This window comes from Anomaloglossus baeobatrachus, chromosome 7 (assembly GCF_048569485.1).
Source record: "Anomaloglossus baeobatrachus isolate aAnoBae1 chromosome 7, aAnoBae1.hap1, whole genome shotgun sequence".
Classification (NCBI taxonomy): Eukaryota; Metazoa; Chordata; class Amphibia; order Anura; family Aromobatidae; genus Anomaloglossus; species Anomaloglossus baeobatrachus.
The window spans coordinates 197,319,909-198,178,498 of NC_134359.1; the positions used below are offsets into that span (position 1 = coordinate 197,319,909).

The 858,590-nt window shown below is 45.1% G+C and overlaps 333 non-coding genes across 333 annotated transcripts; 93 read left to right on the forward strand and 240 right to left on the reverse strand.

Annotated features, from left to right (window-relative positions):
• Positions 1-57,514: 57,514 nt before the first annotated feature.
• Positions 57,515-57,624, reverse strand: LOC142246880 (U6 spliceosomal RNA). The gene has a single exon (XR_012724927.1). It is a non-coding gene; the product is annotated as a U6 spliceosomal RNA (small nuclear RNA).
• Positions 57,625-329,890: 272,266 nt separating this feature from the next.
• Positions 329,891-329,964, reverse strand: TRNAT-AGU (transfer RNA threonine (anticodon AGU)). Its single transcript has one exon. It is a non-coding gene; the product is annotated as a tRNA-Thr (tRNA).
• Positions 329,965-333,334: 3,370 nt separating this feature from the next.
• TRNAT-AGU (transfer RNA threonine (anticodon AGU)) lies at positions 333,335-333,408 on the reverse strand. The gene has a single exon. It is a non-coding gene; the product is annotated as a tRNA-Thr (tRNA).
• A 2,500-nt stretch (positions 333,409-335,908) lies between these two features.
• Positions 335,909-335,982, reverse strand: TRNAT-AGU (transfer RNA threonine (anticodon AGU)). Its single transcript has one exon. It is a non-coding gene; the product is annotated as a tRNA-Thr (tRNA).
• Positions 335,983-337,195: 1,213 nt separating this feature from the next.
• Positions 337,196-337,269, reverse strand: TRNAT-AGU (transfer RNA threonine (anticodon AGU)). Its single transcript has one exon. It is a non-coding gene; the product is annotated as a tRNA-Thr (tRNA).
• A 2,500-nt stretch (positions 337,270-339,769) lies between these two features.
• On the reverse strand, positions 339,770-339,843 carry TRNAT-AGU (transfer RNA threonine (anticodon AGU)). Its single transcript has one exon. It is a non-coding gene; the product is annotated as a tRNA-Thr (tRNA).
• A 2,500-nt stretch (positions 339,844-342,343) lies between these two features.
• TRNAT-AGU (transfer RNA threonine (anticodon AGU)) lies at positions 342,344-342,417 on the reverse strand. The gene has a single exon. It is a non-coding gene; the product is annotated as a tRNA-Thr (tRNA).
• Positions 342,418-343,630: 1,213 nt separating this feature from the next.
• On the reverse strand, positions 343,631-343,704 carry TRNAT-AGU (transfer RNA threonine (anticodon AGU)). The gene has a single exon. It is a non-coding gene; the product is annotated as a tRNA-Thr (tRNA).
• A 1,213-nt stretch (positions 343,705-344,917) lies between these two features.
• On the reverse strand, positions 344,918-344,991 carry TRNAT-AGU (transfer RNA threonine (anticodon AGU)). Its single transcript has one exon. It is a non-coding gene; the product is annotated as a tRNA-Thr (tRNA).
• A 1,213-nt stretch (positions 344,992-346,204) lies between these two features.
• TRNAT-AGU (transfer RNA threonine (anticodon AGU)) lies at positions 346,205-346,278 on the reverse strand. The gene has a single exon. It is a non-coding gene; the product is annotated as a tRNA-Thr (tRNA).
• A 1,213-nt stretch (positions 346,279-347,491) lies between these two features.
• On the reverse strand, positions 347,492-347,565 carry TRNAT-AGU (transfer RNA threonine (anticodon AGU)). The gene has a single exon. It is a non-coding gene; the product is annotated as a tRNA-Thr (tRNA).
• A 1,213-nt stretch (positions 347,566-348,778) lies between these two features.
• TRNAT-AGU (transfer RNA threonine (anticodon AGU)) lies at positions 348,779-348,852 on the reverse strand. Its single transcript has one exon. It is a non-coding gene; the product is annotated as a tRNA-Thr (tRNA).
• Positions 348,853-351,352: 2,500 nt separating this feature from the next.
• On the reverse strand, positions 351,353-351,426 carry TRNAT-AGU (transfer RNA threonine (anticodon AGU)). Its single transcript has one exon. It is a non-coding gene; the product is annotated as a tRNA-Thr (tRNA).
• A 1,213-nt stretch (positions 351,427-352,639) lies between these two features.
• TRNAT-AGU (transfer RNA threonine (anticodon AGU)) lies at positions 352,640-352,713 on the reverse strand. The gene has a single exon. It is a non-coding gene; the product is annotated as a tRNA-Thr (tRNA).
• A 1,212-nt stretch (positions 352,714-353,925) lies between these two features.
• TRNAT-AGU (transfer RNA threonine (anticodon AGU)) lies at positions 353,926-353,999 on the reverse strand. Its single transcript has one exon. It is a non-coding gene; the product is annotated as a tRNA-Thr (tRNA).
• Positions 354,000-356,498: 2,499 nt separating this feature from the next.
• On the reverse strand, positions 356,499-356,572 carry TRNAT-AGU (transfer RNA threonine (anticodon AGU)). The gene has a single exon. It is a non-coding gene; the product is annotated as a tRNA-Thr (tRNA).
• A 1,213-nt stretch (positions 356,573-357,785) lies between these two features.
• On the reverse strand, positions 357,786-357,859 carry TRNAT-AGU (transfer RNA threonine (anticodon AGU)). The gene has a single exon. It is a non-coding gene; the product is annotated as a tRNA-Thr (tRNA).
• A 1,213-nt stretch (positions 357,860-359,072) lies between these two features.
• TRNAT-AGU (transfer RNA threonine (anticodon AGU)) lies at positions 359,073-359,146 on the reverse strand. Its single transcript has one exon. It is a non-coding gene; the product is annotated as a tRNA-Thr (tRNA).
• Positions 359,147-360,359: 1,213 nt separating this feature from the next.
• On the reverse strand, positions 360,360-360,433 carry TRNAT-AGU (transfer RNA threonine (anticodon AGU)). Its single transcript has one exon. It is a non-coding gene; the product is annotated as a tRNA-Thr (tRNA).
• A 1,213-nt stretch (positions 360,434-361,646) lies between these two features.
• On the reverse strand, positions 361,647-361,720 carry TRNAT-AGU (transfer RNA threonine (anticodon AGU)). The gene has a single exon. It is a non-coding gene; the product is annotated as a tRNA-Thr (tRNA).
• Positions 361,721-362,933: 1,213 nt separating this feature from the next.
• Positions 362,934-363,007, reverse strand: TRNAT-AGU (transfer RNA threonine (anticodon AGU)). The gene has a single exon. It is a non-coding gene; the product is annotated as a tRNA-Thr (tRNA).
• Positions 363,008-364,220: 1,213 nt separating this feature from the next.
• Positions 364,221-364,294, reverse strand: TRNAT-AGU (transfer RNA threonine (anticodon AGU)). Its single transcript has one exon. It is a non-coding gene; the product is annotated as a tRNA-Thr (tRNA).
• Positions 364,295-365,507: 1,213 nt separating this feature from the next.
• On the reverse strand, positions 365,508-365,581 carry TRNAT-AGU (transfer RNA threonine (anticodon AGU)). Its single transcript has one exon. It is a non-coding gene; the product is annotated as a tRNA-Thr (tRNA).
• A 1,213-nt stretch (positions 365,582-366,794) lies between these two features.
• On the reverse strand, positions 366,795-366,868 carry TRNAT-AGU (transfer RNA threonine (anticodon AGU)). The gene has a single exon. It is a non-coding gene; the product is annotated as a tRNA-Thr (tRNA).
• A 1,214-nt stretch (positions 366,869-368,082) lies between these two features.
• On the reverse strand, positions 368,083-368,156 carry TRNAT-AGU (transfer RNA threonine (anticodon AGU)). The gene has a single exon. It is a non-coding gene; the product is annotated as a tRNA-Thr (tRNA).
• A 1,213-nt stretch (positions 368,157-369,369) lies between these two features.
• On the reverse strand, positions 369,370-369,443 carry TRNAT-AGU (transfer RNA threonine (anticodon AGU)). Its single transcript has one exon. It is a non-coding gene; the product is annotated as a tRNA-Thr (tRNA).
• A 1,213-nt stretch (positions 369,444-370,656) lies between these two features.
• TRNAT-AGU (transfer RNA threonine (anticodon AGU)) lies at positions 370,657-370,730 on the reverse strand. Its single transcript has one exon. It is a non-coding gene; the product is annotated as a tRNA-Thr (tRNA).
• A 1,213-nt stretch (positions 370,731-371,943) lies between these two features.
• Positions 371,944-372,017, reverse strand: TRNAT-AGU (transfer RNA threonine (anticodon AGU)). The gene has a single exon. It is a non-coding gene; the product is annotated as a tRNA-Thr (tRNA).
• A 1,213-nt stretch (positions 372,018-373,230) lies between these two features.
• On the reverse strand, positions 373,231-373,304 carry TRNAT-AGU (transfer RNA threonine (anticodon AGU)). The gene has a single exon. It is a non-coding gene; the product is annotated as a tRNA-Thr (tRNA).
• Positions 373,305-374,518: 1,214 nt separating this feature from the next.
• On the reverse strand, positions 374,519-374,592 carry TRNAT-AGU (transfer RNA threonine (anticodon AGU)). The gene has a single exon. It is a non-coding gene; the product is annotated as a tRNA-Thr (tRNA).
• A 1,213-nt stretch (positions 374,593-375,805) lies between these two features.
• TRNAT-AGU (transfer RNA threonine (anticodon AGU)) lies at positions 375,806-375,879 on the reverse strand. The gene has a single exon. It is a non-coding gene; the product is annotated as a tRNA-Thr (tRNA).
• A 3,463-nt stretch (positions 375,880-379,342) lies between these two features.
• On the reverse strand, positions 379,343-379,416 carry TRNAT-AGU (transfer RNA threonine (anticodon AGU)). Its single transcript has one exon. It is a non-coding gene; the product is annotated as a tRNA-Thr (tRNA).
• Positions 379,417-380,628: 1,212 nt separating this feature from the next.
• On the reverse strand, positions 380,629-380,702 carry TRNAT-AGU (transfer RNA threonine (anticodon AGU)). The gene has a single exon. It is a non-coding gene; the product is annotated as a tRNA-Thr (tRNA).
• Positions 380,703-381,915: 1,213 nt separating this feature from the next.
• On the reverse strand, positions 381,916-381,989 carry TRNAT-AGU (transfer RNA threonine (anticodon AGU)). Its single transcript has one exon. It is a non-coding gene; the product is annotated as a tRNA-Thr (tRNA).
• Positions 381,990-383,201: 1,212 nt separating this feature from the next.
• TRNAT-AGU (transfer RNA threonine (anticodon AGU)) lies at positions 383,202-383,275 on the reverse strand. Its single transcript has one exon. It is a non-coding gene; the product is annotated as a tRNA-Thr (tRNA).
• Positions 383,276-384,488: 1,213 nt separating this feature from the next.
• Positions 384,489-384,562, reverse strand: TRNAT-AGU (transfer RNA threonine (anticodon AGU)). The gene has a single exon. It is a non-coding gene; the product is annotated as a tRNA-Thr (tRNA).
• Positions 384,563-385,774: 1,212 nt separating this feature from the next.
• Positions 385,775-385,848, reverse strand: TRNAT-AGU (transfer RNA threonine (anticodon AGU)). Its single transcript has one exon. It is a non-coding gene; the product is annotated as a tRNA-Thr (tRNA).
• Positions 385,849-387,061: 1,213 nt separating this feature from the next.
• Positions 387,062-387,135, reverse strand: TRNAT-AGU (transfer RNA threonine (anticodon AGU)). The gene has a single exon. It is a non-coding gene; the product is annotated as a tRNA-Thr (tRNA).
• A 1,213-nt stretch (positions 387,136-388,348) lies between these two features.
• On the reverse strand, positions 388,349-388,422 carry TRNAT-AGU (transfer RNA threonine (anticodon AGU)). Its single transcript has one exon. It is a non-coding gene; the product is annotated as a tRNA-Thr (tRNA).
• A 1,212-nt stretch (positions 388,423-389,634) lies between these two features.
• Positions 389,635-389,708, reverse strand: TRNAT-AGU (transfer RNA threonine (anticodon AGU)). The gene has a single exon. It is a non-coding gene; the product is annotated as a tRNA-Thr (tRNA).
• A 1,212-nt stretch (positions 389,709-390,920) lies between these two features.
• TRNAT-AGU (transfer RNA threonine (anticodon AGU)) lies at positions 390,921-390,994 on the reverse strand. Its single transcript has one exon. It is a non-coding gene; the product is annotated as a tRNA-Thr (tRNA).
• Positions 390,995-392,207: 1,213 nt separating this feature from the next.
• Positions 392,208-392,281, reverse strand: TRNAT-AGU (transfer RNA threonine (anticodon AGU)). The gene has a single exon. It is a non-coding gene; the product is annotated as a tRNA-Thr (tRNA).
• Positions 392,282-394,781: 2,500 nt separating this feature from the next.
• TRNAT-AGU (transfer RNA threonine (anticodon AGU)) lies at positions 394,782-394,855 on the reverse strand. The gene has a single exon. It is a non-coding gene; the product is annotated as a tRNA-Thr (tRNA).
• A 1,213-nt stretch (positions 394,856-396,068) lies between these two features.
• Positions 396,069-396,142, reverse strand: TRNAT-AGU (transfer RNA threonine (anticodon AGU)). The gene has a single exon. It is a non-coding gene; the product is annotated as a tRNA-Thr (tRNA).
• A 1,213-nt stretch (positions 396,143-397,355) lies between these two features.
• TRNAT-AGU (transfer RNA threonine (anticodon AGU)) lies at positions 397,356-397,429 on the reverse strand. The gene has a single exon. It is a non-coding gene; the product is annotated as a tRNA-Thr (tRNA).
• A 1,213-nt stretch (positions 397,430-398,642) lies between these two features.
• TRNAT-AGU (transfer RNA threonine (anticodon AGU)) lies at positions 398,643-398,716 on the reverse strand. The gene has a single exon. It is a non-coding gene; the product is annotated as a tRNA-Thr (tRNA).
• A 1,213-nt stretch (positions 398,717-399,929) lies between these two features.
• TRNAT-AGU (transfer RNA threonine (anticodon AGU)) lies at positions 399,930-400,003 on the reverse strand. Its single transcript has one exon. It is a non-coding gene; the product is annotated as a tRNA-Thr (tRNA).
• A 1,213-nt stretch (positions 400,004-401,216) lies between these two features.
• Positions 401,217-401,290, reverse strand: TRNAT-AGU (transfer RNA threonine (anticodon AGU)). Its single transcript has one exon. It is a non-coding gene; the product is annotated as a tRNA-Thr (tRNA).
• A 1,213-nt stretch (positions 401,291-402,503) lies between these two features.
• Positions 402,504-402,577, reverse strand: TRNAT-AGU (transfer RNA threonine (anticodon AGU)). The gene has a single exon. It is a non-coding gene; the product is annotated as a tRNA-Thr (tRNA).
• Positions 402,578-403,790: 1,213 nt separating this feature from the next.
• TRNAT-AGU (transfer RNA threonine (anticodon AGU)) lies at positions 403,791-403,864 on the reverse strand. Its single transcript has one exon. It is a non-coding gene; the product is annotated as a tRNA-Thr (tRNA).
• Positions 403,865-404,951: 1,087 nt separating this feature from the next.
• Positions 404,952-405,025, reverse strand: TRNAT-AGU (transfer RNA threonine (anticodon AGU)). Its single transcript has one exon. It is a non-coding gene; the product is annotated as a tRNA-Thr (tRNA).
• Positions 405,026-406,238: 1,213 nt separating this feature from the next.
• Positions 406,239-406,312, reverse strand: TRNAT-AGU (transfer RNA threonine (anticodon AGU)). The gene has a single exon. It is a non-coding gene; the product is annotated as a tRNA-Thr (tRNA).
• Positions 406,313-407,399: 1,087 nt separating this feature from the next.
• TRNAT-AGU (transfer RNA threonine (anticodon AGU)) lies at positions 407,400-407,473 on the reverse strand. Its single transcript has one exon. It is a non-coding gene; the product is annotated as a tRNA-Thr (tRNA).
• A 1,087-nt stretch (positions 407,474-408,560) lies between these two features.
• Positions 408,561-408,634, reverse strand: TRNAT-AGU (transfer RNA threonine (anticodon AGU)). Its single transcript has one exon. It is a non-coding gene; the product is annotated as a tRNA-Thr (tRNA).
• A 1,087-nt stretch (positions 408,635-409,721) lies between these two features.
• On the reverse strand, positions 409,722-409,795 carry TRNAT-AGU (transfer RNA threonine (anticodon AGU)). The gene has a single exon. It is a non-coding gene; the product is annotated as a tRNA-Thr (tRNA).
• Positions 409,796-411,008: 1,213 nt separating this feature from the next.
• Positions 411,009-411,082, reverse strand: TRNAT-AGU (transfer RNA threonine (anticodon AGU)). Its single transcript has one exon. It is a non-coding gene; the product is annotated as a tRNA-Thr (tRNA).
• Positions 411,083-411,438: 356 nt separating this feature from the next.
• TRNAG-GCC (transfer RNA glycine (anticodon GCC)) lies at positions 411,439-411,521 on the forward strand. Its single transcript has one exon. It is a non-coding gene; the product is annotated as a tRNA-Gly (tRNA).
• Positions 411,522-412,296: 775 nt separating this feature from the next.
• TRNAT-AGU (transfer RNA threonine (anticodon AGU)) lies at positions 412,297-412,370 on the reverse strand. Its single transcript has one exon. It is a non-coding gene; the product is annotated as a tRNA-Thr (tRNA).
• Positions 412,371-413,583: 1,213 nt separating this feature from the next.
• Positions 413,584-413,657, reverse strand: TRNAT-AGU (transfer RNA threonine (anticodon AGU)). The gene has a single exon. It is a non-coding gene; the product is annotated as a tRNA-Thr (tRNA).
• Positions 413,658-414,870: 1,213 nt separating this feature from the next.
• On the reverse strand, positions 414,871-414,944 carry TRNAT-AGU (transfer RNA threonine (anticodon AGU)). The gene has a single exon. It is a non-coding gene; the product is annotated as a tRNA-Thr (tRNA).
• A 1,215-nt stretch (positions 414,945-416,159) lies between these two features.
• TRNAT-AGU (transfer RNA threonine (anticodon AGU)) lies at positions 416,160-416,233 on the reverse strand. The gene has a single exon. It is a non-coding gene; the product is annotated as a tRNA-Thr (tRNA).
• A 356-nt stretch (positions 416,234-416,589) lies between these two features.
• Positions 416,590-416,672, forward strand: TRNAG-GCC (transfer RNA glycine (anticodon GCC)). The gene has a single exon. It is a non-coding gene; the product is annotated as a tRNA-Gly (tRNA).
• Positions 416,673-417,447: 775 nt separating this feature from the next.
• Positions 417,448-417,521, reverse strand: TRNAT-AGU (transfer RNA threonine (anticodon AGU)). Its single transcript has one exon. It is a non-coding gene; the product is annotated as a tRNA-Thr (tRNA).
• Positions 417,522-418,734: 1,213 nt separating this feature from the next.
• Positions 418,735-418,808, reverse strand: TRNAT-AGU (transfer RNA threonine (anticodon AGU)). The gene has a single exon. It is a non-coding gene; the product is annotated as a tRNA-Thr (tRNA).
• Positions 418,809-420,021: 1,213 nt separating this feature from the next.
• On the reverse strand, positions 420,022-420,095 carry TRNAT-AGU (transfer RNA threonine (anticodon AGU)). The gene has a single exon. It is a non-coding gene; the product is annotated as a tRNA-Thr (tRNA).
• A 1,213-nt stretch (positions 420,096-421,308) lies between these two features.
• TRNAT-AGU (transfer RNA threonine (anticodon AGU)) lies at positions 421,309-421,382 on the reverse strand. The gene has a single exon. It is a non-coding gene; the product is annotated as a tRNA-Thr (tRNA).
• A 1,213-nt stretch (positions 421,383-422,595) lies between these two features.
• Positions 422,596-422,669, reverse strand: TRNAT-AGU (transfer RNA threonine (anticodon AGU)). The gene has a single exon. It is a non-coding gene; the product is annotated as a tRNA-Thr (tRNA).
• Positions 422,670-423,882: 1,213 nt separating this feature from the next.
• On the reverse strand, positions 423,883-423,956 carry TRNAT-AGU (transfer RNA threonine (anticodon AGU)). Its single transcript has one exon. It is a non-coding gene; the product is annotated as a tRNA-Thr (tRNA).
• Positions 423,957-425,169: 1,213 nt separating this feature from the next.
• TRNAT-AGU (transfer RNA threonine (anticodon AGU)) lies at positions 425,170-425,243 on the reverse strand. The gene has a single exon. It is a non-coding gene; the product is annotated as a tRNA-Thr (tRNA).
• Positions 425,244-426,456: 1,213 nt separating this feature from the next.
• On the reverse strand, positions 426,457-426,530 carry TRNAT-AGU (transfer RNA threonine (anticodon AGU)). Its single transcript has one exon. It is a non-coding gene; the product is annotated as a tRNA-Thr (tRNA).
• Positions 426,531-427,743: 1,213 nt separating this feature from the next.
• TRNAT-AGU (transfer RNA threonine (anticodon AGU)) lies at positions 427,744-427,817 on the reverse strand. The gene has a single exon. It is a non-coding gene; the product is annotated as a tRNA-Thr (tRNA).
• Positions 427,818-429,030: 1,213 nt separating this feature from the next.
• TRNAT-AGU (transfer RNA threonine (anticodon AGU)) lies at positions 429,031-429,104 on the reverse strand. Its single transcript has one exon. It is a non-coding gene; the product is annotated as a tRNA-Thr (tRNA).
• A 1,213-nt stretch (positions 429,105-430,317) lies between these two features.
• Positions 430,318-430,391, reverse strand: TRNAT-AGU (transfer RNA threonine (anticodon AGU)). Its single transcript has one exon. It is a non-coding gene; the product is annotated as a tRNA-Thr (tRNA).
• Positions 430,392-432,891: 2,500 nt separating this feature from the next.
• On the reverse strand, positions 432,892-432,965 carry TRNAT-AGU (transfer RNA threonine (anticodon AGU)). The gene has a single exon. It is a non-coding gene; the product is annotated as a tRNA-Thr (tRNA).
• Positions 432,966-435,465: 2,500 nt separating this feature from the next.
• TRNAT-AGU (transfer RNA threonine (anticodon AGU)) lies at positions 435,466-435,539 on the reverse strand. Its single transcript has one exon. It is a non-coding gene; the product is annotated as a tRNA-Thr (tRNA).
• A 1,213-nt stretch (positions 435,540-436,752) lies between these two features.
• On the reverse strand, positions 436,753-436,826 carry TRNAT-AGU (transfer RNA threonine (anticodon AGU)). Its single transcript has one exon. It is a non-coding gene; the product is annotated as a tRNA-Thr (tRNA).
• A 1,213-nt stretch (positions 436,827-438,039) lies between these two features.
• Positions 438,040-438,113, reverse strand: TRNAT-AGU (transfer RNA threonine (anticodon AGU)). The gene has a single exon. It is a non-coding gene; the product is annotated as a tRNA-Thr (tRNA).
• Positions 438,114-439,326: 1,213 nt separating this feature from the next.
• On the reverse strand, positions 439,327-439,400 carry TRNAT-AGU (transfer RNA threonine (anticodon AGU)). The gene has a single exon. It is a non-coding gene; the product is annotated as a tRNA-Thr (tRNA).
• Positions 439,401-440,613: 1,213 nt separating this feature from the next.
• On the reverse strand, positions 440,614-440,687 carry TRNAT-AGU (transfer RNA threonine (anticodon AGU)). Its single transcript has one exon. It is a non-coding gene; the product is annotated as a tRNA-Thr (tRNA).
• A 2,500-nt stretch (positions 440,688-443,187) lies between these two features.
• TRNAT-AGU (transfer RNA threonine (anticodon AGU)) lies at positions 443,188-443,261 on the reverse strand. The gene has a single exon. It is a non-coding gene; the product is annotated as a tRNA-Thr (tRNA).
• A 3,787-nt stretch (positions 443,262-447,048) lies between these two features.
• On the reverse strand, positions 447,049-447,122 carry TRNAT-AGU (transfer RNA threonine (anticodon AGU)). Its single transcript has one exon. It is a non-coding gene; the product is annotated as a tRNA-Thr (tRNA).
• Positions 447,123-450,909: 3,787 nt separating this feature from the next.
• On the reverse strand, positions 450,910-450,983 carry TRNAT-AGU (transfer RNA threonine (anticodon AGU)). The gene has a single exon. It is a non-coding gene; the product is annotated as a tRNA-Thr (tRNA).
• Positions 450,984-453,482: 2,499 nt separating this feature from the next.
• On the reverse strand, positions 453,483-453,556 carry TRNAT-AGU (transfer RNA threonine (anticodon AGU)). The gene has a single exon. It is a non-coding gene; the product is annotated as a tRNA-Thr (tRNA).
• A 1,213-nt stretch (positions 453,557-454,769) lies between these two features.
• Positions 454,770-454,843, reverse strand: TRNAT-AGU (transfer RNA threonine (anticodon AGU)). Its single transcript has one exon. It is a non-coding gene; the product is annotated as a tRNA-Thr (tRNA).
• A 1,213-nt stretch (positions 454,844-456,056) lies between these two features.
• On the reverse strand, positions 456,057-456,130 carry TRNAT-AGU (transfer RNA threonine (anticodon AGU)). The gene has a single exon. It is a non-coding gene; the product is annotated as a tRNA-Thr (tRNA).
• Positions 456,131-458,630: 2,500 nt separating this feature from the next.
• On the reverse strand, positions 458,631-458,704 carry TRNAT-AGU (transfer RNA threonine (anticodon AGU)). The gene has a single exon. It is a non-coding gene; the product is annotated as a tRNA-Thr (tRNA).
• A 1,213-nt stretch (positions 458,705-459,917) lies between these two features.
• TRNAT-AGU (transfer RNA threonine (anticodon AGU)) lies at positions 459,918-459,991 on the reverse strand. The gene has a single exon. It is a non-coding gene; the product is annotated as a tRNA-Thr (tRNA).
• A 1,213-nt stretch (positions 459,992-461,204) lies between these two features.
• On the reverse strand, positions 461,205-461,278 carry TRNAT-AGU (transfer RNA threonine (anticodon AGU)). Its single transcript has one exon. It is a non-coding gene; the product is annotated as a tRNA-Thr (tRNA).
• A 2,500-nt stretch (positions 461,279-463,778) lies between these two features.
• TRNAT-AGU (transfer RNA threonine (anticodon AGU)) lies at positions 463,779-463,852 on the reverse strand. The gene has a single exon. It is a non-coding gene; the product is annotated as a tRNA-Thr (tRNA).
• Positions 463,853-470,219: 6,367 nt separating this feature from the next.
• On the reverse strand, positions 470,220-470,293 carry TRNAT-AGU (transfer RNA threonine (anticodon AGU)). Its single transcript has one exon. It is a non-coding gene; the product is annotated as a tRNA-Thr (tRNA).
• Positions 470,294-477,949: 7,656 nt separating this feature from the next.
• Positions 477,950-478,023, reverse strand: TRNAT-AGU (transfer RNA threonine (anticodon AGU)). The gene has a single exon. It is a non-coding gene; the product is annotated as a tRNA-Thr (tRNA).
• A 1,213-nt stretch (positions 478,024-479,236) lies between these two features.
• TRNAT-AGU (transfer RNA threonine (anticodon AGU)) lies at positions 479,237-479,310 on the reverse strand. The gene has a single exon. It is a non-coding gene; the product is annotated as a tRNA-Thr (tRNA).
• Positions 479,311-480,525: 1,215 nt separating this feature from the next.
• Positions 480,526-480,599, reverse strand: TRNAT-AGU (transfer RNA threonine (anticodon AGU)). The gene has a single exon. It is a non-coding gene; the product is annotated as a tRNA-Thr (tRNA).
• Positions 480,600-483,091: 2,492 nt separating this feature from the next.
• Positions 483,092-483,165, reverse strand: TRNAT-AGU (transfer RNA threonine (anticodon AGU)). Its single transcript has one exon. It is a non-coding gene; the product is annotated as a tRNA-Thr (tRNA).
• Positions 483,166-484,368: 1,203 nt separating this feature from the next.
• Positions 484,369-484,442, reverse strand: TRNAT-AGU (transfer RNA threonine (anticodon AGU)). The gene has a single exon. It is a non-coding gene; the product is annotated as a tRNA-Thr (tRNA).
• A 2,500-nt stretch (positions 484,443-486,942) lies between these two features.
• TRNAT-AGU (transfer RNA threonine (anticodon AGU)) lies at positions 486,943-487,016 on the reverse strand. Its single transcript has one exon. It is a non-coding gene; the product is annotated as a tRNA-Thr (tRNA).
• Positions 487,017-488,229: 1,213 nt separating this feature from the next.
• Positions 488,230-488,303, reverse strand: TRNAT-AGU (transfer RNA threonine (anticodon AGU)). Its single transcript has one exon. It is a non-coding gene; the product is annotated as a tRNA-Thr (tRNA).
• A 1,213-nt stretch (positions 488,304-489,516) lies between these two features.
• Positions 489,517-489,590, reverse strand: TRNAT-AGU (transfer RNA threonine (anticodon AGU)). Its single transcript has one exon. It is a non-coding gene; the product is annotated as a tRNA-Thr (tRNA).
• A 1,213-nt stretch (positions 489,591-490,803) lies between these two features.
• On the reverse strand, positions 490,804-490,877 carry TRNAT-AGU (transfer RNA threonine (anticodon AGU)). The gene has a single exon. It is a non-coding gene; the product is annotated as a tRNA-Thr (tRNA).
• A 2,500-nt stretch (positions 490,878-493,377) lies between these two features.
• On the reverse strand, positions 493,378-493,451 carry TRNAT-AGU (transfer RNA threonine (anticodon AGU)). The gene has a single exon. It is a non-coding gene; the product is annotated as a tRNA-Thr (tRNA).
• Positions 493,452-494,664: 1,213 nt separating this feature from the next.
• Positions 494,665-494,738, reverse strand: TRNAT-AGU (transfer RNA threonine (anticodon AGU)). The gene has a single exon. It is a non-coding gene; the product is annotated as a tRNA-Thr (tRNA).
• A 2,490-nt stretch (positions 494,739-497,228) lies between these two features.
• Positions 497,229-497,302, reverse strand: TRNAT-AGU (transfer RNA threonine (anticodon AGU)). The gene has a single exon. It is a non-coding gene; the product is annotated as a tRNA-Thr (tRNA).
• A 2,490-nt stretch (positions 497,303-499,792) lies between these two features.
• Positions 499,793-499,866, reverse strand: TRNAT-AGU (transfer RNA threonine (anticodon AGU)). The gene has a single exon. It is a non-coding gene; the product is annotated as a tRNA-Thr (tRNA).
• Positions 499,867-503,656: 3,790 nt separating this feature from the next.
• Positions 503,657-503,730, reverse strand: TRNAT-AGU (transfer RNA threonine (anticodon AGU)). The gene has a single exon. It is a non-coding gene; the product is annotated as a tRNA-Thr (tRNA).
• Positions 503,731-504,943: 1,213 nt separating this feature from the next.
• TRNAT-AGU (transfer RNA threonine (anticodon AGU)) lies at positions 504,944-505,017 on the reverse strand. Its single transcript has one exon. It is a non-coding gene; the product is annotated as a tRNA-Thr (tRNA).
• A 1,213-nt stretch (positions 505,018-506,230) lies between these two features.
• On the reverse strand, positions 506,231-506,304 carry TRNAT-AGU (transfer RNA threonine (anticodon AGU)). The gene has a single exon. It is a non-coding gene; the product is annotated as a tRNA-Thr (tRNA).
• Positions 506,305-507,517: 1,213 nt separating this feature from the next.
• On the reverse strand, positions 507,518-507,591 carry TRNAT-AGU (transfer RNA threonine (anticodon AGU)). The gene has a single exon. It is a non-coding gene; the product is annotated as a tRNA-Thr (tRNA).
• A 1,213-nt stretch (positions 507,592-508,804) lies between these two features.
• TRNAT-AGU (transfer RNA threonine (anticodon AGU)) lies at positions 508,805-508,878 on the reverse strand. Its single transcript has one exon. It is a non-coding gene; the product is annotated as a tRNA-Thr (tRNA).
• A 1,213-nt stretch (positions 508,879-510,091) lies between these two features.
• TRNAT-AGU (transfer RNA threonine (anticodon AGU)) lies at positions 510,092-510,165 on the reverse strand. Its single transcript has one exon. It is a non-coding gene; the product is annotated as a tRNA-Thr (tRNA).
• A 1,213-nt stretch (positions 510,166-511,378) lies between these two features.
• TRNAT-AGU (transfer RNA threonine (anticodon AGU)) lies at positions 511,379-511,452 on the reverse strand. The gene has a single exon. It is a non-coding gene; the product is annotated as a tRNA-Thr (tRNA).
• A 1,213-nt stretch (positions 511,453-512,665) lies between these two features.
• TRNAT-AGU (transfer RNA threonine (anticodon AGU)) lies at positions 512,666-512,739 on the reverse strand. Its single transcript has one exon. It is a non-coding gene; the product is annotated as a tRNA-Thr (tRNA).
• A 1,213-nt stretch (positions 512,740-513,952) lies between these two features.
• Positions 513,953-514,026, reverse strand: TRNAT-AGU (transfer RNA threonine (anticodon AGU)). The gene has a single exon. It is a non-coding gene; the product is annotated as a tRNA-Thr (tRNA).
• Positions 514,027-515,239: 1,213 nt separating this feature from the next.
• TRNAT-AGU (transfer RNA threonine (anticodon AGU)) lies at positions 515,240-515,313 on the reverse strand. Its single transcript has one exon. It is a non-coding gene; the product is annotated as a tRNA-Thr (tRNA).
• A 1,213-nt stretch (positions 515,314-516,526) lies between these two features.
• TRNAT-AGU (transfer RNA threonine (anticodon AGU)) lies at positions 516,527-516,600 on the reverse strand. The gene has a single exon. It is a non-coding gene; the product is annotated as a tRNA-Thr (tRNA).
• A 1,213-nt stretch (positions 516,601-517,813) lies between these two features.
• TRNAT-AGU (transfer RNA threonine (anticodon AGU)) lies at positions 517,814-517,887 on the reverse strand. Its single transcript has one exon. It is a non-coding gene; the product is annotated as a tRNA-Thr (tRNA).
• Positions 517,888-519,100: 1,213 nt separating this feature from the next.
• On the reverse strand, positions 519,101-519,174 carry TRNAT-AGU (transfer RNA threonine (anticodon AGU)). The gene has a single exon. It is a non-coding gene; the product is annotated as a tRNA-Thr (tRNA).
• Positions 519,175-521,674: 2,500 nt separating this feature from the next.
• Positions 521,675-521,748, reverse strand: TRNAT-AGU (transfer RNA threonine (anticodon AGU)). The gene has a single exon. It is a non-coding gene; the product is annotated as a tRNA-Thr (tRNA).
• Positions 521,749-522,961: 1,213 nt separating this feature from the next.
• TRNAT-AGU (transfer RNA threonine (anticodon AGU)) lies at positions 522,962-523,035 on the reverse strand. Its single transcript has one exon. It is a non-coding gene; the product is annotated as a tRNA-Thr (tRNA).
• Positions 523,036-524,248: 1,213 nt separating this feature from the next.
• On the reverse strand, positions 524,249-524,322 carry TRNAT-AGU (transfer RNA threonine (anticodon AGU)). Its single transcript has one exon. It is a non-coding gene; the product is annotated as a tRNA-Thr (tRNA).
• A 2,500-nt stretch (positions 524,323-526,822) lies between these two features.
• Positions 526,823-526,896, reverse strand: TRNAT-AGU (transfer RNA threonine (anticodon AGU)). Its single transcript has one exon. It is a non-coding gene; the product is annotated as a tRNA-Thr (tRNA).
• Positions 526,897-528,109: 1,213 nt separating this feature from the next.
• TRNAT-AGU (transfer RNA threonine (anticodon AGU)) lies at positions 528,110-528,183 on the reverse strand. Its single transcript has one exon. It is a non-coding gene; the product is annotated as a tRNA-Thr (tRNA).
• A 1,213-nt stretch (positions 528,184-529,396) lies between these two features.
• Positions 529,397-529,470, reverse strand: TRNAT-AGU (transfer RNA threonine (anticodon AGU)). The gene has a single exon. It is a non-coding gene; the product is annotated as a tRNA-Thr (tRNA).
• A 2,500-nt stretch (positions 529,471-531,970) lies between these two features.
• TRNAT-AGU (transfer RNA threonine (anticodon AGU)) lies at positions 531,971-532,044 on the reverse strand. Its single transcript has one exon. It is a non-coding gene; the product is annotated as a tRNA-Thr (tRNA).
• A 1,213-nt stretch (positions 532,045-533,257) lies between these two features.
• On the reverse strand, positions 533,258-533,331 carry TRNAT-AGU (transfer RNA threonine (anticodon AGU)). The gene has a single exon. It is a non-coding gene; the product is annotated as a tRNA-Thr (tRNA).
• Positions 533,332-534,544: 1,213 nt separating this feature from the next.
• On the reverse strand, positions 534,545-534,618 carry TRNAT-AGU (transfer RNA threonine (anticodon AGU)). Its single transcript has one exon. It is a non-coding gene; the product is annotated as a tRNA-Thr (tRNA).
• Positions 534,619-535,831: 1,213 nt separating this feature from the next.
• On the reverse strand, positions 535,832-535,905 carry TRNAT-AGU (transfer RNA threonine (anticodon AGU)). Its single transcript has one exon. It is a non-coding gene; the product is annotated as a tRNA-Thr (tRNA).
• A 1,213-nt stretch (positions 535,906-537,118) lies between these two features.
• Positions 537,119-537,192, reverse strand: TRNAT-AGU (transfer RNA threonine (anticodon AGU)). Its single transcript has one exon. It is a non-coding gene; the product is annotated as a tRNA-Thr (tRNA).
• A 2,500-nt stretch (positions 537,193-539,692) lies between these two features.
• TRNAT-AGU (transfer RNA threonine (anticodon AGU)) lies at positions 539,693-539,766 on the reverse strand. Its single transcript has one exon. It is a non-coding gene; the product is annotated as a tRNA-Thr (tRNA).
• Positions 539,767-540,979: 1,213 nt separating this feature from the next.
• Positions 540,980-541,053, reverse strand: TRNAT-AGU (transfer RNA threonine (anticodon AGU)). Its single transcript has one exon. It is a non-coding gene; the product is annotated as a tRNA-Thr (tRNA).
• Positions 541,054-542,266: 1,213 nt separating this feature from the next.
• On the reverse strand, positions 542,267-542,340 carry TRNAT-AGU (transfer RNA threonine (anticodon AGU)). Its single transcript has one exon. It is a non-coding gene; the product is annotated as a tRNA-Thr (tRNA).
• A 1,213-nt stretch (positions 542,341-543,553) lies between these two features.
• Positions 543,554-543,627, reverse strand: TRNAT-AGU (transfer RNA threonine (anticodon AGU)). The gene has a single exon. It is a non-coding gene; the product is annotated as a tRNA-Thr (tRNA).
• A 1,213-nt stretch (positions 543,628-544,840) lies between these two features.
• On the reverse strand, positions 544,841-544,914 carry TRNAT-AGU (transfer RNA threonine (anticodon AGU)). The gene has a single exon. It is a non-coding gene; the product is annotated as a tRNA-Thr (tRNA).
• A 1,213-nt stretch (positions 544,915-546,127) lies between these two features.
• TRNAT-AGU (transfer RNA threonine (anticodon AGU)) lies at positions 546,128-546,201 on the reverse strand. Its single transcript has one exon. It is a non-coding gene; the product is annotated as a tRNA-Thr (tRNA).
• A 1,213-nt stretch (positions 546,202-547,414) lies between these two features.
• On the reverse strand, positions 547,415-547,488 carry TRNAT-AGU (transfer RNA threonine (anticodon AGU)). The gene has a single exon. It is a non-coding gene; the product is annotated as a tRNA-Thr (tRNA).
• A 356-nt stretch (positions 547,489-547,844) lies between these two features.
• TRNAN-GUU (transfer RNA asparagine (anticodon GUU)) lies at positions 547,845-547,926 on the forward strand. Its single transcript has one exon. It is a non-coding gene; the product is annotated as a tRNA-Asn (tRNA).
• A 775-nt stretch (positions 547,927-548,701) lies between these two features.
• TRNAT-AGU (transfer RNA threonine (anticodon AGU)) lies at positions 548,702-548,775 on the reverse strand. Its single transcript has one exon. It is a non-coding gene; the product is annotated as a tRNA-Thr (tRNA).
• A 1,213-nt stretch (positions 548,776-549,988) lies between these two features.
• TRNAT-AGU (transfer RNA threonine (anticodon AGU)) lies at positions 549,989-550,062 on the reverse strand. Its single transcript has one exon. It is a non-coding gene; the product is annotated as a tRNA-Thr (tRNA).
• A 1,213-nt stretch (positions 550,063-551,275) lies between these two features.
• Positions 551,276-551,349, reverse strand: TRNAT-AGU (transfer RNA threonine (anticodon AGU)). The gene has a single exon. It is a non-coding gene; the product is annotated as a tRNA-Thr (tRNA).
• Positions 551,350-552,562: 1,213 nt separating this feature from the next.
• Positions 552,563-552,636, reverse strand: TRNAT-AGU (transfer RNA threonine (anticodon AGU)). The gene has a single exon. It is a non-coding gene; the product is annotated as a tRNA-Thr (tRNA).
• A 1,213-nt stretch (positions 552,637-553,849) lies between these two features.
• On the reverse strand, positions 553,850-553,923 carry TRNAT-AGU (transfer RNA threonine (anticodon AGU)). The gene has a single exon. It is a non-coding gene; the product is annotated as a tRNA-Thr (tRNA).
• Positions 553,924-555,136: 1,213 nt separating this feature from the next.
• On the reverse strand, positions 555,137-555,210 carry TRNAT-AGU (transfer RNA threonine (anticodon AGU)). Its single transcript has one exon. It is a non-coding gene; the product is annotated as a tRNA-Thr (tRNA).
• Positions 555,211-556,423: 1,213 nt separating this feature from the next.
• TRNAT-AGU (transfer RNA threonine (anticodon AGU)) lies at positions 556,424-556,497 on the reverse strand. Its single transcript has one exon. It is a non-coding gene; the product is annotated as a tRNA-Thr (tRNA).
• A 1,213-nt stretch (positions 556,498-557,710) lies between these two features.
• Positions 557,711-557,784, reverse strand: TRNAT-AGU (transfer RNA threonine (anticodon AGU)). Its single transcript has one exon. It is a non-coding gene; the product is annotated as a tRNA-Thr (tRNA).
• Positions 557,785-558,997: 1,213 nt separating this feature from the next.
• TRNAT-AGU (transfer RNA threonine (anticodon AGU)) lies at positions 558,998-559,071 on the reverse strand. Its single transcript has one exon. It is a non-coding gene; the product is annotated as a tRNA-Thr (tRNA).
• A 1,213-nt stretch (positions 559,072-560,284) lies between these two features.
• On the reverse strand, positions 560,285-560,358 carry TRNAT-AGU (transfer RNA threonine (anticodon AGU)). The gene has a single exon. It is a non-coding gene; the product is annotated as a tRNA-Thr (tRNA).
• A 1,213-nt stretch (positions 560,359-561,571) lies between these two features.
• On the reverse strand, positions 561,572-561,645 carry TRNAT-AGU (transfer RNA threonine (anticodon AGU)). The gene has a single exon. It is a non-coding gene; the product is annotated as a tRNA-Thr (tRNA).
• Positions 561,646-562,858: 1,213 nt separating this feature from the next.
• Positions 562,859-562,932, reverse strand: TRNAT-AGU (transfer RNA threonine (anticodon AGU)). Its single transcript has one exon. It is a non-coding gene; the product is annotated as a tRNA-Thr (tRNA).
• A 1,213-nt stretch (positions 562,933-564,145) lies between these two features.
• TRNAT-AGU (transfer RNA threonine (anticodon AGU)) lies at positions 564,146-564,219 on the reverse strand. The gene has a single exon. It is a non-coding gene; the product is annotated as a tRNA-Thr (tRNA).
• A 1,213-nt stretch (positions 564,220-565,432) lies between these two features.
• TRNAT-AGU (transfer RNA threonine (anticodon AGU)) lies at positions 565,433-565,506 on the reverse strand. The gene has a single exon. It is a non-coding gene; the product is annotated as a tRNA-Thr (tRNA).
• A 1,213-nt stretch (positions 565,507-566,719) lies between these two features.
• TRNAT-AGU (transfer RNA threonine (anticodon AGU)) lies at positions 566,720-566,793 on the reverse strand. Its single transcript has one exon. It is a non-coding gene; the product is annotated as a tRNA-Thr (tRNA).
• A 1,213-nt stretch (positions 566,794-568,006) lies between these two features.
• On the reverse strand, positions 568,007-568,080 carry TRNAT-AGU (transfer RNA threonine (anticodon AGU)). The gene has a single exon. It is a non-coding gene; the product is annotated as a tRNA-Thr (tRNA).
• Positions 568,081-571,190: 3,110 nt separating this feature from the next.
• On the reverse strand, positions 571,191-571,264 carry TRNAT-AGU (transfer RNA threonine (anticodon AGU)). Its single transcript has one exon. It is a non-coding gene; the product is annotated as a tRNA-Thr (tRNA).
• Positions 571,265-572,477: 1,213 nt separating this feature from the next.
• Positions 572,478-572,551, reverse strand: TRNAT-AGU (transfer RNA threonine (anticodon AGU)). The gene has a single exon. It is a non-coding gene; the product is annotated as a tRNA-Thr (tRNA).
• A 1,213-nt stretch (positions 572,552-573,764) lies between these two features.
• On the reverse strand, positions 573,765-573,838 carry TRNAT-AGU (transfer RNA threonine (anticodon AGU)). The gene has a single exon. It is a non-coding gene; the product is annotated as a tRNA-Thr (tRNA).
• Positions 573,839-575,051: 1,213 nt separating this feature from the next.
• On the reverse strand, positions 575,052-575,125 carry TRNAT-AGU (transfer RNA threonine (anticodon AGU)). The gene has a single exon. It is a non-coding gene; the product is annotated as a tRNA-Thr (tRNA).
• Positions 575,126-576,328: 1,203 nt separating this feature from the next.
• Positions 576,329-576,402, reverse strand: TRNAT-AGU (transfer RNA threonine (anticodon AGU)). Its single transcript has one exon. It is a non-coding gene; the product is annotated as a tRNA-Thr (tRNA).
• Positions 576,403-577,615: 1,213 nt separating this feature from the next.
• On the reverse strand, positions 577,616-577,689 carry TRNAT-AGU (transfer RNA threonine (anticodon AGU)). The gene has a single exon. It is a non-coding gene; the product is annotated as a tRNA-Thr (tRNA).
• A 1,213-nt stretch (positions 577,690-578,902) lies between these two features.
• Positions 578,903-578,976, reverse strand: TRNAT-AGU (transfer RNA threonine (anticodon AGU)). The gene has a single exon. It is a non-coding gene; the product is annotated as a tRNA-Thr (tRNA).
• A 2,498-nt stretch (positions 578,977-581,474) lies between these two features.
• TRNAT-AGU (transfer RNA threonine (anticodon AGU)) lies at positions 581,475-581,548 on the reverse strand. Its single transcript has one exon. It is a non-coding gene; the product is annotated as a tRNA-Thr (tRNA).
• Positions 581,549-582,761: 1,213 nt separating this feature from the next.
• On the reverse strand, positions 582,762-582,835 carry TRNAT-AGU (transfer RNA threonine (anticodon AGU)). The gene has a single exon. It is a non-coding gene; the product is annotated as a tRNA-Thr (tRNA).
• A 1,213-nt stretch (positions 582,836-584,048) lies between these two features.
• TRNAT-AGU (transfer RNA threonine (anticodon AGU)) lies at positions 584,049-584,122 on the reverse strand. The gene has a single exon. It is a non-coding gene; the product is annotated as a tRNA-Thr (tRNA).
• Positions 584,123-585,335: 1,213 nt separating this feature from the next.
• On the reverse strand, positions 585,336-585,409 carry TRNAT-AGU (transfer RNA threonine (anticodon AGU)). Its single transcript has one exon. It is a non-coding gene; the product is annotated as a tRNA-Thr (tRNA).
• Positions 585,410-586,622: 1,213 nt separating this feature from the next.
• TRNAT-AGU (transfer RNA threonine (anticodon AGU)) lies at positions 586,623-586,696 on the reverse strand. The gene has a single exon. It is a non-coding gene; the product is annotated as a tRNA-Thr (tRNA).
• Positions 586,697-587,899: 1,203 nt separating this feature from the next.
• On the reverse strand, positions 587,900-587,973 carry TRNAT-AGU (transfer RNA threonine (anticodon AGU)). Its single transcript has one exon. It is a non-coding gene; the product is annotated as a tRNA-Thr (tRNA).
• A 1,213-nt stretch (positions 587,974-589,186) lies between these two features.
• Positions 589,187-589,260, reverse strand: TRNAT-AGU (transfer RNA threonine (anticodon AGU)). Its single transcript has one exon. It is a non-coding gene; the product is annotated as a tRNA-Thr (tRNA).
• A 1,213-nt stretch (positions 589,261-590,473) lies between these two features.
• Positions 590,474-590,547, reverse strand: TRNAT-AGU (transfer RNA threonine (anticodon AGU)). The gene has a single exon. It is a non-coding gene; the product is annotated as a tRNA-Thr (tRNA).
• A 1,203-nt stretch (positions 590,548-591,750) lies between these two features.
• Positions 591,751-591,824, reverse strand: TRNAT-AGU (transfer RNA threonine (anticodon AGU)). Its single transcript has one exon. It is a non-coding gene; the product is annotated as a tRNA-Thr (tRNA).
• A 1,213-nt stretch (positions 591,825-593,037) lies between these two features.
• On the reverse strand, positions 593,038-593,111 carry TRNAT-AGU (transfer RNA threonine (anticodon AGU)). Its single transcript has one exon. It is a non-coding gene; the product is annotated as a tRNA-Thr (tRNA).
• Positions 593,112-594,324: 1,213 nt separating this feature from the next.
• Positions 594,325-594,398, reverse strand: TRNAT-AGU (transfer RNA threonine (anticodon AGU)). The gene has a single exon. It is a non-coding gene; the product is annotated as a tRNA-Thr (tRNA).
• A 1,213-nt stretch (positions 594,399-595,611) lies between these two features.
• Positions 595,612-595,685, reverse strand: TRNAT-AGU (transfer RNA threonine (anticodon AGU)). Its single transcript has one exon. It is a non-coding gene; the product is annotated as a tRNA-Thr (tRNA).
• A 1,213-nt stretch (positions 595,686-596,898) lies between these two features.
• Positions 596,899-596,972, reverse strand: TRNAT-AGU (transfer RNA threonine (anticodon AGU)). Its single transcript has one exon. It is a non-coding gene; the product is annotated as a tRNA-Thr (tRNA).
• Positions 596,973-598,185: 1,213 nt separating this feature from the next.
• On the reverse strand, positions 598,186-598,259 carry TRNAT-AGU (transfer RNA threonine (anticodon AGU)). The gene has a single exon. It is a non-coding gene; the product is annotated as a tRNA-Thr (tRNA).
• Positions 598,260-599,472: 1,213 nt separating this feature from the next.
• On the reverse strand, positions 599,473-599,546 carry TRNAT-AGU (transfer RNA threonine (anticodon AGU)). Its single transcript has one exon. It is a non-coding gene; the product is annotated as a tRNA-Thr (tRNA).
• A 1,213-nt stretch (positions 599,547-600,759) lies between these two features.
• TRNAT-AGU (transfer RNA threonine (anticodon AGU)) lies at positions 600,760-600,833 on the reverse strand. Its single transcript has one exon. It is a non-coding gene; the product is annotated as a tRNA-Thr (tRNA).
• A 1,213-nt stretch (positions 600,834-602,046) lies between these two features.
• On the reverse strand, positions 602,047-602,120 carry TRNAT-AGU (transfer RNA threonine (anticodon AGU)). The gene has a single exon. It is a non-coding gene; the product is annotated as a tRNA-Thr (tRNA).
• Positions 602,121-603,333: 1,213 nt separating this feature from the next.
• Positions 603,334-603,407, reverse strand: TRNAT-AGU (transfer RNA threonine (anticodon AGU)). Its single transcript has one exon. It is a non-coding gene; the product is annotated as a tRNA-Thr (tRNA).
• Positions 603,408-604,620: 1,213 nt separating this feature from the next.
• TRNAT-AGU (transfer RNA threonine (anticodon AGU)) lies at positions 604,621-604,694 on the reverse strand. The gene has a single exon. It is a non-coding gene; the product is annotated as a tRNA-Thr (tRNA).
• A 356-nt stretch (positions 604,695-605,050) lies between these two features.
• On the forward strand, positions 605,051-605,132 carry TRNAN-GUU (transfer RNA asparagine (anticodon GUU)). Its single transcript has one exon. It is a non-coding gene; the product is annotated as a tRNA-Asn (tRNA).
• A 775-nt stretch (positions 605,133-605,907) lies between these two features.
• Positions 605,908-605,981, reverse strand: TRNAT-AGU (transfer RNA threonine (anticodon AGU)). The gene has a single exon. It is a non-coding gene; the product is annotated as a tRNA-Thr (tRNA).
• Positions 605,982-614,916: 8,935 nt separating this feature from the next.
• TRNAT-AGU (transfer RNA threonine (anticodon AGU)) lies at positions 614,917-614,990 on the reverse strand. The gene has a single exon. It is a non-coding gene; the product is annotated as a tRNA-Thr (tRNA).
• A 1,213-nt stretch (positions 614,991-616,203) lies between these two features.
• Positions 616,204-616,277, reverse strand: TRNAT-AGU (transfer RNA threonine (anticodon AGU)). Its single transcript has one exon. It is a non-coding gene; the product is annotated as a tRNA-Thr (tRNA).
• Positions 616,278-617,490: 1,213 nt separating this feature from the next.
• TRNAT-AGU (transfer RNA threonine (anticodon AGU)) lies at positions 617,491-617,564 on the reverse strand. The gene has a single exon. It is a non-coding gene; the product is annotated as a tRNA-Thr (tRNA).
• Positions 617,565-618,777: 1,213 nt separating this feature from the next.
• TRNAT-AGU (transfer RNA threonine (anticodon AGU)) lies at positions 618,778-618,851 on the reverse strand. The gene has a single exon. It is a non-coding gene; the product is annotated as a tRNA-Thr (tRNA).
• Positions 618,852-620,064: 1,213 nt separating this feature from the next.
• Positions 620,065-620,138, reverse strand: TRNAT-AGU (transfer RNA threonine (anticodon AGU)). Its single transcript has one exon. It is a non-coding gene; the product is annotated as a tRNA-Thr (tRNA).
• A 1,213-nt stretch (positions 620,139-621,351) lies between these two features.
• Positions 621,352-621,425, reverse strand: TRNAT-AGU (transfer RNA threonine (anticodon AGU)). The gene has a single exon. It is a non-coding gene; the product is annotated as a tRNA-Thr (tRNA).
• A 1,213-nt stretch (positions 621,426-622,638) lies between these two features.
• On the reverse strand, positions 622,639-622,712 carry TRNAT-AGU (transfer RNA threonine (anticodon AGU)). The gene has a single exon. It is a non-coding gene; the product is annotated as a tRNA-Thr (tRNA).
• A 1,213-nt stretch (positions 622,713-623,925) lies between these two features.
• On the reverse strand, positions 623,926-623,999 carry TRNAT-AGU (transfer RNA threonine (anticodon AGU)). The gene has a single exon. It is a non-coding gene; the product is annotated as a tRNA-Thr (tRNA).
• Positions 624,000-625,212: 1,213 nt separating this feature from the next.
• On the reverse strand, positions 625,213-625,286 carry TRNAT-AGU (transfer RNA threonine (anticodon AGU)). The gene has a single exon. It is a non-coding gene; the product is annotated as a tRNA-Thr (tRNA).
• A 1,213-nt stretch (positions 625,287-626,499) lies between these two features.
• Positions 626,500-626,573, reverse strand: TRNAT-AGU (transfer RNA threonine (anticodon AGU)). The gene has a single exon. It is a non-coding gene; the product is annotated as a tRNA-Thr (tRNA).
• Positions 626,574-627,786: 1,213 nt separating this feature from the next.
• Positions 627,787-627,860, reverse strand: TRNAT-AGU (transfer RNA threonine (anticodon AGU)). The gene has a single exon. It is a non-coding gene; the product is annotated as a tRNA-Thr (tRNA).
• Positions 627,861-629,073: 1,213 nt separating this feature from the next.
• On the reverse strand, positions 629,074-629,147 carry TRNAT-AGU (transfer RNA threonine (anticodon AGU)). The gene has a single exon. It is a non-coding gene; the product is annotated as a tRNA-Thr (tRNA).
• Positions 629,148-630,360: 1,213 nt separating this feature from the next.
• TRNAT-AGU (transfer RNA threonine (anticodon AGU)) lies at positions 630,361-630,434 on the reverse strand. Its single transcript has one exon. It is a non-coding gene; the product is annotated as a tRNA-Thr (tRNA).
• Positions 630,435-631,647: 1,213 nt separating this feature from the next.
• On the reverse strand, positions 631,648-631,721 carry TRNAT-AGU (transfer RNA threonine (anticodon AGU)). The gene has a single exon. It is a non-coding gene; the product is annotated as a tRNA-Thr (tRNA).
• Positions 631,722-632,934: 1,213 nt separating this feature from the next.
• On the reverse strand, positions 632,935-633,008 carry TRNAT-AGU (transfer RNA threonine (anticodon AGU)). Its single transcript has one exon. It is a non-coding gene; the product is annotated as a tRNA-Thr (tRNA).
• Positions 633,009-634,221: 1,213 nt separating this feature from the next.
• Positions 634,222-634,295, reverse strand: TRNAT-AGU (transfer RNA threonine (anticodon AGU)). Its single transcript has one exon. It is a non-coding gene; the product is annotated as a tRNA-Thr (tRNA).
• Positions 634,296-635,508: 1,213 nt separating this feature from the next.
• TRNAT-AGU (transfer RNA threonine (anticodon AGU)) lies at positions 635,509-635,582 on the reverse strand. The gene has a single exon. It is a non-coding gene; the product is annotated as a tRNA-Thr (tRNA).
• A 1,213-nt stretch (positions 635,583-636,795) lies between these two features.
• TRNAT-AGU (transfer RNA threonine (anticodon AGU)) lies at positions 636,796-636,869 on the reverse strand. The gene has a single exon. It is a non-coding gene; the product is annotated as a tRNA-Thr (tRNA).
• A 1,213-nt stretch (positions 636,870-638,082) lies between these two features.
• On the reverse strand, positions 638,083-638,156 carry TRNAT-AGU (transfer RNA threonine (anticodon AGU)). The gene has a single exon. It is a non-coding gene; the product is annotated as a tRNA-Thr (tRNA).
• Positions 638,157-639,369: 1,213 nt separating this feature from the next.
• Positions 639,370-639,443, reverse strand: TRNAT-AGU (transfer RNA threonine (anticodon AGU)). The gene has a single exon. It is a non-coding gene; the product is annotated as a tRNA-Thr (tRNA).
• Positions 639,444-640,656: 1,213 nt separating this feature from the next.
• TRNAT-AGU (transfer RNA threonine (anticodon AGU)) lies at positions 640,657-640,730 on the reverse strand. Its single transcript has one exon. It is a non-coding gene; the product is annotated as a tRNA-Thr (tRNA).
• Positions 640,731-641,943: 1,213 nt separating this feature from the next.
• TRNAT-AGU (transfer RNA threonine (anticodon AGU)) lies at positions 641,944-642,017 on the reverse strand. Its single transcript has one exon. It is a non-coding gene; the product is annotated as a tRNA-Thr (tRNA).
• A 1,213-nt stretch (positions 642,018-643,230) lies between these two features.
• Positions 643,231-643,304, reverse strand: TRNAT-AGU (transfer RNA threonine (anticodon AGU)). The gene has a single exon. It is a non-coding gene; the product is annotated as a tRNA-Thr (tRNA).
• Positions 643,305-644,517: 1,213 nt separating this feature from the next.
• On the reverse strand, positions 644,518-644,591 carry TRNAT-AGU (transfer RNA threonine (anticodon AGU)). The gene has a single exon. It is a non-coding gene; the product is annotated as a tRNA-Thr (tRNA).
• A 1,213-nt stretch (positions 644,592-645,804) lies between these two features.
• On the reverse strand, positions 645,805-645,878 carry TRNAT-AGU (transfer RNA threonine (anticodon AGU)). Its single transcript has one exon. It is a non-coding gene; the product is annotated as a tRNA-Thr (tRNA).
• Positions 645,879-647,091: 1,213 nt separating this feature from the next.
• TRNAT-AGU (transfer RNA threonine (anticodon AGU)) lies at positions 647,092-647,165 on the reverse strand. Its single transcript has one exon. It is a non-coding gene; the product is annotated as a tRNA-Thr (tRNA).
• A 1,213-nt stretch (positions 647,166-648,378) lies between these two features.
• TRNAT-AGU (transfer RNA threonine (anticodon AGU)) lies at positions 648,379-648,452 on the reverse strand. The gene has a single exon. It is a non-coding gene; the product is annotated as a tRNA-Thr (tRNA).
• Positions 648,453-649,665: 1,213 nt separating this feature from the next.
• On the reverse strand, positions 649,666-649,739 carry TRNAT-AGU (transfer RNA threonine (anticodon AGU)). Its single transcript has one exon. It is a non-coding gene; the product is annotated as a tRNA-Thr (tRNA).
• A 1,213-nt stretch (positions 649,740-650,952) lies between these two features.
• Positions 650,953-651,026, reverse strand: TRNAT-AGU (transfer RNA threonine (anticodon AGU)). Its single transcript has one exon. It is a non-coding gene; the product is annotated as a tRNA-Thr (tRNA).
• Positions 651,027-652,239: 1,213 nt separating this feature from the next.
• On the reverse strand, positions 652,240-652,313 carry TRNAT-AGU (transfer RNA threonine (anticodon AGU)). The gene has a single exon. It is a non-coding gene; the product is annotated as a tRNA-Thr (tRNA).
• Positions 652,314-653,526: 1,213 nt separating this feature from the next.
• Positions 653,527-653,600, reverse strand: TRNAT-AGU (transfer RNA threonine (anticodon AGU)). The gene has a single exon. It is a non-coding gene; the product is annotated as a tRNA-Thr (tRNA).
• A 1,213-nt stretch (positions 653,601-654,813) lies between these two features.
• Positions 654,814-654,887, reverse strand: TRNAT-AGU (transfer RNA threonine (anticodon AGU)). The gene has a single exon. It is a non-coding gene; the product is annotated as a tRNA-Thr (tRNA).
• Positions 654,888-656,100: 1,213 nt separating this feature from the next.
• On the reverse strand, positions 656,101-656,174 carry TRNAT-AGU (transfer RNA threonine (anticodon AGU)). Its single transcript has one exon. It is a non-coding gene; the product is annotated as a tRNA-Thr (tRNA).
• Positions 656,175-657,387: 1,213 nt separating this feature from the next.
• On the reverse strand, positions 657,388-657,461 carry TRNAT-AGU (transfer RNA threonine (anticodon AGU)). The gene has a single exon. It is a non-coding gene; the product is annotated as a tRNA-Thr (tRNA).
• Positions 657,462-658,674: 1,213 nt separating this feature from the next.
• On the reverse strand, positions 658,675-658,748 carry TRNAT-AGU (transfer RNA threonine (anticodon AGU)). The gene has a single exon. It is a non-coding gene; the product is annotated as a tRNA-Thr (tRNA).
• Positions 658,749-659,961: 1,213 nt separating this feature from the next.
• Positions 659,962-660,035, reverse strand: TRNAT-AGU (transfer RNA threonine (anticodon AGU)). Its single transcript has one exon. It is a non-coding gene; the product is annotated as a tRNA-Thr (tRNA).
• Positions 660,036-661,248: 1,213 nt separating this feature from the next.
• Positions 661,249-661,322, reverse strand: TRNAT-AGU (transfer RNA threonine (anticodon AGU)). Its single transcript has one exon. It is a non-coding gene; the product is annotated as a tRNA-Thr (tRNA).
• Positions 661,323-662,535: 1,213 nt separating this feature from the next.
• TRNAT-AGU (transfer RNA threonine (anticodon AGU)) lies at positions 662,536-662,609 on the reverse strand. The gene has a single exon. It is a non-coding gene; the product is annotated as a tRNA-Thr (tRNA).
• Positions 662,610-663,822: 1,213 nt separating this feature from the next.
• On the reverse strand, positions 663,823-663,896 carry TRNAT-AGU (transfer RNA threonine (anticodon AGU)). The gene has a single exon. It is a non-coding gene; the product is annotated as a tRNA-Thr (tRNA).
• A 1,213-nt stretch (positions 663,897-665,109) lies between these two features.
• TRNAT-AGU (transfer RNA threonine (anticodon AGU)) lies at positions 665,110-665,183 on the reverse strand. Its single transcript has one exon. It is a non-coding gene; the product is annotated as a tRNA-Thr (tRNA).
• Positions 665,184-666,396: 1,213 nt separating this feature from the next.
• On the reverse strand, positions 666,397-666,470 carry TRNAT-AGU (transfer RNA threonine (anticodon AGU)). Its single transcript has one exon. It is a non-coding gene; the product is annotated as a tRNA-Thr (tRNA).
• Positions 666,471-667,683: 1,213 nt separating this feature from the next.
• On the reverse strand, positions 667,684-667,757 carry TRNAT-AGU (transfer RNA threonine (anticodon AGU)). The gene has a single exon. It is a non-coding gene; the product is annotated as a tRNA-Thr (tRNA).
• A 1,213-nt stretch (positions 667,758-668,970) lies between these two features.
• TRNAT-AGU (transfer RNA threonine (anticodon AGU)) lies at positions 668,971-669,044 on the reverse strand. Its single transcript has one exon. It is a non-coding gene; the product is annotated as a tRNA-Thr (tRNA).
• Positions 669,045-670,257: 1,213 nt separating this feature from the next.
• On the reverse strand, positions 670,258-670,331 carry TRNAT-AGU (transfer RNA threonine (anticodon AGU)). Its single transcript has one exon. It is a non-coding gene; the product is annotated as a tRNA-Thr (tRNA).
• A 1,213-nt stretch (positions 670,332-671,544) lies between these two features.
• Positions 671,545-671,618, reverse strand: TRNAT-AGU (transfer RNA threonine (anticodon AGU)). Its single transcript has one exon. It is a non-coding gene; the product is annotated as a tRNA-Thr (tRNA).
• Positions 671,619-672,831: 1,213 nt separating this feature from the next.
• On the reverse strand, positions 672,832-672,905 carry TRNAT-AGU (transfer RNA threonine (anticodon AGU)). The gene has a single exon. It is a non-coding gene; the product is annotated as a tRNA-Thr (tRNA).
• A 1,213-nt stretch (positions 672,906-674,118) lies between these two features.
• On the reverse strand, positions 674,119-674,192 carry TRNAT-AGU (transfer RNA threonine (anticodon AGU)). Its single transcript has one exon. It is a non-coding gene; the product is annotated as a tRNA-Thr (tRNA).
• A 3,787-nt stretch (positions 674,193-677,979) lies between these two features.
• TRNAT-AGU (transfer RNA threonine (anticodon AGU)) lies at positions 677,980-678,053 on the reverse strand. The gene has a single exon. It is a non-coding gene; the product is annotated as a tRNA-Thr (tRNA).
• A 1,213-nt stretch (positions 678,054-679,266) lies between these two features.
• Positions 679,267-679,340, reverse strand: TRNAT-AGU (transfer RNA threonine (anticodon AGU)). Its single transcript has one exon. It is a non-coding gene; the product is annotated as a tRNA-Thr (tRNA).
• A 1,213-nt stretch (positions 679,341-680,553) lies between these two features.
• Positions 680,554-680,627, reverse strand: TRNAT-AGU (transfer RNA threonine (anticodon AGU)). Its single transcript has one exon. It is a non-coding gene; the product is annotated as a tRNA-Thr (tRNA).
• Positions 680,628-683,127: 2,500 nt separating this feature from the next.
• Positions 683,128-683,201, reverse strand: TRNAT-AGU (transfer RNA threonine (anticodon AGU)). The gene has a single exon. It is a non-coding gene; the product is annotated as a tRNA-Thr (tRNA).
• A 356-nt stretch (positions 683,202-683,557) lies between these two features.
• TRNAS-GCU (transfer RNA serine (anticodon GCU)) lies at positions 683,558-683,639 on the forward strand. Its single transcript has one exon. It is a non-coding gene; the product is annotated as a tRNA-Ser (tRNA).
• A 1,220-nt stretch (positions 683,640-684,859) lies between these two features.
• Positions 684,860-684,933, reverse strand: TRNAT-AGU (transfer RNA threonine (anticodon AGU)). Its single transcript has one exon. It is a non-coding gene; the product is annotated as a tRNA-Thr (tRNA).
• A 1,213-nt stretch (positions 684,934-686,146) lies between these two features.
• Positions 686,147-686,220, reverse strand: TRNAT-AGU (transfer RNA threonine (anticodon AGU)). Its single transcript has one exon. It is a non-coding gene; the product is annotated as a tRNA-Thr (tRNA).
• A 2,997-nt stretch (positions 686,221-689,217) lies between these two features.
• Positions 689,218-689,291, reverse strand: TRNAT-AGU (transfer RNA threonine (anticodon AGU)). Its single transcript has one exon. It is a non-coding gene; the product is annotated as a tRNA-Thr (tRNA).
• A 1,216-nt stretch (positions 689,292-690,507) lies between these two features.
• Positions 690,508-690,581, reverse strand: TRNAT-AGU (transfer RNA threonine (anticodon AGU)). The gene has a single exon. It is a non-coding gene; the product is annotated as a tRNA-Thr (tRNA).
• A 2,551-nt stretch (positions 690,582-693,132) lies between these two features.
• Positions 693,133-693,206, reverse strand: TRNAT-AGU (transfer RNA threonine (anticodon AGU)). The gene has a single exon. It is a non-coding gene; the product is annotated as a tRNA-Thr (tRNA).
• A 7,009-nt stretch (positions 693,207-700,215) lies between these two features.
• Positions 700,216-700,289, reverse strand: TRNAT-AGU (transfer RNA threonine (anticodon AGU)). The gene has a single exon. It is a non-coding gene; the product is annotated as a tRNA-Thr (tRNA).
• A 2,997-nt stretch (positions 700,290-703,286) lies between these two features.
• On the reverse strand, positions 703,287-703,360 carry TRNAT-AGU (transfer RNA threonine (anticodon AGU)). Its single transcript has one exon. It is a non-coding gene; the product is annotated as a tRNA-Thr (tRNA).
• A 1,216-nt stretch (positions 703,361-704,576) lies between these two features.
• TRNAT-AGU (transfer RNA threonine (anticodon AGU)) lies at positions 704,577-704,650 on the reverse strand. The gene has a single exon. It is a non-coding gene; the product is annotated as a tRNA-Thr (tRNA).
• A 2,500-nt stretch (positions 704,651-707,150) lies between these two features.
• Positions 707,151-707,224, reverse strand: TRNAT-AGU (transfer RNA threonine (anticodon AGU)). The gene has a single exon. It is a non-coding gene; the product is annotated as a tRNA-Thr (tRNA).
• A 1,213-nt stretch (positions 707,225-708,437) lies between these two features.
• On the reverse strand, positions 708,438-708,511 carry TRNAT-AGU (transfer RNA threonine (anticodon AGU)). The gene has a single exon. It is a non-coding gene; the product is annotated as a tRNA-Thr (tRNA).
• Positions 708,512-709,724: 1,213 nt separating this feature from the next.
• On the reverse strand, positions 709,725-709,798 carry TRNAT-AGU (transfer RNA threonine (anticodon AGU)). The gene has a single exon. It is a non-coding gene; the product is annotated as a tRNA-Thr (tRNA).
• A 1,213-nt stretch (positions 709,799-711,011) lies between these two features.
• On the reverse strand, positions 711,012-711,085 carry TRNAT-AGU (transfer RNA threonine (anticodon AGU)). The gene has a single exon. It is a non-coding gene; the product is annotated as a tRNA-Thr (tRNA).
• Positions 711,086-713,190: 2,105 nt separating this feature from the next.
• TRNAT-AGU (transfer RNA threonine (anticodon AGU)) lies at positions 713,191-713,264 on the reverse strand. Its single transcript has one exon. It is a non-coding gene; the product is annotated as a tRNA-Thr (tRNA).
• A 3,889-nt stretch (positions 713,265-717,153) lies between these two features.
• On the reverse strand, positions 717,154-717,227 carry TRNAT-AGU (transfer RNA threonine (anticodon AGU)). The gene has a single exon. It is a non-coding gene; the product is annotated as a tRNA-Thr (tRNA).
• Positions 717,228-729,210: 11,983 nt separating this feature from the next.
• TRNAS-GCU (transfer RNA serine (anticodon GCU)) lies at positions 729,211-729,292 on the forward strand. Its single transcript has one exon. It is a non-coding gene; the product is annotated as a tRNA-Ser (tRNA).
• Positions 729,293-730,496: 1,204 nt separating this feature from the next.
• Positions 730,497-730,578, forward strand: TRNAS-GCU (transfer RNA serine (anticodon GCU)). The gene has a single exon. It is a non-coding gene; the product is annotated as a tRNA-Ser (tRNA).
• A 1,204-nt stretch (positions 730,579-731,782) lies between these two features.
• TRNAS-GCU (transfer RNA serine (anticodon GCU)) lies at positions 731,783-731,864 on the forward strand. The gene has a single exon. It is a non-coding gene; the product is annotated as a tRNA-Ser (tRNA).
• Positions 731,865-733,068: 1,204 nt separating this feature from the next.
• Positions 733,069-733,150, forward strand: TRNAS-GCU (transfer RNA serine (anticodon GCU)). The gene has a single exon. It is a non-coding gene; the product is annotated as a tRNA-Ser (tRNA).
• Positions 733,151-734,354: 1,204 nt separating this feature from the next.
• TRNAS-GCU (transfer RNA serine (anticodon GCU)) lies at positions 734,355-734,436 on the forward strand. Its single transcript has one exon. It is a non-coding gene; the product is annotated as a tRNA-Ser (tRNA).
• A 1,204-nt stretch (positions 734,437-735,640) lies between these two features.
• TRNAS-GCU (transfer RNA serine (anticodon GCU)) lies at positions 735,641-735,722 on the forward strand. The gene has a single exon. It is a non-coding gene; the product is annotated as a tRNA-Ser (tRNA).
• Positions 735,723-736,926: 1,204 nt separating this feature from the next.
• TRNAS-GCU (transfer RNA serine (anticodon GCU)) lies at positions 736,927-737,008 on the forward strand. Its single transcript has one exon. It is a non-coding gene; the product is annotated as a tRNA-Ser (tRNA).
• Positions 737,009-738,212: 1,204 nt separating this feature from the next.
• On the forward strand, positions 738,213-738,294 carry TRNAS-GCU (transfer RNA serine (anticodon GCU)). Its single transcript has one exon. It is a non-coding gene; the product is annotated as a tRNA-Ser (tRNA).
• A 1,204-nt stretch (positions 738,295-739,498) lies between these two features.
• TRNAS-GCU (transfer RNA serine (anticodon GCU)) lies at positions 739,499-739,580 on the forward strand. The gene has a single exon. It is a non-coding gene; the product is annotated as a tRNA-Ser (tRNA).
• Positions 739,581-740,784: 1,204 nt separating this feature from the next.
• TRNAS-GCU (transfer RNA serine (anticodon GCU)) lies at positions 740,785-740,866 on the forward strand. Its single transcript has one exon. It is a non-coding gene; the product is annotated as a tRNA-Ser (tRNA).
• Positions 740,867-742,070: 1,204 nt separating this feature from the next.
• On the forward strand, positions 742,071-742,152 carry TRNAS-GCU (transfer RNA serine (anticodon GCU)). The gene has a single exon. It is a non-coding gene; the product is annotated as a tRNA-Ser (tRNA).
• Positions 742,153-743,356: 1,204 nt separating this feature from the next.
• Positions 743,357-743,438, forward strand: TRNAS-GCU (transfer RNA serine (anticodon GCU)). The gene has a single exon. It is a non-coding gene; the product is annotated as a tRNA-Ser (tRNA).
• Positions 743,439-744,642: 1,204 nt separating this feature from the next.
• TRNAS-GCU (transfer RNA serine (anticodon GCU)) lies at positions 744,643-744,724 on the forward strand. The gene has a single exon. It is a non-coding gene; the product is annotated as a tRNA-Ser (tRNA).
• Positions 744,725-745,928: 1,204 nt separating this feature from the next.
• Positions 745,929-746,010, forward strand: TRNAS-GCU (transfer RNA serine (anticodon GCU)). The gene has a single exon. It is a non-coding gene; the product is annotated as a tRNA-Ser (tRNA).
• A 1,204-nt stretch (positions 746,011-747,214) lies between these two features.
• Positions 747,215-747,296, forward strand: TRNAS-GCU (transfer RNA serine (anticodon GCU)). Its single transcript has one exon. It is a non-coding gene; the product is annotated as a tRNA-Ser (tRNA).
• Positions 747,297-748,500: 1,204 nt separating this feature from the next.
• TRNAS-GCU (transfer RNA serine (anticodon GCU)) lies at positions 748,501-748,582 on the forward strand. The gene has a single exon. It is a non-coding gene; the product is annotated as a tRNA-Ser (tRNA).
• A 1,204-nt stretch (positions 748,583-749,786) lies between these two features.
• On the forward strand, positions 749,787-749,868 carry TRNAS-GCU (transfer RNA serine (anticodon GCU)). The gene has a single exon. It is a non-coding gene; the product is annotated as a tRNA-Ser (tRNA).
• Positions 749,869-751,072: 1,204 nt separating this feature from the next.
• On the forward strand, positions 751,073-751,154 carry TRNAS-GCU (transfer RNA serine (anticodon GCU)). The gene has a single exon. It is a non-coding gene; the product is annotated as a tRNA-Ser (tRNA).
• A 1,204-nt stretch (positions 751,155-752,358) lies between these two features.
• Positions 752,359-752,440, forward strand: TRNAS-GCU (transfer RNA serine (anticodon GCU)). Its single transcript has one exon. It is a non-coding gene; the product is annotated as a tRNA-Ser (tRNA).
• Positions 752,441-753,644: 1,204 nt separating this feature from the next.
• On the forward strand, positions 753,645-753,726 carry TRNAS-GCU (transfer RNA serine (anticodon GCU)). Its single transcript has one exon. It is a non-coding gene; the product is annotated as a tRNA-Ser (tRNA).
• A 1,204-nt stretch (positions 753,727-754,930) lies between these two features.
• Positions 754,931-755,012, forward strand: TRNAS-GCU (transfer RNA serine (anticodon GCU)). Its single transcript has one exon. It is a non-coding gene; the product is annotated as a tRNA-Ser (tRNA).
• Positions 755,013-756,216: 1,204 nt separating this feature from the next.
• On the forward strand, positions 756,217-756,298 carry TRNAS-GCU (transfer RNA serine (anticodon GCU)). The gene has a single exon. It is a non-coding gene; the product is annotated as a tRNA-Ser (tRNA).
• A 1,204-nt stretch (positions 756,299-757,502) lies between these two features.
• TRNAS-GCU (transfer RNA serine (anticodon GCU)) lies at positions 757,503-757,584 on the forward strand. Its single transcript has one exon. It is a non-coding gene; the product is annotated as a tRNA-Ser (tRNA).
• Positions 757,585-758,788: 1,204 nt separating this feature from the next.
• On the forward strand, positions 758,789-758,870 carry TRNAS-GCU (transfer RNA serine (anticodon GCU)). Its single transcript has one exon. It is a non-coding gene; the product is annotated as a tRNA-Ser (tRNA).
• A 1,204-nt stretch (positions 758,871-760,074) lies between these two features.
• Positions 760,075-760,156, forward strand: TRNAS-GCU (transfer RNA serine (anticodon GCU)). Its single transcript has one exon. It is a non-coding gene; the product is annotated as a tRNA-Ser (tRNA).
• A 1,204-nt stretch (positions 760,157-761,360) lies between these two features.
• Positions 761,361-761,442, forward strand: TRNAS-GCU (transfer RNA serine (anticodon GCU)). The gene has a single exon. It is a non-coding gene; the product is annotated as a tRNA-Ser (tRNA).
• Positions 761,443-762,646: 1,204 nt separating this feature from the next.
• On the forward strand, positions 762,647-762,728 carry TRNAS-GCU (transfer RNA serine (anticodon GCU)). Its single transcript has one exon. It is a non-coding gene; the product is annotated as a tRNA-Ser (tRNA).
• Positions 762,729-763,932: 1,204 nt separating this feature from the next.
• On the forward strand, positions 763,933-764,014 carry TRNAS-GCU (transfer RNA serine (anticodon GCU)). The gene has a single exon. It is a non-coding gene; the product is annotated as a tRNA-Ser (tRNA).
• Positions 764,015-765,218: 1,204 nt separating this feature from the next.
• Positions 765,219-765,300, forward strand: TRNAS-GCU (transfer RNA serine (anticodon GCU)). Its single transcript has one exon. It is a non-coding gene; the product is annotated as a tRNA-Ser (tRNA).
• A 1,204-nt stretch (positions 765,301-766,504) lies between these two features.
• On the forward strand, positions 766,505-766,586 carry TRNAS-GCU (transfer RNA serine (anticodon GCU)). Its single transcript has one exon. It is a non-coding gene; the product is annotated as a tRNA-Ser (tRNA).
• Positions 766,587-767,790: 1,204 nt separating this feature from the next.
• On the forward strand, positions 767,791-767,872 carry TRNAS-GCU (transfer RNA serine (anticodon GCU)). The gene has a single exon. It is a non-coding gene; the product is annotated as a tRNA-Ser (tRNA).
• A 1,204-nt stretch (positions 767,873-769,076) lies between these two features.
• On the forward strand, positions 769,077-769,158 carry TRNAS-GCU (transfer RNA serine (anticodon GCU)). Its single transcript has one exon. It is a non-coding gene; the product is annotated as a tRNA-Ser (tRNA).
• A 1,204-nt stretch (positions 769,159-770,362) lies between these two features.
• Positions 770,363-770,444, forward strand: TRNAS-GCU (transfer RNA serine (anticodon GCU)). The gene has a single exon. It is a non-coding gene; the product is annotated as a tRNA-Ser (tRNA).
• Positions 770,445-771,648: 1,204 nt separating this feature from the next.
• On the forward strand, positions 771,649-771,730 carry TRNAS-GCU (transfer RNA serine (anticodon GCU)). The gene has a single exon. It is a non-coding gene; the product is annotated as a tRNA-Ser (tRNA).
• Positions 771,731-772,934: 1,204 nt separating this feature from the next.
• Positions 772,935-773,016, forward strand: TRNAS-GCU (transfer RNA serine (anticodon GCU)). Its single transcript has one exon. It is a non-coding gene; the product is annotated as a tRNA-Ser (tRNA).
• Positions 773,017-774,220: 1,204 nt separating this feature from the next.
• Positions 774,221-774,302, forward strand: TRNAS-GCU (transfer RNA serine (anticodon GCU)). Its single transcript has one exon. It is a non-coding gene; the product is annotated as a tRNA-Ser (tRNA).
• Positions 774,303-775,506: 1,204 nt separating this feature from the next.
• TRNAS-GCU (transfer RNA serine (anticodon GCU)) lies at positions 775,507-775,588 on the forward strand. Its single transcript has one exon. It is a non-coding gene; the product is annotated as a tRNA-Ser (tRNA).
• A 1,204-nt stretch (positions 775,589-776,792) lies between these two features.
• Positions 776,793-776,874, forward strand: TRNAS-GCU (transfer RNA serine (anticodon GCU)). Its single transcript has one exon. It is a non-coding gene; the product is annotated as a tRNA-Ser (tRNA).
• A 1,204-nt stretch (positions 776,875-778,078) lies between these two features.
• TRNAS-GCU (transfer RNA serine (anticodon GCU)) lies at positions 778,079-778,160 on the forward strand. The gene has a single exon. It is a non-coding gene; the product is annotated as a tRNA-Ser (tRNA).
• A 1,204-nt stretch (positions 778,161-779,364) lies between these two features.
• Positions 779,365-779,446, forward strand: TRNAS-GCU (transfer RNA serine (anticodon GCU)). Its single transcript has one exon. It is a non-coding gene; the product is annotated as a tRNA-Ser (tRNA).
• A 1,204-nt stretch (positions 779,447-780,650) lies between these two features.
• TRNAS-GCU (transfer RNA serine (anticodon GCU)) lies at positions 780,651-780,732 on the forward strand. The gene has a single exon. It is a non-coding gene; the product is annotated as a tRNA-Ser (tRNA).
• Positions 780,733-781,936: 1,204 nt separating this feature from the next.
• Positions 781,937-782,018, forward strand: TRNAS-GCU (transfer RNA serine (anticodon GCU)). The gene has a single exon. It is a non-coding gene; the product is annotated as a tRNA-Ser (tRNA).
• Positions 782,019-783,222: 1,204 nt separating this feature from the next.
• Positions 783,223-783,304, forward strand: TRNAS-GCU (transfer RNA serine (anticodon GCU)). The gene has a single exon. It is a non-coding gene; the product is annotated as a tRNA-Ser (tRNA).
• A 1,204-nt stretch (positions 783,305-784,508) lies between these two features.
• Positions 784,509-784,590, forward strand: TRNAS-GCU (transfer RNA serine (anticodon GCU)). Its single transcript has one exon. It is a non-coding gene; the product is annotated as a tRNA-Ser (tRNA).
• Positions 784,591-785,795: 1,205 nt separating this feature from the next.
• TRNAS-GCU (transfer RNA serine (anticodon GCU)) lies at positions 785,796-785,877 on the forward strand. The gene has a single exon. It is a non-coding gene; the product is annotated as a tRNA-Ser (tRNA).
• Positions 785,878-786,481: 604 nt separating this feature from the next.
• On the forward strand, positions 786,482-786,563 carry TRNAS-GCU (transfer RNA serine (anticodon GCU)). The gene has a single exon. It is a non-coding gene; the product is annotated as a tRNA-Ser (tRNA).
• A 1,205-nt stretch (positions 786,564-787,768) lies between these two features.
• On the forward strand, positions 787,769-787,850 carry TRNAS-GCU (transfer RNA serine (anticodon GCU)). The gene has a single exon. It is a non-coding gene; the product is annotated as a tRNA-Ser (tRNA).
• A 3,778-nt stretch (positions 787,851-791,628) lies between these two features.
• On the forward strand, positions 791,629-791,710 carry TRNAS-GCU (transfer RNA serine (anticodon GCU)). Its single transcript has one exon. It is a non-coding gene; the product is annotated as a tRNA-Ser (tRNA).
• Positions 791,711-792,915: 1,205 nt separating this feature from the next.
• Positions 792,916-792,997, forward strand: TRNAS-GCU (transfer RNA serine (anticodon GCU)). The gene has a single exon. It is a non-coding gene; the product is annotated as a tRNA-Ser (tRNA).
• A 2,490-nt stretch (positions 792,998-795,487) lies between these two features.
• Positions 795,488-795,569, forward strand: TRNAS-GCU (transfer RNA serine (anticodon GCU)). The gene has a single exon. It is a non-coding gene; the product is annotated as a tRNA-Ser (tRNA).
• A 1,204-nt stretch (positions 795,570-796,773) lies between these two features.
• On the forward strand, positions 796,774-796,855 carry TRNAS-GCU (transfer RNA serine (anticodon GCU)). Its single transcript has one exon. It is a non-coding gene; the product is annotated as a tRNA-Ser (tRNA).
• Positions 796,856-798,059: 1,204 nt separating this feature from the next.
• Positions 798,060-798,141, forward strand: TRNAS-GCU (transfer RNA serine (anticodon GCU)). Its single transcript has one exon. It is a non-coding gene; the product is annotated as a tRNA-Ser (tRNA).
• Positions 798,142-800,632: 2,491 nt separating this feature from the next.
• Positions 800,633-800,714, forward strand: TRNAS-GCU (transfer RNA serine (anticodon GCU)). Its single transcript has one exon. It is a non-coding gene; the product is annotated as a tRNA-Ser (tRNA).
• A 1,204-nt stretch (positions 800,715-801,918) lies between these two features.
• TRNAS-GCU (transfer RNA serine (anticodon GCU)) lies at positions 801,919-802,000 on the forward strand. The gene has a single exon. It is a non-coding gene; the product is annotated as a tRNA-Ser (tRNA).
• Positions 802,001-804,491: 2,491 nt separating this feature from the next.
• Positions 804,492-804,573, forward strand: TRNAS-GCU (transfer RNA serine (anticodon GCU)). Its single transcript has one exon. It is a non-coding gene; the product is annotated as a tRNA-Ser (tRNA).
• A 1,204-nt stretch (positions 804,574-805,777) lies between these two features.
• Positions 805,778-805,859, forward strand: TRNAS-GCU (transfer RNA serine (anticodon GCU)). Its single transcript has one exon. It is a non-coding gene; the product is annotated as a tRNA-Ser (tRNA).
• Positions 805,860-807,072: 1,213 nt separating this feature from the next.
• TRNAS-GCU (transfer RNA serine (anticodon GCU)) lies at positions 807,073-807,154 on the forward strand. The gene has a single exon. It is a non-coding gene; the product is annotated as a tRNA-Ser (tRNA).
• Positions 807,155-808,358: 1,204 nt separating this feature from the next.
• On the forward strand, positions 808,359-808,440 carry TRNAS-GCU (transfer RNA serine (anticodon GCU)). Its single transcript has one exon. It is a non-coding gene; the product is annotated as a tRNA-Ser (tRNA).
• A 1,204-nt stretch (positions 808,441-809,644) lies between these two features.
• Positions 809,645-809,726, forward strand: TRNAS-GCU (transfer RNA serine (anticodon GCU)). Its single transcript has one exon. It is a non-coding gene; the product is annotated as a tRNA-Ser (tRNA).
• Positions 809,727-810,930: 1,204 nt separating this feature from the next.
• Positions 810,931-811,012, forward strand: TRNAS-GCU (transfer RNA serine (anticodon GCU)). Its single transcript has one exon. It is a non-coding gene; the product is annotated as a tRNA-Ser (tRNA).
• A 1,204-nt stretch (positions 811,013-812,216) lies between these two features.
• On the forward strand, positions 812,217-812,298 carry TRNAS-GCU (transfer RNA serine (anticodon GCU)). The gene has a single exon. It is a non-coding gene; the product is annotated as a tRNA-Ser (tRNA).
• Positions 812,299-813,502: 1,204 nt separating this feature from the next.
• TRNAS-GCU (transfer RNA serine (anticodon GCU)) lies at positions 813,503-813,584 on the forward strand. Its single transcript has one exon. It is a non-coding gene; the product is annotated as a tRNA-Ser (tRNA).
• Positions 813,585-814,788: 1,204 nt separating this feature from the next.
• TRNAS-GCU (transfer RNA serine (anticodon GCU)) lies at positions 814,789-814,870 on the forward strand. Its single transcript has one exon. It is a non-coding gene; the product is annotated as a tRNA-Ser (tRNA).
• A 1,204-nt stretch (positions 814,871-816,074) lies between these two features.
• On the forward strand, positions 816,075-816,156 carry TRNAS-GCU (transfer RNA serine (anticodon GCU)). Its single transcript has one exon. It is a non-coding gene; the product is annotated as a tRNA-Ser (tRNA).
• Positions 816,157-817,361: 1,205 nt separating this feature from the next.
• On the forward strand, positions 817,362-817,443 carry TRNAS-GCU (transfer RNA serine (anticodon GCU)). Its single transcript has one exon. It is a non-coding gene; the product is annotated as a tRNA-Ser (tRNA).
• Positions 817,444-818,647: 1,204 nt separating this feature from the next.
• Positions 818,648-818,729, forward strand: TRNAS-GCU (transfer RNA serine (anticodon GCU)). Its single transcript has one exon. It is a non-coding gene; the product is annotated as a tRNA-Ser (tRNA).
• A 1,204-nt stretch (positions 818,730-819,933) lies between these two features.
• On the forward strand, positions 819,934-820,015 carry TRNAS-GCU (transfer RNA serine (anticodon GCU)). The gene has a single exon. It is a non-coding gene; the product is annotated as a tRNA-Ser (tRNA).
• A 1,204-nt stretch (positions 820,016-821,219) lies between these two features.
• On the forward strand, positions 821,220-821,301 carry TRNAS-GCU (transfer RNA serine (anticodon GCU)). Its single transcript has one exon. It is a non-coding gene; the product is annotated as a tRNA-Ser (tRNA).
• A 1,204-nt stretch (positions 821,302-822,505) lies between these two features.
• Positions 822,506-822,587, forward strand: TRNAS-GCU (transfer RNA serine (anticodon GCU)). Its single transcript has one exon. It is a non-coding gene; the product is annotated as a tRNA-Ser (tRNA).
• A 1,204-nt stretch (positions 822,588-823,791) lies between these two features.
• Positions 823,792-823,873, forward strand: TRNAS-GCU (transfer RNA serine (anticodon GCU)). Its single transcript has one exon. It is a non-coding gene; the product is annotated as a tRNA-Ser (tRNA).
• Positions 823,874-825,077: 1,204 nt separating this feature from the next.
• TRNAS-GCU (transfer RNA serine (anticodon GCU)) lies at positions 825,078-825,159 on the forward strand. Its single transcript has one exon. It is a non-coding gene; the product is annotated as a tRNA-Ser (tRNA).
• A 2,490-nt stretch (positions 825,160-827,649) lies between these two features.
• On the forward strand, positions 827,650-827,731 carry TRNAS-GCU (transfer RNA serine (anticodon GCU)). Its single transcript has one exon. It is a non-coding gene; the product is annotated as a tRNA-Ser (tRNA).
• A 1,205-nt stretch (positions 827,732-828,936) lies between these two features.
• TRNAS-GCU (transfer RNA serine (anticodon GCU)) lies at positions 828,937-829,018 on the forward strand. The gene has a single exon. It is a non-coding gene; the product is annotated as a tRNA-Ser (tRNA).
• Positions 829,019-830,223: 1,205 nt separating this feature from the next.
• TRNAS-GCU (transfer RNA serine (anticodon GCU)) lies at positions 830,224-830,305 on the forward strand. Its single transcript has one exon. It is a non-coding gene; the product is annotated as a tRNA-Ser (tRNA).
• Positions 830,306-831,510: 1,205 nt separating this feature from the next.
• TRNAS-GCU (transfer RNA serine (anticodon GCU)) lies at positions 831,511-831,592 on the forward strand. The gene has a single exon. It is a non-coding gene; the product is annotated as a tRNA-Ser (tRNA).
• A 1,205-nt stretch (positions 831,593-832,797) lies between these two features.
• Positions 832,798-832,879, forward strand: TRNAS-GCU (transfer RNA serine (anticodon GCU)). The gene has a single exon. It is a non-coding gene; the product is annotated as a tRNA-Ser (tRNA).
• Positions 832,880-834,084: 1,205 nt separating this feature from the next.
• On the forward strand, positions 834,085-834,166 carry TRNAS-GCU (transfer RNA serine (anticodon GCU)). Its single transcript has one exon. It is a non-coding gene; the product is annotated as a tRNA-Ser (tRNA).
• A 1,205-nt stretch (positions 834,167-835,371) lies between these two features.
• TRNAS-GCU (transfer RNA serine (anticodon GCU)) lies at positions 835,372-835,453 on the forward strand. Its single transcript has one exon. It is a non-coding gene; the product is annotated as a tRNA-Ser (tRNA).
• A 1,061-nt stretch (positions 835,454-836,514) lies between these two features.
• TRNAS-GCU (transfer RNA serine (anticodon GCU)) lies at positions 836,515-836,596 on the forward strand. The gene has a single exon. It is a non-coding gene; the product is annotated as a tRNA-Ser (tRNA).
• Positions 836,597-837,805: 1,209 nt separating this feature from the next.
• Positions 837,806-837,887, forward strand: TRNAS-GCU (transfer RNA serine (anticodon GCU)). The gene has a single exon. It is a non-coding gene; the product is annotated as a tRNA-Ser (tRNA).
• A 2,499-nt stretch (positions 837,888-840,386) lies between these two features.
• On the forward strand, positions 840,387-840,468 carry TRNAS-GCU (transfer RNA serine (anticodon GCU)). The gene has a single exon. It is a non-coding gene; the product is annotated as a tRNA-Ser (tRNA).
• A 1,209-nt stretch (positions 840,469-841,677) lies between these two features.
• Positions 841,678-841,759, forward strand: TRNAS-GCU (transfer RNA serine (anticodon GCU)). Its single transcript has one exon. It is a non-coding gene; the product is annotated as a tRNA-Ser (tRNA).
• Positions 841,760-842,964: 1,205 nt separating this feature from the next.
• Positions 842,965-843,046, forward strand: TRNAS-GCU (transfer RNA serine (anticodon GCU)). The gene has a single exon. It is a non-coding gene; the product is annotated as a tRNA-Ser (tRNA).
• A 1,205-nt stretch (positions 843,047-844,251) lies between these two features.
• Positions 844,252-844,333, forward strand: TRNAS-GCU (transfer RNA serine (anticodon GCU)). The gene has a single exon. It is a non-coding gene; the product is annotated as a tRNA-Ser (tRNA).
• A 1,205-nt stretch (positions 844,334-845,538) lies between these two features.
• On the forward strand, positions 845,539-845,620 carry TRNAS-GCU (transfer RNA serine (anticodon GCU)). The gene has a single exon. It is a non-coding gene; the product is annotated as a tRNA-Ser (tRNA).
• A 1,205-nt stretch (positions 845,621-846,825) lies between these two features.
• TRNAS-GCU (transfer RNA serine (anticodon GCU)) lies at positions 846,826-846,907 on the forward strand. The gene has a single exon. It is a non-coding gene; the product is annotated as a tRNA-Ser (tRNA).
• Positions 846,908-849,399: 2,492 nt separating this feature from the next.
• TRNAS-GCU (transfer RNA serine (anticodon GCU)) lies at positions 849,400-849,481 on the forward strand. Its single transcript has one exon. It is a non-coding gene; the product is annotated as a tRNA-Ser (tRNA).
• A 2,492-nt stretch (positions 849,482-851,973) lies between these two features.
• On the forward strand, positions 851,974-852,055 carry TRNAS-GCU (transfer RNA serine (anticodon GCU)). Its single transcript has one exon. It is a non-coding gene; the product is annotated as a tRNA-Ser (tRNA).
• The last annotated feature ends 6,535 nt before the right edge of the window (positions 852,056-858,590 follow it).

Genomic DNA, 858,590 nt, shown 5'->3' on the forward strand with positions numbered 1-858,590 from the left:
ACAGCTGCCGAGACCCAGGTTGCAGACCACTGCTCTACTTGAACACTTAGTGCACTTTTATTTATGGTAATGTGAAGAGTTGGATTTGTTGCATTTTTTTTTTATTTTTGTATTTCAGTACCTCAGTTTCCATATGATGTATGATATTGCCGAGTTATTATCAGGATACTGTATTGATGAATCTGGAGCAATATATAAAATTGTGATAAATTACCACACTGGACCAAATGGGATTTGCAGACACAATCTCTTCATAGCTTAAATTGTTTCCTTTTGGGATTTTGTAATGTTCCTATAAAAGTTGCAGAGTTAGGGGTGCATTCTGCTGGGGATTACAGGAGGTATTGGAACATGTTATACGTATCTATTCATTTATTTTGGTTAACTACACCCAAGTTTGTTTGAGAACAATGCTAAGAGTGGTAAATACTGTTGTATGCCATGTATGCTGTTTTTTCTCATAATGACATGTTATTAATAAACGTCATTTCTTTTTTTTTTAATGATGCTTGTCGGTTTTTATTTATTTTTTTTAAATTTTTAGTGGCTATGTATATGGAAACCCTTGCCATAGGTTTTTGTAATTTTAAAGATTGTCTATTTACATTTCTTCTCATAAAGGGAACCAGTCACCAGGATTTTCGTATATAACCTAAAGCCAGTGCTATACTGGCACTATCGGGCTGCTTCTCTACATACCTGTAGTGGTCAGCTCGGATGTATAGGTTTTGAAATCCAAGTAAGTAAAGTTTATCAAATTAGCTACTTGTTGAGTGACAGCAGCTGAGGAGCAGATAATATCTAGGGGGTATGCATAGTTATCTCCTCCCTGTTAGAATTATACAATCGACCTAGCAGGACCAGTGGTGAGGTTATACTCATGTGACCAGAAGTGATGGGGCCTCAGCCAACAAAGCTGGATACCAGGTCACATATATGACCTCACCACTGGTCCTGCTAGGTCGATTGTATCATACTTATGCTAATTCTAAGTATGATACATTCGACCTAGCAAGTAAGTAAAGTTCCAGCAATGCACTGCTATTTGATTGACAGGTGCAACAGGAAGGGAACATGAGGGTTGGGTCTTGCTATCTGTTCCCACCTCTGTCTGCGTGCCTGGCCTTAGTAGATGCTAGACTGTACGGGTTGCATTTTGAACACACCCCTATCATGTGACAGAAATAACTCATACCTGGAAGGAGCCTATACATTCTAGCATCTACCAAGGCACTGTAAACATTAATATGAGCATTCTCAGCAGTTCTAAGGCAGAGGTGTATCTGGGGGGGTGGCTGGCATGGCATCTGCTCCAGGCGCAGCTGTCAGGGGGGGCGCTGTTGAGCCGCCTTATGCGGCGGTCTGAGTCTCCTTGGCGGCTGTGTGTTGTTGTCGCCCCTGTAGTGGCCGCAGGCTATTCTGAGTCCCAGCTGTCACGTTAACAGCCGAGACTCAGAGGAAGTGCAGCGCTCGGCTCCCACTGATCAATTGTCCTTGTATCTGTCAGACGCGAGGACAATTGAGCAGTGCCCGCAGCCCTGACTTCCGGGTCAGAGAAATGTCTGTAATGTGATCAGGTCAGCTGATCACACTGCTGAAGCTGACCACACTGCTGACCCGGAAGTCAAGGCCGCAGCGCAAAGGCGGCAGAGAGCACTGCTAAGTGCTCCAGTGTGGAGCTGAAGACACCACCGAAGAGGAGCATTATGGGGTGAGGGGCGAGGTATCTATGGACACAGAATGGGGAGACAGAGGATGGGGAGAGGGCAGTATCTATATACACAGTATGGGGGAGAGAAGGTGGGGAAAGGGAACTATTTGTGGACACAGGGTGGGAACAGAGGATGGGGGAAGTATCTTTAGACAGTATAGGGAGAGAGAGGATGAGGGGTGATTTATTCAGACATAGTATAGGGGTAAGGGGTAATATACGGGGGAGAGAGAGAGTGAGAGGTGATGTATACAGACATGGTATAGGGAGTGAATGTATACAGATATTGTATGTGGAGCGATTGGGGTAATGTAGAGCAAACGGAAAAGAAATTTTGAGGACACAGAATTGTTATTATTATAGCGCCATGAATTCCATGGCGCTTTACATGTGAAAGGGGTATACATAATAGTTAAAAGTACAATAATCATAAACAATACAAGGCACAGACTGGTACAGGAGGATAGAGGTCCCTGCCCGCGAGGGCTCAGTCTACGAGGGATAGGTGAGGGTACAGTAGGTTAGGGTAGAACTGGTTGTGCGGCGCTATCAGACTAATGCCTGCTTTACACGAGTCGATCTATCGTGTGATAGCACGATCGATCGTACCCGCCCCCGTCGTTTCTGCGTCACGGGCAAATCGCTGCCCGTGACGCACAAACTCGTTTAACCCCGTCACACGTACTTACCTTACGGACGACCTCCCTGTGGGCGACGAACGTGCACTTCCTGGAGTGGGAGGGACGTTCGGCGTCACAGCGACGTCACACGGCAGCTGGCCAATAGAAGCGGAGGGGTGGAGATGAGCGGGATGTAAACATCCCGCCCACCTTCTTCCTTCCACATAGCCGGCGGGAGCCGCGGGACGCAGGTAAGCTGCTGTTCATCGTTCCCGTGGTGTCACACGGAGCAACGTGTGATGCCACGGAAACTATCAACAACCGCCGCCATTTTAATTAAACAATTTTATGAAACCTAGCGACGAGTACACGACTTACGATTTGTGAGCGATACTGCGTCGCTAGGAGGTGTTACACGAGACATCGTGTACGATGCCGGATGTGACTCACGAAAACCGTGACCCCCCGACGATGCATCGCACGATCAGTCGTCTCGTGTAAAGCCCGCATAAGGGTTAGGGCAGGTTGTCGGCTTGTCGGAAGGGGTGAGTCTTCAGGTTCTTTTGACGCTTGTCAAGGTAGGCGAGAGTCTGATGTGTTGTGGCAGAGCATTCCAGAGTATGGGGGAGACACGGGCGAAATCTTGGATGCGATGGTGGGAAAAGGAGATGAGAGGGAAGTAGAGAAGGAGATCTTGTGAGGATCGAAGGTTACGTGCAGGTAAGTATCGGGAGACTAGGTCACAGATGTAGGGAGGAGACAGGTTGTGGATGGCTTTATGTCATGGTTAGTGTTTTGAACTGGAGTCGTGCAATGGGGAGCCAGTGAAGGGATTGGCAGAGAGGAGAGGTCGGGGAGTAGCGGGGGGGGACAGGTGGATTAGCTGGGCAGCATAGTTTAGAATAGATTGTAGGGGTGCGAGACTGTTAGAAGGGAGGCCACAAAGCAGGAGGTTGCAATAATCCAGGCGGGAGATAAGGGCATGTAAGAATAAACAGCGACATGGTATGAGGAGTGAGGGGGGGAAAAGTATATGGGCGCAAAGGAGATAGTGAGGAGACCGTACGGGATGAGAAAAATGTAAGGGGGCACAGAATAGAGACTGGGTAATGGCGGGTGGAGCGGTATGGAGAGGGAATAGCCTGTGGGTACATAGTGAGGATGGGTGTGTGATGAGAGAGCACAGTATAAAGACTGGGCATTATGGGGGGACACAGTATAAAAGACAGTGTGAAGAGTGGGCTCGGTATGGAAAGGAGATGGAGTGTGGACGGCATGTATCATAAGATGGACACTGAGTGGATCATATTTTGTGCAGAGAACACAGTGAGGGGGCATTATTTATTCTGGGGCGCAGTGTGGGCAGATTTTTTTTTTTTAATTAGAAGTATAATCATTCTGCTATTTTTAGGGGATTCATGACGGGATGTGCTGTGGAAGACTGGAAAAGATGGAAATCTACAGAGATGAAATGTGAATATGAAAAGTCATCATGGCTCAGGACAAGATGAACAATAGAAAGAAATGACTCGGAGACAATATCATCTATAAGGTACCTGAATGTAAATGTGTATTTGTGATACTGACTATGTACCATCATTAGGCCTTGGTCCCACTTGCGCATTGCTTCTGATGTGAGCGCAATGGGACCCCCACTGATCAGCTGTTCTTGGTGCAGGTGGCCGGAATTGCTTATTTCTGAATCTACTCCATCCTCTGATAGTGTCCGCGGCCGGATACTGCACATCCGCCTCATTGATTTTAATAGGAGGCTGATCTGAAGATGGAGCAGATCCAGAACTAAGCACTTCTGGCCACCTGCCACCACCGACACAGCTCCTAGAACAGGTGATTGGTCGGGGTCCGGCACCTGGCACCCCAGCCAATCAGACATTGGTGACCTATCCTAAGGAAAGGCCATCAATGTTAAAGTAGTGGACAATCTCTTTAATAAAGCCTTGTGCCGTCTGACAAGTTAAGGGTTACTGTGTTTTTATTTATGTTGTTAAGCGCATTAAAGGGGTTGTCAAAGTTTATGATGAGCCTGCAGTCACTCTGTGTCACTGTGACTACAGACTTCTGAATTCTCACAGTGCGCACACTGCATGCTGTCAGAATTCTCTGGTGTTGGTGGTGAGAGTGGGAGGTTACGAAGCTGCAAGTATGTGATTTACATAGGTGTGATCACGTGCTGAACAGACATGCTCAATGAAAATTAATTGACTGAGGCCGGACATGTCAAATCAGAATGTTGCCAGAAGTATACAAATCTCATACTTGTGCTCACATGACCGTCCACTCTCTCCACTGGCACCGGAGAATCCTAAAAGTGTGCAGAGCATGCGTTGTAAGAATTCTGATGTCAGGAATAGTCACTGCAGACTTTCAGCTTAAACCTGGACAACCCCTTTAATTATGAAATTAAGCCGTGTAGTATCCTCAGTTCTAACAGCATGTAATATACTCAGTGTCGGGATTCAGCGCTGCTTGCTGGGTCCAGCAGTCAGCACATGGCTGCTCCACTCATATGTGATTTTTAATACTTGTATGTAACAGCTAGCTTTTCCTACGATTCTCAGTGAACATTGAGAGAATTATTAAGAGAAGCTTGTCATCACATGACTGTGTGTGAAAATCACATATGAGTGATTGGTCACATGATGACCACCCAAACTGCCCGGATGTAGGGGGGGGGGGGGGAAGGGCCAAACTGAATTCTTGCCCTGGGTGCTGGAAAGCCTAGATACACCTCCTGTCTAAGGGCTTGTCACCTTGTAAACCAGGCCTAGTGATTAAGGAAGTTTTATTTACTGTAGCTATTTTGTTCTAATACAAAATTAATCTAAATTTCAATTTATGTAAAAAATGTCATTATCGTGAACAATATCCATATTGAATGACCAGGTACTGAACAATAATATCAAGAAATATTGACCAGTCAGTAAACAAAGCTCACTGACCAGTATAGAAAAGTAAATCATTTTACCCAATAAACCAAATGTGCAGTATAAAACAGTATCATAACAATATTCCAGTAAAAATAAATTCAGATAATGGCAATGTCCATTATGCCATAGTTACCAGAAAGAACCGTTCAGAGTGCCTTATGCTTATGTCACCTTGGTGTGTTTCTCATCTTGCAATGTCCTCCCCTTGGTGTGGCCTATGTCTCAGGGACCAATACATTAAAACCAATATCCATCTCGAGACTCCTGAATGCCAACAAACTCTCTCCCCTCCGAGGTCCTCTCCCTGAAGGCGGATCCTTCCCCCTCAAATTTCCTTCATTTGTGAGTAGTAATGAGCACATAGTACAGAGTATATTTGTTACTTGCATGAATAGTACAGTATTCGAGATGTTACTCCTTGACAAATATTTTGGTCCTCGCCTAATGAGATTTGAGGTACCCGCCCCCATGTTTGGCGCTTGCTTTTCAGCTACTAAACATGCTTGGATTACTTGCAATCACAGTAATGTCATAACCATCTTTACTACTAGCATTACTCTGATTAGATGGAGTCGGCAGGTCTAATAGACACCTGATGACGCGGTCAAGCCACCCAAAGTGCATTTGATCCGGTGAGAGCAGCTGTTGGAGATTGGACAGTGTTAGTGTGTGCAAGGACCAGCTGGAAGATTAAACAAACAGCCCTTATTAGGGATAAATCAGAAGACCGCTGCTAGCTGAACACTATGCAGGGCAATTTTTTGGAACAGGGTACAGCGTGTTTCAAAAAGCATTTAGGCAGGGTTGATTGTGTAAAATGAACAACTGCAAGACCAAACAAAATGCCATTTTAAAGGGATAATGCTAAAACTGTTACTATTTGACTTTGTTCGTGCTGGCAAGTTCCTGGAGGAGGGTAGTGTTTCTAAAGGCATTTAGGCAGAGTGGATTGTATTAAAGTACCTACTGCTGCACCAAATGAACCGCCATTTTAAAGGGATAAGTCTAAGTTTATGGAGTAAGGTCGGTTTCACACATCCGGCTTTTCGCTGGTTTGCCGGATTCGGTCCACGCCAGTACAGTGTATATATAAATACAGTGGCAGCACCACAACATCCGGGTCACGTGCTCCGGTTACATGACAGCATGTGACCGGCGCTTGTTGCGCTGCCATTGTACTGTACACACTTTACTGGCGTGCGCCGAATCTGGCAAACCGGCGAAAAGCCGGATGTGTGAAACTAGCCACAGGGGTACTTTGCACATTACGACATCGCAGGCCGATTGCTGCGATGCCAAGCGCGATAGTCCCCGCCCCCATCGCAGCTGCAGTGAACATTATCGCTACGGCAGCTTCACATGCACTTACCTGCCCTCCGACGTCGCTCTGGCCGGCAAACTGCCTCCATCCTAAGGGGGCAGGTCGTGCGCATCACAGCGACGTCACACGGCAGGCGGCCAATAGAAGCAGAGGGGCAGAGATGAGCGGGACGTAAACATCCCGCCCACCTTCTTCTTCCTCATTGCAGCCGGGACGCCGGTAAGGCGATGTTTCTCGCTCATGCGGCTTCATACACAGGGATGTGTGCTGCCGCAGGAACGAGGAACAACATCGTATTGTCGCTGCAGGGAAATTATGGAAATGTCGGACACTACACCGATGATACGATTATGACGCTTTTGCGCTCGTTAATTGTATCAAAAAGGATTTCCACACTCCAATGTCGACAGCGACGCCGGATGTGCGCCACTTTCGATTTGACCCCACCGACATCGCACCTGCGATGTCGTAGTGTGCAAAGTACCCCTAAGGGTTAGAGTATTTAAAAAAAAAAAAAAAAAAAAAGCCATTTAGGCGGGGTTGTTTGCTTTAAATTCCCTACTGCTGGACCAAACAAACCACCATTTTAAAGGCATAATTCTAAAACCTCTGTTATTTGTCCTTGTAAGTGCAGAGAGAGATGTTTCTTGAATAGGGCGAGTGTGTTTCAAAAAAGCCATTTAAGCAGGGTTGATTGTGTTACATTACCTGTTCCAAAAATCAATCAGTCCCTTAAAGGGGTAATTCCAATACATTCTATTGTGTAATACAAGTTTACTTAGTTGCATATCTAATTAAACATGATCAATTCATGTGTTAAGGCATGAATAAGTGGACGTGACGTTGACATTGGTGCACGCACGCCATCGCCGTGTGACAGTCTTTCTGCAGAAGTACTCCAAACCTCATCTCTTCCTAGGTTCCTGGTCAAATTTTGTAGGGGGACGCAATACACCACTGTTGAAGCCAGGACAGTCCGAGCAAGTTGTGAACTCTGTGTATAATGCTTCCAGTCTGTTTATCAGCACCACCTTGTCTTCCACATGGCCCCGTCTCACCAGCTAAGAGGCTGGAACACATAACCCTCAACCTGATCCTTCCTGCCATGACAAGTCCCAGGAGACAAGTCAACCTACACTTGAACTCCCTGAAGAGCGCTTTACCTTTTCATTAATGGCTTATTTTGGTCTCTCATCGTGCATGTTTCAAGAGGAACATGAGGAAGTCGTGTGCGGTGATTCACAAATATTTGAGAAGCCATGGTCAGAAGAAGCCAATGGTGGGAAATGGCAATTACTGTTTTAAGAGATGGATGATGATGAGACAGTTACCATCAGGTCAGTTTAAGAGCGTAACTCAGGAGGAGGATAAGATTGAGAAACTGGAAGACGAGGTGGTGGATGATGAAGCCATTGACCCAACCTGGCAAGGTGGCATGCATAGTAGTGAGCACAGAAGGGGAGATATCCGTAGCACCGCAACAAGCAAGAAGAGTCAGTGGATTGACCAGAGGGAGAAGACTCCAGAGCATCCCCACCTGGCCAGATCATAGCCAAAGGGTTCAGTGTTCCACAGTCTGGTTATTATTTGCTAAAAGTCCTGAAGCTAAAAGGAAAATTATGTGCAGTTTCCAGCAGAGGCAAGAGCACTAACAACCTGAGTACCACCAGCATGCTCAAGCACATGTCAGTCAAATACCCCACTAGGTGGTCAGAAGGCCTGGGTAGAAAATCAGTGTCTGAAGGGGAAACCACTGCCACTTCCCCTGGGCTATGTGCTTCACAATCCACTGTCCATGGAGCAGGTGCAGATGTCTGCTCCACTTAACCTGTTTTTGCACATACACAACTAACTACAGCAAACACGTCCCCTTTCTTTCTTGTTCCAGTACAGCGTTCAGTTGTCCCTACTCCAGACTTTGGAATGGAAGCGGAAATAGTCAGCCACCCACCCACAGACCCAAACACTAAACGGCCACTTTGCCAGACTTCTTGCCTTCTTAGTTTTTCAGTTTCGGCTTGTGGAGACTGACACTTCACGTTGGCAAGGCTTAGTGAGCAGCAGAATGCAGTAATTCCTTACCTGCTCCAACATGCCTGTTGGACTTCCAATCAGCCTCTGCACATAACTGTGGAGGGGGATAGATATCTGACAGCTGTGAGGGTCTCTAAAATCTTGCGGACTCCAAAATGGTGAGTGATGATGATGCCATAATCACCCTAACCATGCCACTGCTGTGTCTACTGAATGCTCAGGGCTCGCTCTGAAAGAGGAAGCTTTGCATGCTAAGTAGGTGGCTATGGAGCAAGAATTTACACTCGATGATACTAACCAGCTCAGTATCATCCCATCTTCTCAGCCCAGATTGGGTGATCAGGAGGAGAATGCTGAGGAGCAAGAACAGGAGTTGCTTGTCTGTGCTACAGAGGAGACTACCAACACCAGCTTCTTGCCTCTTCAGCGTGGATGGCTTGAAGAGGAGGAGCACGTGGAGGAGAGGCAGGAGGAGGAGATGATGGCTAGTCGTTCGTTGTCCTGGTGGGGCCTCTGATAGGTTGCCTCTTGGTAGTCTGGCACACATGGCAGAGTTCATGTCCTACTGCATTTCCCAAGACCCTCGTGTTATACGCATTTTGACCACCACCAATTACTAGTTCTGCAACTTTCTCGACCCACGGTACATGGAGAAATTTCCATCTTTCCTTCCAGTGTCAGAAAGGGCTAATAAAATGCAACAATACCAGAATGCCATTGTTGAATAGTGGCTCAAAAAATTCTCCTCAGACAATGCTCACTTTTCTACCTCTATTAATTCCTCAGCGTTTTACAGATGTGATCTTCACTGTCTCAATAGGGGCTCAGAATATAAATTCCCTATCAGTATGTCTTTGCAGGAGAACATACCGTATTTTTCGGACTATAAGACGCACCGGACTATAAGACGCACCCTGGTTTTAGAGGAGGAAAATGGGAAAATAAAAACTTTAAGCAAAAAATGTGGTCATGACACACTGTTATGGGGCGAGGATCTGCTGCTGACACTGTTATGGGGGTAATGTCCCCAAATTCTCTACTAAGGTACCCCATCCTGGTAATGATCCTCCTGCCTTGTATATGATCCTGCTATAAACCCCCATCCAGCCTGTTCACATACCCCCCCCCCATCCAGCCTGTTCACATACCCCCCCCCCATCCAGCCTGTTCACATACCCCCCCCCCCATCCAGCCTGTTCACATACCCCCCCCCCCATCCAGCCTGTTCACATACCCCCCCCCATCCAGCCTGTTCACATACCCCCCCCATCCAGCCTGTTCACATACCCCCCCATCCAGCCTGTTCACATTCCCCCCCCCCCCATCCAGCCTGTTCACATACCCCCCCCCATCCAGCCTGTTCACATACCCCCCCCCCCATCCAGCCTGTTCACATACCCCCCCCCACATCCAGCCTGTTCACATACCCCCCCCCATCCAGCCTGTTCACATACCCCCCCCCCATCCAGCCTGTTCACATACCCCCCCCATCCAGCCTGTTCACATACCCCCCCCCATCCAGCCTGTTCACATACCCCCCCCCCCATCCAGCCTGTTCACATACCCCCCCCATCCAGCCTGTTCACATACCCCCCTCCCATCCAGCCTGTTCACATACCCCCCCCCATCCAGCCTGTTCACATACCCCCCCCATCCAGCCTGTTCACATACCCCCCCCCCATCCAGCCTGTTCACATACCCCCCCCCATCCAGCCTGTTCACATACCCCCCTCCCATCCAGCCTGTTCACATACCCCCCTCCCATCCAGCCTGTTCACATACCCCCCCCATCCAGCCTGTTCACATACCCCCCCCCATCCAGCCTGTTCACATACCCCCCCCATCCAGCCTGTTCACATACCCCCCCCCCATCCAGCCTGTTCACATACCCCCCCCCATCCAGCCTGTTCACATACCCCCCCCCATCCAGCCTGTTCACATACCCCCCCCCATCCAGCCTGTTCACATACCCCCCCATCCAGCCTGTTCACATACAGCCCCCCATCCAGCCTGTTCACATACCCCCCCCCATCCAGCCTGTTCACATACCCCCCCCCATCCAGCCTGTTCACATACCCCCCCCATCCAGCCTGTTCACATACCCCCCCCCATCCAGCCTGTTCACATACCCCCCCCCCATCCAGCCTGTTCACATACCCCCCCCCATCCCTCCTGCTCATATACTCCCATCCTGCTATATGCCCCCATCGTGCTCATATACCATCCTGGTATATGGCCTGTATCTTATAGCACAGAGAAAAAAATAAACGTTTATACTCACCTTTTCCTCACTCCCTGCAGCACCGATCACATCATTCTCTCTGGCACGCTGATCTGTGTGTGTGGAGCCATTCCCCTGCTGCATCACGATGTCTTCCTGTCTGTGCCGATCAGCTGACCAGCTCAGCACAGATCAGCTGACCGGCACAGACAGGAAGACATCGCGTGCAGCAGGGGGCGGCTCCACACACGGGGACGGGTGAGTGTACTGATTCACTGCACCCCGCGCTGGTAATGACGCGCGGGGGGCAGTGAATACAGCCGCACATGATCACTCCAGGCTGTAATTGCCAGGGGTGATCATGTGGACCGGCTCTTTACTATGCGCGCGTCCCCGCCCATCACCCCGCCCACCTGTCAGCGCCGGCTTCTGCGCTGAGAAATGGGCGGGAGGATGGGCGTGCATATGTAATGAGCGGGCCCACGTGGTCACGGCAGGCGCTGCTGCTGCCTGCTCGTGCCCCCGATGACCTGCAGCACCCTCATTCCCAGCCGCAGCCCTATAGTCAGACCATAAGACGCACCCCCAACTTTCCCCCAACATTTGGGGAAAAAAAAGTGCGTCTTATGGTCCGAAAAATACGGTATATACTTTTTGCAGATGTTATCCTTGGTGAAATTGGAACCCAGGACCCCAGCACTGCAAGACTGCAATAATAACCAGTCACCGTACTGCCCAACCAAAAATATGAGAGAGGGCTGCTTTATGGCCCTCCCCAAATTATGATTGCGGGCCACATGCCTCTTTGAATGTAGAGGAGGAGGAGGATGCCCCACAAAAAATAAGATCTGCAGATGCCATCTTGTGCACTCTGTGTCCAGAGACTGCAGTGCAAACCAATGAGCCACCGTGTTGCTCTCTTAAGTGTGTGAGTGAGGGCCTCCTTATGGCCCTCCAAAAATGATCGTTTAGGACCATATGACGACTCTGGATATGGTAGAGGTTTCCCATTAGACCCTATTATAGCTTCTCATACAGCCAGATCAGATCTCATACTTTGCACTGACGAGAGGCAATCACCCCGACACAGCGTGTCAGCAAATTGAGGTTCTGATCTGGTATAAATCCTAAGTCATTTGACAAGGCTTGTTGGAGAGTCACTTTTAACTTTTAGGATTGCTACTTCCAATTGCTGGCACTAGAGCAGAGGTCTCAAACACGCGGCCTACGGGATGCATGCAACCCCTGAGGCTGCTTTTTGCGGCCCGCAGACCCAGTGATGATCGCAGGTCTATGGGTTTTACTACAGTTAAATCATTTGCGGTGCCGCACAGTGGAGCTCTGAGCGCTTTACCAATGGATGACGCGGCCAATCAGATGCAAGGAGGTGATGTCGCTGTATGACGTCACCTCCTTGCATCTGATTGGCCGGCGGTAGCCATTGGTATAGCGCTCAGAGCTCCTCTGCGCGGCACCGCAAATGATTCAACTGTAGTAAAACCCTGCCTGCCGGCGCCGGCATAGAGCTGCGATCGTCAGTTGGTCTGCGGCCGGAAAAAGCAGGTATGTGCCCACGATCAGGACTTGCTGTGTCCTGGACGTGGCGAGTCCTTACTGTGGGGCCGCGAGTCTCCTCCTCATACATGAGACCGCAGCTGCTCACGATCTGGGTTCGGGCCGCTGCAGTCTCCTCGCTGTATTCTCAGTACGGAGGACACTTACGACTTTGAAAGCCGCACCGCAGGTCAGTGTTTGCTGCAGCCGCACACGCACAGTGGATGGGATTTCGGGAAATCCCATCCACTCTGCTTGTACTGTACAATCCAGCGCTCTGGACGCAGCTGAAACATGCTGCCTCCAAAACGCTGCAAACCCTGATCTGCATGCAGCCCTGACAAAACGGAGGAAATGTGAGAAGAATTTTATTTTTTTTTGCATTTGTGAAGAGCAGCATAATAGGGGACAAGAATGAGGGCACAAGGCAGAATACTATAAGGCACAAGGATGGGAACAGTACTACAGGGCACCAGGATGGGCACAATACTGCAAGGATGGGCACAATATTAGAAGGATGAGCACGATACTACAAGGATGGGCAAGAAATGGGTTAACATAATCAACAAACACGGACTGAGCCGTGCCATAATAAATATATGGAAATAGCCATATACAGAAGGTGCAAGGAAAAACAAAAAAACCTGTACAACGACTTTATCAGATAGATGGATGGATGGGCACGATACTACAAGGACGGGCACGATACTACAAGGACGGGCACAATGCTACAAGGACGGGCACAGTACTACAAGGTTGGGCACAGTACTACAAGGATGGGCACAGTACTACAAGGATGGGCACAATACTATAAGGATGGGCACAGTACTACAAGGATGGGCACAATACAAGGATGGGCACAATACTATAAGGATGGGCACAATACTACAAGGACGGGCACAGTACTACAAGGTTGGTCACAGTACTACAAGGATGGGCACAGTACTACAAGGACGGGCACAGTACTACAAGGTTGGGCACAGTACTACAAGGATGGGCACAATACTACAAGGATGGGCACAACACTACAAGGATAGGCACAATACTACAAGGTTGGGCACAATACTACACGGCACAAAGATGGGAGACATTACTACAGGGTACAAGGATGGGCACATTACTACAGGGCACAAAGATGGGCACATTACTATAGGCCACAAGGATGGGAGACATTACTACAGGGGACAAGGATGGGGACATTGCTACAGTACAGGGAACATGACTACAGGACACAAGGATGTGCATATTATACAGGACATAAGGGGGACATTACAACAAGATGTTGGCTAAGCTGACTGTATGATGCTGCCAATTGTAAAACAATGGCAGAAGGGGAAAAAATGTAAAAAAAAAATTCAAAATAAAGCATGGCTTTCACATTAAAAATGTTTTTATAATATATATATATATATATATATATATATATATATATATATATATTATATATAATATATTACACAGTACGGACCAAAGGTTTGGATACACATTCTCATTCAAAGAGTTTTCTTTATTTTCATGACTCTGAAAGTTGTAGATTCTCATTGAAGACATCAAAACTGTGAATTAACACATGTGGAATGAAATACTTAACAAAAAAGTGTGAAACAACAGAAAATATGTCTTATATTCTAGGTTCTTCAAAGTTCTTCACCTTTTGCTTTGATTACTGCTTTGCACACTCTTGATGAGATTCAAGACGTAGTCACCGGAAATGGTCTTCTAACAGTCTTGAAGGAGTTTCCAGAGATGCTTAGTACTTGTTAGCCCTTTTGCCTTCACTCTGCGGTCCAGCTCACCCCAAACCATCTCGATTGGGTTCAGGTCTGGCGACTGTGGAGACCAGGTCATCTGGCGTAGCACCCAATCACTCTCCTTCTTAGTCAAATAGCCCTTACACAGCCTGGAGGTGTGTTTGGGATCATTGTCCTTTTGAAAAATAAATTTTGGTCCAACTAAACACAAACCGGATGGAAAAGCATGCGCTGCAAGATGCTGTGGTAGCCATGCTGTTTCAGTATGCCTTCAATTTTGAATAAATCCCCAACAGTGTCACCAGCAAAGCACCCCCACACCATCACACCTCCTCCTCCATGCTTCACAGTGGGAACCAGGTACAGTACCGAACAAAAGTTTGGACACACCTTCTCATCTCTAGAACAACTGTTAAGAGGAGCCTTTGTGCAGCAGGCCTTCATGGTAAAGAAGGGAATTTTGTTACTTACCGTAAATTCCTTTTCTTCTAGCTCTTATTGGGAGACCCAGACGATTGGGGTATAGCTACTGCCCTCCGGAGGCCACACAAAGCACTACACCAAAAAGTGCAAGGCCCCTCCCCCTCTGGCTATACCCCCCCGTGGTATCACGGGTTCTCCAGTTTTAGTGCCAAAGCAAGAAGGAGGAAGCCAATAACTGGTTTAAACAAATTAACTCCGAATAACGTCGGAGAACTGAAAAACCGTTCAACATGAACAACATGTGTACCCGCAAACAACCAAGAAATCCCGAAGGACAACAGGGCGGGTGCTGGGTCTCCCAATAAGAGCTAGAAGAAAAGGAATTTACGGTAAGTAACAAAATTCCCTTCTTCTTCAGCGCTCTATTGGGAGACCCAGACGATTGGGACGTCCAAAAGCTGTCCCTGGGTGGGTAAAGAGATACCTCATGTTAGAGCTGCAAAACAGCCCTCCCCTACGGGGATGTCACTGCCGCCTGCAGGACTCTTCTACCTAAGCTGGCATCCGCCGAAGCATAGGTATGCACCTGATAATGTTTGGTGAAAGTGTGCAGACTCGACCAGGTAGCTGCCTGGCACACCTGTTGAGCCGAAGCCTGGTGTCGTAGCGCCCAGGACGCACTCACGGCTCTGGTTGAATGGGCTTTCAGCCCTGAAAGAACCGGAAGCCCTGCAAAACGGTAGGCTTCCAGAATTGGTTCTTTGATCCATCGAGCCAGGGTGGCTTTAGAAGCCTGCAACCTCTTGCGCGTACCAGCGACAAGGGCATCGGAACGGCGTACGGGCGCCGTGCGGGAAATGTAGATTCTGAGTGTTCTCACCAGATCTAGCAAACGTAAATCATTCTCATACCGGTGAACCGGATGAGTGCAAAAGGACGGTAAGGAGATATCCTGATTAAGATGAAACGAGGATACTACCTTAGGGAGAAACTCCGGAATGATGCGCAGCACTACCTTGTCCTGGTGAAACACCAGGAAGGGAGCCTTGGATGACAGAGCTGCCCGCTCAGACACTCGCCGAAGCGATGTGATCGCAACGAGAAACGCCACCTTCTGTGACAGGCGAGAAAAGGAAACTTCCTTCAGAGGCTCGAAAGGCGGCTTCTGGAGATCAACTAGAACCCTGTTCAGATCCCATGGATCCAACGGCCGCTTGTACGGGGGTACGATATGACAAACCCCCTGCGGGAACGTGCGCACCTTAGAAAGACGTGCTAGACGCTTCTGAAAAAACACGGATAGTGCTGAGACTTGCCCTTTGAGGGAGTCTAGCGACAAGCCCTTTTCTAACTCCTATTGTAGGAAGGAAAGAAAGATAGGCAATGCAAATGGCCAGGGAGACACTCCCTGAGTAGAGCACCAGATTAAGAAAATCTTCCACGTTCTGTGGTAGATCTTAGCAGACGTGGGCTTCCTAGCCTGTCTCATGGTGGCAACGACCCCTTGGGATAATCCTGAAGACGCTAGGATCCAGGACACACAAGCCACACAGTCAGGTTCAGGGCCGCAGAATTCCGATGGAGAAAACGGCCATTGAGACAGTAAGTCTGGTCGGTCTGGTAGTGACCCCGGTCGGCCGACCGTGAGATGCCACAGATCCGGGTACCACGATCTCCTCGGCCAGTCTGGTGCGACGAGTATGACGCGGCTGCAATCGGATCTGATTTTTGCGCAGTACTCTGGGCAAGAGTGCCAGAGGTGGAAACACATATGTGAGCCGGAACTGCGACCAATCTTGCACTAAGGCGTCTGCCGCCAGAGCTCTGTGATCGCGCGATCGTGCCATAAATGCCGGGACCTTGTTGGTGTGCCGAGACGCCATTAGGTCGACGTCCGGCCCCCCCCAGCGGCAACAGATTTCCTGAAACACGTCCGGGTGAAGGGACCATTCCCCCGCGTCCATGCCCTGGCGACTGAGGAAGTCTGCTTCCCAGTTTTCTACGCCCGGGATGTGAACTGCGGATATGGTGGATGCTGTGTCCTCCACCCACATGAGGATTCGCCGGACTTCCTGGAAGGCTTGCCGACTGCGTGTCCCTCCTTGGTGGTTGATGTATGCCACCGCTGCGGAGATGTCCGACTGGATTCGGATCTGCTCCCTTCTAGCCACTTTTGGAAAGCTAATAGGGTAAGATACCCTGCCCCGATTTCCAGCACATCGAACTGAAGGGTGGACTCCTGCTGAGTCCACGTCCCCTGAGCCATGTGGCGGAGACAAACTGCTCCCCACCCTGACAGACTCGTATCTGTCGTGACCACTGCCCAGGATGGGGGCTATGGCAATGAGGTGGGAATAAGCCACTATTGCAGAGAGTCCTCGGCCGTCAGGGAAAGGGAGACTTCCCGTCCAGGGAGGTTGACTGCCCATCCCATTGGCGGAGAATGTCCCATTGCCGTTGGCGCAGATGAAACTGCGCAAAGAGAACTGCCTCGATGGCTGCCACCATCTTCCTTAGGAAGTGCATGAGGCGCCTTAAGGGGTGCGACTGGCCTTGAAGGAGAGACTGCACCTCTGTCCGCAGTGAACGCTGCTGGTTCAGCGGAAGCTTCACTATGGCTGATAGAGTATGAAACTCCATGCCGAGATACGTTAGTGATTGAGTCGGAGACAGATTTGACCTTGCCCAATTGATGATCCACCCGAAAGTCTGGAGAGTCTCCAGCGTAACATTCAGGCTGCGTTGGCATGCCTCGAGGGAGGTTGCTTTGACGAGTAGATCGTCCAAGTACGGAATCACCGGGTGTCCGTGAGAGTGCAAGACTGCTACCACTGCTGCCATCTGAATGGCAGAGCTACGAACAGAAGATGTTCGTCTCCTATCACAAAACGTAGAAAACGTTGGTGCTCCGTAGCAATTGGCACGTGGAGATAGGCATCTTTGATGTCTGTTGAGGCAAGGAAGTCTCCTCGAGACATTGAGGCAATGACGGATCGGAGGGATCCCATCCGGAACCGCCTGGCGTTCGCATGCTCGTTGAGCAGTTTCAGAACCAGAACAGGACGGAAGGAACCGTCCATTTTTGGAGCCACAAAGAGATTGGAGTACAAACCCTCGCCCTCGTTCCTGAGGGGGGACAGGGATCACCACTCCTTCTGCTCTTAGAGCGTCCACCGCCTGCAGCAGGGCATCTGCTCGGTGGAGAGGTGGGGCCGTTCTGAAGAATGGAGTCGGAGGACGAGAACAGAACACTGTCCTGTGCACGTGAGCACAATGTCCGTCACCCACCGGTCTGTGACCTGTGGCAGCTAAATGTCGCCAAAGGCGGGGGAGTCTGCCATCAACCGCGGATGTGGAGAGAGAGAGAGAGCTGAGAGTCCTGAGGAGACCGCCTTGGTAGCGGTTCCTCCGACTGCCTTCCTTGGGCGAGATTGAGCCCGGCCGGAATCTGAGCCCGTCTGAGGTTTTGTAGCCCTTTTGCACGAGGACAATTGGGACCTGCCGGAGCTTGGGAAGGACCGAAACCTCGACTGTACTTTTAGGACAGTATTAACAGGGTAAGTCGCAGTGCAGACATTGCGGGGTTACGGACGCCTCTGCGGTACAGATGTCCCTGCTCAAGGTCAGCTGCGCAAGAACAGCAGAAAAGGTTAGGTTGCCAATACGGCTGTGGATGCCGGAGCAACCGACACGCCGATAGCCTCCTAGACAGATTTCAACCAGAGTCCATCTGTCTGTGAATGCATCTTGAAGTGAAGCCCCATCTCCAGTGCACCTATGGCTCCATATGCAAGCCTGGAGATTGGAGAATCCACCTTTGGACCCTGGGTCCAGCGCTGACCACGTCAGGGGAAAAAAGGGATAACGTGTATCCTAAAAACGTTTGGAGAAGACGCTTATCTGGTAAGCGTGGTGTTCCTGGACTGCTTCTCTGAAGTCAGCGTGGCCAGAAAAATACTCAATATCTGCGTGAGACACTGAAAAGGAACTTCTCCTGTTCGTCTCCTATCTCCACTGGGGGAGCTGAGGGAGAAAGATCCAACCTTCCATTGATGGACGGTATAGGATCATTCCGTATGGCGTTACCACCCGGTGTATCCGGATTGAGAGCGATGTCAGTATCAAAGCCCTGAAGAGCTGCCTTTTGGTCAAGTAGATTGCCCATGGGTGCAAGTCTCTATATTATGACTACTCCGTCCCTGTCCATGGACAGGGTTGACAGGAGGTTTCTTTGGCCACAACTAGTAGAGCCCCGGCAGACGAAGTGCTAGAGACCCCGGCAGACGACGCGCTACAGGGGAGCATGCACACAATGGGACGGTGTCATGAACAGCATCCCATGTAGTAAAAACAGCACTGAAATCTGTGTTGCTTTTTTGCCGCTGCCGACTAGCTATCTAGAAGTATATAGCCAAGATTGGTGACCGTACATTGCAATGTATAGCATACAGGCATAAAGTACAAATGACCACTGCAGCACAAGCAATACAAGCAGCATAGAAGCCTGTGCCCTGGCACCCCTGCTCTTCTGCTGCTGTATACTAGTCATCTAGGGGAATATAGCCCAGAAGAGTGACCCTACAGTGCAATGTATAGCATACAAGCACAAGTACAAATGAACACTGCAGCACATGCAATCCAAGCAGCATAGAAGCCTGTGCCCTGGCACCTCTGCTCTTCTGCTGCAGACTGGTCATCTAGGGGAATATAGCCCAGAAGAGTGACCATACAGTGCAATGTATAGCATACAAGCACAAGTACAAATGCACACTGCAGCCCATGCAATACAAGCAGCATAGAAAAAAACCTGTGCCCCAGCACCCTTGGTTTTCTGCTGCTGTAGTCTAGCCATTCCAGAAGAATATAGCTAAGACTAGCGACTGTACAGTGCAATGTATAGCACATAAGCATAAACACAAATGAACACCTCAGTCGTGCAAAACAAGCAGCCTAGAAAGCCTGTGCCTTAGCACACCTGCTTTCCTGCTGCTGATGTGTCGCTCCCCAAGCGGGCATATAGCGACCTATGTAGTTAAAAACAACACATGTATACACTGCAGTTATATGTGGACAGCACTATGTGTGCCTCTTACCGCCCGCCTATAAGCGGGTGTATGATCGCCACCGTCCTGCCTTGGAGCCGAAAGTCCGAGCTCTGCAGTAATGGCTGCCGGCTTCTTCCCCAGCTCGTGTGAGTAGGGGCGGGCCGTGGGCGTGCCCCCAAGGCAGAGCGGGAATCCGGCGTCCGACAGAGTGCAGTGAGAGGGCTGGAGCATGTAAAAAGGCTCCAGCCCTCGGCGCTGCTGATTGCTCAGCGCCTGTCCCCTTCCCTGAGTGACAGGGAGGGGGCGGGAACGAAGCGGCACTAGGCCGCAGAAGCCGGGGACTGGAGTTATAAGCGCCGCCGCCGTAAAAGCGCGGTCGGCGCCCAGTCCCCGGCGAACTACAAGTCCCAGCCGCGCCGCCGCTCCCGGAGCGTCCGGCGCGGTAGTTCCCAAAACACAAAGTCACTCAGCAAAGCTGCAGTGACTGTAACCCTTTACTGTCCCCGGCGCACTAGCACACCCAGCAAGTCTGGAGTGTGCTGTGCCTGTGTGTACGGGGACACAGAGTACCTGTAATGGTGCAGGGCCATGTCCCTGAACGGTACTCCAGCTCCGTATCCAGCAGGTTCAAATGGGTCTGTGGATGGAGCCCGGCGTCAGAGCTTTGAGGCCGGCAGGATCCCACTTCCTCAGAGCCCCTCAGGGGGATGTGGAAGGAAAGCAGCATGTGGGCTCCAGCCTCCGTACCAGCAATAGGTACCTCAACCTTACAACACCATCCAGGGGTGAGAAGGGAGCATGCTGGGAGCCCTATATGGGCCCTCTTTTCTTCCATCCGAAATAGTCAGCAGCTACTGCTGACTAAAATCTGTGGAGCTATGCGTGGATGTCTGACCTCCTTCGCACACAAAGCTAAAACTGGAGAACCCGTGATACCACGGGGGGGTATAGCCAGAGGGGGAGGGGCCTTGCACTTTTTGGTGTAGTGCTTTGTGTGGCCTCCGGAGGGCAGTAGCTATACCCCAATCGTCTGGGTCTCCCAATAGAGCGCTGAAGAAATAGCTGCTAGGAAACCACTTGTTTGGGCTAAAGAACACAAGGAATGGACATTAGACCAGTGGAAATATGTGCTTTGGTCTGATGAGTCCAAATTTGAGATCTTTGGATCCAACCACCGTGTCTTTGTGCGATGCAGAAAAGGTGAACGGATGGACTCTACATGCCTGGTTCCAACCGTGAAGCATGGAGGAGGTGTGATGGTGTGGGGGTGCTTTGATGGTGACATGGTTGGGGATTTATTCAAAATTGAAGGCATACTGAAACAGCATGGCTACCACAGTGTCTTGCAGCGGCATGCTATTCCATGCGGTTTGTGTTTAGTTGGACCATCATTTATTTTTCAACAGGACAATGACCCCAAACACACCTCCAGGCTGTGTAAGGGCTATTTGACTAAGGAGTACTTTGCACGCTGCGACCTCGCTAGCGATCTCGTTAGCGATGTGAAATGCTAGATCGCAAGTGCGATCTTTCGAGATTTCACATAGGTCATTTTACGCATGTGCGATCTTGAAAGATCGCACTTGCGATCTTGCATTTCACATCGCTAACGACATCGCTAGCGATGTCGCAACGTGTAAAGTACCCCTAAGAAGGAGAGTGATGGGATGCTACGCCAGAGGACCTGGCCTCCACAGTCACCAGACCTGAACCCAATCGAGATGGTTTGGGGTGAACTGGACCGCAGAGTGAAGGCAAAAGGGCCAACAAGTGCTAAGCATCTCTGGGAACTCCTTCGAGAATGCTGGAATACCATTTCCGGTGACTTCCTCTTGTGGAATTCTCTTGATGAGTTTCAAGTGTACAAAGCAGTAATCAAAGCAAAAGGTGGCTACTTTGAAGAACCTAGAATATAAGACATATCTTCAGTTGTTTCACACTTTTAAGTATTTCATTCCACATGTTTTCATTCATAGTTTTGATGTCTTCAATGTGAATCTACAATTTTTAGAGTCATGAAAATAAAGAAAACACTTTGAATGAGAAAGTGTGTCCAAACTTTTGTTCTGTACTAATATATATAATATATATATTTGTAAACGTTGCTTACCGCAACCCGGGTGTTTCACTCGCTTGCAGCGGTGCTAGGTAGCTTAGACAACATAGGTATCACCGTCTCTTATAAAACCCAGCAGTTTATTTATTAGACTCAACATAAACTGCTAAACAAAATGTAACAAAGCCTCTTCTGGCCTAAAGGAAAATATAACATTCACATACCGTGGGCTTCCAGTCCAATTAAATGTCCATAGTGGATTCTCCACACTCTGGCCCCTGCCAGCGAACACAAGTCACTGTGGTTGCTTCCTGCAGCCTCCAGCCCTCTCCAGCCAGGCTGCAGTATTTTCCCCAGTCCTCACCTGGACTGATTTCCAAACGTCTCTCTTCAGTCTTCACACAGACTGAGACCTCCAGCACACATCCTCCATGTGCAGCACTCTCAGGCTTCTCTCTGTTTCTAAAACTAACAGTCTCTTAAACCCAACTGGATACACCCACAGGTGGAGGTATGTGATTCTCCAGCTCTGTCCATCACACTGGTCACAGTTTAAAGGGAACCTAACCATTATTACAACCCAAGTTCTGTGGAACTACAGGTCCCACAGTCACACCTTCAGTTCAATATTGCAGGGGGATCCTTCACTGCGACCATCCACAACATTGGTGGTCGCTACCTCACATATCCCCCCCCCTCTGTTCAAACTTGTAGGGTTGAACATTTGATAACCCACAGGGGCCCTGAGACAGGGCATTAGTGTTACCTTGCCCTACAAGTCGAGAGGGCCCTCTCTGATAAATTTGAGCTTTAGCTCCTGACATAAAGTCGGTCATTGTCACCAGACTCGTCTCAGTCAACCCCCTTGTCAGATACGCCCCCCGGTCAGACCTATCTCTCCATGACTGTCTCCAACGGCTAGTGTAGTAGCGAAAGTCTCTTCCAGTCGAAACTACTGTCTGCTCTGACTCCGAGCTATCTAATCCACTAGAAGGGCTACTGTCTGGGCACCTCAGCACTGAGCGGATAGACGATCTGCTATATCTAGACCGTCTGCATTCTCTTTTTGCAGATTTACTATGGCTTGTTCTTCCATGGCGTCTTCTGTTGTCATCGCTCTGTTGGTGTGTTCTCTCAAGACCATCCTTCGCTGTAGATACATCACTCCCTTCATCCATTCCTTTGGAGTTTAGAGTAGAGGACTTGGACCATTCAGAGTCTATGCTATAGCCCAAAGTGTAGTTAGGTCTTCCATGACCTTGGTTCCTTGCATTATAGGACCTACTTTCTGTGCCAACTGAAGCAACACCTTTATCAGGTAGGCAACCTTTCTCCTGGCCCCAGCCTGAAAGCGGTCTCCACCTCATACCCACTTGATGTGTTGAGGAGAGCCATAAGATGAAATACTTAATTAACCTCTTGACAAGGCATTGTGGGAAATATGTCGATTTGCCTTACATAATTCAGGTTTCAGATCATATACATGACACAGATATAAAGATGGCCACCATTTCCTGTTATCCACACCTTGCTTGGAATGCAAGGAATGTCCAGATGAAAGAAGACCACCATATAAGGGAAGATCCCTGGTCAAGCTACAAGACATCACAGACCAAACCATCAGCATGGATGCACCAGATGACGTCCCTCCCATCGTCATGGTTTCATCCACTGGAGTCAGACCCGCCCATCAACAGCAACACGGATCTCCCCATTCGCTAGCCCATGAACTGTCCCACTAAATGGGCATATCTGAACTTGTGTACGCCCCTAGCCTATATCAGAGGACGCATGAGTCTCCTCAGTCTGTTTTGGTGCCATTTTCTACTGTGACCAAGAAGAGATTACACATCCGACTGTGTCTGGTGTGGATTCTTTTATGCATGCACTTGGCCCATATCAATTCGGCCAGGCAGTAGGCAACTAGGGATCTCTGGTTAAGAGTTCACCTTAACAGATGGAGTTGTTCTGCAATATTCTGCCTTTTTAGGTTCAACTGCCTTAGTTCTTCCAGGTAACCCAGGCGGTACTCTAGGAGGACTCGTACATTTTCGACACACTCCTTTGTTCCCACAATGACACATGGAACCATACCGACTTCACAGAGTATCTTGGCTTCATTATGAATATCAATTCTTACTCTCGTCACACCGGACTTGTCAACCATCTCCTGCATGACTCTTCCATTTCTTCCAATCAGCTTCTTAACCAGTTCTCTGGGCACTTGTGTGACCTCCTCCACAAACTCCAACAACCTTTGAGCTGTCTTGAGCTTCTGCAGTTTTCCCATAGATTCGGAATGTTCCACTGGTTTTTTTCCACTTCAATAGCTGTAATACCTGTAACCTTCCTGGCTTGCTGAATGTTACTTCTCAGCGCTCTTATTGCAAGCCCAATTAATGGTTTCTTCACAACCACCACTTCCTGAAACGCTGTGGTGAGCTGCTTCATATGCGCCAATCGTCTGGTGTCTTCTTCCATCTTTGTAGAGATGAGCCACTTTGAGCGAAGACACTGTAGGTGCATGCCACTCAGGATAGCCACCCGCTTCTTTGTGACATCACTTATAGAGCACACCACCAATCGACAAGACTCTGGGGCAAAGTACACTTTATAGGCTCCTACGGCCGTCTTGAATTTTTCATGTACCGCCTCACTGGCACAGGCTTTTCTCAAGTCTGCAGGGACTTCTACCATGCACGTAAAGACTGGCCGAATTTCTTTACCTGTCAGGCCATCGGAACGTTCCTTGGGTCTTCCACATCCATCCTCTTTTCTTATCTCAGGCTCCACCTTTGGAGTTGCATTCTCCTCAGGATTTTCCATAGCCTCGGAGCCTTTGAATTTTTCCTCATCTTTGACCTCCAGATTCTCAATCTTCTGAACCAAGTCCATCTTTATGGCCTTCATCTTGGTCTTACCAGTAAGTTCAGTTAAGCTCTCAGCTGCGGATGAGACTTCTGGACTAGATTTGCCTACTTTATAAGGGTTCTCTCAACTTCTGCAGCTTCAGCCATCTCTTGGGACTCTGCAGCATCTCCCTCAATTTCCTCTTGATTCTCTGCAACTTCAGAGGCTTTCTTGCACTCCATACCTTCAACCTCAGATTCTCTGGAGTCTACAGCAGCTTTTATGCTGTTGGCACCATTATTCACCCCAGCACTGGGTGGATCACTGGTCTGCTCACCATGACCTTTGTGGATTTTTCCTCCACCAACAGCCTCCAGGATTTCTTCTCCTATAGTGTTCTCACTCAACAGACCATCAGCTTCACACCAGGAAATCATAGGGGACATCACCACTACTGTTTTGGTCAGCTCCTTTTCTGCATTTTCACCCTGCTGATTTCTGTCATTACAATGTGTCAGTTCTAGCTCAGACTCCTCTTTCTTTTGCAGGATTTTGCTGTCCAACACTACATTAGCGGTTGCTATTGGCAACGTGCCTTTCTCAACCTTCTCTGCACACTCAGATTCTGGAAGGGAATCCACACTTTGGGCAGAAATATATGACACTGTCTCTACCTGGACCATATTTTCAGAGGTTGTAGCTTGCTCCGCCCCTCTGCGCCTCCGGCGACGGGAGGTTTTCCCCTCTTTGCTCATCAGAACGTCACTGTACTTGTTTGTCACTTTAGTAGAGTCAGTGTCTTTACTGGAGTCATCACTCGCCCTGGTGTCCTGGACTAACGTGTTCCCACCTAACCAGGTGTTGGCTCCCTTTTCTGGAGCTCCCCCGTCACTAACGGTCATATTGTCATTTATTTTCTTACCCATCATGTCACTAAGTTGGGCATGTCCACCTTTTTCTTTGCTCCCCCCTAACTTAGGACAGTCAACTTTAGGGGGTGCTATCTTCACCTTATCACACATAACCACCCCACAAGGACTCTTTTTAACCTCCCGCAGTGGTGGAGCTACCTTTGGACCGTTCCGGCTCTTACACAAGCACCCGGACACTTCCCCCTGCTTCCAAAAGTCCACAAATAATTTAGAGTCCCAACCTATAATAATTGGGTGCTGTAAATCTGAAACTACACCAACATCATGAGAACCAATGTCCCTGTCTGTCTTAATGACCACGCTGGACATTGGGTATTCTTTATCATTATTGTGGGTGCAGTTGGCGAGGAACTTCTTTCCAGGAATCAGGTAGACATTAGTTGTGGCCCTCACCAGGGTCACCAAACTCCGTGAGTCTACGAGTCCAGTTATGGATTCTCCATCCACTTCCACGGTACACAGACGTGGCCTATCGTCAGATGGGTGGTCTACACTGCAGACAGGACACCTGCAGCATGAACACCCTTGTGCTTGATTACTGTCCATCTGCGCCACTGTGCTCTTGTCTATGGGATGCTCCACCCCCTTTTGGGCAACCACCCCTTCATGGGATTCCACCCCCTTTTGGGCAACCCAGTCCCGAGAGGGTACATTACCTGGCCTTTCCATGGAGAACGCATGTCCCAAACCACACAGTACCTCGGTGCCCAAGGTATCCTGAGAACCCTGTGTGTGCACTGGCCCCACAAGGGACTGTACCCACTTGTCCAGTGCCACCAAGTCCAGACGCTCTGCCAGCGACTCCTGTCGCCGCTGCAGCTCATGCTGCTTTACCTCCTGGCGGCCAGTCTCCTGCAGTCGTTGCTCACTGACCCGCACCAGGTACTTTAACAGTATCTCATCCACACAAGCTGCTCCAGTCATGGTCGCTCAGCTCCCACGGACCTTCGTGGACCCGCCGATCCATCGCAAGCCGTTTGAGTGTGCCGTCAACTTTCGTGGACTCACCGATCCACTGCAAACCGCTTCGAAAATTGTTTTCGTGGACCCGCCGATCCACAGGCAACACTTCCTTGCAGTGTGTAGACAGTAGAGAAAAAAAGACCCCTTCATGAACCCGGCTGATCCACAGGAACAACACCTCTGCAGTTGCTAGATGTGCTGCCTGGATTGCTGCCCGCAGTCTAGCACCATATGTAAACGTTGCTTACCGCAACCCGGGGGTTTCACTCGCTTGCAGCGGTGCTAGGTAGCTTCGACAACATAGGTATCACCGTCTGTTATAAAACCCTTCAGTTTATTTATTAGACTCAACATAAACTGCTAAACAAAATGTAACAAAGCCTCTACTGGCTTAAAGGAAAATATAACATCAACATACTGTGGGCTTCCACTTCCAGTCCAATTAAATGTCCATAGTGGATTCTCCACACTCTGGCCCCTGCCAGCGAACACAAATCACTGTGGTTGCTTCCTGCAGCCTCCAGCCCTCTCCAACCAGGCTGCAGTATTTTCCCCAGTCCTCACCTGGACTGATTTTCAAATGTCTTCACGCAGACTGAGATCTCCAGCACTCTCAGGCTTCTCTCTGTTTCTAAAACTAACAGTCTCTTAAACCCAACCGGATACACCCACAGGTGGAGGTATGTGATTCTCCAGCTCTGTCCATCACACTGGTCACAGTTTAAAGGGAACCTAACCCTTATTACAACCCACGTTCTGTGGAACTACTTGTCCCACAGTCACACCTTCAGTTCAATATCGCAGGGGGATCCTTCTCCATTGCGACCATCCACAACATTGGTGGTCGCTACCTCACTATATATATATATATATATATATATATATATATACATACACACACACACTTTTTTTTTTTTTTACACAGTGTTTACATAATTTTGTATTGTTTTTTCCCCACACGTTCACAATAGGAACATATATGGAGAATAACAGCCAACACAGCTCCGCAATATATTGTACTAATATGTGGACTATAATGTAGTATATACTGTGAAGCTGTGTATATAGTATACACCTACATTGCACAGTAACACTTTTGTCCTGTATCCTGGATGTACTCTTTACTAAAAAGTGTACCTTATAGTCTGAAAAATACAGGAATCACATTCCAGCCAACTATTATATGGGCACCTATGAGACTACGGACGACTTCACATCCAGAAAGTTATTCTCCAACCTGCTCCAAAAATGCAGGATAGGGAAAGGCACTCATTGGAGGCAGTGCAAGAAGGACTCATATGGGAGATTTTGTTCAAGGAGTAATATAATACAAGACACAAGTCCAGACAATTATCATTCAAAACATTAGCTGGTATTGACAAAGAATATTACAAATCAGCAAAAGTATAAAATCACATTTAAAAAGTAAAAACATATAAGCTGCAGGGCCATCGCCTCTTGGACAGGTTGCTCGGCAGTCGGCGGCCATGCTTGTTCCTGGTCTTCCTCTACATGTGGATTCTGAAGTCCAGGAGGCTGCTGAGAGTCAGTCTTCCGGGCCTGTAGCTACTCTTCATTTGTAAAGAGATCAGAATGTCTTCAGTTCAGGAAAGCAAAAAGAAGAAAAAAAATGTGATGTACTAACAAGAGAACTAAAAGTCCTACATGAAATATCAAAGAACACTGCAAGCTGCAGAAAAAATGACCCACATTAAGTGCAGCATTAAAGAGCATGGAAAGCACATGACATAAAAACCTATTACAATGCTGCTCACCATTATTGGCACCCCTTCATCTTTTTCATAGATGGTATATCTTCAGAAATAAATGGAAATGTACCAAAGTTATATACTCAGGACTTATTAATTAGTGGTCCAAAGTAATACAATAATAAAACATTGTCTACTTGCATGTGGCAATTTCGAAGAAGACACCAAATAAACAGCATGTGCAGCAATAAAGACACCCCTAATTAATACTTGGGTGCACACCCTTTGGCATTGATGACAGCCTCCAAACATTTCTTGAAGCCATCTATAAGCTTCTTGCACTTCTCAGCTGGTATTTTCTCCCACTCTCCTTGCTGTTCAAGCTCTTGAATGTTTGCAGATTTTTTTTTCACAGTGGCAGATTTCAGCTCACCTGAAAGATTTTCAATGGGACTTATGTCAGGCCTCATTTCTGTCCATTTTAAAATAGTTCATATTTTCTTTAACCATTCCCGTGTACGTTTGAATGTGTGCTTTGGGTCATTGTCTTGCTTGAAGACCCATGATCTTCGACTCAAACCAAGTTTTCTTACACTGGGTAGGATATTTCGCTCTAAAATCTCTTGATAATTCTCTAATTTCATGATTCCTGTTATACAGGCAAGTCCTCCAGTACCAGACGCAGCAAAACAATCCCACAACATTATGGATCCTCCACCATGCTTAACTATTGGCAGGGTGTTCTTTTTCTTATAAGCTTCACGACACAGTCTGTAAACAAACTGATGCTTTGCATTGCCAAAAAGGTCTATTTTTGTTTCATCTTTCCACAGAACATTTTCCCAGGATTGTGGTTTTATCACAGCACTCTTTGGCAAAGATCAGTTCTTCCTTTTTATGTCTTTTCTTCAGCAATGGTTTTTCCTTGGCCTTTGCCCTCTGCTTGGTTTAGTGCACGGTGTATGGTACTTGTTGAAACCATGACCTCAGACTGTTCCAGGTTGGTCTACAGGTCTTTGGATGTTTTACAAAGTTTTGGGGGGTTTTTTTTACACCAAACTTCGAAGATATCTCTTGTCAATTTTTCTTATTCCCCCATGTCCAGGGAGTTTGACGGTTCCATGCTTGGCAGACTTCTTAACATTGTGCACTGTTGAAACTGGGATACCAAGGGGTCATTCCACATCAAGTGGACCAGTTTTAAAAATCGTCCCCACTCGACCTTCTCCGATTTTGTTGAAAATTTATAAGGATGTACATGTATGTTTGAAAAGAGGTTCTGTACATTTTTAGGGCCAGATCTCAAATACATTGGGCACTGTTGACCTTTCACTGGAGGTTCCACCAAGCCTGCGGCTTCAGCTAAGAGGATTTTGCAAACTTTGGCACATAGCCATTAGAGTTCTATACTGGCTATGATGCTGAAATTTGGCATACTAGCTCAACTTTTGCTGCTAAACACGATAAAATTATTACCGGCTAAGACAAAACAATATTTCGGCCGCAATTTTGTGTCAAAGTAGCTTGTAAAACGCCTCGCATAAAATTTATGCCTAACTTTGCCCATATATAACTCAAGACCAAAAACCAATAGTAACTGGTGCTTTGCTCTGTACACCAAACATCTACATGACTTTGCATTGCTGCAATATCACGGTCAAAGCATATGTATTTGTGGAAATATTCACACCCACATATGATGAAAACTTAAAAAACCCGAATTTTACCTATTTTTAGGTCAAATTTCTAAAAAAGGGTACCCCTAAAATATATTAATTCTGATATCATTAGAAAGAGCACATTTTTCTCTACAAGGATCATTGTTTTTTGGGGTTTTTTTGGAGTCTCTCAGTTTAAGAAAAGAAAAATGCCACTGAACATGGTGCTATTTATTAATACGCAATGAATGGTAACTGCACTATTCAAACCCTTGCGTTGGTCCATGGTGGTTATACCACAACCAATTTAATTCCCTAAGAATTGGTATTATAATCCTATTAAGAATTGTAATAATGCTGTCTTTCAAGAATTGGCAGCCCCATCGCCTAGGAGCCATGGCCGATAGCCGTGCAAGGCCAGTCGCGGGTGGTCTCTTTATCGCAGGTTCCGAAGCCTGAGGGTGGGTGTCTTTGCCTAGGATCCCAAGCCTAATATTGGGTATCTTTTGTTGGTTCCCAAGCCATAATGTTCAGTCTAAGTGGTCTGGAATTGATGCTGAATTTGCAACATAATCGGTTCAGAGAAGCTGTATGGTCGGCCCATTGCTGTTGCAGCTGGTGCTGGAATTATTGCAATGATTGACTGCTCGGAAATCCAGCATGTATCATTTCTCACAGGCCAGTGAAAGAAGCTAGCTGGTCCATGAGGATGCATAAAATTTATTAATGCATCATGGTCGTCGGCTGAAATTTCAGAAATATTTCCAATCCACCAGTTCCTATTGCAAATGCAGGCAATGTATTGCCCTGGCTGGAGGTTTGCAATTGGCACAAAAGGCATTTCTGATCTGACAGATCTATCTACATGGGCAATGAAAGATGATGGGTCATTTGAAACCCTTGAAATGCGAATCTTTTTGTCATCAATTGGCACAAACTGGTGATTTTCTCTTGTTCCAGCAATTGTATGTCCATCTTTGAACCTTTCCTCTTGAACTACCCGTATTTCGTCAATTTTTTCTTTTGGAACAAAAGAAAACTTGATTCCATGCAGTTGCTCGTTGCAAAAGTTGAATAAATCCACCAGGGTCAGTATTTGGTTTTCAGTTGGGCGTTGAAGACTGGCACGAGCTGCCAACCTCTTTGCTGTCCCTCCAATCCCATCACAGGGTGACTTTCCATGACTGGTAACAAAAAAAATTCCATTCAGCGCTGATATTGAAATCAGCATTGTGGTGGCACAAGTTGAGAACATTTTTGAAATTTTTGTACTGGGCTGGAGATCCATCGCTGAAGTAGTGGATATGACGAATCCCATAGATGAGAGTCTTGACATACTCCACAATTACTGTTAAGAAAGTGTGGACTGCAACTGTGTCATGTCGTGAGCAATCACTGATTAGTTATTATTAGTTATTCTTATTAGTCAATACCTTTTCAAAAATAAAAAGGTTTATAGGTTTTTGATTATAATAGACATTGCTAGCAACAATACAACTCTGTAACATGTGATAGAATCTGAAAATCAAACACAAAATCAATGCATTACGCGCATAAATAACACCATGTTCAGTGGCATTTTTCTTTTCTTAAACTGAGAGACTCCAAAAAAAAAAACAAACAATGATCCTTGTAGAGAAAAATGTGCTCTTTCTAATGATATCAGAATGAATATATTTTAGGGGTACCCTTTTTGAGAAATTTGACCTAAAAATAGGTAAAATTCATTTTTTTTAAGTTTTTCATCATATGTGGGTGTGGATATTTCCACAAATACATATGCTTTGACCGTGATATTGCAGCAATGCAAAGTCATGTAGATGTTTGGTGTACAGGGCAAAGCACCAGTTACTATTGGTTTTTGGTCTTGAGTTATATATGGGCAAAGTTAGGCATACATTTTATGCGACGCGTTTTACAAGCTACTTTGACACAAAATTGCGGCCGAAATATTGTTTTGTCATAGCCGGTAATAAAATTATCATGTTTAGCAGCAAAAGTTGAGCTAGTATGCCAAATTTCAGCATCATAGCCAGTATAGAACTCTAATGGCTATGTGCCAAAGTTTGCAAAATCCTCTTAGCTGAAGCCGCAGGCTTGGTGGAACCTCCAGTGAAAGGTCAACAGTGCCCAATGTATTTGAGATCTGGCCCTAAAAATTTACAGAACCTCTTTTCAAACATACATGTACATCCTTATAAATTTTCAGCAAAATCGGAGAAGGTCGAGTGGGGACCACTGGTCCACTTGACATGGAATGACCCCAAGGTCTTTGGAGATGGCCTTATACCCTTTGGAAGTCTTGTGTTTACCGATAAAAGCAGTTTTGATGTCCTCAGACAGCTCCTTGTCTTCGCCATTGTGACAAAAGGAACAGGGGCTACCATATGGCTTTTTAAAACTGTGAAGTTATCATTCATTTGCTAATTCATGTCCCATGGGCACCAACAATTTATCACAATTAATTCTCATTTGTGATTTACCACAAGCAAGTCAAAATGTGTTTCCATACTTATTTAATGTAAAGGGTGTAAATACCAGCCTCACAGCAGCTTTAGGTTATTCTATTTTTCCCTCCCATTGTTTTTTTTTTTTAAATTGTTGTTTATCATTTGCTCTTTTGTATTTCACACGAGTGCTCTATACAAAAAAGCTGTTTCCCTTGATTCATTTTTTCAAGAAATATTCCACATTATGTACTTAAACTTCATGGGTGCCAATAATGATGAGCAGGACTGTACTTGTTATCAATCTGTGATTTTTTACCTTGTCTAAAATTCAGAAAAAACCCCACAAGATTGAAAGGATCAGCAGTATTTAAGAACAGGTAAAACAAATTGTCAGATGTTAAAGGGGTGATCCGAAAACTAAAAGGTCATCTTCATCTTAAATATTTATTAAAAGGTAAAGGTGAGTTTTTTTCTGACAGGTGGGTTTTCTTATATGCCACTGGGCGCTCCATTTCTTACCTCCTTTCCCTTTGTGACGTCTCCTATTTGTACTAATTTTGCTGGGTTATCACTCTGCTCTTTTCAGTATTTCCTCTGGGGTAGAATGTGCTCTCGGGATCCGTTTTCAGTATTGTTACCACATTAGTCATTAAAAAATATTCTATCAATTTACCCATTAGATGTCAATATTCACTAGTTTATTATTCCAGGGTATTTAACATTTTTAGGTACTACTATTTTTAAAATTGTCTAATAAAATAAAATCACTATTATATAATTTGTTTTATCATTATTTGTTGTTTTTCTTGCATCTAGTGCATATTAGAATGTTATCTTATGCTCTTCACACAATTGTAGGTTTATTTCATTTAATAATCTAATTACTTTTCTATTATACTTTAATAATTCTCTACCAATTCCTTTCTACTGTATCTCATTGTGGGGTTTTTTCCACTTCTGATGACATTTCATTTGAGAATCCCCAATGCATGCTGGGATACTTAAAAGGAAAGTCATGTGGGGACAGTAGAGACCATCCAGACATGAACAGCTACCACTGATGACGCTTCACTTCAGGGGGGACCACAGCGGAGTCAGTGACAGCAGCCCCAGACACCTCAGGAAACTTTGTTTGAGAATCAGTGCAGACAGGAAGTTAAGGTACTGTCACACATAACGAGATCGCTAGCGAGATCGCAGCTGAGTCACCGTTTTGGTGACGCCGTAGCGATCCCGTTAGCGATCTTGTTATGTGTGACATCTACCAGCGATCAGGCCCCTGCTGTGAGATCTCTAGTCGTTGCAGAATGGTCCAGGCCATTTTCTTCAAAGGCGATGTCCTGATGGGCAGGACACATCGCTGTGTTTGGACACACTGTGTGACAGGGTCACAGTGACTGCTGAGATCGTTATACAGGTCGCTACTGAGACCTCTATTGTTCCTGCATCGCTGGTAAGATCTGAATGTGTGACATCTCACCTGCGACCTCCCAGCGACTTACCTGCGATCCCTATCAGGTCGCATCGTTTTCGGGATCGCTGGTAAGTCGTTGTGTGTGACTGGGCCTTTAGAGTAGAGGGAATAAGAGATTTTTTTTGTTTACTAAAGTATATTTGAAAAGTGATTAAATAATTATTTTAAATAAACATTTTGGATGAAAATTAACTTTGGCTTCAGACTACGTTGTTAAGTATTTCAGATGATAACCAGCTTTTTTTTTTCTTTTTTTTTTTTAAATTAAGAGTTTTCTGAAAGTCTTGTATTCGGCACATTGGGACCTACCCTGAGAGGAGTAAGGGTATGTTGCGGTTTTTTTTGCGTTTCCATAGCGTTTTCAACAGCAGCGTTTAAATGCAAAAATGCATGCGTTTTGATTTTCAAGCAAAGTCTATGGGAATTTGGGTTTTTGTGTGCGCACTTTGCTTTTCTAAACGCGTTTTTGTTGCACAAAATTTGTCAAAAACTCTGCGTTTGAAGAAGCAGCATGTCAATTGTTTTTGCCATTTTGGCTGCGTTTTGCTAACATTAGAGTCAACGAGAAATTTCAAAACGCAACCTAAATTAAAATTCCAGCGTTTTACATGCTTTTTTGGCAAAATAAATGCATGCGTTTTTGACTTTATAATAAGGGAATAATATGTCCATTTACACACACATAGTCCGACAATTAAATTAATGAAAATCCATAATTTAACATTATTCTATGCATGAATATTAAAATAGTTATAATTTTAATAAAAAAATATTTTGTGTATGATTTTCATCATGAATATTTGTAATAATTTTATTCCATTTTTTTTTCAAAGTGTTTGAATGTTTAAACTTTATTTAGTAGTGTATTTGTTTTCAAAACGAATCTGACTTTATGCAATGAAAAGTAGGATTTTTGTGTACTCACCGTAAAATCTCTTTCTCTGAGTCTTCATTGGGGGACACAGGACCATGGGTTATGCTGCTGTCACTAGGAGGCTGACACTAAGTAAACACAAAAAAGTTAGCTCCTCCCTAGCAGCATACACCCCGAGCCGGAGGCGGGCTCAGATCAGTTGGTGCACAAGCAGTAGGAGGAGTACCAGAATCACCATACATAAACACAAGTTGTAACTAAAACAATGCAGCCGTGCAAACAAGAGGTCTATGAACATAAGACCACTGAAAAAATAGCAGGCAAATGCAATTGAATCAACCAAAAAACCAAGCAGGGTGGGTGCTGTGTCCCCCAATGAAGACTCAGAGAAAGAGATTTTACGGTGAGTACACAAAAATCCTACTTTCTCTATCGTTTCATTGGGGGACACAGGACCATGGGACGTCCAAAAGCAGTCCCTGGGTGGGAATACCGAAAAACCCGCAGATAGGAAGAAAACAACAACCTCCCTCGGCGGGCTTGCACTATAATTGAATGCTGCCACCCTATTACAGGTGTGCAACTGCTGCCTGCAAGACCTTTCTCCCAAAAATAGCATCTGCCGATGCTTGGGTGTGAACTTGGTAGAACCTAGTAAAGGTGTGCAGGCTAGACCAGGTGGCGTCCTTGCAGACCTGGTCGGCCGACGCCTGATGCCTAATCGCCCAAGAGGCTCCCACTGCGCGGGTAGAGTGCGCCTTTACCCCCCGCGGCGGAGACTTGTCCCGAATCCGATAGGCCTCTGATATGGCGGAACGGATCCATCTGGCAATTGTGGCCTTGGATGCCGATTCACCCCTCTTGGGACCAGAAGGGAGAACAAACAGACCATCTGATTTACGGAACGGCGCGGTTCTGGAGACATAAATTCTAAGTGCACGCACTAGGTCCAGGGTGTGCAAGGACCTCTCCAAGCTGTGAGAGGGGCCAGGACAGAAGGATGGAAGAACGATTTCTTCGTTAAGATGGAACGGGGAGACCACCTTTGGGAGAAAAGCGGGATCTGGCCGGAGAACCGCTTTGTCCTGGTGAAAAATCAAAAAGGGGGAACGACAAGAGAGAGCTGCCAGCTCTGACGTCCTGCGAATAGAAGTGATGGCAACAAGAAACACCACCTTCCAAGACAGGTGAGAAAGGGAAGATTCACGCAAGGGCTCGAATGGGGAGCCTTGAAGTGACCCTAGGACTAGATTAAGGTCCCACGGTTCTAGAGGCCGACGGTACGGCGGTGCCAGGTGGGCCACTCCCTGGATGAAGGTCTTAACCTGTGGACGAGCGGCCAGTGGCTTCTGAAACAGGATTGATAACGCCGATATCTGGCCTTTTAGTGTTGCGAGCGAGAGACCCGCATCTAGGCCTGACTGCAAGAACGCCAGTAGGGAAGGAAGGGAGAAGGCGAGAGGAGAAGAAATATTCTGCTCTTCACACCACCTGAAGAAAACCTTCCACGTGCGGTGGTAAATCTTTGATGAAGATGTCTTCCTGGCCCTAATCATTGTCTGAATCACTTTTGAGGAAAAACCAGCCTTAGCTAGAACCCAGGATTCAATGGCCAGGCCGTCAAATTTAGGACCTGTGAGTTCTGATGGAAGAGAGGCCCCTGCTGCAGGAGATCTGGAAGACGCCACGGAGCGTCTGCGAGGAGCTGAGTTAGTTCCGCGAACCATGCTCGCCTGGGCCAATCTGGAGCCACTAGGATGACCGGTATCCCTTCCGCCTTGATCTTCTTGAGGACCCTCGGAATTAGAGGGAGCGGAGGGAAGATGTACGGGAGACTGAACTGGCTCCATGACAGGGTGAGAGCGTCGACTCCTAAAGCCAAGCGGTCGCGGCACCGCGCTACAAAGTGCGGAACCTGACGGTTGAACCGTGAGGCCATTAGGTCCACGTCCGGAACTCCCCATCTGTCGCAGATCTGGTTGAAGACTTCCCGGTTGAGGGACCATTCTCCGGAGGCGAGGCCTTCCCTGCTGAGGAAGTCCGCCGCCCAATTGTCCACGCCTGGGATGTGTACCGCTGAGATCAGGGAGTGATGACACTCGGCCCAGTGCAAGATCTTCTTGACTTCTCGCATCGCCCCGACACTTCTTGTGCCGCCTTGGTGGTTGATGTACGCCACCGCCGTCGCATTGTCCGACTGGATCCTGACCGGGCAACCCTGTACTAGGTGCCGAAACTGCTGCAAGGCTAGCCGGACGGCTCTTATCTCCAAAATGTTGATCTGGAGGCAACTCTCTCTCGGTGACCATCGGCCCTGCGCTGTGTGATGTCGAAACACTGCTCCCCAGCCCTGGAGACTGGCGTCGGTAGTCACTATCTTCCAGTGGAGCGGGAGGAAAGACCTTCCTGATGCGAGGTTGCGTTGATTGAGCCACCAACTGAGGGAGTGGCGGGTCTCCGGCGAAAGATGAAACCTGCGGTCCAGAGAAAAGGGAGATCTGTCCCACTTCTTCAGCAAGGCCAGCTGGAGGGGCCGGAGATGGAACTGTGCAAAGGGTACCGCTTCCATCGCCGCCACCATACGACCGAGGACTCGCATGCCGAACCTGATGGACACTTGGCGCTGACGCCGGAGAGCGCGGAGCCCTCGTTGAAGGGAGGAGATCTTCTCCTGAGTGAGGAAAACTCGTCCTTGGATGGTATCGAATACCATGCCTAAAAAGGTGATCCGACGGACCGGGATCAGAGAGGACTTCTTCCAATTTATCAGCCACCCTAACCGTGAAAGGGTGTCGATTGTGATCTGAACCCCAAGACGACAGTCCTCGAAGGAAGAGCCCTTTATCAACATATCGTCCAAGTACGGGATGACCATGACACCCCTGGCATGCAGGACGGACATGGCAGCAGCCATGATCTTCGTAAAGACCCTTGGCGCGGATGCGAGGCCGAATGGAAGAGCCGTGAACTGGAAGTGATCTTCCGCTATCGCAAAACGGAGGAACTGTTGGTGAGAGGTGGCTATCGGGACGTGAAGATAGGCGTCTTGAATATCCAGCGATGCCAGGAATTCGCCTACCTCCATGGACGCGATGACGGACCGGAGTGACTCCATTCGAAATGGCCGAGGTCTCACCGACCTGTTCAGAAGCTTTAGGTCGAGGACAGGACGGACAGAGCCGTCCTTTTTGGGGACCACGAAAAGGTTGGAATAGAACCCCTTGAAACGCTCTGCGGGAGGGACTGGTACCACGACTCCGGTTCGGAGGAGGGAGTCTATGGAGTGAAGGAACGCGCGAGCCCGCGCGGTAGACTCGGGAGGGCGAGATAGGAAAAAACGTCTCGGTGGCTTTGTTTCGAATTCTATTTAATAGCCTGATGTGATGATCTCTCTGACCCAGGCATCGGCGGTCAGGGGGATCCACACATGCTGAAAACGAGACAGACGCCCTCCCACAAGTCTGGCGCTGTTGCGCGCCGACCACGAGTCACTTGGAGGAACGTCGGCGGTAACCAGAAGAGGATCTCGTGGACTGGCGGGGGCGTGAACGCCAGGCGGGATTGGTCTTGAATGACGGGGTCTTCCTGTCTCTCGGAGGAGAGCGGCTTTTCCGCTGCTGGGGATTGGAGCTGAAGCTGCGAAAGGACCGGAAACGAGCGGTGGGGCGCCGATTCTGGAAGCGCTTGGGGCGCAATTGGGGGAGAGATGTACTCTTTCCTCCCGTTGCATCGGAGATCAGCTGGTCCAGCCTATCTCCGAAGAGACGCTCCCCTAGGAAGGGCAGGGAAGTTAGTGACTTCTTAGAGGCCGCATCCGCGTTCCAGGACCGGAGCCAAAGGGCTCGACGGATGGCCACATTGTTGCTGGCGGCCTGGGTCGCGCAACTTGCAGACGCCAGGGCTGCATTGAGCAAGTACTCACCCGCGAGGGAAATCTGCGAGGCGATGGGAACCAGGTCCGGATTGGCAGGCATGGCGCGGAGACCGCCGCGTAGCGTGTCCGCCCAGGACATCAGGGCCTTCGCAACCCAAACTGAGGCGAAGGCCGGAGAGAGGGATGAGCCCGCTGCCTCGAAGGCGGAACGGGCCAATCTGTCAATAGTACGGTCCGTAGGGTCTTTGAGAGACGTACCGTTAGTGAGTGGAAGGACTGTGTGAGAAGACAGGCGGGAGATTGGGGGGGTCGACCACAGGGGAACCTGCCCAATCCTTTCGAAGACCCTCAGGAAAGGGATAATGCAAATCAATGGACTTACCGCTGGTAAATACCTTGTCCGGCTGTTGTCTGTGGCTGCGCAGTAACTCAGCGAATTCTGGATGTCCGCTGCATGTGTTCTGGGCCCGCTTCACCCGCTTAAAGGAGACCTGGGTGCTCTGAGAGGAGACTGGGTCCACCTGTACCTTTAAGGTCTGGTTTACTGCTTCTATCAGGCTATTTACCATGCGCCGAATATCGGCCGCCTGCTCTGAGTCCTGCAGGGGTACCGCATCGGAATCATCCTCGGAGCAGTCAGAAGCCTCCCTGGAGGACTGACGGTCTGGACCTGGGGATGAAGGTGAAACCTGGGAAGAGTCTGAGGACGAGACCTGGCGGGTCCGTTTCTGAGCAGCAGAGGAGGACCCTGCAACGGGGCTCACCTGCTCCGGGGGCAATTGCGCCGGGTCTGCGGGAATCTGGGCGAGCGTCGGCAGCAGGCGTAGAGCTTGCGCGATGGTCCGAGAAGCCTCAGAGAGGGAATCTACGGACTGGGACAGGGACGCTAGCCAGTCGGGGGGAGGCGGGACGCAGTGCCCTGCAGCATATGGCGCTGTGGCGTCTGCGGTATCAGAAACGTCGGCCGCGGAGTCCTGCGGAGGCTGCGCGTCTGTAGAACAGACGGAGCATAGAGGGGCGTCCTGACCCTGGGAAAATTTGGAGCTGCAGGAGGAGCATGCAAAAAATAGTGCAAAGGGGGCCTGCTTGGCTTGGGTGGGCTTAGCCTTAGGCATGGTGCAAACAGGTACTCTCCCTGGTGGCTGCTAGGAAGGAGACAGGAGAGGGTTAACTCGTCCCTAAACTCAGAGAATGCTACCTAGTGAGGGCTACTCCTTAGGAGCAGAGCTTACCCAGGTCCTGCGTGCTGCCCACCAGTCCAGAAGTGGAGTCCAGGAATGAGCTGGTCAGAAACTCAGAAAACTCAGAACGCCGGCGCGCTGCAGCCTCAGGGGACCAGAGGCAGGCTAAAATGGCGAGGGGACGCTGGAGGAGGCTGGAGGAGGAGCAGGATTCCGGCGCGAAAAAACCGGAGGATTCAGAGCCCCCACCATCAGCCAGGAAGCAGAGCAGTGGGAGGAACAGAGGGAGACGACCGGCGGCCAATAGCGCTGCAGCGGGGGCGTGGCTAGGACGCAGGAGCGACTAGGCCGAAGCCGGGGACTAAATTTATGGAGAGGGCCGGGGGAAAGTGCAGGAAAGGTCGGTCCTACCTGCAATCGGCGGCGCCGGCCCAGCGATTCACTCTCTTGGATGCGGTGCAGGCAGGGCTCCCTGGCCCTGCCTGTGAACAGCGCTGCTCGTCCAGGAAGGCTCCGGGGGAGAGCGTGCTGCAGGCAGGGTAGTGGACATCATGATGGGGGTAGACAGCCCCCTTCAGGAGAATGCAGCGTGACAGGGCCCCATCTATCACACACGCTGCGGCAGTTCCATCCCTGCTGTACTCCCCTGTACGCCCTTTGGGGTGATACCTCAGGGCGAATCAGGGGTGCCCACAAAACAACCTGCCCACACGCGCACCCCCGGGAGTGGTACCACGGGGACGGGCGGGGGAGAGGGCCCCGAAGTCTCAAGCCCCTGCGACCCTGGGGAGCGGTACCCATGGGGCTGCGGAGGATGAGTGAAGCGAATACCTGCAGAGAAGAAGACGACAGGTATGAGAGTGATGAGCGGCGCCGAAATAAAAGAAAAAAGCGCAAAAAAATACATGGCTGAGGGGGGCCGAGACGGCCCACATCAGCCTCCTACGACACTAAGCTAAAAACTGATCTGAGCCCGCCTCCGGCTCGGGGTGTATGCTGCTAGGGAGGAGCTAACTTTTTTGTGTTTACTTAGTGTCAGCCTCCTAGTGACAGCAGCATAACCCATGGTCCTGTGTCCCCCAATGAAACGATAGAGAAACGCATGTAAATCGCCGTTAAAACGCAGTAAAAACGCAAGCGTATTTATAGCGCTCTTGTGGTCAAAACCAAATTTGACAAAGACAATTTCTGCCAGAGGATGCATTTAGAACTGCAACTACCTCGACGCAAAGTGTGCACATAGCCTTAGAGTGTAATAAAATCACTTAGGCTTTCACAGTGCAGCTCTGGCAGCGACACTGTACTGCAGTGATCAAGCATTGCACTACAGTGTATATGACATCATAGCACTGTAGGGTAATGACTCAATGAGGAAGTAAAAAAAAAAAAAAAAAAAAAAAGTATTTTCAATTAAAAAAAATAAATAAAACAATGAAAATCTGCTTACTAATAGAGCTCTCGGCTGGAGACAAAGAAACGCAGCTTAGAAGTATGAAACTTCTTTCCATCTCAGCTAAGAATATCTCATCTCAGTCCCGCATGGACCTCCATCGATTCTTGATATCCTGCACAAAGAAAAAAATGAAAAACAAATAGATAAAAAAAAAAATTGCATTCGAAAAAAAATTACAGATGCTATCTGTAGAGCACAATATTTTTTAATTTAATCCCTTCCCGACCCTTGGACGTAGTGGTACATTTTAGATTGGAGGTACCATATTTTTCGCTTTATAAGACGCACCTGATTATAAGACGCACCTAGGTTTTAGAGGAGGAAAACTAAAAAAAAAAAAAAAGAGCCAAATAGTGCACTAAATGATTTTAATAAAACTATAAACATTTTAACAATATAGACTTAACAGCAGCATTGTAACTAACATGAACCTTGTTTGTGAATAACATGAGGGGAAGCTTGTGGGATAATGGAGGATCTGTGGATGACACATGGTTATGGGGATCTGGGACTACCAGCCCCCCTCATGCTTAGGATTACACCGATGTACTGGGTGTATTTTGAAAGATGAGAGGGGTGGTAGTGACATTTACAACACTTTAGCAACTACATTACAGTCCCTCCCTGCAGTGTTTATACTAAATATGACTACAGCCCCCATCATCCTTCAGAATACACCGATTGATACAATACATTCTGAAGGCTGATGGGGGTTGTGTTCCCCTTCAGTGTATTTGCTCACCTATTAAGGACCCTTTATTCCACTAACAATTTTGTCAGGGTCAGATCACTGATTGATGAAGGCAGCTCTGCAGAAGTTGCCTCCACCAATCAGCATCCAGCCCTGCAAAGGAGGAGAAGAATCGCTCTTCTCATGCTCCTCTATCTTAAAATAGTCTCCACCTGCTGAGGAGAACTAAATCTGAGCCCTTTGCGATCTCTATCTGTACCCCTGTGCTGCCTTCGACGTAATGGACTTCAGGAAAATGGCTGCGTAGACTTCCGCATTCATTTTTCTGAAGTCCAAACCACAATTTTTGAGGGCACCCCAGATATCTAATGGGATGAAAACCAATTAACACACCAAAAATTGTACCAACAAGTAAGAAAAAGAAAGGCAATGTGTGAAAATAATTGGGATCACCAAAATTCAAAAGTAGCTCTTATTTAACATGGTTTTAAAGACAACAAACACAAGCAAATTAAAAATATTTAAAAGCTCAAAAAAGGGATTCATGTGCAATATGCATCTCAGAAAGAGATACATAATCCCCCAATATATACAACAATGGATGTGCATACATAAGATATATAGAAACAATTCCTCAAATAGAAAACAGGCTCAGATTTACAAACTGTTATAGTGGATCCAACATGACAAAAATCAAAAGCAAAAACAAAAAAACACAACAGGCAATAAGCCAACATCCTGCTATTACAGTATACAATCCGTGGCAAAAATTAGAGAATCACCTGGCTCTGAGGATGTTCATTCAGTGGTTTAGTTTAGTTTAAAAAAAGCAGATCACAGACATGGCACAAAACTAAAGTCATTTCAAATGGCAACTTTCTGGCTTTAAGAATCACTAAAAAAAAAAAATCATGAAAACAATGTACTAGCCAGTAATGGTTAATTTTCAAGACCAAACAGGGGAAGAAATTATGGAATCACTCAATTATGAGGAAAAAATTATAGAATCATCCTGTAAATTTTCATTCCCAAAACTAACATCTGCATCAAATTAGATCTGCATCTACAAAGGAGTGATCACACCTTGTAGAGCTGTTGCACCAAGTGGACTGACATGAATCATGGCTCCAACATGAGAGATGTCAATTGAAACAAAGTAGAGGATTCTCAAACTCTTAAAAGAGAGAAATTCATCACGAAATGTTGCAAAAGATGTTGGTTGCTCAAAGTCAGCTGTGTCTAAAATCTGGACCAAATATAAACAACATGGGAAGGTTGTTAAAGGCAAACATACTGGTAGCCCAAGGAAGACATCAAAGTGTCAAGACAGGAAACTTAACGCAATATGCCTCCAAAACAGGAAATACACAAGAAAACAAATGAGGAATGAAAGGGAGGAAACTGGAGTCAATGTCTGTGGCCGATCTGTAAGAAACGGTCTAAAAGGAAATGGGATTTACATACAGAAAAGCTAAACAATAAAAAGATGACTGTCTGAAGAGAACATGTAAATTTCCAAAGTCATTAATGATATGAGGCTGCATGTCAGGTAAAGGCACTGGGGAGATGGCTGTCATTAGATCTTCAATAAATGCCCAAATTTACATTGAAATTTTGGACACTTTTCTTATTTCATCAATTGAAAAGATGTTTGGGGATGATAAAATCATTTATCAAGATGATAATGCATTCTGCCGCAGAGCAAAAACTGTGAAAACATTCTTTGAAAGACACATAACGTCAATGACATGGCCTGCAAATAGTCCGGATCTTAAGCCAATTGAAAATCTTTGGTGGAAGTTGAAGAAAATGCTCCATGACAAGGCTCCAACCTGCAAAGCTGATCTGGCAAAAGCAAACAGAGAAAGTTGGAGCCAGATTGATGAAGAGTACTGTTTGTCACTCATTAAGTCCAGGCCTAAGAGACTGCAAGCTGTTATTGAAGCCAGAGGTGGTGCAACAAAATACTGGTGATGTATTGGAGTGTTTGTTTGGTTTTCATGATCCCATAATTTTTACCTCATAATTGAGTGATTCCATAATTTTTTCCCTGTTGGGTCTTGAAAAGTAACAGTTACTGTCTAGCACATTGTTTTCATGATTTTTTTTTAGTTTTTCTTTAAGCCAGAAAGTTGCCATTTGAAATGACTTTAGTTTTGTGCCATGTCTGTGATCTGCTTTTTTTAAACAAAAGTAAAAAACTGAATGAACATCCTCAGAGCCAGGTGAGTCCCAAATTTGTGCCAGGGGTTGTAAATTGCTTACTAATAGTGTTTAAAGAGTGGATGAGCCTGGGCACATGAATAAATGAGCAAGATAGCAAAGATAAAGGATCAAGAGCATGCCCAGGTAAACTATGTGCTACAGAGTCTATAATGTAGACATGCATTACCCTGATGAACCTCTTGTTTATACAGAGGAAAATTAGTGAAGTTGAAAGAATATCTCAAAGAACCGATTTCACGTGGAATAAGAAAGATGCACTCTCCCTGTGGTAACACATGCTGGTTTGACAAAAAATCAGCCAAGTGTTATCGAGGAGAGATGTATATATATTTACCCTCATAATGTGCATCACATAATAGAAAGAGAGGGAAGATGTCCGGTGGATGTGGGAAACCCCACGCGTATCACCACACACCTGTGGCTTTGTCAGGGATAGATGTTAGCACAAATGGTGTTTTGTGTCCTCTTAAATAACAAAGAATGAAGTCAAATCAATTACCCGTCATCTTGAAGTTTGAAGCAGCCAAAAGCCGTGGCGTCCGGAAGTATTGGAGTACGCATGTGTCAGCTGCACACTTTGAGTGGTGTGTCAATGCGCACACGCAGAATTTAGATTAAAAGATGAGATGCGGGGCCGCAAGGTTTTTACTGCTGTTGGAGCCATCATACAGCGCGCGGTGTGGATCTGTAGAAACAAGAGGTTCATCAGGGTAATGCATGTCTTCTACATTATAGACTCTGTAGCACATAGTTTACCTGGGCATGCTCTTGATCCTTTATCTTTGCTATCTTGCTCATTTATTCATGTGCCCAGGCTCATCCACTCTTTAAACACTATTTGTAAGCAATTTATACTGTAATAGCAGAATGTTGGCTTATTGGCTGTTGTGTTTTTGCTTTTTGTCATGTTGGATCCACTATAACCGTTTATATAAGTAATATATATATATATATATATATATATATATATATATATATATATATATATAAAAAATAATGTGTGTGTATACATATACACACACACACACACACACACACACACACACACAGAGTATATAGTCTGTTTTCTATTTCAGGAATTGTTTCTATATATCTTATGTATGCACATTCATTGTTGTATATATTGGGGGATTACGTATCTCTTTCTGAGATGCATATTGCACATGAATCCCTTTTTGGGCTTGTAAATGTTTTTAGATTGCTTGTGTTTGTTGTCCTTAAAACCATGTTAAATAAAAGCCATTTCTACTTATGAATTTGTGATCCCAATTATTTTCACACACCGTTTTTTTTCTCCGATAGAGATCTCGGTTCTCACACCTGTGGTGCCCGCCTCAACAGTTATTTGCCGGCAGATCCATGGCGCCCTCCTCAAGCCAGCCACCGTGATACTACAGCTATGGGCCCACAGCAATGCCACCATTGGTCCACAAATGCCACCGCTGCAGTAAGCCGGTGACAGTGGTGGCGCCAGCCTCCTGCGACTCTGCTCCACCGCTACAGCACTCCCCCCGGCGACAACAGCGGCCCCAGCCTCATGTTACTCTGCTCCACCGCTGCAGTGCTCCCCAGTAAACTAGATTCGTTTTTTAAGACACAGCCCTATTTTCCCCGCAATTTTGAGGAAAAAAAAAAAGTGCGTCTTACAAAGCTAAAACTACTTACTGACCTTGGACGTATATGTACAGTACAGACCAAAAGTTTGGACACACCTTCTCCTTCAAAGAGTTTTCTTTATTTTCACGACTCTGAAAAGTGTAGATTCACATTGAAGGCATCAAAACCATGAATTAAATACAAATAAATACAAGGTCAGCGCTAAACCCAATGTTTCAATTTGTTCTGCAGCTATTTTTTTTAGGCAAAAAAACCTTTATTGCCTGGGAAAAAATAAATTCATATGTATAATATAGAAAGGATAAATCCTATATATAAATTTGAGCTGAACCACAACAATGTAAACTTGGAAAAAAATAGTATTTTATTTTATTCTCCACTCACACAATAAAAAACAGGGGGTTTCACACAAACTCTATTATAATATACCACAAGTCAATAAAGCATATGGAGCCTCGGCCGACGACTACCATCTGCTAATATAGATTACAAAAATACAAGTACTTGTATACAATTTGGAACTGTGATAAAGTTACTAAATAAAAATATTAAATAAAAACCTCAGGGAAGGTTTTCTAATAGTTCACAGCTTGGAAATATTGAGCGGTAATACGCTAGATGTACTGACAATAATAATCCTGATAAAGGCAAGTGCGGCTTTTGTGGAGTGCACGAATTAAAGCAATATTTAAAGATCTTATGTTATTGTAGTACAGAAGACATCTATCCTTAAAACGGAGATTTGTTTTGTGCACATTGTGAACTATTAGAAAACCTTCCCTGAGGTTTTTATTTAATATTTTTATTTAGTTTAAACATTTTTATTTAGTCAAATAGCCCTTACACAGCCTGGAGGTGTGTTTGGGATCATTGTCCTGTTGAAAAATAAATGATGGTCCAACTAAAAGCAAATCGCATGGAATAGCACGCCGCTGCAAGATGCTGTGGTAGCCATGCTGGTTCAGTATGCCTTCAATTTTGAATTAATCCCAAACAGTGTCACCAGCAAAGCACCCCCACACCATCACACCTCCTCCTCCATGCTTCATGGTGGGAACCAGGCATGTAGAGTCCATCCGTTCACCTTTTCTGTGTCGCACAAAGACACAGTGGTTGGATCCAAAGATCTCAAATTTGGACTCATCAGACCAAAGCACAGATTTCCACTGGTCTAATGTCCATTCCTTGTGTTCTTTAGCCCAAAGAAGTCTCTTCTGCTTGTTGCCTGTCTTTCGCAGTGGTTTCCTAGCAGCTATTTTACCATGAAGGCCTGCTGCACAAAGTTGCATCTTAACAGTTGTTCTAGAGATGTGTCTGCTGCTAGAACTCTGTGTGGCATTGACCTGGTCTCTAATCTGAGCTGCTGTTAACCTGCGATTTCTGAGGCTGGTGACTGATAAACCTATCCTCCGCAGCAGAGGTGACTCTTGGTCTTCCTTTCCTGGGGCAGTCCTCATGTGAGACAGTTTCTTTGTAGCGTTTGATGGTTTTTGCCACTGCACTTGGGGACACTTTCAAAGTTTTCCCAATTTTTCGGACTGCTTGACCTTAATTTCTTAAAGTAATCATGGCCACTCGTTTTTCTTTACATAAAATTTGTATTATGGCAAGAAAAAAAGCAGCTAAGGGTATGTGCGCACGTTGCTTTTTACCTGCTTTTTACCTGCTTTTTTGCTGCTTTTTCTTCTGCGCTGTTTAATGCCAAAATGGATGTGTTCTTCTATTCAAGCAAAGTCTATGGGAATTTGGGTTTCTTGTTCACACTATGTTGTTCAAAATGCTGCCTTTTTGAGGCAGAACTTTGGTCAAAAACTCAGCTTTTCAAAGAAGCAACATGTTAATTGTTTTTGCCATTTGGGTTTTGCACTGCAAAGCTGAGTTTTTGACCAAAGTTCTGCCTCAAAAAGGCAGCATTTTGAACAACATAGTGTGAACAAGAAACCCAAATTCCCATAGACTTTGCTTGAATAGAAGAACACATCCATTTTGGCATTAAACAGCGCAGAAGAAAAAGCAGCAAAAAAGCAGGTAAAAAGCAGGTAAAAAGCAACGTGCGCACATACCCTAACAGTCTATTCAGTAGGACTATCAGCTGTGTTTCCACTAGACTTCTGCAAAACACAACTAATGGTCAAAACCCCATTTATAAAGCAAGAAATCCCACTTATTAAACCTGACAGGGCAGACCTGTGAAGTGAAAACCATTTCCGGTGACTACCTCTTGAAGCTCATCAAGAGAATGCCAAGAGTGTGCAAAGCAGTAATCAAAGCAAAAGGTGGCTACTTTGAAGAACCTAGAATATAAAACATATTTTCAGTTGTTTCACACTCTTTTATTAAGTATTTCATTCCACATGTGTTAATTCATAGTTTTGATGCCTTCAATGTGAACCTACAATTTTCAGAATCATAAAAACAAAGAAAACTCTTTGAATGAGGTGTGTCCAAACTTTTGGTCTATACTGTACATCTAGCAATTTTGTGGGGGAATTAGCGCTGTACCCAGCGTGATTGCCGCTGGGGACTCTGCTTTTCTGACAGCCGATCCCCCAACCCTCAAAGCCAGGGACGGTCTCCAAGCTGTCCCTGGCTGTTTAACCCTCTAAATGCTGCACTTGATATCAAATGCGGCCCTTAGGGATTTGGGAAAGAGATCGTGCTCCTCCCCTGCAAATGCATGGAGGGATTTGATCCCCCCATGAATGTAATTGCGAGGGTCCGATCATCATGGTGACCCGAAGTTGTCATAAGGACTTCCAGGTCACATGACTACAAGAAGCCTGAGGGATCATGACTCCAGAATGATTACTCAGGCTTTCACAGTGCAGCTCTGGAATCTACACTGTACTGCAGTCATCGAGCATTGCAGTACAGTGTATCGGCAATCAGAGCACTATAAGGTAATGTCTCATTGAGGGACTAAATTAAAATGTAAAAAAAAACAAAAAAACAAAAACAAAAAAAGTAAAATTGAGCAAAAAAATACATTCCAATAGTGATTTGTGTAAAAAAAATAAACAAAAAGTACACATATTTGGTATCGCCGAGTCCATAAGAAGCCAATTTATAAAACCATCACAGTAGTTAACCCCTTCCGTTAACACCATAAATAAATGAAAAAAAAACCAAAAACAGTAAAAACTCATTAAACTGCTGACAAAAATTGGAATAAAACACGATCAAAAAGTTATACATAAATAAAAATGTTACAGCTGAAAACGTCATCTTGTCCCACAAAAAACAAGCCGCCATACAGCTCCATGAGTGAAAAATTAAAAAAAAAAAAGTTACAGCTTTTAGAATACAGCAATGCAAAAACTTTTGTCTATAAAATAGTTTTTATGGTGAAAAAGCAGCAAAACATAAAAAAAACGGATTTTTGTTTACTCACCGTAAAATCGTTTTCTCTTAGCCATCATTGGGGGACACAGGACCATGGGGTGTTATGCTGCTTATCCATAGGAGGACACTAAGTAGATGCAAAGATGTTAGCTCCTCCCCTGCAGTATACACCCCCTGGCTCAGCCAGGCTACTTTAGTTTTAGTACACAAGCAGTAGGAGAACAAGTAACAAAACGTGAGTGAATACTCATAACAAAAAAGTAATGAGACAGAAAAAAGCTAAGGCCCAACAGGGCAAAAGGGAGGGTGCTGTGTTACGAGGGGGACCCGGGGAAGCGTGCCAAGATGGGAAATGGACAGCTTCCGCCGGTCAAGGTCCACTGTGCGGTGTAAGGGACCGCTGCTATGGTCAGGAAAGAGTGAGCGGGTTGCTACTAGTGATCGTCTGGAACGTCACAGACGATCTATGTACACCGGTCCGCCCTAACCCGTGAGGGTTGTATGGCTCGGGGCTTCTCGTACGGTGTACCTGTTGCACGGGGACGCACAGAGGTGCCTACGCACGTGTGCCAGCGGGAGTCACAGGATATGGCACGAGGGTAGCACAGAGGTGCCCACGCACGTGTGCTTTCAATAACCAGGTGAGTCCGGTGGAGACTCGAGGAGCTCACCTGGGACAGGAACACGGCCTGTTGAAGGAGATACTGCCGGAGCAGCAAGGCAGGAACACGGCCTGCAAACCAGGTGCTGCCTGAGCAGCAAGGGCAAAGCCCACGAAAGACAATGACGTCTGTACAGTGGCAGCACGCTGCCAGACATCCAAACATAGAAGGACGGTCGCGCACCGCCATGATGGCAGGGGGAGCTTTTAAGGAGGTGTAGCTCCACCCAAGGGCGGGCGCGAGACGGGCGTGACTCAATCAGGGTTCGTGACGTCCTGGCCCAGCCAGTCAGGATTCAGCACATCACCAGCCTCGTCATGGGGCCGTGTGATATCAGTGAGCGAATCAGAAGACGTCACGTGGAGCACATGCTCATCCTCCTGCCTCTGGGTCATAAAGGCGGGATCCCCGGTTTCACAATGTGCAGAGACATGGGAAGTCTTGCTGCTTCCCTGAGCATCTATTCTTTGCACACTGCGCAACTTCCCAGAGCCTCCATGATGCTGAGCAGGAGAGCTCGTGGCAGACAAGGGATGGGAGACCGCTCCATTCCCTGCAAGGGGAGAACCACTAGGTGTCACCCTTCTGCTGTGTCTCTGAGAAGGCAACTCCTGCAGACTGCACAGTCTCCCAGACCTTTGGTGCTGCTGAGCAGTAGGGCTCGTGGCTGACAAGGAATGGGGGACCACCTCATTCCTTGCAACAAGAGAGCCACGACGTGTAACATTACCCCCCCGTCTAGGGCCCCTCCCTCGCCTGCGCCTGAAGGCCGCCACCAAACCTGGGGCGTGGACATGCTCCTCCAATTCCCAGGACCTATGCTCCGGTCCACGACCGACCCACTCCACGAGGAAGTACCTCTTGCCCTGAACGATTTTTGTTTTAACCAACCTCGCTACTTCAGGGTTGTCGGACGAGGAGTCGGCCGTCGGCCACCAATCATGCCTGGCCTCTAGAACTCTGGTCCTTTTGGACCTGAAGAGGCCCACGACCTTGGAGGTATGGTCCCAGGAAAGTACATCGTTCCGTAACCTAGGGGGAACGAGGGTCTGGCCAGGTGGCACCAGGTCTAGGGGAGTGGGTGACCCGGTGGTCCCGAGGTGTTCTTTACATGACCCTGCCCAGGACGAGATCTCCCCTGTTGTCCAGTTGAGTATCGGAGCATGCCGTTTCAACCAGGGGAGTCCTAGTAGGATCTCATCCGTCCCTTCTGGAAGCACCAGAAAGGACACCTGCTCATGGTGGCCTGGTGGTACATCCATCCTGAGAGGGACAGTGATCTGGGTAATGGGTTTGGCAAGTAGGGACCCGTTGACTACCTGGACACTGATTGGTTTAGGCAACAGGACCAGGGGAACAGAGTACCTAGTTGCCAGGGAGGCTGAAATGAAATTGCCGTCAGCGCCAGTGTCTAAACAAGCCAGGGCAGGGAAGACAGTGGTGCCGAACTGCAACTGGGCGCTGAGGGTTAATTTAGAAGGAGAGGCAGCGTCTAGGGTTCCTCCTCTGATGGAAACCAGACTTTGTCTCTTTTCCGATGGTTTTGAACATCGGGTAGCTACATGTCCCCTCTGCCCACAGGCAAAGCAAACGACCGGCGGCCGAGAGCCTGTGGTAGAGGAGACCACCTTGGAGACTTCCATGGGCTCCACAGAGTCATCAACAGAACTGGCTGGGAGACTGGTCTGGTGGGGAAGGAGAGTCAGAGGCTCTGTAGGCCAGGTAGACGTGGGTGCTGAAGAGACCTCGAGCCTCCGCTCCGCGTGGCGGATGTCTATGCGAGAAGCCGTATCAAGGCCTCTAAGGTGGTCGGCACATCACGCGTGGCCAGTGCGTCTTTGACGAACCCTGCCAGACCCTCCCAGAACACAGGGACAAGGACTTTATCTGGCCAGTCCAGCTCTGCGGCGAGTGTCCTGAACTGCACCGCAAAGTCCCCGACTGAAGTGGACTTTTGCCGAAGGCGTAGGAGTCGCAGCGCGGAGTCGTGGGTGACTTGAGGCCCGAGGAACACCTTTCTCATGGCCTCAAGATAAACTGGAAGGTGATTCACCACCCGATCTCCGCGCTCCCACAACGGCGTGGACCATTTTAGCGCTCTCCCTGTGAGCAGGGACTGGACGAATGCTACTTTCGCCTTCTCAGTAGCAAAAAGAGTGGCGGACATCTCCAAGTAGGTGGTAACCTGGTTTATGAAACCATGGCACTCGGAGCTGTCCCCGTTGAAGCGCTCTGGGAGCGCAAGGCGAGGCGACTTTCCGCTCAATTCCACAGCCTGAGTAGCCGCTTGGGTGGCGACTGTTGCTAGAGCAGCCTTATTGAGGGAAGACCGCTCCACTGCTGCCAATCGTGACTCCAACTGCTGCACATAACGCAGCAACTGCTGCTGCTCTTCCGCCATAGCCAGACCTTTGGCGCGACCGTAATGTTACGAGGGGGACCCGGGGAAGCGTGCCAAGATGGGAAATGGACAGCTTCCGCCGGTCAAGGTCCACTGTGCGGTGTAAGGGACCGCTGCTATGGTCAGGAAAGAGTGAGCGGGTTGCTACTAGTGATCGTCTGGAACGTCACAGACGATCTATGTACACCGGTCCGCCCTAACCCGTGAGGGTTGTATGGCTCGGGGCTTCTCGTACGGTGTACCTGTTGCACGGGGACGCACAGAGGTGCCTACGCACGTGTGCCAGCGGGAGTCACAGGATATGGCACGAGGGTAGCACAGAGGTGCCCACGCACGTGTGCTTTCAATAACCAGGTGAGTCCGGTGGAGACTCGAGGAGCTCACCTGGGACAGGAACACGGCCTGTTGAAGGAGATACTGCCGGAGCAGCAAGGCAGGAACACGGCCTGCAAACCAGGTGCTGCCTGAGCAGCAAGGGCAAAGCCCACGAAAGACAATGACGTCTGTACAGTGGCGTGGCAGCACGCTGCCAGACATCCAAACATAGAAGGACGGTCGCGCACCGCCATGATGGCAGGGGGAGCTTTTAAGGAGGTGTAGCTCCACCCAAGGGCGGGCGCGAGACGGGCGTGACTCAATCAGGGTTCGTGACGTCCTGGCCCAGCCAGTCAGGATTCAGCACATCACCAGCCTCGTCATGGGGCCGTGTGATATCAGTGAGCGAATCAGAAGACGTCACGTGGAGCACATGCTCATCCTCCTGCCTCTGGGTCATAAAGGCGGGATCCCCGGTTTCACAATGTGCAGAGACATGGGAAGTCTTGCTGCTTCCCTGAGCATCTATTCTTTGCACACTGCGCAACTTCCCAGAGCCTCCATGATGCTGAGCAGGAGAGCTCGTGGCAGACAAGGGATGGGAGACCGCTCCATTCCCTACAAGGGGAGAACCACTAGGTGTCACCCTTCTGCTGTGTCTCTGAGAAGGCAACTCCTGCAGACTGCACAGTCTCCCAGACCTTTGGTGCTGCTGAGCAGTAGGGCTCGTGGCTGACAAGGAATGGGGGACCACCTCATTCCTTGCAACAAGAGAGCAACGACGTGTAACAGTGCTGTGTCCCTCAATGATGGCTAAGAGAAAACGATTTTACGGTGAGTAAACAAAAAGCCGTTTTTCTCTGACGCCTCATTGGGGGACACAGGACCATGGGACGTCCTAAAGCAGTCCATGGGTGGGTAAATAATAAACAACGCAACCCAAGGACTAAGAACCAGTCCCAGATAGCCAGGAGCGCCTACTGAGATAGGTGCTCCACTATAGTTTGCAGAATTTTCCTACCTAGTTTCGCCTCAGCCGAAGCCTGGGTATGGACTCAGTAATGCTTTGAAACAGTATGTAGGCAAGACCAGGTCGCAGCCTTACACCTCTGTTCCACTGAAGCCTGATGCCTAATGGCCCAAGAGGCACCAACTGCTCGCGTGGAATGAGCCCGCAGCCCACTAGGAATGGGCTTGAGTTGCAAGCGGTAGACCTCCTGGATCACAGAGCGAATCAAGCTCTGAAGCTGCTTCTCCTTTCTTAGGCCTTTCAAGAATGACGAACAAGGAGTCTATGTTCCTAAAGGGGCTGTCCTAGGTACGTAATATCTGAGAGCCCTCACAAGGTCTAGCGAATATAGAACCCTTTCCACCCCAAGGACTGGGTGTGGACAAAAGGAAGGCAGAACAATGTCCTCGTTCATATGAAACGGGGACGTAACCTTCGGAAAAAAATCCGGAAGGGGGCGTAGAACCACCTTGTTCTGATGAAAGATCAGAAAGGGTTCGCGGCAAGAGAGTGCTGCCAGTTCCGAAACTTGTCTGATGGACGTAATCGCCACTAAGAATGTTACCTTCCAGGAGAGAAGAGCAACAGAAGATTCCTTAAGAGGTTCAAAAGGGGACCTCTGGATACCGTCCAAAACGAGATTGAGGTCCCATGGGTTCAGCGACCGAAACTAGATGAGAAACACCCTTGAGGAAAGTCTTGACTTGTGGATTGCAAGCTAGGCGGTATTGATAGAATATTGAGAGAGATGAAACCTGCCCCTTAAGGGAGCTGAGGGCCAACCTCTTTTGCAACCTGACTGCAAAAAAAAAATCAAGAATTCTGGGGATCGCCAGAGACATAGGTTGGACATTAGATCCCTGCACTGGGAAAGGAAAGTTTTTCACGTACGGTGGTAAAAACGGGATGAAGGCCGGCTTTTGGGCACTGTACATGGTGGAGATGACCGCAGGAGAGAATCTCGCTCTTGTTAAAGTCCAGGTCTCAATGGCCAGACCGTCAGCTTCAGGGCTCTGGAGTTCTGATGGGAAATGGGCCCTTGGGTCAGCAGGTCTGGGATGCTTACGAGGCGCCATGAGCAATTGTACTAATTAAGCATACCAGGCGCACCTGGGCTAGTCCGGTGCTATTAGTATCACCGGGACTCCTGCCTTGATCTTCCTGATTACTCGCGGCAGCAGAGGCAGAGGTGAAAAACATGTAAGGCAGACTGAAACGACTTCAGGAGACTAGAGCATCCACGCCAATGGACTGTGGATCACGTGACCTGGCTAAGAACGCGGGTACCTTTGCGTTCAACCTTGAGGCCATTAGATCCACGTCTGGTGTACTCCAGTGAGTGCAGATGTGAGGGAACACTTCTGGGAGGAGAAAACCACTCTCCGGCAGCCAGTCCTTGGCGACTTAGAAGGTCCGCCGCCCAGTTCTCTACTCCCGGTATGTGTAACGCTGAAAACACAGACCCCCGTCAATTCGGCCCAGGTGAGGATCCTGAGGACCTCGAGATAAGCTGTCTTGCTGCTGGTACCTCCCTGCCGATTGACCTACGCCACAGCTGTTGCATTGTCCAATTGGACCCGAATCAAACGACCTGCAAGCAGAAGGGGGAAATGACCTAAGCGCGAGAAGATCGCGCTGATTTTCAGGATGATTTCTGGGAAGGGAAGACTCCTAGGGTGTCCAACGTCCCGAAGCAGTGTGGAGCCAGTACGCTGCTCCCCAGACTAAGAGTCTGACGTCCGTGGTCAGGAGTAGCAAGTCCACTTGGGGGAGAAAAACTCCTTCTCGATATGGAAGAGGACTGAAGCCACCAGCAAAGCGCATACCTGACTGAAGGTGTCAGATGAAAAGTTCGTCTAAGGAAAAGGGGCTCTTGTCCAAGGCAGCTAGAAGCGCAAGCTGCAGTGGGCGGTGGTGTGGCTAAGCGAGCAGCACTGCCTCTATAGCCGCCGCTATCCTACCTAGCACTCTCATACTGAATCGTATGGAGCGAGAGGAGTACGTAGAGGGCAGTGTACCGCTTGTTATAGAGCAGTCGCCTTGTCTTGAGGGGAAAATATCAAGCCCTGAAGAGTGTCCAGGGACATGGCCAGGCAGGTGACGGATTTTAACGGGACCGGGGATGATTTGACTGGAGTCAGAAGCCGCCCTAAGCGGGATAGGGTGCCCACAGAGATCTGCACGCTGGTTGAGCCCTTGGTGAGGAGGTCATCCAAGCAAGGCAGAACAGCCACTCTCCTGGCGTGAAGGGCACTCATGGCGGCCGCCATGACCTTAGTTAAGACCCTTGGTGCTGTGGCAGAGCCGAGGGTAGGGCCACAACTGGAGAAAAAAAAAAAAGAAGTCCTGAACCGCGAAGCGGAGGAACTTTTGGTGAGCTGGAGCGTTGGGTATGTGCAGGTACGCGTCCCTGATAGCTAGGGAGGCAAGGAATTCTCCTTCGACCATAAAAGTAATAATGGACCCTAGGAAGTCCATTCTGAATCTCCTTACGTGCACATGTTTACTCAGGTGTTAGAGGTCCAGGATGGGACGAACTGACCAGTCCTTTTTTGAGGACCACGAGAGGTTGGAATAGAAGGCCTTGAACCTCTCGCCGTCCGGAAAAGGTACCATCACCCCCGCCATTTGGAGGGAGTGGATTGCTGAGGAGAAAGGACTTGTGGTGTTTTGGAGCCTTTGGGGGGTGTTTTAGAAAAAAGACTGACCAGGGGATCGGTCCAGAATTCAATGTGGTAAGCGGAAGACACAAGGTATCACACCCATTTGTGGTCTGAGGCGGCGGCCCAGACGGAGGAGGACGAGACTCCTCGGTCTTTGTCTAGACTGCCAGGACGAGGTGGACTCGAGCAGGGCTGAGAAGGTCGGGCCCTGCGTGTCTAGTAAAAAACATCCTGGGCTAGAGTTGGGGGAGAGAGGTACTCTTTTCCTCCCGTGGCATCAGACAAAAAAAGAGCCTGTCCAGATGATCGGCAAACCATCGGTCTGGAAAGGAGTACTGTGAGAGGCTTCTTAGAGACACTCGCTCTCCATTATCGGAACCAGAGGGCCTTACGGATGGCTATGGTATTTGAGGCGGCAATAACTGCGCAGGTAGCAGCGCCGAGGGAGGCCTGCATGAGGTACTCTGCCGCCGCAGCAATGTGAACTGTTACATCTGTGAGGGTCTGAGGGAAACTGGTAGTCCTGGTGCCTGTGTGACCCACACGGAAGGGGAGAGGGACCCGCGGCCTCGAGGCAGAGCGATCGAGCTGCTCCACTTGTCTGTCGGGTCCTTGAAGGAGGATCCATCAAGTAAAAGGCAGGAGTGGGCAGGCAGAAGCCGGGTGAGGGTCCACCGAGGCCGGATCAGCCCAGCCCTTAGAGACAGTTAAGCCAAAGGGGTACCGGGACTCCATGAGCTTACGGATACCGAAGCGGCGTTAAAATCCCTTTTTTTTTTTTGAGGTTTCTTCACCCTTTGAAAAGGAGACCGCAGGGTCAGTAGTAGTGGATGGGAGATCTTCCACATGCAGAGTTTTGGTTGATTGCTGCAATAAGTCCATCGCAGCTTGATCGCTCGGGGAGGTTGAAACCAAGGAATCATCCCGGTACAAACATCATTCCCCTTCCTCCGGCTCCTCAGAGACCGCAGAACATGTGGGAGAACCCCATCTGTGTACCCCAGAGGGAGAACCATGGGGGTCATGCCCTTTTTCTGATCTGCAACCGGTGAAGCAGAGGGCTGATTCTTATCAGAAGGACCCTCTATAGAGGTGTCATCAGGCTGCTTTCTGTCCAGGGGCCCCGAGGGGTGTGAGGACGATGTTGAATAGTCAGTACCAGGTTCTGGGGGTGACTGGGAGCCGTAGGCTCTGGGCTGGCAGCGGTTGCTGCGGTGGTGGCGGGGGGGGGTAAGCTACAGGGGCACCAGACTCACAGAAGGAAGAGGTGCTATCATCCCCTAGTAGCTCAGCGTATTAAAGTTGTTGCTGTAGTTGTGCAGGGCATAAAACATGTGACTGCAGCCCCTGGCTGATGAGCCACAAACTGATTGTAATGAGGGAGCAGTGCTCTGCATAGCTAATATGCAAGTGAAGCTATAACTCACCCAGAACACTGACGACCACTCCCCCCCCCCTCCTCCTGTGTCACAGTTCCTGTGGGAAGGAGGATGTTGAATGTTTCACGAATTTCCATGTCATCCTTGGCCTGCTGTGCAGGGGCCATGTTAATCTTCTGTGTAGCTCTGCATTTGAGCATGTGCTGCCGAAGCTAGCACCCTGTGTGAGGGGGGGCGTGGCTTATCGAGTGTTGGAGGGGACAGGGCTTAGCTCTGACAAGAAGGCATGAGAAAATATAATAAACAAAAAAACAAAAAATGGTGGGAAGGGACTCCCCTTCGCTCCTCCAGCCCTGCACAACAATGGTGGACAGAAAAACCTCTATAAGGCTATGTGCCCACGCTGCGGAAAATGCGCGGATTTTGCCGCGGATTTCTCGCGGAAAAGCTGCGGATTTCCCGAAAATCTGCAGCACAGGTACTTCCCAGCCATTTCTATGGCATTTTGGAAATGCTGTACCCATGCTGCGGATATTTCCGCAGCGGATTTCGTGCGGATTTTGATCCGGAAAAATCTGCAACATGTCAATTATTGTTGCGGATTTTCATCCGGATTTTGCCTTTAAAATTGAAAGAAAAAAAAAAAACGCAAAATCCGCATCAAATCCGTGGTAAATCCGCACCTGCGGATTTTGCGGGAAAGCTGCGGATTTTGATGCAGAAAAATCCGCAGCTACATTCTCCCGTGGACACATAGCCTAAGTCTACCACAGCTGCGGCTGCACTAAGCCCAGGGAGCTCTCCCCTCCCCCCGCCACAAGTGGAATGCTATGTAGGAGTCTGCAATCACAGCCCATGTGCATCCAGTCAGTGTGACCTTTGCTCCAATTTCCTGTCAGGGAGCCAGTGTGCAGATTCTGACGCCTGCTGTGCCCGGTCACAGAACGTGTATCAACTCAGAGCCTGCCAGAGGGAGTGAGGAAGTTTTCCCTCTACTCTGGAAAAATCGGAATGATCTCACCTCAGCTCCTGTGGAGATGGCAGTCTGATGCCTGGTCACACTTGGTGCAGAACTTGTATCAACTCAGAGCCTGCAAGAGGGGCTGAGGAAGTTTTCATCTGCTCTGGGCTCTGGAAAATCAGTGCCATGAGACCTGTCGTCCAGTGAGTAACAGCCCAGGATCCAGCGTCGCAGGAGGGGGTACGGGGAGGCAATACTCCGCGTTCCCGCCTGTTGATGGTTTTGGGAAATCGGTCCCCGAAGGAACCGTTGCCCTCTAAAAACAAAAAATTCTTGCTGCAGTAGTCTGCAGGGATGTGCCTCCTATGGACACTAAGCTAAAACTGAAGTAGCCTGGCTGAGCCAGAGGGTGTATACTGCAGGGGAGGAGCTAACATCTTTGCATCTACTTAGTGTCCTCCTATGGATAAGCAGCATAACACCCCATGGTCCTGTGTCCCCCAATGAGGCGTCAGAAAAAACTCCACTAATTACATTAATTATATAAAAAACTGAAATATCACATGGTCATAAGTATTCAGACCCTTTGCCCAGACACTCATATTTAAGTCACATGCTGTCCATTTCCATGTGATACTCCTTGAGATGGTTCTCCTTCATTGGAGTCCAGCTATGTTTAATTAAACTGATAGGACTTGATTTGGAAAGGCACACACCTGTCTATATAAGACCTCACAGCTCACAGTGCATGTCAGACCAAATAAGAATCATGAGGTCAAAGGAACTCAGAGACAGAATTGTGGCAAGATACAGATCTGGCCAAGGTTACAAAAGAATTTCTGCAGTACTCAAGGTCCCACAATGGCCTCCATAATCCTTAAATGGAAGAAGTTTGGGACCACCAGAACTCTTCCTAGACCTGGCCGTCCAGCCAAATTGAGCAATCATGGGAGAAGAGCCTTAGTGAGAGAGGTAAAGAAGAACCCCAAGATCACTGTGGCTGAGCTCCAGAGATGAAGTAGGGAGATGGGAGAAAGTTGCACACAGTCAATCTCTGCAGCCCTCCAACAGTCGGGCCTTTATGGTAGAGTGGCTCAACGGAAGCCTCTCCTCAGTGCAAGACATATAAAAGCCTGCACAGAGTTTGCAAAAAAATACATGAAGCACTCCCAGACTATGAGAAATAAGATTCTCTGGTCTGATGAGACGAAGATAGAACTTTTTGGTGATAATTCTAAGCGGTATGTTTGGAGAATACCAGGTACCTCATCACAGTGAAAAATGGTAGTGGCAGCATCATGCCAGGTGGGTGTTTTTCAGCTACAGGGGCAGGACGACTGCTAGCAATTGAAGGAAAGATGAATGTGGCCAAGTACATAGATATCCTGGAAGAAAACCTCTTCCAGAGAGCTCTTGACCTCAGACTTTGCCGAAGGTTCACCTTCCAACAAGACAATGACCCTAAGCACACAACTAAAATAACAAAGGAGTGGCTTCAGAACAACTCTGTGACCATTCTTGCCCAGCCAGTGCCCTGACCTAAGCCCAATTGAGCATCTCTGGAGAGACCTGAAAATGGCTGTCCACCAATGTTCACCATCCAACCTGACGGAACTGGAGAGTATCTGCAAGGAAGACTGGCAGAGGATCCCCAAATACAGGTGTGAAAAACTTATTGCATCATTCCCAAAAAGACTCATGGTTGTACTAGCTCAAAAGGGTGCTTCTACTCAATACTAAGAAAAGGGTCTGAATACTTATGACCATGTGATTTCAGTTTTTCTTATTTAAAAATTTGCAAAAATTTCTACATTTCTGTTTTTTTTTCTGTCAAGATGGGACGCAAAGTGTACATTAATGAGAAAAAAAAATAACTTTTTTTAATACTGTCTTATCACTTTTACAACACTGAACGGCGTAAAAACAAAAAAACAATTCCTGACTATTTCTTCTTGATTCTGCCTCACAAACAGAATAGAACATGATCAAAATTATGTGGTCTAAAATGGTACCAATAAAAACTACAAATCATCCTGCAAAAAATAAGCCCTCACATGACTGTTGACAGAAAAATAAAAACAATATAGCCTTCAAAATTCAGTGATGCAAAAAAACATTTTGTAAAAGCTTTTTTTGTGTGATAGTAGCCAAACCTGCAAAAACCCCAAGAAACAAACAAAAAAAACTATATAAATCTAGTATTGCTGTAATCGTACTGACCAGTAGGATTAAAGCCGCCTAATCACTTATTCCGCTAAGTGAAAGGCGTAAAAAAATGCAATTTTTCACTTCCTCTTGATTTGTTCATTCTGCCTCCCGAAGACCACAGTATAGCGCGGCTCATTTATCCTGCGCTCTACTTTGAACGCTTACACCAGGGAATAAGTGTTAAATCTCTGAAAAATGAGATTCAGACATAATTTCCAATGAAAATTCACTGTAATGAGGCAGAAGGAGTCAGTTTAACCTTCCATCTGACTTGTGACACAGCAGTGTCCATCTTTTTAAGGATCTTTTCAGACACGCACAAAAGTGCGGTCATCTACAGTTTTGTGCACCTTTCAAAAGATGGACATCGCTGAACAGAGGACGAACGGAGTTCGGGGTAACTGTGTTGCCTCATTAGTGAATGATTCCAACAGAGGTTTCACCTGAAACATGTATTTCAGATTTTTTGGATTATAAGAAGAATTCAGACCCAGCCCTGGGCCCACAGCATTTCCCCACTCATGCAGCCGCCGACGTTCTTTAAATGTGACCCTGCCTCCTGTGACCCAGCTCCATCAATGTGCCCCCCTGTCCCGCCCTAGTAAGCAAAAGTTGGATAATAAAACGGATTCTAGGATTGTAGAATCGGATACCCTTTTTTATTAAAATTTTGTTTCCCTATTTTTTCCCTCTAAATTTCGCCTCATAATACGTAACATACGGTAGATGGAAACCCCAATGTAAGTGGTCAGCATAAAGCACAAGATAATTATGACATGATACAAAAGGTTCTGTACCCAAATTGCCACCAAACAGCATTCAATTCAACCAACAAAAACACATGTTCCCTCTCAGGTCCGTCATCTGTTAACGGAAATATTGGGGGCTTCCACATTCCTGGTAGCAGGAAGTTTCTGGAAGGGTGCTATGGCTCCCCCCTTAAATAAGAAAACCAGAAAAATCTGTATTCCCAAATTCAAATGCTTGCCTTTTTTCTGAGCACCACAGTGTGCCGAAACCACAATTAGCATCCACATGTATGGCATTTTAGTGAGAAAGCCCGCGTACTTTATGGGGTGCAGGTATCAAGAAGCACAAGCTGTACACAATTTACGGACACTACAATGTGCTGGGCATGACAATGACCTATTTGCAATTTTTAATTCTGGTACATTAACTGCTTTTGACACCATGGGTGTTTTCCAGTGTTGTTTTATAAAATAGGTTATCACAAAGTTAGATTTAGTTAGATTTCATGTTATAGTAATAGAAATCTAAAGCATGTTTGTTATTTGTGTGCAGAATGCTAACATAATTGCAAACAGCCCGTGTAACAGTTTTCTGCAAAAATAAAAATTAAGTTTTAGTTTCATTTTTCATTTGTTTATGATCAACCATGTTGACATACAGTTTAATAATGAAATAGGTATTCAAATAAAACACTTACAGTAGCAAAAAAAATCAATATTTTAATAGGTCGGGTCATATTGACCCGAAACAGTACAAGTGTATCATAAATGCGAACAGAACAGCAGGGTTAAAGTCACTTCAAATGTGTGGGGGTCCCAAAAAAATGGTTTTGTAAATTTTGTTGGAAGAAATTGCTGAAACTTTGAACCCTTCTTTATTTTCGTTTTAAAAATTGTGCTAATGTAGACACGTGGGAAACGTTATTTATTAACTATTTTGTGTGATATAATTTTTTGCTTTTCGATTAAAAGTTGAAAAATTTCTATTTTTCCACAAATGAGCGCAAAAATTATTATCCTAAATTTATCACTAACATGAAGTTTAATATGTCACAATAAAATAAACTCAGAATCACAGGGATTCGTTGAAGTGTTCTAGAGTTATAACCTCATTAAGTGACTGGTTGGAATAATAAAAAATGGCCTGGTCATAAAGGTTAAAACAAGCTAGGGGTTTAGGGGTTAAACTATATAAGTGGCCACTTGTGCAAAATCTTGTGCCACATTACTGCATCAGCATGGTTAAACAAAAAAAAAAAACAAAAAAACTTACAAATGCCTCAATGCTTGTCATTGTGTTGCATCATCTCTGGACATCTTCTCTCTCTCCTGAAGTTGCTCCATTCCTTCCATTCTGACTTGTATCTCCTCAAGATGCCTGATGCCATGGACTTCTCACCTGGAAGTTTTAGGGTATGTGCGCACATTGCTTTTTACCTGCTTTTTACCTGCTTTTTTGCTGCTTTTTCTTCTGCGCTGTTTAATGCCAAAATGGATGTGTTCTTCTATTCAAGCAAAGTCTATGGGAATTTGGGTTTCTTGTTCACACTATGTTGTTCAAAATGCTGCCTTTTTGTGGCAGAACTTTGGTCAAAAACTCAGCTTTGCAGTGCAAAACCCAAATGGCAAAAACAATTGACATGTTGCTTCTTTGAAAAGCTGAGTTTTTGACCAAAGTTCTGCCACAAAAAGGCAGCATTTTGAACAACATAGTGTGAACAAGAAACCCAAATTCCCATAGACTTTGCTTGAATAGAAGAACACAACCATTTTGGCATTAAACAGCGCAGAAGAAAAAGCAGCAAAAAAGCAGGTAAAAAGCAGGTAAAAAGCAACGTGCGCACATACCCTTAGAACCAAGTCAATGCCTGTGAAACATTAGTAGACTTCTCTTGCTTTTTCTATCAATAGGTACAATTAGTACAGCCATCATATTATTCACTGCTCCAACTAATATAGTCTATACAAAAAACACTGACTGACCTATTAGATCCTCTAAAAACAGAACTTTATTAAATATTAAAAATGTATCAATAGTCAAAACATCTAGACAAGACAGAAAACTGGGTGTTAGTCGCTAATTCTGAATAGACACCAACGGGCTGAACCTGAGGACGTTCATAAAAATCTTCTGTTTTCCAGGAAGGAAGGGTCATTCAGGGCTTGCTGCGGTTGAGCGGGGCCACTAAACAAATTAGGGTAATAACCTTCACTGTAAAAGCAGGGCACAGATGGAGCCTGAAATAAATGTTCCCCATCTCCTGATGCTGAAAATCCCTTTGACCTTGGGCCCTTCATTCTCCTATTTTTCCACCTTCAAGGCATTGGGTTGCTGATCATACACCTTTTGTTTGTCTTTTGTCTTGTCTGGATGTTTTCACTATTGACGGATTTTTAATGATCTTTAATAAAGTTATGATTTTATAGGATCTAATAGGTCAGTCACTTTTTTATACCTTTAAGACATTTATATTTTGATTTGGTTGTCTGTCCAAAAAACACCCAACTATTTTCCAATTTCTCTTTCCAAAGCTCAACTGCCACTACAATCTGGAATTCTACCAGTATAAATTTCTTCTGTTGCCCCTTTTTCTCCAACTCCATAGGTCCAACTCCATCTCTCTGCAGAAAAAAGGTATCAAAACCCACTGAACTCGAGGCATGCATGGATAAATTAGTGTACTAATTTTCCTCATACTGCAAAATTATAGAAAAATGTATAACCTCGATTTGTTGAAAAGTTTTCTTCACCCCTAACTCTGCTCAACTTCAGTTGCCTGAAGAAAATCTTCATTGGACTCAACGTGCAAAGTTCAGGAAACCTAACATCTTTGTACTGTGTTAACCCCTTCAAGACCTTGGACGGATCTATCCATCATGGAGCGTGTCACGTTAAGCCCCGCCCCGTGCGGCGGCGGTCGGCACACGTATCAGCTGTTTTCAACAGCTGACATGTGTGCCTGCATGTTGCGCGTGGAATCGCTTCCACTCGCAACATTTAACCCCTTAAATCTCGCTGCCAAAGTCTGGCAGCGAGATCTATATGCGCACGGCCATGAGTTTTACTTACCGCCGCCCCCACCGGAAGTCACGTGCGTGATCACGTGACTTTCGGTGGTTTCCATGGTAGCACAGGGTCATGTGATGAAGCCTGCAGCTATGACGTTTCCCTTCCGTTTTCACTCGGCCCGGAGGCTAGGGAAGCAGGAAGTGACTGTATCTGATGTTTACAGCTGTATAGCTGTGATCAACAGATAGACCAGAGCGATCAGATTGCTGATCGCTATAGCCCCCTAGGGGGACTAGTAAAATAATAAAAAGTAAAAAAAAAGTTTTAAAAAATAAAAAAAAACAAAAAACCTAAAAGTTCAAATCACCCCCTTTCACCCCATTGAAAATTAAAGGGTTAAAAAATAAATAAATATACACATATTTGGTATCGCCGCATTCAGAAATGCCCGATCTATCAAAATATAAAATCAATTAGACCGATTGGTAAACGGCGTAGTGGCAAAAAATGCCAAACGCCAAAATTACATTTTTTGGTCGCCGCATATTTTACACAAAATGCAACAACAGGCGATCAAAACGTAGCATCTGCGCAAAAATGGTACCATTAACCCCTTCACGACCGCGGGCAGTAAAATTACGTCCTATTTTAACGTGACTTAACGACCAGGGACGTAATTTTACTGCCTAAACTTCATTTGATTGCCGTGGCCATAGCAACGGCTTTCAAATGATGTCCCCTGCTGTTTCTTACAGCAGGGGACCTTTGCTTGACCCCAGGGGGGGTGGCATCGCCACCCCCCATAGGCGATCGATGTGATTGGCTGTTCAAATCGGAACCGCCAATCACATTGATCACGCTGTTTTCGGCAAAAAAAAATGCCAAAAATAGTGTGATCTTGTAAAATCCAGCTAGGACCGGGGCTACAGCAGCTCCGATCATTGGCTGGAAGCAAGCAGACACCGTGGCCCCCCCCTGCAGCACTGATTGGAGCGATCGTGCTATGACGCGCAATCGCTCCAATCAGTGTGCAGTGGGGCGGTCTGATCTGCCGGTGGCCGCCCTCCCCAGGCCTGTGCTGGTCTGGGGACCCTCCCCCAACATGTCTGCAGCGTGCAGCACTGGCTGGTACTAGTGGTACCACGCCACCGCTGCTGCTGCCGCTGCTGTCACGTCACATCGCAGGAGCAGGAGCGGTGAGTATTGTGCTCACCTTGCAGCCCCTGCGCGCTTCCGTAATGGCCCCTGCTCGTGCCCCCTGGGATCTGCCCCCCCCCGACATCCCGATCTGCCCCCCCCGACATCCCGATCTGCCCCCCGCCATCTCTATTCTGCAGCTCCTCCGGTATCCCTCCTCCTCTGCTCTCTTGCAGCCCCTGCGCGCTCTTGTGATTTGCTCCTGCACGCTCCCGTAATGGCCCCTGCCCGTGCCCCCTGCAATCTGCCCCCCCCGACATCCCGATCTGCCCCCCCCGACATCCCGATCTGCCCCCCCACATCCCGATCTGCCCTCCGACATCCCGATCTGCCCCCAGACATCCCGATCTGCCCCCAGACATCCCGGTCTGCCCCCAGACATCCCGGTCTGCCCCCCGACATCCCGGTCTGCCCCCCGACATCCCGGTCTGCCCCCCGACATCCCGGTCTGCCCCCCGACATCCCAATCTGCCGGCCTCCCCCGTGATCTCTATTCTGCAGCTCCTCCAGTATCTCCCCCTCTGCTGTCCCCGTCCCCCTCTGCTGTCCCCCCGACGTCCTCTTACCTGTCTTCACCGGCCGATCACATCTGCCTCCATCGCTGGGTCCTTCTTCCTGGGTCTTCTGCTGAGCTGTCCAACTTCCTGCCTGCTGCTGTAAAGCTGTTCCTTGCCTTCTGTTCCTCCTGCTAAACCTCTGGGCACTGTGAGTATAACTTTTTTTTTTTTCTTTTTTTTCCTCTATCCCCTTTCTATTTTTACACTCCATGCGTCCGTGCGTCCCGCCGAGCGCTGATCAGGGATGCAGATAACGTATCTGCATCCGTGGTCAGTTTTCGGCGGGACTTTTTTTCCCGTATTCCCGGCGCTTTTTGTATCGCATCCGTCCGTGCGTCCCGCCGAGCGCTGATCAGGGATGCACATAACGGATCGGCATCCCTGCTCAATTTTTGGCGTGACAAAAAGCATCGGGGATACGGAAAAAAAAGTCACGCCAAAAATTGAGCAGGGATGCCGATCCGTTATGTGCATCCCTGATCAGCGCTTGGCGGGACGCACGGACAGATGCGATACAAAAAGCGTCAGGGATACGGAAAAAAAAGTATCGCATCTGTCCGTGCGTCCCGCTGAGCGCGGATCAACATCCCTGCTCAATTTTTGGCGTGACTTTTTTTTTTTTTTTCCGTATCCCCAGCGCTTTTTGTATCTCATCCGACCGTGCCTCCTGCAGCGGCCGATCAGTGCACCGCGTCTGTGCGTTTGAAAAGTCAAATGGCGTTCCTTGTCTTCTGAGCCCCGCCATGCGCCCAAACAATTGATTTCCACCACATGTGAGGTATCTGCGTACTCGGGATAAATTGCACAATACGTTTTATGGTGCATTTTTTCCTGATACCGTTGTAAAAAGAAAAAAAAAAGCTACCTTGTTGCTGCAAAAATTAAAAAAAAAAAAAATAATAATTTTCACGGTTCAACGTTATCAACTTTCAGTGGAGCCCCTGGGGGTACAAGGGGCTCACTAAACATCTAGATAAATTCCTTGAGGGGTCTAGTTCCAAAATGGGGTAATTTGTGGGGGAGCTCCACTGTTTAGGCACCATGGGGGGGGGGTCTAAAAACGTGACATGGCGTCCGCTAATGATTCCAATCAATTTTGCTGTCAAATGGTGCCCTTCTCTTCTGAGCCCCGCCATGCGCCCAACAATTACTTTCCACCACATGTGAGGTATCTGCGTACTCAGGAGAAAATGGACAATACGTTTTATGGTGCATTTTTTCCTGATACCCTTGTGAAAAAAAAGCTACCTAGTTGAAGTAACAGTTTTGTGGTAAAAAAATTTTTTTTCCTTTTCACGGCTCAACGTTATAAACTTCTGTGAAGCCCCCAGGTGTTCAAAGTGCTCACCAAACATCTAGAAAAATTATTTGAGGGCTCTAGTTTCCAAAATGGGGTCACTTGTGGGGGAGCTCCATTGTTTAGGCACCTCAGGGGGTCTTCAAACCTGACATGGCGTCCGCTAATGAGTGCAGCTAATTTTGCATTCAAATGGCGCTCCTTGCCGTCCGAGCACTGCCGTGTGTCCAAACATTTGATTTCCACCACATATGAGGTATCTGCGTACTCAGGAGAAAATGGACAATACATTTTATGTTGCATTTTTTCCCGATACCCTTGTGAAAAAAAAAGCTACCTAGTTGAAGCAACAGTTTTGTGGTAAAAAAAAAAATTTTTCTTTTCACGGCTCAACGTTATAAACTTCTGTGAAGCCCCCAGGTGTTCAAAGTGCTCATCAAACATCTAGAAAAAATATTTGAGGGCTCTAGTTTCCAAAATGGGGTCACTTGTGGGGGAGCTCCATTGTTTAGGCACCTCAGGGGGTCTTCAAACCCGACATGGCGTCCGCTAATGAGTGCAGCTAATTTTGTGTTCAAAAATTCAAATGGCGCTCCTTGCCTTTCGACCTCTGCCGTGCACCCAAACAATTGATTTTTACCCCATATGGGGTATCAGCGTACTCAGGAGAAAATGCACAATAAATTGTAGGGTGCACTTTCTCTTTTCTCCCTTGTAAAAATGAAAATTTTATGGCTAAAGTAACATTTTTGTGTTAAAAAGTAAAATTTTCATTTTTTCCTTCCACATTGCTTTGGTTCCTGTGACGCACCTAAAGGGTTAATAAACTTCTTGGATGTGGTTTTGAGCAGTGTGAGGGGTGCAGTTTTTAGAATGGGGTCACTTTTGGGTATTTTCTGTCACCTCGGCCTCTCAAAGTCACTTCAAATGTGATGTGGTCCCTAAAAAAAATATTTTGTAAATTTTGTTGGAAAAATTAGAAATTGCTGATGAACTTAGACCCCTTCTAACTTCCTAACGAAAAAAAAAATTCTTTTGAAAATTGCGCTGATGTAAAGTTGACAAGTGGGAAATGTTATTTAGTAATTATTTTGTGTGACATATCTCTCAGATTTATGGGCATAAATTTTCAAAGTTTGAAAATTGCGAAATTTTCCAAATTTTCGCACAATTTCCTAAATTTTCACAAATAAACGCAAAAAGTATCGGCCTAAATTTACAACTGACATGAAGTACAATATGTCACGAAAAAACAATCTCAGAATCGCCAGGATCCGTTGAAGCGTTCCTGAGTTATAACCTGTCAAAGTGACACTGGTCAGAATTGCAAAAAATGGCCCGGTCATTAGGGTGTTTTAGTGGCCGGGGGTGAAGGGGTTAAAAATGTCAGCTCGAGGCGTAAAAAATAAGCCGTCACTGAGCCATAGATCCCGAAAAATGAGAACGCTACGTGTTTCGGAAAATGGCGCAAAACGTGCGCCACTTTTATTGGACAAACTTGTGAATTTTTTGCAACCCCTTGGATACAAGTAAACCTATACATGTTTGGTGTCTACAAACTCACACCGACCTGAGGCATCACATAGATACATCAGTTTTACCATATAGTGAACACGGTGAATAAAACGTCCCAAAAACGATTGTGCGATCCCACTTTTTTTGCAGTTTTTCCACACTTGGAATTTTTTTGCTGTTTTCCAGTACACTATATGGTAAAACCTATGGTTTCATTTAAAAGTACAACTCGTCCCGCAGAATACAAGCCCTCATATGGCAAGATTGACAAAAAAATAAAAAAGTTACGGCTCTCGGAAGAAAAGGAGCAAAAAACAAAAACGGAAAGTGCCCGGGGGCTGAGATAAAAAACATTGTTTAAAAGAACTAAGAATCCTCCGTGGTTGATACCTTTTAATGGCTAACTGAAAAGATGGTAATAATAGCAAGCTTTCAAGATTACTCAGGTCTCTTCATTAATCTGAAGTCACACATTTTATACATAACAGGACATAGAATGTAGTAGTAAATAAGACAAGGTATGTGAAGCAGAACAATCAGCATGGCAAGGGGACAATCAGTTGTGGCAGTAAATATTGCAGCAGTTCATAATAAGGAGTGGGATAGTTTTATTGACCTCTGATTGAGGTCTGGTCCAGAGTTGTGATGCCCCAAGTTGTGATGCCCATTTCTTAATTTATGTAAAAAAAAACCCTAAATCCATATGATACATTCATTCCTGCTCTGAATGTGTCAAAGGTCACCATAAGTTTGTATTCCAAGAGTCTGTCTCTCTGGGATTTGAAATTTGCTGTGGTCTGGGTTACAAAAATGTTTTGTCACAGGTAGGTCAATCCTTTTTTCTTTAATTGTGTGGCAATGAGAATTCATCCTTCTGAGCTGTTCTCCTGTCTCCCCTACATACAGTGCCCCAGTTGGACACTTGGTACATATCAAGTACACCACATTGGTTGTGGTGCAGCTTAAAGTACTTGAGATCTTGTAGTAGTGGAAACTACATATTTCTAATTGCCACCATTACAACCCTTCTTTAAAGAAGCATCACTTTGACTAGACTTGTATCAAGCCCACTTTTTTCCTTTCGATCTTACTGCTTCAATAATTTTTTCTTAAAAACTATTGGCAACCCCAAGTTTCATAGTTTGATAATCTCATTTGCTGACTTTAAATGTGGGGGGACAATGAACACACACATCTTAAAACGTTGATCACCAGAACGTTTCCTAATAACTCACTATTCTGAGCAATCCCCACTGTAGGAAACACCCTTTCATATTTTCCCCCCTCCATAGCTTTGAGACACTCAAGAGTATTAACATGTTAAACATTTCCTTTCTTACTGCATCCCTCTTCATCTGATAATACATCCCAATCTAAAGAATTACAAGACTTACCGGCTGCTGTGGTGCTTCTTGAATTGTTTTCTCTGACGTGGACTTGTGTCACCGTTTACCACCGCCTGCTGCTCAGTGCTAACATCTTGTTGTACTCTATTGCTGTTTTGAGCCCTGCAACAAGAGGCACTGTGCGAGTATGGGTTCACATGTATTATGGCCACAACTAAACTGAGAATGCAGTAGATTTTTGTCAGCTACATAAACAAATAGTCCCAATAATTCATATCAGGGTGCCTAATGACATGGCCCTCTTGGTATCCTCTAGAAACTCCAGGTGCTATGCACCTGACAACATAACTAGTGGCCAAAGCTGGAGACTCGTAACTGAAAATCTTATTTTGCAAAGTTGTTAGGGTGCCAATCTGTCCACAAATGTATTTGTGTACTAAAAAGGTTTCCCATTGGTGTGCCACTGGAGCACGCAATTTCCCGTTGGCCTTTCTGTAAACCATGGCGCAATCTTGGGTGTTTTTAGCCTGTCAGCTGGATGCATTCATTTGCCTTTTTGCTTGCACTGGGAAGTACTCTTGCTTTTTTACAACCATGTGATCTTGGATCATTGGCCAACCATTGGGCTGCACCCTTGGGCCTACCATTGGGCTGCACCCTTGCCCTTTTCTTGGGACAACCACCGGGCTGCACCCTTGGATTATTGGCCAACCAATGTGCTGCACCCTTAGGCCTACCATCGGGCTGCACCCTTGTGCCTCTCTTGGGCTATCCACAGCTACCGTTGGTGTGCCGCCGGAGCACACCTTTGCCCGTTGGTGTGCCGCCGGAGCACACCGTTGCCCGTTGGTGTGCCGCCGGAGAACACCGCTACCCGTTGGTGTACCGCCGGAGCACACCGCTACCCGTTGGCGTGCCGCCGGAGCACACCGCTACCCGCTGGCGTGCCGCCGGAGCACACCGCTACCCGTTGGCGTGCCGTCGGAGCACACCGCTACCCGTTGGCGTGCCGTCGGAGCACACCGCTACCCGTTGGCGTGCCGCCGGAGCACACCACTACCCGTTGGCGTGCCGCCTGTTTTCTTCTCTTGGGCTGACCATTGGGCTGCACCCTTGGATCATTGGCCAACCATTGGGCTGCACCCTTGGGCCTACCATCGGGCTGCACCCTTGTGCCTCTCTTGGGCTATCCACAGCTACCGTTGGTGTGCCGCCGGAGCACATCGTTGCCCGTTGGCGTGCCGCCGGAGCACACCGTTGCCCGTTGGTGTGCCGCCAGAGCACACTGCTACCCGTTGGCGTGCCGCAGGAGCACACCGCTACCCGTTTGCGTGCCGCCGGAGCACACCGCTACCCGTTGGCGTGCCGCCGGAGCACACCGTTACCCGTTGGCGTCCCGTCGGAGCACACAGATACCCGTTGGCGTGCCGTCGGAGCACACCGCTACCCGTTGGCGTGCCGCCGGAGCACACCGCTACCCATTGGCGTGCCGCCTGTTTTCTTCTCTTGGGCTGACCACCGGGCTGCACCCATGGATCATTGGCCAACCATTGGGCTGCACCCTTGGGCATACCATCGGGCTGCACCCTTGCCCTTTTCTTGGGAAGACCACCGGGCTGCACCCTTGGATTATTGGCCAACCAATGTGCTGCACCCTTAGGCCTACCATCGGGCTGCACCCTTGTGCCTCTCTTGGGCTATCCACAGCTACCGTTGGTGTGCCGCCGGAGCACACCGTTGCCTGTTGGTGTGCCGCCGGAGCACACCGTTGCCCGTTGGTGTGCCGCCGGAGCACACCGCTACCCGTTGGTGTGCCGCCGGAGAACACCGCTGCCCGTTGGCGTGCCGCCGGAGCACACCGCTACCCGTTGGCGTGCCGCCGGAGCACACCGCTACCCGTTGGCGTGCCGCCGGAGCACACCGCTACCCGTTGGTGTGCGACCGGAGCACACCGCTACCCGTTGGTTTGCCACCGGAGCACACCGCTACCCGTTGGCGTGCCGCATGTTTTTTTCTCTTGGGCTGACCACCGGGCTGCACCCTTGGATCATTGGCCAACCAATGTGCTGCACCCTTAGGCCTACCATCAAGCTCCACCCTTGTGCCTCTCTTGGGCTAACCACAGCTACCGTTGGCGTGCCGCCGGAGCACGCCGCTACCCGTTGTTGTGCCGCCGGAGCACACCGCTACCCGTTGGCGTGCCGCCGGAGCACACCGCTACCCGTTGGCGTGCCGCCGCCAGTGCACACCGCTACCCGTTGGTGTGCCGTCGGAGCACACTGCTACCCGTTGGCGTGCCGCCTGTTTTCTTCTCTTGGGCTGACCACCGGGCTGCACCCTTGGATCATTGGCCAACCATTGGGCTGCACCCTTGGGCCTACCATCGGGCTGCACCCATGCCCTTTTCTTGGGCCAACCACCGGGCTGCACCCTTGGATTATTGGCCAACCAATGTGCTGCACCCTTAGGCCTACCATCGGGCTGCACCCTTGTGCCTCTCTTGGGCTATCCACAGCTACCGTTGGCGTGCCGTGGGAGCACACCGTTGCCCGTTGGTGTGCCGCCGGAGCACACCGTTGCCCGTTGGTGTGCCGCCGGAGCACACCGCTACCCGTTGGTGTGCCGCCGGAGCACACCGCTACCCGTTGGCGTGCCGCCGGAGCACACCGCTTCCCGTTGGCGTGCCGCCGGAGCACACCGCTACCCGTTGGCGTGCCGCCGGAGCACACCGCTACCCGTTGGCGTGCCGCCGGAGCACACCGCTACACGTTGGCATGCCGCCGGAGCACACCGCTACCCGTTGGCGTGCCGTCGGAGCACACCGATACCCGTTGGCGTGCCGCCGGAGCACACAACTACCCGTTGGCGTGCCGCCGGAGCACACCGCTACCCGTTGGTGTGCCGCCGGAGCACACCGCTACCCGTTGGCGTGCCGTCGGAGCACACCGATACCCGTTGGCGTGCCGCCGGAGCACACAACTACCCGTTGGCGTGCCGCCGGAGCACACCGCTACCCGTTGGTGTGCCGCCGGAGCACACCGCTACCCGTTGGCGTGCCGCCGGAGCACACCGCTACCCGTTGGCGTGCCGCCGGAGCACACCGCTTCCCGTTGGCGTGCCGCCGGAGCACACCGCTACCCGTTGGCGTGCCGCCGGAGCACACCGCTACCAGTTGGCGTGCCGCCGGAGCACACCGCTACACGTTGGCATGCCGCCGGAGCACACCGCTACCCGTTGGCGTGCCGTCGGAGCACACCGATACCCGTTGGCGTGCCGCCGGAGCACACAACTACCCGTTGGCGTGCCGCCGGAGCACACCGCTACCCGTTGGTGTGCCGCCGGAGCACACCGCTACCCGTTGGCGTGCCGTCGGAGCACACCGATACTCGTTGGCGTGCCGCCGGAGCACACAACTACCCGTTGGCGTGCCGCCGGAGCACACCGCTACCCGTTGGTGTGCCGCCGGAGCACACCGCTACCCGTTGGCGTGCCGCCGGAGCACACCGCTACCCGTTTGCGTGCCGTCGGAGCACACCGCTACCCGTTGGCGTGCCGCCGGAGCACACCGCTACCCGTTGGCGTGCCGACTGTTTTCTTCTCTTGGGCTGACCACCGGGCTGCACCCTTGGATCATTGGCCAACCATTGGGCTGCACCCTTGGGCCTACCATCGGGCTGCACCCTTGTCCTTTTCTTGGGCCTACCATCGGGCTGCACCCTTGTGCTTCTCTTGGGTTATCCACAGCTACCGTTGGTGTGCCGCCGGAGCACACTGTTACCTGTTGGTGTGCTGCCGGAGCACACCGTTGCCCGTTGGCGTGCCGCCGGAGCACACCGCTACCCGTTGGCGTGCCGCCGCAGCACATCGCTACCCGTTGGCGTGCCGCCGGAGCACACCGCTACCCGTTGGTGTACTGCCGGAGCACACCGCTACCTGTTGGTGTGCCGCCGGAGCACACCGCTACCCGTTGGCGTGCCGCATGTTTTTTTCTCTTGGGCTGACCACCGGGCTGCACCCTTGGATCATTGGCCAACCATTGGGCTGCACCCTTGGGCCTACCATCGGGCTGCACCCTTGCCCTTTTCTTGGGCCAACCACCGGGCTGCACCCTTGGATTATTGGCCAACCAATGTGCTGCACCCTTAGGCCTACCATCGGGCTGCACCCTTGTGCCTCTCTTGGGCTATCCACAGCTACCGTTGGCATGCCGCCGGAGCACACCGTTGCCCGTTGGTGTGTCGCCAGAGCACACCGTTGCCCGTTGGTGTGCCGCCGGAGCACACCGCTACCCGTTGGTGTGCCGCCGGAGAACACCGCTGCCCGTTGGCGTGCCGCCGGAGCACACCGCTACCCGTTGGCGTGCCGCCGGAGCACACCGCTACCCGTTGGCGTGCCGCCGGAGCACACCGCTACCCGTTGGTGTGCGACCGGAGCACACCGCTACCCGTTGGTTTGCCACCGGAGCACACCGCTATCCGTTGGCGTGCCGCATGTTTTTTTCTCTTGGGCTGACCACCGGGCTGCACCCTTGGATCATTGGCCAACCAATGTGCTGCACCCTTAGGCCTACCATCAAGCTCCACCCTTGTGCCTCTCTTGGGCTAACCACAGCTACCGTTGGCGTGCCGCCGGAGCACACCGTTACCCGTTGGCGTGCCACCGGAGCACGCCGCTACCCGTTGTTGTGCCGCCAGAGCACACCGCTACCCGTTGGCGTGCCGCCGGAGCACACCGCTACCCGTTGGCGTGCCGCCGCCAGTGCACACCGCTACCCGTTGGTGTGCCGTCGGAGCACACTGCTACCCGTTGGCGTGCCGCCTGTTTTCTTCTCTTGGGCTGACCACCGGGCTGCACCCTTGGATCATTGGCCAACCATTGGGCTGCACCCTTGGGCCTACCATCGGGCTGCACCCATGCCCTTTTCTTGGGCCAACCACCGGGCTGCACCCTTGGATTATTGGCCAACCAATGTGCTGCACCCTTAGGCCTACCATCGGGCTGCACCCTTGTGCCTCTCTTGGGCTATCCACAGCTACCGTTGGCGTGCCGTGGGAGCACACCGTTGCCCGTTGGTGTGCCGCCGGAGCACACCGTTGCCCGTTGGTGTGCCGCCGGAGCACACCGCTACCCGTTGGTGTGCCGCCGGAGCACACCGCTACCCGTTGGCGTGCCGCCGGAGCACACCGCTTCCCGTTGGCGTGCCGCCGGAGCACACCGCTACCCGTTGGCGTGCCGCCGGAGCACACCGCTACCCGTTGGCGTGCCGCCGGAGCACACCGCTACACGTTGGCGTGCCGCCGGAGCACACCGCTACCCGTTGGCGTGCCGTCGGAGCACACCGATACCCGTTGGCGTGCCGCCGGAGCACACAGCTACCCGTTGGCGTGCCGCCGGAGCACACCGCTACCCGTTGGTGTGCCGCCGGAGCACACCGCTACCCGTTGGCGTGCCGCCGGAGCACACCGCTACCCGTTTGCGTGCCGTCGGAGCACACCGCTACCCGTTGGCGTGCCGCCGGAGCACACCGCTACCCGTTGGCGTGCCGACTGTTTTCTTCTCTTGGGCTGACCACCGGGCTGCACCCTTGGATCATTGGCCAACCATTGGGCTGCACCCTTGGGCCTACCATCGGGCTGCACCCTTGTCCTTTTCTTGGGCCTACCATCGGGCTGCACCCTTGTGCTTCTCTTGGGTTATCCACAGCTACCGTTGGTGTGCCGCCGGAGCACACTGTTACCTGTTGGTGTGCTGCCGGAGCACACCGTTGCCCGTTGGCGTGCCGCCGGAGCACACCGCTACCCGTTGGCGTGCCGCCGCAGCACATCGCTACCCGTTGGCGTGCCGCCGGAGCACACCGCTACCCGTTGGTGTACTGCCGGAGCACACCGCTACCTGTTGGTGTGCCGCCGGAGCACACCGCTACCCGTTGGCGTGCCGCATGTTTTTTTCTCTTGGGCTGACCACCGGGCTGCACCCTTGGATCATTGGCCAACCATTGGGCTGCACCCTTGGGCCTACCATCGGGCTGCACCCTTGCCCTTTTCTTGGGCCAACCACCGGGCTGCACCCTTGGATTATTGGCCAACCAATGTGCTGCACCCTTAGAGCTACCATCGGGCTGCACCCTTGTGCCTCTCTTGGGCTATCCACAGCTACCGTTGGCATGCCGCCGGAGCACACCGTTGCCCGTTGGTGTGTCGCCAGAGCACACCGTTGCCCGTTGGTGTGCCGCCGGAGCACACCGCTACCCGTTGGTGTGCCGCCGGAGAACACCGCTGCCCGTTGGCGTGCCGCCGGAGCACACCGCTACCCGTTGGCGTGCCGCCGGAGCACACCGCTACCCGTTGGCGTGCCGCCGGAGCACACCGCTACCCGTTGGTGTGCGACCGGAGCACACCGCTACCCGTTGGTTTGCCACCGGAGCACACCGCTATCCGTTGGCGTGCCGCATGTTTTTTTCTCTTGGGCTGACCACCGGGCTGCACCCTTGGATCATTGGCCAACCAATGTGCTGCACCCTTAGGCCTACCATCAAGCTCCACCCTTGTGCCTCTCTTGGGCTAACCACAGCTACCGTTGGCGTGCCGCCGGAGCACACCGTTACCCGTTGGCGTGCCACCGGAGCACGCCTCTACCCGTTGTTGTGCCGCCAGAGCACACCGCTACCCGTTGGCGTGCCGCCGGAGCACACCGCTACCCGTTGGTGTGCCGCCGCCAGTGCACACCGCTACCCGTTGGTGTGCCGTCGGAGCACACTGCTACCCGTTGGCGTGCCGCCTGTTTTCTTCTCTTGGGCTGACCACCGGGCTGCACCCTTGGATCATTGGCCAACCATTGGGCTGCACCCTTGGGCCTACCATCGGGCTGCACCCATGCCCTTTTCTTGGGCCAACCACCGGGCTGCACCCTTGGATTATTGGCCAACCAATGTGCTGCACCCTTAGGCCTACCATCGGGCTGCACCCTTGTGCCTCTTTTGGGCTATCCACAGCTACCGTTGGCGTGCCGTGGGAGCACACCGTTGCCCGTTGGTGTGCCGCCGGAGCACACCGTTGCCCGTTGGTGTGCCGCCGGAGCACACCGCTACCCGTTGGTGTGCCGCCGGAGCACACCGCTACCCGTTGGCGTGCCGCCGGAGCACACCGCTTCCCGTTGGCGTGCCGCCGGAGCACACCGCTACCCGTTGGCGTGCCGCCGGAGCACACCGCTACCCGTTGGCGTGCCGCCGGAGCACACCGCTACACGTTGGCGTGCCGCCGGAGCACACCGCTACCCGTTGGCGTGCCGTCGGAGCACACCGATACCCGTTGGCGTGCCGCCGGAGCACACAGCTACCCGTTGGCGTGCCGCCGGAGCACACCGCTACCCGTTGGTGTGCCGCCGGAGCACACCGCTACCCGTTGGCGTGCCGCCGGAGCACACCGCTACCCGTTTGCGTGCCGTCGGAGCACACCGCTACCCGTTGGCGTGCCGCCGGAGCACACCGCTACCCGTTGGCGTGCCGACTGTTTTCTTCTCTTGGGCTGACCACCGGGCTGCACCCTTGGATCATTGGCCAACCATTGGGCTGCACCCTTGGGCCTACCATCGGGCTGCACCCTTGTCCTTTTCTTGGGCCTACCATCGGGCTGCACCCTTGTGCTTCTCTTGGGTTATCCACAGCTACCGTTGGAGTGCCGCCGGAGCACACCGTTACCTGTTGGTGTGCCGCCGGAGCACACCGTTGCCCGTTGGCGTGCCGCCGGAGCACACCGCTACCCGTTGGCGTGCCGCCGCAGCACATCGCTACCCGTTGGCGTGCCGCCGGAGCACACCGCTACCCGTTGGTGTACTGCCGGAGCACACCGCTACCCGTTGGTGTGCCGCCGGAGCACACCGCTACCCGTTGGCGTGCCGCATGTTTTTTTCTCTTGGGCTGACCACCGGGCTGCACCCTTGGATCATTGGCCAACCATTGGGCTGCACCCTTGGGCCTACCATCGGGCTGCACCCTTGCCCTTTTCTTGGGCCAACCACCGGGCTGCACCCTTGGATTATTGGCCAACCAATGTGCTGCACCCTTAGGCCTACCATCGGGCTGCACCCTTGTTGCCTCTCTTGGGCTATCCACAGCTACCGTTGGCGTGCCGCCGGAGCACACCGTTGCCCGTTGGTGTGTCGCCGGAGCACACCGTTGCCCGTTGGTGTGCCGCCGGAGCACACCGCTACCCGTTGGTGTGCCGCCGGAGAACACCGCTGCCCGTTGGCATGCCGCCGGAGCACACCGCTACCCGTTGGCGTGCCGCCGGAGCACACCGCTACCCGTTGGCGTGCCGCCGGAGCACACCGCTACCCGTTGGTGTGCGACCGGAGCACACCGCTACCCGTTGGTTTGCCACCGGAGCACACCGCTACCCGTTGGCGTGCCGCATGTTTTTTTCTCTTGGGCTGACCACCGGGCTGCACCCTTGGATCATTGGCCAACCAATGTGCTGCACCCTTAGGCCTACCATCAAGCTCCACCCTTGTGCCTCTCTTGGGCTAACCACAGCTACCGTTGGCGTGCCGCCGGAGCACACCGTTACCCGTTGGCGTGCCACCGGAGCACGCCGCTACCCGTTGTTGTGCCGCCGGAGCACACCGCTACCCGTTAACGTGCCGCCGGAGCACACCGCTACCCGTTGGCGTGCCGCCGCCAGTGCACACCGCTACCCGTTGGTGTGCCGTCGGAGCACACTGCTACCCGTTGGCGTGCCGCCTGTTTTCTTCTCTTGGGCTGACCACCGGGCTGCACCCTTGGATCATTGGCCAACCATTGGGCTGCACCCTTGGGCCTACCATCGGGCTGCACCCATGCCCTTTTCTTGGGCCAACCACCGGGCTGCACCCTTGGATTATTGGCCAACCAATGTGCTGCACCCTTAGGCCTACCATCGGGCTGCACCCTTGTGCCTCTCTTGGGCTATCCACAGCTACCGTTGGCGTGCCGTGGGAGCACACCGTTGCCCGTTGGTGTGCCGCCGGAGCACACCGTTGCCCGTTGGTGTGCCGCCGGAGCACACCGCTACCCGTTGGCGTGCCGCCGGAGCACACCGCTACCCGTTGGCGTGCCGCCGGAGCACACCGCTACACGTTGGCGTGCCGCCGGAGCACACCGCTACCCGTTGGCGTGCCGCCGGAGCACACCGCTACCCGTTGGCGTGCCGCCGGAGCACACAGCTACCCGTTGGCGTACCGCCGGAGCACACCGCTACCCGTTGGTGTGCCGCCGGAGCACACCGCTACCCGTTGGCGTGCCGCCGGAGCACACCGCTACCCGTTTGCGTGCCGTCGGAGCACACCGCTACCCGTTGGCGTGCCGCCGGAGCACACCGCTACCCGTTGGCGTGCCGACTGGTTTCTTCTCTTGGGCTGACCACCGGGCTGCACCCTTGGATCATTGGCCAACCATTGGGCTGCACCCTTGGGCCTACCATCGGGCTGCACCCTTGTCCTTTTCTTGGGCCTACCATCGGGCTGCACCCTTGTGCTTCTCTTGGGTTATCCACAGCTACCGTTGGTGTGCCGCCGGAGCACACCGTTACCTGTTGGTGTGCCGCCGGAGCACACCGTTGCCCGTTGGCGTGCCGCCGGAGCACACCGCTACCCGTTGGCGTGCCGCCGCAGCACATCGCTACCCGTTGGCGTGGCGCCGGAGCACACCGCTACCCGTTGGTGTACTGCCGGAGCACACCGCTACCCGTTGGTGTGCCGCCGGAGCACACCGCTACCCGTTGGCGTGCCGCATGTTTTTTTCTCTTTGGCTGACCACCGGGCTGCACCCTTGGATCATTGGCCAACCATTGGGCTGCACCCTTGGGCCTACCATCGGGCTGCACCCTTGCCCTTTTCTTGGGCCAACCACCGGGCTGCACCCTTGGATTATTGGCCAACCAATGTGCTGCACCCTTAGGCCTACCATCGGGCTGCACCCTTGTTGCCTCTCTTGGGCTATCCACAGCTACCGTTGGCGTGCCGCCGGAGCACACCGTTGCCCGTTGGTGTGTCGCCGGAGCACACCGTTGCCCGTTGGTGTGCCGCCGGAGCACACCGCTGCCCGTTGGTTTGCCGCCGAAGCACACCGCTGCCCGTTGGCGTGCTGCCGGAGCACACCGCTACCCGTTGGCGTGCCGCCGCAGCACACCGCTACCCGTTGGCGTGCCGCCGGAGCACACCGCTACCCGTTGGTGTACCGCCGGAGCACACAGTTACCCGTTGGTGTGCCGCCGGAGCACACCGCTACCCGATGGCGTGCCGCATGTTTTTTTCTCTTGGGCTGACCACCGGGCTGCACCCTTGGATCATTGGCCAACCATTGGGCTGCACCCTTGGGCCTACCATCGGGCTGCACCCTTGCCCTTTTCTTGGGCCAACCACCGGGCTGCACCCTTGGATTATTGGCCAACCAATGTGCTGCACCCTTAGGCCTACCATCGGGCTGCACCCTTGTGCCTCTCTTGGGCTATCCACAGCTACCGTTGGCGTGCCGCCGGAGCACACCGTTGCCCGTTGGTGTGTCGCCGGAGCACACCGTTGCCCGTTGGTGTGCCGCCGGAGCACACCGCTACCCGTTGGTGTGCCGCCGGAGCACACCGCTTCCCGTTGGCGTGCCGCCGGAGCACACAGCTACCCGTTGGCGTGCCGCCGGAGCACACCGCTACCCGTTGGCGTGTCGTCGGAGCACACCGCTACCCGTTGGCGTGCCGCCGGAGCACACCGCTACCCGTTGGCGTGCCGCTGGAGCACACCGCTACCCGTTGGCGTGCCGCCGAAGCACACCGCTACCCGTTGGCGTGCCGCCGGAGCACACCGCTACCCGTTGGCGTGCCGCCGGAGCACACCGCTACCCGTTGGCGTGCCGCCGGAGCACACCGCTACCCGTTGGCGTGCCGCCTGTTTTCTTCTCTTGGGCTGACCACCGGGCTGCACCCTTGGATCATTGGCCAACCATTGGGCTGCACCCTTGGGCCTACCATCGGGCTGCACCCTTGCCTTTTTCTTGGGCCAACCACCGGGCTGCACCCTTGGATTATTGGCCAACCAATGTGCTGCACCCTTAGGCCTACCATCGGGCTGCACCCTTGTGCTTCTCTTGGGCTATCCACAGCTACCGTTGGTGTGCCGCCGGAGCACACCGTTGCCTGTTGGTGTGCCGCCGGAGCACACCGTTGCCCGTTGCTGTGCCGCCGGAGCACACCGCTACCCGTTGGTTTGCTGCCGGAGCACACCGCTGCCCGTTGGCGTGCCGCCGGAGCACACCGCTACCCGTTGGCGTGCCGCCGCAGCACACCGCTACCCGTTGGCGTGCCGCCGGAGCAAACCGCTACCCGTTGGTGTGCCGCCTGAGCACACCGCTACCCGTTGGCGTGCCGCATGTTTTTTTCTCTTGGGCTGACCACCGGGCTGCACCCTTGGATCATTGGCCAACCATTGGGCTGCACCCTTGGGCCTACCATCGGGCTGCACCCTTGCCCTTTTCTTGGGCCAACCACCGGGCTGCACCCTTGGATTATTGGCCAACCAATGTGCTGCACCCTTAGGCCTACCATCGGGCTGCACCCTTGTGCCTCTCTTGGGCTATCCACAGCTACCATTGGCGTGCCGCCGGAGCACACCGTTGCCCGTTGGTGTGTCGCCGGAGCACACCGTTGCCCGTTGGTGTGCCGCCGGAGCACACCGCTACCCGTTGGTGTGCCGCCGGAGCACACCGCTTCCCGTTGGCGTGCCGCCGGAGCACACCGCTACCCGTTGGCGTGCCGCCGGAGCACACCGCTACCCGTTGGCGTGCCGCCGCAGCACACCGCTACCCGTTGGCGTGCCGCCGGAGCACACCGCTACCCGTTGGCGTGCCGCCGGTGCACACCGCTACCCGTTGGTGTGCCGCCGAGGCACACCACTACCCGTTGGCGTGCCGCATGTTTTTTTCTCTTGGGCTGACCACCGGGCTGCACCCTTGGATCATTGGCCAACCATTGGGCTGCACCCTTGGGCCTACCATCGGGCTGCACCCTTGCCCTTTTCTTGGGCCAACCACCGGGCTGCACCCTTGGATTATTGGCCAACCAATGTGCTGCACCCTTAGGCCTACCATCGGGCTGCACCCTTGTGCCTCTCTTGGGCTATCCACAGCTACCGTTGGCGTGCCGCCGGAGCACATCGTTGCCCGTTGGTGTGTCGCCGGAGCACAGCGTTGCCCGTTTGTGTGCCGCCGCAGCACACCGCTACCCGTTGGCGTGCCGCCGGAGCAAACCGCTACCCGTTGGTGTGCCGCCGGAGCACACCGCTACCCGTTGGCGTGCCGCATGTTTTTTTCTCTTGGGCTGACCACCGGGCTGCACCCTTGGATCATTGGCCAACCATTGGGCTGCACCCTTGGGCCTACCATCGGGCTGCACCCTTGCCCTTTTCTTGGGCCAACCACCGGGCTGCACCCTTGGATTATTGGCCAAACAATGTGCTGCACCCTTAGGCCTACCATCGGGCTGCACCCTTGTGCCTCTCTTGGGCTATCCACAGCTACCGTTGGCGTGCCGCCGGACCACATCGTTGCCCGTTGGTGTGTAGCCGGAGCACAGCGTTGCCCGTTTGTGTGCCGCTGGAGCACACCGCTACCCGTTGGGGTGCCGCCGGAGCACACCGCTTCCCGTTGGCGTGCCGCCGGAGCACACCGCTACCCGTTGGCGTGCCGCCGGAGCACTCCGCTACCCGTTGGCGTGCCGCCGGAGCACACCGGTACCCGTTGGTGTGCCGCCGGAGCACACCGCTACCCGTTGGCGTGCCGCCGGAGCACACCGCTACCCGTTGGTGTGCCGCCGAGGCACACCGCTACCCGTTGGCGTGCCGCATGTTTTTTTCTCTTGGGCTGACCACCGGGCTGCACCCTTGGATCATTGGCCAACCATTGGGCTGCACCCTTGGGCCTACCATCGGGCTGCACCCTTGCCCTTTTCTTGGGCCAACCACCGGGCTGCACCCTTGGATTATTGGCCAACCAATGTGCTGCACCCTTAGGCCTACCATCGGGCTGCACCCTTGTGCTTCTCTTGGGCTATCCACAGCTACCGTTGGTGTGCCGCCGGAGCACACCGTTGCCTGTTGGTGTGCCGCCGGAGCACACCGTTGCCCGTTGCTGTGCCGCCGGAGCACACCGCTACCCGTTGGTTTGCCGCCGGAGCACACCGCTGCCCGTTGGCGTGCCGCCGGAGCACACCGCTACCCGTTGGCGTGCCGCCGCAGCACACCGCTACCCGTTGGCGTGCCGCCGGAGCACACCGCTACCCGTTGGTGTGCCGCCGGAGCACACCGCTACCCGTTGGCGTGCCGCATGTTTTTTTCTCTTGGGCTGACCACCGGGCTGCACCCTTGGATCATTGGCCAACCATTGGGCTGCACCCTTGGGCCTACCATCGGGCTGCACCCTTGCCCTTTTCTTGGGCCAACCACCGGGCTGCACCCTTGGATTATTGGCCAACCAATGTGCTGCACCCTTAGGCCTACCATCGGGCTGCACCCTTGTGCCTCTCTTGGGCTATCCACAGCTACCGTTGGTGTGCCGCCGGAGCACACCGTTGCCCGTTGGTGTGCCGCCGGAGCACACCGTTGCCCGTTGGTGTGCTGCCGGAGCACACCGTTGCCCGTTGGTGTGCCACCGGAGCACACCGCTACCCGTTGGCGTGCCGTCGGAGCACACCGATACCCGTTGGCGTGCTGCCGGAGCACACAGCTACCCGTTGGCGTGCCGCCGGAGCACATCGCTACCCGTTGGCGTGCCGCCGGAGCACACCGCTACCCGTTGGCGTGCCGTCGGAGCACACCGCTACCCGTTGGCGTGCCGCCGGAGCACACCGCTACCCGTTGGCGTGCCGACTGTTTTCTTCTCTTGGGCTGACCACCGGGCTGCACCCTTGGATCATTGGCCAACCATTGGGCTGCACCCTTGTCCTTTTCTTGGGCCTACCATCGGGCTGCACCCTTGTGCTTCTCTTGGGTTATCCACAGCTATCGTTGGTGTGCCGCCGGAGCACACCGTTACCTGTTGGTGTGCCGCCGGAGCACACCGTTGCCCGTTGGCGTGCCGACGGAGCACACCGCTACCCGTTGGCGTGCCGCCGCAGCACATCGCTACCCGTTGGCGTGCCGCCGGAGCACACCGCTACCCGTTGGTGTACTGCCGGAGCACACCGCTACCCGTAGGTGTGCCGCCGGAGCACACCGCTACCCGTTGGCGTGCCGCATGTTTTTTTCTCTTGGGCTGACCACCGGGCTGCACCCTTGGATCATTGGCCAACCGTTGGGCTGCACCCTTGGGCCTACCATCGGGCTGCACCCTTGCCCTTTTCTTGGGCCAACCACCGGGTTGCACCCTTGGATTATTGGCCAACCAATGTGCTGCACCCTTAGGCCTACCATCGGGCTGCACGCTTGTTGCCTCTCTTGGGCTATCCACAGCTACCGTTGGCGTTCCGCCGGAGCACACCGTTGCCCGTTGGTGTGTCGCCGGAGCACACCGTTGCCCGTTGGTGTGCCGCCGGAGCACACCGCTACCCGTTGGTGTGCCGCCGGAGCACACCGCTTCCCGTTGGGGTGCCGCCGGAACACACCGCTACCCGTTGGCGTGCCGCCGGAGCACACCGCTACCCGTTGGCGTGCCGCCGCAGCACACCGCTACCCGTTGGCGTGCCGCCGGAGCACACCGCTACCCGTTGGTGTACCGCCGGAGCACACCGCTACCCGTTGGTGTGCCGCCGGAGCACACCGCTACCCGTTGGCGTGCCGCATGTTTTTTTCTCTTGGGCTGACCACCGGGCTGCACCCTTGGATCATTGGCCAACCATTGGGCTGCACGTTTGGGCCTACCATCGGGCTGCACCCTTGCCCTTTTCTTGGGCCAACCACCGGGCTGCACCCTTGGATTATTGGCCAACCAATGTGCTGCACCCTTAGGCCTACCATCGGGCTGCACCCTTGTGCCTCTCTTGGGCTATCCACAGCTACCGTTGGCGTGCCGCCGGAGCACACCGTTGCCCGTTGGTGTGTCGCCGGAGCACACCGTTGCCCGTTGGTGTGCCGCCGGAGCACACCGCTACCCGTTGGTGTGCCGCCGGAGCACACCGCTTCCCGTTGGCGTGCCGCCGGAGCACACAGCTACCCGTTGGCGTGCCGCCGGAGCACACCGCTACCCGTTGGCGTGCCGTCGGAGCACACTGCTACCCGTTGGCGTGCCGCCGGAGCACACCGCTACCCGTTGGCGTGCCGCCGGAGCACACCGCTACCCGTTGGCGTGCCGCCGAAGCACACCGCTACCCGTTGGCGTGCCGCCAGAGCACACCGCTACCCGTTGGCGTGCCGCCAGAGCACACCGCTACCCGTTGGCGTGCCGCCGGAGCACACCGCTACCCGTTGGCGTGCCGCCTGTTTTCTTCTCTTGGGCTGACCATCGGGCTGCACCTTTGGATCATTGGCCAACCATTGGGCTGCACCCTTGGGCCTACCATCGGGCTGCACCCTTGCCCTTTTCTTGGGCCAACCACCGGGCTGCACCCTTGGATTATTGGCCAACCAATGTGCTGCACCCTTAGGCCTACCATCAGGCTGCACCCTTGTGCTTCTCTTGGGCTATCCACAGCTACCGTTGGTGTGCCGCCGGAGCACACCGTTGCCTGTTGGTGTGCCGCCGGAGCACACCGTTGCCCGTTGGCGTGCCGCCGGAGCACACCGCTACCCGTTGGCGTGCCGCCGCAGCACACCGCTACCCATTAACGTGCCGCCGGAGCACACCGCTACCCGTTGGTGTGCCGCCGGAGCACACCGCTACCCGTTGGCGTGCCGCATGTTTTTTTCTCTTGGGCTGACCACCGGGCTGCACCCTTGGATCATTGGCCAACCATTGGGCTGCACCCTTGGGCCTACCATCGGGCTGCACCCTTGCCCTTTTCTTGGGCCAACCACCGGGCTGCACCCTTGGATTATTGGCCAACCAATGTGCTGCACCCTTAGGCCTACCATCGGGCTGCACCCTTGTGCCTCTCTTGGGCTATCCACAGCTACCATTGGCGTGCCGCCGGAGCACACCGTTGCCCGTTGGTGTGTCGCCGGAGCACACCGTTGCCCGTTGGTGTGCTGCCGGAGCACACCGCTACCCGTTGGTGTGCCGCCAGAGCACACCGCTTCCCGTTGGCGTGCCGCCGGAGCACACCGCTACCCGTTGGCGTGCCGCCGGAGCACACCGCTACCCGTTGGCGTGCCGCCGCAGCACACCGCTACCCGTTGGCGTGCCGCCGGAGCACACCGCTACCCGTTGGCGTGCCGCCGGTGCACACCGCTACCCGTTGGTGTGCCGCCGAGGCACACCGCTACCCGTTGGCGTGCCGCATGTTTTTTTCTCTTGGGCTGACCACCGGGCTGCACCCTTGGATCATTGGCCAACCATTGGGCTGCACCCTTGGGCCTACCATCGGGCTGCACCCTTGCCCTTTTCTTGGGCCAACCACCGGGCTGCACCCTTGGATTATTGGCCAACCAATGTGCTGCACCCTTAGGCCTACCATCGGGCTGCACCCTTGTGCCTCTCTTGGGCTATCCACAGCTACCGTTGGTGTGCCGGCGGAGCACACCATTGCCCGTTGGTGTGCCGCCGGAGCACACCGTTGCCCGTTGGTGTGCTGCCGGAGCACACCGTTGCCCGTTGGTGTGCCGCCGGAGCACACCGCTACCCGTTGGCGTGCCGCCGGAGCACACCGCTACCCGTTGGCGTGCCGCTGGAGCACACCGCTACCCGTTGGCGTGCCGTCGGAGTACACCGCTACCTGTTGGTGTGCCGCCGGAGCACACCGCTACCCGTTGGTGTGCCGCATGTTTTCTCTTGGGCTGACCACCGGGCTGCACCCTTGGATCATTGGCCAACCATTGGGCTGCACCCTTGGGCCTACCATCAGGCTGCACCCTTGCCCTTTTCTTGGGCCAACCACCGGGCTGCACCCTTGGATTATTGGCCAACCAATGTGCTGCACCCTTAGGCCTACCATCGGGCTGCACCCTTGTGCCTCTCTTGGGCTATCCACAGCTACCGTTGGCGTGCCGCCGGAGCACATCGTTGCCCGTTGGTGTGTCGCCGGAGCACACCGTTGCCCGTTGGTGTGCCGCCGGAGCACACCGCTACCCGTTGGTGTGCCGCCGGAGCACACCGCTTCTCGTTGGCGTGCCGCCGGAGCACACCGCTACCCGTTGGCGTGCCGCCGGAGCACACCGCTACCCGTTGGCGTGCCGTCGGAGCACACCGCTACCCGTTGGCGTGCCGCCGGAGCACACCGCTACCCGTTGGCGTGCCGCCTGTTTTCTTCTCTTGGGCTGACCACCGGGCTGCACCCTTGGATCATTGGCCAACCATTGGGCTGCACCCTTGGGCCTACCATCGGGCTGCACCCTTGCCCTTTTCTTGGGCCAACCACCGGGCTGCACCCTTGGATTATTGGCCAACCAATGTGCTGCACCCTTAGGCCTACCATCGGGCTGCACCCTTGTGCCTCTCTTGGGCTATCCACAGCTACCGTTGGTGTGCCGCCGGAGCACACCGTTGCCCGTTGGTGTGCCGCCGGAGCACACCGTTGCCCGTTGGTGTGCTGCCGGAGCACACCGTTGCCCGTTGGTGTGCCGCCGGAGCACACCGCTACCCGTTGGCGTGCCACCTGGAGCACACCGCTACCCGTTGGCGTGCCGCCGGAGCACATCGCTACCCGTTGGCATGCCATCGGAGCACACCGCTACCCGTTGGTGTGCCGCCGGAGCACACCGCTACCCATTGGCGTGCCGCATGTTTTCTCTTGGGCTGACCACCGGGCTGCACCCTTGGATCATTGGCCAACCATTGGGCTGCACCCTTGGGCCTACTATCGGGCTGCACCCTTGCCCTTTTCTTGGGCCAACCACCGGTCTGCACCCTTGGATTATTGGCCAACCAATGTGCTGCACCCTTAGGCCTACCATCGGGCTGCACCCTTGTGCCTCTCTTGGGCTATCCACAGCTACCGTTGGTGTGCCGCCGGAGCACACCGTTGCCCGTTGGTGTGCCGCCGGAGCACACCGTTGCCCGTTGGTGTGCTGCCGGAGCACACCGTTGCCCGTTGGTGTGACGCCGGAGCACACCGTTACCCGTTGGCGTGCCGCCGGAGCACACCGCTACCCGTTGGCGTGCCGCCGGAGCACACCGCTACCCGTTGGCGTTCCGTCGGAGCACACCGCTACCCGTTGGCGTGCCGCCGGAGCACACCGCTACCCGTTGGCGTGCCGCATGTTTTTTTCTCTTGGGCTGACCACCGGGCTGCACCCTTGGATCATTGGCCAACCATTGGGCTGCACCCTTGGGCCTACCATCGGGCTGCACCCTTGCCCTTTTCTTGGGCCAACCACCGGGCTGCACCCTTGGATTATTGGCCAACCAATGTGCTGCACCCTTAGGCCTACCATCGGGCTGCACCCTTGTGCCTCTCTTGGACTATCCACAGCTACCGTTGGCGTGCCGCCGGAGCACACCGTTGCCCGTTGGTGTGTCGCCGGAGCACACCGTTGCCCGTTGGTGTGCCGCCGGAGCACACCGCTACCCGTTGGTGTGCCGCCGGAGCACACCGCTTCCCGTTGGCGTGCCGCCGGAACACACCGCTACCCGTTGGCGTGCCGCCGGAGCACACCGCTACCCGTTGGCGTGCCGTCGGAGCATACCGCTACCCGTTGACGTGCCGCCGGAGCACACCGCTACCCGTTGGCGTGCCGCCGGTGCACACCGCTACCCGTTGGCGTGCCGCCGGAGCACACCGCTACCCGTTGGCGTGCCGCCGGAGCACACCGCTACCCGTTGGCGTGCCGCCGGAGCACACCGCTACCCGTTCGCGTGCCGCCTGTTTTCTTCTCTTGGGCTGACCACCGGGCTGCACCTTTGGATCATTGGCCAACCATTGGGCTGCACCCTTGGGCCTACCATCGGGCTGCACCCTTGCCCTTTTCTTGGGCCAACCACCGGGCTGCACCCTTGGATTATTGGCCAACCAATGTGCTGCACCCTTAGGCCTACCATCGGGCTGCACCCTTGTGCTTCTCTTGGGCTATCCACAGCTACCGTTGGTGTGCCGCCGGAGCACACCGTTGCCTGTTGGTGTGCCGCCGGAGCACACCGTTGCCCGTTGGTGTGCCGCCGGAGCACACCGCTACCCGTTGGTTTGCCGCCGGAGCACACCGCTGCCCGTTGGCGTGCCGCAGGAGCACACCGCTACCCGTTAGCGTGCCGCCACAGCACACCGCTACCCGTTGGCGTGCCGCCGGAGCACACCGCTACCCGTTGGTGTGCCGCCGGAGCACACCGCTACCCGTTGGTGTGCCGCCGGAGCACACCGCTACCCGTTGGCGTGCCGCATGTTTTTTTCTCTTGGGCTGACCACCGGGCTGCACCCTTGGATCATTGGCCAACCATTGGGCTGCACCCTTGGGCCTACCATCGGGCTGCACCCTTGCCCTTTTCTTGGGCCAACCACCGGGCTGCACCCTTGGATTATTGGCCAACCAATGTGCTGCACCCTTAGGCCTACCATCGGGCTGCACCCTTGTGCCTCTCTTGGGCTATCCACAGCTACCATTGGCGTGCCGCCGGAGCACACCGTTGCCCGTTGGTGTGTCGCCGGAGCACACCGTTGCCCGATGGTGTGCCGCCGGAGCACACCGCTACCCGTTGGTGTGCCGCCGGAGCACACCGCTTCCCGTTGGCGTGCCGCCGGAGCACACCGCTACCCGTTGGCGTGCCGCCGGAGCACACCGCTACCCGTTGGCGTGCCGCCGCAGCACACCGCTACCCGTTGGCGTGCCGCCGGAGCACACCGCTACCCGTTGGCGTGCCGCCGGTGCACACCGCTACCCGTTGGTGTGCCGCCGAGGCACACCGCTACCCGTTGGCGTGCCGCATGTTTTTTTCTCTTGGGCTGACCACCGGGCTGCACCCTTGGATCATTGGCCAACCATTGGGCTGCACCCTTGGGCCTACCATCGGGCTGCACCCTTGCCCTTTTCTTGGGCCAACCACCGGGCTGCACCCTTGGATTATTGGCCAACCAATGTGCTGCACCCTTAGGCCTACCATCGGGCTGCACCCTTGTGCCTCTCTTGGGCTATCCACAGCTACCGTTGGTGTGCCGGCGGAGCACACCATTGCCCGTTGGTGTGCCGCCGGAGCACACCGTTGCCCGTTGGTGTGCTGCCGGAGCACACCGTTGCCCGTTGGTGTGCCGCCGGAGCACACCGCTACCCGTTGGCGTGCCGTCGGAGCACACCGCTACCAGTTGGCGTGCCGCTGGAGCACACCGCTACCCGTTGGCGTGCCGTCGGAGTACACCGCTACCTGTTGGTGTGCCGCCAGAGCACACCGCTACCCGTTGGTGTGCCGCATGTTTTCTCTTGGGCTGACCACCGGGCTGCACCCTTGGATCATTGGCCAACCATTGGGCTGCACCCTTGGGCCTACCATCGGGCTGCACCCTTGCCCTTTTCTTGGGCCAACCACTGGGCTGCACCCTTGGATTATTGGCCAACCAATGTGCTGCACCCTTAGGCCTACCATCGGACTGCACCCTTGTGCCTCTCTTGGGCTATCCACAGCTACCGTTGGCGTGCCGCCGGAGCACATCGTTGCCCGTTGGTGTGTCGCCGGAGCACACCGTTGCCCGTTGGTGTGCCGCCGGAGCACACCGCTTCCCGTTGGCGTGCCGCCGGAGCACACCGCTACCCGTTGGCGTGCCGCCGGAGCACACCGCTACCCGTTGGCGTGCCGCCGGAGCACACCGCTACCCGTTGGCGTGCCGTCGGAGCACACCGCTACCCGTTGGCGTGCCGCCGGAGCACACCGCTACCCGTTGGCGTGCCGCTGGAGCACACCGCTACCCGTTGGCGTGCCGCCGAAGCACACCGCTACCCGTTGGCGTGCCGCCGGAGCACTCCGCTACCCGTTGGCGTGCCGCCGGAGCACACCGCTACCCGTTGGCGTGCCGCCTGTTTTCTTCTCTTGGGCTGACCACCGGGCTGCACCCTTGGATCATTGGCCAACCATTGGGCTGCACCCTTGGGCCTACCATCGGGCTGCACCCTTGCCCTTTTCTTGGGCCAACCACCGGGCTGCACCCTTGGATTATTGGCCAACCAATGTGCTGCACCCTTAGGCCTACCATCGGGCTGCACCCTTGTGCTTCTCTTGGGCTATCCACAGCTACCGTTGGTGTGCCGCCGGAGCACACCGTTGCCTGTTGGTGTGCCGCCGGAGCACACCGTTGCCCGTTGGTGTGCCGCTGGAGCACACTGCTACCCGTTGGTTTGCCGCCGGAGCACACCGCTGCCCGTTGGCGTGCCGCCGGAGCACACCGGTACCCGTTGGCGTGCCGCCGCAGCACACCGCTGCCCGTTGGCGTGCCGCCGGAGCACACCGCTACCCGTTGGTGTGCCGCCGGAGCACACCGCTACCCGTTGGCGTGCCGCATGTTTTTTTCTCTTGGGCTGACCACCAGGCTGCACCCTTGGATCATTGGCCAACCATTGGGCTGCACCCTTGGGCCTACCATCGGGCTGCACCCTTGCCCTTTTCTTGAGCCAACCACCGGGCTGCACCCTTGGATTATTGGCCAACCAATGTGCTGCACCCTTAGGCCTACCATCGGGCTGCACCCTTGTGCCTCTCTTGGGCTATCCACAGCTACCATTGGCGTGCCGCCGGAGCACACCGTTGCCCGTTGGTGTGTCGCCGGAGCACACCGTTGCCCGTTGGTGTGCCGCCGGAGCACACCGCTACCCGTTGGTGTGCCGCCGGAGCACACCGCTTCCCGTTGGCGTGCCGCCGGAGCACACCGCTACCCGTTGGCGTGCCGCTGGAGCACACCGCTACCCGTTGGCGTGCCGCCGCAGCACACCGCTACCCGTTGGCGTGCCGCCGGAGCACACCGCTACCCGTTGGCGTGCCGCCGGTGCACACCGCTACCCGTTGGTGTGCCGCCGAGGCACACCGCTACCCGTTGGCGTGCCGCATGTTTTTTTCTCTTGGGCTGACCACCGGGCTGCACCCTTGGATCATTGGCCAACCATTGGGCTGCACCCTTGGGCCTACCATCGGGCTGCACCCTTGCCCTTTTCTTGGGCCAACCACCGGGCTGCACCCTTGGATTATTGGCCAACCAATGTGCTGCACCCTTAGGCCTACCATCGGGCTGCACCCTTGTGCCTCTCTTGGGCTATCCACAGCTACCGTTGGTGTGCCGGCGGAGCACACCATTGCCCGTTGGTGTGCCGCCGGAGCACACCGTTGCCCGTTGGTGTGCTGCCGGAGCACACCGTTGCCCGTTGGTGTGCCGCCGGAGCACACCGCTACCCGTTGGCGTGCCGCCGGAGCACACCGCTACCCGTTGGCGTGCCGCTGGAGCACACCGCTACCCGTTGGCGTGCCGTCGAAGTACACCGCTACCTGTTGGTGTGCCGCCGGAGCACACCGCTACCCGTAGGTGTGCCGCATGTTTTCTCTTGGGCTGACCACCGGGCTGCACCCTTGGATCATTGGCCAACCATTGGGCTGCACCCTTGGGCCTACCATCGGGCTGCACCCTTGCCCTTTTCTTGGGCCAACCACCGGGCTGCACCCTTGGATTATTGGCCAACCAATGTGCTGCACCCTTAGGCCTACCATCGGGCTGCACCCTTGTGCCTCTCTTGGGCTATCCACAGCTAGCGTTGGCGTGCCGCCGGAGCACATCGTTGCCCGTTGGTGTGTCGCCGGAGCACACAGTTGCCCGTTGGTGTGCCGCCGGAGCACACCGCTACCCGTTGGTGTGCCGCCGGAGCACACCGCTTCCCGTTGGCGTGCCGCCGGAGCACACCGCTACCCGTTGGCGTGCCGCCGGAGCACACCGCTACCCGTTGGCGTGCCGTCGGAGCACACCGCTACCCGTTGGCGTGCCGCCGGAGCACACCGCTACCCGTTGGCGTGCCGCCGGAGCACACCGCTACCCGTTGGCGTGCCGCCGAAGCACACCGCTACCCGTTGGCGTGCCGCCGGAGCACTCCGCTACCCGTTGGCGTGCCACCGGAGCACACCGCTACCCGTTGGCGTGCCGCCTGTTTTCTTCTCTTGGGCTGACCACCGGGCTGCACCCTTGGATCATTGGCCAACCATTGGGCTGCACCCTTGGGCCTACCATCGGGCTGCACCCTTGCCCTTTTCTTGGGCCAACCACCGGGCTGCACCCTTGGATTATTGGCCAACCAATGTGCTGCACCCTTAGGCCTACCATCGGGCTGCACCCTTGTGCCTCTCTTGGGCTATCCACAGCTACCGTTGGTGTGCCGCCGGAGCACACCGTTGCCCGTTGGTGTGCCGCCGGAGCACACCGTTGCCCGTTGGTGTTCCGCCGGAGCACACCGCTACCCGTTGGCGTGCCGCCGCAGCACACCGCTACCCGTTGGCGTGCCGCCGGAGCACACCGCTACCCGTTGGCGTGCCGCCGGTGCACACCGCTACCCGTTGGTGTGCCGCCGAGGCACACCGCTACCCGTTGGCGTGCCGCATGTTTTTTTCTCTTGGGCTGACCACCGGGCTGCACCCTTGGATCATTGGCCAACCATTGGGCTGCACCCTTGGGCCTACCATCGGGCTGCACCCTTGCCCTTTTCTTGGGCCAACCACCGGGCTGCACCCTTGGATTATTGGCCAACCAATGTGCTGCACCCTTAGGCCTACCATCGGGCTGCACCCTTGTGCCTCTCTTGGGCTATCCACAGCTACCGTTGGTGTGCCGGCGGATCACACCATTGCCCGTTGGTGTGCCGCCGGAGCACACCGTTGCCCGTTGGTGTGCTGCCGGAGCACACCGTTGCCCGTTGGTGTGCCGCCGGAGCACACCGCTACCCGTTGGCGTGCCGCTGGAGCACACCGCTACCAGTTGGCGTGCCGCTGGAGCACACCGCTACCCGTTGGCGTGCCGTCGGAGTACACCGCTACCTGTTGGTGTGCCGCCGGAGCACACCGCTACCCGTTGGTGTGCCGCATGTTTTCTCTTGGGCTGACCACCGGGCTGCACCCTTGGATCATTGGCCAACCATTGGGCTGCACCCTTGGGCCTACCATCGGGCTGCACCCTTGCCCTTTTCTTGGGCCAACCACTGGGCTGCACCCTTGGATTATTGGCCAACCAATGTGCTGCACCCTTAGGCCTACCATCGGACTGCACCCTTGTGCCTCTCTTGGGCTATCCACAGCTACCGTTGGCGTGCCGCCGGAGCACATCGTTGCCCGTTGGTGTGTCGCCGGAGCACACCGTTGCCCGTTGGTGTGCCGCCGGAGCACACCGCTTCCCGTTGGCGTGTCGCCGGAGCACACCGCTACCCGTTGGCGTGCCGCCGGAGCACACCGCTACCCGTTGGCGTGCCGCCGGAGCACACCGCTACCCGTTGGCGTGCCGTCGGAGCACACCGCTACCCGTTGGCGTGCCGCCGGAGCACACCGCTACCCGTTGGCGTGCCGCCGGAGCACACCGCTACCCGTTGGCGTGCCGCCGAAGCACACCGCTACCCGTTGGCGTGCCGCCGGAGCACTCCGCTACCCGTTGGCGTGCCGCCGGAGCACACCGCTACCCGTTGGCGTGCCGCCTGTTTTCTTCTCTTGGGCTGACCACCGGGCTGCACCCTTGGATCATTGGCCAACCATTGGGCTGCACCCTTGGGCCTACCATCGGGCTGCACCCTTGCCCTTTTCTTGGGCCAACCACCGGGCTGCACCCTTGGATTATTGGCCAACCAATGTGCTGCACCCTTAGGCCTACCATCGGGCTGCACCCTTGTGCTTCTCTTGGGCTATCCACAGCTACCGTTGGTGTGCCGCCGGAGCACACCGTTGCCTGTTGGTGTGCCGCCGGAGCACACCGTTGCCCGTTGGTGTGCCGCTGGAGCACACCGCTACCCGTTGGTTTGCCGCCGGAGCACACCGCTGCCCGTTGGCGTGCCGCCGGAGCACACCGGTACCCGTTGGCGTGCCGCCGCAGCACACCGCTGCCCGTTGGCGTGCCCCCGGAGCACACCGCTACCCGTTGGTGTGCCGCCGGAGCACACCGCTACCCGTTGGCGTGCCGCATGTTTTTTTCTCTTGGGCTGACCACCAGGCTGCACCCTTGGATCATTGGCCAACCATTGGGCTGCACCCTTGGGCCTACCATCGGGCTGCACCCTTGCCCTTTTCTTGGGCCAACCACCGGGCTGCACCCTTGGATTATTGGCCAACCAATGTGCTGCACCCTTAGGCCTACCATCGGGCTGCACCCTTGTGCCTCTCTTGGGCTATCCACAGCTACCATTGGCGTGCCGCCGGAGCACACCGTTGCCCGTTGGTGTGTCGCCGGAGCACACCGTTGCCCGTTGGTGTGCCGCCGGAGCACACCGCTACCCGTTGGTGTGCCGCCGGAGCACACCGCTTCCCGTTGGCGTGCCGCCGGAGCACACCGCTACCCGTTGGCGTGCCGCCGGAGCACACCGCTACCCGTTGGCGTGCCGCCGCAGCACACCGCTACCCGTTGGCGTGCCGCCGGAGCACACCGCTACCCGTTGGCGTGCCGCCGGTGCACACCGCTACCCGTTGGTGTGCCGCCGAGGCACACCGCTACCCGTTGGCGTGCCGCATGTTTTTTTCTCTTGGGCTGACCACCGGGCTGCACCCTTGGATCATTGGCCAACCATTGGGCTGCACCCTTGGGCCTACCATCGGGCTGCACCCTTGCCCTTTTCTTGGGCCAACCACCGGGCTGCACCCTTGGATTATTGGCCAACCAATGTGCTGCACCCTTAGGCCTACCATCGGGCTGCACCCTTGTGCCTCTCTTGGGCTATCCACAGCTACCGTTGGTGTGCCGGCGGAGCACACCATTGCCCGTTGGTGTGCCGCCGGAGCACACCGTTGCCCGTTGGTGTGCTGCCGGAGCACACCGTTGCCCGTTGGTGTGCCGCCGGAGCACACCGCTACCCGTTGGCGTGCCGCCGGAGCACACCGCTACCCGTTGGCGTGCCGCTGGAGCACACCGCTACCCGTTGGCGTGCCGTCGAAGTACACCGCTACCTGTTGGTGTGCCGCCGGAGCACACCGCTACCCGTTGGTGTGCCGCATGTTTTCTCTTGGGCTGACCACCGGGCTGCACCCTTGGATCATTGGCCAACCATTGGGCTGCACCCTTGGGCCTACCATCGGGCTGCACCCTTGCCCTTTTCTTGGGCCAACCACCGGGCTGCACCCTTGGATTATTGGCCAACCAATGTGCTGCACCCTTAGGCCTACCATCGGGCTGCACCCTTGTGCCTCTCTTGGGCTATCCACAGCTAGCGTTGGCGTGCCGCCGGAGCACATCGTTGCCCGTTGGTGTGTCGCCGGAGCACACAGTTGCCCGTTGGTGTGCCGCCGGAGCACACCGCTACCCGTTGGTGTGCCGCCGGAGCACACCGCTTCCCGTTGGCGTGCCGCCGGAGCACACCGCTACCCGTTGGCGTGCCGCCGGAGCACACCGCTACCCGTTGGCGTGCCGTCGGAGCACACCGCTACCCGTTGGCGTGCCGCCGGAGCACACCGCTACCCGTTGGCGTGCCGCCGGAGCACACCGCTACCCGTTGGCGTGCCGCCGAAGCACACCGCTACCCGTTGGCGTGCCGCCGGAGCACTCCGCTACCCGTTGGCGTGCCGCCGGAGCACACCGCTACCCGTTGGCGTGCCGCCTGTTTTCTTCTCTTGGGCTGACCACCGGGCTGCACCCTTGGATCATTGGCCAACCATTGGGCTGCACCCTTGGGCCTACCATCGGGCTGCACCCTTGCCCTTTTCTTGGGCCAACCACCGGGCTGCACCCTTGGATTATTGGCCAACCAATGTGCTGCACCCTTAGGCCTACCATCGGGCTGCACCCTTGTGCCTCTCTTGGGCTATCCACAGCTACCGTTGGTGTGCCGCCGGAGCACACCGTTGCCCGTTGGTGTGCCGCCGGAGCACACCGCTACCCGTTGGCGTGCCACCTGGAGCACACCGCTACCCGTTGGCGTGCCGCCGGAGCACACCGCTACCCGTTGGCATGCCGTCGGAGCACACCGCTACCCGTTGGTGTGCCGCCGGAGCACACCGCTACCCATTGGCGTGCCACATGTTTTCTCTTGGGCTGACCACCGGGCTGCACCCTTGGATCATTGGCCAACCATTGGGCTGCACCCTTGGGCCTACTATCGGGCTGCACCCTTGCCCTTTTCTTGGGCCAACCACCGGTCTGCACCCTTGGATTATTGGCCAACCAATGTGCTGCACCCTTAGGCCTACCATCGGGCTGCACCCTTGTGACTCTCTTGGGCTATCCACAGCTACCGTTGGTGTGCCGCCGGAGCACACCGTTGCCCGTTGGTGTGCCGCCGGAGCACACCGTTGCCCGTTGGTGTGCTGCCGGAGCACACCGTTGCCCGTTGGTGTGCCGCCGGAGCACACCGCTACCCGTTGGCGTGCCGCCGGAGCACACCGCTACCCGTTGGCGTGCCGCCGGAGCACACCGCTACCCGTTGGCGTTCCGTCGGAGCACACCGCTACCCGTTGGTGTGCCGCCGGAGCACACCGCTACCCGTTCGCGTGCCGCCTGTTTTCTTCTCTTGGGCTGACCACCGGGCTGCACCCTTGGATCATTGGCCAACCATTGGGCTGCACCCTTGGGCCTACCATCGGGCTGCACCCTTGCCCTTTTCTTGGGCCAACCACCGGGCTGCACCCTTGGATTATTGGCCAACCAATGTGCTGCACCCTTAGGCCTACCATCGGGCTGCACCCTTGTGAATCTCTTGGGCTATCCACAGCTACCGTTGGTGTGCCGGCGGAGCACACCGTTGCCCGTTGATGTGCCGCCGGAGCACACCGTTGCCCGTTGGTGTGCTGCCGGAGCACACCGTTGCCCGTTGGTGTGCCGCCGGAGCACACCGCTACCCGTTGGCGTGCCGCCGGAGCACACCGCTACCCGTTGGCGTGCCGCTGGAGCACACCGCTACCCGTTGGCGTGCCGTCGGAGCACACCGCTACCCGTTGGTGTGCCGCCGGAGCACACCGCTACCCGTTGGTGTGCCGCATGTTTTCTCTTGGGCTGACCACCGGGCTGCACCCTTGGATCATTGGCCAACCATTGGGCTGCACCCTTGGGCCTTCCATCGGGCTGCACCCTTGCCCTTTTCTTGGGCCAACCACCGGGCTGCACCCTTGGAACCAATGTGCTGCACCCTTAGGCCTACCATCGGGCTGCACCCTTGTGCCTCTCTTGGGCTATCCACAGCTACCGTTGGCGTGCCGCCGGAGAACACCGTTGCCCGTTGGTGTGCCGCCGGAGCACACCATTGCCCGTTGGTGTGCCGCATATTTTCTCTTGGGCTGACCACCGGGCTGCACCCTTGGATCATTGGCCAACCATTGGGCTGCACCCTTGGGCCTACCATCGGGCTGCACCCTTGCCCTTTTCTTGGGCCAACCACCGGGCTGCGCCCTTAGATTATTGGCCAACCAATGTGCTGCACCCTTAGGCCTACCATCGGGCTGCACCCTTGTGCCTCTCTTGGGCTATCCACAGCTACCGTTGGCGTGCCGCCGGAGAACACCGTTGCCCGTTGGTGTGCCGCCGGAGCACACCATTGCCCGTTGGTGTGCCGCATATTTTCTCTTGGGCTGACCACCGGGCTGCACCCTTGGATCATTGGCCAACCATTGGGCTGCACCCTTGGGCCTACCATCGGGCTGCACCCTTGCCCTTTTCTTGGGCCAACCACCGGGCTGCGCCCTTAGATTATTGGCCAACCAATGTGCTGCACCCTTAGGCCTACCATCGGGCTGTACCCTTGTGCCTCTCTTGGGCTATCCACAGCTACCGTTGGCTTGCCGCCGGAGCACACCGCTACCCGTTGGCGTGCCGCTGGAGCACACCGCTACCCGTTCGCGTGCCGCCTGTTTTCTTCTCTTGGGCTGACCACCGGGCTGCACCCTTGGATCATTGGCCAACCATTGGGCTGCACCCTTGGGCCTACCATCGGGCTGCACCCTTGCCCTTTTCTTGGGCCAACCACCGGGCTGCACCCTTGGATTATTGGCCAACCAATGTGCTGCACCCTTAGGCCTACCATCGGGCTGCACCCTTGTGCCTCTCTTGGGCTATCCACAGCTACCGTTGGTGTGCCGGGGCGGAGCACATCGTTGCCCGTTGGTGTGCCGCCGGAGCACACCGTTGCCCGTTGGTGTGCTGCCGGAGCACACCGTTGCCCGTTGGTGTGCCGCCGGAGCACACCGCTACCCATTGGCGTGCCGCCGGAGCACACCGCTACCCGTTGGCGTGCCGCTGGAGCACACCGCTACCCGTTGGCGTGCCGTCGGAGCACACCGCTACCCGTTGGTGTGCCGCATGTTTTCTCTTGGGCTGACCACCGGGCTGCACCCTTGGATCATTGGCCAACCATTGGGCTGCACCCTTGGGCCTACCATCGGGCTGCACCATTGCCCTTTTCTTGGGCCAACCACCGGGCTGCACCCTTGGATTATTGGCCAACCAATGTGCTGCACCCTTAGGCCTACCATCGGGCTGCACCCTTGTGCCTCTCTTGGGCTATCCACAGCTACCGTTGGCGTGCCGCCGGAGCACACCGTTGCCCGTTGGTGTGTCGCCGGAGCACACCGTTGCCCGTTGGTGTGCCGCCGGAGCACACCGCTACCCGTTGGTGTGCCGCATGTTTTCTCTTAGGCTGACCACCGGGCTGCACCCTTGGATCATTGGCCAACCATTGGGCTGCACCCTTGGGCCTACCATCAGGCTGCACCCCTGCCCTTTTCTTGGGCCAACCACCGGGCTGCACCCTTGGATTATTGGCCAACCAATGTGCTGCACCCTTAGGCCTACCATCGGGCAGCACCCTTGTGCCTCTCTTGGGCTATCCACAGCTACCGTTGGTGTGCCGGGGCGGAGCACACCGTTGCCCGTTGGTGTGCCGCCGGAGCACACCGTTGCCCGTTGGTGTGCCGCCGGAGCACACCGCTACCCGTTGGCGTGCCGCCGGAGCACACCGCTACCCGTTGGCGTGCCGCCGGAGCACACCGCTAACCGTTGGCGTGCCGTCGGAGCACACCGCTACCCGTTGGCGTGCCGCCGGAGCACACCGCTACCCGTTGGCGTGCCGCCGGTGCACACCGCTACCCGTTGGCGTGCCGCCGAAGCACACCGCTACCCGTTGGCGTGCCGCCGGAGCACACCGCTACCCGTTGGCGTGCCACCGGAGCACACCGCTACCCGTTCGCGTGCCGCCTGTTTTCTTCTCTTGGGCTGACCACCGGGCTGCACCCTTGGATCATTGGCCAACCATTGGGCTGCACCCTTGGGCCTACCATCGGGCTGCACCCTTGCCCTTTTCTTGGGCCAACCACCGGGCTGCACCCTTGGATTATTGGCCAACCAATGTGCTGCACCCTTAGGCCTACCATCGGGCTGCACCCTTGTGCCTCTCTTGGGCTATCCACAGCTACCGTTGGTGTGCCGGCGGAGCACACCGTTGCCCGTTGGTGTGCCGCCGGAGCACACCGTTGCCCGTTGGTGTGCTGCCGGAGCACACCGTTGCCCGTTGGTTTGCCGCCGGAGCACACCGCTACCCGTTGGCGTACCGCCGGAGCACACCGCTACCCGTTGGCGTGCCGCTGGAGCACACCGCTACCCGTTGGCGTGCCGTCGGAGCACACCGCTACCCGTTGGTGTGCCGCCGGAGCACACCGCTACCCGTTGGTGTGCCGCATGTTTTCTCTTGGGCTGACCACTGGGCTGCACCCTTGGATCATTGGCCAACCATTGGGCTGCACCCTTGGGCCTACCATCGAGCTGCACCCTTGCCCTTTTCTTGGGCCAACCACCGGGCTGCACCCTTGGATTATTGGCCAACCAATGTGCTGCACCCTTAGGCCTACCATCGGGCTGCACCCTTGTGCCTCTCTTGGGCTATCCACAGCTACCGTTGGTGTGCCGCCGGAGCACACCGTTGCCCGTTGGTGTGCTGCCGGAGCACACCGTTGCCGTGCCACCTGGAGCACACCGCTACCCGTTGGCGTGCCGCCGGAGCACACCGCTACCGGTTGGCATGCCGTCGGAGCACACCGCTACCCGTTGGTGTGCCGCCGGAGCACACCGCTACCCGTTGGCGTGCCGCATGTTTTCTCTTGGGCTGACCACCGGGCTGCACCCTTGGATCATTGGCCAACCATTGGGCTGCACCCTTGGGCCTACCATCGGGCTGCACCCTTGCCCTTTTCTTGGGCCAACCACCGGGCTGCACCCTTGGATTATTGGCCAACCAATGTGCTGCACCCTTAGGCCTACCATCGGGCTGCACCCTTGTGCCTCTCTTGGGCTATCCACAGCTACCGTTGGTGTGCCGCCGGAGCACACCGTTGCCCGTTGGTGTGCCGCCGGAGCACACCGTTGCCCGTTGGTGTGCTGCCGGAGCACACCGTTGCCCGTTGGTGTGCCGCCGGAGCACACCGCTACCCGTTGGCGTGCCGCCGTAGCACACCGCTACCCGTTGGCGTGCCGCCGTAGCACACCGCTACCCGTTGGCGTGCCGTCGGAGCACACCGCTACCCGTTGGCGTGCCGCATGTTTTCTCTTGGGCTGACCACCGGGCTGCACCCTTGGATCATTGGCCAACCATTGGGCTGCACCCTTGGGCCTACCATCGGGCTGCACCCTTGCCCTTTTCTTGGGCCAACCACCGGGCTGCACCCTTGGATTATTGGCCAACCAATGTGCTGCACCCTTAGGCCTACCATCGGGCTGCACCCTTGTGCCTCTCTTGGGCTATCCACAGCTACCGTTGGCGTGCCGCCGGAGCACACCGTTGCCCGTTGGTGTGTCGCCGGAGCACACCGTTGCCCGTTGGTGTGCCGCCGGAGCACACCGCTACCCGTTGGTGTGCCGCCGGAGCACACCGCTTCCCGTTGGCGTGCCGCCGGAGCACACCGCTACCCGTTGGCGTGCCGCCGTAGCACACCGCTACCCGTTGGCGTGCCGTCGGAGCACACCGCTACCCGTTGGCGTGCCGCATGTTTTCTCTTGGGCTGACCACCGGGCTGCACCCTTGGATCATTGGCCAACCATTGGGCTGCACCCTTGGGCCTACCATCGGGCTGCACCCTTGCCCTTTTCTTGGGCCAACCACCGGGCTGCACCCTTGGATTATTGGCCAACCAATGTGCTGCACCCTTAGGCCTACCATCGGGCTGCACCCTTGTGCCTCTCTTGGGCTATCCACAGCTACCGTTGGCGTGCCGCCGGAGCACACCGTTGCCCGTTGGTGTGTCGCCAGAGCACACCGTTGCCCGTTGGTGTGCCGCCGGAGCACACCGCTACCCGTTGGTGTGCCGCCGGAGCACACCGCTTCCCGTTGGCGTGCCGCCGGAACACACCGCTACCCGTTGGCGTGCCGCCGGAGCACACCGCTACCCGTTGGCGTGCCGTCGGAGCATACCGCTACCCGTTGGCGTGTCGCCGGAGCACACCGCTACCCGTTGGCGTGCCGCCGGTGCACACCGCTACCCGTTGGCGTGCCGCCGAAGCACACCGCTACCCGTTGGCGTGCCGCCGGAGCACACCGCTACCCGTTCGCGTGCCGCCTGTTTTCTTCTCTTGGGCTGACCACCGGGCTGCACCCTTGGATCATTGGCCAACCATTGGGCTGCACCCTTGGGCCTACCATCGGGCTGCACCCATGCCCTTTTCTTGGGCCAACCACCGGGCTGCACCCTTGGATTATTGGCCAACCAAAGTGCTGCACCCTTAGGCCTACCATCGGGCTGCACCCTTGTGCCTCTCTTGGGCTATCCACAGCTACCGTTGGTGTGCCGGCGGAGCACACCGTTGTCCGTTGGTGTGCCGCCGGAGCACACCGTTGCCCGTTGGTGTGCTGCCGGAGCACACCGTTGCCCGTTGGTGTGCCGCCGGAGCACACCGCTACCCGTTGGCGTGCCGTCGGAGCACACCGCTACCCGTTGGTGTGCCGCCGGAGCACACCGCTACCCGTTGGTGTGCCGCATGTTTTCTCTTGGGCTGACCACCGGGCTGCACCCTTGGATCATTGGCCAACCATTGGGCTGCACCCTTGGGCCTACCATCGGGCTGCACCCTTGCCCTTTTCTTGGGCCAACCACCGGGCTGCACCCTTGGATTATTGGCCAACCAATGTGCTGCAGCCTTAGGCCTACCACCGGGCTGCACCCTTGTGCCTCTCGTGGGCTATCCACAGCTACCGTTGGCGTGCCGCCGAAGCACACCGTTGCCCGTTGGTGTGTCGCCGGAGCACACCGTTGCCCGTTGGTGTGCCGCCGGAGCACACCGCTACCCGTTGGTGTGCCGCCGGAGCACACCGCTTCCCGTTGGCGTGCCGCCGGAGCACACCGCTACCCGTTGGCATGCCGCCGGAGCACATCGCTACCCGTTGGCGTGCCGTCAGAGCACACCGCTACCCGTTGGCGTGCCGCCGGAGCACACCGCTACCCGTTGGCGTGCCGCCGGAGCACACCGCTACCCGTTGGCGTGCCGCCGAAGAACACCGCTACCCGTTGGCGTGCCGCCAGAGCACACCGCTACCCGTTGGCGTGCCGCCTGTTTTCTTCTCTTGGGCTGACCACCGGGCTGCACCCTTGGATCATTGGCCAACCATTGGGCTGCACCCTTGGGCCTACCATCGGGCTGCACCCTTGCCCTTTTCTTGGGCCAACCACCGAGCTGCACCCGTGGATTATTGGCCAACCAATGTGCTGCACCCTTAGGCCTACCATCGGGCTGCACCCTTGTGCCTCTCTTGGGCTATCCACAGCTACCGTTGGCGTGCCGCCGGAGCACATCATTGCCCGTTGGTGTGTCGCCAGAGCACACCGTTGCCCGTTGGTGTGCCGCCGGAGCACAACGCTACCCGTTGGTGTGCCGCCAGAGCACACCGCTTCCCGTTGGCATGCCGCCGGAGCACACCGCTACCCGTTGGCGTGCCGCCGGAGCACACCGCTACCCGTTGGCGTGCCGTCGGAGCACACCGCTACCCGTTGGCGTGCCGCCGGAGCACACCGCTACCCGTTGGCGTGCCGCCGGAGCACACCGCTACCCGTTGGCGTGCCACCGAAGCACACCACTACCCGTTGGCGTGCCGCCGGAGCACACCGCTACCCGTTGGCGTGCCGCCGGAGCACAGCGCTACCCATTGGCGTGCCGCCTGTTTTCTTCTCTTGGGCTGACCACCGGGCTGCACCCTTGGATCATTGGCCAACTATTGGACTGCACCCTTGGGCCTACCATCGGGCTGCACCCTTGCCCTTTTCTTGGGCCAACCACCGGGCTGCACCCTTGGATTATTGGCCAACCAATGTGCTGCACCCTTAGGCCTACCATCGGGCTGCACCCTTGTGCCTCTCTTGCGCTATCCACAGCTACCGTTGGTGTGCCGCCGGAGCACACCGTTGCCCGTTGGTGTGCCGCCGGAGCACACCGTTGCCCGTTGGTGTGCCGCCGGAGCACACCGCTACCCGTTGGCGTGCCGCCTGGAGCACACCGCCACCCGCTGGCGTGCCGCCGGAGCACACCGCTACCTGTTGGCATGCCGTCGGAGCACACAGCTAACCGTTGGTGTGCCGCCGGAGCACACCGCCAGCCGTTGGCGTGCCGCATGTTTTCTCTTGGGCTGACCACCGGGCTGCACCCTTGGATCATTGGCCAACCATTGGGCTGCACCCTTGGGCCTACCATCGGGCTGCACCCTTGCCCTTTTCTTGGGCCAACCACCGGGCTGCACCCTTGGATTATTGGCCAACCAATGTGCTGCACCCTTAGGCCTACCATCGGGCTGCACCCTTGTGCCTCTCTTGGGCTATCCACAGCTACCGTTGGTGTGCCGCCGGAGCACACCGTTGCCCGTTGGTGTGCCGCCAGAGCACACCGTTGCCCGTTGGTGTGCCGCCAGAGCACACCGTTGCCCGTTGGTGTGCTGCCGGAGCACACCGTTGCCCGTTGGTGTGCCGCCGGAGCACACCGCTACCCGTTGGCGTGCCGCCGGAGCACACCGCTACCCGTTGGCGTGCCGCCGGAGCACACCGCTACCCGTTGGCGTGCCGTCGGAGCACACCGCTACCCGTTGGCGTGCCGCCGGAGCACACCGCTACCCGTTGGCGTGCCGCATGTTTTCTCTTGGGCTGACCACCGGGCTGCACCCTTGGATCATTGGCCAACCATTGGACTGTACCCTTGGGCCTACCATTGGGCTGCACCCTTGCCCTTTTCTTGGGCCAACCACCGGGCTGCACCCTTGGATTATTGGCCAACCAATGTGCTGCACCCTTAGGCCTACCTTCGGGCTGCACCCTTGTGCCTCTCTTGGGCTATCCACAACTACCGTTGGCGTGCCGCCGGAGCACCCCGTTGGTGTGCCACCGGAGCACACCGTTGCCCGTTGGTGTGCCGCCGGACCACACCGCTACCCGTTGGTGTGCCGTCGGAGCACACCGCTACCCGTTGGCGTGCCGCATCTTTTCTATTGGGCTGACCACCGGGCTGCACCCTTGGATCATTGGCCAACCATTGGGCTGCACCCTTGGGCCTACCATCGGGCTGCACCCTTGTCCTTTTCTTGGGCCAACCACCGGGCTGCACCCTTGGATTATTGGCCAACCAATGTGCTGCACCCTTAGGCCTACAATCGGGCTGCACCCTTGTGCCTCTCTTGGGCTATCCACAGCTACCGTTGGCGTGCCGCCGGAGCACACCGTTGCCCGTTGGTGTGCCACCGGAGCACACCGTTGCCCGTTGGTGTGCCGCCGGAGCACACCGCTACCTGTTGGTAGCGGTGTGCTCCGGCGGCACGCCAACGGGTAGCGGTGTGCTCTGGCGGCACGCCAACGGGTAGCGGTGTGCTTCGGCGGCACGCCACCGGGTAGCGGTGTGCTCCGGCGGCACGCCAACGGGTAGCGGTGTGTTCCGACGGCACGCCAACGGGTAGCGGTGTGCTCCGGCGGCACGCCAACGGGTAGCGGTGTGCTCCGGCGGCACGCCAACGGGTAGCGGTGTGCTCCGGCGGCACACCAACGGGAAGCGGTGTGCTCCGGCGGCACACCAACGGGTAGCGGTGTGCTCCGGCGGCACACCAACGAGCAACGGTCTGCTCCGGCGACACACCAACGGGCAACGGTGTGCTCAGGCGGCACGCCAACGGTAGTTGTGGATAGCCCAAGAGAGGCACAAGGGTGCAGCCCGATGGTAGGCCTAAGGGTGCAGCACATTGGTTGGCCAATAATCCAAGGGTGCAGCCCGGTGGTTGGCCCAAGAAAAGGGCAAGGGTGCAGCCCGATGGTAGGCCCAAGGGTGCAGCCCAATGGTTGGCCAATGATCCAAGGGTGCAGCCCGGTGGTCAGCCCAAGAGAAAACATGCGGCACACCAACGGGTAGCGGTGTGCTCCGGCGGCACACCAACGGGTAGCGGTGTGCTCCGACGGCACGCCAACGGGTAGCGGTGTGCTCCGGCGGCACGCAAACGGGTAGCGGTGTGCTCCGGCGGCACGCCAACGGGTAGCGGTGTGCTCCGGCGGCACACCAACGGGCAACGGTGTGCTCCGGCAGCACACCAATGGGCAACGGTGTGCTCCGGCGGCACACCAACGGGCAACGGTGTGCTCCGCCGGCACACCAACGGTAGCTGTGGATAGCCCAAGAGAGGCACAAGGGTGCAGCCCGATGGTAGGCCTAAGGGGCACTTTGCACACTGCGACATCGCAGGTGCGATGTCGGTGGGGTCAAATTGAAAATGACGCACTTCCGGCATCGCATGCGACATCGCAGTGTGTAAAGGCTGGATGATACGATTAACGAGCGCAAAAGCGTCGTAATCGTATCATCGGTGCAGCGTCGGCGTAATCCATGATTACGCTGACGCGACGGTCCGATGTTGTTCCTCGCTCCTGCGGCAGCACACATCGCTGTGTGTGAAGTCGCAGGAGCGAGGAACGTCTCCTACCGGCCTCACTGCGGCTTCCGTAGGATATGCGGAAGGAAGGAGGTGGGCAGGATGTTGACATCCTGCTCATCTCCGCCCCTCCGCTCTGATTGGCCGCCTGCCGTGTGACGTCGCAGTGACGCCGCACGACCCGCCCCCTTAACAAGGAGGCGGGTCGCCGGCCACAGGGACGTCGCACGGCAGGTGAGTGTGTGTGTGAAGCTGGCGTAGCGATAACTTTCGCTACGCCAGCTATCACCACATATCGCTGCTGCGACGGGGGCGGGGACTATCACACTCGGCATCGCAGCATCGGGCTGCGATGTCGCAGTGTGCAAAGTGCCCCTAAGGGTGCAGCACATTGGCAGCGGTGTGCTCCGACGGCACGCACACGGGTAGCGGTGTGCTCCGGCGGCACGACAACGGGTAGCGGTGTTCTCCGGCGGCACGACAACGGGTAGCGGTGTGCTCCGACGGCAATCCAACGGGAAGCGGTGTGCTCCGGCGGCACGCCAACGGGTAGCGGTGTGCTCCGGCGGCACGCCAACGGGAAGCGGTGTGCTCCGGTGGCACACCAACGGGTAGCGGTGTGCTCCGGCGGCACACCAACGGGCAACGGTGTGCTCCGGCGGCACGCCAACGGTAGCTGTAGATAGCCCAAGAGAGGTACAAGGGTGCAGCCCGATGGTAGGCCTAAGGGTGCAGCACATTGGTTGGCCAATAATCCAAGGGTGCAGCCCGGTGGTTGGCCCAAGAAAAGGGCAAGGGTGCAGCCCGTTGGTAGGCCCAAGGGTGCAGGCCAATGGTTGGCCAATGATCCAAGGGTGCAGCCCGGTGGTCAGCCCAAGAGAAGAAAACAGGCGGCACGCCAACGGGTAGCGGTGTGCTCCGACAGCACGCCAACGGGTAGCGGTGTGCTCCGACAGCACGCCAACGGGTAGCGGTGTCCTCCGGCGGCACGCCAACGGGTAGCGGTGTGCTCCGGCGACACGCCAACGGGTAGCAGTGTGCTCCGGCGACACGCCAACGGGTAGCAGTGTGCTCCGGCGGCACACCAACGGGTAGCGGTGTGCTCCGGCGGCACGCCAACGGGTAGCGGCGTGCTCCGGTGGCACGCCAACGGGTAGCGGAGTGCTCCGGCGGCACGCCAACTGGTAACGGTTTGCTCCGGCGGCACGCCAACGGTAGCTGTGGTTAGCCCAAGAGAGGCACAAGGGTGGAGCTTGATGGTAGGCCTAAGGGTGCAGCACATTGGTTGGCCAATAATCCAAGGGTGCAGCCCGGTGGTTGGCCCAAGAAAAAGGCAAGGGTACAGCCCGATGGTAGGCCCAAGGGTGCAGCCCAATGGTTGGCCAATGATCCAAGGGTGCAGCCCGGTGTTCAGCCCAAAAGAAGAAAACAGGCGGCACGCCAACGGGTAGCGGTGTGCTCCGACGGCACGCCAACGGGTAGCGGTGTGCTCCGGCGGCACGCCAACGGGTAGCGGTGTCCTCTGGCGGCACGCCAACGGGTAGCGGTGTGCTCCGGCGGCACGCCAACGGGTAGCGGAGTGCTCCGTCGGCACGCCAATGGGTAACGGTGTGCTTCTGCGGCACGCCAACGGTAGCTGTGGTTAGCCCAAGAGAGGCACAAGGGTGGAGCTTGATGGTAGGCCTAAGGGTGCAGCACATTGGTTGGCCAATAATCCAAGGGTGCAGCCCGGTGGTTGGCCCAAGAAAAGGGCAAGGGTACAGCCCGATGGTAGGCCCAAGGGTGCAGCCCAATGGTTGGCCAATGATCCAAGGGTGCAGCCCGGTGGTGAGCCCAAGAGAAAAAAACATGCGGCATGCCAACGGGTAGCGGTGTGCCCTGGCGGCACACCAACGGGTAACGGTGTGCTCCGGCGGCACGCCAACGGGTAGCGGCGTGCTCCGGTGGCACGCCAACGGGTAGCGGAGTGCTCCGGCGGCACGCCAACTGATAACGGTGTGCTCCGGCGGCACGCCAACGGTAGCTGTGGTTAGCCCAAGAGAGGCACAAGGGTGGAGCTTGATGGTAGGCCTAAGGGTGCAGCACATTGGTTGGCCAATAATCCAAGGGTGCAGCCCGGTGGTTGGCCCAAAAAAAGGGCAAGGGTACAGCCCGATGGTAGGCCCAAGGGTGCAGCCCAATGGTTGGCCAATGATCCAAGGGTGCAGCCCGGTGTTCAGCCCAAAAGAAGAAAACAGGCGGCACGCCAACGGGTAGCGGTGTGCTCCGACGGCACGCCAACGGGTAGCGGTGTGCTCCGGCGGCACGCCAACGGGTAGCGGTGTGCTCCGGCGGCACGCCAACGGGTAGCGGTGTGCTCCGGCGGCACACCAACGGGTAGCGGTGTGCTCCGGCGGCACACCAACGGGCAACAGTGTGCTCCGGCGGCACGCCAACGGTAGCTGTAGATAGCCCAAGAGAGGCACAAGGGTGCAGCCCGATGGTAGGCCTAAGGGTGCAGCACATTGGTTGGCCAATAATACAAGGGTGCAGCCCGGTGGTTGGCCCAAGAAAAGGGCAAGGGTGCAGCCCGTTGGTAGGCCCAAGGGTGCAGCCCAATGGTTGGCCAATGATCCAAGGGTGCAGCCCGGTGGTCAGCCCAAGAGAAGAAAACAGGCGGCACGCCAACGGGTAGCGGTGTGCTCCGACGGCACGCCAACGGGTAGCGGTGTGCTCCGTCGTCACGCCAACGGGTAGCGGTGTCCTCCGGCGGCACGCCAACGGGTAGCGGTGTGCTCCGGCGACACGCCAACGGGTAGCAGTGTGCTCCGGCGGCACGCCAACGGGTAGCGGTGTGCTCCGGCGGCACGCCAACGGGTAGCGGCGTGCTCCGGTGGCACGCCAACGGGTAGCAGAGTGCTCCGGCGGCACGCCAACTGGTAACGGTGTGCTCCGGCGGCACGCCAACGGTAGCTGTGGTTAGCCCAAGAGAGGCACAAGGGTGGAGCTTGATGGTAGGCCTAAGGGTGCAGCACATTGGTTGGCCAATAATCCAAGGGTGCAGCCCGGTGGTTGGCCCAAGAAAAAGGCAAGGGTACAGCCCGATGGTAGGCCCAAGGGTGCAGCCCAATGGTTGGCCAATGATCAAAGGGTGCAGCCCGGTGTTCAGCCCAAAAGAAGAAAACAGGCGGCACGCCAACGGGTAGCGGTGTGCTCCGACGGCACGCCAACGGGTAGCGGTGTCCTCTGGCGGCACGCCAACGGGTAGCGGTGTGCTCCGGCGGCACGCCAACGGGTAGCGGAGTGCTTCGTCGGCACGCCAATGGGTAACGGTGTGCTTCTGCGGCACGCCAACGGTAGCTGTGGTTAGCCCAAGAGAGGCACAAGGGTGGAGCTTGATGGTAGGCCTAAGGGTGCAGCACATTGGTTGGCCAATAATCCAAGGGTGCAGCCCGGTGGTTGGCCCAAGAAAAGGGCAAGGGTACAGCCCGATGGTAGGCCCAAGGGTGCAGCCCAATGGTTGGCCAATGATCCAATGGTGCAGCCCGGTGGTGAGCCCAAGAGAAAAAAACATGCGGCATGCCAACGGGTAGCGGTGTGCCCTGGCGGCACACCAACGGGTAACGGTGTGCTCCGGCAACACGCCAACGGGTAGCGGCGTGCTCCGGTGGCACGCCAACGGGTAGCGGAGTGCTCCGGCGGCACGCCAACTGATAACGGTGTGCTCCGGCGGCACGCCAACGGTAGCTGTGGTTAGCCCAAGAGAGGCACAAGGGTGGAGCTTGATGGTAGGCCTAAGGGTGCAGCACATTAGTTGGCCAATAATCCAAGGGTGCAGCCCGGTGGTTGGCCCAAGAAAAGGGCAAGGGTACAGCCCGATGGTAGGCCCAAGGGTGCAGCCCAATGGTTGGCCAATGATCCAAGGGTGCAGCCCGGTGTTCAGCCCAAAAGAAGAAAACAGGCGGCACGCCAACGGGTAGCGGTGTGCTCCGACGGCACGCCAACGGGTAGCGGTGTGCTCCGGCGGCACGCCAACGGGTAGCGGTGTGCTCCGGCGGCACGCCAACGGGTAGCGGTGTGCTCCGTTGCCCGTTGGTGTGTCGCCGGAGCACACCGTTGCCCGTTGGTGTGTCGCCGGAGCACACCGTTGCCCGTTGGTGTGCCGCCGGAGCACACCGCTACCCGTTGGTGTGCCGCCGGAGCACACCGCTTCCCGTTGGCGTGCCGCCGGAGCACAGCGCTACCCGTTGGCGTGCCGCCGGAGCACACCGCTACCCGTTGGCGTGCCAGCGGAGCACACCGCTACCCGTTGGCGTGCCGCCGGAGCACACCGCTACCCGTTGGCGTGCCGCCGGAGCACACCGCTACCCGTTGGCGTGCCGCCGGAGCACACCGCTACCCGTTGGCGTGCCGCCGAAGCACACCGCTACCCGTTGGCGTCCGCCAGAGCACACCGCTACCCGTTGGCGTGCCGCCGGAGCACACCGCTACCCGTTGGCGTGCCGTCGGAGCACACCGCTACCCGTTGGCGTGCCGCCGGAGCACACCGCTACCCGTTGGCGTGCCGCCGGAGCACACCGCTACCCGTTGGCGTGCCGCCGAAGCACACCGCTACCCGTTGGCGTGCCGCTGGAGCACACCGCTACCCGTTGGCGTGCCGCCGGAGGACACCGCTACCCGTTGGCGTGCCGCCTGTTTTCTTCTCTTGGGCTGACCACCGGGCTGCACCCTTGGATCATTGGCTAACCATTGGGCTGCACCCTTGGGCCTACCATCGGGCTGCACCCTTGCCCTTTTCTTGGGCCAACCACCGGGCTGCACCCTTGGATTATTGGCCAACCAATGTGCTGCACCCTTAGGCCTACCATCGGGCTGCACCCTTGTGCCTCTCTTGGGCTATCCACAGCTACCGTTGGTGTGCCGCCGGAGCACACCGTTGCCCGTTGGTGTGTCGCCGGAGCACACCGTTGCCCGTTGGTGTGCCGCCGGAGCACACCGCTACCCGTTGGTGTGCCGCCGGAGCACACCGCTTCCCGTTGGCGTGCCGCCGGAGCACACCGCTACCCGTTGGCCTGCCGCCGGAGCACACCGCTACCCGTTGGCGTGCCGTCGGAGCACACCGCTACCCGTTGGCGTGCCGTCGGAGCACACCGCTACCCGTTGGCGTGCCACCGGAGCACACCGCTACCCGTTGGCGTGCCGCCGGAGCACACCGCTACCCGTTGGCGTGCCGCCGGAGCACACCGCTACCCGTTGGCGTGCCGCCGGAGCACACCGCTACCCGTTGGCGTGCCGCCTGTTTTCTTCTCTTGGGCTGACCACCGGGCTGCACCCTTGGGCCTACCATCGAGCTGCACCCTTGCCCTTTTCTTGGGCCAACCACCGGGCTGCACCCTTGGATTATTGGCCAACCAATGTGCGGCACCCTTAGGCCTACCATCGGGCTTCACCTTTGTGCCTCTCTTGGGCTATCCACAGCTACCGTTGGTGTGCCGCCGGAGCACACCGCTACCCGTTGGCGTGCCGTCGGAGCACACCGCTACCCGTTGGCGTGCCAGCGGAGCACACCGCTACCCGTTGGTGTGCCGCCGGAGCACACCGCTACCCGTTGGTGTGCAGCCGGAGCACACGGCTGCCCGTTGGCGTGCCGCATGTTTTCTCTTGGGCTGACCACCGGGCTGCACCCTTGGATCATTGGCCAACCATTGGGCTGCACCCTTGGGCCTACCATCGGGCTGCACCCTTGCCCTTTTCTTGGGCCAACCACCGGGCTGCACCCTTGGATTATTGGCCAACCAATGTGCTGCACCCTTAGGCCTACCATCGGGCTGCACCTTTGTGCCTCTCTTGGGCTATCCACAGCTACCGTTGGTGTGCCGCCGGAGCACACCGTTGCCCGTTGGTGTGCCACGGGAGCACACCGTTGCCCGTTGGTGTGCTGCCGGAGCATACCGTTGCCCGTTGGTGTGCCGTCGGAGCACACCGCTACCCGTTGGCGTGCCGCCGGAGCACACCGCTACCCGTTGGCGTGCCGCCGGAGCACACCGCTACCCGTTGGCGTGCCGTCGGAGCACACCGCTACCCGTTGGTGTGCCGCCGGAGCACATCGCTACCCGTTGGCGTGCCGCATGTTTTCTCTTGGGCTGACCACCGGGCTGCACCCTTGGATCATTGGCCAACCATTGGGCTGCACCCTTGGGCCTACCATGGGGCTGCACCCTTGCCATTTTCTTGGGCCAACCACCGGGCTGCACCCTTGGATTATTGGCCAACCAATGTGCTGCACCCTTAGGCCTACCATCGGGCTGCACCCTTGTGCCTCTCTTGGGCTATCCACAGCTACCGTTAGCGTGCAGCCGGAGCACACCGTTGCCCGTTGGTGTGCCGCTGGAGCACACCGTTGCCCGTTGGTGTGCTGCCGGAGCACACCGTTGCCCGTTGGTGTGCCGCCGGAGCACACCGCTACCCGTTGGTGTGCCGCCGGAGCACACCGCTACACGTTGGCGTGCCGCCGGAGCACACCGCTACCCGTTTGCGTGCCGTCGGAGCACACCGCTACCCGTTGGCGTGCCGCCGGAGCACACCGCTACACGTTGGCGTGCCGACTGTTTTCTTCTCTTGGGCTGACCACCGGGCTGCACCCTTGGATCATTGGCCAACCATTGGGCTGCACCCTTGGGCCTACCATCGGGCTGCACCCTTGTCCTTTTCTTGGGCCTACCATCGGGCTGCACCCTTGTGCTTCTCTTGGGTTATCCACAGCTACCGTTGGTGTGCCGCCGGAGCACACCGTTGCCTGTTGGTGTGCCGCCGGAGCACACCGCTACCCGTTGGCGTGCCGCCGCAGCACATCGCTACCCGTTGGCGTGCCGCCGGAGAACACCGCTACCCGTTGGTGTACTGCCGGAGCACACCGCTACCCGTTGGTGTGCCGCCGGAGCACACCGCTACCCGTTGGCATGCCGCATGTTTTTTTCTCTTGGGCTGACCACCGGGCTGCACCCTTGGATCATTGGCCAACCATTGGGCTGCACCCTTGGGCCTACCATCGGGCTGCACCCTTGCCCTTTTTTTGGGCCAACCACCGGGCTGCACCCTTGGATTATTGGCCAACCAATGTGCTGCACCCTTAGGCCTACCATCGGGCTGCACCCTTGTGCCTCTCTTGGGCTATCCACAGCTACCGTTAGCGTGCAGCCGGAGCACACCGTTGCCCGTTGGTGTGCCGCTGGAGCACACCGTTGCCCGTTGGTGTGCTGCCGGAGCACACCGTTGCCCGTTGGTGTGCCGCCGGAGCACACCGCTACCCGTTGGTGTGCCGCCGGAGCACACCGCTACCCGTTGGCGTGCCGCCGGAGCACACCGCTACCCGTTGGCGTGCCGCCTGTTTTTTTCTCTTGGGCTGACCACCGGGCTGCACCCTTGGATCATTGGCCAACCATAGGGCTGCACCCTTGCCCTTTTCTTGGGAAGACCACCGGGCTGCACCCTTGGATTATTGGCCAACCAATGTGCTGCACCCTTAGGCCTACCATCGGGCTGCACCCTTGTGCCTCTCTTGGGCTATCCACAGCTACCGTTGGCGTGCCGCCGGAGCACACCGCTACCCGTTGGCGTGCCGCCGGAGCACACCGCTACCCGTTGGCGTGCCGCCGGAGCACACCGCTACCCGTTGGTGTGCGGCCGGAGCACACCGCTACCCGTTGGTTTGCCACCGGAGCACACCGCTACCCGTTGGCGTGCCGCATGTTTTTTTCTCTTGGGCTGACCACCAGGCTGCACCCTTGGATCATTGGCCAACCAATGTGCTGCACCCTTAGGCCTACCATCAAGCTCCACCCTTGTGCCTCTCTTGGGCTAACCACAGCTACCGTTGGCGTGCCGCCGGAGCACGCCGCTACCCGTTGTTGTGCCGCCGGAGCACACCGCTACCCGTTGGCGTGCCGCCGAAGCACACCGCTACCCGTTGGCGTGCCGCCGGAGCACACCGCTACCCGTTGGCGTGCCGCCTGTTTTTTTCTCTTGGGCTGACCACCGGGCTGCACCCTTGGATCATTGGCCAACCATTTGGCTGCACCCTTGGGCCTACCATCGGGCTGCACCCTTGTCCTTTTCTTGGGCCAACCACCGGGCTGCACCCTTGGATTATTGGCCAACCAATGTGCTGCACCCTTAGGCCTACCATCAAGCTCCACCCTTGTGCCTCTCTTGGGCTAACCACAGCTACCCTTGGCGTGCTGCCGGAGCACACCGCTACCCGTTGTTGTGCCGCCGGAGCACACCGCTACCCGTTGGTGTGCCACCGGAGCACACCGCTACCCGTTGGCGTGCCGCCGGAGCACACCGCTACCCGTTGGCGTGCCGCCACCGGAGCACACCGCTACCCGTTGGCGTGCCGCCGGAGCACACCGCTACCCGTTGGCGTGCCGCCTGTTTTCTTCTCTTGGGCCAACCACCGGGCTGCACCCTTGGATCATTGGCCAACCATTGGGCTGCACCCTTGCCCTTTTCTTGGGAAGACCACCGGGCTGCACCCTTGGATTATTGGCCAACCAATGTGCTGCACCCTTAGGCCTACCATCGGGCTGCACCCTTGTGCCTCTCTTGGGCTATCCACAGCTACCGTTGGTGTGCCGCCGGAGCACACCGTTGCCTGTTGGTGTGCCGCCGGAGCACACCGTTGCCCGTTGGTGTGCCGCCGGAGCACACCGCTACCCGTTGGTGTGCCGCCGGAGAACACCGCTGCCCGTTGGCGTGCCGCCGGAGCACACCGCTACCCGTTGGCGTGCCGCCGGAGCACACCGCTAACCGTTGGCGTGCCGCCGGAGCACACCGCTACCCGTTGGTGTGCGGCCGGAGCACACCGCTACCCGTTGGTGTGCGGCCGGAGCACACCGCTACCCGTTGGTTTGCCACCGGAGCACACCGCTACCCGTTGGCGTGCCGCATGTTTTTTTCTCTTGGGCTGACCACCAGGCTGCACCCTTGGATCATTGGCCAACCAATGTGCTGCACCCTTAGGCCTACCATCAAGCTCCACCCTTGTGCCTCTCTTGGGCTAACCACAGCTACCGTTGGCGTGCCGCCGGAGCACACCGTTACCCGTTGGCGTGCCACCGGAGCACGCCGCTACCCGTTGTTGTGCCGCCGGAGCACACCGCTACCCGTTGGCGTGCCGCCGGAGCACACCGCTACCCATTGGCGTGCCGCCGCCAGTGCACACCGCTACCTGTTGGTGTGCCGTCGGAGCACACTGCTACCCGTTGGCGTGCCGCCTGTTTTCTTCTCTTGGGCCAACCACCGGGCTGCACCCTTGGATCATTGGCCAACCATTGGGCTGCACCCTTGGGCCTACCATCGGGCTGCACCCATGCCCTTTTCTTGGGCCAACCACCGGGCTGCACCCTTGGATTATTGGCCAACCAATGTGCTGCACCCTTAGGCCTACCATCGGGCTGCACCCTTGTGCCTCTCTTGGGCTATCCACAGCTACCGTTGGCGTGCCGTGGGAGCACACCGTTGCCCGTTGGTGTGCCGCCGGAGCACACCGTTGCCCGTTGGTGTGCCGCCGGAGCACACCGCTACCCGTTGGTTTGCCGCCGGAGCACACCGCTGCCCGTTGGCGTGCCGCCGGAGCACACCGCTACTTGTTGGCGTGCCGCCGCAGCACACCGCTACCCGTTGGCGTGCCGCCGGAGCACACCGCTACCCGTTGGTGTACCGCCGGAGCACACCGCTACCCGTTGGTGTACCGCCGGAGCACACCGCTACCCGTTGGTGTGCCGCCGGAGCACACCGCTACCCGTTGGCGTGCCGCATTTTTTTTCTCTTGGGCTGACCACCGGGCTGCACCCTTGGATCATTGGCCAACCATTGGGCTGCACCCTTGGGCCTACCATCGGGCTGCACCCTTGCCCTTTTCTTGGGCCAACCACCGGGCTGCACCCTTGGATTATTGGCCAACCAATGTGCTGCACCCTTAGGCCTACCATCGGGCTGCACCCTTGTGCCTCTCTTGGGCTATCCACAGCTACCGTTGGCGTGCCGCCGTAGCACACCGTTGCCCGTTGGTGTGTCGCCGGAGCACACCGTTGCCCGTTGGTGTGCCGCCGGAGCACACCGCTACCCGTTGGCGTGCCGCCTGTTTTTTTCTCTTGGGCTGACCACCGGGCTGCACCCTTGGATCATTGGCCAACCATTGGGCTGCACCCTTGGGTCTACCATCGGGCTGCACCCTTGTCCTTTTCTTGGGACAACCACCGGGCTGCACCCTTGGATTATTGGCCAACCAATGTGCTGCACCCTTAGGCCTACCATCGGGCTGCACCCTTGTGCTTCTCTTGGGCTATCCACAGCTACAGTTGGTGTGCCGCCGGAGCACACCGTTGCCTTTTGGAGTGCCGCCGGAGCACACCGTTGCCCGTTGGTGTGCCGCCGGAGCACACCGCTACCCGTTGGTGTGCCGCCGGAGCACACCGCTGCCCGTTGGCGTGCCGCCGGAGCACACCGCTACTTGTTGGCGTGCCGCCGCAGCACACCGCTACCCGTTGGCGTGCCGCCGGAGCACACCGCTACCCGTTGGTGTACCGCCGGAGCACACCGCTACCCGTTGGTGTACCGCCGGAGCACACCGCTACCCGTTGGTGTGCCGCCGGAGCACACCGCTACCCGTTGGCGTGCCGCATGTTTTTTTCTCTTGGGCTGACCACCGGGCTGCACCCTTGGATCATTGGCCAACCATTGGGCTGCACCCTTGGGCCTACCATCGGGCTGCACCCTTGCCCTTTTCTTGGGCCAACCACCGGGCTGCACCCTTGGATTATTGGCCAACCAATGTGCTGCACCCTTAGGCCTACCATCGGGCTGCACCCTTGTTGCCTCTCTTGGGCTATCCACAGCTACCGTTGGCGTGCCGCCGGAGCACACCGTTGCCCGTTGGTGTGTCGCCGGAGCACACCGCTACCCGTTGGTGTGCCGCCGGAGCACACCGCTTCCCGTTGGCGTGCCACCGGAGCACACCGCTACCCGTTGGCGTGCCACCGGAGCACACCGCTACCCGTTGGCATGCCGTCGGAGCACACCGCTACCCGTTGGCGTGCCGCCGGAGCACACCGCTACCCGTTGGCGTGCCGCCGGAGCACACCGCTACCCGTTGGCGTGCCGCCGAAGCACACCGCTACCCGTTGGCGTGCCGCCGGAGCACACCGCTACCCGTTGGCGTGCCGCCTGTTTTTTTCTCTTGGGTTGACCACCGGGCTGCACCCTTGGATCATTGGCCAACCATTGGGCTGCACCCTTGGGCCTACCATCGGGCTGCACCCTTGTCCTTTTCTTGGGCCAACCACCGGGCTGCACCCTTGGATTATTGGCCAACCAATGTGCTGCACCCTTAGGCCTACCATCGGGCTGCACCCTTGTGCTTCTCTTGGGCTATCCACAGCTACCGTTGGTGTGCCGCCGGAGCACACCGTTGCCTGTTGGTGTGCCGCCGGAGCACACCGTTGCCCGTTGGTGTGCCGCCGGAGCACACCGCTACCCGTTGGTTTGCCGCCGGAGCACACCGCTGCCCGTTGGTGTGCCGCCGGAGCACACCGCTACCCGTTGGCGTGCCGCCGCAGCACACCGCTACCCGTTGGCGTGCCGCCGGAGCACACCGCTACCCGTTGGTGTACCGCCGGAGCACACCGCTACCCGTTGGTGTACCGCCGGAGCACACCGCTACCCGTTGGTGTGCCGCCGGAGCACACCGCTACCCGTTGGCGTGCCACATGTTTTTTTCTCTTGGGCTGACCACCGGGCTGCACCCTTGGATCATTGGCCAACCATTGGGCTGCACCCTTGGGCCTACCATCGGGCTGCACCCTTGCCCTTTTCTTGGGCCAACCACCGGGCTGCACCCTTGGATTATTGGCCAACCAATGTGCTGCACCCTTAGGCCTACCATCGGGCTGCACCCTTATGCCTCTCTTGGGCTATCCACAGCTACCGTTGGCGTGCCGCCGGAGCACACCGTTGCCCGTTGGTGTGTCGCCGGAGCACACCGTTACCCGTTGGTGTGCCGCCGGAGCACACCGTTACCCGTTGGTGTGCCGCCGGAGCACACCGCTTCCCGTTGGCGTGCCGCCGGAGCACACCGCTTCCCGTTGGCGTGCCGCCGGAGCACACAGCTACCCGTTGGCGTGCCGCCGGAGCACACCGCTACCCGTTGGCGTGCCGTCGGAGCACACCGCTACCCGTTGGCGTGCCGCCGGAGCACACCGCTACCCGTTGGCGTGCCGCCGGAGCACACCGCTACCCGTTGGCGTGCCGCCGAAGCACACCGCTACCCGTTGGCGTGCCGCCGGAGCACATCGTTGCCCGTTGGTGTGTCGCCGGAGCACACCGTTGCCCGTTGGTGTGCCGCCGGAGCACACCGCTACCCGTTGGTGTGCCGCCGGAGCACACTGCTTCCCGTTGGCGTGCCGCCGGAGCACACCGCTACCCGTTGGCGTGCCGTCGGAGCACACCGCTACCCGTTGGTGTGCCGCCGGAGCACACCGCTACCCGTTGGCGTGCCGCATGTTTTCTCTTGGGCTGACCACCGGGCTGCACCCTTGGATCATTGGCCAACCATTGGGCTGCACCCTTGGGCCTACCATCGGGCTGCACCCTTACCCTTTTCTTGGGCCAACCACCGGGCTGCACCCTTGGATTATTGGCCAACCAATGTGCTGCACCCTTAGGCCTACCATCGGGCTGCACCCTTGTGCCTCTCTTGGGCTATCCACAGCTACCGTTGGTGTGCCGCCGGAGCACACCGTTGCCCGTTGGTGTGCCGCCGGAGCACACCGTTGCCCGTTGGTGTGCTGCCGGAGTACACCGTTGCCCGTTGGTGTGCCGCCGGAGCACACCGCTACCCGTTGGCGTGCCGCCGGAGCACACCGCTACCCGTTGGTGTACCGCCGGAGCACACCGCTACCCGTTGGTGTACCGCCGGAGCACACCGCTACCCGTTGGTGTGCCGCCGGAGCACACCGCTACCCGTTGGCGTGCCGCATGTTTTTTTCTCTTGGGCTGACCACCGGGCTGCACCCTTGGATCATTGGCCAACCATTGGGCTGCACCCTTGGGCCTACCATCGGGCTGCACCCTTGCCCTTTTCTTGGGCCAACCACCGGGCTGCACCCTTGGATTATTGGCCAACCAATGTGCTGCACCCTTAGGCCTACCATCGGGCTGCACCCTTGTTGCCTCTCTTGGGCTATCCACAGCTACCGTTGGCGTGCCGCCGGAGCACACCGTTGCCCGTTGGTGTGTCGCCGGAGCACACCGCTACCCGTTGGTGTGCCGCCGGAGCACACCGCTTCCCGTTGGCGTGCCACCGGAGCACACCGCTACCCGTTGGCGTGCCACCGGAGCACACCGCTACCCGTTGGCGTGCCGTCGGAGCACACCGCTACCCGTTGGCGTGCCGCCGGAGCACACCGCTACCCGTTGGCGTGCCGCCGGAGCACACCGCTACCCGTTGGCGTGCCGCCGAAGCACACCGCTACCCGTTGGCGTGCCGCCGGAGCACACCGCTACCCGTTGGCGTGCCGCCTGTTTTTTTCTCTTGGGTTGACCACCGGGCTGCACCCTTGGATCATTGGCCAACCATTGGGCTGCACCCTTGGGCCTACCATCGGGCTGCACCCTTGTCCTTTTCTTGGGCCAACCACCGGGCTGCACCCTTGGATTATTGGCCAACCAATGTGCTGCACCCTTAGGCCTACCATCGGGCTGCACCCTTGTGCTTCTCTTGGGCTATCCACAGCTACCGTTGGTGTGCCGCCGGAGCACACCGTTGCCTGTTGGTGTGCCGCCGGAGCACACCGTTGCCCGTTGGTGTGCCGCCGGAGCACACCGCTACCCGTTGGTTTGCCGCCGGAGCACACCGCTGCCCGTTGGTGTGCCGCCGGAGCACACCGCTACCCGTTGGCGTGCCGCCGCAGCACACCGCTACCCGTTGGCGTGCCGCCGGAGCACACCGCTACCCGTTGGTGTACCGCCGGAGCACACCGCTACCCGTTGGTGTACCGCCGGAGCACACCGCTACCCGTTGGTGTGCCGCCGGAGCACACCGCTACCCGTTGGCGTGCCACATGTTTTTTTCTCTTGGGCTGACCACCGGGCTGCACCCTTGGATCATTGGCCAACCATTGGGCTGCACCCTTGGGCCTACCATCGGGCTGCACCCTTGCCCTTTTCTTGGGCCAACCACCGGGCTGCACCCTTGGATTATTGGCCAACCAATGTGCTGCACCCTTAGGCCTACCATCGGGCTGCACCCTTGTGCCTCTCTTGGGCTATCCACAGCTACCGTTGGCGTGCCGCCGGAGCACACCGTTGCCCGTTGGTGTGTCGCCGGAGCACACCGTTACCCGTTGGTGTGCCGCCGGAGCACACCGTTACCCGTTGGTGTGCCGCCGGAGCACACCGCTTCCCGTTGGCGTGCCGCCGGAGCACACCGCTTCCCGTTGGCGTGCCGCCGGAGCACACAGCTACCCGTTGGCGTGCCGCCGGAGCACACCGCTACCCGTTGGCGTGCCGTCGGAGCACACCGCTACCCGTTGGCGTGCCGCCGGAGCACACCGCTACCCGTTGGCGTGCCGCCGGAGCACACCGCTACCCGTTGGCGTGCCGCCGAAGCACACCGCTACCCGTTGGCGTGCCGCCGGAGCACATCGTTGCCCGTTGGTGTGTCGCCGGAGCACACCGTTGCCCGTTGGTGTGCCGCCGGAGCACACCGCTACCCGTTGGTGTGCCGCCGGAGCACACTGCTTCCCGTTGGCGTGCCGCCGGAGCACACCGCTACCCGTTGGCGTGCCGTCGGAGCACACCGCTACCCGTTGGTGTGCCGCCGGAGCACACCGCTACCCGTTGGCGTGCCGCATGTTTTCTCTTGGGCTGACCACCGGGCTGCACCCTTGGATCATTGGCCAACCATTGGGCTGCACCCTTGGGCCTACCATCGGGCTGCACCCTTACCCTTTTCTTGGGCCAACCACCGGGCTGCACCCTTGGATTATTGGCCAACCAATGTGCTGCACCCTTAGGCCTACCATCGGGCTGCACCCTTGTGCCTCTCTTGGGCTATCCACAGCTACCGTTGGTGTGCCGCCGGAGCAAACCGTTGCCCGTTGGTGTGCCGCCGGAGCACACCGTTGCCCGTTGGTGTGCTGCCGGAGTACACCGTTGCCCGTTGGTGTGCCGCCGGAGCACACCGCTACCCGTTGGCGTGCCGCCGGAGCACACCGCTACCCGTTGGTGTACCGCCGGAGCACACCGCTACCCGTTGGTGTACCGCCGGAGCACACCGCTACCCGTTGGTGTGCCGCCGGAGCACACCGGTACCCGTTGGCGTGCCGCATGTTTTTTTCTCTTGGGCTGACCACCGGGCTGCACCCTTGGATCATTGGCCAACCATTGGGCTGCACCCTTGGGCCTACCATCGGGCTGCACCCTTGCCCTTTTCTTGGGCCAACCACCGGGCTGCACCCTTGGATTATTGGCCAACCAATGTGCTGCACCCTTAGGCCTACCATCGGGCTGCACCCTTGTTGCCTCTCTTGGGCTATCCACAGCTACCGTTGGCGTGCCGCCGGAGCACACCGTTGCCCGTTGGTGTGTCGCCGGAGCACACCGCTACCCGTTGGTGTGCCGCCGGAGCACACCGCTTCCCGTTGGCGTGCCACCGGAGCACACCGCTACCCGTTGGCGTGCCACCGGAGCACACCGCTACCCGTTGGCGTGCCGTCGGAGCACACCGCTACCCGTTGGCGTGCCGCCGGAGCACACCGCTACCCGTTGGCGTGCCGCCGGAGCACACCGCTACCCGTTGGCGTGCCGCCGAAGCACACCGCTACCCGTTGGCGTGCCGCCGGAGCACACCGCTACCCGTTGGCGTGCCGCCTGTTTTTTTCTCTTGGGTTGACCACCGGGCTGCACCCTTGGATCATTGGCCAACCATTGGGCTGCACCCTTGGGCCTACCATCGGGCTGCACCCTTGTCCTTTTCTTGGGCCAACCACCGGGCTGCACCCTTGGATTATTGGCCAACCAATGTGCTGCACCCTTAGGCCTACCATCGGGCTGCACCCTTGTGCTTCTCTTGGGCTATCCACAGCTACCGTTGGTGTGCCGCCGGAGCACACCGTTGCCTGTTGGTGTGCCGCCGGAGCACACCGTTGCCCGTTGGTGTGCCGCCGGAGCACACCGCTACCCGTTGGTTTGCCGCCGGAGCACACCGCTGCCCGTTGGTGTGCCGCCGGAGCACACCGCTACCCGTTGGCGTGCCGCCGCAGCACACCGCTACCCGTTGGCGTGCCGCCGGAGCACACCGCTACCCGTTGGTGTACCGCCGGAGCACACCGCTACCCGTTGGTGTACCGCCGGAGCACACCGCTACCCGTTGGTGTGCCGCCGGAGCACACCGCTACCCGTTGGCGTGCCACATGTTTTTTTCTCTTGGGCTGACCACCGGGCTGCACCCTTGGATCATTGGCCAACCATTGGGCTGCACCCTTGGGCCTACCATCGGGCTGCACCCTTGCCCTTTTCTTGGGCCAACCACCGGGCTGCACCCTTGGATTATTGGCCAACCAATGTGCTGCACCCTTAGGCCTACCATCGGGCTGCACCCTTGTGCCTCTCTTGGGCTATCCACAGCTACCGTTGGCGTGCCGCCGGAGCACACCGTTGCCCGTTGGTGTGTCGCCGGAGCACACCGTTACCCGTTGGTGTGCCGCCGGAGCACACCGTTACCCGTTGGTGTGCCGCCGGAGCACACCGCTTCCCGTTGGCGTGCCGCCGGAGCACACCGCTTCCCGTTGGCGTGCCGCCGGAGCACACAGCTACCCGTTGGCGTGCCGCCGGAGCACACCGCTACCCGTTGGCGTGCCGTCGGAGCACACCGCTACCCGTTGGCGTGCCGCCGGAGCACACCGCTACCCGTTGGCGTGCCGCCGGAGCACACCGCTACCCGTTGGCGTGCCGCCGAAGCACACCGCTACCCGTTGGCGTGCCGCCGGAGCACATCGTTGCCCGTTGGTGTGTCGCCGGAGCACACCGTTGCCCGTTGGTGTGCCGCCGGAGCACACCGCTACCCGTTGGTGTGCCGCCGGAGCACACTGCTTCCCGTTGGCGTGCCGCCGGAGCACACCGCTACCCGTTGGCGTGCCGTCGGAGCACACCGCTACCCGTTGGTGTGCCGCCGGAGCACACCGCTACCCGTTGGCGTGCCGCATGTTTTCTCTTGGGCTGACCACCGGGCTGCACCCTTGGATCATTGGCCAACCATTGGGCTGCACCCTTGGGCCTACCATCGGGCTGCACCCTTACCCTTTTCTTGGGCCAACCACCGGGCTGCACCCTTGGATTATTGGCCAACCAATGTGCTGCACCCTTAGGCCTACCATCGGGCTGCACCCTTGTGCCTCTCTTGGGCTATCCACAGCTACCGTTGGTGTGCCGCCGGAGCACACCGTTGCCCGTTGGTGTGCCGCCGGAGCACACCGTTGCCCGTTGGTGTGCTGCCGGAGTACACCGTTGCCCGTTGGTGTGCCGCCGGAGCACACCGCTACCCGTTGGCGTGCCGCCGGAGCACACCGCTACCCGTTGGCGTGCCGCCGAAGCACACCGCTACCCGTTGGCGTGCCGCCGGAGCACACCGCTACCCGTTGGCGTGCCGCCGGAGCACACCGCTACCCGTTCGCGTGCCGCCTGTTTTCTTCTCTTGGGCTGACCACCGGGCTGCACCCTTGGATCATTGGCCAACCATTGGGTTGCACCCTTGGGCCTACCATCGGGCTGCACCCTTGCCCTTTTCTTGGGCCAACCACCGGGCTGCACCCTTGGATTATTGGCCAACCAATGTGCTGCACCCTTAGGCCTACCATCGGGCTGCACCCTTGTGCCTCTCTTGGGCTATCCACAGCTACCGTTGGTGTGCCGGCGGAGCACACCGTTGCCCGTTGGTGTGCCGCCGGAGCACACCGCTACCCGTTGGCGTGCCGCCAGAGCACACCGCTACCCGTTGGCGTGCCGCTGGAGCACATCGCTACCCGTTGGCGTGCCGTCGGAGCACACCGCTACCCGTTGGTGTGCCGCCGGAGCACACCGCTACCCGTTGGCGTGCCGCCGCCAGTGCACACCGCTACCTGTTGGTGTGCCGTCGGAGCACACTGCTACCCGTTGGCGTGCCGCCTGTTTTCTTCTCTTGGGCCAACCACCGGGCTGCACCCTTGGATCATTGGCCAACCATTGGGCTGCACCCTTGGGCCTACCATCGGGCTGCACCCATGCCCTTTTCTTGGGCCAACCACCGGGCTGCACCCTTGGATTATTGGCCAACCAATGTGCTGCACCCTGAGGCCTACCATCGGGCTGCACCCTTGTGCCTCTCTTGGGCTATCCACAGCTACCGTTGGCGTGCCGTGGGAGCACACCGTTGCCCGTTGGTGTGCCGCCGGAGCACACCGTTGCCCGTTGGTGTGCCGCCGGAGCACACCGTTACCCGTTGGTGTGCCGCCGGAGCACACCGCTTCCCGTTGGCGTGCCGCCGGAGCACACCGCTACACGTTGATGTGCCGCCGGAGCACACCGCTTCCCGTTGGCGTGCCGCCGGAGCACACCGCTACCCGTTGGCGTGCCGCCGGAGCACCCGCTACACGTTGGCGTGCCGCCGGAGCACACCGCTACCCGTTGGCGTGCCGTCGGAGCACACCGCTACCCGTTGGCGTGCCGCCGGAGCACACAGCTACCCGTTGGCGTGCCGCCGGAGCACACCACTACCCGTTGGTGTGCCGCCGGAGCACACCACTACCCGTTGGTGTGCCGCCGGAGCACACCGCTACCCGTTGGCGTGCCGCCGGAGCACACCGCTACCCGTTGGCGTGCCGACTGTTTTCTTCTCTTGGGCTGACCACCGGGCTGCACCCTTGGATCATTGGCCAACCATTGGGCTGCACCCTTGGGCCTACCATCGGGCTGCACCCTTGTCCTTTTCTTGGGCCTACCATCGGGCTGCACCCTTGTGCTTCTCTTGGGTTATCCACAGCTACCGTTGGTGTGCCGCCGGAGCACACCGTTGCCTGTTGGTGTGCCGCCAGAGCACACCGCTACCCGTTGGCGTGCCCCCGCAGCACATCGCTACCCGTTGGCGTGCCGCCGGAGCACACCGCTACCCGTTGGTGTACTGCCGGAGCACACCGCTACCCGTTGGTGTGCCGCCGGAGCACACCGCTACCCGTTGGCGTGCCGCATGTTTTTTTCTCTTGGGCTGACCACCGGGCTGCACCCTTGGATCATTGGCCAACCATTGGGCTGCACCCTTGGGCCTACCATCGGGCTGCACCCTTGCCCTTTTCTTGGGCCAACCACCGGGCTGCACCCTTGGATTATTGGCCAACCAATGTGCTGCACCCTTAGGCCTACCATCGGGCTGCACTTTTGTTGCCTCTCTTGGGCTATCCACAGCTACCGTTGGCGTGCCGCCGGAGCACACCGTTGCCCGTTGGTAAGTCGCCGGAGCACACCGCTACCCGTTGGTGTGCCGCCGGAGCACACCGCTTCCCGTTGGCGTGCCACCGGAGCACACCGCTACCCGTTGGCGTGCCACCGGAGAACACCGCTACCCGTTGGCGTGCCGTCGGAACACACCGCTACCCGTTGGCGTGCCGCCGGAGCACACCGCTACCCGTTGGCGTGCCGCCGGAGCACACCGCTACCCGTTGGCGTGCCGCCGAAGCACACCGCTACCCGTTGGCGTGCCGCCGGAGCACACCGCTACCCGTTGGCGTGCCGCCGGAGCACACCGTTGCCCGTTGGTGTGTCGCCGGAGCACACCGTTGCCCGTTGGTGTGCCGCCGGAGCACACCGCTACCCGTTGGCGTGCCGCCTGTTTTTTTCTCTTGGGCTGACCACCGGGCTGCACCCTTGGATCATTGGCCAACCATTGGGCTGCACCCTTGGGCCTACCATCGGGCTGCACCCTTGTCCTTTTCTTGGGACAACCACCGGGCTGCACCCTTGGATTATTGGCCAACCAATGTGCTGCACCCTTAGGCCTACCATCGGGCTGCACCCTTGTGCTTCTCTTGGGCTATCCACAGCTACAGTTGGTGTGCCGCCGGAGCACACCGTTGCCTTTTGGAGTGCCGCCGGAGCAAACCGTTGCCCGTTGGTGTGCCGCCGGAGCACACCGCTACCCGTTGGTTTGCCGCCGGAGCACACCGCTGCCCGTTGGCGTGCAGCCGGAGCACACCGCTACTTGTTGGCGTGCCGCCGCAGCACACCGCTACCCGTTGGCGTGCCGCCGGAGCACACTGCTACCCGTTGGTGTACCGCCGGAGCACACCGCTACCCGTTGGTGTACCGCCGGAGCACACCGCTACCCGTTGGTGTGCCGCCGGAGCACACCGCTACCCGTTGGCGTGCCGCATGTTTTTTTCTCTTGGGCTGACCACCGGGCTGCACCCTTGGATCATTGGCCAACCATTGGGCTGCACCCTTGGGCCTACCATCGGGCTGCACCCTTGCCCTTTTCTTGGGCCAACCACCGGGCTGCACCCTTGGATTATTGGCCAACCAATGTGCTGCACCCTTAGGCCTACCATCGGGCTGCACCCTTGTGCCTCTCTTGGGCTATCCACAGCTACCGTTGGCGTGCCGCCGGAGCACACCGTTGCCCGTTGGTGTGTCGCCGGAGCACACCGTTGCCCGTTGGTGTGCCGCCGGAGCACACCGCTACCCGTTGGTGTGCCGCCGGAGCACACCGCTTCCCGTTGGCGTGCCGCCGGAGCACACAGCTAACCGTTGGCGTGCCGCCGGAGCACACCGCTACCCGTTGGCGTGCCGTCGGAGCACACCGCTACCCGTTGGCGTGCCGCCGGAGCACACCGCTACCCGTTGGCGTGCCGCCGGAGCACACCGCTACCCGTTGGCGTGCCGCCGGAGCACACCGCTACCCGTTGGCGTGCCGCCGAAGCACACCGCTACCCGTTGGCGTGCCGCTGGAGCACATCGTTGCCCGTTGGTGTGTCGCCGGAGCACACCGCTACCCGTTGGTGTGCCGCCGGAGCACACTGCTTCCCATTGGCGTGCCGCCGGAGCACACCGCTACCCGTTGGCGTGCCGTCGGAGCACACCGCTACCCGTTGGTGTGCCGCCGGAGCACACCGCTACCCGTTGGCGTGCCGACTGTTTTCTTCTCTTGGGCTGACCACCGGGCTGCACCCTTGGATCATTGGCCAACCATTGGGCTGCACCCTTGGGCCTACCATCGGGCTGCACCCTTGTCCTTTTCTTGGGCCTACCATCGGGCTGCACCCTTGTGCTTCTCTTGGGTTATCCACAGCTACCGTTGGTGTGCCGCCGGAGCACACCGTTGCCTGTTGGTGTGCCGCCAGAGCACACCGCTACCCGTTGGCGTGCCCCCGCAGCACATCGCTACCCATTGGCGTGCCGCCGGAGCACACCGCTACCCGTTGGTGTACTGCCGGAGCACACCGCTACCCGTTGGTGTGCCGCCGGAGCACACCGCTACCCGTTGGCGTGCCGCATGTTTTTTTCTCTTGGGCTGACCACCGGGCTGCACCCTTGGATCATTGGCCAACCATTGGGCTGCACCCTTGGGCCTACCATCGGGCTGCACCCTTGCCCTTTTCTTGGGCCAACCACCGGGCTGCACCCTTGGATTATTGGCCAACCAATGTGCTGCACCCTTAGGCCTACCATCGGGCTGCACCCTTGTGCCTCTCTTGGGCTATCCACAGCTACCGTTGGTGTGCCGCCGGAGCACACCGTTGCCCGTTGGTGTGCCGCCGGAGCACACCGTTGCCCGTTGGTGTGCTGCCGGAGCACACCGTTGCCAGTTGGTGTGCCGCCGGAGCACACCGCTACCCGTTGGCGTGCCGCCGGAGCACACCGCTACCCGTTGGCGTGCCGCCGAAGCACACCGCTACCCGTTGGCGTGCCGCCGGAGCACACCGCTACCCGTTGGCGTGCCGCCGGAGCACACCGCTACCCGTTCGCGTGCCGCCTGTTTTCTTCTCTTGGGCTGACCACCGGGCTGCACCCTTGGATCATTGGCCAACCATTGGGCTGCACCCTTGGGCCTACCATCGGGCTGCACCCTTGCCCTTTTCTTGGGCCAACCACCGGGCTGCACCCTTGGATTATTGGCCAACCAATGTGCTGCACCCTTAGGCCTACCATCGGGCTGCACCCTTGTGCCTCTCTTGGGCTATCCACAGCTACCGTTGGTGTGCCGGAGGAGCACACCGTTGCCCGTTGGTGTGCCGCCGGAGCACACCGTTGCCCGTTGGTGTGCTGCCGGAGCACACCGTTGCCCGTTGGTGTGCCGCCGGAGCACACCGCTACCCGTTGGCGTGCCGCCTGAGCACACCGCTACCCGTTGGCGTGCCGCTGGAGCACACCGCTACCCGTTGGCGTGCCGTCGGAGCACACCGCTACCCGTTGGTGTGCCGCCGGAGCACACCGCTACCCGTTGGTGTGCCGCATGTTTTCTCTTGGGCTGACCACCGGGCTGCACCCTTGGATCATTGGCCAACCATTGGGCTGCACCCTTGGGCCTACCATCGGGCTGCACCCTTGCCCTTTTCTTGGGCCAACCACCGGGCTGCACCCTTGGATTATTGGCCAACCAATGTGCTGCACCCTTAGGCCTACCATCGGGCTGCACCCTTGTGCCTCTCTTGGGCTATCCACAGCTACCGTTGGTGTGCCGCCGGAGCACACCGTTGCCCGTTGGTGTGCTGCCCGAGCACACCGTTGCCCGTTGGTGTGCCGCCGGAGCACACCGCTGCCCGTTGGCGTGCCGCCTGGAGCACACCGCTACCCGTTGGCGTGCCGCCGGAGCACACCGCTACCCGTTGGCATGCCGTCGGAGCACACCGCTACCCGTTGGTGTGCCGCCGGAGCACACCGCTACCCGTTGGCGTGCCGCATGTTTTCTCTTGGGCTGACCACCGGGCTGCACCCTTGGATCATTGGCCAACCATTGGGCTGCACCCTTGGGCCTACCATCGGGCTGCACCCTTGCCCTTTTCTTGGGCCAACCACCGGGCTGCACCCTTGGATTATTGGCCAACCAATGTGCTGCACCCTTAGGCCTACCATCGGGCTGCACCCTTGTGCCTCTCTTGGGCTATCCACAGCTACCGTTGGTGTGCCGCCGGAGCACACCGTTGCCCGTTGGTGTGCCGCCGGAGCACACCGTTGCCCGTTGGTGTGCTGCCGGAGCACACCGTTGCCCGTTGGTGTGCCGCCGGAGCACACCGCTACCCGTTGGCGTGCCGCCGGAGCACACCGCTACCCGTTGGCGTGCCGCCGGAGCACACCGCTACCCGTTGGCGTGCCGTCGGAGCACACTGCTACCCGTTGGCGTGCCGCCGGAGCACACCACAACCCGTTGGTGTGCCGCATGTTTTCTCTTGGGCTGACCACCGGGCTGCACCCTTGGATCATTGGTCAACCATTGGGCTGCACCCTTGGGCCTACCATGGGGCTGCACCCTTGCCCTTTTCTTGGGCCAACCACCGGGCTGCACCCTTGGATTATTGGCCAACCAATGTGCTGCACCCTTAGGCCTACCATCGGGCTGCACCCTTGTGCTTCTCTTGGGCTATCCACAGCTACCGTTGGTGTGCCGCCGGAGCACACCGTTGCCTGTTGGTGTGCCGCCGGAGCACACCGTTGCCCGTTGGTGTGCCGCCGGAGCACACCGCTATCCGTTGGTTTGCCGCCGGAGCACACCGCTGCCCGTTGGCGTGCCGCCGGAGCACACCGCTACCCGTTGGCGTGCCGCCGCAGCACACCGCTACCCGTTGGCGTGCCGCCGGAGCACACCGCTACCCGTTGGTGTGCCGCCGGAGCACACCGCTACCCGTTGGCGTGCCGCATGTTTTCTCTTGGGCTGACCACCGGGCTGCACCCTTGGATCATTGGCCAACCATTGGGCTGCACCCTTGGGCCTACCATCGGGCTGCACCCTTGCCCTTTTCTTGGGCCAACCACCGGGCTGCACCCTTGGATTATTGGCCAACCAATGTGCTGCACCCTTAGGCCTACCATCGGGCTGCGCCCTTGTGCCTCTCTTGGGCTATCCACAGCTACCGTTGGTGTGCCGCCGGATAACACCGTTGCCCGTTGGTGTGCTGCCGGAGCACACCGTTGCCCGTTGGTGTGCCGCCGGAGCACACCGCTACCCGTTGGCGTGCCGCTTGGAGCACACCGCTACCCGTTGGCGTGCCGCCGGAGCACACCGCTACCCGTTGGCGTGCCGTCGGAGCACACCGCTACCCGTTGGCGTGCCGCGGGAGCACACCGCTACCCGTTGGTGTGCCGCCGGAGCACACCGCTACCCGTTGGCGTGCCGCATGTTTTCTCTTGGGCTGACCACCGGGCTGCACCCTTGGATCATTGGCCAACAATTGGGCTGCACCCTTGGGCCTACCATCGGGCTGCACCCTTGCCCTTTTCTTGGGCCAACCACCGGGCTGCACCCTTGGATTATTGGCCAACCAATGTGCTGCACCCTTAGGCCTACCATCGGGCTGCGCCCTTGTGCCTCTCTTGGGCTATCCACAGCTACCGTTGGTGTGCCGCCGGATAACACCGTTGCCCGTTGGTGTGCTGCCGGAGCACACCGTTGCCCGTTGGTGTGCCGCCGGAGCACACCGCTACCCGTTGGCGTGCCGCTTGGAGCACACCGCTACCCGTTGGCGTGCCGCCGGAGCACACCGCTACCCGTTGGCGTGCCGTCGGAGCACACCGCTACCCGTTGGCGTGCCGCATGTTTTTTTCTCTTGGGCTGACCACCGGGCTGCACCCTTGGATCATTGGCCAACCATTGGGCTGCACCCTTGGGCCTACCATCGGGCTGCACCCTTGCCCTTTTCTTGGGCCAACCACCGGGCTGCACCCTTGGATTATTGGCCAACCAATGTGCTGCACCCTTAGGCCTACCATCGGGCTGCACCCTTGTGCCTCTCTTGGGCTATCCACAGCTACCGTTGGTGTGCCGCCGGAGCACACCGTTGCCCGTTGGTGTGCTGCCCGAGCACACCGTTGCCCGTTGGTGTGCCGCCGGAGCACACCGCTGCCCGTTGGCGTGCCGCCTGGAGCACACCGCTACCCGTTGGCGTGCCGCCGGAGCACACCGCTACCCGTTGGCATGCCGTCGGAGCACACCGCTACCCGTTGGTGTGCCGCCGGAGCACACCGCTACCCGTTGGCGTGCCGCATGTTTTCTCTTGGGCTGACCACCGGGCTGCACCCTTGGATCATTGGCCAACCATTGGGCTGCACCCTTGGGCCTACCATCGGGCTGCACCCTTGCCCTTTTCTTGGGCCAACCACCGGGCTGCACCCTTGGATTATTGGCCAACCAATGTGCTGCACCCTTAGGCCTACCATCGGGCTGCACCCTTGTGCCTCTCTTGGGCTATCCACAGCTACCGTTGGTGTGCCGCCGGAGCACACCGTTGCCCGTTGGTGTGCCGCCGGAGCACACCGTTGCCTGTTGGTGTGCTGCCGGAGCACACCGTTGCCCGTTGGTGTGCCGCCGGAGCACACCGCTACCCGTTGGCGTGCCGCCGGAGCACACCGCTACCCGTTGGCGTGCCGCCGGAGCACACCGCTACCCGTTGGCGTTCCGTCGGAGCACACTGCTACCCGTTGGCGTGCCGCCGGAGCACACCACAACCCGTTGGTGTGCCGCATGTTTTCTCTTGGGCTGACCACCGGGCTGCACCCTTGGATCATTGGCCAACCATTGGGCTGCACCCTTGGGCCTACCATGGGGCTGCACCCTTGCCCTTTTCTTGGGCCAACCACCGGGCTGCACCCTTGGATTATTGGCCAACCAATGTGCTGCACCCTTAGGCCTACCATCGGGCTGCACCCTTGTGCTTCTCTTGGGCTATCCACAGCTACCGTTGGTGTGCCGCCGGAGCACACCGTTGCCTGTTGGTGTGCCGCCGGAGCACACCGTTGCCCGTTGGTGTGCCGCCGGAGCACACCGCTATCCGTTGGTTTGCCGCCGGAGCACACCGCTGCCCGTTGGCGTGCCGCCGGAGCACACCGCTACCCGTTGGCGTGCCGCCGCAGCACACCGCTACCCGTTGGCGTGCCGCCGGAGCACACCGCTACCCGTTGGTGTGCCGCCGGAGCACACCGCTACCCGTTGGCGTGCCGCATGTTTTCTCTTGGGCTGACCACCGGGCTGCACCCTTGGATCATTGGCCAACCATTGGGCTGCACCCTTGGGCCTACCATCGGGCTGCACCCTTGCCCTTTTCTTGGGTCAACCACCGGGCTGCACCCTTGGATTATTGGCCAACCAATGTGCTGCACCCTTAGGCCTACCATCGGGCTGCGCCCTTGTGCCTCTCTTGGGCTATCCACAGCTACCGTTGGTGTGCCGCCGGATAACACCGTTGCCCGTTGGTGTGCTGCCGGAGCACACCGTTGCCCGTTGGTGTGCCGCCGGAGCACACCGCTACCCGTTGGCGTGCCGCTTGGAGCACACCGCTACCCGTTGGCGTGCCGCCGGAGCACACCGCTACCCGTTGGCGTGCCGTCGGAGCACACCGCTACCCGTTGGCGTGCCGCATGTTTTTTTCTCTTGGGCTGCACCCTTGGATCATTGGCCAACCATTGGGCTGCACCCTTGGGCCTACCATCGGGCTGCACCCTTGCCCTTTTCTTGGGCCAACCACCGGGCTGCACCCTTGGATTATTGGCCAAGCAATGTGCTGCACCCTTAGGCCTACCATCGGGCTGCACCCTTGTGCCTCTCTTGGGCTATCCACAGCTACCGTTGGCGTGCCGCCGGAGCACACCGTTGCCCGTTGGTGTGCCGCCGGAGCACACCGCTACCCGTTGGTGTGCCGCCGGAGCACACCGCTACCCGTTGGTGTGCCGCCGGAGCACACCGCTACCCGTTGGTGTGCCGCCGGAGCACACCGCCTTCCGTTGGCGTGCCGCCGGAGCACACCGCTACCCGTTGGCGTGCCGCCGGAGCACACCGCTACCTGTTGGCGTGCCATCGGAGCATACCGCTACCCGTTGGCGTGCCTCCGGAGCACACCGCTACCCGTTGGCGTGCCGCCGGAGCACACCGCTACCCGTTGGCGTGCCGCCGGTGCACACCGCTACCCGTTGGCGTGCCGCCGAAGCACACCGCTACCCGTTGGCGTGCCGCCGGAGCACACCGCTACCCGTTGGCGTGCCGCCGGAGCACACCGCTACCCGTTGGCGTGCCGCCTGTTTTCTTCTCTTGGGCTGACCACCGGGCTGCACCCTTGGATCATTGGCCAACCATTGGGCTGCACCCTTGGGCCTACCATCGGGCTGCACCCTTGCCCTTTTCTTGGGCCAACCACCGGGCAGCACCCTTGGATTATTGGCCAACCAATGTGCTGCACCCTTAGGCCTACCATCGGGCTGCACCCTTGTGCCTCTCTTGGGCTATCCACAGCTACCGTTGGTGTGCCGCCGGAGCACACCGTTGCCCGTTGGCGTGCCGCCGGAGCACACCGCTACCCGTTGGTGTGCCGCCGGAGCACACCGCTACCCGTTGGCGTGCCGCATGTTTTCTCTTGGGCTGACCACCGGGCTGCACCCTTGGATCATTGGCCAACCATTGGGCTGCACCCTTGGGCCTACCATCGGGCTGCACCCTTGCCCTTTTCTTGGGCCAACCACCGGGCTGCACCCTTGGATTATTGGCCAAGCAATGTGCTGCACCCTTAGGCCTACCATCGGGCTGCACCCTTGTGCCTCTCTTGGGCTATCCACAGCTACCGTTGGCGTGCCGCCGGAGCACACCGTTGCCCGTTGGTGTGTCGCCGGAGCACACCGTTGCCCGTTGGTGTGCCGCCGGAGCACACCGCTACCCGTTGGTGTGCCGCCGGAGCACACCGCTACCCGTTGGTGTGCCGCCGGAGCACACCGCCTTCCGTTGGCGTGCCGCCGGAGCACACCGCTACCCGTTGGCGTGCCGCCGGAGCACACCGCTACCCGTTGGCGTGCCGTCGGAGCATACCGCTACCCGTTGGCGTGCCTCCGGAGCACACCGCTACCCGTTGGCGTGCCGCCGGAGCACACCGCTACCCGTTGGCGTGCCGCCGGTGCACACCGCTACCCGTTGGCGTGCCGCCGAAGCACACCGCTACCCGTTGGCGTGCCGCCGGAGCACACCGCTACCCGTTGGCGTGCCGCCGGAGCACACCGCTACCCGTTGGCGTGCCGCCTGTTTTCTTCTCTTGGGCTGACCACCGGGCTGCACCCTTGGATCATTGGCCAACCATTGGGCTGCACCCTTGGGCCTACCATCGGGCTGCACCCTTGCCCTTTTCTTGGGCCAACCACCGGGCAGCACCCTTGGATTATTGGCCAACCAATGTGCTGCACCCTTAGGCCTACCATCGGGCTGCACCCTTGTGCCTCTCTTGGGCTATCCACAGCTACCGTTGGTGTGCCGCCGGAGCACACCGTTGCCCGTTGGTGTGCCGCCGGAGCACACCGCTACCCGTTGGTTTGCCGCCGGAGCACACCGCTGCCCGTTGGCGTGCCGCCGGAGCACACCGCTACCCGTTGGCGTGCCGCCGCAGCACACCGCTACCCGTTGGCGTGCCGCCGGAGCACACCGCTACCCGTTGGTGTGCCGCCGGAGCACACCGCTACCCGTTGGCGTGCCGCATGTTTTCTCTTGGGCTGACCACCGGGCTGCACCCTTGGATCATTGGCCAACCATTGGGCTGCACCCTTGGGCCTACCATCGGGCTGCACCCTTGCCCTTTTCTTGGGCCAACCACCGGGCTGCACCCTTGGATTATTGGCCAACCAATGTGCTGCACCCTTAGACCTACCATCGGGCTGCACCCTTGTGCCTCTCTTGGGCTATCCACAGCTACCGTTGGTGTGCCGCCGGAGCACACCGTTGCCCGTTGGTGTGCTGCCGGAGCACACCGTTGCCCGTTGGTGTGCCGCCGGAGCACACCGCTACCCGTTGGCGTGCCGCTTGGAGCACACCGCTACCCGTTGGCGTGCCGCCGGAGGACACCGCTACCAGTTGGCATGCCGTCGGAGCACACCGCTACCCGTTGGTGTGCCGCCGGAGCACACAGCTACCCGTTGGTGTGCCGCCGGAGCACACAGCTACCCGTTGGCGTGCCGCATGTTTTCTCTTGGGCTGACCACCGGGCTGCACCCTTGGATCATTGGCCAACCATTGGGCTGCACCCTTGGGCCTACCATCGGGCTGCACCCTTGCCCTTTTCTTGGGCCAACCACCGGGCTGCACCCTTGGATTATTGGCCAACCAATGTGCTGCACCCTTAGGCCTACCATCGGGCTGCACCCTTGTGCCTCTCTTGGGCTATCCACAGCTACCGTTGGTGTGCCGGAGGAGCACACCGTTGCCCGTTGGTGTGCCGCCGGAGCACACCGTTGCCCGTTGGTGTGCTGCCGGAGCACACCGTTGCCCGTTGGTGTGCCGCCGGAGCACACCGCTACCCGTTGGCGTGCCGCCTGAGCACACCGCTACCCGTTGGCGTGCCGCTGGAGCACACCGCTACCCGTTGGCGTGCCGTCGGAGCACACCGCTACCCGTTGGTGTGCCGCCGGAGCACACCGCTACCCGTTGGTGTGCCGCATGTTTTCTCTTGGGCTGACCACCGGGCTGCACCCTTGGATCATTGGCCAACCATTGGGCTGCACCCTTGGGCCTACCATCGGGCTGCACCCTTGCCCTTTTCTTGGGCCAACCACCGGGCTGCACCCTTGGATTATTGGCCAACCAATGTGCTGCACCCTTAGGCCTACCATCGGGCTGCACCCTTGTGCCTCTCTTGGGCTATCCACAGCTACCGTTGGTGTGCCGCCGGAGCACACCGTTGCCCGTTGGTGTGCTGCCCGAGCACACCGTTGCCCGTTGGTGTGCCGCCGGAGCACACCGCTACCCGTTGGCGTGCCGCCTGGAGCACACCGCTACCCGTTGGCGTGCCGCCGGAGCACACCGCTACCCGTTGGCATGCCGTCGGAGCACACCGCTACCCGTTGGTGTGCCGCCGGAGCACACCGCTACCCGTTGGCGTGCCGCATGTTTTCTCTTGGGCTGACCACCGGGCTGCACCCTTGGATCATTGGCCAACCATTGGGCTGCACCCTTGGGCCTACCATCGGGCTGCACCCTTGCCCTTTTCTTGGGCCAACCACCGGGCTGCACCCTTGGATTATTGGCCAACCAATGTGCTGCACCCTTAGGCCTACCATCGGGCTGCACCCTTGTGCTTCTCTTGGGCTATCCACAGCTACCGTTGGTGTGCCGCCGGAGCACATCGTTGCCTGTTGGTGTGCCGCCGGAGCACACCGTTGCCCGTTGGTGTGCCGCCGGAGCACACCGTTGCCCGTTGGTTTGCCGCCGGAGCACACCGCTGCCCGTTGGCGTGCCGCCGGAGCACACCGCTACCCGTTGGCGTGCCGCCGCAGCACACCGCTACCCGTTGGCGTGCCGCCGGAGCACACCGCTACCCGTTGGCGTGCCGCATGTTTTCTCTTGGGCTGACCACCGGGCTGCACCCTTGGATCATTGGCCAACCATTGGGCTGCACCCTTGGGCCTACCATCGGGCTGCACCCTTGCCCTTTTCTTGGGCCAACCACCGGGCTGCACCCTTGGATTATTGGCCAACCAATGTGCTGCACCCTTAGGCCTACCATCGGGCTGCGCCCTTGTGCCTCTCTTGGGCTATCCACAGCTACCGTTGGTGTGCCGCCAGAGAACACCGTTGCCCGTTGGTGTGCTGCCGGAGCACACCGTTGCCCGTTTGTGTGCCGCCGGAGCACACCGCTACCCGTTGGCGTGCCGCTTGGAGCACACCGCTACCCGTTGGCGTGCCGCCGGAGCACACCGCTACCCGTTGGCGTGCCGTCGGAGCACACCGCTACCCGTTGGCGTGCCGCTGGAGCACACAGCTACCTGTTGGTGTGCCGCCGGAGCACACCGCTACCCGTTGGCGTGCCGCATGTTTTTTTCTCTTGGGCTGACCACCGGGCTGCACCCTTGGATCATTGGCCAACCATTGGGCTGCACCCTTGGGCCTACCATCGGGCTGCACCCTTGCCCTTTTCTTGGGCCAACCACCGGGCTGCACCCTTGGATTATTGGCCAAGCAATGTGCTGCACCCTTAGGCCTACCATCGGGCTGCACCCTTGTGCCTCTCTTGGGCTATCCACAGCTACCGTTGGCGTGCCGCCGGAGCACACCGTTGCCCGTTGGTGTGTCGCCGGAGCACACCGTTGCCCGTTGGTGTGCCGCCGGAGCACACCGCTACCCGTTGGTGTGCCGCCGGAGCACACCGCTACCCGTTGGTGTGCCGCCGGAGCACACCGCTACCCGTTGGTGTGCCGCCGGAGCACACCGCCTTCCGTTGGCGTGCCGCCGGAGCACACCGCTACCCGTTGGCGTGCCGCCGGAGCACACCGCTTCCCGTTGGCGTGCCGTCGGAGCATACCGCTACCCGTTGGCGTGCCTCCGGAGCACACCGCTACCCGTTGGCGTGCCGCCGGTGCACACCGCTACCCGTTGGCGTGCCGCCGGTGCACACCGCTACCCGTTGGCGTGCCGCCGAAGCACACCGCTACCCGTTGGCGTGCCGCCGGAGCACACCGCTACCCGTTGGCGTGCCGCCGGAGCACACCGCTACCCGTTGGCGTGCCGCCTGTTTTCTTCTCTTGGGCTGACCACCGGGCTGCACCCTTGGATCATTGGCCAACCATTGGGCTGCACCCTTGGGCCTACCATCGGGCTGCACCCTTGCCCTTTTCTTGGGCCAACCACCGGGCAGCACCCTTGGATTATTGGCCAACCAATGTGCTGCACCCTTAGGCCTACCATCGGGCTGCACCCTTGTGCCTCTCTTGGGCTATCCACAGCTACCGTTGGTGTGCCGCCGGAGCACACCGTTGCCCGTTGGTGTGCCGCCGGAGCACACCGTTGCCCGTTGGTGTGCTGCCGGAGCACACCGTTGCCCGTTGGTGTGCCGCCGGAGCACACCGCTACCCGTTGGCGTGCCGCCGGAGCACACCGCTACCCGTTGGCGTGCCGCTGGAGCACACCGCTACCCGTTGGCGTTCCGTCGGGAGCACACCGCTACCCGTTGGCGTGCCGCCGGAGCACACCGCTACCCGTTGGCGTGCCGCATGTTTTCTCTTGGGCTGACCACCGGGCTGCACCCTTGGATCATTGGCCAACCATTGGGCTGCACCCTTGGGCCTACCATCGGGCTGCACCCTTGCCCTTTTCTTGGGCCAACCACCGGGCTGCACCCTTGGATTATTGGCCAACCAATGTGCTGCACCCTTAGGCCTACCATCGGGCTGCACCCTTGTGCTTCTCTTGGGCTATCCACAGCTACCGTTGGTGTGCCGCCGGAGCACACCGTTGCCTGTTGGTGTGCCGCCGGAGCACACCGTTGCCCGTTGGTGTGCCGCCGGAGCACACCGCTACCCGCTGGTTTGCCGCCGGAGCACACCGCTGCCCGTTGGCGTGCCGCCGGAGCACACCGCTACCCGTTGGCGTGCCGCCGCAGCACACCGCTACCCGTTGGCGTGCCGCCGGAGCACACCGCTACCCGTTGGTGTGCCGCCGGAGCACACCGCTACCCGTTGGCGTGCCGCATGTTTTCTCTTGGGCTGACCACCGGGCTGCACCCTTGGATCATTGGCCAACCATTGGGCTGCACCCTTGGGCCTACCATCGGGCTGCACCCTTGCCCTTTTCTTGGGCCAACCACCGGGCTGCACCCTTGGATTATTGGCCAACCAATGTGCTGCACCCTTAGACCTACCATCGGGCTGCACCCTTGTGCCTCTCTTGGGCTATCCACAGCTACCGTTGGTGTGCCGCCGGAGCACACCGTTGCCCGTTGGTGTGCTGCCGGAGCACACCGTTGCCCGTTGGTGTGCCGCCGGAGCACACCGCTACCCGTTGGCGTGCCGCTTGGAGCACACCGCTACCCGTTGGCGTGCCGCCGGAGCACACCGCTACCCGTTGGCATGCCGTCGGAGCACACCGCTACCCGTTGGTGTGCCGCCGGAGCACACAGCTACCCGTTGGCGTGCCGCATGTTTTCTCTTGGGCTGACCACCGGGCTGCACCCTTGGATCATTGGCCAACCATTGGGCTGCACCCTTGGGCCTACCATCGGGCTGCACCCTTGCCCTTTTCTTGGGCCAACCACCGGGCTGCACCCTTGGATTATTGGCCAACCAATGTGCTGCACCCTTAGGCCTACCATCGGGCTGCACCCTTGTGCTTCTCTTGGGCTATCCACAGCTACCGTTGGTGTGCCGCCGGAGCACACCGTTGCCTGTTGGTGTGCCGCCGGAGCACACCGTTGCCCGTTGGTGTGCCGCCGGAGCACACCGCTACCCGTTGGTTTGCCGCCGGAGCACACCGCTGCCCGTTGGCGTGCCGCCGGAGCACCCGCTACCCGTTGGCGTGCCGCCGCAGCACACCGCTACCCGTTGGCGTGCCGCCGGAGCACCCCGTTGGTGTGCCACCGGAGCACACCGTTGCCCGTTTGTGTGCCGCCGGACCACACCGCTACCCGTTGGTGTGCCGTCGGAGCACACCGCTACCCGTTGGCGTGCCGCATGTTTTCTCTTGGGCTGACCACCGGGCTGCACCCTTGGATCATTGGCCAACCATTGGGCTGCACCCTTGCCCTTTTCTTGGGCCAACCACCGGGCTGCACCCTTGGATTATTGGCCAACCAATGTGCTGCACCCTTAGGCCTACAATCGGGCTGCACCCTTGTGCCTCTCTTGGGCTATCCACAGCTACCGTTGGCGTGCCGCCGGAGCACACCGTTGCCCGTTGGTGTGCCACCGGAGCACACCGTTGCCCGTTGGTGTGCCGCCGGAGCACACCGCTACCCGTTGGTAGCGGTGTGCTCCGGCGGCACGCCAACGGGTAGCGGTGTGCTCTGGAGGCACGCCAACGGGTAGCGGTGTGCTTCGGCGGCACGCCAACGGGTAGCGGTGTGCTTCGGCGGCACGCCAACGGGTAGCGGTGTGCTCCGGCGGCACACCAACGGGTAGCGGTGTGCTCCGGCGGCACACCAACGAGCAACGGTCTGCTCCGGCGACACACCAACGGGCAACGGTGTGCTCAGGCGGCACGCCAACGGTAGTTGTGGATAGCCCAAGAGAGGCACAAGGGTGCAGCCCGATGGTAGGCCTAAGGGTGCAGTACATTGGTTGGCCAATAATTCAAGGGTGCAGCCCGGTGGTTGGCCCAAGAGAAAACATGCGGCACACCAACGGGTAGCGGTGTGCTCCGGCGGCACACCAACGGGTAGCGGTGTGCTCCGATGGCACGCCAACGGGTAGTGGTGTGCTCCAGCGGCACGCAAACGGGTAGCGGTGTGCTCCGGCGGCACACCAACGGGCAACGGTGTGCTCCGGCAGCACACCAATGGGCAACGGTGTGCTCCGGCGGCACACCAACGGGCAACGGTGTGCTCCGGCGGCACACCAACGGTAGCTGTGGATAGCCCAAGAGAGGCACAAGGGTGCAGCCCGATGGTAGGCCTAAGGGTGCAGCACATTGGTAGCGGTGTGCTCCGACAGCACGCCAACGGGTAGCGGTGTGCTCCGGCGGCACGACAACGGGTAGCGGTGTGCTCCGGCGGCACGCCAACGGGTAGCGGTGTGCTCCGGCGGCACGCCAACGGGATGCGGTGTGCTCCGGCGGCACACCAACGGGTAGCGGTGTGCTCCGGCGGCACACCAACGGGCAACGGTGTGCTCCGGCGGCACACCAACGGGCAACGGTGTGCTCCGGCGGCACGCCAACGGTAGCTGTAGATAGCCCAAGAGAGGCACAAGGGTGCAGCCCGATGGTAGGCCTAAGGGTGCAGCACATTGGTTGGCCAATAATCCAAGGGTACAGCCCGGTGGTTGGCCCAAGAAAAGGGCAAGGGTGCAGCCCGTTGGTAGGCCCAAGGGTGCAGCCCAATGGTTGGCCAATGATCCAAGGGTGCAGCCCGGTGGTCAGCCCAAGAGAAGAAAACAGGCGGCACGCCAACGGGTAGCGGTGTGCTCCGTCGGCACGCCAACGGGTAGCGGTGTGCTCCGTCGTCACGCCAACGGGTAGCGGTGTCCTCCGGCGGCACGCCAACGGGTAGCGGTGTGCTCCGGCGACACGCCAACGGGTAGCAATGTGCTCCGGCGGCACACGAACGGGTAGCGGCGTGCTCCGGTGGCACGCCAACGGGTAGCGGAGTGCTCCGGCGGCACGCCAACTGGTAACGGTGTGCTCCGGCGGCACGCCAACGGTAGCTGTGCTTAGCCCAAGAGAGGCACAAGGGTGGAGCTTGATGGTAGGCCTAAGGGTGCAGCACATTGGTTGGCCAATAATCCAAGGGTGCAGCCCGGTGGTTGGCCCAAGAAAAAGGCAAGGGTACAGCCCGATGGTAGGCCCAAGGGTGTAGCCCAATGGTTGGCCAATGATCCAAGGGTGCAGCCCGGTGTTCAGCCCAAAAGAAGAAAACAGGCGGCACGCCAACGGGTAGCGGTGTGCTCCGACGGCACGCCAACGGGTAGCGGTGTGCTCCGGCGGCACGCCAACGGGTAGCGGTGTCCTCTGGCGGCACGCCAACGGGTAGCGGTGTGCTCCGGCGGCACGCCAACGGGTAGCGGAGTGCTCCGTCGGCACGCAAATGGGTAACGGTGTGCTTCCGCGGCACGCCAACGTTAGCTGTGGTTAGCCCAAGAGAGGCACAAGGGTGGAGCTTGATGGTAGGCCTAAGGGTGCAGCACATTGGTTGGCCAATAATCCAAGGGTGCAGCCCGGTGGTTGGCCCAAGAAAAGGGCAAGGGTACAGCCCGATGGTAGGCCCAAGGGTGCAGCCCAATGGTTGGCCAATGATCCAAGGGTGCAGCCCGGTGGTGAGCCCAAGAGAAAAAAACATGCGGCATGCCAACGGGTAGCGGTGTGCCCTGGCGGCACACCAACGGGTAACGGTGTGCTCCGGCGGCACGCCAACGGGTAGCGGCGTGCTCCGGTGGCACGCCAACGGGTAGCGGAGTGCTTCGGCGGCACGCCAACTGGTAACGGTGTGCTCTGGCGGCACGCCAACGGTAGCTGTGGTTAGCCCAAGAGAGGCACAAGGGTGGAGCTTGATGGTAGGCCTAAGGGTGCAGCACATTGGTTGGCCAATAATCCAAGGGTGCAGCCCGGTGGTTGGCCCAAGAAAAGGGCAAGGGTACAGCCCGATGGTAGGCCCAAGGTTGCAGCCCAATGGTTGGCCAATGATCCAAGGGTGCAGCCCGGTGTTCAGCCCAAAAGAAGAAAACAGGCGGCACGCCAACGGGTAGCGGTGTGCTCCGACGGCACGCCAACGCGTAGCGGTGTGCTCCGGCGGCATGCCAACGGGTAGCGGTGTCCTCTGGCGGCACGCCAACGGGTAGCGGTGTGCTCCGGCGGCACGCCAACGGGTAGCGGAGTGCTCCGTCGGCACGCCAATGGGTAACGGTGTGCTTCTGCGGCACGCCAACGGTAGCTGTGGTTAGCCCAAGAGAGGCACAAGGGTGGAGCTTGATGGTAGGCCTAAGGGTGCAGCACATTGGTTGGCCAATAATCCAAGGGTGCAGCCCGGGGGTTGGCCCAAGAAAAGGGCAAGGGTACAGCCCGATGGTAGGCCCAAGGGTGCAGCCCAATGGTTGGCCAATGATCCAAGGGTGCAGCCCGGTGGTGAGCCCAAGAGAAAAAAACACGCGGCACGCCAACGGGTAGCGGTGTGCTCCGGCGGCACACCAACGGGTAACGGTGTGCTGCGGCGGCACACCAACGGGTAGCGGTGTGCTCCGGCGGCACGCCAACGGGTAGCGGTGTGCTCCGGCGGCACGCCAACGGGTAGCCGTGTGCTCCGGCGGCACGCCAACGGGTAGCGGTGTGCTCCGTTGCCCGTTGGTGTGTCGCCGGAGCACACCGTTGCCCGTTGGTGTGTCGCCGGAGCACACCGTTGCCCGTTGGTGTGCCGCCGGAGCACACCGCTACCCGTTGGTGTTCCGCCGGAGCACACCGCTACCCGTTGGTGTTCCGCCGGAGCACACCGCTACCCGTTGGCGTGCCGCCGGAGCACACCGCTACCCGTTGGCGTGCCGCCGGAGCACACCGCTACCCGTTGGCGTGCCGCCGGAGCACACCGCTACCCGTTGGCGTGCCGCCGGAGCACACCGCTACCCGTTGGCGTGCCGCCGGAGCACACCGCTACCCGTTGGCGTGCCGCCAGAGCACACCGCTACCCGTTGGCGTGCCGCCAGAGCACACCGCTACCCGTTGGCGTGCCGCCGGAGGACACCGCTACCCGTTGGCGTGCCGCCTGTTTTCTTCTCTTGGGCTGACCACCGGGCTGCACCCTTGGATCATTGGCCAACCATTGGGCTGCACCCTTGGGCCTACCATCGAGCTGCACCCTTGCCCTTTTCTTGGGCCAACCACCGGGCTGCACCCTTGGATTATTGGCCAACCAATGTGCTGCACCCTTAGGCCTACCATCGGGCTTCACCTTTGTGCCTCTCTTGGGCTATCCACAGCTACCGTTGGTGTGCCGCCGGAGCACACCGTTGCCCGTTGGTGTGCCACGGGAGCACACCGTTGCCCGTTGGTGTGCTGCCGGAGCACACCGTTGCCCATTGGCGTGCCGCCGGAGCACACCGCTACCCGTTGCCGTGCCGCCGGAGCACACCGCTATCCGTTGGCGTGCCGCCGGAGCACACCGCTACCCGTTGGCGTGCCGTCGGAGCACACCGCTACCCGTTGGTGTGCCGCCGGAGCACACCGCTACCCGTTGGCGTGCCGCATGTTTTCTCTTGGGCTGACCACCGGGCTGCACCCTTGGATCATTGGCCAACCATTGGGCTGCACCCTTGGGCCTACCATCGGGCTGCACCCTTGCCCTTTTCTTGGGCCAACCACCGGGCTGCACCCTTGGATTATTGGCCAACCAATGTGCTGCACCCTTAGGCCTACCATCGGGCTGCACCCTTGTGCCTCTCTTGGGCTATCCACAGCTACCGTTGGTGTGCCGCCGGAGCACACCGTTGCCCGTTGGTGTGCCGCCGGAACGAACCGTTACCCATTGGCGTGCCGACGGAGCACTCCGCTACCTGTTGGCATGCCGCCGGAGCACACCGCTACCCGTTGGCGTGTCGCCGGAGCACACCGCTACCCGTTGGCGTGCCACCGGAGCACACCACTACCCGTTGGCGTGCCGCCGGAGCACACCGCTACCCGTTGGCGTGCCGTCGGAGCACACCGCTACCCGTTGGCGTGCCGCCGGAGCACACCGCTACCCGTTGGCGTGCCGCCGGAGCACACCGCTACCCGTTGGCGTGCCGCCGGAGCACACCGCTACCCGTTGGCGTGCCGTCAGAGCACACCGCTACCCGTTGGCGTGCCGCCTGTTTTCTTCTCTTAGGCTCACCACCGGGCTGCACCCTTGGATCATTGGCCAACCATTGGGCTGCACCCTTGGGCCTACCAACGGGCTGCACCCTTGCCCTTTTCTTGGGCCAACCACCGGGCTGCACCCTTGGATTATTGGCCAACCAATGTGCTGCACCCTTAGGCCTACCATCGGGCTGCACCCTTGTGCCTCTCTTGGGCTATCTACAGCTACCGTTGGCGTGCCGCCGGAGCACACCGTTGCCCGTTGGTGTGCCACCGGAGCACACCGTTGCCCGTTGGTGTGCCGCCGGAGCACACCGCTACCCGTTGGTGTGCCGCCGGAGCACACCGCTTCCCGTTGGTGTGCCGCCGGAGCACACCGTTACCCGTTGGTGTGCCACCGGAGCACACCGCTCCCCGTTGGCGTGCCGCATGTTTTCTTCTCTTGGGCTGACCACCGGGCTGCACCCTTGGATCATTGGCCAACCATTGGGCTGCACCCTTGGGCCTACCATCGGGCTGCACCCTTGCCCTTTTCTTGGGCCAACCACCGGGCTGCACCCTTGGATTATTGGCCAACCAATGTGCTACACCCTTAGGCCTACCATCGGGCTGCACCCTTGTGCCTCTCTTGGGCTATCCACAGCTACCGTTGGCGTGCCGCCGGAGCACACCGTTGCCCGTTGGTGTGCCGCCGGAGCACACCGTTGCCCGTTGGTGTGCCGCCGGAGCACACCGTTGCCCGTTGGTGTGCCACCGGATCATACCGCTACCCGTTGGCGTGCCGCCGGAGCACACCGCTACCCGTTGGCGTGCAGTCGGAGCACACCGCTACCCGTTGGTGTGCCGCCGGAGCACACCGCTACCCGTTGGCGTGCCGCAGAAGCACACCGCTACCCGTTGGCGTGCCGTCGGAGAACACCGCTACCCGTTGGCGTGCCGTCGGAGCACACCGCTACCCGTTGGCGTGCCGCCGGAGCACACCGCTACCCGTTGGCGTGCCGTCAAAGCACACCGCTGCCCGTTGGCGTGCCGTCAAAGCACACCACTGCCCGTTGGCGTGCCGCCGGAGCACACCGCTACCCGTTGGCGTGCCGCCTGTTTTCTTCTCTTGGGCTGACCACCGGGCTGCACCCTTGGATCATTGGCCAACCATTGGGCTGCACCCTTGGGCCTACCTTCGGGCTGCACCCTTGCCCTTTTCTTGCGACAACCACCGGGCTGCACCCTTGGATTATTGGCCAACCAATGTGCTGCACCCTTAGGCCTACCATCGGGCTGCACCCTTGTGCCTCTCTTGGGCTATCCACAGCTACCGTTGGCGTGCCGCCGGAGCACACAGTTGCCCGTTGGTGTGCCGCTGGAGCACACCGCTGCCCGTTGGTGTGCCGCCGGAGCACACCGTTACCCGTTGGCGTGCCGCCGGAGCACACCGCTACCCGTTGGCGTGCCGCCTGTTTTCTTCTCTTGGGCTGACCACCGGGCTGCACCCTTGGATCATTGGCCAACCATTGGGCTGCACCCTTGGGCCTACCTTCGGGCTGCACCCTTGCCCTTTTCTTGCGACAACCACCGGGCTGCACCCTTGGATTATTGGCCAACCAATGTGCTGCACCCTTAGGCCTACCATCGGGCTGCACCCTTGTGCCTCTCTTGGGCTATCCACAGCTACCGTTGGCGTGCCGCCGGAGCACACAGTTGCCCGTTGGTGTGCCGCTGGAGCACACCGCTGCCCGTTGGTGTGCCGCCGGAGCACACCGTTACCCGTTGGCGTGCCGCCGGAGCACGCCGCTACCCGTTGGCGTGCCGCCGGAGCACGCCGCTACCCGTTGGCGTGCCGCCGGAGCCCGCCGCTACCCGTTGGCGTGCCGCCGGAGCACACCGCTACCCGTTGGCGTGCCGCCGGAGCACACCGCTACCCGTTGGCGTGCCGCCGGAGCACACCGCTACCCGTTGGCGTGCCGCCGGAGCACACCGCTACCCGTTGGCGTGCCGCCGGAGCACACCGCTACCCGTTGGCGTGCCGCCGGCGCACACCGCTACCCGTTGGCGTGCCGCCGGAGCACACCGCTACCCGTTGGCGTGCCGCCGGAGCACACCGCTACCCGTTGGCGTGCCGCCGGAGCACACCGCTACCCGTTGGCGTGCCGCCTGTTTTTTTCTCTTGGGCTGACCACCGGTCTGCACCCTTGGATCATTGGCCAACCATTGGGCTGCACCCTTGGGCCTACCATCGGGCTGTACCCTTGCCCTTTTCTTGGGCCAACCACCTGGCTGCACCCTTGGATTATTGGCCAACCAATGTGCTGCACCCTTAGGCCTACCATCGGGCTGCACCCTTGTGCCTCTCTTGGGCTAACCACAGCTACCGTTGGCATGCCGCCGAAGCACACCGCTACCCGTTGGCGTGCCGCCGGAGCACACCGCTACCCGTTGGTGTGCCGCCGGAGCACACCATGTCGTTGATATGTATGCCTCTAGAGTGTATCCTTTACTGTTGGATTGCCACTGGAGCACATTTTGCCATTGGCGTGCTACCATCGCACACCCTTTGCTGTTTGCTTACTACTGCAGCACAAATTTTGCCATTTCCATGCCACCGGAGCAAACTGTTTACCTTTGGCTTTCCACCAAAACTCACCATTTCCGCTACTAAAGGATAAGATTTTTGCATGACACCAGAGAAAATTACCTTAACTCTTTTCAGGTACCATGGCATCAAGGTGACCCCATGCAGATTGGTAAAACTAGTGAATTTTTTCATGGTACCAGACAAGGGTTAAAGGTAATCAGCTACCACATCTGATTTTCCTAAATTATTAATATGGGCACACAGGTTATAGAATATCACATAATGTGTTGTTGTTAACATCTTATCAGTTTATGTAAATGAGCTCTACCAGGCAATGAGACGGATTTTGCCTGAAATAAAATTCTGCCTCAACAGTTTATTTAAAATAGCAGGGGCGTTAACAGTCTGATGTGTAACTGCTGCTCCCACTACAGAGCTTTATGATTATAAGTGACACATCTGCAGGTTCCTCTCAGGGATTCTGCCTCCATCTCACAGGCAGACAGTGCTGCAATATTGTTGCAAAACAGCACAGCTCAGAAAGCTGCAAAAAATGTTGGCAAATAATGAAGTTTTTGATTTTTACAAGTCCCTGGTCGAGTTGCTGGAATACTAACCAAGAGTTGTGAGAATTACATCCATTATACAGGACAAGGGAAGCGGCATTGTACAATATGTATACAAACTACTAGAGATATTGAGAATTACACCCAGTATAGAGGACAGGGGAAGGGTACTGTACAGTGTATGCATGCAAAATAATACGGATACTGAGAATGACACCCAGTATACAAGACAGGGGAAGGGTAGTGTGCAGTGTATATATACAGAATACTTCAAGTAGTAAAAATTTAACCCAGTATACAGGACAGGGGAAGGAGTACTGTGCAGTGTATAGCTACATACATAATTGACATTTGTGTCTGTCACCCTATACCGGCATGCACCAGGGCACTGTCAGACTGCACTCACCAAACTAACGTGTGAACAGGTGCATAACTGAACATGACATAAAATACAAAAAAAGACAGTTTGCACTCTGATAATGCTAAAGTATGGAAACCATGAATGTTTGAACATGGACTTGCATTACTGCTAAGGAAAATCTAAGAAAAAATAGATATTTAGCATATATAAATGGCCATTAAAACCCAGAGAGGCTTCAGCATAGTGTAGGTACCCAGTTACGAGATATGCCGTAACGTGGCAACTGGGCAGATATACAAATGGCCATTTATATATGCTAAATATCTCCTTTTTCTTAGATTTTCCTTAGCAGTAATGCAGGTCCATGTTCACACATTCATGGTTTCCATACTTTACATGCATTGCACTCTGATAATGCTATACACTGAACACACACACACACACACACACACACACACACACTGCTGGATACTCACCTGTCCCCAGCGATGCGGTCCCCGGCACTGATATCTCCGGCAATGCTCCGGCTTCCTGCTCTCCAGTGCAGTGAATATTCAGTGAGTATAATGAGTTGCTGTCAGCAGCAAAAGGCAGCAGAGCCGGAGACAGCATCGCTGGATACAGGTGAATATAGAAAGACTTTATTTAAAAGTCATGTTTTCCACGGGGGGAGGGGGATGGGGGAAAGCGAATACACACACGTACACATATGACACGTACACACAGCGCACAGCCATACACGCACATACACAGATGACAGGAACTATACCTGACAGCATGTCCATATTATATACTTACAGGGGGGAATTATAACTCCTAGCATGACCATGTTATATAACCACAGGAATGAACTACACCTCCAAGCATGCCAATGTTATATAATTAGAGGAGAGAACTACACCTCCCAGCATGTCCATGTTATAGAATTACAGGAGGGAACTACACCTCCCAGGATGTCCATGTTATATAACTACAGGAGGGAACTACACCTCCCAGCATGTCCATGTTATATAACTACAGGAATGAACTACTCCTCCCAGCATGTCAATGTTATATAATTAGAGGAGAGAACTACACCTCCCAGCATGTCCATGTTATAGAATTACAGGAGGGAACTACACCTCCAAGCATATCCATGTTATTTAACTACAGGAATGAACTACACATCCCAGCATGTCCATGTTATATAATTACAGGAGGAAACTACACCTCCCAGCATGTCCATGTTATATAACTACAGGAAGAAACTACACCTCCCAGCATGTCCATGTTATATAACTACTGGAGGAAACTACACCTCCCAGCATGTCCATGTTATATAACTACTGGAGGAAGCTACACCTCCCAGCATGTCTTTGTTATATAACAGGAATGAACTACACCTCCCAGCATGTCCATGTTATATAACTACTGGAGGAAACTACACCTCCCAGCATGTCCATGTTATATAACTACTGGAGGAAGCTACACCTCCCAGCATGTCTTTGTTATATAACAGGAATGAACTACACCTCCCAGCATGTCCATGTTATAGAATTAAAGGAGAGAACTACACCTCCCAGCATGTCGATGTTATACAATTACAGGAGAGAACTAACCTCCCAGCATGTCGATGTTATAGAATTACAGGAGGGAACTACACCTCCCAGCATGTCCATGTTATATACAGTGCCTACAAGTAGTCTTCAACCCCCTGCAGATTTAGCAGGTTTGATAAGATGCAAATAAGTTAGAGCCTGCAAACTTCAAACAAGAGCAGGATTTATTAACAGATGCATAAATCTTAGAAACCAACAAGTTATGTTGCTCAGTTAAATTTTAATAAATTTTCAACATAAAAGTGTGGGTCAATCATTATTCAACCCCTAGGTTTACTATTTTGTGGAATAACCCTTGTTTGCAATTACAGCTAATAATCGTCTTTTATAAGACCTGATCAGGCCGGCACAGGTCTCTGGAGTTATCTTGGCCCACTCCTCCATGCAGATCTTCTCCAAGTTATCTAGGTTCTTTGGGTGTCTCATGTGGACTTTAATCTTGAGCTCCTTCCACAAGTTTTCAATTGGGTTAAGGTAAGGAGACTGACTAGGCCACTGCAACACCTTCATTTTTTCCCTCTTGAACCAGGCCTTGGTTTTCTTGGCTGTGTGGTTTGGGTCGTTGTCTTGTTGGAAGATGAAATGACGACCCATCTTAAGATCCTTGATGGAGGAGCGGAGGTTCTTGGCCAAAATCTCCAGGTAGGCCGTGCTATCCATCTTCCCATGGATGCGGACCAGATGGCCAGGCCCCTTGGCTGAGAAACAGCCCCACAGCATGATGCTGCCACCACCATGCTTGACTGTAGGGATGGTATTCTTGGGGTCGTATGCAGTGCCATCCAGTCTCCAAACGTCACGTGTGTGGTTGGCACCAAAGATCTCGATCTTGGTCTCATCAGACCAGAGAACCTTGAACCAGTCTGTCTCAGAGTCCTCCAAGTGATCATGAGCAAACTGTAGACGAGCCTTGACATGACGCTTTGAAAGTAAAGGTACCTTACGGGCTCGTCTGGAACGGAGACCATTCCGGTGGAGTACGCTACTTATGGTATTGACTGAAACCAATGTCCCCACTGCCATGAGATCTTCCCGGAGCTCCTTCCTTGTTGTCCTTGGGTTAGCCTCTTCGGACAAGCTTGGCCTCGGCATGGGAGGAAACTTTCAAAGGCTGTCCAGGCCGTGGAAGGCTAACAGTGGTTCCATAAGCCTTCCACTTCCGGATGATGCTCCCAACAGTGGAGACAGGTAGGCCCAACTCCTTGGAAAGGGTTTTGTACCCCTTGCCAGCCTTGTGACCCTCCACGATCTTGTCTCTGATGGCCTTGGAATGCTCCTTTGTCTTTCCCATGTTGACCATGTATGAGTGCTGTTCACAAGTTTGGGGAGGGTCTTAATTAGTCAGAAAAGGCTGGAAAAAGAGATAATTAATCCAAACATGTGAAGCTCATTGTTCTTTATGCCTGAAATACTTCTTAATACTTTAGGGGAACCAAACAGAATTCTGGTGGTTTGAGAGGTTGAATAATAAATGACCCTCTGAATAAACTTTTCACAATTTAAAAACAAAGAAATAACATTCTTTTTTGCTGCAGTGCATTTCACACTTCCAGGCTGATCTACAGTCCAAATGTCACAATGCCAAGTTAATTCCGAATGTGTAAACCTGCTAAATCTGCAGGGGGTTGAAGACTACTTGTAGGCACTGTAACTACAGGAGAGAACTACACCTCCCAGCATGTTCATGTTATAAAACTACAGGAGGGAACTATACCTCCCAGCATGTCTATGTTATATAACTACAGGAATGAACTACACATCCCAGCATGTCCATGTTATATAATTACAGGAGGAAACTACACCTCCCAGCATGTCCATGTTAAAGAATTACAGGAGGGAACGACATCTCCCAGCATGTCCATGTTATAGAATTACAGCAGAGAACTACACCTCAAAGCATGTCCATGTTATACAATTACAGGAGAGAACTACACCTCCCAGCATGTCCATGTTCTAGAATTACAGGAAGGAACTACACCTCCCAGCATGTCTGTGTTATAGAATTACAGGAGGGAACTACACCTCCCAGCATGTCCATGTTATATAATTACAGGAGGGAACTACACCTTCCAGCATGTCCATGTTATATAATTACAGGAGGGAACTACACCTTCCAACATGTCCATGTTATATAACTACTGGAGGGAACTACACCTCACAGCATGTCCATGTTATATAATTACAGGAGGAAACTATACCTCCCAGCATGTCTATGTTATATAACTACAGGAGAAAACTACACCTCACAGCATGTCCATGTTATATAATTACAGGAGGAAACAACACCTCCCATCATGTCTATGTTATATAACTACAGGAGGAAACTACACCTCCCAGCATGTCCATGTTATATAACTACTGGAGGGAACTAAACCTCCCAGCATGTCTCTGTTATATAACAGGAATGAACTACACCTCCCAGCATGTCCATGTTATATAATTACAGGAGGGAACTACACCTCCGAGCATGTCGATGTTATAGAACTACAGGAGAGAACTAACCTCCCAGCATGTCCATGTTATACAACTACAGGAGAGAACTACACCTCCCAGCATGTTCATGTTATATAATTACACGGGGAAAATACAACTCCCAGCATGTCCATGTTATATAATTACAGGAGGGAACTACACCTCCCAGCATGTCCATGTTATAGCATTACAGGAAGGAACTACACCTCCCAGCATCTCCTTGTTATATAGCTACAGGAAGGAACTACATCTCCCAGCATGTCCATGTTATATAATTACAGGAGGGAACTACACCTCCCAGCATGCCCATGTTATATAATTAGAGGAAAGACTACACCTCCCAGCATGTCCATGTTATAGAATTACAGGAGGGAACTACACCTCCCAGCATGTCCATGTTATATAACTACAGGAATGAACTACACCTCCTAGCATGTCCTCCCAGCATGTCCAAGTTCTGGAATTACAGGAGAGAACTACACCTCCCAGCATGTCCATGTTATATAATTACAGGAGGAAACTACACCTCCCAGCATGTCCATGTTATATAACTACAAGAATGAACTACACCTCCCAGCATGTCCAAGTTCTAGAATTACAGGAGAGAACTACACCTCCCAGCATGTCCATGTTATAGAATTACAGAAGGGAACTACAACTCCCAGCATGTCCATGTTGTAGAATTATTGGAGGGAACTACACCTCCCAGCATGTCCATGTTATATAATTTCAGGCGGGAACTACACCTCCCAGCATGTCCATGTTATATAATTACAGGAAGGAACTACACTTCCCAGCATGTCCATGTTATATAATTACAGGAGGGAACTACACCTCCCAGCATGTCCATGTTATATACTTCAAGTAAAGGAAAAGTCCTGCACCGCCAGCCCTCAGGTTACCTTATAGCTTTCACACACGTGCAGGGGATGGGGTTACAGCGCTTGGTTAACTCCGGAGGCAGCGTGCACATCAGGAGAGAAAGTCAATCTCAATAGTCCATATAAGGAAAGAAGGAAACCTGACTGCATACAGCTGCTGTGCCGGAAAAGTTTATTCAGGAATTTTCTCCATCAGTGCAGGTAAAATGCACCATGTTCTAGAATTACACGACTCAGCCTGCTGCCATGACTAAATTTAACTAAGGTCACTCCAGGGCCTCCCCGCCCGCTGCCACAAAATCGGAAGAAAGTGATTGTTAAATCAAACTGCACAAAAAGTACTACCTCCAATTCTAGTCACAAAAGCTTACAATAGAAAAAATAGTGTAAACACACACACACACACACACACACACACACACACACACCACAGTGAACACAGCTCAATAAACACAACTCCAGATACCAATATACAGCACACAACAAGGAAGAGATAGTGCCCAGGGATTAAAGGTCAAGTGACGCAACACATACAATACACAAATGCGGAGGGATGACATACAACAGATATATTGGAAAGTGCAAACAGTGTGACAGATGTCCACTGCTCCTGTCACTAAGCATAGACAGATGTTTATTTCACCGCACTCCCGGTGCGATAGCATCAGGCCTATTTTTAGTATACCAAATAGAGAAACTGAAAATTTCACCCAGTGTAGAGGACAGGGGGAAGGGGGTACTGTACAGTGTGTATATATTATATATATATATATATATATATATATATATATATATATATATATATATATATATATATATATATATATATATATACAGAATAATACAGATACTGAGAATTACACCCAGAAAAAGGGCAGGCAATACAGAAACACGTCCAGTGATAAAACTAATTAATCCATACATTTAAAAAGGTCTAGTACTTGATAAAAATGAGTCCATGCCCCAGGGTAGGGATCGCTTATGCGTTTCCGACTATACAGTCCTTACTCATAGCCGGTATAGTCCGAAACAAGTAGACCTTTTTAAATGTGTGGATTAAAGAATTGTTTTTTTATCACTTGTTGCTGGATTACCTGCCCTTTTTCTGTGAATGCACTGGATTCCTGGTATCCATTGATCCCTGCACCGCCCGGGTTAATTGCACCTTCTGTGGATCTCTATAACACTTGCATGCAGAGTGAGCTGAAAATTACTTTTTTTCTTTATGAGAATTACACCCAGTATACAGGACAGGGGAAGGGGAATGGTACAAAATATATATACAGAATAATACAGATACTGAGAATTACACCCAGTATACAGGACAGGAGAAGTAGTAATGTGCAGTGTATATACAGAATAATACAAATATTGAGAATTACACCCAGTATACAGGACAGGAGAAGTAATGTGCAGTGTATATACAGATTATACAAATATTGAGAATTACACCCAGTATACAGGACAGGAGAAGTAATGTGCAGTGTATATACAGAATAATACAAATATTGAGAATTACACCCAGTATACAGGACAGGGGAAGGGGAATGGTACAATGTATATATACAGAATAATACAGATACTGAGAATTACACTCAGTATACAGGACAGGAAAAGTAGTAATGTGCAGTGTATATACAGAATAATACAAATATTGAGAATTACACCCAGTATACAGGACAGGAGAAGTAGTAATGTGCAGTGTATATACAGAATAATACAGATACTGAGTATTACACTCAAATAAAGAGGGAGATCCAGAACTGCTTGAGAGTGGCATGCAACAATTAAGTGTAAATTCACATTCATTCCAACTTTACTATAATACAAAATGAGATTTTTAGCAAACAATTGATCCATTTTTTGAGCCACCCCTGCCACGTGACGGCAAATCTCAATAGGGGTCCTACTCTATATTCTTTATTCTTATTGTGCAATGCGGCCTCCTAAATACAGTGCCTTGCAAACGTATTCGGTCTGCTTGAACGTTTCAACTTTTTCCCACACTTCAGGCTTCAAACATAAAGATAAAACATTTTCATTTTTTGTTGAAGAAACAACAAGTGGGACACAATTGTGAAGTAGAACAAAATGTATTGCTTATGCTTAACTTTTGCAAAAATAAAAAACTGAAAAGTGGGGTGTGCAATATTATTCATTCCCTTTACTTTCAGTACAGCAAAATCACTCCAGGAGTTCATTGATGATCTCTGAATGATCCAATGTTGTCCAAAATGACTGATGATGATAAATATAAGCCAACCCTGTGTAATCAAGTCTCCGTATATATGTACCTGCTCTGTGATAGTCTCAGTGTTCTGTTTAAAGCTCAGATAGCATCATGAAGACCAAGGAACACAACAGGCAGGTCCGTGATACTGTTGTGGAGAAGTTTAAAGCCAGATTTGGTTACAAAAAGACTTCCACAACTTTAAACATCCCAAGGAGCACTGTGCAAGCGATCGTATTGAAATGGAAGGAGTATCATACCACTGCAAATCTACCAAGACCCAGCTGTCCATCCAAACTTTCAACTAATCAGAGATGCAGCCAAGAGGCCCATGATCACTCTGGATGAACTGCAGAGATCTACACCTGAGGTGGACATGGGACAACAATCAGTCGTACACTGCAAAAATCTGGCCTTTATAGAAGAGTGGCAAGGAGAAAGCCATTTCTCAAAGATATCCATAAAAAGTGTTGTTTAAAGTTTGCCACAATCCACCTGGGAGACACACCAAACATGTAGAAGATGGTGCTCTGGTCAGATGAAACCAAAATTGAACTTTTTGGGCACAATGTCAAACGATATGTTTGGTGTAAAAGCAACACAGCTCATCACCCTGAACACAGCATCCCCACTGTCAAACATGGTGGTGGCAGCATCATGGTTTGGGCCTCCTTTTCTTCAACAGGGACAGGGACGATGGTTAAAATTGATGGGAAGATGGATGGAGCCAAATACAGGACCATTCTTGAAGAAAACCTGTTTGAGTCTGCAAAAGACCTGAGACTGGGACGGAGATTTGTCTTCCAACAAAACAATGATCCAAACATAAAGCAAAATCTACAATGGAATGGTTCATAAATGAACGTATCCAGGTGTTAGAATGGCCAAGTCAAAGTCCAGACCTGAATCCAATCGAGAATCTGTGGAAAGAGCTGAAAACTGCTGTTCACAAACGCTCTTCATCCAACCTCACTCAGCTCCAGCTGTTTGCAAAGGAAGAATGGGCAAGAATTTCAGTCTCTCGATGTGCAAAACTGATAGAGACATACCCCAAGCGACTTACAAAAAGTGGCGCTACAAAGTGTTAAGTTAAGAGGGCCAAATAATATTGTACGCCCCGCTTTTCAGTTTTTTATTTTTTACAAAAATTTAACATAAGCAATAAATATCGTTCACCTTCACTATTGTGTCCACTTGTTGTTGATTCTTCACCATAAAATTTAAATTATTTTTATCTTTATGTTTGAAGCCTGAAATGTGGGAAAAGGTTGAAAAATTCAAGGGGCCGAATATTTTTGCAAGGCACTGTACATTAAAAGCAGAACCATATTGAAGCAACACAGTATACAGGACAGGGGAAGGGATACTGTGCCGTGTATATATACAGAATACACATACGGAGTAGTAAAGTTAGTATACAGGACAAGTGAAGGGGTATTGTGCAGTGTATATATACAGAAAAATACAGATACTGAGAATTACACCCAGTATATAGGACAGGTGAAGTGGTACTGCAGTGTATATATACAGAACAATACACATACTAAGAATTACATTCAGTATACAGGACTGGGGAAGGGGTACTGCAGTGTATATATACAGAACAATACACATACTAAGAATTACATTCAGTATACAGGACTGGGGAAGGGGTACTGTGCAGTGCATATATTCAGAAAAATACAGATACTGAGAATTACACCCAGCATACAGGACATCAGAATTGGTACTGTGCAGTGTATATATACAGAATAACACGGATACTGAGTATTACACCCACTATACAGGGTGCCACTTTGCAATATTTTGGGATCATTGATCATCAATGCTGTTTTTGCTTTTGAGGGCCTATATATGAGTTTTACCGTATATACTGGCGTATAAGACGACTTTTTACCCCCTTAAAATAATGGCTACAGTGGGGGGTCGTCTTATACGCCGGATATATACCTGGGTGCTGTAGTGCGCCGCTCCACTCCGTTCCACGCTTGGATTCTGCCTCCATAGCGACGAGGGAGGAACTTCCTGTCACCGCTGCTGAATGGCAGAGCGCTGGCCAATCAGAGGCAAGCAGCTCTGCCTTGACGTCAGCGCTCTAGCAGGGAAGTTCCTGCCTCGTCGTTATGGAAACGCGATACACAGCCCGGCCCCGTACTGGTATATTATACAGCATATATACTGGTATATATACAGCGGATATATAGCGTATATATAGCAGGGGGCCGCACTGTGTGAGGTGTTTTTTTTTTCACTGTCCAGTATAACCAATAGGATTAGTGCAGTAACGCCAGATTCCCCTCGCATCCATGCAGGGACATTAATGAAGAGCTTACATGCTGGCCCCTGCACTAATCCTATTGGTTATACTGGACAGTAAAAAAAACACCTCCTCACACAGTGCGGCCCCCTGCTCTTAGCATACTGAAGCATACTGAACGGGGGTAGTCTTATACAGTGAGTATATCCCAAATTCTATATTTTTAGGGCAGAAGTTGGGGGTCGTCTTATACGCCCAGTCGTCTTATACGCCGGCATATACGGTACTTACATCTGCATTACCATAGGTCTATATTTTTTATCATTCCCATTCTGCTCCAGTATTACCATCTTACGTTTTCTAACTGTGTTTATGTCTCTGCACTTTAAATATTTGAGGAAAAATGTAATTTATTTCAACATTTTTGCTCAGGTTTCTCCTCTGGCACTGTACCGTGTATATATACAGATTAATACAGATACTGGAGATTACACCCAGAAGAAAGTCCAGCACTCGTGTCCAAAATTGTATAAAATCTTGCTTTTTTATTTAATTCATAATAAAATGGAAATGTATCATATCCATAAAGTATAAAAAATCCCCATACAGATGAGATGAGATGTCAGGGGGGTACGCGTTTCGAGCTACATGCTCTTAATCTCAATCCACATTCAATGTGGATTGAGATTAAGAGCATGTAGCTCGAAACGCGTACCCCCCTGACATCTCATCTCATCTGTATGGGGATTTTTTATACTCTATGGATATGATACATTTCCATTTTATTATGAATTAAATAAAAAAGCAAGATTTTATACAATTTTGGACACGAGTGCTGGACTTTCTTCTCCTTGGAGTTTCACAGCCGGGCCGGCTTTACCGTGCACCTGTCTTCTATGGGAGTCTCCATGATGTCTGGGTGAGCTGATTCTACCCCTTTGTTTCCTTGGAGATTACACCCAGTATACAGAACAGGAGAAGTCGTACTGAGCAGTGTATAGATACAAAATACGGAATGTGAGATTCACACCCAAAAAAAAAATCAGTTTTCCGCTCACCCGTCAGTGTCAATTCCAGGAAAGTCCAGAAGGTGCAAGGAGGGATGAATGTCAGTGATCCCGGAGTGTCCACAGCAGGTGAAGGGGAATCCCAGCAGCACGTCCTAATGAATACAAAAAAAGTTGATTGTCAAATCTTTAAAACATGGATTCAAGTAAAACTAAGTGGAAGGGGGCAGTCCTTCCTACCCCTTGGGGATCCGCATACACGTTTCCAACTCTGGGTTCTTCCTCATAGCATACCTTCACATTATTATTATTATTATTATTATTATTTATTATTATAGCGCCATTTATTCCATGGCGCTTTACAAGTGAAAGAGGGTATACGTACAACAATCATTAACAGTACAAGACAGACTGGTATAGGAGGAGAGAGGACCCTGCCCGCGAGGGCTCACAGTCTACAGGGAATGGGTGATGGTACAATAGGTGAGGACAGAGCTGGTTGCGCAGTGGTCTACTGGGCTGAGGGCTATTGTAGGTTGTAGGCTTGTTGGAAGAGGTGGGTCTTGAGGTTCCTCTTGAAGCTTTCCACGGTAGGGGAGAGTCTGATGTGCTGAGGTAGAGCGTTCCAGAGTATGGGGGATGCACGGGAGAAATCTTGTACACGATTGTGGGAAGAGGAGATAAGAGAGGAGCAGAGAAGGAGATCTTGTGAGGATCTAAGGTTGCGTGCAGGTAGGTACTGGGAGACTAGGTCACAGATGTAGGGAGGAGACAGGTTGTGCATGGCTTTGTATGTCATGGTTAATGTTTTGAACTGGAGTCGTTGGGCGATGGGAAGCCAGTGAAGGGATTGGCAGAGTGGCGAGGCTGGGGAGTAGCGAGGGGAGAGGTGGATTAAGCGGGCTGCAGAGTTTAGGATAGATTGGAGGGGTGCAAGAGTGTTGGAAGGGAGGCCAGAGAGCAGGAGGTTGCAGTAGTCGAGGCGGGAGATGATGAGGGCATGCACTAATGTTTTTGCAGATTCTTGGTTAAGAAAAGCACGGATCCGGGAGATATTTTTGAGTTGTAATCGGCATGAGGTGAAGAGGGCTTGGATGTGTGGCTTGAAGGATAGAGCAGAGTCGAGGGTCACTCCAAGGCAACGAGCTTGTGAGACTGGGGTGAGTTAGCAACCATCAAGTTTGATGGAAAGGCTTGTTGGAGGAGATGAGTGAGGAGGAGGAAAGACAATGAACTCTGTTTTGTCCATGTTAAGTTTTAGGAATCGTGCAGAGAAGAAGGATGAAATAGCAGACAAACATTGTGGTATTTTGGTTAGTAGAGAGGTAATGTCAGGTCCAGAGAGGTAGATCTGTGTGTCATCGGCATAGAGATGATACTGGAAGCCGTGGGACTCTATGAGCTGTCCCAAGCCGAAGGTGTAGATGGAGAACAGCAGGGGTCCAAGAACTGAGCCTTGAGGGACACCGACAGATAGGGGGCGAGATGAGGAAGTGGTGTGAGAATGGGAGACGCTGAAAGTTCGGTCGGTTAAGTATGAGGAGATCCAAGATAGGGCCAAGTCTGTGATGCCCAGAGATGAGAGAATCTGTAGTAGGAGGGAATGGTCTACTGTGTCGAAGGCAGAAGACAGGTCCAGGAGGAGGAGGATAGAGTAGTGTCGCTTGGCTTTGGCGGTTAGTAGATCATTGGTGACTTTGGTTAGGGCAGTTTCGGTAGAATGATGTGGTCGGAAGCCAGATTGAAGCCGGTCAAAGAGGGAGCAGGAGGAGAGGTATGAGGACAATTCAAGATGGACATGCTGTTCCAGTAGTTTTGAGGCGTAGGGGAGAAGGGATATGGTGCTGAGAATATATATACACGTAGTATACAGGACAGCGGAAGGGGTACTGTGCTGGATACAGTACTGGCCAAAAGTATTGGCACCCCTGCAATTCTGTCAGCTAATACTCAGTTTCTTCTTGAAAATGATTGCAATCACAAATTCTTTGGTATTATCTTCTTCATTTATTTTGCTTGCAATGAAAAAACACAAAAGAGAATGAAACAAAAATCAAATCATTGAACATTTCACACAAAACTCCAAAAATGGGCCAGACAAAAGTATTGGCACCCTTAGCCTAAAACTTGGTTGCACAACCTTTAGCCAAAATAACTGCGAACAACCGCTTCCGGTAACCATCAATGAGTTTCTTACAATGCTCTGCTGGAATTTTAGACCATTCTTCTTTGGCAAACTGCTCCAGGTCCCTGAGATTTGAAGGGTGCCTTCTCCAAACTGCCATTTTGAGATCTCTCCACAGGTGTTCTATGGGATTCAGGTCTGGACTCATTGCTGGCCACTTTAGTAGTCTCCAGTGCTTTCTCTCAAACCATTTTCTAGTGCTTTTTGAAGTGTGTTTTGGGTCATTGTCCTGCTGGAAGACCCATGACCTCTGAGGAAGACCCAGCTTTCTCACACTGGGCCCTACATTATGCTGCAAAATGTGTTGGTAGTCTTCAGACTTCATAATGCCATGCACATGGTCAAGCACTCCAGTGCCAAAGGCAGCAAAGCAACCCCAAAACATCAGGGAACCGCCGCCATGTTTGACTGTAGGGACCGTGTTCTTTTCTTTGAATGCCTCTCTTTTTTCCTGTAAACTCTATGTTGATGGCTTTTCCCAAACAGCTCTACTTTTGTCTCATCTGACCAGAGAACATTCTTCCAAAACGTTTTAGGCTTTCTCAGGTAAGTTTTGGCAAACTCCAGCCTGGCTTTTTTATGTCTCGGGGTAAGAAGTGGGGTCTTCCTGGGTATCCTACCATACAGTCCTTTTTCATTCAGACGCCGATGTATAGTACGGGTTGACACTGTTGTACCCTCGGACTGCAGGGCAGCTTGAACTTGTTTGGATGTTAGTTGAGGTTCTTTATCCACCATCCGCACAATCTTGCGTTGAAATCTCTCGTCAAATTTTCTTTTCCTTCCACATCTAGGGAGGTTAGCCACAGTGCCATGGGCTTTAAACGTCTTGATGACACTGCGCACCGTAGACACAGGAACTTTTAGGTCTTTGGAGATGGACTTGTAGCCTTGAGATTGCTCATGCTTCCTCACAATTTGGATTCTCAAGTCCTCAGACAGTTCTTTGGTCTTCTTTCTTTTCTCCATGCTCAATGTGGTACACACAAGGACACAGGACAGGGGTTGAGTCAACTTTAATCCATGTCAACTGGCTGCAAGTGTGATTTAGTTATTGCCAACACCTGTTAGGTGCCACAGGTAAGTTACAGGTGCTGTTAATTACACAAATTAGAGAAGCATCACATGATTTTTCAAACAGTGCCAATACTTTTGTCCACCCCCTTTTTTATGTTTGGTGTGGAATTATATCCAATTTGGCTTTATGACAATTTTTATTTTTTTTTTTTCATTGAAGACAAATTAAATGAAGATAATAATACCAAAGAATTTGTGATTGCAATTATTTTCAAGAAGAAACTGAGTATTATCTGACAGAATTGCAGGGGTGCCAATACTTTTGGCCAGCACTGTATATACAGAATAATCCACATACCGAGAAATACACCCAGAACAACAAAACAATCCTTTGTCCAGCTCACCTGTTTTTCATAGGAGACTGCTTATCCAGGACCGTGCAAGGAAAAGAAAGGTAGCAGAACTCATGACATAAATATCAAAGGAATTCCAGCAATCCAGTCCATGGAGAAAAAATTTCCATTAAAGAATTCACATTTTATTTATAAATCCATATTAAAAAAGTCCATAGCAAGGTTCAAACTGCCCCACAAGAGGACGCGTTTCGAACAACCAAGTTCTTAATCTGTCTCTAACCCTTCTGAGAAAAAAGGACTCATTAAAAAGGGGCTGAAACCCGGACATGGAAATCATTAACCAGAGAAAGGTGCGGTAAAAACCTCCCATTAACCCTCAATGTGTAGCACTTTGGAAAGCACTATGTTTAAATATCCAAAACATTTTTTTATATATATTTCAAAGATTTTAAAGAATTTTTCAAAGGATTTTTAAGATTTTAAAGAAATGTCTTTTTCTCTTTGGGAAAAAGAGACTGTAAAAACCATTACATGTAATATTCATAATCCTTCATATATATCCAACATGATGTGAAACAAAAGGAGGAAAAATATACATTCTTGAAAATTTACATTTGAAAACACATCCCTAATTCAATATGCATATAATACATCATTCCTCCTATTTAAGCCCATGGGGGATCTGGTCTCCATCAAAAAAATCCATTTGATCTCCCTGTGTAGCAACAGCCTTTTTAAATCACCCCCCTTTTAGGTAATTTGCTCTTTCTATTGCATTTACCTTCATATCCCTCAAATCTCCTGCATGTACATCCCGAAAGTGTTGAGACTCCAGACAAACTCCTGGTTGTCACATTATTTGCGTCATACGCATGCTCGGAGATTCTTTTCCTTAAGGGACGTGAAGTGCTACCAATATACTGAAGTCCGCAAGCTACACAGGAGATCAAATAGACCACATGATCCGTGCTACAGTTTATCATAGAATTTATCTCATAATTCTTTCCTTGGCTATAGGAAGAAAAACTTTTTGTATTCTGCACAAAACCGCACAAACCACATGATTTGCGTCCACACTTATACGATCCCTTTGTGGGCAACCAATTACCTGCAGTGTTCTCCACTCTATTCACACCAGATCTATTTGTACGATCACTAGGTAATAATAGCGCATTCAAAGCTGTATTTCGTTTAGACACAAACTTAACCCCTTCTTTCAAGATCTTAACCCCTTAACGACCCATGACGTACTAGATACGTCATGGATCGTGTTCCGGTAAGCCCCGCCCCCTGCCGCCGGCGGGCGGCGGCGATCGGCGCACATATCAGCTGTTATCAACTGCTGATATGTGTGCCTGCTAGCCGCGGGTGGAATCGCTTCCACCCGCGGCCATTAACCCCTTACATTTCGCTGCCAAAGTCTTGGCAGCGATATGTATATGGGCGCCGCCATTACAGTGACTTACCCCGCCCCCGCCGGAAGTCACGTGACATGATCACGTGACTTTCGGCGGTTGCCATGGTAGCACAGGGTCATGTGATGACACCTGTGGCTAACATGAGTCACTTCCTCTCAATGCCGGAATACAGCCGGCATTGAAAGTGAAGCAGCAAATCTGCAGTTCTCAGCTCTGTAGCTGAGATCTGCAGATTGTGCAAAGCGATCGGATTGCTGATCGCAATAGCCCCCTAGGGGGACTAGTAAAATAAAAAAAAAAAGTAAAAAAAAAAGTTTTAAAAAATTAAAAAAAAAATAAAAAAACCTAAAAGTTCAAATCACCCCCCTTTCACCCCATTGAAAATTAAAGGGTTAAAAAAATAAAAAATACACACATATTTGGTATCGTCGCGTTCAGAAATGCCCGATCTATCAAAATATAAAATCAATGAATCTGATAAGTAAACGGCGTAGCGGCAAAAAAATTCCAAACGCCAAAATTACGTTTTTTGGTCGCTGCAAATTTTGCGCAAAATGCAATAACAGGCGATCAAAACGTAGCATCTGCGCAAAAATGGTACCGTTAAGAACATCAGGTCAAGACGCAAAAAATAAGCCATCACTGAGTCTCAGATCCTGAAAAATGAGAACGCTACGGGTTTTGGAAAATGGCGCAAAACGTGCGCCACGTTTTTCGGACAAGCTTGTGAATTTTTTTTAACCCCTTAGATACAAGTAAACCTATACATGTTTGGTGTCTATAAACTCGCACCGACCTGAGGCATCATACCCACACATCAGTTTTACCATATAGTGAACACGGTGAATAAAATATCCCAAAAACTATTGTACAATCCCACTTTTTTTGCAATTTTTCCGCACTTGGAATTTTTTTGCCGTTTTCCAGTACACTATATGGTAAAACTTATGGTTTCATTTAAAAGTACAACTCGTCCCGCAAAAAACAAGCCCTCATATGGCAAGATTGATGGAAAAATAAAAAAGTTACGCCTCTCGGAAGAAGGGGAGCAAAAAACAAAAACGCAAAAACGGAAAGTGCCCGGGGGCTGAAGGGGTTAAAGGGAAGGTATCGTCAAAAAAAAAAAAAAAATTTCAATAACTGAAAAAATGTAAAGTAATAATGTTTCAATGTTTTGTTTAAATATTATTTGTTTTTAATTGAGCAAAATATAAAAAAAAAATTAAAAAAAGTTTGATATTTTCCACTGTTAAACACTAGGGGGAGCAGCTGCTGAAATCCTACAGAAATCCAACTGTATAAAAAGCTCACATTACAGCCTGCTGTAAAGTGGGCGGAGTCTGCTCTCCTGTGTGTGATGGCACGCCTCCCCCCTCCTAATCTGAGTGTTTACAACAGATAACAGAGAATGACATGTAGGGACATAGTGCACAGCCATTTTGTTGATGACCACAAATGTCTAAAGTGTCACCAAGGACAGCAGGAGTATCACACAGGATAGGATTAGATACACGGCTCTGCAGACAGTATCACACAGGATAGGATTAGATACACAGCTCAGCAGACAGTATCACACAGGATAGGATTAGATACACAGCTCAGCAGGAGTATCACACAGGATAGGATTAGATACCCGGCTCAGCAGACAGTATCACAAAACATAGGATTAGATACACAGCTCTGCAGACAGTATCACACAGGACAGGATTAGATACACGGCTCAGCAGACAGTATCACACAGGAGAGGATTAGATACACAGCCGTGCAGATAGTATCACACGATAGGATTAGATACACAGCTCAGCAGGAGTATCACACAGGATAGGATTAGATACACGGCTCTGCAGACAGTATCACACAGGATAGGATTAGATACACGGCTCAGCAGACAGTATCACACAGGAGATTAGATACACAGCTATGCAGACAGTATCACACAGGATAGGATTAGATACACAACCCTGCAGACAGTATCACCGGTACACACACAGGTACTCACATGCAGTGGCGCGCGCACACACACATACACACACACACACACACACACACACGCATCACCCCTGATGGGGACCTTGTGCCACACACACACAATCACCCCTGATGGGGACCTTGTGCGCCACACACACACACATCACCCCTGATGGAGACCTTGTGCCACAAACACACACACACACGCACATCACCCCTGATGGGGACCTTGTGCCACAAACACACACACACACACACACACACACACACACATCATCCCTGATGGGGACCTTGTGCGCCACACACACACACACACACACACACACACACACACACACACACACACATCACCCCTGATGGAGACCTTGTGCCACAAACACACACACACACACACATACACACATCACCCCTGATGGGGACCTTGTGCCACACACACACACACACACACACACACACACACATCACCCCTGATGGGGACCTTGTGCCACACACACACACACATCACCCCTGTTGGGGACCTTGTGCCACACACATCACCCCTGATGGGGACCTTGTGCCACACACACACACAAACACATCATCCCTGATGGGGACCTTGTGCCCCACACACACACACACACACACACACACACACACACACACACACAAGCAGCGGCGGCGGGCAGAGCGGGGAGAGCTGCAGCGGCGGGCAGAGCTGGAGGAACTGCGGCAGCGGGCAGAGCTGGAGGAGCTACGGCAGCGGGCAGAGCTGGGGGAGCTGTGGCAGCGGGCAGAACTGTGGAAGCTGCGGCAGCGGGCAGAACTGGGTGAGCTGCGGCAGCGGGCAGAGCGGGGAGAGCTGCAGCAGCGGGCAAAGCTGGGTTAGCTGCGGCGGCGGGCAGAGCTGGGTGAGCTGCGGCGGGCAGAGCTGGGGGAGCTGCGGCAGCGGGAAGAGAGGGGGCTAGGGAGAACGGAGGGAGGGGGGCGTCATTGGAGACGGTAACGGCGGGGGGGAGGGGCGGCGGCAGTAGCTGGGGCAGAGCAGGGGCTGGGGAGAACGGAGGGATGGGATGTCATCGGAGATGGTAACGGGGGGAGGAGAGGGGAGGGGAGGCGGCACCTACTCACACATCCCGGCGGTTGACAGGGGTAAAGTGGAGAAAACAGCATACGTTGTGAGTTCCACAATAATGGCGCTGATCTCCTCCCACTGCTGTGATCTGGACAGCCCAGGGGGCGCGTCCAGGTCACAGCAGACGCCCACTGTAACGTACTGCATGGGGTCAGATTCCGACTACTGTTCTCTATGCACAGGGGCTGCCATAAAGGAAGGAGTTACTGTCGTTACACACACAGCAAATCCAGCATGGCAGCCCCCAGTGCCTCCCATAAAATAAGACTTAAAAAAAACTAAATAAGCTGCGATTTTCATTTTGTATTAGAAATACTTGATTTCATAATCACTATTTTTAATACAAAAATAAAAAACCGCGACACCTTCCCTTTAAACAAAGTTTCATCAGTTGACAGTATCGGCAAATATTTTTTAATCACATATACCACCTCATGATAATTTTTACTGAACTTTGTGGAGAAGACCACAGGTAAATTGTTACTTAGCTTTTTATTCACTTCCTTCATTTCCAAATGTTGTGCCCTATTTTTCAAGTTTGTTTTCTTTTTTGCTCTTTCTAAATTATCTCAATGGTATCCTCTGGCTACAAATCTTTTATCAATAATATCGCATTCCAACTTATAGTCCTCCTCACTAGTACAACACCTCTCCGCTCGTATGTACTCACCTGTCGGGATGTTCTCAATCACATGCTTCGGATGACAACTCCCTGCATGAAGCAAAGAGTTTCCCGCTGCCGGTTTTCGGTACAATCTACACTCTATTATACTAGTGCTGGAATTACCGCATAATGTCATGTCCAAGAAATGTATTTTCTGTTCCTCATGCTGGTGGTAAAAAATAAATTGTGAGCATTGTTACTAATATAGGAAAAAAAATCCTTCACTCTATTTGATTCCCCTCGCCATATAATCAGTATATCATCTATATACCTAAGGTATATAGGAATATCTGGTGAGAAGGGATTAGAGTGATTAAAAATAAATTGCTCCTCCCACCAAAGCATGAAGATCCCAGCTAGAGATGGAGAGAACCTAGAACCTATGGAACATCCCTGTAGTTGAACATAACGATTACCCAAGAAGGAAAAATAGTTGTTTTTTAATAAAAAAAAACTCGTTACCTCCAGAATAAATTCTTGTTAGTCAGATGTGTAGCCAGAGTACCGTTCGAGCTGATTCTTCAGAGCCAAAATTGCCAAGTAGTGCGGGATTGACGTGTAGAGTGTCTGCACATCACATGTTAACCAACTATAGCCTTTTTTCCACTCTACATTTGACAAAATATTCAAAACATGTTTTCCACCCAATACAAAACTAGGAGATGCTTTTGCAAGTGCCTGTAGATGGTCATCAAGCCACTCAGATAAATGCCCTGTCATTGATCCAATGCCCGAAATTATAGGTCTAAAGCTGGGTGGAAATAAATTCTTATGAGATTTGGGGAGAGTATGTAGTAGTGATGTACGCGGACATGAGGGAATGAAATACTCTTTTTGTTTCACATTAATTAAACCCAGTTGTAAGCCCTCATCTGTCAATTTCTCCAGGGCATTCTTTATTTCCTTTGTAGGGTCATAATCTATGCTTTTATACGTATCACTGAGCAAATTCAGAATTTCTCTCTCATAAAGTCCTACGTCCACTACCACCGCTCCCCCCTTATCAGAATTCTTTATAATAATATTTGGATTATTCTGCAGCGTTTTTATGGCATCTTTTTCCTTTTTGGACAGATTTTGAACTATAGGTTTTTTACGATTATACAGATAAGTAAGCTGCTTCTCAACAATGTTTTGAAAATCTTTCATCTGATCTGACCTAGACGCAATCGGATAAAACTCCGGATTAGGTATTCTCTTTTTATTAACCATATCATCTGGACCCGTGAGTTTCAAAACGTCCATAGACAGATCCCGCAAATCCTGCAGCGCCAGCTGCTCACAAAATGACGAAAATCGTATTAGGCTGATGAAATTCCTCTATCTCCTTCTCCTGTTCACAGAAAAAGTGTCTCCTGACAGTCAGTTTCCGAATAAATGTATTCACATCAAGTATAGTCTCAAATAAGTTGAATCTTGCATTAGGCACAAAATTCAAGCCTTTCTCCAAGACCTTGATCTCATTTTCACTCAAGGTGCACGCTGACATATTACTGACTGTAATCTTCCTTTATTCATTTCTTCTTCCCCCTCGTAAAGTGTCCATGCTGATATTCGTTTCTTTCTATGCCTGCGACCGGCCCTCCTTGTTTTTTTCTTTGTTTTTTTCTGAAAAGGAAGTAGGTTTTTTGAATTTACCATAGAAGTGGATGGATTCTCTACATTACCGGCAGACGCATCGTAATTGTAGTCTGTGGATTCTAGATCCGTTGATTCAGGATCCGTCGAAGAGAAACTTACTCTATTCTGATTATTTTTACTCTTTGGCTTTAGAATAGATTTAGGACCATCCCGAAAATATCTCCGGTAACTATGCCAAGTATATACTCTGTTAAGCTGGGTTCACACTAAACGACAGCGACAACGACGTCGCTGTTACGTCACCATTTTCGGTGACGTAACAGCGACCTTGTAAGTCGCTGTTATGATCGCTGCTTAGCTGTCAAACACAGCAGAAGCAGCGATCATAACGTCGCTGTGTTACATGTTCAGAGAGCAGGGAGCCGCGCTTAGCGCTGGCTCCTTGCTCTCCTAGGTACAGTACACATCGGGTTAATTAACCCGATGTGTGCTGCAGCTACATGTCACAGTGCAGAGAGCAGGGAGCCGCGCGCACTGCTTAGCGCTGGCTCCTTGCTCTCTTTGCTACAGTATACATCGGGTTAATTACCCGATGCATACTGCAGCCACATGTCACAGTGCAGGAGCCGGCGCTGGCAGCAAGAGCGGAGGCTGGTAACCAGCGTAAACATCGGGTAACCAGGGAAAGGTCTTCCCTTGGTTACCCGATGTTTACGCTGGTTACAGCTTACCGCAGCTGCCAGTGCCGGCTCCTGCTCGCTTCATTTCGTCGCTCTCTCGCTGTCACACACAGCGATGTGTGTGTCACAGCGGGAGAGTGACGACGAAAAAATGAAGCTGGACATTCAGCAACGACCGGCGACCTCACAGCAGGGGCCAGGTCGTTGCTGGATGTCACACACAGCGACAGCGACGGGACGTCGCTGCAACGTCACAGAAAATGGTGACGTAGCAGCGACGTCGTTGTCGCTGTGTGTGACACCAGCTTTACTCTCGTAGTCTCTTGAGTCCCGAATAAACTTCTTTTCTTTAAAGGCTGTGATCTTGTCCTCCAGCGCAATAATTTTGGTATTAATCTGTTCCATCATGATCTTATAAGATTCCAGATTATTAAATTGAACCAACGAATTTTCAACTTCTTTATTTTACCTTCCAAATCCACTAACTTGCACTGCTCCTGTTCTATAAGCTGAATCAGCCTCCTTGAGTATTCCGACAGGATCAGATTCCATTTAGTTATGAATTCTTGATTGAACTCCGTGGTGGGTCTCTTATTTAGGCGCAGTCCCCTAGGGATCATATCTTTTTTAAGATATGCCTGCAAGGTCTTGCTATCCCACCATGTGCGAATTCTAGATGACATTATCTTCTCCAGATCCCACATGAGCTTGTTCAATTCCATGTGTGTTTCCATTGGGACATCATGTCTGTCTGTGGAAAAAAATGTTGCTGCTTTTTCCATTCTTCTCTGGTTATTAATATTAAAAAAATCATCTTGTATATTGTTATCATTTGCAACAGTCTCCATTCTGTAATATCGCACAATATTTATGATTTTAGTTCCAATAGTATGAGAGCCAATACTCGTACTTTCATACAAAAATGTAAAAATTCGTACAAAATATATAACAGGGAGCACGGACACACTCTGCCCACAGCTCCAGAACAACAAAACAATCCTTTGTCCAGCTCACCTGTTTTTCATAGGAGACTGCTTATCCAGGACCATGCAAGGAAAAGGAAGGTAGCAGAACTCATGACATAAATATCAAAGGAATTCCAGCAATCCAGTCCATGGAGAAAAATTTTCCATTAAAAAAATTCACATTTTATTTATAAATCCATATTAAAAAAGTCCATAGCAAGGTTCAAACTGCCCCACAAGAGGACGTGTCGCGGGCGGGAAGGAGGGTGTCAGCACACTACGCTCACCCCTTCTGCTCGGGTCCGGCGGTTGCTGCTCAGTGGTGGCTCGAGCTGTGGGCCGGATCCCGGGGGTTCTCGAGCGGCACTCCTCGCCCGTGAGTGAAAGGGGGTTTGTTGGGTGTGGGGATTGTTTATTGTCCGTGACGCCACCCACGTTTGTGGTGATTTCACCACCGCTGCTCATTATGGGGATCCCGGGGATGGTGATGCGGAGCAGCCAGGTGTTGTGTTGCCCCTCCGTGGGTAGGGGTTGGTGATCCCCGGGCCCGGTGATGGTGTGGAAGGTGCAGGGCCTGGTGGGCGCAGAGACGCGGGGGCAGCGCTGTGCCTTGCGGCACTGTGGTACTCACTCAGCCTGAGACGTTGACACAGTTTTACGGTAAACCACACGGCTGGAAAGACGGTTCCCACGGACGGCTGCACTTTCTCTCCCAGTAGGTGACGGTGATGTCCCTTTTCCTTGCACCTTTGTTTCTGTGTTGGTAGCGATGGGTTCCCACCGGTAACCCGCTCCCCGGTTTCAAGCTGGACCGGAGGAGCTCTACACTTTGCCCGCAGGCGCTGGCCCTGAGAAACTGGTGCCCTGGCGGTGGCGGTGTTTCTGCTACGATGGTTGGGCTGTTGCCTTCAATCGGGACTTGGTTGTTGGGGGGGGATCTACGTCCCCTTCACTGACGGATTCGGCAAATTATGGCGACTCCTAGCCTTGCCGGGGTCCGAGAGGCCCCTGCCCTGGTGCTGACTGTCCTTTGGTACACTGCTCCAGACCGCCGGGCCACTACCCATCAGCGGTCCTTCCAGGAACTTCCAAACGGTCCCCCTCCAGACAGTCACCGCCGTTCCTGACCTTGCTGACTCTGTCCTGCACACAGCTGGACTACTCTTCAGGCTTTCTTTCTGTCACCTTTCACCTTCCTTCAGTTTCTCCTACTCCTCCTTTACCACTTCCACTTCTACTTCCACTTTCACTTCCTTAGCTCATCTTAGTTGTTTACTCCTTCACTCCCCTAGCTTATCTTCACTCGAGCCCTGCCTGGGTTAATCTGCCTGGTTTCTCCCGCCTCCAGAGCTGTGTCCTCCTCGGTGGGCGGAGCCAACTGCCTGGCCCACCCCCTGGTGTGAACATCAGCCTCTGGAGGAAGGCAACAAGGATTTTTGGTTAGCTTTGATGTACCTAACTGGGGTGTAGGGTGTGTTGGTGCAATGACCTGTGACCCCTGGCTTGCCCAGGGCGTCACATTCCCCCTTAGCAAAATGCAGACCGTCCGCGGGCTGCCCGTCCAACACCGGTTTTATTTTTCTGTAAAGATATAACATGGTAAACGGTAACATAGATACATTTTTAATGAATCTTCCCATAACGGGAGGCACATTTCTTAAACGTTGCATAACGGTTTACGGTTACGGTTTCCGCTCTCTCCCACCCAAGCAACCTGGCCCTGATGCTGCCCCTAAAGCCCAGGCAGCACCCCTTGACCCACAGTCCAGCACACGGTACCCGAGCGGGATCTGTCCTTCCCCTCCAGAGGGTAGCCACCGGTTCCTTTGGTGGCTGGGCCCCAGCCTGCTCTGCTGAGGGCCCTCCCTCCAACCTGCCTCTCCGGAGGCGGCATTGCGGAAACGGTAACGGCAAACAACTTATTTACAAGCCACTTAACGTTTGTGGTTGCCCTGCAAGTTCACGGGCTTGTCCATGGATAGTTCCCATGCAAAACTTTTTAAACGGTCCCCACTGGGACAACGGTGCCGGCTCCGGCCGGTTGCAAATCAAGCAGACAATCAGGTAAAGTACTCGGTATCATCATTTTTCATCATTCTCTGCAAACTTTTCAAACTTTTAAACAAGAATTCACACAAACTTCGGTCCCAACGGGGACTGGACAACGGTGCTCCGCTGCCCTACTCCAGGCCTTCAACTTCATCCGAGGGAGGGGGTGCAGACCTCACTCTGCTCTCCTGGCTGCCCCGCAGTTTCACATCCAGGACAAACCACCCCCTCTCTCCGCAGTGTCGGGTATACTGAACGAGGTCTCCCGGCATTAGGTTGCAGCCGGGATGCTCCTCAGGCAGGTGGGCATTCACATCCCGCCGGGCCACAAACACTTCGGCCTCCAGGCCCGATTCATAGATAAACCCGTAGCCCCGGCGGACATCAAACCGCCTCACCTGCCCCTCGTACAACGGACCCTGGACACGGAACGTGGCCTGGCAGAGATTCTCCTTCTCCCGGATAGCTCGGGCCACCAGCTCGGCCTTCTTCCGTTCCCTCTCGGCGATCTCCAGGCCCAGCGGAACCGGCTCCCTATCCCAATACGGCGCTGCTGCGAGCGCCGGCGCACGGGTCGGGCCCCGCGGGACATTCTGGACGTTGCCCACTGTCAGGAATCTGGGCGGCGTGTCCCGCGGTGTCTTGGACTTGGGCGCTGCCTTACAGCAACAACCCGGCGCTACCTCAGCCGAGGTGTGGGGGATGGGCATAGGGGCTTTCCGCTGCTGGGCCTTCGGCTCGGAGCGGGTCATCGGCTCCGGCTCGGGGGACGTTTCAGGGGATGCCTCCGGTTCAACCTTTGGAATCTTCCACGGCAACACCTCCGGTTTACTGCGGGCTCCGGCTACAGGTTGGCCCGCCTGGGCGGGGACGCTGGGTGTTGCTACCGGTTGCGGTGGTAGCAGGCCTAATGGCGGGGTCACGGCCTCCGGGACGGGTGGCGAGGGAGGCAGCGGGGGGGAGAGGGCTTGGACCGGGTCCCTCAGCCGCAGCGACCGGTCCCTCGGGGACATAGGGGCGTGGGTCACTCACCCTCCCTTTCTCCGCTTCCTCCTCGCGTCTCCGCATGGTGGCTATGACATCCGCCATGTCGGCCTCCCACTCCTCCATGAGGAGCTGCATCTTCACCTGCAGCCGTTGGTAAAGCTGCCCGGTCCGGATTTCCACCCACGCCGCGGTTCCAGGCGCGGGGGCTACGGTGTCGCGGGACGGCATCCACATGGTGACTTCTTCTTCTTCCAGGAACGGTATGTCCGCAGAGTCCTGGCGTCCCTGCTTTTATAGCTGCAGCTACATGCAGCCAGCCGCCATCGCGTCCTCCTTAGCTATTTCCGGCCACTCCTCTCTCGGGGCGGGGTTTTGGCCTTCGCGCCTCTGCTACTTGAGAAGACGCTCGAGCGGGAACTTTTCGCGCCAAAGATGGCGACTTCTGAAATTTTTCAGCCGGATACCTCCGGCGGTAACAAGGCGCACCTCTACCAAACGGCAGAGCGGTAAGATCCTGTTCGTGACGCCAAGTTGTCGCGGGCGGGAAGGAGGGTGTCAGCACACTACGTTCACCCCTTCTGCTCGGGTCCGGCAGCTGCTGCTCAGTGGTGGCTCGAGCTGTGGGCCGGATCCCGGGGGTTCTCGAGCGGCACTCCTCGCCCGTGAGTGAAAGGGGGTTTGTTGGGTGTGGGGATTGTTTATTGTCCGTGACGCCACCCACGGTTGTGGTGATTTCACCACCGCTGCTCACTATGGGGATCCCGGGGATGGTGATGCGGAGCAGCCAGGTGTTGTGTTGCCCCTCCGTGGGTAGGGGTTGGTGATCCCGGGGCCCGGTGATGGTGTGGAAGGTGCAGGGCCTGGTGGGCTCAGGGACGCGGGGGCAGTGCTGTGCCTTGCGGCACTGTGGTACTCACTCAGCCTGAGACGTTGACACAGTTTTACGGTAAACCACACGGCTGGAAAGACGGTTCCCACGGACGGCTGCACTTGCTCTCCCAGTAGGTGACGGTGATGTCCCTTTTCCTTGCACCTTTGTTTCTGTGTTGGTAGCGATGGGTTCCCACCGGTAACCCGCTCCCCGGTTTCAAGCTGGACCGGAGGAGCTCTACACTTTGCCCGCAGGCGCTGGCCCTGAGAAACTGGTGCCTTGGCGGTGGCGGTGTTTCTGCTACAATGGTTGGGCTGTTGCCTTCAATCGGGACTTGGTTATTGGGGTATCTACGTCCCCTTCACTGACGGATTCGGCAAATTATGGCGACTCCTAGCCTTGCCGGGGTCCGAGAGGCCCCTGCCCTGGTGCTGACTGTCCTTTGGTACACTGCTCCAGACCGCCGGGCCACTACCCGTCCGCGGTCCTTCCAGGAACTTCCAAACGGTCCCCCTCCAGACAGTCACCGCCGTTGCTGACCTTGCTGACTCTGTCCTGCACACAGCTGGACTACTCTTCAGGCTTTCTTTCTGTCACCTTTCACCTTCCTTCAGTTTCTCCTACTCCTCCTTTACCACTTCCACTTCTACTTCCACTTTCACTTCCTTAGCTCATCTTAGCTGTTTACTCCTTCACTCCCCTAGCTTATCTTCACTCGAGCCCTGCCTGGGCTAATCTGCCTGGTTTCTCCCGCCTCCAGAGCTGTGTCCTCCTTGGTGGGCGGAGCCAACCGCCTGGCCCACCCCCTGGTGTGAACATCAGCCTCTGGAGGAAGGCAACAAGGATTTTTGGTTAGCTTTGATGTACCTAACTGGGGTGTAGGGTGTGTTGGTGCAATGACCTGTGACCCCTGGATTGCCCAGGGCGTCACATTCGCGTTTCGAACAACCAAGTTCTTAATCTGTCTCTAACCCTTCTGAGAAAAAAAGACTCATTAAAAGGGGCTGAAACCCGGACATGGAAATCATTAACCAGAGAAAGGTGCAGTAAAAACCTCCCATTAACCCTCAATGTGTTGCACTTTGGAAAGCACTATGTTTAAATATCCAAAACATTTTTTTATATTTATTTCAAAGATTTTAAAGAATTTTTCAAAGGATTTTTAAGATTTTAAAGAAATCCCTTTTTCTCTTTGGGAAAAAGAGACTGTAAAAACCATTACATGTAATATTCATAATCCTTCATACATATCCAACATGATGTGAAACAATAAGAGGAGTTTTTCTTCCTATAGCCAAGGAAAGAATTATGAAATAAATTCTATGATAAACTGTAGCACGGATCATGTGGTCTATTTGATCTCCTGTGTAGCTTGCGGACTTCAGTATATTGGTAGCACTTCACGTCCCTTAAGGAAAAGAATCTCCGAGCATGCGTATGACGCAAATAATGTGACAACCAGGAGTTTGTCTGGAGTCTCAACACTTTCGGGATGTACATGCAGGAGATTTGAGGGATATGAAGGTAAATGCAATAGAAAGAGCAAATTACCTAAAAGGGGGGTGATTTAAAAAGGCTGTTGCTACACAGGGAGATCAAATGGATTTTTTTGATGGAGAACAGATCCCCCATGGGCTTAAGTAGGAGGAATGATGTATTATATGCATATTGAATTAGGGATGTGTTTTCAAATGTAAATTTTCAAGAATGTATATTATTCCTCTTATTGTTTCACATCATGTTGGATATGTATGAAGGATTATGAATATTACATGTAATGGTTTTCACAGTCTCTTTTTTCCCAAAGAGAAAAAGAAATTTCTTTAAAATCTTAAAAATCCTTTGAAGAAGGGAATTTTGTTACTTACCGTAAATTCCTTTTCTTCTAGCTCCAATTGGGAGACCCAGACGATTGGGTGTATAGCTACTGCCTCCGGAGGCCACACAAAGCATTACACTAAAAAGTGTAAGGCCCCTCCCCTTCTGGCTATACACCCCCCGTGGGATCACGGCTGCTCAGTTTTAGTGCTAAAGCAAGAAGGAGCAAAGCCAATAACTGGTTTAAACAAATTCAATCCGAAGTAACATCGAAGAACTGAAACCGTTCAACATGAACAACATGTGTACCCGAAAAAAACAAAAATCCCGAAGGAAACAGGGCGGGTGCTGGGTCTCCCAATTGGAGCTAGAAGAAAAGGAATTTACGGTAAGTAACAAAATTCCCTTCTTCTTCGGCGCTCCATTGGGAGACCCAGACGATTGGGACGTCCAAAAGCAGTCCCTGGGTGGGTAAATTAATACCTCAAGTTAGAGCTGCAAAACAGCCCTCCCCTACGAGGAGGCAACCGCCGCCTGCAGGACTCTTCTACCTAGGCTGGCGTCCGCCGAAGCGTAGGTATGCACCTGATAATGTTTGGTGAAAGTGTGCAGACTCGACCAGGTAGCTGCCTGGCACACCTGTTGAGCCGTAGCCTGGTGTCGTAATGCCCAGGACGCACCCACGGCTCTGGTAGAATGGGCCTTCAGCCCTGATGGAACCGGCAGCCCAGCAGAACGGTAGGCTTCAAGAATTGGTTCCTTGATCCATCGAGCCAGGGTGGATTTGGAAGCCTGCGATCCTTTGCGCTTACCAGCGACAAGGACAAAGAGTGCATCCGAGCGGCGCAGGGGCGCCGTGCGGGAAATGTAGATTCTGAGTGCTCTCACGAGATCCAACAAATGCAAATCCTTTTCATACCGATGAACTGGATGAGGACAAAAGGAAGGTAAGGAGATATCCTGATTGAGATGAAAAGAGGATACCACCTTAGGGAGAAACTCCTGAATCGGGCGCAGCACTACCTTGTCCTGGTGAAAAACCAGGAAGGGAGCTTTGGATGACAGCGCTGCCAGCTCGGATACCCTCCGAAGAGACGTGACCGCTACCAGAAAGGCCACTTTCTGTGAGAGTCGAGAAAGTGAAACATCCCTCAGAGGCTCGAAGGGCGGCTTCTGGAGAGCAACCAGTACCCTGTTCAGATCCCATGGATCTAACGGCCGTTTGTACGGAGGGACGATGTGACAAACCCCCTGCAGGAACGTGCGTACCTGAGGAAGTCGTGCTAGACGCTTTTGAAAAAATACCGATAGCGCTGAGACTTGCCCTTTAAGGGAGCCGAGCGATAAGCCTTTTTCCAAACCAGATTGCAGGAAGGAAAGAAAAGTAGGCAATGCAAATGGCCAGGGGGACACTCCCTGTGCCGAGCACCAGGATAAGAAAATCTTCCACGTTCTGTGGTAGATCTTAGCAGACGTGGGCTTCCTAGCCTGTCTCATGGTGGCCACGACCCCTTGAGATAATCCTGAAGATGCTAGTATCCAGGACTCAATGGCCACACAGTCAGGTTCAGGGCCGTAGAATTCAGATGGAAAAACGGCCCTTGTGACAGTAAGTCTGGCCGGTCTGGTAGCGCCCACGGTTGGCCGACCGTGAGATGCCACAGATCCGGATACCACGACCTCCTCGGCCAGTCTGGGGCGACGAGCAGGACGCGGCGGCAATCGGACCTGATCTTGCGTAGCACTCTGGGCAAGAGTGCCAGAGGGGGAAACACATAGGGCAGCTGGAACTGCGACCAATCTTGCACTAAGGCGTCTGCCGCCAGAGCTCTGTGATCGCGAGACCGTGCCATGAAAGTTGGGACCTTGTTGTTGTGCCGGGACGCCATTAGGTCGACGTCCGGCCTTCCCCAGCGGCGACAGATTTCCTGAAACACGTCCGGGTGAAGGGACCATTCCCCTGCGTCCATACCCTGGCGACTGAGGAAGTCCGCTTCCCAGTTTTCTACGCCGGGGATGTGAACTGCGGATATGGTGGAGGCCGTGGCTTCCACCCACATCAGAATCCGCCGGACTTCCTGGAAGGCTTGCCGACTGCGTGTCCCGCCTTGGTGGTTGATGTATGCCACCGCTGTGGAGTTGTCCGACTGAATTCGGATCTGCTTTCCTTCCAGCCACTGCTGGAAGGCTTGTAGGGCAAGATACACTGCCCTGATTTCCAGAACATTGATCTGAAGGGTGGACTCCTGCTGAGTCCACGTACCCTGAGCCCTGTGGTGGAGAAAAACTGCTCCCCACCCTGACAGACTCGCGTCTGTCGTGACCACCGCCCAGGATGGGGGTAGGAAGGACCTTCCTTGTGATAATGAGGTGGGAAGAAGCCACCATTGAAGAGAGTCCTTGGCCGTCTGGGAAAGGGAGACAATCCTGTCTAAGGACGTCGACTTCCCGTCCCATTGGCGGAGAATGTCCCATTGAAGTGGGCGCAGATGAAACTGCGCAAACGGGACTGCCTCCATTGCTGCCACCATCTTCCCCAGGAAGTGCATGAGGCGTCTTAAGGGGTGCGACTGGCCTTGAAGGAGAGAGTGCACCCCTGTCTGTAGTGAACGCTGCTTGTCCATCGGAAGCTTCACTATCGCTGAGAGAGTATGAAACTCCATGCCAAGATATGTTAGTGATTGGGTCGGTGACAGATTTGACTTTGAAAAGTTGATGATCCACCCGAAAGTCTGGAGAGTCTCCAGCGCAACGTTCAGGCTGTGTTGGCATGCCTCTTGAGAGGGTGCCTTGACAAGTAGATCGTCCAAGTAAGGGATCACCGAGTGTCCCTGAGAGTGCAAGACTGCTACCCCTGCTGCCATGACCTTGGTGAAAACCCGTGGGGCTGTCGCCAGACCAAATGGCAGGGCTACGAACTGAAGGTGTTCGTCTCCTATAACGAAGCGTAGAAAACGCTGGTGCTCTGGAGCAATCGGCACGTGGAGATAAGCATCTTTGATGTCTATTGATGCTAGGAAATCTCCTTGAGACATCGAGGCAATGACGGAGCGGAGAGATTCCATCCGGAACCGCCTGGTTTTCACGTGCTTGTTGAGCAGTTTTAGGTCCAGAACAGGACGGAAAGAGCCGTCCTTTTTTGGCACCACAAACAGATTGGAGTAAAAACCTTGACCTCGTTCCTGAAGAGGAACAGGGATCACCACTCCTTCTGCCCTTAGAGAGCACACCGCCTGCCGAAGAGCATCGGCTCGGTCGGGATGTGGGGAAGTTCTGAAGAACCGAGGCGGAGGACGAGAACTGAACTCTATCCGGTACCCGTGAGACAAAATGTCTGTTACCCACCGGTCTTTGACCTGTGGCAGCCAAATGCCGCAAAAGCGGGAGAGCCTGCCACCGACCGAGGATGCGGAGAGAGGAGGCCGAAAGTCATGAGGCAGCCGGCTTGGAAGCGGTTCCTCCGGCTGCTTTCTTTGGGCGTGAATGAGTCCGCCAGGAATCTGAGCTCCTCTGCTCCTTCTGAGTCCTTTTGGACGAGGAGAATTGGGCCCTGCCCGAACCTCGAAAGGACCGAAACCTCGACTGTCCCCTCCACTGTTGAGGTTTGCTTGATCTGGGCTGGGGTAAGGAAGAGTCCTTACCCTTGGACTGTTTAATGATTTCCGCCAATTGCTCACCAAACAGTCTGTCTTGAGATAATGGCAAACTGGTTAAGCATTTTTTGGAAGCAGAATCTGCTTTCCATTCCTTTAACCATAATGCTCTGCGTAAAACCACAGAGTTGGCGGACGCCATTGACGTACGGCTGGTAGAGTCCAAGACCGCATTGATAGCGTAAGTTGCAAACGCAGACATTTGCGAGGTCAAGGACGCCACTTGCGGCACTGATGGACGTATGACAGAGTCCACCTGCGCCAGACCAGCTGAAATAGCTTGGAGTGCCCACACGGCTGCGAATGCTGGAGCAAACGACGCGCCGATAGCTTCATAGACAGATTTCAACCAAAGGTCCATCTGTCTGTCATTGGCATCTTTAAGTGAAGCCCCATCTTCCACTGCAACTATGGATCTAGCCGCAAGTCTGGAGATTGGGGGGTCCACCTTTGGACACTGAGTCCAGCGTTTGACCACGTCAGGGGGAAAGGGATAACGTGTATCCTTAAGACGTTTGGAGAAACGCTTATCTGGATAAGCATGGTGTTTCTGGACTGCTTCTCTGAAGTCAGCGTGGTCCAGGAAAGTACTCAATTTACGTTTGGGATACTTGAAATGGAATTTCTCCTGCTGTGCTGCTGCCTCCTCCGCTGGAGGAGAAATATCCAGCAGTCTATTGATGGCCGCTATAAGATCATTCACCATGGCGTCACCATCAGGGGTATCCAGGTTGAGAGCAGTCTCAGGATTAGACTCCTGATCACCTAGCTCTGTCTCATCATACAGAGAATCCTCTCGCTGAGACCCTGACCAGCGTGATGACGCCGAGGGTCTCTCCCAGCGAGCTCGCTTAGGCTGCCTGGGACTGTCGTCCGAGTCAGAGCCTTCAGCCTGTGATGCCTGGGACCCCCTTGGAGCACGGATTAGTTCCAACTGAGGGGGACCGGGGAACATTGAATCAGCAGTACCCATGGTCTGAGTGACCGGCCTGGACTGCAAAGTTTCTAGAATTTTTGTCATAGTCACAGACATCTTATCAGCAAAAACTGCAAACTCTGTCCCCGTCACCGGGGCAGGGTTCACAGGCGTCTCTGCCTGGGCCACTACTAGCATAGACTCCGGCTGATGAAGTGGCACAGGGACCGAACATTGCACACAATGGGGGTCAGTGGAACCTGCCGGTAGATCAGCCCCACATGCGGTACAGGCAGCATATGAAGCCCGTGCCTTGGCACCCTTGCTTTTTGCGGATGACATGCTGTTGTCTCCTCAGAGCAATATAGGGGTATAAGCCAAGAAGCGACCGTACAGTGCAATATATATAGGTACAGACAAAAGTACACTAAACAACACTGTGGCACTAGTGGGGCCAGCACCTAGGTGCTGCTTACCGCCCGCTTAACAGCGGGTGTGTGGTCGCCAGAATCCCTTGTCTGGGTCTCCCAGGGCTATGTCCGTTCTCCAGCTCAGACTGCGTGCAGGAATGGCTGCCGGCGTCCTGTGAAGAGGGGCGGGCCGTGGGCGTGCTGCAGACAAAGAGCGGGAAACTGGCGTCCCACTGTGCCCAGTGAGAGGGCTGGAGTATGTAAATAAGACTCCAGCCCTCGGCGCTGACTATTGTACAGCGTCTCTCCCCTTCCCTGACTGACAGGGCTGGGGGCGGGAACGAAACGTAACTAGGCCGCAGAAGCCGGGGACTAGATTTATAAGCGCTGCCGTCGTAAAAGCACGGTCGGCGCGAAGTCCCCGGCGCACCACAAGTCTCAGCCGCGCCGCAGTCTCCATGGCGGCCGGCGCGGTAGTTCCCCACACATAAACTCACTCAGCAAAGCTGCAGTGAGTATAACCCAAGCGCGCAGCGCTACTGTCCCCGGCGCACTAGAACACCCAGCAACGCTGGAGTGTGTCTGTGCCTGTCTGTACGGGGACACAGAGTACCTGAATGTTGCAGGGCCTTGTCCCTGACGGTACCCAGCTCCGTATCCAGCAGGATCTCCGGGTCTGTGGATGGAGCCCGGCCTCAGAGTCTGGAGGCCGGTAAGATCCCACTTCACCAGAGCCCTTCAGGGGGATGGGGAAGGAAAACAGCATGTGGGCTCCAGCCTCCGTACCCGCAATGGGTACCTCAACCTTAACAAACACCGCCAACAAGAGTGGGGTGAGAAGGGAGCATGCTGGGGGCCCTTTAGCATGGGCCCTCTTTTCTTCCATCCGATATAGTCAGCAGCTACTGCTGACTAAACAGTGGAGCTATGCGTGGATGTCTGACCTCCTTCGCACAAAGCTTGAAAACTGAGCAGCCGTGATCCCACGGGGGGTGTATAGCCAGAAGGGGAGGGGCCTTACACTTTTTAGTGTAATGCTTTGTGTGGCCTCCGGAGGCAGTAGCTATACACCCAATCGTCTGGGTCTCCCAATGGAGCGCCGAAGAAAAATTCTTTAAAATATATATAAAAAAATGTTTTGGATATTTAAACATAGTGCTACTCATTGAGGGTTAATGGGAGGTTTTTGCTGCACCTTTCTCTGGTTAATGATTTCCATGTCCGGGTTTCAGCCCCTTTTTAATGAGTCCTTTTTTCTCAGAAGGGTTAGAGACAGATTAAGAACTTGGTTGTTCGAAACGCGTCCTCTTTTGGGGCAGTTTGAACCTTGCTATGGACTTTTTTAATATGGATTTATAAATAAAATGTGAATTTTTTAATGGAAAACTTTTCTCCATGGACTGGATTGCTGGAATTCCTTTGATATTTATGTCATGAGAAATACATCTCCTATACAGGACAGGAGACGTGGAACTGTGCAGTGTATATAGAGAATACTACAGGTACCTGGAAATACACCCAGTATACCCGACAAAAGAAGTATACATCACATATACAGCTTTACAATATACTGTATGCTACAGTTATAAAAAAAAAAAAAACAGCTCCACACGATATATAGTGTCACACGATATATAGTATGTAAAGAAATATAGAGTGGAGCTGTGTATATACTACTTAGTGTAGAGATGCGCCAGTGTATATAGTGTGGATTCCACCCTATATGTACAGTATATATAGTACATCATACAGGAAACACCCCAGCTGCTGAATATATACATTGCGACTGCTATATACACATTACATAGGAGACCGACTGCTATATATACATATTATATAGGTGATACCGCGGCTGGTGTATACACATTACATAGGAGACAGACTGCTCTATATACATTTAGTTCCTGTAAAGTACCTAAAGTGTTTAACTTCTTGAATGTGGATTTGAGCAGTTTGGGGTGCAGTTTTTAGAATGGGGTCACTTTGGGGTATTTTGTCACCTAGGTCTGTCAGTCACTTCAAATGTGACAGTCACTAAAAAAATAGTTTTGTAAATTTTGTTGAAAAATGTGAAATTGCCGATAGGAAGTTAGAAGGGTTCAAAGTTTAACAAAAACGATTTTTGAATAACTGATGATAAGTAGATCTGTGGAAAGTGTACTTTACTATGTTGTGTGACATACATTTTTATGCCCTTAAACCAGTTAAGTATAAAAATTGCAAAATTTTCAACATTTTTGCCAAATTTTCAATTTCTTCACAAATAAAAGGCAAAAAACATGGTCCTACATTTCCCCCTAACATCAAGTTCAATAGGTCACAAAATCAATAAACAAATCTTGGAATAACTGGGATACGTTGAAGCTTTCCAGAGTTTTAACCTCAAACTGACACTGGTCAGAACTGAAAAAAATGGCAAAGAAATAAAGGTGGAAATAGGCCGGGTGGTAAAGGACTGGCGGCATCGAATGGCAAAGTGGCATGCTGGCCCTTTAAGACTCCGGCAGGCGTAGAGCCCTGTAAACTGACAGTCCACCAAGACGTGCATAGGGCTCGACTCCACAATCTTAAAGGGCTGATGGCAGGACGATGGGGCACTACTGCTGTGGAGGCCCACTTTGCATATGTACACTTTGGCCCACTGTGCCACATCAGTCCGGGTCTGCTTCCCACCCAATTTCCTTTGGCTATGTGATTCACCATGTAGATGCACAGCATATCAAACTCTTAACATATCAGCATGTCAGACCAGGGCCTCATCAGGGCATTACAACCATGACTGGTCTATCGGGCCCGGTGAAGGGGGGGGGGAGGGGCGGCCGAGCCTGGGGTAATTACTTAGCTTTATGAATCCTCGGCCCCCCTCTTTAACGGGCCCCAGTCACAGCAGGGGGGGGGGCGTTAGTGTCGCTTCAGTCACTGCACACAGGGCTAAATCGCATGTGAAGCCCTTCTAAGGCATTTAGCCCTTTTTCTGCACCCAAAACTGCAGGCAAAAGAAGAAGCACGATGCGCACAGCCTTTCTGAGTTCTCATAGACTTTGCTGGAGAAGGCAATGCATGCAGTGTTAAGCAACAAACTGCACCCAAAAACACTACAAAAATGCAGAAAAACCGCAGCGTGCGCACAGGGCCACACTTTGTAATGTCCCAAACTTTCAAAGATCATTTTAAATATAGCTTATCCATCTTAATCAATGGCAGGGATAGTGTAAATGACGACCATCCCTGATAACAAGCAACTCAAGAAATACATAAATATCAGGAGAAAAAGGAGTTCTTGGTTAAATAAATTTATTTAATATGTATATACATGAAAGTGCTAAGTGCTTACATGAAAATCATACACAAAAAGTACCATACAAAAACAGAGGAGGAACAGAGTAAAAGGTATCAGTTGCCTGGTGGACACCTAGGACTATGTGTAATAGTAATCATATGTGACAAATAAAACATGCACCAGCATTCAAGAATGATAATGTAAAACCAAAAGTGGTTTTGTCCACACAGTCACTATACAAGCTGCAGGGAGGAGAGTGTGAACCATGGAGTCACTATACAAGCTGCAGGGAAGAGATTGAACCATGGAGTCACTATACAAGCTGCAGGGAAGAGATTGAACCATGGAGTCACTATACAAGCTGCAGGGAGGAGAGTGTGAACCATGGAGTCACTATACAAGCTGCAGGGAGGAGAGTGTGAACCATGGAGTCATTATACAAGCTGCAGGGAAGAGATTGAACCATGGAGTCACTATACAAGCTGCAGGGAAGAGAGTGTGAACCACGGAGTCACTATACAAGCTGCAGGGAGGAGAGTGTGAACCATGGAGTCACTATACAAGCTGCAGGGAGGAGAGTGTGAACCATGGAGTCACTATACAAGCTGCAGGGAGGAGAGTGTGAACCATGGAGTCACTATACAAGCTGCAGGGAGGAGAGTGTGAACCATGGAGTCACTATACAAGCTGCAGGGAGGAGAGTGTGAACCATGGAGTCACTATACAAGCTGCAGGGAGGAGAGTGTGAACCATGGAGTCACTATACAAGCTGCAGGGAGGAGAGTGTGAACCATGGAGTCACTATACAAGCTGCAGGGAGGAGAGTGTGAACCATGGAGTCACTATACAAGCTGCAGGGAGGAGAGTGTGAACCATGGAGTCACTATACAAGCTGCAGGGAAGAGATTGAACCATGGAGTCACTATACAAGCTGCAGGGAGGAGAGTGTGAACCATGGAGTCACTATACAAGCTGCAGGGAGGAGAGTGAACCATGGAGTCACTATACAAGCTGCAGGGAGGAGAGTGTGAACCATGGAGTCACTATACAAGCTGCAGGGAGGAGAGTGTGAACCATGGAGTCACTATACAAGCTGCAGGGAGGAGAGTGTGAACCATGGAGTCACTATACAAGCTGCAGGGAGGAGAGTGTGAACCATGGAGTCACTATACAAGCTGCAGGGAGGAGAGTGTGAACCATGGAGTCACTATACAAGCTGCAGGGAAGAGATTGAACCATGGAGTCACTATACAAGCTGCAGGGAGGAGAGTGTGAACCATGGAGTCACTATACAAGCTGCAGGGAGGAGAGTGTGAACCATGGAGTCACTATACAAGCTGCAGGGAGGAGAGTGTGAACCATGTAGTCACTATACAAGCTGTAGGGAGGAGAGTGTGAACCATGGAGTCACTATACAAGCTGCAGGGAGGAGAGTGTGAACCATGGAGTCACTATACAAGCTGCAGGGGGAAGAGTGTGAACCATGGAGTCACTATACAAGCTGCAGGGAGGAGAGTGTGAACCATGGAGTCACTATACAAGCTGCAGGGGGAAGAGTGTGAACCATGGAGTCACTATACAAGCTGCAGGGAGGAGAGTGTGAACCATGGAGTCACTATACAAGCTGCAGGGAGGAGAGTGAACCATGGAGTCACTATACAAGCTGCAGGGAGGAGAGTGTGAACCATGGAGTCACTATACAAGCTGCAGGGAGGAGAGTGTGAACCATGGAGTCACTATACAAGCTGCGGGGGGAGAGTGTGAACCATGGAGTCACTATACAAGCTGCAGGGGGAAGAGTGTGAACCATGGAGTCACTATACAAGCTGCAGGGGGAAGAGTGTGAACCATGGAGTCACTATACAAGCTGCAGGGAGGAGAGTGTGAACCATGGAGTCACTATACAAGCTGCAAGGGGAGAGTGTGAACCATGGAGTCACTATACAAGCTGCAGGGGGGAGAGTGTGAACCATGGAGTCACTATACAAGCTGCAGGGAGGAGAGTGTGAACCATGGAGTCACTATACAAGCTGCAGGGGGGAGAGTGTGAACCATAGAGTCACTATACAAGCTGCAGGGAGGAGAGTGTGAACCATGGAGTCACTATACAAGCTGCAGGGGGCGCAAACCTACCTTTCGCAGGTATGCAAAACCAGTCATCTGCTTCTTGAGGGGGAAGAGAATGAAGAAGCAGGTCACTTATATACTCTACCTCCTGCAGTTGTATCATGCACAGGATGTCAAACATGTCCCACACCCCTGACTATTCTAAGCTGGCACCATTTAGTGATTTTTTTTGAAACCATAAGTTTTACCATATAGTGTACTGGAAAACGGCAAAAAAATTCCAAGTGCGGAAAAATTGCAAAAAAAGTGGGATTGTACAATAGTTTTTGGGATATTTTATTCACCGTGTTCACTATATGGTAAAACTGATGTGTGGGTATGATGCCTCAGGTCGGTGCGAGTTTGTATAAGCGAATATGTCTGGCTCACAATAGAGGTGTAGGTGCCCAGAAAAAATAGTAGACGATCAATATGATAATAATTCTGGCACACAAAAAAGAAAACTTATAGAACAACTCTTTGAATGCAAAATGTCGTTTATTTATGCAGTAAGTTGATGATAATACATCCGACGTTTCGACCGTCAAAAATGGTCTTTGTCAAGGATTGATTTATCTATAGACATAGGAAATATATACAGAAAAAAAGAAGAAGGAAATCAATACAGAGTATTTCATCAATTGATGCGATTACATACATCACATACAACATGCACATAGTCATGTGCTGCACACAATAAACTCAAGGATATGTGAACAGGGGTTATATGAGAAGTACAAAAACCTATTCAGTTTGGAACAATGCATGATGATAACAACATGAGTACAGCAAGCACCCACCTATATCAACACTGCGGTGGTACACATGCAATGACAGCTGGTCAATATCGGTGAGTATAATGGGATCAGACACTGTGATCCTGCATATCAATTGCAAAATAAAAGAAAACCACGTAAGTCATCAAGGAACAATGATTATGTATTGCATGACGTATCGGAAAAACGATTCACACAGAGCATGTGTACCTCACGTGTCTGTCTATCAACACTGAAATGGGTAAGAATACCAACCAGACTTGGGTTAACACGTGTCAAGGGTTTTAGCTAGATGAAAAGCAATGATAATATTATAATCAAGGTGTATACAGTGAGCATAAGAAAGTATCAACTGAGAGAAGCACACTACCTGGACTGACGAACAGTGCCTTCAAAAAGGAACCATACAGGTGGTTGAGAGCCCCTCACTGAGAGATTCTCAGTTGCCTCCAATAGGCTAAATGCTACAGAGTGAGAGATTTGCCAGAACGAGAACACTTATGAGATCATAACATCAGTATGAGATACAACGAGCAGGGAGTAATAAGGTTGAAAACTCCATATTACCTTATTCAAATGTGACTGGACATATATTTCAAAGGTGCTATTCCCATGGGGAAAGGTGCGTGCGTCCCTTTAAATTCTATGAGAAACCATATCACAAGTGTAACTAAATGTGCAGGGAGGCGAGGAAGCATTACTATGGACACATACCTGAGGTATATGGAACAACCTGCAGCAGGGTGCCCAGTGGGGATATAAGGAAATATCTGAGAGAGAGCATAGAATAACATAAGTGGAGATAATGGAGCGTGCCACTAAGCACGATCCATAGCGTGACACATACCTGTGAGGTCTGGCATAGGGTATAGGCCCTGTAAGGTGCTGGCTAGGAAATAGGCCCCTGGACGATGTGCAGCACACACCGGCCGAACCGCCTTATATGCTGTATGTAATCATGCCCATAAGTCCCACTTCCTGGATGTGGAACGCAGCGTGCAGCCCGTGGAACGCACGCCGCGCATGCGCAGTGCCGTTACCGGCACCGCGCATGCGCAGGGGGCGGACCACCGGGCAGCAAGCAGTGAGGGTGGTGAGAGGACGTAAGAGCCTAAGGGGGCGTGTGTATAGTAATATAGGCGTGGCTGAGTAGTGAACAGGCCTGTGAATTGCACGTAGCCCAAGCGCTGTGCCTGGCTATTAGCACAGCGCCTGAGCCGGGCACAGAACACAGGACTAGGTGTATGGCTTGTAACATAGTGGGGGAACAGGGTATATAACGCCTATGCAGTGCCAAGTGACAATTACCAGGTGAAGGAATAACTTTGCTGGTGCCGGTGGGTGAGGGATCAGGTGGAGGGAGCCTAAAGAAAAAGGGAAAAAGATGTATTAGAGCCAAATGAAGGTCAATGTTACTCATTATAATGTCTCTCATACTGAAGTTTCACAAACAGATAAAACAGATAATGAGGCAATATCACGTATCATACAAATTATGAAAAGACATACTGTAAGAATACCACAATACGGACAAAAGGATTACCTCCATCAGCCCTGAAGCATCCCAACAGGGTATAATGTCATGGAGTAAGTCACTATCATATGCACATGTCATGTTCCCTATTTAAGCCTTTGGGTTCCAATGTGTTCAAGGTAAAAATCCAATAAGATTCTCTTTCTTTAAGAGTGCGTATACGATTACCACCTCTTCTAGAGGGAGGAACGTGTTCCAGTACCTGAAACTTAAGTTGGGCAATAGTGTGACCTTGTGTAATGAAGTGATATGGGATTGGTAGAAGGGTCTGCTTGCACCGTATAGTAGATTTGTGTTTACTAATGCGGTCTCGGATATGTTGGGTAGTCTCCCCGACATATCCGAGACCGCACGGGCATTTGATTAAGTAGACCACAAAAGATGATTCACAGGTGAAGAAACCTCGTATAGAAAAAATGCGGCCCGACAGCGGATGAGTAAAGGTGCTACCCCTAGTTAGATTGTTGCACTGAACACAATGTAGACATGGAAAATTCCCATTTCTGGGAGTACCAAGAAATGTCTGTCTCTGTGCGGTTTTGCCAGGACCAATGTCCGCCCTGACGAGACTATCACGGAGATTGCGGGGTCTCTTGTTACAAAACAAAGGGGGAGAATGGAATTCCTTTATGTCAGGGTAGGCCTTTCCCAGGAGTGGCCAGTGTTTACATACTATGTTCTTAATCAAGGGAGAAAAAGGATGGTATGTACTTACATATGTCATGCGCGGAGCTGTTTGTGGACTGGTACACGTCCGGGGAGTTCTCCTGTCTGCTATATTATTAGGGTATCCCCTTTGTAGAAATTTGTTACTCATTTCTCGGGACCGGTTCTCTCGTTGAACGGGGTCTGACACTATGCGTTCAACGCGCCTGTGTTGGGAGATGGGGAGTCCCTGTTTTGTGTGACGGGGATGGCAACTGGTGTAATGCAACAGACTATTGCGGTCCGTAGGTTTCACATATAGGTCTGTGCTAAGGGAACCGTCAGATAGAAGTACCATGGTGTCAAGAAAATTAATTCTATGGCTATCATGATGAATGGTGAAAGAAAGCCCTTGCTTGGAGGAGTTCATATCCGTGTAGAATTGTGTAAGGGATGTAAGATCACCCCGCCAGATCATGAATATGTCGTCTATGTACCTTTTCCAACAGACTGAGTGTTCAAGCCATAGAATATGCTGATAGACAAAGGATTCCTCAAAATATTCCATAAAAATATTTGCATACGGAGGTGCTAAATTTGAACCCATCGCGGTACCCCGTCTCTGCAAATAAAATTGATCTTGGAACAGGAAGAAATTATGCTCCAAGACCAATTGGAGAAGATCAAGACAGAACTTATTCTGTAATGGAGAATGGGAACTATGCCTGCTCAAAAACCACTCTACAGATCGAATACCGTCACGATGTTGGATACTAGTATAGAGACTGTTAACGTCAAACGACACCAGAAGACAGTTGGATGGTAATGACCCAAGAGATTGCAAATGTAGCAAAAAGTCCGTGGTGTCCTTTAAATATGACTTAATGTTGGGTATGAGTGGAGTGAGAATTCTTTCAACGGTAATGGCCAGTGGGGACAAGACAGAATCAGTGGAGGCTACAATAGGGCGTCCCGGGGGTTGTTGCATGTTCTTATGAACTTTGGGCAATGTGTAAAAGACTGGTATTACCGGATGGGTTTTAATCAGGAATTCAGCCAGTTTCTGATCTATGGTGTTATTAGTGACATGAAAGTCGACGGTACGTTTAATGAGTCCCTGTATATCAGATGTAGGGTCTCGTGGAATCGGTAAATAGGTGTCAGAATCCCTGAGCTGGCCTAGAATCTCATCAGTGTAATATTTTTTGTCCAATACAACGATGGCACTTGTGATATGGTTTCTCATAGAATTTAAAGGGACGCACGCACCTTTCCCCATGGGAATAGCACCTTTGAAATATATGTCCAGTCACATTTGAATAAGGTAATATGGAGTTTTCAACCTTATTACTCCCTGCTCGTTGTATCTCATACTGATGTTATGATCTCATAAGTGTTCTCGTTCTGGCAAATCTCTCACTCTGTAGCATTTAGCCTATTGGAGGCAACTGAGAATCTCTCAGTGAGGGGCTCTCAACCACCTGTATGGTTCCTTTTTGAAGGCACTGTTCGTCAGTCCAGGTAGTGTGCTTCTCTCAGTTGATACTTTCTTATGCTCACTGTATACACCTTGATTATAATATTATCATTGCTTTTCATCTAGCTAAAACCCTTGACACGTGTTAACCCAAGTCTGGTTGGTATTCTTACCCATTTCAGTGTTGATAGACAGACACGTGAGGTACACATGCTCTTTGTGAATCGTTTTTCCGATACGTCATGCAATACATAATCATTGTTCCTTGATGACTTACGTGGTTTTCTTTTATTTTGCAATTGATATGCAGGATCACAGTGTCTGATCCCATTATACTCACCGATATTGACCAGCTGTCATTGCATGTGTACCACCGCAGTGTTGATATAGGTGGGTGCTTGCTGTACTCATGTTGTTATCATCATGCATTGTTCCAAACTGAATAGGTTTTTGTACTTCTCATATAACCCCTGTTCACATATCCTTGAGTTTATTGTGTGCAGCACATGACTATGTGCATGTTGTATGTGATGTATGTAATCGCATCAATTGATGAAATACTCTGTATTGATTTCCTTCTTCTTTTTTTCTGTATATATTTCCTATGTCTATAGATAAATCAATCCTTGACAAAGACCATTTTTGACGGTCGAAACGTCGGATGTATTATCATCAACTTACTGCATAAATAAACGACATTTTGCATTCAAAGAGTTGTTCTATAAGTTTTCTTTTTTGTGTGCCAGAATTATTATCATATTGATCGTCTACTATTTTTTCTGGGCACCTACACCTCTATTGTGAGCCAGACATATTCGCTTATACATTGACATTATTTTTGTTCTGAGCTCCAGTTTTTACCTTTGTTCCTGATGTCCTTCACTACTTTTTCGTACAACACAGATGAAGTCAGCATCATTTTGTCTAAAGTGACTATACCTAATACCTTTCTATCGGTTCCTACCGAAGAAGTTCGTTCCAGAGACTATGAGAAGGAATTGAGAAGGCACACTGCTCTGGAACTCCATTGTGCTACTCTGGCAGAGTACCACCGCGTGCAACGTATTCCCAGAGGCTTGCGGGTATCACTCAAACCAACTCTTTTTTCGGACAAACCGGACTACTGCACCAAATTTGAGAGCATCATTAACAAGTGTTCTATGGACTTAATAATACTTACCATCGAGTTCTTACACACAGAAATTGAGGATCTGAGTAAGAACATTCATTCTATTGAACAACAATTACAGAACACCATTCCTACTACTGAGTGGGAGAAAATTCATTCTAAGACAAAGGACCATATCACCGAGTTCAGAAAAATTCTTCAAGAACGTAAAAGGTCAAAGTTTATCCGAGACCAAGAGGATTACTCAAAAAACCGGGTCTATCGGTGGCAATTTACAGAGGATATCCCAAGACGTCCTACTTTCTACAACCGCTTCTCGTCATCTTCAGGATCCGACACTGACCAGTATAGCCCCCGGCAATCTCATTTTTTAGCTCAACGTTCCACCCAAAGAGGAAAACGAGGCGCAGTAAGAGGGGCCGCCGGACCTGCACCGATATACCGTGTACAAACACGGTCACAGGTACCAACCTAGTTTATAACATTTCATCTTATAATTTGTCTAATATTGAATCACAGGTGTTACAGCGAGGGTTGTCATTCTGTCCAACTCCCTCCCTTGATTCATTCAAACTTGATCAGGAGATAAGGAGATTTTTTAGGTCCTTACGGCTAAAAGCCCATTTCAGCACTGATAGATTCTCCCAACCTGATCCTGTACCTATTTGTCCTGACTCTGTTAACATGTTCCGGTTGAAACAACTGGACCTTAGGATTCCCAGCTCCTTTAATCCTCCCAAGACATATCATCCTATTGAAACCTTTGTTTCCATGGTTTCCAGGGACATTAGTCAGACATTACACTCGATTGACGCAGGACATTTTAGGATAAAGAGCAATCTGTCCATTGAGGAAAGTCGAGCCATACAAGAACTTAAGGACAACCCTACTATCATCATTAAGCCGGCCGATAAAGGCGGTGCCATCGTTGTATTGGACAAAAAATATTACACTGATGAGATTCTAGGCCAGCTCAGGGATTCTGACACCTATTTACCGATTCCACGAGACCCTACATCTGATATACAGGGACTCATTAAACGTACCGTCGACTTTCATGTCACTAATAACACCATAGATCAGAAACTGGCTGAATTCCTGATTAAAACCCATCCGGTAATACCAGTCTTTTACACATTGCCCAAAGTTCATAAGAACATGCAACAACCCCCGGGACGCCCTATTGTAGCCTCCACTGATTCTGTCTTGTCCCCACTGGCCATTACCGTTGAAAGAATTCTCACTCCACTCATACCCAACATTAAGTCATATTTAAAGGACACCACGGACTTTTTGCTACATTTGCAATCTCTTGGGTCATTACCATCCAACTGTCTTCTGGTGTCGTTTGACGTTAACAGTCTCTATACTAGTATCCAACATCGTGACGGTATTCGATCTGTAGAGTGGTTTTTGAGCAGGCATAGTTCCCATTCTCCATTACAGAATAAGTTCTGTCTTGATCTTCTCCAATTGGTCTTGGAGCATAATTTCTTCCTGTTCCAAGATCAATTTTATTTGCAGAGACGGGGTACCGCGATGGGTTCAAGTTTAGCACCTCCGTATGCAAATATTTTTATGGAATATTTTGAGGAATCCTTTGTCTATCAGCATATTCTATGGCTTGAACACTCAGTCTGTTGGAAAAGGTACATAGACGACATATTCATGATCTGGCGGGGTGATCTTACATCCCTTACACAATTCTACACGGATATGAACTCATCCAAGCAAGGGCTTTCTTTCACCATTCATCATGATAGCCATAGAATTAATTTTCTTGACACCATGGTACTTCTATCTGACGGTTCCCTTAGCACAGACCTATATGTGAAACCTACGGACCGCAATAGTCTGTTGCATTACACCAGTTGCCATCCCCGTCACACAAAACAGGGACTCCCCATCTCCCAACACAGGCGCGTTGAACGCATAGTGTCAGACCCCGTTCAACGAGAGAACCGGTCCCGAGAAATGAGTAACAAATTTCTACAAAGGGGATACCCTAATAATATAGCAGACAGGAGAACTCCCCGGACGTGTACCAGTCCACAAACAGCTCCGCGCATGACATATGTAAGTACATACCATCCTTTTTCTCCCTTGATTAAGAACATAGTATGTAAACACTGGCCACTCCTGGGAAAGGCCTACCCTGACATAAAGGAATTCCATTCTCCCCCTTTGTTTTGTAACAAGAGACCCCGCAATCTCCGTGATAGTCTCGTCAGGGCGGACATTGGTCCTGGCAAAACCGCACAGAGACAGACATTTCTTGGTACTCCCAGAAATGGGAATTTTCCATGTCTACATTGTGTTCAGTGCAACAATCTAACTAGGGGTAGCACCTTTACTCATCCGCTGTCGGGCCGCATTTTTTCTATACGAGGTTTCTTCACCTGTGAATCATCTTTTGTGGTCTACTTAATCAAATGCCCGTGCGGTCTCGGATATGTCGGGGAGACTACCCAACATATCCGAGACCGCATTAGTAAACACAAATCTACTATACGGTGCAAGCAGACCCTTCTACCAATCCCATATCACTTCATTACACAAGGTCACACTATTGCCCAACTTAAGTTTCAGGTACTGGAACACGTTCCTCCCTCTAGAAGAGGTGGTAATCGTATACGCACTCTTAAAGAAAGAGAATCTTATTGGATTTTTACCTTGAACACATTGGAACCCAAAGGCTTAAATAGGGAACATGACATGTGCATATGATAGTGACTTACTCCATGACATTATACCCTGTTGGGATGCTTCAGGGCTGATGGAGGTAATCCTTTTGTCCGTATTGTGGTATTCTTACAGTATGTCTTTTCATAATTTGTATGATACGTGATATTGCCTCATTATCTGTTTTATCTGTTTGTGAAACTTCAGTATGAGAGACATTATAATGAGTAACATTGACCTTCATTTGGCTCTAATACATCTTTTTCCCTTTTTCTTTAGGCTCCCTCCACCTGATCCCTCACCCACCGGCACCAGCAAAGTTATTCCTTCACCTGGTAATTGTCACTTGGCACTGCATAGGCGTTATATACCCTGTTCCCCCACTATGTTACAAGCCATACACCTAGTCCTGTGTTCTGTGCCCGGCTCAGGCGCTGTGCTAATAGCCAGGCACAGCGCTTGGGCTACGTGCAATTCACAGGCCTGTTCACTACTCAGCCACGCCTATATTACTATACACACGCCCCCTTAGGCTCTTACGTCCTCTCACCACCCTCACTGCTTGCTGCCCGGTGGTCCGCCCCCTGCGCATGCGCGGTGCCGGTGACGGCACTGCGCATGCGCGGCGTGCGTTCCACGGGCTGCACGCTGCGTTCCACATCCAGGAAGTGGGACTTATGGGCATGATTACATACAGCATATAAGGCGGTTCGGCCGGTGTGTGCTGCACATCGTCCAGGGGCCTATTTCCTAGCCAGCACCTTACAGGGCCTATACCCTATGCCAGACCTCACAGGTATGTGTCACGCTATGGATCGTGCTTAGTGGCACGCTCCATTATCTCCACTTATGTTATTCTATGCTCTCTCTCAGATATTTCCTTATATCCCCACTGGGCACCCTGCTGCAGGTTGTTCCATATACCTCAGGTATGTGTCCATAGTAATGCTTCCTCGCCTCCCTGCACATTTAGTTACACTTGTGATATGGTTTCTCATAGAATTTAAAGGGACGCACGCACCTTTCCCCATGGGAATAGCACCTTTGAAATATATGTCCAGTCACATTTGAATAAGGTAATATGGAGTTTTCAACCTTATTACTCCCTGCTCGTTGTATCTCATACTGATGTTATGATCTCATAAGTGTTCTCGTTCTGGCAAATCTCTCACTCTGTAGCATTTAGCCTATTGGAGGCAACTGAGAATCTCTCAGTGAGGGGCTCTCAACCACCTGTATGGTTCCTTTTTGAAGGCACTGTTCGTCAGTCCAGGTAGTGTGCTTCTCTCAGTTGATACTTTCTTATGCTCACTGTATACACCTTGATTATAATATTATCATTGCTTTTCATCTAGCTAAAACCCTTGACACGTGTTAACCCAAGTCTGGTTGGTATTCTTACCCATTTCAGTGTTGATAGACAGACACGTGAGGTACACATGCTCTTTGTGAATCGTTTTTCCGATACGTCATGCAATACATAATCATTGTTCCTTGATGACTTACGTGGTTTTCTTTTATTTTGCAATTGATATGCAGGATCACAGTGTCTGATCCCATTATACTCACCGATATTGACCAGCTGTCATTGCATGTGTACCACCGCAGTGTTGATATAGGTGGGTGCTTGCTGTACTCATGTTGTTATCATCATGCATTGTTCCAAACTGAATAGGTTTTTGTACTTCTCATATAACCCCTGTTCACATATCCTTGAGTTTATTGTGTGCAGCACATGACTATGTGCATGTTGTATGTGATGTATGTAATCGCATCAATTGATGAAATACTCTGTATTGATTTCCTTCTTCTTTTTTTCTGTATATATTTCCTATGTCTATAGATAAATCAATCCTTGACAAAGACCATTTTTGACGGTCGAAACGTCGGATGTATTATCATCAACTTACTGCATAAATAAACGACATTTTGCATTCAAAGAGTTGTTCTATAAGTTTTCTTTTTTGTGTGCCAGAATTATTATCATATTGGTGCGAGTTTGTAGACACCAAACATGTATAGGTTTACTTGTATCTAAGGGGTTAAAAAAAATTCACAAGCTTGTCCAAAAAACGTGGCGCACGTTTTGCGCCATTTTCCAAAACCCGTAGCGTTCTCATTTTTCAGGATCTGAGGCTCAGTGATGGCTTATTTTTTGCGTCTCGACCTGACGTTCTTAACGGTACCATTTTTGCGCAGATGCTACGTTTTGATCGCCTGTTATTGCATTTTGCGCAAAATTTGCGGCGACCAAAAAACGTAATTTTGGCGTTTGGAATTTTTTTGCCGCTACGCCGTTTACTGATCAGATTCATTGATTTTATATTTTGATAGATCGGGCATTTCTGAACGTGGCGATACCAAATATGTGTGTATTTTTTATTTTTTTAACCCTTTAATTTTCAATGGGGTGAAAGGGGGGTGATTTGAACTTTTAGGTTTTTTTATTTTTTTTTAATTTTTTAAAACTTTTTTTTTACTTTTTTTTTTACTAGTCCCCCTAGGGGGCTATTGCGATCAGCAATCCGATCGCTCTGCACTATCTGCAGATCTCAGCTACAGAGCTGAGAACTGCAGATTTGCTGCTTCACTTTCAATGCCGGCTGTATTCCGGCATTGAGTGGAAGTGACTCATGTTAGCTACAGGCGTCATCACATGACCCTGTGCTACCATGGCAACCGCCGAAAGTCACGTGATCATGTCACGTGACTTCCGGTGGGGGCGGGGTAAGTCACTGTCATGGCGGCGCCCATATACATATCGCTGCCAAGACTTTGGCAGCGAAATGTAAGGGGTTAATGGCCGCGGGTGGAAGCGATTCCACCCGCGGCTAGCAGGCACACATATCAGCTGTTGATAACAGCTGATATGTGCGCCGATCGCCGCCGCCTGCCGACGGCAGGGGGCGGGGCTTACCGGCACACGATCCATGACGTATCTAGTACGTCATGGGTCGTTAAGGGGTTAAATATTAATTTTACATTTGTTAATAATTAAAAGTACAAACAATCTTAGGCCTCCTGCAAGATCACCAGACCCCACTCACCTCCTCCAATGCTGAGATCTGCTGCTGAGCGCACACTGCAGATCTGGGCTGAGGAAGAGCTCAGTAGTGTCTGCTCACACATTAAGGCTAGGTTCACATTTCCGGCAATTTGTATCAGTCACAATCCGCGGCTCTGGTAAACAACGGAATCTGTTGTTCCCATAGACTTGTATGAGCGGCGGATTGTGACTGATGACGCTGTGTTGCATCCTCCGCCCGACTGATCAGTCGTGGAACGACTAACCGTCTGGAGGCAGGAACGCAGCATGTCGCGTTTTTTGAGCAACGGAATCCTTTTGATTACGCTGCGCATGCTCTCTCTCGGCAGTTGATCGATCAGCTGATCGCCCTTCTGTGAGCAATCAGCTGATCGCCCGGCGGCCGCCTTCTGTGAGCAATCAGCTGATCGCCCGGCTAATGAGAGCGATCAGCTGATCACCCGGTGTTCGGCTAATGAGAGCCGGGAGATCATCTGTTCGCTCTCAAAAGCCGCATATTGTGAACGATCAGCTGATCGCTCTCTCTCCCTCACGTTTTACAACAGAATCCGACAATGAATTCTATTCTTGTCATCCGTTGTACAACGCATCAGTCACAAGCATCAAGCAACGCATGTAACTGATGAAAAACAACAGAAATGTGAACCTAGCCTTACAGATACAGTGCGGCCTGCAGCCTATGAAGCGGCACACAGCTATCTATCCCTCCATCATTCTATTTATCTATCAGTCTATCTATAAATCATTCTAGCCATCTAATTTCCATCTATCTATATCAAATCAAATTAGTTTTGCCAAAGCAAGTGTACAATAGGGACTGGAACTGTAGGGATGATGAGTAATGACAGTGGGAAGGATGGATGGTGGCACATCCAGGGTGGGGGGACTGTGGGAAGGATGGATGGATGGGGGCACATCCAGGGTGGGGGGACTGTGGGAAGGATGGATGGGGCACATCCAGGGTGGGGGGACTGTGGGAAGGATGGATGGGTAGATGGATGGATGGGGGCACATCCAGGGTGGGGGGACTGTGGGAAGGATGATGGATGGGGGCACATCCAGGGTGGGGGGACTGTGGGAAGGATGATGGATGGGGGCACATCCAGGGTGGGGACTGTGGGAAGGATGGATGGGGGCACATCCAGGGTGGGGACTGTGGGAAGGATGGATGGGGGCACATCCAGGGTGGGGACTGTGGGAAGGATGGATGGATGGATGGGGGCACATCCAGGGTTGGGACTGTGGGAAGGATGGATGGATGGATGGGGGCACATCCAGGGTTGGGACTGTGGGAAGGATGGATGGATGGGGGCACATCCAGGGTGGGGACTGTGGGAAGGATGGATGGGGGCACATCCAGGGTGGGGGGACTGTGGGAAGGATGGATGGGGGCACATCCAGGGTGGGGGGACTGTGGGAAGGATGGATGGGGGCACATCCAGGGTGGGGACTGTGGGAAGGATGGATGGATGGGGGCACATCCAGGGTGGGGGGACTGTGGGAAGGATGGATGGGGCACATCCAGGGTGGGGGGACTGTGGGAAGGATGGATGGGTAGATGGATGGATGGGGGCACATCCAGGGTGGGGGGACTGTGGGAAGGATGGATGGATGGGGGCACATCCAGGGTGGGGGGACTGTGGGAAGGATAGATGGATGGATGGGGGCACATCCAGGGTGGGGGGACTGTGGGAAGGATGATGGATGGGGGCACATCCAGGGTGGGGACTGTGGGATGGATGATGGATGGGGGCACATCCAGGGTGGGGACTGTGGGATGGATGATGGATGGGGGCACATCCAGGGTGGGGACTGTGGGATGGATGATGGATGGGGGCACATCCAGGGTGGGGACTGTGGGATGGATGGATGGGGTCACATCCAGGGTGGGGACTGTGGGAAGGATGGATGGGGGCACATCCAGGGTGGGGGGACTGTGGGAAGGATGGATGGATGGATGGGGGCACATCCAGGGTGGGGGGACTGTGGGAAGGATGATGGATGGGGGCACATCCAGGGTGGGGACTGTGGGAAGGATGGATGGGGGCACATCCAGGGTTGGGACTGTGGGAAGGATGGGGGCACATCCAGGGTGGGGGGACTGTGGGAAGGATGGATGGGTAGATGGATGGATGGGGGCACATCCAGGGTGGGGACTGTGGGAAGGATGGATGGATAGATGGATGGGGGCACATCCAGGGTGGGGACTGTGGGAAGGATGGATGGATGGGGGCACATCCAGGGTGGGGACTGTGGGAAGGATGGATGGGTAGATGGATGGATGGGGGCACATCCAGGGTGGGGACTGTGGGAAGGATGGATGGATAGATGGATGGATGGGGGCACATCCAGGGTGGGGACTGTGGGAAGGATGGATGGATAGATGGATGGATGGGGGCACATCCAGGGCGGGGACTGTGGGAAGGATGATGGATGGGGGCACATCCAGGGTGGGGACTGTGGAAAGGATGGATGGATAGGGTACATCCAGGGTGGGGACTGTGGGAAGGATGGATGGGGGCAAATCCAGGGTTGGGACTGTGGGAAGGATGGGGGCACATCCAGGGTGGGGGGACTGTGGGAAGGATGGATGGGGGCATATCCAGGGTGGGGGGAGTGTGGGAAGGATGGATGGATGGGGGCACATCCAGGGTGGGGGGACTGTGGGAAGGATGGATGGGGGCACATCCAGGGTGGGGGGACTGTGGGAAGGATGGATGGGGGCACATCCAGGGTGGGGGGAGTGTGGGAAGGATGGATGGGGGCACATCCAGGGTGAGGGCTATGGAAGTCCATGGTTTATCTTCGTTCTCTCACATACCGCGCTGCTACATACATGTAACCTCACTTACAGTTAAAAAAACTTGCTCTGTATGGGAAGCAAAGGACCAAGCTATATATGTGAAATAAGACACACGGCTATGGGTGGGGCAGGGTTCACGTAGGTTAGGGACTCCAAAAATAGAGATTACCTTAGTGTTTGGATTTGGGGCTCCTTTGCATTGATCAATACAATGGCTAAACATCTCTCATTCCTATTATTCATAGCAGCTATGCACATACTATTTTCGGGTTTTTCCCTTTTTTCAGATAGTCCATTGTATTTTTCAGTCTAGTATTCCCATAGCAGTTCTGCTTTTCATTATTCCCCTATACATTGTGACTGGTGTGCAACTCTTTATCCTATTGTTTAGTTGTATATTTTTGAGTCTTGCACCTTGTTCACACCATGGTGTTCCAGACGTACATTCTTTAATTTTTTAAAGGAGAAACAAAATATGATCGGATAATTGATAGCCAGAATAGATAGAAAAAATAGAAATACATAGAAAGAACATAAAGAAATAACAGAATAGCTCGATAGATAGAGGGATAAGCTAGCTTGGCCAGATGTTTAAGTTATGTTTTTGGTGCTTTTTTGTCTTATTTCAAATAAAGGATTTTTGGGGTGTTTGTGTTTATTTACTTTCACTTAGATTAGTGATGGTGTCTCAGATGCCTGTGATCAGCAATCTAGGACTTAGTGTCAGTTATGGGCTGCTATTAACTCCTTATTACCGCGACTGCCTGCCACAGCACCAGGGCAATCAGGAAGAGCCTGGTAAAGTGCCGGGACTGTTGCATCTAATGGATGCAGCAATTCCGGGTGGCTGCAGGCTGATATTTTTAGGCTGGGGCAGCCTAAAAGGCAGCCTAAAAACCATAGGCCTCCCCAGTCAGAATACCAGTCCCCAGTTGTGAGGCTTTATCTTGGCTGGGTATCAAAATTGAGGGGACTGCACGCCATTTTATTTAAATAAAAATATTTGTTTTACTAAATGATATACACCCACCCACCGGCATCTGTAATTGACAGCTGTCTGACTGCAACAAATCACAGTCACTGGTGAGCGGGGGAAGCAGTGAATATGTATGAGACTAATGAGTGGCTCCAGAAGAATGAGAGTCAACGGGAGCAGTGTGACAGCCGCCTACCTTGGTGATCGGTGAGTATGGAACGCTTGCTCCTACCACTTGCTCCATAATAAAGATCAATAAGTTTTTAAAACCAAATAAAAAAAAAAACCAAACACTACACATTTGGCATCGCTGCATTCAGACATGCCTGATCAAAACATATCAATTAATCTGATTGGCAAAGGGCGTAGCGAGAGCCAAAAAAATAAATAACTAAACCGCCAAAAGAAGGGAATTTTGTTTACTTACCGTAAATTCCTTTTCTTCTAGCTCCAATTGGGAGACCCAGACAATTGGGGTGTATAGCTACTGCCTCCGGAGGCCACACAAAGTATTACACTTAAAAGTGTAAGGCCCCTCCCCTTCTGGCTATACACCCCCCCGTGGGATCACGGGCTCCTCAGTTTTAGTGCAAAAGCAAGAAGGAGGAAAGCCAATAACTGTTTTAAATACAAATTCAACCCGAGAAACAGCCTCGGAGAACTGAACTGTTCAACATGAACAACATGTGCACCCGAAAAAAACAAACTTCCTAAGAAAACAGGGCGGGTGCTGGGTCTCCCAATTGGAGCTAGAAGAAAAGGAATTTACGGTAAGTAAACAAAATTCCCTTCTTCTTTGTCGCTCCTAATTGGGAGACCCAGACAATTGGGACGTCCAAAAGCAGTCCCTGGGTGGGTAAAAGAATACCTCGTGATAGGGCCGTCAAACAGCCCTTTCCTACAGGTGAGCCACCGCCGCCTGAAGGACTTGTCTACCTAGGCCGGCATCCGCCGAAGCGTAGGTATGCACCTGATAATGCTTGGTAAAAGTGTGCAGACTCGACCAGGTAGCCGCCTGGCACACCTGCTGAGCCGTAGCCTGGTGCCGTAATGCCCAGGACGCACCAACGGCTCTGGTAGAATGGGCCTTCAGCCCTGATGGAATCGGAAGCCCAGCCGAACGGTAGGTGTGAAGAATTGGTTCCTTGATCCACCGCGCAAGGGTGGATTTGGAAGCTTGCGACCCTTTACGCTGACCAGCGACAAGGACAAAGAGTGCATCCGAGCGGCGCAGAGACGCCGTGCGGGAAATGTAGATCCTGAGTGCTCTCACCAGATCCAATAAATGCAAACCCTTTTCAAATTGGTGAACTGGATGCGGACACAAAGACGGTAAAGTGATATCTTGATTGAGATGAAAGGAAGATACCACCTTGGGAAGAAATTCTGGAATTGGACGCAGAACTACCTTGTCCTGGTGAAACACCAGGAATGGAGATCTGCATGATAACGCCGCCAGCTCGGACACTCTCCGAAGAGACGTGACCGCCACTAGAAAGGCCACTTTCTGTGAAAGACGAGAAAGGGAAACCTCCTTCATAGGCTCGAAAGGCGGCTTCTGGAGAGCAATTAGAACCTTGTTCAGGTCCCAGGGCTCCAACGGCCGCTTGTAAGGGGGGACGATATGACAAACCCCTTACAGGAACGTGCGTACCTGAGGAAGTCGCGCCAGGCGTTTCTGAAAAAATACGGATAGCGCGGAGACTTGACCTTTAAGGGAGCCGAGCGACAAACCTTTTTCCAACCCAGACTGCAGGAAGGAAAGAAAAGTAGGCAATGCAAAAGGCCAGGGAGAAACTCCCTGAGCAGAGCACCAAGATAGGAATATCCTCCACGTCCTGTGGTAGATCTTGGCGGAGGATGGCTTCCTAGCCTGTCTCATGGTGGCAACCACTTCATGAGATAAACCTGAGGCCGCTAGGATCCAGGACTCAATGGCCACACAGTCAGGTTCAGGGCCGCAGAATTCAGATGGAAAAACGGCCCTTGAGACAGCAAGTCTGGACGGTCTGGTAGTGCCCACGGATGGCCTACCGTGAGGTGCCACAGATCCGGGTACCACGACCTCCTTGGCCAGTCTGGAGCGACGAGAATGGCGCGGCGGCAGTCGGACCTGATTTTGCGGAGCACTCTGGGCAACAATGCCAGAGGTGGGAACACATACGGTAGCCGGAACTGCGACCAATCTTGAACTAAGGCGTCTGCCGCCAGAGCTCGGTGATCGTGAGACCGTGCCATGAAAACCGGGACTTTGTTGTTGTGCCGTGACGCCATCAGGTCGACGTCCGGCATCCCCCAGCGGCGACAGATCTCCTGAAACACGTCCGGGTGAAGGGACCATTCCCCTGCGTCCATGCCCTGGCGACTGAGAAAGTCTGCTTCCCAGTTTTCTACGCCTGGGATGTGGACTGCGGATATGGTGGATGCCGTGTCTTCCACCCACGTCAGAATCCGCCGGACTTCCTGGAAGGCTTGCTGACTGCGTGTTCCCCCTTGGTGGTTGATGTATGCCACCGCTGTGGAGTTGTCCGACTGAATTCGGATCTGCTTGCCTTCCAGCCACTGTTGGAAGGCTTGTAGGGCAAGATAGACTGCTCTGATTTCCAGAACATTGATCTGAAGGGTGGACTCTTTCCGAGTCCACGTACCTTGAGCCCTGTGGTGGAGAAACACTGCTCCCCACCCTGATAGACTCGCATCTGTCGTGACCACCGCCCAGGATGGGGGTAGGAACGACTTTCCTTTTGACAATGAGGTGGGAAGAAGCCACCACCGGAGAGATTCCTTGGCTGCCTGAGAGAGGGAGACCTCCCTGTCGAGGGACGTCGACTTCCCGTCCCATTGGCGGAGAATGTCCCATTGTAATGGACGCAGATGAAACTGCGCAAAAGGAACTGCTTCCATTGCTGCTACCATCTTCCCTAGGAAGTGCATGAGGCGCCTCAAGGGGTGCGACTGGCCCTGCAGGAGAGATTGCACCCCTGTCTGTAGCGAGCACTGTTTGTCCAGTGGAAGTTTCACTATCGCTGAGAGAGTATGAAACTCCATGCCAAGATATATTAGTGATTGGGTCGGGGTTAGATTTGACTTTGAAAAGTTGATGATCCACCCGAAACTCTGGAGAGTCTTCAGTGCCACGTTCAGGCTGTGTTGGCATGCCTCTTGAGAGGGTGCCTTGATAAGTAGATCGTCTAAATACGGGATCACAGAGTGACCTTGCGTGCAGGTGTTCGCTTCCTATAACGAAGCGTAGAAAACGCTGATGCTCTGGTGCAATCGGCACCTTGATGTCTATTGATGCTAGGAAATCTCCTTGAGACATTGAGGCGATAACGGAGCGGAGAGATTCCATCCGGAACCTCCTGGTTTTTACGTGTTTGTTGAGCAGCTTTAGATCCAGGACGGGACGGAACGACCCGTCTTTCTTTGGCACCACAAACAAATTGGAGTAAAAACCGTGGCCTTGTTCCTGAAGAGGAACGGAAGTCACCACTCCTTCCGCCTTTAGAGCGGACACCGCTTGCAGCAGAGCATCGGCTCGGTCGGGCGGTGGAGAAGTTCTGAAGAAACGAGTTGGAGGACGAGAGCTGAACTCTATCCTGTACCCGTGAGACAGAATGTCTCTCACCCAACGGTCTTTGACCTGTGACAGCCAAATGTCGCCAAAGCGGGAGAGCCTGCCACCGACCGAGGATGCGGAGAGAGGAGACTGAAAGTCATGAGGAAGCCGTCTTGGTAACGGTTCTTCCGGCTGGCTTTTTTGGGCGTGATTGAGTCCGCCAAGAATCTGAGCTCCTCTGATCCTTTTGGACGAGTAGAATTGGGACCTGCCTGAGCCTCGAAAGGACCGAAAACCAGACTGTCCCCTCCTCTGTTGGGGTTTGTTTTGTCTGGGTTGCGGTAAGGCTGAATCCTTACCCTTGGAGTGTTTAATGATTTCATCCAAACGCTCACCAAACAAATCGGTCACGAGAAAAAGGCAAACTGGTTAAGCACTTCTTGGAAGAAGAATCTGCCTTCCATTCTCTCAACCACAGGGCTCTGCGTAAAACCACGGAGTTGGCTGACGCCACCGCCGTACGGCTCGTAGAGTCTAGGACAGCATTAATCGCCTAAGACGCGAATGCAGACATTTGAGAGGTCAATGGTGCCACCTGCGGAGCAGATGTACGTGTGACCGTGTCGACCTGTGTAAGGCCAGCTGAAATAGCTTGGAGTGCCCATACGGCTGCGAATGCTGGCGCCAACGACGCTCCAATAGCTTCATAGATAGATTTTAACCAGAGCTCCATCTGTCTGTCAGTGGCATCTTTAAGTGCCGCCCCATCTTCCACTGCAACTAGAGATCTGGCTGCAAGCCTGGAGATTGGAGGGTCCACCTTGGGACACTGTGTCCAGCCCTTGACCACGTCAGGGGGAAAAGGATAGCGCGTATCTTTAAGCCGTTTGGAGAAACGCTTATCTGGATAAGCGTGGTGTTTCTGGATTGCGACTCTAAAGTCAGAGTGGTCCAGAAAAGTGCTTAATTTACGCTTGGGATACCTGAAATGGAATTTCTCCTGCTGTGAAGCTGCCTCCTCCGCAGGAGGAGCTTGTGGAGAAATATCTAACATCTTATTGATGGACGCTATAAGATCATTCACTATGGCGTCACCATCCGGGGTATCTAGATTGAGAGCGGCCCCAGTATCAGAATCTTGATCAGTTACATCCGCCTCATCACACAGAGAGTCGTCCCGCTGGGACCCTGACCAGTGTGATGAAGTTGAGGGTCGCTCATAGCGAGCCCGCTTAGGTTGTCTGGGACTGTCGTCCGAGTCAGAGCCGTCACCCTGGGGTGCATGTGACACCCCCGGAGCTAGGAAGTGTTCCAGCTGAGGGGGACCAGGGGGCAATGAACCAACAGTGCCCATGGTCTGAGTTACTGGTCTAGACTGCAATGTTTCAAGAATTTTAGACATAGTCATAGACAATCTGTCAGCAAAAGCTGCAAACTCCGTCCCTGTCACCTGGACAGCATTCACAGGTGGTTCTCCCTGGGTCACCTCTAGCAGAGGCCCCGGCTGAGCAATTGCCACAGGGGCCGAGCACTGCACACAATGGGGGTCAGTGGAACCTGCCGGTAGAGCAGCCCCACATGCGGTACAGGCAGCATATAAAGTCCGTGCCTTGGCACTTTTGCTTTTTGCGGACGACATGCTGTTGTCTCCTTGAGAAATCTAAGGAGGGTATATAGCAGAAAATCACCAGCGACCGTACAGTGTAAAGTATTGCCAGCACAAAATACAAAGTACACTATGACACAAGTGGGGGAGAGCCCTTGAGGGCTGCTTACCGCCCGCTGAAAAGCGGGTGTGAGGTCGTAGAATCCCTTGTCTGGGTCTCCCAGCCTCCCCTCTGCAGCTCAGCGTGCAGGCAGGAATGGCTGCCGGCGTCCTGTGAAGAGGGGCGGACCGTGGGCGTCCCAAACAAAAGAGCGGGAAGCTGCGTCCCCCTGTGCCTAGTGTGAGGGCTGGAGTATGTAAAACAGACTCCAGCTCTTAGCGCTGCTGGTCTGTACAGCGTCCCGCCCTCCTCCTGACTGGCAGGTCTGGGGGCGGGAACGATACGAACTAGGCCGCAAAAGCCGGGGACTGTAGTAATCTAGCGCGGCCGTCATATATGCACGGCCAGCGCGGAAGTCCCCGGCGCACCACAAATCCCAGCCGCGACGCAGTAAACACTGACCCCAGCGGCCGGATCGGCCGATCGTACTAAGTCTCCTCACTCAGCAGAGCTGTAGTGAGTAACGGCACAAGCGCAGCAGCGCTGTTTACCCCGGCGCACTAACACACCCAGCAATGCTGCAGTGTGCGTGCGGTAAGCACGGGGACACGGAGTACCTTAATGAAGCAGGGTCCTGTCCCTGAGGAAACTCCGCTCCGTATCCAGCAGATCCTCCAGGGGCTGTGGATGGAGCACGGTCTCAGTGCCCGGAGACCGGTCAAGTCCCACTTCACCCAGAGCCCTAATGGGGATGGGGAAGGAATCAGCATGTGGGCTCCAGCGTCCGTACCCGCAATGGGTACCTCAACCTTAACAAACACCGCCGACCGCAAGTGGGGTGAGAAGGGAGCATGCTGGGGGCCCCCGTATGGGCCCTCTTTTCTTCCATCCGACATAGTCAGCAGCTGCTGCTGACTAAACAGTGGAGCTATGCGTGCATGTCTGACCTCCTTCGCACAAAGCATAAAACTGAGGAGCCCGTGATCCCACGGGGGGGTGTATAGCCAGAAGGGGAGGGGCCTTACACTTTTAAGTGTAATACTTTGTGTGGCCTCCGGAGGCAGTAGCTATACACCCCAATTGTCTGGGTCTCCCAATTAGGAGCGACAAAGAAAATGACATTTTTGAGTACTCACCGTAAAATGTCTTCCTTGGAGCCTTTCATTGAAGGACACAGACAGCGGGTATTATGGTGTTTCCAGGGAGGCTTGACACTAGATTTGCAAAAGTGTTAGCTCCTCCCCCCACAGCATATACCCCAGCTAGGCAGGAAACTAGCTCAGTTTGGTGTAAAAGCAGTAGGAGAAGGACAACCAAAACCACAAGGGTGGGAGCTGTGTCCCCCAATGAAAGGCTCCAAGGAAGACATTTTACGGTGAGTACACAAAAATGTCATTTCCTTTCTCGCCTTTTCATTTCAACGACTGCAACTGCAGTGAACATATATCAAACACTGTCAACAAATCGAGCAGTGGCCACTTATAAATGGGCCACTGCCGCCTGAAGGACTTGTCTTCCAAGAGCAGCATCCGCGGAGGCATGCGTATGCACTCTGTAGAATTTTGTAAACGTGTGCACACTGGACCAGGTAGCGGCCTTGCAAAGTTGGGCCGCCGAAGCCTGATGGCGGATAGCCCAGGAGGCACCCACTGCTCGTGTAGAGTGCGCCTGCACAGATTGAGGGGGAACGACACCTCGTGCTTTGCAAGTTTCACAGATGGCAGCCGGATCCATCGAGAAATCGTGGATTTGGAAGCCCGGTCGCCCTTTTTGTGTCCTTCTGAGAGGACGAAAAGGGCATCGGACTTGAGCAACGGCGCTGTTCTGGAGATGTAGATCCGCAGAGCCCTGACAAGTTCGAGAGTGTGAAGGGCTTTCTCAAAGGAGTGGACCGGGGCCGGGCAGAATGACGGCAACACAATGTCCTCGTTCAGGTGGAAAGAGGATACGACCTTCGGAAGGAAGGCGGGGGAAGGCCGAAGGACCACCTTATCATGATGGAATATCAGGTAAGGTGAGCGACAGGACAGAGCTGCCAGTTCGGACACTCGCCTGATAGAGGTAATAGCGACTAAAAAGGCAACTTTCCAAGACAGCCGTTGAAGAGAGATTTCTCTCAAGGGTTCGAAAGGAGGAAGCTGAAGAGCTCCGAGAACAAAATTCAGATCCCAGGGATCTAAGGGGTGACGATAAGGGGGGACCAAATGCGCCACCCCTTGAAGAAAGGTAAGGACCTGAGGGCGAGAAGCCAGCTGCTTCTGGAAAAAAATTGACAAGGCAGAAACTTGTCCTTTAAGGCTATGTGCCCACGCTGCGGATTTACCGCGGATTTTGCCGCGGATTTGCCGCGGATTTCCCGAAAATCTGCAGCAGCGGCACTTCCAAGCCATTTCAATGGCATTTTGGAAATGCTGTGTCCATGCTGCGGATTTTTCCGCTGCGGATTTGCCGCGGATTTTGATGCGGAAAAATCTGCAGCATGTCAATTATTTGTTGCGGATTTTGGTGCAGATTTGGGTATAGAATGGGGGAAAAAAAAATCCGCATCAAAATCCGCGGCAAATCCGCGGGTGCGGATTTGCCGCGAAAGTCGCGGATTTTCATGCAGAAAAATCCGCAGGTACATTCTACCGTGGACACATAGCCGAAGGGTATTGAGAGCAAGACCCGAGTCCATACCATCTTGCAAAAAGGCAAGAACATTAGGGATTGAAAAGGTAAGGGGCGACCGATTATGACGGTCACACCAGGACAGATAGGTCTTCCAGGTCCTGTGATAAATGCTGGCGGAGGAAGGCTTGCGAGCATTAAGCATGGTATGAACTACCCTGGAAGAAAGACGCGATTTGGCTAGAATCAAGGATTCAAGCGCCACGCCGTCAAGTGCAGCTGTGCTGTATTCTGGTGGAATATTGGACCTTGCGACAGAAGATCCGGGCGGTCGGGAAGACGCCAGAGAGTGTCGCCGAGAAGGTGGAGGAGCTCTGGAAACCAGGCTCTTCTGGGCCAGTCCGAGGCCACGAGGATCACCGGGATTCCCTCCGCTTTGATTTTCTTGATTACTCTCGGAATGAGAGGGAACGGAAGTAAAACATATGGCAGGCGAAACTACGACCACGGGGGGACTAGAGCATCGGAGACGAGCGCTAGCGGGTCTCTCGACCGGGATACGAAGGGATGTACTTTGACGCTTAGCCGAGACGCCATGAGGTCCACATCTGGGAGCCTCCAACGAAGAGTGATCTGATGGAACACCTCGTCGTGGAGGGACCATTCCCCTGCCACTAGACCTTGCCTGCTGAGAAAGTCTGCGGCCCAGTTATCTATCCCCGGAATATGGACAGCTGAAATAATGGGAATGTGCATCTCTGCCCAAAGAAGAATCCTGGAGACTTCTTTCACCGCTGCCCTGCTGCGAGTTCCTCCCTGACGGTTGACGTAAGCCACAGCCGTGGCATTGTCTGACTGGATCCGAACCGGGAGGCCCAGAAGCAAGAGTTGAAAGGTCTGAAGGGCCAGAAATATGGCCCTGATCTCCAGAACGTTGATATGAAGGGATCGCTCGGGGTGAGAACAGCGTCCGTGAGCAGTGTGGTGGAGAAACACCGCCCCCCAGCCTAACAGGCTGGCATCTGTCGTGACTACGTGCCAGTGGACAGGGCGGAAGGACTTCCCCTGAGATAGGGATGAGACCTGAGTCCACCAGACGAGGGAGCTGAGGGCAGTCCGAGATAAGTGGACTGACCGGTCTAGAGAGGCTGGATTCTTGTCCCAAGAGGACAGAAGATCCAGTTGTAGAGGGCGCAAATGGAATTGGGCAAACGACACGGCTTCCATGAGTGCTACCATCTTGCCTAACACTCTCATCCCACTCCGGAGGGATGTGTAACGGCGGGAGCGGAGGGATTGGGCGGCCCGGATCAGGGAAGACCTCTTGTCTTCTGGAAGAAGAACCCTGGGCCTGAACCGTGTCTATCAGTATACCTAAAAAGGTGATGCGCTGATGAGGGATGAGGGATGACTTGTTGAAGTTGAGAAGCCACCCTAGCCTTGAGAGCGTGTCTGGGCATATTTGCACGCTTTCTGAGCAAACTTGAAGAGAGCTCCCTTTGATAAGTAGGTCGTCCAAATAGGAAACGACCAGGACGCCTCTGGAGTGTAAAATGGACATGACGGCTGCCATGACCTTTGTGAAGACCCGAGGCGCAGTAGCCAGTCCAAAGGGAAGGGCCCTGAATTGGAAATGACGGTGTCCTACGGCAAAACGAAGGAACCGTTGATGCGATACACATATGGGAATGTGTAAATAAGCATCTTGAATGTCTATGGAAGCTAGGAATTCTCCCGGTTCCATAGCAGCTAGTACTTCTCTCTATGACTCCATTCGGAAGGTCCGAATCCGTACGGACCTGTTTAGCCTTTTGAGGTCCAGGATAGGACGGACAGAGCCATCTTTTTTGGGGACGACAAAGAGGTTTGAAAAGAAACCTTTGCCGCACTGTTCCAGGGGCACTGGAATGATAACGTTTGCTTTTTGCACAGAGGCTATGGCCTGACATAAGGCCTGGCTTTGCGTTGTGGACTTTGGAAGCCGAGAACGCAGAAACCTGTTGGCCGGTAGGGAATGGAAATCGATCTTGTAACCTGAGGTGACAATTTCTCGAACCCAAGCATCGTGAGTATGGTCTAGCCAGATATCCCGAAAAAGCAGAAGCCGCCCTCCAACAGGAGTCGGCTCTGAGGGGTACCCGGCGTCATGCTGAAGGGGCCTTCGCGGGGCGAGGTCCCTTGGGTTTAGATTGCCTGGAGTGGGAACGCCAGGAAAAGTCCCTTGAGGGACCGGATCCCCGATCTGAGCGTTGCGACGAACCCTGTGATGGTTTTTGGGGGGCGGGCCGAAAGGACTGCCTGCGCCAAGAAGACTTTTTAAAATTTTTGGATACAGGCCACTTTTGTGGTAGAATGGTACTTTTACCACCCGTCATCTCAGATATAAGCTTGTCCAGGGATTCTCCAAACAGACGAAGACCCTGGAAGGGGAGTGTGGACAGGGATTTCTTGGAGGCACTGTCCGCGTTCCATATCTTTAGCCACAGGACTCTGTGGGCAAAAACAGCGTTGGCTGCCGTTAGGGCTGACAAACTAGCTGCATCTAAAGGAGCCGTGAAGCAAGTAATTAGAGGCTAGAGAGAACAAATTAAGGATCTCGAGAGCCTCTGAAGGAATATTGCAAGAGCGAAGCAACTTGCACAAGTTCCTACTCCACACACTCATAGCTCTCGCCACCCATGTCAAGGCAAACAGAAACAGGGGGCGCAGAGAGGAGCCTGAAGCCTGGAAAATAGATTTGACCGCAGCATCAACTGCGCGGTCGGACGAGTCCTTGAGAGACGCGGTGTCTGAGACAGACATAACCGTGTGTTTAGCCAGCCTGGATACTGGCAGATCCACATTGGGGGTACTGACCAGAGCTTAACCAGTTCTGATGGAAAGGGTTAAGCGAATGAAGAGGAGGATTTTTTATTAAACCTCCTATCAGGGTGATCCCACCGTTTAGATATGATTTGATGAAAAATCGGATCCTGGGCAAAGGACTTAAGGCTACTTTACACACTGCGATATCGGTCCCGATATCGCTAGTGTGGGTACCCGCCCCCATCTGTTGCGCGACACGGGCAAATCGCTGCCCGTGTCGCACAACAGCCGTCACACATACTTACCTGTCCGGCGACGTCGCTGTGACGGGCGAACCGCCTCCTTTCTAAGGGGGCGGTCCGTGCGGCGTCACAGCGACGTCACTGAAGCGTCACTGAACCGCCGCCCAATAGCAGCGGAGGGGCGGAGATGAGCGGGACGTAACATCCCGCCCACCTCCTTCCTTCCTCATAGCGGCCGGGAGGCAGGTAGGGAGAGCTTCCTCGCTCCTGCGGCGTCACACGCAGCGATGTGTGCTGCCGTAGGAACGAGGAACAACTTCGTTACTGCTGCAGTAACGATAATTGAGAATGGACCCCCGTGTCGCCGATTAGCGATTTTGCACGTTTTTGCAACGATGCAAAATCGCTTATCGGTGTCACACGCAACGGCATCGCTAATGCGGCCGGATGTGCGTCACAAAATCCGTGACCCCAACGACTCCGCATTAGCGATGTCGCAGCGTGTAAAGCCCGCTTTAGGAGGCTTCTTGGCCCGCTTGATTGCCGACTGAGAAGTCGGGTCCGAAGGCTGATCAGAAATCGACAGAGTGATTGACAGCCGAAATTAATGTGTCTTCCATATGTCTAGACTCAGAAGGGACATCTGAACCAGAGTCAGAGTCTTGGGAATCGTGACTACTAAAGGTCACGGAGCCTGAGTCAGACTGATCATCGTCCGAGTCGGACGAGACGTAACGGTCGCAATGGCGCCTTTGGAGACAGCCTTTTTACGTACTGGGAACGAGACTCCAGAGGAAGGCGGGCTCCCCTGGGGGAGCTGAGCCGGGGGGAGGCTGTGAGAGCCTGTGGAAGGCTGGGAGATCTGAGCGGCCAGGTCATCTAACCTCTTAGACATTAGAAGAGCCCAGGCAGGAATAACGTCATCAGACTGGGGTACTGCCTGGATAGTGGCCGCAGCCAAATCCACAGACTGCACAACCTCCTGGTCCGGCAGCGGAGGCTGTTGTGACACGGTAGTAGGGGCATCGCAGCCCCGGCATAGTGGATAGCTTCGGCCATTACAAAAACGAGCGTCCACAGGTGGTACAAGCATAGTACAGGTCCGTAGAGGACGCCTGGGAAGCTTTATCACCCTTGCGGTTACGCATGTCAGCAACAGTTCCACAATAAGTACAGTGAGCCTCTAGCAGTATTATAAAGGGACTGCTGTGGGTGAGGAGCTGCTAGCAGTATTATAAATGACTACTATGCAGAGCCGGTGTATACCGAGTAAAGTAGCACACCCTGTCAAACAGTCAGTATACACCTACAGGCACAGTTAGTATATACTGCTAAAAGCTGATATACACCGCCAGCCAGCAGACACACACACCGCTAGAAAGACAGCGATATACCACTGAGCAGAGCGGTATATAGTGCTGCAGAATCGCAGAGCCAAGGAGGCGATCTCACCCGTGTCTGCTCCCCACATGTAATGGTGTCCAGTGTTCTCTGGCAGCATGGAGGGGAGAGACGGCCCACTAGAGGGGGCGGCTTCTGGAGCAGTGGAGGGGGCGTTGCTAGAATGCAGGCCGACGCCGGGAGCTAAATTAATGATGCTTCCCCGAGATTACAGCCTGCATCGCCCCACCGGCGCCTTTTCAGGCGGCGGTTTGGATGCAGGGGACAGATGACTCATCGTCTCCCTACCTGCTCCTGGCTCCGTCTGAAGACGTGTCGGTCCTGGGATGCGGGGAGCTCGGGGACGCATCTTCGGCTCAAGGCTGAAGCAGGTCCTCTGCTCTGCTAGCCCTCTGGAGCTACCTTGGTGTGAGGTGCTTCCAGGGAGCCTGGAGGGGTACGCAGACCCGACCACTTGGGCGCGAGGGAAGACTGACGGCTTGTGCACGCCAGGTTTCCTCTGCCCGTACACGGGGGGAACGGGGGTGGCAAGGCACCCTGGTATTGCTCCTATCAAAAATAGAATGAATAAGAAAAGAAAAACAAAATAAAAAGTAAAAATAAGCTGGCCTGAGGCACCTCTGGTGGAGCTCAGTCCAGACATGTCAGCCTCCCTGCTGACACTAGGAAAAAACTGAGCTAGTTTCCTGCCTAGCTGGGGTATATGCTGTGGGGGGAGGAGCTAACACTTTTGCAAATCTAGTGTCAAGCCTCCCTGGAAACACCATAATACCCACTGTCTGTGTCCCCCAATGAAAAGGCGAGAAAGGAAGTGTTTTTTTTATTGCTGTAATAAAAGGAGCTATAGCTCCTATAGCTATAGCTATATGAGTAAAAAGCTGTGGAGAAGAAGCGCAATAGGGTTTTACCCCAATAACACACGGGGTAGAGACAGGGAGCAGTAATACTCACCAAGTGAAGTTGTGAAAGTCAAAACTACTATGCAGGCATGGAAAGTTTTGATCAAGGCAGCAGCAACCCAGACGGCAGATAACAGAGAACAATAGAGGAAAATAGGGTTTATTTGAGCCGCGCCAATGATCACTTCTCAGGTATTCAGATTAATGGATCTTTATTTTGCACAGGTCTACGCGTTTCTGGAGTCTCAGCTCCCTCCCTTGTATAGAAGCGCAGAGATCCACCAGCTCCCTGCACCGCAGTAGCTATAGTGGCCGCCGGCGTATTAGAGGCAAATTGGTGGCCACTATAGCTATTCCTATAGCTATAGCTATCAGAGAACAATAGAGGAAAATAGGGTTTATTTGAGCCGCGCCAATGATCACTTCTCAGGTATTCAGATTAATGGATCTTTATTTTGCACATTTCTACGCGTTTCTGGAGTCAAAAGCTCCCTTCCTCAGGACCATCAGGCATAAGAACACATCAAATCTACCATAATGGAGACTAACACAGTATAAATACATTTGATGACATCACAGGACCGCCCCTGACAAAAAAAAAAAAGGCGGGAAAGGGTGCATTGCAGTGAAGCATGATGCAATACAAGTAACTTCATGAAGGATGTGAAAAATAAAATCAATTATAGTGGCGATAACACATATCTCAGATCGTGAAATAATGAAATTACTCAAAACATAAAAATAATAGATCTTTTTCTTCTGCGCTGTTTAATGCCAAAATGGATGCGTTCTTCTATTCAAGCAAAGTCTATGGGAATTTGGGTTTCTTGTTCACACTATGTTGTTCAAAATGCTGCCTTTTTGTGGCAGAACTTTGGTCAAAAACTCAGCTTTTCAAAGAAGCAACATGTCAATTGTTTTTGCCATTTGGGTTTTGCACTGCAAAGCTGAGTTTTTGACCAAAGTTCTGCCACAAAAAGGCAGCATTTTGAACAACATAGTGTGAACAAGAAACCCAAATTCCCATAGACTTTGCTTGAATAGAAGAACGCATCCATTTTGGCATTAAACAGCGCAGAAGAAAAAGCAGCAAAAAAGCAGGTAAAAAGCAGGTAAAAAGCAACGTGCGCACATACCCTCAGGGCATTTTGACTGTTTCTTTTCTTCCATCACCCAGCAACAGTAATTGCCTTGTTGGCTGTGTGGTCTCATGCTCTCACTGATCTATCCTATATTCCCGGGTTTTCCAGCACTGACATGTCTAAGTGAGTTCTAGGCTCATTTCATGTCCTCCCTGCACATACATATGTATATTTTTTGAGAGATAATCATGATCACACATAGATCTATTATTTTTGGTGTTTTTATGTTTTGAGTAATTTCATTATTTCACGATCTGAGATATGTGTTATCGCCACTATAATTGATTTTATTTTTCACATCCTTCATGAAGTTACTTGTATTGCATCATGCTTCACTGCAATGCACCCTTTCCCGCTTTTTTTTTTTTTTTTTTTGTCAGGGGCGGTCCTGTGATGTCATCAAATGTATTTATACTGTGTTAGTCTCCATTATGGTAGATTTGATGTGTTCTTATGCCTGATGGTCCTGAGGAAGGGAGCTGAGACTCCAGAAACGCGTAGAAATGTGCAAAATAAAGATCCATTAATCTGAATACCTGAGAAGTGATCATTGGCGCGGCTCAAATAAACCCTATTTTCCTCTATTGTTCTCTGATAGCTATAGCTATAGGAATAGCTATAGTGGCCACCAATTTGCCTCTAATACGCCGGCGGCCACTATAGCTACTGCGGTGCAGGGAGCTGGTGGATCTCTGCGCTTCTATACATTTCAGCTGAATTCTTCTGAGGAAGCACATTCTCTGCAACCACAAACGTTACATCCCTGACCAAAATCATACTAAAGCCGGGGTCACCGTGACGTATGGCATCCGATGTGAGAGCTCTGCTACGAGCGTGACCCGAGTGTCATGGAGCTGTGAACCAATCTTGTCATTAGCTCACGGCTGTGGAGGAGTGATCTCGCCATCTCCTCCATGGTCAGCCTGTGCATATAGTGGACTACACTTGGATGTCATCAGAGTGCAGTCCGATATTTCTCTCGCACCCAGACTTTTATCCGAGACTCAGACAATTACAGCATTGTCTTATATGGAGCCGAGTGCAATGCGAGATTCTCACATTGCACTCATGTGAGTCGTACGCCAATGTGACTCTGCCCCGATAGGAAGAATCATGTTGCTGGGTCATTTTCACGACACATTGAAGGGATTGGCCACACACACACCCACGCACGCACGCACACACAACAGTTGGTCATTCCCACCAATATTGACAGGTTTCACTGTGTATGGAGGCCTTTAGTATAAAATGAATCCCTCCACCATACGTTTATGTGTGCTGCAGAGCAGACCATTATGATACGCTACAATAGACGCCATAATACATGTGTACTCTGACTATAACTATACTGTTCATTGCCTATGAGACTGCTGGAAATCAACAATAAAGTTATCTTCGCCAGTGCCATAGACAATGAATGGAGCAGGGTGTGCATGCTCAAATCTTTGTCCTCCAACCTTTGGACCTTCTCCTATTAGTAAGCTGTTTCCTATTTTGTGGCTTGGATGATAATAAGTTCCTTCCTTGGGAATCCACTTTAAAAAGGTTTTGTAGTTTCAGAGCACCTCCACTTCCCCAGATACAGAAGGTTTTACAACCACTAGCCATTTACCCACCCTCCCCTGGTCCAGCACTGAGTCTCTGCCTCTGGCTGCTGTTGTCTGCAGAGAGAAAAGAAGCTGAGCTTGATTGCGTGTCAATGTGATGTCAACGCTGCAAAAGCAGTGTCAGTGCTGGACCCAGGGAGAGTGAGCACAGAACAGTTTATTGTTTTAAGACAATCTACATCTGCAGACATGGGATTTTGAAACCTTTAGTCTCATAATAATCCAAGCTGTTTTCTAATATACTGGGCTTTAAAAATGTCCTACCGTTCTTCATCTAAACTGACAGCTACTTTTTTCCCCTTTCCCTTTTTTGCCTGATGATTCGTTTTAATATCACAGTGCATGCTGGGATACTCAAAGCATCATGGAGGGGATGGGGGGGCAGAGTCAGTGTCACCTCCACAGCCTCTGCCACTCCCTGAAGCAAAGCTTCCCCAGTGACCCTGCTTCAGGTGCGGGCGCTGTCACTGCTGTGTCCCTGAGTGTTTTCCTAGTGCAGCGTCTCCCCAGTGTGCTGAGCAAGGAGCGCAGTGACTTGTCAGCTTATTAATAGTAATAAGCCAGCGGCAGAGAGGTGTCACTATACCCAGCGATGCAGGAGATCAGCGCCACCACAGGTGACACCACTGGTTTCTGCCAGTCTGGACGCGCGCTCCTCACACAGAGAAGACAGCATAATGGGGGGATGACAGCACACAGGGGTGTGACAATGCACTAGGAAGACAGTGCGCTGGGGTGGGATGACTGCATAAGGAAGACAGCGCATGGTGGGGTGGGGGGCAGACACTGCACTAGTAAGACACAGCAGTCACTGCTGACACGTTTCCAGGGAAGAGTGTGGTGGAAGTGACCGCAACCTCTGCCTCCTGATGATGCTTTGTTTCAGTGTCCCAGCATGCACTGGGGTACTCAAATAATCAGACAGGAAATAAAAATTAAAAAACAAAATAAACAGAAACAGCAGCTGTCAATGTAGATCCAGAATGGTAGGGGAGCTTCACAGCAAGTATATTAGAAAACAGGTGAGATTATAGAGCTAAAGTAGGTTAAACAAGCTCCTTGCTAGGCGGCTCATGGAGAAAAGAGACCATGCTCTGGATCAGCAGCTGAAGAGGGGGGGTGGTGGGGAGTTTGGACCGATAACTGCTCTAGGTCAGAAAATGACGGAGGTGGGTGGATGATATGGAGAGAGGATGCTGGGATCAGGTTATGTTGGCAACAAGCTATAATCAATGATTCACAAGAGCTCTGATAGCAGGAGAGCGGCCAGAAAAGCCGGGGAATTGCCAACTGAGCCACACATTATTCAGCACAAATAACAAATGGAAAGTCACTCTGTGCAGATCTCACATTGTCAGGATTACATCATATAACTAGTCTCATCTGGCTTCTATCCAAAGAAGAGAATGGAGAGAAGCCAGATGAGACTAGTCAGCGTGTAACTGCACGAGGAGATGCTGACAGCGGTCACATCCTCACTCACTACAGCGAGTAACTATTATTCCGAGACCAGACAACCCCGATAACACAAACACAGTGGTCGCCATTTATTGACTTCTTACCTCCTTTCTGCTCTTGGCCTTTCTTCCAGGCATTTTCTCCGACCTTTAATTTCATGTTCATCACTAAAACAATTAAAGTGGACATAGATATTGATGAGATACAATCTTCACATTAGGTCTCACTTGTTCCCATTTTATATCGCCCAACCTGAAATTGCTGAGACACCGCAATATTGCATGTAAGGGCTCACGCCCCCGGATTAGCTGGACGAGTGCTAGTGGATTTGTTATTCAGAGGGACGCAACTGAGGCTCTTACTGACAACCTCTAGGTGATGCTGCAATTTGCCATTCAAATCAGATGAAACTCATTCAAGTCTATGGTGTGTGGAACACATTGGACTGCACTCCGGTGACATCCAAGCGCTCACATTTCCTTGCACTCATTTTGTTCTCCATTTTCTGCTCACAGTAATCGGATAATTACACCACACAAAAATAGCTCAGAAATAACATTTACATCCACTTTACATCAGCAGCAGTTCTGGAGCAATGCTTGTTAGTAATCTAGAAGGGTTTAAAGTTTCTTACTTTTAGTTTTTTAAAGGGAACCTGTTAGGGTACTTTCACACTTCCATTTTTTTCCTTCCGTCACAATCCGCCCTTTTGGAAAACAGCGGAATCCGTTAACGGATTCCGCTGTTTCCCATAGACTTGAATGGATGACGGATTGTGCCAAAAGGACCTGCATTGCTTCCGGTGGGCGACGCTCCGTTGCTTCCGCCCAGCGGGAGGAACGCAGCATGTAACGTTTTTTTGAGCAGCGGAATCCTCAGAATTTCACTGCGCATGCCCTCTCTGGCTCTATGCACCCGTAACCACGGTAAATATCGGGTAACCAAGCAAAATGCTTTGCCTAGTTATACCCGACCTGGCTACGTGTGCAGTGAGCCCGACACTTCCCCGCTTGACTCCGCCCCCTCCCGCACTCCACTCCGCATGTATACACACACACACACTCACCTGTCCTCAGCGCCATGGCCCCGCTCGGCTCCACCCACCCCGCACTCCGCCCCCGCACACATTCTCGGCAGCCGAGCGATCAGCTGATCACCCGGCTACTGGGAGCGATCAGCTGATCACCCGGCGGCCGGCTACTGGGAGCGATCAGCTGATCACCCGGCGGCCGGCTACTGGGAGCAATCAGCTGATCACCCGGCGGCCGGCTACTGGGAGCAATCAGCTGATCACCCGGCGGCCGGCTACTGGGAGCAAACAGCTGATCACCCGGCGGCCGGCTACTGGGAGCAATCAGCTGATCACCCGGCGGCCGGCTACTGGGAGCAATCAGCTGATCACCCGGCGGCCGGCTACTGGGAGCAATCAGCTGATCACCCGGCGGCCGGCTACTGGGAGCGATCAGCTGATCACCTGGCGACCGGCTGCTGTGAGTGATCGGCTGATCGTTAACAATAGTCTGCCGCCGGTAAACTGTAAAAAAAAATCAAAACGGATTCCGTTGTTTTGCAGCATCCGTTGTGCCCCTATATGCAACACATCCGTTGCATCCGTCACACAACGCAATACAACGGATACCGTTCAACGCAAGTGTGAAACTAGCCTTAGGTGCAATATGCACCCAGAACCACGAGCAGTTCTGGATACAAATTGCTAATCCCTGCCTAACTGTCCCTTTCTACGGTAGCATAAAGAGATTAGAAAAAGTATTTCTAAAGATGTTTTATCGTATGCTAATGTGCTCGGGGACTAGCCCCCTGGGTGTTAGTTCCCGTGGCTACTCGGCCCCATTAGCATGTTAGTACGTCCCTGTGGGTGTACTATCATGCTAATGAATGTGCAGCATCACAGGATGATCTCACTCACCTCTCCGCTGCCATCACGTTCAACGGGGGATTTCGGCTCAGTGCGCATGACCCCGGAGTTTGGGTCATGTGCACTATGAAGCCGGGTGTACGCGTTCTGGCTTCAAACTGTAGTAGTGCGCATGACTGGATGTCCAGGATCATACGCACTGAGCCGAAATCCAGCGTAGGGCGGCAAAGGCAAAGGACGCTGTGTATTCATTAGCATGATAGCACACCCACAGGGACGTACTAACATTCTAATGGGGGAGACTAGCCAGGGGAACTAATGCACATAGGACTACTCCCTGCGCTCATTAGCATACGATAAAAGATCTTTAGATATACGGTTTCTAAAGATTTCTTTATCTATGCTAGTGTATACAGGGACGGTTAGGCAGGGGTTAGCAATATGCACCCAGAACTGCTCATGGTTCTGGGTGTATATTGGACCCGACAGGTTCCCTTTAAGGGATCACATCACATCTGAAGTGCGTTTGAGGGGCCTATGACAAAATATACCCAAAACTGCACCCCTCAAAGTAGTCAAAACCCAAACCCAAGCTTATTAACCTTTTAGATGCTTGACAATTAAAGCAATTTTGAACAAAAAAAATTAATAATTTTTCAAACAAAATGTTGATTTAGCAAAAATATTGTTCAATTTCACAAAGGTTACAGAAGAAAAAAAATAGAGCGTAAAATTGTCCTATTTCTCCTGAGTATGTCGATACAGCATATTTAGTGGAAAACGTTGTTTGAGCGCACGGCGGGGCCTGGAAGGGATGGAGCGGAATTTGCCATGCTGCTTTGGAGAGCCCCTGATATCCAAACAGTGAAAACCCCCACGTGACCCCATTTTGGAAACTAAACCATTCAAGGAATTAATCTAGACATGTGGTGCGTATCTTAAACATACAGTCATATGAAAAAGTTTGGGCACTCCTATTAATGTTAACCTTTTTTCTTTATAACTATTTGGGTTTTTGCAACAGCTATTTTAGTTTCATATATCTAATAACTGATGGACTGAGTAATATTTCTGGATTGAAATGAGGTTTATTGTACTAACAGAAAATGTGCAATCCGCATTTAAACAAAATTTAACCACTGCAAAAGTATGTGCACCTCAACATAAAAGTGACATTAATATTTTGTAGATCCTCCGTTTGCAAAAATAACAGCCTCTAGTCGCTTGCTGTAGCTTTTAATGAGTTCCTGGATCCTGGATGAAGGTATATTTGACCATTTCTGTTTACAAAACTATTCCAGTTCAGTTAAGTTTGATGGTCGCCGAGCTTGGACAGCACGCTTCAAATCATCCCACAGATGCTCAATGATATTCAGGTCTGGGGACTGGGATGGCCATTCCAGAACATTGTAATTGTTCCTCTGCATGAATGCCTGAGTAGATTTGGAGCGGTGTTTTGGATCATTATCTTGCTGAAATATCCATCCCCTGTGTAACTTCAACTTCGTCACTGATTCTTGCACATTATTGTCAAGAATCTGCTGATACTGAGTTGAATCCATGCGACTCTCAACTTTAACAAGATTCCTGGTGCAGGCATTGGCCACACAGCCTCAAAGCATGATGGAACCTCCACCAAATTTTACTGTGGGTAGCAAGTGCTTTTCTTGGAATGCCGTGTTTTTTTGCCTCCATGCATAACGCCTTTATGTATGACCAAACAACTCAATCTTTGTTTCATCAGTCCACAGGACCTTCTTCCAAAATGTAACTGGCTTGTCCAAATGTGCTTTTGCATACCTCAGGAGACTCTGTTTGTGGCGTGCTTGCAGAAACGGCTTCTTTCGCATCACTCTCCCATACAGCTTCTCATTGTGCAATGTGCGCTGTATTGTTGACTGATGCACATTGACACCATCTGCAGCAAGATGATGCTGCAAGTCTTTGGAGGTGGTCTGTGGATTGTCCTTGACTGTTCTCACCATTCTTCTTCTCTACCTTTCTGATATTTTTCTTGGCCTGTCACTTCTGGGTTTAACAAGAACTGTACCTGTGCTCTTCCATTTCCTTACTATGTTCCTCTGTTCCTCACAGTGGAAACTGACAGTTTAAATCTCTGAGACAACTTTTTGTATCCTTCCCCTGAACAACTATGTTGAATAATCTTTGTTTTCAGATCTTTTGAGAGTTGTTTTGAGGAGCCCATGATGCCACTCTTCATAGGAGATTCAAATAGGAGAACAACTTGCAAGTGGCCACCTTAAATACCTTTTCTCAGGATTGGATACACCTGCCTATGAAGTTCAAAGCTCAATGAGGTTACAAAACCAATTGAGTGCTTTAGTAAGTCAGTAAAAAGTAGTTAGGAGTGTTCAAATCAAGAAATTGATAAGGGTGCCCATACTTTTGCACCGGTCAAATTTTGTTTAAATGCGGATTGCACATTTTCTCTTAGTACAATAAACCTCATTTCAATCCAGAAATATTACTGAGTCCATCAGTTATTAGATATATGAAACTGAAATAGCTGTTGCAAAAACCCAAATTGTTATAAAGAAAAAAGGTTAACATTAATAGGGGTGCCCAAACTTTTTCATATGACTGTAAAAATTTTGCTTTAGTCCCAATTTTCTCATTTCCACAAGGATAACGGAGAAAAATTACACAACACATTTTGGGTTCCATTTTTTTCTTCAGAGTACAGATACTCCTCAGGTGGAGGGCACACAGGACGGCTGATAATGGAGGGAGCACAATTTGCATTTTTGAGCGCCATTGTTGGTTGGAATAGGTTGCGGACATGTCACATTTGAAGAGCTTCTGACATGGCAAAACAGCAGAACCCCCACAAGTCACCGCATTATGGAAACTGCACCTCTAAGGGAATACATCTAGGGGAGTAGGGAACATTTTCAATGTTCAAGCGATTCACACAATTGTAGAATATTGGGCTGAGTAAATGAAAATGTAACTTTTTTCCTACTAAAATGTTGCTTTGGCCACAAGTTATTCATTTTCAAAAGGGGTTAATAAGAGAAAACGAATTGCCTCCATTTGTTGTGCAATTCTTCCAGAGTATGAGAAATGCCCCATATGTGGTGGAAACACAGTACAAATATCAGAAGGGAAGGAGCGCCATACTGGAGTGCAGGTTTAGGGTATGTGCGCACGTTGCGTTCTGTGCAGTGCGGAAAAGAACGCACCCTCTGGAAGACTGGACAACTGTAAACACTGCGTTTGTAAAAAAAAAAAAAAAAATGCATCCAAAACACATTTTGGATGCGTTTTGCATGCATTTTTAACAGTGCGGTCCCACGGCAATTCAGCTCTGCTACATGCCCGCTGACAGCAGACACAAACAGTTGCGCAATGAGAATGAACTCGGATGAACTTCACCCGACTTCATTGTCATCTCGCGGCTGTCTGTGTGTCGCGTCCTGATTAGCGGTCACCTGTGAAGGACTCACCGGTGACCGCAAATCCTGAGTGACTGAAGTGAGCAGCGTGCAATCAGCGGCGCCGTCAGTCAGGTTACCAGCGGCCAGCTGAAGTCCTCCACCCGAGATCGCAACTCACCTGATCGTTCAGCTCACTTCAGTCACTCGGGCGACTTGCTGTCACAGTTGGAGGATCCAGCGGCCGCGGGTAACCTGAGTGACATCATCGCGCAACTCACTTCAGTTGCTGCATGGAGCTGACAGAGCGGTCGTCGTCGTCTGTGGCCGCTCCTGTCAGCTTCATGTAGCAGAGCTGAAAGCATAGTGGGACATCGTATGGATTATGTTGGACCTGGAAGGGTATTTGGAGATTAATAAAGTGGTGAAAGAGGGTGTATTTTTTGTCTTTTATTACAAATAAAAGATTTTTGGATGTGTGTGTTTATTTTCTTTAACTTACAGGTTAATCATGGAAGGTATCTCGGGGAGACGCCTGCCATGATTAACCTAGGACTTAGTAGCAGCTATGGGCTGCCATTAACTTCTTATCTTATTGCCCTAATTGCTACCGCACCAGGGCAATTCGAGATGAGCAGGGTAGAGACTCGGGACTGTCACATCTAATAGATGCAGCAATTCCGGGCGGCTGCTGGCTGATATTGTTAGGCTGGGGGGCTCCCCATAACTTCGAGCTCCCCATCCTGAGAATACCAGCCTTTAGCCGAGTGGCATTACAATGGCTGGTATCAAAATTAGGGGGGGACCGCACGTCGTTTTTTGTTATTTATTTATATTACTGTGCGATATAGACCCGCCCACCAGCGGCTGTGATTGATTGCAGTGAGACAGCTGTCACTCAGCGTGGGTGTGTGTCTGACTGCAACCAATCATAGGCGCCAGTGGGCGGGGGAAGCAGGGAATATGAGATGGAAAAATGAACGGCTGGCATTTTCAAAAGAGGAAAAGCCGCCGGAGCTTTGTGACAGCCGTGCAGCGCCGCACCGGTGATTGGTGAGTAAGAGATTGACTGACATCACGACCGACAGACAGAGATTGACATTTACAGAGAGAGGAAGAAAGACCTGCGTTCAAAACGCAGCGTTAACGCAGGAAAAAACGCAATGTGCGCGCACAGCCTTAGGCTATGTGCCCACGGGGACAGTGTCCTGCGGTTATATCCCCAGGACATTCCGCAGGAGCTCCCAGAAAACCGCAGCACAACTTTGTCTGTTTCCATGCTCCGGTTAATTTGCGGAATGTCCTGCGGATATGCTGCGGGCATTCTGCATTGAGGATACAGTACCATGGCTTCGGCACTGCATCCTCAATGCAGGACAAGTGCTGCAGTGATCGGCTGTTCATACTTACCTCCATCATGCAGCACCTCGCTTTCCGGCGGCCGTGTCACTCTGTCATCGTCTGCTGCACTGTGCAGGAGAAGGTGAGCGGGCCTGAACTAGCTCCGGCTGTCACATGACCGGAGCTCGTGCAGGCCCCGCCCACCTCTTCCTTCCTGTACCTAGATCCACCGCGCTGCTGTACACCGGACGGAGAAAGTGACTCGGGTGTCTGCTATCAAGGCAGGTAAGTATATGGGACCCTGCGGAGAAATCCGCAGGAATAATTCACATGCTGCTGATTTTTCCGCAGGGAAATCCGCATTATTTCCGCTGCGTAAAAATCCGCAGCGTGGGCACAGCAATTCCCAAATGCCATAGAAATGGCTGAGGAGTAGCTGTGCTGCAGATTTTTGAAAAATCCGCGGAATTTCCGCGAAAAATCCGTGGCAAAGTCCGCGCATTTTCCGCAGCGTGGGCACATAGCCTTAGATGCAATGGTTTTTGGGTGCCATGTCACATTGGCAGAGCCCCGGATATGGCAGAAAAGCAAAGCCCCCCACCCCCGGAAGTAACTCCAGTTTACAAACTACCCCTTTCAATCAATCATCTAGGGGTGCAGTGATCACATTGACACTACAAATGTGTCACAGAATTTTAAGTTAGTTAATAAGCACGAGGAACTCACAGATAAATTGAAAAACGTGAAAATGTTTTTATTATTTCATATTCAGTGCAGTTAAACGTTTCGGTCAATGTTTGACCTTCGTCAGTAACTAGCACATGAAATTAGCAATGCGCAGGATAGCTGACTCTGGCTTCACAAGTCAGGGATAGCTGTTGGTATGCTAATGATTAAGCGTCATTTCTGGCCGTCTGTGATAAGTAGAGATGAGCGAACCGGTCGCGGTTCGGCTCGAGGTCGGTTCGCCGAACGGGGGTCCCGTTCGAGTTCGGTTCGTCGAACGTTCGACGAACCGAACTAGAACCAATAGGCTATAATGGGAGGCAATCACAAACACATAAAAATGCATGATAAATGTACACAAACAGTTAATAAACATTGCCATAACACTTACCGGTCCCCGCGATCCCTCCTGCACTCTGTCTCCTGTCACTATTCCATCCGATGATCGTTGAATCCTCCCGGTGACCGGCACTGCCAGCAGAGAAGCAGGACCTATCGTGACGTCAAAATAGCCATGTGACCAGTCACGTGGCTATTATCTCATTGGCTACAGACTGGTCACATGACTATGACGCGTCATGTAGGACCTGCGAGTGCATCTCTCCGGTACACGGTGCACATTTGTGTATCGCCGTGTACCGGCGATATGCTCTAGCACACGGTCGACTCCCCGTTCCGTTAGGGACCGGCTGACACAGCCGGTCATTAACGGAGATCACCGTTGCCATAGCAACGCAGTTAGCGGTGACGGGAGCACCATTGCTATGGTAACGCGTCTGTCAGCGTTACCGCTGTTACCGCTAGCAGCACTGATCACTCACGGAGTGAAGGCTGCACGCTGCTTCCCGATTGTAGTGAGGATTGTAGTGAGGATGAGGTTCCCCAGCCCATGATGGGCTGGTGCACCTCATCCTCACTACAATCGTCACTACTACTACACTAGTGAGGATTGTAGTGAGGATGAGGTGCCCCAGCCCATCAAGTAATGGGCTGGGGCACCTCATCCTCACTACAATCCTCACTACAATCCTGAAGTGCAGTTTCTTCAAATTCATTTAAAGGCACTTGGAACGCTGAAATTGCTGCTTATAATTTAAGCCTCTATTAAAAACCTCTTATCAGCGCTGGTTTATTGTGGATTTATTGGGCTGACAGGGGGTAATAAAGATGGAGTCTCTAATGTGTCTGTGTATTTATTTCTATTAAAGTATTTTTTCTCTGTGTGGTGTCTTTTTTTTAACCCTTTATTGGAGATTCTTAATGGCCGGGTCAAACGTGCCTGGCATTAAGAATCTCTGGCTTAATACTGGCTAGTAAAACAAAGCCAGTATTAACTCATGATTACCCAACAAGCCACCCGGCTCCAGGGCTGTTGGAAGAGTTGGATACAGCGCCAGATGATGGCGCTTCTATGAGAGCGCCATTTTCTGGGACAGCTGCGGACTGAAATTCGCAGCAGAGGCGCCCAGAAACCTCGGGCTAACCTGTGCTGCGGATTCCAATCCCCAGCTGCCTAGTTGTACCCGGCTGGACACAAAAATGGGGCGAAGCCCACGTCATTTGTTTTTTAATTATTTCATGAAATAAGTGAAATAATTAAAAAAAAAAAAAAAGGGCTTCCCTATATTTTTGGTTCCCAGCCGGGTACAAATAGGCAACTGGGGGTTGGAGGCAGCCCGTAGCTGCATGCTGTACCTGGCTAGCATACAAAAATATGGCGAAGCCCACGTCATTTTTTTGGTGGGCAAAAAACTTCTCCATACAGTCCTGGATGGAGTATGCTGAGCCTTGTAGTTCTGCAGCTGCCGTCTGCTCTTCTCCATACTTGCACACAGCAGCTGCAGAACTACAAGGCTCAGCATACTCAGCATACTCCATCCAGGACTGTATGCAGAAGTTTTTTGCTGAAAAAATTATGTGGGCTTCGCCATATTTTTGTATGCTAGCCAGGTACAGCAGGCAGATACGGCTGCCCCCAACCCCCAGTTGCCTATTTGTACCCGGCTGGGAACCAAAAATAAAGGGAAGCCCTTTTTTTATTATTTCATGAATTTCATGAAATAATTAGAAAACAAATGACGTAGGCTTCGCTCCATTTTTGTGTCCAGCCAGGTACATCTAGGCAGCTGGGGATTGGAATACGCAGCACAGGTTGACCTGAGCTTTCTGGGCCCCACTGCTGCGAATTGCAGTCTGCAGCCGCCTCAGAAAATGGCACTTTCATAGAAGCGCCATCTTCTGGCGCTGTATCCAACTCTTCCAGCACCTGCCTGCTATACCTGGCTAGCATACAAAAATATGGCGAAGCTCACGTCCTTTTTTTGTAGTTTTTTGGCCAAAAAATAAAAAAATGCTTCCCTGGATTTTCCATTGCCAGTGAAGGTAACACCAAGCAGTGGGGGTTAGCAGCCAGTAGCTGCTTGGATTACCCTTAGCTAGCAATACAAAAAATGCAGCGGGAGCCCATATATATTTTTTTCTAATTATTTATTTAAATAACTAAAAACAAAATGGGCTTCCCTGTATTTTGATTGCTGGACATCACAGTGCTGTAAAAATAAATCTTTAAAAAATGACGTAGGGGGGCGTGGCCTGGCAATGGAGGAGTGAGGACGCTAAAAAACCTTGCTCCCGCGCCTGAACTGCCCCTGAGCCCTATTAATCATACCCACCCAGCATTATAGACGTAAATGCCGGCTAAAAAGAAGGGGACCGGCGGGGGGACGCTGACAGACTCTCCTGTGCCTCCCTCAGAAAGCATTGCAAGGTTCCTAAGGAGCTCAGCGGGACAGGGCCTGACGCAGACTGACCCCTTCATGGCGGCCGCTGAAGTGTCTGGGGGTTCTTCCATGCCCCATCACTGTCAGATGGAACGTGCCCAGGGAACCTCCTGGAGAGATGGGAGCAACCACAAGCCGAACGGAACACAGCGAGCAGAGGAAGGAGCAGACGGGGGACTGCTGCATCAGGGTGCCCCCTCCTTACCTGGCATGGCGGCGGTCGCTCGTGGAAAGCATGCTCCCCACAGCAGCAGAGAGACGGAGGACATCGCAGACACGGCAGCTACTGAACCAGGAATGCAGGCAGAGGGTAAGAAGTGTCAGACATCCCCACAGCCGCAGCAGAGATTATCGGTAACAGCAGCGCCTGTAGCCCTCTCAGAAAATAGGCGGGAATTTCAACACCTCAGCCCCACTGATAACACACTCTCATATGCTGCTGTGTGTGCGCTCCCTAACAACCTGAACGCTGCTGGTCAACATGAGGCTGCAGACACTGTGACTCTTATGCCTGCTCCTGATAACTCCTCATTGTCCCTGAATAATCAGCTCCTCGAGCAGTCAGAGATAAGATCCCCCTCAGTACATATGTCAGTGTCAACATCAAAAAGCAGTGCACTGACAGTGGAGACTCCCTCCTCCCCAGAAAAAGGCTTGACCCCTGCTGTATTTAGATCTTCACCATCTGTCTCAGGGGATGGGGATATACAGGAGGGAACGCAAGAGGACTGTGTGTGGGATGACCTTAAAGCCAGAATAAGGACCATCCCCACTAGAGAGGAAATGGAAAACTACATCTCCAGACTAGAAGCCTCTTACAGAGCAGAATCGGCCTCAATCAGGGGGGAGGTGCAACAACTGTCAGAACGGGTGACGGCGTCTGAATCCTGCACTACATCTATCTCAATGCAACTGAAGGCACAGGCAACAGCATTATTTACACAAGCCCAACAGATAGAACATTTAACAGATCTGCTTGATGAGTTGGAAAACAGAGGAAGGCGAAATAACATTAGGGTAAGGGGCATCCCAGAAACCCTCGCCCCCCAAGATATAGATGAGTCACTGCGGCATCTTTTTAATTCTATATTGGGCCTTCCACGGGACTCCCGTTTGGAATTAGACAGGGCACACAGATCTCTGGGCCCTAAACCAGTTGAAGGTTCTAGTCCACGGGACATAATATGCAAAGTTCATAAATACAAGATAAAAGATGAAATCCTGAGAAAGGCACGGCAGAAAGATCCCATTTTATTCAAGAACACGCCGATTCATTTGCTGCAGGACCTATCTCGGCACACATTACAAAAGCGCAGGGTTCTAAGGCCTTTATTAGATGCCCTGAGACAGAGAAACATCCTCTACTCATGGGGTTTCCCCTTTAAATTGCAAGTCCGACATGGCGGTTCCTCACATGCGATACAGTCTCCAAGGGATATCCCGGATTTCTGTGTGGCCCTTGGGATACCCGTGGTGCATATCAATGCTTCAGAATGGCCATACGTCCACGGAGTTCCAGGAGTGGAGGCACAGGCTCCTCGGTCGCAGCGGGTCCGTAAGAGAGATCGGGGCCCGCGGCGGCGGAGTGGAGTAAAGACTGGAGCACCATCACCAAGTGGAGACTGAGAGTCCCTGGACTGCCTCAAATGGGATCCACTGAAATGTGGGGAGAGAATGATGGTTTTGCCATTTAGGGCACTTTGGTCTGTGCAGGCGTTGTCACCATTATTTCTAATGATGGGATTGATAATTTTGACTCCATATCTATATAGAGTTTATGGTGTTTTAGGATTGATGGGTTGGGTACATTAAAGTTCACATATATAATTGAGTTGGGCCGGGGGCCGGTCCGGCGGGGAGCATGCCTCCCTTGAAAGTTCACGTTCCCTTGGGGCTCTACACGCTGCAGGCAGGTGTAGAACACATTGGCCCCCAATTGTTCATGGTTAACCTTTGCTCACTCTAAGAGTAAAATTTCATAGACAAGTTATTTGTATAACTAGTCCTTTGTTTGGTATTGTGATTCCTCGAATCTTCTACATCTTCCCTTTTTCTCTTGTATTCCTGAAGTAACCCTTCCCCCTCTCTCACCCCCCCTTTTTTTTTTTTTTTTTTTTTTTCTCTCTCTTCTTTCTCTCTTCTTTTTCTTTTTCTTTTCCTCTCCTTCTTCTCTCTCCCCGTTCTCTCCTTCCCCTTTTTTATCTTTGCCCACTTCTCTCTGTCTCCCTTCCCCTATCTTTCCCGGATCCCGTCACGCTCTCTAAAGCCCCTGGACCAACATGACCACCCTCAACTTTAGCTCTATTAACATAAGGGGGTTTAATACCCCTCAAAAGCGTTCACAGGTCCTGTATTCTATGCACAAAAAAAAGGTTCAGATTCTTCTATTACAGGAGACGCATTTCAAGAAGGATCATGTACCCATACTACGAGATAGATTTTATCCAGTATGGTTTCACAGCGTTAACCCAGAGGCCAGATCTAAAGGAGTATCGATTGCACTTCATAAACACTTAGTGCACACCATAGTCGACTCCTGTATAGACGAGCAGGGTCGCTATATATTTCTTAAACTGAAGGTCGCAAATTCGATGTTTACAATCGCAAACTGGTACCTACCTAACACTAATCAGATTTCTACCTGTAGGGCCCTTCTGACGCAGCTATCTGATTTTGCAGAGGGGACATTGGTGGTTGGCGGTGACTTCAATTTTACTCTAGACCCAGCCATGGACTCCTCCTCTGGACGCAGCAGTGTCCGCACTAAGGAACTTAGTGCCCTAAAGCGGACTTTTCACGCCCTCCGACTGATTGATGTATGGAGAATCCTAAATCCCCAAGGTAAGGACTACACATATTATTCCCCACCACACAACTCATACAGCAGGATAGACCTTTTTCTGGTAAGCCACGGAGCGTTGGCTTGGCATCCCATTACAGAGATAGGGGAAATTTTTTGGTCCGACCATGCCCCAGTCTACCTCTCCCTTCAGGTACCCTCCCTCCCCCAGCGCTCATGGACCTGGAAGTTAAACAACAATTTACTTAAAGACAATCTCTGCCTAACGGAGTTGAGAGATTCAATTGACTCCTTCACGCAAGTCCATAGTTCTGACCCAACTTCTCAGCCTACCCAATGGGAGACCTTGAAGTGTGTCTTACGTGGAATACTGATTAAGCACGGCTCTAGGATCAAGAGGGAAAGAGCTGAAGAGATTGATAACTTGTTAACACAGATCCATGAGCTGGAAAATACACATAAACTGACACGTACCCCCACAGTTCTGGCTGACCTCGTCCTTAAACGAACTAACCTAAAAACCCTATTGGACCAGAAATTTCTCTATCATAGAGAGAGAGTCAAAAATTTTTATTATAATTCATCTGACAAATGTGGTCGTCCTTTGGCACGACTGCTGCACCCCCGGGCCAACACCTCATACATTCCATGTATCAACACCAAAGGAGACAAAACATATGATCCAACAGAGATCCTGGAGGTCTTTCGGTCCTACTACAAAGACCTATATAATATTAAAGGGCAATATGCGGAGCTCCCACCTGCTGACCTGGCAGATAGAATCGGGAGATATATACAAGAGACAGCCTTGCCTTCCCTAGATAGCAATGTTATAGAGATCCTGGAGGAGGATATATCAGAATCCGAAATCTGTAACGCAATTCAAATTACTCCCTCAGGTAAATCCCCTGGCCCCGATGGGTTCACCCCGGCTTTTTACAAATTGCTTAAGGATCAATTAGCCCCGATAATGGCCAAAACATTTAATTCTATTGATGAAGACACAAGGCTAACCCCTCAGTCTCTGGAAGCACACATTAGCGTGATCCCCAAACCGGGGAAAGACCCATTATTAGCTGCAAGCTATCGCCCTATCTCATTATTAAACGTGGACCTAAAACTCTACTCTAAGATTTTGGCTGATAGATTGTCCCCTTTCCTGCCCTCCGTTATTAACACAGACCAGGTGGGGTTTGTCAAAGGCCGTGAAGCAAGAGACAATACAATTAAAACCTTGTCTCTTATTGCTAAAGCTAAAAACAACTCAATCCCGCTGGGTCTCCTAGCCATCGATGCTGAGAAAGCCTTTGACAGAGTCCATTGGGGATTTCTGAGGGCAGCATTGGGTCAGTTGGGACTGGGACCCCGATTTATACAGAAAATTGGCGCTTTATATGACAACCCAACCGCTAAGGTCAGGGTTAACGGGGCTTTATCCTCCTCCTTTGCTGTACGAAACGGGACCAGACAAGGCTGCCCCTTATCTCCGCTTTTGTATGTAGTCATCATGGAACACTTAGCTAACGCTCTCAGGGGGAATAGTAATATCAAAGGACTCAAGATCGGGGATGCCCATCATAAAATTGCATTATATGCAGATGATCTCCTGTTATACATCTCTCAACCTCATATATCGATCCCGTCTATAATGAAGGAATTCGAACGATTTGGCCTCCTTAGTAACTTTAAAGTTAATCTATCAAAATCAGAAGCATTAAATATCTCTTTGACCCAAACTGAAGTTTCCCGGGCAATGTCTAACTTCCCATTCAAATGGAGACCTTCGGCCATTAAATATTTGGGTATTTCAATCCCAGCGGACCTCTCCAAACTATATACACTTAATCACTTACCACTACTAGAAGGTACAATAAAGAACTTAAAGTCTTACGGGGGACTGAAATTGTCTTGGATGGGCAGGATGAATGTAATTAAAATGGATATCCTGCCACGCTTTTTGTACTACTTTCAAACCATCCCCATTTCTCCTCCCAGTAGTTTTTTTCGTACCCTTCAATCTGCTATTATCCGATTCATATGGGGTAAAATTAAACCAAGAATCAACTTACGCACTCTTACCCTTCCAAGGGAGTGTGGAGGAGCAGGCCTTCCTAACTTCAGAGTCTACATGCAGGCTGCAGCCTTGACCCGTATATTAGACTGGCATTTCAACAGTGACTCTAAGCAATGGATACGGGTAGAGCAAGAAGGACTGGAGATCCCTCTTAAACACCTCCCTTGGATACCTCCTTCAGATCTTTCTAACGTGGGGATACTTTCAAATTTTATCAAAGAAACGCTCAAAGTTAGTCACATAGTATCCAAAAAAATGTCACCTCCACAGTCAGTTAGTCCCCTCGCTTCCTTATTCTATACTCCATCATTTCACCCTGGATATAAACAGAGAAGCTACTTCGGCTGGAGGGCGGAGGAAGACATCCGCTTGGGACACATACTGATTGATGGTAAATTACCCTCATTCCAAACCTTTCGGACACAGCTTCCGTCTAGAGGTTCACAATGGTTAGAGTTTCTCCAACTACGGGCATTTGTCTCTCCGGGGAGAACAGTGGATCGAGTCCGAGGCACTTGTAGTGCCTTTGAGGAACTGTTTACTAAAAACATCCCGCCTGAACACACAATCTCCCTTCTGTACGGTATTCTTATCAGAGTTGGGGTCTCAGGCAAACGAGGTTACCAATTAGCTTGGGAAAAGGAGCTGAAGCAACACTTCTCTCCCGATGAGTGGAAGAAATGTTTCTTATTTACTCATAAATTGTCAGTCACGTGCTCTGCAGGGGAGAAAAATTTTAAGATTTTGACACGTTGGTACCAGTTTCCGTCAAAACTACATATTATATTCCCTTCAGTATCTGCGATGTGCTGGAGATGTGGGCAAGATGTCGGTACCATGACACATATCTGGTGGGAGTGTGATGGATTGAAACGGTTTTGGGGAAAGGTTCTTGCTAATTATCAGCTTATAACTGGGAAAGCAGTGAATAACTGCCCCAAGATAGTCCTCCTCTCTATGTTACCACACTCAATCGCTTATCATAAGAGAGACATACTCCGCTTCTTCCTTAGCTGCGGCGCGCTCCGTCATACCTAGGTACTGGAAGTCCTCCACGATACCTCCCATCTCAGAGTGGTACTCTGAAATGGCAAACATATGTAGGATGGAGGAGCTCTCTGCCGACATTGCGGGCACTAGGGACAAATTTTGCAGGACCTGGGGAGAATGGATCTTATTTAAGGACTCTCCAGATTTTGTTTTGACGGAGCCATAACATCTTATTAGATCGGTGGAGTACAGCATGGTCAGGGATGAACCGGACAAGAATGTAGGACCACCTGATTCTCAGATGACAGTGAGCGCCTCTCCCCCACCCTGATCTAATCAAATCAAACTACCCACCATTTCCCTTTTGTGTCTGCCTTCGTCTTCCCAGCCTACTCACGCTGCTACCTACCTCTCCCCCACTTCCCCTTCTAATTCCCTCCCTTCTCCCCCCTTTCTTTCCTTTTTTTCTTCTCTCTCTCTCTTCTCTTCTCCTTCCCTTTTCCTGAGATCTCGTTGGAATCCAATTTGAAGAGGTCTATTGAGGACTATAGATGTAAAGTGTTCATTATCCGGTCAAATTGAGATCGAGACAGATTGAGAAAACATGATTTCTTTACTATGCAATTTATAAAAAGTTTGACATGTCAGTCATTCAGTTTTTCATGATGTATATGTATAATATGATATGTTTACAATAAAAATAGATTGAACATAAAAAAATGACGTAGCGCTCCGCGGTATTTTTGATTCTCAGCGCAGATAAAGCAGACAGCTATGGGTTGCCACCCCCATCTGCCTGTCGTTACCTTGGTTGGCAATCAAAATACAGGGAAGCCCATTAATTTTTTCTATTTAAAAAATAGTTAAAAAAAAAATGACGTTGGGTCCCCCCATTTTTGATAGCCAGCTAGGGTAAAGCAGACGTCTGTAGCCTGAAAACCACAGCTGGCAGCTTTACCGTGGTTGGGGATCCAATGTGGAGGTCCCCCCAGGCTTTTTTTTTTTATAATTATTTTATAAATATTAATAATTACACAAAAAAAGTAGGGTCCCCTCCAAATTGGATCACCAGCCAAGGTAAAGCGGACAGCTGTGGTCTGGTATTCTCAGGGTGGGAAGGTCCATAGTTATTGGGCCTTCACAGCCTAAAAATAGCAGGCCGCAGGCACCCCAGACGTGGCGCATCCACTAGATGCGCCAATCTTGGAGCTTCACACCAGCTCATCCCGTGCCCTGGTGCAGTGGCAAACAGGGTAATAAATCGGGTTGATACTAGCTGTAAAGTCACCTGAGATCAAGCCCAGCAGTTTGTGATGTCATGGCGTCTATTAGATACCCAACATCATAAACTGTCAGTACTAACAAAAACAAAAAAAATCGACAAAAGAAATTTATTTGAAAAAACAGTCCCCAAAACATTTCCTCTTTCACCAGTTTATTGTAAGAAAAAAAATAAAAGGGGTCCCACAACGACTCTGGACCGTCTAGAATATGGGGGGGAGACACTCACGGAACGTATCCCCCATTTTCTAGGATTGCGGACCCTTCATGTGAGGAGTGTGGGTGCAATGAATCTGCACTCACTCTCCCCAGGTCCACAGCAGCAGAGTCCATGTCGTAATGGTTGCTACCAAAGCTGCAATGCCCTGCTCATGAGGTAAGGGCATGCCTAATCAGGAGAACTACTGTAGAGGAAGCTCTGCTCACTGGTATATAGGTGCTCAGAGGTAATAATAGATAAAATTAGTGAGTAACCTCGGCACTCTAAATCTCCCAGACTAAGTCAGTAAGTCACAACGGATAGTAATGCAAAATCACTCTTTATTGGTCCGTATTAAGAAAATTTTTTTTTTCATAAGCATATATGTTTTTGTCCAAAACAAGTTACAAATGACGTTTCGGCCTGAGCCTTCATCAGATTGGACTTATCTGCATGTAATCATGAAAAATGACAATAATCAGTATCACATAAGAGTGAGAGAACAATAACATAAACTCGAACAATGTAGAGGTACAATTGGGATGCAGCAAAAAAAATTGCAACACAGCAAGAAATGAAACACATGATACAAATGTCATAATACAGTACAAGGACAATATAGTAATGACAAATATGGGGTCAGAGTAGGCTTAGAGAGCTCTGGTACGAAAGAGATGTCAATCATAAAGTAACATGTGCAGTAGGTGTAGAGCTACACTATGCATGGCAGAGCTAATGGGTAGACCAAAAAGACCGTGGAGAAAAAGTGGAGAAAAAGTGGAGAAAAAATGTAGAAAAAGTGGAGAAAAAAGTGGAGAAAAAAGTGGAGAAAAAAGTGGAGAAAAAAGTGGAGAAAAAAGTGGAGAAAAAAGTGGAGAAAAAAGTGGAGAAAAAAGTGGAGAAAAAATTGGAGAAAAAAGTGGAGAAAAAGTGGAGAAAAAGTGGAGAAAAAAGTGGAGAAAAAAGTGGAGAAAAAAGTGGAGAAAAAGTGGAGAAAAAGTGGAGAAAAAGTGGAGAAAAAAATGGAGAAAAAGTGGAGAAAAAGTGGAGAAAAAATGTAGAAAAAGTGGAGAAAAAATGTAGAAAAAGTGGAGAAAAAAGTGGAGAAAAAGTGGAGAAAAAGTGGAGAAAAAGTGGAGAAAAAAATGTAGAAAAAGTGGAGAAAAAGTGGAGAGAAAGTGGAGAAAAAGTGGAGAAAAAATGTAGAAAAAGTGGAGAAAAAGTGAAGTGGAGAAGGAGTGGAGAAGGAGTGGAGAAGTGTTTGTTCATGCCAGATGGGAGATAAATAATTTTTTACCGGCGCTGTCATTTACTGTAACGTGATAATCGGTATACACTGTATACCTGTGATCACGTGAGCGGGGACCGGAAAAACCGTCCTGAATCATGATCTCCAGGGTCTCAGCTAGCCCTGAAACCCCGGAGATTTTCTGACGCCGGGGGGCGCTATTCACTTATTTCTGCCTGCTGTTTATAAACGGCAGATCAGAATAAGGCTACATTAACACGACCGATCCATTTTTGTGGTCTGCAAAAAACAGTCCGTTTTTTTCACGGGTGCATCCGTGTGGCATCCGTTTCCGTTCCGTAGACGGTCCGTATGTCATCTGTTTGTCATCCGTGTGCCTTCCGTTTTTTTTGTGTACTGCAAAAAAACTGAATGAGGGTAAATGCATAAATTTACCCAGGATCCATAGCTTCATCCTACATGAGGCGGTCACATGTTCACTCCAGTGCCATTTTCTACTGCTTTTCACAGCGTAGAGCGCTCTGGTGATTTTCTTGTGCTTGTACACTTCATATCAGTCTTTTCTGTCATTATAATGGCAGAAAGACACATAATGTCCCACTCTCCTGCATTTTGTAATTTTGAACCCTTTGGTGCCTTTCATGTGGCACTAAGGGGTGCTTAGCTTTGTATTTAGCCAAAAAAATGAAAAAAAAAAATGACGTAGGGTTCCCCCTATTTTTGTAGCCAGCTAGGGTAAAGCAGACGGCTGCAGCCTGCAGGCCACAGCTGGCAACCTCACCTTGGCTGGTAATCCAAAACTGAGGGCACCCCACGCTGTTATTTTAAATTAAATAAATAATTTAAAAAAAAAAAACACGTAGGGGTCCCCTCAAAATTGGATCACCAGCCAAGGTAAAGCAGACAGCTGGGGTCTGATATTCTCAGACTAAGGAGGACCATGGTTATTGGACTCTCCCCAGCCTAAAAATAGCAGGCCGCAGCTGCTCCAGAAGTGGCGCATCCATTAGATGCGCCAATCCTGGTGCTTCGCCCCAGCTCATCCCGCGCCCTGGTGCGGTGGCAAACGGGGTAATATATGGGGTTAATACCAGATGTGTAATGTCACCTGGCATCAAGCCCTGGGGTTGGTGAGGTCAGGCGTCTATCAGATACCCGACATCACCAACCCAGTCAGTAATAAAAACAAACAGACGACAAACACATTTTTATTTGAAAAAACACTCCCCAAAACATTCCCTCTTTAACCAATTTATTAGAAAGAAAAACAAATCCAGGTCTGGTGTAATCCAAGGGGTTGCCATGACGATCCACACTGTCCCAGTCAATGAAGAGCAGGATGTTCCCCATTGGCTGGGAGAGCAGTGCAGTGACCTGAGCTAACATCAACGGGTCAGCCCAGGTCACTGCAGGGGATGACAAATGCTGCTGTCAGCGAGGTACATTACCTGTGCTGATCTCCAGCACACTGACAGCCCCTGTCACTGAGTTCAATGACCGGCGCCTTCACACCAAGTATCGCGAGAGGCCCGTGACGTCACCGCTAGTCAGTCTCGGGTCGGAAGCGAGAGGTGATGTGACAAGCGGCGGCCATGGAGGACAGTGACAGCGCTGAGGTCGGGATGGCGGGACTTCATCACCGCAGGTAAGCCGAGCGGGACCATATGTGTGTGTGTGTGTATGTATGTATATGTATGTATGTGTACATGCCGCGGGCAGGAGGGGGCGGAGCGAACTGAGCGGGGAAGTGTGGGCTTCCTGCACGTAACTAGGATAAACATCGGGTTACTAACCAAAGCGCTTTGGTTGGATACCCGATGTTTATCTTGGTTACCAGCTTCTGGCAGGCTGCCAGCGATGGCTCCTGCACACTGTAGCTGTAAAAAGCCCTGCTTTTTGCTGCTAGAACCGTTTGCAAAAAGCTCGAGTTCTAGTTCGATCTCGAACAGCCCCCAAAATCACTCGAGCCTAGAACTGGAGAACCTCGAACCGCGCTCAACTCTAGTGATAAGCGGTATCCGCCACTGTGTGTTAGGATTTGTTTTTTAACCCCTTAAAGTAAACCTATACATGTTTGGTGTCTACGAACTCGCACTGACCTGAGGCATCACACCCACCCATCCGTTTTACAATACAGTGAACACAGTGAATAAAATCTCAAAAACTAAAGTGCTACTGCACTTTTTTTGCAATTTTTCCGCATTTGGAATTTTGTTGCCGTTTTCCAGTACACTATATGGTAAAATTTAGAGATTCATTTAAAAGTACAGTTCATTTCGCAAAAAATGAACCCTCTCATGACCATATTGACTGAAAAATAAAAAAGGTACGTCTCTCGAAAGAATGGCGAAAAAAACGGAAAGCGAAAAATCGGCCGGTCATGAAGAGGTCAAGTGTTCCCTTTATTTTTTTTGAGCAATATATATATGTATATATAGAGAGATCTAGATAGAATAGAATATATATATCTTTCTCTACATATCTATAACTATCTATCTAAATAGATATCTGCTTGAAGTAACAATTTTTTGCTAAAAAAATAAAAAAAAAATAAAAAAAAAAATATATATTTTCACGGCTCAATGTTATAAGATTCTGAAATTCTGTGAAGCACCGGGGGGGCTTCAAGGTGCTCACCAAACATCTAGATAAATTCCTTGAGGGATCTACTTTCCAAAATAGGGACACGTGGGGAGGGGCTGGAGGTGGGGTGGGGGTTCTGCTATTTAGGTACCTTACAGGTCCTGCAAGTACACATGGTGCCTGCAATCTCTTTCAGACAAATTTCGGTTCCAAAATTCAAGTATTGCTCCTTCTGTTCCGGGTCCTCCCATTTGTCCATGTCAGCACACTCATGAAACTGGGTGACAAATTTTGGGGTCCATTTTGTTGGGTTATTTCGTCGAAAAGTGAAAAAAAATTCTACAGCAACATTTTTAGGTAATTTTTTTTTTTCATTCCTTATCGCTTAGTTCCTGTGACTCACCTGAACGGGTAAACTTCTTGCATGTGATTTTGAGTACTATGAGGGGTGCAGCTTTTAGGAAGGTTTCACTTTTGAGTATTTTCTGTCACCTATGCCTCTCAGTCACTTCAAATATGATGTGGTCCCTAAAAAATTGGTATTGTAAAAAAAAAATTTCCAACAGAAATGAGAAATTGCTTTTGAACTTTGAACCCTTCTAACGTCCTAACCCCAAGAAATTATATTCTATGGCACTCGCTGTGAGCGTCAGATGTAGCAGTGCTGGAAGCATTGTGGGACCTCGTGTGGATTACCTCGGACCTAGAGGGGTGTTTTGGGGGTTAAAGTGGTGAAAGAGGGGGCTTTTTTGTCGTTTATTTTAAATAAAGCATTTTTTCGGTGTTTGTGTTCTTATTAATTCCTTATTACCTAGATTGCCACCGCACCACGGAAACAGAAAGAGCTGGGTCAAGTGCCAAAATTGGCGCATCTTATGGATGCGCCACTTCCGGGAGGGGGGCTGGGGGCTGCTTTTGTTATGCTGGAAAGAGCCAAATAACTATGGCCCTTCCCACCCTAGATATCAGCAACCAGTTGTCTGCTGTACCTTGGCTGGTTTTAGAAAATTGGGGAGACCCCATGTCTTTTTTTATCAAGAAATCAAATTAAAAAAGCGTAGGATCCCCTCCTGCAGCTGCTGCTGTTCCTGTGCCGGATAAGAAAAATGAGGAGACCCACGTCATATTTTTTTTACCAAAAAAATAAATAAAAAAAAAACAACAGCTGGCCAAGCTAGCTATTGCTCTATCGAGTTATTTCTTTCTACCTATTCTGTTCTATTATTATATATTCTAACCTTTCTATTTTCTATCTATTCAAGCCAGCTATCAATTATCCTATCATTCTGTTTCTCCTTTAAAAAAATGCATTAACAAAAATGCGTCAAAAACGCAGCATTATTACAAGCGTTTTTTTTACATTTCCAGGCTCTCTGTGACAAGGTACAGTTTTGGTTGCAGCATGTGCATAAACTCTAAATTGGTTGTAGTAAGGGCTAGGGGGCTGCAAAAAGAAGGTAAGCCGGACAATTCTACATACTGTGCTTCCAGGAAGATAACAGGAGTCAGACTTTCTGGCCTGAAATATACAGATTGCAGCATACTCCTGGATCTTGAAATGCAGTGTTTCTTTAATAAAGTGAATACTTATATATACAATGCGTCAATTGCTTAAACCAGCGACCTTAAGTGTGAAGTTTTGTCCTTTTAGTGGTCTTACTAGTACAGTCGCTATTAGATGTGTATGATGATTTCTGGCATGCACAGATCAACTCCGGTGAAACACTAAAGGGTGCTTTACACCAGGGCTGTGGAGTCGGAGCTCATTTTGGTGCAGTCGGAGTCGGTATAAAATGCACGGACTCCTAAGTAATAAATTGGGGACAGTAGTGCAATGCAGAATGTGCTGAATATTTTACTAAATAATAACATTTAGTATAATGCTTATATTTAAATTAAAAATGTATTGTAGTGCAATGTGAACATCAGACATTTCATTATTTTTATGATACAATAATCAAGATATTTGGATTGAACATAAAATATCTTTATTGGAATACAACTTTAGAACACAAAAAACTAATAAATTGTAAATATGTAATATATATATATATATATGTATATATATATACACACACACACACACGATATATATGTAATCTACTGTATATTACATATTGCATTACATATTTACAATTTATTACAGTTTTTGTGTTCTAAAGTTGTATTCAAATAAATATATTTTATGTTCTATCCAAATATCTTGATTATTGTATCATAAAAATTATTAAATGTCTGATGTTCACATACACATGTTCATGTACTACAATGAATGTTTCACCTAACTATAAGCAATATATGTTGGAGTCGGAGCAAGAGAAATTGAGGAGTCGGAGTCAAAGGTTTAGTTTACCGACTCCACAGCCCTGCTTTACACACTGCGACATCGCTAGCGATGTAACACGCCAGATCGCACATACGATTTGCTGAGAACGCACATGTGACCGGCGCTACAAAAATGACCTATGTGCGATCTCGGCAAATCTTATCTGCGATCTGACGTGTCACATCGCTAACGAGATTGCTAGCGATGTCGCAGCGTGTAAAGCACCCTTAAGTCCGGAGTGACACTTGTGAGTGACTCAGGTGTAAAACGCGCAAGTCTTGCATCACATCACCCAGCACGGCCGGCTGCTCTCCTGACAGGAACGGGTAACATCACCCAGCACGGCTGGCTGCTCTCCTGACAGGAGCTGGTGTCATGATTCGCCTCCCTGTCCACATGGCTAGGGGGCGGAGCCTTCTCTCAGGCCTCACTTCCGGCCCCTGGATGCCTTAAAAGCTGACACTTCTAGTGAACCAGCGCCGGCTATAAGCTTAGCTCTGCTTTGCCTGTGATTGCTGGTCCTGTGAGTGATATCCTGATCTGTCTGTTCCTGTGCCCCCGTGCCCTTGTCTGTGTTCTGTCCCCTGGTCGTCCCTCCTGTCCTGTGTCCCCCCTCCTATTCCCCACTCTGTTGCTTCCTCCGGTACTGACCTTGGCCTGACTTTGACTCCGCTTTTGCTCGTCCCTCCGGTCCTGCTTCTGCCCGTACGGTGTTTGACCCAGCCTGTGTGACTATTCCTTGCATGCTCTGCAGCTCTGCTTCTCAGCTGTGCTGATTAGGCAGTGCATGAGAATGCTGTGCATTTCCTCCCTGGTTCTCATTGCTCTGCGTAGTGTCGTCTGCTGCAGAGCTCTGGCTCCCCCTGGTGGCATCATTACAGCTGGTCACATCACCCAGCACGGCTGGCTGCTCTCCTGACAGGAGCGGGTCACATCACCCAGCACGGCCGGCTGCTCTACTGACAGGAGCGGGTCACATCACCCAGCATGGCCGGCTGGTCTACTGACAGGAGCGGGTCCCATCACCCAGCACGGCCAGCTGCTCTCCTGACAGGAGCTGGTCACATCACCCAGCACGGCCGGCTGCTCTCCTGACAGGAGCGGGTCCCATCACCCAGCACGGCCGGCTGGTCTACTGACAGGAGCGGGTCCCATCACCCAGCACGGCCGGCTGCTTTCCTGACAGGAGCTGGTCACATCACCCAGCACGGCCGGCTGCTCTCCTGACAGGAGCGGGTCACATCACCCAGCATGGCCGGCTGCTCTACTGACAGGAGCGGGTCCCATCACCCAGCACGGCCGGCTGCTCTCCTGACAGGAGCTGGTCACATCACCCAGCACGGCTGGCTGCTCTCCTGACAGGAGCGGGTCACATCACCCAGCATGGCCGGCTGCTCTACTGACAGGAGCGGGTCCCATCACCCAGCACGGCCGGCTGCTCTCCTGACAGGAGCGGGTCCCATCACCCAGTACGGCCGGCTGCTCTCCTGACAGGAGCGGGTCGGCTGCAAGTGTGACTCCGGACTAATACTGGGGACCTAATGGAAATAAATCCTCTTCTAAGAGCCGCTGTGGAGTGTGTGGATTAGGTGGGGTCCGCTGGCCGCAGCACTAATCCACACGCTCCTCCACAGCGGCTCTTATTGCAGCTGGTATTTCCCCAGAGCAGTGGCGCTCAGATTCCAATGCTGGATCCCGTAAGAGGATTTCCATAATTGTCCTGTTTACATTAATTTTGCAGCCCCCTATCCCTTACTACAAACAATTTACAGTACACAAGTAGGGTCTCCATTGACTTATATGGAGTCCATGTGTTTTTTTTAATCAAGGCAAACCCAAACATCCACAGGTAGAGATGAGCGAACTGAACAGTAAGGCTATGTTCACACACTGCATTTTTACCTGCGGTTTTGGTCCGTTTTTGCTGCAGAAATTTCTTGAGAAATTCTTGTAACCTTTCTGCAGAGATTCCCCAGCAAAACCTATGGCAAAAAAAATTAGCTGTGCGCACACTGCGTTTTTTTCTTAAGAAAATTCTTTCAGTAGATTTTCTTAAGAAAAAGAATGAGCATGTCACTTCTTTTCTGCAGCTAATTGCGTTATTTGCCATAGATAATTGGCACAATAACGCAGGGAGCAACCAGCGGAAAAAACGCACCAAAAACGCACCGAAAACGCACCAAAAACGCACCGAAAACGCAGGTGCACGAATCCTTCACTCTTAAGAAATTTCTTAAGAAATTTCTTAAGAAAAATCATTTTTCTAGTGTGAACATAGCCTAAAGGTCAGTCAGGGAGCCAAACACAAATCTTGCAAAAAAAATAAAATAAAAATTTCCCCCAGTCCAAAACCTGTGTGCCGCCATTGTCTCTTAATGTAGACTTTCTGGCCTGCACATCAACCCCTTCACAAACTTGTAAGTAGTGGTACATCGGCCAGGTCTGTCCCTTTAATGCGGGCATCTTTCCATCAGCTAAAAGGAGATCTATGTGCAGGTAACACAATCCACCCGCACCTGTTAACTAGTTAACAATCCCCCCCCCAATTTAAATAAATACCTCCATTTTTGATAACCAGTGCAGATAATAGACATCTGGGGCCTGGTTTTTTCATGGAGGTCCATGGTGATTGTGCACATCACCTAATCTGGCATGGAGTTCATTGACTTCATTTGAGGTCGCAGCTGGGGTAACACACTAACCTCAGTTGTGACCATACTGAACTGAATGGCAGATTAAGCTATGTGCGCACATTGAGTGTTACAGACCTTTCTGCACCAAATCTGCATCATCTGGCAAAAAACTGCACCTAAAATGCATGTGTTTAATGCGGTGTGCCAGGAAATGCAGAAATGTCTGCAACCAAATCCTCCGTGTGCACATAGCCTAATTTGGCATTGAGGTCACAGCTGAGGTTCCCACAATATCCCAGTTGTGACCTCAGGTGAAGTCACTGAACTCAATGCCGGATTAGGCTACATGCACACATTTAGGGTATGTGCGCACGTTGCTTTTTACCTGCTTTTTTGCTGCTTTTTCTTCTGCGCTGTTTAATGCCAAAATGGATGTGTTCTTCTATTCAAGCAAAGTCTATGGGAATTTGGGTTTCTTGTTCACACTATGTTGTTCAAAATGCTGCCTTTTTGAGGCAGAACTTTGGTCAAAAACTCAGCTTTTCAAAGAAGCAACATGTCAATTGTTTTTGCCATTTGGGTTTTGCACTGCAAAGCTGAGTTTTTGACCAAAGTTCTGCCACAAAAAGGCAGCATTTTGAACAACATAGTGTGAACAAGAAACCCAAATTCCCATAGACTTTGCTTGAATAGAAAAACATCCATTTTGGCATTAAACAGTGCAGAAGAAAAAGCAGCAAAAAAGCAGGTAAAAAGCAGGTAAAAAGCAACGTGCGCACATACCCTAAGTATTTGGTTGCAGACATTTCTGCACCAAATCTGCATCACCTGGCAAAAAACGCACCAAAACTCAACCACATTTCGGTGCATTTATTTGCCAGGAAATGCAGAAATGTCTACAACCTAAGAGTCACCGTGCACACTAGTGTATTTCAGCAATCCAGCACTTTGTTCAATGAGTTCACTTTAGGTCAATTCCCCTGAGGTCACAGCCGGGGTACCATGGGAACCTCCAGCTGTGACCTCAGGTGAACTCACTGACATCACCTCTCACAGCTGCAGTTCAGTCAGTGTGTCCCTGACTGCCGCAGTGAGCGGCCACATTTTCTAAATGTGATCACGCACTGTGACTTCAGGATGTAGCAGAGCCGAGAGTCTTGGCACCTGATGTTGATTACATCGAACCTGCGGGGGTGTTTTTTTTTTCGGGGAGGGGGGGAGGTTAATAGATTGGTAAGAGGGCATTTTTGTTTTGTTTTAAGTAAAGGATTTTTCTGTTTTGTTATTTCTTTTTATTCACAGGGGTAATTATGGGGGGGGGGATGTCAGACCCCTCCTTATTACTAATCCAGGGCTTGACTACTGCTGTGATTTTTTTTTTTGACAAATCACAGCTGCCATTAACTAGTTATATTACACAAATTGCCACCGCTCCAGGGCAATCGGGATGAGCACCGGAAATCGAGCATGTAATGGATGCATCAATTCTGGGCTTCTACAAGCTGCTATTTTTTAGGCTGGGGAGGGCTCCATAACCATAACCTCCCCAGCCCGAGAATACCAGCTGTCTGCTTTATTTTGGCTGGGTATCAAAATTGGGGTGTGGAGGAAGGTGACTGCACGTTTTGTTTTTTTTTTACATTTTTTTAATTATTTATTAAACTAAATTTAAAAAAAAGTTGCATGGGGTCCCTCGTATTTTGATACACAGCTAAGATAAAGGACACCACTGCAGCTGTCTATCTGTGCTGGGTATCAATATACAGGGGACCCTACGACATTTTATTTATTTTTTTTTACAAGCCACTCAGGCAGCCAGACAGCTGCTATGAGGGTAACCAATCGGACACACTGGCAGTCTGACTGCAACCAATCACAGACGCTGTCACAGAGGGTGGGTGGGGTTAGCAGTGAATATGCATGAGCTCTAATGAGCGGACCTGGAAGCAGCGACAGCCATGCGGAGACTGGTAAGGCTATACCCACGCTACGTTTTTTTCCGCTCCACTTCTTCCGTTAGCCTTAACTTTTATTTTTAGTCAATCTTGACATATGAGGTCTTGTATTCTGCAGAACGAGTTGTACTTTTAACCCCTTCAGGCCCCGGGCATTTTGTGTTTTTCCGTTTTGTTTTTTTCCTCTCTTTCTTCCGAGAGCCGTAACTTTTTTATTTTTCTGTCAATCTTGCCATATGAGGGCTTGTTTTTTGCGGGACGAGTTGTACTTTTAAATGAAACCATAAGTTTCACCATATAGTATACTGGAAAACGGCAAAAAAATTCCAAGTGCGGAAAAATTGCAAAAAAAGTGTGATCGCACAATAGTTTTTGGGATATTTTATTCACCGTGTTCACTATATGGTAAAACTGATGTGTCATTGTGATGCCTGAGGTCAGTGCAAGTTTGTAGACACCAAACATGAATAGGTTTACATGTACTTAAGGGGTTAAAAAAATTCACAAGCTTGTCCAAAAAAAAGTGGCGCACCCACGCACCCTATGCAACCCATAGCGTTCTCATTTTTCGGGATCTGAGGCTTAGTGATGGCTTTTTTGTGCGTCTCGAGCTGACATTTTAAACAGTACCATTTTTGCGCAGATGCTACGTTTTGATCGCCTGTTATTGCATTTTGCGCAAAATTGGTGGCGACCAAAAAACGTAATTTTGGCGTTTGGAATTTTTTTGCCGCTACGCCGTTTAATAATCAGATTAATTGATTTTATATTTTGATAGATCAGGCATTTCTGAAAGCGGCGATACCAAATATGTGTGTATTTTTTATTTTTTTAACCCTTTAATTTTCAATGGGGTGAAAGGGTGATTTGAACTTTTAGGTTTTTTTATTTTTTAAAACTTTTTTTTAACTTTTTTTTTTTATTTTACTAGTCCCCCTAGGGGGCTATAGCGATCAGCAATCCGATCGCTCTGCCATATCTGTAGATCACAGCTACAGAACTGAGAACTGCAGATTTGGTGCTTTACTTTCAATACCGGCTGTATTCCGGCATTGAGAGGAAGTGACTCATGTTAGCTACAGGCGTCATCACATGACCCTGTGCTACCATGGCAACCACCGAAAGTGGGGGCGGGGTAAGTGACTGTCATGGTGGCGCGTATATACATCTCTCTGCCAGATTTTGGCAGTGAGATGTAAGGGGTTAATGGCCGCGGGTGGAAGAGATTCCACCCGCGACTAGCAGGCACACGTCAGCTGTTGAAAACAGCTGATATGTGGGCGGATCGCCGCAACCTGCCGGCAGGGGGCGGGGATTAACATCACACGATCCATGACGTACCCAGTACGTCATGGGTGGTTAAGGGGTTAAATTAAACCATAAGTTTTACCACAGTGTACTGGAAAACGATAAAAAAAATTCCAAATGCGGAAAAATTGTAAAAAAAAGTGCGATTGCACAATTGATTGAGATATTGTATTCACTGTGTTCACTGTATGGTAAAACTGATGTTTTATGTGTGATGCCTCAGGTTGGTGCAAGTTAAGACACCAAACATGTATAGGTTTGCTTTTCTCTAAGGGGTTAAAAAAAAGAATTTTGTCCAAAAAAAGTGGCGCTCATTTTGCGCTATTTCCCGCGACCCGTAGCTTTCTCATTTTTTGGGATCTTTGGCTCAGTGACAGTTTATTCTTTGTGTCTTGATCAGTCACTGTAGCGACCTAACGTCCGTCCACTAATAGTAAAAATTCACTGGCTGTGTGGACAGTATAATAAAATATAACCTTTATTGGTCTATCCTTAAAAACTTTAATCAACGATTAAACACACAGTTAAGACTAACCGGGTTCAGATACTAGGATAGCCGGTAGACTGGTAGTTGTAACCTCAGTCAAACCTGCTATAGTTTATTATAAAAAGAATGTCCAGACCTAAATGAGTAATTACTCTTATGCAGACATCTATACACCACTGCATTTCAATCAGGACACATCAATCTAAATTCTGTCCCCTTAACCCCTTCACGACCGCGGGCCGTAAAATTACGTCCTATTTTAACGTGACTTAACGACCAGGGACGTAATTTTACGGCCTAAACTTCATTTGATTGCCGTGGCCATAGCAACGGCTTTCAAATGATGTCCCCTGCTGTTTCTTACAGCAGGGGACCTTTGCTTGACCCCAGGGGGGGCGGCATCGCCACCCCCTATCGACGATCGATGTGATTGGCTGTTCAAATCTGAACCGCCAACCACATCGATCGCACTAATTTCGGCAAAAATAATGCCCGAATTAGTGCGATCCTGTGAGATCCAGCTATGAGATGCCGCAGATGCTGCAGCATATCATAGGTGGACCTCAAACATGCCGCCCCCAGCCCCTGCAGCACTGATTGGAGTGATCGTGCTATGACGCGCAATCACTCCAAACAGTGTGCAGTGGGGCGGTCTGATCTGGAGGTGGCCGCCCTCCCCAGGCCTGTGTTGGTTTGGGAAGCCCTCCCCCAGCATGTTTGCGGCGTGCACTGGCTGGTACTTGTAGTACCACACAACGCTGCTGCCGCCGCCCGATCGCCGCTCCTGCCCCACTTGAGTATTGCGCGCCTGATAGCCCCTGCGCGCTCCTGTGATGGCCCTGCCCCCTGCCGATGTGTCCCCCCGATCTGCTCCCCTGCTGCGATCTGCCCCCCTGCCACAATGTGCCCCCCTGCTGCAATCTGCTTCCTGCTGCGATCTGTCCTCTGCCATGATGTGCCCCACTGCTGCGATCTGCCTCCTGCCGCAATCTGCCCCCTGCTGCCATCTGCCTCCCTGCTGCGATATGCCCCCTGCCGCTGCGAGCCCTCCCCCAACATGTCTGCAGCGTGCAGTGGCTGGTACTTGTGGTACCACGCCACCGCCGCCGCTGCTGCCGCCGCCGCCGCTGCTGCTGCTGCACGTGAGTACTGTGCTCACTTTGCAGCCCGTGCGCGCTCCCGTGGTGCCCCTGCGCGCTGCCGTGATAGCCCCTGCCGTGCCCCCCCCCCGCGATCTGCTCCCCCCAACCCCCACCCCCCCTCTGACTGCCTCCCCCATTATCTCTGTTCTGCTTCTGCAGCTCCCTCTCCGGTCTCCCCCTCTGCTCTAGCCCCTCCCCCTCTGCTCCCCCCCCTCTGCTCTCAGCCCCCCCTCTGCTCTCACCCCCCCCTCTGCTCTTCCCCCCCCTGTCCCCCTCTGCTCTCCCCCGACGTCCTCTTACCTGTCTTCACCGGCCTGATCACATCTGCGTCCATCGCTGGGTCCTTCCTGGGCATTCTGCTGATCTGCCTGCTGCTCCTGTAAAGCTGTCCATCTCTCTGCCATCTGTTCCTCTGCAGCTCTTCTGGTCAGTGATCCTCCTGCTAGTCCTGTGGGTACTGTGAGTATAACTTTTTTTTTTTTTCCGTATCCCCTGTCCATTTTTACACCTCATCCGTCCGTGCGTCCCGCCAAGCACTGATCAGGGATGCAGATAACGGATCGGCATCCCTGCTCAATTTTTGGCGTGACTTTTTTTTCCGTATCCCCGAAGCTTTTTGTATCGCATCCGTCCGTGCGTCCCGCCAAGCGCTGATCAGGAATGCAGATAACGGATCGGCATCCCTGCTCAATTTTCGGCGTGACTTTTTTTTTCCGTATCCCCGACGCTTTTTGTATCGCATCCGTCCGTGCGTCCCGCCAAGCGCTGATCAGGGATGCACATAACGGATCGGCATCCATGGTCAATTTTTGGCGTGACTTTTTTCCGTATTCACGACGCTTTTTGTATCGCATCCGTCCGTGCGTCCCGCCGAGCGCTGATTAGGGATGCAGATAACGGATCGGCATCCCTGCTCAATTTTTGGCGTGACTTTTTTCCGTATTTGCGACGCTTTTTGAATCACATCCGTCCGTGCATCCCGCCAAGCGCTGATCAGGGATGCACATAACGTATCTGCATCCATGGTCAATTTTTGGCGTGACTTTTTTTTTTTTACGTATCCCCGACGCTTTTTTTATCGCATCCGACCGTGCGTCCTGCAGCGACCGATCAGTGCACTGCGTCTGTGCGTTTGAAAAGTCAAATGGCGCTCCTTCTCTTCTGAACCCCGCCATGCGCCCAAACAATTACTTTCCACCACATATGAGGTATCTGCGTACTCAGGAGAAAATGCACAATACATTTTATGGTGCATTTTTTCCTGATAGCCTTGTGAAAAAAAAGCTACCTAGTTGAAGCAACCGTTTTGTGGTAAAAAAAAAAAAAATTCTTTTCACGGCTCAACGCTATAAACTTCTGTGAAGCCCCCAGGTGTTCAAAGTGCTCACCAAACATCTAGAAAAATTATTTGAGGGCTCTAGTTTCCAAAATGGGGTGACTTGTGGGGGAGCTCCATTGTTTAGGCACCTCAGGGGGTCTTCATACCCCACATGGCGTCCGCTAATGAGTGCAGCTAATTTTGCACTCAAAAATTCAAATGGCGCTCCTTGCCTTCCGAGCACTGCCGTGTGTCCAAAGATTTGATTTCCACCACATATGAGGTATCTGCGTATTCAGGAGAAAATGCACAATACATTTTATGGTGCATTTTTTCCTGTTACCCTTGTGAAAAAAAAAGCTACCTAGTTGAAGCAACCGTTTTGTTGTAAAAAAAATTTTTTTTCTTTTCACGGCTCAACGCTATAAACTTCTGTGAAGCCCCCAGGTGTTCAAAGTGCTCACCAAACATCTAGAACAATTATTTGAGGGCTCTAGTTTCCAAAATGGGGTCACTTGTGGGGGAGCTCCATTGTTTAGGCACCTCAGGGGGTCTTCAAACCCGACATGGCGTCCGCTAATGAGTGCAGCTAATTTTGCGTTCAAAAATTCAAATGGCGCTCCTTCCCTTCCGAGCTCTGCCGTGCGCCCAAACAATTGATTTTTACCACATATGGGGTATCAGCGTACTCAGGAGAACATGCACAATAAATTGTATTGTGTACTTTCTCTTTTCTCCCTTGTAAAAATGAAAATGTTATGGCTAAAGTAACATTTTTGTGTTAAAAAGTAAAATTTTCATTTTTTCCTTCCACATTGCTTTGGTTCCTGTGAAGCACCTAAAGGGTTAATAAACTTATTGAATGTGGTTTTGAGCAGTGTGAGGGGTGTAGTTTTTAGAATGGGGTCACTTTTGGGTATTTTCTGTCACCTAGGCCTCTCAAAGTCACCTCAAATGTAATGTGGTCCCTAAAAAAAATTATTTTGTAAATTTTGTTGGAAAAATGAGAAATTGCTGATGACCTTTGACCCCTTCTAACTTCCTAACGGAAAAAAAATTTGTTTCGAAAATTGCGCTGATGTAAAGTACACAAGTGGGAAATGTTATTTAGTAACTATTTTGTGTGACATATCTCTCAGATTTATGGGCATAAATTTTCAAAGTTTGAAAATTGCGAAATTTTCAAAATTTTCGCCAAATTTCCTAAATTTTCACAAATAAACGCAAAAAATATCGGCCTAAATTTACAACTGACATGAAGTACAATATGTCACGAAAAAACAATCTCAGAATCGCCAGGATCCGTTGAAGCGTTCCAGAGTTATAACCTGTCAAAGTGACACTGGTCAGAATTGCAAAAAATGGCCCGGTCATTAGGGTGTTTTAGTGGCCGGGGGTGAAGGGGTTAATATAGGAAGAACCATATGTGCCCCCAATTACAGGCTACAGAAATCCTTACTGCCTGTTATACCTATTTGAAGGCTAATATATTAATGCTTAATATATCCCAGAGTGACAGGGAAAGGAGTCCAATTAGACTCTCACTCATTAAAGGGGTGGTTCACCCATTTTTTTTATTTTCTGTATGAGCTATACTTACCTTTCTAGGCGTCTTCTCCATTGGCTTCTGTTTCCAGTTCTGGCACTGAGCGGCGCTATGCTGCACGCTCAGTGCCAGTCACATGACCCCCTGGAGCTGTGGCCGCCGGCATCCTCTGACGTCCCGGCATTTCCGGGCTCTCAAACAAGACGGGTACGTCACAGGATGCCGGCGCCACTCAGATTGAGTGACAGGGCTGTGGGCGGTGACTACCATGTGATCACACTGTCCACCCGCCCGCTCTGCTGCGATGTCAGGAGAGCGGCCGGTGTCGGACAGTGTGATCATCTGCTCCTCCCAGCAGCAAGACACTGGCAGGCATGTCACCGCTGTGCTCTGCCATCTGTCCTGCTGCATGGGACCAACTGTCTGCACTCTGTCACCTGCACCACAAGTCACAGAGTGGAGACAGTTGGTGACAGAGCACCTCTGCCCCCCCCCCCTGTTCTTTCCCCACTCTCTTCTCCCCCTCCCCTCTTCCCCCTCTTCTCTGCCCCCCTCTTATCCCTCTCTCCCCTCTTATCCCTCTCTCCCCTCCCCTCTCTTTTCCCTCGCTCTCTTCCCCCCTCGCTCTCTTTTCCTCCCCCCTCGCTCTCTTTTCCTCCCCCCTCGCTCTCTTTTCCTCCCCCCGCGCTCTCTTTTCCTCACCCCTCGCTCTCTTTTCCTCACCCCTCGCTCTCTTTTCCTCCCCCCTCGCTCTCTTTTCCTCCCCCCTCGCTCTCTTTTCCTCCCCCCTCGCTCTCTTTTCCTCCCCCCTCGCTCTCTTTTCCTCACCCCTGCGCTCTCTTTTCCTCACCCCTGCGCTCTCTTTTCCTCACCCCTGCGCTCTCTTTTCCTCACCCCTCGCTCTCTTTTCCTCACCCCTGCGCTCTCTTTTCCTCCCCCCTCGCTCTCTTTTCCTCCCCCCTCGCTCTCTTTTCCTCCCCCCTCGCTCTCTTTTCCTCCCCCCTCGCTCTCTTTTCCTCCCCCCTCGCTCTCTTTTCCTCCCCCCTCGCTCTCTTTTCCTCCCCCCTCGCTCTCTTTTCCTCCCCCCTCGCTCTCTTTTCCTCCCCCCCTCGCTCTCTTCTCCCCCCCCTCGCTCTCTTCTCCCCCCCCGCTCGCTCTCTTCTCCCCCCCCCCCGCTCGCTCTCTTCTCCCCCCCCCGCTCGCTCTCTTTCCCCCCCTGCGCTCTCTTTTCCTCCCCCCTGCGCTCTTTTCCTCCCCCCTGCGCTCTTTTCCTCCCCCCTGCGCTCTTTTCCTCCCCCCTGCGCTCTTTTACTCCCCCTGCGCTCTTTTCCTCCCCCCTGCGCTCTCTTTTCCTCCCCCCTGCGCTCTCTTTTCCTCCCCCCTGCGCTCTCTTTTTTTCCTCCCGCGCTCTCTTTTTTTCCTCCCGCGCTCTCTTTTTTTCCTCCCGCGCTCTCTTTTTTTCCTCCCGCGCTCTCTTTTTTTTTCTCCCGCGCTCTTTTTTTCCTCCCGCGCTCTCTTTTTTTCCTCCCGCGCTCTCTTTTTTTCCTCCCGCGCTCTCTTTTTTTCCTCCCGCGCTCTCTTTTTTTCCTCCCCCCTCGCTCTCTTTTCCCCCCTCGCTCTCTTTTCCCCCCCTCGCTCTCTTTTCCTCCCCCCCTCGCTCTCTTTTCCTCCCCCCTCGCTCTCTTTTCCTCCCCCCTCGCTCTCTTTTCCTCCCCCCTCGCTCTCTTTTCCCCCCCGCTCGCTCTCTTTCCCCCCCCGCTCGCTCTCTTCCCCCCCCCCGCTCGCTTTCTTCCCCCCCCCCCCCCTCGCTCGCTCTCTTTTCCCTCGCTCTCTCCTGGCATGGTCAGTACAGAAATCTCTCCATCGTGGAGGGGTGAGAGGGAGTAATAAACATGGAGTCCCTACTGTGTCTGTGTATTTATTTCTAATAAAGTATTTTTCTCTGTGTGGTCTTTTTTTTTTTAACCCTTTATTGGAGATTCTTAATGGCCAGGTCAACCTTGGCCTGACATTTAAAATCTCGGGCTTTATACCAGCGGGTAAAACATAGCTGGTATTAACCCCTTATTACCCAGCGTGCCACCTGCCACCAGGGCCACTGGAAGAGTTGGATACAGCGCCAGAAGATGGCGCTTCTATAAAAGCGCCATTTTCTGGGGCGGCTGTGGACTGCAATTCGCAGCGGGGGACCCAGAAAGTTTGGGCACCCTTCACTGCGAATTCCAATCCCCAGCTGCCTAGTTGTACCTGGCTGGACTCAAAAATTCGGCGAAGCCCATGTCATTTTTTTTTTTAATTATTTCATGAAATTCATGAAATAAAAAAAAAAAAAGGGCTTCTCTATATTTTTGGTTCCCAGCCGGGTACAACTAGGCAGCTGGGGGTTGGGGGCAGCCCGTAGCTGCCTGCTGTACCTGGCTAGCATACAAAAATATGGCGAAGCCCACGTCATTTTCTTAAAAACGTTTTCAGGGAAAAACCTTTATAAAAAAAAAAAATGCTTCCCTGCATTTCTATTGCCAGTGAAAGTAACACCAAGCAGGGGGGCTAGCAGCCAGTAGCTGCTTTGGTTACCCTTAGCAACAGAAAATGCAGCGGGAGCCCACAAACAATGTGATTTTTTTATTTTTATTTTTAATTAATTTTTTTTTTTAAAAAAAACGGCATGGGCTTCGCCCATCGAGCACCAGAGCATTTTACTGCTCAATTCATCCCAAGTAATCAGATGACTCCAGTGTCGGCCGATTACTTGTTCTGTGTCCCCCTGCATCCATCGCAGCGTGTACGGGCTGTGAGGTCAGCGGAGTGGAGACAGTGACATGCTCTGCTCTGACACATAGTGTGCTGCATGTCACTATCTTTCTCCACTCTGGCACTTGTAGTGCAGGTGACCGGATGCTGCATGTCACGTTTTTGCCGCGATTTGGTGCCTTTTTTGCTGCGTTTTTGCTCACTGCGTTTTTAATCAGTGCACAATGCCATTAAAGATTGTTGATGAAAAAAATAAAAAAGGTCTGATGTCATTTCCTTATTCAAAATGTTCATTGTATGCAGGAGAGCAGACAGCAGCTGCAGAACTACAAGGCTCAGCATCCTCCATCCAGGACTGTATGCAGTTTTTTACCCAAAAAGAAAAAAAAAAATGACGTGGGCTTCGCCATATTTTTGTATGCTAGCCGGGTACAGCAGGCAGGTACGGGCTGCCCCCAACCCCCAGCTGCCTAGTTGTACTCGGCTGGGAACCAAAAATATAGAGAAGCCCTTTTTTTTTTAATTATTTCATGAATTTCATGAAATAATTTAAAAAAAAAAATGACGTGAGCTTCGCCTAATTTTGGTGTCCAGCCGGGTACAACTAGGCAGCTGGGGATTGGAATCCACAGTGAAGGGTGCCCATGCTTTCTGGGCACCCCCACTGCGAATTGCAGTCCGCAGCCACCCCAGAAAATGGCGCTTTCATAGAAGCGCCATCTTCTGGCGCTGTATCCAACTCTTCCAGCTGCCCTGATGCCGGGTGGCTAGCCGGGTAATAATGGAGTTAGGACTAGCTGTATATTATCAGCTAGCCCTAAGCCCGAAATTCATGGTGTCACGCCAATATTAGACATGGCCACCATGAATTTCTAGTAATGATAAGAAAAAAAAAAAAAAACACAACACACAGAAAAATATTTTTATTAGAAATAAAACACAACACAATTAGTGACTCCATCTTTATTGAAATAAACCCCCCTCCGCAGTAATCCTGGGTCAGGGTCCCGCGCCGTCCAATCCGGATCCAATATCATCTGATCGGTTTGCTGGAAGGAAGGCAAAGCGATCAGATGATGTGTCAGGATAAAGGATGTGAATCACATCATACATCAGCTGATTGTATAAAAGCCGATTATACAATCAGCAGATGCATCAGTGCAAAAAAAAAAATAAATAAATAAATACTCACGTCTGTGCTGATGACCGGCAGCTCCTGGAGCGGAGTCTGATCCTGGCCCATCACTGCAGCAGCTGCCGGTAATCAGCTGATGAAGTCCCCTGACGGCAGGATCAGCTGATAGCCGGCCGGGCAAGAAAAAGCCGGCGAGACTACGATCAGCTGATGCGTCAGGTGACTGCATCAGGTGATCCACGGCCAGGTCCTGCAAGCTTCGTGCATGCACCGGGGAGACTGCACACAGCCGAAGCGGCGGGACCGAGACAGGGGCTGGAAGCAGGCATGGCACCGGGACCCTGCAGACAGGTGAGTATGACATACACACTCACATACACACTCACTCACACACTGTATATATACACACATACACTGTATATACGCACACACACACTGTATATACACGCGCACACACTTTCTTCCCCTGGCTGTGCAGAGCTGCTGTATCTGTGATTTCTCTGAGTGCACATCCACTGGGAAGAGGCAGGGAGGAGGGTTTGGGTGGGAGCAGAGTGGGTGTATTAGACACAATGGGTGTGTTAGATAAGCCAGACACCGCCCTAAAGCCACAAAGAATTCTGGGACTTGTAGGAACTGAACACAGGAAGTCAGAGGAGAGATTAACCCCATCAGAGCTGGAGCCAGCAATGACCGTGTGCTGCTAGTGCACAATGAAAGGTAATTTTGCTGAAAAAACATAATAGATGTGTTGAGGGGCACATATTAGCAAGATTTATCAGAAAAAAAAAAATCAGTTTTGGTAACTGGACAACTTCTTTAATATACTAGATAAGGATATTATGTCCACTAAACTCAGATATCACTTCCCAGGTTCACAATTGTCCTCAATATCCTTTTTTATATTAAACCTTCTTAGGTGTATATAAAAAGGTATCAAGGATTACATTTTATAATGGTAATTCCCTATCAGGGTTAGATCAAATAACACATGAGGTAGATCTCATATTGTTCATCTCACCCCCATACCCAGTTATCCACGCTCAACCACTTGATTGCTGCTGGGATGTAGGGAGTGATATTCTCACCTACAGTATTGTCATTAGATAATTCTCTATTGAACAATCTTGGCAGTTCAGATTTTACTGCCTATTATGACTGTTCTTATTAGTAACCTCAATACCTCAACGCGTTTCTTCTCACCTATAATGGTGAGACTCATCAAGAGGTAGAACACCCAGTAACGAACTACCTCCTGATGAGTGAGAAAGCTCCTAATATTCAAGAAGCTAAGGAGAAACTAACTCTACATAAAACTTTAGAGTACTACTATGCCATAAAAAATAATACTCAAACAAAGTACCTCACCAAATGGGACCCATGGCCAGAGCCCAATCACCGACAGACTACATAGCCCAACTGACGTTAAGAAAACACTAACTATATTTAAATACAGAAATACAAGCTCACTAATAATTCCAGGCTTGAAGCTCTAGTCTTTGATACCTCCCTGATACCTACCCTCCCTGACACACTAGAATTATATGTTTCTGAACTCGCAAATTTGCTGGACTATCTACGGAATCCATGTCAGGAGGTTGTTAATTTTAGTTGTTGTTTAGTTATGTTTTGCAAAAAGTTAATTCATAAGCAATTGATTTGACCAACAAAATATACTGCTTGATGTATCAACACTAACAAACTGGAGGGTCAAAATATGTGCATTTTCTAAACCTGGTTATTACTATCTATATGTCCTTAAATTTTGTAACGCATGATTTCAAGATTTGTTAACTACAAAACCTAATAAAAATCATTGGAATAGAAGTCTGCATAAGAGTAATTACTCATTTAGGTCTGGACATTCTTTTTATAATAAACTGTAGCAGGTTTGACTGAGGTTACAACTACCAGTCTACCGGCTATCCTAGTATCTGAACCCGGTTAGTCTTAACTGTGTGTTTAATCGTTGATTAAAGTTTTTAAGGATAGACCAATAAAGGTTATATTTTATTATACTGTCCACACAGCCAGTGAATCTTTGTGTCTTGAGCTGACATTTTTGATCGCCTGTTAGTGCATTTTACGAAAAATTTGCAGCGACCAAAAAAACCCGTAATTTTGGTGTTTGCAATTTTTTTGCCGCTACGCTGTTTACCGATCAGATTAATTGATTTTTATATTTTAATAGATCGGGCATTTCTTAACTCTGGGATACCAAATGTGTGTATATTTTTTTAACTCTTTAATTTTCAATGGGGCGAAAGGGGGGTGATTTGAACCTTTAGCGGTTTTTTTTTTGGTTTTTTTTAATTCTTCAAAACTTTTTTTTATATTTTTTTTATTTTACTAGTCCCCCAGGGGCCTATAGGGATCAGCTGTCTGATCGCTCATTGTTTTCTCCCGAGCACCGCTCAGATCGGGAGAAATGCTGATCTCCTGTAACCTGCAGTACTCGGCTGCTTGTTACAGGACCTGAGTCATGTGAGCTACAGGAGTCATCACATGACCCTGTGTTATGAAGACAACCATTGGATCCACGTGATCACGTCACATGACTTCCGGTGGCGGCCGGTGAGTAAAGCTTTAACGCGATCGCCATTAAAATGGCGCTATCACATTTTGACAGCACCACTTATGTGGTTAACAAGTATGGCTTGATAGCAATTACACTCGCGCCTGCAAGGCACATGTCCGTCAGCTATACAAATCAGCTGACGTGTGCGGATCCCCACCGGCAGCAGCTGTTGGGGATTAACAAGGACATAACTTTACTGCCTGCGGTCATTAAGGGGTTGATCAATACTGCAAGGAAAAAACACATCCCAGCAAAGTTTATGAGAATCCTGAATTTCTGTGCATATGTGGCAGATTTTGGTGCAGAAAACATCTGCAGCATATAAATCATTTCTGTGTTTTTTGCTGCATCTGATCACTGAATCCAGAGCTCGATCACCGCAGTGGATATCAGTCCTGCACTCGCAGATCCCGCATGGTCTGTAAGACACTCCATAGCTCAGTAACCCAGGGTTGTCATGGTGATGACCCAAGGTTGCCATAGCAGTGGTCGGGTTGCTGTGATAGCATTACAGGGACTCGATCTCCAGGGAGAGGTTAGCAATTCCTCTACCTGCCTCCTGAATGCTGCAATCACGATTGATAGCAGCATTTAGGGGGTTAAACTGCTGGGAGTGGCGCGGGCACCGCACATGGCTGTGAGAGCTGGGTCTCAGCTGTAACATTAGCCAGAGACTGGGCGGCTAGCACGGGGTACAGCACAGAAACCCCCGAAATTGTTAATGCGTAAAAAAAATGTGAAAATGAGATAAAAAGTGCATTTTTTTCTGCCAAGATATGTAGTTGTGTGCAGAAAATCTGCTACATGGACAATTACCCTGAGTATGTCTTGTATTAATCACTTAACCCCCAGGCGATTTTGTATTTTTTCCTTCCCTTCTTTTATTTTTCCGTCATTATAGCCACACGAGGGCTTTCATTTTGTGGGACCAGTTGTAATTTTAAATGGCACCATTTATTCTGCCCCATCTTATACTGGATAAGGGGAAAACATTGTGCAGTGAAATTGCAAAAGCCTGCACAATGTTTTTTTTATTTACCGTGTTCACTGTATAGTGAGAGGATTCTCCAGGTCAGTACGAGTTCATAGATACCAAACATGTGTCGCTTTATTTTTATCTAAGTGGTGGGAAAAAAAAATAAAAAGATCAGATTTTTTTTTTTTTTAACACACAAATAAGTACTGCGCTTTTGTCGTCATTTTCTGGGACTTGTACCATTTTCGGGATCTGGGGATCAGTGATGGGGTAATTTGACATATTAGATTTTTTTTCTTCATATTTTTAAAAGCTTTTTTTACATTTTTTATTGATTTTACTAGTTCCTCTAGGGGACTTTACGCCTGCAATCGCTTCAGCATGGCCCTGATCAGCATTCACAGGAAGCACGTCATGACAGTGAGAGGGGGTCACCAGCTAACCCCACATTGTCATGGCAACCAATTGGCACCCCGTGATATCGCCAGAGCACGTTAGATGTCGCTGTTAGTTTGAAAGTGCGATCTAAGGGGTTAGCAAGCACGGGTGGATCTCTGATCCACCCGCGCCTGTTAGCTGCACGTCTGCTGATCAAATGAACAGGAATGTGTGAAGAGTAATGCGGGGCTCACTGTTCGAGCCCACATTAAAGGGATAATACGTATATTAAGACATTGGTCGTGAAGGGGTTAACTGTTTTATTTGGGTGGCCAAACACTAAGGCCATGTTCCCACCGGACAATGTAACTGCGGACTTTGCTGCAGGTTTCCCGCAGCTGCTCCCCGGAATCAGCAGCTATCCATTGCTGCGGGATTCGAGCATTTTTGTTGCGGAAATACCTGCGGAAGTCCCGGCCTCTATCTCTGTAGTGGAAAGGCGGGACATCCGCAAATATCTCCGCATGAATAATTGACATGCAGTTACATGTGGCTGTGGGAAATCTGCAGCATATTCAGCAGCCGCACATACCGCAGCATTGATACAGCACTCCCCAAATCCCATAGGATAACATGGGGAGTGTGTACTTTGCATAAACCTGTGGATTTATCCGTAAAATCCGTGGGTACATTGTCCCGTGGGCACATGGCCTAAGTCTACGTGCACACGCTGCAGACATCCTGCATCTACAGGCAGCAACACCGCTGTAGCAAAAAAGCGTGGTTTGTTGCTGTCAATTGTGAAAACACGTAAAAAAAAAAAAAACACAAAAGGAAATCCACATTTGTTATCTCCACGTTCAGAAATTCAATATATAAGAAAAAAAAAAGCCAGAATTACGTTTTTTTTATTGCATTAAAATGCAATAACAGGCAAAACATTATATCTACCCAGAAATAGAATTAGAAGTCAGCTAAAGACGCAGAAAATAAAACATCGCTCCGATCCTGAGAAATGAGCTCGCTGCGGAAAATGGCGGCAACAGCGCAATTCTACTGACAGATTTCTGGGGGTTTTTACCCTTTAGATGAAGTAAACGTCTTTGGTGTCTATGAACTCGCAGCGACCGGGGAATCAGAACGCCGGGACAGTTCACCATAGAGGCACACGGGAAATATAACAAATTATTCTGGAATTACTTTTTTTGCAATTTCCCTGCACTTGGAGTTTTTTCCATTTTCCAGTACAATATAAGGCAGAATGAATGGAGTCAAACAGCACAACTGGGCCCAGAAAAACAAGCCCCAATACGGCTATAGAGACGGAAAAAGTCATGGCTCTAAGAAGGGGAGGGAAAAAAAGGTACCTGAGGTGAAGGGGTTAATAGCTTAAGGAAAAATATTTACTTAACCATTAGGCCCTGTGCGCACTGGAAAACGGAATTTTCTTAAGAAAATTCTGCAGGGCCTGAAAGATTACCGCACACGCGGTAAAAAACCGTGGCAAACCGCACCCGAAAACCACATGAGGTTTGCTGCGGTTTTACCGCGGTATTGCCACAGTTTTGCCACGTGTGGGTTGGTACATGTCTTTTATTGCATTCAATGCAATAAAGCACATTGAAAAAAAAAAATAATAATTTCCTTCTGAGATAGATAGTAGATAGATAGATAGAGGGATAGATCACTGCATTTCTCCCGAGCGGTAGTGAGTTCACATTACCGGCCGTGGGAAATGCCCTGTGGTTACCTCTGCTGTCTCGCTGCAAGGCTGCATTCAGCGCTGTGTCAGTGTCCGCACGTTGCTTTTTACCTGCTTTTTTGCTGCTTTTTCAACTGCAGCGTTTAATGCCAAAATGGTTGTGTTCTGCTTTTCAAGCATAGTCTATGGGAATTTGGGTTTCTTGTCCGCACTATGCAGTTCAAAATGCTGCCTTTTTGTTGCAGAACTTTGGTCAAAAACTCAGCTTTGCAGTGCAAAACCCAAATGGCAAAAACAATTGACATGTCAGTTGTTTTTGCCATTTGGGTTTTGCACTGCAAAGCTGAGTTTTTGACCAAAGTTCTGCAACAAAAAGGCAGCATTTTGAACTGCATAGTGCGGACAAGAAACCCAAATTCCCATAGACTTTGCTTGAAAAGCAGAACACAACCATTTTGGCATTAAACGCTGCAGTTGAAAAAGCAGCAAAAAAGCAGGTAAAAAGCATCGTGCGGACATAGCCTCAGTCGCGGCTGGATGCAAGCATCGCAGGACGTGGATTATGCCGGAGCTGTGTGTTTCGGGGAGGTTAATAAAAGGGTGAACGAGGAGGCTTATTTGTGTTTTATTTAAAATAAAGGATTTTTCAGTGTGTGTGTGTTTTTTCACTTTACTTACTTACTTACGGGTTGATCATGTCAGCTGTCTCATAGACGCTGCCATGATCAAGCCTGGACTTAGTGGCGGCGATCCGCTGCCATTAACTCCTTATTACCCTGTCTGCCACCGCATCACGGCATTCTGGAAGAGCCGGGGACACTCCGGTACTGCCGCATAATGGATGCGACAGTCCCGGGGCAGCTGCGGGCTGATATTCTCGGCTGCGGGAGGGGGGGGGCATTAACCCTGGCCCTCCCCAGCCTGAGAATACCGGGCCGCCGCTGTGTGCTTACCTCGGCTGGATGGTAAAAATACGGTGAAGCCTGCGCGTTTTTTTTTTCTATATTTCCGTTTGCTTTCTATGTGTATTCTACATGTCTGTGTGTGAGTGTGATGTGTGTGTATTCTATGTCTGTGATGTGTGTGTATTCTATATGTCTGTGTCTGTGATGTGTGTGTGATCTGTGTGAGTTTACTCTCTGCTCAGCTTCCTCTTCCTGGCATAATGACATCACTTCCCTGCAAACCGCAGGCAGCGATGAACATTACCGCAGGTAAACTGCGAAATACCGGAGGGAATAACGCAGGAAAACGCAATAAAACGCACATAACTTGCTGCCTGCGTTATTCCCTGTGGGATTTCACGATTACATTACAGTCAAAGGAGTGAAATCCCGCAGCGATGTGCGGAAAAGAAGTGACATGCAATTGTTTTTGCTGCGGGAATCCCGCAGCAAAACATGCAGCTATCAAAATCCGCCTAGTGCGCATCGAATTTTTTTTTCTCATAGGTTTTGCTGGCGATTCACTGCAGAGATGTTATGAACATAACATGCAGCGAAACATGCAGCAAAACCGCAGGAAATCCGCGGCAAAAACTGGCAAGTGCACACAGGGCCTTAGGCCCTGTGCGCACTTGCCGTTTTTTGCCGCGGATTTCCTGCGGTTTTGCTGCATGTTTCGCTGCAGAAAATGTTGATAACATCTCTGCAGTGATTCACCAGCAAAACCTATGAGAAAAAAAAATCCTGTGCGCACTAGGCGGATTTTGACAGCTGCATGTTTTGCTGCGGGATTCCCGCAGCAAAAACAATTGCATGTCACTTCTTTTCCGCACGTAGCTGCGGGATTTCACTCCATTGACTGTAATGTAATCGTGAAATCCCGCAGGGAATAACGCAGGCAGCAAGTTATGTGTTTTATTGCGTTTTCCTGCGTTATTCCCTCCGGTATTTCGCAGTTTACCTGCGGTAATGTTCATCGCTGCCTGCGGTTTGCAGTGAAGTGATGTCCTTATGACAGGAAGAGGAAGCTGAGCAGAGAGTAAACTCACACAGATCACACACACATCACAGACACAGACATATAGAATACACACACATCACAGACATAGAATACACACACATCACACTCACACACAGACATGTAGAATACACATAGAAAGCAAACGGAAATATAGAAAAAAAAACCGCGCAGGCTCCACCGTATTTTTACCGTCCAGCCGAGGTAAGCACACAGCGGCGGCCTGGAATTCTCAGGCTGGGGAGGGCGAGGGCCAGGGTTAATGCCCCCCCCCCTCCCGCAGCCGAGAATATCAGCCCGCAGCTGCCCCGAGACTGTCGCATCCATTATGCGACAGTACCGGAGTGTCCCCAGCTCTTCCTGCTGCCGTGATGCAGTGGCAGTCAGGGTAATACCAGGAGTTAGGCTATGTGCGCACGTGTGTGCTCTGCACCGCACCTAAAAGGTGCGCTTCAGAGCGCAGCTGAAAAGCTTCGTTCTGAAGCGCATGGTGCCGGCAGAGAACGTGCGCTCTGCATGCTGCCTCTCCCTATAGACAGCATGCAGAACGCACGAAAGAAGTGACATGTCACTTCTTAGAACGCAGCGATTCGGGCAGCAGCCGCGCGCTGCGTTCTAATAGGCCACGTGCGCACGGCTCCTGCACAATCTCCATAGATTGTGCAGGGGACGCAGGACGCATGCAGTTACGCTGCGGTGCAGAACGCAGCGTAACTGCATGCAATACGCACACGTGCGCACATCCCCTTAGTGGTGGCGATCCGCCGCCATTAAGTCCAGGCTTGATCATGGTAGCGTCTATGTGACAGCTGAGATGATCAACCCGTAAGTAAAGTGAAAAAACACACACACCGAAAAATCCTTTATTTTAAATAGAACACAGATAAGCCTCATTCACCCATTTATTAACCCCTCCCGAAACAAAGCTCCGACGTAATCCACAGCTCCGGGGTAATCCACAGGTCCTGCACTGCTTACATCCAGCCGCGACTGACACAGCGCTGAATGCAGGCTCGCAGCGAGACAGCAGAGGTAACCACAGGGCATTTCCCACGGCCGGTAATGTGAACTCACTACCGCTCGGGAGAAATGCAGCGATCTGTCCTCTAGCTATCTATCCCTCTATCTATTCTTCTATCGGTCTATTTATCTACCTATCCCTCTATCTATCTCTAAAGAAAAGGATTTTTTTTTTTCAATGTGCTTTATTACATTGAATGCAATAAAGCACATGTACCAACCCGCCCTCGGCAAAACCACGGCAATACCGCGAACAATACCGCTGTAAAACCGCAGCAAACCGCGGCAAACTGCATGCGGTTTTCGGGTGTGGTTTGCTGCGTTTTTTTTACCGCGGGTGCGGTAATCTTTCAGTGCCTGCGGAATTTTCTTGAGAAAATTCCATTTTCCACTGCGCACAGGGCCTTAAAAAGGTATAAATGTGGGAGATTCTGAGAATGTAACATTAACCCTGTCAGTGCTGCCAGGAGCCTCCGCTCCACACAGGACTGCGCTCCCTCATGTGCTAAGCTATGGGGCAGCGTCTATCTGCGATTGTGTCTCACGCATCCATACAAGTCTATGGGAGCATGAGACATCGCACAGCACTGCATATCGTCCGATGTACACAGACAGAGGAGAGGGAGACAGTGCTCCCCCTCTATTCCGCCTGACCCCGGCTCACACTGGCAGATGGTCATTAGCATATCGCTTGCGATCTTCTCACATCGGAAGCTCTGCACTGGGGGTGGTGCTAAGGCCGACAATGAAGAGTCACGATCACATCTACTGACAGGACAGAGCAGACGACACAGAGGAGCTCTCACCATTCTCTCCAGCAGCAGACTCCAGCTCTTATACAGCCACCGGTCCCGGCCGATATCCATCTTAGCTGCAGGTTCTTCCTCAGCGGGGATCGGCTCCTGTGCGACCACGATCTGGTCCTCATCCACAGGTCGCACGACAAGACGGCTTCCCCTTCCTACAAAGGACTCCATCTTCAGCTAACGGCTCCGCTCAGGCACTGCGCCTCTCCGCTCCGCTACACTGCTCCCACAATGCTCTGCGCGGGGGGGAGGGCTCGGCCCTTCTACTGTATACTGTAGCGGCGCTTCCCGCCAATCTTGCGCTCCAATCAGAGCCTGGCGCTGGATTCTGCCCGGGACGTCATAGGCTAGACAACAGGTGCAGAAGAGGTCACTCAGAGTGCAGAGAATGATGGAGGCCGCGCTCTGCTGCACCCGCCACTCTCTGCTTTACAGACGCGGAAACATGAACTCAGACTAATCATTGTCCCCAGAAGATTCAGCAGCAAAAGTTTCTTAGTGTTCGAGTCTCCTCATGGCCCCTGTCAGGGAGCAGCAGGGTTTATTGTGCGGCCATCACACACAGGTGTAAGAAGATATATATCTGTGTGTCAGGGCCGGGTGAGCACCGGGACCGTGCACCGCCGGGGAGGGGGCGGGGCGGGCTGGGCACCATCTCTAGATTTACACCGAGCGCCCGCACTGTACGTCTAAACGGCCAGAGATATCCCGCCACATCACACATGGCCGACTCTGAGCGGGCAGCATCTGCCGATCTCACCAGCGCTGTGATCTGCTGTGTGTTATGTGCGGGGTATATCTATGATCTATCTGTCATTCTATCCCTCTATCTATTCCATACTGCTGTTACATCTTGTCTTATCCTCTAGTCACCACCAGAGCTGCAGTCACTATTCTGCTGTTACATCATGTCTTATGCTCCAGTCACATCCAGAGCTGCAGCCATTATTCCACTATTGCATCGTGTCTTATCATCCAGTCACTTCCAGAGCTAGAGTAACCATTGTTAACTATAAACTATGTTATATCTTAGGCTACTTTCACACTTGCGTCGTATGGCATCCGTCATAATGCGTTGTAAATAGTGTGATATAAAGGCAACGGATTCCTGTGAAATAACACGTTGCGTTAAGCCGAGAGAGAGCCCATCATCACTGCACACACCGGCACTACCGCACTCATCATCTCCGCACACACGAAGTCACTATTGCATTCATTATCACCGCACACACCGTCACTACCGCACTCATCATCACTGCACACACAGCAGAACTACAGTCCCCATCATTACCGCACACACCGGCACTACCGCCCCCTTCATCACCGCACACACCCCGGCACTACCGCCCTCATCATTATCACCGCACACACCAGCACTACCGCACTCATCATCACCGCACACACAGCGGCACTACTGCACCCATCATCACCGCACACACGCAGGCTCTAAAGCACTCATCATCACTGCACACACAGCGGCACTACCGCACCCATCATCTCCGCACACACGCAGGCACTACCGCACTCATCATCACTGCACACACAGTGGCACTACCGCACCCATCATCTCCGCACACACGTAGGCACAACCGCACCCATCATCAACGCACACACCGACACTATCGCACTTATCATCAACGCACACACCGGCACTACAGCACCCATCATCACCGCACACACACAGGCACTACCGCACTCATCATCACCGCACACACCGGCACTACCGCACCTATCATCACCGCACACACCAGCACTACCGCACTCATCATCACCGCACACACCGACACTACCGCACCTATCATCACCACACACACACCGGCACTACCGCACTCATCATCACCGCACACACAGCGGCACTACCGCACTCATCATCACTGCACACACACCGGCACTACCGCACCCATGATCACCGCACACATACAGGCACTACCGCACTCATCATCACCGCACACACTGCCTCAGTGACATCCCCGCTGACAGCGCGATTCACTTCAGTTGCTGCGTGGAGCTGACAGAGAGCGGCAGTGTTCTACAGCAGCTCGTGTCAGCTTCATGTAGCAGAGCTGAAAGCGTCATGGGACCTCGTGTGGATTACGCCGGACCTGGAGGGGTATTTGGGGATTAATGAAGTGGTGAAAGAAGGTGGTTTTTTTCGGGTGTATGTGTTTATTTACTTTCACTTACAGGTTAATCATTGGGGGTGTCTCATAGACGACTGCCATGATTAACCTAGGACTTAGTGGCAGCTATGGGCTGCCATTAACTCCTTATTACCTCGATTGCCACCGCACCAGGGCAATTCGGGATGAGCCGGGTAGAGTCCTGGGACTGTCGCATCTATTGGATGCGGCAATTCTGGGTGGCTGCTGGCTGATATTTTTAGGCTGGGGGGCTCCCCATAACTGGGGCTTCCCATCCTGAGAATACCAGCCTTCAGCCATGTGGCTTTACGTTGACTGGTATCAAAATTGGGGGGGGCACTGCACGCCATTTTTTTAAATTATTTATTGTACTGCACAATATAGACCCGCCCAACGGCGGCTGTGTCTGGTTGCAGTGAGACAGCTGTCACTCAACGTGGGGGCGTGTCTGACTGCAATCAATCATAGGTGCCAGTGGGCGGGGGAAGCAGGGAATACGAGATAGAATAATGAGCGGCCGGCATTTTCAAAAGAGAAGCCGCCAGAGCAGTGTGAACGCTGTGCAGCGTCGCGCCGGTGATCGGTGAGTATGAGAGAGGGGGTGAGAGGGAGAGACCGACAGAGAGAGATAGAGAGACCAGGAGTAATTTTAAACGATTTAGATCGTTCTGCTGGATATGCTGACCATGCTCAGTAGAACGTGACGGAATCCGTCAGCGGATTCCGCCGCTTAGCGAATAGCGGTGGAATCCGCCACCATAGACAAACATTAGACACCTTGGCGGATTCCAACGAATCCTCCAAGGTGTGTTGTTTTAACGACATCAAAAGTCACTTAGGCTCTCCACCTTGATAAAGCAAACACCTCGCGAAACGCGCGTTGGTTGTGATCCTGGGTGCTTCCTTGGGGCTTCACTTTGATTCTTGGACTGAGGTTTGAATTTTCCACACTAGGAGCATTCTTTGGGGAATCACCTACCTAGCACTTTGCACTTTAGGTAAGAAAACGTTACCCTATTTGCTCTTTTAATGTTGGTTGCTTGCAATCTGATATCTAAAAACCTCTGCTGATCTACATATATACCCTGCTATCTCAGCAATCCTCGTCACCATGGCTTCTCCCTACCTTGGTCGGAGAGACCATGACGATTTGAATCATTGATCCTTTTACCTCAGTCCTTTTTGCTATACTTCTCTTGGTTACACTTGTCCTAGGTGTATGTTCAATTTTTATTGTGACAGTAGCCATACTGATAGACTCCAAGTACTACATTTCTAGTTTAATACTGTGGGCTGTCATTTTTTCTCATTTCACCTGGACTCTTGTATCCTTCTCCCCATTTGATATGGTAGTACACCTCCATTTTATCTTTCCTGTTGTGTATGCCCTAATAAAGTTTGTAATTTTGCACAATTACTCTTGTCCTCCTGTCTATCATCTTACTTTTACATCATGTCTAAGGGGTACTTTGCACATTGCGACATCGCTACTGCGATCTCGTCGGGATCAAATCGAAAGTGACGCACATCCGGCGCCGGTAACGACGTTGCAACGTGTAAAGCCTAGATGCACCGATAAACGATCACAAAAGCGTCGTAAGTCAGTGATCTGTCTAGTGTCGGTCATTTCCATAATTTCGCTGCAGCGACAGGTACGATGTTGTTCCTCGTTCCTGCGGCAGCACACATCGCTGTGTATGAAGCCGCAGGAGCGAGGAACATCTCCTTACCTGCCTCCACCGGCTATGCGGAAGGCAGGAGGTGGGCGGGATGTTTACGTCCTGCTCATCTCCGCCCCTCCGATTCTATTGGCCGCCTGCCGTGTGATGTCGCTGTGACGCCGCACGACCCGCCCCCTTAGGAAGGAGGCGGTTCGCCGGCCAGAGCGACGACACAGGGCAGGTAAGTCCGTGTGAAGCTGCCGTAGCGATAATGTTCACTACGGCAGCTATCACAAGATATCGCATCTGCGACGGGGGCGGGGACTATAGCGCTCGGCATCGCTACAATCGGCTAGCGATGTCGCAACGTGCAAAGTACCCCTTAGACTTCTGTTACCTCCAGAGCTGCGGTCACCATTCTCTTGTTAAATCATATCTCATCCTCCAGTCACCTCTAAAGCTGCGATCATTATTCTGCTGTTAATGTGTTTTATCCTTCCTTCACCTCCAGAGGTACGCTCACTATTCTGCTTTTACATCATGCCTCATCATCCAGTCACCTCTAAAGCTTCGGTCACTATTCTACTGTTACATCCTCCAATCACCTCCAGAGCTGCAGTCACTATTCTACAGTTGTGTTATGTCTTCTCCTCCAGTCACCTCCAGAGCTGCAGCCACTATTCCACTGTTACATTAGGTTGTATCTTCCAGTCACCTCCAGAGCTCCAGTCACTATTCTGTTTTTACATTGTCTTTTATCCTCCTGTCACCTCCAGAGCTGAAGTCACTATTCTACTGCTACATCTTGTCTTATCCTCTAGTCACCTCCAGGGCTGAAGACACTATTGTGCTATTACATGATGTCTTATGCTCCAGTCACCTCCAGAGCTGCAGTAAATATTGTTAACTATAACTGTTATATCTTATCCTCCAGTCACCTCCAGAGCTGCAATCACTATTCTGCTGTTACATCAGGTCTTATCCTGCAGTCACTATTCTACAGTTGTTACGTCTAATCCTCCAGTCACCTCCAGAGCTGCAGTCACTATTCTGCTGTTATATCATGTCTTATGCTCCAGTCACATCTAGAGCTGCAGTCACTATTCTGTTTTTACATTGTTCAAACCCAAACAGAAGTCATGATGAACTCCCAGAAACAAAGCAGATGGTGTGATAATATAAAATCAATAATTTTATTAAATACAATTAAAAATTAATATCATAAAACATACTACAAATACAAGAAAAGGAGACCAATGTCACAAAAAGGTAAGGCGGAAAATATTCAAGAACATCCATATAAAGGGCAGCCTAGTGCTACTTAATAAATATCAAATGTAGTAGGAATACAATCCAATAAATACATCATTTAAAGGGCAAAAATTGGCAGTTTGATAGATAACAGTATAGGGATAAGCTGTGTAACCCTGCAATGTATAATGCCTGAGCCAAAAGAATAGTATAAGGGGCCCCCTGAGGAAGCAAACGGACATTGGGGTGTGAGGCCATCTGTCATCCTGTGTCAGACATCAGTGGATTTATTTCGAGGTAACATGGGCTGGTTCAGATGTTTGCCTCTTATGCATTATGGGATCTTTTTTCTCAGAGGTGCCTTTTAGGTTACGCTACTGGCACATTGGTTTCCCTGTGTAATTCAGTTAGCAATTAGTGTTGAGCGAGTATGCTTGTCACTACTCGGTACTCGCACGAGTATCACTGTACTCGGGCTACTCGGCGGGGACCGAGTAATCTCGCGATACTCGTGCTGTACTCGTGGTCTTCATCCGTGCATGTTGGCGCTCTTTTGAGAGCCAGCCCTCATGCAGGGATTGGCTGGCAGACCACTGCAATGCCACAGCCCTGTTAGTTGTGGAATTGCAGTGATTGGCCGGTCCGCACAGCGTGACCGAGCCTTTATACCGGCGGGCGCGCTGTGCTCTGCACACAGCCATCCAGACAGTCAGTGCAGGGAGAGTGTTGCTGCTTCAGGGAAAGGTTTGCGGCCCTTTATAGTTATTTCCGTAGCCGGGCTGCAAACAGTGTGACCAGAAGTCCTTCTCAGGACTATTGTAGTTGTATACAGGCAGGCAGGGTATAGCCAGGTCGGAGTACAGGAGCAGAGTCCTTCTCAGGACTATTGTTGCTGTATACAGGCAGGGCAGGCAGGGTATAGCCAGGTCGGAATACAGGCTAGTGACCAGAAGAGTCCTTCTCAGGACTATTGTAGCAGTATACAGGCAGGCAGGCAGGCAGGGTATATAGCCATTCCTAGTGGTGACCGTATACCAGCCTTCATCATATCTGGGGCTGGTGTACACAGTCTAAAACAGTCCTGATAGTGTCAGACTTCTCAGTAATTGTCGCTCCTAAAAAGCTGTTAGGTTCTTAGTGCGTCCGTGCGTGCATTTAAAAACCGCACGTGTGTGCCTGTCGGTGGCAGCGTACAGGTGCACGTTTTGCACAAACTAGTATATAACGCACAAGTCTAGTGAATAATACACGTCAGTCAGCAGTGTCTGATAGTGTCAAACTTCTCAGTAATTGTCGCTCCTAAAAACCTGTTAGGTTCTTAGTGCGTCCGTGCTTGCATTTAAAAACCGCACGTGTGTGCCTGTCGGTGGCAGCGTACAGGTGCACGTTTTGCACAAACTAGTATATAACGCACAAGTCTAGTGAATAATACACGTCAGTCAGCAGTGTCTGATAGTGTCAAACTTCTCAGTAATTGTCGCTCCTAAAAACCTGTTAGGTTCTTAGTGCGTCCGTGCTTGCATTTAAAAACCGCACGTGTGTGCCTGTCGGTGGCAGCGTACAGGTGCACGTTTTGCACAAACTAGTATATAACGCACAAGTCTAGTGAATAATACACGTCAGTCAGCAGTGTCTGATAGTGTCAAACTTCTCAGTAATTGTCGCTCCTAAAAACCTGTTAGGTTCTTAGTGCGTCCGTGCTTGCATTTAAAAACCGCACGTGTGTGCCTGTCGGTGGCAGCGTACAGGTGCACGTTTTGCACAAACTAGTATATAACGCACAAGTCTAGTGAATAATACACGTCAGTCAGCAGTGTCTGATAGTGTCAAACTTCTCAGTAATTGTCGATCCTAAAAACCTGTTAGGTTCTTAGTGCGTCCGTGCTTGCATTTAAAAACCGCACGTGTGTGCCTGTCGGTGGCAGCGTACAGGTGCACGTTTTGCACAAACTAGTATATAACGCACAAGTCTAGTGAATAATACACGTCAGTCAGCAGTGTCTGATAGTGTCAAACTTCTCAGTAATTGTCGCTCCTAAAAACCTGTTAGGTTCTTAGTGCGTCCGTGCTTGCATTTAAAAACCGCACGTGTGTGCCTGTCGGTGGCAGCGTACAGGTGCACGTTTTGCACAAACTAGTATATAACGCACAAGTCTAGTGAATAATACACGTCAGTCAGCAGTGTCTGATAGTGTCAAACTTCTCAGTAATTGTCGCTCCTAAAAACCTGTTAGGTTCTTAGTGCGTCCGTGCTTGCATTTAAAAACCGCACGTGTGTGCCTGTCGGTGGCAGCGTACAGGTGCACGTTTTGCACAAACTAGTATATAACGCACAAGTCTAGTGAATAATACACGTCAGTCAGCAGTGTCTGATAGTGTCAAACTTCTCAGTAATTGTCGCTCCTAAAAACCTGTTAGGTTCTTAGTGCATCCGTGCTTGCATTTAAAAACCGCACGTGTGTGCCTGTCGGTGGCAGCGTACAGGTGCACGTTTTGCACAAACTAGTATATAACGCACAAGTCTAGTGAATAATACCACGTCAGTCAGCAGTGTCTGATAGTGTCAAACTTCTCAGTAATTGTCGCTCCTAAAAACCTGTTAGGTTCTTTCTGCGTCCGTGCTTGCATTTAAAAACCGCACGTGTGTGCCTGTCGGTGGCAGCGTACAGGTGCACGTTTTGCACAAACTAGTATATAACGCACAAGTCTAGTGAATAATACACGTCAGTCAGCAGTGTCTGATAGTGTCAAACTTCTCAGTAATTGTCGCTCCTAAAAACCTGTTAGGTTCTTAGTGCGTCCGTGCTTGCATTTACAAACCGCACATGTGTGCCTGTCGGTGGCAGCGTACAGGTGCACTTGTGTGCGTTTTGCACAAACTTGGATATAACGCACAAGTCTAGTGAATACACGTCAGCACAGCATTGCAAAATGTGCAAGGGCGTTGGCAAGGAACAAGGAAGTGGACGTGATGGTGGTGCAGGCAGAGGCCGAGGTCGTGGGCAAGCTCTAATTTCGCCACAACAAAGGGCCACATCTACTCGCTCGCACGTCCTGTTCCAAATTCTTGGGGACCGCAGCAGTACACCGCTCTTGAACCAAGACCAGTGTCAACAGGTTGTTAGTTGGATAGCGGATAATGCTTCCAGTCAGATTGGCACCACCACAAACACTCTGTCTTCCACACGGTCAAGTGTCAGTAGCCGTGATACTGCACCGCACATTTCAGAACCTGATCCTCCTTCCTACCACCAGGCTGAGTACACGTCCTCCTCGGACATTACTGATCCCACACTTGGACACTCGGAAGAGCTGTTCACGTTTCCATTCGCACATTCTGGCCTCTCGCCAGCTCCTGTTGAAGTGGGTCATGAGGAGATCGTATGTACAGATGCCCAAATATTTGAGCAGCCACGTTCTCACGAAGTTGGCAACGTGTCTCAACAAGGGGTGGACGATGATAATACACAATTGTCAGGAAGTCAGGAGGAGGAGCAGGGCGCAGAAGAGGAAGACGACGTGGTGGATAATCCAGTAACTGACCCAACCTGGCAGGAGGTCAACCTTGTGGTTGACTCTTGTGCCCATAGAGTAATTTATGATCCCCGACACATGTGCACATGGAGGGATATATGCTGGTCCCTTATTTGATTGCAACTATGTGCTGGAGTGCCGATTAGACATCTGCTGTGATTCTACAGTGGATAACTCCCTTATGATATATTTCCATTATTATATACGTGCACGGTGATGTCTTATATGCATTCCACCATGTGTTATGGGAATTTTTTGTACGCACATTTGACATGTGATTGCTGGGTTCCTTTGATGGAGTAATTTAGTAATCCCTGACATATGCGATTTTTATGTTGCACTGGGATATATATCAACCTATTTGACCATAGAATAATGAATATTTCATGATATAGACATAGCTGTACTGAATTGGTATGAATATATGTGTATCATTGTCTACTCTTGTATGGTATGCACTATGTTAACCCTATGTTATTGATGTGACAATGACATGTTTATATGTTATATTTATCAAGTAAATCTAATTATGGTAATTTTTGGATGGTTTACACATTAACATGGGTTTAACATACATATTTTCTATGCACTGCTTGCCAGCTAATTTTTCATTATATATATAGTGTTACCTTGCATCTGTGGTGATGTAAATTCGCTTTCTGCCCTTTACCCCTTCACCTGTTTGCAATCATTGATAATAAAAACATTTTTTGTTCCAATTGATCGCCTTTTTCTCTTGCTTGTTCTGGCAGGAGGATATGCAGAGCGAGGACAGCAGTGCACAGGGGGAGGGAGGCGCAGCATCCCAACAGGCAGTAAGAAGCAGCGTGGTGGCCCCAGGCAGAAGTCAGGCAACCATTCCCCGGAACAACAACATGACACAAGGTGCCTGTACAAATGTTAGGTCTTCCCGAGTCTGGCAGTTTTTTAAGTTGGCTCCAGATGATTCTAAAAAGGCCATTTGCAACACCTGCCATGCCAGCATCAGCAGGGGTACCAAAACTAGCAGCCTGACCACCACCAGCATGATCAGGCACATGTCAGCCAAGCACCCGACTTTGTGGGATGTACAACAGAGTCGAGGAGCAGTGCTTGCTGATGTCACTGCTACGTCTTCGCTTGTTGTGCATGCGAGCCAATCCCCTGTCCATGCTGCCTGCGAACAAGCCTCCTCCGGCCCTGCACCTGCAGTTGCCTACGCAGAAATAATACCATCATCAAGCACGTCCTTGTCCCAGCGCAGCGTTCAGTTATCCATTCAGCAAACCTTTGAACGCAGGCGCAGATATACTGCCAACGCCCCACATGCCACAGTTCTAAATGCTAACATTTCGCGACTGCTTGCGCTGGAAATGTTGCCTTTTAGGCTGGTGGAGACAGAAGCATTCCGCGACCTGATGGCGGCAGCTGTCCCACGTTACTCGGTCCCCAGCCGCCACTATTTCTCCTGGTGTGCCGTCCCCGCATTGCATAACCACGTGTCACAAAACATCACACGTGCCCTGAACAACGCTGTTTCAGCCAAAGTCCACCTAACCACAGACACGTGGACAAGTGCTTGTGGGCAAGGCTGCTACATCTCGTTGACGGCACACTGGGTTAATATTGTGGAAGCTGGGACCCAGTCTGAGCGAGGGACGGAACACGTCCTTCCCACACCAAGGTTTGCAGGCCCTACCTCAGTCAGGGTTTCACCCACACTCTACAGCTCCGGAATGTCATGCTCCTCAGCCTCCTCCTCCTCCTGCGCATCCTCATCTACTTTACCCTCCACACCAGTCCCAAGCTGGAAGCACTGCAGCACTGCCTTGGCGAAGCGGCAACAGGCTGTGCTGAAGCTAATCTGCATAGGTGACAAACCCCACAATGCAGAAAAGGTGTGGACAGCTCTGAAACAGCAGTCAGATCACTGGCTCACACCTCTGAACCTAAAGCCAGGAAAGGTCGTGTGTGACAATGGCCGGAACCTGGTGGCGGCTTTGAGGCGAGGCCAGCTGACACATGTTCCATGCGTGGCCCATGTGCTCAACCTCGTGGTTCAGCGGTTTCTAAAGTCATACCCAGAGTTGTCTGATCTGCTGGTAAAAGTTCGCCGCCTGTCTGCACATTTTCGAAAGTCACCTACTGCTTCAGCCGGCCTTGCCGGCTTTCAGCGCCGTTTGCATCTTCCGGCTCACAGACTGGTGTGTGATGTCCCCACGCGTTGGAATTCAACTCTGCACATGTTGGTCAGGATATGTGAGCAGAAGAGGGCAGTTGTTGAGTACCTGTGTCGCGGGCGGAGGAGGGGACGCTGCGCTCTCCCACTGCTCGGGTCCGGCTGCCGCTGCTGCTGCGGCCTCTGCTGCTCGGTGGCTCGAGCTATGGGCCGGATCCCAGGGACTCGAGTGGCGCTCCTCGCCCGTGAGTGAAAAGGGGATTGGTGTTGGGGATTTATTGTCCGTGACGCCACCCACGGTTGTGGTGATTGTGTGGACACCACCGCTGCTCTGTATGGGGATCCCGGGAGCGGTGACAGGGAGCAGCTTTGTTGTTATTTCTCCCCTCCGTGGGTAGGGGGTCGGTTGTCCCGGGGCCCGGTGATGGGGTAGGGGTGGATGGCAGGCCGGGTGCGGGGCCTGGTGAGGTGCAGGGTCGCGGGGGCAGCGCTGTGCCGTACGGCACGGTGGTACTCACTCAGCCTGAGACGTTGACACAGTTCTCGGTAAAACACACGGCTGGAAAGACGGTTCCCACGGACGGCTGCTGTTGCTGTTCCCCGGTAGTTAACGGTGACTGTCTCTTTCCCTGCACCTAGTACTTCTGTTGGTTGCGATGGGTTCCCACCGGTAACCCGCTCCCCGACTTGGATATGGGCCGGAGGAGCCCCTCTTTGCCCGTAGGCGCTGGCCCTGAGAAACTGGTGCCTTGGCGGTGGCGGTGTCTCTCTCATACGGTTGGACTGTTGCCTTCAATCGGGACTTAGTTGTTTGGAGACCCGGAGGTCCCCTTCACTGACGGATTTGGCAAATTCACGGCGACTCCAAGCCTTGCCGGGATCCGAAAGGCCCCTGCCAATTGTGCTGGCTTCTCCTTGTGTACCGGTCCGGTACCGCCGGGCCACCACCCATCCACGGTCCTTACGGCACCTCCGATAGGCCACTCCTGCAGACAGTCACCGCCGTCTGCTAACCATGCTGTCTCTGTCCGGGGCGCACACCCGGACCAACTTCAGGCTCTGTTCCTGTCACTTTTCTTCTCTCACTTGCTCCTCTACCACTCCACTCCTCTCACTTCCCTAGCTTCACTCTAACTCCTCTGCCTGGTTTTTTCGCCTCCAGGACTGTGAACTCCTCGGTGGGCGGGACCAACCGCCTGGCCCACCCCCTGGTGTGGACATCAGCCCCTGGAGGAAGGCAACAAGTATTTTTGGGTCTAGCTTAGGTGTACCTAACCGGGGTGTAGGGTGTGGTGATGTCATTACCTGTGACCCCTGGCTTGCACAGGGCGTCACATTCCCCCTTAGCAAAATGCAGACCGTCCGCGGGCTGCCCGTCCAACACCGGTTTTATTTTTCTGAAAAAGATAAGACAACAATACAAGTAGAAGAACATCATCCCACAACGGGTGGCACTTTTCTTAAACGTTGCAAACAGTTTCAAACGGTTACGGCTTCCGCTCTCACCCACCCAAGTAACCTGGCCCTGATGCTGCCCGTAAGAAACAGACAGCACCCCTTGACCCCAGTCCAGCACCAAGTTACCCGAGCGGGATCTGTCCTTTCCAGGGGACCCACGTCCATGGGGAACCCCTGGAATCCCCAGAGGGTAGCCACCGGTTCCGGTGGTGGCTGGGCCCCAGCCTGCTCCACTGCGGGCCCTCCCTCCAATCTGCCTCTCCGGAGGCGGTAACGGTAAAGCCATAACAACATTTTTATTTACAAGCCACTAAGTTTGTGGTTGCCCTGCAAGTTCTCGGGCCTGTTCATAGACGTTTCTATGCAATACTATAGACGGTCCCCACGGGAACAACGGTGCCGGCAACGGCCGGTTCAATCACGGTTCAATCAGATGACTTCCTCAGTTGATCACTTATCATTTTCTCATAACTTCCAACTTTAAAACTTTTAACACACATGTTGGTCCCAACGGGGACTGTGATAACGGTGCCCCGCTGCCATCACTCAGAGCCCTCGACATCACCTGAGGGAGGGGGTGCGGCGCTCACACGGGCCTCCTGGCTGCCCCTTAACTTTGCATCCAGCGCAAACCACTTCCTCTCCCCACAGTGCCGGGTGTACTGAACCAAGTCGCCCGGCATCAGGTTACGACCGGGGTGCTCTTCTGGCAGGTGAGCATTAACATCCTGCCGGGCTATAAACACTTCGGCCTCCAGGCCCGGTTCATAGATGAATCCATAGCCCCGGCGGACATCAAACCGCCTCACCTGCCCCTCATACAGCAGGTCCCAGACACGGAAGGTCTCTTGTCTCAGGCTCTCCTTCTCCCGTATCGTACGGGCCACCATCTCCGCCTTCCTTCTTTCCCTCTCCTCGATCTCCAGGCCCAACGGTACCGGCTCCCTGTCCCAGTACGGCGCTGCTGCGAGCTCCGGCGCATGGGTCGGGCCCCGCGAGACCTGTTGGAGACTGCCCACTGCTGGTGATCTGGGCGGCAGGTCCCGCGGTGACTTGGCCTTGGACGCCGCCTTGCAGCGGCAACCCGGCGCAACCTCAGCTGAGGTGTGGGGGATGGGCACAGGGGCTTTCCTCTGCTGGGCCTTCGGCACGGAGCGGGCTATCGGCTCCGGCTCGGGGAATTTCTCGGGGAACGCCTCCGGTTCAGGCTTCGGGGCTTTCCACGGCAGCACCTCCGGTTGGCTACGGGCTCCGGCTACAGGTCGGCCCACCGGGGCGGGCATGCTGGGTATCGCTACCGGTTGCGATGGCAGCGGGCCTAGTGGCGGGGTCACGGCTTCCGGGACGGGTGGCGAGGGAGGTATCAGGGTGAGAGGGTTTAGACCGGGTCCCGCAGCCGTGATGACCGGCCCTTTAAGGGCATCGTGGTGTGGGTCACTCACCCTCTCTTCCACAGCTTCCTCCTCGCGTCTCCGCACGGCCGCTATGACCTCCGCCATGTCGGTCTCCCACTCCTCCATGAGGAGCTGCATCTTGACCTGCAGCCTCTGGTAGAGCTGCGCGGTCCGGATCTCCACCCACGCCGCGGTTCCAGGCGCGGGGGTTACGGTGCTTCGGGACGGCATCCACATGTTGCTGGCGGCTTCTCCCAGGAACAAGATTGGCTGCAGAGTCCTGGCGTCCCTGCCTTTATAGCCGCGGCTACATGCGACCAGCCGCCATTCCGTCCCCCTTAGCCTCTTTTCGGCTCCTCCTCTATCGGGGCGGGGTTTTGGCCTTCGCGCCTCCACTACTCGAGGAGACGCTCGAGCGGGAACTTTTCGCGCCAAAGATGGCGGCTTCTGAAATTTTCTGTCCGGACACCTCCGGCGGTAACAAGGCGCACCTCTACCAGACGGCAGAGCGGTAAGATCCTGTTCGTGATGCCAAGTTCTCACGGGCGGAGGAGGGGACGCTGCGCTCTCCCACTGCTCGGGTCCGGCTGCCGCTGCGGCCTCTGTTGCTCGGTGGCTCGAGCGATGGGCCGGATCCCGGGGATTCGAGCGGCGCTCCTCGCCCGTGAGTGAAAAGGGGATTGGTGTTGGGGATTTATTGTCCGTGACGCCACCCACGGTTGTGGTGATTGTATGGACACCACCGCTGCTCTGTATGGGGATCCCGGGAGCGGTGACAGGGAGCAGCTTTGTTGTTATTTCTCCCCTCTGTGGGTAGGGGGTTGGTTGTCCCGGGGCCCGGTGATGGGGTAGGGGTGGATGGCAGGCCGGGTGCGGGGCCTGGTGAGATGCAGGGTCGCGGGGGCAGCGCTGTGCCGTACGGCACAGTGGTATTCACTCAGCCTGAGACGTTGACACAGTTCTCGGTAAAACACACGGCTGGAAAGACGGTTCCCACGGACGGCTGCTGTTGCTGTTCCCCGGTAGTTAACGGTGACTGTCTCTTTCCCTGCACCTAGTACTTCTGTTGGTTGCGATGGGTTCCCACCGGTAACCCGCTCCCCGACTTGGATATGGGCCGGAGGACCCCCTCTTTGCCCGCAGGCGCTGGCCCTGAGAAACTGGTGCCTTCGCGGTGGCGGTGTCTCTCTCATACGGTTGGACTGTTGCCTTCAATCGGGACTTAGTTGTTTGGAGACCCGGAGGTCCCCTTCACTGACGGATTTGGCAAATTCACGGCGACTCCAAGCCTTGCCGGGATCCGAAAGGCCCCTGTCAATGGTGCTGGCTTCTCCTTGTGTACCGGTCCGGTACCGCCGGGCCACCACCCGTCCACGGACCTTACGGCACCTCCGATAGGCCACTCCTGCAGACGGTCACCGCCGTCTGCTAACCTTGCTGTCTCTGTCCGGGGCGCACACCCGGACCAACTTCAGGCTCTGTTCCTGTCACTTTTCTCCTCTCACTTGCTCCTCTACCATTCCACTCCTCTCACTTCCCTAGCTTCACTCTAACTCCTCTGCCTGATTTTTTCGCCTCCAGGACTGTGAACTCCTCGGTGGGCGGGACCAACCGCCTGGCCCACCCCCTGGTGTGGACATCAGCCCCTGGAGGAAGGCAACAAGGATTTTTGGATCTAGCTTAGGTGTACCTAACCAGGGTGTAGGGTGTGGTGATGTCATTACCTGTGACCCCTGGCTTGCCCAGGGCGTCACACCTGCATCACCTAAGCCGTCGGGAAATGGGTCAAACTCCACACATAACACCTGAGGAGTGGAGATGGATGTCCGATCTATGTACCATCCTCCAAAACTTTGAGGACTCCACCAAGATGGTGAGTGGTGATGACGCCATTATTAGCGTCACCATACCGCTTCTCTGCCTTCTAAAACGGTCTCTGCTCAAAAACAAACATGATGCATTGCAGGCGGAGCGCGATGAGTTGGAGCAAGAAACAGTAGTGGGTGTGAGTGATAACACACAGCTCAGCCTCGTCTCATCACAACGTGCAGTGGAGGACGAGGAGGAGGATGAAGACATGGAGCAACTCTCCGGCCAAATTGAGGATATGACATGCACACCAGTCATATCCTCGGTTCAGCGTGGCTGGCCAGAGGACAGGGTAGATGAGGAGGAGGAGGAGGAGGACAGCATGTTCAGTCATCGTGTTGGTCAGGATACTGAAGTACTGGCTGTTAAGAGTCTGGCGCACATGGCTGACTTTATGGTAAGCTGCCTGTCTCGTGACCCTCGCGTTAAGAACATCTTGGCCGACAATCATTACTGGTTGGTAACACTGTTAGACCCACGCTACAAGGAGAACTTTATGTCTCTTTTTCCCGAGGCGGAGAGGTCAGCCAAAATGCAGCAGTTCCGGAAGGCCATAGTCACGGAAGTAGGCAAAGCATTCCCATCACAAAACGCTAGCGGCATAGGTCAGGAATTAGTGGACAACCAAGGCGTACAGCCGAGAGGGGCACAAGTCCAATCCGCCAGAGGTAGGGGAACAGTCTTTAAGATGTGGGACAGTTTTCTCAGCCCCTCACGTACCACAGCCCCTGAGGTGCGGGGTAGTGCCACAAGAAATCCTAAGTTTGCCCAGATGCTCAAGGAGTACCTTGCAGATCGAACAACTGTACTCCGACATTCCTCTGTCCCTTACAATTATTGGGTATCCAAGCTGGACACGTGGCATGAATTGGCTCTCTACGCCTTGGAAGTCCTGGCCTGCCCTGCCGCTAGCGTTTTGTCAGAGCGTGTTTTTAGTGCCGCAGATGGAATCATTACAGATAATCGCACCCGCCTGTCAACTGAAAATGCTGACAGGCTGACTCTGATCAAGATCAACAAGGGTTGGATTGGGCCAGACTTCACCACACCACCAGCAAATGAGAGCGGAATTTAAAGTTTGTAACGGGAATTTGCCATGTACCTCCACTCACCCATGGGTACACACTTCTGGACTTTGGATAATCGCTGGACTGCTCCTCCTTCTCCTCATGCGCCACCATGATGACCGTTACAATAGTTAGGGCGTTGTTTCAGGTATACCCCCAGTGGTAAATTTTTTCGCCCATTCTTTCAGAATGGACATTACAACGACAGGAGACCCGCTCCTTTGCAATGGGAACAATGTTTTGAGGCCCTCATGCACATCTCTATCCAGGGACAATGTGGAGCCTCCCAATTTTTGGCTGCCCTGCCAAAGGGCTATACTACAATAGACCCACTTCCTTACAATGGGCACTTCAGGTTTACAGGCCCTCATGCACGTCTCTATCCAGGGACAATATGGAGCCTCCCAATTTTTGGCTGCCCTGCCAAAGGGCTATACTACAATAGACCCACTTCCTTACAATGGGCACTTCAGGTTTACAGTCCCTCATGCACGTCTCTATCCAGGGACAATGTGGAGCCTCCCAATTTTTGGCTGCCCTGCCAAAGGGCTTTACTACAATAGACCCACTTCCTTACAATGTTCACTTCAGGTTTACAGGCCCTCATGCACGTCTCTATCCAGGGACAATGTGGAGCCTCCCAATTTTTAGCTGCCCTGCCAAAGGGCTATACTACAATAGACCCACTTCCTTACAATGGGCACTTCAGGTTTACAGGCCCTCATGCACGTCTCTATCCAGGGACAATGTGGAGCCTCCCAATTTTTGGCTGCCCTGCCAAAGGGCTATACTACAATAGACCCACTTCCTTACAATGGGCACTTCAGGTTTACAGGCCCTCATGCACGTCTGTATGCAGGGGCATTGGTGAACCTCACAATTTTGGACTTCCCTGGCAAAGGAAAATACTGCAAAGACTCACTTCCTCAAAATGGGCACATTAGACTCAAGAGGCCTTCATGTACGTCTCTTCTCAGGGACATCGGAGTGCCACACAATGTTTTCACGTAAAATCTTTCATGTAATCTCAAAAAGTAACATACACCAGCTCTATCTCACTATTGGGTATGTGCCCTTAACATTTCCGCCATGAAAATTCATTTTGGTGTCATTTTGGAAGGTTTTCTGGTGAGTCCGTAAAAATGGCGTAAAACGCGGACAAAATTGTTCACAGCTGTGACTTTTGAGTGATAAATGCTTCAAGGGGTCTTCCCCATGCTGTTGCCATGTCATTTGAGCACTCTTCTGAGACTTTTGTGACATTTTTAGGGTTTCTACATGCTGCCGGGGGGTCATTTCATAAAAATACTCGGGTCTCCCATAGGATAACATTGGGCTCGGTGCTCGGGCCGAGTACACGAGTATCTTGCGATGCTCGGCCCGAGCCTCGAGCACCCGAGCTTTTTAGTACTCGCTCATCACTATTAGCAATGCTTTTTGTTAATCCACTGCCATCTTGTGGTGTTTTGGGGATATTACATTATTAATATTGATTAAAATTTGCCCCTTATATAATTTTGGCGGGTCAGGTGGTTTAATTTGTAAGGATATATACCGTAGAATATTTTGATACTGCTATCTTTCAGAACTACCATTTCTATATTCTAAAGACCCCGTCACACACAACGAGATCGCTAACGAGATCGCTAATGATCTCGTTAAGTGTGACACCTACCAGCGATCAGGCCCCTGCTGTGAGATCGCTAGTCGTTGCTGAAGGGTCTGGACCATTTTCTTCAAAGGTGATGTCCTGCTGGGCAGGACACATCGCTGTGTTTGACACCTAAAAATGGTCTCCTATACAGGTCGCTCATCGTTATACGGGTCTTCGTTGGTAAGACATCTCACCAGCGACCTCCCTGCGACTTACCAGCGATCCTTATCAGGTCGCATCATTTTCGGGATCGCTGGTGAGTCGTTAAATGTGACGGGGGCTTAATTGTTGCACCTGATTGCCATCTCGTGGTATTCTGGGGACACTACACTATAGACTTTGATATAATATTCTTCGCCCCTTATCGTATTCTTTTGGCTCAGGCATTATACATTGCAGGGTTACACAGCTTATCCTTATACTGTTATCTATCAAACTGCCATTTTTTTCACTTTAAATGATGTATTTATTGGATTGTATTCCTGCTACATATGATATTTATTAAGTAGCACTAGGCAGCACTTTATATGGATGTTCTTGAATATTTTCCTTCATACCTTTTTGTGACATTGGTCTCCTTTTCTTGTATTTGTAGTTTTTTTTATGTGTTTCGTGTTTCATCCTCCAGTCTCCTCCAGAGCTGCAGTCATTATTCTACTGCTACATCAGGTCTTATCCTTCAGTCACCTCTAAAGCTGTGATCACTATACTGCTGTTACATCGTTTTTTATCCTCCAATTACCTCCAGAGCTGCAGTCACTATTCTGCTGTTGCATCTTGTCTTATCCTCAAGTAACTTCCAGGGCTGAATCACTAATCTGCTGTTATATAATGACTTGCCTTCCAGTCACTTCCAGATCTGCAGTCACTATTCAGCTGTTACATCATGTCTTATCCTCCAGTCACCTCCAGAGCTGCAGTTACTATTCTGCTATTACATCGTGTCTTCTCCTACAGTCACCTCCACAGCTGCAGTCCCTATTCTGCTGTTACATCGTGTTTTATCCTTCAGTTACCTCCAGAGCTGCACTCACTATTCTGCTGTTACAATCATATCTTTTCCTCCAGTTACCTCCAGAGCTGCGGTCACTATTCTCCTGTTACAAGGTATCTTATCCTCCAGTTTCCTCCAGAGCAGCATGCATTGCTGAATGCGTTTATGTCTGTTTACATTGCTGAGTTCATTTCTATATGTGTTCATTCCTCAGTGTATTTCCACCATTTTGCATTGCTGAGTGCATTTCTGTCATAACCATAACCTGTCTGCCATAAACCAATGCTCAATCTGGCGAAATAAAACCCACCGTATTTATTTGGCATTCTTGATGCCATCCTACATCGGATGACGTCTTCTCTCTTTTATGCACTTAGGCTATGTGCGCACGTTGCGTATATACATGCAGTTACGCTGCACTTTGTAGCGCAGCGTAACTGCATGCGTCCTGCGTCCCCTGCACAGTCTATGGAGATTGTGCAGGGGACGTGCGCACGTGGCGTTTTAGAGCGCAGCGCTTCGGCTACTGCCGAAGCGCTGCGTAAAAAGAAGTGACATGTCACTTCTTCCGTGCGCTTTGCCGGCAGCTCCTGCTCTGTCTATGGGAGGAGCTGCAGGCAGAGCGCATGGAATCGGCTTCACTACGGACATTTCTGCAGCGATTTAAAGCGCACATGTGCTCTTCAGATCGCTGCAGAAAGTTCTGCAGTGAACTGTACGCAACGTGCGCACATAGCCTTAGACAGCACAGATTTATGATTCCTTCATTGCACTATCTCAGAGATTTGAGAAGGTCAAATATCCACCACCTGGGTTGAAAATGGAACTAAGCCTTTCAACACAGAAGAAGGAGATTAAACCGATGAGGATGGGATTCGAACCCATGCATGCAGAGCACAATGGATTAGCAGTCCATTGCCTTAACCACTCGGCCACCTCGTCTACATGAGATACCTGAAGTCAGGTGATATGATCTGATGAGGATTTTGACTAGTCTGTGCAATTGATCTAAAGATTGTGTATCGGCCTCTGGCAAAATGGACCTTATCACATCTCCTACACTGGATAATGTCAAGAGTTAAGGCCCTGTCACACACAGAGATAAATCTGTGGCAGATCTGTGGTTGCAGTGAAATTGTGGACAATCAGTGCCAGGTTTGTGGCGTGTATAAATGGAACAATATGTCCATGATTTCACTGCAATCTATTATTAGTTGGACTCCAGGTCCCGGGAATACTATGCTAACAGAGAAAATTGTTCATTTATTCCCATATAAAATATTTTTATTGGATATAAAATATCACACCTCCAGTGTATAATACACAATTAGTGACAAAGGGGGTCAATTCTGTATAAACAACAAGATATACAAGGAACATTGAGTAGATACAATACATAAAAATATATCATGTGGTTCACATACAGAGGATTACATCAATAGCCAAACTTAACTTAAGGACTGTAATTGATTGTTCAGGCAGCGCCATATATTAGAGAATTATTAGAATAGTGCAGTCAATAAAGGTCCAGGTGGCTATACTCTGGTACTATCCAGGTGTTCTTTTAGCAAAGTGAACCATCAGCCATCATAGATATCATATCAAGTCTCCACCTCGACGCGTTTCCCCACATAAAAACGTGGTTCATCAGGAGGCTATAAGGTAAATACAGTCTATCAGAGATCAAACAATAAATGTAGTACATACAAACAGTCCATAGTAAAAGCTACACCACATGTGGTATGAAGGTGAAAAGGAACAAAACAATATGAAGTACTTGCTCATGAAGGTATAATGTCAGATATGCAGGTCCATGGCGCCAACACCGTCAAGATCAGCAGTGGTGCAGACAATGCTGTGTAGATGAACACCACCACAGTCCACATGGGCGTCATGGAGCTGCATATCGGCGTGAGGTTTAAATAGCCCATATTCCTGTAATCAGCTGTGGGCCATTCAAACAATCACGCAGCGCCGTCAGCACCGCGGGCACGCATGCCCAATACACCGTAATCAGTGCGCACGCGCGGTACGGAGGCACAGCAGGGTCATGTAGAGAAATACAAAGGTAACAAGTCATACAGCGCATGCGCGAGATCTTGATGGATGCAACACTCATCGTTGAATGCAAGGATCACATGACATAGCAAAGGGGGCGTGATACAAAACATCCTATGCGTGCGGAATAGTACGCAAGCGGGACTTAGATTATTTCATCACTAACATCACATACGCGCTGATACGGTAAACATGTCACTTCTTACATAGGCACAATAGGTATAGCAACGCTATGGAACAATGGCGTTGCATCCAGAGATCTCACGCTTACAACGCTAATCATATCAAAGATCAACCAATCATTATATTTTTATAGAGATACAGAGTGGCATTGTATTGCAGTTCCAACACAAGCCAATATAATAGAGAATAAGTTATTGTGTAGGAATTATATAAACACAATACATGGTATCTCATAGATTCTCCACCGTCCTATTATTTATCCCCAAGGGTAAAGGAACAATACAAAGATAGCGCCCAGCAATATGGGCTATTCACTTAGGGGAGAATTTTCTTCCAAGGTAAGGCATAATGGAATTACAAAACAATAAGGGGTCCCTTATAAAGCTAAGTGGGGAGGAAGTGTGACGCTCTGGACTAGCCAGGTAGTCACAAACACAACATCACACACACCCCCTGCCCTGGATAGTTTACATCAGTCAAACAAAATCCTTGTTGCCTCCCTCCAGTGTCTGATATCCACACTAGGTGGGGCGGAGCCAGGTGGTTGGCCCCATCCACCGAGGAGTTCACAGGCCTGGAGGCGGGAAAAAGTAGTTAGTTAAGTTTGGAGTGGAAATTGAGAGGACAAACTGCTAGTGTCTGGTTAGGAGCCCAGGCACTGTCAGCAAGGTCGGCAGACGGTGGTGGCCGTCTGCAGGAGGTGGTACCAGTCAGCGGAACCGTAGGACCGGGGATGGGCAGCGGCCCGCCGGTACCGAACCGGGGAGCAGAGTTGTACCAAGCACACAAAGGCAGGGCCATCGGACCCCAACTAGGCTAGGAGCCACCGACAATGGTCAAATCCAAGAGTGACCGGAACCCCAGGGGTTCCCTAACACCCAAGACCCGACAGAAGGCAACCGTCCACACAGTGAGGATAAAAAGCCACCGCCAGAGGCTAGAGATCCATGGGCCAGCGCCTGCGGGCAAAACGGGCTCCTTCGGTACATACACGCCGGGGAGCGGACTACCGTTGGGAAACCATCGGAGTCAATACATACACAACGGTGCAGGGAAAGACAGCCACCATCAACCTGTCCGGGGAGAGCAAAGACACTGCAGCCGGCTGCAGGACCCGTCCATCCAGCCGTTTGGTTTACCAGAGACTCTGTGAATCTGTGCCTGAGTGAGTACAACAGTGCCATCCGGTACCACGCCGCGCTGCCCATGTGGCCCTGCACCCCAGCTGTCCTGCCTCCCCGTGCCGCCGCCGGGCCCCGGGATCACCAACCCCTACCCACGAAGGGGGAACCAACATCCTAGCTGCTCCCTGCCATCGCTCCCGGGATCCCCGTCACCAGCAGCGGTGGTGCCCAATATCACCACGACCCGTGGGAGGCGTCACGAACTATCTCCCCAAAGAAACCACCCCCTTTTCACTCGTGGGCGAGGAGCGCTGCTCGAGTCCCCGAGTCCGGCCTATCGCTTGAGCCACCGAGCAGCAGCAGCCCCGGACCCGAGCGTAGCGAGCGCGGCCCCTCCACCTGCGACAGAAGCAGTTAAAGGAGAGCTGCTCATTAAGCCCTCCCGGGGTCAAAGATCCCATTTTAAATATCCATGCTGATTCTTTCTGTAATAGTGCCCTATCAAAGTCCCCTCCCCTTGGGCTAGGCCTAACTAATTCCAACTCAGAGAAATGAATATGAGTGATGTCTCCACGATGCACCGTATTTACATGACGGGAAGTTGGAGTATCCTGTCCATTCCGGATATCAGAGAGATGCTCCCCCACCCACCTTCGGAGTTCTCTTAGGGTCTTGCCTACGTAATCCATAGGACACGTGCAAGTAGCCCTATAGACAACTCATGAGGTCTTACAGTTGCTGAAATCACGTAGGAAGAATGTTCTTCCCGTGGCTGCACGATTCACCTTCCTACATTGCTCCATGGAGTCACAATATCTACAATTACCGCAGCGAAACATCCCACAAATGCGTCTATCCAGCCAAGTCCCTACCGGTCGGGGTCCCTGATACATACTGTGCATAAGTCTATCCCCTATTGTGTGTCCCCGCCTATAGGTGATACATGGAGATTTTGTAATGTATTTCACCAAATCAGGTCAGCCCTCAGTATCCTCCAATGTTTTTTAATCACCGCAAAAACCCGTTCGGACTGCATATCATATGTGCCAATAATGCGTGTAATATTGGGATCACTCTCCCGTACCCTGGAGGTCATAAGTGTATGTCTAGATATTGTGACTCCATGGAGCAATGTAGGAAGGTGACTAGTGCAGCCACGGGAAGAACATTCTTCCTACGTGATTTCAGCAACTGTAAGACCTCAGGAGTTGTCTATAGGGCTACTTGCATGTGTCCTATGAATTACGTAGGCAAGACCCTAAGAGAACTCCGAAGGCGGGTGGGGGAGCATCTCTCTGACATCCGGAATGGACGGGATACTCCAATTTCCCGTCATGTAAATACGGTGCATCGTGGAGACATCACTCATATTCATTTCTCTGTGTTGGAATTAGTTAGGCCTAGCCCAAGGGGAGGGGACTTTGATAGGGCACTATTACAGAAAGAATCAGCATGGATATTTAAAATGGGATCTTTGACCCTGGGAGGGCTTAATGAGCATCTCTCCTTTAACTTCTTCCTCCCCACTTAGCTTTATAAGGGAACCCTTATTGTTTTGTAATTCCATTATGCCTTACCTTGGAAGAAAATTCTCCCCTAGGGGAATAGCCCATATTGCTGGGCGCTATCTTTGTATTGTTCCTTTACCCTTGGGGATAAATAATAGGACGGTGGAGAATCTATGAGATACCATGTATTGTGTTTATATAATTCTTTCACAATAACTTTTTCTCTATTATATTGGCTTGTGTTGGGACTGCAAGACAATGCCACTCTGTATCTCTATAAAAATATAATGTGAGCAAGGATGGTTGACCTTAGGGAGATCAACATCCACCACTGCGGATACACCATCACGTGTTTCTCAACACAGTGATTCTAGAGCAATGCCCCCATGGAAATATTCAAAGCAAGAAGGCCTGCGGAGACACCATCACATGTTTCTCAACGCTGGCAGGAAACTAGCCAGGTCTTTCACCGGGAAGGAACAACCACGGGAAGGGCAGTCTCCAGTCAAGGAGACCACCTATGCCAAACATGGTATCCATCCACAGACAGCCGTTTCAGGGTATTTGCCCCTCATCAGTGTGGAGTAGGAATCTGGCTAGTGGGACATTGCCTAGTAAAAGTCTATGTGAGCAAGGATGGTTGACCTTAGGGAGATCAACATTCACCACTGCGGAGACACCATCACGTGTTTCTCAACGCAGTGATTCTAGAGCAATGCCCCCTGGGAAATATTCAAAGCAAGAAGGCCTGCGGAGACACCTTCTTGCTTTGAATATTTCCCAGGGGGCATTGCTCTAGAATCACTGCGTTGAGAAACACGTGATGGTGTCTCCACAGTGGTGGATGTTGATCTCCCTAAGGTCAACCATCCTTGCTCACATAGTCTTTTACTAGGCAATGTCCCACTAGCCAGATTCCTACTCCACACTTATGAGGGGCAAATATCCCGAAACGGCTGTCTGTGGATGGATACCATGTTTGGCATAGGTGGTCTCCTTGACTGGAGACTGCTCTTCCCGTGGTTGTTCCTTCCCGGTGAAAGACCTGGCTAGTTTCCTGCCAGCGTTGAGAAACACGTGATGGTGTCTCCGCAGGCCTTCTTGCTTTGAATATTTCCCAGGAGGCATTGCTCTAGAATCACTGCGTTGAGAAACACGTGATGGTGTCTCCGCAGTGGTGGATGTTGATCTCCCTAAGGTCAACCATCCTTGCTCACATAGTCTTTTACTAGGCAATGTCCCACTAGCCAGATTCCTACTCCACACTGATGAGGGGCAAATACCCCGAAACGGCTGTCTGTGGATGGATACCATGTTTGGCATAGGTGGTCTCCTTGACTGGAGACTGCCCTTCCCGTGGTTGTTCCTTCCTGGTGAAAGACCTGGCTAGTTTCCTGCCAGCGTTGAGAAACATGTGATGGTGTCTCCGCAGGCCTTCTTGCTTTGAATATTTCCCAGGGGGCATTGGTCTAGAATCACTGTGTTGAGAAACACGTGATGGTGTCTCCGCAGTGGTGGATGTTGATCTCCCTAAGGTCAACCATCCTTGCTCACATAGTCTTTTACTAGGCAATGTCCCACTAGCCAGATTCCTACTCCACACTGATGAGGGGCAAATACCACGAAATGGCTGTCTGTGGATGGATACCATGTTTGGCATAGGTGGTCTCCTTGACTGGAGACTGCCCTTCCCGTGGTTGTTCCTTCCCGGTGAAAGACCTGGCTAGTTTCCTGCCAGCGTTGAGAAACATGTGATGGTGTCTCCGCAGGCCTTCTTGCTTTGAATATTTCCCAGGGGGCATTGCTCTAGAATCACTGCGTTGAGAAACACGTGATGGTGTCTCCGCAGTGGTGGATGTTGATCTCCCTAAGGTCAACCATCCTTGCTCACACAGTCTTTTACTAGGCAATGTCCCACTAGCCAGATTCCTACTCCACACTGATGAGGGGCAAATACCCCGAAACGGCTGTCTGTGGATGGATACCATGTTTGGCATAGGTGGTCTCCTTGACTGGAGACTGCCCTTCCCGTGGTTGTTCCTTCCCGGTGAAAGACCTGGCTAGTTTCCTGCCAGCGTTGAGAAACATGTGATGGTGTCTCCGCAGGCCTTCTTGCTTTGAATATTTCCCAGGGGGCATTGCTCTAGAATCACTGCGTTGAGAAACACGTGATGGTGTCTCCGCAGTGGTGGATGTTGATCTCCCTAAGGTCAACCATCCTTGCTCACATAGTCTTTTACTAGGCAATGTCCCACTAGCCAGATTCCTACTCCACACTGATGAGGGGCAAATACCCCGAAACGGCTGTCTGTGGATGGATACCATGTTTGGCATAGGTGGTCTCCTTGACTGGAGACTGCCCTTCCCGTGGTTGTTCCTTCCCGGTGAAAGACCTGGCTAGTTTCCTGCCAGCGTTGAGAAACATGTGATGGTGTCTCCGCAGGCCTTCTTGCTTTGAATATTTCCCAGGGGGCATTGCTCTAGAATCACTGCATTGAGAAACACGTGATGGTGTCTCCGCAGTGGTGGATGTTGATCTCCCTAAGGTCAACCATCCTTGCTCACATAGTCTTTTACTAGGCAATGTCCCACTAGCCAGATTCCTACTCCACACTGATGAGGGGCAAATACCCCGAAACGGCTGTCTGTGGATGGATACCATGTTTGGCATAGGTGGTCTCCTTGACTGGAGACTGCCCTTCCTGTGGTTGTTCCTTCCCGGTGAAAGACCTGGCTAGTTTCCTGCTAGTGTTGAGAAACATGTGATGGTGTCTCCGCAGGCCTTCTTGCTTTGAATATTTCCCAGGGGGCATTGCTCTAGAATCACTGCGTTGAGAAACACGTGACGGTGTCTCCGCAGTGGTGGATGTTGATCTCCCTAAGGTCAACCATCCTTGCTCACATAGTCTTTTACTAGGCAATGTCCCACTAGCCAGATTCCTACTCCACACTGATGAGGGGCAAATACCCCGAAACGGCTGTCTGTGGATGGATACCATGTTTGGCATAGGTGGTCTCCTTGACTGGAGACTGCCCTTGCCGTGGTTGTTCCTTCCCGGTGAAAGACCTGGCTAGTTTCCTGCCAGCGTTGAGAAACATGTGATGGTGTCTCCGCAGGCCTTCTTGCTTTGAATATTTCCCAGGGGGCATTGCTTTAGAATCACTGCGTTGAGAAACACGTGATAGTGTCTCCGCAGTGGTGGATGTTGATCTCCCTAATGTCAACCATCCTTGCTCACATAGTCTTTTACTAGGCAATGTCCCACTAGCCAGATTCCTACTCCACACTGATGAGGGGCAAATACCCCGAAACGGCTGTCTGTGGATGGATACCATGTTTGGCATAGGTGGTCTCCTTGACTGTAGACTGCCCTTGCCGTGGTTGTTCCTTCCCGGTGAAAGACCTGGCTAGTTTCCTGCCAGCGTTGAGAAACATGTGATGGTGTCTCCGCAGGCCTTCTTGCGTTGAATATTTCCCAGGGGGCATTGCTCTAGAATCCCTGCGTTGAAAAACACGTGATGGTGTCTCCGCAGTGGTGGATGTTGATCTTCCTAAGGTCAACCATCCTTGCTCACATAGTCTTTTACTAGGCAATGTCCCACTAGCCAGATTCCTACTCCACACTGATGAGGGGCAAATACCCCGAAACGGCTGTCTGTGGATGGATACCATGTTTGGCATAGGTGGTCTCCTTGACTGGAGACTGCCCTTCCCGTGGTTGTTCCTTCCCGGTGAAAGACCTGGCTAGTTTCCTGCCAGCGTTAAGAAACATGTGATGGTGTCTCCGCAGGCCTTCTTGCTTTGAATATTTCCCAGGGGGCATTGATCTAGAATCACTGCGTTGAGAAACACGTGATGGTGTCTCCGCAGTGGTGGATGTTGATCTCCCTAAGGTCAACCATCCTTGCTCACATAGTCTTTTACTAGGCAATGTCCCACTAGCCAGATTCCTACTCCACACTGATGAGGGGCAAATACCCCGAAACGGCTGTCTGTGGATGGATACCATGTTTGGCATAGGTGGTTTCCTTGACTGGAGACTGCCCTTCCCGTGGTTGTTCCTTCCCGGTGAAAGACCTGGCTAGTTTCCTGCCAGCGTTGAGAAACATGTGATGGTGTCTCTGCAGGCCTTCTTGCTTTGAATATTTCCCAGGGGGCATTGCTCTAGAATCACTGCGTTGAGAAACACGTGATGGTGTCTCCGCAGTGGTGGATGTTGATCTCCCTAAGGTCAACCATCCTTGCTCACATAGTCTTTTACTAGGCAATGTCCCACTAGCCAGATTCCTACTCCACACTGATGAGGAGCAAATACCCCGAAACGGCTGTCTGTGGATGGATACCATGTTTGGCATAGGTGGTCTCCTTGACTGGAGACTGCCCTTCCCGTGGTTGTTCCTTCCCGGTGAAAGACCTGGCTAGTTTCCTGCCAGCATTGAGAAACATGTGATGGTGTCTCCGCAGGCCTTCTTGCTTTGAATATTTCCCAGGGGGCATTGCTCTAGAATCACTGCGTTGAGAAACACGTGATGGTGTCTCCGCAGTGGTGGATGTTGATCTCCCTAAGGTCAACCATCCTTGCTCACATAGTCTTTTACTAGGCAATGTCCCACTAGCCAGATTCCTACTCCACACTGATGAGGGGCAAATACCCCGAAACGGCTGTCTGTGGATGGATACCATGTTTGGCATAGGTGGTCTCCTTGACTGGAGACTGCCCTTCCCGTGGTTGTTCCTTCCCGGTGAAAGACCTGGCTAGTTTCCTGCCAGCGTTGAGAAACATGTGATGGTGTCTCCGCAGGCCTTCTTGCTTTGAATATTTCCCAGGGGGCATTGCTCTAGAATCACTGCATTGAGAAACACGTGATGGTGTCTCCGCAGTGGTGGATGTTGATCTCCCTAAGGTCAACCATCCTTGCTCACATAGTCTTTTACTAGGCAATGTCCCACTAGCCAGATTCCTACTCCACACTGATGAGGGGCAAATACCCCGAAACGGCTGTCTGTGGATGGATACCATGTTTGGCATAGGTGGTCTCCTTGACTGGAGACTGCCCTTCCTGTGGTTGTTCCTTCCCGGTGAAAGACCTGGCTAGTTTCCTGCCAGTGTTGAGAAACATGTGATGGTGTCTCCGCAGGCCTTCTTGCTTTGAATATTTCCCAGGGGGCATTGCTCTAGAATCACTGCGTTGAGAAACACGTGATGGTGTCTCCGCAGTGGTGGATGTTGATCTCCCTAAGGTCAACCATCCTTGCTCACATAGTCTTTTACTAGGCAATGTCCCACTAGCCAGATTCCTACTCCACACTGATGAGGGGCAAATACCCCGAAACGGCTGTCTGTGGATGGATACCATGTTTGGCATAGGTGGTCTCCTTGACTGGAGACTGCCCTTGCCGTGGTTGTTCCTTCCCGGTGAAAGACCTGGCTAGTTTCCTGCCAGCGTTCAGAAACATGTGATGGTGTCTCCGCAGGCCTTCTTGCGTTGAATATTTCCCAGGGGGCATTGCTCTAGAATCACTGCGTTGACAAACACGTGATGGTGTCTCCGCAGTGGTGGATGTTGATCTTCCTAAGGTCAACCATCCTTGCTCACATAGTCTTTTACTAGGCAATGTCCCACTAGCCAGATTCCTACTCCACACTGATGAGGGGCAAATACCCCGAAACGGCTGTCTGTGGATGGATACCATGTTTGGCATAGGTGGTCTCCTTGACTGGAGACTGCCCTTCCCGTGGTTGTTCCTTCCCGGTGAAAGACCTGGCTAGTTTCCTGCCAGCGTTAAGAAACATGTGATGGTGTCTCCGCAGGCCTTCTTGCTTTGAATATTTCCCAGGGGGCATTGATCTAGAATCACTGCGTTGAGAAACACGTGATGGTGTCTCCGCAGTGGTGGATGTTGATCTCCCTAAGGTCAACCATCCTTGCTCACATAGTCTTTTACTAGGCAATGTCCCACTAGCCAGATTCCTACTCCACACTGATGAGGGGCAAATACCCCGAAACGGCTGTCTGTGGATGGATACCATGTTTGGCATAGGTGGTTTCCTTGACTGGAGACTGCCCTTCCCGTGGTTGTTCCTTCCCGGTGAAAGACCTGGCTAGTTTCCTGCCAGCGTTGAGAAACATGTGATGGTGTCTCCGCAGGCCTTCTTGCTTTGAATATTTCCCAGGGGGCATTGCTCTAGAATCACTGCGTTGAGAAACACGTGATGGTGTCTCCGCAGTGGTGGATGTTGATCTCCCTAAGGTCAACCATCCTTGCTCACATAGTCTTTTACTAGGCAATGTCCCACTAGCCAGATTCCTACTCCACACTGATGAGGAGCAAATACCCCGAAACGGCTGTCTGTGGATGGATACCATGTTTGGCATAGGTGGTCTCCTTGACTGGAGACTGCCCTTCCCGTGGTTGTTTCTTCCCGGTGAAAGACCTGGCTAGTTTCCTGCCAGCGTTGAGAAACATGTGATGGTGTCTCCGCAGACCTTCTTGCTTTGAATATTTCCCAGGGGGCATTGCTCTGTAATCACTGCGTTTGAGAAACACGTGATGGTGTCTCCGCAGTGGTGGATGTTGATCTCCCTAAGGTCAACCATCCTTGCTCACATAGTCTTTTACTAGGCAATGTCCCACTAGCCAGATTCCTACTCCACACTGATGAGGGGCAAATACCCCGAAACGGCTGTCTGTGGATGGATACCATGTTTGGCATAGGTGGTCTCCTTGACTGGAGACTGCCCTTCCCGTGGTTGTTGCTTCCCGGTGAAAGACCTGGCTAGTTTCCTGCCAGCGTTGAGAAACATGTCATGGTGTCTCCGCAGGCCTTCTTGCTTTGAATATTTCCCAGGGGGCATTGCTCTAGAATCACTGCGTTGAGAAACACGTGATGGTGTCTCCGCAGTGGTGGATGTTGATCTCCCTAAGGTCAACCATCCTTGCTCACATAGTCTTTTACTAGGCAATGTCCCACTAGCCAGATTCCTACTCCACACTGATGAGGGGCAAATACCCAGAAACGGCTGTCTGTGGATGGATACCATGTTTGGCATAGGTGGTCTCCTTGACTGGAGACTGCCCTTCCCGTGGTTGTTCCTTCCCGGTGAAAGACCTGGCTAGTTTCCTGCCAGCGTTGAGAAACATGTGATGGTGTCTCCGCAGGCCTTCTTGCGTTGAATATTTCCCAGGGGGCATTGCTCTAGAATCACTGCGTTGAGAAACACGTGATGGTGTCTCCGCAGTGGTGGATGTTGATCTCCCTAAGGTCAACCATCCTTGCTCACATAGTCTTTTACTAGGCAATGTCCCACTAGCCAGATTCCTACTCCACACTGATGAGGGGCAAATACCCCGAAACGGCTGTCTGTGGATGGATACCATGTTTGGCATAGGTGGTCTCCTTGACTGGAGACTGCCCTTCCCGTGGTTGTTCCTTCCCGGTGAAAGACCTGGCTAGTTTCCTGCCAGCGTTGAGAAACATGTGATGGTGTCTCCGCAGGCCTTCTTGCTTTGAATATTTCCCAGGGGGCATTGCTCTAGAATCACTGCGTTGAGAAACACGTGATGGTGTCTCCGCAGTGGTGGATGTTGATCTCCCTAAGGTCAACCATCCTTGCTCACATAGTCTTTTACTAGGCAATGTCCCACTAGCCAGATTCCTACTCCACACTGATGAGGGGCAAATACCCAGAAACGGCTGTCTGTGGATGGATACCATGTTTGGCATAGGTGGTCTCCTTGACTGGAGACTGCCCTTCCCGTGGTTGTTCCTTCCCGGTGAAAGACCTGGCTAGTTTCCTGCCAGCGTTGAGAAACATGTGATGGTGTCTCCGCAGGCCTTCTTGCGTTGAATATTTCCCAGGGGGCATTGCTCTAGAATCACTGCGTTGAGAAACACGTGATGGTGTCTCCGCAGTGGTGGATGTTGATCTTCCTAAGGTCAACCATCCTTGCTCACATAGTCTTTTACTAGGCAATGTCCCACTAGCCAGATTCCTACTCCACACTGATGAGGGGCAAATACCCCGAAACGGCTGTCTGTGGATGGATACCATGTTTGGCATAGGTGGTCTCCTTGACTGGAGACTGCCCTTCCCGTGGTTGTTCCTTCCCGGTGAAAGACCTGGCTAGTTTCCTGCCAGCGTTAAGAAACATGTGATGGTGTCTCCGCAGGCCTTCTTGCTTTGAATATTTCCCAGGGGGCATTGATCTAGAATCACTGCGTTGAGAAACACATGATGGTGTCTCCGCAGTGGTGGATGTTGATCTCCCTAAGGTCAACCATCCTTGCTCACATAGTCTTTTACTAGGCAATGTCCCACTAGCCAGATTCCTACTCCACACTGATGAGGGGCAAATACCCCGAAACGGCTGTCTGTGGATGGATACCATGTTTGGCATAGGTGGTCTCCTTGACTGGAGACTGCCCTTCCCGTGGTTGTTCCTTCCCGGTGAAAGACCTGGCTAGTTTCCTGCCAGCGTTGAGAAACATGTGATGGTGTCTCCGCAGGCCTTCTTGCTTTGAATATTTCCCAGGGGGCATTGCTCTAGAATCACTGCGTTGAGAAACACGTGATGGTGTCTCCGCAGTGGTGGATGTTGATCTCCCTAAGGTCAACCATCCTTGCTCACATAGTCTTTTACTAGGCAATGTCCCACTAGCCAGATTCCTACTCCACACTGATGAGGAGCAAATACCCCGAAACGGCTGTCTGTGGATGGATACCATGTTTGGCATAGGTGGTCTCCTTGACTGGAGACTGCCCTTCCCGTGGTTGTTTCTTCCCGGTGAAAGACCTGGCTAGTTTCCTGCCAGCGTTGAGAAACATGTGATGGTGTCTCCGCAGGCCTTCTTGCTTTGAATATTTCCCAGGGGGCATTGCTCTAGAATCACTGCGTTGAGAAACACGTGATGGTGTCTCCGCAGTGGTGGATGTTGATCTCCCTAAGGTCAACCATCCTTGCTCACATAGTCTTTTACTAGGCAATGTCCCACTAGCCAGATTCCTACTCCACACTGATGAGGGGCAAATACCCTGAAACGGCTGTCTGTGGATGGATACCATGTTTGGCATAGGTGGTCTCCTTGACTGGAGACTGCCCTTCCCGTGGTTGTTCCTTCCCGGTGAAAGACCTGGCTAGTTTCCTGCCAGCGTTGAGAAACATGTGATGGTGTCTCCGCAGGCCTTCTTGCTTTGAATATTTCCCAGGGGGCATTGCTCTAGAATCACTGCGTTGAGAAACACGTGATGGTGTCTCCGCAGTGGTGGATGTTGATCTCCCTAAGGTCAACCATCCTTGCTCACATAGTCTTTTACTAGGCAATGTCCCACTAGCCAGATTCCTACTCCACACTGATGAGGGGCAAATACCCCGAAACGGCTGTCTGTGGATGGATACCATGTTTGGCATAGGTGGTCTCCTTGACTGGAGACTGCTCTTCCCGTGGTTGTTCCTTCCCGGTGAAAGACCTGGCTAGTTTCCTGCCAGCGTTGAGAAACATGTGATGGTGTCTCCGCAGGCCTTCTTGCTTTGAATATTTCCCAGGGGGCATTGCTTTAGAATCACTGCGTTGAGAAACACGTGATGGTGTCTCCGCAGTGGTGGATGTTGATCTCCCTAAGGTCAACCATCCTTGCTCACATAGTCTTTTACTAGGCAATGTCCCACTAGCCAGATTCCTACTCCACACTGATGAGGGGCAAATACCCCGAAACGGCTGTCTGTGGATGGATACCATGTTTGGCGTAGGTGGTCTCCTTGACTGGAGACTGCCCTTCCCGTGGTTGTTCCTTCCCGGTGAAAGACCTGGCTAGTTTCCTGCCAGCGTTGAGAAACATGTGATGGTGTCTCCGCAGGCCTTCTTGCTTTGTATAAAAATATAATGATTGGTTGATCTTTGATATGATTAGCGTTGTAAGCGTGAGATCTCTGGATGCAACGCCATTGTTCCATAGCGCTGCTAAACCTATTGTGCCTATGTAAGAAGTGACATGTTTACCGTATCAGCGCGTATGTGATGTACGTGATGAAATAATCTAAGTCCCACTTGCGTACTATTGCGCACGCGTAGGATTTTTTGTATCACGCCCCCTTTGCCATGTCATGTGATCCTTGCATTCAACGATGAGTGTTGCATCCATCAAGATCTCGCACATGCGCTGTATTACTTGTTACCTTTGTATTTCTCTACATGACCCTGCTGTTCCTCCGTACCGCGCGTGCGCACTGATTAAGGTGTATTGGGCATTCGTGCCCGCGGTGCTGACAACGCTGCGTGATTGTTTGAATGGCCCACAGCTGATTACATGAATGTGGGCTATATAAACCTCACGCCGATATGCAGCTCCATAACGCCCCTGTGGACTGTGGTGGTGTTCATCTACACAGCATTGTCTGCACCACTGCTGATCTTGACGGTGTTGGCGCCATGGACCTGCATATCTGACATTATACCTTCATGGGCAAATACTTCATATTGTTTTGTTCCTTTTCACCTTCATACCACATGTGATGTAGATTTTACTATGGGCTGTTTGTATGTACTACATTTATTGTTTGATCTCTGATAGACTGTATTTACCTTATAGCCTCCTGATCAGGCCCGGACTGACAGGCGGGAGGGGCGGGACTTCTTCAGGTGGGCTGGCCGGTGGAGGGGTTGGGGGGCCGCCCCCCGCCTCTCCCGCACTGCCTGCTGTTTAAAATTATTTTGTGGCTGCCGCCACCTGCCGGCCGCCACTATAGCGGCGGGGTCCGGTGAGCGGCCCCCGCCGCCAATTTTCAATGCTGCTGGCCAGGGCCGGACTGGCCATAGGGCAATTCTGGCAAATGCCAGAAGTGCTGGTCCCTGTAGTGGGCTGCTCACTCTATAGTCACCGCCACTCTCCTCAGCAGTCTGCATGCTGGGCAACATTAATTTGCCTTGCGCGCAGTAGCATCACTGAAAGCAGCAGGAGGCAGCGCGCTGTGCTGTGCCGCCCCGGCCCTGCTGTTTAGTGAGATCCTGTGCCCAGCGTACTGCTGAGGAAAGCGCCGGTGACCACAGCTCCCTCCTTCCTGTTCAAATATGTTTGCGTTTCTCAGATGCAAATACATTTGATCAGTGACAGCGCCGGGCCTGGGGCTCCAGCGTGCAACAACGTGATGAGATCAGCAACTTGCTGACGTCATGACACTGCTGCGGGCGCTGCTGAGACACGTCGGACAGCAGTAAGAGCTCCGTGGAGAAGCCAAAGATGGAATGTGTACTCACTATGGGTGAGTGAGGAGGGGATTAGGGCACATAACGGGCTAACATTTGTGAAAGGGACACAGCTTTGCGAGAGGCGGGGGGAAGGGGAGTACTTAATCCAGAGGGGCAGTGTGTATGAGGGGGGGGTATTTTACATAATGGCAGTGTGTGTGTGTGTGTGTTTATAGGGGGGGTATAATATTTAGGAAAAGGGCAGTGTGTGTATATATGGGGGTATAATATTTTGGAGAGGGCCAGTGTGTGTGTGTGTGTGTGAGGTATAATATTTTGGAGAGGGGCAGTGTGTGTGTGTTGGGGGGTTATAATATTTAAAGGAGGGGCAGTGTGTGTGTAGGGGATAAAATATTTGGAGAGGGGCAGTGTGTGTGTGTGTGTGTGTGTATGTGTGTATAATATTTTGGAGAGGGGCAGTGTGTGTAGGGGTTATAATATTTTGAGAGGGGCAGTTTGTGTGTCTATGGGGGTATAATATTTTGGAGGGGGGCATTGTGTGTGTGAGGGTATAATATTTTGGAGAGGGGCATTGTGTGTTTTTGTGGGGGGTATAATATTTTGGAGAGGGGCAGTATGTGTGTGTGGGGGGGCTATAATATTTTGGAGAGGGGCAGTGTGTGTGTGTAGAGGAGTATAATATTTGGTGAGGAGCAGTGTGTGTGGGGGTATAATATTTTGGTGAGGAGCAGTGTGTGGGGGTATAATATTTTGAAGAGGGGCAGTGTTTGTATGGGGGTGATATTTTGTGAAGGAAACACAGCAAGTCTTTATTTAGTAGCACAGCATGGGAGATATTTATATATTTGGGGCAGTATACTGATACTTTTATTTTTAAAGGCATTGTGTCAGGAAGTGCTGCTGAAGAACAAAGAGGGAGGTCTTCAGAGTCTAGCTGTAGGTATGAAATCTCATCATGGTGTCTGTACTACGTGGAGACAAAAGGGACAGGAACAACTCATTCACGTTCTAGTGGTGGCTCTGGTGCTGCATTCATGTGCTGATGGTGGCTCTAGTGCTGCATTCATGTGCTAATGGTGATTCTGGCACTGCATTCATGTTCTGGTGGTGGTTCTGGTGCTGTATTTATGTGCTGATGATGGTTCTGGTGTGGCATTCATATACGGATTGTGGCACAGGTGCTGTATTCATGTGCTGATGGTGTCCCTGGTGCTGCATTCATGTGCTGCTGATGGTTCTGGTGCGGCATACATGTATTGATGGGGGTTCTGAACTTGAAAATCAAAAAAAGTTTCATGGCTATGTCAAAAAAAGCTTAAAAATAATCAAAACTTTGTTTTGACATTATGAGGAGAATTTGTCAAAATTCTGCTCAGTTTCTGCTCCAAAAACAGTGTAAATTAACATGTCTACACATTTTTTAAGAATAATGTCTCCAAATCCTCCTCAAATATTTGGTTCTAGTAATGTATTCATGTGAGTAGCTCTTGCATGACGCTGACTGCTGACATCCTCTTGATGTCTGATGCGTCCTTTTTGTTGTAAAAAATACAAACTGCTGTTGCGCCTTGAGTCTATAAGTGTCTGCATCTCTGACATCACTTCAGCAGCGCGGTAGCCAATCAGTTACTTGCTGAGCTCCATGATTGCTTGCAGCGCTGTCATTGTGATGTGACACCAGCGCTGCAGACAATACCAGACCTGGGGAGAGTGAATAAAACAAATAAACAATGCAGGGAATGGGTTTCCAAAACTGGAAAACCTAAGGTTATGTGCACACAAGGTGTTTTAAACTCAAGCAACACCGGCAACTTTTTTAACTAGATGTTGAAAACCGTGGCGTTTTTTTTCCTGACCCATCTGCTGTGTAGTTTTATAGTTTTTCTATGGTCTTGACCATCTTTGGCTTTTTTTGTGTTTTCTTATTGTTTTTGTCACTTCTTTTTTTTTACTGTGCTTTTTAAGAAAAAGTGATGGTAAAACGCAATAAAAGACATCCGAGCATCTTCCGAACCTTTCCATTGATCTGCGTCTACTGAGTGGAAAACACCAAAAGAATGAACTGGTCACTTCTTTTAACCACTTGGTGGTTTTAGAAACTTGAAGTGGTTAAAAGATGCTCAAAAGCCTGAACCTGCGCACAGTAATAGATGCAGATGGTCACTGATTGTGAGTATTTTTCATAGTGGTATCCATGGTGGGATCTGCCCCCAAAAATGTCATTGCACATTCCCTAAGTGGCATGCACCCAAAATTAGTGTCAGTGACAACGATAGCTTCCCTGATCACCTATCTGTAGAATAGGTCATCAATATTAGCTGAGGGGGATCTGATTTTGCTTCCCTGCCCATCAGTTATATGATGAAGCCTTAGCATTATATGGAGAGCAGCATTCTCTTCATTATCTGCGAGACCCAGCTCTGTAGGGAAAATAGCGGCTTCACCAGGTCCAGCAACTTAAGAGCAATAAACAGGACTGAGCTGTAATACTGGATGCAGCCGTGACTGCATGTTATATGGTCGTATTACACAATTTACAAGTGCACAAAGATATTACACATTCACCAAGTGACAAGTGGGCCTGTGTACCCCCCAAATGCCAGGGCTGAATTTTAGTCCCAGTCCGGCCCTGCTCCTGATGAACCACGTTTTTATGTGGGGAAACACGTCGGCGTGTAGACTTGATATGATATCTATGATGGCTGATGGTTCACTTTGCTAAAAGGACACCTGGATAGTACCAGAGTATAGCCACCTGAACCTTTATGGACTGCACTATTCTAATGATTCTCTAATATATGGCGCTGCCTGAACAATCAATTACAGTCCTTAAGTTATGTTTGGCTATTGATGTAATCAATGTGAACGACATGATATATTTTTATGTATTGTATCTACTCAATGTTCCTTGTATATCTTGTTGTTTATACAGAATTGACCCCCTTTGTCACTAATTGTGTATTATATACTGGTGGTGTGATATTTTATATCCAATAAAAATATTTTATATGGGAATAAATGAAAAATTTTCTCTGTTAACATAGTATTCCCGGGACCTGGAGTCCAACTAATAATAGATTATTGTCACATTTCTAAAGTATGGCAGGATTTTTAACAGGGCCTTTTAACACAGCTTCTTGGGCTGAGGAAGCTAGCCAAGTATTTTCCACTGGTGATTTCTCTGCAGGGAGTGCAGGATCCACACTTAAAGACTCCTTTAAGGAACTACTGACTAATTATAAAAATATCATACGTTCTTGGTGGGAGATTAAGGGGTTGGAGAATTATCTCAAACACCAGATAGTCCCGAGGGGATTGAGGATTAATATCCACCCATCCCCCAGAACGGCTTCGGATAGTTTCTTAAGCCTTGGGCATAAAGAGTCTGTGGCATCCTCCCTGAGGCTTATGAATCTATTGCTAGAGGAGGAGAAAAAACTCTTTGCAGAATCCACTGTTGTCTTAAATACAGGAATTGATAACATTCTGCGGTTTAAAAGTGACCCTGATTTCACTAGAAGAGAGGGGTTTTTACAGACCTCTATTGAACGGTTTCAGAATAATCTCAAAGAGAGAAAGCACTCTCAATTTGTAAGAGATTTAGCAGAATTTAAGGAGGACAAGGCATATCAACCTCCGAATAGACAACCATCAGTGGTGTCCTCCTCTGATCTGGACACATCTGACTCTGAAAGACCCGGGGTCAGTTTTAATTCCACTGAACCGATTAACCGCATTCCACATACATGGCCGGGCCCAAAAAACAGAGAAAAGGGAGGGAGGGTCATTTTGGTTATCATGGGCCCCCTCATTTACCTTCTGGTCCTTCTGGTTCTTTTTTGGAGCAGAGACACATGGGGGGTTAATATCCACATACAAGAGCACATCAGGCCAGGGGCGGATTCTAAATCTATCTGATTTCCCCCTTTCATGTGATGACTATGCGGTTCTATCTAAGGGTCTTGGTTTTATTCCCTCAAATAATTTTGACTGTTTTGGTTGGATCAGGGACTTGGAGTTGTTCGGCAGAAAGCTGAAATAGAAATTATTTTTTAACACAATACCCAGGAGCAGTGTAAGGCCTTGGGCATTCTAGAGGAGGACTATGAATGCTTCCAGTCCCTCGCTGATCTCTTGAGGGAGGGCACCAGAAGGAGGGGTGATGGTCCCTTCACTAACTTGAAGAGACCTAGTAAAAAATCCCTACCAGTTCATAGCTGCACAAGTTTTGATATTTTCCTGAGACTGGTGTGTCGCAGGCGGAGGAGGGGACGCCGCGCTCTCCCACTGCTTGGGTCCGGCTGGCACTGCGGCCTACTGCCGCTGCTCGGTGGCTCGAGCGATGGGCCGGATCCCGGGGACTCGAGCGGCGCTCCTCGCCCGTGAGTGAAAGGGGTTGTTTGGGTGTGGGAATTGTTTATTGTCCGTGACGCCACCCACGGTTGTGGTGATTTGTTGACACCACCGCTGCTCTGTATGGGGATCCCGGGAAGGATGGTATGGAGCAGCCAGTTGTTGTGTTGCCCCTCCGTGGGTAGGGGTTGGTGATCCCGGGGCCCAGTGATGAGGTGGGTGGTGCAGGGCTTGGTGGGTGCAGGGACGCGGGGGCAGCGCTGTGCCTGGCGGCACTGTGGTACTCACTCAGCCTGAGATGATGACACAGTTCTCGGTAAAACACACGGCTGGAAAGACGGTTCCCACGGACGGCTGCACTTGCTTTCCCCAGTAGGTGACGGTGACGGTCCCTCTGTCCTGCACCTATGATGATAATGGTTGCGATGGGTTCCCACCGGTAACCCACTCCCCGGCTTGGATATGGGCCGGAGGATCCCTACTTTACCCGCAGGCGCTGGCCCTGAGAAACAGGTGCCCTGGCGGTGGCGGTGTCTCTCCCTTATGGTTGGACTGTTGCCTTCAATCGGGACTTGGTTGTTAGGAGACAGACGTCCCCTTCACTGACGGATTTGGCAAATTATGGCGACTCCTAGCCTTGCCGGGATCCGAAAGGCCCCTGCCCTGGTGCTGACTGTTCTTCGTATACTGCTCCAGACCGCCGGGTCACCACCCGTCCGCGGTCCTTCCAGCAACCTCCGAGCAGCCCCCCTGCAGACTATCACCGCTGTCTGCTGACCTTGCTGTCACTGTCCGGGGCACACACCCGGACCAACTTCAGGCTTGCTTAACTGTCACTTTCTGTCACTTCAGCTTTTCTCCTAAGCTCCTCTACCACTTCACTTCCTTCTGCTTTCACTTCCTTTTCTTCACTCTTTACTCCTTCACTTCCCTAACTGCACTCTCTTCTTCACTCAAGCTCTGCCTGAGCTCAACTCTGTTCTGCCTGGTTCCTCCCGCCTCCAGGGCTGTGTACTCCTCGGTGGGCGGAGCCAACCGCCTGGCCCACTCCCTGGTGTGAACATCAGCCCCTGGAGGAAGGCAACAAGGATTTTGGTAGCCTAGGTGTTCCTAACTGGGGTGTAGGGTGTGGTGGTGTTGTGACCTGTGACCCCTGGCTTGCCCAGGGCGTGACAGGTGCAGGATGACCTTTTGAAAATTCCACAGTCTCTTTTTGGTCTTACTTCTAATCTCACCAAAGAGGAATTATTAGCACTTGATCGATTGTCCAAGGATGATAATCTTATAATCAAGCAGTCCGATAAGGGTGGAAACCTTGTGGTCCTGAATCACCCTAAATATCTAGATATGTGTCACTCCCTGCTTAAGGATAGGGATACCTATGAACGCCTATCTCATGATCCAACCAAAACCTACATTGACATTCTCCTCCCTATACTTGGTAGGGCCAAGCAAAATAATCTAATATCAGTGAATGAAGATGAGTTTTTGATGCCGCGATGATTCCTGTTTTCTATGCCCTTCCAAAGGTGCACAAGGCTCTTGAGCCCTTGTAGGGCAGGCCCATTGTGGCAGGAATCAGTTCTCTGTCCCAGAATATTGGTATCTATGTGGACAGAGTGCTGCGTCCATTTGTTACTTCCCTTCCTTCCTACGTTCGGGATACCCCTCATTGTTGTGAATGTTAGTTATGTCTTGGCTGCTGGGAGGCTCCCTCTGGTGGCCAGGAAGGGTTTGGACAGAGACCAGGTGGGTTGTGCAGTGGGTGTTTCCTTTCCTAATTCTCTGCTTATTTAAGTCCTGGTCTGATTGCAGGCTGTTGCTGGATGCCAGTTGTACTTTGTATTTTCAGCCTGCTTAATTCTGCTCTACACCACATCTTCCCCAGATAAGTGCTTGCTCTTTATTTATTGTCTGGTTCTTTTGTTTATCTGGGTTTGTCATTTGTTGTGGTTGGTTTCAGTTTATTTCCTTCCAGGGATTTTCCCCCTCAGTGGATTGTTGAGGAACTCCCTGCAGTTCTGTGTGGAGTATAGCTCCTTTGGGTCCATGTGTTTATGGCTTGTTGAATTTGTTATAATTCTTGTTTTCTGTTCATTGGTATGACAAGGGCACCTGGTATAGGACGGAGTTCAGATCGAGCGATCTGAGGGCCTTTTTGTACTATCAGGAAGCTGGTATTTTGTAGGGTTTTTCTCTGGCTACCATCAGTCCCTTTCCTGTCCTTTCCTATTTTAGTCAGCGGGGGGCTCACCTTTTGCTAATCCTGTCATCTACCTGTGTATTGTGTTTTTCCTATATCACCGCAGTCTTTGAATGTGGGGGGCTTGCTATTCTTGTCTATTTTCTGAGGCAGAGAGTTATTCATCTTTCCTACCTTTAGGATAGTTAGTTCTCCGGCTGGGTTCGCGGTGCACAGGATGTTAGTTCACCCCTCGGCTACTTCTAGTTGTGTTGGTTAGTAAGGGGATGGCGGCCAGATTAGTTGCCAAGGCTCTTGTCACCTTTTTGCCAATGATGTGTGGTGATCTTCCATGGTTCCGGATCATAACACCTCATCTTCTACAAATTCTAGAGGATATCAGTGTAGGTCCTGATACCATCTTGGCCTCTATTGATGTTGAGGCACTTTTTAGTTCTATCCCTCATGATCTAGGAATTCAGGCGGTTAATTTCTTCCTAAAGACAAGAGCTGTTGAGTGTGTCAGACACAGCGACTTTGTTGAAGAATTACTGTCCTTCATCCATCATCATAATTATTTTTTGTTTAACACCAAGTACTTCCACCAGCTCAGGGGTACAGCTATGGGGAGCCCATGTGCCCCCAGTTATGCTAATTTATTCCTGGGCTGGTGGGAGGAAACGGTGGTTTTTGGGGGGGGATGGGGAATTTCATCAATGTATTGGACTTTGGGTCCGATACATTGATGACAACCTCATTCTCTGGACAGGTTCTGTTTTTGATTTTGAACAATTTATTCGAGGTCTTAAGAACAACACATTGGGGTTAAGATTTACCTACACTTGTGATCGGAATTCTATCACCTTTCTGGACCTTGTGATATCAAAAGATGAAGAGGGTAAAATCCATACTCTTACACACTACAAACCGACAGCGACCAACTCTCTTTTGAAGTGGGATTGCCACCATCCCCTTCCCCTTAGAAAAGGCATCCCTAAGGGACAGTTTCTGCGGATACGCAGAAACTGTTCCATAGAGGAAGATTTTAGGACACAGGCGTCAGACCTGTTTGGTAGGTTTTTGGATCGTGGCTACCCCAAACAGGTCTTACAACGGTCTTATGCCTATGCTAAAAACATCAATAGACCTACACTTATGACCCCCAGGGTACGGGAGAGTGTTCCCAATATTACACGCATTATTGGCACATATGATATGCAGTCTTAACGGGTTGTTGCGGTGATTAAAAAACATTGGAGGATACTGAGGGCTGACCCTGATTTGGTGAAATACATTACAAAATCTCCATGTATCACCTATAGGCGGGGACACACAATAGGGGATAGACTTATGCACAGTATGTATCAGAGACCCTGACCGGTAGGGACTTGGCTGGACAGACTCAATTGTGGGATGTTTTGCTGTGGTAATTGTAGATATTGTGACTCCATGGAGCAATGTAGGAGGGTGACTAGTTCAGCCACGGGAAGAACATTCTTCCTACGTGATTTCAGCAACTGTAAGACCTCATGAGTTGTCTATAGGGCTACTTGCACGTGTCCTATGGATTATGTAGGCAAGACCCTAAGAGAACTCCGAAGGCGGGTGGGGGAGCATCTCTCTGACATCCGGAATGGACGGGATACTCCAATTTCCCGTCATGTAAATACGGTGCATCGTGGAGACATCACTCATATTCATTTCTCTGTGTTGGAATTAGTTAGGCCTAGCCCAAGGGGAGGGGACTTTGATAGGGCACTATTACAGAAAGAATCAGCATGGGTATTTAAAATGGGATCTTTGACCCCGGGAGGGCTTAATGAGTAGCTCTCCTTTAACTGCTTCCTCCCCACTTAGCTTTTTAAGGGACCCCTTATTGTTTTGTAATTCCATTATGCCTTACCTTGGAAGAAAATTCTCCCCTGGGGGAATAGCCCATATTGCTGGGCACTATCTGTGTATTGTTCCTTTGTCCTTGGGAATAAATAATAGCACGGTGGAGAATCTATGAGATACCATGTATTGTGTTTATATAATTCCTACACAATAACTTATTCTCTATTATATTGGCTTGTGTTGGGACTGCAATACAATGCCACTCTGTATCTCTATAAAAATATAATGATTGGTTGATCTTTGATATGATTAGCGTTGTAAGCGTGAGATCTCTGGATGCAACACCATTGTTCCATAGCGCTGCTATACCTTTTGTGCCTATGTAAGAAGTGGCATGTTTACCGTATCAGCGCATATGTGATTTACGTGATGAAATAATCTAAGTCCCGCTTGCGTACTATTGTGCACGTGTAGGATTTTTTGTATCCCGCCCATTTTGCCATGTCATGTGATCCTTGCATTCAACGATGAGTGTTGCATCCATCAAGATCTCGCACATGCGCTGTATTACTTGTTACCTTTGTATTTCTCTACATGACCCTGCTGTGCTTCCGTACCGTGCGTGCGCACTGATTACGATGTATTGGGCATGTGCGCCCATTGTGCTGACGGCGCTGCGTGATTGTTTGAATGGCCCACAGCTGATTACAGGAATGTGGGCTATTTAAACCTCACGCCGATATGCAGCTCCATGACGCCCCTGTGGACTGTGGTGGTGTTCATCTACACAGCATTGTCTGCACCACTGCTGATCTTGACGGTGTTGGCGCCATGGACCTGCATATCTGACATTATACCTTCATGGGCAAGTACTTCATATTGTTTTGTTCCTTTCACCTTCATACCACATGTGATATAGATTTTACTATGGACTGTTTGTATGTACTACATTTATTGTTTGATCTCTGATAGACTGTATTTACCTTATAGCCTCCTGATGAACAAGGTTTTTATGCGGGGAAACGCGTCGAGGTGGAGACTTGATATGATATCTTTGATGGCTGATGGTTCACTTTGCTAAAAGGACACCTGGATAGTACCAGAGTATAGCCACCTGGACCTTTATTGACTGCACTATTCTAATGATTCTCTAATATATGGCGCTGCCTGAACAATCAGTTACAGTCCTTAACTTAAGTTTGGCTATTGATGTGATCCTCTGTATGTGAACCACATGATATATTTTTATGTATTGTATCTACTCAATGTTCCTTGTATATCTTGTTGTTTATACAGAATTGACCCCCTTTGTCACTATTTGTGTATTATACACTGGAGGTGTGATATTTTATATCCAATAAAAATATTTTATATGGAAATAAATGAACATTTTTCCATGATTTCACTGCAACCACATATCTGCCAAAGATTTATCTCTGTGTGTGAAGGGGCCTTTAGGGTATGTGCACACGTTGCGTTCTGTGCAGTACAGAAAAGAACACACCCTGTGGCAGACTGGACAAATGTAAACATTGCGTTTGTAAAAAAAAAAATGCATCCAAAACGCATGCATTTTGGATGCATTTTCAATCGTTTTGCATGTATGTTGGATGCATTTTTGACAGTGCGTTTCCCCGTCAATTGAGCTCTGCTACATGCCCGCTGACAGCAGACACAGCCAGAGTCGTGCGATGAGAATGAACTCGGATGAAGTTCACCCGACTTCATTGTCATCCCCCGGCTCTGTCTGTGTTGCGTCCTGATTAGCAGTCACCCGTGAAGGACTCACAGGTGACCGCTAATCCCCTGAGTGACTGAAGTGAGCAGTGCGAATAGTGGTGCTGTCATTCAGGTTACCCGCGGCCAGCTGGAGTTCACCACCCGAGACCGCAACTCACCTGTGGCCTCATCGCTGATCACGCAGCTCACTTCAGTCACTCGGGCGACTTGCTGTTACAGTTGGAGGATCTAGCGGTGGCTGCGGGTAACCTGAGTGACATCATCACTGATCGTGGAGCTGAAAGAGAGCGGTCGTGGTCTGTGGCAGCTCCTGGCAGCTTCATGTAGCAGAGCTGGATGCGTCGTGGGACCTTGTGTGGATTACGTCGGACCTGGAGGGGTATTTGGGATTAATAAAGTGGTGAAAGAGGGTGTTTTTTTTGTCTTTTATTCCAAATAAAGGATATTTTTGGGTGCATGTGTTTATTTTCTTTAACTTGCAGGTTAATCATAGAAGGTATCTCGGGCAGACGCCTGGCATGATTAACATAGGACTTAGTGGCAGCTATGGACTGCCATTAACTCTTTATTACCCCAATTTCCACTGCACCAGGACAATTCGGGATGAGCCGGATAGAATCCCGGGACTGTCGCATCTAATAGATGCGGCAATTCTGGGCGGCTGCTGGCTGATATTGTTAGGCTGGGGGGCTCCTCAAAACATTAAGCTCTCCATCCTGAGAATACCAGTCTTCAGCCGTGTGGCTTTACCCTGGCTGGTATCAAAATTAGGGGGACCGCACGTTGTTTTTTTAAAATTTATTTATTTATTTATTTTACTGCACAATATAGACCCGCCCACTGGTGGCTGTGATTGGTTGCAGTGAGACAGCGTGGAGGCGGGTCTGCCTGCAACCAATCATAGGCGCCGGTGGGTGAGGAAAGCAGGGAATAGGAATAATGAGCAGCCGCCATTTTCAAAAGAGGAGAAGCCGTCGAAGCTTTGTGACAGACATGCAGCGCCGCGCCGGTGATCGGGGATTGGTGCGTATGAAAGAGAGAGGGGAGAGAGGGAGAGACTGACAGACAGACAGAGAGACAGACAGAGCGACCAACTGACAGAGAAAGAGACCGACCGACAGACAGAGACTGACCGACAGAGAGAGACTGAAAAGACCAGCGTTTTGTTTGTCAAAAAAGCATGCAGAAAGCAAAAAAAAGGAAGACCCAGTTCATTTTGGTTGTGTTTTGACCCACATCATTGATTTCAATGCGTGAAGAACGCAGCTACAACGCACAAAAAAAGTGACATGCTGCTTTTTTTTCCGCAGCGATTATCGGAATAAAAAACGCTGCATTTAAAAACGCAGCACGCGCATTGAATTTTAGGACTTCTCATAGACTTTACTGGGGAAGCAGAACGCATGCAATTTGGCACTGAAACGCTGCTGTTTAAATCACATAGTTCTTAATCCATGATATAGTTTGAGCTAGTCTAACTCTTGACATTATCCAGTGTAAAAGATGTGATAAGGTCTATTTTGCCAGAGGCCGATACACAATCTTTAGCTCAGTTGCACAGACTAGTCAAAATCCTCATCAGATCATATCACCTGATTTCAGGTTTCTCATGTAGACGACGTGACCGAGTGGTTAAGGCGATGGACTGCTAATCCATTGTGCTCTGCATGCATGGGTTCGCTCCTCGCCCGTGAGTGAAAAGGGGATTGGTTTTGGGGATTTATTGTCCGTGACGCCTCCCACGGTTGTGGTGATTGTGTGGACACCACCGCTGCTCTGTATGGGGATCCCGGGAGTGGTGACAGGGAGCAGCTTTGTTGTTATTTCTCCCCTCCGTGGGTAGGGGGTTGGTTTTCCCGGGGCCCGGTGATGGGGTAGGGATGGATGGCAGGCCGGGTGCAGGGCCTGGTGAGGTGCAGGGTCGCGGGGGCAGCGCTGTGCCGCACGGCACGGTGGTACTCACTCAGCCTGAGATGTTGACACAGTTCTCGGTAAAACACACGGCTGGAAAGACGGTTCCCACGGACGGCTGCTGTTGCTTTTCCCCGGTAGTTGACGGTGACAGTCTCTGTGCCTGCACCTAGTGAAATGTTGGTAGCGATGGGTTCCCACCGGTAACCCGCTCCCCGGCTTGGATATGGGCCGGAGGAGCCCTTCTTTGCCCACAGGCGCTGGCCCTGAGAAACTGGTGCCTTGGCGGTGGCGGTGTCTCTCTCCTACGGTTGACTGTTGCCTTCAATCGGGACTTAGTTGTTGGGAGACCCGGAGGTCCCCTTCACTGACGGATTTGGCAAATTCACGGTGACTCCTAGCCTTGCCGGGATCCGAAAGGCCCCTGCCAATGGTGCTGGCTTCTCCTTGTATACCGGTCCGGTACCGCCGGGCCACCACCCGTCCACGGTCCTTTCGGCAACCTCCAATCAGCCTCTCCTGCAGACGGTCACCGCCGTCTGCTAACCTTGCTATCTCAGTCTGGGGCACACACCCGGAACAACTTCAGGCTTTCCAAACTGTCACTTTCTCCTTCACTTCAACTCCTCTCCCTTGCTCCTCTACCACTTCACTCTGAAACTCATCTCTCACTGTTCTGCCTGGTTTTCCCACCTCCAGGACTGTGCACTCCTCGGTCGGTGGAGCCAACCGCCTGGCCCACCCCCTGGTGTGGACATCAGCCCCTGGAGGAAGGCAACAAGGGTTTCAGGTTTAGCTTTGGTGTACCTATCCGGGGTGTAGGGTGTGGTGGTGTCATTACCTGTGACCCCTGGCTTGCCCAGGGCGTCACATTGGAATCATAAATCTGTGCTGTCAAAGTGCATAAAAGAGAGAAGACGTCATCCGATGTAGGATGGCATCAAGAATGCCAAATAAAAACGGTGGGTTTTATTTTGCCAGATTGAGCATTGGTTTATGGCTGGTAAGGTTTGCATTAGTCCAACTCCAGACACCAGACAATGAAGGAGAAGTGATAAGGCCCACTCCGTTAGAGGCCAACTTAAAATCTTCAGTGAAAAAGCAAAGACTCATTAAAATGCTCTTCAGATCTTATGGTCTGGTTTCTACGTTTTTGGGCAGAGAAGTTGGCTGTAAAGTTCAGGTGAAGAATGGCCGGAGCACTGACCCCCCTCCTCCCCGGGCATGTGTGGAGGCCAGCATGACACTGATTGGAGTGGAGGTCATGGTGTCACGGGTGGGGGAGGGGGAGTGAGTCAGGGTACAGTTAAAAGGTGAAGCTGGGGGAGGAGCGGCACTTTTCCCGCTCTGGGACACCAGTGAGAGTCCCCATCCCTATCTGTGGATTAGCTCCTGGAGCATGAGAGCTGCTGCCGGCGACCATTCCCCTGGGTGGCTGCAGAACACTGTAGCGGGGATCACCGGTGGGAGTCTGGAGGGGGCAGGGACTGCATCCCTACAACAGCGGCGCCCCCGGAGGTCTGGACCGCCAGAGAGACTGTCACCTGACCTGACTCCCAGGGCCCAGCGTCGCCACAGAAGCCCCTCCGGGGACCCTCCAGGCCGGACACCGCGACCTGAGAGGTTCAGCAGGCCCAGGCCTTTGAGGAATTCTAACGGGCGGCTGGGCCCAGCGGCGGTTAGCAGGCCTGCGCTGGAGTTGGGGGCGGGGCCTGCTGCCGCCTTGTCTGCGAGTGACGTCAGCGGTGCGGCGGGGCGCTCTGGTGATGTACCTGCCGAGCGCCCTGAGACCCTCCTCCCTGCAGCGATAGTATGGATAGTACGGATGGATCACTGTGAGGTGGGCTTAGCCAGGCGGCTGCGGTCGGAAATACATCGGGCCTGGCATTCAGGGCCTGCGGCTAAAGAGGCCCTGTCTGGAAGAGGGGCCACATGGAGCGAGGCAGGGGGGGCCGTGCTTGGAGAGCCCTGAAGATAATGCGCAGATCCCTCTGTTGGTCGGCGCTACTGATCGTCAGGTCCAGGATATGCGGCCGGTGGGGTCCTCGGGCCGCGCGGCTACAAAAGCAATGGAGCAGAGTCAGATGGGAGGAGCCAAGTCATGCTAGATCGGCAGGAGGGATGTCAGGATGCAGGTGGTCCGGCTGGCGGGGTCTCTACCCTTGTGCAGCCTGGTGAGTATGATTCAATGTCTTGTTTGTCTTCACATGCTGGTCAGGTACACAGTAAGGGGGGTGACAGGTCAGCTGGGGTTAGGATTGGGAGTGCCAGCGGGTGTTGGGGGGAATGCATCCAGTGGGGAGTTGTCAGAATTTAAGTTGCGTTCGCCAGTTGCGGGCGCGGATTGGGGGTCAGGGAGAACCCCGGCGCCAGTGGCGGCTTGGGTTAATTCGTCCGTCATTGCGGCTAGTGAGTCCACGGTTGGGAGTATCTCTTCCCCAGTATTAGTGTCAGTTCAAACACAAAAGAGTAAGGAGGTGGCAAAATTTATTTTGACAAAGGGGAAAAGACGATAGCAAGAAGGAAGATGTGGAGAAGTGGCGATGGTGCTTGATTCCTCAGGCATATGCTAATTGGTTGCAGGCGTTGCAGTTTGGGCAAGAGTAATTGGCGAACAGGCGCCGGAGATTTGTTTTCATTTGTTTTGCTATATGGGCTCGATTGGTGAGGCCTATAGGGTTTATGGGGGGTAGACCTGGATCCGTTATGACGAGCAGTTTCATCAGGGAAAGGCTACCGTCCATCCATAAGATGGGATCAGAAGGATATAGGTTTGTGGTTGCGGGTGATGGCGGCAGCCAGATATGGGCAGTCAATGCAGGGCGGGGCCGAGTTCTCCGGCCAGTCAGGAAGCCAGGGTGCCAGTGGTCAGTACGGACAGACAGGGTCCTAGAAGTCAGGTTCGTGTTGGTAAGTTAATGAGGGGGAATGCAAGTTCGGTGCCACTTGCTGTTGTTTAAACACCTCTGCACCCATTGTAACGGAGCATCCCATGGGGCGTCCAAGGGCCAGTGGTCAGTACGGACAGACAGGGTCCTAGAAGTCAGGTTCGTGTTGGTAAGTTAATGAGGGGGAATGCAAGTTCGGTGCCACTTGCCGTTGTTTAAACACCTCTGCACCCATTGTAACGGAGCATCCCATGGGGCGTCCAAGGGCCAGACACCGGTGAGCTTAGTTGCGATGCTTCCGTACCTAAATAGGTATCCTGATAGGGACAAAGCTTAAGTTTTGAGGTTGGGTTTTGGGGAGAGTTTCAGGATTCCTTCCCCTGTTTTTGACGTACCAGGGACAACCAGGAATCTCCCTCGGTGTATCAACATGTGGCGGTGGTAGGTGGAAAGTTAGGTAAGGAGGTGGCGTTGGGGAGAATGGGGGGCAAGGTTAGTCACTCCCCCCCTTTTTTCTAATTTTGTGGTTTTGCCATTCGGGGTGGGGCCCAAGAAGGAGCTAGGTAATGTTCGGCTGATCCACCATTTGTCTCATCCCAGGGGTAGGTCAGCGAATGATGGTATACTGGCTGAGCTTCGTTAGGTGGTGTATACATCATTTGATGAGGCTACAAAGTAGGTAAAAAGTTGTGGGAGGGGTGCGTTGATGGCAATAGACAGATATTGAGGCAGCTTTCCGGCTCCTACCAGTTCATCCAAAATGTGTTTGGTTATTGGGTTGTTTTTGGGAGGGAGATTGTTTTGGAGACCGCTGCTTGCCAATGAGTTGTGCAGTATTGTGCACATTTGTTTAAACCTTTAGTTCTTTTTCCGTTTAATATTTCTTTATTATTTCAAAAGTTTTCATATAACAGAAGATAAGAAATGCATAAGGGTCTTTCATGTTACCCAATGTTACAGCATATAAAGATTATAAAATAACCTATGTCTTGAAGTCTCGTAAAACGTATGGTACTATGAAATGTATCGCAAATCATGTGGAAGGTAAAATCTGTATGACATCCTATAGAACATCTTAATTTTAACATGTACTAATCTTCTATCTTTATATTTATTCCGTGTAAAGTGTTAAAGGCAACTCCTTCTGTATAGTCTGGTTCAATAGGTATGAAAACATGACCCTATGTATATCAATTAGGTGAGAAAGAGATATAGAGAGAGGGAGAGAAAGATAGGTAGAGAAAAAGGGAAGGAGGGGAAGACATGGGGAAATGATGGGGGGGGGAGGAGAAGGTCTGTATTGTGATGCCGCGCCACTCCTGTGTCCGGGAGCCCATCCCGGCTTCTTGAATATTTATTGTGATAGAGCGCCTGTGAGTAACCAGGTTTGGAATTGCTGTGTTTCTCTATACTGAAGCCACGGGTACCAAACCGAGAAACACAAGGAGTCTTTCCCTTCGTCAAACGCTCTCAACTCCTCCAGACGCCGCAGGCTATCCATAGCCTCTACCCAGTCTGCTCTCCTCAATGTACAGGGGGATCTCCAATGCCTCGGTATGATTTGCCTCATTGAAATCATAAAGTACGAGAGCAAGCCTTTCTTCGCCTTGGAGACTGCCCCTGTATACATTGATAAGAGGGCCACTTCCGGTGAGGGTGTCACTTCCGTGTGATGTAAATGGTTATAGAGAGCAAAGACATCTTTCCAAAGACCCTGTATCCCTGGGCAGGTCCACCAGATATGTAGCATTGTGCCCACTGAGGTCTTGCACCTCCAACAGGCGTCAGATACCTCTGGGAACATTTTATGTAGTCTGGCGGGTGTCCTATACCACCGTGAGAGGATTTTATAATTGAGTTCCTGCATTCTACAAGAAATGGTGGATTTGTGTGTTAGGTTAAATGACTTACACCATTGTGCCTTGGGAAAAGTCTGGCACAATTCTGTTTGCCAATGTCTAACGTAGTCAGGCAAGTCGTCTCCTCCACCCCCCTCGGGCACTGCTATGTTGTAGATTATTGAGACTATGTGAGGGGGTGTTTCTCTAAGGAAGCATAGTTTTTCAAATGGAGTCAGATCCTTATGTATCTCAGATCCCGGAGCCAGAGAATCTATGAAACTACGTAGTTGTAGATATTGGAACCAGTAACCTGGTTCCCGTGGCCGGTCTCCAAGCAGGGATATCAGTGGTTTGCATCCCTGTTGGGTAATTACGTCTTTAACTCGTGGAATCCTTCCCATTGGCGTTGAAATCAGTCTGGGATGAGGTTCGTGAAACCAGCATTGAAACGCGGGGTTGCCCACCAGAGGCGTCATAGGACCCGGTTCTCCTGTCAATCTATATCGTCTATTGGCTGTCCTCCACGCTGTAGCCAGGGACAAGAGGATCGGGGAAACTCCCAGGGTCCCAAGGTTAGTTCTAGATGACAACCAGAAGATTCCGTGTGCCATATTCAGGCATAGGTCACATTCAATCTCCACCCACAATTTTCTGTCTTTACTGTGCAGGAGATCCAATATGCAACCACCCACCGCTGCTGCGTGATAAGCTTTAAGATCTGGGAGCCCCGCCCCTCCGTCCCAGCGAGATTTAGTCAGCATTGAGTATTTCAGTCGGGGTTTGGTGCCACGCCATATAAAATTGCTGATCATCTTCTTTAACTTGAGGAAGACATTTTCTCCTAGGTTCAGTGGGACAGTTTGAAACAGGTATAGTATTTTAGGTAGGACATCCATTTTAATTGTATTGACCCTGCCGAACCAGGAAATGGGGAGGTTATGCCATGCTATGAGGTCTTTGTGGATATTTTTTAAAAGGTCTGGGAAATTGTAATTATATAGATCTTGGTGGTTGGGAGAAACCCTGATCCCCAGATATTTAATGTAATTGCTGGCCCACTTAAAGGGGAAGGCGGGTTTGAGAGTATTCTCTTCTACGGATGGTAGCGATACATTTAAGATCTCTGTTTTTTGTAGGTTTACTTTAAAATTGGAGAGTCTGCCAAAGATCTCAAACTCCTGCAGTATGTTGGGCAAACTAGTCTTCGGCTGTGTCACATATATCAAGAGATCGTCCGCAAATAGTGCTAATTTATGAGATGTTTGTCCTATCTGTATCCCTTTTATCGAAGGGTTTTCCCTGAGTGCATTTGCTAAGGATTCCATTACCAGGATGTATAGGTATGGCGATAGGGGGCATCCCTGTCTGGTACCGTTTCTAATATTAAATGGAGCTGACAGGCGTCCGTTCACGCCCACTTGTGCCGTTGGTTCGTGATATAATGCTTTTATCCATTGTAGTAAGCGCGAACGGACGCCGATTGCCTGCATTGTGGCTTCTAAAAAAAACCAATGGACTCTGTCAAATGCCTTTTCGGCATCTACTGTCAAGAGGCACATTGGGATTTGACGCTGACGTGCCTGGGCCACTAGGGACAGGGTTCTAATAGTGTTGTCCCGTGCCTCCCTCCCTGGGACAAATCCCACCTGGTCTTTGTGGATTAGTTTGGGTATGAGGGGGCCTAGTCTCAGGGCTATCATTTTAGAGTACAATTTAATATCCACATTTATTAGTGAGATAGGTCTGTAATTAGAGCAGGTCAGTGGGTCCCTGCCAGGCTTGGGGATTACAGTTATTCGGGCTTGGAGTGTCTGTTTAGGGAACTGGCATGTGTTGGTTATGGAATTGAAGGCTTTCAGCATTATAGGGCTGCAGGCCCCTCCACATATTTTGTAAAACCGGGGGGTGAACCCATCAGGACCAGGGCTTTTACCCACTTTAAGGGTTTTAATGGCATCGCTTAGCTCTGTGTCTGAGAAATCCTCGTCTATGTCTTCAGCTACCGCATCTTCAAGGGGGTCTGGGGCATATTTGTTTAAGTATTCCCAAATGTCGCGATGTCTCGCATCAGGTGATGGGGTATGTGGGGATGGGATGTTATAAAGTTTTGTATAGTAGTTTCTGAATTCTTCTAATATGTCAGGGGTGGAATGTATCTGGGTACCTGTCTGTGAGTTTAACGCTAATATTGGGGTTTGTGCCTGTCTGGGGTGAAGGGTCCTGGCTAACAATCGTCCACTTTTATCTCCAAACTCAAAGATATTCCTACGAAATTTATCTCTGATACACAGTGATTTTTGGTCAAGGATAGATAATATTTGGTGGCGGATAGTAGAAATTTCCGTTTTAATGGTGTCACTGGATTTGGTTTTGTTTATCGTTTCTTTATGGCCTAGTTGTGCTAACAGTTCTTTTAGTTCCCTTGCACTTTCTTTTTTAATTCTTGATCCATGGGATATGCAGACCCCCCTGATCATACATTTCAACGCTTCCCATTTGACCGGGGCAGGTGTGGGATCTGCCATATGATCTATTTTGAAGTTTGCAATGGTTTTATGAATATCCTCCAGGCATTGCTCATTCTTGAGCAGGTTGTCGTTCAGTCTCCATGTGTGTCCCACCCCCCCATATCTCTCACCCCAATTTCCCCATATACTGGTGCGTGGTCCGACCAGAGAAAAACATCCATTGAACAACCCGGGGATTTGTCTAGCAGGTCGTGGGATATGAAAATGTGGTCTAGTCTGGTGTAGCTATTATGAACTGTGGAATGAAAACTGTAGTCTCTGATTCCGGGATGTAAGACCCTCCAAAGATCGACTAGTTTAAGGGATGTTAGTTCTCGTTTTAATCTGCGTAGTGCCGAGGAGGGGATTGCAGACCTACCAGAGGACGAATCCATGGCTGGATCCAGCACAAGGTTGAAGTCTCCTCCCAAGATGATACAGGTGCCACCCGCAAACTCTGCCAGCTTCTCCAGAGTCTCCACTCCAAAGGATACCTGGTCCTGATTTGGGAAATAGATGTTAGCGATTGTATAAGTATTATTCAGGAAAGATATTTTAAGAAATAGCCAGCGTCCCTCCGGGCTAGTGAGCGTGTCGAGAACTGTTGGCTGGAATGTCTTGTGAAAAGCAATGGAAACCCCACATGCCTTCTTGTTGGGGTGTGGGCCATGGAACCATGTCGGGTAATTCTTGGTTTTACAGTTGGGAGTGTTGGAGGCTATGAAGTGTGTCTCTTGAAATAGGGCTATTTTAACTCCCTTCCTGTGCAGGCGATATAGGATCTGACTTCTCTTTTCGGGTTTATTTAAGCCTTTAGTATTGTAAGTGCAAAAGGTGAGGTGCGACATCACAGAAAAGGGTAGGCAGGGTATAGGGAAAACCAAGGGGAGAAGAGAAAGAGCAGAGATAAGATAGTGGTGAAAGGTAAAATTAGATAAGCTAAGTAGGACTAGGGTGCCTACTGATCTTAGGTATCTACTGGTAGACTATTGTCTAATGTGGCACTCTGCCACGTCCCTAATAGAGGTGCGGGAAAGCCTACGGTCTTTCAGGAACTCCCTTCTGCGGCGAACGCCCACAAGTAATATAAATAACAATCAACGTATACAGTCTAGTAGTGATTAATCACTTTTCCATTCCCCTCCCCCACACCCCCAATTACTTGGTGTGTTTTGGGTATGGATCGCACATCGGGAGGAGAACACGAGGCTATCAACTCAATATAAAATGCCATTAAACCAGAGCTCAGTATCAGATCCAGATGTAAAGAATGAAAGGGGGAGCAACAGATTGAGTGAGACAATAAAAAAAAAAAAAAAAAAAAATAAATAAATATGAAGTGGTGTAGGGCAAATGACCAGGGGGGAGGACGTGGGGAGAAGTGGGAGGACGGAGTGTAGGAGGCGTATGGAGTGGTGTATGTAGAGAGCATGTCTAAGAGGGGGGGAGAGGAAGGAGGTAGAAATTAGTGTAGGGCATGTGTCCTTTGTAAGTATGTGTGCTGGGGAGGGAAGATGGGTTGAGTAGAGTTAGTTTGTAGGAAGTAGTGCGCTCATAGAAGGTGTGTGAAGAGGAAGACGCAAGGTGGGAATGATACGAAGGAAGAGGTATAAGGGGAGGGGAGAGGGGGCGAGTGGAGGGGAGTAGGGAGAGAGAGAAGGAAAGAGAAGAAAAGAAGAAGAAAAAAAAAAAAAAAAAGAGAAAGAAAAAAAAAAAAAAAGGGGGGGGGGACTAGGAAAGTAAGCGTGAGGAGAGAAGATACTGATACATGACGCTCTATGAACAGGTAAGCAGTCCAATACAATCAATTTATATCTCGCCTCCTGGTTTTCCAAGAAGTTTTTGTCCTTTTCTTTGGATGGTCAGCGATATTCAGCGGTGTATATCACGGGGGGATCCTCCACCCCTTCTCTTCTGGACTTGTCGCCAGTGCTCTCTTGGTGGTAAGGGTGCAGGGCCCCCCGGGGTTGGCCAATCTGGCAGGCTGATCATAGGCAGTTCAAAAGTCCCTAGGAAGTTGGGGAGGTCTCCCAAGGACCGGAAGACCGCCGACTTCCCATTTTTCTTTGCTGTGAGTTGGAACGGATATCCCCAGCGATAAGGAACATCCTTATCTTTGAGGGATTGGAGTAGTGGTCTTAAGGCCTTGCGTAGTTGCAGTGTCCTCCGTGCTAGGTCTGGTAGGACAATCAGAGGTGTCCCTTTATATGTACCTGCTCCTTTCTCTCTGCATCTTTGTAGTATGGCCTCCTTTTCTTTATAGAAGTGGACCCGACATATCACATCTCTTGGTCTGGCCGGATCAGGAGATTTGGGGCCTAGGGATCTGTGGATGCGGTCCAGTTCTATGCGTTGTTCTGGGTCGCGTTGGAGGAGACGGGTAAAGAATTTTTGTGCCCATTCATCCAGCTGTGGTGGTGCCACTGCTTCTGTGAGGCCTCTAATTCTTAAGTTATTACGGCGATGTCTGTTTTCAATATCGTCTAAGTGGGTCAGAATGTCCTGTATCTGGGCCGTGTGCTCTGATAGGACTTGTTGATGTGATTCTATATGGGAAAATACCTGTTCCTGCACCTCTTCTGTAGCTGCTACACGCTGGCCAATTTGTTTGATTTCTGATTGTATAGAGGCCATGTCTTGCTTATGGGATTCCCTCAGTTTCCCCAGCAAAGAGTCCATTTCCTGCCTGGTTGGAATTGATCTGATATGTGCTTTCCAATCCCAATCTTCTTCTTGCTCCTGTGTCTGGTCTGATTTATTCTTCTCTCCCTTGTTTCTGCGGGTGGAGGTGTTGGAGGGGGGGGATCTTTGTTCTTTAGGTGATGTGTGCTGTTGTTGTGGTATTACAGGCTCCTCTCCGGGTGTCACAGATCTGCTTCCCATGGCTGCTGGGGTCTGCTGTATCACAGAGCTGGGGCCCTGCTCTGCCTGCAGTTTATCTGGCAGTCGCTTTTGTGGCTGGGACAGGGGGTTTTCAACACTCCCTTCTGTAGTGTCCTGCTGTGCCTTATCTATGTTTATGGCTGAGCTGGCTGCTGTTATGTGAGGAGACAGTGAGGTCGCTCCTCTGCATGTTTGCTCAGCGTTATCTCCTGCCTCAGTGTCTGCCGGCGCCATGTTGGAGAGAGCAGAGGTATCAGGCTGGGAGGCTGAGGTCCCGAAAAAGCGGGTGATATCTGTACCTTCCCCCTCTGGAGTCTGTACACTCGTCCCCCGTCCTCTCCTGCGTGCCATTACTGATCCTGGACCCGGTGAGTGCCTTTGAAGTGTGAGAATTCACCGCTGGTATGTGGGAGCTCCTTCTTACAGCATCTCAGTGTGCCATCGGCTAGCTCCGCCCCCTCTTTAGTTCTTTTTTAGAATGGGTGGGGCGTGATGTTTCTGGTTTGGCATCACTGGTACCTTCTTACCGGGATGAATTTTTGGGGTGTGGGATTGGCTGATTCGTCACAGGCACCAGCATTCTAGCAGCAATGGAATGGGTAGCGAGAGGCTTTGGGGTGCCTTTGGCACTTGAAAAAATTGTTGGGCCAAATACCTGTATTTGTTTTCTGGGCATTGTAATTGACTCAGTGATTTGGGAGGTTCGGCTTCCTGACGATAGGTTGCCACGCTTAAGGTTGAGATAGCAAGGGCATGCCGGGTGAAGAAATTACAATTAAGGGAGGTTCAATCACTATTGGGGAAAACTTAATTTTGCGTGTCGGGTAATGTCAATGGGCCGAATTTTTCACGTCGACTAGCTTGCGCTACAGCTTGAGTGCGTGCTCCTCACCCCTACATACGTTTGTCGGTGGAACATAGAGTGGACTTGTCGGTTTGGGGAGAGTTTTTGGGGTGCAGGACAATGGTCGTTCGTTGCTAATGAATGAGGTAGTGGATAATTTCAAATTGGAATTGTTTACGGATGCTGCGGGTGACTCGAGTTTCGGGGCCTTTTTTCAGGGTCAGTGGTATGCGGATTGGTGGCCAGAAAGTTGGATGGCGGAGGGCGTGACAAGGAATGTGTCGCTATTGGAAATTTTTTCCAATGATGGTTGCACTTCATTTGGGGAGGGACCAGTTGTCGAATAAGTAGATTTGGTTCAACTGTGACAATATGGGGGTGGTGCTGGTGATTAATAACGGCTTGGCGTCTTCTCCCACAGTTGTTCTGGTGTTGCGGCAACTGATGTTTATTTGTTTGGAAATTAATATGTGTCACAGCAGCTCAGGTACCAGGTATAGAGAACCTAATAGTGAATTTCCTCTCTTGTTTTCAGTGAGATCGCTTCTGGGATTGTGCGGCGGAGGCGGACGGCAGCAGCTTGTAGTCCCCTGCGCAGCTTTGGAGCGTGGTCTTCAAGCAGCAAGACCACTGATTCGGGCTTGTTTGGCTGGTACCACGTGGGCGGCGTATCAGGCCACATGGTTTCTCTGGGAGTAGTGGTTGGGTGGTTGCATGCTGACTGAGGATTATCAGTTAGGAGTGTTCCTGGGAAAATTGGGGGAAGTGGCGATAACAGGTTGGTCTTCCACGAAGCTGAGTCATTTGATTGTAGGTTTGGCATTCGATTTCAGGTTGCGAGGTGTACAGGATTTGACAAAGAATTTTTGGGTAGTTCAGGCATTGAAGGGTTTGCATAGGGGCCATAGGCCGCGTGATGGTAGATGGCCTGTGTTATTCAGCTTATTGGAATGTTTGGGTAGGGAATTGCGAGTAGTTTGTACATCTGCATTGAGGTATCATTGTTCCGGTTGGCTTTTCGTTGGTGGGTTTTCGGGGCTTTGCGTATTGGCGAATTGGTATTTCCCAGTATGACATGCCCCGGGGGCTTGGGTAATAGTGACGTCCTAATATTGGAGCAAGGGGATCGAATTTTGGATCCAGAAATCAAAAACGGATCAAGTGGGGGCAGGCAGGCGGATTTTTTTAGGGAAGGTTATGGCATCGGGTATGTGCCATTTGCAGTGTGTTTTGAGTTTTGCAAGGGTCCACCCGAGTCAGGATGGCCCATTGTTATGTCGCGAGGACGGGTCTTTTTGTCCAGATATCAGTTCATTAGTGTTTTTTGGGCATGTTTGAGATCATTAGGGTTGGATTCGGCGATGTTTGCGTTGCATTCTTTTCGTATTGGGGCGGCGATGGAAGCCTCTATGTGTGGTCTCCCTGCTGAGACAGTTATACAGATTGGTTGATGGAAGTCTCAGCGTTGTAAGTCGTAGGTTCGCAATGGTTTTCATGGGCAATTGATCGGAAGACTGGTTCTGATAGAGTGGGCGTGGGGGGGTGTCATTCTTTGTGTTTGTATTGGAGCTACTTGGCATTTTTATTAGTGCTTTTTGTTTTTCAGACCACCCCCCTTTCTTGCCTGGTCTGGATCCTGGGCCATTCTAATGTGTACTGGGGAGCACAGAAAGCAGATACGAGAAGGAACAGGAGACAGCTAGTTTTTTCAGAGGGATAGGGCTCTTGTCGGATGGCTTGGGATCAGGGGTATGGTGTGCAATACGGTGTTGCAGGGGGGCATAACTATGCCCATTTGGGTAGGCCCCCTGACATTTTGGTTTTTCGCGTCGAGGAAATTATTTGGGTGAGCGGCTTTTTCGCATTTTGATAAAAGATATTAAGCATGACTTGTTGCGGTTATGGGTGTCTTTTCCAGGCTTGACAATTGTGTGGTTGGACATGGTTCCGAGAAGGGTTTTGGTGGAAAGCACGGTCAGTGGAGAAGCTGAATAAGGCGCGGGTGAAGGTTAATAGGGTTATATAAAAAATTTGTTGGCTGCAACGGGGGAGTTGCAGCTCGGCATTTTGAGCTGGAGCTGGAGGATGACGAATTTTGGTAGGCGGATGGGGTGCATTTGAATGCAGTAGGGATTGATTTGTGGGCCCTTTGATTGCAGGGAGGTATTGAGCGAGCTTTGCTATTGCGGGGGGTCTCAGGCACTTGAAGGTTATCAAGGTGCCCTCGTTGTGGCAGGTTTATTGGTGGGTCCTTGAAGTTGGTTTTAAATTGGTTCGGGGAACCCATCCGGGTATGGATCCCCTCATTGGCAGAATGGTTGGTCACCTGGTGATTTTTGGGGGATCCCGACGGGGTATGTCGGGGCCCCCGTGGGTGTTTTGGTGGTTAATGAAGGAATAACCCTTACATTTTGGTGCTCCTGAGCCAGTGTGGGTAACGGCTGGGAGCAATTTGGTTATATGGCTTGGTTATGTGAATAACCGGGGTTTTAGCTTCAAGGACCTTACCACAATGCAAATTTTTACATGTTATGTATTTGTTTAATAAATGGCTGCTATGGCCAAAATTATCCAAAAGTTAAATTGGTGTCTGAGTGGTTATTAGCGGATAAGGGGGAATTGAAAAAGGGGGTGTGTGTGCTTAATTTTGTCCGGAATCTACAATTCCAGGGTCAAGAATGGCCGGAGCACTGACCCCCCTCCCCCTGGGCATGTGTGGAGGCCAGCATGACACTGATTGGAGTGGAGGTCATGGTGTCACGGGTGGGGGAGGGGGAGTGAGTCAGGGTACAGTTAAAAGGTGAAGCTGGGGGAGGAGCGGCACTTTTCCCGCTCTGGGACACCAGTGAGAGTCCCACCCGCCTTCCCAAAACATTTTGAGTACACAATTGGCTGTAAGTTTTGTGGGAGGCGGTATGGAAGTTTATCGGGTCGTAGTGGCCTGGTGGCAGGTTTATTGGTGGGTCCTTGAAGTTGGTTTTAAATTGGTTCGGGGAACCCATCCGGGTATGGATCCCCTCATTGGCAGAATGGTTGGTCACTTGGTGATTTTTGGGGGATCCCGACGGGGTATGTCGGGACCCCCGTGGGTGTTTTGGTGGTTAATGAAGGAATAACCCTTACATTTTGGTGCTCCTGAGCCAGTGTGAGTAACGGCTGGGAGCAATTTGGTTATATGGCTTGGTTATGTGAATCACCAGGGTTTTTCCTTCAAGGACCTTACCACAATGCAAATTTTTACATGTTATGTATTTGTTTAATAAATGGCTGCTATGGCCAAAATTATCCAAAAGTTAAATTGGTGTCTGAGTGGTTATTAGCGGATAAGGGGGAATTGAAAAAGGGGGTGTGTGTGCTTAATTTTGGCCGGAATCTACAATTCCAGGGTCATGCATTAACAATACAGTCTATGGATTGAGCTGTTTAAAAGTGCATAAAAGAGAGAAGACGTCATCCGATGTAGGATGGCATCAAGAATGCCAAATAAAAATGGTGGGTTTTATTTTGCCAGATTGAGCATTGGTTTATGGCTGGTAAGGTTTGCCTTAGTCCAACTCCAGACACCAGACAATGAAGGAGAAGAGATAAGGCCCACTCCGTTAGAGGCCAACTTAAAATCTTCAGTGAAAAAGCAAAGACTCATCAAAATGCTCTTCAGATCTTATGGTCTGGTTTCTACGTTTTTGGGCAGAGAAGTTGGCTGTGAAGTTCAGGTGATGCATTAACAATACAGTCTATGGATTGAGCTGTTTATGCATGGTTTTGACTTCCATCTTTGTTCTTGTTGTTTTCTTGCCCTTTCACTGTTCAAGAAGACTGCTATCAAACTTTTCTAGCAGGGAGAGATGCGCATGGAAGCATTTCAATCTGGCAAAAGAAAACCACTGTTTTTATTTGGCATGCTTGGTGCCATCCTACATCGCATGACATCTTCTTCCTTCTGAGCACTTAGACAGCACATATTTATAATTCCTTCATTCAACTATCTCAGAGATGTGAGAAAGACAAATTTGACATTAGTCTCTCACTATGAAAGGTGCCCTTTAAAAATCGAAACTTCTATATCGGGACTTTGAAAAGAAGGCACTGCTGAGATTCGAACTCAGGATCTCCTGTTTACTAGACAGGCACTTTAACCAACTAAGCCACAGCACCTCTTTTCCTACTGACCGATAGTAAAGCAGCTTCTGGTAGAGTGGCCTTATCTGATCTTCAGTGTCATCTGATGTCTAGAGACAAACTAATGCAAATGCTATCTGGGATAAACCAATTTTCAGGGCTTCAATACAGACACGACATTCAATCTTCAGTAAAAATACTGTTATTAAAAACCCTGAGCATTAGCTCATTTCTGATATGGTTTGAGCTAGTCTACCTCTTGACATTATCCAGTGTAGGAGATGTGATAAGGTCCATTTTGCCAGAGGCCGATACACAATCTTTAGCTCAATTGCACAGACTAGTCAAAATCCTCATCAGATCATATCACCGGATTTAAGGATTGTCATGTATACGAGGTGGCCGAGTGGGTAAGGCGATGGACTGCTAATCCATTGTGCTCTGCATGCATGGGTTCGAATCCCATCTTCGTCGGTTTAATCTCCTTCTTCTGTGTTGAAAAGCTTAGTTTCCATTTAGAACCCAGGTGGTGGATATTTGACCTTCTCAAATCTCTGAGATAGTGCAATGAAGGAATCATAAATCTGTGCTGTCTAAGTGCATAAAAAAGAGAAGACGTGATCCGATGTAGGATGGCATAAGGCATGCCAAATGCAAACGGTGGGTTTTATTTTGCCAGATTGAGCATTGGTTTATGACTGGTAAGGATTGCCTTAGGGTACCTTCACACTTAGCGATGCAGCAGCGATCTGACCAGCGATCTGACCTGGTCAGGATCGCTGCTGCATCGCTACATGGTCGCTGGTGAGCTGTCAAACAGGCAGATCTCACCAGCGACCAGTGAACAGCCCCCAGCCAGCAGCGACGTGCAAGCGACGCTGCGCTTGCACGGAGCTGCCGTCTGGAAGCTGCGGAGACTGGTAACTAAGGTAAACATCGGGTATGGTTACCCGATGTTTACATTAGTTACCAGCGCACAGCTGTGTGTGCAGGGAGCAGGGAGCCGCGCACACTGAGCGCTGGCTCCTTGCTCTCATACCATAGCTACAGTACACATCGGGTTAATTAACCCGATGTGTAATGCAGCTACATGTGCAGAGAGTAGGGAGCCGCGCACACTGCTTAGCGCTGGCTCCTTGCTCTCCTAGCTGCTGTACACATCGGGTTAATTAACCCGATGTGTACAGCAGCTACATGTGCAGAGAGCCGGAGCCGGCAGCACAGGCAGCGTGAGAGCTGCAGATGCTGGTAACTAAGGTAAATATCGGGTAACCACCTTGGTTACCCGATGTTTATCTTGGATACAGCTTACCTCAGCTGTCAGATGCCGGCTCCTGCTCCCTGCTCGCTTCATTTGTCGCTCTCTTGCTGTCACACACAGCGATCTGTGTGTCACAGCAGGAGAGCGGCTTTGAAGAAAACGAACCAGGGCTGTGTGTAACGAGCAGCGATCTCGCAGCAGGGGCCAGATCGCTGCTCAGTGTCACACACAGCGAGATCGCTAATGAGGTCACTGCTGCGTCACAAAAACCGTGACTCAGCAGCGATCTCGGCAGCGAGCTCGCTGTGTGTGAAGCACCCCTTAGTCCAACTCCAGACACCAGACAATGAAGGAGAAGAGATAAGGCCCACTCCGTTAGAGGCCAACTTAAAATCTTCAGTGAAAAAGCAAAGACTCATCAAAATGCTCTTCAGATCTTATGGTCTGGTTTCTACGTTTTTGGGCAGAGAAGTTGACTGTGAAGTTCAGGTGATGCATTAACAATACAGTCTATGGATTGAGCTGTTTATGCATGGTTTTGACTTCCATCTTTGTTCTTGTTGTTTTCTTGCCCTTTCACTGTTCAAGAAGACTGCTATCAAACTTTTCTAGCAGGGAGAGATGCACATGGAAGCATTTCAATCTGGCAAAAGAAAACCACTGTTTTTATTTGGCATGCTTGGTGCCATCCTACATCGCATGACATCTTCTTCCTTCTGAGCACTTAGACAGCACATATTTATAATTCCTTCATTCAACTATCTCAGAGATGTGAGAAAGACAAATTTGACATTAGTCTCTCACTATGAAAGGTGCCCTTTAAAAATCAAAACTTCTATATCGGGACTATGAAAAGAAGGCACTGCTGAGATTCGAACTCAGGATCTCCTGTTTACTAGACAAGGCACTTTAACCAACTAAGCCACAGCACCTCTTTTCCTACTGACCGATAGTAAAGCAGCTTCTGGTAGAGTGGCCTTATTTGATCTTCAGTGTCATCTGATGTCTAGAGACAAACTAATGCAAATGCTATCTGGGATAAACCAATTTTCAGGGCTTCAATACAGACACGACATTCAATCTTTAGTAAAAATACTGTTATTAAAAACCCTGAGCATTAGCTCATTTCTGATATGGTTTGAGCTAGTCTAACTCTTGACATTATCCAGTGTAGGAGATGTGATAAGGTCCATTTTGCCAGAGGCCGATACACAATCTTTAGCTCAATTGCACAGACTTGTCAAAATCCTCATCAGATCATATCACCGGATTTCAGGTTTGTCATGTAGACGAGGTGGCCGAGTGGTTAAGGCGATGGACTGCTAATCCATTGTGCTCTGCATGCATGGGTTCGAATCCCATCCTCGTCGGTTTAATCTCCTTCTTCCGTGTTGAAAAGCTTAGTTTCCATTTAGAACCCAGGTGGTGGATATTTGACCTTCTCAAATCTCTGAGATAGTGCAATGAAGGATTCATAAATCTGTGCTGTCTAAGTGCATATAAAAGAGAAGACGTCATCCGATGTAGGATTGCATCAGGCATGCCAAATAAAAACGGTGGGTTTTATTTTGCCAGATTGAGCATTGGTTTATGACTGGTAAGGATTGCCTTAGTCCAACTCCAGACACCAGACAATGAAGGAGAAGAGATAAGGCCCACTCCGTTAGAGGCCAACTTAAAATCTTCAGTGAAAAAGCAAAGACTCATCAAAATGCTCTTCAGATCTTATGGTCTGGTTTCTACGTTTTTGGGCAGAGAAGTTGGCTGTGAAGTTCAGGTGATGCATTAACAATACAGTCTATGGATTGAGCTGTTTATGCATGGTTTTGACTTCCATCTTTGTTCTTGTTGTTTTCTTGCCCTTTCACTGTTCAAGAAGACTGCTATCAAACTTTTCTAGCAGGGAGAGATGCGCATGGAAGCATTTCAATCTGGCAAAAGAAAACCACTGTTTTTATTTGGCATGCTTGGTGCCATCCTACATCGCATGACATCTTCTTCCTTCTGAGCACTTAGACAGCACATATTTATAATTCCTTCATTCAACTATCTCAGAGATGTGAGAAAGACAAATTTGACATTAGTCTCTCACTATGAAAGGTGCCCTTTAAAAATCGAAACTTCTATATCGGGACTATGAAAAGAAGGCACTGCTGAGATTCGAACTCAGGATCTCCTGTTTACTAGACAGGCACTTTAACCAACTAAGCCACAGCACCTCTTTTCCTACTGACCGATAGTAAAGCAGCTTCTGGTAGAGTGGCCTTATTTGATCTTCAGTGTCATCTGATGTCTAGAGACAAACTAATGCAAATGCTATCTGGGATAAACCAATTTTCAGGGCTTCAATACAGACACGACATTCAATCTTTAGTAAAAATACTGTTATTAAAAACCCTGAGCATTAGCTCATTTCTGATATGGTTTGAGCTAGTCTAACTCTTGAGATTATCCAGTGTAGGAGATGTGATAAGGTCCATTTTGCCAGAGGCCGATACACAATCTTTAGCTCAATTGCACAGACTGGTCAAAATCCTCATCAGATCATATCACCTGATTTCAGGTTTGTCATGTAGACGAGGTGGCCGAGTGGTTAAGGCGATGGACTGCTAATCCATTGTGCTCTGCATGCATGGGTTCGAATCCCATCCTCGTCGGTTTAATCTCCTTCTTCCGTGTTGAAAAGCTTAGTTTCCATTTAGAACCCAGGTGGTGGATATTTGACCTTCTCAAATCTCTGAGATAGTGCAATGAAGGATTCATAAGTCTGTGCTGTCTAAGTGCATATAAAAGAGAAGACGTCATCCGATGTAGGATTGCATCAGGCATGCAAAATAAAAACGGTGGGTTTTATTTTGCGAGATTGAGCATTGGTTTATGACTGGTAAGGATTGCCTTAGTCCAACTCCAGACACCAGACAATGAAGGAGAAGAGATAAGGCCCACTCCGTTAGAGGCCAACTTAAAATCTTCAGTGAAAAAGCAAAGACTCATCAAAATGCTCTTCAGATCTTATGGTCTGGTTTCTACGTTTTTGGGCAGAGAAGTTGGCTGTGAAGTTCAGGTGATGCATTAACAATACAGTCTATGGATTGAGCTGTTTATGCATGGTTTTGACTTCCATCTTTGTTCTTGTTGTTTTCTTGCCCTTTCACTGTTCAAGAAGACTGCTATCAAACTTTTCTAGCAGGGAGAGATGCGCATGGAAGCATTTCAATCTGGCAAAAGAAAACCACTGTTTTTATTTGGCATGCTTGGTGCCATCCTACATCGCATGACATCTTCTTCCTTCTGAGCACTTAGACAGCACATATTTATAATTCCTTCATTCAACTATCTCAGAGATGTGAGAAAGACAAATTTGACATTAGTCTCTCACTATGAAAGGTGCCCTTTAAAAATCGAAACTTCTATATCGGGACTATGAAAAGAAGGCACTGCTGAGATTCGAACTTAGGATCTCCTGTTTACTAGACAGGCACTTTAACCAACTAAGCCACAGCAACTCTTTTCCTACTCACCGATAGTAAAGCAGCTTCTGGTAGAGTGGCCTTATTTGATCTTCAGTGTCATCTGATGTCTAGAGACAAACTAATGCAAATGCTATCTGGGATAAACCAATTTTCAGGGCTTCAATACAGACACGACATTCAATCTTTAGTAAAAATACTGTTATTAAAAACCCTGAGCATTAGCTCATTTCTGATATGGTTTGAGCTAGTCTAACTCTTGACATTATCCAGTGTAGGAGATGTGATAAGGTCCATTTTGCCAGAGGCCGATACACAATCTTTAGCTCAATTGCACAGACTTGTCAAAATCCTCATCAGATCATATCACCTGATTTCAGGTTTGTCATGTAGACGAGGTGGCCGAGTGGTTAAGGCGATGGACTGCTAATCCATTGTGCTCTGCATGCATGGGTTCGAATCCCATCCTCGTCGGTTTAATCTCCTTCTTCCGTGTTGAAAAGCTTAGTTTCCATTTAGAACCCAGGTGGTGGATATTTGACCTTCTCAAATCTCTGAGATAGTGCAATGAAGGATTCATAAGTCTGTGCTGTCTAAGTGCATATAAAAGAGAAGACGTCATCCGATGTAGGATTTTATCAGGCATGCCAAATAAAAACGGTCGGTTTTATTTTGCCAGATTGAGCATTGGTTTATGACTGGTAAGGATTGCCTTAGTCCAACTCCAGACACCAGACAATGAAGGAGAAGAGATAAGGCCCACTCCGTTAGAGGCCAACTTAAAATCTTCAGTGAAAAAGCAAAGACTCATCAAAATGCTCTTCAGATCTTATGGTCTGGTTTCTACGTTTTTGGGCAGAGAAGTTGGCTGTGAAGTTCAGGTGATGCATTAACAATACAGTCTATGGATTGAGCTGTTTATGCATGGTTTTGACTTCCATCTTTGTTCTTGTTGTTTTCTTGCCCTTTCACTGTTCAAGAAGACTGCTATCAAACTTTTCTAGCAGGGAGAGATGCGCATGGAAGCATTTCAATCTGGCAAAAGAAAACCACTGTTTTTATTTGGCATGCTTGGTGCCAACCTACATCGCATGACATCTTCTTCCTTCTGAGCACTTAGACAGCACATATTTATAATTCCTTCATTCAACTATCTCAGAGATGTGAGAAAGACAAATTTGACATTAGTCTCTCACTATGAAAGGTGCCCTTTAAAAATCGAAACTTCTATATCGGGACTATGAAAAGAAGGCACTGCTGAGATTCGAACTCAGGATCTCCTGTTTACTAGACAGGCACTTTAACCAACTAAGCCACAGCACCTCTTTTCCTACTCACTGATAGTAAAGCAGCTTCTGGTAGAGTGGCCTTATTTGATCTTCAGTGTCATCTGATGTCTAGAGACAAACTAATGGAAATGCTATCTGGGATAAACCAATTTTCAGGGCTTCAATACAGACACGACATTCAATCTTTAGTAAAAATACTGTTATTAAAAACCCTGAGCATTAGCTCATTTCTGATATGGTTTGAGCTAGTCTAACTCTTGACATTATCCAGTGTAGGAGATGTGATAAGGTCCATTTTGCCAGAGGCCGATACACAATCTTTAGCTCAATTGCACAGACTTGTCAAAATCCTCATCAGATCATATCACCGGATTTCAGGTTTGTCATGTAGACGAGGTGGCCGAGTGGTTAAGGCGATGGACTGCTAATCCATTGTGCTCTGCATGCATGGGTTCGAATCCCATCCTCGTCGGTTTAATCTCCTTCTTCCGTGTTGAAAAGCTTAGTTTCCATTTAGAACCCAGGTGGTGGATATTTGACCTTCTCAAATCTCTGAGATAGTGCAATGAAGGCTTCATAAGTCTGTGCTGTCTAAGTGCATATAAAAGAGAAGACGTCATCCGATGTAGGATTGCATCAGGCATGCCAAATAAAAACGGTGGGTTTTATTTTGCCAGATTGAGCATTGGTTTATGACTGGTAAGGATTGCCTTAGTCCAACTCCAGACACCAGACAATGAAGGAGAAGAGATAAGGCCCACTCCGTTAGAGGCCAACTTAAAATCTTCAGTGAAAAAGCAAAGACTCATCAAAATGCTCTTCAGATCTTATGGTCTGGTTTCTACGTTTTTGGGCAGAGAAGTTGGCTGTGAAGTTCAGGTGATGCATTAACAATACAGTCTATGGATTGAGCTGTTTATGCATGGTTTTGACTTCCATCTTTGTTCTTGTTGTTTTCTTGCCCTTTCACTGTTCAAGAAGACTGCTATCAAACTTTTCTAGCAGGGAGAGATGCGCATGGAAGCATTTCAATCTGGCAAAAGAAAACCACTGTTTTTATTTGGCATGCTTGGTGCCATCCTACATCGCATGACATCTTCTTCCTTCTGAGCACTTAGACAGCACATATTTATAATTCCTTCATTCAACTATCTCAGAGATGTGAGAAAGACAAATTTGACATTAGTCTCTCACTATGAAAGGTGCCCTTTAAAAATCGAAACTTCTATATCGGGACTATGAAAAGAAGGCACTGCTGAGATTCGAACTCAGGATCTCCTGTTTACTAGACAGGCACTTTAACCAACTAAGCCACAGCACCTCTTTTCCTACTCACTGATAGTAAAGCAGCTTCTGGTAGAGTGGCCTTATTTGATCTTCAGTGTCATCTGATGTCTAGAGACAAACTAATGGAAATGCTATCTGGGATAAACCAATTTTCAGGGCTTCAATACAGACACGACATTCAATCTTTAGTAAAAATACTGTTATTAAAAACCCTGAGCATTAGCTCATTTCTGATATGGTTTGAGCTAGTCTAACTCTTGACATTATCCAGTGTATGAGATGTGATAAGGTCCATTTTGCCAGAGGCCGATATACAATCTTTAGCTCAATTGCACAGACTTGTCAAAATCCTCATCAGATCATATCACCGGATTTCAGGTTTGTCATGTAGACGAGGTGGCCGAGTGGTTAAGGCGATGGACTGCTAATCCATTGTGCTCTGCATGCATGGGTTCGAATCCCATCCTCGTCGGTTTAATCTCCTTCTTCCGTGTTGAAAAGCTAAGTTTCCATTTAGAACCCAGGTGGTGGATATTTGACCTTCTCAAATCTCTGAGATAGTGCAATGAAGGATTCATAAATCTGTGCTGTCTAAGTGCATATAAAAGAGAAGACGTCATCCGATGTAGGATTGCATCAGGCATGCCAAATAAAAACGGTGGGTTTTATTTTGCCAGATTGAGCATTGGTTTATGACTGGTAAGGATTGCCTTAGTCCAACTCCAGACACCAGACAATGAAGGAGAAGAGATAAGGCCCACTCCGTTAGAGGCCAACTTAAAATCTTCAGTGAAAAAGCAAAGACTCATCAAAATGCTCTTCAGATCTTATGGTCTGGTTTCTACGTTTTTGGGCAGAGAAGTTGGCTGTGAAGTTCAGGTGATGCATTAACAATACAGTCTATGGATTGAGCTGTTTATGCATGGTTTTGACTTCCATCTTTGTTCTTGTTGTTTTCTTGCCCTTTCACTGTTCAAGAAGACTGCTATCAAACTTTTCTAGCAGGGAGAGATGCGCATGGAAGCATTTCAATCTGGCAAAAGAAAACCACTGTTTTTATTTGGCATGCTTGGTGCCATCCTACATCGCATGACATCTTCTTCCTTCTGAGCACTTAGACAGCACATATTTATAATTCCTTCATTCAACTATCTCAGAGATGTGAGAAAGACAAATTTGACATTAGTCTCTCACTATGAAAGGTGCCCTTTAAAAATCGAAACTTCTATATCGGGACTATGAAAAGAAGGCACTGCTGAGATTCGAACTTAGGATCTCCTGTTTACTAGACAGGCACTTTAACCAACTAAGCCACAGCAACTCTTTTCCTACTCACCGATAGTAAAGCAGCTTCTGGTAGAGTGGCCTTATTTGATCTTCAGTGTCATCTGATGTCTAGAGACAAACTAATGCAAATGCTATCTGGGATAAACCAATTTTCAGGGCTTCAATACAGACACGACATTCAATCTTTAGTAAAAATACTGTTATTAAAAACCCTGAGCATTAGCTCATTTCTGATATGGTTTGAGCTAGTCTAACTCTTGACATTATCCAGTGTAGGAGATGTGATAAGGTCCATTTTGCCAGAGGCCGATACACAATCTTTAGCTCAATTGCACAGACTTGTCAAAATCCTCATCAGATCATATCACCTGATTTCAGGTTTGTCATGTAGACGAGGTGGCCGAGTGGTTAAGGCGATGGACTGCTAATCCATTGTGCTCTGCATGCATGGGTTCGAATCCCATCCTCGTCGGTTTAATCTCCTTCTTCCGTGTTGAAAAGCTTAGTTTCCATTTAGAACCCAGGTGGTGGATATTTGACCTTCTCAAATCTCTGAGATAGTGCAATGAAGGATTCATAAGTCTGTGCTGTCTAAGTGCATATAAAAGAGAAGACGTCATCCGATGTAGGATTTTATCAGGCATGCCAAATAAAAACGGTCGGTTTTATTTTGCCAGATTGAGCATTGGTTTATGACTGGTAAGGATTGCCTTAGTCCAACTCCAGACACCAGACAATGAAGGAGAAGAGATAAGGCCCACTCCGTTAGAGGCCAACTTAAAATCTTCAGTGAAAAAGCAAAGACTCATCAAAATGCTCTTCAGATCTTATGGTCTGGTTTCTACGTTTTTGGGCAGAGAAGTTGGCTGTGAAGTTCAGGTGATGCATTAACAATACAGTCTATGGATTGAGCTGTTTATGCATGGTTTTGACTTCCATCTTTGTTCTTGTTGTTTTCTTGCCCTTTCACTGTTCAAGAAGACTGCTATCAAACTTTTCTAGCAGGGAGAGATGCGCATGGAAGCATTTCAATCTGGCAAAAGAAAACCACTGTTTTTATTTGGCATGCTTGGTGCCAACCTACATCGCATGACATCTTCTTCCTTCTGAGCACTTAGACAGCACATATTTATAATTCCTTCATTCAACTATCTCAGAGATGTGAGAAAGACAAATTTGACATTAGTCTCTCACTATGAAAGGTGCCCTTTAAAAATCGAAACTTCTATATCGGGACTATGAAAAGAAGGCACTGCTGAGATTCGAACTCAGGATCTCCTGTTTACTAGACAGGCACTTTAACCAACTAAGCCACAGCACCTCTTTTCCTACTCACTGATAGTAAAGCAGCTTCTGGTAGAGTGGCCTTATTTGATCTTCAGTGTCATCTGATGTCTAGAGACAAACTAATGGAAATGCTATCTGGGATAAACCAATTTTCAGGGCTTCAATACAGACACGACATTCAATCTTTAGTAAAAATACTGTTATTAAAAACCCTGAGCATTAGCTCATTTCTGATATGGTTTGAGCTAGTCTAACTCTTGACATTATCCAGTGTAGGAGATGTGATAAGGTCCATTTTGCCAGAGGCCGATACACAATCTTTAGCTCAATTGCACAGACTTGTCAAAATCCTCATCAGATCATATCACCGGATTTCAGGTTTGTCATGTAGACGAGGTGGCCGAGTGGTTAAGGCGATGGACTGCTAATCCATTGTGCTCTGCATGCATGGGTTCGAATCCCATCCTCGTCGGTTTAATCTCCTTCTTCCGTGTTGAAAAGCTTAGTTTCCATTTAGAACCCAGGTGGTGGATATTTGACCTTCTCAAATCTCTGAGATAGTGCAATGAAGGCTTCATAAGTCTGTGCTGTCTAAGTGCATATAAAAGAGAAGACGTCATCCGATGTAGGATTGCATCAGGCATGCCAAATAAAAACGGTGGGTTTTATTTTGCCAGATTGAGCATTGGTTTATGACTGGTAAGGATTGCCTTAGTCCAACTCCAGACACCAGACAATGAAGGAGAAGAGATAAGGCCCACTCCGTTAGAGGCCAACTTAAAATCTTCAGTGAAAAAGCAAAGACTCATCAAAATGCTCTTCAGATCTTATGGTCTGGTTTCTACGTTTTTGGGCAGAGAAGTTGGCTGTGAAGTTCAGGTGATGCATTAACAATACAGTCTATGGATTGAGCTGTTTATGCATGGTTTTGACTTCCATCTTTGTTCTTGTTGTTTTCTTGCCCTTTCACTGTTCAAGAAGACTGCTATCAAACTTTTCTAGCAGGGAGAGATGCGCATGGAAGCATTTCAATCTGGCAAAAGAAAACCACTGTTTTTATTTGGCATGCTTGGTGCCATCCTACATCGCATGACATCTTCTTCCTTCTGAGCACTTAGACAGCACATATTTATAATTCCTTCATTCAACTATCTCAGAGATGTGAGAAAGACAAATTTGACATTAGTCTCTCACTATGAAAGGTGCCCTTTAAAAATCGAAACTTCTATATCGGGACTATGAAAAGAAGGCACTGCTGAGATTCGAACTTAGGATCTCCTGTTTACTAGACAGGCACTTTAACCAACTAAGCCACAGCAACTCTTTTCCTACTCACCGATAGTAAAGCAGCTTCTGGTAGAGTGGCCTTATTTGATCTTCAGTGTCATCTGATGTCTAGAGACAAACTAATGCAAATGCTATCTGGGATAAACCAATTTTCAGGGCTTCAATACAGACACGACATTCAATCTTTAGTAAAAATACTGTTATTAAAAACCCTGAGCATTAGCTCATTTCTGATATGGTTTGAGCTAGTCTAACTCTTGACATTATCCAGTGTAGGAGATGTGATAAGGTCCATTTTGCCAGAGGCCGATACACAATCTTTAGCTCAATTGCACAGACTTGTCAAAATCCTCATCAGATCATATCACCTGATTTCAGGTTTGTCATGTAGACGAGGTGGCCGAGTGGTTAAGGCGATGGACTGCTAATCCATTGTGCTCTGCATGCATGGGTTCGAATCCCATCCTCGTCGGTTTAATCTCCTTCTTCCGTGTTGAAAAGCTTAGTTTCCATTTAGAACCCAGGTGGTGGATATTTGACCTTCTCAAATCTCTGAGATAGTGCAATGAAGGATTCATAAGTCTGTGCTGTCTAAGTGCATATAAAAGAGAAGACGTCATCCGATGTAGGATTTTATCAGGCATGCCAAATAAAAACGGTCGGTTTTATTTTGCCAGATTGAGCATTGGTTTATGACTGGTAAGGATTGCCTTAGTCCAACTCCAGACACCAGACAATGAAGGAGAAGAGATAAGGCCCACTCCGTTAGAGGCCAACTTAAAATCTTCAGTGAAAAAGCAAAGACTCATCAAAATGCTCTTCAGATCTTATGGTCTGGTTTCTACGTTTTTGGGCAGAGAAGTTGGCTGTGAAGTTCAGGTGATGCATTAACAATACAGTCTATGGATTGAGCTGTTTATGCATGGTTTTGACTTCCATCTTTGTTCTTGTTGTTTTCTTGCCCTTTCACTGTTCAAGAAGACTGCTATCAAACTTTTCTAGCAGGGAGAGATGCGCATGGAAGCATTTCAATCTGGCAAAAGAAAACCACTGTTTTTATTTGGCATGCTTGGTGCCAACCTACATCGCATGACATCTTCTTCCTTCTGAGCACTTAGACAGCACATATTTATAATTCCTTCATTCAACTATCTCAGAGATGTGAGAAAGACAAATTTGACATTAGTCTCTCACTATGAAAGGTGCCCTTTAAAAATCGAAACTTCTATATCGGGACTATGAAAAGAAGGCACTGCTGAGATTCGAACTCAGGATCTCCTGTTTACTAGACAGGCACTTTAACCAACTAAGCCACAGCACCTCTTTTCCTACTCACTGATAGTAAAGCAGCTTCTGGTAGAGTGGCCTTATTTGATCTTCAGTGTCATCTGATGTCTAGAGACAAACTAATGGAAATGCTATCTGGGATAAACCAATTTTCAGGGCTTCAATACAGACACGACATTCAATCTTTAGTAAAAATACTGTTATTAAAAACCCTGAGCATTAGCTCATTTCTGATATGGTTTGAGCTAGTCTAACTCTTGACATTATCCAGTGTAGGAGATGTGATAAGGTCCATTTTGCCAGAGGCCGATACACAATCTTTAGCTCAATTGCACAGACTTGTCAAAATCCTCATCAGATCATATCACCGGATTTCAGGTTTGTCATGTAGACGAGGTGGCCGAGTGGTTAAGGCGATGGACTGCTAATCCATTGTGCTCTGCATGCATGGGTTCGAATCCCATCCTCGTCGGTTTAATCTCCTTCTTCCGTGTTGAAAAGCTTAGTTTCCATTTAGAACCCAGGTGGTGGATATTTGACCTTCTCAAATCTCTGAGATAGTGCAATGAAGGCTTCATAAGTCTGTGCTGTCTAAGTGCATATAAAAGAGAAGACGTCATCCGATGTAGGATTGCATCAGGCATGCCAAATAAAAACGGTGGGTTTTATTTTGCCAGATTGAGCATTGGTTTATGACTGGTAAGGATTGCCTTAGTCCAACTCCAGACACCAGACAATGAAGGAGAAGAGATAAGGCCCACTCCGTTAGAGGCCAACTTAAAATCTTCAGTGAAAAAGCAAAGACTCATCAAAATGCTCTTCAGATCTTATGGTCTGGTTTCTACGTTTTTGGGCAGAGAAGTTGGCTGTGAAGTTCAGGTGATGCATTAACAATACAGTCTATGGATTGAGCTGTTTATGCATGGTTTTGACTTCCATCTTTGTTCTTGTTGTTTTCTTGCCCTTTCACTGTTCAAGAAGACTGCTATCAAACTTTTCTAGCAGGGAGAGATGCGCATGGAAGCATTTCAATCTGGCAAAAGAAAACCACTGTTTTTATTTGGCATGCTTGGTGCCATCCTACATCGCATGACATCTTCTTCCTTCTGAGCACTTAGACAGCACATATTTATAATTCCTTCATTCAACTATCTCAGAGATGTGAGAAAGACAAATTTGACATTAGTCTCTCACTATGAAAGGTGCCCTTTAAAAATCGAAACTTCTATATCGGGACTATGAAAAGAAGGCACTGCTGAGATTCGAACTCAGGATCTCCTGTTTACTAGACAGGCACTTTAACCAACTAAGCCACAGCACCTCTTTTCCTACTCACCGATAGTAAAGCAGCTTCTGGTAGAGTGGCCTTATTTGATCTTCAGTGTCATCTGATGTCTAGAGACAAACTAATGGAAATGCTATCTGGGATAAACCAATTTTCAGGGCTTCAATACAGACACGACATTCAATCTTTAGTAAAAATACTGTTATTAAAAACCCTGAGCATTAGCTCATTTCTGATATGGTTTGAGCTAGTCTAACTCTTGACATTATCCAGTGTATGAGATGTGATAAGGTCCATTTTGCCAGAGGCCGATATACAATCTTTAGCTCAATTGCACAGACTTGTCAAAATCCTCATCAGATCATATCACCGGATTTCAGGTTTGTCATGTAGACGAGGTGGCCGAGTGGTTAAGGCGATGGACTGCTAATCCATTGTGCTCTGCATGCATGGGTTCGAATCCCATCCTCGTCGGTTTAATCTCCTTCTTCCGTGTTGAAAAGCTTAGTTTCCATTTAGAACTCAGGTGGTGGATATTTGACCTTCTCAAATCTCTGAGATAGTGCAATGAAGGATTCATAAATCTGTGCTGTCTAAGTGCATATAAAAGAGAAGACGTCATCCGATGTAGGATTGCATCAGGCATGCCAAATAAAAACGGTGGGTTTTATTTTGCCAGATTGAGCATTGGTTTATGACTGGTAAGGATTGCCTTAGTCCAACTCCAGACACCAGACAATGAAGGAGAAGAGATAAGGCCCACTCCGTTAGAGGCCAACTTAAAATCTTCAGTGAAAAAGCAAAGACTCATCAAAATGCTCTTCAGATCTTATGGTCTGGTTTCTACGTTTTTGGGCAGAGAAGTTGGCTGTGAAGTTCAGGTGATGCATTAACAATACAGTCTATGGATTGAGCTGTTTATGCATGGTTTTGACTTCCATCTTTGTTCTTGTTGTTTTCTTGCCCTTTCACTGTTCAAGAAGACTGCTATCAAACTTTTCTAGCAGGGAGAGATGCGCATGGAAGCATTTCAATCTGGCAAAAGAAAACCACTGTTTTTATTTGGCATGCTTGGTGCCATCCTACATCGCATGACATCTTCTTCCTTCTGAGCACTTAGACAGCACATATTTATAATTCCTTCATTCAACTATCTCAGAGATGTGAGAAAGACAAATTTGACATTAGTCTCTCACTATGAAAGGTGCCCTTTAAAAATCGAAACTTCTATATCGGGACTATGAAAAGAAGGCACTGCTGAGATTCGAACTCAGGATCTCCTGTTTACTAGACAGGCACTTTAACCAACTAAGCCACAGCACCTCTTTTCCTACTGACCGATAGTAAAGCAGCTTCTGGTAGAGTGGCCTTATTTGATCTTCAGTGTCATCTGATGTCTAGAGACAAACTAATGCAAATGCTATCTGGGATAAACCAATTTTCAGGGCTTCAATACAGACACGACATTCAATCTTTAGTAAAAATACTGTTATTAAAAACCCTGAGCATTAGCTCATTTCTGATATGGTTTGAGCTAGTCTAACTCTTGAGATTATCCAGTGTAGGAGATGTGATAAGGTCCATTTTGCCAGAGGCCGATACACAATCTTTAGCTCAATTGCACAGACTGGTCAAAATCCTCATCAGATCATATCACCTGATTTCAGGTTTGTCATGTAGACGAGGTGGCCGAGTGGTTAAGGCGATGGACTGCTAATCCATTGTGCTCTGCATGCATGGGTTCGAATCCCATCCTCGTCGGTTTAATCTCCTTCTTCCGTGTTGAAAAGTTTAGTTTCCATTTAGAACCCAGGTGGTGGATATTTGACCTTCTCAAATCTCTGAGATAGTGCAATGAAGGATTCATAAGTCTGTGCTGTCTAAGTGCATATAAAAGAGAAGACGTCATCCGATGTAGGATTGCATCAGGCATGCCAAATAAAAACGGTCGGTTTTATTTTGCCAGATTGAGCATTGGTTTATGACTGGTAAGGATTGCCTTAGTCCAACTCCAGACACCAGACAATGAAGGAGAAGAGATAAGGCCCACTCCGTTAGAGGCCAACTTAAAATCTTCAGTGAAAAAGCAAAGACTCATCAAAATGCTCTTCAGATCTTATGGTCTGGTTTCTACGTTTTTGGGCAGAGAAGTTGGCTGTGAAGTTCAGGTGATGCATTAACAATACAGTCTATGGATTGAGCTGTTTATGCATGGTTTTGACTTCCATCTTTGTTCTTGTTGTTTTCTTGCCCTTTCACTGTTCAAGAAGACTGCTATCAAACTTTTCTAGCAGGGAGAGATGCGCATGGAAGCATTTCAATCTGGCAAAAGAAAACCACTGTTTTTATTTGGCATGCTTGGTGCCAACCTACATCGCATGACATCTTCTTCCTTCTGAGCACTTAGACAGCACATATTTATAATTCCTTCATTCAACTATCTCAGAGATGTGAGAAAGACAAATTTGACATTAGTCTCTCACTATGAAAGGTGCCCTTTAAAAATCGAAACTTCTATATCGGGACTATGAAAAGAAGGCACTGCTGAGATTCGAACTCAGGATCTCCTGTTTACTAGACAGGCACTTTAACCAACTAAGCCACAGCACCTCTTTTCCTACTCACTGATAGTAAAGCAGCTTCTGGTAGAGTGGCCTTATTTGATCTTCAGTGTCATCTGATGTCTAGAGACAAACTAATGGAAATGCTATCTGGGATAAACCAATTTTCAGGGCTTCAATACAGACACGACATTCAATCTTTAGTAAAAATACTGTTATTAAAAACCCTGAGCATTAGCTCATTTCTGATATGGTTTGAGCTAGTCTAACTCTTGACATTATCCAGTGTAGGAGATGTGATAAGGTCCATTTTGCCAGAGGCCGATACACAATCTTTAGCTCAATTGCACAGACTTGTCAAAATCCTCATCAGATCATATCACCGGATTTCAGGTTTGTCATGTAGACGAGGTGGCCGAGTGGTTAAGGCGATGGACTGCTAATCCATTGTGCTCTGCATGCATGGGTTCGAATCCCATCCTCGTCGGTTTAATCTCCTTCTTCCGTGTTGAAAAGCTTAGTTTCCATTTAGAACCCAGGTGGTGGATATTTGACCTTCTCAAATCTCTGAGATAGTGCAATGAAGGATTCATAAATCTGTGCTGTCTAAGTGCATATAAAAGAGAAGACGTCATCCGATGTAGGATTGCATCAGGCATGCCAAATAAAAACGGTGGGTTTTATTTTGCCAGATTGAGCATTGGTTTATGACTGGTAAGGATTGCCTTAGTCCAACTCCAGACACCAGACAATGAAGGAGAAGAGATAAGGCCCACTCCGTTAGAGGCCAACTTAAAATCTTCAGTGAAAAAGCAAAGACTCATCAAAATGCTCTTCAGATCTTATGGTCTGGTTTCTACGTTTTTGGGCAGAGAAGTTGGCTGTGAAGTTCAGGTGATGCATTAACAATACAGTCTATGGATTGAGCTGTTTATGCATGGTTTTGACTTCCATCTTTGTTCTTGTTGTTTTCTTGCCCTTTCACTGTTCAAGAAGACTGCTATCAAACTTTTCTAGCAGGGAGAGATGCGCATGGAAGCATTTCAATCTGGCAAAAGAAAACCACTGTTTTTATTTGGCATGCTTGGTGCCATCCTACATCGCATGACATCTTCTTCCTTCTGAGCACTTAGACAGCACATATTTATAATTCCTTCATTCAACTATCTCAGAGATGTGAGAAAGACAAATTTGACATTAGTCTCTCACTATGAAAGGTGCCCTTTAAAAATCGAAACTTCTATATCGGGACTATGAAAAGAAGGCACTGCTGAGATTCGAACTCAGGATCTCCTGTTTACTAGACAGGCACTTTAACCAACTAAGCCACAGCACCTCTTTTCCTACTCACCGATAGTAAAGCAGCTTCTGGTAGAGTGGCCTTATTTGATCTTCAGTGTCATCTGATGTCTAGAGACAAACTAATGGAAATGCTATCTGGGATAAACCAATTTTCAGGGCTTCAATACAGACACGACATTCAATCTTTAGTAAAAATACTGTTATTAAAAACCCTGAGCATTAGCTCATTTCTGATATGGTTTGAGCTAGTCTAACTCTTGACATTATCCAGTGTATGAGATGTGATAAGGTCCATTTTGCCAGAGGCCGATATACAATCTTTAGCTCAATTGCACAGACTTGTCAAAATCCTCATCAGATCATATCACCGGATTTCAGGTTTGTCATGTAGACGAGGTGGCCGAGTGGTTAAGGCGATGGACTGCTAATCCATTGTGCTCTGCATGCATGGGTTCGAATCCCATCCTCGTCGGTTTAATCTCCTTCTTCCGTGTTGAAAAGCTTAGTTTCCATTTAGAACCCAGGTGGTGGATATTTGACCTTCTCAAATCTCTGAGATAGTGCAATGAAGGATTCATAAATCTGTGCTGTCTAAGTGCATATAAAAGAGAAGATGTCATCCGATGTAGGATTGCATCAGGCATGCCAAATAAAAACGGTGGGTTTTATTTTGCCAGATTGAGCATTGGTTTATGACTGGTAAGGATTGCCTTAGTCCAACTCCAGACACCAGACAATGAAGGAGAAGAGATAAGGCCCACTCCGTTAGAGGCCAACTTAAAATCTTCAGTGAAAAAGCAAAGACTCATCAAAATGCTCTTCAGATCTTATGGTCTGGTTTCTACGTTTTTGGGCAGAGAAGTTGGCTGTGAAGTTCAGGTGATGCATTAACAATACAGTCTATGGATTGAGCTGTTTATGCATGGTTTTGACTTCCATCTTTGTTCTTGTTGTTTTCTTGCCCTTTCACTGTTCAAGAAGACTGCTATCAAACTTTTCTAGCAGGGAGAGATGCGCATGGAAGCATTTCAATCTGGCAAAAGAAAACCACTGTTTTTATTTGGCATGCTTGGTGCCATCCTACATCGCATGACATCTTCTTCCTTCTGAGCACTTAGACAGCACATATTTATAATTCCTTCATTCAACTATCTCAGAGATGTGAGAAAGACAAATTTGACATTAGTCTCTCACTATGAAAGGTGCCCTTTAAAAATCGAAACTTCTATATCGGGACTATGAAAAGAAGGCACTGCTGAGATTCGAACTCAGGATCTCCTGTTTACTAGACAGGCACTTTAACCAACTAAGCCACAGCACCTCTTTTCCTACTCACCGATAGTAAAGCAGCTTCTGGTAGAGTGGCCTTATTTGATCTTCAGTGTCATCTGATGTCTAGAGACAAACTAATGGAAATGCTATCTGGGATAAACCAATTTTCAGGGCTTCAATACAGACACGACATTCAATCTTTAGTAAAAATACTGTTATTAAAAACCCTGAGCATTAGCTCATTTCTGATATGGTTTGAGCTAGTCTAACTCTTGACATTATCCAGTGTATGAGATGTGATAAGGTCCATTTTGCCAGAGGCCGATATACAATCTTTAGCTCAATTGCACAGACTTGTCAAAATCCTCATCAGATCATATCACCGGATTTCAGGTTTGTCATGTAGACGAGGTGGCCGAGTGGTTAAGGCGATGGACTGCTAATCCATTGTGCTCTGCATGCATGGGTTCGAATCCCATCCTCGTCGGTTTAATCTCCTTCTTCCGTGTTGAAAAGCTTAGTTTCCATTTAGAACCCAGGTGGTGGATATTTGACCTTCTCAAATCTCTGAGATAGTGCAATGAAGGATTCATAAATCTGTGCTGTCTAAGTGCATATAAAAGAGAAGACGTCATCCGATGTAGGATTGCATCAGGCATGCCAAATAAAAACGGTGGGTTTTATTTTGCCAGATTGAGCATTGGTTTATGACTGGTAAGGATTGCCTTAGTCCAACTCCAGACACCAGACAATGAAGGAGAAGAGATAAGGCCCACTCCGTTAGAGGCCAACTTAAAATCTTCAGTGAAAAAGCAAAGACTCATCAAAATGCTCTTCAGATCTTATGGTCTGGTTTCTACGTTTTTGGGCAGAGAAGTTGGCTGTGAAGTTCAGGTGATGCATTAACAATACAGTCTATGGATTGAGCTGTTTATGCATGGTTTTGACTTCCATCTTTGTTCTTGTTGTTTTCTTGCCCTTTCACTGTTCAAGAAGACTGCTATCAAACTTTTCTAGCAGGGAGAGATGCGCATGGAAGCATTTCAATCTGGCAAAAGAAAACCACTGTTTTTATTTGGCATGCTTGGTGCCATCCTACATCGCATGACATCTTCTTCCTTCTGAGCACTTAGACAGCACATATTTATAATTCCTTCATTCAACTATCTCAGAGATGTGAGAAAGACAAATTTGACATTAGTCTCTCACTATGAAAGGTGCCCTTTAAAAATCGAAACTTCTATATCGGGACTATGAAAAGAAGGCACTGCTGAGATTTGAACTCAGGATCTCCTGTTTACTAGACAGGCACTTTAACCAACTAAGCCACAGCACCTCTTTTCCTACTCACCGATAGTAAAGCAGCTTCTGGTAGAGTGGCCTTATTTGATCTTCAGTGTCATCTGATGTCTAGAGACAAACTAATGGAAATGCTATCTGGGATAAACCAATTTTCAGGGCTTCAATACAGACACGACATTCAATCTTTAGTAAAAATACTGTTATTAAAAACCCTGAGCATTAGCTCATTTCTGATATGGTTTGAGCTAGTCTAACTCTTGACATTATCCAGTGTAGGAGATGTGATAAGGTCCATTTTGCCAGAGGCCGATATACAATCTTTAGCTCAATTGCACAGACTTGTCAAAATCCTCATCAGATCATATCACCGGATTTCAGGTTTGTCATGTAGACGAGGTGGCCGAGTGGTTAAGGCGATGGACTGCTAATCCATTGTGCTCTGCATGCATGGGTTCGAATCCCATCCTCGTCGGTTTAATCTCCTTCTTCCGTGTTGAAAAGTTTAGTTTCCATTTAGAACCCAGGTGGTGGATATTTGACCTTCTCAAATCTCTGAGATAGTGCAATGAAGGATTCATAAGTCTGTGCTGTCTAAGTGCATATAAAAGAGAAGACGTCATCCGATGTAGGATTGCATCAGGCATGCCAAATAAAAACGGTCGGTTTTATTTTGCCAGATTGAGCATTGGTTTATGACTGGTAAGGATTGCCTTAGTCCAACTCCAGACACCAGACAATGAAGGAGAAGAGATAAGGCCCACTCCGTTAGAGGCCAACTTAAAATCTTCAGTGAAAAAGCAAAGACTCATCAAAATGCTCTTCAGATCTTATGGTCTGGTTTCTACGTTTTTGGGCAGAGAAGTTGGCTGTGAAGTTCAGGTGATGCATTAACAATACAGTCTATGGATTGAGCTGTTTATGCATGGTTTTGACTTCCATCTTTGTTCTTGTTGTTTTCTTGCCCTTTCACTGTTCAAGAAGACTGCTATCAAACTTTTCTAGCAGGGAGAGATGCGCATGGAAGCATTTCAATCTGGCAAAAGAAAACCACTGTTTTTATTTGGCATGCTTGGTGCCAACCTACATCGCATGACATCTTCTTCCTTCTGAGCACTTAGACAGCACATATTTATAATTCCTTCATTCAACTATCTCAGAGATGTGAGAAAGACAAATTTGACATTAGTCTCTCACTATGAAAGGTGCCCTTTAAAAATCGAAACTTCTATATCGGGACTATGAAAAGAAGGCACTGCTGAGATTCGAACTCAGGATCTCCTGTTTACTAGACAGGCACTTTAACCAACTAAGCCACAGCACCTCTTTTCCTACTCACTGATAGTAAAGCAGCTTCTGGTAGAGTGGCCTTATTTGATCTTCAGTGTCATCTGATGTCTAGAGACAAACTAATGGAAATGCTATCTGGGATAAACCAATTTTCAGGGCTTCAATACAGACACGACATTCAATCTTTAGTAAAAATACTGTTATTAAAAACCCTGAGCATTAGCTCATTTCTGATATGGTTTGAGCTAGTCTAACTCTTGACATTATCCAGTGTAGGAGATGTGATAAGGTCCATTTTGCCAGAGGCCGATACACAATCTTTAGCTCAATTGCACAGACTTGTCAAAATCCTCATCAGATCATATCACCGGATTTCAGGTTTGTCATGTAGACGAGGTGGCCGAGTGGTTAAGGCGATGGACTGCTAATCCATTGTGCTCTGCATGCATGGGTTCGAATCCCATCCTCGTCGGTTTAATCTCCTTCTTCCGTGTTGAAAAGCTTAGTTTCCATTTAGAACCCAGGTGGTGGATATTTGACCTTCTCAAATCTCTGAGATAGTGCAATGAAGGATTCATAAATCTGTGCTGTCTAAGTGCATATAAAAGAGAAGACGTCATCCGATGTAGGATTGCATCAGGCATGCCAAATAAAAACGGTGGGTTTTATTTTGCCAGATTGAGCATTGGTTTATGACTGGTAAGGATTGCCTTAGTCCAACTCCAGACACCAGACAATGAAGGAGAAGAGATAAGGCCCACTCCGTTAGAGGCCAACTTAAAATCTTCAGTGAAAAAGCAAAGACTCATCAAAATGCTCTTCAGATCTTATGGTCTGGTTTCTACGTTTTTGGGCAGAGAAGTTGGCTGTGAAGTTCAGGTGATGCATTAACAATACAGTCTATGGATTGAGCTGTTTATGCATGGTTTTGACTTCCATCTTTGTTCTTGTTGTTTTCTTGCCCTTTCACTGTTCAAGAAGACTGCTATCAAACTTTTCTAGCAGGGAGAGATGCGCATGGAAGCATTTCAATCTGGCAAAAGAAAACCACTGTTTTTATTTGGCATGCTTGGTGCCATCCTACATCGCATGACATCTTCTTCCTTCTGAGCACTTAGACAGCACATATTTATAATTCCTTCATTCAACTATCTCAGAGATGTGAGAAAGACAAATTTGACATTAGTCTCTCACTATGAAAGGTGCCCTTTAAAAATCGAAACTTCTATATCGGGACTATGAAAAGAAGGCACTGCTGAGATTCGAACTCAGGATCTCCTGTTTACTAGACAGGCACTTTAACCAACTAAGCCACAGCACCTCTTTTCCTACTCACCGATAGTAAAGCAGCTTCTGGTAGAGTGGCCTTATTTGATCTTCAGTGTCATCTGATGTCTAGAGACAAACTAATGGAAATGCTATCTGGGATAAACCAATTTTCAGGGCTTCAATACAGACACGACATTCAATCTTTAGTAAAAATACTGTTATTAAAAACCCTGAGCATTAGCTCATTTCTGATATGGTTTGAGCTAGTCTAACTCTTGACATTATCCAGTGTATGAGATGTGATAAGGTCCATTTTGCCAGAGGCCGATATACAATCTTTAGCTCAATTGCACAGACTTGTCAAAATCCTCATCAGATCATATCACCGGATTTCAGGTTTGTCATGTAGACGAGGTGGCCGAGTGGTTAAGGCGATGGACTGCTAATCCATTGTGCTCTGCATGCATGGGTTCGAATCCCATCCTCGTCGGTTTAATCTCCTTCTTCCGTGTTGAAAAGCTTAGTTTCCATTTAGAACCCAGGTGGTGGATATTTGACCTTCTCAAATCTCTGAGATAGTGCAATGAAGGATTCATAAATCTGTGCTGTCTAAGTGCATATAAAAGAGAAGACGTCATCCGATGTAGGATTGCATCAGGCATGCCAAATAAAAACGGTGGGTTTTATTTTGCCAGATTGAGCATTGGTTTATGACTGGTAAGGATTGCCTTAGTCCAACTCCAGACACCAGACAATGAAGGAGAAGAGATAAGGCCCACTCCGTTAGAGGCCAACTTAAAATCTTCAGTGAAAAAGCAAAGACTCATCAAAATGCTCTTCAGATCTTATGGTCTGGTTTCTACGTTTTTGGGCAGAGAAGTTGGCTGTGAAGTTCAGGTGATGCATTAACAATACAGTCTATGGATTAGCTGTTTATGCATGGTTTTGACTTCCATCTTTGTTCTTGTTGTTTTCTTGCCCTTTCACTGTTCAAGAAGACTGCTATCAAACTTTTCTAGCAGGGAGAGATGCGCATGGAAGCATTTCAATCTGGCAAAAGAAAACCACTGTTTTTATTTGGCATGCTTGGTGCCATCCTACATCGCATGACATCTTCTTCCTTCTGAGCACTTAGACAGCACATATTTATAATTCCTTCATTCAACTATCTCAGAGATGTGAGAAAGACAAATTTGACATTAGTCTCTCACTATGAAAGGTGCCCTTTAAAAATCGAAACTTCTATATCGGGACTATGAAAAGAAGGCACTGCTGAGATTCGAACTCAGGATCTCCTGTTTACTAGACAGGCACTTTAACCAACTAAGCCACAGCACCTCTTTTCCTACTCACCGATAGTAAAGCAGCTTCTGGTAGAGTGGCCTTATTTGATCTTCAGTGTCATCTGATGTCTAGAGACAAACTAATGGAAATGCTATCTGGGATAAACCAATTTTCAGGGCTTCAATACAGACACGACATTCAATCTTTAGTAAAAATACTGTTATTAAAAACCCTGAGCATTAGCTCATTTCTGATATGGTTTGAGCTAGTCTAACTCTTGACATTATCCAGTGTATGAGATGTGATAAGGTCCATTTTGCCAGAGGCCGATATACAATCTTTAGCTCAATTGCACAGACTTGTCAAAATCCTCATCAGATCATATCACCGGATTTCAGGTTTGTCATGTAGACGAGGTGGCCGAGTGGTTAAGGCGATGGGACTGCTAATCCATTGTGCTCTGCATGCATGGGTTCGAATCCCATCCTCGTCGGTTTAATCTCCTTCTTCCGTGTTGAAAAGCTTAGTTTCCATTTAGAACCCAGGTGGTGGATATTTGACCTTCTCAAATCTCTGAGATAGTGCAATGAAGGATTCATAAATCTGTGCTGTCTAAGTGCATATAAAAGAGAAGACGTCATCCGATGTAGGATTGCATCAGGCATGCCAAATAAAAACGGTGGGTTTTATTTTGCCAGATTGAGCATTGGTTTATGACTGGTAAGGATTGCTTAGTCCAACTCCAGACACCAGACAATGAAGGAGAAGAGATAAGGCCCACTCCGTTAGAGGCCAACTTAAAATCTTCAGTGAAAAAGCAAAGGACTCATCAAAATGCTCTTCAGATCTTATGGTCTGGTTTCTACGTTTTTGGGCAGAGAAGTTGGCTGTGAAGTTCAGGTGATGCATTAACAATACAGTCTATGGATTGAGCTGTTTATGCATGGTTTTGACTTCCATCTTTGTTCTTGTTGTTTTCTTGCCCTTTCACTGTTCAAGAAGACTGCTATCAAACTTTTCTAGCAGGGAGAGATGCGCATGGAAGCATTTCAATCTGGCAAAAGAAAACCACTGTTTTTATTTGGCATGCTTGGTGCCATCCTACATCGCATGACATCTTCTTCCTTCTGAGCACTTAGACAGCACATATTTATAATTCCTTCATTCAACTATCTCAGAGATGTGAGAAAGACAAATTTGACATTAGTCTCTCACTATGAAAGGTGCCCTTTAAAATCGAAACTTCTATATCGGGACTATGAAAAGAAGGCACTGCTGAGATTTGAACTCAGGATCTCCTGTTTACTAGACAGGCACTTTAACCAACTAAGCCACAGCACCTCTTTTCCTACTCACCGATAGTAAAGCAGCTTCTGGTAGAGTGGCCTTATTTGATCTTCAGTGTCATCTGATGTCTAGAGACAAACTAATGGAAATGCTATCTGGGATAAACCAATTTTCAGGGCTTCAATACAGACACGACTTCAATCTTTAGTAAAAATACTGTTATTAAAAACCCTGAGCATTAGCTCATTTCTGATATGGTTTGAGCTAGTCTAACTCTTGACATTATCCAGTGTAGGAGATGTGATAAGGTCCATTTTGCCAGAGGCCGATATACAATCTTTAGCTCAATTGCACAGACTTGTCAAAATCCTCATCAGATCATATCACCGGATTTCAGGTTTGTCATGTAGACGAGGTGGCCGAGTGGTTAAGGCGATGGACTGCTAATCCATTGTGCTCTGCATGCATGGGTTCGAATCCCATCCTCGTCGGTTTAATCTCCTTCTTCCGTGTTGAAAAGCTTAGTTTCCATTTAGAACCCAGGTGGTGGATATTTGACCTTCTCAAATCTCTGAGATAGTGCAATGAAGGATTCATAAATCTGTGCTGTCTAAGTGCATATAAAAGAGAAGACGTCATCCGATGTAGGATTGCATCAGGCATGCCAAATAAAAACGGTGGGTTTTATTTTGCCAGATTGAGCATTGGTTTATGACTGGTAAGGATTGCCTTAGTCCAACTCCAGACACCAGACAATGAAGGAGAAGAGATAAGGCCCACTCCGTTAGAGGCCAACTTAAAATCTTCAGTGAAAAAGCAAAGACTCATCAAAATGCTCTTCAGATCTTATGGTCTGGTTTCTACGTTTTTGGGCAGAGAAGTTGGCTGTGAAGTTCAGGTGATGCATTAACAATACAGTCTATGGATTGAGCTGTTTATGCATGGTTTTGACTTCCATCTTTGTTCTTGTTGTTTTCTTGCCCTTTCACTGTTCAAGAAGACTGCTATCAAACTTTTCTAGCAGGGAGAGATGCGCATGGAAGCATTTCAATCTGGCAAAAGAAAACCACTGTTTTTATTTGGCATGCTTGGTGCCATCCTACATCGCATGACATCTTCTTCCTTCTGAGCACTTAGACAGCACATATTTATAATTCCTTCATTCAACTATCTCAGAGATGTGAGAAAGACAAATTTGACATTAGTCTCTCACTATGAAAGGTGCCCTTTAAAAATCGAAACTTCTATATCGGGACTATGAAAAGAAGGCACTGCTGAGATTCGAACTCAGGATCTCCTGTTTACTAGACAGGCACTTTAACCAACTAAGCCACAGCACCTCTTTTCCTACTCACCGATAGTAAAGCAGCTTCTGGTAGAGTGGCCTTATTTGATCTTCAGTGTCATCTGATGTCTAGAGACAAACTAATGCAAATGCTATCTGGGATAAACCAATTTTCAGGGCTTCAATACAGACACGACATTCAATCTTTAGTAAAAATACTGTTATTAAAAACCCTGAGCATTAGCTCATTTCTGATATGGTTTGAGCTAGTCTAACTCTTGACATTATCCAGTGTAGGAGATGTGATAAGGTCCATTTTGCCAGAGGCCGATACACAATCTTTAGCTCAATTGCACAGACTTGTCAAAATCCTCATCAGATCATATCACCTGATTTCAGGTTTATGATGTAGACGAGGTGGCCGAGTGGTTAAGGCGATGGACTGCTTATCCATTGTGCTCTGCATGCATGGGTTCGAATCCCATCCTCGTCGGTTTAATCTCCTTCTTCCGTGTTGAAAAGCTTAGTTTCCATTTAGAACCCAGGTGGTGGATATTTGACCTTCTCAAATCTCTGAGATAGTGCAATGAAGGATTCATAAATCTGTGCTGTCTAAGTGCATATAAAAGAGAAGACGTCATCCGATGTAGGATTGCATCAGGCATGCCAAGTAAAAACGGTGGGTTTTATTTTGCCAGATTGAGCATTGGTTTATGACTGGTAAGGATTGCCTTAGTCCAACTCCAGACACCAGACAATGAAGGAGAAGAGATAAGGCCCACTCCGTTAGAGGCCAACTTAAAATCTTCAGTGAAAAAGCAAAGACTCATCAAAATGCTCTTCAGATCTTATGGTCTGGTTTCTACGTTTTTGGGCAGAGAAGTTGGCTGTGAAGTTCAGGTGATGCATTAACAATACAGTCTATGGATTGAGCTGTTTATGCATGGTTTTGACTTCCATCTTTGTTCTTGTTGTTTTCTTGCCCTTTCACTGTTCAAGAAGACTGCTATCAAACTTTTCTAGCAGGGAGAGATGCGCATGGAAGCATTTCAATCTGGCAAAAGAAAACCACTGTTTTTATTTGGCATGCTTGGTGCCATCCTACATCGCATGACATCTTCTTCCTTCTGAGCACTTAGACAGCACATATTTATAATTCCTTCATTCAACTATCTCAGAGATGTGAGAAAGACAAATTTGACATTAGTCTCTCACTATGAAAGGTGCCCTTTAAAAATCGAAACTTCTATATCGGGACTATGAAAAGAAGGCACTGCTGAGATTCGAACTCAGGATCTCCTGTTTACTAGACAGGCACTTTAACCAACTAAGCCACAGCACCTCTTTTCCTACTGACCGATAGTAAAGCAGCTTCTGGTAGAGTGGCCTTATTTGATCTTCAGTGTCATCTGATGTCTAGAGACAAACTAATGCAAATGCTATCTGGGATAAACCAATTTTCAGGGCTTCAATACAGACACGACATTCAATCTTTAGTAAAAATACTGTTATTAAAAACCCTGAGCATTAGCTCATTTCTGATATGGTTTGAGCTAGTCTAACTCTTGACATTATCCAGTGTAGGAGATGTGATAAGGTCCATTTTGCCAGAGGCCGATACACAATCTTTAGCTCAATTGCACAGACTTGTCAAAATCCTCATCAGATCATATCACCGGATTTCAGGTTTGTCATGTAGACGAGGTGGCCGAGTGGTTAAGGCGATGGACTGCTAATCCATTGTGCTCTGCATGCATGGGTTCGAATCCCATCCTCGTCGGTTTAATCTCCTTCTTCTGTGTTGAAAAGCTTAGTTTCCATTTAGAACCCAGGTGGTGGATATTTGACCTTCTCCAATCTCTGAGATAGTGCAATGAAGGATTCATAAATCTGTGCTGTCTAAGTGCATATAAAAGAGAAGACGTCATCCGATGTAGGATTGCATCAGGCATGCCAAATAAAAACGGTGGGTTTTATTTTGCCAGATTGAGCATTGGTTTATGACTGGTAAGGATTGCCTTAGTCCAACTCCAGACACCAGACAATGAAGGAGAAGAGATAAGGCCCACTCCGTTAGAGGCCAACTTAAAATCTTCAGTGAAAAAGCAAAGACTCATCAAAATGCTCTTCAGATCTTATGGTCTGGTTTCTACGTTTTTGGGCAGAGAAGTTGGCTGTGAAGTTCAGGTGATGCATTAACAATACAGTCTATGGATTGAGCTGTTTATGCATGGTTTTGACTTCCATCTTTGTTCTTGTTGTTTTCTTGCCCTTTCACTGTTCAAGAAGACTGCTATCAAACTTTTCTAGCAGGGAGAGATGCGCATGGAAGCATTTCAATCTGGCAAAAGAAAACCACTGTTTTTATTTGGCATGCTTGGTGCCATCCTACATCGCATGACATCTTCTTCCTTCTGAGCACTTAGACAGCACATATTTATAATTCCTTCATTCAACTATCTCAGAGATGTGAGAAAGACAAATTTGACATTAGTCTCTCACTATGAAAGGTGCCCTTTAAAAATCGAAACTTCTATATCGGGACTATGAAAAGAAGGCACTGCTGAGATTCGAACTCAGGATCTCCTGTTTACTAGACAGGCACTTTAACCAACTAAGCCACAGCACCTCTTTTCCTACTGACCGATAGTAAAGCAGCTTCTGGTAGAGTGGCCTTATTTGATCTTCAGTGTCATCTGATGTCTAGAGACAAACTAATGCAAATGCTATCTGGGATAAACCAATTTTCAGGGCTTCAATACAGACACGACATTCAATCTTTAGTAAAAATACTGTTATTAAAAACCCTGAGCATTAGCTCATTTCTGATATGGTTTGAGCTAGTCTAACTCTTGACATTATCCAGTGTAGGAGATGTGATAAGGTCCATTTTGCCAGAGGCCGATACACAATCTTTAGCTCAATTGCACAGACTTGTCAAAATCCTCATCAGATCATATCACCGGATTTCAGGTTTGTCATGTAGACGAGGTGGCCGAGTGGTTAAGGCGATGGACTGCTAATCCATTGTGCTCTGCATGCATGGGTTCGAATCCCATCCTCGTCGGTTTAATCTCCTTCTTCTGTGTTGAAAAGCTTAGTTTCCATTTAGAACCCAGGTGGTGGATATTTGACCTTCTCCAATCTCTGAGATAGTGCAATGAAGGATTCATAAATCTGTGCTGTCTAAGTGCATATAAAAGAGAAGACGTCATCCGATGTAGGATTGCATCAGGCATGCCAAATAAAAACGGTGGGTTTTATTTTGCCAGATTGAGCATTGGTTTATGACTGGTAAGGATTGCCTTAGTCCAACTCCAGACACCAGACAATGAAGGAGAAGAGATAAGGCCCACTCCGTTAGAGGCCAACTTAAAATCTTCAGTGAAAAAGCAAAGACTCATCAAAATGCTCTTCAGATCTTATGGTCTGGTTTCTACGTTTTTGGGCAGAGAAGTTGGCTGTGAAGTTCAGGTGATGCATTAACAATACAGTCTATGGATTGAGCTGTTTATGCATGGTTTTGACTTCCATCTTTGTTCTTGTTGTTTTCTTGCCCTTTCACTGTTCAAGAAGACTGCTATCAAACTTTTCTAGCAGGGAGAGATGCGCATGGAAGCATTTCAATCTGGCAAAAGAAAACCACTGTTTTTATTTGGCATGCTTGGTGCCATCCTACATCGCATGACATCTTCTTCCTTCTGAGCACTTAGACAGCACATATTTATAATTCCTTCATTCAACTATCTCAGAGATGTGAGAAAGACAAATTTGACATTAGTCTCTCACTATGAAAGGTGCCCTTTAAAAATCGAAACTTCTATATCGGGACTATGAAAAGAAGGCACTGCTGAGATTCGAACTCAGGATCTCCTGTTTACTAGACAGGCACTTTAACCAACTAAGCCACAGCACCTCTTTTCCTACTGACCGATAGTAAAGCAGCTTCTGGTAGAGTGGCCTTATCTGATCTTCAGTGTCATCTGATGTCTAGAGACAAACTAATGCAAATGCTATCTGGGATAAACCAATTTTCAGGGCTTCAATACAGACACGACATTCAATCTTTAGTAAAAATACTGTTATTAAAAACCCTGAGCATTAGCTCATTTCTGATATGGTTTGAGCTAGTCTAACTCTTGACATTATCCAGTGTAGGAGATGTGATAAGGTCCATTTTGCCAGAGGCCGATACACAATCTTTAGCTCAATTGCACAGACTTGTCAAAATCCTCATCAGATCATATCACCTGATTTCAGGTTTGTGATGTAGACGAGGTGGCCGAGTGGTTAAGGCGATGGACTGCTAATCCATTGTGCTCTGCATGCATGGGTTCGAATCCCATCCTCGTCGGTTTAATCTCCTTCTTCCGTGTTGAAAAGCTTAGTTTCCATTTAGAACCCAGGTGGTGGATATTTGACCTTCTCAAATCTCTGAGATAGTGCAATGAAGGATTCATAAATCTGTGCTGTCTAAGTGCATATAAAAGAGAAGACGTCATCCGATGTAGGATTGCATCAGGCATGCCAAATAAAAACGGTGGGTTTTATTTTGCCAGATTGAGCATTGGTTTATGACTGGTAAGGATTGCCTTAGTCCAACTCCAGACACCAGACAATGAAGGAGAAGAGATAAGGCCCACTCCGTTAGAGGCCAACTTAAAATCTTCAGTGAAAAAGCAAAGACTCATCAAAATGCTCTTCAGATCTTATGGTCTGGTTTCTACGTTTTTGGGCAGAGAAGTTGGCTGTGAAGTTCAGGTGATGCATTAACAATACAGTCTATGGATTGAGCTGTTTATGCATGGTTTTGACTTCCATCTTTGTTCTTGTTGTTTTCTTGCCCTTTCACTGTTCAAGAAGACTGCTATCAAACTTTTCTAGCAGGGAGAGATGCGCATGGAAGCATTTCAATCTGGCAAAAGAAAACCACTGTTTTTATTTGGCATGCTTGGTGCCATCCTACATCGCATGACATCTTCTTCCTTCTGAGCACTTAGACAGCACATATTTATAATTCCTTCATTCAACTATCTCAGAGATGTGAGAAAGACAAATTTGACATTAGTCTCTCACTATGAAAGGTGCCCTTTAAAAATCGAAACTTCTATATCGGGACTATGAAAAGAAGGCACTGCTGAGATTCGAACTCAGGATCTCCTGTTTACTAGACAGGCACTTTAACCAACTAAGCCACAGCACCTCTTTCCTACTGACCGATAGTAAAGCAGCTTCTGGTAGAGTGGCCTTATTTGATCTTCAGTGTCATCTGATGTCTAGAGACAAACTAATGCAAATGCTATCTGGGATAAACCAATTTTCAGGGCTTCAATACAGACACGACATTCAATCTTTAGTAAAAATACTGTTATTAAAAACCCTGAGCATTAGCTCATTTCTGATATGGTTTGAGCTAGTCTAACTCTTGAGATTATCCAGTGTAGGAGATGTGATAAGGCCCATTTTGCCAGAGGCCGATACACAATCTTTAGCTCAATTGCACAGACTGGTCAAAATCCTCATCAGATCATATCACCTGATTTCAGGTTTGTCATGTAGACGAGGTGGCCGAGTGGTTAAGGCGATGGACTGCTAATCCATTGTGCTCTGCATGCATGGGTTCGAATCCCATCCTCGTCGGTTTAATCTCCTTCTTCCGTGTTGAAAAGCTTAGTTTCCATTTAGAAACCAAGTTGGTGGATATTTGACCTTCTCAAATCTCTGAGATAGTGCAATGAAGGATTCATAAGTCTGTGCTGTCTAAGTGCATATAAAAGAGAAGACGTCATCCGATGTAGGATTGCATCAGGCATGCCAAATAAAAACGGTGGGTTTTATTTTGCCAGATTGAGCATTGGTTTATGACTGGTAAGGATTGCCTTAGTCCAACTCCAGACACCAGACAATGAAGGAGAAGAGATAAGGCCCACTCCGTTAGAGGCCAACTTAAAATCTTCAGTGAAAAAGCAAAGACTCATCAAAATGCTCTTCAGATCTTATGGTCTGGTTTCTACGTTTTTGGGCAGAGAAGTTGGCTGTGAAGTTCAGGTGATGCATTAACAATACAGTCTATGGATTGAGCTGTTTATGCATGGTTTTGACTTCCATCTTTGTTCTTGTTGTTTTCTTGCCCTTTCACTGTTCAAGAAGACTGCTATCAAACTTTTCTAGCAGGGAGAGATGCGCATGGAAGCATTTCAATCTGGCAAAAGAAAACCACTGTTTTTATTTGGCATGCTTGGTGCCATCCTACATCGCATGACATCTTCTTCCTTCTGAGCACTTAGACAGCACATATTTATAATTCCTTCATTCAACTATCTCAGAGATGTGAGAAAGACAAATTTGACATTAGTCTCTCACTATGAAAGGTGCCCTTTAAAAATCGAAACTTCTATATCGGGACTATGAAAAGAAGGCACTGCTGAGATTCGAACTCAGGATCTCCTGTTTACTAGACAGGCACTTTAACCAACTAAGCCACAGCACCTCTTTTCCTACTCACCGATAGTAAAGCAGCTTCTGGTAGAGTGGCCTTATTTGATCTTCAGTGTCATCTGATGTCTAGAGACAAACTAATGCAAATGCTATCTGGGATAAACCAATTTTCAGGGCTTCAATACAGACACGACATTCAATCTTTAGTAAAAATACTGTTATTAAAAACCCTGAGCATTAGCTCATTTCTGATATGGTTTGAGCTAGTCTAACTCTTGACATTATCCAGTGTAGGAGATGTGATAAGGTCCATTTTGCCAGAGGCCGATACACAATCTTTAGCTCAATTGCACAGACTTGTCAAAATCCTCATCAGATCATATCACCTGATTTCAGGTTTATGATGTAGACGAGGTGGCCGAGTGGTTAAGGCGATGGACTGCTAATCCATTGTGCTCTGCATGCATGGGTTCGAATCCCATCCTCGTCGGTTTAATCTCCTTCTTCCGTGTTGAAAAGCTTAGTTTCCATTTAGAACCCAGGTGGTGGATATTTGACCTTCTCAAATCTCTGAGATAGTGCAATGAAGGATTCATAAGTCTGTGCTGTCTAAGTGCATATAAAAGAGAAGACGTCATCCGATGTAGGATTGCATCAGGCATGCCAAATAAAAACGGTGGGTTTTATTTTGCCAGATTGAGCATTGGTTTATGACTGGTAAGGATTGCCTTAGTCCAACTCCAGACACCAGACAATGAAGGAGAAGAGATAAGGCCCACTCCGTTAGAGGCCAACTTAAAATCTTCAGTGAAAAAGCAAAGACTCATCAAAATGCTCTTCAGATCTTATGGTCTGGTTTCTACGTTTTTGGGCAGAGAAGTTGGCTGTGAAGTTCAGGTGATGCATTAACAATACAGTCTATGGATTGAGCTGTTTATGCATGGTTTTGACTTCCATCTTTGTTCTTGTTGTTTTCTTGCCCTTTCACTGTTCAAGAAGACTGCTATCAAACTTTTCTAGCAGGGAGAGATGCGCATGGAAGCATTTCAATCTGGCAAAAGAAAACCACTGTTTTTATTTGGCATGCTTGGTGCCATCCTACATCGCATGACATCTTCTTCCTTCTGAGCACTTAGACAGCACATATTTATAATTCCTTCATTCAACTATCTCAGAGATGTGAGAAAGACAAATTTGACATTAGTCTCTCACTATGAAAGGTGCCCTTTAAAAATCGAAACTTCTATATCGGGACTATGAAAAGAAGGCACTGCTGAGATTCGAACTCAGGATCTCCTGTTTACTAGACAGGCACTTTAACCAACTAAGCCACAGCACCTCTTTTCCTACTCACCGATAGTAAAGCAGCTTCTGGTAGAGTGGCCTTATTTGATCTTCAGTGTCATCTGATGTCTAGAGACAAACTAATGCAAATGCTATCTGGGATAAACCAATTTTCAGGGCTTCAATACAGACACGACATTCAATCTTTAGTAAAAATACTGTTATTAAAAACCCTGAGCATTAGCTCATTTCTGATATGGTTTGAGCTAGTCTAACTCTTGACATTATCCAGTGTAGGAGATGTGATAAGGTCCATTTTGCCAGAGGCCGATACACAATCTTTAGCTCAATTGCACAGACTTGTCAAAATCCTCATCAGATCATATCACCTGATTTCAGGTTTATGATGTAGACGAGGTGGCCGAGTGGTTAAGGCGATGGACTGCTTATCCATTGTGCTCTGCATGCATGGGTTCGAATCCCATCCTCGTCGGTTTAATCTCCTTCTTCCGTGTTGAAAAGCTTAGTTTCCATTTAGAACCCAGGTGGTGGATATTTGACCTTCTCAAATCTCTGAGATAGTGCAATGAAGGATTCATAAATCTGTGCTGTCTAAGTGCATATAAAAGAGAAGACGTCATCCGATGTAGGATTGCATCAGGCATGCCAAGTAAAAACGGTGGGTTTTATTTTGCCAGATTGAGCATTGGTTTATGACTGGTAAGGATTGCCTTAGTCCAACTCCAGACACCAGACAATGAAGGAGAAGAGATAAGGCCCACTCCGTTAGAGGCCAACTTAAAATCTTCAGTGAAAAAGCAAAGACTCATCAAAATGCTCTTCAGATCTTATGGTCTGGTTTCTACGTTTTTGGGCAGAGAAGTTGGCTGTGAAGTTCAGGTGATGCATTAACAATACAGTCTATGGATTGAGCTGTTTATGCATGGTTTTGACTTCCATCTTTGTTCTTGTTGTTTTCTTGCCCTTTCACTGTTCAAGAAGACTGCTATCAAACTTTTCTAGCAGGGAGAGATGCGCATGGAAGCATTTCAATCTGGCAAAAGAAAACCACTGTTTTTATTTGGCATGCTTGGTGCCATCCTACATCGCATGACATCTTCTTCCTTCTGAGCACTTAGACAGCACATATTTATAATTCCTTCATTCAACTATCTCAGAGATGTGAGAAAGACAAATTTGACATTAGTCTCTCACTATGAAAGGTGCCCTTTAAAAATCGAAACTTCTATATCGGGACTATGAAAAGAAGGCACTGCTGAGATTCGAACTCAGGATCTCCTGTTTACTAGACAGGCACTTTAACCAACTAAGCCACAGCACCTCTTTTCCTACTGACCGATAGTAAAGCAGCTTCTGGTAGAGTGGCCTTATTTGATCTTCAGTGTCATCTGATGTCTAGAGACAAACTAATGCAAATGCTATCTGGGATAAACCAATTTTCAGGGCTTCAATACAGACACGACATTCAATCTTTAGTAAAAATACTGTTATTAAAAACCCTGAGCATTAGCTCATTTCTGATATGGTTTGAGCTAGTCTAACTCTTGACATTATCCAGTGTAGGAGATGTGATAAGGTCCATTTTGCCAGAGGCCGATACACAATCTTTAGCTCAATTGCACAGACTTGTCAAAATCCTCATCAGATCATATCACCGGATTTCAGGTTTGTCATGTAGACGAGGTGGCCGAGTGGTTAAGGCGATGGACTGCTAATCCATTGTGCTCTGCATGCATGGGTTCGAATCCCATCCTCGTCGGTTTAATCTCCTTCTTCTGTGTTGAAAAGCTTAGTTTCCATTTAGAACCCAGGTGGTGGATATTTGACCTTCTCCAATCTCTGAGATAGTGCAATGAAGGATTCATAAATCTGTGCTGTCTAAGTGCATATAAAAGAGAAGACGTCATCCGATGTAGGATTGCATCAGGCATGCCAAATAAAAACGGTGGGTTTTATTTTGCCAGATTGAGCATTGGTTTATGACTGGTAAGGATTGCCTTAGTCCAACTCCAGACACCAGACAATGAAGGAGAAGAGATAAGGCCCACTCCGTTAGAGGCCAACTTAAAATCTTCAGTGAAAAAGCAAAGACTCATCAAAATGCTCTTCAGATCTTATGGTCTGGTTTCTACGTTTTTGGGCAGAGAAGTTGGCTGTGAAGTTCAGGTGATGCATTAACAATACAGTCTATGGATTGAGCTGTTTATGCATGGTTTTGACTTCCATCTTTGTTCTTGTTGTTTTCTTGCCCTTTCACTGTTCAAGAAGACTGCTATCAAACTTTTCTAGCAGGGAGAGATGCGCATGGAAGCATTTCAATCTGGCAAAAGAAAACCACTGTTTTTATTTGGCATGCTTGGTGCCATCCTACATCGCATGACATCTTCTTCCTTCTGAGCACTTAGACAGCACATATTTATAATTCCTTCATTCAACTATCTCAGAGATGTGAGAAAGACAAATTTGACATTAGTCTCTCACTATGAAAGGTGCCCTTTAAAAATCGAAACTTCTATATCGGGACTATGAAAAGAAGGCACTGCTGAGATTCGAACTCAGGATCTCCTGTTTACTAGACAGGCACTTTAACCAACTAAGCCACAGCACCTCTTTTCCTACTGACCGATAGTAAAGCAGCTTCTGGTAGAGTGGCCTTATTTGATCTTCAGTGTCATCTGATGTCTAGAGACAAACTAATGCAAATGCTATCTGGGATAAACCAATTTTCAGGGCTTCAATACAGACACGACATTCAATCTTTAGTAAAAATACTGTTATTAAAAACCCTGAGCATTAGCTCATTTCTGATATGGTTTGAGCTAGTCTAACTCTTGAGATTATCCAGTGTAGGAGATGTGATAAGGCCCATTTTGCCAGAGGCCGATACACAATCTTTAGCTCAATTGCACAGACTGGTCAAAATCCTCATCAGATCATATCACCTGATTTCAGGTTTGTCATGTAGACGAGGTGGCCGAGTGGTTAAGGCGATGGACTGCTAATCCATTGTGCTCTGCATGCATGGGTTCGAATCCCATCCTCGTCGGTTTAATCTCCTTCTTCCGTGTTGAAAAGCTTAGTTTCCATTTAGAAACCAAGTTGGTGGATATTTGACCTTCTCAAATCTCTGAGATAGTGCAATGAAGGATTCATAAGTCTGTGCTGTCTAAGTGCATATAAAAGAGAAGACGTCATCCGATGTAGGATTGCATCAGGCATGCCAAATAAAAACGGTGGGTTTTATTTTGCCAGATTGAGCATTGGTTTATGACTGGTAAGGATTGCCTTAGTCCAACTCCAGACACCAGACAATGAAGGAGAAGAGATAAGGCCCACTCCGTTAGAGGCCAACTTAAAATCTTCAGTGAAAAAGCAAAGACTCATCAAAATGCTCTTCAGATCTTATGGTCTGGTTTCTACGTTTTTGGGCAGAGAAGTTGGCTGTGAAGTTCAGGTGATGCATTAACAATACAGTCTATGGATTGAGCTGTTTATGCATGGTTTTGACTTCCATCTTTGTTCTTGTTGTTTTCTTGCCCTTTCACTGTTCAAGAAGACTGCTATCAAACTTTTCTAGCAGGGAGAGATGCGCATGGAAGCATTTCAATCTGGCAAAAGAAAACCACTGTTTTTATTTGGCATGCTTGGTGCCATCCTACATCGCATGACATCTTCTTCCTTCTGAGCACTTAGACAGCACATATTTATAATTCCTTCATTCAACTATCTCAGAGATGTGAGAAAGACAAATTTGACATTAGTCTCTCACTATGAAAGGTGCCCTTTAAAAATCGAAACTTCTATATCGGGACTATGAAAAGAAGGCACTGCTGAGATTCGAACTCAGGATCTCCTGTTTACTAGACAGGCACTTTAACCAACTAAGCCACAGCACCTCTTTTCCTACTCACCGATAGTAAAGCAGCTTCTGGTAGAGTGGCCTTATTTGATCTTCAGTGTCATCTGATGTCTAGAGACAAACTAATGCAAATGCTATCTGGGATAAACCAATTTTCAGGGCTTCAATACAGACACGACATTCAATCTTTAGTAAAAATACTGTTATTAAAAACCCTGAGCATTAGCTCATTTCTGATATGGTTTGAGCTAGTCTAACTCTTGACATTATCCAGTGTAGGAGATGTGATAAGGTCCATTTTGCCAGAGGCCGATACACAATCTTTAGCTCAATTGCACAGACTTGTCAAAATCCTCATCAGATCATATCACCTGATTTCAGGTTTATGATGTAGACGAGGTGGCCGAGTGGTTAAGGCGATGGACTGCTTATCCATTGTGCTCTGCATGCATGGGTTCGAATCCCATCCTCGTCGGTTTAATCTCCTTCTTCCGTGTTGAAAAGCTTAGTTTCCATTTAGAACCCAGGTGGTGGATATTTGACCTTCTCAAATCTCTGAGATAGTGCAATGAAGGATTCATAAATCTGTGCTGTCTAAGTGCATATAAAAGAGAAGACGTCATCCGATGTAGGATTGCATCAGGCATGCCAAGTAAAAACGGTGGGTTTTATTTTGCCAGATTGAGCATTGGTTTATGACTGGTAAGGATTGCCTTAGTCCAACTCCAGACACCAGACAATGAAGGAGAAGAGATAAGGCCCACTCCGTTAGAGGCCAACTTAAAATCTTCAGTGAAAAAGCAAAGACTCATCAAAATGCTCTTCAGATCTTATGGTCTGGTTTCTACGTTTTTGGGCAGAGAAGTTGGCTGTGAAGTTCAGGTGATGCATTAACAATACAGTCTATGGATTGAGCTGTTTATGCATGGTTTTGACTTCCATCTTTGTTCTTGTTGTTTTCTTGCCCTTTCACTGTTCAAGAAGACTGCTATCAAACTTTTCTAGCAGGGAGAGATGCGCATGGAAGCATTTCAATCTGGCAAAAGAAAACCACTGTTTTTATTTGGCATGCTTGGTGCCATCCTACATCGCATGACATCTTCTTCCTTCTGAGCACTTAGACAGCACATATTTATAATTCCTTCATTCAACTATCTCAGAGATGTGAGAAAGACAAATTTGACATTAGTCTCTCACTATGAAAGGTGCCCTTTAAAAATCGAAACTTCTATATCGGGACTATGAAAAGAAGGCACTGCTGAGATTCGAACTCAGGATCTCCTGTTTACTAGACAGGCACTTTAACCAACTAAGCCACAGCACCTCTTTTCCTACTGACCGATAGTAAAGCAGCTTCTGGTAGAGTGGCCTTATTTGATCTTCAGTGTCATCTGATGTCTAGAGACAAACTAATGCAAATGCTATCTGGGATAAACCAATTTTCAGGGCTTCAATACAGACACGACATTCAATCTTTAGTAAAAATACTGTTATTAAAAACCCTGAGCATTAGCTCATTTCTGATATGGTTTGAGCTAGTCTAACTCTTGACATTATCCAGTGTAGGAGATGTGATAAGGTCCATTTTGCCAGAGGCCGATACACAATCTTTAGCTCAATTGCACAGACTTGTCAAAATCCTCATCAGATCATATCACCGGATTTCAGGTTTGTCATGTAGACGAGGTGGCCGAGTGGTTAAGGCGATGGACTGCTAATCCATTGTGCTCTGCATGCATGGGTTCGAATCCCATCCTCGTCGGTTTAATCTCCTTCTTCTGTGTTGAAAAGCTTAGTTTCCATTTAGAACCCAGGTGGTGGATATTTGACCTTCTCCAATCTCTGAGATAGTGCAATGAAGGATTCATAAATCTGTGCTGTCTAAGTGCATATAAAAGAGAAGACGTCATCCGATGTAGGATTGCATCAGGCATGCCAAATAAAAACGGTGGGTTTTATTTTGCCAGATTGAGCATTGGTTTATGACTGGTAAGGATTGCCTTAGTCCAACTCCAGACACCAGACAATGAAGGAGAAGAGATAAGGCCCACTCCGTTAGAGGCCAACTTAAAATCTTCAGTGAAAAAGCAAAGACTCATCAAAATGCTCTTCAGATCTTATGGTCTGGTTTCTACGTTTTTGGGCAGAGAAGTTGGCTGTGAAGTTCAGGTGATGCATTAACAATACAGTCTATGGATTGAGCTGTTTATGCATGGTTTTGACTTCCATCTTTGTTCTTGTTGTTTTCTTGCCCTTTCACTGTTCAAGAAGACTGCTATCAAACTTTTCTAGCAGGGAGAGATGCGCATGGAAGCATTTCAATCTGGCAAAAGAAAACCACTGTTTTTATTTGGCATGCTTGGTGCCATCCTACATCGCATGACATCTTCTTCCTTCTGAGCACTTAGACAGCACATATTTATAATTCCTTCATTCAACTATCTCAGAGATGTGAGAAAGACAAATTTGACATTAGTCTCTCACTATGAAAGGTGCCCTTTAAAAATCGAAACTTCTATATCGGGACTATGAAAAGAAGGCACTGCTGAGATTCGAACTCAGGATCTCCTGTTTACTAGACAGGCACTTTAACCAACTAAGCCACAGCACCTCTTTTCCTACTGACCGATAGTAAAGCAGCTTCTGGTAGAGTGGCCTTATTTGATCTTCAGTGTCATCTGATGTCTAGAGACAAACTAATGCAAATGCTATCTGGGATAAACCAATTTTCAGGGCTTCAATACAGACACGACATTCAATCTTTAGTAAAAATACTGTTATTAAAAACCCTGAGCATTAGCTCATTTCTGATATGGTTTGAGCTAGTCTAACTCTTGACATTATCCAGTGTAGGAGATGTGATAAGGTCCATTTTGCCAGAGGCCGATACACAATCTTTAGCTCAATTGCACAGACTTGTCAAAATCCTCATCAGATCATATCACCGGATTTCAGGTTTGTCATGTAGACGAGGTGGCCGAGTGGTTAAGGCGATGGACTGCTAATCCATTGTGCTCTGCATGCATGGGTTCGAATCCCATCCTCGTCGGTTTAATCTCCTTCTTCTGTGTTGAAAAGCTTAGTTTCCATTTAGAACCCAGGTGGTGGATATTTGACCTTCTCCAATCTCTGAGATAGTGCAATGAAGGATTCATAAATCTGTGCTGTCTAAGTGCATATAAAAGAGAAGACGTCATCCGATGTAGGATTGCATCAGGCATGCCAAATAAAAACGGTGGGTTTTATTTTGCCAGATTGAGCATTGGTTTATGACTGGTAAGGATTGCCTTAGTCCAACTCCAGACACCAGACAATGAAGGAGAAGAGATAAGGCCCACTCCGTTAGAGGCCAACTTAAAATCTTCAGTGAAAAAGCAAAGACTCATCAAAATGCTCTTCAGATCTTATGGTCTGGTTTCTACGTTTTTGGGCAGAGAAGTTGGCTGTGAAGTTCAGGTGATGCATTAACAATACAGTCTATGGATTGAGCTGTTTATGCATGGTTTTGACTTCCATCTTTGTTCTTGTTGTTTTCTTGCCCTTTCACTGTTCAAGAAGACTGCTATCAAACTTTTCTAGCAGGGAGAGATGCGCATGGAAGCATTTCAATCTGGCAAAAGAAAACCACTGTTTTTATTTGGCATGCTTGGTGCCATCCTACATCGCATGACATCTTCTTCCTTCTGAGCACTTAGACAGCACATATTTATAATTCCTTCATTCAACTATCTCAGAGATGTGAGAAAGACAAATTTGACATTAGTCTCTCACTATGAAAGGTGCCCTTTAAAAATCGAAACTTCTATATCGGGACTATGAAAAGAAGGCACTGCTGAGATTCGAACTCAGGATCTCCTGTTTACTAGACAGGCACTTTAACCAACTAAGCCACAGCACCTCTTTTCCTACTGACCGATAGTAAAGCAGCTTCTGGTAGAGTGGCCTTATCTGATCTTCAGTGTCATCTGATGTCTAGAGACAAACTAATGCAAATGCTATCTGGGATAAACCAATTTTCAGGGCTTCAATACAGACACGACATTCAATCTTTAGTAAAAATACTGTTATTAAAAACCCTGAGCATTAGCTCATTTCTGATATGGTTTGAGCTAGTCTAACTCTTGACATTATCCAGTGTAGGAGATGTGATAAGGTCCATTTTGCCAGAGGCCGATACACAATCTTTAGCTCAATTGCACAGACTTGTCAAAATCCTCATCAGATCATATCACCTGATTTCAGGTTTGTGATGTAGACGAGGTGGCCGAGTGGTTAAGGCGATGGACTGCTAATCCATTGTGCTCTGCATGCATGGGTTCGAATCCCATCCTCGTCGGTTTAATCTCCTTCTTCCGTGTTGAAAAGCTTAGTTTCCATTTAGAACCCAGGTGGTGGATATTTGACCTTCTCAAATCTCTGAGATAGTGCAATGAAGGATTCATAAATCTGTGCTGTCTAAGTGCATATAAAAGAGAAGACGTCATCCGATGTAGGATTGCATCAGGCATGCCAAATAAAAACGGTGGGTTTTATTTTGCCAGATTGAGCATTGGTTTATGACTGGTAAGGATTGCCTTAGTCCAACTCCAGACACCAGACAATGAAGGAGAAGAGATAAGGCCCACTCCGTTAGAGGCCAACTTAAAATCTTCAGTGAAAAAGCAAAGACTCATCAAAATGCTCTTCAGATCTTATGGTCTGGTTTCTACGTTTTTGGGCAGAGAAGTTGGCTGTGAAGTTCAGGTGATGCATTAACAATACAGTCTATGGATTGAGCTGTTTATGCATGGTTTTGACTTCCATCTTTGTTCTTGTTGTTTTCTTGCCCTTTCACTGTTCAAGAAGACTGCTATCAAACTTTTCTAGCAGGGAGAGATGCGCATGGAAGCATTTCAATCTGGCAAAAGAAAACCACTGTTTTTATTTGGCATGCTTGGTGCCATCCTACATCGCATGACATCTTCTTCCTTCTGAGCACTTAGACAGCACATATTTATAATTCCTTCATTCAACTATCTCAGAGATGTGAGAAAGACAAATTTGACATTAGTCTCTCACTATGAAAGGTGCCCTTTAAAAATCGAAACTTCTATATCGGGACTATGAAAAGAAGGCACTGCTGAGATTCGAACTCAGGATCTCCTGTTTACTAGACAGGCACTTTAACCAACTAAGCCACAGCACCTCTTTTCCTACTGACCGATAGTAAAGCAGCTTCTGGTAGAGTGGCCTTATTTGATCTTCAGTGTCATCTGATGTCTAGAGACAAACTAATGCAAATGCTATCTGGGATAAACCAATTTTCAGGGCTTCAATACAGACACGACATTCAATCTTTAGTAAAAATACTGTTATTAAAAACCCTGAGCATTAGCTCATTTCTGATATGGTTTGAGCTAGTCTAACTCTTGAGATTATCCAGTGTAGGAGATGTGATAAGGCCCATTTTGCCAGAGGCCGATACACAATCTTTAGCTCAATTGCACAGACTGGTCAAAATCCTCATCAGATCATATCACCTGATTTCAGGTTTGTCATGTAGACGAGGTGGCCGAGTGGTTAAGGCGATGGACTGCTAATCCATTGTGCTCTGCATGCATGGGTTCGAATCCCATCCTCGTCGGTTTAATCTCCTTCTTCCGTGTTGAAAAGCTTAGTTTCCATTTAGAAACCAAGTTGGTGGATATTTGACCTTCTCAAATCTCTGAGATAGTGCAATGAAGGATTCATAAGTCTGTGCTGTCTAAGTGCATATAAAAGAGAAGACGTCATCCGATGTAGGATTGCATCAGGCATGCCAAATAAAAACGGTGGGTTTTATTTTGCCAGATTGAGCATTGGTTTATGACTGGTAAGGATTGCCTTAGTCCAACTCCAGACACCAGACAATGAAGGAGAAGAGATAAGGCCCACTCCGTTAGAGGCCAACTTAAAATCTTCAGTGAAAAAGCAAAGACTCATCAAAATGCTCTTCAGATCTTATGGTCTGGTTTCTACGTTTTTGGGCAGAGAAGTTGGCTGTGAAGTTCAGGTGATGCATTAACAATACAGTCTATGGATTGAGCTGTTTATGCATGGTTTTGACTTCCATCTTTGTTCTTGTTGTTTTCTTGCCCTTTCACTGTTCAAGAAGACTGCTATCAAACTTTTCTAGCAGGGAGAGATGCGCATGGAAGCATTTCAATCTGGCAAAAGAAAACCACTGTTTTTATTTGGCATGCTTGGTGCCATCCTACATCGCATGACATCTTCTTCCTTCTGAGCACTTAGACAGCACATATTTATAATTCCTTCATTCAACTATCTCAGAGATGTGAGAAAGACAAATTTGACATTAGTCTCTCACTATGAAAGGTGCCCTTTAAAAATCGAAACTTCTATATCGGGACTATGAAAAGAAGGCACTGCTGAGATTCGAACTCAGGATCTCCTGTTTACTAGACAGGCACTTTAACCAACTAAGCCACAGCACCTCTTTTCCTACTGACCGATAGTAAAGCAGCTTCTGGTAGAGTGGCCTTATCTGATCTTCAGTGTCATCTGATGTCTAGAGACAAACTAATGCAAATGCTATCTGGGATAAACCAATTTTCAGGGCTTCAATACAGACACGACATTCAATCTTTAGTAAAAATACTGTTATTAAAAACCCTGAGCATTAGCTCATTTCTGATATGGTTTGAGCTAGTCTAACTCTTGACATTATCCAGTGTAGGAGATGTGATAAGGTCCATTTTGCCAGAGGCCGATACACAATCTTTAGCTCAATTGCACAGACTTGTCAAAATCCTCATCAGATCATATCACCTGATTTCAGGTTTGTGATGTAGACGAGGTGGCCGAGTGGTTAAGGCGATGGACTGCTAATCCATTGTGCTCTGCATGCATGGGTTCGAATCCCATCCTCGTCGGTTTAATCTCCTTCTTCCGTGTTGAAAAGCTTAGTTTCCATTTAGAACCCAGGTGGTGGATATTTGACCTTCTCAAATCTCTGAGATAGTGCAATGAAGGATTCATAAATCTGTGCTGTCTAAGTGCATATAAAAGAGAAGACGTCATCCGATGTAGGATTGCATCAGGCATGCCAAATAAAAACGGTGGGTTTTATTTTGCCAGATTGAGCATTGGTTTATGACTGGTAAGGATTGCCTTAGTCCAACTCCAGACACCAGACAATGAAGGAGAAGAGATAAGGCCCACTCCGTTAGAGGCCAACTTAAAATCTTCAGTGAAAAAGCAAAGACTCATCAAAATGCTCTTCAGATCTTATGGTCTGGTTTCTACGTTTTTGGGCAGAGAAGTTGGCTGTGAAGTTCAGGTGATGCATTAACAATACAGTCTATGGATTGAGCTGTTTATGCATGGTTTTGACTTCCATCTTTGTTCTTGTTGTTTTCTTGCCCTTTCACTGTTCAAGAAGACTGCTATCAAACTTTTCTAGCAGGGAGAGATGCGCATGGAAGCATTTCAATCTGGCAAAAGAAAACCACTGTTTTTATTTGGCATGCTTGGTGCCATCCTACATCGCATGACATCTTCTTCCTTCTGAGCACTTAGACAGCACATATTTATAATTCCTTCATTCAACTATCTCAGAGATGTGAGAAAGACAAATTTGACATTAGTCTCTCACTATGAAAGGTGCCCTTTAAAAATCGAAACTTCTATATCGGGACTATGAAAAGAAGGCACTGCTGAGATTCGAACTCAGGATCTCCTGTTTACTAGACAGGCACTTTAACCAACTAAGCCACAGCACCTCTTTTCCTACTGACCGATAGTAAAGCAGCTTCTGGTAGAGTGGCCTTATTTGATCTTCAGTGTCATCTGATGTCTAGAGACAAACTAATGCAAATGCTATCTGGGATAAACCAATTTTCAGGGCTTCAATACAGACACGACATTCAATCTTTAGTAAAAATACTGTTATTAAAAACCCTGAGCATTAGCTCATTTCTGATATGGTTTGAGCTAGTCTAACTCTTGAGATTATCCAGTGTAGGAGATGTGATAAGGCCCATTTTGCCAGAGGCCGATACACAATCTTTAGCTCAATTGCACAGACTGGTCAAAATCCTCATCAGATCATATCACCTGATTTCAGGTTTGTCATGTAGACGAGGTGGCCGAGTGGTTAAGGCGATGGACTGCTAATCCATTGTGCTCTGCATGCATGGGTTCGAATCCCATCCTCGTCGGTTTAATCTCCTTCTTCCGTGTTGAAAAGCTTAGTTTCCATTTAGAAACCAAGTTGGTGGATATTTGACCTTCTCAAATCTCTGAGATAGTGCAATGAAGGATTCATAAGTCTGTGCTGTCTAAGTGCATATAAAAGAGAAGACGTCATCCGATGTAGGATTGCATCAGGCATGCAAAATAAAAACGGTGGGTTTTATTTTGCCAGATTGAGCATTGGTTTATGACTGGTAAGGATTGCCTTAGTCCAACTCCAGACACCAGACAATGAAGGAGAAGAGATAAGGCCCACTCCGTTAGAGGCCAACTTAAAATCTTCAGTGAAAAAGCAAAGACTCATCAAAATGCTCTTCAGATCTTATGGTCTGGTTTCTACGTTTTTGGGCAGAGAAGTTGGCTGTGAAGTTCAGGTGATGCATTAACAATACAGTCTATGGATTGAGCTGTTTATGCATGGTTTTGACTTCCATCTTTGTTCTTGTTGTTTTCTTGCCCTTTCACTGTTCAAGAAGACTGCTATCAAACTTTTCTAGCAGGGAGAGATGCGCATGGAAGCATTTCAATCTGGCAAAAGAAAACCACTGTTTTTATTTGGCATGCTTGGTGCCATCCTACATCGCATGACATCTTCTTCCTTCTGAGCACTTAGACAGCACATATTTATAATTCCTTCATTCAACTATCTCAGAGATGTGAGAAAGACAAATTTGACATTAGTCTCTCACTATGAAAGGTGCCCTTTAAAAATCGAAACTTCTATATCGGGACTATGAAAAGAAGGCACTGCTGAGATTCGAACTCAGGATCTCCTGTTTACTAGACAGGCACTTTAACCAACTAAGCCACAGCAACTCTTTTCCTACTCACCGATAGTAAAGCAGCTTCTGGTAGAGTGGCCTTATTTGATCTTCAGTGTCATCTGATGTCTAGAGACAAACTAATGCAAATGCTATCTGGGATAAACCAATTTTCAGGGCTTCAATACAGACACGACATTCAATCTTTAGTAAAAATACTGTTATTAAAAACCCTGAGCATTAGCTCATTTCTGATATGGTTTGAGCTAGTCTAACTCTTGAGATTATCCAGTGTAGGAGATGTGATAAGGTCCATTTTGCCAGAGGCCGATACACAATCTTTAGCTTAATTGCACAGACTGGTCAAAATCCTCATCAGATCATATCACCTGATTTCAGGTTTGTCATGTAGACGAGGTGGCCAAGTGGTTAAGGCGATGGACTGCTAATCCATTGTGCTCTGCATGCATGGGTTCGAATCCCATCCTCGTCGGTTTAATCTCCTTCTTCCGTGTTGAAAAGCTTAGTTTCCATTTAGAACCCAGGTGGTGGATATTTGACCTTCTCAAATCTCTGAGGTAGTGCAATGAAGGATTCATAAGTCTGTGCTGTCTAAGTGCATATAAAAGAGAAGACGTCATCCGATGTAGGATTGCATCAGGCATGCAAAATAAAAACGGTGGGTTTTATTTTGCCAGATTGAGCATTGGTTTATGACTGGTAAGGATTGCCTTAGTCCAACTCCAGACACCAGACAATGAAGGAGAAGAGATAAGGCCCACTCCGTTAGAGGCCAACTTAAAATCTTCAGTGAAAAAGCAAAGACTCATCAAAATGCTCTTCAGATCTTATGGTCTGGTTTCTACGTTTTTGGGCAGAGAAGTTGGCTGTGAAGTTCAGGTGATGCATTAACAATACAGTCTATGGATTGAGCTGTTTATGCATGGTTTTGACTTCCATCTTTGTTCTTGTTGTTTTCTTGCCCTTTCACTGTTCAAGAAGACTGCTATCAAACTTTTCTAGCAGGGAGAGATGCGCATGGAAGCATTTCAATCTGGCAAAAGAAAACCACTGTTTTTATTTGGCATGCTTGGTGCCATCCTACATCGCATGACATCTTCTTCCTTCTGAGCACTTAGACAGCACATATTTATAATTCCTTCATTCAACTATCTCAGAGATGTGAGAAAGACAAATTTGACATTAGTCTCTCACTATGAAAGGTGCCCTTTAAAAATCGAAATCTGGGATAAACCAATTTTCAGGGCTTCAATACAGACACGACATTCAATCTTTAGTAAAAATACTGTTATTAAAAACCCTGAGCATTAGCTCATTTCTGATATGGTTTGAGCTAGTCTAACTCTTGAGATTATCCAGTGTAGGAGATGTGATAAGGTCCATTTTGCCAGAGGCCGATACACAATCTTTAGCTCAATTGCACAGACTGGTCAAAATCCTCATCAGATCATATCACCTGATTTCAGGTTTGTCATGTAGACGAGGTGGCCGAGTGGTTAAGGCGATGGACTGCTAATCCATTGTGCAATGAAGGATTCATAAGTCTGTGCTGTCTAAGTGCATATAAAAGAGAAGACGTCATCCGATGTAGGATTGCATCAGGCATGCAAAATAAAAACGGTGGGTTTTATTTTGCCAGATTGAGCATTGGTTTATGACTGGTAAGGATTGCCTTAGTCCAACTCCAGACACCAGACAATGAAGGAGAAGAGATAAGGCCCACTCCGTTAGAGGCCAACTTAAAATCTTCAGTGAAAAAGCAAAGACTCATCAAAATGCTCTTCAGATCTTATGGTCTGGTTTCTACGTTTTTGGGCAGAGAAGTTGGCTGTGAAGTTCAGGTGATGCATTAACAATACAGTCTATGGATTGAGCTGTTTATGCATGGTTTTGACTTCCATCTTTGTTCTTGTTGTTTTCTTGCCCTTTCACTGTTCAAGAAGACTGCTATCAAACTTTTCTAGCAGGGAGAGATGCGCATGGAAGCATTTCAATCTGGCAAAAGAAAACCACTGTTTTTATTTGGCATGCTTGGTGCCATCCTACATCGCATGACATCTTCTTCCTTCTGAGCACTTAGACAGCACATATTTATAATTCCTTCATTCAACTATCTCAGAGATGTGAGAAAGACAAATTTGACATTAGTCTCTCACTATGAAAGGTGCCCTTTAAAAATCGAAACTTCTATATCGGGACTATGAAAAGAAGGCACTGCTGAGATTCGAACTCAGGATCTCCTGTTTACTAGACAGGCACTTTAACCAACTAAGCCACAGCACCTCTTTTCCTACTGACCGATAGTAAAGCAGCTTCTGGTAGAGTGGCCTTATTTGATCTTCAGTGTCATCTGATGTCTAGAGACAAACTAATGCAAATGCTATCTGGGATAAACCAATTTTCAGGGCTTCAATACAGACACGACATTCAATCTTTAGTAAAAATACTGTTATTAAAAACCCTGAGCATTAGCTCATTTCTGATATGGTTTGAGCTAGTCTAACTCTTGACATTATCCAGTGTAGGAGATGTGATAAGGTCCATTTTGCCAGAGGCCGATACACAATCTTTAGCTCAATTGCACAGACTTGTCAAAATCCTCATCAGATCATATCACCGGATTTCAGGTTTGTCATGTAGACGAGGTGGCCGAGTGGTTAAGGCGATGGACTGCTAATCCATTGTGCTCTGCATGCATGGGTTCGAATCCCATCCTCGTCGGTTTAATCTCCTTCTTCCGTGTTGAAAAGCTTAGTTTCCATTTAGAACCCAGGTGGTGGATATTTGACCTTCTCAAATCTCTGAGATAGTGCAATGAAGGATTCATAAATCTGTGCTGTCTAAGTGCATATAAAAGAGAAGACGTCATCCGATGTAGGATTGCATCAGGCATGCCAAATAAAAACGGTGGGTTTTATTTTGCCAGATTGAGCATTGGTTTATGACTGGTAAGGATTGCCTTAGTCCAACTCCAGACACCAGACAATGAAGGAGAAGAGATAAGGCCCACTCCGTTAGAGGCCAACTTAAAATCTTCAGTGAAAAAGCAAAGACTCATCAAAATGCTCTTCAGATCTTATGGTCTGGTTTCTACGTTTTTGGGCAGAGAAGTTGGCGTGAAGTTCAGGTGATGCATTAACAATACAGTCTATGGATTGAGCTGTTTATGCATGGTTTTGACTTCCATCTTTGTTCTTGTTGTTTTCTTGCCCTTTCACTGTTCAAGAAGACTGCTATCAAACTTTTCTAGCAGGGAGAGATGCGCATGGAAGCATTTCAATCTGGCAAAAGAAAACCACTGTTTTTATTTGGCATGCTTGGTGCCATCCTACATCGCATGACATCTTCTTCCTTCTGAGCACTTAGACAGCACATATTTATAATTCCTTCATTCAACTATCTCAGAGATGTGAGAAAGACAAATTTGACATTAGTCTCTCACTATGAAAGGTGCCCTTTAAAAATCGAAACTTCTATATCGGGACTATGAAAAGAAGGCACTGCTGAGATTCGAACTCAGGATCTCCTGTTTACTAGACAGGCACTTTAACCAACTAAGCCACAGCACCTCTTTTCCTACTGACCGATAGTAAAGCAGCTTCTGGTAGAGTGGCCTTATTTGATCTTCAGTGTCATCTGATGTCTAGAGACAAACTAATGCAAATGCTATCTGGGATAAACCAATTTTCAGGGCTTCAATACAGACACGACATTCAATCTTTAGTAAAAATACTGTTATTAAAAACCCTGAGCATTAGCTCATTTCTGATATGGTTTGAGCTAGTCTAACTCTTGACATTATCCAGTGTAGGAGATGTGATAAGGTCCATTTTGCCAGAGGCCGATACACAATCTTTAGCTCAATTGCACAGACTTGTCAAAATCCTCATCAGATCATATCACCGGATTTCAGGTTTGTCATGTAGACGAGGTGGCCGAGTGGTTAAGGCGATGGACTGCTAATCCATTGTGCTCTGCATGCATGGGTTCGAATCCCATCCTCGTCGGTTTAATCTCCTTCTTCCGTGTTGAAAAGCTTAGTTTCCATTTAGAACCCAGGTGGTGGATATTTGACCTTCTCAAATCTCTGAGATAGTGCAATGAAGGATTCATAAATTTGTGCTGTCTAAGTGCATATAAAAGAGAAGACGTTATCCGATGTAGGATTGCATCAGGCATGCCAAATAAAAACGGTGGGTTTTATTTTGCCAGATTGAGCATTGGTTTATGACTGGTAAGGATTGCCTTAGTCCAACTCCAGACACCAGACAATGAAGGAGAAGAGATAAGGCCCACTCCATTAGAGGCCAACTTAAAATCTTCAGTGAAAAAGCAAAGACTCATCAAAATGCTCTTCAGATCTTATGGTCTGGTTTCTACGTTTTTGGGCAGAGAAGTTGGCTGTGAAGTTCAGGTGATGCATTAACAATACAGTCTATGGATTGAGCTGTTTATGCATGGTTTTGACTTCCATCTTTGTTCTTGTTGTTTTCTTGCCCTTTCACTGTTCAAGAAGACTGCTATCAAACTTTTCTAGCAGGGAGAGATGCGCATGGAAGCATTTCAATCTGGCAAAAGAAAACCACTGTTTTTATTTGGCATGCTTGGTGCCATCCTACATCGCATGACATCTTCTTCCTTCTGAGCACTTAGACAGCACATATTTATAATTCCTTCATTCAACTATCTCAGAGATGTGAGAAAGACAAATTTGACATTAGTCTCTCACTATGAAAGGTGCCCTTTAAAAATCGAAACTTCTATATCGGGACTATGAAAAGAAGGCACTGCTGAGATTCGAACTCAGGATCTCCTGTTTACTAGACAGGCACTTTAACCAACTAAGCCACAGCACCTCTTTTCCTACTGACCGATAGTAAAGCAGCTTCTGGTAGAGTGGCCTTATTTGATCTTCAGTGTCATCTGATGTCTAGAGACAAACTAATGCAAATGCTATCTGGGATAAACCAATTTTCAGGGCTTCAATACAGACACGACATTCAATCTTTAGTAAAAATACTGTTATTAAAAACCCTGAGCATTAGCTCATTTCTGATATGGTTTGAGCTAGTCTAACTCTTGAGATTATCCAGTGTAGGAGATGTGATAAGGTCCATTTTGCCAGAGGCCGATACACAATCTTTAGCTCAATTGCACAGACTGGTCAAAATCCTCATCAGATCATATCACCTGATTTCAGGTTTGTCATGTAGACGAGGTGGCCGAGTGGTTAAGGCGATGGACTGCTAATCCATTGTGCTCTGCATGCATGGGTTCGAATCCCATCCTCGTCGGTTTAATCTCCTTCTTCCGTGTTGAAAAGCTTAGTTTCCATTTAGAACCCAGGTGGTGGATATTTGACCTTCTCAAATCTCTGAGATAGTGCAATGAAGGATTCATAAATCTGTGCTGTCTAAGTGCATATAAAAGAGAAGACGTCATCCGATGTAGGATTGCATCAGGCATGCAAAATAAAAACGGTGGGTTTTATTTTGCCAGATTGAGCATTGGTTTATGACTGGTAAGGATTGCCTTAGTCCAACTCCAGACACCAGACAATGAAGGAGAAGAGATAAGGCCCACTCCGTTAGAGGCCAACTTAAAATCTTCAGTGAAAAAGCAAAGACTCATCAAAATGCTCTTCAGATCTTATGGTCTGGTTTCTACGTTTTTGGGCAGAGAAGTTGGCGTGAAGTTCAGGTGATGCATTAACAATACAGTCTATGGATTGAGCTGTTTATGCATGGTTTTGACTTCCATCTTTGTTCTTGTTGTTTTCTTGCCCTTTCACTGTTCAAGAAGACTGCTATCAAACTTTTCTAGCAGGGAGAGATGCGCATGGAAGCATTTCAATCTGGCAAAAGAAAACCACTGTTTTTATTTGGCATGCTTGGTGCCATCCTACATCGCATGACATCTTCTTCCTTCTGAGCACTTAGACAGCACATATTTATAATTCCTTCATTCAACTATCTCAGAGATGTGAGAAAGACAAATTTGACATTAGTCTCTCACTATGAAAGGTGCCCTTTAAAAATCGAAACTTCTATATCGGGACTATGAAAAGAAGGCACTGCTGAGATTCGAACTCAGGATCTCCTGTTTACTAGACAGGCACTTTAACCAACTAAGCCACAGCACCTCTTTTCCTACTGACCGATAGTAAAGCAGCTTCTGGTAGAGTGGCCTTATTTGATCTTCAGTGTCATCTGATGTCTAGAGACAAACTAATGCAAATGCTATCTGGGATAAACCAATTTTCAGGGCTTCAATACAGACACGACATTCAATCTTTAGTAAAAATACTGTTATTAAAAACCCTGAGCATTAGCTCATTTCTGATATGGTTTGAGCTAGTCTAACTCTTGACATTATCCAGTGTAGGAGATGTGATAAGGTCCATTTTGCCAGAGGCCGATACACAATCTTTAGCTCAATTGCACAGACTTGTCAAAATCCTCATCAGATCATATCACCGGATTTCAGGTTTGTCATGTAGACGAGGTGGCCGAGTGGTTAAGGCGATGGACTGCTAATCCATTGTGCTCTGCATGCATGGGTTCGAATCCCATCCTCGTCGGTTTAATCTCCTTCTTCCGTGTTGAAAAGCTTAGTTTCCATTTAGAACCCAGGTGGTGGATATTTGACCTTCTCAAATCTCTGAGATAGTGCAATGAAGGATTCATAAATTTGTGCTGTCTAAGTGCATATAAAAGAGAAGACGTTATCCGATGTAGGATTGCATCAGGCATGCCAAATAAAAACGGTGGGTTTTATTTTGCCAGATTGAGCATTGGTTTATGACTGGTAAGGATTGCCTTAGTCCAACTCCAGACACCAGACAATGAAGGAGAAGAGATAAGGCCCACTCCATTAGAGGCCAACTTAAAATCTTCAGTGAAAAAGCAAAGACTCATCAAAATGCTCTTCAGATCTTATGGTCTGGTTTCTACGTTTTTGGGCAGAGAAGTTGGCTGTGAAGTTCAGGTGATGCATTAACAATACAGTCTATGGATTGAGCTGTTTATGCATGGTTTTGACTTCCATCTTTGTTCTTGTTGTTTTCTTGCCCTTTCACTGTTCAAGAAGACTGCTATCAAACTTTTCTAGCAGGGAGAGATGCGCGTGGAAGCATTTCAATCTGGCAAAAGAAAACCACTGTTTTTATTTGGCATGCTTGGTGCCATCCTACATCGCATGACATCTTCTTCCTTCTGAGCACTTAGACAGCACATATTTATAATTCCTTCATTCAACTATCTCAGAGATGTGAGAAAGACAAATTTGACATTAGTCTCTCACTATGAAAGGTGCCCTTTAAAAATCGAAACTTCTATATCGGGACTATGAAAAGAAGGCACTGCTGAGATTCGAACTCAGGATCTCCTGTTTACTAGACAGGCACTTTAACCAACTAAGCCACAGCACCTCTTTTCCTACTGACCGATAGTAAAGCAGCTTCTGGTAGAGTGGCCTTATTTGATCTTCAGTGTCATCTGATGTCTAGAGACAAACTAATGCAAATGCTATCTGGGATAAACCAATTTTCAGGGCTTCAATACAGACACGACATTCAATCTTTAGTAAAAATACTGTTATTAAAAACCCTGAGCATTAGCTCATTTCTGATATGGTTTGAGCTAGTCTAACTCTTGAGATTATCCAGTGTAGGAGATGTGATAAGGTCCATTTTGCCAGAGGCCGATACACAATCTTTAGCTCAATTGCACAGACTGGTCAAAATCCTCATCAGATCATATCACCTGATCTCAGGTTTGTCATGTAGACGAGGTGGCCGAGTGGTTAAGGCGATGGACTGCTAATCCATTGTGCTCTGCATGCATGGGTTCGAATCCCATCCTCGTCGGTTTAATCTCCTTCTTCCGTGTTGAAAAGCTTAGTTTCCATTTAGAACCCAGGTGGTGGATATTTGACCTTCTCAAATCTCTGAGATAGTGCAATGAAGGCTTCATAAGTCTGTGCTGTCTAAGTGCATATAAAAGAGAAGACGTCATCCGATGTAGGATTGCATCAGGCATGCCAAATAAAAACGGTGGGTTTTATTTTGCCAGATTGAGCATTGGTTTATGACTGGTAAGGATTGCCTTAGTCCAACTCCAGACACCAGACAATGAAGGAGAAGAGATAAGGCCCACTCCGTTAGAGGCCAACTTAAAATCTTCAGTGAAAAAGCAAAGACTCATCAAAATGCTCTTCAGATCTTATGGTCTGGTTTCTACGTTTTTGGGCAGAGAAGTTGGCGTGAAGTTCAGGTGATGCATTAACAATACAGTCTATGGATTGAGCTGTTTATGCATGGTTTTGACTTCCATCTTTGTTCTTGTTGTTTTCTTGCCCTTTCACTGTTCAAGAAGACTGCTATCAAACTTTTCTAGCAGGGAGAGATGCGCATGGAAGCATTTCAATCTGGCAAAAGAAAACCACTGTTTTTATTTGGCATGCTTGGTGCCATCCTACATCGCATGACATCTTCTTCCTTCTGAGCACTTAGACAGCACATATTTATAATTCCTTCATTCAACTATCTCAGAGATGTGAGAAAGACAAATTTGACATTAGTCTCTCACTATGAAAGGTGCCCTTTAAAAATCGAAACTTCTATATCGGGACTATGAAAAGAAGGCACTGCTGAGATTCGAACTCAGGATCTCCTGTTTACTAGACAGGCACTTTAACCAACTAAGCCACAGCACCTCTTTTCCTACTGACCGATAGTAAAGCAGCTTCTGGTAGAGTGGCCTTATTTGATCTTCAGTGTCATCTGATGTCTAGAGACAAACTAATGCAAATGCTATCTGGGATAAACCAATTTTCAGGGCTTCAATACAGACACGACATTCAATCTTTAGTAAAAATACTGTTATTAAAAACCCTGAGCATTAGCTCATTTCTGATATGGTTTGAGCTAGTCTAACTCTTGACATTATCCAGTGTAGGAGATGTGATAAGGTCCATTTTGCCAGAGGCCGATACACAATCTTTAGCTCAATTGCACAGACTTGTCAAAATCCTCATCAGATCATATCACCGGATTTCAGGTTTGTCATGTAGACGAGGTGGCCGAGTGGTTAAGGCGATGGACTGCTAATCCATTGTGCTCTGCATGCATGGGTTTGAATCCCATCCTCGTCGGTTTAATCTCCTTCTTCCGTGTTGAAAAGCTTAGTTTCCATTTAGAACCCAGGTGGTGGATATTTGACCTTCTCAAATCTCTGAGATAGTGCAATGAAGGATTCATAAATTTGTGCTGTCTAAGTGCATATAAAAGAGAAGACGTTATCCGATGTAGGATTGCATCAGGCATGCCAAATAAAAACGGTGGGTTTTATTTTGCCAGATTGAGCATTGGTTTATGACTGGTAAGGATTGCCTTAGTCCAACTCCAGACACCAGACAATGAAGGAGAAGAGATAAGGCCCACTCCATTAGAGGCCAACTTAAAATCTTCAGTGAAAAAGCAAAGACTCATCAAAATGCTCTTCAGATCTTATGGTCTGGTTTCTACGTTTTTGGGCAGAGAAGTTGGCTGTGAAGTTCAGGTGATGCATTAACAATACAGTCTATGGATTGAGCTGTTTATGCATGGTTTTGACTTCCATCTTTGTTCTTGTTGTTTTCTTGCCCTTTCACTGTTCAAGAAGACTGCTATCAAACTTTTCTAGCAGGGAGAGATGCGCATGGAAGCATTTCAATCTGGCAAAAGAAAACCACTGTTTTTATTTGGCATGCTTGGTGCCATCCTACATCGCATGACATCTTCTTCCTTCTGAGCACTTAGACAGCACATATTTATAATTCCTTCATTCAACTATCTCAGAGATGTGAGAAAGACAAATTTGACATTAGTCTCTCACTATGAAAGGTGCCCTTTAAAAATCGAAACTTCTATATCGGGACTATGAAAAGAAGGCACTGCTGAGATTCGAACTCAGGATCTCCTGTTTACTAGACAGGCACTTTAACCAACTAAGCCACAGCACCTCTTTTCCTACTGACCGATAGTAAAGCAGCTTCTGGTAGAGTGGCCTTATTTGATCTTCAGTGTCATCTGATGTCTAGAGACAAACTAATGCAAATGCTATCTGGGATAAACCAATTTTCAGGGCTTCAATACAGACACGACATTCAATCTTTAGTAAAAATACTGTTATTAAAAACCCTGAGCATTAGCTCATTTCTGATATGGTTTGAGCTAGTCTAACTCTTGAGATTATCCAGTGTAGGAGATGTGATAAGGTCCATTTTGCCAGAGGCCGATACACAATCTTTAGCTCAATTGCACAGACTGGTCAAAATCCTCATCAGATCATATCACCTGATTTCAGGTTTGTCATGTAGACGAGGTGGCCGAGTGGTTAAGGCGATGGACTGCTAATCCATTGTGCTCTGCATGCATGGGTTCGAATCCCATCCTCGTCGGTTTAATCTCCTTCTTCCGTGTTGAAAAGCTTAGTTTCCATTTAGAACCCAGGTGGTGGATATTTGACCTTCTCAAATCTCTGAGATAGTGCAATGAAGGATTCATAAATCTGTGCTGTCTAAGTGCATATAAAAGAGAAGACGTCATCCGATGTAGGATTGCATCAGGCATGCAAAATAAAAACGGTGGGTTTTATTTTGCCAGATTGAGCATTGGTTTATGACTGGTAAGGATTGCCTTAGTCCAACTCCAGACACCAGACAATGAAGGAGAAGAGATAAGGCCCACTCCATTAGAGGCCAACTTAAAATCTTCAGTGAAAAAGCAAAGACTCATCAAAATGCTCTTCAGATCTTATGGTCTGGTTTCTACGTTTTTGGGCAGAGAAGTTGGCTGTGAAGTTCAGGTGATGCATTAACAATACAGTCTATGGATTGAGCTGTTTATGCATGGTTTTGACTTCCATCTTTGTTCTTGTTGTTTTCTTGCCCTTTCACTGTTCAAGAAGACTGCTATCAAACTTTTCTAGCAGGGAGAGATGCGCATGGAAGCATTTCAATCTGGCAAAAGAAAACCACTGTTTTTATTTGGCATGCTTGGTGCCATCCTACATCGCATGACATCTTCTTCCTTCTGAGCACTTAGACAGCACATATTTATAATTCCTTCATTCAACTATCTCAGAGATGTGAGAAAGACAAATTTGACATTAGTCTCTCACTATGAAAGGTGCCCTTTAAAAATCGAAACTTCTATATCGGGACTATGAAAAGAAGGCACTGCTGAGATTCGAACTCAGGATCTCCTGTTTACTAGACAGGCACTTTAACCAACTAAGCCACAGCACCTCTTTTCCTACTGACCGATAGTAAAGCAGCTTCTGGTAGAGTGGCCTTATTTGATCTTCAGTGTCATCTGATGTCTAGAGACAAACTAATGCAAATGCTATCTGGGATAAACCAATTTTCAGGGCTTCAATACAGACACGACATTCAATCTTTAGTAAAAATACTGTTATTAAAAACCCTGAGCATTAGCTCATTTCTGATATGGTTTGAGCTAGTCTAACTCTTGAGATTATCCAGTGTAGGAGATGTGATAAGGTCCATTTTGCCAGAGGCCGATACACAATCTTTAGCTCAATTGCACAGACTGGTCAAAATCCTCATCAGATCATATCACCTGATTTCAGGTTTGTCATGTAGACGAGGTGGCCGAGTGGTTAAGGCGATGGACTGCTAATCCATTGTGCTCTGCATGCATGGGTTCGAATCCCATCCTCGTCGGTTTAATCTCCTTCTTCCGTGTTGAAAAGCTTAGTTTCCATTTAGAACCCAGGTGGTGGATATTTGACCTTCTCAAATCTCTGAGATAGTGCAATGAAGGATTCATAAATCTGTGCTGTCTAAGTGCATATAAAAGAGAAGACGTCATCCGATGTAGGATTGCATCAGGCATGCAAAATAAAAACGGTGGGTTTTATTTTGCCAGATTGAGCATTGGTTTATGACTGGTAAGGATTGCCTTAGTCCAACTCCAGACACCAGACAATGAAGGAGAAGAGATAAGGCCCACTCCGTTAGAGGCCAACTTAAAATCTTCAGTGAAAAAGCAAAGACTCATCAAAATGCTCTTCAGATCTTATGGTCTGGTTTCTACGTTTTTGGGCAGAGAAGTTGGCGTGAAGTTCAGGTGATGCATTAACAATACAGTCTATGGATTGAGCTGTTTATGCATGGTTTTGACTTCCATCTTTGTTCTTGTTGTTTTCTTGCCCTTTCACTGTTCAAGAAGACTGCTATCAAACTTTTCTAGCAGGGAGAGATGCGCATGGAAGCATTTCAATCTGGCAAAAGAAAACCACTGTTTTTATTTGGCATGCTTGGTGCCATCCTACATCGCATGACATCTTCTTCCTTCTGAGCACTTAGACAGCACATATTTATAATTCCTTCATTCAACTATCTCAGAGATGTGAGAAAGACAAATTTGACATTAGTCTCTCACTATGAAAGGTGCCCTTTAAAAATCGAAACTTCTATATCGGGACTATGAAAAGAAGGCACTGCTGAGATTCGAACTCAGGATCTCCTGTTTACTAGACAGGCACTTTAACCAACTAAGCCACAGCACCTCTTTTCCTACTGACCGATAGTAAAGCAGCTTCTGGTAGAGTGGCCTTATTTGATCTTCAGTGTCATCTGATGTCTAGAGACAAACTAATGCAAATGCTATCTGGGATAAACCAATTTTCAGGGCTTCAATACAGACACGACATTCAATCTTTAGTAAAAATACTGTTATTAAAAACCCTGAGCATTAGCTCATTTCTGATATGGTTTGAGCTAGTCTAACTCTTGACATTATCCAGTGTAGGAGATGTGATAAGGTCCATTTTGCCAGAGGCCGATACACAATCTTTAGCTCAATTGCACAGACTTGTCAAAATCCTCATCAGATCATATCACCGGATTTCAGGTTTGTCATGTAGACGAGGTGGCCGAGTGGTTAAGGCGATGGACTGCTAATCCATTGTGCTCTGCATGCATGGGTTCGAATCCCATCCTCGTCGGTTTAATCTCCTTCTTCCGTGTTGAAAAGCTTAGTTTCCATTTAGAACCCAGGTGGTGGATATTTGACCTTCTCAAATCTCTGAGATAGTGCAATGAAGGATTCATAAATCTGTGCTGTCTAAGTGCATATAAAAGAGAAGACGTCATCCGATGTAGGATTGCATCAGGCATGCAAAATAAAAACGGTGGGTTTTATTTTGCCAGATTGAGCATTGGTTTATGACTGGTAAGGATTGCCTTAGTCCAACTCCAGACACCAGACAATGAAGGAGAAGAGATAAGGCCCACTCCGTTAGAGGCCAACTTAAAATCTTCAGTGAAAAAGCAAAGACTCATCAAAATGCTCTTCAGATCTTATGGTCTGGTTTCTACGTTTTTGGGCAGAGAAGTTGGCGTGAAGTTCAGGTGATGCATTAACAATACAGTCTATGGATTGAGCTGTTTATGCATGGTTTTGACTTCCATCTTTGTTCTTGTTGTTTTCTTGCCCTTTCACTGTTCAAGAAGACTGCTATCAAACTTTTCTAGCAGGGAGAGATGCGCATGGAAGCATTTCAATCTGGCAAAAGAAAACCACTGTTTTTATTTGGCATGCTTGGTGCCATCCTACATCGCATGACATCTTCTTCCTTCTGAGCACTTAGACAGCACATATTTATAATTCCTTCATTCAACTATCTCAGAGATGTGAGAAAGACAAATTTGACATTAGTCTCTCACTATGAAAGGTGCCCTTTAAAAATCGAAACTTCTATATCGGGACTATGAAAAGAAGGCACTGCTGAGATTCGAACTCAGGATCTCCTGTTTACTAGACAGGCACTTTAACCAACTAAGCCACAGCACCTCTTTTCCTACTGACCGATAGTAAAGCAGCTTCTGGTAGAGTGGCCTTATTTGATCTTCAGTGTCATCTGATGTCTAGAGACAAACTAATGCAAATGCTATCTGGGATAAACCAATTTTCAGGGCTTCAATACAGACACGACATTCAATCTTTAGTAAAAATACTGTTATTAAAAACCCTGAGCATTAGCTCATTTCTGATATGGTTTGAGCTAGTCTAACTCTTGACATTATCCAGTGTAGGAGATGTGATAAGGTCCATTTTGCCAGAGGCCGATACACAATCTTTAGCTCAATTGCACAGACTTGTCAAAATCCTCATCAGATCATATCACCGGATTTCAGGTTTGTCATGTAGACGAGGTGGCCGAGTGGTTAAGGCGATGGACTGCTAATCCATTGTGCTCTGCATGCATGGGTTCGAATCCCATCCTCGTCGGTTTAATCTCCTTCTTCCGTGTTGAAAAGCTTAGTTTCCATTTAGAACCCAGGTGGTGGATATTTGACCTTCTCAAATCTCTGAGATAGTGCAATGAAGGATTCATAAATTTGTGCTGTCTAAGTGCATATAAAAGAGAAGACGTTATCCGATGTAGGATTGCATCAGGCATGCCAAATAAAAACGGTGGGTTTTATTTTGCCAGATTGAGCATTGGTTTATGACTGGTAAGGATTGCCTTAGTCCAACTCCAGACACCAGACAATGAAGGAGAAGAGATAAGGCCCACTCCATTAGAGGCCAACTTAAAATCTTCAGTGAAAAAGCAAAGACTCATCAAAATGCTCTTCAGATCTTATGGTCTGGTTTCTACGTTTTTGGGCAGAGAAGTTGGCTGTGAAGTTCAGGTGATGCATTAACAATACAGTCTATGGATTGAGCTGTTTATGCATGGTTTTGACTTCCATCTTTGTTCTTGTTGTTTTCTTGCCCTTTCACTGTTCAAGAAGACTGCTATCAAACTTTTCTAGCAGGGAGAGATGCGCATGGAAGCATTTCAATCTGGCAAAAGAAAACCACTGTTTTTATTTGGCATGCTTGGTGCCATCCTACATCGCATGACATCTTCTTCCTTCTGAGCACTTAGACAGCACATATTTATAATTCCTTCATTCAACTATCTCAGAGATGTGAGAAAGACAAATTTGACATTAGTCTCTCACTATGAAAGGTGCCCTTTAAAAATCGAAACTTCTATATCGGGACTATGAAAAGAAGGCACTGCTGAGATTCGAACTCAGGATCTCCTGTTTACTAGACAGGCACTTTAACCAACTAAGCCACAGCACCTCTTTTCCTACTGACCGATAGTAAAGCAGCTTCTGGTAGAGTGGCCTTATTTGATCTTCAGTGTCATCTGATGTCTAGAGACAAACTAATGCAAATGCTATCTGGGATAAACCAATTTTCAGGGCTTCAATACAGACACGACATTCAATCTTTAGTAAAAATACTGTTATTAAAAACCCTGAGCATTAGCTCATTTCTGATATGGTTTGAGCTAGTCTAACTCTTGAGATTATCCAGTGTAGGAGATGTGATAAGGTCCATTTTGCCAGAGGCCGATACACAATCTTTAGCTCAATTGCACAGACTGGTCAAAATCCTCATCAGATCATATCACCTGATTTCAGGTTTGTCATGTAGACGAGGTGGCCGAGTGGTTAAGGCGATGGACTGCTAATCCATTGTGCTCTGCATGCATGGGTTCGAATCCCATCCTCGTCGGTTTAATCTCCTTCTTCCGTGTTGAAAAGCTTAGTTTCCATTTAGAACCCAGGTGGTGGATATTTGACCTTCTCAAATCTCTGAGATAGTGCAATGAAGGCTTCATAAGTCTGTGCTGTCTAAGTGCATATAAAAGAGAAGACGTCATCCGATGTAGGATTGCATCAGGCATGCCAAATAAAAACGGTGGGTTTTATTTTGCCAGATTGAGCATTGGTTTATGACTGGTAAGGATTGCCTTAGTCCAACTCCAGACACCAGACAATGAAGGAGAAGAGATAAGGCCCACTCCGTTAGAGGCCAACTTAAAATCTTCAGTGAAAAAGCAAAGACTCATCAAAATGCTCTTCAGATCTTATGGTCTGGTTTCTACGTTTTTGGGCAGAGAAGTTGGCTGTGAAGTTCAGGTGATGCATTAACAATACAGTCTATGGATTGAGCTGTTTATGCATGGTTTTGACTTCCATCTTTGTTCTTGTTGTTTTCTTGCCCTTTCACTGTTCAAGAAGACTGCTATCAAACTTTTCTAGCAGGGAGAGATGCGCATGGAAGCATTTCAATCTGGCAAAAGAAAACCACTGTTTTTATTTGGCATGCTTGGTGCCATCCTACATCGCATGACATCTTCTTCCTTCTGAGCACTTAGACAGCACATATTTATAATTCCTTCATTCAACTATCTCAGAGATGTGAGAAAGACAAATTTGACATTAGTCTCTCACTATGAAAGGTGCCCTTTAAAAATCGAAACTTCTATATCGGGACTATGAAAAGAAGGCACTGCTGAGATTCGAACTTAGGATCTCCTGTTTACTAGACAGGCACTTTAACCAACTAAGCCACAGCAACTCTTTTCCTACTCACCGATAGTAAAGCAGCTTCTGGTAGAGTGGCCTTATTTGATCTTCAGTGTCATCTGATGTCTAGAGACAAACTAATGCAAATGCTATCTGGGATAAACCAATTTTCAGGGCTTCAATACAGACACGACATTCAATCTTTAGTAAAAATACTGTTATTAAAAACCCTGAGCATTAGCTCATTTCTGATATGGTTTGAGCTAGTCTAACTCTTGACATTATCCAGTGTAGGAGATGTGATAAGGTCCATTTTGCCAGAGGCCGATACACAATCTTTAGCTCAATTGCACAGACTTGTCAAAATCCTCATCAGATCATATCACCTGATTTCAGGTTTATGATGTAGACGAGGTGGCCGAGTGGTTAAGGCGATGGACTGCTTATCCATTGTGCTCTGCATGCATGGGTTCGAATCCCATCCTCGTCGGTTTAATCTCCTTCTTCCGTGTTGAAAAGCTTAGTTTCCATTTAGAACCCAGGTGGTGGATATTTGACCTTCTCAAATCTCTGAGATAGTGCAATGAAGGATTCATAAATCTGTGCTGTCTAAGTGCATATAAAAGAGAAGACGTCATCCGATGTAGGATTGCATCAGGCATGCCAAATAAAAACGGTGGGTTTTATTTTGCCAGATTGAGCATTGGTTTATGACTGGTAAGGATTGCCTTAGTCCAACTCCAGACACCAGACAATGAAGGAGAAGAGATAAGGCCCACTCCGTTAGAGGCCAACTTAAAATCTTCAGTGAAAAAGCAAAGACTCATCAAAATGCTCTTCAGATCTTATGGTCTGGTTTCTACGTTTTTGGGCAGAGAAGTTGGCTGTGAAGTTCAGGTGATGCATTAACAATACAGTCTATGGATTGAGCTGTTTATGCATGGTTTTGACTTCCATCTTTGTTCTTGTTGTTTTCTTGCCCTTTCACTGTTCAAGAAGACTGCTATCAAACTTTTCTAGCAGGGAGAGATGCGCATGGAAGCATTTCAATCTGGCAAAAGAAAACCACTGTTTTTATTTGGCATGCTTGGTGCCATCCTACATCGCATGACATCTTCTTCCTTCTGAGCACTTAGACAGCACATATTTATAATTCCTTCATTCAACTATCTCAGAGATGTGAGAAAGACAAATTTGACATTAGTCTCTCACTATGAAAGGTGCCCTTTAAAAATCGAAACTTCTATATCGGGACTATGAAAAGAAGGCACTGCTGAGATTCGAACTCAGGATCTCCTGTTTACTAGACAGGCACTTTAACCAACTAAGCCACAGCACCTCTTTTCCTACTCACCGATAGTAAAGCAGCTTCTGGTAGAGTGGCCTTATTTGATCTTCAGTGTCATCTGATGTCTAGAGACAAACTAATGCAAATGCTATCTGGGATAAACCAATTTTCAGGGCTTCAATACAGACACGACATTCAATCTTTAGTAAAAATACTGTTATTAAAAACCCTGAGCATTAGCTCATTTCTGATATGGTTTGAGCTAGTCTAACTCTTGACATTATCCAGTGTAGGAGATGTGATAAGGTCCATTTTGCCAGAGGCCGATACACAATCTTTAGCTCAATTGCACAGACTTGTCAAAATCCTCATCAGATCATATCACCTGATTTCAGGTTTATGATGTAGACGAGGTGGCCGAGTGGTTAAGGCGATGGACTGCTTATCCATTGTGCTCTGCATGCATGGGTTCGAATCCCATCCTCGTCGGTTTAATCTCCTTCTTCCGTGTTGAAAAGCTTAGTTTCCATTTAGAACCCAGGTGGTGGATATTTGACCTTCTCAAATCTCTGAGATAGTGCAATGAAGGATTCATAAATCTGTGCTGTCTAAGTGCATATAAAAGAGAAGACGTCATCCGATGTAGGATTGCATCAGGCATGCCAAATAAAAACGGTGGGTTTTATTTTGCCAGATTGAGCATTGGTTTATGACTGGTAAGGATTGCCTTAGTCCAACTCCAGACACCAGACAATGAAGGAGAAGAGATAAGGCCCACTCCGTTAGAGGCCAACTTAAAATCTTCAGTGAAAAAGCAAAGACTCATCAAAATGCTCTTCAGATCTTATGGTCTGGTTTCTACGTTTTTGGGCAGAGAAGTTGGCTGTGAAGTTCAGGTGATGCATTAACAATACAGTCTATGGATTGAGCTGTTTATGCATGGTTTTGACTTCCATCTTTGTTCTTGTTGTTTTCTTGCCCTTTCACTGTTCAAGAAGACTGCTATCAAACTTTTCTAGCAGGGAGAGATGCGCATGGAAGCATTTCAATCTGGCAAAAGAAAACCACTGTTTTTATTTGGCATGCTTGGTGCCATCCTACATCGCATGACATCTTCTTCCTTCTGAGCACTTAGACAGCACATATTTATAATTCCTTCATTCAACTATCTCAGAGATGTGAGAAAGACAAATTTGACATTAGTCTCTCACTATGAAAGGTGCCCTTTAAAAATCGAAACTTCTATATCGGGACTATGAAAAGAAGGCACTGCTGAGATTCGAACTCAGGATCTCCTGTTTACTAGACAGGCACTTTAACCAACTAAGCCACAGCACCTCTTTTCCTACTGACCGATAGTAAAGCAGCTTCTGGTAGAGTGGCCTTATTTGATCTTCAGTGTCATCTGATGTCTAGAGACAAACTAATGCAAATGCTATCTGGGATAAACCAATTTTCAGGGCTTCAATACAGACACGACATTCAATCTTTAGTAAAAATACTGTTATTAAAAACCCTGAGCATTAGCTCATTTCTGATATGGTTTGAGCTAGTCTAACTCTTGACATTATCCAGTGTAGGAGATGTGATAAGGTCCATTTTGCCAGAGGCCGATACACAATCTTTAGCTCAATTGCACAGACTGGTCAAAATCCTCATCAGATCATATCACCTGATTTCAGGTTTGTCATGTAGACGAGGTGGCCGAGTGGTTAAGGCGATGGACTGCTAATCCATTGTGCTCTGCATGCATGGGTTCGAATCCCATCCTCGTCGGTTTAATCTCCTTCTTCCGTGTTGAAAAGCTTAGTTTCCATTTAGAACCCAGGTGGTGGATATTTGACCTTCTCAAATCTCTGAGATAGTGCAATGAAGGATTCATAAGTCTGTGCTGTCTAAGTGCATATAAAAGAGAAGACGTCATCCGATGTAGGATTGCATCAGGCATGCCAAATAAAAACGGTGGGTTTTATTTTGCCAGATTGAGCATTGGTTTATGACTGGTAAGGATTGCCTTAGTCCAACTCCAGACACCAGACAATGAAGGAGAAGAGATAAGGCCCACTCCGTTAGAGGCCAACTTAAAATCTTCAGTGAAAAAGCAAAGACTCATCAAAATGCTCTTCAGATCTTATGGTCTGGTTTCTACGTTTTTGGGCAGAGAAGTTGGCTGTGAAGTTCAGGTGATGCATTAACAATACAGTCTATGGATTGAGCTGTTTATGCATGGTTTTGACTTCCATCTTTGTTCTTGTTGTTTTCTTGCCCTTTCACTGTTCAAGAAGACTGCTATCAAACTTTTCTAGCAGGGAGAGATGCGCATGGAAGCATTTCAATCTGGCAAAAGAAAACCACTGTTTTTATTTGGCATGCTTGGTGCCATCCTACATCGCATGACATCTTCTTCCTTCTGAGCACTTAGACAGCACATATTTATAATTCCTTCATTCAACTATCTCAGAGATGTGAGAAAGACAAATTTGACATTAGTCTCTCACTATGAAAGGTGCCCTTTAAAAATCGAAACTTCTATATCGGGACTATGAAAAGAAGGCACTGCTGAGATTCGAACTCAGGATCTCCTGTTTACTAGACAGGCACTTTAACCAACTAAGCCACAGCACCTCTTTTCCTACTGACCGATAGTAAAGCAGCTTCTGGTAGAGTGGCCTTATTTGATCTTCAGTGTCATCTGATGTCTAGAGACAAACTAATGCAAATGCTATCTGGGATAAACCAATTTTCAGGGCTTCAATACAGACACGACATTCAATCTTTAGTAAAAATACTGTTATTAAAAACCCTGAGCATTAGCTCATTTCTGATATGGTTTGAGCTAGTCTAACTCTTGACATTATCCAGTGTAGGAGATGTGATAAGGTCCATTTTGCCAGAGGCCGATACACAATCTTTAGCTCAATTGCACAGACTGGTCAAAATCCTCATCAGATCATATCACCTGATTTCAGGTTTGTCATGTAGACGAGGTGGCCGAGTGGTTAAGGCGATGGACTGCTAATCCATTGTGCTCTGCATGCATGGGTTCGAATCCCATCCTCGTCGGTTTAATCTCCTTCTTCCGTGTTGAAAAGCTTAGTTTCCATTTAGAACCCAGGTGGTGGATATTTGACCTTCTCAAATCTCTGAGATAGTGCAATGAAGGATTCATAAGTCTGTGCTGTCTAAGTGCATATAAAAGAGAAGACGTCATCCGATGTAGGATTGCATCAGGCATGCCAAATAAAAACGGTGGGTTTTATTTTGCCAGATTGAGCATTGGTTTATGACTGGTAAGGATTGCCTTAGTCCAACTCCAGACACCAGACAATGAAGGAGAAGAGATAAGGCCCACTCCGTTAGAGGCCAACTTAAAATCTTCAGTGAAAAAGCAAAGACTCATCAAAATGCTCTTCAGATCTTATGGTCTGGTTTCTACGTTTTTGGGCAGAGAAGTTGGCTGTGAAGTTCAGGTGATGCATTAACAATACAGTCTATGGATTGAGCTGTTTATGCATGGTTTTGACTTCCATCTTTGTTCTTGTTGTTTTCTTGCCCTTTCACTGTTCAAGAAGACTGCTATCAAACTTTTCTAGCAGGGAGAGATGCGCATGGAAGCATTTCAATCTGGCAAAAGAAAACCACTGTTTTTATTTGGCATGCTTGGTGCCATCCTACATCGCATGACATCTTCTTCCTTCTGAGCACTTAGACAGCACATATTTATAATTCCTTCATTCAACTATCTCAGAGATGTGAGAAAGACAAATTTGACATTAGTCTCTCACTATGAAAGGTGCCCTTTAAAAATCGAAACTTCTATATCGGGACTATGAAAAGAAGGCACTGCTGAGATTCGAACTCAGGATCTCCTGTTTACTAGACAGGCACTTTAACCAACTAAGCCACAGCACCTCTTTTCCTACTGACCGATAGTAAAGCAGCTTCTGGTAGAGTGGCCTTATTTGATCTTCAGTGTCATCTGATGTCTAGAGACAAACTAATGCAAATGCTATCTGGGATAAACCAATTTTCAGGGCTTCAATACAGACACGACATTCAATCTTTAGTAAAAATACTGTTATTAAAAACCCTGAGCATTAGCTCATTTCTGATATGGTTTGAGCTAGTCTAACTCTTGACATTATCCAGTGTAGGAGATGTGATAAGGTCCATTTTGCCAGAGGCCGATACACAATCTTTAGCTCAATTGCACAGACTGGTCAAAATCCTCATCAGATCATATCACCTGATTTCAGGTTTGTCATGTAGACGAGGTGGCCGAGTGGTTAAGGCGATGGACTGCTAATCCATTGTGCTCTGCATGCATGGGTTCGAATCCCATCCTCGTCGGTTTAATCTCCTTCTTCCGTGTTGAAAAGCTTAGTTTCCATTTAGAACCCAGGTGGTGGATATTTGACCTTCTCAAATCTCTGAGATAGTGCAATGAAGGATTCATAAGTCTGTGCTGTCTAAGTGCATATAAAAGAGAAGACGTCATCCGATGTAGGATTGCATCAGGCATGCAAAATAAAAACGGTGGGTTTTATTTTGCCAGATTGAGCATTGGTTTATGACTGGTAAGGATTGCCTTAGTCCAACTCCAGACACCAGACAATGAAGGAGAAGAGATAAGGCCCACTCCGTTAGAGGCCAACTTAAAATCTTCAGTGAAAAAGCAAAGACTCATCAAAATGCTCTTCAGATCTTATGGTCTGGTTTCTACGTTTTTGGGCAGAGAAGTTGGCTGTGAAGTTCAGGTGATGCATTAACAATACAGTCTATGGATTGAGCTGTTTATGCATGGTTTTGACTTCCATCTTTGTTCTTGTTGTTTTCTTGCCCTTTCACTGTTCAAGAAGACTGCTATCAAACTTTTCTAGCAGGGAGAGATGCGCATGGAAGCATTTCAATCTGGCAAAAGAAAACCACTGTTTTTATTTGGCATGCTTGGTGCCATCCTACATCGCATGACATCTTCTTCCTTCTGAGCACTTAGACAGCACATATTTATAATTCCTTCATTCAACTATCTCAGAGATGTGAGAAAGACAAATTTGACATTAGTCTCTCACTATGAAAGGTGCCCTTTAAAAATCGAAACTTCTATATCGGGACTATGAAAAGAAGGCACTGCTGAGATTCGAACTCAGGATCTCCTGTTTACTAGACAGGCACTTTAACCAACTAAGCCACAGCACCTCTTTTCCTACTGACCGATAGTAAAGCAGCTTCTGGTAGAGTGGCCTTATTTGATCTTCAGTGTCATCTGATGTCTAGAGACAAACTAATGCAAATGCTATCTGGGATAAACCAATTTTCAGGGCTTCAATACAGACACGACATTCAATCTTTAGTAAAAATACTGTTATTAAAAACCCTGAGCATTAGCTCATTTCTGATATGGTTTGAGCTAGTCTAACTCTTGACATTATCCAGTGTAGGAGATGTGATAAGGTCCATTTTGCCAGAGGCCGATACACAATCTTTAGCTCAATTGCACAGACTTGTCAAAATCCTCATCAGATCATATCACCTGATTTCAGGTTTATGATGTAGACGAGGTGGCCGAGTGGTTAAGGCGATGGACTGCTTATCCATTGTGCTCTGCATGCATGGGTTCGAATCCCATCCTCGTCGGTTTAATCTCCTTCTTCCGTGTTGAAAAGCTAAGTTTCCATTTAGAACCCAGGTGGTGGATATTTGACCTTCTCAAATCTCTGAGATAGTGCAATGAAGGATTCATAAATCTGTGCTGTCTAAGTGCATATAAAAGAGAAGACGTCATCCGATGTAGGATTGCATCAGGCATGCCAAATAAAAACGGTGGGTTTTATTTTGCCAGATTGAGCATTGGTTTATGACTGGTAAGGATTGCCTTAGTCCAACTCCAGACACCAGACAATGAAGGAGAAGAGATAAGGCCCACTCCGTTAGAGGCCAACTTAAAATCTTCAGTGAAAAAGCAAAGACTCATCAAAATGCTCTTCAGATCTTATGGTCTGGTTTCTACGTTTTTGGGCAGAGAAGTTGGCTGTGAAGTTCAGGTGATGCATTAACAATACAGTCTATGGATTGAGCTGTTTATGCATGGTTTTGACTTCCATCTTTGTTCTTGTTGTTTTCTTGCCCTTTCACTGTTCAAGAAGACTGCTATCAAACTTTTCTAGCAGGGAGAGATGCGCATGGAAGCATTTCAATCTGGCAAAAGAAAACCACTGTTTTTATTTGGCATGCTTGGTGCCATCCTACATCGCATGACATCTTCTTCCTTCTGAGCACTTAGACAGCACATATTTATAATTCCTTCATTCAACTATCTCAGAGATGTGAGAAAGACAAATTTGACATTAGTCTCTCACTATGAAAGGTGCCCTTTAAAAATCGAAACTTCTATATCGGGACTATGAAAAGAAGGCACTGCTGAGATTCGAACTCAGGATCTCCTGTTTACTAGACAGGCACTTTAACCAACTAAGCCACAGCACCTCTTTTCCTACTGACCGATAGTAAAGCAGCTTCTGGTAGAGTGGCCTTATTTGATCTTCAGTGTCATCTGATGTCTAGAGACAAACTAATGCAAATGCTATCTGGGATAAACCAATTTTCAGGGCTTCAATACAGACACGACATTCAATCTTTAGTAAAAATACTGTTATTAAAAACCCTGAGCATTAGCTCATTTCTGATATGGTTTGAGCTAGTCTAACTCTTGACATTATCCAGTGTAGGAGATGTGATAAGGTCCATTTTGCCAGAGGCCGATACACAATCTTTAGCTCAATTGCACAGACTTGTCAAAATCCTCATCAGATCATATCACCTGATTTCAGGTTTATGATGTAGACGAGGTGGCCGAGTGGTTAAGGCGATGGACTGCTTATCCATTGTGCTCTGCATGCATGGGTTCGAATCCCATCCTCGTCGGTTTAATCTCCTTCTTCCGTGTTGAAAAGCTAAGTTTCCATTTAGAACCCAGGTGGTGGATATTTGACCTTCTCAAATCTCTGAGATAGTGCAATGAAGGATTCATAAATCTGTGCTGTCTAAGTGCATATAAAAGAGAAGACGTCATCCGATGTAGGATTGCATCAGGCATGCCAAATAAAAACGGTGGGTTTTATTTTGCCAGATTGAGCATTGGTTTATGACTGGTAAGGATTGCCTTAGTCCAACTCCAGACACCAGACAATGAAGGAGAAGAGATAAGGCCCACTCCGTTAGAGGCCAACTTAAAATCTTCAGTGAAAAAGCAAAGACTCATCAAAATGCTCTTCAGATCTTATGGTCTGGTTTCTACGTTTTTGGGCAGAGAAGTTGGCTGTGAAGTTCAGGTGATGCATTAACAATACAGTCTATGGATTGAGCTGTTTATGCATGGTTTTGACTTCCATCTTTGTTCTTGTTGTTTTCTTGCCCTTTCACTGTTCAAGAAGACTGCTATCAAACTTTTCTAGCAGGGAGAGATGCGCATGGAAGCATTTCAATCTGGCAAAAGAAAACCACTGTTTTTATTTGGCATGCTTGGTGCCATCCTACATCGCATGACATCTTCTTCCTTCTGAGCACTTAGACAGCACATATTTATAATTCCTTCATTCAACTATCTCAGAGATGTGAGAAAGACAAATTTGACATTAGTCTCTCACTATGAAAGGTGCCCTTTAAAAATCGAAACTTCTATATCGGGACTATGAAAAGAAGGCACTGCTGAGATTCGAACTCAGGATCTCCTGTTTACTAGACAGGCACTTTAACCAACTAAGCCACAGCACCTCTTTTCCTACTGACCGATAGTAAAGCAGCTTCTGGTAGAGTGGCCTTATTTGATCTTCAGTGTCATCTGATGTCTAGAGACAAACTAATGCAAATGCTATCTGGGATAAACCAATTTTCAGGGCTTCAATACAGACACGACATTCAATCTTTAGTAAAAATACTGTTATTAAAAACCCTGAGCATTAGCTCATTTCTGATATGGTTTGAGCTAGTCTAACTCTTGAGATTATCCAGTGTAGGAGATGTGATAAGGTCCATTTTGCCAGAGGCCGATACACAATCTTTAGCTCAATTGCACAGACTGGTCAAAATCCTCATCAGATCATATCACCTGATTTCAGGTTTGTCATGTAGACGAGGTGGCCGAGTGGTTAAGGCGATGGACTGCTAATCCATTGTGCTCTGCATGCATGGGTTCGAATCCCATCCTCGTCGGTTTAATCTCCTTCTTCCGTGTTGAAAAGCTTAGTTTCCATTTAGAACCCAGGTGGTGGATATTTGACCTTCTCAAATCTCTGAGATAGTGCAATGAAGGATTCATAAATCTGTGCTGTCTAAGTGCATATAAAAGAGAAGACGTCATCCGATGTAGGATTGCATCAGGCATGCAAAATAAAAACGGTGGGTTTTATTTTGCCAGATTGAGCATTGGTTTATGACTGGTAAGGATTGCCTTAGTCCAACTCCAGACACCAGACAATGAAGGAGAAGAGATAAGGCCCACTCCGTTAGAGGCCAACTTAAAATCTTCAGTGAAAAAGCAAAGACTCATCAAAATGCTCTTCAGATCTTATGGTCTGGTTTCTACGTTTTTGGGCAGAGAAGTTGGCTGTGAAGTTCAGGTGATGCATTAACAATACAGTCTATGGATTGAGCTGTTTATGCATGGTTTTGACTTCCATCTTTGTTCTTGTTGTTTTCTTGCCCTTTCACTGTTCAAGAAGACTGCTATCAAACTTTTCTAGCAGGGAGAGATGCGCATGGAAGCATTTCAATCTGGCAAAAGAAAACCACTGTTTTTATTTGGCATGCTTGGTGCCATCCTACATCGCATGACATCTTCTTCCTTCTGAGCACTTAGACAGCACATATTTATAATTCCTTCATTCAACTATCTCAGAGATGTGAGAAAGACAAATTTGACATTAGTCTCTCACTATGAAAGGTGCCCTTTAAAAATCGAAACTTCTATATCGGGACTATGAAAAGAAGGCACTGCTGAGATTCGAACTCAGGATCTCCTGTTTACTAGACAGGCACTTTAACCAACTAAGCCACAGCACCTCTTTTCCTACTGACCGATAGTAAAGCAGCTTCTGGTAGAGTGGCCTTATTTGATCTTCAGTGTCATCTGATGTCTAGAGACAAACTAATGCAAATGCTATCTGGGATAAACCAATTTTCAGGGCTTCAATACAGACACGACATTCAATCTTTAGTAAAAATACTGTTATTAAAAACCCTGAGCATTAGCTCATTTCTGATATGGTTTGAGCTAGTCTAACTCTTGAGATTATCCAGTGTAGGAGATGTGATAAGGTCCATTTTGCCAGAGGCCGATACACAATCTTTAGCTCAATTGCACAGACTGGTCAAAATCCTCATCAGATCATATCACCTGATTTCAGGTTTGTCATGTAGACGAGGTGGCCGAGTGGTTAAGGCGATGGACTGCTAATCCATTGTGCAATGAAGGATTCATAAGTCTGTGCTGTCTAAGTGCATATAAAAGAGAAGACGTCATCCGATGTAGGATTGCATCAGGCATGCAAAATAAAAACGGTGGGTTTTATTTTGCCAGATTGAGCATTGGTTTATGACTGGTAAGGATTGCCTTAGTCCAACTCCAGACACCAGACAATGAAGGAGAAGAGATAAGGCCCACTCCGTTAGAGGCCAACTTAAAATCTTCAGTGAAAAAGCAAAGACTCATCAAAATGCTCTTCAGATCTTATGGTCTGGTTTCTACGTTTTTGGGCAGAGAAGTTGGCTGTGAAGTTCAGGTGATGCATTAACAATACAGTCTATGGATTGAGCTGTTTATGCATGGTTTTGACTTCCATCTTTGTTCTTGTTGTTTTCTTGCCCTTTCACTGTTCAAGAAGACTGCTATCAAACTTTTCTAGCAGGGAGAGATGCGCATGGAAGCATTTCAATCTGGCAAAAGAAAACCACTGTTTTTATTTGGCATGCTTGGTGCCATCCTACATCGCATGACATCTTCTTCCTTCTGAGCACTTAGACAGCACATATTTATAATTCCTTCATTCAACTATCTCAGAGATGTGAGAAAGACAAATTTGACATTAGTCTCTCACTATGAAAGGTGCCCTTTAAAAATCGAAACTTCTATATCGGGACTATGAAAAGAAGGCACTGCTGAGATTCGAACTCAGGATCTCCTGTTTACTAGACAGGCACTTTAACCAACTAAGCCACAGCACCTCTTTTCCTACTGACCGATAGTAAAGCAGCTTCTGGTAGAGTGGCCTTATTTGATCTTCAGTGTCATCTGATGTCTAGAGACAAACTAATGCAAATGCTATCTGGGATAAACCAATTTTCAGGGCTTCAATACAGACACGACATTCAATCTTTAGTAAAAATACTGTTATTAAAAACCCTGAGCATTAGCTCATTTCTGATATGGTTTGAGCTAGTCTAACTCTTGAGATTATCCAGTGTAGGAGATGTGATAAGGTCCATTTTGCCAGAGGCCGATACACAATCTTTAGCTCAATTGCACAGACTGGTCAAAATCCTCATCAGATCATATCACCTGATTTCAGGTTTGTCATGTAGACGAGGTGGCCGAGTGGTTAAGGCGATGGACTGCTAATCCATTGTGCTCTGCATGCATGGGTTCGAATCCCATCCTCGTCGGTTTAATCTCCTTCTTCCGTGTTGAAAAGCTTAGTTTCCATTTAGAACCCAGGTGGTGGATATTTGACCTTCTCAAATCTCTGAGATAGTGCAATGAAGGATTCATAAGTCTGTGCTGTCTAAGTGCATATAAAAGAGAAGACGTCATCCGATGTAGGATTGCATCAGGCATGCAAAATAAAAACGGTGGGTTTTATTTTGCCAGATTGAGCATTGGTTTATGACTGGTAAGGATTGCCTTAGTCCAACTCCAGACACCAGACAATGAAGGAGAAGAGATAAGGCCCACTCCGTTAGAGGCCAACTTAAAATCTTCAGTGAAAAAGCAAAGACTCATCAAAATGCTCTTCAGATCTTATGGTCTGGTTTCTACGTTTTTGGGCAGAGAAGTTGGCTGTGAACTTCAGGTGATGCATTAACAATACAGTCTATGGATTGAGCTGTTTATGCATGGTTTTGACTTCCATCTTTGTTCTTGTTGTTTTCTTGCCCTTTCACTGTTCAAGAAGACTGCTATCAAACTTTTCTAGCAGGGAGAGATGCGCATGGAAGCATTTCAATCTGGCAAAAGAAAACCACTGTTTTTATTTGGCATGCTTGGTGCCATCCTACATCGCATGACATCTTCTTCCTTCTGAGCACTTAGACAGCACATATTTATAATTCCTTCATTCAACTATCTCAGAGATGTGAGAAAGACAAATTTGACATTAGTCTCTCACTATGAAAGGTGCCCTTTAAAAATCGAAACTTCTATATCGGGACTATGAAAAGAAGGCACTGCTGAGATTCGAACTCAGGATCTCCTGTTTACTAGACAGGCACTTTAACCAACTAAGCCACAGCACCTCTTTTCCTACTGACCGATAGTAAAGCAGCTTCTGGTAGAGTGGCCTTATTTGATCTTCAGTGTCATCTGATGTCTAGAGACAAACTAATGCAAATGCTATCTGGGATAAACCAATTTTCAGGGCTTCAATACAGACACGACATTCAATCTTTAGTAAAAATACTGTTATTAAAAACCCTGAGCATTAGCTCATTTCTGATATGGTTTGAGCTAGTCTAACTCTTGAGATTATCCAGTGTAGGAGATGTGATAAGGTCCATTTTGCCAGAGGCCGATACACAATCTTTAGCTCAATTGCACAGACTGGTCAAAATCCTCATCAGATCATATCACCTGATTTCAGGTTTGTCATGTAGACGAGGTGGCCGAGTGGTTAAGGCGATGGACTGCTAATCCATTGTGCAATGAAGGATTCATAAGTCTGTGCTGTCTAAGTGCATATAAAAGAGAAGACGTCATCCGATGTAGGATTGCATCAGGCATGCAAAATAAAAACGGTGGGTTTTATTTTGCCAGATTGAGCATTGGTTTATGACTGGTAAGGATTGCCTTAGTCCAACTCCAGACACCAGACAATGAAGGAGAAGAGATAAGGCCCACTCCGTTAGAGGCCAACTTAAAATCTTCAGTGAAAAAGCAAAGACTCATCAAAATGCTCTTCAGATCTTATGGTCTGGTTTCTACGTTTTTGGGCAGAGAAGTTGGCTGTGAACTTCAGGTGATGCATTAACAATACAGTCTATGGATTGAGCTGTTTATGCATGGTTTTGACTTCCATCTTTGTTCTTGTTGTTTTCTTGCCCTTTCACTGTTCAAGAAGACTGCTATCAAACTTTTCTAGCAGGGAGAGATGCGCATGGAAGCATTTCAATCTGGCAAAAGAAAACCACTGTTTTTATTTGGCATGCTTGGTGCCATCCTACATCGCATGACATCTTCTTCCTTCTGAGCACTTAGACAGCACATATTTATAATTCCTTCATTCAACTATCTCAGAGATGTGAGAAAGACAAATTTGACATTAGTCTCTCACTATGAAAGGTGCCCTTTAAAAATCGAAACTTCTATATCGGGACTATGAAAAGAAGGCACTGCTGAGATTCGAACTCAGGATCTCCTGTTTACTAGACAGGCACTTTAACCAACTAAGCCACAGCACCTCTTTTCCTACTGACCGATAGTAAAGCAGCTTCTGGTAGAGTGGCCTTATTTGATCTTCAGTGTCATCTGATGTCTAGAGACAAACTAATGCAAATGCTATCTGGGATAAACCAATTTTCAGGGCTTCAATACAGACACGACATTCAATCTTTAGTAAAAATACTGTTATTAAAAACCCTGAGCATTAGCTCATTTCTGATATGGTTTGAGCTAGTCTAACTCTTGAGATTATCCAGTGTAGGAGATGTGATAAGGTCCATTTTGCCAGAGGCCGATACACAATCTTTAGCTCAATTGCACAGACTGGTCAAAATCCTCATCAGATCATATCACCTGATTTCAGGTTTGTCATGTAGACGAGGTGGCCGAGTGGTTAAGGCGATGGACTGCTAATCCATTGTGCAATGAAGGATTCATAAGTCTGTGCTGTCTAAGTGCATATAAAAGAGAAGACGTCATCCGATGTAGGATTGCATCAGGCATGCAAAATAAAAACGGTGGGTTTTATTTTGCCAGATTGAGCATTGGTTTATGACTGGTAAGGATTGCCTTAGTCCAACTCCAGACACCAGACAATGAAGGAGAAGAGATAAGGCCCACTCCGTTAGAGGCCAACTTAAAATCTTCAGTGAAAAAGCAAAGACTCATCAAAATGCTCTTCAGATCTTATGGTCTGGTTTCTACGTTTTTGGGCAGAGAAGTTGGCTGTGAACTTCAGGTGATGCATTAACAATACAGTCTATGGATTGAGCTGTTTATGCATGGTTTTGACTTCCATCTTTGTTCTTGTTGTTTTCTTGCCCTTTCACTGTTCAAGAAGACTGCTATCAAACTTTTCTAGCAGGGAGAGATGCGCATGGAAGCATTTCAATCTGGCAAAAGAAAACCACTGTTTTTATTTGGCATGCTTGGTGCCATCCTACATCGCATGACATCTTCTTCCTTCTGAGCACTTAGACAGCACATATTTATAATTCCTTCATTCAACTATCTCAGAGATGTGAGAAAGACAAATTTGACATTAGTCTCTCACTATGAAAGGTGCCCTTTAAAAATCGAAACTTCTATATCGGGACTATGAAAAGAAGGCACTGCTGAGATTCGAACTCAGGATCTCCTGTTTACTAGACAGGCACTTTAACCAACTAAGCCACAGCACCTCTTTTCCTACTGACCGATAGTAAAGCAGCTTCTGGTAGAGTGGCCTTATTTGATCTTCAGTGTCATCTGATGTCTAGAGACAAACTAATGCAAATGCTATCTGGGATAAACCAATTTTCAGGGCTTCAATACAGACACGACATTCAATCTTTAGTAAAAATACTGTTATTAAAAACCCTGAGCATTAGCTCATTTCTGATATGGTTTGAGCTAGTCTAACTCTTGAGATTATCCAGTGTAGGAGATGTGATAAGGTCCATTTTGCCAGAGGCCGATACACAATCTTTAGCTCAATTGCACAGACTGGTCAAAATCCTCATCAGATCATATCACCTGATTTCAGGTTTGTCATGTAGACGAGGTGGCCGAGTGGTTAAGGCGATGGACTGCTAATCCATTGTGCAATGAAGGATTCATAAGTCTGTGCTGTCTAAGTGCATATAAAAGAGAAGACGTCATCCGATGTAGGATTGCATCAGGCATGCAAAATAAAAACGGTGGGTTTTATTTTGCCAGATTGAGCATTGGTTTATGACTGGTAAGGATTGCCTTAGTCCAACTCCAGACACCAGACAATGAAGGAGAAGAGATAAGGCCCACTCCGTTAGAGGCCAACTTAAAATCTTCAGTGAAAAAGCAAAGACTCATCAAAATGCTCTTCAGATCTTATGGTCTGGTTTCTACGTTTTTGGGCAGAGAAGTTGGCTGTGAAGTTCAGGTGATGCATTAACAATACAGTCTATGGATTGAGCTGTTTATGCATGGTTTTGACTTCCATCTTTGTTCTTGTTGTTTTCTTGCCCTTTCACTGTTCAAGAAGACTGCTATCAAACTTTTCTAGCAGGGAGAGATGCGCATGGAAGCATTTCAATCTGGCAAAAGAAAACCACTGTTTTTATTTGGCATGCTTGGTGCCATCCTACATCGCATGACATCTTCTTCCTTCTGAGCACTTAGACAGCACATATTTATAATTCCTTCATTCAACTATCTCAGAGATGTGAGAAAGACAAATTTGACATTAGTCTCTCACTATGAAAGGTGCCCTTTAAAAATCGAAACTTCTATATCGGGACTATGAAAAGAAGGCACTGCTGAGATTCGAACTCAGGATCTCCTGTTTACTAGACAGGCACTTTAACCAACTAAGCCACAGCACCTCTTTTCCTACTGACCGATAGTAAAGCAGCTTCTGGTAGAGTGGCCTTATTTGATCTTCAGTGTCATCTGATGTCTAGAGACAAACTAATGCAAATGCTATCTGGGATAAACCAATTTTCAGGGCTTCAATACAGACACGACATTCAATCTTTAGTAAAAATACTGTTATTAAAAACCCTGAGCATTAGCTCATTTCTGATATGGTTTGAGCTAGTCTAACTCTTGACATTATCCAGTGTAGGAGATGTGATAAGGTCCATTTTGCCAGAGGCCGATACACAATCTTTAGCTCAATTGCACAGACTTGTCAAAATCCTCATCAGATCATATCACCGGATTTCAGGTTTGTCATGTAGACGAGGTGGCCGAGTGGTTAAGGCGATGGACTGCTAATCCATTGTGCTCTGCATGCATGGGTTCGAATCCCATCCTCGTCGGTTTAATCTCCTTCTTCCGTGTTGAAAAGCTTAGTTTCCATTTAGAACCCAGGTGGTGGATATTTGACCTTCTCAAATCTCTGAGATAGTGCAATGAAGGATTCATAAATCTGTGCTGTCTAAGTGCATATAAAAGAGAAGACGTCATCCGATGTAGGATTGCATCAGGCATGCCAAATAAAAACGGTGGGTTTTATTTTGCCAGATTGAGCATTGGTTTATGACTGGTAAGGATTGCCTTAGTCCAACTCCAGACACCAGACAATGAAGGAGAAGAGATAAGGCCCACTCCGTTAGAGGCCAACTTAAAATCTTCAGTGAAAAAGCAAAGACTCATCAAAATGCTCTTCAGATCTTATGGTCTGGTTTCTACGTTTTTGGGCAGAGAAGTTGGCTGTGAAGTTCAGGTGATGCATTAACAATACAGTCTATGGATTGAGCTGTTTATGCATGGTTTTGACTTCCATCTTTGTTCTTGTTGTTTTCTTGCCCTTTCACTGTTCAAGAAGACTGCTATCAAACTTTTCTAGCAGGGAGAGATGCGCATGGAAGCATTTCAATCTGGCAAAAGAAAACCACTGTTTTTATTTGGCATGCTTGGTGCCATCCTACATCGCATGACATCTTCTTCCTTCTGAGCACTTAGACAGCACATATTTATAATTCCTTCATTCAACTATCTCAGAGATGTGAGAAAGACAAATTTGACATTAGTCTCTCACTATGAAAGGTGCCCTTTAAAAATCGAAACTTCTATATCGGGACTATGAAAAGAAGGCACTGCTGAGATTCGAACTCAGGATCTCCTGTTTACTAGACAGGCACTTTAACCAACTAAGCCACAGCACCTCTTTTCCTACTGACCGATAGTAAAGCAGCTTCTGGTAGAGTGGCCTTATTTGATCTTCAGTGTCATCTGATGTCTAGAGACAAACTAATGCAAATGCTATCTGGGATAAACCAATTTTCAGGGCTTCAATACAGACACGACATTCAATCTTTAGTAAAAATACTGTTATTAAAAACCCTGAGCATTAGCTCATTTCTGATATGGTTTGAGCTAGTCTAACTCTTGACATTATCCAGTGTAGGAGATGTGATAAGGTCCATTTTGCCAGAGGCCGATACACAATCTTTAGCTCAATTGCACAGACTTGTCAAAATCCTCATCAGATCATATCACCGGATTTCAGGTTTGTCATGTAGACGAGGTGGCCGAGTGGTTAAGGCGATGGACTGCCAATTCCATTGTGCTCTGCATGCATGGGTTCGAATCCCATCCTCGTCGGTTTAATCTCCTTCTTCCGTGTTGAAAAGCTTAGTTTCCATTTAGAACCCAGGTGGTGGATATTTGACCTTCTCAAATCTCTGAGATAGTGCAATGAAGGATTCATAAATCTGTGCTGTCTAAGTGCATATAAAAGAGAAGACGTCATCCGATGTAGGATTGCATCAGGCATGCCAAGTAAAAACGGTGGGTTTTATTTTGCCAGATTGAGCATTGGTTTATGACTGGTAAGGATTGCCTTAGTCCAACTCCAGACACCAGACAATGAAGGAGAAGAGATAAGGCCCACTCCGTTAGAGGCCAACTTAAAATCTTCAGTGAAAAAGCAAAGACTCATCAAAATGCTCTTCAGATCTTATGGTCTGGTTTCTACGTTTTTGGGCAGAGAAGTTGGCTGTGAAGTTCAGGTGATGCATTAACAATACAGTCTATGGATTGAGCTGTTTATGCATGGTTTTGACTTCCATCTTTGTTCTTGTTGTTTTCTTGCCCTTTCACTGTTCAAGAAGACTGCTATCAAACTTTTCTAGCAGGGAGAGATGCGCATGGAAGCATTTCAATCTGGCAAAAGAAAACCACTGTTTTTATTTGGCATGCTTGGTGCCATCCTACATCGCATGACATCTTCTTCCTTCTGAGCACTTAGACAGCACATATTTATAATTCCTTCATTCAACTATCTCAGAGATGTGAGAAAGACAAATTTGACATTAGTCTCTCACTATGAAAGGTGCCCTTTAAAAATCGAAACTTCTATATCGGGACTATGAAAAGAAGGCACTGCTGAGATTCGAACTCAGGATCTCCTGTTTACTAGACAGGCACTTTAACCAACTAAGCCACAGCACCTCTTTTCCTACTCACCGATAGTAAAGCAGCTTCTGGTAGAGTGGCCTTATTTGATCTTCAGTGTCATCTGATGTCTAGAGACAAACTAATGCAAATGCTATCTGGGATAAACCAATTTTCAGGGCTTCAATACAGACACGACATTCAATCTTTAGTAAAAATACTGTTATTAAAAACCCTGAGCATTAGCTCATTTCTGATATGGTTTGAGCTAGTCTAACTCTTGACATTATCCAGTGTAGGAGATGTGATAAGGTCCATTTTGCCAGAGGCCGATACACAATCTTTAGCTCAATTGCACAGACTGGTCAAAATCCTCATCAGATCATATCACCTGATTTCAGGTTTGTGATGTAGACGAGGTGGCCGAGTGGTTAAGGCGATGGACTGCTAATCCATTGTGCTCTGCATGCATGGGTTCGAATCCCATCCTCGTCGGTTTAATCTCCTTCTTCCGTGTTGAAAAGCTTAGTTTCCATTTAGAACCCAGGTGGTGGATATTTGACCTTCTCAAATCTCTGAGATAGTGCAATGAAGGATTCATAAATCTGTGCTGTCTAAGTGCATATAAAAGAGAAGACGTCATCCGATGTAGGATTGCATCAGGCATGCCAAATAAAAACGGTGGGTTTTATTTTGCCACATTGAGCATTGGTTTATGACTGGTAAGGATTGCCTTAGTCCAACTCCAGACACCAGACAATGAAGGAGAAGAGATAAGGCCCACTCCGTTAGAGGCCAACTTAAAATCTTCAGTGAAAAAGCAAAGACTCATCAAAATGCTCTTCAGATCTTATGGTCTGGTTTCTACGTTTTTGGGCAGAGAAGTTGGCTGTGAAGTTCAGGTGATGCATTAACAATACAGTCTATGGATTGAGCTGTTTATGCATGGTTTTGACTTCCATCTTTGTTCTTGTTGTTTTCTTGCCCTTTCACTGTTCAAGAAGACTGCTATCAAACTTTTCTAGCAGGGAGAGATGCGCATGGAAGCATTTCAATCTGGCAAAAGAAAACCACTGTTTTTATTTGGCATGCTTGGTGCCATCCTACATCGCATGACATCTTCTTCCTTCTGAGCACTTAGACAGCACATATTTATAATTCCTTCATTCAACTATCTCAGAGATGTGAGAAAGACAAATTTGACATTAGTCTCTCACTATGAAAGGTGCCCTTTAAAAATCGAAACTTCTATATCGGGACTATGAAAAGAAGGCACTGCTGAGATTCGAACTCAGGATCTCCTGTTTACTAGACAGGCACTTTAACCAACTAAGCCACAGCACCTCTTTTCCTACTGACCGATAGTAAAGCAGCTTCTGGTAGAGTGGCCTTATTTGATCTTCAGTGTCATCTGATGTCTAGAGACAAACTAATGCAAATGCTATCTGGGATAAACCAATTTTCAGGGCTTCAATACAGACACGACATTCAATCTTTAGTAAAAATATTGTTATTAAAAACCCTGAGCATTAGCTCATTTCTGATATGGTTTGAGCTAGTCTAACTCTTGACATTATCCAGTGTAGGAGATGTGATAAGGTCCATTTTGCCAGAGGCCGATACACAATCTTTAGCTCAATTGCACAGACTGGTCAAAATCCTCATCAGATCATATCACCTGATTTCAGGTTTGTGATGTAGACGAGGTGGCCGAGTGGTTAAGGCGATGGACTGCTAATCCATTGTGCTCTGCATGCATGGGTTCGAATCCCATCCTCGTCGGTTTAATCTCCTTCTTCCGTGTTGAAAAGCTTAGTTTCCATTTAGAACCCAGGTGGTGGATATTTGACCTTCTCAAATCTCTGAGATAGTGCAATGAAGGATTCATAAATCTGTGCTGTCTAAGTGCATATAAAAGAGAAGACGTCATCCGATGTAGGATTGCATCAGGCATGCCAAATAAAAACGGTGGGTTTTATTTTGCCACATTGAGCATTGGTTTATGACTGGTAAGGATTGCCTTAGTCCAACTCCAGACACCAGACAATGAAGGAGAAGAGATAAGGCCCACTCCGTTAGAGGCCAACTTAAAATCTTCAGTGAAAAAGCAAAGACTCATCAAAATGCTCTTCAGATCTTATGGTCTGGTTTCTACGTTTTTGGGCAGAGAAGTTGGCTGTGAAGTTCAGGTGATGCATTAACAATACAGTCTATGGATTGAGCTGTTTATGCATGGTTTTGACTTCCATCTTTGTTCTTCTTGTTTTCTTGCCCTTTCACTGTTCAAGAAGACTGCTATCAAACTTTTCTAGCAGGGAGAGATGCGCATGGAAGCATTTCAATCTGGCAAAAGAAAACCACTGTTTTTATTTGGCATGCTTGGTGCCATCCTACATCGCATGACATCTTCTTCCTTCTGAGCACTTAGACAGCACATATTTATAATTCCTTCATTCAACTATCTCAGAGATGTGAGAAAGACAAATTTGACATTAGTCTCTCACTATGAAAGGTGCCCTTTAAAAATCGAAACTTCTATATCGGGACTATGAAAAGAAGGCACTGCTGAGATTCGAACTCAGGATCTCCTGTTTACTAGACAGGCACTTTAACCAACTAAGCCACAGCACCTCTTTTCCTACTGACCGATAGTAAAGCAGCTTCTGGTAGAGTGGCCTTATTTGATCTTCAGTGTCATCTGATGTCTAGAGACAAACTAATGCAAATGCTATCTGGGATAAACCAATTTTCAGGGCTTCAATACAGACACGACATTCAATCTTTAGTAAAAATACTGTTATTAAAAACCCTGAGCATTAGCTCATTTCTGATATGGTTTGAGCTAGTCTAACTCTTGACATTATCCAGTGTAGGAGATGTGATAAGGTCCATTTTGCCAGAGGCCGATACACAATCTTTAGCTCAATTGCACAGACTGGTCAAAATCCTCATCAGATCATATCACCTGATTTCAGGTTTGTGATGTAGACGAGGTGGCCGAGTGGTTAAGGCGATGGACTGCTTATCCATTGTGCTCTGCATGCATGGGTTCGAATCCCATCCTCGTCGGTTTAATCTCCTTCTTCCGTGTTGAAAAGCTTAGTTTCCATTTAGAACCCAGGTGGTGGATATTTGACCTTCTCAAATCTCTGATAGATAGTGCAATGAAGGATTCATAAGTCTGTGCTGTCTAAGTGCATATAAAAGAGAAGACGTCATCCGATGTAGGATTGCATCAGGCATGCCAAATAAAAACGGTGGGTTTTATTTTGCCAGATTGAGCATTGGTTTATGACTGGTAAGGATTGCCTTAGTCCAACTCCAGACACCAGACAATGAAGGAGAAGAGATAAGGCCCACTCCGTTAGAGGCCAACTTAAAATCTTCAGTGAAAAAGCAAAGACTCATCAAAATGCTCTTCAGATCTTATGGTCTGGTTTCTACGTTTTTGGGCAGAGAAGTTGGCTGTGAAGTTCAGGTGATGCATTAACAATACAGTCTATGGATTGAGCTGTTTATGCATGGTTTTGACTTCCATCTTTGTTCTTGTTGTTTTCTTGCCCTTTCACTGTTCAAGAAGACTGCTATCAAACTTTTCTAGCAGGGAGAGATGCGCATGGAAGCATTTCAATCTGGCAAAAGAAAACCACTGTTTTTATTTGGCATGCTTGGTGCCATCCTACATCGCATGACATCTTCTTCCTTCTGAGCACTTAGACAGCACATATTTATAATTCCTTCATTCAACTATCTCAGAGATGTGAGAAAGACAAATTTGACATTAGTCTCTCACTATGAAAGGTGCCCTTTAAAAATCGAAACTTCTATATCGGGACTATGAAAAGAAGGCACTGCTGAGATTCGAACTCAGGATCTCCTGTTTACTAGACAGGCACTTTAACCAACTAAGCCACAGCACCTCTTTTCCTACTGACCGATAGTAAAGCAGCTTCTGGTAGAGTGGCCTTATTTGATCTTCAGTGTCATCTGATGTCTAGAGACAAACTAATGCAAATGCTATCTGGGATAAACCAATTTTCAGGGCTTCAATACAGACACGACATTCAATCTTTAGTAAAAATACTGTTATTAAAAACCCTGAGCATTAGCTCATTTCTGATATGGTTTGAGCTAGTCTAACTCTTGACATTATCCAGTGTAGGAGATGTGATAAGGTCCATTTTGCCAGAGGCCGATACACAATCTTTAGCTCAATTGCACAGACTTGTCAAAATCCTCATCAGATCATATCACCGGATTTCAGGTTTGTCATGTAGACGAGGTGGCCGAGTGGTTAAGGCGATGGACTGCCAATTCCATTGTGCTCTGCATGCATGGGTTCGAATCCCATCCTCGTCGGTTTAATCTCCTTCTTCCGTGTTGAAAAGCTTAGTTTCCATTTAGAACCCAGGTGGTGGATATTTGACCTTCTCAAATCTCTGAGATAGTGCAATGAAGGATTCATAAATCTGTGCTGTCTAAGTGCATATAAAAGAGAAGACGTCATCCGATGTAGGATTGCATCAGGCATGCCAAATAAAAACGGTGGGTTTTATTTTGCCAGATTGAGCATTGGTTTATGACTGGTAAGGATTGCCTTAGTCCAACTCCAGACACCAGACAATGAAGGAGAAGAGATAAGGCCCACTCCGTTAGAGGCCAACTTAAAATCTTCAGTGAAAAAGCAAAGACTCATCAAAATGCTCTTCAGATCTTATGGTCTGGTTTCTACGTTTTTGGGCAGAGAAGTTGGCTGTGAAGTTCAGGTGATGCATTAACAATACAGTCTATGGATTGAGCTGTTTATGCATGGTTTTGACTTCCATCTTTGTTCTTGTTGTTTTCTTGCCCTTTCACTGTTCAAGAAGACTGCTATCAAACTTTTCTAGCAGGGAGAGATGCGCATGGAAGCATTTCAATCTGGCAAAAGAAAACCACTGTTTTTATTTGGCATGCTTGGTGCCATCCTACATCGCATGACATCTTCTTCCTTCTGAGCACTTAGACAGCACATATTTATAATTCCTTCATTCAACTATCTCAGAGATGTGAGAAAGACAAATTTGACATTAGTCTCTCACTATGAAAGGTGCCCTTTAAAAATCGAAACTTCTATATCGGGACTATGAAAAGAAGGCACTGCTGAGATTCGAACTCAGGATCTCCTGTTTACTAGACAGGCACTTTAACCAACTAAGCCACAGCACCTCTTTTCCTACTGACCGATAGTAAAGCAGCTTCTGGTAGAGTGGCCTTATTTGATCTTCAGTGTCATCTGATGTCTAGAGACAAACTAATGCAAATGCTATCTGGGATAAACCAATTTTCAGGGCTTCAATACAGACACGACATTCAATCTTTAGTAAAAATACTGTTATTAAAAACCCTGAGCATTAGCTCATTTCTGATATGGTTTGAGCTAGTCTAACTCTTGAGATTATCCAGTGTAGGAGATGTGATAAGGTCCATTTTGCCAGAGGCCGATACACAATCTTTAGCTCAATTGCACAGACTTGTCAAAATCCTCATCAGATCATATCACCTGATTTCAGGTTTATGATGTAGACGAGGTGGCCGAGTGGTTAAGGCGATGGACTGCTTATCCATTGTGCTCTGCATGCATGGGTTCGAATCCCATCCTCGTCGGTTTAATCTCCTTCTTCCGTGTTGAAAAGCTTAGTTTCCATTTAGAACCCAGGTGGTGGATATTTGACCTTCTCAAATCTCTGAGATAGTGCAATGAAGGATTCATAAATCTGTGCTGTCTAAGTGCATATAAAAGAGAAGACGTCATCCGATGTAGGATTGCATCAGGCATGCCAAATAAAAACGGTGGGTTTTATTTTGCCAGATTGAGCATTGGTTTATGACTGGTAAGGATTGCCTTAGTCCAACTCCAGACACCAGACAATGAAGGAGAAGAGATAAGGCCCACTCCGTTAGAGGCCAACTTAAAATCTTCAGTGAAAAAGCAAAGACTCATCAAAATGCTCTTCAGATCTTATGGTCTGGTTTCTACGTTTTTGGGCAGAGAAGTTGGCTGTGAAGTTCAGGTGATGCATTAACAATACAGTCTATGGATTGAGCTGTTTATGCATGGTTTTGACTTCCATCTTTGTTCTTGTTGTTTTCTTGCCCTTTCACTGTTCAAGAAGACTGCTATCAAACTTTTCTAGCAGGGAGAGATGCGCATGGAAGCATTTCAATCTGGCAAAAGAAAACCACTGTTTTTATTTGGCATGCTTGGTGCCATCCTACATCGCATGACATCTTCTTCCTTCTGAGCACTTAGACAGCACATATTTATAATTCCTTCATTCAACTATCTCAGAGATGTGAGAAAGACAAATTTGACATTAGTCTCTCACTATGAAAGGTGCCCTTTAAAAATCGAAACTTCTATATCGGGACTATGAAAAGAAGGCACTGCTGAGATTCGAACTCAGGATCTCCTGTTTACTAGACAGGCACTTTAACCAACTAAGCCACAGCACCTCTTTTCCTACTGACCGATAGTAAAGCAGCTTCTGGTAGAGTGGCCTTATTTGATCTTCAGTGTCATCTGATGTCTAGAGACAAACTAATGCAAATGCTATCTGGGATAAACCAATTTTCAGGGCTTCAATACAGACACGACATTCAATCTTTAGTAAAAATACTGTTATTAAAAACCCTGAGCATTAGCTCATTTCTGATATGGTTTGAGCTAGTCTAACTCTTGAGATTATCCAGTGTAGGAGATGTGATAAGGTCCATTTTGCCAGAGGCCGATACACAATCTTTAGCTCAATTGCACAGACTGGTCAAAATCCTCATCAGATCATATCACCTGATTTCAGGTTTGTCATGTAGACGAGGTGGCCGAGTGGTTAAGGCGATGGACTGCTAATCCATTGTGCTCTGCATGCATGGGTTCGAATCCCATCCTCGTCGGTTTAATCTCCTTCTTCCGTGTTGAAAAGCTTAGTTTCCATTTAGAACCCAGGTGGTGGATATTTGACCTTCTCAAATCTCTGAGATAGTGCAATGAAGGATTCATAAGTCTGTGCTGTCTAAGTGCATATAAAAGAGAAGACGTCATCCGATGTAGGATTGCATCAGGCATGCAAAATAAAAACGGTGGGTTTTATTTTGCCAGATTGAGCATTGGTTTATGACTGGTAAGGATTGCCTTAGTCCAACTCCAGACACCAGACAATGAAGGAGAAGAGATAAGGCCCACTCCGTTAGAGGCCAACTTAAAATCTTCAGTGAAAAAGCAAAGACTCATCAAAATGCTCTTCAGATCTTATGGTCTGGTTTCTACGTTTTTGGGCAGAGAAGTTGGCTGTGAAGTTCAGGTGATGCATTAACAATACAGTCTATGGATTGAGCTGTTTATGCATGGTTTTGACTTCCATCTTTGTTCTTGTTGTTTTCTTGCCCTTTCACTGTTCAAGAAGACTGCTATCAAACTTTTCTAGCAGGGAGAGATGCGCATGGAAGCATTTCAATCTGGCAAAAGAAAACCACTGTTTTTATTTGGCATGCTTGGTGCCATCCTACATCGCATGACATCTTCTTCCTTCTGAGCACTTAGACAGCACATATTTATAATTCCTTCATTCAACTATCTCAGAGATGTGAGAAAGACAAATTTGACATTAGTCTCTCACTATGAAAGGTGCCCTTTAAAAATCGAAACTTCTATATCGGGACTATGAAAAGAAGGCACTGCTGAGATTCGAACTCAGGATCTCCTGTTTACTAGACAGGCACTTTAACCAACTAAGCCACAGCACCTCTTTTCCTACTGACCGATAGTAAAGCAGCTTCTGGTAGAGTGGCCTTATTTGATCTTCAGTGTCATCAGATGTCTAGAGACAAACTAATGCAAATGCTATCTGTGATAAACCAATTTTCAGGGCTTCAATACAGACACGACATTCAATCTTTAGTAAAAATACTGTTATTAAAAACCCTGAGCATTAGCTCATTTCTGATATGGTTTGAGCTAGTCTAACTCTTGAGATTATCCAGTGTAGGAGATGTGATAAGGTCCATTTTGCCAGAGGCCGATACACAATCTTTAGCTCAATTGCACAGACTGGTCAAAATCCTCATCAGATCATATCACCTGATTTCAGGTTTGTCATGTAGACGAGGTGGCCGAGTGGTTAAGGCGATGGACTGCTAATCCATTGTGCTCTGCATGCATGGGTTCGAATCCCATCCTCGTCGGTTTAATCTCCTTCTTCCGTGTTGAAAAGCTTAGTTTCCATTTAGAACCCAGGTGGTGGATATTTGACCTTCTCAAATCTCTGAGATAGTGCAATGAAGGATTCATAAGTCTGTGCTGTCTAAGTGCATATAAAAGAGAAGACGTCATCCGATGTAGGATTGCATCAGGCATGCAAAATAAAAACGGTGGGTTTTATTTTGCCAGATTGAGCATTGGTTTATGACTGGTAAGGATTGCCTTAGTCCAACTCCAGACACCAGACAATGAAGGAGAAGAGATAAGGCCCACTCCGTTAGAGGCCAACTTAAAATCTTCAGTGAAAAAGCAAAGACTCATCAAAATGCTCTTCAGATCTTATGGTCTGGTTTCTACGTTTTTGGGCAGAGAAGTTGGCTGTGAAGTTCAGGTGATGCATTAACAATACAGTCTATGGATTGAGCTGTTTATGCATGGTTTTGACTTCCATCTTTGTTCTTGTTGTTTTCTTGCCCTTTCACTGTTCAAGAAGACTGCTATCAAACTTTTCTAGCAGGGAGAGATGCGCATGGAAGCATTTCAATCTGGCAAAAGAAAACCACTGTTTTTATTTGGCATGCTTGGTGCCATCCTACATCGCATGACATCTTCTTCCTTCTGAGCACTTAGACAGCACATATTTATAATTCCTTCATTCAACTATCTCAGAGATGTGAGAAAGACAAATTTGACATTAGTCTCTCACTATGAAAGGTGCCCTTTAAAAATCGAAACTTCTATATCGGGACTATGAAAAGAAGGCACTGCTGAGATTCGAACTCAGGATCTCCTGTTTACTAGACAGGCACTTTAACCAACTAAGCCACAGCACCTCTTTTCCTACTGACCGATAGTAAAGCAGCTTCTGGTAGAGTGGCCTTATTTGATCTTCAGTGTCATCAGATGTCTAGAGACAAACTAATGCAAATGCTATCTGTGATAAACCAATTTTCAGGGCTTCAATACAGACACGACATTCAATCTTTAGTAAAAATACTGTTATTAAAAACCCTGAGCATTAGCTCATTTCTGATATGGTTTGAGCTAGTCTAACTCTTGAGATTATCCAGTGTAGGAGATGTGATAAGGTCCATTTTGCCAGAGGCCGATACACAATCTTTAGCTCAATTGCACAGACTGGTCAAAATCCTCATCAGATCATATCACCTGATTTCAGGTTTGTCATGTAGACGAGGTGGCCGAGTGGTTAAGGCGATGGACTGCTAATCCATTGTGCTCTGCATGCATGGGTTCGAATCCCATCCTCGTCGGTTTAATCTCCTTCTTCCGTGTTGAAAAGCTTAGTTTCCATTTAGAACCCAGGTGGTGGATATTTGACCTTCTCAAATCTCTGAGATAGTGCAATGAAGGATTCATAAGTCTGTGCTGTCTAAGTGCATATAAAAGAGAAGACGTCATCCGATGTAGGATTGCATCAGGCATGCAAAATAAAAACGGTGGGTTTTATTTTGCCAGATTGAGCATTGGTTTATGACTGGTAAGGATTGCCTTAGTCCAACTCCAGACACCAGACAATGAAGGAGAAGAGATAAGGCCCACTCCGTTAGAGGCCAACTTAAAATCTTCAGTGAAAAAGCAAAGACTCATCAAAATGCTCTTCAGATCTTATGGTCTGGTTTCTACGTTTTTGGGCAGAGAAGTTGGCTGTGAAGTTCAGGTGATGCATTAACAATACAGTCTATGGATTGAGCTGTTTATGCATGGTTTTGACTTCCATCTTTGTTCTTGTTGTTTTCTTGCCCTTTCACTGTTCAAGAAGACTGCTATCAAACTTTTCTAGCAGGGAGAGATGCGCATGGAAGCATTTCAATCTGGCAAAAGAAAACCACTGTTTTTATTTGGCATGCTTGGTGCCATCCTACATCGCATGACATCTTCTTCCTTCTGAGCACTTAGACAGCACATATTTATAATTCCTTCATTCAACTATCTCAGAGATGTGAGAAAGACAAATTTGACATTAGTCTCTCACTATGAAAGGTGCCCTTTAAAAATCGAAACTTCTATATCGGGACTATGAAAAGAAGGCACTGCTGAGATTCGAACTCAGGATCTCCTGTTTACTAGACAGGCACTTTAACCAACTAAGCCACAGCACCTCTTTTCCTACTGACCGATAGTAAAGCAGCTTCTGGTAGAGTGGCCTTATTTGATCTTCAGTGTCATCTGATGTCTAGAGACAAACTAATGCAAATGCTATCTGGGATAAACCAATTTTCAGGGCTTCAATACAGACACGACATTCAATCTTTAGTAAAAATACTGTTATTAAAAACCCTGAGCATTAGCTCATTTCTGATATGGTTTGAGCTAGTCTAACTCTTGAGATTATCCAGTGTAGGAGATGTGATAAGGTCCATTTTGCCAGAGGCCGATACACAATCTTTAGCTCAATTGCACAGACTGGTCAAAATCCTCATCAGATCATATCACCTGATTTCAGGTTTGTCATGTAGACGAGGTGGCCGAGTGGTTAAGGCGATGGACTGCTAATCCATTGTGCTCTGCATGCATGGGTTCGAATCCCATCCTCGTCGGTTTAATCTCCTTCTTCCGTGTTGAAAAGCTTAGTTTCCATTTAGAACCCAGGTGGTGGATATTTGACCTTCTCAAATCTCTGAGATAGTGCAATGAAGGATTCATAAGTCTGTGCTGTCTAAGTGCATATAAAAGAGAAGACGTCATCCGATGTAGGATTGCATCAGGCATGCAAAATAAAAACGGTGGGTTTTATTTTGCCAGATTGAGCATTGGTTTATGACTGGTAAGGATTGCCTTAGTCCAACTCCAGACACCAGACAATGAAGGAGAAGAGATAAGGCCCACTCCGTTAGAGGCCAACTTAAAATCTTCAGTGAAAAAGCAAAGACTCATCAAAATGCTCTTCAGATCTTATGGTCTGGTTTCTACGTTTTTGGGCAGAGAAGTTGGCTGTGAAGTTCAGGTGATGCATTAACAATACAGTCTATGGATTGAGCTGTTTATGCATGGTTTTGACTTCCATCTTTGTTCTTGTTGTTTTCTTGCCCTTTCACTGTTCAAGAAGACTGCTATCAAACTTTTCTAGCAGGGAGAGATGCGCATGGAAGCATTTCAATCTGGCAAAAGAAAACCACTGTTTTTATTTGGCATGCTTGGTGCCATCCTACATCGCATGACATCTTCTTCCTTCTGAGCACTTAGACAGCACATATTTATAATTCCTTCATTCAACTATCTCAGAGATGTGAGAAAGACAAATTTGACATTAGTCTCTCACTATGAAAGGTGCCCTTTAAAAATCGAAACTTCTATATCGGGACTATGAAAAGAAGGCACTGCTGAGATTCGAACTCAGGATCTCCTGTTTACTAGACAGGCACTTTAACCAACTAAGCCACAGCACCTCTTTTCCTACTGACCGATAGTAAAGCAGCTTCTGGTAGAGTGGCCTTATTTGATCTTCAGTGTCATCTGATGTCTAGAGACAAACTAATGCAAATGCTATCTGGGATAAACCAATTTTCAGGGCTTCAATACAGACACGACATTCAATCTTTAGTAAAAATACTGTTATTAAAAACCCTGAGCATTAGCTCATTTCTGATATGGTTTGAGCTAGTCTAACTCTTGAGATTATCCAGTGTAGGAGATGTGATAAGGTCCATTTTGCCAGAGGCCGATACACAATCTTTAGCTCAATTGCACAGACTGGTCAAAATCCTCATCAGATCATATCACCTGATTTCAGGTTTGTCATGTAGACGAGGTGGCCGAGTGGTTAAGGCGATGGACTGCTAATCCATTGTGCTCTGCATGCATGGGTTCGAATCCCATCCTCGTCGGTTTAATCTCCTTCTTCCGTGTTGAAAAGCTTAGTTTCCATTTAGAACCCAGGTGGTGGATATTTGACCTTCTCAAATCTCTGAGATAGTGCAATGAAGGATTCATAAGTCTGTGCTGTCTAAGTGCATATAAAAGAGAAGACGTCATCCGATGTAGGATTGCATCAGGCATGCAAAATAAAAACGGTGGGTTTTATTTTGCCAGATTGAGCATTGGTTTATGACTGGTAAGGATTGCCTTAGTCCAACTCCAGACACCAGACAATGAAGGAGAAGAGATAAGGCCCACTCCGTTAGAGGCCAACTTAAAATCTTCAGTGAAAAAGCAAAGACTCATCAAAATGCTCTTCAGATCTTATGGTCTGGTTTCTACGTTTTTGGGCAGAGAAGTTGGCTGTGAAGTTCAGGTGATGCATTAACAATACAGTCTATGGATTGAGCTGTTTATGCATGGTTTTGACTTCCATCTTTGTTCTTGTTGTTTTCTTGCCCTTTCACTGTTCAAGAAGACTGCTATCAAACTTTTCTAGCAGGGAGAGATGCGCATGGAAGCATTTCAATCTGGCAAAAGAAAACCACTGTTTTTATTTGGCATGCTTGGTGCCATCCTACATCGCATGACATCTTCTTCCTTCTGAGCACTTAGACAGCACATATTTATAATTCCTTCATTCAACTATCTCAGAGATGTGAGAAAGACAAATTTGACATTAGTCTCTCACTATGAAAGGTGCCCTTTAAAAATCGAAACTTCTATATCGGGACTATGAAAAGAAGGCACTGCTGAGATTCGAACTCAGGATCTCCTGTTTACTAGACAGGCACTTTAACCAACTAAGCCACAGCACCTCTTTTCCTACTGACCGATAGTAAAGCAGCTTCTGGTAGAGTGGCCTTATTTGATCTTCAGTGTCATCTGATGTCTAGAGACAAACTAATGCAAATGCTATCTGGGATAAACCAATTTTCAGGGCTTCAATACAGACACGACATTCAATCTTTAGTAAAAATACTGTTATTAAAAACCCTGAGCATTAGCTCATTTCTGATATGGTTTGAGCTAGTCTAACTCTTGAGATTATCCAGTGTAGGAGATGTGATAAGGTCCATTTTGCCAGAGGCCGATACACAATCTTTAGCTCAATTGCACAGACTGGTCAAAATCCTCATCAGATCATATCACCTGATTTCAGGTTTGTCATGTAGACGAGGTGGCCGAGTGGTTAAGGCGATGGACTGCTAATCCATTGTGCTCTGCAAGCATGGGTTCGAATCCCATCCTCGTCGGTTTAATCTCCTTCTTCCGTGTTGAAAAGCTTAGTTTCCATTTAGAACCCAGGTGGTGGATATTTGACCTTCTCAAATCTCTGAGATAGTGCAATGAAGGATTCATAAGTCTGTGCTGTCTAAGTGCATATAAAAGAGAAGACGTCATCCGATGTAGGATTGCATCAGGCATGCAAAATAAAAACGGTGGGTTTTATTTTGCCAGATTGAGCATTGGTTTATGACTGGTAAGGATTGCCTTAGTCCAACTCCAGACACCAGACAATGAAGGAGAAGAGATAAGGCCCACTCCGTTAGAGGCCAACTTAAAATCTTCAGTGAAAAAGCAAAGACTCATCAAAATGCTCTTCAGATCTTATGGTCTGGTTTCTACGTTTTTGGGCAGAGAAGTTGGCTGTGAAGTTCAGGTGATGCATTAACAATACAGTCTATGGATTGAGCTGTTTATGCATGGTTTTGACTTCCATCTTTGTTCTTGTTGTTTTCTTGCCCTTTCACTGTTCAAGAAGACTGCTATCAAACTTTTCTAGCAGGGAGAGATGCGCATGGAAGCATTTCAATCTGGCAAAAGAAAACCACTGTTTTTATTTGGCATGCTTGGTGCCATCCTACATCGCATGACATCTTCTTCCTTCTGAGCACTTAGACAGCACATATTTATAATTCCTTCATTCAACTATCTCAGAGATGTGAGAAAGACAAATTTGACATTAGTCTCTCACTATGAAAGGTGCCCTTTAAAAATCGAAACTTCTATATCGGGACTATGAAAAGAAGGCACTGCTGAGATTCGAACTCAGGATCTCCTGTTTACTAGACAGGCACTTTAACCAACTAAGCCACAGCACCTCTTTTCCTACTGACCGATAGTAAAGCAGCTTCTGGTAGAGTGGCCTTATTTGATCTTCAGTGTCATCTGATGTCTAGAGACAAACTAATGCAAATGCTATCTGGGATAAACCAATTTTCAGGGCTTCAATACAGACACGACATTCAATCTTTAGTAAAAATACTGTTATTAAAAACCCTGAGCATTAGCTCATTTCTGATATGGTTTGAGCTAGTCTAACTCTTGAGATTATCCAGTGTAGGAGATGTGATAAGGTCCATTTTGCCAGAGGCCGATACACAATCTTTAGCTCAATTGCACAGACTGGTCAAAATCCTCATCAGATCATATCACCTGATTTCAGGTTTGTCATGTAGACGAGGTGGCCGAGTGGTTAAGGCGATGGACTGCTAATCCATTGTGCTCTGCATGCATGGGTTCGAATCCCATCCTCGTCGGTTTAATCTCCTTCTTCCGTGTTGAAAAGCTTAGTTTCCATTTAGAACCCAGGTGGTGGATATTTGACCTTCTCAAATCTCTGAGATAGTGCAATGAAGGATTCATAAGTCTGTGCTGTCTAAGTGCATATAAAAGAGAAGACGTCATCCGATGTAGGATTGCATCAGGCATGCAAAATAAAAACGGTGGGTTTTATTTTGCCAGATTGAGCATTGGTTTATGACTGGTAAGGATTGCCTTAGTCCAACTCCAGACACCAGACAATGAAGGAGAAGAGATAAGGCCCACTCCGTTAGAGGCCAACTTAAAATCTTCAGTGAAAAAGCAAAGACTCATCAAAATGCTCTTCAGATCTTATGGTCTGGTTTCTACGTTTTTGGGCAGAGAAGTTGGCTGTGAAGTTCAGGTGATGCATTAACAATACAGTCTATGGATTGAGCTGTTTATGCATGGTTTTGACTTCCATCTTTGTTCTTGTTGTTTTCTTGCCCTTTCACTGTTCAAGAAGACTGCTATCAAACTTTTCTAGCAGGGAGAGATGCGCATGGAAGCATTTCAATCTGGCAAAAGAAAACCACTGTTTTTATTTGGCATGCTTGGTGCCATCCTACATCGCATGACATCTTCTTCCTTCTGAGCACTTAGACAGCACATATTTATAATTCCTTCATTCAACTATCTCAGAGATGTGAGAAAGACAAATTTGACATTAGTCTCTCACTATGAAAGGTGCCCTTTAAAAATCGAAACTTCTATATCGGGACTATGAAAAGAAGGCACTGCTGAGATTCGAACTCAGGATCTCCTGTTTACTAGACAGGCACTTTAACCAACTAAGCCACAGCACCTCTTTTCCTACTGACCGATAGTAAAGCAGCTTCTGGTAGAGTGGCCTTATTTGATCTTCAGTGTCATCTGATGTCTAGAGACAAACTAATGCAAATGCTATCTGGGATAAACCAATTTTCAGGGCTTCAATACAGACACGACATTCAATCTTTAGTAAAAATACTGTTATTAAAAACCCTGAGCATTAGCTCATTTCTGATATGGTTTGAGCTAGTCTAACTCTTGAGATTATCCAGTGTAGGAGATGTGATAAGGTCCATTTTGCCAGAGGCCGATACACAATCTTTAGCTCAATTGCACAGACTGGTCAAAATCCTCATCAGATCATATCACCTGATTTCAGGTTTGTCATGTAGACGAGGTGGCCGAGTGGTTAAGGCGATGGACTGCTAATCCATTGTGCTCTGCATGCATGGGTTCGAATCCCATCCTCGTCGGTTTAATCTCCTTCTTCCGTGTTGAAAAGCTTAGTTTCCATTTAGAACCCAGGTGGTGGATATTTGACCTTCTCAAATCTCTGAGATAGTGCAATGAAGGATTCATAAATCTGTGCTGTCTAAGTGCATATAAAAGAGAAGACGTCATCCGATGTAGGATTGCATCAGGCATGCCAAATAAAAACGGTGGGTTTTATTTTGCCAGATTGAGCATTGGTTTATGACTGGTAAGGATTGCCTTAGTCCAACTCCAGACACCAGACAATGAAGGAGAAGAGATAAGGCCCACTCCGTTAGAGGCCAACTTAAAATCTTCAGTGAAAAAGCAAAGACTCATCAAAATGCTCTTCAGATCTTATGGTCTGGTTTCTACGTTTTTGGGCAGAGAAGTTGGCTGTGAAGTTCAGGTGATGCATTAACAATACAGTCTATGGATTGAGCTGTTTATGCATGGTTTTGACTTCCATCTTTGTTCTTGTTGTTTTCTTGCCCTTTCACTGTTCAAGAAGACTGCTATCAAACTTTTCTAGCAGGGAGAGATGCGCATGGAAGCATTTCAATCTGGCAAAAGAAAACCACTGTTTTTATTTGGCATGCTTGGTGCCATCCTACATCGCATGACATCTTCTTCCTTCTGAGCACTTAGACAGCACATATTTATAATTCCTTCATTCAACTATCTCAGAGATGTGAGAAAGACAAATTTGACATTAGTCTCTCACTATGAAAGGTGCCCTTTAAAAATCGAAACTTCTATATCGGGACTATGAAAAGAAGGCACTGCTGAGATTCGAACTCAGGATCTCCTGTTTACTAGACAGGCACTTTAACCAACTAAGCCACAGCACCTCTTTTCCTACTGACCGATAGTAAAGCAGCTTCTGGTAGAGTGGCCTTATTTGATCTTCAGTGTCATCTGATGTCTAGAGACAAACTAATGCAAATGCTATCTGGGATAAACCAATTTTCAGGGCTTCAATACAGACACGACATTCAATCTTTAGTAAAAATACTGTTATTAAAAACCCTGAGCATTAGCTCATTTCTGATATGGTTTGAGCTAGTCTAACTCTTGAGATTATCCAGTGTAGGAGATGTGATAAGGTCCATTTTGCCAGAGGCCGATACACAATCTTTAGCTCAATTGCACAGACTGGTCAAAATCCTCATCAGATCATATCACCTGATTTCAGGTTTGTCATGTAGACGAGGTGGCCGAGTGGTTAAGGCGATGGACTGCTAATCCATTGTGCTCTGCATGCATGGGTTCGAATCCCATCCTCGTCGGTTTAATCTCCTTCTTCCGTGTTGAAAAGCTTAGTTTCCATTTAGAACCCAGGTGGTGGATATTTGACCTTCTCAAATCTCTGAGATAGTGCAATGAAGGATTCATAAGTCTGTGCTGTCTAAGTGCATATAAAAGAGAAGACGTCATCCGATGTAGGATTGCATCAGGCATGCAAAATAAAAACGGTGGGTTTTATTCTGCCAGATTGAGCATTGGTTTATGACTGGTAAGGATTGCCTTAGTCCAACTCCAGACACCAGACAATGAAGGAGAAGAGATAAGGCCCACTCCGTTAGAGGCCAACTTAAAATCTTCAGTGAAAAAGCAAAGACTCATCAAAATGCTCTTCAGATCTTATGGTCTGGTTTCTACGTTTTTGGGCAGAGAAGTTGGCTGTGAAGTTCAGGTGATGCATTAACAATACAGTCTATGGATTGAGCTGTTTATGCATGGTTTTGACTTCCATCTTTGTTCTTGTTGTTTTCTTGCCCTTTCACTGTTCAAGAAGACTGCTATCAAACTTTTCTAGCAGGGAGAGATGCGCATGGAAGCATTTCAATCTGGCAAAAGAAAACCACTGTTTTTATTTGGCATGCTTGGTGCCATCCTACATCGCATGACATCTTCTTCCTTCTGAGCACTTAGACAGCACATATTTATAATTCCTTCATTCAACTATCTCAGAGATGTGAGAAAGACAAATTTGACATTAGTCTCTCACTATGAAAGGTGCCCTTTAAAAATCGAAACTTCTATATCGGGACTATGAAAAGAAGGCACTGCTGAGATTCGAACTCAGGATCTCCTGTTTACTAGACAGGCACTTTAACCAACTAAGCCACAGCACCTCTTTTCCTACTGACCGATAGTAAAGCAGCTTCTGGTAGAGTGGCCTTATTTGATCTTCAGTGTCATCTGATGTCTAGAGACAAACTAATGCAAATGCTATCTGGGATAAACCAATTTTCAGGGCTTCAATACAGACACGACATTCAATCTTTAGTAAAAATACTGTTATTAAAAACCCTGAGCATTAGCTCATTTCTGATATGGTTTGAGCTAGTCTAACTCTTGAGATTATCCAGTGTAGGAGATGTGATAAGGTCCATTTTGCCAGAGGCCGATACACAATCTTTAGCTCAATTGCACAGACTGGTCAAAATCCTCATCAGATCATATCACCTGATTTCAGGTTTGTCATGTAGACGAGGTGGCCGAGTGGTTAAGGCGATGGACTGCTAATCCATTGTGCTCTGCATGCATGGGTTCGAATCCCATCCTCGTCGGTTTAATCTCCTTCTTCCGTGTTGAAAAGCTTAGTTTCCATTTAGAACCCAGGTGGTGGATATTTGACCTTCTCAAATCTCTGAGATAGTGCAATGAAGGATTCATAAGTCTGTGCTGTCTAAGTGCATATAAAAGAGAAGACGTCATCCGATGTAGGATTGCATCAGGCATGCAAAATAAAAACGGTGGGTTTTATTTTGCCAGATTGAGCATTGGTTTATGACTGGTAAGGATTGCCTTAGTCCAACTCCAGACACCAGACAATGAAGGAGAAGAGATAAGGCCCACTCCGTTAGAGGCCAACTTAAAATCTTCAGTGAAAAAGCAAAGACTCATCAAAATGCTCTTCAGATCTTATGGTCTGGTTTCTACGTTTTTGGGCAGAGAAGTTGGCTGTGAAGTTCAGGTGATGCATTAACAATACAGTCTATGGATTGAGCTGTTTATGCATGGTTTTGACTTCCATCTTTGTTCTTGTTGTTTTCTTGCCCTTTCACTGTTCAAGAAGACTGCTATCAAACTTTTCTAGCAGGGAGAGATGCGCATGGAAGCATTTCAATCTGGCAAAAGAAAACCACTGTTTTTATTTGGCATGCTTGGTGCCATCCTACATCGCATGACATCTTCTTCCTTCTGAGCACTTAGACAGCACATATTTATAATTCCTTCATTCAACTATCTCAGAGATGTGAGAAAGACAAATTTGACATTAGTCTCTCACTATGAAAGGTGCCCTTTAAAAATCGAAACTTCTATATCGGGACTATGAAAAGAAGGCACTGCTGAGATTCAAACTCAGGATCTCCTGTTTACTAGACAGGCACTTTAACCAACTAAGCCACAGCACCTCTTTTCCTACTGACCGATAGTAAAGCAGCTTCTGGTAGAGTGGCCTTATTTGATCTTCAGTGTCATCTGATGTCTAGAGACAAACTAATGCAAATGCTATCTGGGATAAACCAATTTTCAGGGCTTCAATACAGACACGACATTCAATCTTTAGTAAAAATACTGTTATTAAAAACCCTGAGCATTAGCTCATTTCTGATATGGTTTGAGCTAGTCTAACTCTTGAGATTATCCAGTGTAGGAGATGTGATAAGGTCCATTTTGCCAGAGGCCGATACACAATCTTTAGCTCAATTGCACAGACTGGTCAAAATCCTCATCAGATCATATCACCTGATTTCAGGTTTGTCATGTAGACGAGGTGGCCGAGTGGTTAAGGCGATGGACTGCTAATCCATTGTGCTCTGCATGCATGGGTTCGAATCCCATCCTCGTCGGTTTAATCTCCTTCTTCCGTGTTGAAAAGCTTAGTTTCCATTTAGAACCCAGGTGGTGGATATTTGACCTTCTCAAATCTCTGAGATAGTGCAATGAAGGATTCATAAGTCTGTGCTGTCTAAGTGCATATAAAAGAGAAGACGTCATCCGATGTAGGATTGCATCAGGCATGCAAAATAAAAACGGTGGGTTTTATTTTGCCAGATTGAGCATTGGTTTATGACTGGTAAGGATTGCCTTAGTCCAACTCCAGACACCAGACAATGAAGGAGAAGAGATAAGGCCCACTCCGTTAGAGGCCAACTTAAAATCTTCAGTGAAAAAGCAAAGACTCATCAAAATGCTCTTCAGATCTTATGGTCTGGTTTCTACGTTTTTGGGCAGAGAAGTTGGCTGTGAAGTTCAGGTGATGCATTAACAATACAGTCTATGGATTGAGCTGTTTATGCATGGTTTTGACTTCCATCTTTGTTCTTGTTGTTTTCTTGCCCTTTCACTGTTCAAGAAGACTGCTATCAAACTTTTCTAGCAGGGAGAGATGCGCATGGAAGCATTTCAATCTGGCAAAAGAAAACCACTGTTTTTATTTGGCATGCTTGGTGCCATCCTACATCGCATGACATCTTCTTCCTTCTGAGCACTTAGACAGCACATATTTATAATTCCTTCATTCAACTATCTCAGAGATGTGAGAAAGACAAATTTGACATTAGTCTCTCACTATGAAAGGTGCCCTTTAAAAATCGAAACTTCTATATCGGGACTATGAAAAGAAGGCACTGCTGAGATTCGAACTCAGGATCTCCTGTTTACTAGACAGGCACTTTAACCAACTAAGCCACAGCACCTCTTTTCCTACTGACCGATAGTAAAGCAGCTTCTGGTAGAGTGGCCTTATTTGATCTTCAGTGTCATCTGATGTCTAGAGACAAACTAATGCAAATGCTATCTGGGATAAACCAATTTTCAGGGCTTCAATACAGACACGACATTCAATCTTTAGTAAAAATACTGTTATTAAAAACCCTGAGCATTAGCTCATTTCTGATATGGTTTGAGCTAGTCTAACTCTTGAGATTATCCAGTGTAGGAGATGTGATAAGGTCCATTTTGCCAGAGGCCGATACACAATCTTTAGCTCAATTGCACAGACTGGTCAAAATCCTCATCAGATCATATCACCTGATTTCAGGTTTGTCATGTAGACGAGGTGGCCGAGTGGTTAAGGCGATGGACTGCTAATCCATTGTGCTCTGCATGCATGGGTTCGAATCCCATCCTCGTCGGTTTAATCTCCTTCTTCCGTGTTGAAAAGCTTAGTTTCCATTTAGAACCCAGGTGGTGGATATTTGACCTTCTCAAATCTCTGAGATAGTGCAATGAAGGATTCATAAATCTGTGCTGTCTAAGTGCATATAAAAGAGAAGACGTCATCCGATGTAGGATTGCATCAGGCATGCAAAATAAAAACGGTGGGTTTTATTTTGCCAGATTGAGCATTGGTTTATGACTGGTAAGGATTGCCTTAGTCCAACTCCAGACACCAGACAATGAAGGAGAAGAGATAAGGCCCACTCCGTTAGAGGCCAACTTAAAATCTTCAGTGAAAAAGCAAAGACTCATCAAAATGCTCTTCAGATCTTATGGTCTGGTTTCTACGTTTTTGGGCAGAGAAGTTGGCTGTGAAGTTCAGGTGATGCATTAACAATACAGTCTATGGATTGAGCTGTTTATGCATGGTTTTGACTTCCATCTTTGTTCTTGTTGTTTTCTTGCCCTTTCACTGTTCAAGAAGACTGCTATCAAACTTTTCTAGCAGGGAGAGATGCGCATGGAAGCATTTCAATCTGGCAAAAGAAAACCACTGTTTTTATTTGGCATGCTTGGTGCCATCCTACATCGCATGACATCTTCTTCCTTCTGAGCACTTAGACAGCACATATTTATAATTCCTTCATTCAACTATCTCAGAGATGTGAGAAAGACAAATTTGACATTAGTCTCTCACTATGAAAGGTGCCCTTTAAAAATCGAAACTTCTATATCGGGACTATGAAAAGAAGGCACTGCTGAGATTCGAACTTAGGATCTCCTGTTTACTAGACAGGCACTTTAACCAACTAAGCCACAGCACCTCTTTTCCTACTCACTGATAGTAAAGCAGCTTCTGGTAGAGTGGCCTTATTTGATCTTCAGTGTCATCTGATGTCTAGAGACAAACTAATGCAAATGCTATCTGGGATAAACCAATTTTCAGGGCTTCAATACAGACACGACATTCAATCTTTAGTAAAAATACTGTTATTAAAAACCCTGAGCATTAGCTCATTTCTGATATGGTTTGAGCTAGTCTAACTCTTGACATTATCCAGTGTAGGAGATGTGATAAGGTCCATTTTGCCAGAGGCCGATACACAATCTTTAGCTCAATTGCACAGACTTGTCAAAATCCTCATCAGATCATATCACCTGATTTCAGGTTTATGATGTAGACGAGGTGGCCGAGTGGTTAAGGCGATGGACTGCTTATCCATTGTGCTCTGCATGCATGGGTTCGAATCCCATCCTCGTCGGTTTAATCTCCTTCTTCCGTGTTGAAAAGCTAAGTTTCCATTTAGAACCCAGGTGGTGGATATTTGACCTTCTCAAATCTCTGAGATAGTGCAATGAAGGATTCATAAATCTGTGCTGTCTAAGTGCATATAAAAGAGAAGACGTCATCCGATGTAGGATTGCATCAGGCATGCCAAATAAAAACGGTGGGTTTTATTTTGCCAGATTGAGCATTGGTTTATGACTGGTAAGGATTGCCTTAGTCCAACTCCAGACACCAGACAATGAAGGAGAAGAGATAAGGCCCACTCCGTTAGAGGCCAACTTAAAATCTTCAGTGAAAAAGCAAAGACTCATCAAAATGCTCTTCAGATCTTATGGTCTGGTTTCTACGTTTTTGGGCAGAGAAGTTGGCTGTGAAGTTCAGGTGATGCATTAACAATACAGTCTATGGATTGAGCTGTTTATGCATGGTTTTGACTTCCATCTTTGTTCTTGTTGTTTTCTTGCCCTTTCACTGTTCAAGAAGACTGCTATCAAACTTTTCTAGCAGGGAGAGATGCGCATGGAAGCATTTCAATCTGGCAAAAGAAAACCACTGTTTTTATTTGGCATGCTTGGTGCCATCCTACATCGCATGACATCTTCTTCCTTCTGAGCACTTAGACAGCACATATTTATAATTCCTTCATTCAACTATCTCAGAGATGTGAGAAAGACAAATTTGACATTAGTCTCTCACTATGAAAGGTGCCCTTTAAAAATCGAAACTTCTATATCGGGACTATGAAAAGAAGGCACTGCTGAGATTCGAACTCAGGATCTCCTGTTTACTAGACAGGCACTTTAACCAACTAAGCCACAGCACCTCTTTTCCTACTGACCGATAGTAAAGCAGCTTCTGGTAGAGTGGCCTTATTTGATCTTCAGTGTCATCTGATGTCTAGAGACAAACTAATGCAAATGCTATCTGGGATAAACCAATTTTCAGGGCTTCAATACAGACACGACATTCAATCTTTAGTAAAAATACTGTTATTAAAAACCCTGAGCATTAGCTCATTTCTGATATGGTTTGAGCTAGTCTAACTCTTGAGATTATCCAGTGTAGGAGATGTGATAAGGTCCATTTTGCCAGAGGCCGATACACAATCTTTAGCTCAATTGCACAGACTGGTCAAAATCCTCATCAGATCATATCACCTGATTTCAGGTTTGTCATGTAGACGAGGTGGCCGAGTGGTTAAGGCGATGGACTGCTAATCCATTGTGCTCTGCATGCATGGGTTCGAATCCCATCCTCGTCGGTTTAATCTCCTTCTTCCGTGTTGAAAAGCTTAGTTTCCATTTAGAACCCAGGTGGTGGATATTTGACCTTCTCAAATCTCTGAGATAGTGCAATGAAGGATTCATAAATCTGTGCTGTCTAAGTGCATATAAAAGAGAAGACGTCATCTGATGTAGGATTGCATCAGGCATGCAAAATAAAAACGGTGGGTTTTATTTTGCCAGATTGAGCATTGGTTTATGACTGGTAAGGATTGCCTTAGTCCAACTCCAGACACCAGACAATGAAGGAGAAGAGATAAGGCCCACTCCGTTAGAGGCCAACTTAAAATCTTCAGTGAAAAAGCAAAGACTCATCAAAATGCTCTTCAGATCTTATGGTCTGGTTTCTACGTTTTTGGGCAGAGAAGTTGGCTGTGAAGTTCAGGTGATGCATTAACAATACAGTCTATGGATTGAGCTGTTTATGCATGGTTTTGACTTCCATCTTTGTTCTTGTTGTTTTCTTGCCCTTTCACTGTTCAAGAAGACTGCTATCAAACTTTTCTAGCAGGGAGAGATGCGCATGGAAGCATTTCAATCTGGCAAAAGAAAACCACTGTTTTTATTTGGCATGCTTGGTGCCATCCTACATCGCATGACATCTTCTTCCTTCTGAGCACTTAGACAGCACATATTTATAATTCCTTCATTCAACTATCTCAGAGATGTGAGAAAGACAAATTTGACATTAGTCTCTCACTATGAAAGGTGCCCTTTAAAAATCGAAACTTCTATATCGGGACTATGAAAAGAAGGCACTGCTGAGATTCGAACTCAGGATCTCCTGTTTACTAGACAGGCACTTTAACCAACTAAGCCACAGCACCTCTTTTCCTACTGACCGATAGTAAAGCAGCTTCTGGTAGAGTGGCCTTATTTGATCTTCAGTGTCATCTGATGTCTAGAGACAAACTAATGCAAATGCTATCTGGGATAAACCAATTTTCAGGGCTTCAATACAGACACGACATTCAATCTTTAGTAAAAATACTGTTATTAAAAACCCTGAGCATTAGCTCATTTCTGATATGGTTTGAGCTAGTCTAACTCTTGAGATTATCCAGTGTAGGAGATGTGATAAGGTCCATTTTGCCAGAGGCCGATACACAATCTTTAGCTCAATTGCACAGACTGGTCAAAATCCTCATCAGATCATATCACCTGATTTCAGGTTTGTCATGTAGACGAGGTGGCCGAGTGGTTAAGGCGATGGACTGCTAATCCATTGTGCTCTGCATGCATGGGTTCGAATCCCATCCTCGTCGGTTTAATCTCCTTCTTCCGTGTTGAAAAGCTTAGTTTCCATTTAGAACCCAGGTGGTGGATATTTGACCTTCTCAAATCTCTGAGATAGTGCAATGAAGGATTCATAAATCTGTGCTGTCTAAGTGCATATAAAAGAGAAGACGTCATCCGATGTAGGATTGCATCAGGCATGCAAAATAAAAACGGTGGGTTTTATTTTGCCAGATTGAGCATTGGTTTATGACTGGTAAGGATTGCCTTAGTCCAACTCCAGACACCAGACAATGAAGGAGAAGAGATAAGGCCCACTCCGTTAGAGGCCAACTTAAAATCTTCAGTGAAAAAGCAAAGACTCATCAAAATGCTCTTCAGATCTTATGGTCTGGTTTCTACGTTTTTGGGCAGAGAAGTTGGCTGTGAAGTTCAGGTGATGCATTAACAATACAGTCTATGGATTGAGCTGTTTATGCATGGTTTTGACTTCCATCTTTGTTCTTGTTGTTTTCTTGCCCTTTCACTGTTCAAGAAGACTGCTATCAAACTTTTCTAGCAGGGAGAGATGCGCATGGAAGCATTTCAATCTGGCAAAAGAAAACCACTGTTTTTATTTGGCATGCTTGGTGCCATCCTACATCGCATGACATCTTCTTCCTTCTGAGCACTTAGACAGCACATATTTATAATTCCTTCATTCAACTATCTCAGAGATGTGAGAAAGACAAATTTGACATTAGTCTCTCACTATGAAAGGTGCCCTTTAAAAATCGAAACTTCTATATCGGGACTATGAAAAGAAGGCACTGCTGAGATTCGAACTCAGGATCTCCTGTTTACTAGACAGGCACTTTAACCAACTAAGCCACAGCACCTCTTTTCCTACTGACCGATAGTAAAGCAGCTTCTGGTAGAGTGGCCTTATTTGATCTTCAGTGTCATCTGATGTCTAGAGACAAACTAATGCAAATGCTATCTGGGATAAACCAATTTTCAGGGCTTCAATACAGACACGACATTCAATCTTTAGTAAAAATACTGTTATTAAAAACCCTGAGCATTAGCTCATTTCTGATATGGTTTGAGCTAGTCTAACTCTTGAGATTATCCAGTGTAGGAGATGTGATAAGGTCCATTTTGCCAGAGGCCGATACACAATCTTTAGCTCAATTGCACAGACTGGTCAAAATCCTCATCAGATCATATCACCTGATTTCAGGTTTGTCATGTAGACGAGGTGGCCGAGTGGTTAAGGCGATGGACTGCTAATCCATTGTGCTCTGCATGCATGGGTTCGAATCCCATCCTCGTCGGTTTAATCTCCTTCTTCCGTGTTGAAAAGCTTAGTTTCCATTTAGAACCCAGGTGGTGGATATTTGACCTTCTCAAATCTCTGAGATAGTGCAATGAAGGATTCATAAGTCTGTGCTGTCTAAGTGCATATAAAAGAGAAGACGTCATCCGATGTAGGATTGCATCAGGCATGCAAAATAAAAACGGTGGGTTTTATTTTGCCAGATTGAGCATTGGTTTATGACTGGTAAGGATTGCCTTAGTCCAACTCCAGACACCAGACAATGAAGGAGAAGAGATAAGGCCCACTCCGTTAGAGGCCAACTTAAAATCTTCAGTGAAAAAGCAAAGACTCATCAAAATGCTCTTCAGATCTTATGGTCTGGTTTCTACGTTTTTGGGCAGAGAAGTTGGCTGTGAAGTTCAGGTGATGCATTAACAATACAGTCTATGGATTGAGCTGTTTATGCATGGTTTTGACTTCCATCTTTGTTCTTGTTGTTTTCTTGCCCTTTCACTGTTCAAGAAGACTGCTATCAAACTTTTCTAGCAGGGAGAGATGCGCATGGAAGCATTTCAATCTGGCAAAAGAAAACCACTGTTTTTATTTGGCATGCTTGGTGCCATCCTACATCGCATGACATCTTCTTCCTTCTGAGCACTTAGACAGCACATATTTATAATTCCTTCATTCAACTATCTCAGAGATGTGAGAAAGACAAATTTGACATTAGTCTCTCACTATGAAAGGTGCCCTTTAAAAATCGAAACTTCTATATCGGGACTATGAAAAGAAGGCACTGCTGAGATTCGAACTCAGGATCTCCTGTTTACTAGACAGGCACTTTAACCAACTAAGCCACAGCACCTCTTTTCCTACTGACCGATAGTAAAGCAGCTTCTGGTAGAGTGGCCTTATTTGATCTTCAGTGTCATCTGATGTCTAGAGACAAACTAATGCAAATGCTATCTGGGATAAACCAATTTTCAGGGCTTCAATACAGACACGACATTCAATCTTTAGTAAAAATACTGTTATTAAAAACCCTGAGCATTAGCTCATTTCTGATATGGTTTGAGCTAGTCTAACTCTTGAGATTATCCAGTGTAGGAGATGTGATAAGGTCCATTTTGCCAGAGGCCGATACACAATCTTTAGCTCAATTGCACAGACTGGTCAAAATCCTCATCAGATCATATCACCTGATTTCAGGTTTGTCATGTAGACGAGGTGGCCGAGTGGTTAAGGCGATGGACTGCTAATCCATTGTGCTCTGCATGCATGGGTTCGAATCCCATCCTCGTCGGTTTAATCTCCTTCTTCCGTGTTGAAAAGCTTAGTTTCCATTTAGAACCCAGGTGGTGGATATTTGACCTTCTCAAATCTCTGAGATAGTGCAATGAAGGATTCATAAATCTGTGCTGTCTAAGTGCATATAAAAGAGAAGACGTCATCCGATGTAGGATTGCATCAGGCATGCAAAATAAAAACGGTGGGTTTTATTTTGCCAGATTGAGCATTGGTTTATGACTGGTAAGGATTGCCTTAGTCCAACTCCAGACACCAGACAATGAAGGAGAAGAGATAAGGCCCACTCCGTTAGAGGCCAACTTAAAATCTTCAGTGAAAAAGCAAAGACTCATCAAAATGCTCTTCAGATCTTATGGTCTGGTTTCTACGTTTTTGGGCAGAGAAGTTGGCTGTGAAGTTCAGGTGATGCATTAACAATACAGTCTATGGATTGAGCTGTTTATGCATGGTTTTGACTTCCATCTTTGTTCTTGTTGTTTTCTTGCCCTTTCACTGTTCAAGAAGACTGCTATCAAACTTTTCTAGCAGGGAGAGATGCGCATGGAAGCATTTCAATCTGGCAAAAGAAAACCACTGTTTTTATTTGGCATGCTTGGTGCCATCCTACATCGCATGACATCTTCTTCCTTCTGAGCACTTAGACAGCACATATTTATAATTCCTTCATTCAACTATCTCAGAGATGTGAGAAAGACAAATTTGACATTAGTCTCTCACTATGAAAGGTGCCCTTTAAAAATCGAAACTTCTATATCGGGACTATGAAAAGAAGGCACTGCTGAGATTCGAACTCAGGATCTCCTGTTTACTAGACAGGCACTTTAACCAACTAAGCCACAGCACCTCTTTTCCTACTGACCGATAGTAAAGCAGCTTCTGGTAGAGTGGCCTTATTTGATCTTCAGTGTCATCTGATGTCTAGAGACAAACTAATGCAAATGCTATCTGGGATAAACCAATTTTCAGGGCTTCAATACAGACACGACATTCAATCTTTAGTAAAAATACTGTTATTAAAAACCCTGAGCATTAGCTCATTTCTGATATGGTTTGAGCTAGTCTAACTCTTGAGATTATCCAGTGTAGGAGATGTGATAAGGTCCATTTTGCCAGAGGCCGATACACAATCTTTAGCTCAATTGCACAGACTGGTCAAAATCCTCATCAGATCATATCACCTGATTTCAGGTTTGTCATGTAGACGAGGTGGCCGAGTGGTTAAGGCGATGGACTGCTAATCCATTGTGCTCTGCATGCATGGGTTCGAATCCCATCCTCGTCGGTTTAATCTCCTTCTTCCGTGTTGAAAAGCTTAGTTTCCATTTAGAACCCAGGTGGTGGATATTTGACCTTCTCAAATCTCTGAGATAGTGCAATGAAGGATTCATAAGTCTGTGCTGTCTAAGTGCATATAAAAGAGAAGACGTCATCTGATGTAGGATTGCATCAGGCATGCAAAATAAAAACGGTGGGTTTTATTTTGCCAGATTGAGCATTGGTTTATGACTGGTAAGGATTGCCTTAGTCCAACTCCAGACACCAGACAATGAAGGAGAAGAGATAAGGCCCACTCCGTTAGAGGCCAACTTAAAATCTTCAGTGAAAAAGCAAAGACTCATCAAAATGCTCTTCAGATCTTATGGTCTGGTTTCTACGTTTTTGGGCAGAGAAGTTGGCTGTGAAGTTCAGGTGATGCATTAACAATACAGTCTATGGATTGAGCTGTTTATGCATGGTTTTGACTTCCATCTTTGTTCTTGTTGTTTTCTTGCCCTTTCACTGTTCAAGAAGACTGCTATCAAACTTTTCTAGCAGGGAGAGATGCGCATGGAAGCATTTCAATCTGGCAAAAGAAAACCACTGTTTTTATTTGGCATGCTTGGTGCCATCCTACATCGCATGACATCTTCTTCCTTCTGAGCACTTAGACAGCACATATTTATAATTCCTTCATTCAACCATCTCAGAGATGTGAGAAAGACAAATTTGACATTAGTCTCTCACTATGAAAGGTGCCCTTTAAAAATCGAAACTTCTATATCGGGACTATGAAAAGAAGGCACTGCTGAGATTCGAACTTAGGATCTCCTGTTTACTAGACAGGCACTTTAACCAACTAAGCCACAGCACCTCTTTTCCTACTCACTGATAGTAAAGCAGCTTCTGGTAGAGTGGCCTTATTTGATCTTCAGTGTCATCTGATGTCTAGAGACAAACTAATGCAAATGCTATCTGGGATAAACCAATTTTCAGGGCTTCAATACAGACACGACATTCAATCTTTAGTAAAAATACTGTTATTAAAAACCCTGAGCATTAGCTCATTTCTGATATGGTTTGAGCTAGTCTAACTCTTGACATTATCCAGTGTAGGAGATGTGATAAGGTCCATTTTGCCAGAGGCCGATACACAATCTTTAGCTCAATTGCACAGACTTGTCAAAATCCTCATCAGATCATATCACCTGATTTCAGGTTTATGATGTAGACGAGGTGGCCGAGTGGTTAAGGCGATGGACTGCTTATCCATTGTGCTCTGCATGCATGGGTTCGAATCCCATCCTCGTCGGTTTAATCTCCTTCTTCCGTGTTGAAAAGCTAAGTTTCCATTTAGAACCCAGGTGGTGGATATTTGACCTTCTCAAATCTCTGAGATAGTGCAATGAAGGATTCATAAATCTGTGCTGTCTAAGTGCATATAAAAGAGAAGACGTCATCCGATGTAGGATTGCATCAGGCATGCCAAATAAAAACGGTGGGTTTTATTTTGCCAGATTGAGCATTGGTTTATGACTGGTAAGGATTGCCTTAGTCCAACTCCAGACACCAGACAATGAAGGAGAAGAGATAAGGCCCACTCCGTTAGAGGCCAACTTAAAATCTTCAGTGAAAAAGCAAAGACTCATCAAAATGCTCTTCAGATCTTATGGTCTGGTTTCTACGTTTTTGGGCAGAGAAGTTGGCTGTGAAGTTCAGGTGATGCATTAACAATACAGTCTATGGATTGAGCTGTTTATGCATGGTTTTGACTTCCATCTTTGTTCTTGTTGTTTTCTTGCCCTTTCACTGTTCAAGAAGACTGCTATCAAACTTTTCTAGCAGGGAGAGATGCGCATGGAAGCATTTCAATCTGGCAAAAGAAAACCACTGTTTTTATTTGGCATGCTTGGTGCCATCCTACATCGCATGACATCTTCTTCCTTCTGAGCACTTAGACAGCACATATTTATAATTCCTTCATTCAACTATCTCAGAGATGTGAGAAAGACAAATTTGACATTAGTCTCTCACTATGAAAGGTGCCCTTTAAAAATCGAAACTTCTATATCGGGACTATGAAAAGAAGGCACTGCTGAGATTCGAACTCAGGATCTCCTGTTTACTAGACAGGCACTTTAACCAACTAAGCCACAGCACCTCTTTTCCTACTGACCGATAGTAAAGCAGCTTCTGGTAGAGTGGCCTTATTTGATCTTCAGTGTCATCTGATGTCTAGAGACAAACTAATGCAAATGCTATCTGGGATAAACCAATTTTCAGGGCTTCAATACAGACACGACATTCAATCTTTAGTAAAAATACTGTTATTAAAAACCCTGAGCATTAGCTCATTTCTGATATGGTTTGAGCTAGTCTAACTCTTGAGATTATCCAGTGTAGGAGATGTGATAAGGTCCATTTTGCCAGAGGCCGATACACAATCTTTAGCTCAATTGCACAGACTGGTCAAAATCCTCATCAGATCATATCACCTGATTTCAGGTTTGTCATGTAGACGAGGTGGCCGAGTGGTTAAGGCGATGGACTGCTAATCCATTGTGCTCTGCATGCATGGGTTCGAATCCCATCCTCGTCGGTTTAATCTCCTTCTTCCGTGTTGAAAAGCTTAGTTTCCATTTAGAACCCAGGTGGTGGATATTTGACCTTCTCAAATCTCTGAGATAGTGCAATGAAGGATTCATAAGTCTGTGCTGTCTAAGTGCATATAAAAGAGAAGACGTCATCCGATGTAGGATTGCATCAGGCATGCAAAATAAAAACGGTGGGTTTTATTTTGCCAGATTGAGCATTGGTTTATGACTGGTAAGGATTGCCTTAGTCCAACTCCAGACACCAGACAATGAAGGAGAAGAGATAAGGCCCACTCCGTTAGAGGCCAACTTAAAATCTTCAGTGAAAAAGCAAAGACTCATCAAAATGCTCTTCAGATCTTATGGTCTGGTTTCTACGTTTTTGGGCAGAGAAGTTGGCTGTGAAGTTCAGGTGATGCATTAACAATACAGTCTATGGATTGAGCTGTTTATGCATGGTTTTGACTTCCATCTTTGTTCTTGTTGTTTTCTTGCCCTTTCACTGTTCAAGAAGACTGCTATCAAACTTTTCTAGCAGGGAGAGATGCGCATGGAAGCATTTCAATCTGGCAAAAGAAAACCACTGTTTTTATTTGGCATGCTTGGTGCCATCCTACATCGCATGACATCTTCTTCCTTCTGAGCACTTAGACAGCACATATTTATAATTCCTTCATTCAACCATCTCAGAGATGTGAGAAAGACAAATTTGACATTAGTCTCTCACTATGAAAGGTGCCCTTTAAAAATCGAAACTTCTATATCGGGACTATGAAAAGAAGGCACTGCTGAGATTCGAACTTAGGATCTCCTGTTTACTAGACAGGCACTTTAACCAACTAAGCCACAGCACCTCTTTTCCTACTCACCGATAGTAAAGCAGCTTCTGGTAGAGTGGCCTTATTTGATCTTCAGTGTCATCTGATGTCTAGAGACAAACTAATGCAAATGCTATCTGGGATAAACCAATTTTCAGGGCTTCAATACAGACACGACATTCAATCTTTAGTAAAAATACTGTTATTAAAAACCCTGAGCATTAGCTCATTTCTGATATGGTTTGAGCTAGTCTAACTCTTGAGATTATCCAGTGTAGGAGATGTGATAAGGTCCATTTTGCCAGAGGCCGATACACAATCTTTAGCTCAATTGCACAGACTGGTCAAAATCCTCATCAGATCATATCACCTGATTTCAGGTTTGTCATGTAGACGAGGTGGCCGAGTGGTTAAGGCGATGGACTGCTAATCCATTGTGCTCTGCATGCATGGGTTCGAATCCCATCCTCGTCGGTTTAATCTCCTTCTTCCGTGTTGAAAAGCTTAGTTTCCATTTAGAACCCAGGTGGTGGATATTTGACCTTCTCAAATCTCTGAGATAGTGCAATGAAGGATTCATAAGTCTGTGCTGTCTAAGTGCATATAAAAGAGAAGACGTCATCCGATGTAGGATTGCATCAGGCATGCAAAATAAAAACGGTGGGTTTTATTTTGCCAGATTGAGCATTGGTTTATGACTGGTAAGGATTGCCTTAGTCCAACTCCAGACACCAGACAATGAAGGAGAAGAGATAAGGCCCACTCCGTTAGAGGCCAACTTAAAATCTTCAGTGAAAAAGCAAAGACTCATCAAAATGCTCTTCAGATCTTATGGTCTGGTTTCTACGTTTTTGGGCAGAGAAGTTGGCTGTGAAGTTCAGGTGATGCATTAACAATACAGTCTATGGATTGAGCTGTTTATGCATGGTTTTGACTTCCATCTTTGTTCTTGTTGTTTTCTTGCCCTTTCACTGTTCAAGAAGACTGCTATCAAACTTTTCTAGCAGGGAGAGATGCGCATGGAAGCATTTCAATCTGGCAAAAGAAAACCACTGTTTTTATTTGGCATGCTTGGTGCCATCCTACATCGCATGACATCTTCTTCCTTCTGAGCACTTAGACAGCACATATTTATAATTCCTTCATTCAACTATCTCAGAGATGTGAGAAAGACAAATTTGACATTAGTCTCTCACTATGAAAGGTGCCCTTTAAAAATCGAAACTTCTATATCGGGACTATGAAAAGAAGGCACTGCTGAGATTCGAACTTAGGATCTCCTGTTTACTAGACAGGCACTTTAACCAACTAAGCCACAGCACCTCTTTTCCTACTCACCGATAGTAAAGCAGCTTCTGGTAGAGTGGCCTTATTTGATCTTCAGTGTCATCTTATGTCTAGAGACAAACTAATGCAAATGCTATCTGGGATAAACCAATTTTCAGGGCTTCAATACAGACACGACATTCAATCTTTAGTAAAAATACTGTTATTAAAAACCCTGAGCATTAGCTCATTTCTGATATGGTTTGAGCTAGTCTAACTCTTGACATTATCCAGTGTAGGAGATGTGATAAGGTCCATTTTGCCAGAGGCCGATACACAATCTTTAGCTCAATTGCACAGACTTGTCAAAATCCTCATCAGATCATATCACCTGATTTCAGGTTTATGATGTAGACGAGGTGGCCGAGTGGTTAAGGCGATGGACTGCTTATCCATTGTGCTCTGCATGCATGGGTTCGAATCCCATCCTCGTCGGTTTAATCTCCTTCTTCCGTGTTGAAAAGCTTAGTTTCCATTTAGAACCCAGGTGGTGGATATTTGACCTTCTCAAATCTCTGAGATAGTGCAATGAAGGATTCATAAATCTGTGCTGTCTAAGTGCATATAAAAGAGAAGACGTCATCCGATGTAGGATTGCATCAGGCATGCCAAATAAAAACGGTGGGTTTTATTTTGCCAGATTGAGCATTGGTTTATGACTGGTAAGGATTGCCTTAGTCCAACTCCAGACACCAGACAATGAAGGAGAAGAGATAAGGCCCACTCCGTTAGAGGCCAACTTAAAATCTTCAGTGAAAAAGCAAAGACTCATCAAAATGCTCTTCAGATCTTATGGTCTGGTTTCTACGTTTTTGGGCAGAGAAGTTGGCTGTGAAGTTCAGGTGATGCATTAACAATACAGTCTATGGATTGAGCTGTTTATGCATGGTTTTGACTTCCATCTTTGTTCTTGTTGTTTTCTTGCCCTTTCACTGTTCAAGAAGACTGCTATCAAACTTTTCTAGCAGGGAGAGATGCGCATGGAAGCATTTCAATCTGGCAAAAGAAAACCACTGTTTTTATTTGGCATGCTTGGTGCCATCCTACATCGCATGACATCTTCTTCCTTCTGAGCACTTAGACAGCACATATTTATAATTCCTTCATTCAACTATCTCAGAGATGTGAGAAAGACAAATTTGACATTAGTCTCTCACTATGAAAGGTGCCCTTTAAAAATCGAAACTTCTATATCGGGACTATGAAAAGAAGGCACTGCTGAGATTCGAACTCAGGATCTCCTGTTTACTAGACAGGCACTTTAACCAACTAAGCCACAGCACCTCTTTTCCTACTGACCGATAGTAAAGCAGCTTCTGGTAGAGTGGCCTTATTTGATCTTCAGTGTCATCTGATGTCTAGAGACAAACTAATGCAAATGCTATCTGGGATAAACCAATTTTCAGGGCTTCAATACAGACACGACATTCAATCTTTAGTAAAAATACTGTTATTAAAAACCCTGAGCATTAGCTCATTTCTGATATGGTTTGAGCTAGTCTAACTCTTGAGATTATCCAGTGTAGGAGATGTGATAAGGTCCATTTTGCCAGAGGCCGATACACAATCTTTAGCTCAATTGCACAGACTGGTCAAAATCCTCATCAGATCATATCACCTGATTTCAGGTTTGTCATGTAGACGAGGTGGCCGAGTGGTTAAGGCGATGGACTGCTAATCCATTGTGCTCTGCATGCATGGGTTCGAATCCCATCCTCGTCGGTTTAATCTCATTCTTCCGTGTTGAAAAGCTTAGTTTCCATTTAGAACCCAGGTGGTGGATATTTGACCTTCTCAAATCTCTGAGATAGTGCAATGAAGGATTCATAAGTCTGTGCTGTCTAAGTGCATATAAAAGAGAAGACGTCATCCGATGTAGGATTGCATCAGGCATGCAAAATAAAAACGGTGGGTTTTATTTTGCCAGATTGAGCATTGGTTTATGACTGGTAAGGATTGCCTTAGTCCAACTCCAGACACCAGACAATGAAGGAGAAGAGATAAGGCCCACTCCGTTAGAGGCCAACTTAAAATCTTCAGTGAAAAAGCAAAGACTCATCAAAATGCTCTTCAGATCTTATGGTCTGGTTTCTACGTTTTTGGGCAGAGAAGTTGGCTGTGAAGTTCAGGTGATGCATTAACAATACAGTCTATGGATTGAGCTGTTTATGCATGGTTTTGACTTCCATCTTTGTTCTTGTTGTTTTCTTGCCCTTTCACTGTTCAAGAAGACTGCTATCAAACTTTTCTAGCAGGGAGAGATGCGCATGGAAGCATTTCAATCTGGCAAAAGAAAACCACTGTTTTTATTTGGCATGCTTGGTGCCATCCTACATCGCATGACATCTTCTTCCTTCTGAGCACTTAGACAGCACATATTTATAATTCCTTCATTCAACCATCTCAGAGATGTGAGAAAGACAAATTTGACATTAGTCTCTCACTATGAAAGGTGCCCTTTAAAAATCGAAACTTCTATATCGGGACTATGAAAAGAAGGCACTGCTGAGATTCGAACTTAGGATCTCCTGTTTACTAGACAGGCACTTTAACCAACTAAGCCACAGCACCTCTTTTCCTACTCACCGATAGTAAAGCAGCTTCTGGTAGAGTGGCCTTATTTGATCTTCAGTGTCATCTGATGTCTAGAGACAAACTAATGCAAATGCTATCTGGGATAAACCAATTTTCAGGGCTTCAATACAGACACGACATTCAATCTTTAGTAAAAATACTGTTATTAAAAACCCTGAGCATTAGCTCATTTCTGATATGGTTTGAGCTAGTCTAACTCTTGAGATTATCCAGTGTAGGAGATGTGATAAGGTCCATTTTGCCAGAGGCCGATACACAATCTTTAGCTCAATTGCACAGACTGGTCAAAATCCTCATCAGATCATATCACCTGATTTCAGGTTTGTCATGTAGACGAGGTGGCCGAGTGGTTAAGGCGATGGACTGCTAATCCATTGTGCTCTGCATGCATGGGTTCGAATCCCATCCTCGTCGGTTTAATCTCCTTCTTCCGTGTTGAAAAGCTTAGTTTCCATTTAGAACCCAGGTGGTGGATATTTGACCTTCTCAAATCTCTGAGATAGTGCAATGAAGGATTCATAAGTCTGTGCTGTCTAAGTGCATATAAAAGAGAAGACGTCATCCGATGTAGGATTGCATCAGGCATGCAAAATAAAAACGGTGGGTTTTATTTTGCCAGATTGAGCATTGGTTTATGACTGGTAAGGATTGCCTTAGTCCAACTCCAGACACCAGACAATGAAGGAGAAGAGATAAGGCCCACTCCGTTAGAGGCCAACTTAAAATCTTCAGTGAAAAAGCAAAGACTCATCAAAATGCTCTTCAGATCTTATGGTCTGGTTTCTACGTTTTTGGGCAGAGAAGTTGGCTGTGAAGTTCAGGTGATGCATTAACAATACAGTCTATGGATTGAGCTGTTTATGCATGGTTTTGACTTCCATCTTTGTTCTTGTTGTTTTCTTGCCCTTTCACTGTTCAAGAAGACTGCTATCAAACTTTTCTAGCAGGGAGAGATGCGCATGGAAGCATTTCAATCTGGCAAAAGAAAACCACTGTTTTTATTTGGCATGCTTGGTGCCATCCTACATCGCATGACATCTTCTTCCTTCTGAGCACTTAGACAGCACATATTTATAATTCCTTCATTCAACTATCTCAGAGATGTGAGAAAGACAAATTTGACATTAGTCTCTCACTATGAAAGGTGCCCTTTAAAAATCGAAACTTCTATATCGGGACTATGAAAAGAAGGCACTGCTGAGATTCGAACTTAGGATCTCCTGTTTACTAGACAGGCACTTTAACCAACTAAGCCACAGCACCTCTTTTCCTACTCACCGATAGTAAAGCAGCTTCTGGTAGAGTGGCCTTATTTGATCTTCAGTGTCATCTTATGTCTAGAGACAAACTAATGCAAATGCTATCTGGGATAAACCAATTTTCAGGGCTTCAATACAGACACGACATTCAATCTTTAGTAAAAATACTGTTATTAAAAACCCTGAGCATTAGCTCATTTCTGATATGGTTTGAGCTAGTCTAACTCTTGACATTATCCAGTGTAGGAGATGTGATAAGGTCCATTTTGCCAGAGGCCGATACACAATCTTTAGCTCAATTGCACAGACTTGTCAAAATCCTCATCAGATCATATCACCTGATTTCAGGTTTATGATGTAGACGAGGTGGCCGAGTGGTTAAGGCGATGGACTGCTTATCCATTGTGCTCTGCATGCATGGGTTCGAATCCCATCCTCGTCGGTTTAATCTCCTTCTTCCGTGTTGAAAAGCTTAGTTTCCATTTAGAACCCAGGTGGTGGATATTTGACCTTCTCAAATCTCTGAGATAGTGCAATGAAGGATTCATAAATCTGTGCTGTCTAAGTGCATATAAAAGAGAAGACGTCATCCGATGTAGGATTGCATCAGGCATGCCAAATAAAAACGGTGGGTTTTATTTTGCCAGATTGAGCATTGGTTTATGACTGGTAAGGATTGCCTTAGTCCAACTCCAGACACCAGACAATGAAGGAGAAGAGATAAGGCCCACTCCGTTAGAGGCCAACTTAAAATCTTCAGTGAAAAAGCAAAGACTCATCAAAATGCTCTTCAGATCTTATGGTCTGGTTTCTACGTTTTTGGGCAGAGAAGTTGGCTGTGAAGTTCAGGTGATGCATTAACAATACAGTCTATGGATTGAGCTGTTTATGCATGGTTTTGACTTCCATCTTTGTTCTTGTTGTTTTCTTGCCCTTTCACTGTTCAAGAAGACTGCTATCAAACTTTTCTAGCAGGGAGAGATGCGCATGGAAGCATTTCAATCTGGCAAAAGAAAACCACTGTTTTTATTTGGCATGCTTGGTGCCATCCTACATCGCATGACATCTTCTTCCTTCTGAGCACTTAGACAGCACATATTTATAATTCCTTCATTCAACTATCTCAGAGATGTGAGAAAGACAAATTTGACATTAGTCTCTCACTATGAAAGGTGCCCTTTAAAAATCGAAACTTCTATATCGGGACTATGAAAAGAAGGCACTGCTGAGATTCGAACTCAGGATCTCCTGTTTACTAGACAGGCACTTTAACCAACTAAGCCACAGCACCTCTTTTCCTACTGACCGATAGTAAAGCAGCTTCTGGTAGAGTGGCCTTATTTGATCTTCAGTGTCATCTGATGTCTAGAGACAAACTAATGCAAATGCTATCTGGGATAAACCAATTTTCAGGGCTTCAATACAGACACGACATTCAATCTTTAGTAAAAATACTGTTATTAAAACCCTGAGCATTAGCTCATTTCTGATATGGTTTGAGCTAGTCTAACTCTTGAGATTATCCAGTGTAGGAGATGTGATAAGGTCCATTTTGCCAGAGGCCGATACACAATCTTTAGCTCAATTGCACAGACTGGTCAAAATCCTCATCAGATCATATCACCTGATTTCAGGTTTGTCATGTAGACGAGGTGGCCGAGTGGTTAAGGCGATGGACTGCTAATCCATTGTGCTCTGCATGCATGGGTTCGAATCCCATCCTCGTCGGTTTAATCTCATTCTTCCGTGTTGAAAAGCTTAGTTTCCATTTAGAACCCAGGTGGTGGATATTTGACCTTCTCAAATCTCTGAGATAGTGCAATGAAGGATTCATAAGTCTGTGCTGTCTAAGTGCATATAAAAGAGAAGACGTCATCCGATGTAGGATTGCATCAGGCATGCAAAATAAAAACGGTGGGTTTTATTTTGCCAGATTGAGCATTGGTTTATGACTGGTAAGGATTGCCTTAGTCCAACTCCAGACACCAGACAATGAAGGAGAAGAGATAAGGCCCACTCCGTTAGAGGCCAACTTAAAATCTTCAGTGAAAAAGCAAAGACTCATCAAAATGCTCTTCAGATCTTATGGTCTGGTTTCTACGTTTTTGGGCAGAGAAGTTGGCTGTGAAGTTCAGGTGATGCATTAACAATACAGTCTATGGATTGAGCTGTTTATGCATGGTTTTGACTTCCATCTTTGTTCTTGTTGTTTTCTTGCCCTTTCACTGTTCAAGAAGACTGCTATCAAACTTTTCTAGCAGGGAGAGATGCGCATGGAAGCATTTCAATCTGGCAAAAGAAAACCACTGTTTTTATTTGGCATGCTTGGTGCCATCCTACATCGCATGACATCTTCTTCCTTCTGAGCACTTAGACAGCACATATTTATAATTCCTTCATTCAACTATCTCAGAGATGTGAGAAAGACAAATTTGACATTAGTCTCTCACTATGAAAGGTGCCCTTTAAAAATCGAAACTTCTATATCGGGACTATGAAAAGAAGGCACTGCTGAGATTCGAACTTAGGATCTCCTGTTTACTAGACAGGCACTTTAACCAACTAAGCCACAGCACCTCTTTTCCTACTCACCGATAGTAAAGCAGCTTCTGGTAGAGTGGCCTTATTTGATCTTCAGTGTCATCTTATGTCTAGAGACAAACTAATGCAAATGCTATCTGGGATAAACCAATTTTCAGGGCTTCAATACAGACACGACATTCAATCTTTAGTAAAAATACTGTTATTAAAAACCCTGAGCATTAGCTCATTTCTGATATGGTTTGAGCTAGTCTAACTCTTGACATTATCCAGTGTAGGAGATGTGATAAGGTCCATTTTGCCAGAGGCCGATACACAATCTTTAGCTCAATTGCACAGACTTGTCAAAATCCTCATCAGATCATATCACCTGATTTCAGGTTTATGATGTAGACGAGGTGGCCGAGTGGTTAAGGCGATGGACTGCTTATCCATTGTGCTCTGCATGCATGGGTTCGAATCCCATCCTCGTCGGTTTAATCTCCTTCTTCCGTGTTGAAAAGCTTAGTTTCCATTTAGAACCCAGGTGGTGGATATTTGACCTTCTCAAATCTCTGAGATAGTGCAATGAAGGATTCATAAATCTGTGCTGTCTAAGTGCATATAAAAGAGAAGACGTCATCCGATGTAGGATTGCATCAGGCATGCCAAATAAAAACGGTGGGTTTTATTTTGCCAGATTGAGCATTGGTTTATGACTGGTAAGGATTGCCTTAGTCCAACTCCAGACACCAGACAATGAAGGAGAAGAGATAAGGCCCACTCCGTTAGAGGCCAACTTAAAATCTTCAGTGAAAAAGCAAAGACTCATCAAAATGCTCTTCAGATCTTATGGTCTGGTTTCTACGTTTTTGGGCAGAGAAGTTGGCTGTGAAGTTCAGGTGATGCATTAACAATACAGTCTATGGATTGAGCTGTTTATGCATGGTTTTGACTTCCATCTTTGTTCTTGTTGTTTTCTTGCCCTTTCACTGTTCAAGAAGACTGCTATCAAACTTTTCTAGCAGGGAGAGATGCGCATGGAAGCATTTCAATCTGGCAAAAGAAAACCACTGTTTTTATTTGGCATGCTTGGTGCCATCCTACATCGCATGACATCTTCTTCCTTCTGAGCACTTAGACAGCACATATTTATAATTCCTTCATTCAACTATCTCAGAGATGTGAGAAAGACAAATTTGACATTAGTCTCTCACTATGAAAGGTGCCCTTTAAAAATCGAAACTTCTATATCGGGACTATGAAAAGAAGGCACTGCTGAGATTCGAACTCAGGATCTCCTGTTTACTAGACAGGCACTTTAACCAACTAAGCCACAGCACCTCTTTTCCTACTGACCGATAGTAAAGCAGCTTCTGGTAGAGTGGCCTTATTTGATCTTTAGTGTCATCTGATGTCTAGAGACAAACTAATGCAAATGCTATCTGGGATAAACCAATTTTCAGGGCTTCAATACAGACACGACATTCAATCTTTAGTAAAAATACTGTTATTAAAAACCCTGAGCATTAGCTCATTTCTGATATGGTTTGAGCTAGTCTAACTCTTGAGATTATCCAGTGTAGGAGATGTGATAAGGTCCATTTTGCCAGAGGCCGATACACAATCTTTAGCTCAATTGCACAGACTGGTCAAAATCCTCATCAGATCATATCACCTGATTTCAGGTTTGTCATGTAGACGAGGTGGCCGAGTGGTTAAGGCGATGGACTGCTAATCCATTGTGCTCTGCATGCATGGGTTCGAATCCCATCCTCGTCGGTTTAATCTCATTCTTCCGTGTTGAAAAGCTTAGTTTCCATTTAGAACCCAGGTGGTGGATATTTGACCTTCTCAAATCTCTGAGATAGTGCAATGAAGGATTCATAAGTCTGTGCTGTCTAAGTGCATATAAAAGAGAAGACGTCATCCGATGTAGGATTGCATCAGGCATGCAAAATAAAAACGGTGGGTTTTATTTTGCCAGATTGAGCATTGGTTTATGACTGGTAAGGATTGCCTTAGTCCAACTCCAGACACCAGACAATGAAGGAGAAGAGATAAGGCCCACTCCGTTAGAGGCCAACTTAAAATCTTCAGTGAAAAAGCAAAGACTCATCAAAATGCTCTTCAGATCTTATGGTCTGGTTTCTACGTTTTTGGGCAGAGAAGTTGGCTGTGAAGTTCAGGTGATGCATTAACAATACAGTCTATGGATTGAGCTGTTTATGCATGGTTTTGACTTCCATCTTTGTTCTTGTTGTTTTCTTGCCCTTTCACTGTTCAAGAAGACTGCTATCAAACTTTTCTAGCAGGGAGAGATGCGCATGGAAGCATTTCAATCTGGCAAAAGAAAACCACTGTTTTTATTTGGCATGCTTGGTGCCATCCTACATCGCATGACATCTTCTTCCTTCTGAGCACTTAGACAGCACATATTTATAATTCCTTCATTCAACTATCTCAGAGATGTGAGAAAGACAAATTTGACATTAGTCTCTCACTATGAAAGGTGCCCTTTAAAAATCGAAACTTCTATATCGGGACTATGAAAAGAAGGCACTGCTGAGATTCGAACTCAGGATCTCCTGTTTACTAGACAGGCACTTTAACCAACTAAGCCACAGCACCTCTTTTCCTACTGACCGATAGTAAAGCAGCTTCTGGTAGAGTGGCCTTATTTGATCTTCAGTGTCATCTGATGTCTAGAGACAAACTAATGCAAATGCTATCTGGGATAAACCAATTTTCAGGGCTTCAATACAGACACGACATTCAATCTTTAGTAAAAATACTGTTATTAAAAACCCTGAGCATTAGCTCATTTCTGATATGGTTTGAGCTAGTCTAACTCTTGAGATTATCCAGTGTAGGAGATGTGATAAGGTCCATTTTGCCAGAGGCCGATACACAATCTTTAGCTCAATTGCACAGACTGGTCAAAATCCTCATCAGATCATATCACCTGATTTCAGGTTTGTCATGTAGACGAGGTGGCCGAGTGGTTAAGGCGATGGACTGCTAATCCATTGTGCTCTGCATGCATGGGTTCGAATCCCATCCTCGTCGGTTTAATCTCATTCTTCCGTGTTGAAAAGCTTAGTTTCCATTTAGAACCCAGGTGGTGGATATTTGACCTTCTCAAATCTCTGAGATAGTGCAATGAAGGATTCATAAGTCTGTGCTGTCTAAGTGCATATAAAAGAGAAGACGTCATCCGATGTAGGATTGCATCAGGCATGCAAAATAAAAACGGTGGGTTTTATTTTGCCAGATTGAGCATTGGTTTATGACTGGTAAGGATTGCCTTAGTCCAACTCCAGACACCAGACAATGAAGGAGAAGAGATAAGGCCCACTCCGTTAGAGGCCAACTTAAAATCTTCAGTGAAAAAGCAAAGACTCATCAAAATGCTCTTCAGATCTTATGGTCTGGTTTCTACGTTTTTGGGCAGAGAAGTTGGCTGTGAAGTTCAGGTGATGCATTAACAATACAGTCTATGGATTGAGCTGTTTATGCATGGTTTTGACTTCCATCTTTGTTCTTGTTGTTTTCTTGCCCTTTCACTGTTCAAGAAGACTGCTATCAAACTTTTCTAGCAGGGAGAGATGCGCATGGAAGCATTTCAATCTGGCAAAAGAAAACCACTGTTTTTATTTGGCATGCTTGGTGCCATCCTACATCGCATGACATCTTCTTCCTTCTGAGCACTTAGACAGCACATATTTATAATTCCTTCATTCAACTATCTCAGAGATGTGAGAAAGACAAATTTGACATTAGTCTCTCACTATGAAAGGTGCCCTTTAAAAATCGAAACTTCTATATCGGGACTATGAAAAGAAGGCACTGCTGAGATTCGAACTCAGGATCTCCTGTTTACTAGACAGGCACTTTAACCAACTAAGCCACAGCACCTCTTTTCCTACTGACCGATAGTAAAGCAGCTTCTGGTAGAGTGGCCTTATTTGATCTTCAGTGTCATCTGATGTCTAGAGACAAACTAATGCAAATGCTATCTGGGATAAACCAATTTTCAGGGCTTCAATACAGACACGACATTCAATCTTTAGTAAAAATACTGTTATTAAAAACCCTGAGCATTAGCTCATTTCTGATATGGTTTGAGCTAGTCTAACTCTTGAGATTATCCAGTGTAGGAGATGTGATAAGGTCCATTTTGCCAGAGGCCGATACACAATCTTTAGCTCAATTGCACAGACTGGTCAAAATCCTCATCAGATCATATCACCTGATTTCAGGTTTGTCATGTAGACGAGGTGGCCGAGTGGTTAAGGCGATGGACTGCTAATCCATTGTGCTCTGCATGCATGGGTTCGAATCCCATCCTCGTCGGTTTAATCTCATTCTTCCGTGTTGAAAAGCTTAGTTTCCATTTAGAACCCAGGTGGTGGATATTTGACCTTCTCAAATCTCTGAGATAGTGCAATGAAGGATTCATAAGTCTGTGCTGTCTAAGTGCATATAAAAGAGAAGACGTCATCCGATGTAGGATTGCATCAGGCATGCAAAATAAAAACGGTGGGTTTTATTTTGCCAGATTGAGCATTGGTTTATGACTGGTAAGGATTGCCTTAGTCCAACTCCAGACACCAGACAATGAAGGAGAAGAGATAAGGCCCACTCCGTTAGAGGCCAACTTAAAATCTTCAGTGAAAAAGCAAAGACTCATCAAAATGCTCTTCAGATCTTATGGTCTGGTTTCTACGTTTTTGGGCAGAGAAGTTGGCTGTGAAGTTCAGGTGATGCATTAACAATACAGTCTATGGATTGAGCTGTTTATGCATGGTTTTGACTTCCATCTTTGTTCTTGTTGTTTTCTTGCCCTTTCACTGTTCAAGAAGACTGCTATCAAACTTTTCTAGCAGGGAGAGATGCGCATGGAAGCATTTCAATCTGGCAAAAGAAAACCACTGTTTTTATTTGGCATGCTTGGTGCCATCCTACATCGCATGACATCTTCTTCCTTCTGAGCACTTAGACAGCACATATTTATAATTCCTTCATTCAACTATCTCAGAGATGTGAGAAAGACAAATTTGACATTAGTCTCTCACTATGAAAGGTGCCCTTTAAAAATCGAAACTTCTATATCGGGACTATGAAAAGAAGGCACTGCTGAGATTCGAACTTAGGATCTCCTGTTTACTAGACAGGCACTTTAACCAACTAAGCCACAGCACCTCTTTTCCTACTCACCGATAGTAAAGCAGCTTCTGGTAGAGTGGCCTTATTTGATCTTCAGTGTCATCTGATGTCTAGAGACAAACTAATGCAAATGCTATCTGGGATAAACCAATTTTCAGGGCTTCAATACAGACACGACATTCAATCTTTAGTAAAAATACTGTTATTAAAAACCCTGAGCATTAGCTCATTTCTGATATGGTTTGAGCTAGTCTAACTCTTGACATTATCCAGTGTAGGAGATGTGATAAGGTCCATTTTGCCAGAGGCCGATACACAATCTTTAGCTCAATTGCACAGACTTGTCAAAATCCTCATCAGATCATATCACCTGATTTCAGGCTTATGATGTAGACGAGGTGGCCGAGTGGTTAAGGCGATGGACTGCTTATCCATTGTGCTCTGCATGCATGGGTTCGAATCTCATCCTCGTCGGTTTAATCTCCTTCTTCCGTGTTGAAAAGCTTAGTTTCCATTTAGAACCCAGGTGGTGGATATTTGACCTTCTCAAATCTCTGAGATAGTGCAATGAAGGATTCATAAATCTGTGCTGTCTAAGTGCATATAAAAGAGAAGACGTCATCCGATGTAGGATTGCATCAGGCATGCCAAATAAAAACGGTGGGTTTTATTTTGCCAGATTGAGCATTGGTTTATGACTGGTAAGGATTGCCTTAGTCCAACTCCAGACACCAGACAATGAAGGAGAAGAGATAAGGCCCACTCCGTTAGAGGCCAACTTAAAATCTTCAGTGAAAAAGCAAAGACTCATCAAAATGCTCTTCAGATCTTATGGTCTGGTTTCTACGTTTTTGGGCAGAGAAGTTGGCTGTGAAGTTCAGGTGATGCATTAACAATACAGTCTATGGATTGAGCTGTTTATGCATGGTTTTGACATCCATCTTTGTTCTTGTTGTTTTCTTGCCCTTTCACTGTTCAAGAAGACTGCTATCAAACTTTTCTAGCAGGGAGAGATGCGCATGGAAGCATTTCAATCTGGCAAAAGAAAACCACTGTTTTTATTTGGCATGCTTGGTGCCATCCTACATCGCATGACATCTTCTTCCTTCTGAGCACTTAGACAGCACATATTTATAATTCCTTCATTCAACTATCTCAGAGATGTGAGAAAGACAAATTTGACATTAGTCTCTCACTATGAAAGGTGCCCTTTAAAAATCGAAACTTCTATATCGGGACTATGAAAAGAAGGCACTGCTGAGATTCGAACTCAGGATCTCCTGTTTACTAGACAGGCACTTTAACCAACTAAGCCACAGCACCTCTTTTCCTACTGACCGATAGTAAAGCAGCTTCTGGTAGAGTGGCCTTATTTGATCTTCAGTGTCATCTGATGTCTAGAGACAAACTAATGCAAATGCTATCTGGGATAAACCAATTTTCAGGGCTTCAATACAGACACGACATTCAATCTTTAGTAAAAATACTGTTATTAAAAACCCTGAGCATTAGCTCATTTCTGATATGGTTTGAGCTAGTCTAACTCTTGAGATTATCCAGTGTAGGAGATGTGATAAGGTCCATTTTGCCAGAGGCCGATACACAATCTTTAGCTCAATTGCACAGACTTGTCAAAATCCTCATCAGATCATATCACCTGATTTCAGGTTTATGATGTAGACGAGGTGGCCGAGTGGTTAAGGCGATGGACTGCTTATCCATTGTGCTCTGCATGCATGGGTTCGAATCCCATCCTCGTCGGTTTAATCTCCTTCTTCCGTGTTGAAAAGCTTAGTTTCCATTTAGAACCCAGGTGGTGGATATTTGACCTTCTCAAATCTCTGAGATAGTGCAATGAAGGATTCATAAATCTGTGCTGTCTAAGTGCATATAAAAGAGAAGACGTCATCCGATGTAGGATTGCATCAGGCATGCCAAATAAAAACGGTGGGTTTTATTTTGCCAGATTGAGCATTGGTTTATGACTGGTAAGGATTGCCTTAGTCCAACTCCAGACACCAGACAATGAAGGAGAAGAGATAAGGCCCACTCCGTTAGAGGCCAACTTAAAATCTTCAGTGAAAAAGCAAAGACTCATCAAAATGCTCTTCAGATCTTATGGTCTGGTTTCTACGTTTTTGGGCAGAGAAGTTGGCTGTGAAGTTCAGGTGATGCATTAACAATACAGTCTATGGATTGAGCTGTTTATGCATGGTTTTGACTTCGATCTTTGTTCTTGTTGTTTTCTTGCCCTTTCACTGTTCAAGAAGACTGCTATCAAACTTTTCTAGCAGGGAGAGATGCGCATGGAAGCATTTCAATCTGGCAAAAGAAAACCACTGTTTTTATTTGGCATGCTTGGTGCCATCCTACATCGCATGACATCTTCTTCCTTCTGAGCACTTAGACAGCACATATTTATAATTCCTTCATTCAACTATCTCAGAGATGTGAGAAAGACAAATTTGACATTAGTCTCTCACTATGAAAGGTGCCCTTTAAAAATCGAAACTTCTATATCGGGACTATGAAAAGAAGGCACTGCTGAGATTCGAACTCAGGATCTCCTGTTTACTAGACAGGCACTTTAACCAACTAAGCCACAGCACCTCTTTTCCTACTGACCGATAGTAAAGCAGCTTCTGGTAGAGTGGCCTTATTTGATCTTCAGTGTCATCTGATGTCTAGAGACAAACTAATGCAAATGCTATCTGGGATAAACCAATTTTCAGGGCTTCAATACAGACACGACATTCAATCTTTAGTAAAAATACTGTTATTAAAAACCCTGAGCATTAGCTCATTTCTGATATGGTTTGAGCTAGTCTAACTCTTGACATTATCCAGTGTAGGAGATGTGATAAGGTCCATTTTGCCAGAGGCCGATACACAATCTTTAGCTCAATTGCACAGACTTGTCAAAATCCTCATCAGATCATATCACCTGATTTCAGGCTTATGATGTAGACGAGGTGGCCGAGTGGTTAAGGCGATGGACTGCTTATCCATTGTGCTCTGCATGCATGGGTTCGAATCTCATCCTCGTCGGTTTAATCTCCTTCTTCCGTGTTGAAAAGCTTAGTTTCCATTTAGAACCCAGGTGGTGGATATTTGACCTTCTCAAATCTCTGAGATAGTGCAATGAAGGATTCATAAATCTGTGCTGTCTAAGTGCATATAAAAGAGAAGACGTCATCCGATGTAGGATTGCATCAGGCATGCCAAATAAAAACGGTGGGTTTTATTTTGCCAGATTGAGCATTGGTTTATGACTGGTAAGGATTGCCTTAGTCCAACTCCAGACACCAGACAATGAAGGAGAAGAGATAAGGCCCACTCCGTTAGAGGCCAACTTAAAATCTTCAGTGAAAAAGCAAAGACTCATCAAAATGCTCTTCAGATCTTATGGTCTGGTTTCTACGTTTTTGGGCAGAGAAGTTGGCTGTGAAGTTCAGGTGATGCATTAACAATACAGTCTATGGATTGAGCTGTTTATGCATGGTTTTGACATCCATCTTTGTTCTTGTTGTTTTCTTGCCCTTTCACTGTTCAAGAAGACTGCTATCAAACTTTTCTAGCAGGGAGAGATGCGCATGGAAGCATTTCAATCTGGCAAAAGAAAACCACTGTTTTTATTTGGCATGCTTGGTGCCATCCTACATCGCATGACATCTTCTTCCTTCTGAGCACTTAGACAGCACATATTTATAATTCCTTCATTCAACTATCTCAGAGATGTGAGAAAGACAAATTTGACATTAGTCTCTCACTATGAAAGGTGCCCTTTAAAAATCGAAACTTCTATATCGGGACTATGAAAAGAAGGCACTGCTGAGATTCGAACTCAGGATCTCCTGTTTACTAGACAGGCACTTTAACCAACTAAGCCACAGCACCTCTTTTCCTACTGACCGATAGTAAAGCAGCTTCTGGTAGAGTGGCCTTATTTGATCTTCAGTGTCATCTGATGTCTAGAGACAAACTAATGCAAATGCTATCTGGGATAAACCAATTTTCAGGGCTTCAATACAGACACGACATTCAATCTTTAGTAAAAATACTGTTATTAAAAACCCTGAGCATTAGCTCATTTCTGATATGGTTTGAGCTAGTCTAACTCTTGAGATTATCCAGTGTAGGAGATGTGATAAGGTCCATTTTGCCAGAGGCCGATACACAATCTTTAGCTCAATTGCACAGACTGGTCAAAATCCTCATCAGATCATATCACCTGATTTCAGGTTTGTCATGTAGACGAGGTGGCCGAGTGGTTAAGGCGATGGACTGCTAATCCATTGTGCTCTGCATGCATGGGTTCGAATCCCATCCTCGTCGGTTTAATCTCCTTCTTCCGTGTTGAAAAGCTTAGTTTCCATTTAGAACCCAGGTGGTGGATATTTGACCTTCTCAAATCTCTGAGATAGTGCAATGAAGGATTCATAAGTCTGTGCTGTCTAAGTGCATATAAAAGAGAAGACGTCATCCGATGTAGGATTGCATCAGGCATGCAAAATAAAAACGGTGGGTTTTATTTTGCCAGATTGAGCATTGGTTTATGACTGGTAAGGATTGCCTTAGTCCAACTCCAGACACCAGACAATGAAGGAGAAGAGATAAGGCCCACTCCGTTAGAGGCCAACTTAAAATCTTCAGTGAAAAAGCAAAGACTCATCAAAATGCTCTTCAGATCTTATGGTCTGGTTTCTACGTTTTTGGGCAGAGAAGTTGGCTGTGAAGTTCAGGTGATGCATTAACAATACAGTCTATGGATTGAGCTGTTTATGCATGGTTTTGACTTCCATCTTTGTTCTTGTTGTTTTCTTGCCCTTTCACTGTTCAAGAAGACTGCTATCAAACTTTTCTAGCAGGGAGAGATGCGCATGGAAGCATTTCAATCTGGCAAAAGAAAACCACTGTTTTTATTTGGCATGCTTGGTGCCATCCTACATCGCATGACATCTTCTTCCTTCTGAGCACTTAGACAGCACATATTTATAATTCCTTCATTCAACTATCTCAGAGATGTGAGAAAGACAAATTTGACATTAGTCTCTCACTATGAAAGGTGCCCTTTAAAAATCAAAACTTCTATATCGGGACTATGAAAAGAAGGCACTGCTGAGATTCGAACTTAGGATCTCCTGTTTACTAGACAGGCACTTTAACCAACTAAGCCACAGCACCTCTTTTCCTACTCACCGATAGTAAAGCAGCTTCTGGTAGAGTGGCCTTATTTGATCTTCAGTGTCATCTGATGTCTAGAGACAAACTAATGCAAATGCTATCTGGGATAAACCAATTTTCAGGGCTTCAATACAGACACGACATTCAATCTTTAGTAAAAATACTGTTATTAAAAACCCTGAGCATTAGCTCATTTCTGATATGGTTTGAGCTAGTCTAACTCTTGACATTATCCAGTGTAGGAGATGTGATAAGGTCCATTTTGCCAGAGGCCGATACACAATCTTTAGCTCAATTGCACAGACTTGTCAAAATCCTCATCAGATCATATCACCTGATTTCAGGTTTATGATGTAGACGAGGTGGCCGAGTGGTTAAGGCGATGGACTGCTTATCCATTGTGCTCTGCATGCATGGGTTCGAATCCCATCCTCGTCGGTTTAATCTCCTTCTTCCGTGTTGAAAAGCTTAGTTTCCATTTAGAACCCAGGTGGTGGATATTTGACCTTCTCAAATCTCTTAGATAGTGCAATGAAGGATTCATAAATCTGTGCTGTCTAAGTGCATATAAAAGAGAAGACGTCATCCGATGTAGGATTGCATCAGGCATGCCAAATAAAAACGGTGGGTTTTATTTTGCCAGATTGAGCATTGGTTTATGACTGGTAAGGATTGCCTTAGTCCAACTCCAGACACCAGACAATGAAGGAGAAGAGATAAGGCCCACTCCGTTAGAGGCCAACTTAAAATCTTCAGTGAAAAAGCAAAGACTCATCAAAATGCTCTTCAGATCTTATGGTCTGGTTTCTACGTTTTTGGGCAGAGAAGTTGGCTGTGAAGTTCAGGTGATGCATTAACAATACAGTCTATGGATTGAGCTGTTTATGCATGGTTTTGACTTCCATCTTTGTTCTTGTTGTTTTCTTGCCCTTTCACTGTTCAAGAAGACTGCTATCAAACTTTTCTAGCAGGGAGAGATGCGCATGGAAGCATTTCAATCTGGCAAAAGAAAACCACTGTTTTTATTTGGCATGCTTGGTGCCATCCTACATCGCATGACATCTTCTTCCTTCTGAGCACTTAGACAGCACATATTTATAATTCCTTCATTCAACTATCTCAGAGATGTGAGAAAGACAAATTTGACATTAGTCTCTCACTATGAAAGGTGCCCTTTAAAAATCGAAACTTCTATATCGGGACTATGAAAAGAAGGCACTGCTGAGATTCGAACTCAGGATCTCCTGTTTACTAGACAGGCACTTTAACCAACTAAGCCACAGCACCTCTTTTCCTACTGACCGATAGTAAAGCAGCTTCTGGTAGAGTGGCCTTATTTGATCTTCAGTGTCATCTGATGTCTAGAGACAAACTAATGCAAATGCTATCTGGGATAAACCAATTTTCAGGGCTTCAATACAGACACGACATTCAATCTTTAGTAAAAATACTGTTATTAAAAACCCTGAGCATTAGCTCATTTCTGATATGGTTTGAGCTAGTCTAACTCTTGAGATTATCCAGTGTAGGAGATGTGATAAGGTCCATTTTGCCAGAGGCCGATACACAATCTTTAGCTCAATTGCACAGACTGGTCAAAATCCTCATCAGATCATATCACCTGATTTCAGGTTTGTCATGTAGACGAGGTGGCCGAGTGGTTAAGGCGATGGACTGCTAATCCATTGTGCTCTGCATGCATGGGTTCGAATCCCATCCTCGTCGGTTTAATCTCCTTCTTCCGTGTTGAAAAGCTTAGTTTCCATTTAGAACCCAGGTGGTGGATATTTGACCTTCTCAAATCTCTGAGATAGTGCAATGAAGGATTCATAAGTCTGTGCTGTCTAAGTGCATATAAAAGAGAAGACGTCATCCGATGTAGGATTGCATCAGGCATGCAAAATAAAAACGGTGGGTTTTATTTTGCCAGATTGAGCATTGGTTTATGACTGGTAAGGATTGCCTTAGTCCAACTCCAGACACCAGACAATGAAGGAGAAGAGATAAGGCCCACTCCGTTAGAGGCCAACTTAAAATCTTCAGTGAAAAAGCAAAGACTCATCAAAATGCTCTTCAGATCTTATGGTCTGGTTTCTACGTTTTTGGGCAGAGAAGTTGGCTGTGAAGTTCAGGTGATGCATTAACAATACAGTCTATGGATTGAGCTGTTTATGCATGGTTTTGACTTCCATCTTTGTTCTTGTTGTTTTCTTGCCCTTTCACTGTTCAAGAAGACTGCTATCAAACTTTTCTAGCAGGGAGAGATGCGCATGGAAGCATTTCAATCTGGCAAAAGAAAACCACTGTTTTTATTTGGCATGCTTGGTGCCATCCTACATCGCATGACATCTTCTTCCTTCTGAGCACTTAGACAGCACATATTTATAATTCCTTCATTCAACTATCTCAGAGATGTGAGAAAGACAAATTTGACATTAGTCTCTCACTATGAAAGGTGCCCTTTAAAAATCGAAACTTCTATATCGGGACTATGAAAAGAAGGCACTGCTGAGATTCGAACTCAGGATCTCCTGTATACTAGACAGGCACTTTAACCAACTAAGCCACAGCACCTCTTTTCCTACTCACCGATAGTAAAGCAGCTTCTGGTAGAGTGGCCTTATTTGATCTTCAGTGTCATCTGATGTCTAGAGACAAACTAATGCAAATGCTATCTGGGATAAACCAATTTTCAGGGCTTCAATACAGACACGACATTCAATCTTTAGTAAAAATACTGTTATTAAAAACCCTGAGCATTAGCTCATTTCTGATATGGTTTGAGCTAGTCTAACTCTTGAGATTATCCAGTGTAGGAGATGTGATAAGGTCCATTTTGCCAGAGGCCGATACACAATCTTTAGCTCAATTGCACAGACTGGTCAAAATCCTCATCAGATCATATCACCTGATTTCAGGTTTGTCATGTAGACGAGGTGGCCGAGTGGTTAAGGCGATGGACTGCTAATCCATTGTGCTCTGCATGCATGGGTTCGAATCCCATCCTCGTCGGTTTAATCTCCTTCTTCCGTGTTGAAAAGCTTAGTTTCCATTTAGAACCCAGGTGGTGGATATTTGACCTTCTCAAATCTCTGATAGATAGTGCAATGAAGGATTCATAAGTCTGTGCTGTCTAAGTGCATATAAAAGAGAAGACGTCATCCGATGTAGGATTGCATCAGGCATGCCAAATAAAAACGGTGGGTTTTATTTTGCCAGATTGAGCATTGGTTTATGACTGGTAAGGATTGCCTTAGTCCAACTCCAGACACCAGACAATGAAGGAGAAGAGATAAGGCCCACTCCGTTAGAGGCCAACTTAAAATCTTCAGTGAAAAAGCAAAGACTCATCAAAATGCTCTTCAGATCTTATGGTCTGGTTTCTACGTTTTTGGGCAGAGAAGTTGGCTGTGAAGTTCAGGTGATGCATTAACAATACAGTCTATGGATTGAGCTGTTTATGCATGGTTTTGACTTCCATCTTTGTTCTTGTTGTTTTCTTGCCCTTTCACTGTTCAAGAAGACTGCTATCAAACTTTTCTAGCAGGGAGAGATGCGCATGGAAGCATTTCAATCTGGCAAAAGAAAACCACTGTTTTTATTTGGCATGCTTGGTGCCATCCTACATCGCATGACATCTTCTTCCTTCTGAGCACTTAGACAGCACATATTTATAATTCCTTCATTCAACTATCTCAGAGATGTGAGAAAGACAAATTTGACATTAGTCTCTCACTATGAAAGGTGCCCTTTAAAAATCGAAACTTCTATATCGGGACTATGAAAAGAAGGCACTGCTGAGATTCGAACTTAGGATCTCCTGTTTACTAGACAGGCACTTTAACCAACTAAGCCACAGCACCTCTTTTCCTACTCACCGATAGTAAAGCAGCTTCTGGTAGAGTGGCCTTATTTGATCTTCAGTGTCATCTGATGTCTAGAGACAAACTAATGCAAATGCTATCTGGGATAAACCAATTTTCAGGGCTTCAATACAGACACGACATTCAATCTTTAGTAAAAATACTGTTATTAAAAACCCTGAGCATTAGCTCATTTCTGATATGGTTTGAGCTAGTCTAACTCTTGACATTATCCAGTGTAGGAGATGTGATAAGGTCCATTTTGCCAGAGGCCGATACACAATCTTTAGCTCAATTGCACAGACTTGTCAAAATCCTCATCAGATCATATCACCTGATTTCAGGTTTATGATGTAGACGAGGTGGCCGAGTGGTTAAGGCGATGGACTGCTTATCCATTGTGCTCTGCATGCATGGGTTCGAATCCCATCCTCGTCGGTTTAATCTCCTTCTTCCGTGTTGAAAAGCTTAGTTTCCATTTAGAACCCAGGTGGTGGATATTTGACCTTCTCAAATCTCTTAGATAGTGCAATGAAGGATTCATAAATCTGTGCTGTCTAAGTGCATATAAAAGAGAAGACGTCATCCGATGTAGGATTGCATCAGGCATGCCAAATAAAAACGGTGGGTTTTATTTTGCCAGATTGAGCATTGGTTTATGACTGGTAAGGATTGCCTTAGTCCAACTCCAGACACCAGACAATGAAGGAGAAGAGATAAGGCCCACTCCGTTAGAGGCCAACTTAAAATCTTCAGTGAAAAAGCAAAGACTCATCAAAATGCTCTTCAGATCTTATGGTCTGGTTTCTACGTTTTTGGGCAGAGAAGTTGGCTGTGAAGTTCAGGTGATGCATTAACAATACAGTCTATGGATTGAGCTGTTTATGCATGGTTTTGACTTCCATCTTTGTTCTTGTTGTTTTCTTGCCCTTTCACTGTTCAAGAAGACTGCTATCAAACTTTTCTAGCAGGGAGAGATGCGCATGGAAGCATTTCAATCTGGCAAAAGAAAACCACTGTTTTTATTTGGCATGCTTGGTGCCATCCTACATCGCATGACATCTTCTTCCTTCTGAGCACTTAGACAGCACATATTTATAATTCCTTCATTCAACTATCTCAGAGATGTGAGAAAGACAAATTTGACATTAGTCTCTCACTATGAAAGGTGCCCTTTAAAAATCGAAACTTCTATATCGGGACTATGAAAAGAAGGCACTGCTGAGATTCGAACTCAGGATCTCCTGTATACTAGACAGGCACTTTAACCAACTAAGCCACAGCACCTCTTTTCCTACTCACCGATAGTAAAGCAGCTTCTGGTAGAGTGGCCTTATTTGATCTTCAGTGTCATCTGATGTCTAGAGACAAACTAATGCAAATGCTATCTGGGATAAACCAATTTTCAGGGCTTCAATACAGACACGACATTCAATCTTTAGTAAAAATACTGTTATTAAAAACCCTGAGCATTAGCTCATTTCTGATATGGTTTGAGCTAGTCTAACTCTTGAGATTATCCAGTGTAGGAGATGTGATAAGGTCCATTTTGCCAGAGGCCGATACACAATCTTTAGCTCAATTGCACAGACTGGTCAAAATCCTCATCAGATCATATCACCTGATTTCAGGTTTGTCATGTAGACGAGGTGGCCGAGTGGTTAAGGCGATGGACTGCTAATCCATTGTGCTCTGCATGCATGGGTTCGAATCCCATCCTCGTCGGTTTAATCTCCTTCTTCCGTGTTGAAAAGCTTAGTTTCCATTTAGAACCCAGGTGGTGGATATTTGACCTTCTCAAATCTCTGATAGATAGTGCAATGAAGGATTCATAAGTCTGTGCTGTCTAAGTGCATATAAAAGAGAAGACGTCATCCGATGTAGGATTGCATCAGGCATGCCAAATAAAAACGGTGGGTTTTATTTTGCCAGATTGAGCATTGGTTTATGACTGGTAAGGATTGCCTTAGTCCAACTCCAGACACCAGACAATGAAGGAGAAGAGATAAGGCCCACTCCGTTAGAGGCCAACTTAAAATCTTCAGTGAAAAAGCAAAGACTCATCAAAATGCTCTTCAGATCTTATGGTCTGGTTTCTACGTTTTTGGGCAGAGAAGTTGGCTGTGAAGTTCAGGTGATGCATTAACAATACAGTCTATGGATTGAGCTGTTTATGCATGGTTTTGACTTCCATCTTTGTTCTTGTTGTTTTCTTGCCCTTTCACTGTTCAAGAAGACTGCTATCAAACTTTTCTAGCAGGGAGAGATGCGCATGGAAGCATTTCAATCTGGCAAAAGAAAACCACTGTTTTTATTTGGCATGCTTGGTGCCATCCTACATCGCATGACATCTTCTTCCTTCTGAGCACTTAGACAGCACATATTTATAATTCCTTCATTCAACTATCTCAGAGATGTGAGAAAGACAAATTTGACATTAGTCTCTCACTATGAAAGGTGCCCTTTAAAAATCGAAACTTCTATATCGGGACTATGAAAAGAAGGCACTGCTGAGATTCGAACTTAGGATCTCCTGTTTACTAGACAGGCACTTTAACCAACTAAGCCACAGCACCTCTTTTCCTACTCACCGATAGTAAAGCAGCTTCTGGTAGAGTGGCCTTATTTGATCTTCAGTGTCATCTGATGTCTAGAGACAAACTAATGCAAATGCTATCTGGGATAAACCAATTTTCAGGGCTTCAATACAGACACGACATTCAATCTTTAGTAAAAATACTGTTATTAAAAACCCTGAGCATTAGCTCATTTCTGATATGGTTTGAGCTAGTCTAACTCTTGACATTATCCAGTGTAGGAGATGTGATAAGGTCCATTTTGCCAGAGGCCGATACACAATCTTTAGCTCAATTGCACAGACTTGTCAAAATCCTCATCAGATCATATCACCTGATTTCAGGTTTATGATGTAGACGAGGTGGCCGAGTGGTTAAGGCGATGGACTGCTTATCCATTGTGCTCTGCATGCATGGGTTCGAATCCCATCCTCGTCGGTTTAATCTCCTTCTTCCGTGTTGAAAAGCTTAGTTTCCATTTAGAACCCAGGTGGTGGATATTTGACCTTCTCAAATCTCTGATAGATAGTGCAATGAAGGATTCATAAGTCTGTGCTGTCTAAGTGCATATAAAAGAGAAGACGTCATCCGATGTAGGATTGCATCAGGCATGCCAAATAAAAACGGTGGGTTTTATTTTGCCAGATTGAGCATTGGTTTATGACTGGTAAGGATTGCCTTAGTCCAACTCCAGACACCAGACAATGAAGGAGAAGAGATAAGGCCCACTCCGTTAGAGGCCAACTTAAAATCTTCAGTGAAAAAGCAAAGACTCATCAAAATGCTCTTCAGATCTTATGGTCTGGTTTCTACGTTTTTGGGCAGAGAAGTTGGCTGTGAAGTTCAGGTGATGCATTAACAATACAGTCTATGGATTGAGCTGTTTATGCATGGTTTTGACTTCCATCTTTGTTCTTGTTGTTTTCTTGCCCTTTCACTGTTCAAGAAGACTGCTATCAAACTTTTCTAGCAGGGAGAGATGCGCATGGAAGCATTTCAATCTGGCAAAAGAAAACCACTGTTTTTATTTGGCATGCTTGGTGCCATCCTACATCGCATGACATCTTCTTCCTTCTGAGCACTTAGACAGCACATATTTATAATTCCTTCATTCAACTATCTCAGAGATGTGAGAAAGACAAATTTGACATTAGTCTCTCACTATGAAAGGTGCCCTTTAAAAATCGAAACTTCTATATCGGGACTATGAAAAGAAGGCACTGCTGAGATTCGAACTCAGGATCTCCTGTTTACTAGACAGGCACTTTAACCAACTAAGCCACAGCACCTCTTTTCCTACTCACCGATAGTAAAGCAGCTTCTGGTAGAGTGGCCTTATTTGATCTTCAGTGTCATCTGATGTCTAGAGACAAACTAATGCAAATGCTATCTGGGATAAACCAATTTTCAGGGCTTCAATACAGACACGACATTCAATCTTTAGTAAAAATACTGTTATTAAAAACCCTGAGCATTAGCTCATTTCTGATATGGTTTGAGCTAGTCTAACTCTTGAGATTATCCAGTGTAGGAGATGTGATAAGGTCCATTTTGCCAGAGGCCGATACACAATCTTTAGCTCAATTGCACAGACTGGTCAAAATCCTCATCAGATCATATCACCTGATTTCAGGTTTGTCATGTAGACGAGGTGGCCGAGTGGTTAAGGCGATGGACTGCTAATCCATTGTGCTCTGCATGCATGGGTTCGAATCCCATCCTCGTCGGTTTAATCTCCTTCTTCCGTGTTGAAAAGCTTAGTTTCCATTTAGAACCCAGGTGGTGGATATTTGACCTTCTCAAATCTCTGATAGATAGTGCAATGAAGGATTCATAAGTCTGTGCTGTCTAAGTGCATATAAAAGAGAAGACGTCATCCGATGTAGGATTGCATCAGGCATGCCAAATAAAAACGGTGGGTTTTATTTTGCCAGATTGAGCATTGGTTTATGACTGGTAAGGATTGCCTTAGTCCAACTCCAGACACCAGACAATGAAGGAGAAGAGATAAGGCCCACTCCGTTAGAGGCCAACTTAAAATCTTCAGTGAAAAAGCAAAGACTCATCAAAATGCTCTTCAGATCTTATGGTCTGGTTTCTACGTTTTTGGGCAGAGAAGTTGGCTGTGAAGTTCAGGTGATGCATTAACAATACAGTCTATGGATTGAGCTGTTTATGCATGGTTTTGACTTCCATCTTTGTTCTTGTTGTTTTCTTGCCCTTTCACTGTTCAAGAAGACTGCTATCAAACTTTTCTAGCAGGGAGAGATGCGCATGGAAGCATTTCAATCTGGCAAAAGAAAACCACTGTTTTTATTTGGCATGCTTGGTGCCATCCTACATCGCATGACATCTTCTTCCTTCTGAGCACTTAGACAGCACATATTTATAATTCCTTCATTCAACTATCTCAGAGATGTGAGAAAGACAAATTTGACATTAGTCTCTCACTATGAAAGGTGCCCTTTAAAAATCGAAACTTCTATATCGGGACTATGAAAAGAAGGCACTGCTGAGATTCGAACTTAGGATCTCCTGTTTACTAGACAGGCACTTTAACCAACTAAGCCACAGCACCTCTTTTCCTACTCACCGATAGTAAAGCAGCTTCTGGTAGAGTGGCCTTATTTGATCTTCAGTGTCATCTGATGTCTAGAGACAAACTAATGCAAATGCTATCTGGGATAAACCAATTTTCAGGGCTTCAATACAGACACGACATTCAATCTTTAGTAAAAATACTGTTATTAAAAACCCTGAGCATTAGCTCATTTCTGATATGGTTTGAGCTAGTCTAACTCTTGACATTATCCAGTGTAGGAGATGTGATAAGGTCCATTTTGCCAGAGGCCGATACACAATCTTTAGCTCAATTGCACAGACTTGTCAAAATCCTCATCAGATCATATCACCTGATTTCAGGTTTATGATGTAGACGAGGTGGCCGAGTGGTTAAGGCGATGGACTGCTTATCCATTGTGCTCTGCATGCATGGGTTCGAATCCCATCCTCGTCGGTTTAATCTCCTTCTTCCGTGTTGAAAAGCTTAGTTTCCATTTAGAACCCAGGTGGTGGATATTTGACCTTCTCAAATCTCTGATAGATAGTGCAATGAAGGATTCATAAGTCTGTGCTGTCTAAGTGCATATAAAAGAGAAGACGTCATCCGATGTAGGATTGCATCAGGCATGCCAAATAAAAACGGTGGGTTTTATTTTGCCAGATTGAGCATTGGTTTATGACTGGTAAGGATTGCCTTAGTCCAACTCCAGACACCAGACAATGAAGGAGAAGAGATAAGGCCCACTCCGTTAGAGGCCAACTTAAAATCTTCAGTGAAAAAGCAAAGACTCATCAAAATGCTCTTCAGATCTTATGGTCTGGTTTCTACGTTTTTGGGCAGAGAAGTTGGCTGTGAAGTTCAGGTGATGCATTAACAATACAGTCTATGGATTGAGCTGTTTATGCATGGTTTTGACTTCCATCTTTGTTCTTGTTGTTTTCTTGCCCTTTCACTGTTCAAGAAGACTGCTATCAAACTTTTCTAGCAGGGAGAGATGCGCATGGAAGCATTTCAATCTGGCAAAAGAAAACCACTGTTTTTATTTGGCATGCTTGGTGCCATCCTACATCGCATGACATCTTCTTCCTTCTGAGCACTTAGACAGCACATATTTATAATTCCTTCATTCAACTATCTCAGAGATGTGAGAAAGACAAATTTGACATTAGTCTCTCACTATGAAAGGTGCCCTTTAAAAATCGAAACTTCTATATCGGGACTATGAAAAGAAGGCACTGCTGAGATTCGAACTCAGGATCTCCTGTATACTAGACAGGCACTTTAACCAACTAAGCCACAGCACCTCTTTTCCTACTCACCGATAGTAAAGCAGCTTCTGGTAGAGTGGCCTTATTTGATCTTCAGTGTCATCTGATGTCTAGAGACAAACTAATGCAAATGCTATCTGGGATAAACCAATTTTCAGGGCTTCAATACAGACACGACATTCAATCTTTAGTAAAAATACTGTTATTAAAAACCCTGAGCATTAGCTCATTTCTGATATGGTTTGAGCTAGTCTAACTCTTGAGATTATCCAGTGTAGGAGATGTGATAAGGTCCATTTTGCCAGAGGCCGATACACAATCTTTAGCTCAATTGCACAGACTGGTCAAAATCCTCATCAGATCATATCACCTGATTTCAGGTTTGTCATGTAGACGAGGTGGCCGAGTGGTTAAGGCGATGGACTGCTAATCCATTGTGCTCTGCATGCATGGGTTCGAATCCCATCCTCGTCGGTTTAATCTCCTTCTTCCGTGTTGAAAAGCTTAGTTTCCATTTAGAACCCAGGTGGTGGATATTTGACCTTCTCAAATCTCTGATAGATAGTGCAATGAAGGATTCATAAGTCTGTGCTGTCTAAGTGCATATAAAAGAGAAGACGTCATCCGATGTAGGATTGCATCAGGCATGCCAAATAAAAACGGTGGGTTTTATTTTGCCAGATTGAGCATTGGTTTATGACTGGTAAGGATTGCCTTAGTCCAACTCCAGACACCAGACAATGAAGGAGAAGAGATAAGGCCCACTCCGTTAGAGGCCAACTTAAAATCTTCAGTGAAAAAGCAAAGACTCATCAAAATGCTCTTCAGATCTTATGGTCTGGTTTCTACGTTTTTGGGCAGAGAAGTTGGCTGTGAAGTTCAGGTGATGCATTAACAATACAGTCTATGGATTGAGCTGTTTATGCATGGTTTTGACTTCCATCTTTGTTCTTGTTGTTTTCTTGCCCTTTCACTGTTCAAGAAGACTGCTATCAAACTTTTCTAGCAGGGAGAGATGCGCATGGAAGCATTTCAATCTGGCAAAAGAAAACCACTGTTTTTATTTGGCATGCTTGGTGCCATCCTACATCGCATGACATCTTCTTCCTTCTGAGCACTTAGACAGCACATATTTATAATTCCTTCATTCAACTATCTCAGAGATGTGAGAAAGACAAATTTGACATTAGTCTCTCACTATGAAAGGTGCCCTTTAAAAATCGAAACTTCTATATCGGGACTATGAAAAGAAGGCACTGCTGAGATTCGAACTTAGGATCTCCTGTTTACTAGACAGGCACTTTAACCAACTAAGCCACAGCACCTCTTTTCCTACTCACCGATAGTAAAGCAGCTTCTGGTAGAGTGGCCTTATTTGATCTTCAGTGTCATCTGATGTCTAGAGACAAACTAATGCAAATGCTATCTGGGATAAACCAATTTTCAGGGCTTCAATACAGACACGACATTCAATCTTTAGTAAAAATACTGTTATTAAAAACCCTGAGCATTAGCTCATTTCTGATATGGTTTGAGCTAGTCTAACTCTTGACATTATCCAGTGTAGGAGATGTGATAAGGTCCATTTTGCCAGAGGCCGATACACAATCTTTAGCTCAATTGCACAGACTTGTCAAAATCCTCATCAGATCATATCACCTGATTTCAGGTTTATGATGTAGACGAGGTGGCCGAGTGGTTAAGGCGATGGACTGCTTATCCATTGTGCTCTGCATGCATGGGTTCGAATCCCATCCTCGTCGGTTTAATCTCCTTCTTCCGTGTTGAAAAGCTTAGTTTCCATTTAGAACCCAGGTGGTGGATATTTGACCTTCTCAAATCTCTTAGATAGTGCAATGAAGGATTCATAAATCTGTGCTGTCTAAGTGCATATAAAAGAGAAGACGTCATCCGATGTAGGATTGCATCAGGCATGCCAAATAAAAACGGTGGGTTTTATTTTGCCAGATTGAGCATTGGTTTATGACTGGTAAGGATTGCCTTAGTCCAACTCCAGACACCAGACAATGAAGGAGAAGAGATAAGGCCCACTCCGTTAGAGGCCAACTTAAAATCTTCAGTGAAAAAGCAAAGACTCATCAAAATGCTCTTCAGATCTTATGGTCTGGTTTCTACGTTTTTGGGCAGAGAAGTTGGCTGTGAAGTTCAGGTGATGCATTAACAATACAGTCTATGGATTGAGCTGTTTATGCATGGTTTTGACTTCCATCTTTGTTCTTGTTGTTTTCTTGCCCTTTCACTGTTCAAGAAGACTGCTATCAAACTTTTCTAGCAGGGAGAGATGCGCATGGAAGCATTTCAATCTGGCAAAAGAAAACCACTGTTTTTATTTGGCATGCTTGGTGCCATCCTACATCGCATGACATCTTCTTCCTTCTGAGCACTTAGACAGCACATATTTATAATTCCTTCATTCAACTATCTCAGAGATGTGAGAAAGACAAATTTGACATTAGTCTCTCACTATGAAAGGTGCCCTTTAAAAATCGAAACTTCTATATCGGGACTATGAAAAGAAGGCACTGCTGAGATTCGAACTCAGGATCTCCTGTATACTAGACAGGCACTTTAACCAACTAAGCCACAGCACCTCTTTTCCTACTCACCGATAGTAAAGCAGCTTCTGGTAGAGTGGCCTTATTTGATCTTCAGTGTCATCTGATGTCTAGAGACAAACTAATGCAAATGCTATCTGGGATAAACCAATTTTCAGGGCTTCAATACAGACACGACATTCAATCTTTAGTAAAAATACTGTTATTAAAAACCCTGAGCATTAGCTCATTTCTGATATGGTTTGAGCTAGTCTAACTCTTGACATTATCCAGTGTAGGAGATGTGATAAGGTCCATTTTGCCAGAGGCCGATACACAATCTTTAGCTCAATTGCACAGACTTGTCAAAATCCTCATCAGATCATATCACCTGATTTCAGGTTTATGATGTAGACGAGGTGGCCGAGTGGTTAAGGCGATGGACTGCTTATCCATTGTGCTCTGCATGCATGGGTTCGAATCCCATCCTCGTCGGTTTAATCTCCTTCTTCCGTGTTGAAAAGCTTAGTTTCCATTTAGAACCCAGGTGGTGGATATTTGACCTTCTCAAATCTCTGATAGATAGTGCAATGAAGGATTCATAAGTCTGTGCTGTCTAAGTGCATATAAAAGAGAAGACGTCATCCGATGTAGGATTGCATCAGGCATGCCAAATAAAAACGGTGGGTTTTATTTTGCCAGATTGAGCATTGGTTTATGACTGGTAAGGATTGCCTTAGTCCAACTCCAGACACCAGACAATGAAGGAGAAGAGATAAGGCCCACTCCGTTAGAGGCCAACTTAAAATCTTCAGTGAAAAAGCAAAGACTCATCAAAATGCTCTTCAGATCTTATGGTCTGGTTTCTACGTTTTTGGGCAGAGAAGTTGGCTGTGAAGTTCAGGTGATGCATTAACAATACAGTCTATGGATTGAGCTGTTTATGCATGGTTTTGACTTCCATCTTTGTTCTTGTTGTTTTCTTGCCCTTTCACTGTTCAAGAAGACTGCTATCAAACTTTTCTAGCAGGGAGAGATGCGCATGGAAGCATTTCAATCTGGCAAAAGAAAACCACTGTTTTTATTTGGCATGCTTGGTGCCATCCTACATCGCATGACATCTTCTTCCTTCTGAGCACTTAGACAGCACATATTTATAATTCCTTCATTCAACTATCTCAGAGATGTGAGAAAGACAAATTTGACATTAGTCTCTCACTATGAAAGGTGCCCTTTAAAAATCGAAACTTCTATATCGGGACTATGAAAAGAAGGCACTGCTGAGATTCGAACTTAGGATCTCCTGTTTACTAGACAGGCACTTTAACCAACTAAGCCACAGCACCTCTTTTCCTACTCACCGATAGTAAAGCAGCTTCTGGTAGAGTGGCCTTATTTGATCTTCAGTGTCATCTGATGTCTAGAGACAAACTAATGCAAATGCTATCTGGGATAAACCAATTTTCAGGGCTTCAATACAGACACGACATTCAATCTTTAGTAAAAATACTGTTATTAAAAACCCTGAGCATTAGCTCATTTCTGATATGGTTTGAGCTAGTCTAACTCTTGACATTATCCAGTGTAGGAGATGTGATAAGGTCCATTTTGCCAGAGGCCGATACACAATCTTTAGCTCAATTGCACAGACTTGTCAAAATCCTCATCAGATCATATCACCTGATTTCAGGTTTATGATGTAGACGAGGTGGCCGAGTGGTTAAGGCGATGGACTGCTTATCCATTGTGCTCTGCATGCATGGGTTCGAATCCCATCCTCGTCGGTTTAATCTCCTTCTTCCGTGTTGAAAAGCTTAGTTTCCATTTAGAACCCAGGTGGTGGATATTTGACCTTCTCAAATCTCTGAGATAGTGCAATGAAGGATTCATAAATCTGTGCTGTCTAAGTGCATATAAAAGAGAAGACGTCATCCGATGTAGGATTGCATCAGGCATGCCAAATAAAAACGGTGGGTTTTATTTTGCCAGATTGAGCATTGGTTTATGACTGGTAAGGATTGCCTTAGTCCAACTCCAGACACCAGACAATGAAGGAGAAGAGATAAGGCCCACTCCGTTAGAGGCCAACTTAAAATCTTCAGTGAAAAAGCAAAGACTCATCAAAATGCTCTTCAGATCTTATGGTCTGGTTTCTACGTTTTTGGGCAGAGAAGTTGGCTGTGAAGTTCAGGTGATGCATTAACAATACAGTCTATGGATTGAGCTGTTTATGCATGGTTTTGACTTCCATCTTTGTTCTTGTTGTTTTCTTGCCCTTTCACTGTTCAAGAAGACTGCTATCAAACTTTTCTAGCAGGGAGAGATGCGCATGGAAGCATTTCAATCTGGCAAAAGAAAACCACTGTTTTTATTTGGCATGCTTGGTGCCATCCTACATCGCATGACATCTTCTTCCTTCTGAGCACTTAGACAGCACATATTTATAATTCCTTCATTCAACTATCTCAGAGATGTGAGAAAGACAAATTTGACATTAGTCTCTCACTATGAAAGGTGCCCTTTAAAAATCGAAACTTCTATATCGGGACTATGAAAAGAAGGCACTGCTGAGATTCGAACTCAGGATCTCCTGTTTACTAGACAGGCACTTTAACCAACTAAGCCACAGCACCTCTTTTCCTACTGACCGATAGTAAAGCAGCTTCTGGTAGAGTGGCCTTATTTGATCTTCAGTGTCATCTGATGTCTAGAGACAAACTAGTGCAAATGCTATCTGGGATAAACCAATTTTCAGGGCTTCAATACAGACACGACATTCAATCTTTAGTAAAAATACTGTTATTAAAAACCCTGAGCATTAGCTCATTTCTGATATGGTTTGAGCTAGTCTAACTCTTGACATTATCCAGTGTAGGAGATGTGATAAGGTCCATTTTGCCAGAGGCCGATACACAATCTTTAGCTCAATTGCACAGACTTGTCAAAATCCTCATCAGATCATATCACCGGATTTCAGGTTTGTCATGTAGACGAGGTGGCCGAGTGGTTAAGGCGATGGACTGCTAATCCATTGTGCTCTGCATGCATGGGTTCGAATCCCATCCTCGTCGGTTTAATCTCCTTCTTCCGTGTTGAAAAGCTTAGTTTCCATTTAGAACCCAGGTGGTGGATATTTGACCTTCTCAAATCTCTGAGATAGTGCAATGAAGGATTCATAAATCTGTGCTGTCTAAGTGCATATAAAAGAGAAGACGTCATCCGATGTAGGATTGCATCAGGCATGCCAAATAAAAACGGTGGGTTTTATTTTGCCAGATTGAGCATTGGTTTATGACTGGTAAGGATTGCCTTAGTCCAACTCCAGACACCAGACAATGAAGGAGAAGAGATAAGGCCCACTCCGTTAGAGGCCAACTTAAAATCTTCAGTGAAAAAGCAAAGACTCATCAAAATGCTCTTCAGATCTTATGGTCTGGTTTCTACGTTTTTGGGCAGAGAAGTTGGCTGTGAAGTTCAGGTGATGCATTAACAATACAGTCTATGGATTGAGCTGTTTATGCATGGTTTTGACTTCCATCTTTGTTCTTGTTGTTTTCTTGCCCTTTCACTGTTCAAGAAGACTGCTATCAAACTTTTCTAGCAGGGAGAGATGCGCATGGAAGCATTTCAATCTGGCAAAAGAAAACCACTGTTTTTATTTGGCATGCTTGGTGCCATCCTACATCGCATGACATCTTCTTCCTTCTGAGCACTTAGACAGCACATATTTATAATTCCTTCATTCAACTATCTCAGAGATGTGAGAAAGACAAATTTGACATTAGTCTCTCACTATGAAAGGTGCCCTTTAAAAATCGAAACTTCTATATCGGGACTATGAAAAGAAGGCACTGCTGAGATTCGAACTCAGGATCTCCTGTTTACTAGACAGGCACTTTAACCAACTAAGCCACAGCACCTCTTTTCCTACTCACCGATAGTAAAGCAGCTTCTGGTAGAGTGGCCTTATTTGATCTTCAGTGTCATCTGATGTCTAGAGACAAACTAATGCAAATGCTATCTGGGATAAACCAATTTTCAGGGCTTCAATACAGACACGACATTCAATCTTTAGTAAAAATACTGTTATTAAAAACCCTGAGCATTAGCTCATTTCTGATATGGTTTGAGCTAGTCTAACTCTTGAGATTATCCAGTGTAGGAGATGTGATAAGGTCCATTTTGCCAGAGGCCGATACACAATCTTTAGCTCAATTGCACAGACTGGTCAAAATCCTCATCAGATCATATCACCTGATTTCAGGTTTGTCATGTAGACGAGGTGGCCGAGTGGTTAAGGCGATGGACTGCTAATCCATTGTGCTCTGCATGCATGGGTTCGAATCCCATCCTCGTCGGTTTAATCTCCTTCTTCCGTGTTGAAAAGCTTAGTTTCCATTTAGAACCCAGGTGGTGGATATTTGACCTTCTCAAATCTCTGATAGATAGTGCAATGAAGGATTCATAAATCTGTGCTGTCTAAGTGCATATAAAAGAGAAGACGTCATCCGATGTAGGATTGCATCAGGCATGCCAAATAAAAACGGTGGGTTTTATTTTGCCAGATTGAGCATTGGTTTATGACTGGTAAGGATTGCCTTAGTCCAACTCCAGACACCAGACAATGAAGGAGAAGAGATAAGGCCCACTCCGTTAGAGGCCAACTTAAAATCTTCAGTGAAAAAGCAAAGACTCATCAAAATGCTCTTCAGATCTTATGGTCTGGTTTCTACGTTTTTGGGCAGAGAAGTTGGCTGTGAAGTTCAGGTGATGCATTAACAATACAGTCTATGGATTGAGCTGTTTATGCATGGTTTTGACTTCCATCTTTGTTCTTGTTGTTTTCTTGCCCTTTCACTGTTCAAGAAGACTGCTATCAAACTTTTCTAGCAGGGAGAGATGCGCATGGAAGCATTTCAATCTGGCAAAAGAAAACCACTGTTTTTATTTGGCATGCTTGGTGCCATCCTACATCGCATGACATCTTCTTCCTTCTGAGCACTTAGACAGCACATATTTATAATTCCTTCATTCAACTATCTCAGAGATGTGAGAAAGACAAATTTGACATTAGTCTCTCACTATGAAAGGTGCCCTTTAAAAATCGAAACTTCTATATCGGGACTATGAAAAGAAGGCACTGCTGAGATTCGAACTCAGGATCTCCTGTTTACTAGACAGGCACTTTAACCAACTAAGCCACAGCACCTCTTTTCCTACTCACCGATAGTAAAGCAGCTTCTGGTAGAGTGGCCTTATTTGATCTTCAGTGTCATCTGATGTCTAGAGACAAACTAATGCAAATGCTATCTGGGATAAACCAATTTTCAGGGCTTCAATACAGACACGACATTCAATCTTTAGTAAAAATACTGTTATTAAAAACCCTGAGCATTAGCTCATTTCTGATATGGTTTGAGCTAGTCTAACTCTTGAGATTATCCAGTGTAGGAGATGTGATAAGGTCCATTTTGCCAGAGGCCGATACACAATCTTTAGCTCAATTGCACAGACTGGTCAAAATCCTCATCAGATCATATCACCTGATTTCAGGTTTGTCATGTAGACGAGGTGGCCGAGTGGTTAAGGCGATGGACTGCTAATCCATTGTGCTCTGCATGCATGGGTTCGAATCCCATCCTCGTCGGTTTAATCTCCTTCTTCCGTGTTGAAAAGCTTAGTTTCCATTTAGAACCCAGGTGGTGGATATTTGACCTTCTCAAATCTCTGATAGATAGTGCAATGAAGGATTCATAAGTCTGTGCTGTCTAAGTGCATATAAAAGAGAAGACGTCATCCGATGTAGGATTGCATCAGGCATGCCAAATAAAAACGGTGGGTTTTATTTTGCCAGATTGAGCATTGGTTTATGACTGGTAAGGATTGCCTTAGTCCAACTCCAGACACCAGACAATGAAGGAGAAGAGATAAGGCCCACTCCGTTAGAGGCCAACTTAAAATCTTCAGTGAAAAAGCAAAGACTCATCAAAATGCTCTTCAGATCTTATGGTCTGGTTTCTACGTTTTTGGGCAGAGAAGTTGGCTGTGAAGTTCAGGTGATGCATTAACAATACAGTCTATGGATTGAGCTGTTTATGCATGGTTTTGACTTCCATCTTTGTTCTTGTTGTTTTCTTGCCCTTTCACTGTTCAAGAAGACTGCTATCAAACTTTTCTAGCAGGGAGAGATGCGCATGGAAGCATTTCAATCTGGCAAAAGAAAACCACTGTTTTTATTTGGCATGCTTGGTGCCATCCTACATCGCATGACATCTTCTTCCTTCTGAGCACTTAGACAGCACATATTTATAATTCCTTCATTCAACTATCTCAGAGATGTGAGAAAGACAAATTTGACATTAGTCTCTCACTATGAAAGGTGCCCTTTAAAAATCGAAACTTCTATATCGGGACTATGAAAAGAAGGCACTGCTGAGATTCGAACTTAGGATCTCCTGTTTACTAGACAGGCACTTTAACCAACTAAGCCACAGCACCTCTTTTCCTACTCACCGATAGTAAAGCAGCTTCTGGTAGAGTGGCCTTATTTGATCTTCAGTGTCATCTGATGTCTAGAGACAAACTAATGCAAATGCTATCTGGGATAAACCAATTTTCAGGGCTTCAATACAGACACGACATTCAATCTTTAGTAAAAATACTGTTATTAAAAACCCTGAGCATTAGCTCATTTCTGATATGGTTTGAGCTAGTCTAACTCTTGACATTATCCAGTGTAGGAGATGTGATAAGGTCCATTTTGCCAGAGGCCGATACACAATCTTTAGCTCAATTGCACAGACTTGTCAAAATCCTCATCAGATCATATCACCTGATTTCAGGTTTATGATGTAGACGAGGTGGCCGAGTGGTTAAGGCGATGGACTGCTTATCCATTGTGCTCTGCATGCATGGGTTCGAATCCCATCCTCGTCGGTTTAATCTCCTTCTTCCGTGTTGAAAAGCTTAGTTTCCATTTAGAACCCAGGTGGTGGATATTTGACCTTCTCAAATCTCTGAGATAGTGCAATGAAGGATTCATAAATCTGTGCTGTCTAAGTGCATATAAAAGAGAAGACGTCATCCGATGTAGGATTGCATCAGGCATGCCAAATAAAAACGGTGGGTTTTATTTTGCCAGATTGAGCATTGGTTTATGACTGGTAAGGATTGCCTTAGTCCAACTCCAGACACCAGACAATGAAGGAGAAGAGATAAGGCCCACTCCGTTAGAGGCCAACTTAAAATCTTCAGTGAAAAAGCAAAGACTCATCAAAATGCTCTTCAGATCTTATGGTCTGGTTTCTACGTTTTTGGGCAGAGAAGTTGGCTGTGAAGTTCAGGTGATGCATTAACAATACAGTCTATGGATTGAGCTGTTTATGCATGGTTTTGACTTCCATCTTTGTTCTTGTTGTTTTCTTGCCCTTTCACTGTTCAAGAAGACTGCTATCAAACTTTTCTAGCAGGGAGAGATGCGCATGGAAGCATTTCAATCTGGCAAAAGAAAACCACTGTTTTTATTTGGCATGCTTGGTGCCATCCTACATCTTCTTCCTTCTGAGCACTTAGACAGCACATATTTATAATTCCTTCATTCAACTATCTCAGAGATGTGAGAAAGACAAATTTGACATTAGTCTCTCACTATGAAAGGTGCCCTTTAAAAATCGAAACTTCTATATCGGGACTATGAAAAGAAGGCACTGCTGAGATTCGAACTCAGGATCTCCTGTTTACTAGACAGGCACTTTAACCAACTAAGCCACAGCACCTCTTTTCCTACTGACCGATAGTAAAGCAGCTTCTGGTAGAGTGGCCTTATTTGATCTTCAGTGTCATCTGATGTCTAGAGACAAACTAATGCAAATGCTATCTGGGATAAACCAATTTTCAGGGCTTCAATACAGACACGACATTCAATCTTTAGTAAAAATACTGTTATTAAAAACCCTGAGCATTAGCTCATTTCTGATATGGTTTGAGCTAGTCTAACTCTTGAGATTATCCAGTGTAGGAGATGTGATAAGGTCCATTTTGCCAGAGGCCGATACACAATCTTTAGCTCAATTGCACAGACTGGTCAAAATCCTCATCAGATCATATCACCTGATTTCAGGTTTGTCATGTAGACGAGGTGGCCGAGTGGTTAAGGCGATGGACTGCTAATCCATTGTGCTCTGCATGCATGGGTTCGAATCCCATCCTCGTCGGTTTAATCTCCTTCTTCCGTGTTGAAAAGCTTAGTTTCCATTTAGAACCCAGGTGGTGGATATTTGACCTTCTCAAATCTCTGAGATAGTGCAATGAAGGATTCATAAGTCTGTGCTGTCTAAGTGCATATAAAAGAGAAGACGTCATCCGATGTAGGATTGCATCAGGCATGCAAAATAAAAACGGTGGGTTTTATTTTGCCAGATTGAGCATTGGTTTATGACTGGTAAGGATTGCCTTAGTCCAACTCCAGACACCAGACAATGAAGGAGAAGAGATAAGGCCCACTCCGTTAGAGGCCAACTTAAAATCTTCAGTGAAAAAGCAAAGACTCATCAAAATGCTCTTCAGATCTTATGGTCTGGTTTCTACGTTTTTGGGCAGAGAAGTTGGCTGTGAAGTTCAGGTGATGCATTAACAATACAGTCTATGGATTGAGCTGTTTATGCATGGTTTTGACTTCCATCTTTGTTCTTGTTGTTTTCTTGCCCTTTCACTGTTCAAGAAGACTGCTATCAAACTTTTCTAGCAGGGAGAGATGCGCATGGAAGCATTTCAATCTGGCAAAAGAAAACCACTGTTTTTATTTGGCATGCTTGGTGCCATCCTACATCTTCTTCCTTCTGAGCACTTAGACAGCACATATTTATAATTCCTTCATTCAACTATCTCAGAGATGTGAGAAAGACAAATTTGACATTAGTCTCTCACTATGAAAGGTGCCCTTTAAAAATCGAAACTTCTATATCGGGACTATGAAAAGAAGGCACTGCTGAGATTCGAACTCAGGATCTCCTGTTTACTAGACAGGCACTTTAACCAACTAAGCCACAGCACCTCTTTTCCTACTGACCGATAGTAAAGCAGCTTCTGGTAGAGTGGCCTTATTTGATCTTCAGTGTCATCTGATGTCTAGAGACAAACTAATGCAAATGCTATCTGGGATAAACCAATTTTCAGGGCTTCAATACAGACACGACATTCAATCTTTAGTAAAAATACTGTTATTAAAAACCCTGAGCATTAGCTCATTTCTGATATGGTTTGAGCTAGTCTAACTCTTGAGATTATCCAGTGTAGGAGATGTGATAAGGTCCATTTTGCCAGAGGCCGATACACAATCTTTAGCTCAATTGCACAGACTGGTCAAAATCCTCATCAGATCATATCACCTGATTTCAGGTTTGTCATGTAGACGAGGTGGCCGAGTGGTTAAGGCGATGGACTGCTAATCCATTGTGCTCTGCATGCATGGGTTCGAATCCCATCCTCGTCGGTTTAATCTCCTTCTTCCGTGTTGAAAAGCTTAGTTTCCATTTAGAACCCAGGTGGTGGATATTTGACCTTCTCAAATCTCTGAGATAGTGCAATGAAGGATTCATAAGTCTGTGCTGTCTAAGTGCATATAAAAGAGAAGACGTCATCCGATGTAGGATTGCATCAGGCATGCAAAATAAAAACGGTGGGTTTTATTTTGCCAGATTGAGCATTGGTTTATGACTGGTAAGGATTGCCTTAGTCCAACTCCAGACACCAGACAATGAAGGAGAAGAGATAAGGCCCACTCCGTTAGAGGCCAACTTAAAATCTTCAGTGAAAAAGCAAAGACTCATCAAAATGCTCTTCAGATCTTATGGTCTGGTTTCTACGTTTTTGGGCAGAGAAGTTGGCTGTGAAGTTCAGGTGATGCATTAACAATACAGTCTATGGATTGAGCTGTTTATGCATGGTTTTGACTTCCATCTTTGTTCTTGTTGTTTTCTTGCCCTTTCACTGTTCAAGAAGACTGCTATCAAACTTTTCTAGCAGGGAGAGATGCGCATGGAAGCATTTCAATCTGGCAAAAGAAAACCACTGTTTTTATTTGGCATGCTTGGTGCCATCCTACATCGCATGACATCTTCTTCCTTCTGAGCACTTAGACAGCACATATTTATAATTCCTTCATTCAACTATCTCAGAGATGTGAGAAAGACAAATTTGACATTAGTCTCTCACTATGAAAGGTGCCCTTTAAAAATCGAAACTTCTATATCGGGACTATGAAAAGAAGGCACTGCTGAGATTCGAACTTAGGATCTCCTGTTTACTAGACAGGCACTTTAACCAACTAAGCCACAGCACCTCTTTTCCTACTCACCGATAGTAAAGCAGCTTCTGGTAGAGTGGCCTTATTTGATCTTCAGTGTCATCTGATGTCTAGAGACAAACTAATGCAAATGCTATCTGGGATAAACCAATTTTCAGGGCTTCAATACAGACACGACATTCAATCTTTAGTAAAAATACTGTTATTAAAAACCCTGAGCATTAGCTCATTTCTGATATGGTTTGAGCTAGTCTAACTCTTGAGATTATCCAGTGTAGGAGATGTGATAAGGTCCATTTTGCCAGAGGCCGATACACAATCTTTAGCTCAATTGCACAGACTGGTCAAAATCCTCATCAGATCATATCACCTGACTTCAGGTTTGTCATGTAGACGAGGTGGCCGAGTGGTTAAGGCGATGGACTGCTAATCCATTGTGCTCTGCATGCATGGGTTCGAATCCCATCCTCGTCGGTTTAATCTCCTTCTTCCGTGTTGAAAAGCTTAGTTTCCATTTAGAACCCAGGTGGTGGATATTTGACCTTCTCAAATCTCTGAGATAGTGCAATGAAGGATTCATAAGTCTGTGCTGTCTAAGTGCATATAAAAGAGAAGACGTCATCCGATGTAGGATTGCATCAGGCATGCAAAATAAAAACGGTGGGTTTTATTTTGCCAGATTGAGCATTGGTTTATGACTGGTAAGGATTGCCTTAGTCCAACTCCAGACACCAGACAATGAAGGAGAAGAGATAAGGCCCACTCCGTTAGAGGCCAACTTAAAATCTTCAGTGAAAAAGCAAAGACTCATCAAAATGCTCTTCAGATCTTATGGTCTGGTTTCTACGTTTTTGGGCAGAGAAGTTGGCTGTGAAGTTCAGGTGATGCATTAACAATACAGTCTATGGATTGAGCTGTTTATGCATGGTTTTGACTTCCATCTTTGTTCTTGTTGTTTTCTTGCCCTTTCACTGTTCAAGAAGACTGCTATCAAACTTTTCTAGCAGGGAGAGATGCGCATGGAAGCATTTCAATCTGGCAAAAGAAAACCACTGTTTTTATTTGGCATGCTTGGTGCCACCCTACATCGCATGACATCTTCTTCCTTCTGAGCACTTAGACAGCACATATTTATAATTCCTTCATTCAACTATCTCAGAGATGTGAGAAAGACAAATTTGACATTAGTCTCTCACTATGAAAGGTGCCCTTTAAAAATCGAAACTTCTATATCGGGACTATGAAAAGAAGGCACTGCTGAGATTCGAACTCAGGATCTCCTGTTTACTAGACAGGCACTTTAACCAACTAAGCCACAGCACCTCTTTTCCTACTGACCGATAGTAAAGCAGCTTCTGGTAGAGTGGCCTTATTTGATCTTCAGTGTCATCTGATGTCTAGAGACAAACTAGTGCAAATGCTATCTGGGATAAACCAATTTTCAGGGCTTCAATACAGACACGACATTCAATCTTTAGTAAAAATACTGTTATTAAAAACCCTGAGCATTAGCTCATTTCTGATATGGTTTGAGCTAGTCTAACTCTTGACATTATCCAGTGTAGGAGATGTGATAAGGTCCATTTTGCCAGAGGCCGATACACAATCTTTAGCTCAATTGCACAGACTTGTCAAAATCCTCATCAGATCATATCACCGGATTTCAGGTTTGTCATGTAGACGAGGTGGCCGAGTGGTTAAGGCGATGGACTGCTAATCCATTGTGCTCTGCATGCATGGGTTCGAATCCCATCCTCGTCGGTTTAATCTCCTTCTTCCGTGTTGAAAAGCTTAGTTTCCATTTAGAACCCAGGTGGTGGATATTTGACCTTCTCAAATCTCTGAGATAGTGCAATGAAGGATTCATAAATCTGTGCTGTCTAAGTGCATATAAAAGAGAAGACGTCATCCGATGTAGGATTGCATCAGGCATGCCAAATAAAAACGGTGGGTTTTATTTTGCCAGATTGAGCATTGGTTTATGACTGGTAAGGATTGCCTTAGTCCAACTCCAGACACCAGACAATGAAGGAGAAGAGATAAGGCCCACTCCGTTAGAGGCCAACTTAAAATCTTCAGTGAAAAAGCAAAGACTCATCAAAATGCTCTTCAGATCTTATGGTCTGGTTTCTACGTTTTTGGGCAGAGAAGATGGCTGTGAAGTTCAGGTGATGCATTAACAATACAGTCTATGGATTGAGCTGTTTATGCATGGTTTTGACTTCCATCTTTGTTCTTGTTGTTTTCTTGCCCTTTCACTGTTCAAGAAGACTGCTATCAAACTTTTCTAGCAGGGAGAGATGCGCATGAAAGCATTTCAATCTGGCAAAAGAAAACCACTGTTTTTATTTGGCATGCTTGGTGCCATCCTACATCGCATGACATCTTCTTCCTTCTGAGCACTTAGACAGCACATATTTATAATTCCTTCATTCAACTATCTCAGAGATGTGAGAAAGACAAATTTGACATTAGTCTCTCACTATGAAAGGTGCCCTTTAAAAATCGAAACTTCTATATCGGGACTATGAAAAGAAGGCACTGCTGAGATTCGAACTCAGGATCTCCTGTTTACTAGACAGGCACTTTAACCAACTAAGCCACAGCACCTCTTTTCCTACTGACCGATAGTAAAGCAGCTTCTGGTAGAGTGGCCTTATTTGATCTTCAGTGTCATCTGATGTCTAGAGACAAACTAATGCAAATGCTATCTGGGATAAACCAATTTTCAGGCCTTCAATACAGACACGACATTCAATCTTTAGTAAAAATACTGTTATTAAAAACCCTGAGCATTAGCTCATTTCTGATATGGTTTGAGCTAGTCTAACTCTTGACATTATCCAGTGTAGGAGATGTGATAAGGTCCATTTTGCCAGAGGCCGATACACAATCTTTAGCTCAATTGCACAGACTTGTCAAAATCCTCATCAGATCATATCACCTGATTTCAGGTTTGTGATGTAGACGAGGTGGCCGAGTGGTTAAGGCGATGGACTGCTAATCCATTGTGCTCTGCATGCATGGGTTCGAATCCCATCCTTGTCGGTTTAATCTCCTTCTTCCGTGTTGAAAAGCTTAGTTTCCATTTAGAACCCAGGTGGTGGATATTTGACCTTCTCAAATCTCTGAGATAGTGCAATGAAGGATTCATAAATCTGTGCTGTCTAAGTGCATATAAAAGAGAAGACGTCATCCGATGTAGGATTGCATCAGGCATGCCAAATAAAAACGGTGGGTTTTATTTTGCCAGATTGAGCATTGGTTTATGACTGGTAAGGATTGCCTTAGTCCAACTCCAGACACCAGACAATGAAGGAGAAGAGATAAGGCCCACTCCGTTAGAGGCCAACTTAAAATCTTCAGTGAAAAAGCAAAGACTCATCAAAATGCTCTTCAGATCTTATGGTCTGGTTTCTACGTTTTTGGGCAGAGAAGTTGGCTGTGAAGTTCAGGTGATGCATTAACAATACAGTCTATGGATTGAGCTGTTTATGCATGGTTTTGACTTCCATCTTTGTTCTTGTTGTTTTCTTGCCCTTTCACTGTTCAAGAAGACTGCTATCAAACTTTTCTAGCAGGGAGAGATGCGCATGGAAGCATTTCAATCTGGCAAAAGAAAACCACTGTTTTTATTTGGCATGCTTGGTGCCATCCTACATCGCATGACATCTTCTTCCTTCTGAGCACTTAGACAGCACATATTTATAATTCCTTCATTCAACTATCTCAGAGATGTGAGAAAGACAAATTTGACATTAGTCTCTCACTATGAAAGGTGCCCTTTAAAAATCGAAACTTCTATATCGGGACTATGAAAAGAAGGCACTGCTGAGATTCGAACTCAGGATCTCCTGTTTACTAGACAGGCACTTTAACCAACTAAGCCACAGCACCTCTTTTCCTACTCACCGATAGTAAAGCAGCTTCTGGTAGAGTGGCCTTATTTGATCTTCAGTGTCATCTGATGTCTAGAGACAAACTAATGCAAATGCTATCTGGGATAAACCAATTTTCAGGGCTTCAATACAGACACGACATTCAATCTTTAGTAAAAATACTGTTATTAAAAACCCTGAGCATTAGCTCATTTCTGATATGGTTTGAGCTAGTCTAACTCTTGAGATTATCCAGTGTAGGAGATGTGATAAGGTCCATTTTGCCAGAGGCCGATACACAATCTTTAGCTCAATTGCACAGACTGGTCAAAATCCTCATCAGATCATATCACCTGATTTCAGGTTTGTCATGTAGACGAGGTGGCCGAGTGGTTAAGGCGATGGACTGCTAATCCATTGTGCTCTGCATGCATGGGTTCGAATCCCATCCTCGTCGGTTTAATCTCCTTCTTCCGTGTTGAAAAGCTTAGTTTCCATTTAGAACCCAGGTGGTGGATATTTGACCTTCTCAAATCTCTGAGATAGTGCAATGAAGGATTCATAAGTCTGTGCTGTCTAAGTGCATATAAAAGAGAAGACGTCATCCGATGTAGGATTGCATCAGGCATGCAAAATAAAAACGGTGGGTTTTATTTTGCCAGATTGAGCATTGGTTTATGACTGGTAAGGATTGCCTTAGTCCAACTCCAGACACCAGACAATGAAGGAGAAGAGATAAGGCCCACTCCATTAGAGGCCAACTTAAAATCTTCAGTGAAAAAGCAAAGACTCATCAAAATGCTCTTCAGATCTTATGGTCTGGTTTCTACGTTTTTGGGCAGAGAAGTTGGCTGTGAAGTTCAGGTGATGCATTAACAATACAGTCTATGGATTGAGCTGTTTATGCATGGTTTTGACTTCCATCTTTGTTCTTGTTGTTTTCTTGCCCTTTCACTGTTCAAGAAGACTGCTATCAAACTTTTCTAGCAGGGAGAGATGCGCATGGAAGCATTTCAATCTGGCAAAAGAAAACCACTGTTTTTATTTGGCATGCTTGGTGCCATCCTACATCGCATGACATCTTCTTCCTTCTGAGCACTTAGACAGCACATATTTATAATTCCTTCATTCAACTATCTCAGAGATGTGAGAAAGACAAATTTGACATTAGTCTCTCACTATGAAAGGTGCCCTTTAAAAATCGAAACTTCTATATCGGGACTATGAAAAGAAGGCACTGCTGAGATTCGAACTCAGGATCTCCTGTTTACTAGACAGGCACTTTAACCAACTAAGCCACAGCACCTCTTTTCCTACTCACCGATAGTAAAGCAGCTTCTGGTAGAGTGGCCTTATTTGATCTTCAGTGTCATCTGATGTCTAGAGACAAACTAATGCAAATGCTATCTGGGATAAACCAATTTTCAGGGCTTCAATACAGACACGACATTCAATCTTTAGTAAAAATACTGTTATTAAAAACCCTGAGCATTAGCTCATTTCTGATATGGTTTGAGCTAGTCTAACTCTTGAGATTATCCAGTGTAGGAGATGTGATAAGGTCCATTTTGCCAGAGGCCGATACACAATCTTTAGCTCAATTGCACAGACTGGTCAAAATCCTCATCAGATCATATCACCTGATTTCAGGTTTGTCATGTAGACGAGGTGGCCGAGTGGTTAAGGCGATGGACTGCTAATCCATTGTGCTCTGCATGCATGGGTTCGAATCCCATCCTCGTCGGTTTAATCTCCTTCTTCCGTGTTGAAAAGCTTAGTTTCCATTTAGAACCCAGGTGGTGGATATTTGACCTTCTCAAATCTCTGAGATAGTGCAATGAAGGATTCATAAGTCTGTGCTGTCTAAGTGCATATAAAAGAGAAGACGTCATCCGATGTAGGATTGCATCAGGCATGCAAAATAAAAACGGTGGGTTTTATTTTGCCAGATTGAGCATTGGTTTATGACTGGTAAGGATTGCCTTAGTCCAACTCCAGACACCAGACAATGAAGGAGAAGAGATAAGGCCCACTCCATTAGAGGCCAACTTAAAATCTTCAGTGAAAAAGCAAAGACTCATCAAAATGCTCTTCAGATCTTATGGTCTGGTTTCTACGTTTTTGGGCAGAGAAGTTGGCTGTGAAGTTCAGGTGATGCATTAACAATACAGTCTATGGATTGAGCTGTTTATGCATGGTTTTGACTTCCATCTTTGTTCTTGTTGTTTTCTTGCCCTTTCACTGTTCAAGAAGACTGCTATCAAACTTTTCTAGCAGGGAGAGATGCGCATGGAAGCATTTCAATCTGGCAAAAGAAAACCACTGTTTTTATTTGGCATGCTTGGTGCCATCCTACATCGCATGACATCTTCTTCCTTCTGAGCACTTAGACAGCACATATTTATAATTCCTTCATTCAACTATCTCAGAGATGTGAGAAAGACAAATTTGACATTAGTCTCTCACTATGAAAGGTGCCCTTTAAAAATTGAAACTTCTATATCGGGACTATGAAAAGAAGGCACTGCTGAGATTCGAACTTAGGATCTCCTGTTTACTAGACAGGCACTTTAACCAACTAAGCCACAGCACCTCTTTTCCTACTCACCGATAGTAAAGCAGCTTCTGGTAGAGTGGCCTTATTTGATCTTCAGTGTCATCTGATGTCTAGAGACAAACTAATGCAAATGCTATCTGGGATAAACCAATTTTCAGGGCTTCAATACAGACACGACATTCAATCTTTAGTAAAAATACTGTTATTAAAAACCCTGAGCATTAGCTCATTTCTGATATGGTTTGAGCTAGTCTAACTCTTGACATTATCCAGTGTAGGAGATGTGATAAGGTCCATTTTGCCAGAGGCCGATACACAATCTTTAGCTCAATTGCACAGACTTGTCAAAATCCTCATCAGATCATATCACCTGATTTCAGGTTTATGATGTAGACGAGGTGGCCGAGTGGTTAAGGCGATGGACTGCTTATCCATTGTGCTCTGCATGCATGGGTTCGAATCCCATCCTCGTCGGTTTAATCTCCTTCTTCCGTGTTGAAAAGCTTAGTTTCCATTTAGAACCCAGGTGGTGGATATTTGACCTTCTCAAATCTCTGAGATAGTGCAATGAAGGATTCATAAATCTGTGCTGTCTAAGTGCATATAAAAGAGAAGACGTCATCCGATGTAGGATTGCATCAGGCATGCCAAATAAAAACGGTGGGTTTTATTTTGCCAGATTGAGCATTGGTTTATGACTGGTAAGGATTGCCTTAGTCCAACTCCAGACACCAGACAATGAAGGAGAAGAGATAAGGCCCACTCCGTTAGAGGCCAACTTAAAATCTTCAGTGAAAAAGCAAAGACTCATCAAAATGCTCTTCAGATCTTATGGTCTGGTTTCTACGTTTTTGGGCAGAGAAGTTGGCTGTGAAGTTCAGGTGATGCATTAACAATACAGTCTATGGATTGAGCTGTTTATGCATGGTTTTGACTTCCATCTTTGTTCTTGTTGTTTTCTTGCCCTTTCACTGTTCAAGAAGACTGCTATCAAACTTTTCTAGCAGGGAGAGATGCGCATGGAAGCATTTCAATCTGGCAAAAGAAAACCACTGTTTTTATTTGGCATGCTTGGTGCCATCCTACATCGCATGACATCTTCTTCCTTCTGAGCACTTAGACAGCACATATTTATAATTCCTTCATTCAACTATCTCAGAGATGTGAGAAAGACAAATTTGACATTAGTCTCTCACTATGAAAGGTGCCCTTTAAAAATCGAAACTTCTATATCGGGACTATGAAAAGAAGGCACTGCTGAGATTCGAACTCAGGATCTCCTGTTTACTAGACAGGCACTTTAACCAACTAAGCCACAGCACCTCTTTTCCTACTCACCGATAGTAAAGCAGCTTCTGGTAGAGTGGCCTTATTTGATCTTCAGTGTCATCTGATGTCTAGAGACAAACTAATGCAAATGCTATCTGGGATAAACCAATTTTCAGGGCTTCAATACAGACACGACATTCAATCTTTAGTAAAAATACTGTTATTAAAAACCCTGAGCATTAGCTCATTTCTGATATGGTTTGAGCTAGTCTAACTCTTGAGATTATCCAGTGTAGGAGATGTGATAAGGTCCATTTTGCCAGAGGCCGATACACAATCTTTAGCTCAATTGCACAGACTGGTCAAAATCCTCATCAGATCATATCACCTGATTTCAGGTTTGTCATGTAGACGAGGTGGCCGAGTGGTTAAGGCGATGGACTGCTAATCCATTGTGCTCTGCATGCATGGGTTCGAATCCCATCCTCGTCGGTTTAATCTCCTTCTTCCGTGTTGAAAAGCTTAGTTTCCATTTAGAACCCAGGTGGTGGATATTTGACCTTCTCAAATCTCTGAGATAGTGCAATGAAGGATTCATAAGTCTGTGCTGTCTAAGTGCATATAAAAGAGAAGACGTCATCCGATGTAGGATTGCATCAGGCATGCAAAATAAAAACGGTGGGTTTTATTTTGCCAGATTGAGCATTGGTTTATGACTGGTAAGGATTGCCTTAGTCCAACTCCAGACACCAGACAATGAAGGAGAAGAGATAAGGCCCACTCCATTAGAGGCCAACTTAAAATCTTCAGTGAAAAAGCAAAGACTCATCAAAATGCTCTTCAGATCTTATGGTCTGGTTTCTACGTTTTTGGGCAGAGAAGTTGGCTGTGAAGTTCAGGTGATGCATTAACAATACAGTCTATGGATTGAGCTGTTTATGCATGGTTTTGACTTCCATCTTTGTTCTTGTTGTTTTCTTGCCCTTTCACTGTTCAAGAAGACTGCTATCAAACTTTTCTAGCAGGGAGAGATGCGCATGGAAGCATTTCAATCTGGCAAAAGAAAACCACTGTTTTTATTTGGCATGCTTGGTGCCATCCTACATCGCATGACATCTTCTTCCTTCTGAGCACTTAGACAGCACATATTTATAATTCCTTCATTCAACTATCTCAGAGATGTGAGAAAGACAAATTTGACATTAGTCTCTCACTATGAAAGGTGCCCTTTAAAAATCGAAACTTCTATATCGGGACTATGAAAAGAAGGCACTGCTGAGATTCGAACTCAGGATCTCCTGTTTACTAGACAGGCACTTTAACCAACTAAGCCACAGCACCTCTTTTCCTACTCACCGATAGTAAAGCAGCTTCTGGTAGAGTGGCCTTATTTGATCTTCAGTGTCATCTGATGTCTAGAGACAAACTAATGCAAATGCTATCTGGGATAAACCAATTTTCAGGGCTTCAATACAGACACGACATTCAATCTTTAGTAAAAATACTGTTATTAAAAACCCTGAGCATTAGCTCATTTCTGATATGGTTTGAGCTAGTCTAACTCTTGAGATTATCCAGTGTAGGAGATGTGATAAGGTCCATTTTGCCAGAGGCCGATACACAATCTTTAGCTCAATTGCACAGACTGGTCAAAATCCTCATCAGATCATATCACCTGATTTCAGGTTTGTCATGTAGACGAGGTGGCCGAGTGGTTAAGGCGATGGACTGCTAATCCATTGTGCTCTGCATGCATGGGTTCGAATCCCATCCTCGTCGGTTTAATCTCCTTCTTCCGTGTTGAAAAGCTTAGTTTCCATTTAGAACCCAGGTGGTGGATATTTGACCTTCTCAAATCTCTGAGATAGTGCAATGAAGGATTCATAAGTCTGTGCTGTCTAAGTGCATATAAAAGAGAAGACGTCATCCGATGTAGGATTGCATCAGGCATGCAAAATAAAAACGGTGGGTTTTATTTTGCCAGATTGAGCATTGGTTTATGACTGGTAAGGATTGCCTTAGTCCAACTCCAGACACCAGACAATGAAGGAGAAGAGATAAGGCCCACTCCATTAGAGGCCAACTTAAAATCTTCAGTGAAAAAGCAAAGACTCATCAAAATGCTCTTCAGATCTTATGGTCTGGTTTCTACGTTTTTGGGCAGAGAAGTTGGCTGTGAAGTTCAGGTGATGCATTAACAATACAGTCTATGGATTGAGCTGTTTATGCATGGTTTTGACTTCCATCTTTGTTCTTGTTGTTTTCTTGCCCTTTCACTGTTCAAGAAGACTGCTATCAAACTTTTCTAGCAGGGAGAGATGCGCATGGAAGCATTTCAATCTGGCAAAAGAAAACCACTGTTTTTATTTGGCATGCTTGGTGCCATCCTACATCGCATGACATCTTCTTCCTTCTGAGCACTTAGACAGCACATATTTATAATTCCTTCATTCAACTATCTCAGAGATGTGAGAAAGACAAATTTGACATTAGTCTCTCACTATGAAAGGTGCCCTTTAAAAATTGAAACTTCTATATCGGGACTATGAAAAGAAGGCACTGCTGAGATTCGAACTTAGGATCTCCTGTTTACTAGACAGGCACTTTAACCAACTAAGCCACAGCACCTCTTTTCCTACTCACCGATAGTAAAGCAGCTTCTGGTAGAGTGGCCTTATTTGATCTTCAGTGTCATCTGATGTCTAGAGACAAACTAATGCAAATGCTATCTGGGATAAACCAATTTTCAGGGCTTCAATACAGACACGACATTCAATCTTTAGTAAAAATACTGTTATTAAAAACCCTGAGCATTAGCTCATTTCTGATATGGTTTGAGCTAGTCTAACTCTTGACATTATCCAGTGTAGGAGATGTGATAAGGTCCATTTTGCCAGAGGCCGATACACAATCTTTAGCTCAATTGCACAGACTTGTCAAAATCCTCATCAGATCATATCACCTGATTTCAGGTTTATGATGTAGACGAGGTGGCCGAGTGGTTAAGGCGATGGACTGCTTATCCATTGTGCTCTGCATGCATGGGTTCGAATCCCATCCTCGTCGGTTTAATCTCCTTCTTCCGTGTTGAAAAGCTTAGTTTCCATTTAGAACCCAGGTGGTGGATATTTGACCTTCTCAAATCTCTGAGATAGTGCAATGAAGGATTCATAAATCTGTGCTGTCTAAGTGCATATAAAAGAGAAGACGTCATCCGATGTAGGATTGCATCAGGCATGCCAAATAAAAACGGTGGGTTTTATTTTGCCAGATTGAGCATTGGTTTATGACTGGTAAGGATTGCCTTAGTCCAACTCCAGACACCAGACAATGAAGGAGAAGAGATAAGGCCCACTCCGTTAGAGGCCAACTTAAAATCTTCAGTGAAAAAGCAAAGACTCATCAAAATGCTCTTCAGATCTTATGGTCTGGTTTCTACGTTTTTGGGCAGAGAAGTTGGCTGTGAAGTTCAGGTGATGCATTAACAATACAGTCTATGGATTGAGCTGTTTATGCATGGTTTTGACTTCCATCTTTGTTCTTGTTGTTTTCTTGCCCTTTCACTGTTCAAGAAGACTGCTATCAAACTTTTCTAGCAGGGAGAGATGCGCATGGAAGCATTTCAATCTGGCAAAAGAAAACCACTGTTTTTATTTGGCATGCTTGGTGCCATCCTACATCTTCTTCCTTCTGAGCACTTAGACAGCACATATTTATAATTCCTTCATTCAACTATCTCAGAGATGTGAGAAAGACAAATTTGACATTAGTCTCTCACTATGAAAGGTGCCCTTTAAAAATCGAAACTTCTATATCGGGACTATGAAAAGAAGGCACTGCTGAGATTCGAACTCAGGATCTCCTGTTTACTAGACAGGCACTTTAACCAACTAAGCCACAGCACCTCTTTTCCTACTGTCCGATAGTAAAGCAGCTTCTGGTAGAGTGGCCTTATTTGATCTTCAGTGTCATCTGATGTCTAGAGACAAACTAATGCAAATGCTATCTGGGATAAACCAATTTTCAGGGCTTCAATACAGACACGACATTCAATCTTTAGTAAAAATACTGTTATTAAAAACCCTGAGCATTAGCTCATTTCTGATATGGTTTGAGCTAGTCTAACTCTTGAGATTATCCAGTGTAGGAGATGTGATAAGGTCCATTTTGCCAGAGGCCGATACACAATCTTTAGCTCAATTGCACAGACTGGTCAAAATCCTCATCAGATCATATCACCTGATTTCAGGTTTGTCATGTAGACGAGGTGGCCGAGTGGTTAAGGCGATGGACTGCTAATCCATTGTGCTCTGCATGCATGGGTTCGAATCCCATCCTCGTCGGTTTAATCTCCTTCTTCCGTGTTGAAAAGCTTAGTTTCCATTTAGAACCCAGGTGGTGGATATTTGACCTTCTCAAATCTCTGAGATAGTGCAATGAAGGATTCATAAGTCTGTGCTGTCTAAGTGCATATAAAAGAGAAGACGTCATCCGATGTAGGATTGCATCAGGCATGCAAAATAAAAACGGTGGGTTTTATTTTGCCAGATTGAGCATTGGTTTATGACTGGTAAGGATTGCCTTAGTCCAACTCCAGACACCAGACAATGAAGGAGAAGAGATAAGGCCCACTCCGTTAGAGGCCAACTTAAAATCTTCAGTGAAAAAGCAAAGACTCATCAAAATGCTCTTCAGATCTTATGGTCTGGTTTCTACGTTTTTGGGCAGAGAAGTTGGCTGTGAAGTTCAGGTGATGCATTAACAATACAGTCTATGGATTGAGCTGTTTATGCATGGTTTTGACTTCCATCTTTGTTCTTGTTGTTTTCTTGCCCTTTCACTGTTCAAGAAGACTGCTATCAAACTTTTCTAGCAGGGAGAGATGCGCATGGAAGCATTTCAATCTGGCAAAAGAAAACCACTGTTTTTATTTGGCATGCTTGGTGCCATCCTACATCGCATGACATCTTCTTCCTTCTGAGCACTTAGACAGCACATATTTATAATTCCTTCATTCAACTATCTCAGAGATGTGAGAAAGACAAATTTGACATTAGTCTCTCACTATGAAAGGTGCCCTTTAAAAATCGAAACTTCTATATCGGGACTATGAAAAGAAGGCACTGCTGAGATTCGAACTTAGGATCTCCTGTTTACTAGACAGGCACTTTAACCAACTAAGCCACAGCACCTCTTTTCCTACTCACCGATAGTAAAGCAGCTTCTGGTAGAGTGGCCTTATTTGATCTTCAGTGTCATCTGATGTCTAGAGACAAACTAATGCAAATGCTATCTGGGATAAACCAATTTTCAGGGCTTCAATACAGACACGACATTCAATCTTTAGTAAAAATACTGTTATTAAAAACCCTGAGCATTAGCTCATTTCTGATATGGTTTGAGCTAGTCTAACTCTTGACATTATCCAGTGTAGGAGATGTGATAAGGTCCATTTTGCCAGAGGCCGATACACAATCTTTAGCTCAATTGCACAGACTTGTCAAAATCCTCATCAGATCATATCACCTGATTTCAGGTTTATGATGTAGACGAGGTGGCCGAGTGGTTAAGGCGATGGACTGCTTATCCATTGTGCTCTGCATGCATGGGTTCGAATCCCATCCTCGTCGGTTTAATCTCCTTCTTCCGTGTTGAAAAGCTTAGTTTCCATTTAGAACCCAGGTGGTGGATATTTGACCTTCTCAAATCTCTGAGATAGTGCAATGAAGGATTCATAAATCTGTGCTGTCTAAGTGCATATAAAAGAGAAGACGTCATCCGATGTAGGATTGCATCAGGCATGCCAAATAAAAACGGTGGGTTTTATTTTGCCAGATTGAGCATTGGTTTATGACTGGTAAGGATTGCCTTAGTCCAACTCCAGACACCAGACAATGAAGGAGAAGAGATAAGGCCCACTCCGTTAGAGGCCAACTTAAAATCTTCAGTGAAAAAGCAAAGACTCATCAAAATGCTCTTCAGATCTTATGGTCTGGTTTCTACGTTTTTGGGCAGAGAAGTTGGCTGTGAAGTTCAGGTGATGCATTAACAATACAGTCTATGGATTGAGCTGTTTATGCATGGTTTTGACTTCCATCTTTGTTCTTGTTGTTTTCTTGCCCTTTCACTGTTCAAGAAGACTGCTATCAAACTTTTCTAGCAGGGAGAGATGCGCATGGAAGCATTTCAATCTGGCAAAAGAAAACCACTGTTTTTATTTGGCATGCTTGGTGCCATCCTACATCTTCTTCCTTCTGAGCACTTAGACAGCACATATTTATAATTCCTTCATTCAACTATCTCAGAGATGTGAGAAAGACAAATTTGACATTAGTCTCTCACTATGAAAGGTGCCCTTTAAAAATCGAAACTTCTATATCGGGACTATGAAAAGAAGGCACTGCTGAGATTCGAACTCAGGATCTCCTGTTTACTAGACAGGCACTTTAACCAACTAAGCCACAGCACCTCTTTTCCTACTGACCGATAGTAAAGCAGCTTCTGGTAGAGTGGCCTTATTTGATCTTCAGTGTCATCTGATGTCTAGAGACAAACTAATGCAAATGCTATCTGGGATAAACCAATTTTCAGGGCTTCAATACAGACACGACATTCAATCTTTAGTAAAAATACTGTTATTAAAAACCCTGAGCATTAGCTCATTTCTGATATGGTTTGAGCTAGTCTAACTCTTGAGATTATCCAGTGTAGGAGATGTGATAAGGTCCATTTTGCCAGAGGCCGATCCACAATCTTTAGCTCAATTGCACAGACTGGTCAAAATCCTCATCAGATCATATCACCTGATTTCAGGTTTGTCATGTAGACGAGGTGGCCGAGTGGTTAAGGCGATGGACTGCTAATCCATTGTGCTCTGCATGCATGGGTTCGAATCCCATCCTCGTCGGTTTAATCTCCTTCTTCCGTGTTGAAAAGCTTAGTTTCCATTTAGAACCCAGGTGGTGGATATTTGACCTTCTCAAATCTCTGAGATAGTGCAATGAAGGATTCATAAATCTGTGCTGTCTAAGTGCATATAAAAGAGAAGACGTCATCCGATGTAGGATTGCATCAGGCATGCAAAATAAAAACGGTGGGTTTTATTTTGCCAGATTGAGCATTGGTTTATGACTGGTAAGGATTGCCTTAGTCCAACTCCAGACACCAGACAATGAAGGAGAAGAGATAAGGCCCACTCCGTTAGAGGCCAACTTAAAATCTTCAGTGAAAAAGCAAAGACTCATCAAAATGCTCTTCAGATCTTATGGTCTGGTTTCTACGTTTTTGGGCAGAGAAGTTGGCTGTGAAGTTCAGGTGATGCATTAACAATACAGTCTATGGATTGAGCTGTTTATGCATGGTTTTGACTTCCATCTTTGTTCTTGTTGTTTTCTTGCCCTTTCACTGTTCAAGAAGACTGCTATCAAACTTTTCTAGCAGGGAGAGATGCGCATGGAAGCATTTCAATCTGGCAAAAGAAAACCACTGTTTTTATTTGGCATGCTTGGTGCCATCCTACATCGCATGACATCTTCTTCCTTCTGAGCACTTAGACAGCACATATTTATAATTCCTTCATTCAACTATCTCAGAGATGTGAGAAAGACAAATTTGACATTAGTCTCTCACTATGAAAGGTGCCCTTTAAAAATCGAAACTTCTATATCGGGACTATGAAAAGAAGGCACTGCTGAGATTCGAACTTAGGATCTCCTGTTTACTAGACAGGCACTTTAACCAACTAAGCCACAGCACCTCTTTTCCTACTCACCGATAGTAAAGCAGCTTCTGGTAGAGTGGCCTTATTTGATCTTCAGTGTCATCTGATGTCTAGAGACAAACTAATGCAAATGCTATCTGGGATAAACCAATTTTCAGGGCTTCAATACAGACACGACATTCAATCTTTAGTAAAAATACTGTTATTAAAAACCCTGAGCATTAGCTCATTTCTGATATGGTTTGAGCTAGTCTAACTCTTGACATTATCCAGTGTAGGAGATGTGATAAGGTCCATTTTGCCAGAGGCCGATACACAATCTTTAGCTCAATTGCACAGACTTGTCAAAATCCTCATCAGATCATATCACCTGATTTCAGGTTTATGATGTAGACGAGGTGGCCGAGTGGTTAAGGCGATGGACTGCTTATCCATTGTGCTCTGCATGCATGGGTTCGAATCCCATCCTCGTCGGTTTAATCTCCTTCTTCCGTGTTGAAAAGCTTAGTTTCCATTTAGAACCCAGGTGGTGGATATTTGACCTTCTCAAATCTCTGAGATAGTGCAATGAAGGATTCATAAGTCTGTGCTGTCTAAGTGCATATAAAAGAGAAGACGTCATCCGATGTAGGATTGCATCAGGCATGCAAAATAAAAACGGTGGGTTTTATTTTGCCAGATTGAGCATTGGTTTATGACTGGTAAGGATTGCCTTAGTCCAACTCCAGACACCAGACAATGAAGGAGAAGAGATAAGGCCCACTCCGTTAGAGGCCAACTTAAAATCTTCAGTGAAAAAGCAAAGACTCATCAAAATGCTCTTCAGATCTTATGGTCTGGTTTCTACGTTTTTGGGCAGAGAAGTTGGCTGTGAAGTTCAGGTGATGCATTAACAATACAGTCTATGGATTGAGCTGTTTATGCATGGTTTTGACTTCCATCTTTGTTCTTGTTGTTTTCTTGCCCTTTCACTGTTCAAGAAGACTGCTATCAAACTTTTCTAGCAGGGAGAGATGCGCATGGAAGCATTTCAATCTGGCAAAAGAAAACCACTGTTTTTATTTGGCATGCTTGGTGCCATCCTACATCGCATGACATCTTCTTCCTTCTGAGCACTTAGACAGCACATATTTATAATTCCTTCATTCAACTATCTCAGAGATGTGAGAAAGACAAATTTGACATTAGTCTCTCACTATGAAAGGTGCCCTTTAAAAATCGAAACTTCTATATCGGGACTATGAAAAGAAGGCACTGCTGAGATTCGAACTTAGGATCTCCTGTTTACTAGACAGGCACTTTAACCAACTAAGCCACAGCACCTCTTTTCCTACTCACCGATAGTAAAGCAGCTTCTGGTAGAGTGGCCTTATTTGATCTTCAGTGTCATCTGATGTCTAGAGACAAACTAATGCAAATGCTATCTGGGATAAACCAATTTTCAGGGCTTCAATACAGACACGACATTCAATCTTTAGTAAAAATACTGTTATTAAAAACCCTGAGCATTAGCTCATTTCTGATATGGTTTGAGCTAGTCTAACTCTTGACATTATCCAGTGTAGGAGATGTGATAAGGTCCATTTTGCCAGAGGCCGATACACAATCTTTAGCTCAATTGCACAGACTTGTCAAAATCCTCATCAGATCATATCACCTGATTTCAGGTTTATGATGTAGACGAGGTGGCCGAGTGGTTAAGGCGATGGACTGCTTATCCATTGTGCTCTGCATGCATGGGTTCGAATCCCATCCTCGTCGGTTTAATCTCCTTCTTCCGTGTTGAAAAGCTTAGTTTCCATTTAGAACCCAGGTGGTGGATATTTGACCTTCTCAAATCTCTGAGATAGTGCAATGAAGGATTCATAAATCTGTGCTGTCTAAGTGCATATAAAAGAGAAGACGTCATCCGATGTAGGATTGCATCAGGCATGCCAAATAAAAACGGTGGGTTTTATTTTGCCAGATTGAGCATTGGTTTATGACTGGTAAGGATTGCCTTAGTCCAACTCCAGACACCAGACAATGAAGGAGAAGAGATAAGGCCCACTCCGTTAGAGGCCAACTTAAAATCTTCAGTGAAAAAGCAAAGACTCATCAAAATGCTCTTCAGATCTTATGGTCTGGTTTCTACGTTTTTGGGCAGAGAAGTTGGCTGTGAAGTTCAGGTGATGCATTAACAATACAGTCTATGGATTGAGCTGTTTATGCATGGTTTTGACTTCCATCTTTGTTCTTGTTGTTTTCTTGCCCTTTCACTGTTCAAGAAGACTGCTATCAAACTTTTCTAGCAGGGAGAGATGCGCATGGAAGCATTTCAATCTGGCAAAAGAAAACCACTGTTTTTATTTGGCATGCTTGGTGCCATCCTACATCGCATGACATCTTCTTCCTTCTGAGCACTTAGACAGCACATATTTATAATTCCTTCATTCAACTATCTCAGAGATGTGAGAAAGACAAATTTGACATTAGTCTCTCACTATGAAAGGTGCCCTTTAAAAATCGAAACTTCTATAATATCGGGACTATGAAAAGAAGGCACTGCTGAGATTCGAACTCAGGATCTCCTGTTTACTAGACAGGCACTTTAACCAACTAAGCCACAGCACCTCTTTTCCTACTGACCGATAGTAAAGCAGCTTCTGGTAGAGTGGCCTTATTTGATCTTCAGTGTCATCTGATGTCTAGAGACAAACTAGTGCAAATGCTATCTGGGATAAACCAATTTTCAGGGCTTCAATACAGACACGACATTCAATCTTTAGTAAAAATACTGTTATTAAAAACCCTGAGCATTAGCTCATTTCTGATATGGTTTGAGCTAGTCTAACTCTTGACATTATCCAGTGTAGGAGATGTGATAAGGTCCATTTTGCCAGAGGCCGATACACAATCTTTAGCTCAATTGCACAGACTTGTCAAAATCCTCATCAGATCATATCACCTGATTTCAGGTTTGTGATGTAGACGAGGTGGCCGAGTGGTTAAGGCGATGGACTGCTAATCCATTGTGCTCTGCATGCATGGGTTCGAATCCCATCCTTGTCGGTTTAATCTCCTTCTTCCGTGTTGAAAAGCTTAGTTTCCATTTAGAACCCAGGTGGTGGATATTTGACCTTCTCAAATCTCTGAGATAGTGCAATGAAGGATTCATAAATCTGTGCTGTCTAAGTGCATATAAAAGAGAAGACGTCATCCGATGTAGGATTGCATCAGGCATGCCAAATAAAAACGGTGGGTTTTATTTTGCCAGATTGAGCATTGGTTTATGACTGGTAAGGATTGCCTTAGTCCAACTCCAGACACCAGACAATGAAGGAGAAGAGATAAGGCCCACTCCGTTAGAGGCCAACTTAAAATCTTCAGTGAAAAAGCAAAGACTCATCAAAATGCTCTTCAGATCTTATGGTCTGGTTTCTACGTTTTTGGGCAGAGAAGTTGGCTGTGAAGTTCAGGTGATGCATTAACAATACAGTCTATGGATTGAGCTGTTTATGCATGGTTTTGACTTCCATCTTTGTTCTTGTTGTTTTCTTGCCCTTTCACTGTTCAAGAAGACTGCTATCAAACTTTTCTAGCAGGGAGAGATGCGCATGGAAGCATTTCAATCTGGCAAAAGAAAACCACTGTTTTTATTTGGCATGCTTGGTGCCATCCTACATCGCATGACATCTTCTTCCTTCTGAGCACTTAGACAGCACATATTTATAATTCCTTCATTCAACTATCTCAGAGATGTGAGAAAGACAAATTTGACATTAGTCTCTCACTATGAAAGGTGCCCTTTAAAAATCGAAACTTCTATATCGGGACTATGAAAAGAAGGCACTGCTGAGATTCGAACTCAGGATCTCCTGTTTACTAGACAGGCACTTTAACCAACTAAGCCACAGCACCTCTTTTCCTACTCACCGATAGTAAAGCAGCTTCTGGTAGAGTGGCCTTATTTGATCTTCAGTGTCATCTGATGTCTAGAGACAAACTAATGCAAATGCTATCTGGGATAAACCAATTTTCAGGGCTTCAATACAGACACGACATTCAATCTTTAGTAAAAATACTGTTATTAAAAACCCTGAGCATTAGCTCATTTCTGATATGGTTTGAGCTAGTCTAACTCTTGACATTATCCAGTGTAGGAGATGTGATAAGGTCCATTTTGCCAGAGGCCGATACACAATCTTTAGCTCAATTGCACAGACTTGTCAAAATCCTCATCAGATCATATCACCTGATTTCAGGTTTATGATGTAGACGAGGTGGCCGAGTGGTTAAGGCGATGGACTGCTTATCCATTGTGCTCTGCATGCATGGGTTAGAATCCCATCCTCGTCGGTTTAATCTCCTTCTTCCGTGTTGAAAAGCTTAGTTTCCATTTAGAACCCAGGTGGTGGATATTTGACCTTCTCAAATCTCTGAGATAGTGCAATGAAGGATTCATAAATCTGTGCTGTCTAAGTGCATATAAAAGAGAAGACGTCATCCGATGTAGGATTGCATCAGGCATGCCAAATAAAAACGGTGGGTTTTATTTTGCCAGATTGAGCATTGGTTTATGACTGGTAAGGATTGCCTTAGTCCAACTCCAGACACCAGACAATGAAGGAGAAGAGATAAGGCCCACTCCGTTAGAGGCCAACTTAAAATCTTCAGTGAAAAAGCAAAGACTCATCAAAATGCTCTTCAGATCTTATGGTCTGGTTTCTACGTTTTTGGGCAGAGAAGTTGGCTGTGAAGTTCAGGTGATGCATTAACAATACAGTCTATGGATTGAGCTGTTTATGCATGGTTTTGACTTCCATCTTTGTTCTTGTTGTTTTCTTGCCCTTTCACTGTTCAAGAAGACTGCTATCAAACTTTTCTAGCAGGGAGAGATGCGCATGGAAGCATTTCAATCTGGCAAAAGAAAACCACTGTTTTTATTTGGCATGCTTGGTGCCATCCTACATCGCATGACATCTTCTTCCTTCTGAGCACTTAGACAGCACATATTTATAATTCCTTCATTCAACTATCTCAGAGATGTGAGAAAGACAAATTTGACATTAGTCTCTCACTATGAAAGGTGCCCTTTAAAAATCGAAACTTCTATATCGGGACTATGAAAAGAAGGCACTGCTGAGATTCGAACTCAGGATCTCCTGTTTACTAGACAGGCACTTTAACCAACTAAGCCACAGCACCTCTTTTCCTACTGACCGATAGTAAAGCAGCTTCTGGTAGAGTGGCCTTATTTGATCTTCAGTGTCATCTGATGTCTAGAGACAAACTAGTGCAAATGCTATCTGGGATAAACCAATTTTCAGGGCTTCAATACAGACACGACATTCAATCTTTAGTAAAAATACTGTTATTAAAAACCCTGAGCATTAGCTCATTTCTGATATGGTTTGAGCCAGTCTAACTCTTGACATTATCCAGTGTAGGAGATGTGATAAGGTCCATTTTGCCAGAGGCCGATACACAATCTTTAGCTCAATTGCACAGACTTGTCAAAATCCTCATCAGATCATATCACCGGATTTCAGGTTTGTCATGTAGACGAGGTGGCCGAGTGGTTAAGGCGATGGACTGCTAATCCATTGTGCTCTGCATGCATGGGTTCGAATCCCATCCTCGTCGGTTTAATCTCCTTCTTCCGTGTTGAAAAGCTTAGTTTCCATTTAGAACCCAGGTGGTGGATATTTGACCTTCTCAAATCTCTGAGATAGTGCAATGAAGGATTCATAAATCTGTGCTGTCTAAGTGCATATAAAAGAGAAGACGTCATCCGATGTAGGATTGCATCAGGCATGCCAAATAAAAACGGTGGGTTTTATTTTGCCAGATTGAGCATTGGTTTATGACTGGTAAGGATTGCCTTAGTCCAACTCCAGACACCAGACAATGAAGGAGAAGAGATAAGGCCCACTCCGTTAGAGGCCAACTTAAAATCTTCAGTGAAAAAGCAAAGACTCATCAAAATGCTCTTCAGATCTTATGGTCTGGTTTCTACGTTTTTGGGCAGAGAAGTTGGCTGTGAAGTTCAGGTGATGCATTAACAATACAGTCTATGGATTGAGCTGTTTATGCATGGTTTTGACTTCCATCTTTGTTCTTGTTGTTTTCTTGCCCTTTCACTGTTCAAGAAGACTGCTATCAAACTTTTCTAGCAGGGAGAGATGCGCATGGAAGCATTTCAATCTGGCAAAAGAAAACCACTGTTTTTATTTGGCATGCTTGGTGCCATCCTACATCGCATGACATCTTCTTCCTTCTGAGCACTTAGACAGCACATATTTATAATTCCTTCATTCAACTATCTCAGAGATGTGAGAAAGACAAATTTGACATTAGTCTCTCACTATGAAAGGTGCCCTTTAAAAATCGAAACTTCTATATCGGGACTATGAAAAGAAGGCACTGCTGAGATTCGAACTCAGGATCTCCTGTTTACTAGACAGGCACTTTCACCAACTAAGCCACAGCACCTCTTTTCCTACTGACCGATAGTAAAGCAGCTTCTGGTAGAGTGGCCTTATTTGATCTTCAGTGTCATCTGATGTCTAGAGACAAACTAATGCAAATGCTATCTGGGATAAACCAATTTTCAGGGCTTCAATACAGACACGACATTCAATCTTTAGTAAAAATACTGTTATTAAAAACCCTGAGCATTAGCTCATTTCTGATATGGTTTGAGCTAGTCTAACTCTTGACATTATCCAGTGTAGGAGATGTGATAAGGTCCATTTTGCCAGAGGCCGATACACAATCTTTAGCTCAATTGCACAGACTTGTCAAAATCCTCATCAGATCATATCACCTGATTTCAGGTTTATCATGTAGACGAGGTGGCCGAGTGGTTAAGGCGATGGACTGCTTATCCATTGTGCTCTGCATGCATGGGTTAGAATCCCATCCTCGTCGGTTTAATCTCCTTCTTCCGTGTTGAAAAGCTTAGTTTCCATTTAGAACCCAGGTGGTGGATATTTGACCTTCTCAAATCTCTGAGATAGTGCAATGAAGGATTCATAAATCTGTGCTGTCTAAGTGCATATAAAAGAGAAGACGTCATCCGATGTAGGATTGCATCAGGCATGCCAAATAAAAACGGTGGGTTTTATTTTGCCAGATTGAGCATTGGTTTATGACTGGTAAGGATTGCCTTAGTCCAACTCCAGACACCAGACAATGAAGGAGAAGAGATAAGGCCCACTCCGTTAGAGGCCAACTTAAAATCTTCAGTGAAAAAGCAAAGACTCATCAAAATGCTCTTCAGATCTTATGGTCTGGTTTCTACGTTTTTGGGCAGAGAAGTTGGCTGTGAAGTTCAGGTGATGCATTAACAATACAGTCTATGGATTGAGCTGTTTATGCATGGTTTTGACTTCCATCTTTGTTCTTGTTGTTTTCTTGCCCTTTCACTGTTCAAGAAGACTGCTATCAAACTTTTCTAGCAGGGAGAGATGCGCATGGAAGCATTTCAATCTGGCAAAAGAAAACCACTGTTTTTATTTGGCATGCTTGGTGCCATCCTACATCGCATGACATCTTCTTCCTTCTGAGCACTTAGACAGCACATATTTATAATTCCTTCATTCAACTATCTCAGAGATGTGAGAAAGACAAATTTGACATTAGTCTCTCACTATGAAAGGTGCCCTTTAAAAATCGAAACTTCTATATCGGGACTATGAAATGAAGGCACTGCTGAGATTCGAACTCAGGATCTCCTGTTTACTAGACAGGCACTTTAACCAACTAAGCCACAGCACCTCTTTTCCTACTCACCGATAGTAAAGCAGCTTCTGGTAGAGTGGCCTTATTTGATCTTCAGTGTCATCTGATGTCTAGAGACAAACTAATGCAAATGCTATCTGGGATAAACCAATTTTCAGGGCTTCAATACAGACACGACATTCAATCTTTAGTAAAAATACTGTTATTAAAAACCCTGAGCATTAGCTCATTTCTGATATGGTTTGAGCTAGTCTAACTCTTGACATTATCCAGTGTAGGAGATGTGATAAGGTCCATTTTGCCAGAGGCCGATACACAATCTTTAGCTCAATTGCACAGACTTGTCAAAATCCTCATCAGATCATATCACCTGATTTCAGGTTTATGATGTAGACGAGGTGGCCGAGTGGTTAAGGCGATGGACTGCTTATCCATTGTGCTCTGCATGCATGGGTTCGAATCCCATCCTCGTCGGTTTAATCTCCTTCTTCCGTGTTGAAAAGCTTAGTTTCCATTTAGAACCCAGGTGGTGGATATTTGACCTTCTCAAATCTCTGAGATAGTGCAATGAAGGATTCATAAATCTGTGCTGTCTAAGTGCATATAAAAGAGAAGACGTCATCCGATGTAGGATTGCATCAGGCATGCCAAATAAAAACGGTGGGTTTTATTTTGCCAGATTGAGCATTGGTTTATGACTGGTAAGGATTGCCTTAGTCCAACTCCAGACACCAGACAATGAAGGAGAAGAGATAAGGCCCACTCCGTTAGAGGCCAACTTAAAATCTTCAGTGAAAAAGCAAAGACTCATCAAAATGCTCTTCAGATCTTATGGTCTGGTTTCTACGTTTTTGGGCAGAGAAGTTGGCTGTGAAGTTCAGGTGATGCATTAACAATACAGTCTATGGATTGAGCTGTTTATGCATGGTTTTGACTTCCATCTTTGTTCTTGTTGTTTTCTTGCCCTTTCACTGTTCAAGAAGACTGCTATCAAACTTTTCTAGCAGGGAGAGATGCGCATGGAAGCATTTCAATCTGGCAAAAGAAAACCACTGTTTTTATTTGGCATGCTTGGTGCCATCCTACATCGCATGACATCTTCTTCCTTCTGAGCACTTAGACAGCACATATTTATAATTCCTTCATTCAACTATCTCAGAGATGTGAGAAAGACAAATTTGACATTAGTCTCTCACTATGAAAGGTGCCCTTTAAAAATCGAAACTTCTATATCGGGACTATGAAAAGAAGGCACTGCTGAGATTCGAACTCAGGATCTCCTGTTTACTAGACAGGCACTTTCACCAACTAAGCCACAGCACCTCTTTTCCTACTGACCGATAGTAAAGCAGCTTCTGGTAGAGTGGCCTTATTTGATCTTCAGTGTCATCTGATGTCTAGAGACAAACTAGTGCAAATGCTATCTGGGATAAACCAATTTTCAGGGCTTCAATACAGACACGACATTCAATCTTTAGTAAAAATACTGTTATTAAAAACCCTGAGCATTAGCTCATTTCTGATATGGTTTGAGCTAGTCTAACTCTTGACATTATCCAGTGTAGGAGATGTGATAAGGTCCATTTTGCCAGAGGCCGATACACAATCTTTAGCTCAATTGCACAGACTTGTCAAAATCCTCATCAGATCATATCACCGGATTTCAGGTTTGTCATGTAGACGAGGTGGCCGAGTGGTTAAGGCGATGGACTGCTAATCCATTGTGCTCTGCATGCATGGGTTCGAATCCCATCCTCGTCGGTTTAATCTCCTTCTTCCGTGTTGAAAAGCTTAGTTTCCATTTAGAACCCAGGTGGTGGATATTTGACCTTCTCAAATCTCTGAGATAGTGCAATGAAGGATTCATAAATCTGTGCTGTCTAAGTGCATATAAAAGAGAAGACGTCATCCGATGTAGGATTGCATCAGGCATGCCAAATAAAAACGGTGGGTTTTATTTTGCCAGATTGAGCATTGGTTTATGACTGGTAAGGATTGCCTTAGTCCAACTCCAGACACCAGACAATGAAGGAGAAGAGATAAGGCCCACTCCGTTAGAGGCCAACTTAAAATCTTCAGTGAAAAAGCAAAGACTCATCAAAATGCTCTTCAGATCTTATGGTCTGGTTTCTACGTTTTTGGGCAGAGAAGTTGGCTGTGAAGTTCAGGTGATGCATTAACAATACAGTCTATGGATTGAGCTGTTTATGCATGGTTTTGACTTCCATCTTTGTTCTTGTTGTTTTCTTGCCCTTTCACTGTTCAAGAAGACTGCTATCAAACTTTTCTAGCAGGGAGAGATGCGCATGGAAGCATTTCAATCTGGCAAAAGAAAACCACTGTTTTTATTTGGCATGCTTGGTGCCATCCTACATCGCATGACATCTTCTTCCTTCTGAGCACTTAGACAGCACATATTTATAATTCCTTCATTCAACTATCTCAGAGATGTGAGAAAGACAAATTTGACATTAGTCTCTCACTATGAAAGGTGCCCTTTAAAAATCGAAACTTCTATATCGGGACTATGAAAAGAAGGCACTGCTGAGATTCGAACTCAGGATCTCCTGTTTACTAGACAGGCACTTTCACCAACTAAGCCACAGCACCTCTTTTCCTACTGACCGATAGTAAAGCAGCTTCTGGTAGAGTGGCCTTATTTGATCTTCAGTGTCATCTGATGTCTAGAGACAAACTAGTGCAAATGCTATCTGGGATAAACCAATTTTCAGGGCTTCAATACAGACACGACATTCAATCTTTAGTAAAAATACTGTTATTAAAAACCCTGAGCATTAGCTCATTTCTGATATGGTTTGAGCTAGTCTAACTCTTGACATTATCCAGTGTAGGAGATGTGATAAGGTCCATTTTGCCAGAGGCCGATACACAATCTTTAGCTCAATTGCACAGACTTGTCAAAATCCTCATCAGATCATATCACCGGATTTCAGGTTTGTCATGTAGACGAGGTGGCCGAGTGGTTAAGGCGATGGACTGCTAATCCATTGTGCTCTGCATGCATGGGTTCGAATCCCGTCCTCGTCGGTTTAATCTCCTTCTTCCGTGTTGAAAAGCTTAGTTTCCATTTAGAACCCAGGTGGTGGATATTTGACCTTCTCAAATCTCTGAGATAGTGCAATGAAGGATTCATAAATCTGTGCTGTCTAAGTGCATATAAAAGAGAAGACGTCATCCGATGTAGGATTGCATCAGGCATGCCAAATAAAAACGGTGGGTTTTATTTTGCCAGATTGAGCATTGGTTTATGACTGGTAAGGATTGCCTTAGTCCAACTCCAGACACCAGACAATGAAGGAGAAGAGATAAGGCCCACTCCGTTAGAGGCCAACTTAAAATCTTCAGTGAAAAAGCAAAGACTCATCAAAATGCTCTTCAGATCTTATGGTCTGGTTTCTACGTTTTTGGGCAGAGAAGTTGGCTGTGAAGTTCAGGTGATGCATTAACAATACAGTCTATGGATTGAGCTGTTTATGCATGGTTTTGACTTCCATCTTTGTTCTTGTTGTTTTCTTGCCCTTTCACTGTTCAAGAAGACTGCTATCAAACTTTTCTAGCAGGGAGAGATGCGCATGGAAGCATTTCAATCTGGCAAAAGAAAACCACTGTTTTTATTTGGCATGCTTGGTGCCATCCTACATCGCATGACATCTTCTTCCTTCTGAGCACTTAGACAGCACATATTTATAATTCCTTCATTCAACTATCTCAGAGATGTGAGAAAGACAAATTTGACATTAGTCTCTCACTATGAAAGGTGCCCTTTAAAAATCGAAACTTCTATATCGGGACTATGAAAAGAAGGCACTGCTGAGATTCGAACTCAGGATCTCCTGTTTACTAGACAGGCACTTTAACCAACTAAGCCACAGCACCTCTTTTCCTACTGACCGATAGTAAAGCAGCTTCTGGTAGAGTGGCCTTATTTGATCTTCAGTGTCATCTGATGTCTAGAGACAAACTAATGCAAATGCTATCTGGGATAAACCAATTTTCAGGGCTTCAATACAGACACGACATTCAATCTTTAGTAAAAATACTGTTATTAAAAACCCTGAGCATTAGCTCATTTCTGATATGGTTTGAGCTAGTCTAACTCTTGACATTATCCAGTGTAGGAGATGTGATAAGGTCCATTTTGCCAGAGGCCGATACACAATCTTTAGCTCAATTGCACAGACTTGTCAAAATCCTCATCAGATCATATCACCGGATTTCAGGTTTGTCATGTAGACGAGGTGGCCGAGTGGTTAAGGCGATGGACTGCTAATCCATTGTGCTCTGCATGCATGGGTTCGAATCCCATCCTCGTCGGTTTAATCTCCTTCTTCCGTGTTGAAAAGCTTAGTTTCCATTTAGAACCCAGGTGGTGGATATTTGACCTTCTCAAATCTCTGAGATAGTGCAATGAGGGATTCATAAATCTGTGCTGTCTAAGTGCATATAAAAGAGAAGACGTCATCCGATGTAGGATTGCATCAGGCATGCCAAATAAAAACGGTGGGTTTTATTTTGCCAGATTGAGCATTGGTTTATGACTGGTAAGGATTGCCTTAGTCCAACTCCAGACACCAGACAATGAAGGAGAAGAGATAAGGCCCACTCCGTTAGAGGCCAACTTAAAATCTTCAGTGAAAAAGCAAAGACTCATCAAAATGCTCTTCAGATCTTATGGTCTGGTTTCTACGTTTTTGGGCAGAGAAGTTGGCTGTGAAGTTCAGGTGATGCATTAACAATACAGTCTATGGATTGAGCTGTTTATGCATGGTTTTGACTTCCATCTTTGTTCTTGTTGTTTTCTTGCCCTTTCACTGTTCAAGAAGACTGCTATCAAACTTTTCTAGCAGGGAGAGATGCGCATGGAAGCATTTCAATCTGGCAAAAGAAAACCACTGTTTTTATTTGGCATGCTTGGTGCCATCCTACATCGCATGACATCTTCTTCCTTCTGAGCACTTAGACAGCACATATTTATAATTCCTTCATTCAACTATCTCAGAGATGTGAGAAAGACAAATTTGACATTAGTCTCTCACTATGAAAGGTGCCCTTTAAAAATCGAAACTTCTATATCGGGACTATGAAAAGAAGGCACTGCTGAGATTCGAACTCAGGATCTCCTGTTTACTAGACAGGCACTTTCACCAACTAAGCCACAGCACCTCTTTTCCTACTGACCGATAGTAAAGCAGCTTCTGGTAGAGTGGCCTTATTTGATCTTCAGTGTCATCTGATGTCTAGAGACAAACTAGTGCAAATGCTATCTGGGATAAACCAATTTTCAGGGCTTCAATACAGACACGACATTCAATCTTTAGTAAAAATACTGTTATTAAAAACCCTGAGCATTAGCTCATTTCTGATATGGTTTGAGCTAGTCTAACTCTTGACATTATCCAGTGTAGGAGATGTGATAAGGTCCATTTTGCCAGAGGCCGATACACAATCTTTAGCTCAATTGCACAGACTTGTCAAAATCCTCATCAGATCATATCACCGGATTTCAGGTTTGTCATGTAGACGAGGTGGCCGAGTGGTTAAGGCGATGGACTGCTAATCCATTGTGCTCTGCATGCATGGGTTCGAATCCCATCCTCGTCGGTTTAATCTCCTTCTTCCGTGTTGAAAAGCTTAGTTTCCATTTAGAACCCAGGTGGTGGATATTTGACCTTCTCAAATCTCTGAGATAGTGCAATGAAGGATTCATAAATCTGTGCTGTCTAAGTGCATATAAAAGAGAAGACGTCATCCGATGTAGGATTGCATCAGGCATGCCAAATAAAAACGGTGGGTTTTATTTTGCCAGATTGAGCATTGGTTTATGACTGGTAAGGATTGCCTTAGTCCAACTCCAGACACCAGACAATGAAGGAGAAGAGATAAGGCCCACTCCGTTAGAGGCCAACTTAAAATCTTCAGTGAAAAAGCAAAGACTCATCAAAATGCTCTTCAGATCTTATGGTCTGGTTTCTACGTTTTTGGGCAGAGAAGTTGGCTGTGAAGTTCAGGTGATGCATTAACAATACAGTCTATGGATTGAGCTGTTTATGCATGGTTTTGACTTCCATCTTTGTTCTTGTTGTTTTCTTGCCCTTTCACTGTTCAAGAAGACTGCTATCAAACTTTTCTAGCAGGGAGAGATGCGCATGGAAGCATTTCAATCTGGCAAAAGAAAACCACTGTTTTTATTTGGCATGCTTGGTGCCATCCTACATCGCATGACATCTTCTTCCTTCTGAGCACTTAGACAGCACATATTTATAATTCCTTCATTCAACTATCTCAGAGATGTGAGAAAGACAAATTTGACATTAGTCTCTCACTATGAAAGGTGCCCTTTAAAAATCGAAACTTCTATATCGGGACTATGAAAAGAAGGCACTGCTGAGATTCGAACTCAGGATCTCCTGTTTACTAGACAGGCACTTTCACCAACTAAGCCACAGCACCTCTTTTCCTACTGACCGATAGTAAAGCAGCTTCTGGTAGAGTGGCCTTATTTGATCTTCAGTGTCATCTGATGTCTAGAGACAAACTAGTGCAAATGCTATCTGGGATAAACCAATTTTCAGGGCTTCAATACAGACACGACATTCAATCTTTAGTAAAAATACTGTTATTAAAAACCCTGAGCATTAGCTCATTTCTGATATGGTTTGAGCTAGTCTAACTCTTGACATTATCCAGTGTAGGAGATGTGATAAGGTCCATTTTGCCAGAGGCCGATACACAATCTTTAGCTCAATTGCACAGACTTGTCAAAATCCTCATCAGATCATATCACCGGATTTCAGGTTTGTCATGTAGACGAGGTGGCCGAGTGGTTAAGGCGATGGACTGCTAATCCATTGTGCTCTGCATGCATGGGTTCGAATCCCGTCCTCGTCGGTTTAATCTCCTTCTTCCGTGTTGAAAAGCTTAGTTTCCATTTAGAACCCAGGTGGTGGATATTTGACCTTCTCAAATCTCTGAGATAGTGCAATGAAGGATTCATAAATCTGTGCTGTCTAAGTGCATATAAAAGAGAAGACGTCATCCGATGTAGGATTGCATCAGGCATGCCAAATAAAAACGGTGGGTTTTATTTTGCCAGATTGAGCATTGGTTTATGACTGGTAAGGATTGCCTTAGTCCAACTCCAGACACCAGACAATGAAGGAGAAGAGATAAGGCCCACTCCGTTAGAGGCCAACTTAAAATCTTCAGTGAAAAAGCAAAGACTCATCAAAATGCTCTTCAGATCTTATGGTCTGGTTTCTACGTTTTTGGGCAGAGAAGTTGGCTGTGAAGTTCAGGTGATGCATTAACAATACAGTCTATGGATTGAGCTGTTTATGCATGGTTTTGACTTCCATCTTTGTTCTTGTTGTTTTCTTGCCCTTTCACTGTTCAAGAAGACTGCTATCAAACTTTTCTAGCAGGGAGAGATGCGCATGGAAGCATTTCAATCTGGCAAAAGAAAACCACTGTTTTTATTTGGCATGCTTGGTGCCATCCTACATCGCATGACATCTTCTTCCTTCTGAGCACTTAGACAGCACATATTTATAATTCCTTCATTCAACTATCTCAGAGATGTGAGAAAGACAAATTTGACATTAGTCTCTCACTATGAAAGGTGCCCTTTAAAAATCGAAACTTCTATATCGGGACTATGAAAAGAAGGCACTGCTGAGATTCGAACTCAGGATCTCCTGTTTACTAGACAGGCACTTTAACCAACTAAGCCACAGCACCTCTTTTCCTACTGACCGATAGTAAAGCAGCTTCTGGTAGAGTGGCCTTATTTGATCTTCAGTGTCATCTGATGTCTAGAGACAAACTAATGCAAATGCTATCTGGGATAAACCAATTTTCAGGGCTTCAATACAGACACGACATTCAATCTTTAGTAAAAATACTGTTATTAAAAACCCTGAGCATTAGCTCATTTCTGATATGGTTTGAGCTAGTCTAACTCTTGACATTATCCAGTGTAGGAGATGTGATAAGGTCCATTTTGCCAGAGGCCGATACACAATCTTTAGCTCAATTGCACAGACTTGTCAAAATCCTCATCAGATCATATCACCGGATTTCAGGTTTGTCATGTAGACGAGGTGGCCGAGTGGTTAAGGCGATGGACTGCTAATCCATTGTGCTCTGCATGCATGGGTTCGAATCCCATCCTCGTCGGTTTAATCTCCTTCTTCCGTGTTGAAAAGCTTAGTTTCCATTTAGAACCCAGGTGGTGGATATTTGACCTTCTCAAATCTCTGAGATAGTGCAATGAGGGATTCATAAATCTGTGCTGTCTAAGTGCATATAAAAGAGAAGACGTCATCCGATGTAGGATTGCATCAGGCATGCCAAATAAAAACGGTGGGTTTTATTTTGCCAGATTGAGCATTGGTTTATGACTGGTAAGGATTGCCTTAGTCCAACTCCAGACACCAGACAATGAAGGAGAAGAGATAAGGCCCACTCCGTTAGAGGCCAACTTAAAATCTTCAGTGAAAAAGCAAAGACTCATCAAAATGCTCTTCAGATCTTATGGTCTGGTTTCTACGTTTTTGGGCAGAGAAGTTGGCTGTGAAGTTCAGGTGATGCATTAACAATACAGTCTATGGATTGAGCTGTTTATGCATGGTTTTGACTTCCATCTTTGTTCTTGTTGTTTTCTTGCCCTTTCACTGTTCAAGAAGACTGCTATCAAACTTTTCTAGCAGGGAGAGATGCGCATGGAAGCATTTCAATCTGGCAAAAGAAAACCACTGTTTTTATTTGGCATGCTTGGTGCCATCCTACATCGCATGACATCTTCTTCCTTCTGAGCACTTAGACAGCACATATTTATAATTCCTTCATTCAACTATCTCAGAGATGTGAGAAAGACAAATTTGACATTAGTCTCTCACTATGAAAGGTGCCCTTTAAAAATCGAAACTTCTATATCGGGACTATGAAAAGAAGGCACTGCTGAGATTCGAACTCAGGATCTCCTGTTTACTAGACAGGCACTTTAACCAACTAAGCCACAGCACCTCTTTTCCTACTGACCGATAGTAAAGCAGCTTCTGGTAGAGTGGCCTTATTTGATCTTCAGTGTCATCTGATGTCTAGAGACAAACTAGTGCAAATGCTATCTGGGATAAACCAATTTTCAGGGCTTCAATACAGACACGACATTCAATCTTTAGTAAAAATACTGTTATTAAAAACCCTGAGCATTAGCTCATTTCTGATATGGTTTGAGCTAGTCTAACTCTTGACATTATCCAGTGTAGGAGATGTGATAAGGTCCATTTTGCCAGAGGCCGATACACAATCTTTAGCTCAATTGCACAGACTTGTCAAAATCCTCATCAGATCATATCACCGGATTTCAGGTTTGTCATGTAGACGAGGTGGCCGAGTGGTTAAGGCGATGGACTGCTAATCCATTGTGCTCTGCATGCATGGGTTCGAATCCCATCCTCGTCGGTTTAATCTCCTTCTTCCGTGTTGAAAAGCTTAGTTTCCATTTAGAACCCAGGTGGTGGATATTTGACCTTCTCAAATCTCTGAGATAGTGCAATGAAGGATTCATAAATCTGTGCTGTCTAAGTGCATATAAAAGAGAAGACGTCATCCGATGTAGGATTGCATCAGGCATGCCAAATAAAAACGGTGGGTTTTATTTTGCCAGATTGAGCATTGGTTTATGACTGGTAAGGATTGCCTTAGTCCAACTCCAGACACCAGACAATGAAGGAGAAGAGATAAGGCCCACTCCGTTAGAGGCCAACTTAAAATCTTCAGTGAAAAAGCAAAGACTCATCAAAATGCTCTTCAGATCTTATGGTCTGGTTTCTACGTTTTTGGGCAGAGAAGTTGGCTGTGAAGTTCAGGTGATGCATTAACAATACAGTCTATGGATTGAGCTGTTTATGCATGGTTTTGACTTCCATCTTTGTTCTTGTTGTTTTCTTGCCCTTTCACTGTTCAAGAAGACTGCTATCAAACTTTTCTAGCAGGGAGAGATGCGCATGGAAGCATTTCAATCTGGCAAAAGAAAACCACTGTTTTTATTTGGCATGCTTGGTGCCATCCTACATCGCATGACATCTTCTTCCTTCTGAGCACTTAGACAGCACATATTTATAATTCCTTCATTCAACTATCTCAGAGATGTGAGAAAGACAAATTTGACATTAGTCTCTCACTATGAAAGGTGCCCTTTAAAAATCGAAACTTCTATATCGGGACTATGAAAAGAAGGCACTGCTGAGATTCGAACTCAGGATCTCCTGTTTACTAGACAGGCACTTTAACCAACTAAGCCACAGCACCTCTTTACCTACTGACCGATAGTAAAGCAGCTTCTGGTAGAGTGGCCTTATTTGATCTTCAGTGTCATCTGATGTCTAGAGACAAACTAGTGCAAATGCTATCTGGGATAAACCAATTTTCAGGGCTTCAATACAGACACGACATTCAATCTTTAGTAAAAATACTGTTATTAAAAACCCTGAGCATTAGCTCATTTCTGATATGGTTTGAGCTAGTCTAACTCTTGACATTATCCAGTGTAGGAGATGTGATAAGGTCCATTTTGCCAGAGGCCGATACACAATCTTTAGCTCAATTGCACAGACTTGTCAAAATCCTCATCAGATCATATCACCGGATTTCAGGTTTGTCATGTAGACGAGGTGGCCGAGTGGTTAAGGCGATGGACTGCTAATCCATTGTGCTCTGCATGCATGGGTTCGAATCCCATCCTCGTCGGTTTAATCTCCTTCTTCCGTGTTGAAAAGCTTAGTTTCCATTTAGAACCCAGGTGGTGGATATTTGACCTTCTCAAATCTCTGAGATAGTGCAATGAAGGATTCATAAATCTGTGCTGTCTAAGTGCATATAAAAGAGAAGACGTCATCCGATGTAGGATTGCATCAGGCATGCCAAATAAAAACGGTGGGTTTTATTTTGCCAGATTGAGCATTGGTTTATGACTGGTAAGGATTGCCTTAGTCCAACTCCAGACACCAGACAATGAAGGAGAAGAGATAAGGCCCACTCCGTTAGAGGCCAACTTAAAATCTTCAGTGAAAAAGCAAAGACTCATCAAAATGCTCTTCAGATCTTATGGTCTGGTTTCTACGTTTTTGGGCAGAGAAGTTGGCTGTGAAGTTCAGGTGATGCATTAACAATACAGTCTATGGATTGAGCTGTTTATGCATGGTTTTGACTTCCATCTTTGTTCTTGTTGTTTTCTTGCCCTTTCACTGTTCAAGAAGACTGCTATCAAACTTTTCTAGCAGGGAGAGATGCGCATGGAAGCATTTCAATCTGGCAAAAGAAAACCACTGTTTTTATTTGGCATGCTTGGTGCCATCCTACATCGCATGACATCTTCTTCCTTCTGAGCACTTAGACAGCACATATTTATAATTCCTTCATTCAACTATCTCAGAGATGTGAGAAAGACAAATTTGACATTAGTCTCTCACTATGAAAGGTGCCCTTTAAAAATCGAAACTTCTATATCGGGACTATGAAAAGAAGGCACTGCTGAGATTCGAACTCAGGATCTCCTGTTTACTAGACAGGCACTTTAACCAACTAAGCTACAGCACCTCTTTTCCTACTGACCGATAGTAAAGCAGCTTCTGGTAGAGTGGCCTTATTTGATCTTCAGTGTCATCTGATGTCTAGAGACAAACTAATGCAAATGCTATCTGGGATAAACCAATTTTCAGGGCTTCAATACAGACACGACATTCAATCTTTAGTAAAAATACTGTTATTAAAAACCCTGAGCATTAGCTCATTTCTGATATGGTTTGAGCTAGTCTAACTCTTGACATTATCCAGTGTAGGAGATGTGATAAGGTCCATTTTGCCAGAGGCCGATACACAATCTTTAGCTCAATTGCACAGACTTGTCAAAATCCTCATCAGATCATATCACCTGATTTCAGGTTTATGATGTAGACGAGGTGGCCGAGTGGTTAAGGCGATGGACTGCTTATCCATTGTGCTCTGCATGCATGGGTTCGAATCCCATCCTCGTCGGTTTAATCTCCTTCTTCCGTGTTGAAAAGCTTAGTTTCCATTTAGCACCCAGGTGGTGGATATTTGACCTTCTCAAATCTCTGAGATAGTGCAATGAAGGATTCATAAATCTGTGCTGTCTAAGTGCATATAAAAGAGAAGACGTCATCCGATGTAGGATTGCATCAGGCATGCCAAATAAAAACGGTGGGTTTTATTTTGCCAGATTGAGCATTGGTTTATGACTGGTAAGGATTGCCTTAGTCCAACTCCAGACACCAGACAATGAAGGAGAAGAGATAAGGCCCACTCCGTTAGAGGCCAACTTAAAATCTTCAGTGAAAAAGCAAAGACTCATCAAAATGCTCTTCAGATCTTATGGTCTGGTTTCTACGTTTTTGGGCAGAGAAGTTGGCTGTGAAGTTCAGGTGATGCATTAACAATACAGTCTATGGATTGAGCTGTTTATGCATGGTTTTGACTTCCATCTTTGTTCTTGTTGTTTTCTTGCCCTTTCACTGTTCAAGAAGACTGCTATCAAACTTTTCTAGCAGGGAGAGATGCGCATGGAAGCATTTCAATCTGGCAAAAGAAAACCACTGTTTTTATTTGGCATGCTTGGTGCCATCCTACATCGCATGACATCTTCTTCCTTCTGAGCACTTAGACAGCACATATTTATAATTCCTTCATTCAACTATCTCAGAGATGTGAGAAAGACAAATTTGACATTAGTCTCTCACTATGAAAGGTGCCCTTTAAAAATCGAAACTTCTATATCGGGACTATGAAAAGAAGGCACTGCTGAGATTCGAACTCAGGATCTCCTGTTTACTAGACAGGCACTTTAACCAACTAAGCCACAGCACCTCTTTTCCTACTGACCGATAGTAAAGCAGCTTCTGGTAGAGTGGCCTTATTTGATCTTCAGTGTCATCTGATGTCTAGAGACAAACTAGTGCAAATGCTATCTGGGATAAACCAATTTTCAGGGCTTCAATACAGACACGACATTCAATCTTTAGTAAAAATACTGTTATTAAAAACCCTGAGCATTAGCTCATTTCTGATATGGTTTGAGCTAGTCTAACTCTTGACATTATCCAGTGTAGGAGATGTGATAAGGTCCATTTTGCCAGAGGCCGATACACAATCTTTAGCTCAATTGCACAGACTTGTCAAAATCCTCATCAGATCATATCACCGGATTTCAGGTTTGTCATGTAGACGAGGTGGCCGAGTGGTTAAGGCGATGGACTGCTAATCCATTGTGCTCTGCATGCATGGGTTCGAATCCCATCCTCGTCGGTTTAATCTCCTTCTTCCGTGTTGAAAAGCTTAGTTTCCATTTAGAACCCAGGTGGTGGATATTTGACCTTCTCAAATCTCTGAGATAGTGCAATGAGGGATTCATAAATCTGTGCTGTCTAAGTGCATATAAAAGAGAAGACGTCATCCGATGTAGGATTGCATCAGGCATGCCAAATAAAAACGGTGGGTTTTATTTTGCCAGATTGAGCATTGGTTTATGACTGGTAAGGATTGCCTTAGTCCAACTCCAGACACCAGACAATGAAGGAGAAGAGATAAGGCCCACTCCGTTAGAGGCCAACTTAAAATCTTCAGTGAAAAAGCAAAGACTCATCAAAATGCTCTTCAGATCTTATGGTCTGGTTTCTACGTTTTTGGGCAGAGAAGTTGGCTGTGAAGTTCAGGTGATGCATTAACAATACAGTCTATGGATTGAGCTGTTTATGCATGGTTTTGACTTCCATCTTTGTTCTTGTTGTTTTCTTGCCCTTTCACTGTTCAAGAAGACTGCTATCAAACTTTTCTAGCAGGGAGAGATGCGCATGGAAGCATTTCAATCTGGCAAAAGAAAACCACTGTTTTTATTTGGCATGCTTGGTGCCATCCTACATCGCATGACATCTTCTTCCTTCTGAGCACTTAGACAGCACATATTTATAATTCCTTCATTCAACTATCTCAGAGATGTGAGAAAGACAAATTTGACATTAGTCTCTCACTATGAAAGGTGCCCTTTAAAAATCGAAACTTCTATATCGGGACTATGAAAAGAAGGCACTGCTGAGATTCGAACTCAGGATCTCCTGTTTACTAGACAGGCACTTTAACCAACTAAGCCACAGCACCTCTTTTCCTACTGACCGATAGTAAAGCAGCTTCTGGTAGAGTGGCCTTATTTGATCTTCAGTGTCATCTGATGTCTAGAGACAAACTAGTGCAAATGCTATCTGGGATAAACCAATTTTCAGGGCTTCAATACAGACACGACATTCAATCTTTAGTAAAAATACTGTTATTAAAAACCCTGAGCATTAGCTCATTTCTGATATGGTTTGAGCTAGTCTAACTCTTGACATTATCCAGTGTAGGAGATGTGATAAGGTCCATTTTGCCAGAGGCCGATACACAATCTTTAGCTCAATTGCACAGACTTGTCAAAATCCTCATCAGATCATATCACCGGATTTCAGGTTTGTCATGTAGACGAGGTGGCCGAGTGGTTAAGGCGATGGACTGCTAATCCATTGTGCTCTGCATGCATGGGTTCGAATCCCATCCTCGTCGGTTTAATCTCCTTCTTCCGTGTTGAAAAGCTTAGTTTCCATTTAGAACCCAGGTGGTGGATATTTGACCTTCTCAAATCTCTGAGATAGTGCAATGAAGGATTCATAAATCTGTGCTGTCTAAGTGCATATAAAAGAGAAGACGTCATCCGATGTAGGATTGCATCAGGCATGCCAAATAAAAACGGTGGGTTTTATTTTGCCAGATTGAGCATTGGTTTATGACTGGTAAGGATTGCCTTAGTCCAACTCCAGACACCAGACAATGAAGGAGAAGAGATAAGGCCCACTCCGTTAGAGGCCAACTTAAAATCTTCAGTGAAAAAGCAAAGACTCATCAAAATGCTCTTCAGATCTTATGGTCTGGTTTCTACGTTTTTGGGCAGAGAAGTTGGCTGTGAAGTTCAGGTGATGCATTAACAATACAGTCTATGGATTGAGCTGTTTATGCATGGTTTTGACTTCCATCTTTGTTCTTGTTGTTTTCTTGCCCTTTCACTGTTCAAGAAGACTGCTATCAAACTTTTCTAGCAGGGAGAGATGCGCATGGAAGCATTTCAATCTGGCAAAAGAAAACCACTGTTTTTATTTGGCATGCTTGGTGCCATCCTACATCGCATGACATCTTCTTCCTTCTGAGCACTTAGACAGCACATATTTATAATTCCTTCATTCAACTATCTCAGAGATGTGAGAAAGACAAATTTGACATTAGTCTCTCACTATGAAAGGTGCCCTTTAAAAATCGAAACTTCTATATCGGGACTATGAAAAGAAGGCACTGCTGAGATTCGAACTCAGGATCTCCTGTTTACTAGACAGGCACTTTAACCAACTAAGCCACAGCACCTCTTTACCTACTGACCGATAGTAAAGCAGCTTCTGGTAGAGTGGCCTTATTTGATCTTCAGTGTCATCTGATGTCTAGAGACAAACTAGTGCAAATGCTATCTGGGATAAACCAATTTTCAGGGCTTCAATACAGACACGACATTCAATCTTTAGTAAAAATACTGTTATTAAAAACCCTGAGCATTAGCTCATTTCTGATATGGTTTGAGCTAGTCTAACTCTTGACATTATCCAGTGTAGGAGATGTGATAAGGTCCATTTTGCCAGAGGCCGATACACAATCTTTAGCTCAATTGCACAGACTTGTCAAAATCCTCATCAGATCATATCACCGGATTTCAGGTTTGTCATGTAGACGAGGTGGCCGAGTGGTTAAGGCGATGGACTGCTAATCCATTGTGCTCTGCATGCATGGGTTCGAATCCCATCCTCGTCGGTTTAATCTCCTTCTTCCGTGTTGAAAAGCTTAGTTTCCATTTAGAACCCAGGTGGTGGATATTTGACCTTCTCAAATCTCTGAGATAGTGCAATGAAGGATTCATAAATCTGTGCTGTCTAAGTGCATATAAAAGAGAAGACGTCATCCGATGTAGGATTGCATCAGGCATGCCAAATAAAAACGGTGGGTTTTATTTTGCCAGATTGAGCATTGGTTTATGACTGGTAAGGATTGCCTTAGTCCAACTCCAGACACCAGACAATGAAGGAGAAGAGATAAGGCCCACTCCGTTAGAGGCCAACTTAAAATCTTCAGTGAAAAAGCAAAGACTCATCAAAATGCTCTTCAGATCTTATGGTCTGGTTTCTACGTTTTTGGGCAGAGAAGTTGGCTGTGAAGTTCAGGTGATGCATTAACAATACAGTCTATGGATTGAGCTGTTTATGCATGGTTTTGACTTCCATCTTTGTTCTTGTTGTTTTCTTGCCCTTTCACTGTTCAAGAAGACTGCTATCAAACTTTTCTAGCAGGGAGAGATGCGCATGGAAGCATTTCAATCTGGCAAAAGAAAACCACTGTTTTTATTTGGCATGCTTGGTGCCATCCTACATCGCATGACATCTTCTTCCTTCTGAGCACTTAGACAGCACATATTTATAATTCCTTCATTCAACTATCTCAGAGATGTGAGAAAGACAAATTTGACATTAGTCTCTCACTATGAAAGGTGCCCTTTAAAAATCGAAACTTCTATATCGGGACTATGAAAAGAAGGCACTGCTGAGATTCGAACTCAGGATCTCCTGTTTACTAGACAGGCACTTTAACCAACTAAGCTACAGCACCTCTTTTCCTACTGACCGATAGTAAAGCAGCTTCTGGTAGAGTGGCCTTATTTGATCTTCAGTGTCATCTGATGTCTAGAGACAAACTAATGCAAATGCTATCTGGGATAAACCAATTTTCAGGGCTTCAATACAGACACGACATTCAATCTTTAGTAAAAATACTGTTATTAAAAACCCTGAGCATTAGCTCATTTCTGATATGGTTTGAGCTAGTCTAACTCTTGACATTATCCAGTGTAGGAGATGTGATAAGGTCCATTTTGCCAGAGGCCGATACACAATCTTTAGCTCAATTGCACAGACTTGTCAAAATCCTCATCAGATCATATCACCTGATTTCAGGTTTATGATGTAGACGAGGTGGCCGAGTGGTTAAGGCGATGGACTGCTTATCCATTGTGCTCTGCATGCATGGGTTCGAATCCCATCCTCGTCGGTTTAATCTCCTTCTTCCGTGTTGAAAAGCTTAGTTTCCATTTAGCACCCAGGTGGTGGATATTTGACCTTCTCAAATCTCTGAGATAGTGCAATGAAGGATTCATAAATCTGTGCTGTCTAAGTGCATATAAAAGAGAAGACGTCATCCGATGTAGGATTGCATCAGGCATGCCAAATAAAAACGGTGGGTTTTATTTTGCCAGATTGAGCATTGGTTTATGACTGGTAAGGATTGCCTTAGTCCAACTCCAGACACCAGACAATGAAGGAGAAGAGATAAGGCCCACTCCGTTAGAGGCCAACTTAAAATCTTCAGTGAAAAAGCAAAGACTCATCAAAATGCTCTTCAGATCTTATGGTCTGGTTTCTACGTTTTTGGGCAGAGAAGTTGGCTGTGAAGTTCAGGTGATGCATTAACAATACAGTCTATGGATTGAGCTGTTTATGCATGGTTTTGACTTCCATCTTTGTTCTTGTTGTTTTCTTGCCCTTTCACTGTTCAAGAAGACTGCTATCAAACTTTTCTAGCAGGGAGAGATGCGCATGGAAGCATTTCAATCTGGCAAAAGAAAACCACTGTTTTTATTTGGCATGCTTGGTGCCATCCTACATCGCATGACATCTTCTTCCTTCTGAGCACTTAGACAGCACATATTTATAATTCCTTCATTCAACTATCTCAGAGATGTGAGAAAGACAAATTTGACATTAGTCTCTCACTATGAAAGGTGCCCTTTAAAAATCGAAACTTCTATATCGGGACTATGAAAAGAAGGCACTGCTGAGATTCGAACTCAGGATCTCCTGTTTACTAGACAGGCACTTTAACCAACTAAGCCACAGCACCTCTTTTCCTACTGACCGATAGTAAAGCAGCTTCTGGTAGAGTGGCCTTATTTGATCTTCAGTGTCATCTGATGTCTAGAGACAAACTAGTGCAAATGCTATCTGGGATAAACCAATTTTCAGGGCTTCAATACAGACACGACATTCAATCTTTAGTAAAAATACTGTTATTAAAAACCCTGAGCATTAGCTCATTTCTGATATGGTTTGAGCTAGTCTAACTCTTGACATTATCCAGTGTAGGAGATGTGATAAGGTCCATTTTGCCAGAGGCCGATACACAATCTTTAGCTCAATTGCACAGACTTGTCAAAATCCTCATCAGATCATATCACCGGATTTCAGGTTTGTCATGTAGACGAGGTGGCCGAGTGGTTAAGGCGATGGACTGCTAATCCATTGTGCTCTGCATGCATGGGTTCGAATCCCATCCTCGTCGGTTTAATCTCCTTCTTCCGTGTTGAAAAGCTTAGTTTCCATTTAGAACCCAGGTGGTGGATATTTGACCTTCTCAAATCTCTGAGATAGTGCAATGAGGGATTCATAAATCTGTGCTGTCTAAGTGCATATAAAAGAGAAGACGTCATCCGATGTAGGATTGCATCAGGCATGCCAAATAAAAACGGTGGGTTTTATTTTGCCAGATTGAGCATTGGTTTATGACTGGTAAGGATTGCCTTAGTCCAACTCCAGACACCAGACAATGAAGGAGAAGAGATAAGGCCCACTCCGTTAGAGGCCAACTTAAAATCTTCAGTGAAAAAGCAAAGACTCATCAAAATGCTCTTCAGATCTTATGGTCTGGTTTCTACGTTTTTGGGCAGAGAAGTTGGCTGTGAAGTTCAGGTGATGCATTAACAATACAGTCTATGGATTGAGCTGTTTATGCATGGTTTTGACTTCCATCTTTGTTCTTGTTGTTTTCTTGCCCTTTCACTGTTCAAGAAGACTGCTATCAAACTTTTCTAGCAGGGAGAGATGCGCATGGAAGCATTTCAATCTGGCAAAAGAAAACCACTGTTTTTATTTGGCATGCTTGGTGCCATCCTACATCGCATGACATCTTCTTCCTTCTGAGCACTTAGACAGCACATATTTATAATTCCTTCATTCAACTATCTCAGAGATGTGAGAAAGACAAATTTGACATTAGTCTCTCACTATGAAAGGTGCCCTTTAAAAATCGAAACTTCTATATCGGGACTATGAAAAGAAGGCACTGCTGAGATTCGAACTCAGGATCTCCTGTTTACTAGACAGGCACTTTAACCAACTAAGCCACAGCACCTCTTTTCCTACTGACCGATAGTAAAGCAGCTTCTGGTAGAGTGGCCTTATTTGATCTTCAGTGTCATCTGATGTCTAGAGACAAACTAGTGCAAATGCTATCTGGGATAAACCAATTTTCAGGGCTTCAATACAGACACGACATTCAATCTTTAGTAAAAATACTGTTATTAAAAACCCTGAGCATTAGCTCATTTCTGATATGGTTTGAGCTAGTCTAACTCTTGACATTATCCAGTGTAGGAGATGTGATAAGGTCCATTTTGCCAGAGGCCGATACACAATCTTTAGCTCAATTGCACAGACTTGTCAAAATCCTCATCAGATCATATCACCGGATTTCAGGTTTGTCATGTAGACGAGGTGGCCGAGTGGTTAAGGCGATGGACTGCTAATCCATTGTGCTCTGCATGCATGGGTTCGAATCCCATCCTCGTCGGTTTAATCTCCTTCTTCCGTGTTGAAAAGCTTAGTTTCCATTTAGAACCCAGGTGGTGGATATTTGACCTTCTCAAATCTCTGAGATAGTGCAATGAAGGATTCATAAATCTGTGCTGTCTAAGTGCATATAAAAGAGAAGACGTCATCCGATGTAGGATTGCATCAGGCATGCCAAATAAAAACGGTGGGTTTTATTTTGCCAGATTGAGCATTGGTTTATGACTGGTAAGGATTGCCTTAGTCCAACTCCAGACACCAGACAATGAAGGAGAAGAGATAAGGCCCACTCCGTTAGAGGCCAACTTAAAATCTTCAGTGAAAAAGCAAAGACTCATCAAAATGCTCTTCAGATCTTATGGTCTGGTTTCTACGTTTTTGGGCAGAGAAGTTGGCTGTGAAGTTCAGGTGATGCATTAACAATACAGTCTATGGATTGAGCTGTTTATGCATGGTTTTGACTTCCATCTTTGTTCTTGTTGTTTTCTTGCCCTTTCACTGTTCAAGAAGACTGCTATCAAACTTTTCTAGCAGGGAGAGATGCGCATGGAAGCATTTCAATCTGGCAAAAGAAAACCACTGTTTTTATTTGGCATGCTTGGTGCCATCCTACATCGCATGACATCTTCTTCCTTCTGAGCACTTAGACAGCACATATTTATAATTCCTTCATTCAACTATCTCAGAGATGTGAGAAAGACAAATTTGACATTAGTCTCTCACTATGAAAGGTGCCCTTTAAAAATCGAAACTTCTATATCGGGACTATGAAAAGAAGGCACTGCTGAGATTCGAACTCAGGATCTCCTGTTTACTAGACAGGCACTTTAACCAACTAAGCCACAGCACCTCTTTTCCTACTGACCGATAGTAAAGCAGCTTCTGGTAGAGTGGCCTTATTTGATCTTCAGTGTCATCTGATGTCTAGAGACAAACTAGTGCAAATGCTATCTGGGATAAACCAATTTTCAGGGCTTCAATACAGACACGACATTCAATCTTTAGTAAAAATACTGTTATTAAAAACCCTGAGCATTAGCTCATTTCTGATATGGTTTGAGCTAGTCTAACTCTTGACATTATCCAGTGTAGGAGATGTGATAAGGTCCATTTTGCCAGAGGCCGATACACAATCTTTAGCTCAATTGCACAGACTTGTCAAAATCCTCATCAGATCATATCACCGGATTTCAGGTTTGTCATGTAGACGAGGTGGCCGAGTGGTTAAGGCGATGGACTGCTAATCCATTGTGCTCTGCATGCATGGGTTCGAATCCCATCCTCGTCGGTTTAATCTCCTTCTTCCGTGTTGAAAAGCTTAGTTTCCATTTAGAACCCAGGTGGTGGATATTTGACCTTCTCAAATCTCTGAGATAGTGCAATGAAGGATTCATAAATCTGTGCTGTCTAAGTGCATATAAAAGAGAAGACGTCATCCGATGTAGGATTGCATCAGGCATGCCAAATAAAAACGGTGGGTTTTATTTTGCCAGATTGAGCATTGGTTTATGACTGGTAAGGATTGCCTTAGTCCAACTCCAGACACCAGACAATGAAGGAGAAGAGATAAGGCCCACTCCGTTAGAGGCCAACTTAAAATCTTCAGTGAAAAAGCAAAGACTCATCAAAATGCTCTTCAGATCTTATGGTCTGGTTTCTACGTTTTTGGGCAGAGAAGTTGGCTGTGAAGTTCAGGTGATGCATTAACAATACAGTCTATGGATTGAGCTGTTTATGCATGGTTTTGACTTCCATCTTTGTTCTTGTTGTTTTCTTGCCCTTTCACTGTTCAAGAAGACTGCTATCAAACTTTTCTAGCAGGGAGAGATGCGCATGGAAGCATTTCAATCTGGCAAAAGAAAACCACTGTTTTTATTTGGCATGCTTGGTGCCATCCTACATCGCATGACATCTTCTTCCTTCTGAGCACTTAGACAGCACATATTTATAATTCCTTCATTCAACTATCTCAGAGATGTGAGAAAGACAAATTTGACATTAGTCTCTCACTATGAAAGGTGCCCTTTAAAAATCGAAACTTCTATATCGGGACTATGAAAAGAAGGCACTGCTGAGATTCGAACTCAGGATCTCCTGTTTACTAGACAGGCACTTTAACCAACTAAGCTACAGCACCTCTTTTCCTACTGACCGATAGTAAAGCAGCTTCTGGTAGAGTGGCCTTATTTGATCTTCAGTGTCATCTGATGTCTAGAGACAAACTAATGCAAATGCTATCTGGGATAAACCAATTTTCAGGGCTTCAATACAGACACGACATTCAATCTTTAGTAAAAATACTGTTATTAAAAACCCTGAGCATTAGCTCATTTCTGATATGGTTTGAGCTAGTCTAACTCTTGACATTATCCAGTGTAGGAGATGTGATAAGGTCCATTTTGCCAGAGGCCGATACACAATCTTTAGCTCAATTGCACAGACTTGTCAAAATCCTCATCAGATCATATCACCTGATTTCAGGTTTATGATGTAGACGAGGTGGCCGAGTGGTTAAGGCGATGGACTGCTTATCCATTGTGCTCTGCATGCATGGGTTCGAATCCCATCCTCGTCGGTTTAATCTCCTTCTTCCGTGTTGAAAAGCTTAGTTTCCATTTAGCACCCAGGTGGTGGATATTTGACCTTCTCAAATCTCTGAGATAGTGCAATGAAGGATTCATAAATCTGTGCTGTCTAAGTGCATATAAAAGAGAAGACGTCATCCGATGTAGGATTGCATCAGGCATGCCAAATAAAAACGGTGGGTTTTATTTTGCCAGATTGAGCATTGGTTTATGACTGGTAAGGATTGCCTTAGTCCAACTCCAGACACCAGACAATGAAGGAGAAGAGATAAGGCCCACTCCGTTAGAGGCCAACTTAAAATCTTCAGTGAAAAAGCAAAGACTCATCAAAATGCTCTTCAGATCTTATGGTCTGGTTTCTACGTTTTTGGGCAGAGAAGTTGGCTGTGAAGTTCAGGTGATGCATTAACAATACAGTCTATGGATTGAGCTGTTTATGCATGGTTTTGACTTCCATCTTTGTTCTTGTTGTTTTCTTGCCCTTTCACTGTTCAAGAAGACTGCTATCAAACTTTTCTAGCAGGGAGAGATGCGCATGGAAGCATTTCAATCTGGCAAAAGAAAACCACTGTTTTTATTTGGCATGCTTGGTGCCATCCTACATCGCATGACATCTTCTTCCTTCTGAGCACTTAGACAGCACATATTTATAATTCCTTCATTCAACTATCTCAGAGATGTGAGAAAGACAAATTTGACATTAGTCTCTCACTATGAAAGGTGCCCTTTAAAAATCGAAACTTCTATATCGGGACTATGAAAAGAAGGCACTGCTGAGATTCGAACTCAGGATCTCCTGTTTACTAGACAGGCACTTTAACCAACTAAGCCACAGCACCTCTTTTCCTACTGACCGATAGTAAAGCAGCTTCTGGTAGAGTGGCCTTATTTGATCTTCAGTGTCATCTGATGTCTAGAGACAAACTAGTGCAAATGCTATCTGGGATAAACCAATTTTCAGGGCTTCAATACAGACACGACATTCAATCTTTAGTAAAAATACTGTTATTAAAAACCCTGAGCATTAGCTCATTTCTGATATGGTTTGAGCTAGTCTAACTCTTGACATTATCCAGTGTAGGAGATGTGATAAGGTCCATTTTGCCAGAGGCCGATACACAATCTTTAGCTCAATTGCACAGACTTGTCAAAATCCTCATCAGATCATATCACCGGATTTCAGGTTTGTCATGTAGACGAGGTGGCCGAGTGGTTAAGGCGATGGACTGCTAATCCATTGTGCTCTGCATGCATGGGTTCGAATCCCATCCTCGTCGGTTTAATCTTCTTCTTCCGTGTTGAAAAGCTTAGTTTCCATTTAGAACCCAGGTGGTGGATATTTGACCTTCTCAAATCTCTGAGATAGTGCAATGAAGGATTCATAAATCTGTGCTGTCTAAGTGCATATAAAAGAGAAGACGTCATCCGATGTAGGATTGCATCAGGCATGCCAAATAAAAACGGTGGGTTTTATTTTGCCAGATTGAGCATTGGTTTATGACTGGTAAGGATTGCCTTAGTCCAACTCCAGACACCAGACAATGAAGGAGAAGAGATAAGGCCCACTCCGTTAGAGGCCAACTTAAAATCTTCAGTGAAAAAGCAAAGACTCATCAAAATGCTCTTCAGATCTTATGGTCTGGTTTCTACGTTTTTGGGCAGAGAAGTTGGCTGTGAAGTTCAGGTGATGCATTAACAATACAGTCTATGGATTGAGCTGTTTATGCATGGTTTTGACTTCCATCTTTGTTCTTGTTGTTTTCTTGCCCTTTCACTGTTCAAGAAGACTGCTATCAAACTTTTCTAGCAGGGAGAGATGCGCATGGAAGCATTTCAATCTGGCAAAAGAAAACCACTGTTTTTATTTGGCATGCTTGGTGCCATCCTACATCGCATGACATCTTCTTCCTTCTGAGCACTTAGACAGCACATATTTATAATTCCTTCATTCAACTATCTCAGAGATGTGAGAAAGACAAATTTGACATTAGTCTCTCACTATGAAAGGTGCCCTTTAAAAATCGAAACTTCTATATCGGGACTATGAAAAGAAGGCACTGCTGAGATTCGAACTCAGGATCTCCTGTTTACTAGACAGGCACTTTAACCAACTAAGCCACAGCACCTCTTTTCCTACTGACCGATAGTAAAGCAGCTTCTGGTAGAGTGGCCTTATTTGATCTTCAGTGTCATCTGATGTCTAGAGACAAACTAGTGCAAATGCTATCTGGGATAAACCAATTTTCAGGGCTTCAATACAGACACGACATTCAATCTTTAGTAAAAATACTGTTATTAAAAACCCTGAGCATTAGCTCATTTCTGATATGGTTTGAGCTAGTCTAACTCTTGACATTATCCAGTGTAGGAGATGTGATAAGGTCCATTTTGCCAGAGGCCGATACACAATCTTTAGCTCAATTGCACAGACTTGTCAAAATCCTCATCAGATCATATCACCGGATTTCAGGTTTGTCATGTAGACGAGGTGGCCGAGTGGTTAAGGCGATGGACTGCTAATCCATTGTGCTCTGCATGCATGGGTTCGAATCCCATCCTCGTCGGTTTAATCTTCTTCTTCCGTGTTGAAAAGCTTAGTTTCCATTTAGAACCCAGGTGGTGGATATTTGACCTTCTCAAATCTCTGAGATAGTGCAATGAAGGATTCATAAATCTGTGCTGTCTAAGTGCATATAAAAGAGAAGACGTCATCCGATGTAGGATTGCATCAGGCATGCCAAATAAAAACGGTGGGTTTTATTTTGCCAGATTGAGCATTGGTTTATGACTGGTAAGGATTGCCTTAGTCCAACTCCAGACACCAGACAATGAAGGAGAAGAGATAAGGCCCACTCCGTTAGAGGCCAACTTAAAATCTTCAGTGAAAAAGCAAAGACTCATCAAAATGCTCTTCAGATCTTATGGTCTGGTTTCTACGTTTTTGGGCAGAGAAGTTGGCTGTGAAGTTCAGGTGATGCATTAACAATACAGTCTATGGATTGAGCTGTTTATGCATGGTTTTGACTTCCATCTTTGTTCTTGTTGTTTTCTTGCCCTTTCACTGTTCAAGAAGACTGCTATCAAACTTTTCTAGCAGGGAGAGATGCGCATGGAAGCATTTCAATCTGGCAAAAGAAAACCACTGTTTTTATTTGGCATGCTTGGTGCCATCCTACATCGCATGACATCTTCTTCCTTCTGAGCACTTAGACAGCACATATTTATAATTCCTTCATTCAACTATCTCAGAGATGTGAGAAAGACAAATTTGACATTAGTCTCTCACTATGAAAGGTGCCCTTTAAAAATCGAAACTTCTATATCGGGACTATGAAAAGAAGGCACTGCTGAGATTCGAACTCAGGATCTCCTGTTTACTAGACAGGCACTTTAACCAACTAAGCCACAGCACCTCTTTTCCTACTTACCGATAGTAAAGCAGCTTCTGGTAGAGTGGCCTTATTTGATCTTCAGTGTCATCTGATGTCTAGAGACAAACTAGTGCAAATGCTATCTGGGATAAACCAATTTTCAGGGCTTCAATACAGACACGACATTCAATCTTTAGTAAAAATACTGTTATTAAAAACCCTGAGCATTAGCTCATTTCTGATATGGTTTGAGCTAGTCTAACTCTTGACATTATCCAGTGTAGGAGATGTGATAAGGTCCATTTTGCCAGAGGCCGATACACAATCTTTAGCTCAATTGCACAGACTTGTCAAAATCCTCATCAGATCATATCACCGGATTTCAGGTTTGTCATGTAGACGAGGTGGCCGAGTGGTTAAGGCGATGGACTGCTAATCCATTGTGCTCTGCATGCATGGGTTCGAATCCCATCCTCGTCGGTTTAATCTTCTTCTTCCGTGTTGAAAAGCTTAGTTTCCATTTAGAACCCAGGTGGTGGATATTTGACCTTCTCAAATCTCTGAGATAGTGCAATGAAGGATTCATAAATCTGTGCTGTCTAAGTGCATATAAAAGAGAAGACGTCATCCGATGTAGGATTGCATCAGGCATGCCAAATAAAAACGGTGGGTTTTATTTTGCCAGATTGAGCATTGGTTTATGACTGGTAAGGATTGCCTTAGTCCAACTCCAGACACCAGACAATGAAGGAGAAGAGATAAGGCCCACTCCGTTAGAGGCCAACTTAAAATCTTCAGTGAAAAAGCAAAGACTCATCAAAATGCTCTTCAGATCTTATGGTCTGGTTTCTACGTTTTTGGGCAGAGAAGTTGGCTGTGAAGTTCAGGTGATGCATTAACAATACAGTCTATGGATTGAGCTGTTTATGCATGGTTTTGACTTCCATCTTTGTTCTTGTTGTTTTCTTGCCCTTTCACTGTTCAAGAAGACTGCTATCAAACTTTTCTAGCAGGGAGAGATGCGCATGGAAGCATTTCAATCTGGCAAAAGAAAACCACTGTTTTTATTTGGCATGCTTGGTGCCATCCTACATCGCATGACATCTTCTTCCTTCTGAGCACTTAGACAGCACATATTTATAATTCCTTCATTCAACTATCTCAGAGATGTGAGAAAGACAAATTTGACATTAGTCTCTCACTATGAAAGGTGCCCTTTAAAAATCGAAACTTCTATATCGGGACTATGAAAAGAAGGCACTGCTGAGATTCGAACTCAGGATCTCCTGTTTACTAGACAGGCACTTTAACCAACTAAGCCACAGCACCTCTTTTCCTACTTACCGATAGTAAAGCAGCTTCTGGTAGAGTGGCCTTATTTGATCTTCAGTGTCATCTGATGTCTAGAGACAAACTAGTGCAAATGCTATCTGGGATAAACCAATTTTCAGGGCTTCAATACAGACACGACATTCAATCTTTAGTAAAAATACTGTTATTAAAAACCCTGAGCATTAGCTCATTTCTGATATGGTTTGAGCTAGTCTAACTCTTGACATTATCCAGTGTAGGAGATGTGATAAGGTCCATTTTGACAGAGGCCGATACACAATCTTTAGCTCAATTGCACAGACTTGTCAAAATCCTCATCAGATCATATCACCGGATTTCAGGTTTGTCATGTAGACGAGGTGGCCGAGTGGTTAAGGCGATGGACTGCTAATCCATTGTGCTCTGCATGCATGGGTTCGAATCCCATCCTCGTCGGTTTAATCTCCTTCTTCCGTGTTGAAAAGCTTAGTTTCCATTTAGAACCCAGGTGGTGGATATTTGACCTTCTCAAATCTCTGAGATAGTGCAATGAAGGATTCATAAATCTGTGCTGTCTAAGTGCATATAAAAGAGAAGACGTCATCCGATGTAGGATTGCATCAGGCATGCCAAATAAAAACGGTGGGTTTTATTTTGCCAGATTGAGCATTGGTTTATGACTGGTAAGGATTGCCTTAGTCCAACTCCAGACACCAGACAATGAAGGAGAAGAGATAAGGCCCACTCCGTTAGAGGCCAACTTAAAATCTTCAGTGAAAAAGCAAAGACTCATCAAAATGCTCTTCAGATCTTATGGTCTGGTTTCTACGTTTTTGGGCAGAGAAGTTGGCTGTGAAGTTCAGGTGATGCATTAACAATACAGTCTATGGATTGAGCTGTTTATGCATGGTTTTGACTTCCATCTTTGTTCTTGTTGTTTTCTTGCCCTTTCACTGTTCAAGAAGACTGCTATCAAACTTTTCTAGCAGGGAGAGATGCGCATGGAAGCATTTCAATCTGGCAAAAGAAAACCACTGTTTTTATTTGGCATGCTTGGTGCCATCCTACATCGCATGACATCTTCTTCCTTCTGAGCACTTAGACAGCACATATTTATAATTCCTTCATTCAACTATCTCAGAGATGTGAGAAAGACAAATTTGACATTAGTCTCTCACTATGAAAGGTGCCCTTTAAAAATCGAAACTTCTATATCGGGACTATGAAAAGAAGGCACTGCTGAGATTCGAACTCAGGATCTCCTGTTTACTAGACAGGCACTTTAACCAACTAAGCCACAGCACCTCTTTTCCTACTGACCGATAGTAAAGCAGCTTCTGGTAGAGTGGCCTTATTTGATCTTCAGTGTCATCTGATGTCTAGAGACAAACTAGTGCAAATGCTATCTGGGATAAACCAATTTTCAGGGCTTCAATACAGACACGACATTCAATCTTTAGTAAAAATACTGTTATTAAAAACCCTGAGCATTAGCTCATTTCTGATATGGTTTGAGCTAGTCTAACTCTTGACATTATCCAGTGTAGGAGATGTGATAAGGTCCATTTTGCCAGAGGCCGATACACAATCTTTAGCTCAATTGCACAGACTTGTCAAAATCCTCATCAGATCATATCACCGGATTTCAGGTTTGTCATGTAGACGAGGTGGCCGAGTGGTTAAGGCGATGGACTGCTAATCCATTGTGCTCTGCATGCATGGGTTCGAATCCCATCCTCGTCGGTTTAATCTCCTTCTTCCGTGTTGAAAAGCTTAGTTTCCATTTAGAACCCAGGTGGTGGATATTTGACCTTCTCAAATCTCTGAGATAGTGCAATGAAGGATTCATAAATCTGTGCTGTCTAAGTGCATATAAAAGAGAAGACGTCATCCGATGTAGGATTGCATCAGGCATGCCAAATAAAAACGGTGGGTTTTATTTTGCCAGATTGAGCATTGGTTTATGACTGGTAAGGATTGCCTTAGTCCAACTCCAGACACCAGACAATGAAGGAGAAGAGATAAGGCCCACTCCGTTAGAGGCCAACTTAAAATCTTCAGTGAAAAAGCAAAGACTCATCAAAATGCTCTTCAGATCTTATGGTCTGGTTTCTACGTTTTTGGGCAGAGAAGTTGGCTGTGAAGTTCAGGTGATGCATTAACAATACAGTCTATGGATTGAGCTGTTTATGCATGGTTTTGACTTCCATCTTTGTTCTTGTTGTTTTCTTGCCCTTTCACTGTTCAAGAAGACTGCTATCAAACTTTTCTAGCAGGGAGAGATGCGCATGGAAGCATTTCAATCTGGCAAAAGAAAACCACTGTTTTTATTTGGCATGCTTGGTGCCATCCTACATCGCATGACATCTTCTTCCTTCTGAGCACTTAGACAGCACATATTTATAATTCCTTCATTCAACTATCTCAGAGATGTGAGAAAGACAAATTTGACATTAGTCTCTCACTATGAAAGGTGCCCTTTAAAAATCGAAACTTCTATATCGGGACTATGAAAAGAAGGCACTGCTGAGATTCGAACTCAGGATCTCCTGTTTACTAGACAGGCACTTTAACCAACTAAGCTACAGCACCTCTTTTCCTACTGACCGATAGTAAAGCAGCTTCTGGTAGAGTGGCCTTATTTGATCTTCAGTGTCATCTGATGTCTAGAGACAAACTAATGCAAATGCTATCTGGGATAAACCAATTTTCAGGGCTTCAATACAGACACGACATTCAATCTTTAGTAAAAATACTGTTATTAAAAACCCTGAGCATTAGCTCATTTCTGATATGGTTTGAGCTAGTCGAACTCTTGACATTATCCAGTGTAGGAGATGTGATAAGGTCCATTTTGCCAGAGGCCGATACACAATCTTTAGCTCAATTGCACAGACTTGTCAAAATCCTCATCAGATCATATCACCTGATTTCAGGTTTATGATGTAGACGAGGTGGCCGAGTGGTTAAGGCAATGGACTGCTTATCCATTGTGCTCTGCATGCATGGGTTCGAATCCCATCCTCGTCGGTTTAATCTCCTTCTTCCGTGTTGAAAAGCTTAGTTTCCATTTAGCACCCAGGTGGTGGATATTTGACCTTCTCAAATCTCTGAGATAGTGCAATGAAGGATTCATAAATCTGTGCTGTCTAAGTGCATATAAAAGAGAAGACGTCATCCGATGTAGGATTGCATCAGGCATGCCAAATAAAAACGGTGGGTTTTATTTTGCCAGATTGAGCATTGGTTTATGACTGGTAAGGATTGCCTTAGTCCAACTCCAGACACCAGACAATGAAGGAGAAGAGATAAGGCCCACTCCGTTAGAGGCCAACTTAAAATCTTCAGTGAAAAAGCAAAGACTCATCAAAATGCTCTTCAGATCTTATGGTCTGGTTTCTACGTTTTTGGGCAGAGAAGTTGGCTGTGAAGTTCAGGTGATGCATTAACAATACAGTCTATGGATTGAGCTGTTTATGCATGGTTTTGACTTCCATCTTTGTTCTTGTTGTTTTCTTGCCCTTTCACTGTTCAAGAAGACTGCTATCAAACTTTTCTAGCAGGGAGAGATGCGCATGGAAGCATTTCAATCTGGCAAAAGAAAACCACTGTTTTTATTTGGCATGCTTGGTGCCATCCTACATCGCATGACATCTTCTTCCTTCTGAGCACTTAGACAGCACATATTTATAATTCCTTCATTCAACTATCTCAGAGATGTGAGAAAGACAAATTTGACATTAGTCTCTCACTATGAAAGGTGCCCTTTAAAAATCGAAACTTCTATATCGGGACTATGAAAAGAAGGCACTGCTGAGATTCGAACTCAGGATCTCCTGTTTACTAGACAGGCACTTTAACCAACTAAGCCACAGCACCTCTTTTCCTACTCACCGATAGTAAAGCAGCTTCTGGTAGAGTGGCCTTATTTGATCTTCAGTGTCATCTGATGTCTAGAGACAAACTAATGCAAATGCTATCTGGGATAAACCAATTTTCAGGGCTTCAATACAGACACGACATTCAATCTTTAGTAAAAATACTGTTATTAAAAACCCTGAGCATTAGCTCATTTCTGATATGGTTTGAGCTAGTCGAACTCTTGACATTATCCAGTGTAGGAGATGTGATAAGGTCCATTTTGCCAGAGGCCGATACACAATCTTTAGCTCAATTGCACAGACTTGTCAAAATCCTCATCAGATCATATCACCTGATTTCAGGTTTATGATGTAGACGAGGTGGCCGAGTGGTTAAGGCGATGGACTGCTTATCCATTGTGCTCTGCATGCATGGGTTCGAATCCCATCCTCGTCGGTTTAATCTCCTTCTTCCGTGTTGAAAAGCTTAGTTTCCATTTAGCACCCAGGTGGTGGATATTTGACCTTCTCAAATCTCTGAGATAGTGCAATGAAGGATTCATAAATCTGTGCTGTCTAAGTGCATATAAAAGAGAAGACGTCATCCGATGTAGGATTGCATCAGGCATGCCAAATAAAAACGGTGGGTTTTATTTTGCCAGATTGAGCATTGGTTTATGACTGGTAAGGATTGCCTTAGTCCAACTCCAGACACCAGACAATGAAGGAGAAGAGATAAGGCCCACTCCGTTAGAGGCCAACTTAAAATCTTCAGTGAAAAAGCAAAGACTCATCAAAATGCTCTTCAGATCTTATGGTCTGGTTTCTACGTTTTTGGGCAGAGAAGTTGGCTGTGAAGTTCAGGTGATGCATTAACAATACAGTCTATGGATTGAGCTGTTTATGCATGGTTTTGACTTCCATCTTTGTTCTTGTTGTTTTCTTGCCCTTTCACTGTTCAAGAAGACTGCTATCAAACTTTTCTAGCAGGGAGAGATGCGCATGGAAGCATTTCAATCTGGCAAAAGAAAACCACTGTTTTTATTTGGCATGCTTGGTGCCATCCTACATCGCATGACATCTTCTTCCTTCTGAGCACTTAGACAGCACATATTTATAATTCCTTCATTCAACTATCTCAGAGATGTGAGAAAGACAAATTTGACATTAGTCTCTCACTATGAAAGGTGCCCTTTAAAAATCGAAACTTCTATATCGGGACTATGAAAAGAAGGCACTGCTGAGATTCGAACTCAGGATCTCCTGTTTACTAGACAGGCACTTTAACCAACTAAGCCACAGCACCTCTTTTCCTACTCACCGATAGTAAAGCAGCTTCTGGTAGAGTGGCCTTATTTGATCTTCAGTGTCATCTGATGTCTAGAGACAAACTAATGCAAATGCTATCTGGGATAAACCAATTTTCAGGGCTTCAATACAGACACGACATTCAATCTTTAGTAAAAATACTGTTATTAAAAACCCTGAGCATTAGCTCATTTCTGATATGGTTTGAGCTAGTCGAACTCTTGACATTATCCAGTGTAGGAGATGTGATAAGGTCCATTTTGCCAGAGGCCGATACACAATCTTTAGCTCAATTGCACAGACTTGTCAAAATCCTCATCAGATCATATCACCTGATTTCAGGTTTGTGATGTAGACGAGGTGGCCGAGTGGTTAAGGCGATGGACTGCTAATCCATTGTGCTCTGCATGCATGGGTTCGAATCCCATCCTCGTCGGTTTAATCTCCTTCTTCCGTGTTGAAAAGCTTAGTTTCCATTTAGAACCCAGGTGGTGGATATTTGACCTTCTCAAATCTCTGAGATAGTGCAATGAAGGATTCATAAATCTGTGCTGTCTAAGTGCATATAAAAGAGAAGACGTCATCCGATGTAGGATTGCATCAGGCATGCCAAATAAAAACGGTGGGTTTTATTTTGCCAGATTGAGCATTGGTTTATGACTGGTAAGGATTGCCTTAGTCCAACTCCAGACACCAGACAATGAAGGAGAAGAGATAAGGCCCACTCCGTTAGAGGCCAACTTAAAATCTTCAGTGAAAAAGCAAAGACTCATCAAAATGCTCTTCAGATCTTATGGTCTGGTTTCTACGTTTTTGGGCAGAGAAGTTGGCTGTGAAGTTCAGGTGATGCATTAACAATACAGTCTATGGATTGAGCTGTTTATGCATGGTTTTGACTTCCATCTTTGTTCTTGTTGTTTTCTTGCCCTTTCACTGTTCAAGAAGACTGCTATCAAACTTTTCTAGCAGGGAGAGATGCGCATGGAAGCATTTCAATCTGGCAAAAGAAAACCACTGTTTTTATTTGGCATGCTTGGTGCCATCCTACATCGCATGACATCTTCTTCCTTCTGAGCACTTAGACAGCACATATTTATAATTCCTTCATTCAACTATCTCAGAGATGTGAGAAAGACAAATTTGACATTAGTCTCTCACTATGAAAGGTGCCCTTTAAAAATCGAAACTTCTATATCGGGACTATGAAAAGAAGGCACTGCTGAGATTCGAACTCAGGATCTCCTGTTTACTAGACAGGCACTTTAACCAACTAAGCCACAGCACCTCTTTTCCTACTCACCGATAGTAAAGCAGCTTCTGGTAGAGTGGCCTTATTTGATCTTCAGTGTCATCTGATGTCTAGAGACAAACTAATGCAAATGCTATCTGGGATAAACCAATTTTCAGGGCTTCAATACAGACACGACATTCAATCTTTAGTAAAAATACTGTTATTAAAAACCCTGAGCATTAGCTCATTTCTGATATGGTTTGAGCTAGTCGAACTCTTGACATTATCCAGTGTAGGAGATGTGATAAGGTCCATTTTGCCAGAGGCCGATACACAATCTTTAGCTCAATTGCACAGACTTGTCAAAATCCTCATCAGATCATATCACCTGATTTCAGGTTTATGATGTAGACGAGGTGGCCGAGTGGTTAAGGCGATGGACTGCTTATCCATTGTGCTCTGCATGCATGGGTTCGAATCCCATCCTCGTCGGTTTAATCTCCTTCTTCCGTGTTGAAAAGCTTAGTTTCCATTTAGCACCCAGGTGGTGGATATTTGACCTTCTCAAATCTCTGAGATAGTGCAATGAAGGATTCATAAATCTGTGCTGTCTAAGTGCATATAAAAGAGAAGACGTCATCCGATGTAGGATTGCATCAGGCATGCCAAATAAAAACGGTGGGTTTTATTTTGCCAGATTGAGCATTGGTTTATGACTGGTAAGGATTGCCTTAGTCCAACTCCAGACACCAGACAATGAAGGAGAAGAGATAAGGCCCACTCCGTTAGAGGCCAACTTAAAATCTTCAGTGAAAAAGCAAAGACTCATCAAAATGCTCTTCAGATCTTATGGTCTGGTTTCTACGTTTTTGGGCAGAGAAGTTGGCTGTGAAGTTCAGGTGATGCATTAACAATACAGTCTATGGATTGAGCTGTTTATGCATGGTTTTGACTTCCATCTTTGTTCTTGTTGTTTTCTTGCCCTTTCACTGTTCAAGAAGACTGCTATCAAACTTTTCTAGCAGGGAGAGATGCGCATGGAAGCATTTCAATCTGGCAAAAGAAAACCACTGTTTTTATTTGGCATGCTTGGTGCCATCCTACATCGCATGACATCTTCTTCCTTCTGAGCACTTAGACAGCACATATTTATAATTCCTTCATTCAACTATCTCAGAGATGTGAGAAAGACAAATTTGACATTAGTCTCTCACTATGAAAGGTGCCCTTTAAAAATCGAAACTTCTATATCGGGACTATGAAAAGAAGGCACTGCTGAGATTCGAACTCAGGATCTCCTGTTTACTAGACAGGCACTTTAACCAACTAAGCCACAGCACCTCTTTTCCTACTCACCGATAGTAAAGCAGCTTCTGGTAGAGTGGCCTTATTTGATCTTCAGTGTCATCTGATGTCTAGAGACAAACTAATGCAAATGCTATCTGGGATAAACCAATTTTCAGGGCTTCAATACAGACACGACATTCAATCTTTAGTAAAAATACTGTTATTAAAAACCCTGAGCATTAGCTCATTTCTGATATGGTTTGAGCTAGTCGAACTCTTGACATTATCCAGTGTAGGAGATGTGATAAGGTCCATTTTGCCAGAGGCCGATACACAATCTTTAGCTCAATTGCACAGACTTGTCAAAATCCTCATCAGATCATATCACCTGATTTCAGGTTTATGATGTAGACGAGGTGGCCGAGTGGTTAAGGCGATGGACTGCTTATCCATTGTGCTCTGCATGCATGGGTTCGAATCCCATCCTCGTCGGTTTAATCTCCTTCATCCGTGTTGAAAAGCTTAGTTTCCATTTAGAACCCAGGTGGTGGATATTTGACCTTCTCAAATCTCTGAGATAGTGCAATGAAGGATTCATAAATCTGTGCTGTCTAAGTGCATATAAAAGAGAAGACGTCATCCGATGTAGGATTGCGTCAGGCATGCCAAATAAAAACGGTGGGTTTTATTTTGCCAGATTGAGCATTGGTTTATGACTGGTAAGGATTGCCTTAGTCCAACTCCAGACACCAGACAATGAAGGAGAAGAGATAAGGCCCACTCCGTTAGAGGCCAACTTAAAATCTTCAGTGAAAAAGCAAAGACTCATCAAAATGCTCTTCAGATCTTATGGTCTGGTTTCTACGTTTTTGGGCAGAGAAGTTGGCTGTGAAGTTCAGGTGATGCATTAACAATACAGTCTATGGATTGAGCTGTTTATGCATGGTTTTGACTTCCATCTTTGTTCTTGTTGTTTTCTTGCCCTTTCACTGTTCAAGAAGACTGCTATCAAACTTTTCTAGCAGGGAGAGATGCGCATGGAAGCATTTCAATCTGGCAAAAGAAAACCACTGTTTTTATTTGGCATGCTTGGTGCCATCCTACATCGCATGACATCTTCTTCCTTCTGAGCACTTAGACAGCACATATTTATAATTCCTTCATTCAACTATCTCAGAGATGTGAGAAAGACAAATTTGACATTAGTCTCTCACTATGAAAGGTGCCCTTTAAAAATCGAAACTTCTATATCGGGACTATGAAAAGAAGGCACTGCTGAGATTCGAACTCAGGATCTCCTGTTTACTAGACAGGCACTTTAACCAACTAAGCCACAGCACCTCTTTTCCTACTGACCGATAGTAAAGCAGCTTCTGGTAGAGTGGCCTTATTTGATTTTCAGTGTCATCTGATGTCTAGAGACAAACTAATGCGAATGCTATCTGGGATAAACCAATTTTCAGGGCTTCAATACAGACACGACATTCAATCTTTAGTAAAAATACTGTTATTAAAAACCCTGAGCATTAGCTCATTTCTGATATGGTTTGAGCTAGTCTAACTCTTGACATTATCCAGTGTAGGAGATGTGATAAGGTCCATTTTGCCAGAGGCCGATACACAATCTTTAGCTAAATTGCACAGACTTGTCAAAATCCTCATCAGATCATATCACCTGATTTCAGGTTTGTCATGTAGACGAGGTGGCCGAGTGGTTAAGGCGATGGACTGCTAATCCATTGTGCTCTGCATGCATGGGTTCGAATCCCGTCCTCGTCGGTTTAATCTCCTTCTTCCGTGTTGAAAAGCTTAGTTTCCATTTAGAACCCAGGTGGTGGATATTTGACCTTCTCAAATCTCTGAGATAGTGCAATGAAGGATTCATAAATCTGTGCTGTCTAAGTGCATATAAAAGAGAAGACGTCATCCGATGTAGGATTGCATCAGGCATGCCAAATAAAAACGGTGGGTTTTATTTTGCCAGATTGAGCATTGGTTTATGACTGGTAAGGATTGCCTTACTCCAACTCCAGACACCAGACAATGAAGGAGAAGAGATAAGGCCCACTCCGTTAGAGGCCAACTTAAAATCTTCAGTGAAAAAGCAAAGACTCATCAAAATGCTCTTCAGATCTTATGGTCTGGTTTCTACGTTTTTGGGCAGAGAAGTTGGCTGTGAAGTTCAGGTGATGCATTAACAATACAGTCTATGGATTGAGCTGTTTATGCATGGTTTTGACTTCCATCTTTGTTCTTGTTGTTTTCTTGCCCTTTCACTGTTCAAGAAGACTGCTATCAAACTTTTCTAGCAGGGAGAGATGCGCATGGAAGCATTTCAATCTGGCAAAAGAAAACCACTGTTTTTATTTGGCATGCTTGGTGCCATCCTACATCGCATGACATCTTCTTCCTTCTGAGCACTTAGACAGCACATATTTATAATTCCTTCATTCAACTATCTCAGAGATGTGAGAAAGACAAATTTGACATTAGTCTCTCACTATGAAAGGTGCCCTTTAAAAATCGAAACTTCTATATCGGGACTATGAAAAGAAGGCACTGCTGAGATTCGAACTCAGGATCTCCTGTTTACTAGACAGGCACTTTCACCAACTAAGCCACAGCACCTCTTTTCCTACTGACCGATAGTAAAGCAGCTTCTGGTAGAGTGGCCTTATTTGATCTTCAGTGTCATCTGATGTCTAGAGACAAACTAGTGCAAATGCTATCTGGGATAAACCAATTTTCAGGGCTTCAATACAGACACGACATTCAATCTTTAGTAAAAATACTGTTATTAAAAACCCTGAGCATTAGCTCATTTCTGATATGGTTTGAGCTAGTCTAACTCTTGACATTATCCAGTGTAGGAGATGTGATAAGGTCCATTTTGCCAGAGGCCGATACACAATCTTTAGCTCAATTGCACAGACTTGTCAAAATCCTCATCAGATCATATCACCGGATTTCAGGTTTGTCATGTAGACGAGGTGGCCGAGTGGTTAAGGCGATGGACTGCTAATCCATTGTGCTCTGCATGCATGGGTTCGAATCCCGTCCTCGTCGGTGTAATCTCCTTCTTCCGTGTTGAAAAGCTTAGTTTCCATTTAGAACCCAGGTGGTGGATATTTGACCTTCTCAAATCTCTGAGATAGTGCAATGAAGGATTCATAAATCTGTGCTGTCTAAGTGCATATAAAAGAGAAGACGTCATCCGATGTAGGATTGCATCAGGCATGCCAAATAAAAACGGTGGGTTTTATTTTGCCAGATTGAGCATTGGTTTATGACTGGTAAGGATTGCCTTAGTCCAACTCCAGACACCAGACAATGAAGGAGAAGAGATAAGGCCCACTCCGTTAGAGGCCAACTTAAAATCTTCAGTGAAAAAGCAAAGACTCATCAAAATGCTCTTCAGATCTTATGGTCTGGTTTCTACGTTTTTGGGCAGAGAAGTTGGCTGTGAAGTTCAGGTGATGCATTAACAATACAGTCTATGGATTGAGCTGTTTATGCATGGTTTTGACTTCCATCTTTGTTCTTGTTGTTTTCTTGCCCTTTCACTGTTCAAGAAGACTGCTATCAAACTTTTCTAGCAGGGAGAGATGCGCATGGAAGCATTTCAATCTGGCAAAAGAAAACCACTGTTTTTATTTGGCATGCTTGGTGCCATCCTACATCGCATGACATCTTCTTCCTTCTGAGCACTTAGACAGCACATATTTATAATTCCTTCATTCAACTATCTCAGAGATGTGAGAAAGACAAATTTGACATTAGTCTCTCACTATGAAAGGTGCCCTTTAAAAATCGAAACTTCTATATCGGGACTATGAAAAGAAGGCACTGCTGAGATTCGAACTCAGGATCTCCTGTTTACTAGACAGGCACTTTAACCAACTAAGCCACAGCACCTCTTTTCCTACTGACCGATAGTAAAGCAGCTTCTGGTAGAGTGGCCTTATTTGATCTTCAGTGTCATCTGATGTCTAGAGACAAACTAATGCAAATGCTATCTGGGATAAACCAATTTTCAGGGCTTCAATACAGACACGACATTCAATCTTTAGTAAAAATACTGTTATTAAAAACCCTGAGCATTAGCTCATTTCTGATATGGTTTGAGCTAGTCTAACTCTTGACATTATCCAGTGTAGGAGATGTGATAAGGTCCATTTTGCCAGAGGCCGATACACAATCTTTAGCTCAATTGCACAGACTTGTCAAAATCCTCATCAGATCATATCACCGGATTTCAGGTTTGTCATGTAGACGAGGTGGCCGAGTGGTTAAGGCGATGGACTGTTAATCCATTGTGCTCTGCATGCATGGGTTCGAATCCCATCCTCGTCGGTTTAATCTCCTTCTTCCGTGTTGAAAAGCTTAGTTTCCATTTAGAACCCAGGTGGTGGATATTTGACCTTCTCAAATCTCTGAGATAGTGCAATGAAGGATTCATAAATCTGTGCTGTCTAAGTGCATATAAAAGAGAAGACGTCATCCGATGTAGGATTGCATCAGGCATGCCAAATAAAAACGGTGGGTTTTATTTTGCCAGATTGACCATTGGTTTATGACTGGTAAGGATTGCCTTAGTCCAACTCCAGACACCAGACAATGAAGGAGAAGAGATAAGGCCCACTCCGTTAGAGGTCAACTTAAAATCTTCAGTGAAAAAGCAAAGACTCATCAAAATGCTCTTCAGATCTTATGGTCTGGTTTCTACGTTTTTGGGCAGAGAAGTTGGCTGTGAAGTTCAGGTGATGCATTAACAATACAGTCTATGGATTGAGCTGTTTATGCATGGTTTTGACTTCCATCTTTGTTCTTGTTGTTTTCTTGCCCTTTCACTGTTCAAGAAGACTGCTATCAAACTTTTCTAGCAGGGAGAGATGCGCATGGAAGCATTTCAATCTGGCAAAAGAAAACCACTGTTTTTATTTGGCATGCTTGGTGCCATCCTACATCGCATGACATCTTCTTCCTTCTGAGCACTTAGACAGCACATATTTATAATTCCTTCATTCAACTATCTCAGAGATGTGAGAAAGACAAATTTGACATTAGTCTCTCACTATGAAAGGTGCCCTTTAAAAATCGAAACTTCTATATCGGGACTATGAAAAGAAGGCACTGCTGAGATTCGAACTCAGGATCTCCTGTTTACTAGACAGGCACTTTAACCAACTAAGCCACAGCACCTCTTTTCCTACTGACCGATAGTAAAGCAGCTTCTGGTAGAGTGGCCTTATTTGATCTTCAGTGTCATCTGATGTCTAGAGACAAACTAATGCAAATGCTATCTGGGATAAACCAATTTTCAGGGCTTCAATACAGACACGACATTCAATCTTTAGTAAAAATACTGTTATTAAAAACCCTGAGCATTAGCTCATTTCTGATATGGTTTGAGCTAGTCTAACTCTTGACATTATCCAGTGTAGGAGATGTGATAAGGTCCATTTTGCCAGAGGCCGATACACAATCTTTAGCTCAATTGCACAGACTTGTCAAAATCCTCATCAGATCATATCACCGGATTTCAGGTTTGTCATGTAGACGAGGTGGCCGAGTGGTTAAGGCGATGGACTGCTAATCCATTGTGCTCTGCATGCATGGGTTCGAATCCCATCCTCGTCGGTTTAATCTCCTTCTTCCGTGTTGAAAAGCTTAGTTTCCATTTAGAACCCAGGTGGTGGATATTTGACCTTCTCAAATCTCTGAGATAGTGCAATGAAGGATTCATAAATCTGTGCTGTCTAAGTGCATATAAAAGAGAAGACGTCATCCGATGTAGGATTGCATCAGGCATGCCAAATAAAAACGGTGGGTTTTATTTTGCCAGATTGAGCATTGGTTTATGACTGGTAAGGATTGCCTTAGTCCAACTCCAGACACCAGACAATGAAGGAGAAGAGATAAGGCCCACTCCGTTAGAGGCCAACTTAAAATCTTCAGTGAAAAAGCAAAGACTCATCAAAATGCTCTTCAGATCTTATGGTCTGGTTTCTACGTTTTTGGGCAGAGAAGTTGGCTGTGAAGTTCAGGTGATGCATTAACAATACAGTCTATGGATTGAGCTGTTTATGCATGGTTTTGACTTCCATCTTTGTTCTTGTTGTTTTCTTGCCCTTTCACTGTTCAAGAAGACTGCTATCAAACTTTTCTAGCAGGGAGAGATGCGCATGGAAGCATTTCAATCTGGCAAAAGAAAACCACTGTTTTTATTTGGCATGCTTGGTGCCATCCTACATCGCATGACATCTTCTTCCTTCTGAGCACTTAGACAGCACATATTTATAATTCCTTCATTCAACTATCTCAGAGATGTGAGAAAGACAAATTTGACATTAGTCTCTCACTATGAAAGGTGCCCTTTAAAAATCGAAACTTCTATATCGGGACTATGAAAAGAAGGCACTGCTGAGATTCGAACTCAGGATCTCCTGTTTACTAGACAGGCACTTTAACCAACTAAGCCACAGCACCTCTTTTCCTACTGACCGATAGTAAAGCAGCTTCTGGTAGAGTGGCCTTATTTGATCTTCAGTGTCATCTGATGTCTAGAGACAAACTAATGCAAATGCTATCTGGGATAAACCAATTTTCAGGGCTTCAATACAGACACGACATTCAATCTTTAGTAAAAATACTGTTATTAAAAACCCTGAGCATTAGCTCATTTCTGATATGGTTTGAGCTAGTCTAACTCTTGACATTATCCAGTGTAGGAGATGTGATAAGGTCCATTTTGCCAGAGGCCGATACACAATCTTTAGCTCAATTGCACAGACTTGTCAAAATCCTCATCAGATCATATCACCGGATTTCAGGTTTGTCATGTAGACGAGGTGGCCGAGTGGTTAAGGCGATGGACTGCTAATCCATTGTGCTCTGCATGCATGGGTTCGAATCCCATCCTCGTCGGTTTAATCTCCTTCTTCCGTGTTGAAAAGCTTAGTTTCCATTTAGAACCCAGGTGGTGGATATTTGACCTTCTCAAATCTCTGAGATAGTGCAATGAAGGATTCATAAATCTGTGCTGTCTAAGTGCATATAAAAGAGAAGACGTCATCCGATGTAGGATTGCATCAGGCATGCCAAATAAAAACGGTGGGTTTTATTTTGCCAGATTGAGCATTGGTTTATGACTGGTAAGGATTGCCTTAGTCCAACTCCAGACACCAGACAATGAAGGAGAAGAGATAAGGCCCACTCCGTTAGAGGTCAACTTAAAATCTTCAGTGAAAAAGCAAAGACTCATCAAAATGCTCTTCAGATCTTATGGTCTGGTTTCTACGTTTTTGGGCAGAGAAGTTGGCTGTGAAGTTCAGGTGATGCATTAACAATACAGTCTATGGATTGAGCTGTTTATGCATGGTTTTGACTTCCATCTTTGTTCTTGTTGTTTTCTTGCCCTTTCACTGTTCAAGAAGACTGCTATCAAACTTTTCTAGCAGGGAGAGATGCGCATGGAAGCATTTCAATCTGGCAAAAGAAAACCACTGTTTTTATTTGGCATGCTTGGTGCCATCCTACATCGCATGACATCTTCTTCCTTCTGAGCACTTAGACAGCACATATTTATAATTCCTTCATTCAACTATCTCAGAGATGTGAGAAAGACAAATTTGACATTAGTCTCTCACTATGAAAGGTGCCCTTTAAAAATCGAAACTTCTATATCGGGACTATGAAAAGAAGGCACTGCTGAGATTCGAACTCAGGATCTCCTGTTTACTAGACAGGCACTTTAACCAACTAAGCCACAGCACCTCTTTTCCTACTGACCGATAGTAAAGCAGCTTCTGGTAGAGTGGCCTTATTTGATCTTCAGTGTCATCTGATGTCTAGAGACAAACTAATGCAAATGCTATCTGGGATAAACCAATTTTCAGGGCTTCAATACAGACACGACATTCAATCTTTAGTAAAAATACTGTTATTAAAAACCCTGAGCATTAGCTCATTTCTGATATGGTTTGAGCTAGTCTAACTCTTGACATTATCCAGTGTAGGAGATGTGATAAGGTCCATTTTGCCAGAGGCCGATACACAATCTTTAGCTCAATTGCACAGACTTGTCAAAATCCTCATCAGATCATATCACCGGATTTCAGGTTTGTCATGTAGACGAGGTGGCCGAGTGGTTAAGGCGATGGACTGCTAATCCATTGTGCTCTGCATGCATGGGTTCGAATCCCATCCTCGTCGGTTTAATCTCCTTCTTCCGTGTTGAAAAGCTTAGTTTCCATTTAGAACCCAGGTGGTGGATATTTGACCTTCTCAAATCTCTGAGATAGTGCAATGAAGGATTCATAAATCTGTGCTGTCTAAGTGCATATAAAAGAGAAGACGTCATCCGATGTAGGATTGCATCAGGCATGCCAAATAAAAACGGTGGGTTTTATTTTGCCAGATTGAGCATTGGTTTATGACTGGTAAGGATTGCCTTAGTCCAACTCCAGACACCAGACAATGAAGGAGAAGAGATAAGGCCCACTCCGTTAGAGGCCAACTTAAAATCTTCAGTGAAAAAGCAAAGACTCATCAAAATGCTCTTCAGATCTTATGGTCTGGTTTCTACGTTTTTGGGCAGAGAAGTTGGCTGTGAAGTTCAGGTGATGCATTAACAATACAGTCTATGGATTGAGCTGTTTATGCATGGTTTTGACTTCCATCTTTGTTCTTGTTGTTTTCTTGCCCTTTCACTGTTCAAGAAGACTGCTATCAAACTTTTCTAGCAGGGAGAGATGCGCATGGAAGCATTTCAATCTGGCAAAAGAAAACCACTGTTTTTATTTGGCATGCTTGGTGCCATCCTACATCGCATGACATCTTCTTCCTTCTGAGCACTTAGACAGCACATATTTATAATTCCTTCATTCAACTATCTCAGAGATGTGAGAAAGACAAATTTGACATTAGTCTCTCACTATGAAAGGTGCCCTTTAAAAATCGAAACTTCTATATCGGGACTATGAAAAGAAGGCACTGCTGAGATTCGAACTCAGGATCTCCTGTTTACTAGACAGGCACTTTAACCAACTAAGCCACAGCACCTCTTTTCCTACTGACCGATAGTAAAGCAGCTTCTGGTAGAGTGGCCTTATTTGATCTTCAGTGTCATCTGATGTCTAGAGACAAACTAATGCAAATGCTATCTGGGATAAACCAATTTTCAGGGCTTCAATACAGACACGACATTCAATCTTTAGTAAAAATACTGTTATTAAAAACCCTGAGCATTAGCTCATTTCTGATATGGTTTGAGCTAGTCTAACTCTTGACATTATCCAGTGTAGGAGATGTGATAAGGTCCATTTTGCCAGAGGCCGATACACAATCTTTAGCTCAATTGCACAGACTTGTCAAAATCCTCATCAGATCATATCACCGGATTTCAGGTTTGTCATGTAGACGAGGTGGCCGAGTGGTTAAGGCGATGGACTGCTAATCCATTGTGCTCTGCATGCATGGGTTCGAATCCCATCCTCGTCGGTTTAATCTCCTTCTTCCGTGTTGAAAAGCTTAGTTTCCATTTAGAACCCAGGTGGTGGATATTTGACCTTCTCAAATCTCTGAGATAGTGCAATGAAGGATTCATAAATCTGTGCTGTCTAAGTGCATATAAAAGAGAAGACGTCATCCGATGTAGGATTGCATCAGGCATGCCAAATAAAAACAGTGGGTTTTATTTTGCCAGATTGAGCATTGGTTTATGACTGGTAAGGATTGCCTTAGTCCAACTCCAGACACCAGACAATGAAGGAGAAGAGATAAGGCCCACTCCGTTAGAGGCCAACTTAAAATCTTCAGTGAAAAAGCAAAGACTCATCAAAATGCTCTTCAGATCTTATGGTCTGGTTTCTACGTTTTTGGGCAGAGAAGTTGGCTGTGAAGTTCAGGTGATGCATTAACAATACAGTCTATGGATTGAGCTGTTTATGCATGGTTTTGACTTCCATCTTTGTTCTTGTTGTTTTCTTGCCCTTTCACTGTTCAAGAAGACTGCTATCAAACTTTTCTAGCAGGGAGAGATGCGCATGGAAGCATTTCAATCTGGCAAAAGAAAACCACTGTTTTTATTTGGCATGCTTGGTGCCATCCTACATCGCATGACATCTTCTTCCTTCTGAGCACTTAGACAGCACATATTTATAATTCCTTCATTCAACTATCTCAGAGATGTGAGAAAGACAAATTTGACATTAGTCTCTCACTATGAAAGGTGCCCTTTAAAAATCGAAACTTCTATATCGGGACTATGAAAAGAAGGCACTGCTGAGATTCGAACTCAGGATCTCCTGTTTACTAGACAGGCACTTTAACCAACTAAGCCACAGCACCTCTTTTCCTACTGACCGATAGTAAAGCAGCTTCTGGTAGAGTGGCCTTATTTGATCTTCAGTGTCATCTGATGTCTAGAGACAAACTAATGCAAATGCTATCTGGGATAAACCAATTTTCAGGGCTTCAATACAGACACGACATTCAATCTTTAGTAAAAATACTGTTATTAAAAACCCTGAGCATTAGCTCATTTCTGATATGGTTTGAGCTAGTCTAACTCTTGACATTATCCAGTGTAGGAGATGTGATAAGGTCCATTTTGCCAGAGGCCGATACACAATCTTTAGCTCAATTGCACAGACTTGTCAAAATCCTCATCAGATCATATCACCGGATTTCAGGTTTGTCATGTAGACGAGGTGGCCGAGTGGTTAAGGCGATGGACTGCTAATCCATTGTGCTCTGCATGCATGGGTTCGAATCCCATCCTCGTCGGTTTAATCTCCTTCTTCCGTGTTGAAAAGCTTAGTTTCCATTTAGAACCCAGGTGGTGGATATTTGACCTTCTCAAATCTCTGAGATAGTGCAATGAAGGATTCATAAATCTGTGCTGTCTAAGTGCATATAAAAGAGAAGACGTCATCCGATGTAGGATTGCATCAGGCATGCCAAATAAAAACGGTGGGTTTTATTTTGCCAGATTGAGCATTGGTTTATGACTGGTAAGGATTGCCTTAGTCCAACTCCAGACACCAGACAATGAAGGAGAAGAGATAAGGCCCACTCCGTTAGAGGCCAACTTAAAATCTTCAGTGAAAAAGCAAAGACTCATCAAAATGCTCTTCAGATCTTATGGTCTGGTTTCTACGTTTTTGGGCAGAGAAGTTGGCTGTGAAGTTCAGGTGATGCATTAACAATACAGTCTATGGATTGAGCTGTTTATGCATGGTTTTGACTTCCATCTTTGTTCTTGTTGTTTTCTTGCCCTTTCACTGTTCAAGAAGACTGCTATCAAACTTTTCTAGCAGGGAGAGATGCGCATGGAAGCATTTCAATCTGGCAAAAGAAAACCACTGTTTTTATTTGGCATGCTTGGTGCCATCCTACATCGCATGACATCTTCTTCCTTCTGAGCACTTAGACAGCACATATTTATAATTCCTTCATTCAACTATCTCAGAGATGTGAGAAAGACAAATTTGACATTAGTCTCTCACTATGAAAGGTGCCCTTTAAAAATCGAAACTTCTATATCGGGACTATGAAAAGAAGGCACTGCTGAGATTCGAACTCAGGATCTCCTGTTTACTAGACAGGCACTTTAACCAACTAAGCCACAGCACCTCTTTTCCTACTGACCGATAGTAAAGCAGCTTCTGGTAGAGTGGCCTTATTTGATCTTCAGTGTCATCTGATGTCTAGAGACAAACTAATGCAAATGCTATCTGGGATAAACCAATTTTCAGGGCTTCAATACAGACACGACATTCAATCTTTAGTAAAAATACTGTTATTAAAAACCCTGAGCATTAGCTCATTTCTGATATGGTTTGAGCTAGTCTAACTCTTGACATTATCCAGTGTAGGAGATGTGATAAGGTCCATTTTGCCAGAGGCCGATACACAATCTTTAGCTCAATTGCACAGACTTGTCAAAATCCTCATCAGATCATATCACCGGATTTCAGGTTTGTCATGTAGACGAGGTGGCCGAGTGGTTAAGGCGATGGACTGCTAATCCATTGTGCTCTGCATGCATGGGTTCGAATCCCATCCTCGTCGGTTTAATCTCCTTCTTCCGTGTTGAAAAGCTTAGTTTCCATTTAGAACCCAGGTGGTGGATATTTGACCTTCTCAAATCTCTGAGATAGTGCAATGAAGGATTCATAAATCTGTGCTGTCTAAGTGCATATAAAAGAGAAGACGTCATCCGATGTAGGATTGCATCAGGCATGCCAAATAAAAACGGTGGGTTTTATTTTGCCAGATTGAGCATTGGTTTATGACTGGTAAGGATTGCCTTAGTCCAACTCCAGACACCAGACAATGAAGGAGAAGAGATAAGGCCCACTCCGTTAGAGGCCAACTTAAAATCTTCAGTGAAAAAGCAAAGACTCATCAAAATGCTCTTCAGATCTTATGGTCTGGTTTCTACGTTTTTGGGCAGAGAAGTTGGCTGTGAAGTTCAGGTGATGCATTAACAATACAGTCTATGGATTGAGCTGTTTATGCATGGTTTTGACTTCCATCTTTGTTCTTGTTGTTTTCTTGCCCTTTCACTGTTCAAGAAGACTGCTATCAAACTTTTCTAGCAGGGAGAGATGCGCATGGAAGCATTTCAATCTGGCAAAAGAAAACCACTGTTTTTATTTGGCATGCTTGGTGCCATCCTACATCGCATGACATCTTCTTCCTTCTGAGCACTTAGACAGCACATATTTATAATTCCTTCATTCAACTATCTCAGAGATGTGAGAAAGACAAATTTGACATTAGTCTCTCACTATGAAAGGTGCCCTTTAAAAATCGAAACTTCTATATCGGGACTATGAAAAGAAGGCACTGCTGAGATTCGAACTCAGGATCTCCTGTTTACTAGACAGGCACTTTAACCAACTAAGCCACAGCACCTCTTTTCCTACTGACCGATAGTAAAGCAGCTTCTGGTAGAGTGGCCTTATTTGATCTTCAGTGTCATCTGATGTCTAGAGACAAACTAATGCAAATGCTATCTGGGATAAACCAATTTTCAGGGCTTCAATACAGACACGACATTCAATCTTTAGTAAAAATACTGTTATTAAAAACCCTGAGCATTAGCTCATTTCTGATATGGTTTGAGCTAGTCTAACTCTTGACATTATCCAGTGTAGGAGATGTGATAAGGTCCATTTTGCCAGAGGCCGATACACAATCTTTAGCTCAATTGCACAGACTTGTCAAAATCCTCATCAGATCATATCACCGGATTTCAGGTTTGTCATGTAGACGAGGTGGCCGAGTGGTTAAGGCGATGGACTGCTAATCCATTGTGCTCTGCATGCATGGGTTCGAATCCCATCCTCGTCGGTTTAATCTCCTTCTTCCGTGTTGAAAAGCTTAGTTTCCATTTAGAACCCAGGTGGTGGATATTTGACCTTCTCAAATCTCTGAGATAGTGCAATGAAGGATTCATAAATCTGTGCTGTCTAAGTGCATATAAAAGAGAAGACGTCATCCGATGTAGGATTGCATCAGGCATGCCAAATAAAAACGGTGGGTTTTATTTTGCCAGATTGAGCATTGGTTTATGACTGGTAAGGATTGCCTTAGTCCAACTCCAGACACCAGACAATGAAGGAGAAGAGATAAGGCCCACTCCGTTAGAGGCCAACTTAAAATCTTCAGTGAAAAAGCAAAGACTCATCAAAATGCTCTTCAGATCTTATGGTCTGGTTTCTACGTTTTTGGGCAGAGAAGTTGGCTGTGAAGTTCAGGTGATGCATTAACAATACAGTCTATGGATTGAGCTGTTTATGCATGGTTTTGACTTCCATCTTTGTTCTTGTTGTTTTCTTGCCCTTTCACTGTTCAAGAAGACTGCTATCAAACTTTTCTAGCAGGGAGAGATGCGCATGGAAGCATTTCAATCTGGCAAAAGAAAACCACTGTTTTTATTTGGCATGCTTGGTGCCATCCTACATCGCATGACATCTTCTTCCTTCTGAGCACTTAGACAGCACATATTTATAATTCCTTCATTCAACTATCTCAGAGATGTGAGAAAGACAAATTTGACATTAGTCTCTCACTATGAAAGGTGCCCTTTAAAAATCGAAACTTCTATATCGGGACTATGAAAAGAAGGCACTGCTGAGATTCGAACTCAGGATCTCCTGTTTACTAGACAGGCACTTTAACCAACTAAGCCACAGCACCTCTTTTCCTACTGACCGATAGTAAAGCAGCTTCTGGTAGAGTGGCCTTATTTGATCTTCAGTGTCATCTGATGTCTAGAGACAAACTAATGCAAATGCTATCTGGGATAAACCAATTTTCAGGGCTTCAATACAGACACGACATTCAATCTTTAGTAAAAATACTGTTATTAAAAACCCTGAGCATTAGCTCATTTCTGATATGGTTTGAGCTAGTCTAACTCTTGACATTATCCAGTGTAGGAGATGTGATAAGGTCCATTTTGCCAGAGGCCGATACACAATCTTTAGCTCAATTGCACAGACTTGTCAAAATCCTCATCAGATCATATCACCGGATTTCAGGTTTGTCATGTAGACGAGGTGGCCGAGTGGTTAAGGCGATGGACTGCTAATCCATTGTGCTCTGCATGCATGGGTTCGAATCCCATCCTCGTCGGTTTAATCTCCTTCTTCCGTGTTGAAAAGCTTAGTTTCCATTTAGAACCCAGGTGGTGGATATTTGACCTTCTCAAATCTCTGAGATAGTGCAATGAAGGATTCATAAATCTGTGCTGTCTAAGTGCATATAAAAGAGAAGACGTCATCCGATGTAGGATTGCATCAGGCATGCCAAATAAAAACGGTGGGTTTTATTTTGCCAGATTGAGCATTGGTTTATGACTGGTAAGGATTGCCTTAGTCCAACTCCAGACACCAGACAATGAAGGAGAAGAGATAAGGCCCACTCCGTTAGAGGCCAACTTAAAATCTTCAGTGAAAAAGCAAAGACTCATCAAAATGCTCTTCAGATCTTATGGTCTGGTTTCTACGTTTTTGGGCAGAGAAGTTGGCTGTGAAGTTCAGGTGATGCATTAACAATACAGTCTATGGATTGAGCTGTTTATGCATGGTTTTGACTTCCATCTTTGTTCTTGTTGTTTTCTTGCCCTTTCACTGTTCAAGAAGACTGCTATCAAACTTTTCTAGCAGGGAGAGATGCGCATGGAAGCATTTCAATCTGGCAAAAGAAAACCACTGTTTTTATTTGGCATGCTTGGTGCCATCCTACATCGCATGACATCTTCTTCCTTCTGAGCACTTAGACAGCACATATTTATAATTCCTTCATTCAACTATCTCAGAGATGTGAGAAAGACAAATTTGACATTAGTCTCTCACTATGAAAGGTGCCCTTTAAAAATCGAAACTTCTATATCGGGACTATGAAAAGAAGGCACTGCTGAGATTCGAACTCAGGATCTCCTGTTTACTAGACAGGCACTTTAACCAACTAAGCCACAGCACCTCTTTTCCTACTGACCGATAGTAAAGCAGCTTCTGGTAGAGTGGCCTTATTTGATCTTCAGTGTCATCTGATGTCTAGAGACAAACTAATGCAAATGCTATCTGGGATAAACCAATTTTCAGGGCTTCAATACAGACACGACATTCAATCTTTAGTAAAAATACTGTTATTAAAAACCCTGAGCATTAGCTCATTTCTGATATGGTTTGAGCTAGTCTAACTCTTGACATTATCCAGTGTAGGAGATGTGATAAGGTCCATTTTGCCAGAGGCCGATACACAATCTTTAGCTCAATTGCACAGACTTGTCAAAATCCTCATCAGATCATATCACCGGATTTCAGGTTTGTCATGTAGACGAGGTGGCCGAGTGGTTAAGGCGATGGACTGCTAATCCATTGTGCTCTGCATGCATGGGTTCGAATCCCATCCTCGTCGGTTTAATCTCCTTCTTCCGTGTTGAAAAGCTTAGTTTCCATTTAGAACCCAGGTGGTGGATATTTGACCTTCTCAAATCTCTGGGATAGTGCAATGAAGGATTCATAAATCTGTGCTGTCTAAGTGCATATAAAAGAGAAGACGTCATCCGATGTAGGATTGCATCAGGCATGCCAAATAAAAACGGTGGGTTTTATTTTGCCAGATTGAGCATTGGTTTATGACTGGTAAGGATTGCCTTAGTCCAACTCCAGACACCAGACAATGAAGGAGAAGAGATAAGGCCCACTCCGTTAGAGGCCAACTTAAAATCTTCAGTGAAAAAGCAAAGACTCATCAAAATGCTCTTCAGATCTTATGGTCTGGTTTCTACGTTTTTGGGCAGAGAAGTTGGCTGTGAAGTTCAGGTGATGCATTAACAATACAGTCTATGGATTGAGCTGTTTATGCATGGTTTTGACTTCCATCTTTGTTCTTGTTGTTTTCTTGCCCTTTCACTGTTCAAGAAGACTGCTATCAAACTTTTCTAGCAGGGAGAGATGCGCATGGAAGCATTTCAATCTGGCAAAAGAAAACCACTGTTTTTATTTGGCATGCTTGGTGCCATCCTACATCGCATGACATCTTCTTCCTTCTGAGCACTTAGACAGCACATATTTATAATTCCTTCATTCAACTATCTCAGAGATGTGAGAAAGACAAATTTGACATTAGTCTCTCACTATGAAAGGTGCCCTTTAAAAATCGAAACTTCTATATCGGGACTATGAAAAGAAGGCACTGCTGAGATTCGAACTCAGGATCTCCTGTTTACTAGACAGGCACTTTAACCAACTAAGCCACAGCACCTCTTTTCCTACTGACCGATAGTAAAGCAGCTTCTGGTAGAGTGGCCTTATTTGATCTTCAGTGTCATCTGATGTCTAGAGACAAACTAATGCAAATGCTATCTGGGATAAACCAATTTTCAGGGCTTCAATACAGACACGACATTCAATCTTTAGTAAAAATACTGTTATTAAAAACCCTGAGCATTAGCTCATTTCTGATATGGTTTGAGCTAGTCTAACTCTTGACATTATCCAGTGTAGGAGATGTGATAAGGTCCATTTTGCCAGAGGCCGATACACAATCTTTAGCTCAATTGCACAGACTTGTCAAAATCCTCATCAGATCATATCACCGGATTTCAGGTTTGTCATGTAGACGAGGTGGCCGAGTGGTTAAGGCGATGGACTGCTAATCCATTGTGCTCTGCATGCATGGGTTCGAATCCCATCCTCGTCGGTTTAATCTCCTTCTTCCGTGTTGAAAAGCTTAGTTTCCATTTAGAACCCAGGTGGTGGATATTTGACCTTCTCAAATCTCTGAGATAGTGCAATGAAGGATTCATAAATCTGTGCTGTCTAAGTGCATATAAAAGAGAAGACGTCATCCGATGTAGGATTGCATCAGGCATGCCAAATAAAAACGGTGGGTTTTATTTTGCCAGATTGAGCATTGGTTTATGACTGGTAAGGATTGCCTTAGTCCAACTCCAGACACCAGACAATGAAGGAGAAGAGATAAGGCCCACTCCGTTAGAGGCCAACTTAAAATCTTCAGTGAAAAAGCAAAGACTCATCAAAATGCTCTTCAGATCTTATGGTCTGGTTTCTACGTTTTTGGGCAGAGAAGTTGGCTGTGAAGTTCAGGTGATGCATTAACAATACAGTCTATGGATTGAGCTGTTTATGCATGGTTTTGACTTCCATCTTTGTTCTTGTTGTTTTCTTGCCCTTTCACTGTTCAAGAAGACTGCTATCAAACTTTTCTAGCAGGGAGAGATGCGCATGGAAGCATTTCAATCTGGCAAAAGAAAACCACTGTTTTTATTTGGCATGCTTGGTGCCATCCTACATCGCATGACATCTTCTTCCTTCTGAGCACTTAGACAGCACATATTTATAATTCCTTCATTCAACTATCTCAGAGATGTGAGAAAGACAAATTTGACATTAGTCTCTCACTATGAAAGGTGCCCTTTAAAAATCGAAACTTCTATATCGGGACTATGAAAAGAAGGCACTGCTGAGATTCGAACTCAGGATCTCCTGTTTACTAGACAGGCACTTTAACCAACTAAGCCACAGCACCTCTTTTCCTACTGACCGATAGTAAAGCAGCTTCTGGTAGAGTGGCCTTATTTGATCTTCAGTGTCATCTGATGTCTAGAGACAAACTAATGCAAATGCTATCTGGGATAAACCAATTTTCAGGGCTTCAATACAGACACGACATTCAATCTTTAGTAAAAATACTGTTATTAAAAACCCTGAGCATTAGCTCATTTCTGATATGGTTTGAGCTAGTCTAACTCTTGACATTATCCAGTGTAGGAGATGTGATAAGGTCCATTTTGCCAGAGGCCGATACACAATCTTTAGCTCAATTGCACAGACTTGTCAAAATCCTCATCAGATCATATCACCGGATTTCAGGTTTGTCATGTAGACGAGGTGGCCGAGTGGTTAAGGCGATGGACTGCTAATCCATTGTGCTCTGCATGCATGGGTTCGAATCCCATCCTCGTCGGTTTAATCTCCTTCTTCCGTGTTGAAAAGCTTAGTTTCCATTTAGAACCCAGGTGGTGGATATTTGACCTTCTCAAATCTCTGAGATAGTGCAATGAAGGATTCATAAATCTGTGCTGTCTAAGTGCATATAAAAGAGAAGACGTCATCCGATGTAGGATTGCATCAGGCATGCCAAATAAAAACGGTGGGTTTTATTTTGCCAGATTGAGCATTGGTTTATGACTGGTAAGGATTGCCTTAGTCCAACTCCAGACACCAGACAATGAAGGAGAAGAGATAAGGCCCACTCCGTTAGAGGCCAACTTAAAATCTTCAGTGAAAAAGCAAAGACTCATCAAAATGCTCTTCAGATCTTATGGTCTGGTTTCTACGTTTTTGGGCAGAGAAGTTGGCTGTGAAGTTCAGGTGATGCATTAACAATACAGTCTATGGATTGAGCTGTTTATGCATGGTTTTGACTTCCATCTTTGTTCTTGTTGTTTTCTTGCCCTTTCACTGTTCAAGAAGACTGCTATCAAACTTTTCTAGCAGGGAGAGATGCGCATGGAAGCATTTCAATCTGGCAAAAGAAAACCACTGTTTTTATTTGGCATGCTTGGTGCCATCCTACATCGCATGACATCTTCTTCCTTCTGAGCACTTAGACAGCACATATTTATAATTCCTTCATTCAACTATCTCAGAGATGTGAGAAAGACAAATTTGACATTAGTCTCTCACTATGAAAGGTGCCCTTTAAAAATCGAAACTTCTATATCGGGACTATGAAAAGAAGGCACTGCTGAGATTCGAACTCAGGATCTCCTGTTTACTAGACAGGCACTTTAACCAACTAAGCCACAGCACCTCTTTTCCTACTGACCGATAGTAAAGCAGCTTCTGGTAGAGTGGCCTTATTTGATCTTCAGTGTCATCTGATGTCTAGAGACAAACTAATGCAAATGCTATCTGGGATAAACCAATTTTCAGGGCTTCAATACAGACACGACATTCAATCTTTAGTAAAAATACTGTTATTAAAAACCCTGAGCATTAGCTCATTTCTGATATGGTTTGAGCTAGTCTAACTCTTGACATTATCCAGTGTAGGAGATGTGATAAGGTCCATTTTGCCAGAGGCCGATACACAATCTTTAGCTCAATTGCACAGACTTGTCAAAATCCTCATCAGATCATATCACCGGATTTCAGGTTTGTCATGTAGACGAGGTGGCCGAGTGGTTAAGGCGATGGACTGCTAATCCATTGTGCTCTGCATGCATGGGTTCGAATCCCATCCTCGTCGGTTTAATCTCCTTCTTCCGTGTTGAAAAGCTTAGTTTCCATTTAGAACCCAGGTGGTGGATATTTGACCTTCTCAAATCTCTGAGATAGTGCAATGAAGGATTCATAAATCTGTGCTGTCTAAGTGCATATAAAAGAGAAGACGTCATCCGATGTAGGATTGCATCAGGCATGCCAAATAAAAACGGTGGGTTTTATTTTGCCAGATTGAGCATTGGTTTATGACTGGTAAGGATTGCCTTAGTCCAACTCCAGACACCAGACAATGAAGGAGAAGAGATAAGGCCCACTCCGTTAGAGGCCAACTTAAAATCTTCAGTGAAAAAGCAAAGACTCATCAAAATGCTCTTCAGATCTTATGGTCTGGTTTCTACGTTTTTGGGCAGAGAAGTTGGCTGTGAAGTTCAGGTGATGCATTAACAATACAGTCTATGGATTGAGCTGTTTATGCATGGTTTTGACTTCCATCTTTGTTCTTGTTGTTTTCTTGCCCTTTCACTGTTCAAGAAGACTGCTATCAAACTTTTCTAGCAGGGAGAGATGCGCATGGAAGCATTTCAATCTGGCAAAAGAAAACCACTGTTTTTATTTGGCATGCTTGGTGCCATCCTACATCGCATGACATCTTCTTCCTTCTGAGCACTTAGACAGCACATATTTATAATTCCTTCATTCAACTATCTCAGAGATGTGAGAAAGACAAATTTGACATTAGTCTCTCACTATGAAAGGTGCCCTTTAAAAATCGAAACTTCTATATCGGGACTATGAAAAGAAGGCACTGCTGAGATTCGAACTCAGGATCTCCTGTTTACTAGACAGGCACTTTAACCAACTAAGCCACAGCACCTCTTTTCCTACTGACCGATAGTAAAGCAGCTTCTGGTAGAGTGGCCTTATTTGATCTTCAGTGTCATCTGATGTCTAGAGACAAACTAATGCAAATGCTATCTGGGATAAACCAATTTTCAGGGCTTCAATACAGACACGACATTCAATCTTTAGTAAAAATACTGTTATTAAAAACCCTGAGCATTAGCTCATTTCTGATATGGTTTGAGCTAGTCTAACTCTTGACATTATCCAGTGTAGGAGATGTGATAAGGTCCATTTTGCCAGAGGCCGATACACAATCTTTAGCTCAATTGCACAGACTTGTCAAAATCCTCATCAGATCATATCACCGGATTTCAGGTTTGTCATGTAGACGAGGTGGCCGAGTGGTTAAGGCGATGGACTGCTAATCCATTGTGCTCTGCATGCATGGGTTCGAATCCCATCCTCGTCGGTTTAATCTCCTTCTTCCGTGTTGAAAAGCTTAGTTTCCATTTAGAACCCAGGTGGTGGATATTTGACCTTCTCAAATCTCTGAGATAGTGCAATGAAGGATTCATAAATCTGTGCTGTCTAAGTGCATATAAAAGAGAAGACGTCATCCGATGTAGGATTGCATCAGGCATGCCAAATAAAAACGGTGGGTTTTATTTTGCCAGATTGAGCATTGGTTTATGACTGGTAAGGATTGCCTTAGTCCAACTCCAGACACCAGACAATGAAGGAGAAGAGATAAGGCCCACTCCGTTAGAGGTCAACTTAAAATCTTCAGTGAAAAAGCAAAGACTCATCAAAATGCTCTTCAGATCTTATGGTCTGGTTTCTACGTTTTTGGGCAGAGAAGTTGGCTGTGAAGTTCAGGTGATGCATTAACAATACAGTCTATGGATTGAGCTGTTTATGCATGGTTTTGACTTCCATCTTTGTTCTTGTTGTTTTCTTGCCCTTTCACTGTTCAAGAAGACTGCTATCAAACTTTTCTAGCAGGGAGAGATGCGCATGGAAGCATTTCAATCTGGCAAAAGAAAACCACTGTTTTTATTTGGCATGCTTGGTGCCATCCTACATCGCATGACATCTTCTTCCTTCTGAGCACTTAGACAGCACATATTTATAATTCCTTCATTCAACTATCTCAGAGATGTGAGAAAGACAAATTTGACATTAGTCTCTCACTATGAAAGGTGCCCTTTAAAAATCGAAACTTCTATATCGGGACTATGAAAAGAAGGCACTGCTGAGATTCGAACTCAGGATCTCCTGTTTACTAGACAGGCACTTTAACCAACTAAGCCACAGCACCTCTTTTCCTACTGACCGATAGTAAAGCAGCTTCTGGTAGAGTGGCCTTATTTGATCTTCAGTGTCATCTGATGTCTAGAGACAAACTAATGCAAATGCTATCTGGGATAAACCAATTTTCAGGGCTTCAATACAGACACGACATTCAATCTTTAGTAAAAATACTGTTATTAAAAACCCTGAGCATTAGCTCATTTCTGATATGGTTTGAGCTAGTCTAACTCTTGACATTATCCAGTGTAGGAGATGTGATAAGGTCCATTTTGCCAGAGGCCGATACACAATCTTTAGCTCAATTGCACAGACTTGTCAAAATCCTCATCAGATCATATCACCGGATTTCAGGTTTGTCATGTAGACGAGGTGGCCGAGTGGTTAAGGCGATGGACTGCTAATCCATTGTGCTCTGCATGCATGGGTTCGAATCCCATCCTCGTCGGTTTAATCTCCTTCTTCCGTGTTGAAAAGCTTAGTTTCCATTTAGAACCCAGGTGGTGGATATTTGACCTTCTCAAATCTCTGAGATAGTGCAATGAAGGATTCATAAATCTGTGCTGTCTAAGTGCATATAAAAGAGAAGACGTCATCCGATGTAGGATTGCATCAGGCATGCCAAATAAAAACGGTGGGTTTTATTTTGCCAGATTGAGCATTGGTTTATGACTGGTAAGGATTGCCTTAGTCCAACTCCAGACACCAGACAATGAAGGAGAAGAGATAAGGCCCACTCCGTTAGAGGTCAACTTAAAATCTTCAGTGAAAAAGCAAAGACTCATCAAAATGCTCTTCAGATCTTATGGTCTGGTTTCTACGTTTTTGGGCAGAGAAGTTGGCTGTGAAGTTCAGGTGATGCATTAACAATACAGTCTATGGATTGAGCTGTTTATGCATGGTTTTGACTTCCATCTTTGTTCTTGTTGTTTTCTTGCCCTTTCACTGTTCAAGAAGACTGCTATCAAACTTTTCTAGCAGGGAGAGATGCGCATGGAAGCATTTCAATCTGGCAAAAGAAAACCACTGTTTTTATTTGGCATGCTTGGTGCCATCCTACATCGCATGACATCTTCTTCCTTCTGAGCACTTAGACAGCACATATTTATAATTCCTTCATTCAACTATCTCAGAGATGTGAGAAAGACAAATTTGACATTAGTCTCTCACTATGAAAGGTGCCCTTTAAAAATCGAAACTTCTATATCGGGACTATGAAAAGAAGGCACTGCTGAGATTCGAACTCAGGATCTCCTGTTTACTAGACAGGCACTTTAACCAACTAAGCCACAGCACCTCTTTTCCTACTGACCGATAGTAAAGCAGCTTCTGGTAGAGTGGCCTTATTTGATCTTCAGTGTCATCTGATGTCTAGAGACAAACTAATGCAAATGCTATCTGGGATAAACCAATTTTCAGGGCTTCAATACAGACACGACATTCAATCTTTAGTAAAAATACTGTTATTAAAAACCCTGAGCATTAGCTCATTTCTGATATGGTTTGAGCTAGTCTAACTCTTGACATTATCCAGTGTAGGAGATGTGATAAGGTCCATTTTGCCAGAGGCCGATACACAATCTTTAGCTCAATTGCACAGACTTGTCAAAATCCTCATCAGATCATATCACCGGATTTCAGGTTTGTCATGTAGACGAGGTGGCCGAGTGGTTAAGGCGATGGACTGCTAATCCATTGTGCTCTGCATGCATGGGTTCGAATCCCATCCTCGTCGGTTTAATCTCCTTCTTCCGTGTTGAAAAGCTTAGTTTCCATTTAGAACCCAGGTGGTGGATATTTGACCTTCTCAAATCTCTGAGATAGTGCAATGAAGGATTCATAAATCTGTGCTGTCTAAGTGCATATAAAAGAGAAGACGTCATCCGATGTAGGATTGCATCAGGCATGCCAAATAAAAACGGTGGGTTTTATTTTGCCAGATTGAGCATTGGTTTATGACTGGTAAGGATTGCCTTAGTCCAACTCCAGACACCAGACAATGAAGGAGAAGAGATAAGGCCCACTCCGTTAGAGGTCAACTTAAAATCTTCAGTGAAAAAGCAAAGACTCATCAAAATGCTCTTCAGATCTTATGGTCTGGTTTCTACGTTTTTGGGCAGAGAAGTTGGCTGTGAAGTTCAGGTGATGCATTAACAATACAGTCTATGGATTGAGCTGTTTATGCATGGTTTTGACTTCCATCTTTGTTCTTGTTGTTTTCTTGCCCTTTCACTGTTCAAGAAGACTGCTATCAAACTTTTCTAGCAGGGAGAGATGCGCATGGAAGCATTTCAATCTGGCAAAAGAAAACCACTGTTTTTATTTGGCATGCTTGGTGCCATCCTACATCGCATGACATCTTCTTCCTTCTGAGCACTTAGACAGCACATATTTATAATTCCTTCATTCAACTATCTCAGAGATGTGAGAAAGACAAATTTGACATTAGTCTCTCACTATGAAAGGTGCCCTTTAAAAATCGAAACTTCTATATCGGGACTATGAAAAGAAGGCACTGCTGAGATTCGAACTCAGGATCTCCTGTTTACTAGACAGGCACTTTAACCAACTAAGCCACAGCACCTCTTTTCCTACTGACCGATAGTAAAGCAGCTTCTGGTAGAGTGGCCTTATTTGATCTTCAGTGTCATCTGATGTCTAGAGACAAACTAATGCAAATGCTATCTGGGATAAACCAATTTTCAGGGCTTCAATACAGACACGACATTCAATCTTTAGTAAAAATACTGTTATTAAAAACCCTGAGCATTAGCTCATTTCTGATATGGTTTGAGCTAGTCTAACTCTTGACATTATCCAGTGTAGGAGATGTGATAAGGTCCATTTTGCCAGAGGCCGATACACAATCTTTAGCTCAATTGCACAGACTTGTCAAAATCCTCATCAGATCATATCACCGGATTTCAGGTTTGTCATGTAGACGAGGTGGCCGAGTGGTTAAGGCGATGGACTGCTAATCCATTGTGCTCTGCATGCATGGGTTCGAATCCCATCCTCGTCGGTTTAATCTCCTTCTTCCGTGTTGAAAAGCTTAGTTTCCATTTAGAACCCAGGTGGTGGATATTTGACCTTCTCAAATCTCTGAGATAGTGCAATGAAGGATTCATAAATCTGTGCTGTCTAAGTGCATATAAAAGAGAAGACGTCATCCGATGTAGGATTGCATCAGGCATGCCAAATAAAAACGGTGGGTTTTATTTTGCCAGATTGAGCATTGGTTTATGACTGGTAAGGATTGCCTTAGTCCAACTCCAGACACCAGACAATGAAGGAGAAGAGATAAGGCCCACTCCGTTAGAGGCCAACTTAAAATCTTCAGTGAAAAAGCAAAGACTCATCAAAATGCTCTTCAGATCTTATGGTCTGGTTTCTACGTTTTTGGGCAGAGAAGTTGGCTGTGAAGTTCAGGTGATGCATTAACAATACAGTCTATGGATTGAGCTGTTTATGCATGGTTTTGACTTCCATCTTTGTTCTTGTTGTTTTCTTGCCCTTTCACTGTTCAAGAAGACTGCTATCAAACTTTTCTAGCAGGGAGAGATGCGCATGGAAGCATTTCAATCTGGCAAAAGAAAACCACTGTTTTTATTTGGCATGCTTGGTGCCATCCTACATCGCATGACATCTTCTTCCTTCTGAGCACTTAGACAGCACATATTTATAATTCCTTCATTCAACTATCTCAGAGATGTGAGAAAGACAAATTTGACATTAGTCATAAATCTGTGCTGTCTAAGTGCATATAAAAGAGAAGACGTCATCCGATGTAGGATTGCATCAGGCATGCCAAATAAAAACGGTGGGTTTTATTTTGCCAGATTGAGCATTGGTTTATGACTGGTAAGGATTGCCTTAGTCCAACTCCAGACACCAGACAATGAAGGAGAAGAGATAAGGCCCACTCCGTTAGAGGCCAACTTAAAATCTTCAGTGAAAAAGCAAAGACTCATCAAAATGCTCTTCAGATCTTATGGTCTGGTTTCTACGTTTTTGGGCAGAGAAGTTGGCTGTGAAGTTCAGGTGATGCATTAACAATACAGTCTATGGATTGAGCTGTTTATGCATGGTTTTGACTTCCATCTTTGTTCTTGTTGTTTTCTTGCCCTTTCACTGTTCAAGAAGACTGCTATCAAACTTTTCTAGCAGGGAGAGATGCGCATGGAAGCATTTCAATCTGGCAAAAGAAAACCACTGTTTTTATTTGGCATGCTTGGTGCCATCCTACATCGCATGACATCTTCTTCCTTCTGAGCACTTAGACAGCACATATTTATAATTCCTTCATTCAACTATCTCAGAGATGTGAGAAAGACAAATTTGACATTAGTCTCTCACTATGAAAGGTGCCCTTTAAAAATCGAAACTTCTATATCGGGACTATGAAAAGAAGGCACTGCTGAGATTCGAACTCAGGATCTCCTGTTTACTAGACAGGCACTTACCAACTAAGCCACAGCACCTCTTTTCCTACTCACCGATAGTAAAGCAGCTTCTGGTAGAGTGGCCTTATTTGATCTTCAGTGTCATCTGATGTCTAGAGACAAACTAATGCAAATGCTATCTGGGATAAACCAATTTTCAGGGCTTCAATACAGACACGACATTCAATCTTTAGTAAAAATACTGTTATTAAAAACCCTGAGCATTAGCTCATTTCTGATATGGTTTGAGCTAGTCTAACTCTTGAGATTATCCAGTGTAGGAGATGTGATAAGGTCCATTTTGCCAGAGGCCGATACACAATCTTTAGCTCAATTGCACAGACTGGTCAAAATCCTCATCAGATCATATCACCTGATTTCAGGTTTGTCATGTAGACGAGGTGGCCGAGTGGTTAAGGCGATGGACTGCTAATCCATTGTGCTCTGCATGCATGGGTTCGAATCCCATCCTCGTCGGTTTAATCTCCTTCTTCCGTGTTGAAAAGCTTAGTTTCCATTTAGAACCCAGGTGGTGGATATTTGACCTTCTCAAATCTCTGAGATAGTGCAATGAAGGATTCATAAGTCTGTGCTGTCTAAGTGCATATAAAAGAGAAGACGTCATCCGATGTAGGATTGCATCAGGCATGCCAAATAAAAACGGTGGGTTTTATTTTGCCAGATTGAGCATTGGTTTATGACTGGTAAGGATTGCCTTAGTCCAACTCCAGACACCAGACAATGAAGGAGAAGAGATAAGGCCCACTCCGTTAGAGGCCAACTTAAAATCTTCAGTGAAAAAGCAAAGACTCATCAAAATGCTCTTCAGATCTTATGGTCTGGTTTCTACGTTTTTGGGCAGAGAAGTTGGCTGTGAAGTTCAGGTGATGCATTAACAATACAGTCTATGGATTGAGCTGTTTATGCATGGTTTTGACTTCCATCTTTGTTCTTGTTGTTTTCTTGCCCTTTCACTGTTCAAGAAGACTGCTATCAAACTTTTCTAGCAGGGAGAGATGCGCATGGAAGCATTTCAATCTGGCAAAAGAAAACCACTGTTTTTATTTGGCATGCTTGGTGCCATCCTACATCGCATGACATCTTCTTCCTTCTAAGCACTTAGACAGCACATATTTATAATTCCTTCATTCAACTATCTCAGAGATGTGAGAAAGACAAATTTGACATTAGTCTCTCACTATGAAAGGTGCCCTTTAAAAATCGAAACTTCTATATCGGGACTATGAAAAGAAGGCACTGCTGAGATTCGAACTCAGGATCTCCTGTTTACTAGACAGGCACTTTAACCAACTAAGCCACAGCACCTCTTTTCCTACTCACTGATAGTAAAGCAGCTTCTGGTAGAGTGGCCTTATTTGATCTTCAGTGTCATCTGATGTCTAGAGACAAACTAATGGAAATGCTATCTGGGATAAACCAATTTTCAGGGCTTCAATACAGACACGACATTCAATCTTTAGTAAAAATACTGTTATTAAAAACCCTGAGCATTAGCTCATTTCTGATATGGTTTGAGCTAGTCTAACTCTTGACATTATCCAGTGTAGGAGATGTGATAAGGTCCATTTTGCCAGAGGCCGATACACAATCTTTAGCTCAATTGCACAGACTTGTCAAAATCCTCATCAGATCATATCACCGGATTTCAGGTTTGTCATGTAGACGAGGTGGCCGAGTGGTTAAGGCGATGGACTGCTAATCCATTGTGCTCTGCATGCATGGGTTCGAATCCCATCCTCGTCGGTTTAATCTCCTTCTTCCGTGTTGAAAAGCTTAGTTTCCATTTAGAACCCAGGTGGTGGATATTTGACCTTCTCAAATCTCTGAGATAGTGCAATGAAGGATTCATAAATCTGTGCTGTCTAAGTGCATATAAAAGAGAAGACGTCATCCGATGTAGGATTGCATCAGGCATGCCAAATAAAAACGGTGGGTTTTATTTTGCCAGATTGAGCATTGGTTTATGACTGGTAAGGATTGCCTTAGTCCAACTCCAGACACCAGACAATGAAGGAGAAGAGATAAGGCCCACTCCGTTAGAGGCCAACTTAAAATCTTCAGTGAAAAAGCAAAGACTCATCAAAATGCTCTTCAGATCTTATGGTCTGGTTTCTACGTTTTTGGGCAGAGAAGTTGGCTGTGAAGTTCAGGTGATGCATTAACAATACAGTCTATGGATTGAGCTGTTTATGCATGGTTTTGACTTCCATCTTTGTTCTTGTTGTTTTCTTGCCCTTTCACTGTTCAAGAAGACTGCTATCAAACTTTTCTAGCAGGGAGAGATGCGCATGGAAGCATTTCAATCTGGCAAAAGAAAACCACTGTTTTTATTTGGCATGCTTGGTGCCATCCTACATCGCATGACATCTTCTTCCTTCTGAGCACTTAGACAGCACATATTTATAATTCCTTCATTCAACTATCTCAGAGATGTGAGAAAGACAAATTTGACATTAGTCTCTCACTATGAAAGGTGCCCTTTAAAAATCGAAACTTCTATATCGGGACTATGAAAAGAAGGCACTGCTGAGATTCGAACTCAGGATCTCCTGTTTACTAGACAGGCACTTTAACCAACTAAGCCACAGCACCTCTTTTCCTACTCACCGATAGTAAAGCAGCTTCTGGTAGAGTGGCCTTATTTGATCTTCAGTGTCATCTGATGTCTAGAGACAAACTAATGGAAATGCTATCTGGGATAAACCAATTTTCAGGGCTTCAATACAGACACGACATTCAATCTTTAGTAAAAATACTGTTATTAAAAACCCTGAGCATTAGCTCATTTCTGATATGGTTTGAGCTAGTCTAACTCTTGACATTATCCAGTGTAGGAGATGTGATAAGGTCCATTTTGCCAGAGGCCGATATACAATCTTTAGCTCAATTGCACAGACTTGTCAAAATCCTCATCAGATCATATCACCGGATTTCAGGTTTGTCATGTAGACGAGGTGGCCGAGTGGTTAAGGCGATGGACTGCTAATCCATTGTGCTCTGCATGCATGGGTTCGAATCCCATCCTCGTCGGTTTAATCTCCTTCTTCCGTGTTGAAAAGCTTAGTTTCCATTTAGAACCCAGGTGGTGGATATTTGACCTTCTCAAATCTCTGAGATAGTGCAATGAAGGATTCATAAATCTGTGCTGTCTAAGTGCATATAAAAGAGAAGACGTCATCCGATGTAGGATTGCATCAGGCATGCCAAATAAAAACGGTGGGTTTTATTTTGCCAGATTGAGCATTGGTTTATGACTGGTAAGGATTGCCTTAGTCCAACTCCAGACACCAGACAATGAAGGAGAAGAGATAAGGCCCACTCCGTTAGAGGCCAACTTAAAATCTTCAGTGAAAAAGCAAAGACTCATCAAAATGCTCTTCAGATCTTATGGTCTGGTTTCTACGTTTTTGGGCAGAGAAGTTGGCTGTGAAGTTCAGGTGATGCATTAACAATACAGTCTATGGATTGAGCTGTTTATGCATGGTTTTGACTTCCATCTTTGTTCTTGTTGTTTTCTTGCCCTTTCACTGTTCAAGAAGACTGCTATCAAACTTTTCTAGCAGGGAGAGATGCGCATGGAAGCATTTCAATCTGGCAAAAGAAAACCACTGTTTTTATTTGGCATGCTTGGTGCCATCCTACATCGCATGACATCTTCTTCCTTCTGAGCACTTAGACAGCACATATTTATAATTCCTTCATTCAACTATCTCAGAGATGTGAGAAAGACAAATTTGACATTAGTCTCTCACTATGAAAGGTGCCCTTTAAAAATCGAAACTTCTATATCGGGACTATGAAAAGAAGGCACTGCTGAGATTCGAACTCAGGATCTCCTGTTTACTAGACAGGCACTTTAACCAACTAAGCCACAGCACCTCTTTTCCTACTCACTGATAGTAAAGCAGCTTCTGGTAGAGTGGCCTTATTTGATCTTCAGTGTCATCTGATGTCTAGAGACAAACTAATGCAAATGCTATCTGGGATAAACCAATTTTTAGGGCTTCAATACAGACACGACATTCAATCTTTAGTAAAAATACTGTTATTAAAAACCCTGAGCATTAGCTCATTTCTGATATGGTTTGAGCTAGTCTAACTCTTGAGATTATCCAGTGTAGGAGATGTGATAAGGTCCATTTTGCCAGAGGCCGATACACAATCTTTAGCTCAATTGCACAGACTGGTCAAAATCCTCATCAGATCATATCACCGGATTTCAGGTTTGTCATGTAGACGAGGTGGCCGAGTGGTTAAGGCGATGGACTGCTAATCCATTGTGCTCTGCATGCATGGGTTCGAATCCCGTCCTCGTCGGTTTAATCTCCTTCTTCCGTGTTGAAAAGCTTAGTTTCCATTTAGAACCCAGGTGGTGGATATTTGACCTTCTCAAATCTCTGAGATAGTGCAATGAAGGATTCATAAATCTGTGCTGTCTAAGTGCATATAAAAGAGAAGACGTCATCCGATGTAGGATTGCATCAGGCATGCCAAATAAAAACGGTGGGTTTTATTTTGCCAGATTGAGCATTGGTTTATGACTGGTAAGGATTGCCTTAGTCCAACTCCAGACACCAGACAATGAAGGAGAAGAGATAAGGCCCACTCCGTTAGAGGCCAACTTAAAATCTTCAGTGAAAAAGCAAAGACTCATCAAAATGCTCTTCAGATCTTATGGTCTGGTTTCTACGTTTTTGGGCAGAGAAGTTGGCTGTGAAGTTCAGGTGATGCATTAACAATACAGTCTATGGATTGAGCTGTTTATGCATGGTTTTGACTTCCATCTTTGTTCTTGTTGTTTTCTTGCCCTTTCACTGTTCAAGAAGACTGCTATCAAACTTTTCTAGCAGGGAGAGATGCGCATGGAAGCATTTCAATCTGGCAAAAGAAAACCACTGTTTTTATTTGGCATGCTTGGTGCCATCCTACATCGCATGACATCTTCTTCCTTCTGAGCACTTAGACAGCACATATTTATAATTCCTTCATTCAACTATCTCAGAGATGTGAGAAAGACAAATTTGACATTAGTCTCTCACTATGAAAGGTGCCCTTTAAAAATCGAAACTTCTATATCGGGACTATGAAAAGAAGGCACTGCTGAGATTCGAACTCAGGATCTCCTGTTTACTAGACAGGCACTTTAACCAACTAAGCCACAGCACCTCTTTTCCTACTGACCGATAGTAAAGCAGCTTCTGGTAGAGTGGCCTTATTTGATCTTCAGTGTCATCTGATGTCTAGAGACAAACTAATGCAAATGCTATCTGGGATAAACCAATTTTCAGGGCTTCAATACAGACACGACATTCAATCTTTAGTAAAAATACTGTTATTAAAAACCCTGAGCATTAGCTCATTTCTGATATGGTTTGAGCTAGTCTAACTCTTGAGATTATCCAGTGTAGGAGATGTGATAAGGTCCATTTTGCCAGAGGCCGATACACAATCTTTAGCTCAATTGCACAGACTGGTCAAAATCCTCATCAGATCATATCACCGGATTTCAGGTTTGTCATGTAGACGAGGTGGCCGAGTGGTTAAGGCGATGGACTGCTAATCCATTGTGCTCTGCATGCATGGGTTCGAATCCCGTTCTCGTCGGTTTAATCTCCTTCTTCCGTGTTGAAAAGCTTAGTTTCCATTTAGAACCCAGGTGGTGGATATTTGACCTTCTCAAATCTCTGAGATAGTGCAATGAAGGATTCATAAATCTGTGCTGTCTAAGTGCATATAAAAGAGAAGACGTCATCCGATGTAGGATTGCATCAGGCATGCCAAATAAAAACGGTGGGTTTTATTTTGCCAGATTGAGCATTGGTTTATGACTGGTAAGGATTGCCTTAGTCCAACGCCAGACACCAGACAATGAAGGAGAAGAGATAAGGCCCACTCCGTTAGAGGCCAACTTAAAATCTTCAGTGAAAAAGCAAAGACTCATCAAAATGCTCTTCAGATCTTATGGTCTGGTTTCTACGTTTTTGGGCAGAGAAGTTGGCTGTGAAGTTCAGGTGATGCATTAACAATACAGTCTATGGATTGAGCTGTTTATGCATGGTTTTGACTTCCATCTTTGTTCTTGTTGTTTTCTTGCCCTTTCACTGTTCAAGAAGACTGCTATCAAACTTTTCTAGCAGGGAGAGATGCGCATGGAAGCATTTCAATCTGGCAAAAGAAAACCACTGTTTTTATTTGGCATGCTTGGTGCCATCCTACATCTTCTTCCTTCTGAGCACTTAGACAGCACATATTTATAATTCCTTCATTCAACTATCTCAGAGATGTGAGAAAGACAAATTTGACATTAGTCTCTCACTATGAAAGGTGCCCTTTAAAAATCGAAACTTCTATATCGGGACTATGAAAAGAAGGCACTGCTGAGATTCGAACTCAGGATCTCCTGTTTACTAGACAGGCACTTTAACCAACTAAGCCACAGCACCTCTTTTCCTACTGACCGATAGTAAAGCAGCTTCTGGTAGAGTGGCCTTATTTGATCTTCAGTGTCATCTGATGTCTAGAGACAAACTAATGCAAATGCTATCTGGGATAAACCAATTTTCAGGGCTTCAATACAGACACGACATTCAATCTTTAGTAAAAATACTGTTATTAAAAACCCTGAGCATTAGCTCATTTCTGATATGGTTTGAGCTAGTCTAACTCTTGAGATTATCCAGTGTAGGAGATGTGATAAGGTCCATTTTGCCAGAGGCCGATACACAATCTTTAGCTCAATTGCACAGCCTGGTCAAAATCCTCATCAGATCATATCACCGGATTTCAGGTTTGTCATGTAGACGAGGTGGCCGAGTGGTTAAGGCGATGGACTGCTAATCCATTGTGCTCTGCATGCATGGGTTCGAATCCCATCCTCGTCGGTTTAATCTCCTTCTTCCGTGTTGAAAAGCTTAGTTTCCATTTAGAACCCAGGTGGTGGATATTTGACCTTCTCAAATCTCTGAGATAGTGCAATGAAGGATTCATAAATCTGTGCTGTCTAAGTGCATATAAAAGAGAAGACGTCATCCGATGTAGGATTGCATCAGGCATGCCAAATAAAAACGGTGGGTTTTATTTTGCCAGATTGAGCATTGGTTTATGACTGGTAAGGATTGCCTTAGTCCAACTCCAGACACCAGACAATGAAGGAGAAGAGATAAGGCCCACTCCGTTAGAGGCCAACTTAAAATCTTCAGTGAAAAAGCAAAGACTCATCAAAATGCTCTTCAGATCTTATGGTCTGGTTTCTACGTTTTTGGGCAGAGAAGTTGGCTGTGAAGTTCAGGTGATGCATTAACAATACAGTCTATGGATTGAGCTGTTTATGCATGGTTTTGACTTCCATCTTTGTTCTTGTTGTTTTCTTGCCCTTTCACTGTTCAAGAAGACTGCTATCAAACTTTTCTAGCAGGGAGAGATGCGCATGGAAGCATTTCAATCTGGCAAAAGAAAACCACTGTTTTTATTTGGCATGCTTGGTGCCATCCTACATCGCATGACATCTTCTTCCTTCTGAGCACTTAGACAGCACATATTTATAATTCCTTCATTCAACTATCTCAGAGATGTGAGAAAGACAAATTTGACATTAGTCTCTCACTATGAAAGGTGCCCTTTAAAAATCGAAACTTCTATATCGGGACTATGAAAAGAAGGCACTGCTGAGATTCGAACTCAGGATCTCCTGTTTACTAGACAGGCACTTTAACCAACTAAGCCACAGCACCTCTTTTCCTACTGACCGATAGTAAAGCAGCTTCTGGTAGAGTGGCCTTATTTGATCTTCAGTGTCATCTGATGTCTAGAGACAAACTAATGCAAATGCTATCTGGGATAAACCAATTTTCAGGGCTTCAATACAGACACGACATTCAATCTTTAGTAAAAATACTGTTATTAAAAACCCTGAGCATTAGCTCATTTCTGATATGGTTTGAGCTAGTCTAACTCTTGAGATTATCCAGTGTAGGAGATGTGATAAGGTCCATTTTGCCAGAGGCCGATACACAATCTTTAGCTCAATTGCACAGCCTGGTCAAAATCCTCATCAGATCATATCACCGGATTTCAGGTTTGTCATGTAGACGAGGTGGCCGAGTGGTTAAGGCGATGGACTGCTAATCCATTGTGCTCTGCATGCATGGGTTCGAATCCCGTCCTCGTCGGTTTAATCTCCTTCTTCCGTGTTGAAAAGCTTAGTTTCCATTTAGAACCCAGGTGGTGGATATTTGACCTTCTCAAATCTCTGAGATAGTGCAATGAAGGATTCATAAATCTGTGCTGTCTAAGTGCATATAAAAGAGAAGACGTCATCCGATGTAGGATTGCATCAGGCATGCCAAATAAAAACGGTGGGTTTTATTTTGCCAGATTGAGCATTGGTTTATGACTGGTAAGGATTGCCTTAGTCCAACTCCAGACACCAGACAATGAAGGAGAAGAGATAAGGCCCACTCCGTTAGAGGCCAACTTAAAATCTTCAGTGAAAAAGCAAAGACTCATCAAAATGCTCTTCAGATCTTATGGTCTGGTTTCTACGTTTTTGGGCAGAGAAGTTGGCTGTGAAGTTCAGGTGATGCATTAACAATACAGTCTATGGATTGAGCTGTTTATGCATGGTTTTGACTTCCATCTTTGTTCTTGTTGTTTTCTTGCCCTTTCACTGTTCAAGAAGACTGCTATCAAACTTTTCTAGCAGGGAGAGATGCGCATGGAAGCATTTCAATCTGGCAAAAGAAAACCACTGTTTTTATTTGGCATGCTTGGTGCCATCCTACATCGCATGACATCTTCTTCCTTCTGAGCACTTAGACAGCACATATTTATAATTCCTTCATTCAACTATCTCAGAGATGTGAGAAAGACAAATTTGACATTAGTCTCTCACTATGAAAGGTGCCCTTTAAAAATCGAAACTTCTATATCGGGACTATGAAAAGAAGGCACTGCTGAGATTCGAACTCAGGATCTCCTGTTTACTAGACAGGCACTTTAACCAACTAAGCCACAGCACCTCTTTTCCTACTGACCGATAGTAAAGCAGCTTCTGGTAGAGTGGCCTTATTTGATCTTCAGTGTCATCTGATGTCTAGAGACAAACTAATGCAAATGCTATCTGGGATAAACCAATTTTCAGGGCTTCAATACAGACACGACATTCAATCTTTAGTAAAAATACTGTTATTAAAAACCCTGAGCATTAGCTCATTTCTGATATGGTTTGAGCTAGTCTAACTCTTGAGATTATCCAGTGTAGGAGATGTGATAAGGTCCATTTTGCCAGAGGCCGATACACAATCTTTAGCTCAATTGCACAGACTGGTCAAAATCCTCATCAGATCATATCACCTGATTTCAGGTTTGTCATGTAGACGAGGTGGCCGAGTGGTTAAGGCGATGGACTGCTAATCCATTGTGCTCTGCATGCATGGGTTCGAATCCCATCCTCGTCGGTTTAATCTCCTTCTTCCGTGTTGAAAAGCTTAGTTTCAATTTAGAACCCAGGTGGTGGATATTTGACCTTCTCAAATCTCTGAGATAGTGCAATGAAGGATTCATAAGTCTGTGCTGTCTAAGTGCATATAAAAGAGAAGACGTCATCCGATGTAGGATTGCATCAGGCATGCCAAATAAAAACGGTGGGTTTTATTTTGCCAGATTGAGCATTGGTTTATGACTGGTAAGGATTGCCTTAGTCCAACTCCAGACACCAGACAATGAAGGAGAAGAGATAAGGCCCACTCCGTTAGAGGCCAACTTAAAATCTTCAGTGAAAAAGCAAAGACTCATCAAAATGCTCTTCAGATCTTATGGTCTGGTTTCTACGTTTTTGGGCAGAGAAGTTGGCTGTGAAGTTCAGGTGATGCATTAACAATACAGTCTATGGATTGAGCTGTTTATGCATGGTTTTGACTTCCATCTTTGTTCTTGTTGTTTTCTTGCCCTTTCACTGTTCAAGAAGACTGCTATCAAACTTTTCTAGCAGGGAGAGATGCGCATGGAAGCATTTCAATCTGGCAAAAGAAAACCACTGTTTTTATTTGGCATGCTTGGTGCCATCCTACATCGCATGACATCTTCTTCCTTCTGAGCACTTAGACAGCACATATTTATAATTCCTTCATTCAACTATCTCAGAGATGTGAGAAAGACAAATTTGACATTAGTCTCTCACTATGAAAGGTGCCCTTTAAAAATCGAAACTTCTATATCGGGACTATGAAAAGAAGGCACTGCTGAGATTCGAACTCAGGATCTCCTGTTTACTAGACAGGCACTTACCAACTAAGCCACAGCACCTCTTTTCCTACTCACCGATAGTAAAGCAGCTTCTGGTAGAGTGGCCTTATTTGATCTTCAGTGTCATCTGATGTCTAGAGACAAACTAATGCAAATGCTATCTGGGATAAACCAATTTTCAGGGCTTCAATACAGACACGACATTCAATCTTTAGTAAAAATACTGTTATTAAAAACCCTGAGCATTAGCTCATTTCTGATATGGTTTGAGCTAGTCTAACTCTTGAGATTATCCAGTGTAGGAGATGTGATAAGGTCCATTTTGCCAGAGGCCGATACACAATCTTTAGCTCAATTGCACAGACTGGTCAAAATCCTCATCAGATCATATCACCTGATTTCAGGTTTGTCATGTAGACGAGGTGGCCGAGTGGTTAAGGCGATGGACTGCTAATCCATTGTGCTCTGCATGCATGGGTTCGAATCCCATCCTCGTCGGTTTAATCTCCTTCTTCCGTGTTGAAAAGCTTAGTTTCCATTTAGAACCCAGGTGGTGGATATTTGACCTTCTCAAATCTCTGAGATAGTGCAATGAAGGATTCATAAGTCTGTGCTGTCTAAGTGCATATAAAAGAGAAGACGTCATCCGATGTAGGATTGCATCAGGCATGCCAAATAAAAACGGTGGGTTTTATTTTGCCAGATTGAGCATTGGTTTATGACTGGTAAGGATTGCCTTAGTCCAACTCCAGACACCAGACAATGAAGGAGAAGAGATAAGGCCCACTCCGTTAGAGGCCAACTTAAAATCTTCAGTGAAAAAGCAAAGACTCATCAAAATGCTCTTCAGATCTTATGGTCTGGTTTCTACGTTTTTGGGCAGAGAAGTTGGCTGTGAAGTTCAGGTGATGCATTAACAATACAGTCTATGGATTGAGCTGTTTATGCATGGTTTTGACTTCCATCTTTGTTCTTGTTGTTTTCTTGCCCTTTCACTGTTCAAGAAGACTGCTATCAAACTTTTCTAGCAGGGAGAGATGCGCATGGAAGCATTTCAATCTGGCAAAAGAAAACCACTGTTTTTATTTGGCATGCTTGGTGCCATCCTACATCGCATGACATCTTCTTCCTTCTAAGCACTTAGACAGCACATATTTATAATTCCTTCATTCAACTATCTCAGAGATGTGAGAAAGACAAATTTGACATTAGTCTCTCACTATGAAAGGTGCCCTTTAAAAATCGAAACTTCTATATCGGGACTATGAAAAGAAGGCACTGCTGAGATTCGAACTCAGGATCTCCTGTTTACTAGACAGGCACTTTAACCAACTAAGCCACAGCACCTCTTTTCCTACTCACTGATAGTAAAGCAGCTTCTGGTAGAGTGGCCTTATTTGATCTTCAGTGTCATCTGATGTCTAGAGACAAACTAATGGAAATGCTATCTGGGATAAACCAATTTTCAGGGCTTCAATACAGACACGACATTCAATCTTTAGTAAAAATACTGTTATTAAAAACCCTGAGCATTAGCTCATTTCTGATATGGTTTGAGCTAGTCTAACTCTTGACATTATCCAGTGTAGGAGATGTGATAAGGTCCATTTTGCCAGAGGCCGATACACAATCTTTAGCTCAATTGCACAGACTTGTCAAAATCCTCATCAGATCATATCACCGGATTTCAGGTTTGTCATGTAGACGAGGTGGCCGAGTGGTTAAGGCGATGGACTGCTAATCCATTGTGCTCTGCATGCATGGGTTCGAATCCCATCCTCGTCGGTTTAATCTCCTTCTTCCGTGTTGAAAAGCTTAGTTTCCATTTAGAACCCAGGTGGTGGATATTTGACCTTCTCAAATCTCTGAGATAGTGCAATGAAGGATTCATAAATCTGTGCTGTCTAAGTGCATATAAAAGAGAAGACGTCATCCGATGTAGGATTGCATCAGGCATGCCAAATAAAAACGGTGGGTTTTATTTTGCCAGATTGAGCATTGGTTTATGACTGGTAAGGATTGCCTTAGTCCAACTCCAGACACCAGACAATGAAGGAGAAGAGATAAGGCCCACTCCGTTAGAGGCCAACTTAAAATCTTCAGTGAAAAAGCAAAGACTCATCAAAATGCTCTTCAGATCTTATGGTCTGGTTTCTACGTTTTTGGGCAGAGAAGTTGGCTGTGAAGTTCAGGTGATGCATTAACAATACAGTCTATGGATTGAGCTGTTTATGCATGGTTTTGACTTCCATCTTTGTTCTTGTTGTTTTCTTGCCCTTTCACTGTTCAAGAAGACTGCTATCAAACTTTTCTAGCAGGGAGAGATGCGCATGGAAGCATTTCAATCTGGCAAAAGAAAACCACTGTTTTTATTTGGCATGCTTGGTGCCATCCTACATCGCATGACATCTTCTTCCTTCTGAGCACTTAGACAGCACATATTTATAATTCCTTCATTCAACTATCTCAGAGATGTGAGAAAGACAAATTTGACATTAGTCTCTCACTATGAAAGGTGCCCTTTAAAAATCGAAACTTCTATATCGGGACTATGAAAAGAAGGCACTGCTGAGATTCGAACTCAGGATCTCCTGTTTACTAGACAGGCACTTTAACCAACTAAGCCACAGCACCTCTTTTCCTACTCACCGATAGTAAAGCAGCTTCTGGTAGAGTGGCCTTATTTGATCTTCAGTGTCATCTGATGTCTAGAGACAAACTAATGGAAATGCTATCTGGGATAAACCAATTTTCAGGGCTTCAATACAGACACGACATTCAATCTTTAGTAAAAATACTGTTATTAAAAACCCTGAGCATTAGCTCATTTCTGATATGGTTTGAGCTAGTCTAACTCTTGACATTATCCAGTGTAGGAGATGTGATAAGGTCCATTTTGCCAGAGGCCGATATACAATCTTTAGCTCAATTGCACAGACTTGTCAAAATCCTCATCAGATCATATCACCGGATTTCAGGTTTGTCATGTAGACGAGGTGGCCGAGTGGTTAAGGCGATGGACTGCTAATCCATTGTGCTCTGCATGCATGGGTTCGAATCCCATCCTCGTCGGTTTAATCTCCTTCTTCCGTGTTGAAAAGCTTAGTTTCCATTTAGAACCCAGGTGGTGGATATTTGACCTTCTCAAATCTCTGAGATAGTGCAATGAAGGATTCATAAATCTGTGCTGTCTAAGTGCATATAAAAGAGAAGACGTCATCCGATGTAGGATTGCATCAGGCATGCCAAATAAAAACGGTGGGTTTTATTTTGCCAGATTGAGCATTGGTTTATGACTGGTAAGGATTGCCTTAGTCCAACTCCAGACACCAGACAATGAAGGAGAAGAGATAAGGCCCACTCCGTTAGAGGCCAACTTAAAATCTTCAGTGAAAAAGCAAAGACTCATCAAAATGCTCTTCAGATCTTATGGTCTGGTTTCTACGTTTTTGGGCAGAGAAGTTGGCTGTGAAGTTCAGGTGATGCATTAACAATACAGTCTATGGATTGAGCTGTTTATGCATGGTTTTGACTTCCATCTTTGTTCTTGTTGTTTTCTTGCCCTTTCACTGTTCAAGAAGACTGCTATCAAACTTTTCTAGCAGGGAGAGATGCGCATGGAAGCATTTCAATCTGGCAAAAGAAAACCACTGTTTTTATTTGGCATGCTTGGTGCCATCCTACATCGCATGACATCTTCTTCCTTCTGAGCACTTAGACAGCACATATTTATAATTCCTTCATTCAACTATCTCAGAGATGTGAGAAAGACAAATTTGACATTAGTCTCTCACTATGAAAGGTGCCCTTTAAAAATCGAAACTTCTATATCGGGACTATGAAAAGAAGGCACTGCTGAGATTCGAACTCAGGATCTCCTGTTTACTAGACAGGCACTTTAACCAACTAAGCCACAGCACCTCTTTTCCTACTCACTGATAGTAAAGCAGCTTCTGGTAGAGTGGCCTTATTTGATCTTCAGTGTCATCTGATGTCTAGAGACAAACTAATGCAAATGCTATCTGGGATAAACCAATTTTTAGGGCTTCAATACAGACACGACATTCAATCTTTAGTAAAAATACTGTTATTAAAAACCCTGAGCATTAGCTCATTTCTGATATGGTTTGAGCTAGTCTAACTCTTGAGATTATCCAGTGTAGGAGATGTGATAAGGTCCATTTTGCCAGAGGCCGATACACAATCTTTAGCTCAATTGCACAGACTGGTCAAAATCCTCATCAGATCATATCACCGGATTTCAGGTTTGTCATGTAGACGAGGTGGCCGAGTGGTTAAGGCGATGGACTGCTAATCCATTGTGCTCTGCATGCATGGGTTCGAATCCCGTCCTCGTCGGTTTAATCTCCTTCTTCCGTGTTGAAAAGCTTAGTTTCCATTTAGAACCCAGGTGGTGGATATTTGACCTTCTCAAATCTCTGAGATAGTGCAATGAAGGATTCATAAATCTGTGCTGTCTAAGTGCATATAAAAGAGAAGACGTCATCCGATGTAGGATTGCATCAGGCATGCCAAATAAAAACGGTGGGTTTTATTTTGCCAGATTGAGCATTGGTTTATGACTGGTAAGGATTGCCTTAGTCCAACTCCAGACACCAGACAATGAAGGAGAAGAGATAAGGCCCACTCCGTTAGAGGCCAACTTAAAATCTTCAGTGAAAAAGCAAAGACTCATCAAAATGCTCTTCAGATCTTATGGTCTGGTTTCTACGTTTTTGGGCAGAGAAGTTGGCTGTGAAGTTCAGGTGATGCATTAACAATACAGTCTATGGATTGAGCTGTTTATGCATGGTTTTGACTTCCATCTTTGTTCTTGTTGTTTTCTTGCCCTTTCACTGTTCAAGAAGACTGCTATCAAACTTTTCTAGCAGGGAGAGATGCGCATGGAAGCATTTCAATCTGGCAAAAGAAAACCACTGTTTTTATTTGGCATGCTTGGTGCCATCCTACATCGCATGACATCTTCTTCCTTCTGAGCACTTAGACAGCACATATTTATAATTCCTTCATTCAACTATCTCAGAGATGTGAGAAAGACAAATTTGACATTAGTCTCTCACTATGAAAGGTGCCCTTTAAAAATCGAAACTTCTATATCGGGACTATGAAAAGAAGGCACTGCTGAGATTCGAACTCAGGATCTCCTGTTTACTAGACAGGCACTTTAACCAACTAAGCCACAGCACCTCTTTTCCTACTCACTGATAGTAAAGCAGCTTCTGGTAGAGTGGCCTTATTTGATCTTCAGTGTCATCTGATGTCTAGAGACAAACTAATGCAAATGCTATCTGGGATAAACCAATTTTCAGGGCTTCAATACAGACACGACATTCAATCTTTAGTAAAAATACTGTTATTAAAAACCCTGAGCATTAGCTCATTTCTGATATGGTTTGAGCTAGTCTAACTCTTGACATTATCCAGTGTAGGAGATGTGATAAGGTCCATTTTGCCAGAGGCCGATACACAATCTTTAGCTCAATTGCACAGACTTGTCAAAATCCTCATCAGATCATATCACCTGATTTGAGCTTTGTGATGTAGACGAGGTGGCCGAGTGGTTAAGGCGATGGACTGCTAATCCATTGTGCTCTGCATGCATGGGTTCGAATCCCATCCTCGTCGGTTTAATCTCCTTCTTCCGTGTTGAAAAGCTTAGTTTCCATTTAGAACCCAGGTGGTGGATATTTGACCTTCTCAAATCTCTGAGATAGTGCAATGAAGGATTCATAAATCTGTGCTGTCTAAGTGCATATAAAAGAGAAGACGTCATCCGATGTAGGATTGCATCAGGCATGCCAAATAAAAACGGTGGGTTTTATTTTGCCAGATTGAGCATTGGTTTATGACTGGTAAGGATTGCCTTAGTCCAACTCCAGACACCAGACAATGAAGGAGAAGAGATAAGGCCCACTCCGTTAGAGGCCAACTTAAAATCTTCAGTGAAAAAGCAAAGACTCATCAAAATGCTCTTCAGATCTTATGGTCTGGTTTCTACGTTTTTGGGCAGAGAAGTTGGCTGTGAAGTTCAGGTGATGCATTAACAATACAGTCTATGGATTGAGCTGTTTATGCATGGTTTTGACTTCCATCTTTGTTCTTGTTGTTTTCTTGCCCTTTCACTGTTCAAGAAGACTGCTATCAAACTTTTCTAGCAGGGAGAGATGCGCATGGAAGCATTTCAATCTGGCAAAAGAAAACCACTGTTTTTATTTGGCATGCTTGGTGCCATCCTACATCGCATGACATCTTCTTCCTTCTGAGCACTTAGACAGCACATATTTATAATTCCTTCATTCAACTATCTCAGAGATGTGAGAAAGACAAATTTGACATTAGTCTCTCACTATGAAAGGTGCCCTTTAAAAATCGAAACTTCTATATCGGGACTATGAAAAGAAGGCACTGCTGAGATTCGAACTCAGGATCTCCTGTTTACTAGACAGGCACTTTAACCAACTAAGCCACAGCACCTCTTTTCCTACTGACCGATAGTAAAGCAGCTTCTGGTAGAGTGGCCTTATTTGATCTTCAGTGTCATCTGATGTCTAGAGACAAACTAATGCAAATGCTATCTGGGATAAACCAATTTTCAGGGCTTCAATACAGACACGACATTCAATCTTTAGTAAAAATACTGTTATTAAAAACCCTGAGCATTAGCTCATTTCTGATATGGTTTGAGCTAGTCTAACTCTTGAGATTATCCAGTGTAGGAGATGTGATAAGGTCCATTTTGCCAGAGGCCGATACACAATCTTTAGCTCAATTGCACAGACTGGTCAAAATCCTCATCAGATCATATCACCGGATTTCAGGTTTGTCATGTAGACGAGGTGGCCGAGTGGTTAAGGCGATGGACTGCTAATCCATTGTGCTCTGCATGCATGGGTTCGAATCCCGTTCTCGTCGGTTTAATCTCCTTCTTCCGTGTTGAAAAGCTTAGTTTCCATTTAGAACCCAGGTGGTGGATATTTGACCTTCTCAAATCTCTGAGATAGTGCAATGAAGGATTCATAAATCTGTGCTGTCTAAGTGCATATAAAAGAGAAGACGTCATCCGATGTAGGATTGCATCAGGCATGCCAAATAAAAACGGTGGGTTTTATTTTGCCAGATTGAGCATTGGTTTATGACTGGTAAGGATTGCCTTAGTCCAACTCCAGACACCAGACAATGAAGGAGAAGAGATAAGGCCCACTCCGTTAGAGGCCAACTTAAAATCTTCAGTGAAAAAGCAAAGACTCATCAAAATGCTCTTCAGATCTTATGGTCTGGTTTCTACGTTTTTGGGCAGAGAAGTTGGCTGTGAAGTTCAGGTGATGCATTAACAATACAGTCTATGGATTGAGCTGTTTATGCATGGTTTTGACTTCCATCTTTGTTCTTGTTGTTTTCTTGCCCTTTCACTGTTCAAGAAGACTGCTATCAAACTTTTCTAGCAGGGAGAGATGCGCATGGAAGCATTTCAATCTGGCAAAAGAAAACCACTGTTTTTATTTGGCATGCTTGGTGCCATCCTACATCTTCTTCCTTCTGAGCACTTAGACAGCACATATTTATAATTCCTTCATTCAACTATCTCAGAGATGTGAGAAAGACAAATTTGACATTAGTCTCTCACTATGAAAGGTGCCCTTTAAAAATCGAAACTTCTATATCGGGACTATGAAAAGAAGGCACTGCTGAGATTCGAACTCAGGATCTCCTGTTTACTAGACAGGCACTTTAACCAACTAAGCCACAGCACCTCTTTTCCTACTGACCGATAGTAAAGCAGCTTCTGGTAGAGTGGCCTTATTTGATCTTCAGTGTCATCTGATGTCTAGAGACAAACTAATGCAAATGCTATCTGGGATAAACCAATTTTCAGGGCTTCAATACAGACACGACATTCAATCTTTAGTAAAAATACTGTTATTAAAAACCCTGAGCATTAGCTCATTTCTGATATGGTTTGAGCTAGTCTAACTCTTGAGATTATCCAGTGTAGGAGATGTGATAAGGTCCATTTTGCCAGAGGCCGATACACAATCTTTAGCTCAATTGCACAGCCTGGTCAAAATCCTCATCAGATCATATCACCGGATTTCAGGTTTGTCATGTAGACGAGGTGGCCGAGTGGTTAAGGCGATGGACTGCTAATCCATTGTGCTCTGCATGCATGGGTTCGAATCCCATCCTCGTCGGTTTAATCTCCTTCTTCCGTGTTGAAAAGCTTAGTTTCCATTTAGAACCCAGGTGGTGGATATTTGACCTTCTCAAATCTCTGAGATAGTGCAATGAAGGATTCATAAATCTGTGCTGTCTAAGTGCATATAAAAGAGAAGACGTCATCCGATGTAGGATTGCATCAGGCATGCCAAATAAAAACGGTGGGTTTTATTTTGCCAGATTGAGCATTGGTTTATGACTGGTAAGGATTGCCTTAGTCCAACTCCAGACACCAGACAATGAAGGAGAAGAGATAAGGCCCACTCCGTTAGAGGCCAACTTAAAATCTTCAGTGAAAAAGCAAAGACTCATCAAAATGCTCTTCAGATCTTATGGTCTGGTTTCTACGTTTTTGGGCAGAGAAGTTGGCTGTGAAGTTCAGGTGATGCATTAACAATACAGTCTATGGATTGAGCTGTTTATGCATGGTTTTGACTTCCATCTTTGTTCTTGTTGTTTTCTTGCCCTTTCACTGTTCAAGAAGACTGCTATCAAACTTTTCTAGCAGGGAGAGATGCGCATGGAAGCATTTCAATCTGGCAAAAGAAAACCACTGTTTTTATTTGGCATGCTTGGTGCCATCCTACATCGCATGACATCTTCTTCCTTCTGAGCACTTAGACAGCACATATTTATAATTCCTTCATTCAACTATCTCAGAGATGTGAGAAAGACAAATTTGACATTAGTCTCTCACTATGAAAGGTGCCCTTTAAAAATCGAAACTTCTATATCGGGACTATGAAAAGAAGGCACTGCTGAGATTCGAACTCAGGATCTCCTGTTTACTAGACAGGCACTTTAACCAACTAAGCCACAGCACCTCTTTTCCTACTGACCGATAGTAAAGCAGCTTCTGGTAGAGTGGCCTTATTTGATCTTCAGTGTCATCTGATGTCTAGAGACAAACTAATGCAAATGCTATCTGGGATAAACCAATTTTCAGGGCTTCAATACAGACACGACATTCAATCTTTAGTAAAAATACTGTTATTAAAAACCCTGAGCATTAGCTCATTTCTGATATGGTTTGAGCTAGTCTAACTCTTGACATTATCCAGTGTAGGAGATGTGATAAGGTCCATTTTGCCAGAGGCCGATACACAATCTTTAGCTCAATTGCACAGACTTGTCAAAATCCTCATCAGATCATATCACCTGAGTTCAGGTTTATGATGTAGACGAGGTGGCCGAGTGGTTAAGGCGATGGACTGCTTATCCATTGTGCTCTGCATGCATGGGTTCGAATCCCATCCTCGTCGGTTTAATCTCCTTCTTCCGTGTTGAAAAGCTTAGTTTCCATTTAGAACCCAGGTGGTGGATATTTGACCTTCTCAAATCTCTGAGATAGTGCAATGAAGGATTCATAAATCTGTGCTGTCTAAGTGCATATAAAAGAGAAGACGTCATCCGATGTAGGATTGCATCAGGCATGCCAAATAAAAACGGTGGGTTTTATTTTGCCAGATTGAGCATTGGTTTATGACTGGTAAGGATTGCCTTAGTCCAACTCCAGACACCAGACAATGAAGGAGAAGAGATAAGGCCCACTCCGTTAGAGGCCAACTTAAAATCTTCAGTGAAAAAGCAAAGACTCATCAAAATGCTCTTCAGATCTTATGGTCTGGTTTCTACGTTTTTGGGCAGAGAAGTTGGCTGTGAAGTTCAGGTGATGCATTAACAATACAGTCTATGGATTGAGCTGTTTATGCATGGTTTTGACTTCCATCTTTGTTCTTGTTGTTTTCTTGCCCTTTCACTGTTCAAGAAGACTGCTATCAAACTTTTCTAGCAGGGAGAGATGCGCATGGAAGCATTTCAATCTGGCAAAAGAAAACCACTGTTTTTATTTGGCATGCTTGGTGCCATCCTACATCGCATGACATCTTCTTCCTTCTGAGCACTTAGACAGCACATATTTATAATTCCTTCATTCAACTATCTCAGAGATGTGAGAAAGACAAATTTGACATTAGTCTCTCACTATGAAAGGTGCCCTTTAAAAATCGAAACTTCTATATCGGGACTATGAAAAGAAGGCACTGCTGAGATTCGAACTCAGGATCTCCTGTTTACTAGACAGGCACTTTAACCAACTAAGCCACAGCACCTCTTTTCCTACTGACCGATAGTAAAGCAGCTTCTGGTAGAGTGGCCTTATTTGATCTTCAGTGTCATCTGATGTCTAGAGACAAACTAATGCAAATGCTATCTGGGATAAACCAATTTTCAGGGCTTCAATACAGACACGACATTCAATCTTTAGTAAAAATACTGTTATTAAAAACCCTGAGCATTAGCTCATTTCTGATATGGTTTGAGCTAGTCTAACTCTTGACATTATCCAGTGTAGGAGATGTGATAAGGTCCATTTTGCCAGAGGCCGATACACAATCTTTAGCTCAATTGCACAGCCTGGTCAAAATCCTCATCAGATCATATCACCGGATTTCAGGTTTGTCATGTAGACGAGGTGGCCGAGTGGTTAAGGCGATGGACTGCTAATCCATTGTGCTCTGCATGCATGGGTTCGAATCCCATCCTCGTCGGTTTAATCTCTTTCTTCCGTGTTGAAAAGCTTAGTTTCCATTTAGAACCCAGGTGGTGGATATTTGACCTTCTCAAATCTCTGAGATAGTGCAATGAAGGATTCATAAATCTGTGCTGTCTAAGTGCATATAAAAGAGAAGACGTCATCCGATGTAGGATTGCATCAGGCATGCCAAATAAAAACGGTGGGTTTTATTTTGCCAGATTGAGCATTGGTTTATGACTGGTAAGGATTGCCTTAGTCCAACTCCAGACACCAGACAATGAAGGAGAAGAGATAAGGCCCACTCCGTTAGAGGCCAACTTAAAATCTTCAGTGAAAAAGCAAAGACTCATCAAAATGCTCTTCAGATCTTATGGTCTGGTTTCTACGTTTTTGGGCAGAGAAGTTGGCTGTGAAGTTCAGGTGATGCATTAACAATACAGTCTATGGATTGAGCTGTTTATGCATGGTTTTGACTTCCATCTTTGTTCTTGTTGTTTTCTTGCCCTTTCACTGTTCAAGAAGACTGCTATCAAACTTTTCTAGCAGGGAGAGATGCGCATGGAAGCATTTCAATCTGGCAAAAGAAAACCACTGTTTTTATTTGGCATGCTTGGTGCCATCCTACATCTTCTTCCTTCTGAGCACTTAGACAGCACATATTTATAATTCCTTCATTCAACTATCTCAGAGATGTGAGAAAGACAAATTTGACATTAGTCTCTCACTATGAAAGGTGCCCTTTAAAAATCGAAACTTCTATATCGGGACTATGAAAAGAAGGCACTGCTGAGATTCGAACTCAGGATCTCCTGTTTACTAGACAGGCACTTTAACCAACTAAGCCACAGCACCTCTTTTCCTACTGACCGATAGTAAAGCAGCTTCTGGTAGAGTGGCCTTATTTGATCTTCAGTGTCATCTGATGTCTAGAGACAAACTAATGCAAATGCTATCTGGGATAAACCAATTTTCAGGGCTTCAATAAAGACACGACATTCAATCTTTAGTAAAAATACTGTTATTAAAAACCCTGAGCATTAGCTCATTTCTGATATGGTTTGAGCTAGTCTAACTCTTGAGATTATCCAGTGTAGGAGATGTGATAAGGTCCATTTTGCCAGAGGCCGATACACAATCTTTAGCTCAATTGCACAGCCTGGTCAAAATCCTCATCAGATCATATCACCGGATTTCAGGTTTGTCATGTAGACGAGGTGGCCGAGTGGTTAAGGCGATGGACTGCTAATCCATTGTGCTCTGCATGCATGGGATCGAATCCCATCCTCGTCGGTTTAATCTCCTTCTTCCGTGTTGAAAAGCTTAGTTTCCATTTAGAACCCAGGTGGTGGATATTTGACCTTCTCAAATCTCTGAGATAGTGCAATGTAGGATTCATAAATCTGTGCTGTCTAAGTGCATATAAAAGAGAAGACGTCATCCGATGTAGGATTGCATCAGGCATGCCAAATAAAAACGGTGGGTTTTATTTTGCCAGATTGAGCATTGGTTTATGACTGGTAAGGATTGCCTTAGTCCAACTCCAGACACCAGACAATGAAGGAGAAGAGATAAGGCCCACTCCGTTAGAGGCCAACTTAAAATCTTCAGTGAAAAAGCAAAGACTCATCAAAATGCTCTTCAGATCTTATGGTCTGGTTTCTACGTTTTTGGGCAGAGAAGTTGGCTGTGAAGTTCAGGTGATGCATTAACAATACAGTCTATGGATTGAGCTGTTTATGCATGGTTTTGACTTCCATCTTTGTTCTTGTTGTTTTCTTGCCCTTTCACTGTTCAAGAAGACTGCTATCAAACTTTTCTAGCAGGGAGAGATGCGCATGGAAGCATTTCAATCTGGCAAAAGAAAACCACTGTTTTTATTTGGCATGCTTGGTGCCATCCTACATCGCATGACATCTTCTTCCTTCTGAGCACTTAGACAGCACATATTTATAATTCCTTCATTCAACTATCTCAGAGATGTGAGAAAGACAAATTTGACATTAGTCTCTCACTATGAAAGGTGCCCTTTAAAAATCGAAACTTCTATATCGGGACTATGAAAAGAAGGCACTGCTGAGATTCGAACTCAGGATCTCCTGTTTACTAGACAGGCACTTTAACCAACTAAGCCACAGCACCTCTTTTCCTACTGACCGATAGTAAAGCAGCTTCTGGTAGAGTGGCCTTATTTGATCTTCAGTGTCATCTGATGTCTAGAGACAAACTAATGCAAATGCTATCTGGGATAAACCAATTTTCAGGGCTTCAATACAGACACGACATTCAATCTTTAGTAAAAATACTGTTATTAAAAACCCTGAGCATTAGCTCATTTCTGATATGGTTTGAGCTAGTCTAACTCTTGACATTATCCAGTGTAGGAGATGTGATAAGGTCCATTTTGCCAGAGGCCGATACACAATCTTTAGCTCAATTGCACAGCCTGGTCAAAATCCTCATCAGATCATATCACCGGATTTCAGGTTTGTCATGTAGACGAGGTGGCCGAGTGGTTAAGGCGATGGACTGCTAATCCATTGTGCTCTGCATGCATGGGTTCGAATCCCATCCTCGTCGGTTTAATCTCCTTCTTCCGTGTTGAAAAGCTTAGTTTCCATTTAGAACCCAGGTGGTGGATATTTGACCTTCTCAAATCTCTGAGATAGTGCAATGAAGGATTCATAAATCTGTGCTGTCTAAGTGCATATAAAAGAGAAGACGTCATCCGATGTAGGATTGCATCAGGCATGCCAAATAAAAACGGTGGGTTTTATTTTGCCAGATTGAGCATTGGTTTATGACTGGTAAGGATTGCCTTAGTCCAACTCCAGACACCAGACAATGAAGGAGAAGAGATAAGGCCCACTCCGTTAGAGGCCAACTTAAAATCTTCAGTGAAAAAGCAAAGACTCATCAAAATGCTCTTCAGATCTTATGGTCTGGTTTCTACGTTTTTGGGCAGAGAAGTTGGCTGTGAAGTTCAGGTGATGCATTAACAATACAGTCTATGGATTGAGCTGTTTATGCATGGTTTTGACTTCCATCTTTGTTCTTGTTGTTTTCTTGCCCTTTCACTGTTCAAGAAGACTGCTATCAAACTTTTCTAGCAGGGAGAGATGCGCATGGAAGCATTTCAATCTGGCAAAAGAAAACCACTGTTTTTATTTGGCATGCTTGGTGCCATCCTACATCGCATGACATCTTCTTCCTTCTGAGCACTTAGACAGCACATATTTATAATTCCTTCATTCAACTATCTCAGAGATGTGAGAAAGACAAATTTGACATTAGTCTCTCACTATGAAAGGTGCCCTTTAAAAATCGAAACTTCTATATCGGGACTATGAAAAGAAGGCACTGCTGAGATTCGAACTCAGGATCTCCTGTTTACTAGACAGGCACTTTAACCAACTAAGCCACAGCACCTCTTTTCCTACTGACCGATAGTAAAGCAGCTTCTGGTAGAGTGGCCTTATTTGATCTTCAGTGTCATCTGATGTCTAGAGACAAACTAATGCAAATGCTATCTGGGATAAACCAATTTTCAGGGCTTCAATACAGACACGACATTCAATCTTTAGTAAAAATACTGTTATTAAAAACCCTGAGCATTAGCTCATTTCTGATATGGTTTGAGCTAGTCTAACTCTTGACATTATCCAGTGTAGGAGATGTGATAAGGTCCATTTTGCCAGTGGCCGATACACAATCTTTAGCTCAATTGCACAGACTTGTCAAAATCCTCATCAGATCATATCACCGGATTTCAGGTTTGTCATGTAGACGAGGTGGCCGAGTGGTTAAGGCGATGGACTGCTAATCCATTGTGCTCTGCATGCATGGGTTCGAATCCCATCCTCGTCGGTTTAATCTCCTTCTTCCGTGTTGAAAAGCTTAGTTTCCATTTAGAACCCAGGTGGTGGATATTTGACCTTCTCAAATCTCTGAGATAGTGCAATGAAGGATTCATAAATCTGTGCTGTCTAAGTGCATATAAAAGAGAAGACGTCATCCGATGTAGGATTGCATCAGGCATGCCAAATAAAAACGGTGGGTTTTATTTTGCCAGATTGAGCATTGGTTTATGACTGGTAAGGATTGCCTTAGTCCAACTCCAGACACCAGACAATGAAGGAGAAGAGATAAGGCCCACTCCGTTAGAGGCCAACTTAAAATCTTCAGTGAAAAAGCAAAGACTCATCAAAATGCTCTTCAGATCTTATGGTCTGGTTTCTACGTTTTTGGGCAGAGAAGTTGGCTGTGAAGTTCAGGTGATGCATTAACAATACAGTCTATGGATTGAGCTGTTTATGCATGGTTTTGACTTCCATCTTTGTTCTTGTTGTTTTCTTGCCCTTTCACTGTTCAAGAAGACTGCTATCAAACTTTTCTAGCAGGGAGAGATGCGCATGGAAGCATTTCAATCTGGCAAAAGAAAACCACTGTTTTTATTTGGCATGCTTGGTGCCATCCTACATCGCATGACATCTTCTTCCTTCTGAGCACTTAGACAGCACATATTTATAATTCCTTCATTCAACTATCTCAGAGATGTGAGAAAGACAAATTTGACATTAGTCTCTCACTATGAAAGGTGCCCTTTAAAAATCGAAACTTCTATATCGGGACTATGAAAAGAAGGCACTGCTGAGATTCGAACTCAGGATCTCCTGTTTACTAGACAGGCACTTTAACCAACTAAGCCACAGCACCTCTTTTCCTACTGACCGATAGTAAAGCAGCTTCTGGTAGAGTGGCCTTATTTGATCTTCAGTGTCATCTGATGTCTAGAGACAAACTAATGCAAATGCTATCTGGGATAAACCAATTTTCAGGGCTTCAATACAGACACGACATTCAATCTTTAGTAAAAATACTGTTATTAAAAACTCTGAGCATTAGCTCATTTCTGATATGGTTTGAGCTAGTCTAACTCTTGACATTATCCAGTGTAGGAGATGTGATAAGGTCCATTTTGCCAGAGGCCGATACACAATCTTTAGCTCAATTGCACAGACTTGTCAAAATCCTCATCAGATCATATCACCGGATTTCAGGTTTGTCATGTAGACGAGGTGGCCGAGTGGTTAAGGCGATGGACTGCTAATCCATTGTGCTCTGCATGCATGGGTTCGAATCCCATCCTCGTCGGTTTAATCTCCTTCTTCCGTGTTGAAAAGCTTAGTTTCCATTTAGAACCCAGGTGGTGGATATTTGACCTTCTCAAATCTCTGAGATAGTGCAATGAAGGATTCATAAATCTGTGCTGTCTAAGTGCATATAAAAGAGAAGACGTCATCCGATGTAGGATTGCATCAGGCATGCCAAATAAAAACAGTGGGTTTTATTTTGCCAGATTGAGCATTGGTTTATGACTGGTAAGGATTGCCTTAGTCCAACTCCAGACACCAGACAATGAAGGAGAAGAGATAAGGCCCACTCCGTTAGAGGCCAACTTAAAATCTTCAGTGAAAAAGCAAAGACTCATCAAAATGCTCTTCAGATCTTATGGTCTGGTTTCTACGTTTTTGGGCAGAGAAGTTGGCTGTGAAGTTCAGGTGATGCATTAACAATACAGTCTATGGATTGAGCTGTTTATGCATGGTTTTGACTTCCATCTTTGTTCTTGTTGTTTTCTTGCCCTTTCACTGTTCAAGAAGACTGCTATCAAACTTTTCTAGCAGGGAGAGATGCGCATGGAAGCATTTCAATCTGGCAAAAGAAAACCACTGTTTTTATTTGGCATGCTTGGTGCCATCCTACATCGCATGACATCTTCTTCCTTCTGAGCACTTAGACAGCACATATTTATAATTCCTTCATTCAACTATCTCAGAGATGTGAGAAAGACAAATTTGACATTAGTCTCTCACTATGAAAGGTGCCCTTTAAAAATCGAAACTTCTATATCGGGACTATGAAAAGAAGGCACTGCTGAGATTCGAACTCAGGATCTCCTGTTTACTAGACAGGCACTTTAACCAACTAAGCCACAGCACCTCTTTTCCTAATGACCGATAGTAAAGCAGCTTCTGGTAGAGTGGCCTTATTTGATCTTCAGTGTCATCTGATGTCTAGAGACAAACTAATGCAAATGCTATCTGGGATAAACCAATTTTCAGGGCTTCAATACAGACACGACATTCAATCTTTAGTAAAAATACTGTTATTAAAAACCCTGAGCATTAGCTCATTTCTGATATGGTTTGAGCTAGTCTAACTCTTGACATTATCCAGTGTAGGAGATGTGATAAGGTCCATTTTGCCAGAGGCCGATACACAATCTTTAGCTCAATTGCACAGACTTGTCAAAATCCTCATCAGATCATATCACCGGATTTCAGGTTTGTCATGTAGACGAGGTGGCCGAGTGGTTAAGGCGATGGACTGCTAATCCATTGTGCTCTGCATGCATGGGTTCGAATCCCATCCTCGTCGGTTTAATCTCCTTCTTCCGTGTTGAAAAGCTTAGTTTCCATTTAGAACCCAGGTGGTGGATATTTGACCTTCTCAAATCTCTGAGATAGTGCAATGAAGGATTCATAAATCTGTGCTGTCTAAGTGCATATAAAAGAGAAGACGTCATCCGATGTAGGATTGCATCAGGCATGCCAAATAAAAACGGTGGGTTTTATTTTGCCAGATTGAGCATTGGTTTATGACTGGTAAGGATTGCCTTAGTCCAACTCCAGACACCAGACAATGAAGGAGAAGAGATAAGGCCCACTCCGTTAGAGGCCAACTTAAAATCTTCAGTGAAAAAGCAAAGACTCATCAAAATGCTCTTCAGATCTTATGGTCTGGTTTCTACGTTTTTGGGCAGAGAAGTTGGCTGTGAAGTTCAGGTGATGCATTAACAATACAGTCTATGGATTGAGCTGTTTATGCATGGTTTTGACTTCCATCTTTGTTCTTGTTGTTTTCTTGCCCTTTCACTGTTCAAGAAGACTGCTATCAAACTTTTCTAGCAGGGAGAGATGCGCATGGAAGCATTTCAATCTGGCAAAAGAAAACCACTGTTTTTATTTGGCATGCTTGGTGCCATCCTACATCGCATGACATCTTCTTCCTTCTGAGCACTTAGACAGCACATATTTATAATTCCTTCATTCAACTATCTCAGAGATGTGAGAAAGACAAATTTGACATTAGTCTCTCACTATGAAAGGTGCCCTTTAAAAATCGAAACTTCTATATCGGGACTATGAAAAGAAGGCACTGCTGAGATTCGAACTCAGGATCTCCTGTTTACTAGACAGGCACTTTAACCAACTAAGCCACAGCACCTCTTTTCCTACTGACCGATAGTAAAGCAGCTTCTGGTAGAGTGGCCTTATTTGATCTTCAGTGTCATCTGATGTCTAGAGACAAACTAATGCAAATGCTATCTGGGATAAACCAATTTTCAGGGCTTCAATACAGACACGACATTCAATCTTTAGTAAAAATACTGTTATTAAAAACCCTGAGCATTAGCTCATTTCTGATATGGTTTGAGCTAGTCTAACTCTTGACATTATCCAGTGTAGGAGATGTGATAAGGTCCATTTTGCCAGAGGCCGATACACAATCTTTAGCTCAATTGCACAGACTTGTCAAAATCCTCATCAGATCATATCACCGGATTTCAGGTTTGTCATGTAGACGAGGTGGCCGAGTGGTTAAGGCGATGGACTGCTAATCCATTGTGCTCTGCATGCATGGGTTCGAATCCCATCCTCGTCGGTTTAATCTCCTTCTTCCGTGTTGAAAAGCTTAGTTTCCATTTAGAACCCAGGTGGTGGATATTTGACCTTCTCAAATCTCTGAGATAGTGCAATGAAGGATTCATAAATCTGTGCTGTCTAAGTGCATATAAAAGAGAAGACGTCATCCGATGTAGGATTGCATCAGGCATGCCAAATAAAAACGGTGGGTTTTATTTTGCCAGATTGAGCATTGGTTTATGACTGGTAAGGATTGCCTTAGTCCAACTCCAGACACCAGACAATGAAGGAGAAGAGATAAGGCCCACTCCGTTAGAGGCCAACTTAAAATCTTCAGTGAAAAAGCAAAGACTCATCAAAATGCTCTTCAGATCTTATGGTCTGGTTTCTACGTTTTTGGGCAGAGAAGTTGGCTGTGAAGTTCAGGTGATGCATTAACAATACAGTCTATGGATTGAGCTGTTTATGCATGGTTTTGACTTCCATCTTTGTTCTTGTTGTTTTCTTGCCCTTTCACTGTTCAAGAAGACTGCTATCAAACTTTTCTAGCAGGGAGAGATGCGCATGGAAGCATTTCAATCTGGCAAAAGAAAACCACTGTTTTTATTTGGCATGCTTGGTGCCATCCTACATCGCATGACATCTTCTTCCTTCTGAGCACTTAGACAGCACATATTTATAATTCCTTCATTCAACTATCTCAGAGATGTGAGAAAGACAAATTTGACATTAGTCTCTCACTATGAAAGGTGCCCTTTAAAAATCGAAACTTCTATATCGGGACTATGAAAAGAAGGCACTGCTGAGATTCGAACTCAGGATCTCCTGTTTACTAGACAGGCACTTTAACCAACTAAGCCACAGCACCTCTTTTCCTACTCACTGATAGTAAAGCAGCTTCTGGTAGAGTGGCCTTATTTGATCTTCAGTGTCATCTGATGTCTAGAGACAAACTAATGGAAATGCTATCTGGGATAAACCAATTTTCAGGGCTTCAATACAGACACGACATTCAATCTTTAGTAAAAATACTGTTATTAAAAACCCTGAGCATTAGCTCATTTCTGATATGGTTTGAGCTAGTCTAACTCTTGACATTATCCAGTGTAGGAGATGTGATAAGGTCCATTTTGCCAGAGGCCGATACACAATCTTTAGCTCAATTGCACAGACTTGTCAAAATCCTCATCAGATCATATCACCGGATTTCAGGTTTGTCATGTAGACGAGGTGGCCGAGTGGTTAAGGCGATGGACTGCTAATCCATTGTGCTCTGCATGCATGGGTTCGAATCCCATCCTCGTCGGTTTAATCTCCTTCTTCCGTGTTGAAAAGCTTAGTTTCCATTTAGAACCCAGGTGGTGGATATTTGACCTTCTCAAATCTCTGAGATAGTGCAATGAAGGATTCATAAATCTGTGCTGTCTAAGTGCATATAAAAGAGAAGACGTCATCCGATGTAGGATTGCATCAGGCATGCCAAATAAAAACGGTGGGTTTTATTTTGCCAGATTGAGCATTGGTTTATGACTGGTAAGGATTGCCTTAGTCCAACTCCAGACACCAGACAATGAAGGAGAAGAGATAAGGCCCACTCCGTTAGAGGCCAACTTAAAATCTTCAGTGAAAAAGCAAAGACTCATCAAAATGCTCTTCAGATCTTATGGTCTGGTTTCTACGTTTTTGGGCAGAGAAGTTGGCTGTGAAGTTCAGGTGATGCATTAACAATACAGTCTATGGATTGAGCTGTTTATGCATGGTTTTGACTTCCATCTTTGTTCTTGTTGTTTTCTTGCCCTTTCACTGTTCAAGAAGACTGCTATCAAACTTTTCTAGCAGGGAGAGATGCGCATGGAAGCATTTCAATCTGGCAAAAGAAAACCACTGTTTTTATTTGGCATGCTTGGTGCCATCCTACATCGCATGACATCTTCTTCCTTCTGAGCACTTAGACAGCACATATTTATAATTCCTTCATTCAACTATCTCAGAGATGTGAGAAAGACAAATTTGACATTAGTCTCTCACTATGAAAGGTGCCCTTTAAAAATCGAAACTTCTATATCGGGACTATGAAAAGAAGGCACTGCTGAGATTCGAACTCAGGATCTCCTGTTTACTAGACAGGCACTTTAACCAACTAAGCCACAGCACCTCTTTTCCTACTCACCGATAGTAAAGCAGCTTCTGGTAGAGTGGCCTTATTTGATCTTCAGTGTCATCTGATGTCTAGAGACAAACTAATGCAAATGCTATCTGGGATAAACCAATTTTCAGGGCTTCAATACAGACACGACATTCAATCTTTAGTAAAAATACTGTTATTAAAAACCCTGAGCATTAGCTCATTTCTGATATGGTTTGAGCTAGTCTAACTCTTGAGATTATCCAGTGTAGGAGATGTGATAAGGTCCATTTTGCCAGAGGCCGATACACAATCTTTAGCTCAATTGCACAGACTGGTCAAAATCCTCATCAGATCATATCACCTGATTTCAGGTTTGTCATGTAGACGAGGTGGCCGAGTGGTTAAGGCGATGGACTGCTAATCCATTGTGCTCTGCATGCATGGGTTCGAATCCCATCCTCGTCGGTTTAATCTCCTTCTTCCGTGTTGAAAAGCTTAGTTTCCATTTAGAACCCAGGTGGTGGATATTTGACCTTCTCAAATCTCTGAGATAGTGCAATGAAGGATTCATAAGTCTGTGCTGTCTAAGTGCATATAAAAGAGAAGACGTCATCCGATGTAGGATTGCATCAGGCATGCCAAATAAAAACGGTGGGTTTTATTTTGCCAGATTGAGCATTGGTTTATGACTGGTAAGGATTGCCTTAGTCCAACTCCAGACACCAGACAATGAAGGAGAAGAGATAAGGCCCACTCCGTTAGAGGCCAACTTAAAATCTTCAGTGAAAAAGCAAAGACTCATCAAAATGCTCTTCAGATCTTATGGTCTGGTTTCTACGTTTTTGGGCAGAGAAGTTGGCTGTGAAGTTCAGGTGATGCATTAACAATACAGTCTATGGATTGAGCTGTTTATGCATGGTTTTGACTTCCATCTTTGTTCTTGTTGTTTTCTTGCCCTTTCACTGTTCAAGAAGACTGCTATCAAACTTTTCTAGCAGGGAGAGATGCGCATGGAAGCATTTCAATCTGGCAAAAGAAAACCACTGTTTTTATTTGGCATGCTTGGTGCCATCCTACATCGCATGACATCTTCTTCCTTCTGAGCACTTAGACAGCACATATTTATAATTCCTTCATTCAACTATCTCAGAGATGTGAGAAAGACAAATTTGACATTAGTCTCTCACTATGAAAGGTGCCCTTTAAAAATCGAAACTTCTATATCGGGACTATGAAAAGAAGGCACTGCTGAGATTCGAACTCAGGATCTCCTGTTTACTAGACAGGCACTTTAACCAACTAAGCCACAGCACCTCTTTTCCTACTGACCGATAGTAAAGCAGCTTCTGGTAGAGTGGCCTTATTTGATCTTCAGTGTCATCTGATGTCTAGAGACAAACTAATGCAAATGCTATCTGGGATAAACCAATTTTCAGGGCTTCAATACAGACACGACATTCAATCTTTAGTAAAAATACTGTTATTAAAAACCCTGAGCATTAGCTCATTTCTGATATGGTTTGAGCTAGTCTAACTCTTGACATTATCCAGTGTAGGAGATGTGATAAGGTCCATTTTGCCAGAGGCCGATACACAATCTTTAGCTCAATTGCACAGCCTGGTCAAAATCCTCATCAGATCATATCACCGGATTTCAGGTTTGTCATGTAGACGAGGTGGCCGAGTGGTTAAGGCGATGGACTGCTAATCCATTGTGCTCTGCATGCATGGGTTCGAATCCCATCCTCGTCGGTTTAATCTCTTTCTTCCGTGTTGAAAAGCTTAGTTTCCATTTAGAACCCAGGTGGTGGATATTTGACCTTCTCAAATCTCTGAGATAGTGCAATGAAGGATTCATAAATCTGTGCTGTCTAAGTGCATATAAAAGAGAAGACGTCATCCGATGTAGGATTGCATCAGGCATGCCAAATAAAAACGGTGGGTTTTATTTTGCCAGATTGAGCATTGGTTTATGACTGGTAAGGATTGCCTTAGTCCAACTCCAGACACCAGACAATGAAGGAGAAGAGATAAGGCCCACTCCGTTAGAGGCCAACTTAAAATCTTCAGTGAAAAAGCAAAGACTCATCAAAATGCTCTTCAGATCTTATGGTCTGGTTTCTACGTTTTTGGGCAGAGAAGTTGGCTGTGAAGTTCAGGTGATGCATTAACAATACAGTCTATGGATTGAGCTGTTTATGCATGGTTTTGACTTCCATCTTTGTTCTTGTTGTTTTCTTGCCCTTTCACTGTTCAAGAAGACTGCTATCAAACTTTTCTAGCAGGGAGAGATGCGCATGGAAGCATTTCAATCTGGCAAAAGAAAACCACTGTTTTTATTTGGCATGCTTGGTGCCATCCTACATCGCATGACATCTTCTTCCTTCTGAGCACTTAGACAGCACATATTTATAATTCCTTCATTCAACTATCTCAGAGATGTGAGAAAGACAAATTTGACATTAGTCTCTCACTATGAAAGGTGCCCTTTAAAAATCGAAACTTCTATATCGGGACTATGAAAAGAAGGCACTGCTGAGATTCGAACTCAGGATCTCCTGTTTACTAGACAGGCACTTTAACCAACTAAGCCACAGCACCTCTTTTCCTACTCACCGATAGTAAAGCAGCTTCTGGTAGAGTGGCCTTATTTGATCTTCAGTGTCATCTGATGTCTAGAGACAAACTAATGCAAATGCTATCTGGGATAAACCAATTTTCAGGGCTTCAATACAGACACGACATTCAATCTTTAGTAAAAATACTGTTATTAAAAACCCTGAGCATTAGCTCATTTCTGATATGGTTTGAGCTAGTCTAACTCTTGAGATTATCCAGTGTAGGAGATGTGATAAGGTCCATTTTGCCAGAGGCCGATACACAATCTTTAGCTCAATTGCACAGACTGGTCAAAATCCTCATCAGATCATATCACCTGATTTCAGGTTTGTCATGTAGACGAGGTGGCCGAGTGGTTAAGGCGATGGACTGCTAATCCATTGTGCTCTGCATGCATGGGTTCGAATCCCATCCTCGTCGGTTTAATCTCCTTCTTCCGTGTTGAAAAGCTTAGTTTCCATTTAGAACCCAGGTGGTGGATATTTGACCTTCTCAAATCTCTGAGATAGTGCAATGAAGGATTCATAAGTCTGTGCTGTCTAAGTGCATATAAAAGAGAAGACGTCATCCGATGTAGGATTGCATCAGGCATGCCAAATAAAAACGGTGGGTTTTATTTTGCCAGATTGAGCATTGGTTTATGACTGGTAAGGATTGCCTTAGTCCAACTCCAGACACCAGACAATGAAGGAGAAGAGATAAGGCCCACTCCGTTAGAGGCCAACTTAAAATCTTCAGTGAAAAAGCAAAGACTCATCAAAATGCTCTTCAGATCTTATGGTCTGGTTTCTACGTTTTTGGGCAGAGAAGTTGGCTGTGAAGTTCAGGTGATGCATTAACAATACAGTCTATGGATTGAGCTGTTTATGCATGGTTTTGACTTCCATCTTTGTTCTTGTTGTTTTCTTGCCCTTTCACTGTTCAAGAAGACTGCTATCAAACTTTTCTAGCAGGGAGAGATGCGCATGGAAGCATTTCAATCTGGCAAAAGAAAACCACTGTTTTTATTTGGCATGCTTGGTGCCATCCTACATCGCATGACATCTTCTTCCTTCTGAGCACTTAGACAGCACATATTTATAATTCCTTCATTCAACTATCTCAGAGATGTGAGAAAGACAAATTTGACATTAGTCTCTCACTATGAAAGGTGCCCTTTAAAAATCGAAACTTCTATATCGGGACTATGAAAAGAAGGCACTGCTGAGATTCGAACTCAGGATCTCCTGTTTACTAGACAGGCACTTTAACCAACTAAGCCACAGCACCTCTTTTCCTACTCACTGATAGTAAAGCAGCTTCTGGTAGAGTGGCCTTATTTGATCTTCAGTGTCATCTGATGTCTAGAGACAAACTAATGGAAATGCTATCTGGGATAAACCAATTTTCAGGGCTTCAATACAGACACGACATTCAATCTTTAGTAAAAATACTGTTATTAAAAACCCTGAGCATTAGCTCATTTCTGATATGGTTTGAGCTAGTCTAACTCTTGACATTATCCAGTGTAGGAGATGTGATAAGGTCCATTTTGCCAGAGGCCGATACACAATCTTTAGCTCAATTGCACAGACTTGTCAAAATCCTCATCAGATCATATCACCGGATTTCAGGTTTGTCATGTAGACGAGGTGGCCGAGTGGTTAAGGCGATGGACTGTTAATCCATTGTGCTCTGCATGCATGGGTTCGAATCCCATCCTCGTCGGTTTAATCTCCTTCTTCCGTGTTGAAAAGCTTAGTTTCCATTTAGAACCCAGGTGGTGGATATTTGACCTTCTCAAATCTCTGAGATAGTGCAATGAAGGATTCATAAATCTGTGCTGTCTAAGTGCATATAAAAGAGAAGACGTCATCCGATGTAGGATTGCATCAGGCATGCCAAATAAAAACGGTGGGTTTTATTTTGCCAGATTGAGCATTGGTTTATGACTGGTAAGGATTGCCTTAGTCCAACTCCAGACACCAGACAATGAAGGAGAAGAGATAAGGCCCACTCCGTTAGAGGCCAACTTAAAATCTTCAGTGAAAAAGCAAAGACTCATCAAAATGCTCTTCAGATCTTATGGTCTGGTTTCTACGTTTTTGGGCAGAGAAGTTGGCTGTGAAGTTCAGGTGATGCATTAACAATACAGTCTATGGATTGAGCTGTTTATGCATGGTTTTGACTTCCATCTTTGTTCTTGTTGTTTTCTTGCCCTTTCACTGTTCAAGAAGACTGCTATCAAACTTTTCTAGCAGGGAGAGATGCGCATGGAAGCATTTCAATCTGGCAAAAGAAAACCACTGTTTTTATTTGGCATGCTTGGTGCCATCCTACATCGCATGACATCTTCTTCCTTCTGAGCACTTAGACAGCACATATTTATAATTCCTTCATTCAACTATCTCAGAGATGTGAGAAAGACAAATTTGACATTAGTCTCTCACTATGAAAGGTGCCCTTTAAAAATCGAAACTTCTATATCGGGACTATGAAAAGAAGGCACTGCTGAGATTCGAACTCAGGATCTCCTGTTTACTAGACAGGCACTTTAACCAACTAAGCCACAGCACCTCTTTTCCTACTCACTGATAGTAAAGCAGCTTCTGGTAGAGTGGCCTTATTTGATCTTCAGTGTCATCTGATGTCTAGAGACAAACTAATGGAAATGCTATCTGGGATAAACCAATTTTCAGGGCTTCAATACAGACACGACATTCAATCTTTAGTAAAAATACTGTTATTAAAAACCCTGAGCATTAGCTCATTTCTGATATGGTTTGAGCTAGTCTAACTCTTGACATTATCCAGTGTAGGAGATGTGATAAGGTCCATTTTGCCAGAGGCCGATACACAATCTTTAGCTCAATTGCACAGACTTGTCAAAATCCTCATCAGATCATATCACCGGATTTCAGGTTTGTCATGTAGACGAGGTGGCCGAGTGGTTAAGGCGATGGACTGCTAATCCATTGTGCTCTGCATGCATGGGTTCGAATCCCATCCTCGTCGGTTTAATCTCCTTCTTCCGTGTTGAAAAGCTTAGTTTCCATTTAGAACCCAGGTGGTGGATATTTGACCTTCTCAAATCTCTGAGATAGTGCAATGAAGGATTCATAAATCTGTGCTGTCTAAGTGCATATAAAAGAGAAGACGTCATCCGATGTAGGATTGCATCAGGCATGCCAAATAAAAACGGTGGGTTTTATTTTGCCAGATTGAGCATTGGTTTATGACTGGTAAGGATTGCCTTAGTCCAACTCCAGACACCAGACAATGAAGGAGAAGAGATAAGGCCCACTCCGTTAGAGGCCAACTTAAAATCTTCAGTGAAAAAGCAAAGACTCATCAAAATGCTCTTCAGATCTTATGGTCTGGTTTCTACGTTTTTGGGCAGAGAAGTTGGCTGTGAAGTTCAGGTGATGCATTAACAATACAGTCTATGGATTGAGCTGTTTATGCATGGTTTTGACTTCCATCTTTGTTCTTGTTGTTTTCTTGCCCTTTCACTGTTCAAGAAGACTGCTATCAAACTTTTCTAGCAGGGAGAGATGCGCATGGAAGCATTTCAATCTGGCAAAAGAAAACCACTGTTTTTATTTGGCATGCTTGGTGCCATCCTACATCGCATGACATCTTCTTCCTTCTGAGCACTTAGACAGCACATATTTATAATTCCTTCATTCAACTATCTCAGAGATGTGAGAAAGACAAATTTGACATTAGTCTCTCACTATGAAAGGTGCCCTTTAAAAATCGAAACTTCTATATCGGGACTATGAAAAGAAGGCACTGCTGAGATTCAAACTCAGGATCTCCTGTTTACTAGACAGGCACTTTAACCAACTAAGCCACAGCACCTCTTTTCCTACTCACTGATAGTAAAGCAGCTTCTGGTAGAGTGGCCTTATTTGATCTTCAGTGTCATCTGATGTCTAGAGACAAACTAATGGAAATGCTATCTGGGATAAACCAATTTTCAGGGCTTCAATACAGACACGACATTCAATCTTTAGTAAAAATACTGTTATTAAAAACCCTGAGCATTAGCTCATTTCTGATATGGTTTGAGCTAGTCTAACTCTTGACATTATCCAGTGTAGGAGATGTGATAAGGTCCATTTTGCCAGAGGCCGATACACAATCTTTAGCTCAATTGCACAGCCTGGTCAAAATCCTCATCAGATCATATCACCGGATTTCAGGTTTGTCATGTAGACGAGGTGGCCGAGTGGTTAAGGCGATGGACTGCTAATCCATTGTGCTCTGCATGCATGGGTTCGAATCCCATCCTCGTCGGTTTAATCTCTTTCTTCCGTGTTGAAAAGCTTAGTTTCCATTTAGAACCCAGGTGGTGGATATTTGACCTTCTCAAATCTCTGAGATAGTGCAATGAAGGATTCATAAATCTGTGCTGTCTAAGTGCATATAAAAGAGAAGACGTCATCCGATGTAGGATTGCATCAGGCATGCCAAATAAAAACGGTGGGTTTTATTTTGCCAGATTGAGCATTGGTTTATGACTGGTAAGGATTGCCTTAGTCCAACTCCAGACACCAGACAATGAAGGAGAAGAGATAAGGCCCACTCCGTTAGAGGCCAACTTAAAATCTTCAGTGAAAAAGCAAAGACTCATCAAAATGCTCTTCAGATCTTATGGTCTGGTTTCTACGTTTTTGGGCAGAGAAGTTGGCTGTGAAGTTCAGGTGATGCATTAACAATACAGTCTATGGATTGAGCTGTTTATGCATGGTTTTGACTTCCATCTTTGTTCTTGTTGTTTTCTTGCCCTTTCACTGTTCAAGAAGACTGCTATCAAACTTTTCTAGCAGGGAGAGATGCGCATGGAAGCATTTCAATCTGGCAAAAGAAAACCACTGTTTTTATTTGGCATGCTTGGTGCCATCCTACATCGCATGACATCTTCTTCCTTCTGAGCACTTAGACAGCACATATTTATAATTCCTTCATTCAACTATCTCAGAGATGTGAGAAAGACAAATTTGACATTAGTCTCTCACTATGAAAGGTGCCCTTTAAAAATCGAAACTTCTATATCGGGACTATGAAAAGAAGGCACTGCTGAGATTCAAACTCAGGATCTCCTGTTTACTAGACAGGCACTTTAACCAACTAAGCCACAGCACCTCTTTTCCTACTCACTGATAGTAAAGCAGCTTCTGGTAGAGTGGCCTTATTTGATCTTCAGTGTCATCTGATGTCTAGAGACAAACTAATGGAAATGCTATCTGGGATAAACCAATTTTCAGGGCTTCAATACAGACACGACATTCAATCTTTAGTAAAAATACTGTTATTAAAAACCCTGAGCATTAGCTCATTTCTGATATGGTTTGAGCTAGTCTAACTCTTGACATTATCCAGTGTAGGAGATGTGATAAGGTCCATTTTGCCAGAGGCCGATACACAATCTTTAGCTCAATTGCACAGACTTGTCAAAATCCTCATCAGATCATATCACCGGATTTCAGGTTTGTCATGTAGACGAGGTGGCCGAGTGGTTAAGGCGATGGACTGCTAATCCATTGTGCTCTGCATGCATGGGTTCGAATCCCATCCTCGTCGGTTTAATCTCCTTCTTCCGTGTTGAAAAGCTTAGTTTCCATTTAGAACCCAGGTGGTGGATATTTGACCTTCTCAAATCTCTGAGATAGTGCAATGAAGGATTCATAAATCTGTGCTGTCTAAGTGCATATAAAAGAGAAGACGTCATCCGATGTAGGATTGCATCAGGCATGCCAAATAAAAACGGTGGGTTTTATTTTGCCAGATTGAGCATTGGTTTATGACTGGTAAGGATTGCCTTAGTCCAACTCCAGACACCAGACAATGAAGGAGAAGAGATAAGGCCCACTCCGTTAGAGGCCAACTTAAAATCTTCAGTGAAAAAGCAAAGACTCATCAAAATGCTCTTCAGATCTTATGGTCTGGTTTCTACGTTTTTGGGCAGAGAAGTTGGCTGTGAAGTTCAGGTGATGCATTAACAATACAGTCTATGGATTGAGCTGTTTATGCATGGTTTTGACTTCCATCTTTGTTCTTGTTGTTTTCTTGCCCTTTCACTGTTCAAGAAGACTGCTATCAAACTTTTCTAGCAGGGAGAGATGCGCATGGAAGCATTTCAATCTGGCAAAAGAAAACCACTGTTTTTATTTGGCATGCTTGGTGCCATCCTACATCGCATGACATCTTCTTCCTTCTGAGCACTTAGACAGCACATATTTATAATTCCTTCATTCAACTATCTCAGAGATGTGAGAAAGACAAATTTGACATTAGTCTCTCACTATGAAAGGTGCCCTTTAAAAATCGAAACTTCTATATCGGGACTATGAAAAGAAGGCACTGCTGAGATTCAAACTCAGGATCTCCTGTTTACTAGACAGGCACTTTAACCAACTAAGCCACAGCACCTCTTTTCCTACTCACTGATAGTAAAGCAGCTTCTGGTAGAGTGGCCTTATTTGATCTTCAGTGTCATCTGATGTCTAGAGACAAACTAATGGAAATGCTATCTGGGATAAACCAATTTTCAGGGCTTCAATACAGACACGACATTCAATCTTTAGTAAAAATACTGTTATTAAAAACCCTGAGCATTAGCTCATTTCTGATATGGTTTGAGCTAGTCTAACTCTTGACATTATCCAGTGTAGGAGATGTGATAAGGTCCATTTTGCCAGAGGCCGATACACAATCTTTAGCTCAATTGCACAGACTTGTCAAAATCCTCATCAGATCATATCACCGGATTTCAGGTTTGTCATGTAGACGAGGTGGCCGAGTGGTTAAGGCGATGGACTGCTAATCCATTGTGCTCTGCATGCATGGGTTCGAATCCCATCCTCGTCGGTTTAATCTCCTTCTTCCGTGTTGAAAAGCTTAGTTTCCATTTAGAACCCAGGTGGTGGATATTTGACCTTCTCAAATCTCTGAGATAGTGCAATGAAGGATTCATAAATCTGTGCTGTCTAAGTGCATATAAAAGAGAAGACGTCATCCGATGTAGGATTGCATCAGGCATGCCAAATAAAAACGGTGGGTTTTATTTTGCCAGATTGAGCATTGGTTTATGACTGGTAAGGATTGCCTTAGTCCAACTCCAGACACCAGACAATGAAGGAGAAGAGATAAGGCCCACTCCGTTAGAGGCCAACTTAAAATCTTCAGTGAAAAAGCAAAGACTCATCAAAATGCTCTTCAGATCTTATGGTCTGGTTTCTACGTTTTTGGGCAGAGAAGTTGGCTGTGAAGTTCAGGTGATGCATTAACAATACAGTCTATGGATTGAGCTGTTTATGCATGGTTTTGACTTCCATCTTTGTTCTTGTTGTTTTCTTGCCCTTTCACTGTTCAAGAAGACTGCTATCAAACTTTTCTAGCAGGGAGAGATGCGCATGGAAGCATTTCAATCTGGCAAAAGAAAACCACTGTTTTTATTTGGCATGCTTGGTGCCATCCTACATCGCATGACATCTTCTTCCTTCTGAGCACTTAGACAGCACATATTTATAATTCCTTCATTCAACTATCTCAGAGATGTGAGAAAGACAAATTTGACATTAGTCTCTCACTATGAAAGGTGCCCTTTAAAAATCGAAACTTCTATATCGGGACTATGAAAAGAAGGCACTGCTGAGATTCAAACTCAGGATCTCCTGTTTACTAGACAGGCACTTTAACCAACTAAGCCACAGCACCTCTTTTCCTACTCACTGATAGTAAAGCAGCTTCTGGTAGAGTGGCCTTATTTGATCTTCAGTGTCATCTGATGTCTAGAGACAAACTAATGGAAATGCTATCTGGGATAAACCAATTTTCAGGGCTTCAATACAGACACGACATTCAATCTTTAGTAAAAATACTGTTATTAAAAACCCTGAGCATTAGCTCATTTCTGATATGGTTTGAGCTAGTCTAACTCTTGACATTATCCAGTGTAGGAGATGTGATAAGGTCCATTTTGCCAGAGGCCGATATACAATCTTTAGCTCAATTGCACAGACTTGTCAAAATCCTCATCAGATCATATCACCGGATTTCAGGTTTGTCATGTAGACGAGGTGGCCGAGTGGTTAAGGCGATGGACTGCTAATCCATTGTGCTCTGCATGCATGGGTTCGAATCCCATCCTCGTCGGTTTAATCTCCTTCTTCCGTGTTGAAAAGCTTAGTTTCCATTTAGAACCCAGGTGGTGGATATTTGACCTTCTCAAATCTCTGAGATAGTGCAATGAAGGATTCATAAATCTGTGCTGTCTAAGTGCATATAAAAGAGAAGACGTCATCCGATGTAGGATTGCATCAGGCATGCCAAATAAAAACGGTGGGTTTTATTTTGCCAGATTGAGCATTGGTTTATGACTGGTAAGGATTGCCTTAGTCCAACTCCAGACACCAGACAATGAAGGAGAAGAGATAAGGCCCACTCCGTTAGAGGCCAACTTAAAATCTTCAGTGAAAAAGCAAAGACTCATCAAAATGCTCTTCAGATCTTATGGTCTGGTTTCTACGTTTTTGGGCAGAGAAGTTGGCTGTGAAGTTCAGGTGATGCATTAACAATACAGTCTATGGATTGAGCTGTTTATGCATGGTTTTGACTTCCATCTTTGTTCTTGTTGTTTTCTTGCCCTTTCACTGTTCAAGAAGACTGCTATCAAACTTTTCTAGCAGGGAGAGATGCGCATGGAAGCATTTCAATCTGGCAAAAGAAAACCACTGTTTTTATTTGGCATGCTTGGTGCCATCCTACATCGCATGACATCTTCTTCCTTCTGAGCACTTAGACAGCACATATTTATAATTCCTTCATTCAACTATCTCAGAGATGTGAGAAAGACAAATTTGACATTAGTCTCTCACTATGAAAGGTGCCCTTTAAAAATCGAAACTTCTATATCGGGACTATGAAAAGAAGGCACTGCTGAGATTCAAACTCAGGATCTCCTGTTTACTAGACAGGCACTTTAACCAACTAAGCCACAGCACCTCTTTTCCTACTCACTGATAGTAAAGCAGCTTCTGGTAGAGTGGCCTTATTTGATCTTCAGTGTCATCTGATGTCTAGAGACAAACTAATGGAAATGCTATCTGGGATAAACCAATTTTCAGGGCTTCAATACAGACACGACATTCAATCTTTAGTAAAAATACTGTTATTAAAAACCCTGAGCATTAGCTCATTTCTGATATGGTTTGAGCTAGTCTAACTCTTGACATTATCCAGTGTAGGAGATGTGATAAGGTCCATTTTGCCAGAGGCCGATACACAATCTTTAGCTCAATTGCACAGACTTGTCAAAATCCTCATCAGATCATATCACCGGATTTCAGGTTTGTCATGTAGACGAGGTGGCCGAGTGGTTAAGGCGATGGACTGCTAATCCATTGTGCTCTGCATGCATGGGTTCGAATCCCATCCTCGTCGGTTTAATCTCCTTCTTCCGTGTTGAAAAGCTTAGTTTCCATTTAGAACCCAGGTGGTGGATATTTGACCTTCTCAAATCTCTGAGATAGTGCAATGAAGGATTCATAAATCTGTGCTGTCTAAGTGCATATAAAAGAGAAGACGTCATCCGATGTAGGATTGCATCAGGCATGCCAAATAAAAACGGTGGGTTTTATTTTGCCAGATTGAGCATTGGTTTATGACTGGTAAGGATTGCCTTAGTCCAACTCCAGACACCAGACAATGAAGGAGAAGAGATAAGGCCCACTCCGTTAGAGGCCAACTTAAAATCTTCAGTGAAAAAGCAAAGACTCATCAAAATGCTCTTCAGATCTTATGGTCTGGTTTCTACGTTTTTGGGCAGAGAAGTTGGCTGTGAAGTTCAGGTGATGCATTAACAATACAGTCTATGGATTGAGCTGTTTATGCATGGTTTTGACTTCCATCTTTGTTCTTGTTGTTTTCTTGCCCTTTCACTGTTCAAGAAGACTGCTATCAAACTTTTCTAGCAGGGAGAGATGCGCATGGAAGCATTTCAATCTGGCAAAAGAAAACCACTGTTTTTATTTGGCATGCTTGGTGCCATCCTACATCGCATGACATCTTCTTCCTTCTGAGCACTTAGACAGCACATATTTATAATTCCTTCATTCAACTATCTCAGAGATGTGAGAAAGACAAATTTGACATTAGTCTCTCACTATGAAAGGTGCCCTTTAAAAATCGAAACTTCTATATCGGGACTATGAAAAGAAGGCACTGCTGAGATTCAAACTCAGGATCTCCTGTTTACTAGACAGGCACTTTAACCAACTAAGCCACAGCACCTCTTTTCCTACTCACTGATAGTAAAGCAGCTTCTGGTAGAGTGGCCTTATTTGATCTTCAGTGTCATCTGATGTCTAGAGACAAACTAATGGAAATGCTATCTGGGATAAACCAATTTTCAGGGCTTCAATACAGACACGACATTCAATCTTTAGTAAAAATACTGTTATTAAAAACCCTGAGCATTAGCTCATTTCTGATATGGTTTGAGCTAGTCTAACTCTTGACATTATCCAGTGTAGGAGATGTGATAAGGTCCATTTTGCCAGAGGCCGATACACAATCTTTAGCTCAATTGCACAGACTTGTCAAAATCCTCATCAGATCATATCACCGGATTTCAGGTTTGTCATGTAGACGAGGTGGCCGAGTGGTTAAGGCGATGGACTGCTAATCCATTGTGCTCTGCATGCATGGGTTCGAATCCCATCCTCGTCGGTTTAATCTCCTTCTTCCGTGTTGAAAAGCTTAGTTTCCATTTAGAACCCAGGTGGTGGATATTTGACCTTCTCAAATCTCTGAGATAGTGCAATGAAGGATTCATAAATCTGTGCTGTCTAAGTGCATATAAAAGAGAAGACGTCATCCGATGTAGGATTGCATCAGGCATGCCAAATAAAAACGGTGGGTTTTATTTTGCCAGATTGAGCATTGGTTTATGACTGGTAAGGATTGCCTTAGTCCAACTCCAGACACCAGACAATGAAGGAGAAGAGATAAGGCCCACTCCGTTAGAGGCCAACTTAAAATCTTCAGTGAAAAAGCAAAGACTCATCAAAATGCTCTTCAGATCTTATGGTCTGGTTTCTACGTTTTTGGGCAGAGAAGTTGGCTGTGAAGTTCAGGTGATGCATTAACAATACAGTCTATGGATTGAGCTGTTTATGCATGGTTTTGACTTCCATCTTTGTTCTTGTTGTTTTCTTGCCCTTTCACTGTTCAAGAAGACTGCTATCAAACTTTTCTAGCAGGGAGAGATGCGCATGGAAGCATTTCAATCTGGCAAAAGAAAACCACTGTTTTTATTTGGCATGCTTGGTGCCATCCTACATCGCATGACATCTTCTTCCTTCTGAGCACTTAGACAGCACATATTTATAATTCCTTCATTCAACTATCTCAGAGATGTGAGAAAGACAAATTTGACATTAGTCTCTCACTATGAAAGGTGCCCTTTAAAAATCGAAACTTCTATATCGGGACTATGAAAAGAAGGCACTGCTGAGATTCGAACTCAGGATCTCCTGTTTACTAGACAGGCACTTTAACCAACTAAGCCACAGCACCTCTTTTCCTACTCACTGATAGTAAAGCAGCTTCTGGTAGAGTGGCCTTATTTGATCTTCAGTGTCATCTGATGTCTAGAGACAAACTAATGGAAATGCTATCTGGGATAAACCAATTTTCAGGGCTTCAATACAGACACGACATTCAATCTTTAGTAAAAATACTGTTATTAAAAACCCTGAGCATTAGCTCATTTCTGATATGGTTTGAGCTAGTCTAACTCTTGACATTATCCAGTGTAGGAGATGTGATAAGGTCCATTTTGCCAGAGGCCGATATACAATCTTTAGCTCAATTGCACAGACTTGTCAAAATCCTCATCAGATCATATCACCGGATTTCAGGTTTGTCATGTAGACGAGGTGGCCGAGTGGTTAAGGCGATGGACTGCTAATCCATTGTGCTCTGCATGCATGGGTTCGAATCCCATCCTCGTCGGTTTAATCTCCTTCTTCCGTGTTGAAAAGCTTAGTTTCCATTTAGAACCCAGGTGGTGGATATTTGACCTTCTCAAATCTCTGAGATAGTGCAATGAAGGATTCATAAATCTGTGCTGTCTAAGTGCATATAAAAGAGAAGACGTCATCCGATGTAGGATTGCATCAGGCATGCCAAATAAAAACGGTGGGTTTTATTTTGCCAGATTGAGCATTGGTTTATGACTGGTAAGGATTGCCTTAGTCCAACTCCAGACACCAGACAATGAAGGAGAAGAGATAAGGCCCACTCCGTTAGAGGCCAACTTAAAATCTTCAGTGAAAAAGCAAAGACTCATCAAAATGCTCTTCAGATCTTATGGTCTGGTTTCTACGTTTTTGGGCAGAGAAGTTGGCTGTGAAGTTCAGGTGATGCATTAACAATACAGTCTATGGATTGAGCTGTTTATGCATGGTTTTGACTTCCATCTTTGTTCTTGTTGTTTTCTTGCCCTTTCACTGTTCAAGAAGACTGCTATCAAACTTTTCTAGCAGGGAGAGATGCGCATGGAAGCATTTCAATCTGGCAAAAGAAAACCACTGTTTTTATTTGGCATGCTTGGTGCCATCCTACATCGCATGACATCTTCTTCCTTCTGAGCACTTAGACAGCACATATTTATAATTCCTTCATTCAACTATCTCAGAGATGTGAGAAAGACAAATTTGACATTAGTCTCTCACTATGAAAGGTGCCCTTTAAAAATCGAAACTTCTATATCGGGACTATGAAAAGAAGGCACTGCTGAGATTCGAACTCAGGATCTCCTGTTTACTAGACAGGCACTTTAACCAACTAAGCCACAGCACCTCTTTTCCTACTCACCGATAGTAAAGCAGCTTCTGGTAGAGTGGCCTTATTTGATCTTCAGTGTCATCTGATGTCTAGAGACAAACTAATGCAAATGCTATCTGGGATAAACCAATTTTCAGGGCTTCAATACAGACACGACATTCAATCTTTAGTAAAAATACTGTTATTAAAAACCCTGAGCATTAGCTCATTTCTGATATGGTTTGAGCTAGTCTAACTCTTGACATTATCCAGTGTAGGAGATGTGATAAGGTCCATTTTGCCAGAGGCCGATACACAATCTTTAGCTCAATTGCACAGACTTGTCAAAATCCTCATCAGATCATATCACCTGATTTCAGGTTTGTGATGTAGACGAGGTGGCCGAGTGGTTAAGGCGATGGACTGCTAATCCATTGTGCTCTGCATGCATGGGTTCGAATCCCATCCTCGTCGGTTTAATCTCCTTCTTCCGTGTTGAAAAGCTTAGTTTCCATTTAGAACCCAGGTGGTGGATATTTGACCTTCTCAAATCTCTGAGATAGTGCAATGAAGGATTCATAAATCTGTGCTGTCTAAGTGCATATAAAAGAGAAGACGTCATCCGATGTAGGATTGCATCAGGCATGCCAAATAAAAACGGTGGGTTTTATTTTGCCAGATTGAGCATTGGTTTATGACTGGTAAGGATTGCCTTAGTCCAACTCCAGACACCAGACAATGAAGGAGAAGAGATAAGGCCCACTCCGTTAGAGGCCAACTTAAAATCTTCAGTGAAAAAGCAAAGACTCATCAAAATGCTCTTCAGATCTTATGGTCTGGTTTCTACGTTTTTGGGCAGAGAAGTTGGCTGTGAAGTTCAGGTGATGCATTAACAATACAGTCTATGGATTGAGCTGTTTATGCATGGTTTTGACTTCCATCTTTGTTCTTGTTGTTTTCTTGCCCTTTCACTGTTCAAGAAGACTGCTATCAAACTTTTCTAGCAGGGAGAGATGCGCATGGAAGCATTTCAATCTGGCAAAAGAAAACCACTGTTTTTATTTGGCATGCTTGGTGCCATCCTACATCGCATGACATCTTCTTCCTTCTGAGCACTTAGACAGCACATATTTATAATTCCTTCATTCAACTATCTCAGAGATGTGAGAAAGACAAATTTGACATTAGTCTCTCACTATGAAAGGTGCCCTTTAAAAATCGAAACTTCTATATCGGGACTATGAAAAGAAGGCACTGCTGAGATTCGAACTCAGGATCTCCTGTTTACTAGACAGGCACTTTAACCAACTAAGCCACAGCACCTCTTTTCCTACTCACCGATAGTAAAGCAGCTTCTGGTAGAGTGGCCTTATTTGATCTTCAGTGTCATCTGATGTCTAGAGACAAACTAATGCAAATGCTATCTGGGATAAACCAATTTTCAGGGCTTCAATACAGACACGACATTCAATCTTTAGTAAAAATACTGTTATTAAAAACCCTGAGCATTAGCTCATTTCTGATATGGTTTGAGCTAGTCTAACTCTTGACATTATCCAGTGTAGGAGATGTGATAAGGTCCATTTTGCCAGAGGCCGATACACAATCTTTAGCTCAATTGCACAGACTTGTCAAAATCCTCATCAGATCATATCACCTGATTTCAGGTTTGTGATGTAGACGAGGTGGCCGAGTGGTTAAGGCGATGGACTGCTAATCCATTGTGCTCTGCATGCATGGGTTCGAATCCCATCCTCGTCGGTTTAATCTCCTTCTTCCGTGTTGAAAAGCTTAGTTTCCATTTAGAACCCAGGTGGTGGATATTTGACCTTCTCAAATCTCTGAGATAGTGCAATGAAGGATTCATAAATCTGTGCTGTCTAAGTGCATATAAAAGAGAAGACGTCATCCGATGTAGGATTGCGTCAGGCATGCCAAATAAAAACGGTGGGTTTTATTTTGCCAGATTGAGCATTGGTTTATGACTGGTAAGGATTGCCTTAGTCCAACTCCAGACACCAGACAATGAAGGAGAAGAGATAAGGCCCACTCCGTTAGAGGCCAACTTAAAATCTTCAGTGAAAAAGCAAAGACTCATCAAAATGCTCTTCAGATCTTATGGTCTGGTTTCTACGTTTTTGGGCAGAGAAGTTGGCTGTGAAGTTCAGGTGATGCATTAACAATACAGTCTATGGATTGAGCTGTTTATGCATGGTTTTGACTTCCATCTTTGTTCTTGTTGTTTTCTTGCCCTTTCACTGTTCAAGAAGACTGCTATCAAACTTTTCTAGCAGGGAGAGATGCGCATGGAAGCATTTCAATCTGGCAAAAGAAAACCACTGTTTTTATTTGGCATGCTTGGTGCCATCCTACATCGCATGACATCTTCTTCCTTCTGAGCACTTAGACAGCACATATTTATAATTCCTTCATTCAACTATCTCAGAGATGTGAGAAAGACAAATTTGACATTAGTCTCTCACTATGAAAGGTGCCCTTTAAAAATCGAAACTTCTATATCGGGACTATGAAAAGAAGGCACTGCTGAGATTCGAACTCAGGATCTCCTGTTTACTAGACAGGCACTTTAACCAACTAAGCCACAGCACCTCTTTTCCTACTCACTGATAGTAAAGCAGCTTCTGGTAGAGTGGCCTTATTTGATCTTCAGTGTCATCTGATGTCTAGAGACAAACTAATGGAAATGCTATCTGGGATAAACCAATTTTCAGGGCTTCAATACAGACACGACATTCAATCTTTAGTAAAAATACTGTTATTAAAAACCCTGAGCATTAGCTCATTTCTGATATGGTTTGAGCTAGTCTAACTCTTGACATTATCCAGTGTAGGAGATGTGATAAGGTCCATTTTGCCAGAGGCCGATATACAATCTTTAGCTCAATTGCACAGACTTGTCAAAATCCTCATCAGATCATATCACCGGATTTCAGGTTTGTCATGTAGACGAGGTGGCCGAGTGGTTAAGGCGATGGACTGCTAATCCATTGTGCTCTGCATGCATGGGTTCGAATCCCATCCTCGTCGGTTTAATCTCCTTCTTCCGTGTTGAAAAGATTAGTTTCCATTTAGAACCCAGGTGGTGGATATTTGACCTTCTCAAATCTCTGAGATAGTGCAATGAAGGATTCATAAATCTGTGCTGTCTAAGTGCATATAAAAGAGAAGACGTCATCCGATGTAGGATTGCATCAGGCATGCCAAATAAAAACGGTGGGTTTTATTTTGCCAGATTGAGCATTGGTTTATGACTGGTAAGGATTGCCTTAGTCCAACTCCAGACACCAGACAATGAAGGAGAAGAGATAAGGCCCACTCCGTTAGAGGCCAACTTAAAATCTTCAGTGAAAAAGCAAAGACTCATCAAAATGCTCTTCAGATCTTATGGTCTGGTTTCTACGTTTTTGGGCAGAGAAGTTGGCTGTGAAGTTCAGGTGATGCATTAACAATACAGTCTATGGATTGAGCTGTTTATGCATGGTTTTGACTTCCATCTTTGTTCTTGTTGTTTTCTTGCCCTTTCACTGTTCAAGAAGACTGCTATCAAACTTTTCTAGCAGGGAGAGATGCGCATGGAAGCATTTCAATCTGGCAAAAGAAAACCACTGTTTTTATTTGGCATGCTTGGTGCCATCCTACATCGCATGACATCTTCTTCCTTCTGAGCACTTAGACAGCACATATTTATAATTCCTTCATTCAACTATCTCAGAGATGTGAGAAAGACAAATTTGACATTAGTCTCTCACTATGAAAGGTGCCCTTTAAAAATCGAAACTTCTATATCGGGACTATGAAAAGAAGGCACTGCTGAGATTCGAACTCAGGATCTCCTGTTTACTAGACAGGCACTTTAACCAACTAAGCCACAGCACCTCTTTTCCTACTCACCGATAGTAAAGCAGCTTCTGGTAGAGTGGCCTTATTTGATCTTCAGTGTCATCTGATGTCTAGAGACAAACTAATGCAAATGCTATCTGGGATAAACCAATTTTCAGGGCTTCAATACAGACACGACATTCAATCTTTAGTAAAAATACTGTTATTAAAAACCCTGAGCATTAGCTCATTTCTGATATGGTTTGAGCTAGTCTAACTCTTGACATTATCCAGTGTAGGAGATGTGATAAGGTCCATTTTGCCAGAGGCCGATACACAATCTTTAGCTCAATTGCACAGACTTGTCAAAATCCTCATCAGATCATATCACCTGATTTCAGGTTTGTGATGTAGACGAGGTGGCCGAGTGGTTAAGGCGATGGACTGCTAATCCATTGTGCTCTGCATGCATGGGTTCGAATCCCATCCTCGTCGGTTTAATCTCCTTCTTCCGTGTTGAAAAGCTTAGTTTCCATTTAGAACCCAGGTGGTGGATATTTGACCTTCTCAAATCTCTGAGATAGTGCAATGAAGGATTCATAAATCTGTGCTGTCTAAGTGCATATAAAAGAGAAGACGTCATCCGATGTAGGATTGCATCAGGCATGCCAAATAAAAACGGTGGGTTTTATTTTGCCAGATTGAGCATTGGTTTATGACTGGTAAGGATTGCCTTAGTCCAACTCCAGACACCAGACAATGAAGGAGAAGAGATAAGGCCCACTCCGTTAGAGGCCAACTTAAAATCTTCAGTGAAAAAGCAAAGACTCATCAAAATGCTCTTCAGATCTTATGGTCTGGTTTCTACGTTTTTGGGCAGAGAAGTTGGCTGTGAAGTTCAGGTGATGCATTAACAATACAGTCTATGGATTGAGCTGTTTATGCATGGTTTTGACTTCCATCTTTGTTCTTGTTGTTTTCTTGCCCTTTCACTGTTCAAGAAGACTGCTATCAAACTTTTCTAGCAGGGAGAGATGCGCATGGAAGCATTTCAATCTGGCAAAAGAAAACCACTGTTTTTATTTGGCATGCTTGGTGCCATCCTACATCGCATGACATCTTCTTCCTTCTGAGCACTTAGACAGCACATATTTATAATTCCTTCATTCAACTATCTCAGAGATGTGAGAAAGACAAATTTGACATTAGTCTCTCACTATGAAAGGTGCCCTTTAAAAATCGAAACTTCTATATCGGGACTATGAAAAGAAGGCACTGCTGAGATTCGAACTCAGGATCTCCTGTTTACTAGACAGGCACTTTAACCAACTAAGCCACAGCACCTCTTTTCCTACTCACCGATAGTAAAGCAGCTTCTGGTAGAGTGGCCTTATTTGATCTTCAGTGTCATCTGATGTCTAGAGACAAACTAATGCAAATGCTATCTGGGATAAACCAATTTTCAGGGCTTCAATACAGACACGACATTCAATCTTTAGTAAAAATACTGTTATTAAAAACCCTGAGCATTAGCTCATTTCTGATATGGTTTGAGCTAGTCTAACTCTTGACATTATCCAGTGTAGGAGATGTGATAAGGTCCATTTTGCCAGAGGCCGATACACAATCTTTAGCTCAATTGCACAGACTTGTCAAAATCCTCATCAGATCATATCACCTGATTTCAGGTTTGTGATGTAGACGAGGTGGCCGAGTGGTTAAGGCGATGGACTGCTAATCCATTGTGCTCTGCATGCATGGGTTCGAATCCCATCCTCGTCGGTTTAATCTCCTTCTTCCGTGTTGAAAAGCTTAGTTTCCATTTAGAACCCAGGTGGTGGATATTTGACCTTCTCAAATCTCTGAGATAGTGCAATGAAGGATTCATAAATCTGTGCTGTCTAAGTGCATATAAAAGAGAAGACGTCATCCGATGTAGGATTGCGTCAGGCATGCCAAATAAAAACGGTGGGTTTTATTTTGCCAGATTGAGCATTGGTTTATGACTGGTAAGGATTGCCTTAGTCCAACTCCAGACACCAGACAATGAAGGAGAAGAGATAAGGCCCACTCCGTTAGAGGCCAACTTAAAATCTTCAGTGAAAAAGCAAAGACTCATCAAAATGCTCTTCAGATCTTATGGTCTGGTTTCTACGTTTTTGGGCAGAGAAGTTGGCTGTGAAGTTCAGGTGATGCATTAACAATACAGTCTATGGATTGAGCTGTTTATGCATGGTTTTGACTTCCATCTTTGTTCTTGTTGTTTTCTTGCCCTTTCACTGTTCAAGAAGACTGCTATCAAACTTTTCTAGCAGGGAGAGATGCGCATGGAAGCATTTCAATCTGGCAAAAGAAAACCACTGTTTTTATTTGGCATGCTTGGTGCCATCCTACATCGCATGACATCTTCTTCCTTCTGAGCACTTAGACAGCACATATTTATAATTCCTTCATTCAACTATCTCAGAGATGTGAGAAAGACAAATTTGACATTAGTCTCTCACTATGAAAGGTGCCCTTTAAAAATCGAAACTTCTATATCGGGACTATGAAAAGAAGGCACTGCTGAGATTCGAACTCAGGATCTCCTGTTTACTAGACAGGCACTTTAACCAACTAAGCCACAGCACCTCTTTTCCTACTCACCGATAGTAAAGCAGCTTCTGGTAGAGTGGCCTTATTTGATCTTCAGTGTCATCTGATGTCTAGAGACAAACTAATGCAAATGCTATCTGGGATAAACCAATTTTCAGGGCTTCAATACAGACACGACATTCAATCTTTAGTAAAAATACTGTTATTAAAAACCCTGAGCATTAGCTCATTTCTGATATGGTTTGAGCTAGTCTAACTCTTGACATTATCCAGTGTAGGAGATGTGATAAGGTCCATTTTGCCAGAGGCCGATACACAATCTTTAGCTCAATTGCACAGACTTGTCAAAATCCTCATCAGATCATATCACCTGATTTCAGGTTTGTGATGTAGACGAGGTGGCCGAGTGGTTAAGGCGATGGACTGCTAATCCATTGTGCTCTGCATGCATGGGTTCGAATCCCATCCTCGTCGGTTTAATCTCCTTCTTCCGTGTTGAAAAGCTTAGTTTCCATTTAGAACCCAGGTGGTGGATATTTGACCTTCTCAAATCTCTGAGATAGTGCAATGAAGGATTCATAAATCTGTGCTGTCTAAGTGCATATAAAAGAGAAGACGTCATCCGATGTAGGATTGCATCAGGCATGCCAAATAAAAACGGTGGGTTTTATTTTGCCAGATTGAGCATTGGTTTATGACTGGTAAGGATTGCCTTAGTCCAACTCCAGACACCAGACAATGAAGGAGAAGAGATAAGGCCCACTCCGTTAGAGGCCAACTTAAAATCTTCAGTGAAAAAGCAAAGACTCATCAAAATGCTCTTCAGATCTTATGGTCTGGTTTCTACGTTTTTGGGCAGAGAAGTTGGCTGTGAAGTTCAGGTGATGCATTAACAATACAGTCTATGGATTGAGCTGTTTATGCATGGTTTTGACTTCCATCTTTGTTCTTGTTGTTTTCTTGCCCTTTCACTGTTCAAGAAGACTGCTATCAAACTTTTCTAGCAGGGAGAGATGCGCATGGAAGCATTTCAATCTGGCAAAAGAAAACCACTGTTTTTATTTGGCATGCTTGGTGCCATCCTACATCGCATGACATCTTCTTCCTTCTGAGCACTTAGACAGCACATATTTATAATTCCTTCATTCAACTATCTCAGAGATGTGAGAAAGACAAATTTGACATTAGTCTCTCACTATGAAAGGTGCCCTTTAAAAATCGAAACTTCTATATCGGGACTATGAAAAGAAGGCACTGCTGAGATTCGAACTCAGGATCTCCTGTTTACTAGACAGGCACTTTAACCAACTAAGCCACAGCACCTCTTTTCCTACTCACCGATAGTAAAGCAGCTTCTGGTAGAGTGGCCTTATTTGATCTTCAGTGTCATCTGATGTCTAGAGACAAACTAATGCAAATGCTATCTGGGATAAACCAATTTTCAGGGCTTCAATACAGACACGACATTCAATCTTTAGTAAAAATACTGTTATTAAAAACCCTGAGCATTAGCTCATTTCTGATATGGTTTGAGCTAGTCTAACTCTTGACATTATCCAGTGTAGGAGATGTGATAAGGTCCATTTTGCCAGAGGCCGATACACAATCTTTAGCTCAATTGCACAGACTTGTCAAAATCCTCATCAGATCATATCACCTGATTTCAGGTTTGTGATGTAGACGAGGTGGCCGAGTGGTTAAGGCGATGGACTGCTAATCCATTGTGCTCTGCATGCATGGGTTCGAATCCCATCCTCGTCGGTTTAATCTCCTTCTTCCGTGTTGAAAAGCTTAGTTTCCATTTAGAACCCAGGTGGTGGATATTTGACCTTCTCAAATCTCTGAGATAGTGCAATGAAGGATTCATAAATCTGTGCTGTCTAAGTGCATATAAAAGAGAAGACGTCATCCGATGTAGGATTGCGTCAGGCATGCCAAATAAAAACGGTGGGTTTTATTTTGCCAGATTGAGCATTGGTTTATGACTGGTAAGGATTGCCTTAGTCCAACTCCAGACACCAGACAATGAAGGAGAAGAGATAAGGCCCACTCCGTTAGAGGCCAACTTAAAATCTTCAGTGAAAAAGCAAAGACTCATCAAAATGCTCTTCAGATCTTATGGTCTGGTTTCTACGTTTTTGGGCAGAGAAGTTGGCTGTGAAGTTCAGGTGATGCATTAACAATACAGTCTATGGATTGAGCTGTTTATGCATGGTTTTGACTTCCATCTTTGTTCTTGTTGTTTTCTTGCCCTTTCACTGTTCAAGAAGACTGCTATCAAACTTTTCTAGCAGGGAGAGATGCGCATGGAAGCATTTCAATCTGGCAAAAGAAAACCACTGTTTTTATTTGGCATGCTTGGTGCCATCCTACATCGCATGACATCTTCTTCCTTCTGAGCACTTAGACAGCACATATTTATAATTCCTTCATTCAACTATCTCAGAGATGTGAGAAAGACAAATTTGACATTAGTCTCTCACTATGAAAGGTGCCCTTTAAAAATCGAAACTTCTATATCGGGACTATGAAAAGAAGGCACTGCTGAGATTCGAACTCAGGATCTCCTGTTTACTAGACAGGCACTTTAACCAACTAAGCCACAGCACCTCTTTTCCTACTCACCGATAGTAAAGCAGCTTCTGGTAGAGTGGCCTTATTTGATCTTCAGTGTCATCTGATGTCTAGAGACAAACTAATGCAAATGCTATCTGGGATAAACCAATTTTCAGGGCTTCAATACAGACACGACATTCAATCTTTAGTAAAAATACTGTTATTAAAAACCCTGAGCATTAGCTCATTTCTGATATGGTTTGAGCTAGTCTAACTCTTGACATTATCCAGTGTAGGAGATGTGATAAGGTCCATTTTGCCAGAGGCCGATACACAATCTTTAGCTCAATTGCACAGACTTGTCAAAATCCTCATCAGATCATATCACCTGATTTCAGGTTTGTGATGTAGACGAGGTGGCCGAGTGGTTAAGGCGATGGACTGCTAATCCATTGTGCTCTGCATGCATGGGTTCGAATCCCATCCTCGTCGGTTTAATCTCCTTCTTCCGTGTTGAAAAGCTTAGTTTCCATTTAGAACCCAGGTGGTGGATATTTGACCTTCTCAAATCTCTGAGATAGTGCAATGAAGGATTCATAAATCTGTGCTGTCTAAGTGCATATAAAAGAGAAGACGTCATCCGATGTAGGATTGCATCAGGCATGCCAAATAAAAACGGTGGGTTTTATTTTGCCAGATTGAGCATTGGTTTATGACTGGTAAGGATTGCCTTAGTCCAACTCCAGACACCAGACAATGAAGGAGAAGAGATAAGGCCCACTCCGTTAGAGGCCAACTTAAAATCTTCAGTGAAAAAGCAAAGACTCATCAAAATGCTCTTCAGATCTTATGGTCTGGTTTCTACGTTTTTGGGCAGAGAAGTTGGCTGTGAAGTTCAGGTGATGCATTAACAATACAGTCTATGGATTGAGCTGTTTATGCATGGTTTTGACTTCCATCTTTGTTCTTGTTGTTTTCTTGCCCTTTCACTGTTCAAGAAGACTGCTATCAAACTTTTCTAGCAGGGAGAGATGCGCATGGAAGCATTTCAATCTGGCAAAAGAAAACCACTGTTTTTATTTGGCATGCTTGGTGCCATCCTACATCGCATGACATCTTCTTCCTTCTGAGCACTTAGACAGCACATATTTATAATTCCTTCATTCAACTATCTCAGAGATGTGAGAAAGACAAATTTGACATTAGTCTCTCACTATGAAAGGTGCCCTTTAAAAATCGAAACTTCTATATCGGGACTATGAAAAGAAGGCACTGCTGAGATTCGAACTCAGGATCTCCTGTTTACTAGACAGGCACTTTAACCAACTAAGCCACAGCACCTCTTTTCCTACTCACCGATAGTAAAGCAGCTTCTGGTAGAGTGGCCTTATTTGATCTTCAGTGTCATCTGATGTCTAGAGACAAACTAATGCAAATGCTATCTGGGATAAACCAATTTTCAGGGCTTCAATACAGACACGACATTCAATCTTTAGTAAAAATACTGTTATTAAAAACCCTGAGCATTAGCTCATTTCTGATATGGTTTGAGCTAGTCTAACTCTTGACATTATCCAGTGTAGGAGATGTGATAAGGTCCATTTTGCCAGAGGCCGATACACAATCTTTAGCTCAATTGCACAGACTTGTCAAAATCCTCATCAGATCATATCACCTGATTTCAGGTTTGTGATGTAGACGAGGTGGCCGAGTGGTTAAGGCGATGGACTGCTAATCCATTGTGCTCTGCATGCATGGGTTCGAATCCCATCCTCGTCGGTTTAATCTCCTTCTTCCGTGTTGAAAAGCTTAGTTTCCATTTAGAACCCAGGTGGTGGATATTTGACCTTCTCAAATCTCTGAGATAGTGCAATGAAGGATTCATAAATCTGTGCTGTCTAAGTGCATATAAAAGAGAAGACGTCATCCGATGTAGGATTGCATCAGGCATGCCAAATAAAAACGGTGGGTTTTATTTTGCCAGATTGAGCATTGGTTTATGACTGGTAAGGATTGCCTTAGTCCAACTCCAGACACCAGACAATGAAGGAGAAGAGATAAGGCCCACTCCGTTAGAGGCCAACTTAAAATCTTCAGTGAAAAAGCAAAGACTCATCAAAATGCTCTTCAGATCTTATGGTCTGGTTTCTACGTTTTTGGGCAGAGAAGTTGGCTGTGAAGTTCAGGTGATGCATTAACAATACAGTCTATGGATTGAGCTGTTTATGCATGGTTTTGACTTCCATCTTTGTTCTTGTTGTTTTCTTGCCCTTTCACTGTTCAAGAAGACTGCTATCAAACTTTTCTAGCATGGAGAGATGCGCATGGAAGCATTTCAATCTGGCAAAAGAAAACCACTGTTTTTATTTGGCATGCTTGGTGCCATCCTACATCGCATGACATCTTCTTCCTTCTGAGCACTTAGACAGCACATATTTATAATTCCTTCATTCAACTATCTCAGAGATGTGAGAAAGACAAATTTGACATTAGTCTCTCACTATGAAAGGTGCCCTTTAAAAATCGAAACTTCTATATCGGGACTATGAAAAGAAGGCACTGCTGAGATTCGAACTCAGGATCTCCTGTTTACTAGACAGGCACTTTAACCAACTAAGCCACAGCACCTCTTTTCCTACTCACCGATAGTAAAGCAGCTTCTGGTAGAGTGGCCTTATTTGATCTTCAGTGTCATCTGATGTCTAGAGACAAACTAATGCAAATGCTATCTGGGATAAACCAATTTTCAGGGCTTCAATACAGACACGACATTCAATCTTTAGTAAAAATACTGTTATTAAAAACCCTGAGCATTAGCTCATTTCTGATATGGTTTGAGCTAGTCTAACTCTTGACATTATCCAGTGTAGGAGATGTGATAAGGTCCATTTTGCCAGAGGCCGATACACAATCTTTAGCTCAATTGCACAGACTTGTCAAAATCCTCATCAGATCATATCACCTGATTTCAGGTTTGTGATGTAGACGAGGTGGCCGAGTGGTTAAGGCGATGGACTGCTAATCCATTGTGCTCTGCATGCATGGGTTCGAATCCCATCCTCGTCGGTTTAATCTCCTTCTTCCGTGTTGAAAAGCTTAGTTTCCATTTAGAACCCAGGTGGTGGATATTTGACCTTCTCAAATCTCTGAGATAGTGCAATGAAGGATTCATAAATCTGTGCTGTCTAAGTGCATATAAAAGAGAAGACGTCATCCGATGTAGGATTGCATCAGGCATGCCAAATAAAAACGGTGGGTTTTATTTTGCCAGATTGAGCATTGGTTTATGACTGGTAAGGATTGCCTTAGTCCAACTCCAGACACCAGACAATGAAGGAGAAGAGATAAGGCCCACTCCGTTAGAGGCCAACTTAAAATCTTCAGTGAAAAAGCAAAGACTCATCAAAATGCTCTTCAGATCTTATGGTCTGGTTTCTACGTTTTTGGGCAGAGAAGTTGGCTGTGAAGTTCAGGTGATGCATTAACAATACAGTCTATGGATTGAGCTGTTTATGCATGGTTTTGACTTCCATCTTTGTTCTTGTTGTTTTCTTGCCCTTTCACTGTTCAAGAAGACTGCTATCAAACTTTTCTAGCATGGAGAGATGCGCATGGAAGCATTTCAATCTGGCAAAAGAAAACCACTGTTTTTATTTGGCATGCTTGGTGCCATCCTACATCGCATGACATCTTCTTCCTTCTGAGCACTTAGACAGCACATATTTATAATTCCTTCATTCAACTATCTCAGAGATGTGAGAAAGACAAATTTGACATTAGTCTCTCACTATGAAAGGTGCCCTTTAAAAATCGAAACTTCTATATCGGGACTATGAAAAGAAGGCACTGCTGAGATTCGAACTCAGGATCTCCTGTTTACTAGACAGGCACTTTAACCAACTAAGCCACAGCACCTCTTTTCCTACTCACCGATAGTAAAGCAGCTTCTGGTAGAGTGGCCTTATTTGATCTTCAGTGTCATCTGATGTCTAGAGACAAACTAATGCAAATGCTATCTGGGATAAACCAATTTTCAGGGCTTCAATACAGACACGACATTCAATCTTTAGTAAAAATACTGTTATTAAAAACCCTGAGCATTAGCTCATTTCTGATATGGTTTGAGCTAGTCTAACTCTTGACATTATCCAGTGTAGGAGATGTGATAAGGTCCATTTTGCCAGAGGCCGATACACAATCTTTAGCTCAATTGCACAGACTTGTCAAAATCCTCATCAGATCATATCACCTGATTTCAGGTTTGTGATGTAGACGAGGTGGCCGAGTGGTTAAGGCGATGGACTGCTAATCCATTGTGCTCTGCATGCATGGGTTCGAATCCCATCCTCGTCGGTTTAATCTCCTTCTTCCGTGTTGAAAAGCTTAGTTTCCATTTAGAACCCAGGTGGTGGATATTTGACCTTCTCAAATCTCTGAGATAGTGCAATGAAGGATTCATAAATCTGTGCTGTCTAAGTGCATATAAAAGAGAAGACGTCATCCGATGTAGGATTGCGTCAGGCATGCCAAATAAAAACGGTGGGTTTTATTTTGCCAGATTGAGCATTGGTTTATGACTGGTAAGGATTGCCTTAGTCCAACTCCAGACACCAGACAATGAAGGAGAAGAGATAAGGCCCACTCCGTTAGAGGCCAACTTAAAATCTTCAGTGAAAAAGCAAAGACTCATCAAAATGCTCTTCAGATCTTATGGTCTGGTTTCTACGTTTTTGGGCAGAGAAGTTGGCTGTGAAGTTCAGGTGATGCATTAACAATACAGTCTATGGATTGAGCTGTTTATGCATGGTTTTGACTTCCATCTTTGTTCTTGTTGTTTTCTTGCCCTTTCACTGTTCAAGAAGACTGCTATCAAACTTTTCTAGCAGGGAGAGATGCGCATGGAAGCATTTCAATCTGGCAAAAGAAAACCACTGTTTTTATTTGGCATGCTTGGTGCCATCCTACATCGCATGACATCTTCTTCCTTCTGAGCACTTAGACAGCACATATTTATAATTCCTTCATTCAACTATCTCAGAGATGTGAGAAAGACAAATTTGACATTAGTCTCTCACTATGAAAGGTGCCCTTTAAAAATCGAAACTTCTATATCGGGACTATGAAAAGAAGGCACTGCTGAGATTCGAACTCAGGATCTCCTGTTTACTAGACAGGCACTTTAACCAACTAAGCCACAGCACCTCTTTTCCTACTCACTGATAGTAAAGCAGCTTCTGGTAGAGTGGCCTTATTTGATCTTCAGTGTCATCTGATGTCTAGAGACAAACTAATGGAAATGCTATCTGGGATAAACCAATTTTCAGGGCTTCAATACAGACACGACATTCAATCTTTAGTAAAAATACTGTTATTAAAAACCCTGAGCATTAGCTCATTTCTGATATGGTTTGAGCTAGTCTAACTCTTGACATTATCCAGTGTAGGAGATGTGATAAGGTCCATTTTGCCAGAGGCCGATACACAATCTTTAGCTCAATTGCACAGACTTGTCAAAATCCTCATCAGATCATATCACCGGATTTCAGGTTTGTCATGTAGACGAGGTGGCCGAGTGGTTAAGGCGATGGACTGCTAATCCATTGTGCTCTGCATGCATGGGTTCGAATCCCATCCTCGTCGGTTTAATCTCCTTCTTCCGTGTTGAAAAGCTTAGTTTCCATTTAGAACCCAGGTGGTGGATATTTGACCTTCTCAAATCTCTGAGATAGTGCAATGAAGGATTCATAAATCTGTGCTGTCTAAGTGCATATAAAAGAGAAGACGTCATCCGATGTAGGATTGCATCAGGCATGCCAAATAAAAACGGTGGGTTTTATTTTGCCAGATTGAGCATTGGTTTATGACTGGTAAGGATTGCCTTAGTCCAACTCCAGACACCAGACAATGAAGGAGAAGAGATAAGGCCCACTCCGTTAGAGGCCAACTTAAAATCTTCAGTGAAAAAGCAAAGACTCATCAAAATGCTCTTCAGATCTTATGGTCTGGTTTCTACGTTTTTGGGCAGAGAAGTTGGCTGTGAAGTTCAGGTGATGCATTAACAATACAGTCTATGGATTGAGCTGTTTATGCATGGTTTTGACTTCCATCTTTGTTCTTGTTGTTTTCTTGCCCTTTCACTGTTCAAGAAGACTGCTATCAAACTTTTCTAGCAGGGAGAGATGCGCATGGAAGCATTTCAATCTGGCAAAAGAAAACCACTGTTTTTATTTGGCATGCTTGGTGCCATCCTACATCGCATGACATCTTCTTCCTTCTGAGCACTTAGACAGCACATATTTATAATTCCTTCATTCAACTATCTCAGAGATGTGAGAAAGACAAATTTGACATTAGTCTCTCACTATGAAAGGTGCCCTTTAAAAATCGAAACTTCTATATCGGGACTATGAAAAGAAGGCACTGCTGAGATTCGAACTCAGGATCTCCTGTTTACTAGACAGGCACTTTAACCAACTAAGCCACAGCACCTCTTTTCCTACTGACCGATAGTAAAGCAGCTTCTGGTAGAGTGGCCTTATTTGATCTTCAGTGTCATCTGATGTCTAGAGACAAACTAATGCAAATGCTATCTGGGATAAACCAATTTTCAGGGCTTCAATACAGACACGACATTCAATCTTTAGTAAAAATACTGTTATTAAAAACCCTGAGCATTAGCTCATTTCTGATATGGTTTGAGCTAGTCTAACTCTTGAGATTATCCAGTGTAGGAGATGTGATAAGGTCCATTTTGCCAGAGGCCGATACACAATCTTTAGCTCAATTGCACAGCCTGGTCAAAATCCTCATCAGATCATATCACCGGATTTCAGGTTTGTCATGTAGACGAGGTGGCCGAGTGGTTAAGGCGATGGACTGCTAATCCATTGTGCTCTGCATGCATGGGTTCGAATCCCATCCTCGTCGGTTTAATCTCCTTCTTCCGTGTTGAAAAGCTTAGTTTCCATTTAGAACCCAGGTGGTGGATATTTGACCTTCTCAAATCTCTGAGATAGTGCAATGAAGGATTCATAAATCTGTGCTGTCTAAGTGCATATAAAAGAGAAGACGTCATCCGATGTAGGATTGCATCAGGCATGCCAAATAAAAACGGTGGGTTTTATTTTGCCAGATTGAGCATTGGTTTATGACTGGTAAGGATTGCCTTAGTCCAACTCCAGACACCAGACAATGAAGGAGAAGAGATAAGGCCCACTCCGTTAGAGGCCAACTTAAAATCTTCAGTGAAAAAGCAAAGACTCATCAAAATGCTCTTCAGATCTTATGGTCTGGTTTCTACGTTTTTGGGCAGAGAAGTTGGCTGTGAAGTTCAGGTGATGCATTAACAATACAGTCTATGGATTGAGCTGTTTATGCATGGTTTTGACTTCCATCTTTGTTCTTGTTGTTTTCTTGCCCTTTCACTGTTCAAGAAGACTGCTATCAAACTTTTCTAGCAGGGAGAGATGCGCATGGAAGCATTTCAATCTGGCAAAAGAAAACCACTGTTTTTATTTGGCATGCTTGGTGCCATCCTACATCGCATGACATCTTCTTCCTTCTGAGCACTTAGACAGCACATATTTATAATTCCTTCATTCAACTATCTCAGAGATGTGAGAAAGACAAATTTGACATTAGTCTCTCACTATGAAAGGTGCCCTTTAAAAATCGAAACTTCTATATCGGGACTATGAAAAGAAGGCACTGCTGAGATTCGAACTCAGGATCTCCTGTTTACTAGACAGGCACTTTAACCAACTAAGCCACAGCACCTCTTTTCCTACTCACTGATAGTAAAGCAGCTTCTGGTAGAGTGGCCTTATTTGATCTTCAGTGTCATCTGATGTCTAGAGACAAACTAATGGAAATGCTATCTGGGATAAACCAATTTTCAGGGCTTCAATACAGACACGACATTCAATCTTTAGTAAAAATACTGTTATTAAAAACCCTGAGCATTAGCTCATTTCTGATATGGTTTGAGCTAGTCTAACTCTTGACATTATCCAGTGTAGGAGATGTGATAAGGTCCATTTTGCCAGAGGCCGATACACAATCTTTAGCTCAATTGCACAGACTGGTCAAAATCCTCATCAGATCATATCACCTGATTTCAGGTTTGTCATGTAGACGAGGTGGCCGAGTGGTTAAGGCGATGGACTGCTAATCCATTGTGCTCTGCATGCATGGGTTCGAATCCCATCCTCGTCGGTTTAATCTCCTTCTTCCGTGTTGAAAAGCTTAGTTTCCATTTAGAACCCAGGTGGTGGATATTTGACCTTCTCAAATCTCTGAGATAGTGCAATGAAGGATTCATAAATCTGTGCTGTCTAAGTGCATATAAAAGAGAAGACGTCATCCGATGTAGGATTGCATCAGGCATGCCAAATAAAAACGGTGGGTTTTATTCTGCCAGATTGAGCATTGGTTTATGACTGGTAAGGATTGCCTTAGTCCAACTCCAGACACCAGACAATGAAGGAGAAGAGATAAGGCCCACTCCGTTAGAGGCCAACTTAAAATCTTCAGTGAAAAAGCAAAGACTCATCAAAATGCTCTTCAGATCTTATGGTCTGGTTTCTACGTTTTTGGGCAGAGAAGTTGGCTGTGAAGTTCAGGTGATGCATTAACAATACAGTCTATGGATTGAGCTGTTTATGCATGGTTTTGACTTCCATCTTTGTTCTTGTTGTTTTCTTGCCCTTTCACTGTTCAAGAAGACTGCTATCAAACTTTTCTAGCAGGGAGAGATGCGCATGGAAGCATTTCAATCTGGCAAAAGAAAACCACTGTTTTTATTTGGCATGCTTGGTGCCATCCTACATCGCATGACATCTTCTTCCTTCTGAGCACTTAGACAGCACATATTTATAATTCCTTCATTCAACTATCTCAGAGATGTGAGAAAGACAAATTTGACATTAGTCTCTCACTATGAAAGGTGCCCTTTAAAAATCGAAACTTCTATATCGGGACTATGAAAAGAAGGCACTGCTGAGATTCGAACTCAGGATCTCCTGTTTACTAGACAGGCACTTTAACCAACTAAGCCACAGCACCTCTTTTCCTACTGACCGATAGTAAAGCAGCTTCTGGTAGAGTGGCCTTATTTGATCTTCAGTGTCATCTGATGTCTAGAGACAAACTAATGCAAATGCTATCTGGGATAAACCAATTTTCAGGGCTTCAATACAGACACGACATTCAATCTTTAGTAAAAATACTGTTATTAAAAACCCTGAGCATTAGCTCATTTCTGATATGGTTTGAGCTAGTCTAACTCTTGAGATTATCCAGTGTAGGAGATGTGATAAGGTCCATTTTGCCAGAGGCCGATACACAATCTTTAGCTCAATTGCACAGACTGGTCAAAATCCTCATCAGATCATATCACCTGATTTCAGGTTTGTCATGTAGACGAGGTGGCCGAGTGGTTAAGGCGATGGACTGCTAATCCATTGTGCTCTGCATGCATGGGTTCGAATCCCATCCTCGTCGGTTTAATCTCCTTCTTCCGTGTTGAAAAGCTTAGTTTCAATTTAGAACCCAGGTGGTGGATATTTGACCTTCTCAAATCTCTGAGATAGTGCAATGAAGGATTCATAAGTCTGTGCTGTCTAAGTGCATATAAAAGAGAAGACGTCATCCGATGTAGGATTGCATCAGGCATGCCAAATAAAAACGGTGGGTTTTATTTTGCCAGATTGAGCATTGGTTTATGACTGGTAAGGATTGCCTTAGTCCAACTCCAGACACCAGACAATGAAGGAGAAGAGATAAGGCCCACTCCGTTAGAGGCCAACTTAAAATCTTCAGTGAAAAAGCAAAGACTCATCAAAATGCTCTTCAGATCTTATGGTCTGGTTTCTACGTTTTTGGGCAGAGAAGTTGGCTGTGAAGTTCAGGTGATGCATTAACAATACAGTCTATGGATTGAGCTGTTTATGCATGGTTTTGACTTCCATCTTTGTTCTTGTTGTTTTCTTGCCCTTTCACTGTTCAAGAAGACTGCTATCAAACTTTTCTAGCAGGGAGAGATGCGCATGGAAGCATTTCAATCTGGCAAAAGAAAACCACTGTTTTTATTTGGCATGCTTGGTGCCATCCTACATCGCATGACATCTTCTTCCTTCTGAGCACTTAGACAGCACATATTTATAATTCCTTCATTCAACTATCTCAGAGATGTGAGAAAGACAAATTTGACATTAGTCTCTCACTATGAAAGGTGCCCTTTAAAAATCGAAACTTCTATATCGGGACTATGAAAAGAAGGCACTGCTGAGATTCGAACTCAGGATCTCCTGTTTACTAGACAGGCACTTTAACCAACTAAGCCACAGCACCTCTTTTCCTACTGACCGATAGTAAAGCAGCTTCTGGTAGAGTGGCCTTATTTGATCTTCAGTGTCATCTGATGTCTAGAGACAAACTAATGCAAATGCTATCTGGGATAAACCAATTTTCAGGGCTTCAATACAGACACGACATTCAATCTTTAGTAAAAATACTGTTATTAAAAACCCTGAGCATTAGCTCATTTCTGATATGGTTTGAGCTAGTCTAACTCTTGAGATTATCCAGTGTAGGAGATGTGATAAGGTCCATTTTGCCAGAGGCCGATACACAATCTTTAGCTCAATTGCACAGCCTGGTCAAAATCCTCATCAGATCATATCACCGGATTTCAGGTTTGTCATGTAGACGAGGTGGCCGAGTGGTTAAGGCGATGGACTGCTAATCCATTGTGCTCTGCATGCATGGGTTCGAATCCCATCCTCGTCGGTTTAATCTCCTTCTTCCGTGTTGAAAAGCTTAGTTTCCATTTAGAACCCAGGTGGTGGATATTTGACCTTCTCAAATCTCTGAGATAGTGCAATGAAGGATTCATAAATCTGTGCTGTCTAAGTGCATATAAAAGAGAAGACGTCATCCGATGTAGGATTGCATCAGGCATGCCAAATAAAAACGGTGGGTTTTATTTTGCCAGATTGAGCATTGGTTTATGACTGGTAAGGATTGCCTTAGTCCAACTCCAGACACCAGACAATGAAGGAGAAGAGATAAGGCCCACTCCGTTAGAGGCCAACTTAAAATCTTCAGTGAAAAAGCAAAGACTCATCAAAATGCTCTTCAGATCTTATGGTCTGGTTTCTACGTTTTTGGGCAGAGAAGTTGGCTGTGAAGTTCAGGTGATGCATTAACAATACAGTCTATGGATTGAGCTGTTTATGCATGGTTTTGACTTCCATCTTTGTTCTTGTTGTTTTCTTGCCCTTTCACTGTTCAAGAAGACTGCTATCAAACTTTTCTAGCAGGGAGAGATGCGCATGGAAGCATTTCAATCTGGCAAAAGAAAACCACTGTTTTTATTTGGCATGCTTGGTGCCATCCTACATCGCATGACATCTTCTTCCTTCTGAGCACTTAGACAGCACATATTTATAATTCCTTCATTCAACTATCTCAGAGATGTGAGAAAGACAAATTTGACATTAGTCTCTCACTATGAAAGGTGCCCTTTAAAAATCGAAACTTCTATATCGGGACTATGAAAAGAAGGCACTGCTGAGATTCGAACTCAGGATCTCCTGTTTACTAGACAGGCACTTTAACCAACTAAGCCACAGCACCTCTTTTCCTACTGACCGATAGTAAAGCAGCTTCTGGTAGAGTGGCCTTATTTGATCTTCAGTGTCATCTGATGTCTAGAGACAAACTAATGCAAATGCTATCTGGGATAAACCAATTTTCAGGGCTTCAATACAGACACGACATTCAATCTTTAGTAAAAATACTGTTATTAAAAACCCTGAGCATTAGCTCATTTCTGATATGGTTTGAGCTAGTCTAACTCTTGAGATTATCCAGTGTAGGAGATGTGATAAGGTCCATTTTGCCAGAGGCCGATACACAATCTTTAGCTCAATTGCACAGACTGGTCAAAATCCTCATCAGATCATATCACCTGATTTCAGGTTTGTCATGTAGACGAGGTGGCCGAGTGGTTAAGGCGATGGACTGCTAATCCATTGTGCTCTGCATGCATGGGTTCGAATCCCATCCTCGTCGGTTTAATCTCCTTCTTCCGTGTTGAAAAGCTTAGTTTCAATTTAGAACCCAGGTGGTGGATATTTGACCTTCTCAAATCTCTGAGATAGTGCAATGAAGGATTCATAAGTCTGTGCTGTCTAAGTGCATATAAAAGAGAAGACGTCATCCGATGTAGGATTGCATCAGGCATGCCAAATAAAAACGGTGGGTTTTATTTTGCCAGATTGAGCATTGGTTTATGACTGGTAAGGATTGCCTTAGTCCAACTCCAGACACCAGACAATGAAGGAGAAGAGATAAGGCCCACTCCGTTAGAGGCCAACTTAAAATCTTCAGTGAAAAAGCAAAGACTCATCAAAATGCTCTTCAGATCTTATGGTCTGGTTTCTACGTTTTTGGGCAGAGAAGTTGGCTGTGAAGTTCAGGTGATGCATTAACAATACAGTCTATGGATTGAGCTGTTTATGCATGGTTTTGACTTCCATCTTTGTTCTTGTTGTTTTCTTGCCCTTTCACTGTTCAAGAAGACTGCTATCAAACTTTTCTAGCAGGGAGAGATGCGCATGGAAGCATTTCAATCTGGCAAAAGAAAACCACTGTTTTTATTTGGCATGCTTGGTGCCATCCTACATCGCATGACATCTTCTTCCTTCTGAGCACTTAGACAGCACATATTTATAATTCCTTCATTCAACTATCTCAGAGATGTGAGAAAGACAAATTTGACATTAGTCTCTCACTATGAAAGGTGCCCTTTAAAAATCGAAACTTCTATATCGGGACTATGAAAAGAAGGCACTGCTGAGATTCGAACTCAGGATCTCCTGTTTACTAGACAGGCACTTTAACCAACTAAGCCACAGCACCTCTTTTCCTACTGACCGATAGTAAAGCAGCTTCTGGTAGAGTGGCCTTATTTGATCTTCAGTGTCATCTGATGTCTAGAGACAAACTAATGCAAATGCTATCTGGGATAAACCAATTTTCAGGGCTTCAATACAGACACGACATTCAATCTTTAGTAAAAATACTGTTATTAAAAACCCTGAGCATTAGCTCATTTCTGATATGGTTTGAGCTAGTCTAACTCTTGAGATTATCCAGTGTAGGAGATGTGATAAGGTCCATTTTGCCAGAGGCCGATACACAATCTTTAGCTCAATTGCACAGCCTGGTCAAAATCCTCATCAGATCATATCACCGGATTTCAGGTTTGTCATGTAGACGAGGTGGCCGAGTGGTTAAGGCGATGGACTGCTAATCCATTGTGCTCTGCATGCATGGGTTCGAATCCCATCCTCGTCGGTTTAATCTCCTTCTTCCGTGTTGAAAAGCTTAGTTTCCATTTAGAACCCAGGTGGTGGATATTTGACCTTCTCAAATCTCTGAGATAGTGCAATGAAGGATTCATAAATCTGTGCTGTCTAAGTGCATATAAAAGAGAAGACGTCATCCGATGTAGGATTGCATCAGGCATGCCAAATAAAAACGGTGGGTTTTATTTTGCCAGATTGAGCATTGGTTTATGACTGGTAAGGATTGCCTTAGTCCAACTCCAGACACCAGACAATGAAGGAGAAGAGATAAGGCCCACTCCGTTAGAGGCCAACTTAAAATCTTCAGTGAAAAAGCAAAGACTCATCAAAATGCTCTTCAGATCTTATGGTCTGGTTTCTACGTTTTTGGGCAGAGAAGTTGGCTGTGAAGTTCAGGTGATGCATTAACAATACAGTCTATGGATTGAGCTGTTTATGCATGGTTTTGACTTCCATCTTTGTTCTTGTTGTTTTCTTGCCCTTTCACTGTTCAAGAAGACTGCTATCAAACTTTTCTAGCAGGGAGAGATGCGCATGGAAGCATTTCAATCTGGCAAAAGAAAACCACTGTTTTTATTTGGCATGCTTGGTGCCATCCTACATCGCATGACATCTTCTTCCTTCTGAGCACTTAGACAGCACATATTTATAATTCCTTCATTCAACTATCTCAGAGATGTGAGAAAGACAAATTTGACATTAGTCTCTCACTATGAAAGGTGCCCTTTAAAAATCGAAACTTCTATATCGGGACTATGAAAAGAAGGCACTGCTGAGATTCGAACTCAGGATCTCCTGTTTACTAGACAGGCACTTTAACCAACTAAGCCACAGCACCTCTTTTCCTACTGACCGATAGTAAAGCAGCTTCTGGTAGAGTGGCCTTATTTGATCTTCAGTGTCATCTGATGTCTAGAGACAAACTAATGCAAATGCTATCTGGGATAAACCAATTTTCAGGGCTTCAATACAGACACGACATTCAATCTTTAGTAAAAATACTGTTATTAAAAACCCTGAGCATTAGCTCATTTCTGATATGGTTTGAGCTAGTCTAACTCTTGAGATTATCCAGTGTAGGAGATGTGATAAGGTCCATTTTGCCAGAGGCCGATACACAATCTTTAGCTCAATTGCACAGACTGGTCAAAATCCTCATCAGATCATATCACCTGATTTCAGGTTTGTCATGTAGACGAGGTGGCCGAGTGGTTAAGGCGATGGACTGCTAATCCATTGTGCTCTGCATGCATGGGTTCGAATCCCATCCTCGTCGGTTTAATCTCCTTCTTCCGTGTTGAAAAGCTTAGTTTCAATTTAGAACCCAGGTGGTGGATATTTGACCTTCTCAAATCTCTGAGATAGTGCAATGAAGGATTCATAAATCTGTGCTGTCTAAGTGCATATAAAAGAGAAGACGTCATCCGATGTAGGATTGCATCAGGCATGCCAAATAAAAACGGTGGGTTTTATTTTGCCAGATTGAGCATTGGTTTATGACTGGTAAGGATTGCCTTAGTCCAACTCCAGACACCAGACAATGAAGGAGAAGAGATAAGGCCCACTCCGTTAGAGGCCAACTTAAAATCTTCAGTGAAAAAGCAAAGACTCATCAAAATGCTCTTCAGATCTTATGGTCTGGTTTCTACGTTTTTGGGCAGAGAAGTTGGCTGTGAAGTTCAGGTGATGCATTAACAATACAGTCTATGGATTGAGCTGTTTATGCATGGTTTTGACTTCCATCTTTGTTCTTGTTGTTTTCTTGCCCTTTCACTGTTCAAGAAGACTGCTATCAAACTTTTCTAGCAGGGAGAGATGCGCATGGAAGCATTTCAATCTGGCAAAAGAAAACCACTGTTTTTATTTGGCATGCTTGGTGCCATCCTACATCGCATGACATCTTCTTCCTTCTGAGCACTTAGACAGCACATATTTATAATTCCTTCATTCAACTATCTCAGAGATGTGAGAAAGACAAATTTGACATTAGTCTCTCACTATGAAAGGTGCCCTTTAAAAATCGAAACTTCTATATCGGGACTATGAAAAGAAGGCACTGCTGAGATTCGAACTCAGGATCTCCTGTTTACTAGACAGGCACTTTAACCAACTAAGCCACAGCACCTCTTTTCCTACTCACTGATAGTAAAGCAGCTTCTGGTAGAGTGGCCTTATTTGATCTTCAGTGTCATCTGATGTCTAGAGACAAACTAATGGAAATGCTATCTGGGATAAACCAATTTTCAGGGCTTCAATACAGACACGACATTCAATCTTTAGTAAAAATACTGTTATTAAAAACCCTGAGCATTAGCTCATTTCTGATATGGTTTGAGCTAGTCTAACTCTTGACATTATCCAGTGTAGGAGATGTGATAAGGTCCATTTTGCCAGAGGCCGATACACAATCTTTAGCTCAATTGCACAGACTGGTCAAAATCCTCATCAGATCATATCACCTGATTTCAGGTTTGTCATGTAGACGAGGTGGCCGAGTGGTTAAGGCGATGGACTGCTAATCCATTGTGCTCTGCATGCATGGGTTCGAATCCCATCCTCGTCGGTTTAATCTCCTTCTTCCGTGTTGAAAAGCTTAGTTTCCATTTAGAACCCAGGTGGTGGATATTTGACCTTCTCAAATCTCTGAGATAGTGCAATGAAGGATTCATAAATCTGTGCTGTCTAAGTGCATATAAAAGAGAAGACGTCATCCGATGTAGGATTGCATCAGGCATGCCAAATAAAAACGGTGGGTTTTATTTTGCCAGATTGAGCATTGGTTTATGACTGGTAAGGATTGCCTTAGTCCAACTCCAGACACCAGACAATGAAGGAGAAGAGATAAGGCCCACTCCGTTAGAGGCCAACTTAAAATCTTCAGTGAAAAAGCAAAGACTCATCAAAATGCTCTTCAGATCTTATGGTCTGGTTTCTACGTTTTTGGGCAGAGAAGTTGGCTGTGAAGTTCAGGTGATGCATTAACAATACAGTCTATGGATTGAGCTGTTTATGCATGGTTTTGACTTCCATCTTTGTTCTTGTTGTTTTCTTGCCCTTTCACTGTTCAAGAAGACTGCTATCAAACTTTTCTAGCAGGGAGAGATGCGCATGGAAGCATTTCAATCTGGCAAAAGAAAACCACTGTTTTTATTTGGCATGCTTGGTGCCATCCTACATCGCATGACATCTTCTTCCTTCTGAGCACTTAGACAGCACATATTTATAATTCCTTCATTCAACTATCTCAGAGATGTGAGAAAGACAAATTTGACATTAGTCTCTCACTATGAAAGGTGCCCTTTAAAAATCGAAACTTCTATATCGGGACTATGAAAAGAAGGCACTGCTGAGATTCGAACTCAGGATCTCCTGTTTACTAGACAGGCACTTTAACCAACTAAGCCACAGCACCTCTTTTCCTACTGACCGATAGTAAAGCAGCTTCTGGTAGAGTGGCCTTATTTGATCTTCAGTGTCATCTGATGTCTAGAGACAAACTAATGCAAATGCTATCTGGGATAAACCAATTTTCAGGGCTTCAATACAGACACGACATTCAATCTTTAGTAAAAATACTGTTATTAAAAACCCTGAGCATTAGCTCATTTCTGATATGGTTTGAGCTAGTCTAACTCTTGAGATTATCCAGTGTAGGAGATGTGATAAGGTCCATTTTGCCAGAGGCCGATACACAATCTTTAGCTCAATTGCACAGACTGGTCAAAATCCTCATCAGATCATATCACCTGATTTCAGGTTTGTCATGTAGACGAGGTGGCCGAGTGGTTAAGGCGATGGACTGCTAATCCATTGTGCTCTGCATGCATGGGTTCGAATCCCATCCTCGTCGGTTTAATCTCCTTCTTCCGTGTTGAAAAGCTTAGTTTCAATTTAGAACCCAGGTGGTGGATATTTGACCTTCTCAAATCTCTGAGATAGTGCAATGAAGGATTCATAAATCTGTGCTGTCTAAGTGCATATAAAAGAGAAGACGTCATCCGATGTAGGATTGCATCAGGCATGCCAAATAAAAACGGTGGGTTTTATTTTGCCAGATTGAGCATTGGTTTATGACTGGTAAGGATTGCCTTAGTCCAACTCCAGACACCAGACAATGAAGGAGAAGAGATAAGGCCCACTCCGTTAGAGGCCAACTTAAAATCTTCAGTGAAAAAGCAAAGACTCATCAAAATGCTCTTCAGATCTTATGGTCTGGTTTCTACGTTTTTGGGCAGAGAAGTTGGCTGTGAAGTTCAGGTGATGCATTAACAATACAGTCTATGGATTGAGCTGTTTATGCATGGTTTTGACTTCCATCTTTGTTCTTGTTGTTTTCTTGCCCTTTCACTGTTCAAGAAGACTGCTATCAAACTTTTCTAGCAGGGAGAGATGCGCATGGAAGCATTTCAATCTGGCAAAAGAAAACCACTGTTTTTATTTGGCATGCTTGGTGCCATCCTACATCGCATGACATCTTCTTCCTTCTGAGCACTTAGACAGCACATATTTATAATTCCTTCATTCAACTATCTCAGAGATGTGAGAAAGACAAATTTGACATTAGTCTCTCACTATGAAAGGTGCCCTTTAAAAATCGAAACTTCTATATCGGGACTATGAAAAGAAGGCACTGCTGAGATTCGAACTCAGGATCTCCTGTTTACTAGACAGGCACTTTAACCAACTAAGCCACAGCACCTCTTTTCCTACTGACCGATAGTAAAGCAGCTTCTGGTAGAGTGGCCTTATTTGATCTTCAGTGTCATCTGATGTCTAGAGACAAACTAATGCAAATGCTATCTGGGATAAACCAATTTTCAGGGCTTCAATACAGACACGACATTCAATCTTTAGTAAAAATACTGTTATTAAAAACCCTGAGCATTAGCTCATTTCTGATATGGTTTGAGCTAGTCTAACTCTTGAGATTATCCAGTGTAGGAGATGTGATAAGGTCCATTTTGCCAGAGGCCGATACACAATCTTTAGCTCAATTGCACAGACTGGTCAAAATCCTCATCAGATCATATCACCTGATTTCAGGTTTGTCATGTAGACGAGGTGGCCGAGTGGTTAAGGCGATGGACTGCTAATCCATTGTGCTCTGCATGCATGGGTTCGAATCCCATCCTCGTCGGTTTAATCTCCTTCTTCCGTGTTGAAAAGCTTAGTTTCAATTTAGAACCCAGGTGGTGGATATTTGACCTTCTCAAATCTCTGAGATAGTGCAATGAAGGATTCATAAATCTGTGCTGTCTAAGTGCATATAAAAGAGAAGACGTCATCCGATGTAGGATTGCATCAGGCATGCCAAATAAAAACGGTGGGTTTTATTTTGCCAGATTGAGCATTGGTTTATGACTGGTAAGGATTGCCTTAGTCCAACTCCAGACACCAGACAATGAAGGAGAAGAGATAAGGCCCACTCCGTTAGAGGCCAACTTAAAATCTTCAGTGAAAAAGCAAAGACTCATCAAAATGCTCTTCAGATCTTATGGTCTGGTTTCTACGTTTTTGGGCAGAGAAGTTGGCTGTGAAGTTCAGGTGATGCATTAACAATACAGTCTATGGATTGAGCTGTTTATGCATGGTTTTGACTTCCATCTTTGTTCTTGTTGTTTTCTTGCCCTTTCACTGTTCAAGAAGACTGCTATCAAACTTTTCTAGCAGGGAGAGATGCGCATGGAAGCATTTCAATCTGGCAAAAGAAAACCACTGTTTTTATTTGGCATGCTTGGTGCCATCCTACATCGCATGACATCTTCTTCCTTCTGAGCACTTAGACAGCACATATTTATAATTCCTTCATTCAACTATCTCAGAGATGTGAGAAAGACAAATTTGACATTAGTCTCTCACTATGAAAGGTGCCCTTTAAAAATCGAAACTTCTATATCGGGACTATGAAAAGAAGGCACTGCTGAGATTCGAACTCAGGATCTCCTGTTTACTAGACAGGCACTTTAACCAACTAAGCCACAGCACCTCTTTTCCTACTCACTGATAGTAAAGCAGCTTCTGGTAGAGTGGCCTTATTTGATCTTCAGTGTCATCTGATGTCTAGAGACAAACTAATGGAAATGCTATCTGGGATAAACCAATTTTCAGGGCTTCAATACAGACACGACATTCAATCTTTAGTAAAAATACTGTTATTAAAAACCCTGAGCATTAGCTCATTTCTGATATGGTTTGAGCTAGTCTAACTCTTGACATTATCCAGTGTAGGAGATGTGATAAGGTCCATTTTGCCAGAGGCCGATACACAATCTTTAGCTCAATTGCACAGACTGGTCAAAATCCTCATCAGATCATATCACCTGATTTCAGGTTTGTCATGTAGACGAGGTGGCCGAGTGGTTAAGGCGATGGACTGCTAATCCATTGTGCTCTGCATGCATGGGTTCGAATCCCATCCTCGTCGGTTTAATCTCCTTCTTCCGTGTTGAAAAGCTTAGTTTCCATTTAGAACCCAGGTGGTGGATATTTGACCTTCTCAAATCTCTGAGATAGTGCAATGAAGGATTCATAAATCTGTGCTGTCTAAGTGCATATAAAAGAGAAGACGTCATCCGATGTAGGATTGCATCAGGCATGCCAAATAAAAACGGTGGGTTTTATTTTGCCAGATTGAGCATTGGTTTATGACTGGTAAGGATTGCCTTAGTCCAACTCCAGACACCAGACAATGAAGGAGAAGAGATAAGGCCCACTCCGTTAGAGGCCAACTTAAAATCTTCAGTGAAAAAGCAAAGACTCATCAAAATGCTCTTCAGATCTTATGGTCTGGTTTCTACGTTTTTGGGCAGAGAAGTTGGCTGTGAAGTTCAGGTGATGCATTAACAATACAGTCTATGGATTGAGCTGTTTATGCATGGTTTTGACTTCCATCTTTGTTCTTGTTGTTTTCTTGCCCTTTCACTGTTCAAGAAGACTGCTATCAAACTTTTCTAGCAGGGAGAGATGCGCATGGAAGCATTTCAATCTGGCAAAAGAAAACCACTGTTTTTATTTGGCATGCTTGGTGCCATCCTACATCGCATGACATCTTCTTCCTTCTGAGCACTTAGACAGCACATATTTATAATTCCTTCATTCAACTATCTCAGAGATGTGAGAAAGACAAATTTGACATTAGTCTCTCACTATGAAAGGTGCCCTTTAAAAATCGAAACTTCTATATCGGGACTATGAAAAGAAGGCACTGCTGAGATTCGAACTCAGGATCTCCTGTTTACTAGACAGGCACTTTAACCAACTAAGCCACAGCACCTCTTTTCCTACTGACCGATAGTAAAGCAGCTTCTGGTAGAGTGGCCTTATTTGATCTTCAGTGTCATCTGATGTCTAGAGACAAACTAATGCAAATGCTATCTGGGATAAACCAATTTTCAGGGCTTCAATACAGACACGACATTCAATCTTTAGTAAAAATACTGTTATTAAAAACCCTGAGCATTAGCTCATTTCTGATATGGTTTGAGCTAGTCTAACTCTTGAGATTATCCAGTGTAGGAGATGTGATAAGGTCCATTTTGCCAGAGGCCGATACACAATCTTTAGCTCAATTGCACAGACTGGTCAAAATCCTCATCAGATCATATCACCTGATTTCAGGTTTGTCATGTAGACGAGGTGGCCGAGTGGTTAAGGCGATGGACTGCTAATCCATTGTGCTCTGCATGCATGGGTTCGAATCCCATCCTCGTCGGTTTAATCTCCTTCTTCCGTGTTGAAAAGCTTAGTTTCAATTTAGAACCCAGGTGGTGGATATTTGACCTTCTCAAATCTCTGAGATAGTGCAATGAAGGATTCATAAGTCTGTGCTGTCTAAGTGCATATAAAAGAGAAGACGTCATCCGATGTAGGATTGCATCAGGCATGCCAAATAAAAACGGTGGGTTTTATTTTGCCAGATTGAGCATTGGTTTATGACTGGTAAGGATTGCCTTAGTCCAACTCCAGACACCAGACAATGAAGGAGAAGAGATAAGGCCCACTCCGTTAGAGGCCAACTTAAAATCTTCAGTGAAAAAGCAAAGACTCATCAAAATGCTCTTCAGATCTTATGGTCTGGTTTCTACGTTTTTGGGCAGAGAAGTTGGCTGTGAAGTTCAGGTGATGCATTAACAATACAGTCTATGGATTGAGCTGTTTATGCATGGTTTTGACTTCCATCTTTGTTCTTGTTGTTTTCTTGCCCTTTCACTGTTCAAGAAGACTGCTATCAAACTTTTCTAGCAGGGAGAGATGCGCATGGAAGCATTTCAATCTGGCAAAAGAAAACCACTGTTTTTATTTGGCATGCTTGGTGCCATCCTACATCGCATGACATCTTCTTCCTTCTGAGCACTTAGACAGCACATATTTATAATTCCTTCATTCAACTATCTCAGAGATGTGAGAAAGACAAATTTGACATTAGTCTCTCACTATGAAAGGTGCCCTTTAAAAATCGAAACTTCTATATCGGGACTATGAAAAGAAGGCACTGCTGAGATTCGAACTCAGGATCTCCTGTTTACTAGACAGGCACTTTAACCAACTAAGCCACAGCACCTCTTTTCCTACTCACCGATAGTAAAGCAGCTTCTGGTAGAGTGGCCTTATTTGATCTTCAGTGTCATCTGATGTCTAGAGACAAACTAATGCAAATGCTATCTGGGATAAACCAATTTTCAGGGCTTCAATACAGACACGACATTCAATCTTTAGTAAAAATACTGTTATTAAAAACCCTGAGCATTAGCTCATTTCTGATATGGTTTGAGCTAGTCTAACTCTTGACATTATCCAGTGTAGGAGATGTGATAAGGTCCATTTTGCCAGAGGCCGATACACAATCTTTAGCTCAATTGCACAGACTGGTCAAAATCCTCATCAGATCATATCACCTGATTTCAGGTTTGTGATGTAGACGAGGTGGCCGAGTGGTTAAGGCGATGGACTGCTAATCCATTGTGCTCTGCATGCATGGGTTCGAATCCCATCCTCGTCGGTTTAATCTCCTTCTTCCGTGTTGAAAAGCTTAGTTTCCATTTAGAACCCAGGTGGTGGATATTTGACCTTCTCAAATCTCTGAGATAGTGCAATGAAGGATTCATAAGTCTGTGCTGTCTAAGTGCATATAAAAGAGAAGACGTCATCCGATGTAGGATTGCATCAGGCATGCCAAATAAAAACGGTGGGTTTTATTTTGCCAGATTGAGCATTGGTTTATGACTGGTAAGGATTGCCTTAGTCCAACTCCAGACACCAGACAATGAAGGAGAAGAGATAAGGCCCACTCCGTTAGAGGCCAACTTAAAATCTTCAGTGAAAAAGCAAAGACTCATCAAAATGCTCTTCAGATCTTATGGTCTGGTTTCTACGTTTTTGGGCAGAGAAGTTGGCTGTGAAGTTCAGGTGATGCATTAACAATACAGTCTATGGATTGAGCTGTTTATGCATGGTTTTGACTTCCATCTTTGTTCTTGTTGTTTTCTTGCCCTTTCACTGTTCAAGAAGACTGCTATCAAACTTTTCTAGCAGGGAGAGATGCGCATGGAAGCATTTCAATCTGGCAAAAGAAAACCACTGTTTTTATTTGGCATGCTTGGTGCCATCCTACATCGCATGACATCTTCTTCCTTCTGAGCACTTAGACAGCACATATTTATAATTCCTTCATTCAACTATCTCAGAGATGTGAGAAAGACAAATTTGACATTAGTCTCTCACTATGAAAGGTGCCCTTTAAAAATCGAAACTTCTATATCGGGACTATGAAAAGAAGGCACTGCTGAGATTCGAACTCAGGATCTCCTGTTTACTAGACAGGCACTTTAACCAACTAAGCCACAGCACCTCTTTTCCTACTCACCGATAGTAAAGCAGCTTCTGGTAGAGTGGCCTTATTTGATCTTCAGTGTCATCTGATGTCTAGAGACAAACTAATGCAAATGCTATCTGGGATAAACCAATTTTCAGGGCTTCAATACAGACACGACATTCAATCTTTAGTAAAAATACTGTTATTAAAAACCCTGAGCATTAGCTCATTTCTGATATGGTTTGAGCTAGTCTAACTCTTGACATTATCCAGTGTAGGAGATGTGATAAGGTCCATTTTGCCAGAGGCCGATACACAATCTTTAGCTCAATTGCACAGACTGGTCAAAATCCTCATCAGATCATATCACCTGATTTCAGGTTTGTGATGTAGACGAGGTGGCCGAGTGGTTAAGGCGATGGACTGCTAATCCATTGTGCTCTGCATGCATGGGTTCGAATCCCATCCTCGTCGGTTTAATCTCCTTCTTCCGTGTTGAAAAGCTTAGTTTCCATTTAGAACCCAGGTGGTGGATATTTGACCTTCTCAAATCTCTGAGATAGTGCAATGAAGGATTCATAAATCTGTGCTGTCTAAGTGCATATAAAAGAGAAGACGTCATCCGATGTAGGATTGCATCAGGCATGCCAAATAAAAACGGTGGGTTTTATTTTGCCAGATTGAGCATTGGTTTATGACTGGTAAGGATTGCCTTAGTCCAACTCCAGACACCAGACAATGAAGGAGAAGAGATAAGGCCCACTCCGTTAGAGGCCAACTTAAAATCTTCAGTGAAAAAGCAAAGACTCATCAAAATGCTCTTCAGATCTTATGGTCTGGTTTCTACGTTTTTGGGCAGAGAAGTTGGCTGTGAAGTTCAGGTGATGCATTAACAATACAGTCTATGGATTGAGCTGTTTATGCATGGTTTTGACTTCCATCTTTGTTCTTGTTGTTTTCTTGCCCTTTCACTGTTCAAGAAGACTGCTATCAAACTTTTCTAGCAGGGAGAGATGCGCATGGAAGCATTTCAATCTGGCAAAAGAAAACCACTGTTTTTATTTGGCATGCTTGGTGCCATCCTACATCGCATGACATCTTCTTCCTTCTGAGCACTTAGACAGCACATATTTATAATTCCTTCATTCAACTATCTCAGAGATGTGAGAAAGACAAATTTGACATTAGTCTCTCACTATGAAAGGTGCCCTTTAAAAATCGAAACTTCTATATCGGGACTATGAAAAGAAGGCACTGCTGAGATTCGAACTCAGGATCTCCTGTTTACTAGACAGGCACTTTAACCAACTAAGCCACAGCACCTCTTTTCCTACTGACCGATAGTAAAGCAGCTTCTGGTAGAGTGGCCTTATTTGATCTTCAGTGTCATCTGATGTCTAGAGACAAACTAATGCAAATGCTATCTGGGATAAACCAATTTTCAGGGCTTCAATACAGACACGACATTCAATCTTTAGTAAAAATACTGTTATTAAAAACCCTGAGCATTAGCTCATTTCTGATATGGTTTGAGCTAGTCTAACTCTTGACATTATCCAGTGTAGGAGATGTGATAAGGTCCATTTTGCCAGAGGCCGATACACAATCTTTAGCTCAATTGCACAGACTGGTCAAAATCCTCATCAGATCATATCACCTGATTTCAGGTTTGTGATGTAGACGAGGTGGCCGAGTGGTTAAGGCGATGGACTGCTAATCCATTGTGCTCTGCATGCATGGGTTCGAATCCCATCCTCGTCGGTTTAATCTCCTTCTTCCGTGTTGAAAAGCTTAGTTTCCATTTAGAACCCAGGTGCTGGATATTTGACCTTCTCAAATCTCTGAGATAGTGCAATGAAGGATTCATAAATCTGTGCTGTCTAAGTGCATATAAAAGAGAAGACGTCATCCGATGTAGGATTGCATCAGGCATGCCAAATAAAAACGGTGGGTTTTATTTTGCCAGATTGAGCATTGGTTTATGACTGGTAAGGATTGCCTTAGTCCAACTCCAGACACCAGACAATGAAGGAGAAGAGATAAGGCCCACTCCGTTAGAGGCCAACTTAAAATCTTCAGTGAAAAAGCAAAGACTCATCAAAATGCTCTTCAGATCTTATGGTCTGGTTTCTACGTTTTTGGGCAGAGAAGTTGGCTGTGAAGTTCAGGTGATGCATTAACAATACAGTCTATGGATTGAGCTGTTTATGCATGGTTTTGACTTCGATCTTTGTTCTTGTTGTTTTCTTGCCCTTTCACTGTTCAAGAAGACTGCTATCAAACTTTTCTAGCAGGGAGAGATGCGCATGGAAGCATTTCAATCTGGCAAAAGAAAACCACTGTTTTTATTTGGCATGCTTGGTGCCATCCTACATCGCATGACATCTTCTTCCTTCTGAGCACTTAGACAGCACATATTTATAATTCCTTCATTCAACTATCTCAGAGATGTGAGAAAGACAAATTTGACATTAGTCTCTCACTATGAAAGGTGCCCTTTAAAAATCGAAACTTCTATATCGGGACTATGAAAAGAAGGCACTGCTGAGATTCGAACTCAGGATCTCCTGTTTACTAGACAGGCACTTTAACCAACTAAGCCACAGCACCTCTTTTCCTACTCACCGATAGTAAAGCAGCTTCTGGTAGAGTGGCCTTATTTGATCTTCAGTGTCATCTGATGTCTAGAGACAAACTAATGCAAATGCTATCTGGGATAAACCAATTTTCAGGGCTTCAATACAGACACGACATTCAATCTTTAGTAAAAATACTGTTATTAAAAACCCTGAGCATTAGCTCATTTCTGATATGGTTTGAGCTAGTCTAACTCTTGACATTATCCAGTGTAGGAGATGTGATAAGGTCCATTTTGCCAGAGGCCGATACACAATCTTTAGCTCAATTGCACAGACTGGTCAAAATCCTCATCAGATCATATCACCTGATTTCAGGTTTGTGATGTAGACGAGGTGGCCGAGTGGTTAAGGCGATGGACTGCTAATCCATTGTGCTCTGCATGCATGGGTTCGAATCCCATCCTCGTCGGTTTAATCTCCTTCTTCCGTGTTGAAAAGCTTAGTTTCCATTTAGAACCCAGGTGGTGGATATTTGACCTTCTCAAATCTCTGAGATAGTGCAATGAAGGATTCATAAATCTGTGCTGTCTAAGTGCATATAAAAGAGAAGACGTCATCCGATGTAGGATTGCATCAGGCATGCCAAATAAAAACGGTGGGTTTTATTTTGCCAGATTGACCATTGGTTTATGACTGGTAAGGATTGCCTTAGTCCAACTCCAGACACCAGACAATGAAGGAGAAGAGATAAGGCCCACTCCGTTAGAGGCCAACTTAAAATCTTCAGTGAAAAAGCAAAGACTCATCAAAATGCTCTTCAGATCTTATGGTCTGGTTTCTACGTTTTTGGGCAGAGAAGTTGGCTGTGAAGTTCAGGTGATGCATTAACAATACAGTCTATGGATTGAGCTGTTTATGCATGGTTTTGACTTCGATCTTTGTTCTTGTTGTTTTCTTGCCCTTTCACTGTTCAAGAAGACTGCTATCAAACTTTTCTAGCAGGGAGAGATGCGCATGGAAGCATTTCAATCTGGCAAAAGAAAACCACTGTTTTTATTTGGCATGCTTGGTGCCATCCTACATCGCATGACATCTTCTTCCTTCTGAGCACTTAGACAGCACATATTTATAATTCCTTCATTCAACTATCTCAGAGATGTGAGAAAGACAAATTTGACATTAGTCTCTCACTATGAAAGGTGCCCTTTAAAAATCGAAACTTCTATATCGGGACTATGAAAAGAAGGCACTGCTGAGATTCGAACTCAGGATCTCCTGTTTACTAGACAGGCACTTTAACCAACTAAGCCACAGCACCTCTTTTCCTACTCACCGATAGTAAAGCAGCTTCTGGTAGAGTGGCCTTATTTGATCTTCAGTGTCATCTGATGTCTAGAGACAAACTAATGCAAATGCTATCTGGGATAAACCAATTTTCAGGGCTTCAATACAGACACGACATTCAATCTTTAGTAAAAATACTGTTATTAAAAACCCTGAGCATTAGCTCATTTCTGATATGGTTTGAGCTAGTCTAACTCTTGACATTATCCAGTGTAGGAGATGTGATAAGGTCCATTTTGCCAGAGGCCGATACACAATCTTTAGCTCAATTGCACAGACTGGTCAAAATCCTCATCAGATCATATCACCTGATTTCAGGTTTGTGATGTAGACGAGGTGGCCGAGTGGTTAAGGCGATGGACTGCTAATCCATTGTGCTCTGCATGCATGGGTTCGAATCCCATCCTCGTCGGTTTAATCTCCTTCTTCCGTGTTGAAAAGCTTAGTTTCCATTTAGAACCCAGTTGGTGGATATTTGACCTTCTCAAATCTCTGAGATAGTGCAATGAAGGATTCTTAAGTCTGTGCTGTCTAAGTGCATATAAAAGAGAAGACGTCATCCGATGTAGGATTGCATCAGGCATGCCAAATAAAAACGGTGGGTTTTATTTTGCCAGATTGACCATTGGTTTATGACTGGTAAGGATTGCCTTAGTCCAACTCCAGACACCAGACAATGAAGGAGAAGAGATAAGGCCCACTCCGTTAGAGGCCAACTTAAAATCTTCAGTGAAAAAGCAAAGACTCATCAAAATGCTCTTCAGATCTTATGGTCTGGTTTCTACGTTTTTGGGCAGAGAAGTTGGCTGTGAAGTTCAGGTGATGCATTAACAATACAGTCTATGGATTGAGCTGTTTATGCATGGTTTTGACTTCGATCTTTGTTCTTGTTGTTTTCTTGCCCTTTCACTGTTCAAGAAGACTGCTATCAAACTTTTCTAGCAGGGAGAGATGCGCATGGAAGCATTTCAATCTGGCAAAAGAAAACCACTGTTTTTATTTGGCATGCTTGGTGCCATCCTACATCGCATGACATCTTCTTCCTTCTGAGCACTTAGACAGCACATATTTATAATTCCTTCATTCAACTATCTCAGAGATGTGAGAAAGACAAATTTGACATTAGTCTCTCACTATGAAAGGTGCCCTTTAAAAATCGAAACTTCTATATCGGGACTATGAAAAGAAGGCACTGCTGAGATTCGAACTCAGGATCTCCTGTTTACTAGACAGGCACTTTAACCAACTAAGCCACAGCACCTCTTTTCCTACTCACCGATAGTAAAGCAGCTTCTGGTAGAGTGGCCTTATTTGATCTTCAGTGTCATCTGATGTCTAGAGACAAACTAATGCAAATGCTATCTGGGATAAACCAATTTTCAGGGCTTCAATACAGACACGACATTCAATCTTTAGTAAAAATACTGTTATTAAAAACCCTGAGCATTAGCTCATTTCTGATATGGTTTGAGCTAGTCTAACTCTTGACATTATCCAGTGTAGGAGATGTGATAAGGTCCATTTTGCCAGAGGCCGATACACAATCTTTAGCTCAATTGCACAGACTGGTCAAAATCCTCATCAGATCATATCACCTGATTTCAGGTTTGTGATGTAGACGAGGTGGCCGAGTGGTTAAGGCGATGGACTGCTAATCCATTGTGCTCTGCATGCATGGGTTCGAATCCCATCCTCGTCGGTTTAATCTCCTTCTTCCGTGTTGAAAAGCTTAGTTTCCATTTAGAACCCAGGTGGTGGATATTTGACCTTCTCAAATCTCTGAGATAGTGCAATGAAGGATTCATAAATCTGTGCTGTCTAAGTGCATATAAAAGAGAAGACGTCATCCGATGTAGGATTGCATCAGGCATGCCAAATAAAAACGGTGGGTTTTATTTTGCCAGATTGAGCATTGGTTTATGACTGGTAAGGATTGCCTTAGTCCAACTCCAGACACCAGACAATGAAGGAGAAGAGATAAGGCCCACTCCGTTAGAGGCCAACTTAAAATCTTCAGTGAAAAAGCAAAGACTCATCAAAATGCTCTTCAGATCTTATGGTCTGGTTTCTACGTTTTTGGGCAGAGAAGTTGGCTGTGAAGTTCAGGTGATGCATTAACAATACAGTCTATGGATTGAGCTGTTTATGCATGGTTTTGACTTCCATCTTTGTTCTTGTTGTTTTCTTGCCCTTTCACTGTTCAAGAAGACTGCTATCAAACTTTTCTAGCAGGGAGAGATGCGCATGGAAGCATTTCAATCTGGCAAAAGAAAACCACTGTTTTTATTTGGCATGCTTGGTGCCATCCTACATCGCATGACATCTTCTTCCTTCTGAGCACTTAGACAGCACATATTTATAATTCCTTCATTCAACTATCTCAGAGATGTGAGAAAGACAAATTTGACATTAGTCTCTCACTATGAAAGGTGCCCTTTAAAAATCGAAACTTCTATATCGGGACTATGAAAAGAAGGCACTGCTGAGATTCGAACTCAGGATCTCCTGTTTACTAGACAGGCACTTTAACCAACTAAGCCACAGCACCTCTTTTCCTACTCACCGATAGTAAAGCAGCTTCTGGTAGAGTGGCCTTATTTGATCTTCAGTGTCATCTGATGTCTAGAGACAAACTAATGCAAATGCTATCTGGGATAAACCAATTTTCAGGGCTTCAATACAGACACGACATTCAATCTTTAGTAAAAATACTGTTATTAAAAACCCTGAGCATTAGCTCATTTCTGATATGGTTTGAGCTAGTCTAACTCTTGACATTATCCAGTGTAGGAGATGTGATAAGGTCCATTTTGCCAGAGGCCGATACACAATCTTTAGCTCAATTGCACAGACTGGTCAAAATCCTCATCAGATCATATCACCTGATTTCAGGTTTGTGATGTAGACGAGGTGGCCGAGTGGTTAAGGCGATGGACTGCTAATCCATTGTGCTCTGCATGCATGGGTTCGAATCCCATCCTCGTCGGTTTAATCTCCTTCTTCCGTGTTGAAAAGCTTAGTTTCCATTTAGAACCCAGTTGGTGGATATTTGACCTTCTCAAATCTCTGAGATAGTGCAATGAAGGATTCTTAAGTCTGTGCTGTCTAAGTGCATATAAAAGAGAAGACGTCATCCGATGTAGGATTGCATCAGGCATGCCAAATAAAAACGGTGGGTTTTATTTTGCCAGATTGACCATTGGTTTATGACTGGTAAGGATTGCCTTAGTCCAACTCCAGACACCAGACAATGAAGGAGAAGAGATAAGGCCCACTCCGTTAGAGGCCAACTTAAAATCTTCAGTGAAAAAGCAAAGACTCATCAAAATGCTCTTCAGATCTTATGGTCTGGTTTCTACGTTTTTGGGCAGAGAAGTTGGCTGTGAAGTTCAGGTGATGCATTAACAATACAGTCTATGGATTGAGCTGTTTATGCATGGTTTTGACTTCGATCTTTGTTCTTGTTGTTTTCTTGCCCTTTCACTGTTCAAGAAGACTGCTATCAAACTTTTCTAGCAGGGAGAGATGCGCATGGAAGCATTTCAATCTGGCAAAAGAAAACCACTGTTTTTATTTGGCATGCTTGGTGCCATCCTACATCGCATGACATCTTCTTCCTTCTGAGCACTTAGACAGCACATATTTATAATTCCTTCATTCAACTATCTCAGAGATGTGAGAAAGACAAATTTGACATTAGTCTCTCACTATGAAAGGTGCCCTTTAAAAATCGAAACTTCTATATCGGGACTATGAAAAGAAGGCACTGCTGAGATTCGAACTCAGGATCTCCTGTTTACTAGACAGGCACTTTAACCAACTAAGCCACAGCACCTCTTTTCCTACTCACCGATAGTAAAGCAGCTTCTGGTAGAGTGGCCTTATTTGATCTTCAGTGTCATCTGATGTCTAGAGACAAACTAATGCAAATGCTATCTGGGATAAACCAATTTTCAGGGCTTCAATACAGACACGACATTCAATCTTTAGTAAAAATACTGTTATTAAAAACCCTGAGCATTAGCTCATTTCTGATATGGTTTGAGCTAGTCTAACTCTTGACATTATCCAGTGTAGGAGATGTGATAAGGTCCATTTTGCCAGAGGCCGATACACAATCTTTAGCTCAATTGCACAGACTGGTCAAAATCCTCATCAGATCATATCACCTGATTTCAGGTTTGTGATGTAGACGAGGTGGCCGAGTGGTTAAGGCGATGGACTGCTAATCCATTGTGCTCTGCATGCATGGGTTCGAATCCCATCCTCGTCGGTTTAATCTCCTTCTTCCGTGTTGAAAAGCTTAGTTTCCATTTAGAACCCAGTTGGTGGATATTTGACCTTCTCAAATCTCTGAGATAGTGCAATGAAGGATTCTTAAGTCTGTGCTGTCTAAGTGCATATAAAAGAGAAGACGTCATCCGATGTAGGATTGCATCAGGCATGCCAAATAAAAACGGTGGGTTTTATTTTGCCAGATTGACCATTGGTTTATGACTGGTAAGGATTGCCTTAGTCCAACTCCAGACACCAGACAATGAAGGAGAAGAGATAAGGCCCACTCCGTTAGAGGCCAACTTAAAATCTTCAGTGAAAAAGCAAAGACTCATCAAAATGCTCTTCAGATCTTATGGTCTGGTTTCTACGTTTTTGGGCAGAGAAGTTGGCTGTGAAGTTCAGGTGATGCATTAACAATACAGTCTATGGATTGAGCTGTTTATGCATGGTTTTGACTTCGATCTTTGTTCTTGTTGTTTTCTTGCCCTTTCACTGTTCAAGAAGACTGCTATCAAACTTTTCTAGCAGGGAGAGATGCGCATGGAAGCATTTCAATCTGGCAAAAGAAAACCACTGTTTTTATTTGGCATGCTTGGTGCCATCCTACATCGCATGACATCTTCTTCCTTCTGAGCACTTAGACAGCACATATTTATAATTCCTTCATTCAACTATCTCAGAGATGTGAGAAAGACAAATTTGACATTAGTCTCTCACTATGAAAGGTGCCCTTTAAAAATCGAAACTTCTATATCGGGACTATGAAAAGAAGGCACTGCTGAGATTCGAACTCAGGATCTCCTGTTTACTAGACAGGCACTTTAACCAACTAAGCCACAGCACCTCTTTTCCTACTCACCGATAGTAAAGCAGCTTCTGGTAGAGTGGCCTTATTTGATCTTCAGTGTCATCTGATGTCTAGAGACAAACTAATGCAAATGCTATCTGGGATAAACCAATTTTCAGGGCTTCAATACAGACACGACATTCAATCTTTAGTAAAAATACTGTTATTAAAAACCCTGAGCATTAGCTCATTTCTGATATGGTTTGAGCTAGTCTAACTCTTGACATTATCCAGTGTAGGAGATGTGATAAGGTCCATTTTGCCAGAGGCCGATACACAATCTTTAGCTCAATTGCACAGACTGGTCAAAATCCTCATCAGATCATATCACCTGATTTCAGGTTTGTGATGTAGACGAGGTGGCCGAGTGGTTAAGGCGATGGACTGCTAATCCATTGTGCTCTGCATGCATGGGTTCGAATCCCATCCTCGTCGGTTTAATCTCCTTCTTCCGTGTTGAAAAGCTTAGTTTCCATTTAGAACCCAGTTGGTGGATATTTGACCTTCTCAAATCTCTGAGATAGTGCAATGAAGGATTCTTAAGTCTGTGCTGTCTAAGTGCATATAAAAGAGAAGACGTCATCCGATGTAGGATTGCATCAGGCATGCCAAATAAAAACGGTGGGTTTTATTTTGCCAGATTGACCATTGGTTTATGACTGGTAAGGATTGCCTTAGTCCAACTCCAGACACCAGACAATGAAGGAGAAGAGATAAGGCCCACTCCGTTAGAGGCCAACTTAAAATCTTCAGTGAAAAAGCAAAGACTCATCAAAATGCTCTTCAGATCTTATGGTCTGGTTTCTACGTTTTTGGGCAGAGAAGTTGGCTGTGAAGTTCAGGTGATGCATTAACAATACAGTCTATGGATTGAGCTGTTTATGCATGGTTTTGACTTCGATCTTTGTTCTTGTTGTTTTCTTGCCCTTTCACTGTTCAAGAAGACTGCTATCAAACTTTTCTAGCAGGGAGAGATGCGCATGGAAGCATTTCAATCTGGCAAAAGAAAACCACTGTTTTTATTTGGCATGCTTGGTGCCATCCTACATCGCATGACATCTTCTTCCTTCTGAGCACTTAGACAGCACATATTTATAATTCCTTCATTCAACTATCTCAGAGATGTGAGAAAGACAAATTTGACATTAGTCTCTCACTATGAAAGGTGCCCTTTAAAAATCGAAACTTCTATATCGGGACTATGAAAAGAAGGCACTGCTGAGATTCGAACTCAGGATCTCCTGTTTACTAGACAGGCACTTTAACCAACTAAGCCACAGCACCTCTTTTCCTACTCACCGATAGTAAAGCAGCTTCTGGTAGAGTGGCCTTATTTGATCTTCAGTGTCATCTGATGTCTAGAGACAAACTAATGCAAATGCTATCTGGGATAAACCAATTTTCAGGGCTTCAATACAGACACGACATTCAATCTTTAGTAAAAATACTGTTATTAAAAACCCTGAGCATTAGCTCATTTCTGATATGGTTTGAGCTAGTCTAACTCTTGACATTATCCAGTGTAGGAGATGTGATAAGGTCCATTTTGCCAGAGGCCGATACACAATCTTTAGCTCAATTGCACAGACTGGTCAAAATCCTCATCAGATCATATCACCTGATTTCAGGTTTGTGATGTAGACGAGGTGGCCGAGTGGTTAAGGCGATGGACTGCTAATCCATTGTGCTCTGCATGCATGGGTTCGAATCCCATCCTCGTCGGTTTAATCTCCTTCTTCCGTGTTGAAAAGCTTAGTTTCCATTTAGAACCCAGTTGGTGGATATTTGACCTTCTCAAATCTCTGAGATAGTGCAATGAAGGATTCTTAAGTCTGTGCTGTCTAAGTGCATATAAAAGAGAAGACGTCATCCGATGTAGGATTGCATCAGGCATGCCAAATAAAAACGGTGGGTTTTATTTTGCCAGATTGACCATTGGTTTATGACTGGTAAGGATTGCCTTAGTCCAACTCCAGACACCAGACAATGAAGGAGAAGAGATAAGGCCCACTCCGTTAGAGGCCAACTTAAAATCTTCAGTGAAAAAGCAAAGACTCATCAAAATGCTCTTCAGATCTTATGGTCTGGTTTCTACGTTTTTGGGCAGAGAAGTTGGCTGTGAAGTTCAGGTGATGCATTAACAATACAGTCTATGGATTGAGCTGTTTATGCATGGTTTTGACTTCCATCTTTGTTCTTGTTGTTTTCTTGCCCTTTCACTGTTCAAGAAGACTGCTATCAAACTTTTCTAGCAGGGAGAGATGCGCATGGAAGCATTTCAATCTGGCAAAAGAAAACCACTGTTTTTATTTGGCATGCTTGGTGCCATCCTACATCGCATGACATCTTCTTCCTTCTGAGCACTTAGACAGCACATATTTATAATTCCTTCATTCAACTATCTCAGAGATGTGAGAAAGACAAATTTGACATTAGTCTCTCACTATGAAAGGTGCCCTTTAAAAATCGAAACTTCTATATCGGGACTATGAAAAGAAGGCACTGCTGAGATTCGAACTCAGGATCTCCTGTTTACTAGACAGGCACTTTAACCAACTAAGCCACAGCACCTCTTTTCCTACTCACCGATAGTAAAGCAGCTTCTGGTAGAGTGGCCTTATTTGATCTTCAGTGTCATCTGATGTCTAGAGACAAACTAATGCAAATGCTATCTGGGATAAACCAATTTTCAGGGCTTCAATACAGACACGACATTCAATCTTTAGTAAAAATACTGTTATTAAAAACCCTGAGCATTAGCTCATTTCTGATATGGTTTGAGCTAGTCTAACTCTTGACATTATCCAGTGTAGGAGATGTGATAAGGTCCATTTTGCCAGAGGCCGATACACAATCTTTAGCTCAATTGCACAGACTGGTCAAAATCCTCATCAGATCATATCACCTGATTTCAGGTTTGTGATGTAGACGAGGTGGCCGAGTGGTTAAGGTGATGGACTGCTAATCCATTGTGCTCTGCATGCATGGGTTCGAATCCCATCCTCGTCGGTTTAATCTCCTTCTTCCGTGTTGAAAAGCTTAGTTTCCATTTAGAACCCAGGTGGTGGATATTTGACCTTCTCAAATCTCTGAGATAGTGCAATGAAGGATTCATAAATCTGTGCTGTCTAAGTGCATATAAAAGAGAAGACGTCATCCGATGTAGGATTGCATCAGGCATGCCAAATAAAAACGGTGGGTTTTATTTTGCCAGATTGAGCATTGGTTTATGACTGGTAAGGATTGCCTTAGTCCAACTCCAGACACCAGACAATGAAGGAGAAGAGATAAGGCCCACTCCGTTAGAGGCCAACTTAAAATCTTCAGTGAAAAAGCAAAGACTCATCAAAATGCTCTTCAGATCTTATGGTCTGGTTTCTACGTTTTTGGGCAGAGAAGTTGGCTGTGAAGTTCAGGTGATGCATTAACAATACAGTCTATGGATTGAGCTGTTTATGCATGGTTTTGACTTCCATCTTTGTTCTTGTTGTTTTCTTGCCCTTTCACTGTTCAAGAAGACTGCTATCAAACTTTTCTAGCAGGGAGAGATGCGCATGGAAGCATTTCAATCTGGCAAAAGAAAACCACTGTTTTTATTTGGCATGCTTGGTGCCATCCTACATCGCATGACATCTTCTTCCTTCTGAGCACTTAGACAGCACATATTTATAATTCCTTCATTCAACTATCTCAGAGATGTGAGAAAGACAAATTTGACATTAGTCTCTCACTATGAAAGGTGCCCTTTAAAAATCGAAACTTCTATATCGGGACTATGAAAAGAAGGCACTGCTGAGATTCGAACTCAGGATCTCCTGTTTACTAGACAGGCACTTTAACCAACTAAGCCACAGCACCTCTTTTCCTACTCACCGATAGTAAAGCAGCTTCTGGTAGAGTGGCCTTATTTGATCTTCAGTGTCATCTGATGTCTAGAGACAAACTAATGCAAATGCTATCTGGGATAAACCAATTTTCAGGGCTTCATTACAGACACGACATTCAATCTTTAGTAAAAATACTGTTATTAAAAACCCTGAGCATTAGCTCATTTCTGATATGGTTTGAGCTAGTCTAACTCTTGACATTATCCAGTGTAGGAGATGTGATAAGGTCCATTTTGCCAGAGGCCGATACACAATCTTTAGCTCAATTGCACAGACTTGTCAAAATCCTCATCAGATCATATCACCTGATTTCAGGTTTATGATGTAGACGAGGTGGCCGAGTGGTTAAGGCGATGGACTGCTAATCCATTGTGCTCTGCATGCATGGGTTCGAATCCCATCCTCGTCGGTTTAATCTCCTTCTTCCGTGTTGAAAAGCTTAGTTTCCATTTAGAACCCAGGTGGTGGATATTTGACCTTCTCAAATCTCTGAGATAGTGCAATGAAGGATTCATAAATCTGTGCTGTCTAAGTGCATATAAAAGAGAAGACGTCATCCGATGTAGGATTGCATCAGGCATGCCAAATAAAAACGGTGGGTTTTATTTTGCCAGATTGAGCATTGGTTTATGACTGGTAAGGATTGCCTTAGTCCAACTCCAGACACCAGACAATGAAGGAGAAGAGATAAGGCCCACTCCGTTAGAGGCCAACTTAAAATCTTCAGTGAAAAAGCAAAGACTCATCAAAATGCTCTTCAGATCTTATGGTCTGGTTTCTACGTTTTTGGGCAGAGAAGTTGGCTGTGAAGTTCAGGTGATGCATTAACAATACAGTCTATGGATTGAGCTGTTTATGCATGGTTTTGACTTCGATCTTTGTTCTTGTTGTTTTCTTGCCCTTTCACTGTTCAAGAAGACTGCTATCAAACTTTTCTAGCAGGGAGAGATGCGCATGGAAGCATTTCAATCTGGCAAAAGAAAACCACTGTTTTTATTTGGCATGCTTGGTGCCATCCTACATCGCATGACATCTTCTTCCTTCTGAGCACTTAGACAGCACATATTTATAATTCCTTCATTCAACTATCTCAGAGATGTGAGAAAGACAAATTTGACATTAGTCTCTCACTATGAAAGGTGCCCTTTAAAAATCGAAACTTCTATATCGGGACTATGAAAAGAAGGCACTGCTGAGATTCGAACTCAGGATCTCCTGTTTACTAGACAGGCACTTTAACCAACTAAGCCACAGCACCTCTTTTCCTACTCACTGATAGTAAAGCAGCTTCTGGTAGAGTGGCCTTATTTGATCTTCAGTGTCATCTGATGTCTAGAGACAAACTAATGCAAATGCTATCTGGGATAAACCAATTTTCAGGGCTTCAATACAGACACGACATTCAATCTTTAGTAAAAATACTGTTATTAAAAACCCTGAGCATTAGCTCATTTCTGATATGGTTTGAGCTAGTCTAACTCTTGACATTATCCAGTGTAGGAGATGTGATAAGGTCCATTTTGCCAGAGGCCGATACACAATCTTTAGCTCAATTGCACAGACTGGTCAAAATCCTCATCAGATCATATCACCTGATTTCAGGTTTGTGATGTAGACGAGGTGGCCGAGTGGTTAAGGCGATGGACTGCTAATCCTTTGTGCTCTGCATGCATGGGTTCGAATCCCATCCTCGTCGGTTTAATCTCCTTCTTCCGTGTTGAAAAGCTTAGTTTCCATTTAGAACCCAGGTGGTGGATATTTGACCTTCTCAAATCTCTGAGATAGTGCAATGAAGGATTCATAAATCTGTGCTGTCTAAGTGCATATAAAAGAGAAGACGTCATCCGATGTAGGATTGCATCAGGCATGCCAAATAAAAACGGTGGGTTTTATTTTGCCAGATTGAGCATTGGTTTATGACTGGTAAGGAGTGCCTTAGTCCAACTCCAGACACCAGACAATGAAGGAGAAGAGATAAGGCCCACTCCGTTAGAGGCCAACTTAAAATCTTCAGTGAAAAAGCAAAGACTCATCAAAATGCTCTTCAGATCTTATGGTCTGGTTTCTACGTTTTTGGGCAGAGAAGTTGGCTGTGAAGTTCAGGTGATGCATTAACAATACAGTCTATGGATTGAGCTGTTTATGCATGGTTTTGACTTCCATCTTTGTTCTTGTTGTTTTCTTGCCCTTTCACTGTTCAAGAAGACTGCTATCAAACTTTTCTAGCAGGGAGAGATGCGCATGGAAGCATTTCAATCTGGCAAAAGAAAACCACTGTTTTTATTTGGCATGCTTGGTGCCATCCTACATCGCATGACATCTTCTTCCTTCTGAGCACTTAGACAGCACATATTTATAATTCCTTCATTCAACTATCTCAGAGATGTGAGAAAGACAAATTTGACATTAGTCTCTCACTATGAAAGGTGCCCTTTAAAAATCGAAACTTCTATATCGGGACTATGAAAAGAAGGCACTGCTGAGATTCGAACTCAGGATCTCCTGTTTACTAGACAGGCACTTTAACCAACTAAGCCACAGCACCTCTTTTCCTACTCACCGATAGTAAAGCAGCTTCTGGTAGAGTGGCCTTATTTGATCTTCAGTGTCATCTGATGTCTAGAGACAAACTAATGCAAATGCTATCTGGGATAAACCAATTTTCAGGGCTTCAATACAGACACGACATTCAATCTTTAGTAAAAATACTGTTATTAAAAACCCTGAGCATTAGCTCATTTCTGATATGGTTTGAGCTAGTCTAACTCTTGACATTATCCAGTGTAGGAGATGTGATAAGGTCCATTTTGCCAGAGGCCGATACACAATCTTTAGCTCAATTGCACAGACTGGTCAAAATCCTCATCAGATCATATCACCTGATTTCAGGTTTGTGATGTAGACGAGGTGGCCGAGTGGTTAAGGCGATGGACTGCTAATCCATTGTGCTCTGCATGCATGGGTTCGAATCCCATCCTCGTCGGTTTAATCTCCTTCTTCCGTGTTGAAAAGCTTAGTTTCCATTTAGAACCCAGGTGGTGGATATTTGACCTTCTCAAATCTCTGAGATAGTGCAATGAAGGATTCATAAATCTGTGCTGTCTAAGTGCATATAAAAGAGAAGACGTCATCCGATGTAGGATTGCATCAGGCATGCCAAATAAAAACGGTGGGTTTTATTTTGCCAGATTGAGCATTGGTTTATGACTGGTAAGGATTGCCTTAGTCCAACTCCAGACACCAGACAATGAAGGAGAAGAGATAAGGCCCACTCCGTTAGAGGCCAACTTAAAATCTTCAGTGAAAAAGCAAAGACTCATCAAAATGCTCTTCAGATCTTATGGTCTGGTTTCTACGTTTTTGGGCAGAGAAGTTGGCTGTGAAGTTCAGGTGATGCATTAACAATACAGTCTATGGATTGAGCTGTTTATGCATGGTTTTGACTTCCATCTTTGTTCTTGTTGTTTTCTTGCCCTTTCACTGTTCAAGAAGACTGCTATCAAACTTTTCTAGCAGGGAGAGATGCGCATGGAAGCATTTCAATCTGGCAAAAGAAAACCACTGTTTTTATTTGGCATGCTTGGTGCCATCCTACATCGCATGACATCTTCTTCCTTCTGAGCACTTAGACAGCACATATTTATAATTCCTTCATTCAACTATCTCAGAGATGTGAGAAAGACAAATTTGACATTAGTCTCTCACTATGAAAGGTGCCCTTTAAAAATCGAAACTTCTATATCGGGACTATGAAAAGAAGGCACTGCTGAGATTCGAACTCAGGATCTCCTGTTTACTAGACAGGCACTTTAACCAACTAAGCCACAGCACCTCTTTTCCTACTCACCGATAGTAAAGCAGCTTCTGGTAGAGTGGCCTTATTTGATCTTCAGTGTCATCTGATGTCTAGAGACAAACTAATGCAAATGCTATCTGGGATAAACCAATTTTCAGGGCTTCAATACAGACACGACATTCAATCTTTAGTAAAAATACTGTTATTAAAAACCCTGAGCATTAGCTCATTTCTGATATGGTTTGAGCTAGTCTAACTCTTGACATTATCCAGTGTAGGAGATGTGATAAGGTCCATTTTGCCAGAGGCCGATACACAATCTTTAGCTCAATTGCACAGACTGGTCAAAATCCTCATCAGATCATATCACCTGATTGCAGGTTTGTGATGTAGACGAGGTGGCCGAGTGGTTAAGGCGATGGACTGCTAATCCATTGTGCTCTGCATGCATGGGTTCGAATCCCATCCTCGTCGGTTTAATCTCCTTCTTCCGTGTTGAAAAGCTTAGTTTCCATTTAGAACCCAGGTGGTGGATATTTGACCTTCTCAAATCTCTGAGATAGTGCAATGAAGGATTCATAAATCTGTGCTGTCTAAGTGCATATAAAAGAGAAGACGTCATCCGATGTAGGATTGCATCAGGCATGCCAAATAAAAACGGTGGGTTTTATTTTGCCAGATTGAGCATTGGTTTATGACTGGTAAGGATTGCCTTAGTCCAACTCCAGACACCAGACAATGAAGGAGAAGAGATAAGGCCCACTCCGTTAGAGGCCAACTTAAAATCTTCAGTGAAAAAGCAAAGACTCATCAAAATGCTCTTCAGATCTTATGGTCTGGTTTCTACGTTTTTGGGCAGAGAAGTTGGCTGTGAAGTTCAGGTGATGCATTAACAATACAGTCTATGGATTGAGCTGTTTATGCATGGTTTTGACTTCCATCTTTGTTCTTGTTGTTTTCTTGCCCTTTCACTGTTCAAGAAGACTGCTATCAAACTTTTCTAGCAGGGAGAGATGCGCATGGAAGCATTTCAATCTGGCAAAAGAAAACCACTGTTTTTATTTGGCATGCTTGGTGCCATCCTACATCGCATGACATCTTCTTCCTTCTGAGCACTTAGACAGCACATATTTATAATTCCTTCATTCAACTATCTCAGAGATGTGAGAAAGACAAATTTGACATTAGTCTCTCACTATGAAAGGTGCCCTTTAAAAATCGAAACTTCTATATCGGGACTATGAAAAGAAGGCACTGCTGAGATTCGAACTCAGGATCTCCTGTTTACTAGACAGGCACTTTAACCAACTAAGCCACAGCACCTCTTTTCCTACTGACCGATAGTAAAGCAGCTTCTGGTAGAGTGGCCTTATTTGATCTTCATTGTCATCTGATGTCTAGAGACAAACTAATGCGAATGCTATCTGGGATAAACCAATTTTCAGGGCTTCAATACAGACACGACATTCAATCTTTAGTAAAAATACTGTTATTAAAAACCCTGAGCATTAGCTCATTTCTGATATGGTTTGAGCTAGTCTAACTCTTGACATTATCCAGTGTAGGAGATGTGATAAGGTCCATTTTGCCAGAGGCCGATACACAATCTTTAGCTCAATTGCACAGACTGGTCAAAATCCTCATCAGATCATATCACCTGATTTCAGGTTTGTGATGTAGACGAGGTGGCCGAGTGGTTAAGGCGATGGACTGCTAATCCATTGTGCTCTGCATGCATGGGTTCGAATCCCATCCTCGTCGGTTTAATCTCCTTCTTCCGTGTTGAAAAGCTTAGTTTCCATTTAGAACCCAGGTGGTGGATATTTGACCTTCTCAAATCTCTGAGATAGTGCAATGAAGGATTCATAAATCTGTGCTGTCTAAGTGCATATAAAAGAGAAGACGTCATCCGATGTAGGATTGCATCAGGCATGCCAAATAAAAACGGTGGGTTTTATTTTGCCAGATTGAGCATTGGTTTATGACTGGTAAGGATTGCCTTAGTCCATCTCCAGACACCAGACAATGAAGGAGAAGAGATAAGGCCCACTCCGTTAGAGGCCAACTTAAAATCTTCAGTGAAAAAGCAAAGACTCATCAAAATGCTCTTCAGATCTTATGGTCTGGTTTCTACGTTTTTGGGCAGAGAAGTTGGCTGTGAAGTTCAGGTGATGCATTAACAATACAGTCTATGGATTGAGCTGTTTATGCATGGTTTTGACTTCCATCTTTGTTCTTGTTGTTTTCTTGCCCTTTCACTGTTCAAGAAGACTGCTATCAAACTTTTCTAGCAGGGAGAGATGCGCATGGAAGCATTTCAATCTGGCAAAAGAAAACCACTGTTTTTATTTGGCATGCTTGGTGCCATCCTACATCGCATGACATCTTCTTCCTTCTGAGCACTTAGACAGCACATATTTATAATTCCTTCATTCAACTATCTCAGAGATGTGAGAAAGACAAATTTGACATTAGTCTCTCACTATGAAAGGTGCCCTTTAAAAATCGAAACTTCTATATCGGGACTATGAAAAGAAGGCACTGCTGAGATTCGAACTCAGGATCTCCTGTTTACTAGACAGGCACTTTAACCAACTAAGCCACAGCACCTCTTTTCCTACTCACCGATAGTAAAGCAGCTTCTGGTAGAGTGGCCTTATTTGATCTTCAGTGTCATCTGATGTCTAGAGACAAACTAATGCAAATGCTATCTGGGATAAACCAATTTTCAGGGCTTCAATACAGACACGACATTCAATCTTTAGTAAAAATACTGTTATTAAAAACCCTGAGCATTAGCTCATTTCTGATATGGTTTGAGCTAGTCTAACTCTTGACATTATCCAGTGTAGGAGATGTGATAAGGTCCATTTTGCCAGAGGCCGATACACAATCTTTAGCTCAATTGCACAGACTGGTCAAAATCCTCATCAGATCATATCACCTGATTTCAGGTTTGTGATGTAGACGAGGTGGCCGAGTGGTTAAGGCGATGGACTGCTAATCCATTGTGCTCTGCATGCATGGGTTCGAATCCCATCCTCGTCGGTTTAATCTCCTTCTTCCGTGTTGAAAAGCTTAGTTTCCATTTAGAACCCAGGTGGTGGATATTTGACCTTCTCAAATCTCTGAGATAGTGCAATGAAGGATTCATAAATCTGTGCTGTCTAAGTGCATATAAAAGAGAAGACGTCATCCGATGTAGGATTGCATCAGGCATGCCAAATAAAAACGGTGGGTTTTATTTTGCCAGATTGAGCATTGGTTTATGACTGGTAAGGATTGCCTTAGTCCAACTCCAGACACCAGACAATGAAGGAGAAGAGATAAGGCCCACTCCGTTAGAGGCCAACTTAAAATCTTCAGTGAAAAAGCAAAGACTCATCAAAATGCTCTTCAGATCTTATGGTCTGGTTTCTACGTTTTTGGGCAGAGAAGTTGGCTGTGAAGTTCAGGTGATGCATTAACAATACAGTCTATGGATTGAGCTGTTTATGCATGGTTTTGACTTCCATCTTTGTTCTTGTTGTTTTCTTGCCCTTTCACTGTTCAAGAAGACTGCTATCAAACTTTTCTAGCAGGGAGAGATGCGCATGGAAGCATTTCAATCTGGCAAAAGAAAACCACTGTTTTTATTTGGCATGCTTGGTGCCATCCTACATCGCATGACATCTTCTTCCTTCTGAGCACTTAGACAGCACATATTTATAATTCCTTCATTCAACTATCTCAGAGATGTGAGAAAGACAAATTTGACATTAGTCTCTCACTATGAAAGGTGCCCTTTAAAAATCGAAACTTCTATATCGGGACTATGAAAAGAAGGCACTGCTGAGATTCGAACTCAGGATCTCCTGTTTACTAGACAGGCACTTTAACCAACTAAGCCACAGCACCTCTTTTCCTACTCACCGATAGTAAAGCAGCTTCTGGTAGAGTGGCCTTATTTGATCTTCAGTGTCATCTGATGTCTAGAGACAAACTAATGCAAATGCTATCTGGGATAAACCAATTTTCAGGGCTTCAATACAGACACGACATTCAATCTTTAGTAAAAATACTGTTATTAAAAACCCTGAGCATTAGCTCATTTCTGATATGGTTTGAGCTAGTCTAACTCTTGACATTATCCAGTGTAGGAGATGTGATAAGGTCCATTTTGCCAGAGGCCGATACACAATCTTTAGCTCAATTGCACAGACTGGTCAAAATCCTCATCAGATCATATCACCTGATTTCAGGTTTGTGATGTAGACGAGGTGGCCGAGTGGTTAAGGCGATGGACTGCTAATCCATTGTGCTCTGCATGCATGGGTTCGAATCCCATCCTCGTCGGTTTAATCTCCTTCTTCCGTGTTGAAAAGCTTAGTTTCCATTTAGAACCCAGGTGGTGGATATTTGACCTTCTCAAATCTCTGAGATAGTGCAATGAAGGATTCATAAATCTGTGCTGTCTAAGTGCATATAAAAGAGAAGACGTCATCCGATGTAGGATTGCATCAGGCATGCCAAATAAAAACGGTGGGTTTTATTTTGCCAGATTGAGCATTGGTTTATGACTGGTAAGGATTGCCTTAGTCCAACTCCAGACACCAGACAATGAAGGAGAAGAGATAAGGCCCACTCCGTTAGAGGCCAACTTAAAATCTTCAGTGAAAAAGCAAAGACTCATCAAAATGCTCTTCAGATCTTATGGTCTGGTTTCTACGTTTTTGGGCAGAGAAGTTGGCTGTGAAGTTCAGGTGATGCATTAACAATACAGTCTATGGATTGAGCTGTTTATGCATGGTTTTGACTTCCATCTTTGTTCTTGTTGTTTTCTTGCCCTTTCACTGTTCAAGAAGACTGCTATCAAACTTTTCTAGCAGGGAGAGATGCGCATGGAAGCATTTCAATCTGGCAAAAGAAAACCACTGTTTTTATTTGGCATGCTTGGTGCCATCCTACATCGCATGACATCTTCTTCCTTCTGAGCACTTAGACAGCACATATTTATAATTCCTTCATTCAACTATCTCAGAGATGTGAGAAAGACAAATTTGACATTAGTCTCTCACTATGAAAGGTGCCCTTTAAAAATCGAAACTTCTATATCGGGACTATGAAAAGAAGGCACTGCTGAGATTCGAACTCAGGATCTCCTGTTTACTAGACAGGCACTTTAACCAACTAAGCCACAGCACCTCTTTTCCTACTGACCGATAGTAAAGCAGCTTCTGGTAGAGTGGCCTTATTTGATCTTCATTGTCATCTGATGTCTAGAGACAAACTAATGCGAATGCTATCTGGGATAAACCAATTTTCAGGGCTTCAATACAGACACGACATTCAATCTTTAGTAAAAATACTGTTATTAAAAACCCTGAGCATTAGCTCATTTCTGATATGGTTTGAGCTAGTCTAACTCTTGACATTATCCAGTGTAGGAGATGTGATAAGGTCCATTTTGCCAGAGGCCGATACACAATCTTTAGCTCAATTGCACAGACTGGTCAAAATCCTCATCAGATCATATCACCTGATTTCAGGTTTGTGATGTAGACGAGGTGGCCGAGTGGTTAAGGCGATGGACTGCTAATCCATTGTGCTCTGCATGCATGGGTTCGAATCCCATCCTCGTCGGTTTAATCTCCTTCTTCCGTGTTGAAAAGCTTAGTTTCCATTTAGAACCCAGGTGGTGGATATTTGACCTTCTCAAATCTCTGAGATAGTGCAATGAAGGATTCATAAATCTGTGCTGTCTAAGTGCATATAAAAGAGAAGACGTCATCCGATGTAGGATTGCATCAGGCATGCCAAATAAAAACGGTGGGTTTTATTTTGCCAGATTGAGCATTGGTTTATGACTGGTAAGGATTGCCTTAGTCCATCTCCAGACACCAGACAATGAAGGAGAAGAGATAAGGCCCACTCCGTTAGAGGCCAACTTAAAATCTTCAGTGAAAAAGCAAAGACTCATCAAAATGCTCTTCAGATCTTATGGTCTGGTTTCTACGTTTTTGGGCAGAGAAGTTGGCTGTGAAGTTCAGGTGATGCATTAACAATACAGTCTATGGATTGAGCTGTTTATGCATGGTTTTGACTTCCATCTTTGTTCTTGTTGTTTTCTTGCCCTTTCACTGTTCAAGAAGACTGCTATCAAACTTTTCTAGCAGGGAGAGATGCGCATGGAAGCATTTCAATCTGGCAAAAGAAAACCACTGTTTTTATTTGGCATGCTTGGTGCCATCCTACATCGCATGACATCTTCTTCCTTCTGAGCACTTAGACAGCACATATTTATAATTCCTTCATTCAACTATCTCAGAGATGTGAGAAAGACAAATTTGACATTAGTCTCTCACTATGAAAGGTGCCCTTTAAAAATCGAAACTTCTATATCGGGACTATGAAAAGAAGGCACTGCTGAGATTCGAACTCAGGATCTCCTGTTTACTAGACAGGCACTTTAACCAACTAAGCCACAGCACCTCTTTTCCTACTCACCGATAGTAAAGCAGCTTCTGGTAGAGTGGCCTTATTTGATCTTCAGTGTCATCTGATGTCTAGAGACAAACTAATGCAAATGCTATCTGGGATAAACCAATTTTCAGGGCTTCAATACAGACACGACATTCAATCTTTAGTAAAAATACTGTTATTAAAAACCCTGAGCATTAGCTCATTTCTGATATGGTTTGAGCTAGTCTAACTCTTGACATTATCCAGTGTAGGAGATGTGATAAGGTCCATTTTGCCAGAGGCCGATACACAATCTTTAGCTCAATTGCACAGACTGGTCAAAATCCTCATCAGATCATATCACCTGATTTCAGGTTTGTGATGTAGACGAGGTGGCCGAGTGGTTAAGGCGATGGACTGCTAATCCATTGTGCTCTGCATGCATGGGTTCGAATCCCATCCTCGTCGGTTTAATCTCCTTCTTCCGTGTTGAAAAGCTTAGTTTCCATTTAGAACCCAGGTGGTGGATATTTGACCTTCTCAAATCTCTGAGATAGTGCAATGAAGGATTCATAAATCTGTGCTGTCTAAGTGCATATAAAAGAGAAGACGTCATCCGATGTAGGATTGCATCAGGCATGCCAAATAAAAACGGTGGGTTTTATTTTGCCAGATTGAGCATTGGTTTATGACTGGTAAGGATTGCCTTAGTCCAACTCCAGACACCAGACAATGAAGGAGAAGAGATAAGGCCCACTCCGTTAGAGGCCAACTTAAAATCTTCAGTGAAAAAGCAAAGACTCATCAAAATGCTCTTCAGATCTTATGGTCTGGTTTCTACGTTTTTGGGCAGAGAAGTTGGCTGTGAAGTTCAGGTGATGCATTAACAATACAGTCTATGGATTGAGCTGTTTATGCATGGTTTTGACTTCCATCTTTGTTCTTGTTGTTTTCTTGCCCTTTCACTGTTCAAGAAGACTGCTATCAAACTTTTCTAGCAGGGAGAGATGCGCATGGAAGCATTTCAATCTGGCAAAAGAAAACCACTGTTTTTATTTGGCATGCTTGGTGCCATCCTACATCGCATGACATCTTCTTCCTTCTGAGCACTTAGACAGCACATATTTATAATTCCTTCATTCAACTATCTCAGAGATGTGAGAAAGACAAATTTGACATTAGTCTCTCACTATGAAAGGTGCCCTTTAAAAATCGAAACTTCTATATCGGGACTATGAAAAGAAGGCACTGCTGAGATTCGAACTCAGGATCTCCTGTTTACTAGACAGGCACTTTAACCAACTAAGCCACAGCACCTCTTTTCCTACTCACCGATAGTAAAGCAGCTTCTGGTAGAGTGGCCTTATTTGATCTTCAGTGTCATCTGATGTCTAGAGACAAACTAATGCAAATGCTATCTGGGATAAACCAATTTTCAGGGCTTCAATACAGACACGACATTCAATCTTTAGTAAAAATACTGTTATTAAAAACCCTGAGCATTAGCTCATTTCTGATATGGTTTGAGCTAGTCTAACTCTTGACATTATCCAGTGTAGGAGATGTGATAAGGTCCATTTTGCCAGAGGCCGATACACAATCTTTAGCTCAATTGCACAGACTTGTCAAAATCCTCATCAGATCATATCACCTGATTTCAGGTTTATGATGTAGACGAGGTGGCCGAGTGGTTAAGGCGATGGACTGCTAATCCATTGTGCTCTGCATGCATGGGTTCGAATCCCATCCTCGTCGGTTTAATCTCCTTCTTCCGTGTTGAAAAGCTTAGTTTCCATTTAGAACCCAGGTGGTGGATATTTGACCTTCTCAAATCTCTGAGATAGTGCAATGAAGGATTCATAAATCTGTGCTGTCTAAGTGCATATAAAAGAGAAGACGTCATCCGATGTAGGATTGCATCAGGCATGCCAAATAAAAACGGTGGGTTTTATTTTGCCAGATTGAGCATTGGTTTATGACTGGTAAGGATTGCCTTAGTCCAACTCCAGACACCAGACAATGAAGGAGAAGAGATAAGGCCCACTCCGTTAGAGGCCAACTTAAAATCTTCAGTGAAAAAGCAAAGACTCATCAAAATGCTCTTCAGATCTTATGGTCTGGTTTCTACGTTTTTGGGCAGAGAAGTTGGCTGTGAAGTTCAGGTGATGCATTAACAATACAGTCTATGGATTGAGCTGTTTATGCATGGTTTTGACTTCCATCTTTGTTCTTGTTGTTTTCTTGCCCTTTCACTGTTCAAGAAGACTGCTATCAAACTTTTCTAGCAGGGAGAGATGCGCATGGAAGCATTTCAATCTGGCAAAAGAAAACCACTGTTTTCATTTGGCATGCTTGGTGCCATCCTACATCGCATGACATCTTCTTCCTTCTGAGCACTTAGACAGCACATATTTATAATTCCTTCATTCAACTATCTCAGAGATGTGAGAAAGACAAATTTGACATTAGTCTCTCACTATGAAAGGTGCCCTTTAAAAATCGAAACTTCTATATCGGGACTATGAAAAGAAGGCACTGCTGAGATTCGAACTCAGGATCTCCTGTTTACTAGACAGGCACTTTAACCAACTAAGCCACAGCACCTCTTTTCCTACTGACCGATAGTAAAGCAGCTTCTGGTAGAGTGGCCTTATTTGATCTTCATTGTCATCTGATGTCTAGAGACAAACTAATGCGAATGCTATCTGGGATAAACCAATTTTCAGGGCTTCAATACAGACACGACATTCAATCTTTAGTAAAAATACTGTTATTAAAAACCCTGAGCATTAGCTCATTTCTGATATGGTTTGAGCTAGTCTAACTCTTGACATTATCCAGTGTAGGAGATGTGATAAGGTCCATTTTGCCAGAGGCCGGTACACAATCTTTAGCTCAATTGCACAGACTTGTCAAAATCCTCATCAGATCATATCACCTGATTTCAGGTTTGTGATGTAGACGAGGTGGCCGAGTGGTTAAGGCGATGGACTGCTAATCCATTGTGCTCTGCATGCATTGGTTCGAATCCCATCCTCGTCGGTTTACTCTCCTTCTTCCGTGTTGAAAAGCTTAGTTTCCATTTAGAACCCAGGTGGTGGATATTTGACCTTCTCAAATCTCTGAGATAGTGCAATGAAGGATTCATAAATCTATGCTGTCTAAGTGCATATAAAAGAGAAGACGTCATCCGATGTAGGATTGCATCAGGCATGCCAAATAAAAACGGTGGGTTTTATTTTGCCAGATTGAGCATTGGTTTATGACTGGTAAGGATTGCCTTAGTCCAACTCCAGACACCAGACAATGAAGGAGAAGAGATAAGGCCCACTCCGTTAGAGGCCAACTTAAAATCTTCAGTGAAAAAGCAAAGACTCATCAAAATGCTCTTCAGATCTTATGGTCTGGTTTCTACGTTTTTGGGCAGAGAAGTTGGCTGTGAAGTTCAGGTGATGCATTAACAATACAGTCTATGGATTGAGCTGTTTATGCATGGTTTTGACTTCCATCTTTGTTCTTGTTGTTTTCTTGCCCTTTCACTGTTCAAGAAGACTGCTATCAAACTTTTCTAGCAGGGAGAGATGCGCATGGAAGCATTTCAATCTGGCAAAAGAAAACCACTGTTTTCATTTGGCATGCTTGGTGCCATCCTACATCGCATGACATCTTCTTCCTTCTGAGCACTTAGACAGCACATATTTATAATTCCTTCATTCAACTATCTCAGAGATGTGAGAAAGACAAATTTGACATTAGTCTCTCACTATGAAAGGTGCCCTTTAAAAATCGAAACTTCTATATCGGGACTATGAAAAGAAGGCACTGCTGAGATTCGAACTCAGTATCTCCTGTTTACTAGACAGGCACTTTAACCAACTAAGCCACAGCACCTCTTTTCCTACTGACCGATAGTAAAGCAGCTTCTGGTAGAGTGGCCTTATTTGATCTTCATTGTCATCTGATGTCTAGAGACAAACTAATGCGAATGCTATCTGGGATAAACCAATTTTCAGGGCTTCAATACAGACACGACATTCAATCTTTAGTAAAAATACTGTTATTAAAAACCCTGAGCATTAGCTCATTTCTGATATGGTTTGAGCTAGTCTAACTCTTGACATTATCCAGTGTAGGAGATGTGATAAGGTCCATTTTGCCAGAGGCCGGTACACAATCTTTAGCTCAATTGCACAGACTTGTCAAAATCCTCATCAGATCATATCACCGGATTTCAGGTTTGTCATGTAGACGAGGTGGCTGAGTGGTTAAGGCGATGGACTGCTAATCCATTGTGCTCTGCATGCATGGGTTCGAATCCCATCCTCGTCGGTTTAATCTCCTTCTTCCGTGTTGAAAAGCTTAGTTTCCATTTAGAACCCAGGTGGTGGATATTTGACCTTCTCAAATCTCTGAGATAGTGCAATGAAGGATTCATAAATCTGTGCTGTCTAAGTGCATATAAAAGAGAAGACGTCATCCGATGTAGGATTGCATCAGGCATGCCAAATAAAAACGGTGGGTTTTATTTTGCCAGATTGAGCATTGGTTTATGACTGGTAAGGATTGCCTTAGTCCAACTCCAGACACCAGACAATGAAGGAGAAGAGATAAGGCCCACTCCGTTAGAGGCCAACTTAAAATCTTCAGTGAAAAAGCAAAGACTCATCAAAATGCTCTTCAGATCTTATGGTCTGGTTTCTACGTTTTTGGGCAGAGAAGTTGGCTGTGAAGTTCAGGTGATGCATTAACAATACAGTCTATGGATTGAGCTGTTTATGCATGGTTTTGACTTCCATCTTTGTTCTTGTTGTTTTCTTGCCCTTTCACTGTTCAAGAAGACTGCTATCAAACTTTTCTAGCAGGGAGAGATGCGCATGGAAGCATTTCAATCTGGCAAAAGAAAACCACTGTTTTCATTTGGCATGCTTGGTGCCATCCTACATCGCATGACATCTTCTTCCTTCTGAGCACTTAGACAGCACATATTTATAATTCCTTCATTCAACTATCTCAGAGATGTGAGAAAGACAAATTTGACATTAGTCTCTCACTATGAAAGGTGCCCTTTAAAAATCGAAACTTCTATATCGGGACTATGAAAAGAAGGCACTGCTGAGATTCGAACTCAGTATCTCCTGTTTACTAGACAGGCACTTTAACCAACTAAGCCACAGCACCTCTTTTCCTACTGACCGATAGTAAAGCAGCTTCTGGTAGAGTGGCCTTATTTGATCTTCATTGTCATCTGATGTCTAGAGACAAACTAATGCGAATGCTATCTGGGATAAACCAATTTTCAGGGCTTCAATACAGACACGACATTCAATCTTTAGTAAAAATACTGTTATTAAAAACCCTGAGCATTAGCTCATTTCTGATATGGTTTGAGCTAGTCTAACTCTTGACATTATCCAGTGTAGGAGATGTGATAAGGTCCATTTTGCCAGAGGCCGGTACACAATCTTTAGCTCAATTGCACAGACTTGTCAAAATCCTCATCAGATCATATCACCTGATTTCAGGTTTGTGATGTAGACGAGGTGGCCGAGTGGTTAAGGCGATGGACTGCTAATCCATTGTTCTCTGCATGCATTGGTTCGAATCCCATCCTCGTCGGTTTACTCTCCTTCTTCCGTGTTGAAAAGCTTAGTTTCCATTTAGAACCCAGGTGGTGGATATTTGACCTTCTCAAATCTCTGAGATAGTGCAATGAAGGATTCATAAATCTGTGCTGTCTAAGTGCATATAAAAGAGAAGACGTCATCCGATGTAGGATTGCATCAGGCATGCCAAATAAAAACGGTGGGTTTTATTTTGCCAGATTGAGCATTGGTTTATGACTGGTAAGGATTGCCTTAGTCCAACTCCAGACACCAGACAATGAAGGAGAAGAGATAAGGCCCACTCCGTTAGAGGCCAACTTAAAATCTTCAGTGAAAAAGCAAAGACTCATCAAAATGCTCTTCAGATCTTATGGTCTGGTTTCTACGTTTTTGGGCAGAGAAGTTGGCTGTGAAGTTCAGGTGATGCATTAACAATACAGTCTATGGATTGAGCTGTTTATGCATGGTTTTGACTTCCATCTTTGTTCTTGTTGTTTTCTTGCCCTTTCACTGTTCAAGAAGACTGCTATCAAACTTTTCTAGCAGGGAGAGATGCGCATGGAAGCATTTCAATCTGGCAAAAGAAAACCACTGTTTTCATTTGGCATGCTTGGTGCCATCCTACATCGCATGACATCTTCTTCCTTCTGAGCACTTAGACAGCACATATTTATAATTCCTTCATTCAACTATCTCAGAGATGTGAGAAAGACAAATTTGACATTAGTCTCTCACTATGAAAGGTGCCCTTTAAAAATCGAAACTTCTATATCGGGACTATGAAAAGAAGGCACTGCTGAGATTCGAACTCAGGATCTCCTGTTTACTAGACAGGCACTTTAACCAACTAAGCCACAGCACCTCTTTTCCTACTGACCGATAGTAAAGCAGCTTCTGGTAGAGTGGCCTTATTTGATCTTCATTGTCATCTGATGTCTAGAGACAAACTAATGCGAATGCTATCTGGGATAAACCAATTTTCAGGGCTTCAATACAGACACGACATTCAATCTTTAGTAAAAATACTGTTATTAAAAACCCTGAGCATTAGCTCATTTCTGATATGGTTTGAGCTAGTCTAACTCTTGACATTATCCAGTGTAGGAGATGTGATAAGGTCCATTTTGCCAGAGGCCGGTACACAATCTTTAGCTCAATTGCACAGACTTGTCAAAATCCTCATCAGATCATATCACCTGATTTCAGGTTTGTGATGTAGACGAGGTGGCCGAGTGGTTAAGGCGATGGACTGCTAATCCATTGTGCTCTGCATGCATTGGTTCGAATCCCATCCTCGTCGGTTTACTCTCCTTCTTCCGTGTTGAAAAGCTTAGTTTCCATTTAGAACCCAGGTGGTGGATATTTGACCTTCTCAAATCTCTGAGATAGTGCAATGAAGGATTCATAAATCTGTGCTGTCTAAGTGCATATAAAAGAGAAGACGTCATCCGATGTAGGGTTGCATCAGGCATGCCAAATAAAAACGGTGGGTTTTATTTTGCCAGATTGAGCATTGGTTTATGACTGGTAAGGATTGCCTTAGTCCAACTCCAGACACCAGACAATGAAGGAGAAGAGATAAGGCCCACTCCGTTAGAGGCCAACTTAAAATCTTCAGTGAAAAAGCAAAGACTCATCAAAATGCTCTTCAGATCTTATGGTCTGGTTTCTACGTTTTTGGGCAGAGAAGTTGGCTGTGAAGTTCAGGTGATGCATTAACAATACAGTCTATGGATTGAGCTGTTTATGCATGGTTTTGACTTCCATCTTTGTTCTTGTTGTTTTCTTGCCCTTTCACTGTTCAAGAAGACTGCTATCAAACTTTTCTAGCAGGGAGAGATGCGCATGGAAGCATTTCAATCTGGCAAAAGAAAACCACTGTTTTCATTTGGCATGCTTGGTGCCATCCTACATCGCATGACATCTTCTTCCTTCTGAGCACTTAGACAGCACATATTTATAATTCCTTCATTCAACTATCTCAGAGATGTGAGAAAGACAAATTTGACATTAGTCTCTCACTATGAAAGGTGCCCTTTAAAAATCGAAACTTCTATATCGGGACTATGAAAAGAAGGCACTGCTGAGATTCGAACTCAGGATCTCCTGTTTACTAGACAGGCACTTTAACCAACTAAGCCACAGCACCTCTTTTCCTACTGACCGATAGTAAAGCAGCTTCTGGTAGAGTGGCCTTATTTGATCTTCATTGTCATCTGATGTCTAGAGACAAACTAATGCGAATGCTATCTGGGATAAACCAATTTTCAGGGCTTCAATACAGACACGACATTCAATCTTTAGTAAAAATACTGTTATTAAAAACCCTGAGCATTAGCTCATTTCTGATATGGTTTGAGCTAGTCTAACTCTTGACATTATCCAGTGTAGGAGATGTGATAAGGTCCATTTTGCCAGAGGCCGATACACAATCTTTAGCTCAATTGCACAGACTTGTCAAAATCCTCATCAGATCATATCACCTGATTTCAGGTTTGTCATGTAGACGAGGTGGCTGAGTGGTTAAGGCGATGGACTGCTAATCCATTGTGCTCTGCATGCATGGGTTCGAATCCCATCCTCGTCGGTTTAATCTCCTTCTTCTGTGTTGAAAAGCTTAGTTTCCATTTAGAACCCAGGTGGTGGATATTTGACCTTCTCAAATCTCTGAGATAGTGCAATGAAGGATTCATAAATCTGTGCTGTCTAAGTGCATATAAAAGAGAAGACGTCATCCGATGTAGGATTGCATCAGGCATGCCAAATAAAAACGGTGGGTTTTATTTTGCCAGATTGAGCATTGGTTTATGACTGGTAAGGATTGCCTTAGTCCAACTCCAGACACCAGACAATGAAGGAGAAGAGATAAGGCCCACTCCGTTAGAGGCCAACTTAAAATCTTCAGTGAAAAAGCAAAGACTCATCAAAATGCTCTTCAGATCTTATGGTCTGGTTTCTACGTTTTTGGGCAGAGAAGTTGGCTGTGAAGTTCAGGTGATGCATTAACAATACAGTCTATGGATTGAGCTGTTTATGCATGGTTTTGACTTCCATCTTTGTTCTTGTTGTTTTCTTGCCCTTTCACTGTTCAAGAAGACTGCTATCAAACTTTTCTAGCAGGGAGAGATGCGCATGGAAGCATTTCAATCTGGCAAAAGAAAACCACTGTTTTTATTTGGCATGCTTGGTGCCATCCTACATCGCATGACATCTTCTTCCTTCTGAGCACTTAGACAGCACATATTTATAATTCCTTCATTCAACTATCTCAGAGATGTGAGAAAGACAAATTTGACATTAGTCTCTCACTATGAAAGGTGCCCTTTAAAAATCGAAACTTCTATATCGGGACTATGAAAAGAAGGCACTGCTGAGATTCGAACTCAGGATCTCCTGTTTACTAGACAGGCACTTTAACCAACTAAGCCACAGCACCTCTTTTCCTACTGACCGATAGTAAAGCAGCTTCTGGTAGAGTGGCCTTATTTGATCTTCATTGTCATCTGATGTCTAGAGACAAACTAATGCGAATGCTATCTGGGATAAACCAATTTTCAGGGCTTCAATACAGACACGACATTCAATCTTTAGTAAAAATACTGTTATTAAAAACCCTGAGCATTAGCTCATTTCTGATATGGTTTGAGCTAGTCTAACTCTTGACATTATCCAGTGTAGGAGATGTGATAAGGTCCATTTTGCCAGAGGCCGGTACACAATCTTTAGCTCAATTGCACAGACTTGTCAAAATCCTCATCAGATCATATCACCTGATTTCAGGTTTGTGATGTAGACGAGGTGGCCGAGTGGTTAAGGCGATGGACTGCTAATCTATTGTGCTCTGCATGCATTGGTTCGAATCCCATCCTCGTCGGTTTACTCTCCTTCTTCCGTGTTGAAAAGCTTAGTTTCCATTTAGAACCCAGGTGCTGGATATTTTACCTTCTCAAATCTCTGAGATAGTGCAATGAAGGATTCATAAATCTGTGCTGTCTAAGTGCATATAAAAGAGAAGACGTCATCCGATGTAGGATTGCATCAGGCATGCCAAATAAAAACGGTGGGTTTTATTTTGCCAGATTGAGCATTGGTTTATGACTGGTAAGGATTGCCTTAGTCCAACTCCAGACACCAGACAATGAAGGAGAAGAGATAAGGCCCACTCCGTTAGAGGCCAACTTAAAATCTTCAGTGAAAAAGCAAAGACTCATCAAAATGCTCTTCAGATCTTATGGTCTGGTTTCTACGTTTTTGGGCAGAGAAGTTGGCTGTGAAGTTCAGGTGATGCATTAACAATACAGTCTATGGATTGAGCTGTTTATGCATGGTTTTGACTTCCATCTTTGTTCTTGTTGTTTTCTTGCCCTTTCACTGTTCAAGAAGACTGCTATCAAACTTTTCTAGCAGGGAGAGATGCGCATGGAAGCATTTCAATCTGGCAAAAGAAAACCACTGTTTTCATTTGGCATGCTTGGTGCCATCCTACATCGAATGACATCTTCTTCCTTCTGAGCACTTAGACAGCACATATTTATAATTCCTTCATTCAACTATCTCAGAGATGTGAGAAAGACAAATTTGACATTAGTCTCTCACTATGAAAGGTGCCCTTTAAAAATCGAAACTTCTATATCGGGACTATGAAAAGAAGGCACTGCTGAGATTCGAACTCAGGATCTCCTGTTTACTAGACAGGCACTTTAACCAACTAAGTCACAGCACCTCTTTTCCTACTGACCGATAGTAAAGCAGCTTCTGGTAGAGTGGCCTTATTTGATCTTCATTGTCATCTGATGTCTAGAGACAAACTAATGCGAATGCTATCTGGGATAAACCAATTTTCAGGGCTTCAATACAGACACGACATTCAATCTTTAGTAAAAATACTGTTATTAAAAACCCTGAGCATTAGCTCATTTCTGATATGGTTTGAGCTAGTCTAACTCTTGACATTATCCAGTGTAGGAGATGTGATAAGGTCCATTTTGCCAGAGGCCGGTACACAATCTTTAGCTCAATTGCACAGACTTGTCAAAATCCTCATCAGATCATATCACCTGATTTCAGGTTTGTCATGTAGACGAGGTGGCCGAGTGGTTAAGGCGATGGACTGCTAATCCATTGTGCTCTGCATGCATTGGTTCGAATCCCATCCTCGTCGGTTTACTCTCCTTCTTCCGTGTTGAAAAGCTTAGTTTCCATTTAGAACCCAGGTGGTGGATATTTGACCTTCTCAAATCTCTGAGATAGTGCAATGAAGGATTCATAAATCTGTGCTGTCTAAGTGCATATAAAAGAGAAGACGTCATCCGATGTAGGATTGCATCAGGCATGCCAAATAAAAACGGTGGGTTTTATTTTGCCAGATTGAGCATTGGTTTATGACTGGTAAGGATTGCCTTAGTCCAACTCCAGACACCAGACAATGAAGGAGAAGAGATAAGGCCCACTCCGTTAGAGGCCAACTTAAAATCTTCAGTGAAAAAGCAAAGACTCATCAAAATGCTCTTCAGATCTTATGGTCTGGTTTCTACGTTTTTGGGCAGAGAAGTTGGCTGTGAAGTTCAGGTGATGCATTAACAATACAGTCTATGGATTGAGCTGTTTATGCATGGTTTTGACTTCCATCTTTGTTCTTGTTGTTTTCTTGCCCTTTCACTGTTCAAGAAGACTGCTATCAAACTTTTCTAGCAGGGAGAGATGCGCATGGAAGCATTTCAATCTGGCAAAAGAAAACCACTGTTTTCATTTGGCATGCTTGGTGCCATCCTACATCGCATGACATCTTCTTCCTTCTGAGCACTTAGACAGCACATATTTATAATTCCTTCATTCAACTATCTCAGAGATGTGAGAAAGACAAATTTGACATTAGTCTCTCACTATGAAAGGTGCCCTTTAAAAATCGAAACTTCTATATCGGGACTATGAAAAGAAGGCACTGCTGAGATTCGAACTCAGGATCTCCTGTTTACTAGACAGGCACTTTAACCAACTAAGCCACAGCACCTCTTTTCCTACTGACCGATAGTAAAGCAGCTTCTGGTAGAGTGGCCTTATTTGATCTTCATTGTCATCTGATGTCTAGAGACAAACTAATGCGAATGCTATCTGGGATAAACCAATTTTCAGGGCTTCAATACAGACACGACATTCAATCTTTAGTAAAAATACTGTTATTAAAAACCCTGAGCATTAGCTCATTTCTGATATGGTTTGAGCTAGTCTAACTCTTGACATTATCCAGTGTAGGAGATGTGATAAGGTCCATTTTGCCAGAGGCCGATACACAATCTTTAGCTCAATTGCACAGACTTGTCAAAATCCTCATCAGATCATATCACCTGATTTCAGGTTTGTCATGTAGACGAGGTGGCCGAGTGGTTAAGGCGATGGACTGCTAATCCATTGTGCTCTGCATGCATGGGTTCGAATCCCATCCTCGTCAGTTTAATCTCCTTCTTCTGTGTTGAAAAGCTTAGTTTCCATTTAGAACCCAGGTGGTGGATATTTGACCTTCTCAAATCTCTGAGATAGTGCAATGAAGGATTCATAAATCTGTGCTGTCTAAGTGCATATAAAAGAGAAGACGTCATCCGATGTAGGATTGCATCAGGCATGCCAAATAAAAACTGTGGGTTTTATTTTGCCAGATTGAGCATTGGTTTATGACTGGTAAGGATTGCCTTAGTCCAACTCCAGACACCAGACAATGAAGGAGAAGAGATAAGGCCCACTCCGTTAGAGGCCAACTTAAAATCTTCAGTGAAAAAGCAAAGACTCATCAAAATGCTCTTCAGATCTTATGGTCTGGTTTCTACGTTTTTGGGCAGAGAAGTTGGCTGTGAAGTTCAGGTGATGCATTAACAATACAGTCTATGGATTGAGCTGTTTATGCATGGTTTTGACTTCCATCTTTGTTCTTGTTGTTTTCTTGCCCTTTCACTGTTCAAGAAGACTGCTATCAAACTTTTCTAGCAGGGAGAGATGCGCATGGAAGCATTTCATGCTGTCTAAGTGCTCAGAAGGAAGAAGATGTCATGCGATGTAGGATGACACCAAGCATGCCAAATAAAAACGGTGGGTTTTATTTTGCCAGATTGAGCATTGGTTTATGACTGGTAAGGATTGCCTTAGTCCAACTCCAGACACCAGACAATGAAGGAGAAGAGATAAGGCCCACTCCGTTAGAGGCCAACTTAAAATCTTCAGTGAAAAAGCAAAGACTCATCAAAATGCTCTTCAGATCTTATGGTCTGGTTTCTACGTTTTTGGGCAGAGAAGTTGGCTGTGAAGTTCAGGTGATGCATTAACAATACAGTCTATGGATTGAGCTGTTTATGCATGGTTTTGACTTCCATCTTTGTTCTTGTTGTTTTCTTGCCCTTTCACTGTTCAAGAAGACTGCTATCAAACTTTTCTAGCAGGGAGAGATGCGCATGGAAGCATTTCAATCTGGCAAAAGAAAACCACTGTTTTTATTTGGCATGCTTGTGCCATCCTACATCGCATGACATCTTCTTCCTTCTGAGCACTTAGACAGCACATATTTATAATTCCTTCATTCAACTATCTCAGAGATGTGAGAAAGACAAATTTGACATTAGTCTCTCACTATGAAAGGTGCCCTTTAAAAATCGAAACTTCTATATCGGGACTATGAAAAGAAGGCACTGCTGAGATTCGAACTCAGGATCTCCTGTTTACTAGACAGGCACTTTAACCAACTAAGCCACAGCACCTCTTTTCCTACTGACCGATAGTAAAGCAGCTTCTGGTAGAGTGGCCTTATTTGATCTTCAGTGTCATCTGATGTCTAGAGACAAACTAATGCAAATGCTATCTGGGATAAACCAATTTTCAGGGCTTCAATACAGACACGACATTCAATCTTTAGTAAAAATACTGTTATTAAAAACCCTGAGCATTAGCTCATTTCTGATATGGTTTGAGCTAGTCTAACTCTTGACATTATCCAGCGTAGGAGATGTGATAAGGTCCATTTTGCCAGAGGCCGGTACACAATCTTTAGCTCAATTGCACAGACTTGTCAAAATCCTCATCAGATCATATCACCTGATTTCAGGTTTGTCATGTAGACGAGGTGGCCGAGTGGTTAAGGCGATGGACTGCTAATCCATTGTGCTCTGCATGCATGGGTTCGAATCCCATCCTCGTCGGTTTACTCTCCTTCTTCCGTGTTGAAAAGCTTAGTTTCCATTTAGAACCCAGGTGGTGGATATTTGACCTTCTCAAATCTCTGAGATAGTGCAATGAAGGATTCATAAATCTGTGCTGTCTAAGTGCATATAAAAGAGAAGACGTCATCCGATGTAGGATTGCATCAGGCATGCCAAATAAAAACAGTGGGTTTTATTTTGCCAGATTGAGCATTGGTTTATGACTGGTAAGGATTGCCTTAGTCCAACTCCAGACACCAGACAATGAAGGAGAAGAGATAAGGCCCACTCCGTTAGAGGCCAACTTAAAATCTTCAGTGAAAAAGCAAAGACTCATCAAAATGCTCTTCAGATCTTATGGTCTGGTTTCTACGTTTTTGGGCAGAGAAGTTGGCTGTGAAGTTCAGGTGATGCATTAACAATACAGTCTATGGATTGAGCTGTTTATGCATGGTTTTGACTTCCATCTTTGTTCTTGTTGTTTTCTTGCCCTTTCACTGTTCAAGAAGACTGCTATCAAACTTTTCTAGCAGGGAGAGATGCGCATGGAAGCATTTCAATCTGGCAAAAGAAAACCACTGTTTTCATTTGGCATGCTTGGTGCCATCCTACATCGCATGACATCTTCTTCCTTCTGAGCACTTAGACAGCACATATTTATAATTCCTTCATTCAACTATCTCAGAGATGTGAGAAAGACAAATTTGACATTAGTCTCTCACTATGAAAGGTGCCCTTTAAAAATCGAAACTTCTATATCGGGACTATGAAAAGAAGGCACTGCTGAGATTCGAACTCAGGATCTCCTGTTTACTAGACAGGCACTTTAACCAACTAAGCCACAGCACCTCTTTTCCTACTGACCGATAGTAAAGCAGCTTCTGGAAGAGTGGCCTTATTTGATCTTCATTGTCATCTGATGTCTAGAGACAAACTAATGCGAATGCTATCTGGGATAAACCAATTTTCAGGGCTTCAATACAGACACGACATTCAATCTTTAGTAAAAATACTGTTATTAAAAACCCTGAGCATTAGCTCATTTCTGATATGGTTTGAGCTAGTCTAACTCTTGACATTATCCAGTGTAGGAGATGTGATAAGGTCCATTTTGCCAGAGGCCGATACACAATCTTTAGCTCAATTGCACAGACTTGTCAAAATCCTCATCAGATCATATCACCTGATTTCAGGTTTGTCATGTAGACGAGGTGGCCGAGTGGTTAAGGCGATGGACTGCTAATCCATTGTGCTCTGCATGCATGGGTTCGAATCCCATCCTCGTCGGTTTAATCTCCTTCTTCTGTGTTGAAAAGCTTAGTTTCCATTTAGAACCCAGGTGGTGGATATTTGACCTTCTCAAATCTCTGAGATAGTGCAATGAAGGATTCATAAATCTGTGCTGTCTAAGTGCATATAAAAGAGAAGACGTCATCCGATGTAGGATTGCATCAGGCATGCCAAATAAAAACGGTGGGTTTTATTTTGCCAGATTGAGCATTGGTTTATGACTGGTAAGGATTGCCTTAGTCCAACTCCAGACACCAGACAATGAAGGAGAAGAGATAAGGCCCACTCCGTTAGAGGCCAACTTAAAATCTTCAGTGAAAAAGCAAAGACTCATCAAAATGCTCTTCAGATCTTATGGTCTGGTTTCTACGTTTTTGGGCAGAGAAGTTGGCTGTGAAGTTCAGGTGATGCATTAACAATACAGTCTATGGATTGAGCTGTTTATGCATGGTTTTGACTTCCATCTTTGTTCTTGTTGTTTTCTTGCCCTTTCACTGTTCAAGAAGACTGCTATCAAACTTTTCTAGCAGGGAGAGATGCGCATGGAAGCATTTCATGCTGTCTAAGTGCTCAGAAGGAAGAAGATGTCATGCGATGTAGGATGGCACCAAGCATGCCAAATAAAAACGGTGGGTTTTATTTTGCCAGATTGAGCATTGGTTTATGACTGGTAAGGATTGCCTTAGTCCAACTCCAGACACCAGACAATGAAGGAGAAGAGATAAGGCCCACTCCGTTAGAGGCCAACTTAAAATCTTCAGTGAAAAAGCAAAGACTCATCAAAATGCTCTTCAGATCTTATGGTCTGGTTTCTACGTTTTTGGGCAGAGAAGTTGGCTGTGAAGTTCAGGTGATGCATTAACAATACAGTCTATGGATTGAGCTGTTTATGCATGGTTTTGACTTCCATCTTTGTTCTTGTTGTTTTCTTGCCCTTTCACTGTTCAAGAAGACTGCTATCAAACTTTTCTAGCAGGGAGAGATGCGCATGGAAGCATTTCATGCTGTCTAAGTGCTCAGAAGGAAGAAGATGTCATGCGATGTAGGATGACACCAAGCATGCCAAATAAAAACGGTGGGTTTTATTTTGCCAGATTGAGCATTGGTTTATGACTGGTAAGGATTGCCTTAGTCCAACTCCAGACACCAGACAATGAAGGAGAAGAGATAAGGCCCACTCCGTTAGAGGCCAACTTAAAATCTTCAGAGAAAAAGCAAAGACTCATCAAAATGCTCTTCAGATCTTATGGTCTGGTTTCTACGTTTTTGGGCAGAGAAGTTGGCTGTGAAGTTCAGGTGATGCATTAACAATACAGTCTATGGATTGAGCTGTTTATGCATGGTTTTGACTTCCATCTTTGTTCTTGTTGTTTTCTTGCCCTTTCACTGTTCAAGAAGACTGCTATCAAACTTTTCTAGCAGGGAGAGATGCGCATGGAAGCATTTCATGCTGTCTAAGTGCTCAGAAGGAAGAAGATGTCATGCGATGTAGGATGACACCAAGCATGCCAAATAAAAACGGTGGGTTTTATTTTGCCAGATTGAGCATTGGTTTATGACTGGTAAGGATTGCCTTAGTCCAACTCCAGACACCAGACAATGAAGGAGAAGAGATAAGGCCCACTCCGTTAGAGGCCAACTTAAAATCTTCAGTGAAAAAGCAAAGACTCATCAAAATGCTCTTCAGATCTTATGGTCTGGTTTCTACGTTTTTGGGCAGAGAAGTTGGCTGTGAAGTTCAGGTGATGCATTAACAATACAGTCTATGGATTGAGCTGTTTATGCATGGTTTTGACTTCCATCTTTGTTCTTGTTGTTTTCTTGCCCTTTCACTGTTCAAGAAGACTGCTATCAAACTTTTCTAGCAGGGAGAGATGCGCATGGAAGCATTTCATGCTGTCTAAGTGCTCAGAAGGAAGAAGATGTCATGCGATGTAGGATGACACCAAGCATGCCAAATAAAAACGGTGGGTTTTATTTTGCCAGATTGAGCATTGGTTTATGACTGGTAAGGATTGCCTTAGTCCAACTCCAGACACCAGACAATGAAGGAGAAGAGATAAGGCCCACTCCGTTAGAGGCCAACTTAAAATCTTCAGTGAAAAAGCAAAGACTCATCAAAATGCTCTTCAGATCTTATGGTCTGGTTTCTACGTTTTTGGGCAGAGAAGTTGGCTGTGAAGTTCAGGTGATGCATTAACAATACAGTCTATGGATTGAGCTGTTTATGCATGGTTTTGACTTCCATCTTTGTTCTTGTTGTTTTCTTGCCCTTTCACTGTTCAAGAAGACTGCTATCAAACTTTTCTAGCAGGGAGAGATGCGCATGGAAGCATTTCAATCTGGCAAAAGAAAACCACTGTTTTTATTTGGCATGCTTGGTGCCATCCTACATCGCATGACATCTTCTTCCTTCTGAGCACTTAGACAGCACATATTTATAATTCCTTCATTCAACTATCTCAGAGATGTGAGAAAGACAAATTTGACATTAGTCTCTCACTATGAAAGGTGCCCTTTAAAAATCGAAACTTCTATATCGGGACTATGAAAAGAAGGCACTGCTGAGATTCGAACTCAGGGTCTCCTGTTTACTAGACAGGCACTTTAACCAACTAAGCCACAGCACCTCTTTTCCTACTGACCGATAGTAAAGCAGCTTCTGGTAGAGTGGCCTTATCTGATCTTCTTCAGTGTCATCTGATGTCTAGAGACAAACTAATGCAAATGCTATCTGGGATAAACCATTTTTCAGGGCTTCAATACAGACACGACATTCAATCTTCAGTAAAAATACTGTTATTAAAAACCCTGAGCATTAGCTCATTTCTGATATGGTTTGAGCTAGTCTACCTCTTGACATTATCCAGTGTAGGAGATGTGATAAGGTCCATTTTGCCAGAGGCCGATACACAATCTTTAGCTCAATTGCACAGACTTGTCAAAATCCTCATCAGATCATATCACCTGATTTCAGGTTTGTGATGTAGACGAGGTGGCCGAGTGGTTAAGGCGATGGACTGCTAATCCATTGTGCTCTGCATGCATGGGTTCGAATCCCATCCTCGTCGGTTTAATCTCCTTCTTCCGTGTTGAAAAGCTTAGTTTCCATTTAGAACCCAGGTGGTGGATATTTGACCTTCTCAAATCTCTGAGATAGTGCAATGAAGGATTCATAAATCTGTGCTGTCTAAGTGCATATAAAAGAGAAGACGTCATCCGATGTAGGATTGCATCAGGCATGCCAAATAAAAACGGTGGGTTTTATTTTGCCAGATTGAGCATTGGTTTATGACTGGTAAGGATTGCCTTAGTCCAACTCCAGACACCAGACAATGAAGGAGAAGAGATAAGGCCCACTCCGTTAGAGGCCAACTTAAAATCTTCAGTGAAAAAGCAAAGACTCATCAAAATGCTCTTCAGATCTTATGGTCTGGTTTCTACGTTTTTGGGCAGAGAAGTTGGCTGTGAAGTTCAGGTGATGCATTAACAATACAGTCTATGGATTGAGCTGTTTATGCATGGTTTTGACTTCCATCTTTGTTCTTGTTGTTTTCTTGCCCTTTCACTGTTCAAGAAGACTGCTATCAAACTTTTCTAGCAGGGAGAGATGCGCATGGAAGCATTTCAATCTGGCAAAAGAAAACCACTGTTTTTATTTGGCATGCTTGGTGCCATCCTACATCGCATGACATCTTCTTCCTTCTGAGCACTTAGACAGCACATATTTATAATTCCTTCATTCAACTATCTCAGAGATGTGAGAAAGACAAATTTGACATTAGTCTCTCACTATGAAAGGTGCCCTTTAAAAATCGAAACTTCTATATCGGGACTATGAAAAGAAGGCACTGCTGAGATTCGAACTCAGGATCTCCTGTTTACTAGACAGGCACTTTAACCAACTAAGCCACAGCACCTCTTTTCCTACTGACCGATAGTAAAGCAGCTTCTGGTAGAGTGGCCTTATTTGATCTTCAGTGTCATCTGATGTCTAGAGACAAACTAATGCAAATGCTATCTGGGATAAACCAATTTTCAGGGCTTCAATACAGACACGACATTCAATCTTTAGTAAAAATACTGTTATTAAAAACCCTGAGCATTAGCTCATTTCTGATATGGTTTGAGCTAGTCTAACTCTTGACATTATCCAGTGTAGGAGATGTGATAAGGTCCATTTTGCCAGAGGCCGATACACAATCTTTAGCTCAATTGCACAGACTTGTCAAAATCCTCATCAGATCATATCACCTGATTTCAGGTTTGTGATGTAGACGAGGTGGCCGAGTGGTTAAGGCGATGGACTGCTAATCCATTGTGCTCTGCATGCATGGGTTCGAATCCCATCCTCGTCGGTTTAATCTCCTTTTTCCGTGTTGAAAAGCTTAGTTTCCATTTAGAACCCAGGTGCTGGATATTTTACCTTCTCAAATCTCTGAGATAGTGCAATGAAGGATTCATAAATCTGTGCTGTCTAAGTGCATATAAAAGAGAAGACGTGATCCGATGTAGGATTGCATCAGGCATGCCAAATAAAAACGGTGGGTTTTATTTTGCCAGATTGAGCATTGGTTTATGACTGGTAAGGATTGCCTTAGTCCAACTCCAGACACCAGACAATGAAGGAGAAGAGATAAGGCCCACTCCGTTAGAGGCCAACTTAAAATCTTCAGTGAAAAAGCAAAGACTCATCAAAATGCTCTTCAGATCTTATGGTCTGGTTTCTACGTTTTTGGGCAGAGAAGTTGGCTGTGAAGTTCAGGTGATGCATTAACAATACAGTCTATGGATTGAGCTGTTTATGCATGGTTTTGACTTCCATCTTTGTTCTTGTTGTTTTCTTGCCCTTTCACTGTTCAAGAAGACTGCTATCAAACTTTTCTAGCAGGGAGAGATGCGCATGGAAGCATTTCATGCTGTCTAAGTGCTCAGAAGGAAGAAGATGTCATGCGATGTAGGATGACACCAAGCATGCCAAATAAAAACGGTGGGTTTTATTTTGCCAGATTGAGCATTGGTTTATGACTGGTAAGGATTGCCTTAGTCCAACTCCAGACACCAGACAATGAAGGAGAAGAGATAAGGCCCACTCCGTTAGAGGCCAACTTAAAATCTTCAGTGAAAAAGCAAAGACTCATCAAAATGCTCTTCAGATCTTATGGTCTGGTTTCTACGTTTTTGGGCAGAGAAGTTGGCTGTGAAGTTCAGGTGATGCATTAACAATACAGTCTATGGATTGAGCTGTTTATGCATGGTTTTGACTTCCATCTTTGTTCTTGTTGTTTTCTTGCCCTTTCACTGTTCAAGAAGACTGCTATCAAACTTTTCTAGCAGGGAGAGATGCGCATGGAAGCATTTCATGCTGTCTAAGTGCTCAGAAGGAAGAAGATGTCATGCGATGTAGGATGACACCAAGCATGCCAAATAAAAACGGTGGGTTTTATTTTGCCAGATTGAGCATTGGTTTATGACTGGTAAGGATTGCCTTCGTCCAACTCCAGACACCAGACAATGAAGGAGAAGAGATAAGGCCCACTCCGTTAGAGGCCAACTTAAAATCTTCAGTGAAAAAGCAAAGACTCATCAAAATGCTCTTCAGATCTTATGGTCTGGTTTCTACGTTTTTGGGCAGAGAAGTTGGCTGTGAAGTTCAGGTGATGCATTAACAATACAGTCTATGGATTGAGCTGTTTATGCATGGTTTTGACTTCCATCTTTGTTCTTGTTGTTTTCTTGCCCTTTCACTGTTCAAGAAGACTGCTATCAAACTTTTCTAGCAGGGAGAGATGCGCATGGAAGCATTTCATGCTGTCTAAGTGCTCAGAAGGAAGAAGATGTCATGCGATGTAGGATGGCACCAAGCATGCCAAATAAAAACGGTGGGTTTTATTTTGCCAGATTGAGCATTGGTTTATGACTGGTAAGGATTGCCTTAGTCCAACTCCAGACACCAGACAATGAAGGAGAAGAGATAAGGCCCACTCCGTTAGAGGCCAACTTAAAATCTTCAGTGAAAAAGCAAAGACTCATCAAAATGCTCTTCAGATCTTATGGTCTGGTTTCTACGTTTTTGGGCAGAGAAGTTGGCTGTGAAGTTCAGGTGATGCATTAACAATACAGTCTATGGATTGAGCTGTTTATGCATGGTTTTGACTTCCATCTTTGTTCTTGTTGTTTTCTTGCCCTTTCACTGTTCAAGAAGACTGCTATCAAACTTTTCTAGCAGGGAGAGATGCGCATGGAAGCATTTCAATCTGGCAAAAGAAAACCACTGTTTTTATTTGGCATGCTTGGTGCCATCCTACATCGCATGACATCTTCTTCCTTCTGAGCACTTAGACAGCACATATTTATAATTCCTTCATTCAACTATCTCAGAGATGTGAGAAAGACAAATTTGACATTAGTCTCTCACTATGAAAGGTGCCCTTTAAAAATCGAAACTTCTATATCGGGACTATGAAAAGAAGGCACTGCTGAGATTCGAACTCAGGATCTCCTGTTTACTAGACAGGCACTTTAACCAACTAAGCCACAGCACCTCTTTTCCTACTGACCGATAGTAAAGCAGCTTCTGGTAGAGTGGCCTTATTTGATCTTCAGTGTCATCTGATGTCTAGAGACAAACTAATGCAAATGCTATCTGGGATAAACCAATTTTCAGGGCTTCAATACAGACACGACATTCAATCTTTAGTAAAAATACTGTTATTAAAAACCCTGAGCATTAGCTCATTTCTGATATGGTTTGAGCTAGTCTAACTCTTGACATTATCCAGTGTAGGAGATGTGATAAGGTCCATTTTGCCAGAGGCCGATACACAATCTTTAGCTCAATTGCACAGACTTGTCAAAATCCTCATCAGATCATATCACCTGATTTCAGGTTTGTGATGTAGACGAGGTGGCCGAGTGGTTAAGGCGATGGACTGCTAATCCATTGTGCTCTGCATGCATGGGTTCGAATCCCATCCTCGTCGGTTTAATCTCCTTTTTCCGTGTTGAAAAGCTTAGTTTCCATTTAGAACCCAGGTGCTGGATATTTTACCTTCTCAAATCTCTGAGATAGTGCAATGAAGGATTCATAAATCTGTGCTGTCTAAGTGCATATAAAAGAGAAGACGTGATCCGATGTAGGATTGCATCAGGCATGCCAAATAAAAACGGTGGGTTTTATTTTGCCAGATTGAGCATTGGTTTATGACTGGTAAGGATTGCCTTAGTCCAACTCCAGACACCAGACAATGAAGGAGAAGAGATAAGGCCCACTCCGTTAGAGGCCAACTTAAAATCTTCAGAGAAAAAGCAAAGACTCATCAAAATGCTCTTCAGATCTTATGGTCTGGTTTCTACGTTTTTGGGCAGAGAAGTTGGCTGTGAAGTTCAGGTGATGCATTAACAATACAGTCTATGGATTGAGCTGTTTATGCATGGTTTTGACTTCCATCTTTGTTCTTGTTGTTTTCTTGCCCTTTCACTGTTCAAGAAGACTGCTATCAAACTTTTCTAGCAGGGAGAGATGCGCATGGAAGCATTTCATGCTGTCTAAGTGCTCAGAAGGAAGAAGATGTCATGCGATGTAGGATGACACCAAGCATGCCAAATAAAAACGGTGGGTTTTATTTTGCCAGATTGAGCATTGGTTTATGACTGGTAAGGATTGCCTTAGTCCAACTCCAGACACCAGACAATGAAGGAGAAGAGATAAGGCCCACTCCGTTAGAGGCCAACTTAAAATCTTCAGTGAAAAAGCAAAGACTCATCAAAATGCTCTTCAGATCTTATGGTCTGGTTTCTACGTTTTTGGGCAGAGAAGTTGGCTGTGAAGTTCAGGTGATGCATTAACAATACAGTCTATGGATTGAGCTGTTTATGCATGGTTTTGACTTCCATCTTTGTTCTTGTTGTTTTCTTGCCCTTTCACTGTTCAAGAAGACTGCTATCAAACTTTTCTAGCAGGGAGAGATGCGCATGGAAGCATTTCATGCTGTCTAAGTGCTCAGAAGGAAGAAGATGTCATGCGATGTAGGATGACACCAAGCATGCCAAATAAAAACGGTGGGTTTTATTTTGCCAGATTGAGCATTGGTTTATGACTGGTAAGGATTGCCTTCGTCCAACTCCAGACACCAGACAATGAAGGAGAAGAGATAAGGCCCACTCCGTTAGAGGCCAACTTAAAATCTTCAGTGAAAAAGCAAAGACTCATCAAAATGCTCTTCAGATCTTATGGTCTGGTTTCTACGTTTTTGGGCAGAGAAGTTGGCTGTGAAGTTCAGGTGATGCATTAACAATACAGTCTATGGATTGAGCTGTTTATGCATGGTTTTGACTTCCATCTTTGTTCTTGTTGTTTTCTTGCCCTTTCACTGTTCAAGAAGACTGCTATCAAACTTTTCTAGCAGGGAGAGATGCGCATGGAAGCATTTCATGCTGTCTAAGTGCTCAGAAGGAAGAAGATGTCATGCGATGTAGGATGGCACCAAGCATGCCAAATAAAAACGGTGGGTTTTATTTTGCCAGATTGAGCATTGGTTTATGACTGGTAAGGATTGCCTTAGTCCAACTCCAGACACCAGACAATGAAGGAGAAGAGATAAGGCCCACTCCGTTAGAGGCCAACTTAAAATCTTCAGTGAAAAAGCAAAGACTCATCAAAATGCTCTTCAGATCTTATGGTCTGGTTTCTACGTTTTTGGGCAGAGAAGTTGGCTGTGAAGTTCAGGTGATGCATTAACAATACAGTCTATGGATTGAGCTGTTTATGCATGGTTTTGACTTCCATCTTTGTTCTTGTTGTTTTCTTGCCCTTTCACTGTTCAAGAAGACTGCTATCAAACTTTTCTAGCAGGGAGAGATGCGCATGGAAGCATTTCATGCTGTCTAAGTGCTCAGAAGGAAGAAGATGTCATGCGATGTAGGATGACACCAAGCATGCCAAATAAAAACGGTGGGTTTTATTTTGCCAGATTGAGCATTGGTTTATGACTGGTAAGGATTGCCTTAGTCCAACTCCAGACACCAGACAATGAAGGAGAAGAGATAAGGCCCACTCCGTTAGAGGCCAACTTAAAATCTTCAGTGAAAAAGCAAAGACTCATCAAAATGCTCTTCAGATCTTATGGTCTGGTTTCTACGTTTTTGGGCAGAGAAGTTGGCTGTGAAGTTCAGGTGATGCATTAACAATACAGTCTATGGATTGAGCTGTTTATGCATGGTTTTGACTTCCATCTTTGTTCTTGTTGTTTTCTTGCCCTTTCACTGTTCAAGAAGACTGCTATCAAACTTTTCTAGCAGGGAGAGATGCGCATGGAAGCATTTCATGCTGTCTAAGTGCTCAGAAGGAAGAAGATGTCATGCGATGTAGGATGACACCAAGCATGCCAAATAAAAACGGTGGGTTTTATTTTGCCAGATTGAGCATTGGTTTATGACTGGTAAGGATTGCCTTAGTCCAACTCCAGACACCAGACAATGAAGGAGAAGAGATAAGGCCCACTCCGTTAGAGGCCAACTTAAAATCTTCAGAGAAAAAGCAAAGACTCATCAAAATGCTCTTCAGATCTTATGGTCTGGTTTCTACGTTTTTGGGCAGAGAAGTTGGCTGTGAAGTTCAGGTGATGCATTAACAATACAGTCTATGGATTGAGCTGTTTATGCATGGTTTTGACTTCCATCTTTGTTCTTGTTGTTTTCTTGCCCTTTCACTGTTCAAGAAGACTGCTATCAAACTTTTCTAGCAGGGAGAGATGCGCATGGAAGCATTTCATGCTGTCTAAGTGCTCAGAAGGAAGAAGATGTCATGCGATGTAGGATGACACCAAGCATGCCAAATAAAAACGGTGGGTTTTATTTTGCCAGATTGAGCATTGGTTTATGACTGGTAAGGATTGCCTTAGTCCAACTCCAGACACCAGACAATGAAGGAGAAGAGATAAGGCCCACTCCGTTAGAGGCCAACTTAAAATCTTCAGTGAAAAAGCAAAGACTCATCAAAATGCTCTTCAGATCTTATGGTCTGGTTTCTACGTTTTTGGGCAGAGAAGTTGGCTGTGAAGTTCAGGTGATGCATTAACAATACAGTCTATGGATTGAGCTGTTTATGCATGGTTTTGACTTCCATCTTTGTTCTTGTTGTTTTCTTGCCCTTTCACTGTTCAAGAAGACTGCTATCAAACTTTTCTAGCAGGGAGAGATGCGCATGGAAGCATTTCATGCTGTCTAAGTGCTCAGAAGGAAGAAGATGTCATGCGATGTAGGATGACACCAAGCATGCCAAATAAAAACGGTGGGTTTTATTTTGCCAGATTGAGCATTGGTTTATGACTGGTAAGGATTGCCTTCGTCCAACTCCAGACACCAGACAATGAAGGAGAAGAGATAAGGCCCACTCCGTTAGAGGCCAACTTAAAATCTTCAGTGAAAAAGCAAAGACTCATCAAAATGCTCTTCAGATCTTATGGTCTGGTTTCTACGTTTTTGGGCAGAGAAGTTGGCTGTGAAGTTCAGGTGATGCATTAACAATAGTCTATGGATTGAGCTGTTTATGCATGGTTTTGACTTCCATCTTTGTTCTTGTTGTTTTCTTGCCCTTTCACTGTTCAAGAAGACTGCTATCAAACTTTTCTAGCAGGGAGAGATGCGCATGGAAGCATTTCATGCTGTCTAAGTGCTCAGAAGGAAGAAGATGTCATGCGATGTAGGATGGCACCAAGCATGCCAAATAAAAACGGTGGGTTTTATTTTGCCAGATTGAGCATTGGTTTATGACTGGTAAGGATTGCCTTAGTCCAACTCCAGACACCAGACAATGAAGGAGAAGAGATAAGGCCCACTCCGTTAGAGGCCAACTTAAAATCTTCAGTGAAAAAGCAAAGACTCATCAAAATGCTCTTCAGATCTTATGGTCTGGTTTCTACGTTTTTGGGCAGAGAAGTTGGCTGTGAAGTTCAGGTGATGCATTAACAATACAGTCTATGGATTGAGCTGTTTATGCATGGTTTTGACTTCCATCTTTGTTCTTGTTGTTTTCTTGCCCTTTCACTGTTCAAGAAGACTGCTATCAAACTTTTCTAGCAGGGAGAGATGCGCATGGAAGCATTTCATGCTGTCTAAGTGCTCAGAAGGAAGAAGATGTCATGCGATGTAGGATGACACCAAGCATGCCAAATAAAAACGGTGGGTTTTATTTTGCCAGATTGAGCATTGGTTTATGACTGGTAAGGATTGCCTTAGTCCAACTCCAGACACCAGACAATGAAGGAGAAGAGATAAGGCCCACTCCGTTAGAGGCCAACTTAAAATCTTCAGTGAAAAAGCAAAGACTCATCAAAATGCTCTTCAGATCTTATGGTCTGGTTTCTACGTTTTTGGGCAGAGAAGTTGGCTGTGAAGTTCAGGTGATGCATTAACAATACAGTCTATGGATTGAGCTGTTTATGCATGGTTTTGACTTCCATCTTTGTTCTTGTTGTTTTCTTGCCCTTTCACTGTTCAAGAAGACTGCTATCAAACTTTTCTAGCAGGGAGAGATGCGCATGGAAGCATTTCATGCTGTCTAAGTGCTCAGAAGGAAGAAGATGTCATGCGATGTAGGATGACACCAAGCATGCCAAATAAAAACGGTGGGTTTTATTTTGCCAGATTGAGCATTGGTTTATGACTGGTAAGGATTGCCTTAGTCCAACTCCAGACACCAGACAATGAAGGAGAAGAGATAAGGCCCACTCCGTTAGAGGCCAACTTAAAATCTTCAGTGAAAAAGCAAAGACTCATCAAAATGCTCTTCAGATCTTATGGTCTGGTTTCTACGTTTTTGGGCAGAGAAGTTGGCTGTGAAGTTCAGGTGATGCATTAACAATACAGTCTATGGATTGAGCTGTTTATGCATGGTTTTGACTTCCATCTTTGTTCTTGTTGTTTTCTTGCCCTTTCACTGTTCAAGAAGACTGCTATCAAACTTTTCTAGCAGAGAGAGATGCGCATGGAAGCATTTCATGCTGTCTAAGTGCTCAGAAGGAAGAAGATGTCATGCGATGTAGGATGACACCAAGCATGCCAAATAAAAACGGTGAGTTTTATTTTGCCAGATTGAGCATTGGTTTATGACTGGTAAGGATTGCCTTAGTCCAACTCCAGACACCAGACAATGAAGGAGAAGAGATAAGGCCCACTCCGTTAGAGGCCAACTTAAAATCTTCAGTGAAAAAGCAAAGACTCATCAAAATGCTCTTCAGATCTTATGGTCTGGTTTCTACGTTTTTGGGCAGAGAAGTTGGCTGTGAAGTTCAGGTGATGCATTAACAATACAGTCTATGGATTGAGCTGTTTATGCATGGTTTTGACTTCCATCTTTGTTCTTGTTGTTTTCTTGCCCTTTCACTGTTCAAGAAGACTGCTATCAAACTTTTCTAGCAGGGAGAGATGTGCATGGAAGCATTTCATGCTGTCTAAGTGCTCAGAAGGAAGAAGATGTCATGCGATGTAGGATGACACCAAGCATGCCAAATAAAAACGGTGGGTTTTATTTTGCCAGATTGAGCATTGGTTTATGACTGGTAAGGATTGCCTTAGTCCAACTCCAGACACCAGACAATGAAGGAGAAGAGATAAGGCCCACTCCGTTAGAGGCCAACTTAAAATCTTCAGAGAAAAAGCAAAGACTCATCAAAATGCTCTTCAGATCTTATGGTCTGGTTTCTACGTTTTTGGGCAGAGAAGTTGGCTGTGAAGTTCAGGTGATGCATTAACAATACAGTCTATGGATTGAGCTGTTTATGCATGGTTTTGACTTCCATCTTTGTTCTTGTTGTTTTCTTGCCCTTTCACTGTTCAAGAAGACTGCTATCAAACTTTTCTAGCAGGGAGAGATGCGCATGGAAGCATTTCATGCTGTCTAAGTGCTCAGAAGGAAGAAGATGTCATGCGATGTAGGATGACACCAAGCATGCCAAATAAAAACGGTGGGTTTTATTTTGCCAGATTGAGCATTGGTTTATGACTGGTAAGGATTGCCTTAGTCCAACTCCAGACACCAGACAATGAAGGAGAAGAGATAAGGCCCACTCCGTTAGAGGCCAACTTAAAATCTTCAGTGAAAAAGCAAAGACTCATCAAAATGCTCTTCAGATCTTATGGTCTGGTTTCTACGTTTTTGGGCAGAGAAGTTGGCTGTGAAGTTCAGGTGATGCATTAACAATACAGTCTATGGATTGAGCTGTTTATGCATGGTTTTGACTTCCATCTTTGTTCTTGTTGTTTTCTTGCCCTTTCACTGTTCAAGAAGACTGCTATCAAACTTTTCTAGCAGGGAGAGATGCGCATGGAAGCATTTCAATCTGGCAAAAGAAAACCACTGTTTTTATTTGGCATGCTTGGTGCCATCCTACATCGCATGACATCTTCTTCCTTCTGAGCACTTAGACAGCACATATTTATAATTCCTTCATTCAACTATCTCAGAGATGTGAGAAAGACAAATTTGACATTAGTCTCTCACTATGAAAGGTGCCCTTTAAAAATCGAAACTTCTATATCGGGACTATGAAAAGAAGGCACTGCTGAGATTCGAACTCAGGATCTCCTGTTTACTAGACAGGCACTTTAACCAACTAAGCCACAGCACCTCTTTTCCTACTGACCGATAGTAAAGCAGCTTCTGGTAGAGTGGCCTTATTTGATCTTCAGTGTCATCTGATGTCTAGAGACAAACTAATGCAAATGCTATCTGGGATAAACCAATTTTCAGGGCTTCAATACAGACACGACATTCAATCTTTAGTAAAAATACTGTTATTAAAAACCCTGAGCATTAGCTCATTTCTGATATGGTTTGAGCTAGTCTAACTCTTGACATTATCCAGTGTAGGAGATGTGATAAGGTCCATTTTGCCAGAGGCCGATACACAATCTTTAGCTCAATTGCACAGACTTGTCAAAATCCTCATCAGATCATATCACCTGATTTCAGGTTTGTGATGTAGACGAGGTGGCCGAGTGGTTAAGGCGATGGACTGCTAATCCATTGTGCTCTGCATGCATGGGTTCGAATCCCATCCTCGTCGGTTTAATCTCCTTCTTCCGTGTTGAAAAGCTTAGTTTCCATTTAGAACCCAGGTGCTGGATATTTTACCTTCTCAAATCTCTGAGATAGTGCAATGAAGGATTCATAAATCTGTGCTGTCTAAGTGCATATAAAAGAGAAGACGTGATCCGATGTAGGATTGCATCAGGCATGCCAAATAAAAACGGTGGGTTTTATTTTGCCAGATTGAGCATTGGTTTATGACTGGTAAGGATTGCCTTAGTCCAACTCCAGACACCAGACAATGAAGGAGAAGAGATAAGGCCCACTCCGTTAGAGGCCAACTTAAAATCTTCAGTGAAAAAGCAAAGACTCATCAAAATGCTCTTAAGATCTTATGGTCTGGTTTCTACGTTTTTGGGCAGAGAAGTTGGCTGTGAAGTTCAGGTGATGCATTAACAATACAGTCTATGGATTGAGCTGTTTATGCATGGTTTTGACTTCCATCTTTGTTCTTGTTGTTTTCTTGCCCTTTCACTGTTCAAGAAGACTGCTATCAAACTTTTCTAGCAGGGAGAGATGCGCATGGAAGCATTTCATGCTGTCTAAGTGCTCAGAAGGAAGAAGATGTCATGCGATGTAGGATGGCACCAAGCATGCCAAATAAAAAAGGTGGGTTTTATTTTGCCAGATTGAGCATTGGTTTATGACTGGTAAGGATTGCCTTAGTCCAACTCCAGACACCAGACAATGAAGGAGAAGAGATAAGGCCCACTCCGTTAGAGGCCAACTTAAAATCTTCAGTGAAAAAGCAAAGACTCATCAAAATGCTCTTCAGATCTTATGGTCTGGTTTCTACGTTTTTGGGCAGAGAAGTTGGCTGTGAAGTTCAGGTGATGCATTAACAATACAGTCTATGGATTGAGCTGTTTATGCATGGTTTTGACTTCCATCTTTGTTCTTGTTGTTTTCTTGCCCTTTCACTGTTCAAGAAGACTGCTATCAAACTTTTCTAGCAGGGAGAGATGCGCATGGAAGCATTTCATGCTGTCTAAGTGCTCAGAAGGAAGAAGATGTCATGCGATGTAGGATGACACCAAGCATGCCAAATAAAAACGGTGGGTTTTATTTTGCCAGATTGAGCATTGGTTTATGACTGGTAAGGATTGCCTTAGTCCAACTCCAGACACCAGACAATGAAGGAGAAGAGATAAGGCCCACTCCGTTAGAGGCCAACTTAAAATCTTCAGAGAAAAAGCAAAGACTCATCAAAATGCTCTTCAGATCTTATGGTCTGGTTTCTACGTTTTTGGGCAGAGAAGTTGGCTGTGAAGTTCAGGTGATGCATTAACAATACAGTCTATGGATTGAGCTGTTTATGCATGGTTTTGACTTCCATCTTTGTTCTTGTTGTTTTCTTGCCCTTTCACTGTTCAAGAAGACTGCTATCAAACTTTTCTAGCAGGGAGAGATGCGCATGGAAGCATTTCATGCTGTCTAAGTGCTCAGAAGGAAGAAGATGTCATGCGATGTAGGATGACACCAAGCATGCCAAATAAAAACGGTGGGTTTTATTTTGCCAGATTGAGCATTGGTTTATGACTGGTAAGGATTGCCTTAGTCCAACTCCAGACACCAGACAATGAAGGAGAAGAGATAAGGCCCACTCCGTTAGAGGCCAACTTAAAATCTTCAGTGAAAAAGCAAAGACTCATCAAAATGCTCTTCAGATCTTATGGTCTGGTTTCTACGTTTTTGGGCAGAGAAGTTGGCTGTGAAGTTCAGGTGATGCATTAACAATACAGTCTATGGATTGAGCTGTTTATGCATGGTTTTGACTTCCATCTTTGTTCTTGTTGTTTTCTTGCCCTTTCACTGTTCAAGAAGACTGCTATCAAACTTTTCTAGCAGGGAGAGATGCGCATGGAAGCATTTCATGCTGTCTAAGTGCTCAGAAGGAAGAAGATGTCATGCGATGTAGGATGACACCAAGCATGCCAAATAAAAACGGTGGGTTTTATTTTGCCAGATTGAGCATTGGTTTATGACTGGTAAGGATTGCCTTAGTCCAACTCCAGACACCAGACAATGAAGGAGAAGAGATAAGGCCCACTCCGTTAGAGGCCAACTTAAAATCTTCAGTGAAAAAGCAAAGACTCATCAAAATGCTCTTCAGATCTTATGGTCTGGTTTCTACGTTTTTGGGCAGAGAAGTTGGCTGTGAAGTTCAGGTGATGCATTAACAATACAGTCTATGGATTGAGCTGTTTATGCATGGTTTTGACTTCCATCTTTGTTCTTGTTGTTTTCTTGCCCTTTCACTGTTCAAGAAGACTGCTATCAAACTTTTCTAGCAGGGAGAGATGCGCATGGAAGCATTTCAATCTGGCAAAAGAAAACCACTGTTTTTATTTGGCATGCTTGGTGCCATCCTACATCGCATGACATCTTCTTCCTTCTGAGCACTTAGACAGCACATATTTATAATTCCTTCATTCAACTATCTCAGAGATGTGAGAAAGACAAATTTGACATTAGTCTCTCACTATGAAAGGTGCCCTTTAAAAATCGAAACTTCTATATCGGGACTATGAAAAGAAGGCACTGCTGAGATTCGAACTCAGGGTCTCCTGTTTACTAGACAGGCACTTTAACCAACTAAGCCACAGCACCTCTTTTCCTACTGACCGATAGTAAAGCAGCTTCTGGTAGAGTGGCCTTATCTGATCTTCTTCAGTGTCATCTGATGTCTAGAGACAAACTAATGCAAATGCTATCTGGGATAAACCATTTTTCAGGGCTTCAATACAGACACGACATTCAATCTTCAGTAAAAATACTGTTATTAAAAACCCTGAGCATTAGCTCATTTCTGATATGGTTTGAGCTAGTCTACCTCTTGACATTATCCAGTGTAGGAGATGTGATAAGGTCCATTTTGCCAGAGGCCGATACACAATCTTTAGCTCAATTGCACAGACTTGTCAAAATCCTCATCAGATCATATCACCTGATTTCAGGTTTGTGATGTAGACGAGGTGGCCGAGTGGTTAAGGCGATGGACTGCTAATCCATTGTGCTCTGCATGCATGGGTTCGAATCCCATCCTCGTCGGTTTAATCTCCTTCTTCCGTGTTGAAAAGCTTAGTTTCCATTTAGAACCCAGGTGGTGGATATTTGACCTTCTCAAATCTCTGAGATAGTGCAATGAAGGATTCATAAATCTGTGCTGTCTAAGTGCATATTAAAGAGAAGACGTGATCCGATGTAGGATTGCATCAGGCATGCCAAATAAAAACGGTGGGTTTTATTTTGCCAGATTGAGCATTGGTTTATGACTGGTAAGGATTGCCTTAGTCCAACTCCAGACACCAGACAATGAAGGAGAAGAGATAAGGCCCACTCCGTTAGAGGCCAACTTAAAATCTTCAGTGAAAAAGCAAAGACTCATCAAAATGCTCTTCAGATCTTATGGTCTGGTTTCTACGTTTTTGGGCAGAGAAGTTGGCTGTGAAGTTCAGGTGATGCATTAACAATACAGTCTATGGATTGAGCTGTTTATGCATGGTTTTGACTTCCATCTTTGTTCTTGTTGTTTTCTTGCCCTTTCACTGTTCAAGAAGACTGCTATCAAACTTTTCTAGCAGGGAGAGATGCGCATGGAAGCATTTCAATCTGGCAAAAGAAAACCACTGTTTTTATTTGGCATGCTTGGTGCCATCCTACATCGCATGACATCTTCTTCCTTCTGAGCACTTAGACAGCACATATTTATAATTCCTTCATTCAACTATCTCAGAGATGTGAGAAAGACAAATTTGACATTAGTCTCTCACTATGAAAGGTGCCCTTTAAAAATCGAAACTTCTATATCGGGACTATGAAAAGAAGGCACTGCTGAGATTCGAACTCAGGATCTCCTGTTTACTAGACAGGCACTTTAACCAACTAAGCCACAGCACCTCTTTTCCTACTGACCGATAGTAAAGCAGCTTCTGGTAGAGTGGCCTTATTTGATCTTCAGTGTCATCTGATGTCTAGAGACAAACTAATGCAAATGCTATCTGGGATAAACCAATTTTCAGGGCTTCAATACAGACACGACATTCAATCTTTAGTAAAAATACTGTTATTAAAAACCCTGAGCATTAGCTCATTTCTGATATGGTTTGAGCTAGTCTAACTCTTGACATTATCCAGTGTAGGAGATGTGATAAGGTCCATTTTGCCAGAGGCCGATACACAATCTTTAGCTCAATTGCACAGACTTGTCAAAATCCTCATCAGATCATATCACCTGATTTCAGGTTTGTGATGTAGACGAGGTGGCCGAGTGGTTAAGGCGATGGACTGCTAATCCATTGTGCTCTGCATGCATGGGTTCGAATCCCATCCTCGTCGGTTTAATCTCCTTCTTCCGTGTTGAAAAGCTTAGTTTCCATTTAGAACCCAGGTGCTGGATATTTGACCTTCTCAAATCTCTGAGATAGTGCAATGAAGGATTCATAAATCTGTGCTGTCTAAGTGCATATAAAAGAGAAGACGTCATCCGATGTAGGATTGCATCAGGCATGCCAAATAAAAACGGTGGGTTTTATTTTGCCAGATTGAGCATTGGTTTATGACTGGTAAGGATTGCCTTAGTCCAACTCCAGACACCAGACAATGAAGGAGAAGAGATAAGGCCCACTCCGTTAGAGGCCAACTTAAAATCTTCAGTGAAAAAGCAAAGACTCATCAAAATGCTCTTCAGATCTTATGGTCTGGTTTCTACGTTTTTGGGCAGAGAAGTTGGCTGTGAAGTTCAGGTGATGCATTAACAATACAGTCTATGGATTGAGCTGTTTATGCATGGTTTTGACTTCCATCTTTGTTCTTGTTGTTTTCTTGCCCTTTCACTGTTCAAGAAGACTGCTATCAAACTTTTCTAGCAGGGAGAGATGCGCATGGAAGCATTTCAATCTGGCAAAAGAAAACCACTGTTTTTATTTGGCATGCTTGGTGCCATCCTACATCGCATGACATCTTCTTCCTTCTGAGCACTTAGACAGCACATATTTATAATTCCTTCATTCAACTATCTCAGAGATGTGAGAAAGACAAATTTGACATTAGTCTCTCACTATGAAAGGTGCCCTTTAAAAATCGAAACTTCTATATCGGGACTATGAAAAGAAGGCACTGCTGAGATTCGAACTCAGGATCTCCTGTTTACTTGACAGGCACTTTAACCAACTAAGCCACAGCACCTCTTTTCCTACTGACCGATAGTAAAGCAGCTTCTGGTAGAGTGGCCTTATTTGATCTTCAGTGTCATCTGATGTCTAGAGACAAACTAATGCAAATGCTATCTGGGATAAACCAATTTTCAGGGCTTCAATACAGACACGACATTCAATCTTTAGTAAAAATACTGTTATTAAAAACCCTGAGCATTAGCTCATTTCTGATATGGTTTGAGCTAGTCTAACTCTTGACATTATCCAGTGTAGGAGATGTGATAAGGTCCATTTTGCCAGAGGCCGATACACAATCTTTAGCTCAATTGCACAGACTTGTCAAAATCCTCATCAGATCATATCACCTGATTTCAGGTTTGTGATGTAGACGAGGTGGCCGAGTGGTTAAGGCGATGGACTGCTAATCCATTGTGCTCTGCATGCATGGGTTCGAATCCCATCCTCGTCGGTTTAATCTCCTTCTTCCGTGTTGAAAAGCTTAGTTTCCATTTAGAACCCAGGTGCTGGATATTTTACCTTCTCAAATCTCTGAGATAGTGCAATGAAGGATTCATAAATCTGTGCTGTCTAAGTGCATATAAAAGAGAAGACGTGATCCGATGTAGGATTGCATCAGGCATGCCAAATAAAAACGGTGGGTTTTATTTTGCCAGATTGAGCATTGGTTTATGACTGGTAAGGATTGCCTTAGTCCAACTCCAGACACCAGACAATGAAGGAGAAGAGATAAGGCCCACTCCGTTAGAGGCCAACTTAAAATCTTCAGTGAAAAAGCAAAGACTCATCAAAATGCTCTTCAGATCTTATGGTCTGGTTTCTACGTTTTTGGGCAGAGAAGTTGGCTGTGAAGTTCAGGTGATGCATTAACAATACAGTCTATGGATTGAGCTGTTTATGCATGGTTTTGACTTCCATCTTTGTTCTTGTTGTTTTCTTGCCCTTTCACTGTTCAAGAAGACTGCTATCAAACTTTTCTAGCAGGGAGAGATGCGCATGGAAGCATTTCAATCTGGCAAAAGAAAACCACTGTTTTTATTTGGCATGCTTGGTGCCATCCTACATCGCATGACATCTTCTTCCTTCTGAGCACTTAGACAGCACATATTTATAATTCCTTCATTCAACTATCTCAGAGATGTGAGAAAGACAAATTTGACATTAGTCTCTCACTATGAAAGGTGCCCTTTAAAAATCGAAACTTCTATATCGGGACTATGAAAAGAAGGCACTGCTGAGATTCGAACTCAGGATCTCCTGTTTACTAGACAGGCACTTTAACCAACTAAGCCACAGCACCTCTTTTCCTACTGACCGATAGTAAAGCAGCTTCTGGTAGAGTGGCCTTATTTGATCTTCAGTGTCATCTGATGTCTAGAGACAAACTAATGCAAATGCTATCTGGGATAAACCAATTTTCAGGGCTTCAATACAGACACGACATTCAATCTTTAGTAAAAATACTGTTATTAAAAACCCTGAGCATTAGCTCATTTCTGATATGGTTTGAGCTAGTCTAACTCTTGACATTATCCAGTGTAGGAGATGTGATAAGGTCCATTTTGCCAGAGGCCGATACACAATCTTTAGCTCAATTGCACAGACTTGTCAAAATCCTCATCAGATCATATCACCTGATTTCAGGTTTGTGATGTAGACGAGGTGGCCGAGTGGTTAAGGCGATGGACTGCTAATCCATTGTGCTCTGCATGCATGGGTTCGAATCCCATCCTCGTCGGTTTAATCTCCTTCTTCCGTGTTGAAAAGCTTAGTTTCCATTTAGAACCCAGGTGCTGGATATTTTACCTTCTCAAATCTCTGAGATAGTGCAATGAAGGATTCATAAATCTGTGCTGTCTAAGTGCATATAAAAGAGAAGACGTGATCCGATGTAGGATTGCATCAGGCATGCCAAATAAAAACGGTGGGTTTTATTTTGCCAGATTGAGCATTGGTTTATGACTGGTAAGGATTGCCTTAGTCCAACTCCAGACACCAGACAATGAAGGAGAAGAGATAAGGCCCACTCCGTTAGAGGCCAACTTAAAATCTTCAGTGAAAAAGCAAAGACTCATCAAAATGCTCTTCAGATCTTATGGTCTGGTTTCTACGTTTTTGGGCAGAGAAGTTGGCTGTGAAGTTCAGGTGATGCATTAACAATACAGTCTATGGATTGAGCTGTTTATGCATGGTTTTGACTTCCATCTTTGTTCTTGTTGTTTTCTTGCCCTTTCACTGTTCAAGAAGACTGCTATCAAACTTTTCTAGCAGGGAGAGATGCGCATGGAAGCATTTCAATCTGGCAAAAGAAAACCACTGTTTTTATTTGGCATGCTTGGTGCCATCCTACATCGCATGACATCTTCTTCCTTCTGAGCACTTAGACAGCACATATTTATAATTCCTTCATTCAACTATCTCAGAGATGTGAGAAAGACAAATTTGACATTAGTCTCTTACTATGAAAGGTGCCCTTTAAAAATCGAAACTTCTATATCGGGACTATGAAAAGAAGGCACTGCTGAGATTCGAACTCAGGATCTCCTGTTTACTAGACAGGCACTTTAACCAACTAAGCCACAGCACCTCTTTTCCTACTGACCGATAGTAAAGCAGCTTCTGGTAGAGTGGCCTTATTTGATCTTCAGTGTCATCTGATGTCTAGAGACAAACTAATGCAAATGCTATCTGGGATAAACCAATTTTCAGGGCTTCAATACAGACACGACATTCAATCTTTAGTAAAAATACTGTTATTAAAAACCCTGAGCATTAGCTCATTTCTGATATGGTTTGAGCTAGTCTAACTCTTGACATTATCCAGTGTAGGAGATGTGATAAGGTCCATTTTGCCAGAGGCCGATACACAATCTTTAGCTCAATTGCACAGACTTGTCAAAATCCTCATCAGATCATATCACCTGATTTCAGGTTTGTGATGTAGACGAGGTGGCCGAGTGGTTAAGGCGATGGACTGCTAATCCATTGTGCTCTGCATGCATGGGTTCGAATCCCATCCTCGTCGGTTTAATCTCCTTCTTCCGTGTTGAAAAGCTTAGTTTCCATTTAGAACCCAGGTGCTGGATATTTTACCTTCTCAAATCTCTGAGATAGTGCAATGAAGGATTCATAAATCTGTGCTGTCTAAGTGCATATAAAAGAGAAGACGTGATCCGATGTAGGATTGCATCAGGCATGCCAAATAAAAACGGTGGGTTTTATTTTGCCAGATTGAGCATTGGTTTATGACTGGTAAGGATTGCCTTAGTCCAACTCCAGACACCAGACAATGAAGGAGAAGAGATAAGGCCCACTCCGTTAGAGGCCAACTTAAAATCTTCAGTGAAAAAGCAAAGACTCATCAAAATGCTCTTCAGATCTTATGGTCTGGTTTCTACGTTTTTGGGCAGAGAAGTTGGCTGTGAAGTTCAGGTGATGCATTAACAATACAGTCTATGGATTGAGCTGTTTATGCATGGTTTTGACTTCCATCTTTGTTCTTGTTGTTTTCTTGCCCTTTCACTGTTCAAGAAGACTGCTATCAAACTTTTCTAGCAGGGAGAGATGCGCATGGAAGCATTTCAATCTGGCAAAAGAAAACCACTGTTTTTATTTGGCATGCTTGGTGCCATCCTACATCGCATGACATCTTCTTCCTTCTGAGCACTTAGACAGCACATATTTATAATTCCTTAATTCAACTATCTCAGAGATGTGAGAAAGACAAATTTGACATTAGTCTCTCACTATGAAAGGTGCCCTTTAAAAATCGAAACTTCTATATCGGGACTATGAAAAGAAGGCACTGCTGAGATTCGAACTCAGGATCTCCTGTTTACTAGACAGGCACTTTAACCAACTAAGCCACAGCACCTCTTTTCCTACTGACCGATAGTAAAGCAGCTTCTGGTAGAGTGGCCTTATTTGATCTTCAGTGTCATCTGATGTCTAGAGACAAACTAATGCAAATGCTATCTGGGATAAACCAATTTTCAGGGCTTCAATACAGACACGACATTCAATCTTTAGTAAAAATACTGTTATTAAAAACCCTGAGCATTAGCTCATTTCTGATATGGTTTGAGCTAGTCTAACTCTTGACATTATCCAGTGTAGGAGATGTGATAAGGTCCATTTTGCCAGAGGCCGATACACAATCTTTAGCTCAATTGCACAGACTTGTCAAAATCCTCATCAGATCATATCACCTGATTTCAGGTTTGTGATGTAGACGAGGTGGCCGAGTGGTTAAGGCGATGGACTGCTAATCCATTGTGCTCTGCATGCATGGGTTCGAATCCCATCCTCGTCGGTTTAATCTCCTTCTTCCGTGTTGAAAAGCTTAGTTTCCATTTAGAACCCAGGTGCTGGATATTTGACCTTCTCAAATCTCTGAGATAGTGCAATGAAGGATTCATAAATCTGTGCTGTCTAAGTGCATATAAAAGAGAAGACGTCATCCGATGTAGGATTGCATCAGGCATGCCAAATAAAAACGGTGGGTTTTATTTTGCCAGATTGAGCATTGGTTTATGACTGGTAAGGATTGCCTTAGTCCAACTCCAGACACCAGACAATGAAGGAGAAGAGATAAGGCCCACTCCGTTAGAGGCCAACTTAAAATCTTCAGTGAAAAAGCAAAGACTCATCAAAATGCTCTTCAGATCTTATGGTCTGGTTTCTACGTTTTTGGGCAGAGAAGTTGGCTGTGAAGTTCAGGTGATGCATTAACAATACAGTCTATGGATTGAGCTGTTTATGCATGGTTTTGACTTCCATCTTTGTTCTTGTTGTTTTCTTGCCCTTTCACTGTTCAAGAAGACTGCTATCAAACTTTTCTAGCAGGGAGAGATGCGCATGGAAGCATTTCAATCTGGCAAAAGAAAACCACTGTTTTTATTTGGCATGCTTGGTGCCATCCTACATCGCATGACATCTTCTTCCTTCTGAGCACTTAGACAGCACATATTTATAATTCCTTCATTCAACTATCTCAGAGATGTGAGAAAGACAAATTTGACATTAGTCTCTCACTATGAAAGGTGCCCTTTAAAAATCGAAACTTCTATATCGGGACTATGAAAAGAAGGCACTGCTGAGATTCGAACTCAGGATCTCCTGTTTACTAGACAGGCACTTTAACCAACTAAGCCACAGCACCTCTTTTCCTACTGACCGATAGTAAAGCAGCTTCTGGTAGAGTGGCCTTATTTGATCTTCAGTGTCATCTGATGTCTAGAGACAAACTAATGCAAATGCTATCTGGGATAAACCAATTTTCAGGGCTTCAATACAGACACGACATTCAATCTTTAGTAAAAATACTGTTATTAAAAACCCTGAGCATTAGCTCATTTCTGATATGGTTTGAGCTAGTCTAACTCTTGACATTATCCAGTGTAGGAGATGTGATAAGGTCCATTTTGCCAGAGGCCGATACACAATCTTTAGCTCAATTGCACAGACTTGTCAAAATCCTCATCAGATCATATCACCTGATTTCAGGTTTGTGATGTAGACGAGGTGGCCGAGTGGTTAAGGCGATGGACTGCTAATCCATTGTGCTCTGCATGCATGGGTTCGAATCCCATCCTCGTCGGTTTAATCTCCTTCTTCCGTGTTGAAAAGCTTAGTTTCCATTTAGAACCCAGGTGCTGGATATTTTACCTTCTCAAATCTCTGAGATAGTGCAATGAAGGATTCATAAATCTGTGCTGTCTAAGTGCATATAAAAGAGAAGACGTCATCCGATGTAGGATTGCATCAGGCATGCCAAATAAAAACGGTGGGTTTTATTTTGCCAGATTGAGCATTGGTTTATGACTGGTAAGGATTGCCTTAGTCCAACTCCAGACACCAGACAATGAAGGAGAAGAGATAAGGCCCACTCCGTTAGAGGCCAACTTAAAATCTTCAGTGAAAAAGCAAAGACTCATCAAAATGCTCTTCAGATCTTATGGTCTGGTTTCTACGTTTTTGGGCAGAGAAGTTGGCTGTGAAGTTCAGGTGATGCATTAACAATACAGTCTATGGATTGAGCTGTTTATGCATGGTTTTGACTTCCATCTTTGTTCTTGTTGTTTTCTTGCCCTTTCACTGTTCAAGAAGACTGCTATCAAACTTTTCTAGCAGGGAGAGATGCGCATGGAAGCATTTCATGCTGTCTAAGTGCTCAGAAGGAAGAAGATGTCATGCGATGTAGGATGACACCAAGCATGCCAAATAAAAACGGTGGGTTTTATTTTGCCAGATTGAGCATTGGTTTATGACTGGTAAGGATTGCCTTAGTCCAACTCCAGACACCAGACAATGAAGGAGAAGAGATAAGGCCCACTCCGTTAGAGGCCAACTTAAAATCTTCAGTGAAAAAGCAAAGACTCATCAAAATGCTCTTCAGATCTTATGGTCTGGTTTCTACGTTTTTGGGCAGAGAAGTTGGCTGTGAAGTTCAGGTGATGCATTAACAATACAGTCTATGGATTGAGCTGTTTATGCATGGTTTTGACTTCCATCTTTGTTCTTGTTGTTTTCTTGCCCTTTCACTGTTCAAGAAGACTGCTATCAAACTTTTCTAGCAGGGAGAGATGCACATGGAAGCATTTCATGCTGTCTAAGTGCTCAGAAGGAAGAAGATGTCATGCGATGTAGGATGACACCAAGCATGCCAAATAAAAACGGTGGGTTTTATTTTGCCAGATTGAGCATTGGTTTATGACTGGTAAGGATTGCCTTAGTCCAACTCCAGACACCAGACAATGAAGGAGAAGAGATAAGGCCCACTCCGTTAGAGGCCAACTTAAAATCTTCAGTGAAAAAGCAAAGACTCATCAAAATGCTCTTCAGATCTTATGGTCTGGTTTCTACGTTTTTGGGCAGAGAAGTTGGCTGTGAAGTTCAGGTGATGCATTAACAATACAGTCTATGGATTGAGCTGTTTATGCATGGTTTTGACTTCCATCTTTGTTCTTGTTGTTTTCTTGCCCTTTCACTGTTCAAGAAGACTGCTATCAAACTTTTCTAGCAGGGAGAGATGCGCATGGAAGCATTTCAATCTGGCAAAAGAAAACCACTGTTTTTATTTGGCATGCTTGGTGCCATCCTACATCGCATGACATCTTCTTCCTTCTGAGCACTTAGACAGCACATATTTATAATTCCTTCATTCAACTATCTCAGAGATGTGAGAAAGACAAATTTGACATTAGTCTCTCACTATGAAAGGTGCCCTTTAAAAATCGAAACTTCTATATCGGGACTATGAAAAGAAGGCACTGCTGAGATTCGAACTCAGGATCTCCTGTTTACTAGACAGGCACTTTAACCAACTAAGCCACAGCACCTCTTTTCCTACTGACCGATAGTAAAGCAGCTTCTGGTAGAGTGGCCTTATTTGATCTTCAGTGTCATCTGATGTCTAGAGACAAACTAATGCAAATGCTATCTGGGATAAACCAATTTTCAGGGCTTCAATACAGACACGACATTCAATCTTTAGTAAAAATACTGTTATTAAAAACCCTGAGCATTAGCTCATTTCTGATATGGTTTGAGCTAGTCTAACTCTTGACATTATCCAGTGTAGGAGATGTGATAAGGTCCATTTTGCCAGAGGCCGATACACAATCTTTAGCTCAATTGCACAGACTTGTCAAAATCCTCATCAGATCATATCACCTGATTTCAGGTTTGTGATGTAGACGAGGTGGCCGAGTGGTTAAGGCGATGGACTGCTAATCCATTGTGCTCTGCATGCATGGGTTCGAATCCCATCCTCGTCGGTTTAATCTCCTTCTTCCGTGTTGAAAAGCTTAGTTTCCATTTAGAACCCAGGTGCTGGATATTTTACCTTCTCAAATCTCTGAGATAGTGCAATGAAGGATTCATAAATCTGTGCTGTCTAAGTGCATATAAAAGAGAAGACGTCATCCGATGTAGGATTGCATCAGGCATGCCAAATAAAAACGGTGGGTTTTATTTTGCCAGATTGAGCATTGGTTTATGACTGGTAAGGATTGCCTTAGTCCAACTCCAGACACCAGACAATGAAGGAGAAGAGATAAGGCCCACTCCGTTAGAGGCCAACTTAAAATCTTCAGTGAAAAAGCAAAGACTCATCAAAATGCTCTTCAGATCTTATGGTCTGGTTTCTACGTTTTTGGGCAGAGAAGTTGGCTGTGAAGTTCAGGTGATGCATTAACAATACAGTCTATGGATTGAGCTGTTTATGCATGGTTTTGACTTCCATCTTTGTTCTTGTTGTTTTCTTGCCCTTTCACTGTTCAAGAAGACTGCTATCAAACTTTTCTAGCAGGGAGAGATGCGCATGGAAGCATTTCATGCTGTCTAAGTGCTCAGAAGGAAGAAGATGTCATGCGATGTAGGATGACACCAAGCATGCCAAATAAAAACGGTGGGTTTTATTTTGCCAGATTGAGCATTGGTTTATGACTGGTAAGGATTGCCTTAGTCCAACTCCAGACACCAGACAATGAAGGAGAAGAGATAAGGCCCACTCCGTTAGAGGCCAACTTAAAATCTTCAGTGAAAAAGCAAAGACTCATCAAAATGCTCTTCAGATCTTATGGTCTGGTTTCTACGTTTTTGGGCAGAGAAGTTGGCTGTGAAGTTCAGGTGATGCATTAACAATACAGTCTATGGATTGAGCTGTTTATGCATGGTTTTGACTTCCATCTTTGTTCTTGTTGTTTTCTTGCCCTTTCACTGTTCAAGAAGACTGCTATCAAACTTTTCTAGCAGGGAGAGATGCACATGGAAGCATTTCATGCTGTCTAAGTGCTCAGAAGGAAGAAGATGTCATGCGATGTAGGATGACACCAAGCATGCCAAATAAAAACGGTGGGTTTTATTTTGCCAGATTGAGCATTGGTTTATGACTGGTAAGGATTGCCTTAGTCCAACTCCAGACACCAGACAATGAAGGAGAAGAGATAAGGCCCACTCCGTTAGAGGCCAACTTAAAATCTTCAGTGAAAAAGCAAAGATTCATCAAAATGCTCATCAGATCTTATGGTCTGGTTTCTACGTTTTTGGGCAGAGAAGTTGGCTGTGAAGTTCAGGTGATGCATTAACAATACAGTCTATGGATTGAGCTGTTTATGCATGGTTTTGACTTCCATCTTTGTTCTTGTTGTTTTTTTGCCCTTTCACTGTTCAAGAAGACTGCTATCAAACTTTTCTAGCAGGGAGAGATGCGCATGGAAGCATTTCATGCTGTCTAAGTGCTCAGAAGGAAGAAGATGTCATGCGATGTAGGATGACACCAAGCATGCCAAATAAAAACGGTGGGTTTTATTTTGCCAGATTGAGCATTGGTTTATGACTGGTAAGGATTGCCTTAGTCAAACTCCAGACACCAGACAATGAAGGAGAAGAGATAAGGCCCACTCCGTTAGAGGCCAACTTAAAATCTTCAGTGAAAAAGCAAAGACTCATCAAAATGCTCTTCAGATCTTATGGTCTGGTTTCTACGTTTTTGGGCAGAGAAGTTGGCTGTGAAGTTCAGGTGATGCATTAACAATACAGTCTATGGATTGAGCTGTTTATGCATGGTTTTGACTTCCATCTTTGTTCTTGTTGTTTTCTTGCCCTTTCACTGTTCAAGAAGACTGCTATCAAACTTTTCTAGCAGGGAGAGATGCGCATGGAAGCATTTCATGCTGTCTAAGTGCTCAGAAGGAAGAAGATGTCATGCGATGTAGGATGACACCAAGCATGCCAAATAAAAACGGTGGGTTTTATTTTGCCAGATTGAGCATTGGTTTATGACTGGTAAGGATTGCCTTAGTCCAACTCCAGACACCAGACAATGAAGGAGAAGAGATAAGGCCCACTCCGTTAGAGGCCAACTTAAAATCTTCAGTGAAAAAGCAAAGACTCATCAAAATGCTCTTCAGATCTTATGGTCTGGTTTCTACGTTTTTGGGCAGAGAAGTTGGCTGTGAAGTTCAGGTGATGCATTAACAATACAGTCTATGGATTGAGCTGTTTATGCATGGTTTTGACTTCCATCTTTGTTCTTGTTGTTTTCTTGCCCTTTCACTGTTCAAGAAGACTGCTATCAAACTTTTCTAGCAGGGAGAGATGCACATGGAAGCATTTCATGCTGTCTAAGTGCTCAGAAGGAAGAAGATGTCATGCGATGTAGGATGACACCAAGCATGCCAAATAAAAACGGTGGGTTTTATTTTGCCAGATTGAGCATTGGTTTATGACTGGTAAGGATTGCCTTAGTCCAACTCCAGACACCAGACAATGAAGGAGAAGAGATAAGGCCCACTCCGTTAGAGGCCAACTTAAAATCTTCAGTGAAAAAGCAAAGATTCATCAAAATGCTCATCAGATCTTATGGTCTGGTTTCTACGTTTTTGGGCAGAGAAGTTGGCTGTGAAGTTCAGGTGATGCATTAACAATACAGTCTATGGATTGAGCTGTTTATGCATGGTTTTGACTTCCATCTTTGTTCTTGTTGTTTTCTTGCCCTTTCACTGTTCAAGAAGACTGCTATCAAACTTTTCTAGCAGGGAGAGATGCGCATGGAAGCATTTCATGCTGTCTAAGTGCTCAGAAGGAAGAAGATGTCATGCGATGTAGGATGACACCAAGCATGCCAAATAAAAACGGTGGGTTTTATTTTGCCAGATTGAGCATTGGTTTATGACTGGTAAGGATTGCCTTAGTCCAACTCCAGACACCAGACAATGAAGGAGAAGAGATAAGGCCCACTCCGTTAGAGGCCAACTTAAAATCTTCAGTGAAAAAGCAAAGACTCATCAAAATGCTCTTCAGATCTTATGGTCTGGTTTCTACGTTTTTGGGCAGAGAAGTTGGCTGTGAAGTTCAGGTGATGCATTAACAATACAGTCTATGGATTGAGCTGTTTATGCATGGTTTTGACTTCCATCTTTGTTCTTGTTGTTTTCTTGCCCTTTCACTGTTCAAGAAGACTGCTATCAAACTTTTCTAGCAGGGAGAGATGCGCATGGAAGCATTTCAATCTGGCAAAAGAAAACCACTGTTTTTATTTGGCATGCTTGGTGCCATCCTACATCGCATGACATCTTCTTCCTTCTGAGCACTTAGACAGCACATATTTATAATTCCTTCATTCAACTATCTCAGAGATGTGAGAAAGACAAATTTGACATTAGTCTCTCACTATGAAAGGTGCCCTTTAAAAATCGAAACTTCTATATCGGGACTATGAAAAGAAGGCACTGCTGAGATTCGAACTCAGGATCTCCTGTTTACTAGACAGGCACTTTAACCAACTAAGCCACAGCACCTCTTTTCCTACTGACCGATAGTAAAGCAGCTTCTGGTAGAGTGGCCTTATTTGATCTTCAGTGTCATCTGATGTCTAGAGACAAACTAATGCAAATGCTATCTGGGATAAACCAATTTTCAGGGCTTCAATACAGACACGACATTCAATCTTTAGTAAAAATACTGTTATTAAAAACCCTGAGCATTAGCTCATTTCTGATATGGTTTGAGCTAGTCTAACTCTTGACATTATCCAGTGTAGGAGATGTGATAAGGTCCATTTTGCCAGAGGCCGATACACAATCTTTAGCTCAATTGCACAGACTTGTCAAAATCCTCATCAGATCATATCACCTGATTTCAGGTTTGTGATGTAGACGAGGTGGCCGAGTGGTTAAGGCGATGGACTGCTAATCCATTGTGCTCTGCATGCATGGGTTCGAATCCCATCCTCGTCGGTTTAATCTCCTTCTTCCGTGTTGAAAAGCTTAGTTTCCATTTAGAACCCAGGTGCTGGATATTTTACCTTCTCAAATCTCTGAGATAGTGCAATGAAGGATTCATAAATCTGTGCTGTCTAAGTGCATATAAAAGAGAAGACGTCATCCGATGTAGGATTGCATCAGGCATGCCAAATAAAAACGGTGGGTTTTATTTTGCCAGATTGAGCATTGGTTTATGACTGGTAAGGATTGCCTTAGTCCAACTCCAGACACCAGACAATGAAGGAGAAGAGATAAGGCCCACTCCGTTAGAGGCCAACTTAAAATCTTCAGTGAAAAAGCAAAGACTCATCAAAATGCTCTTCAGATCTTATGGTCTGGTTTCTACGTTTTTGGGCAGAGAAGTTGGCTGTGAAGTTCAGGTGATGCATTAACAATACAGTCTATGGATTGAGCTGTTTATGCATGGTTTTGACTTCCATCTTTGTTCTTGTTGTTTTCTTGCCCTTTCACTGTTCAAGAAGACTGCTATCAAACTTTTCTAGCAGGGAGAGATGCGCATGGAAGCATTTCATGCTGTCTAAGTGCTCAGAAGGAAGAAGATGTCATGCGATGTAGGATGACACCAAGCATGCCAAATAAAAACGGTGGGTTTTATTTTGCCAGATTGAGCATTGGTTTATGACTGGTAAGGATTGCCTTAGTCCAACTCCAGACACCAGACAATGAAGGAGAAGAGATAAGGCCCACTCCGTTAGAGGCCAACTTAAAATCTTCAGTGAAAAAGCAAAGACTCATCAAAATGCTCTTCAGATCTTATGGTCTGGTTTCTACGTTTTTGGGCAGAGAAGTTGGCTGTGAAGTTCAGGTGATGCATTAACAATACAGTCTATGGATTGAGCTGTTTATGCATGGTTTTGACTTCCATCTTTGTTCTTGTTGTTTTCTTGCCCTTTCACTGTTCAAGAAGACTGCTATCAAACTTTTCTAGCAGGGAGAGATGCACATGGAAGCATTTCATGCTGTCTAAGTGCTCAGAAGGAAGAAGATGTCATGCGATGTAGGATGACACCAAGCATGCCAAATAAAAACGGTGGGTTTTATTTTGCCAGATTGAGCATTGGTTTATGACTGGTAAGGATTGCCTTAGTCCAACTCCAGACACCAGACAATGAAGGAGAAGAGATAAGGCCCACTCCGTTAGAGGCCAACTTAAAATCTTCAGTGAAAAAGCAAAGATTCATCAAAATGCTCATCAGATCTTATGGTCTGGTTTCTACGTTTTTGGGCAGAGAAGTTGGCTGTGAAGTTCAGGTGATGCATTAACAATACAGTCTATGGATTGAGCTGTTTATGCATGGTTTTGACTTCCATCTTTGTTCTTGTTGTTTTCTTGCCCTTTCACTGTTCAAGAAGACTGCTATCAAACTTTTCTAGCAGGGAGAGATGCGCATGGAAGCATTTCATGCTGTCTAAGTGCTCAGAAGGAAGAAGATGTCATGCGATGTAGGATGACACCAAGCATGCCAAATAAAAACGGTGGGTTTTATTTTGCCAGATTGAGCATTGGTTTATGACTGGTAAGGATTGCCTTAGTCCAACTCCAGACACCAGACAATGAAGGAGAAGAGATAAGGCCCACTCCGTTAGAGGCCAACTTAAAATCTTCAGTGAAAAAGCAAAGACTCATCAAAATGCTCTTCAGATCTTATGGTCTGGTTTCTACGTTTTTGGGCAGAGAAGTTGGCTGTGAAGTTCAGGTGATGCATTAACAATACAGTCTATGGATTGAGCTGTTTATGCATGGTTTTGACTTCCATCTTTGTTCTTGTTGTTTTCTTGCCCTTTCACTGTTCAAGAAGACTGCTATCAAACTTTTCTAGCAGGGAGAGATGCGCATGGAAGCATTTCAATCTGGCAAAAGAAAACCACTGTTTTTATTTGGCATGCTTGGTGCCATCCTACATCGCATGACATCTTCTTCCTTCTGAGCACTTAGACAGCACATATTTATAATTCCTTCATTCAACTATCTCAGAGATGTGAGAAAGACAAATTTGACATTAGTCTCTCACTATGAAAGGTGCCCTTTAAAAATCGAAACTTCTATATCGGGACTATGAAAAGAAAGCACTGCTGAGATTCGAACTCAGGATCTCCTGTTTACTAGACAGGCACTTTAACCAACTAAGCCACAGCACCTCTTTTCCTACTGACCGATAGTAAAGCAGCTTCTGGTAGAGTGGCCTTATTTGATCTTCAGTGTCATCTGATGTCTAGAGACAAACTAATGCAAATGCTATCTGGGATAAACCAATTTTCAGGGCTTCAATACAGACACGACATTCAATCTTTAGTAAAAATACTGTTATTAAAAACCCTGAGCATTAGCTCATTTCTGATATGGTTTGAGCTAGTCTAACTCTTGACATTATCCAGTGTAGGAGATGTGATAAGGTCCATTTTGCCAGAGGCCGGTACACAATCTTTAGCTCAATTGCACAGACTTGTCAAAATCCTCATCAGATCATATCACCTGATTTCAGGTTTGTCATGTAGACGAGGTGGCCGAGTGGTTAAGGCGATGGACTGCTAATCCATTGTGCTCTGCATGCATGGGTTCGAATCCCATCCTCGTCGGTTTAATCTCCTTCTTCCGTGTTGAAAAGCTTAGTTTCCATTTAGAACCCAGGTGCTGGATATTTGACCTTCTCAAATCTCTGAGATAGTGCAATGAAGGATTCATAAATCTGTGCTGTCTAAGTGCATATAAAAGAGAAGACGTCATCCGATGTAGGATTGCATCAGGCATGCCAAATAAAAACGGTGGGTTTTATTTTGCCAGATTGAGCATTGGTTTATGACTGGTAAGGATTGCCTTAGTCCAACTCCAGACACCAGACAATGAAGGAGAAGAGATAAGGCCCACTCCGTTAGAGGCCAACTTAAAATCTTCAGTGAAAAAGCAAAGACTCATCAAAATGCTCTTCAGATCTTATGGTCTGGTTTCTACGTTTTTGGGCAGAGAAGTTGGCTGTGAAGTTCAGGTGATGCATTAACAATACAGTCTATGGATTGAGCTGTTTATGCATGGTTTTGACTTCCATCTTTGTTCTTGTTGTTTTCTTGCCCTTTCACTGTTCAAGAAGACTGCTATCAAACTTTTCTAGCAGGGAGAGATGCGCATGGAAGCATTTCAATCTGGCAAAAGAAAACCACTGTTTTTATTTGGCATGCTTGTGCCATCCTACATCGCATGACATCTTCTTCCTTCTGAGCACTTAGACAGCACATATTTATAATTCCTTCATTCAACTATCTCAGAGATGTGAGAAAGACAAATTTGACATTAGTCTCTCACTATGAAAGGTGCCCTTTAAAAATCGAAACTTCTATATCGGGACTATGAAAAGAAGGCACTGCTGAGATTCGAACTCAGGATCTCCTGTTTACTAGACAGGCACTTTAACCAACTAAGCCACAGCACCTCTTTTCCTACTGACCGATTGTAAAGCAGCTTCTGGTAGAGTGGCCTTATTTGATCTTCAGTGTCATCTGATGTCTAGAGACAAACTAATGCGAATGCTATCTGGGATAAACCAATTTTCAGGGCTTCAATACAGACACGACATTCAATCTTTAGTAAAAATACTGTTATTAAAAACCCTGAGCATTAGCTCATTTCTGATATGGTTTGAGCTAGTCTAACTCTTGACATTATCCAGTGTAGGAGATGTGATAAGGTCCATTTTGCCAGAGGCCGATACACAATCTTTAGCTCAATTGCACAGACTTGTCAAAATCCTCATCAGATCATATCACCTGATTTCAGGTTTGTCATGTAGACGAGGTGGCCGAGTGGTTAAGGCGATGGACTGCTAATCCATTGTGCTCTGCATGCATGGGTTCGAATCCCATCCTCGTCGGTTTAATCTCCTTCTTCCGTGTTGAAAAGCTTAGTTTCCATTTAGAACCCAGGTGGTGGATATTTGACCTTCTCAAATCTCTGAGATAGTGCAATGAAGGATTCATAAATCTGTGCTGTCTAAGTGCATATAAAAGAGAAGACGTCATCCGATGTAGGATTGCATCAGGCATGCCAAATAAAAACGGTGGGTTTTATTTTGCCAGATTGAGCATTGGTTTATGACTGGTAAGGATTGCCTTAGTCCAACTCCAGACACCAGACAATGAAGGAGAAGAGATAAGGCCCACTCCGTTAGAGGCCAACTTAAAATCTTCAGTGAAAAAGCAAAGACTCATCAAAATGCTCTTCAGATCTTATGGTCTGGTTTCTACGTTTTTGGGCAGAGAAGTTGGCTGTGAAGTTCAGGTGATGCATTAACAATACAGTCTATGGATTGAGCTGTTTATGCATGGTTTTGACTTCCATCTTTGTTCTTGTTGTTTTCTTGCCCTTTCACTGTTCAAGAAGACTGCTATCAAACTTTTCTAGCAGGGAGAGATGCGCATGGAAGCATTTCAATCTGGCAAAAGAAAACCACTGTTTTTATTTGGCATGCTTGTGCCATCCTACATCGCATGACATCTTCTTCCTTCTGAGCACTTAGACAGCACATATTTATAATTCCTTCATTCAACTATCTCAGAGATGTGAGAAAGACAAATTTGACATTAGTCTCTCACTATGAAAGGTGCCCTTTAAAAATCGAAACTTCTATATCGGGACTATGAAAAGAAGGCACTGCTGAGATTCGAACTCAGGATCTCCTGTTTACTAGACAGGCACTTTAACCAACTAAGCCACAGCACCTCTTTTCCTACTGACCGATAGTAAAGCAGCTTCTGGTAGAGTGGCCTTATTTGATCTTCAGTGTCATCTGATGTCTAGAGACAAACTAATGCGAATGCTATCTGGGATAAACCAATTTTCAGGGCTTCAATACAGACACGACATTCAATCTTTAGTAAAAATACTGTTATTAAAAACCCTGAGCATTAGCTCATTTCTGATATGGTTTGAGCTAGTCTAACTCTTGACATTATCCAGTGTAGGAGATGTGATAAGGTCCATTTTGCCAGAGGCCAATACACAATCTTTAGCTCAATTGCACAGACTTGTCAAAATCCTCATCAGATCATATCACCTGATTTCAGGTTTGTCATGTAGACGAGGTGGCCGAGTGGTTAAGGCGATGGACTGCTAATCCATTGTGCTCTGCATGCATGGGTTCGAATCCCATCCTCGTCGGTTTAATCTCCTTCTTCCGTGTTGAAAAGCTTAGTTTCCATTTAGAACCCAGGTGGTGGATATTTGACCTTCTCAAATCTCTGAGATAGTGCAATGAAGGATTCATAAATCTGTGCTGTCTAAGTGCATATAAAAGAGAAGACGTCATCCGATGTAGGATTGCATCAGGCATGCCAAATAAAAACGGTGGGTTTTATTTTGCCAGATTGAGCATTGGTTTATGACTGGTAAGGATTGCCTTAGTCCAACTCCAGACACCAGACAATGAAGGAGAAGAGATAAGGCCCACTCTGTTAGAGGCCAACTTAAAATCTTCAGTGAAAAAGCAAAGACTCATCAAAATGCTCTTCAGATCTTATGGTCTGGTTTCTACGTTTTTGGGCAGAGAAGTTGGCTGTGAAGTTCAGGTGATGCATTAACAATACAGTCTATGGATTGAGCTGTTTATGCATGGTTTTGACTTCCATCTTTGTTCTTGTTGTTTTCTTGCCCTTTCACTGTTCAAGAAGACTGCTATCAAACTTTTCTAGCAGGGAGAGATGCGCATGGAAGCATTTCAATCTGGCAAAAGAAAACCACTGTTTTTATTTGGCATGCTTGTGCCATCCTACATCGCATGACATCTTCTTCCTTCTTAGCACTTAGACAGCACATATTTATAATTCCTTCATTCAACTATCTCAGAGATGTGAGAAAGACAAATTTGACATTAGTCTCTCACTATGAAAGGTGCCCTTTAAAAATCGAAACTTCTATATCGGGACTATGAAAAGAAGGCACTGCTGAGATTCGAACTCAGGATCTCCTGTTTACTAGACAGGCACTTTAACCAACTAAGCCACAGCACCTCTTTTCCTACTGACCGATAGTAAAGCAGCTTCTGGTAGAGTGGCCTTATTTGATCTTCAGTGTCATCTGATGTCTAGAGACAAACTAATGCGAATGCTATCTGGGATAAACCAATTTTCAGGGCTTCAATACAGACACGACATTCAATCTTTAGTAAAAATACTGTTATTAAAAACCCTGAGCATTAGCTCATTTCTGATATGGTTTGAGCTAGTCTAACTCTTGACATTATCCAGTGTAGGAGATGTGATAAGGTCCATTTTGCCAGAGGCCAATACACAATCTTTAGCTCAATTGCACAGACTTGTCAAAATCCTCATCAGATCATATCACCTGATTTCAGGTTTGTCATGTAGACGAGGTGGCCGAGTGGTTAAGGCGATGGACTGCTAATCCATTGTGCTCTGCATGCATGGGTTCGAATCCCATCCTCGTCGGTTTAATCTCCTTCTTCCGTGTTGAAAAGCTTAGTTTCCATTTAGAACCCAGGTGGTGGATATTTGACCTTCTCAAATCTCTGAGATAGTGCAATGAAGGATTCATAAATCTGTGCTGTCTAAGTGCATATAAAAGAGAAGACGTCATCCGATGTAGGATTGCATCAGGCATGCCAAATAAAAACGGTGGGTTTTATTTTGCCAGATTGAGCATTGGTTTATGACTGGTAAGGATTGCCTTAGTCCAACTCCAGACACCAGACAATGAAGGAGAAGAGATAAGGCCCACTCTGTTAGAGGCCAACTTAAAATCTTCAGTGAAAAAGCAAAGACTCATCAAAATGCTCTTCAGATCTTATGGTCTGGTTTCTACGTTTTTGGGCAGAGAAGTTGGCTGTGAAGTTCAGGTGATGCATTAACAATACAGTCTATGGATTGAGCTGTTTATGCATGGTTTTGACTTCCATCTTTGTTCTTGTTGTTTTCTTGCCCTTTCACTGTTCAAGAAGACTGCTATCAAACTTTTCTAGCAGGGAGAGATGCGCATGGAAGCATTTCAATCTGGCAAAAGAAAACCACTGTTTTTATTTGGCATGCTTGTGCCATCCTACATCGCATGACATCTTCTTCCTTCTGAGCACTTAGACAGCACATATTTATAATTCCTTCATTCAACTATCTCAGAGATGTGAGAAAGACAAATTTGACATTAGTCTCTCACTATGAAAGGTGCCCTTTAAAAATCGAAACTTCTATATCGGGACTATGAAAAGAAGGCACTGCTGAGATTCGAACTCAGGATCTCCTGTTTACTAGACAGGCACTTTAACCAACTAAGCCACAGCACCTCTTTTCCTACTGACCGATAGTAAAGCAGCTTCTGGTAGAGTGGCCTTATTTGATCTTCAGTGTCATCTGATGTCTAGAGACAAACTAATGCGAATGCTATCTGGGATAAACCAATTTTCAGGGCTTCAATACAGACACGACATTCAATCTTTAGTAAAAATACTGTTATTAAAAACCCTGAGCATTAGCTCATTTCTGATATGGTTTGAGCTAGTCTAACTCTTGACATTATCCAGTGTAGGAGATGTGATAAGGTCCATTTTGCCAGAGGCCAATACACAATCTTTAGCTCAATTGCACAGACTTGTCAAAATCCTCATCAGATCATATCACCTGATTTCAGGTTTGTCATGTAGACGAGGTGGCCGAGTGGTTAAGGCGATGGACTGCTAATCCATTGTGCTCTGCATGCATGGGTTCGAATCCCATCCTCGTCGGTTTAATCTCCTTCTTCCGTGTTGAAAAGCTTAGTTTCCATTTAGAACCCAGGTGGTGGATATTTGACCTTCTCAAATCTCTGAGATAGTGCAATGAAGGATTCATAAATCTGTGCTGTCTAAGTGCATATAAAAGAGAAGACGTCATCCGATGTAGGATTGCATCAGGCATGCCAAATAAAAACGGTGGGTTTTATTTTGCCAGATTGAGCATTGGTTTATGACTGGTAAGGATTGCCTTAGTCCAACTCCAGACACCAGACAATGAAGGAGAAGAGATAAGGCCCACTCTGTTAGAGGCCAACTTAAAATCTTCAGTGAAAAAGCAAAGACTCATCAAAATGCTCTTCAGATCTTATGGTCTGGTTTCTACGTTTTTGGGCAGAGAAGTTGGCTGTGAAGTTCAGGTGATGCATTAACAATACAGTCTATGGATTGAGCTGTTTATGCATGGTTTTGACTTCCATCTTTGTTCTTGTTGTTTTCTTGCCCTTTCACTGTTCAAGAAGACTGCTATCAAACTTTTCTAGCAGGGAGAGATGCGCATGGAAGCATTTCAATCTGGCAAAAGAAAACCACTGTTTTTATTTGGCATGCTTGTGCCATCCTACATCGCATGACATCTTCTTCCTTCTTAGCACTTAGACAGCACATATTTATAATTCCTTCATTCAACTATCTCAGAGATGTGAGAAAGACAAATTTGACATTAGTCTCTCACTATGAAAGGTGCCCTTTAAAAATCGAAACTTCTATATCGGGACTATGAAAAGAAGGCACTGCTGAGATTCGAACTCAGGATCTCCTGTTTACTAGACAGGCACTTTAACCAACTAAGCCACAGCACCTCTTTTCCTACTGACCGATAGTAAAGCAGCTTCTGGTAGAGTGGCCTTATTTGATCTTCAGTGTCATCTGATGTCTAGAGACAAACTAATGCGAATGCTATCTGGGATAAACCAATTTTCAGGGCTTCAATACAGACACGACATTCAATCTTTAGTAAAAATACTGTTATTAAAAACCCTGAGCATTAGCTCATTTCTGATATGGTTTGAGCTAGTCTAACTCTTGACATTATCCAGTGTAGGAGATGTGATAAGGTCCATTTTGCCAGAGGCCAATACACAATCTTTAGCTCAATTGCACAGACTTGTCAAAATCCTCATCAGATCATATCACCTGATTTCAGGTTTGTCATGTAGACGAGGTGGCCGAGTGGTTAAGGCGATGGACTGCTAATCCATTGTGCTCTGCATGCATGGGTTCGAATCCCATCCTCGTCGGTTTAATCTCCTTCTTCCGTGTTGAAAAGCTTAGTTTCCATTTAGAACCCAGGTGGTGGATATTTGACCTTCTCAAATCTCTGAGATAGTGCAATGAAGGATTCATAAATCTGTGCTGTCTAAGTGCATATAAAAGAGAAGACGTCATCCGATGTAGGATTGCATCAGGCATGCCAAATAAAAACGGTGGGTTTTATTTTGCCAGATTGAGCATTGGTTTATGACTGGTAAGGATTGCCTTAGTCCAACTCCAGACACCAGACAATGAAGGAGAAGAGATAAGGCCCACTCTGTTAGAGGCCAACTTAAAATCTTCAGTGAAAAAGCAAAGACTCATCAAAATGCTCTTCAGATCTTATGGTCTGGTTTCTACGTTTTTGGGCAGAGAAGTTGGCTGTGAAGTTCAGGTGATGCATTAACAATACAGTCTATGGATTGAGCTGTTTATGCATGGTTTTGACTTCCATCTTTGTTCTTGTTGTTTTCTTGCCCTTTCACTGTTCAAGAAGACTGCTATCAAACTTTTCTAGCAGGGAGAGATGCGCATGGAAGCATTTCAATCTGGCAAAAGAAAACCACTGTTTTTATTTGGCATGCTTGTGCCATCCTACATCGCATGACATCTTCTTCCTTCTTAGCACTTAGACAGCACATATTTATAATTCCTTCATTCAACTATCTCAGAGATGTGAGAAAGACAAATTTGACATTAGTCTCTCACTATGAAAGGTGCCCTTTAAAAATCGAAACTTCTATATCGGGACTATGAAAAGAAGGCACTGCTGAGATTCGAACTCAGGATCTCCTGTTTACTAGACAGGCACTTTAACCAACTAAGCCACAGCACCTCTTTTCCTACTGACCGATAGTAAAGCAGCTTCTGGTAGAGTGGCCTTATTTGATCTTCAGTGTCATCTGATGTCTAGAGACAAACTAATGCGAATGCTATCTGGGATAAACCAATTTTCAGGGCTTCAATACAGACACGACATTCAATCTTTAGTAAAAATACTGTTATTAAAAACCCTGAGCATTAGCTCATTTCTGATATGGTTTGAGCTAGTCTAACTCTTGACATTATCCAGTGTAGGAGATGTGATAAGGTCCATTTTGCCAGAGGCCGATACACAATCTTTAGCTCAATTGCACAGACTTGTCAAAATCCTCATCAGATCATATCACCTGATTTCAGGTTTGTCATGTAGACGAGGTGGCCGAGTGGTTAAGGCGATGGACTGCTAATCCATTGTGCTCTGCATGCATGGGTTCGAATCCCATCCTCGTCGGTTTAATCTCCTTCTTCCGTGTTGAAAAGCTTAGTTTCCATTTAGAACCCAGGTGGTGGATATTTGACCTTCTCAAATCTCTGAGATAGTGCAATGAAGGATTCATAAATCTGTGCTGTCTAAGTGCATATAAAAGAGAAGACGTCATCCGATGTAGGATTGCATCAGGCATGCCAAATAAAAACGGTGGGTTTTATTTTGCCAGATTGAGCATTGGTTTATGACTGGTAAGGATTGCCTTAGTCCAACTCCAGACACCAGACAATGAAGGAGAAGAGATAAGGCCCACTCTGTTAGAGGCCAACTTAAAATCTTCAGTGAAAAAGCAAAGACTCATCAAAATGCTCTTCAGATCTTATGGTCTGGTTTCTACGTTTTTGGGCAGAGAAGTTGGCTGTGAAGTTCAGGTGATGCATTAACAATACAGTCTATGGATTGAGCTGTTTATGCATGGTTTTGACTTCCATCTTTGTTCTTGTTGTTTTCTTGCCCTTTCACTGTTCAAGAAGACTGCTATCAAACTTTTCTAGCAGGGAGAGATGCGCATGGAAGCATTTCAATCTGGCAAAAGAAAACCACTGTTTTTATTTGGCATGCTTGTGCCATCCTACATCGCATGACATCTTCTTCCTTCTTAGCACTTAGACAGCACATATTTATAATTCCTTCATTCAACTATCTCAGAGATGTGAGAAAGACAAATTTGACATTAGTCTCTCACTATGAAAGGTGCCCTTTAAAAATCGAAACTTCTATATCGGGACTATGAAAAGAAGGCACTGCTGAGATTCGAACTCAGGATCTCCTGTTTACTAGACAGGCACTTTAACCAACTAAGCCACAGCACCTCTTTTCCTACTGACCGATAGTAAAGCAGCTTCTGGTAGAGTGGCCTTATTTGATCTTCAGTGTCATCTGATGTCTAGAGACAAACTAATGCGAATGCTATCTGGGATAAACCAATTTTCAGGGCTTCAATACAGACACGACATTCAATCTTTAGTAAAAATACTGTTATTAAAAACCCTGAGCATTAGCTCATTTCTGATATGGTTTGAGCTAGTCTAACTCTTGACATTATCCAGTGTAGGAGATGTGATAAGGTCCATTTTGCCAGAGGCCAATACACAATCTTTAGCTCAATTGCACAGACTTGTCAAAATCCTCATCAGATCATATCACCTGATTTCAGGTTTGTCATGTAGACGAGGTGGCCGAGTGGTTAAGGCGATGGACTGCTAATCCATTGTGCTCTGCATGCATGGGTTCGAATCCCATCCTCGTCGGTTTAATCTCCTTCTTCCGTGTTGAAAAGCTTAGTTTCCATTTAGAACCCAGGTGGTGGATATTTGACCTTCTCAAATCTCTGAGATAGTGCAATGAAGGATTCATAAATCTGTGCTGTCTAAGTGCATATAAAAGAGAAGACGTCATCCGATGTAGGATTGCATCAGGCATGCCAAATAAAAACGGTGGGTTTTATTTTGCCAGATTGAGCATTGGTTTATGACTGGTAAGGATTGCCTTAGTCCAACTCCAGACACCAGACAATGAAGGAGAAGAGATAAGGCCCACTCTGTTAGAGGCCAACTTAAAATCTTCAGTGAAAAAGCAAAGACTCATCAAAATGCTCTTCAGATCTTATGGTCTGGTTTCTACATTTTTGGGCAGAGAAGTTGGCTGTGAAGTTCAGGTGATGCATTAACAATACAGTCTATGGATTGAGCTGTTTATGCATGGTTTTGACTTCCATCTTTGTTCTTGTTGTTTTCTTGCCCTTTCACTGTTCAAGAAGACTGCTATCAAACTTTTCTAGCAGGGAGAGATGCGCATGGAAGCATTTCAATCTGGCAAAAGAAAACCACTGTTTTTATTTGGCATGCTTGTGCCATCCTACATCGCATGACATCTTCTTCCTTCTTAGCACTTAGACAGCACATATTTATAATTCCTTCATTCAACTATCTCAGAGATGTGAGAAAGACAAATTTGACATTAGTCTCTCACTATGAAAGGTGCCCTTTAAAAATCGAAACTTCTATATCGGGACTATGAAAAGAAGGCACTGCTGAGATTCGAACTCAGGATCTCCTGTTTACTAGACAGGCACTTTAACCAACTAAGCCACAGCACCTCTTTTCCTACTGACCGATAGTAAAGCAGCTTCTGGTAGAGTGGCCTTATTTGATCTTCAGTGTCATCTGATGTCTAGAGACAAACTAATGCGAATGCTATCTGGGATAAACCAATTTTCAGGGCTTCAATACAGACACGACATTCAATCTTTAGTAAAAATACTGTTATTAAAAACCCTGAGCATTAGCTCATTTCTGATATGGTTTGAGCTAGTCTAACTCTTGACATTATCCAGTGTAGGAGATGTGATAAGGTCCATTTTGCCAGAGGCCGATACACAATCTTTAGCTCAATTGCACAGACTTGTCAAAATCCTCATCAGATCATATCACCTGATTTCAGGTTTGTCATGTAGACGAGGTGGCCGAGTGGTTAAGGCGATGGACTGCTAATCCATTGTGCTCTGCATGCATGGGTTCGAATCCCATCCTCGTCGGTTTAATCTCCTTCTTCCGTGTTGAAAAGCTTAGTTTCCATTTAGAACCCAGGTGGTGGATATTTGACCTTCTCAAATCTCTGAGATAGTGCAATGAAGGATTCATAAATCTGTGCTGTCTAAGTGCATATAAAAGAGAAGACGTCATCCGATGTAGGATTGCATCAGGCATGCCAAATAAAAACGGTGGGTTTTATTTTGCCAGATTGAGCATTGGTTTATGACTGGTAAGGATTGCCTTAGTCTAACTCCAGACACCAGACAATGAAGGAGAAGAGATAAGGCCCACTCCGTTAGAGGCCAACTTAAAATCTTCAGTGAAAAAGCAAAGACTCATCAAAATGCTCTTCAGATCTTATGGTCTGGTTTCTACATTTTTGGGCAGAGAAGTTGGCTGTGAAGTTCAGGTGATGCATTAACAATACAGTCTATGGATTGAGCTGTTTATGCATGGTTTTGACTTCCATCTTTGTTCTTGTTGTTTTCTTGCCCTTTCACTGTTCAAGAAGACTGCTATCAAACTTTTCTAGCAGGGAGAGATGCGCATGGAAGCATTTCAATCTGGCAAAAGAAAACCACTGTTTTTATTTGGCATGCTTGTGCCATCCTACATCGCATGACATCTTCTTCCTTCTGAGCACTTAGACAGCACATATTTATAATTCCTTCATTCAACTATCTCAGAGATGTGAGAAAGACAAATTTGACATTAGTCTCTCACTATGAAAGGTGCCCTTTAAAAATCGAAACTTCTATATCGGGACTATGAAAAGAAGGCACTGCTGAGATTCGAACTCAGGATCTCCTGTTTACTAGACAGGCACTTTAACCAACTAAGCCACAGCACCTCTTTTCCTACTGACCGATAGTAAAGCAGCTTCTGGTAGAGTGGCCTTATTTGATCTTCAGTGTCATCTGATGTCTAGAGACAAACTAATGCGAATGCTATCTGGGATAAACCAATTTTCAGGGCTTCAATACAGACACGACATTCAATCTTTAGTAAAAATACTGTTATTAAAAACCCTGAGCATTAGCTCATTTCTGATATGGTTTGAGCTAGTCTAACTCTTGACATTATCCAGTGTAGGAGATGTGATAAGGTCCATTTTGCCAGAGGCCGATACACAATCTTTAGCTCAATTGCACAGACTTGTCAAAATCCTCATCAGATCATATCACCTGATTTCAGGTTTGGCATGTAGACGAGGTGGCCGAGTGGTTAAGGCGATGGACTGCTAATCCATTGTGCTCTGCATGCATGGGTTCGAATCCCATCCTCGTCGGTTTAATCTCCTTCTTCCGTGTTGAAAAGCTTAGTTTCCATTTAGAACCCAGGTGGTGGATATTTGACCTTCTCAAATCTCTGAGATAGTGCAATGAAGGATTCATAAATCTGTGCTGTCTAAGTGCATATAAAAGAGAAGACGTCATCCGATGTAGGATTGCATCAGGCATGCCAAATAAAAACGGTGGGTTTTATTTTGCCAGATTGAGCATTGGTTTATGACTGGTAAGGATTGCCTTAGTCCAACTCCAGACACCAGACAATGAAGGAGAAGAGATAAGGCCCACTCCGTTAGAGGCCAACTTAAAATCTTCAGTGAAAAAGCAAAGACTCATCAAAATGCTCTTCAGATCTTATGGTCTGGTTTCTACGTTTTTGGGCAGAGAAGTTGGCTGTGAAGTTCAGGTGATGCATTAACAATACAGTCTATGGATTGAGCTGTTTATGCATGGTTTTGACTTCCATCTTTGTTCTTGTTGTTTTCTTGCCCTTTCACTGTTCAAGAAGACTGCTATCAAACTTTTCTAGCAGGGAGAGATGCGCATGGAAGCATTTCAATCTGGCAAAAGAAAACCACTGTTTTTATTTGGCATGCTTGTGCCATCCTACATCGCATGACATCTTCTTCCTTCTGAGCACTTAGACAGCACATATTTATAATTCCTTCATTCAACTATCTCAGAGATGTGAGAAAGACAAATTTGACATTAGTCTCTCACTATGAAAGGTGCCCTTTAAAAATCGAAACTTCTATATCGGGACTATGAAAAGAAGGCACTGCTGAGATTCGAACTCAGGATCTCCTGTTTACTAGACAGGCACTTTAACCAACTAAGCCACAGCACCTCTTTTCCTACTGACCGATAGTAAAGCAGCTTCTGGTAGAGTGGCCTTATTTGATCTTCAGTGTCATCTGATGTCTAGAGACAAACTAATGCGAATGCTATCTGGGATAAACCAATTTTCAGGGCTTCAATACAGACACGACATTCAATCTTTAGTAAAAATACTGTTATTAAAAACCCTGAGCATTAGCTCATTTCTGATATGGTTTGAGCTAGTCTAACTCTTGACATTATCCAGTGTAGGAGATGTGATAAGGTCCATTTTGCCAGAGGCCGATACACAATCTTTAGCTCAATTGCACAGACTTGTCAAAATCCTCATCAGATCATATCACCTGATTTCAGGTTTGTCATGTAGACGAGGTGGCCGAGTGGTTAAGGCGATGGACTGCTAATCCATTGTGCTCTGCATGCATGGGTTCGAATCCCATCCTCGTCGGTTTAATCTCCTTCTTCCGTGTTGAAAAGCTTAGTTTCCATTTAGAACCCAGGTGGTGGATATTTGACCTTCTCAAATCTCTGAGATAGTGCAATGAAGGATTCATAAATCTGTGCTGTCTAAGTGCATATAAAAGAGAAGACGTCATCCGATGTAGGATTGCATCAGGCATGCCAAATAAAAACGGTGGGTTTTATTTTGCCAGATTGAGCATTGGTTTATGACTGGTAAGGATTGCCTTAGTCTAACTCCAGACACCAGACAATGAAGGAGAAGAGATAAGGCCCACTCCGTTAGAGGCCAACTTAAAATCTTCAGTGAAAAAGCAAAGACTCATCAAAATGCTCTTCAGATCTTATGGTCTGGTTTCTACATTTTTGGGCAGAGAAGTTGGCTGTGAAGTTCAGGTGATGCATTAACAATACAGTCTATGGATTGAGCTGTTTATGCATGGTTTTGACTTCCATCTTTGTTCTTGTTGTTTTCTTGCCCTTTCACTGTTCAAGAAGACTGCTATCAAACTTTTCTAGCAGGGAGAGATGCGCATGGAAGCATTTCAATCTGGCAAAAGAAAACCACTGTTTTTATTTGGCATGCTTGTGCCATCCTACATCGCATGACATCTTCTTCCTTCTGAGAACTTAGACAGCACATATTTATAATTCCTTCATTCAACTATCTCAGAGATGTGAGAAAGACAAATTTGACATTAGTCTCTCACTATGAAAGGTGCCCTTTAAAAATCGAAACTTCTATATCGGGACTATGAAAAGAAGGCACTGCTGAGATTCGAACTCAGGATCTCCTGTTTACTAGACAGGCACTTTAACCAACTAAGCCACAGCACCTCTTTTCCTACTGACCGATAGTAAAGCAGCTTCTGGTAGAGTGGCCTTATTTGATCTTCAGTGTCATCTGATGTCTAGAGACAAACTAATGCGAATGCTATCTGGGATAAACCAATTTTCAGGGCTTCAATACAGACACGACATTCAATCTTTAGTAAAAATACTGTTATTAAAAACCCTGAGCATTAGCTCATTTCTGATATGGTTTGAGCTAGTCTAACTCTTGACATTATCCAGTGTAGGAGATGTGATAAGGTCCATTTTGCCAGAGGCCGATACACAATCTTTAGCTCAATTGCACAGACTTGTCAAAATCCTCATCAGATCATATCACCTGATTTCAGGTTTGTCATGTAGACGAGGTGGCCGAGTGGTTAAGGCGATGGACTGCTAATCCATTGTGCTCTGCATGCATGGGTTCGAATCCCATCCTCGTCGGTTTAATCTCCTTCTTCCGTGTTGAAAAGCTTAGTTTCCATTTAGAACCCAGGTGGTGGATATTTGACCTTCTCAAATCTCTGAGATAGTGCAATGAAGGATTCATAAATCTGTGCTGTCTAAGTGCATATAAAAGAGAAGACGTCATCCGATGTAGGATTGCATCAGGCATGCCAAATAAAAACGGTGGGTTTTATTTTGCCAGATTGAGCATTGGTTTATGACTGGTAAGGATTGCCTTAGTCTAACTCCAGACACCAGACAATGAAGGAGAAGAGATAAGGCCCACTCCGTTAGAGGCCAACTTAAAATCTTCAGTGAAAAAGCAAAGACTCATCAAAATGCTCTTCAGATCTTATGGTCTGGTTTCTACATTTTTGGGCAGAGAAGTTGGCTGTGAAGTTCAGGTGATGCATTAACAATACAGTCTATGGATTGAGCTGTTTATGCATGGTTTTGACTTCCATCTTTGTTCTTGTTGTTTTCTTGCCCTTTCACTGTTCAAGAAGACTGCTATCAAACTTTTCTAGCAGGGAGAGATGCGCATGGAAGCATTTCAATCTGGCAAAAGAAAACCACTGTTTTTATTTGGCATGCTTGTGCCATCCTACATCGCATGACATCTTCTTCCTTCTGAGCACTTAGACAGCACATATTTATAATTCCTTCATTCAACTATCTCAGAGATGTGAGAAAGACAAATTTGACATTAGTCTCTCACTATGAAAGGTGCCCTTTAAAAATCGAAACTTCTATATCGGGACTATGAAAAGAAGGCACTGCTGAGATTCGAACTCAGGATCTCCTGTTTACTAGACAGGCACTTTAACCAACTAAGCCACAGCACCTCTTTTCCTACTGACCGATAGTAAAGCAGCTTCTGGTAGAGTGGCCTTATTTGATCTTCAGTGTCATCTGATGTCTAGAGACAAACTAATGCGAATGCTATCTGGGATAAACCAATTTTCAGGGCTTCAATACAGACACGACATTCAATCTTTAGTAAAAATACTGTTATTAAAAACCCTGAGCATTAGCTCATTTCTGATATGGTTTGAGCTAGTCTAACTCTTGACATTATCCAGTGTAGGAGATGTGATAAGGTCCATTTTGCCAGAGGCCGATACACAATCTTTAGCTCAATTGCACAGACTTGTCAAAATCCTCATCAGATCATATCACCTGATTTCAGGTTTGTCATGTAGACGAGGTGGCCGAGTGGTTAAGGCGATGGACTGCTAATCCATTGTGCTCTGCATGCATGGGTTCGAATCCCATCCTCGTCGGTTTAATCTCCTTCTTCCGTGTTGAAAAGCTTAGTTTCCATTTAGAACCCAGGTGGTGGATATTTGACCTTCTCAAATCTCTGAGATAGTGCAATGAAGGATTCATAAATCTGTGCTGTCTAAGTGCATATAAAAGAGAAGACGTCATCCGATGTAGGATTGCATCAGGCATGCCAAATAAAAACGGTGGGTTTTATTTTGCCAGATTGAGCATTGGTTTATGACTGGTAAGGATTGCCTTAGTCTAACTCCAGACACCAGACAATGAAGGAGAAGAGATAAGGCCCACTCCGTTAGAGGCCAACTTAAAATCTTCAGTGAAAAAGCAAAGACTCATCAAAATGCTCTTCAGATCTTATGGTCTGGTTTCTACGTTTTTGGGCAGAGAAGTTGGCTGTGAAGTTCAGGTGATGCATTAACAATACAGTCTATGGATTGAGCTGTTTATGCATGGTTTTGACTTCCATCTTTGTTCTTGTTGTTTTCTTGCCCTTTCACTGTTCAAGAAGACTGCTATCAAACTTTTCTAGCAGGGAGAGATGCGCATGGAAGCATTTCAATCTGGCAAAAGAAAACCACTGTTTTTATTTGGCATGCTTGTGCCATCCTACATCGCATGACATCTTCTTCCTTCTTAGCACTTAGACAGCACATATTTATAATTCCTTCATTCAACTATCTCAGAGATGTGAGAAAGACAAATTTGACATTAGTCTCTCACTATGAAAGGTGCCCTTTAAAAATCGAAACTTCTATATCGGGACTATGAAAAGAAGGCACTGCTGAGATTCGAACTCAGGATCTCCTGTTTACTAGACAGGCACTTTAACCAACTAAGCCACAGCACCTCTTTTCCTACTGACCGATAGTAAAGCAGCTTCTGGTAGAGTGGCCTTATTTGATCTTCAGTGTCATCTGATGTCTAGAGACAAACTAATGCGAATGCTATCTGGGATAAACCAATTTTCAGGGCTTCAATACAGACACGACATTCAATCTTTAGTAAAAATACTGTTATTAAAAACCCTGAGCATTAGCTCATTTCTGATATGGTTTGAGCTAGTCTAACTCTTGACATTATCCAGTGTAGGAGATGTGATAAGGTCCATTTTGCCAGAGGCCGATACACAATCTTTAGCTCAATTGCACAGACTTGTCAAAATCCTCATCAGATCATATCACCTGATTTCAGGTTTGTCATGTAGACGAGGTGGCCGAGTGGTTAAGGCGATGGACTGCTAATCCATTGTGCTCTGCATGCATGGGTTCGAATCCCATCCTCGTCGGTTTAATCTCCTTCTTCCGTGTTGAAAAGCTTAGTTTCCATTTAGAACCCAGGTGGTGGATATTTGACCTTCTCAAATCTCTGAGATAGTGCAATGAAGGATTCATAAATCTGTGCTGTCTAAGTGCATATAAAAGAGAAGACGTCATCCGATGTAGGATTGCATCAGGCATGCCAAATAAAAACGGTGGGTTTTATTTTGCCAGATTGAGCATTGGTTTATGACTGGTAAGGATTGCCTTAGTCTAACTCCAGACACCAGACAATGAAGGAGAAGAGATAAGGCCCACTCCGTTAGAGGCCAACTTAAAATCTTCAGTGAAAAAGCAAAGACTCATCAAAATGCTCTTCAGATCTTATGGTCTGGTTTCTACATTTTTGGGCAGAGAAGTTGGCTGTGAAGTTCAGGTGATGCATTAACAATACAGTCTATGGATTGAGCTGTTTATGCATGGTTTTGACTTCCATCTTTGTTCTTGTTGTTTTCTTGCCCTTTCACTGTTCAAGAAGACTGCTATCAAACTTTTCTAGCAGGGAGAGATGCGCATGGAAGCATTTCAATCTGGCAAAAGAAAACCACTGTTTTTATTTGGCATGCTTGTGCCATCCTACATCGCATGACATCTTCTTCCTTCTGAGCACTTAGACAGCACATATTTATAATTCCTTCATTCAACTATCTCAGAGATGTGAGAAAGACAAATTTGACATTAGTCTCTCACTATGAAAGGTGCCCTTTAAAAATCGAAACTTCTATATCGGGACTATGAAAAGAAGGCACTGCTGAGATTCGAACTCAGGATCTCCTGTTTACTAGACAGGCACTTTAACCAACTAAGCCACAGCACCTCTTTTCCTACTGACCGATAGTAAAGCAGCTTCTGGTAGAGTGGCCTTATTTGATCTTCAGTGTCATCTGATGTCTAGAGACAAACTAATGCGAATGCTATCTGGGATAAACCAATTTTCAGGGCTTCAATACAGACACGACATTCAATCTTTAGTAAAAATACTGTTATTAAAAACCCTGAGCATTAGCTCATTTCTGATATGGTTTGAGCTAGTCTAACTCTTGACATTATCCAGTGTAGGAGATGTGATAAGGTCCATTTTGCCAGAGGCCGATACACAATCTTTAGCTCAATTGCACAGACTTGTCAAAATCCTCATCAGATCATATCACCTGATTTCAGGTTTGGCATGTAGACGAGGTGGCCGAGTGGTTAAGGCGATGGACTGCTAATCCATTGTGCTCTGCATGCATGGGTTCGAATCCCATCCTCGTCGGTTTAATCTCCTTCTTCCGTGTTGAAAAGCTTAGTTTCCATTTAGAACCCAGGTGGTGGATATTTGACCTTCTCAAATCTCTGAGATAGTGCAATGAAGGATTCATAAATCTGTGCTGTCTAAGTGCATATAAAAGAGAAGACGTCATCCGATGTAGGATTGCATCAGGCATGCCAAATAAAAACGGTGGGTTTTATTTTGCCAGATTGAGCATTGGTTTATGACTGGTAAGGATTGCCTTAGTCCAACTCCAGACACCAGACAATGAAGGAGAAGAGATAAGGCCCACTCCGTTAGAGGCCAACTTAAAATCTTCAGTGAAAAAGCAAAGACTCATCAAAATGCTCTTCAGATCTTATGGTCTGGTTTCTACGTTTTTGGGCAGAGAAGTTGGCTGTGAAGTTCAGGTGATGCATTAACAATACAGTCTATGGATTGAGCTGTTTATGCATGGTTTTGACTTCCATCTTTGTTCTTGTTGTTTTCTTGCCCTTTCACTGTTCAAGAAGACTGCTATCAAACTTTTCTAGCAGGGAGAGATGCGCATGGAAGCATTTCAATCTGGCAAAAGAAAACCACTGTTTTTATTTGGCATGCTTGTGCCATCCTACATCGCATGACATCTTCTTCCTTCTGAGCACTTAGACAGCACATATTTATAATTCCTTCATTCAACTATCTCAGAGATGTGAGAAAGACAAATTTGACATTAGTCTCTCACTATGAAAGGTGCCCTTTAAAAATCGAAACTTCTATATCGGGACTATGAAAAGAAGGCACTGCTGAGATTCGAACTCAGGATCTCCTGTTTACTAGACAGGCACTTTAACCAACTAAGCCACAGCACCTCTTTTCCTACTGACCGATAGTAAAGCAGCTTCTGGTAGAGTGGCCTTATTTGATCTTCAGTGTCATCTGATGTCTAGAGACAAACTAATGCGAATGCTATCTGGGATAAACCAATTTTCAGGGCTTCAATACAGACACGACATTCAATCTTTAGTAAAAATACTGTTATTAAAAACCCTGAGCATTAGCTCATTTCTGATATGGTTTGAGCTAGTCTAACTCTTGACATTATCCAGTGTAGGAGATGTGATAAGGTCCATTTTGCCAGAGGCCGATACACAATCTTTAGCTCAATTGCACAGACTTGTCAAAATCCTCATCAGATCATATCACCTGATTTCAGGTTTGTCATGTAGACGAGGTGGCCGAGTGGTTAAGGCGATGGACTGCTAATCCATTGTGCTCTGCATGCATGGGTTCGAATCCCATCCTCGTCGGTTTAATCTCCTTCTTCCGTGTTGAAAAGCTTAGTTTCCATTTAGAACCCAGGTGGTGGATATTTGACCTTCTCAAATCTCTGAGATAGTGCAATGAAGGATTCATAAATCTGTGCTGTCTAAGTGCATATAAAAGAGAAGACGTCATCCGATGTAGGATTGCATCAGGCATGCCAAATAAAAACGGTGGGTTTTATTTTGCCAGATTGAGCATTGGTTTATGACTGGTAAGGATTGCCTTAGTCTAACTCCAGACACCAGACAATGAAGGAGAAGAGATAAGGCCCACTCCGTTAGAGGCCAACTTAAAATCTTCAGTGAAAAAGCAAAGACTCATCAAAATGCTCTTCAGATCTTATGGTCTGGTTTCTACATTTTTGGGCAGAGAAGTTGGCTGTGAAGTTCAGGTGATGCATTAACAATACAGTCTATGGATTGAGCTGTTTATGCATGGTTTTGACTTCCATCTTTGTTCTTGTTGTTTTCTTGCCCTTTCACTGTTCAAGAAGACTGCTATCAAACTTTTCTAGCAGGGAGAGATGCGCATGGAAGCATTTCAATCTGGCAAAAGAAAACCACTGTTTTTATTTGGCATGCTTGTGCCATCCTACATCGCATGACATCTTCTTCCTTCTGAGAACTTAGACAGCACATATTTATAATTCCTTCATTCAACTATCTCAGAGATGTGAGAAAGACAAATTTGACATTAGTCTCTCACTATGAAAGGTGCCCTTTAAAAATCGAAACTTCTATATCGGGACTATGAAAAGAAGGCACTGCTGAGATTCGAACTCAGGATCTCCTGTTTACTAGACAGGCACTTTAACCAACTAAGCCACAGCACCTCTTTTCCTACTGACCGATAGTAAAGCAGCTTCTGGTAGAGTGGCCTTATTTGATCTTCAGTGTCATCTGATGTCTAGAGACAAACTAATGCGAATGCTATCTGGGATAAACCAATTTTCAGGGCTTCAATACAGACACGACATTCAATCTTTAGTAAAAATACTGTTATTAAAAACCCTGAGCATTAGCTCATTTCTGATATGGTTTGAGCTAGTCTAACTCTTGACATTATCCAGTGTAGGAGATGTGATAAGGTCCATTTTGCCAGAGGCCGATACACAATCTTTAGCTCAATTGCACAGACTTGTCAAAATCCTCATCAGATCATATCACCTGATTTCAGGTTTGTCATGTAGACGAGGTGGCCGAGTGGTTAAGGCGATGGACTGCTAATCCATTGTGCTCTGCATGCATGGGTTCGAATCCCATCCTCGTCGGTTTAATCTCCTTCTTCCGTGTTGAAAAGCTTAGTTTCCATTTAGAACCCAGGTGGTGGATATTTGACCTTCTCAAATCTCTGAGATAGTGCAATGAAGGATTCATAAATCTGTGCTGTCTAAGTGCATATAAAAGAGAAGACGTCATCCGATGTAGGATTGCATCAGGCATGCCAAATAAAAACGGTGGGTTTTATTTTGCCAGATTGAGCATTGGTTTATGACTGGTAAGGATTGCCTTAGTCTAACTCCAGACACCAGACAATGAAGGAGAAGAGATAAGGCCCACTCCGTTAGAGGCCAACTTAAAATCTTCAGTGAAAAAGCAAAGACTCATCAAAATGCTCTTCAGATCTTATGGTCTGGTTTCTACATTTTTGGGCAGAGAAGTTGGCTGTGAAGTTCAGGTGATGCATTAACAATACAGTCTATGGATTGAGCTGTTTATGCATGGTTTTGACTTCCATCTTTGTTCTTGTTGTTTTCTTGCCCTTTCACTGTTCAAGAAGACTGCTATCAAACTTTTCTAGCAGGGAGAGATGCGCATGGAAGCATTTCAATCTGGCAAAAGAAAACCACTGTTTTTATTTGGCATGCTTGTGCCATCCTACATCGCATGACATCTTCTTCCTTCTGAGCACTTAGACAGCACATATTTATAATTCCTTCATTCAACTATCTCAGAGATGTGAGAAAGACAAATTTGACATTAGTCTCTCACTATGAAAGGTGCCCTTTAAAAATCGAAACTTCTATATCGGGACTATGAAAAGAAGGCACTGCTGAGATTCGAACTCAGGATCTCCTGTTTACTAGACAGGCACTTTAACCAACTAAGCCACAGCACCTCTTTTCCTACTGACCGATAGTAAAGCAGCTTCTGGTAGAGTGGCCTTATTTGATCTTCAGTGTCATCTGATGTCTAGAGACAAACTAATGCGAATGCTATCTGGGATAAACCAATTTTCAGGGCTTCAATACAGACACGACATTCAATCTTTAGTAAAAATACTGTTATTAAAAACCCTGAGCATTAGCTCATTTCTGATATGGTTTGAGCTAGTCTAACTCTTGACATTATCCAGTGTAGGAGATGTGATAAGGTCCATTTTGCCAGAGGCCGATACACAATCTTTAGCTCAATTGCACAGACTTGTCAAAATCCTCATCAGATCATATCACCTGATTTCAGGTTTGGCATGTAGACGAGGTGGCCGAGTGGTTAAGGCGATGGACTGCTAATCCATTGTGCTCTGCATGCATGGGTTCGAATCCCATCCTCGTCGGTTTAATCTCCTTCTTCCGTGTTGAAAAGCTTAGTTTCCATTTAGAACCCAGGTGGTGGATATTTGACCTTCTCAAATCTCTGAGATAGTGCAATGAAGGATTCATAAATCTGTGCTGTCTAAGTGCATATAAAAGAGAAGACGTCATCCGATGTAGGATTGCATCAGGCATGCCAAATAAAAACGGTGGGTTTTATTTTGCCAGATTGAGCATTGGTTTATGACTGGTAAGGATTGCCTTAGTCCAACTCCAGACACCAGACAATGAAGGAGAAGAGATAAGGCCCACTCCGTTAGAGGCCAACTTAAAATCTTCAGTGAAAAAGCAAAGACTCATCAAAATGCTCTTCAGATCTTATGGTCTGGTTTCTACGTTTTTGGGCAGAGAAGTTGGCTGTGAAGTTCAGGTGATGCATTAACAATACAGTCTATGGATTGAGCTGTTTATGCATGGTTTTGACTTCCATCTTTGTTCTTGTTGTTTTCTTGCCCTTTCACTGTTCAAGAAGACTGCTATCAAACTTTTCTAGCAGGGAGAGATGCGCATGGAAGCATTTCAATCTGGCAAAAGAAAACCACTGTTTTTATTTGGCATGCTTGTGCCATCCTACATCGCATGACATCTTCTTCCTTCTGAGCACTTAGACAGCACATATTTATAATTCCTTCATTCAACTATCTCAGAGATGTGAGAAAGACAAATTTGACATTAGTCTCTCACTATGAAAGGTGCCCTTTAAAAATCGAAACTTCTATATCGGGACTATGAAAAGAAGGCACTGATGAGATTCGAACTCAGGATCTCCTGTTTACTAGACAGGCACTTTAACCAACTAAGCCACAGCACCTCTTTTCCTACTGACCGATAGTAAAGCAGCTTCTGGTAGAGTGGCCTTATTTGATCTTCAGTGTCATCTGATGTCTAGAGACAAACTAATGCGAATGCTATCTGGGATAAACCAATTTTCAGGGCTTCAATACAGACATGACATTCAATCTTTAGTAAAAATACTGTTATTAAAAACCCTGAGCATTAGCTCATTTCTGATATGGTTTGAGCTAGTCTAACTCTTGACATTATCCAGTGTAGGAGATGTGATAAGGTCCATTTTGCCAGAGGCCGATACACAATCTTTAGCTCAATTGCACAGACTTGTCAAAATCCTCATCAGATCATATCACCTGATTTCAGGTTTGTCATGTAGACGAGGTGGCCGAGTGGTTAAGGCGATGGACTGCTAATCCATTGTGCTCTGCATGCATGGGTTCGAATCCCATCCTCGTCGGTTTAATCTCCTTCTTCCGTGTTGAAAAGCTTAGTTTCCATTTAGAACCCAGGTGGTGGATATTTGACCTTCTCAAATCTCTGAGATAGTGCAATGAAGGATTCATAAATCTGTGCTGTCTAAGTGCATATAAAAGAGAAGACGTCATCCGATGTAGGATTGCATCAGGCATGCCAAATAAAAACGGTGGGTTTTATTTTGCCAGATTGAGCATTGGTTTATGACTGGTAAGGATTGCCTTAGTCTAACTCCAGACACCAGACAATGAAGGAGAAGAGATAAGGCCCACTCCGTTAGAGGCCAACTTAAAATCTTCAGTGAAAAAGCAAAGACTCATCAAAATGCTCTTCAGATCTTATGGTCTGGTTTCTACATTTTTGGGCAGAGAAGTTGGCTGTGAAGTTCAGGTGATGCATTAACAATACAGTCTATGGATTGAGCTGTTTATGCATGGTTTTGACTTCCATCTTTGTTCTTGTTGTTTTCTTGCCCTTTCACTGTTCAAGAAGACTGCTATCAAACTTTTCTAGCAGGGAGAGATGCGCATGGAAGCATTTCAATCTGGCAAAAGAAAACCACTGTTTTTATTTGGCATGCTTGTGCCATCCTACATCGCATGACATCTTCTTCCTTCTGAGCACTTAGACAGCACATATTTATAATTCCTTCATTCAACTATCTCAGAGATGTGAGAAAGACAAATTTGACATTAGTCTCTCACTATGAAAGGTGCCCTTTAAAAATCGAAACTTCTATATCGGGACTATGAAAAGAAGGCACTGCTGAGATTCGAACTCAGGATCTCCTGTTTACTAGACAGGCACTTTAACCAACTAAGCCACAGCACCTCTTTTCCTACTGACCGATAGTAAAGCAGCTTCTGGTAGAGTGGCCTTATTTGATCTTCAGTGTCATCTGATGTCTAGAGACAAACTAATGCGAATGCTATCTGGGATAAACCAATTTTCAGGGCTTCAATACAGACACGACATTCAATCTTTAGTAAAAATACTGTTATTAAAAACCCTGAGCATTAGCTCATTTCTGATATGGTTTGAGCTAGTCTAACTCTTGACATTATCCAGTGTAGGAGATGTGATAAGGTCCATTTTGCCAGAGGCCGATACACAATCTTTAGCTCAATTGCACAGACTTGTCAAAATCCTCATCAGATCATATCACCTGATTTCAGGTTTGTCATGTAGACGAGGTGGCCGAGTGGTTAAGGCGATGGACTGCTAATCCATTGTGCTCTGCATGCATGGGTTCGAATCCCATCCTCGTCGGTTTAATCTCCTTCTTCCGTGTTGAAAAGCTTAGTTTCCATTTAGAACCCAGGTGGTGGATATTTGACCTTCTCAAATCTCTGAGATAGTGCAATGAAGGATTCATAAATCTGTGCTGTCTAAGTGCATATAAAAGAGAAGACGTCATCCGATGTAGGATTGCATCAGGCATGCCAAATAAAAACGGTGGGTTTTATTTTGCCAGATTGAGCATTGGTTTATGACTGGTAAGGATTGCCTTAGTCCAACTCCAGACACCAGACAATGAAGGAGAAGAGATAAGGCCCACTCCGTTAGAGGCCAACTTAAAATCTTCAGTGAAAAAGCAAAGACTCATCAAAATGCTCTTCAGATCTTATGGTCTGGTTTCTACGTTTTTGGGCAGAGAAGTTGGCTGTGAAGTTCAGGTGATGCATTAACAATACAGTCTATGGATTGAGCTGTTTATGCATGGTTTTGACTTCCATCTTTGTTCTTGTTGTTTTCTTGCCCTTTCACTGTTCAAGAAGACTGCTATCAAACTTTTCTAGCAGGGAGAGATGCGCATGGAAGCATTTCAATCTGGCAAAAGAAAACCACTGTTTTTATTTGGCATGCTTGTGCCATCCTACATCGCATGACATCTTCTTCCTTCTGAGCACTTAGACAGCACATATTTATAATTCCTTCATTCAACTATCTCAGAGATGTGAGAAAGACAAATTTGACATTAGTCTCTCACTATGAAAGGTGCCCTTTAAAAATCGAAACTTCTATATCGGGACTATGAAAAGAAGGCACTGCTGAGATTCGAACTCAGGATCTCCTGTTTACTAGACAGGCACTTTAACCAACTAAGCCACAGCACCTCTTTTCCTACTGACCGATAGTAAAGCAGCTTCTGGTAGAGTGGCCTTATTTGATTTTCAGTGTCATCTGATGTCTAGAGACAAACTAATGCGAATGCTATCTGGGATAAACCAATTTTCAGGGCTTCAATACAGACACGACATTCAATCTTTAGTAAAAATACTGTTATTAAAAACCCTGAGCATTAGCTCATTTCTGATATGGTTTGAGCTAGTCTAACTCTTGACATTATCCAGTGTAGGAGATGTGATAAGGTCCATTTTGCCAGAGGCCGATACACAATCTTTAGCTAAATTGCACAGACTTGTCAAAATCCTCATCAGATCATATCACCTGATTTCAGGTTTGTCATGTAGACGAGGTGGCCGAGTGGTTAAGGCGATGGACTGCTAATCCATTGTGCTCTGCATGCATGGGTTCGAATCCCATCCTCGTCGGTTTAATCTCCTTATTCCGTGTTGAAAAGCTTAGTTTCCATTTAGAACCCAGGTGGTGGATATTTGACCTTCTCAAATCTCTGAGATAGTGCAATGAAGGATTCATAAATCTGTGCTGTCTAAGTGCATATAAAAGAGAAGACGTCATCCGATGTAGGATTGCATCAGGCATGCCAAATAAAAACGGTGGGTTTTATTTTGCCAGATTGAGCATTGGTTTATGACTGGTAAGGATTGCCTTAGTCCAACTCCAGACACCAGACAATGAAGGAGAAGAGATAAGGCCCACTCCGTTAGAGGCCAACTTAAAATCTTCAGTGAAAAAGCAAAGACTCATCAAAATGCTCTTCAGATCTTATGGTCTGGTTTCTACGTTTTTGGGCAGAGAAGTTGGCTGTGAAGTTCAGGTGATGCATTAACAATACAGTCTATGGATTGAGCTGTTTATGCATGGTTTTGACTTCCATCTTTGTTCTTGTTGTTTTCTTGCCCTTTCACTGTTCAAGAAGACTGCTATCAAACTTTTCTAGCAGGGAGAGATGCGCATGGAAGCATTTCAATCTGGCAAAAGAAAACCACTGTTTTTATTTGGCATGCTTGTGCCATCCTACATCGCATGACATCTTCTTCCTTCTGAGCACTTAGACAGCACATATTTATAATTCCTTCATTCAACTATCTCAGAGATGTGAGAAAGACAAATTTGACATTAGTCTCTCACTATGAAAGGTGCCCTTTAAAAATCGAAACTTCTATATCGGGACTATGAAAAGAAGGCACTGCTGAGATTCGAACTCAGGATCTCCTGTTTACTAGACAGGCACTTTAACCAACTAAGCCACAGCACCTCTTTTCCTACTGACCGATAGTAAAGCAGCTTCTGGTAGAGTGGCCTTATTTGATCTTCAGTGTCATCTGATGTCTAGAGACAAACTAATGCGAATGCTATCTGGGATAAACCAATTTTCAGGGCTTCAATACAGACACGACATTCAATCTTTAGTAAAAATACTGTTATTAAAAACCCTGAGCATTAGCTCATTTCTGATATGGTTTGAGCTAGTCTAACTCTTGACATTATCCAGTGTAGGAGATGTGATAAGGTCCATTTTGCCAGAGGCCGATACACAATCTTTAGCTCAATTGCACAGACTTGTCAAAATCCTCATCAGATCATATCACCTGATTTCAGGTTTGTCATGTAGACGAGGTGGCCGAGTGGTTAAGGCGATGGACTGCTAATCCATTGTGCTCTGCATGCATGGGTTCGAATCCCATCCTCGTCGGTTTAATCTCCTTCTTCCGTGTTGAAAAGCTTAGTTTCCATTTAGAACCCAGGTGGTGGATATTTGACCTTCTCAAATCTCTGAGATAGTGCAATGAAGGATTCATAAATCTGTGCTGTCTAAGTGCATATAAAAGAGAAGACGTCATCCGATGTAGGATTGCATCAGGCATGCCAAATAAAAACGGTGGGTTTTATTTTGCCAGATTGAGCATTGGTTTATGACTGGTAAGGATTGCCTTAGTCCAACTCCAGACACCAGACAATGAAGGAGAAGAGATAAGGCCCACTCCGTTAGAGGCCAACTTAAAATCTTCAGTGAAAAAGCAAAGACTCATCAAAATGCTCTTCAGATCTTATGGTCTGGTTTCTACGTTTTTGGGCAGAGAAGTTGGCTGTGAAGTTCAGGTGATGCATTAACAATACAGTCTATGGATTGAGCTGTTTATGCATGGTTTTGACTTCCATCTTTGTTCTTGTTGTTTTCTTGCCCTTTCACTGTTCAAGAAGACTGCTATCAAACTTTTCTAGCAGGGAGAGATGCGCATGGAAGCATTTCAATCTGGCAAAAGAAAACCACTGTTTTTATTTGGCATGCTTGTGCCATCCTACATCGCATGACATCTTCTTCCTTCTGAGCACTTAGACAGCACATATTTATAATTCCTTCATTCAACTATCTCAGAGATGTGAGAAAGACAAATTTGACATTAGTCTCTCACTATGAAAGGTGCCCTTTAAAAATCGAAACTTCTATATCGGGACTATGAAAAGAAGGCACTGCTGAGATTCGAACTCAGGATCTCCTGTTTACTAGACAGGCACTTTAACCAACTAAGCCACAGCACCTCTTTTCCTACTGACCGATAGTAAAGCAGCTTCTGGTAGAGTGGCCTTATTTGATCTTCAGTGTCATCTGATGTCTAGAGACAAACTAATGCGAATGCTATCTGGGATAAACCAATTTTCAGGGCTTCAATACAGACACGACATTCAATCTTTAGTAAAAATACTGTTATTAAAAACCCTGAGCATTAGCTCATTTCTGATATGGTTTGAGCTAGTCTAACTCTTGACATTATCCAGTGTAGGAGATGTGATAAGGTCCATTTTGCCAGAGGCCGATACACAATCTTTAGCTCAATTGCACAGACTTGTCAAAATCCTCATCAGATCATATCACCTGATTTCAGGTTTGTCATGTAGACGAGGTGGCCGAGTGGTTAAGGCGATGGACTGCTAATCCATTGTGCTCTGCATGCATGGGTTCGAATCCCATCCTCGTCGGTTTAATCTCCTTCTTCCGTGTTGAAAAGCTTAGTTTCCATTTAGAACCCAGGTGGTGGATATTTGACCTTCTCAAATCTCTGAGATAGTGCAATGAAGGATTCATAAATCTGTGCTGTCTAAGTGCATATAAAAGAGAAGACGTCATCCGATGTAGGATTGCATCAGGCATGCCAAATAAAAACGGTGGGTTTTATTTTGCCAGATTGAGCATTGGTTTATGACTGGTAAGGATTGCCTTAGTCCAACTCCAGACACCAGACAATGAAGGAGAAGAGATAAGGCCCACTCCGTTAGAGGCCAACTTAAAATCTTCAGTGAAAAAGCAAAGACTCATCAAAATGCTCTTCAGATCTTATGGTCTGGTTTCTACGTTTTTGGGCAGAGAAGTTGGCTGTGAAGTTCAGGTGATGCATTAACAATACAGTCTATGGATTGAGCTGTTTATGCATGGTTTTGACTTCCATCTTTGTTCTTGTTGTTTTCTTGCCCTTTCACTGTTCAAGAAGACTGCTATCAAACTTTTCTAGCAGGGAGAGATGCGCATGGAAGCATTTCAATCTGGCAAAAGAAAACCACTGTTTTTATTTGGCATGCTTGTGCCATCCTACATCGCATGACATCTTCTTCCTTCTGAGCACTTAGACAGCACATATTTATAATTCCTTCATTCAACTATCTCAGAGATGTGAGAAAGACAAATTTGACATTAGTCTCTCACTATGAAAGGTGCCCTTTAAAAATCGAAACTTCTATATCGGGACTATGAAAAGAAGGCACTGCTGAGATTCGAACTCAGGATCTCCTGTTTACTAGACAGGCACTTTAACCAACTAAGCCACAGCACCTCTTTTCCTACTGACCGATAGTAAAGCAGCTTCTGGTAGAGTGGCCTTATTTGATCTTCAGTGTCATCTGATGTCTAGAGACAAACTAATGCGAATGCTATCTGGGATAAACCAATTTTCAGGGCTTCAATACAGACACGACATTCAATCTTTAGTAAAAATACTGTTATTAAAAACCCTGAGCATTAGCTCATTTCTGATATGGTTTGAGCTAGTCTAACTCTTGACATTATCCAGTGTAGGAGATGTGATAAGGTCCATTTTGCCAGAGGCCGATACACAATCTTTAGCTCAATTGCACAGACTTGTCAAAATCCTCATCAGATCATATCACCTGATTTCAGGTTTGTCATGTAGACGAGGTGGCCGAGTGGTTAAGGCGATGGACTGCTAATCCATTGTGCTCTGCATGCATGGGTTCGAATCCCATCCTCGTCGGTTTAATCTCCTTCTTCCGTGTTGAAAAGCTTAGTTTCCATTTAGAACCCAGGTGGTGGATATTTGACCTTCTCAAATCTCTGAGATAGTGCAATGAAGGATTCATAAATCTGTGCTGTCTAAGTGCATATAAAAGAGAAGACGTCATCCGATGTAGGATTGCATCAGGCATGCCAAATAAAAACGGTGGGTTTTATTTTGCCAGATTGAGCATTGGTTTATGACTGGTAAGGATTGCCTTAGTCCAACTCCAGACACCAGACAATGAAGGAGAAGAGATAAGGCCCACTCCGTTAGAGGCCAACTTAAAATCTTCAGTGAAAAAGCAAAGACTCATCAAAATGCTCTTCAGATCTTATGGTCTGGTTTCTACGTTTTTGGGCAGAGAAGTTGGCTGTGAAGTTCAGGTGATGCATTAACAATACAGTCTATGGATTGAGCTGTTTATGCATGGTTTTGACTTCCATCTTTGTTCTTGTTGTTTTCTTGCCCTTTCACTGTTCAAGAAGACTGCTATCAAACTTTTCTAGCAGGGAGAGATGCGCATGGAAGCATTTCAATCTGGCAAAAGAAAACCACTGTTTTTATTTGGCATGCTTGTGCCATCCTACATCGCATGACATCTTCTTCCTTCTGAGCACTTAGACAGCACATATTTATAATTCCTTCATTCAACTATCTCAGAGATGTGAGAAAGACAAATTTGACATTAGTCTCTCACTATGAAAGGTGCCCTTTAAAAATCGAAACTTCTATATCGGGACTATGAAAAGAAGGCACTGCTGAGATTCGAACTCAGGATCTCCTGTTTACTAGACAGGCACTTTAACCAACTAAGCCACAGCACCTCTTTTCCTACTGACCGATAGTAAAGCAGCTTCTGGTAGAGTGGCCTTATTTGATTTTCAGTGTCATCTGATGTCTAGAGACAAACTAATGCGAATGCTATCTGGGATAAACCAATTTTCAGGGCTTCAATACAGACACGACATTCAATCTTTAGTAAAAATACTGTTATTAAAAACCCTGAGCATTAGCTCATTTCTGATATGGTTTGAGCTAGTCTAACTCTTGACATTATCCAGTGTAGGAGATGTGATAAGGTCCATTTTGCCAGAGGCCGATACACAATCTTTAGCTAAATTGCACAGACTTGTCAAAATCCTCATCAGATCATATCACCTGATTTCAGGTTTGTCATGTAGACGAGGTGGCCGAGTGGTTAAGGCGATGGACTGCTAATCCATTGTGCTCTGCATGCATGGGTTCGAATCCCATCCTCGTCGGTTTAATCTCCTTCTTCCGTGTTGAAAAGCTTAGTTTCCATTTAGAACCCAGGTGGTGGATATTTGACCTTCTCAAATCTCTGAGATAGTGCAATGAAGGATTCATAAATCTGTGCTGTCTAAGTGCATATAAAAGAGAAGACGTCATCCGATGTAGGATTGCATCAGGCATGCCAAATAAAAACGGTGGGTTTTATTTTGCCAGATTGAGCATTGGTTTATGACTGGTAAGGATTGCCTTAGTCCAACTCCAGACACCAGACAATGAAGGAGAAGAGATAAGGCCCACTCCGTTAGAGGCCAACTTAAAATCTTCAGTGAAAAAGCAAAGACTCATCAAAATGCTCTTCAGATCTTATGGTCTGGTTTCTACGTTTTTGGGCAGAGAAGTTGGCTGTGAAGTTCAGGTGATGCATTAACAATACAGTCTATGGATTGAGCTGTTTATGCATGGTTTTGACTTCCATCTTTGTTCTTGTTGTTTTCTTGCCCTTTCACTGTTCAAGAAGACTGCTATCAAACTTTTCTAGCAGGGAGAGATGCGCATGGAAGCATTTCAATCTGGCAAAAGAAAACCACTGTTTTTATTTGGCATGCTTGTGCCATCCTACATCGCATGACATCTTCTTCCTTCTGAGCACTTAGACAGCACATATTTATAATTCCTTCATTCAACTATCTCAGAGATGTGAGAAAGACAAATTTGACATTAGTCTCTCACTATGAAAGGTGCCCTTTAAAAATCGAAACTTCTATATCGGGACTATGAAAAGAAGGCACTGCTGAGATTCGAACTCAGGATCTCCTGTTTACTAGACAGGCACTTTAACCAACTAAGCCACAGCACCTCTTTTCCTACTGACCGATAGTAAAGCAGCTTCTGGTAGAGTGGCCTTATTTGATCTTCAGTGTCATCTGATGTCTAGAGACAAACTAATGCGAATGCTATCTGGGATAAACCAATTTTCAGGGCTTCAATACAGACACGACATTCAATCTTTAGTAAAAATACTGTTATTAAAAACCCTGAGCATTAGCTCATTTCTGATATGGTTTGAGCTAGTCTAACTCTTGACATTATCCAGTGTAGGAGATGTGATAAGGTCCATTTTGCCAGAGGCCGATACACAATCTTTAGCTCAATTGCACAGACTTGTCAAAATCCTCATCAGATCATATCACCTGATTTCAGGTTTGTCATGTAGACGAGGTGGCCGAGTGGTTAAGGCGATGGACTGCTAATCCATTGTGCTCTGCATGCATGGGTTCGAATCCCATCCTCGTCGGTTTAATCTCCTTCTTCCGTGTTGAAAAGCTTAGTTTCCATTTAGAACCCAGGTGGTGGATATTTGACCTTCTCAAATCTCTGAGATAGTGCAATGAAGGATTCATAAATCTGTGCTGTCTAAGTGCATATAAAAGAGAAGACGTCATCCGATGTAGGATTGCATCAGGCATGCCAAATAAAAACGGTGGGTTTTATTTTGCCAGATTGAGCATTGGTTTATGACTGGTAAGGATTGCCTTAGTCCAACTCCAGACACCAGACAATGAAGGAGAAGAGATAAGGCCCACTCCGTTAGAGGCCAACTTAAAATCTTCAGTGAAAAAGCAAAGACTCATCAAAATGCTCTTCAGATCTTATGGTCTGGTTTCTACGTTTTTGGGCAGAGAAGTTGGCTGTGAAGTTCAGGTGATGCATTAACAATACAGTCTATGGATTGAGCTGTTTATGCATGGTTTTGACTTCCATCTTTGTTCTTGTTGTTTTCTTGCCCTTTCACTGTTCAAGAAGACTGCTATCAAACTTTTCTAGCAGGGAGAGATGCGCATGGAAGCATTTCAATCTGGCAAAAGAAAACCACTGTTTTTATTTGGCATGCTTGTGCCATCCTACATCGCATGACATCTTCTTCCTTCTGAGCACTTAGACAGCACATATTTATAATTCCTTCATTCAACTATCTCAGAGATGTGAGAAAGACAAATTTGACATTAGTCTCTCACTATGAAAGGTGCCCTTTAAAAATCGAAACTTCTATATCGGGACTATGAAAAGAAGGCACTGCTGAGATTCGAACTCAGGATCTCCTGTTTACTAGACAGGCACTTTAACCAACTAAGCCACAGCACCTCTTTTCCTACTGACCGATAGTAAAGCAGCTTCTGGTAGAGTGGCCTTATTTGATCTTCAGTGTCATCTGATGTCTAGAGACAAACTAATGCGAATGCTATCTGGGATAAACCAATTTTCAGGGCTTCAATACAGACACGACATTCAATCTTTAGTAAAAATACTGTTATTAAAAACCCTGAGCATTAGCTCATTTCTGATATGGTTTGAGCTAGTCTAACTCTTGACATTATCCAGTGTAGGAGATGTGATAAGGTCCATTTTGCCAGAGGCCGATACACAATCTTTAGCTCAATTGCACAGACTTGTCAAAATCCTCATCAGATCATATCACCTGATTTCAGGTTTGTCATGTAGACGAGGTGGCCGAGTGGTTAAGGCGATGGACTGCTAATCCATTGTGCTCTGCATGCATGGGTTCGAATCCCATCCTCGTCGGTTTAATCTCCTTCTTCCGTGTTGAAAAGCTTAGTTTCCATTTAGAACCCAGGTGGTGGATATTTGACCTTCTCAAATCTCTGAGATAGTGCAATGAAGGATTCATAAATCTGTGCTGTCTAAGTGCATATAAAAGAGAAGACGTCATCCGATGTAGGATTGCATCAGGCATGCCAAATAAAAACGGTGGGTTTTATTTTGCCAGATTGAGCATTGGTTTATGACTGGTAAGGATTGCCTTAGTCCAACTCCAGACACCAGACAATGAAGGAGAAGAGATAAGGCCCACTCCGTTAGAGGCCAACTTAAAATCTTCAGTGAAAAAGCAAAGACTCATCAAAATGCTCTTCAGATCTTATGGTCTGGTTTCTACGTTTTTGGGCAGAGAAGTTGGCTGTGAAGTTCAGGTGATGCATTAACAATACAGTCTATGGATTGAGCTGTTTATGCATGGTTTTGACTTCCATCTTTGTTCTTGTTGTTTTCTTGCCCTTTCACTGTTCAAGAAGACTGCTATCAAACTTTTCTAGCAGGGAGAGATGCGCATGGAAGCATTTCAATCTGGCAAAAGAAAACCACTGTTTTTATTTGGCATGCTTGTGCCATCCTACATCGCATGACATCTTCTTCCTTCTGAGCACTTAGACAGCACATATTTATAATTCCTTCATTCAACTATCTCAGAGATGTGAGAAAGACAAATTTGACATTAGTCTCTCACTATGAAAGGTGCCCTTTAAAAATCGAAACTTCTATATCGGGACTATGAAAAGAAGGCACTGCTGAGATTCGAACTCAGGATCTCCTGTTTACTAGACAGGCACTTTAACCAACTAAGCCACAGCACCTCTTTTCCTACTGACCGATAGTAAAGCAGCTTCTGGTAGAGTGGCCTTATTTGATCTTCAGTGTCATCTGATGTCTAGAGACAAACTAATGCGAATGCTATCTGGGATAAACCAATTTTCAGGGCTTCAATACAGACACGACATTCAATCTTTAGTAAAAATACTGTTATTAAAAACCCTGAGCATTAGCTCATTTCTGATATGGTTTGAGCTAGTCTAACTCTTGACATTATCCAGTGTAGGAGATGTGATAAGGTCCATTTTGCCAGAGGCCGATACACAATCTTTAGCTCAATTGCACAGACTTGTCAAAATCCTCATCAGATCATATCACCTGATTTCAGGTTTGTCATGTAGACGAGGTGGCCGAGTGGTTAAGGCGATGGACTGCTAATCCATTGTGCTCTGCATGCATGGGTTCGAATCCCATCCTCGTCGGTTTAATCTCCTTCTTCCGTGTTGAAAAGCTTAGTTTCCATTTAGAACCCAGGTGGTGGATATTTGACCTTCTCAAATCTCTGAGATAGTGCAATGAAGGATTCATAAATCTGTGCTGTCTAAGTGCATATAAAAGAGAAGACGTCATCCGATGTAGGATTGCATCAGGCATGCCAAATAAAAACGGTGGGTTTTATTTTGCCAGATTGAGCATTGGTTTATGACTGGTAAGGATTGCCTTAGTCCAACTCCAGACACCAGACAATGAAGGAGAAGAGATAAGGCCCACTCCGTTAGAGGCCAACTTAAAATCTTCAGTGAAAAAGCAAAGACTCATCAAAATGCTCTTCAGATCTTATGGTCTGGTTTCTACATTTTTGGGCAGAGAAGTTGGCTGTGAAGTTCAGGTGATGCATTAACAATACAGTCTATGGATTGAGCTGTTTATGCATGGTTTTGACTTCCATCTTTGTTCTTGTTGTTTTCTTGCCCTTTCACTGTTCAAGAAGACTGCTATCAAACTTTTCTAGCAGGGAGAGATGCGCATGGAAGCATTTCAATCTGGCAAAAGAAAACCACTGTTTTTATTTGGCATGCTTGTGCCATCCTACATCGCATGACATCTTCTTCCTTCTGAGCACTTAGACAGCACATATTTATAATTCCTTCATTCAACTATCTCAGAGATGTGAGAAAGACAAATTTGACATTAGTCTCTCACTATGAAAGGTGCCCTTTAAAAATCGAAACTTCTATATCGGGACTATGAAAAGAAGGCACTGCTGAGATTCGAACTCAGGATCTCCTGTTTACTAGACAGGCACTTTAACCAACTAAGCCACAGCACCTCTTTTCCTACTGACCGATAGTAAAGCAGCTTCTGGTAGAGTGGCCTTATTTGATCTTCAGTGTCATCTGATGTCTAGAGACAAACTAATGCGAATGCTATCTGGGATAAACCAATTTTCAGGGCTTCAATACAGACACGACATTCAATCTTTAGTAAAAATACTGTTATTAAAAACCCTGAGCATTAGCTCATTTCTGATATGGTTTGAGCTAGTCTAACTCTTGACATTATCCAGTGTAGGAGATGTGATAAGGTCCATTTTGCCAGAGGCCGATACACAATCTTTAGCTCAATTGCACAGACTTGTCAAAATCCTCATCAGATCATATCACCTGATTTCAGGTTTGTCATGTAGACGAGGTGGCCGAGTGGTTAAGGCGATGGACTGCTAATCCATTGTGCTCTGCATGCATGGGTTCGAATCCCATCCTCGTCGGTTTAATCTCCTTCTTCCGTGTTGAAAAGCTTAGTTTCCATTTAGAACCCAGGTGGTGGATATTTGACCTTCTCAAATCTCTGAGATAGTGCAATGAAGGATTCATAAATCTGTGCTGTCTAAGTGCATATAAAAGAGAAGACGTCATCCGATGTAGGATTGCATCAGGCATGCCAAATAAAAACGGTGGGTTTTATTTTGCCAGATTGAGCATTGGTTTATGACTGGTAAGGATTGCCTTAGTCCAACTCCAGACACCAGACAATGAAGGAGAAGAGATAAGGCCCACTCCGTTAGAGGCCAACTTAAAATCTTCAGTGAAAAAGCAAAGACTCATCAAAATGCTCTTCAGATCTTATGGTCTGGTTTCTACGTTTTTGGGCAGAGAAGTTGGCTGTGAAGTTCAGGTGATGCATTAACAATACAGTCTATGGATTGAGCTGTTTATGCATGGTTTTGACTTCCATCTTTGTTCTTGTTGTTTTCTTGCCCTTTCACTGTTCAAGAAGACTGCTATCAAACTTTTCTAGCAGGGAGAGATGCGCATGGAAGCATTTCAATCTGGCAAAAGAAAACCACTGTTTTTATTTGGCATGCTTGTGCCATCCTACATCGCATGACATCTTCTTCCTTCTGAGCACTTAGACAGCACATATTTATAATTCCTTCATTCAACTATCTCAGAGATGTGAGAAAGACAAATTTGACATTAGTCTCTCACTATGAAAGGTGCCCTTTAAAAATCGAAACTTCTATATCGGGACTATGAAAAGAAGGCACTGCTGAGATTCGAACTCAGGATCTCCTGTTTACTAGACAGGCACTTTAACCAACTAAGCCACAGCACCTCTTTTCCTACTGACCGATAGTAAAGCAGCTTCTGGTAGAGTGGCCTTATTTGATTTTCAGTGTCATCTGATGTCTAGAGACAAACTAATGCGAATGCTATCTGGGATAAACCAATTTTCAGGGCTTCAATACAGACACGACATTCAATCTTTAGTAAAAATACTGTTATTAAAAACCCTGAGCATTAGCTCATTTCTGATATGGTTTGAGCTAGTCTAACTCTTGACATTATCCAGTGTAGGAGATGTGATAAGGTCCATTTTGCCAGAGGCCGATACACAATCTTTAGCTAAATTGCACAGACTTGTCAAAATCCTCATCAGATCATATCACCTGATTTCAGGTTTGTCATGTAGACGAGGTGGCCGAGTGGTTAAGGCGATGGACTGCTAATCCATTGTGCTCTGCATGCATGGGTTCGAATCCCATCCTCGTCGGTTTAATCTCCTTCTTCCGTGTTGAAAAGCTTAGTTTCCATTTAGAACCCAGGTGGTGGATATTTGACCTTCTCAAATCTCTGAGATAGTGCAATGAAGGATTCATAAATCTGTGCTGTCTAAGTGCATATAAAAGAGAAGACGTCATCCGATGTAGGATTGCATCAGGCATGCCAAATAAAAACGGTGGGTTTTATTTTGCCAGATTGAGCATTGGTTTATGACTGGTAAGGATTGCCTTAGTCCAACTCCAGACACCAGACAATGAAGGAGAAGAGATAAGGCCCACTCCGTTAGAGGCCAACTTAAAATCTTCAGTGAAAAAGCAAAGACTCATCAAAATGCTCTTCAGATCTTATGGTCTGGTTTCTACGTTTTTGGGCAGAGAAGTTGGCTGTGAAGTTCAGGTGATGCATTAACAATACAGTCTATGGATTGAGCTGTTTATGCATGGTTTTGACTTCCATCTTTGTTCTTGTTGTTTTCTTGCCCTTTCACTGTTCAAGAAGACTGCTATCAAACTTTTCTAGCAGGGAGAGATGCGCATGGAAGCATTTCAATCTGGCAAAAGAAAACCACTGTTTTTATTTGGCATGCTTGTGCCATCCTACATCGCATGACATCTTCTTCCTTCTGAGCACTTAGACAGCACATATTTATAATTCCTTCATTCAACTATCTCAGAGATGTGAGAAAGACAAATTTGACATTAGTCTCTCACTATGAAAGGTGCCCTTTAAAAATCGAAACTTCTATATCGGGACTATGAAAAGAAGGCACTGCTGAGATTCGAACTCAGGATCTCCTGTTTACTAGACAGGCACTTTAACCAACTAAGCCACAGCACCTCTTTTCCTACTGACCGATAGTAAAGCAGCTTCTGGTAGAGTGGCCTTATTTGATCTTCAGTGTCATCTGATGTCTAGAGACAAACTAATGCGAATGCTATCTGGGATAAACCAATTTTCAGGGCTTCAATACAGACACGACATTCAATCTTTAGTAAAAATACTGTTATTAAAAACCCTGAGCATTAGCTCATTTCTGATATGGTTTGAGCTAGTCTAACTCTTGACATTATCCAGTGTAGGAGATGTGATAAGGTCCATTTTGCCAGAGGCCGATACACAATCTTTAGCTCAATTGCACAGACTTGTCAAAATCCTCATCAGATCATATCACCTGATTTCAGGTTTGTCATGTAGACGAGGTGGCCGAGTGGTTAAGGCGATGGACTGCTAATCCATTGTGCTCTGCATGCATGGGTTCGAATCCCATCCTCGTCGGTTTAATCTCCTTCTTCCGTGTTGAAAAGCTTAGTTTCCATTTAGAACCCAGGTGGTGGATATTTGACCTTCTCAAATCTCTGAGATAGTGCAATGAAGGATTCATAAATCTGTGCTGTCTAAGTGCATATAAAAGAGAAGACGTCATCCGATGTAGGATTGCATCAGGCATGCCAAATAAAAACGGTGGGTTTTATTTTGCCAGATTGAGCATTGGTTTATGACTGGTAAGGATTGCCTTAGTCCAACTCCAGACACCAGACAATGAAGGAGAAGAGATAAGGCCCACTCCGTTAGAGGCCAACTTAAAATCTTCAGTGAAAAAGCAAAGACTCATCAAAATGCTCTTCAGATCTTATGGTCTGGTTTCTACGTTTTTGGGCAGAGAAGTTGGCTGTGAAGTTCAGGTGATGCATTAACAATACAGTCTATGGATTGAGCTGTTTATGCATGGTTTTGACTTCCATCTTTGTTCTTGTTGTTTTCTTGCCCTTTCACTGTTCAAGAAGACTGCTATCAAACTTTTCTAGCAGGGAGAGATGCGCATGGAAGCATTTCAATCTGGCAAAAGAAAACCACTGTTTTTATTTGGCATGCTTGTGCCATCCTACATCGCATGACATCTTCTTCCTTCTGAGCACTTAGACAGCACATATTTATAATTCCTTCATTCAACTATCTCAGAGATGTGAGAAAGACAAATTTGACATTAGTCTCTCACTATGAAAGGTGCCCTTTAAAAATCGAAACTTCTATATCGGGACTATGAAAAGAAGGCACTGCTGAGATTCGAACTCAGGATCTCCTGTTTACTAGACAGGCACTTTAACCAACTAAGCCACAGCACCTCTTTTCCTACTGACCGATAGTAAAGCAGCTTCTGGTAGAGTGGCCTTATTTGATCTTCAGTGTCATCTGATGTCTAGAGACAAACTAATGCGAATGCTATCTGGGATAAACCAATTTTCAGGGCTTCAATACAGACACGACATTCAATCTTTAGTAAAAATACTGTTATTAAAAACCCTGAGCATTAGCTCATTTCTGATATGGTTTGAGCTAGTCTAACTCTTGACATTATCCAGTGTAGGAGATGTGATAAGGTCCATTTTGCCAGAGGCCGATACACAATCTTTAGCTCAATTGCACAGACTTGTCAAAATCCTCATCAGATCATATCACCTGATTTCAGGTTTGTCATGTAGACGAGGTGGCCGAGTGGTTAAGGCGATGGACTGCTAATCCATTGTGCTCTGCATGCATGGGTTCGAATCCCATCCTCGTCGGTTTAATCTCCTTCTTCCGTGTTGAAAAGCTTAGTTTCCATTTAGAACCCAGGTGGTGGATATTTGACCTTCTCAAATCTCTGAGATAGTGCAATGAAGGATTCATAAATCTGTGCTGTCTAAGTGCATATAAAAGAGAAGACGTCATCCGATGTAGGATTGCATCAGGCATGCCAAATAAAAACGGTGGGTTTTATTTTGCCAGATTGAGCATTGGTTTATGACTGGTAAGGATTGCCTTAGTCCAACTCCAGACACCAGACAATGAAGGAGAAGAGATAAGGCCCACTCCGTTAGAGGCCAACTTAAAATCTTCAGTGAAAAAGCAAAGACTCATCAAAATGCTCTTCAGATCTTATGGTCTGGTTTCTACATTTTTGGGCAGAGAAGTTGGCTGTGAAGTTCAGGTGATGCATTAACAATACAGTCTATGGATTGAGCTGTTTATGCATGGTTTTGACTTCCATCTTTGTTCTTGTTGTTTTCTTGCCCTTTCACTGTTCAAGAAGACTGCTATCAAACTTTTCTAGCAGGGAGAGATGCGCATGGAAGCATTTCAATCTGGCAAAAGAAAACCACTGTTTTTATTTGGCATGCTTGTGCCATCCTACATCGCATGACATCTTCTTCCTTCTGAGCACTTAGACAGCACATATTTATAATTCCTTCATTCAACTATCTCAGAGATGTGAGAAAGACAAATTTGACATTAGTCTCTCACTATGAAAGGTGCCCTTTAAAAATCGAAACTTCTATATCGGGACTATGAAAAGAAGGCACTGCTGAGATTCGAACTCAGGATCTCCTGTTTACTAGACAGGCACTTTAACCAACTAAGCCACAGCACCTCTTTTCCTACTGACCGATAGTAAAGCAGCTTCTGGTAGAGTGGCCTTATTTGATCTTCAGTGTCATCTGATGTCTAGAGACAAACTAATGCGAATGCTATCTGGGATAAACCAATTTTCAGGGCTTCAATACAGACACGACATTCAATCTTTAGTAAAAATACTGTTATTAAAAACCCTGAGCATTAGCTCATTTCTGATATGGTTTGAGCTAGTCTAACTCTTGACATTATCCAGTGTAGGAGATGTGATAAGGTCCATTTTGCCAGAGGCCGATACACAATCTTTAGCTCAATTGCACAGACTTGTCAAAATCCTCATCAGATCATATCACCTGATTTCAGGTTTGTCCTGTAGACGAGGTGGCCGAGTGGTTAAGGCGATGGACTGCTAATCCATTGTGCTCTGCATGCATGGGTTCGAATCCCATCCTCGTCGGTTTAATCTCCTTCTTCCGTGTTGAAAAGCTTAGTTTCCATTTAGAACCCAGGTGGTGGATATTTGACCTTCTCAAATCTCTGAGATAGTGCAATGAAGGATTCATAAATCTGTGCTGTCTAAGTGCATATAAAAGAGAAGACGTCATCCGATGTAGGATTGCATCAGGCATGCCAAATAAAAACGGTGGGTTTTATTTTGCCAGATTGAGCATTGGTTTATGACTGGTAAGGATTGCCTTAGTCCAACTCCAGACACCAGACAATGAAGGAGAAGAGATAAGGCCCACTCCGTTAGAGGCCAACTTAAAATCTTCAGTGAAAAAGCAAAGACTCATCAAAATGCTCATCAGATCTTATGGTCTGGTTTCTACGTTTTTGGGCAGAGAAGTTGGCTGTGAAGTTCAGGTGATGCATTAACAATACAGTCTATGGATTGAGCTGTTTATGCATGGTTTTGACTTCCATCTTTGTTCTTGTTGTTTTCTTGCCCTTTCACTGTTCAAGAAGACTGCTATCAAACTTTTCTAGCAGGGAGAGATGCGCATGGAAGCATTTCAATCTGGCAAAAGAAAACCACTGTTTTTATTTGGCATGCTTGTGCCATCCTACATCGCATGACATCTTCTTCCTTCTGAGCACTTAGACAGCACATATTTATAATTCCTTCATTCAACTATCTCAGAGATGTGAGAAAGACAAATTTGACATTAGTCTCTCACTATGAAAGGTGCCCTTTAAAAATCGAAACTTCTATATCGGGACTATGAAAAGAAGGCACTGCTGAGATTCGAACTCAGGATCTCCTGTTTACTAGACAGGCACTTTAACCAACTAAGCCACAGCACCTCTTTTCCTACTGACCGATAGTAAAGCAGCTTCTGGTAGAGTGGCCTTATTTGATCTTCAGTGTCATCTGATGTCTAGAGACAAACTAATGCGAATGCTATCTGGGATAAACCAATTTTCAGGGCTTCAATACAGACACGACATTCAATCTTTAGTAAAAATATTGTTATTAAAAACCCTGAGCATTAGCTCATTTCTGATATGGTTTGAGCTAGTCTAACTCTTGACATTATCCAGTGTAGGAGATGTGATAAGGTCCATTTTGCCAGAGGCCGATACACAATCTTTAGCTCAATTGCACAGACTTGTCAAAATCCTCATCAGATCATATCACCTGATTTCAGGTTTGTCATGTAGACGAGGTGGCCGAGTGGTTAAGGCGATGGACTGCTAATCCATTGTGCTCTGCATGCATGGGTTCGAATCCCATCCTCGTCGGTTTAATCTCCTTCTTCCGTGTTGAAAAGCTTAGTTTCCATTTAGAACCCAGGTGGTGGATATTTGACCTTCTCAAATCTCTGAGATAGTGCAATGAAGGATTCATAAATCTGTGCTGTCTAAGTGCATATAAAAGAGAAGACGTCATCCGATGTAGGATTGCATCAGGCATGCCAAATAAAAACAGTGGGTTTTATTTTGCCAGATTGAGCATTGGTTTATGACTGGTAAGGATTGCCTTAGTCCAACTCCAGACACCAGACAATGAAGGAGAAGAGATAAGGCCCACTCCGTTAGAGGCCAACTTAAAATCTTCAGTGAAAAAGCAAAGACTCATCAAAATGCTCTTCAGATCTTATGGTCTGGTTTCTACGTTTTTGGGCAGAGAAGTTGGCTGTGAAGTTCAGGTGATGCATTAACAATACAGTCTATGGATTGAGCTGTTTATGCATGGTTTTGACTTCCATCTTTGTTCTTGTTGTTTTCTTGCCCTTTCACTGTTCAAGAAGACTGCTATCAAACTTTTCTAGCAGGGAGAGATGCGCATGGAAGCATTTCAATCTGGCAAAAGAAAACCACTGTTTTTATTTGGCATGCTTGTGCCATCCTACATCGCATGACATCTTCTTCCTTCTGAGCACTTAGACAGCACATATTTATAATTCCTTCATTCAACTATCTCAGAGATGTGAGAAAGACAAATTTGACATTAGTCTCTCACTATGAAAGGTGCCCTTTAAAAATCGAAACTTCTATATCGGGACTATGAAAAGAAGGCACTGCTGAGATTCGAACTCAGGATCTCCTGTTTACTAGACAGGCACTTTAACCAACTAAGCCACAGCACCTCTTTTCCTACTGACCGATAGTAAAGCAGCTTCTGGTAGAGTGGCCTTATTTGATCTTCAGTGTCATCTGATGTCTAGAGACAAACTAATGCGAATGCTATCTGGGATAAACCAATTTTCAGGGCTTCAATACAGACACGACATTCAATCTTTAGTAAAAATACTGTTATTAAAAACCCTGAGCATTAGCTCATTTCTGATATGGTTTGAGCTAGTCTAACTCTTGACATTATCCAGTGTAGGAGATGTGATAAGGTCCATTTTGCCAGAGGCCGATACACAATCTTTAGCTCAATTGCACAGACTTGTCAAAATCCTCATCAGATCATATCACCTGATTTCAGGTTTGTCATGTAGACGAGGTGGCCGAGTGGTTAAGGCGATGGACTGCTAATCCATTGTGCTCTGCATGCATGGGTTCGAATCCCATCCTCGTCGGTTTAATCTCCTTCTTCCGTGTTGAAAAGCTTAGTTTCCATTTAGAACCCAGGTGGTGGATATTTGACCTTCTCAAATCTCTGAGATAGTGCAATGAAGGATTCATAAATCTGTGCTGTCTAAGTGCATATAAAAGAGAAGACGTCATCCGATGTAGGATTGCATCAGGCATGCCAAATAAAAACGGTGGGTTTTATTTTGCCAGATTGAGCATTGGTTTATGACTGGTAAGGATTGCCTTAGTCCAACTCCAGACACCAGACAATGAAGGAGAAGAGATAAGGCCCACTCCGTTAGAGGCCAACTTAAAATCTTCAGTGAAAAAGCAAAGACTCATCAAAATGCTCATCAGATCTTATGGTCTGGTTTCTACGTTTTTGGGCAGAGAAGTTGGCTGTGAAGTTCAGGTGATGCATTAACAATACAGTCTATGGATTGAGCTGTTTATGCATGGTTTTGACTTCCATCTTTGTTCTTGTTGTTTTCTTGCCCTTTCACTGTTCAAGAAGACTGCTATCAAACTTTTCTAGCAGGGAGAGATGCGCATGGAAGCATTTCAATCTGGCAAAAGAAAACCACTGTTTTTATTTGGCATGCTTGTGCCATCCTACATCGCATGACATCTTCTTCCTTCTGAGCACTTAGACAGCACATATTTATAATTCCTTCATTCAACTATCTCAGAGATGTGAGAAAGACAAATTTGACATTAGTCTCTCACTATGAAAGGTGCCCTTTAAAAATCGAAACTTCTATATCGGGACTATGAAAAGAAGGCACTGCTGAGATTCGAACTCAGGATCTCCTGTTTACTAGACAGGCACTTTAACCAACTAAGCCAAAGCACCTCTTTTCCTTCTGACCGATAGTAAAGCAGCTTCTGGTAGAGTGGCCTTATTTGATCTTCAGTGTCATCTGATGTCTAGAGACAAACTAATGCGAATGCTATCTGGGATAAACCAATTTTCAGGGCTTCAATACAGACACGACATTCAATCTTTAGTAAAAATACTGTTATTAAAAACCCTGAGCATTAGCTCATTTCTGATATGGTTTGAGCTAGTCTAACTCTTGACATTATCCAGTGTAGGAGATGTGATAAGGTCCATTTTGCCAGAGGCCGATACACAATCTTTAGCTCAATTGCACAGACTTGTCAAAATCCTCATCAGATCATATCACCTGATTTCAGGTTTGTCATGTAGACGAGGTGGCCGAGTGGTTAAGGCGATGGACTGCTAATCCATTGTGCTCTGCATGCATGGGTTCGAATCCCATCCTCGTCGGTTTAATCTCCTTCTTCCGTGTTGAAAAGCTTAGTTTCCATTTAGAACCCAGGTGGTGGATATTTGACCTTCTCAAATCTCTGAGATAGTGCAATGAAGGATTCATAAATCTGTGCTGTCTAAGTGCATATAAAAGAGAAGACGTCATCCGATGTAGGATTGCATCAGGCATGCCAAATAAAAACGGTGGGTTTTATTTTGCCAGATTGAGCATTGGTTTATGACTGGTAAGGATTGCCTTAGTCCAACTCCAGACACCAGACAATGAAGGAGAAGAGATAAGGCCCACTCCGTTAGAGGCCAACTTAAAATCTTCAGTGAAAAAGCAAAGACTCATCAAAATGCTCATCAGATCTTATGGTCTGGTTTCTACGTTTTTGGGCAGAGAAGTTGGCTGTGAAGTTCAGGTGATGCATTAACAATACAGTCTATGGATTGAGCTGTTTATGCATGGTTTTGACTTCCATCTTTGTTCTTGTTGTTTTCTTGCCCTTTCACTGTTCAAGAAGACTGCTATCAAACTTTTCTAGCAGGGAGAGATGCGCATGGAAGCATTTCAATCTGGCAAAAGAAAACCACTGTTTTTATTTGGCATGCTTGTGCCATCCTACATCGCATGACATCTTCTTCCTTCTGAGCACTTAGACAGCACATATTTATAATTCCTTCATTCAACTATCTCAGAGATGTGAGAAAGACAAATTTGACATTAGTCTCTCACTATGAAAGGTGCCCTTTAAAAATCGAAACTTCTATATCGGGACTATGAAAAGAAGGCACTGCTGAGATTCGAACTCAGGATCTCCTGTTTACTAGACAGGCACTTTAACCAACTAAGCCAAAGCACCTCTTTTCCTACTGACCGATAGTAAAGCAGCTTCTGGTAGAGTGGCCTTATTTGATCTTCAGTGTCATCTGATGTCTAGAGACAAACTAATGCGAATGCTATCTGGGATAAACCAATTTTCAGGGCTTCAATACAGACACGACATTCAATCTTTAGTAAAAATACTGTTATTAAAAACCCTGAGCATTAGCTCATTTCTGATATGGTTTGAGCTAGTCTAACTCTTGACATTATCCAGTGTAGGAGATGTGATAAGGTCCATTTTGCCAGAGGCCGATACACAATCTTTAGCTCAATTGCACAGACTTGTCAAAATCCTCATCAGATCATATCACCTGATTTCAGGTTTGTCATGTAGACGAGGTGGCCGAGTGGTTAAGGCGATGGACTGCTAATCCATTGTGCTCTGCATGCATGGGTTCGAATCCCATCCTCGTCGGTTTAATCTCCTTCTTCCGTGTTGAAAAGCTTAGTTTCCATTTAGAACCCAGGTGGTGGATATTTGACCTTCTCAAATCTCTGAGATAGTGCAATGAAGGATTCATAAATCTGTGCTGTCTAAGTGCATATAAAAGAGAAGACGTCATCCGATGTAGGATTGCATCAGGCATGCCAAATAAAAACGGTGGGTTTTATTTTGCCAGATTGAGCATTGGTTTATGACTGGTAAGGATTGCCTTAGTCCAACTCCAGACACCAGACAATGAAGGAGAAGAGATAAGGCCCACTCCGTTAGAGGCCAACTTAAAATCTTCAGTGAAAAAGCAAAGACTCATCAAAATGCTCATCAGATCTTATGGTCTGGTTTCTACGTTTTTGGGCAGAGAAGTTGGCTGTGAAGTTCAGGTGATGCATTAACAATACAGTCTATGGATTGAGCTGTTTATGCATGGTTTTGACTTCCATCTTTGTTCTTGTTGTTTTCTTGCCCTTTCACTGTTCAAGAAGACTGCTATCAAACTTTTCTAGCAGGGAGAGATGCGCATGGAAGCATTTCAATCTGGCAAAAGAAAACCACTGTTTTTATTTGGCATGCTTGTGCCATCCTACATCGCATGACATCTTCTTCCTTCTGAGCACTTAGACAGCACATATTTATAATTCCTTCATTCAACTATCTCAGAGATGTGAGAAAGACAAATTTGACATTAGTCTCTCACTATGAAAGGTGCCCTTTAAAAATCGAAACTTCTATATCGCGACTATGAAAAGAAGGCACTGCTGAGATTCGAACTCAGGATCTCCTGTTTACTAGACAGGCACTTTAACCAACTAAGCCACAGCACCTCTTTTCCTACTGACCGATAGTAAAGCAGCTTCTGGTAGAGTGGCCTTATTTGATCTTCAGTGTCATCTGATGTCTAGAGACAAACTAATGCGAATGCTATCTGGGATAAACCAATTTTCAGGGCTTCAATACAGACACGACATTCAATCTTTAGTAAAAATACTGTTATTAAAAACCCTGAGCATTAGCTCATTTCTGATATGGTTTGAGCTAGTCTAACTCTTGACATTATCCAGTGTAGGAGATGTGATAAGGTCCATTTTGCCAGAGGCCGATACACAATCTTTAGCTCAATTGCACAGACTTGTCAAAATCCTCATCAGATCATATCACCTGATTTGAGCTTTGTGATGTAGACGAGGTGGCCGAGTGGTTAAGGCGATGGACTGCTAATCCATTGTGCTCTGCATGCATGGGTTCGAATCCCATCCTCGTCGGTTTAATCTCCTTCTTCCGTGTTGAAAAGCTTAGTTTCCATTTAGAACCCAGGTGGTGGATATTTGACCTTCTCAAATCTCTGAGATAGTGCAATGAAGGATTCATAAATCTGTGCTGTCTAAGTGCATATAAAAGAGAAGACGTCATCCGATGTAGGATTGCATCAGGCATGCCAAATAAAAACGGTGGGTTTTATTTTGCCAGATTGAGCATTGGTTTATGACTGGTAAGGATTGCCTTAGTCCAACTCCAGACACCAGACAATGAAGGAGAAGAGATAAGGCCCACTCCGTTAGAGGCCAACTTAAAATCTTCAGTGAAAAAGCAAAGACTCATCAAAATGCTCTTCAGATCTTATGGTCTGGTTTCTACATTTTTGGGCAGAGAAGTTGGCTGTGAAGTTCAGGTGATGCATTAACAATACAGTCTATGGATTGAGCTGTTTATGCATGGTTTTGACTTCCATCTTTGTTCTTGTTGTTTTCTTGCCCTTTCACTGTTCAAGAAGACTGCTATCAAACTTTTCTAGCAGGGAGAGATGCGCATGGAAGCATTTCAATCTGGCAAAAGAAAACCACTGTTTTTATTTGGCATGCTTGTGCCATCCTACATCGCATGACATCTTCTTCCTTCTGAGCACTTAGACAGCACATATTTATAATTCCTTCATTCAACTATCTCAGAGATGTGAGAAAGACAAATTTGACATTAGTCTCTCACTATGAAAGGTGCCCTTTAAAAATCGAAACTTCTATATCGGGACTATGAAAAGAAGGCACTGCTGAGATTCGAACTCAGGATCTCCTGTTTACTAGACAGGCACTTTAACCAACTAAGCCACAGCACCTCTTTTCCTACTGACCGATAGTAAAGCAGCTTCTGGTAGAGTGGCCTTATTTGATCTTCAGTGTCATCTGATGTCTAGAGACAAACTAATGCGAATGCTATCTGGGATAAACCAATTTTCAGGGCTTCAATACAGACACGACATTCAATCTTTAGTAAAAATACTGTTATTAAAAACCCTGAGCATTAGCTCATTTCTGATATGGTTTGAGCTAGTCTAACTCTTGACATTATCCAGTGTAGGAGATGTGATAAGGTCCATTTTGCCAGAGGCCGATACACAATCTTTAGCTCAATTGCACAGACTTGTCAAAATCCTCATCAGATCATATCACCTGATTTCAGGTTTGTCCTGTAGACGAGGTGGCCGAGTGGTTAAGGCGATGGACTGCTAATCCATTGTGCTCTGCATGCATGGGTTCGAATCCCATCCTCGTCGGTTTAATCTCCTTCTTCCGTGTTGAAAAGCTTAGTTTCCATTTAGAACCCAGGTGGTGGATATTTGACCTTCTCAAATCTCTGAGATAGTGCAATGAAGGATTCATAAATCTGTGCTGTCTAAGTGCATATAAAAGAGAAGACGTCATCCGATGTAGGATTGCATCAGGCATGCCAAATAAAAACGGTGGGTTTTATTTTGCCAGATTGAGCATTGGTTTATGACTGGTAAGGATTGCCTTAGTCCAACTCCAGACACCAGACAATGAAGGAGAAGAGATAAGGCCCACTCCGTTAGAGGCCAACTTAAAATCTTCAGTGAAAAAGCAAAGACTCATCAAAATGCTCATCAGATCTTATGGTCTGGTTTCTACGTTTTTGGGCAGAGAAGTTGGCTGTGAAGTTCAGGTGATGCATTAACAATACAGTCTATGGATTGAGCTGTTTATGCATGGTTTTGACTTCCATCTTTGTTCTTGTTGTTTTCTTGCCCTTTCACTGTTCAAGAAGACTGCTATCAAACTTTTCTAGCAGGGAGAGATGCGCATGGAAGCATTTCAATCTGGCAAAAGAAAACCACTGTTTTTATTTGGCATGCTTGTGCCATCCTACATCGCATGACATCTTCTTCCTTCTGAGCACTTAGACAGCACATATTTATAATTCCTTCATTCAACTATCTCAGAGATGTGAGAAAGACAAATTTGACATTAGTCTCTCACTATGAAAGGTGCCCTTTAAAAATCGAAACTTCTATATCGGGACTATGAAAAGAAGGCACTGCTGAGATTCGAACTCAGGATCTCCTGTTTACTAGACAGGCACTTTAACCAACTAAGCCACAGCACCTCTTTTCCTACTGACCGATAGTAAAGCAGCTTCTGGTAGAGTGGCCTTATTTGATCTTCAGTGTCATCTGATGTCTAGAGACAAACTAATGCGAATGCTATCTGGGATAAACCAATTTTCAGGGCTTCAATACAGACACGACATTCAATCTTTAGTAAAAATACTGTTATTAAAAACCCTGAGCATTAGCTCATTTCTGATATGGTTTGAGCTAGTCTAACTCTTGACATTATCCAGTGTAGGAGATGTGATAAGGTCCATTTTGCCAGAGGCCGATACACAATCTTTAGCTCAATTGCACAGACTTGTCAAAATCCTCATCAGATCATATCACCTGATTTCAGGTTTGTCATGTAGACGAGGTGGCCGAGTGGTTAAGGCGATGGACTGCTAATCCATTGTGCTCTGCATGCATGGGTTCGAATCCCATCCTCGTCGGTTTAATCTCCTTCTTCCGTGTTGAAAAGCTTAGTTTCCATTTAGAACCCAGGTGGTGGATATTTGACCTTCTCAAATCTCTGAGATAGTGCAATGAAGGATTCATAAATCTGTGCTGTCTAAGTGCATATAAAAGAGAAGACGTCATCCGATGTAGGATTGCATCAGGCATGCCAAATAAAAACGGTGGGTTTTATTTTGCCAGATTGAGCATTGGTTTATGACTGGTAAGGATTGCCTTAGTCCAACTCCAGACACCAGACAATGAAGGAGAAGAGATAAGGCCCACTCCGTTAGAGGCCAACTTAAAATCTTCAGTGAAAAAGCAAAGACTCATCAAAATGCTCATCAGATCTTATGGTCTGGTTTCTACGTTTTTGGGCAGAGAAGTTGGCTGTGAAGTTCAGGTGATGCATTAACAATACAGTCTATGGATTGAGCTGTTTATGCATGGTTTTGACTTCCATCTTTGTTCTTGTTGTTTTCTTGCCCTTTCACTGTTCAAGAAGACTGCTATCAAACTTTTCTAGCAGGGAGAGATGCGCATGGAAGCATTTCAATCTGGCAAAAGAAAACCACTGTTTTTATTTGGCATGCTTGTGCCATCCTACATCGCATGACATCTTCTTCCTTCTGAGCACTTAGACAGCACATATTTATAATTCCTTCATTCAACTATCTCAGAGATGTGAGAAAGACAAATTTGACATTAGTCTCTCACTATGAAAGGTGCCCTTTAAAAATCGAAACTTCTATATCGGGACTATGAAAAGAAGGCACTGCTGAGATTCGAACTCAGGATCTCCTGTTTACTAGACAGGCACTTTAACCAACTAAGCCAAAGCACCTCTTTTCCTACTGACCGATAGTAAAGCAGCTTCTGGTAGAGTGGCCTTATTTGATCTTCAGTGTCATCTGATGTCTAGAGACAAACTAATGCGAATGCTATCTGGGATAAACCAATTTTCAGGGCTTCAATACAGACACGACATTCAATCTTTAGTAAAAATACTGTTATTAAAAACCCTGAGCATTAGCTCATTTCTGATATGGTTTGAGCTAGTCTAACTCTTGACATTATCCAGTGTAGGAGATGTGATAAGGTCCATTTTGCCAGAGGCCGATACACAATCTTTAGCTCAATTGCACAGACTTGTCAAAATCCTCATCAGATCATATCACCTGATTTGAGCTTTGTGATGTAGACGAGGTGGCCGAGTGGTTAAGGCGATGGACTGCTAATCCATTGTGCTCTGCATGCATGGGTTCGAATCCCATCCTCGTCGGTTTAATCTCCTTCTTCCGTGTTGAAAAGCTTAGTTTCCATTTAGAACCCAGGTGGTGGATATTTGACCTTCTCAAATCTCTGAGATAGTGCAATGAAGGATTCATAAATCTGTGCTGTCTAAGTGCATATAAAAGAGAAGACGTCATCCGATGTAGGATTGCATCAGGCATGCCAAATAAAAACGGTGGGTTTTATTTTGCCAGATTGAGCATTGGTTTATGACTGGTAAGGATTGCCTTAGTCCAACTCCAGACACCAGACAATGAAGGAGAAGAGATAAGGCCCACTCCGTTAGAGGCCAACTTAAAATCTTCAGTGAAAAAGCAAAGACTCATCAAAATGCTCTTCAGATCTTATGGTCTGGTTTCTACGTTTTTGGGCAGAGAAGTTGGCTGTGAAGTTCAGGTGATGCATTAACAATACAGTCTATGGATTGAGCTGTTTATGCATGGTTTTGACTTCCATCTTTGTTCTTGTTGTTTTCTTGCCCTTTCACTGTTCAAGAAGACTGCTATCAAACTTTTCTAGCAGGGAGAGATGCGCATGGAAGCATTTCAATCTGGCAAAAGAAAACCACTGTTTTTATTTGGCATGCTTGTGCCATCCTACATCGCATGACATCTTCTTCCTTCTGAGCACTTAGACAGCACATATTTATAATTCCTTCATTCAACTATCTCAGAGATGTGAGAAAGACAAATTTGACATTAGTCTCTCACTATGAAAGGTGCCCTTTAAAAATCGAAACTTCTATATCGGGACTATGAAAAGAAGGCACTGCTGAGATTCGAACTCAGGATCTCCTGTTTACTAGACAGGCACTTTAACCAACTAAGCCAAAGCACCTCTTTTCCTACTGACCGATAGTAAAGCAGCTTCTGGTAGAGTGGCCTTATTTGATCTTCAGTGTCATCTGATGTCTAGAGACAAACTAATGCGAATGCTATCTGGGATAAACCAATTTTCAGGGCTTCAATACAGACACGACATTCAATCTTTAGTAAAAATACTGTTATTAAAAACCCTGAGCATTAGCTCATTTCTGATATGGTTTGAGCTAGTCTAACTCTTGACATTATCCAGTGTAGGAGATGTGATAAGGTCCATTTTGCCAGAGGCCGATACACAATCTTTAGCTCAATTGCACAGACTTGTCAAAATCCTCATCAGATCATATCACCTGATTTGAGCTTTGTGATGTAGACGAGGTGGCCGAGTGGTTAAGGCGATGGACTGCTAATCCATTGTGCTCTGCATGCATGGGTTCGAATCCCATCCTCGTCGGTTTAATCTCCTTCTTCCGTGTTGAAAAGCTTAGTTTCCATTTAGAACCCAGGTGGTGGATATTTGACCTTCTCAAATCTCTGAGATAGTGCAATGAAGGATTCATAAATCTGTGCTGTCTAAGTGCATATAAAAGAGAAGACGTCATCCGATGTAGGATTGCATCAGGCATGCCAAATAAAAACGGTGGGTTTTATTTTGCCAGATTGAGCATTGGTTTATGACTGGTAAGGATTGCCTTAGTCCAACTCCAGACACCAGACAATGAAGGAGAAGAGATAAGGCCCACTCCGTTAGAGGCCAACTTAAAATCTTCAGTGAAAAAGCAAAGACTCATCAAAATGCTCTTCAGATCTTATGGTCTGGTTTCTACGTTTTTGGGCAGAGAAGTTGGCTGTGAAGTTCAGGTGATGCATTAACAATACAGTCTATGGATTGAGCTGTTTATGCATGGTTTTGACTTCCATCTTTGTTCTTGTTGTTTTCTTGCCCTTTCACTGTTCAAGAAGACTGCTATCAAACTTTTCTAGCAGGGAGAGATGCGCATGGAAACATTTCAATCTGGCAAAAGAAAACCACTGTTTTTATTTGGCATGCTTGTGCCATCCTACATCGCATGACATCTTCTTCCTTCTGAGCACTTAGACAGCACATATTTATAATTCCTTCATTCAACTATCTCAGAGATGTGAGAAAGACAAATTTGACATTAGTCTCTCACTATGAAAGGTGCCCTTTAAAAATCGAAACTTCTATATCGGGACTATGAAAAGAAGGCACTGCTGAGATTCGAACTCAGGATCTCCTGTTTACTAGACAGGCACTTTAACCAACTAAGCCACAGCACCTCTTTTCCTACTGACCGATAGTAAAGCAGCTTCTGGTAGAGTGGCCTTATTTGATCTTCAGTGTCATCTGATGTCTAGAGACAAACTAATGCGAATGCTATCTGGGATAAACCAATTTTCAGGGCTTCAATACAGACACGACATTCAATCTTTAGTAAAAATACTGTTATTAAAAACCCTGAGCATTAGCTCATTTCTGATATGGTTTGAGCTAGTCTAACTCTTGACATTATCCAGTGTAGGAGATGTGATAAGGTCCATTTTGCCAGAGGCCGATACACAATCTTTAGCTCAATTGCACAGACTTGTCAAAATCCTCATCAGATCATATCACCTGATTTGAGCTTTGTGATGTAGACGAGGTGGCCGAGTGGTTAAGGCGATGGACTGCTAATCCATTGTGCTCTGCATGCATGGGTTCGAATCCCATCCTCGTCGGTTTAATCTCCTTCTTCCGTGTTGAAAAGCTTAGTTTCCATTTAGAACCCAGGTGGTGGATATTTGACCTTCTCAAATCTCTGAGATAGTGCAATGAAGGATTCATAAATCTGTGCTGTCTAAGTGCATATAAAAGAGAAGACGTCATCCGATGTAGGATTGCATCAGGCATGCCAAATAAAAACGGTGGGTTTTATTTTGCCAGATTGAGCATTGGTTTATGACTGGTAAGGATTGCCTTAGTCCAACTCCAGACACCAGACAATGAAGGAGAAGAGATAAGGCCCACTCCGTTAGAGGCCAACTTAAAATCTTCAGTGAAAAAGCAAAGACTCATCAAAATGCTCTTCAGATCTTATGGTCTGGTTTCTACGTTTTTGGGCAGAGAAGTTGGCTGTGAAGTTCAGGTGATGCATTAACAATACAGTCTATGGATTGAGCTGTTTATGCATGGTTTTGACTTCCATCTTTGTTCTTGTTGTTTTCTTGCCCTTTCACTGTTCAAGAAGACTGCTATCAAACTTTTCTAGCAGGGAGAGATGCGCATGGAAGCATTTCAATCTGGCAAAAGAAAACCACTGTTTTTATTTGGCATGCTTGTGCCATCCTACATCGCATGACATCTTCTTCCTTCTGAGCACTTAGACAGCACATATTTATAATTCCTTCATTCAACTATCTCAGAGATGTGAGAAAGACAAATTTGACATTAGTCTCTCACTATGAAAGGTGCCCTTTAAAAATCGAAACTTCTATATCGGGACTATGAAAAGAAGGCACTGCTGAGATTCGAACTCAGGATCTCCTGTTTACTAGACAGGCACTTTAACCAACTAAGCCAAAGCACCTCTTTTCCTACTGACCGATAGTAAAGCAGCTTCTGGTAGAGTGGCCTTATTTGATCTTCAGTGTCATCTGATGTCTAGAGACAAACTAATGCGAATGCTATCTGGGATAAACCAATTTTCAGGGCTTCAATACAGACACGACATTCAATCTTTAGTAAAAATACTGTTATTAAAAACCCTGAGCATTAGCTCATTTCTGATATGGTTTGAGCTAGTCTAACTCTTGACATTATCCAGTGTAGGAGATGTGATAAGGTCCATTTTGCCAGAGGCCGATACACAATCTTTAGCTCAATTGCACAGACTTGTAAAAATCCTCATCAGATCATATCACCTGATTTCAGGTTTGTCATGTAGACGAGGTGGCCGAGTGGTTAAGGCGATGGACTGCTAATCCATTGTGCTCTGCATGCATGGGTTCGAATCCCATCCTCGTCGGTTTAATCTCCTTCTTCCGTGTTGAAAAGCTTAGTTTCCATTTAGAACCCAGGTGGTGGATATTTGACCTTCTCAAATCTCTGAGATAGTGCAATGAAGGATTCATAAATCTGTGCTGTCTAAGTGCATATAAAAGAGAAGACGTCATCCGATGTAGGATTGCATCAGGCATGCCAAATAAAAACGGTGGGTTTTATTTTGCCAGATTGAGCATTGGTTTATGACTGGTAAGGATTGCCTTAGTCCAACTCCAGACACCAGACAATGAAGGAGAAGAGATAAGGCCCACTCCGTTAGAGGCCAACTTAAAATCTTCAGTGAAAAAGCAAAGACTCATCAAAATGCTCTTCAGATCTTATGGTCTGGTTTCTACGTTTTTGGGCAGAGAAGTTGGCTGTGAAGTTCAGGTGATGCATTAACAATACAGTCTATGGATTGAGCTGTTTATGCATGGTTTTGACTTCCATCTTTGTTCTTGTTGTTTTCTTGCCCTTTCACTGTTCAAGAAGACTGCTATCAAACTTTTCTAGCAGGGAGAGATGCGCATGGAAGCATTTCAATCTGGCAAAAGAAAACCACTGTTTTTATTTGGCATGCTTGTGCCATCCTACATCGCATGACATCTTCTTCCTTCTGAGCACTTAGACAGCACATATTTATAATTCCTTCATTCAACTATCTCAGAGATGTGAGAAAGACAAATTTGACATTAGTCTCTCACTATGAAAGGTGCCCTTTAAAAATCGAAACTTCTATATCGGGACTATGAAAAGAAGGCACTGCTGAGATTCGAACTCAGGATCTCCTGTTTACTAGACAGGCACTTTAACCAACTAAGCCACAGCACCTCTTTTCCTACTGACCGATAGTAAAGCAGCTTCTGGTAGAGTGGCCTTATTTGATCTTCAGTGTCATCTGATGTCTAGAGACAAACTAATGCGAATGCTATCTGGGATAAACCAATTTTCAGGGCTTCAATACAGACACGACATTCAATCTTTAGTAAAAATACTGTTATTAAAAACCCTGAGCATTAGCTCATTTCTGATATGGTTTGAGCTAGTCTAACTCTTGACATTATCCAGTGTAGGAGATGTGATAAGGTCCATTTTGCCAGAGGCCGATACACAATCTTTAGCTCAATTGCACAGACTTGTCAAAATCCTCATCAGATCATATCACCTGATTTCAGGTTTGTCATGTAGACGAGGTGGCCGAGTGGTTAAGGCGATGGACTGCTAATCCATTGTGCTCTGCATGCATGGGTTCGAATCCCATCCTCGTCGGTTTAATCTCCTTCTTCCGTGTTGAAAAGCTTAGTTTCCATTTAGAACCCAGGTGGTGGATATTTGACCTTCTCAAATCTCTGAGATAGTGCAATGAAGGATTCATAAATCTGTGCTGTCTAAGTGCATATAAAAGAGAAGACGTCATCCGATGTAGGATTGCATCAGGCATGCCAAATAAAAACGGTGGGTTTTATTTTGCCAGATTGAGCATTGGTTTATGACTGGTAAGGATTGCCTTAGTCCAACTCCAGACACCAGACAATGAAGGAGAAGAGATAAGGCCCACTCCGTTAGAGGCCAACTTAAAATCTTCAGTGAAAAAGCAAAGACTCATCAAAATGCTCTTCAGATCTTATGGTCTGGTTTCTACGTTTTTGGGCAGAGAAGTTGGCTGTGAAGTTCAGGTGATGCATTAACAATACAGTCTATGGATTGAGCTGTTTATGCATGGTTTTGACTTCCATCTTTGTTCTTGTTGTTTTCTTGCCCTTTCACTGTTCAAGAAGACTGCTATCAAACTTTTCTAGCAGGGAGAGATGCGCATGGAAGCATTTCAATCTGGCAAAAGAAAACCACTGTTTTTATTTGGCATGCTTGTGCCATCCTACATCGCATGACATCTTCTTCCTTCTGAGCACTTAGACAGCACATATTTATAATTCCTTCATTCAACTATCTCAGAGATGTGAGAAAGACAAATTTGACATTAGTCTCTCACTATGAAAGGTGCCCTTTAAAAATCGAAACTTCTATATCGGGACTATGAAAAGAAGGCACTGCTGAGATTCGAACTCAGGATCTCCTGTTTACTAGACAGGCACTTTAACCAACTAAGCCACAGCACCTCTTTTCCTACTGACCGATAGTAAAGCAGCTTCTGGTAGAGTGGCCTTATTTGATCTTCAGTGTCATCTGATGTCTAGAGACAAACTAATGCGAATGCTATCTGGGATAAACCAATTTTCAGGGCTTCAATACAGACACGACATTCAATCTTTAGTAAAAATACTGTTATTAAAAACCCTGAGCATTAGCTCATTTCTGATATGGTTTGAGCTAGTCTAACTCTTGACATTATCCAGTGTAGGAGATGTGATAAGGTCCATTTTGCCAGAGGCCGATACACAATCTTTAGCTCAATTGCACAGACTTGTAAAAATCCTCATCAGATCATATCACCTGATTTCAGGTTTGTCATGTAGACGAGGTGGCCGAGTGGTTAAGGCGATGGACTGCTAATCCATTGTGCTCTGCATGCATGGGTTCGAATCCCATCCTCGTCGGTTTAATCTCCTTCTTCCGTGTTGAAAAGCTTAGTTTCCATTTAGAACCCAGGTGGTGGATATTTGACCTTCTCAAATCTCTGAGATAGTGCAATGAAGGATTCATAAATCTGTGCTGTCTAAGTGCATATAAAAGAGAAGACGTCATCCGATGTAGGATTGCATCAGGCATGCCAAATAAAAACGGTGGGTTTTATTTTGCCAGATTGAGCATTGGTTTATGACTGGTAAGGATTGCCTTAGTCCAACTCCAGACACCAGACAATGAAGGAGAAGAGATAAGGCCCACTCCGTTAGAGGCCAACTTAAAATCTTCAGTGAAAAAGCAAAGACTCATCAAAATGCTCTTCAGATCTTATGGTCTGGTTTCTACGTTTTTGGGCAGAGAAGTTGGCTGTGAAGTTCAGGTGATGCATTAACAATACAGTCTATGGATTGAGCTGTTTATGCATGGTTTTGACTTCCATCTTTGTTCTTGTTGTTTTCTTGCCCTTTCACTGTTCAAGAAGACTGCTATCAAACTTTTCTAGCAGGGAGAGATGCGCATGGAAGCATTTCAATCTGGCAAAAGAAAACCACTGTTTTTATTTGGCATGCTTGTGCCATCCTACATCGCATGACATCTTCTTCCTTCTGAGCACTTAGACAGCACATATTTATAATTCCTTCATTCAACTATCTCAGAGATGTGAGAAAGACAAATTTGACATTAGTCTCTCACTATGAAAGGTGCCCTTTAAAAATCGAAACTTCTATATCGCGACTATGAAAAGAAGGCACTGCTGAGATTCGAACTCAGGATCTCCTGTTTACTAGACAGGCACTTTAACCAACTAAGCCACAGCACCTCTTTTCCTACTGACCGATAGTAAAGCAGCTTCTGGTAGAGTGGCCTTATTTGATCTTCAGTGTCATCTGATGTCTAGAGACAAACTAATGCGAATGCTATCTGGGATAAACCAATTTTCAGGGCTTCAATACAGACACGACATTCAATCTTTAGTAAAAATACTGTTATTAAAAACCCTGAGCATTAGCTCATTTCTGATATGGTTTGAGCTAGTCTAACTCTTGACATTATCCAGTGTAGGAGATGTGATAAGGTCCATTTTGCCAGAGGCCGATACACAATCTTTAGCTCAATTGCACAGACTTGTCAAAATCCTCATCAGATCATATCACCTGATTTGAGCTTTGTGATGTAGACGAGGTGGCCGAGTGGTTAAGGCGATGGACTGCTAATCCATTGTGCTCTGCATGCATGGGTTCGAATCCCATCCTCGTCGGTTTAATCTCCTTCTTCCGTGTTGAAAAGCTTAGTTTCCATTTAGAACCCAGGTGGTGGATATTTGACCTTCTCAAATCTCTGAGATAGTGCAATGAAGGATTCATAAATCTGTGCTGTCTAAGTGCATATAAAAGAGAAGACGTCATCCGATGTAGGATTGCATCAGGCATGCCAAATAAAAACGGTGGGTTTTATTTTGCCAGATTGAGCATTGGTTTATGACTGGTAAGGATTGCCTTAGTCCAACTCCAGACACCAGACAATGAAGGAGAAGAGATAAGGCCCACTCCGTTAGAGGCCAACTTAAAATCTTCAGTGAAAAAGCAAAGACTCATCAAAATGCTCTTCAGATCTTATGGTCTGGTTTCTACGTTTTTGGGCAGAGAAGTTGGCTGTGAAGTTCAGGTGATGCATTAACAATACAGTCTATGGATTGAGCTGTTTATGCATGGTTTTGACTTCCATCTTTGTTCTTGTTGTTTTCTTGCCCTTTCACTGTTCAAGAAGACTGCTATCAAACTTTTCTAGCAGGGAGAGATGCGCATGGAAGCATTTCAATCTGGCAAAAGAAAACCACTGTTTTTATTTGGCATGCTTGTGCCATCCTACATCGCATGACATCTTCTTCCTTCTGAGCACTTAGACAGCACATATTTATAATTCCTTCATTCAACTATCTCAGAGATGTGAGAAAGACAAATTTGACATTAGTCTCTCACTATGAAAGGTGCCCTTTAAAAATCGAAACTTCTATATCGGGACTATGAAAAGAAGGCACTGCTGAGATTCGAACTCAGGATCTCCTGTTTACTAGACAGGCACTTTAACCAACTAAGCCACAGCACCTCTTTTCCTACTGACCGATAGTAAAGCAGCTTCTGGTAGAGTGGCCTTATTTGATCTTCAGTGTCATCTGATGTCTAGAGACAAACTAATGCGAATGCTATCTGGGATAAACCAATTTTCAGGGCTTCAATACAGACACGACATTCAATCTTTAGTAAAAATACTGTTATTAAAAACCCTGAGCATTAGCTCATTTCTGATATGGTTTGAGCTAGTCTAACTCTTGACATTATCCAGTGTAGGAGATGTGATAAGGTCCATTTTGCCAGAGGCCGATACACAATCTTTAGCTCAATTGCACAGACTTGTCAAAATCCTCATCAGATCATATCACCTGATTTGAGCTTTGTGATGTAGACGAGGTGGCCGAGTGGTTAAGGCGATGGACTGCTAATCCATTGTGCTCTGCATGCATGGGTTCGAATCCCATCCTCGTCGGTTTAATCTCCTTCTTCCGTGTTGAAAAGCTTAGTTTCCATTTAGAACCCAGGTGGTGGATATTTGACCTTCTCAAATCTCTGAGATAGTGCAATGAAGGATTCATAAATCTGTGCTGTCTAAGTGCATATAAAAGAGAAGACGTCATCCGATGTAGGATTGCATCAGGCATGCCAAATAAAAACGGTGGGTTTTATTTTGCCAGATTGAGCATTGGTTTATGACTGGTAAGGATTGCCTTAGTCCAACTCCAGACACCAGACAATGAAGGAGAAGAGATAAGGCCCACTCCGTTAGAGGCCAACTTAAAATCTTCAGTGAAAAAGCAAAGACTCATCAAAATGCTCTTCAGATCTTATGGTCTGGTTTCTACGTTTTTGGGCAGAGAAGTTGGCTGTGAAGTTCAGGTGATGCATTAACAATACAGTCTATGGATTGAGCTGTTTATGCATGGTTTTGACTTCCATCTTTGTTCTTGTTGTTTTCTTGCCCTTTCACTGTTCAAGAAGACTGCTATCAAACTTTTCTAGCAGGGAGAGATGCGCATGGAAGCATTTCAATCTGGCAAAAGAAAACCACTGTTTTTATTTGGCATGCTTGTGCCATCCTACATCGCATGACATCTTCTTCCTTCTGAGCACTTAGACAGCACATATTTATAATTCCTTCATTCAACTATCTCAGAGATGTGAGAAAGACAAATTTGACATTAGTCTCTCACTATGAAAGGTGCCCTTTAAAAATCGAAACTTCTATATCGCGACTATGAAAAGAAGGCACTGCTGAGATTCGAACTCAGGATCTCCTGTTTACTAGACAGGCACTTTAACCAACTAAGCCACAGCACCTCTTTTCCTACTGACCGATAGTAAAGCAGCTTCTGGTAGAGTGGCCTTATTTGATCTTCAGTGTCATCTGATGTCTAGAGACAAACTAATGCGAATGCTATCTGGGATAAACCAATTTTCAGGGCTTCAATACAGACACGACATTCAATCTTTAGTAAAAATACTGTTATTAAAAACCCTGAGCATTAGCTCATTTCTGATATGGTTTGAGCTAGTCTAACTCTTGACATTATCCAGTGTAGGAGATGTGATAAGGTCCATTTTGCCAGAGGCCGATACACAATCTTTAGCTCAATTGCACAGACTTGTCAAAATCCTCATCAGATCATATCACCTGATTTGAGCTTTGTGATGTAGACGAGGTGGCCGAGTGGTTAAGGCGATGGACTGCTAATCCATTGTGCTCTGCATGCATGGGTTCGAATCCCATCCTCGTCGGTTTAATCTCCTTCTTCCGTGTTGAAAAGCTTAGTTTCCATTTAGAACCCAGGTGGTGGATATTTGACCTTCTCAAATCTCTGAGATAGTGCAATGAAGGATTCATAAATCTGTGCTGTCTAAGTGCATATAAAAGAGAAGACGTCATCCGATGTAGGATTGCATCAGGCATGCCAAATAAAAACGGTGGGTTTTATTTTGCCAGATTGAGCATTGGTTTATGACTGGTAAGGATTGCCTTAGTCCAACTCCAGACACCAGACAATGAAGGAGAAGAGATAAGGCCCACTCCGTTAGAGGCCAACTTAAAATCTTCAGTGAAAAAGCAAAGACTCATCAAAATGCTCTTCAGATCTTATGGTCTGGTTTCTACGTTTTTGGGCAGAGAAGTTGGCTGTGAAGTTCAGGTGATGCATTAACAATACAGTCTATGGATTGAGCTGTTTATGCATGGTTTTGACTTCCATCTTTGTTCTTGTTGTTTTCTTGCCCTTTCACTGTTCAAGAAGACTGCTATCAAACTTTTCTAGCAGGGAGAGATGCGCATGGAAGCATTTCAATCTGGCAAAAGAAAACCACTGTTTTTATTTGGCATGCTTGTGCCATCCTACATCGCATGACATCTTCTTCCTTCTGAGCACTTAGACAGCACATATTTATAATTCCTTCATTCAACTATCTCAGAGATGTGAGAAAGACAAATTTGACATTAGTCTCTCACTATGAAAGGTGCCCTTTAAAAATCGAAACTTCTATATCGGGACTATGAAAAGAAGGCACTGCTGAGATTCGAACTCAGGATCTCCTGTTTACTAGACAGGCACTTTAACCAACTAAGCCACAGCACCTCTTTTCCTACTGACCGATAGTAAAGCAGCTTCTGGTAGAGTGGCCTTATTTGATCTTCAGTGTCATCTGATGTCTAGAGACAAACTAATGCGAATGCTATCTGGGATAAACCAATTTTCAGGGCTTCAATACAGACACGACATTCAATCTTTAGTAAAAATACTGTTATTAAAAACCCTGAGCATTAGCTCATTTCTGATATGGTTTGAGCTAGTCTAACTCTTGACATTATCCAGTGTAGGAGATGTGATAAGGTCCATTTTGCCAGAGGCCGATACACAATCTTTAGCTCAATTGCACAGACTTGTCAAAATCCTCATCAGATCATATCACCTGATTTGAGCTTTGTGATGTAGACGAGGTGGCCGAGTGGTTAAGGCGATGGACTGCTAATCCATTGTGCTCTGCATGCATGGGTTCGAATCCCATCCTCGTCGGTTTAATCTCCTTCTTCCGTGTTGAAAAGCTTAGTTTCCATTTAGAACCCAGGTGGTGGATATTTGACCTTCTCAAATCTCTGAGATAGTGCAATGAAGGATTCATAAATCTGTGCTGTCTAAGTGCATATAAAAGAGAAGACGTCATCCGATGTAGGATTGCATCAGGCATGCCAAATAAAAACGGTGGGTTTTATTTTGCCAGATTGAGCATTGGTTTATGACTGGTAAGGATTGCCTTAGTCCAACTCCAGACACCAGACAATGAAGGAGAAGAGATAAGGCCCACTCCGTTAGAGGCCAACTTAAAATCTTCAGTGAAAAAGCAAAGACTCATCAAAATGCTCTTCAGATCTTATGGTCTGGTTTCTACGTTTTTGGGCAGAGAAGTTGGCTGTGAAGTTCAGGTGATGCATTAACAATACAGTCTATGGATTGAGCTGTTTATGCATGGTTTTGACTTCCATCTTTGTTCTTGTTGTTTTCTTGCCCTTTCACTGTTCAAGAAGACTGCTATCAAACTTTTCTAGCAGGGAGAGATGCGCATGGAAGCATTTCAATCTGGCAAAAGAAAACCACTGTTTTTATTTGGCATGCTTGTGCCATCCTACATCGCATGACATCTTCTTCCTTCTGAGCACTTAGACAGCACATATTTATAATTCCTTCATTCAACTATCTCAGAGATGTGAGAAAGACAAATTTGACATTAGTCTCTCACTATGAAAGGTGCCCTTTAAAAATCGAAACTTCTATATCGGGACTATGAAAAGAAGGCACTGCTGAGATTCGAACTCAGGATCTCCTGTTTACTAGACAGGCACTTTAACCAACTAAGCCAAAGCACCTCTTTTCCTACTGACCGATAGTAAAGCAGCTTCTGGTAGAGTGGCCTTATTTGATCTTCAGTGTCATCTGATGTCTAGAGACAAACTAATGCGAATGCTATCTGGGATAAACCAATTTTCAGGGCTTCAATACAGACACGACATTCAATCTTTAGTAAAAATACTGTTATTAAAAACCCTGAGCATTAGCTCATTTCTGATATGGTTTGAGCTAGTCTAACTCTTGACATTATCCAGTGTAGGAGATGTGATAAGGTCCATTTTGCCAGAGGCCGATACACAATCTTTAGCTCAATTGCACAGACTTGTCAAAATCCTCATCAGATCATATCACCTGATTTCAGGTTTGTCATGTAGACGAGGTGGCCGAGTGGTTAAGGCGATGGACTGCTAATCCATTGTGCTCTGCATGCATGGGTTCGAATCCCATCCTCGTCGGTTTAATCTCCTTCTTCCGTGTTGAAAAGCTTAGTTTCCATTTAGAACCCAGGTGGTGGATATTTGACCTTCTCAAATCTCTGAGATAGTGCAATGAAGGATTCATAAATCTGTGCTGTCTAAGTGCATATAAAAGAGAAGACGTCATCCGATGTAGGATTGCATCAGGCATGCCAAATAAAAACGGTGGGTTTTATTTTGCCAGATTGAGCATTGGTTTATGACTGGTAAGGATTGCCTTAGTCCAACTCCAGACACCAGACAATGAAGGAGAAGAGATAAGGCCCACTCCGTTAGAGGCCAACTTAAAATCTTCAGTGAAAAAGCAAAGACTCATCAAAATGCTCTTCAGATCTTATGGTCTGGTTTCTACGTTTTTGGGCAGAGAAGTTGGCTGTGAAGTTCAGGTGATGCATTAACAATACAGTCTATGGATTGAGCTGTTTATGCATGGTTTTGACTTCCATCTTTGTTCTTGTTGTTTTCTTGCCCTTTCACTGTTCAAGAAGACTGCTATCAAACTTTTCTAGCAGGGAGAGATGCGCATGGAAGCATTTCAATCTGGCAAAAGAAAACCACTGTTTTCATTTGGCATGCTTGGTGCCATCCTACATCGCATGACATCTTCTTCCTTCTGAGCACTTAGACAGCACATATTTATAATTCCTTCATTCAACTATCTCAGAGATGTGAGAAAGACAAATTTGACATTAGTCTCTCACTATGAAAGGTGCCCTTTAAAAATCGAAACTTCTATATCGGGACTATGAAAAGAAGGCACTGCTGAGATTCGAACTCAGGATCTCCTGTTTACTAGACAGGCACTTTAACCAACTAAGCCACAGCACCTCTTTTCCTACTGACCGATAGTAAAGCAGCTTCTGGTAGAGTGGCCTTATTTGATCTTCAGTGTCATCTGATGTCTAGAGACAAACTAATGCGAATGCTATCTGGGATAAACCAATTTTCAGGGCTTCAATACAGACACGACATTCAATCTTTAGTAAAAATACTGTTATTAAAAACCCTGAGCATTAGCTCATTTCTGATATGGTTTGAGCTAGTCTAACTCTTGACATTATCCAGTGTAGGAGATGTGATAAGGTCCATTTTGCCAGAGGCCGATACACAATCTTTAGCTCAATTGCACAGACTTGTCAAAATCCTCATCAGATCATATCACCTGATTTGAGCTTTGTGATGTAGACGAGGTGGCCGAGTGGTTAAGGCGATGGACTGCTAATCCATTGTGCTCTGCATGCATGGGTTCGAATCCCATCCTCGTCGGTTTAATCTCCTTCTTCCGTGTTGAAAAGCTTAGTTTCCATTTAGAACCCAGGTGGTGGATATTTGACCTTCTCAAATCTCTGAGATAGTGCAATGAAGGATTCATAAATCTGTGCTGTCTAAGTGCATATAAAAGAGAAGACGTCATCCGATGTAGGATTGCATCAGGCATGCCAAATAAAAACGGTGGGTTTTATTTTGCCAGATTGAGCATTGGTTTATGACTGGTAAGGATTGCCTTAGTCCAACTCCAGACACCAGACAATGAAGGAGAAGAGATAAGGCCCACTCCGTTAGAGGCCAACTTAAAATCTTCAGTGAAAAAGCAAAGACTCATCAAAATGCTCTTCAGATCTTATGGTCTGGTTTCTACGTTTTTGGGCAGAGAAGTTGGCTGTGAAGTTCAGGTGATGCATTAACAATACAGTCTATGGATTGAGCTGTTTATGCATGGTTTTGACTTCCATCTTTGTTCTTGTTGTTTTCTTGCCCTTTCACTGTTCAAGAAGACTGCTATCAAACTTTTCTAGCAGGGAGAGATAGACTGATAGACTGGTCAAAATCCTCATCAGATCATATCACCTGATTTCAGGTTTGTCATGTAGACGAGGTGGCCGAGTGGTTAAGGCGATGGACTGCTAATCCATTGTGCTCTGCATGCATGGGTTCGAATCCCATCCTCGTCGGTTTAATCTCCTTCTTCCGTGTTGAAAAGCTTAGTTTCCATTTAGAACCCAGGTGGTGGATATTTGACCTTCTCAAATCTCTGAGATAGTGCAATGAAGGATTCATAAATCTGTGCTGTCTAAGTGCATATAAAAGAGAAGACGTCATCCGATGTAGGATTGCATCAGGCATGCCAAATAAAAACGGTGGGTTTTATTTTGCCAGATTGAGCATTGGTTTATGACTGGTAAGGATTGCCTTAGTCCAACTCCAGACACCAGACAATGAAGGAGAAGAGATAAGGCCCACTCCGTTAGAGGCCAACTTAAAATCTTCAGTGAAAAAGCAAAGACTCATCAAAATGCTCTTCAGATCTTATGGTCTGGTTTCTACGTTTTTGGGCAGAGAAGTTGGCTGTGAAGTTCAGGTGATGCATTAACAATACAGTCTATGGATTGAGCTGTTTATGCATGGTTTTGACTTCCATCTTTGTTCTTGTTGTTTTCTTGCCCTTTCACTGTTCAAGAAGACTGCTATCAAACTTTTCTAGCAGGGAGAGATGCGCATGGAAGCATTTCAATCTGGCAAAAGAAAACCACTGTTTTCATTTGGCATGCTTGGTGCCATCCTACATCGCATGACATCTTCTTCCTTCTGAGCACTTAGACAGCACATATTTATAATTCCTTCATTCAACTATCTCAGAGATGTGAGAAAGACAAATTTGACATTAGTCTCTCACTATGAAAGGTGCCCTTTAAAAATCGAAACTTCTATATCGGGACTATGAAAAGAAGGCACTGCTGAGATTCGAACTCAGGATCTCCTGTTTACTAGACAGGCACTTTAACCAACTAAGCCACAGCACCTCTTTTCCTACTGACCGATAGTAAAGCAGCTTCTGGTAGAGTGGCCTTATTTGATCTTCAGTGTCATCTGATGTCTAGAGACAAACTAATGCGAATGCTATCTGGGATAAACCAATTTTCAGGGCTTCAATACAGACACGACATTCAATCTTTAGTAAAAATACTGTTATTAAAAACCCTGAGCATTAGCTCATTTCTGATATGGTTTGAGCTAGTCTAACTCTTGACATTATCCAGTGTAGGAGATGTGATAAGGTCCATTTTGCCAGAGGCCGATACACAATCTTTAGCTCAATTGCACAGACTTGTCAAAATCCTCATCAGATCATATCACCTGATTTGAGCTTTGTGATGTAGACGAGGTGGCCGAGTGGTTAAGGCGATGGACTGCTAATCCATTGTGCTCTGCATGCATGGGTTCGAATCCCATCCTCGTCGGTTTAATCTCCTTCTTCCGTGTTGAAAAGCTTAGTTTCCATTTAGAACCCAGGTGGTGGATATTTGACCTTCTCAAATCTCTGAGATAGTGCAATGAAGGATTCATAAATCTGTGCTGTCTAAGTGCATATAAAAGAGAAGACGTCATCCGATGTAGGATTGCATCAGGCATGCCAAATAAAAACGGTGGGTTTTATTTTGCCAGATTGAGCATTGGTTTATGACTGGTAAGGATTGCCTTAGTCCAACTCCAGACACCAGACAATGAAGGAGAAGAGATAAGGCCCACTCCGTTAGAGGCCAACTTAAAATCTTCAGTGAAAAAGCAAAGACTCATCAAAATGCTCTTCAGATCTTATGGTCTGGTTTCTACGTTTTTGGGCAGAGAAGTTGGCTGTGAAGTTCAGGTGATGCATTAACAATACAGTCTATGGATTGAGCTGTTTATGCATGGTTTTGACTTCCATCTTTGTTCTTGTTGTTTTCTTGCCCTTTCACTGTTCAAGAAGACTGCTATCAAACTTTTCTAGCAGGGAGAGATGCGCATGGAAGCATTTCAATCTGGCAAAAGAAAACCACTGTTTTCATTTGGCATGCTTGGTGCCATCCTACATCGCATGACATCTTCTTCCTTCTGAGCACTTAGACAGCACATATTTATAATTCCTTCATTCAACTATCTCAGAGATGTGAGAAAGACAAATTTGACATTAGTCTCTCACTATGAAAGGTGCCCTTTAAAAATCGAAACTTCTATATCGGGACTATGAAAAGAAGGCACTGCTGAGATTCGAACTCAGGATCTCCTGTTTACTAGACAGGCACTTTAACCAACTAAGCCACAGCACCTCTTTTCCTACTGACCGATAGTAAAGCAGCTTCTGGTAGAGTGGCCTTATTTGATCTTCAGTGTCATCTGATGTCTAGAGACAAACTAATGCGAATGCTATCTGGGATAAACCAATTTTCAGGGCTTCAATACAGACACGACATTCAATCTTTAGTAAAAATACTGTTATTAAAAACCCTGAGCATTAGCTCATTTCTGATATGGTTTGAGCTAGTCTAACTCTTGACATTATCCAGTGTAGGAGATGTGATAAGGTCCATTTTGCCAGAGGCCGATACACAATCTTTAGCTCAATTGCACAGACTTGTCAAAATCCTCATCAGATCATATCACCTGATTTCAGGTTTGTGATGTAGACGAGGTGGCCGAGTGGTTAAGGCGATGGACTGCTAATCCATTGTGCTCTGCATGCATGGGTTCGAATCCCATTCTCGTCGGTTTAATCTCCTTCTTCCGTGTTGAAAAGCTTAGTTTCCATTTAGAACCCAGGTGGTGGATATTTGACCTTCTCAAATCTCTGAGATAGTGCAATGAAGGATTCATAAATCTGTGCTGTCTAAGTGCATATAAAAGAGAAGACGTCATCCGATGTAGGATTGCATCAGGCATGCCAAATAAAAACGGTGGGTTTTATTTTGCCAGATTGAGCATTGGTTTATGACTGGTAAGGATTGCCTTAGTCCAACTCCAGACACCAGACAATGAAGGAGAAGAGATAAGGCCCACTCCGTTAGAGGCCAACTTAAAATCTTCAGTGAAAAAGCAAAGACTCATCAAAATGCTCTTCAGATCTTATGGTCTGGTTTCTACGTTTTTGGGCAGAGAAGTTGGCTGTGAAGTTCAGGTGATGCATTAACAATACAGTCTATGGATTGAGCTGTTTATGCATGGTTTTGACTTCCATCTTTGTTCTTGTTGTTTTCTTGCCCTTTCACTGTTCAAGAAGACTGCTATCAAACTTTTCTAGCAGGGAGAGATGCGCATGGAAGCATTTCAATCTGGCAAAAGAAAACCACTGTTTTCATTTGGCATGCTTGGTGCCATCCTACATCGCATGACATCTTCTTCCTTCTGAGCACTTAGACAGCACATATTTATAATTCCTTCATTCAACTATCTCAGAGATGTGAGAAAGACAAATTTGACATTAGTCTCTCACTATGAAAGGTGCCCTTTAAAAATCGAAACTTCTATATCGGGACTATGAAAAGAAGGCACTGCTGAGATTCGAACTCAGGATCTCCTGTTTACTAGACAGGCACTTTAACCAACTAAGCCACAGCACCTCTTTTCCTACTGACCGATAGTAAAGCAGCTTCTGGTAGAGTGGCCTTATTTGATCTTCAGTGTCATCTGATGTCTAGAGACAAACTAATGCGAATGCTATCTGGGATAAACCAATTTTCAGGGCTTCAATACAGACACGACATTCAATCTTTAGTAAAAATACTGTTATTAAAAACCCTGAGCATTAGCTCATTTCTGATATGGTTTGAGCTAGTCTAACTCTTGACATTATCCAGTGTAGGAGATGTGATAAGGTCCATTTTGCCAGAGGCCGATACACAATCTTTAGCTCAATTGCACAGACTTGTCAAAATCCTCATCAGATCATATCACCTGATTTCAGGTTTGTGATGTAGACGAGGTGGCCGAGTGGTTAAGGCGATGGACTGCTAATCCATTGTGCTCTGCATGCATGGGTTCGAATCCCATTCTCGTCGGTTTAATCTCCTTCTTCCGTGTTGAAAAGCTTAGTTTCCATTTAGAACCCAGGTGGTGGATATTTGACCTTCTCAAATCTCTGAGATAGTGCAATGAAGGATTCATAAATCTGTGCTGTCTAAGTGCATATAAAAGAGAAGACGTCATCCGATGTAGGATTGCATCAGGCATGCCAAATAAAAACGGTGGGTTTTATTTTGCCAGATTGAGCATTGGTTTATGACTGGTAAGGATTGCCTTAGTCCAACTCCAGACACCAGACAATGAAGGAGAAGAGATAAGGCCCACTCCGTTAGAGGCCAACTTAAAATCTTCAGTGAAAAAGCAAAGACTCATCAAAATGCTCTTCAGATCTTATGGTCTGGTTTCTACGTTTTTGGGCAGAGAAGTTGGCTGTGAAGTTCAGGTGATGCATTAACAATACAGTCTATGGATTGAGCTGTTTATGCATGGTTTTGACTTCCATCTTTGTTCTTGTTGTTTTCTTGCCCTTTCACTGTTCAAGAAGACTGCTATCAAACTTTTCTAGCAGGGAGAGATGCGCATGGAAGCATTTCAATCTGGCAAAAGAAAACCACTGTTTTTATTTGGCATGCTTGTGCCATCCTACATCGCATGACATCTTCTTCCTTCTGAGCACTTAGACAGCACATATTTATAATTCCTTCATTCAACTATCTCAGAGATGTGAGAAAGACAAATTTGACATTAGTCTCTCACTATGAAAGGTGCCCTTTAAAAATCGAAACTTCTATATCGGGACTATGAAAAGAAGGCACTGCTGAGATTCGAACTCAGGATCTCCTGTTTACTAGACAGGCACTTTAACCAACTAAGCCAAAGCACCTCTTTTCCTACTGACCGATAGTAAAGCAGCTTCTGGTAGAGTGGCCTTATTTGATCTTCAGTGTCATCTGATGTCTAGAGACAAACTAATGCGAATGCTATCTGGGATAAACCAATTTTCAGGGCTTCAATACAGACACGACATTCAATCTTTAGTAAAAATACTGTTATTAAAAACCCTGAGCATTAGCTCATTTCTGATATGGTTTGAGCTAGTCTAACTCTTGACATTATCCAGTGTAGGAGATGTGATAAGGTCCATTTTGCCAGAGGCCGATACACAATCTTTAGCTCAATTGCACAGACTTGTCAAAATCCTCATCAGATCATATCACCTGATTTCAGGTTTGTCATGTAGACGAGGTGGCCGAGTGGTTAAGGCGATGGACTGCTAATCCATTGTGCTCTGCATGCATGGGTTCGAATCCCATCCTCGTCGGTTTAATCTCCTTCTTCCGTGTTGAAAAGCTTAGTTTCCATTTAGAACCCAGGTGGTGGATATTTGACCTTCTCAAATCTCTGAGATAGTGCAATGAAGGATTCATAAATCTGTGCTGTCTAAGTGCATATAAAAGAGAAGACGTCATCCGATGTAGGATTGCATCAGGCATGCCAAATAAAAACGGTGGGTTTTATTTTGCCAGATTGAGCATTGGTTTATGACTGGTAAGGATTGCCTTAGTCCAACTCCAGACACCAGACAATGAAGGAGAAGAGATAAGGCCCACTCCGTTAGAGGCCAACTTAAAATCTTCAGTGAAAAAGCAAAGACTCATCAAAATGCTCTTCAGATCTTATGGTCTGGTTTCTACGTTTTTGGGCAGAGAAGTTGGCTGTGAAGTTCAGGTGATGCATTAACAATACAGTCTATGGATTGAGCTGTTTATGCATGGTTTTGACTTCCATCTTTGTTCTTGTTGTTTTCTTGCCCTTTCACTGTTCAAGAAGACTGCTATCAAACTTTTCTAGCAGGGAGAGATGCGCATGGAAGCATTTCAATCTGGCAAAAGAAAACCACTGTTTTCATTTGGCATGCTTGGTGCCATCCTACATCGCATGACATCTTCTTCCTTCTGAGCACTTAGACAGCACATATTTATAATTCCTTCATTCAACTATCTCAGAGATGTGAGAAAGACAAATTTGACATTAGTCTCTCACTATGAAAGGTGCCCTTTAAAAATCGAAACTTCTATATCGGGACTATGAAAAGAAGGCACTGCTGAGATTCGAACTCAGGATCTCCTGTTTACTAGACAGGCACTTTAACCAACTAAGCCACAGCACCTCTTTTCCTACTGACCGATAGTAAAGCAGCTTCTGGTAGAGTGGCCTTATTTGATCTTCAGTGTCATCTGATGTCTAGAGACAAACTAATGCGAATGCTATCTGGGATAAACCAATTTTCAGGGCTTCAATACAGACACGACATTCAATCTTTAGTAAAAATACTGTTATTAAAAACCCTGAGCATTAGCTCATTTCTGATATGGTTTGAGCTAGTCTAACTCTTGACATTATCCAGTGTAGGAGATGTGATAAGGTCCATTTTGCCAGAGGCCGATACACAATCTTTAGCTCAATTGCACAGACTTGTCAAAATCCTCATCAGATCATATCACCTGATTTCAGGTTTGTGATGTAGACGAGGTGGCCGAGTGGTTAAGGCGATGGACTGCTAATCCATTGTGCTCTGCATGCATGGGTTCGAATCCCATCCTCGTCGGTTTAATCTCCTTCTTCCGTGTTGAAAAGCTTAGTTTCCATTTAGAACCCAGGTGGTGGATATTTGACCTTCTCAAATCTCTGAGATAGTGCAATGAAGGATTCATAAATCTGTGCTGTCTAAGTGCATATAAAAGAGAAGACGTCATCCGATGTAGGATTGCATCAGGCATGCCAAATAAAAACGGTGGGTTTTATTTTGCCAGATTGAGCATTGGTTTATGACTGGTAAGGATTGCCTTAGTCCAACTCCAGACACCAGACAATGAAGGAGAAGAGATAAGGCCCACTCCGTTAGAGGCCAACTTAAAATCTTCAGTGAAAAAGCAAAGACTCATCAAAATGCTCTTCAGATCTTATGGTCTGGTTTCTACGTTTTTGGGCAGAGAAGTTGGCTGTGAAGTTCAGGTGATGCATTAACAATACAGTCTATGGATTGAGCTGTTTATGCATGGTTTTGACTTCCATCTTTGTTCTTGTTGTTTTCTTGCCCTTTCACTGTTCAAGAAGACTGCTATCAAACTTTTCTAGCAGGGAGAGATGCGCATGGAAGCATTTCAATCTGGCAAAAGAAAACCACTGTTTTTATTTGGCATGCTTGTGCCATCCTACATCGCATGACATCTTCTTCCTTCTGAGCACTTAGACAGCACATATTTATAATTCCTTCATTCAACTATCTCAGAGATGTGAGAAAGACAAATTTGACATTAGTCTCTCACTATGAAAGGTGCCCTTTAAAAATCGAAACTTCTATATCGGGACTATGAAAAGAAGGCACTGCTGAGATTCGAACTCAGGATCTCCTGTTTACTAGACAGGCACTTTAACCAACTAAGCCACAGCACCTCTTTTCCTACTGACCGATAGTAAAGCAGCTTCTGGTAGAGTGGCCTTATTTGATCTTCAGTGTCATCTGATGTCTAGAGACAAACTAATGCGAATGCTATCTGGGATAAACCAATTTTCAGGGCTTCAATACAGACACGACATTCAATCTTTAGTAAAAATACTGTTATTAAAAACCCTGAGCATTAGCTCATTTCTGATATGGTTTGAGCTAGTCTAACTCTTGACATTATCCAGTGTAGGAGATGTGATAAGGTCCATTTTGCCAGAGGCCGATACACAATCTTTAGCTCAATTGCACAGACTTGTCAAAATCCTCATCAGATCATATCACCTGATTTCAGGTTTGTGATGTAGACGAGGTGGCCGAGTGGTTAAGGCGATGGACTGCTAATCCATTGTGCTCTGCATGCATGGGGTCGAATCCCATTCTCGTCGGTTTAATCTCCTTCTTCCGTGTTGAAAAGCTTAGTTTCCATTTAGAACCCAGGTGGTGGATATTTGACCTTCTCAAATCTCTGAGATAGTGCAATGAAGGATTCATAAATCTGTGCTGTCTAAGTGCATATAAAAGAGAAGACGTCATCCGATGTAGGATTGCATCAGGCATGCCAAATAAAAACGGTGGGTTTTATTTTGCCAGATTGAGCATTGGTTTATGACTGGTAAGGATTGCCTTAGTCCAACTCCAGACACCAGACAATGAAGGAGAAGAGATAAGGCCCACTCCGTTAGAGGCCAACTTAAAATCTTCAGTGAAAAAGCAAAGACTCATCAAAATGCTCTTCAGATCTTATGGTCTGGTTTCTACGTTTTTGGGCAGAGAAGTTGGCTGTGAAGTTCAGGTGATGCATTAACAATACAGTCTATGGATTGAGCTGTTTATGCATGGTTTTGACTTCCATCTTTGTTCTTGTTGTTTTCTTGCCCTTTCACTGTTCAAGAAGACTGCTATCAAACTTTTCTAGCAGGGAGAGATGCGCATGGAAGCATTTCAATCTGGCAAAAGAAAACCACTGTTTTTATTTGGCATGCTTGTGCCATCCTACATCGCATGACATCTTCTTCCTTCTGAGCACTTAGACAGCACATATTTATAATTCCTTCATTCAACTATCTCAGAGATGTGAGAAAGACAAATTTGACATTAGTCTCTCACTATGAAAGGTGCCCTTTAAAAATCGAAACTTCTATATCGGGACTATGAAAAGAAGGCACTGCTGAGATTCGAACTCAGGATCTCCTGTTTACTAGACAGGCACTTTAACCAACTAAGCCACAGCACCTCTTTTCCTACTGACCGATAGTAAAGCAGCTTCTGGTAGAGTGGCCTTATTTGATCTTCAGTGTCATCTGATGTCTAGAGACAAACTAATGCGAATGCTATCTGGGATAAACCAATTTTCAGGGCTTCAATACAGACACGACATTCAATCTTTAGTAAAAATACTGTTATTAAAAACCCTGAGCATTAGCTCATTTCTGATATGGTTTGAGCTAGTCTAACTCTTGACATTATCCAGTGTAGGAGATGTGATAAGGTCCATTTTGCCAGAGGCCGATACACAATCTTTAGCTCAATTGCACAGACTTGTCAAAATCCTCATCAGATCATATCACCTGATTTGAGCTTTGTGATGTAGACGAGGTGGCCGAGTGGTTAAGGCGATGGACTGCTAATCCATTGTGCTCTGCATGCATGGGTTCGAATCCCATCCTCGTCGGTTTAATCTCCTTCTTCCGTGTTGAAAAGCTTAGTTTCCATTTAGAACCCAGGTGGTGGATATTTGACCTTCTCAAATCTCTGAGATAGTGCAATGAAGGATTCATAAATCTGTGCTGTCTAAGTGCATATAAAAGAGAAGACGTCATCCGATGTAGGATTGCATCAGGCATGCCAAATAAAAACGGTGGGTTTTATTTTGCCAGATTGAGCATTGGTTTATGACTGGTAAGGATTGCCTTAGTCCAACTCCAGACACCAGACAATGAAGGAGAAGAGATAAGGCCCACTCCGTTAGAGGCCAACTTAAAATCTTCAGTGAAAAAGCAAAGACTCATCAAAATGCTCTTCAGATCTTATGGTCTGGTTTCTACGTTTTTGGGCAGAGAAGTTGGCTGTGAAGTTCAGGTGATGCATTAACAATACAGTCTATGGATTGAGCTGTTTATGCATGGTTTTGACTTCCATCTTTGTTCTTGTTGTTTTCTTGCCCTTTCACTGTTCAAGAAGACTGCTATCAAACTTTTCTAGCAGGGAGAGATGCGCATGGAAGCATTTCAATCTGGCAAAAGAAAACCACTGTTTTTATTTGGCATGCTTGTGCCATCCTACATCGCATGACATCTTCTTCCTTCTGAGCACTTAGACAGCACATATTTATAATTCCTTCATTCAACTATCTCAGAGATGTGAGAAAGACAAATTTGACATTAGTCTCTCACTATGAAAGGTGCCCTTTAAAAATCGAAACTTCTATATCGGGACTATGAAAAGAAGGCACTGCTGAGATTCGAACTCAGGATCTCCTGTTTACTAGACAGGCACTTTAACCAACTAAGCCACAGCACCTCTTTTCCTACTGACCGATAGTAAAGCAGCTTCTGGTAGAGTGGCCTTATTTGATCTTCAGTGTCATCTGATGTCTAGAGACAAACTAATGCGAATGCTATCTGGGATAAACCAATTTTCAGGGCTTCAATACAGACACGACATTCAATCTTTAGTAAAAATACTGTTATTAAAAACCCTGAGCATTAGCTCATTTCTGATATGGTTTGAGCTAGTCTAACTCTTGACATTATCCAGTGTAGGAGATGTGATAAGGTCCATTTTGCCAGAGGCCGATACACAATCTTTAGCTCAATTGCACAGACTTGTCAAAATCCTCATCAGATCATATCACCTGATTTGAGCTTTGTGATGTAGACGAGGTGGCCGAGTGGTTAAGGCGATGGACTGCTAATCCATTGTGCTCTGCATGCATGGGTTCGAATCCCATCCTCGTCGGTTTAATCTCCTTCTTCCGTGTTGAAAAGCTTAGTTTCCATTTAGAACCCAGGTGGTGGATATTTGACCTTCTCAAATCTCTGAGATAGTGCAATGAAGGATTCATAAATCTGTGCTGTCTAAGTGCATATAAAAGAGAAGACGTCATCCGATGTAGGATTGCATCAGGCATGCCAAATAAAAACGGTGGGTTTTATTTTGCCAGATTGAGCATTGGTTTATGACTGGTAAGGATTGCCTTAGTCCAACTCCAGACACCAGACAATGAAGGAGAAGAGATAAGGCCCACTCCGTTAGAGGCCAACTTAAAATCTTCAGTGAAAAAGCAAAGACTCATCAAAATGCTCTTCAGATCTTATGGTCTGGTTTCTACGTTTTTGGGCAGAGAAGTTGGCTGTGAAGTTCAGGTGATGCATTAACAATACAGTCTATGGATTGAGCTGTTTATGCATGGTTTTGACTTCCATCTTTGTTCTTGTTGTTTTCTTGCCCTTTCACTGTTCAAGAAGACTGCTATCAAACTTTTCTAGCAGGGAGAGATGCGCATGGAAGCATTTCAATCTGGCAAAAGAAAACCACTGTTTTTATTTGGCATGCTTGTGCCATCCTACATCGCATGACATCTTCTTCCTTCTGAGCACTTAGACAGCACATATTTATAATTCCTTCATTCAACTATCTCAGAGATGTGAGAAAGACAAATTTGACATTAGTCTCTCACTATGAAAGGTGCCCTTTAAAAATCGAAACTTCTATATCGGGACTATGAAAAGAAGGCACTGCTGAGATTCGAACTCAGGATCTCCTGTTTACTAGACAGGCACTTTAACCAACTAAGCCACAGCACCTCTTTTCCTACTGACCGATAGTAAAGCAGCTTCTGGTAGAGTGGCCTTATTTGATCTTCAGTGTCATCTGATGTCTAGAGACAAACTAATGCGAATGCTATCTGGGATAAACCAATTTTCAGGGCTTCAATACAGACACGACATTCAATCTTTAGTAAAAATACTGTTATTAAAAACCCTGAGCATTAGCTCATTTCTGATATGGTTTGAGCTAGTCTAACTCTTGACATTATCCAGTGTAGGAGATGTGATAAGGTCCATTTTGCCAGAGGCCGATACACAATCTTTAGCTCAATTGCACAGACTTGTCAAAATCCTCATCAGATCATATCACCTGATTTGAGCTTTGTGATGTAGACGAGGTGGCCGAGTGGTTAAGGCGATGGACTGCTAATCCATTGTGCTCTGCATGCATGGGTTCGAATCCCATCCTCGTCGGTTTAATCTCCTTCTTCCGTGTTGAAAAGCTTAGTTTCCATTTAGAACCCAGGTGGTGGATATTTGACCTTCTCAAATCTCTGAGATAGTGCAATGAAGGATTCATAAATCTGTGCTGTCTAAGTGCATATAAAAGAGAAGACGTCATCCGATGTAGGATTGCATCAGGCATGCCAAATAAAAACGGTGGGTTTTATTTTGCCAGATTGAGCATTGGTTTATGACTGGTAAGGATTGCCTTAGTCCAACTCCAGACACCAGACAATGAAGGAGAAGAGATAAGGCCCACTCCGTTAGAGGCCAACTTAAAATCTTCAGTGAAAAAGCAAAGACTCATCAAAATGCTCTTCAGATCTTATGGTCTGGTTTCTACGTTTTTGGGCAGAGAAGTTGGCTGTGAAGTTCAGGTGATGCATTAACAATACAGTCTATGGATTGAGCTGTTTATGCATGGTTTTGACTTCCATCTTTGTTCTTGTTGTTTTCTTGCCCTTTCACTGTTCAAGAAGACTGCTATCAAACTTTTCTAGCAGGGAGAGATGCGCATGGAAGCATTTCAATCTGGCAAAAGAAAACCACTGTTTTCATTTGGCATGCTTGGTGCCATCCTACATCGCATGACATCTTCTTCCTTCTGAGCACTTAGACAGCACATATTTATAATTCCTTCATTCAACTATCTCAGAGATGTGAGAAAGACAAATTTGACATTAGTCTCTCACTATGAAAGGTGCCCTTTAAAAATCGAAACTTCTATATCGGGACTATGAAAAGAAGGCACTGCTGAGATTCGAACTCAGGATCTCCTGTTTACTAGACAGGCACTTTAACCAACTAAGCCACAGCACCTCTTTTCCTACTGACCGATAGTAAAGCAGCTTCTGGTAGAGTGGCCTTATTTGATCTTCAGTGTCATCTGATGTCTAGAGACAAACTAATGCGAATGCTATCTGGGATAAACCAATTTTCAGGGCTTCAATACAGACACGACATTCAATCTTTAGTAAAAATACTGTTATTAAAAACCCTGAGCATTAGCTCATTTCTGATATGGTTTGAGCTAGTCTAACTCTTGACATTATCCAGTGTAGGAGATGTGATAAGGTCCATTTTGCCAGAGGCCGATACACAATCTTTAGCTCAATTGCACAGACTTGTCAAAATCCTCATCAGATCATATCACCTGATTTCAGGTTTGTGATGTAGACGAGGTGGCCGAGTGGTTAAGGCGATGGACTGCTAATCCATTGTGCTCTGCATGCATGGGGTCGAATCCCATTCTCGTCGGTTTAATCTCCTTCTTCCGTGTTGAAAAGCTTAGTTTCCATTTAGAACCCAGGTGGTGGATATTTGACCTTCTCAAATCTCTGAGATAGTGCAATGAAGGATTCATAAATCTGTGCTGTCTAAGTGCATATAAAAGAGAAGACGTCATCCGATGTAGGATTGCATCAGGCATGCCAAATAAAAACAGTGGGTTTTATTTTGCCAGATTGAGCATTGGTTTATGACTGGTAAGGATTGCCTTAGTCCAACTCCAGACACCAGACAATGAAGGAGAAGAGATAAGGCCCACTCCGTTAGAGGCCAACTTAAAATCTTCAGTGAAAAAGCAAAGACTCATCAAAATGCTCTTCAGATCTTATGGTCTGGTTTCTACGTTTTTGGGCAGAGAAGTTGGCTGTGAAGTTCAGGTGATGCATTAACAATACAGTCTATGGATTGAGCTGTTTATGCATGGTTTTGACTTCCATCTTTGTTCTTGTTGTTTTCTTGCCCTTTCACTGTTCAAGAAGACTGCTATCAAACTTTTCTAGCAGGGAGAGATGCGCATGGAAGCATTTCAATCTGGCAAAAGAAAACCACTGTTTTTATTTGGCATGCTTGTGCCATCCTACATCGCATGACATCTTCTTCCTTCTGAGCACTTAGACAGCACATATTTATAATTCCTTCATTCAACTATCTCAGAGATGTGAGAAAGACAAATTTGACATTAGTCTCTCACTATGAAAGGTGCCCTTTAAAAATCGAAACTTCTATATCGGGACTATGAAAAGAAGGCACTGCTGAGATTCGAACTCAGGATCTCCTGTTTACTAGACAGGCACTTTAACCAACTAAGCCACAGCACCTCTTTTCCTACTGACCGATAGTAAAGCAGCTTCTGGTAGAGTGGCCTTATTTGATCTTCAGTGTCATCTGATGTCTAGAGACAAACTAATGCGAATGCTATCTGGGATAAACCAATTTTCAGGGCTTCAATACAGACACGACATTCAATCTTTAGTAAAAATACTGTTATTAAAAACCCTGAGCATTAGCTCATTTCTGATATGGTTTGAGCTAGTCTAACTCTTGACATTATCCAGTGTAGGAGATGTGATAAGGTCCATTTTGCCAGAGGCCGATACACAATCTTTAGCTCAATTGCACAGACTTGTCAAAATCCTCATCAGATCATATCACCTGATTTCAGGTTTGTCATGTAGACGAGGTGGCCGAGTGGTTAAGGCGATGGACTGCTAATCCATTGTGCTCTGCATGCATGGGTTCGAATCCCATCCTCGTCGGTTTAATCTCCTTCTTCCGTGTTGAAAAGCTTAGTTTCCATTTAGAACCCAGGTGGTGGATATTTGACCTTCTCAAATCTCTGAGATAGTGCAATGAAGGATTCATAAATCTGTGCTGTCTAAGTGCATATAAAAGAGAAGACGTCATCCGATGTAGGATTGCATCAGGCATGCCAAATAAAAACAGTGGGTTTTATTTTGCCAGATTGAGCATTGGTTTATGACTGGTAAGGATTGCCTTAGTCCAACTCCAGACACCAGACAATGAAGGAGAAGAGATAAGGCCCACTCCGTTAGAGGCCAACTTAAAATCTTCAGTGAAAAAGCAAAGACTCATCAAAATGCTCTTCAGATCTTATGGTCTGGTTTCTACGTTTTTGGGCAGAGAAGTTGGCTGTGAAGTTCAGGTGATGCATTAACAATACAGTCTATGGATTGAGCTGTTTATGCATGGTTTTGACTTCCATCTTTGTTCTTGTTGTTTTCTTGCCCTTTCACTGTTCAAGAAGACTGCTATCAAACTTTTCTAGCAGGGAGAGATGCGCATGGAAGCATTTCAATCTGGCAAAAGAAAACCACTGTTTTTATTTGGCATGCTTGTGCCATCCTACATCGCATGACATCTTCTTCCTTCTGAGCACTTAGACAGCACATATTTATAATTCCTTCATTCAACTATCTCAGAGATGTGAGAAAGACAAATTTGACATTAGTCTCTCACTATGAAAGGTGCCCTTTAAAAATCGAAACTTCTATATCGGGACTATGAAAAGAAGGCACTGCTGAGATTCGAACTCAGGATCTCCTGTTTACTAGACAGGCACTTTAACCAACTAAGCCACAGCACCTCTTTTCCTACTGACCGATAGTAAAGCAGCTTCTGGTAGAGTGGCCTTATTTGATCTTCAGTGTCATCTGATGTCTAGAGACAAACTAATGCGAATGCTATCTGGGATAAACCAATTTTCAGGGCTTCAATACAGACACGACATTCAATCTTTAGTAAAAATACTGTTATTAAAAACCCTGAGCATTAGCTCATTTCTGATATGGTTTGAGCTAGTCTAACTCTTGACATTATCCAGTGTAGGAGATGTGATAAGGTCCATTTTGCCAGAGGCCGATACACAATCTTTAGCTCAATTGCACAGACTTGTCAAAATCCTCATCAGATCATATCACCTGATTTCAGGTTTGTCATGTAGACGAGGTGGCCGAGTGGTTAAGGCGATGGACTGCTAATCCATTGTGCTCTGCATGCATGGGTTCGAATCCCATCCTCGTCGGTTTAATCTCCTTCTTCCGTGTTGAAAAGCTTAGTTTCCATTTAGAACCCAGGTGGTGGATATTTGACCTTCTCAAATCTCTGAGATAGTGCAATGAAGGATTCATAAATCTGTGCTGTCTAAGTGCATATAAAAGAGAAGACGTCATCCGATGTAGGATTGCATCAGGCATGCCAAATAAAAACGGTGGGTTTTATTTTGCCAGATTGAGCATTGGTTTATGACTGGTAAGGATTGCCTTAGTCCAACTCCAGACACCAGACAATGAAGGAGAAGAGATAAGGCCCACTCCGTTAGAGGCCAACTTAAAATCTTCAGTGAAAAAGCAAAGACTCATCAAAATGCTCTTCAGATCTTATGGTCTGGTTTCTACGTTTTTGGGCAGAGAAGTTGGCTGTGAAGTTCAGGTGATGCATTAACAATACAGTCTATGGATTGAGCTGTTTATGCATGGTTTTGACTTCCATCTTTGTTCTTGTTGTTTTCTTGCCCTTTCACTGTTCAAGAAGACTGCTATCAAACTTTTCTAGCAGGGAGAGATGCGCATGGAAGCATTTCAATCTGGCAAAAGAAAACCACTGTTTTTATTTGGCATGCTTGGTGCCATCCTACATCGCATGACATCTTCTTCCTTCTGAGCACTTAGACAGCACATATTTATAATTCCTTCATTCAACTATCTCAGAGATGTGAGAAAGACAAATTTGACATTAGTCTCTCACTATGAAAGGTGCCCTTTAAAAATCGAAACTTCTATATCGGGACTATGAAAAGAAGGCACTGCTGAGATTCGAACTCAGGATCTCCTGTTTACTAGACAGGCACTTTAACCAACTAAGCCACAGCACCTCTTTTCCTACTGACCGATAGTAAAGCAGCTTCTGGTAGAGTGGCCTTATTTGATCTTCAGTGTCATCTGATGTCTAGAGACAAACTAATGCAAATGCTATCTGGGATAAACCAATTTTCAGGGCTTCAATACAGACACGACATTCAATCTTTAGTAAAAATACTGTTATTAAAAACCCTGAGCATTAGCTCATTTCTGATATGGTTTGAGCTAGTCTAACTCTTGAGATTATCCAGTGTAGGAGATGTGATAAGGTCCATTTTGCCAGAGGCCGATACACAATCTTTAGCTCAATTGCACAGACTGGTCAAAATCCTCATCAGATCATATCACCGGATTTCAGGTTTGTCATGTAGACGAGGTGGCCGAGTGGTTAAGGCGATGGACTGCTAATCCATTGTGCTCTGCATGCATGGGTTCGAATCCCGTCCTCGTCGGTTTAATCTCCTTCTTCCGTGTTGAAAAGCTTAGTTTCCATTTAGAACCCAGGTGGTGGATATTTGACCTTCTCAAATCTCTGAGATAGTGCAATGAAGGATTCATAAATCTGTGCTGTCTAAGTGCATATAAAAGAGAAGACGTCATCCGATGTAGGATTGCATCAGGCATGCCAAATAAAAACGGTGGGTTTTATTTTGCCAGATTGAGCATTGGTTTATGACTGGTAAGGATTGCCTTAGTCCAACTCCAGACACCAGACAATGAAGGAGAAGAGATAAGGCCCACTCCGTTAGAGGCCAACTTAAAATCTTCAGTGAAAAAGCAAAGACTCATCAAAATGCTCTTCAGATCTTATGGTCTGGTTTCTACGTTTTTGGGCAGAGAAGTTGGCTGTGAAGTTCAGGTGATGCATTAACAATACAGTCTATGGATTGAGCTGTTTATGCATGGTTTTGACTTCCATCTTTGTTCTTGTTGTTTTCTTGCCCTTTCACTGTTCAAGAAGACTGCTATCAAACTTTTCTAGCAGGGAGAGATGCGCATGGAAGCATTTCAATCTGGCAAAAGAAAACCACTGTTTTTATTTGGCATGCTTGTGCCATCCTACATCGCATGACATCTTCTTCCTTCTGAGCACTTAGACAGCACATATTTATAATTCCTTCATTCAACTATCTCAGAGATGTGAGAAAGACAAATTTGACATTAGTCTCTCACTATGAAAGGTGCCCTTTAAAAATCGAAACTTCTATATCGGGACTATGAAAAGAAGGCACTGCTGAGATTCGAACTCAGGATCTCCTGTTTACTAGACAGGCACTTTAACCAACTAAGCCACAGCACCTCTTTTCCTACTGACCGATAGTAAAGCAGCTTCTGGTAGAGTGGCCTTATTTGATCTTCAGTGTCATCTGATGTCTAGAGACAAACTAATGCGAATGCTATCTGGGATAAACCAATTTTCAGGGCTTCAATACAGACACGACATTCAATCTTTAGTAAAAATACTGTTATTAAAAACCCTGAGCATTAGCTCATTTCTGATATGGTTTGAGCTAGTCTAACTCTTGACATTATCCAGTGTAGGAGATGTGATAAGGTCCATTTTGCCAGAGGCCGATACACAATCTTTAGCTCAATTGCACAGACTTGTCAAAATCCTCATCAGATCATATCACCTGATTTCAGGTTTGTCATGTAGACGAGGTGGCCGAGTGGTTAAGGCGATGGACTGCTAATCCATTGTGCTCTGCATGCATGGGTTCGAATCCCATCCTCGTCGGTTTAATCTCCTTCTTCCGTGTTGAAAAGCTTAGTTTCCATTTAGAACCCAGGTGGTGGATATTTGACCTTCTCAAATCTCTGAGATAGTGCAATGAAGGATTCATAAATCTGTGCTGTCTAAGTGCATATAAAAGAGAAGACGTCATCCGATGTAGGATTGCATCAGGCATGCCAAATAAAAACGGTGGGTTTTATTTTGCCAGATTGAGCATTGGTTTATGACTGGTAAGGATTGCCTTAGTCCAACTCCAGACACCAGACAATGAAGGAGAAGAGATAAGGCCCACTCCGTTAGAGGCCAACTTAAAATCTTCAGTGAAAAAGCAAAGACTCATCAAAATGCTCTTCAGATCTTATGGTCTGGTTTCTACATTTTTGGGCAGAGAAGTTGGCTGTGAAGTTCAGGTGATGCATTAACAATACAGTCTATGGATTGAGCTGTTTATGCATGGTTTTGACTTCCATCTTTGTTCTTGTTGTTTTCTTGCCCTTTCACTGTTCAAGAAGACTGCTATCAAACTTTTCTAGCAGGGAGAGATGCGCATGGAAGCATTTCAATCTGGCAAAAGAAAACCACTGTTTTTATTTGGCATGCTTGTGCCATCCTACATCGCATGACATCTTCTTCCTTCTGAGCACTTAGACAGCACATATTTATAATTCCTTCATTCAACTATCTCAGAGATGTGAGAAAGACAAATTTGACATTAGTCTCTCACTATGAAAGGTGCCCTTTAAAAATCGAAACTTCTATATCGGGACTATGAAAAGAAGGCACTGCTGAGATTCGAACTCAGGATCTCCTGTTTACTAGACAGGCACTTTAACCAACTAAGCCACAGCACCTCTTTTCCTACTGACCGATAGTAAAGCAGCTTCTGGTAGAGTGGCCTTATTTGATCTTCAGTGTCATCTGATGTCTAGAGACAAACTAATGCGAATGCTATCTGGGATAAACCAATTTTCAGGGCTTCAATACAGACACGACATTCAATCTTTAGTAAAAATACTGTTATTAAAAACCCTGAGCATTAGCTCATTTCTGATATGGTTTGAGCTAGTCTAACTCTTGACATTATCCAGTGTAGGAGATGTGATAAGGTCCATTTTGCCAGAGGCCGATACACAATCTTTAGCTCAATTGCACAGACTTGTCAAAATCCTCATCAGATCATATCACCTGATTTCAGGTTTGTCATGTAGACGAGGTGGCCGAGTGGTTAAGGCGATGGACTGCTAATCCATTGTGCTCTGCATGCATGGGTTCGAATCCCATCCTCGTCGGTTTAATCTCCTTCTTCCGTGTTGAAAAGCTTAGTTTCCATTTAGAACCCAGGTGGTGGATATTTGACCTTCTCAAATCTCTGAGATAGTGCAATGAAGGATTCATAAATCTGTGCTGTCTAAGTGCATATAAAAGAGAAGACGTCATCCGATGTAGGATTGCATCAGGCATGCCAAATAAAAACGGTGGGTTTTATTTTGCCAGATTGAGCATTGGTTTATGACTGGTAAGGATTGCCTTAGTCCAACTCCAGACACCAGACAATGAAGGAGAAGAGATAAGGCCCACTCCGTTAGAGGCCAACTTAAAATCTTCAGTGAAAAAGCAAAGACTCATCAAAATGCTCTTCAGATCTTATGGTCTGGTTTCTACATTTTTGGGCAGAGAAGTTGGCTGTGAAGTTCAGGTGATGCATTAACAATACAGTCTATGGATTGAGCTGTTTATGCATGGTTTTGACTTCCATCTTTGTTCTTGTTGTTTTCTTGCCCTTTCACTGTTCAAGAAGACTGCTATCAAACTTTTCTAGCAGGGAGAGATGCGCATGGAAGCATTTCAATCTGGCAAAAGAAAACCACTGTTTTTATTTGGCATGCTTGTGCCATCCTACATCGCATGACATCTTCTTCCTTCTGAGCACTTAGACAGCACATATTTATAATTCCTTCATTCAACTATCTCAGAGATGTGAGAAAGACAAATTTGACATTAGTCTCTCACTATGAAAGGTGCCCTTTAAAAATCGAAACTTCTATATCGGGACTATGAAAAGAAGGAAAAGAAGGCACTGCTGAGATTCGAACTCAGGATCTCCTGTTTACTAGACAGGCACTTTAACCAACTAAGCCACAGCACCTCTTTTCCTACTGACCGATAGTAAAGCAGCTTCTGGTAGAGTGGCCTTATTTGATCTTCAGTGTCATCTGATGTCTAGAGACAAACTAATGCGAATGCTATCTGGGATAAACCAATTTTCAGGGCTTCAATACAGACACGACATTCAATCTTTAGTAAAAATACTGTTATTAAAAACCCTGAGCATTAGCTCATTTCTGATATGGTTTGAGCTAGTCTAACTCTTGACATTATCCAGTGTAGGAGATGTGATAAGGTCCATTTTGCCAGAGGCCGATACACAATCTTTAGCTCAATTGCACAGACTTGTCAAAATCCTCATCAGATCATATCACCTGATTTCAGGTTTGTCATGTAGACGAGGTGGCCGAGTGGTTAAGGCGATGGACTGCTAATCCATTGTGCTCTGCATGCATGGGTTCGAATCCCATCCTCGTCGGTTTAATCTCCTTCTTCCGTGTTGAAAAGCTTAGTTTCCATTTAGAACCCAGGTGGTGGATATTTGACCTTCTCAAATCTCTGAGATAGTGCAATGAAGGATTCATAAATCTGTGCTGTCTAAGTGCATATAAAAGAGAAGACGTCATCCGATGTAGGATTGCATCAGGCATGCCAAATAAAAACGGTGGGTTTTATTTTGCCAGATTGAGCATTGGTTTATGACTGGTAAGGATTGCCTTAGTCCAACTCCAGACACCAGACAATGAAGGAGAAGAGATAAGGCCCACTCCGTTAGAGGCCAACTTAAAATCTTCAGTGAAAAAGCAAAGACTCATCAAAATGCTCTTCAGATCTTATGGTCTGGTTTCTACATTTTTGGGCAGAGAAGTTGGCTGTGAAGTTCAGGTGATGCATTAACAATACAGTCTATGGATTGAGCTGTTTATGCATGGTTTTGACTTCCATCTTTGTTCTTGTTGTTTTCTTGCCCTTTCACTGTTCAAGAAGACTGCTATCAAACTTTTCTAGCAGGGAGAGATGCGCATGGAAGCATTTCAATCTGGCAAAAGAAAACCACTGTTTTTATTTGGCATGCTTGTGCCATCCTACATCGCATGACATCTTCTTCCTTCTGAGCACTTAGACAGCACATATTTATAATTCCTTCATTCAACTATCTCAGAGATGTGAGAAAGACAAATTTGACATTAGTCTCTCACTATGAAAGGTGCCCTTTAAAAATCGAAACTTCTATATCGGGACTATGAAAAGAAGGCACTGCTGAGATTCGAACTCAGGATCTCCTGTTTACTAGACAGGCACTTTAACCAACTAAGCCACAGCACCTCTTTTCCTACTGACCGATAGTAAAGCAGCTTCTGGTAGAGTGGCCTTATTTGATCTTCAGTGTCATCTGATGTCTAGAGACAAACTAATGCGAATGCTATCTGGGATAAACCAATTTTCAGGGCTTCAATACAGACACGACATTCAATCTTTAGTAAAAATACTGTTATTAAAAACCCTGAGCATTAGCTCATTTCTGATATGGTTTGAGCTAGTCTAACTCTTGACATTATCCAGTGTAGGAGATGTGATAAGGTCCATTTTGCCAGAGGCCGATACACAATCTTTAGCTCAATTGCACAGACTTGTCAAAATCCTCATCAGATCATATCACCTGATTTCAGGTTTGTCATGTAGACGAGGTGGCCGAGTGGTTAAGGCGATGGACTGCTAATCCATTGTGCTCTGCATGCATGGGTTCGAATCCCATCCTCGTCGGTTTAATCTCCTTCTTCCGTGTTGAAAAGCTTAGTTTCCATTTAGAACCCAGGTGGTGGATATTTGACCTTCTCAAATCTCTGAGATTGTGCAATGAAGGATTCATAAATCTGTGCTGTCTAAGTGCATATAAAAGAGAAGACGTCATCCGATGTAGGATTGCATCAGGCATGCCAAATAAAAACGGTGGGTTTTATTTTGCCAGATTGAGCATTGGTTTATGACTGGTAAGGATTGCCTTAGTCCAACTCCAGACACCAGACAATGAAGGAGAAGAGATAAGGCCCACTCCGTTAGAGGCCAACTTAAAATCTTCAGTGAAAAAGCAAAGACTCATCAAAATGCTCATCAGATCTTATGGTCTGGTTTCTACGTTTTTGGGCAGAGAAGTTGGCTGTGAAGTTCAGGTGATGCATTAACAATACAGTCTATGGATTGAGCTGTTTATGCATGGTTTTGACTTCCATCTTTGTTCTTGTTGTTTTCTTGCCCTTTCACTGTTCAAGAAGACTGCTATCAAACTTTTCTAGCAGGGAGAGATGCGCATGGAAGCATTTCAATCTGGCAAAAGAAAACCACTGTTTTTATTTGGCATGCTTGTGCCATCCTACATCGCATGACATCTTCTTCCTTCTGAGCACTTAGACAGCACATATTTATAATTCCTTCATTCAACTATCTCAGAGATGTGAGAAAGACAAATTTGACATTAGTCTCTCACTATGAAAGGTGCCCTTTAAAAATCGAAACTTCTATATCGGGACTATGAAAAGAAGGCACTGCTGAGATTCGAACTCAGGATCTCCTGTTTACTAGACAGGCACTTTAACCAACTAAGCCACAGCACCTCTTTTCCTACTGACCGATAGTAAAGCAGCTTCTGGTAGAGTGGCCTTATTTGATCTTCAGTGTCATCTGATGTCTAGAGACAAACTAATGCGAATGCTATCTGGGATAAACCAATTTTCAGGGCTTCAATACAGACACGACATTCAATCTTTAGTAAAAATACTGTTATTAAAAACCCTGAGCATTAGCTCATTTCTGATATGGTTTGAGCTAGTCTAACTCTTGACATTATCCAGTGTAGGAGATGTGATAAGGTCCATTTTGCCAGAGGCCGATACACAATCTTTAGCTCAATTGCACAGACTTGTCAAAATCCTCATCAGATCATATCACCTGATTTCAGGTTTGTCATGTAGACGAGGTGGCCGAGTGGTTAAGGCGATGGACTGCTAATCCATTGTGCTCTGCATGCATGGGTTCGAATCCCATCCTCGTCGGTTTAATCTCCTTCTTCCGTGTTGAAAAGCTTAGTTTCCATTTAGAACCCAGGTGGTGGATATTTGACCTTCTCAAATCTCTGAGATAGTGCAATGAAGGATTCATAAATCTGTGCTGTCTAAGTGCATATAAAAGAGAAGACGTCATCCGATGTAGGATTGCATCAGGCATGCCAAATAAAAACAGTGGGTTTTATTTTGCCAGATTGAGCATTGGTTTATGACTGGTAAGGATTGCCTTAGTCCAACTCCAGACACCAGACAATGAAGGAGAAGAGATAAGGCCCACTCCGTTAGAGGCCAACTTAAAATCTTCAGTGAAAAAGCAAAGACTCATCAAAATGCTCTTCAGATCTTATGGTCTGGTTTCTACGTTTTTGGGCAGAGAAGTTGGCTGTGAAGTTCAGGTGATGCATTAACAATACAGTCTATGGATTGAGCTGTTTATGCATGGTTTTGACTTCCATCTTTGTTCTTGTTGTTTTCTTGCCCTTTCACTGTTCAAGAAGACTGCTATCAAACTTTTCTAGCAGGGAGAGATGCGCATGGAAGCATTTCAATCTGGCAAAAGAAAACCACTGTTTTTATTTGGCATGCTTGTGCCATCCTACATCGCATGACATCTTCTTCCTTCTGAGCACTTAGACAGCACATATTTATAATTCCTTCATTCAACTATCTCAGAGATGTGAGAAAGACAAATTTGACATTAGTCTCTCACTATGAAAGGTGCCCTTTAAAAATCGAAACTTCTATATCGGGACTATGAAAAGAAGGCACTGCTGAGATTCGAACTCAGGATCTCCTGTTTACTAGACAGGCACTTTAACCAACTAAGCCACAGCACCTCTTTTCCTACTGACCGATAGTAAAGCAGCTTCTGGTAGAGTGGCCTTATTTGATCTTCAGTGTCATCTGATGTCTAGAGACAAACTAATGCGAATGCTATCTGGGATAAACCAATTTTCAGGGCTTCAATACAGACACGACATTCAATCTTTAGTAAAAATACTGTTATTAAAAACCCTGAGCATTAGCTCATTTCTGATATGGTTTGAGCTAGTCTAACTCTTGACATTATCCAGTGTAGGAGATGTGATAAGGTCCATTTTGCCAGAGGCCGATACACAATCTTTAGCTCAATTGCACAGACTTGTCAAAATCCTCATCAGATCATATCACCTGATTTCAGGTTTGTCATGTAGACGAGGTGGCCGAGTGGTTAAGGCGATGGACTGCTAATCCATTGTGCTCTGCATGCATGGGTTCGAATCCCATCCTCGTCGGTTTAATCTCCTTCTTCCGTGTTGAAAAGCTTAGTTTCCATTTAGAACCCAGGTGGTGGATATTTGACCTTCTCAAATCTCTGAGATAGTGCAATGAAGGATTCATAAATCTGTGCTGTCTAAGTGCATATAAAAGAGAAGACGTCATCCGATGTAGGATTGCATCAGGCATGCCAAATAAAAACAGTGGGTTTTATTTTGCCAGATTGAGCATTGGTTTATGACTGGTAAGGATTGCCTTAGTCCAACTCCAGACACCAGACAATGAAGGAGAAGAGATAAGGCCCACTCCGTTAGAGGCCAACTTAAAATCTTCAGTGAAAAAGCAAAGACTCATCAAAATGCTCTTCAGATCTTATGGTCTGGTTTCTACGTTTTTGGGCAGAGAAGTTGGCTGTGAAGTTCAGGTGATGCATTAACAATACAGTCTATGGATTGAGCTGTTTATGCATGGTTTTGACTTCCATCTTTGTTCTTGTTGTTTTCTTGCCCTTTCACTGTTCAAGAAGACTGCTATCAAACTTTTCTAGCAGGGAGAGATGCGCATGGAAGCATTTCAATCTGGCAAAAGAAAACCACTGTTTTTATTTGGCATGCTTGTGCCATCCTACATCGCATGACATCTTCTTCCTTCTGAGCACTTAGACAGCACATATTTATAATTCCTTCATTCAACTATCTCAGAGATGTGAGAAAGACAAATTTGACATTAGTCTCTCACTATGAAAGGTGCCCTTTAAAAATCGAAACTTCTATATCGGGACTATGAAAAGAAGGCACTGCTGAGATTCGAACTCAGGATCTCCTGTTTACTAGACAGGCACTTTAACCAACTAAGCCACAGCACCTCTTTTCCTACTGACCGATAGTAAAGCAGCTTCTGGTAGAGTGGCCTTATTTGATCTTCAGTGTCATCTGATGTCTAGAGACAAACTAATGCGAATGCTATCTGGGATAAACCAATTTTCAGGGCTTCAATACAGACACGACATTCAATCTTTAGTAAAAATACTGTTATTAAAAACCCTGAGCATTAGCTCATTTCTGATATGGTTTGAGCTAGTCTAACTCTTGACATTATCCAGTGTAGGAGATGTGATAAGGTCCATTTTGCCAGAGGCCGATACACAATCTTTAGCTCAATTGCACAGACTTGTCAAAATCCTCATCAGATCATATCACCTGATTTCAGGTTTGTCATGTAGACGAGGTGGCCGAGTGGTTAAGGCGATGGACTGCTAATCCATTGTGCTCTGCATGCATGGGTTCGAATCCCATCCTCGTCGGTTTAATCTCCTTCTTCCGTGTTGAAAAGCTTAGTTTCCATTTAGAACCCAGGTGGTGGATATTTGACCTTCTCAAATCTCTGAGATTGTGCAATGAAGGATTCATAAATCTGTGCTGTCTAAGTGCATATAAAAGAGAAGACGTCATCCGATGTAGGATTGCATCAGGCATGCCAAATAAAAACGGTGGGTTTTATTTTGCCAGATTGAGCATTGGTTTATGACTGGTAAGGATTGCCTTAGTCCAACTCCAGACACCAGACAATGAAGGAGAAGAGATAAGGCCCACTCCGTTAGAGGCCAACTTAAAATCTTCAGTGAAAAAGCAAAGACTCATCAAAATGCTCATCAGATCTTATGGTCTGGTTTCTACGTTTTTGGGCAGAGAAGTTGGCTGTGAAGTTCAGGTGATGCATTAACAATACAGTCTATGGATTGAGCTGTTTATGCATGGTTTTGACTTCCATCTTTGTTCTTGTTGTTTTCTTGCCCTTTCACTGTTCAAGAAGACTGCTATCAAACTTTTCTAGCAGGGAGAGATGCGCATGGAAGCATTTCAATCTGGCAAAAGAAAACCACTGTTTTTATTTGGCATGCTTGTGCCATCCTACATCGCATGACATCTTCTTCCTTCTGAGCACTTAGACAGCACATATTTATAATTCCTTCATTCAACTATCTCAGAGATGTGAGAAAGACAAATTTGACATTAGTCTCTCACTATGAAAGGTGCCCTTTAAAAATCGAAACTTCTATATCGGGACTATGAAAAGAAGGCACTGCTGAGATTCGAACTCAGGATCTCCTGTTTACTAGACAGGCACTTTAACCAACTAAGCCACAGCACCTCTTTTCCTACTGACCGATAGTAAAGCAGCTTCTGGTAGAGTGGCCTTATTTGATCTTCAGTGTCATCTGATGTCTAGAGACAAACTAATGCGAATGCTATCTGGGATAAACCAATTTTCAGGGCTTCAATACAGACACGACATTCAATCTTTAGTAAAAATACTGTTATTAAAAACCCTGAGCATTAGCTCATTTCTGATATGGTTTGAGCTAGTCTAACTCTTGACATTATCCAGTGTAGGAGATGTGATAAGGTCCATTTTGCCAGAGGCCGATACACAATCTTTAGCTCAATTGCACAGACTTGTCAAAATCCTCATCAGATCATATCACCTGATTTCAGGTTTGTCATGTAGACGAGGTGGCCGAGTGGTTAAGGCGATGGACTGCTAATCCATTGTGCTCTGCATGCATGGGTTCGAATCCCATCCTCGTCGGTTTAATCTCCTTCTTCCGTGTTGAAAAGCTTAGTTTCCATTTAGAACCCAGGTGGTGGATATTTGACCTTCTCAAATCTCTGAGATAGTGCAATGAAGGATTCATAAATCTGTGCTGTCTAAGTGCATATAAAAGAGAAGACGTCATCCGATGTAGGATTGCATCAGGCATGCCAAATAAAAACGGTGGGTTTTATTTTGCCAGATTGAGCATTGGTTTATGACTGGTAAGGATTGCCTTAGTCCAACTCCAGACACCAGACAATGAAGGAGAAGAGATAAGGCCCACTCCGTTAGAGGCCAACTTAAAATCTTCAGTGAAAAAGCAAAGACTCATCAAAATGCTCATCAGATCTTATGGTCTGGTTTCTACGTTTTTGGGCAGAGAAGTTGGCTGTGAAGTTCAGGTGATGCATTAACAATACAGTCTATGGATTGAGCTGTTTATGCATGGTTTTGACTTCCATCTTTGTTCTTGTTGTTTTCTTGCCCTTTCACTGTTCAAGAAGACTGCTATCAAACTTTTCTAGCAGGGAGAGATGCGCATGGAAGCATTTCAATCTGGCAAAAGAAAACCACTGTTTTTATTTGGCATGCTTGTGCCATCCTACATCGCATGACATCTTCTTCCTTCTGAGCACTTAGACAGCACATATTTATAATTCCTTCATTCAACTATCTCAGAGATGTGAGAAAGACAAATTTGACATTAGTCTCTCACTATGAAAGGTGCCCTTTAAAAATCGAAACTTCTATATCGGGACTATGAAAAGAAGGCACTGCTGAGATTCGAACTCAGGATCTCCTGTTTACTAGACAGGCACTTTAACCAACTAAGCCACAGCACCTCTTTTCCTACTGACCGATAGTAAAGCAGCTTCTGGTAGAGTGGCCTTATTTGATCTTCAGTGTCATCTGATGTCTAGAGACAAACTAATGCGAATGCTATCTGGGATAAACCAATTTTCAGGGCTTCAATACAGACACGACATTCAATCTTTAGTAAAAATACTGTTATTAAAAACCCTGAGCATTAGCTCATTTCTGATATGGTTTGAGCTAGTCTAACTCTTGACATTATCCAGTGTAGGAGATGTGATAAGGTCCATTTTGCCAGAGGCCGATACACAATCTTTAGCTCAATTGCACAGACTTGTCAAAATCCTCATCAGATCATATCACCTGATTTCAGGTTTGTCATGTAGACGAGGTGGCCGAGTGGTTAAGGCGATGGACTGCTAATCCATTGTGCTCTGCATGCATGGGTTCGAATCCCATCCTCGTCGGTTTAATCTCCTTCTTCCGTGTTGAAAAGCTTAGTTTCCATTTAGAACCCAGGTGGTGGATATTTGACCTTCTCAAATCTCTGAGATAGTGCAATGAAGGATTCATAAATCTGTGCTGTCTAAGTGCATATAAAAGAGAAGACGTCATCCGATGTAGGATTGCATCAGGCATGCCAAATAAAAACAGTGGGTTTTATTTTGCCAGATTGAGCATTGGTTTATGACTGGTAAGGATTGCCTTAGTCCAACTCCAGACACCAGACAATGAAGGAGAAGAGATAAGGCCCACTCCGTTAGAGGCCAACTTAAAATCTTCAGTGAAAAAGCAAAGACTCATCAAAATGCTCTTCAGATCTTATGGTCTGGTTTCTACGTTTTTGGGCAGAGAAGTTGGCTGTGAAGTTCAGGTGATGCATTAACAATACAGTCTATGGATTGAGCTGTTTATGCATGGTTTTGACTTCCATCTTTGTTCTTGTTGTTTTCTTGCCCTTTCACTGTTCAAGAAGACTGCTATCAAACTTTTCTAGCAGGGAGAGATGCGCATGGAAGCATTTCAATCTGGCAAAAGAAAACCACTGTTTTTATTTGGCATGCTTGTGCCATCCTACATCGCATGACATCTTCTTCCTTCTGAGCACTTAGACAGCACATATTTATAATTCCTTCATTCAACTATCTCAGAGATGTGAGAAAGACAAATTTGACATTAGTCTCTCACTATGAAAGGTGCCCTTTAAAAATCGAAACTTCTATATCGGGACTATGAAAAGAAGGCACTGCTGAGATTCGAACTCAGGATCTCCTGTTTACTAGACAGGCACTTTAACCAACTAAGCCACAGCACCTCTTTTCCTACTGACCGATAGTAAAGCAGCTTCTGGTAGAGTGGCCTTATTTGATCTTCAGTGTCATCTGATGTCTAGAGACAAACTAATGCGAATGCTATCTGGGATAAACCAATTTTCAGGGCTTCAATACAGACACGACATTCAATCTTTAGTAAAAATACTGTTATTAAAAACCCTGAGCATTAGCTCATTTCTGATATGGTTTGAGCTAGTCTAACTCTTGACATTATCCAGTGTAGGAGATGTGATAAGGTCCATTTTGCCAGAGGCCGATACACAATCTTTAGCTCAATTGCACAGACTTGTCAAAATCCTCATCAGATCATATCACCTGATTTCAGGTTTGTCATGTAGACGAGGTGGCCGAGTGGTTAAGGCGATGGACTGCTAATCCATTGTGCTCTGCATGCATGGGTTCGAATCCCATCCTCGTCGGTTTAATCTCCTTCTTCCGTGTTGAAAAGCTTAGTTTCCATTTAGAACCCAGGTGGTGGATATTTGACCTTCTCAAATCTCTGAGATAGTGCAATGAAGGATTCATAAATCTGTGCTGTCTAAGTGCATATAAAAGAGAAGACGTCATCCGATGTAGGATTGCATCAGGCATGCCAAATAAAAACGGTGGGTTTTATTTTGCCAGATTGAGCATTGGTTTATGACTGGTAAGGATTGCCTTAGTCCAACTCCAGACACCAGACAATGAAGGAGAAGAGATAAGGCCCACTCCGTTAGAGGCCAACTTAAAATCTTCAGTGAAAAAGCAAAGACTCATCAAAATGCTCATCAGATCTTATGGTCTGGTTTCTACGTTTTTGGGCAGAGAAGTTGGCTGTGAAGTTCAGGTGATGCATTAACAATACAGTCTATGGATTGAGCTGTTTATGCATGGTTTTGACTTCCATCTTTGTTCTTGTTGTTTTCTTGCCCTTTCACTGTTCAAGAAGACTGCTATCAAACTTTTCTAGCAGGGAGAGATGCGCATGGAAGCATTTCAATCTGGCAAAAGAAAACCACTGTTTTCATTTGGCATGCTTGGTGCCATCCTACATCGCATGACATCTTCTTCCTTCTGAGCACTTAGACAGCACATATTTATAATTCCTTCATTCAACTATCTCAGAGATGTGAGAAAGACAAATTTGACATTAGTCTCTCACTATGAAAGGTGCCCTTTAAAAATCGAAACTTCTATATCGGGACTATGAAAAGAAGGCACTGCTGAGATTCGAACTCAGGATCTCCTGTTTACTAGACAGGCACTTTAACCAACTAAGCCACAGCACCTCTTTTCCTACTGACCGATAGTAAAGCAGCTTCTGGTAGAGTGGCCTTATTTGATCTTCAGTGTCATCTGATGTCTAGAGACAAACTAATGCGAATGCTATCTGGGATAAACCAATTTTCAGGGCTTCAATACAGACACGACATTCAATCTTTAGTAAAAATACTGTTATTAAAAACCCTGAGCATTAGCTCATTTCTGATATGGTTTGAGCTAGTCTAACTCTTGACATTATCCAGTGTAGGAGATGTGATAAGGTCCATTTTGCCAGAGGCCGATACACAATCTTTAGCTCAATTGCACAGACTTGTCAAAATCCTCATCAGATCATATCACCTGATTTCAGGTTTGTCATGTAGACGAGGTGGCCGAGTGGTTAAGGCGATGGACTGCTAATCCATTGTGCTCTGCATGCATGGGTTCGAATCCCATCCTCGTCGGTTTAATCTCCTTCTTCCGTGTTGAAAAGCTTAGTTTCCATTTAGAACCCAGGTGGTGGATATTTGACCTTCTCAAATCTCTGAGATAGTGCAATGAAGGATTCATAAATCTGTGCTGTCTAAGTGCATATAAAAGAGAAGACGTCATCCGATGTAGGATTGCATCAGGCATGCCAAATAAAAACGGTGGGTTTTATTTTGCCAGATTGAGCATTGGTTTATGACTGGTAAGGATTGCCTTAGTCCAACTCCAGACACCAGACAATGAAGGAGAAGAGATAAGGCCCACTCCGTTAGAGGCCAACTTAAAATCTTCAGTGAAAAAGCAAAGACTCATCAAAATGCTCATCAGATCTTATGGTCTGGTTTCTACGTTTTTGGGCAGAGAAGTTGGCTGTGAAGTTCAGGTGATGCATTAACAATACAGTCTATGGATTGAGCTGTTTATGCATGGTTTTGACTTCCATCTTTGTTCTTGTTGTTTTCTTGCCCTTTCACTGTTCAAGAAGACTGCTATCAAACTTTTCTAGCAGGGAGAGATGCGCATGGAAGCATTTCAATCTGGCAAAAGAAAACCACTGTTTTTATTTGGCATGCTTGTGCCATCCTACATCGCATGACATCTTCTTCCTTCTGAGCACTTAGACAGCACATATTTATAATTCCTTCATTCAACTATCTCAGAGATGTGAGAAAGACAAATTTGACATTAGTCTCTCACTATGAAAGGTGCCCTTTAAAAATCGAAACTTCTATATCGGGACTATGAAAAGAAGGCACTGCTGAGATTCGAACTCAGGATCTCCTGTTTACTAGACAGGCACTTTAACCAACTAAGCCACAGCACCTCTTTTCCTACTGACCGATAGTAAAGCAGCTTCTGGTAGAGTGGCCTTATTTGATCTTCAGTGTCATCTGATGTCTAGAGACAAACTAATGCGAATGCTATCTGGGATAAACCAATTTTCAGGGCTTCAATACAGACACGACATTCAATCTTTAGTAAAAATACTGTTATTAAAAACCCTGAGCATTAGCTCATTTCTGATATGGTTTGAGCTAGTCTAACTCTTGACATTATCCAGTGTAGGAGATGTGATAAGGTCCATTTTGCCAGAGGCCGATACACAATCTTTAGCTCAATTGCACAGACTTGTCAAAATCCTCATCAGATCATATCACCTGATTTCAGGTTTGTCATGTAGACGAGGTGGCCGAGTGGTTAAGGCGATGGACTGCTAATCCATTGTGCTCTGCATGCATGGGTTCGAATCCCATCCTCGTCGGTTTAATCTCCTTCTTCCGTGTTGAAAAGCTTAGTTTCCATTTAGAACCCAGGTGGTGGATATTTGACCTTCTCAAATCTCTGAGATAGTGCAATGAAGGATTCATAAATCTGTGCTGTCTAAGTGCATATAAAAGAGAAGACGTCATCCGATGTAGGATTGCATCAGGCATGCCAAATAAAAACGGTGGGTTTTATTTTGCCAGATTGAGCATTGGTTTATGACTGGTAAGGATTGCCTTAGTCCAACTCCAGACACCAGACAATGAAGGAGAAGAGATAAGGCCCACTCCGTTAGAGGCCAACTTAAAATCTTCAGTGAAAAAGCAAAGACTCATCAAAATGCTCTTCAGATCTTATGGTCTGGTTTCTACGTTTTTGGGCAGAGAAGTTGGCTGTGAAGTTCAGGTGATGCATTAACAATACAGTCTATGGATTGAGCTGTTTATGCATGGTTTTGACTTCCATCTTTGTTCTTGTTGTTTTCTTGCCCTTTCACTGTTCAAGAAGACTGCTATCAAACTTTTCTAGCAGGGAGAGATGCGCATGGAAGCATTTCAATCTGGCAAAAGAAAACCACTGTTTTTATTTGGCATGCTTGTGCCATCCTACATCGCATGACATCTTCTTCCTTCTGAGCACTTAGACAGCACATATTTATAATTCCTTCATTCAACTATCTCAGAGATGTGAGAAAGACAAATTTGACATTAGTCTCTCACTATGAAAGGTGCCCTTTAAAAATCGAAACTTCTATATCGGGACTATGAAAAGAAGGCACTGCTGAGATTCGAACTCAGGATCTCCTGTTTACTAGACAGGCACTTTAACCAACTAAGCCACAGCACCTCTTTTCCTACTGACCGATAGTAAAGCAGCTTCTGGTAGAGTGGCCTTATTTGATCTTCAGTGTCATCTGATGTCTAGAGACAAACTAATGCGAATGCTATCTGGGATAAACCAATTTTCAGGGCTTCAATACAGACACGACATTCAATCTTTAGTAAAAATACTGTTATTAAAAACCCTGAGCATTAGCTCATTTCTGATATGGTTTGAGCTAGTCTAACTCTTGACATTATCCAGTGTAGGAGATGTGATAAGGTCCATTTTGCCAGAGGCCGATACACAATCTTTAGCTCAATTGCACAGACTTGTCAAAATCCTCATCAGATCATATCACCTGATTTCAGGTTTGTCATGTAGACGAGGTGGCCGAGTGGTTAAGGCGATGGACTGCTAATCCATTGTGCTCTGCATGCATGGGTTCGAATCCCATCCTCGTCGGTTTAATCTCCTTCTTCCGTGTTGAAAAGCTTAGTTTCCATTTAGAACCCAGGTGGTGGATATTTGACCTTCTCAAATCTCTGAGATAGTGCAATGAAGGATTCATAAATCTGTGCTGTCTAAGTGCATATAAAAGAGAAGACGTCATCCGATGTAGGATTGCATCAGGCATGCCAAATAAAAACAGTGGGTTTTATTTTGCCAGATTGAGCATTGGTTTATGACTGGTAAGGATTGCCTTAGTCCAACTCCAGACACCAGACAATGAAGGAGAAGAGATAAGGCCCACTCCGTTAGAGGCCAACTTAAAATCTTCAGTGAAAAAGCAAAGACTCATCAAAATGCTCTTCAGATCTTATGGTCTGGTTTCTACGTTTTTGGGCAGAGAAGTTGGCTGTGAAGTTCAGGTGATGCATTAACAATACAGTCTATGGATTGAGCTGTTTATGCATGGTTTTGACTTCCATCTTTGTTCTTGTTGTTTTCTTGCCCTTTCACTGTTCAAGAAGACTGCTATCAAACTTTTCTAGCAGGGAGAGATGCGCATGGAAGCATTTCAATCTGGCAAAAGAAAACCACTGTTTTTATTTGGCATGCTTGTGCCATCCTACATCGCATGACATCTTCTTCCTTCTGAGCACTTAGACAGCACATATTTATAATTCCTTCATTCAACTATCTCAGAGATGTGAGAAAGACAAATTTGACATTAGTCTCTCACTATGAAAGGTGCCCTTTAAAAATCGAAACTTCTATATCGGGACTATGAAAAGAAGGCACTGCTGAGATTTGAACTCAGGATCTCCTGTTTACTAGACAGGCACTTTAACCAACTAAGCCACAGCACCTCTTTTCCTACTGACCGATAGTAAAGCAGCTTCTGGTAGAGTGGCCTTATTTGATCTTCAGTGTCATCTGATGTCTAGAGACAAACTAATGCGAATGCTATCTGGGATAAACCAATTTTCAGGGCTTCAATACAGACACGACATTCAATCTTTAGTAAAAATACTGTTATTAAAAACCCTGAGCATTAGCTCATTTCTGATATGGTTTGAGCTAGTCTAACTCTTGACATTATCCAGTGTAGGAGATGTGATAAGGTCCATTTTGCCAGAGGCCGATACACAATCTTTAGCTCAATTGCACAGACTTGTCAAAATCCTCATCAGATCATATCACCTGATTTCAGGTTTGTCATGTAGACGAGGTGGCCGAGTGGTTAAGGCGATGGACTGCTAATCCATTGTGCTCTGCATGCATGGGTTCGAATCCCATCCTCGTCGGTTTAATCTCCTTCTTCCGTGTTGAAAAGCTTAGTTTCCATTTAGAACCCAGGTGGTGGATATTTGACCTTCTCAAATCTCTGAGATAGTGCAATGAAGGATTCATAAATCTGTGCTGTCTAAGTGCATATAAAAGAGAAGACGTCATCCGATGTAGGATTGCATCAGGCATGCCAAATAAAAACGGTGGGTTTTATTTTGCCAGATTGAGCATTGGTTTATGACTGGTAAGGATTGCCTTAGTCCAACTCCAGACACCAGACAATGAAGGAGAAGAGATAAGGCCCACTCCGTTAGAGGCCAACTTAAAATCTTCAGTGAAAAAGCAAAGACTCATCAAAATGCTCATCAGATCTTATGGTCTGGTTTCTACGTTTTTGGGCAGAGAAGTTGGCTGTGAAGTTCAGGTGATGCATTAACAATACAGTCTATGGATTGAGCTGTTTATGCATGGTTTTGACTTCCATCTTTGTTCTTGTTGTTTTCTTGCCCTTTCACTGTTCAAGAAGACTGCTATCAAACTTTTCTAGCAGGGAGAGATGCGCATGGAAGCATTTCAATCTGGCAAAAGAAAACCACTGTTTTTATTTGGCATGCTTGTGCCATCCTACATCGCATGACATCTTCTTCCTTCTGAGCACTTAGACAGCACATATTTATAATTCCTTCATTCAACTATCTCAGAGATGTGAGAAAGACAAATTTGACATTAGTCTCTCACTATGAAAGGTGCCCTTTAAAAATCGAAACTTCTATATCGGGACTATGAAAAGAAGGCACTGCTGAGATTCGAACTCAGGATCTCCTGTTTACTAGACAGGCACTTTAACCAACTAAGCCAAAGCACCTCTTTTCCTACTGACCGATAGTAAAGCAGCTTCTGGTAGAGTGGCCTTATTTGATCTTCAGTGTCATCTGATGTCTAGAGACAAACTAATGCGAATGCTATCTGGGATAAACCAATTTTCAGGGCTTCAATACAGACACGACATTCAATCTTTAGTAAAAATACTGTTATTAAAAACCCTGAGCATTAGCTCATTTCTGATATGGTTTGAGCTAGTCTAACTCTTGACATTATCCAGTGTAGGAGATGTGATAAGGTCCATTTTGCCAGAGGCCGATACACAATCTTTAGCTCAATTGCACAGACTTGTCAAAATCCTCATCAGATCATATCACCTGATTTCAGGTTTGTCATGTAGACGAGGTGGCCGAGTGGTTAAGGCGATGGACTGCTAATCCATTGTGCTCTGCATGCATGGGTTCGAATCCCATCCTCGTCGGTTTAATCTCCTTCTTCCGTGTTGAAAAGCTTAGTTTCCATTTAGAACCCAGGTGGTGGATATTTGACCTTCTCAAATCTCTGAGATAGTGCAATGAAGGATTCATAAATCTGTGCTGTCTAAGTGCATATAAAAGAGAAGACGTCATCCGATGTAGGATTGCATCAGGCATGCCAAATAAAAACGGTGGGTTTTATTTTGCCAGATTGAGCATTGGTTTATGACTGGTAAGGATTGCCTTAGTCCAACTCCAGACACCAGACAATGAAGGAGAAGAGATAAGGCCCACTCCGTTAGAGGCCAACTTAAAATCTTCAGTGAAAAAGCAAAGACTCATCAAAATGCTCATCAGATCTTATGGTCTGGTTTCTACGTTTTTGGGCAGAGAAGTTGGCTGTGAAGTTCAGGTGATGCATTAACAATACAGTCTATGGATTGAGCTGTTTATGCATGGTTTTGACTTCCATCTTTGTTCTTGTTGTTTTCTTGCCCTTTCACTGTTCAAGAAGACTGCTATCAAACTTTTCTAGCAGGGAGAGATGCGCATGGAAGCATTTCAATCTGGCAAAAGAAAACCACTGTTTTTATTTGGCATGCTTGTGCCATCCTACATCGCATGACATCTTCTTCCTTCTGAGCACTTAGACAGCACATATTTATAATTCCTTCATTCAACTATCTCAGAGATGTGAGAAAGACAAATTTGACATTAGTCTCTCACTATGAAAGGTGCCCTTTAAAAATCGAAACTTCTATATCGGGACTATGAAAAGAAGGCACTGCTGAGATTCGAACTCAGGATCTCCTGTTTACTAGACAGGCACTTTAACCAACTAAGCCAAAGCACCTCTTTTCCTACTGACCGATAGTAAAGCAGCTTCTGGTAGAGTGGCCTTATTTGATCTTCAGTGTCATCTGATGTCTAGAGACAAACTAATGCGAATGCTATCTGGGATAAACCAATTTTCAGGGCTTCAATACAGACACGACATTCAATCTTTAGTAAAAATACTGTTATTAAAAACCCTGAGCATTAGCTCATTTCTGATATGGTTTGAGCTAGTCTAACTCTTGACATTATCCAGTGTAGGAGATGTGATAAGGTCCATTTTGCCAGAGGCCGATACACAATCTTTAGCTCAATTGCACAGACTTGTCAAAATCCTCATCAGATCATATCACCTGATTTCAGGTTTGTCATGTAGACGAGGTGGCCGAGTGGTTAAGGCGATGGACTGCTAATCCATTGTGCTCTGCATGCATGGGTTCGAATCCCATCCTCGTCGGTTTAATCTCCTTCTTCCGTGTTGAAAAGCTTAGTTTCCATTTAGAACCCAGGTGGTGGATATTTGACCTTCTCAAATCTCTGAGATAGTGCAATGAAGGATTCATAAATCTGTGCTGTCTAAGTGCATATAAAAGAGAAGACGTCATCCGATGTAGGATTGCATCAGGCATGCCAAATAAAAACGGTGGGTTTTATTTTGCCAGATTGAGCATTGGTTTATGACTGGTAAGGATTGCCTTAGTCCAACTCCAGACACCAGACAATGAAGGAGAAGAGATAAGGCCCACTCCGTTAGAGGCCAACTTAAAATCTTCAGTGAAAAAGCAAAGACTCATCAAAATGCTCATCAGATCTTATGGTCTGGTTTCTACGTTTTTGGGCAGAGAAGTTGGCTGTGAAGTTCAGGTGATGCATTAACAATACAGTCTATGGATTGAGCTGTTTATGCATGGTTTTGACTTCCATCTTTGTTCTTGTTGTTTTCTTGCCCTTTCACTGTTCAAGAAGACTGCTATCAAACTTTTCTAGCAGGGAGAGATGCGCATGGAAGCATTTCAATCTGGCAAAAGAAAACCACTGTTTTTATTTGGCATGCTTGTGCCATCCTACATCGCATGACATCTTCTTCCTTCTGAGCACTTAGACAGCACATATTTATAATTCCTTCATTCAACTATCTCAGAGATGTGAGAAAGACAAATTTGACATTAGTCTCTCACTATGAAAGGTGCCCTTTAAAAATCGAAACTTCTATATCGGGACTATGAAAAGAAGGCACTGCTGAGATTCGAACTCAGGATCTCCTGTTTACTAGACAGGCACTTTAACCAACTAAGCCAAAGCACCTCTTTTCCTACTGACCGATAGTAAAGCAGCTTCTGGTAGAGTGGCCTTATTTGATCTTCAGTGTCATCTGATGTCTAGAGACAAACTAATGCGAATGCTATCTGGGATAAACCAATTTTCAGGGCTTCAATACAGACACGACATTCAATCTTTAGTAAAAATACTGTTATTAAAAACCCTGAGCATTAGCTCATTTCTGATATGGTTTGAGCTAGTCTAACTCTTGACATTATCCAGTGTAGGAGATGTGATAAGGTCCATTTTGCCAGAGGCCGATACACAATCTTTAGCTCAATTGCACAGACTTGTCAAAATCCTCATCAGATCATATCACCTGATTTCAGGTTTGTCATGTAGACGAGGTGGCCGAGTGGTTAAGGCGATGGACTGCTAATCCATTGTGCTCTGCATGCATGGGTTCGAATCCCATCCTCGTCGGTTTAATCTCCTTCTTCCGTGTTGAAAAGCTTAGTTTCCATTTAGAACCCAGGTGGTGGATATTTGACCTTCTCAAATCTCTGAGATAGTGCAATGAAGGATTCATAAATCTGTGCTGTCTAAGTGCATATAAAAGAGAAGACGTCATCCGATGTAGGATTGCATCAGGCATGCCAAATAAAAACGGTGGGTTTTATTTTGCCAGATTGAGCATTGGTTTATGACTGGTAAGGATTGCCTTAGTCCAACTCCAGACACCAGACAATGAAGGAGAAGAGATAAGGCCCACTCCGTTAGAGGCCAACTTAAAATCTTCAGTGAAAAAGCAAAGACTCATCAAAATGCTCATCAGATCTTATGGTCTGGTTTCTACGTTTTTGGGCAGAGAAGTTGGCTGTGAAGTTCAGGTGATGCATTAACAATACAGTCTATGGATTGAGCTGTTTATGCATGGTTTTGACTTCCATCTTTGTTCTTGTTGTTTTCTTGCCCTTTCACTGTTCAAGAAGACTGCTATCAAACTTTTCTAGCAGGGAGAGATGCGCATGGAAGCATTTCAATCTGGCAAAAGAAAACCACTGTTTTTATTTGGCATGCTTGTGCCATCCTACATCGCATGACATCTTCTTCCTTCTGAGCACTTAGACAGCACATATTTATAATTCCTTCATTCAACTATCTCAGAGATGTGAGAAAGACAAATTTGACATTAGTCTCTCACTATGAAAGGTGCCCTTTAAAAATCGAAACTTCTATATCGCGACTATGAAAAGAAGGCACTGCTGAGATTCGAACTCAGGATCTCCTGTTTACTAGACAGGCACTTTAACCAACTAAGCCACAGCACCTCTTTTCCTACTGACCGATAGTAAAGCAGCTTCTGGTAGAGTGGCCTTATTTGATCTTCAGTGTCATCTGATGTCTAGAGACAAACTAATGCGAATGCTATCTGGGATAAACCAATTTTCAGGGCTTCAATACAGACACGACATTCAATCTTTAGTAAAAATACTGTTATTAAAAACCCTGAGCATTAGCTCATTTCTGATATGGTTTGAGCTAGTCTAACTCTTGACATTATCCAGTGTAGGAGATGTGATAAGGTCCATTTTGCCAGAGGCCGATACACAATCTTTAGCTCAATTGCACAGACTTGTCAAAATCCTCATCAGATCATATCACCTGATTTGAGCTTTGTCATGTAGACGAGGTGGCCGAGTGGTTAAGGCGATGGACTGCTAATCCATTGTGCTCTGCATGCATGGGTTCGAATCCCGTCATCGTCGGTTTAATCTCCTTCTTCTGTGTTGAAAAGCTTAGTTTCCATTTAGAACCCAGGTGGTGGATATTTGACCTTCTCAAATCTCTGAGATAGTGCAATGAAGGATTCATAAATCTGTGCTGTCTAAGTGCATATAAAAGAGAAGACGTCATCAGATGTAGGATTGCATCAGGCATGCCAAATAAAAACGGTGGGTTTTATTTTGCCAGATTGAGCATTGGTTTATGACTGGTAAGGATTGCCTTAGTCCAACTCCAGACACCAGACAATGAAGGAGAAGAGATAAGGCCCACTCCGTTAGAGGCCAACTTAAAATCTTCAGTGAAAAAGCAAAGACTCATCAAAATGCTCTTCAGATCTTATGGTCTGGTTTCTACGTTTTTGGGCAGAGAAGTTGGCTGTGAAGTTCAGGTGATGCATTAACAATACAGTCTATGGATTGAGCTGTTTATGCATGGTTTTGACTTCCATCTTTGTTCTTGTTGTTTTCTTGCCCTTTCACTGTTCAAGAAGACTGCTATCAAACTTTTCTAGCAGGGAGAGATGCGCATGGAAGCATTTCAATCTGGCAAAAGAAAACCACTGTTTTTATTTGGCATGCTTGTGCCATCCTACATCGCATGACATCTTCTTCCTTCTGAGCACTTAGACAGCACATATTTATAATTCCTTCATTCAACTATCTCAGAGATGTGAGAAAGACAAATTTGACATTAGTCTCTCACTATGAAAGGTGCCCTTTAAAAATCGAAACTTCTATATCGGGACTATGAAAAGAAGGCACTGCTGAGATTCGAACTCAGGATCTCCTGTTTACTAGACAGGCACTTTAACCAACTAAGCCACAGCACCTCTTTTCCTACTGACCGATAGTAAAGCAGCTTCTGGTAGAGTGGCCTTATTTGATCTTCAGTGTCATCTGATGTCTAGAGACAAACTAATGCGAATGCTATCTGGGATAAACCAATTTTCAGGGCTTCAATACAGACACGACATTCAATCTTTAGTAAAAATACTGTTATTAAAAACCCTGAGCATTAGCTCATTTCTGATATGGTTTGAGCTAGTCTAACTCTTGACATTATCCAGTGTAGGAGATGTGATAAGGTCCATTTTGCCAGAGGCCGATACACAATCTTTAGCTCAATTGCACAGACTTGTCAAAATCCTCATCAGATCATATCACCTGATTTGAGCTTTGTGATGTAGACGAGGTGGCCGAGTGGTTAAGGCGATGGACTGCTAATCCATTGTGCTCTGCATGCATGGGTTCGAATCCCATCCTCGTCGGTTTAATCTCCTTCTTCCGTGTTGAAAAGCTTAGTTTCCATTTAGAACCCAGGTGGTGGATATTTGACCTTCTCAAATCTCTGAGATAGTGCAATGAAGGATTCATAAATCTGTGCTGTCTAAGTGCATATAAAAGAGAAGACGTCATCCGATGTAGGATTGCATCAGGCATGCCAAATAAAAACGGTGGGTTTTATTTTGCCAGATTGAGCATTGGTTTATGACTGGTAAGGATTGCCTTAGTCCAACTCCAGACACCAGACAATGAAGGAGAAGAGATAAGGCCCACTCCGTTAGAGGCCAACTTAAAATCTTCAGTGAAAAAGCAAAGACTCATCAAAATGCTCTTCAGATCTTATGGTCTGGTTTCTACGTTTTTGGGCAGAGAAGTTGGCTGTGAAGTTCAGGTGATGCATTAACAATACAGTCTATGGATTGAGCTGTTTATGCATGGTTTTGACTTCCATCTTTGTTCTTGTTGTTTTCTTGCCCTTTCACTGTTCAAGAAGACTGCTATCAAACTTTTCTAGCAGGGAGAGATGCGCATGGAAGCATTTCAATCTGGCAAAAGAAAACCACTGTTTTCATTTGGCATGCTTGGTGCCATCCTACATCGCATGACATCTTCTTCCTTCTGAGCACTTAGACAGCACATATTTATAATTCCTTCATTCAACTATCTCAGAGATGTGAGAAAGACAAATTTGACATTAGTCTCTCACTATGAAAGGTGCCCTTTAAAAATCGAAACTTCTATATCGGGACTATGAAAAGAAGGCACTGCTGAGATTCGAACTCAGGATCTCCTGTTTACTAGACAGGCACTTTAACCAACTAAGCCACAGCACCTCTTTTCCTACTGACCGATAGTAAAGCAGCTTCTGGTAGAGTGGCCTTATTTGATCTTCAGTGTCATCTGATGTCTAGAGACAAACTAATGCGAATGCTATCTGGGATAAACCAATTTTCAGGGCTTCAATACAGACACGACATTCAATCTTTAGTAAAAATACTGTTATTAAAAACCCTGAGCATTAGCTCATTTCTGATATGGTTTGAGCTAGTCTAACTCTTGACATTATCCAGTGTAGGAGATGTGATAAGGTCCATTTTGCCAGAGGCCGATACACAATCTTTAGCTCAATTGCACAGACTTGTCAAAATCCTCATCAGATCATATCACCTGATTTCAGGTTTGTCATGTAGACGAGGTGGCCGAGTGGTTAAGGCGATGGACTGCTAATCCATTGTGCTCTGCATGCATGGGTTCGAATCCCATCCTCGTCGGTTTAATCTCCTTCTTCCGTGTTGAAAAGCTTAGTTTCCATTTAGAACCCAGGTGGTGGATATTTGACCTTCTCAAATCTCTGAGATAGTGCAATGAAGGATTCATAAATCTGTGCTGTCTAAGTGCATATAAAAGAGAAGACGTCATCCGATGTAGGATTGCATCAGGCATGCCAAATAAAAACGGTGGGTTTTATTTTGCCAGATTGAGCATTGGTTTATGACTGGTAAGGATTGCCTTAGTCCAACTCCAGACACCAGACAATGAAGGAGAAGAGATAAGGCCCACTCCGTTAGAGGCCAACTTAAAATCTTCAGTGAAAAAGCAAAGACTCATCAAAATGCTCTTCAGATCTTATGGTCTGGTTTCTACGTTTTTGGGCAGAGAAGTTGGCTGTGAAGTTCAGGTGATGCATTAACAATACAGTCTATGGATTGAGCTGTTTATGCATGGTTTTGACTTCCATCTTTGTTCTTGTTGTTTTCTTGCCCTTTCACTGTTCAAGAAGACTGCTATCAAACTTTTCTAGCAGGGAGAGATGCGCATGGAAGCATTTCAATCTGGCAAAAGAAAACCACTGTTTTCATTTGGCATGCTTGGTGCCATCCTACATCGCATGACATCTTCTTCCTTCTGAGCACTTAGACAGCACATATTTATAATTCCTTCATTCAACTATCTCAGAGATGTGAGAAAGACAAATTTGACATTAGTCTCTCACTATGAAAGGTGCCCTTTAAAAATCGAAACTTCTATATCGGGACTATGAAAAGAAGGCACTGCTGAGATTCGAACTCAGGGTCTCCTGTTTACTAGACAGGCACTTTAACCAACTAAGCCACAGCACCTCTTTTCCTACTGACCGATAGTAAAGCAGCTTCTGGTAGAGTGGCCTTATTTGATCTTCAGTGTCATCTGATGTCTAGAGACAAACTAATGCGAATGCTATCTGGGATAAACCAATTTTCAGGGCTTCAATACAGACACGACATTCAATCTTTAGTAAAAATACTGTTATTAAAAACCCTGAGCATTAGCTCATTTCTGATATGGTTTGAGCTAGTCTAACTCTTGACATTATCCAGTGTAGGAGATGTGATAAGGTCCATTTTGCCAGAGGCCGATACACAATCTTTAGCTCAATTGCACAGACTTGTCAAAATCCTCATCAGATCATATCACCTGATTTCAGGTTTGTCATGTAGACGAGGTGGCCGAGTGGTTAAGGCGATGGACTGCTAATCCATTGTGCTCTGCATGCATGGGTTCGAATCCCATCCTCGTCGGTTTAATCTCCTTCTTCCGTGTTGAAAAGCTTAGTTTCCATTTAGAACCCAGGTGGTGGATATTTGACCTTCTCAAATCTCTGAGATAGTGCAATGAAGGATTCATAAATCTGTGCTGTCTAAGTGCATATAAAAGAGAAGACGTCATCCGATGTAGGATTGCATCAGGCATGCCAAATAAAAACGGTGGGTTTTATTTTGCCAGATTGAGCATTGGTTTATGACTGGTAAGGATTGCCTTAGTCCAACTCCAGACACCAGACAATGAAGGAGAAGAGATAAGGCCCACTCCGTTAGAGGCCAACTTAAAATCTTCAGTGAAAAAGCAAAGACTCATCAAAATGCTCTTCAGATCTTATGGTCTGGTTTCTACGTTTTTGGGCAGAGAAGTTGGCTGTGAAGTTCAGGTGATGCATTAACAATACAGTCTATGGATTGAGCTGTTTATGCATGGTTTTGACTTCCATCTTTGTTCTTGTTGTTTTCTTGCCCTTTCACTGTTCAAGAAGACTGCTATCAAACTTTTCTAGCAGGGAGAGATGCGCATGGAAGCATTTCAATCTGGCAAAAGAAAACCACTGTTTTCATTTGGCATGCTTGGTGCCATCCTACATCGCATGACATCTTCTTCCTTCTGAGCACTTAGACAGCACATATTTATAATTCCTTCATTCAACTATCTCAGAGATGTGAGAAAGACAAATTTGACATTAGTCTCTCACTATGAAAGGTGCCCTTTAAAAATCGAAACTTCTATATCGGGACTATGAAAAGAAGGCACTGCTGAGATTCGAACTCAGGGTCTCCTGTTTACTAGACAGGCACTTTAACCAACTAAGCCACAGCACCTCTTTTCCTACTGACCGATAGTAAAGCAGCTTCTGGTAGAGTGGCCTTATTTGATCTTCAGTGTCATCTGATGTCTAGAGACAAACTAATGCGAATGCTATCTGGGATAAACCAATTTTCAGGGCTTCAATACAGACACGACATTCAATCTTTAGTAAAAATACTGTTATTAAAAACCCTGAGCATTAGCTCATTTCTGATATGGTTTGAGCTAGTCTAACTCTTGACATTATCCAGTGTAGGAGATGTGATAAGGTCCATTTTGCCAGAGGCCGATACACAATCTTTAGCTCAATTGCACAGACTTGTCAAAATCCTCATCAGATCATATCACCTGATTTCAGGTTTGTCATGTAGACGAGGTGGCCGAGTGGTTAAGGCGATGGACTGCTAATCCATTGTGCTCTGCATGCATGGGTTCGAATCCCATCCTCGTCGGTTTAATCTCCTTCTTCCGTGTTGAAAAGCTTAGTTTCCATTTAGAACCCAGGTGGTGGATATTTGACCTTCTCAAATCTCTGAGATAGTGCAATGAAGGATTCATAAATCTGTGCTGTCTAAGTGCATATAAAAGAGAAGACGTCATCCGATGTAGGATTGCATCAGGCATGCCAAATAAAAACGGTGGGTTTTATTTTGCCAGATTGAGCATTGGTTTATGACTGGTAAGGATTGCCTTAGTCCAACTCCAGACACCAGACAATGAAGGAGAAGAGATAAGGCCCACTCCGTTAGAGGCCAACTTAAAATCTTCAGTGAAAAAGCAAAGACTCATCAAAATGCTCTTCAGATCTTATGGTCTGGTTTCTACGTTTTTGGGCAGAGAGGTTGGCTGTGAAGTTCAGGTGATGCATTAACAATACAGTCTATGGATTGAGCTGTTTATGCATGGTTTTGACTTCCATCTTTGTTCTTGTTGTTTTCTTGCCCTTTCACTGTTCAAGAAGACTGCTATCAAACTTTTCTAGCAGGGAGAGATGCGCATGGAAGCATTTCAATCTGGCAAAAGAAAACCACTGTTTTCATTTGGCATGCTTGGTGCCATCCTACATCGCATGACATCTTCTTCCTTCTGAGCACTTAGACAGCACATATTTATAATTCCTTCATTCAACTATCTCAGAGATGTGAGAAAGACAAATTTGACATTAGTCTCTCACTATGAAAGGTGCCCTTTAAAAATCGAAACTTCTATATCGGGACTATGAAAAGAAGGCACTGCTGAGATTCGAACTCAGGATCTCCTGTTTACTAGACAGGCACTTTAACCAACTAAGCCACAGCACCTCTTTTCCTACTGACCGATAGTAAAGCAGCTTCTGGTAGAGTGGCCTTATTTGATCTTCAGTGTCATCTGATGTCTAGAGACAAACTAATGCGAATGCTATCTGGGATAAACCAATTTTCAGGGCTTCAATACAGACACGACATTCAATCTTTAGTAAAAATACTGTTATTAAAAACCCTGAGCATTAGCTCATTTCTGATATGGTTTGAGCTAGTCTAACTCTTGACATTATCCAGTGTAGGAGATGTGATAAGGTCCATTTTGCCAGAGGCCGATACACAATCTTTAGCTCAATTGCACAGACTTGTCAAAATCCTCATCAGATCATATCACCTGATTTCAGGTTTGTCATGTAGACGAGGTGGCCGAGTGGTTAAGGCGATGGACTGCTAATCCATTGTGCTCTGCATGCATGGGTTCGAATCCCATCCTCGTCGGTTTAATCTCCTTCTTCCGTGTTGAAAAGCTTAGTTTCCATTTAGAACCCAGGTGGTGGATATTTGACCTTCTCAAATCTCTGAGATAGTGCAATGAAGGATTCATAAATCTGTGCTGTCTAAGTGCATATAAAAGAGAAGACGTCATCCGATGTAGGATTGCATCAGGCATGCCAAATAAAAACGGTGGGTTTTATTTTGCCAGATTGAGCATTGGTTTATGACTGGTAAGGATTGCCTTAGTCCAACTCCAGACACCAGACAATGAAGGAGAAGAGATAAGGCCCACTCCGTTAGAGGCCAACTTAAAATCTTCAGTGAAAAAGCAAAGACTCATCAAAATGCTCTTCAGATCTTATGGTCTGGTTTCTACGTTTTTGGGCAGAGAAGTTGGCTGTGAAGTTCAGGTGATGCATTAACAATACAGTCTATGGATTGAGCTGTTTATGCATGGTTTTGACTTCCATCTTTGTTCTTGTTGTTTTCTTGCCCTTTCACTGTTCAAGAAGACTGCTATCAAACTTTTCTAGCAGGGAGAGATGCGCATGGAAGCATTTCAATCTGGCAAAAGAAAACCACTGTTTTCATTTGGCATGCTTGGTGCCATCCTACATCGCATGACATCTTCTTCCTTCTGAGCACTTAGACAGCACATATTTATAATTCCTTCATTCAACTATCTCAGAGATGTGAGAAAGACAAATTTGACATTAGTCTCTCACTATGAAAGGTGCCCTTTAAAAATCGAAACTTCTATATCGGGACTATGAAAAGAAGGCACTGCTGAGATTCGAACTCAGGGTCTCCTGTTTACTAGACAGGCACTTTAACCAACTAAGCCACAGCACCTCTTTTCCTACTGACCGATAGTAAAGCAGCTTCTGGTAGAGTGGCCTTATTTGATCTTCAGTGTCATCTGATGTCTAGAGACAAACTAATGCGAATGCTATCTGGGATAAACCAATTTTCAGGGCTTCAATACAGACACGACATTCAATCTTTAGTAAAAATACTGTTATTAAAAACCCTGAGCATTAGCTCATTTCTGATATGGTTTGAGCTAGTCTAACTCTTGACATTATCCAGTGTAGGAGATGTGATAAGGTCCATTTTGCCAGAGGCCGATACACAATCTTTAGCTCAATTGCACAGACTTGTCAAAATCCTCATCAGATCATATCACCTGATTTCAGGTTTGTCATGTAGACGAGGTGGCCGAGTGGTTAAGGCGATGGACTGCTAATCCATTGTGCTCTGCATGCATGGGTTCGAATCCCATCCTCGTCGGTTTAATCTCCTTCTTCCGTGTTGAAAAGCTTAGTTTCCATTTAGAACCCAGGTGGTGGATATTTGACCTTCTCAAATCTCTGAGATAGTGCAATGAAGGATTCATAAATCTGTGCTGTCTAAGTGCATATAAAAGAGAAGACGTCATCCGATGTAGGATTGCATCAGGCATGCCAAATAAAAACGGTGGGTTTTATTTTGCCAGATTGAGCATTGGTTTATGACTGGTAAGGATTGCCTTAGTCCAACTCCAGACACCAGACAATGAAGGAGAAGAGATAAGGCCCACTCCGTTAGAGGCCAACTTAAAATCTTCAGTGAAAAAGCAAAGACTCATCAAAATGCTCTTCAGATCTTATGGTCTGGTTTCTACGTTTTTGGGCAGAGAAGTTGGCTGTGAAGTTCAGGTGATGCATTAACAATACAGTCTATGGATTGAGCTGTTTATGCATGGTTTTGACTTCCATCTTTGTTCTTGTTGTTTTCTTGCCCTTTCACTGTTCAAGAAGACTGCTATCAAACTTTTCTAGCAGGGAGAGATGCGCATGGAAGCATTTCAATCTGGCAAAAGAAAACCACTGTTTTCATTTGGCATGCTTGGTGCCATCCTACATCGCATGACATCTTCTTCCTTCTGAGCACTTAGACAGCACATATTTATAATTCCTTCATTCAACTATCTCAGAGATGTGAGAAAGACAAATTTGACATTAGTCTCTCACTATGAAAGGTGCCCTTTAAAAATCGAAACTTCTATATCGGGACTATGAAAAGAAGGCACTGCTGAGATTCGAACTCAGGATCTCCTGTTTACTAGACAGGCACTTTAACCAACTAAGCCACAGCACCTCTTTTCCTACTGACCGATAGTAAAGCAGCTTCTGGTAGAGTGGCCTTATTTGATCTTCAGTGTCATCTGATGTCTAGAGACAAACTAATGCGAATGCTATCTGGGATAAACCAATTTTCAGGGCTTCAATACAGACACGACATTCAATCTTTAGTAAAAATACTGTTATTAAAAACCCTGAGCATTAGCTCATTTCTGATATGGTTTGAGCTAGTCTAACTCTTGACATTATCCAGTGTAGGAGATGTGATAAGGTCCATTTTGCCAGAGGCCGATACACAATCTTTAGCTCAATTGCACAGACTTGTCAAAATCCTCATCAGATCATATCACCTGATTTCAGGTTTGTCATGTAGACGAGGTGGCCGAGTGGTTAAGGCGATGGACTGCTAATCCATTGTGCTCTGCATGCATGGGTTCGAATCCCATCCTCGTCGGTTTAATCTCCTTCTTCCGTGTTGAAAAGCTTAGTTTCCATTTAGAACCCAGGTGGTGGATATTTGACCTTCTCAAATCTCTGAGATAGTGCAATGAAGGATTCATAAATCTGTGCTGTCTAAGTGCATATAAAAGAGAAGACGTCATCCGATGTAGGATTGCATCAGGCATGCCAAATAAAAACGGTGGGTTTTATTTTGCCAGATTGAGCATTGGTTTATGACTGGTAAGGATTGCCTTAGTCCAACTCCAGACACCAGACAATGAAGGAGAAGAGATAAGGCCCACTCCGTTAGAGGCCAACTTAAAATCTTCAGTGAAAAAGCAAAGACTCATCAAAATGCTCTTCAGATCTTATGGTCTGGTTTCTACGTTTTTGGGCAGAGAAGTTGGCTGTGAAGTTCAGGTGATGCATTAACAATACAGTCTATGGATTGAGCTGTTTGGCATGCTTGGTGCCATCCTACATCGCATGACATCTTCTTCCTTCTGAGCACTTAGACAGCACATATTTATAATTCCTTCATTCAACTATCTCAGAGATGTGAGAAAGACAAATTTGACATTAGTCTCTCACTATGAAAGGTGCCCTTTAAAAATCGAAACTTCTATATCGGGACTATGAAAAGAAGGCACTGCTGAGATTCGAACTCAGGATCTCCTGTTTACTAGACAGGCACGTTAACCAACTAAGCCACAGCACCTCTTTTCCTACTGACCGATAGTAAAGCAGCTTCTGGTAGAGTGGCCTTATTTGATCTTCAGTGTCATCTGATGTCTAGAGACAAACTAATGCGAATGCTATCTGGGATAAACCAATTTTCAGGGCTTCAATACAGACACGACATTCAATCTTTAGTAAAAATACTGTTATTAAAAACCTTGAGCATTAGCTCATTTCTGATATGGTTTGAGCTAGTCTAACTCTTGACATTATCCAGTGTAGGAGATGTGATAAGGTCCATTTTGCCAGAGGCCGATACACAATCTTTAGCTCAATTGCACAGACTTGTCAAAATCCTCATCAGATCATATCACCTGATTTCAGGTTTGTGATGTAGACGAGGTGGCCGAGTGGTTAAGGCGATGGACTGCTAATCCATTGTGCTCTGCATGCATGGGTTCGAATCCCATCCTCGTCGGTTTAATCTCCTTCTTCCGTGTTGAAAAGCTTAGTTTCCATTTAGAACCCAGGTGGTGGATATTTGACCTTCTCAAATCTCTGAGATAGTGCAATGAAGGATTCATAAATCTGTGCTGTCTAAGTGCATATAAAAGAGAAGACGTCATCCGATGTAGGATTGCATCAGGCATGCCAAATAAAAACGGTGGGTTTTATTTTGCCAGATTGAGCATTGGTTTATGACTGGTAAGGATTGCCTTAGTCCAACTCCAGACACCAGACAATGAAGGAGAAGAGATAAGGCCCACTCCGTTAGAGGCCAACTTAAAATCTTCAGTGAAAAAGCAAAGACTCATCAAAATGCTCTTCAGATCTTATGGTCTGGTTTCTACGTTTTTGGGCAGAGAAGTTGGCTGTGAAGTTCAGGTGATGCATTAACAATACAGTCTATGGATTGAGCTGTTTATGCATGGTTTTGACTTCCATCTTTGTTCTTGTTGTTTTCTTGCCCTTTCACTGTTCAAGAAGACTGCTATCAAACTTTTCTAGCAGGCAGGGAGAGATGCGCATGGAAGCATTTCAATCTGGCAAAAGAAAACCACTGTTTTTATTTGGCATGCTTGGTGCCATCCTACATCGCATGACATCTTCTTCCTTCTGAGCACTTAGACAGCACATATTTATAATTCCTTCATTCAACTATCTCAGAGATGTGAGAAAGACAAATTTGACATTAGTCTCTCACTATGAAAGGTGCCCTTTTAAAATCGAAACTTCTATATCGGGACTATGAAAAGAAGGCACTGCTGAGATTCGAACTCAGGATCTCCTGTTTACTAGACAGGCACTTTAACCAACTAAGCCACAGCACCTCTTTTCCTACTGACCGATAGTAAAGCAGCTTCTGGTAGAGTGGCCTTATTTGATCTTCAGTGTCATCTGATGTCTAGAGACAAACTAATGCGAATGCTATCTGGGATAAACCAATTTTCAGGGCTTCAATACAGACACGACATTCAATCTTTAGTAAAAATACTGTTATTAAAAACCCTGAGCATTAGCTCATTTCTGATATGGTTTGAGCTAGTCTAACTCTTGACATTATCCAGTGTAGGAGATGTGATAAGGTCCATTTTGCCAGAGGCCGATACACAATCTTTAGCTCAATTGCACAGACTTGTCAAAATCCTCATCAGATCATATCACCTGATTTCAGGTTTGTCATGTAGACGAGGTGGCCGAGTGGTTAAGGCGATGGACTGCTAATCCATTGTGCTCTGCATGCATGGGTTCGAATCCCATCCTCGTCGGTTTAATCTCCTTCTTCCGTGTTGAAAAGCTTAGTTTCCATTTAGAACCCAGGTGGTGGATATTTGACCTTCTCAAATCTCTGAGATAGTGCAATGAAGGATTCATAAATCTGTGCTGTCTAAGTGCATATAAAAGAGAAGACGTCATCCGATGTAGGATTGCATCAGGCATGCCAAATAAAAACGGTGGGTTTTATTTTGCCAGATTGAGCATTGGTTTATGACTGGTAAGGATTGCCTTAGTCCAACTCCAGACACCAGACAATGAAGGAGAAGAGATAAGGCCCACTCCGTTAGAGGCCAACTTAAAATCTTCAGTGAAAAAGCAAAGACTCATCAAAATGCTCTTCAGATCTTATGGTCTGGTTTCTACGTTTTTGGGCAGAGAAGTTGGCTGTGAAGTTCAGGTGATGCATTAACAATACAGTCTATGGATTGAGCTGTTTATGCATGGTTTTGACTTCCATCTTTGTTCTTGTTGTTTTCTTGCCCTTTCACTGTTCAAGAAGACTGCTATCAAACTTTTCTAGCAGGCAGGGGAGATGCGCATGGAAGCATTTCAATCTGGCAAAAGAAAACCACTGTTTTTATTTGGCATGCTTGGCGCCATCCTACATCGCATGACATCTTCTTCCTTCTGAGCACTTAGACAGCACATATTTATAATTCCTTCATTCAACTATCTCAGAGATGTGAGAAAGACAAATTTGACATTAGTCTCTCACTATGAAAGGTGCCCTTTAAAAATCAAAACTTCTATATCGGGACAATGAAATGAAGGCACTGCTGAGATTCGAACTCAGGATCTCCTGTTTACTAGACAGGCACTTTAACCAACTAAGCCACAGCACCTCTTTTCCTACTGACCGATAGTAAAGCAGCTTCTGGTAGAGTGGCCTTATTTGATCTTCAGTGTCATCTGATGTCTAGAGACAAACTAATGCAAATGCTATCTGGGATAAACCAATTTTCAGGGCTTCAATACAGACACGACATTCAATCTTTAGTAAAAATACTGTTATTAAAAACCCTGAGCATTAGCTCATTTCTGATATGGTTTGAGCTAGTCTAACTCTTGACATTATCCAGTGTAGGAGATGTGATAAGGTCCATTTTGCCAGAGGCCGATACACAATCTTTAGCTCAATTGCACAGACTTGTCAAAATCCTCATCAGATCATATCACCTGATTTCAGGTTTGTCATGTAGACGAGGTGGCCGAGTGGTTAAGGCGATGGACTGCTAATCCATTGTGCTCTGCATGCATGGGTTTGAATCCCATCCTCGTCGGTTTAATCTCCTTCTTCCGTGTTGAAAAGCTTAGTTTCCATTTAGAACCCAGGTGGTGGATATTTGACCTTCTCAAATCTCTGAGATAGTGCAATGAAGGATTCATAAATCTGTGCTGTCTAAGTGCATATAAAAGAGAAGACGTCATCCGATGTAGGATTGCATCAGGCATGCCAAATAAAAACGGTGGGTTTTATTTTGCCAGATTGAGCATTGGTTTATGACTGGTAAGGATTGCCTTAGTCCAACTCCAGACACCAGACAATGAAGGAGAAGAGATAAGGCCCACTCCGTTAGAGGCCAACTTAAAATCTTCAGTGAAAAAGCAAAGACTCATCAAAATGCTCTTCAGATCTTATGGTCTGGTTTCTACGTTTTTGGGCAGAGAAGTTGGCTGTGAAGTTCAGGTGATGCATTAACAATACAGTCTATGGATTGAGCTGTTTATGCATGGTTTTGACTTCCATCTTTGTTCTTGTTGTTTTCTTGCCCTTTCACTGTTCAAGAAGACTGCTATCAAACTTTTCTAGCAGGCAGGGAGAGATGCGCATGGAAGCATTTCAATCTGGCAAAAGAAAACCACTGTTTTTATTTGGCATGCTTGGTGCCATCCTACATCGCATGACATCTTCTTCCTTCTGAGCACTTAGACAGCACATATTTATAATTCCTTCATTCAACTATCTCAGAGATGTGAGAAAGACAAATTTGACATTAGTCTCTCACTATGAAAGGTGCCCTTTTAAAATCGAAACTTCTATATCGGGACTATGAAAAGAAGGCACTGCTGAGATTCGAACTCAGGATCTCCTGTTTACTAGACAGGCACTTTAACCAACTAAGCCACAGCACCTCTTTTCCTACTGACCGATAGTAAAGCAGCTTCTGGTAGAGTGGCCTTATTTGATCTTCAGTGTCATCTGATGTCTAGAGACAAACTAATGCGAATGCTATCTGGGATAAACCAATTTTCAGGGCTTCAATACAGACACGACATTCAATCTTTAGTAAAAATACTGTTATTAAAAACCCTGAGCATTAGCTCATTTCTGATATGGTTTGAGCTAGTCTAACTCTTGACATTATCCAGTGTAGGAGATGTGATAAGGTCCATTTTGCCAGAGGCCGATACACAATCTTTAGCTCAATTGCACAGACTTGTCAAAATCCTCATCAGATCATATCACCTGATTTCAGGTTTGTCATGTAGACGAGGTGGCCGAGTGGTTAAGGCGATGGACTGCTAATCCATTGTGCTCTGCATGCATGGGTTCGAATCCCATCCTCGTCGGTTTAATCTCCTTCTTCCGTGTTGAAAAGCTTAGTTTCCATTTAGAACCCAGGTGGTGGATATTTGACCTTCTCAAATCTCTGAGATAGTGCAATGAAGGATTCATAAATCTGTGCTGTCTAAGTGCATATAAAAGAGAAGACGTCATCCGATGTAGGATTGCATCAGGCATGCCAAATAAAAACGGTGGGTTTTATTTTGCCAGATTGAGCATTGGTTTATGACTGGTAAGGATTGCCTTAGTCCAACTCCAGACACCAGACAATGAAGGAGAAGAGATAAGGCCCACTCCGTTAGAGGCCAACTTAAAATCTTCAGTGAAAAAGCAAAGACTCATCAAAATGCTCTTCAGATCTTATGGTCTGGTTTCTACGTTTTTGGGCAGAGAAGTTGGCTGTGAAGTTCAGGTGATGCATTAACAATACAGTCTATGGATTGAGCTGTTTATGCATGGTTTTGACTTCCATCTTTGTTCTTGTTGTTTTCTTGCCCTTTCACTGTTCAAGAAGACTGCTATCAAACTTTTCTAGCAGGCAGGGAGAGATGCGCATGGAAGCATTTCAATCTGGCAAAAGAAAACCACTGTTTTTATTTGGCATGCTTGGTGCCATCCTACATCGCATGACATCTTCTTCCTTCTGAGCACTTAGACAGCACATATTTATAATTCCTTCATTCAACTATCTCAGAGATGTGAGAAAGACAAATTTGACATTAGTCTCTCACTATGAAAGGTGCCCTTTTAAAATCGAAACTTCTATATCGGGACTATGAAAAGAAGGCACTGCTGAGATTCGAACTCAGGATCTCCTGTTTACTAGACAGGCACTTTAACCAACTAAGCCACAGCACCTCTTTTCCTACTGACCGATAGTAAAGCAGCTTCTGGTAGAGTGGCCTTATTTGATCTTCAGTGTCATCTGATGTCTAGAGACAAACTAATGCGAATGCTATCTGGGATAAACCAATTTTCAGGGCTTCAATACAGACACGACATTCAATCTTTAGTAAAAATACTGTTATTAAAAACCCTGAGCATTAGCTCATTTCTGATATGGTTTGAGCTAGTCTAACTCTTGACATTATCCAGTGTAGGAGATGTGATAAGGTCCATTTTGCCAGAGGCCGATACACAATCTTTAGCTCAATTGCACAGACTTGTCAAAATCCTCATCAGATCATATCACCTGATTTCAGGTTTGTCATGTAGACGAGGTGGCCGAGTGGTTAAGGCGATGGACTGCTAATCCATTGTGCTCTGCATGCATGGGTTCGAATCCCATCCTCGTCGGTTTAATCTCCTTCTTCCGTGTTGAAAAGCTTAGTTTCCATTTAGAACCCAGGTGGTGGATATTTGACCTTCTCAAATCTCTGAGATAGTGCAATGAAGGATTCATAAATCTGTGCTGTCTAAGTGCATATAAAAGAGAAGACGTCATCCGATGTAGGATTGCATCAGGCATGCCAAATAAAAACGGTGGGTTTTATTTTGCCAGATTGAGCATTGGTTTATGACTGGTAAGGATTGCCTTAGTCCAACTCCAGACACCAGACAATGAAGGAGAAGAGATAAGGCCCACTCCGTTAGAGGCCAACTTAAAATCTTCAGTGAAAAAGCAAAGACTCATCAAAATGCTCTTCAGATCTTATGGTCTGGTTTCTACTTTTTTGGGCAGAGAAGTTGGCTGTGAAGTTCAGGTGATGCATTAACAATACAGTCTATGGATTGAGCTGTTTATGCATGGTTTTGACTTCCATCTTTGTTCTTGTTGTTTTCTTGCCCTTTCACTGTTCAAGAAGACTGCTATCAAACTTTTCTAGCAGGGAGAGATGCGCATGGAAGCATTTCAATCTGGCAAAAGAAAACCACTGTTTTTATTTGGCATGCTTGGCGCCATCCTACATCGCATGACATCTTCTTCCTTCTGAGCACTTAGACAGCACATATTTATAATTCCTTCATTCAACTATCTCAGAGATGTGAGAAAGACAAATTTGACATTAGTCTCTCACTATGAAAGGTGCCCTTTAAAAATCAAAACTTCTATATCGGGACTATGAAAAGAAGGCACTGCTGAGATTCGAACTCAGGATCTCCTGTTTACTAGACAGGCACTTTAACCAACTAAGCCACAGCACCTCTTTTCCTACTGACCGATAGTAAAGCAGCTTCTGGTAGAGTGGCCTTATTTGATCTTCAGTGTCATCTGATGTCTAGAGACAAACTAATGCAAATGCTATCTGGGATAAACCAATTTTCAGGGCTTCAATACAGACACGACATTCAATCTTTAGTAAAAATACTGTTATTAAAAACCCTGAGCATTAGCTCATTTCTGATATGGTTTGAGCTAGTCTAACTCTTGACATTATCCAGTGTAGGAGATGTGATAAGGTCCATTTTGCCAGAGGCCGATACACAATCTTTAGCTCAATTGCACAGACTGGTCAAAATCCTCATCAGATCATATCACCTGATTTCAGGTTTGTCATGTAGACGAGGTGGCCGAGTGGTTAAGGCGATGGACTGCTAATCCATTGTGCTCTGCATGCATGGGTTCGAATCCCATCCTCGTCGGTTTAATCTCCTTCTTCCGTGTTGAAAAGCTTAGTTTCCATTTAGAACCCAGGTGGTGGATATTTGACCTTCTCAAATCTCTGAGATAGTGCAATGAAGGATTCATAAATCTGTGCTGTCTAAGTGCATATAAAAGAGAAGACGTCATCCGATGTAGGATTGCATCAGGCATGCCAAATAAAAACGGTGGGTTTTATTTTGCCAGATTGAGCATTGGTTTATGACTGGTAAGGATTGCCTTAGTCCAACTCCAGACACCAGACAATGAAGGAGAAGAGATAAGGCCCACTCCGTTAGAGGCCAACTTAAAATCTTCAGTGAAAAAGCAAAGACTCATCAAAATGCTCTTCAGATCTTATGGTCTGGTTTCTACGTTTTTGGGCAGAGAAGTTGGCTGTGAAGTTCAGGTGATGCATTAACAATACAGTCTATGGATTGAGCTGTTTATGCATGGTTTTGACTTCCATCTTTGTTCTTGTTGTTTTCTTGCCCTTTCACTGTTCAAGAAGACTGCTATCAAACTTTTCTAGCAGGGAGAGATGCGCATGGAAGCATTTCAATCTGGCAAAAGAAAACCACTGTTTTTATTTGGCATGCTTGGTGCCATCCTACATCGCATGACATCTTCTTCCTTCTGAGCACTTAGACAGCACATATTTATAATTCCTTCATTCAACTATCTCAGAGATGTGAGAAAGACAAATTTGACATTAGTCTCTCACTATGAAAGGTGCCCTTTAAAAATCGAAACTTCTATATCGGGACTATGAAAAGAAGGCACTGCTGAGATTCGAACTCAGGATCTCCTGTTTACTAGACAGGCACTTTAACCAACTAAGCCACAGCACCTCTTTTCCTACTGACCGATAGTAAAGCAGCTTCTGGTAGAGTGGCCTTATTTGATCTTCAGTGTCATCTGATGTCTAGAGACAAACTAATGCGAATGCTATCTGGGATAAACCAATTTTCAGGGCTTCAATACAGACACGACATTCAATCTTTAGTAAAAATACTGTTATTAAAAACCCTGAGCATTAGCTCATTTCTGATATGGTTTGAGCTAGTCTAACTCTTGACATTATCCAGTGTAGGAGATGTGATAAGGTCCATTTTGCCAGAGGCCGGTACACAATCTTTAGCTCAATTGCACAGACTTGTCAAAATCCTCATCAGATCATATCACCTGATTTCAGGTTTGTCATGTAGACGAGGTGGCCGAGTGGTTAAGGCGATGGACTGCTAATCCATTGTGCTCTGCATGCATGGGTTCGAATCCCATCCTCGTCGGTTTAATCTCCTTCTTCCGTGTTGAAAAGCTTAGTTTCCATTTAGAACCCAGGTGGTGGATATTTGACCTTCTCAAATCTCTGAGATAGTGCAATGAAGGATTCATAAATCTGTGCTGTCTAAGTGCATATAAAAGAGAAGACGTCATCCGATGTAGGATTGCATCAGGCATGCCAAATAAAAACGGTGGGTTTTATTTTGCCAGATTGAGCATTGGTTTATGACTGGTAAGGATTGCCTTAGTCCAACTCCAGACACCAGACAATGAAGGAGAAGAGATAAGGCCCACTCCGTTAGAGGCCAACTTAAAATCTTCAGTGAAAAAGCAAAGACTCATCAAAATGCTCTTCAGATCTTATGGTCTGGTTTCTACGTTTTTGGGCAGAGAAGTTGGCTGTGAAGTTCAGGTGATGCATTAACAATACAGTCTATGGATTGAGCTGTTTATGCATGGTTTTGACTTCCATCTTTGTTCTTGTTGTTTTCTTGCCCTTTCACTGTTCAAGAAGACTGCTATCAAACTTTTCTAGCAGGGAGAGATGCGCATGGAAGCATTTCAATCTGGCAAAAGAAAACCACTGTTTTTATTTGGCATGCTTGGTGCCATCCTACATCGCATGACATCTTCTTCCTTCTGAGCACTTAGACAGCACATATTTATAATTCCTTCATTCAACTATCTCAGAGATGTGAGAAAGACAAATTTGACATTAGTCTCTCACTATGAAAGGTGCCCTTTAAAAATCGAAACTTCTATATCGGGACTATGAAAAGAAGGCACTGCTGAGATTCGAACTCAGGATCTCCTGTTTACTAGACAGGCACTTTAACCAACTAAGCCACAGCACCTCTTTTCCTACTGACCGATAGTAAAGCAGCTTCTGGTAGAGTGGCCTTATTTGATCTTCAGTGTCATCTGATGTCTAGAGACAAACTAATGCAAATGCTATCTGGGATAAACCAATTTTCAGGGCTTCAATACAGACACGACATTCAATCTTTAGTAAAAATACTGTTATTAAAAACCCTGAGCATTAGCTCATTTCTGATATGGTTTGAGCTAGTCAAACTCTTGACATTATCCAGTGTAGGAGATGTGATAAGGTCCATTTTGCCAGAGGCCGATACACAATCTTTAGCTCAATTGCACAGACTGGTCAAAATCCTCATCAGATCATATCACCTGATTTGAGGTTTGTGATGTAGACGAGGTGGCCGAGTGGTTAAGGCGATGGACTGCTAATCCATTGTGCTCTGCATGCATGGGTTCGAATCCCATCCTCGTCGGTTTAATCTCCTTCTTCCGTGTTGAAAAGCTTAGTTTCCATTTAGAACCCAGGTGGTGGATATTTGACCTTCTCAAATCTCTGAGATAGTGCAATGAAGGATTCATAAATCTGTGCTGTCTAAGTGCATATAAAAGAGAAGACGTCATCCGATGTAGGATTGCATCAGGCATGCCAAATAAAAACGGTGGGTTTTATTTTGCCAGATTGAGCATTGGTTTATGACTGGTAAGGATTGCCTTAGTCCAACTCCAGACACCAGACAATGAAGGAGAAGAGATAAGGCCCACTCCGTTAGAGGCCAACTTAAAATCTTCAGTGAAAAAGCAAAGACTCATCAAAATGCTCTTCAGATCTTATGGTCTGGTTTCTACGTTTTTGGGCAGAGAAGTTGGCTGTGAAGTTCAGGTGATGCATTAACAATACAGTCTATGGATTGAGCTGTTTATGCATGGTTTTGACTTCCATCTTTGTTCTTGTTGTTTTCTTGCCCTTTCACTGTTCAAGAAGACTGCTATCAAACTTTTCTAGCAGGGAGAGATGCGCATGGAAGCATTTCAATCTGGCAAAAGAAAACCACTGTTTTTATTTGGCATGCTTGGTGCCATCCTATATCGCATGACATCTTCTTCCTTCTGAGCACTTAGACAGCACATATTTATAATTCCTTCATTCAACTATCTCAGAGATGTGAGAAAGACAAATTTGACATTAGTCTCTCACTATGAAAGGTGCCCTTTAAAAATCGAAACTTCTATATCGGGACTATGAAAAGAAGGCACTGCTGAGATTCGAACTCAGGATCTCCTGTTTACTAGACAGGCACTTTAACCAACTAAGCCACAGCACCTCTTTTCCTACTGACCGATAGTAAAGCAGCTTCTGGTAGAGTGGCCTTATTTGATCTTCAGTGTCATCTGATGTCTAGAGACAAACTAATGCGAATGCTATCTGGGATAAACCAATTTTCAGGGCTTCAATACAGACACGACATTCAATCTTTAGTAAAAATACTGTTATTAAAAACCCTGAGCATTAGCTCATTTCTGATATGGTTTGAGCTAGTCTAACTCTTGACATTATCCAGTGTAGGAGATGTGATAAGGTCCATTTTGCCAGAGGCCGGTACACAATCTTTAGCTCAATTGCACAGACTTGTCAAAATCCTCATCAGATCATATCACCTGATTTCAGGTTTGTCATGTAGACGAGGTGGCCGAGTGGTTAAGGCGATGGACTGCTAATCCATTGTGCTCTGCATGCATGGGTTCGAATCCCATCCTCGTCGGTTTAATCTCCTTCTTCCGTGTTGAAAAGCTTAGTTTCCATTTAGAACCCAGGTGGTGGATATTTGACCTTCTCAAATCTCTGAGATAGTGCAATGAAGGATTCATAAATCTGTGCTGTCTAAGTGCATATAAAAGAGAAGACGTCATCCGATGTAGGATTGCATCAGGCATGCCAAATAAAAACGGTGGGTTTTATTTTGCCAGATTGAGCATTGGTTTATGACTGGTAAGGATTGCCTTAGTCCAACTCCAGACACCAGACAATGAAGGAGAAGAGATAAGGCCCACTCCGTTAGAGGCCAACTTAAAATCTTCAGTGAAAAAGCAAAGACTCATCAAAATGCTCTTCAGATCTTATGGTCTGGTTTCTACGTTTTTGGGCAGAGAAGTTGGCTGTGAAGTTCAGGTGATGCATTAACAATACAGTCTATGGATTGAGCTGTTTATGCATGGTTTTGACTTCCATCTTTGTTCTTGTTGTTTTCTTGCCCTTTCACTGTTCAAGAAGACTGCTATCAAACTTTTCTAGCAGGGAGAGATGCGCATGGAAGCATTTCAATCTGGCAAAAGAAAACCACTGTTTTTATTTGGCATGCTTGGTGCCATCCTACATCGCATGACATCTTCTTCCTTCTGAGCACTTAGACAGCACATATTTATAATTCCTTCATTCAACTATCTCAGAGATGTGAGAAAGACAAATTTGACATTAGTCTCTCACTATGAAAGGTGCCCTTTAAAAATCGAAACTTCTATATCGGGACTATGAAAAGAAGGCACTGCTGAGATTCGAACTCAGGATCTCCTGTTTACTAGACAGGCACTTTAACCAACTAAGCCACAGCACCTCTTTTCCTACTGACCGATAGTAAAGCAGTTTCTGGTAGAGTAACCTTATTTGATCTTCAGTGTCATCTGATGTCTAGAGACAAACTAATGCAAATGCTATCTGGGATAAACCAATTTTCAGGGCTTCAATACAGACACGACATTCAATCTTTAGTAAAAATACTGTTATTAAAAACCCTGAGCATTAGCTCATTTCTGATATGGTTTGAGCTAGTCTAACTCTTGACATTATCCAGTGTAGGAGATGTGATAAGGTCCATTTTGCCAGAGGCCGATACACAATCTTTAGCTCATTTGCACAGACTGGTCAAAATCCTCATCAGATCATATCACCTGATTTCAGTTTTGTCATGTAGACGAGGTGGCCGAGTGGTTAAGGCGATGGACTGCTAATCCATTGTGCTCTGCATGCATGTGTTCGAATCCCATCATCGTCGGTTTAATCTCCTTCTTCCGTGTTGAAAAGCTTAGTTTCCATTTAGAACCCAGGTGGTGGATATTTGACCTTCTCAAATCTCTGAGATAGTGCAATGAAGGATTCATAAATCTGTGCTGTCTAAGTGCATATAAAAGAGAAGACGTCATCCGATGTAGGATTGCATCAGGCATGCCAAATAAAAACGGTGGGTTTTATTTTGCCAGATTGAGCATTGGTTTATGACTGGTAAGGATTGCCTTAGTCCAACTCCAGACACCAGACAATGAAGGAGAAGAGATAAGGCCCACTCCGTTAGAGGCCAACTTAAAATCTTCAGTGAAAAAGCAAAGACTCATCAAAATGCTCTTCAGATCTTATGGTCTGGTTTCTACGTTTTTGGGCAGAGAAGTTGGCTGTGAAGTTCAGGTGATGCATTAACAATACAGTCTATGGATTGAGCTGTTTATGCATGGTTTTGACTTCCATCTTTGTTCTTGTTGTTTTCTTGCCCTTTCACTGTTCAAGAAGACTGCTATCAAACTTTTCTAGCAGGGAGAGATGCGCATGGAAGCATTTCAATCTGGCAAAAGAAAACCACTGTTTTTATTTGGCATGCTTGGTGCCATCCTATATCGCATGACATCTTCTTCCTTCTGAGCACTTAGACAGCACATATTTATAATTCCTTCATTCAACTATCTCAGAGATGTGAGAAAGACAAATTTGACATTAGTCTCTCACTATGAAAGGTGCCCTTTAAAAATCGAAACTTCTATATCGGGACTATGAAAAGAAGGCACTGCTGAGATTCGAACTCAGGATCTCCTGTTTACTAGACAGGCACTTTAACCAACTAAGCCACAGCACCTCTTTTCCTACTGACCGATAGTAAAGCAGCTTCTGGTAGAGTGGCCTTATTTGATCTTCAGTGTCATCTGATGTCTAGAGACAAACTAATGCGAATGCTATCTGGGATAAACCAATTTTCAGGGCTTCAATACAGACACGACATTCAATCTTTAGTAAAAATACTGTTATTAAAAACCCTGAGCATTAGCTCATTTCTGATATGGTTTGAGCTAGTCTAACTCTTGACATTATCCAGTGTAGGAGATGTGATAAGGTCCATTTTGCCAGAGGCCGGTACACAATCTTTAGCTCAATTGCACAGACTTGTCAAAATCCTCATCAGATCATATCACCTGATTTCAGGTTTGTCATGTAGACGAGGTGGCCGAGTGGTTAAGGCGATGGACTGCTAATCCATTGTGCTCTGCATGCATGGGTTCGAATCCCATCCTCGTCGGTTTAATCTCCTTCTTCCGTGTTGAAAAGCTTAGTTTCCATTTAGAACCCAGGTGGTGGATATTTGACCTTCTCAAATCTCTGAGATAGTGCAATGAAGGATTCATAAATCTGTGCTGTCTAAGTGCATATAAAAGAGAAGACGTCATCCGATGTAGGATTGCATCAGGCATGCCAAATAAAAACGGTGGGTTTTATTTTGCCAGATTGAGCATTGGTTTATGACTGGTAAGGATTGCCTTAGTCCAACTCCAGACACCAGACAATGAAGGAGAAGAGATAAGGCCCACTCCGTTAGAGGCCAACTTAAAATCTTCAGTGAAAAAGCAAAGACTCATCAAAATGCTCTTCAGATCTTATGGTCTGGTTTCTACGTTTTTGGGCAGAGAAGTTGGCTGTGAAGTTCAGGTGATGCATTAACAATACAGTCTATGGATTGAGCTGTTTATGCATGGTTTTGACTTCCATCTTTGTTCTTGTTGTTTTCTTGCCCTTTCACTGTTCAAGAAGACTGCTATCAAACTTTTCTAGCAGGGAGAGATGCGCATGGAAGCATTTCAATCTGGCAAAAGAAAACCACTGTTTTTATTTGGCATGCTTGGTGCCATCCTACATCGCATGACATCTTCTTCCTTCTGAGCACTTAGACAGCACATATTTATAATTCCTTCATTCAACTATCTCAGAGATGTGAGAAAGACAAATTTGACATTAGTCTCTCACTATGAAAGGTGCCCTTTAAAAATCGAAACTTCTATATCGGGACTATGAAAAGAAGGCACTGCTGAGATTCGAACTCAGGATCTCCTGTTTACTAGACAGGCACTTTAACCAACTAAGCCACAGCACCTCTTTTCCTACTGACCGATAGTAAAGCAGTTTCTGGTAGAGTAACCTTATTTGATCTTCAGTGTCATCTGATGTCTAGAGACAAACTAATGCAAATGCTATCTGGGATAAACCAATTTTCAGGGCTTCAATACAGACACGACATTCAATCTTTAGTAAAAATACTGTTATTAAAAACCCTGAGCATTAGCTCATTTCTGATATGGTTTGAGCTAGTCTAACTCTTGACATTATCCAGTGTAGGAGATGTGATAAGGTCCATTTTGCCAGAGGCCGATACACAATCTTTAGCTCATTTGCACAGACTGGTCAAAATCCTCATCAGATCATATCACCTGATTTCAGTTTTGTCATGTAGACGAGGTGGCCGAGTGGTTAAGGCGATGGACTGCTAATCCATTGTGCTCTGCATGCATGTGTTCGAATCCCATCATCGTCGGTTTAATCTCCTTCTTCCGTGTTGAAAAGCTTAGTTTCCATTTAGAACCCAGGTGGTGGATATTTGACCTTCTCAAATCTCTGAGATAGTGCAATGAAGGATTCATAAATCTGTGCTGTCTAAGTGCATATAAAAGAGAAGACGTCATCCGATGTAGGATTGCATCAGGCATGCCAAATAAAAACGGTGGGTTTTATTTTGCCAGATTGAGCATTGGTTTATGACTGGTAAGGATTGCCTTAGTCCAACTCCAGACACCAGACAATGAAGGAGAAGAGATAAGGCCCACTCCGTTAGAGGCCAACTTAAAATCTTCAGTGAAAAAGCAAAGACTCATCAAAATGCTCTTCAGATCTTATGGTCTGGTTTCTACGTTTTTGGGCAGAGAAGTTGGCTGTGAAGTTCAGGTGATGCATTAACAATACAGTCTATGGATTGAGCTGTTTATGCATGGTTTTGACTTCCATCTTTGTTCTTGTTGTTTTCTTGCCCTTTCACTGTTCAAGAAGACTGCTATCAAACTTTTCTAGCAGGGAGAGATGCGCATGGAAGCATTTCAATCTGGCAAAAGAAAACCACTGTTATTATTTGGCATGCTTGGTGCCATCCTACATCGCATGACATCTTCTTCCTTCTGAGCACTTAGACAGCACATATTTATAATTCCTTCATTCAACTATCTCAGAGATGTGAGAAAGACAAATTTGACATTAGTCTCTCACTATGAAAGGTGCCCTTTAAAAATCGAAACTTCTATATCGGGACTATGAAAAGAAGGCACTGCTGAGATTCGAACTCAGGATCTCCTGTTTACTAGACAGGCACTTTAACCAACTAAGCCACAGCACCTCTTTTCCTACTGACCGATAGTAAAGCAGCTTCTGGTAGAGTGGCCTTATTTGATCTTCAGTGTCATCTGATGTCTAGAGACAAACTAATGCGAATGCTATCTGGGATAAACCAATTTTCAGGGCTTCAATACAGACACGACATTCAATCTTTAGTAAAAATACTGTTATTAAAAACCCTGAGCATTAGCTCATTTCTGATATGGTTTGAGCTAGTCTAACTCTTGACATTATCCAGTGTAGGAGATGTGATAAGGTCCATTTTGCCAGAGGCCGATACACAATCTTTAGCTCAATTGCACAGACTTGTCAAAATCCTCATCAGATCATATCACCTGATTTCAGGTTTGTCATGTAGACGAGGTGGCCGAGTGGTTAAGGCGATGGACTGCTAATCCATTGTGCTCTGCATGCATGGGTTCGAATCCCATCCTCGTCGGTTTAATCTCCTTCTTCCGTGTTGAAAAGCTTAGTTTCCATTTAGAACCCAGGTGGTGGATATTTGACCTTCTCAAATCTCTGAGATAGTGCAATGAAGGATTCTTAAATCTGTGCTGACTAAGTGCATATAAAAGAGAAGACGTCATCCGATGTAGGATTGCATCAGGCATGCCAAATAAAAACGGTGGGTTTTATTTTGCCAGATTGAGCATTCGTTTATGACTGATAAGGATTGCCTTAGTCCAACTCCAGACACCAGACAATGAAGGAGAAGAGATAAGGCCCACTCCGTTAGAGGCCAACTTAAAATCTTCAGTGAAAAAGCAAAGACTCATCAAAATGCTCTTCAGATCTTATGGTCTGGTTTCTACGTTTTTGGGCAGAGAAGTTGGCTGTGAAGTTCAGGTGATGCATTAACAATACAGTCTATGGATTGAGCTGTTTATGCATGGTTTTGACTTCCATCTTTGTTCTTGTTGTTTTCTTGCCCTTTCACTGTTCAAGAAGACTGCTATCAAACTTTTCTAGCAGGGAGAGATGCGCATGGAAGCATTTCAATCTGGCAAAAGAAAACCACTGTTTTTATTTGGCATGCTTGGTGCCATCCTACATCGCATGACATCTTCTTCCTTCTGAGCACTTAGAGAGCACATATTTATAATAATTCCTTCATTCAACTATCTCAGAGATGTGAGAAAGACAAATTTGACATTAGTCTCTCACTATGAAAGGTGCCCTTTAAAAATCGAAACTTCTATATCGGGACTATGAAAAGAAGGCACTGCTGAGATTCGAACTCAGGATCTCCTGTTTACTAGACAGGCACTTTAACCAACTAAGCCACAGCACCTCTTTTCCTACTGACCGATAGTAAAGCAGTTTCTGGTAGAGTGGCCTTATTTGATCTTCAGTGTCATCTGATGTCTAGAGACAAACTAATGCAAATGCTATCTGGGATAAACCAATTTTCAGGGCTTCAATACAGACACGACATTCAATCTTTAGTAAAAATACTGTTATTAAAAACCCTGAGCATTAGCTCATTTCTGATATGGTTTGAGCTAGTCTACCTCTTGACATTATCCAGTGTAGGAGATGTGATAAGGTCCATTTTGCCAGAGGCCGATACACAATCTTTAGCTCAATTGCACAGACTGGTCAAAATCCTCATCAGATCATATCACCTGATTTAAGGTTTGTCATGTAGACGAGGTGGCCGAGTGGTTAAGGCGATGGACTGCTAATCCATTGTACTCTGCATGCATGGGTTCGAATCCCATCATCGTCAGTTTAATCTCTTTCTTCCGTGTTGAAAAGCTTAGTTTCCATTTAGAACCCAGGTGGTGGATATTTGACCTTCTCAAATCTCTGAGATAGTGCAATGAAGGATTCATAAATCTGTGCTGTCTAAGTGCATATAAAAGAGAAGACGTCATCCGATGTAGGATTGCATCAGGCATGCCAAATAAAAACGGTGGGTTTTATTTTGCCAGATTGAGCATTGGTTTATGACTGGTAAGGATTGCCTTAGTCCAACTCCAGACACCAGACAATGAAGGAGAAGAGATAAGGCCCACTCCGTTAGAGGCCAACTTAAAATCTTCAGTGAAAAAGCAAAGACTCATCAAAATGCTCTTCAGATCTTATGGTCTGGTTTCTACGTTTTTGGGCAGAGAAGTTGGCTGTGAAGTTCAGGTGATGCATTAACAATACAGTCTATGGATTGAGCTGTTTATGCATGGTTTTGACTTCCATCTTTGTTCTTGTTGTTTTCTTGCCCTTTCACTGTTCAAGAAGACTGCTATCAAACTTTTCTAGCAGGGAGAGATGCGCATGGAAGCATTTCAATCTGGCAAAAGAAAACCACTGTTTTTATTTGGCATGCTTGGTGCCATCCTACATCGCATGACATCTTCTTCCTTCTGAGCACTTAGAGAGCACATATTTATAATAATTCCTTCATTCAACTATCTCAGAGATGTGAGAAAGACAAATTTGACATTAGTCTCTCACTATGAAAGGTGCCCTTTAAAAATCGAAACTTCTATATCGGGACTATGAAAAGAAGGCACTGCTGAGATTCGAACTCAGGATCTCCTGTTTACTAGACAGGCACTTTAACCAACTAAGCCACAGCACCTCTTTTCCTACTGACCGATAGTAAAGCAGTTTCTGGTAGAGTGGCCTTATTTGATCTTCAGTGTCATCTGATGTCTAGAGACAAACTAATGCAAATGCTATCTGGGATAAACCAATTTTCAGGGCTTCAATACAGACACGACATTCAATCTTTAGTAAAAATACTGTTATTAAAAACCCTGAGCATTAGCTCATTTCTGATATGGTTTGAGCTAGTCTACCTCTTGACATTATCCAGTGTAGGAGATGTGATAAGGTCCATTTTGCCAGAGGCCGATACACAATCTTTAGCTCAATTGCACAGACTTGTCAAAATCCTCATCAGATCATATCACCTGATTTAAGGTTTGTCATGTAGACGAGGTGGCCGAGTGGTTAAGGCGATGGACTGCTAATCCATTGTACTCTGCATGCATGGGTTCGAATCCCATCATCGTCAGTTTAATCTCCTTCTTCCGTGTTGAAAAGCTTAGTTTCCATTTAGAACCCAGGTGGTGGATATTTGACCTTCTCAAATCTCTGAGATAGTGCAATGAAGGATTCATAAATCTGTGCTGTCTAAGTGCATATAAAAGAGAAGACGTCATCCGATGTAGGATTGCATCAGGCATGCCAAATAAAAACGGTGGGTTTTATTTTGCCAGATTGAGCATTGGTTTATGACTGGTAAGGATTGCCTTAGTCCAACTCCAGACACCAGACAATGAAGGAGAAGAGATAAGGCCCACTCCGTTAGAGGCCAACTTAAAATCTTCAGTGAAAAAGCAAAGACTCATCAAAATGCTCTTCAGATCTTATGGTCTGGTTTCTACGTTTTTGGGCAGAGAAGTTGGCTGTGAAGTTCAGGTGATGCATTAACAATACAGTCTATGGATTGAGCTGTTTATGCATGGTTTTGACTTCCATCTTTGTTCTTGTTGTTTTCTTGCCCTTTCACTGTTCAAGAAGACTGCTATCAAACTTTTCTAGCAGGGAGAGATGCGCATGGAAGCATTTCAATCTGGCAAAAGAAAACCACTGTTTTTATTTGGCATGCTTGGTGCCATCCTACATCGCATGACATCTTCTTCCTTCTGAGCACTTAGAGAGCACATATTTATAATAATTCCTTCATTCAACTATCTCAGAGATGTGAGAAAGACAAATTTGACATTAGTCTCTCACTATGAAAGGTGCCCTTTAAAAATCGAAACTTCTATATCGGGACTATGAAAAGAAGGCACTGCTGAGATTCGAACTCAGGATCTCCTGTTTACTAGACAGGCACTTTAACCAACTAAGCCACAGCACCTCTTTTCCTACTGACCGATAGTAAAGCAGTTTCTGGTAGAGTGGCCTTATTTGATCTTCAGTGTCATCTGATGTCTAGAGACAAACTAATGCAAATGCTATCTGGGATAAACCAATTTTCAGGGCTTCAATACAGACACGACATTCAATCTTTAGTAAAAATACTGTTATTAAAAACCCTGAGCATTAGCTCATTTCTGATATGGTTTGAGCTAGTCTACCTCTTGACATTATCCAGTGTAGGAGATGTGATAAGGTCCATTTTGCCAGAGGCCGATACACAATCTTTAGCTCAATTGCACAGACTGGTCAAAATCCTCATCAGATCATATCACCTGATTTAAGGTTTGTCATGTAGACGAGGTGGCCGAGTGGTTAAGGCGATGGACTGCTAATCCATTGTACTCTGCATGCATGGGTTCGAATCCCATCATCGTCAGTTTAATCTCCTTCTTCCGTGTTGAAAAGCTTAGTTTCCATTTAGAACCCAGGTGGTGGATATTTGACCTTCTCAAATCTCTGAGATAGTGCAATGAAGGATTCATAAATCTGTGCTGTCTAAGTGCATATAAAAGAGAAGACGTCATCCGATGTAGGATTGCATCAGGCATGCCAAATAAAAACGGTGGGTTTTATTTTGCCAGATTGAGCATTGGTTTATGACTGGTAAGGATTGCCTTAGTCCAACTCCAGACACCAGACAATGAAGGAGAAGAGATAAGGCCCACTCCGTTAGAGGCCAACTTAAAATCTTCAGTGAAAAAGCAAAGACTCATCAAAATGCTCTTCAGATCTTATGGTCTGGTTTCTACGTTTTTGGGCAGAGAAGTTGGCTGTGAAGTTCAGGTGATGCATTAACAATACAGTCTATGGATTGAGCTGTTTATGCATGGTTTTGACTTCCATCTTTGTTCTTGTTGTTTTCTTGCCCTTTCACTGTTCAAGAAGACTGCTATCAAACTTTTCTAGCAGGGAGAGATGCGCATGGAAGCATTTCAATCTGGCAAAAGAAAACCACTGTTTTTATTTGGCATGCTTGGTGCCATCCTACATCGCATGACATCTTCTTCCTTCTGAGCACTTAGAGAGCACATATTTATAATAATTCCTTCATTCAACTATCTCAGAGATGTGAGAAAGACAAATTTGACATTAGTCTCTCACTATGAAAGGTGCCCTTTAAAAATCGAAACTTCTATATCGGGACTATGAAAAGAAGGCACTGCTGAGATTCGAACTCAGGATCTCCTGTTTACTAGACAGGCACTTTAACCAACTAAGCCACAGCACCTCTTTTCCTACTGACCGATAGTAAAGCAGTTTCTGGTAGAGTGGCCTTATTTGATCTTCAGTGTCATCTGATGTCTAGAGACAAACTAATGCAAATGCTATCTGGGATAAACCAATTTTCAGGGCTTCAATACAGACACGACATTCAATCTTTAGTAAAAATACTGTTATTAAAAACCCTGAGCATTAGCTCATTTCTGATATGGTTTGAGCTAGTCTACCTCTTGACATTATCCAGTGTAGGAGATGTGATAAGGTCCATTTTGCCAGAGGCCGATACACAATCTTTAGCTCAATTGCACAGACTGGTCAAAATCCTCATCAGATCATATCACCTGATTTAAGGTTTGTCATGTAGACGAGGTGGCCGAGTGGTTAAGGCGATGGACTGCTAATCCATTGTACTCTGCATGCATGGGTTCGAATCCCATCATCGTCAGTTTAATCTCTTTCTTCCGTGTTGAAAAGCTTAGTTTCCATTTAGAACCCAGGTGGTGGATATTTGACCTTCTCAAATCTCTGAGATAGTGCAATGAAGGATTCATAAATCTGTGCTGTCTAAGTGCATATAAAAGAGAAGACGTCATCCGATGTAGGATTGCATCAGGCATGCCAAATAAAAACGGTGGGTTTTATTTTGCCAGATTGAGCATTGGTTTATGACTGGTAAGGATTGCCTTAGTCCAACTCCAGACACCAGACAATGAAGGAGAAGAGATAAGGCCCACTCCGTTAGAGGCCAACTTAAAATCTTCAGTGAAAAAGCAAAGACTCATCAAAATGCTCTTCAGATCTTATGGTCTGGTTTCTACGTTTTTGGGCAGAGAAGTTGGCTGTGAAGTTCAGGTGATGCATTAACAATACAGTCTATGGATTGAGCTGTTTATGCATGGTTTTGACTTCCATCTTTGTTCTTGTTGTTTTCTTGCCCTTTCACTGTTCAAGAAGACTGCTATCAAACTTTTCTAGCAGGGAGAGATGCGCATGGAAGCATTTCAATCTGGCAAAAGAAAACCACTGTTTTTATTTGGCATGCTTGGTGCCATCCTACATCGCATGACATCTTCTTCCTTCTGAGCACTTAGAGAGCACATATTTATAATAATTCCTTCATTCAACTATCTCAGAGATGTGAGAAAGACAAATTTGACATTAGTCTCTCACTATGAAAGGTGCCCTTTAAAAATCGAAACTTCTATATCGGGACTATGAAAAGAAGGCACTGCTGAGATTCGAACTCAGGATCTCCTGTTTACTAGACAGGCACTTTAACCAACTAAGCCACAGCACCTCTTTTCCTACTGACCGATAGTAAAGCAGTTTCTGGTAGAGTGGCCTTATTTGATCTTCAGTGTCATCTGATGTCTAGAGACAAACTAATGCAAATGCTATCTGGGATAAACCAATTTTCAGGGCTTCAATACAGACACGACATTCAATCTTTAGTAAAAATACTGTTATTAAAAACCCTGAGCATTAGCTCATTTCTGATATGGTTTGAGCTAGTCTACCTCTTGACATTATCCAGTGTAGGAGATGTGATAAGGTCCATTTTGCCAGAGGCCGATACACAATCTTTAGCTCAATTGCACAGACTTGTCAAAATCCTCATCAGATCATATCACCTGATTTAAGGTTTGTCATGTAGACGAGGTGGCCGAGTGGTTAAGGCGATGGACTGCTAATCCATTGTACTCTGCATGCATGGGTTCGAATCCCATCATCGTCAGTTTAATCTCCTTCTTCCGTGTTGAAAAGCTTAGTTTCCATTTAGAACCCAGGTGGTGGATATTTGACCTTCTCAAATCTCTGAG